At 43.3% G+C, this 1,153,433-nt stretch overlaps 21 protein-coding genes, 3 long non-coding RNA genes and 1 other non-coding gene across 69 annotated transcripts in view; 11 read left to right on the top strand and 14 right to left on the bottom strand.

Annotated features, from left to right (window-relative positions):
* Fas3 (fasciclin 3) overlaps positions 1 to 85,833 on the bottom strand; it is a 626,467-nt gene extending 540,634 nt beyond the window's left edge. Inside the window, exon 1 of one of the 2 annotated variants that reach the window (XM_076526397.1) lies at positions 85,458 to 85,833. In XM_076526397.1, the coding sequence (XP_076382512.1) occupies positions 85,458 to 85,548 (91 nt within the window). In that variant the 5' untranslated portion in view covers positions 85,549 to 85,833. The remainder of the gene's footprint in view (positions 1 to 85,457) is intronic. The other variant, XM_076526399.1, reaches the window with a different exon arrangement.
* Positions 85,834 to 227,466: 141,633 nt separating this feature from the next.
* Positions 227,467 to 233,771, bottom strand: su(f) (cleavage stimulation factor subunit su(f)). Of its 3 annotated transcripts, none has more exons than XM_076526209.1 (13): positions 233,700 to 233,771; positions 233,576 to 233,628; positions 233,044 to 233,235; positions 232,523 to 232,555; positions 230,850 to 230,947; positions 230,615 to 230,768; positions 230,307 to 230,540; positions 229,807 to 230,190; positions 229,460 to 229,706; positions 229,306 to 229,375; positions 229,136 to 229,232; positions 228,613 to 229,072; positions 227,467 to 228,509 (listed from the first exon to the last, which is right to left on the bottom strand). In XM_076526209.1, exons 2-13 carry the CDS (start codon positions 233,597 to 233,599, stop codon positions 228,295 to 228,297), a joined length of 2,208 nt encoding a protein of 735 aa, XP_076382324.1. In that variant the 5' UTR covers positions 233,600 to 233,628; positions 233,700 to 233,771; the 3' UTR covers positions 227,467 to 228,294. The 3 variants fall into 3 exon arrangements, with proteins under 3 accessions (XP_076382324.1, XP_033335444.1, XP_033335447.1); XM_033479553.2 differs by having other exon boundaries at positions 227,467 to 228,530; positions 228,613 to 228,747; positions 228,814 to 229,072; positions 233,576 to 233,716; XM_033479556.2 differs by having other exon boundaries at positions 228,613 to 228,747; positions 228,814 to 229,072; positions 233,576 to 233,716.
* Positions 230,950 to 232,210, top strand: LOC143260506 (uncharacterized). Its single transcript, XR_013034748.1, has 2 exons — positions 230,950 to 231,669; positions 231,815 to 232,210. It is a non-coding gene; the product is annotated as an uncharacterized LOC143260506 (long non-coding RNA).
* Positions 233,772 to 264,238: 30,467 nt separating the features above from the next.
* Positions 264,239 to 644,948, top strand: LOC117225726 (uncharacterized). Of its 5 annotated transcripts, none has more exons than XM_033479453.2 (13): positions 264,239 to 264,808; positions 265,534 to 265,998; positions 369,124 to 369,203; positions 553,458 to 553,571; positions 633,109 to 637,260; positions 637,361 to 637,675; positions 637,756 to 637,822; positions 637,897 to 638,309; positions 638,386 to 640,353; positions 640,415 to 640,537; positions 640,613 to 640,779; positions 640,843 to 641,057; positions 641,135 to 644,948. In XM_033479453.2, the coding sequence occupies exons 5-13, from the start codon at positions 633,127 to 633,129 to the stop codon at positions 641,554 to 641,556; spliced, it is 7,824 nt and encodes a 2,607-aa protein (XP_033335344.2). In that variant the 5' UTR covers positions 264,239 to 264,808; positions 265,534 to 265,998; positions 369,124 to 369,203; positions 553,458 to 553,571; positions 633,109 to 633,126; the 3' UTR covers positions 641,557 to 644,948. The 5 variants fall into 5 exon arrangements, with proteins under 5 accessions (XP_033335344.2, XP_033335342.2, XP_033335343.2 ...); XM_033479451.2 differs by having other exon boundaries at positions 265,503 to 265,998; XM_033479452.2 differs by having other exon boundaries at positions 264,239 to 264,812; positions 265,503 to 265,998.
* A 284-nt stretch (positions 644,949 to 645,232) lies between these two features.
* Positions 645,233 to 743,202, top strand: Fstl5 (follistatin-like 5). Of its 3 annotated transcripts, none has more exons than XM_076526222.1 (17): positions 645,233 to 645,542; positions 714,523 to 714,618; positions 724,332 to 724,467; positions 733,088 to 733,312; positions 733,842 to 734,029; positions 734,134 to 734,268; positions 734,732 to 734,864; positions 735,562 to 735,722; positions 735,829 to 735,952; positions 736,038 to 736,331; positions 736,571 to 736,692; positions 736,944 to 737,081; positions 737,154 to 737,369; positions 739,069 to 739,219; positions 739,313 to 739,513; positions 739,591 to 739,737; positions 740,573 to 743,202. In XM_076526222.1, the coding sequence occupies exons 2-17, from the start codon at positions 714,523 to 714,525 to the stop codon at positions 740,800 to 740,802; spliced, it is 2,697 nt and encodes an 898-aa protein (XP_076382337.1). In that variant the 5' UTR covers positions 645,233 to 645,542; the 3' UTR covers positions 740,803 to 743,202. The 3 variants fall into 3 exon arrangements, with proteins under 3 accessions (XP_076382337.1, XP_033335354.1, XP_076382338.1); XM_033479463.2 differs by lacking the exon at positions 645,233 to 645,542 and adding an exon at positions 646,694 to 647,148; XM_076526223.1 differs by lacking the exon at positions 645,233 to 645,542 and adding an exon at positions 670,413 to 670,520.
* Positions 654,951 to 670,421, bottom strand: LOC117225733 (acyl-CoA Delta-9 desaturase). The gene is made up of 6 exons (XM_076526226.1): positions 670,249 to 670,421; positions 659,696 to 659,938; positions 658,838 to 658,968; positions 657,785 to 657,990; positions 655,730 to 655,912; positions 654,951 to 655,619 (listed from the first exon to the last, which is right to left on the bottom strand). Exons 2-6 carry the CDS (start codon positions 659,910 to 659,912, stop codon positions 655,325 to 655,327), a joined length of 1,032 nt encoding a protein of 343 aa, XP_076382341.1. The 5' UTR covers positions 659,913 to 659,938; positions 670,249 to 670,421; the 3' UTR covers positions 654,951 to 655,324.
* On the bottom strand, positions 679,759 to 688,024 carry LOC117225731 (uncharacterized). The gene is made up of 5 exons (XM_033479462.2): positions 687,722 to 688,024; positions 685,982 to 686,382; positions 681,270 to 681,888; positions 680,724 to 680,877; positions 679,759 to 680,324 (listed from the first exon to the last, which is right to left on the bottom strand). The coding sequence occupies exons 1-3, from the start codon at positions 687,782 to 687,784 to the stop codon at positions 681,303 to 681,305; spliced, it is 1,050 nt and encodes a 349-aa protein (XP_033335353.1). The 5' UTR covers positions 687,785 to 688,024; the 3' UTR covers positions 679,759 to 680,324; positions 680,724 to 680,877; positions 681,270 to 681,302.
* LOC117225762 (uncharacterized) lies at positions 694,195 to 698,595 on the bottom strand. Its single transcript, XM_076526361.1, has 5 exons — positions 698,001 to 698,595; positions 697,174 to 697,455; positions 696,075 to 696,168; positions 694,886 to 695,193; positions 694,195 to 694,646 (listed from the first exon to the last, which is right to left on the bottom strand). Exons 1-5 carry the CDS (start codon positions 698,427 to 698,429, stop codon positions 694,350 to 694,352), a joined length of 1,410 nt encoding a protein of 469 aa, XP_076382476.1. The 5' UTR covers positions 698,430 to 698,595; the 3' UTR covers positions 694,195 to 694,349.
* Positions 743,196 to 753,393, bottom strand: LOC117225727 (uncharacterized). Of its 2 annotated transcripts, XM_033479456.2 has the most exons (14): positions 753,254 to 753,337; positions 752,919 to 753,136; positions 752,382 to 752,616; positions 752,108 to 752,313; positions 751,732 to 752,012; positions 751,386 to 751,656; positions 750,565 to 751,289; positions 750,056 to 750,328; positions 749,279 to 749,536; positions 748,297 to 748,605; positions 747,983 to 748,200; positions 747,597 to 747,713; positions 747,382 to 747,500; positions 743,196 to 744,428 (listed from the first exon to the last, which is right to left on the bottom strand). In XM_033479456.2, the coding sequence occupies exons 3-14, from the start codon at positions 752,588 to 752,590 to the stop codon at positions 744,256 to 744,258; spliced, it is 3,159 nt and encodes a 1,052-aa protein (XP_033335347.2). In that variant the 5' UTR covers positions 752,591 to 752,616; positions 752,919 to 753,136; positions 753,254 to 753,337; the 3' UTR covers positions 743,196 to 744,255. The 2 variants fall into 2 exon arrangements, with proteins under 2 accessions (XP_033335347.2, XP_033335346.2); XM_033479455.2 differs by lacking the exon at positions 752,919 to 753,136 and having other exon boundaries at positions 753,254 to 753,393.
* A 691-nt stretch (positions 753,394 to 754,084) lies between these two features.
* On the top strand, positions 754,085 to 759,620 carry Ocrl (Oculocerebrorenal syndrome of Lowe). Of its 2 annotated transcripts, none has more exons than XM_033479459.2 (19): positions 754,085 to 754,276; positions 754,571 to 754,724; positions 754,801 to 754,981; positions 755,054 to 755,188; positions 755,257 to 755,369; positions 755,442 to 755,584; positions 755,658 to 755,831; positions 755,899 to 756,061; positions 756,367 to 756,545; positions 756,627 to 756,848; positions 756,925 to 757,060; positions 757,135 to 757,314; positions 757,376 to 757,472; positions 757,569 to 757,706; positions 757,775 to 757,872; positions 757,945 to 758,122; positions 758,224 to 758,351; positions 758,425 to 758,536; positions 758,608 to 759,620. In XM_033479459.2, exons 2-19 carry the CDS (start codon positions 754,659 to 754,661, stop codon positions 758,766 to 758,768), a joined length of 2,604 nt encoding a protein of 867 aa, XP_033335350.1. In that variant the 5' UTR covers positions 754,085 to 754,276; positions 754,571 to 754,658; the 3' UTR covers positions 758,769 to 759,620. The 2 variants fall into 2 exon arrangements, with proteins under 2 accessions (XP_033335350.1, XP_033335349.1); XM_033479458.2 differs by having other exon boundaries at positions 754,085 to 754,329.
* A 323-nt stretch (positions 759,621 to 759,943) lies between these two features.
* On the bottom strand, positions 759,944 to 762,743 carry Pen (karyopherin subunit alpha). Its single transcript, XM_033479461.2, has 8 exons — positions 762,585 to 762,743; positions 762,111 to 762,205; positions 761,654 to 761,967; positions 761,312 to 761,567; positions 761,092 to 761,230; positions 760,653 to 761,011; positions 760,244 to 760,576; positions 759,944 to 760,164 (listed from the first exon to the last, which is right to left on the bottom strand). The coding sequence occupies exons 2-8, from the start codon at positions 762,174 to 762,176 to the stop codon at positions 760,066 to 760,068; spliced, it is 1,566 nt and encodes a 521-aa protein (XP_033335352.1). The 5' UTR covers positions 762,177 to 762,205; positions 762,585 to 762,743; the 3' UTR covers positions 759,944 to 760,065.
* Positions 762,744 to 763,197: 454 nt separating this feature from the next.
* On the bottom strand, positions 763,198 to 764,887 carry LOC117225662 (vesicle transport protein SFT2A). 2 transcript variants are annotated; one of them, XM_033479356.2, is made up of 5 exons: positions 764,505 to 764,887; positions 764,374 to 764,391; positions 764,091 to 764,260; positions 763,777 to 763,894; positions 763,198 to 763,700 (listed from the first exon to the last, which is right to left on the bottom strand). In XM_033479356.2, exons 1-5 carry the CDS (start codon positions 764,571 to 764,573, stop codon positions 763,572 to 763,574), a joined length of 504 nt encoding a protein of 167 aa, XP_033335247.1. In that variant the 5' UTR covers positions 764,574 to 764,887; the 3' UTR covers positions 763,198 to 763,571. The 2 variants fall into 2 exon arrangements, with proteins under 2 accessions (XP_033335247.1, XP_033335249.1); XM_033479358.2 differs by lacking the exon at positions 764,374 to 764,391 and having other exon boundaries at positions 764,505 to 764,881.
* A 193-nt stretch (positions 764,888 to 765,080) lies between these two features.
* On the bottom strand, positions 765,081 to 773,988 carry Rel (nuclear factor NF-kappa-B family member relish). Of its 3 annotated transcripts, none has more exons than XM_076526225.1 (20): positions 773,809 to 773,988; positions 773,611 to 773,721; positions 773,381 to 773,536; positions 772,776 to 772,916; positions 772,532 to 772,677; positions 772,295 to 772,458; positions 772,065 to 772,203; positions 771,833 to 771,977; positions 771,463 to 771,567; positions 771,283 to 771,394; positions 771,073 to 771,200; positions 770,806 to 771,003; positions 770,658 to 770,722; positions 770,290 to 770,535; positions 766,492 to 766,615; positions 766,190 to 766,434; positions 765,945 to 766,100; positions 765,764 to 765,871; positions 765,434 to 765,688; positions 765,081 to 765,362 (listed from the first exon to the last, which is right to left on the bottom strand). In XM_076526225.1, exons 3-20 carry the CDS (start codon positions 773,385 to 773,387, stop codon positions 765,258 to 765,260), a joined length of 2,589 nt encoding a protein of 862 aa, XP_076382340.1. In that variant the 5' UTR covers positions 773,388 to 773,536; positions 773,611 to 773,721; positions 773,809 to 773,988; the 3' UTR covers positions 765,081 to 765,257. The 3 variants fall into 3 exon arrangements, with proteins under 3 accessions (XP_076382340.1, XP_076382339.1, XP_033335241.2); XM_076526224.1 differs by having other exon boundaries at positions 773,381 to 773,524; XM_033479350.2 differs by lacking the exons at positions 773,381 to 773,536; positions 773,611 to 773,721; positions 773,809 to 773,988 and adding an exon at positions 773,144 to 773,374.
* Positions 773,989 to 774,262: 274 nt separating this feature from the next.
* Had1 (beta Hydroxy acid dehydrogenase 1) lies at positions 774,263 to 776,623 on the top strand. The gene is made up of 6 exons (XM_033479355.2): positions 774,263 to 774,473; positions 774,878 to 775,065; positions 775,163 to 775,371; positions 775,452 to 775,609; positions 775,685 to 775,827; positions 775,904 to 776,623. Exons 1-6 carry the CDS (start codon positions 774,436 to 774,438, stop codon positions 776,119 to 776,121), a joined length of 954 nt encoding a protein of 317 aa, XP_033335246.1. The 5' UTR covers positions 774,263 to 774,435; the 3' UTR covers positions 776,122 to 776,623.
* Positions 776,592 to 777,875, bottom strand: RpL24 (ribosomal protein L24). Its single transcript, XM_033479359.2, has 5 exons — positions 777,724 to 777,875; positions 777,521 to 777,596; positions 777,297 to 777,382; positions 777,057 to 777,218; positions 776,592 to 776,771 (listed from the first exon to the last, which is right to left on the bottom strand). Exons 1-5 carry the CDS (start codon positions 777,726 to 777,728, stop codon positions 776,636 to 776,638), a joined length of 465 nt encoding a protein of 154 aa, XP_033335250.1. The 5' UTR covers positions 777,729 to 777,875; the 3' UTR covers positions 776,592 to 776,635.
* On the bottom strand, positions 776,843 to 776,973 carry LOC117225860 (small nucleolar RNA SNORA79). Its single transcript, XR_004491636.1, has one exon. It is a non-coding gene; the product is annotated as a small nucleolar RNA SNORA79 (small nucleolar RNA).
* A 381-nt stretch (positions 777,876 to 778,256) lies between the features above and the next one.
* On the top strand, positions 778,257 to 781,601 carry LOC117225659 (ATP-dependent RNA helicase DDX54). Of its 3 annotated transcripts, none has more exons than XM_033479354.2 (12): positions 778,257 to 778,338; positions 778,418 to 778,616; positions 778,684 to 779,060; positions 779,139 to 779,454; positions 779,543 to 779,753; positions 779,829 to 780,055; positions 780,130 to 780,321; positions 780,396 to 780,531; positions 780,602 to 780,791; positions 780,881 to 781,019; positions 781,101 to 781,251; positions 781,341 to 781,601. In XM_033479354.2, the coding sequence occupies exons 2-12, from the start codon at positions 778,419 to 778,421 to the stop codon at positions 781,523 to 781,525; spliced, it is 2,322 nt and encodes a 773-aa protein (XP_033335245.2). In that variant the 5' UTR covers positions 778,257 to 778,338; position 778,418; the 3' UTR covers positions 781,526 to 781,601. The 3 variants fall into 3 exon arrangements, with proteins under 3 accessions (XP_033335245.2, XP_033335243.2, XP_033335244.2); XM_033479352.2 differs by having other exon boundaries at positions 778,260 to 778,315; XM_033479353.2 differs by having other exon boundaries at positions 778,269 to 778,315; positions 781,107 to 781,251.
* A 2,416-nt stretch (positions 781,602 to 784,017) lies between these two features.
* Positions 784,018 to 785,252, top strand: LOC143260523 (uncharacterized). The gene is made up of 3 exons (XR_013034780.1): positions 784,018 to 784,590; positions 784,659 to 784,865; positions 784,947 to 785,252. It is a non-coding gene; the product is annotated as an uncharacterized LOC143260523 (long non-coding RNA).
* A 29,943-nt stretch (positions 785,253 to 815,195) lies between these two features.
* On the bottom strand, positions 815,196 to 839,316 carry LOC143260533 (general odorant-binding protein 72-like). 5 transcript variants are annotated; one of them, XR_013034804.1, is made up of 7 exons: positions 823,448 to 833,529; positions 819,618 to 823,355; positions 819,469 to 819,550; positions 819,283 to 819,371; positions 818,213 to 818,391; positions 817,179 to 817,231; positions 815,196 to 815,596 (listed from the first exon to the last, which is right to left on the bottom strand). XR_013034804.1 is itself a non-coding variant. In XM_076526282.1 (6 exons), exons 2-5 carry the CDS (start codon positions 819,645 to 819,647, stop codon positions 817,217 to 817,219), a joined length of 216 nt encoding a protein of 71 aa, XP_076382397.1. In that variant the 5' UTR covers positions 819,648 to 823,355; positions 823,448 to 833,529; the 3' UTR covers positions 815,196 to 815,596; positions 817,179 to 817,216. The 5 variants fall into 5 exon arrangements, 4 of the variants coding, with proteins under 4 accessions (XP_076382397.1, XP_076382394.1, XP_076382395.1 ...); XM_076526282.1 differs by lacking the exon at positions 818,213 to 818,391; XM_076526279.1 differs by lacking the exons at positions 815,196 to 815,596; positions 817,179 to 817,231 and having other exon boundaries at positions 818,070 to 818,391; positions 823,448 to 823,712; positions 823,961 to 833,529.
* A 66-nt stretch (positions 839,317 to 839,382) lies between these two features.
* On the top strand, positions 839,383 to 848,892 carry LOC143260534 (uncharacterized). Its single transcript, XR_013034805.1, has 2 exons — positions 839,383 to 839,521; positions 846,673 to 848,892. It is a non-coding gene; the product is annotated as an uncharacterized LOC143260534 (long non-coding RNA).
* A 19,344-nt stretch (positions 848,893 to 868,236) lies between these two features.
* LOC117224051 (uncharacterized) lies at positions 868,237 to 1,151,698 on the top strand. 20 transcript variants are annotated; one of them, XR_013034796.1, is made up of 7 exons: positions 868,237 to 868,564; positions 868,636 to 868,867; positions 869,274 to 869,390; positions 869,661 to 869,747; positions 870,272 to 870,390; positions 904,079 to 904,868; positions 904,912 to 908,498. XR_013034796.1 is itself a non-coding variant. In XM_076526267.1 (7 exons), exon 7 carries the CDS (start codon positions 1,150,916 to 1,150,918, stop codon positions 1,151,549 to 1,151,551), a length of 636 nt encoding a protein of 211 aa, XP_076382382.1. In that variant the 5' UTR covers positions 868,237 to 868,564; positions 868,636 to 868,867; positions 869,274 to 869,390; positions 869,661 to 869,747; positions 870,272 to 870,390; positions 1,147,831 to 1,148,973; positions 1,150,644 to 1,150,915; the 3' UTR covers positions 1,151,552 to 1,151,698. The 20 variants fall into 20 exon arrangements, 8 of the variants coding, with proteins under 8 accessions (XP_076382382.1, XP_076382388.1, XP_076382387.1 ...); XR_013034795.1 differs by lacking the exons at positions 904,079 to 904,868; positions 904,912 to 908,498 and adding exons at positions 881,930 to 884,000; positions 884,401 to 891,781; XR_013034794.1 differs by lacking the exons at positions 904,079 to 904,868; positions 904,912 to 908,498 and adding exons at positions 870,564 to 884,000; positions 884,401 to 891,781.
* LOC143260515 (uncharacterized) lies at positions 904,521 to 913,103 on the top strand. Its single transcript, XM_076526247.1, has 8 exons — positions 904,521 to 904,526; positions 904,604 to 904,724; positions 908,579 to 908,635; positions 908,703 to 908,784; positions 908,882 to 908,970; positions 911,019 to 911,071; positions 912,703 to 912,829; positions 912,913 to 913,103. Exons 1-8 carry the CDS (start codon positions 904,521 to 904,523, stop codon positions 912,942 to 912,944), a joined length of 567 nt encoding a protein of 188 aa, XP_076382362.1. The 3' UTR covers positions 912,945 to 913,103.
* LOC143260531 (uncharacterized) lies at positions 938,110 to 941,359 on the bottom strand. Of its 2 annotated transcripts, none has more exons than XM_076526275.1 (2): positions 940,841 to 941,359; positions 938,110 to 940,755 (listed from the first exon to the last, which is right to left on the bottom strand). In XM_076526275.1, the coding sequence occupies exon 2, from the start codon at positions 938,890 to 938,892 to the stop codon at positions 938,257 to 938,259; it is 636 nt and encodes a 211-aa protein (XP_076382390.1). In that variant the 5' UTR covers positions 938,893 to 940,755; positions 940,841 to 941,359; the 3' UTR covers positions 938,110 to 938,256. The 2 variants fall into 2 exon arrangements, with proteins under 2 accessions (XP_076382390.1, XP_076382391.1); XM_076526276.1 differs by having other exon boundaries at positions 938,110 to 939,166.
* On the bottom strand, positions 1,019,330 to 1,027,682 carry LOC143260510 (general odorant-binding protein 72-like). Of its 5 annotated transcripts, XM_076526218.1 has the most exons (9): positions 1,027,566 to 1,027,682; positions 1,025,860 to 1,026,030; positions 1,025,696 to 1,025,792; positions 1,025,525 to 1,025,613; positions 1,024,532 to 1,024,643; positions 1,020,826 to 1,021,153; positions 1,020,025 to 1,020,095; positions 1,019,598 to 1,019,750; positions 1,019,330 to 1,019,514 (listed from the first exon to the last, which is right to left on the bottom strand). In XM_076526218.1, the coding sequence occupies exons 2-6, from the start codon at positions 1,025,929 to 1,025,931 to the stop codon at positions 1,021,137 to 1,021,139; spliced, it is 387 nt and encodes a 128-aa protein (XP_076382333.1). In that variant the 5' UTR covers positions 1,025,932 to 1,026,030; positions 1,027,566 to 1,027,682; the 3' UTR covers positions 1,019,330 to 1,019,514; positions 1,019,598 to 1,019,750; positions 1,020,025 to 1,020,095; positions 1,020,826 to 1,021,136. The 5 variants fall into 5 exon arrangements, with proteins under 5 accessions (XP_076382333.1, XP_076382330.1, XP_076382334.1 ...); XM_076526215.1 differs by lacking the exon at positions 1,020,826 to 1,021,153; XM_076526219.1 differs by lacking the exon at positions 1,020,826 to 1,021,153 and having other exon boundaries at positions 1,024,548 to 1,024,643.
* LOC143260532 (uncharacterized) lies at positions 1,136,854 to 1,143,595 on the top strand. Its single transcript, XM_076526277.1, has 3 exons — positions 1,136,854 to 1,138,430; positions 1,139,275 to 1,139,534; positions 1,139,687 to 1,143,595. Exons 1-3 carry the CDS (start codon positions 1,138,263 to 1,138,265, stop codon positions 1,139,784 to 1,139,786), a joined length of 528 nt encoding a protein of 175 aa, XP_076382392.1. The 5' UTR covers positions 1,136,854 to 1,138,262; the 3' UTR covers positions 1,139,787 to 1,143,595.
* Positions 1,151,699 to 1,153,433: the final 1,735 nt, after the last annotated feature.

Genomic DNA, 1,153,433 nt, shown 5'->3' with positions numbered 1-1,153,433 from the left:
AGCGGAAAATCATGGATCGCGAGAGCACGTAGCCTTGTTCACGTTATCGCGTCCCGATCGGTTTCGAAGAGATCCCGCGACTAAATCTGAAATTCGCGAGCACGGTACAAAGGAACGACATTCTCGGCGAGATCCGCTGACACGGGGGAACGGTGATCGGTCCGTGTCTGTCTCGTACGTAACGCGTTCCGCCCCGAGGCGCGACCTCGGAAGTATGTCGAACGGAACACGCTTCTTTTTCCACCGGCAGCAGAACAAAAGCTTCGTCGCGCAGTTTCTAAGGATCCGCTCGGGGCCTCGCTCCGCGTTACACGAGAACGCGAAAACGCGATAAGGCTCCGTGGGTTCCGATTCTCTTCTGCTGATCGCTCGAACAGTTTTGCTATTGCTATTATTTTATATATAAATATATTTTAAATATATTATTTTATATATTATTATATTATTAAATATATTATTATATATATTATTATATTATTAAATATATTATTATATATATTATTATATTATCAAATATATTATCGAATATATTATTATATATTATTATATATATATTTTTTTTCCTTTATTTTTTAAATTGCATTATATACGGGGCTTCTCATTGTTCCGGTTTTATAACTGATGCGTGATTTCCAGTAGAGACGTTAATAAACGAATGAATAAATGAACTACGAAACGACGACAGCGCGAAAAAAGTTTAAAGTCGCTGTTTTAATATTTTTGCCACGTTGAATAAGCAGATAGCAGCTTTGACAACAAACGCCGTGGAACATACCGGAGGGATAACGCGCTTTTACACAAAGTTTGACGCAGCCTATGCGTCGCCGGTGTCGTCTGAAATTGTGATCTTTTTAATTAATATCGCGAGGAGCCGCTTTGTTGCCGGTCGCAGCAATTAAAAAAGCCTCCCGCAGCCTGGAAATAGTTACGGGATTCTAGTGGCTTTTATGACCGTTTCTGTATGGAGCACAGTGGCGCGACTACTCGTCAGCCCGAGTTCCTTTATCCGAATGGAGTGCGTCCCCTTATTTTTTCGCGATGCCCGTTGTTTATTTAGAAAAAACGTTCCCCCGTTTGGCATAACAATTTGTTGCCGTAGAAACTCGCCGCGGACTGCAAATGTAGTTATTTTGCGCGACACAAATGTTCCAACGGGAACGCGCGAATCGAATTGATGCGAATTTTAATTGAATGTGAAATGTTCGAGTTTTAATTGTAGTTGGAAGATTCGAATTTTAATTGAATACGGATGATTCCAATTTTAAGTGAATATGTTGAGACTTCAGAATTTTTTTGTATATGGGACATTCGAATTTTAATTGAATATGAAGCATTCGAATTTGAATCGAATATGAAACATTCTAATTTGAATTGAATATGAAACATTCTAATTTGAATTGAATACGAATGATACGAATTTAAATTCAATTTTGAGATATTCGAATTTTAATTGAATATGAAGCATTCGAATTTTAATTGAATATGAATCGCCTTAATTTAAATTGAATTTTGAGACATACGAATTTAAATTGAATTTTGATACATTCGAATTTTAATTGAATATGAATGATTCGAACTTTAATTGAATATGAGACATTCGAATTATAATTGAATATGAATGATTCGAACTTTAATTGAATATGAGACATTCGAATTATAATTGAATACAAAACATTCAGAATACATTTGAATATGAATCATGCAAGTTTTAATTGAAATAAAGCATTCGAATTTGACTTGTATGTGAAAGATTCGAATTTGAATTGAATATGAATAATTCGAACTTAAATTGCACGCGCAACATTCGAATTTTAATTGAATATGAAACATTCTAATTTGTATTGAATACGAATGATTCGAATTTAAATTTAATTTTGAAACATTCGAATTTAAATTTAATTTTGAAACATTCGAATTTCAATTCAATTTGAAAGATTCGAATTTAGATTGAATTTCGTGACATTCGAATTTGAATTGAATATGAATGATTCGAATTCGAATTCAATACGAATGATTGAATTAAATTGAATCTCCATTAAATTGAACGCGCAACATTCTTATCTGAATTGAACACGAATGATTCGAAAATAAAATTGCACACAAAACATTCGAATTCGAATTGAATATGGAGAGTATTCAAATTTTAATTCAACGCAAACCATTCAAATTTTACTCGAACATACACGATTCGAACTTCGATTGAACGCGAACGCTTCGATTTACAATTCACCGCGGCCCATTCGACTCGCACGCGAAGCCGTCGAATTCCAATTAAACCCGAATCGCTCGAGTTCCGTTCGAATATAACCTACTCGAATCTCCCGTTAAAACTCGAATCGCCCGAACATTCGGTCGAACGTGAAATTCGTTTTACAAGCAACCAATCGACGCGAAATGTCCAGACGTGTCCGTACGGCGTCGCGATCGCGCGTTTTTCATCCGGAAATCGATGGGAACGCATTAAAAACGCCGGCCGGCGTTCGTAATGGTTTCGATAGCCTGGAGAAAGTAAAGCGACCGTAAAACGTTTACTACTGTTCCACGTTCACAAAACAATAAACCAAGGAAATAAGATGCTGATTGCGTGGCGGATTGCCCGTGATTATCCCGAGAAATCGTCTCTGGTAGCTTCAAGGTCCGTTGACTTCCACAAATGGGGAGAAAAAAAGGAAAAAAATGTCCGCGGACAAAGGAATAAATAGCTCGCGACGAGGTTCGTGATTTCTGAGGAAGCCGAGGTCCACGACCTCGCGTACAGTCCTCGCAATCTCTTCGCCGGTCCTGTTCCCGGCCTCAAGGCTGTTAATCCTTTAGCTCGAAGTCGTCCGGTCCGACTCGTCGAATAAACAGTCGCCCGCGTTAAGACGCGACGCGAGCGCGGCGCTCCTCCATAAAGCTGATCGCTGCGTCAATCGGCCACCTTTCACCCGGCTTCCTTCTCAACCTAATTGCACCTAATCGCCCGTAGGAAGCGAGTAGGTGTCGCCACGAAATTTCTAGCCTCGCATGGAAGCGTCTTCTGCGTCGCGACGTTCGACAGAATCGTCTCAGTAACCGAAAAAAGAATGCGAATGCGAATGTAGAAAAAGCGCAGAAACGCGTGTGCCGCCGCGATTTTTCAACGCGTCCCGCGGAAATTTATGCTCGGCGTGCGCTATTGTTTCGGGATATCGATCCGGCAACGCCGAATTCCGGAAAGAAATTAGCATTTCTACTGAGCGAGCTCGGTAAACGCGGTTTCGATGTTATCGTAACGATAATACGCGCAGAATTAGTTAGTTAATTATTTAACTAATTAATTAATTAATCGATCAGTATGGTGGATCGTGTTTCGGCTTGGTTTACATCGAATTTGGATACTTCGCGTCGCAGACGCGCGCGAATTTCTCCGGAATACAATGAAACCGAAGATCGGAACACGCTGGTGTTCGGTCGAATCGAGTTGTACGAAGTTCGCGCACGAATTCGCGCGCTTTCGTTTCGCGAGCTCGAAAAATCAGCACGTCGAAATTATCGGCCCGAACGCCGTCGATCGCAGCGACGCGGTGTTGTTGGATTATTAATGAATTATTCGAACGAAGTTTGATGGATATTTATGCGACTTGAATTGAATATGGAACATTCAAATTTAAATTGAATATGGAACATTCGAATTTGAATCGAATATGAAATATTCGTAGTTGAATTGAATATGAATGATTCGAATTTAAATTGAATGTGGAACATTCGAATTTAAATTGAGTGTAAAGCATTCTGATTTGAATTGAGCATGGAATGACTGAATTTGAATTGAATATGAAAGATTCGAATTTTAATTGAACATGAAAGATTCGAATTTAAATTGAATATGGAACATTTGAATTTCAATTAAACACGAAAGATTTGAATTTAAATTGAATATGGAACATTCGAATTTAAATTGAGTGTAAAACATTCTGATTTGAATTCAGCATGGAACGTCCTAATTTGAATTGAATATGGAACATTTGAATTTGAATTGAATATGAAAGATTCTAATTTGAATTGAATATGGATGATTCGAATTTTAATTGAACATAGAACATTCGAATTTAAATTGAATACGAAAGATTCGTGATTGAATTGAATATGAATGATTCGAATTTTAATTGAATATGAATGATTCAAACTTTAATTGAATACGAGACATTCAAATTACAATTGAATATGAGACATTCGAATTACAATTGAATTCAAAACATTCAAAGTTTATTTGAACATGAAACATTTGAGTTTCAGTTGATCATAAAGCATTCGAATTTGAATTGAATTGTGGATGATTTGAATTTGAATGGAATCTGAATTATTCGAATTTGAATTGAATATGAATGATTCGAATTTTAATTAAATATGAATAATTCAAACTTGAATTTAATATAAGACATTCGAATTACAAATGACTTCAAAATATTCAAAGTTTATTTGAACATGAAACATTTGAGTTTTAGTTGATCATAAAGCATTCGAATTTGAATTGAATTGTGAATGATTCGAATTTGAATTGAATCTGAATAATTCGAATTTTAATTGAATATGAATGATTGAAACTTTAATTGAATATGAGACATTCGAATTACAATTGAATTCAAAACATTCAAATTTTATTTGAATTTGAATTGAATCTGAATGATTCGAATTTGACTTTATCACGTAAAATTCGAGTTTGAATTGAGTACAAAAAATTCGAAATTAAATTGAATACGAAATATTCGGATATAAATTAAACGATTTCGACGACCGATTTACTGCTAATTACACCGTAACACGCGGCACACTTTGAAACATCAACGTTTGAAAATTATTCTACACAAAATTATTTAACACTGAAATTCGAGAGGAATAATGAGAACGAAAAGTCGCGCTGCGATTTTCGCTGCACCGTGCATCGTCGCCGGCAGCTGTCCGCGGTCGGATTATTGTTCTTTCCGGGCCTGTTATCATCAAGTGGCGAGGAGCGTTTCCGATCGGGCGATATTTCAACGTCGCGGTGTCCGTGCGGCGACGGCTTTCGCGATCGTAAGCTCCGGAATTACTGTGCCGTAGAACGCAGAACGCGGTCCGGTCGCTCGTGAGCCGGTCCCGGAAGAAGGGACGCCGGGAGAGACGTGTAATGACCTTAACAATCGACGTGATTCGAGCTCTCTCTTCCTCGATGACGGTCGTCGTCGGCCGCTGATAAGCTTCCGCGGCGTCGCAGAGCCGAGCAGAGCCGCTGGAGCAGCGTTGCCAGGGAATTGATGGCGCGAGGCACTGGAGGGGATACGTGGCTGCGCGGGACAGTTTTTTTACCATCGCGCATCCCCGCCGCTATCCGAGACTTGTCGGTAGGAGTGGGGGAAGAAGGAGGTCGCCATCAATTCCCTGGCAACGCTGCGGCTCGCGGCCCTTTCGCCAGAAACCGAACCGATGGGAAACTTCTGGACTGGAGGAATTTTCAATAGTTCTGTTTGTTTTCTTGTGACGAATTTGAATTGAACATGGAACATTCGAATTTGAATTGAATCGAATATGAAATATTATAATTTGAATTGAATACGAAAGATTCGAATTTAAATTGAACATGGAACATTCGAATTTGAATTGAATATGAAGCATTCGAATTTGGCTTGAATTCGTAACATTCTTATCTGAATTGAATACGAAAGATTCGAAATTAAATTGAACATGGAACATTCGAATTTGAATTGAATTCGAAACATGCTTATCTGAATTGAATACGAAAGATTCGAAATTAAATTGAACATGGAACATTCGAATTTGAATTGAATATGTTCTAGATATATAAATAGAAATAGTATTTCCAAATATCCTCGGCGCGCGTCATTACGTTTTCAAACGTCCCGTCCCCTCTTCCCCCATTAATCGATTAAACTAATTAGCTACGTTCGACGAGAATACTCATCATGGAGAAGAGGTTTGAAAATAGCGACCATTGGCTATTTAAATTGTAATTTTAGTTAATAAATAAAACGCGGCCCGCTGCTAGCGTTCGCTTTTTTCGCTCGCACCGAGTGACGCGCTCGCGCGACGAGTCATAATGAATCTCATTTGTCCGGCGGAATAAAGAACGGGCGGCCTCGAGACGGTGTGATCGATGGCCCAACCGCGGACCCAGTGCTTCGACCGACCCCTAACCGCGGTTACCCATAATTTAAATACGCTGTTCCCCGGCCTTTTTTACTCTCCGCGGCGGGCTAAAACACCCGCGGCCGGTTTTCGGAAGCCGAAGAAACGCAATTTGCCGGACGTAAATGGGGAACACGGCGATGGGAATTGCGATTAATTCCGACATCGTGTTGCCGTATTTACGATGCCTTTTTTTATTATTTTCTTTTTTTAGAATGAAAATGTACCGACATCCTCGCTTCCTTAATTTCACCGTCGCGTTACGGAAAATCTCTCGAGCAGAGTTTACGCCGATGCGCAATTCACACCAATTTCGCAGGATTAAATAATAAACAAAACTAACGTAGAGGAAAAATGATCGAGCGGCCCCGAGATACAGTAATTTCGCCCGGAAATGCGAAATTTCGGGTTGCTATGAATTTTACTGTGCTAGTCCTACGCCTTTGTAATTTATCGCCACGTTGTTTCGAGCGAGGCGATTTCGAGCAACTTTTTCCTTCGCGGAAATGTTCTACGAGGCTTCGTTCGCGAGTTATTCGCGAAAAACGACCGAGGCCCCGCCCTCGCCCTACGATTCGTCCGCCCTTTTTTCGTCGATAACTCGTTAACGGAGCCTCGCAGAAAATTTTCGTAAAGGAAAAAGTTGCTTGAAATCGTCTTGGGAATCACCTGGTCTGAGCAAATTTATCGTTTATCCATTTCCGATCACAGTAAATTAGTCACTTCGATGACTCAACGATACGACGAATGCAATAATCCTTTAATTGCAGATGACTCGTTCGCGCACGAACGCCGATGAGACACCGCGGTTATCCGCGCTCCGAACGACAAAAACGCCTCGCGTTCCACATAGAAATTCCCGTTGCATTAAAATTGCCGGAGTGATCCCAATTAGGTCCGGCTTTCAACGGGAGCAAGTAGGTTGAATATAAAAACCGTGAAAATAGTAAAAGAGCATCGGGATCGTACCCCAATGTTATTCGCAATTTACTAAAACGTTCGAGAGATGAAAGCCGACTTTCATTCAGCGCCGGTTTATTGCCAACTAGGATACAGAGCTTTTTATTTTCCGCGGCTCCTGTTCATAATTTATACAAGTCCTTCGGGGACAGCGGATCTTAATCAGAAATAACTTCCCGGGAAACCGGAACGCCGATGCAAATCGAACGACCCGTGCGCTGGGACATCGTGCCACTTTAAATCACTTGACCCCATTAGACCCGCAAAAATGTCCACGCAATATTCGCGGCGCGTGGACCCGTTACGTGACTGAAATCCGAGTAACCGTCGGGTCAAAGGTTGCCCGCAATTCGTAAGTCCGCGCGATTTTTACGAAAACGAGAAATTCGCTCTTGTGGTTTCGAGGTTGCCGTATTGGAATAATCGTGTTCCCTCCTCCCAAATTGTCCAATCTGAGCGCGAATTAGAGAGAAATTACTATGCGTCGACATTTTCGCGAGGAAGCGGCGCTTCGCGTGCCGAACGCGCGAGAAGAAGATTCTGAACGCAGCGGACGCGGCGCGCCTAACATCGGGACTCTGTCCGGCCGAATTCCGTCGGGCTTAGTCACGTGACTGCGCCGCCGATTCGGGAACACTCGGCGCGAATCGTCGTAAACCGTTGACAAAGCGCAACTTCGGGAATACCGGCCGAACTCCGGGTACGCGTCGCGCCGCAACTAATCGGCGAGTTCGATAACTACGTTAATATCGTTCGGCGTTCGACTACCGCGCGGACCATCGTCGGAAGTTCAAGTCCGCAATCGCCCGTCAAAAAATGGATCCGCGACGGAAACGCGCGGCGGTGGCGGCGCGACAACGTGTTAATACGGCCGGCGCGACTTTAACGATCCAGTTATTACTGCATTATTCCCCGGGCCGATCGACCCCGCTGCGTTTACGGAAACACTTAGTCAACGGGCTCGTAAAATCGAGCAAACACTCCCACGTAATAGAGAGATTACCAAGATGGCGATTAATCGATCAACCCCCGCCCGCCTGATAGCCTATCTCGTAATTGATCGCTCTATCATAAGCCGACGTTTATTTTCATGCGACAGATAACTTTTCCAGCCCGTATTTCACGACGAAAATTCTTGCCGAGCCACGATGAAATCGTGTTTTATAAATAAATATTCTGTTTGGTGGAGGAATTAGGTGTTTATGTGTATGTATTGTAGATGAATGTTATATTCCGTAGATGATTGTCGTATTCAATGCATGAATTTCATAGGTATATCGATAGGTGAATATCATATTCAGTGGGTGAATGTCATGTTCAATAGATTAAAATCATATTCAATGAATGAATGTCGTATTCGATAGAAGAATGTTATATTTAATAGATGCATATTATATTCAATAGATGAATGTAATATTCACTGAACCGATGTCATATTTAATAGATGAATACCATACTCAATGAATGAATGTCATATTCAATAGATGAATATTATATTCAATGAATAAATGTTATATTCAATAGATGAATGTCACACTCAATGAATGAATGACATATTCAATAGATGAATATCATACTCACTGAATGAATGTCATATTGAATAGATGGACATCATACTTAATGAATGAATATCATATTCAATAGATGAATATTATATTCAACGAATGAATGTCATATTCACTAGAAGAATGTTATATTTAATAGATGCATATTATATTTAATAGATGAATGTCTTATTCACTGAACCGATGTCATATTCAATAGGTAAATGTTATATACAATAAATGTTGTCATATTCAATAGATGAATACCATATTCAATGAATGAATGTCATATTCAATAGAAGAATATCATATTCAATAGATGAATGTTACATTCAATGAATGAATGTCATATTCAATAGATGAATATCATACTCAATGAATGAATGTCATATTCAATAGATGAATATCATATTCAATGAATTAATGTCATATTCAATAGAAGAATGCTATATTTAATAGATGCATATTATTATATTGAATAGATTGATGCCATATTGACTGAACCGACGTCATATTCAATAGGTGAATATTATATTCAATAAATGTTGTCATATTCAATAGATGAAAGCCATTTTCGCTGAGTGAATATCATATTTAATACATGAATGTTACATATATTCAATAAATGAATGTCATCTTCAATAAATGAATATCATATCCAACAAATGACTGTCATATTGAATAGATCAATGTTATATTCAGTAGATGGATGATATATTCAATAAATGAATGCAATATTCAATAGATGAATATTAAATTCAATAAATGAATGCAATATTCAATAGGTGAATATTAAATTCAATAAATAAATGCAATATTCAATAGATTAATATTAAATTCAATAAATGAATGTCACCTTCAGCAAATAAATGAATGCAATATTCACCAAATAAACGAATGCAACATTCAACAAATAATCGAACGCAATATTCAACAAACAAATGTCACATTCAACATAATCAATAAATGCCCATATTCTATAAACAATGTCTTTAACACCTAAACATTATACTGAATATTCCAACAGCCAAAATTACAACGAAAATATCGACCATTCCTCGTCGAAAGTCTCCCTCGCATGTAGAATCGTAAGAAATCCGAACGGAACAATGCAAATCCGTAACGGGATTAAGAACCGTCCTGTGTTCCGAGCAAATATCTCACGAGTCCAAGGTGCATCGGGCAAATGCACGTGCCCTGCATAAGTATGTAACGATCGTTCTGGCCACGCTGGAAACTTTACCGAGCAGAATCGGCCGAATCGAACAGGGCGTCGCGTGCGGTGACCAGCGTTAACGACAGTTCGATGCATTTTCGTTGGGTGCAACTGTCCTTGCAGGGCCATAGAGACTCAGAGAGAGACAGAGAGAGAGAGAGAGAGAGAGAGAGAGAGAGAGAGAGAGAGAGAGGTCAGGACGACGGCGTTCCAGAGAATGCACAGCCCCGAATCCAATCTAATCGACTGCTCGTCAAACAATCTCCGTGCGTTGTCAATCCACTTCGTTTGACGACGCCCGGCAATACGGCGCGAACCGATCGATTCCACCGATTCCGCGGCTAATTGAGTGTCGGCCGGCGATGTCGAGTGGCCCGGTGATCGTGTTTGGCCGGCAAGACAATGCTGCCGGAGGCCCGGACGCGCAAAGATTTCGAGCAAAAGCACAGCTCGAACCGCCGCGCCGGCGAAGCTTTCCGCGAGAATCGAAGGGGATTCGAGCGCGCCGATTGATTTTCCCAGGGAACAATGGGTCAAACGGTCCGCGCCGTCTTCTCAACTGTTGCGTTCGACGCCGGCTATTGTTACCTTTGGGTGCTTCTCGGGCGCCCAGGGACGCTCTCCGCGACGCGAGACGCGCAAACACAAGAGCGCGCGATGCACTGTAATTCGGCGAACTAAAAATTGCTTTCCGCCGCTTTTAATGGAACGTTCGTGTGCTCGACATCGGCAACCATAAGAGGAGAAATATAAAATTGTGTTGAAAGCGTTAAAAATCAACTTTTTGAAAAGAAATGCACCGTCGTGTGCAGCAAATTTTCGCGAATTTTTCTTCGCCTTGTAAACGAAAAATAGAGAATTTCGGAAGAGAGTAGGCTCATTTATTAAAATGATTAAATGATCGAATTGTCCGTTCTCGTCTGCAAAAGCTCGAGGATAATTCGGCGGAATTCGCCGCGATTATGGGTCGTTTGAATCGCAAAAATCGTCGCGGACTCATCGCGTAAAAAACAGGCGAGCGGTTGCAATTATTTCAGACGACGATACGCGAACGCCTAGAACGACCGGAGACCGTGGAATTCGATCGGAATTGCGACGTTGCAGGTTTCCCGGAGAGTTAGGAAACCGGCGAAATACGCGGCGCGCGTTTCTGTCTCGCGTAAAACGATCCGCGCGGCGCGAGCCGAGCCGTAAAATTACCGAAATTATTCCGGAAAATAAGCAGCCATTTATCGAGCCAGCGGATCGAGGACAGCGATGGCGCGTTTTCCGTGCGCGAAAGCGTACGAACCGCTGATGAAATATTATCAGCAACTAATTAACGAACTTCGAAACGCCCGGCGAAACGCCGCGGCTTTTGGCGACACGCGTTGAATTTTCATCAGCGGACACGCAATTTTCCGTGGCGTCTATTAAAGACCGCGCGGTAAACAAGGAGACGGCGGGCCGGGGCTAATTAAATTGAATGAAGTGAGGGGGGGAGAGGGTGCCTCGGAAGTCGGATCGCAGTTTTAAGAAACCCTATCAATACGAATATTCATTAATATTCAGGCTACGGCGGAAAGTTTTCGGGGACGACGCCCGCGACTCGAAGGAAATTGAGTACCCGCCCGTAATCCCCTATTAATATCAAGCTTTAAAGTTGTCCCGTCGTTAGGGAGCTCTGACGGGGACACGGCTGTTCCTTCGGCCCCCGCTCCGCAGCGCCGTGCAGCCCCGCCTTGAGATTATGAAAGCCCGGTGACGTCACCGCGATTAATGCATCTTGTCGGTTGCCGTTGCCGAGAGAATCGAAATCGAGAAGAAATTAAGCGAGTCGCAGCTGCGCCTAGTGCGCTGTGCACTACAAGATTCCCTCTCTTGTGTTGAACCGGACAGGTGAATATATTCTTCAAGGTGGTCCAAATGATTCCTGAGGTTATTTGATTCGACTTTCTCCTTTGCGAAAATTCTCTACGAAGTGCCGTTAAGGAGTTATTCGCGAAAAACACTGACCAATGAGAGGCGCGCTCGGGGCGGAGCAGCGGGACTGGGCTACGCTTACTCGTTGGCTCGGCCTCCGCGCGCCAGCCGAACCCGCCGCTTATTGGTCACCGTTTTCCGCTTATAACTCGTTAAGGAGGCCTCGGAGAGAATTTTCGTAAAGGAAAAAGTCGCTTCAAATTACCTCAGGAATCATTTGGACCAACCTGTAGAATAGGTTCACCAGTCCGGTTCAACGCGAGGAAGAGAATACTTCGCGCGCCACACAGGATTGATCGAGAACTGGATTAATTTTAATTTGCAAAAGATAACGTGATTATGATCTAAAGCAGGATTAATATTTTGATTTGGGAAAATTGTGAACATGATCTAGAACTGGATTAATTTTAATTTGCAAAAAATAATGTGATTATGATCTAAAGCGGGATTAATTTTGATTTGGGAAAACTGTGAACATGATCTAGAACTGGATTAATTTTAATTTTTCAAAGAATAGTATGATTATGATCTAGAACAGGATTAATTTTGATCTGCAAGAAAATATGATCATGATGTAAAATAGAATTAATTTCGACTTAAAAAAAAATGTGAACATGATCTAAAACAGGATTAATTTTGATTTGGAAAAAATAATATAATTATGATCTAGAACAGGATTAATTTTGATCTACAAAAAATAATATGATTATAAATATAGAACAAGATTATAATTTCGATTTGGAAAATAGCATTAGATTAATCTTAATTTTGCAAAAATGTGATTACGATCAGCAAAAATCCGGCTATAAAATCTAAACAAAATTAAATGAACCAACAAATGATGAACGTCGACTCGCAGAAAGGTTTATTTCGATCCCAAAAGCACTAATTTCAATTGCGAAACTGGCAGCAGCAAAGACAGTCCAGGATTCATCGGAACGAAACCCGTGGTTTCTGAAGTGGTCGCACATGTACCGCGCGAGGAAACTGTATCAGATTCCATTGGATAGAATTTGTACCGATTCCCCGTAGTTTTTGCAGGCCCGCGAAGGCGCACAATGGGGCGCACTGTGCCAAAAGTGCTCCCCGGGAATGCAAAAAGGGGCCATGATTAATCGCGAGGCGAATGGCGGTTGAATGAGTCGAGGGCTCGCCGGCCGGCAAAAAAGTATTGGTAATTTATCGTAATCGAGCCCGATGACTTGAAATATTCCAGCGCATTTGGCCGCAACGCGGGCCGAGTTCTTGCGGCACGGACGGCTAAGAAAGCGAAACGGCCGAGTCTCGATCCCGAGGATCGAGATCTCGAGGATCCCGGTGAGATCGAACAGAGCCCAGAAAACTCTCGCGCCACATTTCTTTCCCGTTGCGAACAATTCGTGGCTTCCGATGATTCCGGGCGCCGCGGAACAATTGAAATAAATTCCGTCGTTTCCCACCGCGATTTCGGACAACCTGGAAAACCGTTCGAAATGTTTCCGATCGTCGGATCTGGATAATAAATGGTTTCGATGGTATTACGATTCTTTTTTGTTAAATAGTTGGTAGTTATTGACGAGTATACTAGACGAGTAGTATTTAGTCGAGATTTTGTGTTGCGACGAGTATAGTCGTCGATATTTTGTGTTGTGACGAGTGTAGTCGTCGAGATTTTGTGTTGTGACGAGTATAGTCGGCGATATTTTGTATTATGACGAGTATAGTCGTCGAGATTTTGTGTTGTGACGAGTATAGTCGGCGATATTTTGTGCTGTGGCGAGTGTACTCGTCGATATTTAGTGTTGTGGCGAGTATAGTCGTCGATGTTTTGTGTTACGACGAGTACAGTCGTCGATATTTTGTGTTATGACGAGTATACTCGCCGATATTTTGTATCATGACGAGTATATTTGTCGATATTTTGTGTTATGACGAATATACTCGTCAATATTTTGTGTTGTAAGAGTGTAGTCACCGATATTTTGTGTTGTGACGAGTGTACTCGTCGAGATTTTGTGTTGTGACGAGTGTACTCGTCGTGATTTTGTGTTGTGACGAGTGTACTCGTCGTGATTTTGTGTTGTGACGAGTGTACTCGTCGTGATTTTGTGTTGTGACGAGTGTACTCGTCGTGATTTTGTGTTATGACGAGTATACTCGTCAATGCTTCGTGCTGTGACGAGTATACTCGTCAATGTTTCGTGCTATGACGAATATACTCGTCATAACAAAAAATGTCGTCGACTATACTCGTCGGCATTTTGTGCCACGACGAGTATACTCGTGGATATTTTCTATCCTGACGAATATACTCGTCACTTCCATGCAAGCACTTACACAATTTACCATTTAAATTGCAATCTCAGTAGAAAATACAATACAGTCATAAATTCTTCAAGGTGATTCTTATGTTTGAGACTAAAGAGACTAAAATCTGTGTAATTTCCGGATTTTTCCGAAAAAAATTGTTCAATTTCGCGAAAGCGTTATTGCGAAAGCGACGCAAATGCGACGCAATTAGAAGAGCGTGACACAAGCGGTGATTGGAAACGTTCGGGCGGTGTCAATTTTTATTGTTTACACGGAACGGATTTTGCCAATTGGAAAACGCTCGAAATAGAAACGAAGAGTAACCCCGTTCGACCGGTGAATTTAATTAACGCGATATTTACGATCGAACGGGGAGAACCGGAACACCCTGGCCGACGAGACACGCGTTTCTCTCGCGCGGGAAGCGACGATCGCGGCGGTCGGCCGGTCCGTCCGCTTCGCCCATAAAAGATGAGAGAGTAATTGAAAATACGGCGCGCGGAGGAGCGAACGGAATCCGGCGAGGAAAGAACGGCTAATCCTTTGATATCCTCACGGCGTTTGCGAGAGAATATTCGCGGGGCAAAAAAGAAGAAAAAAAAAAGAAAAAACGGAAAAGAAGAAAAGAAGAAATTCCGTCAGGCGGCCTGCCGTTCTCTCGCGAGTTTTGAACCCGTCACATGAATTATGAAGAGGGAGACAGCGGGGAAGAGAAAGAACTTACGAAGTGTTTAAACTTTAAACGGCCGGAAACCGTTTTAAGAGTTCCACGCTGCGCCCGCTTCCGTAAACGCATATAGACTTTTCCGCGCGTACCTCTCGCCTAAGCGCGCGCGCGCGCCCTTGCTTACCGCCGCCCCGCGGAGAGATTTCGCCGCTCGAGGACCTCGGTTAGGCAGCCAGAGATTCGCAGCTTCGGGGATCATGATTCACGTACCTGTAACAAGAGAACACGAGAGATGAGTTAGGGCAGTCGATTTTCAAGTGGAAGTGTTAAATTGGTGAACGTTGTTTATTATATTATTATTAGAATATTTTAGTATATCATATATATTTTAATTGTAATATTGTAGTATATATATATCTTACATATTATAGTTATAATATACTTTAGTATTTTGTAATGTATTATATTATAATGCTTGAGTATATAATATATTATACTATAACATATTTATTAGTATATCATATATATCGTAATTATAATATTTGAATATACTGTATATTATATTCTAATATTCTAATATATAGTATATTATATTATAATATTTTAGTATATAATATATTATGTCATAACATTTTAGTATATCGCATATATTATAATTGTAATATTTTAATATGCAGTATATTATATTATAATATTCTAATATACAGTATATTATATTATAATATTTTAGTATATAATATATTATATTATAACATTTATTAGTATATCATATACATTGTAATTATAATATTATAATATTCAGTATATCATATATATTATAATTATAATACTCTTTAATATACTGTATATTATATTATAATATTCTAATATACAGTATATTGTATTATAATATTTTAATATGCTGTATATAATATTATAATATTTTAGTATACAATATATTATAGCATTTTATTATATCCTACATATTATAATTATAATATATTATAACATTTTAATTATAATTATAAAATATTTTAGTACATAATACATTATATTATAACATTTTAATATATCACATATATTATAATTGTAATATTTTTTAGTATATATCTCTCTCAAAATGGTCCAACCGTGACCAGTGGCGGCGACGCATGCGCGGAGCGTCCCTCGCAGCGGCGCGGAACCCCAACTGGGTATTCCTCGCGATTCCGAACCACGAGCGAACACTGGCTCCGCGACCGGCGAACGCCCGGTGCCGCTGCGCGCGGCTCACAGCGCATGCGTTGCCGCGCGCGGTTCGCTTTTTCGACCGCGCCGAGGGCTGCGACTCAATAACGCGATGTTTACGCGGCGAGATTGAAGTTTGACCGGGGTGGGCGGGGGGTGTGGAAGGGTCTGTTATTTAGCCGGGCGAATTAAAAGTTCGCGGGATCGCATTAGGGGTTACATTTCCAATTTGATAGAAGTTTTATCGGATCGCCGGAAGTTCCCGGGGGGGGGGTGGACGATGGCGATGATAAATCGGAGAATTTTTATCGGGCTCGGTTGAATTCTATTCAATTATCCGGCGCGGTCCTATTACTGTCCCGGACATCGGCCGACACAAATAATCGGGGACCGGGATGTTCCGATAATTACAATCCCAGAGACTCCTCCCGAGGACAGAAAAATAGAATTAACGGTGACTCGCCGTGCTGATATCTCGACAAGTGCAGATTAGGTTCCCGTCTCTCGGCACCGGGGCTGTATAAAAGGGGACAGGCGGCTGGCCAGGGGAGGGAGGCATAAAAAGTTTTCTCTCGCGGAGAAGTCGAAGTCAGAGGGAAGCTTTCAGGATATCGAGAAACTTCGGTTACCCGGGTGGGGGGCAGCGGGTCTATCCGCGTTTCCGCAGAAAATGATTAATCGCACTCGGAATCGGGCCGAGAATGCCTTCATTCTCGAAAAAGGATCCCAGGACTCTACGCCGGTCGACCGTCTTTCGCGTTTTTCAACGCGATTTCATTTTCAATGGCCACCTTGCCGAACTCAGCCTCTTCTTTAGAGCTACGCAGATGTTCCCACAGATAATCGCCTCTCTCTCTTTCTCTTGGATAATAATAATTATATTTACAATTCTCAATTTTCAATTTTCAATTTTCAATTCTGTTTTCAATAATCAATTTTCAATTCTCTGTTTTCAATTTTCAAATTTCAATTTTCAATTCTCAATTTTCAGGTTTCAGGTTTTAATTTTCAATTTTCAATTCTCAATTATCAATTTTCAATTCTCAGTTTTCAATTTTCAAGTTATAATTTTCAATTTTCAATTCCCAATTTGCAATTTTCAATTTTCAATTCTCAATTTTTAATTCTGAATTCCCAATTTTCAATCATCAATTTTCAATTATCAATTTTCAATGTATTAAATACAGGGTACATTATCATGTATCCCAGAAAAGCCGAAAGATCAACGAACATAGAAATGTTCGAATAATAGATCATTGTTGCACAGGTAAACGCAATCTGTACTCGTCCGCGGTGTAAATTTTGTTACGTAAGGGTTGTTTCCTATCGGACCGTGAAGCCGAACGAAACTTGGCTAACAGAGAATTCCGAACATTCTGGCCGAAAAATGAACGGCTCGAAACAGCGAGCAACTCCGGATTAATATTCCGGATGGGAAAATGTTTCGAGCACGGTAACATTAGATAATGGTACATCCCCATTATATTAATGAAATCGTACAGAGCGACGCAACGCGCGTCCAACGTTTCCATCGGCTGCGAGCCGAAATCCCCATTCCTCCGCAAAGTTTACGCGACGGACCATCCGAGTAGATTTCTATTCTGCATTATTCATAGCGGGCGGCCGCTGTCTGGCCGATCGCAGCTAGAAACCTGTCAGTCGTTTCGCCGCACAATTATGATACCCCTCGGATTTAGCGATCGGAGTTTCGAGCCGGTGGCTCGTCGTTCGACGAGCCGCGACCGATATCCTTTGCCAGCTGGTCGGCTGGCAAATCGTTCGATCGGCTCGATTCTCCCGCACTTTTCCGTTCCATGCGTACGGTAGAGCCTCTCTAATTCACGCTCGGATCGCGAACGAAGAAGGGACAATTTGAGGGGTAGAAAGTAGAAAGTATAAAATTGAAAATTGAAAACTGAAAACTGAGAATTCAGATGTAAAAATTGACAATTGAAAATTGAGAATTGAAAACTGGGAATTGAGAATTGAAAATTGAAAATTGAAAATAGAAAATAGAAAATAGAAAATAGAAAATAGGAAATAGATAATAGAAAATAGAAAATAGTTACCAATTACCAGCAACTATACAAACGAGCCGCAAGGTCGTCGAACAACCGTGCCTCCTCTCCCCGAATTGTCCATTTCCGTGTACAATCCGAGCGTCAATTAGGGAGATATTATTGTAACGCGTACAGATCGAAATTCCGCAGCGTCGCGCGGCAGGCACCGTCGAATATTTAAAGCGGATCGTGGGCACGAATGAAAATCTTTTATTAACAGCCGGTAGAGCCCGACCAGGACCGAGAATAAATGACGGTAAGAAGTCGCTCGCGCGTACCGGAGGCAAAGGAAGCTGCCGCTGCCTCATTTTGGCGGACAAAGAATTAGTGCTGAAAAGACAGAGGAGCAACTGCAGCGGCTACGGCGGTGACGGCGGGAGGGGAAGACGGCGGAGGATGCGAAGGGTAGAAAAAGAAAATCTGGTCAAGTGGGTGTACTTCCTCCGGGGTCCAGCGGAGCGAGTCCAACGGCCGCGAAACGGAATACGAGGGACCTCAGTGTCGTGTAAACGAGCAGTCGGCCGTAATAGCCGTGCTGGAAGAAACGGAAGCTGGAAAGCCGAGACGAGCCGATAAAATCTACCGGCAGAGCCGGAGCCTCCGCGCGCGTATTAATATTCACCGTGTCTTTGCGGAGAAACGCGCGCGCGCGCGGCGACGTTGCCCTCTTCGTCGTCGGTGCCCTATTCAGGATAACATCGGCAAACGCATCGCTGACGGAGCCAACGGCATTCAAAGCATCGAAACTTGCTGAAGAGAGACGAAGGGAGGAAGGGAGGAACCTCTGGTCACCAGAAGAAACCCGGTGCCCTTTTTTTGCCCCGCCGTGGAACGCTTATTGGGTTGCGCAGGCTAATTAAAGCCGGTTCCATCGAGATGGTAACAGAGCCGCGGGCTATTCATTTCTTCCCGACGATTGAATCCTCGTCGACGGACACCGGGAGACACGCCGTCCGACGATATTGCCGCGTAATTATTTGCTCACCTTACGACGGCAGCGATGCGCGGATCTCGCCGATCGACCGGCGCCGCGAAACAGACGCGTTGCGCAATCTGGAAGGAAAGCGGACTCTCGGAGATGCGCTCGTGCGACGCGTTTGTTAATTCGTTGTTACGTTCGCCACGCGAGCCTTCCCGGTTCGCCGCGATCGCGGGCCTTTCGCGACGTCCGCGCAGTATTCCGAGTCTATCGGCGATAATTTTCTGTCGTAGCACATTCTAGTCCCAACTCAGACATAATTAGTTAGTTAGTTAGTCGGTTTAATAGAAACCAGAGCTATCCCAGAATTTGTCAATTAGCCAGTTAGTTTAATGAAACTCAGATCTAATCCAGAGATACTTAATTAGTTGATCAGCTTAATAAAACCCAGAGCTATCCCAGAATTAGTCAATTAGCCAGTTAGTTTAATGAAACTCAGATTTAATCCAGAGATACTTAATTAGTTAATCAGTTTAATAACATCCAGAGCTATCCCAGAATTAGTCAATTAGTCAGTTAGTTTCATGAAAGCCTGGCCTAATTCAGACATAGATAATTAGTTAGTCAGGTAGTTCAATAAAACCCAGAGCTATTCCAGAATTGGTCAATTAGTCAGTTAATTTAATGAAACCTGGATCTAATCCAGAGATACTTAATTAGTTAGTCAGTTGAATAAAACCTAGAGCTATCCCATACTTAGACAGTTAGTCAGTTAGTCAATTAATTAATTAGTTTAATGGAAGTCAGATCTAATCCAGACGTAGTTAATTAGTTGGTCAGCTAGTTCAAGAAAACCCAGAGTTACCGCAGACTTAATCAGTCAGTTAGTTTAATAAAACCCAGACCTAGTTAATTAGTTATACAGTCAGTTTAATAAAATCCAGAGCTATTGCAGACTCACTAGTTAGTCAAGTTTAAAACAAAACCCAGACCCAGTTAATCAGTTAGCCAGTCAGTCTAGTGAAACCAAGACCTAGTTAATCAGTTAGCCAGTCAGTCTAGTGAAACCCAGACCAATCTCAGACGTAGTCAATTAATCAGTCAGTCTAATAAAAACCCAGATCTAATTAATCAGTCAGACAGTTCAACAAAACTCGGGCCTAATTAATCAGTTAGTTGGTCAGTCTAATAAAATCCAGACCTATCCCAGACCTAGTCAATTAGTCAATCAGTCTAACCAAACCCAGATTTAATTACTTAGTTAATCGGCCAGTCTAATGAAACCCAGACCTAGTTAATCAGTTAGCCAGTCCGTCTAATAAAACCCAGACCTATCTCAGACCTAGTCAATGAATCAGTCAGTCTAATAAAAACCTAGATCTAATTAATCAGTGAATCAGTCAGTTTAATAAAACCCAGATCCAGTTAATCGGTTATCCAGTCCGTCTAATAAAATCTGGACTTATACCAGATCTAGTCAATTAGTCAGTCAGTCTAACCAAACCCAGACCTAATTTATAAGTTAATCGGTCAGTCTAATAAAACCCAGACCTATTTAATCAATTAACCAGTCCGTCTGATAAAAGCCAGACCTATCTCAGACCTAGTCAATGAATCAGTCAGTCTAATAAAAATCCAGATCTAATTAATCAGTGAATCAGTCAGTTTAATAAAACCCAGATCCAGTTAATCAGTTATCCAGTCGGTCTAATAAAACCCAGACATATCCCAGACCTAGTAAATTAATCAGTCGGTCTAATAAAAACCCAGACTCGACCTAGTTTCCAACGCGAGCTCCCCGTTTCAGTAAATTTTCTCCGCGACTCCTAACAACTTTTATTACAACGTTGTTGCTTTCCCGGCTGACCGAGTTTGCGACCCGGTCTAAGAATTGATGTTTACAGCAGCGAAAACAGTGTACAAACGTGAACAGGCGAAATTAATCGTTCGGGAGATCCGCGATCTCTCGCGGACAGGCCGTCGAGTCGCGGGCACGACTCGAATAGCAGGTGGCGCACCTGCCAGCCGCGCATGGATATTATCAGCTGGATGATCGTTAGAGAGGCAAACGCGTGCCTCTGCAACGACATTCACTCCTAGGCGAGCCTAGGCCCCGTTAGAAATGCACGTTCCGACCCAATTTCCACCGATGAATCATATTACGCTCTTTCGGAATTCAAATCGAACGTAAACGATTATCTCTCTATCTAAAATTCGACAAGAACGAATTAAACGACGCCGCGGATTTTCTACACAAAAATTGACAACGCCGTGATCATGACGAAAATCGGCATTTTTCAAACGCAACAACAATCGAAGTATTTTATCCAAAAAATTCGTTACGACGATTAAAATATTTTATATTTAACAGTATAATATATATTAATTATATAATATGTAAATATATTAATTATATAATATATATAAATATATTAATTATATAATATATATAAATATATTAATTATATAATATATATAAATATATTAATATATATTTAACAATATTTTATATTTAACATCTTGAACAGATAACATATTTTGTTTCAATAAAATACGATAGCTGTTTATCGTTTGCTATTTCAAACGCTATTTTCATCCGGCTATGAACCTAACACGGTTCGCATGATATTGAACGCAATAAAGCTGTTAATAAACGCGGTCGTACGACGACGTACGCAGCTTCATCGAAAACAATTTGAAATTCATAGGCATCGCGTGTTCGCCGGGACACGCGTCCGAAACGGCGCGTGACTGCGTAACGACGGATATTTATAGGGAGCGCGAAACGTTCGATTACCATAAGTAAGATAATTCGGTAAAAAACGGCACCCGAAAAGAAAAAAGGGACCGCAGCGAATGCATTACGCCGCCGTACGACGACGATGAGATCCGTTCAAATCGCGGCCTCTGTTACGTATCGCGTGCCTATAAAACGCACCGGCCCGCCGAACCGAGAGCGATAGTTTTATTCGGCTCGCGTGATTTTTCAACGTGGCATCGATTACGGCAACCGTCGGCCCGCTCGCGGAACCGTAACGAACCCGTCCGCGCCGAGCCACACAGAATTTACGACACCTCGAGTCGTTCCTTAACATCTCGGCGCCGTTTCTCGCGAAACCGCGGCGAATTGTCCGGCCGATTAGAACAGGAAGAACGGCGGGCGACGCGCGCACGGGTGTTCCCAGCGCGACCGCGAAACGGACGCGGCGCCGTTCGCCGGCCGCGCGAAATCGCGTTATCTCACTTTCCGTTTCGATAAGCCACTTCTCAGCGGACCATTGTGAGCGCGCGCCCGCGCCTAATCCGGCCTGCCAGCCGTGAAACTTGCCGCGCGGCGCGCACGCCACGGCTCCGCGAATCATGGAGGCCCCCGGTCGCGTCGCTTCCACTCGGATGATTCCCGAGTGAATCACCGTTTCCGGCGCGGCCCGCGGCCACCGACGACGTCGTCCTTTTTCGCGAACGCCGTGACCGGTGTACACCTGTGCACGCGAGAGTGCAATTCGCTGCAGTGCAATTCGTTCGATCGTTTTCCTGCGCCACGAGAACGACTCTATTTTCGTCGGCCAACTTTCGCCGATCTTCGAACGGCGGATCGGGAGAACGATTCGTTTAGGTCATTGATGGACTGCGGATTCGATGCGGTTACTATGAAAAAGGAAAATCATTTTCAACTCGCTGAAGTTGTTGAAGAAAGATTGACGTTTTTATTTGACGCGTTATTATATCCTTTTATTATATTTTTATATTGTTTTCATATTTTTATAATATGTATACTATATTATAATATAATTAGTACATATATATTATTTATAATTTTTATTATTATTTATATACTATTATTGTATTTCTTAATACTATTTGTTTGCATATTTTATATATGTCATTATTATTATTATTACTATTTACATATTATATTATATATATACTGTATTATATATTATATAATATTATCATATATTATTTTTGTACATTATTATATACATTGAATTGTATATTGTTATTTATATTTATATTATTTTGTATATTCTTATATATATATTATATATAATATTATATTATATATTATTATTATATTTTATATATCCACAGTCTGGTTACGCAAAATTATGGCAATGGAATTAACGATAAGAATAGAAGATTTGGGTCAGCATAATTGACGAAAGAATCGAAAATAAAAAAAAGAGAAACAGCGATCGGAGCAGTCGATAGCGCGCGCGTATTGAACAATTAGAAATAGAAAGGTGAATAGAGATTGGAAGAATTGGAAATCAAGCGAACCGTGCCCCCCCCCTCTCTCTCTCTCTCTCTCTCTCTCTCTCTCTCTCTCGTTCCGATACTATATTCACAGAGCGAAGCCCCGAAGCGGGGAAATTCCTTCTGCTGCTGCTTGGATCCGTGCTCCGCTCCGCTCAACATGCCCAAACATGCAACAGAGTTTTCCATCTTGACTTCTCCGCTCAGAATGCTCGACAGCAACATCCATTAAAAGCTTTAACTACCGAACGCGCTAAACGCTGACGCATGTTGCAACCACCGTAATAACAACGACGGGGTATCGCATTCGTTCGAAACGCCGAGCAGCGCCGCACCGCGCCGGGGCAATTTTAATCATCGCGTGCGCATCGAATATAAAAACAATGAATTATTCAATTCTTCGCGGTGAACGCGAGACGTTCTGTATCTTTTGGATTACTAAATGTTTGCTCTTCGTCATTTCAATTACAATATGTCTGCTCTTTATTGTTAAATCACAAAATGGCCGCCGGACAATAATAATTATAATGATAATAATAATAATAATAATAATAATAATAATAATAATAATAGGCCATTAATAATATACTATCATTATATATGATAATACATGATAATATATTATATATAATATATAACAAACATATACTATATAATATATAATAAAATATAATATATATATTAATATAATAAATATAATATATCATAATATAATAATGATAATATAAACTCTCTCTATATATATTATATTTTATTAAATATATATGTATATACTTAATAAAATATAATATAGATAGTTTATATATTTTTATACATATAAGTATATACATAATGTTCCATTATTTTGCAATTCTGCAATCTTTAGAGATTCCTTCGTGGAAAATGCTTGAACAAATTACATTATCGGAGCAAGTTTTTACGACGAAAACTTTGAGAAAATCCAAATAAATTCGATCATTCTCGCCTTCGTGAATTAATGCACGCCAGTTACTGTTACTGAACGACGCAGAGGTTTAGTGTTAATTAGACTGTTTTTATTTTCGTTAACGCTGGCAAGGTGAAAATGACACGGCGAAAGTTCAGAATCGCGCGCGCACGCGCGCGCCGCGTCACTCCATTCAGAATTAACGAACAACGGGGCGCAGATTGCGGGCCCGGCTAGAAAAGCGCGAATCCGCGTAAAGTTTCGCAGTCTAATTACCGGCGACAATGCGTAATCCGGGTGGCATTGGGAGAGTATAAAGCAAACGTGGAAAATGGGTCTTAAAAAACAGTGGCGCGGCGGTAATCGCTAGCTGCGCACGAGAGAAAGAGAGAGAGAGAGAGAGAGAGAGAGAGAGAGAGAGGAAGCTTTTCTCCGACAGTTCTCGAAACTTTCGGGAAACCGAACTTTTTTTCCCGTTACCGAGTGTCACGCGATTTCCACGGGGAGCGCGCGCGCGCTCAACGAACTGTTTCACACAGTTGCAACGCAAAATTCTGCGAGATGTAACATTTCTGTAAATATTGAGCGTAGGAAAAGAATAGCTCGATAACCGTTTCTTTTTTTTACCTTGTTCCCGCATGTATTTTATTCTATGCAAAATATTATTATTATTAATATTATTGTGACGTTACAGATAGCACATAGACGTCTTTAAGACGTCTTGAAGACATCTGGCGTAGGACATTCTTAGAACAGCCTACGAACGGCCTAGAAACGTCCTGTGTCCCAAATCAAGACGTCTTCAAGGTGTTCTGTAGACGTCTGAGTGACGCATCTTAACACGTTGAATGCCACGGGGGTCACCGGTGACCGGCACTTAACTTGACGGTGACACCATGGGGGCCACCGGTGACGGCGCGCCCAAATTGATAGAAAAATATATAATTTAAAACAAATGTCAATATCTAAAATTTTGTATTATTACCATCGTCCATTCAAACAGTGACCCCTGTCGCAATTAACATGTCAAACATGGTTATACACTGTAATTTATCTATTGCAGATAATATTTCAACATTATATGTATCACATAAAAGAAAATTCATCGTGGCGCCACGGACAATTTCTGTAAAACCGGCGTGGTATTCAACGTGTTAAAGACATCCTTTCAACGTCTGAAACAAGACGTCTCAAAGATGTCCATTTTAGGTCGTACGATGTTCAGACCTAAAACGAACATAAAACGGACGTTTATAAGACGTTTAGTACTTATTGAGCTGTGTCTTTGCGACTAGGCAAAAAGTTGTGGATAACTCGTCTAAGTGTCCGATTAAATTTAATCCTTTTTTCGATGCCATTAAAAACAGCAGTCAAATTAATCACATTAAATTGAAAAAAAATAATTATATTAACACTGAAACGTCAGGCTTTGGATTCTCTTTGAACCTATAGAATATATGAATATTATTACTTGATCATCCTAAATTCTGGCAACTAATTCAGGCTTCCTATCATCTGGCTCGTATCATCTCAAAAAAAAAAAAATAAAATAAAATACCTAGGCAAAATTAATTAAAAAACTTAGCCACCCGGTTCTCTGCATTTCAGCAAAAACGTTCGCTCGGTTGTTAAACAATACAAACGAACGTACAACGCTTGGTTGGCTTTAGGTTTTTGAAGCCTTCTCTGCGACATCGCGGCGATCCCGAAGTACAATTCTGCTCTCACAAAACAAAGGAACGAAATAATTTCGGGCGGCTTCCGAGGGTCGAAATCCCGGATAGCGCGCGCGTCGCCCGGTGAAACGTGCGCTCGCGCGTGTGGTGTGCGCTGATGTACAGTTGCCTTAATTATATATCCATCGCGCGGAACCACTTTCCTCTAACGAATCGTAATTTACCTGAAACGGTTGCGCCCAGCGAAAACAGTTAGCCGGTGCGTCGCGGCGCGGCGCGGCGCGGCGTCGGCATTTAAATGGAATCAGATATTCGAGGATGCTCGCGAGCGGTCCAACGATCGGTCTTGCCGCGCGGCAACCGGCCACGAATTTGAACCGTTCCCTTGTTTCTCGACGAATCGCCCCGCCGCACCCCGCCGCACCGCGCCGCGCCGAGCCGCGGCGGCCGAGTTACGGGCCCACGGCGATCCAAGAACGCTCGCGCTTTGAAAAACGAGACCGGGAAAAGAAATTGATGACGACGCGAGCTTCGCTCGCCGGTGCCGCAGAACCCTGCGAGATAAGCAAATTGTTGCTTGCTCTCTTCCCGGTGATTAATCGCGAGAACCATTAAAATTCGCAGCTGCCAAGGGTCTTCTTCCTGCGGAAAAATTCTTCCGAGAGAGAGCGAGAGAGAGAGAGAGAGAGAGAGAGCGAGAGAGAGAGAGAGAGAGAGAGGGAGAGAGAGACGAATGGCTCGCCGAAAGAATATCCCTCTCGTCGATTCGGAGCCCTTCGTTCCAGAGAAGAAAAAAAAGCCCGCACTCGATTATCGACAGCGTTCTTTCTTCGATCGTCGTTGCTGCACGCAAGCTTTTTTCGGCTTTTTATTTCAGTGCTTAACCGGAACGTTTTTCGATTCGAACGGTACTTTATTGTTGTTGTTGTTGTTCGCGGCCGTTAATTGTCGAGCTTTATTTTAATCGATGAATAAGAAAGTCGATTAACAACGCAGCGATTAACAGACTGCGGATCTTTGTGCAGAATAAAAATGTTGTAAGACGACTGAGAGGAACAGAAATGAAATGGAAATGAATTGTTTATTTAAATCGTTGTAATAAACCGAATGTTAATTATTAAGTCATTGTTTTTATTATTATTAAATTACTATTATTATTACTAAATTACTATTACTATTATTACTACATTATTACTATTATTATTATTATTATTACTACATTATTATTATTATTATTATTAAATTACTATTATTATTATTACTGAATTATTATTATTATTATTAAATTCTTCTCACACAATTTTCTATTTCCGTTACGCGCTTTTGTCATAAACAGTTGCACATTTAAGCGTAAAGAAAATTTTTGCTAATGTTGCAATTATTTTGGCAAATTTTTAACGGCGTCACAGACGTCGCACTCGTCTAAGCAAAGGGTTAAAAAGTGCGACAAATGCTCGCCCCGCGGTAGAAGCGTCGGCCATGATGGATCGCAAAGGCTCGTGAATCGCATCTGGATCTCTTTAGGGCCCGTCACGACGTCTAAGATACTCTCGGCGTTGTTTCACAGCGAAATCCGCGTCAGTCGGCTGTAAAACGGCGACCCGGGACAGCGAGGGATATATAAAACGCGAGCGTCCCGAGAGCCATTCTTTAACGGGCGAGAAGTCTCGCGCGGCAGAATGTCCCATTATCGTCGACGTTACGCAATCGTCACCCATGAATTCCACGGTGGCAACGGTATTCGTCGCGTCGACGATACGATGACGCGCGAAGCAGCGCAGACGCAGCCAGGGGATCGGAGAGGGCGAACGACGGCGTCGGTGGCGGAATGATGGCTCATTAAAAATGCAAAAGGGCTGTCCGACGAACGAAACGTAGTTTGGCTGCGAAAGTCACGCACGCCGGGACGTTCTGCTCGCCCGCGGAATGCGAAAGAGTCGCGCGTCGTTATAAATATTAATGCACGGGGGTGGATACATGCGCCGCGGCGACGCGCTGTGTTTCATCCCGACCGGCATCGCCATTAAACCGACTCGCTTCAATCGAATCCGAAATTCCTTGGCTCTTTGGCCGATCGAACGGCCGGCGACCGGGTCAAACTCGGGCGACTGCGAAAGGAGGTCTGGTCTTGACGATGGTTGAGTTCGTAAGTCTCAGGTCGAAGTAGGAAGTTTGAGTTCGAAGGCGTATGTTTGAGTTCGAAGATGTAAGTTTGAGTTCGAAGAAGTTTCAACTTCTAAGACGTAAGTTTGAGTTCAAAGAAATAAGTTCAAGTTCGAAGAAGTAAGTTGGAGTTCGAAGAAGTAAGTTTGAGTTCGAAGAAAATTGAAATCGAAGAAGAAAGTTTGAGTTCGAAGGCGTAAGTTTGAGTTCAAATAAGTTTAACTTCGTTGGCTTAAGTTTGAGTTCTGAGATGTAAGTTTGAGTTCTGAGATGTAAGTTTGAGTTCGAAGAAGTTTAAACTTCTACGACGTAAGTTTGAGTTCTGAGATGTAAGTTTGAGTTCGAGGAAGTTTAAACTTCTTAGACGTAAGTTTGAGTTCGAAGGTGTAAGCTTAAGTACGATCAAGTAAGTTTGAGTTCATCGAAGTCTCAGCACGAAGACGTAAGTTTGAGTACGAAGAAGTATATTTGACTTCAAAGAACATTGACTTCGAAGCAGTTTGAATTCGAAGAAGTAAGTTTATATTCGAAGAAAACAAATTTGAATTGGAAGAAGTAAGTTTGTATTCGAAGAAAACAAATTCGAATTGGAAGAAGTAAGTTTGTATTCGAAGAAAACAAGTTTGAATTGGAAGAAGTAAGATTGAGTTTGAAGAAGTTTATCAACGCAGAGATAAGTTACAGTTCGAAGTAGTTTCAATTTGAAGGAGTAAGTTTGAGACTAGAGAAGATTAGTTTCGAAAATCCAAGTTTGAGTTTAAAGTAGTAAATTTGAGTTCAAAGTAGTAAGTTTGAGTTAGAAGAAGTTTAAGTTCGAAGAAGTATATTTGACTTTGTAGAATTTTGAGTTCGAAGAACTAAGTTTGAGTACGAAGAAGTAAGATTAAGTTTGAGGAAATTTAACTTCGAAGACGTAAGTTTGCGTTAGAAGAAGTTTGAGTTCGAAGAAGTATACTTAACTTCGAAGTAGTTTGAGCTCGAAGAAGTAAGTTTCAGTTTGGGGAAATTTAATTTCGAAGACGTAAGTTTGAGTTCAAAGTTAGTTAATCATTTGAGTTAGAAGTTTGTGTTCAAGAACGTATATTTGACTTCGAAGAATTTCCAGTTCAAAGTAGGAAGTTTGAATTAGAAGAAGTTTGAGTTTAAAGAAGTACATTTTACTTCGAAGGATTTTGAGTCCAATGAAGTAAGTTTGAGTCTGGGGAAATTCAACTTCGAAGACGTAAATTTGAGTTCAAAGAAGTAAGTTTGAATCTGAGGAAATTCAACTTCGAAGACGTAAGTTTGAGTTCGAAGAAATAAGTTTAAGTCTAAGGAAATTCAACTTCGAAGACGTAAGTTTGTGTTCAAAGCATTAAGTCTAAATTAGAAGAAGTTTGAGTTCAAAGAAGTATATTCGACTCCGAAGAATTTCGAGTCCAAACAACTAAATATGAGTCCGAAGAAGTAAGTTTGAGTCTGCAAAATATCAACTTCCAAGACATAAGTTCGAGTCCCAAGGAGTACATCAAACTTTGAAGAAATTAGAGTTCAAAGAATTAAGTTCTCGTTCGAAAAACTACCTTCGAGCTTAAAGAAGCATAACATCGATGAAGTCAAAGCCCAGTCGACCAGAATCGAAGTTCCCTACCCTCCAATTTCGTCGAACGTCTGCAAAGTGTCTGCGTCCCGTCGAAGTACCGTCTGCGAAGTGCGCGCGTACAAAACGGCGATTTGCAGGGAGCCGGCGCGCGCGCGACTCCCTCGCAAGAAAAACGCGAAACGAGCGAGGCGTACGAGCAGATATTACAACCGGAGCAATCGTTTTTTAGTTGCCGGTGATGCGCCGCGTGCCGGTATATCCAGTCCGTGCAGGCAAGTGCAAGCAAGTGCAGGCAAGTGCAGGCAGAGCAGGCAAGTGCAGGCAGAGCAGGCTCTTAACACGGTCACAAGAACTCGAGGCGCAGGCAAAATGATCGCGATAACGGATCGCGATGCTCCTAGATTCTTCTTGCCGGCGAAACTCTAACGGCGTCTGTCTTACGGGGCACCGTTACAGCTGCAGCTGCAGCCGCAGTCGCAGTTGCAGTTACGGGCACGCCGCGACGGGACTGCGACACGGAGAGCCGCGCGGCTCTCTCTCTCTCTCTCTCTGTCTTGGTCGAGGATGTCGGAGGGCCAATTGAACGGCTGATTTGCTAATTTTCGCGGAACGAGCTTCCCTCGAAACGCTGACCCGTCGCCGGCGGATTTATGGATCCTTCGGCTTCCTTCTCGAGAATATATCGCGGCGATCCGAGCTTCCGGAAAATTGCAAGCTGCAGCCTGGGATACGCCTTTCGCGATTTCTCGTTGCCCACCGATCGATTCTTACTAGACCGCGGACTTTTATGCGATATAAAAGATTTTTCACGTTTCTTGCTGGATTTTGGAGGCGCTTTGACTGCGGCAGGGTCAATTTTGACTCGGAGTGTTCGCATCGTATAAATAAATTACTGCGAGAATGAATGACTGTGAAAAAAGAAATAAAGAGAAATATTGCTGAAATGTTGCTGGATGGAATAATTGTTAGAATAATTATAGAAGGTTATGTCAATGATGCAATTATGTGATCGATGCACTTCAATGCACTTCGATGCACTTCGATTCATTAATCGTTTGTTTTCTACAAAATTACAGTCGATTCTTCGGCTTTCAGGTTGCAATTAACGATAAATAATAATAACTAGATTATGCGATTATTTTATAATTATATTAGGTTATGTCAATGATGCATTTATGTGATCGATGCACTTCGATTCATTATTGATTTGTTTTCTTCAAAATTACAGTCGATTCTTCGGCTTTCAGATTATAATAAATAATAAATAATAATAAATAATAAATAATAAATAATATATAACAGATAGTTATAATAAGTAATAATTAGACTGCGGATTTTTTATTTTTAACGACCCAGTTTTCGAGGAGATTTTCGAGGGACGCGGTTTTGGAAAGGGACACGAGTGAGTCCGATGGCGGAGAAGGATCTGTCGACAGGAAGTGCGTTGAACCGCGGTGTAACCTTGGTGCCGTCACGGTTCTCGCATCCTCGTTGTCAGGTGTAACAACGAACAAAGAGAGGCTACGCCGCGAGCCGACCGACTGAAATCACTACGTTTCATTCTCGTCATTTAACGTTCCGCTTCTCCTCGCCTCGCCTCGCAGCGCCGCGCCGCCGAGAAAAACATCCTTTTTCTTCATTCATACTGTTCAAAGAACGGTACATTGAACTCCAAGAAATTGGGAAAAGTTCGACGCCCGTGCTCAACTGTGCGTTCGAACGTATTCGCATGCGTTCACAAACACATTCGTACTCATTCGCACTCATTCGCACATATTCGCACACATTCGCACATATTCTCAGACAGATTGCTCTTCGATTATGACAAATGTGCTTCGAGATAACACTCGAGAAAAAAGGCAGCAGCCACCGTGCCGGTGTAGAATAAAAAACGATGACCCGACTCTTTTATTTCCAATTTTTTGCGTGGTTCGAAGACAATTCAGAGGCAATTCGCAGGCAATTCGAAGGCAATTCTGAGACAATTCGAAGGCAATTCGGAAGCGATTCGATAACAATTCGGAGAAAAATTGGAGGCAATTAGGAGACAATTCAAGGCAATTTTGAGGCAATTCGAATACAATTCGAAAGCAATTCGAAGGCAATCCGGAGACAATTCGAAAGCAATTCGAAGGAAATTCGAAGGCAATTCGGAGACAATTGAAGGCAATTTTGAGGCAATTCGAAGACAATTCGGAGACAATTCAAAGGCAATTCGAAGGCAATTCGGAGGCAATTCGGAAGCAATTGGAAGACAATTCAGAGACAATTCGAAGACAATTCGGAGACCATTCGGACAATTCGGAGTCTATTCAGTAGCATTTCACGTCGTCCTCCGTCGAAGCTTGTCGTCGGCGTAGCAATAAATCGCATAGGCGTAGAACGAAGCACAGAAAACTCCGCAACAACCCGAAATTTGGCGTTTCCGTGAGAAATTACCGTATCTGCTGCTGCTGCTCTCGGCTTGTTAAACATTATTCCAGCCCAATTTCCCCGAGTCGTCCCGGCGCTCCGCTGGACGCCAGCGACCGCACGGGCTCCATTATTTTTTCAAAGGACTCACCGGCGAAAAAACCGGCCCGGAGAACCGCGAAACCGCGCGGGCCGTCATAAATTGCAAATGAAAAAAGCCTAATTCCGAAGGATAACACGGCGAGCAATTTCGGTGTTCCTAACGCGCCGCCGCGGCGACCGGAATAGCAATTGTCACGCCGGAGATAAATGCAACTCGAAACGCAATTAAATCCGGTATCGGCCAACGTCGTCGCCCCCCCCTCCTCCCCCCGGCGAATTTATGTCACCGCTGCTATCTTTTGTTGCGCTCGCTCTATTTAGATTCAAATTCGTTGCTGCTCGTCCACCCGGAAACATCAAAGCGGCAACAATGAAAAAGATAAAGCCGGTGGCCCGTTATAGGAGCCAATTAACGCCGGCTCGCGCGCGCGAGAGCGATTCCGCAGAAAATTCCGGAGCAACGTTGATCGCTCGTCGATGCTCGATTCTCTGGATCCTCGAGCGAAGGAACGTCCGCGGAAATCGATTGCGTTGCAGAAATTTCCTGCGAATTTTTTGCGAATTTTCTGCGAATTTTCTATGAATTTCTGTGAATTTTCTGCAAATTTTCTGCGAGATTTTTCCATCGACTGGCCGATTTAATCGAAGATTTGATGCAGATCGATGTTAATCAGCGTCGATGTTCGAACGAAATCAGGGCTGAAACATCGATCACATTTTATTCCGACGGATGAACGTTATAAATTGCATAACAAAACATTAATAATAAGATACATAGTAACATTTATGTAATAAAACGAAAATTATATAATAAAACAGTAAATTTATATCATAAAGCAAAAATTATATAATGAAATACTACATTTATATAATAAAATAAAAATTATATAATAAAACAGTGAATTTATATAATGAAACGAAAATTATATAATAAAACACTAAATTTATATAATAAAACACTACGTTTATATAATAAAACAAAAATTATATGATAAAACAGTGAATTTATATAATAAAACAAAAATTATATACCAAAACACTAAATGCAAATATCGTTAACACTCAAACGAATGTTATTAATTTCAACAATACTCGAGTAAATAAATTCACTGTAAAAATCGAAGCCTGAGATTTTGTTCGAACGTCGAAGAAAATCGAATATATTTCCAAAAACATTCGAAAAAGCTCCGAGCTGTCGAAGATCCGGTTCGCGCGAAATCCCGCGGTATCTCGCGGAACGATCTCCCGAAATAGCCGCGCGATCCGGATTCGCCGGATCTATCGAAGTTTATCCAAATTAGGTTCGGATAAGGCGTGGGAAAAGCGGCGATATCGCGCGGCGAAAGAGAATCTCGCGCGAGAACCGAGGCGAACGGTCGCGGGGATCGAATATTCGATATCCGCTCGGAGTTATTCTCGACTGCCGTCGGATTCGATGTCGATCAGCTGATACGCTTTTTAGCAGCGGCGGTAGAGGAGCCGTTATATCGGGTGTCGTATCAAATCCGAGAGCAGGCCACTTGGATGCGCGATAAAAAGGCGGCGAACGACGTAAGAAGAAAGCAATACGTTCGGTTCTTACATCGATGTCGAATCGGTCTCCCTCTTTCTCTCTTTCTCGTTCTCTCGGCGCCGCGATACCCGTTGTTCTTTCTCCGCCCCCCTACCCCCACTCGCGGCACCGCGGCAGCAGTCAGAGATGTCTGCACTCTGCACCGGCTCGCTGACCTGTTGCATGCTCTTTTGTCCGGGAACGCGGCGCGCGATTCTGGTTTTCTGAACCGTTCTATCCCGGCACTTATTCTTCCCGGCGTCCCCCCTCCCCGCGCGACACACGCGAAACAAGAAACCGTATTGTTCCGCGGCTGTGAAATACTGTAATTTCAGTAGATCGACAGCCGGGACAGTCCGCTAGACTGCAGTCGGCCAGCGAATGTGTAACCTCTGTCTCTTTCATCGGGGACTCGAGCGAGCGTTCGAACTATTTTGACCCATCGAAATTAAATTTTATGTGGCCCGCTAAATTTCTGAGGTCATTTGGAGCAACTTTTTCCTTTGCGAAAATGCTCTCCGACGTCTCGTTTGCGAGTTATTAGCGGAAAAAGACGGACCAATTGGAGAGCGAGGGCGGAGCGTAGACCGGCGTGAGCATGGCGCCGCAGGTTTTTAGTCGATAACTCGTGAACGGTGCCTTGTATAAGATTTTTGCAAAGGAAAAGGTTGCTCCAAATCACCTCAGGAATTAGGTACGCCACATCAGAATGGAAATACTGGAAAGAGTGTCTTGAAAGTTACAATATAGCTTCGAGTACGGAGGATTGAACAGCGAGACCATCGCGAGATTAAATCGGTTCGATTTACGCGTCGACAATAACATCGATCTCGCGCGCTGTCTCCGAACGAATCGAAGCGAAGGAAGATGGGAACACGTCGTCTCCGCAGATCGTTTCGCAAAAATATGAGCGAAGTTCCGCGATCCGGTCACGGATATACGCGGGGCCAGATTTTTCAGCGCGTCGTCCAACAAACTTTCACAAAGCTGCCGCACAACGTCCCCGCGTATTTGTATTCACCGTCGGCTGTTGCGAAGAAGCGGCGAAGTAAAGACATGAATACTTGTATAACAGCAGCCTATATTCCTCCGCTCGGCGAACGAAGATGAGAAAAATTTAGGGGAGCGGGGGAAAAACTGCGAGAGAACGCGATCGTTCTGGAAATAATAAAAATCTACCGGAAAAATATGGAAAAACGTGTCCCCTCGACGGGCACGACTTTTTAACGATCGAATCCCACGGAGACGTCGAAGTCGTTTTCAGCAAACAATGTGTGAAAAGCACGCGTTCCGGATGAACGAGCGGAAAACCTGCCGCGCGAACGATTCGCCTCGCGGTGCCGCGCCGATCTTCCGCCGTGATTTTCGAGATACCCGTAATCCGGGATCCGAACGCGGTGTTACGCCGCTGGAAAAATCGCCGTTGCGTCGAATTACGAGCGCCTCGTAGGCGATACACGACTGAAATGTTATCCGCGGCGGGGTCTCTAATTACGACCTTAGGTGCCGCGCCGCGTGCACATCAGCTCTAGCTTCGAGATGGACGGGAGAGGCAAGCCCGACAAACCGGCCGAAGCGTTTCAAAGACCAGATATTACGGTGGAGCAGTACGATTAATTCGCTTGTACAGGGTGTCCGAAAATTATGGTGTTTCCGGGGACTGAGGGATTCCCGAGGTGATTTCAAGTAACTTTCTCCTTTGCGAAAATTCTATTCACCGCTTCGTTTGCGAGTTATTAGCGAAAAGCGCTGACCAATGAGAGAGCGCGCCCGGCCGACGCTCCGCTCTCGCGACCACTGCCGCCGCGAGAGCGGGGCGCCGGTCGCGAAGGCGGAGCGACGGACGCGAGGGCGGAGCGCCGGCCGCTTTCGCTCTCCGATTGGTCGATGTTATATAATATAATATTAACAATAATATATTGTTATAATAATATTATATAATAATATATTATAATATTATATTAATATAATTAATAAAATTATATATTATATATAATATAATATATAATATTATTAATGTATATTATATTATATATTATTATTAATATATATATATAATATACATATAATAATATATTATATAATATAGTATATGACATATTAACGATAAAATTTCGAATATAATTTCTTAAGCAGACCACGCGTGAAATTATCGTCGATGTCTGACTCGGTCACAGTCGAAGGGGTTAAAGAAAGTGGTGACAGAGAGGCGACAGGTCGAGCTGACAGAAAGAGAGAACGATCTACCTTCGCCTCCAACTCTGGTGCTCCAGATATCTCCGGATAATCGGGGGATCGTTTCGATCGGTCCTAGAGCCGGCGGAGAACGCGCGCGACTCGCGAAAGAATCGCGAGACAATAGCCGCGCGGAAATGGGTCAAACCGTGAGTATCGATTTCTGTTCGCCGATTACGAGGAACAAGTTGCTCGTGGCCGGCATCGATCCGTCATGTGATTCTCGTCGCGGCGCGGCACGCCGAGAATATTGCACGCTACGATTATTGCAAACAATTGTCACGTAGACAGAACGATGTTCGTGTCGCAAAGGTTAACGCTTATTATTCGCTTAATGGCCCGATGAGTCACAAGCCGTAGCCGATACGGAGGTAACTCCGCGATGATTCTGGTTTCTCGAGGTGACTCGGCTGAGATCGGACACGGTTGCTTCATCGGGCCTTCTCGTGCACGCGAAAGTTCCATGATTCTTTCAGCTTTTTATTCATTCGTCGAAACTCGCGATTCGGTGCTTATATATTATACATAAATATTATATAATATATAATATATTTAATATTTGATATAATACTTAATATTTAATATAATATATTCAATACTTGATATAATATTTAATATTTAATATAATATTCAATATTTAATATAATATTCAATATTTGATATTATATTTAATATAATATTCAATACCTGATATAATATTCAATATTTGATATAATATTTAATATTTAATATAATATTCAATACTTGATATAATATTTAATATTTAATATAATATTCAATATTTGATATTATATTTAATATAATATTCAATACTTGATATAATATTCAATACCTGATATAATATTCAATATTTGATATAATATTTAATATAATATTCAATATTTGATATTATATTTAATATAATATTCAATACTTGATATAATATTCAATACCTGATATAATATTTAATATAATATTCAATACTTGATATAATATTTAATATTTAATATAATATTCAATACTTGATATAATATTTAATATTTAATATAATATTCAATATTTTATATAATATTTAATATTTAATATAATATTCAATACTTGATATAATATTTAATATTTAATATAATATTCAATACTTGATATAATATTTAATACTTGATATAATATTTAATATTTAATATAATATTCAATACTTGATATAATATTTAATATTTAATAAAATATTCAATATTTGATACAATATTTAATATAATACTTAATATTCAATATAATAATATTTATAGAAATATATTATAAATTTTTATCAATTCGGCCCTGCAATTTCGATAACGCATACACACGTCGTAGAGGGAATCGATATTCCGGATGTTCGTGTTTTCCGAAAAATTTGGGAACGTTCGGGGAGCCCGGGCTTCGAAGAAAAGCGCGATATCGTAATGGAAAATGAAGAGGTTCGACAGGAGGGGTCGCGTGCGAAAGACGACGAAGCCTCGTCCACGGTGTTTCGCTTCGAACGCGTTTTTTCCCTGAATCAATTTTTTCGAAGTCGTTCCCGGGATTGTTCGCCGACTTCTCATCTTTTTATGGCTCGGCACGGCAGCGACGCTTCCTCCATTCTCCGGGAACTTTGCAAAACAAGTTTCGGAAACTCGCCCCCCCCCTCTCCTCCTATCGTCGGCGTTTTCGCTTTTTAGCCGGGCAAGTTTGTTTGCCGGCAACGAATTGGTTTTCTTCGAAAATTCCGGTGTGTTCGAACGTAGTACTGCAGAAGTTCCAGGTTCATTGAATCCCAAATATTCGAGCCGGAGAAATACGATCTCTCCTATGCATCCGAAATTTTATATACAAATTTGTCGGAAGTTGCGAACGAGCGGGATCTCCGATCCCCCTAACTTATTCCGCTGACGCGCTCGTCCTTTAGCTCCCGCGCGATATACAGGGTGTCCCCGAAAATTGCTCCCGATCGGGAAACGGAGGGGTTCCCGAGGTCATTTGAAACAACTTTTTCCTTTATAAAAATGTTCTCCGGGGTCTCGTTTACGAGATATCGACGAAAAAGCAGCGACCAATGAGATGCGAGCACGGCTGGCGCGAGGCGGCCGAGCCAATCAGCGGACGACGAATTTTTGATGGAAATAGAGCAACTTCGATCGACGATAACTCCGCGAAAAATCATCGTGGGAAGATGAACTTTTTTTTAAATTAAAGCTTGAAACCTCTACTTTCGATTACCGTTCTTAGATTATTAATTTGATGCACCCTCGCAATTGTAACCCTTTAAATATAAATCGATGTTTATCCTATCGAGAATTGTCAACTTCAACGAAACGCACGGACTTTGCAAAATTTTTTACGAAGATGCCGTTAGCAGTGGAACGAAGTTCGATCCTCCCCCTTCAATTTGAAAAAAGAGAAACGCAGCTGCGATTTTTTCCCGCAAAGTTGCAGCACTTCAAAGTAACCCTTGTTACTCGGCCGCGAAGCGAAATCAAAGGCGACGGTCTAGAAACGGCATTAATTGAAAGATAAACCAACGAAGTCGATTTCAATTTCGGAACTCGTTATCGCAACTTTCGCGATACGAAACGCGGGCACGAAGGCCTCGCCGCCGCACGATATTCCCGTGTATCGTCGTCGGCTCGCGTTTCCCGCAGGACCTAATTCCGTCGAAATTTTAACTCGACCGAGAGCAAACGCTCCGCGGAATATGTGCTCGCGAGACGCACGGCCGTCGAGGACGTTTCGCGATCTTTCTCTGCCCGAGGTTCCTCGGTGAAACCGGCCGCGCGCGGGACGCTCTCCGCTTCGGTCCGCTTCGGTCCGCGCCGGCTGCAACGGAGCACATGTGCGCAACGACGGTTCTACGAGCCGAGGTAATATTTTCTCGTCACGTGCAGAAGAATGCGCTCCTGTGCTGCACATCGGCAGACTCCGCCTGTCAGGAGTTACGCGGGGACGGGGGAGGGAGCAGAGGAAAGGAAACAGATACAGAGAGAGAGAGAGAGAGAGAGAAAGAGAGAAAACCAGAAAGGGAGAGAGACGCAAAAACGTAAGCTGCGGCAAGACATAAGTATGTTGCAAATGTAGTTGGCGTCATGAAACTTGTCTTCTCAGTTTCAATTCGGTCGAATAAGATACAGTGAATTCTTCGTAAATGACGCAGAAGGACGATGATGACGGAATATGATGACGGAATATGATTGCAGAGGTAAAGAAACAGGAAGAAGGGGTGGGATAGAAAGGGAGAGAGGGGGGAAGACGGTAAGAAATAGAGAGAAAGAAAAAGATAAAAATAGAGATAGAGGTGAATAGAGAAGGAGAAAAATAGAGATAGTAGATATAGAGAGAAAGAGAAAAAGAGAGAAACAGAAGAAGAAAAAGATAGAGGAAGAGAAACATAGGAATAGAAAGAAATAGAGATGGAGAAAAATAGAGAAAAATGTAAAGAAAAAGAGAAAAGAAGAGAAAAATAGAAAAAAATATAAAGAAAAATATAGAGAAAGAGAAAAAGAGAGAAAAAGAAGAAAAAAAGGAAGAGAAAAATACAGATAGAGAAACAGAAATAGAAAGAAATAAAGATGGAGAAAAATAGAGAAAAATATAAAGAAAAAGTTAGAGAAAGAGAAAAATAGAGAGAGTAGAAATTAGAGAGAAATACAGATGAAGAAAAATAGAGAAAAAGAAAAAAAAGAAGATAGAGAAAAAGAAAAACAGAGAGAAATAGAGATTGAGAAAAATAGAGACAAATACAAAGAAAAAGATAAACAAAGAGAAAAATAGAGATAGTAGAAATAGAGAAAAGATACAGATGAAGAAAAATACAGAAAAATACAAAGAAAAGGATAGAAAAAGAGAAAAATATAGAGAAATAGAAATAGAGGAAAATAGAGACAAATACAAAGAAAAAGAGAAAAATAGAGATAGCAGAAATAGAGAGAAATAGAGATGAAGATTAAATAAAGAAAAATACAAGGAAAAAGATAGAGAAAGAGAAAAATAGAGCGAGGGTAGAAATAAAGAGAAATACAAATGGTGACAAGTAGAGAAAAATATAAAGAAAAAGATAGAGAAAGAGAAAAATATAGAGAAATAGAAATAGAAGAAAATAGAGACAAATACAAAGAAAAAGAGAAAAATAGAGATAGCAGAAATAGAGAGAAATAGAGATGGAGATTAAATAAAGAAAAATACAAGGAAAAAGATAGAGAAAGAGAAAAATAGAGCGAGGGTAGAAATAAAGAGAAATACAAATGGTGACAAGTAGAGAAAAATATAAAGAAAAAGATAGAGAAAGAGAAAAATAGAGAAAAGATACAGATGGAGAAAAATAGAGAAAAATACAAAGAAAAAGAGAGAAATAGAAACAGTAGAAATAGAGAAAAATAAAGATAGAGAAAAATACAAAGAAAAAGATAGAAAAAGAGAAAAATAGAGACAGTAAAAATGAAAAAAAATACAGATGGAGAAAAATATAGAAAAATACAAAGAAAAAGATAGTCAAACAGAGAAATAAAAAGAGTAGAAACAGCGGGGGACAGAGACGACGAAATATAGAGAAAAAGAGAAAGACAAAGAAAGAAGAAGAAAAACGTAGAGAAAGAGCAGAGACCCGGCGTCAGAAAAAGACAGATCGGTAGGACGCGAAATAGCAGAAGAATTCGCGGATCGGCCGCGCCGTTCCGGTTTTCCTTGTACGTCCCAGAAATATTTCTTAACCGTATCGACTCGAGAAAATGCGATCCACCTTCGGCCGTGTCTGCATTCGCGCACCAATGGAGCCCGCGCGCGCTCGCGCATTCCACGCACGTGGAATTCGAGCGGCCGAGGCATTCTCGTCGGGTCGTTTTCTCTATGCAACGAAACGCGTGCATCGCATCGTATCGCATCGATACGCATCGCATCGCGTCGCATCGCGCCGCTCAACGGCTAATGCTAATGAACGCCTAAACGGGCGTAATCGAACATGCGAGATCTAGCGTTTCGACGTCGAGCGGTCGCACCGACGACTCGTCACGCGTTTCGTAAAAGTGCATCAATAATTCGCGAAATTTCCCGCGTAACCGCGTCAATTTATTTAATGACGCGAGATCGGACGACCGATGATTTATCGGCGTCTGTTGGAACTTCTCGCGTCCGAGAAGATTTATTGATCGAGAACGGCGCTGTGCGACCGGTCGATCGTACCTCCGTCGACGCGGAATTTTCCTGAAACTGTTCCGAAAACTTTCTGCGAAGCGTGGAACTTCGCCGTTTCTTTCTGTCGGATCGTTTGAAACGTTTTATTTTTTGTACGTTGTCCCGCTCATTGATCCCGGTTTCGCGCGCTCTATTCTTCGCGATTGCTTTCTAATCGTTTTCTAATTGCTTTGTAATTGCTGGATAAGGTGCTAATACACGGGATACGTTAATATAACCGCGTCGCGAGATATCGGTATCGACGCGAAAATGCGTAAAAATCGCGGGACAAGTGCAAATGCGCCGCGCGGAGACACTCCGAGCCGCCGTGATTCAGCCGCGCGGTAATGCAGAAGGTATTTCCTTTCGCTATAAATAATGTCGCGCCGATGAATCAGAAGAATCCGTTCTATCGCGATAAGTGAACCGCGACTATTCGCACGTTTCCGATAAAACCGGACGGATCATCGAATGGAGAATCATGAGATCGTCCGATGAATTTAAATTTGTTATATTTATAAAATATTATTTATTTGTTTTTATTATATTTATTATTGCTTATTCATTTCTATTATATTTATTATTACTTATTCATTTTTATTATATTTATTATTTATATTTATTATTCATTTATTTTAACTATATTTATTATTTATATTTATTATTACTTATTCATTTTTATTATATTTATTATTTATATTTTTATTATTATTCATTTATTTTTACTACATTTATTATTTATATTTATTATTACTTATTCATTTTTATTATATTTATTATTACTTATTCATCTTTATTATATTTATTATTATTTATTTATTTTTATTATATTTATTATTTATATTTATTATTATTAATTTAATTTTACTATATTTATTATTTATATTTATTATTATTCATTTATTTTTATTATATTTATTAATACTCATTTCTTTTTATTGTATTCATTATTACTTATTTGTTTTTATTGTATTTATTATTATTTATTTCTTTTTATTTTATTTATTATTATTTATTCATTTTTATTACATTTATTATTATTTATTCATTTTTATTATATTTATTATGATTTAATTATTTTTATTATATTTATTATTACTTATTTATTCATTTTTATTATATTTAAGTGCCACATATCCGCCAATCGGTGCGTTCGTCTTCTCGGACAATCGTTACATTCCCGAGGCAGAGTCACGCGATTAGGCTAATGCCACGCTAACGAGAACTAAATTATAATAACGACTGTATTGAGGAGCCCGACGCGTTTTCCCGGTTTCTTCCTCATTGTTCCAACCGTTGGCGTTGCCCCCGGATCATTCTCGAACCGTGGAAAAGAACGTAACGAAAGGAAACACTTTCTCGCGCGGCTCCCGCTTGCCGAGTGTACTCGGAACGAACGGTACTACCGTGGCGTGCGTACACTCCGAGCAAAAACCGCGACCGCCTTCTCTGCCGGCGCGATGCACCAAGCGATCGTGAGAGTCCGTCGGGCCCTCGGAGCATGACGCACTATGGTCTAGACCGGCCGATTTATGAATGTTCTTTCCCAAGATTAGATCAGCCAATCTTCTAGACGATAAATGTATTCTCGATGGACAAAATTGAGAATCGGATTTGAATCGTCCCGTTGAACACCGTTGCTTGTTAAAAAATCACGTCGACCAGAAGTCGACCGAAGTTGGGATCTTCTTAAATTGAAGCGTTAAACGAATTCGTACCGCCGCCGTGTACACGACGAGACCTCGCAAACGTGTACAACAGATAGGAATCTGAGCACAGCCGCGGCCTGGCCGTTTCTTTTGCTTGTTGGTTAGTCAGCTTCTACTATGTCCGTGCAACCGGCCGGACTGCTGTATAATTTACTGAGAAAACTTTTCACGTACGTTTCTCAGTCTATTTCCCGACCCGTTCAAAGTCCGGCCGGGCTACCCGGCAAGGAAATAGTAACTCCTGGAACTCTCTAGATAATGGCGCTGATAAGACGCTGTGGACCAGCGACCGCTAAAACAGCGCCGCTACTTTAAGAGTAATTGGCAGAGGCGTTTAACGAGTTCGTTAATGTGTCACCCGTATTTGGTGCTCGCTAATTTCTACGCGGAAGGATCAGATGTTAGCGGCTGTGTACTTTTATGGGATTTCCGAGCGTGCCGGCAATGAAATTGTCAAATGATGAAATTCATATATAAATTAGAAGCAATAATTTAATGAGATATAATGCAATATATGATATAATATGGCATAATATTGTGTAATGTAATGCTGTGTAATGCAATATATGATATAATATGGCATAATATTGTGCAATGTAATGCAATGTAATGCAATGTAATGCAATGTAATGCAATGTAATGCAATGTAATGCAATGTAATGCAATGTAATGCAATATATGATATAATATGGCATAATATTGTGTAATGTAATGCAATGTAATGCAATGTAATGCAATGTAATGCAATGTAATGCAATGTAATGCAATGTAATGCAATGTAATGCAATGTAATGCAATGTAATGCAATGTAATGCAATGTAATGCAATGTAATGCAATGTAATGCAATGTAATGCAATGTAATGCAATGTAATGCAATGTAATGCAATGTAATGCAATGTAATGCAATGTAATGCAATGTAATGCAATGTAATGCAATGTAATGCAATGTAATGCAATGTAATGCAATGTAATGCAATGTAATGCAATGTAATGCAATGTAAGGCAATGTAAGGCAATGTAATGCAATGTAATGCAATGTAATGCAATGTAATGCAATGTAATGCAATGTAATGCAATGTAATGCAATGTAATGCAATGTAATGCAATGTAATGCAATGTAATGCAATGTAATGCAATATATGATATAATATGGCATAATATTGTGTAATGTAATGCAATGTAATGCAATGTAATGCAATGTAATGCAATGTAATGCAATGTAATGCAATGTAATGCAATGTAATGCAATGTAATGCAATGTAATGCAATGTAATGCAATGTAATGCAATGTAATGCAATGTAATGCAATGTAATGCAATGTAATGCAATGTAATGCAATGTAATGCAATGTAATGCAATGTAATGCAATGTAATGCAATGTAATGCAATGTAAGGCAATGTAAGGCAATGTAAGGCAATGTAATGCAATGTAATGCAATGTAATGCAATGTAATGCAATGTAATGCAATGTAATGCAATGTAATGCAATGTAATGCAATGTAATGCAATGTAATGCAATGTAATGCAATGTAATGTAAATGTAGTGTAATGCAACACAATGCGATGCAATGTAATGCAATGTAATGTAATGCAATGCAATATAATGTAATGCAATGCAATGTAATGTAATGTAATGTATTCTAAAGTGAAGTAATGTAATGTAATGTATTCTAAAGTGAAGTAATGTAATGTAATGTATTCTAAAGTGAAGTAATGTAATGTATAATATAACATAATATTATTTTATTTAACATATACAGTGTAGATCAATCTGCCGACGAAGCCTCAATTATAATTACTTCATGTATCATGTAATAGCAAATCGAACGAGATAACAATCTTCACTGAATCTAAAAAAGGGAGATATTACTGATGGTTACACCAAACGCGTTCCACTGCAAATGCCGCAGAACATGTATTATTGCGAGCACAAGTTTTCGCAGGGCGCAAATTGCAGAGAAGCGTGGATTTCGTGCGAAGGAACTTCTGCCCTGTATTTCTAACGGGGCCCGATAAGTTATGATAATGGAGCTTATAATCGGGACAGCCTCTAAACCTGCTATAGCGTTCGATCGGAAACTAGGACGGCGCGGCGCGCCGTCTGTAGCGTAGTTTCCGATCGTGGGAAGTTGCAGGAGCGACCGGAGCGTGACAACGAACATCCATTCTTTCGTGCACCTTCGGCAGGTGGAGAAACTGTTTCCGCAGGTGTTTCGTATCGTTCGGTCGCTATATATACACCAGATTGTATACGTTGCTGTAAAACGTCTGTTCACGCAGAACTCGCGGCGCCGAGCAATTACCACGCGTTTACCAACCCTCGACACGCTAATTTCCTTTTCAGTGCATCGTAATTGAGTAATATTTTTGACTCGATTAAACTTGACTCGATATATTTGACTCGATATATTTGACTCGATATATTTGGCTCGATATATTTGACTCGATATATTTGACTCGATATTTTTGACTCGATATATTTGACTCGATATATTTGACTCGATATATTTGACTCGATATATTTGACTCGATATATTTGACTCGATATATTTGACTCGATATATTTGGCTCGATATATTTGACTCGATATATTTGACTCGATATATTTGACTCGATATATTTGACTCGATATATTTGACTCGATATATTTGACTCGATATATTTGACTCGATATATTTGACTCGATATATTTGGCTCGATATATTTGACTCGATATATTTGACTCGATATTTTTGACTCGATATATTTGACTCGATATATTTGACTCGATATATTTGACTCGATATATTTGACTCGATATATTTGGCTCGATATATTTGACTCGATATATTTGACTCGATATATTTGGCTCGATATATTTGACTCGATATATTTGACCCGATATATTTGACTCGATATATTTGGCTCGATATATTTGACTCGATATATTTGACCCGATATTTTTGACTCGATATATTTGACTCGATATATTATTTGACTCGATATATTTGACTCGACATTTTTGACTCGATATTTTTGAGTAATCTTCAACCGAGTGAAATTATCAAGGAAATAAATTCGTTACTACGACAAATTTATTAGTATCTAGTTTTTAACGATTAATTTCAATACTATTTCAATAATAGCATCAAGGTTGATAGAACAAAATGACGCACATAGAAGGAATGTTTAAAAAAAACACATCGACTAAAAATTGGCGAAATGATAAACAATTTTCTTATTTTTTTCAAAATTGCAATTTATTGTGAAAATTGCACGTTTCGGCAGGAAATGTCCCACGAAGGGACCGTCGTTTGGGGGACGGTCCCGGAACGCGAGGAGACGATTTCCGGCGGCCGAATATTATAATTCAGCGTACGCGTGAGAAACGTTCCGGCATCCTGATCGAATCGTCGACTTGCCGTTCGACCGCGGCGCGCCGCGGCCGAACATCGTCCCGACCCGATTCATTTGCATGCAGCGAGAGGGGCCGGCAGGCAGGCACGGAGGATCGCCGAGGACCCAGCGACGCTCGGCATCGTTCAAAGTTGCACCCCTAACGACCATTTTCCTCTCGGCGCATCTTCCCGTTCGAGCCAATTCGGAAACGGACAATCTCGAGACCGGCTCGAAAATTTGTCAGCTGGAAATTGCGAGATTGTCCGGGGAATACAAATGCTGACGACGTGGGACCCGGCTATCTGGAATCTATCCGTACCCCACCCCCCGCCACCCCTTCGGACGACCGCCTCTGTTGGCCAAGAAATCGCCACAAAAATTCTGTCGCTGTCTTCAGTCAGGTGCAACATATACATATATATAAAATATATACATGATACATAATATATATAAAATATATATAATATATAATATATACAATAAATAGAAAATATATATAATATATAATATATGCAATAAGTAGAAAATATATATAATATATAATATATATAATAAATAGAAATGTATACATAATATATAATGTATATAATAAATAGAAAATAAACATAGTATATAGTGTATATAATAAATAGAAAATATACGTAGTATATAATGTATATAATAAATAGCAAATATACATAGTATATAATGTAAATAATAAATAGCAAATATACATAGTATATAATGTATATAATAAATAGAAAATATACATATTATATACAATATATATATAAAATATAGATAATATAAAATATATACAAAATATATATAATTTTAATCGTCGCCTAATCGCTCAATTTACAAAAATTCAATTAAACTCTGATATTCCCTGTAATAAATAATAACAAATAAATTAACAATAATAAATAATTTTAGAAAAGTAATAACCAATTCACTTTTGTAATAAATATCGCCAGCGGTACGCGAAAACGTTTAAACTAAAAAAAAGAAAAAGAACACATAAATGAACAAATTCTAACAGTATCATTATGTTCATTTTACGTCGTCCAATCCTTCAGCTCGCGAAAGAAACTTCCGTTCTGATTCCCGTAAAACGACGCGCGAAAATGCGAATTTGCACGGAGAGCCGCGCAAATGTTAAGTTTAGGCTTGCCGTGTCTTGTCGTCCCGGTAAAACTGGCGGCGGATCAGTGCGAGATTTTCCTCCGCGCAGCTCTTTCGATTAACTGTACCAGAGGCACAATAGTTTCTCCGTTAAGTAACGCGGCGTCCCAGTAACTTCCGCGGAGAACGAACGGCTGTTTCGCGAGAAATATTGTAACGGGGTTCGTAGTGGGGGAACACACGGCGCGAAGGCGGCGCGGCGGGACGACGGCGACCGTGCCAACTGAAATTTCATCCCTCGCGCTCGGCGCGGATCCCGGGGCCGTGCGTGAACGCGCGCGCGAGCGCGTGTGCGGCGACGCGGATACGTGAAATTGTTGCACGGATTCACAATGGCGAGCCGATTTCCGGTATACCGAGGCTCCCCCCCCCCCCCCCGTTCGTTCTCGCTGTGCTTTTGACGACGATTTTTCTCTTTAACAAACATCGGAATCTTGAATTTTCTCGGCAGACGCGCGCCGTTCAAACATTCGGGACGCGAAACGAAACGTCGAACGGATTATCGGACGACAAATAATGTATTCTGGTTGCATTGGCTATGGTTGATGGAATGAGAAATATTGCTACTTGATTTTGGTCTTGTCAAAATGGACGATATTTTGTTTCTGAAAATTAAAATCTTTGGGGTTTCGTTTTTTATTTTTATTGGAATTTTTTAATCGTGTTGTTATGGTTATTTAATTTAGGGAATTCGCGTTTATTTAATGAAGAGAAGCGGGATGAAGTCGAATAGAAATTTAACGGTGCAAGTAATTTATAGAATTTTAATATTGGAACTAGGGTAATTTATTTATGGTTGTATTTATTTATGATTCGTATATTTTATAAATTTAACGTGTAATTTTACATATTTCAGTTAGTATATAATACTAATTTTAGATATGTTATATATTTCAGTTAGTATATAACACTAAATTAGTATGCAATACCAATTTTACAGATTTCAGTTAGTAAATAATACTAATTCTACATATAATATTATATATTTCAATTAGTATATAATACTAATTTTATATATGTTATATATTTCAGTTAGTATATAACACTAAATTAGTATGCAATACCAATTTTACATATTTCAGTGAGTAAATAATACTAATTTTACATATAATATTATATATTTCAATTAGTATATAATACAAATTTTATATATTTCAGTTAGTATATAATACTAAGTTAGTACACAATACTAACTGAAATATATAAAATTATACGTAAAATTTATAAAATACATGAACATGTAAAATCTAATTCTAAATAAATTGCACCAGTTCCAACTATAAATAAATCACACTACTCCTAACTCTAAACAAATTACATTAATTTTAACCCTAAATAAATTACACTAGCTTTAATATTAACAACAAAATATAAAAAACTAAACTCTGAAAAAACAACATTATTTTATTTATATTTAGCTCTCACCATCAACAATTTATTTTCTACTAATACTGATTTAATTATAATAATTACTCATTTCACTAAAAAAACGTAATTCCAAATTTTCTAACGAATTCTTGAAGCAAATCAGCCGACAACCACGAACAGAACTAGCAGCGAGAAAAGCGAAATTTCGAGCACCGTCAAGGGTCGCAGCGCATATTTCCCGAGTTCGCGATACGAACGTTATATTTTCGAGATAAGAAACTGTAAGGAGGCTCGATAAAGAAGAATTCGATTACGCGGGTCTGTCGAAGCGCGGGGACTCCCCGAGGCGATCCCGGAGTCGCGGTTGAAAACGATTCCTAGGGAGATTTGCCGCGTAATAGACTCGTCGCGACCCTTTCTTCGAGTTCCTCGAGGAGGGCCGGCCGTGGGCCGCATAATAAACGGGAGAGATCGTACGCACGGAACCGTCGTCGCGTCGTCCCGTGACGTGACGTGGCCGCCGAGCTCGTCGCCGGCGAAAGGAGACGAAAGATTGAACCCGCGGGATAGGATAGGACCGGCGAGATATCTCCGCCGCCAAAAATCACATTCCTCGAGTTTTCGAGTGCTCCTGGAATATTGAAGAGCCTCGCGAAGTAGACGGCACGTTTCTCAACAAAATAAAACCTGTCCGAGAAACACCAGTGCTAAATTAAACTCTAGTTCTTCCCTTAATAATTTTAAATAACAGTGCCGAGACTGGATTTATTTAAACTTTATACGATTACGATTTAATTGTAATATATACTTCAATAAAGAATACCTACAAATTTCTCTTGGAAATATTTTTATAATGTCAGAAACAGTGGAAGGAAAAAATCAGGAAATCATTTTGACAGTCTCAGTAAATTCTAAAAGCGTTCTGGATCGGTAGAACGGAATGGTCGCATGCGAAATCGCCGAACGGTGTTGGACAGTGAGCAAACTGTCTCTCGGATTCGCTGTTGCCAGGGAATTGATGGCGCGTGGGGCTCCCCGGCCGTTGCACTCCCCGCAAGCTATCACTTCCCCCACTCTGGCCGCACGGTCCCGCGTAGGAGGCCCGCGAAGTGGTGGGGACACGTCGCGGCCGAGAAGCTGACGTCACGCGGCGGCTTAGTGCTGTCGCGTATCCCCTCCACTGCCGCGACTTCGATGCGCCGGGGAGTGGGGCGAAGAGATTCCCCTCGCGAGCGAGCGCCGCGTTAGGAAGTTCGGTAAAAGCCGCCGACTAATTCGCGGTGAAAGTTCTGAACTACGCTTCTCGCCGAGCAAAGAAGAATCTTCCGGCGGAAACGCGGGAGTTGCATTAACACTTAATTTATTGCAACGCCGCGCGCCGCTGAGAAAAAAGAAATAAGAAAACACCACGATCCGAAAACGAGGCACGAATGCACCGATGGACGGCGGCGCATAGAAAAGTTTCGAAAGCGGAGGGTTTCCGAGATTGAAGCCGGTAATGAGCGGCCTGCATCGATCCGGACGCTCGTTCTAGATCGGCCGAAAAAACGAACGGCGAGAAGTGTCGCGTCGCGGCACTGATGTTGCAAGCGCGTCCAAGATCACGTAGTAGAACACGGATTTCGCAAGTCGTGATCGGTCCTCGACCGACGGAGACGTGCGAAACGAGCGGCAATCGAAACCTTTCAGTGCAGAACAACGATTATGCTCGACGAGCGTATTTAAAAAAAAACGCTTATTAAAACTTTTCATGATTTTTTATTTTTCTTGATAATTTGAATTTTTTAATAATGATTACAATTCTTAACAATTTTGAGCCCCTGATAATTTTAATTTTTTTATAATTATTGCAATTTTTAATAATCTTGATTGTCCTTAATAATTTGAATTCTTCAATAATTATTACAATTCTTAATAATTTTAGTTCTTTTTTTTTAATAATTATTAAAATTCTTAATCATTTGAATTCTTTAATAATGATTACAATTCTTAATAATTTGAATTCATTAATAATGAATACAATTCTTAATGATTTGAATTCTTTAATAATGATTACAATTCTTAATGATTTGAAGTCATTAATAATGAATACAATTCTTAATGATTTGAATTCTTTAATAATGATTACAATTTTTAATGATTTGAATTCATTAATAATGAATACAATTCTTAATAATTTGAATTCATTAATAATGAATACAATTCTTAATGATTTGAGTTCATTAATAATGAATATAATTCTTAATAATGAATACAATTCTTAATGATTTGAGTTCATTAATAATGAATATATTTCTTAATCATTTGAATTCATTAATAATGAATACAATTCTTAATGATTTGAATTCTTTAATAATGATTACAATTCTTAATGATTTGAGTTCATTAATCATGAATACAATTCTTAATAATTTGAATTCATTAATAATGATTACAATTCTGAATGATTTGAATTCATTTATCATGAATACAATTCTTAATAATTTGAATTCATTAATAATGATTACAATTCTTAATGATTTGAGTTCATTAATAATGATTACAATTCTTAATGATTTGAATTCTTTAATAATGATTACAATTCTTAATCATTTCAATTATTCAATAATTACCGCAATTCTTAATAATTCGTATCATCCTCAACAATCTTAATTCTATAATAATCACATCAATTCTTAATAATTCCAACAAATAACAGACCCAGAAAACGCCCTCCTCCCCGTCCGACCTCGAATCTGACCCCGAATCACTCGAACGCGATCCAAAAATCGGATCACGGCGAGATCTTCGGGACCGCGGCGACCTCGTCGCGACGAGAAAACGTAAAACCGCAGAACAAAGGGCACGCGCGCGCTTTTACCCGCGATCATTGTACTTCCTGGAACCTCCTCGAAGGTACCGGCAAGGGAAAGCCGGTCGACGGGTTCAAGGCTGCGGGTTCAATGATCCTCGAAGTGGGGTCCACGGTCTTCGCGTCCAGAGTTCAGACACTCGGTGCAGCATTAACTATTTACGGGCGGCCGGTGCGTTGCCCTGGGAAATATTGCGTGCCGTGGAGTTATTGGGATTAGAACGCGCAGGGGGGACCCTTCTTAGATTGCACCGAATTATTCCGCTCGTCGTCTTTCGGGAAACCGTTAATTGGTGTTGACCGTCGTGGAACGTCTGGTTCGATAAACGGTTCTACCGGTCGCGCGGAACGTTCGAGGCATTTCGACGATTGAATTTCGACGACAGAGGGTCGATCGCGCGACTAACTGTCCAAGAGATGGCATTGGAAAATCTCGGAGAAAATAATTTTGGAGGATAAACGCGATACAATGGCGATCGACGTTCCGTCGGCTTAGTCGATCGTTCTATCTCTCTCTCTCTCTCTCTCTCTCTCTCTCTCTTTTCTCTCTTTTAACGGTTCGATCGCTCTTTCTCTCTTTGACCGTTTTATTCGTCTTTTCTCTCTCTCTCTCTCTCTCTCTCTCTCTCTCTCTCTCTCTCTGTCTTGCTTCTCTTCTGCTCACTCACTCTCTTTCTTTTTCTCTCCTCGACCATTTTATTATCCCCTTCGCGCTCTCTCTATTCTCTCTCTCTCCCACTCCCTCTTTTCTCTCTCTCTCTCTCTTGTCTCTCTTTCCTCGACCCACTCGCTCTCTCACTTTTTCTCTCTTCGACCAATTTATTCTCCCTTTTGCTCTCTCGTTTTACTGTCTCTTTCTCTTTCTCTTTCTCTCTCTCTCTCTCTCTCTTGTCTCTCTTTCCCCAGCTAACTCGCTCTCTCTCTTTTTCTCTCTTCAACCATTTTATTCTTCCTCTCTCTCTCTCTCCCCCCCTCTCTCTCACACACACTGTCCGTTTTACGCTCGCTGTGTTCGGCAACCAAGGTGCTCCGGAGCCTTCGGATCCGAGATACGAAAGGATTCGAGGCGAATGTAGCATCGGCCGTATCATTGTGTTCCTGCAGTCGACTCGGCTCGTCGTCTGCGCGGCTTTACGTGAATCGGACGCGGGGGCAGACGGAGACGGCCACGTAGAGGGAGAAGGAGGGAGAGCGGGAGAGCGAGAGCAAGAGCAAGAGCGAGAGCGAGAGTGCGAGAGAGAGAGAGAGAGAGAGAGAGAGAGAGAGAGAAAAGCAGATTGGCCAGGCAAGACCGGTCGAACAGGTTTCTTGGGTCGAGTAGGCGAAAGCCTCTACTCCGTTAGCCTCTTTCTTTCCTCGGACCGGACTCTCGAGAGTGCCTCGGACACCTCCGCTGCCCACGAATACCCCGAACAGAATCGCCGGGAATATACCCGGACGACGTTCAACGCGACCGCGATGTTTACAGCTGACAATAATGAATCCCGGCCGTAAAATACGCTCGGAACGGGCCGCCGGACCGTTTCCGTTCCCCGAGCTGTACATCGATCGGTTCTAAAACCGCGGTTCATCTACCCGCCGCACCGTAACCGTCTTAGCCTATTAACCCTTTCGAGCCCAACAGATTCTTAATCCGGGGGAACACCGGACGATTGCTGCGGTGCTTGCTGTATCCCTCTCTTCTTTTATTTTTGCGACAAGAGAAAATTGCCGCAACGAGTTCAGTTCAGTCACGGTTCCAGTTTTAGCGGTTTACTAATGCTGGATTTACGGAGAAGTAGGAGCAGCTGTTTTATGTTAGTTTATGAAAATATAACGATCAGATCGTTTAGTTTGATTTCTAACGAGTGTTATCAGCGTCTGGTTTCGATATGCTGTAATTGGGCTGCGGATTTTATGCGTTTATGGAAAAACTGATTCAGTTAGATATTAAATTGTTAGGTCATTGAAAGGATTTGATATTATTTTATATATTTTCATTATATTATTATTGTATAATATATTCATTATGTAATATATATTATATATATATATATATATATATATATATATATATATATATATATATATATATATGTATATTCATCATATAATATATATTGTATAATATATTCATTATATTCATTATATTCATTAAATTCTTTATATTCATTATACTCATTATACTCATTATACTCATACTCATTATATACTCATTATACTCATACTCATTATGTACTCATTACACTCATACTCATTATATACTCATTATACTCATACTCATTATATACTCATTATATTCATACACATACTCATTATATTCATTATATTCATTATATTCATTATTTTCATTATATTCATTGCATTCATTACATTCATTATATTCATTATATTCTTTATATTCTTTATATTCTTTATATTCATTATACTCATTATACTCATTATGCTCATTATACTCATACTCATTTTATACTTATTATACTCATACTCATTCTATACTCATTATACTCATACTCACACTCATTATACTCATTATATTCATTATTTTCATTATATTCATTATGTTCATTATGTTTATTATGTTCATTATATTCATTATATTCATTATATTCATTATTTTCATCATATTCATCATATTCATCATATTCATCATATCCATATTGTATTCATATATATTTTATATTTGTCTTATATTATTCATTACCAACATTATTCTCATCTCATTATAATTATTAAAGGAAGGAAAACATTTTCAACTAATTTACGTTTCTTACATAATTAATTTTCGTTAATGTTCTCGGCGTCGGAGTATAAAGCGAGTGTAAACGGCGAAGATCGCTGGACGTCGCGTGTCCTCGCCCCGAAATATTCCAGCCGGCGACAACGACGTCCAGCTGTTCCTTTGTTTTTATCATCCGGGAAACGTCACCGACGATCCTGAATCGGTACAGCGTCCACCCCGTGTACAATACCTATCTTTCTAAACTTCCCCGACGGCTCGTCCAGGCGTGGCTCCATCTTTTTCGGGAAACCTGCCAAGATCACTGTTTATAAACGTCTTTGGAGGCGACGCTCGCCCGAAACCACCGACCGGAAACGAAATCTTCCTTTTTGACGGACGTTGGCGCATGCTAGACCAAACGGCACGGCTCGATGGGAACTGTTTCGACCCTTTCGCGCACGCGTTCTTCGGCCGCGTCGCCCGCGCTCGTAAGCCAGATTTCTACGTACTCCTGCGACCTATATGGACAAGTTGGCTGTTCTCTCGACACTATTTCGATCGATTCTCTTTCTGACACATCGGGCTGCTCGAATAATATTCGGTCGACCGAACCTGAAGAAAAATTAAATTGAAATTCTCCATAATCGACGCTCAGATTCTCCGTTTTTGTTTGCAAGCTGATGAACAATCGGGGAGAGTTTACGTCCAAAACGTCCAGTTTTGGTTGTAAGACGTTTAGGTCGTCAGAACGTCCTATTAAGGTCGACGAAACGTCCAGTTTGGATCGACAGAACGTCCAATTAGGGTCGACAAAATCATCCAATTAAGGTCGATAAAAAGTTCAATTAAGGTCGACAAAAACGTCCCGTTAAGGTCGATAAAAAAGGTCCAATCAAGGTCGACGGAACGTCCAGTTTGAGTCGACAAAAAGGTTCGATTAAGGTTGGCAAAAACCGTCCAATTCAGGTCGATAAAAACGTCCAATTAAGGTTGACAAAAACATAGAATTAAGGTCGACAAACACATCCATTAAGGTCGATATAAACGTCCCATTAAGGTCGATAAAAAGGTCGAATTAAGGTCAACGGAACGTCCAATTAAGGTCGACGAAACGTCCTCTTCAAGTCGACAAAAACGTCCAATTAAGGTCGATGAAAAAACGTCCAATTAAGGTCGACAAAAAACGTCCAGTCAAGGTCGATAAAAAAAGGTCTAATTAAGGTCGACAAAAAACGTCCAATTAAGGTCGACAGAACGTCCAGCTTAAAGTGTAAGACGTCCACACCCAAAATGGACATAGGATAGACGACTTTGAGACGTCAAATACTATCTATTTAATTGCAAGATTTAACTACAGTACTTTGCAAACTTCTCCTTAAAAAACCAATCTACAAACAAACACGCAAATTCCCTGTACTCGTTCCCTCCTATAAAGTCAGAATAATCCAACAGCGTCCTCAAACTTCTCCTACATACGTCCTACCGACGTTCCACGGCGCGGCTGCAACGTTTTCCATTTTAAACAGTTAAAAAGTAGTCGGACATCGTCGTCCCCGAAGCTCTCGCGGCTATCGTTTCGTATCTCGCGTATCAAGTCCTGCGCCAACTGCGCAGAATATCCGCAGTCCACTTATCGCTCGCATTCTCCATTCGTTTCTCGTCCATCCGAGGGACGCGCAGCAACAGCCCGCGATTTCCCTGATACCGGAGCTGGTTCCCGGAATCGTACGCGAAGAGAGCAAAGCCCACGGTTTCTCGGACCTGACCAAGCAAAACTAGACCGAGAGTTTCGTTCGCGAAACAGCAATACCCGGATCGGAGAGCGGACGATCCGGATATGCCGCATGCCGCTCGGTGTTTCTGTAAAGACTGTCGCTTCTCCCCCCCCCCCCCCCCCCTCACCCCGCGTTCTGCACCATTGATCAGGAACGAAGAATATCTGGGACCGATACGATATCCGATCGAATGGCCGCCGGTGTATCGAGAAACGTGAAATTTACTGGCACGGCCAGGGTTCCGGGCAAGTCCGAGCTTTAAGCTCACCACTTGGACGGTGGTCGGACTACTCGCCTCTCTTTTTAGGGGTCTCTCCGTTCCTCTCCTTCGCCTGTCGTTTTTTCTTTTTAACGAAGATACGATGTTATTTTATATTACAAGATCTGTCGATTTATATATATAATAACTTCATATGTAATATAATTAATAAAATAATACTATAATCAATAATAATAGTAATAATATAATTTTATATAAATCGGGTGCCGGGGGGTTCCCGAGGTCATTTCAAGCAACTTTTTTCCTTTGCGCGAACGCAATCCGCCGCTCCGTTGCCCAGTTATCGGCGAAAAACGACCGAGGCCCCGCCCACGAGCCGCGTACGCGTCGCCCTCGCTCTACGATTGGCGCGCGTTTTTCGTCGATAACTCGTAAGCGAAGCCTCGGAGAAAATTTTCGTAAAGGAAAAAGTTGCTTCAAACGACCTCAGGAATCTCTGGACACCCTGCAGAATAATTCCGGAAGATCCGATATCGTCGTACGAGTCGCGGTCCCACAGTTTCTTCGGCGCCGTGAAAAGCCCGGAATAAATTTCGGACAGCGTCCGCGTATTTTCCATGGACAGCGGCCCGCAAAAAAGCGCGCCGGGACCGCGGAACGGAGGAAGTTCAAGGAGGTGGACACCGGGAACGCGGCGGAATCTCCTAACCGGGATCGCTGCCAGGATTCCTGTTTACTAACGCCAGAAATGACAAAGGAGTGGGGGAGTCCGGACGACGGAGAACTTTCCGCGGGCTTCTGCTTTTTGCCTTTCCTTGCGCTCGTTTTTCTTTCGCTCGCGAACGAAGCAGCGTTCTCTTGGCGATCGAGGATCGATCGAAATGCGAGAAAAGCGCGAAAAGAATGCGACTTCTATCCGAATTGCCCCGAGGGAGGACTAATTTCTGTCACGGTGCGTGTGTCGCGGCTCGAAATATTCGCCTTCGAAGGCGTCGCGGCGACTACGCCGCGGCCGGCCGCGTGAATTGACGGGAAAACGGCGGCGTTTACGCGTCCGCGTGGAATCGGGAATCAGTTTCACAATATCGAGCAAGTCCCTGCGCCGGGCTCTCGGCGGAGATTTCACGGATTGCCGAGAGGCGTTCGATATCCGTCAGAGTCGAGCGTCGTGAGACCAACTTCGCGGCGTCTTCGATATCCAAGGCCCCCCCTCCCCCCCAGCCGACAAGCACTTAAATCTTCCAGCCGTCGGATTCGTGGCTCGAATAGAGCAGGTAATTGACCAAGATTCCCCCCCATAGATCTCCGTTAGGGGATGGCCCGCATTATGTGTACCACAGGGAAGCGTCTGCTGCGTTCGGGCTCGTCTCCTTCCGTGTGAAAGTGTCCGATCGGCGGCGGCGGTGGTGGTGGACTAGTGGCCTCCAGAGTGCACTAGCGACGGGGTAATTACGAGCAGTGCACCCCGTCTCCGCCGCCGACGATGCAGATCTATGATCGCAATGGATGGCCCGCCGAGAGCGACCGGTGGACGGGAGAGACCCTCCGAGACGATCTTCTCGAGAGAGAGCGAGAGAGCGAGAGAGCGAAAGAGAGAGAGAAAGAGAGAGGGAAGGACGGCGTGAGATCCGCGACAGAGCGCGGGGCAGGGAGGGCTTTGCTGGAAGAAGAATGGTCCGGGGGATGGAAATTCGCCGGCTTTGGAGCGCCGGGAGGAGACAGAAGACTTTATTAACGTCCGAAGGAGGAAGCAGCGTCCCTGGAAGACGGAGGGACTCGTCGCGGATCGCCATGTAAGTCTGCTACCTTCGTAGTCCTCTCCCTCTCATTCTCTATTTCCACTCATTTCCATCCTAATTCTGCGGAATCGTTCACGGTTGGACGCCTTGCGACTCACTACCGCCGCGGAGCCCTTTCCTGCGCGGTATTAAACGCGGAGTACAGTAATTTCTCCCGGAAATGCTAAATTTCGGGGTGCCCTGAATTTCTCGGCGATAGTCCTGCGCTTATGTGATTTATTGCTGCGTCAAGGAACCGCGGAACTACGAGGCTTGTGGGTCATCTTCGTCGAGTTGAGTCACGTGGCCTCCGAATTGGCTTCGAATTGCCTCCTAATTGTCCTCGAATTGTCTTCGAATTGCCATCGAGTCGCGTCACGTGGCTCCGAATTGGCTTCGAATTGCCACCGAATTGTTTTCGAATTGCCTGCGAATTGCCTCCGAATTGTCTTCCAATTATCTTCGAATCGCATCACGCGGACTCCGAATTGTCTCCGAATTGCCTTCGAATCGCGTCACGTGACTCCGAATTGCCTTCGAATTGGCTTCAAATTGGCTTCGAATTGCCTTCGAACTGCCTTCGAATTGCCTTCAAATTGCCTTCAAATTGGCTTCGAATTGCCTTCGAATTGCCTTCAAATTGGCTTCGAATTGCCTTCGAATTGCCTCCGAATTGCCTTCGAATTGCCTTCGACTCGCATCACGTGACCTCCGTATTGCCCCCGTATCGTGGCAAAAATTAATAAATAAAAATGTTAAGCGTCAACGCACACGTGTCGCTCACGGCGAACATCGGCAATATAACATGAACGAGCAGACGTTCGACAATATAACGGTAACAATTATAAGCGCGAAACGCGCGTTATAAGCATAGGTAATTGAACCATGATTGAAGGAAACGAATGGTAGAATTGTTTGCGAGCTCTCCTCTACGATTTAAATAAGCTGTACACAGCCCGACAAAGAGAACGGACCTTTTGCAAATAATTACGAAGCCCCTTTCCGGCAATTAACTATCCTCGTTTCAATGAAACGATCGCGATGACTGCAATTTCGCGCAAAGCCCGGCGCAGTCATCGAGATACCGAAGGAACAGGACGTCGAACGGTTATTAGCAACAGTGCCCTTTCATAGTCGCTATTTAGTACTCTTTAATTAGAAGTTTGATTAAAGACATAGAGCTTCGGAACACGTTTTAATTAACAGCGACGATTAAGAACGAGTTCGTTACGAATCATGTGTTTTTAAACAGGCTTTGAGGGGAGAAGGGCAATAGAGAATACCGTATGCCGAGAAAAACGTAACGCAATGCAATGCAATGAAATGTAATATAATGTAATGCAAAGTTATGTAATGAAATTTTACGTAATACAATGTTATGTAATGTAACGTTATGTAATACAATGTTATGTAATGCAATGTTATATAATGCAATTTTATGTAATGTAATGTTATGTAATGCAATGTAATGTAATGTAATGCAATGCAGTGTAATGCAATGTAATGCAGTGTAATGCAATGTAATGCAGTGTAATGTAATGTAATGTCAAGGATTATTCTAATGAAATGTAATGTAATGTAATGCAATGCAGTGTAATGCAATGTAATGTAATGTCAAGGATTATTCTAATGCAATGTAATGTAATGTCAAGATTATGTAATGTAATTTCAAGATTATGTAATGTAATTTCAAGGTTACGTAATGTAATTTCAAGGTTATGTAATGTAATGCAATGTAATACAATGTAATGTAATGTAATATAATGTAACGTAAATGTAAATGTAATGTAATGTAATGTAATACAATACAATGTAATGTAATGTAATGTAATGCAATGTAATATAATGCAATGTAATGTAATGTAATGTAATGCAATGCAATATAATGTAATGTAATGCAATGCAGTGTAATGCAATGTAATGGAATGTCAAGGTTTATTCTAATGCAATGTAATGTAATGTCAAGATTATGTAATGTAATGTCAAGATTATGTAATGTAATTTCAAGGTTACGTAATGTAATGCAATGTAATGCAATGTAATGCAATGTAATGCAATGTAATGCAATGTAATGCAATGTAATGCAATGTAATGCAATGTAATGCAATGTAATGCAATGTAATGCAATGTAATGCAATGTAATGCAATGTAATGCAATGTAATGCAATGTAATGCAATGTAATGCAATGTAATGCAATGTAATGCAATGTAATGCAATGTAATGCAATGTAATGCAATGTAATGCAATGTAATGAAATGTAATGAAATGTAATATAATGTAACATAATGTAATGCATAATATAATTAACTGCATGCATAAGAAAGTCTGTGTAACTAAATGAGGAACTGCACACACACACACTCGTGCACATCGTTGGCCCCCAACGAAAATAATAGGACAGAACGAAGTAGTCGAGGCGAGATACAAGAAACACCGAAAGGAAATATGCAGATCCCCGATGAGAGTACACGCAATCGTGAGCATTCGTTGCCTTGAGTGTAACTGGTTCGTGATGGAACGCGGTATGTGTGTGTATATCGTTGGTAATTTCGCTCACGGAACGCGCATCCGGTGACGGTACGGTACGGTACACCCGCGAGTCGTGAATCGTGTATCGAAATACGATTTTCGACTTGCGGCTCTCATTTCTGAGATACCCGGTATCTTCGTGCCGTACGAGATAACGAAAATTACCCGATGGTACTCGGTTAGCCGTGAAAAGAATTCAACTGCGGAGAATATTCTCGTTCGCCGGATGGTTCGTCAGGGCTTGAATGTATGTTCTTTGTGGACGTTCTTTTTTTTTTCGTTTCGTCCATATTCGCCTGAGATTTTTAACGATAAAATCGTTACTTATATCACATACATTATTCGTATTATTATTTGGTTAATTAAAGTTATTTCAACCGAGAAATCATAACGAGCCTAGTGATCAATTAATTGACAAGTAAAAGCAATTTAATCTGTTTAAAGAACTTTTACTGGCAACTTTTATTTTATCATAATCATCGCCCTTATAAATAATCGTCGCACAAATAAATGAATAATCAACGTTGTAATAGCAACAGTTATTGCACTATTTTATCTCGGAGATAGCAGCTCCATCGGAAATCGCCGAGGATTATTAAGGGGGATGAGCGCGGTGGATCCACGGGCGAGAGGGGGGGGGGAAGTCGTCGATCGACTGATCCGTGGAAAAACGACGCGTCTTCGGGCGACGGAGCCGGGTAATGAATTTACGTTTCGATCCGCGGGAATTGCAGGGACTCGTTGTAAGTCCGCGGAGCTCGCCATGACACGGATTCAACAGCGTGGAAAATCTTGCCTGTGAATTACGCAATCGATAGGATACGAGGCTCGGAACTGTTTCTCGTCGACCGGTTTGCCTCGCAGGATGCTGCTCGCGGGCCGGCTCGACGCTCGATTGTCCCGGACCGTCTTCTCCTTTCCGTCAACGGCGCGTCTTTCGAATCGCGTGCACGGCACGCGGGTGAAAATTTCAATAGATTGAAACGCATTGAAATTCATTGAGATTCGTTGTTTAACAAGTGCGAAAAATATTGAATTGTCGGCAGCTGAGATTGGCTATTTTTTTCATCATTTTCCGTGAAAATTTCATCGCAATATCTCGAACGGTTCAAAAGTTGCAGCAACGTCTCGCCGAGTTCTCGAAACCGGGCCGCTGTGCGTTCGGCCGGTGACGTCATCGATGGGGGTCACGCGACAACGTAGGGAACGCACGGTCAGCGGCGCGGCCGTCGAACGGACGCTATAATAATGAGCCGCCGGTGAAACCCGACGAGCGTCGTCTCGAAAAACACAGGGAAAGGCAATTATGTCGTTGAGCCGTCGCGACGAGGACAATAAATTCTGCACCGACTTCCATCGAGGCTGGCCCGCGGTGACAAACGAGGAAGTGGCAGACTGGAAAGAAAGAGCGGAGTCACGACTTTCAGCGCGGCGCGGCTTCGCTGCGGATCCACCTTGCGCGTCACGTCGGAGTGGGGATGGGGACGGAAGGAGAAAGAGAGAAAGCAGCGAGACGCCTAGCTAGGCTGCTCGTCGTTGTTCCTCCGGTCCTCCTTTTTCTTTCGATTTCCTTCTCGCCGGCGAGGAACTTAGCTGACCGAGAGAGAGAAAGAGACAGAGAGAGAGAGAGAGAGAGAGAGAGAGAGAGACCGCTAACGACCTAACGGTGCCAATTTATCGGATGCAACTGGGCCGCGATGACTCACCCAAGCCCCCGGACTGTTAAAAGCCAAATTACTAGGCTCGACCATCGAAATTGACCTTACGCGATAATTGAGTCCTCCGTCTCGGGAAATTAAAGAGCCGATGTCGCTTCAAGAACCCACTCGGGTTCTCTCGGCTGCTCTCTCGGCTCGCGTCCGCGCCTCTTCTCGTTCGACTAACCGAATTTCGCGCCAATGCCGACGGACTTCTGGAATTAACGCTCGCGGCCCTGCACCGAGCACGCGGATTAAAGCGGATCGAAGCCGGTCGTTACGGCGCGGAATGCGAAGAACTTGGGGGGATGCATTTTTATAGGGAACGGAGAGGAAAATGGGAAAATCTTGATAGCGATGGAACACACGATTTAACGCGACGAGAACGTTGTTTCTGGTTCGTTCTTTCTCCGGTTATTGTTTTTTTTTGTTTATCTTATTTAGTGTTTGCTTTCTGCGTGTGAAGTTATTATTGTAAAAAGATACTGTAAGATTCATTCATGAAAATTGAGAAATATAACGTGGGCTAATTTTGGCGATTTTGGGTTAATTCGAGAGATTTTGAGCTAATTTCGAGCTCATTTTGACAATTTTTGGTTAATTGTAGCAATTTTGTGCTCATTTTGGAGATCTTGAATTAATTTTGGAAATTTCGAGCTAATTTTGATCTCATTTTGAGCTCATTTGTGCAATTTTGAGCGGATTTTAGCAATTTTGAGCTCATTTGGGAGATTTTAAGCTAATTTTGATCTCATTTTGGCGATTTCGAGCTCATTTGTTCGATTTTGAACGAAAAAAAGAAACACGAACCAACGTATAAAACATCAAACGGCGTGCGAGATCAAATTTCCTCGTGGTTTTCCAAGTCGACGGGCGGAAGCAGAAATGCAAGCCTAATTGCAGGGTACATAGCGACGCAGGATGATTGCAGGTTTGTGGGCGACACCACCGCGCGGTCCTTCCCCGCAGAGGACAGAATTCGGTTGCAAGTGAAAAGTAGCACGTGTTGCGTAGCCGGATCAGCAGCGTCGAGGGAGCGCTCTCGCCGATTCATCCATCGGCGGGCGATCGAAATAAATCGAAGGGTTAAAGAAGCGATAGAAACACACCGGTTCCAGGCATTGAAAGGCAATACGTACCCTTCGCGCTCGCTTCTAAATTATGCCGGGCATATTTTGCGAGCGGAGCGGCGCAGTGCGCCGGTTGATCGATTTTCCGTCGGGAAAATGATACTGATATACGAGGCCCGGTCGATTCCAATTCCCCCGGGAAAGTTGCGAAGAATATAACAGTGCACTGATCTGTAAGTCCGCGCGATGTTCTTTTTAACAGCGACTGCAACGCTGCGTGCACGGCTTTCTGCATGTGCACACCGGGTGTCCCGGAACTCCGGTTGTATTTGGAAAGGGATCCTCGCGCGATCGCGAGCAACTTCTTCCTTTACGGCAATCTTCTACGTGGCCGCGTTCACGAGTTATCGAGGGAAAACGTAGAGACTGATGCCCCGCCCACGTGACAGCAAGCTCCGCGCGTCATTGGTCGCGAGAGCGGGGCGCCGGGGGCGAAGGCGGGGCGCTAGCTGCGAGGGCGGAGTGTGAGCCGCGAAGATGGAGTGTGAGCCGTGAAGGCGGAGCGTGAGCCGCGAAGGCGGAGTGTGAGCCGTGAAGGCGGAGTGTGAGCCGTGAAGGCGGAGCGTGAGCCGTGAAGGCGTGGTATCTGCCACGTAGGCGGGGCACTGGGCGCTCTCCCATTGGTCCGTGTTTTTCATTAATAACTCGTGAACGGAGCGACAGAGAACATTTTCGCTAAGGAAAAAGTTACTTAAAATCACGTCAGCAATCGCTTCAGCTATTACTTTAACAATCGCCTCGGGAAATACCTCTCTCCTGCTGCAACAGTAGTTCCAGGACACCCTGTATATACGTCCATGCCTGTGTTCGAAGACGTCGGCTTCTTGAAACGAGGATACCGCTCGAGAGCGAATTGCTCACGCAAACTCTACGCAAGTTCTACGAGGAATTAGACGCGATTAACGGTCATTACTCGCGGCCGCACTAATTAACGGCCGGTCGCTCTCCGGGCAATTGTCCCTTCCTGCCCGGTTTTCCAACGCTTGACCTTTCCCGACCGACGACAATTGAGCCGATAGGTGACCCCGTGCACTTTCTACCGACGTCGTGTCCGGGGCTCGACGTTTCGAGGAGCACTTTCGGATCGCAATTACCGAGCCAGGTGACTCAACCCTCTCTAGCCATCCGAACCGTTGTTTAGTCAACTTTACAGAGACGCGAGGCATTCTTTAGGATTACAAATTCCAGACACTTTCGATGGGCAATATTTTCGATAAAAAATAGACGATAGGTTTTTGAAAATCAGAAAAACGTCGTTGGTACCAGCGTTTCTTCATTCACGCGATCTTTCGTCGCTTTATTTATTTAAAAAATAAATCCAGCTGCAATTCTTCGTACCTAAAAAAATTGAGAAGATTCCAGACAAACGACTTGGGTCCTCTCGAGACGTTCTTCCGTTATAATTTGTTAAACAATCGCAGCAATCGCAGCGATTTTAAAACGCAGTTTCCTGTAATAAAAAAAAGAAAACGCTTGCTGAACAGCGAGCGAGTGTCACAAACGAGGAACGGAGAATGCTTCCTTTCCCTCGGAATAATCGATTGCGAAACAAGTAAACGCCGCTCTCCGACTCGGACGCAATCTTCCCATGATGAATTGCAGCCGAGTCCCCGCTCTCCTCCCCCTCCCCCCACCCCCTCGCGGCAGAGATAGAATAATGCATTCCTAATCAACCCTCCGGTTGGCCGGCGACCTTGCCGATCAAACGTCGTCCGTCGGAATAGATTCGGGCCGCGTCTCGCCGACGCGAGTGGATTCAATTGCGGACGCGGCCGACGACGGGCACGTCGAAGGCCGCGCGTCGCGGCGACGGGACCCCGCCGTCGGCCCGTTTAAACCCGCGTGCTACGCGCGAACAATAAGCCGCGACCCGGTTTCCAGGAAGAATAAATTCCACGGTGATAAGCGGCGTATAGATTCGCCGGGGAGATTTGCCGGCGAACGCACGCTCGCCTAAACGTATTTCCCGGCATTACGGCCAGCCGGGTCGAAGAGCCGGTCGCGGCTCCTCATCCCCCCTTCCTCCTCATCCTCCTCCTCCTCCTTTCTCCGTTCCTCTTCGGGACTCGTTCGCGGTGCAACGCCACCGGCGAATTCACGGGGGAGGGGGGAAGCTGCCCATAACGGTTACACACGGCTCGCGGTGACGTGCAACACGCGCGCGCGGCGACTCTCTTGCGACAGGCTTCGCGGAATCACGTGCAGAACACGGCCGCGAGTCTTGCGTACCTGATCATGGATTGCGATACGACGGACGATTCGGGGAAACTGGGGGAGAGTTTAGACGCCGACGTTTCCTAATACGCTTCATTCTGGCGCGAAACGAGCCTGTCGAAAATTCCGAGCGCAGTGTCGGAGGCCGCATTTGATGGGCCTGATGCGGGTATTACTGCGGACCGCTCGAATACTGCGGACGAAGCAAATACTAAGGACGAAATAATACTGTGGGCGAACCAAATACTGCGAACGTCGCGAATACTGCGGGCGTCCCAAGTACTGTGAACGAACTAAATACTGTGGACGCTCCAAATACTGCGGACGTCCCAAATATGTACTACGGATGTCCGAAATACTGCGGACCTCACAAATATGTACCGCGGATGATCCAAATACTGCGGACCTCCCAAATACTGCGAACGAACCAAATACTGTGGACTCCCCAAATACTGCGGACGTCTCAAATATGTACTGCGGATGTCCCAAATACTGCGGACCTTCCAAATATGTACCGCGGATATTCCAAATACTGCGGACGTCCCAAATACTGCTGATGACTCGAATACCGCGGACCTCCCAAATACTGCGGATACCCCAAATACTGCGGACATCCCAAATACTGCGGACGTTCCAAATACCGCGGTATTTTATAAATGTGATACAATTTAACATTTTACAGTGTTTCATCTTCTAGAAATGGATCTCACAATTTTCTACACGTTTAATATTGATTTTCTTAGATCTCGATTAAGATACAAAATTTTCTGAATAATATGTCATTAATACATCGCAGATTTTATGCATTTATGACAAAAATGAATAGGTCGAATTCAACATCGAAACGAAGTTAGAAAAATTCAAGGAACATTGTTACATCGTTACCAACTAATTACGATTGTTAAAAGAAAAAAAGACAATTTTCATCCAATTTATATTACCCACAATTAGTACAAACAATTTTTATTTCGCACAAAGTCGCCACCCTCTGCCGATATTTTAGGTTATGTTTCGGGCAGCATTTGCCGATATTTTAGGTTACGTTACATTGTTCTCTAGGTTACATGAAACATAATCGTCTGAAACGGCAGAAATTTGTCAGAAATTCTCCCAAATTTCGCTGCCTAATTTTCCTCGATCTCGCAACGCGATCCGCCGTATCGAATCGGCGTTCTTCGCATTGAAATTCGCGACGTCGCCGATGAATTAATGCCCGCTGAGGGTCGATTTTCGAACCCGGCGCGCGGCGATGCTATCCGAGGGAAATATTAATATCTGGCCCGGCCTCGAACGTAGAAAAACCACCGCGGGCACGTCGTAAAAAGGAAACGGCGAGTATAAATTCTATTTGCATTGCAGATTACATAAACGATACGTATCTCGTTCCGATGCATTCCCGATACGCGGCGAGCCGCGCGGCGCGGCGGGGCGCGACGGGGCGCGACGGCCAGGGGAAAGCAAACACCATTAACCCCGCGCCGAAGCCGGCCATCACCGTAGACGCTCGGGTCTCTCCGATATACGATCAATTATATATTTAATGTCTCAATTTATATTTTTCCGCGCGCAATTCCGGCCCCGGGGATCGTTGTTGCCGCGGCGAGGGGAGGGAGGGACCCTGCTGTAACGATAATTAATTCCTTCGCGACTCGCCGCCGATAAACGTGGTGTACACTTTGCCGCGGCAAAAATCGTTCCGGCAAGGAACGCGCAGGGGCTGATCAAACTCCAATTAAAAGTCAATAACGAGCCGGCGCGATACCGCGGCCGCGGCCGCGTCGGTTATCCGATTCTGATAATGACTACTCGCGTCGCCGCGGCGCGGCGGTCGCCGATTCGTGCCGATTCGGGCCGAGTCGCGGGCTCGAAAGATTTGCGGAGCGTCCGTGAAATCGAGACGGTGGTATCGCGCCGGTCGAATCGGCGACTTGGCAAATTGCCTGCAAGCCACAGAGCGAGAGAGAGAGAGAAAGAGAGAGAGAGAACGTGTACGCGCCGTCACCGATCGCGTTCGCGGGCCAGTTCGCCGCGCGGTTGCGAAAGCCCTACATCGGCCGCTTATAATTAACTCGGAATTCTTTCGGAGAATTCACGGTTTCGCGACAGGCGTAATTGGATTATTCGACAAGAACCGCTCACGTGCCATTGTCCGGGTCTAATTAATTTCGTCGAAGAGCGCACAGTGCCGAAGACACGTGGAAGTTCTGCATACGTGATGCAATTGCTCGTAACAATTAATTTCGGCGCACCGTATTCAAGCTGTCCCGAAATTATGTCATCTCCTGGAAACGATAGGTTCCTCGGGTGATTTGAAGAAACTTTTTTCCTTTGCGAAAATGCTCTCCGAGGCCTGGTTAACGAGTTATCGGCGTGAAACGCGGCCCAATCGAAGAGCGAGGGCGGAGCGTCAACGAGATTGGGCGTGGCGGCGTAAGTTTTTCGCCGATAACTCGCGAACGAAGCCGCGGATTGCATTTTCGCAAAGGAAAAAGTTGCTCAGAATCGCCTCAGGAATCGTCCTGTACCGCATGTCGACTTAATTACAGGATATAATTAATATTAATCAACGTAATTATAGTCTGTTTACTATTTCAAAATGTAAAACTTACTTCGAGTCTACGTATAATAAACGCGGTGGTCGCGCGTGTGTGCCGGCAGCGAACGCTCTAACGTTCTACAGCTTTTCACAGTTGCGTAAACACACCGAGCGAACGATTTCTATTAGCGCGTTCTCGCGAATCGCGCAAACACTATTGCCGTTCGCAGGCCGCCGCCGAAATTAGCGGCCGACCGATCGAGTCCCGGTAAAGACATTTTCGAGATAAGGCGGGAAAATATAGTGCGAAACTCATTTTCGACAGCGAACAATCTTCTGCCCCCCCCCCCCCCTCGGACTCTATTAGCATTCGTGCGCGTGCGAGCGCGACGTTCGCACGCGAGCCGCGGTAAGTGGATAACCCCGGTGCAATTTTTCGAAACGGTCGGCCGGCCCCGTAAAAACCGAGCACGATATTTAAAAATTAACTGCCGCTGTTATGCCTGCCCTGTTATCCAACACCTATACACCACAATGTGTACACACTGTTTCCTTGCACTTTCTATAACGATCGCATGCCGCGTTTCTTGAATAGCCGGCGGCCGATATATGTATACGCGCGCATTACGTGCGAACTTGTCACGCGACGATAATTCGAGGCGCGCGGATTCTACGACCGAAACGCGTTTTTCGAACGACTCGAAATTCTTTTTTTAGCCAGATAGAGGGAGAGAGAAAGAGAGAAAGAGGTTGAGGCTAATCAATTTATCAGCGGATGCTGGATAACCTAATTTGGAATTACCTTCTTTCAATTTTTAAGTTGGATTTCTTTTTAGACCTCGGGCTAATTTATTTTCCGAACGACGTGTAGAAAATTTTTTGTAGAAGATAATATTTTAAGAAATATTATGTATACATATATAAATATAATGATATATACAATATATAGTATATAGTATATAGTATATATATAGTATATAGTATATTAGTATATACTATATAATATATAGTATATAGTATATATAATAAGAAATACTATATTATATATTACATATATTATATACATTTATTTTTATATTATTATGTTATTATATTATTATATTATTATGTTATTGTATTATTATATTATTATGTTATTATATCATTATATTATTATATTATTATTTTACCATTTTATCATTTTATTACCTTATTATTTTATCATTTTATTATTTTATTATTTTATTATATATTATATATATTAAATATATTAAGAAATATTAAGAAATATTACAAAAAAACATTTTTAGAAGAATTGCACACTATCCAGAAAACCAGTGCTTCTGTCATCAGAGAAACATTCATCTCGTCCGACCGAATTCTAAAAAAGTTACTCCGTTTCGAAAAGAGTCGACGGCTTGCCTCGATGTAACGTCAGAGGCCGTGTGCACGGGAACACAGTGGGAGCTGTTTGAGAAGCCTGGTACACCGCACGCACGCTTCCGTAAATAAACCCCGGCCCGTTCAATGGAAACCGAACGATTATATATCGGAAGTAGCGTTCGCCGTAAAAATGAATAGCAACGATACACAGGGGCGCTGTGCAGGGCGGTTCGAAGCAGGTCGAACGATATCTCAACGCCGGCGTTCGGGTGAGAGCTCTCTGCGGGGGAGAACGTTGCGCAAATTCGTCCGGAGGGCTCTCCGTTTCCGGCCGCGGAAAAAATAGATTTTCTGCGTTCCTCCCGCGCTTTCCCGGCACGCGGGACACCTCGGGGTTCCGTGGATTTTCTCGCGGGGAGATTAAGCGTGACGAGAACTAACGCGGCTGCCGCCGCTGTTACATTCTTGCGTAGATTGTTGGATAACCGGTTAGATTGTCCGATTACGCGGCAATTGTTAAACTTTTAGGTTCTATAAATTGTAAGAATGCCGACAGCGAAATATGAGTATCAGGACAGCGAGATGAAAATTGTCTGAATTGATTGCGAGAGTAATGTGAATAGGATGATAATGTTTTTAGTCTTTTAATAATTTTTGTAGGTTGGGTGAACTTTTAAACTGTGACGAGGCCGACTAGAGTCGACTAGCACCGACTTAGAGTCGACTAAAGTCGACTAGAATCGACTAGAGCCGGCTTAGAATTGACTAGCGCTGACTAAAACTGAATAGAGCCGGTTAACGCAGACTAGAGTAGACTAGAGCTGACTTAGAATCGACTAGCGCCGACAAGCGCCAACTAGAGCTGACTTAGAATCGACTATCGCCGTCTAGAGCCTACTAGAGCTGACTAGAGCTGACTTAGATCCTACTAGAACCTACTAGAGCCTACTAGAGCTGACTTAGAGCCGACTTAGTGCCGACTAGCGCCGACTAGTACCGACTAGAGTTGATTTAGTGCCGACTATCACCAACTAGGGCCTACTAGAGCCGACTTAGAGCCGACTAGCGCTGACTATCGCCGATGAGGGCCTACTAGAGCCGACTTAGAGCCGCCTAGCGCTGACTAGAATGGACTTAGAGCCGACTAGCGCCAACTTAGAGCCGACTAGAGCCGACTAGGGCCTACTAGAGCCGACTTAGAGCCGACTTAGAGCCGATTAACGCTGACTAGAGGCGACTAGGGCCTACTAGAGTCGACTTAGAGCCGACTAGCGCCAACTCAGAGCCGACTAGAGCCGACTTAGAGCAGACTAGCGCCGACTATCGCCGACTAGAGCCGACTAGGGCCTACTAGAGCCGACTTAGAGCTGCCTAGCGCTGACTAGAATTGATTTAGAGCCGACTAGCGCCAACTTAGAGCCTACTAGAGCCTACTAGAGCCGTTTTAGAGCCGATTATAGCGCCGACTATTTATTTCTTCATCCGTCAACTTCAACAAACTCCAAAGTATAAATAGTACTATTCAGACTCTCTTTCAAAGCCCAAAGTTCAGCTAAAGTTACACAGACAATTCAACCGCGTTAAAACGAAACGAACAACAAATAAAATCGCTCACGATTTCCATCGTTTTCCCAGTGATTTCCTACGCGAAGTACGATACGTACCTACGCAACGTACGCGGTTTCGCACGGGGTCCGGTCCAGCGCGCAGGTACGTTCTTTCGCGGCGTAACGCGAAATAATAGCTGTAAGGCGTATCATTTAATGGTCGTCGACACGGCCGGACCGACGACCAGCTTCGAGTGCCGTGCGCGCGATGAATTCGGTTGCGTAACCGACGGACGGACGGACGGGAGGGAAAGTTGCGAGAGAGCGTGCGAGCCCCGTTTGGTTCGCGTGCACTTTACGAGGTCCCTTTCCGTGACCATGTGCTCTTTAGGATCGGGTCAATATCCTCCCTTTCGTCTGTTTAGCGACGTGCAATTAAGCCTTACGCGAATGTCCGCCGATTAGCCGAGGGACGCGCAACATTTCACGCACCCGAAGTTTCTCTAACGGAAGGCCTCTGTGTTCTTTGGCCACCGCGCTTGCTATCCCCCCGCCCGTCCCTCCTCTCCCGATCGATTAAGCAGCCAATTTGCTTCCGTCGACAGTAATCATTTAGCTTTCGCGACGGCGAGCGCGCCGCGTCGCGGACGAATCGAGATCGGCCAAAGTGTGTCACGCACGGAACTTCCATCGGAATTGAAACACGGCTTCCCTTCGCTCGCCGAGCCGCAGCTGGAAACAGACCGTACGGAGGGGTTGGGGGAGGGGGACCAAAGCTCTCGGTCCTTTGTCGTCTGTCTCTGCCACCCACTATGCTATTTAAGGCCCGATGCTAATCGTATTTTCGCGACGATTCCATTGTGTCGTCGAACTCGCCGCAAAAATTCTTCGGAATTTGGTGCTCAGTTTTAACCCTTTCCGCGGGGACTGACAGTCGAAACGTCGAATTTCTAGCGATCTTTTTTAACGATTTTATTTCTGGCTGGGTGCGGGTACCGGTTAAATCGCGCTACTCGCGATTAGGTCGTCGATGACTAACATTCACTGAACTCGCTTAATTTGTTCAATTAAAGACACGTTAATTTTTTAATTTACGATCATTTAGATCGCGAAAGGATATATTCATGAGTCATTTATTACGTTTACTTATGCGTTGCCTACGGCAAATATTATAATAGCGCAGAATTTTGTAATTTATCGTTGCCTTTATAAGCCGACGCGAAACAGCAGCTTTTTTAGTGCTCCGTAAATTCAATGTTAAATTTATACCGTAATTTCACGCTCGACGCTTTGACACGCGCATGATAATTTCGATTTTGTAATTTTCTCGGTGGAGATAATATCTTAATAAAAATCGCACCTTTTTTTTCGTTCCTCCGTCAATTTATCAAATATAATATTAAAATACAGACATGAATAATTTCAGTCAATTTCTTTCACTTTAAAATTCACTAAATTATTCAATTACACCGTCTTAATAATAAATAACCCAGCAGGCTTCGATCCTACGTCGATTTATTTAACGCGATATTAAAATAGAAACTCCAAATTCCTGCGGCAAATTTTGTACGCCAATTCAACGCACACACACACACACATACACGCGCGCGTAAATTCGACGCAAGCGTAACATTTTCAACGTTGCAACAATTCTACGCGTTTCGAGGGAAAAACGCCGCGTCAAACGATGAAATCGTCAAGCGTATAGTACGTCGACCCTGCCGCAGGATGCAGCAGCAACCGTATCGTAATGAATCTCGATTTTCATTAACTATGTGCGACTGCACACCGTTGCCGGACGGACGTGTTTTCGTAGCTGCAGAAAACGCGGCGTCGCGTCAGAAAACGCTCCCGACCGCCGTGCGAAATCCGCGATATATCCGCGTGAAAACGCGAGAACGCGTCCGATGGAACGCCGGGACAATGCGACTCGTACAAACTACTAATGCCTTCATTATGACACTATCGCGTGCGCAGCCATCCGATCATGCGTTTATCGTAAGTGCGTGTGTATCGATGCAGCGGTGCAGCGATGCATCGGCGCGACGCGGCGCGAAGCGGCGACCGATCGATCACGGGCTTATCGCGCCGAGGCATTGTGAAAACTCAATTAACCCGGTTCGGCGCGACTCGGCCGCGGTTTTCACTCTTATTCGGCCGGGCACTTGCTTTTGAACATTCGCGAAAACCAGGTCGCTTTACTTCGAGGCGACGTTCGCGGCGAGCCGAGTCGAGCCGAGTCGAGCCGAGCCGCGTTGAGCCGAGTCGACATTCGCGGCGGGCCGCGGCGAGCCGAGTTGAGCCGAGTCGACGTTCGCGGCGGGCCGAGCCGAGCCGAGTCGACGTACGCGGCGAGCCGCAGCGAGCCGAGTCGACATTCGCGGGGGGCCGCCACGAGCCGAGCTGAGCCGAGTCGACGTTCGCGGCGAGCCGAGCCGAGCCGAGTCCTGCCGAGTCGACGTACGGGGCGAGCCGCGTCGAGCCGAGTCGACGTTCGCGGCGAGCCGCGTCAAGAATTGATTATAATTATCCAAATTGATTGTTCGACCATTCAACAATCGCATATCGCGAATGACATTCCCGACTGGAACGATTACATATTTCGGTTATTACACTGTGCTAAATTTAGTGGTCTCGATCCGTCACGATCTCATTAAATGTGAAAGACCGAGGCATGTCAGATGTTCCACGGTTAAATTGGACTGGACGTACCACACACAATATATAATTATGCACAGAACAATCTTCGTGCGAATTCGGTGCTCCCATTTTTACAAAGTGACACCTTGACATAACGTTTATATTATTTACACAAGACTGACACATTTGTGCGGACGTTCATTAAAATGGAAAGTATGCACTTCTTCCAGTCGAGAAAACGTTACGTGCATATGAGACGCCTCGAACTTCTGTCCCAGATTTTATAAATAATTGTGTCAAAGCGAATCTACGTCCGATAAAACGAGACAGGAAGATAACAATCTGTTCGATCGGTGAATTGTTATCTTTAGTGTACTCTCGTGACGTCTGACTGACCAATCGAAACTGTTGAAATATTTTAGAAGTAACCAAAATGGAATTTTATCCGGATTATTATATATTATTATAATTATTTTTATTATTTTATTAAATTATTTAATTATTTTATTTTATTATAATTATTATATAATTTAAATTCTGTGGAATTGTAGGCAATTCGGTTCAATTTTATGCAATTATGGGCAATTCTCGGCAATTCGATGTAATTTTGTGCAATTCTGTCCAATTCGGTGCAATTTTATGGAATTCTATGCAATCCTGTGCATTTCTAGGCAATTCGGTGCAATTCGATGCAATTCTAAGCAATTCTGAGCAATTCTGTGCAATTCTGGACAATTCTGAGCAATTCTAGGCAATTCGGTGCAATTCTATGCAACTTTATGCAATCTTGGGCAAATATATGCAATTCTGTATAATTCGATGCAATTTGAAGGCAATTCGGAACAATTCTGTGCATTTCTAGGCAATTCGGTGCAATTCTATGCAATTTTATGGAATTCTGGGCAATGAAATGCAATTCTGTGCAATTCCATGCAATTCCATGCAACTATTTGCAAGCTAATAACCCATTCAGTGGTACAGACAGCGTAACGAAAAGCAGAAAAAAAGGCATCGATAATTTCCTGGACAATGGACGGTCGAATCTCCATTTCCAGTGCAAGGAACAGAGGAGATCCGCAGGCATCCGGGTTGCGCAAGTAAAGTACACCGAGCCCGGTACTTTAATTGGGATCGAGGGGCGGGGCAGGGTATCCGGCGAAGGGTAGAAAAGAATGAGCCGGCCGAGGGACGACCGGCTTGATTCACCGTAATTCGAAGAGTTTAGGCAACGGTCTCCGACCGAAAATAGACACCCGAAACCAGTTCCACGGTGAACCTGTTGGTCGTCGTCATAGACATCCATCTAACACACACACACACACACACACAGAGAACGAGGCTCCCGGTCACAGAGGTGTGCGCCGGTCCACGCACGTGTGTACGCACCTGCCACGTAACTTTTCCAGGTGGAGAGAGGACGCGTCGTCTCTCGGCTTCCTTCTACCGCATCGGAACGACTGTGTCGGCCACGCACGAGACCGCTCGATCGGCTGCCTCGCCTTTACGGCCGTTCCGTGGCTCGGACGCGCGCTTCGCTCGACGCAAGGGCAGACCCTTTGGCCGCAGGGCACGGGCCCTTTGTCAGGTCGGAGCGCGTTCGCCGGCGAACCGTGTCAACGACCGAAATAGTAGGTCGCACTCTCTCGCGACGACACGTCGCGAGGGCTTACGCAAGCCTTGCTCGATACGTCTGCTGTCGATTCGTTCGACTCGTTAGGCGAATATGTACCCGGCCTCTGACGATTTAAGGGCGTCGAACCAGCCTCCCATGTCTGTCCTCCTATTTACGCGATTTTACGGGATTACATATTCGGTCGATGCTGAGAGATCTTTGCTCGCTTATAGTATACAGGGTTTCTCAAAATTGTGGTGTTTCCGGGAAATGCTTCATGAGATCATGCGAAGCAACTTTCTCCTTTACGAAAATTTTGTACGAGGCATCGTTTACGAGTTATTAAGGAAGAAAGCCTGGCCAATGAGAAGCGAGCTCGGCTGGCGCGAGGCGGCCAAACCAACGAGCGCCGACGAGCGCCGACGAGCGCCAACTGCTCTCGCCTCTTATTCAAATGACTTCACGGACCCCTCAGTTTCCGGAAATACAATAATTTTAGGACACCAGGTGTACAAGGTGAGTCAAAAATTAGTTTTTCAGCCTGTTCCGATGGTCTGGCAGAAAACTGTTTCCTATCGAAGTTGATTAGTGTTTGACCGACAAGAAATTGCAATTGTTTAGATTCTGAAAAAAATTGATTTTCGATGAAAAGTCAGGGTCGTCGTTGTATTTTTAAATAGGACTAGGTTATTTGAAGTTGATAGTATTATAGGCGACCTCGAGACGAGTTCAACGACCTGCCACACGATGACCTTCGGATGACGTTGAGGCTAAGAATTGCCTCGATTGAAATAATATTTGAAAGAATTCGACGACACGCGATGACTAATTCGTGACTAACCCTGTATAGATCAATGCGAGTGGATGTATTCCGTGTAAAATCTAACAGGAGAAATACGGAGCATTAGGATTGCGCAATTCGCGAGCATCCTTGACTCGTAGGATGAATCATTTTCCTGGAACCTGTCGAACAGCGCGCGCATCACAACTGCCTCCACGATCATTTTATAAATCATTAAATTTTATGGTGCGATGAACCTGTACCACGGGAGAGAGCATCTCGATAGAGATCTGCGACGTTATGGGAGGCTATAGTTTCCGCTAGCTGGGGCGAGCATGAGTCACCCGATCCAACACCGTATCTGGTCGGACGCAATTTAAGGACTCGGACCTCGGATTGCCTAAGACTTCCGTTAAAAACCCGCTTGCTCACCTCGTTAAAACGAATCCGACGTAATTATTGTCCGAGGCAGATTATCAAAAGCCGGTCAAACCAGTCGAAACGATTGATCATTTAATATTTTCCTTTCACGGTTCTTAACGCAATGTGAATGTCTCTGCGAGAAATTTTTAGACCAAGCTTTTTAATCCCGGATGTATTATAATTGTATAATTATTTATTAATTATATATTTTAATATATATTATGTTATTATTATATATAATATTATATAATATTATTATTATATATAATATACTATTATTAATATTATTATTATATGTATGTACATTATATCATATATATTAGAAATATAATATATTAATATATTATGATAACTATTATATATATTATTATTATTATTATTATTATTATTAATAATATTATTATATGTATATTACAAATATATAATAAATATAATATATTAATATATTATTATTATTATACACATTATTTTTATTATTAATAATTATATATTATTAATCATACAAAGTTTAAATAAATACAATCTTGTCATTGTGATAAAACAATATAAATTAGTCGTGTTTATTGCTCGACAATTATAATGTTACTAGCGTTCTGTATAAACAGGAACAACGAACGTTTTTTTCTGATCATTTTGCCGTGGGGAGGTGAGGGGAGACAGAGAGATAGGGAGAACCCCAGAGCGGTCACTGCAACACAGTTGCACACGCGAAAATACCGCGTGGAAAATACGAAAGTTTCGATTGTCATCGGCGCATGATTAATTACGAGCTTTTACATTGTTGGCCGATTGTCGATCGCAGGGAGCTTTGAAGCCGCCGAACGAGGGTCGCTCGACCTCTTTTCCCGTGGTCGATTTACCGTAAAAAAAAAAAAAAATAAACAACTGATAATCGGAAAGAAACGCGCGCGGAATGCGGATCGACCGCAAAGATCGGCGCGCGCGCGGCGATTTTGTAACAGTCTGGTGATTCGTTGCGTTGCATAATCGGCATTCTTCGAGAACAAATTTCACCGCGCGCGATCAATTCGGCCGGCCTTTTACTCTGATGGAACAAACGTGGCGCGCGCGCGAACAAATATCACACCTCGGAGCAACGCATTATCGCCGGTATCGACGCGCTCTCCGATAACGCGCGTCTTCCCGCTGCACACGCTGGACAGAGGTTATTTCGAAGCTTATCGCAGCGACGGATCGCGCAACAATTACGTGGACGCGGCGGCGCTACGTCATCATCGATAAAACGTTCGCAACCGCGAGCAAAAATCATCGCGTTTCCGACTTCGCGGCCTCCGCGATCCTCTTATCTCCACGTTTGCTGGACAAGGTTATTAAGTATAATAACGCGGAATTGTCCGAGGTGCGCGAAAATCGAAGACGAAGTATTCGATGTGTTTTCGCGGCGCGTCGTGTCTTTTTAATGCGGAATTAATTATTGTTACTGTTTATAAGGAATGAAAGTTATTCGAGTGCAATTTTGAGTAACGACTGACGAGTATACTCGTCGAACACAGAGCAAGTGTCATTTTATAAAATGTTATTTTATAAAATTTTATATTACTGATTTTTACTTGTTTGCTTGACGTTGTTACTTGTAATATTGGATAATTTATATAGCCACGACGAGTATACTCGTCGTAACACGAAATACTGCCACTTCTCCGTGACGAGTATACTCGTCGAACACAGCTAACTGGATAAATAGCCAATGCTCGCTATTTTTTACACGCGACGAGTATACTCGTCGTGGCACAAAATATTTCTACTTCTCCACGACGAGTATACTCGTCGGACACAGCTAACTGTACTTTCTCCATTACGAATATACTCGTCACGACATGAAATACTGTCATTTCTCCACGACGAGTATACTCGTCAAAAACAGCTAACTGTAATTTCTCCACGAGTATACTCGTCACGACGCGAAATACTGTCATTTCTCCATGACTAGTATATTCGTCACGACCCTAAATACTGTCATTTCTCCACGACGAGTATACTCGTCGCGTCGTGACGAATATACTCGTCGTGAAGAAATTAAAATATTTCGTGTCGTGACGAGTATACTCGTCACGAAGAAGTAGCGGTATTTTGTGTCACGACGAGTATACTCGTCATGGAGAAACGAAAGTATTTCCTGTCGAGACGAGTATACTCGTCGTGAGACAAAATACCGTCACTCCTCCATGACGAGTATACTCGTCGACCACAGCAAACTGGTTAATTAGTAAAACAAGGAACATGGACCGGTTCTCTCCGTGATCGGAACTGGGTCGAAACAGCCGAGGAAAGTCACGCGACCACCGAATCGATTATTGCAAGGTAAACACGCGGCCGCGATGTCCGGGAGAATTTTTGGAGCAGCGCGCGCGTCAATATTCTACGGAAAAGCAACTGCTTTTCGTCGTCCGAGCGGTTTTTCCGTCGAGAAGCGACTCGCCGAGAACCGATCGTCGGCCGCGTCGCCGACGATCCACGACGTCGAGCCGACGCGTCCGCTATCTTTAGACCGATTCCGATTGCGTCAGATTAAGCAGCGACCTTTCTTCGCGCGCTCAAGGTAAGCACGAGCCGCGGCGGAGCGAAAGGCGTTTCGTGTAAACGCGACCTTAAACTTTCCGTGCGCGCGGGGCGTTTCCGTCCCTTGCGTTCCGCGATGCGGCGCGCGTGCGGCAGATTAGGATTTCCCGTGATGCAATGACCACCCCTCTCCCTTTCTCTCTCTCTCTCTCTCTCTCTCTCTCTCTCTCTCACCCCGCTGTTTCGCCGGGGTGGTCAGTCCCGCGGACAACCCTTCGGAAGGTCCGCCGCGGTGTTACGAAAAAGTTGGGCGAAATCGGATTAACGAAATAGCAGCGAAAACAACGTGTTGTCCACGGTCGTGCACGCGAACGCAATGTGGACACCCTTTGGAACGGAGCCACTTCGATCGAGACGGATATCCGATCTGTTCAACACCTGGACGCCGGGGTTCGGGTCAATTTTGACCCGGGCCGGAATAAAAATCGTCCCAGTTAATTGCAAGAAGTATAAATTAAATAAAGGAAATAAATATCAAATATCTTCTCTAACTTGGCCAGAACAACAAGTAATAAAATAATTAATAATAATTAATCATTTCCACGTTCGACCTGTTTTAAATAATTCTTGAAAATTTCCAATTTGTTTGTCGCAACCGTTAACGCCAAGGTTAACGGATCCCGTCGGAACGACGCGTCGTTGATTTGTTTTAATTGCAAAGATGCATTTATGAGTTATTGTTAAAATTATTCGATTATTGCTTAGAAAGAAAAAAATAGAAGAAATCGTCGGTGGCTGAGCGACGCGGAACATTACTACTCCTAGGTTTAGATCGATAAATACTGCGCCGGTGGTTTCGTATCTACTTACTCAGGCAAGCAACAGTTTTACATTATAATCAACGGAAAAGGGGAAAATACCGCAACGGTGGGAACGGGGTTCGAATGGACGCCGGCTACTTTGCGGAAAAATGATCGGCCTTGATTGTTGTCCAAGTAGGGTAAGAACCTTTGTGGTCGAAGCGACAGGCATTGCGGCAAGAACGAAATTGCGTGAAACGAGAATAGAATTGATGTAAAGCAGGAATGAAATTGCGTGAAACGAGAATAGAATTGATGTAAAGCAGGAATGAAATTGTGGGCAATTGGAATAGAATGAGTATAATGCAAGAATAGAATCGAGTAAAACAAGAACGTAATAGTTGCGAAACAAGAATGCAATAGTTGCAAAGCAAGAATGAAAATGTGTAAAACAAGAATAGGATAGTTGTAAAGCAAGAATGAAATTGAGTAAAACAAGAATAGAATAGTTGCAAAGCAAGAATAAAAATGAGTGAAAGAATAGGATAGTTGTAAAGAGAAAATAGAATTCTGTAAAACAAGAATAGTTGTTGTGAAGCGAGGATGAAATTGAGTGAAACAAGAATACAATAGTTGCAAAGCAAGAATAAAGGTGAGTAAAACAAGAATAGGATAGTTGTAAAGAGAAAACAGAATTCTGTAAAACAAGAATAGATGTCGTGAAGCGAGGATGAAATTGAGTGAAACAAGAATACAATAGTTGCAAAGCAAGGATAAAAGTGAGTAAAACAAGAATAGGATAGTTGTAAAGAGAGAGAGAGAGAGAGAGAGAGAGAGAGAAAATAGAATTCTGTAAAACAAGAATAGTTGTGAAGCGAGGATGAAATTGAGTGAAACAAGCGAATAGAATAGTTGTAAAGTGTTGAAATTTTAGCCTCGAACAAAAATTAATCTATAGTTTACTTAGTAAGATATCTTCAGTTAAGATATCGACGGTGACGTAATCTATTAATATTAGATGCCGCGATACATCATCGCCGGTACCTTTTGATGTACTTCGTGCCCCAGCGTCACGTATACAATGTAAGACGCGACAAATAAAACGTCTCTGATTGGTGGACACGACGAACCCAAAAAGGGTATAAAAGAAGCGTTTCTTCTTACCGGACACTCAGTAGAGTTTGATCGCTCGATCGGTTTCGCTCATATACCTTCTCTCATTAAACAGAATAAATAAAGTCCTTTTAAGCAAAGTATTAGAATCATATTCATTTTCATTCCATAATCCCAACATAAAGCAAGAATAAGATTTTATAAAGAATACAATAGTTGAAAAGCAAGAATAGAATGGTTGCAAAGCAGGAATAGATTTAAGTGAAACAAAAGATAGCATCATTGCAAAGTAAGAATAGAATTCTGGAAAACAAGAATAGAGTTGTTGTAAAGCAAGAAGAACAGAATTAACTAAAACAAAAATAGAATAGTTGCAAAGCAAGAATAGAATTAAACAAAACAAGAATAAAATGATTGCAAAGCAAGAATAGAATTAAGTGAAACACGAGAGAATAGAATAGTTGTAAAACAAGAATATAATTATGTGAAACAAGAATAGAATTATTGCAAAGCAAGAATAGAATTCTGGAAAACAAGAATAGAGTTGTTGTAAAGCAAGAAGAACAGAATTAACTAAAACAAAAATAGAATAGTTGCAAAGCAAGAATAGAATTAAACAAAACAAGAATAGAATGATTGCAAAGCAAGAATAGAATTAAACAAAACAAGAATAGAATGATTGCAAAGCAAGAATAGAATTAAGTGAAACACGAATAGAATAGTTGTAAAACAAGAATATAATAATGTGAAACAAGAATAGAATTATTGCAAAGCAAGAATAGAATTCTGGAAAACAAGAATAGAGTTGTTGTAAAGCAAGAAGAACAGAATTAACTAAAACAAAAATAGAATAGTTGCAAAGCAAGAATAGAATTAAACAAAACAAGAATAAAATGATTGCAAAGCAAGAATAGAATTAAGTGAAACACGAATAGAATAGTTGTAAAACAAGAATATAATAATGTGAAACAAGAATAGAATTATTGCAAAGCAAGAATAGAATTAAGTGAAACACGAATAGAATAGTTGTAAAACAAGAATAGAATTATGTGAAACAAGAATAGAATTATTGCAAAGCAAGAATAGAATTCTGGAAAACAAGAATACAGTTGTTGTAAAGCAAGAAGAACAGAATTAACTAAAACAAAAATAGAATAGTTGCAAAGCAAGAATAGAATTAAACAAAACAAGAATAGAATGATTGCAAAGCAAGAATAGAATTAAGTGAAACACGAATAGAATAGTTGTAAAACAAGAATATAATAATGTGAAACAAGAATAGAATTATTGCAAAGCAAGAATAGAATTCTGGAAAACAAGAATAGAGTTGTTCTAAAGCAAGAAGAACAGAATTAACTAAAACAAAAATAGAATAGTTGCAAAGCAAGAATAGAATTAAACAAAACAAGAATAAAATGATTGCAAAGCAAGAATAGAATTAAGTGAAACACGAATAGAATAGTTGTAAAACAAGAATATAATTATGTGAAACAAGAATAGAATTATTGCAAAGCAAGAATAGAATTCTGGAAAACAAGAATAGAGTTGTTGTAAAGCAAGAAGAACAGAATTAACTAAAACAAAAATAGAATAGTTGCAAAGCAAGAATAGAATTAAACAAAACAAGAATAGAATGATTGCAAAGCAAGAATAGAATTAAGTGAAACACGAATAGAATAGTTGTAAAACAAGAATATAATAATGTGAAACAAGAATAGAATTATTGCAAAGCAAGAATAGAATTCTGGAAAACAAGAATAGAGTTGTTCTAAAGCAAGAAGAACAGAATTAACTAAAACAAAAATAGAATAGTTGCAAAGCAAGAATAGAATTAAACAAAACAAGAATAAAATGATTGCAAAGCAAGAGTAGAATTAAGTGAAACACGAATAGAATAGTTGTAAAACGAGAATATAATTATGTGAAACAAGAATAGAATTATTGCAAAGCAAGAATAGAATTCTGAAAAACAAGAATACAGTTGTTGTAAAGCAAGAAGAACAGTATTAACTAAAACAAAAATAGAATAGTTGCAAAGCAAGAATAGAATTAAACAAAACAAGAATAAAATGATTGCAAAGCAAGAATAGAATTAAGTGAAACACGAATAGAATAGTTGTAAAACAAGAATATAATTATGTGAAACAAGAATAGAATTATTGCAAAGCAAGAATAGAATTCTGGAAAACAAGAATACAGTTGTTGTAAAGCAAGAAGAACAGTATTAACTAAAACAAAAATAGAATAGTTGCAAAGCAAGAATAGAATTAAACAAAACAAGAATAGAATGATTGCAAAGCAAGAATAGAGTTGTTGTAAAGCAAGAAAAACAGAATTAACTAAAACAAAAATAGAATAGTTGCAAAGCAAGAATAGAATTAAAAAAACAAGAATAGAATGATTGCAAAGCAAGAATAGAATTCTGTGAAACGAAAATAGAACAGTTGTAAAACAAGAATAAAATTCTGTAGAACAAGGATATAATAGTTGCAAAGCAAGAAGAATAGAATTAAGTAAAACAAAAATAAAACAGTTGCAAAGCGAGACTATAATTTTATAAAACAAAAATAGAGTTGTTACAAAGCAAGAAGAACAGAATGAACTAAAATAAAAATAGAGTTATTGCAAAATAAGAAGAACAAAATTAACTAATACAAAATAGAATAGTTGCAAAGCAAGAATGGAATTAAATAAAACAAGAATGGAATTATTGCAAAGCAAGAATAGAATTCTGCGGAACAGAAACAGAATAATTGCAAAACAAGAATAGGATTAAGTGCAACGAAAATAGAAGAATTGCTAAGCAAGAATAGAATTCTGGAAAACAAGTATAGAATTCTCAAAAACAAGAATAGAGTTGTTACAAAGCAAGAACAGAATTAACTAAAAGAAAAATAGAATATATAACTGCAAAGCAAGACTAGAATTCTGTGAAACAAGAATAGCATTGTTGCAAAGCAAGAGGAACAGGATGAACTAAAACAAAAATAGAGCAGTTGCAAAGCAAGAATAAAGATATGTAAAACAAGAGCAGAGTTGTTGCAAAGCAAGACTAGAATTCTATAAAACAAAAATAGAGTTGTTGCAATGCAAGAAGGACAGAACAGTTGCAAAGCAAGAATAAAAATATGAAAAACAAGGATGTCACAGTTGTGAATCAAGAACAGAGTTATACGAAACAAGAATGGAAAAGAGCGTAAAATTAGCGCAATAATAAAAAATGATCGCGTGACATCGAGAAGGTAAGAAGTTCGAAGTGCAAAAACGCAGATATTGGCAGAAGGGTGAATACTGATTTCGAAGCACTCGACCGGTTATAGACGATCACTGACGACGGCTTATTAATTATGCGAATCGTGTAAACACGAGGGGTACGCGCATCACAGCGTATCGCCGCGTAAAACACGATTACGATTCTCTTTCAGACTCTCTGTCACGATTTCCTTGGCGGACATCGTTCGTTGCATTCTAACGGCGAGTCGAACAGTCCGTCGTAAATTTCAGCGAAGCAGCCCCGTTATTTTACGAAACGTGATGATGATAATAATATAACGTCTAATAAAACCGCGATAAACAGCGTAGATAAGCGGCTCTGAATCATCTTTTATCGAGCACCGCGCGATCGACGTTTCTACGCGATCTAATAAAGCGAACGGAAAATTGGAATTTTTCGCAGCCGACGCTGCGAACTTCGTGACACGCCGCGGCTCCACTAATGCGAGCCATCGACGCAACTTTTCCGCATCCTTCGGTCGATCCGACGCGATTTCGAACGCCGCGAAAATTTCGCGTCCGACGCGATTGCAAAGTTCACTCAATTTTTTCTACGAAGTGTCGAATGGCTGGAATTATTTTCGCTATTAAAAATATTTCAGGCCACCGTGGAACGCAACTAACCGGCGAAAACAAACGAAAACGTGTGCCGCACGGTTGCATCGAAAAGAAAAAGAAAAGAAAAGAAAGAAAACGCGGTTTGAAACGCCGAGAAACCGCGACGGCGACACCGTGCCATTAATTCAGACTGTACGGCTGATCGGTGCGCATTAATTTAACCGAACAAGAACGTCAACAAAAACGAAAGAGTAAATCGCGATCTACAGATCTCTTCGCAACGTCAAAGCGTGGACGAAGCACGGAGACTCCCACGGAAATGGTTTCGCCTCAAGTCACATTTCCATTCACGCATCTGCCCCACAATTAAAACGACCATGATCTCGCGTCGCTTGACCTTAGCAGTGGACCGCGCGCGAATTGCCGCGTCACCGGCGATCGTTATGGCGGGACACCGGAAGTCCCTCGATTTTTCGAGGTACCAGTGAAAGCGTCCGGTCGCGGCAACGCCGCCGCGCGTCTAGTTGACAGATCGACGGCGATTCCGTCGCGGGATTATCCGCGCGATCGGTTCGATCACGACCACCGTCTTTCCCGGATCTATCGATCGCGACACGTCCGCCGATCGTGTATACGGTTTCCGAATCATTTGAGAGTGTTGTTGAGGTTATGAAACGGTGCGAGATCGGGCGCGCGTTGCCGCGACCGCGAAGCGTCGCTCGGAGATAGAAATGTGAAACTTCGGTCGCACCTTTAACAGCCGTTGAACACAAGAGGCCGATGAGGCAGGCCCAGGCGATCGTCGTCTTGCTCGCGGTCATCGTCGATCTCGTCGTGCACATCACAAAAACAACCCACTGTCTAACTTCCTTTTCGGCGGCGAAGAAACTGCGTGTCGTCGTAGTCGTCGTCGTCGTTGTCGTCGTCGTAGTGAAACGGCTCGGATGAACGGAGCACAGAACTTGGTCGCGAACGGTGATTGTATACACGGTGAACTATTTCTCTCGTATACGCTGGACAACGGTACGTTTACGAACTCGAATTCGGATGGTACGGTGTGTCCCGACTCGACGCGAATGCCAACCAGATAGCTCGGCGCGCGAAGACCGTCTGCCGCGCGCTTTGCTCTCCGCCGGCTTCGTGCGAGATCGGCGGACCCGAGATCGCCCGAGCGCCGCGATCCCCCACCCCATAACCGATAGCGCCGTTTGATATCGTTCACGTTCACGGTGTGTACCTACTTTCGTGCCTAGCCTACCTGCACACGCACTTTACCGTATTCCTGGTATTACGCGTTGATTTTCTGCCGCGCATCCCCGGCTTTCTTCCACCGCGGAGATACACCGCCACGCCTGCATACGACCACTTTTCTTGCCCGCGATTCTTGCAGTTCGGACGTCGCCGTCAACTGGACTCTCTACGAAGTTAAGTATACCGTGTATTAGAAGCGTGTCGTTCTGCGAGACCGTTGAGACAGGATTTTATTTATTTAGACTTCTCCGCGAGAAAGCTGTAAGACTGGGCGGCGATTCGTAACGCGCGTTGTTACGAATGACGATATTATAATTATTCGTTTTAATATTAAATAGCAAGCGAAGTAATTGATTATTTAAAAGTTGCAGCAAGCGTCGAGATATCGAAATAAATTCGTAAAAGAAAATCGTTGAGTCATATTCATAAAATAAAACAAAATAAAATAAAATAAAAACATTACTGAATCGATTTCGTAAAATAAAATCGCTCGAACGGTTTCGTAAAATAAGATGATCGGTACAGTCTCGTAAAAGAAAATAACTGAAACGGTTTCGTAAGAACGAAAAAAAGTACGAGCAACAGAATTTTACAAAGCGAAGCAATTAAAATAGTTTGACTAAAATTCTTCACGCTCCAATAATAAAGCAAGATATCCCAAGGCGTATTACCGCGTTTGAGAAAAAGCCTAGTAAACGTGTCTTGCCGGCTGATAAATTGCCTCGCCTCTCGCAATTAGCCTGTCCGAGGTAAATCGCGATGGATCATTTCAGAGTAATCGGTTGATTTTTGAACGCGACGCTCCTTTCTCGCCTAACGGTTTCTTCTCTCGGTGAAAGGTTGAATCGAACAGGTTCCCCGTTTGATAATTACTTCATTGGGAATACGGGGAAAGGAATCGCCGGGTTTTATTATGCTTGCAAGTGCAGTTAACGGGCCCGCGCTTTTTTCCTTCCGCGGTTGCTCGAAGGAGAAAATCATTTGCAGCGCGGGGACTCGGGTGGAGGGGGGGGGGGGCTGGTGGAACTGGTGAAACGTATAATAGCAGGCTCCGAACGATTCCTAGAATGTCTGGAACTAGGCGAAATGTATGCGATTTCCGTCGGACGGAGACTAGAATGGCGCAGTGCTCGATGTTGAATTCGCGATTTAAATTCGCTTGAAAATTGACGAGCTCGGGGCCGAGTTCAAAAGAACTCGAGAATGCACTTTTATTGTTTTCATTGTTGACTCTTTGTACTTTAAGTTATTTTAACTATAAATTCAATTCAGATTTTCAAGTCAATTCATTTTCGAAATTTACTCCTGCGACTGATGTTTTTTTTAATATGAACAGCTGCAATATATTGCAAGAATATGCTAAATAAAATTACAAACGATACTAAAAATAATTAATTATATTTTGCACTCGATTATTTGCACTCTGAGTCGTTTTAACTATAAAATTCAATTCAGATTTTCAATTCAATTAATTTTCGAAATTTAGTCCTGCGACTGATGTTTTTTTAAATATAAACAGCTGCAATATATTGCAAGAATATGCTAAATAAAATTACAAACGATACTAAAAATAATTAATTATATTTTGCACTCGATTATTTGCACTCTGAGTCGTTTTAACTATAAAATTCAATTCAGAGATTTTCAAGTCAATTAATTTTCGAAATTTAGTCCTGCGACTGATGTTTTTTTTAAAAATATAAACAGCTGCAATATATTGCAAGAATATGCTAAATAAAATTACAAACGATACTAAAAATAATTAATTATATTTTGCACTCGATTATTTGCACTCTGAGTCGTTTTAACTATAAAATTCAATTCAGATTTTCAATTCAATTAATTTTCGAAATTTAGTCCTGCGACTGATGTTTTTTTAAATATAAACAGCTGCAATATATTGCAAGAATATGCTAAATAAAATTACAAACGATACTAAAAATAATTAATTATATTTTGCACTCGATTATTTGCACTCTGAGTCGTTTTAACTATAAAATTCAATTCAGAGATTTTCAAGTCAATTAATTTTCGAAATTTAGTCCTGCGACTGATGTTTTTTTTAAAAATATAAACAGCTGCAATATATTGCAAGAATTTGCTAAATAAAATTACAAACGATACTAAAAATAATTAATTATATTTTGCACTCGATTATTTGCACTCTGAATCGTTTTCACTATAAAATTCAATTCAGATTTTCAAGTCAATTGATTTTCGAAATTTAGTCTTGCGACTGATAAATCAGTTTTTTAAATATAAAAAGGTGAAATATATTGCAAGAATTTGCTACATAAAATTACAAACGATGCTAAGCATAATTAATTGTATTCTGCACTCGATTCTTTGCGCTCTAAGTCGTTTCAACTATAAAATCCAATTCAGTTTTTCAAGTCAATTAATTTCCAAAATTGAGTCTTGCTACTGATAAATCAGTCTTTTAAATATCAACAGCTGCAATATATTGCAAGAATTTGCTATATAAAATTACAAACTCTAATTACTAACTCTAAATCCAACACAGTTTTCCAAGCTGATAAATTTCCAAAAATTAATACGGATAAAACTACAATAAATGAATGATTACATTATAAGTTACATTGAATTACAAATAATTAGTTATATTTTTGTCAAGAAGGTCCAATACAATAAATTATCTAATAAATAAGTTAATAATCGGCGGCATCGATGGGACTATAAGCTGACAAAAGGAAAGGAGGAACGATTAGAACGGCCGTATTAATATCCGGACGATTTCTCGTCGGCCGGCGCATGTGGAATCGATTTCGCGAACCATCCTGGGCTAATGTCTGGATTCGCAAATGAAAAGTCGAGCCTGCCAGGCTGTGTACCGTTCGTATTATGTACGTGCAAACAATACCGGACACGCGAAGATACGATCGACGTACCGTGAGCCGACTTTTGCCGGAAAAAGTAAATATTTGAATATTCGGCCGGCATAGTCAGGCTACCTGTGGATATACATCAACCGTTGGGTCACGTAGCTTCCCATTGGCGTGGCGGTCCGTGTCACACTATCCTTCGACTGTCCCGCGCCGGTCCACTCGCCTTTCGCATATAGAACGTTCTTAGCTAACGACCGATTGGTCCAAGGCTACGGACGTCGATACAGGGTGTTCCTGAAGTCGGCAAACAATTCCACGGGTCATTCCAAGTAACTGTTTCCTTTGCAAAATTTTTCTCCGCGGCCTGGTTAACGAGTTATCGGCGAGAAACGCGCGCCAATCGTAGAGCGTGGGCGGAGCGTAGACGGGGCCTCGGCGTTTTTCGTTAATAACTCGCGAACGAAGCGGCGGATTGCATTCGCGCCAAGGAGAAATTTGCTCGGAATGACCTCGGGAACCTCTGGATTCCCGAATTCGGTAACATTTCGGACATCCTGTATATCGTCGGCTCGCGAGAGGACGACGTAAGAGACGCTCGGAGAACGAGACAGCGCCGCTCGAAACGTAGATCGATGGGAACTGATAGAAATGGATTGGGGGCGATAGCGATAACGACGGGCCACGAACAACCTGGAAGCCGTAGGTGACGTTGACGGATTGCGCCGCGAGATTACGGACGAAGAAACGTTAATGGGGGGACAATCGGACCGGCGACAAATTAGTAGAACCTGCTAGGAGCCGGACGGGAGAGATTAGCCGGATCGATGGACCTGTTCGGGCACCGCGGACCTGGTCCAGAGGTACGTCTGTCCGCCGTGATCTCAAGGTCACGCGAGGTCTCGCCGCAACGAGACGCGGGGGATTCGAGGCCCGTGGGATCTCGGGGGACCTTCGAGCCGCCGACACTTCCGGCACTCCGAAAACTCCCCCACGTCGGCCTTTGAACCTTTGTACCTTCGGAACCAACATCCAGGCTTCTCTGAAGCCGCGGCTGTTTGAGTTCGCCTCTCGACTAACCGCGCGCCTCTCTATTGCCCTATGACGTCGCGGCTGCCTCGAATTCGGACAACTCGTGATCCGCGGAGGCTTCGAGTTTCGTTTTTTTAGTTTATTTATTTTTAAAATATTTCGGCTTATCGAGGTTCGACGATGGAATCGCAAGAAACAGAGTTTCTCGGGGTGACCAGTTTCTGTGCCCTTGTTATGCCTCCGGGCATAGTTAATTTAATATTTAACGAATAATTTAATTATTGTAATAATTGTAGTTTCATCGAGTAGGCGATATTCAATTCTTCTCGGCTCGGGAAGTCGACAAAGCGAGAAAACAAGTATATTTAACGAAGGCACAGTAATTGGCGACCGCCCCACAGTATTTGGTGACTCCCCAATTGGTAACCGGGTCCAATAGCGCTACTTTCAACTATTATTTCGCGGATCATTTTCTCAGGACGATGTTCTGAAACAATAATTATCATTAGCATATTATTAACAATTATTCGACAAATTTTGCAAAACGTATATTTCTCAAGAATATTCCTTGCAGATCTATTTTCAGCCTTTCCGTTGCTCCCAATGCAACAGCGACTCGTCTCGTTCGAAAATATGAGCGAACGACTCGAATTTAACCCCGAGTCAAAATTGACTCGGCCACCGTCTCGCGACGCTTCCTCGCGTCGCATCGCGCGCCCAGCGAGAAGACGCCGGAGGAAAGTCCGAGATCTGGTGATATCGGTGACTGGCGCGAAGAAATTATCACTGCATCGAGCAGGTAGCACGGCGTCGCGGTCGAATAGGGCCCGAGATAGAGCGATATCGAGGAACGATACTGGTCCCCGACCCGGGCGGCGTGCAGCAAGCGCAGGGACGTGTGCGTTATGACAATGCCACGCTATCGATGTTTACCGGGCGATAGCGCGGCTGGCTCGTACGAATGCGATTCTCGTTGATGGCGTACGTGACCGATATGTCGAAGGTCCTTTCCCTCCCCCCTCTCTCTCTCTCTCTTTCTCTCTCTCTGCTCCCGGGCCGCAGGAACACCAGGAACTGCGGCGCGCGCTAAGGCCGCGCGCGCCTGGGAACCGCAATTCCGAAATTTATCAGGTTAAGATAGCGGCAAGTTCGAGGCTCTGCACGAGCTGCTGCGGCGCGACGCGCGCCGGATGAACATACGGAACAAGGCAGAATCGGGAGCGAGTGTATGTGTGTGTACGTATACATATATAGTATACGTGTGTATGTATATAGTATGTATATAGTATATATATAGTATATGTATGTATGTATATATGTATATATGTATATCGCCTTAACAGGAGCACTTAAAACTTTTATGGTCCTTCTACAATCGGCCCTAACACGAAACGTAAATTCATTTCCCTTCCGGATAAAGTTCTCCGGCCGAGATAGCACCGCCGATTTAAAGTTTCACGACACGAGCAACAAGCCGGCCCAGACATTTTTACCCGCGATACCGGCTTCACAGTTAATTCCATCGATCCTTTAAGTGGCCCGCCGCCAAATGGCGATTTAATTAATCGGACTGATCCGAGCCGATCTCGCGATCAATTATTCCACCGCGCCGGTTACCGGTTTATTACGTCGAGCCGGCCGGTCCTCCTTTATTTAACAATATTTTTACTCGATTTTAGAAATATTTTTTTACCGTGTTCAACGATATTTTTTTTACCGATGCCATTTTTATTCATGTATTTAACAATATTTTTACAGTATTTTAACGATATTTTTGTCGTGTTAAACAATATTTTTAGCGATGATATTGTTTTTAGGGTGTGTAACAATATTTTTACCGTATTTTGACAATATTTTTAGCAATGCTATTTTTCTTTGCCGTATTTGACAATATTTTTACCGTATTTTAACGATATTTTTACCGATGCTATTATTTTTACCGTATTTAACAGTTTTTTTACGGTATTTTAACAATCTTTTTACCGTATTTAATAATATGTTTACAGCATTTAACATCTTTACCATTTACAACAGTACTTTTATTGTTGCCATTATTTTTACCGTATTTTAACAATATTTTCACCGTCTTTTAACAATATTTTTACTGATCCTATTATTTTTTCCGTATTTAACATTATTTTTACCGTATTTTAACAATATTTTCACCGTCTTTTAACAATATTTTTACTGATCCTATTATTTTTTTCGTATTTAACAGTATTTTTACCGTATTTTAACAGTATTTTTACCAATACCATTATTTTTACCATATTTAATAAATTTTTAACAGTGTTCTGACAATTATTCAACCATGATCGACAATATTTTTAGCCTATTTAACGATATTTCTACCGTTTTACAATATTTCTACCGATGCCATTATTTTCACCGCGTTCAACAATATTTTTAACCGTTGCCATTATTTTCACCGTATTTAACAATATCGTTTGTCCATCGATACGACAAAAAAAGATAGCGCGAAGCAGGCTCCACAGGTGAATCTGGCGACCCGTAGGATATTTATCATAGTGCGAATCGTAGGAAGTACTTCCGGGTGTCGCGAACTTATGGTTCTCGGTCAAGCAATTTCCATCCATCCAAGCCGGACCATTGTCCCTGTATCGCTATGGACGAACACTTCTACGGATTCGGCTAATCGAGTTGCCAACTACGGACCACGCACAGACACGCGGGCGCGAGCGCGCGCGCGCGCACGTACATAATCGCGTTACCAGGAGTCACTGGAATCTACTCTGGTTCGTCTAAATCGATTACAGCAACGTCCGGTTAATACTTTAATTACACCAGGTATGTATACGCGTGGGCCGCGGGTCGCTGGTGGCGCTCAGGCACACGCGAGTTATATTATTGTAGTCGTTTAATTAGGGAAAGAGACGCTTTGATGTTCCATTTTGTGCTACGGTATCCTGCTGACCCATATTCGCGAGGGCGCGCCGCTGAGCCGAGCCGCCAGGCGAAGTGTAGATGGCAGTGAACGGCGGAACGCTCGCTCAAAGCCAGAGCCCGAATTACGTCGCTGCCTGGCGTTCTACGCCCGCGCTGGATAGAGTGGATCCAGGTGCGGGCTCACACCAATTTTTCTCTTTAATTAATAAGAAATAATGATACGGGCCGCGTCGCTGAAAGGTCTGAGTGCAACTTTCCGCCGAATCAAAGGCCCGCGCGTTCGAACGTTCTCGCACATTTTTAAAATAGGCTGTCTGGTGTCGGATACCGCGGGCTGACCAGTTACTGTGCCTCCGCTTTGTCTCCGGGCGCGATTAAGGGACTGCGGATTTTTGGGCGAAATTATTGTCCTCGTCGATTGCACGAAATATAAATTCAACTTCATTACATAAGTTAGTTTATAATATAACTTAATTTAATTTTAATACTTTATAATATATCTTATAATTTATAATATGACATATTTATATAATTTAATGACATATTTATATAATTTAATGACTTTATTATATAATTACATTATATAACTTCAATAGGTTGACAACTATAAACAAATATAAAATAAACTTAATTATATAATTTATAACTTATAATATAACTTGTAATTTATAATGTAACTTATAAGTTGCAATATGACTTAATTATATAATTTAACTTGATTACATAACATAACTTCAATAGGTTGGAAACAAATATAAACAAATATAAACTAAACTTAATTATATAATTTATAACTCATAATATAACTTGTAATTTATAATGTTAATTATAAGTTACAATATGACTTAATTATATAATTTATCTTGATTACATAATATAACTTCAATAGGTTGGAAACAAATATAAACAAATATAAACTTAACTTAATTATATAATTTATAACTTATAATATAACTTGTAAGTTACAATATGACTTAATTATATAATTTAACTTGATTACATAATATAACTTCAATAGGTTGGAAACAAATATAAACAAATATTAATTTATAATATAACTTAATTTAATTTTAAAATTTTATAATATTACTTATAATTTATTAAATATTTATTATGTACTTGTAACTTATAATATAACTTATAATTTACAATATAACTTAATAATATAATTTAACTTAATTACATAATATAACTTAAATAGTTTGAAAACAATACACCGACATTTCTCAATTCTCTCAACGCGTCAGCTACTTTAAATTGCAACAATTCAACGTTGTTATAAATAAATAAAATCCGCAGTCTAATAATTAACATCGAATGAGCCGTATCGATATTATTTATTCATTTATTTTGCTTACTTTTTGATAAAAAAATATTTAAAAAGGCACAGCAATAAATCACCCCACAGTAATCGGCTCCGCTACCCCAATCTCCGACAGCGGCAAACCGAAGAGTGTGCATCGGTCTGCTAATATTTAAATAAACAAGTAAATGTTTCGTCAATCGTCCCGCACTCTTCTATGCATTTTCATGCGTAAAAATTAAAAATCAGAAATATCTTGTTTAGAGAAGAAAACCCGCGAAACAGTAAAAGCTACCAAATCCGTCCAGCAATTCTGTTGCGTCGAACTCGATCAAATTGCATTTCGATCATCGTCATTGTGTAACGGCTGCATTTCGCCGCCGGTTTCGGGCTAAATTATGGTTTCTTTGGCGGTATCGCGAAACGATGGGTATCGACGGGAAAACGATATCGTTATCAAGGCCGCTCGTTACGCGGCTTGATTAATATTACATAGCTTTTAATTTCAGCGTGACAAGGCAATAATGTCTGGCGCAGGTCCCGTTGCCAGGGCCGTGTACGATACGGTTTCGGCGATCGTGCATTTATGCAGATACATTATCGATATATTATAATAAATCATCGGTGCACCAAATAATTTTGATTTGACGGTGATAATGTTAATACGATATCATTAGGTTTAATTATAATCGTGTACCGCGAATTGTAAATTATAACGTGAATTAGCGTTCACGGTTCGTTTCGCCGCGTTATCGACCGGTCGAATTCGATCGAAGCCCCCCCCCCCCCGCGTCGCGCTGGCCCGTTTCTTTTCTCCTGCGCACGTTAAATGTGGGTATTATTGCGGACGCCCCGAATACTGCGGGCGCTCCAAATACTGTGCACGCCCCAAATACTGCGATATTTTCTAAAAACAAATCTCATAATTTTTGACATGTTTAATAGCAGCTGGGAACGCTGATTCGAAAGGCATTAATGTTTTGATAATTAATAATAAATCGAGATATATTATGTTATGTTAATTATAATATAATAATTAATAATAAAATTATAATAAAATTATATAATATATCATTATAATGATAATTAATAATTAAATCATATTATTATAATAATTAATAATTAAATTATGTCATTATAATAATTAATAATTAAATTATGTTACTATAATCATTACTAATTAAATTATATTGTTATAATAATTAATAATTATATTATATTATATTAATTTATATATATATAATATATATTATATATATAATAATAATACATATATATAGGATCGATATTATATTAATTAATCGATCTATATATATATATATCAATTAATTATTATAATATCGATCTTAGGAATTGAAGCTGTGTGCATAAATTTAAAGGAAAATGACTCACGTCAACCTTGACCCACAGTAATCGGAACCTCCGCGGTATTTGGCTCGCGGTAATAGGTACATAACCGCGATAATACATGCACATAATTTCTACGCTTTTCAACGAAATTCGTGCTTTCACCAATCGAATATTTCGCGTGAAAGAACAACAGCTCGACTTAACAATTTATCGACGCATTGGGTCTTATTTTCTCCGTCGAAAAGTTCGCGTTCATCGAGACGTCGCGGCAACATACTTACGCTTCGCTCTAACAATTCACGGAGAGAACGAGTTTGCGGATCGAGCCCGGGCATCCGCGGATCGTAAAATGATTTCCGCGGCACGGACCGCGAAAGCTTAAGAAGTATGCGTCGGCCGCGTCCGCTGACAATTTTATAACCGCGTTTTAAAAGCAGCCGCGCCGCCCGGCCGCCTATATATCGGCTTTAAAAAGTTCCCCGGCCGAGGATTACGCGGGCAAAGAAAAAAGAACGGAGAGAAGAGAGTTGAAGGGAAATATCTTAGCCTCGCGGCGCCGGATACGGTGCGGTTCTTTTTCATACGGCTCTCTCTTTCGCGCGCGGAGAACTTCCGGAACGCCGCGAGTCTGAGGGACCAAGTTGGATTTTAACACGGCCCTCGAGCTCCGTTGAAAAACGGCCCGCATCTTAAGTCTATTAGCAAACATTAACGGGGAGAGGGGGGGGGGGGGGCTATTTGGATCTGAACGCGGTGCTCGAGAAGTTAGCCCGGCGCCTGGCCGGGAATATGCGCGCGGCGAATGTTAAGAGTGTTAACATCCATTAAGGCCGGGGACGTTGGGCAAAAATAAAGTTAACGTTTCCGCGCTGTTCCCCCCTAACTCGATCGCCTCGTTTTCCCGTAGACGCTCCCGGAACTGTTTACCGTTTATTTGGCCGCCGCACCCGGCAAACGGAGAAATTCTGTCCTCCTCTGCCCCCTCCTTCCACGTCCCGAAAAGCGGACGTTAATTCCCGCGATTAATCCGCGGTGTCTACGCGCTAGAATAAAAGAAGAACCGTCGAATAACAACATACAGGAAGTATGTTGTTGCAACCGGACACTGAGCCCGGGTCTACTGCGACCCAGAATGCGCGCAGGGTGATTCCTGAGATCGTTCCAAGCAACTTTTTCCTTTGCGGAAATCCTCTCCGTCGCTTCGTTCGCGAGTTATCGACGAAAAACTAGCGCAATGGTCGCGAGGGCGGGGCCTCGGCTGCGCTCGTTCTCCGATTGGTCCGCGTATTTTCCTTAATATCTCGTTAACGAAGCCCCGGCCGACATTTTCGCAAAGGAAAAAGTTGTTGGGAACGATCTGAGGAAATTGCCTGCGCGCATTCTGGGTCGCAGTAGACCCGGGCTCGGCGTTCGGTTGTTAATAACTCGAAAACGGCTTCGGAGCGCGCAATTTATCGGCTTCCCGGCGAGGTAGTTCGAAACGCGCACGTTCCCCGATCAAAAAATCAGCCGAAATTCCATTGGAAATGCGCGGTCCGCGTAAATACGAGCTTTAACGCGGTATCGCTTACATCGGTAACGGGTAAATAATGGCGTGCCGGGATTGATAAAAATCGGCCTGTTTCCCGGCGAGCCCGTGCGCTGCGGGCCGCACGGAAATTTCGCGGCGCGTAGAACGCTTTTATCACGATTTAATTTCAGCCAAATTAAATATCGGATACGCATGAATTACAAACTTACAAGCTTAATGCGCGCGTTCATTTAAAATGTTTGCGCGAACGTTTCAATCTCTTCCGCGTGTTCATTACATTTTCCCCGGCGCGGCGGTTCGATTTATGCGCTGCTAATGATAACTCGCCGCTGCCGGGCACAAACAGAATATTATCCGACGGTTTTATGCGCGTCGAATTTAACGAACCGTTGCTCCGGCGGGCCTCGCTTATCCGAACTGACCCTCGCCGACACACGTGTCGCGGATTGCCTCGGATTAACATGCTTTGTTTTGAAACGCGTCTTCGTTGTACAGGGTGACCAAAAATTATCGCACGAGCGCGAAACGAGGGGTTCCCGAGGTCATTCGAAGCAACTTTTTCCTCAGCGAAAATTTGATCCGCGGCTCTGTTCGCGAGTTATTAACGAAAAACGTCCGAGGCCCCGCCTACGCGCTGCGTACGCTCCGCCCTCGCTCTCCGATTGGCCCGCGTTTTATGCTAATAACTCGTTAACCGTACCGAGTAGAAGATTTTCGCAAAGGAAAAAGTTGCTTCAAATGACCTCGGAAACCCCTCGTTTCAACGTAGTTTGGATAAAAAAGGTTTTATTGTAACCAAAAAATCGTCCGCGTCAATTAAAAAATATTGCTTTCGCTCGCGCCGCGACGCTTTCGTCGCGGATTATGGCCGCGCTAAATTAGAGCACAGTTCGATTTCTGCCGTGAGGAGGGGAGGGGAGGGGGCGAGGGGGTCCACGGGGCGAGCGAATAGGTTTACTTTGCGGTCACGATATTTTACGGCGTGCGCGAGGAAGCATCTAATATTGCTACAAATATTTCCCTGGCGTCTACATAAATCGTGGATCGCTGCCCCCTCCCCCCCGCTTCCGTGAGTCGGTTGTAGCTGGATGTTGATATTAAAATATCCCGGGTGCCCACAGGTACTCGGTTTCATACGAACCGAACGATACCCACCAGCGCACGCCGGGAAAATTGAATACACACGGAGGGGAAAGAAAACAACGCGCGATGCGAGACTGTAACTCCGTTCATTTCATAAGTAATGTTCATTCCTCCGCGACGCGGTGGCTCGACCGCGCGGTTCCGGCGACTACGGAACGCAATCGCCGCGGAATCGACTACTCGTTTCTACGTAATCGATACGTTACCCGAACTCGATGAAGAATTCATTCGCGCGCCCGGCGAGATACCGCCGATATTCGTGCGCGCTGTTTGTTCGCCCGCGTTCGTCCCTCGTTTATTTAATTCGAACGAGAACGCCGATAATCCGAATCAACTGTTCTCGGGAAATTCGAAAGGAAGCTTCCGCAAATATATATATACATCTTACTGCGCCAGTGATTCAGCGGTTTACGATTATTCAACGATCAGTGGACGTCTCGAAGACTGCCATTTTAGGTCCGAAGACGTCTTTGGTCTTTAAGATGTCTTCAAAACGTCCATGAGACATCTTGATTTGTAACGCAGAACGTTTCTGGATCATTCGAGGCGTCTAAAAGATGTATAAACGTCTACATGACGTCTTAAAGACGTTCATAAGACGTCTACAGGACGTCTTAGGGACGTCCATGAAACGTCTTGATATGCAGCACAGGACGTTTTTAGGCCGTTCGTAGGCCGTTCACAGGACACTCGAATGGTTCACAGGACATTCGGAACGTGTTAAAGACGTCTTAAGACATCTTAAAGACGTCTAAAAGACGTCGTTTTATATAAGACTTTTATAAGACGTCTTGCTTTGCAACACAGGACGTTTCTAGGACATTCGTAGGACGTTCGTAGGCCGTTCACAGGACATTTGAGACGTCTTGAAGATGTCTAAAAGACTTCGTTTAGAAGTCTACAGGACGTCTTAAATACGTCCATGAGACGTCTTAATTTGCAACACAGGACGTTTTTAAGCCGTTCGTAGGACGTTCTTAGGCCGTTCACAGGACATTCAAGACGTCTTGACGACATCTAAAAAACGTCGTTTGGACTTTTACAAGATGTCTTAAAGACGTCCATAAGATACCTTGATTTATAACACAGGACGTTTCTAGGCCGTTCGTAGGCCGTTCATAGGTCATTCGGAACGTCTTAAAGACGTCTTAAGACATCTTAAAGACGTCTTTGTTTTATCTGGGTTATTAACGATTATTATCCTATTATGTATGTGTATGTCAACGTTTAGTATGCGTGTGCGTTTGTATGAAGTACGAAGATCGGGTCAGGTTAATAATTAATTTCGTATAATAATATTGATAAATTAACAAATATGTTTTGCTGTCGTTACCTCTAAAAATGACGAGAACAGGACGGAAGTTCGACGGAGGAACTTGCCGAAGTATTTGCATATTACGGTAAGGTTAGGGCGGGTCGTAAACGACCCGACACGGGTTGCCCGTGTAGCAACACGTCCGCCGGTTCGATATGTATAGTTAAAAGGGTACTCGTGCGTAGTCGAACGATCGATCCCCGGCTATATCGCGCAGGGCCATAATCGCATTTGCATGCTGTACTTTGATACAGCGCGTCCGTAAAATCCTCTTTCGAATGTCCAATGAATGGTGCTATTATGATCGCTGTTACAATCCCGGGGGTCCGTGGTGCCCGAAATTGTCACAGTTTTCCGCGGGCCGCGGGATCAATTTTTGGGAAACGCAATCGAAATACACCGGATTTCCGGGCGGCGCCGCGCGCTCTATCTTTCTCTCTCGCGGACCGGCAATGTTGAAACCGACCGCGAGATCGACGCGGAAAATTCATCGTTTCGTTGCCGAAAACGGGGAGCTTAGGCACCCGGGCAGATAAGTTCCGAACAAACACTAGGAATAATTCCGGAAGCTGTTAAAATCCGAAATCCTGTTACTGCTTATTCCTCGTAATGAACATGTTTACTCGAACTGAACAATCAGGATGTAACATAATTTAATAGGAAAGGTACAACAGAAAAGATCAGAGTTTTGCTGATTGAATTGACTCAAAGGTTTGTATTATTTAATTGAATTATATTGTACTTGAATTACGTTCAATTACTTAATTGAATTAAATTGTACTCGAATTACGTTGTAATTCAATTGAGTAATTCAAACCTTTTTGTTAATTCAATTACTAATTGTTTTGATCACGAGTGTAATTGAAATACAATGTAATTGAAATGCAATGTAATTTATGTACAATGTAAGTGACACATATGATGTAATTAAAATACAATGTAATTGTCATATAATCTAATTGAATACAATGTATCTCAAATATAATGTAATTGAAATGCAATATAATTTAAGTACAATGTAATTGACATATATTCCAATTGAAATACAATGTAATTCAAATATAATGTAATTTAAGTACAATGTAATTGACATATAATCCAATTGAAATACAATGTAATATAATCACAATGTAATGGACATACAATATAATTGAAATTCAATGTAATTTACATACAACACAACTGAAATACAATGTAATTGACATACAATATAATTGTAATACAATGTAATTCAGGTACAATATAATCGAAGCACAATGTAATTTTGTGTGTGTGTGTGTGTGTGTGTGTGTGTGTGTGTGTGTGTGACATACGATATAATTGAAATACAATGTAATTCAAGTACAATATAATTGAAATACAATGTAATTTAATTACAATGTAATTGACATACAATGTAATTGAAATACAATGTAATTGACATACAATACAATTGAAATATAATGTAATTGACATACAATATAATTGTAATACAATGTAATTCAGGTACAATATAATCGAAGCACAATGCAATTGTGTGTGTGACATACGATATAATTGAAATACAATGCAATTCAAGTACAATATAATTGAAATACAATGTAATTAATTCAAGTACAATGTAATTGACATATAATCCAATTGAAATACAATGTAATATAATCACAATGTAATGGACATACAATATAATTGAAATTCAATGTAATTTACATACAGTACAATTGAAATACAATGTAATTGACATACAATATAATTGTAATACAATGTAATTCAGGTACAATATAATCGAAGCACAATGTAATTGTGTGTGTGTGTGTGTGTGTGTGTGTGACATACGATATAATTGAAATACAATGTAATTCTCTCAAGTACAATATAATTGAAATACAATGTAATTCAAGTACAATGTAATTAACATATAATCCAATTGAAATACAATGTAATTTAATTACAATGTAATTGACATACAATGTAATTGAAATACAATGTAATTGACATACAATACAATTGAAATATAATGTAATTGACATACAATATAATTGTAATACAATGTAATTCAGGTACAATATAATCGAAACACAATGCAATTGTGTGTGTGACATACGATATAATTGAAATACAATGTAATTCAAGTACAATATAATTGAAATACAATGTAATTAATTCAAGTACAATGTAATTGACATATAATCCAATTGAAATACAATGTAATTTAATTACAATGTAATTGACATACAATATAATTGAAATACGATGTGATTGACATACAATATAATTGAAATACAAGGTGATTGACATACAATATAATTGAAACACAATGTAATTCTCTCTCAAGTACAATATAATTGAAATACAATGTAATTCTCTCTTTCAAGTACAATATAATTGAAATACAATGTAATTCAAGTACAATATAATTGAAATACAATGTAATTCTCTCAAGTACAATATAATTGAAATACAATGTAATTCAAGTACAATATAATTGAAACACACAATGTAATTCTCTCTCTCTCTCTCTCTCTCTCAAGTACAATATAATTGAAATACAATGTAATTCAAGTACAATATAATTGAAATAGAATGCAATTCAAGTTCAATATAATTGAAATACAATGTAATTGACATACAATATAATTCAGTTGAATTAAATTACAATGTATTGTATGTACATGACGGACGTAGCAATGTCAACATAAGTAACGAAATCACATCGCAATGATAATTCCCCGAGCAATTGCAATTGCCTACCTAATTGTATCCTCGACAACGGACAATCAGGGGATTGCCCCGACCAAAAAAACCCGTCAAACGGAATTTGTTAAAAATTCTCGTACGCAACGGAACCCGCGGAAGTCGCGTGAAATCAATTTTCGAGCAGCACGTCGTTTGTTCCGCGCTTGCAGAACAAACGCGCGCCATCGGTTCGCAGACGGAGGGACGTTGTTGCAGCGGCGTTTTTTCTGATTCGCGCGACGGCAAAACACGGAGCCGTCTGCTACATTTAGAGTTAAAAGCCGAGCGATAAGCTGCTTTTACACGCGTCCCCATCCGGTCGCCGTCGCCGCTGCATTTCCACCGTACAAAAATCCCGTGCCGGGAATCGCGAAACAACGAAGACGCAGCAATTAGCCGTCGATGAAAAACGGAGCTCCCGGGAAGTTTATTTCATCTTCGTGAAAGCGTCTCGCGGAGAAAGAGAACATCTGGACCGGCGGCTCGGAACGAAACGGACGGAAAAGATCGCGTTCGGAGCGAGACCGGTGATTATTTACGACGATACAAGTGCTCGTGACGTTCCGAAATACGTAGGCGGCATCGGCCGGACAGCCGTCGAAAATGATCTGCAAACCGTATCAGCGCCGACAACCATCCGTATAATTTTGATCGATTACCTTCCCGGTAATCGTCCTCGGCCCGGCGGAACGCTGGTCACGTAACTATCGGAATCGATGAACGCGCAGAACCGAGTCCGACAAACGCACGCGGCGGCGCGCCTTCTCTCTCTCTCTCTCTCTCTCTTTCTCTCTCTCTGTCTCTTATCGGCGTTCATCGGAATTAGGAAAAGAGACGCCCACGTTTCCGTGGAACGCGTCGCGCGTTATTATCGCGCGGGGAAAACGCGATCTAATATAAGGAAGCGGATAATTGGGCATAGAGGAGCCCTTTCGAACCCATAATGTGCGCGTCTGGCTTCGATTTTCAATACTTGGTTTTGACAGCCACTCGCTTCCCACGACACAATACTTCGTGTGCGCGCATAATGCGATCCAACGGAATTAAATCGAATCTCCGCGGCGGTGCTCGGCTCTCTCGATTCATGCCAGTTTCGGGAGCATAGCGATTATCGCTGCGGGGGAACCTCGATTATCCGGATCGCCGATGTCCGGATGCCTGCCAATTAACGTAATTTAGAGGGCTCGCTGATTTTTGATATTCCGCCGCAGCAGTTTCATTTCGCAGTTTGCTTTTAATTTCGAACGAAACCACTCGATTAAAAAATCATCGAATTCGCGGAGCCGCCGATAACGCGAACGCAGGCGACACATGGAAACGAAGGGGTTAGTTCGAAGTGCTGTAACTTTGCGAGAAAAAATCGCAGCTGCGTTTCTCTTTTTTTAAATTGAAGGGGAAGGATCGAGCTTTCTTCCAGTGCTAACAGCATTTCCGTAAAAAATTTTGCGAAGTCCGCAAGTTTCGTCGAAGTTAACAATTCTCAAACAAACATCGCCTTATATTTAAAGGGTTGCAGTTGCGAAGGTGCATCAAATTAATAATCTAAGAACGGTAATCGAAAGCAGAAGTTTCAAGCTTTAGTTTAAAAAAAAGTTCATCTTCCAGCGATGATTTTTCGCGGAGTTATCGTCGTTCGAAGTTGCCCTATTTCTATCAAAAATTCATCGTCCGCTGATTGGCTGATGCGAGGCAGGCACGAGGCGACCGAGCTCGCCTCTCATTGGTCACTGCTTTTTCGTCAATATCTCGTAAACGAGGCCTTGGAGAACATTTTTGCAAAGGAAAAAGTTGTTTCAAATGACCTTAGGAATTTGAATCCCGATTTTCAGTAACTCTTGGAACACTCTGCTCTCCGAGATGCAATTGATATCTTTAAAAAGAGATAACTAACGTAAAAGCAAATATTTTTATGGCATCGTGCGTGTCTCATTAAAATAGACAACTTTGTCCCAAACGTCAGACGACTCACCCAGTATATTCCCCCTCTCTCCCTCCCTCTCCCATCCTTTATCTATCTCGAATCTATCTCGAGCGAATTTTTGCGAGCAACAAGGGCCCCTCAAAGAAAACCGCAACGGTCGGATATAATTTCGCGGCCTTGTTATCCCGCGTTATCTCGGGGACGCCGGTTGCCACGATGTTTTCGCTCCGACAAAAATCCCATCGATCCGGCCGCCGCATTTTTCGTCCGCGAGATACCGTTCGCCGCAGCGCCGCGTCGCCGATAAAAAATGACAAAGATAACGAAGCACAACTGGATGCAGGCCGCCGCGGCGGTGCGCGCGGCGTATCGTTCGGCCTGTCAATTATAAGGGCGGTTTTCCCCGGCTAACCTGATTTCCGGTGACACGTGTACGCCGCGTGCTCCTGCCCTCGCCGACGATTAACACAGGGGATACCGCGGGACCTCCGCTATGCGAACCGATCCGACGGAAAATTAGCGTTCCGATAACAGGACAGCTTGCGCGTATTTCGTTGCGGCGCTTGATCGAGCGTTTATTGATTTATGCTGTCGATAATGCGTTAGGGTTGTGCTGCTATATTTAATTGCAAAATGTATATTATATATACTATATAATATATATAATGCACATTTATATTATATATATAATAAATTAGTATATATAATAATATATATTATATATATTAATTGTACATATATATATAATATTATATATATTTTATATTATAATAATTATATACTACATAATATTATATATTATAATATATATTATTATTATATTGCAATATATTAATATAATATAATTATATATTATATATATTATATTTATATATTATTATATATTTATTATACATAAGTTTTAGATATTTTAAAAAATATTTTATACATAAAGAAAGAGAGAGAGAAAGTAAGGACGCGGTTTGCAGAGCCCGAAGATGCCGGCGTTTTGTTCACAGTTTAATTACTTGAAACTGTAATTTTGAGGGTCTGGAAGGGTTGAGGTTGCACGAATAAAAGACTCCGGAATAATTCGGAAAAATTTGGTCGAACGATGGAACGACAAATTAAAAAAAAAGAAGCCAAAGAACAACGTAATACACAAAAGAGAGAGAGAGAGAGAGAGAGAGAGAGAGAGCGCATACCGTTCCAGCAAGTATTTAATTCGACCGTGGCCAGCCGTGCACTCGACCGTCGCAGTCTCCTTTCGACTGCAAATACTCCAATCAGAGAATGATCGTGCTTTCCATTGCAAATGGTCTCGTAATCGGTGTTTTTGCCGGCCGGTAAACGTTTGTCGAGCCGGCGAACGCCGTCGATTGTTTATCGAACGATTAACGGAAATATCGGCAACACTGGGCCGCGGCGCGACGCGGCCATTAGGCGCGCCGGCGCGACGCGAGCTTTCTTTCGATTCCCATCGGTCTCGGGACAACTAATAAGCAGCTTTCAAGGAATCAAGCCCGCCCTACCCATCGATAGCGCCACTCCGCCGCTGCGTTATTACTTTCCGAAGCACCGTTGAATAAATCCGTGACCCAGTTTCATTGTTCACAGTTTGTTTCGAAATTTCCCGGCCGTTACGAAATCCGACGCCGGAGAATTATTCACGCGACCACGGCCATCCATTCTCTGTCAAACGATTCCAATTGCCTCGAGTCCGATGAGTGAAGTTCTTTGCGAGGTGGATATACGGGGTGTGCCAAAAGTCGCCAAGTAGTTCGTGAGGTCATTTGGAGCAACTTTCTCCTTTGCGAAAATTGTCTACGAGGCGTCGTTTACGAGTTATTGACGAAAGAAGCAGCGACCAATGAGAGGCGAGAGCAGCTGGCGCGAGGCGGTGCTCGTCGGCGCCCGCTAGCGTTCGTCCGCGCTCGTTGGCACGGCTGGCGCGAGGCGGCCGAGCTCGCCTCTCATTGGCCAGCGTTCTCTCGTCAATAACTCGTTAACGGAGCCTCGTAGACAATTTTCGCAAAGGAGAAAGTTGCTCCAAATGACCTCAGGAACTACTTGGTTCGTCGTGTGAAATTACCCTGTGAAAAGAGTCGACTAACAACGACAGAATCGTTCGCATCATTCCAAAAAAAATCCTACAGCTGATTTTCACGAAATTATTCGTTGTTTCTTCCATTTTAGAAAATCTATCGTAAAAATCAAAGCAATTTTGTCGCGACACGCGCGTCCAACGACACGGAAACACAAGTTTCACGAGCTAATTAAAAGGCGTGTACGGAAGCAAAGAAAATTCTGCTTCTATCGCAGCAACGTTGCCGTAACTCGACGCCGGAAATACGGACGGCAGACGGTGTCCGTTTTAATATATTTTCATCTTACGAAATGAAAGTTTCGGCGTTACTGCTTCCCTCGGTTTTTGTCGCGACTGCGCCGCGCAACGGTGACTTACGATCGAAATTCTCCGCTGTAACGAACCTCCATTTTTTCCGTGGATTTTTCTTCCGTCGGAGATATCGCCGTTCGAAATACGCGAGAAACTCGCCGCGCGCTTCGATTATCGCGGTTTTCGGTCGTAAATATATCTCTGTGTGTTCGTTCCGAGTTTGAAGGACCCTGCGGTACAAGGTGAGAGCATCATAGACCGACACCTTGCGGTCGTCCTTAATCACGGATTAGGTATGGTTGTGTTTCGCAATTAACGTACCGCTGCGGTGCCGGTTGACAGAACTACGTTCCAATTGCTTGACTTAATGTCCCGTAATCTATAACGGTTGCCGACCGATTATTATTTATCAAGGGCACGGCGCTGCGAACAAAAACGAAAACTTTATTCTCTATAAATAAGCTTTAACAAGAATTAATAATTGTATTCTTTTCTCTTGTGTAATCTCACTTTTACTCTCAGTTTTGCCCTTGACACGTGCATTATTTCCCACTATTAACAGTTTCAATGAATTAAAAAACGGTGCGACAGTGTTTCAAAATTTCCTAAAATGTCTCAATTTTGTTGCATTCGCTCCGTTTTATTTATTTCCACTTAATCGCAATCTCAAAGACAGACAATTCGCCCGGATTGAGGGTTGCTTTTTTGTTTTTCTATTTTTTAATTGTTTACGTATGAATAAAGTCTCTAGATTATGTTATTAAAAAAGTATTGATTTTTCAATTTTCTTTCATTGCTCGCATCACGGTGCGACGTCCGTTGAAACGAAGATAGAAGAAAGGGTGTCCGAAACGGCCGATAAATAGAGGGCGACACGATTGAAAGAATTTCAGGAGAAAAACACCCCGTTGAAAAGAAAACGTATAACGTCTGTAAACGAAAAGGCGACGGGGGAAAAAGGTGGCAAGAAGCACCATCGATTCCCTGGCAGTACATCCGTGTAATCCGGGCTATCCGCGAGTCGACTTTTTATTGCCGGGTCGACTAATTTATCTCTCTAAGCCCTGGTGGCGTCTCATACATAAATCCTACTGACCGTCTCTACGCCATTGCCCTATTCCTGCGCTGGTCATCCGGTGCACCAGCTGAATCGTCTGGACGTCTACTTGCTTCCCTTCTCTCTCTCTCTCTCTCTCTCTCTCTCTCTCTCTCTCTAGGTCTCCCTCTCTGGGATTTCCTCTCTCTAGGATTCTCTCTCTCTCTTTCTTTCTCTCAGATTTTCTCTCTCTCTCATTCTCTTTCTCTCTCTTTCTAGGATTCTCTCTCCCTCTTCCCCTCCCTTTCTCTCTCTCCAGGATTTTCTCTCTCTCTCTCTCTCCCTCTAGGTTTCTCATTTTCTCTCTGTCTCTCTCTCACTCTCTCTCACTCTCTCTCTAGGTTTCTCTCTCTCTAGGATCCTTTCTCTCTCTCTCTCTATCTAGGATTCTCTCTCTCTCCCTCTAGGTTTCTCTCTCTCTCTCTTTCTCTCTAGGATTCTCTCTCTTTCTAGATTTCTCTCTCTCTCTCTAGGATTCTCTCTCTCTCTCTCTCTAGGTTTCTTCCTCACTCTCTCTCTAGATTTCTCTCTCTCTCTCTAGGTCTCTCTCTCTCTCTCTCTCTAGATTTCTCTCTCTCTCTCTCTCTCTCTAGGTCTCTCTCTCTCTCTTTAGGATTCTCTCTCTCTCTCTCTCTCTCTTTAGGATTCTCTCTCTCTCTGGGTTTCTCTCTCTCTCTCTCTCTCTCTCTCTAGGATTCTCTCTGTCTCTCTCTCTCCCTCCAGGTTCCTCTCTTTCTCTAGGTTTCTCATCCTCTCTCTCTCTCTCCGGGTTCTCTTTCTCTTTCTCTCTGCCTCTCTCTCCCCCCTCTCTCCCCCCAACAAATTAGAGAAACCGTTCCAAGTGTATTTGTACGTTGCAAAAAAGCCGGCCGGTTCCCGGGGACGCTTAATTTTCTTACATCGTGCCACCAGGGATATTCCGGCCGCTCGAAAAATCGAGATTACTCGGAAACTAATCTTGCTCTTCCGTACCTCCCTTCCACCCCCCCTCTGTCCTCTCCTCCATCCCTAGCACGTGCGCCGACTACGAACATTTCCATTCGCCGGAGTCCGTCACGGTTTACGATACATTATTTTTAACGACCGATCCCGCGGACGCGCGATCGGAATTTAATACGTCGCCGGCGCATAGGGTCCCGTTCCGCCGTTTCTCCGGACCTTCCGTATCCGCCGCATCCGCTGTTGCCGGCGCTTCGTAATCGGGCCGAATTAAACATCGCCGGCACCTTGTTTCCGTTTTGATTTACGAGCGACGATACACCGGCCGCGTCCACCGCCAGATACGGTACTCGCCTATTCCATTACCGCCGCGCGAAAGTCACACTCCTCCCCACTCCCCCCTCCGATTTTCGATCGACCGGCCGCGCGACGATCGATCGCGCGACCTCCTGTCAATTAGAAGTCGAAGTGCTGCCCCTCGAATCTTGCGCGCTGTTGCCGTTCGCCGCGCGCGTCGAGCTCCGTCTGTTGGCAGTCAGCTGTGCTCGAATGCGCTATTAACCTTTCCGCGGCATTCTTGTGTCCCCGCGGCACGCGATTGATGCATTTAATAGCGGGGGGAGGGGGGGCGAGAAGCAGGGCGGGGTCAAAAGTCGCCGAAATACCGCGGGCGGGTGCTTTTGTTAAATGCGTTGCGAGCGAGGGTGCGATCGTCTGTATGGCCGGATCGGGGATCGATAGGTTGCGGATCGATGGTTTTATGGATTTAGGTTGGCAGCGCTGTGTGAGATATTTGAGGTTATGTCGCAAATACCAGCCAAATTCAGACCGGTGAATTAAAGAATACCGAGGGGCCCGAAAATCGTCGTCGTTTAGCCTGCTGTAACTTCGCGAAGAAAACTCGTACGATAGTCTACTTGCGCTCATTTTAAAGCTCAAAGCCTCTGCTTTGACAACCATTAACTCAATTTTTCCTAAGGTCTCGTTTTACTGCACGCCCGACTAGGAAACGGAAGCTCCTTTTCGGCCGATTTCTGCGAATTCGAGCAACTCGGGTAACTCGAGTTTTCGCGTTGTTTCGCAACGGAACGAAATCGTTGGGAAAGTTACGTCAACGAGTACTGAACTAGAGGCTTTGCTCTTTGAAACGAGGCTGGGTTGATCGTCCTACGATTATTTTTCTCGAAGTTACAGATGTTTGAATGTCGATGACGTTTCTCGTCGTGTTTCGAAAGAAAATTTTACGGAAAGACGATTTTCAAATGAAAACTGTGCAGCAAGTCGATCGTAAAACCACGCGCTTCGATTTATATCTCATCCGCGGAGCGATGAACGACAATTCTCAAAAATTTCAGCGGCGACGGGGCACAGACATTGGCGTCGCAACAGTCCGACCGCAAAGTTCCTTCGAACCGAAGGAAATAGTTAAAGTCTCTCTGATTGACGCTCAGCTTGAAGACGAAAATGGACAATTCGGGAGAAGGAGAGACGATTGTTCCCGCCTTGCAATAAATAATGATATTTCCACCTCGTTTTCTCAGTTGTCGACAATCGGCGACTATAAAAAATAAGCCACGAGGCTCGAACAATCGCGTCTCCTGCTCCCAAATTGTCCATTTTTGGTCGGAAAACCGTGCGTCAATAAGGGAGTCTTTAGCCGTGAATTTGCTGGCGAAATTTCGCAGCACTCGTTTCCTGCTCGAAAACGTAGAACTCGCCGGCGAGGAAGGAAGTCCTCGGAAAGTTTCTACGATTCAAGGGGAGGTCTCTCGCTTATCGCCGGTATAAACCGGGACGCGGCGCTCCGGTCGTTCTACTTTAACTTCAACAGTGGAGTTAAGTCCATTAATAGCTTCATTAGCACGGTATCAATAACGGCGTCGTATTAATAGATCCGGTATTTCACGCGCTACCAAATAAAACGAAATAAAACGCTGTACACCGTAAATCGCGAGCTCGCGCGCGCAGGAATAGAGAGCGCACTCTTTTCTCCCTATTTATTAATTCATATTATCGCCGATATTTCTCCCCCACTTATCAACGGCTGTTTGTACATTTACACGGAACGCCGTCGCGCTGTCCGCCGACGGATCCCTATCCATCATCGCGCGCCAGCTACGAAATGAAAACAAAGCGTTATTTCCCACCGAAAATATCCGTCTGCGTGTAATGCGAAATCAGATTACGCGGGAAAAAAATAACTTCATCCGATCCGGCCGCGACGATGTTGAAAGCTTCCGCTACGTCGATACGTCGCTAAATTAGCATTTGTCTCGTGTCGGAAAGGTCCTCTCCGACACGGTTTTTATCCACGTTTCACTGCGAAAGTATATACAGTAATGTCTCTCTAATTGACGCTCAGATTGTCCACAGAAATGGACAATTCGAGAAGAGGAGATGCGATTATTCGAGCTTTACGGTTTGTTTTTATAGTAACGAATTGTCAACGATTATAAAAACGAGCTGCAAGACTCGAATAATCGTGTCTCCTTTTCCCAAATTGTCCATTTTTCTGCACAATCTGAGCGTCAGCAAGGGAGACATATTTGAGAAATATTCGCGGAAACAGTTTTCGAGCATTGTTTCGTTTTTGGTGGCTACAGCTCGCGACCGAAAAATCCGAAAAAATTCTGCAACGCGCGGCGCCACGTCCGGAACGTGTCACATTTTTTTCAGAATTTTCGGAGGCCGCCGAGCGGGGCTGCAACTACCCCCGCGGACAAGTTGTAAGGTTGAAATTTTGAAATTCTGCGTGGACGATCTTTTTGTTGGCCAGCCGTCGAACGGCCTAATTGTTATTGAAAAAATGGTCATTCTGTTTATCGCGGGGAAACGAATAAAAATCGCTGGAATTTCGATCGCTGGAACCGCGATCCCGGAGAATCGCTCGACCGCGCTCGCGAGCTTCGAAGCGCCGTATATTCCTTTCGGTCGCGTCGACCGAGCGCGCGCCGGTTACGTTATAAACGTAAGGGCTGATAACGCGTACCTGATTGGTGCTTAGAGAAAATGGAGTAACTGCCCCGGCTTGATAGCGCTTCCACTCTTTCTTAGTTTCATACTCGGGCTTATCGCGCCCCACTGTAACTCGCCACTCGTTTCGCCCTTTTTTCCCTCGAATTACAAAATGTGAGTCGCTCGACGGAGTCGCCTCTCAAGTGGCGCGGGAGGGGGGGGGGGGTCGAAGGGCCCATCTTCCCTTCTCTCTTTTCCTTCCTCCTTTTTTTTAAAAGCCAGTTATCTCGAACAAGCTACAGCTTTGCATAACGATTATTACCTTCTTTGATCGCCCGCGTCTCCTCCGCAGCTCTCCCCCCCTCCACCCTCCGTCCCGTCGTTCCAGTCAATCTCCGGGGAATTAGTCAACCGACTGTCCGTATTATTAAAACGTGCTTAGAAAATCTGATAGCCGGAACAACGATCGCTCCGCTACGGCTCGAACTTTTTAGTCGACGTCGTCTTTATTCGTCTCCCCCCTCCACGCCCCCCTCTCACCACCGCTACGCTCGTTCGTAGTCGCACGCGAAGACGGCGACTTATCTTTTCTCCGCTTACGACTCTACCTTGAAGTTTTAGATGGACTCGCCGAGTCGTAGAAACGAACAGTTTTTTTTTTTTAGGAACGTGGAGAATGTTTTTGGTGAGAGTATGGTGCTGGAACCAGTTAATGTGCAGTTGTCAATTTCCATGTGGTACACTGATCTATTTAAGATGGATTAATGATGTTTGGAGAGGGACGTTCGGGACGGCATACGAAAGGGCTACGAACGGCCTACGAACAGCTTAGAAACGTCCTGTGTTGGAAATCAAGATGTCTTCTGGACATCTTTAACCCTTTGGCCTATAACCACGAGTCTGACTCGTGGTGAAAAATTTGTGCCATAAGCGAAAACCACGAGTCTGACTCGTGGTAAAGAATTTGTGCCATAAACAAAAGCCACGAGTCAGACTCGTGGTTAGCATTCATTTATAAATTGCTATTGATTCATTATCTACTTTGAAATAATAAATTATTTTTGTCAACTGATCAATTGATTATGATTGCACCCTAGACGTCTTAAAATTACTATTTGTACCTAAACATTGTTTATTATTTCGCAATTCCTTTCGTTGCACTGAAAGGTGCACATCTTGCGCCAGTTCAGGTATACGGCTGAACAGTTGAATGGCACGGCGCGCGACCGATTTTCTTGTTTACTATAGCTCGCGCAATTGACAGATCTCGTGTAGGCCAAGGGGTTAAGACGTTCTGCAAACGTTTAAACAGTGATTTTAGACGTCCCTAAGATGTCTTTTACACTTCCATAAAACGTCTTTTAAACGTCCATAAGACGCCTTGTAAACGTCTATAAGACGTCCATAAGACTCTTTTATACGTTCATAAGACGTCTTTTAGACGTCTAAACAACGTCTTTTAGACGTCCAGGGAACGTCGTTTAGACGTCCAAACAACGTCTTATAGAAGTCCATAAGACGTCCATGAGACGTCGCTTTTCTATGTCCATAAGACGCCTTTTATATGTCTAAACAACGTCTTTTAGACGTCCCTAAAACGTCTTTTAGACGTCCAGAAAACGTCGTTTAGACGTCCAGGAAACGTCGTTTAGACATCCAAACAACGTCTTATAGACGTCCATAAGACGTCCATGAGACGTCGCTTTTATATGTCTAAACAACGTCTTTCAGACGTCCCTAAGACGTCTTTTAGACGTCCAGGAAATGTCGTTTAGACGTCCAAACAACGTCTTGTAGATGTCCATAAGAAGTATTTTAGATATCCACAAGATGTTTTTTAGACATCCATATGACATATTTAAAATGTCCTATATACGTCTAAACAACGTCTTTTAGACGTCCAGGAAATATCGTTTAGACGTCCAAACAACGTCTTATAGACGTCCATAAGACGTCTTCTATACATCCATAAGATGTCCATAAGACGTCTTCTATACGTCCATAAGACGTCCATGAGACGTCGCTTTTAGACGTCCCTAAGACGTCTCTTAGACGTCCAGGAAACGTCCTTTAGACGTCCAGGAAACGTCGTTTAGACATCCAAACAACGACTTGTAGATGCCCATACGAAGTATTTTAGATATCCATAAGATGTCTTTTAGGCATCCATATGACATATTTGAAACGTCCTATATTCGTCTAAACAACGTCTTTTAGACGTCCATAAGACGTCCGTAAAACGTCCTGTAGACGTCCTTAAAATGTCTTTTAGATTTCTTGTGGACATCCATAAAATGTCTCTTAAACATCCATAAGACGTCTTCTAGACGTCCATAAGACGTCTTTTAGACGTCCATAAAACGTCCTGTAGACGTCCATAAAACGTCCTGTAGACGTCCATAAAACGTCCTGTAGACGTCCATAAAACGTCCTGTAGACGTCCTTAAGATATCTTTTAGACGTCTCGTAGACATCCATAAAGTGTCTTTTAAACGTCCATAAGACGTTTTCTAGACATCCACAATACGATATCCCGGGATCTCGCGTAACAGGGATATTCAGAACGCCGCTGGAACCGTGCACGGGTCCGCGGTGTATTTTTCCGCGGGGCAATACCGCGGTCGGCTAACCGGCCGGCAAACATTCAGGTGAAACTCGCGTACGCGCGGTGTGAGCACAGGGTAAACTGGAAACTAAGTATATCGAGTAGTGGTGGGGAGGAGGGGGTGGGGGCAGTCGTTAAATATCGCGATTCGGTTGGGTAAGTGATGTAAGAGCGTTCACGCGATCCCCGGCGGCACGAGCACGGTTCGCCGACGAAATTTCGCGGATGAGATTGCAACTCCGCAAATAGAAACACTTGCCCACGTGCTAATCTACGTTTCACTCGAGGCTTTTTTTCAGCGGGCGTGCGGCCGCGCGCGCACGCGTTACGCGCTCCCCGCTGTTTGCCCGGCTGAAAAATAAATGCCGCCCGTACACGCCGGCCGTTCGGCGAACGGCGTTTATAAAAAACGCGTTGCGTGGCCGCGCGCAGATTCGAGCGTAACGCACGCTTTCGACGGCCGCGGACGGCGCGTTCGCGGACGGTGGCTTCCTAATTATGCAACGATAAACAGAGCCCGGTGATAACCCGGGAAACGGGGCGCGCGCGAAACCGCGGAAGAAATATCCGGCGGTTTTCAGTTTTATCGGAACGGCGAACGATCGCGCGTATAGAATGGTAAATAATTGTCGGGCCGCGTGGCTCGAGATAGACGGGCACGTATCTCGAATCGCGGGATATTAGTGAGCATCCGGAGAAACACATTTCAAAGTGCATGCGAACGCGATCGCGATGCGGCCGCCGGCCGGGCCACACGGCTGCTATTTATTTACAGATTTATCAGGATCCCCGGGCTGATCGTTTTATAAACATTTGTCACCAGCAATCGAAATGTATCCGGGCCGCGATCGATCGATCATTTTTTAACGATAACGCCTTGACCGATCACTCCGGAAGCTTCGAAATTAAATAGAATCGTTCGGCCGGGCCAATAACCGATCCGCTAATGTCCGCGCTGATAATTCGCGTCTACGAATTATTCGCCGCGGAACAGTGCGCCGTTTTCAAGAATGAAAATTTCAAAAAATCTTTATTTTGTTCTATTTTTTAAGCCTTCGAAGTTTAACGAGACATGTAGAAATGGATGCTCGAATTTCAAGGCACTGTTATTTCTTTAATTAGCAACCTTTTTCCTTGTGTTCTGCTATTTGTCCAGTAAGCACTGGACGTCTTATAAACGTCCATGTTACGTCCATTTAAGGTCTGAGCGTCGTGCGCCCTAAAATGGACGTCTTTAAGACGTCTGTTTCTAGACGCCTTTAAGAAACGTCTTAAAAACGTCCATTTTACGTCCACTTTAGATTCGAGCGTCGTGCGCCCTAAAATGGACGCGTTTAAGGCGTCTTTAAGAAACGTCCTAAAGACGTCCATTTTACGTCCATTTTAGGTCTGAACGTTGTACGCCCTAAAATGAACGGTGTTCAAAACGTCTGTTTCTAAAAGTCTTTAAGAAACGTCCTAAAGACGTCCATTTTAGGTCTGAGCGTCGTACGCCCTGAAATGGACGTCTCTAAGACGCCTCAAAGACGTCCTTGTGCTATCCGAGTGCTATAGCCAAATTCATGCTAATTAAAGAACACACACTTTCACATTATTTTACCTATTATTATACATTACTTATATATTTTATATATTATTTATTTATTTATTTATTTGCGGTGGCACTAATTTAAAAACGTCGTCGAAAAGCGTACGAATGAACCTCGAACGAAATTGAGAACAGGGGGCGAAAGTATGCCGCCGATGGCCGTGGAACGTAAAATCGAAAATTGATTCTAAGTAACGAAGCAGCCCCGATTAGAATTCCGTGGACGCGGCGCGAAGAATCCCGTTGCCGTTTTTTCGATTGCAGTCGCCGGGCACGGTGACGCGCGCCGCGTCGAGATTAAACTTTAAGGTATCACGTGAAACCGTACCTTTCCCGTGGGAGTCGCCCGTAACTCTCCCGTATCGGATCGGTGTCTGGCGGACGGGGCCGTGAAACCGGGGTAATATCCATTTCGAGGTGCGGCACGTCGAAGATCGATCTCTTTCTCTCTACCTGGACACGCTCGGCGATCCGCGATGGAACCCGGTATCCTAAGCGGTAACAGAATCTTCCTCTTGTAACAGTACTTTTCATTATCAATCCGTGAACCTTGCGTACCCGACCCGCTTTCTCGGCTTCTCGGCCGGCGACGAACGACGCTCTCGAAACGATCGCGGCGCGGCCCGCGGCTTTCGATCCTCGAGAGAACGAGTACGCGATCGATAAATTTGTATCGATCGATTATAATGGAAAAATGTCTAGATTTTTAGCTGTGTTGAACTCTTGCGGCGGTGCCACGCGTCGGACCTATCACTAGCATAATCTACTGAATGCAGTGGAAGCGGTAGCTCGTTAAGCCTATGACAACGTCTGAGAGACGTGGTCAGATAATTAGGCTAGAAATGATCATCACGTATGGGAAACGTGGTCGAGTAATCGGGTCAGAAATGATTATCACGTCTAAGAGACGTGTTCAAAGAATCGAGCTAGAAATGATTGTCACGTCTAAGAGACGTGTTCAAAAAATCGAGCTAGAAATGATTATCACGTCTAAGAGACGTGTTCAAAAAATCGAGCTAGAAATGATTATCACGTATGGGAGACGTGGTCAAAGAATCAGGTCAGAAGTGATTATCACGTCTGGAAGACGTGGTCAAAGAATCCGGCAAGAAATGACTATCACGTCTGAGAAACGTGATCAAAGAATCGGGCCATAAATGACTATCACGTCTAAGAGACGTGGTCAAAGAATCTCAAGCCAGAAACGATTATCACGTCTAAGAGACCTGGTCAAATAATCAAGCCAAAAATGATTATCACGTCCGAGAAACGTGGTCAAAGAATCAACCCAGAAATGACTATCACGTCCGAGAAACGTGGTCAAAGAATCTCAAGCCACAAATAATTATCACGTCTGGGATACGTGGTAAAAAATCGATGATCAAATAACCTTCGGCAATCGCCAATAGAAGGACACCTTTCCGGCAACTATCCGATGCGTGGATGGGTCCTCCAGCGGGGCCAGGACGAAACGGCCCCTTTCTCTTGCTCCTTTATCGACGCGACCGTCACAAAGTGATAAACTTTCGAGCGGAACGTCGCCGTGGGAAATGATAATTTCACGGTTCCTAAAGCCCCGTGAACGGTGCAGTTTCCCGCGGTATATTTCCGGCCGGGCAAAGGAGGGGGGGGGGAGGGGGGAGACCGTCGCAGCGATCCCGTTTCACCGTGGAACCGTAAAGCTCGGGGGTCACGGTGTGTCCGGCCGTCGCGCGGCGATCTACGAAAATAATGCGACATCGTAAGTGAACAGCCGGTAAATGGCAGCCGGTAATAATTCATCGGAGCTTAAGTGCTGGAGAAGAGCGACAGAAACGAAGGATTCCGACGGATCAAGATTGCGGTTTCTCCCTTCGCCTCGCTCCGATCTGCATCGCTTAACCGTAGTGCCGGCGCTGCGACGCTGTTCCCACGGGGCATGAAACTTTAAAGAGGGCACCAACAGCGGCGACGGTAGAGCACCTGGCGAAAAAAAAAGAAAAAAAAGGAAAAAGAGAGGCTCATCCGCAGCCGGGAATCTCATTTACAGACGTATTTTTAACGCGTTTCCGCGCCGAGGAACACGTCCGAGCCGGTTCGCGTCGCCGACCCCCGTTGAAACGCGGCCCCGCCCGCCTCGGCGAACGGTATTGTTCGCGATCCACGGAACTCGCGGATGCTGACAGAAGAGATTACCAACGAAATGCCGGCTACGCCCAAAACCGGCCGCTCTTTTCCTGTTCGTCGATCGCGTTTCTTCGATTCAAATTACGCGAATAATCCGTCGAGATCCAAGCGCTTTTTGCGACAAACGGTAATGTATTTTTTATTTATTTGTATTTAATTTTATTAATTTGTATTTATTTGTATTTATTTGTATTTATTTGTATTTATTTGTATTTATTTGTATTTATTTGTATTTATTTGTGTTTATTTGTGTTTATTTGTGTTTATTTGTGTTTATTTGTGTTTATTTGTGTTTATTTGTGTTTATTTGTGTTTATTTGTGTTTATTTGTGTTTATTTGTGTTTATTTGTGTTTATTTGTGTTTATTTGTGTTTATTTGTATTTATTTGTATTTATTTGTATTTATTTGTATTTATTTGTATTTATTTGTATTTATTTGTATTTATTTGTATTTATTTGTATTTATTTGTATTTATTTGTATTTATTTGTATTTATTTGTATTTAGTTGTATTTATTTGTATTTATTTGTATTTATTTGTATTTATTTGTATTTATTTGTATTTATTTGTATTTATTTGTATTTATTTGTATTTATTTGTATTTATTTGTATTTATTTGTATTTATTTGTATTTATTTGTATTTATTTGTATTTATTTGTATTTATTTGTATTTATTTGTATTTATTTGTATTTATTTGTATTTATTTGTATTTATTTGTATTTATTTGTATTTATTTGTATTTATTTGTATTTATTTGTATTTATTTGTATTTATTTGTATTTATTTGTATTTATTTGTATTTATTTGTATTTATTTGTATTTATTTGTATTTATTTGTATTTATTTGTATTTATTTGTATTTATTTGTATTTATTTGTATTTAATTGTATTTAGTTGTATTTAGTTGTATTTATTTGTATTTATTTGTATTTATTTGTATTTATTTGTATTTATTTGTATTTATTTGTATTTATTTGTATTTATTTTTACTTATTTGTATTTATTGTATTTATTTATACTGGTAGCATGTGTTAATTTACGCTGATCTTCGTGTAATAAATGACAACAGTTTTTTTTATCGGACGAAGTATTAAAGTCACTAAAATTCGTGCCACCCTGTATAATAAATTATCACTTTTCCCAAAAGGCGCTCGCGCCGGTGCAATTTTCCTGCTCGCAAAAAAATATTTCTCCGTTCCAGCGGTTCGGATATATTCCAGTGGAACGAGCCTCGCGATGGTCAGACGCGAATGGAAAAGGGGGGGGGGTAGGAATTTCTGCGCCGCGACCCCCGAATTCGACCGGGTCCATCGGACGAGCCCTGTTCGAAAAGAACAAATAGTGAAACAAATTCGACCGATCATTTTTCAGCGTGATCATTGCCGGTGCGGTTAACACGATTTTTCGCGGGACGGTGAATTTTTTAAACAAAAACTACAGCCCCGATACATGACAATACCATGTATCTCTCTCGAGTCGTATCTGATTTATGTAGCCAATGATAAATTCTGCAGGCCGCGGTGTCCCCTGAATTTCTGACGGGTATTGATGGATTAAGCTGCATTACGTGCCGCACCTATCGTTCCCCCGGTATCCCCGTTGAAACTTTTATTTCGCGAAATGAGCAGCTGATTCGCAATTATTCCACGACGCGGCCGGGCTGGGCTGAATACGACGAATTAGTGGCCGCCGGAAAATTAGTTAATTCTACGCTTCGTAGAACCCGGTGGAAAAAGTCGAATATCTCGGGGGCGGATATTTTCACGGAGGCAGCTTACTGAATTATTAGCGTTGAGGTTAGGAGCAGGTACACGTGACAAAAAAACGGAAATATATCGTTCATAATTATATAAAAATATATACTGCAATATATATTAATATATATTAATAATAATCGTATACTGCATGACGCTACAACAACCTCTATTTCCCTTTTACTTTATTTTATTTTAGGTTATGCGAGCACGCATATATGACGCTATTAGTCTAATTTTACTCCACAATTATCTGCGGATCAATTAATTAATTAATTTCTAAGCCTAGAATAGTTCTAAATCCGCGTCGTGCAGATCTGATTTTTTTCCACCAACGTGTCATCCAACGAGACATTTTTGCGCGAAGAAGAAAGGGATGGCACCGTCGTTGACAGCATTAATCTTATTTCCTCGGCCGGATTTCGGGCCGATTAAAATTTCCCCGGGAATCCGATTGCATATATTTCCGCGGGCGTAGGAAATTGTAATAATTCCCCGGTCCGCGGAGCACATATAATTTTAATCGACGCGTAAAAGCTGCGACCGCGTACAAGATATAACGAGATAACTATTGAAGGGGGCGCATTGCTCGATCGGTTAATGAAATTTTCTCCCCGGGAACATCGATGCTATTCATTTCGTGATAAATCAGAATTAAAACAGTGCCGCGACGCATCCGGGAAAATGGTCTGCAATCGGCACGATAACGCGGGGTTGGCCGGCGATGTAAAATCAATATTTCGCACAATCGGATAACCTTCCACAGAAGATTATTGTACGGTTCTGACAATGCGTGCCTCTTCATTGTCACCGTAATCTTTGCCGTTTCGCGTCCCGTCGCTTCGCGCCGCTCAGTTCCCTTTATGGAACGCGATTGTCGACGTGTTCCACTTGCTGGAAATTTATTACGATTATTTAGTATCATTACTATCTGTTAATTGAACGGGAAAAATACCTTGTAGATTACAGGATGTAATGTATGCAGTGATTTGGGAGTCACAGGAAAAGTTTATGTTGCTGTTGGCTAAACTGTGACGTCACTGACGCTTGAAAAGGGCAGCGAGTGGGAGGAGGCCGACTGCTAGAGTGCCGACTACTAGCGCGGAGATTGCTAGATCGCTGATCGCTAAGCGCTGAACGATAGAGCGCCGACTGCGAAGCCCCGACTGCGAAGCCCCGACTGCCTAATCGGCGAACGCTAGAGCGACGACTGCGAAGCGACGACTGCGAAGCACCGACTACCTAAGCGGCGAACGCTAGAGCGCCGACTGCTAAGCGCTGACTGCTAAGCGCCGACTGCGAAGCGACGACTGCTAAACACCGCCCGCTAGAGTGCCGACTGCTAGAGCCGCCGCCCGCTAGAGCGCCGACTGCTAGAGCGCAAACCGCTAAACGCCGCCCGCTAGAGTGCCGACTGCAAGAGCCGCCGCCCGCTAGAGCGCCGGCCGCTAGCGCACCGACTGCTAGAGCCGCCGCCCGCTAGCGCGACGACTGGTAGAGCCGCCGGCCGCTAGAGCGCCGACTACTAATGCTGCCGGACACTAGAGCGCCGACTGCTAAGCACCGACCGCTAGCGCCCACTAATAGCTCCACATCGGTCCGCGCCGCGTCAACCTCCGCGCCGTTTCCCGCGAACAATAGCACTTGATGGCCCGCGTCGCAACTTTCAATCCGGCAAAACATAAACACATTTCACCGTGGCGCGCAATAATGTTGCCCGCGACGGACTAGCAACGGCCGCCGGTGTTCCATGAAAACGTACGAGCTCTTCCCGCCGATTAGAAATAACTGCGTTTCTTCGACGGTATACCACCATTCGGCGAACTTTCCCCGCCACGAGTTAATCTTAGTTTCCCGAAACGCGGGCGACGCCGTCGAAATTATTGAGCCCGACTTTCCAGAAGTTATCGCGCAAGTCGAACCGACGACGCGCGATCCCGTTTATGGCAACTAAATGCAAATATCTTCGGCCGTGTTCTTTTCGGACGATGATCGATCTATTATTGCGTAGCGTGCACCAACACCTGTTGGTCGCCAGTCAGGCGAAAGGTTTGGAGCGCAATTGTATTTTCGCGTTAAGCAGATTTAAAATACGCTTAAATTATTAGACATTATTGGACACTTAATTATTCATGAATAGCAATAATTTAATCAGAATAATAATGTTATAAATTCTATATTTATTCAATTGCTAGAAATGTAATAATTGGACCGCGGATTTGATGCTTTTATGGCAGAATTGGATAATTGCTATTTAAAATAATTGACTTAAAGATGTCGACGTGTTATTTTCGAGCTGTTTAAGGAACTTGCTATTTGGTTCATATTTCTTCCAATCGATCACAATTTTTATTTTAAAATCCGACTTATGTAGGATCCAATTATTCATAAAATAGCAATAACAATATAATAAATTCCACGTTTACCAGATTTCTCCGACACGTTACCGCAATTTGACGATTTTAACAAAGTGCAGAGCCAGGGCGAGAATTGTGTCCGCCGATTTCATAGCTCCTCTTTCTCCCTCCGATGGCAAAGATTCCAGATTTCCGTCGGCGTTCCTTCCGAAGCGCGGCTAATGCTTTTCCTATGGGACACGGTCGGCGAAATTTCGCGGACGCTTGAGACAACCGAACAAAGTCTGGTCCCGGGGAATGTTTGGGCTTTAAGCCGAGGAAAAACCTACGGAACAATAAACTCTCCCCGCCGTTCCTGCTTCTCCCGAAAAGCTTACGGTTTGACTTTCGCGCTCGCCGGGTGCATAAAGCTCCATGGTAGACTGAGTGTTTTACTCTGTTATCCTCTTACCTCTCGCACAGCTGTTTCCGCGCCGATGGTTATTGCGAGGCGTCATTTTATCCGTTATACTTCGCCGTGTATTTTTCAAACGCGCGCCGCACCGCGCCAAATAAATTACAGCTCTCCCGCGAATGAAAATCCAGCCGCGGAAATGCAACGCACGCACCGGTTTTTTTTACACGTTCCACGGGTCCGGGACGGTTAATCGGTGCCAGGTATTTCATAAACTTCGGGCAGCAAGCGGCGGTCGTTCGGCGGAGGCCGGGAACCCGAGCAAGATTCGAAACGCGCGTAAAACTCGTCGATTGCTGCGAGCAGTTTAAGGAGGATGCTCGATAAGTTGTTCGTAGCGCAAAAGCGACCGCGATACCGGCAACGATACTTCCGCGAACGAGACGGTAAATGGCTGGTAATCCCGGGATTTAGGGCGGCGCTCCCTTTCGCTGGGTCCGTTCACGGTTTTTACCGCGAACTTCCGCGAGACGCGTTTCTAACGGAAATGTTCCCGGGGTCGGAATTGAAAACGACAGATTCGATGAGTCGCGATTCTTCCGGCCTCGCGTCTTCGTGAAAACTCGGGGCAACCTTTACTTTTTTATTTCCAGTTTTTTAATATTGTATTAATTAATAGTAATATTTATATATATTATAATATAATATGTATAATAATATATATAATAATATATATAATATATATAATAATATTATAATAATATATATATTAATAGTAATATAATACTAAAATATTAATAACATAATATATTGTAATTGCAATTGTAATTGTAACTGTAATTGTAATTGTATTACATTACAATACATTACATTACATTACATTTCATTACATTACATTACATTACATTATATTACATTACATTTCACTACATTTCATTACATTACATTACATTACATTTCACTACATTACATTACATTATATTGTATTACATTATAAATATTATATTATATCATATAATATTATATTATATTATATTATATTATATTATATTATATTATATTATATTATATTATATTATATTATATTATATTATATTATATTATATTATATTATATTATATTATATTATATTATATTATATTATATTATATTGTATTAATATATTATTAATATATTCATTAATAAATATTACTTTACAACTATTTACAGTGCTGTGGATGACCTCGTTTCGCTGAGACACCCTGTATATTTGGAAAAAGAAACATAACAAAACATATCCATATTCTTCAATAGAAAACAGAAATACACAAATATGATATTTCATTAAATTTTTATTTAGCCATCGATAACAACGTAAAAGTTATCCTATAATTATGCATACCACCGCATCTCGATAATTGCAAAAACTTTGCCCCGATACGAGTGAATTTTTATCTAGAATTATTTCAAGTGAATTCTCGAATTGCATCGAGTCCAACGAAGGATCGCCTCTAGAAGGGGGGTTAAAACTATGACTAAAAAAAATTGACACTTCGATAATCCTACGCATCCTCGCATGATCGCGCGAAAAATTCCGAGACCCGTTCGCCGAGAGTTTCTCTCGTCGACGAGATTTGATCTCCGAGGCGGGGAGTACGGGGGCATCGCGATATACGTTTTTAATTTTTAACGAAAAGTTCGTGCCCTTTTACGACGAAAGTTATGTGGACGACAATCGAGTCGTGGAGCCGTTCGTTCGTTCCGGAGCGAACGGGAAATCCGGTCGAACGGTTGCTCTTTAACAAGTCCCGCAGCGCCGGTAAACTCCGAAAATCAAAATACGAGGAAACGTTCGACGGGCTATCGGTTTATGGACCAGGGATCGTCGATTGAATGTCCGCATTGTTATCAGGACAATAAAAAAGTTTGGACGCGTTTCCCTTCGGAACTGCCGTTCTCGAAACCGTGAGCACGGTGCTTCGGAGACTAGCAGTCCGCCGCGGGTATTCTTCGTGTCGTAGTCGGGACTCGGCCGACACGACGTCGACACGACCGAAGACGCCGCCTATTGGCTGGCTCGCGCAACGTCGGCCCTGCGGTTGATCGGTGATTCGCCGATCTTGGCTTGAATAAAGCTCAGGAGGAGGCGTGGCCCTCGACATCCTCCTGTCGCGTGCCGGTTAATTCCGAGCCCTGGTCGAAGCCATCAATTCCATTATTATCAATATAAATAGCTAACATTTCTTTCATTGGAATCACAAAAAATTTGTCGTTGAATTGAACAGAATTGAATCGAATTTAACTGAATTCAACTGAACTAAATTAAATCGAATTGAATTAAACTAAACTGAATACACACAATTCAATTCAATGCAAGTCAATTCAATTCAATTCAATTCAATTCAAATCATCTAAATTGAATTGAACTGAATTTAACTAAATTGAATTAAAAATTAAATTAAATTAAACTAAATTAAATTCAACTAAATTGAACTAAATTAAATTCAACTAAATTGAACAAAATTAAATTAAGCTAGATTGAAGTAAATTAAATTCGACTAAGTTGAACTAAATTAAATTAAGCTAAATTGGACTAAACTAGATTAAATTAAACTAAACTAAATTAAATGAAACTAAATTGAACTAAATGAAATGAAATGAAATGAAGTTTGATTAAAAATGGGTTAGCCTGTTTCGGGGATCGGTATGTCGATTAAAGATCGATTAAAGAGCGAACACCTTCCGATCGAATTTCCACGGGTTCCATCGAATTTCATCGAACGGGAACGGGTTAATGGCGGGTCGGTGGGCGTGCGGGTCTCCCGAAGTGAAAGTCGACAGCTCCCGTGAGCTTCGTAATTAACGAGGACGCGGCGGGCGAGGCGGCTAATAAAAAACTAGCCGGTAGGTATGCCGGGTACGCGAGAATGACATATCCGTTAGCTGTTCTCTCTTTTGCATCCGTGCCCGTGAGAGCCACTTCCTTTCCGTCCGTGTCTTCGCACCGCGTGCACGCTTTCACGTCGGACTCTCGAGTGGGTGCTTCACCGTTTAAAGGGGAGATACCGGGAGGAGCGCCGCGGGTAGAGTACCGTCTCTCGGTCACCTGGCGAAATGGAACCGGCCACGAGAGAGACAAAGAGCGAGGGTGAAAAGAGAGATAGAGAGAGAGAGAGAACGGAAGCAGGAGAGACAGAGAGGACACGCATGGAAATAGACGGGTGCCCGGCCCGGCTGCATTTGCATCTTGAAATCCGTTGTGATCCCGCTGGCGAGGGCTCGCGTTGACACGGTGTAGACTGAGTTTACCCGAGATAAGTAGACAAATACCGGGCTGTATCCGTCTTCGCGTAGTCTACGTGCGTCCCACCGGAAGATCGGGACTACCGGCGTGTCCCTATCGATTCCGATGTTTCGGAACACGCCGCGTAATACCGTCCCGACGAATTAGTACGCCGACGCTCGCCCCGGATCCGCAAATACCTTAGACGCTGATTAGAGAGACGCAGCTGTGCTCCGCCGTTAAACACCGGGTACGTACCGCCACTTCTTGAACCGACCCGACCGAAATCCATCCCCTCCGTGCAACCGTTCCGAAAATTATTTCTACCTGTGCGCGGTCCGGATGGAATTTCGAGCCATCCGTTTCTCCAATCTTTTGACCCTCGCGGAGGCCGGGTCAACGATGACCCGCGCCAAAATCGGACGCGAACAGATTCCGGGGCGCGATCTTTTCGCAAGCGTCGACCGATGCCGTTGACGATACCGTTGACGTTAAATATGACCACGCGGCGGCCGGGTCAATGTTGACCCGTGCCAAAATCTAGCGCAAACAGATTCCGGGATGCGATTTTTTCGCAAGCGTCGACCGACCGGCGAAGCCGTTGATGTTAAATGTGACCGCGCGGCGGTCGGGTCAATGTCGACCCGTGCCGAAATCGAGCGCGAATAGATTCCGGGGCGCGATTTCTTCGCGAGGAACGAACAAAAACAACTTCGTTCGCAAGAAAAAGCCGGCGAAACCGTCAACGTTAAATGTAACCTCGCGGCGGCCGGGTCAATGTTGGCCCGTGCCGAAATCGAGCGCAAACAGATTCCGGGCCGCGATTTTTTCGCAAGCGTCGACCGACCGGCGAAACCGTTGATGTTAAATGTGACCGCGCAGCGGCCGGGTCAATGTTGACCCGCACCAAAAAAACACACAGACGCGCGCGCGCGCGAAACAAACGACGGCCGACCGACGGAACCGTTAACGAGGATGAATAGATAATGCGGCCCGAATATAGTTTCAGGCCAAAGTTGCCTATTAGCCGGCAAACGAGGGCTAAATTCAATTCGCTTCGATTATCGGTCGCGCGTATCCGTTAACTCGATAAAGAACCGACGAATTTAAACACCATTCCCGTCCGAACAAATGTTGCGCCGGCCGGGGAATCAATTAAGCGGCGCAGTACTCTCGCATACCGTTCGTTTTGATTCGATTGTGCCGAGCACTTTTAATGCTGCCCGAAACCGCGACGCGCCCGTGTCTAATTCCGAGCGTTTTGCTGCACGCCACGTTCCCGACTATTTCGAACGATTCTGCTTCACAACGGTTTTGCGACGCGAGATTTTGCATCGCTTCAAACGGTTCCGCTTCAACCACGACCAGTCTGCGACAGCAGATTTCATGTTGCTTCGAACGGTTCTGCTTCAACTTCGACTACGTCCGTTACATAAGAGTTTCGATCGCTTCGAACGGTTCTACTTTAAGTTCGACTGGTCCGCAACATGTTTCGGGCTGCTTTAAAAGCTTCTACTTCGACATCGATTACCTTGTAGCACAACATTTCGGGCTACGTCGAACTATTTTATCGGCCCAACGCCAGCTGTTCCGCGGCGCGGCGGAACGGACAACCCGAAAATCTCGTTAGGACTCCTTGGAACTCTTTGGGACTCTTTGGGACTTCTTGGGACTTCTTGGGACACGCTGAGACCTGGTGGGACGCCTCGTTGGGACTCGCTGAGACTTGGTGGGACTCCTCGTTGGGACTCGCTGAGATATGCTGATAGTGGCTGGGACTCTTTGGGACTTCTTGGGACTCCTTGGGACACTTTGGGACACCTTGGAACTTCTTGGAACTTCTTGGGACTCGCTGGAACTTCTCGTTGCGACTCGCTGAAACTCGCTTCGGACTCCTCGTTGGGACTCGCTGGGACACGCTAAGACTCGTTGGGACTCCTTTGGACTTCTTGGGACTCCTTGGGACTCATTGGAAATCCTTGAGACTCGCTGGGACTCGCTGCAACTTCTCGTTACGACTAGCTGGGACTCCTTGGGACTCTTTGGGACTCCTTGAGAGTTCTTCGGATTCCTTGGAACACCTTGAGACTTCTTGGGACTCCTTGAGACACACTGGAACTCGCTGGGTCTCGCTCGGACTCACTGGGACTCGCTGGGACTTGCTGGGACACGCTGAGACTCGTTAGGACTCCTTTGGACTTCTTGGGACTTCTTGGGACCCCTTGGGATAGCCTTGGGATTCCTTGGGACTCGCTAGGACTCCACGTTAGGACTCACTGAGACTCGCTGGGACTGGCTGGGACTTCTTGGGACTTCTTGTGACTCGCTGAGACTCTCTGGGTCCCACTGGGGCTCCTTTGGACTTCTTGGGACTCCTTGGGACTCCTTAGAACTCCTTGGGACTCGCTGGGACTTCTTCGGATTCACTGGGACTCACTGCAACTTCTCGTTGCGACTAGCTGGGACTCCTTGGGACTCTTTGGGACTCCTTGAGAGTTCTTCGGATTCCTTGGAACACCTTGAGACTTCTTGGGACTCCTTGAGACACACTGGAACTCGCTGGGTCTCGCTCGGACTCACTGGGACTCGCTGGGACTTGCTGGGACACGCTGAGACTCGTTAGGACTCCTTTGGACTTCTTGGGACTTCTTGGGACCCCTTGGGATAGCCTTGGGATTCCTTGGGACTCGCTAGGACTCCACGTTAGGACTCACTGAGACTCGCTGGGACTGGCTGGGACTTCTTGGGACTTCTTGTGACTCGCTGAGACTCTCTGGGTCCCACTGGGGCTCCTTTGGACTTCTTGGGACTCCTTGGGACTCCTTAGAACTCCTTGGGACTCGCTGGGACTTCTTCGGATTCACTGGGACTCACTGCAACTTCTCGTTGCGACTAGCTGGGACTCCTTGGGACTCTTTGGGACTCCTTGAGAGTTCTTCGGACTCCTTGGAACACCTTGAGACTTCTTGGGACTCCTTCGGACACGCTGGGCTCGCTGGGTCTCGCTGTGACTTACTGGGATTCGCTGGGACTCCTCGTTGGGACTTCTTGAGACTTCTTGGGACTACTTGGGATAACCTTGGGACTCCTTGGGACTCGCTGGGACTCCACGTTAGGACTCACTGAAACTCGCTGAGACTGGCTGGGACTCGCTGGGACTTCTTGGGACTTCTTGGGACTCGCTGGGACTCTCTGGGTCCCGCTGGGGCTCCTTGAGACTTCTTGGGACTTCTTGGGACTTCTAGCTCGAACTAAACCAGAAAATAATGATCATCGCTTCAAACACGTGCTTGATCTCGTTCCGAGAACTCGACATGTCCAGCACGACCGAGCGAATTTGTTTCCCGAACTTTTCCACCGTCGAAATGTCTCTTCATCTACTCCGCTACTAATCACAAACATCTACCAAACTTGCCTTTTTCAAGACATCCACGAAAATTTGTCGTTCTCGCCGCTCCTCTCGGACCACCACAGCGCGCCTTGTGGCGTCGCTAATGCGCGTTGTTCGCAGGCCCGCGGCTCCTCGTTTGAATATAGACACGACGCGTGTACGGCGCCGCGGCTTGACGAAATTTCCCAGCGGCCCGCGACACACGGTCCACCGTTTTAGGAGAATTTGAAATTCCGCTGACGACGTTGCGCCGTGTCCTCCTCTGTTCCACGTGCACGTATGTACACGTTTATGTGTCGGCGGCCGCACGTAGCCGTCGCGCGGCGGCTCGCTGGACGGCGAAAGAGAGAAGGAAAAAAGCGACGGGCGAGACGGGCCAGCACAGTGGCGGGACGAGGGAGAGGAGAGGGGGAAGACACGTAGACGGGGCCGTATTTTTGTGCACAGAGGAGTTCGATGTCGGCCACCGGCTCGCGTTATTTTTCTCCGGCAGCCCCGGCTCTCGTATCTGCTCCATCAATGAGGGGTTGCCAGACTGTTACGGGCTTATGAAATACTGGACGGGGACGTGGCAGTTTTATAGAATTGCCGGAAAGCGGGAGGCGGGGGCGGGGCCGCCCTGAAATCTCAGCCCTTTTTCTCCGGGACGCCGCGCCGTGATTCCGGCGCTTGTAGCCCGATCCAACGGTTCCTCGGGATCCGCGCGATTCATCCCCGCCTATTTCCACGGTGCACGCTCGCGGATCCCGGCAACGGCGATCGCTTCTGCAGAGGAATATCTCCGTCCAGGCGCGACGCGGCGTGTCGGCATGTTGACGTTTTGAATTACGAACAGAGCCACGGCCGCGTCGAACTACTTTTATTCGCAGCCAGCTCTCGACCGGCCAGTTTTATTCTTCGACTATTAGTCCGTCGGATTATTTTGTTGTTGGATTTTTTAGGTGCTTGTTCTTGTTTTCCATTCCGCGATCGTCGGACCGTTCGACTGTTTTTATCTTTTTTTATCTTTAATTGTTAGTTCAGTGGATTGCTTTATTATTTGATCGTTCGGGCTGAGGATTGTTTTATTCTTGAGAACTGTTAGGATATTATTTTATTCTTTACTTTATTCCTTAATTTTTAGGCTGCTAGATTATTTGATTCTTTAATTTCTAGACTTCCAGATTATTTGATTCTTTAATTGCTGGACTACTAGATTATTTCATTCTATAATTTTTAGACTGCTAGATTATCTGATTCTTTAATTGCCGAACTACTAGATTATTATATACTACTAGATTATTTGATTCTTTAATTGCTGGACTACTAGATTATTTTATTCTTTAACTTTTAGACTGCTAGATTATTTGATTCTTTAATTGCTGGACTACTAGATTATTTTATTCTTTAACTTTTAGACTGCTAGATTATTTGATTCTTTAATTTTTAGGCTGCTAGATTATTTGATTCTTTAATTTTTAGACTGCTAGATTATTTGATTCTTTAATTTCTGGACTACTAGATTATTTGATTCTTTATTTGCTGATCTACTAGATTATTTTATTCTTTAATTTTTAGACTGCTAGATTATTTGATTGTTTAATTGCTGAACTACTAGATTATTTGATTCTTTAGTTGCTGGACTACTAGATTATTTTATTCTTCAATTGCTATAGTACTAGCTTGTTTTATTCTTTAATTGCTAGACTACTAGATTATTTGATTCTTTAATTTCTGGACTACTAGATTATTTGATTCTTTATTTGCCGGACTACTAAATTATTATATTCTTTAATTTTTAGACTGCTATATTATGTGATTCTTTAATTGCTGAACTACTAGATTATTTGATTCTTTAATATATTGTTCGACTACTAAATTATTTGATTCTTTAATTGCTAGACTACTAGATTATTATTAACCGTGCGATTATTTAAAAAAAAAGCGCGTTCCCGCTGCGACTCGTAACGCGCGTACTCTCACTCTTGCTGTGAAACGTATTCCAACACCCCGTTTGATTTCCACCGCCGTATACGTCGAAATGACCCGAGGACACATCGGGACCGCGATAACGAGGCGGCGGAGCAGCGATCACGAAGTTCATCGCGGGCCCTGCGGCCCGTCGCGCCGCAACGCGAGATTACAATCGTTTAAAAATTAGCGAACAATTCGTTCCCGCGTCTCATCAAAGGAGTCGCGTGAAATTTTTTACACCGGCTGTCTCCCGCGGCGAGAAAAATCCGAAGCGGCCGCGGTATCGGCGCCGCGTTAAATCGGGCCCCGCTACAAAGCACTGTTACATCTAACGAAACAATATTCGCTGACGCGCCCCTCGGCGATTTTTCCGCGCGGAAGGAAACCGGGAAATCCCGCGGCCGCGTACAAACACACACACCGAGAGATATCCGTTGCCGTCGCCGCGCGTCCGAGCGGTTTCGCGGCGATGTTGATTTTTTAGCCGGCGCTCTTATCCGGCTGAAAAATCGTCCGCTACCTTTTGTGCAGGTGCGACATCGACGGACCGCGTTCCGCCGTGTAACCCGCTCCTCTGTTCCTCTCGCTTTTTTATCTTCGTCCCCGCGCGCCTCGCCTCGCTCTTCGCCGTCTTTTTACCCGAACCTCCGCTCCCCTTGCCCCTCCGTTTCTTTGTGTCCCGGTTGAATGCGAATCTTCGCGATCGATACGCGAGCTTCATGAATTAACAGCCCGGCCTCGTCGATGTCCCGGTGCTCGCGTGGGCGCCTACAATATGTGACACGGAATCGAGTCCTGCGAGAGGACCGTTGTTTCTATCTCTTTCGCACTTTTTCGCTCTCCGTTTCTCTCTTTCGCTCCGTTGCCGGCCGCGCAACGCTGTGTTCGCCGCCAAATATTTTGCCCGGTCAAACACAGATCCCCGACGTCTATGACGCCGTAAACCACCATACCTCGTTCGGGAATCGTTACAGGTATCAACTTTCCTCTCGTCACCTATAGAATCCCCCCGCCCCCCCCCCCGCTCGGACGGAGATTCACCACGCCGTCCCGTCGCCTTCTTCGTATTCAACATGTTGTTATAACAACAACAATAATAACAAAGGGAAGAAGAAGAAAAAGAAGAAGAAGCAGGAGGAGCAGAAATTAAATAATAATAATAAGGAGAAGAAGAAGAAGTAGAAGGAGAAGGAGAAGGAGAAACGAAATAATAATAATAAGAAGAAGAAGACGACGAAGAAGGATAAACGAAATAATAATAATAAGAAGAAGAAGACGACGAAGAAGGATAAACGAAATAATAATAATAATAATAATAATAATAATAAACGAAGAAGCAGGAGGAGGAGAAATTAAATAATAAGAAGAAGAAGAAGAAGAAGACGACGAAGAAGGATAAACGAAATAATAATAATAAGAAGAAGAAGACGACGACAAAGAAGGATAAACGAAATAATAATAATAATAATAATAGTAATAATAATAATAAACGAAGAAGCAGGAGAAGAAGAAATTAAATAATAATAATAAGAAGAAGAAGAAGGAGAAACGAAATAATAATAAGAAGAAGAAGAAGACGACGAAGAAGGATAAACGAAATAATAATAAGAAGAAGAAGAAGGAGAAGGAGAAACGAAATAATAATAATAAGAAGAAGAAGAAGACGAAGAAGGATAAACGAAATAATAATAATAAGAAGAAGAAGACGACGACAAAGAAGGTTAAACGAAATAATAATAATAATAATAATAATAAACGAAGAAGCAGGAGGAGGAGAAATTAAATAATAATAATAAGAAGAAGAAGAAGACGACGAAGAAGGATAAACGAAATAATAATAAGAAGAAGAAGAAGACGATGAAGAAGAATAAACGAAATAATAATAAGAAGAAGAAGAAGACGACGAAGAAGGATAAACTAAATAATAATAATAATAATAATAATAATAGTAATAATAATAATAGACGAAGAAGCAGGAGGAGTAGAAATTAAATAATAAGAAGAAGAAGAAGTAGGAGAAACGAAATAATAATAAGAAGAAGATGACGACGAAGAAGGAAAATCGAAATAATAATAATAATAATAATAATAATAATAATAATAGTAATAATAAGAAGAAAAAAAACGAAATAATAATGATAATAATAACAAGAAGAAGATGATGAAGAAGAAGAAGAAGACGAAGAAAGGGGAACGAAATAATAATAATAATAATAGTAATAAGAAGAAGAAGAAAAAGAAACGAAACAATAATAATAATAATAATAATAATATTAATAATAATAAACGGAAGGATAATAATAATTTTATTTATCTTTATAGCACGGGGGGGGGAAGTCTTTAACAAGATCCCCGGGGGTGTGGTCAGACAAATTCTTACAGAATATAACAAAATTCCATACGAATCGTTTCCAATATGTGATAACGTACAGCTAATCGAGTAATTATTAGTCATTTCTCGCGACATCGGCGGCCGCGGGAACACAGTTGAAACGTGGAACAGAATATTAAATTGGAAGCGGTGCGCTCGCGAGCGCGCGCGCTCTCGACAAGATTCGGTAGGCTTTCTTTGTCACGGTTCCCCCTCGTCTGTCCCTCTCCAACGGCTGCCAACTCTCGTTGAACAATAATTCGCAGAATTAACGGCGCATGGAATGTAAACGCACTTTACGTACACCGGAAGTTCGGAACGCGTTCGGCGGAGACGGTGTGCTCCTCTCGTTAAGTCAACATACAAATAATTTCGTCGTCCCGGGGGACGCAGGGTGTTCACCTACCAAAAATATTGCCTTTGCGAGCAGGCTTCACTGTAGAATCCAGGTTTGCGAAATTTCGCGCGGTGGAAAAACAATGATTGATACAGTGAATTCTTCCTAATTCGCGCTGAGATTGTGCACAAGATTATTTTATATATAGTATACTATAATATACTATGTTATGCTATATTATATTATATTTTACTAATTATATCATGCAGAATATATAAAATATATTATATATTATACTAATTATATTATATATAGAATATATATTATCTTATAATATACTAATTTATACTAATTATAGTATATAGAATATATAATATATTATGATATACTATATTATACTCTCTAATTATACTACATAGAATAACTGATATACTATAATATACTCTATTTTTTTATAATATACTAATTATATTATATATAGAATATATAATATCTTATTATATACTATATTATATTTTTTAATTATATTATATAAAATATACATATAATATATTATAATATACTACTGGGTTGGCAACTAAGTGATTGCGGATTTTGTCGATAGATGGACTTTGCACTTTCTTTTTTGTTTTACTAACGTAGTCAAAGCATCTAACCTATAATTTTTCCTCATTGTTTGAACTTCTACCTTTAATTTAGTAAAAAAATTATATCGATTAGTGCTTTAGTTTTGTTTTTATCCCAATTAAAAATGGAAGAACAAGACGTGCACTTCAGACATATTTTATTGTATTACTTCCGAAAAGGCAAAAACGCATCGCAAGTACAAAAGGAGTTATGTGCCGTATATGGAAATGAAGCCTTGGAATAAAGGCAGTGTCAAAATTGGTTTGCCAGATATCGTTCTGGTGATTTTTCACTGAAAAATGCTCAACGATGTGACCGTCCAGTTGAAGTCGACGAGATCCGTATCAAGGCCATTATCGATTCAAATCGTCATAGCACAACACGTGATATTGCGGATGAGCTCAATGTATCGCACACATGCATTGGAAAAAAATTAAAAATGCTTGGTTATGTCAAGAAACTCGATTTATGGATCCCTCACCAGCTTAAGGAAATTCATTTGACGCAACGCATTAGCATCTGCGATTCGCTTCTGAAACGCAACGAAACTAATCCGTTTCTGAAAAGCCTAATTACTGGCGACGAAAAGTGGATAGTTTATAACAACGTTAATCGGAAGAGATCGTGGGCGATGAAAGATGAACCAGTCCAAACGACATCAAAAGCAGAGATTCGCCAAAAAAAGATTATGCTGACAGTCTGGTGGGATTATAAAGGTATTTTGTACTTTGAACTTATGCCACGAAACTAAACGATCAATTCAAACGTGTACGTTCAACAACTCGCCAAACTGAGCGATGCAATTCAAGAAAAGTGGCCGGTATTGTCAAATCGTAAGGGTGTTGTTTTCCACCATGATAATGCAAAGGCCCACACGTCTTTGGCCACTCGCCAAAAATTATTGGAACTGGGTTGGGATGTTTGGTCACATCCACCATATAGCCCTGATCTTGCGCCTTCAGACTACCATTTGTTTCGTTCCATGCAGAACTCCTTAAATGGTAACATTTTTAATAACGCTGATAATGTCAGATCACATTTAATTCAGTTTTTTGATAGCAAAGATCAGAAATTTTACGAACGTGGAATTTTGACACTGCCAGAACGATGGCAAATCTATCTGAATAAAGTGTCTAACTGAATAAAGCTATATTTTTAAACAAAAATTTTGAATTTTCCTTCTTATTTGAAATCCGCAATCACTTAGTTGCCAACCCAATACATTTTTGGTATTAATTATATTATATTATATATATATATATATATATATATATATAATACATAATATGTACAATATACTGTATAATATACAATCGATAATTCGAGCAACCAAATTCTGAATTCCCGACGAAATAATCTCTCGCGAAATCTTTGTCCCCGCTGAGTGAAGAATCAGAAATCACTCAGTGTAGCTTTCGCGGCGAAGTGCTCGACAGCGGCGTAACGAGCTCGCCGGAAGAAGCCGCGGGTTCCCGTTGGCGATCGATTCTCTCCGGCCGGCCGTCTTTCGCGTAAGCTTTTTCGACGCGCGTTCCGCTCGCGAATTTACGGCCGGAAAGACGGCACGCGGAAAGTTCGCCGGGGCTTAGGAGTGATCGGTAATTTGGTAGCGCGAGCGACGTGAGCGCCGCGAGACTTACGTAATCCGGCCGACTTGTTCGCGGCGCGCCGCGCCGGGAACACCGGCTTCGCGGCGGCGGCTGCTTCGGCCGTCCAATATTCTGTAATATCACGGCGAAGAATCTCCAGCGTGTTCGCGGCGGCGCGGGCGAATCGTCTGCTGTCTTTTCGAGACGAATTGCGTCGGCCGCGGGACGAAGGGAACGCGACGAAACGAGGCGGAATAATTGGACGCTAGCCGGCGACATTTTTATCCACCATTTCCCCGGTAATTTTTCGTTAATCGATCGTTCGATCGTCGACTGATCCGGATACCTTTTTTTTTTTTAGAAATATTGGAACAATCGTTTCCGCCCGGTCAATTTGCTCCGCGATTTTCGGACGTTTCGTAATCCGCCGAACGCAGTTGTCCCGCGCCGGTTTTAATTAAATCGCGAAACAGATATTCGCATAATATTTGATGCGAGCGTTGATACGAGCCCTCGTCGCCGGCGATGACGCGTTGTTTTCCAGATTACTTCGCAACGCGGCTGCAGAAATAATGTTTTAAAATAAATGTTATGCAAGCGCCCTTTTCCTGGAATATATATATATATATATTGAGAATATTATACATATAATATATAATATTCTCAATATATATATGGTATATTATAATGTATTATATATAATAAAATTAGTATAATATAGTATATTATAATATAATATATATAATAAAATTCGTATAATATATTATATATAATAATATAATAAATATAAATATTAATTAAACTAATTGTAATTGTAATTATATTTAATGTATATAATATGCTACATTGTACTAATTTTATTCTATATATAATATAGAATATTAAACTAATTGTGTTATATTAAATACATATAATATAGTATATTATACTAATTTTATTATATGTAATATATTATACTAATATATATAGTATAATATGTTATACTAATATATTATACCATTATATTAATATATTAATATTATACTATTTATATGTTAATATTTATATTTATTAATATTATACTATTGTATATAATATGTTATACTCTAATTTTATTATATATAATATATTATAATATACTACATTAAATTAATTTTATTATATATAATATATGTATTATATATAATAAAATATTATACTAATTATATTATATACAATATATTACAATATTCGAACGTCCGAGCGGATTCAGTTTTCGAGCCGCGTGACGTTTAAGCTCGGCCCGGCAGCGCGGCGAAATCAAACCGAACGTGTCTCTGACAGACATTTAACGTCGCTGGAAATATAAACAGGTCGCTCGGCGTAATAATTAAAGCGATCGTTTATTATACCGTGTGACTCGCTTATAGTGCGACTCGTTATTCCGTTCGCGGCTAAATCGGGACGCTGAAATGTCCGCGTGCAGGAGATTCAGCGACGAAATCGGAGCTCGAAACAGCGAAAATTGATCGGAGCGATTGCTCCTTCGATTCTGTATTTACGGTGAGAATATAGTTTCGCGGCGGATATTTCCGGCGCTCGCCGCCAGATGGTGTAGCAGATCAGTCGCGAGGCAGGGCCCGCTTCAGCGATGACACATTCCGGCGGGACCACGATGAAACAGATGCTTTCGTTTTCTTCATTCTTACATTATGCGCAGCGGTGCCATAGTTTGACCTTGATGCTTGGCGAAAGACAAAAGCTTGACACTTGATGAAACACGAGGGAAATTGTACGAAGTTAAAGCGATAGTTCGGATGAATTTTTGGATATGTTGTCTTGGGGCTATTTTTTTGCAATTTAGCTTAAATGAAAGCTGGGAGCGTCTACTTTAAGATTGTGTAAAATAAATTGTGATAGACTACTGAGGTCATTTTGAAAAATGAAAAATAATCGACCTCTGACATCAAGGGTTTTACAAGATTTCAAAGAGAAAATTCAGGTAAATTTCGGGATACGTTCTCGTGGATCTATTTCTATGCAATTTAGCTTAAATGAAAGCTAAAAGCATCTACCTTAATACAGAGCAGCACAGATTGCAACAGAATGACGAGATCATTTTGAAAAATTAAAAGTAGTCGACCTCTGATATCAAGGATTTTACAAGATTTCAAGAGAAAACTTCAGATAAATTTCGGGATACGTTTTCGTGGATCTATTTCTATGCAATTTAGCTTAAATGAAAGCTAGAAGCGTCTACTTTAAGTCAGAGTAAAATAAATTGCAACATAATGACGAGATCATTTTGAAAAATTAAAAGTAATTGACCTCTAACATCGTAAGATTTACAAGATTTCAAATGAAAACTTCAGATTGATTTTAAAATACGTTCTCATAAAGCTATTTCGATGCAATTTAGCTTAAACGAAAGCTGGAAGCGTCTACTTTAATATCATAATAAGTCCATTTACTCCAACATCTACGCGGTGCCATATCTTTTTACAAGAACCTGCTATCGAATTTATTACGCAACCTAATGTAGTTTTGTGACAGCTACCTCCGGCACTCGCCACCAGATGGCTACGTTTCGACTGTCTAATCCGTCACAAGAGGTCAAAATAAACATAATCTTCTCGTCTAAATTACTCTTTCATGGCCCGATAGATTCGACGTGAAAACTCCCACGAAATAAATTCACGCGAAAGCGCGAACCGCGCGATTGAGCGACCACGAATCTTCACCAAAGTCGCTCCCCATCAATCCTTTTTCCAATAACATGTCGGCTGGTCCACAAGCTTGTCCCGGCACGTCGATTAAAACAATCAAGATTCCCGGCGGCGGACGGATCGCATTTTTTCGAGCGCGAGATATCGATTTCGAATTAGCGCGACGCTCGCGGACAGATCGCGGGCATCCCCCTTTGGAATTGCGGCGGAACTTCCGGCCGCGGCGCAATAATATCCGAGTTTCCAACTCAATAAGGGCTTGATTAAAATGTGCCTTACCCCCTCCCCGCCGGGCCCGCGTCGCGGCTCGGCCGAGCGGCGCCGGTAATTTGAAAATGAGACGCGCCCGCCGCGGAACTTTTCAATACGCGCCGTGTTACCGGCGTTCTTCTCCTCCCCCCTCCCCCACCGCCGGGTCGTTGTTGTTCTTCTTTCTCGTCCACCTGCCGCCTCGTTTTTTCGCGGCGGAAGAACAGGGGCTCCTCGGCCAACGCCTTCGCGCTCGCACGCCGACGAGATTACACAAGCTTGTATACGCGCGACCTTTTAATGAATATCTTTCGCGGTGTTCTTTTTGTCATCAAGACGCCGCCGGAATTATTGCTGAAAGAGAAGTCGTCCTGCGCGCCTCCCTGTTCGCAATCTCGGGGGCCGGCTCGGCCGAGGAAATTTACATCGCGACGGAGAACCCGTCTCGCCACTATGTTTTACGATCCGCGGTTCAGTTTTCGTTCTCCCTCTCTCTCTCTCTCTCTCTTGCGCGCGCGCTCTTCTTTTTGTTTATCGAGTGCACACGATCCTCTACCGGATTATTAGCGGCCCGCGTAGGCGCGGAATACACCTTCGAGCGTGCAATGAAATCGGGATTACATGGAAGAGAATATTCGGTGGAGAATCTTACGTCGACGGTGATGTTCGATGGAACATCGTGGCGGATTGCTGGAGGTGGATCGAACGATATATAGTTTGGTCGAGTCGTGAATAACTTCAGTTTCTTTGGCAGACATTTATTTTGTTTTTTCTTTGTTCTTTTGTTTTATTTATTTGTTCAGAATTGAAAAATTCTTTTCAAGAATTGAAAGATCGGCTTAGTTTTTTATTTTAACAGCTTTTTAATAGTTATATTAGTAATTTTATTATAGTATTTTTATAGTATTTTAGTAGTTTTTTATTAGTTTTATTAGTTATCTTATCATAGCATTTTTGATTACTTTTATTAGTTATTTTATTATAGTAGTTTTATAGTATTTTAGTCGTATTTTATTAGTTTTATTAGTTATTTTATCATACTATTTTTTTATATTATTTTTATAGTATTTTACAGTTATATAGTATTCTAGTAGTTTTTACTAGTTTTATTAATTATTTTATTGTAGTATTTTATTAGCTTTTTATTAGATTCATTAGTTTTATTAGTTTTATTAATTTCATTAGTTTCATTATTTTCATTAGTTTCATTAGTTTCATTAGCTTTATCAGCTTTATCAGCTTTATCAGCTTTATCAGCTTTATCAGCTTTATGAGTTTTATTAGTTTTATTAGTTTTATTAGTTTTATTAGTTTTATTAGTTTTATTAGTTTTATTAGTTTTATTAGTTTTATTAGTTTTATTAGTTTTATTAGTTTTATTAGTTTTATTAGTTTTATTAGTTTTATTAGTTTTATTAGTTACCTTATAATACTATTTCTCATAGCATTTCACTATAGTATCATTTTATTAGTTATTTTCAGTTCAGTTATTACAGCAGCATTCTATTATAATTGTAACAACGAATTCGCAACAACAAATCGTACGATCCGCCGACGGCGAAAGAAATCAATTCGTTGGAACGAATAAGCGGTTCGCGTTTTATTTACAGATCCCGGGCGCCGTGTTTCATATACAGGGTGCCCGTGAACGTCTTGTACGGGGGCCACGCCGATAAAATACGAGCGGGGACGACGTAGCGGCTCGGTATCAGCGAAAAGTCAAACTCCGCGGGATTTCGAACTTTCTGAATATTATCTATTTTTACCGCGAAAGTTCGGGTAACTCCTGAATACCGTGCACCTCGGGGGAGCCGGTTGATTGAATAGCTGAAGACAAAACGGGCCGATATGAGAAAGTTCCGCAGTCAGCGCGTATTTTAACACCGCGGCCGACGGATCCGTCAAAATGACGGATCTCGAGATACCCCGTTTCATCCGGTCGCCCGGAAAAGGCTCACCTTCCCGTCTCGCGGCACGAAGTTCCCTCTGGGAACACGGTTCAACACGGCGCCGAAAGCTCTCCGCGATTCAGCCGCGAAATATGCGCCGTCGTGTCGCGTCGCTCCGTCGCCGACTGTCTCAGAACGTTAACGAACGTTCCGGCTCGTCGTCGAACATTCATGGCGCGCCCGTCGAAATCGCTAATCAGAATGGTGCAAATAGCATTTTCATTTAATCTCCACAGAGCGTCGCCGACGTTTGAAAAGGACTGCGTGTGGGAGAAGGGCGGCTGCTAGAGCGCCGACTACTAGAGCACCGACTGGTAGAGCATAGACTGCTAAGCGCTGGCCGCTAGAGCGCCGATTGCTAGAGCCGCCGGTCGCTAAAGTGCCGACTGCTAGAGCGCCGGCCGCTAGAGCGCCGATTGCTAAGCGTTGACCGCTAGAGCCGCCGGCTGTTAAGCGCCACCCGCTAGAGCGCTGCCCGCTAGAGCGCCTCCCGCTAGAGTGTCGACTGCTAAGCGCCGCCCGCTAGAGCGCCGACTGCTAAGCGTTGACAGCTACAGCCACCGACTGCTAAGCGCCGCCCGCTAGAGCCGCCGACTGCTAAGCGCCGCCCGCTAGAGCGCCGCCTGCTAGAGCGCCGCCCGCTAGAGCGCCGACTGCTAAACGCTGACCGCTAGAACTACAGCGCACAGATTACTTCGAGCGTTAGTGACGTCACCGTCTAGCCGGCCGCCTGGCACCGCCGACTAGCAGGGCCGCAAACTTTTTCTATGACTCCGAAATCTTCCGACGCGACTTACGCTTTGTATTTCACAATAAAATCACTGCATATATAATTAATAAATAATTTAGTTCAATAAAAGATTAATAGATAAATAAAATTTCAATTAATAAATAATAATAGTAAGGCCGTGACTCGCGTTTGGAAATCGGAATCCGACATTCGGCACTCGCGGCGAAGACTCCGCGACCAAAAACGTCGCTTTGTTCGGGTTTAACGATTCGGCGGTTCACGGATGCGACGTGTGTCGGTCGTAAAAATTCGCGGATTATTTCATTTTGACGGGGCCAGCCGGATGAACGCGGAGATGCCAGGCACTCGGGTATCGAGTCATTAAAGAGTCGTACCGACGGGGAAAAAAGCGGAGTCGGAATTACGCTAATGCATTCAGAGGTGCATTCGCGTATTCTTTTCCGCGCCCCGTCGTCGTTTCTTCTCGCGGCGGGGGGCGCGGAGCTGGGCGGGGCGCGACATAGTCGACATTTATCAGGCGCATTGTTGCCGCGCCGTATGCGACACGTTCGCGTTTCGCGCGCGTTAAGCGTGGAACATGGCCGCGGTAAATAAAACCGTCCCGCAGAGCACTATTATGCAAATTTTGTTTAACAGATACTTATCTGTTTTACGGGCCTTTAATGTACCCGCCGCGACCGGCTAACGGGATGACTTCGGAGCAGGAACACCGTAATTTCTCCGGCTTGAAAACTAAACGGAGAACCGTGAATTACCATCGCTCCGTTTACGATAAAACCCGGGCAACTGTGAAATTCGATCTAGCATTGTTTACTGGAACAATGCCTTGGCGCAGTTGCGCTTCTACGCTGCGAAAGCCTCGAAATCATTCGCGGATCCATTTGAAATTCGGGTAAATTGTTCGATAGATTTGAGCAGTTGATCGCGCATATTCGACGCGATGCGGATACGACGAGTCCCAAATATGTGTTCCTGAGATGATTTCGAGCAACTTTTTCCTTTGCAAAAGTCTTCTACATGGTCTCGTTCACGAGATATTAACGAAATACGTACGGAGCCCCGCCCACGGGCGCCTTCGCTCCGCCCGTTTTTTCTCATTGGTCACCGCTTTATCGTCGATATCTCGTAAACGAGGCCTCGTAGAAGATTTCTGTAAAGGAAAAAGTTGCTCGAAATTATCTCAGAAATCATATAGCTCGTAAACGAAGCCTCGGATTGCACTTCCGTCGAGGAAAAAGTTCCTTGAAATAATCTCGCGATAATTTCAGAAGACTCAATTACAATTTTCGGACACCCTGTACATTGGTCGTTCCACCGGCGTATCCGGACGAATTAAAATCGAGCTCGTCTTCCTATCGTTCCTTTTTTTTTGTTCGAATTTAATCCCGCCGCTAATTGAAGCGAAAGAATGGGGAACGAGGAGCTTTCGACCGATTCGATTGGCGCGCCGATAATAAAGTTAGCGTCGGCCGGCAACGAATGTCCGCCGTATCCGGCGCGCAACAGGTTTGCATTTGACGGATTTCACCAATTAATCGCGTTTAATGTTCGCCTAGCGTGATCCGTTCGGGACGGTGAAAAGCGCGGCGGTCCGCGACGAAGGCGGTTTAATAAATCGAAGAAACGGCCGGGCTTTTTTCTCGGCCGTTTCTTCGTCTCTCCGGTGGCGGGCCGAGTCGGGCCGGGTCGGGTCGATACGCGAGCCTAATTAGAGCACCGAGGAACCGATTAATCATCGGACGACCGAGCCGGTATATAGCGCGCGCGCGCGCGTCTTCGACGCGGTCTGCTTTTATTTGTCTTCCAAGCGCGGCGCGGCGGCCACGGCTTCTGAATGCGGACCGATACGGACCGATGAACCGACTTTCAAAAATGTTCCACCGAGCGGAACCCGGTCGGCCATGGAAAACTCCTCGGCCGGCCAGGACGATCCATCAACCGGTCTCTTCGTCGACTCTCTCTCTCTCCCTCTCTCTCTCTCTCTCTCTCTCTCTCCCGCTCTTCGTCTCGCTGTTCATCCGAGTCGAAGCGCGAGCATAATAAAATCCGAGTCAATTAACGGTACGTCCTAGGATGCCATTAATAATTCCGCAAGCTCCATCAGGATCCTTGGAATTCTCGCTCGGCTCGGATAGAGCCGGCGCCCCGCGCCCCAACTGCGAAAACTGGGATCGCCGACGATGGAACGTTTATCCCTCCCCGATGCCGGCTCAGCGGACTTTTGAACCCCGGCAATGAAATTGCGCGAATCAGAAGCATCTCTTAATCACTCCGAGCACTCCGCGCGCTCGCTGCACTTAACGTGCCGCCGAAAAGCATCGACCGGACGTTCGCCGATTTTTCAAATACCGCGAAGACTGTATTATTCGAAGGTTTATTTTTCTAACAGCCTTGTCGAATTTCGAATTCAGCGATCAATGGAGCGAACAGTCGAGTCGAACATTTCCTCGCGTAAATGTTGCACGAGAGACCGTCGTCGATGAAAAAAAGAAACGTCGCGAGACATTTCAGCTGTACCGAGGATCGGCGAACTCGCGAGAAGGATTGTCCGTTAATTACTGTCGTCGCGAATAATAAGTCGGCAGCCGGGGCGCGCGTGCGAGCGCCGAGGCTCCGTAAATTCAAAGAGCTACTCTACCGGCAGTAGAGTAGGTGCAGCATTGATCCGACAGTGGATGGCTGGCGGACGTCGTGGAACGAAAAAGAAGGGCTCGAAATGTAAGCAAATAGTCGTCTTTCGAAAGGATTCCAGCGTACCTGTATAAGCTCTTCTCGCGGGCCCTGCAGCCTCCGCCGTGCTGCGCACGTTGCTGCTCTATTTTCGTCTCTCTCTATCTCGGTTTTATCTCTTTTGCTTTCTATTTCTGCGTCTCTCGTGCTCTATTTCTCTCTCGCGCGCGCACTATTTCACTCTCCCCCTCTTTTTCTCTTTTAATCTCTCTCTCTCTCTCTCTCTCTCTCTCTCTCTCTATCTTAATCTCTCTCTCTCTTTATCCCTCTCTTTCATGATCGCTTTCTCTCTCTTCATTAATCTCTTTCTTGATCCCTCTCTCTCTCTCTCTCTCTCTCTCTCTCTTAATCTCTCTCTCGAACCCTCTCTCTCTCTCTTGATCTCTCTTTTGATCTCTCACTCTTGCTTTCCCTCTCTCTTGATCTCTCTTTCCCTTTCTTGATCTCCCTCTCTCTTGATCTCTCACTTTCTCTCTCTCTCCCACTCTCTCACTTCTTCCCCCTCTCTTGATCTCTTTCCCTTTCTCTCTCTCTCTCTCTCTCTCTCTCTCTCTCCCTCTCCTTTGATCTCTCTTGATCCCTCTGTTTCTCTTGATTTCTCTCTTATTTTTTATCTCTTTCTCTCTCTTGATTAATCTCTGTCTTGACCCCCCCCTCTCTCTCTCTCTCTCTCTTGATCTCACTCTCTCTCTCTCTCTCTCCCTTTCTTGATCAATCTCTGTCTTGACCCCTCTCTCTCTCTCTCTCTCTTGATCTCTCTTTCTCCCCTCCCTCTCTCTCTCTCTCCCTTTCTTGATCAATCTCTCTCTTGATCTTCCACTCTTGTTTTCTCTCTCTCTCTCTCTCAATCTTTCACACTTGTTCTCTCTCTCTCTCTCTCTCTCGCTCTGCCTTGATCTCCCTCTCTTGATCTTTCTCTCTCTCTCTTGATCTCTCTTGATCTCCCTTTCTCTCTGTCCTTAATCTCTGTCTCTTGATCTCTCTCTCTCTCTCTCTCTCCCTCTCTTGATCTATATTATTATACATAACATTAATATATATATTATATTATATTGTAGTACATTATCTTATTACAATATAAATTATATATAATAATAATAATAATAATAATAATAATAATAGCAATAATAATATATAATATATAATAATAATATAAATTATAATATAATTACTACAATTATTATAATATTTATATTATATCATATTATATTACATTATATTATTACACATTAAAAAAATATATTTTTCTTCATCCGCGAAACGATCGCGGACGAACGGATTCGGCTCGAAAGCCGCGAGTCCGTTTCGGCCGCGTAGAAAAAAGCGAAAGAACCGTAACCCGCGGACAGTGGCTCGTGTTACGGGCCGTTATCACCGGACCGCTGTAAATCAAATCGGAACATCGGTACCAAAAGCTGAAACGTCGATTCCGATTGATTTCTGCAGAAGAAGCGTGATTAATTGATGCTTGAACAAGTGGTTCCCGCGCGCGATGCTTTCCGTCGTTCCGTTCGCGAAGGAGAATCGAATCGTCCCCGGCGCGTATAATTTATCATATCGGAAAATTCAAGTTCGACGTTTCCGGACGGTCTGTTAAATCGCGTTCGGCCCGACCCGGCTGTCTTTTTTACGTGGCGCGCGCGGCGACCGCCGAAATTCTGACGCGGCGACACAGCCGGACACAACCGCGCGACTCGCGCGATACAATAGCGTTAATTACGGCGACGTTATTTAATTGTAATTACACCGATGCCGGCGCGCCGTTAATATTAATTAGCCGGCCGTGCACGCCGGGGCCGCCGCTGACCGCGCAGCCGCGTCCCGTTCTATTAACGACGTGCCTTCCCCGACCGATGACAGGCTCGTGGCCTACATATCTATTTGTCGCGGTGTGCATAGTGATATTTAGGCGAATTCACGGCGGGTTACGCCGGCCGCCGCGCGCGGTCCGCGGCCGGACGTCCAAGAAATTTATGGACACCGGAGAGATGCGCGGACGCAGCGCGAGGCCGATTAAATGCCGGCGAACTGTCCGGAAAAGGGAAATTAAGTTAGACGGTATCGAAGCAGAGACTTCAAGCTTTCGAATGAGCTCGGCGCGATCGATATGCGACGTTTCCTTACGGAGTTGTAATACTTCGAAGAACACCGATTCACCGGGGATTCGGTGTCCCCCGAATGTCGCCGGCGCCTTAGCCGTATTTCACCAGCTTCCATCGATTACACCGCGATGCTCGGGCGGACGATTCTCTCTTATATCCGCGCGATTTTATAGCGGCACCGTCGCAGAACGCGACTTTATTTTCCGCCGTAAAGATTACGTCGTCGCGTCTGTCGCGTGCGCGCCGCTCGCTCTCGGCAAAGGGAGCGTTTCAAAAGGGGGCAAGAAAAGCTGCGGCGCGCCTTTCCGGTGGCGAAACCGGTCTAAACAGCGTTGCAGCTTCGTTCGCCGGGTCTGGAAAGCGAACGCGTTTCGAGGATATTCAAGAACGACGGGATCCCGAAGCAGCGCGCTTTACACGAAATTGTAATCTCTCGGACGGCGAACTGATTTTAATCTGATTCTCCGGTGCGCGATGGTACACTTGTGCCAGTGTTGCCAGATCCGGGACGCTTTTGTTGTGGAAGAGGGTTTTTTGTGGTGGAGGGGGTAAAGAAGTGGAGCAAGTTCGACCGGGAATGGCAAATTTCGGGTTGCGGGGAATTTCTTTGTGATTGTTCTACGCCTATGTGATTTATTGCATGAGACTTCTTGGAAGACGATACAAAATGGCTGTTTGCCTTCAAATCGCGGCACGTGGCCACCGAATTGCTTCCAAATTGCCTTCAAATCGTGTCACGTGGCCCCGAATTGCCTCCGAATTGCCTCTGAATTGCCATCGAATTCTCTATGAATTGCCTCCGAATTGCTTTCGAATTGCCTCCGAATTGCTTTCGAATTGCCTTCGAATTGCCTTCGAATTGTCTTCGAATTGTCTTCGAATTGCTTTCGAATTGTCTTCGAATTGCCTTCGAATTGCCTTCGAATTGCCTCCGAATTGCCTCCTAATTACCACCGAATTGCCGTTGCCTTCGAATTGTCTAAGAATTGTCTTCGAATTGCTTTCGAATTGCCTCCGAATTGCCTTCGAATTGCCTCCTAATTGCCACCGAATTGCCATTACCTTCGAATTGTCTTCGAATTGCCTCTGAATTGCCTTCGAATTGCCTTCTAATTGTCTTCGAATTGTCTCCGAATTGGCTTCGAATTGCCTTCAAATCGTGTCACGTGGCCCCGAATTGCCTCCGAATTGCCTCTGAATTGCCTTCGAATTCTCTATGAATTGCCTCCGAATTGCTTTCGAATTGCCTTCGAATTGTCTTCGAATTGTCTTCGAATTGGCTTCGAATTGCCTTCAAATCGTGTCACGTGGCCTCCGAATTGCCTTCGAATTACCTGCGAATTGTCTTCGAATTGCCTTTGAATCGTGTCACGTGGCCTTCGAATTGCCTCCGAATTGTCTTCCAATTGCCTTCGAATTGTCTTTGAATTGCCTCTCAATTGCTTTCTCACCGTGTCACGTGGCCTCCGAGTTGCCTTCGGATGGCGTCAAAAAATTACAAATAAAAAGGTTAAGTCATCGCCGCGAAGCCCGTGCCGCAAATTGGCGCAGCGCGTGGGGGCCCAACGTTACCCCTTCCACCGCGAGAAGCCTCGAAATCGCTGCGGAGCTGGCAACACCGGCAGCCCCCGGCGAAATACCGGCGGAAAATCCTTCGTCCGTGGCGGCGGATTGTCCTCCGCCGGCGGAATATTAACCGAGTCCGGCGTCGACCACGAATTTAGCGGGTCGTTATTTATACGCGGTGACCGAAAGAATCCGGAGTCAATCGTTCACCTGACAATCCGTGGATCGCGCGGTCGGGAACGCGTGATCGGCATACCGTGGACGAGCATTCTGCCCAGAAATTGGAATTCCAGAAAGTGTAGGTGCTGGCCCGATACCTTGGCCGGAACTGACACCGGCGACGGACGGCGGCGGCGCGCCGCGCGCGGCTCGACGCGACGCGGTGCGGCGCGGCGTTGCCGGTTCTCGCGGCGAGTCTAGCTCATTGCTGCGCCGGCCGTTCGGTTTGGTTTATTCGGATATTTTTAGCATTCTTTATTAGAAATTCTATCGCGTCGTAGGCCTCGATGCACAGGGGAAGGGGGGGGGGGGAGCTCACCTAAAAATGCCGACGAAAAAGGGTAGGACGATGTTAGAAAGTTTAGGTGAATAAATTTTCTGATATTGGGCTTTTGCCTCCGGAATGGATCGCGGAAATCCTCTGGAATAGATTACGTTCTCGTTGACTTGCATGACCGTGTCGTTCGGACCCGGGGTTTTTACGGACCAGCAAGACAGCTGACGTTAATTGTTAAATGGGACGTGCGTTTCGCGTAAAAATGCGAAGGCAACTTCGCGGAGATTCTACTATTTTTTAACGGATTCGTGCACAATCCCTATACTTTTTAATATATATATATATATAATACTGGATGTTATATATTTAGTATTTTAGTATTCAGTATTTATGTGGTATTTATTCTGTATTTATTTAGTATTTATTTGGTATTTATTTAGTATTTTAGTATTTAGTATTTACTTAGTATTTTAGTATTTAGTATTTATTTAGTATTCTAGTATTTAGTATTTATATATATATTTAGTATTTAAATAAAAGCCCACAATAAGATAATATGATTAACATAATAAAATCCAGTATGTGTATGTGTGTGTGTTTCTAATGCTCCACCATATCTGAGCTGTCGCGAAGTGAACCGAACGCGTCGGACGCATTATTAGAGTCGCTTCAGGACCACGCGAGACGCAGAATTATAGAAACGGCGATCGATGGGCTCGGTGTCCAGCAACAGTTGGGCCACTCGCTCCGGAATTCGTGATGTTTTTTCGTGGAAAAAGGAAGAGCGACGCGGGTGGTGTCCAGTTACTTATGAAGCACGGCGGTGCACGTGTGCGGCCGCGTGCGTTAGAGTGATCGATGATGCTCGAGGACGGGTGGGCAGTCGCGTCGGATCGGTACGGGCCGGGCCGGGCCGGCCTGGTTGGTTAGTCAAGTAGATGCATCAGCTGCAATTGCGGCCCGCTATTCGGATTTCAATGAACGTTCGGGTCCAAATTGTATAGAAATAGACGGTGGTTAGCAGCCGCGCGCTCGTTTACGTTATATTGCGACCGGGCATTGTGCGGGCTCGCCCTCGCGCATCAAGGATTAAAAAGCACAAGCCCGGCAATCGGGCCGGACTCGGGCTCTACGTGTGTGCGTGAGTGTGTTTGTGTGTTCGCGAGTACGCGAGCTTCCGCCCGTCGGGAGATAGATAGATGGAGAGAGAGAGAGAGAGAGAGAGAGAGAAAGGAAGAGAGACACAGAGAGAGAAAGAAAGAGAGAAAAAAGAGAAAGAGAGAGAAAAAGAGAAAAAAGAGAAAGAGAGAGAAAAAGAGAAAAAGTGAGAAATAAGAGAAAGAGAGCAAACGAGAAAGAAAGAAAGAGAGAGAAAAAGATAAAGTAAGAAAGAAAGAAAGAGAGAGAAAAAGAGGAAGACAAAGAGAGAGAGAGAGAGAAAAAAAGAGAAAGAAAGAAAGGCAGAGAAAAAGATAAAGAAAAATGAGAGAGGAAAAGATAAAGAAAGAAAGACAGAGAAAAAGATAAAGAGAGAAAGAAAGAGAACAAGAGAAAGAGCGAGAACAAGAAAAAGAGAAAGAAAGAAGGAGAGAGATAAAGAGAGAGAAGAAGAGAAAGAACAAGAAAAAGAGAAAGAAAGAGAGAGAGAAAGAGGCAAGAAGAGAAAGAGAGATAAAAGGGAAAGAGAGAAAGAGAGAGAAAATGGGAGAAGAAGAGAAAAAGAGATCAAAGAGAAAGAGAGAAAGAGCGAGAACAGTAATAAGAGTGAGAAAAAGGAAGAGACGGAGAAAAAGAAACAAAGAAGGAGAGAGAAAAGAGAAAGAAATAAAGAGAGAGAAAAAGATAAAGAAAGAAAGAAAGAGAACAAGAGAAAGAGTGAGAACAATAAAAAGAGTGAAAAAAGGGAAGAGACAGAAAAAGAGAAAGAAGTAAGGGGAGAGAACAAGAGAAAGAATGAGAGAAAGGGAAAGAGGGAGAATAAGAGAAAGAAAGAAAGAAATAGAAAAAGAGAGAAGAAGAGAAAGAGAGAAAAAGAGAGAAGAAGAAAAAGAGAGAAAGAGAAAGAAAGATAGAGAGAGAGAAAGATAAAGAAAGAAAGAAAGAGAGCAACAGAAAGAGCGAGAACAAGAAAGAGAGTGAGAAAAAGAGGAAGAGGCAGAAAAAGAGAATGAAAGAAGGAGAGAGATAAAGAGAAAGAAATAAAGATAGAGAAGAAGAGAAAGAACGAGTAAAAGAGAAGGAAAGAAAGAGAGATGAAAGAGAAAGAGAGAAGAAGAGAAATAGAGAAAGAGCGAGAACAAGAAAAAGATTGAGAAAAAAAGGAAGAGACAGAAAAAGAGAAAGAAAGGAGAGAGAAAAAGAGAAAGAAATAAAGAGAGAGAACAAGAGAAATAACGAGAAAAAGAGAAAGAGGGAGAAAAAGAGAAAGGAAGGAAGAGAGAGAAGAAGAGAGAAGAAGCGAAAGAGAGATAAGAGAAAGAGAGAGAAAAAGAGAGAAGAAGGGAAAGAGAGAGAAAAAGAGAGAAGAAGAGAAAGAGAGAGATCAAGAGAAAGAGGAAAAAAGAAAGAGCGAGGAAAAGAAAAAGAGAAAAAGAAAAAAAAGAAAAAGAAAAAAAGAGAAAGAGAGAGGGGGAGGGGGAGTATTCCCGATCCGCGTATGAAATTTATAACTCCGGTAATACGGTGCAGGAGGCAGCAGCGGAACACGAAGTCGTAACAGGGTGCATCTATTTTCATTGCGTTGCATTCATCTCGGTCTTGCCTTACTTTCAGCCTCGGGATTTATAATAGCCCGTGAAAATATTAGACAATCCGCGGGCCACGCAACGCCGCCGCGACGTCGGAATTTATTCCGCGTCCCTTAGAACCGAAATCCCATAGGTCCCGTGACCGCGCGCTCGGTTCGCGATTCTCCTTTCTTTTTTGTTTTTTGTTTTTAGTTTATAGCGAATTCGATCATTCGCATCGTTATATCGCGAACGGATCCGCCAAAGTCGTTACACATAATATTCGCATCGTTCGCCGAAATGATTCGAGGTATATTCGTTACACGGCACAGTAATTCGAGCACCGTGTTTTCAATCCGGCCGCGCAAAACCGTGCAATTCGCGAACAACCGTGATACCCGGTTATTTATATTTTGATATATATTTTTTTTCTACCGTTCGCGATCGGATATTCCGCGCGCTCGCGACTCGTCCGAAGTTGGAGACGCGCGAGGGGGGAGGGGCGGTTCACGCGTTCGCCGAACGTAAAATAATAGGGCGCCGATCCAGCTTGCGGTGTTCGATTGTTTTATAACCGTTACCGTACACCGCGCGTACCCGACGCTACCGGCTGTAACGAAAATATAGCTTGTTATTCCGTGTCGAAATACTTTGCTCGCCGGCGGAAGGTGTAGCGATCGAATATTATCGATATGAAACTTTTATTATTCACCGTGTACACCGCATTCGTTTCGTTCGAATCCGCCGGAATAAAAAAAAAAAGAGGACCGACAAAAGCCACTCGACGGCCCAATTTTCGCCCGAACCACGATCAAACACGGTGGAATAAAAATCGTACGTTAATTTTTCATGGGGCCGTTGCGAACGGTGGCTTCCCTCTGCAACAATACCGTCCCGAAACAATCCGCCGAAAAAATTGGTTAAACTCCGCAGAATTTCAATGTGCTAAAGTGAAAATAGTGGCTCCGGCTTTTGCACTTTGTTTCGCGACCAACGCGAGGGTCTTTCGACAAGTTGAGACAGTGAGTGTGAAAGTGGAGGGTTTTGGCTTTAAAATGAGCGCTGGTGGATCGTTGTACGAGTCGATTATCTTATTTAAACAATTTTGACCAATTTTGACCAATTTTTATTAACCCTTCGCATTCGACGCCATTTTAACACTAAATCCAAAACAGTTTCAGACAGCCTACAATATTTCCATTTTATATGACTTATTAGTACAATTTATGTATATGAGATTTAGTATATACAGGGTGTTCCTGAAGCTACAGCTGTTCAAAGCCACAGCCTTAGCTCTTGAACCATTTGGTTCGACTTCGATCCTTGGATTTATAGTTCAGTGATTTCCATTATAGCATGCTTGCCGTTCTACAAGGTGTCCCAAAATTGTCACTCCCACGAAACAAGGGTTCCCGAGGTCATTTCAAGCAATTTTTCCCTTTGCGCGAACGCAATCCGCGGCTTCGTTCGCGAGTTATCAACGAAAAACTTGCGGCGCCACGCCCTCGCCAGTGCTCGCCCCGCCCTCGCTGTCCGATTGGCCCCGCGTTTTGTGCTGATAACTCGTTAACCAAGCGTCGGAGAAAATTTTCGTAAAGGAAAAAGTTATTGCAAATGAACCGAGGAACCTCGAGAGACATTTTTAGGACAGTTCTCGATCACCGCGCGAACACGGACCATTTGTTTCGCGCGCGGGAGCGCGGCCGGTTTAAAAAATTAAGAAGGCCGCCGGCCGGTACACAGTCGTTAGAGTCGGTGAAATTGATAAGGCACGGAAACGCGCGAATGATAAATAGCCTCGCGCGGCCTCCAGGAGCAAGAGCGAGGAAGGAACGAGGCAAGGAACGGTGCGCGGGAGGGGGGACGCCAGGACAGGAAGAATGGAGTGTCTTCCTGGCAGCGGAGGGAAACGGCGGGGAAACGGGCAGGAGGCGAGGCAGGAGAGACACAGGGTGCCGGGTCTAGCCTCCGCCGCTATTAATCAACCAGTCTTTCCGTTGTTTCCCCGCGAAGAAGATGCCCCTGCCCCTCCTGTCCCACCCTGTCCTATCATCGCAGGATACCGGCGAACGTTCGACCACCCTGGAATCGGCCGAATCTTTAATTAGTTCTGACAGCCGCGTTTTAGCCGCGTTCCCCGCGATACGCGACCAGCGCGTAAATCAGCCGCGAGAACCAGCCCTTCGGCCAATGAAACCTGTAATTGCTCCTTTCCGCGTTGACTGCGTCGCAAAAATATTGCCAGCCGCGATTGCGACAACGCGAACGTTCGGACGATGCAGCATTTGCGCGGCGGAACGCAGATGCTCTTAGACGGCTGTCTGTTCGGCTGTCAATGGTTATTTCAAGGTTATTTCATAGTAATTTATTATTTTATTTTATTTATTATTTCATTATTTTATTTCTCTATTTTATTATTTTTTTATTTTATTTCTCTATATTACTATTTCTTTATTTTATTTCTGTATTTTATTATTTCTTTATTTTATTTCTCTATTTTATTATTTTTTTATTGTATTTCTGTATTTTATTATTTCTTTATTTTATTTCTCTATATTATTATTTCTTTATTTTATTTCTCTATTTTATTATTTTTTTATTTTATTTCTATATTTTATTATTTCTTTATTTTATTTCTCTTTATTATTATTTCTCTACTTTATTATTTCTTTATTTTATTTCTCTATATTATTATTTCTTTATTTTATTTCTCTATATTATTATTTCTCTACTTTATTATTTCTTTATTTTATTTCTCTATATTACTATTTCTTTATTTTATTTCTGTATTTTATTATTTCTTTATTTTATTTCTCTATTTTATTATTTTTTTATTGTATTTCTATATTTGATTATTTCTTTATTTTATTTCTCTATTTGATTATTTCTTTATTTTATTTCTCTATTTGATTATTTCTTTATTTTATTTCTCTATTTGATTATTTCTTTATTTTATTTCTCTATTTGATTATTTCTTTATTTTATTTCTCTATTTGATTATTTCTTTATTTTATTTCTCTATTTTATTATTTCTTTATTTTATTATTTTTTTATTTTATTTCTCTATTTTATTATTTCTTTATTTTATTTCTCTATTTTAGTTCCCTATTTTATAATTTATTATTTTCACAATAATTTGTTATTTTATAAGAACATAACTCATGTTCGATCGTGTTCTGGTCGTCGAGTGTTAAAAAAAAGATCGTAAAAATTCGCGTATCTGTCGCGACGGATCGATTCTGAGCGAACTCTGTTCGCTATAATTCGATGGCTCGATCGAATCGAAATACAGCCGATCGAACAGGATTTGCGACGACCCGAAACCGATTGTTATCGAGAACAGTCCGAACGACCGGTGTTTCCGTGAAAAAGAAGTAGCGTCCGAGGGAAGTTATTAGCTCTTCGCGTGCCCACGGAAATATTGGGTTTACCACGTGAAAACGAAATTTAACGATCACAGTGCGATGAAAGCCGCGGGAAAATAAAACACGGGAAATATGAAAACAGAGCGGACCTGCAATACTTTTTTTTTCTCCGCTTTCGCGGCCTTTGTGTTCCGCCGGCGAGCGCCAGCGAAAAAATAATCATTGCCGCCGAAACCGCGAGAAAAACTTTAATCGAGTCGGTTCGATTGTACGTTGCAACGCGGCAAAGTTGCGATAATCGTGACCATCGATCGCTAAACAGATATCCGTCTCGCTGGAACGCGATAATTGTCCGATTTTTGCGCGGTCGTCGGCGCGCGCGCGCGCGCGTTTTAAAGGAAGCGAGGACGGAACGAAATCGTCGGAATTTCCGTTGAAAACCGCCGAAACTATTGTAGCGTTATTTATCCCGTTCCCGGCGCGTGTCTGCAAATTGAAATGCTCTCGGAAAATATTTCGTTCGGCAGATTTTACGGAAATGGAAAACCTACGGGTTCCCCGCACAAAAAAAACGCGGCAGTTTCCGTAGAAACGCGTTTTTTTCCCTACGCTGGAAAGATTAAAGTTGCATTATTCGGACAAACAGAAATCCCGTATTCCATTGCGCGGACGATTTCACCGTTTCGAAACGCAACGCGGAATATTTTTTTCCGTTTAAGAATGGACTTTCCGCCCCCCCCCCCCCACCGGGCAACGCGGGTAATTATAAATTGTTTCTTTAAGCCCCGCTTAATTAGCACGCGCGATGCCGGTTGAAACAAAAATATCGCCGAAAAATAACCGCCGCGGTTACCCCGTAATTCGGCTTTAAACTATCCGAATCGCGGGAACGGACTTCTCTTCACCGTTTCTCTCGTCTCCCGTGTCCGTGGTCTTCTCGCAATTTCAACGGATTTGTAAAATGCAAGGAATGCCCGCCACGGGTCCGGTGCAATTTTCAAATTCAGAGTCCCCGACAGATTTGTCCTATACGATTTCTCGAAAGCTAAAGTTTCCTTTAGGGGGCTCAGAATTTCTGGACTTCGTGAGACGTCCAGATGACGAATTGTCTTCGAATTGCTTCACGTGGCCACCGAATTCACTTGGTGTCACGTGATCTCCGAATTGCCTTCGAATCGTATCACGTGGCCTCGAACTGTCTTCGAACTGTGTCACGTGGCCTGCAAATTGTCTTCGAATTGCCTCGAAATTGCATTCAAATCGTGTTACGTGGCCTGCGAATTGTCTTCGAATTGCCTTCGAATTGTCTTCGATTTGCCTCTAAATTGTCTTCGAACTGCCTTCGAATTGCCTCCAAATTGTCTTCGAATTGCCTTCGATTGTGTCACATGGCCTGCAAAATGCCTTCAAATTGCCTTCGAATTGTCTTCGAACTGCCTTAAAATTGCCTTAAAATTGCCTTCAAATCGTGTCACATGTCCTGAGAATTGTATTCGAATTGTCTTCAAATTGCCACTGAATTGTCTTCGAATTGCCTTCGAATTGTCTTCGATTTGCCTCTAAATTGTCTTCGAACTGCCTTCGAATTGCCTCCAAATTGTCTTCGAATTGCCTTCGATTGTGTCACATGGCCTGCAAAATGCCTTCGAATTGCCTTCGAATTGTCTTCGAACTGCCTTAAAATTGCCTTAAAATTGCCTTCAAATCGTGTCACATGTCCTGAGAATTGTATTCGAATTGTCTTCTAATTGCCACTGAATTGTCTTCGAATTGCCTTCGAATTGTCTTCGGATTGCCTCCGAATTGCGTTATGTGGCCTCGAATTGCCTTCAAATCGTGTCATGTGGCCCCGAATTGCCTCTAATTTGTCTTCGAATTGCCTCCAAATTGTCTTCGAATTGCCCCTGAATTGTCTTCGAATTGCTTTCGAATTGCCTCCGAATTGCGTCACATGGCCTCAAATTGCCTTCGAATTGTCTTCACGTGGCCCCGAGTTGCCTTTAAACTGTGTCATATGACCTCAGAATTGCCTTCGAGTCACGTGGCCTCGAATCGCCTTCGAATCGCCTCATGTGACCTTAGTATCGCCTTCGAATCGCGTCACGTGACCTCCAAATTGTCCTCGAATCGTAGCAAAAAATTAAAAACAAAAAGGTCAAGTCATCGTTTAACGTACACGCCTTTTATTTTTACCGACCCGCGAATCGCGACGCGGCATTCTCGTATCCGCCGGTCCCGATTCCGCGGCCCGAACATTTCCGACAGAAATCACCGCTCGCGGCGTAAAAAATTGATTTCGCTCGCGCGAATCCAGGGCGCGGTTATTAACGCTCGCGTACCCCCGAGGTCAGAGGGATTCGCGGGAGCGCGAGGTCTCCGCAATCTAATTTGAAGATTGTGTTTCGCTGAGCGAGAGCGGAGGACCCGGCGCAAAGCGGCGCGACGCGGCGCGACACGGCAAATGAAAGGAGAAATAACCGCGGCGCGCACTTTGGTCCGGCGAAGCGTCTCCTCGAAAGTTTCATCTATTAAAGACGCGGGAATCGTCTGCGACCGACGAATTCGCCCTCCCTTTTCGGCGCGCCGCGCGACGCGACGCGACGCGGCTCGACGAACGAAATTACACATCGAACTAATAGAAACATTCGCGCGCAATCGAGACACTTTAAGTGCGGCCGCCGCCGTCTCAAAGGACGCCTCCGACGTCGGAATTTCCGTCGGGATCCAATGAAATCGCTTCAGCGACCGGCCGGGACAGGCGAACAGAGAGTTTTCACCGTGAATTTCCGCGCGGACAAAGTGCAGCTCGGAGGGAAACGAAACGGCGAAGAAGGAGAACGGGAAGCGGTGAGCGGCGAGGGGAGCGGAGAGGGGCTGGGAAATTCGCGGGAGGAGGAACGAGGCCGGAACAATAGAAAGAAAACGGCCGGTGGCCGGTTACTTAACGTCGTACTGACATTTAAACAGGGAACGACCGGTAACTCTCCGGACACTTTGCCTTTATCATTTCAGAGCGGAGTTTTGTTTCTGCACAACGTGCGTGCGGATCCTTTCATGCAAGCCCGTACCCGGGCGGATAAGGATAAAACGGAGTGAAAAGGTTGCGCGCGAAGAACGGAGAGCGAGCGAACGCCCGCCGGTAGAGGAGGCGAGAGGAGGAGGAGGGAAAGGGGGATGAATTTTCTGGCGCGTTTAAAGCTCAAAGAACTCTCGCCCCTCGCAGTCCGGCCAAAATGTTTTAATTACTCATAATACAAAAGCGCCGGCCGATGTGGGAAAAGTGCGAGCGCGAGCGCGCAGCGGAAGGGTGAAAGGCGACAAAGGGGCGCTGCGCGGCCGCGGATAAAGAATTAAATTGGAAAATGAATAAAGGAAATGGAAGGAACGCTGCAAGACAATGTGACGCGCGCTACACGGATCCTCGTGTATTATGGAGATTTTATGGTCGGCCGGCCCTGGACGCGGTGCAAGCAATGGGAAAAAATAAATAATCAATGTTTCCTTTTTTTTATTATATAATCGTAATTTAGAGTCTAGATGCGCTATACCGTTCTTATTGAGCGCGTGCGATGCCTTAAAATGAAAGAATTTAATTTAAAGAAAAATTCTGAACGGAGAAGACCCGATTGAAGCCCGAAGTCCCGCGAATTACGACTGTGACGCGAGCGTTTCGCGAACGGGCATCGTCGGCCCGACGCTAACGACTCGACGTGTTTACTTTTCTGTTTTATTGTATTTTAATTAAGACCTCGCGGAATTCTATTATATCTGACTCGCCGGGACTCGCTGGCACTCCTAATGCGTTCGTTCGTTAGCATTGTGCTCGCGACAGAATCGCGGAGTTTTCGCGATGCGCTCACGAATGTTCGTATATTGCGAACGAGCATCGTTGGACTGACGTTCGAAGTTATACTCGAGATTACTCTAGCCTTGTTTTTATAGTCGCCGAGTATCAACGTGTTACGTGGTAAAGGTTCAAGTGATCAGTGATCAGTGGTCAAGTGATCTGTAGTCAGTGATCAAGTGGTCACTGACCAAACAGTCAGTGATCAAGTGGTCACTGACCAAATAGTCAGTGATCAAGTGCTCACTAATCAAGTGCTCAGTGATCAAGTACTCTGTAATCAAGTGGCCAGTGATTAAGTGCTCAGTGGTCAAGTGACCAATGATCAAGTGACCAATAATCAAATAATCAGTGATCAAGTGCTCAGTGATCAAGTGATTAGTAATCAAGTGCTCAGTGATCAAGTGCTTAATGACCAAGTACTCAGTGCTCAAGTGATCAGTAATCTATTGGTCAGTGATCAAGTGCTCAGTGATCAGTTGGTCAGTGATTAAGTGGCCAGTGACCAAGTGCTCAGTGATCAAGTGCTTAATGACCAAGTACTCAGTGCTCAAGTGATCAGTAATCAATTGGTCAGTGATCATGTGCTCAGTAATCAAGTGCTCAGTGATCAGTTGGTCAGTGATCAAATGGCCAGTGACCAAGTGCTCAGGGATCAAGTGATCAGTAATCAAGTGATCAGTGATCAAGTGGGTAGTGATCAAGGGATCACTGATCAAGTAGTGAATGATGAAGTGCTCAGTGATCAATTGGTCAATGATCAAGTGGCCAGTGACCAAGTGATCAGTGATCAAGCGATCAGCAATCAAGTGCTCGGTGATCAAGTGATTAGTGATCAAGTGGGTAGTGATCGAGGGACCATTGATCAATTAGTGAATGATCAAGTACTCAGTGATCAATTGGTCAATGATCAAGTGGCCAGTGACCAAGTGATCAGTGATCAAGCGATCAGCAATCAAGTGCTCGGTGATCAAGTGATTAGTGATCAAGTGGGTAGTGATCGAGGGACCACTGATCAATTAGTGAATGATCAAGTGCTCAGTAATCAAGTGCTCAGTGATCAATTGGTCAGTGATCAAGTGGCCAGTGACCAAGTCCTCAGTGATCAAGTAATCAGTAATCAAGTGATTAACTGGTATTTACGGTCAATACTGGCATTTTCATAGATATTGTCACGACGACTAGTCCAAATTAAGTCACTGTAATGTGATACTGTCCTAGTAATGGAATAATTGAATATAGGAGTTGCCACATAACTATTCTACTGACTCACATTCTACAATCAAGATCGAACCACCGAGCTGTTGCCCCCCTCCCCAGCTGTTGCACGATCGTATTTCATTATTACAATATATTATTATAAACAAATTACCGCGACGTGTTGCACAGAGAATTAAAAAATTTCGCAACAATATTTAACCAGTATTCGTCGTCTATACCAATAAAAATACCAAAACATACCCCAGAATAATTCCGATCTTGTGCTGCGAAGCATATAAACTTCAGACACTGAACCAGAATCACTATTAAAATTGAAAAGTAACGAAATCAAACATAACGAAAATGATGTACCTATAACGAAACGAATGACAGACGACGAAATACCTAGTGGCAACACCTGTTAATTCCATTCTCGTGCCTTTCACGCTCGCGCAACCACCCCTCCCCCCTGGGGCCCCTAATACCGTCCCTTATTTCCCGGGCAATAAACACGCGGAACGAGTCTTCTGCGCCCGTAAACAGGAAACCCGGACGAAAAGTTGCCGAACCGATGTCGAACCGGGCTACGTGATCTTACGTAAACATGACAGCGAGCGGAACGAGAAGAAATTCGGCGGACCGGGGGTTGGGACCCCGTTCCGACTCCCCTCTCCCCTCCCAAGTCGAGAATTGATTAAGGAGCGACGCTCAGAGGCGGAAAACGAAATTGGAAACGTTCAAACCATGTCGGTGTTCAATCGAGAGTGTACTTCTTTTTATCGATGCTTATCCGAGCTTTAAGAAGTTACGCAGAAACGTGCGTCTCCGATGCATGGACGAACTTTCGCGTAGAAAACGGTAGCAATTCGCTTGTTTTTTATAGTTGCGCTTGCTTTATTATTTAAACACGTTGTCGATGTTGATAAATAATAATATCAAATAAAACGCACGAACCACGTGGACGTCTATTTTGCGCACCAATAAATATTGGAACAATAGTTTAACGTATGCTATACTAAATTAAAAAACTGTTTAACAAACTGAATCGTGCAAAATTTATTAAATTCGTGTTTTATTCTTCACGCACGGACCAATGAGTTTATTTAAAATAATGCCAGCAATTTGGGTATTTCGTTTGGTAGTGCTAAGCAGAGTTGCCAGGGAATTGATGGCGCTGCCCACCGTGGTCGTCCGCGAGCTCCGCTTCCCCCACTCCTAGCGCAGAGTCCCGGATAGACGGACGCTGAAGTGGGGATGCGTCGCTGACCTCCACGCTGACCGTCACGTGACGCTCTAGTGCCGCCGTGTATCCCTTCCACTGCTCTGACGGCGTTTGCGGGGAAGGAGAAGAGACTCCGCCGCGCCATCAATTCCCTGGTAACACCGGCGCCGGTGTAAAACGAAGCTCTATCATCCGATAGCGTTTCGCAAATTCGTCGATGTTCCACCGCGCGGAAAAATAATATCCGATTAGCGGATCAATTTCCTCGAAGAAGCAACGAGGCGAGGTCGCAAATAATTGATTCGAAGAATTGCCGACAAGTGGTTTCCGAGCCGTTTACACGACGACTCCGCGGAAGAAGAACAGGGACAATGGTAATCGGGGATAATCCCGGCGCGGCAGCGAAACAATCTTGGCCAGGTATGCCGCAGGTATCCGGGCGCGGCGCGCACCGTTCCGAATCGGTGACATTAATAAATAAAGGGATAAAGGGCCGGAGGAGCTGGGCGGCCGTAATCGAGCGACGCCCGCGAACTTTTTAAGAGGTTCCGTCAATTCGCTGGAAGTTCCGCAGTCGGCGATAGTTGTCACGTCCGTGGGAGGCAACTTCCGCAGTTGCCGCCGCTTCGCCGTATTCGCCGGCTGTATCTCAGGGAGGAAGCGAAGCGCGCGAACGTTCTTTCGGCTAAGGGACGCCGTTTCTTCCCGCGCAGTCTGGCCGATGCGAAGTTTATAATTTGGCCGGGAGTCGCGCGTTACAGTGACTTAAAACCGGGCCGAGGAGACTTCGACCGAGCGTGGCGTCCCGACGCCGACGTCGACGACGCTCGTCGCTCGTCGCGGCCGAAAAATGTCGTAATAGTTTCTTTTTTAAATGTAGAATTGTATGCATCGCGTTTCATTTGTGAAATTTGCGACCGTATTCGCGTTTTCTGCGAGCATCTCATTCAGGAAAAGATCGCTCGGAACTCTTCTATTCCATTCTAATCGTTCTGTTGACGTTTGAAATATTTGTAACGATGAATTCGTGATTTCAATGCTCTCGGCAATCGTATTACGACGTCTTGTTTCGGATTTTAAAAGGACGTCCAATTTGGGATGTCTTTAAGACGTCTTAGAGACGTCCATTTTACGTCCAATTTAGATTTGAACGTCGTACGCCATAAAATAGATGTTTTTAAGACGTCTTATTTAGACATTAAAAGGACGTCTTTAAGACGTCTTATTTCAGACGTTAAAAGGACGTCCAATTTGGACGTCCACTTTAGGTCCGAACGTCGTACACTCTAAAATGAAGGTCTTTAAGACGTCTTATTTCAGACGTTAAAAGGACATTCAATTTGGGACGTATTTAAGACGTCTTATTTCAGACGGTAAAAGTACATCCAGACGTCTTGAAGACGTCCATTTCACGTTTAGATCTGAACGTCGTAAACTTTAAAATGGACGTCTTTAAGACGTCTTATTTCAGACATTAAAAGGCCGTCCACTTTGGGACGGCCTTTTAATTTAAGTCTTAAAGACGTCCAATTCGGGACGTCTCGAAGACGTCTTCAAGACGTGTCCTAAAGCCTAATATAAATACCGGATGCTGGCGAACGAGCGGATAAACAAGTGGCCCCGGGACAGACGACAGTTCGCTCTACAGGCAGTTACGGTGTTTTGCACCTCGTCGGCCCGGCCCGGCCCGGCCCGAGCCGTTCTTTCAGTTCGTAGGCAGCCGGCGGCCGGCCGGCCGCCGCGGCGTTGCTCATTAATTATTCATATTCAATTAAAACTTTTTGCTCGTGTTTCGAGAGTGCACGGTAAACGTTTCGATTACCTCCATCGTCGACCAAATAAAAGCTTCTCCCCTCCCCTCCCCCTCCCTCCTCCCTGATCGCCGGCTCCTCCTACGCGACCGACGGCGAAGGGTGCGCCGGAGCCTCGAATGTATTTAAGGCTATTGTGCCCGGTCGTATTGCAGACCGAGCAAAAAGAAGGAAAAGTGGATATTGCGTAAATACGAGGGGTGGGCGGGGAAGAAAAGGGGGCAGGGCAGCGGCACGTTTCGATCTCTTCCCGGCACCCTAGCCATGTTAATCAGGAGGCCGGGCTCCCGGCTGTTTGAACGATCAATCTTATTTGAACGGTAAAAAACAATCCGGCGCGGCCCGCGGTGCCCGTTGATGGATGATATGTTTGCCTCCCCGATGACATTAATTTCCCGGCGTGCGGCGTATTTATTAATAAAATTGTTCCGCCGGTCGGCGACAACGCCCGCGACGTCGTCGCCGCGACCCGGCGCTCCGCGTAATCGTTTCATTTAGCGAAATCAATTTCGCGCGACCGCCGAAACCGTCGCGTTTGCCAACGACTTCTCGACGGCGCACAGTGGGCCGGATCGAAGATTTTAGTGACTTTTTGACAAAAACCTAATTTTTTCGTATCGATGTCCAGTCAATTTTTATTGCTTGTTAAATGTCCATTACCCTCGAAAGTGGAAATAATAAAAATGATTATAAATTGTAATAGATACGACAATTTAAAGTTGAACATTTTGAACACTGCATTTGACGCTAAAAAATATGCTTCTTTTCCTCGCAATGTCTCGACGAACCTAATTTTTTCCTTTGCTTCCTTTTTTAACATTAGAAGGCAATATTTCTCGTTAGGAAACAGTAGCTTAAATTAAGATTATCGTATCCTATATATGAAAAATATAATGTTTAATAAAATACAAAAAGTGTAAAAATTCTTTACATTTGACAAGGAATATCTTTTGACACCCAAGGAATCACGGTTTCAGACAAACGGTATATTTTCAGGATACTTCTTTACATCATTCTGTAAAAGTTACAAACCAAGACGAACCAGATTGCAAATTATTACGTTTTAAAGATATCAACGTTACGTTACTTTGAGATTAAAGATATCGAAGATAATCTCTCTGTGTTCCAGTCGGTATTATAGAACGCTTCTTCATCTGTAAATCGACAGATATTTAAAATTTTTAATTATTCCATATAACATGAAAAATATAAGTAAACGAAACAAACTTTGTAACATTACAATACTAACGTACCTGGAATTACTAGTGGGTCCTCGTAACCAGTGTGGGTGCAATAAAGTACGCGTCCCAGAAAAAGTTTTCTGTATGCATTGTATGTAGTTGGTAAATTTCAACAGTTCGAACTTTTGATAAAATGTAGAGTACGTTAATTAATCTTACCATTTTATTATTCTTTCAACAAATCTGCAGCTTCAGGATTTAATGCATACAGAGACCTTTTTCTGGGACGCGTACTTTATTGCACCCACACTGGTTACGAGGACCCACTAGTAATTCCAGGTACATTAGTATTGTAATGTTACAAATAGTTTGTAACATTATATTTAAACAATTTTTTTTCACGAAAAATGTCAATGAAAATTAATTAAAAATTATTGTTTAACAAATGTAAAAAAATTTAATTATCTGTAGTAGAAAATTACTATTTGTTAAATATTTTTGGTGAAAATTTCATTGCAATATCTTTTATGGTTCCAAAATTATAACAGAATGTCACTACTGAATTTCTCGATCCAGCCCACTGTGCGGCGATTCGGCGGAGTTTCGCGGATTCGGTTGGAAAATTGCTTTTTGGGGAAAAAACGATGCTGTGATCGATCGAAAATTAGAGCGCGGAACCTGTGTCACGGTCAATTCTCTACGATTTGCTCTTTTAAAGGAATGGAGAGAAAGATTTGGCTTTTTAAAGAAAAATGGACAATTTTGAGAGAGGAGATATCATTGGTGGAGAGCCTTGCGGCTCGTTTTTTACAGTTATTGATAATCGGCGGCTCTAGAAATAAGTCGCAAGGCTTGAGTAATCGTATCTGCTATTCCTTAAGTGTCCGCTTTTTGTTTGCAAGACGAGGGACAATTGGAGAGAATTTGCTGCGGTTACGACGATTCGAAAAAATCGTATCGGCTCTTCCCAAATTTTCCTCCACCCCCCGCCCTCATTTTTATACTAGGAGGCGAAATTGCACCGAGGCGCCGTTCAAAATTGCTGCGATTTCAAAATTATGCTCACATTATCGAAGAGTTTATATTTTTAAAAACTGAGCCACACGAAATGCCGATCGGAGAATCGCGGGGGTTTCCCACGATATACAGTAAATTCTCCCGAATTGTTCTTCAGTTTGTGACAATAATGGAATAATCTCCTATCCCAAAATTATCCGCTTTTTTGTTTGCAAGACGAGGGACAATTGGAGAGAATTTGCTGTGGTTACGACGATTCGAAAAAATCGTATCGGCTCTTCCCAAATTTTCCTCCATCCCCCCCCCTCCCCCCCACCACCATTTTTATCTCAAAATTGAAGGACAATCCGGGAGAATTTACCGTATTTAGAGAGGCAGTATTTCAAGTTAGAACGCGAATTAGGAGGCGAAATTGCACCGAGGCGCCGTTCAAAATTCATCAAAGAGTTCATATTTTAAAAAACTGAGCCACGCGAAATGTCGCGGACAATTTGCGACAAAACACAGTAAATTCTCCCGAATTGTCCTTCAGCTTGTAACAATAATGGAATAATTTCCTATCCGAAAATTGCCCACTTTTTGATTCCAATCCTAGAAATAATTGGCCGTCCACTTAAAAATTGCCGAGCCGACTTAGGCTCGCGGAACGATTCCGAAGGGTTGGATCCGCGGATATAATTAAATAGGAGGAATAAATCTGATATACCAGAGCCGTGGAGGGAGGGAGGCAAGTTTGCGTATCTAATTTCACAGAAAATCGGATCGACTCGATCTCGCGAGAACAATTGTCCCCGGTCTCGCAGGAACTTTTTAATTAAGGGGTCGCGCGTGAGCGCGCGCGCGTCTGCCAAGGTTATTGACAACATCGCTAGACTTGTTTATTCTGCATTCAATTAACTTCGAGGCATCGAGGGGGGTGTCCCCGAGCACCAACCCTTCGTTTCGGCCGGCCCTCGCGATGCTTGTTCAGCAGGAATCTTCCTTGCTCGGGATTCGAACGATATGCCGGAAAATAAAATGGAAACGTGCCCCTCGCCCCTCTCTTTCTCTCTCACTCACAACCCTCTCGCAGTCGTTGTTTTCTCAAACAGCCGGCCCGTACGCGTTTAACTAACCGGAAGACCCGGCGAGGGTGGCTCCGCGCGGCAGCGTATTGGAAATTTCTATGATAGAGCGTCTGCCCGCCCGCTCTGATTCATCCGCGATTTTTCGTTTCCCGATCGCCGATAAATTAGGGCGCTCGAAACGGCGCTCGGAGCCCCGCCATTATATCATACACGATCGAAAAATAAGCGCCCGCGATCTGTACGCGAGCCCTAAAATACGGGGAACACTCGAAACGGCTCGCCGAACGTTGTCTCTCCGTTCGCGAATCGATTCGATGTCGCCGTCGAGCTGCTGCGAATTAACCCTTTGCGGTTCCAGAATTAGATGAATGTCGAAACGAAGACGTTCGTTTCAACGTTCGTGCACTGTTTTTATTTGGTTATTTTTATTCCGTTATTCGACGATCTACGGACAAATTTAATAAGGTGTAAATTCTTTTGAAAATAGCGCGGTAATTTTTAGCGTCAGCGGCGATTAATTATTGTTATTTTGTTGTTAATTATTTTATTATTAATTGATTGATTGTTTTTTTAGTTCGCCTGGCTTCCGAATTGCCTTCGAATCGTATCACGTAGTCTCTGAATTGTTTCAATTGCCTTCGAATTGTCTCCGAATTGTCTTCGAATTGCCTCTGAATTGCCTTCGAATTGCCTACGAGCCACGTCATGTGACATCCGAATTGTCTTCGAATTGCCTCCGAATTGTCTCCGAATTGCCTCCAAATTGGCTTTGAATTGTCTCCGAATTACCTCCGAATTGCTTCCAAATTTCCTTTGAATTGTCTCCGAACTGTCTTCAAATTGCCTCCGAATTGCCTTCGAATAGCCTTCTAATAGCATCACGTGGCCTCCGAATTGCATTCGAATTGCTTCCAAATTGCCTTCGAATTGCATCCGAATTGTCTCCGAATTGCCTTTGAATTGCCTTCGAGTCGTGTCACCTGCACTCCGAATTGCCTCTGAATTGCCTTCAATTGCCTCCAAATTGCCTTCGAATTGCTTCCAAATTTCCTTCGAATTGTCTCCGAATTGTCTTCAAACTGCCTCCCAATTGCCTTCGAATAGCCTATGAATTGCGTCACGTAGCCTAGAATTGCCTCTGAATTGTCTTCAATTGCCTCCGAATTGCCTCCAAATTGTCTTCGAATTGCCTCCAAATTGCCTCCAAATTTCCACCGAATTGCCTTCGAATTGTCTCCGAATTGTCTTCAAATTGCCTCCGAATTGCCTTCGAATAGCCTACGAATTGCCTCCAAATTGCCTTCGAATTGCCATCGAATTTCCTTCGAGTCGCGTCACGTGACCTCCAAATTGCCTCTGAATTGAATTGCCTCCGAATTGTCTTCGAATTGCCTGCGATCGAGCCGATCGGACAACCGCGCGTATTTAAAGCGCGTTACGGCGGAACACAAAATTTAACCAGCGCGCGCGAGCGGTTTCTCCGTCTCCGGCGAAGTTCGTGAGAGGGAATCGGTGGCACGGACCGGTCTCCCCGGCCAACTCAAGAAAACATTGACCCAAACTCGGCGAAGATTCCAACGGGTTGGCAACGCGAACTATCTCCGGATGGCTCCGGACGGACCGCAAGAGCTCGTCGAGCCAAAACGGAAGGAAAATTTAACGTTAGCCGGCGATTCGTATCGATCGCTCGCGTAGCACGGAGAAGTTCGCCCGAGAAACCGCACCGTCGACCTCGCTCGGTCACGGTGGCCACGCTCCGCCGAAATTCCGGCCCCCGGGAGGGCGGTATTTTTAATGGCCCGGACAGATCGTTTTGTTAAATATCGCAATGCCACCACTATGACGCGATAATAAGTTCAATTTCAACGTCGAATGGTGGGCTCGATATAATAATTGATTGAAATACTGCTTCGGAATGTGATGTGCATTATTTATGTATTTATTTATTCATTCATTCATTCAATCATTTATTTATTTATTCATTTATTTATTCATTTATTCAATCATTCATTCATTCATTCATTCATTTCTTTATTTCTTTATTTTCTTACTTACTTATTCATTTATTTATATATTTATTTATCCAGATAGCACAAAGACGTCTTTAAAATATCTTAAAGACGTCCATTTTAGGGCGTACAACACTCAGACCTAAAGTGGACGTGAAATGGACGTCTTTAAGATGTCTTAAAGGCATCCCAAATTGGACGTCCTTTTAACGTCCGAAATAAGACGTCTTAAAGACGTCCATTTAACGTCTGAAGTAAGACATCTTAAAGACATCCCTTTAACGTCTGAAATAAGACGTCTTAAAGACGTCCCTTTAACGTCTGAAATAAGACGTCTTAAAGACGTCACTTTAACGTCTGAAATAAGACGTCTTAAAGACGTCCATTTCAGGGCGTCGAAGGTCGCTCGGACCTAAAACGGACGTCTTTAAGGCGTCTTCAAGACGTCCGACGCTTACAAATCTTGAGTTTATAGATCACGTGGAACGAGCACGGGCGGGCCAAAAACCATACAAAATAAACGTCCGAAAGAAATCTCTCGCTCCGGTATCAATTTCGCTGTGGAAACCTCCTCGAGGTGCCGCTCCATTCAGCCGGCTAATCTCGAACGCACGCGATCAGCCGAAACCGCATTCGCTCGTAGTCGCCGCGTCTCGCCGCGCCGCTCGCGATAAATTCTTGGGCGAGAGAAGCATAGATGGAACGGCTCCGGGAAAATATCGTCGGATCGGCGGCTCGCGATCCAGAAGAAATATCATGGCGCGCGAAGATGAAGGAGCGTGCGATAGAACCAAAAAAAGAAGGGGAAACGAAAAGAAGAGGGGGGGGGGGAGTGAGCGAGAATGCGGTGGCGCGGTGCCGAGTGCACGAAACGCTCGTGATCCAATGTCATTTTTACGCGGGCGTCTGCTTCGCTCCGCTCGGCGCCGCTCGGCTCCGCTCGGCGTTCGAAAAATGGATCGGCCGCTCGATCGACAGACGTATTTCAATTTCATACGCGAGTGCCCCCGTCATTTTCTCGCGCGCACGATGTGTCAGGCGGTAATGAAAAATTTACCATGCGAGGCTCGCCGGGCCGGATCGGGCCCCCAGGGTTACCGGAGCGCCGGGTGTCCCGACGGCCCGCGCCGCGTCCGCGTTGCCCAACAACGTCGCCTCGGCATTCGAAAGCGGACCTCGCTGCTCTGTTTTTTACGGCGCGCGTCCCCGTGCGTGCTCTTTCGGCGGTCCACCCGCGCGCGACCCGCGCGCCCTTCCCCCGCGGACGGCTTTGAAATTCGTGTCGCGTCGCGGCCGGTCATTATTCATACGGGATCGCGTACCTGCCCCCGATCGACCCGGACTCGGCCAAAGTGGAATTAATAAGGACGTTGCCGGCTCGTAAACACACGGCCGCGGGTACTTTTATCGACGACGTTTCCGAACGGCCCGGCGCAGGCGGACTCTCGCACCTGTTCGCCGCTGATCCAATTTGAAATCTGACGGCGTTCGAATTCGTTCGATCTTGAAACGGGCGGCGCGAAATTTTATTTAAATTGCATCGGATCGAAGCGGTCCCGTCGCGGGAATGCGACTTAAAATCGACGCTGGGATGCCCTTTGAAATTGCTCGGAGCTGTTCGATTTTTGTAAATTGATTCTGTAATTCTCGTTTGAAGTAAGCTACACCGTTGTAAAGCTGACACTTTCAGCTTTAATTCGAGTCACGAAACATCGGGAAAGTGTCACGGGAATATAATTTAAAACGAATTTGAAGTGACGCTTAAAAAACGTGTCATTTTTCTTTTTCTTTTTTCTTCGATTTTACGAAATGTTCTGGGGATTATTTTTTGGTTTAATCCAGCTTATTTGAAAATAGAGATCTTTAGCTTCGATTTCAGGTAAGTTACATCGAAAACCCTCCATGAGAATATAATTTAAAATTGTCTTGAATTTTCTATTCGAGATCGTTCGGGTCAGTGGTCGGGGGATTTTTCGATTTCTCAAAACGATTTCACGAGTATTTTCTAATACGATCTAGCCTATTTTAAAATAGATACTTTTAGCTTTAATTTAAGCTACGTCACGTAAAAAACATGCTACGGAAATGCAATTTAAAATCGACACAAAGTTTTCCTTAAAAATCGAGTCGTTTTCATTCGGATTAGTGGTCGGAATTTTTCGCTTTTCCAAAACGATCTCACGAGTATTTTCTAATCCAATTTACACTATCATAAAATAGATGCTCTTAGCTTTAATTTAAGCTATGTTACATAAAGAATATCTCATGGGAATGCAATTTGAAATCAACACAAAGTTTTCCTTAAATATCGAGCCATTTTCATTCGGGTCAGTGGTCGGTAATTATTGATTTTTCAAGATGATCTCACGATTATTTTTTACTCTCACTTAACCTATCTTAAAACAGACGCCTTCAGCTTTAGTTTAAGCACCTTTGAACTGTAAATGTCCCACGGGAATGCAATTTGAAATCGATTCAAAGTTTCCCTTTAAAATCGGTCGATTTTTGTTCGAGTCAGTGGTCGAAAATATTCGATTTTTCAAAATGATTTCACGATTATTTTTTAATCTCATTTAGCATACCTTAAAACTGATGCTTTCAGCTTTAATCTAAGCTCCTTTGCACTACAAAATTCCCACAGGAATGTAATTTGAAACCGATTCAAAAACTTCCTTAGGAATCGAGCCATTATCGTTCGGATCGGTGGTCGGGAGTTTTCAATTTTTCAAAATGATCTCACGATTATTTTTTACTCTCATTTACCCTATCTTAAAATAGACACTTTCAGCTTTAATTTAAGCTATGTCACATAGAGAACCTCCCACGCAAATGCAATTTGAAATCGACTCAAATTTTCCCTTTAAAATCGAGCTATTTTTGTTCGGACCACTGATCGAAATTTTTCCATATTTCAAAATGATCTCACGATTATTTTTTACTCTCATTTACCCTATCTTAAACAGATGCCTTCACCTTTAGTTTAGGCTCCTTCGCACTACAAATGTCTCACGGGAATGCAATTTGAAATCAACACAAATTTTCCCTTTAAAATTAAGGTATTTTCGTTCGGATCAGTGGTCGGAAATTATTGATTTTTGAAAACGATCTCGTGGTTATTTTCTAATCAAATTTATTTGTTCTTAAAATAGACACTTTCAGCTTTAATTTAAGCTCCTTTGCACTACAAAACTCCCACAGGAATGCAATTTGAAACCGATTCAAAAATTTCCTTAGAGATCGAGCCATTATCGTTCGGATCGGTGGTCGGGAGTTTTCAATTTTTCAAAACGATCTCACGATTATTTTTTACTCTCATTTACCCTATCTTAAAATAGACACTTTTAGCTTTAATTCAAGCTATATCACATTTTTTTAAAACACGGCAACAGTACTTAAAATTGGCAATGATAACCTTAACCATGGCGAACGTAACGAATCTTATCCTCGGTCGCGGCATCCTTACAGAAGAGCAGCCGTTGTTAAACAAATCTTCCCGGCCATTTCTGGAAGTCCCGTCGCTGCCAGAGACAATAATAAAGTATTTCTGCATCGTGGTAAACCGTGGTGGCCCCAGGGGGGCCGTAAGAAAAGCCGCGCGGGTCGGCCGGGAGTTTTTGTAAACGCGTCCGATAGTACCGGAACAATGCCGGCAAGTAATTAGTGATGTTTCACGGACGATGATAATTAACGAATTTCCACGATTCCTGAACGAAGTTTCGGCCCTCACAATGAAATATTCAGAAGCCCGGGCTTCTTCGCTGCCTCCCAAGCTTGTTTGAGTTCAACGATCCGTTTCATTCAATTCCCGGTTGAATGGCCGTCTCAATGAAATCGAAACAATTGTTTCCGAGCAGAAAGAGAATCATTGTTACTACTTACCGTGGTATTATTGGATTTTCTGCTCGACGTTATCGCGGGCTACCGGCGGATTTTCTACGTTCGGCTTAATTGGAGCAAACATTTCTTGCGATCGGCGCCACCGATTGTTTCGTTTCGGTGAACGATCTTCGCGGTGGTGATTCCATTAAAATTCCTACATGCTCCGTTCATCCTCCGAGCAGAAACCGACGCGATATTTGTGCCCCCGCTCGCCGCGATAACGTTGTTTCGTGGTTCGTCGGTCATCTTGCTGCCACTCGTTCATTGTTTATCACCGGCGATCTGGACGATCGTTTTTTCTACTTTTAAATTATTATTCATATTCATTATTATTTAGATTATTTTTATTTATATTGATCATTATTTATATTATTTTTATTTATATTGGTTATTATCTATATTATTTTTATCTACATTAATTATTATCTACAGTATTTTTATTTTTATTAATTATTATTTATATTATTTTTATTTATATTAATTATTGTCTATATTATTTTTATCTATATTAATTATTATTTATACTATTTTTATTTTTATTAATTATTATTTATATTATCTTTATTTATGTTAATTAATATTTATAGCTTAATCTATATATATTTCAATCTATATTAATTATTATTTATAGTATTTTTATTTTTATTAATTATTATTTTTGTTATTTTTATTTATATTAATTCTCATTTGTATTATTTTTGTTTATATTAATTATTATCTATATTATTTTTATCTATATTAATTATTATTTATACTATTTTTATTTTTATTAATTACTATTTATATTACTTGTATCTATACTAATTATTATTTATACTATTTCTATTTTTAAAGACAAAGAAAAAGCTCTTAAGAGCTGCTCAAATTGTCTGTTCAGTGAGAATGGATAACCACACCGAATTAAAAATCGCATTGGCGTAAGTCACATTTTGAGAAAAATAAAGTAGAGTTTATCGAACAAATTTATCTATTTTTATTAGATTTATTTATATTTATCGTTATTTCTGCGTCAAGCAAGATCGATGCTTCCGACGAACGTTTCGACCCGCGGTTATAGCGTACTCGGGGTCGCTCATAATTCCGGGGCCGGCGAAACGAGTTTTCCCTTTAATTGTCTCGAATGTGTCTTACCGTTGGAGACAAGTTGGCAGACAATTTTACTCACAAAACAGACGTTCCGCATGTATTATTCAGAGTGACTGCCGGCGGAGCAGTCTGAGCACACGCGAGCCTCTGTTCCAGTTGGCGTTCTCAAAATCGTGACAGCCGTAATTAATACAAGCTTTGACCATCAACCCCTGCGCCGCAGCCCCGCCGGCCCGCCGCCCCGCCGCCGCGGTCCAAGTTTCGTCGTTACTCTCCAAGTTGGCTGCCGCCGCCGGCGCATTTCGGTCATATTTATATTTATTTTTATATTTATACTTATGCTTATGCTTATGCTTATGCTTATGCTTATGCTTATGCTTATGCTTATGCTTATGCTTATGCTTATGCTTATGCTTATGCTTATGCTTATGCTTATGCTTATGCTTATGCTTATGCTTATGCTTATGCTTATGCTTATGCTTATGCTTATGCTTATGCTTATGCTTATGCTTATGCTTATGCTTATGCTTATGCTTATGCTTATGCTTATGCTTATGCTTATGCTTATGCTTATGCTTAGACTGAGACTTCTAGACTCAGACTTCTAGACTCAGACTTCTAGACTCAGACTTCCAGACTCAGACTTCCAGACTCAGACTTCCAGACTCAGACTTCCAGACTCAGACTTCCAGACTCAGACTTCCAGACTCAGACTTCCAGACTCAGACTTCCAGACTCAGACTTCTAGACTCAGACTTCTAGACTCAGACTTCTAGACTTAGACTTTTAGACTTATATTTATATTCATATTCATATTCATATTCATATTCATATTCATATTCATATTCATATTCATATTCATATTCATATTCATATTCATATTCATATTCATATTCATATTCATATTCATATTCATATTCATATTCATATTCATATTCATATTCATATTCATATTCATATTCATATTCATATTCATATTCATATTCATATTCATATTTATATTTATATTTATATTTATATTTATATTTATATCATACTATAATATAAATACATAAAAATGTTATTAGTATAATAACCGCGTAATAATAATCGATTCCGTAGCCACCGATTGTCAGCAACAATAAAAACGAGCCAGACATTTAAAGGAAAGTGAAGGCGTGTTTTTTAAACCGGATCGCTTCTCCCAGAATCTCTGTGAGAACAGCGAATGGGATTACCGTGCGAGGGGTGCGAGTTAGCAGATCTGGAGGGCGCGCATCTCCGGCAGATAAAAGTCGGGGAAGCGGATGTGGATGGCCGGAAACACGGTGTTATTAAAATCCTGGAGCTCTGCAGCGGGCAAGTGTCGGGGGGGGGGGGGGAGCGGGGCGGCTGGGACGCGAGACGCGGCGCGGGGATATTGAAATCCCGATGGTGGCGTTTCTGTGACGAAACGGGAACGAATGGAACGCGAAAGATTCGCCGGCACGCTTCTCGCGTCGCGTCGCGTCGAGCCGGCTGGAGCGCGAGGAAAGGAGCGGAAGCCGAGGCAAACGAGAGAGGAGAGAACGCGGGAAAGAAACAAAGGGAGAGACCGGTGAGAGAGTCAAGACCGGCGCCGGCAATAACAGGGTACACGTCATATTAAATCCGGTTCCCGGGGTTTTCTTATTGCGGCGGTTGATATGCGGCTTTATAAGCCGGGACTGGCTACGCCGGTGTATTACCGGAAACTCGGAATAATCCGGACTACTACCCCACTGCCAGGCCTCGACCTACGCCGCGCGTCTCTTTATCGATGCGCCGCGAACTCACGCCGCTCGGACGTCCTTTAATCCCTTGCCGTGACAATTTCTTCGCGCGGTGAATTCTCTACGATTTAGCGCCGGATTTGTAAACAGAAGTGGACGATTTGGGAAGAGGAGACGCGATTATACGTAAATTGATTATTTATTTACAAGGGTTTGTTTGTAAGCTAGAGGCACAATTGGTAGGAATTTAGTGCAGTTACGACGATTAGAAGTATAGCAAATTCTCTCCAATTTTCCCTCAATTTGGCGACAGAGATGTAAAAAAAAACGAGCTGCGGGGCTTGAAAAGGCGACGACTCTTCCAAAAGTGTCCATTTTTATCTCCAAGCTGAAGGACAATTGGGGAGAATTTATTGTATTTCAGTTGTAATAAGCGCTAAAAGGAAAAATGACAATTTCTATTTATATTTTATATTTATATTATTATTATTTAAATGTTTAAACAATGGTGGCAAGAAACCAGAATTTTATTCGGAACGAAACTAGATATTTAATTAGTTATTTTTATTTTAAGGTTATGTCAAGGTTACTTTAGGTTATAGAACGTCTTAATAACGTCCAATTTACGTCCATTTTAGGCCTGAACGTCGCATGCCTTAAAATGGACGTCATTAAGACGTTTTATATCAGCCGTTGAAAAGACGTCTTTAAGACGTCTTATTTCATACGTTAAAAGAACGTCTTTAAGACATCTTATTTCAGATTTCAAAAGAACATCCAGTTTGTGACGACTTTAAGACATCTTAAAATGGACGTCTTTAAGACGACTTATTTCAGACGTTAAAAGGACGTCTTTAAGATGTCTTATTTCAGATTTTAAAAGGACGTCCAGATTGGAGGGGACATTTTTAAGACGTCTTAAAATGGACATCTTTAAGACATCATATTTCAGACGTTATAAGAACGTCTTTAAGACGTCTTATTTCAGACGTTAAAAGAACGTCTTTAAGACATCTTATTTCAGATTTCAAAAGGACGTCCAGTTTGGGACGACTTTCAGACGTCTTAAAGACATATTAAAGACGTCTTCGTGCTATCTGTGCATAAGTCACCGGGACAAACGAGTTTTTGCTTTCTTTAAACAGATAAAATAAAAATAAAGAAATAAAGAAATAAAATAAATAAAATTTATAAAAATAAACGAAATGAAAAACAAAACAAATAAACACAAAGAAAGTAAAATAAATGTCTGGTAAAAAAATCGCAAGTTATATCGAAAGTTAAAATTTATCGACGTGGCTGGTGTTTTACCTCTCTTGCATCGCGAGCATATTACGACACATAACCTCGACAAACTCGAGTCGATATTTGTACGAAACGACGGAAGATAAAGTCGATCGGATCCCGTGTTGAAAGAAGATGATCAATGGCTGTCCCCCTGATAGAGAGACTCCTCGGCGCGGCTGCACGCTTGACTAACGGCGGTGTTTTAAAATTTTCATGGCCTCTTCGAGCAACGCCCTTACCGGTCAATTAATAGCCGTAATCTGCAGGTGACGGGGCCCCGGCACCGGCAACAATGCCGTTGTCCGCAGGCTCGTCCGCGATCGTGATACTCGACTGCGGCCGCGGCGCAGGCCGGGCCTATTTTTTCCGACAAAAACTAGACGGATAGGCCGGCCATCCGCGGCGGATTGGCGCCGAAACGGTTTCTCCTTGATATACGGATCCGAATCGAACACGAGAGTGGCCGCGAGAGAGAGAGAAAAAAAAGAAAAAGAGCGCCCGACTATCGGGCGCGGCGGACAGATTGATTTTCGTTCCTTTTTTGAATTTGATCACCGCGGCGGCCGAATTGTGTCCGCGATTTCGCTAAATCGCGTGTGAAATCCGTGTGGGCGCCGTGGCCGAACCGCGTGCGGCTCCTTAAATTGAAAAATTCCCCGGAGAAACGTTTCGCACCGTGAAATCTGCACGAATCGCCGTCGATTCGGACGGTTTCGATCGCGGTTGCCGCGACCCCGGATCGATTCTTGGTTAATTATATCTCTATCGGAAGATTCTCTTTCTGAAAATGTGCCCGGTTAAATATAAATCCGGTGACTCGGTCGAAACGGACCCAACGGACCTCATTTAGCGATTATTTCTTCGAAATTTCGAGCGACGATGATACCGCGATTGTTCCCGGAATTGCCAAATTCCGGGTTGCTGGGAATTTTCCTCTGCGCCCATGTGATTTGTCGCTACGTTATTATTACTATTACTAGTATTTTTATTATTACTATTACTATTACTGCTATTTGCTATTGCTATAGCGATTTCCATAGCTATTACTATTTGCTAATACTATTTGCTATAACTATTTGCTATTGCTATTTGCCACTGCTATTTTCCAATGCTATTTGCCAATGCTATTTGCTATTGCTATTACTATTTGCTATTGCTATTGCTATTGCTGTTACTATTTGCTATTGCTACTGCTAGAGCTATTGCCATAGCTATTGCTATTGCTGTTACTATTTGCTATTGCTATAGCTATTGCTATCGCTATTGCTATCGCTATTGCTATCGCTATTGCTATTTGCTATAGGTATTGCCACAGTAATTGCTATTGCTATTGCTATTGTTATTTTCTATTGCTATTTGCTATAGCTATTGCCATAGCTATTGCTGTTCCACTTTGAAATTGCTATTGCTATTTGCTATTGCTATTTGCTATTGCTATTTGCTATTGCTATAGCTATTGCCATAGTAATTGCTATTGCTATTGCCATAGTAATTGCTATTGCTATTGCTATTTGCTATTGCTATTGTTGTAGCTATTCCCACAGCTATTGCTATTGACATTGACACTGCTATTGCTATTTACTATCGCTATAACTATTTGCTATTTACTATCGCTATAACTATTTGCTATTGCTATTTGCCATTGCTATTTTTCAATGCTATTTGCCAATGCTATTTGCTATTGCTATTACTATTTGCTATTACTATTGCTATAGATATTGCCATTGCTGTTACTATTTGCTATTGCTATAGCTATTGCTATCGCTATTGCTATTTGCTATCGCTATTTGCTATTGCTATAGGTATTTCCATAGTAATTGCTATTGCTATTGCTATTGTTATTTTCTATTGCTATTTGCTATAGCTATTGCCATAGCTATTGCTATTCCACTTTGAAATTGCTATTGCTATAGCTATTGCCATAGCTGTTGCTATTCGTCTTTGCTATTGCTATTGCTATTTGCTATTGCTATTTGCTATTGCTATAGCTATTGCCATAGTAATTGCTATTGCTATTGCTATTCGCTATTGCTATTGCTATTCGCTATTGCTATTGTTGTAGCTATTCCCATAGCTATTGCTATTGACATTGACACTGCTATTGCTATTTACTATCGCTATTGCTATTTTCTATTGCTATAGCTATTGCCATAGCTATTGCTATTCCTCTTTGCTATTGCTATTTGCTATTGCTATTGCCATTTTCTATTGCAATTTGCTACTGCTATTGCTATTGCTATTTTCTATTGCTGTAGCTATTGTCATAGCTATTGCTATTGCTATTGCAATAGCTATTGCCATAGCTATTGCTGTTACTATTGCTATTTGCTATTACTGTTACTATTGCTATTTGCTATTACTATTTGCTATTGCTATTTGCAATTGCTATAGCTATTGCCATAGTTATTGCTATTTACTATTGTTATTGCCATTGCTATAGCTATTGTCATTATTATGTTATAGCTATTGATATACTATTGCTATTGCTATTGCTATTATTATTATTATTACTATTATTATTCGGGGGTCATCGTCCGGGTCAGGACAGATGGAGGGAGAGAGAGAGAGAGAGAGAGAGAGAGAAAGAGAGAGAGCAGCGTCGCGTTCATAAAAATAGGATTCGGTATACGGCCGAATTCGCATAACTTTCGACGGCAGGGCATAGTGCCGAGGGTCCGAGAACGGGTTGGTCCGATGAACGATAGTCGGCGTAGTTCGATCGCATATTTATCGGTGCTCGTTTAACGGGAGCCGCAACAGCTGGCATTGATTTATTTATAAGATAGCCGCGTTGCAAATGGTTTATGCGCGACGCATAAATCGTCCCGGCGGCCGAACGGGCGGAGGAGGCCCCCGCGGGACGAAGAAACGGGATCGGGCGAGGAAGTCCACTGTTCGCGGTTAGAAGACGCGAACGCCGGCCGATGACGACGCGACGCGATGCTTCGCGACGCCTACGTCGACCGAGTATATTTCTTCCAAGTTGGATTGGCTCGAAGTTTTATCCGAACTGTTATTTCGACGGCGAGGACGCTCGGCATCGCCGCCGTTGCCGGATGAAATTGCGAGCGTAAGAATACTTGCCGACGGGGGACAGAGGGGGGAATGGAAATTCAGCGGCGGCACAGGGCGAATTTCAATTTTGAAATAGGCCCCGCCGGTGCATCCTTCGAGGCGAGAGACCAGCTGCCGAATAAAATATCAGCGACCCGGAGCCGCCGTTAATAATCGGGCCGGCGGGGGAAAGCGTTTCAGGAATGCGACCCCGACAACGCTGCCGCCGACAGCCAATTATAATCAGTCATCCCCGGTCAATTAGCCGATCGAGGGAGAAATTAGCACGAGCGTTCGGATCGCCGAACGACGGATCGTCTCCGACGATTACGAATTCGAAAGGATACGTAATTTTTCGAATTCGTAACGATTGATCTTGCTACTTTAAAACTAAGTAAAGGATTTGTTTCTTCTTTTTTAATAGTTTTGCTAGATTGAAAATAATAAAGTGACGTGTCTCGATCCTTTTTGTATAGTCCGCCGATCTTCACGTGATCCCAACTTTGTAATAATGATTATTTGTTTTAATATTAATTTTTAATTAGTCGTTTTAATAATAATTTAATTTGTCATTTCAATATTAATTTAATTAGTAATTTCAATATTAATTTAATTAGTAATTTCAATATTAATTTAATTAGTCATTTCGATATTAATTTAATTAGTCGTTTCAATACTAATTTAATTAGCCAATTCAAGACTAATTTAATTAGCTATTTCGATATTAATTTAATTAGTCATTTCGATACTAATTTAATTAGTTACTTCGACATTAACTTAATTAGTTATTTCAATACTAATTTAATTAGTTACTTCGACATTAACTTAATTAGTTATTTCGATATTAATTTAATTAGCTATTTCGATATTAATTTAATTAGATGTTTCAATATTAATTTAATTAATCATTTCAATATTAACTTAATTGGTCTTTTCAATTTTTATTTAATTAGTCATTTCAATACTAATTTAATTAGTTACTTCGATATTAATTTAATTAGTTATTTCGATATTAATTTAATTAGCTATTTCGATATTAATTTAATTACTCATTTCAATATTAATTTAATTAGTCATTTCAGTACCAATTTAATTAATCATCTTTAATATTAATTTAATCAATCATCTTTAATATCAATTTAATCAGTCATCTTTAATATCTATTATTGCCAAAATAAAATTGAGACGCTCTATAGATCCAGTCGATCGATCAATTATATTTTAAATCAATAATATAATTAATATTCTAAAAACCTTGAATAATCCAGAAAAAAATGACGTAACGAAGAATCTCGAATGCATTCGAACTGTCCGAATTATTTTATCGTCAGCGACTGACTCTATTTACCGAGTCGTGCGACAGCTTTTTCGCCGGCACGTGTCGAGCTCCGGTATTATTTTAATTTGCGATCTTGTCGACGCGAACGTCCACAATCGACAATCGTCAACGATCGATAGATGAATATGGCGACGCGTGCTTGATGATGACACGCATTTACCGGCCGCGGGCCCCGGACCTCTATTCCACCGGCTCTCGTACGAAATATTCCATTTACGTAGGTAATCAAAATGTGTAAAACGACCGAATGCCCGGCAACAATGCAGCCCAGTTGGCCCTCGTAGTTCCGTGAAATTATACGGAATTCGCGTTGGTCTTTTCAACGAACCGGCCCGGCGATTTAATAACGGCCGCCGCCGCCGCCGCCGCGCCGCGTCGGCCCGAACGAAATCACCCGGGGCACGGCGCGCGAATTCACTGCGATAATTTATACTCGGTTTGACAAACTGATCAACCGCGTGCCGAACTGCTTTTCGGGCTCGCTGGTCGCGTGTCCGATTCGATGTTAAGGCTGCGCAACGACTGTTCCGAATTAGGCGAGCTCGGATGACGGGGCATTCTGTTGCACACTGCTGGATTCAAATCTTTGCCGATTTTTAACACGACGAAGTCGCGCGTGAATCGCTTTTCTATTGGTTTTAATTGCGGTTTTCGTTTATTTATTGATTAACGCGGTAGCATTATTTATAGTTGTTATTTATGGTCGTGGGCAATCGGTGAAAATAACATTAGTTCTCACATATTTCCAAATATTAGTTCCCAAACGTTTCATTAATAGTAGCGCTCAAATAGCAACGCCGGTAAAAACGTGTTGAGCTTTTTAAGCTGTTAGAGTTCTCTTTGGGGGACCCAAATTTATCGACTTTGAATGATATATTCCCGTAGATATCGACGAGAGGAAACCAATAATCCAAGTTCCAAAGTGCGGAACTCATTGGTGCACGAGTTATCCATATCTAAGTCGTTAGAGTTCTCTTTAGGGGACCCAAATTTATCGACTTTGAATGATATATTCCCGTAGATATCGACGAGAGGAAACCAATAGTCCAAGTTCCAAAGTGCGGAACTCATCGGTGCACAAGTTATCCGCATCCAAAGTTGATTAATTTTCAGCATTTTTGACAGCCAAGCGCACTTGAAACTCTTTTGGGATTTTTTACAAGGTTGCAGAGAAGCTTCGAGGCTAGATTTCCTTACGGACGTGTTCAGGTTTCATCAAGGCTTGGCTAAGAATAATTTATCCAAGTATAGACGCGATTAATTAACGTCTCTCCTGCATTCGATTCTCGACAAGCCCCGAGTTATGGTCGCGACGAGAAGCCCAACGTTCGAACGGTATCCGTTTGAGAAATCGAAGCTTTCGTTTCACGGAACGCGTTCCCGGGTCCCCGGTAAACACAGCCAGCCAATTTTTACGCGCGCGATGGCGTACGGCGAAGTTTCGCTAACGAGCTCGAGTGCCGCCGCACAGTTAATGACTCGCATGCAAATGCGCGATTCGAAAGCGATCGCGGCGTCCCGTGACGTGAGCGCAATCTCGCGATTCGATCGAAGACAACACGCGACAAAACGAAGAAGAGAAAGAGCGGGGGGGGGGGAAGAAAAGAGGAGAAAAGAACAGTGACAAATTGAACGAGAGAGCGCGGACCACGTGTTCTCATTTTTCTTTTTTTCTTTTTATCGGCGTGTAGAACATGCGACTTAGGCGCGCAAGTCACGGGCCCGCCACGCGAACAGCCCAGATACGTTCGAAAGAGTTTAATTGAGTAATAAAATACACGTATTAGGCGGTAAGCGGCAATTACGGGCGACGTTTAGCGAATTTACGCAAACCGTAATGCCGTGCGATATTCGATAACGTAATTTACGGTTCAACGTGTCCGTTTTATTCCGCCATATTTCGGCTCGTAATAAACTTCTCTTCTTGCTGCGAGAACGACCGTAACCGTGCCCGGCACCGTACGGCCGCGGATCTTCGTGCTAAATGCAAATTTTCCACGCCGGGATATTTAATACTTCTTTCGGTGATTCTGTTTCGTTTCGAATGTTCCGACGACGAACAAAAATCTACTCGATGATCCGCGCGGTTCTGTGTTCTCCGACAAAATATTCCGATACCCGGGCTATTCGACGCGTTGAGTGTTTGGTTTTAAAACGTTCTAGATACAGTAATGTCTCTCTAATTGACGCTCAGATTCTGCACAAAAATGGACAATTTGGGATGAGGAGATACCATTATTCGAGCCTTGCAACTCGTTTTTATAGTTTCCCATTGTCAACAATTATAAGAACGAGCTGCAAGACTCGAATAATCGTATCTACTCTCCCCAAATTGTCCATTTTTGTGGACAATCTGAGCGTCAATTAGGGAGACATTGCTGTATCTTGAAATTTCAGAATATGGTTTTGTTTTCACTCTAAAACTAGAATTTATGTGGCCAATGGTCGCTACTTTTTACGCGTTACGAGTATACTCGTCATGACACGAAATACTGCTGATATTTCATGACGAGTCATGTACTCGAGTTATGTCAAGGTTATGTCAAGGTTATGTCTCTGGCATACTCGTCGAAACACAGCTAATTCATCAATTAGCCAATGGTCAGTATTATTTTTTCTTTTTTTTTAATGAACGACGAGTATATTCGTCATGACACAAAATACTGTCATTTCTTCACGACGAGTATACTCGTCAAACACAGCTAACAGGTTAAATCATCAGTGGTTACTACCTTTTTACGCACGACGAGTATACTCATCATGACACAAAATATTGCCACTTCTCCAGACGAGTATACTCGTCATGCCATAAAATACTGTCACTTCTCCGTGACAAGTACACTTGTCAAGCATAGCTAAGTAATTAAATAGTCAATGGTCACTCCTTTGTACTCATGACGAATATACTCGTCACGACAAAAAATAGTGCCTCTTCTTCGTGACGAGTATAATGGTCAAACACAGCTAATTGGTTAAATAGCCAATGGTTGCTACTTTTTATGCGCGACGAGTATACACGACGTGGCATAAAATACTGTCATTTTTCCACGACGAGTATATTCGTCGTGACGCAAGATACTGTCACTCCTCCATGACGACTATATTCGTCATGATACAAAATACCGTCACTTTCCCATGACGAGTATACTCGTTATGGCATAAAATACTGTCATTACTCTATGACGAGTATACTCGCCAAACACAGCTAACCGGTTAAATAGCCAATTGTTGCTACTCTTTATACACGGCGAGTATATTCGTCACGACAAAAAAAATAGTCACTTCTCCACGACGAGTATACTCGCCAACCACAGAAAAATTTGCGATCTAAAACAAAAATAAAAAAATTTGAAATAATGTCTTATCTTTGATCGATCGAAGCGATCAAAGAAAAAATGGAATATAGCTTCGTGTTCTTAGAACCGACGCTAACAATTTTTCGTTCACAAAAGATCCGCAGTCCAGTGATTACGTTCGACGATAATTCGGACGAAGCGCAGGAATGATTTTCGCGCGTAGGAACCGAGCCGTCTCGAGTATCCGAAGCCGGGGTGCTGTTCTCAGGGTAACGAAGGCCCATTTGCTTCAATCTAAGCAGCATAAAGTTTCCTCGAGGTGAATTTCCCCGGCAGGAATTCTGGGAGGAACAAAGTGCCATTTTCGTGCTGGGAACGAGCAGATTCCCGAGTTTCGGAGAGCCGCCGGAAGAAGTTAATTTCGCATAAGCGCGAGGGATAACGGCGGATAAGCGCGACGCGGTCTCCCGTCCGCGGATTCAATTATTCTTTCAGACTTTTTCCCGGCCGGCGAGATCGCGGGAAACGAGCGGACGAGGTCAGCTCAATTTTCGCCGGCGCGGCCGAAAATATTTATCGATCGCGTTCGCTCGTTTCTTCCCGATTTTTCGCGATTTTCTCGAGCGATCCGCGCATTTCGAAGGCCCTTGGAACGGGCCTTCGTTCCGCCTCGGTTTCGGACGCCGTGTTCGCCGAAAAGATTTCCGCGGCAGGAAATCGACGCGCGGACGAAACAGCCGCGCGAAATGATCGCGACCCCATGAAATTCATGGGCGGCGCAAATATCGTCAGATGCGCGTGACATTTAGCTCTAAAATATGTTTTCCGATCCGGATCCCCGAAAAGGATGCACTAAATCACCCCGTGGAAAAACGTCCGATTTTTTTTCCGCATCGCCGGTCGCTCCGCCGCGCGCAGCGCGCGGACGGACGCGGTCAACGGGTCCATTTTTTACGCGTCAAATTAAAGCGATCGCCTTCGCCGCGAGCACGAAGCCTCATTTGTTCGCGTACACCGTACGAACGCCGTTTTCGGGGAATCGTCGCATTTTCGATTATCGTCGGAACGACGCGAGATTTTCCGGCGAGAATGCTCGAAAATCGTCGATGCGTCGGCAACGAACGGGACGCCGGGAAATCGCGGGATCCCCGAAAATTCATTTTCGAGGAACGCGGTAACGAGACCGGAATTCTTCTGCCTCTTTATGCATTTATGATAATAATAATGATAATAATAGTAATAATAATAATAATAATAATAAAAATGAATGATAATAATAATAATAATAATAAAATGATAATGATAATAAAATTCAGAATAATAATAATAATAATAAGGGATAATAATAAAGAAGGAATAGTAATAATAATAATAAAAGAAAAGGAATAACAATAATAAAAAAATCATAATAATAATAATAATAATAATAAGGGATAATAATAATAATAATAATAAGGGATAATAATAAAGGAAAAAGGAATAACAATAATAATAAAATTCATAATAATAATAATGATAATAAAAGAATAATAATAATAATAATAATAAAATAAATAATAACAATAATAATAAAATAAATAATAATAATAATAATGAATGATGCAGATTCTCTTTAGCCGCGCGCGTATTTTTGCCGGCGACTGTAAATCAGTCGGACGACCGGAATGTACGTCGTCCAAGGTGGGAACCGATGAAATACGCCGGCAAATGGAAACAAAAGGAGGGGAGCATCGACGCCCGGCGTTTCTCACTCGGCCGATACATCGCGCGCGATCCACGGTTGTACTTTCGCAAAGGGTGGTGGTGTTGCATCCGTGGTGCTGCATCACCGCCCCTCATCATCTACATTAATGCACATCTATCAGCCTCTGTGCCGAGGCGAACGGAACCGACAGATATTGAACAGCTGGACCCTAAATGCGACGTTCAAAAATGAGAGAGAATACAGGAGGAGGAGGAGGAGGAGGTCGAGGACAGCGGGACGAGAACGGCGAGGGCAACGTCGGCGTCGGGGCTTCGGCATGCTTGCACTACTGCCCCGTTGTCTCCCAGAGAAAATAGAGCGCGCTATCATCGGTTGCTTTCTCGTTGTTGTAATCGCGTAGCGTGTTTGCATTGCGAACGATGAAACTGATCAGTAGCTTCCCCGGAAAATATTATTCTGATCCCGATAATTGAATTCGGCGCTGCTCATCGATTCTGCAGACACGTTTTCACTCTTGTAATAAATTTTTAGCAGCGATCATAACACTGTCCGACAAAATCAAACTTTTTTTCTGGGTTCCTACAGCCACTATGAAATTCTTGTAGAGCTTCACTCCCTGAACAAGAATCCGAAAATCGAATTGCTCCATCACCCTCAGTTTTTTAAATAAACGAACGTTTGTAAAAACCCAAAATTTTCGACAAAAATGAGGTAATGCATGAAAAGTACAAACGTTAGAAAGTTCTAATTGGTGTTAAAAGATAGAGGAGAGTTTCCCGAATATAGTGGCATGCAATTTATTAATTGTTTTTGCTCCTAAATAGCAATGAATTGATGTCAAAGTTTAAAAAAGTGTCGACGTGCGCAGTTTCTCCGCAATATTTTTGTATTTTTACGAAAAGTTCTTTGTTCAGCACGAAAACTCTACCCAGGATCGGATTCTGTAGACATTTCTGAAGAATAAACGGCCCGATAGAAGTGTCAGAACGATGTACATTTTGAGTAGGTCGAGAAAATGTTCGTCGGCAACATGTACACGACGTTTTGCCATGTGCTTCGCTGCTCGCTTCTCTCTGTCCGACAGGGCCGAGGCTATGGGTAATCAACCCCGATGGAGGGATCCAATGGGGCACCCACTTAGCGTGTGGGGCGTGCCATTTTTTTTAGTACTTCAATGTGCTGTCTTCTTTTACATATTTTTATGGATAATAATCACCAAACTGTGAAACATAAATTAAAAATGGAGAAATAATAAAAGAAAAATAATGAACAAAACATATTCATTTTATTCTGAATTTGTTCGAATTACAAGTATATCATGTATACAGTTATCATTTAAATTAAAACGATAATTCGATCATGAATAAATAATCATTTTCAAAACTTTAAACTTCTTGAAACATATTGTTAAATATATATTTAAATATTTATTTAATTATATGGCGTAGAAGTCAAAATTATACTAGTGTTAGAATACTTTCGTTACCAACTCCAAATACTCTGGTGTGATTTTTTTGTGAAATATATCACAGTTTGTTGATTATTATCCACACAGAAATATGTAAAAAAAACAGAACATTGAAATACTAAAAAAAATTCAAATATTATTTACGAAAGGTGGGTGCCCCATTGGATCCCTCCATCGGTGTTGATTACGCATAGCTTCGGTCCTGTCGGACAGAGAGAAGCGAGCAGCGAAGCACATGGCGGCAAAACGTCGTGTACATGTTGCCGTCGAATATTTTCTCGATCTACTCGAAATGTATATCGTTTCGACACTTTTACCGGGCCGTTTCTTCTTCAGAAATGTCTACAGAATCCGATCCTGGGTAGAGTTTTCATGCTGAACAAAGAACTTTTCGTAAAAATACAAAAATATTGCGGAGAAACTGCGCACGTCGACACTTTTTTAAACTTTGACATCAATTCATTGCTATTTAGGATCAAAAACAATTAATAAATTGCATGCCACTATATTTGGGAAACTCTCCTCTATCTTTTAACACCAATTAGAACTTTCTAACGTTTGTACTTTTCATGCAATACCTCATTTTTGTGGAATATTCTGAGTTTTTACAAACGTTCGTTTATTTAAAAAACTGAGGGTGATGGAGCAATTCGGTTTTCGGATTCTTGTTCAGGGAGTGAAGCTCTACAAGAATTTCATAGTGGCTATAGAAATCCAAAAATCGTGTCGGACAGTGTAATCTACCTTCAGATACAAACTAACAAATGTGTAAAATATGTAACAATCGATAGAATGTTTAATTTTATGAAACAATTTTATAATATAAGTACCTGAAGTTCGACGTAGCGAAATCGGCGCGCGAATACAAAGCGGCGCCAAGTAGTAAAGGGTTAATTGTCGCGAAGGTCCCATCAGGATCGATCACGGCGGGCTCTAGGCTTCAGGATCCGGCGATCCGTCGGAGGATTTTTGGCGAGAGCTGTACGTTTAGGCCACCGGCGGCCGTGTCCGCTTGCGAACATACACGATAATTTAGAGCGGGAAGCGAAGGTGTCTAGATAGATGCGCCGTAGAAATCGACAGGTATGATGAATGCTCAACAGGCGCCGGCATATACTGCTGGCAGAGATTATTGCGTATTCCTGTCAAATGCGCCGTCGGTGGTAACGTAGCAGAAGGCGAGGGAAGGCTCGATGGAAGCCGACGCCGCTGGAACATCTGCATTCTCAGAGACGCTGTTCTGGTGAAAGAGAAAAAGAGGAAGGGAGCGAGAGTAAAGTAGAAAGAGAGCAAGGCAGAGCAACGTAGAAAGAGAGTAAGAGAGAGAGCAAAGTAAAGAAAGAGCGAGAGAGAGAGCAAGAGAAAAAGCGATCAAGAAAGAGAGAGAGAGAGAGAGAGAAAGAGCGATCAAGAGAGGGAGACATTAAGAAAGAGAGAGAGAGAGAGAGAGAGAGAGAGGCATCAAGGGAAACGACATCAAGAGAGGGGAAGAGAGAGACAGAGAGAGAGAGATTAAGAGAGAGATCAAGACAAAGAGATCAAGAAAGAGATCAAGAGACAGTTCAAGAGAGAGATTATGAGGGAGACATCAAGAGAGAGAGAGAGAGAGAGGGAGAGAGAGAGCGGTCAAGAGAAAGAGAGAGAGAGGGAGAGAGAGAGACATTAAGAGAAAGAGAGAAATCAAGAGACAGTTCAAGAGAGATTAAGAGAGAGAGAGATCAAGATAAAGAGAGAGAGACATCAAGAGATCAAGAGAGTGTGAGAGAGAGAGAGAGTGAGAGATCAAGAAAGAGAGAGAGAGAAACATTAAGAGAAAGAGAGCGATCAAGAGAGAGAGAGAGAGAGTGAGAGATCAAGAAAGAGAGAGAGAGAAACATTAAGAGAAAGAGAGCGATCAAGAGAGAGAGAGAGATCAAAAGAGAGAGAGAGAGAAAGAGAGAGAGCGGTCAAGAAAAAGAGAGAGAGAGGGAGAGTGAGGTCATGAGAGAGAGAGAACGATCAAGAGAGAGAGAGAGAGAGAGAGAAAATCCCAGAAGAGAGCAAAGTAGAAAGGCAGCGCAAGAGAGAGAGAGAGAGAGCAAAAAAGCGAGAGAGAACGAAATAGTGGTAGAGACGCCGTGTTCGCCGTCATCCCGTTTCCCCATTCCCCGTACTGCCTTTTTTCCTTTTCTTTTGCTTGTCTGGCAGTTCGTCGCAGCGGTTCCCACCACTTTTCCTCTTTCCCAGGGCTCTGTGCGAAACGCGCGAGCGCTCGCGGCCCGCTTTTTTTCGTTTCTCCTCGCATTTTCCCCGGCGCTGGATGCCTCTATCGAAATCCTTTTAGCTTCCCCGTTCGAGTGATTCCAGGTTTTAAGCCCGGCCGTTCAATCATCCGACACTTCAGCGTCTTCGCGTCGCGGAGGAGACGGCGGCGTGCGGAACCTCCGCGATGATTCCCGCGGAGTTACGAGCCACCCGGCCAGGCCGGCTCGGCTGCTAGATTGTTGGAACGACTTTTGATGGATTATCTGCCCGACGCGCCGAGCCGCGCCGCGCCGCGCCACGGCGAAGTCAGTCGATGCGAATTTATCGCGGAAACACCGGGAACACGCCGCGCCGGTGTTGTCGGCGCTGTGCGCGGCGGTCCGGGCCGGGCCGGGCCGGGTGCCCGCGCTGAGTGCCCCTCGAGTCTTCGTCACGAAGTTGGATCGTTACCTTGATCGCGAGGCTGATAAAAGTTTTCCATTTACACGGTGCGAGAGCGAAAGAGAGAGTGAAAGAGAGAAGTGGAGAGCGAGAGAGAGAGAGAGAGAGAGAGAGTGAAAGAGAGAAGTGGAGAGCGACGGAGTGAGAGAAAGAGAGAGAGAAAGAGAGAAATGAAGAGCGACACACAGAGAGAGAGAGAGAGAGAGAGAGAGAGAGAGAGAGAGAGATCAAGAAAGAGAGAGAAATCAAGAGAGAGAGAGAGAGAGAGAGATTAAGAGTTAAATCTTTCAAGAGTGAGAGAGTGAGAGGGCGAATCAAGAGAGAGAGAGAGAGAGAGAGAGAGGGATCAAGGGAGAGAGTGAGATCAAAAGATAGATCAAGAGAGAGAGGAGGGATCAAGAGAGAGAGAGAGAGAGAGAGAGAGAGATCAAAACAAAGAGATCAAAAAGGAGAGATCAAGAGAGAGATAAAGAGAGACAGAGAGAGAGAGAGAGAGGGATCAAGAGATCAAGAGATCAAGGAAAAGAGAGAGAGAGAGAAATCAAGAAAGGAAGAGAAATCAAGAGAAAGAGAAGGATTAAGAAAGAGAGGAATCAAGAAAGAGAGCGAAATTAAGAGAGAGAGAGATGGGGTTCAAGAGAGAGAGAGAGAGAGAGGGATCAAGAGAGAGAGAGAGAGGGAGAGAGGGGAATAAAAAAAGAGACGGAATTTGAGAGAGAGAGAGAGAGAGAGAGAGACAGAAATCAAGAAAGGAAGAGAAATCAAGAGAAAGAGAGATCAAGGAAGAGAGCGAAATCAAGAGAGAGAGTGAGAGGGAAAGAGAGATTAAGAGTGAAATCTTTCAAGAGTGAGAGAGAGAGAGGGAGGGCGAATTAAGAGAGAGGGAAAGAGGGATCAAGGGAGAGAGTGAGATCAAAAGATAGATCAAGAGAGAGAGGAGGGATCAAGAGAGAGAGAGAGAGAGAGAGAGATCAAAACAAAGAGATCAAAAAGGAGAGATCAAGAGAGAGATAAAGAGAGACAGAGAGAGAGAGAGAGAGAGGGATCAAGAGATCAAGAGATCAAGGAAAAGAGAGAGAGAGAGAAATCAAGAAAGGAAGAGAAATCAAGAGAAAGAGAAGGATTAAGAAAGAGAGGAATCAAGAAAGAGAGCGAAATTAAGAGAGAGAGAGATGGGGTTCAAGAGAGAGAGAGAGAGAGAGAGAGAGAGGGATCAAGAGAGAGAGAGAGAGAGGGAGAGAGGGGAATAAAAAAAGAGACGGAATTTGAGAGAGAGAGAGAGAGAGAGAGAGAGAGAGAGAGACAGAAATCAAGAAAGGAAGAGAAATCAAGAGAAAGAGAGATCAAGGAAGAGAGCGAAATCAAGAGAGAGAGTGAGAGGGAAAGAGAGATTAAGAGTGAAATCTTTCAAGAGTGAGAGAGAGAGAGGGAGGGCGAATTAAGAGAGAGGGAAAGAGGGGTCAAGGGAGAGAGTGAGATCAAAAGAGAGATCAAGAGAGAGAGGGGGGGTCAAGAGAGATTTAGAGAGAGAGAGAGAGAGAGATCAAAGCAAAGAGATCAAAAAAGAGAGATCAAGAGAGCGAGAGAAATCAAGAGAGCGAGGGAGATCAAGAAAGAGAGAAAGTGAGAGAGAGATCAGGAAAGAAAGAGAAATCATCAAGAGAAAGAGAAATCAAGAAAAAGAGAAGGATCAAGAGAGAGAGAGAGGGAGGGATCAAGAGTTAAGTCTTTCAAGAGAGAGAGAGAGAGAGAGAGAGCGAGAGAGAGCGAGAGAGAGCGAGAGAGAGCAAGAGCGAATCATGACGGCCGATTGACAGGCTACAACCAAGTTTCGCCGAATGTCGAGAATTTATCGCGCCGATAAGTTTCCGCGAGACACCCGGGCGCGAGATACCGTCCTGGATCCTGGGAGATAAATTCGATCGATGATTTACTCGAATTAGTACGCTTCCTTGACCCTCCTTCGTCCGGGAAATACCGAGCTATTTTCTCTCGTCTCCCGAACCGTAAAAAGTAGCAAGTTTTTGCGCCTGCGAAATTTGTTTCCGCAACTTTCCGTGCTTCGCGACGAACAGCATCGATTCCATAGAACGGGAGCAAGCTGGACGGTCGAGTCTCTCTTCGAACTTTTTGCGCCACGTGTATCGAGCGTCGAGGTCTCGCGAGTTTATTGGCGGCGGCTCAGTGGCCACGGATCATCGGAGACGTCCATAATTCGCGGTTATCCGAGGGCTTCGAATTACCGTCGACCGAGCGGCCTAAGTAATTTATCCGGCGACGACGCGACGTTCCCTTCGGTAAATCATTCGGATTGTTGCATCAGCGCGGGCGCGTAGCGTCCCCATCGGCTCTAGGCGTCCTCGTACGCGAAACTCGGACACACGGGCTCAGGGCGGGCCGGGCTAGAGCTACAGGCGCCGGAAGGAAATCATCAGTACCTGACTCGCAGAGTCCGCGGGCCAACGGACAATGAGTTATTACCTTCTGGCCCTGCGGTAGTAGCACATGCTAGCCGAGCCATTATGTCCTTCCCCGCATTGAAACATCTCGGCGAGGGCCGCGTTTAGGGCACGAAATAACCAAGATCGTCGCGCTTTGTTTCCGCGACGTTGCGTGTCGCGGCGTCCCGCCGGCTTCCGGCGCCGCGACGGAATCTCATTGTTAAGGTAATACCCGGCCGACTTCGTATCGGCCGGCCGTGCCCGCCCACTTTCGACCACGGATCGCTTAATTTCTGGCTTCGTGGTCCGCCACGAGTGCTGCCCTCCGATCCTCCGCGCTAAGTGATTTACGCTGTCGCGAGTTACCGAATACGGCCACGGTACGGTTAAATTTACATCGGGACTGCGAGACGGATCGCCGATTCTCTCGCGCGGGATATTCGAAGACGCCGTCGAAAAGCAATTATAATTGCATATTCCCATCTTCTATTAATTCAATTATTCAGGGTATTGGCATAACTTTGGCAAAGTGAAACTGAAATTGAAATTGAAATTGAAACTGAAATTAAAACTGAAACTGAAATTGAAATTGAAATTAAGATTGAAACTGAAATTGAAACTGAAATTGAAATTGAAATTCAAATTGAAATTCAAATTGAAACTGAAATTAAAATTGAAATTCAAATTGAAACTGAAATTAAAATTGAAATTCAAATTGAAACTGAAATTAAAATTGAAATTCAAATTGAAACTGAAATTAAAATTGAAATTGAAATTGAAATACAAATTGAAATTGAAACTGAAATTGAAATTGAAATTAAAACTGAAACTGAAATTGAAATTGAAACTGAAATTGAAATTGAAACTGAAATTCAAATTGAAATTGAAATTAAAGTTGAAATGCAAATTGAAATTGAAATTGAAATTGAAACTGAAACTGAAACTAACATTGAAATTGAAATTGAAATTGAAACTGAAATTGAAACCGAAATTGAAATTCAAATTAAAACTGAAGTTGAAATTGAAATTGAAATTGAAGTTGAAATTGAAGTTGAAAATAATTTTGACACAACCTTGACATAACTTTGACCTGCAATTATTCGATATTCAAGTATTCCAGTAAACGGAGTCACAAAAATAAACAATAATATTTATATTTATATATCTACAACTACATCATATTTACAATTATATTTATAATAAATTTATACAAATAAATAAATAATAAAACATAATTATAATTTACAGGTTTTTTGACGCAGGCATTTTCTATTTTCCTCTAGTTGCAGGGAAATGTTGCTAAACATACGTACAACCGCATCGCCGCGAATTATCCCGCGCTCGCGAGATCGTCGTTTTCCATGAACACGTTTCAATTTCGCAGCGATAGAAGGCGGAGATTTTGCAAACCGACGGCGCATTATTGCCGGGAGGATCAGCGGATCTGATGGAATACGGGTATACGTATGCGCGGACGGGATCGAATGTTCGGAACGGCCGGGCTCCGCTGACACTTATACTTTTGCTTCCGCCTCCCGTAAAGCGATCTAAACGGACGGAACGGGCTCTAGACTTTACGATTCGGAGCCGTTTGGGCCGCTCGTGAACCTTTCTTCGGCCCCGTCGGAACCGAGCAGAAAGGGAAACGCGGGATATCGTCGACGTTTCGTTTCTTTTCCAGCGAGAGATCGATCTCCCGTGATTTTTATAGAAAAGAAGAAAAAGAAAAAGATAACACGGCCGCGGTTTTTTCGCCGCGTCGGCGAATACGAACGCGTCGCGAAACGCGAGAAAGGATTTATTTGCCGCCGTGTCTCTCTCTCTCGAAAATTCTCCCCGTTTTTGATAAAGCCCGGCTTACCGAGCGCGAGCTTGTTTCGAGTTTCGATCGCGGGATATAAACGAAGGGCAGAGGCGTCTGAAAACGATTTTCGGGATATTAATGGAGCTAGCGTTCGGTTCCGTTGTCTCGTCGTCCGGCGACGACGATGGCGGAGAAATTTACGGAAGTTTTTACGGCGGACAAGCGCCTAAACACACGGTCAGCGGTGGCCACGGAAAAAAAGCGGTCGGTTTTTCGAGCCGACCGGGCTAGAACCTAACGCGAAATGGCATAGGGCGCAGGTAATTTCCGGCGACCGAATGGAGTAGATTGGTTTCCTGTTGCCGATATTTAAACGGGCCACGCTGCGCCGGAACGGTGCCAGCAATTTATGACTCCTTGCAGCACGCGGATGGAACAGCACGCGGCCCGCTGGAACGTCGCGTTGGTCCTTGAATCCGAAACGGTGCCGGGAATGTTCACCGAACGCATCCGCTTTTGCGATCGCGTGCTTCTTTCGTTCGTAAAAGTTGCCGCACTCATTGTCTGAACTGTTTGTTAACGGTACTCTTTACTCTGTGAACGGTTCGTTGTATGAACTGTTTGTTGCCTGAACGGTTCATTGGTTGAACACTTAATTTTCTGAACTCTTTATTGTCTGAACTATTTTATTGCCTGATCTCTTTATTGTCTGAACAATTTAATTATCTGAAGCCTTTATTGCCTGAACACTTTATTGTTTGAATTCTTTATTGACTGAACTCTTTATTGTCTGAACAATTAAATTATCTGAACCTCTAATTGCCTGAAATTATTACTGCCTGAACACTTTATTTTCTGATCTATTTATTATCTGAACTCTTTCTTGCCTGAACTCTTTCTTGTCAGATCTCTTTATTTCTTGAATTCTTTCTTATCTGAACTCTTTCTTGCCTGAACTCTTTATTGCCTGAACACTTTCTTGTCTGAGCTCTTTATCGCCCGAACTCTTTGCTGTCTTATCTGTTTATTGCTTGAACTCTTTCTTGTCTGAATTCTTTATTGCATGAACTTTTTCTTGCCTGAACTCTTTCTTGTTTTATCTCTTTATTTCTTGAATTCTTTCTTGTCTGAACTCGTTATTGCGTGAACTCTATCTTGTCTGAACTCCTTATTGCTTGTACTTTTTCTTGTCTGAACACTTTCTTGTCTTATCTCTTTACTGCTTGAACTCTTTCTTGACTGGACTCTTTATTGCGTGAACTCTATCTTGTCTGAACTCCTTATTGCTTGAATTTTTTCTTGTCTTAACACTTTCTTGTCTTATCTCTTTATTTCTTGAACTCTTTCTTCCCTGGACTCTTTCTTGTCTGAACTCCTTATTGCTTGAACTTTTTCTTGTTTGAACTCTTTATTGCTTGAACGCTTTCTTATTTCTACTCTTTGTTGTCTGAACTCTTTATTGACCTATCTCTTTATTGCTTGAACTCTTTGTTGCTTGAACTCTTTGTTGCTTGAACTCTTTCTTGTCTGAACTCTTTATTGCTTGAACGCTTTCTTATTTCTACTCTTTGTTGTCTGAACTCTTTATTGACCTATCTCTTTATTGCTTGCACTCTTTATTGCTTGAACTCTTTATTGCTTGTACCTTTTCTTGTCTGAACTCCTTATTGCTTGAACTCTTTATTGCTTGAACTCTTTGTTGCTTGAACTCTTTCTTGTCTCAACTCTTTATTGCTTGTACTTTTTCTTGTCTGAACACTCTCTTGCCCGAACTCTTTCTTGTCTGAACTCTTTATTGCTTGAACTCTATCTTGCCTGAACTCCTTATTGCTTGAAATCTTTATTGCTTGAGCTCTTCCTTGTCCGAACTCTTTATTACTTAAACTCGTCATTGCCTGAGCTTTCAATGATTCGATCTCCTCATCGCCTGAACTCTTCAAGACACGGCACGACAGTCGAAGTGCTAAAATGACGCAAGTCAAGTCAACAAAGACATGTCGCTGTAACCAGCTCCACGAACATCGACACGAAATTGTTTAAATATCGATAGATCGCGATGAACGTTTCAGCCGGTGCCTGGTCCCGAATTCCGAGGCGTCCATTGGCACACTTCTCTCGCGGACAGTGGGCAGGGCGACGGCAATAGACGCCGGCAGCCTACATTTTCGGCGGTGTTGGACAGCAACCGGTGTGAATTCGCGTAAATTTGTTGGGGGCGTTGGGTGGGAAAAATGGCGATGGCGTGAGAGAACGGTCCCGGGGGGACGGGCGAAAGGGTGAATCGTGAATAATGCCGTCGGTTTAAACGGCGGCAATCCGGCGATCGGGGGGGGGGGGCTGCGCGGCGTCGCGGGGCTGGACGAGGGCTCTCCCGTTTATGCCGCATCAGAGTTCGCGAAATTTATTCCATTGCCGGTGGGCCGCGTTCGCGCGACTTCCACGATGCCGTGCGCGGGCACTCGTGATGAATGCGCGCATTAAAATTGTCATTGGTCGCGCGGCCGGCCGCCGCCGCCGCCGCTGTAAAGTGCACGTTTCGCTCGTGGCGCGCAGAACGCCGCGCGCCCTCACCCAGAGATAATCCATTCGCCGCGAAATTGTTCGCCGACCGGTCCCGGTTAAATAGATAATAACAGTTGCTATTATTTCAGTCGTCCAACGGGCAAAAGTGCCGCGTCCCCGGGACGATGACGCGCGGCGCCGATGCGCTGGTCCCGCGAAATGCCACCTGACACATCCCCGCAGCCCCGAGGATTCCCGGTCTTTTTTGCCAAACCCGAGAAATCGACCCGGCCCGACCCGAGCCCAAGGTTACGTCAAGGTTATGCCTCGGTTAAATAGACTCGGCCCTACCCGAGCCCGAGAAATAGACCCCGCCCGACCCGAGCCCGAGAAATAGACCCCGCCCGACCCGAGCCCGAGAAATAGACCCGGCCCGATCCGAGCCCGAGGAACGCTAGGATAAGTGCAGGTATTACTGCGTATGGATAAAGTTGATAAATGAAATAAAATCGCGATTGCTGTTACTCGCACGTCGTAAATTATCAATATTAATAATTATCAATATTAGTATTATTATTATTAAAAACGACGAGACTCAGAAGATCACGCATTCTAAAATGTCAGATTTTATTGCTTTCACAAAATACCACAGTATCTAGGTCGTCCGCAGTAATACCCGCTATAGAGCGGGTTGGACGGTTCACCGGAAAATGACGTAAAAATCAGTAAATTCCCAGCGATTGTTCATCGGCCCGTGAACGAAAGGCGAATCGCTGCGGCGATTTATGAAAAATCAACGGAGGAAGAGCCGAGCCGCCGGGACGCGCGCGGGGTCTCTCGAAATGTAACTATCGATTTCCGTTGCACGGTCCCGCGGCCGCTGATTGGACGTAAACCGGGAGAATCAGCCGGGACTTCCGCTAACTAGGAAAATATTTCCAATCGGGAAAGAAGTCCGGACGTAAATCTTGATCGCGGCCGCGGCAAGTAGACGCGTCGGTGTTCCCGGTAAAACCATCGGGAATAATAAATAGACTTCCGAAGTTTCGTTGCAGATTATTGGGGGGGGGGGGGGAGAGCAGTCGCGTACCTCCCTCCCCCTGCCGCCCGGTAATAATTCAGCGGTGGCACGGGAAAACGGCGGGAGAGGGGAGGAGACGGTGTCGGGGTGAAAGTTATTGGGCCGCGATCGGTTAGAAAATCAGATATGCCGGGGAGTTTCGCTTCTGAGAGGAAGTGGCCCGACCGGATGTTTACTTGAGACTCGAACCGCATCCCGGGGCCGAGCCGGGCGAAGTAAGGTGGGCCGGAAGCTTCTTAAGTAAAACCATCTCTATCGTTTCCCCCCTCGTTCCCCCTCCGAATCAAATCGGCTCGCTCCGCAGCGCCGCATAAATCCCGCGGTGCCCGTCCGCGTCCCGAAGATTTGTTTCCCCGTCGCGCTTCACGCCCGGACGCGAACAACGAAGATTAATTCTGATATTCGGCTCTCTCCTCTCTCCTCCCCCTCAAAAACCGTAGACATCATTGCGTTTTATTGCGCGCTGTCCGTTCGAACGGATCGACTCTGCGGCCGATTAATCTTTTACGACAATACGCCGCTATCATTTTGCAGATATACAGAGTTATCGCAAAATTATGCTACTTTTGTGAAACCAGAGATTCCTGAGGTCATTCGAAGCAACTTTCTCCTTTACAAAAATCTTCTCTGAGGCACCGTCTACGAGTTATCGACGAAAAAGCGCGGACGAATGAAAGCGAGCGGGCGGAGCGAAGGCGGCCGTGGGCGGGGCCCCGTACGTTTTTCGTCTATAACTCGTGAACGAAGCGTCGGATCGCGTTCGCGCTGAGAAAAAAGTTGCTCCAAACGACCAGAGGAATCCATTGATCCCGATTTCGAGCAACTATTCAGACATCCTGTATTTCGCTCGATTTCCGACCGCCCGAATTCGCGCGATCTCGTACGTTGTAGTTCGCCGGATCAACCTGTTAACCCGGAAACTCGTATTGGGAAGCAGCGATCGCGGTTGTTATTCGAGAGTCCCGTATTACGTCCCGCCGGGAATACGGATGTCTGCGCGGGTCTGCAGACGCGCAATCGCTTGTTTGTCTCTCCGGGAAGTCGCGGCCTCGTTACGCGGCCATCGATACAAGACATTCGACGAGGCACCGTCGCGAGGAGTACCGGCGTCTTCCGAGCCGGGCGTATTCAATTTTACGAGCTACTTGTTATCCGGACGAGGAAAAAGTTACGGTGCACCAGCGAATCCATTGGTTGCGTTCCAACTCGACTGTTTTTACTGTTTGCACGAAATCCGAGACTGCCGATTACCTTCCCATTGGACCACATCCAAATCCCCATTTTCACCAGTTTAAGGCCCCCACCGTGCTCATCTGCCGGTGTTTTTCTGGCCGCGCCGTCTCCTCGATCTACGAGCGGGACGGCTCGGTTCATAACCGCATTTATGCTATGTTGTTCGTTCGATCCTTTCTCTTAATCGTCTCGACGAGCTGATCTCTTCAATCGTTTGAAATAGTATACTGTTTTCTATTTGTTCTACTCGTTTTTGTCACAAATGCATAAAATTCGTTATAAATTGCTATAAATATTATTCTATCTTTCTCAATAATATATTTAGATAACGCAGAAATATTTTGGAAAATGCAAAAATTATATTTACGCAAAAATAGAATACAAAAGATTGGTAGAAGAACGTTGCTTGAACAAATTAAAATTGTTTAAAATTCTCCGGACGTTTCTTGACCTCAAGACTTATTCAATAAATAAAAGAAAAAATTCAACGAATCTGATCAATAACACTGCGGATTTTCATACAAAAATAATAGTTGTCCAACTTCGATTATTTTTGTAAATAATTTGAAAATAATTTAATTAAATCGTACACTACATAAAAATACACCGAAATTCTTCTCGCGCCTTTAGAATTTTGTTTCCAACATTCTCGTCGAATTCCTGTCAATTCTTGTCCAAAAAGAAGACCCGCAGTCCAGCAATTAATTAACAGAGCGGACAGCAGAGAGCCGACACGAGGATTTTTGCCGAGGAAGCGGGGCTCGCGAAGCGGCCGACGGAACAGAAAATGAAACTTTCCTTTGGCGGGAAGTCGAGGCAAAGAATTTGCTATTTTTTAATAAAGCTTAGCCTCGCGTCGAGTCGCGTCCTCTCGGAGCCGTTCTCCGGCGCAAGTTCGTTAGCCTCGACCGGCCAGAATTTGCTGGAAGCCTCGTCGAAGAAAAATCGAGCTGCGAGACGAACCTCGAAGGAAGATAACGCAAGCAACTCGGCCGCAAACAAGCTGCCCTGTTATCGCCGATTACGCCGGGGAATATTTACGGACGCGGGATGCGTTTTTACAATCGGCTGGCCAATTGCGCGGAAGTAATTCGCTCAACCTTTATGAATTCCCCGGGAAATTGAATAAGACGGACTCGACGAACGGAACGGACGGAACGTCTCTCGATTCCGCAGGCTCGTTAATATTCATCCGGCGAAACGGAGACGTCTCCGGAGCCTACAGTTTTCTAGCGTCGAAAACACAATTCCGATGCATCCGTCGGCGCTTGTTGTGCGCCGCACGTGACACGGCAACTGTGTCAATTTTAGCACATTTCATTTTAGCATCGCAGTTTCGGTGTTTCAATTTGAATACTTCGTTTTTGTGTTTCAATTTTATTGCTTCGGTGTTAGTATTCCGATTTTAATACTTCAATTTGAGTGCTTCTACTTTGGTATTTCAATTTAAGTACTTCAATTTTGGTATTTCAATTTTAATACTTCAATTTTGGTATTTCAATTTTAATACTTCCATTTTAGTACTACAATTTTGGTATTTCAATTTTAATACTTCCATTTTAGTACTACAATTTTGGTATTTCAATTTTAATACTTCCATTTTAGTACTACAATTTTGGTATTTCAATTTTTTAATATTTCAATTCTAGCATTCCAATTTCAATACTACAATGTTAGTATTTCAATTTTGGTACTTCCACTCTAATACTTCTGGTACTTCAACTTTAGTATTTCATTTTTTTGGTATTTCAATTTTAATACTCCAACGTTGGCATTTCAATTTTAGTATTTCAATTTTAATACTTCAATTTGAGTGCATCAATTTCGGTATTTCAATTTTAATACTCCAATTTTGGTATTTCAATTTTAATACTTGAATTTGAGTACTTCAATTTTGGTATTTCAATTCTAATGCTCCAATGTTGGCATTACAGTTTTACTATTTCAATTTTAATACTTCAATTTGAATATTCCAGTGTTACTATTTCAATTTTAGTATTTCAATTCTAGTACTTCTAGTATTTCAGTTTTCGTATTTCATTTTTTGGTATTTTAATTTAAATACTCCAATGTTGGAATTTCAATTTTAGTATTACAATTTTATTACTTCAATTTGAGTACTCCAGAGTTACTATTTCAATTTTAGTATTTCAATTCTAATACTTCTAGTATTTCAGTTTTGGTATTTCAATTTTAATACTCCAATGTTAGCAAATCAATGTCAGTATTCCAATTTTAATACTTCAATTCGAGTACTTCAATTTTAATATTCCAGTGTTAGCATTTCAATTTTAGTATTTCAATTCTAATACTTTAATTCGAGTACTTCAATTTTAATACTCCGATGTTAGTATTTCAATTTTAATATTTCAATTTCAGTATTTCAATTTCAGTATTTCAATTTTAATACTCCAATGTTAGCAAATCAATGTTAGTATTCCAATTTTAATACTTCAATTCGAGTACTTCGATTTTAATATTCCAGTGTTAGCATTTCAATTTTAGTATTTCAATTCTAATATTTTAATTCGAGTACTTCAATTTTAATACTCCGATGTTATTATTTCAATTTTAATATTTCAATTTCAGTATTTCAATTTCAGTATTTCAATTTCAGTACTTCAATTTTAGTACTTCTCACGCCAATTCCTCTCTTTTAATTAAAAGCATTACAAATCCGACTCGTGAACTTTTCCACGACCGTAACTTCTTGCGTACAATTCATCGAATCTCCAAAAAATACGAAAACCGAATTGATTAACATCTCCGCCAGAAAAATAACTTCGAACAAGTACGTCGTGCAACAACGATATAACGTAACATAGTGCTCGGAAGAAGATGAAAGTCTCGTGAAACGTTTTACTGCGTTAGTTTTCGCGAATCGACTGCTATAAAGGTCCGCTGGCGGGCATATTTCGGAGAAAATAGCCGAAGGATCGACGCTGATCCTGGCGCGGTATCGTCGCACAGTGTCCGTCGAGCTCGATGGAACAATTATTACGATCGGATCGATCGGGTCGTTATTTCGCCGCGAGGAATCGGCCAAGTATGGAATTGGATCAGTCGTGTGTCCGAAGGATGAAGGGGGGAGGGATCACAATAAAATGTCCTGGAGAACGCAAACACGTCGGAATTCCAGGCCGCCTTTATGGCCGACGGTCCCCCACGGACGTTTTCTCGATGCGCGATGAATCACACGAAATTATGCTATTGAATCGCGAACGACGTTCGCCCTGATCTCGGCAGGGGGGGGGGGGCAGTTCGCCCAAATTTGCGAAGCAGTATATAAGACGGGGAAAGGATTTGGGGTGAACGCGGCCGTAAAAAACGGCCCGGTCGTTCCCGAAACGAAGGTCGCCCCCGTAAATGCTCCCGCGAACTTTTCCATCCCCCTTTCCGAGAAGAAAGCGAAAGCCGGCGCGGCGCGACGCGACGCGCATGCACGCATCGCGCGGCTCTATATTCTTCTCGGCCGGCGATTTGTCATCGTGTTTTTGCCGGCGATGCCTGCCGGCGCCCACAAAAATCTATGTAAATATCGGCCGAAGATACAAACGGTCTGCCCGCCGCGCTAAACTAATCCTTCCGACGGCCTGCGCCTGATTTATGCTCGCGATTATCGCCCGAGATACGCCTCGGGAAATAAGACGGGGAGATCAATTTTCGAGCGGAGAAATAATTCGATCCGGCTGCAGGGAGCAGGTCCCTGTGTTACGATAATATTATTGTTGTTATATTATTTATTTAATCCTCGCTTGCTGGGCTTATTCTATTATTTACATATACAGTAACCTTGACAAAATAATCTTAAAGCAGAGATAATGTCAACGCGACTATCGCTTTGAAAATATATAGGGGTGTTCCAAAATTATGTTACTTGCGTTTCGGAGGTCATTTCGAGTAACTTTTCCCTTTGCAAAAATTTTCTCCGAGGCACCGTTAACGAGTTATCGAGGAAGAAAACCTCGCCAATGAGAGGCGAGCGCGACCGCCTCTCGCCAGCCGCGCCAACGAATGTCAGCGGGCCCAGTTCCTCCCATTGGCTCGGCCACCGCGCGTCTGCCGCGCTCGCCTCTCATTGGCCAGGCTTCCTTCCTCAATAACTCGCAAACGAAGCCTCGTATACAATTTTCGTAAAGAAGAAAGTTGCTTCAAATGACCTCAGGAACCGCTCGCTTCCTACTGCGAGCGCCGCGAGAGAAGGTGCGGAAGAAAATTATCGATTAAATTATCATATAAAATTATTACATCGAAAGAAACGGCGCAACGGACTTACCTGAATAAAACAATACCTTATTAGGCTGCTTGAGGAAGTAATTTCACTATCTTAATAATACACGACTTTCGTCGGTTTCCCCGTTACTTTGTAACGAGCGTTAATGCAGCGCCACCGCTAATGAGTCGCGTAATAATTAAACCGTTGCTTACGGGACCGACGTCGACTCGAGACGACAAACCGAGGCCGTATCGGAAACGTGTCGCCGATTATCCCGCGTGGACCGATTCAACGAGCATCGGGAACACCGTCGAGACGGTGCTAAAAGCTTTCCGCGGTCTTTTTTGCTGCAATCTCGCCGCGTGTCATTTGTACAAGTCATCGGACGTTAATTACTATGTTCCAACATTGTAAAGTCGATTGTAGGTATGATTTCGTGTCGCGAGCGGCCCGCGACCGTGACACGTAACAAGTGCGCCCGCGTTAAACAATGTCAGGGGATATAATGAACTGTGACGCAGATTGATGAATACGAAGGGCAGCCAACGTGGAACAGTTCTGCGCGTGCACACTGTCACGCCGTGCGCACAGCACCCCTTAATTCCACGGTTCAACAACTCTTCGAGAAGTTCTTATTCATATTCCACGAACGGACGATCGTTAGCACGATTGGTCACCGATCGGCGCGCGATTTCTATTCGCGTGACTCGCGAACGCGGCGACTGCGGAGCAATTGGTTTTTACTTAACCGTATAAATTGTCACTTCAATTATACAGAACGGCCCAGAAGTTGCTCGAAATAGGGAAACGAGGTTATTTCGAGTAACATTTTCCTTTAGGAAAATCTTCTCCGAGGCTTCATTTACGAGTTATCAACGAAAAAGCGCTGACCAATGAGAGAAAGCGGGCGGGGCGAAGACGTCCGTGGGCGGGGCTCCGTACGTTTTTCGTCGATAACTCGTGAACGATGCGTCGGATCGCGTTTTCGCTGAGGAAAAAGTTGCTTCCAATGACCCGAGGAACCCCTTTCTCGAGTTACTTTCTGGACACCCTGTGATCGTATTAAATGTTCTCCGAAATGGTTGCGAGCCGGCTGGCGTTAGCTCTCGCAAAACAAATACAATAAAAGTGCATAAAATTCGTATCCATTTCAAACAACGCGGAGTACACTGTATTTTCGCATTCGCGAGAGTGGGTGCCAGCCGCCATAACTGGCAGCGCAAACATATCTTTGCCGTTATTAATTGCGGAAAAATTGTTGGAGCGAACGATCGGCGCGTATCTTCCATCAGCGTGCTCGTCATCGCAAACGAATCCGTCGAACGCTTGTCTATTTGCCGAACATATTCGGAGCCACAGTTATTGCTCCCTAATTCGTGCTTGTAAAACACGCGACGCGTTCTAATGAGAAACACGATAAAATTAAGGAGATGGGTGTGTATCGATCTTTCGGTTTTTCGCGAAAGACAAACACGGTTTTTGCCGCGGCTCGCCCGGAGCCGTCAAGCCCCGGACATCTATCATGCTTCGACCGGTAGGCAAAAGAACGGGAAGATAATGAAGGGAAAAAGCGGAAGGCGAGGCAAGAAAGGCCTTCGAAGCAGGGCCGAGAGACTTCCGGGCGTGCAGCCCGGTCGAACTCGGTACGAAGCCGAGCCGGCACGGACGCTGTTAGGTCTCTAGGACTACAGTAATTTCTCCCAGAAATGTACGGAATTGAAACCGGCGGATCCGAGAATACTAAGTCGCGATTCTTCGAGTCTCGCGGCTCGTTTTTATAAAAACGATGACATAACTTTTTTATTTTTAGTTTCCTTGACACGATTCAGAGGCAATTCGGAGGCCACGTGACACGATTCGAAGGCAATTTGGAGGTCATATGACATGATTCGAAGGTAATTCGGAGGCAATTCGGAGACAATTCGGGGCCACGTGACACGACTCGAAGACAATTTGAAGACAATTCGAAAAGAATTCGGAGGCAATTCGAAGCCAATTCGAAGGCAATTCGGAGCCACATGACGCGACTCGAAGGCAATTCAAAGCCAATTCGAAGGCAATTCGGACCCTCGTGACGCGACTCGAAGTCAATTCGAAGGCAATTCGGAGGAAATTCGAAGACAATTCGGAGGAATATTCATCGCTCGACCTAACAATTAATTATCGTAATTGGTAGACCGTTTATCACGATCGAATCACAGCTTGCCTTCCGCGGTTTAGCAAATTAGGTGCGTCTGATAGACAGTTCAGAATGCAGTTGATCACCCGTTCGCTTTGAAGTCACAGTAGAATGGGCATAGCCATGGTCAGACGGGAATACTAACGGCGCGCGAGCAAAGACATCTGAACAATTTCACAGTATTATCGTATTTTATTGTCAACCGATTGACATGATCAAGAGAGAGATCAAGAGAGAGATAGAGAGAGGGAGAGATTAAGAAAGAGTGATCAAGAGAGAGATCAAGAGCGAGAGAGAGGGAGAGATTAAGAGAGAGTGATCAAGAGAGAGATCAAGACAAAGAGATCAAGACAGAGATCAAGAGACATATCAAGAGAGAGAGAGAGAGAGAGAGAGATCAAGACAGAGAGATCAAGAAAGATCAAGAGAGAGAGAGAGAGAGAGAGAGAGAGATCAAGACAGAAAGATCAAGAAAGATCAAGAGAGAGAGAGAGAGAGAGTGAGAAAGAGAGAGTGAAAGAGAGATCAAGATAAAGAGATCAAGAGAGAGATCAAGAGAGAGAGAGTGTGTGAGAGAGAGAGAGAGAGTGAGAGAGAGATCAAGACAAAGAGATCAAGAGAGAGATCAAGACAGAGAAACCAAGACAGAGAGATCAAGAGAGATCAAGAGAGAGATCGAGACAGAATGATCAAGACAAAGAGATCAAGAGAGAGATCAAGACAGAGAGAGAGAGAGAGAGAGAGAGAGATCAAGACAGAGAGATCAAGAGAGATCAAGAGAGAGATCGAGAAAGAGTGATCAAGACAAAAAGATTAAGAAAGAGATCAAGAGGGAGGGATCAAGAAAGAGAGAGAGAAAGAGAGAGAGAGAGATCGAGAAAGAGTGATCAAGACAAAAAGATTAAGAAAGAGATCAAGAGGGAGGGATCAAGAAAGAGAGAGAGAAAGAGAGAGAGAGAGATCAAGAGGGAGCGATCAAGAGAGAGAGAACAGCTGTCGCAGGGACGAAATCAATCCCGACCCCCGCACCGCGTTTTACAAACAAAGCTGCACTAATTGGACAATTTGATTTAATGGAGTCACGTTTACGCGGCCGTGTTCCCGCTATAAATTACACGATACGTTTAATTGCCGGGGTCCCCGGCTTTCTAGCGGACACACTAACGCCGCTTAAAAAGGTCAGCCTCATCGCCACGGAACGCGTTCACGTTCCCGCCCATCGACGGCTGCATACGTCGCGACACTTTATTCGCGACACTTTATTCGCGACACTTTTTTTCCGCGATCTATTCGAAGCTTCGAAGCGAGACGCCGCGAGAAACAACTTCGGAAACTTCGACAACTCTCTGCAGGTCCGCAACTTTGTTACGGATGGTTGCTGTCGCGTTCATATTCCGCTCGTTTTCGAACGCGAAGCGACTACTCCGAGGTTCCTTCGATGTCTTTTATTTCGATGCAAAGCGACTCTGCACTTGTTTTATGCACGCTTCGAAAAGTCGGCGCCACAGCTAACTAATTAATATCGAGACTAATAAAAGGATTAACTTCGGTCACGACGAAGAGCCTTTAAAATACGACTGAAACCGAATCGAAAAGATTCGAACGGCTCCGAAAACGCTCGAAAATGCCCGAAGGTCGAACCGTCCTCCGGACGCGTGACCCGTGCAACTCGAGTAATTCCTTGGATCGCGTTATTGCACCTCGCCCGAAAGCACCTTGGCGAGAAAGACGCGTCTTTAGCCGGGCGATAAATGAGAAAAGAAAAAGAACGGGGGGGGAAAGAGTTTCGGAGAAATAAAATTCTTGCTCGCAGGCGCGGTCCCATTGAATCGGAGGATTTCACGGAGTCTCGGAGACCACGCACCATCGGTCAAGGGTTAACGGCCGAGCTACGGGACGCGGGGCTTACGTCGAAAATCAGAGGTCGTTCCGGAGAGACGGAGAGACTCGCCAACTGTTAGGGAATTTAATAAGATTCGCGCGAGGCGCGTCGGCGTCGCGCGGGAAGAAGCGGGATCGCGCGCGAAGACGCCCGGGGGCTCGCAAAAATTCTCTCCCTCCCCGGCTCTCCTCTCTCGTTCTTCCTTTCCGCCGTGTCCGCTTTTTTCCCCCTCCCCTTCCTCTGCCACCGTTCTCCTTTCTGCCTCGTAAATCTGTTTAAAAGCCGAGGATTTATGTCGTCGCAAGGCCACGCGCGGCTCCGCGCTCGCCTCTGCGGCCGACTGTTTCGGACGGTTTCTCGTGGCGAACAGTCTTAAGGATCCGTCGAGCTTTCTTCCGTCGAGGTTTCTTGCGGCTTCTTCCTATTCCCCCGAAGTCGGCCCGGCCGCCGAATTTTCGGGAGGACTCGTCGACGGACCGCGCAAGATTTACGCCGACGATTAGACGTTTCGAACCAGCTTCGCGTTCGATTCAGCTCGGAGAATCGGCGTTTTATGTTGTTCGAAGCACGACGTTCGCGGCATGAATTTTTTCTCCCCCGACTCCCTTTCATTCCATTACGAGCTCGCCGAACAGTTTACGGTTTTGTCTCGGTTTTGCAAACAGACCGGCTGTAAATGGATTATACGAATATTGCCGGACCGTTCTTACGCCGCGGGAAACCCCGATGTTGCTGCTACCGTGTTTTTGTTACGGCCTTTTTTTCGACCGGCCATTCAGGCTATGTTTATACTACGTTTTCGCGGTGTCGACATTGTTTTACGGGAAAACGCGGGCCACTCGGCGCACCGGACATCGATGTTCAACGGTGTTTCGAACGTGTTCCGACGTCGAAGCGATTCGGACAGCGAAACGTACAACGATCTTAGGCGATCTTATGGGCGGTCGGCACAATGACCATAACTTCTAAACTAATTAATTTTTTTTTTAATATTTATATTGTATTTGTAATGTCTATAACAATTTATATTATAATATTTATAATATTTATATTATATTTGTAATATCTATAACAATTGCTATTATAATATTTATATTATATTTATAATATCTATAACAATTTATATTATAATATTTATAATATTTATAATAGTTATAATATTTATAATATTTGTAATATTTATATTATATTTACAATATCTATAACAATTTATATTATAATATTGATATTATATTTATAGTATCTATAACATTTATAGCAATTCGGTCCACAAAGATAAATAACATTGTCCCAACACAGTGAAATCGCACTTTCTCAATGAATAAAACACGTTTTCACAAAAATGCAGTGCGTCGAGCATCGTCGAACCGTTCGCCGTCCACACCAATCACGAAACGCGTAAAATAATTCTCGGCATTTTTTACGCGTCTCGTCTCCGGGCCTCGTTGAGATGATTGGCGAGCGGGCCGAGAAAAAGAATGCGCGGTACATCGTATTCCACGGACAGAGGCTTTTTAAGAAAGGATCGCGCGGCAGCGGAGCTTTCAGCGCCGGTGAATGGAAAGCTCCCGGGGAATTGACCTTTCCGGCATAAGCGGCGCATTGTCCGTCACGGCAGTCGCCGGCTATTGCCTCGAGATTCGCCGAAAGAGTCGGTGACGTCGCCGGCCAGTTGCGGCAAAGGCGAAAACGTCGGAAGAAAGTGCAGAGACTCGGGACTCGCGGGTTCCTTAGACGAAAACGAACGAGCTGTTCTCTAGCTTCCTCCTTTTTCTTCGCGTAGCTCGGCGCTGAAACAGTTAATTACGGCGGAGAACGTCGCTTTGTTGCTCATTAGACAAATTTGACTCATTAAAAGGCGACGCGTCATCGCGGCCGAACGGCGGCGCTCCGAGATTTCGCATCGAGACATCAGCATCCTCTCTTTCCCCTCTCTCTCTCTCTCTCTCTCACTATTTCTCTCGATCTCGGTCTTTGCACCGAAAACACTTCTCTTACACCTGGCACAACTGCTTTTGTTCCGGACAAAAGCGTTTTCACATCAGAAGACCTCACATTCCTCTCGAGCTGATACACTCGCTCCTTTTCAGTGTCGGCGTAGCAACGCGTTCTTCACAAAAGAAATGTTTTCCATTTTTTCCCCTCTTTCTCCCCTTTCGCTCCCTCCGGTATTTTTCCATTTTTTAATTTTAAACCGCGCGGGTCGGGGGGCGCCGGGCTCCACGAAATAATGGGAGGCCTGTGTTCCGATCCGTACGCCGCGATTCTTCCGGATTTTGTGGGCGCGAACTGGATGAATTGCTGCGCGGCGAGACCGTCGGGACGGTAAACCGTATCTTTTTAGCCGCAAACCTGCGGAGAAACCGAAACAACCCTGGCGATGCTCCAATGCCCGGACCCGCATACTTATATATATTTTATTTTATTTTATTTTATTTTATTTTATTTTATTTTATTTTATTTTATTTTATTTTATTTTATTTTATTTTATTTTATTTTATTTTATTTTATTTTATTTTATTTTATTTTATTTTATTTTATTTCAATTTTATTTCAATTTTATTTCAATTTTATTTCAATTTTATTTCAATTTTATTTCAATTTTATTTCAATTTTATTTCAATTTTATTTCAATTTTATTTCAATTTTATTTCAATTTTATTTCAATTTTATTTCAATTTTATTTCAATTTTATTTCAATTTTATTTCAATTTTATTTCAATTTTATTTCAATTTTATTTCAATTTTATTTCAATTTTATTTCAATTTTATTTCAATTTTATTTCAATTTTATTTCAATTTTATTTCAATTTTATTTCAATTTTATTTCAATTTTATTTCAATTTTATTTCAATTTTATTTCAATTTTATTTCAATTTTATTTCAATTTTATTTTAATTTTATTTTAATTTTATTTTTTAATTTTATTTTAATTTTATTTTAATTTTATTTAATTTAATTTTATTATTAATATTATTATATATTTTTTATATATATAATTTAACACTTTTATAAAAGTGTTTTTTTTAACACTATACTCTCCGGTCTTCGAATGTTTGTAAATCTCTAATGTACAAAGGGTTCGCTATATGTGAAAATTATTCAGCAACAGAGTCCACCTAATTGTTTAATGAACATACTAGAGTGTACGATCAATACGCTCGCCGATATTGCATTATACAAGTAAATGGGACAGTAACTGTCGACATTACCGGCGAACGAATAATAAATATTTCCGCGTCAAATACCCGCCGCTATATGTTTAATTTGAAGTACCGGGGTTACGTTCTATCTATCAAGTGTAAATTTGCCCCCCCCCTCCCACGCCCTGCCATTCCTTCTGTGTGTACACGCGTATGATGCTCGCGTTCGACTGGATTTGCAAAATCGCGGAAATGCTGTGCACGGTGATTGGTGATGGCGATATTTCCTGGATGTAGCTAGATTTAATCATGGAAGCAGGATTCAACAGCGACTGATACCAATACCAAAATTAAATCGAGACAGCTTGCCGGTGATGTTGATCGAACTATCAGCTGGCTCATTTTGGCGAGTCTTGGTCACGGTTTAGATGATTTAGGAGCTTCGGATTTTTAACCTAAATTTGACTCTTCAATTTGAATTTTAGTCTTCGACCTGAAATTGACTTTTGTATCTGAATTTGACTCTTCAACTTGAAGTTGACGGTTCAACCTGAATTGACTCCTCCATTTGAGTTTGACTCATCAACCTGAATTGACTCGTCAATTTGAATTTTAGTCTTCGACCTGAATTTGACTTTTGTACCTAAACTTGGCTCTTCAACTTGAATTTGACGCTTCAACTTGAATTTGACTGTTCAACCTGAATTGACTCTTCAACCTGAATTAACTCTTCAATTTGAATTTTAGTCTTCGATCTGAATTTGAATTTTGAACCTGAATTTGACTGTTCAACCTGAATTGACTCTTCAACCTGAATTGACTCTTCAATTTGAATTTTGGTCTTCCATCTGAATTTGATTTTTGAACCTGAATTTGACTATTCGACTTGAATTTGACTGTTCAACCTGAATTGACTCTTCAATTTGAATTTGACTGTTCAACCTGAATTGACTCTTCAATTTGAATTTTAGTCTTCGACCTGAATTTGACTATTGTACCTCAACTTGATTCTTCAACTTGAATTTGAATCTTCAACCTGAATTGACTCTTCAATTTGAATTTTAATCTTCGACCTGAATTTGACTTTTGTACCTGAACTTGACTCTTCAACTTGAATTTGACTCTTCAATTTGAATTTTCGTCTTCGACTTGAATTTGACTTTTGTACCTGAACTTGACTATTCGATTTGAATTTCACTGTTCAACCTGAATTGACTCTTCAATTGAATTTAACTCATCAACCTGAATTGACTCTTCAATTTGAATTTTAGTCTTCGATCTGAATTTGACTTTTGAACCTAAATTGACTCTTCGATCTGAATTTGACTATTCGACTTGAATTTGCCTCTTCAACCTGAATTGACTCTTCAATTTGAATTTTAGTCTTCGATCTGAATTTGACTTTTGAGCCTAAATTGACTCTTCGATCTGAATTTGACTATTCGACTTGAATTTGCCTCTTCAACCTAAATTGACTCTTCAATTTGAATTTCACTCTTCAACCTGAATTTGCCCCGACAAATGTGACCTAACTGTAATTTCCCTTTGTACCAGAGTTCGACCTTCGAACCAGATTTCATTTCTCAACCAGATTTTCGCTTCGTAACGCTTTCCGTACTCGCAAACATTCGCTCGTGTTTCCTAGAGCTGTTCTGCAATAGAATTCGTAACATTCGACCGTAGAAATGATAAATGCGTCGGGTATTTTCGCAGAGCTCGGACAGCGAAGGACCGGAACAAAGGACAAACAGCCATCAGTAGTAATAGAGGACGAGCCCCGTGGCTCTCACCTGTTCTTGAGAACATTCGGTGGCCCGCGGGCCGTGCCCAGGTGGCCATCTTCCTGCCAGCATCTTTTGCCCCGGCTCCTGTGAGTTCCACGATGCCCGGGAGCGCGCGTCCCCGTCGCTCCATGGAAATATGCATGCTCGTAGCTCACCGAGGAATCCTACGATTACCGTGTATCATGTTTCGTAAACATTGCCCGCGTCCTCCATATACGTATTTTATTACATTTCCCGCAGAAGTTTGTACGCCAGTTCGGAGATTTCCCAGTTCAGTTAACCCCTTGCGATCTTCTCGCAGACTCGTCGCGGAAATTTCTAGTGTTAACCGGCTAACGTGGCTTCATTCTTTCAGGCCGGAATGAAATTCTGTGCTCTTCTCGTCGCTATTTAGTTCGATAGATTTATGTCGTTGCAAAAGTAATTTCGGTTTTCCATGGATACAAAAAGAACCGTAATTAGTTAGGTCGCGTCCATCCGAGTTTTCTTTTAAGAAAATATGGTGCCGTGAAGTTGTTGCTGCGAACGGACTTATGTTACACGATTAAAGTAGATACTTTCAGCTTTCATTTAAGCTAAATTGCATAGACTTTTCTCTATGGGAACGTATCTCAGAAGTTATTTAAACTTTTCCCTTGAAATCTAGTCAGAGGTCGATTCTTTTTAATTTGTTAATATGAACTTGTTCATTTTATTGCAATTAATGCTAACCCAGCTTAAAGTAGACAGTTTCAGCTTTCATTTGAGCCCAGTTGCAAAGAGATAACTCTACGATAACAGATCTCAAAACTTATTAGAACTTTTTCTTTGAAATCTTGTAAACACCATGATGTCAGAGGTCGATTCTTTTCAATTTGTCAAAGTGATATCGTTATTCTATTGCAATCTATGCTACTTCGTCTTAAAGTAGATGCTACTAGCTTTCATTTAAGTCAAATTGCAAAGAAATAGATGTACGATAACAGATCGCAAAATTTATCTGAACTTTTTCTTCAAAATCTTGAAAACACCATGATGTCAGAGGTCGAGTCTTTTCAATTTTTCAAAGTTATATTGTTATTCTATTGCAACTTATTCTACCCTATCTTAAAGTATACGCTTCCAACTTTTATCTAAGCTCCACGATAACAGATCTCAAAATTTATCTGAACTTTTTCTTCAAAATCTTGTAAATCCCATGATGTCACAGGCTAATTCCTTTTAATTTTTCAAAATGATCTCGTTATTCTATTGCAATCTATGATACCGTGTCTAAAAGTAGATAGTTCCAGCTTTGATTTAAGTAAAGTTGCATAAAAATATCTCCACGAGAACGTATCCCAAAATTTGTCTGAACTTCTCCTTTGAAATCTTATAAACCCCATGATGACAGAGCTCGATTCCTTATAATTTTTCAAAATCACTTCGTCATTATATCGCAATCCAATCTACCCTGTTTTAAAGTAGACGCTTCCAGCTTTGATTTAAGTAAAGTTGCATAAAAATATCCCCACGAGAACGTATCCCGAAATTTATCTGAACTTTTCCCTTGAAATCTTGCAAAACTCTCGATGTCATAGGTACTTTTAATTTTCGAAAACGATATCGTCATCATTTTGCAATCTACGTTACTCCGTTTTAAAGTAGACGGTTTCAGCTTTCATTCAAGCTAAGTTTCATAAAAATATCCCCACGAGAACGTATCTTAAACTTTATCCGAACTTTCCCTTCGACTGCGTGTAATTTTCCTCGTCTTTTCTTAGGTATCAGAGCTCGATTCCTCTTAATTTTTCAAAACAATCTCTTGATTCTATCACAGTCTTAAAGTAGTATCCTGTCTTAAAGTAGACACTTTCATCTTTAATCTAAGCCAAGTTGCATAAAAATATCTCCCCGACAAACCTAACTAAAAATTCTTCCAAACCGTCGCTCCGAATTCGTACAATTATTCCCCTTCTTTTCCCGGGTGTCGAAGCTCCGCGAACGCGCTTATAGCACAAAACAAATACTTTCCCAACAACGCCAACAATATCGCAACAACTTCGCGATCGTTCCGCGCTTCGAAAGCGGTCGCGCAGCTCGTAAAAATGACGGCAGGCAATGGAACGAACGGAATCCGCTTGTACGCGGTTTCGCGTCGCGTCATCGGGCCCGGCAAAAAATCGCGAAAGGTGCGCTCGGCGCGAGCAATATCCCGAAAGTTTCGCTCGACTCTCGGATAGACACGGAACGCAAAGTTTGTAATACCAGTGTAACCCCGCCGATGGTTTCTTGCGCGTCGCGAGCCGAATTAATTAAAGCGTTTTTGCGCGCGCCGGGCTCCGGCGAACAGAGCGCAATCAACATCTTCCCCGCCGTTCCTCTAATTCACGTTCTTTCGCGTCCCTTATTCCGCGCTGGTTCTTCCGATGCCGTATCGATGGACGAACGCGCGAAGGGAGCTTCGAGGCCGCGTTCTCCGCGAGCGGAAAGCTCGCGTCGAAAGGCAAAAAGCGATCCCCGCGCGTCGCAAACAAACGGAACGCGGCGGAGCGCGCGGACGCGGCCGAAACAGCCGCCCAAATTTCTATGTAATTCGACCGGCGTGGCCGCGATTACGCCAACCATACGTCTGGATTTACGCCGACAGTCGCGCGAATGTATCGCCTAATAAAGGAGAATATTTCATAGACGTTGCCCGAACGTTGAACAGCCATCAACGCGACTAAATCCTGATAATTTAGCGACGTCCCGTCGCATTATAGTCCGCGCTGCCGGCCGATGCGAACGAACGACTAGAATTATCAGATTTAGCAAATCCTAGCTCGACGATGTTACATATGCGCGGCCTCCGGAGTGCCCATGAATCGTGCAATTGACCTCTTCGGGCCGACATCGCGAGCGTCTGGCGCTCGTCGACTGGGTCAAGGATTCGATGCATTTATGACGAACGGCACTGTCGCCCGAGACGGTAAAAAAATTAAAGTAAAGCGTCTGTACGACGATTGCAAAGGAGAGCCAGTGACTCGCGGACAATGACGTTAGAAAAGGGAGAATATCGCGGATTTAATTGGCTGTTGGATGCAACGTGTAACACTTGTAATTTAGATTGAGGATTTGATGCGTTTATGGCAACCATTAGTAACATTTAAAACAGTGGAAAAATTAAGGGGAAGTGTCTTTTAGATGACTGCAAACGATCAGGCTCGATTCCTAAAAATTGATGTTAGAAAAGAGAGAATATTGCGGATTTAATTGGCTGTTGGATGCAACTTTTAACACTTGTCATTTAGGTTGAGGATTTGATGCATTTATGGCAACTATTAGTACCATTCGAGACGGTAGAAAAATTAAGGGGAGGTGTCTTTTAGATGATTGCAAACGATCAGGCTCGATTCCTAGAAATTGATGTTAGAAAAAAGAGAATATTGCGGAATTAATCGGTTGTTGGATGCAACGTGTAAAACTTGTCATTTAGGTTGAGGATTTGATGCGTTTATGGCAACCATAAGTACCATTCGAGACGGTTAAAAAATTAAGAGGAGGTGTCTTTTAAATGATTGCAAACGATCAGGCTCGATTCCTAGAAATTGATGTTAGAAAAGAGAGAATATTGCAGAATTAATCGGTTGTTGGATGCAACGTGTAAAACTTGTCATTTAGGTTGAGGATTTGATGCGTTTATGGCAACCATAAGTACCATTCGAGACGATTAAAAAATTAAGGGGAGGTGTCTTTTAGATGACTGCAAACGATCAGGCTCGATTCCTAGAAATTGATGTTAGAAAAGAGAGAATATTGTGCAAATTTAATTGGCAGCTAGATGCAACGTGAAACACTTGTCATTTAGGTTGAGGATTTGATGCATTTATGGCAACCATAAGTACCATTCGAGACGGTTAAAAAATTAAGAGGGGGTGTCTTTTAAATGATTGCAAACGATCAGGCTCGATTCCTAGAAATTGATGTTAGAAAAGAGAGAATATTGTGCAAATTTAATTGGCAGCTAGATGCAACGTGAAACACTTGTCATTTAGGTTGAGGATTTGATGCATTTATGGCAACCATAAGTACCATTCGAGACGGTTAAAAAATTAAGAGGAGGTGTCTTTTAAATGATTGCAAACGATCAGGCTCGATTCCTAGAAATTGATGTTAGAAAAGAGAGAATATTGTGGAAATTTAATTGGCAGCTAGATGCAACGTGAAACACTTGCCATTTAGGTTGAGCATTTGATGCATTTATGGCAACCAGTAGTACCACGGCAGAAAAATTAAAGAGAAGTGTCTTTTAGATGGCTGCAAAGGACAGCGAATCCCAGGAGCAGATGTTAAAAAATCGAGAACACTACAAACTGAATTGGCCAGCAAATGCACCACTCGTCATCTAGACGGAGAATTTCACGAGAGACGAATCAGACCGGTATAAAAATGGAAAATGCAACGTTTATATGAAGATTGCAAGGGGCAGCCATCGATTTGCAGAAAGCGATATCAGAAAAAGGTGAACATCGCGAGCTAAATTGACTGCTGGGTACAACGTCTGGCACTTGTCATCTAGGTCGAGGACTTGATGCATTTATGGCATAACCGCTACTGTCGTTCCAATTAGTTGAAAAATTAAGGCGAAGCGTCTGCGAGAAGATTGCAAAGGAGAGCGATCGATCGCCAGAAACTGACGTTGGGAAAGGGAGAACGCTGCGAACTAATTGGCCAGGGAATAGAAATTTGAACGTAGGAGTCATGGCGAAGGGAAGTTGGCGAGTTTCAGTACGTTCTCGAGAACGATGGTAGTCCCATAAATAACGATATCGAACACTTTGGAGAAGTTCCCTCTTAAGAGTACTTACTTCTGTACAAAAGCAAACGGTTAGGCGGCGGACGACTGGCGCACGTGTGCTTGCACCGACGTGTACACGCCGACGTAAGAAAGCTCTGAGGAAGTCCACGGGGAGTAACGACTCGTGACTACCTTTTTGCATAGCGGATGCCTGAGGACGGTGCAGAGAGAGAGAGAGAGAGAGAGAGAGAGACCGAGAGGAAGAGAGAGAGAGAGAGAGAGAGAGAAAGAAATGGAGAGCGACAGAGATACAGAGAGAAACGGAGAGAGAGAGAAAAAGAGATAAAAATAGAGACCGGGAAAGAAAGAGTGAGAGAAATGGAAACCGAAAGAGAGAAATGGAGAGCGAGAGAGAGAGAGAGAAATGGAGAACGAGAGAGAGAGAGAGAGAGAGAGAAGTGGAGATCGGGAGAGAGAGAAATCAAGAGAGAGAGACAGAGAGAGAGAGAGAGAGATCCATAAAGGAAGAGAGAGATCAATGAAGGGAAAGAGAGAGAGAGAGAGAGGGGGATCAAGAGAGAGAGAGAGGGGGATGAAGAGAGAGAGAGAGCGGGGGATCAAGAGAGAACGATCAAGAGAGAAACAGAGAGAGAGAGAGAGAGAGAGAGAGATCCATAAAGGGAGAAAGAGATCAATGAAGGGAGAGAGAGAGAGAGAGAGAGAGAAAGAGAGATCAATGATGGGAGAGAGAGAGAGAGAGAGAGAGAGAGAGGGTGATCAATAGAGAGGGAAAGAGAGAGAGAGATCCAGAGAGAGGGTGATCAAGGGAGATCAAGAGAGAGATTATAATTTAATATAATATAATAATATAATAATTAAATAAATAATATATGAATGGTATATAATAATATTTTATTAAAATATTTCATATATTATGTAATATATAAATATATATACATATATAATATTTTCAATTGCATTTATATTATATTATAATATTACACAATTATATAGTAATATTATATAAATATTATACACATATAATAAAATGATATAAAAATATAATATATAAATGATATATAATAATATTTTATGAAAATATATAATATAACATATAATATATAAATATGTAAATATAATACAAAATAATATTTTCCATTCTATTTATATTATGTTATAATATTATATAATTATATAATAATATATCAATGTTATACATATAACAAAATGATATAAAAATATGTAAATTATATAATATATCGTATATATATTATAAAAATATAATAATATTTATGCGTTTCAAAATGAAATCATCGTTTTTTACGTCCCACCGAAACGAGCGACGTCTGCCAGAACCGAAACAATGTTCGATCTCAATTTAACACATCGAGCGCCGCGTCGGTCGACGACACTAATTTACGAGCACAAATTTTCAACAATTCATTTCCACTGTAATATATTCAAATTCAAACCGAATTTCACCAGGCTGTTTCGAATCCAAAAGAGATCTCCAACGTCGTGCGCTATGACGAATTTCAACTCTCTAGTTCCGGTTCGATTAATTAAATTGCTTCGACATCGCGCGAATTTTCGCGGTCGATCGTCGGCGTCGAACGCGCCAAAGACCGGCGCGGCGACGACCGTCCGTGCACACACGGTGCCCAAAAAGTCCGCATTACCGTCGATCAACTTCGAACTGGTTTTAAAGCACAGTTTGGAAGAGAACGATCAAAGACAGGTTCCCGCAGAGATGTTTTCCCGTGTAAATTCCGTGCGAACAAACGCCAGTGACGGTATAGAAAAATCGTATTAGAATAGAGAGGATTAGGCGCGAGCAAATAGGCGCGCTCGTTTCTCGTTTTATTTTCACCGATAAAGCTTCGCCTCGCCGCGACGCGACGCGACGCGTTGTGCAACGCGTCCCGCAGAAAGAGAAGAAAAAGTTGCAGACGTTCGCGACAGAGGGAACGGAATCTGTTCCTAAAAAATTGTACGAAAGTTCCGGCCAGCAGCGCCGTGAGTTTTCAACTGTTCGAGGCACTCGTGAATATACGCAATTTGAAAATGCAGAAGTTTCCAGCGGCGGCGACGGTGCTTCCAGAATGCGCCGCTCGAAAACCGTAAGCACTTCGTCCTGTAAAACCGTGAAAGCACCCGGAGCTTTTTACTCCCCCTCCCTCTCTCTCTCTTTCTCACTCGTTTGACTCGGTCATCGGTATCAAGTCCGCGTCAACAGCTGTTATAATCGTTAACGCTGTCGCACAGTCTCTCCATTCTCCTCGGCTTTTGTCTCTCCGACGAGCACGGCGAGCTTTTTTCCGTAACAGCGCGCCTCGCGAGCCGTGAAACCGTCGACCGTTAAAAGCTCGCCGCGCGTAATCGAAACGCGCCTCTGATTAAGAATTATCCTGGTAAAAATTTCGGCCGAAAATTCTCGCACAGAGAAAGAGAAAGAGAGAGAGAGAAATAAAGTCGATGCGAATATTTAACGAAATTAATTAGCGTCGCCCGACGAAACAGAGCTTTTTTTCGAGCGAAAGGCGCCGAGATAAAAACGCTCGTTCGATGAGTATAATCGAGAAATGAAACAAAAATGAACGATTGTGCGCGCAGCGTTCTCTATTAATTAATGAAACTGGCGCGAGGTGAATCGATACGCGCATTCGCGCCGAGCGAAATAATTCCTGTGAAAAAAAAAACGCCGCCGCGCAATTAGAAACCGGCTCGAACGGTTCGATTGTACGTGGATCGCGAAACGAACGAGCGCCGGACGGAAAATGTTGACAATATCGCGATCGCTGGAACAACAGTTTAAACACGGCGAAAGTGGAAGCAGCGGCACGAAAACATGCCGCGCGGTTTGCTGCGGGATTTACAGCTAAGTGCTCGAGATAACGTCATAATCCTCCATTATTACTCGTCCGAGTAAATCGGTGTGTTAGCATGTCCGACCATTTCCTGCGGGGTTTCGAGTGTTAATACACTGTTCTTCTTCTTCTTCTTCTTCGTCTTGGCCGGGCAATTTCGTACGGCGCGAACGAGCATCCCTCACGGAGGCTAACGTGGCGTGCTCGCATAAATATTCCGCTGGAAGTTTATTACGTCAATAATGCATATCAAAAGGGGGATGAAAAGCTGCGGCAACGAGGGGCGAAAAAGAAGGCATCGGGGGAAAAAAGGAGGCTCGAAGAAGAAGACGCATCGCGAGCCGAGCCGCGCGAAAATGAACCGCCGAATATCCGAATTTCGCGGATTCAATTGCCGCTTTTAACGACACCGCGCTGGTCGAATCACTGGTTTATTTTTGTTTCTCTTATCGAAACCGTTCTGATTCTAAAGACTCTTCTTTGATTTCTTATTTGGAGCATACGTTGCATCGCGGTTTAAATCTTTTTGATAAAAATATTCATTTAGTTTGTGTATAGTCGCGCGTTCAATTTAACAACGATATAATATAATATAATTATTTATCCCATAATTTTTTAAGTTAACGCCAGGATACCTGAGATCATTTGAAGCAACCTTTTCCTTAGCGAAAATGCGATCCGCGGATCCGTTCGCGAGTTATTAACGAAAAACGGCCGAGGCCACGCCCTCGTCCGTCATCGTTCCGCCCTCGCTCTCCGATTGGTTCCGCGTTTTCTGCTAATAACTCGTAAACGACGCCTCGTAGAACATTTTCGCTGAAGAAAACGTTGCTACAAATCACCTCGGGAATCATTTGACATAACCTTGATATAACTTATTGACATAACCTAGTATTCGCATAACCTATTGACATAACCTAGTATTAAAATTAAGGGGACGTCAAAGCAGAGGCTTCGACCTTAAGTCCAGGTAGTTGCACGACTTTTTTAGACGAAATCACGGCGACTTTTTGCTCGAAATCCATTGAAATTGAAAAGACGCGTCTGTCGCGTTTTTTTCGTGATCCAGTTGAACAACGAAAAGCGAGACGCGTTGACTATCCAGAACCGATCAACGGCCGCCGTTCCACCGTGTATTCCTTGTTCAAGGATTTTTCAGATCCAAAAGCGAACGGGGACATCGTTAGGAGGCGTGCCCGAGGAGAGAGAATTCCATCCACAATCCCTTCGTCTTAGAAAACATCATTATTGTGCGAGGCGCATAGCCGAGAAGATAGCTATTGTAGAGATAACGATGTCGCGCCCGGATGACGAGCGCTATTGAATCAGACCCTCGATAAAGCTTCTAATACAGCCCAGCAGCCCCCATTATTGCTTCGTGCCCGCCGCGCCGTTCAAAATATGTAGAAGATCGTGCACGGGCGAAACGTGCGATCGCGGCTTCGCAAATGGCTTAAACCCGTTATATTTTTCTCCGCGGAGCGGAGCGTTTCGCTCTCTGGATGCCGACTATTGGCGACGCCGCCCCGTTTCACGTCTCTTTCTCTTTTATATTATTTGCCGCGAATCGATCCGCGCGCGTTGACCCAATGAAATACGTAAAACAAATCCGTTTAATCGGGGACACGTTTACACTTCGTTATTTGCCCCTTCGATTCGAAGACACGGCGTAGTCTCTCTAATTGACGTTCGGATCGCGCATAAAAATCGACGAAAATATAATAAAAATATATAATAACTGTAAATATGATATACATGTAAATAATCGTACAATATAGTATAATATAATATAATCGTAATATATTACAATATATTAGTATAATATAATATAATCGTAATATATTACAATATATTAATATAATATAATCGAAATATATTACAATATATTAATATAATATAATCGTAATGTATCATAATATATTAATATAATATAATCGTAACATATTATGATATATTAATATAATATAATCGTAATATATTATAATATATTAATATAATATATTCGTAATATATTACAATATATTAATATAATATAATCGTAATATATTACAATATATAAATATAATATAATCGTAATATATTACAATATATTAATATAATATAATCGTAATATATTACAATATATTAGTATAATATAATATAATCGTAATATATTACAATATATTAATATAATATAATCGAAATATATTACAATATATTAATATAATATAATCGTAATGTATCATAATATATTAATATAATATAATCGTAATATATTACAATATATTAATATAATATAATCGTAATATATTACAATATATTAATATAATATAATCGTAATATATTACAATATATTAGTATAATATAATCGTAATATATTACAATATATTAGTATAATATAATCGTAATATATTACAATATATTATTATAATATAATCGTAATATATTACAATATATTAGTATAATATAATCGTAATATATTACAATATATTAGTATAATATAATATAATCGTAATGTATCATAATACATTAATATAATATAATCGTAATCCGATTCTCAAATTGTCCATTTTTAAGGACAATCTGTGCGTCAATTATGGAGGCTTGACTGTACAATGCCAAGAAATTTATTATTCATTTTCAAATTCTATTTGAATCGAATTATTCGTTTAAAGATAGGTGTCATTAGTTGTTGCTCAACCCTTTGCCCGCGGTGGCGGGGTCAAATCGACCCGGTGTAATTACACAATTTTTGCTAATCAACGTCAATAAAAAGCAATTGCATTTGGAACGATCGGACGACAGATACAAAGCGTCTTAAAAAAAGGTGTTCTCAAATATAAAAAAAATCGTCGCCGATGAAAAGAAAAATGCTTCAAAATAAAATCAGTGGTCTAATTATTCGGCGATAGGGTTTGTTATCGAAGTCGGGGATCCCTGGAGGGGAACTTAACGGCCCCCGGTTGCAGGCTGCATCTTCGTCCGGGCCGATGCAGATAAAAATCATTTACGTCGGAACGAGATCGGTGATTTATACGCCGGCGGAACTACTCGAAGGCATTCGGTTCTCCGCGTAGGGTAACGCCACGGTGACTTCTCTCTCCCGGCGTTCTCGTTTTTTATCGACCCGCCGAAGAAATTACTCTTGCACGGTATCTACCGCGGATAGTTCCGTTCCCGGGCGAAGTGGCAGAATTATGCGTTTGTGTTCTATGAAAGGCCAACCAGCAGTGTTCCAGGGGATCGCCTTTCGGCTCTTGTCATTTGTCTTCCTCCGCGATAGAAGCAAAGTTTCAAAGGGGCCCGCCCCCTCGCCCCGGGTCGCGTCTCGAGCGAGGTTCCAGCCGAACCGCTCTCTAAATTTTCTCGCCGCGGGAATTAACGGCCGAGGCAGATTCGAAAATCTTCGTTAAATCTGGCGCGGCCGTCTGACTACGCCTCGATAGTTCAATCGCGAACGACAGTGATTCACGGGAAAATCTTATCTCGAAGAATATCGCTCGTTATGTCTTTCCGTCAAAAATGACAATTATTTTGGTGTAAAAGAGTCCAGCTGATTAGGACGGTCAAAATTGCCCTTGGAGATTTTTGCAATCCGAGGCTTGGTTTACGAGTTATCAGCGAAAAACGCTGACCAATGAGAGGCGAGCTTGGCCGCTCAGCGCCGAAAGATTCCCGAGGTCATTTGAAGTAACTTTTTCCTTTGCGCAAATGCAATCCACGGCTCCGTTTACGAGATATTAACGAAAAACGACCGAGGCCCCGCCCTCGTTCTACGATTGGCGCTACGGTTTTTCGTCGATAACTCGTGAACGAGGCATCGGAGACAAATTTTGTAAAGGAAAATGTTGTTCCAAATGACCTCGGGGAACCCGTCATTTCCCGATTGCGAGTGACTTTTGGCACAACCTGTATTTATTTATGAATTTTAAATACGTTAACATAAATTTCGATAAGATATTGAAACGATAAATATTTGTATACAAAACCCGTCGTTTCGATGATTCCGTGTAACAGAGTGGAAACGATGAAAAATCCGAGAGGCATGCTCGTCGCGGGCTCGCTCCGGCACCGTGCAAAAGTACTTGGCCGCGCGGTATGCATACGGTTATTACCTCGTTTCAGCATTCGTGCAAACACGAGTGCCATTACCTTCCTTTTCAAACTAACCGGCTTCCGTTTCCCTATATCAACCGGCTCCCGGGAATATCTGCGGCTTCGCCGTCGGCGAGATCAAAGGTCACAAAGACTCCTCGTAATTAAATGCTAGTTTCCGTTCCCTGTAACCATAATTCGATCGTAACTAATTTTTCTGCTCCCGCCGTTTCAGCGATACTCGTCGAGCATCCCATCGACCATTTCGCGTGCAATCATCCGCCGCCCCTACGGAAACGTATCTCCGCCGTTGCTCGGCGGATTCTACGATTCCCGATGAACCCGTCGAGAACATTTTTTTCCGATTTCTCGTACGAAATCGCAGTGGAAATTGAAAGAAACAGAGCGTGGCTTTTGCGCGCGATAAAAATGCTACGGCCCTGCCGCGATTTAATTCCGGCAGAAATATGTGGATCTCCTCGAGTATCGCTTTCCCCTGCCTAACAGTACACAATTTCTCATCGAAAACCTACTAATGCCACGGTAGTTTCCACCGTGCGGGCGGCGTCGTGCTTGCGGGAATACTCGCGAGCACCTGAACCCGTGGATCCAGGTGTTTCAGGAGCGATTCGATAATACGCTGCTGCGGTTCTTAAATGCCTAACCTTTCCGGCGTTACGAAACGTTTTTATCGCGGCCCGGCGAGATTCCATTTGCTGGAAAAATTGATCTCGCGATCTGCAACTGAACAAACTTTTCCCCTTCCGGAAAGCTCAGTCCGAATGTACACGGTGTGCCGAAAGTGACTCGCAATCGAGAACCGAGGGATTCCCCGAGGTCATTTGAAGCAACTTTTTCCTTTGCAAAATGTTTCTCTGACGCCTCGTTCACGAGTTATCGACGAAAAATCGTAGCGCCAATCGTAGAGCGAGGGCGGGGCCTCGAACGTTTTTCGTTAATATCTCGTAAACGAAGCCGCGGATCGCATTTGCGCAAAGGAAAAAGTTACTTCGAATGACCTCGGGAACCCGTTAAAACACTGACCAATGAGTGACTGGCGCTGGGAGACCAAGCTCGCCTCTCATTGGTCAGCGTTTTTCGCTGATAACTCGTAAATGAAGCCGCGTATTTGCGCGAAGGTGAAATTTCCTTCAAATGACCTTCCATTTCTCGATCGCGAAGTGACTTTTGGAACACCCAGTACGTAGAACCAGTGGCCCGTGTTTTCGCTACGGGATCGTGTACAATCGTGGAACAGAAAATGTTGAAAAAGCTCAGTAGGTCGGAGCTCGATTAAAAACAGCCGTTCCGAGTAAGATATTCCGAGCGGCGTTATTACACGCTACACATGATTCTGCTAACTGCTTCTTAACGAGTCGCATGCGTGACACAAAGTACAATGGTTGATCGAGTATTCCTCGTTCCCCTTTGATTAATGCATCTGGTTCGTTAGAATTTGCACGCCCGGCGTGGCTGGAACGCTGCAGACCGTGCGCAAGGATATGTTACCGGTAGGAAACGATATTTTTCAAGATGTCTCCGACTCCGGGAATATGTATCGCGTACCCGCCAGGTGCGCGTACCGTTGAACACCAGCAGTTACCTGTCCTGGCCAGGTACTGATCGATTATTCCGTTTCGCATATCGTCGAAAAACCGCAGCACTGAATATAGCATACAGCACTGAAACATTTGATATTTTACTCAAGCTATACTGTACGTAATTATTAATTATTGTATTATTTATTATTGTATTGTCCCATAATTATGTTAGAGTGATACCTGAGGTGAATCGAAACAACTTTTTCCTTAGCGAAAATGCGACCCGCGGCTTCGTTCGCGAGTTATTAACGAAAAACTAACGCGGCCACGCCCTCGCCCGTCATCGCCGTCCGCCCTCGCTCTCCAATTGGTCCGCGTTTTATGCGAATAACTCGTTAACGGTGCCTCGGAGAGCATTTTCGTAAAGGGAAAAGTTGCTTCAAATCGTCTCAGGAATCCTTTCCGGGTGTCGATATAATTATGGGACACCCTGTATAACAATGAAACATACTTGTTACGACCCATTTCTTATGGAGGAAATTAATTCTCCGATTCTAAATTCGTTACAAACTATTTTTGTTTGCGCGTTAAGTATGTGTTAAATAAAATGTGGCGTCGCATCCCTCTACCTGAGCGCGGCCGCTAGTAATAAAACAAGTACCGTTCCTAATCCTCAAAATTCCCTAAAAATCACGCACCCCTAATAAAACAATTCTCCTCACATCTGGACACCTCGACCCACACGGGACTTTCCCAACTTTCTCCTTTCCTACGAAAGCCCATCTATTCCTTTCTTCTCTTCCACTATAAAAGAGACAAACGCGCAACTCAAAAAGCTCAGTCTGTCCTAAGTTGCTAGTCCTACGACACCACGCTAGTCGTGCCCGCGCTCATCGATAGCAATTCAATAAACTGCATTAATAGTAACCTTAAACACGCTCTCCGATTCGCTTACCTTTCCTTCAGTGCTAAAAAAATAATAATAGTAATAATAATAATAATAATAATAATAAAAAATAATAATAATAATAAAAGACCATAATTTTACGGCGGAGGGCGTCAAAAGAAACCACGTGAGACCCGTGATTTAGCAAGGTAATAAGCAAATCGTCGAGAGGTAATATGAAGAAGATCAGAGACGCCGGTCAGTCCAGTCAGTTTCAAAATATTCGGATAATTTGCTTAGGGAGGCATGCTTCGCTATGCATAATATGCCCGGCGACGTCGATATCTCTGTACAAGAGACGCAGCCCGTTCACGGGGGGAAAGGAATGTCGCTAGTTTAGCTAGTTTGAGAAGTGTACAAATGTTAGGTATCTTCGTCTAAGACGGACGAAAGCGGAACTATGCTACAATTACACACTAAATGTTCAGGGATTTATGCGTCTGTAATAGAGATTCCTTCGGATTCCGGCGCGTCGCCTCGCCTCGCCTCGCTTCGCGAACGCGTCGCGCCGTCGCGTTGCATAGAACTACGGGAATTTCTCATTTAACCGGCCAGCGAGCAATCGCACGCGATCACCGCTCTCCGCCGAGTTTGATTTTGACCGTCCGTTTTCGCTCCCGATTCGTGACATTTAACACGCTAGATTTTGACTAATTTTTTTTTAAACATATGGTGGTTTTTAGTAGAATTATGATCAACATATGTTTTAAATAACCAACATATATTTTTAAAAACTTGTATACATTAATATATACATATATATAGATAAATTTAAAAATATGTATATAGAAAAACTCGATTTTTTAAAAACATATATTGGTTTTTAATAGAATTACGGTCAACATATGTTTTAAATAACCAACATATATTTTTTAAAAATTGTATACATTAATATATACATATATATAGATAAATTTAAAAATATGTATATAGAAAAACTCGATTTTTTAAAAACATATATTGGTTTTTAATAGAATTACGGTCAACATATGTTTTAAATAACCAACATATATTTTTAAAAAGTTGTATAAATTAATATATACATATATATAGATAAATTAAATAATATATATAGAAAAACTCAAGTAATTTTTTTAAAACATATATTGCTTTTTAATAGAATTACGATCGACATATATTTTAAATAACCAACATACGTTTAAAATATATACAATATATATATATAGATAAATTAAAAAATACGTATACAGTAAAACTAAAGTAATTTTTTTAAAGCATATGTCGGTTATTACACTCGCAAGACATTTTAGAACCGGATGCGGCGCCGGTCGGCCATAATTACGCAGATTCTGCTGTGCGGGAAGCCCGCGGGCCGCGGTTGGTCGACGTATGCAGATTTCGGGAATGCCCGAAGTTTTCAAAACAATCTCGACGACACACGGCGGCGACTATTTCCGCGGGCCGCGCGGCCCAATTTGCCGCGAGCCCAGCGGGGCCATTACCAGTCACTCGAACTAGGAACGGCGATCAAAGTTTAATTGCACCCTTATCGAGCAGTTGTACCCGGCCGCTAACAAACTGCAACTTGCACAGCGGCGGCACCAATTGCCGTGACGAACTATTTACTTCGGTTGCCGCGCGAACTTTCCTCCGCGCGTAATGATCGCATCCCGCTCGCTTATGCCGCGCCGCTATTCCGCAACGTGCACCTTTCGGGTCGCCGCTCGAAGCCCGCCTTTGGCGGGCGGAAGGAAGAAATGGCTGGAAGCCTCGGTCGAAGGAAAACTCACGTCGATAGAGGATGCTGATCATTTATTGGTCCTGTACATCGAAGTAAAATCTACAGCACGTTGGGCGAACGTATCGGGACAAATGTTCCGCGTTGAAATATCCGCCGTTCTAGCCGGATCTGCGGGAATATACAAGAAATTTATCGAAAGTTTAGAACCGTTTTTGTCCAAATACGTTCGCTCGACCTGTCACACAAATCAGATGGCCGTTATGAAAAGTGTTGATCGTACAGTATGGTTGCAGGCGATAAAACAAGTCGCTGGATAGAAACGTAATGATCGTGCTAATCCCGCTGATGAGGTACTCGTAGCGAGACGGATCAACGATCCCTGAGCAATAATTTCCGCTTTTCGATCGATGCCGTAAAAAGTAAGTCTCTCGGTCGTGTGTGCTCGCGGCGAAGATAAACTACGAAACGCTATCCGATGATCCGGTTGGATCCATTTCGCGCGTTCTTCTGTAACCTCTGTGTATGTGTCTATGTGTCTGTGTGTGTTTTTCTGTCAGTGTGTTTACGTACATGTGAATGAACACATCCACTACGCAAAATGAAAATGAACAGCATAAAGAACTTCTGAGTACATAGCACTCAAAATATCGTGCACAGTGTCACATAAGGAATTTAGATAAATCGTTCGTTATACCTAACACACGCGTCTCGGTAATTAATAGGTTTGCTCCCGTGTCGGGAACGTCCGGTTCCCGGGACAAACGGAAAATGTAAAAATATATATACGACAACGTGTAAGTCGGGACAAGCCCAGAATGCATTGGAAACGTGTAAAGCTCTGGTCTCTCGGTCAACTTGGCTCCCGCGCGAACCCGTTCGCTTTCATTTCACTCGTTTTTGTTGTCTTTGGCGGTATATGTCGTTCGCGGGCGGCGGCGGCAGGTCCTCCTCCTCGCTGTCGTCGCCACCCAGACGCGTCCTCCTGCGCTTCGATCCGATGCTGACGCCGTCGTTGCTCTCGTCGACGATCCAGTGCACGGATTTCGCGAGGTCGAACAGCTTGGTGTCACAGCCGTTATCCGCGATCGGTAACGGGGCTGGAAAAAGAACGGAACCGTCTTCGTTACAATAGCCATTTCATTGTTTAACCATCGAACCGCTCAGATTCGAAGGACGGCGAAGAAAGGAGAAAGATTGTACCATGGTCCGGTAATTGGATCCTGTTGAACACGTCCATCAGCAGGTCCACCGCTACGAATGGTCCCCTGAAACAACCAGGTGGCGGGAGCATGGTACAAAGCTGTGCTGCAGCTGGCGGCAACGGGAAAGAACCACCTGGAACGGTTGAAAATGGCACGTTAATCGACTGCGTCTTCGACGAGCTGGTTAAATCGGACTCACCGGGAACCGGATGTTCGCCCGGCAGCGGATTCACTTTTGGTTTGTACGGGATCATCTGCGACAGATCCGGTCTGGGCAGGGAGGCTATGGCTTCCTCTGGGTCCGGGATTCGCGGTAACACGCCTGCGGTGTTCCTGGTCACGCTGGATACCTCCATGTAGCCTATGGACCTCAACTCCATCGGGGTGCAGGGATACAAGTCCAAGAATTTGTATCTGTCTACCAATTGAGCGGTTTCCTTGCCCTCGAATTCTTTAATCTGAATTGCAAAATAAGTTTCACAACTTTGAAGACCTTCCGCGCGCGCCATTGAAACAAGTACCTTTTCTAAGACCGCACTGCGTCTCTTCTCAACTTTAACGATACTAGCTAAGTCACCGATGTTCGACTCGAACTCTAAGAAACGGTTCCATATGTCACTGAAAGAAAGAATCATGACTGATGATAGTTGTCAAGGTTAAATTGTGATCGCACAAGGTAAGGGCTACGTACACTGATTTCTCTGGTTCTAAACTACCGGAAGATAAAACCCTCTCGAACAGAACTCTGGTGTTATTATCCTCTACAATGAGAAACGAAAAATGTTCTAGTGAAACATACATGAGCCAACATGTTCGCAGGCAGCCGCTGTATATATGTGTCTTACCATTTAAATGCGACAAATAGTCGATATAACAAAGTATGTAGTCCGGATTGTCTCCAAACTTCTTCAAACCCAGTTCGAATATCCGGAACGCTATGTTCTTATCTTTAGTGCAATAATATTCCATCAGCGCAGCGGCCACGTACACGTGATGTTTGCATCTTGGATCCTCTCTGGCTCTCTTGAATACCGTTCTAGCCGATTTTATACCCTCCGCGCGTCTCGCGAATTTCATGTACTGTACATACGCCTATAAAAAGACGATTAACAATGTTGTGCTGTCGAGGTTATAAAAGCAAAGAAACAAAGACAATACGTGAACGTGAAAGAAAGCAAGAATGAATACTGACTAATGTGGGATCGATATCGGGTATGTCGAGGAACTTTTGATATATTTGATGGACTTTCTCGTATTTAACTCTTCCCTCCTCGAAGTCTGCATGTGCGAAATACAACAACATGTTCTTCGAAAGCAACGTGCTGGTCGCCCTTTCGAACATCGTGGCGGCCTCGTCGCTTAAATTTTTCGCTGCGTTTACATCGCCTTTCTCGGTTAATATTTTCGAACTTAATTCTAAAAAGTGCGCAGCCTGATGCCAGACTGCCGGATGATGGCCCAGGCACAGCAGGCATTGTTCAATGGCGAACATCACTCTCCGGGCGACCAACGAAGTGTCCTCCGTTCTCAAAGGATTGCTGCGCTCCCACGCAATATATTTCTTCCACAGCTCGACCTGCGTAACGTGTTGCATGAATTTTATTAGTAAGTATTTAGTTTGGATATTAGTAAGTATTTTATTAGGAGTAATTTCTTCCAAGAAGAGATGTTCCTCTCCAAATAAAAATGTACCTGTTTCACTTCTTCCGGATGCCCGGTTGGAGGCACGCTAGGCGCACTTCGGTTCAGTCCTCTGGTTACAGCCTCCAATTCCTTGGCGACCCGTCGCGCGTTCATGTAATCCCTGGATCGCTCGATTGCCATTTTCTCCGCAATTATCGGGTTTATGTTTTGCTCAAACGCCATGTAGTCCTTCCACAATTGTTCCATGTTAATCATAGGGTTAACGACACCACGTTGGTACACCTACAATTTGTGAACGTTGAAACAGTTTGCAGCATCACGTTGACAAACGATTTTCTTTTTTTCAAGTAATTTACCTTACGGACTGCGCTAATCTTTTGATTCTCCGCATACGAGCCAACCGCCTCCACGCTTTTCAAGAACATCACGTAGTCGTTCCAAATACTGTAGGAATGAATGTCCATACCGATTTTGTCCAACGCGAAGTCATACGCTTGCGCCATTTTCTCCCTACGGATATATTGTTGTTTATTTAATCGTGCCGATGGTTTAACGATGGTGAAACCCCGTTAGAAACAGGGCGATACTTACTTGTACGTCGCCAGGCTGGCTTTCGTTTCTTTGACATAAGAAAGGTAAAGTTTCCACAACTCAATATTTAAGATTTTCATGAGGCACCTTTGGAAAAGCTGTTAGAGAAAAGAAGTATTTTAGAGGCATCATCAGATGAAGACAATCACCAACATGAACTACGTTCGAATGTGATCACAAGAAACATATCTACCACTTACTTACTTACCCAAAACAGGCAAGTCTTTTTTTGTTTTTTGATTACACATATATAAATATATATATTTATTTAACCATTATTACTAGTATCGATAAGAATCACATCGACAAGATCAGGAAGCAGAAATTCAATAATTTATTGATGCAGATTTACAATCACTACTACAATGGTCGTATAATAATGGAAGAAATAATAATGCACCAATGCATCAAGATAGAAATGGTTTATTACAATTAAACATTTAGTTTATCCGATAATAATTAAGAGAGAAATTTTTCATCAGACATCAGAGATTGTGTTAAAGTAACATAAAAACAGACCCCTTAAAATAAAAAAGTTTCTTTATTTTTTTCAATCGGGGTGTTAATATAATAAAACCTTCGACCTATGTGGGATCGAGAAATGAATGATCCCGAAACATCACAAAAAAATTTAGACAGTGCGAAGCAACATAAGGTGACATAGATACATATATATATATAACCTACTATAATCGCGGCGACGTCGCATAACGACTGGAGGAAAAAAAGGTATGTTTTCACAGCATATATCACCTTATGCTACCTCTGTGTATGTTTTACAATAGTTGAGAAGGCATCTCAAATATTGTTCAAGGGGAAGGTGAGTTATATAATTTCTCAAACTCATTTCGGAACCAAAACTGTACGCTATCAAGACTTTCTCTATGTATCATTTTGCGATAACACAATTTCAATTACACTACTTTGCTATTTGTATATTTCTAGTTGATTGCTTTTTTTTACAGTATTACCATTTGTACACCTTGTGTACCAGAAACTTTATGGTATAATGAATAACACGATCCAAGCATAGTGAAAAGTGTGTTGCAGGAAGGAATATAAGGCTGTTAGATTTAGGAAGTTGCCTTCATAAGTTGAAGAATGCTAACATCGTACCGTTTTCACATTTCGGTAGATGAAGATTTATTTATCGCATAGGCTACACGTATACAATAGTATGCGTACAGTAATCAACAAAGAAAACAACCTCCCAAATGTATCAACAGATCAATCAATCAATGAAATATTTGCTTATGGTGAAATATTGTTTTTATTCACCTCATATAATATGCAAAGTGCTCAGAATCACATTGTATGATAAATATTCGATCACAATGGATTAATAAATCTGTTATCTGTAATCCCATTGCACTAAGAAAATCAAAGTAAAATTCCTTTTAATATACCACTGTTAAGTAAGAAATTTTCCTATTTCATAGGATGGTTACTTGATGTCTATAAATTATTCTTCGTTATTCATGAAAACATGCATATAAATATAGGTCTCTATTAGAGGAAAAACTTCACCCAACAGTCTTGTCTCAATTTAAATACTGAAAATTGTTTGTGTGTAACGTCAAGTGAGTAATTTAAACAGTACACATAACTATAAGTTTAGCAATGTAAAATAATCTTGTTAAATTTTGAAACTCTGACAATTAATATTAACATACCTTTTCCACCTTCTCAAAGTTGCGCATTTTCATCTGAAACATTAAAAGAAAATTATAAAATATAACTTCATCCGTGAAATCCAGATGTTCGATCCCGGTGACTTTACATTATTTTATGAAACTATAGTCTTGAATTATTTGCAGACGAATATAATTAACCACTTGCGCTGGAAAGACGTGCCACGCACGTTGTAATACTTTGTCACAGAATCGCTAACGACGTGGTATATACGTTGTCATACGATTGTTACAGAAACAAAAACGACGTGCATGGCACGTCGGTTAGGATTGTTTGCCAGAGCACAGATTATCATTGCACTGCATAGCGTACAGTTGTCAATATTTAACCCATATTCTAAAATAGAAAATAAATTAGTTTAGAAAATATAAATCTTCTTCCGATTTCTCTGAGGCATCGAACACTGTGTGACGCCTCCCAGCGAGTTACACTGGACTGTCCTGGTACACGCGTCGGTGAAGTTTTTGCTAGCGCAAGTGGTTAAGAAATGTATGAAAACTACCTCTTGTTCTATATAAATTTTCCAGTAACGACCGGCAGAAGGAAATACTGTGACAAGCTTCTCGAACACTGGCCTCACTTCCGTGATAGGTCTGTTTTGTGCTTCCCGAATCAGGATGCTCCATGCTTCCAGATCGTAAGGCGATTCATCCACTGTCTTTTGAGCACGTTGTAATTTTTCGTTTCCCCAATCCTGTATAAAATAATTGAATCAAACAGTTACCATTAAACCAACCACGGTCAAACGATCGTCTCATTTCGTAATTATGAAAATTATAAGGACGCTTTTGCGAGAAATGATTTAATAAATTATGCTAATTGAGCAAGGACTATAATAAAAGCAGTTCGAAAGCTAAATAAATTCGATCGTCGCGCATTTGCGAGGCAATGTATACAAGTCGCTTTTACTGCTCGGCAGGTTTAATAATTGTGTTAATAATTGCGAAACTTCCAAACATAAAATACATTGGAGCAAGAAACTTAGGTTATGTTAGCCTACTGTGAACGATCAAGAAATCATTTGATGTACTTACAAATTCTGTTTTGTCTTCCGACATTTTCTAACACTTTCGATGTTGCTGGTGCCCTGTAATAAGAAAAAAAACTTCCACGTATAATTGAGAAAGACAAGCGAAAATTCCACAACAGCCAACTCACAATTGCCTTCTATCTCGTGAAAGCAGCACAAGCCGAAACTTCGATAGCGTTCGATAATTCGATATATCGAATCGAGTCGTTCGAGTTCTAACTATCGATACTAATCCTTATTTGAAATGTTTCATCTTTATTTTTGCCATAAGCTTTGCCATAGGCATAGTTGCTTTATTCCAAAAACTCCGTTACAATACTATTGCATTAAAAAAAGAATAATTCTTCAATAAATACTTTATTTCTTCGGTAAATAATAAAAAGAATCGAATCCATCACGGGGCTCCGCCGGTGGCAGAAGGCTGAAACTATTGATTGTGAAATGATCCGATTCGACTACAGATGGCGACACAATGCAGTCGAGCGCTCTGGCAAGTTATATTTGACCATCTACTCAATGAAACAGTCATATAACGAACCAAGACTTGCAGCACAAAAATTTCCTATTATTTATTATTTAAATGATTTATATATATATTCTATTCGAACTAATTTATGCATGGACTATTCGAGATAGTTTATGCACGAGTTATTCCAAATAAACTATACATGTTCTATTAAAAATAGATGATGTATAACGTGTTCGAAATAACTTAATTCTAATGCAGCATAACTGCATTGTGTCGCCATCTGCTTACGAATGTACAGGAATCCCTGCCCCCTTGGAGCCCTGTATCCCAGGGGTCCCATTAACTATTCTGGAACACGTTGTAACGCTCGAACGGTTTTTCTGAACAGGATTCCGCGACACAAATATTTCGTTTCCAATTGTCGCGGAGCCACGTGTTGACACGACGCGTCCGGGCTCGGTATTCTCGCTTGTGATTGTTTTGAAACGTGTACTTAGGATCGGAATGCGAGAGTTTCGAAACGGACGTTACGATTTCCGGAATGGAATCCGATTTCTTCGAGCGAAATAATCGATTCTATCAAGGAATCGAGTCGGAATCGAACTCTAGTGTGTATTAGAAAAGAGTAGAATCGAGCGACGGCACACGCGCTCTTAGTGCTCCGTGCTGAAATACGCGACCACGGGGAGCGAGACGCGCGGCGGCAGCCGGGAGACGTGGCTTTCGCGCTCCGAGCGTCGCGTGCTGGTTAATTCCGAGCCCCGCCATTTCGTACGAAATTCGTACCGGATTTCATAGAGAAAATAATCGATTTGAAATTAAATTGAAATTAAAATAATAAAATTAGGAAGATCATTGTATTATGAATTTTTATTCCGGGAATTCTGGCCAACGAGTCGCGTCGCGTGCCGCGTCACGCGCTTCGCTGACTCGGACGAGCATTAGCATAGGCGTAGGAATAGCGGTAGGAATACGCATAGGCGTGACAATAGCGCAGGAACAATGCGAGTAGAATGCATGTGGGAGAATTCACTGTACAATGAGAATAACATACGCGATTAAATTGTTTCTCACGTTTCCACGCGTGCATTTTCCGATCAAATTGGTGGACGCTGGAAGCTTAGTTTCCTTCGAATGTTAATTCTAATGTCGTTATTACGTCGCAGAAACGGGTGGATATAGTCGGCTCGCGGTAGAAACGTCGCGAACATTTCCGCGTGTCGCGGGTTACCATGGCTACGAGCTTATCCCATGTAGAACCTTGACACTCGTATCCTTGTACGGGACGACCGTTTTTCCTTCCCCCTTCGATGCTCGTCGCACTGCAACTCCCTTGCCCCAATGACCCAGTTATCAGTGGGATCGCGGATCGGTGTTTCCGTTTCACGTTTCGCCGACTCCTTTCGCGGACGGTTCGAAGCGACTGGTCCTCGCTATTTCCGCGACGCTTAATTATATATTTTTATTTTATTCGAAATTTACGAAATTTGCAGCCTTCGCTCTAAAAAGAAAACTCGGTCGACGGAAGCTTCGTAGAAGCTTGCTCCGTCGCGTCTTTCTCCGTCGACGTTTTCACGGTCGCTGATCACGAATCTGAAAATTCGCAAAACAACATGGCGGATCGGTCGTTGAAAAAAGTGATTCGATTTTCGCGAAAATCGATGCGCGCGTATTTTCGAAAGTTCCGATCGCGGATATGAACCTGAAAATTCGCAAAGCAACATGGCGGATCCAATATGGCGGACCGGTCGTTGGAAAAAGTGATTCGATTCTCGCGAAAATCGATGCGCGCGTACTTTCGAAAGTTCCGATCGCGAATCTGAATTTGAAATTTGCGAGAATAATTAATTCCTTCGAAACGCGAGTCCGCGGGCAGCCACGATTTTTAGGGTTTGCGGCCGCGATTTCGGGTTTTCCCGTCGCCGTGAAAATGTCCGCCGGTTCGCCTAAGCGCTGTTTACGTTACATGGATAGCTGTTTAGCCGGGCGTTTACGTGAAAATGGTTCGCGCGGTTACGAATATTCCGTGGAATACGTTCATTAAAAGTTTGTTACCTTGTTACACCGGGGAGAGAAGGCTGCCACTCCGTACACGTGAAACGAGTTTCTCGCTGCCTGGAGAGCAACACACGTGGACTTACGTAAATATGTTCGAGCACGTTCACACAGAGAGACACACCGATATCTCGCTATCCGTGTCTCGCCGAGCTGTTCGTCACTTGGGAGGAGGATAGAGGCGGTCGTTTCGCTCGGATCAGCGGCGACTTGCCGGAAAACGGTTTCTTTTCAAGCCTCGATTTCCCGCGCGCATCTCGCTGGCCGAGGGAGCGGATTATAATAAATAATACTCAGTGAGCAAATGATCGTGAAATTTGTATCGATTCGATGAATACCGATTCCTGAAACCTAGCGTCGATTTTAATTTCAATCTCATTTTAGCTATTGCACCCCCCCCCCCTCATACAATTTTCAATTTGAAACCAACTAATCTACCAAACTAATGAATTCTGCTAAATTTTAAATTCAACCTATATATACGACTTTATCAAATATTTCTTTATTTATTAAATATTTCTTTATTTACTAAATATTTCTTTGTTTATTAAATATTTCTTTATTTAATATTTCTTTATTTAATATTTCTTTATTAAATATTTCTTTATTTACTAAATATTTCTTTATTTAATATTTCTTTATTTATTAAATATTTCTTTATTTACTAAATATTTCTTTATTTAATATTTCTTTATTAAATATTTCCTTATTAAATATTTCTTTATTTACTAAATATTTCTTTATTTATTAAATATTTCTTTATTTACTAAATATTTCTTTATTTATTAAATATTTCTTTATTAAATATTTCTTTATTTAATATTTCTTTATTTATTAAATATTTATTTATTAGATATTTCTTTATTACCTTTAACTAATAGTCATCATTTATTTATTGAAATCAAATGAAATATTTAAATCCATACATAAATTCCACCTAATCCCTCTAATACCCCCTAAATCCATGCACAAAATTAATCCGCTAAAATCAAGCAAATTTATATCTATAAAAATCGTCTAAAAATAACTACCCCCTCGAGTAATTATCTTTAAAATACTTTATATTTTTATTTAGGTTATTCAAAAATAACCTCACTATTTACGCAAATTATCTTACCGTTTATAGCAACAAAATGTTGCTCTTTAACTGCAAGAAACAGTCTTGAGTCATTCCAACGGTTTACAAATGATATAATAAAAAATTCTGAAATTCTTCTGAAATTCCAATTATAATCGCTGATACAGCAATTAATTTTATAAAATCGAGCAATGCGATTCAAATGCTCGAAGGCCCGCGGTTCGGTCAAGCAAAGACTCGATCCGCCGTTGAAAAGCGAAACCGGCGATCACGGCGATCCACGTTGCACGGTATTTTCATTCGAAAAACGGCCCCTTTGACGGCGAGCTCCTTTCAAGCAGCGTTAAAAGCCGCATGCACTATTGCTCATCGAACGGCGAGCAGGACGCGCGCGGCGTGTTCGCATCGGACGCGGTAAATACGCGTCGTTTACAACGACTTAACGCACCGTGATCGGTTCTTTGGATTAACGGCGCGGGGCGGAGTGGAGGGGCGGGGAGGGGGCTCTATTTCTGTACTCGGTGCGCGTCAGTTTCGCAGCTTTTTCGCGCGCGCGGCGTCGCGCCGCGTCTTCGCCGTCGGTGCGCGGCCGACGGGTGTCGTCGTCGCTGCGAGGTCAGTGGAACGCCGACGATATAAATCGAGCGCTCGTTAAAACGTGACTTACGGCACTTTCACGAGCGATCGAAGTTACCGGCGCGCTGCGAGGAGCAGCGCGTTCGCCGTTACCCCCTCTCCGACGATTCGACGACCGGTCCTCGCGCGCGAGGGTTGCGAGCGGGCTCCTGGCATCGAGCGCGCTTCCTATTCACCTGTTTTGCTAGCTTGAACCTTTTTAACCCTAGATTTACGGAGCAGAAAGAACAGCTGTTTTATGCTGGTTTATAAGAGTATAACAATGAGACATTTATTCCGATTTTTTAGCTAATATTATTGTAACATTTGCCGTAAGTATAAGTATAAATTGAATAAAAAAAATTGAACTAAATTGAACTAAATTGAACTAAATTAAATATACTAAATTAGACTGAATCGAAGAGACTCGTAAATGTATCTTTACGATATGAATAATTGTAAATCAAAAAACCACGCCGTAAGTAATATATAAATTGAAAGAGAAAGCTCGTACTGAATTGAACTAAATTAAATATACTAAATTAGACTGAATTTAAGAAACTCATAAATGTATCTTTACGATATGAATAATCGTTTACCTAACGAACGGCCTTAGGGTAGGTGCCGATGAATTGGTAATTACAGCTATAATTATTGTTATTTAACTCGAATACTTATTTTCCGCGAAATATCGGATCTCAGAAAGCACGGATTAAATTAAAAAGCGTGATGAAAACAAAACCGCACGTGTGCACATATTACTGCGTGCCAAATACTGCGGCGTTCCAAGATTACTGCGTGTCAAGGTAACACGACCCATGTTCTTCTAAAAAAAATTCTTCTTGTTCTTCTCGCCTTTATAAATTGCACACTTTTTATTACTTTTTATAAAATACCGCGGTACTTGGGGCGTCCGCAGTAATACCCACACTCGCTCTACAAGGCGAGAATGATGAATCGAATAATAATATATGTAATAAAATGTAATGTAAATAAATATATGTAACAAAAAGTACACGATTCTATTTAAAAAAAAATAAATTCTACCCCCGTTCGCCTAAAAAAGCTCTTATCGATGTTACATCACCCTGCAACCCTCAAAAAACCATCGAAATTTTATTCGAGGCATTTCTCAGTATCGTCGATGGTTTCGAAGACGTCCGACTGGATCGATGTAAATGGGTCACCCTGTGCATCGACCTCCGCGCCAAGTACAGTAATGTCTCCCTTACTGACGCTCAAATTGTCCACTAAAATGGATAATTTGGGAAAGGGAGATACGATTATTCGAGCCTTGCGCCTCGTTTTTATATTGGGTTGGCAACTAAGTAATTGCCGATTTCAGTTATAGATGTCTCTCACTCCCATTTTTATGATATCCGTAAATGTTATATTATAAAATTATTATTATTATTATTATTATTATTATTATTATTATTATTATTATTATTATTATTATTATTATTATTATGTTATTTTTTATTATCCGTGAATGTTAGCAACTGGACAAATTGAATGCAGCGGTCAAGGAAAAGCGACCAGAATTGGTCAATCGTAAAGGTGTCATTTTCCAGCAGGACAATGCTAGCCACACACGTCTTTATCCACTCGGCAAAAATTGATGGATATTGGTTGGGAATTGATGTTACACCCACCATATAGTCCTGATCTCGCGCCATCGGATTACGACTTATTTCGATCCCTGGACAACTCCCTTCGTGGTAAAACTTTTAATGATGATGGCGCTGTAAAATCTCACTTAACTCAGTTTTTGGCCGAAAAGGATCAGACTTTCTACGAGCGTAGAATTTTCAAGTTGTCAGAGAGACGGCAAAAAAGGTCATCGAACAAAATGGAAAATACATTACAGATTAAACTCCATTCCAAGTAAAAAAAATTTTTTATTTCATTGAACAAATCGGCAATTACTTAGTTGCCAGCCCAATAATTGTGGACAATTTATAACTATAAAAAATTTATAATAATTTATAATAATTCATTTAATATTTATTTAATTATTATTTAATTATATATATTTATATATTATTTAATTATAATACTTATTTTATAATAATTTATAATAAATATTTATAACTATATAAACCGCAAGGCTCGAATAATCGTGTCTCCTCGTCCCAAATTGTCCATTTTTGTGATCAATCTGGGCGTCAATTAGAGAGACATTACTGTAATCCGTTCATCAGAAGCCGGGAAGTTCTTTCGGGACGCTTTATCGCAGCACAAGTCGTGCCCCGCGAGTCGTCGCGCGGTGTCGCTTTCGTCCACGGCGAACGATCATCCCCCAACCCTTTCCCCTTCCTCCCTCTCTCTCGCTAAGGGAAACGTGTTCCCATCGTCGATGCAACGCACGCTATCCTACTAACACGTCGGCCAGCGGCGCACAAGGAAGGTCAGTCTATTAATAGAGCGACACGGGATCATCGGGCTCTCGACCATCGGGAGCTCCATCGTTGTCTTACATAATGGAATATCGCGCTGGTTCGTTCGAGACGCGGCGAGAGATTCCCCGGATTACCGGGGAATCCTTGCCGGTGTCACCGGTGAAACAGCGGAACTGTCGCGACCCTTAAACGTCGGCTCCGTTGAAACGCGCCCGGAGATGCGATAATAATCGCGAGGGTACGATAGCGACCTGAAGAATTACCGGTCGCTTCTTTTCGGCCGACGGCGCGCTGTGCAGAGACATCGATGGACACGTTGTTCCGATTGGCCGACGATTCGCCTGTTTCGCCGATCGATCTCGTCGAGAGCGAGCCGTTTTACCAACAAGTTCGCGCGCGTCCCTGAACGGATCCGGATGCGAGTCTGCGAAAACAAAAGTTGTGCTTTTCTTTTTTTCTTTTTTTTTTTTAGTGGAATATGATTCCGAAGGAGAAGATATAGGACCTCGAAGCAACCTTGAAAACGATCTTGTATTTAAAAACTTGCCATTCGACTGTCCACTCGAAATACTAAAGGACACGCGTCGGTTTGTTTTTCTTTTTTTAAATCACGCGTTTGTGAAATTTTTATATATATTATTATATATATTATATATATTTTATATATTATATTATATTATTATATATATTTTATATATTCCGTTATATATTATATTATATTATTATATATATTTTATATATTCCGTTATATTATTAAATATTATTATTGTATATTTTATTATCTTATTATATATTCCATTATATTATTAAATATTGTACTATTATTGCATAGTTTATTATGTTATTATATATTTCATTATATTATTAAATATTATTATTATTATATATTTATTTCGTTATTATATATATCATTATATTATTAAATATTATTATTATATATTTCATTTCGTTATCATATATTATCATTATATATTTTATCATATCATATTATTACATATACTATATATATTTACATATATGATATATGCCGATTGTCAACAATTATAAAAACGAACCACAAGTCTCGCATAATCGTATCTCCTCTCTCCGAATTGTCCATATTTTTTTTGCCAAATCTGAACTTCAATTAGGAAGAATTTACAGTATCGTTCGTCGCACGGGCACGCAAAAAGCAACTTCGTCGACGGTGTTTGCATTTAGCGGGGAAAATTCGCGAATAGGACACGTTCGTCGTTGCCATTCGGCTCGTGTATCCTCCGAGGGGAAACCCAACGCGGCGCGGCAAGAGGAAGTTGGCGGAAGGACCGGGCGCGCGGGGGCGGAACGGTGGGAACAAGAAGGGAAATTGTGTAATTTATTCAGCCGAGCAAGGGGCCAGCGGTGGTTCGGCGTGCGCGGTGCGCGTAGGCGAATCGGATGATGTAAGAGGAGAGGCTGCGGCGCCAACGACCGTTCACAGGGTGTCCGATAATTATGTTAAAACCTGGGATGTGATTCCTGAGGTCATACGAAACAACTTTTTCCTTGGCGAAAATGCGATCCGCGGCTTCGTTCGCGAGTTATCGATGAAAAACTTGCGGCGCCACGCCCACGCCCGTCTTCGCTCCGCCCTCGCTCTCCGATTGGCCCGCGTTTTTCGTCGATAACTCGTTAACCAGGCCTCGGAGAACATTTTCGTAAAGGAAAAAGTTACTTCAAATGACCCGACGAACCACGGGAGACATTTTTAGGACAGTTCTCGATCACCGCGCGTCTTCGGTAAATAATAATAAAACTTTAGCAACGTTCCCTTCCGAACACAAAGAAGCAACGCGGACGATCATTTCACTGCCGGATAAATCTACCATACTCGATTCGGAAAAATTTCATCCTAAACGCGATGTAAAGGTTAGATGTAGGCAACACGCGTAATTTGTTTAGCTTTAGGCTCGCTTCTAGCTCGGCGAATCGCCTTGAACGGCGAGCTATGCTGTAAAGAACGCGCGCAGAAAGCGCGCCGTTCGTAAAAGAAGCGTAAAGCCGCCTGGTTCCGTGAGGAACCAAGCCTCGTTGCAATGTAAGGGAGATCGGTCGCGGCAGTTAATCTAGGATAGTTCGACCGGTTCATTGTTATCGACGCGTCGTCGTCTCGGCGCAAAACGATATCCGCTTAAGAATCGAGTTACGAGACCGCAAAGTAGCGAGACGAGTACCACTTCTGATACCGAGTACACGCCGTGTCCCTGTGTGCATGCGTCGGCGCGCGTGTTGTTCCCCCGCGAGCGCGCGCGCGCGCGTGTGCGTGTGCGTGCGCGCCTCGTTCCTTCTTTTTCCGCTTTGCTCTTTCTCCCGACATAGCGAGCAGTCGATCGGTCGGTCGGTCGGTCACTGAACCGCCCGCAACGCCTTGTAACTCCGTGCCATTCCATCCCATCCTGCCGCGCGCGATCGACCGGGTACCGTTAGAATCTTGTCCCAGTCTACCTGGGAACTAATTCGTCGACCACGCTCGACACTGGTCGTCGTCGTCGTCGTAGTCGTCGTCGGGATCGTTCCCAACGAGACCGCGGACCCGTCCAATCGAGGCGGGACGAGGCGATCGGCGTCTTCGTGCCGGTGCACAGCCGGCAACCTTGAAACCGTGGCAACGAAAGTACACCGGCGTTTCCGTAGCCGCCGCGCCGATCGCCGGACACCGCGGATTTCGCTGTTCGAGCAACAGCTACTCGGAATGAAAATGTTTCCCTCGTGGCGGTTCCGTTCGTAATTACGCGTCGAAAGTTTCTTGCGGAAACTTTCTTGCCCCGCCGCCGCCGCCGCCTCCGCCGCCGCATTTTTCTCTTTCTCTTGGCTCCGCTTTTTATTTCCCCGGCCAGCTTCTTATTAACCGGCCTGGTTAGCTCGCCGGATACAAAGTTACCGCGGTTCTAACGAGCAAATCCGTTGAAAATTCTGATCCGGTGGATTGTTAAGTTACAGGAGCCGGGGGGGGGGGGGGCACGGAATTGACCGGCACTCGGAATATGCGGAACGGAAGGGCTACGCCTCCTGTAAAAGCGTACCGTGGTTGGTCTGCGTCTGCTGCGTGGATTTTGGTGACCGCGGGGAGCGCGATGGGAGTAGGGGGCCGGGAGGCGTGGCCTCGCGAACAGAGCGTCGCGTAGCGGTTAATTCCGAGCCCTGATTTAGCAGACCGTGGGCAGAGCGACGGGAGCCGGGAGCCGGGAGGCGTGGCCTAGCGAACAGAACGTCGCGTAGTGCTAAATTCCGAGCCCTGATTTAGGAAATCATGCGGAGCGCGATGGGAGCCGTCAGCCGGGAGGTGTGGCCTTGCGAACAGGGCGTCGCGTAGTGCTTAATTCCGAACTCTACTTTAGCAGACTATAGGCAGCGCGATGTGAGCCAGGAACCGAAAGGCGTGGCCTCGCGAACAGGGCGTCGCGTAGTGCTTAATTCCGAGCTCTGATTTAGGCGACCGCGGGGAGTGCGACGCGCGATGGGTGCCGGGAAGCGTGGCCTCGCAATCAGCACGGTGGTTAATTCCGAGCCCTGATTTAGGGGACCACTGCGAGCTCAACAAGAGCCGGAAGGCGTGGCCCTCGCGAGCCGAATGTCGCGTGCTAGTTAATTCCGAGCTCTGATTTAGGCGCCGGCGGGGAGTGCGACGCGCAACGGGAGCCAGGAGGCGTGGCCTCGCGAACCTAGCGTCGCGTAGTGGTTAATTCCGAGCCCTGATTTAGCAGACTATAGGCAGCGCGATGTGAGCCAGGAGCCGAGAGGCGTGGCCTCGTGAACAGAGCATCGCGCAGTGCTTAATTCCGAGCCCTAATTCAGGAAACTATGCGGAGCACGACGGGTGCCGGGAGGCTTGGTCCTCCGATTCTCCTGTCGCGTGCAGGTTAATTTCGAGCCCTGATTTAGACGTCCGCGGGGAGCGCGACTGAATGGGAGCGGGAGGCGTGGCCTCGAGAACTCAGCGCCGCGCAGTGCTTAATTCCGAGCCCTGAAGGAAACCACGCGGAACGCAACGAGACACGGGAGCCAGAAGGCGTGTGCCTCCGAATCTCACGTCGCGTGCAGGTTAATTCCGAGCCCTGATCTAGAATCACAGTAAAATTACTGCAAGCGAATTGAAAGAATCGGTGTATCGACGGTATTCCTCGTGCCGGAACGAATTAATTCCCGCCGTGCCATAACCTTAAACCTCGAAACAACTGATTTAAATCATTTCGGTTTTGGAAAGTCCGGTGTCGAGGTCGCGCGTCGCGCAGAAAGCCGCGGCTGTGTCGGCCGCGTGGGAGTCGTCGTCGATCGGACGGCGAGGAATAATTGATCGGGGAAGCAATCGATACCGTAAATTGATACAGGCCGATCGTCGGGCGATATCGCGAGCCCGACGAGAGATGAAAAATGAAAAAGACGGCTGCCGAAGCCGGAGTGAGAGAGAGAGAGGGGGGCGCCGCGGGGGGGAGTAAAACGCGACGGTAGGGGATGGACATCGATGGTAGCAGCGGCGGCGGCGGCGTCGCCGGCGATGCTGATGGCGGTGGTGTGGGCGTCGGCAGAGCAAGGGGTGGAAAATGGGCTACGGAGGGTTGTACGAGGCAGGCAGGCAGGAAGAGGGGGATGGACGCGGTCACCATGGCAACCATGGCTGGGTTTCAGGGCCCCGGCCGATGCGATGGTTCGGGTAATGTTCCGCGCCTTGGAATGGATTTCTCTCGCTTCGCTACCAAATGGGGTTAGTCAGTGCTAAGCAGACGCCTGTTCTTCTCTCTTTTCCCGCTTTCCGTCCCCGATCCCCTTATTCCGTCCTCCTACGCGGCCTCGTCGCCGGAGCCATCCCACGCGGAACCGGCCGCGAACGGAACGCGATAAATATCGCGGCTGCTTTTGATAACGCGGACGCGGTTTCGGGACGGGCCAAGCTGTCCCGGAACGGGATCCCGTCGACGCCAGGTTCGCGCCACTACCGATTAGGAATTCCTGGTTGATTTCTGACGATTTAGACTTTCGGTCGGCTGACAACTCGAAGCAGTTCGAACCGGCGTGTTCAAGCTCTAACGCTGATTTAAATCGAATATGTTCGATGGACGAACGTTGAACTCTTTGCGATCGAAACGATTTTAATTCGAAAACCAAAACATGATTTCTGATCCATGGTATTTCTATTTTATGTGATTTATTGCAATTAATACTGACAATACGATGCAATTTTAACCACATTTTTTCTCTTTTTTTTTAATATAATATTTAATATAATATTTTGAAAAATAGCGTACCAATTTTTTGTGGCGCGTGCCTGTTAACGCGATCGTCGCTTAATTATCTCGATGGTAATTAAGAGCTGTTCCAAAGGTAATCGATGAACAGGATTCTAGCATTTTTCGACGGCGATATGCCAGTTTTTTCGAGTTTTCTTAACTTTAGTTTTTAGGAATATTTTAACTTAACTCGAGATTTTTTAATCGTCGAGTTTTCTTTCCAATGTTAAATCGTGACCTGAAATACGAGGCCTATTAACCATTTGCTTAAATAACTTATTGATATCTAATAATAATTTATTGTTATTCATTAGACTTCGTTATTCGTTATACTTCATTATTATTGAAAATTGTAAAATAAATTTATAATCTCTTGGCATCGATATCGGAGCATCGATTTTCTTCCCGTTCTACGAAATTATTGCAATCAAAAAATTTCTAATCACAGTAACTGCAAAGAAAATGCAGCAGGTCAATGGATCAATTCGCATAATTTCGCAGCCAATCGATTCTACACGAATTACGTAAAAATCGCGTGAAATCGTGAACAGAGCTGCGAAGCGTTCGACGACAGCGCGACCATAATTCATCCCGACCCCGATTATCACAGTTATCGGGAATTTCTTGGACAGATAACAGCAAGGTTTGCCGCGATAAGGTCAGAATTACCTCAGCGCGAAGACGCGTCGATTAATTCCGAACGCGAAGGGTCCTCCGAGAGGTTCGCGCCGAGTAGGCCCGATTCGGGACCGACGAAAGAGGGGGGGGGAGGGAACCATAAACGCGGAAATACGACGATCCGTTTATTTTTCCGCGATCGTCGTGTCGCCGTTTCTCTCCGATTCGTTCCGGAGCAAATACACGATTTCCTGCGATTACTTTAACGGCGCTTTGTCTCCGGCGGCGTCGGGCCACGCTGCGATCATTTTTTACGACGCGTTTCCCGGCGACAATGCCGTGTCGATCTTATCGCGGCGTCTTGTCTCGGTCGCGAGAGACCGGCGCGGAACGCGTCGCCGAGCTGGAGCGAATCGAGCAGGCTCAAATTGTTCCCAGACGCGGAATTAAAGCTCGGAGCGAATTGGATCTTTATGCGAAGGGACAATTTTAATAGCCTTATAATAAGACTAATAAAATAACCTTGGCAACTTTCAAAAATCCACGTGTTCAGGGGATGTCCGAAAAGTCACTCGCAATCGGAAAATGAGGTGATTAGGAGCAACTTTTTCCTTCACGAAAATGTTCTCTGAGGCATGGTTAACGAAATATTAACGAAAACCAGCGACCAATGAGAGGCGAGCGCGACTGGCGCCAGGCCGGCGAGCCAATCGCCGGGCTCCGTTCGCTTGCTGGCTCGTCCGCCTCGCGCTGGCCGCGCTCGCGTCTCATTGGCCGACCGCCTCGCGCCAGCCGCGCTCGTCTCTCATTGGCCCGCCGCGGTCGACTGCGAGAGCCCCGAGGAATATTTCCCGGATATATTCGCATCGCGACACAGTTTCGCCGCGTCCGCCGGCGCGGTTTATAGGACAATTACTCGCGCGTAATGACAATAAGACGGTCGCGTATGGGTCATTGAGGCGGTTCCTGGCGGGTCGTATTGTTAATTCCGCGCGGAGGATTGCGGCGGCGTGGCACGTTGCCCCGACGCGGCGCGGCGCGTAACGAAATCAGCCGGTGCGGCGCGTCGCGGCTGATATACCGGTGTAGTCATGTACTTGATGGGCTTTCCGCTAACGAGAGTTAATTGCAGCATAAATATGCCCGTTATGAACGGGTGAAGTGATTACGATAAGCTGGAGAATTGTAACGGCCGGGCAACGAAGGAAACGCTCGTAAAATCGTGCGGGCAAATAACGAAAACCGATACGCCCGGCCAGCACCGAAAATCTATAAACCGACCCCGAACGAGTTATTCGTTTCCCTATCGCCGTTCGACACGCCTGTCAACGAACGCGCGCGATCGATTTTTATTCGTTCTCGGCCGACGGAACGTTCGAATACGTTCGTACGATCGTTATTGACATTTAATGTTATATAACGTTAATTTTGTGCGTTTATTTGAGGAGAACGGATGTTCCACGTTTGATGGATTCGAGGATATTTGTATATAATTGATATAATTGATATAATTGATATAATTGATATAATTGATATAATTGATGTAATTGGTGAAATTGATGTAATTGACGTAATTGATATAATTGATATAATTCACGCAATTTATGGAATTGATGGAATTGATGCAATTGATGCAATTGGTGCAATTGATGCAATTGATGGAATTGATGTAATTGATATAATTGTTATAATTGATATAATTGATGCAATTTATGGAATTGATGCAATTGATGCAATTGATGCAATTGATGTGATTTATGTAATTTATGTAATTTATGAAATTGATATAATTGATATAATTGATGTAATTGGTGAAATTGATGTAATTGACGTAATTGATGTAATTGATGCAATTTATTTTAATTGACGTAATTGACGTAATTGATGGAATTGATGGAATTGATGTAATTTATATAATTCACGCAATTTATGGAATTGATGGAATTGATGCAATTGGTGCAATTGATGCAATTGATGGAATTGATGTAATTGATATAATTGTTATAATTGATATAATTGATGCAATTTAGGAATTGATGCAATTGATGCAATTGATGCAATTGATGCAATTGATGCAATTGATGTGATTTATGTAATTTATGTAATTTATGTAATTGATATAATTGATATAATTGATGTAATTGGTGAAATTGATGTAATTGACGTAATTGATGTAATTGATGCAATTTATTTTAATTGACGTAATTGACGTAATTGATGGAATTGATGGAATTGATGTAATTGATATAATTCACGCAATTTATGGAATTGATGCAATTGATGCAATTGATGTAATTGATGTAACTGATGTAATTTATGTAATTTACGTAATTGATGTAATTTATGTAATTTATGTAATTGATAGAATTGATACAATTGATACAATTGATACAATTGATATAATTGATATAATTGACATATTAATGTATTAATATATTAACCATATATTAATCATAATTAACGTACTAATATATTAATATATTAACCATACATTAATTTTAATTAGCGTATTAATATATTAATATATTAACCATACATTAATCTTAATTAACGTATTAACATATTACCACATTACTATTGATATAAATATCGATCGAAAACTGCGGATCAATTTCGAAAATGAATTAAAAAGGAAACCAGTGTCGCGAAACGATCGCGCAAAGTCGAGATCGCTCAGATCGATTGTATCTCGACAGTAAGGAACGATAATTTCGGTGTTGCCGCGAGATCGTAGGCACCGTTGAGGCACCGTAAGCTGCACAAGGGCCGCTCGGTTCGATCGAAACCGACGGCGGCCCGCAAATAGGATCCTTCGGCCCCGTTTACCGATGAAATTAATTGCGCCGTGTGCCGCGTACGAGAGACGCGCGGCCGTCGGAGCGTTTCGACAGTTCGCGTTCGACTTCGCGACGCTAGATCGTCGTCCGCAGTCCCCGCCGCGAGGACGTCCGATCAACCGGGGCCAATTACGGCGTTCGGGCGATGTGGCAACGCGAGCGAGCGAGCGAGCGTCGCGCGCGGAGCAAGACGGTGCGAAAAGAGGGAGAGAAAGAGAGCGAAACAGAATGGCAAATCTGGGTCACGACCCAAATCATTCTCCTCCGGCCTCCGTTCGGATCTTTCGCAATGCACGAAAGTGCCCAAAGCGTTTCGAAAGCCCCTCGCCCGGCCGAATCGTACACTGTTTTCCTTTCCGCGGGAGCTTTCCTCGGGAACGAGGAATTCGGTCTCGAGTGCCTCGAATAAAACCGTACGGCCGCCGCGGACGTACGTCGCGCCACCGATCTGCCACAGACTTTATCCGGCAACCGAGAATAAGACAGCGAAGCGAGTATTGTTTCGCGGTGATCCCGCGAAACGGGGGCTAAACGAACGTATATTTTCTCTCTCGATGATTTCGATAAATTCGGGAGAAGATAAGGGTTGTCGGAAATGTATCTATTGCCTTGGTATCTCGTTTAATCAATTTTATCGTATTTGCGTAAAATCCACACGGTCTACTGATAACTAGATCGTGGATATCTTGCGTTTTCATGGCACGTTCGTGTGGCTGCAGTTGAAAATCGTGGAAAGATTAACGTCGGAGCCGTATTTTCAGTTCGTTGGAATCGCTGTTTAGCAGAATTCTCGCTTGAAAAATTATTGTTTGCTTGGTGAACTGTTCTGTCTTTTTCGTATTTAAAAAATTGCTTATATGTGGAAGTTTATTAATGTTCAACCACGTGACTCAGCCAGTTTTATGTTATATTTTTATTATTATCTTTTTTTATTTTTATTTTATTATTTTTTTTATTTTTTATTTTTATTTCATTATTTTTATTATTATTATTTTTTATTTTTTATTTTTATTTCATTAGTTGTATTTTATTATTTTTATTATTATTATTTATTATTTACATAATTACATATAGTGTATATACATATATTATAACATATTACATATGTTAAATCAAATAAACATTTATTTTGAAAGTGGTGCAAGTCCATTCCTTTCAATTATAAATAAAATGGTTACACGAAAATTGACTTGCACCATTTTCAAAATAAACGGTCCATATATGTATATGTGTACGTATATATGTACACGAGAGCGATGTGCATATCCTCGCAACAGACGCGGTGAGCTCTTCAGACAAGCGGTTTCTTACGTCTGCCGAGTTGTTCCCGTTGCATCCGAGTGGAATCGCGCGATAGCGGTCCTAATTAGCGGAAAATCATTCTGCTCCGAGTCTACAATTCGACGGTGTTTACTCGGTTGCGCGGCATAATAGCTCGCGATCTCGCAATCGCAAACAGAAAAGGTTCCTCGGAATCTCTCCGGCTAATAGACTAGACTTTCGGGTCAACGGTTTTCTCGAAAGGGAAGAATTAGTCTTCGTTCTCCCGTGAAAAAAAAAGCTCGATAATTTATCGGTACGAGAAGACCGCGTTTTCGGTCGTCCAAGTCCCATCGTCAAGAGTGAAAATGTTTAATATCGCTTTCGGACGATTCTCGATGCACGATGCGCGCGTAAACAGGCACGAGGAATGCGAATATCGCCTTGAAAAAAATTAGAAAAATTTATCTTCCGAGAAAACTCGAAAATATCGAGCGATCGTATGTCTCCGGCGCCGATTTCGCGGCGCGCACGCTTGTCGCGCGAATTTTCCGAACGAAGAGCACATTCAAATCGCAATACAGTAAATTCTGCCTAATTAACACTAAACGTACCAAGCGGGGTCAAATGACCCCTTCCAAAATTTGCTTTTAAATTGTACATTCATTGTTATTCTTTTCGTTCATTTGACTTTTTGTAAATTCTTATGTCATCGGATTGTTCAATTTCTCGCTTTTCGTCTTTTTCGTAGCTAATTTTTTCTAACGAAAAATTTTTTACCTACCTTACGTACCATGAGGGGTCATTTGACCCCATACGAAGTTTAGTATTTTTCAGCAATTTTCTAACTGAAACCTTAGTTTTAAATTCAGATACCCTTCTCAAATGACTTTCATTTATCGGATCCTGACATGCGTGTCGTAAGTAAGTAAACAGTAAACAGAACATACTCTTATCAGGGATTCACAAAACTCCCTCCAATGAGTTTTCTGTAGCCAAACGAAATAGAAGTGCAGTCGTATATTGAGAGTCGCAGAGTAAACATCAGTTTTAGTTATATCTTGACAATTTCTGTTACATTCAATTGGACTTACGTTTCACTGCAACCCCCAATATGTCCGCACGGTCAGTGAGAGAGTTGGAAAGAATTCGACAAATAAGTGAAGTGAATTCGGGTGAAGAAGTTTCAATACCAGAAGATGATCAAACTGAAAGTCGAAGTGATTCTGCAGACAATGAGGAAACACAGGATGATGATGTGACTGCCGATGAAACTGGATATTTTATGAATCTCCATAGAGGACAGAGGCGCCGAAGATTTTTATCGGATTCTGAAAGTGATAGTGAACAGAATTTTGAAGACACTGTCACTGCTATTGATGGAACTGTTTGGCAGCGAATCCGAGAAGGACCGGCAATCGGAAGACCATCGCTTACTTTCAGAGAAGTATCAGGACCAACGGCATATGCCAAAAGAAATATTATGTCTGGTAAAGTCTCATCTGCATTTTCGGTGATAATAGATCACACAATTATTGAAAACATAAAGAAATATACAGAAGCAGAAGCTTTACGAGTTTTGGAGACTGCATGGGATCTGCCTATACAAAAATTATATGCATTCATTGGAGTATTATATGCACGTGGAGTCCGAATCAATAAATCGCGTGTCGTCTCCTCACGACTTCCGGCGCTTTAATTTTGTGCCGTGCGCAACAATAACAATAAAAATGTGTGTTTAATTTTATACGAAATGATGTTGCAAACTGTTTCCTTTAATAAATAAAGAATTTTTTACGAAAAATCAACGTTTATGCCATAAGGGGTCAAATGACCCCCTATGGTAAGATTAGGTATAAAACAATGCTGGTACGTTTAGTGTTAATATAAAATTATATGCTACTAATAATATATTAACTTATTTTATTATTTTCTTTTTATTTTATTTTGCTATAATAAAATTAATAATAACATTATTTTTATAATCCTTGACAATCGGTGACTATAGAAACAAGCCGCAAGGCTCGAACAATCATATCTTATTTTCCCAAATTGTCCACTTTTGCGTACAAGCCGAGGGTCAATTAGGGAGAATTTGCTATACTTACGAGTTATTATTTAGCGGAAAGATCGGCTAATGAGCGCGACGAAAGCCCGAGAATTAATTCGAATGACTCTCGGTTTCCCATGGACGAGCTTGAAACCTATTCCCGTACCCGCACCGATCCGAGCGGAAACGCGCGCGTGTCTCTCGAAGTTTTTCCAAAGGAGGCCAGAGGAAATATCTGCCGGCAGCCTTGAGCGTGCACTTGATTCGCGAGCGCGCGTGCCTGGTGCGCGCAAGGGAATACGCGCGAGAACGGTGTCGTCGCCGATCTGCGTTCAGAAACGTTCCGTCAGTGGTTCGGTTCGGTCGGGCCGCTCTTTCGATCTCTCGCGGTCTCCTCGCCGGCTCTCGGGACACGCACACACGTGCACGCAGCACACGCAACGATCCACGTGTGCCGGCGCGCACGCTGGCCAACGGGCCGAGCGCAAGCATCGCGCGTCGCGTCGCGTCGCGTCGCGCGTCGACCGACTGCGACGTTGCCTCCCGTGCGGTGCACCGCCGCGCCGCGAGCGGCGTTGCCGGTTCTCGCGCCGAGTCCCCCCGCAGCGCCGCGCCGGCATTCTCGTGGAACCACGGGACCACGCGTATTTATTTAGCCTTCGAACCTCGCGCACACGCGGCCCGCCGGATCGCGAGCTGCGTTTTCCTTCCTGTCAAGCTGTTCTCGTTCGGTGTTGCACCGAGATTCCGATGCTCGGTGCGGTTCGATGGGTTTTTCGTGGAAAGGCGACGCGCGCGTGAAATACCATTTTGTTTCATTTATTTATTTATTTATTTATTTTCGCGCGAACGAACGGCGATCTGGAAACAAACGACGCGTACGGATGCGATCGTAACAACGCGCGGTTTCCACGACGCGACGCGGCACGTGGGAACGGTGGCCGAATGCCAGTCCGAGTCCGCCGTCGAGGGCCACGGTTGCGGCAGTCAACCGTGCTAAATATACCTGTAACTGTAATAACTTTCGTAACGGTGTATATGTACGCCGATTTGTTTCCTTCCTCCGACTCTTCCTTACCCTTCCGCCGTGGGCCGTGCCTCGCGGCAGAAGTGGATCAAAAAATGCCGCGAACCTTTCGCGACACGATCGCGTTATTTCGTTCGCTACATTTGTCTTGAGGGGCGGAGGGGAGGGGGGAGGATTTGAAAAATCTGATAAATCGCAAGAATATTCTTGACATTAGTTCCTAATGGTTAAATTAAATTAAATATAAACAAAGACTAACTAAAAAACTAAACTAACTTTAAAACTAACACTACAATATAATACTTATATATATAGTATATAATCGACAATTATAGTGATATATATATATACTTATACTTTATATTTATTTTATACTTTTAATAGTATATATATATACTATGATATATATATATATAGTAGTATAGTATAGTATAGTAGTATACACATATAGTATGTACTACATACTATATACTATACTTAGTATATAGTATGTACTACATACTATATACTATACTTAGTATATAGTATATACTATATTAATAGTATATATACTTATAATATATATAATACTATATATATATATATATATATATATATATATATATATATATATACATATTATATATAATATATATAATACTATATTACTATAATTTTCGATTATTATTTAAAAGATCGTCGAGCGTTTAAATATCGCGAACGCGCGCGAAATTACTAATTCTGAGAATGAAAACAACGATCTCGGTTTCGCAGTCGAAATAGCTAGCCTTCGAGCTCAAAGGGTTAAACGCGAAGCAAGGGTCGCTCTTAAATACTACCCCCGAGGGGTAGGTCAGTGTGCGGTTCCGCTTTATCCGCCCTTCCGAACGCGTCACACGTTCCCGGCTTAATTATATAGCCCGGCTTAAGAACGGTACACGCGGCACGGTTCGCAAAAATTAGAACACCCGCTATGTACGTACGCGCGACTTCGCGTAAAGTCCGACGTTTCTGCGCGCCGCGTAGGTCAAGTTGCACGCGGGGGAGCGAATTATTTACAAAGACCCTGCGTTATCCCGGCACCTTGACCGTGAAAACGGCAGGAACACGTGTTCCCCGCCGCTGAATAATTGGACGCGCGGATCTGCCGGTTTTCAGACACCGCGGACGCCATTTTGAAAAGACATTGTTCCCAGAAAAAACACCTTTGAACTTTAGTGTATATCGATAATACATATCGATAACGTGCATCAATAATTCAACTGTTTAAATTGTACATAAATAATAATAAATAATAATAAATATATAATAATAAATAATAATAAATAAATAATAATAAATAAATAATAAATAAATAATAATAAATAAATAATAAATAATAATAAATAAATAAATAATAAATAAATAATAATAAATAAATAAACAAATTGAAACTGAAATAAGAATAATTATAAATTAACTTTTTCTTCGATTATACGTAGACTTGTCAATATTCACGAGATGAAAATGGAGAGCATGTACAATTCAAGCAAAAATAGCATTTTTTAAAAATTTGTTTATAAACAATTTAAACACTGCATTCTGTTTTCATTGTTTTATCCTAACAAAAACCCAAATATGCGTACATACTAGCAATATAAAATGAGAAAGTAAGGCTTAAATATATAATAATAATATATAAGATAATAATAATAATAATAATAATATATAAAAATATATTAGCTGTCATACGTTTTCTCCGCATTTTTTAATTTCGCCCCCGAAATTGCAGGGCCGGCATTCTCGCGCGTCGATACGATCGCATTTGCTTGTCGGCCGCCGCCGGATGCAGGCACGCGTTTCTTTTCGCGGAAACGGAACCGATCGAGGCTGCCGGAAAACCCGCCGTGGAAAGCTGGGGAAGTGGCACGTGGAAAAGCTGGAAAAACGCGGCGCGGCCGGATAATCCATACCCGGCGAGACGCGGTGCGGCGCGGCGCGCCGCGGCGTTTCGATAAAGTCACGGCCGTACGAAGGCTGGCTGGTTCAAGGTCGCGTGGTCGTACGGCCTCCATCGGCCGAGACGATCTCCTCCTTGGATTGCAGCCGCGGAGATCGCGACAGTGTCGGGTTTAGACGCGACTTGACCTGCCTTGACCAAGTCTTGGTTGACTCGCGTTGACGATACACCGTCGCGCTTTCCTCTCTTTCCTCTTTCCCATACCGTTTCTGCGGACACGTCCCTATGGGGATACACCTTTCCCGTTAGCGGCGCCATAAGAACGAGAACCCATGATCCCCGACAACTGTGAACACGCTTCACCCTTTCCCGGGTAAACGGGGGAGATTCTTTCGTCGCCAGTTTTTTTTCCCCTAGTGGTGCAATCCTGTGTGTATGTACAGGGTTTCAGTATGTCTCGATTAACAGGACAATTAATCGGGTCTAAACGATGCCAATGTGTACTGCTTTTTGTCTATGAGAAGATTGGATCGTACGATTGAGGATATTGAGAGAATAGTTAAAATATTGAGAATATCGAGAATATTAAAAGAAAATATTGTGAGAATATTGAGAATATTGAGAATATTGAAAATAGTGAGAATGTTGTGAATATTGAAAATATTGAGAATATTGGGAACATTGAGAATATTTAAAATATTTAAAATACTGAGAATATTGAAAATAGTGAGAATATTGAGAACATTGAGAATATTTAAAATATTTATAATATTAAGAATATCGAGAATATTGAAAATATTGTGAGAATATTGAGAATATTGAGAATATTGAGAGTATTGAGAATATTGAAAATAGTGAGAATATTGAAAATATTGGAAATAGTGAGAATATTAAGATATTTATAATATTGTGAGTATATTGAAAGTATTAAGAATATTGAGAATATTGAAAGTATTGAGAATATTAAGAATATTGAGAATATTGAGAAGATTGAGAATATTATAAATATTGAAAATATTGTGAGAATATTGCAAATAGTGAGAATATTGAGAATATTAAGAATATTGCAAATAGTGAGAATATTGAGAATATTAAGAATATTGGAAATAGTGAGAATATTGAGAATATTAAGAATATTTAAAATATTGAGAATATTGTGAATATTAAAAATATTGAGAATATTGAGACTATTGAGAATATTGTGAATATTGTGAGAATATTGAGAATATTGAAAATATTAAGAATATTGATAATACATATTGAGAATATTGAAAATATTAAGAATATTGATAATACATATTGAGAATATTGAAAATATTAAGAATATTGATAATACATATTGAGAATATTGATAATACATATTGAGAATATTGAGAATATTGAGAACGTTGTGAATATTAAAAATATTGAGAATATTGAGAATATTGCGAATATTGCGAATATTGAAAGTATTGCGAGAATATTGAGAATATTTTAAGTATTGAGAAGATTGAGAATATTGAATATTGATTCTCATTATTCTGAGAAGATTGAGAATATTGAGAATATTGAGAATATTGAATATTGATTCTCATTATTCTGAGAAGATTGAGAATATTGAGAAGATTGAGAATATTGTGAATATTGAGATATTGAGAATATTAAAAATATTGCAATAATGAAAATATTGAAATATTGAAATATTGAAATATAGAAATATTGAAATATTGAAATATTGAAATATTGAAATATTGAAATATAGAAATATTGAAATATTGAAATATTGAAATATTGAAATATTGAATCATTAAAAATATTTCAACATTGAAATATTAAAAATATTTCAACATTGAATTATTAAAAATATTTCAATATTGAAAATTGCCCCACATTGGCAAACGCTGATTCAGAATCATTAAAAAGATGCAAAACTTCGACAACTTTCTCCGTGCTCTGGTTCCAAAAACACAGTAAGCTCTGTGCAATAATTATCACGGTATCCTCGTCGATCGACAGATCGCCGCGAAAAGCCGTCGCGTAGTTTGACGCTCGCCGCGGAAACTGTTGCCGTTGAAATCCGGTAAGGAGGTTCAGCCGCAAACACTAATGGCGCGCCGTTTATGCGCTCTCGCGTCCGCCGTCTCTCGTCCTGCGTCCCGCACGCGCTGAAATGATACGATGAGCGATACAAGGCGGAGATAGGTTATTACACGGCCGTGTTATGAGATACAATACGTAACAGCGCCGAGGAGAAGAAAAGCGGCTAACGGGGCCGACAAAAGCCCGGCGAACGCTCGCGTCCCGCTTCGGACTACGCGGCGAGGACTCGGCGGTCCTCGCCGCGACCGGACCGGTACGCGCGCGGCTTGTTAAATTATTCCGCCGCGACCCAACGGCACGCGATGCGGCTCGATTTTGCCGAACGACCGAACGCCAAGCCACGGGACGGTTCTATATGCTCGCTGCAACGTGTCGAATTACCTTAATTAAAATGTAGACCCCGGGGAAGGAAGTTGCACGTTCTTCCGCAACAAATGCGCGCTAATACAGCCGCTCGAAAATATTGGCTATCGGGTTACCTGCGCCAGCCAGACAGCCAGTCAACATCCGATATGTAATTAAAACCGTGCCGAAAAGTCGGAGATGAAATGAACGCGATTTCACCGGTGACCCCGCTTTATTAATCATTCGCTTCGGAGCGCGAACGGCGAACCTCCGCGATATTTTAGCCCTCGATTGGCCGTCGTTTATTCGAGCGAGCGAATTGTTGCATATTTTTACCTGAAACGAAATACAATTGCCATCGAAATGTCTGCGATCTCGAATAAAAGAGCGTTGCCTGAAAATGGTAATAAAAATCTAGGGAAGGAATATTCGGAAAATTCGGCATTCTTTGAGACTCCTAATCGAGCATGAGCCCTTGTTAGCGTATTTAACCGACGATCTGACGCTCGAATCGATCTAATAACCCGGCGTGCGCCGAAACACAATGCAATCCGAGGGTTCTCCGGTACGTAAAATATCACGGGCTCTGCGAAATGTAAGAACCATCGAATCGAGAAACATTGGAATGCTTCCAAAAAAAGAGATCATTACTTTGCCGTGGCTCCTGGCTGGCCCTGGAACCTCTCCAGAAGATATATAGCCGCGACTCCTCGTGTAATACCGTCGAAGGTCTGTTTTTCGAAAAGCCGAAACAAAGCGGCGAGCGTGTTCGAGCGAGTCCTTTCGCGCGCAGCGCGCGCGTCGATTCGAATTCGGGAGACCTGGAATCGCGATGAAAATCGGGCGATTTTCGAAATTCGGAGGCAATTCGGAGTCCATGCGATATGATTCGAAGGCAATTCGAAGGCAATTCAAAGGCAATTCGGAGACAATTCGGAGGCAATTCGGTGGCAATTCGAAGGCAATTCGAAGGTAATTCGGTGGCAATTCAAAGGCAATACCAAGGCAATTCGAAGGCAATTCAGAGGTAATTCGAAGACAATTCGGTGAATATTCGGAGGCCACGTGATACGATTCGAAGGCAATTCTATGGCAATTCGGAGGCGATTGAAGGCAATTCAAAGGTAATTCGAAGGACACGTGACTCAATTCAACGGAGATTATTCACGCGCCTCGTAGCTCCGCGGTTTTTTGACGCAGCAATAAATCACATAAGGCAATTTAAAGGTCATTTGACACGATTTGGAGGCATTTCGGAGGCAATTCAGAGGTTACGTGACACGATTCGAAGGCAACTTAGAGGTCACATGGCATGATTCGAAGGCAATTCGAAGACAATTCTCGGGACACGTGACACGATTTGAAGGCAATTTTAAGGCAATTCGGAGACAATTCGGAGGCCACATGACACGATTCGAAGGCAATTCGATAGCAATTCAGAGGAAATTTCGAGGCAATTCGAAGGCAATTCGAAGGCAATTCGGTGGCAATTCGGAGGTCACATTTCGACGATTCGACGTTCACATACCTAGTACAGTAAATTCTCCTTAATTCGAGCTCAGATCGATCACGAAAATGGACAATTTGGGAAGAGGAGAGATACAATTATTCGAGCCTTGCGACTCGTTTCTATAATTGCTCCCAAATTGTCCATTTCTGTGTGCAATCTGAACGCGAATTAGGCAAAAACTTACAGTACCTTGTAGCTCCACGATTATTCTTACTTACTTATTCTTACATTTTGTGTCCTCTTCCGTCGAATCTCAGCATCGACGTAGCAATAAATTACAAAGGCGTAGAACTAGCGCAGGGAAAATTCGGAAAAAGTTCGGAAAACATTCGCAGCAACCCGAAATGTGGCATTTCCTGAACAAACAAAAATGACTGTAAATCGTAGTATCACTACGGCCAGGTGTCCTTGCATTATTCAAAGTTAAAGTCGCACACTGTCCCGTTTTGTTTACGCACGACGATCTCGGCAAATTGCAGGTTGCGCGCGCGTGCGAGTTTTTCGAGGCGAGGCGAAGCGAGGCACGGTCGACCGGCCGCATTAGCTGCATAATGCGGTCCCGCGAAACCTTGCCGATCTTACCGAAGGCGTTGAGTAATATTTCGTGCGTGTCTAGTCACGATTCGCGGCGGTGTCCAACAAGTTGTAGGCATCGCGCCGGTAAATACGGCGGCCGATCGAGGAGGCCTGCGCGACATTAATCGCTCGGAACGGCCGTCGTCCCGCTTCGTCTTCGATCGCGCGGAAAACGATGCTGAGACAATCTAGCTCTACCTTCGGATCCGCAGGGATTGCTGGGCACCGGCCAGCGTTCTCCAGACCGCGAATTTCGCGCGGCGTTTAGAAGAACGGGCTCCGTCACGCGCAGAGACACCGAAACGCGGCAAAAAGTGTCCTCGAAATTAAAGCGAGACCGGCGAAAAACGCGGCGCTGTTCTGACTTCGAAATGAAAGTGCCGCCTCGAACGCGTAGTAGTCTCGTTATGAATGACTCGGGCATCGTGTACGCGTGAAATCGGGCTTGTTCCGAATGTGAAATATAATACTTGCGCGATTTGACGACTCTTTACACCGCGGACCGGTTTGACTGTGCGATAATGGGAGAAATGCAAACGAATGGGATACATCTTTCGTGATAAATCTAACGAGCAATGATAATGTCTGACGCGTGTGCCGCTCAATGATAACGCTGAATTTATCTGGAATCTGTGCAAATTTTATTATAATGTCTTTTCTAGTTAAGAGCTTCGTTCAATTCATTTCGTCGGGAAAGTCTCCGTTTCTACAATTTCGAAGTGGAATATAATAAAATAAAAAGTTGCCGTTCCAATAAAAAAATAGTCAAAAGTTAGTGTCACTCAATTCTCATATAATCATGGAATAAAATCGATATATAAAAATGGTGTTTCCAATGATAATGAATTTTTTAAAATAGTCAAAAATTTGTGTCGCTCGACTCTGATATAATCATGCAATAAAATCGATATATAAAAATGGTGTTCCCAATGATACTGAATTTTGAAAAACTTAGTTAGAAAATAGAGTGATTTAACCCTGACCTAACCATGGAATAAAATCGATCCATCAAAATGTTATTGCCAATAAAAATGAATTTTAAGGAATAGTCAAAAATTAGTGTCGCTCGACTCTGATATAATCATGCAATAAAATCGATATATAAAAATGGTGTTTCTAATGATAATGAATTTTGAAAAATATAGTTAGAAAATAGAGTGATTTAACCCTGACCTAACCATGGAATAAAATCAATCCATCAAAATGTTATTGCCAATAAAAATGAATTTTAAAGAATAGTCAAAAATTAGTGTCGCTCGACTCTGATATAATCATGCAATAAAATCGATATATAAAAATGGTGTTTCCAATGATAATGAATTTTGAAAAATATAGTTAGAAAATAGAGTGATTTAACCCTGATCTAACCATGGAATAAAATCGATCCATCAAAATGTTGTTGCCAATAAAAATGAATTTTAAAGAATAGTCAAAAATTAGTGTCGCTCAACTCTGATATAATCATGCAATAAAATCGATATATAAAAATGGTGTTTCCAATGATAATGAATTTTGAAAAATATAGTTAGAAAATAGAGTGATTTAACCCTGTCCTAACCATGGAATAAAATCGAAATATAGAAACGCTTTGCTCCAAACGCGATCCAACGTGTTAATTGAATCCTAAGAGGACAATGTAACATTAAATTCTGGACGATCGAACGGACAACTCGGATTCCGGGAGCGACGCGTAACAATTTCCCAACGGTTTCGGGAAGCATCGTAAATTGTTGTTCGCTGTCCAGAAGATTTCGCTCGAGCCCGAATTCATTAGACACCGGCTATCGGCGCATTGATAAGTACACGTGAAAGAAATACTTGCTCACTTTGCCAGGCATTTGACCTGAATACCTACGGCCTGTTTTCAGCTCGCTCGCCTCTCTCTCTCTCTCTCCTTCCGACAGCTAGCTCTCTACTTTCCTCGTCCGCTCTCTCTTTCTCTCTCCATCTCCCCCTTTCTTTTCACTCTCCAGCACACCGTCCCGCTGTCTTTCCACCGTCTCTCTCGTTCTCCACCCTTCCGTATACCTTTTTCCCTTTAGCGGCTCGCGAACACGGGGTGCTCCCGGGCCACTTTACATAAATAACACGGCTCATTTGTTCACCACGTGAAATATTAACGATAAAACCGCGGCGGGGTATCGCGGCAAGAACGATTGGCTCCGATCCGTGGCCGCGCATTCGCAGTTCCGCCGGATTATTCTCGATTCTCGCCGCGAACCAATTGCGGCACAAATCTGTCATCTTCGACGCCGTATATGGCGTATGTATGTATGTATCTCTGAAATAAATTCCGCGGCTCGGAATAGGAGCAACGAATTGGTCGAACGATTTCAGTCGTCTCGGAGCCGGAATTTTTAGCAGCTACTTCGTTATTCGAATCTAATCTCTGGCCCGTCGCTTTTCGGCCGAAGACTCGATGAGAGTCGCTCGGCATCTTCTATTCATGTTTTATGCGAAGAAATTGAGAGAATCGCTGAGATTAGTGCGGTTTTTACGGCGCCGTGAATGATGGAAACGCGAAGGAAAAAAGGGAGCGCTTTTCGACCTGGTCCCAATAGAGGACCTATAAGGTATATCGGTGTCTAGCGGGCCCTTTTATAGGGTCTAATAATTGATAAAAAAATATATCGTTTCTTTTTACCGCTCGACGCGGCTCCGAGCACTCGGACTCGCCTATAGTCCTCGCGTGATAAGAAGGCACCGCTGCGTTCCCCTCCTACTAGCCGCGGTAGTGCGGCAGCTGGAGGGGGAATACGTAGACACGGAGGCGCCTTCTTGTCGCGCGAGGACTATAGAAAACATTTTCCTTTTTTAACCGGAATCGCATGGAATTTGCTATGGACTTTTCGGTAGCTTAAATCGATTGCTTATTCTTCGTAATCGTTGCTGCAATTAACTCGTTATCTTTTGTTTTGTTTTTAACGTCTTCAAGATATTTGCCTTAAACGCTGCTCACTGATAGTTGTCATTTTCACTTTATATTCAAGTTTGGATTGTGCCTTTCTTTTCTCTCTCTTTCTTTCTTTTTCTTCTCTTTTCTTCTCTTCCTTTCCATTTTCCCTCTTTCTTTCTTTCGTTTTCTTCTCTCTTCTTCTCATCCCTTCTTTTTTCTCTCTTTCTTTCTTTCTTTCTTTCTTTCTTTCTTTCTTTACTTTTCATCTCTCTTCTCCTCTTCCGTAATATTCTTCCCCTCTTTCTTTCTTTCTTTCTTTTTCTTCTCACTTTTTCTCTTCCTTTCTTTTTTCTCTCTTCCCTTCTTTCTTTCTTTTTGTTCTTGTGTTTTGTCTGTACTTGCATAACTGCTATTATATTATTACTCTTTCTATTTCTCTCATTATAATAAATGGTTCATCCGATTGATAAGTAAAGTTATTATTATTATTATTATTATTATTATTATTGTACACATTATTATTGTACGTTCGTACAGCCACGCGCGCTCATTCTTACAATACTTCCGTGGGCAATTAGCCGATAATCGCCTGGAATCGATGTAGCAATCCTAATCGCCGGCAATCTCCCTCCCCCCCCCATTCCATCCTCCATCTTCCTCCCCGCGCAGCAGACGCCGCGTTCACCGTCGCAGAATCGTCCGGTGACACAAGAATTTCCGAGCTGCATCAACGCGTTCGTATAGTACGCGTCCGATCGCTTACACAACGCACCGAGTGAAACGATATGAAAAAAAAGAAAAGGAACTCTGCCACGACGAACGGCCGGAGAAAGTAAATATCCCCGTTACAAACGATCCCCGGCTGGTAAACAGTCGTGCGCGACATAAACGGCAGAGAGGATTTCCTTCGCGTCCGCGGTCGAATCGGCTCTGGGGTCGGTCGATCGGCTCCGATCGGCCGCGGCTCAATTAATTACCGGCGCGGTCCCGATCCGACGTCCCTCGAACCGAGAGAGCAACACCCAATTACCGTATCCCCGTTCGCGATCGGTGCTCCGAGTTTCTTGGCCGGTTTCGTCGAACGCGCGGCGGCCGCAGCGGCGCCGCAGCCGCGGTTCCGTCGCGTCGCGCCGCCGCGCTCGCGTCCCGGGTATATTCTCGCGGCGAGCAGCAGCAGCAGCAGCAGCAGCAGCAGCCGCTGGCAGCATTATCGCGGCGCACGCGGTCGCTCGCGAATTCGTAGCGTAACGAGTAAATTCCGATAAGTTACCGGTGTGTCGGAAACTTCGGGTGGGAGAGGCTGCCGCCGGCCGGGACTACGGAGGGGAGGGGGGCAGAGAGGAGGCGAAGCACGACGGCTTGTTTCCGAGGGGAAAGAGCGGGAACGCGAGCGAGACTGTTCGCGGGTGGACTATCGGCGCGCAGGGAGGGGGGAGGCGGGCTGCGAGCGCTCGCGAGCAGTCGCGGAGGGGGAAGAGCGGGAGCGTGCGAGCGAGAGAGGCGAGCGGGCGCGCGGGCGGCGCGGGAGGGAGAGCGGCGAACCGGTGACGGCGGAGCAGCGAGTGGGGCGGAAGGGGGCCGCGCGCGGCGGCGGGTCGAGCGGGGCGAGGAGGGTGCAGGGGCGGGAAGGAGCGGTGAGGTTGCTATCGGCGAGCGCCTCCGTTCGAGTCGGTGGAGTGTCGAGTCGGCCCACGTCGGCCTCGATCAGCCGCTCGGCGCTCAGTTCGAGTCGGACCTCCGCCGTAGCCGGATCGTGTCATATTGCCTGTCTGCGCTGTCTCTCTCTCTTCTTCTCTCTCTCTCCTCCTCCTCCTCTCTCTCATTCCCTCCCGCGGGCAGGCGCGGGCGCGCGCGCGTTCACAGTGTCTGTGTATGTGTGTTCCCTGTTCCCCCTCTGTGCCCCCCTGTTCCCCGCAACGACAACGAGTTCCGCCCAGGGTGAAAAGAGCGGAGCCGGGGTTCCCTGCAAACAAGACGCATCCTCGACACGGCGGTTGTTGTTTGTTTTCTGGTATCGCGGTGCCGCGGTGTCGCGGTTCACGCGAACACCGGAGCCGTGCGCGCGAGGGTCCCGGCCGCGGACAACAGGAGATACGAGCTGTCCAGCCAGCGTCTACGGTGCAACGTCGCCGTCGACGTCGACGTCGACGTCGCCGCCGCCGCCGCCGCCACCGCCGCCGTCTCCACGGTCCTCGTACCGCAGTGTGGTGCTTCGTCGGCGTTGTTGCTGCCACGAAAGTGTTTCCAGAAAGGAGAGAAGTAGGTTAGCTCGCCGCCCGCCGGCTTTCATATCCCCGACGAGCCGCCGCTTCTCTCTCTCTCTCTCTCTCTTTCTCTCTCGACGCCTTTTACCGCGAGTGTACCGATCGCGCACCGAGTGCACCCAGCGCAGCGCACCGAGTTGTTCGCAACGTTTCCCCGATGTTCAACGAACGCGCACTTCTTTTACGTAACGGAAGCGCGTTAGAACGCGCGCGTGCGCTCCGCGTATCCGTCCCCGTCACTCCGTTTCGAGCGAGCATCTTCGATCATCGTTAACGCATCGTCGCGCTCTCCTGTTCCATCGAGGATCTCCCGAACCGTTTCGCTTTTTCTTATCGCTCGAATTTATCGTCTCGGCTACGGAGAGCTGCCGGACTCTCCGTTCCCGAAGTAAATCTTCGTTCAAGTTCTCAACGTAGATCCCTCGGTCGCACGCGTACGTTCTCGTCGACGGTGTCCCAACGATCCCGCTCGTTAACGAACGCCCCCCTCCCCCGCTCCCCGTTTCGATTTTCCCTCCCCGCCGGGAGCGATAGTCGAACCGCTCGATTTCTTTCGATTCGAGCGCGGCCGTCGACGGGAACGGAGCGCGCGTCGCGTCGCCTCGCGTCGACCGTCCCGCGTACGCGTCAGTTCCTGCCGAGTATCTGTCGAGTGCGGTTCGCCGGCGTGACACGTTCGCGATTTTCAGTTGCAATATTTTCCTCGTCCGGATACAATAGCCCGGCGCGGTTCTCTCCGCGGACGCGCAGAGACGTTGGAAACCACGGCGCCATTCAATCAGCGACTCGGCCGGCCGTGCCGCGCCGCATCGAGTACTCTCCATTGATGCAGCGGCAGCCTCGTATTGTTTGTGGTGCTTCTGTTCGTCGCCGACGTTCTGTTCTTCTCGTCGTCCCGTGAAAATAAAAGAAAGAAAGGTGTGCTACGGTTTAAACCTCCCTGGTGGTGCGCGACTCTGTTTTTCGTTCTCGTTCTTCTTCGTCATCTTCGTCGTCTTGTGTGGGTGATCTGAAATCAGTGAAGCGAGAGGAATAGCCGATATTGTTCGGCGAGTCTCGATAAAGAAAGTGAGAGTTTTTATTATTGTCAGTGCAGTAATACGGTTCTCGTTCACTGTGGATTATTGGATATACTTTACGCTCTCGGCCTGCCGACGGACCGCTGCTGCGCAGCCCGCCGTTTACGTGAGTACAACAGACACATATACATACACATATACGTACGTATTATCGTGTTCCGATCGGTCGATCTTATTCGAAAACTCGCGAGAGTTCGACTCGCGCGACTCTGCTTCCGGTACCAGAACTTTCTCCGAACTCTCGCGGACCCCGAGCGAAATCCGCGACCTCTCCCCCACCCCCCTTCCCTCTAACGAAATACATATACGGCCGGCCCTAAAAGTCGCGCGCGTTTTCGTCGGCGCGCGTCGCGTCACGGTCGCCGATGCCTTTTTCGTACCGAATCGCGTAGATCGCGGGACGCGCGCGCGCGGCCGCGCCGATGAAAAGAACCTTCGGACGGTTGCGTCATCGACGGACTCGCGCGTCCGCGAACCTGTTCGCGGTTCCCCGAGCGACTTTCGACGCCGTCGAGCGCTCGTTGGATTCCGCCGATCGCCGTCGCGTCCGCCGATCGCCGCCGCGTCCGGCGGTCGCCCGCGGATCGCGGCCACCCGAGATTCATCGCGCGCTTCATTCGGCCGGTCGTTGTTGTTGTGCTAACTGCAACATGGCGGCGCGATCTCGCCGGTGGAATCGTTTGCCGACGTGCAGTCTCCGTCGCGATAGATCGACGGCGACGGAAACCGCCGGCTGAATTCTCGAAGCCTAATTCGAAGGATAACGGCGACGTTATAGGCGCCGAATTGGGCCTTTTTTTTACCGCGAACGCGTCACGCGCGAAAATTTCTGCAGTGCTCCGATACACATTTCGAACGATTTCGAAGGATTTCGCGTCTGGTCGCGTACATTTCGTGTTAAAATATCGGTGTTATCTCGTCTCGAAATCGTCTCGAAACAGCGAAACGTTTGGAAATCGTTTCTAACCGGGATGCCCTGGGAATAATGATTGGATTAGAAGGGGGACGAGGGGGAGGGGGCCAGTATTCGGGCAGTAAGGAAATCGAATTGGCTTCGTTACTGCTCTTGGCAGCAATCACGACAGTCGAACGAATATAATCCGCAACCGCTGTAAACCCCGTCCCGCCGGCTATAATTTCGCGGGGCCCCGCGGGGCTCTGTTTGTAAACAGATTTTTCCGCGGCTCGGCGCGCGCGGAATATTTTTCGCGTCGCGATCATTTCATTTCATTTCTTTCTTTTGTTCTTTTTTGTTTTTCATTTGCGCGAGCCGAACGAAGTTGGCGTCGACGAAAAAAGAACAAAAATGCTGCCGCGGTCGCAGCGCTGCACGCGAAATGTCATTTATATATATATGCAGTTTCTAACGCGAAAGATCGTTAACGCGTTTACAGTTTATTTATAATGCGAAAGGTTACACGGTTCCCGGGGCGTTTCGAAAAATCATCGTTCGACGAGGCGATCATTTTCACGGTGAATCGGCGCGCGGAGGTTTCCGATCGTCGATTCTTTGTTTCCGCAGCGTTTTCTTGTTTTATTTCATTCGGAGCCCGTCGAATTTGTTTTCACGATTTTTCATAAATATATTATTATATGCATTGTATACACGATGTTTAATGTATATATATTTATTATATAATTATAATATAATATAATTATTATATACTATTATTTTCATAAATATACTATTATATATATTATATACACGATATTTTATAATATAAATAATGTACACAATATTTCATATTTATAATAATATATTTTCATTTATAATAATTATACTATATATTAATTATATATTACAATTCATCTCAATAATAATATAATAAAATATTATCTCACATAATATGCGTAATTCTACGTTTGACAGCTCGTTTTTCCACACGGTCGCACGATTAGTATGAAAATAGTACAGTATAGAAACAATAAAGATCATATAAATTTGGAAAATCAGCTTCGAAATCGATAAATAGCCTAAACGGGTTCAAGCGTCCATAGCACTCGAAGCCACGATCGTATCGCTCGTCCCGCCAGGTCGAAAAGCGATCGCCGATCTATTTGCGATTCTTGGCGCGCAAATGTTATCTTATCGGTGAGAAGACCGTGTTCACGGAGAGGGGAAGCTCGCCTCGAAAATTCGCTTCGTCGCCGTCCTGTTTCGATCTATTTTATTCTGCCCGACGTTCGCGATCTGTATCCCTGCATCGCCAGCAAATTATTACGAACGAATACAATATCGTCGGTGTGGAAGTAGGCTTCGGGGAACGTTCAACAATGGATATCGAAGGATTCGAGGTTGTATACTAAATACGCGGCACATTGAATATTGAAACGTTTGTATCAACATTTTATATTGATTGTATAACGTCGAATATTGCGAATTGAACCTTTGATGTTCAATGTTGAACTGGGAACGTTCGGTGTTCAATGTTAAACCGCGAACGTTTGATATTCAATGTTGAATATTCAGTGTTAAATATCGAACATTAAGTTTACAGTGTTAAGTATCGGCCAGGCAATATTCACTGTTAAACAGTGAGCATTCAAAATTGAATGTTGTTGAACGTTGAATACTCAATATTCAACGTTAAATATCGACGATTCAATATTCAATATTAAACAGTGAACTTGCAACTTTGAATGTGAAACATTGAACATTCAATATTCAACAGTAAACAGCGAATATTCAACATTGAATATTAAACATCGAATATTCAATATTCGTTGTTAAATATCGACCAATCAATATTGAATATTGAACAAACAATATTCAACGTTAAATATGGACCATTCAATATTCAGTGTGAAACATTGAACATTCAATATTCATTGTTAAACAGGAAACATTCAATATTCAATGTTAAACAGCGAACATTCAACATTGAATGTTGAACATTGAATACTCAATATTCAACGTTAAATATGGACCATTCAATATTCAAAGTTAAATAGCGATTATTCAACATTGAAGCCTGAATATCGAACAATCAATATTCAATCTTAAACAGCGATTATTCAACACTGAATATTGAACATCGAACATTCAATATTCAATGTGGAACCTTGAACATTCAATATTCAATGTGGAACCTTGAACATTCAATATTCAATGTGGAAGTTTGAACATTCAATATTCAATGTGGAACCTTGAACATTCAGTATTCATTGTTAAACTGCGATTATTCAACACTGAATATTGAACATCGAACATTCAATATTCATTGTTAAATATCGACCAGGCAACATTGAATATTCATTGTTAAATATCGAGCTGACAACATTCAATGTTAAACAGCGAACATTCAACATTCAATATTCAACGTTAAATATGGACCATTCAGTATTCAATGTTAAACAGCGAACTTTCAACTTTGAATGTGGAAGATTGAATATCCAATATTGTATGATAAACGGCGCATATTCGACATTGAATATTGAACATCGAACATTCAATATTCATTGTTAAATATCGACCAGTCAACATTGAATATTGAACACTCAATATTCAACGTTAAATATGGATCATTCAATATTGAATGTGGAACCTTGAACATTCAATATTCAATGTGGAACCTTGAACCTTCAATATTCAATGTGGAACCTTGAACATTCAATATTCAATGTTAAACAGCGATTATTCAACACTGAATATTGAACATCGAACATTCAATATTCGACATCAGAAATCGAACATTTGACCCTGAACATTGAAATTAAACATGGAGCACCGAACGCGAACATGAAAGATTGGCTAACAAACGATCGAGTGACTGGCAATATTGGTCGACACACGTTGTATCGCGACGACGGAAATAAGAGCGGGAACGCGGTAGAAATACAAGAGGTAGTAGTCGAATAAATGGGGCCGTGCCGGCGCGGCTCGGGGCTGCACGGATGTTTGAAGAGGCTGCATGGAAATGAGTTTAAATTGAAAGGTCGCCGCGATACGGGGACGAGACGAAATTCCAGAAAGTGTAATTAAATATGAAGGAAACTTTTAATACGTAACCGCTCGGATCCGCGCGGAGCCAATCCCGCGGATCCGTCCGCGGGATTCCGCGTTTCCGCGCGATCGTCAACGCGGCGAAATTTTAACGACGCGCGCGGTTCGAACGGCTCGTAATTACCAGGCCGTTTAATTAACATCTAATGATTCTCGAGTTTATCGAATCGGGGCGACGAGGCGCCGCGGCTCGAAAAAGCCCCGGCCAAGAAAATATTCTTTATCGTTCCGATAATCGTTCCATAAACGTCCGTCGGAAAGTCGAACATCGTTTCGAACGCGATTCGGTCACCGCGGCGGAACGTCCGCATTGTATCGCGGCCGCGCAAATTATTCGTACGAAATTTTTGACGGCGCACAATCGCCGCGCGGGCACAAAGAGCGCCGCGGAAAATGGGCGTCTCGCAGTCGAATCGAATCGGCCGCGAACAATGCGCGGAAAGTTCATTGTTCCGACGCCGATGTTCGAAAAGTTTCGCGGCGAACAGGTGAATCGTCTACCTGTTCCGATCGGGTTCCGACAGCTTTTTATTCCGTACCCCGGTTCGTCGATCCAGAAGTGGGCTAAACGGCTTGAATTCTTTTTTTAGACGACAGAGTGTACTGAACCATAAACTAGAATGCTATTTCTAGAGATTACTATTGCTCGGAATAATGAAAGAAAATTTAATCTCTCGCCTTTCAACTTTTTTATCCGAGCCTGAAAATTTGAAAAATTTGTTTCGCAGATCTCTCGGCAAGTTAAAAATGTCATCGAAATCGGTGGACCTTCGTACGAGCTGTAAACAATTAACCTAACTTATTACTAATAAAATAATTGCATGACGAGAAACAAAAAACCACAAAACACGTAACATAACTCTGACTAATTACGTTTCTGTTTGGCCCGACCGACGCACCATGGTTCCCATTTCCGGCCCGATTTTTTGACCACGTTCCTCAGACGTGGTCGCAGGGCAAAGGGTTTAATGCGATACCGTCGCTGCATCGCGTCGCAGAGAGAGAGCAACTGCACTTTGCGTGCCGACAGAAGCCAGAACTTTCAATAATTATTCGCAAAGCGTAACCGTTTGCAAGCAAATTAATTGTGGGATGTCCGGGTAACCTCGTTACTTGTTCGCCCCGCGTTCTCCGCCTTCTTCTTCCTCCTCCGCTCCGCTCGAGCTCCGAGCGGATACGCGCGCGGACGGATCCGACGGCGGCGGGCCGGCCGTAAAACGACGCCCTATTACACGGTCCCTGCAAAATTATCGAATTATTAACTACACCGTTTCTTCGTGCCGGTGTGCTGGCTGCTCTCGACGCTTATTACTTTACGGCGAATCGAATGGCCTAATTCCGCGGCCCTTCGATGCTCCGAGTTACGGCGCGTCGCGCCGCGCCGCCGCACGGCGCCGCGATGCGGAATGAAAATATTACGCCCGGTGCGATACTTTTCTTCCCGCCGGTGGCTCGGATCCCGTCGCGCGTTCCCGCCGAAACGCGACGTTCCGAGGGATTTCGCGGCTACGTTCGTCTTTGATGCACTTTGATGGAAAGATGCGAGCTTTCGGCGAACATTGAATATTGAACGCCGAATATTGAATATTGAACGTCGAACATTTAATATTGAACATTGAACATTAAATATTGAATATTGAACGTCGAACAATGAATATTGAACGTCTAATATTGAATATTGAACGTCTATATTGAATATTGAACGTCTAATATTGAATATTGAACGTCTAATATTGAATATTGAACATCGAACAAAGAATATTGAACGTCTAATATTGAATATTGAATGTCGAACATTAAATATTGTACGTCGAGTAATGAATATTGAACATCTAACATTGAATATTGAACGTCGAATATTGAATGTCGAAGATTGGATATTGAACGTAGAACATTGAATTTTGAACGTCGAACATTTAATATTGAATATTGAACGTCGAACAATGAATATTGAACGTCTAATATTGAATATTGGACGTCGAACATTAAATATTGAACGTCGAATAATGAATATTGAACGTCGAATAATGAATATTGAATATCGAACATTGAATATTGTATATTGAACGTCGAATATTGAATATTGGATGTCGAACATTGAATTTTGTACGTTGAATATTGAATATTGAACGTCGAACATTTAATATTGAATATTATACGTCTAATACTGAATATTGAACGTCTAATAATGAATATTGAACATCGAACATTGAATATTGAACTTCGAACACTCAATGTTGCACGTAACATAAGATTTTCTGCGCAGAGATTAGTAATCTATTCGCGGTAAAACTTCGGCAAACGATCGAATAACGGAACAGTGGCCTGGTCTAAAGGCGATTCAAAAATTCCGTCGTTCTATCTAATTGGCTTAGTCGTTTTAGATCGAGCTATTCGCGTCCGGAACGAGTTCGGGGGATCGATAACTCGGGCATTAAAAGTTCGGTTAATCGTGGATCGCTCTTTGCCCCCGTCGCTTTTAATCGGAGAATGACACGCGAATATTCAGCATCCGAGATTCTTATAGCTCGAGCGTACCTGCGCCAATGAATTGTTAAAGCGGCGTGAAAAGCTGTGCCGCGCATTATCAGAAATTAATATTACAACGTTTCCATTTTTATTGCGAATGCGGGTCTTACTGCGGTTTCTCGACGAAGACAAATCTTTCGACAGAGAAAAATAGGATCTTTCGCGCCGATAAATTGTCAACTTGAGCTACAGTTATTGTTCTTAGACTCGAATGTTTATTTTTCGCAAAATATTGATCCTCTGAAAGCAAATGCTGCGGCGTTCCGATTACTGTGTGTCAAGGTCGACACGATCTTCTTTTAAACGCATAAAAAATTATGAAATTCGTTTCTAGAAAATTAATGTTTGATTTTATTACATTTACGAAATATCGCGGTATTTGGGACGCCCGCGGTAATACCCACACCCGCGAAACGATTTGGTCGGAAGGACGACGGGAAAGCGTCGTCGACGATGACGCACGGTTGCGTAATTCGGAATATAATTAAAGATAGGCTCCAGCCGCGACGTTCGATTGCACGAGTTATGGCAACGATGCGTCCGGCTCTTATCTCTCTCGCGCACGAGTGACGTTAACCTTGTATTTTTATCTAGCCGCGGCGATTAACGTTCCTGCAACGAGGAAGGCCCGGCCGTGTTTACGAGGCACAGGTTTCTTTTCGATGTCCGACGATCGGGCGCAATTAGCGCCGCCTATTATCGTGCGAGAAACGGTTCGCGGCGACACCCGCTTGTTTAATCCGAGACCGTCTCCCGTCGACGCAGGCCGCGCGCGTCCGACGCTAATGCGCCGCGGTTTTGATGCTTCATTTATTCGACGATGACTCACGCGACCCGCGGTCCGCGTCGTCACCCCGTTTCCCGATGTTTCCGCCCTTCGCGCCGCGTCGGCCGCCTTCGCGAGCCGAACGCGGGTTCCGCGAAACGAACTCCGACTCGCCGGATCCGCGGTAACAGAAGCTCCAATTGAAGCTGCGTCCGCCGGTAACTGAGATGCTGGTCGGAACGGATTTCCAGCGAAACGAATTAAAATTCAACAGGTCTGACGACGTTTCTAGGAATGATAAACAGCGAATATTCAACATTGAATATTGAATGTTGAACATTGAATATTCAATATTCAACGTTAAAATATGGACCATTCAATATGGAACTTTGAATATTCAACGTGGAGCCTTGAACATTTAATATTCAATGTGGAACCTTGAAGATTCAATATTCATTGTTAAACAGGGAACATTCAATATTGAATGTTGAACATCGAACATTCAATATTAAACAGGGAACATTCGATATTCAATGTTAAACAGCGAATATTCAACATTGAATAATGAACGTCGAACATTCTATATTCAATGTTAAACAGCGATTTTTCAACAGTGAATACTGAATATCGAACATTCAATATTCAATGTTAAATATCGACCAGTCAATATTCAATGTTAAACAGCGAACATTCATCATTGAATGTTGAACATTGAATATTCAATATTCGACGTTAAATATGGACCATTCAATATTCATTGTGGAACCTTGAACGTTTAATATTCAATGTGGAACTTTGAACGTTTAATATTCAGTGTGGAACCTTGAACATTCAATATTCAATATGGTATCTTGAATATTCAATATTCAATGTGAAACCTTGAACGTTCAATATTGAATATGGTACCTTGAATATTCAATATTCAATGTGGAACCTTGAACATTCAATATTCAATATGGTACCTTGAATATTCAATATTCAATGTGGAACCTTGAACATTCAATATTCAATATGGTACCTTGAATATTCAATATTCAATATGGTACCTTGAATATTCGATATTCAATGTGAAACCTTGAACGTTCAATATTCAATATGGTACCTTGAATATTCAATATTCAATATGGAACCTTGAACGTTCAATATTCAATATGGTACCTTGAATATTCAATATTCAATATGGTACCTTGAATATTCAATATTCAATGTGAAATCTTGAACGTTCAATATTCAATATGGTACCTTGAATATTCAATATTCAATGTGGAACCTTGAACATTCAATATTCAATATGGTATCTTGAATATTCAATATTCAATGTGAAAGCTTGAACGTTCAATATTCAATATGGTACCTTGAATATTCAATATTCAATGTGAAACCTTGAACGTTCAATATTCAATATGGTACCTTGAATATTCAATATTCAATGTGAAACCTTGAATATTCAATATTCAATGTGAAACCTTGAATGTTCAATATTCAATATGGTACCTTGAATATTCAATATTCAATGTGAAACCTTGAACGTTCAATATTCAATATGGTACCTTGAATATTCAATATTCAATGTGAAACCTTGAACGTTCAATATTCAATATGGTACCTTGAATATTCAATATTCAATGTGAAACCTTGAACGTTCAATATTCAATATGGTATCTTGAATATTCAATATTCAATTTTATACAGCGAACATTCAATGTTCAATATTAAACAGTGAATATTCAACACTGAATATTGAACGTCGAACATTTAATATTCAATGTTAAACATCGACCATTTGCAGGAATTCCTTGTCGGAGTCGCGCGTCGCCGTTTACAGAATCAAAGTCGCTGGAAATTGATTTTCCGATCTAGAAACCGAATGATCTATCCTACCAGGTATTCACCAATGATTCATCGTTGATCAGCGCGCGTCAGCGTAAATCGTTTGCTGGCGATGCATCGCGCGGTTCCGCGGTGTGTGCTTCACGTGTCGCGGCGGCGGCTGGTTCGTGGAAAAGCATTTCTCGTTCGGCCGTAATTTATCGATTCGTTTTCACGTGACCGGCAATTGGCTGCAATTTACGCGGCCTGTAATTTGACACGTCGCTCGCGCTCCGAGATATTTGGCGGGAAAATACTCCGGGCCGCACGGTGGATTCCGGGAACAGGGTTTTTCGAGGAGTGGCAGGAGAACGAGCGGCGCGAGAGAGGGAGAGAGGAGGAAGAAGTTCGACTGAGATGTTGGGAACAAGGTTTCTAGGAATGCGGGCGTCGGAGCGGCTGAGTGGCTGCTCGACGAGCGCTCGGTTGTGTGCGAGTCCAGGGTTCACAGGCTGCTACGAGAGTTGCTCGGGATGGCCGGTGCGTGGCGAGGCTACGTGCAGTCGGGACCGGGACCGGGACTCGGCCTGTGAAAAGAATACGGAACGCTGTGTTAATCCGCGTCACACGATCCCCGCTCTATTATTATTCACGCGACAGACGTTCGAGCGCTTTAGGCACGTATCAATCTGAGGAAATGAGTATTACAATTGCGACCTAAATCCTCGATGCCTGAACACGCTTCGAGGCCTTTTTTAATACCTTGCCTACCGATCATTTTGATACGCAGATAGCTGGATCACTGCTTTAGCTATGAACAATGACATTTTTTCAGATTTTTATTGTAATTAGACGAAAAATTGGACGAGCATTGACTCTTTTCGGCAGCGAACACTAATATATTATAGTATCAAATATTCATAAGGAATATTGAGTATCAAATATTCGATATTGAATGTTTAATATGCGGCGTTGAATATTGGAATGTTCAATATTGGATACTAAACATCAAACATTCAATATTGAATTCTGAACATTGAACATCGAATATTTAATGTACGACGTTGAATATTGGAATGTTCAATATCGGATATTAAACGACAAACATTCAATATTGAATATTTAACATACGACGTTGAATATTGGAATGTTCAATATTGGATATTAAACATCAAATATTCAATATTGAATATTTAATATGCGGCGTTGAATATTGAAATGTTCAATATTGGATATTAAACATCAAATATTCAATATTGAATATTTAATATGCGCCGTTGACTATTGAAATGTTCAATATTGGATACTAAACATGAAACATTCAATATTGAATTCTGAACATTGAACATTGAATATTTAATGTACGACGTTGAATATTGGAACGTTCAATATCGAATATTAAACGACAAACATTCAATATTGAATATTTAACATACGACGTTGAATATTGGAATGTTCAATATTGGATATTAAACATCAAATATTCAATATTGAATATTTAATATGCGGCGTTGAATATTGGAATGTTCAATATTGGATATTAAACATCAAATATTCAATATTGAACTTTGAACATTGAACACTGAATATTTAACGGTCGACGTTGAATATTGGAATGTTCAATATCAAACATTCAATATTGAATACTGAACATTCAATATCGAATATCTAACATGCAATGTTGGATATTGGAATATTCAATATCAAATATTAAACATCAAATATTCAATATCGAATAATGAACACAGAACATTGAATATTTAACATACCGCGTTGAATATTGGAATGTTCTATATCGAATATTAAACATCAAGTATTCAATATTGAATATTCAACATCGCACACTGAACATTCAACATTACACAATGAATATTGAATATTGAAGATTCAATGTCGAATATTAACCATCAAACATTGAATATTGAATACTGAACATTGAATATTGAATACTGAACATTGAATATTGAATACCGAACATTGAATATTAAACATTCAACACACTCCATTGAACATTCAACATCGAGTATTGAACTTTCCATCACGAATATTAAAACCTCATCATCGAGCATAGAATATTCCACATAGAACATCGATCTCCGTGCCTCCAAGCATTGAACATCGCTTATCAAAAACCGCACAAAACTGACGTAACTAAATCATCGTCAGACCGTTCGCATCGAACCCGCACGAATGCAGTTAAGAACCCGAAGCGGTGCCACGAACAGTGGAACAGTATTTACGTGAATTCGAATTACATAATGACCCACTCATGGGTGTCGGTGGTCCGGCAACGCGGTCGCCTTGCGCGAAGGGTTATCGAGTCAAGGACAGGAGCGGTTCTCATGGATGATAGTTAAGTAGAGCCCGGTCGAAAGAATGCGCCGGGTGAACGCGTTTAGCCCGGTGGCTCGTTCAACGACCGGAACACAGTTCGGTTTTATAGCAATACGAAAAGTTTCTCCTCTTTCGCGTGGATTCTGCGGATCGTGCTTCGCGGCGCTGCGGCGCGCAGAGGTCGTCAACTTTCCTTTTTCACTCGGAAATTCAGCAAGAATCCCGGCGCGTCGAGAAAATAAGTATGCGAAATAAGTGCCGGTCGCGCTTATACATGTTCGAAAAAGGATCCTCCGGGTCGCGTGTTCAGCATTGGCTCGCCCATAAGCCGCCGAGATTTATGCGGCAAGCTTCTAAGCGCGACTCCGTCGTAAGGACGCGCCCCTACCCACCGCAGTCCCCGCGCGCCTCGAAATCGATCCGGGCCCTCGCCGAGGGTCCCCGGCTCCCTTTCCAGGCTCTTATCTGCGCCGTAATAAATAGGCCTAACGCACAGTTTTCTCCCTTCCGCGATCGCATCCGTCTTAACCGCCCGAACAGTCTCGACGCGCGTCACGTGTCAGCAACGCTCAGAAGTCGACGCAACGACTTCAGGATCTCGGGACTGCGTTCGCTCAGAGCCTGGCAAACACGCCGAAATTTATCTAATCGAATTTGCCGGCTTATCGTTCGGCAAACTTCGAGCGGAGCCGCGGCGTTTGTTATTATCAATTTTCTCGAGCATCGAATTTCTGGCGTTCGGAGGCCGCCGATTTTTATGCGATCGCGAGGAACGCGACAGTGCAAAATTGGTGGAAATATTGGAGGAATACCGGGGCGAAAGGGTTGAGATTATCGAGAGGAACGACGCGCTGGGATCCGTTTCAACCGGTTCCAAATCCGCGCGATCTGTGAGTTATAAATATAAAATTATTTATTGATGATTATTTGATGATTATTTGATGATTATTTTCTTGAATAATGAAAATTCTTTAACAGTTATCGATGTCGCGTCGACGTTGAAATTCATCGATCCGTCTTCCGAAATATTCGGCCACGAAAATACCGGCCAATAATCTTCCGAAGTATTCATTATTAACCCTTTGCACTCGAAATCAAGTTTCGACTCAAGCAACAATTACACTTCGCAATGTTTTTCTTCTAAATATAAACAATTTCGATAACGTTAAAATTATTTCGAAACGTGACATAACAATTTTGTATGGCGCCTCAGGGTCGCCGCTCGAGGGCAAAAGGTTAAATCCAGAAACGAACTCGATCTCGCCTTCTGCAAACGTTAAATCGTCTACGATTTAACCGAATCAGTATAAACAATCGATGCTGAAAAATTGATCCTGAAAGAATTCTACAAAATTCCATCTCAGATTTACTCTATAAAAAAGATCAATATAAATCTTTCAAAATCACTATAAACAATCGATGCTGAAAAATTGATCCTGAAAGAATTCTACAGAATTCCATCTCAGATTTACTCTATACAAAAGATCAATATAAATCTTTCAAAGTCAATATAAACAATTGATTCTGAAAAATTGATCCTGAAAGAATCCTACAAAATTCCATTTCAGATTTACTCTATAAAAAAGATCAATATAAATTTTTCAAAATCACTATAAACAATCGATGCTGAAAAATTGATCCTGAAAGAATTCTACAAAATTCCATCTCAGATTTACTCTATAAAAAAGATCAATATAAATCTTTCAAAATCACTATAAACAATCGATGCTGAAAAATTGATCCTGAAGGAATTCTACAAAATTCCATCTCAGATTTCCTCTATAAAAATGATCAATATAAATCTTTCAAAATCACTATAAACAATCGATGCTGAAAAATTGATCCTGAAGGAATTCTACAAAATTCCATCTCAGATTTCCTCTATAAAAATGATCAATATAAATCTTTCAAAATCACTATAAACAATCGATGCTGAAAAATTGATCCTGAAAGAATTCTACAAAATTCCATCTCAGATTTCCTCTATAAAAATGATCAATATAAATCTTTCAAAGTCAATATAAACAATCGATGCTGAAAAATTGATCCTGAAAGAATTCTACAAAATTCCATTTCAGATTTACTCTATAAAGAATCATTCTACCATCGTAATCGAACGAAAGGCGAAACAGAAACGAAGGGTCCGTCGAAAGAATGACGGTCAACCTTGAAATCCGCGGCGTTCGCGAGCTCGAAGAGAAATTTCCGCCGATCCGCGGCGAGCCGCGTCTCCGTTTCTCGATCGGCGGATTTCCAACGGTAAAACGGATCCCGCGGATCGCGGCGGCTAACGAGCAATTACAGCTGCCCCCGTAATCTTTTCCGGGCGGATCTGCGCGGAAGAGCGCAGCTCCTCGAGCCGGTGGCCCCTTTTCGCCGAGGATGAATTCGAATCCTCGTTTGTCGCGTTTTCTTTGAGTCGGTTCTCCTCGAGCGGTTGATAACGATCTGGAAATAATTGGAGTAATGAGACTGAAAGTAGCCGAGCCGAACGGTAACGGGTTTAAAGGTCAAACAAGCGATCTCGCCGGAAAACGGGAAACGGCGGGCGTTGGGGACGCGGGAGGGGATATACACGTAATTTTCCCGGCGCGGCGTTTTCCTGGAATAAGAGCAAAGAGAGAGAGAGAGAGAGAGAGAGAGAGAGAGAGAGAGAGAGAGAGAGAGAGAGAGAGAGAGATGGCTTTTACGATGAAAATTCAGGCCCGATGGAAAACGCCATTAACGTTCGCCGCTCTCGCCGTGTTCTTTATCCTCCTCTGGCTCTGTCCCGCGCGTCTTTGTCCGAGTTTACGGCAACCGTTCCGCCATTGTGCGACCCTGTACGTATAATAAAAGGTTACAAAGGTCAGCGAACATTCGAGGAAGCCCCCCGGATCCCCGGGAATGGAAGCGCAGCAGATTTCCCGTCCGCCGGAAAAATGCGCTCGCCGTCTGCGAGCAGGTGTCGCCGAGGAGACCTGTCTCCCTCTCCCTCCCCAGCTCTGTGACACGTGCAAAAACCCTTTCAGAAAGCGTCGGCACACCTGTTTATTTCGTGTAAATCGTCGCATTTCCGCGGAAGGTTTAAGAGTCCATTTTTGCGCGTTTTGCAGAGATTTTTGCAGACCTTGTCGCGGGAACGCTGAAAATTCAAGCCTATATTATTAATTATAATTAATTGTAATATATGCTATGTTAATAGTAATACTACTGATCGATACTGATTAATAAATATATGCTGTATAATCGGAGATCGACGATTTTTCGAAAGAGCCGCCGCGAGGCGCGAACAAACTCGCGGCGACCTTTGAACTTTGCCGCTTCCGACGGCCGTTTCTACGATCGAAGGACGCGCCGCGTGAATCACAGGCGTCTCGATTCCGCGGAGATCGAGAGAGGAATCTTACGAGAAAGGTTCGCGAGTCCTTACCGAGCCGGGATCTGCTTGCGAGCCGATAGATTCTTCTTTCTCGCGGCCGCCGGCCTTGAACGAACCGTCGCAGCTCTGTCCAAGGTTGCCCGATTGGATCCGGCGCGAATGAATCCAGCTGATTGCAGGTGCCGAAAAATGTGCGATTTCGAAAGAAATCGCGGCACGAAACGTCGACGTCTCGCGGTCGAGATCTCGCGCGAAACGTCGACGAAGCTGAGCAAGCAGCGAGGCGCTGATAAATCTCTGGTCTGGCGAGGACAAAGGGCGCGGCAGCGTCGAGATTTCCGAATACGGTCGACCGGCGATTTTTTACAGCGTTCGCTGTCCCAGCGGCCGGATTATCATAATGGTAGCCAGTTCCGCGAAACTTCTTTTGATCGCGTGCGCGCGCGCGCGGGAGACGGCGGCTCTCCATTGTCGAGCGCCGAGCAGATTTATGATGCGATCCACTTTGCCCTCGCTTCTCGCTTCCGGTTATTACGCGAAAGTCGGGCAAGAAAAGCGCCCGAGCACGATACTGTACGCCGCTCCGCGGCGGGCGGAGCAGTTGGCCAGAAGTGCGGGGCGGGCCGGGCCGTGGGCTTCTTAAAAGAAGGCACTGCACCGAACAGATCCAATCTGCGAAGATTCGTTTCGTGTACGCCGCGCAGCTCCCTCCCTCGGACGATCGAGGGAGGAGAAACCGTGACGAGGGTGAGATCGCCGCGTATCAACCGGCTTTTCCTTCTTCGACGATATTCGTCGGTTTAATCGCGCGATATCCTTTGATAAATACTGCCCTCCCGGCCATTGACTGCGAAGCCTTTCTCCGACTTTATTGTCACTCGTCGGGAATCTCTTAATCTGCTTCCGCTGAATTGGTCCAACGACTTCGCGCGAAGCGAGCAAGGTTCGGTGAGACTGGAAGAAATATTTGCGTTCGCTTGAACGCGACGGAACCGAGGCTTAATGGAGCGCGGACACACTGAATTCTTTATCGTTCGATTAATAAGCCGCGGAACAAGAATTGTCGAGCAAGACGTACGCGGCTTTTTTCTTCGATGCTTTTATTCTATCTGTTTGTATTAAGAATTGTATTTTAAAATACGGTATCTGCTTTAGAACTGGGCCAAACGAATCTTTTTTAGATGACGGAGAGGCTTTTTTTAATTTTGTTATTACTTGGAGTGACAAAGGTAAAAGATAAAAGGCGAAAATTTTAAAAATGTTTGTAGATCATTGTCCACTATCGTCTAAAGCAATTTAAGTCGTTTAGTCTAGCGTTAAAGAAGTCATTGCGCTTTAAACGACGTCCAAATACATTTATCCCGATTCCTGAAGTGATTTGAAGTAACTTTTTCCTTTGCGAAAATGTTCTACGACGCTTCGTTCACGAATTATCAACGAAAAACTTGCGGCGCCACGCCCTCGCCCATCTTTGCTCCGCCCTCGCTCTCTAATTGGTCCGCGTTTCACGCCGATAACTCGTCAACCAGGCCGAGTAGAGCATTTTCGCAAAGGAAAAAGTTGCTTCAAATCACCTCAGGAATCGCCTCTTTCTAAGTATTTGTACGACACCCTGTATAAATGCGCAAGATATCCAGCCGTCGAGAGTGAAAAATAAAACGGCAAGTCGGACTGTTTATTATCGAGGCGACCCGGGCTCGAATTAAAGAGAAGAAGAATGCGAAATCCCGGTACACCAGGGGGAGATTCTTGGTTGCCGAAGTATTCCAATTATCCCCCGGGCATAGAAAGTATTCCCAAATTAAGGATTCCGTTCCCGTTCTGGCCTTCGGAAGTTTTTATTGCGGAACTTCCGAGATCGCCGTTTCAGTCTTACGGCTCGCCTCGCCTCGTCTTGCCTCGCCTCGCGCTTGTTGCAATCGGCGTCAGGATTCTCCGAGTTCCCGGAGACGAGCGAGCCTACGAGAAAGAACGCCGGCGATTTCTGTCGTGGAAATGGCCGATCGAAGCGCTCTCTCTCTCTCTCTCTCTCTCAAGCGCGCGCTCTCTCTCTCCTCTCTCTCTCTCTCGCTCTCTAGCGCTCTCTCCTCTCTCTCTCTCTCTCTTTCTCTCTAGTGCTCTCTCTCTCGCATTCTCTCTCGCTCTCCTCTCTCTCTCTCTCTAGCGCTCTCTCTCTCGCTCTCTAGCGCTCTCTCCTCTCTCTCTCTCTCTCTCTCTCTCTAGTGCTCTCTCTCGCATTCTCTCTCGCTCTCCTCTCTCTCTCTAGCGCTCTCTCTCTCGCTCTCTAGCGCTCTCTCTCTCCTCTCTCTCTCGCTCTCTAGCGCTCTCTCCTCTCTCTCTCTCTCTAGCGCTCTCTCTCGCATTCTCTCTCGCTCTCCTCTCTCTCTCTCGCGCGCTTTCTCTCTCTAGCGCTCTCTCTTGCATTCTTTCTCGCTCTCCTCTCTCTCTCTCTAGCGCGCTCTCTCTCGCTCTCTAGCGCTCTCTCCTCTCTCTCTAGCGCGCTCTCTCTCCTCACTCTCGCTCTCTAGCGCTCTCTCCTCTCTCTCTCTCTCTCTCTCTCTCTCTCTCTAGCGCTCTGTCTCTCTCTCTCTCTCTCTCTCTAGCGCTCTGTCTCTCTCTCTCGCGTGCGCTCTCTCTGTCTCTCCCTCTCTCTCCCTCTCCCCCCCTCTCCGCGGCAAACATATCGTTCGGTGAATTTCGCCGCTCGGCCAGGACATATGTTACACGGAGTGCTTTCGAGCGTCTAGCGACACTCTGCTCCGTGGAAGAAGTGCCGTTCGTTTTTGCGATCGTACGAGAGCCAAGGACGCCGGAAAACGAGGAAAAAAGAGACCGTCGCCGTTCGACGTACGTTGTACGACCTACAAAAGGCATGCAGAATTTGCGAATAGAATGCGAGCTATACAGTAATGTCTCTCTAATTGACGCCCAAATTGGACAATTTGGGAAGAGGAGATACGATTATTCCAGCCTTAAATCTCGTTTTTATAGTTGTTGATAATTCGCAACTGAGGCGCAAGACTCAATTTAATCGTATCTCCTCTTCCCAAATTGTCCATTTTAGTGGACAATCTGAGCGTCAGTAAGGGAGACATTACTAGTAGTTATATTCATTGACCACCGACTACTTACGGATCGATTTACCTGACCGCGGATTTTTATACGAAATAAAGACTGTTGTTTTCAGTCCACTTATAACAAACACAACGACAGCTCTAGATAAATACAATATTTGCATCGTAACGAAGCAACAAACGTCGATCACGATGACCCAGCGTAGCTTCGATACCGTTTAAAAAGTTTGCTTCGACACAGTGAGACTCCTCGAACGAGAAAGTCCGGGCCTCTTCTTCCCGACAACGTGCCGTTTATTTCGGCCGGTTGGATTATTCTAGGCAACGTATTTCCATCGTTTAATCTTCATCCGAATTGTTTGCGTTGAATACCAGCACGGGCAGCGCGCCCGCCGCATCGGCTCGCATTAACAGAATTCGCATGCTGATATTTATAAACCATTCGAGCCGCCAGAAATAATCCAGAAATAGCGTTCGACCGTTAACTTAATTGCAATCCACCGTGTCAATCCATTAACCGTTTCTCTCTGCCGTTCTATTTCCGTTTCTCTTTCGACCTACCTTTCGCTCTCTCTCTCTCTCTCTCTCTTCTTCTTCTCACCTTCTCTTCCCTCCCTCTCTTTCTCTCTCGATCTTTCGGTCCCGCCGCTGCTCCCCTTTCTTTCTATCTGACCGTTACCACGCGGAACGTTCTCCATGCAAATTCGCTGGAACACCGTAACAGACGTTCCTCCTGAATCGTTTCTACCGAAACGAACGCCACCGGGACAGAAGCTCGCGGCGTCTCGCCTATCAGCCCCGAAGTATAGGGCATTATAATGGCGAAATAAAATGAACACGAGCGAATAGAACGCCGCCAGAAATGGAGACATCGAACCAACAGATTTATCGTCCGAACGGGGACACGCGTACACGCGTCTTTCCTCCTTTATATGCGACCGTACATAGAGCCTGTCGCGCGAATAGCGACAGCGACGAACGTCTCGCGAGCACCGACGCATCCCCGGATACACGGACGCTCTATGCGAGTCACTCGACTCGGCGCGGCTCGACTTGACTCGGCACGACTCAGCGCGACTCGGCGCGGTTCGACTTAACTCGGCGCGACTCAGCGCTACTCAGCGCGACTCGACTCAACTCGACTCGGCGCGGCTCGACTTAACTCGGCGCGACTCAGCGCTACTCGGCGCGACTGGACTCAGCGCGACTCAACTCAACTCGGCGCTACTCGACTAGACTCGGTGCGACTCGACGCTACTCGGCGCGACTCGACTTGCCTCGCATCGTCTCGCCTCGCCTCCGCTCGATTCGACTCGCCCCCGTTTTGTCCTCGTCCCCCCGTACCCTGGGACGCAGGACATTGCATCGCTGGATGTTTGACGTTGAACAATGCTTGCTCAGCCACGCTATCCGCGTCGCGATATATTCGTAGTCTATCGTCGTAGAGGAAACAGAAAGAGCTTGACAGCGAGAGCAGCGTGCGAGAGAGGGACGAATAATGTCCGTGAAAAATCGTTCCGTGAGCGTCGCATTTCGCCTCGCGCGACCGGCAACAGAGACGTCGACGTGGAACGGGACGGGAACCGGCGAGAAACCAGGCCGAATATACATATTTACCGGGAACCCGGCCGTTTATCGAACGAATTGAAAAGAGTTTGCGTAGTGGATCGCTTGGGAGTCCGATTAGATAGCGACACGAAATTGATAGCACGCTCTCGGCTTTTTGGACGTCGGCTTCCGTTCTTTCAGGATCGCGTTTCACGGTCCCGCGACAGAGACGGGTCTCTCATTGTTTATTCGTTTCCGCGGTCTACGCTGCTTCGGACCAATCCACGGATCGCGCTCTCGGCGGCATTGTCTCGCTCTTTCGAACTCGGGGGCGATGGTAAACCTCGCGCGCCGAATGCGGGGCCTCTTTGACCCGCGAGCGATAAGAGACGCCGGTTTACAACGCGAACTTTGTTCCCAGTCGAAACGACCCTGCGTTTCGATCATCGAGGAGCGTTCGTCTTTCGAGGGTTAGAGGAATCCTGACCATGTTTTTTAAAAATATGGTGTTTATTTTGAATTAATATATTTGTTGTAAATATTATAAATTTGTAAAGTATATATTATATTTATATATTATATTATACTATTTTATATTATATTATATTATATTATACTGTATTATAATATTATATTATACTATATTATAATATTATATTATACTATATTATAATATTATATTATACTATTTTATACTATATTATATTATACTGTATTATAATATTATATTATACTATATTATAATATTATATTATACTATTTTATACTATATTATAATATTATATTATACTATTTTATACTATATTATATTATATTATACTGTATTATAATATTATATTATACTATATTATAATATTATATTATACTATTTTATACTATATTATATTATATTATACTGTATTATAATATTATATTATACTATATTATAATATTATATTATACTATTTTATACTATATTATATTATACTGTATTATAATATTATATTATATTATACTATATTATAATATTACAAATTTATAATAAATACATTTTATTAAAATATAAAGAGAGCTTTCGTCTCGCGCGCGTCGAACACGCGATGACAAGCAACAAACAGTGGATTATCCGAGTAAATTGCTGTTTGAAAGAAGGAAAATCAGATAGGGGTCCGGTATTAATTTTTGCGGGCCGCGGTCGATGCACCGAAAGAACGCTCCACGCGGTTGTTTTTCGCCCGGGACTTTTTGGTTCGGCCGGATCGAAAGCGCGATAGGATGCTGCGCGTAGGGAACCGCGACGTTCATACGGTGACGAAGCGTTTTTCGACCCTCGCGGCTCCGAGCCGAAACGATGCGCTGTTGTGTCCCTTTCGGTGTCGTGTACGCGTCGGGTTATAAAAATCTACCGGGCTGAAGACGTCCGCCGAGATTACCGAACGGTTGACTCATTTTTCCAAATTGAATCCAGCGCGCTCCCTCGCCGAGAGAATATTCTTGCGCCGGGACAGTGAATTTATTTTCAATTCTCAGCGTTTATTTACTTCGGCGAGTTTGACACATTTTGGAGATTTTGATGATAACTTTTAATTAAATCGTCAAATCATTTTGTCATCGAAAAGGAAAGAGTCGGTCCTCACTATTATTTTTTTCATCATTTAATTAGTGTAGACGATTTTTAGTTCGCATAAAAATCCGCCGACTAATTTCGATGTTGCTCCGATTAATTCCTGTGATTAATTGTTGCTAGATTTTTGAGCTTTCGATGACAGTTCTCGATTAAATCGTTAAATTATTATATCATTTTATGCCGTGAAAAGGAAGAGTCGCTTCCTTAGCATTATTTACTTTTTTCCGCGTAGCTCATTTATATTGCAATTAACCGCGGACTATTTTTCGTCGGTGCAAAAATCCGCGGTTAAATCTCGATCCGATTAATTCCTCGTTTCAGCATTAAAATGAAATCGTTTGATAAAACACGGCACCTCCGCGAAACGGCGGGAACCGAGAAAAGTCGCCGCAGCAAATAATTACGGTATTCCGTAATTACGTAATTACGAGTACATGCTCCGATAGCTCGCCGCTGTTGGCGAAGAACCGGAGGTCAATGGGAGTTTAACGACCATAGAAGCCTCGCGTTCGGTTGATCGCGGCGAACGCGCGGCAGTTTTACCCGATCTTCGATCGTCCGGCGAACTTTCTGCGGGGAAAGTTAAACGGCCGATAAACAATCGGACGGAGTTGCCGGAGTTTTCTGGCTCGGAATCTGCCAACGATACGCGTGTACCGATCGAATTATTTCTCTTAGAAATGTTCGAAGCTTGGAATTGAAATCGGCAGATCCGGGAATATTAAGTTGCGATTCTTCGGGAATCGCGGCTCGTTTTTAGAGAAACACGAGGCGGTCGGCGAAAATATTATTTAATCTTTTTATTCCTAAGTTTTTACCACGATTCGGAGGCAATTCGGTGGCCACTTGACACTATTCGAAGGCAATTCAGAGGCAATTTGGAAGCAATTCGGAGGCAATTCGAAGGTAATTCAAAAGCAATTCGAAAGCAATTCGGAGGCAATTCGAAGGTAATTCGATGGTAATTCGAAAGCAATTCGGAGGCAATTCGAAAGCAATTCTAAGGCAATTCGAAAGCAATTCGGATGCCACATGACACGATTCGAAGGCACTTTGGAAGCCACATGACACGATTCGAAGGCAATTCGATGACAATTCGGAGGCAATTGGAAGCCATGTGCCACGATTCGAAGGCAATTCGGAGGTCACGTAACACGATTCGAAGACAATTCGAAGTCAATTCGGAGATAATTTGGAGGCAATTTGAAGATAATTCGGAGGCAATTCGAAGACAATTCGGAGGCAATTCGGAGACAATTCAGAGACAATTCGGAGGAAATTCGAAAGTAATTCGGAGACCACGCGACACGATTCGAAGGCAATTCGATGACAATTCGGAGGCAATTGGAAGCCATGTGCCACGATTCGAAGGCAATTCGGAGGTCACGTAACACGATTTGAAGACAATTCGAAGTCAATTCGGAGATAATTTGGAGGCAATTTGAAGATAATTTGGAGGCAATTCGGAGACAATTCGGAGGCAATTCAGAGACAATTCGGAGGAAATTCGAAAGTAATTCGGGGACCACGCGACACGATTCGAAGGCAATTCGGAATCAATTCGGAAGAAATTTGAAGGCAATTCGAAGACCACATGAAGAAGACAATTTAGGAGCCTCATGATACGTTTCGAAGGCCACACATGACACGACTCGAAGACAATTCAGAGCCCACACGCCACAATTAGAAGGTAACTCGAAGGCAATTCACATTCTCAACCGACTCCCTCGACCCTTAGCATCGACATAACAATACATTACATAGGCATAGGACTAGCCCAGTGAAATTCAACTCGAAACTTGTCACTTCTGGAAGAAATTACTACATTATCAACTCGTTTTCGTCGCACTTTAAGCAGCTCCGACATTTTTCATCGGCGCTTTTTCTCGTCGACATCGTTCAACCTTCTTTCTCCGCGCGCGCGCGTGCGGTATATACGAACAATAGAATAGCCGCGGATCTGGTAATGCCTGTTTACGATCAAAAAATTGCCCGCCGCGTAGACGACGACGGTGAACGACGCTCGGCGCGCGTGGCAAACCGCATTATATGATTCACGGAATTTTTAACGAGCGTAATTCCATTAAGTTGCCTCGAAAAAGGAGAGAAAAAAAACGTGTACAGGTGCTCGCCGGGATGGGATAAAAGAGAGGCCATTGATATTTCCGGCGGTATAATCCTGCTTGTCGGCCGATCCCGGGAGGCGGGGAAGGGTCGACGGCGGTCTGGGCACCGGGTAGAACCGGGCAGGGGGACAAACCGTCGCAATAAAGGATTCGTCGACCCTGGAAAACCTTCCCAACGGAGCGAGACGCGAGTCGCGAGAAGCGGGAAGCAAGCCTCGGAAAGGAAACGCGAAAGGGAAGAGAGAGAGAGAGAGAGAGAGAGAGAGAGAGAGAGAGAGAGAGAGAGAGCGGTGCAGAGGGAAATAAAAATGTCGAGCGGCTCGCGACTGACAGTCGCTCCCGGAAAAATAATTCTCGCGGAAACTAATTTTAATTTATGATTCTGTTATCAGCCGCTCGGGGTTCGTTTTACTCCTTTTCACCTAATTAGTCCTCCGCGTGCATTGTATTCCACCAGCGCTAAGAGGACCGGCGAGGAGGGGATGCGCGGGGCGGGTTCCCCCCGCAGCGGCGCGTTGAATCGCATAATTCTTTTAATAGTCTTGTTCAGCGCACCGTTCACCGAACAAACGCCGCATAATTTACTTAAACGCGAGTGACCCGCGTTCGAATAAAAATGCAGCCTGCTCGTTTTTCGAAAGCAACGCGCGTACAAACGCGTATTAGGATGCCCCCGCCGATTTTGGGATAATTGTAGTATTTTTCGTTCGGTTTGGGTTATGTTTTTTGTTCGGTATTGAACGTAATGATGGTTAGTTTTAGGCGATTAGGTTATCCAGTTATTGCATTTCGTTTGTTGAAAATGTATGTGCTGAGTTATATTGTATAATTTTTTATTATAATATTCATGTTATTTTAATTGTATTTGAATTATATTTGAATTATATTTGAATTATATTTGAATTATATTTGAATTATATTTGAATTATATTTGAATTATATTTCAATTATATTTCAATTATATTTCAATTATATTTGAATTATATTTCAATTATATTTGAATTATATTTGAATTATATTTGAATTATATTTCAATTATAGTTGAATTATATTTGAATTATAGTTGAATTATACTTGTATTATATTTTAATTATTGTATTTAATTTAATTGTATAATTTTAATTATAACTTTCCTTCTTCTTTTTCAATTGTAATTTTTCTTTTCCTCTAAAGCAACGCGCGTACAACCCCCTCCAAAAGTATTAGGACTCCTACTGATTTAGGGAAAGTTGTAATTTTATCGTTCGGTTTAGGTTATGTTTTACGTTCGGTATTGAGCGTAATAACAGTTAGTTTTATACAATTAGTTTATCAATTTTTATTATAATATTTATATAATTTCAATTATATTTTAATCATATTTTAATTATATTCTTATTATATTGAAATCATTACATTTAATTATATAGTTTCAATTATAATTTCCATTTATAAAATTTACGTTATCACTGTCACAATGTAAATATTGCATATTTAAATATATATGTATATTTGCCGCAGTTTAATGCAAATAACTCTGAGATAAATCGAAAAAATCAATAATTTTCCCATCTATCAATTCTCTCCATTTTATTTAACATTTCCACAAGTGTCCCGATACTTTCGGCGGGGATTGTACGCCAGCGTGGCAGGTTCCGCGCCGAGAGTGAATTCGCGAACGCTTTCCTACGCTCGCGGCGAGCGGAACTTACGCGAAAATTACCGAGTTTTCTACTTTCCTGTAATCAGCAATCTATTACACGCGCCGGGGTCCACGGACCGGTTCAATTTTCAATCCGAAGAATTCTCGGGCCGGATTTATCGAAAATCGCGGGGAATCGGCGGATATCGATCAAGCTTTCCGGTCGCGCGACGCTCTCTCCCCGGCTGCATTTCGTTAGAAAAACTTTCCCCACGCGGCCTGTCGCCGGGAAAATCGATCGATAATACATGACCGTGCGATTCGGAGCGATGGGCGAAAGTCGTGGAAAGACCCGGCGAGACTTAACGAGGCCGGGAGGGTGCGGCGGGGCGCGATTGATCGATTGCGTCCCGCGAGAAGTGACCGACGAATAGAATTCGGGAAAGAAAGGCGACGGTGGCCCCGGGGAAACCCGTTTGTCCTCGCCGGAGCGGAATTCTCGATGTCCCGCGTTCCAAATCAATGTCCGTGGCTCGGAAATCAGAATTAAAATTGGCCAGCCCACAGTACAGTAATGTCTCCCTTACCGACACTCAGATTGTCCACAAAAGTGAACAATTTGGGAAGAGGAGATACGATTATTCGATCCCCGCGGTTCATTTTTATAGTTACGAATTGTCAACAACTATGAAAACGAGCTGCAAGGCTCGAATAATTGTATCTCCTTTTCCCAAATTGTCCATTTTGGTGCAGAATCTGAGCGTCAGTTAGGGAGACATTACTGAATTACCATGAATCACCGTGGTTTCTTTTTCAACACCGACAACGACGGATCGCTTTAACGCTTGTACAATTCACGAGGACGCTAATAATTCTCGGCTTTATTTGTTAACTTTTACAGAACTTATTTTTTAAATTTCTAATAGAAATACTTGCATTGCGGAGAAAAATAACCTTCGAATCGCGTCACGTGGCCTCCGAATTGCCTCCAAATTGCCTCTAAATTTCCTCCGAATTGTCATCGAATTGCCTTCGAATCGTGTCACGTGGCCTCCGAATTGCTTCCGAATTGACTTCGAATTACCTTCAAATTGCCTCCGAATTGCCATCGAATTGACTTCGAATTGACTTCAAATTGCCTTCAACTTTCCTCCGAATTGTCATCAAATTGCCTTCGAATCGTGTCTTGTGGTCTTCGAATTGTGTCACGTGGCCTCCGAATTGCCACCGAATTGCCTCCGAAATAACTTCGAATTGCCTTCAACTTCCTTCCGAATTGTGTCACGTACTCTCCGAATTGCCATCGAATTGCCTTCGAATTGCCTCCTAATTGATTTCGAATTGACTTCGAATTGCCTTCAAATTGTCTTCGAATTGTCAACAACTATAAAAACGAGCCGCAAGACTCGAATAATCGTAACTCCTCTTCCCAAATTGTCCATTTTTGGACAATCTGAGTGGACAATCTGTGCGTCAGTTAGGGAGACATTACTGTAACCGGCGCTCGATCGAGAAAATTCTCCAAAAAATTCCAAAAAATTCCAGAATTGCTTTTTACAAAAATCCGACGTCGCCTCGTTTTTGTTATACGAATCGAAGACACCGTTCGTCCGAGCCCTCGAAACAACGAGCCTCTGAAATCACTTTGGCCAGAAAAACCGGGTTCCGGAGAAAGCGCCGAGATTTGTTTATGCGGCCGTGATACCACGGCAATTTATCACCGCGATTACGGGGAGCGAGAGAGGAACGGCTGAAAAGGGATAAGAGGAACGGCGGCCAGGGGAGCCGGGGGGCAGAGAGGATAATCGCGAGTCCTTTGGTAAATAAGGTTATTCCTCTGCCGAGTCGGCACCGGCACCCCGGCACCCATTCCATTCTCCTATCTCGACCCATCTTACCCTCTCCTCCTCCTCCTTCACCTCCTCCTCCTCCTTCTCCTCCTCCTCCTCCTCCTCCTCCGTTCCGCCCGTCCCCTTTTTCCGTCCCGTTTGCTCGTCCATATTCACACTCGGCAACCTATTCGTTGGAATTAAGCGGTATTTCAGCGGACCGCGACTTCCCGACAACGGGTCTTTCTTAAATTCTAATAATCGCTCGGTCCATTTGCTACGCCGATTCCGCCTAGCCACTCTTCCGCGCTCTCTTTATTAACCCGGCCGCCCGTTGCCGCGGCTCTTTCGATTAATCGACGGCCTTCGTTCCGGCAAATGCGAATCTATCGGAACGTTTACGTGTTCGAGCGCGCGGATCGACGACGGTTTAGCGTATTTTGTTTTAATTGCAGGTGCAACTGCAAATTTATCATTATATATATACTATTTTAAATATATATTTATATATCTTCTAATATTTATTTATATATAATTATTTTATCATTATATATGTATATATTTTAATATATATTAATATTAATATATATATTCGTATATACGTAATTATTTTATACATAATTTATTATTATTATATATATAAACTCCGTCGTCCGGCGTTCCGCTGGAAATCAGCTGGCTGGTTTTATTGGGCCCTTCGGCACGAACAAACGGCAACTTCGGAAAACGTCTGTTTAGAACGTCATTGTGCCTCGAAAAATTCAAGTTGTTCGTTCGGTCGCTTCGCCGCTCGGCGATCGGCGAAACGCGTCGTTCTGCCATGCCCGGGCCGGTCGGCCTGCGCCGGCACGCGAGGCTGCCAACAAAAGCGTATCGTTTCGGTTTTTCTGTTCACGGAACAGCCACTGCGAGAGCCTCGTCTCCTAGTCAGTTCTCTCGGCAGTTTGTTTTCCGGTTTAACGAGCAGTCCTTGCCACACGATCGGGTCCTTTGACTCGCTGTTTTTTGCCTGCTTTTCATTGTCTCCCCGCCCGCGCTCTCTTCTCTCTCTCTTTCTCTCCTTCTGGTCGACGCTGTCTCCCGCTCTTTCATCGATCCTTTCACCCCGAACCCTTCCGCGCCCATGCAATTGCCTTAACGAACTGTTATTCCCTCTGTCAACGTGTTTTCGGATCCTAATTTTAAATTTTATTTATAATTTTAATTTTTTCCATAATTGATCTATTATTTATTTATTCGATTTAAAATTAAGTATATATATAAATAAATAATTTTATTTAATATATATACTAATATAATAATAATATAGAGTCATAATAATAATATGATGATATAATAATAATATAATAATAATATAATAATAATAGTATAATAATAATATATAAATTAATTACAATTTACTTCACCTAAAATGAATTTCTTTAACAGAAAGGATCGTCCAAGTGGCTTCCACATCCTGCAATTAATCCAGACAATTTTCATTTAAAATCCGCGGTCTATCAGTCGCATTTCCACGATTAGATCGTCGATGAAACAGAAACAAAAGCGCGCCCTCTTAGTTGCCGAAAAATGCAGAAAATCCGGCGAACTTCGGAGCCACAGTTTCAGGCGAACTCGAAGTTACCCCGGGGAACGAGAACTCGCCTAAGTGTTCCCCCGAACGATACTAATTAGCCTGGAACTTCCTCGGCAGCTGTTTATCCTCGACGCGAGTCGGAAACGGAGTCCAATAATCGGCCGTGAATCCGCGTCGTTAGCGTTCCGCGAGTCTGTGCGCGCGGCCATTAGGCGAAGACGAGCCGATAACTCGGTTATCAGCGATTCGTATCGCCCCGCCGCGATAATTATATCGGCCGTTGTCTGCTCGGAACAGCCTCGGATCGATGGAAACGATCGCCGGTCGATTTATCGCTCGGTTCTTCGAGCGTTCTTTAGACCGAGATTACGCTGCGGAACATTCGCGAACGGTAATAGTAAATAGAATATAAATATTTTCATATTATTTAATATTAAATTTGGTAAATAAACTTTTTTTTAATAGAGTTAAACATGGAGACATTATTGTATTCTCGAGGCGATTTCAAGCAACTTTTTTCTCAACGAAAATGCGATCCGTGGCTTCGTTTACGAGTTATTAGCGAAAAACGGCGACCAATGAGAGGCGAGCGCGGCTGGCGCGAGGCGGACGAGCCAATGAGTGGAACCGGGCTCCTCCTGCTCGTTGGCTCGGCCGCTACGCGCCAGTCGAGCTCGCCTCTCATTGGTCATTGCATTTTCGTCGATAACTCGTAAACGTCGCCTCGTAGAAAATTCTTGCAAAGGAAAAAGTTGCTTGAAATGACCTCGGGAATTACATATCTATATATGCAACTGCTATTTCGAAAAAGTTGATTCGCCAAGCTCTGTACCACACACGAGAAGATGAAAATAGTTACGGTCGACTTACTACTTCAAAAAATCTATTTCACCGTGGTCCCGTCTCGGTCGCAACTCTTCGGGAACACGGATTGCCCCACAGCGTCAAGGATAAAGCGATTCGACGATTAAGGCCGCGTCGTACACGAAGGAGCACCGTTACCGTTGCCAATGAGTTTCTCCGATTTCGTAAGCGTCGTACGATCACGCTGCTCGCCAGTTTCCCCATCGGATAACCGACAGCAGTTACATCTTTGTCGAGGAGAAACGAGGAAAATAAGAATCGCGCCTCGGTGTCTAATCGACTCCGTATCAATTAATGGTGCGACTCGATGCACGATCGTTGTCGATACGAATACGCTCGAAGCTATTTTAATTCGAAATCCAAAACATGTTCTCCGGCGTAAGATATTGAACCAATTTAAACTTGCACTTTTCTTTATATTGCTCTTTTTTTATATCTCTTTAAATAGTGGTATAGTGATAAATTTTAATATAATAGAATTAATAATTAGAATACAATATAATACAATAATTACGATACAATATAATACAGTAATTATAATACAATAATTACTATACAATATAATATAGTAATAATAATACAATAATTACTATACAATATAATATAATGATTATGATACAATAATTACTGTACAATATAATACAATATAATACAATATATTATCATACAATATAATATAATAATTATAATACAATATAATGCAATAATTACAATACAATATAATATAGCAATTATAATACAATATAATATAATACCTATAATACAATATAATACAATAACTATAATACAATATAATACAATAATTACAATACACTATAATATAATAATTATAATACAATATAATACAATAATTACAATACAATATAATACAATAATTACAATGCAATATAATACAGCAATTATAATGCAATAATAATATATATGTATAATAATATATATAATTTATAATATAATAAACAATCCAGCAGCGTACAATCTCGGACTAGGTTCTAGGGTCACCTAGGACCCGAGAAGAAATGAACGGGACGAACAGCGGGGCTGTGTTTCAATTTCCTTTTAAGCTTTCGCTTTTAATTTCACTAGCCGGTTTTCCTGCGCCCTCGACGACGCTCGCGTCTTCCACCCCTCGCAGACTCAGCCATCTCCCCGCCCCCCCTCCCACCCACCCTACCTCTCTTTTTATTTGTCCCGCGTTCCGAGGGAACGGTAACCGCTTCCTTTCGCCTTCTCCGTCCCGGTTTCTCCGTTTCCCGTCTCCGTCGTCGCGACGGCTCGCCGCAATAATGGCGGCGGCGGCGTTCGTTGTTGCTTCCTTAAACGCGTACGTTCGCCCGGCCTCCTCCATCTTGTCCACCGAGACAGACTCGGCCCGCTTTCTTTCCGCCCTTCATATCCGGCCGTTGCTCTCTTTGTCGAGAGAGAGAGAGAGAGAGAGAGGCTTTCGTTTCTTCTGTTCTACCGGACCGCCGCCCCGCGCCGCGGAACTCTTTTACTTACGTTCCCGGGAATATTCCGTTCGAGAGTGATTTTAGCGAAATGTGGTTGAAATTGAAGTGGAATCCTCCCGGTTTCTATTCCCACCCCCCCCCCCCCCTCTCTCTCCACGCGTCGCAGTTTCCCGCTGTTATTCCTTTGGTGTCCGTTCGACGCGTCCGCCGTTTTATTAGCGCCCGCCGCGCGATTCTCAGCTCGCGGCGACGACTTTACACGCCGTTCGCGTTCTTCGCTCTTCGTACAGGTTCGGCTTATCAACGCCGCGACTGTTCCAGTTGCGTCACGACAGCACTCGATTTTGTCGAGCTCGCGAGACGCACCGTTGCGCCGTCGCCGATCGCCGATTTCCGGCGTTCTAAATAAAAATAAAAAGAGAGAGTATTAATAAATCGAATTACTAAATTCGGCGCTCACGACAAGAATCCCGATTCTTGCTTGCTTAGCTCAGGCGCGATTATTTGCGGAAACGTGGAGGAGCTGTATCGGTATCGTCGAATCGTCCCGGAGATTCCTCGGGAAACGGGGGGAGAGAGGAGGGGGATGGGGGGAGCGGAGAAAACGCGCAGGAACGTGGACACGGGTTACGATTCGAGGTGGAACTCGGACGGGAGCGAAACCCGTTCCATCGGATACCGGACGCGCGGAGTCTTGCGGGCCGGGTCGGGCCGGGCCGGAGAGAGGCACGAGAGGACGCGAAGAACGAGGATGAGAGAGAGAACCGCGTGCCAAGAGTGACGATGTAAACGTCATATATCCCGAGGCGAGGCGAGACGAGGCGAGGATATTTCGATCTCGATGGGTGGGCCGGGCCGGGCCGGCTTGTCCCACCGGTGTATTCCCCGTCCTCCGTGGATTCCTGCGTATCGAGCATGTGCGCCGGTGAATCGGGAAAGAGCGCGGCGGGGTCGCAGCCTTTGGCGCGACCGCGACGAGGAGAGCGAAGGGTTTCGCCGACCTCTGTGCGCCGGAGGATCGAAGGGCCACGGGCCGCCAATGGAACGCCGATATTCAAAGGTTTCGGTGCTCCCGTCGTCCTTAAGATCTGAGGGGGGGAGGGGGTGATGCCGCGGATCGAAGAGTCATTCGATGAATGATCGAGAGATGTGTATATAAACAAATATAAATATGTAAATAAATGTAGGTGTAAACAGATATAAATATATAAATGAATATAGATATAAACAAATATAAATATGTAAATAAATGTAGATGTAAACAGATATAAATATATAAATGAATATAGATAAATAAATAAATAAATATAGATATAGAATAAATAATATAATAAAATATAATAATATAATAAATAAATAATAGAATAAATATAGAATATAAATATATAAATAAATATAGATATATATAGATATATACATATAAATAAATATAGACATAAACAAACATAAATATACAAATAAATATAGACATAAACAAATAATAAAATACATAGCATATAATACAATGAAATAAAAAGAAAAACAAAGAGAAGGTAAACAGAAGAAAGAACAAACGTGCGACAAAGAAACGGAAATTGTTCGTGAGCCGACTCTACGGGTCAAAGTTCGCCTCTCTGCGAGTCGAACTTTTCTCCTCGCTGAAGGAGAACGGTCGAAGTTTCGGATGATCGAGGAAGCCGCGAATCGAAATTATTCGCCGTTAGCCGTGAATCGAGAGCGAAAGAATAAGACTCGTACGCGGGAACGCGAACCGACAGCGGACGAAACGATTGGCGCGATGAAACGCGTTTACGTTTCGTAGTCGCGTCGGCGACGCGTCCGCCGCGGTAATAATTCCCAAAGGGAGGCACGAGGCTGGAAGAAAAGGCAGACGGTCCTTCAGCACGGAGGAATTTAAAGAGTACCGAGGTAGACGATGACGTCGGGACGACGGGTCGCGAAGGAGGGGGGGGGGGTGGCTCGTATTTGCATTTACATTGGCGCGTTCAAATCGTCGGGAAGGAGAGACCCGGAATAAAGGAAGCACGACCGGGTACAACCCGGGAAAAGAACTTTATCGCGCCGTGAAATCGATTTTCCGGCCCCCTCCGCCCCGCCCCCGCGCGGTCCCCAATCGAAGACACGGATAAATATCATCTTCGCCGGCGTCTTTCTCACGAACGGTAAACGTTAGAAAAGAACCGAACAGGAGAAATTTGTACTGTTTTCTACGCATAATACGACAGTTGATCTCGATTTTCCGTACCTTCGATATCTTTCGGGAACCAATGGCGACCTTCGTTTTTTTAAATGGAATGCCACACATTTTCCCGCGTGGTATGAAAGCGCGCGTCGAGACGAATCCGACGGTGTAGCGCACCGTGTACTGGAAAGTCCGTCGACGCAATATTTGCCTCGCGAACGTTCCCGAAAGAACGGCGAAGAGAAGATCGGCGTAATTTAATCAGCCGACGCTAAAGAGACAATTCTCCGGTGCGACGAGATTCCGTTCGAGCGATCCGAGGGTATAAGAGGATTGCGATAGCGGAAGGGACGGACAAGTTTCGTGAAAGAACCAGAGGGGCGGGGGTGGCGAGCTTCGGTAGCAGCGGCCGGTTCCTCGAGAGTTCTCCTTTGAAGCCAGCGACTTTTCAGCGGCCCGGCAAAGGAACGCGTTCCCATTCGTATGCAGTTTGCGGATAGTTTGTGGACCCCGATGAATGCCCGGTCTCAAAAGCCACGTCCACGGCAATGGCCGTTCGAAGCAAGCCCCGCTGTTACGATAATCGTTCCGTGGCCCTCGCGCGCGCGCGCGTCTCGCGCCGCTCGTTCGACGATCCCCGAGGTCGTTCCGATTCATTCGATAATTCATGCGTATCGAAACTGGACGGCTATGCCCCGATCGTTCGCCGTCGACCGCGAATTCCGCCGTAATCCTCGCAGCGAAACAATTGAGAATTCTCGAATCGTTTCGATGCGAAACCGCATTTCGCTATTTGATTTTTGCTGGGCTGGGGCTAAGTGTTGGTATTACTGCGGGGTCTCCATGGGGGCGGACTTTCACAGAGAAAATAATAATAAATAATAATAATAGAGCACAATAATAAATAATAATAAACAACAATAATAAACAATAATAATAGTAAATGATAATAGTAAATAATAATAATAATAATGAATAATAATAAATAATAATAATAAATAATAATAGTGAATAATAATAGTAAATAATAATAGTAATAAATAATAAAAGTAAATAATAATAGTAATAAATAATAATAATTTGCGCCAATAAATTAGCAAATTGAACTATCTAAAAACGGCGCTGAAATGAACAGTTCATTATTAATTACCAAAATATAACTGCTTTTATTTCAGTATTTGTTATTAATAATTCCTTATTTATAAATGATTTTATATTTCAGTATTTCATTATCAATAATCGAATTAACACATAAAAAATTATGAGATCCATATTGCGAAAATATTAGAATTTTATTGCCTTTATAAAATAACCGCAGTATTTGGTGCGTCCGCACGCAGACCCTATTCCGAAGCGGGGATCGTTTCCGGAACATCGTGGAAATCGATCAAAGGTCACGGATAGTCGGCGGACGCGATAAAAAACGCGATAACGCGGCGGGAACGCTTCCGAGTCGATAATATATTACTAATCGACGAAAAAAAAAAAATAATCGGAGCGCGGTTTAACGATCCGTTGTCGCTCGTTTCCGCGCTAATGGCGGCCCGATAATGACGGAAACACGGTCGAACGTACGCGGTTTAATAAAACTTTCGGTAAAAATTCGTGGCCGCGAATTCTATCTCCCGCATCGCGCGGATTTTCCGCGCCGACTTTTTCTCTCTTTTTAATCGGTCTCCGACTCTCTCTTTTCTCTCTCTCCCTTTTTCTCTCATGGACGCCGCGAGCGAGCGCGCGCGTCGATATCTATTTATTTCTTTTCGCGCGATGTCGTGGCTCGGATTACATTTTACAGCGGAGTTTTATTTATCGATGCGACACGCGTCTGTCGGGTAAATATCGATCGGCGCAAGTGAAAAGAGTAAACGGCAGCCGCCAGGATTTGTCTCCTCCCCCTCCTCCCCCTCCCTGCCGCCATCGGCGGTGTAGAACGGAAACGCGAATCCCAATGATTACGCGGAAAAATGTTCGATCGGCGCGGAACATTCGACGGTGGAATTATTTGTTGAAAATAAAATTCTCCCCTGCGCGCACGAGCCACTCAATTCCCGACTGCGCGCGGCCGCTATAATCGCGGGGAGCTTATCCTACCCGCGGAACCTCGTTTCCCAGAAAATCCAGTTTGCAAATTCCTGCAACAGTATCCAACGCGACAGCCACGGGACGCTTCCTCGAACTCGATTTTTCGGAAAATCGTCCAACAAATTCACATGTGTTCGTTCGCGTTCTTTGCAATGAATATTACTTATTCGGCCAAAATTGCCGAATGGAAACACTATAATATAAAAAATATATATATGAATAATATATAAAACGAGTGTCTTTGTTTCGCGGAGTTAAATAATTATCGGAGATAATTAATTCGTTCCTCCCCATCTCTTCTCGTTGTGAAAAATACAGAGCTTCCCGAAATTATTGTACTTCCGGGAAATATGAGATTTCTCAGGTCATTTGAAGCAACTTTTTCCTCAGCGAAAATGCAATCCGCCGCTTCGTTCGCTAGTTATTAACGAAAAAAGTTGACCAATCGCAGAGCGAGCGCGGCTGGCGCCCCGCCCTCGCGGCCACTGCCGCTGAGTCACACGGCCGGCGTGACGCGGCATTGGCCGCAGGGGCGAAGCGCTCGCTTGGCTCGCCGGCCGCGCACGCTCTGCGATTGGTCAGCGTTTTTCGTTAATAACTAGCGAACGAAGCGGCGGATTGCATTTTCGCTGAGGAAAAAGTTGCTTCAAATGACCTGAGGAATCTCATATTTCCCGGAAGTTCCATAATTTTGGGAAGCTCTGTATTTTTCGCAACGAGACGACACGGGGAGGAACGAATTAATTATCTCCGATAATTATTTAACTTAATTATAGTCAGCGTGTTTTTCGTCGATAACTCGTAAACGAAGCCGCGGATCGCATTTTCGCAAAGGAAAAAGTTGCTTCGAATGACCCGAGGAATCTCCCGTTTCCCGGAATCACCACAATTTTGGGGCACCCTGTATATTAATTTTACGCGCGGATTATTTGACAGAGTCAACGTTAATCCACTGTGTCTCGAAAGCGAAACGAGGTCCGGAACGTGCCGCGCGACGCGTGCATATTTCGGCACGAAAAACCGTGACCCTAAAAGACGCGACGGGCTCGAGTTCCAAAGGGGACGTACGTTTACGGCGCTTTATACGAGCCATGTTTATTATTTCCGCGAGCGTTTCCGAAGATCCGCGACTTTTCTGAAATACGAGCGACAGAATTTTCCTGGCTCGCCCCGGATGATCTATATTCTTTCTTATTGCACGATGACGTATCCGTCCTGGTTTTACGCGGACGAGAGGGGGGGGGGGGATCGCCGCACAGTCTGCGAGCCGGCGCTGTGTTTACGACGAGTAACGTGACAAGCGTTAAACGAGATCCACGGGGCGGAGCGTCGCGCGAACGAGTTTCAAATTGTCCTCGATAAGAGCGCGTTCTGTAATTCGCGATTAAATTACGGCGAACCGCCCACGCGAATTTACCGGACGGATTTGCAGTTTGTTTCGACTCGTTGGATTAAGCGAATAAACAAGATAACTATATACAATAAACTAGAATGTTATTATTATTATTATTATTAGTGTTATTATATATATAATAATGTTAATTAATAATGATAATTTATAAATTGGTAATGTTAATAATAGTGGTATTATTATTAATTATTACTAGAAATCTATTACGAAAAATTGCATGATTTTCAGTCCATTTCTAACAAATAATTTCTATTGAATAAACTAATTAAAATTTATCTTCATTCATTCATAATTTTTCGAAGCTTTTTTCGAAGCTTTTTCCTAAGCTTTCCCCAAGAACTTCCGTCTTTTACGCGTTTAATTTTAAATAAATAAAAATAAATATAAATAAATAATAATAAATATAAATAAATATGTAAATTATATATAAATATTACATATAACATAATAAATATAAATAATAACAAATATAAATAAATAAATAAATAATCAATGAAATTCAACAGAAAAAATTCGTTCTCTTATTCGACAAATATAAAGTTATGTACGCTCGAGAATAAACGAAACGCATCGTAATCGGGTCCGCGACTCCGTCGCGGACGCGTTTGCGACGCTCGCGAGCGAAAATTCCGAGTTTAACCAACATCGTTTTGAATTTTTCCGTAGCATCGGCCGTATATCCGTGGAGGAGGGTATCGCGTGATCGATAGCTGCTCGTTCGCCTTACCTCGTAAAACAGGCGCGAACGGCCGTAGAACCCTCGCGCGCGTCCCCTTCCCCGTCCGTTGAACGACGTCGGTCTGTTTTCCCTCGTTTTCCGGTGTTTTCCCCCTCGAAAAACGACTCTCGAGGCTGCAACTTTAATTGAGGGACCCCGTTCGGGCACTTCGTTCCGCGTGAATTTATGCCGCAAATGGACGGAGCCCGGAACTCGAAATGTTTCGCTGTCGACGCGGCGCGGTGCGGCGCCGCGTTACCGCATCGGATCCTGTTCCTTCCGTAATTATCTGCCGAGCGGTTTGTCGGGTTTCGGTCGTTCGTTAACCAGCCGACTCGAACGGAGAAAACGCGCCGCAAGGATAAAGAAAAAGCGCGCGGAGCTTTTCCGCACGCGTCGTCGATTTTGCGATTTTGAGCGATTTCGATCAACGATCGTCGATCGTTTCGCTTCGCTCGTTTATACCGCCGCGAGTTTTCCTTCCTTTTTCGTTTTATGTCGCGAATTACTTCCGTTCCTGTGTTTCGTTCTCTTTCATTCACTTTTTCCTGTTTCGATTTTATTTACCCTTTTCTATTCGGCGAAAGCTCGTTTGTCCCGCAGCGGGCAGACGCGAACAATTGATTCTAGTTACCCGACCCAATCTACAGGGTGTCCCAAAAGTCTGATCTTTGCTTGTTTCGGTTGCTACGAAATTATTTACGAAATTGCTTGCTAAGAGCGCGAGCGACTTTTCGGACACCCGGTAGCGCGCGCGAAGATCCGAGACGCGGCGCGGTGTCCGAGGGGATGTTTGTTAAACGCCGCGCATTACGGCCGAAGATCGCGTGATTAATTCCGCGGCGCTCGGGACTCGGAAATCAGACGACGCGTCGGGATCCGATCAGCGTCAATTCTAGAATCCGTTAGATGGAGGAGCCTCGGAACGGGATCCTCGAGTCTGAAGCGTCTTAGGCTTTGACGCCTGTCTCTGTTGTCTTTGGATAATGAATTCGAGGATCCTCTCGTTCGAGCCACGAAATTTCGCTCTCGATCCGACCCTGCGAGTTTCCGAATAATCCGAGGGACGATTCGAACTGTGTATACCGTAAATTCTCCCTAATTGACTTTGAGATTGCGCTAAAAAAATGGACAATCTGGGAACAGGAGACACGATTATTCGAGTATCGCACCACGATTTTATAATTACCGATTGCCAACAGCTGTAAATCGAGCCGCAAGGTTACTGGAATAATAAATTAGGTTCTAAAGGTATCGTATGCATCTCCTGTTCCCAGATTGTCCACTTTTTAGCGCAATCTGAGCGTCAGTTAGAGAGAATTCGCTGCACTTCGAGCGCATTTCCTGGAGAACCCGGCAATCGCTTCGCCTTTAACCTTGAATAACTCCGAGGGAAAAAATCGCAGAACGACGACCGACGTCGCGTTTTACGCGGGAAAGCTTGCGCTTTCGAACAGTCTTAACGCGATTGTTTGAAAAAATTTCTCTCGGCCGCTGCGATGTCGGAAAGTTGAACCGAGATTTTCGAAGTTTTCGTTACGCGTTGAAAAGCGACGCTAAAAAGCGGCTAAAAGTTCGAGAAAAGTACGCGACAGGGAGCCTCGCGCGTCGAAATAATTCTTGAAGATCGTATAAATGGGTTTCCAGAGATGCGTGGAACGGTTTCCAGATGCGGCGGTTGAAAATGCTCGCCGAAATCCCGTTTTTCCCCTGGCATCGCGGTCCGCGAGAGTTTCTTCGGCTGCTCGTAAATCAGCGGACGTAAATAGCTCGCTCGAGGTCGCCTGCACATCGGCTCTCTCTTTCTCTCTCTCTCTCTCTCTCTCTCGTGACTCGCGGCCATCGGGAAAATCGCCTTAATTAGAAAAACGGCGCGGCGCGGTGATCGACGCGTGCGCCGGCACGTGCGAGCTCGCGCCTCGCGCCTCGGAAACCGGGAAAACGCTCTTCCGCTCTGTTTACAAGCTCGATTCGATCGCGGTCGGCCGGGCTCGTTCTTCGCGTAATTAACGCGAGCGGAATCTCCGCTCGATCGAGCCAACTTGCTTGATTAATGCACTCGAGAATCTGCGCTCTCTCGCTCTCTCTCTCTCTCGCTCTTTCTCTCTCTCTCTCTCTCTCTCTCGCTCTCTCGCTCTCTCGGTCGTCCCGGAATTCGCATCGATACGAATTTGTGGAACGATCGCGCAAAACGTGCGCCGCATCCGGGGAATTAAGCGCTCTTGTTTCGAAAACTAATTCCGAGTTTCGGCCCCGGGCATAACTCCCCTCCCCTCTCCCCCGTCCCTCACGGCCAAAATGTGACGCTTCGTTTTCCGCGAACTCCGCACGGTTAATTTTATTTAATCGATGCGCCGACGTGCACGCGAACGATGCACCGTCCGATTGGTCGTTAACGGATTTTTCGGGCGAAAACGATCCGGAACATTTAATCGCTGAAACAATGGTTACGACGACGGTGTTGGAATCGGGAGACGGTACACTTTGTTCCTGTTTCGAGCCACTGTGAACAGTTGCCACCTAACGGCCACGTAAAACAGTGTTTAAAACTGCGTTTAAAGCTGTGGTTAAAACTGTGTTTAAAGTTGGGTTTAAAGCTGTGGTTAAAACTGGGTTTAAAGCTGTGGTTAACCCTGGGTTTAAAGCTGTGATTAAAACTGGATTTAAAGCTGTGGTTAAAACTGGGTTTAAAGCTGTTTGAAACAGTGTTTAAAGCTCTGGTTGAAACTGAGTTTAAATCTATGTTTAAAACAGTGTTTAAAGCTCGGGTTAAAACTGGGTTTAAAGCTGTTTGAAACAGTGTTTAAAGCTCTGGTTGAAACTGGGTTTAAATCTATGTTTAAACGGTGTTTAAAGCTCTGGTTAAAATTGGGTTTAAAGCTGTTTGAAACAGTGTTTAAAGCTCTGGTTGAAACTGAGTTTAAATCTATGTTTAAAACAGTGTTTAAAGCTCGGGTTAAAATTGGGTTTAAAGCTGTTTGAAACAGTGTTTAAAGCTCTGGTTGAAACTGGGTTTAAATCTATGTTTGGAACCGTGTTTAAGGCTGTGGTTAAAACTGTGTCCAAAACAGTGTTTAAAGGTGTGTTTAAAACAGCATTTAAATCTGTATTTAAAACAGTATTTAAAGCTGTATTTAAATCAGTGTTTAAAGCTGCATTTAAACCACTGTTTAAAGCTGTATTTAAATCAATGTTGAAAGCTGTATTTAAATCAGTGTTTAAAACAGCGTTCAAAGCAGCATTTAAAACAGTGTTTAAAACAGCTTTCAACGCAGCATCCTAACACACCGAATATTTTCACTTCAATCTCATACAAATAAAAGCTACGACTTTCTTTCCCCTTCTTCTCGATTCAAAAAAAATCGTAACTTAGAAATACAATATACAAATACCGTCTAGCAAGTCCACCCAAACATTTCAAAACAACAATTCAGAATCGTCTCTTGAAACATTAAGAAAGCGATCGAGAACTAATTCTCGCGAGCCCGTAACTCGAACCGGACGTGTTTTTCCGGAGTCGGGCACCGCGGCGCGGCTTCGGTGCGAGCGGAGGAGCCGGGAAACCGGAGGAGGACGGGCAAGCAACATTGTTGAAATGGGAGCCAAAAGAGAAAGTCGATGGCCGTGCCGCGGTGGCTCGTCGGCCAGACGTCCGCGGGTATAAACGCATTTATAATTGTATGCGGCGCGGCGCGGCGCGGTGCGGCGGTCCGCGCGCGCGGCGCGGCTGTATGCATTAGCGCATGCCAACTGAACTCGAAGCGGCAACCCGAGGCCCGGTGACAAGTGCCCTCGTGGACGGCGCATATGCGACGCGGGGGACCAGTTATTACTGTCATAGACACGCGTGTCCCGCCCTTCCTGCTCCCCGCCGCCCCCGCTCCGCCCGCGCCCTCGCCCTCGCCCTCACCCTCCCCGGTCCGCTTTTAACCTGCTCTCGCCGGAATACCGAATCAATGGCCGAACAGGCCGACACCCCGCGCACGTGCAAACATTTTATCCGAATAATCGGTACATTCGATAAACCGTTTTCGGAGTCCGCGAACCGCGGCGTCGATAATTTTACGCTGATCCGGACTACAGTAATGTCTCCCTTACTGACGCTCAGATTGTCCACTAAAATTGATAATTCGGGAAGAGGAGATACGATTATTCCGAGCCTTGCGGCTCGTTTTTCTAGTTGTTGACAATTCGTGACTGTAAATATGAATCGCAAGGATCGAATAATCGTATCTTCCCTCCCTAAACTGTCCATTTTTGCGGTCAATCTGGGCGTCAATTAGAGAGACATTGCTGTAGGTTCTGCCGCGGAAGGGTGCCGAGCTGTTTCGCGCCCTTCTCTCGAGATTAAAACAGGGTGCTCGTCGAGAAATAAAGCCATGGTACACCGTATAGTCTTCGGATGTCTTGCGAACCTAACTTGACCCCTTGGCAGTCTCGCAAACTCGACGGGAAAAAGTGAAATATAAAATAAAATAATAATAATATATAAATAATAATATACAAATAAAAGATAAAAATAGGTTCGAAAAATGCTTACCTAATTTAAAAATCAATCTTCAGCTCAGATTTAGGTCACGAATAATCGCGTCTCCTCTTCCCGAATTGTCCTTCTTCTCTCTTTACAAGCCGAGAGCAAATCGAAGAGAATTCACAGTATCGTATTGACCCTTTGCACTCGAGCGGTGACTCTGAGGCACCATTAAAATTGTTACATCACGTTTTAAGATAATTGTTATATTAACAAAAATTTGAATTAAAAAATGGTTAAGAGTGTAACTGTTGTGCGAGTCCCAAGAGTCAATTTCATATGCATAAAATGCATTTTGTCATATAAAATAAAGATACTGTAAGTTAAAAAATTTATTTTATAAGATAATTTTTATGTCATAAAAGTTTAGATGTAAATTGTTAAAAGTCTAATTGTTGTATAAGTCACGAGACTAAATTTGCACTTTGCAATAAATGCACTTTGCCGTATAAAATGGAAATACCATAAGTCGGAAACATTATTTTATATTTACTGTTAAAATATAAATAAAAAATAAACATCCTCGAGATTCGTTCGCCGCTTCCGACGGAATCTCGTGAATCCTGAAATCACTATCGGCCGGAAAGCGTGCTCGCGCAGCGAGCGAGCGAGCGTTTTCCCATCGCGCGGTATTTCGGGCAATAAAAGTCACCCGGGCCCGGCTTCGAATTTCCATGAGCACGCTGTTACTCCGGAAGAAATATAGCGACGCGAAAGAATGTAGGAGAGCCGGTAGGGGCTGATCGGGACAAAGATGAGAGGGACGAAGGACCGAAGACGCTTCGTGGCGCGTAGCGGAGCGGCGTAGCAGGAGACGATAGACAAGCAGGGCCAAGGGTTTCCTCGACCTTTCTCGTCTTTTCTTCTCTTCTTTTTCGATCCCTTGTCTCCGGCACACGAGCGCGCGCGCGCGTGTGTTGTCGTTCGCAGAACTTCGGTCGAGAGCACAATGCTTCTCGTTTATGAGAGGGATCCTGAGGTGGGTTTACGACTTCGGATCGGGCCGCAGACCCGACGCCATTGGGACGAGGGGCCGGCGTGCGTGCCGTGGCCATGGTCGGCCGCCTAGAACCGGCCAGAAAATCGATCTCCTGAATTTCCTGCTCTCCCGTGTTCCAAAAATCTCGAAACTCGGGACGCCGGCGCGCGTTCCCGGCGCGGAATTTGCCGCGGCAGCCGATTCCTCGGCTTCTTATCGCGAGAAAATCACCTGTGGAGATCTCCAGGCTCCAGTTTTATTTCTTTACTTTTATTTTATATTATTATATTTATTAGATTATATTTATTATACTTGTATTATTATATTATATTTTTATTTTATTATTTACTTTACTTTATTCTATTTATTTTATACTTTATTTTCGTGATATCCTGATCTCGGAACAATCTGTTGTCGAAACAATTGCACTCGGGTGTTTTTACTAAGCGATAATGTGTCGAAACGATGGCACGATTTATGGCAATTTTTCCTTCAATGTCATCCGAAGGTCGGCAATTATCAACTCGTTGAATTCGTCTCGACGTCGCTTACGAAGTAAAGATCAAGTTCAAGCTCGACTTACCGTCGAGGTTGAAATAATCTAGTTTAAAAATATAACGGTGGCCTTGTTTGTTTATCGCAAGTCAATTTGTTTTTCAATTTTGAACAATTGCAATTTCTTATCGGTGAAAAGCTAATTAAAATTCGGTAGGAAACAGTTTTTCGCAGCAGCATCGGCGAGAGATGAAAAATCGTGGGTACTTATTTCTGAGTCACCCTGTATGTTGGCAAGTATCAGAAGTAGCTTCGAAGTGCGTAAAATCGAGCTACTCACGTCTAATCACGATTAGACGTGATTAATTAATTATAAATTATAATGTCATGATTTTTATAAAACAAAAATATAATAATATATTTATCGCAGTTCCTTTTTTATAATTGCACCGTTTATTTTGAGGGTTATATTAAAAATATAATTAACTAATTATAAATTACAATGTCATGATTTTTATAAAACAAAAATATAATGATATAGTTTTTTCAGTTCCTTCTTTATAATTGCACCGTTTATTTTTAGGGTGGTGCAGATCCATTTTTCTTTCAATTATAAATAAAAAAATTACGCTAAATTAATCACAAATTATGCAATACCTCATTTGATTAAAAATATACATTTACACCGCTTTCAAAATGAACGGTCCAATCGTCGACAATAATCGGAGACCATGAAACCTCGCCTTTAACGTCGAATAACTCTGAGAAAAAAAATCGCAGAACGACGACCGACGTCGCGTTTTACGCGGGAAAGTCTGCGCTTTCGAACGGTCTTAACGCGATTTGTCAAAAAAATGTCTCTCGTCCGGTACGATGCTAGAAAGCCGGCGGATATTTTCGTAAATTTCCAAAGTTTTCTTCGCGACGCTGCGTTAAAAATCAAAGCGCGCCTAAAAATATCGACAAATTACGCGAAAGTTAAATGCGAAACAATCGAACAATGTAAAAGCCGCTCGCAAAAATGACTTGGCAATTTTTCGCGGCGCCTCGGAGTCGCCGCTCGGGTGCAAAGGGTTAACAGGTTTGGGCACGTCGCTGTCGCTTCGCTACGGATGAATCATCGATGAACGCGCATTGAATTCATCGGCAGCGTGTGCAGCTCGCTTTTATTTGGTTCACTTCGAACGTTCGGAAGGAATCCGTATGGAAACAATATTTACGCTTCTCTCCGGGGACGAATCCGTTCCGCAACGCGCGCTCACGAGCGAAGTGCGAAGTTTAAATAACCCTTTAACGAACGACGAAGCGAGCCGATGCGCGAGAAGTTCAGGTGCAATTCGCTCTCGTCGCAATCAGAGCGATTTCCAATCTCGTTCCGGCGCGCGCCGTCTCCGATACTTTCGTTTCTCCGCGCGCCGTCCCCGATACTTTCGTTTCTCCGTGCGCGCGCGCGCGCGCGCGTGCCCCGGCCGAATAATAGAAGGTTGTGTCATTGTTTTCCCGCCGGCTTTTTTTTCTTCGCCGCGCGAAGTGTCTGCCAGGTGGGACAATCCATAACACCGCGCCGTTTCCGATTGTTCTCGCCTCGCCGCGCGGCGCGCCGCATCGCAACTTTACCGTTAGCTCTCGACGCGCGTTTCTGCCTCGGCTCTCCTTTCACGTCCTGCCTCTTCAAGGACATTCCGCTGCTCTCTTCCTACCGGGACTACTATCCAAAGCCACCTTTGGCATCGCTGCTGCCCCGTCGTCTTCCTACGATTCGCTCGACGCCGCGATTCTCTCACGTTTCTTCTGTTCGTTCGACGCCGAAACAAAGCGCTTTATCTCGTAAAACTGCGAAGTGTCTCTATAAATTCGTAAACTGTAACAAAGAATTTTAAAAAGCTAGCATGTAACAGCTGTAATCATAAATCCCAAAATTATGATCTTTCCGGGAAGCGAGGGATTCCTCGGGTCATTTGGAACAACCTTTTCCTTTGCGAAAATGCGATCCGCGGCTTCGTTTACGAGTTATCGACGATAAACGCTGACCAATGAGAGATCGCGTGCGGCCGGCGCTCCGTCCTCGCGGCCTCTGCCGCCGAGTCATACGGCTGGCGCGTCGCGGCATTGGCCGCAGGGGCGGAGCGCCGCCGCGCTCGCTCTCCGATTGGTCAGCGTTTTTCCTTGATATCTCGCGAACGAAGCCTAGGATCGCATTTTCGCTAAGGAAAAAGTTGCTCCGAATGACTCGAGGAATCTCTTATTTCACAGAAGTGCCATAATTTTGAGACACTTTGCAGCGTGACGAGGTTTTCTCCATAGAGAAGACCTTATCTAAGGCAAATTGCCCATCGTCGAGACGTTCAACCCTTCCAGCTCGTTCGACAACGCGCGCAAAGTTCTTTCAAGAGCAACAAGAAGAAAGAAGTCAGGTTTACCAACTCCTCCGTCCCGCTTTAAACAGGTGCGAACACAGTTTCCGCGACTGCGATCGAAGGAACGAGCCTCGTCGGATTTATTTGGTGAAATTGGTGCCAGGACAAGTTCGCCGGACAAAGTTCGCGCTCCAAGGAATAATAATCGCAGCGGCGATCGATCGATATCGGCGGGCTTCCCGTTTTCGGAGCTCGTCCTTTCTCTTCTTCGGGAAGCGTAACTCCGAGCAGTGGAAGTTCGGATTCCGAGTTCCATCGTCTCGCGCGTTGCCGGAAGGCGAGCGAACGCAGCCAGTCGAAAGTAAAACTCTCCGCCAACTAGTCCGCTCTCTCTCTCTCTCTCTCTCTCTCTCTCTCTCTCTCTCTCTTAATCTCTCTTATTCCGTCTCTCCGTCGCCGCCTATCTCCGGCCGAGCGCAAGCGGTTCGCACCGCTGCACCGAGTCCTCTCCTCTCCGTCTCCGAGAGACGGTTCCCTCGTTACGACGATTCCCTCGTCGGCCGCCGATCGAGGATCGAGGCTCGGATCCTCGCGCGCCGCGGACGATCCTCGCCGCGCGTCCCGCCGATCGCTCCGATCGTTGCGTAACCGGTGCGTAATTCTCTGTCCGCTGCGGTCTCGAGCCCTCCGCCGCATCCTACGTCGTTCGAGCCGCGTTCCCTGTCCCCGCAAACGCGCTTGGACACCGTTCGAATAGAAATTGCTTTCCTTAATGGCGCAGCCGGACGAGTCGGACGTTTTCGTGAGACGATAAAGGGGTAGATTATTTGGAAAAATCGCGGGAGAAATATGAAAATTCTCTCTACTTTAAATCACTTTTTTTTTCTTTCCGATGCTTCCGCGATTTTTAAGGGTCCCGATTTACAGTCGAAATTGATGATAGAAATTGTTCGAATTTGAATTGAACTTGGTTGAAATAAAACGCGCGCGCTATTTTGTGATTAGTAAATCGAATCGCGAGTTTTATGCACTTTTGGCGAAGTTGAGAAAATACTGTAAAGATTGAGGATTGGAAATTCATTTGGAAACGTCGATGTATTGTTTTTGATTCACGAAGATGATTGAAGGAAGGATTATAGTTGAGGCAATTTTTATTCTGCGCAGAAATCCGCAGTTTAATAATAAAAGACGTATATTTCAATGATAGATACGCTTTGTTGCGGCGCGTTCACTTTCTCAGACTTTTACATAAAGAAGAGCGATACGGCCGCGGACGACCTTATTTACGTATACGATAAGTGTATGTACGTAGTTCTTTAATTTACGGAACAATGTCTGTTTTTACAGTCCGCGGAAATTTCAATTGCAACCAACGAGTTATCGTTTTGTACAAGTTATCGTCATGTTGTCGCGTACGAAAACAACTTTACGTTTGAAAAGTTGTCTATTTGAAAAATCTTTTGTATGAAAATTCTTATTGAAAATTGTAATTGAAAGTTCTTACATTTGAAAATTGTAATTGAAAAGCCTTACAATTGAAAATTGTAATTGAAAGTTCTTACAATTGGAAAATTGTAATTGAAAATTGTAATTGTAATCTTACAATTTAAAATTGTAATTGAAAGTTCTTACATTTAAAAATTGTAATTGAAAAGCCTTACAATTGAAAATTGTAACTGAAAGTTCTTACATTGGAAAATTGTAATTGAAAATTGTAATTGTAATCTTACAATTTAAAATTGTAATTGACAGTTCTTACATTTGAAAATTGTAATTGAAAATTGTAATTGAAAAGTCTTACAATCGAAAATTGTAATTGAAAGTTCTTACATATGAAAATTCTAATTGAAAATTGCAATTGGAAAGTCTTACATTTAAAAATCCTAATTGAAAATTGTAATTGAAAAGTCTTACAATCGAAAATTGTAATTGAAAATTCTTACATTTGAAAATTCTAATTGAAAATTGTAAATGAAAATTCTAATTGAAAATTCGAATTGAAAATCCTTATATTTGAACATTCGAATTGAAAATCCTATATTTGAACATTCGAATTGAAAATCCTTATATTTGAACATTCGAATTGAAAGTTCTTGCATTCGAACATTCTAATTGAAAATTCTAATTGAAAATCCTTATATTTGAACATTCGAATTGAAAATCCTTATATTTGAACATTCGAATTGAAAATTCTTGCATTCGAACATTCTAATTGAAAATTCTAATTGAAAATCCTTATATTTGAACATTCGAATTGAAAATCCTGTATTTGAACATTCGAATTGAAAATCCTTATATTTGAACATTCGAATTAAAAGTTCTTGCATGCGAATTGAAAATTCTTGCATTCGAACATTCGAATCGGAATTTCTAATTGAAAATCCTTATATTTGAACATTCGAATTGAAAATCCTTATAGTTGAGCATTCGAATTGGAAATCCTTATGTTTGAACATTCGAATTGAAAATCCTTATATTTGAACATTCGAATTGAAAATCCTTATATTTGATCATCCGAACTGAAAATTCTTGCATTCGAATTGAAAACCCTTGCATTCGAACATTCGAATTGAAAATTCATATGCATCCTCGACTCGCAACTGTAAGATCTCGAAAGAACCACCGTCAGGTGGAATCCGCAAGAGGCCGAGACGCGGTAAACGAATTAGAAGTATGAGAAGTTAATGTGTTTCCCAGGTTCGGCTGTATATCCGCCACCTTTCCGTATTATATTCTTAGGGAAAGGAATATATCGTCGTTCGGGGACGCATCTGTTGCGGGCTCGTAAATTTCCAGCCCCGTTTTCGCAGCGGCACCTTCCGCTCCCTCTCGGCGCGAGTACTCGGCTCTCTCCCCTCGGCCGGCGACCGTTCGTCCGCGACTCGTAAATCATCCCCGATCAGAATTTTTCTAATTTCATCCCTTTTGCCCGTTTCCCTCGGATTATCGGTGCACGTCACGATCCGACGGCCGCATAAATGTTACTAGACCGCCGGCAAATTGCTTCGGACCTTCCGGTGGCCCGGACGAAACGAGAGACGAGACCGGACCGGACCGGAGAGACGGGTTTCTCGCGGCGAAAAAAGAAACGACGCGGATCAAACGAGAAATTCAATTTCGATCTTAATCGAGAATCCGGAGAATCCGATCGAGAACTCCGCGGAAAGCGACGCGCGCTCTTCCCGATAACCCTTGCGATTGCTTTCGCAGTCTGTCGACGCTTGTCTGCGATTAATTAAGGCTGCAATTAGCCTTTGTTTCGATGCCTTCGATTTAAAAACCGCGAAGCGGCCGCTTTCGGCGTCTCGCGAGATCGATCGCCGATCATCGCTTTTCTTTCCCGCGCGACGAAAAAGCGAAGAAATAGGTCGAGCGAGATGAAAACGCGCGGGCACCCGGCGATACGGCGACGATAATTTCAGTGCCGGCTCCGTCGTGTATCCGCCGGCTACGTCGGAAACGATGTCTATTCTCGGACCGTAACGAGATTCGCGTCGTTATAACCGAATGTTTTATTTATAACCGATGATCCCGCAGGCTGCATTCGTAATCCGGCGCACTTGAACAATCAACGATACTCGCGCGCCCGGTGCCGAGCGGCCGCTCGCTCCTCTCCGCTCCGATCGATATCCCGGAGAACATTCGTTGAACCTTAAAAACCGCCGCTCATTTATTCCCACGTCGATCATGCCAGCTTTGAAATATCGATCGCTTCGCTTAATTCCCGCGCGCGCGTTCCCGGCTCTTATCTACCGCGCGTCGGAACAATGCGGGGACGAGCGGAATTGTGTGCCCTCCGTGGCCCGTATCGCCGCGGAACCGACCGAGCTGCGTTTGCCGAGACCGGCGACACGCGTGATTTATCGATAACCGAACGTTCGATCGATGGAGAAGATACGGAATTCTGGTAACGTGCGCTTCCGTATGAAAGTAATTAGGACACTCGCGAGAAAATTGGATATGCAGTAATGTCTCTCTAATTGACGCTCAGATTGTCCACGAAAATGGACAATTTAGGGAGAGGAGATACGATTATTCGATCCTTGCGGTTTATTTTTATAGTTATATGAATTGTCCACAATTATAAAAACGAGCTGCAAGGCTCGAATAATCGTGTCTGCTCTACCTAAATTGTCCATTTTTGCGGACAATCTGAGCGTCAGTAAGGGAGTCATTATTGTACAGTAATGTCTCTCTAATTGACGCTCAGATTGTCCACAGAAAATTAGAGAGACATTACTGATTATATGAGACTAATTATGTGAGAAATCGACAGGAAATTATTGCGATTTCTTCAATTTATATATTATATACTTATTTTATTTGTTATATATTTATTATATATTTATATATATTATATATTTATTTTATTTACTATATATTTATTATATTTATAATAATATAATAATATAAATATATAATATATATTATATAATAATTATATATATAGTATATATATAATATATTATAATAATATAATAATATAAATAATAATATAATTATACTATTACTTATATACTATATACTACATATTTATTACTTTATTTATTATATTTATTTATTTATTTTATTATTATATATTTATTGTTACAGTTTCGAAGAATTAACTTTGAAATCAATTGAAGGATCCGTAACAATCTTCTGTCAATTTTCTCAAATTCATTTAATTTTCTCGCGAATGTCCTAATTACTTTCAAAGGGGAGTGTACGTTTAAATTAAATTTTCTTTTATAAGAGATTGACTTTATTTTTGTCATAACGTAAAAAATATATACAGAAAATATATACATATGTATAACTCAGCATATACGTTTTCACCGAACAAAATACAATAAACGCGCGCAGGCCAATTTCAAAAATCACAAACGCTTCTAAAACATAAAACCGAACGAAAAATTACAACTTACACTAAATCATCGGGTGTCCCGATACTTTTCGAGGGGCGACGGGGGGGGGTGTATTTAAATGCCACTTTCAGCGTCCAAAACGCCCATTGTTCCACGCAGCGTCTGGCCCACCGTCCGTCCGCTCGTAAAGTTAGTTAACGCGCTCGGTTTCGTTCGTGCGGCAGCCTTCCGCTGGGGCCCGCCGAGCCGCTCTAACAGAAATAATAACTGGACAAGCACGATAAAGTCGAACGGAAGCCCGGGTTCCCCGTTGAACCAGTCCACCGAGGTACATATAATCGGTGCGTACCCATTGGACGCCGTCGCCGCGCCGCGCCGCGCCGCGCTGGCGCTCGTAAAATGAGTCTTCGAGGAACCGGGTTTTGCATAAACATCAGCTGTTTAATAGCGGTGCCGGTAGCACGTTGATAACGCGCCACCAGATTTGTCCCGTTCGTCAAACGCGTCGGGGGCAGACCGTTCGCGGAAGGGGTGAAGGAATTAATGATTATCGACGCGTGAGGGGGGCAGAGAGGTGGCGAGTCGGTGTCCTTCGAAGGTCTGGTTCAGGTCTGGTTCAGGCATGGAAGGATACGACGGCGTGCGGCCGACCGAGAGCGACCCGAAATCGATCATCGCGAACCGGAACGAAATTGGCGTCGCTTGATAAATACGTTACAAATGCGGTGGAATGTTTGCCCGATCGAAAATCTGTTACGTCGCTTCCGCTTTGCGAGTCGTGGAAAAATCGTGAAAATCGACTGGGAAATACGTGCGGTTACTTTTTTCGTTTCCGACTGGTTTATCGTTGAATTTATTCATTCGAATAAATAAATAAATAATTATTCGTTGACTTAAAATGCATCGTGAATATTTTGTTTTGTAGCCGATAGGCTGCATGCGATAATTTTGTGTAATAACAAACTAGTTTCCTGATGATATAATGTTTTTCTTTATTCTTTTCTCTTAATGTACACTGATTTTTTGAAAATAATGTTTGATAAATAGAAATTGAAGAGAAAAAAGTCGCTCTCTCTGCATTCAATGGCTAAGATTATCGACGCAAATGTATGCATGTTGCAACAAGTTTCTCATAGAAAAACTCGTTTCTTTTTATCAAAGTCAATTCGAGCGGAACTTCTTATTATTTTCGATGAAATAAAACAGAATTTTATTAACAGAGTTAATTTAGAGAGTTAATTTATCTCCTGAAAAACCCATCACGGCATCCAGAGCAGAAGCGAAATCGCAGATTTGAAAAGTCGTTCGTTCGGTCGCGGCGATGTCGTTTTGGTCGCACCGCGTGCCGACGACGATGGTCGATGGTCGATGGTCGATGGTAATGTATCGATTTAGCAAAGGTTCTTCTCCGCTTCCTCTGCCTCCTTACCTCTTGTAGTATACTACGTGCTCCGTAACCGAGATAAACTTCCACCGTACTTCTCCACCTCCTGCCACTCGCCCCCCGGCCCCGCCGCGACGGTCCTGCCCCTTTTATCCGGTTATTTATTTCTCGTTGCGCTCGGTCCTTTACCCGTTACGCGTTCCCAGCTTCTTTCGCGGGCTGTTTAATGCGTCCGGCTCGCGAACTCCGGAACAATAATTGCGGCGGACCGTTTTCGGTTCATTAAACAGTCGCGAACGAGATTCGCTCTCTCGCGCTCTCTTTAGCGTCCTCTCTCTCTCGTGCTCTCTTTCTCTCTCGCTCTCACACGTGCTCTCTCTCTCCTGCGCTCACTCTCTCGCTCTCTCCCCCGCGCTATCTCTCTCTCTCTCACTCGCGCTCTCACTCTCGTTCAATCTCGGTCTCTCCTCTTTCTCTCGCGCTCTCTCTCCCGGTCTCTCCTCTCTCTCTCGCGCTCTCTTTCTCTTGCGCACTCTCTCTCTCTCTCGCGCCGTCTCTTCCGCTCTCTCTCTCGTGCCGTCTCTTGCTCTCTCTTTCGCGCTCTCTCTCACCCGCGCTCTTTTTCTATCGCTCTCACTCGGTCTCTCCTCTCTCTTCCTCTCTCGCTCTCTCTCTCGGTCTCTCCTCTCTCTTCCTCTCTCGCTCTCTCTCGGTCTCTCCTCTCTCTTTCTCTCGCGCTCTCTCTCGGTCTCTTCTCTCTCTCTCTCGCTCTCCCTCTCTCGCTTTCCTTCTCTCGCGCTCTCTCTCTCGTTCTCTCTCGGTCTCTCCTCTCTCTCTCGCGCGCTCTCTTTCTCTTGCGCTCTCTCTCGCGCCGTCTCTTGCGCTCTCTCTCGCACTCTCTTTCTCTCGCGCTCTGTCTCTCTCGCGCTCTGTCTCTCTCGCGCTCTCTTTCTCTCTCGCGCTTTCTTTCTCTCTCGCGCTCTCTCCCCGTCTCTCCTCTCTCTCGCGCGCTCTCTTTCTCTCTCTCGGTCTCTCCTCTCTGTCTCGAGCGTTCTCTCTCGTGCTCTTGCTCTCCCTTTCTCCCTCTCCGTCCTTCCTTCGCTCGACGACACGGTCGCGAAAGATGTTACACGCGATTAGCGCGCAGCTTGCGAATCGATACGCTGTTTATCGCACCGCGCGCGCGGCTCCAGACTCGCATGCTACGTGTTGCTCGACTCGAATCTGTGCTAACGTTTGCCCAGGCACACGCTCGTCGGACGACCGGTTTCTACGCGCGGCTTTAGAGCTTCTTACGCTCGGGAGAACCGATCGACCAAATAATATTAACCACGCTCGGCGGTCTTGCTGTTTTATTCGACCTATTTCTTCATCTTGTTCGTAGCATTGCGAACAAGTACGCGATCGGAAAGTACGGAAGTTTAAAAGTCACTTCAGACTATTCAATTTATTTATTTTCATTTCGTTTCAGAATCGTTGAAATTACGGAGATATTTTTCGCTGGTAATCGATCGAATAAATTCCTTAATTCGAACCCAAATTGCCACAGAAATGTCACAGAGTCTCGGTTAAATCCGTGGCGTCGTTCTTATAATAAAAACGCACGTGGGACACTTTTTTAGCACCTTTATTACGAACCCTGATTGGCTTGATCGCGTCTCCGGCACCGCAAAAGCGATCGAACGAAAAAAAAGAACTCCCAAAAGCTGTTCCACAGTTTCTCGCGACAGATCGCGGGGAAGCTTTACTCCGCGATTAACGATAAAACGCTTGGGAACATTTTCGAGAGCGTAACGGAATCGATTCGAGTAGCTGTGTGTTCACGGCCGCGCAGAAGTGTGTTTTCCCAGCGGCGGAGAATTGCAGCTGCTAATAAAAGGTCTGCCCGAGCCGGTTAATAGAATTGCCCGGGCGAAATCTTCCCGGATCGGTCCCGATTCGGTGTTTCCTCTTCATTTCATTAGCCCGGTGAAAACGGCTCGGAAATTCATCGATCGTGGCCCCCCGGATTCAGAGAGTTTAGCGGGGATCGCCGGCGCCGTCGGCTCGATCGATTTTCGTTAGCACGGTAACGAGAAGTTAGTGCGCGGAAATAAGCGCCGCGTTTCTATCCCGCAGAAAATCCGGAGAAGCTTCCGTGGCCGCGCGGCACTCCGCTCCGTTTCATAACTCTGGGGCACCGCCTTTCGGCTGGATTTCTCGCGCCGATAGTCGCTTCGACGACGATCGTCAACGTTTACCATCTGGAAAACAGTCTCGCATCTTTTTATATTCCGTTCGTTGCGAATCGCGTTATTGTTTCAGACTTTGAACCCGCGTTTTTTTACGCAGGCTGATCGATTGCTGGCTACCTTTTCATCGTTGCGATCTCTTCTATCGTGTTCTTCCGTTCGAATTCATGACGTGTAATTTCGCAACGTTGTTATAGTCCGCAGAGATTTGTGAAATTAATTCGAGAAATTTCTGTTATCTTATTTTTCTTCTTTTCCTTTGTACACATTCAGTAATTGAATAAATTAAAAGAATTAAAATAATCGAAAGAACTGAAAATAATTGAAAATAATTGAAATAATTGAAATAATTGAAGTAATTGAAATAATTGAAAAAATTGAAAATAATTGAAATAATTGAAAATAATAGAAATAATTGAAAATAATGGAAATGCTTTAAATAATTGAAATACTTGAAATAATTGAAAATAATTGAAATACTTGAAATAATTGAAAATAATTGAAATAATGGAATGAATTTAATGAATTGAATAAATTGAATAAATTCGATGAATTGAACGAATTAAACGAATGAATAAATAAATGAATAAACTGCAATATTATTCTGACATGTATTCCAGTACGCTAGTATACTGGATTTAGCATAGAAACTGGAAGAAAGTTTGCAGTCGTCGCCCGGTTTTCTACGTGTAACGAACGTACAAACGTAGGATTTCACCGCATTTGCGTTTACGGTTTTCCAAGCACCGATCTCTGCATCGTAGCAGGGGTATCGATTATTACGCGTGTCATTGGTCCCGGTGACCATATTGAAAAACGAGCGACTCTTTTTCTTTTTTTTTTTGCACGTAGAACGCGGCCAGCTCGTTTCACCGTGGCCCGTGATTTCACGAACTTTCCGAACGAGATCAAGAGTTACGCTTCTCGGTCCGCGTAGCCGCGTATACAGTAACGTCCGCTCGCAAAACAGGTTCTCGTTAAGTGATCGATGACCGGAGCCGATCTCTGAAAGTCGATTACCCGCAGATCGTATCGTTATTAATGCGAGTGTCTCTATCGCGGATCAATGTTTACCGCTTTACTCGAGCCTTCGCTTTTTTGCGGAAAGTACGCGCGCCGTTTAATCATTACGAAACCCGGCGGCATTACGATATACGTATACGTACATATATACACGCGCGCGGTTCGCGATCGAATTAAGCTCGCGTTTCGATCGGTACGTAGCCTGCGACCGAATTACATCGTTCGGATCCGTTCGTTGCGAAAGCGATATATCTCGGCGTGTTTCCGTGAGCCATCTATACGGAAAATCGAAATTACTTTCGCGACGACCCAATATATGTAGTCTGCTCTAACCCAGTAATTCTACTGGCTTTTCGATACAGTTTTACGCAAGCTTTCGCGTTGCACCGTTCGAACGTGTTTACGTTCCATTATTTTTCGTTCGAACAGTTTCGTGTTCTATTGTTCGAACAGCGATCGTCGAATTTGCCGAACGCGACGGCAGATATTCGGGACGGATTTTCGAGTGCGCCGGGGATACAATCGCGCGCGCGCGCGACGAGAGACGTTTGTCCCGTCGAACAAAGACGCCCGTCTCTCCCGGAGGAGCGCCGAATCAGCGGAGTCATCGAGCGTGGTCTTACACGAGTATAAAACATGTCGCGAACGATAAACTTGTTCCCGTCGGTGCATCGTCGGAACGCAGCGAGTCGTACAACAATTTGCTTAGGATAGCGACAGGAATAGAGACAGGGACGAGGAGATCCCGCGGGAGAGGCAGGAGTAAATGGGAAAGAGAAAATTACGTCTGGTGGCGGGCGAGCCCCGGAGAGAAACCGAGAGCTCCAAGAGAGAGAGAGAGAGAGAGAGAGAGAGAGAGAGAGAGAGAGAGAGATGGAGAAGACTGCGCCACCCTTCTCCCCTTCCCCCGCTATTGTCCCCTTCGCGACTCGCTCTTCGGCAAAATCGTACTAGTAATGAGGAAGCAAGTCCTCGTCTCGGGAATTAGAACCTCTATCGTCTCTCTCTCTCTCTCTCTCTCTCTCTCTCTCTTTTGTCATCTACATTTCCCTCTCACTTTCTCTCCCGCTCTCTCTCTCTTTTGTTCTCTCCGCCTCTCTCTCGCTCTCTATCGGACTCTCTCTCGGTCTCTCTCTCAGACTCTCTCTCGCTCTCTCTTGGTCCCTCTCTTGGTCTCCCTCTCTCTCTCTCTCTCTCTCTCTCTCTCTCTCCCTCTCTCCGTAGATTTCTCAATCTCGCTCTCTCTCTCTCTAGATTTCTCTCTCTCGCTCTCTCTCTATAGATTTCTCTCTCTCTCTCGCTCTCTCACGCTCTCTCTCGCACTCTCGCGGTCTCTCTCTCGTTCTCTCTTGCTCTCTCCCGCTCTCTCACTCGCTCCCTCTCTTGCTCTCTCTCTAGATTTCTCTCTCTCTCTCTCTCTAGATTTCTCTCTCTCTCTCGCTCTCTCTCTAGATTTATCTCTCTCTCGCTCTCTCTCAGACTCTCCCTCGCTCTCTTTCGGTCTCTCTCTCAGACTCTCTCTCGCTCTCTCTTGGACTCCCACTCTCACTCTCACTCAGTCTCTCTCTTGGTCTCCCTTTCTCTTTCTCTCTCTCTCTGAAGATTTCTCTCTCTCACTCTCCCTCTCTTTCTGTAGATTTCTCTCTCTCTCCCTCACTCGCTCTCTCTCTCGCCCTCTCTCTCGCTCTCTCTTTTTTGCTCTCTCTCTTGCTCTCTCTCTTTCTTTTTTATTCCCTCCGTCTCTCTCTCTTTCTTTTTTATTCTCTCCGTCTCTCTCTCTTGCTCTCTCCGTCTCTCTCTCTCGCTTGCTCTCTCTCTGTCTCTCTCTCCGGTTGCATTCACGCAAACGATAACGCTTCGCCAATTTTGAAGCAGCGTGCACCCAGCCGTTTTTCTCGCACAATCGATTCGGTTAATTTCATTCGCTCGGCAGCGAGCTTTCTAATTACCGGACCGCAGATTTCACGCGTTTACGTCGAGAACGAGTCGATCGTCGGCAAAAGCGATTCAGATTTCCATCGTTTCCGACTCGTTGGAACAGACGCGGCGAAGACGTGGCCGTAACCGAGCGTAAATTAACGTTTTTCGACGTTCGACGCGTGTTCGACGGGTCTTCGTGTTTTCATCACCGATTCGCTCATTGTCGCGTTTATATATATAACCTTAGACCTTTAAACCCTATCTGAGAGCGCGCGCGCGCAACGGCGCGAGCGAAGTTTCAACAGTTTAACGACGTTATAACCGTCGCGTTTTATCACGGCCACGCGTTCCTAAACTGGTCCCGTAACAAATTTAGTGACCCTGTTCACGGTTCGCCCTCCGGCGCGATGGGAACGGGGAGAGAAGAAGCCCGATCGAAGAGAATGCCACGTTTCTCGCGACCAGACAATCCGCCTCGAAATAACCGGCGAGATTCCTTTCGTTATCCCAGTTTCGATTTCGTCCGAATTTAGTGCTCCGATCGTTTCGGGGAAGCCACCTTCGGCCGTGGAAAATTATTTCAATCGTCGGACGAACCGTGCGCTACATTTTCGCGCGATCTTTCAGTATCGGTTGACCAAATAATGTTGCTATAATTAATAATAATTAATGCATGAACTGTTGACCTAAAACGCTGATACGATGATTCTGTATTAATGTTCTTTATCGTAAACATGGCTTTTTACCTGCATATATAAATATAAATAAATCATTTCTGGAAAACCTGCCGTATATCTACAGGCTGGCCCGCGCGTTTGATGCCATAACTCCGTTATCAATGCATTTACGAAAATATGCCAAAGGAGGAAGATAAATGGTTCAACTAGCACTATGTTCGTAGGTGCTCGGATAATTTTTAAGTGCACCAGTGCACGCGCAATTAACAATCGCGTCGTTTCTTTAAACGGAAATGCATAGTTTTTCTTGCACTGATCGATTCCTCTGTCGATTCTGCGTAAAAAGTTGTTAGAGTGTAAGGGCGAAAAAATCGCTGGTTTTCGAGATATTTTCGAAAACGTAACATTTTCTCGCGATCGTTCGGCATCGGCGCGGCAAGAAAGTCGTGAGAGTGCGGCCCGTCCGCGTCGCGATCCTCGGCGGGGAGCGGGGGGCAACGCCTCTCGAGTAACATTGTTATCGTCGTCGCTGACGTCACGGTAACTCGGCTAGCGTCGTCGCGATCCGTCGTTCTTCGAGGCCAGAAAGAAAGGAACGGTGTGCCACTTGCATGTTCCGCGCGATAGCCGCTTCTGTGTCGAAGTCTGCGCGATATCGGCGTGTTTCCAGCACGGAACGCGATAATCCGTTGATAAAACGGAGTCCGATTACGCGTCGAGCCGCGGCCCCGGGCCGGGCCGGGCCGAGCCGGGTCGGGCCGGGTCCCGGGTTCGATGCACAGAGAACTCCCGCGGGAGAGAGAAAGAGAGAGAGAGGAGGGAGAGGGAGCAAAAGAGAGAGCGAGAGAGAGAGAGGAGAGAGAGCGAGAGAGAAAGAGAGAGAGAGAGGAGGGAGAGTGAGGAAAAGAGAGAGAGAGAGCGAGAGAGAGCGAGAAACCGAGAGAGCGAGACAGAAAGAGAGAGATAGAGGAGGGAGAGAGAGAGGGCGAGAGTGAAATCGAAAGAGAAAGAGAGAGAAACCGAGAGAGAAAGAGAGAGAAACCGAGAGAGAGCGAGAGAGAAAGAGAGAGAGAGCGAGAGAGAGACCGAGAGAGCGCGAGAGAGAAAGAGAGAGAGAGACGAGGGAGAGAGAAAGCGACAGAGAGAGAGAGCGAGAGAGAGAAACCGAGTGAGAGCGACAGGGAGAGAGAGAAACCGAGTGAGAGCGACAGAGAGAGAGAGAGAGAGAGAGACCGAGAGAGAAAGAGAGAGAGAGAGAAACCGAGAGAGAGCGAGAGAGAAAGAGTGAGAGAGGAGGGAGAGAGAGCGAGAGAGTAGGGGGAGAGAGAGACCGAGAGAGAGAGAGACCGGGGAGAGACCGAGAGAGAAAGAGAGAGCGAGAGAGAGAGAGAGAGGCTGCCCGATTTTTTGGCAGCCGCGAAATAATAAAAATAGTTCCGCCGTGGTAATGGAATCTCCGGCTGCTGGCAACGGGATCGAACGTATTAATAGCCGGTGTATTTTCGGCCGGCGAAAAATACGGGCTGCGGTTGCTCTTGGTTTTTGTTTGAAAATTCGCCGGGGCTGGATCGGACAAATCGAATCCGCCGCGAATTTGTTGCCGCTCCTACGGCCAGAAAATTTACCGGCGTAGCAGCGCATCCTCTTCCGCTCTGCATCGACGAACGACGCGGTCGTTCCTCACCTAACGGACAGTATTGTTTCGAAATCGTTCGCGCGACAATATTGCCTTTCGTTCACGATGTTTCGATCAACCCCTTCGCGTTTCCTGCCGGCAATTAGAAAGATCTGTTACTATCGTTTTCTGTTTTGTTTTACCCTCGATGCACTTGTCTTTTATTAGCGTACTGTTATTGTTTTTTCAGAGTTATTTTTTATTTGCATCATGTTACTATTCTTTTTTGTAGACTTGTCTTTTATTAGAATACTGTTACTATTTTTTATACTTAGTTTTTATTAGCATATTTGTCTTTTATTAGTATACTGTAGACTTATCTTTTATTAGCATACTTGTCTTTTATTAGCATAGTGTTACTATTTTTTTGTAGACTTATTTTTTATTATCATACTGTTACTATCTTTTTTGTATAGATTTGTTTTTTATTAGAATACTGTTACTATTTTTTTTGTAGACTTATTTCTTATTAGCATATTGTTACTGTTTTTGTTGTTGACTTATTTTTTATTAGCATACTGTAACTAGTTTTTTCGTTGACTTATTTTTTATTAGCATAGTATTACTATTTCTTTTGTATACTTACTTTTTATTAGCATACTGTCACTATTTTCTTTTATGCTTACTTCTTATTAGCATAAAATCACTATTTTTTCCGCGCAGATAAAAAAACTCGATCGTCACAAATTAGCCTAAATTCCGTATAAAAAATTCAGAGCGACGACCGATCTTTCTCGCTCGTCGCTTCCCTCCGCGCCGAGTAGAATCCGTCCATTGTGTAATCGTGAATGAAACGGACAAATTCGATACGTAGACGATGGTCGGTGTATCCCGGAACGATTAATTCTCGAAGAGAGCGAGAAACGGCGGGGCGGTTAATAAATGAGCTCGCGGAAAGCGGGAGCCGACGGAGCAGCTCCGCCGCGGTATTAATGTAGCCGAAATATCAGATATCGGCTTTTTATTTATAACCAAGCGCGATAGATCCGATCGTCAATTATTTCGAGGTCGTTGGTGCTTCCGAATGTTGCCGCTATTTTTAAAGAAATCCGGTTTCCCGAAACGCTCCGAGCGGGATCGATCCGCTCTAGCCAGCTCGCGGAGGTTCCGCGGCGGGTAATCGGCTAGGAACGACGCTCCGGCGAGTCGGCCGCGAGACAATAGCCCGTCGGTTCTCCTAGGGAAGCAACGCGATAATAAAAAGGCGACGAAAGTCTTTGTACGCGGACGCGCATTGTCCGAAGAAACGCGTTGAACATCGCGCCGGAATGAATGGCCGGAGATACGGGCCACTCCGAGCGGACAAATATTGCGACGGCGGCGGCGGCGGCCGTTCCGCCAAGCTGACACGAGATCGGAAGAACCGTGCTGTCGCTGGATCAGAAAAACCGGCGCACAAAAGGAGCTGCTCTCGAATCTGGTTTCGCCGACTCCGTTTCTCGCGGAGCGCGTTCGACGCGATTAGCCGCTGCCGGATATTAACATTTTTATTTCGTTCAGTTCGCTTTTATATTTCAACGCTGCTTCGACCTGCAACGGAGATTGTTCTGCTAGCTAAATTACAACGTTATTTACGGTACGACAGAATGGCCACGTTCGTTTAGGATAGAATATACAGCGGGTCTCAAAATTGTGGAAATAAGGGAAACGAGGGGGTTCCAGAGATCGTCCTGAGCAACTTTTTCCTTTACAAAAATTTTCTACGAGGCATTGTTTACGAGTTATTAAGGGAGAAAGCTTGGCCAATGGGAGGCGAGCTCGGCTGGCGCGGGGCGGTCGCGCCAACGAGCGCCGGCGAGTTCGGTTCCGCTGATTGACTCGACCGCCTCGCGTCAGGCGATCGCGCCTCTCATTGGTCGCCGTTTTTGGCTAATAACTCGTAAACGGAGCCGCGGATCGCATTTTCGCTGAGGAAAAAGTTGCTTGAAATCGCCTCGCGCGTCAGATTCCAGAAACGTAATCAGGAATATACGAAAAAAGAATTGATTTTGTCAGCACTCACAGCAGAATATTAATACTACAATTAATACTATATTAATTTGTATCGCGATATCTTGCATTTTGAAAACGTCGACCATGATCGAGAAATCGGCGCCCGGAATCGACGCCGTCCGCGTGATTAACGTAAATATTATTCTTTTCTTGGAGTCGACAGAAGCCGACGCGGTTCCGCCGTCAATATTTAATCTCGGCCATCGACGCGGCTCCGCGGAAAACACGGAATTCCTCTCTGCTCTAATTAAACACGGTAAATCGATTCGCTTCGTTACCGTATCGCCCTTCCCCCCGGCCCTCGCCCCCCGGTGTTCGAACAGCTCGCAAATAAATCATGGATCCGCCGGTCGCCGCGTTTCCAGCGCGACCGACGCCTTTTATCCGCGACACTCGGACTCCGGGGCTCAGCTGATTCGAGGCGGTTCGCCGATAAGGCCGCCGAGATCTCGATCTCGAGCCCCGGCGCGCACGGCTAGCGTAACCTTGAAACTAATTACCCGACGGCTCGTAAACAGCGGAACACATTCCTGCCGGGGCTCCCGCGATATCCGACCGCCGAGAAACAATGCACGGTTAGAAGTTGTAAATTACAACTCTCGTATCGGGGAAGGTCTAAATTGTGTAACGACGCGCGCTCGTCGACGTTGTGTAATTTTCTAAGGGGGACGATTCGATGCGGTTCGGCACGAATCTGGGTTTCGTTGGTATCGTTTCTTAACGCGGCAAGCGTTCTCAAGGTTATGTCAAGGTCGTCCTGCTTTCTTCCGTCGAATAACTATATATTTCATTCCGGAATCGTATTCTATGCGAAGAATGCACGTATTTCGCTTGAAACATTTTATTGTTTCATATTTACAATTAATATAATGAATGGTAAAATATAATCTAATAATATGATAATATAATAATATAATAAAATAATAATGTAATAATATAATAATATGGTAGTATAATGATATAATAATATAATAATATAATAGTATTTTAGCGCTGAAGGGAAGGTAAGCGAATCGGAGAACGTGTTTAAGGCTACTATTAATACAGTTTATTGAATTGCTATTGATGAGCGCGGGCGCGACTAGCGTGGTGTTGTAGGGCTAGCGACTTCGGACAGACTGAGCTTTTTGGAGTTGCGCGTTTGTCTGTTTTATACTGGAAGGGAAGAAAGGAATAGATGGACTTTCGTAGGAAAAGAGAAAGTTGGGAAAGTCCCGTGCGGGTCGAGGTGTCCAGATGTGAAGAGAATTGCTTTATTAGGGGTGCGTGCTTTTTAGGGATTTTTGAGGATTAGGAACGGTACATGTTTTATTGCTAGCGGCCGCGCTCAGGTAGAGGAATGCGACGCTACAGTACTCCCCCGTTAGTGTTTTTGTGCGAGAAAAATGTTGTTTGTGTACTCTGAGTATTTTACAATGTTGGTTCCGAGGATCATGGATGAAATTAAATTATATGTCTCCTGTCGAAGGTGTAGCGGAGAGAATGTGGGCGAAGTTAATCGAAGATATGTTCGCTGCTGATTGGTAGGCCGTAATGATCTGGAAATTTAACTTTTCGGTTGGACCGTCGTTGATTTGTCGCTGGTGATTCGGGATTTTCTGTTCCGTTCCTGCTGGTGTCTGTGTGTGGCGTCTGTGTGTTGTGTGGATCTGGAGTTTGTTGAATTTGATCGCTATCTTCGTGCATGATGTAGGCTGGTTTCAATCGGTCGATCGTCACGTTGACGTTTCTTCCTTTTATGGCAATGATGAAGTTGCGTTCGTGCCTTTTTACGACACGATACGGTCCTTCGTAAGGTCGTTGTAACGGCGTTTTGACGGCATCGTTCCGGACGAACACTTGGTGGCAGGATGCTAAATCCTTGAAAACGAAGACGGATCTCCGGCCATGCCTTGTGCCGTTTGTTGGGCGAAGATACGCGAACTTGTTCTTCAGGTCGGAGGTGAATTGGTTTGTCGGTTGCTGGTTTGAATTTTGGGGTGCGAGAAATTCGCCAGGGAGCCGGATGTTTTCCCCGTATACGAGTTCTGCGGAGGTTGCGCTGAGGTCGTCTCGCCAGGCAGATCGTATGCCTAACAATACTGCTGGTAGTGCCTCTGTCCAACGCTCCTCCTCGTGACTTTTGATAGCGCCCTTGAGTTGGCGGTGCAGGCGCTCGACGAGTCCGTTGGCTGCGGGGTGGTATGCGCTCGTGCGGAGATGAGTCGTACCTAACAAAGCGTTCAACTCTTTGAATAGGTGTGACTCGAACTGTCGTCCTTGATCCGATGTAATTCTGAGCGGTGTGCCGAATCGGGAAATCCAACCGGTAAATAGGGCGCGAGCGACTGTTGTTGCTTCGATGTTCTCCAAGGGCCATGCCTCCGGCCATCGGGTGAAACGGTCGACGCAGGTGAGCAGATATTTAAATCCTTCGGACATGGGAAGTGGTCCGACGATGTCGATGTGTATGTGCTCGAACCGAGCTGAGGGCAGTGTGAACAAGCCGACTGGTGCCGATGTGTGGCGCGAGATTTTTGATCGTTGGCACGGAATACAACTTCGTGCCCATCTCGTACAGTCTGCTTTAATGGAGGGCCACACGTACCTTTGCGTCGTAAGCTTCACCGATGCCTTGATGCCTGGATGAGCTAGCTGGTGCAGGGAGTCGAAGGCGGGCCTGCGAAACGGTGCCGTGAGGAAGGGTCGAGCCTTGGAGGTTGACAGATCACAATACACTGGCGCTTGAGATCCAGGTACGACAATTTGTTTCAGCTGGAGTCCGCTGTCGGTGTCTTCGAGGAACGATCGCAGCTCGCGATCATCTTGCTGCGATTCGGCTAATCGGTCGAAATTGATCGTTGCTGTGAGTGCGTCAACTCTGGATAACGCGTCGGCTACGGTGTTATCCTTTCCGGCTATGTGTCGGATGTCGGTGGAGTACTGGCTGATCAAATCCAGATGACGTGTTTGGCGGGGTGAACACTTCTCGGGCTTTTGGTGAAAAGCATATGTGAGAGGCTTATGATCGGTAAAAATCGTGAAGATTTTTCCTTCGACCATATGCTTGAAGTGTTTCACCGCCGCGTACATTGCGAGTAACTCGCGGTCGTACGTTGCGTACTTTTGTTCGGCGGAGCTAAGCTTTCTCGAGAAGAACGCCAGGGGCTGCCATTCCTTCTCGATCAGCTGCTGCAGAACTGCGCCGATTGCGGTGTCCGAGGCGTCGGTGACAACGGCGAGTGGTGCGTCGTTCTTCGGGTGGGCGAGCAGGGTTGCCTCGATCAAGTCCTTCTTGCACTTTTCGAAGGCAGCTTCGGCTTCCGGAGTCCATGTTATCGGCATTTTGCCTTTAACGTTCCCACGCAGTAAGTCATTTAGCGGTGACTGTGTCTGCGCTGCGTGAGGGATTAGACGCCGGTAAAAGTTGATTACCCCGAGGAAGCGGCGAAGCTGCTTTACAGTACGCGGCCTTGGATACTGCCTTATGGCTTCGACCTTTTCTTCCGGAGGGCGTATACCTGCTTCGGATAGGTTGTATCCGAGGAAATCCATCCGGGAAACGCCGAATTCGCACTTCGCTGGGTTGATCACAAGGCCGAGCTGTTTTATCCTTTCGAAAAGTGCTTGCAGGTCCTGGTAGTGTTGTTCTTCATCGTCTGAAGCCAGCAGGAAGTCATCTATATACTTGATGAGGACGGATTTGAATCTTGAATCGGGATATGCCGGGTCGAGATCGCGAAATTCGGAGTCGACGAACCTCTGAAACGTTTGTCCCGCGTTGCGAAGGCCGAACGTCATGACCAACATTTCGATTAGGCCGAATGGCGTTATTATCGCTGTCTTCGGAATATGTTCTTCGGCGACCGGAATTTGGTTGAACGCACTCACGAAGTCTATTTTGGAAAAAATTTTCTTCCCGTGGAGATTCTGCGTCGAATCTTCGATGTTGGGTGGCGCGTAGTTGTCGTGTATGGTTCGGGCGTTGAGGGGTCGGTAGTCTCCGCATATTCTCCACTCGCTGTTCTTTTTCTGGACCATATGCAGAGGCGAGGCCCACGGGCTGTCCGATGGTCGTGCGATGCCGGCGCGGATCATCTCGTTGAATTGGCGTTTGGCCTCGTTGAACTTCTCCGGCGCAAGTCTTCTAGGCTTGCAGGATACCGGTGGTCCGGGCGTCGTACGGATGTGATGCCGAGTGGAGTGGTTGATGTCCCTCATCGCAAGTGAACCTTTCGGTCGCGTAATTTCGGGATAACGAGAGAGCAGTTCGTGGTATTTCGACGTACCAACGATGACTTTGATACTGCTCACCTCGTCTCCTGCGGGTTTCCCGGGCGAAATTAGCGACGTTGTACTGTCGACTAGCCTATTGTTGCGAATGTCGGCTAGCAAACCAAAGTGGTACAAGAAGTCTGTGCCAATGATCGGTTTTTCGACGTTCGCGATGATGAAGTTCCATGAGAACTGGCGACGCAATCCGAGGTTGAGGTCGATCGGGATCGTGCCGTAGGTAGAGATCACCGAATTATTCGCAGCATACAGTTCGTATTCCGACTTTACTCGCGGCCCGCGAACGCGTTTTCGTGGGTATACGGAGACGTCGGCGCCCGTGTCGATCAGGTATTGTACTTTGGTCGTGGCGTCGGTGACGTAAAGGCGGCGCGAGGTCGGGCAGGAGTCGCTCGCCGCCATTAACGAGGTCCCTGAGAGTTTCCCGAGGAGAAGGAACAAGGCTGAGCGCACTTGTGCGCGTCCTTTCCGAACCTCGAATGATAGAAGCACGGTCCGTCGGGTCTCTGCTGCCATCTTGATCGCGAACGCGAACGCGGGCGTGAGCGCGTATTTCGGCGATTCCCACGCTGATCTTGTTGTCGCGATATCGCCGCGATTTCCTGCCGCATCGTGTTCGCCATCTCGCAAAGCTGGGTGTTGAACGACATCGTTAGCCGTTCGATGAGCGAGCACGTGTCGAGGGTCTGCGGCACTTGCTGTACCTCGTTGATTTGGCCTCGCGTCGTCGGGATTTCCGTCAGTCTATCGGCGAGCTCCGCGAGTTTGTCAACCGAAAGATCGTTCTGCGGCGCGAGCACGAATTGTGACTGACTCGGCAGGCGCGAGAGCCACAGTGGCTTTAAAATCCCGTCCTGTACCGTGTTGCCGGCCAAGCTTCTTAAATGACGCAAGAACTGCGAAGGCTTGCGGTCCCCTAACTCTTCGTGCTCTAGGAGCTGCCGCAGCTTTTGCTCCTGTGTCGCGCTGAGACGCTTGATAAGTTCTTTTTTTAATTTGGCGTACTTATCTGAGGATGGCGGATTTGTGATGATGTCGCGGACATCTTGGGCGACCTTCGATTCCAGGTTCCCCACGATGTAGTGGTACTTCGTCTCATCCGCGACGATCCCGGCTGCAGCGAACTGTCCTTCCACCTGGCAAAACCACATCTCCGGGTCATTGTGCCAAAACGGAGGAATCCGAACGGCGACGCGGTCGATGTGTGTAGGGTTCACAGCGTTAGAGTTGCCTGTCGTTGAAATGCCATTGGCCGTGCCGAGGTTGCCGAGGAAGTTGTTCCCGTTCATTTTCTTTATGTTCGAAGGCAATTCGCGCACTATGGTGGACACGTTACTTTTTTCGATCGCGTTGGCGTATCGTCAGATTCGCTTCAAATCACGTCGGGGTCACCAATTTTAGCGCTAAAGGGAAGGTAAGCGAATCGGAGAACGTGTTTAAGGCTACTATTAATACAGTTTATTGAATTGCTATTGATGAGCGCGGGCGCGACTAGCGTGGTGTTGTAGGGCTAGCGACTTCGGACAGACTGAGCTTTTTGGAGTTGCGCGTTTGTCTGTTTTATACTGGAAGGGAAGAAAGGAATAGATGGACTTTCGTAGGAAAAGAGAAAGTTGGGAAAGTCCCGTGCGGGTCGAGGTGTCCAGATGTGAAGAGAATTGCTTTATTAGGGGTGCGTGCTTTTTAGGGATTTTTGAGGATTAGGAACGGTACATGTTTTATTGCTAGCGGCCGCGCTCAGGTAGAGGAATGCGACGCTACAGTATAGTAGTATAATAGTGTAATAATATAACAATATAATAGTATAATAATATGATAATATAATAATATAGCAGTATAATAGTATAATAAAATAATAATGTAATAATATAATAATATGGTAGTATAATGATATAATAATATAATAATATAATAGTATAGTAGTATAATAGTGTAATAATATAATAATATAATAGTATAATAATATGATAGCATAATAATATAGTAATATAATAATATGATAATATAATAATATAGCAGTATAATAGTATAATAAAATAATAATACAATAATATAATAATATAGTAGTATAATGATATAATAATATAATAATATAATAGTATAGTAGTATAATAGTGTAATAATATAATAATATAATAGTATAATAATATGATAGCATAATAATATAGTAATATAATAATATAGCAGTATAATAGTATAATAAAATAATAATACAATAATATAATAATATAGTAGTATAATAGTATAATAAATATAATAAATATAATATAATAGTATAATAATATGATAATATAATAATAATATAATAAAATAATAATACAATAATATAATAATATAATAAAATAATAATATAATAATATAGAGTAGTATAATAGTATAATAATAACATAATAAAATAATAATATAATATTATAGTAGTATAATGATATAATAATATAATAAAATGATAAAATAATAAAATAATAATAATAAAGAATAATAAATAAAATAATAGTAATAAATGAAAAATGAAATATCTCCGTTCGGGAGAAAGGCAGCGAAGAAGCAAGAACGAATGCCGGAGAATCGGTGCCGCAGAGCTCGCCACAAATCACGGCGACCATCGCGGAGTCTGCTGCACCGGACTGCGCGCCGAGTCGCAGATAAAGATACCGAACGATCCTCCGGACAGGCATTCGAGATCCTTCGGCGGCGCGGCCGGGCCCGCGACACTCTCCGCCGCGCGCTCTCTCCTTACCGGGCGTCGTTATTGGATTCCAGTTTCCCGACAAATTAACAAGCGTGCTCGCCCACGGTGTACGTAAAGCCCATCCCGCCGGGCCTCGTCGTAAACGCGCGGTAATTACGCGGAGAGGATCGCCGCGGTTCCTACGCGACGGTGTTGGATAACCAGCCTCCGTCGACCGTGAATCAGTCGAGATAACGGATCTCGGAGTCCGAAAACGCGTTACTCATCGCAACCCTGGTTTTCGCCGGGCTTTCGTTCTGCATCGTAGACCGGACTTAGTCATAATCCTAATACATACCTGGCCGGGAACAACGGGTGACTCATTTTTCAGCCCTTGCGCCGATAATGCGAGGAGCTTTCGTCGCTGGTCTGTGTTTCGAAGCTGCGAATGGGATTAAGATAATTGAAAGTAAAGGCTTCTTCCTTTGTAATTTCTTGACTTTGCGAGACTTTTCTTTCGGATATTCTTCAGTTTTCTTCTCAGAGATCTGAAGTATTTAATATCGGTGACGAAGCAGCCGATACTTTTGACCTATTTTGCACCGCAGCGTTTCTCAATTTTTTTTCAATATCGCGCAACGTTCTTAAAAATCTGAAAAATTCTAATTTAACGATCATAGCTGGCTGGTGAAACTATGAAAATATGAACTTGGTCGTATCGCTACTTCTATGAGAAATCGGCGTTTCAAAACGGTAACGAAGCTGTCGATACTTTTGACCTATTTTGCACCGCAGCGTTTCTCAATTTTTTTCAATATGGAGCAACGTTCCAAAAAATCTGAAAAAATTCTAAGTCAACGATCATAGCTAGTTGATAAAACTATGAAAATATGAACTTGGCCATATCGCAAGTTCTATGAGAAATCGGCGTTTCAGAACTGAATTTCTAAAAGTTCGAAGCCAAAAATTCTGCAAAAATTCACGGACACGTATCCTAGTAATTAACGTGGTCCAGATTGTTTTCAGAATTTCTTTCATTGCATTACAAGCAATATAGCTTCCGAGCTACCATAGCAATTGCAACGGATAGGTCGAAAGCAGCAATAATCGTCCAGCCGTCGAAATAAGTTCGGAACGCGGAGTTCCGCCCCGCTGAAACATCGGATTATCGAAACTCATTTTGCCGCATTGTTCGCAACAAAGTCTGCTGCCATGACGCTGTAGAAAGAAGTAACTCTCGAGATAACGGCACAAGTACATGGACGTCGATAGTCGGGGAACGAACACTTGAAACTTCACAAACCGCGATACGGTTAAAGTCGAGAGAACTCGCTGCTTATTTTCGCGGCACGCTATCAATCTCGTTCCAGCAGTTTTGTCGCGCATTCCGTGGAACAATTTCGATCGCTCGAACCGCGAGGACATCGTCCTCCGGAAAATTTCTCTTCGTTTAGTCATTTCATTTCGTTCGTTCAAGCGAAACGTTCGCTCTGGCGAGGCGAAGATCGCTCCGTCGATCCGCTCCGCGCCCTTTTGCAGCTTTTTATCCGGGCCAAGGGACTTTTAACGACTCCCCGGAGCTTTCGGGGACTGATTTTCATTCGCACGAAGCTTTTCCCGCGAGCGTTTCTCTTGTAACACGCTCGAAATTGACGCTGGAACCACCGAACCGACGTCCACGCGTTGCTTTCTGCGATGAAAAGTGGACCGCGATTTCCGCGCATGCGCAGCAGGAAAGGAAAAACTAACATTTTTATCCAATTTCTGCTTCACAGGATCGACGAGAACAATTTTGCATCGAAATTCGCAGCGTAGCGATGAGATTCGCTCGGAGTTCGTGCGACTTTCTGCGCGAATCTCGCGAATACTCTTCCATAATCGCAACAGTCCTTCAAGAAAAACGATAATTAATAGGTCATTATTACTCCTCCGGTGAATCTAAGGTCGATCATTTTAATTATTAAACGTTAGTCATGGGAGTGAAACAGTTTCCATCGGGAGAAGATCGAAATTTCCGGGAAGAGAAGATTGAAAAAGGCGGATTTTCAATTATCTCCCGCAGCGAATCTCGCGATCGCCTGATCGGCATCATTATAGCGTGGCGCGCGGGCCGACCGGGCCCAAGAGAGCGAGGGGCCTGACTCGTATAAGAGGCGTCCGAGTGACAAACGATCTCCGTTTCCAAGAACACAGAGTATAATTTCCGATTACACCAACTGGCCGTCGCGGACCGTGAAATCGCGCGTCCGTCGGCGCGCTTGGCCTGAGACAATGATGCCCGCCGATACCGAATCACCGGCGGATTTCATCCGGGCGTCCATTTCGTCCAGCGTCGGCGATCGTCGGGCCCAGCGCGGCGCGCGAGAGGCCGCGTGGGCCGCGAAGGACGACGGCGCGGCGGGAGCAACGACTCCGTTCGTTATCGGGCTCATAGAAAAGGTTCGCGGACCTCCGCGACCGCTCGTTTCTCACCGGCTCGGCGGCGTCCATTTTCGGTATTGCGAGCCCGAGCCGCTATCCGATACCTCGCGGCTCGAGTGCCGGCGGAGCCGCGGGACGCGGGGGGAACCGGTCGCCGCGCTGGAACGCGAACCTCGATTTTTCGGCACGCCGGCCGATATAGAGAGCTCGCGTTGCCACTGTTCTATCGGCGAACAATAAGAGCCCCGCCGTACAATGGCCTGATAAAGGCGCTCGCTGTTTGTTTTCAACGCTTCCAGCTGCTGTGTTTCGACCGGAAGAAAATTCGATTTTTTTTTTTTTTTGAGAAACTTCAAAGCGATCGCTCTCTCCCCCCCCCCAAACTTAACCAGTTCGCTGTGATGTTTAAATTGCGATCGAAAACAAAGATATATATTTATAAGAAGTAGAGGTTAAGAAAATAATGTTAAATTTAAGGCAAAATTATTGCATATTACATTATATGTAATCTTGCTATTAAGCAGATACGACGTTAAATAAATTAATTAAAAAGAGAAAACGTATTCTCAGATTTCAAGATGCTTAGATGAGCAATATGAAGTGAATAATATTTATATAATATTAATATTAATAATAAAATAATATAACATACATATAATAATATAATAAAATAAAAATAAAATAATATAATATACATATGATAATATAATAAAATAAAAATAAAATAATATAATATACATATAATAATATAATAAATTGAAAATAAAATAATATAATACATAATAATATAACATAATAATATATAATAATATAACAATAATATAATAAAATAAGAATAAAATAATATAATAAAATAAAAATAATTTAATTTTATAAAATAAGACCGTTCTTTTCGATCCAATATTTCGTTCGCCGATCGTAAAAGTGTCGACGACCTCGGCCGGATTTCTTCGAAGAGCTCCACGCAACGGCAACGTTCCGCGCGAAAAGCGCTTTTTTTCCGCGACGTTGCAGATTCCCGTTGTCGATAACACCGGCGAGATATCGGCGGCGATCGCTGGCGGAGCTGCAACGGCGCGGCGCGCGGCGACGACCGAAATTCCACTCTCGGTCGAGGTTTCCGAGGACGGCGGACAAGCTCGAGGACGAACGCTCGAGTCCGCTCGATTTCAGCGAGCAGAAATTCTGCCTCGCGGCGAATCTGATATCGGCGGGCCGCGCGGATTTCGCGCGAACCTCGCGAAAATCGACGCGCGAAACGGAGAACCGAATCGGAGGACGTCGTTGCGCCTTTCGCGAATCGTCGAGGTCGTACGAAAAGAAAAGCATCGTCGTTGTTTTGCCGTCAGCGGCCGACTTCGTCACGTTCTTCATTTGAAAATTGCCGAAATCGTGGCGAGAAACTCTTTCGTACGAAACGCTGAGACAAATTTCCTGATCCAATAAATTGAAATAAAAAATAGTTACAATAAAAATTCTAAATAACAAAAATAAACAAATTCTAGATAAATTGGTAAAGTAAATCTCATGCTCGCTAAATTTGCCGCATGATCTCCGGAGAAGCGTGTACCGTTCCCGCGCGATTGATCCGAAGCGTATCCCAAGGACGACCGGAAACGCGCAAGTTTCTCGTTAAAATTCGGGGAACCGCGGTACCGTTGCAAACTGGGCGGACTTCCAAGCAGATTCAACTTCCGAGAATTCTCGCGAACGTCCGAGAACAGGCCGTATAGCAGCGCGACCGGATCGGACGCGGAAACGCGGCGAGCAGAGTCTCGGACAGCGGTGCTCGGAAACGCGAACAATGCGATCGAACACGGCGAAAGGTGGTATCGCGGCGGTAGAATCGAGTCGCTGGGACTGTTCGCTCGTGAACAAGATATAGGCGCGCGAACGTAGCCGCTATTCGTACCTGTGTATACACCTGGAAGTCGGCGAGAGAGCGGCGACGAGGCGCGGAGCGGCGTCTCTCGAGGATGAAGACTGCTAGGAAGGCGCGAGGCGGGACGAGGACAGAAAGAGAAACAGAGGGCGGGAAGCGGCAACGAAGAGGGGAACGGAGAGGGGAACCACCTGTAACCGCTTATCCGGCGGTACTTATCTCCCGGTGTTTACAGATCGGGGATAAGATTACACGTTCGAGATAACGCGACGGGAACGCATCAGCGGAGTATCGTTCCTGACCGCACGCAGATTCGACGCTGACTCGGCGCTCGTCGCTTCGACTATTTTCTCTGGTTGCGATCGACTGTCTCTCTCTCTCTCTTTTTCTCTCTTTCGCTTTCGCTTTGTGTCTCTCTCACTGACGTTTCAATTTAATAGCGAATAAAGTTGCAGAGTAAAGTTGAAGATCGCGAAGTGGATCTTTACGCGATCATAGTGCAAGCATTATTAGCACAGCAATTATTGCTGCGAGGAAGAAATCTCCTTGTAGAATAATACATTGAAATGAGGGTACGAAGATCTGCGGTCTAATTACATTGAGTTGTGTAACAAGTTCTGTTCGAGGAGCTTCGATACCTAGGAAAAGATGAGGAGAATTACACGAATTTAAAGCGATAGTTTGGTTAAATTTTGAGATACGTTCGCCGGAGGTTATTTCTATGCAATTTAGCTCGAATGAAAGCTGGAAATGTCTACTTTAAGATGGAGTAGACGAGGTTTCGATTGAATGTCGAGATCGTTGGAAAATTTGAAAGGAATCGACCGCTGACATCAAAAGGTTTAGGAGATTTCGAAGGGAAAGTTCAGATAAATTTTGAGATATGTTATCGTGGCGCTATTTCTATGCAATTTAGCTTAAATTCAAGCTGAAAGCGTCTACTTTAATACGTGGCAAATTAGATTGCAATAGAATGATGAAATCATTTTGAAAAATTAAAAGGTTCCGACCTGTAACATAATGGAGTTAGCAAGATTTCAAAGGAAAAGTTCTGATAAATTTCGAGATACGTTCTCATATGGCTATTTCTATTCAATTTAGTTTAGATTAAAGCTGGAAGCATCTACTGTAATACAAGGTAGATTAGATTCCAAAAGAATGTCGAGATCGTTGTGAAAAGTTGAAAGGTATCGATCGTTGACATCGAGAGGTTTAGGAGTTCTCGAAGGGATAGTTAAGATAAATTTTGAGATATGTTCTTCGGAGATTATTTGTATGCAAGTTTATACAAATGAAAGCTGAAAGATTCTACTTTAAGACAGAGTAGATTAGATTGCAAAGGAATGACGAGATCATTTTGAAAAATTAAAAGGAACCGATCTCTGACATAATGGAGTTTGCAAGATTTCAAAGGAAAAGTTCAGATAGATTTCTAGATATGTTCTCGTTGCGCTATGTCTGTTCAATTTACTACAAATAAAAGCTGGAAGCTTCTGCTTTAATATGTGGTAAATTAGATTGCAAAAGAATGACAAGATCATTTTGAAAAATTAAAAGAAATCGACCTTTGACATAATGGAGTTTGCAAGATTTCAATGGAAAAGTTCAGATAAATTTCTAGATACGTTCTCGTAGGGATATTTCTATTCAATTTACTACAAATAAAAGCTAGAAGCTTCTACTTTAAGATAGGCTAGATTAGATTTCAAAAGAACGATGAGATCATTTGATAAAATTAAAAGGAATCGATCCTTGATATAATGGGGTTTCCATGATTTCAAAGGAAAAGTTCAGATAAATTTCTAGATACGTTCTCGTGGGGATATTTCTATTCAATTTACTCCAAATAAAAGCTGGAAGCTTCTACTTTAAGATAAGCTAGATTAGATTTCAAAAGAACAATGAGATCATTTTGAAAAAGTAAAAGGAATCGATCTCTGAGATAATGGGGTTTGCAAGATTTCAAAAGAAAACTTCAGATAAATTTCGCGATACATTCCCGTGTGAAGCTATTTCTATACAATTTAGCTTAAATGAAAGCTGGAAGCATCTACTTTAATTCAAGTTATCTCAGATTGCTTTAAAACCTCGAGATCGTTTCGAGAAACGAAAAAGAAATCAACCTCCGACGTCAAGAAATCGAAGTAAAACTTCGTACGAACATTTAACCTTCGTCGCTGTCCGAAATCGCCGGGGCCGGCACCGCCAATAAACAACGATAAAATAAGCAGAATTTAAAGCGCAGAACTCTCCGTTACACACGTCGTTTTACCCAGCGTTTAACGAAAGAGACAAAGCGGCGCGCAGATGATCGTGTAACACATAGACGTCGCCGGAGATAAAGCGACTCTAATTGACTCCGTACAAAGGCAATGAATTCGCCGGCGGAGCGTAATAAACAAATATAATTGATTTACTGCTGGAGGCAGATACGGGAGCGGTTCTCGATAAGATAATCCCCCCGGACCGTCGCTCGTATTTTACAATAAGCCTGTGCATTGGTTTCACCGGTCCGCATAAATTGATCTGCTTGATACCGCGGCGCAACTGCGCAGCTGCTTTTTTTCCTTCGATCTCGATAAGTGCGCGACGATAACGATCGGCTCGCTTCGTTCTCCGAGCTCCGCGTTTCCCGATATTTTCCTTAAACGCTGTCATCGAACTTCCGCAAAATTCGCCGAATTTCGAAAAGAACAATTTTCAGAAACTTGTTCTTTATATTACTCAATTCGTTAAATTCTTCTGTTCGTTAACGATCGCATCGAAGAGGGTCGCAGAGGGGATGTTTTCGTTGGTAGAGCCGCCGCGGCTCTAATCTTAGAAAACGGTTCTATCGTTTTCTAGCGAGGCCGCGGCGCGCGGGCATTTCAAAAAGAGCAAGCGATTCGGGCCGGCGCGGCGCGGCGCGACGCGAAGCAACGGGGGCCGAGGATCGAAGAGTGCCGCGCCGCGTCGGAACTGCATCGCCACGGCGCGGCGTGGCACCGGCGCCCCCCTCCCGGCCCCTCGCGGCCCGCCGCGGCCGCGCTCCGCACGAGTGCATGCGTCGAAACAGCCTCTAGTCGAGGCGCGCGCGCTCCACCGCCGCATCGATGCACCGAGGACAGAGCGGTGGTAGTGGTGAACACTGAACGCGCTACTTTAGGGTCAACGCATTGCCAAGGTGGCGGCCATGTGGCACGTTCTGGCGCATGGCAGAGCGAGAGAGCGCTTGCGTGCACGGTGCACGGTGCACACTCGACCCGGCTTATCCTCGATTGGCCGCCTCGGTGCATGCAACGTACACAACGCACCAGCTTGATGCAACTCTCTCTCTCTCTCTCTTTCTCTTGCGCGCGCGCGCGAGAGAGAGAGCGGCTTGCACTCACCGCTATTCTTAAAGCCCGTTCCGGGGGACCTCGAATCCCAGAAAACTGCGCTTCTTCATTCACCGGTCGCGAATCTGGTGTGTCTCTTACAGCTGTTACACTACGATCGAACCGGCGACTCTGTCGGCACCATTTCTCGGAACTCTTGCCACGATCTGACACGGTGTGCTCTTTGTGCGACGTGTCGAGTGACTGGGTTTCTCGTTTTAGAATTACCAAAATCTTGGGACAGATTCGCGCGGGACGGGCGGTTTGATTCGACGATCGGAGCAGGTGCTGGAAAATTACAATTATATTATCTGTAACGTTATATTAATTACACATAACGTTTTATTAATAACGTTATATTAATGACGTTATATTAATAACGTTATATTAATGACGTTATATTAATTAAATATAATGTTGTATTAATTATATATAATGTTATATTAATGACGTTATATTAATTATATATAACGCTATATTAATGACGTCATATTAATTATATATAACGCTATATTAATGACGTTATACTAATTATTATAATGTAATATTAAGAATATATAATGTTATATTAATAACGTTACATTAATAATACTATATTAATTCTATATAACGTTATAATAATGACATTATATTGACTATACGTAACGTTATATTAATGATGCTACATTAACTATATATAACGTTATATTAATTACAAATAACGTTATATTAATTACAGATAATGCTATATTAATGACGTGATATTTTATTTACATAGAACGATATATTAATGACGTTATATTAATGAGATTACATTCATTACATAGAACGTTACATTAATAACATTATCTTAATTATACATAACGTTATATTAATGATGTTATATTAATTACATAGAACGTTATATTAATAACGTTATATTAATCATATATAATATTATATTAATGACGATATATTAATTATATATATAACGTTATATTAATGACGATATATTAATTATATATATAACGTTATATTAATGACATTATATTAATTATTGCTATATATTAATATATTAATGACCTTATATTAATTCTATGTAATGTTATATTAATGACGTTATATTGATTGCATATAACGTTATATTAATGACATTATATTAATTGTATATAATCTTATATTAATGACGTCTTAATAATCATATATAACGATATATTAATTATATATTACGTTATATTAATGACATCACACTAATTATATATAACGTTCATACTTTTAGCTCCAAGATTCATTGATTTCGCGAAGGAAATTATTTTTGTCTCGACGATCAAGCACGTTCCAGACGTCCAACTAACCGATGACTTGAAATTTTAACGATCCCAAAATTATCCATCAATTTATCTGCTCAATTACCTGTTCACGGACACCTAAAAAAAAATGTCAACATCAAACGGCACGAACTTACACCTCGACCTATTTAGGTTCCCCAAATTTTTATGAACAAGTTCAGCTAAATTCCATTCTCCCCATATTATTATTTTACCATTATTATTATCTATTATATGCGAATAATAAAACCCAAGTCATTGTCGAGTTATTTTCATTTTCGAGTCATCGGAAAGGCGGAAAATGGCGTATAGCGTCATCGGAAGGACGATATGAAGCGATTCGAGCGGGAAATCGACGGAAACGTCGACGAGAGATCCGTCGATCGAAAACATCGAGTGCGCCTCTTGCGCTGCCGCGTAAGTAGCCGTTGAACGACGATCGGGTCACAATGCGAGGTAACAGCCAGCAGAATCTTTATCACTCTTCTCTAACGTCTCGAATGACCGTTCGCGGCCGCGGCCGCGGCAGTAACCGGGCCGTCGATCGCGCGATATCGAGTCGTAAACGCGACACCGCTTTCCGTTTCCCGCTCGATCGCGTACGTCGAACGCCGGGAAAACGTATCGACGACGGTTTCATCGCAGAAAATTCGCCTCGCGAATCCGGCGAGTTTTTCGCGCGCCGAATCTCTCGGCCGAAAGGCTGCGACGCCACGTGTCGCTCGGCCAGGCGACTTTCTAAAATAGTCGGCGAATAAATACGCGCGCCAAATCGGGTATTGTGGCCGCGCGCGCGCGCGCGCGAGCCGTTATCTAAGCCCCCGAGAATGAAAGTCGAGAGCGGCCGACTTGCTCTCGGCCGCGAGAGCAAGATTTTCTTGATCGAAAACGCTGCGAAATTACGGGAGTCCCGCGCGCAACAGCTGTTTCTCGCGACAGATGCGGGGAACGCGCGACTTCTGCGCTTATTACGGCGCTCGATCGGATCGATGGATCGGATCGGTCGCGTTCCGCAGGCCGAAATGGGAAGCCTCGAAGCCTCGCCGACTCGGCCGGCCGCGGAAAGAAACGGAGCTCGAGTCCGGATTCGCGTACCGTTACGCGGAATCCGGCCGACAATAGGGTCGTGCGAAAGCGGCCGCGAGTCGAATTGTTGCCTGCGGACCGGCGTGCGCCCCCCTCCCCACCCCTCTTCTTGTCGTAGAACGCGGCGCACGTGGTTCGCCGGCCGCATTAAACCGATTTAGAGCGGTCATTTCGGTTTATCTAGCGATCGCTGCCTCGATCTCCCCTGGCGCGGCCTTCTCGCTACTTTTCTCCAGGGAAAGACAATGGTATAATCGATTTTAAACGTTACTTTGCTTATTTCAAACCGTCGTCTATTTAGGAAAAGCAAAAACTCGTTTGTCCTGGTGACTCACAGTGGTTAGTATCTAATATTTATTAATTTTATTATAATATTAGATTATAATAATAATAAATAATAATATTGAATAATATATTAAACGTATTAAATAATATCAAATAATATATTAAATATATTAAATAATATTAAATACTACATTAAACATATTAAATAATATTAAATACCATATTAAACATATTATAAGTAATATTAAATACTATATTAATCATATTAAATAATATCAAATAATATTAAATACTACATTAAACATATTAAATAATATTAAATACCATATTAAATATATTAAGTAATATTAAATACTATATTAAACATATTAAATAATATCAAATAATATATTAAACATATCAAATAATATTAAATACCGTATTAAACATATTAAGTAATATTGAATACCATATTAAACATATTAAATAATATTAAATACCATATTAAACATATTAAATAATATCAAATAATATATTAAACATCAAATAATATTAAATACTATATTAAACATATTAAGTAATATTAAATACCATATTAAACATATCAAATAATATTAAATACCATATTAAACATATCAAATAATATTAAATACGATATTAAACATATTAAGTAATATTAAATACCATATTAAACAAATCAAATAATATTGAATACTATATTAAACATATCAAATAATATTAAATACTATATTAAACATATCAAATAATATTAAATACTATATTAAACATATCAAATAATATTAAATACTATATTAAACATATTAAATAATATTAAATACTATATTAAACATATTAAATAATATTAAATACAATTTTAAACATATTAAATAATATTAAATACTATATTAAACATATTAAATAATATTAAATACAATTTTAAACATATTAAATAATATTAAATACTATATTAAACATATATTAAATAATACAAAATAATATATTAACTGAATTAAACAATACTAAATAATAATATGAAATTTAAAGTCCGAATAACAAAGTCTGACAAATTTTGACCGACGAAACGTTCATTAGCGTAAAGCGAATTTGAATCGCGAAGGGACGACGAAAGCCCTCGAGATTCACGAAAGGTGGATGAAATTCGAAACGCGAAACCCGTGTAACGAACAACAATGGCACGGCGACGTCGCCGCGCGCATTGGAAACTCGCGATTCATTTCCCGGAGCCACGGGCTTGCAAAAATAGCACCGGCATCGGATCCGTCGAATCCGCCCGCGCCGTTATCCGTGGCCAGGGTCGTCGCGGCGGCGCGCGACGCACTTCGGCATTGTTCTGATTCCGGTTTTTCCATGTCGGGGATCGCCCGAGCGCGGCTTTTCTTCGTCTCGATTTCCGCGTCTCTAATCAACGATTTACCCGAGCGGAACGCGATCCACCGTCACTTAATCACCCGACGATTTCGCTCTCGGCACTTTCTTCTTCGTTGCTCGTCTCGACGCTGACGAGCCTCGTCGCACCAACCCTCGCCCCCCCTTTCTTCTTTCTGTCTTCATCTTGTTCCCTGCTCTTCGTTTCTCTCTGTCCGCCTCGAACAGCTTTTTCCGCGCCGCGCCGCGCACAGCCCGGCAAGTCGAAGTTTTCTCTTCGACGGCGAGGATTCGGCTAACTGGATGTTGCGCTCCTTAGACTTAGCTTCCGACGCGGAACTTCCATTTAATTAGCCGGCAGCACGGAAACTCGCGGCGCGATACAGTAATTCCTCCTGGAAATGGCAAATTTCGGGTGGCCGCGAATTTCACCTGTGACGGTACTCCTTTTAGTTTTTCGATACGAACGACATCGTTCTATCGCAATCTATGTCAGCCTGTCTTAAAGTAGACACTTTCAGCTTTAATTTAAGCTAGATTTCATCGAAATAGATCTACGAGAACGTATCTCAAAATTCATCGGAACTATCGCTTCGAATTCGAGTAATTTTCATTGTCTTTTCCTAGGTGTCGGAGGACGATTCCTTTTAATTTTTCGAAACGATCTCGTCCATTCTATCGCAATCTAAGTTAGCCTGTCTTAAAGTAGACACTTTCAGCTTTAACTTAAGCTAGATTTCATCGAAATAGATCTACGAGAACGTATCTCAAAATTCATCGGAACTATCGCTTCGAATTCGAGTAATTTTCATTGTCTTTTCCTAGGTGTCGGAGGACGATTCCTTTTAATTTTTCGAAACGATTTCGTCCATTCTATCGCAATCTAAGGTACCTTGTCTTAAAGTAGACACTTTCAGCTTTAATTTAAGCCAAGTTGCAAAGAAATAGTTCCACGAGAACGTATCTCAAAATTCATCGGAATTATCGCTTTGAATTCGACTAATTTATCCTTGTCTTTTTCTAGGCGGTCGACTCCTTTTTATTTTGTCGAAACGATCTCGTTCATTCTAATTTACTCTGTCTTAAAGTAGACGCTTTCAGCTTTAATTTAGGTTAAATTGCATAGAAATAGCCCTACAAGAACGTATCTCGAAATTTCTCTGAACTTTTCCTTTGAAATCTTGCAAACTCCATTATGTCAGAGATCGGTTCCTTTTAATTTTGCAAAATGATCTCATCATTCTATTGCAATCTAATTTGCCACGTATTAAAGTAGACGCTTTCAGCTTTAATTTAAGCCAAATTGTAAAGAAGCAGCTCAATATTCGATCGATTTTTCACGCGTTCCGCTCCGGACAACGCCGACCGACATCGCGGCTCCTAAACGATTTTAGCCGCGGCTGCACGGTAATCTCTGGTGGCCGTCTTTTTCTGGCCGAAATTGAAAGGACGGTCGTGACTTCGGTGATTAGAACGAAGATTGCGGTCGACGGTGTTTTCGGGAATCGGCCGCGGAGCTGCGACGTTCGAGATCGGTCGAGATCTCGAGGCGTTTCTCGCGACGCGACGCGACGTTTAAAGCGAAGACTGGCAAGTGTCCAAGGATCTCTCGAACGAGAAGGCGCTTTAATTTGTTAATGTACGTCTTCATTGGGTATTTCCTGCCCCGAGGTATTTCGTGATTCAATTTAATTAGGGTACCGCGGAAGGATCGCTATCTCGCCGCTCCGTCGAAAGGGAGAGACGGAGAGAGAAACGCGGAGCGACGACTCTCTCTCCTCGCCGCTTTTAGCAATTTCTGCCAGAGATTCCGCTCAACCGATTATTTCCCTTCGCTGTTGGCTGACTCGGAACATCTGTGAAAACTCTCTCGTTTCCTCCCTCCCTCTCTCTCTCCCTCTCTCTCTCTCTCTCCCTTTATACGGCACTCTGTTTGCAAGCCCCGACACGCGCTAACCAACCCTTTGTAGCGGTTCCGGAACGTCGGTATATCTAATCGTTTTCCGTGAAAATATCGCGCGACGCGAAAAACGCGACCAAGCAGCGAGATATCGGTAAATATTTGAACGCTCGGATACGCCCGGAATGTTATTCACTGAACAGTGTACACCAACCCGGCGAATTCGGGCGCGTACAAATAACTACGATAGCTGCGACCAATTGTTTAAGTATTTACCCCCGCCGCGCAGACGCTTCCCGTCTTTAGCCTCGGCGAGGTTGGAGGAAATATCGATTTTTCGAACGGTAGACAGTCTATAAACATTTTCACCTTCTCCCGTAATATAGAATTCGACGAATTAAAAGGAATCGACCTCCGACACCTAGGAAAAGACAAGGAAAATTACTTGAATCCGAAGCGGTAGTTCCGATGAATTTTGAGATTCGTTATCGTGGAGATATTTCGATGAAATTTAGCTTAAATTAAAGCTGAAAGCGTCTACTTTAAGACAAGGTACCTTAGATTGCAATAGAATGGACGAGATCGTTTCGAAAAATTAAAAGGAATCGACCTCCGACACCTAGGAAAAGACAAGGAAAATTACTTGAATCCGAAGCGGTAGTTCCGATGAATTTTGAGATTCGTTATCGTGGAGATATTTCGATGAAATTTAGCTTAAATTAAAGCTGACAGTGTCTACTTTAAGATAGGGTTGATTAGTCTGCGATAGAATGATAAGATCATTTTGATAAATTAAAAGGAATCGACCTCTAACATAATGGGATTTGCAAGATTTCAAGGGAAAAGTTCTAATAAATTTCGAGATACGTTCTCGTAGGGCTATTTCTATGTAATTCTGCTTAAATTAAAGCTGAAAGCGTCTACTTTAATACGTGGTAAATTAGATTGCAAAAGATTGACAAGATCATTTTGTAAAATTAAAAGGATTCGATCTCTAACATAATGGGATTTGCAAGATTTCAAGGGAAAAGTTCTAATAAATTTCGAGATACGTTCTCGTAGGGCTATTTCTATGTAATTCTGCTTAAATTAAAGCTGAAAGCGTCTACTTTAATACGTGGTAAATTAGATTGCAAAAGATTGACAAGATCATTTTGTAAAATTAAAAGGATTCGATCTCTGACATAATGGGGTTTGCAAGATTTCAAGGGAAAAGTTCTAATAAATTTCGAGATACGTTCTCGTAGGGCTATTTCTATGTAATTCTGCTTAAATTAAAGCTGAAAGCGTCTACTTTAATACGTGGTAAATTAGATTGCAAGTGAATAACAAGATCATTTTGTAAAATTAAACGGAGTCGATCTCTGACATAATGGGGTTTATAAGATTTCAAAAGAAACGTTCAGATAAATTTTAAGATACATTCTCGTGAAGCTTTTCCTATACTTCAATTTAGCTTAAATTAAAGTTGAAAGCGTCTATTTTAAGACAGGGTAAATTAGATTGCGATAGAATGACGAGATCGTTCTGCAAAATTAAAAGGAATCGACCACTGACTCCGCAGAGATTTCAAGATATCAAAGGAAACGTTCAAATGAATTTTGAGATATGTTCTCGTGATGATATTTCTACGAAATTTAGCTTAAATTAAAGCTAAAACTGTCTACTTCAAAACAGGGCAAATTCGTTTGCAAAAGAATGATGAGCCCGTTCGCGTCGACGACTGTAACACGACTTACAAGAAAACGCGTACGAACTTCTCGCACAACCCTTATTCTTCCCTCTTAAATAAACCCGAAAGAATCAATTTATTACACCGACGCATAAATTTGACGCACCCATTACCTATATAATAATAGCTACGACACCAAATTCGCGGTCTCTATTTTTATAAACCGAGCGCGCGCTTTATCGCAGGTAGCAGTTGTTTATCGGCACACTCTCCGCAAACTCTCGTTTCCCGGAATCTGTCGATACGAGCGAACCGTCGCCGTCTGTAAGAGGAATTTTTCAAGAGCAGGTAGAAGTCGTCGGAGCACGAAGCGAGAGAGCAGCCTTACGATGTACATAATCATCGTTCCGAATGCATTAACGACACCGGTCGTCGAAGTTCCGAGCTCGGGCCGTGGGCGAGCGCGGCAAAGGCCAGCTCGCCCTGTACTTTTGATAGCATTAGCGGTACTGTTTACCGGTTAAATGGTTCCCCACGAATTCCAGCGGGCCTCTCTCGTCGGAGGAGGCTCGACGGAGCAGCCGTTGTCCAAGAGGAGACACGACGCACGCGGCGGGACGCACCTCGTCGCGTCGCGTCGCGTCGCATCGATGCGAGCCGTGTCCTTGCTTTCTAATTGTCGCGTAATTACGCGAGCAGCCTGCCGGGGAGTCCGTTCGACGCCGTGGTCGTCGACGACGACGACGACGTCGACGTCGACGTCGTCTGCGAGGCGGCCCGCGATCGCGGTCTATATTTATCCCGTGTTTGAACGCAGCGCGCTGGCTAGGCCGAGCAGCCTAGCAGCTCGCCGAGGCTCGAGACGAGGAAACGGTCGCTGAAAAACGAGGAAGAAGAGGATTGCGTAAGAAGAGCGAACGTCGGTTCGTATTAGCGCCGTTCCCAGTCGATTCTCGGACACCGGCGCGGCGAGGCCGCGACGATTTTTATTCGCCCGTCGACGCTTGCTTTCGCAATCGCGTTCTTCTCGACGAGAAATTAGCATCGTTCGGCGAACCGGGAGGACGAGCTACGATTTGTTAGGAAACCGGGTGTGTGCGGACGAGAGAGAAGGAGCTCGATGTTCGAGCGAGCTTAGCGGAATTTTATTCTTCGACGGCGGATATTTTCGACGAGAATATTGAATCTTAATATAGGACATTCTTCCAAATTTTCCTGACGATTGTAAATAAAAATGGACGATTTTGAAAGAGGAGGACTCATTTTTATAGCTATCGATTGTCGTGGTGCAAGGCTCGAATAATTTTAGATTGATTTTATAGATTTTATAGATTTATGTATAAGATTTATATTGATTTATATAGATTTATATGAATTTATATGGATTTACATAGATTTATATAGGTTTATATAGATTTATATTGATAGATATAGATTTATATAGATTTATTTAGATTTATATTGATTTATGTTGATTTATATAGATTTACATAGTTTTATATAGGTTTATATAGATTTATATACAAGATTTATATAGGTTTATATAGATTTATATAGATTTATATACAAGATTTATATAGATTTATATGGATTTATGTACATTTATATAGATTTATTTAGATTTATATTGATTTATATTGATTTATATAGATTTACATAGATTGATATAGGTTTATATAGATTTATATAGATTTATATATACAAGATTTATATAGGTTTTTTTATAGATTTATGTACAGGATTTATATAGGTTTATCTAGATTTATATGGATTTATATAGATTTACATAGATTTATATGGATTTTTATAGATTTACATAAATTTATATAGACTTGTACAGATTTATATAAATTTACACATATTTATATAGGTTTATATAGATTTATATAGATTTATATACAAGATTTATACAGATTTATATACAAGATTTATACAAATTTGTATAGATGTATACAGATTTATACAGTTTTATATAGATTTACATAAACTTATATAGACTTATACAGACTTATATAGACTAACATAGATTTACATAGTCTCATACAGATCTCCATAATTACATTTTCACCAATTCACATTTCTCGACAACTGGCGAACATAAAAACGCGCATCAAAGCTCAACAAATCGCATCCGTTGTTTCCAAACAAGAAGCAAAGTTTTTCATACAATCCCAGCATCAATTAACAAGAATTTCCTGCACGTTCCAACGCATTTATTGCAATCGTTTCAGATCGTTCGTCGTAAGTAACGCGCGGACAATCGGGATATAGACCCTGGGATCGAAAGTAGCTCGGCCGCGCGCGCTCGCGCCCGCGATAAGGCCGATCCCAGCGAATATTTACATTGTATTCGAGCGCCGGGAGTTTCGCTGTCGCGGGGCAACTGTTTACAATGTTGCTGGCGGCGTAAGTCTGAAGCAATAGCCGATTGTTCGATCGCGTGGCGCGGTTTCTTAGGATCGTTCTCCGGCTGACAGGCACGCTAGCCCGTTCGAGAGGCGTGTTCACGGCGAAACGGTCCCGCGAGCCCGACGATAATCATCGATATACGAGCATCGTCGACGGAGATCCGAGGCAAGCGAAGATCGGAGCGAAGATGACGCGGCCCGGACGGCGCGAAGATGAATCGAGATTCCGGGCGGATCGTGAAGGAAGGGAAAGCGGGAGACGTGACATTAACAATTCAAGAGAGGGAGGGGGGAGGGGGGACAGGAGAAGGCCGGAAGGCTTAACGGTGACAGATTTCGAGCGAACGGCAGGGAGAAACGAGGCGAAGACTGGCGTCCCGTTGCGGCCGGCGCTGCTCCGTCGTCGTTTCCCCGTCGTTATTTCGTCAACCGATCGCGATGTTAAATCGCCAATCCGCGCTGGCCCGGATTTCGATATTTGTTCGAGATCGCCGCGGCGACGCGAGAATTTTAATTGTTCCGCGAACGCGCGCCGATCAAATATCGCGCGCGTTTTAATCGACGATATCTCCTCGTTTATTCCGACCGGCGAATGTTTAATAAGCGACGATTATTTTGCTGCCTCGCCCGCGATGCCGGCTAATACGGAGCGTTGTTAATTAACGAGCGCGCCGGCCACTCGATCGCCGACGATTTTCAGCGGCTTGTCGAGCTCCGATTCTGCCCTATTGTGAGCATAATCGAACGTTCGGATGATAGAGCAGTTATGTAGACACGCTGACAGATCGAATCGTTAGCGATTTGTGTCATATTAGCGCCGATTTATAATAACTTTCATCTGTTCGACGTAAATTCGTATTGATTTATTTCTATTTAATTATTATTGTGTTAATGTAATATAATAATGAATATATCATATTAATATAATATTATATTATATGATATATTATATAATAATATACTACATTAATAATAATATATATACTATATTATTATAATTATTATATCGATTATATTATATTATTATTAACATAGTATATTATATGATATATTATATTAATAATAATAATATATATACTATATTATTATAATTATTATATCGATAATATTATATTATTAATATAGTATATTATATAATATATTATATATTACTATTAATATAGTAATTGTATGATATATTATATAATATACTATAATCGACATCGGAGGTTCGAATAATGGAGGCAATCGCTCAATCATCTGTTCAACGATCTCCCTGGAAGAACTCGACCATTGAAATCCCGATCCGGCGTAGATCCGACGAATATTCGGTCGATCCCGAGACCCTGGAAAGAAGTTTTAACGGTCCCAGAGCGTAGTCCCCGTCTGAATAACTGAATATGTATTGGCTGATTTGAATCCGCTTTCTCCCGGTTGCACGACACGCAGCAAAACAGAGCGGACACCCTTCTCCCCCGGTCAATTAAAGGTTTCTTACAAATCGTCCGGCGATCTGTTCGCGCAAATCGACGCGACGGCCGGACTGCTTCCGTCGCTCGCTTCGCGTCGCTGCTCGAATAATTCGCGGAGATAGGCGAGGATATCTCGGCGAACTTTCTCTGCTTCGAAGCGTAATTACTCATAATCGCGTGCTCGGGTGTCGTTGAACCATGTTACGAACCGAGAAGAAACTGAGGGAAAGATTTCACTCGTTCGAGGACGTTCGAAGACGCGACCGCGCTATACTTACGTGCGAGCTCATTTGGAGCAACTTTTTCCTCAGCGAAAATACGATCCAAAGCTTCTTTTACGAGTTATTAGCGACAAAGCAGCGGCCAATGGGAGGCGAGCTCGAATCGGGCGTCGCCCGCCCGCCTCGCGCCAGCCGAGCTCGCCTCTCATTGGCCCGGCTTTCTTCCTTAATAACTCGTGAACGACGCATCGGAGTACATTTTCGCAAAGGAAAAAGTTGCTTCGAATTACCACAGCAAGTCCCCGTTTCATTTTTAACAAGGTCTAAACATGTTACATAAAAATTTCTGCGTGAAATTCGCTGCTCCTCGAACGGTCGATCGCGCCGCGAAAATATTGCTCGACCTAATCGCAGGACCTTCGGAGCCCGCGTGTCTGTTCGCTATCCGCGCTAGCGGATAGCTAGTTCGTTTCAATTAAACGGAGCCCATTAAATCGCGATATAATCGTACGCTATTGGCGAATCATTAAATTTACGATCGTGTTCTAATAGAAAGAAGTGGAACCGACACAATGGGGCCGCGCTCGCGCCCGCGCGCGCTAACACGTAACGCAAACGCATCCATCCAATTTTAAGGTATGCAGCGACCATTTCGCTGATCCAATCAATAAAATAAACTCATTAACATTCAATGGACGTGGAAGCGCGGCTATGGATAACACGGCGCAATAACTCTAGAATTATTCAACGCGCTCAGTCAATCGATAATTATGGAATATTTAAAAAGTGACAGGAACAAACGTACGCGAACAAACCGACCAGCCTGTGGACGCTGCCTGTTTAAAGGTTCGATTAGGATTGCTAATTGGCAAGGTATCTGCGCTAGATTCCCGTCGACGAGTGTCTTAGAAACGGAGCATCTCGGTCGCGTTGCTGCGCGGAGAAATTTCTGCGTTTTTAGCACGCTTTCTACAAATTCCGTTTTCTCTCTCTCTCTCACTCTCTCTGTCTATTTAGCTCTCTGTCTCTCTACCTGTTCCCCCGTGCCCCCCGCGCCTCCACGGTCCGCATTGGCGAGCGAAGCCGTCGTCTCCGGTTAAATTTGGTTACCTCTGTTTCTGCGTCGCGCGAACTCTGATTCTGACCCGTTTCCAACGGATGTTATCCCGCCTGTTCGGGTTATGCTCGGCACGCGTATCGATCGGTTTGCTCGCCCCACCGGCGTCTTGTCGAACGATTTCCCCGATACCGGAGAGATCCCGGCCGAAATTTGAATAAAATATGTGAGCGATCGTTCGCCGTTCGACGAGCGGGACTGCGGAGATCGCAGGTTTCCCCAATGCAGCACGGCGTCTGCGTTTTCTTTGTGCGGCGCAGATAGACCCGAAGAATTGCCCGAGCTCGGTGGGGGCCGTCTATACAGGCACGGGGGTCCACTGAAACTATTAGCGGATTTCATGCGCCTCTAATAGACCGCCGATCCGCGGCCAGTAAACGGCCGTGATATCGAAGCTACCATTTCGACCAGTACGGCGCTCGGCTTGGAACCAGGAGAGAGAGAGAGAGAGAGAGAGAGAGAGAGAGAGAGAGAGAGAGAGATTTCATCCGAGCCCCGAGAACAGGTGTCGTAAACTTCGTTTCTGCAAGCGTTCGCTGCATCTGCCTGCTGTGCAGCGATTTTCTCTGCTCGGCGATCCCAAAAATGAAGAAGACCGTGGATTCGTACATTTTCGAATACCTTGAGTTATTGTTACATTATTTGACCTTTGACTCGTGGTGCTCGAATACTCGCAGCGCTCAAATACTCGCAGTACTCAAATACTCAAAATGCTCAAATACTCGAAGCACTCAAGTACTCGCAGTACTCAAATAATACTCGCAGCGCTCAAATACTCATAGCGCTCAAATATGTACTTCCAGAGCTCAATTAATACTCGCAGCACTCAAATACTACTCGCAGTGCTCAAATATTAACTCGCAGCGCTCAGCTATGTACTCCCACAACTCAATTAATACTCGCAGCACTCAAATACTACTCGCAGTGCTCAATTAATACTCGCAGCGCTCAAATACTACTCGCAGCGCTCAAATACTATTGGCAGCGCTCAAATAATACTCGCAGCGCTCAAATAATATTCACAGTATTCAAATATGTACTTGCAGCACTCAAATATTACTCGCAGCACTCAAATACTACTCGCGGTGCTCAAATACTACTCGCAGCGTTCAATTATAAACTCACAGCGCTCAAATATGAACTCGCAGTGCTCAACTATGTACTCCCACAGCTCAATTAATACTCGCAGCATTCAAATACTACTCGCGGTGCTCAAATACTACTCGCAGCGTTCAATTATAAACTCACAGCGCTCGAATATGAACTCGCAGTGCTCAACTATGTACTCCCACAGCTCAATTAATACTCGCAGCACTCAAATACTACTTGCAGTGCTCAATTAATACTCGCAGCGCTCAAATACTACTCGCAGCGCTCAAATACTACTGGCAGTGCTCAAATAATACTCGCAGCGCTCAAATAATACTTACAGCACTCAAATACTACTCGCGGTGCTCAAATACTACTCGCAGCGTTCAATTATAAACTCACAGCGCTCAAATATGAACTCGCAGTGCTCAACTATGTACTCCCACAGCTCAATTAATACTCGCAGCACTCAAATACTACTCGCGGTGCTCAAATACTACTCGCAGCGTTCAATTATAAACTCACAGCGCTCAAATATGAACTCGCAGTGCTCAACTATATACTCCCACAGCTCAATTAATACTCGCAGCACTCAAATACTACTCGCAGTGCTCAATTAATACTCGCAGCGCTCAAATACTACTCGCAGCGCTCAAATACTACTGGCAGTGCTCAAATAATACTCGCAGCGCTCAAATAATACTTACAGCACTCAAATACCACTCGCGGTGCGCAAATACTACTCGCAGCGTTCAATTATAAACTCACAGCGCTCAAATATGAACTCGCAGTGCTCAACTATGTACTCCCACAGCTCAATTAATACTCGCAGCACTCAAATACTACTCGCAGTGCTCAATTAATACTCGTAGCGTTCAAATACTACTCGCAGCGCTCAAATACTACTCGCAGCGCTCAAATAATACCCTCAGCGCTCAAGTACTATTCCCAGCACTCAAATAATGCGCGTAGCGCTCAAAAAATGCTAAAGCAACTTTAGGTATTCTATATTCAGGTACCCCATATTTTCCATGGGTCTTGAGAGACCCAGGAAACAACTCACGCCCAAAACAACTCGCTCTCCCACGCTCGTCGGACAACGGGATCGACGGGCGAAGGGACCCGTCTTCCGGATCAAACTGGAAGGCACGATGAACTTTTCACCGAATGATTTTCGATTCATTAGAACGATCGGTACACCGTCGGACGCATCGACGCGAGAAATAGCGGGAACGGATCGTTACGAGCCATTCGGCGAACACGTCCGCATGCAACACGTCCAGGTGTGGTAATCGATTATATCACATGTAACACCACAGGCCGAGGCCGCGCGTGTGTATGTGTGTTTGTGTGTATTTGTGTGGATGTAACCGACTTTGTGTTACTCAATTGGGTACGACAAGGGACATGTAACGAGGGAGGCTTCGTTCCTATTCCCACAATCATTTCACAGTTCATCGGCGGCTCGTGTGTCACCTCGATGGATCGCCCTTCGCGCGTCGCGCACGATCCGTCGCTTTTCGCTGTCCACCTTTCTCGTAGCCTGCATCCGTCTTCGATGTCCAGTCATTTCTCCCGGAAGTGTTCGGAGGTCCGAACTGAAACCGTCTGATCCGAAAATCTTAAGTCACGCGATCGATTCGACGCGATTCGAAATGAATGACTCCCTTATCGACGCTTAGATCATGCACGAAAATGGACAATTTGGGGAGAGCAGATACGATTATTCGTGTCTTTTGTAGCTCGCTTTTTATAGTTGTTGCAAATTCGTAACTATAAAAACGAATCACGAGGTTCCAATAATGGTATCTACTCTTCCTAAATTGTCCACTTTTGTGGAAAATCTGAGCGTCAATTAGAGAGATATTACTGTACAAGGTTAAATTCTCTGCAATTGACGCTCAGTTCAGGAAGAATTTGGAAGAATTTGGTAAGGCGAAGGTACGATTATTCGAGCCTTGCTCGATTCTTGGCAATTATTAACTATAAAATCGGGCCGCAAAGTTCCAATAATCGCATCTTTTCTTCCCAAACTCTCCATTCTTGCGTACAACTCTGAGCGTCAATTAGGGAGACTTCACTGTACCTTGAAACGACAGTACAATAGAACCAAAGATTTTATGTAAGTTTTTATAGCTTATTCAACTGCGAACTGTATAAAAAAGACAGCGTCACGCTCCTTTTAAATGCCGTTTATTTAGCCGGTTCGCCTGGAAATCGGCGACCCATTGTTCCAAAGATCGTAGCCCGAACCGGAGCGGACCTAGTCAGCTGATAAAAATGCGAGCAGGAGGACGAGGTCTGCGAGGAGCAGTTTCACGAAGAACGAACGGGTCTCGTAAAAAGTGGATCGACTGAAAAGCAACGAGGAGGGTTTTAGGGCCCGAGTGTGTTTTCCCGGGAGTTCGCCGCGGAGGGAAACTAAACGATAAAGTGGCGAGACGCTGCGCCGAGGCACGGCGATCGCGATGCCGTGGTTTATTGATTCATTTCGTCCCGCCGACGATGTCCGTTTATCCCATCGTCGACGTATTCGCGGCCCCGGCGCGCCTCGCCTCGCCTCGCCTCGCCTCGCCGCGCCGCGCCGGCCGTCTCGTGATTTGCGTTTCCCAGGCGTCTGTGCGGGCTCGCCTCGTGTTCGACGGAAACATCGACGGACACCGATCGATAACTGGAAAACGATTCCAGCACCGTGCCGCCTGGATTGTCGATGCCAATCGGCGGACCGAAATTTAGTAGTGTTCCATAAAAGGAAACGAGATATGAAAGGAATCGAGGCGTCGGGCCGGAAAAGTTCGGCACGCCTCGATAGATGCTCGACGATATCCCCCCCTCCTCCAACCCCCTTCGCACTCAGTGGCTGTCAATGCGAGCTACGGCTCCGTTCGCGCCAGACTGCGCGGATCTTTATCTTAATTGCAGCTCGTTTTGCGATTCCAGGACATCGGCGGACGTTTTTGTCGGCGATTTTTTCGACCCGAGAATCGGCGTTGTCTCGCTTGTTTTTTGCACTCGATGCGCTGCGATGCGCTTGCAATTTAATGCGCTGTGATCGTTTATTGTTTAGGCTGCGATGAAACTGAAACTGTGTTGATGTGGACCGTTTATTTTGATGGACCTGCGAGTCCATTTTTTTAATATTTTTTAATTTATATTTATATTTATTTATTTTTTTATTTTTTCTATTTTTATGAATAAGAAGGTTACGCTAAATTGATCAGAAATTATGCGATATCTAATTTTCTTTTTGAAAATGGTCGCTTTCAAAATACAGTAATGTCTTCCTTACTGGCGCTCAGTTTGTGCACAGAGATGGACAATTTGGGGAGAGGAGATACGATTATTCGAACCTTGCGACTCATTTTCATAGTTGTTGACGATCGATAACCATAAAAAAGCGAGCAACAAGGCTCGAACAATTGTAACTCCTCTTCCCAAATTGTCCATTTTTTTGGACAATCTGAGTGGACAACCTGAGCGTCAGTAAGGGAGACATTACTGTAAACGGTGCATACGTTAATTACAACTTATTAAAATAATTTAATAGAGAAACAAGATCCGACTTGGCTCGGTAAATACAATTTTTATTTTGCAAAAAGATTCGCGGTGTATTTATAATACAAATATAATTGAAGAATGTAATATACAATGTGCCGTAAAAATAATACAAACAGATTTCTTTTACTGTCCGGATCTCAAATCGTTCAAACACGAAAGACATTTCCAGCGCGTCTACCACAATTGAATTAGAAGATTTGTCTTTTTACAATCGCGGTTCCACCACGGAAAGATGAACGGAGGGCGCTATCCAAGCATCCCCTGGATTTTTAGCGTCCATTATTCACAATCAAGGGGCGGCTGGAGCATCCCCGGGAGGGGATTGCCGAGGGTATTCGGCAGTCGATCTCGGCAAATATTCTCGATGCTGAATTCATATCTCCGTGAAAGACCAATTACTCGACGAAATAAATCGGCCGAAGGAATTTACAAGCAAACAAGCCGAACAAAACAACGACCGAAGCAGCTCGCAAAAATATTTCCTCGTTAGGAAATCTGTTCACCGGAAAATCGACCTCGTTCTCTTATCTGTATATTCTCCGATGTCTCAGTCATTAGCATCGCAGTTGTGTGCACAGTTGCGAGCATAGATCATTTGCAGCAGTGTTTAATCTACGATCGTTGCATCGTACGTTCGACTAATCTCGCAAGGCGCGAGAAAAAGCGACTTTTACGTCTCGTAAAAGCGCTGCTCGATCATCGTTCCGCGAGGAATCGCGATACAATTTCCGTAAAATACTCGAATCGAAATCGCGCGTTCTATTCGGCCGCGCGCGAACCGTCGTCTCGTCGCCGTTTCAAAGGCTCCTCTGTTTGGAGAATGTGTTATCACCGCGGCTACAAGGTCAGCCATTAGCGTCCCGATAGACGACGGGATTCGCTGGTTACTTAGGATCTCGCGACACGGGTTACGTCGTCTTGCGTAATCCGCTCGGCCCGAGGCCGGCCCGCTGCGAGCCGATCGAAACGAAAACGCTGGCCGTCGAAAGAGCGTCGATAGTCGCGGAACTACCTGGGCATCGTAGGCGGACTGCGAGCGCCGTGCTCGCTCTGTTCCCGTTCGCATTAAACCCGCGGAGCGGAGCGCACGTGGGAAACCGAAGTTCAGAGTTCGAGCCCGTGGCTCGTCCGGCAAATGTCAGAGGTCGACACGCCGCGGAACTTCGGCTCTGTTTGTTCAATTCCGCCGATTGTCCGTGCCGGCCTCAGAACTACTCGCCTAAACTGGTTAGTAATTTCGCCGGAAGTCTACCAAGCGGAATTTCGATGCGATGCTCTTCCGGCGCACAGGGTGTTCCGAAAGTCACTCGCAATCGCGAGACGAGCTGATTCGAAGCAACTTTTTCCTTTGCGAGAATGTTCTACGAGGCGTCGTTTACGAGTTATTAGCTGATAAACGGCGGCCAATGAGAAGCGAGCGCGCCTGCGGAGCTCGCCTCTCATTGGTCGGTGTTGTTTCGTTGATAACTCGTGAACGGTGCCTCGGAGAACCTTTTTGTAAAGGAAGAAGTTGCTTCGAATGACCCGAGGAACCTTCCTTGCCCGATTGCGAGTGATTTTTGGGGAACGCTGTATTTTGAAAGGATTTTTAGTCGAGATTAGGTCGCAAAGCAGATCGTTTCTTCGTTTCCGCGGTTGTTCTCTCAGGAGTGAGCCATTAAAGGGCGCCACGAAAGTGTCCCCGTCGTCGAAGACGACGATGCGCGGGGCTAAGGGAGGAGATTCGCGACGGAATCGCTCTCGGTCGCGTTCGTTTTACTGCTCTCGAGCTACGTCGTTGTGGATCGTAGGTTCTAGCCCCGCAAGGCGTCCTCGTGGGCGGAAAAGAAGCGAGCGGTAAACCTCCGCGATGCCGGCGACCTGTCCGCGCGCGGCGCAAAGTTTTCAGCTTTCCTGCGGATTTTATCTCCGGCCGTCGCTAATCTTCTCGACGACCCTGGAACACGGTGCTTCTTGTTTCACCAATTACCTGCCGCCCACGCTCGCTGCGACGATCATCGCGTCCCGGAGCCGAAAGATCTTCTATCGTGAACCGTCGCCTGGACGCGCTGCAAAAATATATGCAATTAGCGCCGATATTCGCTGCAAACAGACGGGAAAAAGTGGACGAGTGGACGAGCTTCGTGCAAAGCAAATATTGTCTGCGTCTGTTGCAAAATACAGAGGCGAATTAAACGTTTCATTCATTTTTTAATCATTCCAGGAGATATACTCGCAGCGCTTAAATATGTACTCGCAGCGTTCAAACATGTACTCACAGCGCTCAAATATGTACTCCCAGAGCTCAATTAATACTCGCAGCACTCAAGTACTACTCGCAGTGCTCAAATAATACTAGCAGCGCTCAAATATGTACTCTCAGAGCTCAAATAATACTCCCAGCGCTCAAATATAAACTCGCAGCGCTCAAATACTACTCGCAATGTTCAAATAATACTCGCAGCGCTCAAATAATACTCACAGCGCTCAAGTACTACTCGCAGTGCTCAAATAATACTAGCAGCGCTCAAATATGTACTCTCAGAGCTCAAATAATACTCCCAGCGCTCAAATATAAACTCGCAGCGCTCAAATACTACTCGCAATGTTCAAATAATACTCGCAGCGCTCAAATAATACTCACAGCGCTCAAATATGTACTCCCAGAGCTCAATTAATACTCGCAGCACTCAAGTACTACTCGCAGTGCTCAAATAATACTAGCAGCACTCAAATATGTACTCCCAGAGCTCAAATAATACTCCCAGCGCTCAAATATAAACTCGCAGCGCTCAAATACTACTCGCAATGTTCAAATAATACTCGCAACGCTCAAATAATACTCACAGCGTTCAAATATGTACCCGCAGCGCTCAAATAATATTCACAGCGTTCAAATATGTACTTGCAGCGCTCAAATAATACTCGCAGTACTCAAATAATACTCGCAGCGCTCAAATACTACTCGTGGCGCTCAAATACTTGCAGCGCTCAAATAATACTCGCACTACTCAAATACTCGCAGCGCTGAAGTAATACTTTCAGCGCTCAAATACTACTCGCAGCGCGCAAGTAATACTCGCGGCGCTCAAATACTACTCGCAGTGCTCAAATACTACTCGCAGCGCATAAGTAACACTCGCATCGTTCAAATAATATTCTCAGCGCTCAAATACTACTCGCAGCACTCAAATAATATTCGTAGCGTTCAAATACTTGCAGCGCTCAAATAATACTCGCACTACTCAAATACTCGCAGCGCACAAATACTCTCAGTGCTCAAATACTACTCTCAGCGCTGTAGTAATACTCACAGAGCTCAAATACTACTCGCAGCACGTAAGTAATACTTACAGCACTCAAATAATACTCGCAGCGCTCAAATATAAACTCGCAACGCTCAAATACTCGCATTACTCAAATACTTGCAGTGTTCAAATACTTGCAGCGCTCAAATACTCTCAGTGCTCAAATACTACTCGCAGCGCTCAAATACGAACCGAAGGAAAATTGGAAAGAATTGACTGTATCAGGAAGATCAAATAGTACTTTACGAAGCAATCTTTATAGAAAATGATCGCCAGTGATTTATATACATATTTATAATTTAGTCTACAGAAATTTTAGAACACTCGCACGCAATGTAATAATCAACCCGAAATGAAATCCGCGTCGCGGCAAACACGACGAGGTTTGAACGAAACGCAACGTTCGGAATAATGTTCCGCGCGCAAACTGACCGGAATATCTTTGAATCCGGTCGATTCTCGGCGTTCGCCCGAAGAGAATAACTCGTGAGGCCCGCGCACAATTCCTTTCGTATTACGTATACGCCGGAAGAGAATAATATCCCGTGGACAAGCTGGAAAGAATATCTTAGACTCGTTCTTAGAAAACCCGGTTGAAAAGAATAACTCAGAATTCGTTCGCGCGCGACACTCCGTGAAACGCGCGAGTCTACCGAGAATCGTGAGAAACGCGAAATCGTTGAAAACCACGATCTTTGCAACTCTGCGCGACTTTATCCTTTTCTCCCGAAAATCCACGATTTACGATCGAAAGATCCGAACGGCAACAAACTGACGAATCAATCAATCGCAGCAAAAAAGCTCCGTCGCGAGTAAATAATCCCCGGTGTGAAAAAAAAGCGCAGCCGGCTTCGCAATCGGATTTCCGGGCCCGGCGATCTTTTAATTCGCCGGAAAAAATGTTTCCGGAGCGTTTCATCGGAGGGTCCGGTGCCGGCAGCGTTGTTCGCCGCGCGCCGCGCCATTTCCTCGCGAACCAAAGCCAATTAACCGTGTGTAGTCCCCCGTGTGTATGCGCACACTTAGCGGAATAATCCGCGCGCGTTACATCGAGCGTTTCCGGCGAGCGGCGGCTGACGTCGATGGAAAAGTCCCGGCGAGAAGAAGGTGGGTGTAGATGGGTCGTAGTTCCGCGCCGTTTCCGTCATCGACGGGATTATCGATTCGGAGCGTCGCGACGCGGCTCTCTAGGCCTGTAATCAGACCACCGCAATACCCGGAGTAATCGACGCCTAATAATCGTGTGCCCGGTCCCCTCGATTCTGCGCTCTATTCGCGATTTATTTATACCCGGCGACACCCTCCTAACACGGTTCTAAAGACCGAGGGTCCTGATCCAACATTTACATTGCAATCGCGCGCAGATTTCGCGCGTCCGTGGCAGCGGCGAGCCACGTGAAAATAGAGGAAACGCTGCTGGACTCTCGGAGCGACGGTGTTTTCAACGTGGTCGAACGATGAGGACCAAGATTTTTCATATTTTGCGCGAATTTGTTTCAGGCGATCGTGGCAGATCATCTAAAATTGTTGGCGTAAATGTTTGCTGGCTGCGGATTTCCGCGCATTCGCGACGAAAAATAAATGCAATTTGCCACGGTAGGAGGATTAAAAAGGTTAATGATGATGGCATATTGCTCGCGATTTACTGGAATTATTGAAAAAGGAATGAAAGTTCTAATTCGCTTTTGTATTTTGCAACAGACGCAGACAATTTTTATTTTGCGCAAAGATCCAAAACCTACTGATCAGCGTTTCATGCGAACGTTGTCAACGTTCGCAACGAATTAACGTTACAGCCGCACAAACGTCTTCTAATATCGGCGCTAATTGCATTTAGTTCTGCAGCGCGTATGGGATACCTGAATATAGGATACTTAAACGTAGAATACCTAAAGATGCTTCAACATTTTTGAGCTAAGGTATATATATTCGCTACGAGTATTTGAGCGCTGCGAATACATATTTGAGCGTCGAGAGTATTATTTCAGCGCTGCAAGTATTATTTGGATACTGCGAGTATTATTTCAGCGCTGCGAATATTTGAGTAGTGCGAGTATTATTTGAGCACTGAAAGTATTTGAGTAGTGCGAGTATTATTCGAGCGCTGAAAGTATTTGAGTAGTGCGAGTATTATTTAGGTATTGCGAGTATTATTTGAGCGCTGCGAGTATTTGAGTAGTGCGAGTATTTGAGCGCTGCGAGTACATATTTGAGCGCTGCGAGTATTATTTGAGCTCTGGGAGTACATATTTGAGCGTTGTGAGTATTATTTGAGCACTGCGAGTATTTGAGCGCTGTGAGTATTATTTGAGTGCTGCGAGTAGTATTTGAGCGCTGCGAGTATTTGAGTAGAGCGAGTATTATTTGAGCGCTGCAAGTATTTGAGTGCTACGAGTAGTATTTGAGCGCTGCTAGTATTATTTGAGTACTGCGTGTATTATTTGAGTGCTGCGAGTATTTGAGTAGTGCGAGTATTTGAGCGCTGAAAGTATTTGAGGGCTGAAAATATTTGAGCGCTGCAAGTATTATTTGGGTCTTGCGAGTATTATTTGAGCGCTGCGACTACATATTTGAACGCTTCGAGTATTTAAGTACCGCGCAAATTGTCCATTTTTTGCATCGATCTGCGTCATTTTCTCTGTCCATTTAGCAGCGCCGAGGCGACGGAAATCGCGAATACAAAGGAGCCGAGAAAACACCGTGACGGACACTGGCGAGTCGCGAAAGGCGGAATAAGAAGATCGACGTTGAACGAACGGCTCTCGGCCGGTATCTCGAAAAACACGCTTTCGAGAAACGGAGATCGCCGAGCGGACAGTCGCGGATGGTCGCGGGCACGGCGATAGCGTTTGCCGAGGCATGTTCGTCGCGATACCGGGGATCGATAATAGCCGGCAGCGTGCCGCACAGTGCACACCGCACGCTGCTGCACGGTGCACACTGCACGCCGCACACGCACGCGCCGAGCCTCTCTGTGTGTGCACGGCGCGCCTCGGTGTGCGGGCTCTCGCCGCGGCGTGTTGGATCGCGTACGTGTATCTACGTAGGCAGACAACCGGGATCGCTGTATAGAGCGAGAGGGGGGGGGGGGGAGAGGAGAGAGGGAGAGAGATGCAGGGCACCAAAAGAGAGAGGGAAAGAGAGCCGGTACAAAGTGTACGAGGCTCGTCGCATCGGTTTTACACTCCTCCGTTTCCCTCCCTCGGTGTTTTTATAGTTCGTGACTCGTTCCTTCGTTTCCCGGGTGTTTCGCGACACGATCCGTCGCGTGTTCCGCCGGGATCCAGCCCGTTCAAAGTTAATCGTCGCGCCGTGACGCGCCGCGCCGTCCGTTCGAGAACGTACGCGCGCGGGATTAACGCCTCGTACCCGGGCCGTTTCGCTTTTAATATCGCGGAACGGTAATTAGCCGTACGCGAGCCACGATTTTAACGACTCTCCTGCAGCCGGAGATCCGTTTCGTCGATAGCGAGAGGCGATCGGGCTGCGTTCGCGCGCCCAATTTCCGAGGTAACGCGCTTCGGGCTTTCGCATCGATCCTTCGATCGCCGCTCTCGCGGATCATCGATCGAAAGATTTCAGTTCCAACCAGCGAATCGCAAGCATTTTGTCAAGGTTATACATAATAAGATTATTATAAAATCGACTTTTTCCCAGTCCTGCAGTCGCGTAGCAAAGAACGCGGCAGATTCGCTTCGAGCGATTTTAACCGAATTGCAGCAAATTCTCTGCAATTGTCGTCTCTTTCTCCCGAAGCTTGCAAGAAGAAATGGACAATTTGAGAAGAGTGTTGCGCTTCGATCTCGTGGGAATTCATTCGGCTCGATTTTCGGCGCTCTCGAGCAAAATATTCGCCTCTCGTTTCTTCTTTCCGATGAATTTTTCGCGGTTTCCTCGGTCGCCGCGGCGATCCCATTGGCGGCGCACGAAAGTTAAACGCATAAAGTTGCCGGCGAAGCCGCGCGGAACGCGACCTCTTCGCCGGAAATAACAGAATTCGTTGGCCCCGGGCTCGGTAATCGCGTATTTAAATTGCCAGGCCGGGACGGTCTCGCGTTAGCGGGTCGCGGGCCGGTCCGGGCCGTTCTGTACAGTTTACCGAAATGGATGTTAATTTTCGGCATAAAGCCCGGGTAACGATCTGTAATTTCAGGTGGTGCAGCCAGCGCAATTCCACGCCGCGGCGGTCCGGTCGCGGCCTGTCTCTCCTTTGGCCAGGCCTCCGCCGCGTTTCAGCCTCTTCCTCCGCTCGTCCGGGCCTGTCCTGTCTCTCCCGTCTCCCTCCCCCCCCCCCCCAACGCCGCGCGTGCTCGTCCTATTCATCCCGATTATTATACTCGGCTCGGCTCGGCTCGGAATCTCGCGGCCGACGAACCGGGATATTTCATAAAAGCACCGCCGCCGCCGCCGCCGTCGCCGCCGCAGCGCGCCAGCTGAACCGCGTTCATTATTTCCTACGCTCCGCCCTCTTTTTTAGCCCGAGCCGCGCGTTTCGTTGCTAATTGCCCGGAGCAACAGGTTCGTCTAGGAGACGCGCGGTTCTCCGAGTCGATCATCGGTCGATTCACGATCGGCCACGCGCTTAGATCCGCGATCGAGATCCTCGAACTTTCAGAGATGTTCGTGTTTGGTATTGGAAACATCGAGAGTTCGGATAGTGGAAGGATTTATTGCGAGGAAATATTGCGTCGGATTGTGTTGTGGAAGCTTTAAAAATCGCTCTCTTTCTTCCAATGTTTTGGAACGAATCGGAATCGCTAGATTTAACAAGTTATAGTAAATTACTCTCCGATTGTCCTTAAGCTTGTAAAGAAAAGTGGACAATTAGGGAAGTGGAGATGCGATTATTCGAGCTTTGAAGCTCGATACTTGCAGCTTTTATGGTTGTCGACAATTCGTAATTATAGAAATGAATTGCAAGACTCGAATAATCGTATCTTCTCTTCCTAAATTGTCTATTTTTGTGGACAATCTGAGGCGTCAATTAGAGAGACATTATTGTGCTTGGAAGGAAACATTGCTTCGGGTTGTGTTGGGAGATCTTTAAAAATCGCTCTTTTTGTTCCAATGTTTTGGAACGAATCGGAATCGCTAGATGTTAACAAGTTGTAGTAAATTACTCTCCGATTGTCCCTAAGCTTGTAAAGAAAAGTGGTCAATTAGGGAAAAGCAGATACGATTTTCCGAGTCTCGCGGCTTGTTTTCGTAATTGTCAACAATCAACGACTATAAATAGTATAATAAAATATATAAACTATATAATATAAAAATTTATAAAAATTTTCATGTCCCCTCTCCCCAAATTGTCCATTTTTGTGGACAAACTGAAGGTCAGTTGTAGAGAATTCACTGTACAATTAGCGATGAATATCCAAGCGGAACGTCTTCGATTGAAGAAAAACCAAAATGTAACCAAAGAAACGCAAGTCTCGAGATTATTTTATTGATAATTGAGAACTAGGTACAACTATTTATTTATAAATGTGTGAAAGAACGATTCGAAAGAATGCAGCTCGAAACGAGCGAACAAGAAGATAGTTTTGAGTGTGACTGAACTTTTTTATTGCATCAAGTGCAATGCGCACTAAGCGACTAAAGACGTTATTTTCTATTAGTTAAATATTTGCGGTCCATTATTACCCAAATATAAAATTCTCATAAATCCAACAAGTCGTTGGAGCGAACGATTCTCCACGCGAGAAACATTTGTGCTTAAAAATCGCGAATTCAGACCGAATACTTTACGAAATAGGAGCGGATCCGTAATGTATTTTCAGCGTTCGATGAATCGAACCTTGCTCCCCTACTCGAACAATCGAATTTCCTTCTCCCCCGTACCGCTTGTATAATTCATTACCGGCCGCAATAAACTCGCGTCGTCCTCGTAAAACGGGACGTCTTTTCGCGGTGCTTGGAACTCGGTTGCGAGAGAACATTCGTCGCGATCGAACTGTCGCATTCATAAGCGTCGAACGCGGGCTACGAAATAACGCGTCCGGGCGACAAAATAAATTCGTTTCTTGGCCGATCGATTCCCGTTCGTTTCGTTTCGTTTCGTTTCGTTTCGTTTGCCCGTTTCGTTCGTCCCGGGCTGCGCCAATTAATTCCTCGGCCTGCGTGCACGGCTCTGTGTATCTCTCCTGTTAAATTACACGCGGCTCGAGCCAAATCGCATTAAAGATTTATCTCGTTATCCGCGGCACCCTTGTTCGCGAGTTTTCGCCGTTTCGCCGTTCGTCGCCGCGTTATTCGAGCCGATCTCCGAGAGACAGAAACTCGTCGGAGCCGATAATCAGTTCGACGGAGACCGTTCCAAGTTCCGGCGATTACAAGCGCCGAGCTCGCACCTGTACTGTTTCGCCGACTCCGTCTCTCCCCGACCGAAGGCAACAACCAAAGTTTTTCCTACGACCCGGCGAACTCCTGCGGAATCAATTTATACGTTAACGAACGGCAGATTTCGTTTCGCCGCGTTTCTCGATGCGAGACCGCTTCCACGCCCGTGTTTTTCTTCGACCGTCGCGCAGCTCTTTTTTCGCCTCGAATGCAATTTTGGTGACATATTTCTTTCTCTTAGATTTCTTCCCTTCGTTCACTCGGTCAAAAGATTGCTTGTTCCAATGCAATAACGTTTGAAATTCGACAAATATAACTTTCTTCTCGGTAACAAAAACGTCGACGATTTCATTTCTTTTTTTTTTATAACGTCGCGCCCATGGCAGAAAAATCTGAGAAAAATTGAGCGTACTGCTCGCGAAACCTTGTAAAAATTAGCGTAAAAATTAACCCGGATTTTTGGACTCGATCCTTTCGAACGTCCGACTTACATTTGTTGCCGCGAGATACTTTTATTTGTACCAAAGCGCAACCGCTTCCGGAATGAACGAAGTTCGCGAATTTCTGTTGCAGGTCCCGAGCTGGCCCGTTCTGGAATATTACCGCGTTGACAGGCGTTCAGCAGCGGCTACAACGAGACAGCGTTAAATGAGGTAAGCGTGTGTCCCAGGAATCTTATCAGCGTCACACTTTCTCTGTTATCGGAAAGACCGACGGGGTTCGTTACAGTACGTCGCATCTTCCGCTTACTCGCACACGCGGCTCACGGATATCGTATACCTGTTGCTCGAATGAAAGTGGAGAAAGTGTCCGACGCGAGTCCCACTAGCATCCGTCGAATGCCAACGAAATTATATGCGGAATTTTAAGCGGCGACGCGCCGGCGAGCGTCGCTCGCGGATGCTGGCGATTTTTCGAACCCGCTTACAAATTCTTGGAGACGATCGAACGTTTCCAAAGCCGGCTGTTCTCGGATGATACGACAATGATTCGTGTTTCATAGATGGTAATTTCTCCTGGAAATGCTGGATTTTGGGTTCCTGTGAATTTCGCTGTGCTAGTTCGACGCCTATGTGATTTATTTGATGCGTCGAAAAAGTGCGGTGCTGCGGGCTACGCGATCAATCTTCGACGAATTGAGTCACGTGACCTCTGAATTGCCTTTGAATCGTGTCATGTGACCTTCGAATTGCCTCCAATTGCCTTCGAATTGTCTTCGAATTGCCTTCGAATTGTCTTCGAATTGCCTTCGAATTGTCTTCGAATTGTCTTCGAATTGCCTTCGAGTCGCGTCACGTGTCATCAAAATTACCTCCGAATTGTCTTCGAATTGTCTTCGAATTGTCTCCGAATTGTCTTCGAATTGTCTTCGAATTGTCTCCGAATTGTCTTCGAATTGCCTTTGAATTGCTTTCGAGTCGCGTCACGTGTCATGCGAATTGCTTTCAAGTTGCGTCACATGTTATCCGAATTGCCTTCGAATTGCCTCTGAATTGTCTCCAAATTGTCTTCGAATTGCCTTCGAGTCGCGTCACATGATATCCGAATTGCCTCCGAATTGCCTCTGAATTGAATTGCCTCGAAATTGTCTTCGAATTGCCTCCGAATTGCCACCGAATTGCCTTCGAGTCGCGTCACGTGCACATTCGAATTGCCTTCGAGCCGCGTCACATAACATCCGAATTGCCTTCGAATTGCCTCCGAATTGCCTTTCAATTGCCTTTGAATTGAATTGCCTCCAAATTGTGTTCAAATTGCTTCCGAATTGCTTTCGAATTGCCTCCGAATTGCCTCTGAATTGAATTGCCTCCAAATTGCCTCCGAATTGCCTTCGAATCGTGTCACGTGGCCTCCGAATTGTCTTCGAATTGCCTTCGAATCGCGTCACGTAGCCTCCGAATTGAAAAGTCAAAGCAGTCTTTTTCTGCCAACCGCCTCGAGTTTCCATAAAAACGAGCCGCGAGGCCCAAAGAATCGCGACTCGGGATTCTCGGATCTGCCGGTTTCGATTCCGACCTCCGAACATTTCTAGGAGAAATTACTGTAATCGCGTTCCGTCGATTTCCTCGTAATCGCATCGGCAGCCTCGCCGCGGCGCGCTGCCAGCCAACAGCTCGGCAGTCTTGCATCAGTCCCCGACTCGGAAACAAGCCGGTAGCCAACGAAACCATAGCAGTATCGCGTCCGCTGGTGCTCTATAATCGCGTTACCGGTCCCCAGCGATACACGATTATAGAGAACGGAACACCCGCTAAGTTCAACGCGTCAAGGATACGAGCAACGTAACTATCAGCCGTGATTCCAGCGTTCTTCGACATTTGAAGACGTTCCTCCGGGTACACCTGTTCGGAGAATACCGCGAGCAATCGAGCCGATAGGTGAGCAGGAACGAATCACAGTAATGGGGCCCGCCCCGGTCCCATTTCTTACTCCCTAAGCTGGCGCGCACGTCCCCACCGCTTCGCCGCTCCACCGATCTACGGTGGATCCTGCCTCGGCGGTGAATCGTCGGCCAATCGGAGCAGAGAAAATGTTTGCAGACGTAGGACCCATTACTGTGCACCAAATTCTCCCCAATTGTCCCGCAGCTCGGAGACGAAAATGGAGAACTCGGGAAGTGGTGATCCTATTATTCGCGGCCCGTTTTTACATTTGCTGATTATCAATAATTAAAAAATCACCTCTTCCCAAGTTCTCCGCTTTTGTTTCGACAAGCTATTGTCAACTATTCGTTCTCCGATTCAAATCGGAGCTCTCGGACTTCGATCGAGCACTTTTCGGCCAGATGAACACCGCCCCGGCAAAAGCAAGTGGCTCCGAAACTGGACAGAAAGGATCCGGATTAATGAAGGTGTTCCGCGCGGCATCGCCCGGGACGCCGGTCCACGAATGATCAATGAAATTAAATCGTTATTTAATTATCAGCGGTCGGAGGCGGTCGAAATCGGTCGGCCGGATTTCCGCGACGCGATCGGCAACGATAGGAAATCGATTGCCTCAATTTGTCCGGCTGAAACTATCCCGGAGACTATGCTCGGAATTCCTATTAGCCTTTCTCCGATCTTCGTTCCGTGCCCCTCCCTCCGTAGCGGCGCGCCGGCAGCCCATTGGCCGGCCGGCGAGTCGCGGCGCGACGCGATCCGTTTCCACGGCGGCCACGTGACCCGCGGGATCCTCGCGCATCCCCTCCCCGAGAACCAGTTCGGCGTCTAGGCAGCGCGATATTTCATCCGGAATGCCTATAGAGGGGAGATTCCTCGGGACGAGATCCTTTAGGGTCCTCCCGCGTTCCCTTCGTTACTCGCATTTGTACGCGTCGCTTTTACTTCTGTCCCCTTGCTTCGTCCTTTCGCCTACTCCCGCATCGGCGTCACCCTCCACCGGACCTGCCGGAATCCCGACGATTTTTTTCACCTACGACCCGATGTTTCCTTCCGGGTGGAATTCGGCTGATTTACGCGTCACGGCCCCGGACGATGTCGCGATTAAACGCGAACACGACGGACTGAGAAATCGGCACTTCGCGGGCGTTAACGGCCGCTTTTTTATCTCTCTTGGAAGTCACTGGAGTCACTGGAGTTTTCGCTTTCGCTATTACGAAAAGAGGAAATAAATGTCGATAAAGAAACGGAAGGTATTTGCGACTCGACCTAATAAAATTAAGATTGAAATAATTGAAAGTAATTGCAAGTAATTAAAAATAATTGAAAGTAATCGAATGTAGTTGGTCGTAATTGAAATAATTGAAAGTAACTGAAAATAATTGAAAAATAATTGAAAAATAATTGAAAATAATTGAAATTAATTCAAAATAATTCTATTCAATTAAGATTGAAAATAAGACGGAAAATAGAGTTTTTGGTCTTCCCAGCATGAATACTAAAATAATTGACGCAACCTCGAGGCACAGTGGCGGGGGAAGAACGCTGCTGGGTCGCGTGAATTGAACAGCGCGGCACAGCGGCCGCGAAATAACGAGTAGCAGCGAATGAGACGATCGCCGGAGCAGATCCGATACGAGATCGTTCAGCGAGAGCGACTAAATAACCGGAGAATTAATAATTCGGCGCGCGGGACCGGTCGGCGTGGCCGCGAACATCGAGAGAGAGAGAGCGAGAGAGAGAGAGAGAGCCCGGTTACAATGTTGCTGGCCATTTATAACGATGGACGTCAACGGCATAACGTATTAATCGTCGAACGGCGCGGGCTAGAAATCAGCGCGGATCGATCTCGGCGTGATATTTCAGCTGGAAAACAGTCTCTCTCTCGCTGGCCCCGTCGAAGGCGTTCGCATTTATTACGAGCTTTATTCCGGCGAGCTTCCAGCGATCGGCTATATAACCGGCGCAAACACGGGGCCGTAGCCGGTGCCGGCGAGCCAGCCAGAGCCCGCCTCGCTTTCATTCACGGCCCGGAAATCAATTATTCATGCAGGATTCCCTTCGCCGTATTCTCGACGGCCGCTTCTTCTTCCACGGCCGCGTTTCTCCACGGCTCGATTGGATTCGAATCGCTGGGAAGCTGCGCGATAAAAAAAGAGAAAGAAAGAAACGAACGAAACCGAAATACGACGGAAGAGAAAGATCGCCGCCGGAACGACCAGAGAGCCTGGTAATTAATATTCGATGAAAACCCGCCGACCGGCCTGTCCTCGCGCGGACTCGAAACCCCGATTTACGATTTACGACCAAGATCGTCCAGGAATCTGTAACCCTTTGCTCGCGCAATTCGCACGGAAATTAGCCTCGGACGTCGCGATGCAATCGCTGCCTGTTACCTTCGATTTTTCACGTTTATTTTCCAATCGTCCGCGGATGAGCGCCGACGCGCTTCGACGCGTCTTGCTTCATTAATTACGCAGATGTCGTCAGCTCTCTATCTGCGCAACAAAATAATCGTCCAGTAAAACATTCGCTGCTGCTTCAGAATTTTTAAGACGATTTTATCTCGTGGCTGAGTGTGAAATTAATTTGGAAACACGATGATGCAGCGGTGCGAATGATTATGCCAAGGTTATGTCAACTATTTTGTAATAATTATAGAAAGTAATTTTTACGCTTTTAGTGATATTTGAACGAAAGTATATTCCTATTTTCTATTATCTCTAATATGATAAGAAGAACAGTCTTTTTTCTTGGTTCTTGTTTAAATATATGTAAAAATGTATATTTAAAATTTTTTTCTTCAATTTATAATTATTCGCAGCTACGTGGGTGATCATTTTTACCCGAGTCACCTTGTATATATAGAAAAAAGGAAACTTAATAGAATATCGTACTTGTATATTTCCAGAAACAATATAAAATAGAGATATGCAAATATAACCCTTTGCACTCGAGTGTCGACTCCGACCACTAAAAATTGTTATACTATTTTTCCAAGTAATTGTAACAGTATCAGACTCGTTTCTATCTGAAAGACTCTTAAAATTGCAAGTTTCGTACTTGCCCAATAGGCTTTCGTACGCATAAATCGCAATAAATCATATAAAATAGAAACACTATAGATCAGAAAACATGTTTAAAATATAATTAAAATAACATCTTGAGGGATAACATCTTGTCACAAAATTACGCATTCAATTGTCGTGCATAATTACGCATAAAAACGCGTCCGAGGAATACTTTCCGCCGCATACGTAGAAGAATCTACGGAGCACAAAGGGGCCCGATCCGCGTCGGGGGCTAGAAAAGGAGAGTCCCCGGTAAGGTTTCCGAGGCTGCGTCGGCCGCCGGGGCTCTCCGGCTGCCAGAAATCCGAGCGCAACCTTGAAAAGTTTCGTGATTAATGCCCGGGGGGCAGCGAGGCTCGCCGAGAAAAAAGGAGCAACGCGGCCGCCCCGGGATCCCGAAATCTATCGTACGGCCGCCGCGCAGGGCCTGTCCGAGGAAGGAACATCCTGTACTCTGTGTCGCTGGCCGGCCGATGTATCAATAATGAAAAATTGCGGGCCGCCGGAGGACGCGATAAATCTCCGGCCGCCGTCGCGGAATCGTTGCACCAGTTGAATCCGGGTTAATTGATTCGTCGACCGGGCGCGATTGTACGCGCAACGGTGTGGGGACGCGACCTGCTGGCCTGTGTACGCTAATGTCTCTTTAATTGACGCTTAGATTGTCCACGAAAAGGGACGATTTCGGGAGAGAAGATGCGATTGTTCGCGGTTCGTTTTTATAACGAATTTGCAACAACTGCAAGAAAACGAGCTGCGAAGCTCGACGAATCGTATCTCCGCTCCCCAAATTGTCCAGTTTTCTGCAGAATTCCAGCGTCGGTTAGGGAGACATAGAGCGGACGTGAATGTTCTGTTATATTTTTGGAATGAGAAGTTCAAGGAGCCTGCGCGCCTCGCGAATACGCTGCGCGATTTCTGATCGACGAGCTGTTCGCGCTTGAGAGACGTTGCTGGATCGCAGTTTCTGGGGCAAATGGGGCTCTTGGATTGTCTGTATAGGGGCCTGAGAGCGAAAGAGAGCGAGAGAGAGAGCGAATGTGACACGAAAAGACAGCATTCGTTCGGAGCTTTCGCTATTTTTCTCGCAACGCAGACTTTGGATCAAGCAATTTATTCGATCATTTTTTACGGAACAGTCTTTATCTTTTCAGCAACTTTGAAACGAGAAACGTAAAGTCGGCTATCTCGATCGACTCGCGTATAATCGGCCATTTCGATCTTGGTAACGCGACGTTGTTGCAAGCCGCGCGTTCGCAAACGCAACTTTATCGAGCGCACGAAGCGCGAGCGATAAATATCGCAGCAACAAGACGCCGCCCGCGTGCAACCAGAGGATGGCAAATTCCCGTTGCTGCAAGTTCGCAGCGAACGGTGTTCAGCGCCGCTGTTCAGCCGAGCCGAACAGATTCGTTAGAAGGCAATTTGTTCGTGAAACGACACGTGCGCAACAATAATCCGCGCGTTAGGCCAGCTCTCGCGAAAACCAATGACCCGTGAGTGCTCGTTCTTCATCTCTCTCTCTCTCTCTCTCTCTCTCTCTCTCTCTCTCTCTCTCTCTCTCTCGCGTCTCTCTGTCCCTCGGCGGGTCTTCCTGGCATTGCCTTGTCATCGGCTGGCAGGGTCGAGCCCGAACGGATTACCGAGCAGAGTCATCCGTTATTCTGACGTAGAAACGCCGCTCTTATGTGTCCGAAACCCTCCGGGCGAACAAAGCGGACCTCGGACCCTCGGAGAAACCCTCGCTCGCGTCGTTAATGAATACTAAGAATGTTCCAGCAGCCGGCGTTGCTCACCCCGCCGCGATTCAGGGAAAACCTGCCGCGTTGTTCGGGCGACGTTTATCAAACGCCCAATTCCGCACGCTGATTACAGTAAATCCTGCTCCCCCCCCCCCACACCGATTGTCCGTTAGCTTCTAAATAGGAAATTAAGGGAGAGGAGGTGCGATTATTCGAGCCTTGCTGATATCGATGTATTCGCCAATTGTCGACGATTATAAATCTGTAGAAGTCTGATTATTTAAATCTATAACATTAGTAAAATCTATGGAATCTATGAAATTAGTAAAATCAGTGAAATCAGTAAAATCAGTAAAATCAGTAAAATCTATAAAATCTATGAAATCTATTGAGATTTATATAATCTATATAATTGGTAAATTCTATAAAATCAGTAAAATCTATAAAATCTATGAAATCTACGAAATCTATTGAAATCTATAAAATCAGTAAAATCTATGAAATCTATATAATCTCTATATAATTGTTAAACTCTATAAAATCAATAAAATCTATGAAATCCATTTAATCTATTGAAATCTGTATAATCTATATAATTGCTAAAGTCTATAAAATCATTAAAATCTATGAAATCTATTAAAATCTATATAATCTATATACAATTGTTAAACTCTTTAAAGTCAATAAAATCTATGAAATCTATTTAATCTATTGAAATCTGTATAATCTATACAATAATTGCTAAAGTCTATGAAATCAGTAAAATCTATGAAATCTATTAAAATCTATATAATCTATATAATTGCTGAAGTCTATAAAATCAGTAAAATCTATAAAATCTATAAAATCTATAAAATCTATAAAATCTATAAAATCTATAAAATCTATAAAATCTATAAAATCTATAAAATCTCTAAAGTCTATAAAACCTATAAAATCCATAAAAACTGTAATCGTAACCCCTCTTCCCAAATTGTCCATTTCCCGAACGCATTTCGCGGTCACCGAATACAGTGATCGGAAAAACTTCTCGCTTTCAATGGGATTACAAATGTAAATCGACGATCTAATTTCGAGGAACGCTTTCGTCGCGGCGATACACATATTTTTCCGGCGAGCGGATCGCGGGCGTGCGCGCGCGCGCGACGCCACCGGCTCGATAAACACAGGTCGGGGGATTACACTTGCAAATCCCGCGTCTATTATTACCGTTCACTTTCATGCGTTCGTTACTTATTCCTATCGCGCGGAGCTGCTCGCGCCGATGTTCATTATTAGATTGTATGGTAAATCATCGCGCGCTCGCGGTTGCGGGAACATTTCAACGGCGATTACGCCGCTGCCGCGCCGCGCCGGCAGCCTTGACCGCTTCGTAAATTGGCCGGAAGTGTTTCTATACGATCGCTGGTATCGCGTAATTCGATGAATAATATTGTGGATATTCTTAATGCAGGGCATCGTGCTCCATCTCTTCTCCTCCCCCCCCCCCCCCCCGCCGCTCCGCTGCCAGTTACGGTGCTTTACAGACGTTCGGAAAAGTTTCCGGGGAATCGCAACGCCGCCGCATTATTAAATGTAAAACAGTAATTGCGAAGAAAGTGCAATTATAATGGGCTCCGAAGAGAAAACTGTTCGACTGAAACTCCTTCAAATGCCCAGTCCTCATTCCCCCCCCCCCCCCTGTAAAACTGTCTGAATAATTGCTCTTCACTCGCCGACTCTCAAACTCCGGCTGCGCTCTTCGATCGCTTCTAGTTCATTCATACTGGCCCCGGCACGCCCACGCTCGGCCGCCGGACGCGCACGTAACGAGCCCCGTTGTTAAAAGCGACGCGACGCGACGCGATGCGATGCGATGCGATGCGTTGCGATGCGATGCGATGCGATGCGGCGCGACGCGAGATGAGGCGATGCGACGCGACGCGATGCGATGCGATGCGATGCGATGCGGCGCGACGCGATACGATTCGATGCGATGCGATGCGATGCGATGCGATGCGGCGCGACGCGATGCGATGCGGCGCGACACGACGCGATACGATGCGATACGGCGCGACACGACGGGACACGACGCGACGCGATGCGATACGGCGCGACACGACGCGATGCGATGCGACGCAACGCGCCGATTCTCACGACACTCCTTCGATTCACCGTCCGAATTTCCTGCGGCGCGATGCGACGCGACCCGACGCGCCGATTCTCGCGTCGCTCCTTCGACTCACCGTCCGAATTTCTTGCACGCAGTAATAATAATAATCGTTCGATCTATCTGGCAAATGTGCAAAAATTATCTTCCATGTCACTACTTTGTGTTCGGAAGGAAACGTTGCCTCGTAACGCTCTGCGATCAGCTTTGTAACGGATCCGTACTTCAACTATTTGTATCGGGACTGATAAGATTTGTAGACGCATGACGCGATCCCACTTTGGACTCGTCACTCTGGATCTTCCAGTTTTATAGTAAAGACGCGACTTGTTCGTTCTTTTGAATTAAAGTCATAATTATATCTGCAGTACTCCATCGCATTTTCATTGAATAGCTCAATTATCATTATTGGAAATTGGGCTATTAAATGAAAATGCATGGAATACTGTAGATATAATTAAATATGAATATAATTAATTATATATATGTATACTAATTAATTATGTAATATAAATAATGTAGTATATAATATATATAGCATATTTGAATTATTAATTATATATAATAATAATAATATAATTCAATATTACTTCCAATAATAATAATAACAATAATATTTATTAATATTATATATTATTAAAAGCATAACATTTGGTCGTGCAAAGTAGCATATTAAATTGACCAATGAAAAGGAAATGCGGGGCAGAAGGGGACGCTCAAAATGGCGGCAAATGTTCTGAAATAGATGCACGGTCGCCAGAAAACAAAATAATCAGGCATTTAACGACACTGGTTAGAAATTAAAGAGGCCCGATTGCGCATAGAAGAGGCGCCATCTCCGACCTAAATGCGGAAATCTGCACCGTTCGTCGCCGAACGCGTTCGTGACCTAACGCAGAAAACCGGTCGATTCGAAACAAGGGGCCATTGTGGCCGCCGACGTTTGATCGCCGTTTTCTTCGGGCACACGGCGAAACCATCGAAAGAAATGCACCGTTCACCGTTCAGCTCGAAAAACGCGTCCGCGTACGGCTCTAATTTTACATAACAATCGGCGTCGCGGCGATTAGGCTGTTGGGCAAACAATGACGCGTCTATTCTAATCGCGCTTTATCTCTCTCGTTTCCGTGGTCCGCGAGAGATTTACGAGCTGTTCGTACATGTCCAAAGGCTTATCGCGACGGGTATACAAATTTCTATAATTTAATCTCGAGATTGCTCCAATTTCTGCGGCTCGTCCTCCGCTCCGTTCGCCGCGGCCTTTCCCGTTTAAAGACCTCCTTACGGTCGCGTCCTATTCTCCTATCCCCCATCGGGAGAAGGTGGGAACCTAGGAGAATACCGGAGGCGTTCGCAATAGCGGAAGCGCGAGATAGAACAATTGTTCTCCGAGCATGAAATCGTCGATCGCGCACGCCGCCGTTTTTCACCGAATTTCCGAAATTGTCTACTCGCGGCGACCGCTCTTTTCGCGCATTTGTTTTCGAATTATTCCGCGCCGCATCGCGTCGGTAGCGCCGCTCGAATCAATGTTATTAATATTACATTGTGCTCCGGCGGACCATTAATAATCGGCGGCTTTAAATTAGTTACGCGCGCGCACGCGAAATGAATTGGTAAGTTCGCGCCGGGAAAGGGAGCCGATAATTAATTTCGACCTCGCGTAAGCGACTATAAATTACCAGGTGGTCAGGTGGTATGGAGGACGCGTATTTATCGGCCGGCGAACGTGTTGTTTTCGCATGTTTTCAATACGAACCGCGGGGGAATATCATTCTCCTCTCGGCGAGGAATACGGTTCGTCGATATTGTTGCGATTCATTGAAATTTTATGCTGTAACCGGCGGAGGGTGCGGGGCACCCCGTTCTTCGTTTCTCGTTCGGACCGAGTTGATTTTCCCGCGAACCGGCAAGAGAATCGATGGACGAATATTTTATATCTGATTCTCGGTCGTCGTCGAGTCGTACGAATTTTGTCAAGGTTATTTTACGGGAAAATTTGGCAGTTGCGATTTCAAATAGTGTAAAGGTTAAACGCAGTTTAAAACGACGATTTTTAATCTGTTTAAAGGGTTGACGGGAGAACGAATTTGCTACGGTAAGTTCTTTTCAATTGACGCTCAGATTGTGCACGAAAATGGACGATTCGGGATGAGGAGATACGATTGATCGAGGGTATTATTTTTCGAACTAATGTTATAAATAAGTTGATATAATTAAATATTGTTCTACGTTGCTTCGTAGATTTTTTTATATTATTTCTGATTTTTGTATGCAGAATAACGCACCCGATAATAGCTACTATAATAGGATAGCTAATCATTTCAGTGATAGAGTAATGTCTCCCTAATTGACGCTCGGATTGAGGGTAATGTCTCCCTAACTGACGCTGGGGAAGAGGAGATACGATTATTTGAGCTCGTTTTTATAGTTGTTGATAATTCGTAACTATATAATAATTATAATAATCGTATCTTCTCTTTCCAAATTGTCCATTTCTGTGGGCAATCTGAGGCGTCAATTAGAGAGACATATTTTGGTATTTCTTTGGTAACCAAATCCCTGTTTGTGTAAAGAAAAATCTATCCGATACTAGCTCAGTTTTTAGTAAATTTTCGTTCCTATTTTATAAATAATTGTCGCGGATTATTGAAAACGTAAATGTTTTGAAAAACATTGACAACTATAATAATGTCTCCCTAACTGACGCTCGGATTCTGCACAAAAGTGGACAATTTCGGAAGAGAACAATTATAAAAACAACAACAATAGAACAATTATAAAAACGTGCTGCAAGGCTCGATGCATCGTATTCACCTCTTCCCAAATTGTCCATTTTTGTGGACAATCTGAGCGTCAATTAGAGAGACATATTTGGGTATTTCTTTGGTAATCAAATCCCTGTTTGTGCAAACAAACAAAAATCTACCCGATACTAGCTCAGTTTTTAGAAAATTTTCGTTCCTATTTTATAAATAATTGTGGCGGATTATTGAAAACGTAGATGTTTTGAAAAACATTGACTATAATAATGTGACTATAATACGAGCGTCATTGACTATAATAATAATAATGACATCGGTAACTATAATAATGTCTCCCTAACTGACGCTCGGATTCTGCAGAAAAGTAAACAATTTCAGAAGAGAAGTCAACAACTATAAAAACGTGCTGCAAGGCTCGATGAATCGTATTCACCTCTCCCTAAATTGTCCATATTTGTGGACAATCTGAGCGTCAATTAGAGAGACATTGCTGCATCATAATAATCGTAGCTCCTCTTCCCGAATTGTCGCAATATTTTTACATTGGGCAATGTAACACTCTTCGGAATCGACGCGGCCGATTTTTATTCCGCTAAAAGCTCCGCGCAGTCCGTTTACCACCAGTTTTCTCCGGAAAGGCCTCTCGAGAAGGGCTTCTCGGAAGGCTGAGCCTCGCGCGCGCGCGCGCGCGCCCGGTTCGGCCTCGTAGCGGGCCTCTGGCCGCAGCCTTCGTCTTCGGTGTTCGGCGTGCTCTCGCTCCTGCGAGATAGCCTATCCTTCGGATAGTGGTATCCTTCCAATTACCAGATGCAAATATCGCAGCCCGAGAGAAGCCTGCTCTCTCCACGGCGCAGGCTTTTCTCCGGCTGGTATCCTCGCGGCGATTACGCGGCAATTAACCGATCCGCTCGATTTCGCGATCCATCGGCGTCTCCGTTCGCCGCTCCGCTCTGCTCCGCTCCGGCGTGCTCGATCAGGGTCATTAGTCCGCGCGCGCGCGCGCGATTTATTCTTAGCGCGGCGTCATCGCGGCTCGGATTCTTGGCACGGCCGTGCCGGGATGATAAAACTTTCGAGCCGCTTTCGGCGCCGATAAATCTGCTCTATCGGGCTCGGTCCCCGGAGCGGAGGGTGGGGGGTGGGGGGATGCATCGTCGCGCGCTCGCGACGATCGGCGTTCCGCGATCGAATTGAAAGATCAAGAGAACTTTCTGTACGACACGTAAGTTCAATATTTTTTTACGACGTTTTATTTTTCGCCTTTATTTCGCGAATTACAGCAATGTCTCCCTAACTGGCGCTTAAATTGCCCACAAAACTAGAAAATTTGGGAAGAGAAGATACGATTATTCGAGCCTTGTAGCTCGCTTTTTACAGTCGTTGACACTTCGTAACTCCAAAAACGAGCCGCGAGGCTCGAACAATCGTATCTCCTTTTCCCAAATTGTCCATTTCTGTGGACCATCTGAACGTCGATTAGAGCGACATTGCTGTACTTTGTTCCGTCTCGAAGATATTTTTTTTCACCGAAGGGCTTCGTATTACAACAAAATGTTTCGGACAAAAGTTGTGCATTCCCTTGCGCGGAATATGATTGTAAAATAAAAAATATAGGTTCGCAATAAAAAAAAGAATGATGACCTTGAAACGACATTGAAATCGCCCACGCACTAAGAAACTAGTAGCGCCGTTTGACTCGCCATTCGAAATACCAAAGAACTTGCGTCGATTTGTTTTCCTTCGATCACGCGTCTACGAGATCTTTAATCAACAATCTCGACTTAAACGGGACACCCTGTATATAACGTCCTATGTTCCATCAATAATCGCGAGTCCCATTCGATCGCAACCGGTCCTCTGTCCATTTCTCCTTAAAGGAAGGTTACTTTAGGGTTATTCTCGTCGATCGGCGTCGTCGGCGATCGATCGTCTCGTCGATCGATCCGTGATCGAGCAATTTTTCGACGTCCGCCGAGAACAACGTTTCGCGTCGTGGCAGCGTGCGCCGGCGAGGCCGTTTCGTCGCCGATCAACGGCACTTTTGTTCGCCGTTGCGCGGACAGAGGCGGCCATTGTCGCCGGCCCGGCGTTTTGTTCGCGGGCCGAGTTTTTTTTTTAATCGCGAACGCGTCGGACGATCGCGCTACGGCAGCGAGCGACCACTTTCACCGGCGGCCGAATTCATCGTCGCGTTCTCCATTCGCGCGCGCGCGCGCGCGCGACTCGCTGGAACCGCGAACGCGAGCGAAGAGTATATCCGGAATTCCCCCGTCAATATTATTTTATTACGTTCGATCTCCGCGCGCGTTTCACTCGGTTTTATCAATTGACTTACGCCGTGTTTATCGCGCTCGCGCGCGCGCGCGCGCCCGGCTTTAATGAGTCGCCGCGCCGAGTAAATACTGTCCCCAGGTTGTTTTCCCAGCTATTAATCATCGCGTCGGTGTATCGAATTGCTCGCGATCGGGACGAACAATGGCACGCAACCGGTTCGACGGCAGCGCAATATTGTTTAAACATTGTCCGTCGGGTGCTTCCCGAAGTCGTTGCGCAACCGACATCGATACCGGTTTATCGATCTAGCTCGCGACCTTGAGACGACCTTGGCAATACCAGCGGCAAAAATCACCGCGCGAACCGCAGATCGCGCGTACTCGTTTATCTGCCGATAATCGAGCGAAATCTGGCCTGATAATAGACCGCGCGATTAGGCGCGATTAGGCTTGCCGAGTGCGTGATATTATTCTTGAGAACGAAGCGTCGAAGTTGCTGGGTAAATCGTATGAAAGCGATCTCTGCTCGATAGTTTGTTTACATCGATCGTAAATTAAGAAAAGAAATTTTTTGCACTCGAAGCCATTTTAACTATGAATCTAAATTAATTTTTCTGACTTATGATATTTCCATCTTATACGACAAAGTGCATTTTACACGAATGAAATTTAGAGTCTTGCGACTCATACAGCAATTAGACTTTTAACGATTCTTTACTTTTCTACACTTTTGTAATAGAAACATTATCTTGGAAAGTGATCTGACAATTTTAACGGTGCCTCAGAGTCACCACTCGAGTGCAAAGGGTTAATACGTAATCGGTAACGTTTGTTCAAGATTTAATCGTTAATATATTATAATTAACCCTTTGCAGTCGGAGACATTTTAACTGTAAATCTAAATTAATTTTTCTGACTTATGATATTTCCATTTTATACGACAAAGTGCATTTTATGCGAATGAAATTTAGAGTCTTGCGACTCATACAGCAATTAGACTTTTAACAATTCTTTACTTTTCTAAACTTTTGTAATGGAAACATTATCTTGAAACGTGATCTGACAATTTTAACGGTGCCTCAGAGTCACCACTCGAGTGCAAAGGGTTAATACGTAATCGGTAACGTTTGTTCAAGATTTAATCGTTAATATATTATAATTAACCCTTTGCAGTTGGAGACATTTTAACTGTAAATCTAAATTAATTTTTCTGACTCATGATATTTCCATCTTATACGACAAAGTGCATTTTATGCGAATGAAATTTAGAGTCTTGCGACTCATACAGCAATTAGACTTTTAACAATTCTTTACTTTTCTACACTTTTGTAATAGAAACATTATCTTGAAACGTGATCTGACAATTTTAACGGCGCCTCAGAGTCACCACTCGAGTGCAAAGGGTTAATACGTAATCGGCAACGTTCGTTCAAGATTTAATCGTTAATATATTATAATTAATCCTTTGCAGTCGGAGACATTTTTAGCTCGGAATGCAAAATAGATTGTCCGTTTTATAAAATATTTCCATTTTACGGAAACTGAAGTTTGAGACTGAATTTTGTCACTGTCGCAACGATTGTACCTACGACAGTAAATTCTCCCTAATTGACCTTGAGCTTGTGTACGAAAATGTACAATTTGGGAAGCGGAGACCGATTGTCGACAATCGGTAACTATAAAAACGAGCCGTCCATTGCTTTCGTCGATGTTTCAAATTTTCGACAAATTTGTTGATACTTGAACAGCTATAACTTCGTGCAAAAATATTGTACAACAATGGAACTCGGCTCATTTTAAAGCCCGAAGTGTCTACTTTCGGGGGATGTCCGTTGATTCCTTCCACAATTCGCGGCACATGGATGGGAAACCTCGTTCCAGACTTCGCGCAGAATTTCTAACCTCCGAAACATCGACGATATTCAAAATACTATAACTTCGTGAACAAAAATCATGGAATAAGGATCTGTGCAATTCACCTTCGTCGGAAAAATTGTTCGGAGACACGGCACGCGGGAAGCTGTAACAATTTACATCGGACAAAGTAGAAACAAGTCATTTAGGGAATCTTGGAATTAGAAACGGCGCACAATAAATTCTCCCTAATTGACGCTCGGATTGACCACAAAAATAGACAATTTGGGAAGAGCAGATACGATTATTCGAGCCTTGCGGCTCGTTTTTATAATTGCGGACAATTTAGAACTATAAAAAAATAAATCGTGAGGCTCGAATAATCGTATCTCCTCTTCCCAAATTGTCCATTTTTGTGGTCAATCCGGGCGTCAATTAGAGAGACATTACGGTACGCGGAAGCCGCCGGTAATTCCGGCGGGGAGAACGGGAGCCACGGGTGCAGCAACCCCCATGGAGACGGAGACCATGGAAACTAGGGAGCTGGCGATCGATATAGGCCCACCGTAGCCTACTGTCCTGGACCTGCTCAACATTCCGTAACGTAGGTTCCGCGTCCGCCGCCGCCGCCGTCCCGGATTATAAATTTCGATCGGCCGAGCGCGGGATCCGGCCGGCGAGAAACTCGACCGGTCGTCTCGACGCTCGGCAACCTGTTATCGAATACCGCCGAATATCGGCGTCGCCCGGCCGCCGGGACAATGGGCGAACGTTGTCAAACAGTCGCGTTCGATTGCAGTTTTTTGATCCGCGCGACGCCGGCCGTATTCAATTTCAGATTGATGAAACGCGGGGACGCGCGGCCGTGCTCGCTTTGAATCGCTTTTCCGAAAACTTGCCCGCGCGCCCGCCGAATCGATTTTCAAGGGCCGAACGATGCCGCGAGGATACGATGCTTTTCGCGTGGAAACCGGCCGGGAACGCTGCGCTCTGCTCGCGACGAGATGTGAAGAAATCCAGCGAAATCTATCGAAATTATTGCGGCGGTACTTTTTTAATCATTTTTGCAGTCTTCTTGGTTCGTTAGAATTTCCGAAGTACAACCCTCTTCGAAAGTATTAGGATTACCTGATTATTTAGTGCAAATTGTAATATTTCATTCTGTTTAGATAATTGCAGCAAGCCTTGTGCAATTAGTTAATCCTTTTAATATGTAAGAAAAATAGTGCGAAACGCGCGAATCCGAAAACTGTCACAAATAATAAAAAACGGACGGCGAGATTAGTCGAAGAAGTAATTAAAAAACGTATCGACGAACATATTTCCCTTTCTTAAATAAAAATTGACGTAATTTTTATTGCAACGTAAAAAAAGATATAATTAACTTCGAAATCGATTTAAAAGGTCGCAAAAATTTCCTACGGGGTTTTCATGTTCGTCGAATTTTCCGTAAGCGTCCCGATAATTTTGGAGGGGAGTGTACGTGTTTTTTAAAGCGGAAATTAATCGTAATTTGTTGCTCGTAGCGAGAGAGCTCGACGGAACCGTTTCTGCAGTCGTAACCACTCGATCGCGAGCTCCCTCGCGATTCAGCCCTTGTTACATAGTATTCTCGACCCTAACACCCCGGTTCCCGGGTCCCCCGACCCAATCTACGGTACACTTTTCCCCCCTTATTTCCGTAGAACAATTTTCTTTAACGGTCCCCGGTATCGCTAACAACCACTTCGTCCGCCGCTCTTCTTGTCCCGGAGCAAACGATGCGAGACACTGGCACACCAATCGACAGCCGACTGTTTCTCTTCCGGCGTGTCGACGGTGTGCTCCTTTAACCCTTTCAACTGCGATTTATTTCGCGGCCGGCGCGATCGTCGCTCCCCTGTCGCTTATAAATTATTATTATTATTCAGTGATAATAATCATTATTATAAATAATAATAATAATGATAATAATGATGAATGTTGTTATTACTATTATATTGCTGTGATTATGTAATTATATATAATAATAATAATAGTAAGTATTATTATTAAATATAAGTATTAATATTATAGTAGCGTCAATATTATAGTAATATTAAGTAGTATTAATATTATAGTAGTGTTAATATTATAGTAATATTAATATTAAGTAGTATTAATATTATAAGTATTATTGTTATTATAATATTATAATAATATTGATATTAGAAATATCATTATTATTATTATAATATTATAGTAGTATTAATGCTATAAGTATTCTTATTATAGTAGTATTAATATTATAAATATTATTATTGTTATAATATTATAGTAGTATTAATATTATGAGTATTATTATTATTATAATATTATAGTAGTATTAATATTATAAGTATTATTATTGTTATAATATTATAAGTATTATTATTATTAATATTATAAGTATTGTTATTATTATTATTATTCTATAATAATAGTTAATAACAATAAGTGTCGCGCGCGTTTCTATTATATCCGCCGGGAAGAAATTCCGGGCAGTCGCCAGCGCGAGAAAAAGAGCGCAGGAAAAATATTATGCCGACGAAGGGGAGAGGGGCGCGCCGGTAAATAAACAAATTTCGCCGATCCGATCATTTTTCCTTGCTCGTTCCCGGAGCATCGATACAGAGGGAACGCGCAGCATGCCGCGCGATTCCACGAGGGGTTGCAGCACGTACAGATACAGAGCGAAAGAGAGAAAGGGAGAGAAAGAAAGAGAGAGTGGGAGAGAGGGAGAGAGAGAGGGCCGGGCAATATGCAGACGATGCACTCACGCATCACCTCGTAAACGCGTGTGCATGCACGTGTTAACGCGAGTGTTTCTCTCTTTGTTTCCCTTTCGTTCCGGCGACCGGTCCCCTCCGTCCCCCTCTCTCGCCCCCCCACCCCCTCTCGCCTACCCGGATGGTCTTTGTCTCTCCACGGCGCGGCGCGGCGCGGCACACGGTGGTCGGATAGCGGATCCCCTGTCGGGATCGTCGAGCGTCAGGGCTGCTGCATTGATCGGGAGGGTTCATCCACCCTCTTCCCGACCCCTGTCCGCCCCCGCAGCCCTCACAGCCCCCACGCGCACCCCCGCTCGGCTCCCTGTGTGCTCCCTTTGCTCCCTGTGCTCCCTGTGCTCGAAGCTCGAAGCTCGAATCGTGGCCGGAATGGGACGGGGAGGCGCCGCCGCTGGCGAACGCCGGCGGGGGTAGTTAGGTGCCCCGCAGGCAGACACACGCGTCACCTTTAAGCTCGGTTTACGCGATACGATATCGGCCGGGGAGAGAGACGGAGAGGACTCCCGTCGCTCGGCTGCCGATTCTGAGCCTTCCTAACGGCGGCGGATCCCGATTCTGATCCAAATCTCTCGATTCCGATTCCGATTTCGGCGCTTTCCGCACGCCCGCCGAATCATCGAGCGGCCGCCGCTTTTCTAATGCCCTTTGACCTCGACTCTGCGGTTCAAGATTCTCGCTAAACATTTTAACACCGCGATGGTATCGCTAGGAAACGCAATCTGCCGCGTGGAAGGCGCGGAAAGCCGAGTAAACCGGTTCAAACACCGCCGATCGCTGTCGGATAAGGTCGAAAACCGGGTCGAACATGACCCAAAGCGATGAACGGACGCGCGTCGCGTTCTCTCAATGTTTAGGTTAAGTTGTAATGAGTCTTTTATGCATTTACGACGGGAGTAATTACAGTGGAAACATGTAAACACTGCCCAAACGCCGAGAAGAGGCTGTGACACCGTCGACGACAGGCACCCATGGCGCGGCGCCGCTGCCGTCGTAAATTATCCCGGACCCTTCGGATCCCCGTGAATGAGAGGGACTTTTCCGGGACGAGCGAGGCATTCCAGTCTACTTCGTCTGTTAGCGATCGTTGTCGGCGGAGCGAAAGCTCCGTTTTACGTCGAGCCTTTTCAGGCGGCTTTTTAGGTCTTTGTCTTAGGTATCGATGACAGACGGACATTTGGACGAGCGATGATCGACGTTCGAGCAGGGGAACGCTTGCTGAACTATGCCGGAAGAGTTTCGCGCTCGTTAATCTGTAGGATTTTGCTTGGAGTAATTTAGAGCGAGCCGATCGCGAGCGAAAAGTGTTTAAAGCGTTCAGCGCGGCGTTCTGCGTTCTCCGTCGATCGATCTCCGCAAAATCCAAGATCGCTTTGGATAATCGTGGGGACATCGCTCCGTGACTGAACTATTTGCTAGATTATGTTCGTTATTTTCGAGCGATCGATTGCGATCCTAGATCATCTCGGACTAACCCTTTCGGATAAATTGTTCAAAGTTAGACACGTACTTAGAGACGGGAAATTCTCCCGAATCGTTTCTCGGCTTGCAAACGAAAACAATTTGGCAGATTTATCGTTGTTGTTGTTCCAACAAGGAAGCACGGACAATTACGAGAAGCAACGCGGAAAGTTCAGGCGCCCCGACGATGCTTGTACAACCTTAAACTTCGAAACGACGAGAAGATCATTGCGGCCGGGAAAAATTGGGATTCCGGGCCGGCAACCCGGTAGCTTCGCGATCATGTTCTTACTTTAACAACGCGTCTGAGCTTATGCAAGAACTCGTCCCCCGTGCAAGCAGATCTAACGGCCGCGAGCACACGCAGTAATTTATGCTCGAACGTGCACGCGCGTCGGTGTAAATTACATCACGTCCCCGCGAGAAAAGCGGCCGGATTAGCTTCGCGCTTCGCTCTTAATCAGAGCCGGAGTGCATTTTCACCGACCCGACGGAATTGAATCGAATTAAATTATATTCCGTGGCCGGATGCGAACGTGCGCACGCCGCGCCGAGCCGCGTGTCTTGCAACGTTCCGCGAATAATCGCCGATCGGTTTTTGGCCGGACGATTCGACGGTGAAACCGATTCGTTCGGGTTTAAGACGACTTGAGCTTCTTATTTCTAATTTTTTTGCCACCATTCGAAGGCAATTCGGAGACAATTCGAAGGTAATTCGAAGGAAATTCGGAGACAATTTGAAGGCAATTCGAAGGCAATTCGAAGGCAATTCGGAGACAATTCGGAGACTATTCGGAGACAATTCAAAGACAATTCGGAGGCAATTCGGAGACAATTCGAAGGCAATTCAAAGACAATTCGGAGGCAATTCGGAGACAATCCGAAGACAATTCGAAGGCAATTCGATGGAAATTCAAAGACAATTCGAAAGCAATTCGGAGGCAATTCGAAGGCAATTCGGAGGCCACATGACGCGATTTAAAGGCAATTCAGAGGCAATTTGGAGGCAATTTGGAGGCCACGTGCCACGATTCGGAGTCAGTTTGGAGGCCACGTGACACGATTCGGAGTCAGTTTGGAAGCCACGTGACACGATTCGAAGGCAATTCGGAGGCAATTCTAAAGCAATTCGGAAGCAATTCGGAGGCCACATGACACAATTCGAAGGCAATTCGAGAAAAGTTGACGGCAATTTGGAGACAATTCGGAGGCAATTGAAGGCAATTTGGAGGCAATTTGGATCAAAATTGCCGTTCGGTCTTTCGTCGTTTTCTCGTCATAAATATTGCGGCCAACTAACACACTAATTAAAGTTTTAAAATATTGTCCGGGAACATCGAACAAAGGTAGTAGCTCCTCTGGGCAAACGATCCAGTTGCTCCTTTCTCTATCTATCTCTCGCAGCAGATCTACGAAGCCGTCGAAACAACCTATAGTGTTTCAGATCGACCGAAACAAGCCGCGAACCGCGCTTCGGCTCTTTCCCGCAGAAGTTCCGCAGCACACCCAGGGTGCTTCTCGCGTCAATCGTTTTACATCCGACGAAGCACCTGCAAGCCGCGTGTACTAAAACGATCGGCAACGCGCACCTACGAATCCTCGCGGTTTCCACGGTGCGTTTTGCTCGTCTCAGAGATCATCTCCGCGGAGAACGACGGCGGCGGAAGACGCGATACGCTATCTTTTTAATTAATATTCCTCCGCGGATACTGCGATGGTTGCGCGAAAGGGCAAAGAGCGGAAAGGCGGGACCGGAGCAGCGCGGCGAAAACGACGGTTAACAAGCTCGCACTCGCGGCGCTCTGCATATTACGCGAATTTCAGCGCAAGCAAAGGAAAACGTGCGGCGCGTGTTCCGCGAAGATACCGTCTAGGATGGACGGATATTTCCGGGCGAAATATTCGCTGCGTCGCGCGGAAGATCGACGCGAAAAGAAAGAAGAAATTGGTGGATCGTGCCGCGATCGCAAATCTTTGTCGCAACGTTAACCTATTGCGCTCGAACGGCGAACTCGGAGCTCGACGAGGACTTTACGAAACAACGCGCAACCCGCTCCGAGATTAAGAGAGCGAAACGCGCGATCGGCGTGGCCGGAATTCAAATTGACCGTATCAAATTTAACGACGCCGCGTTTATAACATTCTGAAAACGCGTGCAGTAATAATGCTGCTTGCGCGGAGCGCCTTTGCGGATCCCGAGGTTTACTGCATCGCCGCTCGTTTCGGGGGATTTAGGGGATGCCAGGGGTATTGGGAGTCTTTGAGCGGCCCGAATCGCGGTTTCCGAAGGTCTCAAAGGTTCCAGGTGCGCCGACTGGTCCCTACGTCGACGGTGCTCGAGATCCCAGAGATCCGGAGGAGCTGCTAGCGCTTCCTGTTTCAAGGCTGCGCGAGCCCTCGCCACTCTTCGGGACTCCCGACAACGCGAAGCCCTTCGAAACCAGCAGCAACCACTAATTTATCCTTGGAACTGCTTAAAAGCCCCGAAAATCTCTGCAAACATCCCCGAACCCCGGCAACGTTTCCCGAAGCTTTCGCGTCGTCGTCGAGATACCTTAAATTGTTGTCCATTTCTGCAGACTGTAAGCGATTTTCTAGAGGCGATTCCATCGACATATCTTTTACGGCATTGGTTTTTCTAATAAACCATGACATAACCAGACGAGCATTAAAAGTAGCGAACGCGTGGCTATAGTCCGCGCGCGACAAGAAGCAATCTTTCGCGTTCACGTTCCCCCACTCTTCAGCCGCCCCACTATCGCAGCGATCGGCCAACAGCAACCGTTGGCCGCGGCCGTGTGGCAGCCGGGGAGAGAGGGAACGTGAGCGCAAAGGCGGCTTCTTGTCGCGTGAAGGCTATACAGATAAATCGAGACTGAATCGATCGGAACCTTCCGCCATTTTGATTGTACCGTGCGCGTTTAAATTAAGGAAGAGAAATGAACAAATTGGAGAGAGGTGATGCAATTGTTCGCGCTTTTATAGTTGTTTTTATGGCTCCTTTTATTGTTCCGAATTGTCTATTGTTGTTTCCAAGCTGAAAGACAATTAAACAGAAGTATTATAGCACGTTATTATAGCATTTCTAGCAAAGATGTAAACGAACAAAAATACTAAATTTAAAGTCATTTCATTCTAATTAATTTCATCCTATGAAACTGACCCACCGTAATCCGGGACAGCAGCGTTCACAGCCGAGATGATCGGACGCGGGATTAAGCGACGCCGCCATCGAGCGAGCGTCGCGACGCCGGGCGTCGACAATGTAGCCCGCGCCGCCTTGACGCCGCGACTCGCCTCGACGACTCGTTTACTCGGTTCAAGGCTTATAATTACTCGGCCCGCGAAGTAGGTCGCTTTCTCCTCGCCACTTTGCGCCGCGCCGTTCCTGCTTCGCTCTCCTCCGCTCTGCTCTGCGCGGCTCCGCTCGCGTACGTTGTCTCCGCGAACGCTAGATTCTGCCGAGATGACTCGGCGGAAAGAAGATCTCGAGAGAGGCGGTTATTGTTCGCCGTTCGTCGCCACGAGGCGCCTCCTCCCGCCGCGAGGCGCCGTCAAAGGGTTGCCACCGGCGACCGACGCTTCCGCGGATTTTGGATCCGACGCTGTCAGCCGCAGCCGGATTTCGGTGCCTGCTTTCCGTTTTCCGATCAATGTAACGTGAAATAAACCGACGTCTTTCGTTTAGTTAACTCGGACCTTTCGGCAAAATTGTTCGCGTCGACTGCAAAAAGACGAAACCAAATGGAAAGTTGCGATATTTTTAATCCGCTGAAATCGATAGCGTTCTTGATTCCATTCGTCGTCCTTATTACGTTAAATCGCGCATGCTCGAGTTCTCTGCGAGCGCGTGAAATCCGCAGACCGCGTCGTTCGACGCGGATTCGATCGACGAGATCGAGATCGACATGTCGCGCGCGCTGCAAGGATTCGTTAAATAGATGCTCGTTAACCGTAAGCGTGAAATTAGCATTGATCGATTTTAACGAACCGGCTCGTACCGGTCGATGGACTGCAACGAGCGCAACGAGTTCCAGAGCAGTTTTTTTCGCGCCGCGGCCGCGCGGACAACTCTGGGTATCCTTTAGAAAGGAAGAGAGAGAGAAAGAGAGAAAGGAAGAGAGAGAGAGAGAGCAAGGGAGAGAGAGAGAGAGAGAAAGTGAGAAATCAAGAGAGACATCAAGGGAAAGATCAAGAGAGAGAGAAAAAGATCAAGAAAAAGAGAGAGAGGGATCAAGAGAGAGAGAGAGAGAGAGAGATTATGAGACAGAGGGATCAAGAGAGAGAGAGAGGGAGAGAGAGAGAGAGATTATGAGACAGAGGGATCAAGAGAGAGAAAGAGATCAAGAAAGAGTGAGAAATCAAGAGAAAGAGAGGGATCAAGAGAGATGAAGAGAGAGAGAGAGAGAGAGAGGGAGAGGGATCAAGAGAGAGAGTAAGGGAAAGTGAGAGAGAGAGAGAGAGGGATCAAGAGCGAGGGAGGGATCAAGAGAGAGGGGGGGGGGGATCAAGAGCGAGAGAGGGAGATTATGAGACAGAGGAATCAAGAGAGAGAAAGAGATCAAGAAAGAGAGAGAAATCAAGAGAAAGAGAGGGATCAAGAGAGAGAGAAATTAAGAAAGAGAGAGAGATCAAGAGAGAGAGAGAGAGAGTGAGAGAGCGCGAGAGAGGAGTGAGAGAGCGAGAGAGTGCGAGAGAGAGAGAGGGAGAGAGAGAAGGAAACCGAGCCGCTAATTGACCAGTAATTTTTGCCAACCGCGATTCCCTGGCTCGCCGAGGCTGCGGCTCGAGGATCCGGTAACGGTAGCGAACGGGTAATTACCTCGCTGATAATGCTAACCCGCAGGAAAATTGCCCACCGGAAGATCTCGGCGTGCGCCGCTTTCCTGCCGCGCCGCACCGCACCGCGCCGTCGCCCTTTAACCGGCCAACGTTCGCGCACGGTCTTCCAAGATCCGTTCTATCGTTCGACGATGAAACGTTCAGCCGGCTTGACCGGATCCAGTCGATACCGAATCTCTGCGACTCTAAAAATAGCCGGGCGCCCGACGTCTTTTCCAAGAGGAGAGGACGCGGACTGGTCCGCGAACCGCGTTTCCATTTCGTACGAAACGAGCGACTTATTTCTGCGACGTTTACGCGGAATTGAAATCGTCTGCGTCGGGTTGCAAGCCGCGAGAGAGCCAAGTTATCTTCTTTCTGTAGTAATTTCAATGAGTCTGTAGTAACTTCAATAAGTTCCCGGATGCGTCGAGATCTTCGAGAAGTTCGATTTCAATGGAAAAATCGAGGCGCTGAGGCTTCTTTCCGAATTTCGTTTCTCGACTGTCGTCGCGCGACTTTTGTTAAGCAAGGCTTCGGGATTCTTGCTTTCGCTGTCGAACAGGCGAAAAAGAAGGCTTCGATTTGTCAGCCGGTGTAATTAATTGCTCTGGAAGCGTTCGATCGGCGGACGTTCTCCAGTGCACGCGCGAAGAAGTCGCCGGCGACGAAGACTATTGGTTTCAACAGCCGTCACAAATTCCCGGAACAACACGTTGCGCTGGAATAAGCGTATCGCGGCGTCCGTTATCAGCAGTCGAAGAACCGATGGATCGTCGCCGGAATGACACGCGTTCGCATTCCGGCCCGATAACGATCTAATCTATCGGGGCGCTTATCCGGCGAAGAAGCGATGCCTGGGAGCGCGCGTCCACGGATTCCAGCATACGGAGATTCCCACTGGCCGCCGCCGGTTACCATTACCAGTCACCGGATACACCTGCGGCCAGGTGTGCGTGTGCACGCGCGCGCGCCAGAGAGCAGGGCTCGCCGGCGACTCTCGGGTCCGGGAGGACGAGGCTCGCACCGGTTTGCGTTCACCGCACACCTCGGCTAACCCGTGTGCCAATACGACCGCACTCCGCAACTGTAATTACACGCTGCCGCTAACAGGTATTTCGGCCGGTATTTATGCGAGCTAAATCATTCACGATCCCGGCCTTTTCCCGGGGACACACGGAAAACGCGAGGGAGGGAGTTGGGGGAGAGGCCCTTTGATACAATAATAACACCGATATCCCGTTTCCGCGGCGTTCAATCGACGCCGTCGCGCGACGCGACGTTCCAATCGGCGAAATCCGAGCGCGGAGGATCGTTCGCGATCGCACGGAAGCATCGGCGATCGATCGCCGGGCTTTCAGCGAGGCGAGAAGAATTCTCGAAGCTTTGCGCGGGTCGATTAAATCGTCGTATACGGTGATCGATGCCCACAATCCGAGATATCGGCCTGCGAATAGCGCTTTTTACTCATCGTTTTGTAGATTAAATAGTTCATTTATCTATTTACTTATTTATTTATTTATTGAATACATTCGCAAAGGTATCCATTGGTTATAAAATTAAGAAGACAATGAATTAAAAGAACAAGGCAATCGCAATTCCTTAAATTTGCCAGCAATTTTTTGAGTTAATCCAAGGGACGTGCGTCGCTTTAAAAATCTGACCGGAAAATATGCCGCGAGGAGGAATTAGAAACCGTAAAATCGTGACACCGTTCCCGTCGTCGGCCGGGCCTTTGAAAATCGATGTCCAGACGGCGTAAAAAGACAGCGGGAGGAGTGGAGGGGCGAAGCGCGGGGGTAAAAAGTTTCGCCGGCACGGAAATTTTGCAAAGCAGCCGACAAATTTGCAGAAGCGAGGCGGCCGGGGAATAATACTACGGCGAGTATCGAAATCCAATAACCCGGCGAGCCCGGAGCCCCGTCCCCTGTCCCCCGACCCCCGTCCCCGGCGACCCAGCCCCATATATCTCAGGAAGAACATTAATACTTCATCCGCCGTGTCGCCGGTCGATTTGCGTCGCGGAACTCGGCGAACTGATTTAAGTTTCAGCATCGATTACCGACACGCCGCCCCCTCCCCCCTCCCGCCCCGAGAAAGATTCCTCGGGGTCTCGGAAGAATCGCCGGGGATCGCGGATGTTGTCTTTGGCGAGCGGCTCCGGAAGGACGGGGCGCGCGGGGGAAAAGCAACAGAGAAATCGCGGTGCTCGCCCCGCTGGGCTAATTCGCCGCGGGAAATTACCCACCGGAAACGGAGGACAAGAAGTTTCGCCGGTGCGTACGAAGAAATGCCACCGGCCCGACCCGGCCCGACTCGCGCGAAACGAGGCGATCTCGGTCTCGGTTCAATTGCAACTCTTCCGAAGTGTTCCCGGCTAAGCTGCGACTGCAGTTGCAGCTTTCTTCTCGGATAGAAGTTCGACGGAAGCGCGACGAACAAATCTCTTGCATCTTGCAGGCGCTGCACGGTGCAACGAGTGCACGGGCGACCCCTAATAAGGGGAAGGTGCATCGATTCATGGAAAGAAAACACAATTTCGCTATTAAAAAAATTAAGATGATCTCAATTTCTTTTATTAAGCATTATTAATTTATTGATTTGTTATTTTATTAATATAAATAAAATTAAGATGATCTCAATTTTTTGTATTAAATATTATTAACTCATTGATTTATTATTTTATTAAATATAAAAAGAAATTAAGACGATCTCAATTCTATTTATTGAATAATATTAACTCATTGATTTATTATTTTTTTAAATATAAAAAGAAATTAAGATGCCCTCAATTTCTTCTATTAAATATTACTAACTCATTGATTTATTATTTTATTAAACATGAAAAGAAATTAAGACGATCTCAATTCTATTTATTGAATAATATTAACTCATTGATTTATTATTTTATTAAATATAAAAGGAAATTAAGATGCCCTCAATTTCTTCTATTAAATATTATTAACTCATTGATTTATTATTTTATTAAATATAAAAAGAAATTATTATACTCCCAATTGCTTCTATTAAATATTATTAACTCATTGATTTTTATTATTGTATTAAATATAAAAAGAAATTAAGACGACCTCAATTCTTTTTATTAAATAAAAAGTTGTCCACTAATTTCTTCGATCGCAATCTATTGTCGCGTAACCACCAAGGTTTTGTCCGAAAAACCTTCTTTTTTTATCGGTTTCGTCCTGGTCCCGCTAGGATAACCAGTTTTTACAGGAGCGACGCGATGTTCCTTGCGCGTTAAATTATGGGTTTTATGAAAAATTGTTGCGCGCACCGGTTGCGCCACGCTTGAAACCGAGCGGCGCTTGTATCCGACGATAAAACGCACGATTTAAAAGTTATTCGAGGCGTGTAATTCACGAGACCCACCCGGTATAGAATTTCAGACTGCAATTACGTTGCCGCTCCGCGCCGCGCCGCGCCGCGTCGTCGCGCGTCAAAAATACGGATGCGTGTAGCGAGCGGGCCATAGCGGATATTCGAGCACCGCGATATCCGTATCAATTCACCCATAAAAATCCCGTCGATCGAAAAGAGTCGTTAACTCGGCCGCCGCGTCATAAATTGCTGTTCGAGGCGATCGTACCGATGCCAATTTAATTACCGATCGATGAACGTATTAAATTACTGGAAAATTAATGGCCGATTGTGAAATCTACCGTTCCGAGAGCCGTTGTTGTTCTCTTTCTCCGACCGTGTAACCGGACGCTTCTCGCCGCGGCGCATTATTTTCTTGCGGTAACTCCGCGCGTATCGGTGATCGATGACGAGCCCGCTGCTGCAATTTCTCCGGGATTCGCCGAACTTTGGTGTTCTCGGATTCGCGCTGTTATATCGGCCCTATAATATACCGATTTTCTTGCCACGCCGATGCTAAGATTGTTCGGGAGAGTCGGTGGACACGTGTGCTGCGGTTCATAATTAATAAAAACGAATACAATAAATAAATAATAAAACTGACCCTTTTATCGTATTCTTGACAGTTTTCTGATTCAAACGAGTCTAAACATGATATATTTCGGACAAATATTTCCGAAATAAGATCATGCTAATAAAATCATAGTTAGATCAATCGCGATGTACATTGAGTAAATATGGACCAAAGTATGTCGTGTTTGGACTCATTTTAATCGCAAGAATCTCTCCGATGCGATAAATAAATTTGCATGTACGTAAAATTGTAAATAAGAAAGTTACGTCATCGTTTTTATTCCACATCGATTGTATGCATTCCCGCGACGGTTCGGCGCGTTCCAACAGGTTCGTTCGAGGGATCCGCGAGATCGGGACGTTTTATTCTCGCCGGAGGAAAAGCCTCGCGAGTCGATAATCCGCCGGAGGTTCCGTTCGCGCGCGAGGCTGCCGATCGCGGCGGAAAAGGGAGGTTCCAGAAATGAATTTGCAGGCGTGCGACCGGCTCGCGCGGGCCGAGTCACGGGGGCTGACTCGAATCCAGCAGATTGGTTTCACTTGGTTCGCCGGGTCTGGCAACGATCCAGCGGCCGGGGGAATTCGCTTGGCGCACGTATGCGCGCGATGCCACGGCCGCCTTCGTGCCCGAGTTTCGGTCGCGGCACCGCGCGCGACCGAAACGGGCCACTGGCTTCTCCGCCAAAACACTGGACAACCCTTAGGAACTTGTCACTCGTACGACCGGCCGTTTTCGTATCGCGCGCCGGTCTCTAATTGCGCGTAAATACCGTCCCTGCTCGTGTCTCGTTGCAACGAGGACTGCGTCCATTTACGATGAAAGTAGATCGGCGAAATTACAAACGGTACGGAGACCGGGAGAATTAATTAGCTAAAGTTATTAAACGAGGAACAGGCTTTGTCTCGGCGGACGAAGGTTTCAAGAATTTTCTTTGACCAGGTCATCCTTGCGCGACAAAGATGTCCGCGATGTTACGAGCTCGGACAGTATTAAACAGAACGGAAGATGCTAAGATTGTTCAAGAGAGTCGGTGGACATGTGTGCTGCGGTTCATAATTAATAAAAACAAATACAATAAATAAATAATAAAACTGATCATTTTATCGTATTCCTGACAGTTTTCTGATTCAAACGAGTCCAAACATTATATACTTCGGACAAATATTTCCGAAATAAGATCATGATAATAAGATCATACTTAGATCACGATGTATGTACATTGAATAAAAATGGACCAAAGTACGTTGTGTTTGGACTCATTTTAATCGCAAGAATCTCGCCGATGCGTTAAACAAATTTTCATTTACGTAAACTTAGAAATAAAAAAGTTACGTTATCGTTTTTATTCCACATCGATTGTATACGTTCAGAGTATACAATCGTACCGCGAGTACTGAACGAAACGCAGCTGAGGGGTAGGCGATATTGTGTAACAAATATGCATAATAGATAAGCCGTTCTCGGGCGCAGTGTGCGAACGAGTCGAAACGAATGTTAAAAAGGTCGCGCTTCGACGCGCTTTAGGGCCCGCCTTGGACGCGAGATATCCAAGCGAAGGAAGCCGCTCCATCCAGGAACCTCTTAGGAGAGCTCCTTTACGTAGGAACACGGGATTAATTGGTCTCTCAAGGCCACCGAGCTAGCCCGCCCCACCACTTTGCTCGGGCTCCCCCTGCCACGTTTATCCGACTCGCATAAAACGAGGGGCCATTGCGCATTGAATATTCAAGATGTCTCTCGATTAGTCGTACAAGCCGGAAAAAGGGGTCGATCCGCGGGCGAAAATAATTCAATTTGTCCCGGCCTCGAGAAAATCGAATTTGCTCATTTTTGTTCTTACTATCGAGCCATAACTTCCCGAACTCGCGGCTTACGTCTATCATTTTTTCGTCCTCGACGAAAGCAATGATTTTTCTGAATTTTGTCCACTCTGCGGCGGTTGTGTCAAGGTAACAAAATTATAAAAAAATGTCGCTGCTTCGTGTCTGTTCGAAACCGTGTGCACGACGTGTTAAAATGTCTAAATACAGTAATGTCTCCCTTACTGACGCTCGGATTGCGCACAAAAATGGACAATTTGGGAAGAGGAGATACGATTATTCGAGCCTTGCGGTTCGTTTTTATAGTTGTTGGCAATTCGAAGACAATTCGAAGGCAATTCGGAGGCAATTCGAAGACAATTCGGAGGCAATTCGAAAGTAATTCGAAAATAATTCGGTGACAATTCGAAGGCAATTTGGAGGCAATTCGAAAGCAATTCGGAGGCCACTTGACACGATTTGAAGGCAATTCGGAGAAAATTGTCAATAACTATAAGAACGAGTTGCAAGGTTCGTATAATCGTATCTTCTCTTCCCAAATTGTCCATTTTTGTGCATACAGTAATGTCTCCCTAATTGACGCTCAGATTGAGCACAAGAATTGACAATTTGGGAAGAGGAGATACGATTATTTGAGCCTTGCAGCTCGTTTTTACGGTTGTTGACAATCGATAACCACAAAAAACGAGCCACAAGGCTTGAACAATCGTATCTTCTCTTCCTAAATTGTCCACTTTTGTGGACGATCTGAGCGTCAATTAGAGAGACATTACTGTAATCGTATTTGCGAACGATAAGAAAACATCGAGCAGGATTTCAAGCGAATTTCGGAGCGCGATTTCGAAGTCCTGACAAAGTCCTGGAAAGTCCTGAGCCCCAGTTTCTGTGTCGCCAATACGCTCGACGTTTGCAAGGGCGGAAAAGCGGCGCGCGGAAAATATTCCGCGGCGGTCGGCGGCCAATAACACGGCGAACAATAAACGCGGCGGAGCGCGAGCATCGCCGGCGCTTTATAGCGTCGCGGTCTCCTGCTTAATATCGTTAATGAACTCTGTTACAGCGACCCCGGTGCCGCCCACAACGCCGCTCTACATCACCCCTGACCTTTTTCGCCCCCCTGCGCCGACCCGCCCCGTCCGCCGACCGTTAATAACCCGGATAAAAGCAACCGCGGTAAAAAGATTACATCTGCGTCAACCTTTTTGCCGCCCCTCTCGCCCCCCTCTATTTCTATCTCCGTCTCCCTATACACCCTCGTCGTCCACGAACTCTCGTTACGCCCAAAAAGAGCCGATTGCTCGAACGAGTCGAGATAGAATTCCTTTTTGTTTGTTTTTTCCTTTGCTTCGCTAACGTTTCCAGTAATGTCTTCCTAATTGACGCTCAGATTGTCCACGAAAAATGGACAATTTGGGAACAGGAGATACGATTATTCGAGCCTTGCGACTTGTTTTTATAGTCACCGATTGTCAACGATTATAAAAACATGCTGCAAAGCCGGAATAATCGTATCTCCTGTTCCCGAATCGTCCATTTTTCTGCACAATCTAAGCGTCAGTAAGGGAGACATTACTGTACAGTAATGTCTCCCTAATTGACGCTCAGATTGTCCACAAAAATAGACAATTTCGGTTCGTTTTTATCGTTACGAATTGTCAACATCTATAAAAATGAGCTGCAAGGCTTGAATAATCGCATCTTCTCTTCCGAAATCGTCCATTTTTCTGCACAATCTAAGCGTCAGTAAGGGAGACATTACTGTACGCCGCGGAAGATTTATTAACGAAAAGCACGGAACGATCGTTAGACCGAGCTGCTTTCGGGAGCCAACTTTTTAGCGAAAAACAGAGCAGACTCTTTCTTTCGTGAAAGAGCAGACCTTCGTGGACGACCTTCGAGCCGCGAGGACTCGATCGGAAGCAGGGTTACGTTCGCACGCAGCCGGCGGAGTCGTCGGTTGCGAAACGAGCGCGGTTTGCGACGATGGAACAGCGGCGTGTCAGCATATGATATACCGGTCGGGCTGCTGCTGCTGCTGCTGCTGGCTGGCTGGGCTGTCGGCCGGGATGTCAAGGCCGCATACATTTACATGGAAATATGTACAGCGTGCACGAGCCGATCGCGCGACTCCGCAGCGCCTTGCTGCTCGCTCGATTCGACCGTCTCGCGCTCGTACGCGAATACCGTTCGCAGATGGACGGATGGATAAGCGAGACGGCGCTTTTGCTGTTCGTGGAAATGCTCGGGGAATTGGTGCTTCGACGGCGGAGACCGGGTCCGTTTTGACCCGGAGTAGAATGATACAGTTTGTGAGAGTTCGGTCTGATTTTTGAGGGTTTATCGAGCGCTCGCTGTTCTTTTTTTTATGGTTTTGACGCTTTATGGAGCGCTGGAAGCAACTGTTTTGCATAGTAAATTCCTCGGAAATGTGTCTTTAGTTTGAATAACTGTCAAGGTTATGTCAAGCGATCGTTTGCGCTCGTGGGGCGACTCCGAGGCGCCGATAATTGTCGCGTTTCGAAAGAAAGGCTTAGAATGCGAAGGGTTACAGAATTTGGAACCGTCGTCACGACGGTTAAAAATTGATAGGCGGAAATGTAAGCGATTCCGAGTACACGGATATATTTTTTTTTATCAAAAGTAGTAATTTTATAATAATAATGTTATTAAAATATTAATATCTTTTTAATTAAAAAAGTATATTATATTATATTATTATTTTTATATATATTATTATATATTATTATATATATTATATATATATATATAATATAGATATTATTTTTAACAAAAGTAGCAATTTTATAATAATAATATATTATTAAAATATTAATATTTTTTTTATCAAATGCAATTCCTTTTTATCGAACTTTGACCCTGTGACAGAAATAAACCGGAATTTGTTGCGTTCAAAAAATACTATTCAATTTAAATAGTTCAACAAACTGAACACTTACGTTCAAGCTGAGAAAAAGCACTTTTTATATTGAAATTTTAATTCCTGATTTGTAGATGCAATTTTGTTATTTGCACCGTCGAGAAGATGCAAGGACGCGGCATCTTGAACATCGTAAACAAACCAGAATCTGATTAATAATTAAATCTAATACAGTAATGTCTCTCTAATTGACGCTCGGATTGTCCACGAAAGTGGACGATTATGGAAGAGAAGATACGATTGTTCGAGTCTTGTTGCTCTTTTTTTATGGTTATCGATTGTCAACGGCTATAAAGACGAGTCGCAAGGCTCGAATAATCGTGTCTCCTCTTCTCAAACTGTCCATTTTTGTGGACAATCCGAGCGTCAATTAGAGAGACATTACTGTAATACACTGAACAGCGTCCGTCGAAAACAGCTCCCGGCGAGCCAGACTCCCCAAAGTCTGCTCTGGCACGTGAAACGAGCGACGAGCCCGGCTCGTCATTGTGTGTCAAGGGGTTAACGACGAGACCCGGCGCCGAGGATCGACGAATTCGATCGAATTCCCGGGCGTGGAACTCGCGACGGGCCGGAACGCGAGTCCGAAACCGCGAGCGTTGAACCCTTTCGGGTGGAATGGGACGACTGTGGAACGGTCGCAGGTGCGCGGAAGCGCATCTCGAAGTTCATACGTAGAGCAACGGCCGAAATAGTTGTCCGCCGAAATGCAGTTGCACCGGGATTATGAGTTTCGGCGCGCGGGACGATGTTCTCGCAGCCGAGGCTCCGCTTTCGGAAGTTCCGTATCGGTTCCCGTGGACTTCAAGCCGTAATTCCAAAAAAAATTCTGCGAACGCTGAATTCTGCTCGATCGCTGTCGATAAAATCAACGATTCCGCGGCGCGCAGCATCGTTATTAACCTTTTAGGCCCGACGACATCTTTCAGAACGACACGCCACTATAGTGGCTTTCGCGGATGTCATTTCTCTGGACGACGCGCCACTATAGTGGCTTGCTCTAGTAGCTCACTCGCTCATCGTTTGAACCAAATAATCGTCTTCATATGCATTGTTTCACACTTCTTTTGTCTTCACATCGATTTACAACAGTCTACAGGGTGTCCCAAAAATGTCTCGCAGTCCGGAAATGGCGGGTTCCTCGGATCATTTGAAGCAACTTCTTCCTTTACAAAAATTCTCTCCGAGGCACCGTTAACGAGTTATTAACGAAAAACAGTGACCAATAAGAATCGAGTACGGCCGACGCGAGGCAGCCCAGCCAACCAGCGCACGAAGCCCAGTTCCGCTCATTGGCTCGATCGCCTCGCGCCAGCTGAGCTCGCCTCTCATTGGTCACTGTTTTTCGTTAATAATTCGTTAACGGTGCCTCGGAGAAAATTTTTGTAAAGCAAAAAGTTGCTTCAAATGGCCCGAGGAACCCGCCACTTTCGGATTGCGAGACATTTTTGGGACAGCCTGTATATACAGACAGAATATACAGTATCAGACTCTGCGGTCCAGAGAAATAGCCTCGCGCAGAATTCAGCCGTACCTAAAAGGTTAATATTAATATTATAACATCGTTAGCTAATATTTCTGTGCGGCGTTCGCGCGCCGCTCAATGCAATTATCAATTGTTCGCGTGGAAAGCGGACAATTTCCACGAAAAATTAAACCCGAGAAAATTTGCTCGGGAATTCGCTCGATTCGGGAACCGCGGAATCTCGGAGCGTTAATTGTGGCCCAGTCACGGAACGGGAATAACTCTGTCAGAGTTTCCATTAGCTCGATCGGCTGTCGGGCATAATGCATCGACTCGCGTCGAAGTGGTTTTCAGCGTTCGCGGAGAGCCGCGTCTCGCTGGAACTTATTCCGCGGCCGTTGGCGCGGCGTGCGCGGGGAGCCGAGGGAAACGATAAAAAGAGAGCCGATGGGCGAGCCGGCGCGGCGAAACGTGGCCGGGCTTCTTCCGTGCTCTCAGCGGCGCGTCGCAGCTCGACGCGTCGGATTGCCGTTACTTTCAACGCGGCCGCCACGTTCCTTCGCGACAATTCGCCGGAGCCGTCGCACGCGGCCGAATGTAGCCCGATAAAAATCGTCCGTGAGCGGAACGGTTGATTATTCGTTCGATTAAAACGGGACAAGGGACCCCGTATCCCCTCCCTCCGCTCGCTTACGCCGAGCCCAGTGGCACCGTCGCGGAGACCGTTATTTAATGCGGCCGCTAGGAACAACCGAATTCCTACACGGACCGTCAGCGACGTTTTCGCGCGACAACGACGCCGTTTGTGCGACGATGTTCGTCGGCTTGTGACGGGAATCGTCGACGATTCCGATTTTATGCCGATGCGACAATAGTAACATTAATGATAGTAGTAAAGGCAGTAATAATAATAAGCGTAACAATAAATAATTATATAATAATAATAATGATGATGATGATGAACATGATATAATAGAATAATAAACAGCGTGATAATAATAATAATAATAATAAACATAATATAATATAATAATAAACAGCGTGATGATAATAACAATAAAAATAATAAACATAATATAATATAATAATAAACAGCGTGATAATAATAATAATAAACATAATATAATACAATAATAAACAGCGTGATAATAATAATAATAAACATAATATAATACAATAATAAACAGCGTGACAAAATAATAATAATAAACATAATATAATACAATAATAAACAGCGTGATAATAATAATAATAAACATAATATAATACAATAATAAACAGCGTGATAATACTAATAATAAAGATAATATAATATAATAATAAGCATCATGATGATAATGATAATAATAATAAACATAATATAATATAATAATAAACAGCGTGATAATATAATAACAGCGACAACAACGATAACGATAAGAATAAATCAAAATCGTATTCAAATTAGTGCAGCAGTACGTAACAATGGCAAAAACAGAGAAACATTTTCGTCCAATTTCCTAATTCCTACGATCGACTTCCGATTATTATTCCGCGCGAAGTTCCGCGACAGCCGAGTTTCTAGACCGTTTACAAATCGCGCGAGCGTGTTTCGAAAGCGAGCAACGCCGACCGGGGCGGGCACGGAGGAAGATTCGATGACGCCACTTTCAGGATCCATTGTGTCCGCGCATCCGCCGCGGGCGCATAGTCGACGAGCTCGCTGTTTAGCATCGGTCCCGCTCGAACGGATCGGATCGAATCGAATCGAATCGAATCGAATCGGAACGTACGTCGCGGCCGAAGCGTCGGCCCAAGGCCGAGCGTGATCCGCGGCAGAACGAGAGAGAGACACGCGGCCGAACGGGGGCCAGCTTCGGGAATAATAGGTCGAAACACGGGGACAATCGCGGACAATCGCGTTTCTCCGTTAACGAGGATCATTGTGAACGCGCGGCAGCGGCGGCGGCGGCCGACCTGGATCCGTCCGCGGCTCGCGGCTCGCTCTGTGTCCGCCAGTGTGTCAAGGTCTTTCGCCGCGAAGGATGCGCGAGATTGCATCGGGATGCACCACGCGCTCCTGGCGTATTTAGCGGTGAAGGTGAGCTCGAACGTTTCATTACCCGTGACGAAAGGCGCCGCGCGCTTTTCGAAGAACTTTCTAACGCAGTCCCCCTCTCAAATACTTTCTCCGGAATAAGCGAAACGTTTCGCGAAATTGCGAAAAATCGAGTCGCCAAAGTCGACGAATCTTTCGCCGGCTTATTCGCGATCTTCGTCGATTGCTTCGTCGACGGACGCGCTGGCAAATCGCTGAAAGCTCTGCTACCGAGCGATCACTATCGGCTAGCTATCAGCTTTCAAGCTATCAATAGCTGTCGGCAATAACACCGAATCGCTGATTTCTTTTTATGACCGGCAACGAGACAAATCGTCGAGAAACTTTCCAAGGAGCTCGTTCGTCTCGTTTAATTAATAGGATGAGACGCGTCGCACGCATCGTTGACCTTCGCGTCCGCTCCTCGAATCGCGATAAAGGAGCCGTCGAACGCGGTTGCGTAATTTGCATTGCGATGCTCCTTATGCAACGGTAGCGCTATTAGCCGGCGTCGCATTTGCATATAATAAGTAATCGAATCCTGGCGAGGCGATGGCTTAATCTTCTGCGAACTTCGCGAGCATTGCGGTTGGGAAAAGTCGCTGCCGAAGGCGCGAACGATTGGATTCTGAATTAAGATCGAACGGAGACTCCGTGGAGCGTTTCTGACGTAATTTAAGTGCACGTTGAGTGCGTTAAATTCTGCAGAAATGATTTATTTTCGTAGTACGACATGGATTTAAGATGAATTTAATGATGAATTTAAGATACAGTAATGTCTCCCTTATTGACGCTCAGATTGTACAGAAAAATGGACAATTTGGAAAGAGGAGATACTATTATTCGAGCCTTGCGGTTTATTTTTATAGTTACGAATTTTAAATCTTGTCATGTGGCCTTCGAATTGCTTCCGACTTGCCTTCGAATTGTCTCTGAATTGCCTTCGAATTGCTTTCCATTGCCTCCAAATTGCCATCGAATTGCCTTCAAATAGTGTCATGTGGACTGCGAATTGCTTCCGAATTGCCTTCGAATTGCCTTCGAGTTGTGTTACGTGGCCTCCGAATTTCCTCCGAATTTCCTCCGAATTGTATTCGAATTGCCTTCGAATTGCTTTCGAGTTGTGTCATATGGCCTCCGAATTGCTTCCGAATTGTATTCGAATTCATATTCGAATTGCCTTCGAGTTGTGACACGTGACCTCCGAATTGCCTCCGTATTGTCTTCGAATTGCTTCCGAATTGCCTTCGAGTTGTGCCACGTGGCCTCCGAATTTCCTCCGAATTGTATTCGAATTGCCTTCGAGTTGTGTCACGTGACCTCCGAATTGCCTCCGTATTGTCTTCGAATTGCTTCCGAATTGCTTCCAAATTGCCTTCGAATTGTCAACAGCTATAAAAACGAGCTCCAAGGCTCGAATAATCGTAACTCCTCTTCTCAAATTGTCCATTTTTGTGGTCAATCTGAGTGTCAATTAGGGAGACATTACTGTATAATAATAATAATCGTAGCTCCTCTTTTTAGAGAGACATTACCGTACTTTGAAGCCACGCAGCCGCGTCCAAAATGAACAGAAAAACAAACAAACAAGATCGTAATAAATAATAAGCGTTTAATCGACACCACTAATGATTAAATTATACGGATATTTTTAAAAAATTGATCGCGGTGGTCCTTTGAGTTGTCCGCTCCGGCTCTGAAAAGCGTTCGAAAACGATGATTCGAACGTGAAAATTGCGTCCGTTCGATTACGTTCGTGATGCCGGAGTAAATTCAACGGCGGACGAATTAAAAAAGAAGAGAAAAAAAAATGAGGAGAGATCTCGGTGGTTTGATCAAAGTCGCGGCGGGATGGCTCCTCGGGGAATATTGTTCCCGGGGAAACGCTGGTCCGTACACGGCGGCGGCCGCGGATCGAGTGCACTCGACGGTAACCTTTGTAATCGCGGGCCGGATTATTTATAGCGTCGCGTCGCTTCGATAATCGTGGGTCGAGCGAACGCGATACACACGGCCACGTAAACTCAGCGTTTTTAACGAGCGGCCCAGCCGAGTTCTCTCCGCTCAAACGTTCCGTCGCGCGGATCTTTTATTTCCCTTCTCCCCTCCTACCTCCCTGAAATCCCAACAATGTTCACCGATTTGCATTCGCGGCCCCCAACGACTCGCGATTTTTCCCGATGCAATTATTGCTTCGGCATTTGACGAGTCCGCGGTATAATCGAGCCCCGAACGACCTTTCGATAATTCAATTACAGTGAAGATTGATTTTACTCTGGTTTGTGGGCGAAATATCGTGGCGAAACCAAAAGGACCTTAATAAATAAAGAAATATACAGATATGGATAAATGATATAAATAATAAATATAGATAGATAAATATTAATAATATAAATAATAAATAAATTAATTAATATAAATAACATAAATAAAAATATATAAATATTGTAAATAATAAATAAATAAATATATACAGAGAGATAAACATAGATAATATAAATAAAAAATAAAAAATATATAAACAGTAAATAATATATAAATGAATAAATAAATATAGATAGCTAAATATAAATAATACAAATAATACTTTTTAAATAATAACATTGGGAGAAGTTTTCGGAGAAGCGCGGTCGAAGAGCGATTTTCGGTTCTCACAGGGTCGCGCTCGATCGAGCAAGTTTCGCAACGCGGCGCGCAGGGAACAAAGGAGCCCGATACGATCGTGGGACCGCGGCTCGCATAAAGATTTCGCGGAACCAAGGTCCCCGGCGTCGGTGTTCAGAAAGTTTTCGAGCGAGCGCGAATTTCGCCGGGGCCGCGCCGAGTAAATGTTAGCCCGCCGGTTGCGCCGTAACCGTTACGAACTACCGGTTTCTCGCGTAATAACGCGGAACGAAGGTTTAACTTTATCGCGAATCGATCCTAAACACCGCCGCCACCGCCGCGAACCGCGCCGGGCCTCGCTTATCGCGACGCCGCGTCCGACCGTAAGACGCGAAACCTTATTCGCGTCGTAAAACGGCCAACGATCCTCCGCGGAACCGGCAACGACGGCCGTGTCCGCGAAAAATTCGTCGAAAATCGCCTTATTTCAACGAATCTAGTTTGTTTTTCCTTTGTTAAGCTTCATTTTCTCCGGCGCAGATACGAACACCGTGTTTCCGCGCGTTTCAAAAATTGCTCGACGCGCTGTCCAGCGAATTGGACAGACTTTCCGGTATCTCGGGAAGAAAATCAGTCGATTCGATTCGATTCGAAAGAAGTTGTGTTATTCAGCATTCGTGTAAAATGCTACAGGTTGCGAGTAGTACAACGCGGCGCATAATTACAGACTCGAAGTAACTTTCTCTATTTGAACAGAAATAAAAAAAAGCTGTAAATTACCTATTTTCTATTATTTCTTCAATATACAGGCTGTCCCAAAATTGAGGCGCTTCTGGGAAACGAGAGGTTCCTCAGGTCATTTGAAGCAACTTTTTCCTTTGCGAAAATGCGATCCGAGGCTTCGTTTAAGAGTTATCGACGAAAAACGCTGACCAATGAGAGATCGTGCGCGGCTGGCGCTACGCTCTTACGGTCACTGCCGCTGAGTCATATGGCCGACGCGACGCGGCATTGGTCGCAGGGGCGGAGCGTCGACAGCGCTCGCTCTTCGATTGGTCAGCGTTTTTCGTTAATAACTCGTAAACGAAGCCGCGGATCGCATTTTTGCTAAGGAAAAAGTTGCTTCAAATGATCTCATGAACCCCTCAGTTCCCGGAAATACAATAATAATACAATAATTTTGGGACACCCTGTAGATTTATACAATTCGGATGTTTCGTTTAAATATCGCTGCGAATGTGAAAGTTCCGCCGTGGCTGAGGTTTCAATTGGAATTAGCATCGAGTGCAAGTGTAGCTATTTTTTAATTTCGAGGCCGCCGATGTTCGTTCCGCTCTCGGGTGACCCTCGACTCGCGGCGGAGCGTGCGCGGAATTTATATCGCGGCCCGTTGCGTCCGCGATGCTCGCGTTTCCCGGTAATGCCAACATTAGTTGAGACACGTATCGAAAGCGTTCCGTGTATCACGGCGCGGCGAGGCGAGGCGAGGCGAGGCGAGGCGAGGCGAGGCGATTCACCGTAGGAATCGTGCCGGGAAATCGTTGGAACGCGGCCAATCCGCCGCGTCGGCCCTTTTAGAAGCGAATCCGTCGCGTGCTACGGAAATCGATAGACACTCCGCTCTTCCCAGGCCAAACATTGATTTCGTCTCATTCGTGTAATTTGCTTCGCTACGGGTAAACGCGCCGAGCCGAGCCGCGCCGCGTCGCGACAAGAGATACGCCTCTCGCCGACCGCTTCCACGATCTCTCCCGCCCCTCCAAAATTCTCCACCGCTTTGTGTTCGATCGCTCGGCTCTAGAGCACAAACGAATGTACGTATCGCGTTCCCCGTTCGTGGCTGCGATTACGGAAAACGCCGCGCGCGCGATTTTCCGATTTTCCTCCGGCATGGCAATGCTCGATCGCAGGTTGCTATAATTGCCGAAAAGTATTTAAAAACGCCTCGATGGGGCGTGTTAACGCACCCCCGCAACGTGTTCCTCGTTTTTTTGAATAAGTAAACGGTTTTCTTCCCTTAAAAATCCGTCATTTCCAATGCACACACCTAATAATAAAGAATGTCCTATAATTATATTAACACTCGGAAAAGAATGATTCCTAAGGCGATTTGAAGCAACTTTTTCCTTTGCGAAAATGCGCTCCGTGGCCTCGTTTACGAGATATCAACGAAAAACGCTGACTAATTAGAGAGCGTGGGCGGAGCGAAGTCGTCCGTGGGCGGGACCTGCGCGTTTGTTCCCGGATAACTCGTTAACTACGCGTCGGAGAACATTTTTCCAAAGGAAAAAGTTACTCCAAATGACCTCGGGAACCCCTTGCGAGTGACTTTTGGCACAGCCTGTAGAACCGCGAACATGCTACAATAAAAGAACACTGGTCCAAAAATCGGAGCATCGAATTCGACCGCAAACTGGTCGATCTTCGAACTGCTGTAACTTCGACAAAAATAATCGCACGACGGTCTGCCCGAGTTCATTTTAAAGGCCAAAGCCTCTGCTTTTAAACCCACTGACTCCATTTTGGATACATACTTCACCCACGGTGTGACAGGTCCGCGTAACAGCCAAAGCTCGCGGGCCAAATAATCGAGTTTCTATCTCGTCGTCGATTTCTTAATTATTTATCCGGCGTGCTTTGCGCGTCGCTCGAATTTCTCGTTTGCACCTGCCGCAAGATCGAGCATTCCAGCCGTCGCATACCGGTGTCCCGATAAATCCGCTCTCTCCCTCCCCCCCGTTACAGCGTCGCGCCCGTAGAGAGGGGACAGAGTACTGTTACGACGAGATTCCATCGCGGCGGAGAGTTCGTCGACGCTAGCGAGCGTAATTTCACGGTGAAAAGTCGCGGGACAGGCGGAGGAACGGCGGAGAGAAGTTCGACCAGTCTGCTGGCCAGCCGGCCAAGCCAGCCAGCGTCGCAGAAGGGGAAACGGAACTCAGAAGTCGGTCGTAGACGTAACGACAAATCATAGAGAGCCGAGCCGGCGCTTATCCTCGAACTGGTCAGCCAGCGGGTCTGTGGCACACAGCCGCCGGCGCGACGCGACGCGGCTCGAACGCGGTTCGCCGAGCTCGTGGGTGGCACATGGAGACGGAGACGCCAATGCATGACGCCTCTCGATCCCTCGACGCCGGATCCGACGAGATCGAGCGAAGGTTTCGGGACGTCTTAACCCTTTGCACTCGAGAAGGGCACACAAAATGAAGATATTCGTTTCAATCTACACTATTTCCATTTAGTATGATGATTTTTATTTATATTTATATGAAATTAAACGTGCAGAAGACTTCTACAGGGTGTGCCGAAAATGTCTCGTAATCCAGAAATGGGAGATTCCTAAGGTCAGTTGAAGCAACTTTTTCCTTTGCGAAAATTTTCTCCGAGGCTTCGTTTACGAGTTATTAACGAAAAACACTGACCAATAAGAGGCGAGCTCGGCTGGCGCGCGGCGGCCCAGCCAACGAGTGCACGGAGCCCAGTTCCGCTCATTGGCTCGGCCGTCTCGCGCCAAATGATCTCGCCTCTGATTGGTCGCTGTTTTTCGTTAATAACTCGTAAACGAAGCCGTGGATTGTATTTTCGCTAAGGAAAAAGTTGCTTTAAATGACCTCACGAATCCCCTACTTTCGGATTGCGTGACATTTTTGGGACCCCCTGTATTATTCGACGATTTATCGAACATAGACGAATCGAATAACGCGAAAATGCGAAGATTATTCCTGAAGAGATTTTTCTCAGGTGCAAAGTTTCGATCGCGACTCGTCGACGATGCCTCGAAGGTTCTCGCGAAGGGAAAAACGTTCTCCGGTTTGTGGGAGAAATACCTGCGCCGAGATGAAAGGGAATTTGAGAATTTTTGGTGTCGGACCCCGGGAACCGCGAATGCTCCACGGAGGATCGTTATCGAGTCTGCGAAAAATTCCGAGATGTTTCTGACCCCGCGAGCGAATTGCTCGAAAATTTCGGCGCGGCTAGAAAAGTCGGAAGAATGTCGATGATTAACTGGCCGCCGCGGCCGCGAGTGTGGGAGAGCAGGCGCAGCGGGGCTCGAGCGGCTGGAGGACGGGAAGCCGAGGAGAATCAGCCGACCATTCCAGGCATACTTTACGTCCGGCTTGATTTGCGACGAGCCCGCGATATTAATAGCTGATTCGAGGCGGGAATTGGAGCGAGCGCTGCTAGCCTGCCGGTTGGATCGCGCTCGGCCGTGTGCGCTGCTGCTGGCTGCCGTCCTCCCGGTCGGCTCGCTACCCTGCCAGCCGCGCGTCATCCTTTACTTGTTTACGCCGACCATTTCCGAGCTCGTCGCTGTCCGCGAATCGCTTGCACCTGCGCCGGGAACGCTTTTTCTACCGATCGGGAAGTCTGATTTTCCGTTTCGGTACAGGAATTTCGCCTAGAAATGTTCGGTGATCGAATGTGAATGGGCGATGATATGAGTTAAGTTTGACTTAACTTTTTTATTATAATTTTTTGCCACGATTCGAAGGCAATTCGATGGCAATTCGGAGGCCACGTGACACGATTTGAAGGCAATTCGAAGACAATTCGGTGGCAATTCGAAGGCAATTCGATAGCAATTCAGAGGAAAGTTGAAGGCAATTTGGAGGCAATTGAAGGCAATTCGCAGGCCACGTGACACGATTCGAAGGCAATTCGAAGGCAATTCAAAGACAATTTAGAGACAATTCGAAGGCAATTTGGAGAAAATTCAGAGGCCACGTGACACGATTCGAAGGCAATTCGACGGCAATTCAGAGGAAATTTGGAGGTAATTCGAAGACAATTCGGAGACAATTCGAAAGCAATTCGAAGGCAATTCGGAAGCAATTCAGAAGCAATTTGGAGGTAATTCGAAAGTAATTCGGAGACAATTCAGAGGCCACGTGACACGATTCGAAGGCAATTCAGAGGCAATTCGATGGCAATTCGGAGGATGGTCCAAAACGCTAAAATTGGGTGAGAAGCATAATTCCCAGTGCCCATAAAAGGGTTAAGATAAGCTTTGAACTTCAGACTATGGTTTCTCGACCTTGGTCCATCCCGGCTCGTCCAATTGTCCGATTTTCCGATTATTCTAACAGCATAAATCGACGTCAGAAACTTCATTTCCAAGTTCCCCCGTCATCCAATTCCGACGAATACCAGCAAACGAGTCTGCGCCGAGGTCGCGGAAAGTTCATTACCAGCGAGAGGAAGGGTCTCTCTATTTTTATTGCGTAAACAGCCGAGCAGCGGGCTCTCTCTCTCTCTCTCTCTCTCTCTCTCTCTGGGCAAGAGAAAGAACAGGTAGACATCGCCGAAATACCAACGACCGCGAAACAACCCGTCGGCCTCGCGGACGCGTTCGAAACCGGCCGGCGCGGCGGCATTTTCTCTCTCTCTCTTTCTCTCTCGAGCCGATGATTAATGCCCGGCGATTACGAAACGCGGCCATTGCTGCTCGACGCGGAGCCGATTTCTGTATCTCGGAAACCGTCTGCCGAGAGCGACCAGTTCCTTTCGCCTCGGCCGATAACAGGCTCGAGCGTCGGCGAGTCCGATCGAGAGATAAAGCTCGCGTTTTACTCGCGAGCACGGCGCCGGCAAATTAATAAAACCGCGATCGCTAATGGAACGGGTATCGCCGGCCCAGCGAATCCAATTTCGTTCCGTTCGGAAAAAGTTTCGAGCGACAGCGAGCTCGGAAGACCCGCGACGTTTCCCGGCGACGTCTCGCGAGCTCGACGGGAGCAGAGGTCACGGCGTAACGAAGCCGTTCGCCGGCGAAGTCGTTAACGGGCTAAAAAGGAGGCGAGGCGCGAGCGTGGCGGAAGGCGTGCCCGATTTCACTTCGAATGCGGAAAAAGGTTCGAAGGGCGAGGAGAACGGGCCGCCGCCGCGGCGAGGGGCGACGGCACGGAGCGGCGCGGCGGTCGTTAACGGGAAGATAGGAGAGGACGGTAATGGAGGACGAAACGCGGGCATGCCGGGTAACACTGGTTAGCGGGAAGCAATGAACCGCGACGCTACGAGGGGCCGAGCGGCCTAACGAACGCCCGAGTAGCCGGCCGCTGAGTAAGCGCGAACCGATGCGACCGGCTGTGCGGTGCGCCCTGTAACTCTCCGGGCCCTGCGGGCACACCTCGAGGATCCGGGTGTCGCGTCGTTGCTTTCGGGGAAATAACGCGTTGAAAATAAAGCGCGTCTCGGCGTATTTAACCCTTCGCACTCGAGCGGCGACTCTAAGGCGCCGTTTACGCGGTCGTCGCCTAGCGCGAATCGGTCGAATCCGATGATCGTATATTCTATACCCTAAATATAAATCAATGTATAGCATAATACGGTATAATAAATTTTACGATTTTTATATTTTAATAAACTTCGGTTTGTGACGAACGAGGAGCGAACCTCGAATGTCGTTCGAGGAGCTAGAGTTTATTTCCGAGCTCTCTTTCTCTCTCTCTCTCTCTATTGTACCATCCGGGGTCGGAATTATCCGAGCGAGTTTAATCCACTGAAATAGACAGCCGACAGACGCCGCGATGTCCGAAGTCGTCGAACTAAGTCCGTTCGGTAACCGGCGGCAGTTATTCCTTGACCGGGCAACGTCGAGGCTCCGGCAGCATTAAGTAACCGAACGAGGTACTATTGCGCCATTACAGCTCGAGCTTTGACTATGGAAGCCTGTAACCAGACCTCCGTGTATCGGAGCTTCGTCTAATAGGATCCTCGTGCCCTATCTTCCGGCTAACAAAGGGGAAACAGAACGCTCGAAGAATATTTCTCCCGGAAATGCCAAATTTCGGGTTCCTGTGAATTTCCCTGTGCCGGTCCCATGCCTATGCAATTTGCTGCTACGTCGAGAAACCGCGGAGCCGTAAGACGCGTGACCGGTCTCCGTATAATCGTGACACGTGGCCTCTGAATTGCCTTTGAGTCGTGGCACTTGACTTCCAAATTGCCTCCAAATTGCCTCCAAATTGCCTTCAAATTGCCTTCAACTTTCCTCTGACTTGCCATCGAATTGCCTTCGAATCGTGTCATGTGGCATCCGAATTGCTTCCAAATTGTCTTTGAATTGCCTCCGAATTGCTTTCGAATTGCCTTCGAATTGCCTCCGAATTGCTTCTGAATGCTTTCGAATTGTCTCAGAATTGCCTTCGAATCGTGCCACGTGGTCTCCGAATTGCCTTCAATTGTCTCCAAATTGCCTTCCACTTTCCTCTAAATTGCCATCGAATTGCCTTCGAATTGCCTTTGAATTGTCTCTGAATTGCCTTCGAATTACCTCTGAATTGCTTCCGAATTGTCTTCGAATCTTTTCATGTTGAATCGAATCTTTTCATCTTTTGAATTATCTCTTGAATTGCCTTCGAATTGCCTCCGAATTGCTTTCGAATTGCCTTTTAGCATTTGAACCACCATTTTGGACCACCGTTGAAAATTCTTATCGAATTGAATTCTTGAGAATTCATATTGCGCCCGCGAAAGGGTTAAAGAGCACTTTCGAAGGAGATTCTTAACCGTGCAGGTTCATTTGCTGCTCGCAGATATTTATTTTAGGACCCGCGATCGATCGTCGGAGATTTCGCGTCGATCGCATTTCGACCGGTTCAACGGCATCGATATATCGCGACGCGCCGTTCTTCCTTGCGCTCGGGAATGATGCAAGGGGACATTAACGACGCCCGTGTTCCCTCTCCTTCAACGTCGCGCGACGAGCGTGTGTTGCCGAGGCCGGGACACCCGACGCAATCTCGCATTCCTTGTCCGCGATACGGCGAATGGAAGAACTGGCCGGCCGCGGAAACGCTGATTAAGAGATTTATAGAATGCGAATATTGAGACGTGAGAAAATCCTTTGCCACCAAAGTGAGAAAGTGAAAGTCGCGCGCGACGATTTACGAGCTAAAAGCTCGTGGAACTGTCGCCGGTTTTAGGCGACGCGATTTCTCCGCCGATGGAAAACCGTCCGGTTACCAAACGCGGGGAAATCGGGAATCCTGTTCGCCGGAGGTCGCCGATGTCTTTTTTCAAATACTCGAACTGCAAAATCGTATTCGATTCGCTTATGTCAATTGCAATAATTACAGTAAATTCTCCGTAATCGACGCTTAGCTTGGAAACAAAAATGGATTCAATTTAGGAAGCGAATTTGATAAGACTCGATAATTCTCGCGGTTATTATTTTCGTCTCGAAGCCACGGGACGATTCGGAAGAATTTACCGCATTCGACCGTCTATTGCGACACGATCTACCGCTACGCCCATCGACGGAGAAGGTCCGCGTTCCGGCAATCACGTGCGAGAGGTTCCGCCGCGTAACAATCGTCATCGAACGGTGTCTCCGGCGTCGCGGCGCGATCGGTGCGAGAACACGGAGCGTCGAAGGCAGAAAAGGCGAACACGTGCGCGTCGGATAAAAGCATTATCTCCGTCCGTTAGCACTTAGGTTTCGCGTGGGCGGAGGAGTTAGAGAGACGCTGGACAATGGACGGGCGCGCGGAGGGCGGTGGATCCGCGGGGCATCGAATCCAGGGGGCACGGAGGGCAGCTCGGGCCGTGACAAAGGGAAACGGAAGGTGGAACTGTGAATCTGTGGGACGGAGAGAGGACCTCACACTCTCTCTCTCTCTCTCTCTTTCTCTCTCTCACTCTCTCTCTCGTCTCTCGTCTCGCGGCAGCGGCCGCCGCTGGACTCGGGCCAACGACAGCATCCGCTCCACAAATGCCGCTAAATATATACCTAAGCTAAACCGCATCTAAACGGGCCACGAAACTTGGCCGATAGCGCGACAGACGCGATCGACACGGATACGTGTAGAAAAAGAAAAGTTTTGTATACAGGCTGTCCTAAAATTATGGTATTTCCGGGGAACAAGAGGTTCCTGGGGTCATTTGAAGCAATTATTTCCTTTGCGAAAATGCGACCCGCGGCTTCGTTTAGGAGTTATCGACGAAAAACGCTGACCAATGAGAGATCGCGCGCGGCTGGTGCCACGCCCTCGCGACCACTGCCGCTGAGTCGTACGGCCGGCGCTACGCGGCATTGGCCGCAGCAACGCAGCGCCGGCCGCGCTCGCTCTCCGATTGGTCAGCGTTTTTCGTTGATAACTCGTAAACGGAGCCTCGAATCGCATTTTCGCTAAGGAAAAAGTTGCTTCAAATCGCCTCAGGAATCTCCCATTTCCAGGAAGTGCAATCATTTTGTGACACGGTGTCTAAATTGACGATCTATATTCTAAGATTTTGGGAGAGACAACAATTTATTCGTGAAACTGTTCCGTTTCTATACCTTTCAAAAATCCGAGGGCACGGGAATTGGGTACAGTCTCGGAAACCGGGACACCCGGCCCAAGATTCAAAAGTTCATCTCGTCCGGGATTTTCGGTGAAATCCGGAACCGCGGGGCTCGGGTCGGTCGGTTGATCGCCGGAACGGACAAGGTGGAAACGCGGGTACACCGAGCAACAATGACCGACCCAGATACGCGAGGGCGAATAACAACCGTGGCAAAGTAACGAGAGATAATGCGCCTCCATTATCGCCGGCCGATAACTCGAGTCGACGACACCCGTGTCTGTGTGTGTTTGTGTGTGCACAGCGCACACGCGTGCGAGACACACGATATCCCTGCCGCGCAGAGGATCGTCCCGCGATTACACGAACGGAACAGGCTCACAGAATATACCCTATCGATTCGAGTCCGCGGAGACGACGGGCAACGTCGACGTTCCCGTCGTCGCGAGTCAATTTCGCGCGAGAGCCGCGCGGACGCCGCGCCGGCCGAGTTCCGGGGAGACGCGATCGAACCGGATTAATCCGACGGAAGGCTAATTGGCTGGGAACACGCCGGCCGGCTTCGCCGCGACAACTGTGAAATTACGCTTTGTTACGCAACCGGCGCGCGTGTCACGGGCCCCGGGACCGGCGCGCTTCTTTTTCCGATAATTCTCGCCGAACGTAGCCGGCGTATCGGGCTTTGCGCGCGATTATGCCGGAGAGATCGCCCTCGAACGGAATCATGCTCCCGTGTTTACGATTTTACGAATTTCACCGTTAATCCTCCATTGTCCGCGGAGACGCCTTTGTCCGCGGTTTTACGCCGCGCAGACGTCGATCCCGAGAACTTGGTATCTTTTTAAAGCCGGACTTTCGCGCATTGTTTCGTTGCCGATGACAAATCGTAGCTAGTTGCGCTCGAATGCAGAGACGCTCGGCGATTTTTCGCGGGTTCATTGTTTCCGGGACCGAGCAAGAAACGATTAGGAAACGGACATTTTGGACCGGGAACGAAGCGCGGAGGATTAATTTCTTCGTTGAAACCGTGTTTGGCACAGTCGCCGTATCATCCTGGAAAACCATTTGCGAGTTCGGATAAATAGTTTATCCGTCGGCGTTGAGAATTGATCGTGAGAAATATCGCGGTTAGATTAAATTATACAGGGTGTCTCAAAAATGTCTCGCAATCCGAAAGTGGCGAGCTCCTCAGGTCATTTGAAGCAACTTCTTCCTTTACAAAAATTTTCTCCGAGGCACGGTTAACGAGTTATTAACGAAAAACAGTGACCAATGAGAAGCGAGCTCAGCTGGCGCGAGGCGATCGAGCCAATGAGCGGAACTGGGCTTCGTGCGCTGGTTGGCTGGGCCACCTCGCTTCAGCCGTACTCGATTCTTATTGGTCACTGTTGTTTTGTTGATAACTCGTCAACGGTGCCTCGGAGAAAATTTTTGTAAAGGAAGAAGTTGCTTCAACTGATCTGAGGAACCCGCTATTTCCGGATTGCGAGATATTTTTGGGACACCCTGTATATTTATATATTATATATAATTAAAAAGTCTCTGCGCGCCGCGCAATATAAATCGACGGAATTCGCGAAACTGCGAAACTCGCGCAATCGTCGCCGCGTCGGGAGTAACGCGAGAGACGTCGATCTAACGGAGAGCGGACATCGTCGCCGAGCAATCGGAGCCCGACGACCGCGTCGTCGCCGACGTAGCAACGTCCCAACGGCGGCGGTCCGGCCGTGACGCGACGATCGATTTCCAATGTCGACCGGCAGCCCTCGGCTTAACGTCGTTTCCGGCGGAAGCTGCGATCCTGGCGTCGGGAACGCCGGGAACGCCGGCAAGTGGTACGTACGACCACTTGGCAATCCTCTCCGAAGACCTTGAACTCCTCGACGCGACGATTACGAAGTCGTCGGGCCGATAAGAGCGTTACCGACTGCATTTCGACGCGGATATAACGCGTTCGCTCGGATCCCGGCGCGCCCCGCCGAGCGGAAATCCCACTTGAACCCGGAGGACTCGTCGCTCGACTCGTCGTTCGCTTAGAAATCGGTCGCGACACGCTCGTTCCCGCCTTTCCCCCCACCGGAAACTTGGCCGATGTACAATTTTCGAAGCACGTGGGACTACGCGCGACGGAAACGATTGTGTCGAGTTTAAAACGGTAGACGAGTTAACCCTTTGCTCTCGAAGCCATGTTAACTGGAAAATTTAGATTATCTTTTTTGACTTACGATATTTCCATTTTAATGACAAAGTGCATTTTATGCATACGAAATTGAGCCTTGTGACTCGTACAATAGTTAGACTTTTAACAATTCTTTATACCTAAGCTTTGATATTATGAAAATTATCTTGAAACGTGGCGTAACAGTTTTAGCGGTGTCTCAGAGTCGCCGCTCGAGTGCAAAGGGTTAATCGAATTTAAGACCGCGCGTTGCAATTAGATTAATACTGTTTCATTCTCAATGAATAGAGTACCTTTCGAGACGAGAGCGCGCGGCGCGCGTTTTAAAACCGCTTCGAAACGCACGGTGGCCGCTCAATTTGTCGCAAATAAGCATTACGATTCTCACGGGATTACGGCTGGGACTTTTCATTGCGCGAACGATCCACGAGCAATTCCGTAAAACCGCAGATGCAGTTCACCGCGACTACCGCGTTGTTCCCCGGCAATTTCGCCGCTCCGGACAGAAACCACCGACGCGGCGCGGCGGCTGCGTCGGGGCTCCCCGGCCCCGCCTCGTCCTTCTCCGCCGGAAGATGCTCTCCCAGATATTGCGGAATCACCGCGTTAACGTTGGACCGGCACAATATCGCCCGTTCATTTTCCTAAGTGCCGCGGGAACGTATGGCGCGAGAGACCGAGATCCGGCGGGAACCGAGGCGCGTTCGCCTTGTCGCCCCGTGAATCGTGTTTATCTTATCGCCGAAATTTACTTTATCCTCGGCCGAAAGTTCCGAGACATCGGCTCGCGTTCGAGTCATTTACCTTTGAAACTTTATACGTCCGCGATGCTTTCAAATGTGAATCAGCGAATTCCAGCGTTGCGAGCTGCGGCTGTTTCTTCCAGAAATGTGCGCAGATCGGAATCGAAACCGGTAGATCCGAGAATAGTGAGACGCGATTTTTCGAGCATCGCGGCTCGTTTTTTTTACGGAAACTCGAAGCAATCGGCAGAAAAACCATTCGAAGGCAATTAGGAGGCCACGTGACATGATCCCAAGGCAATTCGAAGGCAATTTTGGGGGCTAATTCGGAGGCAATTCGAAGGCAATTTGGCAATTCAATTCAAAGGCAATTCGATGATAATTTGGAGGCAATTAAATTCAGAGGCAATTCGAAGGCAATTCAGATGTTATGTGACGCGGCTCGAAGGCAATTCGAAGGCAATTCGAATGTGCACGTGACGCGACTCGAAGGCAATTCGAATGTGCACGTGACGCGACTCGAAGGCAATTCGAAGACAATTCGAAGGCAATTCAGAGGTAATTCAGAAGCAATTCGGAGGCCACGATTCGAAGGCAATTCGATGGCAATTCAGAGGAAATTTGGAGGCAATTCGGAGGCAATTGAAGGCAATTCGGAGGCTAGGTGACAGGATTCGGGGGCCACGATTCGATTTACCTTGTAGCCCCGCTATTTCTCGTCGTAACAATAAATCACATAGGCGCGATTCGAAGGCAATTATTGACAGGAAAAAAGTCATGATTTCGAGGGGAGAGATCGAGAAAGAGGATCGAGAGCGGAGGAGGAGGGAGAGAGGCTTCGCCGACCAGCGAAGAGAGAGAGAGAGAGCTTCGTTTCTGGTTGACCATGAGTACAGTCGGCCATAATCTGCAGGTAGATCCAACGCGAGAGAACGTCTTTGCCATCGTCCTACACTCTCTCTTTCTCTTCCTCCGTCTCTCCTCCTATCCGTTCGGACCGCCTTGCCCGTAACTTCGTGCCATCTTCTCGGCGAGTCCCGTCTTCCTCCGTTCGGCTGACGAAGCAACGCAGTCGGTGTTGCCGCAGCACGCGGGCCACCACCGCTCGATATAGCGACGCGAAAAAAGGATCAGATTAGAATCCTCCGGAGAGAACATAAATCTGCGCTTGGCAATCCCAGCGACGTTCCTCCGCGGCGTCGTTTTCGTCGTGCTCGATCGCTGGACCGGGCCGGGCCGGGCCGAGAGACTTGCAAACGTATCCACCGGAGTCCCCGGCACCGAGCGAAATTACGTCACTGTCCGATTCGTTATCGATGCCGAGTCGTTTCGTTCTGAACCGCGGGAAAATCCTCTGCGAAACCCATGTTTGAATTTACTTTCAAGATAAGAAGACATTGACATTTTTATGCATTCGTCTTTGTCATCAATTATTTTATCGTTACATCATTCATATGAAATTCGATGTCTGTACTTTAATTATTGTCGTTTTTCGTAAATGAATTTTTATTGCAAGTTTTAATTATATCTACTGATTGAATTTCGCTGGCCTGTTAACTGTTCACCCTTTGCCATATCTATTGTAAACTGTACTTTACAATTTTATTATATTAATATGATTTTGCAATATTTCTACAAGTTCAAGTCGCGCATTATTTATACAAATTTTTACAATTTTATATTGAGCATGGTATCTTTATCGATACCGTGTTCTTAATTTTATTTATTCATGTGATTGTATATTATTATTTTTTTGTATATTTTTGACGTGAATTTTTTTATTTTGTTTTTCTATATTTCTTTTGTTATTTTATATATTTTTTTATGTGTGAATGAATTTTTACAATTTTATTTTATTCATACAAAAGTTTTACGATATTATGTACAATTTAATTCTTCCTTCCTCTTCTTCCTCTTCTTCCTCTCTTCTTCTCTTCCTCACTGCACTCACTCACTCACTTTCCACTACACCTCCTCTTGCTATCTTGAACGCCGTTTTATTTGCTTGCACGCATCGCTTGCACGCCGCTTTATTCGTTCTTAAACGCTAGGATATAACCGCATTACAATCATCATTCCGCATGACCCATACTTGCAAACCTACGCATACACACATACGCCTAAAACTCCACCGATGGTAGCCGCCGCGCCGTTCTTCTTATTCCAGGGGACACCTGAAATGTAATATAAAACCCTTGCGGGTTCCAAAAAAGTTCGGATCAACCTATGTGCGAACAGCGAACCGCCCGCGTCAGGGATCTTTATGATACTGACCGAGCCCACTGTAAAGGCGGACTGCGGCGAAGACGCTTGACAGTACGCCTCCTATTCAGAGTGTCCCAAAAATGTCTCGCAATCCGCAAATGGCGGGTTCCTCACATCATTTGAAGCAACTTCTTCCTTTACAAAAATGTTCTCCGAGGCACCGTTAACGAGTTATTAACGAACAAACAGTGACCAATAAGAATCGAGTACGGCTGACGCGAGGCGGCCCAGCCAACCAGTGCGCGAAGCCCAGTTCCGCTCATTGGCTCGGTCGCCTCGCGCCAGCTGAGCTCGCCTCTCATTGGTCACTGTTTTTCGTTAATAACTCGTTAACGGCGCCTCGGAGAAAATTTTTGTAAATGAAAAAGTTGCTTCAAATGACCTGAGGAACCCGTCACTTTTGGATTGCGAGACATTTTTGGGACACCCTGTATGTTAAGCGGTGAAGATTTTCACTTGCGAGAAAGAGTGGAAACGACGCTAGCCACCAAGCGACGCAACCTAACTTTTCCCGGCTAGTAATAATCAGTGCGCGAACTATACCTACCGATCGCGAAGTGCAGAGAACTGTCTATCCGATTGTATGTATTTCTATTCGCGACAGATAACATTAATTACGTTAGTTCGGTGCTTCACCGATTTGTGCAACAAATAACATCCATTGTTGCTAACAAAGAAAACGTTTGTGAACCGTAATTCACCGCAAGCTACATTTAACTTCAAATACTTCGCGGGACGGATCGACGTTGCCCCGCCGATTGAAAATTTCCTACGTAGTTCTGTGAGAGATAGAGGAAAAGAGACGAGCAAACACACACACACACACACACACAGAGAGAGAGAGAGAGAGAGAGAGAGAGAGGGGGAAAAGAGGACAGAAGCATTAAAAAAGTTTTCTCGAACGAGAAGGTTCGCCCGTTTACTCGGCCTTCGAGTTCCGTCGCCGGAAAAACAAACTCTCCCCGGCCTTCCTCGCGGGATCGCTCGTCCCGTAATTGGGTCTCCAGCCTGGCGATATTTCGAGCGAGAAAAAGTTCTCCCTTTTGAAACTGTGTCGCGATAACTACGATCCCCGTTAGCACGAGAATTATACGAATCTCCGAGATTATCGTGGAGCTTGCCAGCCGAGGGACTGTCGCGCGGGCTGTCCGTCTTTTCTCGACTTGTTGCCGTCGCTTCGCACCGACTTTCCTGCGCGCTGTCACAGCAGCAAAGAGAGAGAGAGAGAGAGAGAGAGAGAGAGAGAGAGAGAGAAACGGTCGAGGTAAGAAAGTTCTCCTTCCTCTTCGACAATTACCGGAACGATTTTCCTCGTTAACGGAAGCCGCTCCTGCGGAAAGTCGGTCGTACGATTTCTGAAACATTGCGCGACGGTGCTCGCAGCGTGCTGCTAACCTCTCCGTTCTCGAAAATTTCGAATCGGCATTGGCGCATCGTTCGAAATCCGTGCGCTCGCTGTGTCTCTTAGAATTTTCTCCCGTTTTCGTCCAATCCGGGTTCTACGTTTCGCGACGGAATATTTCGATGGAAATTAACTGCATGAGTTTTAATTCCAAATAATCGCTAAGATCGCTTTAACAAGCGATCACAGGCATGGGAACAATCACGGGATCGAGCGACATCTGTCGTTACCGAAGAAGCTCGTTCAAAAGCGAGCACAGGCGTGGTTGTAATTAACGTATCAAATAACTTTCGTGTGAAACGCGTGGCTTTGAATCTTCGTTCGCTTCCATAATTCTCGAAATCGCGTACGGATTCGGCGATTCATAGGAACATCGGTCTCAGTTGGTGAAGTAAGAATAAATTTCAATGAATCGTGGATGATCGGGCACGGCGCGGTGGGGGAGAGGGGAGGCTCGTGATATTTGCATGAGAATTCGCGCGACGGTGCCGGCTTATCGCCTCGGATTCTTCGATCGCGTGCTCTTGGCGCGCGCGCGGGCGCGCGCTCCCGAGGCCTTCGCTCTCGTTTCGCTACGACAATGGCTCTCCGGCCGGGCCGAAACCGACGTCAAACGAAAAGAATGAACGCGACGGACAAAGATCCGGAGCCCCGGCTTTCCACGCTCGCGTTTAATTGCGCGATCCTCTCGGAAAAACAGTCGGCAAACAATACCCCGGCGTCGCCGTTGTGTTATTAAGCTTTCCCGCGGCGCGTGGCGCCCGTTTAAAAATACACGTTATTTCTCCATAGATTTCGTCGTCGCGTCTCGTGAAATATTCATTCGGGCCGTCGTGGCTTCCACGTGGAACGACCGGGCTATTTCGGACGGGCCGCGCGGTGAAACAGAAACGGTCCGGCGCAAATTGTTCCCCGGGATCGTTACCATAATTTCTCTTTCGACTCGGCGAACCCCGAGTTTTCGACCTAGTCCTCCCCCCTCGGGGAAGGGGGGGGGCTGTTCGCGTTACCCGTTCTTTTCTTTACGCGTCATTTTACGCCGTCCGCTCCCGTCGGCCACGCCGATCCAAGAATTCAATGACCTCCGCGCTGCGCGGTTCGATTTACGCGAAATCGTAACGCGTTATTTTATTTCGTATTTATCTACGTGCCGTGACGTCGTCTTCGAAACAATGCTGCTTAAAAATATGATATTATATTAATATATAAAAATATAATATTGTATTAGTATATATTATATTAATATATAAAAATATAATATTGTATTAGTATATATTATATTAATATATAAAAATATAATATTGTATTAGTATATATTATATTAATATATAAAAATATAATATTGTATTAGTATATAATATATTAATATATAAAAATATAATATTGTATTAGTATATATTATATTAATATATAAAAATATAATATTGTATTAGTATATATTATATTAATATATATTATATTAATATATAAAAATATAATATTTCGAATAACGCGACGTTTCGCTTTATAATTACTTTCACGTCTGTCCCCGTTCTCCAGATAACGTTATTAAAAATATAATTTCAAACGGCGCGCTTGTTTTTAACCCTTTCGCTTTTTAACCCTAGCGCTTGCGTCAAAATGTGATCGCTGTGAACGGAGCGTATTATTGAGTAGTTGGCACTGAAATACGGAATGTATTTCTGGTTCCAAGTTTTCCGTAGTCCAAATATATTCAGATTTTTGTGATCTTAAGCACGTTACTGTTTGTCTTGCATGGCAAACGCTTTCAGTATCGGTATTTTCACTTTCAGTATTTTCACTGTCACTCGTGAAAAATATTCTCCTAAATTTTCTTTTCCCCATGATTTGATGATGGGTCTAACAAAATTAAATACTTAAAAACTCAACATATCATCGCAAAGGCAAAAATTGAGTATTTTCCCGTGAATTATTACAATTAGGCCAACAAAATTATTTTAGAATTATAAATTCGTGTAAACCTTTTAATCGCTACTATTATAAATTGCTGGTATATATCTGTCGCTGGCAATGTTCTAAAGAAGACTGAAACTGTATACCGTTAGAATAAAACACAATATCGTCTTGTCAATAGTGTTATATTTCGTGATAGTTAATTGTTTAACCCTTAAATGCATATTGTTGCCAATTGTCAATATTCCAGTTCCACTTAATTTTATTCAAAAACCTGAGTATGTGCGTTTCCGAACACACGTTGATAACAATAGACAATAGACCATGTGTGAAATAAAAGACTTGACATTAATTTTGGCGAGTAAGTTAGATGTTTTTTGACATTTGAATGTGGTGGGTGATAACTTCCAGGTTGCAAAGGATTTTCACGGACTGAGTGCATCAAATGCAAGGTTGCTTTGTGTCACAACAAAAATCGCCATTGCTTTGCTGCATTTCATTTATAAATAATGTGAAAATTCCTATACTAATAGATAATATAAATACATGACTATTCGTTTATGTCTACAACAATTTTAGTAATAAACGCATATTGTTGCCAAAAGTCTACAGACAACTTTTTTTCAAAATAAATACTCAATATTATTACCTAGATTTTTTTATTTATTTTTTACGTAACCTATATGACTACATTCCTATAAAAAACGATTTTTTAAAATTCAAAACAAAAAATCATGCATTTAAGGGTTAAGGCATGCAGCGTTGCCAGATACTCGATTAACAAAAGTATCTCGTGTAAAGTATGAAATAAAAGTACATATGGTATGAACGTATATATACGCTCTTCGTACCTGCGCGCCCACTTTTCCAGAGCATATATATACACCCTCTTCGTATATGAATGGTCATTCTTCGAGGGCGTATATATACGCCCATCGGAGCGAAAGGGTTAAGAGAGTTCGAAGGCGGATGTGAAAGCGATACGCTCGGCAAGTTGCGAATCTTTTTGTCGCATATTGTTGCGAGGATTATTCCTTTTTTCTATTGTCTAACCGTTACTCGTCGCTGGAGACGTTCGAATATTTTCGACGATTATTTTCGCATCGCAACCGTTCGCATCGATCGCTAACGGTTACAGTCTCGCGCGTATTCGCGCGGCGAAAGTGAAACGGCGTGGTTTCGGAAAACCGGCCGACCGCGCGAATCGCGTCGGCCGCAGGTCGCGCGACGAAGACGCAGCCGCGGTTGTTCCGGGCGCGTGCGAGCGCGAGGGCCGTCGGAATGAAAGGGCTCTCGAGCGGCGGCTGCGGACAAAGACCGAAACCGGCGGAGGCGACGAGAAACAAAGGGAAAGAGGGAAATGTCCGCTTTCAAATGAAAATTCCATTTCGGCGGTGTCTCGCGCTCGCGTTGCTCGCGAGTGTCGCGACAGCCGCCGAGAATGCCGCGCGGGTGCCGCCCCGGGGAATCTCGTCGCTCCGGTTCTCGGCGACCCGGCCGCGAGGAAACGTTCTGCGTTTTTCCGGGAACAAGTGTTTGCTCCGACGTTTCACAAAAATGGGGGGGGGGGGACGGGGGGAGTGTCACCGTTACCGAAAGAAATTCTGTCGCGCGCTCGGAATTAAACCGCCGTGCCCGGAATTTCATAAACCGCCGTGGCTGCACGGAAAGAGATCGCCATCGACCATGGCAATTTCTTTTATCCGAATTACGAACGCTCTGTTTACACGCGCGAGAACTTGATTGTCCCGACACGCGAACACCGTGCATTCTTTTCGTGCCGCGATCATTCGAGAAATAATCTGTATTTTTTTTATTGTTGTTGTAACTTCCTTTATTCCATAAAATAAGAATTAACGGTGATTATAATAATAGCAATTGTGACAATAATAATAATAATAATAATAATAATAATAATAATAATAATAATAACAATAATGATGATGATGATGATGATGATGATGATGATGATGATGACAATGACGATTATAACAATATTTGATGACCATAATAATAGTAATGGTGACAATAATAATAATAATAATAATAATAATAATAATAATAATAATGACGATGATAATGACAATTACAATAACAATGACAGTAACAACAATAATAGCAATAACATTAGCAATAACAATAATTAATAATAATATTGTACTCCTAACTTTCTCTATTCCATAAAATAAGAAGAATTAACGTTGATTATAATAATAATAATCGTGACAATAATAATAATAATAATAATAATACTAATAATGATAATAATGGTGATGATGATGATAACAATGACAATAACATAATGGTGACAATAATAATAATAATAATACTAATAATGATAATAATGGTGATGATGATGATAACAATGACAATAACAATAACAATAATAATGGCAATAACAATAGAAATAATAATCATAATAATAATAACAATGGTATTAATACAAAGATATAGTAAAGGAAGCCATATTTAGGTTTCCAAATCCCATGTATTCGAAATAATTTATTATTTTTATATAATCTTACTCCAACATTTGATTCCTAATTCGAGGGTTCGTCCTTCGTTTTCCCCCCGAGATCCTGCGCAAGGATCCATGGATCGTTGGATCGAAGGATCACGGTGATCCATGCGAGGGCACGCGGTTTCGTAATTAGCGAAGTCGGCGTAACAGGTAATTACCCGTTTACGTAATCCGCTGGAAAAGCTGTTTCTCCCAGCGGCGCTCGTCCCCAATTTTCATGAAATTTCCATCCCGGGCGCCCGGCGTTTCCCTCTTCTTCTTTTCCCTCCATTGTTCGCCTCCGCAGGGACCCAGAAAACCTACCAATTCTTCGGCTCCGCGAAGTTTACGCCGCGCCGCGCCGCGAGCGGAAAACAGTCGGTTCCTGCAGGAAATTTCGGCTGTTTTAGCGAGGACACCGGCGCGGCGTCCTGTCACGAACCATCGGAGGAGCAATTAGTTTCGGACTGTCGGCGCGATCGTGTGCCGATTTTCAAAGAAATATCAGAAAACTGCCGGCCCTGACGATACATTCGGCTTCGAGCCGCTCGTCTATCGCAACGTCCCGCCGCTCGAACTAAACGCGCCCGCTTAATAGCCACGAGCTATTTTTAATTAATCCGGCCGGATCGATATCGCTATTCGGGGGCGAAGTTCGGCCGGTCCGCCCGGAACGGGAATTTTCGCTGGTCCGCGAGCGCTGTTTGCGATGCCGGAACGTTGCCGATGAAAATTTAATTAACATTATGACGCCGGGATATCGCGGCGCGCACGTCAAATCGCTAATGGACAGTCGCGGCCTGTTACCATCTCCTCGAAGAGGCATTCGCGTGAGCGAGCGCCGCGAACAAACGAATCGCCCTGCATGATTCATCCGCGCCGCGCCGCGCCGCGTCGCGCCGCGTCTAATTTTCTGCCGTAGAAATCGCGGCGCGCCGCTCGCGGCGAACAATGCGCGCAGGCTGCTGCGACGAGGTTTCCTCGTCGAACGAGATTACGAGAGCCAGGAATTTCTTTTATTCGATTACGCGGCCGAGGAAACTGCGCGCGGAACGTTCCGAGCTCGCGCGACCGCCGCGAGCGGATTCGACTCGTGTTACATTAATTCACGCTACCGCGGAGATTAAGGAGGCGATAAAGGACCGACTTAAGTGAAAAGTTCCGTGTTAATATGCGCCGGCGAGGCGCGGCGAGGCGAGGCGAGGCGAGGCGCGCCGGGACCGGCCGCGAGGGATGCTTAATAGCCGGCCAACATTCAATCCCCGGCACCCGACCCGGCTTTTTTCTCTTCCTCTTTGACCCGACCTTCGTTCCGCTCGCACCGCCGCCGCCGCCATAAATCTAGGGTACCGTAAGAACCGGTAATTATCATAGACAAACAATTCGCCGGAATCCGCGACCCTTCCGTCTCCAATACCTGCCGCGGAGCCCGGCGTTCGAAACAACCCTTCAGCTTGATCTTTGCCCCGAGCTGAACCCGCTTTTTTCTTTCTTCTTTATCGATGGTCGCGCAATCTTTTTTAATCGACATTTTCACGTGGACTGTAGAAAACGAGGTGTTGGATGAAAATTTGTTTCAGGTTAAACAACGTAGACGTATTTGTTACAGTTTCTACAGCTTTTTACTTCGGTTATTTTTGTCGATAGATGGATAAAATCGACGGTTAAATTATGATACTTTTACGATTTATTCTACTTTTTTCGCGATAATTGTCGTAGTCGCGCGTTTGACGCTCGGCGAAGTGATATTTGTTAGTAGCAAAATTCTGTTTTTCTTACATAAATCGTTGTATCTCCTTTAACACTAGAACTGCCATAACCAGTGAAAATGAGTGATATCTTATAAAAATATTTTTAGGAGACATCTTTAGCTGCGCCTCTTTATCGAAGTGTGCATTACAATATAAATTATTATTATTATATATTAACATTATCAATTCGGTTTACATATAAAATTTCCTGAAAATGTAACTTGTATGACTAGCAAAATGCAATTTCATACATATAGAGTGTATTAAGTTATAAAAAATGGAAATCAAAGAAACTATTTTGAATTTCCAGTTAAAATGTCTCCGACTGCAAAGGGTTAAATAAATGGCGATAATGGCAAAATGACAAATAATGTTGGCATTATTATAAAATAATATACACTAGTCGCGTTTCAAATTAGGTGTGCTGGCTCGAGAATGAATTAGTTTCGAAGTACAGTAACGTCTCTCTAATTGACGCTCCGATTATCCACAAAAATGGACAATTTGGAAAGAGGAGACGCGATTATTCGTGCCTTGCGGTTTGTTTTTATAGTTACGAATTTACAACAAGTATAATAATCTTAGTATAGTAATCTTACAAGTATAATAATATAAGCTCGAATAATCGTATCACCTCTTCCAAAACTGTCCATTTTTGTGCAGAACCTGAGCGTCAGTTAGGGAGACATTACTGAATTACCATGAATCACCGTGGTTTCTTTTTCAACACCGACAACGACGGATCGTTTTAACGCTTGTACAATTGATGAGGATTAACTTCTTCAGAACTTATTTTTGAAATTTCTAATAGAAATAGTTGCATCGCGAAGAAAAATAACCTACGAATTGCGTCACGTGTCCTCCGAATTGCCTCCAAATTGCTTCTAAATTCCCTCCGGATTGCCTTCAAATTGCCACTAAATTTCCTCCAAATTGTCATAGAATTGTCTTCGAATCGTGTCATGTGGTCTCCGAATTGCCACCGAACTGTCTCCGAATTGCCTCCGAATTAATTTCTAATTGCCTTTAACTTTCCTCCAAATTGCCTTCGAATTGCCTCCAAATTGCCTCTAAATTTCCTTCGAATTGTCATCGAATTGCCTTCGAATTACCTTCAAATTGTCTCCAAATTGCCTTCGAATTGTGTCACGTGTCCTCCGAATTGCCTCCAAATTGCTTCTAAATTTCCTCCGAATTGCCTTCAAATTGCCACTAAATTTCCTCCAAATTGTCATAGAATTGTCTTCGAATCGTGTCATGTGGTCTCCGAATTGCCACCGAACTGTCTCCGAATTGCCTCCGAATTAATTTCTAATTGCCTTCAACTTTCCTCCAAATTGCCTTCGAATTGCCTCCAAATTGCTTCTAAATTTCCTTCGAATTGTCATCGAATTGCCTTCGAATCGTGTCATGTGGCCTCCGAGTTGCCTTCGAATTACCTTCAAATTGTCTCCAAATTGCTTTCGAATTGTGTCACGTGGCCTCCGAATTGCCACCGAATTTCCTCCGAATTGACTTCGAATTGTCTTCAACTTTTCTCCGAATTGCTACCGAATTGCCTTCGAATTGACTTCAACTTTCCTCCGAATTGTCATCGAATTGCCTTCGAATTGTGTCACGTGGCCTCCGAATTGCCTCAGAATTGCCTCTAAATTTCCTCCGAATTGTCATCGAATTGCCTTCGAATCGTGTCATGTGGCTTCCGAATTGCTTCTGAATTGCCTTCAAATTGCCTTCAAATTACCTCCGAATTGTCTCCGAATTGCCTTCAAATTGTGTCACGTGGCCTCCGAATTGCCTCCGAATTGACTTCGAATTGCCTTCAACTTTCGACAGTTATAAAAACGAGCCGCAATTTGTCCATTTTTGTGCGCGATCAATTGCGGAGAATTTCAAACAAATCTCCCGCTCAATTTTTCGATCGTCCTGTTCCGAGATACGATTATTTAAACGTTCGACTTAAATACGATTATTTAAACGTTCGACTTAGACACGACTATTTAAACGGTGACTTTTCCGAATTTTCTGCACCGTGCGGCGGTTCTGGTAGCGAAACGCTGCGCTCCCGGGCGATAATTAACCAGCGGATACGTAGATCACCGTTGTTCGCGAAACCGCGCTACATTCATTTGCGCGAAATAAACGCGCCGGGGGTCCAGATAACGGTCCGTTAAACCGAACGTCATCGTTTAAACATCCGGCGTATATTCGACCGCGAATATTCGCGTGGATCCGTCTGGATCGGCGCGGCGGGGATGGATAGGGGCGCGCGCTGTCGACAAATATTTTTCGTGCGGCGGCCGCCCTACGGAAAAGGGCGGCGGGGGAGGCGAGGGGCGAGGGAAAAAGGAAGCCCGGGTGAATTTCACGCGCCGCGTCGCTCCGTGTAACGAATATACGGGCGTTCGGGGGAAGGGGGTGAAATTCGTATACAGTAATGTCTCTCTAATTGACGCTGAGATTGTCTACAGAAATGGACAATTTGGGAAGAGGAGATACGATTCGCGATATAATAATCGACCCGAAATAAAACAATCAAGTTCGATTTATTTTCCTAAACCTCGGACAAAGTTTAAAAACAAAAAAGGCAGAAAATATCCTGGGATTGCTATTCCGATATGTGCATCGAATAGTACGTTTCGATATTGCATGAACCCTTTTTGAGAAAAATTGCGGCTTTTGGAGTTATTTAACAAAATATGCAGCCACGTATGCGCATATACGAGAATTTCCAGGCGCCGAGGCAAAATTAATGAAAAAATCTCTCGGACAACAGTTACTCGGTATTCGACAAACAATAAATGTTCATGAAAATCTGCGCAAAAGTTTTCGTTCCGTAAAAAATAGACAACAATTGTTTTTATGAAATCGTATAATATTTTATATTGTTATTAATATATATATTAATATTTTATATTGTTAATAATATATTTATATATTGTTATTAACCCTTTACACTCGCGTGTGCCATCAAACATCGTTATATCACGTTTCAAAATAATTGTAACATTATCGAAGTTGTTTATATTTAAAAGAAAGAACATTACGAAGTGTAATTGTTGCTCGAGTCGTACGCATAAAATGCAGTAAATTACACGAAATGAAAATACTATAGGACAAAGAAACTATTTCAGATTTCGAGTTAAAGTTGCTTCGAGTGCAAAGGGTTAATGGCGTTTTGGTCGGAAATTGATGAGCTTTGATAAAGCTTTGGCGAGCTTTGATGAGAAATTGTGATTTTCGTCCCGAAATCATTTTCTCCCGAAATCGATTCGACGCGATCGAACTAACCTCGCCCCTCCTCCTCTGTTTCAGGTGAGTCCACGGGCCCCGGCGCCGCGTTCCCGCCGCGAATCTCGATCGGAGAGGCGTCGCTGTCGCAGGCATTTCAGGTATGTCGTCGAGCTGTTGCACCAATTCGGTCGAAATCCGGCGACACGGGTCCGCGGCGTCGCCGATTCGCGGGAATGTATTTTTAGCGAGCGGCAACCGCTTAGTTAATTTGTGGCTGGAATATGCAATAACTTCGTATTAATCACGGGATACGTGTGCCGTCCTGAAATATTACACACGGACGCGCGCACGCGCGCGCGCATTTACCGCGGCTATTTTTTCCCCGGAATTTATCGGCTGCAGGGAATAACGTTTTTATTATCTGCCGCGCATTCGAACGGTTATCGCGTCGGCGGGTTTAATTCATACGGATCTAAAAACGAGAAAAAATGTTTAAATATTTCGTAACGACCGTGCCGAGTGACGGCAGTAATGCAACCGGACAGAAATACGTGTAAATATCAATGCCCGGGTCACCGTTGCGCTGCGATCTGTCGACCCACAAATGCTTTTTGCTTGCTCCGTGACACCGATATATAGTCATCTGTTATTACAAGATATAATTTTCAATGGAGTTCGTTCAACAGAGTACAGTAACGTCTCCCTTACTGACGCTCAGATCGCGCACAAAAATGGACAAATTGCGGCTCGTTTTTATAACTGTCGACAATTCGAAGACAATTTGAAGGCAATTCGAAGGCAATTCGATGGCAATTCGGAGGAAAGTTGAAGGCAATTCGAAGTCAATTCGGAGGCCACGTGACACAATTCGAAGGCAATTCGGAGACAATTCGGAGGCAATTTGAAGGCCACGTGACGCGATTCGAAGGTTATTTTTCTCCGCGATGCAACTATTTCTATTAGAAATTTCAAAAATAAGTTCTGAAGGAGTTAAAAAATAAAGCCGAGAATTATTAGCGTTCTCGTCAATTGTACAAGCGTCAAAACGATCCGTCGTTGTCGATGTTGAAAAAGAAATCACGGTGATTCATGGTAATTCAGTAATGTCTCCCTAACTGACGCTCAGATTTTGCACAAAAATGGACAATTTGGGAAGAGGAGATGGGATTATTCGAGCCTTGCGGTTTGTGATTTACAGTTACGAATCTGAGTCAATTCGGAGGCAATTCGGAGGCCACGTGACACAATTCGAAGGCAATTCGGAGGAAAGTTGAAGACAATTCGAAGTCAATTCAGTGGCAATTCGGAGGCCACGTGACACAATTCGAAGGCAATTCGGAGGAAAGTTGAAGACAATTCGAAGGCAATTCGGAGGAAAGTTGAAGACAATTCGAAGTCAATTCAGTGGCAATTCGGAGGCCACGTGACACAATTCGAAGGCAATTTCGGTGACAATTCGGAGGCAATTTGAAGGCAATTCGGAGGCCACATGACACGATTCGAAGGCAATTTGATGACAATTCGGAGGAAATTTAGAAGAAATTTGAAGGCAATTCGGAGGAAATTTAGAGGCAATTTAGAGGCAATTCGGAGGCCACGTGACGCGATTCGATGCAACTATTATATATGCAACTATTTCTATTAGAAATTTAAAAAATAAGTTCTGAAGGAGTTAAAAAATAAAGCCGAGAATTATTAGCGTTCTCGTCAATTGTACAAGCGTTAAAACGATTCGTCGTTGTCAGTGTTGAAAAAGAAACCATGGTGATTCATGGTAATTCAGTAATGTCTCCCTAACTGACGCTCAGATTCTGCAGAAAAATGGACAATTTGGGAAGAGGAGATGCGATTGTTCGAGCCTTGCAGCTCGTTTTCATAGTTGTTGACAATCGATAACCATAAAAAACGAGCCACAAGGCTTGAACAATCGTATCTTCTCTTCCAAAATTGTCCATTTATGTGGACAATCTAAGCGTCAATTAGGGAGACATTACTGTATTCTGCGAATGGCCGGTTTCGCGAGCCGATCGCGCTTGCAACACGCGTGTGTTGCATTTATTGTACTTTTCTTTGCTCTCTCTTTAAATACTTTAAAAATAATCCGTCGGTCCACTTGAAGGACGTTTTATGGCCACTCGAAAATATCGGCGCCCATTTTTGTTTACCGGTTGAACTTCGCGCCGATTTCGTGCGATACAAATTTCGTTATTCACAGTTAATTTAATAATTTAATTGGCAGTTAATTAGAGGCAGTTCTTCGAACCGTGACCTAAACGAATCTCGGATACGTCTGCGATGATTTAGTCTCCCAGAATCTTAGGTTGCCGCTAAGAAACGGAATGCATCCGAGAATCGAAGAAATCGAACGTCCGCGCTCGCGCGCGCGCAGCAACCGGGCAAAGTTTTAAAACCACTCGAATCTTCCTAGTCGGTTAACTACTCTGTCCACTCTAAATATTTGAGTACTTAACCGAGTTTAATTTCTTCTTCCTAAGTGTATTTAAACTTCGTAAAGCGATATACGCGTCGCCGAGGCAGTCCTCGCCGCTAGCCGCTTTACGTCTGTGTATTCTCCGCTCTTCAAATTCTATTAGGCGATCTATCGCCGCGCAAACTCGAATTTCTAAACGATCGGGGGGACAAAACGATGTTCGGAAAAACCGAGATCCACGCGACGCGTGTTTTCAAGTTTCGTCACGGCTCGGACGAAACGGTTGAGAAAACATCGTCTGTTCGATTCTTTTTGAGAAATTGCAATTTTCCGAAATATTTTTTTAACCAGTGAACTAATCCTTTTAACATCCGAAGAAAAATTTCGATCGCTTCGCCCGATTATCGAAGATGTTCCGTTTCAAAAGGCGCGCGAATATAAAATTTGTCCCAAAATTATGGTATTGCCGCGAAATTAGAGATTCCTGAGGTCATTCGAAGCAACTTTTTCCTTTACAAAAATGTTCTCCGAGGCGTCGTTAACGAGTTATCCGCGAACAAACGCACGGGTCCCGCCCACGGACGTCTTCGCCCCGCCCACGCTCTATAATTGGTCAGCGATTTTCGTTGATAACTCGTAAACGAGGCATCGGTTCGCATTTTTGCAAAGGAAAAAGTTGCTTCGAATCACCTCAGGAATTCCTCATTTCCCGGAAATACCATAATTTTGGGACACCCTGTATGTCTCCCTAATTGACTCCGAAATTGTGCAGAAACATGGACGATTTGGGAAGAGGAGATACGGTTATTCGAGTCTTGCACGATTGTTGTAAATCGGCAACTATAAAAACGAGCCGCAAAGCTCGAATAATCGCATCAATTCTCCCCAAATCGTCCATTTTTCCGCGCAATTTAAGCGTCAATTACAGAGACATTACTTTGTTCACGCACTGCGCGCATTTATCGTACAAATCCGACAGACTTCGACGTCGTTAGGATTTTTTGGGTCCGGCATTCTGCGAGCGCGCGCGTCAAACCAGCCGCAAACCGGAAACGAGACTCGGTTTTGTCCCTTCGACAGCGATCAATCTTCGAATCCGTCCGGGCCGCGACGAGGATCGATACCGTCAGCGACCTCGACCGTCGTCGGCCGACCAAAAAAAAAAAAACGCACGGCGAATCGGGATCGATAGAGTGTCGCGCTTAAAAAGACCGACGAAACCCGGAATATCGCGCCGGATACATTCCGCGCGGGGACCGTGCAAATACGCGGGTCCGAATTATGGCGCGGTGCACGGCCAATTAATCGTCGGATTTTCAGCGGGCGATGCGTCCCGCGCCGGCCCGGCCCGGCCCGGCCCGCGTGCCCGCGCTCGCATGGGAAATCGATACGCCGCGATTACTGCGAGCGTTTCGCGCGTTCCGCCGCCTCCGCCGCCGCCGCCGCCCAAACCCCATTGTCGTCGACGAGACGTCGCTCGGCGTCGTATCGATAGCGCGGCCCGTCATCGGGACGCCTGTTATCTCCGTTTTCCATCGGGAACGGAACGTTCCGCGAACCAGACCGTCTCGAGACGGTCGGCTTTTCTCTTTATTTCTCTTTCTATTTCTCTCTATTTCTCTCTCTCTCTCTCTCTCTCTTTCTCTCTTTTTCTCGTGCGCGCGCTCTCTCTCTCGCGCGCTCTCTTTCTCGCGCACTCTCTCCCGTACTCGCTCTCGCTCTCGCGCTCTCTCTCACTCTCTCTCGCGCACTCTCTCTCTCTCTTTCTCGCGCGCTCTCTCTGACTCTCTCTCTCTCTCTCGGTCTCTCTCGCTCTCTCTCTCTCGTGCACTCTCTCTCGCTCTCTCTCTCTCTCTCCCGTGCTCTCTCTCGCTCTCTCGCACTCTCTCAATCTCTCTCTCTCTCGCTCTCTCGCTCTCGCGCACTTTCTCTCACGCTCTCTTTCTCTCTCGTGCTCTCTCTCACTCTTCCTCGTTCTCGCGCATTCTCTCTCACGCTCTCTCTCTCGCTCTCTCTCTCGCGCGCTCTCGCTCTCTCTCTCACTCTCCCTCGCTCTCTCTCTCTCTCTCTTGCTCTCTCGCTCTCGCGCACTCTCTCGCGCTTTCTCTCTCGCGCGCTCTTTTTCTCTCTCTGTCTCTCTCTCTTGCGTTCGACCGAATCTCTTCCTATTCTCCTTTTTTCTGTTTTCCGTCTCTGCTTCCTCTTGTTTCTAAGAATCAGCCGCTACGAGGACCTCAGACTTCGAGACTTTTTGCAATCTTAATTTCGAATGGGACACCCTGTGTATGCCAGATCACACTGTCGAGAAAACGATCGCGGCGCTAATCGACGCGAAAGAAGTCTCGCGGCTCGCGGCGCCGTGGCTTCGCGTCGACGGTGAAAGGTGGAAGAGCGGCGGGTCACGTGTCGATACAGCAATCGGTGGGATCGATCGGTTCGCGGTGTTCGCACTGTTCGCGCCGCGTTCGTACGCAACGATCTAATACGGCGGGCAAGTCGAGGATGGAACGCATCTGGGTCAACGCGAACGGCGGCTCTCGGCCGGCCGTAGGAAATAAAGCGAGAACAATCGCTCGGCCGTATGGATATTCAGGATGAGTACGGGTTTCCTGGTAATCCCATTAGCATAGGTACCACCGGAAACCCCGACAGAGACGGATGTAAGGGAGACCGCGCGCGCGCGCGCGCAACGTCGATTAATATCCCTCGGATGCCGTCTCGCGAATTGTTCGTCAAGCTCTATTCGATTCCATTCACGCGCACGTTTCACCTGTCGCGATTGATCCGGCGCCCGTAATTGAAATCTCGCGGCCGGGCAAAAATGTCTTCCGACCCGTCCCGCGGCGCGCCTGTTGTCCGAAATCGCGCGGCCCCGTCGCGATAACGCTCGCTCGATCATCCTGTTCCGGTGACCTTGATGCAACAATCTCGATCAGACAGTTGGATTTCGTTGCGCAGATTTCGCGGAATTAACTAGGATTCGATCGATCGAGTCACCTCTGTTATCGTTTCATTTCCTGCAGAAGTAACCCTTTTTGAGGTTTTTTCGCCGATTGGCGAAACAGCTGGGCCGACCTTTGAAATACAGGCTGTAACAGTTGAATTTTACGCGAATGCGAAGCTCAATTTGCTTCCAATTAATGCACGAAAAATCAGGGGAGGCAGTTTTTGCTGCGTTTTTCGAAACTCGTGCCGAAGTCGATGAATGTTTAATAAAACAAACTTTGAACAAATCGTTAATATTACCGAAGAATTGCAGCTTGGAAGGTCTCGTAACATCGGACACAATTTATAGGAAATCATATCGATGAGATGAACGACGAAATGGCACGTGCTTCCTGAAAAACGCCCCGAAAATTCAAGCAAATTTCGAGCACCGCGTTCGACAAGAAAATTCGGCATAAATTGCGGAACGGTGTTCGAATCTGCGTTCCTTTGCCAGTATTTTAAGGCGCAATGAACTGTGAATTTCAGAGGTTTTTTTGATTTTCGTCCATTGTTCGCAACGTCGCACAGTAGTATAAAAAACTCGAAAACATGGTCAAAATAAGAAATAGTGACGGATTTATTTGAAAATTTGTATGTGAGGGTTTTCGTGGTCGCTGATCGCGAATCTGAATTTCAAAATTCCAAAAACAAGATGGCGGATCAAATATGGCGGACTGGTTGTTGAAAAAATGATCCGATTTTAACAAAAATTGATGAACATACATTTTCAAAAGTTCTGATTTCGAACCTGAATCTCAAATGTGGAAAAACAAAATGGCGGATCCAATGCGGAGGAAGAGTTGCTGAAAAAATGATTTGATTTTAACAAAAATTGGTAAACATATATCTTCGGAAATCCTGATTGCGAATGTGAATTTCAAAATTCCAAAAACAAAATGGCGGATCAAATATGGCGGCCGGGCTGTCGAAAAAATGACTTGGTTTTAACAAAAATTGGTGTTCACATATCTTCGGGAATCCTGATCGCGAATCTGAATTTCAAAATTCCAAAAACAAAATGGCGGATAAAATATGGCGGGCGAGTTGTTGAAAACATGACTTGATTTTAACAAAAATTGGTAAACATATATCTTCGGAAATCCTGATCGCGAATCTGAATTTCAAAATTCCAAAAACAAGATGGCGGATCAAATACGGCGGACGGGTTGTTGAAAAAATGATCGCGAAAATTTTAACAAAAATTGATGGACATAAATTTTCGGAAATTCTGATTTCGAATCTGAATCTCAAATTTGGAAAAACGAAATGGCGGATCCAATGCGGAGGAAGGGATGCTGAAAAAATGATTTGATTTTAACAAAAATTGATGTACACATATCTTCGGGAATCCTGATTACGAATCTGAATTCGCCGCGGCGTCTCCCGGCCGGCGCGGCGAAAACCTTCGAGTAATAAACGATCTCTTCCGCGTGTACGCGCAGTTATGGTCTCCTCCGTCTCCTTCTCCCTCGTTTCATCAGGCTCGCAGCCGCGTCAGCGAGTCAATGGGACGAGATGCGCGCGTGAATAGCGAATGAGATTATTTTCGCATTCCCGTTCTCGTTCCCGTTCCCGGAGGAGGGTAACGCGATAGCGAGAGAGAATGGACGCGCGCGCGCGCGCGTGTGCGCGTGTTGTGTTAGCCCGCGATTTCCGTCGGATACACAACCACCGAGCTTTTTCTCCCGCCGAGATTGAAACGTCGAGGAAGCTCTCGCTTATCGCCGGAGATCCGCGCTCGCGCGCGCGCGCGCTCGCTTCCTATTGAACCCCTATAATGAAAAAAGAACGGAGGCGTCGTTGTTTGCAGAGCCTCGCAATCTCTCGGCGAATTTCGCCGGCGTCCTTCAACGCGCGCTATTCTACTCTCGTAATTGTGCCTTTAGCGACCCCATAATCGTCGGTCCTTCAACAACGGAACAACGGGACCTCGTTAACGAGCGCCGCGGATGTTTTACAGCGCGTCGATTTGCGGCCGAACTTTTTATTCCGGCGGGAGACCGAAGCTTTCCGCGTGGCTCGCGACAGCGGACCGCGCGTTTTGCGCAAATCGCGAGAAAAACGATGCGTTCTCCCAGCGCAACGCTCGCGACCGTCTCGCTGCGAGCCACGCGAACGATTTGTCAAACTCCGCGGAGTCGTTTTGAATTCGCTGGAAAACCGGCTTCGGGCTTTTACTTCGTTCTGGAATGAAATGAATTGTCTTTCGGGCCGATTCGGTTCAGCAGCGTCAAAGCAGAGGCTTTGCCCTTTAAAATAAGCTCGTATGATTTTTATTTCGCGAAGCTATAGCATTTCAAGCATCAAAAATTGTTCTTGGAACGATCGGTTTTCAAGTATTTCGATGCAGCCGATTTCAGAAAGCATCGAGATTGAAAACCACGAAACGTTTTGAAACCTCGAGATCGCGCGGTTTTCGATGCGCCTGAAAAACGCGGCGACGTTTCGTTCGCCAACGAGCCGGGAAACAATCGAGCAAATCGTTTCCGCGAGCAATCGACAACCGGATCGGAGAATCGTGCGCGCGCCGATTAAATTGGGAGAGCGCGTTGCAGCGTTTCGATCGCGCATTTGTTAACCTTTTAGGTACGGCTGAATTCTGCGCGAGGCTATTTTTCTGGACGGCAGAGTCTGATATGTACTGTACAGAGTCTGATACTGTATATACAGGATGTCCCAAAAATGTCTCGCAATCCGAAAGTGGCGGGTTCCTCGGGCCATTTCAAGCAACTTTTTCCTTTACAAAAATGTTCTCCGAGGCACCGTTAACGAGTTATTAACGAAAAACAGTGACCAATGAGAGGCGAGCTCGGCTGGCGCGAGGCGATCGAGCCAAGGAGCGGAACTGGGCTTCGCGCGCTGGTTGGCTGGGCCGCCTCGCGTCAGCCGTACTCGATTCTTATTGGTCACTGTTTTTCGTTAATAACTCGTTAACGGTGCCTCGGAGAAAATTTTTGTAAAGGAAGAAGTTGCTTCAAATGATCCGAGGAACCCGCCATTTCCGGATTGCGAGACATTTTTGGGACACCCTGTAGACTGTTGTAAATCGATGTGAAGACAAAAGAAGTGTGAAACAATGCATATGAAGACGAGTATTTGGTTCAAACGATGAGCGAGTGAGCTACTAGAGCAAGCCACTATAGTGGCGCGTCGTCCAGAGAGATGATATCCGCGAAAGCCACTATAGTGGCGTGTCGTTCTGAAAGATGACACCCGCGAAAACCACTATAGTGGCGCGTCGTGCCTAAAAGGTTAACGGAAGGCACGTAGTTACAGTCGAAAGTTATCTTCTCGCAATTGTTTCGGCGGCGAGGCATCGCCGAGCGCGGATCGATCCGCGTTAATCGGCAATTATATGCGCGCGATTTCCAGGCTGGAAGTTCTCGTAATACCGGACACAATTTATAAAAATCGTATCGATAAGTTAAACGACGAAACGGCTCGTGCTTCCCGAGAAACGGCCCGAAAATTCAAGCAAATTTCGAGCACTGCGTTGGACAAGAAAATCCGATAAAAATTGCGGAATGGTGTTAAAAATCTATGTTCCTTTGCCAGTATTTTAAGGCACGATGAACTACGAATTTCAGAGCTTTTTTGGACTTTCGTCCATTGTTCGCAACGCCGCGCGAATTAACGCCGACCGTTTCCCACGGCCGACGATTCCGCAGCCGCGACAACGGAGAATAATCCTCGGATGCGCTTCTGATTCTGGTTGCAGTTCGCGCGGCCCCGCGAGAACGGGAACGCGTTCAAGTTCAATCGCGCCAATAAAACCGGCGACCCGGATCTAAGTTTAGAGACGGCAACACGGTAGACTCTGTACGTCTTATTAAGCGCGAATCGAAGCGACGATACCGTCGTTCCCCGAAGCGAGTTCGTCGTCCAGAAGTCAATTTTTCAATCAGAATTTATAGGAGAAGCTTGAGGTGGTATTCAAGCGAATTTTTCGATGCTGCTAAGGCGAGCGCGAATCAAATTTAAAAGAATTAGCGTTAATCGTTTCGCGGAATCGAAGAAACGCGAGCTCCGATTCCCGGAGGCTTTTTCTTCTCCGGGGCTTAAGTCGAAGCTGAAAGCGTCTTCTTTAAGATGGGTTACATTGGATCGAAAAAGAATCGCGACGTCGCTTCGAAAGATCGATAAATCCCAGCGATCGATTCCAAAAAAGAACGAACCGATTTTAAAGGGAAAGTTTGAATCAATTCTAGATTGTATTGTTGTGGGACTTTTTCAATGAGACCCGGCTTGTATTAAAGCAGAAACTGTTTACTTTAAAACAGAATAAATTAAGTTGGAAAGAAATTACGAGATCGTTTCGAAAAATCGAGAAAAATCCCGATAACCGACTACAAGAAAAATGAGTCGATTTTGAAGGGCAACTTCGTGGCGAATTTACGTTGCGATTCCGTGGGGCCTTTTGGGTCTACCGAGACTTAAATCAAAGCTGAAAGAGTCTTCTTTAAGATGGGTTACATTGGATCGAAGAAGAATCGCGACGTCGCTTCGAAAGATCGATAAATCCCAGCGATCGATTCCAAAAAAGAACGAACCGATTTGAAAGAGTAGGTTTGAATCGATTTTAGAACGTATTCTCGCGGACTTTTTCGACGAGACTCGTCTTGTATTAAAGCAGGAACTGCCTATTTTAAGATAGAATAAATTAAGTTGGAATGAAATGACGAGATCGTTTCGAAAAATCGAGAAGAATCCCGATAACCGACTAAAAGAAAAGAGAGCCGATTTTGAAGGGCATCTTCGTGACGAATTTACGTTGTGATTCCGTGGAGCCCTTTCGGTCTACCGAGGCTTAAATCGAAGCTGAAAGCGTCTTCTTTAAGATGGGTTACATTGGATCGAAAAAGAACCGCGACGTCGCTTCGGAAGATCGATTCAAGAAAAGAACGAACCGGTTTGAAAGGGAAAGTTTGAATCGATTCTAGATACTATTCTCACGCGGCTTTTTCGATGAAACTGGGCTTGTATTAAAGCTGGAAGCGTCTACTTTAAAATAAAGTAAATTAAGTTGGAAAGAAATTACGAGATAAAGGCGAGCGCGAATCAAATTTGAAAGAATCAGCGTTGATCGTTTCGCGAAATCGCAGAAACGCGAGCTCCGATTCGCCTCGATTTCCGTTCGCGTTCGAACGAATCCCGGAAAAAAACCAACCACGGAAGAACCGTCGACGCGTTCGTCGTAAGGGTTCGATTATAATTCGCCGGGCGAGGATGAAACAAAGGTGTCGCAGTCGCGCGAATTTACGGATCCGCGCTCGGTCGCATAGCCGAACGACGCGACGCGATCGTTCCGCCGCGGAGGAATGCAACCCGGCGAATTCCCGAGACAAAAAGCTATCGATCCAGCCGGATGAGAGAGGAAACTCACCGGTAATTAGTCGGCTCCCGGACAACAATCCATCGAGAGACGACGCAGCGGCGTGCGCGCGCGTCGACAGAGAAGTTGCGATTCGTCGGGGCCTCGTTATGCAACTCTGATCGAACGGAAGCCGCAGTTTCGCGGGAAACAATGGCCCGGCACAATGGCGAAAATGCCGGCGTTATTAAGCGCTGGATAATAAGGTGAACGCCGGATTCCCGCGGCTGCTCGAATTTCGAGGGGCCGCCGCCGCATTCGTCCTGGATCCGGACCGCGGCTTCGCAGTTGGCTTCGCAGTCGGCTTCGCAGTCGGCGATTCTACAATGTGGCTCTGGCTCGGGTAGAATCGCGCGTTTCAGAATCCTCTTGCAGTTCGAGGATCCGGGATTCGTCCGAACGAAAGCGACTTTCGCAGGGAAATCGCCGCGGAACGTCCTGGAGGAGCCGGGACGGCCGTGTAACGCGTTAACGCGCGAACAAGAATTTCTTCTTTCGCCGTAAACAAGCGGGTTTACACGGGATCGAGCAAATTTATTTAACGTTGCCGCTGCTTTATTTAACGCTTTTTATTCGGCGCGACGCGCTCGTTCCTCGTGCGTGTAATTTACGCGCTCGCCGCGCGCCGCGAGCCGATCGTAAACTGGTTTCGCAGAACCGGAACGCGGCGGGACGAAAACGCGCGAACAGAGCGACGCGATTTTTCCGCGGGCCGCGCGATTCTGCGGGCCTTCGAGCATCGATTTTCCGTTGGGTCTCGCGTGGTAGGCGGACAATTATCGGGATGCGATCGTAATTCGCGCGGACGTCTTCTCGGTGATCGCGGGAATTCTTTCGAGTGCGGAACACTGCTTATCTTGTTCGTTTCGTGGCGATGGCCGTGAGTAGGCGTGCTTTTGCTGCTCTCGACCTTGACAGAGCCGAGACCGTTGCACCGTTGGCCACCGAGATGCACAGAGGCGGTTCGGTTTGGCTGCGATTTCAGCTTGGCGCGTCTTCCAGGTTGTTGAGGTTCGAGTCGGTAAGTACGATGGCGGCGATTTTAGATTTCTTTTTTTTATTGTTGCGACGTGACACGTGTCCTAGATACGTTTCCGATGTATATGCAACTTGATTTGTCCTTTCTAAAGCCTTATGCGCGCTTAATGTCGTTTAAAATGCAACCGATATGGTAATGTCTCCCTAATTGATTCTCAGATTGTGCACGAAAAATGGACAATTTGGGGAGAGCAGATACGATTATTCGAGCCTTGGAGCTCGTTTTTATAGTTGTTGACAATTCGAAGACAATTTGGAGGCAATTCGAAGACAATTCGGAGGTCACGTGACACAAGTCGAAGGCAATTCGAATACAATTCGGAGACAATTCGAATACAATTCGGAGGCAATTCGAATACAATTCGGAGGCAATTCGGAGGCAATTGAAAGCAATTCGAAGGCAATTCGGAGACAATTCGGACACAATTCGAAGGCAATTCGGAAGCAATTCGGAGGCAATTCGGAGGCCACGATTCGAAGGTAATTCAGAGGCAATTCAGAAGCAATTCGGAGGACACGATTCGAAGGCAATTCGGAGGTCACGTGACACAAGTCGAAGGCAATTCGAATACAATTCGGAGACAATTCGAAGCCAATTCGGAAGCAATTCAGAAGCAATTCGGAAGCAATTCAGAAGCAATTCGGAGGCCATATGATACTATTTGAAGGCAATTCGATGGCAATTCGGAGGCAATTCGGACACAATTCGAAGGCAATTCGGAAGCAATTCGGAGGAAATTCGGAGGCCACGATTCGAAGGCAATTCAGAGGCAATTCAGAAGCAATTCGGAGGCCACGATTCGAAGGCAATTCGGAGATAATTCAAAGCCAATTCGAAGGCAATTCAGAAGCAATTCGGAGGCCACGATTCGAAGGCAATTCAGAGGCAATTCAGTAGCAATTCGGAGGCAATTCAGAGGCCACGATTCGAAGTTAATTTGGAGATAATCCGAAGCCAATTCGAAGGCAATTCAGAAGCAATTCGGAGGTCATATGACACTATTTGAAGACAATTCGATGGCAATTCGGAGGCAATTTGGAGGCAACTGAAAGCAATTCGAAGACAATTCGGAAGCAATTCAGAGGCCGCATAACACGATTTGAAATTCGTAACTATAAAAACAAATCGCTAGGCTCGAACAATCATATCTCCTCTTTCCAAATTGTCCCAAAACGTCCATTTCCGTCAATTAGGGAGACATAGCGCTTCGGCGAAAGAGCAAAGAAGTTATCATCGTTCAGATCCAATCTCAGCGATAAGATTTCTCCTTGGACATCGAACAATACGTCGACGATCCTCGATCTTCGCGGAATGTTCTCTATTCGAGAGCGAAATTCGATTAACACGGAGCTATTTCGAAACGAGCAGACCCGTCGCAGCCCGAACTCTGTAAACAAGGTTTCGAGCCGGGATCGTGGAAGCAGCCAGAAGAGTGGTTTAAGGGGTTAACTGGCAAGGGTAGAGGATCCGCGAACCCCTAGAAGCGCGAAAGTCGCCGCCGCCGCCGGCGCTCCTTCTCGTGTTTTCTATCGATTTTTGTCGGCTGGCCGGCGCGGCGCGTCGCGGCGCCGAGGCCCAGACCAACATTTTCGGTTCGACCGATCCGCGGCGAGCCCGGCTTATATTCCAATTAAAACTTTCCGACCGTGGCTTGCCGACCGTGGATATCTGGCCGAGCCCGGCGCGCGGCGTTCGTGATTTAAACCGATGCTTTTTCGCGATCGTTATCGCTTCATTCCGCTTTTCCGCCGCGCCGCGTCGCGTCGCGCGCGAATAAGGCCGCGTCCGGGGCCCCGGTTTGTTTTCAATCGGAACACCGGCCGCGCTCGACGCGCGTTTATTCCGGCCGGCTCGCATTGTTTGGCGCTTCGCTCGTTTCGTTAGCCGCGCGATCTTTGAAGCGGCGCTGCGCGATTATAGCCGCAGATTTTTCCGCGCGCAACGCGATCGGCTTTTCCCTGCCGCGGGTCTTTGCAAGCATAATTAAGCTTGCGATGCTCGATCGATGAACCGGGAAAGGTTCTCAGAAGTTTCGCGATCGTTAACGCCCCATTTCCCGGCGATTATTCACGCGGTGCCAGGACGCCGTTTCGCTGAAACGTCCCCGCGTCGGGCGATTGCCGCTTCTCGCAAAAAAGAGAAAGAAATGGAACCGCGAAGTAGAGACTCTGGCCTTGAAAATGAGCCTAGAATCGAGGCGATAAGAGCATCCTCGTCGAAGCTGCAAGCCTCCGAACTTACGGAACACGATCGTATTCAATTTTTCGTCGCGATTCAATGTTTCGAACTCGCCGCAGCTGTCGAAGAACCAAAAATACCGATGGCATAATTTTCGTGCAGTCTCTTCTCTGCGCTATGAATTTCTCGAGAGCACGTTCCAGGGGTAAATCTTGTCCACGAAAGCGGAAAGTCGCGAGAAGCTGTCGGGAGGCGTCGTCTTTCGAAATGCCGAAACGCGAGCGCTCGCGACGGTGTTATCGATTCGGACGATCGTTTGACGGAAAAAAGAAACGAGGCTGCGGAGCGAAGTTAATCGGCCGGCGGGTAATCCACTCGGCTCGACTCCCGGTGACCTTGAACTGGTTCAGCGTCGCTCGGCGCCGCGCCGGTCTCGAAGGACTGATCGAACGACACGAATGTACTTCTGATCGGGTGTCGACGGATATCGGGCCTATGTCGGGCCGGCGGCCTATCTTTTCAATTACATCGCGGCGAGAGAAAAAAAGAAAGAAGAAAGAAGAAGCGGCGCCGCGCCGCTCCGCTCGAAACGAACTCTCTTTTTCTCTCCATCGCGGTGCACACGCAGCCACGCTCCGCGGGGTTCGATCCATTGTGCAACACCTGTTGAATCGTTAACCCGTCTAGCTTTAACGAGGATGCAGGTAAGTCGGCGAAAGACGCGAATAACGCGCGACCTTGAACGCACCGATCGGGTAGTTTCCGTCCGAACGCCTCGCGCTTCTTCGCTTCCCGTTCGCGAATCCAAGCCGTCGACGACCGGCAGACCACCCAGAAGCTCTGATCACGCTTGTCGACTTCGGTTTATCGACTTTTCCAAGTTAATTGCATTATTAGCTGCGACGTGGCAGGCCGCGCTTTGTTTCGTCGCTTCCCGCTGCTGCGTCGGAAAGATCGCGCCTCTGCGCCTTCGATCGCCCTTAAAAACAAGCCGTTCGCCCATGGCGTAAAAAGTCGAGGCAGCACAACGTCAACGAGGCAAGAAAATATCGACGATCAGCGGCGAATGAAGTAATTAAATCGAGTCGGCGATCGGTCGTTTCACGGCGCCCATCGTTCTCCGCCGTGTTCGCCGCGGTGTCGTTTCTCCTTTATTTTTCGTTCTGGGAAAATAATCGCGAGATAAGTGGGAAACGAGCTGCAATCAGCGTGGCGCACGCTTTATCTATCGTCGGACGTTATCGGACGTCGTTAAGGTTTAACTGGCTTCGCCCACGTAACTCGACGCGCTCGCGCGCGCGCGCGCGCGTTCGCTAGCGCACCTACAGAGACGCGAGTAATTATCGGACAATAAAGCGCAAGGTGAACAGGAATCGCGGCCGCTCGTGACCGTTCCGTTCCCGCGTATGTAAACTCGTTCCTTGACGTTGTAACGACCGTCGGAGTCGCTGCGCCGCTATCGTGCGAACTTCGTTTGCTTTTTATCGCCTCGAATTATCAATTATCTTGTCAGCACATTTGTTCGAAAGTTCTTTTCTGTCGGAATTTCGTCCGTTGACTAATTCGTTTGAAACCGCGGTGCCGGTCGCATCACCGCGGGACTATTCTCGCGCAGCTTGGCCTCGATGGAAGCCGGAAGTGTCTGCTTTAAAATGAGAAAAATTAGATTGGAAGACGTTAGCGAGATCGTTTTGAAAAATTGAGAAAAAGCCCGATAACCGACTAAAAGAAAAATGAATAGATTTTTAAGGGTAACTTCGTGGCGAGTTTACGTTGCGATTCCGTAGGGCCTTTTCGGTCTACCGGGGCTTAAATCGAAGCTGAAATTGTCTTCTTTAAGATGGGTTAAATTGGATCAAAAAAGAATCGCGGCGTCGCTTCGGAAGATCGATAAATCCCAGCGAACGATTCCAAAAAAGAACGAACCGTTTTTAAAGGGAAAGTTTGAATCGATTCGAGATTGTGTTCTCTTGGGACTTTTTCGACGATACCAGGCTTGTATTAAAGCTTGAAGCATCTACTTTAAGATGGAATAAATTAAGTTCGAAAGAAAATACGAGATCGTTTCGAAAAATCGTGAAAAAACCCGATGACCGACTAAAAGAAAAATGAATCGATTTTGAAGGGTAACTTCGTGGCGGGTTTACGTTGCGATTCCGTGGGGCCTTTGCGGTCTACCGAGGCTTAAATCAAAGCTGAAAGCGTCTTCTTTAAGATGGGTTAAATTGGATCAAAAAAGAATCGCGGCGTCGCTTCGAAAGATCGATAAATCCCAGCGATCGATCCCAAAAAAGAACGAACCGATTTTAAAGGGAAAGTTTGAATCGCTTCTAGATTGTGTTCTCTTGGGACTTTTTCGAGGAAACTAGGCTTGTATTAAAGCAGAAACTGTCTACTTTAAGATGGAATAAATTAAGTTGGAAAGAAATTACGAAATCGTTTCGAAAAATCGAGAAATCCCGCGTCCTCCGAGTGAAATACCACGATTTCGAAGGAGAAGTTTGAATCGATTTTAAATTGCATTCCCGCGGGCTTTTGACGGCGCAACTTCGCGCAAATTGAAACTGAAAATGCCGGCTTTCGAACAGGGCAGATTGCATCGAGAAAGGATCACGAAATAATGTCGAATCTCGAGACACTCGCGGCCCGTCCGCGGTCATATTTTCGCTGTACCGATTCCCGGCGCCGATGAATTTTCTTCGGGCGCGTATCTAAATCGCGTTTAGCGATTTCCAGATAGAAATCGCCTGTTCCCTGTGGAAATTACTCCTCGGAAGTCGTTAGAGTGTTAACGAGCGGCGCATTGTGCTCGCCGATCGGCTCCGGCAATGGAGCCTCGCCGCGCCGAGGAAATTGATTCCGGCTCCGTTCATAATATCCGACGCTTCTCTTCTTTCAAACGCGGCCGCGCCGTTCAATCGCACTCGCGACTCGCGCTTTGCTCTATCCGCTATCCCGAGCGATCGATGCGAAGCGCGGCCTGTGCCCGACTATACATAGATTCGACGCCGTACTTTTCTTTTCCGCCGATCGATGCTCCATTACCCGCCGCGTCCGAGAAACTTTTCCCGCGCGGGCCGCTCGCGTTTCCCGAATACAGTAATGTCTCCCTTACTGACGCTCAGATTGTCCACAGAAATGGAGCAATTTTGGGAAGAGGAGCCTTGCGAATTCGAGCCTTGCGACTTGTTTTTATAGTTACCGATTGTCAACGATTATAAAAACTCGATGCAAAGCCGGAATAATCGTATCTCCTGTTCCCAAATTGTCCATTTTTCTGCACTATCTAAGCGTCAGTTAGGGAGACTTACTGTACAGTAATGTCTCTCTAATTGACACTCAGATTGTCTACAAAAATGGACAATTTAGGTAAAGAAAGATACAATAATTCGATCCATATTTCTCTAATAAACAAATCCTTTACGTTCCTTAACACGATTATTTATTATTAAATCAGCTTTGCGAATCATTCGTTGAATTCTGTTCGGACACGGAATTATTTAAATTAAAATATCACTTACGAACTTCGTTAATCTTCACTGTACACCTTTCATAAAAATTTCATATGGTACACACGAGGTGTCATGCACACCAGAAAATTAAAACAACTGTCACGGTTAAACTACATATTATTTCGGGTCGGAAAAATTAGTAAATATTCTTCAGACGTTCTAAAGTAGAGGCGAACAGCGTCTTTCTTAAAAATATCACTTTTACATAGTAAAAAAAATCCGGAAAGTTCATGCTTCGTGACTTGTTCAATACTTCGAACGCGACTCGAGTAAATAATAACTCGTAAACAAGGCCGCAGATTGCATTTTTCGCAAAGGAAAAAGTTACTTAGAATGACCTCAACTAACCCACATTTCCGTATTGCGAGACATTTTTAGGACACCCTGTATATCGGATCGGCGAACGTACCCTGAAAAGTGCAACCGAGAATTCGCGATCTTAAACGACGATTTTTTTACGATCCTGACTCTAAAATCGTCGAAATTCCGTGAATTCTTTCGCGGGAGACGATCGAACGAATTTCTTAATCCGCTGAACGTGTCGCGATCAAAATTCCGACAGATTCGTCGTTCTTTCCAGGCGACGCGCGATCGATCGCTTTCGTTCGACGCGTCGGCTTCGCGTTACAGTAATGTCTCTCCAATTGACGTCGAGATTGTCCACAGAAATGGACAATTTGGGAAGAGAAGATACGATTATTCGAGTCTCGCTATTTATTTTTATAGTTAATAAATTTCAAATCATGTCATGTGGCCTCCGAATTGCCTTCGAATTGTCTCCGAATTGCCTTCAAATTGCTTTCAATTGCCTCCAAATTGCCTCCGAAGCGCCATCGAATTGCCTTCAAATAGTGTCATGTGGCCTCCGAATTGCTCCCGAATTGCCTTCGAATTGCCTTCGAATTGTCTCCGAATTGCCTTCGAGATGTGTCACGTGGCCTCCGAATTTCCTCCGAATTGTATCCAAATTGCCTTCGAGTTGTGTCACATGGCCTCCGAATTGCTTCCGAATTGTATTCGAATTCATATTCGAATTGTCTTCGAATTGCCTTCGAGTTGTGTCACGTGACCTCCGAATTGGCTCCGAATTGTCTTCGAATTGTTTCCGAATTGCTTCCAAATTGCCTTCGAATTGTCAACAATTATAAAAACGAGCTGCAAGGCTCGAACAATCGTATCTCCTCTTCCCAAATTGTCCATTTCTGTACACAACCTGAGCGTCAGGGAGATATTAGTGTACCTTGCAACGAGCTGCGTCGCCTTCGGAAAGGGTGCTCGATAACCAGTCTGGTTAATGCAACGCGGTATTTTCTCGTTGGGTGCGCAAGATGGGTGACCAGGGTGGTCGAACCGGGGAACAGGGTTTAGGCGATTATGTCAAAAGTATCCTACGATAGAGAATGTATAGTCTAAAAGACGATAGACGTCTAGTGGACGTCTAGACGCCTACGATGGCGGTTCATTTGGATTCGCAACTACTGTAATGTCTCCCTTACTGACGTTCAGATTTTTCCACAATAATGGACAATTTGAGAAGAGGAGATACGATTATTTGAGCCTTGCAGCTCGTTTTTATAATTGCCTTCGAATTGTGTCACGTAGTCTCCGAATTGCCTCTGAATTGTATTCGAATTGCCTTCGAGTTGTGTCACGTGACCGTCGAATTGCCTCCGAATTGTCATCGAATTGTCTTCGAATCGTGTCATGTGGCCTCCGAATTGCTTCCGAATTGCCTTCGAACGCGAACGAACAAAAATCTAGAAATTTTAGGGCCGAATTCTCGTCGAAGACGCATTGTTCCGACCGCGACGACGGAGTCGCGTGTTACCGCTCGGCGTTATAGTTTATTTACGAGGTGTTATGATCAGGCCGCCGCGCAGGAAGTCGAAGATAGAAGCGAAAAGTTGGCACCGGCACAGAATATCACCGAGCTGGTCAGAGACCCGCGGGCTTTTAGCTGCGTGTGTCGGAAGCGGGCGAATTCTATATGTATAATAATAATGAACTTCGCACTTGCGCAAACGGCGACGAAAGCGTTCGAACGACGGTGTAAATCTGACTCCCGCGCCGTATATTTTAAGTAATATACATACGTCGAAAGGAAAACATCGTCTATGGTATATTAGAGTATACCGGGTGTCCCTCGGGAACCTCTCATTAAGTAGTAATTAACATAAGTTCGGGAGTAACATAATTTCGGGGCACCCTGTGCAAACGTTAAAGTACAAAGAACTTTCTATTTGCTATAAATTGCCTGCGCAATTAAAAAAATATAATTCCCGTGCAAAGCAAGTATTCGAGCTTGCGAAAATTAGGATGAAAAGTCGTAGAAATGCACGAAGGGGGGAGCCGTGCACGCGCCAAGCGGGATGCCGGAATAAAATGACGAGGCTTTTTACGCGAAAACGATCGACTCTACGCCGATGCCAGGGGCGTCCGGGCGCGGCAGAGAAATTACAAGGAGCGGGCGGATAAGTAAGACAAACGGGCCGGGAGGTTAGGCGACGCGATGGGACACGACGCGAGGGCAAGAAACCTCGAGCAATTCGCAGGAGCCGGAGCTGCGGGTGGCACGAATCAACAGTTTATTCGGGGCTCCGTGACGATCTCGCCACGTCTGATCGTAATGTTTGCTGAAAGTTCACCAGGCGCCCGAGGGTTGCTGCAGGACAGAGTGTCAAACGCGTCCCGCGACCTGCGGCGAGACGGAAAATTAAGGAACTTCCGCTCGCGAAAATGCTCCCTTCTCGCTTTCGTCCCGTTATCGGATCTTCAGCCATATACAAATAAAATAAAATATTTTTAATAGATTTGCAATCGTGGTTCTGCGATCTACAGCTCTCCGATCAGAGAATAGCCGGTAGGCGAAGCGTTAAACCGCGAAGCGAAGTGCATCGAGTGCAGCAGAAAATCGAAAGAAGGCTCGCGACGCCCCGCGAAGAAAGATCGCGCGAAGAGCGAAGCCCTACTTCGAGCGAAGGAACCGTCAGCTGGGCAAAATAGACGATCGGCCGGATGACAGAGGCCGCGAAAGCGAAGCCCGGAGATCGCGAAACCTTTGACACGGTGCAGCGGCTCGCTCGTCGTCGCTGGGCCGCGAAACCAAACCCGTATCCGAGCCGGTGCGTCCCGTAACTCGGTGCTGTTTCTCCGTGGCTGGTTATTTTTTCGCGGGCACACGAAGATTCGCGGGGACGATAGAAGGCGACGCGATGCGTCGAGAACGGAAAAGAAGCTAAAAGGAGAGGGACAAGAAGAGAGAGGAGAGGAGACGGGGTAACGAGGCTCGCCGGATAAAATCACGCGACACGCACGAGCCAGCCACGCCGCCACGTGAAATCGCGTTCGTGGAAACGAAAACGAGAAAGGCGCTTGTCACTGCCAGTCTTGTAATTTCCTCGTGGGACGGGCGTCCCCCTCGCTCGGCTTTTACTCGCTCCTGCTCGCTCCTGCTCGCTCGTGCTCGCACTTGCTCGCCGTTGCGAACTTTCTGCGTCGGATGGACGTTCTCATTTTTAACGATGATCGTGCCGTTAACAGCGACTCGTCCGTGTTGCCTTGTAAAAAGTAATAAATTGCAACGTTGAATTCATTTAGATTTCCTCTATTTTTGATAGCAATATATTTTCAGATGAATTTATCGAATTGTTTCCAGAGGGCGATTGTCTCCCTAACTGATGCTCGGATCCTGCAGAAAAATGGACAATTTGGGAAGAGGAGATACGTTTATTCGAGCCTTGCGGCTCGTTTTTGTAATTCTTGACAATTCGTAGGCAATTCCGAAGCAATTCGGAAGCAATTCGAAGACAATTCGGAGGCAATTTGGAGGTCACGTGACTCAACTCGAAGACAATTCGAAGGCAATTCGAATACGATTCGGATGCAATTCGGTGGCAACTCGGAGGCCACGTGACACGATTCGAAGTCAATTCTGAGACAATTCGGAGGCAATTCGAAGACAATTCGGAAGTAATTCGGAGGCCACATGACACTATTTGAAGGCAATTCGATGGCAAATCGAAAGCCACGTGACACAACTCGAAGGCAATTCGAATACAATTCGGAGGCAATTCGGAGGCCATGTGACACGATTCGAAGGCAATTCGGAGGCAATTCGGAAGCAATTCGGAGGCAATTCGGAAGCAATTCGGAGGCCACATGACACTATTTGAAGGCAATTCGATGGCAATTTGGAAGCCACGTGGCGCAACTCGAAGGCAATTTGAAGTCAATTCGAATACAATTCGATGGAAATTCGGAGGCAATTGGATGGTAATTCGGAGGCAATTCGAAGGCAATTCAGAAGCAATTCGGAGGCCAACAATTCGAATTGCCTTGGAATTGTCAACAACTAGAAAAACGAACTCCAAGGCTCGAACAATCGTATCGCCTCTTCCCAAATTGTCCATTTTTGTGGACAATCTGACCGTCAGTAAGGGAGACATTACTGTATTTCGAAATGCCGTTTCATCTCTTCGTTCAAAAATCGAACGAAATAGCATTTCCAAATCGTATTTGCTTGTGCGAATATTTCAGTGTCTACTATTCTACACTACAAAATTTCATATTTCCAATAAGCTCTGATAAAACGTCATTGATCTTTGTTACTCCGTGTCCCATAATTCCTATTTCGAAGGCGACGAGATCAATTTGGCCGAACAAACGGGTAGTTTATGTTTTATTTAAAAATTGTGGATACCTGTTTTTTTAATATAATAAACGCGCTGGCTCGCATCGGCTCGCAGTTACGCGCTTAGTCAGTTTTTCTGGTCGCAGCTCGGCGCTGTTCGCCGCGCGAGGCATCGCTATTTCCGAGCACGGCGCACGCTCGTTCGAGGAAACTCTATATGACCGAGCGTGTTATTTAGCGACCAGTCGAGGAAACTCGCCGGCGACCGCTGGAATCGGGAATGCGAGGTCGCTCCGTTGTCCGCGGCGTGCGGCGCGCGGCGCGCGGACTTGCGAAATACGGTTGTTCGCGGTCCAATTTATCGCGGACACCGTGCAGTAAACATCGCGCCGTTATTGTTAATAACTTTGCCCCGCGTTTGTTCCGCCGAGCAACCGAGCTGGCCGTCACCTTCGATGATGGACGCGATTTAAGCCGCTCGTTCTTCGCGTCATCGGCGCGAAATATCTGCCGAAAGTGGATGGGCCGCCGTTTAAACTCCTTTAAAAAGACGTTGAACAGAGCGAGACGAGGGAGCGGCTTTCCCTCGAAATCGACGGCTATTGCCGGTCCATTAATCGGGTATGAAATGCGATAAAACGATGCGGTCGTGACACGAGCGACCTTCGGAGCGGCGCGCGAATGAAAACCGAGGGGCCGCCGAAGATCTCTCGGTCCGAAGTCCGCAGGTTGGCCCGGATCGCCGAGCGACGCTTCAATTAATATTACGATAATTTACGATACCAATTTATCAAGGGAGCTGCGACGCATCGCGCGCGGCAAAGGTCATCGTTCATTGTGTCTCCGCGCGGATGCAACAAGTCCTCCTTCAGCAGTCGCGGCGGTACTTAACCGTCCGCTGGCTGCGTTCCCTTCGAAACGGGGCCGCGGACGATCGAAAGTTAACGAATCGTGGCAGAACATTCGGATATCATTCTGTTTCGACGCTCGATTCCGAGCGGCGACCTCGCAATTTCCGATCGATCGCCGGCGCTCGCAGTTGATCGCGCGATCGTTCCGAACACGCTGTTTCGATTCGGAAGTTTGCGAATCCGCTCGAAAAGAACGAAGCTTTCGGTGTTCTTAAATCGGTGTTCTTAAAGTTCGAGAAGCTCGCGATCCGAAATTTGAATCGAGGCTCCGATTGTAATAACTTCGCGAGTTTTCCGCGAACGACGGGCAACGCGACTGCGAAAAAAGCGAAAAATGTAAGACTTTCGTTTGTTCTACGGATAAATAAACGCTTCCCTCTATCTTTCTGCCTTCCGTCGCCGCTTCGACGAGGCTCGACAATCGATTCCGAATGTCCGTTCGCGAACGTTGGAAAAATCTACTTAGAGATCACGTCGTAGTGGTTCAATTCGTAGATCAACTTACGGTTCAACTTATAGTTCAACTTGTGGTTCAACTCATTGATCAACTTACAATTCAAGTTGTCGTTCAACTCATAAATCAACTCACGGTTTAACTTATAGTTCAACTTATAGTTCAGCTTATGCTTCAACTCATAGATTAACTTACGGTTCAACTTATAGTTCGACTTGTTGTTCAACTCATAGATCAACTTATAGTTCAACTTGTGGTTCAACTCATAAATCAACTTATGGTTCAACTTAGAGTTCAAGTTTCTTTTTTGTCGTTCAACCCATAAATCAACTTACGGTTCAACTTAGAGTTCAAGTTGTCGTTCAACTCATAAATCAACTCACGATTTAAAGTATTGTTCAACTTGTGGTTCAGCTCATAGATCAACTTATAGTTCAACTTATAGTTCGACTTGTCGTTCAACTCGTAGATCAACTTACGATTCAACTTACAGTTCAACTTATAGTTCGACTTGTTGTTCAACTCATAGATCAACTTATAGTTCAACTTGTGGTTCAACTCCATAGATCAACTCACGGTTCAACTTACAGTTCAAGTTGTCGTTCAACTCATAAATCAACTCACGGTTTAAAGTATAGTTCAACTTGTGGTTCAACTCGTAGATCAACTTACAGTTCAACTTATAGTTCAACTTGTGCTTCAACTCATAGATCAACTTACGGTTCAACTTACAGTTCAGTTTATAGTATAACTTACGGTTCAATTTATAGTATAACTTACTCAGAGATCACAGAAAACTCCGCGATCGGTTCGCATTTCTCGTGATCCGTCATAGCGGCGATTCGCGCGAACATCTGCGCAGACGTCGATATGAGTCATCGCCGGCGATCGGACGGAGCGAGAAATGATCTCACGAGACCGCAGTCATTCCGCGGAGGCAGAGCTTATCGTCTTCGAACGCAGCTCTCTCGCGCGCGGTTCGGATAACTTTCGCGGCGCGACGTCGACGAGCCGAAACGAATTATCCTCCTAATTATTCGAAAAGCAGAGGCTTTCGACAACGGCTGAGACCGTTCGAAACGCGCCCTTCCGCCGGGTCCCCGAATGAATTGCGACGACGAGCGGATAAATCCGAACGAGGGTTAAAAAGAAGGCGAACGGTGCGCCGCGCCGGTTTGAAATCCGCTGGAAAATTGAACGAAAATCACGTTCCGGGGCCGGTCGGCCGTCGGCTCGTCGATCACTTTCGGGGACAATGTGCCAGGCCGCGCTCCAGAAACGCGGTAATCCAATTAAGAGCAACACCGAGGGGCGGTTGAATTAATCGCGGCAGATAAATCGCGCGAAACGTCCGCCCGGTGAATCGGGTCTCTCCCTTCCTTTTGTGCGAGCTTTAACAGCCCCGTCGGATGTCCCGGGTGTCGCCTTTTCAGGAGCAAACTGCCGGGTGCGTCGCGTCGAGCCGAGCCGAGTCGTGAATGCGAGGAACGGCTCCGCTCCGCACCGCTCCGCTCCGCTTCGGCTCGCGTTGTGCTCGTCGCGATAGTAATTGCCGAAGCGGCTTTAGAAAGGACGCGCCGCGGATCGAACTCGAAGAAAGACGCCTCGTTAACCGAACCTGCTCGTCCCGCTCGCACACCAGCTCTTTATCTAGATCTCTCTCTCTTTCTCTCTCTCTCTCTTTCTCTCTTTCGCGCTCCTGCTCGTGCATGCTCGCTCTCGGCCGGTCGGCCGCGTCGCGAAATCCCGGCGGGATCGACGACATTAGAGCTCGGGTCACGACAATGGTCGTGCGGTTCAGGAGCAACGGCGATGATGCGATACACGTGTTCAAGGACGCCGCTTCCGCTGCGATCCGCCGCAATCCGCGCACGCCGCGCCGGTGCACGCGGTCAAGGCTGCGACCTTGTCAACCTTCCGCGCGCACTAGTTTTTCCTTGCCACGGTGCACGGCGGAATGCACGCTCCGCGTTGCGCAACCGGCGCCGGCCGAAAGCGATTCCGAAAGCGCCGTCAAAATTGAAGGGGAAACTGTACGGACTTTGTTTCACGGATCCACAGACTTTTGATAGATTTCGAGCGAGAAAGCTCCAAAATTTCGAGTCCCAAGCTGCGCGAATTGTCTCCGGATTTTCGGAGTAAAGATTAGCTACCCTCTGCACTTAAAAAGAATTTGAACTTGGAAGATTAAAGAATTTGTTCCGAAGTAGCGCGTGTCGTATGCGAAACATTTTAACCGTGACACGAAAAAGTAATTAGCTGCCATAAGCATACTAACACTCGAGTTGCCGGCATCGTCGATTCCGAGCCTGGTTTTCGCTCGAGCCGCCGGGTTTAAAGACGAATTATTTTTATCTAGCCGCTCGGCCATTATCGAATTTAACGCTCGCCGTGAAGTTTAATTGCTGTCGTCGTTATTCGCGAAATATTCGCCGGCCGCTCCGGTAACTATTTCCGACCCGACCTAATTTCTACGCCGGCGTGTTCGGCCGCGCTAGAACGGACCGCGTTGATTATCGTAGGTAACCACTGCGGATTTTCTACGCTTCTGCCGTTCGCCGGCCGAGAGCTTTAAAGAACAGTTAGCATAGCGGAGGAAAGTTCGTCGTTCACGCGAACGTGCAATCATTAGGGGCGTAATTCTCGGGATATCCGGGGTATCCCAAAATTATGGTACTTCCGGGAAACGAGGGATTCCTTAGGTTATTTGAAGCAACTTTTTCCTTAGCGAAAATGTTCTACGAGGCTTCGTTTACGAGTTATCGGCGAAAAACACCGACCAATGAGAGATCGCGCGCGGCTGGTGCCCCGCCCTCGCGACCATACGGCGCGACCATACTCGCTGAGTCATACGGCCGACGCGACACGACATTGGCCGCAGGGGCGAACCCCCGCCGCGCTGGCCGATTGGACAGCGTTTTTCGTCGATAACTCGTAAACGAAGCCGCGGATCGCATTTTCGCAAAGGAAAAAGTTGCTCCAAATGACCTCGGGAACCCATCGTTTCCTAAAGCAACATAATTTTGGGACATCCTGTATAAAGCATCACGATTATATTTCAAATACAGCGTAAATTCTACGATCGAGCGTAAGATATAACTATAATTCGTAAATTCAAGAAAGGGGGAGAACACCAATGATTTCGGAACGGGGGGAGCGGTTTAGGGCGCGCGGGCGGATCGTATTATTCGCGAGAAGACGTCCCACTTGTTTCTTTTATTCCGTCCGTTAGAGGCGGTCTCCCGTTTCGCTCGATCAAAGGAGGGATCGCTCTCGATCGTTCCTTTATGTCCCGTAAATTGCGTGGCAGCACCTGATCCGGATATCGTCTAGCAGGTTTCACGAGCCACTCGCTCGACGGGGGAAAAACGCTCGTACCACTTGCTCCATACTTATCGAACTTTCTACGGGCCGTAAACCCCGGACTCTCTTTCTCTCTCTCTCTCTCTCTCTCTCTCTCTCTCTCTTCTATGGAATTCCCGAAGCTAACCGAAGTGAGAATTGCTCCGAGTCCGCGACCCTTTTGCCACGATTTCAACAGAGTTCCTCTGCTACAATCGCGAAACAATTTTCGATCGCGATCTTTGTGTATTTCCAAAGAAGCACCGATCGTCTGCGCGAATTCGATTTTATAATAGTACCAAAAAATAGAGTGCCGGAGAATCGTTGAACGTTTGAGAATTCGAGAAAAGGGATCGAAAATTCGATCGCGCGCCGCGAGGTGTCCGATGTCTCGCGGAACGTCGCCGATCGCGAGCGGAGTTTCGGAATGAAACTAGTGCATAACGCGTTTAGGATGAATTCGGGCCCGTGCGGCGCGTTACCGCATCAAAGGTCCGAGCGACGGGGAACAGGGAACGCGAAGTTTCGGCGAAACCGTCGCGGCGAGTCGCGTCGGGACGCGGAGAGGATCGAGAAGTCGAAAGCCGAGGAGGGTGGAGAGTTGCCGAACGGCCATTTACCGTTTCGGCGCACGAGCGCGGCCGGATCGATGGCTGCACCTCACTTTCACGATCGCTGGCTCTCCCTCCGACCGCCCCTCCCTCCCCTATCCCAACGTTTCGTCCCGGTCTACTCTCTCCGTCTCTCTGCCTCTCCCTTTCTCTCGGCTTCGCATCGGTGGCTTCTCCCTGGCCGCCTCTCTCGCTCTCTCTCTCTCTCTCTCTCTCTCGCTTTCGCTCTCTCTAGCTCTCTCTATTTCTCCGTCTATTTATCTCTGTCTAGCTCTCGGCCGCTTTGGTAGTCGCGCGCGGTGCACCGAGTGCGTTCACCCTTGCGTCTCCCTTCGCCTCCCCATCGACGACACGCACACGAGGACGACGGTGCACCCCACTGACACGTGCTCTCTCTCTCTCTCTCTCTCCCTCTCTCGGTCCCGCTCTCAACGGTGCACGCACACGCGCACCCATAGACAGACACCCGGCCGTACCGTATTTCGTCGACCCTCGCGGCGCAATCTTTTCCTGCACGGATTGCGGGGAAGGCGGACGCTCTGTCCGAAGGCGGGCCCGGCTCCCGAGGGAAGGAATTTCGAAAACGATATCCTCGCCAGCAACACGATTTTCATTTTTGATGCGCGTTCTGCTAGGTTTCGACGCACCTGACCCGCGTCTGTTCTACAAACTCGGCTGTAGACGTATCGTTGACTAAATTCGATTCGGAACTTGACATTTTTTAGTTCAACTTGTATAGTTCGTCTTGGATAGTTCAAGTTGTCGTTCAACTCGTAGATCAACTTACGGTTCAAGTTGTAGTTCAATTCATAAAGCAACTTACGGTTCAACTTATAGTTCAACTTGTGATTCAATTCATAAAGCAACTTACGGTCCATTTTTTAGTTCAAGTTCTGATTCAATTCATAAATCAACTTACAATTCAGCTTATAGATCAAGTTGTGGTTCAACTCATAGATCAACTTACGGTTCAACTAACAGTTCAATTTATAGTTCAACTTGTGATTCAATTCATAAATCAACTTACGGTTCAACTAACAGTTCAATTTATAGTTCAACTTGTGATTCAATTCATAAATCAACTTATGGTTCAACTAACAGTTAATCTATAGTTCAACTTGTGGTTCAACTCATAGATCAACTTACGGTTCAACTTACAGTTCAAGTTGTCGTTCAACTCATAAATCAACTTACGATTCAACTTAGAGTTCAAGTTGTCGTTCAACACATAAATCAACTCACGGTTGAAAGTATAGTTCAACTTGTGGTTCAACTCATAGATCAACTTATAGTTAAACTTGTGATTCAACTCATAGATCAATTTAGAGTTCAACTTGTGGTTCAACTCATAGATCAACTTACGATTCAACTTATGGTTCAACTCCATAGATCAACTTACGGTTCAACTTACAGTTCAAGTTGTCGTTCAATTCATAAATCAACTCACGGTTTAAAGTATAGTTCAACTTGTGGTTCAACTCATAGATCAACTTATAATTCAACTTATAGTTCAACTTGTGGTTCAACTCATTGATCAACTTACAATTCAAGTTATCGTTCAACTTATAAATCAACTCACGGTTTAACTTATAGTTCAACTTATAGTTCAACTTGTGGTTCAACTCCATAGATCAACATACGGTTCAATTTACAGTTCAGTTTATAGTATAACTTATGGTTCAATTTATAGTATAACTTACGGCACAATTTACAGTACAACTTATGGTTCACATTACAATATAAATTACGGTTCAATCCATAATATAACACACGGTCCAATTAATAGTACAACATACTATTTAAATTGACCTCGCGTGCAGCGTTCGGCGCGATCGCGATCGCGATTTCGATCGGCGCAGGTGTGTCTATCGGCGATCAAGGTCTCCCGACTTGCGGCGGCGAAGGTTACGCCGCGATTCATGGTTTTTCCGGCGGTAATGAACGGCCCAAGCAACGGAGGGAGACATGCGAATGCGTGCGCGGGCGCGCGCGCAAGAGAGAGAGAGAGAGAGAGAGAGTGCGAGCTCACGCGACCCGCCGCGCCGGTCTTCCCGGCAACACTAACGGGGTTTAGCGGCAACTCGAAAGCTGGAAAGCTCGAATGGCTAATTAGTTACGGTAATTGGTTCGCGTTCAATAGTTCGCGGACTTTGCGAGCTCAAAGCTCGGGAGTTCCGCGCGAGGCGAGGCAGTGATGGAGCTCGGGATTTAATTACCAGCAGAAACTCGAGCACCAGGAATCAAAAGAGTTAGTAGCTAGCACGAGAGAGAGAGAGAGAGAGAGAGAGAGAGAGAGAGAGAGAGAGAGCGGCAGAGGATGACGGTCGGTTTCGAACTCGGAACTTACGTGGCCGTTTCTCCATTCCATTCCCTTTAATCACGGGCCGGCCGCGGCCGGGCAGCCGTTTACCCAGCGAGGCCGGACGCCGCAGGACCGTCTCCCCCTCTCTCCCCCCTCTCCTCTTCCTTTGTGTCCCGGACGGGGAACGTTTGCGCCGCGGCCGAACGTGAAAACCGTTTTTACTTTTTACACGAGCCGACGCTACGAGATTTATCGCTCGCGAGATACCGACGGAATAGTAACAAGCGCGGCCGCCGCGCGCGTCGTTAAAACATTCAACCGAAAACGCTTCCGTTTATTGCGAGCCGGGCAGCACCCGCGTCGGTCCCATCGACTAAAGTCGGAATCAATCGGAACGTTTCCGTGCCGTGGAACAAGTTCCACTCGGTTCTACAGTTGCGACGCGCGATCGTTTGCCAATTACAGTTATGTCTCTCTTACTGACGCTCAGATTATCCGCGAAGACGGACAACTTGTCAAGTGGAGATACGATTATTCGAGCCATGCAGCTCGTTTTTATAATTGTTGACAATTCGAGACTATAAAAACGAACCGCGGAAGGTTCGAATAATCGTATCTACTCTTCTCAAATTGTCCATTTTTCTGGATAATCTCAGCGTCAATTTTGGATCACCGCCGGCCAATTTTGGGTCATCGGATAGGTCCTGACCCCGGCCGTCGCGTCGCAATCGCGAAAAATACGTTCTCCGTTCGATAGACGAAATATCAGTGAATCCAACTCGCAAGAAGCAAGAAGGTTCCGACGAGGTTTCGAATTTTTTTGTTGGACGACGAACACGCGATACGCGCGGACATTTCGGATTACAGTAATGTCTCTCTAATTGACGCCCAGATTTTCCAGAAAAATGGACAATTTGGGAAGAGGAGATACGATTATTCGAGCCTCGCGATTTATTTTTATAGTTAATAAATTTCAAATCGTGTCATGTGGCCTCCGAATTGCTTCCGAATTGCCTTCGAATTGTCTCTGAATTGCCTTCAAAATGCTTTCAATTACCTCCAAATTGCCTCCGAATCGCCATCGAATTGCCTTCAAATAGTGTCATGTGGCCTTCGAATTGCATCCGAATTGCCTTCGAGATGTGTTACGTGGCCTCCGAATTTCCTCCGAATTGTATCCAAATTGCCTTCGAATTGTGTCACATGGCCTTCGAATTGCTTCCGAATTGTATTCGAATTCATATTCGAATTGCCTTCGAATTGCCTTCGAATTGCCTTCGAGTTGTGTCACGTGACCTCCGAATTGGCTCCGAATTGTCTTCGAATTGTTTCCGAATTGCTTCCAAATTGCCTTCGAATTGTCAGCAACTATAAAAGCGAGCTCCAAGGCTCGAACAATCGTGTCTCCTCTTCCCAAATTGTTCATTTTTGTATACAATCTGAGCGTCAGTAAGGGAGGCATTACTGTAACGGGAATTGTGCCGTGCTCGCGCGTTCATCGACCGTGTAATTCGAGTTATCCAGCGTTTAGGCGGACGACGCTATGCCCGGCGACCTATCATTTTACCGTAAATGATCAACAACGCTGCGCGAAATAATAACAACCAGCTTTGATCCGGAGCGTGCGGTACGAACTCGAGGTTTATCGCGGGCGTTCGCGAACGGAAGCTCGCTGTATCGATTCGATAACGTCGAGTGTACATATCGAAACGGTTACGGTCGGTGAGGCGAGCAATTACGCTGTTTAAATATAGCTCTTTTTCTTCCGAACGGTTTATCGAACGTCGCAGGATGATCGAAAGAAATTGTCGTATCATCGAATCTTGGAACTTTTCGTTTCGCAGTTAATGGGGCATTGTGCGATAAAAATGTTTCCGGGAGAAATTTTTAGAGGAACCTGTTTCATTGAAATATTTGCCGCGACAAGCTTAAATAAATCCAACGTTGTCGTTGTTGTAGAACGATCCGGCGGCGATAAATCGCCGAAAACCGACGTCGCCCGATAAATTTCGTTAGATCGGGGCGGCCGATTCGCGGATCGCGCGTCTAGACGATTCGAACGCGAACGATATTACGATAAGCAACGGCTGGCGCTCCGTACGACGGCCGAAAGTAAATATTTCACTTTATTCGTGGCCAGCTATTCTAGCGCGACGCGTAGCTGTGCACGATAACTGCCACTTCATCGGGCAAATATTTACCGAGGAAAGCGCATGCCGCGCGGTTTACTTTCCGTCGGCGTGCAGTTGAACGTAATATTAACTTACGGAAAACCAGCGGATAAATCGGCCCGGATCTGGGCATCGATTCGTACGCTTTATCGGATCGGCGACCAGCTTTATCGCCGTTCTATCGATGACCGGCAGTTCGCGACATTTATCTGCCTTCGCACGGTAATGTCTCCCTTACTGACGCACAGATTGCGCACGAAAATGGAGAATTTGGGAAGAGGAGATACGATTATTCGAGCCTTGCGGCTCGTTTTTATAGTTGTTGGCAATTCGAAGACAATTCGGAGGCAAACCGGAGAAAAGTTGAAGACAATTCGGAGACAATTCGAAGGTAATTATTCGGAGGCCACGTGACACGATTCGAAGGCAATTCGGAGACAATTCGAAGTCAATTCGGAGGCAATTTGGAGGCAATTTGAAGACAATTCGAAGATAATTTGGAGGCAATTCTGAGACAATTCAGAGGCAATTCGAAGACAATTCGGATGTCACGTGCCACAACTCGAAGGCAATTCGAATACAATTCGGAGGCAATTCGGTGGCCACGTGACACGATTCGAAGGCAATTCAAAGTCAATTCGGAGGCAATTTGGAGGCAATTCGGAGACAATTCGGAGGCATTTCGAAGGAAATTCAGAAGCAATTCAGGGGCCACGTGACACGATTCAAAGGCAATTCGATAGTGGTTGCTGCTTCCACCGTTGCCAGATATCGTTGCCATCGTTATTAAATCGCGAATCAAATGGAACTATTTAGAACTCGTCGAAACGATTACAGAAATAATTAAACGCGTGCCTAGCAGCAGTTCCTGCGTTAGCAAAAATCGTCCGAGTTCACGCTTTTCAAAAAATCTGCCGCAAAGGATTAAATTCATCGGGCAATTACACGCGTCGTAAAGCGCGCTGAACTCTTGTGGAACATTTGTTTTCATAAAAATTGAAATCGGGGATCCCTCAGCCCCGAATTTCAGCGGCGGCGCAATCGTTGAATTAAACACGAGCCGTTACGATTTCATTCGCGCGCGCGGGGAAAAAGGCGGCGGTGATATATGGACGTTATGCTCCCCAATTCTGAGACAGGTCGTCGATCAAGCGTATCGGTAATTTAGCTCTCCTCGGGCTTCGAACGCTCGGCTTCGAGCAGCGGCAAGCCGAGCCGAGCCGAGGCCGCGTCGCGTCGCGATCGATACGATCGATTGAATCCGGTAATCGGGCCGCTCGAATAACCAAGCTAATTTCGTTCGCTTTTTTGCTCGTTCCAGGTAAGTTTCCACGGCGTGCACATTGATTCGTTACCGATCCCGCTCGAGGAGAAGAACATGCTCGTGGGAACCGCCGGTGCGCCGCTCCGACGGGCCGTCGATCCTTCCAGGTACACCGTCTACTTGCTCGAATTAACCTGGCTAATGAAAATCTATGATCGATCGATGAACGATGCCAAACCGGCTCGCGAAATTCCGACCGTTATCCGGAGCGCAATCGCCGCGCAAACGCGAGCTCTTCGACGCTCGGCGAGTCCGAGCGGGCTCCGAGTTTTTTCATTCACGGTTATACGGATCGTAAATACGCGTTTACAGGGAATTCATTCGATGGAGTTTCCCACGGGCCGCGTTGCGCTCGAAATCGCTGGAAGTCTGCGCGAATATAGTTCCGTTCCGTCGAGTTGAACGAGTCGCTCTTTTCAGCGCACCGTAACGCTATCGTTGAATATTCTGTTGCGGCGAATTTTGGGAGAAAGTAGAATCCTTCGTTCGTAAAACAGTGGTATTAAGTTTCGATAAAAGGAAGAATCGTAATCGATGCACCGCGTCGGTACATCGCCCCACGTTTGCTCGAAAAATCGATCGACTTTTGGCGAAAGATCCCGCGCAAATGTCAGATCGAGCCCTGAAAAAATAGCTCGAAGATCCGACTCGGAATCGACTCGAAATCGTGTTCAGGAATTTCGCGTCGAAGCAACCGGGTCGTATCCGGCAGAAGAAAAGCAGTAGTTGCGCGAGGAAGCTGCCGGCTGGTTAAAGTGCAGGTAGAAACGGGGCGAGGAGGAGGCGGAGGAGGAGGAGGAGACGGAGGAGGTGGAGGAGGAGGTGGAGGCGGAGGTGAAGAGGCGAAGCCGTAGCAATAAAGTGTGTCAGAACTCGGCGGCGTTCCGCGTTTCCTTTTTCTCCTCCCGGTGCCGCTATAAAGTCGCCGTACCGCCGGATCCGCGTTTTAGCGCGCGCTGCGCCGAGCATTCGACCGAAAAAAGCTTATTATATCGCTGGATCACGGCTTATGGCCGGTGCCGACAATGTTGCGCGAAATTGCCGCGCGCGGTGAACACGCGCGAGGCGACGCGTCTCATCGCGGACATCGCGGAAATCTCCGGGATACTCTTTGATCGGTTTCCGCGCGCGGCTCGCTCGAACGGAAACCGTAAACGCTTTTCTCATTCGACGAGCTATTAACGGCGCGCAGTCTCGAGTATTCGATCTTTAGAAGTCTCTGTCGTTCGAGCGCGTTCCGCATCGAAACGGATCGAACTAATTTGTATAGTAATTCGGAGGCCACGTGACACGATTCGAAGACAATTCGAAGGCAATTCGAATACAATTCGGAGGCAATTCGGAGGCCACGTGACACGATTCGAAGGCAATTCGGAGACAATTCGAAGGCAATTCAAAGGCAATTCGGAGGTAATTCGAATACAATTCGAATACAATTCGGAGGCAATTCGGAGGCCACGTGACATGATTCGAAGGCAATTCGGAGACAATTCGGAGGTAATTCGAAGGCAATTCGGAAGTAATTCGGAGGCTACATAACGCTATTTGAAGGCAATTCGGAAGCAATTCGTAGGCCACATGACACGATTCGAAGGGAATTCGAGGAAAGTTTACGGCAATTTGGAGACAATTCGGAGGCAATTGAAGGCTTTCGTCGTTTTCTCGTCATAAATATCGCGGCCAACTAACACAGTAATTAAAGCTTTAATACAGTTACGAATCGAAGTCAATTCGAAGTCAATTCGGTGGCAATTCGGAGGCCACGTGACACAATTCGAAGGCAATTCAGAGACACTTCGGAGGTAATTTGAAGGCAATTCGAAAGCAATTCGGAGGCCACGTGACACGATTCGAAGGCAATTCGATGACAATTCGGAGGAAATTTACAGGCAATTCGGAGGCAATTCGGAGGAAATTTAGAGGCAATTTGGAAGCAATTCGGAGGCAATTGAAGGCAATTCGGAGGCCACGTGATACGATTCGAAGGTTATTTTCCTCCACGATGTAACTATTTCTATTAGAAATTTCAATAATAAGTTCTGAAAAAGTTATCAAATAAAGCCGAGAATTATTAGCGTCCTCGTCAATTGTACAAGCGTTAAAACGATCCGTCGTTGTCAGTGTTGAAAAAGAAACCACGGTAATTCATGGTTAAATTCAGTAATGTCTCCCTAACTGACGCTCAGATTCTGCACAAAAATGGACAATTTGGGAAGAGAAGATATGATTATTCGAGCCTTCCGCTTCGTTTTTATAGTTATAAATTGTCAACAACTATAAAAAACGAGCTCCAAGGCTCGGATAACCGTTCTCAAATTGTCCATTTTTATGGACAATCTGTGGGAGACATTACTGTAGGCTCGAATAATCGTGTCTACTCTTCTCAAATTGTCCAGTTTTGTGGACAACCTGAGCGTCAGTTAGGGAGACATTACACTAGACGTCTCGAACTTGGCTTATTAGACGCGGATGAGTTCGTTCTTCGCGATGACTGTTGTTGAGACAGTTTTATCTCGAGAATGAATTTTATCCGGTTCCTAAATGGCCGACCGAAGGTCACCGAGAGAATTGCGTTCCTTTCGGCGAATCTTTCGGTGACTTCGCGCGCTTCTGCCATCGAATTCCGTTGAATTCCCCTTGCCGAAGCGGGTAAAACGTTGTAGCCCGTATCGCGCGGTCTCCCGAATCGCGTCGCCGATGCACGCGTTCGGCCGCGTCGCCGCGATCAATATTATCGCGTCGATGCCACGAGCAATCATCGGAACACGGACCGGTCGCGCAGCCGAAACAACCCTCTCCAGCTCTCCCGGTATTTCGCCGCATTCATATCCTCGCACGCGTCTCGTTACTTTTAATTGTCCGCTCTCCACTCTGGATCGCAATTCACCGGGCGCGCGCGCGCGAGCGCTCGCGCCAACACCAGCACGCGAACGAAGAAAGGGATCCGTAAAACCGGCGTTCCCGGCTCGTAATTGCGCAATCATTTACGCGCTCCGGGCCGCGCAACTGACCGTAATTACGGCAACACAATAACCGGAATGCAGTTGTATGATAATGAGGAAAACGAGCGTCTTATGGGAGGCGTTTCGCGCCCCTTGCGGTCGGCCGCGTCCTTTAACTCCTCGCTGAACGAGTCGTTCAGAGGATACACCGCGCGTTAGGCCAACTTTTCGCCGGGAAATCTTCCGTGCTTACGTGTTAGATATGATTGAAAAATTCTGTCGTACTCGACGTTCTCGAATGAAGGTGCCTGGGAGAAGTATTGCGAAGAAAAAAGAAGTATTGTCGACGCTTCGATTGCCAAATGCAAAAAGAGAAATAATTGAAATTAAAAAGTCTATCGTAGTCGATGGCGTTTGTCTCTGTTCAGTGTAAACTCGTCCAATACGTCGCTATTCGATGTAAATTATACAAGATCGTGAGGGAAACGTCGCGGAATGTGAGCTCGCACGAGCTCACGAAGATTGTCTTTCGCGCGTGGAAGCGTTAATTGCGAACGTCGCCCCTTCTCCCGGACAATGTAACTCGCGCGATTAAATATTTTCCGAACAAAGGGAAGGATTCGTTGAATCGTACAATAATCCAAGGACGCACGCGGCGAAATCCGCAGGCGGATAACTCGTACGGAGTATCACAGCGTTTAAGGCGAGCTCCGCTATGTAACCTTCCTAACGAGCTCAATTAGCGGACCCGTGACGAAACACTTTCTTTTCCTGCAGCGACTGGCTTAAAAAGGAAACTGAATTTCCCGTTCGGCATAAATCCAGCGTCGCGATTGGAAATACGATTAAAAGATCGCGCGCGGCGCGATTCGAAACGTCGATGCGCGTCGATTTCTCACCTTATTCCACGTTTCGCCGCTCGTAAATCCGAAACGGGAGACTGCCTCGACTTAATTGCGCGACTCGGTGCAGCAACAAGTGCCCTGAAACAACGCTGCGAGCACCGAAGCATCGGCAACGATCGTTCGGGTCTTCTTTCTTCTCTTCGGAGTCGACGAAAGACGCGGAAACGTGGACGGCTTCTCCGTTTTTTTAAGCATCTGGCACGCTTCTTTAACCCTTTACAGCTGGAAGTAACGTTGATTCATACAGTATTTGATCTAGTTTCGTTTACGGATAAAGGACTTTGTTCCGCTGCTTCGTCTTTCTTCTTAATTAAGGAAGCTCTATATTTGCAATCTTTATATCAGGAGCAAATTCGACGTTTTACCCTTTCGACCGCAAGCGGCGATCGGCGTTCGCCGACTGAATTCGTTCATACTCTCCGCCATTTTCGATACACAATCCACATATATCGCAGGGACAATTTGTCGAAAATCGGCGAGCTAGCAGTCGGTTATCTCGTTGGCGAAAATTCTGGAAAAAGCCCGGGACTCGTTTCCCAGGGACAGACTCGGAGCATCCGTTCCGCGGTCGTTCCGCAAGACGAGGAGCCCGCAGCTGCGGATAATCGCGGCCGTTTCGATGCAAACGGGCCCAATGAAATTTTCACCGATTCGCCCCCGGGGGCAATACATCGGTGGGAGGCTGCGGGACTCGGGACTCGGCCGATCGCGAGCGGATATCTCTCGTTGCTCCCAGGACCCGGGGAACACGCGCGAACCATCCCTCGTAACGTCGATCGCTTACGGCCGCGGATAAGAGAACCGGTTCGTCGCCGAATAACGTTCGATTCCCGCGGCCGTGGCCGAGGCTCGAACCGTAAAACGACGTGGCTTCGCGTGTCCGCGGGTTCCTAACGAGAAGCGGGAAAACGGCCCGACGCGCCCGGGAAACTGGAGCAAACTCTGCAGCCTGAGGGACTTAACCGCGAAGCGTCTGGAAACTTGTCGGCAAAAACTGCCTCTCGGCGCTCAGATTTTTAAGGGGAAAGTTTCAGGCTCGAGGTGTTGTCGGATCGCTGCCAGAAATTAGGGGAAACGGCCCGCAAATTGTTCGTAGATCCGCGACTATTTCCGAGCCGAAAGTCCCGCGGCTGAACAACTTTTTACGCGACTCGCGAAGAAGATGAACCGAAGGAGTTCGATTCGAAGCGGTGCATCGATGCTCTGATATTCTTTTAATCGACCTTCGAGGATTTCAAGGACTCGCTTCTGTCGGAAATTCAGTCGTTGAAATCCTCTGAAAAGGTTCGACCATCGAGACAGTTTTTCTTTAAAAAATGTCTCGAAAGGGATATCGATCCAACAAATTATTTTACTCGATAGGACGCGACAATTTCTTCGTAAAAAGGAAGAACATAAAAGCGAGAAGAGAGAAGGATCGGAGAAGCTGGATTAAGCCTCCGTAATCGGCAGGATAATTAGCGAAACGTAGATAAATATCGCGCGGCCGGATTTCTTCGGTTCGCGAGAACTTTAGAATTCCGCGGATCGCCAATTAATCTTCGTTCCAAGCACGTTTCCAGTTGGTTACCGGGCTGTTCCGATAATTACATTTCACCCGGAAGGACCGGTTAATTGGTCATCGAAGGCAGCGCATCAATTCCTGTAGCGAACGCACGCGCGATTCAATTAAAACATAAAGACTGCGGCGTGCCGGGAGCCGAGGCATCGAGGCACGCCGGCTTTGCCGGAGAGAAAGCAGCGAGGAACAATCAATCTTCCGCTACAACATTGTTAAGGCTAATAAGATTTGTCAAATTGGCCGGCGCTCCTAATTACGGTAAACAGCCGTGCGCCCGACTAATTATCCTCGGCGCTTATCGGATACACGAGAGACGGCCGGGCTCTCGTTACGACGGAATAAAACGCGGGACGAACGATCGCGATTGGATTTTTCCCTTCGCGGCGCACAATGGCTGCCGCGGCGGCTCGATATCGCCGCGGCGAATCGCGAAAATTCCGTCCGAGACGTCCGTTCCGCTTCGATTTCGACGGCCCGTTGGATTTTTTTATCGGAGCCTCGCCGCGTTCGTTGCACAGCTTTTCTTCGGTCTTAAATGATATTCCCGATAGAGTAAATTTAATAGACGAAACTTCGAGTTCGGGAGCTCACGGAGACGTCACGGCGATTCGCCGATGTTTATTGGGTACGAATATTCGCGACTCGCGCGAGCGAGCGTCGCCAGAAAGCCGCGGATTCGCGACACTCGACGAGACGTTATTGCACAGCATCATCCTCCGGAAAACGAGCGGCGCGGAGGAGGGGGGCTGCGACGAAAGGAGAAGAGAAGCCAGAAGACAGCGAATTAATCTTCCCATTAGCGGTCGCTCGTCTCAATTGCCTCCGTCCTCTCCCGTTTTCTCCTCCCCGTTCCACCTCCCGACCTCGTTCTCCATTCGCCCCGCTCCGTCGTTCTTCTCGGCCACGTCGAACCGGAAGTCGCTTCTTCTCAAGCAGCCCGACGATGTTTCGCTTTCGGTTGTTTCGCGGCGAAGGGCTCGGCGAAGCCTTTCGAGGCGCAGACCGGGGTCTCGTCGTCGGTCGCTGACGGCTCCGGTTTAAGCAGGTGTCCTACGAGACGCGTTTTGAAAGCTAAGAAGCTTCGAGCGTGCCACGCGACTCGAGGTACCCTAATTTCTCTCAGAAATGTTCGGAAGCAATTAGGAGCCAATTCGAAAGCAATTCGGAGGCCACTTGACACGATTTGAATGCAATTCGAAGGCAATTCGAAGACAATTCGGAGGCAATTCGAAAGCAATTCGAAGACAATTCGGAGGCAATTCGAAAGCAATTCGAAGACAATTCGGAGGCAATTCGAAAGCAATTCGGAAGCAATTTGGAGACAATTAGGAGGCCACATGACACGATTTGAAGACAATTCGATGACAATTTGAAAGCAATTCGGAGGCCACTTGACATGATTCGAAGGCAATTCGTAGGCAATTCGGTGACAATTCAGAGATAATTCGGAGGCAATTCGAAGACAATTAAAGGCAATTCGGTGGCCACTTGACACGATTCGAAGGCAATTCGATGACAATTCGCAGACAGTTGAAGGCAATTCAAAGGCAATTCGGTGACAATTCAGAGACAATTCGGAGGCAATTCGAAGACAGTTCGAAGACAATTAAAGGCAATTCGGTGACCATTTGACACGATTCGAAGGCAATTCGGAAGCAATTCAGAGACAATTAGGAGGCCATATGACACGATTTGAAGACAATTCGATGACAATTTGGAAGCAATTAAAGGCAATTCGAATGCAATTCGGAGGCCACATGACACGATTTGAAGGCAATTCGATGACAATTCTGAGGCAGTTGAAGGCAATTCGAAGGCAATTCGATGACAATTCTGAGGCAGTTGAAGGCAATTCGGTGACAATTCAGAGACAATTCAGAGACAATTCGGAGGCAATTCGAAAGCAATTCGGAGCAATTTCCGGATCATTTCGCATCGGCGTAGCAATAAATTACGCAGGCCCTGCGCCTAGCACAGAGAAATTCACAGCAACCTGAAATTTTTGGCATTTCCCGGAGAAATTATTGAAACATCTAAAATACGCTTCCGAGAGATCGGCGGTTAATCAACCGAATACATATTTCCAAGGAATGTTCGGCGAAACAATGCGTAGATCTTTTCTCCTTGTTATCGAAGCGAACCGCGGCGCCGATCTTTTCCACGATGCAGAATCTCTCTATTGTTCCCGGCGGAAGGTTAACAAACAAACATTCGCTTCGCACGTAAATATTTAGCGCGGCGATCGTTTCGAATAGAGCAGTGGGTCACAGGTTTCCGTAGACCGTAGACCGAGGACTGTAGAAGCCGCGCGGCGAGCACACCGGCACGAGGCTTTCCGGATCGATAATGCTGGAAACGTACGGGGGGGGGGGACACATCGGTGACAATCTACGGACTCTCGAATTATTTATCGAATTCCGACGGATTTTGCAGCTCTTTGTTCTGTTTATCGGCTCGCCGGATAACGAACACCTGTATCTTCTTTTTCCCCCTCGTCGGCTCTTTCTCTCTCTCTCTCTCTCTCTCTCTCTTTCTCTCTCGACTCTTTCTCCCTCTCTAGCGCGCGCGCGCTCTCGTTTCCGCTCGAATTCCGCAGCCCGCCGCGACATTTTAATACGGACATCGCGGTTTATCGACGCCGCGCCGTTCGTTCCGGAAGTTTGAGTTGCAGGCCGCCGAACCCTCGTCCCGCCGGTTCCCGAGCTCACAATGGAGCACCGGCACGAGACGAAGTTCGAGTTTCTTGCCAGAGAAAGTCCACGGGCACGGAGATTCTGCGACAATACGCGGATTATTCAGCGAGTTTATACGCTTCCACGGATTATCCGTGCTATCGAGTGCATTTGAAATCAATGGAACGACTATTTCGTTGTCCGCCCCACCATCCTCCGCGTTCTCCTTCGAGTCCTACGCGGAGAACCCGTGTTTTCACCGAGAAAGTGGGTCGCCAATCTTTTCGATTTTTTAGTATCCCGTATAGTATTTTATTTTTGTTTATTTTTTATTTTTATTATTTATTCTTTTTTATTTACAGCATTTATATTTATTTTATATTTTATCAACTATCGCGCTTTCGACGGACATTTTTAGGCCGGTAGTTGCAACGAATCGGAGATACAGTAATACAGGAAGAGGTGATACGATTATTGGAGCCTTTTGCAGCTCGTTTTTATAGTTGTTGGCAATTCGAAGACAATTCGGTGAAAAGTTGAAGGCAATTCAAAGTCAATTCGAAGTCAATTTGGAGGCAATTCGAAGGCAATTCGATGGCAATTCGGAGAAAAGTTGAGGGCAATTCATAGTCAATTCGAAGTCAATTTGGAGGCAATTCGAAGGCAATTCGATGGTAATTCGAAGGCAATTTGGGGGCTAATTCGGAGGCAATTCAATTTAGAGGCAATTCGGAGGCGACGTGACACAATTCGAAGGCAATTCGGAGGCCACGTGACACAATTCGAAGGCAATTCGAAGTCAATTCGGAAGCAATTCGGAGGCCACATGACACGATTTGAAGGCAATTCGGAGGCAATTTGGAGGCAATTGAAGTCAATTCGATCATTACTGTATCGCCGACGGCTCGAAGCGCGCCGCGAGCATCCGGCCCGCGATCCGCGTCGCAGCGCGGCGCGGCGCATCGACGTTGTTTACCGGGATTTTCTTGCCCCGGTGTCGTGGCCTGACCTCAGTCGTCGCAGTCGGCCACGCTGACGTACAGTAAGTAAGTTTCTGACGGAAAATCGATGCGTAAGCGCCGTCGTGGCCGCCGGCAGCCGCTGCCGGCTGCCCCGATAGATCGCATAAGCCGGTTACAACACGGCCCGCGTTTATAACGCCAACGCTGCGCTACTCGAACCACATTTTTCCTCCCGAGTGTACCCCGAGGAATTGCTCGGGTCCATCGCTGGATATTCTTCGGCCCGGTGTCGCGCCGTTGGATCGAAGACGCGAATCCAGCCAATTAGCGCCTTTTATAACCGCGCATGCATTATTCCTGACAGGAATATCGCATCCGCATCCGCTTATTTAACGCGCCGGAACTCGTTCTTGTTTCACGAATGAAATTCAATTCTATCGTAATATATTCGAACGAACCAAACATTGGACGATCGAGGTGCAGAAGATCTGCTAAAATGACTCTTCTGCAAATTTTTAGAAGCAGAGCACACAAATCGGTGCTCTCGCTTGCGAAATTTCGGCTCATTTCGCTGTTGGATGATGCGATTATTCGTTTCGGAGAGCCAATTCGGGCGGCTAAAATATTCGAAGAATATTCGGGGGACTCTGATCCGTTATTTTTTGAAGCACAAACATTGTCACAATTTTTCTACTACTTCCAAAGGCCCGTAGTTTCGAAGCGTTTCGCGACGATTTCCGTCGAGCAACGGGAACGGCTGCGACTCGCAGGATTCGCGCGACGCGATCCGACGGCGCGGATTCGACCAATTGGCCGAGCGTTCCGTGCCGCCGGTCGATTTTTCATGCAGCCCGATCGGAGTGATATTGCAATAATCGGCGCGCTGTATTTTACAACGCAACCCCCGCCGCCTCGCGCGCCCTCGCGCGTTCTCGCGATCGGTTGTACATCGCCGCGCGAACTAATATGGAGAAGCGCATAGGCGGCACGGATTTTTTTTTGCCCGACCGGCTGCAATCGCTAATGGAATCGGCAATTAGAGGGTGCTGGGTGCCTGCTGGATCGCGATCGATAACGCGGAGGCGCGCCGCGCCGCGCGGCGAGCACCGAGCACCGAAATTTCATTGCCCCGCTTGACCCGCATATTTTCGAGGCTGCCGCAAAATCGTGACATTTACAAGGAAACGTTGTTATCAGTCGTGTGCCCCGCGGCTCGGCATCGATGTTAACCGGCTCGGCTGCGACTTAATTAAATTTTGCTAATGAAGCGCGGCGCAGCGCCGCCACGGCCTCTGCGACCCGCTGCGAAATTCGTCCCGGGAAAACTGAATTTTCCCCGGGACGTTGCGATCGCTCGCGCATATTTCCCGTCCAGTCGACCGCGATTAAAACGTTCAAAAAATCCGGCAATCTCTGTGTAGCGAGCGAACGGTTTTTTGTCGCAGGTCTGCGCGATGCTGCGAAGTCGCGCGAGCGTTTCTTTTGATTTCTGGTCTTCGCCGGTCCCGAAGGTCGAAGGGACTGTTGCGTTTTGACGATCGAGTTCGTGACCGTCGATTTTCCTTTTCACTTTCGCATGTACAGTAATGTCTCTCTAATTGACGCCCAGATTGTGACCACGGTCGAATAATCGAGCCTTGCGGGTTATTTTTATAGTTACGAATTTTAAATCGTGTCATGTGGCCTCCGAATTGCTTCCGAATTGCCTTCGAATTGCCTTCAAGTAGTGTCATGTGGCCTCCGAATTGCTTCCGAATTGCCTTTTAATTGCCTTCGAATTGTCTCCGAATTGCCTTCGAGTTGTGTCACGTGGCCTCCGAATTTCCTCCGAATTGTATTCGAATTGCCTTCGAGTTGTGTCACATGGCCTCCGAATTGCTTCCGAATTGTATTCGAATTCATATTCGAATTGCCTTCGAATTGCCTTCGAGTTGTGTCACGTGACCTCCGAATTGCCTTCGAATTGTCAACAACTATAAAAACGAGCTCCAAGGCTCGAATAATCATATCTCCTCTTCCCAAATTGTCCATTTCTGTGGTCATTCTGAGCGTCAATTAGGGTGACATTGTATTTGATTTCACAGGCTTTTATACACCGTGGTACAATCATCTTAAAACTCGCCTTCAACCGTGTTATTTTAGCTGGACAAATAGTTCCAATCGTTCGCGAGAATGAATTAAGCTGATCTCGTTGTTATGATTCGCGTTGTTTCCTTAGGTTAATTATTTTATTATTAAGAGCGAATCGCTCGAGGAATTGCATAAAACGTCACAAAACGCTGTACAAAACGCCGCAGCTGTATTAACCCTTTGCACTCGAGCGGCGAGTCCGAGGCTCCGCTAAAAATTGTTACAGCATTTATCATTGAATAATTATAACAGTATCAGATTTGTCGTATTTAAAAAACTGTTGAAATTGCAATTATTATACTTGCCAATTGGCGCAATTTCAGATGCATAAACTGCACTGAATCGTGTCAAATAAAAATACTGCAAATCAGAAAGCATCTTTTGGATTTCGAATTGAAATAGCTCCGACTGCAAAATGTTAATATATGTTATCTGGTAATTATTATTATCCCTTTGTGCTCGAGCGGTGACTCCGAGGCACCGCTAAAACGTTCATATCGCATTCCAAAATAATTCTTAAATCGACAAAATTTAGATTCGAAAAATTGCTAAAATTACAACACTGTTGTATAAATCACAAGACTCGATTTCACCCGCATAAAATGCGTCATATAAAATAGTTATAGGTCAGAGAAAATTCTTTTAGATCTCCAGTTAAAATGGCTTCGAGCGCAAAGGGTTAAACGTTAAATATTCCAACCTTTCAATTTGATGCCGCGTTTAACGTTGCCCGTCGCCGAGGGAAAACATCTCGGACGGCTGAGAAATCGCGTCGCGGCGATCGCGTTCAAGAAAAATCGTCGCGGCCGGTTTTCATTACCACGGTTTCTCTCCCTACAGTCCCCTCTTTATTCCGGGCGTTCTCGGGCAACGATTTTTCCGCCGGTATCCGTTCGTTTCCTCGTTACTCGCCGTTTTCATTCTTCCGCTAGCCCGGGACCCGGGACCCGGGTCCCGGAGCTATGTATTTCAGCCAGGAATTTTCCCTGTTTTATTTTTCGTCCCTGCCGTTCCGGCGGGCTCCCCGCCGCGCCGGCCCGCGCCGTTTCATCGTCTCGTTTCCTTCTCCTCCGCCGTTCCCCGGTGCTTCTTGTTTCTGTTACCGGAACCTCTTTCCCATTCGCGTGTAAAACGTACGTTTATACAGAGTTGGACGTAGTTTAACCAGGTGTCGGTGTGCAACGTGCACACTGCGCGCCGTGCAACGTGCAACGTGCAACGTGTACCGCGCGGTATACGAAGCGAGAGCGAACGAGCGACTGGCCCAGCCGTAAGATCCACTCGGTCGGACCATATTTTTCGTCGGAAATGCAACGCCTCCTCCCTTCTCACCCTCCGGCCACCCTCGGCGGCTACATCATCCGACGGAGCGCTGAAACTCGCCGGCAAATTATTAACGCTCCCATCGGAGCCCTCTCTTTCCTTTCTCATCTCGAGCTCCTCCCCTTTTCCCGCCGAAGCGTTTCCGCGCGGCTCCCGCCGGAAAATCGCATCGGGTTTTTCCTATCGCGGACTGCATCCCCAAGTATGCAGTCCGCGAAATTCAATGAGCCGGTCCGACGAGTTTTCAGAGTTCGTCGCCGACGCGTTTCCACGCATTTATCGCATTTATCGTTCATTTGAGTACGTCTAAATATCGGCGACGGAAGGGTTGAATTTGATCTCGATACGAAAGACGCGAATAACCTTGACAAGGTCGAGGAAGTTGAACGGTTCGCGGGGAAGCGATACAGCGCGCGAGACTGATTTGATTTCGGCGCAGTTAAAGGGTTAATTGCATCAGCTTTCGGGGCGCCGCGACGAAGTGTCGAGACCGGCCCGGTTTTTCGACGGTCTTTGTCCGGCCGCGCGCGGCGCAGCAAAGCGGAGAACGGCGGAAAAATTGAGTGCGAGACGCGCGAGATGAAATCGTTTCGCGTTGGAAAAAATTCGGTCCGAATTTGCAGGAGGCACGCGCGCTATTCGATCGCGCGCCCCCTGTTCATTATTCGCCGTTTCTACTTTGCTGTAAGCACTCGTGCGAGCGCAACGAACAACGTATGCGTTCGATTTATCGGGAAACGAGATGCTTTTCGCGCGAACGAATTCTAGCCTACGTCGATTTACCCGCGTACAACGCCGGCCGTTTTCGTATCGCTGTTCGTACGCTGACATTTTCCTCGGTTCGTTTAACCGTGTGTCCGTTCACCTTCGTTTGCCCTGTACGCCGTCCACTTCTACGCGAAAATTAATTGTGTCATCTTGTTGTTCCATCGAAAACATTTTATTTGTGGGGGAAACACTTTTTGTACGGGGTGTAATTAACGGGTTATTTGAATTTATGGATTGAAATCGAACATTCTGTGTAGATAGATTAAATTCAATTAAATTTAACTACATTGAACTAAATTGAATTAAATTAAACTAAATTGAACTAATTTGAACTAAATTAAACTAAGTTAAACTAAATTCAATTACATTGAATCGAATTGATTTGAATCGAATTGAATTGAATCGAATCGAATTAAATTTAATCAAGTTGAATTGAATTGAGTCAAATTGAATTGAATTGAATAAAATAAAACTGAATCGAATTGAATTGAATCAAATCGAATTAAATTGAATCAAGTTGAATTAAATTGAGTCAAATTGAATTGAATCAAATCAAATTGAAATGAATCAAATTGATTCGAATCAAATCGAATTTAAATGAATCAAATTGATTCGAATCAAATCGAATTTAAATGAATCAAATTGAATTGAATTGAAAATTACGACGATTCTTCTATTTCTCAAGTGCTCTAAGCAGTTCCCAAAGTCTCTTAGGCATTGCGATTGAATTATAAAATGTCGTGAACTAAATTGAACTCTCTCTAAGTTGAACTAAATTAAACTAAATTAAATTATATTGAATCAAATTGAATCGAATCCAATTGAATCGAATCTAATTAAATTGAATCTAATTAAATCGAATCGAATTGAATTGAATCGAATCGAATCCAGTTGAATTGAATCAAATTGAATTAAATTGAATTGAATCGAATTGAATCAAATTGAATCGAATTAAATTGAAACTTACGACGATTCCACTATTTCTCAAGTGCTCCAAGCAAAATCCCAAAGTCTCCTAGGCATTGCGATTGAGTTACAAAATGTCATTAGAGGTTTTTGCAATGAAACTGACGGACCGCCTCGGTCCGAAAAGGGTTAATAACCGGTATCCAGTTCGGTATCGGGCGTCGGTCGCGTCGGAACATCGACGAGCCGATGTTCGGCGGGATTGATAGCAATTATCGAAATAATGAAAGAGCTGAATATTCATAGGAAATGGTGTCGGGCGGCAGCTTCGCCAGATGGATACTCTGCCACGGGCGTGTTTGACGGCAACGCTCGATGGCCGGCCGAGTCACAATAAAGCGCGGCAGTTATCCAATTTGTACGGCAGGGAAGATCTAGGATCAGCGCGATCGTTTGCCGGTATCGGAATTACAGTCGTCCCGGACGGTCTATAAAGTCTGGATTAATATCCTATTTAATATCGAATTAATTGGTATCGGCGCCGCGTCGCGACGCGTCCCCCCCCCCCCGCACGCCCCCGTACCGCACCGTTACTCATTGTTCCGCTGTCGAATTTTCCGGGAAAAGCTTTCCCGCCGGCACGCGTATCCGACGGCCGGCTTTCCGTTCAATTTTAAAACGATATTACTGCCGGAAATTATTTCCATCGGGAGCCGGGAACATTTTCCAGGGGAACTGAAACCGAAGCCGCGCCGTGCCGCCTCCTCTCTCTGCTCGATAATTAGTTTTCCTGCAGGATTCTAGATCCCGATGGAGGAAACCCCTGATGGAAAACGTTCGGCATTCTCTCGCAATCCATCGCGGATCGTGGCAAACGATTCCACGAGTCGCGACACGCGAGGACGTCGCGCGTCCTCCTCGAATGAGTCCTCCTCCTTCGATTTTTCAACGACTCCGGATTCCGAGGAATTTTCTGCCGCAATTTCGTAACGTCGGCCGTCGTCGCCGACCGAATCGATACGAAGCGTTCCCCGATTCGTTTCGAGATCTCGTACCGGCGGGATTGCGACTCCTCGACGTCGGTTGTTTCCGATACAAGCGTTGCAACGCGTTCCATGCAACCGGGGGCATCGATGCGTGTTCGCGCGGTATAACATGTTTCAACCTGTACAACGGACGGGTTTCGAGCGCTCGACGGGAAGAAGCACGCTCTCGAGACTCCCGATCGCGGCAGAGACGATAACGACGTAAACAAAATTCATGCGACGCGATAAAAATCGCGCGTTCTTTCGCGCTCGGGAATATCCGCGCGACGCTTCGAACGCGCCCAAAAATGTATCAAGCGTTATTATTTATTAAGCGCTGTTTAAGCTATTATTTACGTGGCTTGCTTCATTTCGAAGTCAACGAACGCGCGTTTCGTTTTTAAATTTAAGCGACGCGCGGTTGTTTTCAGCTTCCGATTCTGGCAGATTCCGCGATCGGCGCCAGGAAAATGGCTGAAAACTAGTCGGGGACGGCACGTCGGAAGCAAATTAGGCGGCCAGAGGTTGGCCGAGGGGCTGAAAAGAAGCTGTCGCCGGCAGACGCGGGAAATCGAGCCGGGAAAACTTGGTTTTTCACGGATCCGCCGGCGAGTCCGTGCTCGGCGGCCGGCGTCGTGGGCGAGAAGGCCTTGGCCTTGACCCAATAACGCGGAGACCCGAACGGGCGGAAGATCGGATCCGATCCCGGGGCCGCGACGGGTCGGGCCGGGTCGGGCCGGGCCTGTTCCGGTCGCCGAAACGAGTCGTTCGACGCGCGGCCGGGCTATTAAGCGGGTCATGCGACGACAGTGAGCGACGACTTAATACCGTTAACCCTATCGCAAGATCCGCTTCCGGCAAGCTCCTCTTCCCGCCCTTGTCCCGCCCACGCCGCCGCTTTCTCCTTCGCCCCACCACCGTGTTTTCATCCCTCTCTCGTGCTCGGTTCTCTCTCTCTTTCTTGCTCTCGCTCTCGCTCTCGCTCGCTCGTGGCTCGTCGCTCGCTACGGAGTTCATTACCCAGGAGACTGGGATCAACGGGCCCGCCTTTAAATCCACAGTTAGGTACCTGTCGGGAACGCTAATTAAGGCCTCCCAGCCAAACCGCTCTTTACCGGGACGGGACGGTACGGGACGGGACGGGACGCTTCGCGTCTTCCCGTGATTCCACCTCCGTGACGTAACCGGAAACGAGCGGATGGATCGGCTGACATTATCGATGCCGGCGAGCCCGATGATAAATGGACGGAGATTTCGCTGCTCGGTGCTCGAGAGCCGGCTGTTACGTGCCGAGATTCGTTCCTTCTGTCGTGGCGCAACGCGCCGGTTCGCCGAGCCGTTTGTTTTGTCCATCCGGCGGAGGATCGAGGGATCGGGAAGAGGCGAAACGCGATTAACCCTTTGCACTCGGAACGGATTTTGCGAACGTTGCGATTTCGTTGCGCGAAGTTGAATTATTGAAAAAGAAATCATTGTGACGTGCTCGGAGATTTTATTGGAACTGACAAATAGAATATTTTATGTCTTTATTTACAGTAATGTCTCTCTAATTGACGCTTAGATTGTCCACGAAAATGGACAATTTGGGAGGAAGGAGAAATTACGATTGTTCGAGCCTTGTGGTTCGTTTTTTTTTTTAACAACTTTTTTAGTTGTTGGCAATTCGAAGACAATTCGAAGGCAATTCGGAGGCAATTCGAAGACAATTCGAAAGTAATTCGAAGATAATTCGGAGACAATTCGAAGGAAATTTGGAGGCAATTCGAAAGCAATTCGGAGGCCACTTGACACGATTTGAAGGCAATTCGGAAGCAATTCGAAGGCAATTCGGAGAAAATTATCAATAACTATAAGAACGAGTTTCAAGGTTCGAATGATCGTATCTCCTCTTCCTAAATTGTCCATTTTTGTGCATACAGTAATGTCTCCCTAATCGACGCTCAGATTGAGCACAAAAATGGACAATTTGGGAAGAGGAGATACGATTATTTGAGCCTTGCAGCTCGTTTTTACAGTTGTTGACAATCGATAATATACGTTTTCGATAATTTTATGTTTTTATTTACAGTAATGTCTCTCTAATTGACGCTCAGATTGTCCACGAAAATGAACAATTTGGGAGGAAGGAGAAATTACGATTGTTCGAGCCTTGTGGTTCGTTTTTTTTTTTAACAACTTTTTTAGTTGTTGGCAATTCGAAGACAATTCGAAGGCAATTCGGAGGCAATTCGAAGACAATTCGAAAGTAATTCGAAGATAATTCGGAGACAATTCGAAGGAAATTTGGAGGCAATTCGAAAGCAATTCGGAGGCCACTTGACACGATTTGAAGGCAATTCGGAAGCAATTCGAAGGCAATTCGGAGAAAATTATCAATAACTATAAGAACGAGTTTCAAGGTTCGAATGATCGTATCTCCTCTTCCTAAATTGTCCATTTTTGTGCATACAGTAATGTCTCCCTAATCGACGCTCAGATTGAGCACAAAAATGGACAATTTGGGAAGAGGAGATACGATTATTTGAGCCTTGCAGCTCGTTTTTACAGTTGTTGACAATCGATAATATACGTTTTCGATAATTTTATGTTTTTATTTACAGTAATGTCTCTCTAATTGACGCTCAGATTGTCCACGAAAATGGACAATTTGGGAAGAGAATATACGATTGTTCGAGCCTTGTTGCTCGCTTTTTTATGGTTATCGATTGTCAATAACTATAAAAAAACGAGTCGCAAGGTTCGAATAATCGTATCTCCTCTTCCCAAATCGTCCATTTCTGTATACAACCTGAGCGTCAGTAAGGGAGACATTACAATACATTCGATGTGAATATATCGTGTCGCTGCATCGGCGACATCCGAGTGAAAAGAGTTAATTCTTCGGGCGATGGAGTAATTATTTAACCTTGGAATTATTAATTTTATATGAAAAATTGGTTTGCTATCATTCAACATGCTGTAAAAATTAAAGAGAGTTTGTAAACGTCGGTGTATTGTTTTCAATCTATTTAGATGATTAAAGGAAACTTGACTATTATATTATATACGCGAATGATCTAATGATCATTCTATCATACGGAGAATTAATTACGTTCCGGCCAGCACGATATAGCGCCTTCTGACAATCCTTTGATCCTTCGGATGGAAGGATCCATCTGAAGGAAAAACGCCTGAGTCGCCAAAACGCCTGAGGTCAACGAAGGGCGAAGGTCGCTGCCTTCCGCAGCACGTAATTGTTCGGATAATAGAACAGCTGCTCGACGCTGGAATAAGTTAACAAACAGAGGCATGGAAGGGGGGACGGTTCGAAGAAACATCCGGACGATTAAAAAGCGCGAAGGAAAATAATCTGCGAATCAGCCGTCCAAGAAGTAAGCCCGTTTTAATCCTCGCGTGCGGTTATCGCCTCGGTTCGGCCCGATTTCTCGTTTTCTTTCGGCCCCCCGACCGTTCCGACATCGCTGATACACGAAAGCCGAAAGTTCGGTGCCGTTCGGCGGCGCAGATTGCGCGAGCGACGATCTTTAATTTAGATAAACAGCGCGGTTAGACTTTGTTTTGCCAGAAGGACGCGAGAGCCGCGGCCGAAAAAGCATCGCGGTGCTTTCTTTGCGCGGGGAGCCTGTTTCGGAAGCTAATCGCGATCGAGCTCGATGCTCCGTGCTACCCGAGATCGTTTTATTAATCGCGACCGAAGCGGAATTGTCGCGTTCGACCGGCGCGGTTAGACTTTGTTTTGCCAAAAGGACGCGAGAGCCGCGGCCGAAAAAGTCTCGCGGTGCTTTCTTTGCGCGGGGAGCTAATCGCGATCGAGCACAGTGCACCTCGATGCTCCGTGCTCCCGGAGATCGTTCTATTAATCGCGATCGAAGCGGAATTGTCGCGACCGGCGCGGTTCGGAAAAGTCGCGCGAAAACCTCGAACGATTTCACTGAAAAGCGATCTCGCAGGAAGGTAAACCGCGAAACGAAACTGCACGCGGGACAATGGCGAAGAAAGAGAATCGGGGCGATTGGAAAGTCTCGGCCGGCTCTCGCTGTAAATACGATTTATAATTGAACGGCCGTATGATTCCCAGGAGGGAGCGGAAACTGGAGCGGAGAGCGGGAGTCCCGAACGCGCGAAAAAGACTGTCTCTCGGCCGAGGAGAGAGTCTCCCGACCGGAATGTTCGGCAACTGGAAACGAACAAATGGAATGGGATCCGACGATTGTATCGAGCGCACCGTTTTCCCTTCCTCCCTCCCCCCCGCCGCCGCTCCCGTTCGCCGGGGCACAATAAATCCCGCGCGAAGTTCCGCGTGCGCTCCGGCACGAATTTATGTTCGGCCGAGCCGGCTCGTTGCGTAATTATTAATCCGGAAAGCACGGAGTTGCCGGAGCTTCTTCTCGATCCCGTGGCACGGTCTCGGTACAGTAATGTCTCTCTAATTGACGCCCAGATTGACCACAAAAATGGACAATTTGGGAAGAGGAAATACGATTGTTATTAGATATGTATGTTAAGATACGATTCTTGAGGGCTCGTTTTTATAGTTGTTGACAATTCGAAGACAATTTGAAGGCAATTCGATGGCAATTCGGAGGAAAGTTGAAGTCAATTCGAAGTCAATTCGAAGTCAATTAGGAAGCAATTCGATGGCAATTCGAAGGCAATTCGGAGGAAAGTTGAACACAATTCGAAGTCAATTCGGAGGCCACGTGACACGATTCGAAGGCAATTCGATGACAATTCGGAGGAAATTTAGAGGCAATTCGGAAGCAATTCGGAGGCCACGTGACACGATTCGAAGGCAATTCGATGACAATTCGGAAGAAATTTAGAGGCAATTCGGAGGAAATTTAGAGGCAATTTGGAGGCAATTTGGAGGCAATTCGGAGGCAATTGAAGGCAATTCGGAGGCCACGTGACGCGATTCGAAGGTTATTTTTCTCCGCGGTGCAACTATTTGTATTAGAAATTTCAAAAATAAGTTCTGAAGAAGTTAACAAATAAAGCCGAGAATTATTACCGTCCTCGTCAATTGTACAAGCGTTGAAGCGTATGTACGTTAATCGTATCTCCTCTTCCCAAATTGTCCATTTTTGTGCACAATCTGAGCGTCAGTAAGGGAGACATTACTGTATCCATTTTAGTGGACAATCTGAACGTCAGTAAGGGAGACATTACTGTATATCGGGTTAGCGCCACACGTTTCGTTCCGTTCCGTTCCATTCTGCTACATTCGGATCGCTGATATATTATTCCTCGATCCGGTTAACGCGTCCAGAGAAAATCAATCCCCAGAAATCCGCGCAATTCGCTTAAGATGCCGGACGCGTTCGAAGAGCACCGAAGAGCATCGAAGAGCGGGGCCGGCGTAAATCCGCGCGCGTTCGCGATTCGCTCGAGCGCGGAAGGGGACTGTAAACCGTTTCGCGAGATCTCTCGAGGATCTTCTGGATCGCGGGTTCCCTAAAATTGGCGACTCGGTCGGACGAGCGAATCGAGCCCGTTCCGGCGGAACGTAAATACGCGGGAAAGCTGTTCGAGAGGATCGAGATCGATGCGGCGCGTGGATCTCGCTCGACCGAGTCGCCGGGCACCCAACGTGCCAGAGCGAAGGCGAGAGCAGGAGGAAGGGGGCGAGAGAGGGGACGGGCTATCTATCCGGGGCAGTTAACCCTCCGCGGAGGATCCCGGAAAGTTTTCTACCGGAGGGCAATCTCGGTAGAGACCGAAAGTCGATCGTGTTCCCGACTTTTCGAGAGTTCCGTCGCGGCGTTCGCGTCCATTGAATTAGGGTCGGAGGGAGGGGTGGGGGGGATTCGAAGTTACTTCGCCGGCGTGCAGGCACGTAAGGTAATAACGCTCGCGTCGGCGGCAGCAGTTTCGCGAGGGTATTGTGGCGACGGGTAGGGTTGCCGGTATCGGTGTCGGTGCCGGGGCTGCTCGTCGACTATGCCGGTGCTCCGTCGACGGCGATGGCGACGGCGATAACGGCGTGACGGCGCGGAGAGCGTTCTCCGCAGAGGTCCGGCTAACCCACCCCCGCCGCCGCTCTCCTTTCTATTCTCGGTTCCACGGTGAAACGCCGCGATATCGTGGCTCGCCGCGTTCTCCCGTCATTTTCTTCCTCTTTGCACCCTTCCCGATCCTCCCTTTTCTCTCCCAACCTGTCCCGTCCCGTCCCGTTCGCCTCTCTTTCCTCTCGAAAACACCGCGCCTGGCCGGCACGCGTCCTCTCGCTCCGCGTTTCCAGCCCCCCGCGCGCCGCCGTCGGATTATTGCGGTCACGGAAACACGAGGGTAGGAAGCACCCTTCTGTCTTCGAGCGCGAGAGTCGACGGCCACCACCTCGAGCTTTGGGCCTGGCACCGCCCGTCCGTCGATACTTCGCCGGCGTCGCCGTCGGTGTCCAATTATTTTCTCTTTTTCGAGGACGTCGCTTCGACGCTTCTTCTCCGTACGTCGAGTGTTTCCGCGCTTTCTACGACGCTTGTTTCTCTCTGTTACAGGTGAGTGACCCTCCGGCCTTCGGACAGAGTGCTACGGGACCCGTAAGTTCGACCCGCGAGCTTTCTTTCGGCGAAGGTTCCTCGTTGGCAATGGACCGCATTGGCGTCTTTATAAATAAACTGAAACGGCGCAGGATCGGTGGACGCTTTGGTGAAAGAAACCTCTAATTTGAACCGTATATAATTAAGATTAATCAACCGTATATAATAACCTTTAATAATTCCTACGGTATTAAAGTAGCGAGGAAGGCATCGCCGAGTTCGCGTTTCAATCGGAACGAGATTAAAGCGGCCCGAACTCCCCGCGCCCGTCCCAGATACTTAATAGACAGGATCAACTTTCCCAAAGATCAGGTTAGGCTCGCGATTAAGATACGCTCGCGAACGCGGCGAGAAAGCGATGGGAACGCGAACGAAAGTCACCGGTTTGTCTGCCGTTACGTCAGCCGGTCGTAAGAGCGGAGCACGCGACCGGAGGGCCCGTAATGCCGTTCCGCGCGGCACACGCTATTATTTCGCAGTTTCGCATTTCGCGTTTCGCACGCGTGTCACGCCCCCGCCCCGCGAGATCAGCGTTAACGGAGACTACATATTCGTATCTTCGGTCGACGCGAGCCGGCGCTACGTTTATACGCCCCTGTCCGCTTTCGCCGCGCTTTCTCCTCGCCGCTCGCCCTCCGGCGGACCACGATGTCCCCGTCGACGGGATCGTTTGTCTTCCGGCGCCGTCTGCCGTAGCCCGAAACCATCCAGAAAAGATCCGGAGAAATTTCAACCAGAAATGTTCACGGCTTGGAATTGAAACTGGAAGATCCGAGAATAATAAGTCGCGATTCTTCCGGGATCGTAGCTCGTTTTTTTTTTATGGAAACTCGGGGCGGTTGGCGAAAAATGCGGTGGCTAGTAATACTAGAATAAAAACCGTGACTCAATTATGTTATTTCCAATTTTTCGCCACGATTCGAAGGCAATTCGGAGGCCACGTGACACGATTCGAAGGCAATCCGGAGGAAAATCGGAAGCAATTCGAAGGAAATTCGGAGGCAATTCGAAGGAAAGCAATTCGGAGGAAATTCGGAAGCAATTCGGAGACAATTCGAAGGCGATTCAGAAGCAATTCGGAGGCCACGATTCGAAGGCAATTCAGAAGCCACGACTCGAAGTTAATTCGTAGGCAATTCAGAGGCAATTCAGAAGCAATTTGGAGGCCATAATTCGAAGGCAATTCAGACGAATTTGGGAGGCAATTCCGAGGCCAGGTGACACGATTCGAAGGCCACGATTCGATTTACGTCGTAGCTCCGCTATTTCTCTACGTAACAATAAATTACATAGGCGCAGGACTAGCGCGAAAATTGGCATTTCCAGGAGAAATTACAGAATTACCGTCCCAGACGTTGTCCACGCTCTTTCGAACGTCCTTCGCGCAATCCGTTTTTTCTTCGCGTCGCGACCGAGAAGAAACGAAAACTGGCGGTACGTGACCGTATTGCGTTCGTTCCCCGCGTCGAAAATCACGTTTATCCCGAGATATCGTCCCGTTCGACCGATATATCGCGGCTGATCCCTTCGGTGCCCGCGCGTGTATTCTCATTCATTGGCCGTCTCTCCGTTCCGTGATCGTCCTTCGTGGCCGATAAGGATCGCCGAGGTCTCGACCGCGGATACACGAGAACCAGCAGAGGACTGCTAGGATGACGACCGTTAAGGACGAGGACGTTGAACCTCGCGCGCGGAGACTCCCCCTTTCGTTCCCCGGCCGAGGTTCTCATTCTTTTCTCTCTCCTAGACCGTGAAACGATTGCTCGATCTCGCCGCTTACCGGCGCGGCGAACGGCTCGCCGGGCCTGGATCGCTGTTGCTAGGGCCAGATCCTCGATCCTCGATCCTGCCGACGAACGACTGGTCGTCGGACGGTCGATGTCGCGCTCGGCTTCGCTCTTTTGCCTTCGAAGAGATCGAAAGGACAGGCGCGCCTCGGTTTCCGTGCCTGCTCCAATTTCCGTGCACCCGGATTAAAAACGTATTAAAAAAAGAAAACAAATTTCGCGCTTATATAAATTGACACATCTCCTCGAATCTTGCACGTTGTTACGCGAACATGATAAAAAATAATATAGATCATTTGCGTGTAGAACTTTTCATCGGTTCAACGGGTGGATTCGTCGACCCGTTTGGGAAATTCCTATCTCGTCCGTATCGATCGGAACGTTTCCTATACAGGACTCCGAGATTTTTCGACAATTTTCAAAAATTGCCGACGCAGCAATGTTCCGCGATTTCCGGTCGAGGTTTCCCGAAACTGTGCACGTACGCGGACTTTCGCAGCCGGTCCGCGATGCGCGGAGAGAGCGGAAACGCGCCGGGTACGCTGCTTATCAGCAGGTTGGCTGAACAGGCGTACCGAATTACACGATGCTTTTCGCGTCGCGTCGCGTCTCCCATTCTCATCTTACAGAGATCGGTGGCTGATCTTGGCCTGTTTCGCCGGTAACGCGATACGAATTACGGCGCGCGTCGAGCCGGGGTGAGAAAAAACGAAGGCGACGAAGGTGCGAAGGTGTTGCGGCGGGGCGAGACCGGTGTATTAGGGTGTGAACAGTGCGAACGAAGCGAGAGGCTCAGCCCCGGAGCCACAGGCGCTTCTATGGCGTATCGCGTATCGTGTTCGAGCGTGTACGCGCAGCGTTCAAGTCCGTGTCTCGTTCTCGGTCTCATTATTGTGTCTCACCTTGCCTCGCCTCGCGTGAACCCTTAGTCGCTGTCCGATGGGGTTTCAATCGCCCCACGAACCTTTCCCTCTCTCTCTCTCTCTCTCTCTCTCTCTCTCTCCTCTCCGCTTTCGGTCGTCGTCGTTATTTCTAATTTTTCGCCACGATTCGAAGGCAATTCGGAGACCACGTGACACGATTCGAAGGCAACTCGGAGCAAATTCGAAGGCAATTCGAAGGCCACGATTCGAAGACAAATCGAAGATAATTCTAAGCCAATTCAAAGGCAATTCAGAGGCACTTTAGAAGCAATTCGGAGGCCATGATTCGAAGGCAATTCAGATGAAATTTGAAGGCCACGATTCGAAGACAATTCAGAGGCAATTCAGAAGCAATTCGGAGGCCACAATTCGAAGGCAATTCGGAGATAATTCGAAACCAATTCGAAGGCAATTCAGAGGCAATTCGAAGGCCACGATTCGAAGACAAATCGAAGATAATTCTAAGCCAATTCAAAGGCAATTCAGAGGCAATTTAGAAGCAATTCGGAGGTCATGATTTGAAGGCAATTCAGAAGAAATTTGAAGGCCACGATTCGAAGACAATTCAGAGGCAATTCAGATGCAATTCGTAGGCCACGATTCGAAGGCAATTCGGAGATAATTCGAAACCAATTCGAAGGCAATTCAGAGGCAATTCGAAGGCCACGATTCGAAGACAAATCGAAGATAATTCTAAGCCAATTCAAAGGCAATTCAGAGGCAATTTAGAAGCAATTCGGAGGCCATGATTCGAAGGCAATTCAGAAGAAATTCGGAGGCCACGATTCGAAGACAATTCAGAGGCAATTCAGAAACAATTCGGAGGCCACGATTCGAAAACAATTCGGAGATAATTCGAAGCCAATTCGAAGGCAATTCAAAGGCAATTCAGATGCAATTCGGAAGCCTCAATTCGAAGGCAATTCGAGCGTGTATGCGCAGCGTTCAAGTCCGTGTCTCGTTCTCGTTCTCGTTATTGTGTCTCGTCTCGCCTCGCCTCGCCTCGTGTGAACCCTTCGTCGCTGTCCGATGGGGTTTCAATCGCCCCACGAACCTCTCTCTCTCTCTCTCTCTCTCTCTCTCTCTCTCTCTTCTCCGCTCTCGGTCGCCGTCGTTTCTTCGTCTTCTTCCGAACAAACGTGTCCCGGCGATCGATGCGCGACAGGTCTCCGTCACGTGCTCGAACATCCAGCGCTCGTCGAATAAATTTACGGCGTGCCCCGTTACCCTTTACTCCCGTATACGGCCGAGCATACCGCGAATCGATCGATTAAACGATCTCACGGCGAGTTTCGAAGAAGAACCGGTCTTAATTGCTGCGCCGGGATTAGAAGCTGTTGCCGCCGCCGTCGTTGCTGACGCTGCTCTGTTCCGGGATTCTGACTTATTTAGCGGGAACTGCCCCGGGCGACGACAAATTGCTTTCCTTCCCGCCGATCAACCGCTCGATTATTCTCTGCCGAAGGCACTCAAGCGAGTTTCGAAGAATCTAAGCGTCGACGTCTCGCGGAAACTCGATCGCGACGCGTGCAGCCGTCGCTCGATTCGACGCGTTTCCTCTGCTTTTTCCGTCGGCTTTGGACGCAGTCTTCGCGCCGAGATATTTCAGAGAACTAAATTTTCTTCATACATTGGAAATCGTTGAACGACGCACTTTTCGGTCCAACTTGTACTTCGTTTGCTTCGAAAACGGCCAATCGAGGGTCGCGAAGCTGCGCCGTCTTGAAGCCGAGACAAAGAATTTCAGAATTAAGGAAAAAACGTCGAAGATCGAATTATCGGATAAATCGAACGATCGCGTCGACGATCCGCGCGTGTAACGGAACTTTTTCGTCGCGCCAGAAACGATCTCGTCAGCGTCAACATGGCGGTGTCCGCGTCTCGGGAAGCCCTCGAGCACTTCGCAAAGCAGCTCGTCGTCGACGTCGTCGTCGTCGTCGTCGTCGTCTCGTCTCGTCTCGTCGGTCGGAAAGAGACCCGAGATCTGGAGGGCCCCGGCCGTGGAAGCAAGATTAATTAGATGCCGATGACAAAGCGGGAGCGTGTCTTCGCGCCGCTCCGCACCGCTCCGCTCGAGCCGATGTTCACGGGCCGATAAACTTTGAAATTTTGACGACGTTCAAACGGCCGTCGATGGAACCGCGTCTTCCCCGGTGACAATAGCTACTAGGCTATCGATTCGAGGCCGATTCTGGAAAATTGAAGCTCGCCTTGTCGAACGATCCGATCGACGCGAGCCTCGCGCGACGCCGACGTTCAATTTAACGTTCGCGACGTTCGATTCTTCCAGGCCGGCGGAGAACTTTTCAGTCGAAATTAGCGGCAACTTGACTCGCTGAAAGCGTCGATGTTATTCACGGCAGGATCGCGGAACCGAAAGATCGCTCAGGAAAATGGCGGAATCGATCCGTTCGAGATGGAACGAGCGCGATCGCCGCTTCCGAAAATTCTCGGACGACTCGAGAAACGATCGCGGTTGTCGCCTAGGCGAAACCCGAGACTCCCGCTCGCGTTTCGAACGAGGATAGACGAGGACGGCGCGAGAACCAACGAAATTACTTAGCCCGATACCGGGAGAAACCGGTTTCAGCGGTCGACTCTCGCTAGATACGCTCGGCCGCCGCGCGCGAACACATACGGATGATCGCCGATGCGCAGTTTATAGCGCGAATTAGACGGTACATCGGTTAGGTATGCACGAGGCTCGCGAAAGGTATCCCATTCGAGGCGATCCGAGCGGTTTCCGTGACGGGACACGCCGAGTCTTTCGCGTCGATCGTTATCGAGATTTAAACATTTAGCCGCGTAATCACCGTGTAGAGTAGACATTGTCCTTGGAAATATTTCCCGGCAGTCCGTCGTTCGTTCCTCCAATTTTTCGACGTTGATGTCTCCGTTTTCGAGTTACGGAGAACGTCGACGGCGACGAAGACGACCGAGTCGCCGGAAGCTCTCATTAACAGCGAGCGTCGTCGCAACTATAAATTATTTTCTACTCCGGTGGATGATTTATCCCTGCCTCCATGCCGATGTATCGTCATCGTACGGAACAGGCTTAATTAATTAGAACAGTCTATACAATATTCGCGCGAATTATCAAAAATTTCCCGCCGCTTCGTCGGGCTCCAAGTCCGCGAATAACGCGAGCCGAGCCTCCGTTCTCCTTTCAATCGGCCCTAATTCTTTCGAAAGCTTCAGCTTTTTCGGCTCAGGGTGCACAATGGAACGCGAAGAAACCGAGCGAGCAGTTCCGAAGCGAGCCGGGCTCGGCGCGACGGCAAATTCGGAACCCTTTCTGGGTTCCCCTAACCGCGGGAAACGGCGAGCCAGCGCGTAACGAGCGTTAATTCCTGGCGAATAATGAAGGGCCATAGACAGGGTAACGAGTATTTGCACGGACAAAGGAACCACTTTTAAATGGCCCCCCTAATGGATTGCCAGCGCCTCACTTTCGACGTCGCGTCGCCCGGCGAGGGTGGATTGCCCCCATAAATATTCCTCGAAGTGGCTGCCATGTTGTTCGGAGCGAACCCCCGGGCACACCCGCGGCCAGACAATTTATCGACTTTAGGGAAACAGGTGAGAGACCCGAAAGGATATCGCGATCCGATGCGCCTCCGATGTTCGACGACGCGTCGTTTTTGGCGCGGTTCGCTCGTGCTCGATGGCAAAGTATCTCGCGACTTCGATTCAGCGAACATCGCGTCGGATATTATGCGAGCGCGACAATCCTGTTCGAGAAAGCTTCGAGAAACTCCACTTTGAGAAAGCTTGTACAATTTTAGAAGGTGCGCGCGCGGAGTCCGGGCTTCCTACGAGCATCGCTCCGGCATTCTGTTAGAAAAAGCGGCTCGTTAATATTGCACCGGTCCCGGCATTTTGGTCGTTGAACGCTTCCCAGCCCGGGCACGGGAAAGCTGCCGGACCCGCCTGGTTCCCGACGGGTTCCCGACGGTTCTCGTTCGAATTTCACCGGCTCGCGGGCCGGACGTGTTTGTTTGAAAAATGTGTCTGCCCGGAACGGGATGGCCTGTAGAATTTTATTTATAATTCAGCCGGCCGCCGCCGGGCTGAATCGAGCGCCGAACTTCGGCCCGGCCCGACTCGGCCCGACAAGCAGGAAATATGGGAAAACGCCGCGAAACGTACGCTCGCCGCGGGATAAATTATACGAATTGTACAACGCAGACTGTGTATCCTGAAAATAGAAACGTATCGGGGCGCGGGAGCTTCGATTATCGGAAACGCGGGCCAACAATTTAACCTTTGAACCGATGCTTCGGGGCTCGAATATTTCGTGTTTTCACGAGAAATGTTTCTGGACCCTCGATGTAAACATTAAGCGAACCGAATAATTCTTCTGGATCGAGGTTATGTCACGATTATATCAAGATTATGTCAAGGTTATATCAAGGTTGGCCGAACCGAATAATTTTCCTGGATCGAGGTTATGTCAAGGTTATATCAAGGTTGGCCGAACCGAATAATTTTCCTGGATCGAGGTTATGTCAAGGTTATATCATGATTATGTCAAGGTTATGTCAAGGTTAGCCGAATCGAATAATTCTTCTGGATCGATGTTAATTCGGCTCGATAAAGCCTGCTCGGTTATTCGAGGCAGGGAAATTCGCACTTTTTTAAGACGACTGAGAGAGGACAGACATTTCTCGGCGATATTCGCGGACGGTAAATCGATGAAAATCGTTTCAATCTCTCTCTCTCTCTCTCTCTCTCTCTCTCTCGATATTCCCCTCAGCGTTTACCTCGGCAGCTACTACAACAATGTCGCTGGTAAACCTCGGCGCTTATAACTGCTCGTAACCGCATTGCTTGTTCAAAGGAACTCCGGTCGAGAGTCGTTAACAGGGTAAGACGTTCTAACGCGTTGATAGCGGCGGATTAAGCCCCCGGAGAATTCCACGGCGTTCGTGTCCCCTTGGAACGAGCTTGCGAAACGGTGTTTCGCAAGTTTTCTTTATCCGCGATGCCAGGTTCGCGCGTCCTTCGCGACTCGGCGAGCTGCTGCGAACGCTTCGAAGAATCTGAAGAGATGAAGCTGGGAATCGCTTCGAAGAGAATCGGCCCGAGCTCGGTGGGCTGAGATTCCGGGATTGGGAGTCGAAGGAAAAGATTCCGTGGAGATATCAAAGGGGCTGGAAACGATGGAAGTCGATCGAGGGTGGACGGCCGGGCGTTGATTGTATCCTGCCTGTAAATAAGAGTCGACGTAATTGGATTCATGGCCCCGAAGATGTCCGCCCAATGGCGAGAGAGAGGGAGAGAGAGAGAGAGGGAGAAAGACAGAGAGAGAGTGAGAGAGAGAGAGGAGATAGTTCGGCCTAATTTCACGGAACGAGTGTCCCCTCGGGAACGATGAACCGTGAAGCCTCGAACCCCCGAATCTCAGGCCGCGCGCTTTGCGCTTCCGCCCGCGAATCTTGTTTGCGCCTTCCACCGGAAACTCCCAGATTTTCGGCAGCTAACGATGTTTGCCTGGAAAGTTCGCCGGGACCTATGCTCGATCCTCTTTGTGAAACGAACGCCGCCGCGATTTCGCTGATTAACCGAGCCAGGGCCGGTGGTATTAGTTTCAATCTAAACCGATCTAAACGCAGTTTATTCGACGGAATTCGACCGGAGCCGATCTAATACCGAGTATTAGACTCGATCCAGCTGTCGCCGGAAATAATCGACGTCTCCGAGCAGAAAAGACTCGAAAATGCACACGGCGACGCGCGCTGTCGCCGCGCAGGCTCGTCCGGAATCCAGGCATAAAAAGCCGGGGAGAAGCCGAACGTTGACTACGGTATGCAGGGAACGAGCACCGGCTGCCGTAGTTTACCGTTATATTTCCGTGAGAGACTCCGGCTCCAGAGAGAGAGAGAGAGAGAGAGAGAGAGAGAGAGAGAGAGAGAGAGAGAGCGAGCGTCTTTGATACGCGAGACTCACTCCGCTCGCGTCTTCTTTCCCGATGCCGAGCCACTCGATTATTGCAATCTTCTTTCGGGATTTCGCGACCTTCCGCGAGCGGAAACGCGCGTTACAGCGACGCCGAATAACGCGTAATTCCTGTTCCGTCTGGTCTGGCTCCGTTTTTCCGAATTCCGCGGCGGACGCCGCGCTTCGCTCGGAGCCCTGAATACAAATGGATCCGATGGAATACCAATGGAATCGTGTTGAACCAAGGACATAACTCTGCTCGAGTGGGCGCTCGCGTTTCTCGTCGCACCTCGCTAAACAAATTACAGTAATGTCTCCCTAATTGACGCTCAGATTATCCACAAAAATGGACAATTTGGCAAGAGGAGATACGATTGTTCGAGCCTTGCGGTTCGTTTTTATAGTTGTTGGCAATTCGAAGACGATTCGAAGGCAATTCGGAGGCAATTCGAAGACAATTCGGAGGCAATTCGAAAGTAATTCGAAGATAATTCGGAGACAATTCGAAGGCAATTTGGAGGCAATTCGAAAACAATTCGGAGGCCACTTGACACGATTTGAAGGCAATTCGGAGAAAATTGTCAATAACTATAAGAACGAGTTGCAAGGTTCGAATAATCGTATCTCCTCTTCCCAAATTGTCCATTTTTGTGCATACAGTAATGTCTCCCTAATTGACGCTCAGATTGAGCACAAAAATTGACAATTTGGAAAGAGGAGATACGATTATTTGAGCCTTGCAGCTCGTTTTTACGGTTGTTGACAATCGATAACCACAAAAAACGAGCCACAAGGCTTGAACAATCGTATCTTCTCTTTCAAAATTGTCCACTTATGTGGACAATCTGAGCGTCAGTAAGGGAGACATTACTGTAATCTGAGCGTCAGTAAGGGAGACATTACTGTATGCCTGCCTCCTTACGCTCGGCGTCGGCTCCGCGATTTTATAGAGGAACGTGCCAAGTTAAATTCGTTTCAAAATCGTCCAAAGATAGATCGAAAAAAGAGATCGAAAATAGTTCGGTAAAAAGATCTATTCAGAATCGCCCATCGCCGGCGCGAACCGATCGGCCGACGAGTTCGAAAAACGGCGCGTGCTCGGCCGAGTTCGAGCTTTCCCGGAGCCGATACGGCCGGTGGCGAGGGGTATTTCATTTTGGAGCGTATCTCGAGCCGACATTTGTCACGGAAACTCTTATGCCCATGAATATTAATGGGCCGGTGCATTTCCGCTCGGTCAAAGGGACTCCCAGTTTCGGTATTTTTCTTCTTTTTTTTCACGAAGCCACGGTGTACACGGTTTCGCAGACCGAGGGTACGAACGATGGAACCGTTTGATACCTTTTATCGGATTTTCTTCAGCGATCCTGCCTCCTCCTCCTCCCCCCCCCCCACCGCGTCTCTGTTTTTCACCGTTTCCTCGTGGCACCGCCGCGATTCATGAATATTCTAGCGGCGATTACCGTGGAACAGCGTTGCGGCTCTCCGGCATTGTCGTTTACCAGAGTATAGCGATGTCGTTGTCGTTGCATCGTTCGCGTCGCAGTCGTTCCGTCGACGTCGCCGACGCGAGGCCCGTCTCCTCGAGAGCTTCCGCGGAGAAATGTAAAACGTGACTGGTTGCCCGATGAGACCGACAAGATTGTCCCGCGTCGAAAACCGTCCGCGGAACTCCGGCGAACGCTTCGCCGAAATTATGCTATCGCAGACTCCCGAAGCGCGTCGATCGCTCCGAGGAAATACGCTCGTCGCGCGATTCCCGATGTAATTACAGTAATGTCTCCCATACTGACGCTCAGATTGTCCACTAAAATGGCTAATTTGGGAAGAGGAGATACAATTATCCGAGCCTTGGAGCTCGTTTTTATAGTTGTTGACAATTCGAAGGCAATTCGGAAGCAATTCGGAAGCAATTCGAAGACAATTCGGAGGCAATTCGGAGGTCACGTGACACTACTTGAAGGCAATTCGAATACAATTCAGAGGCCACGTGACACGATTCGAAGGCAATTCGGAGACAATTCGGAGGCAATTCGAAGGCAATTCGGAAGCAATACAGAGACAATTCGGAAGCAATACAGAGACAATTAGGAGGCCACATGACACGATTTGAAGGCAATTCGATGACAATTTGAAAGCAATTGAAGGCAATTCGGTGACAATTCGAAGGCAATTCGAATGCAATTCGGAGACAATTCGGAGGCAATTAGAAGGCAATTCGGAAGCAATTTGGAGACAATTCGGAGGCAAATCGGAGGTCACGTGACACAACTCGAAGGCAATTCGAATACAATTCGGAGGCAATTCGGTGGCAATTCGGAGGCCATATGACACGATTTGAAATTCCTAACTAAAAAAACAAACCGCGAGACTCGAATAATCGTGTCTCCTCTTCCCAAATTGTCCCAAATTGTCCGTTTTCGTGAACATTTTGGCGAGAAGAGAGACGATCATTCGACCCTTGCGGTTCATTTTTATAGTCACGAATTGTCAACAACTATAAAAATAAACCGCAAGGCTCGAATAATCGTATCTCCTCTTCCCAAATCGTCCATTTTTGTGGTCAATCTGAGCGTCAATTAGAGAGACATTACTATAGTTCGCTCGGAAGCGTCGCGCGCCGTTTATCGTGGTTAAATCAGCGAATACAAAATCGCAGCTAATAAACTTGTAATTCTGTTATTCGAATCCGCGTGCTCGCCGCATAAGATCGTACCGAGTCATTTATCGAATCATCGCGCCGATCTTCGCCGATTCGTGGGACGATTTATGCCGCGCGCGGACGACGAAGGAAACGTGCGCGATCGACGAGGCGTGTTCGCAATTTCTGACGGCGATCTGGCGATCTCTCGGAACGAAAAGGAAGCCGGGCGTTCACGGTCGTGCCACGGTTCGGTCAACGAGACCGTTTCGTTTTTCCGCGCGGCGCGATAAAATCCCGAGCCGCGCGCGCTCCGCGCCCCGACTCGCGTTATCGCGCCGATAACGCTTAATCTGCCCGGCGAAAATCTAATTGGCCGCGGTTGCGTGTCCAGGTCTTCGAAACTTTCACCGCGCTCGCGCATGCTGCATTACTTTTGCGATAAAACATCGCGGCTCGACCTGTCGCGCAAGCAAAATAGAGAAATGTCGCCGGGTATATGCTCGATTCGCCGCACGGTTTTATCGCGGTCGCGAATTCTCGTACGCTGGATCGACGACGGAACAGATTTAACAACCTTGTCGCGCGCGAACCCTGTCTCGGCGAAGCAGAACTCGATATTCCGACGTTCCGCGCGTCGACGACAAAGATTAATTCGTCGAGCGATTATCCGACGTTCTTACGATCGCCTCTGAAAGAGAACAACACCGGTCCCGAGGCGGCTTGTCGTAGAGGAGGGTGCGAATTACGAGTGCGTTTGATGGGACACCGAGGCGCGGCCCGTTGTGTAACGTTCGCGTTATACGACCGACTCCGGTATAAACTGCGCTCGTAGACTCGGCGGTGCAGTTGTCGCGGTGCGCGTAGACTGCGCCGCGATGTAGTTAGCCGTAGTTACAACCGGGGATTATCATTGCCACGGAACGTAATTGCTTCTCGGCCGTGCGCGGTTGCACGCACGGATACGCCGCGTCTGCTACCGTCGCGTTGCATCGCGTTGCATCGCGGCCGGGCTGCATCCTCCGAGCGTTACGCAGGCGTTGTCAAAGACACCGTTATCTCCGTGATCGTCGCGACGTCTTCTCCCGAACAAATTTATTCGCGATCGAACGACGCGGCGCGAACCGAAGCGAAACGTTCGTCGTTCGAGCGTGTAATTCATAATTGAGAAATGCGCGCGCTTCGGGCGCGAAGCGCGTCGCAAAGAATCTCGTTACACCTCTTAACCCTTTGCAATATCGCGGTAACAGCGCCAATGTAAATTCTGTATTTGATCGCGCGATTCGGTTGGATCAAGCCGTTGAAATATGTGTACACCGTACGCCGCTCCGAAGGAAATGGATGTCGCGCGAAGCGTTCTTTCGCCGAGGGCCCGTGGATTTCCTCTTGCGTGTCAAATTATTACTCGTTGCGACCGGTCGTTATTCCCTTATCGGGGATCGTTCGAGCAGGAAGAGGAACGAGAGAAAGGGAGACACCGCTCGCCGTCGATTTGCGTTTCACCCCTTTCCGTCCGTCGGCATTCATTTCGCCCCTGTCGCACGGACGCTTATTTCACCGGCTCTCCGGTTACGGAGCTCGTTCCGTTTCGTTCCGTTTCGTTCCGTTTCGTTTCGTTTCGATTCGATTCGATTCGATTCGATCCGATCCGATCGTCACCTTATCGAGGCACAATTCGAGAAGCCCGTCTCCGGTTGCTCGGCCGTCGAAAGCCTCGCCTCGGCGCGTCTCGGCTCTCTGCGAGGCGAATCGCTCGACTATTCGACGCTTTTAATAACGGCTGTATTTAATAACAAAATAAGAAACGATCGCGTCGAGGCTATCTCGCAGTTCGCTCTCTTATTCGCTCTTCGCAGTTCTCTCCCTGTTCCTTTTTCTCGCGTACTCTGCCCTCGCGTCTCTCGCTCTCTTCGCGCGATCTTCCTTCAACGCGCCCCGTTCCTCCACTCTCGTTCCATTTGTACACCGTGTAACGCTATCTGAGAGCACGTCGAGATCGTACGAACTCCTCCGCGCCAAATTGCTGGACAGATTTATCTATTCTATTTATATTGTCGGCTCTTCCGAGTCTCGTTTTCTTCGACGTCTCGATCTCCGCGAGAGATCGCGGGCTCGCGATTCGATATTTATTTATCGAAAAAGTAAAACTGAGGAAAATGTTCGCTCATTAGCATTTCAAGATACGATAAGCTGTGAATCTTAGGATTCAGTTCTTCCACTTTTGTCCATTTCTCGCAATGCTGCGCCCCGCGTTTCAATTCTTATCCAGCACCCCGGCCCCCGAAAACAGCGTCGTCGACGCTTCCCGGGCCCGCGATTCGTCCGCACTTAGTGCTCTTTCGAGGAGGAATCCTCGACGATGCTAAACGACGACGACGACGACGTTTCACCGTCCGATGGCTAATCGATCTAGACGAGATTCGTCTTGGGCGCGATGAAAGATCGCGACGCGGTTCGATCGTCGAAATCGCGCTCGGAACGGCGGCACGTTAATGAGAGCCGTCGAATCGGGGAAACGTGTCGCAAGTGGCAAACTGTTGAGGGGGGCCCTGTGCGTCGGCCGAGGAGCACAGAGTCGTCCTTGGCGCGGTAACGACGAGCATTATATTCAAACGAGCTCTTCCCGCTGGTTAACTCGCCTCGCTACGGCCAGTGATCCGCTCCGACCACGGCCAGACGGAAAGGAACGGGCGACGAGGGGGGACAGGGAGCAGCGAAAGCGGATCGGCCGAAGGAGGAACGAGCAGAGCGGAGAACGAAGAAGAACGGATTCGGAGAGAAGAGAAAGAGAGAGAGAAGAGAGAGAGAGAGGAGAGAGGAGGATGTCTGTGGGAACTCGAGGATAACCGAGAACTCTGGCTCCTAGCTTTCCGGGAAACGCAGCGGCGCTTAATTGGTTTCTGCTCTCGAGCCGAGCCGAGCCGAGACTCGCCTATCGAATCCGCTTCCTACCGGGAACACACCTCGATAGGAATCTCGCTGGGCGCGGCATGAAAGCTTTCCGGTTCCCGATCTTTGTTCCCTGACCTTTGCCCGGTCGGGCCGCCTGTGGGCCAGCTTGTTTTCAAAAGCGTCTCCGGAACTTTTCAGACGATCCGGCTCTCTTTCCCGATGAATGCGAATGGTCGTCTCGCTTCCCGGTCGAACTGCGAGATATACACCCCCCTCGAAAAGTATCGGGTCACTCGCTCGTAGAAATTGCAACATTTGCATTCGGCTCGCGCGATCGATTCACCTTTTTATCAGCGTTTCGTTCGTTGAAAACGAGCTTTACGCGCGAGCTCGCCTCGTTTAACATCGCGCGACGATCTCCTGTCGGCTTCTGAAATTCATTTCATTTGCTGTAAACTGTCCGAATACTTTCGCAGAAGAGTGTACGTACTTCCGACGGAGCCGTTGCTAATACGTTCGGCGGCGAGCAAACCTGCCGGAACCGACGGGTCCGACGAAAAACAAGATTCCTCGTCGAAGCTTGCGTCGTAATAGAGATTCGGGGAAGCTTAGATACAGGGTGTCCCAAAAATGTCTCGCAATCCGGAAATGGCGGATTGCTTAGATCATTTGAAGCAGCTTCTTTCTTTACAAAAATTTTCTCCGAGTCACCGTTAACGAGTTATTAACGAAAAACAATGACCAATAAGAATCGAGTACGGCTGACGCGAGGCGGCCCAGCCAACCAGCGCACGAAGCCCAGTTCCGCTCATTGGCTCGGTCGCCTCGCGCCAGCCGAGCTCGCCTCTCATTGGTCACTGTTTTTCGTTAATAACTCGTTAACGGTGCCTCGGAGAAAGTTTTTGTAAAGGAAAAAGTTGCTTCAAATGACACGAGGAACTCGCCACTTTCGGATTGCGAGACATTTTTGGGACATCCTGTATACGTTGGTCGCGTTTAAAGTTCGGTGGCTGGTCCGGATGTCTCGAAGATGCGTCGAAAAGTGTCGATCGAAACGTCAGGCTCTCGATGCAATTTCGAAAGCGTCCTCGATAAGGTCGCGCCGTTCGATCTAAAGCGACAACAGACTAAAAAAAAGCTGAAACACTATTCCGCGAATTCTCGATTCGCATTATCTTTCGCCGGCCGTTCCGCTCGATCGCGTTCCGCCGGGAAAGGCGACGTTCTCTCTCGGTGTCCGACGGATCGAGCAGAATTCGTTCCACTTTCGCGATGAATGGAGCCAGCGAAAGGAAGCCAAGGTCCCGTCATTACCTTCAATTACGATCAAAACGAATCACGATTGTTGCGGCGCAGCTGCAACGTTGTAATCGCCGGTGCATCGGCTTTCGTGCGTTGCACCTGCGTGCTGTGCTGCACTAGACCAGCGTGCTCTGCCTCTCCTTTCCTTAGTGGGTCGCCGGTCTACGATCGATATATTCACCTTGCTCAGACGCTGAATTCGCCCCAGTGACCTAGCGTCGTTCGCCAAGTGGGAGGATGCACTTTCTCTGGAAACCGTGTGCACCGTGCACCGTGCACCGTGCATCGATCGATCCTCCTAACTTTCCGACGATCTCTCTCGCGATCCTTTTTCTCGGGATTCTCGCGAGATCTAGGATTCTAAATTGTCTGCTGAGATAACAGTTATGCTTGCGAACCGACTTGCTGCAATTAGGATCAACTTGTCACACTGTACAGTAATGTCTTTCTAATTGACGCTTAGATTGTCCAGAAAAATGAACAATTTTGGAAAAGGCGATACGATTGTTCGAGCCTTGTGGCTCGTTTTTTATGGTTATTGATTATCAACAACTATAAAAACGAGTTGGAAGGCTCGAATAATCGTATCTCCTCTTCCCGAATTGTCCATTTTTCTGCACAATCTGAGCGTCAGTAAGGGAGACATTACTGTATATACAAATTTTTCTCTCTGATCCGAGAGAACGATTTCGCTGTTATCCCTTCGCTTTTAGTTTATTGTGAAATCCCGTACGGGATTCGATTATTTAGAGAGAAGAATTGAATCTCGCGCGATCGGATCGCAATTATTTCATTCGAAGAATGCGACGATTCGACGAGGAATCGTCGGGCGCCTCCGTTTGGTCGCAACAGTCTGGTAGCTTGGTTCGTTGGCTCGTCGCGAGTACGCGCGCGGATATCTCGTTTCCAGCGTGACTGAAGAGAGTCGTAAGCTGTCATAAGTTTGGTTCGTTAGAAAATGGAATTGTCACGGAGCGGAGCGTCTCCTCGCCGGCGCGTTACCTCGAGCAAATCTGACGTAAGTTCGTCGCGTTGTTAACCGGCGGTGATGAAATTCCGGCTGCAGTTCGCCGAAAGAACCCATCCGTCTCCCGCGGCCCGAGCGGGAATTACGTCTGTCCCAATTTATCGACGCGTTTCGTCGTATCGTCTTTTACGAGCTCGATTATTTACCTGGGTGACTGCGGGCGACGAGCAACGAACCGGCGTGGAAAGCGTAAACGAAACCGTTCTGGTTCCTTTCGCTGCCACGATTGTCTACCGGGTGGCGCGTAAACGAAGGCCTCTCTTTCTGCCAGCAATTTAAAAGCGTTCGTCCACGCCGCGAACTCTCGGTTCGTACTCGGTTTTTATTATCACTCTCGAGCGTGCCGGCTCGAAAATTGCACGCGCAGCGACTGGATTTGTTGCAGAAAGCGAGGCGCAAAGTTTGCGGCGGCAGCCCCGAGTGGTTCGCGGGACATTGCGAACCGGCGAGATTTACTGGCCGGGCGCATTCGAGTATATCGATGTTTAGAAACGTTGCAACACGCCTAACTTTGTAAACGAATCGATCGGATGTCCGGAAGGGGGGGGGGGGGACACGCGATCGATCTCGGAGTCGATGCACGTTCGCAAATTTACTGGGAGCTACGCGCGGCCAAATCGGCCGCCTGTTCTCTTATTACCCGCAATTACACCGTATCCGCAAACAGACGGAGCCCCGCGTTTACAGTCGGAGTAGTTGCCCATTAAAACGACGCTTCGCTTTGCTCCGCTCCGCTCCGCACTGATCTGCTCTGCTCGGCGCGGGCCGGCTCCCTCGGAATCTACAAACGAGACGATCCTCCGCGAGCGATTAATCGTTAACTGCATAAAAACGCGAATAATGATACACGTTTATTATATTTTTAATCTGGTCACTGTATTTATCATATTTGTTATATGGCAGCATCGGACATGTATTATACAGGGTATCCCAAAATTGCGGTATTTCCGGGAAAACAAAGCGCTTTATTTCGTAAAACCGCTCGCGAAGTGTCTCTATAAATGTGTAAACTGTAACAAAGAATTTTAAAAAGCTAGCATGTAACAGCTGTAATCGTAAATCCCAAAATTATGATTCTTCCGGGAAGTGAGGGATTCCTCGGGTCATTTCAAGCAACTTTTTCCTTTATAAAAATGTTCTCCGAGGCATCGTTTACGAGCTGTTAAGGAAGAAAGCCTGGCCAATGAGAAGCGAGCTCGGCTAGCGCAAGGCGGCCCAGTCAACGAGCGCGCGAAGTCCAGTTCCGCTTATTGGCTCGGCCGTCTAGCGTCATACGAGCTCGCCTCTCATTGGTCACTGTTTTGCGTTGATAACTCGTAAACGAAGTCTCGTAGAACATTTTCGCTAAGGAAAAAGTTGCTTCAAATGACTTCATGAACCCCTCCGTTCCCATAAATACAATAATTTTAGACCGGCGTTTGAAAGCTGTGCGACTTCTCTCTATTCCCAAAATTGAAATTGAAGTTGAAACAATGTCCTTTTAATGACATTTCGACCATCGAAACAGCTTCTACGCGAGCGCCAGAGGTAATTCCACGAAGTGAGCTGGAACACGCATCTGAACCACCGTCGAATCGCTGTAAAAAGTGCATCGAAACTCGAGGAGAGTATTTTGAATAAAAGAATCGAAAAATGATGTTTTCCTCGGCCAGTCTCGAAACTTATTTCTCGTACCGTGCAGCTAAGTAGGACATTAGCGACAATGAAGGAGCCCTCGAAGACGATGCGAGCGAGCCGGTGATCGACCAGCGAACCGGTACCAAATTACATACAACGTAACCGTCCCGCGGTAGACCGCAGCTACACGCCGAGCCATCCCGGAAGCGCGCGGCCGCTCGCTCGCGAATCCTCGGACACGGACACGCTCGGTCCGTGTCTCTCCGGGCCGCCCACCGAGTCGCCGAGCCACCGAGACGAAGCAATCCCGAGAACCGAGGATGACGAGGCTCGATCGCCTCGATCGTCCCGGCGGACGAGCCTCGTCGAACCGCTTCGACAGCTCGCCGGCTGCGGTTAAGAACGCGGACGCCCCGGAAAGAGGATCGCTGTCGCGTGCAACGAGACCGCCCGTTTCCGCATTGCGCAGTGCGGATATTCCAGACGTAACTCTCTTTCTCTCTCTCTCTCTCTCTCTCTCTCTCTCTCTCTCTCTTCGTGGTTTGCCCGATTGCACCGGGTATCGGCATCCTGAAAAGAATCGATCGCCTCCCTCGGAGGCTCCTGAATCTTTGATGCTCGATCAGCGAATCTCGGGGCGCGCCGCGCGCTCGCGGCCGCCTCTGTGGAATCCAAATTCCTCAAGCCGCCGCGAGCAACGAGCGCAATTTTATTTATCGCGTCGGGAGCAAAGTCCTCCCGATTCGCCGAAACATTCCGTGTCGTTGCATCCGTCGCCGGGAACCGGCGATCCCGAAAGAAGGCTGACCGCTTCTTCGATCCTCCGGGAGCGCAGGAATTGACCGTCCAAGGTCACGGCTCCCCTCCAGCGAGGATCCGGGGCACGCCTCTCGGAGGCACGTTACGCGGTACGCTACTTTGGTCCCCGATCTCTCGGCGTAATAGCCGCGGCGAAGAGGCGAGCCAAGTGGGCGGCGCGATGGGAGTGGCTACAAATATTGACCTTGACCGGGAATATCTCCCGATGGGAATAGGCTTGGGAGCAGCTTTAAAGCTGACCCGATAGCGAACGGTTACGGGACAGAAGAGAGATACGAGAGATACAGCGATGTCTCTCTAATTGACGAACAGATTGTTCACAAAAGTGGACAATTTAGGGAGAAGAGAGACGATTATTCGATCCTTGCAGCTCGTTTTTATAGTAGTTGTTGGCAATTCGAAGACAATTCGAAGGCAATTCGAAGGCAATTCGGAGGCAATTCGGAGGCCAGTGGACACGATTCGAAGGCAATTCGAAGACGATTCGAAGACAATTCGGAGGCAATTCGGAGGCAATTCGAAGTCAATTCGGAGGCAATTCGAAGACGATTCAGAGGCAATTCGGAGACAATTCGGAGGCAATTCGAAGACGATTCGGAGGCAATTCGGAGGCAACTCGAAGACAAATCGAAGTCAATTCAAAGTCAATTCGGTGGCAATTCGGAGGCCACGTGACACAATTCGAAGGCAATTCGGAGACAATTAGGACGCAATTCGAAGACAATACCATTTTTGTGCACAATCTAAGCGTCAGTTAGGGAGACATTACTGTATGCGGGACCGAGGATAAGCGGGTCAAACGCGTTCTTCTTTTCCTTTCTTTCTCCTTTTCCCTCTTTTGTTCCCTTTGCTCCTATCGTTCCTCTTTTTCCGCGGAAGCGGCCTTCGCGACTTCACGGCCACCGTTTTTGCCGCGGCCTGTACATCACTGGGGCGTCCTTAACAGCTCGCGCGGACCCGCGAATGAACTGTAAAGGAGAGGAGTTTACGCGCGGCCCGTTTTGTCGGGGATCGGGCCGATCTGGGACGCCGGGCTTTCTGTCTTGCGACGCGTTTTCAGGGACGCCTGGTTTTTCTCGCGATCAGCTGGATCGTTCGAGATCTTTGTACTAAAGCGGGCCTTCGTTTTCCGAGAACTTTGGTGTCGCGTTTATCGTCTCGAAGTTGACGTAAAGAATCGAGGAACGATTTCTCCCGCGGAAAGGTTGACGTAGGCAGCCCGAAGGGACCCGATGGAAACGGCAATTCTTAAATCCCTCATCCCGCGCGCGCGCGTTGCCGCGGGCCCCTATAATTTCGGTCTATTCGCCTCCCTGTAATCGCGCGACTAAGCAACGCGCGCGACCGCCCGGTTTTACCGTGTAAAACCCGGTCGACGCGGCTCGATCGCATGCAAATCGCCCGACGTAAAACTGATTTACGTCACGGCGTACGATCGAGCTCGAAACGCGCGACTAATAAAATCGCGAGACCGTCGAAGGACGGCGCCGCGACGAGCGAATCCGTTCCGCAGTTCTTTCCGCGCCGTGAAATTCAATTAACGAAAGGGCTTCCTCGAACGTTCTTAGATCGAAGTTCAACGCGTCGGAACTTCGAGGAATTCTTTAACGGAGCCGCGCGGATTCGTTGCTGCCCCGCAAAAGTCGTGGATTCGACGGAGCTACCGCGATTAACCCTTTGCGATCGAAGCTATTTCAATTCGAAATCCTAAACGTGATTTCGGATCTACAGTATTTCTATTATAAAATAGAAATAATAAATATAGAATAAATTATTATATAATTTATTGCGATTTATGCGCGTGAAATTGAGCCTGCTGGCAAGTACAGTGCAATTTTAAACATTTTTTTTCTTGTTTAATATGAACGAGTCTGATGCTCTTGCAATGATTTTGAAAAATAGTACGCCTCAGAGTCGCCGCTCGGTTGCAAAGGGTTAAGTATTGAATAAGCCGAAGCTATTTCAATTCGAAATCCAAAACGTGATTTCGGAGTTACAGTATAATATTTCTATTTTATATAATTCATTGCGATTTGTCCGCGTGAAATTGAGCCTACTCTTACAATGATTTTAAAAAATAGTACACCAATTTTTAGTGGCGCCTCAGAGTCGCCGCTTGGTTGCAAAGGGTTAAATATTGAATAAGCCGAAGCTATTTCAATTCGAAATCCAAAACGTGATTTCGGATCTACAATATTTCTATTTCATATAATTCATTGCGATTTGTCCGCGTGAAATTGAGCCTACTATTACAATGATTTTAAAAAATAGTACACGAATTTTTAGTGGCACCTTAGAGTCGCCGCTCGATTGCAAAGGGTTAAATATTGAACAGGTCGAAGCTAACGCGCGACATTACAATACTTTGCGACTTTGCAAGACGCGCTTGGATGAACCGCGAAGATGATAAAAAGAGGACGATGTCGCGCATAGAGAGTCCACCGCGCGGGGAACAATGGGAAATGCATGACGGATTTGATACGATCCGCGCGGCACGTTCGCGAGAAGCTTGCCAAGGTCTCGTTAAACGCTCGTCGCGAATAACAGGGCATTCGACGACTCCGTACTTTCGCTCGCGATCGCGTCGTTCGCGGGCTTCGGTTATTACCGCGGGAGCAGAAATTCGTGCCAAATTCGCTTTTCCAATTTTCTGGCTCCCCGCGCCGGAATGCCGTCGGAATCGCGTCGCCCGAGCGACGGCAGCTCCGCGAAGGAGCCGAGAAATCTTGCCGCGGGATAAACTCGTACAAATGCGCGCGTATTTGTCCCGGGACAGCGATGCACGCCGCGCTAAGTGGAACAATAAAGTTGCGCGACGGTGTCATCGATTCCGCTTCAACGGCGCGCGCTTCCGATGGATTTTTTTTCGCTGTGAAAAATGGCCGCTGTCGCCGTCGTCGCGCAGTTTGTCATCGGCCGAACAAAAACACGCGAGTTTCCGCGAGCGTCTCGCGCTTCCGCGAGGATCGCGACCGGCGCGCGCGCCAACGAAGAATAATATCTCGCAGTGCGCGCTGCAAACCGGCGAATCTTCCGGCAAACCGTACATCTGCTTCGCGAATTTATACCACGCGAAGCGATCCCGTTTCGCGAATTTGCCGCGCGCCGCTTAACCCGTTAACGCCCAGTAATTTCTGCTCGGGGAGCTGCGAGCGAATCTTTGAGAGGAGACAGCAACGAGAACGCCGACTCTAAACTTTGACATAACCGGATCATTATGGAAAATACAATAAATTTCGTCCCGTTCCGCGCGAGAATTTCGTCCCGGGCCGCGAGCTCCGCGATTTTCCGGCTGGGTGCTCGCGAGAATCCGCTCGGATACGCCGAGCACGTTGGAAAAGCAGCGTTCTCTCGACGAGCACCGAGCCTGGCCGCGATAAGACGCGCGCACAAAGCAGGCCGCGGTCTAACGAAAGGCGAGCGCGATATCCGATCGGGGATCGTTTAATTGAATACCCTGGTCGCTCCTTTTTTCTCCGCTTCTCCCACCTGTGTCCTCTTTCTCTTCCTCCCTCTCTCTCTCTCTCTCTCTCTCTCTCTCTCTCACTCCTGTTCTTGTTCTCGTTTGCTGGCGGATCGAACTGGCGTTTATCGGACGCGAGGATTTAAAGCCCCGGAGAAAGCGAGGCGCGTGTTTTCGTCGGCAGCTACATTCGTAAGTGCAGGCGTGCGCTCTCGCCGATACTCGCGTGACGCTCCGGGTAATTAAAAGCGGTTTAATTAACAGCCGGCGCGTCGCGATCGAAGGGCAAACTGCTTTCTGGAGACGAGCCAATTCATCGGGAATACCATATTCATCGGCCGCTCCATTAAGCCGCTACTCGTGCCCGTGGCACCGGCCGCGGCCAATTCCAGCCGCAAACTTTCAAAAGCTGACGCTCCGCTCTGCTCCGCGCCGCGCCGTCCCATTTATTTCAATGCCAGCCGAGATTATCCGTGTTCGATCTCGACCCTCGTCCATCTAACTCCACCCCATTAATATTTACCCGCGCGATATTTACGAGCCGCTGCTCATTTTCCACGCCCGAGAACAGTCGTTCCTCGCGATTTCTTCTTCGTTTCTAAATATCTCTCGAGCGAAACATCTGCGAGTACACTTTTTTCCGGAGCAAATATTCGTCCTAAGTTTGCTCGATTTATCCCGGGGACACCCTGTATAACCGCGATCGCAGGTTAACGCGCGTTTCCGCGGCGAAAAGAGGAGAGAGCGCGCGCGGTCACCGTTCGCGGAGAAACGTGACGAAAAAAAAGGCAATATTCGAACCGGCACGGCAATTCGTGTTTGTCGATAAAACCAATAGGAAGATAGTTTCGTCGAGTCGGAAGCAATTTTCTGAATATTCGATGGCGCGCGTCCTCGTTCGGACGGAGATAGCGAAAAGAATTTTCATCGGTCCCAGCCTCCTCTCGACCCGACCCGACTCTGCGCGGTACGCTGAATTTTTTATTTTGCGAAATTTACGATCGCGTGCGTCTCGCCACCTGTGGAGCAACTCTGGTTTCGATCACGCCCTGCCGTTCCCTTCCCACCTTCAGATTTACGTCCTCGGCCGTTCGCAGAAAATAATTACGCACCGACCTTTTACCGGGTTCCTCGCGAATCTCGTTAGTCGCCGTGCACGCCGTTGAAACATTCTCGGGCTAGAGCGAGCATCGAACCACGCAAAAGCGCCCTTATCGAGCCGAGGTTTTCAATTTTCTCGATTCTTCGTCCGTCGTCGGGTCTTCGAACTTTCACTGCGGGACGAGGGGATCCGTTCACGATAACCTTTTAGGTACGGCTGAATTCTGCGCGAGGCTATTTCTCTGGACGGCAGAGTCTGATATGTATTGTACAGAGTCTGATACTGTATATTCTGTGTCTGTGTATACAGGGTGTCTCAAAAATGTCTCGCAATCCGAAAGTGGTGAGTTCCTCGGGCCATTTGAAGCAACTTTTTCCTTTACAAAAATGTTCTCCGAGGCACCGTTAACGAGTTATTAACGAAAAACAGTGACCAATGAGAGGCGAGCTCAGCTGGCGCAAGGAGATCGAGACAATGAGCGGAACTGGGCTTCGCGCGCTGGTTGGCTGGGCCGCCTCGCGTCAGCCGTACTCGATTCTTATTGGTCACTGTTTTTCGTTATTAACTCGTTAACGGTGACTCGGAGAAAATTTTTGTAAAGGAAGAAGTTGCTTCAATTGATCCGAGAAACCTGCCATTTCCGGATTGCGAGACATTTTTGGGACACCCTGTAGACTGTTGTAAATCGATGTGAAGACAAAAGAAGTGTGGAACAATGCATATGAAGACGATTATTTGGTTCAAACGATGAGCGAGTGAGCTACTAGAGCAAGCCACTATAGTGGCGCGTCGTCCAGAGAGATGACATCCGCGGAAGCCACTATAGTGGCGCGTCGTGCCTAAAAGGTTAATCCGGTCCCGAGACGTCTTTCTGTCGCGCACAGTTTTTCGCCAATTTCCCGGAACTCGCATAAATTTCCCGCGAACGTTCGGCGGGAACGTGGATCTTTCGCAAATAAACGAACGTGTCCGGCGACGAATCGCGCGAAGAGAAATTGACGAGAGACGGTAGAAGGGGCAGGGGGAAGCTGCCGGTCCGAGTGCCGCTAATTGTACGAAGTAATTGGCCGCGCGATATTTTGCCGGCGAGCATCGACGCCGGAAGGGAAAGTTGCCCGACAGTTTCGCAAAGTTCCCGCGAATTCCGGCCGGGAAGGTTCTACTTTTTCTTTGCCGGGGCAGAAGGAGAAGGACGGAGGATCCTCCTCCCGGTTCGTCGTTTCCACTCGGCGTAACCTGTCGGTGTCGGGGACCCGCCCCGCGCCCCTCGCCGACAGATTCGCGTACAACTTTTATTGGCCCGGCGAATTTATGGGGTGTTCGGCTCGCCTCCGGAAACTCGCGGCAAATATAAATTCGTTCGGGCCCGTGATTTCTGTCTCGAGTTTTATCCAGCGAGCCGGTCGACCGTCGAATTAGTTGCGAACACTCGCGATCGCGTTCTCGCGTCGCTACGCGACCTTCGCTCGTTTTGTGGGAACCGTCGGTCGAAACGCGATCGTTTCGAGAGAGTTTCGTTCACGAGAGAGTTCCGCGTCGATACGCTTCGGATTATTTTATTTATAGAAGAAATAAATCTCGCGAGAGAGCGCGATCGATCGCGCGAAAATCGGCGCTCCGATCGGGGCGCGCGCCGATAAATAACCGAAATTAACCGGAGTATCGTTGCCGCGGGCCCCGGGTGATGGATGGTTGGCTGCGATTTCGAGCTTAATTCGATCTGTACGGTTTTCCATCATGGTCGGTCTCCCAGAAACCGAGCAAACTGCAAACACCGGCAAGGTTGGCGGACCAATTAGCTCCGACCTTCTCTCAGCGTCTCGGTCTCGAAACGAACCAGCCGTTTACAAACGCTTCCTGTTTGCCCCGGCTGAAATTTCCCGAAACCGAGATCGAGGCAGCAACGCCGAGGGACCTCGCCTATCCACCGTTTGCTCTGGAACGCGCCGGAAACATTTGCCGTTCGTGGATCATTAACTGCTCGCCCGAAATTAATAGCGCGAGCGCCGCCGACATCGACTTCTGCCGTTTCCACGCCGATCGAGATCAAGCACTTCCATCGTTCTCTCGCGATCCGATCCGTTCGATTCGACCACTTTATTCCGCATTTTGCCACAAACTTTACTTCGAGGCTCCGGAGATTTCCGGCTCCAAAAACTCGTGCGCCAAGATCGACGCGAATCGACGGTTCGAGCGTTACGCGCCGATAAATTCTCGCGCGCGGAAGGCTACGTTTGCGGAGGAAACGATCGGGAGATCCTAAGCGTCGCTTAGGATATTATATTATCTCGGCGGATGCGATGGAACGATTCCGCGCGAACAGCTTTATCCGGCGTCGACGGCGCACGCATATTTCCAGCGGCTCGCGAACTCGATGCGAATCGGCTGGCTATCGTTATTTTACGCGCGTAGACGCCGGGCGTACCGATTAACCCTCTCGATACACCCTCTCGGAGCTCGTCGGCGCGCGGAGACGCTCGTAAAAGTTTCCCGACGGCTGAGAGTGCGCGCGCGGCTCTCCGAAGGGACGGCGAGAGGGTATTTGCAATATCCCGTGTAGAAGCGTGTCATTCGTGTCGGCGTCAAAGTGGCTTCATCGATCTTACACACAGCCTCTTACCACCTCCTCGAGAGCCGAAGCAGCGCGACCGACGCCGAACTGCTTATAGAAGCCGTCTGCCGGCTCTCTGTGTTCCTATTTGCCCGGCCGAGTCAGCGATTTCATCGGATAATCTCTTCCATCGAGCTGGACGGGGGCCTCTTCTTTTCGCAAGCTCCTCTCCTTCTTCTTCTTCTTGTTCTTCTTCTTCTTCTTCTTCTTTCTTCTTTTTCTTCTCCACGTCTCCGACACATCGAGAAGAACCGCGGATTATACACGGACGATGAAATTTCTCTAGAAATTTCCCGTCACCCTCGAACTCCGCACCCTCCCCTCGCCGCCATAAACTCCGCCTTTCCTCCCGGCGCTTCGTTTAATTGTTTATTTGCCGGCGGCGACTTATCGGCTAATCCCCCGCGACCAATCGAACGACTCTTTCGCGGCGGGCCGATCGGAACTGCGCGAAAGGATTATCGGCGGGCCGTGCGACTTTTTTTGCGCCCGCGTTCGCCGTCTTTCAGGGAGATCCCTTCGCTCTCCTCTTTTCACCGTTGCTCCCGAAAGGAGAGATCGACGCGTCGAGATCCGTATTTGCATCGTTTGGAAGCGCGACACCGTTTCCGCGACGCGAACGCGGAGCTTTTCGAGACGACGTCGCGCGATCGTTTCCGCGAACGACTCGATAATTAATCTCGGGCCTGAATTTTTGCAGAGCGAGCCGGCTCGCGTAGCAAATTCAATATTTACGCGTTATAACCGAGGCCGCCGAGCAATTTTACTCGGCTCGGCGTATCGACAGAGCGTTTCGCGCGACATTAAATTACACGCGACCCTCTGTGACCGAGTAACAAGCCGTCAACGTTATTCGTCGCGCGGCGTTCATTAAACATAGTTAACGGAGTGTTACACGGGCAGCACGTCGACGAATTAAATTCGGTCGAAAATAATTACGCGGCCTGATATCGGCGCGCAGAAGTGTTCCCGTATAAATACTGTTAAAATTGGACGCGTTGCCGAACGCCGATCGATAAATCGTCAAATAATTGCGTTACCCGACGGATCGCCGTGCTTCCGGGCCCCGCGGCCGAGAAAAGGATTAATTCGCCAGCTGTCGTTAATTAACCGTTCCGAAACTGCGCTCCGATTCGAAACTCGCTCTCGCCGTATATTTCATGTCGGGACGCCCCGCGATCGCTCGGCCCCCGTCGATCGAAATTTTTCATTTCCGTAACTCGCGCTAATTGGATTCTCGCCGGCGACGGTTAGCCGCGTCGTCGAAGTTAGATTCGTCGAATTTTCAAGCGTGTGTCGTCGAATATAAAATTGGAAAAATTGACGGAACGCCGCGACGGCAAGTATCGACGGCGTTGCTACGATCGGGAAGTGCGAAGAGCGACGAGGACGGCTCGATTCACCGTAGAGACTCGATGACATAAACTTCGCTGCCAAACGTGTCAATTAACTTGCACGCGAGCCGTCGCGTCGCTGTCTTTGGCTCGACTTAAATTCCCATGAATTCCGGTCGCATTCGACGACAGATCGGCCGACGGTCTCCCGTTGAAACTTCAATTAACGCGCGTCCCTCTCCCAGAATTTCCATGTCGCTGGAAAGTTCCGAGGATCAAAACCGCTGATCGAATTCACCGGGGCTATTTCATACCCTTTTTTTCTACCCTTTTATTCTCTCTCCTTTTTTTTTGTGCAAGCTCGACACAGGGCCGCCGGTAGCAGCGCGTACGTCTGGCGGGAGCGAAGAGTATTATAGGGCGAGAATGCGAATCACGGGGAAGTGGAATCGCGTGGAAAATCGCGCGGTGACATTGCCGCGGCAATTCCATTATCGTCGGCTCGTGAATTCGATGCGCCGCGACGCGCCGCGCCGAGTCGCCGCCTCCCGTCAATTTTATGAATAGCCAATAAATAACCTCGATAATCGGAACGTAATCAACGGGCCGACACATTTTTTCCCCGCGTCTCGGCAACTCGAAGCTGAATCGAAGCGCGAACAATTTTTTGCCGCCGCAAATTACAACTTTCCAGCTTCGGTTTTTGCGGCAATTTCGTCGACGATTCTTCTAGAACTTGACGATGAATGAAAAATGGTTCCTCGAATGTGTGAATTTAACCCAAGATTGAATTTCCTCGATTTCCCTGCTCTCCGTCCGGGCAAACAAGGTCTAATCGTTTCAACTGTGAAATTAATTAGAGGACAAGGAGAGTTTACAGTAATTTCGCAGCAAGCAGAGTTATCGGCACCGAATTCGACGTTCACGGTTGCCGTCTCTCGCCAAAAGACGCGGTATCGCGTCAATTAGTGGCTGCCGCTTTGACGGAGACGTCGTCTAATTAACGCGTAAACGTACGTCGCCGTGGATTCCGGGCATCGAACGCGAAATTCTCTGCGTGAAAGGTCGCGAATAAATACAAACGATGGACGTATAGAAACCGAGAACTAACGAGGTTCGAGCGGTGATTCGGAATTCTCGGTCGACTCGAACGCGCCCCGTGTCCACCATAATTTCTAGCTTTGTCAACGCTAGACGATACGTTACGTGTTAACGCGTTCCGCGTCAAGTGGATCGCCGACGCTTCCAAATTTATTCGACGCCCTCGCAAAGCACGCTTTGCGACATGTACAAGACCGACGAACGCGTTACCGCCGAAAGAACGGAAAAACCGCGGTTTCGGACGAGGCGAAATAAGCTGCTCCAATGACTACGCGCGATACAGTAATGTCTCCCTAACTGACGCTCAGATTGTGCAGTAATGTCTCTCTAATTGACGCTCAGATTGTCTACAAAAAAGGACAATTTGGGAAGAGGAGATACGATTATTCGAGCCGCGCGGCTCGTTTTTATAATTGTTGAAAATCGGTCTCCGAATTGACTTCGAATTGACTTCTACTTTCCTCCGAATTGCCATCAAATTGCCTCCGAATTGTCTTCGAATTACCTCTGAATTGCCTCCGAATTGTCTTCGAATTGTCTCCGAATTGTCTCAGAATTGCCTCCGAATTGCCTTCGAATCGTGTCAAGTGGCCTCCGAATTGCTTTTGAATTGCCTCCGAATTGCCTTCTAATTTTTCCCGGATTGTTTTCGAATTGTCTCCGAATTGTCTTCGAATTGCCTCCGAATTGCCTTCGAATTGTCTTCGAATAGACTTCGAATCGTGTCTAGTGACCTCCGAATTGCATTCGAATTGCCTCCGAATTGCCTCCGAATTGTCTCCGAATTGTCTCCGAATTGTTTCCGAATTGCCTTTGAATTGTCTCCGAATTGCCTTCGAATCGTGTCAAGTGGCCTCCGAATTGCTTTCGAATTGCCTCCAAATTGTCTCCGAATTGCCTTCGAATTGCCAACAACTATAAAAACAAGTTGCAAGGCTCGAACAATCGCATCTCCTCTTTCCAAATTGTCCATTTCTGTGGACAATCTGAGCGTCAGTTGGAGAGACATTACTGTATATCAGTGTTCAATGAAAACATTAGGCTCGCCGCGGAGTCTGTTAAATAATAGTTAAGTCAATACAAAGCCAGGTGGCTTGTCCGCTTTTCGGAGCGTCGTCGAGCCGAGACAGCTGCGTGGACCAAGAGAGCCGGCTAATAATATACCGAATAAGCGGTATATTACGGCGGGCACTTCGCCGGCGAACGTTTATTAATATTGGAAAATATCCATCTAGGCGATCGCGACGATCGAGGTTATCCATAAATTTCAATAACGACGGAACTGCCTGATGCAAGCGGCCGTGCCGCACGCCGCCGCCGTTCGTCGTATAAACCCCGGACGTTACGACGGCTCGTACCGAAATATCGGATTTTCCCGGCGCGGCGCGCGTTTTCGCCCTGTCCCCCGGTCGCCCGGAGAAAATTAACTGCAGACTTATCCGGAGTTCCGTCTAATTTAACGACGCGACGGACTTTAAAACCGGGCCAGCGAAAACTCGCCGAGATTGCCGGGACAGTCGCAATCTCGAACCGTTTAGCGTCGCGACGCCCGCCATTGTGCTCGCCTCCCGGCTTCGATCCGCTCTCCCGTCGAATAATTGGCCCGAGAATCGAACGAATCGCGTCGCTAAACTACCAGAAAACGGTCCTCTCCGCGCCGTTCGACTCGGCACTTCCGGTCGTTCGAGATCTTCGCTTCGGTTCGGCAGTTCTGGCACCCTCGATCGCAGCGACGGATCGGATCTCCATCGATCGGCGCGATAAACAGCGCCGGCTGGATCGAAGCGTCGCGGGAAAGTAAAGTCGACTGTCCCGTGGTCCGAACGAATGAAAAAGCGAAGATCCGGCTGATTAATGAACGCGGGACAGATTCTTCGATGGAGAACGCGCGCGGAACCGCCGCGGCATTGTTAACCTTCGCGAGAAAACGGATTGCCTCTATTGGAGCCGCGCGCCTTTCCTCGCGGATCTACAGGATGTCGCGAAAATGTCTCGTAATCCGGAAATGGGAGGTTCCTGAGGTGATTTGAAGCAACTTTTTCCTTTGCGAAAATGTTCTCCGAGGCTTCGTTTACGAGTTATTAACGAAAAACACTGACCAATAAGAGGCGTGCTCTGCTGGCGCGCGGCGGCCCAGCCAACGAGTGCACGGAGCCCAGTTCCGCTCAATGGCTCGGTCGTCTCGCGCCAAATAATCTCGCCGCTGATTGGTCACTGTTTTTCGTTAATAACTCGTAAACGAAGCCGCGGATCACATTTTCGCTAAGGAAAAGGTTGCTTCAAATGACCTCAGGAATCCCCTACTTTCGAATTGCGAGACATTTTTGGGACACCCTGTATATTTCCGAGCCCCGAGCTCGAAAAGCCGGCGGAGGGGGCGGGGCAGGGTGGAGAGGACATCCCCGGAATCCGGGCTCGGCTAATCTTTGCTTCGAGGGTTAGGGTTGCTTTGCGTCGACTTTGAACGCGCGTAACTTTTGCACCGACGATCCGCTTCGAGTTCTCTCGACAACGTTCGTGCGGGAATACGCGCTGAACAGCTAGAAATCTGTGGACAAAAGTTTAACCCCCGGACTCGATTCTCCGGGCTTCCCGCGAAGCGACGAAACGCGCGGCAACCTGCACGGTGCGCGCGCGGAAGGGAAAAACTTGGAATTTGAGCTCCGCGAACCCGATACATCGAGGGTCGAGGGCTTTTAACGTTTCACGTCACCGTAAACACGCTTTCGTCCCGTTAATTGGCTCGATTAATTACGCATGTCCTAGTCGCCGGGCCACGCTCAATTATTTCCGCGCGAATTTCACGTGCTAACTCAAACGAGACGTGCAATTTTAATGCTCGGCCTCGCTGCCGCGTCCTTTTGTGCCCGAAGTGCCCGGACCGCTCTTTCCGCTTATGCTAATCTTCGCTGCCGGGGCCGAACGAAAATTTCGCACTTTTCTTTCTCTTCTTTTCTCGACGCTGCAATTTTCTGCGAGGTTTATCGACGCGCTACGTCCGAAAAATTACGAAATACCGAACATACGTTGCAAATACACGGCGGAGCCGACACCGAAACGTTCTATTATGGAGAAAATTCGTGCAATTTCTCTGCTAGGTGTTGGTGTACTTAAATAATGCAACGTTCCGCGCCAAAAATATTGGACATACGAAACAGGAATCGTTGTTTCGTCGCAGGAAGATGGGATCGCAAAATCAATTACCGTGGCCCAAAGGAGCCTGAAATTGAATTCGCTCAAAGTACAATTTCCGTCGCAGACTACGCGCTTGTTTCCTGCCCTCCGTGTTTCCGGAAGCAGAAGAAGAAGACGCGCTCTCCGGGAAAAATGAAATAAATCCACGTCGCGCGTGGTCCGACGGTTCGCTCACCCTTCGCGCGCTCGCGCACGCGACACCCCGCGCCAATGTCCCTCGCGTTCGCGTTTCCCATGGAAACGGATCCAATCGCGAAGAATAATGTCCGGAGCGAGCCCCGTTGCGCGCCGGGACGTAATCTTGCGTACACGTAGGCGCGTATTGTTTCTTTAATCGGCGCGGTTCGCACGGAATTAGCCTCGCGGAGCCGTAAACGGCCGACTAATGAACGGGGCCCGGTTACCGCGGCACGATCGTTCGCGCTCGAATTACAATCGGAACTCGTTCCAGGAACGACCGCCTCCTCCGTGACTTAATTCGAGAGTGATTTACGTAACGCGCGCCCTGGACGCCGTTGTTAAGGGCTCCGCGGCGCGTTCGCGATCCCATGGAACCCTTCCGCCGCATTTTCCGCGATCCGAACTCTCGACGAAAATGAAAAATATCTGCTCGGCGCGAGTCGCTATAAAAAAAACTGTACTTGACCGAGTGAACGGCCAGATATTTCCGGTGCAGCAATGTTCTCCGAGATAATGTCCGTCGAACCACGTTCCAAATACAGTAATGTCTCCCTTACTGACGCTCAGATTGTCCACTCAGATTGTCCAAAAATGGACAATCTGGGAAGAGGAGATACGATCGTTTTTATAATTGTTGACGATTTATAACTATAAAAAGAAACCGCGAGGCTCGAATAATCGTATCTCCTCTTCCCAAATTGTCCATTTCTGTGAACCATCTGGGCGTCAATTAGAGAGGCATTACTGTACGGTTCTCCCGCGCGAATAACGCCGCGGCGGGCACCGGGCTTATTAAAATGCCGATCCGCGGAAACACGGCTGGCCGACGGCCAATTCTCGAAATAATGTCGATTTGTAGCACCGGCTAGCTGTACCAGCCGCGTTCCTCCATCGGCTGCCCAACGACGCTAACTGCGATCCGAGGGATCGGTCCTCCTTGTTGCTTCGCTTTATGGCCTGCGAATAGCTGCCTCCGTGTTTCTATTCGACGTCTAGAACGGATAAATCCAGGACGAAATTTCAACGCTCGAGCCACGAACGGTTTCCGTTCGATCGTCGACGGAGCTACGAAGCTGCTAAACGCCGAGTACACTAATGTCTCCCTTACTGACACTACAGTAGTGTCTCCCTTACTGACGCTCAGATTGTGCAGAAAAATAGACAATTTGGGAAGAGGAGATACGATTATTCGATCGGCAACTATAAGAACTAACTGCAAGGCTCGAATAATCGTATCTCCTCTTCCCGAATTATCCATTTTTGTGCGCAATCTGAGCGTCAGTAAGAGAGACATTACTGTAATCCCGTCGTTCCATAACCAAACCGCGGATCTCGATGCGTTCGAGACGAAAGTTGTCTCTTCTCGACTTGAAATTTCGAAAACGTTAAATAATTAAAATTAAACCGGATACTCCGGTTTCCACTCTGGCAACTTCTCGCGGCAAAAAACGCTGCGCGCTTCTTTCACGGTCCATCGGCGATTGGCGAACGGCGGAGACATCGACACAGTTTCGACGACGCGTTTCCGTCGGTTTCGCTCGTAATCTCGCGGCGCACGCGACGTCCGATCGAACCGACGGGATTTTTGCGGCGAGCGGAACGAAGGCGACCCGTCGCGCGAGCCGAAGAGAAGCGGAGCAGAGCGGAGCGGAGCGAAGCAGACGCGGCAGACAGCCGGCCACGGACCCGGTTTCTCGCATTCCCGGCATCCCGGCATCCCGGCACGGTATTTTATCGCGCTCGAGAATTCCGCGTCCCCGGCCCGATACCGTTTTCGTTTTTCCACGGTCCCGGCGCGATAAACTTAGCAGCATTACGGCCGTTCTTACGGCGAGAGAGACCCGTGCCAGACTCTCGGGCGGGCACGGAAAACCGGCGCGACTCGAACAAAAGCGCCCGGCATTACCAATTCTAATTTTACGTCCGCGGATGGGAAACTGGTTAACAGTGAATCAGTAGACTGAAACATGAATAGAACATGCAAAGAGTTAATGAGAAATTCCTGGTAGAGCGCCTGCGCGCCGGCCGAAAGTGTTTGCGCTTCGGACGCCGCGCAGTGTTGCGGTGAGATGGAGATGGGCTGAAAAAAAAGCTTGAAATTCGTGGATTATCCTGTCTTATCGTCGGCAATCGCGCGATAAATTGCAGTCGAGCAAATTGGCGAACGATCTTTCATTTGAAAATTAAGAATCGCCTTAATTTTTAAAAATCCCGCTTTTTCTATAAATCAATGCGCTTCTGCATTCTCTGTAATCAAATATTAGAGGTCTCGGGTGCAAAATCAGTTCAGAAGCTACGAATTTACGTACACGTGGCCACTGTTCTCGCGCCGCGAGCAAACTGGGTCGGATCGCATTCCGCTCGGCCGAATTCGAACCGCCTTCCCGTTGTCCAAGAATTTTAGCGACTCGTCGATGCGCCGAGCCGCGGATACGGAATTGCCGATTCGGTGTCGATCCCGACGAGCAAGTCGTGTGCCGGGCAACGGAGAGCAAATCGGCCAGAAAATGAGCCCGCGACCGCGGCGGTCGCCCGTTCTCCGCGGAATTGGAAAGTTGTTGCAACCAATTTGGTCGCTCGAGAGCCGATATCGAGTTTCAATTAACGAATTAACTTGCTCGATTCGGCAGCAGAACGGATCCCGTACGGCCGCGACGATAACCGGCGACCGACGAACTCGGACGAAAGTCGTCGCGACGACGGATCGAGCCGAAATATTATTAACGAGACCGCGGCGCTCGTTTCCGCCGGCGAGCGTCGCAAGTTTCGCCCGAAGAAAGTTGGTAACGGGATCGCGGTGGCAAGTTTAATGCCGCCGTAAACGTATTATCGTCCCGTCCTTCATGCTCCGCGCGGCTATTGCGGTAATAAAGGCAACTTGTTCACAGATAGATCGCAGCCGTGCATCTTCCCGCGGCGAAACTTGCGCGAATACTTGTTAAACTGCTTTTCATCCCCCCTCCACCCTCGGACCGCGCTTTGCTCGCTGCTCTTCGAACTTGTCAACGCGCACTTATTTTCTCGAACTGAACTCGAGAATCGGGTGCTCGAACGATCGGTTCCTCTCGAAAGCTAGGAAAGATTCCCCTAAGATTTAACGAGGAAACGAAAAATAGATCGCATTCGGTACGCTCGCGAGCCATCGCGCGGCTGTTCCCGGAGAAACGAAGCGGCGCTTACAGTAATGTCTCTCTAATTGTCCACAAAATACGATTATTCCAGCCTTGCAACTCGTTTTTATAGTTGTTGACAATTCGATAGCAATATAGAGGCAATTCGGATGCAATTCGGAAGCCACGTGACACAACTCGAAGGCAATTCGAAGTCAATTCGAATACAATTCCGAGACAATTCGGAGGCCACATGACACTATTTGAAGGCAATTCGATGGTAATTCGGAAGCAATTCGGTGACAAATCGGAAGCCACGTGACACAACTCGAAGGCAATTTGAAGTTAATTCGAATACACACAATTCGAATACGTTTCGAATATAATTTGGAGGTAATTCAGTGACAATTCGGAAGCCACGTGACACGATTCGAAGGCAATTCAGAAACAATTCGAAGGCAATTAGGAAGCAATTCGGAGACTATATGATTCTATTTGAAGGCAATTCGATGGCAATTCGGTGGCAATTCGGAAGCCACGTGACACAACTCTAAGGCAATTTGAAGTTAATTCGAATACAATTCGGAGGCAAATCGGTGGCAATTCGGAGGCCACGTGGCACGATTCGAAGGCAATTCGATGACAATTCGGCGGAAATTTAAAGGCAATTTGGAGGCAATTCGGAGGCAATTGAAGGCAATTCGAAGGCAATTCGGAGGCCACGTGACGCGATTCGAAGGTTATATTTCTCCGCGATGCAACTATTTCTATTAGAAATTTCAAAAATCGTAAATCGTAACTATAAGAATGAACCGCAATGATCGTATAATCGTATCTCCTCTTCTTAAATTGTCCATTTTTGTATAGAATCTGAGCATCAGTTAGAGAGACATTACTGTATTTCGAAGAAAGTTTCGGCCGAAACGATAAGCGATCTTCCGGCGGTCCGATCCGATGTTTGAGTTTGCAGCTCGGCGAACCGGCTAGGCGGATCGCGGCAATATCCGGACCCGATATCGACCGTCGCGAGCGTCGTAGCAACGTCCTCGTCGCCGCGGAACGGCCGCAGCGATTCCGCCGCAAGCTGCGCCCTCGGAAAGTTGCGCGGGCCGCGTGCGGCGTGCAGCGTACGTGCTTGTACTCGCGGCTGTGCCGATCTCGCGTGCAACTTCTGCGCATAAATCTTCCTGTTCGAAGCGAACGCGAAAGAAGAGACACGAAGAGAGAAAGAGAGAGAGGGGTGGGGAGACTGCAAGAGAAACAGACGGGCACGCCGCAGGAATACGAATTATACTCGGAGCGATATTTTCGCACTCGAATTTTCCCGACAATATTTACGACGCCGCGAGGCGGCATCGGGATTCCGCGGGAGTACGACCCCCCCGACAAGCTAATTCCGTTGCTCGCGGTTCGTGTTCTCGGAGCAAGCCTTTGCGAAACGATCGACGGATCGGCGGACAATTGGTAGCGGAATCGAGAGAAGGAGCCGCGCTCGACTCGCCAACTGCGGCCGATCCATAATTTTGTAATCCCGTGTTCCGTGGTTCCGTGTTCCGCGTTCCGTGTTCCGGGGCCCGGCTAATACACGGGAATGGCTGGCCGCCTACATTAGAGATTCCACGGAAGAACATTCTGCTTACACGACGTAACGCGGCGCGTCGTTAGGCGTGTTTATCGAAGCGGGAAACGCGTCGATCAAACGCGTATAGACTCCGCGCGGAGCACGATCCGCCGCCGCGTGTCGTGTTTTCCTCGTTTACACGTGCATCGTCGACGCTGGCTCGTCGTCCGTTGCAGACGCGGACGCGAGCACGCGCGTCTGTATTAGTGGAATGTGTCGGATCTGTGCACGGGACGGTGAAAACGGGGATGGCAGGCGAGCGAATTCAAACTGCGGCGCGTCACATGCCGGATAGGAGTAGGAAATGTTTGCCCGCGGATCTGCAGATTGCGTGAGTTTATTGCGTACAGCGTAGCCGCTCTCTCGCGGAGAAGCACAATCGATATCGTGTCCGACCGTGTTCTCTCTCTCTCTCTCTCTCTCTCTCTCTCCTCCCTCTTTCTCTCTCGCGTTTCACCGCTTGCGGAGGTCGAGCGCGCGCGCCTGCGATAAACGCAGCTTGGAACGTTCCGAGGCCAAAAGTCTTCGTAAAAATTGCACCGACTCGTACTTGAACGCGCGATGCCCTAATTTTTTCTCACCCTTTCTTAACCCGCTCGTCGTTTTTTGCTAGAACGAACGAAAATTTTGGCGAAGCGTTCGGAATCGTCGCCGCTCCGAATTCCGTCGAGCGAAGCATCATCGATTTAATACTTGCCGAAACAAGTCACGAGTTTCATTCGTAATAAATCTAACCACAATGGCATCCGTTTAGAAAGATTCATGGGGTGCCGGAGGACGGAATTTCCCGAGCAGGAGACAGCGTGGGAGGAACAGCGTGTTTATACGTTTCCGATATTATTGAGCGGATCGTGAATAAAAGAGTCGATCAAACTCGCTGAAAGAGCTCGCGATAGAATACGAAGCCCGGAACGTTTTTTTTCTTTTTGACTGTTTCATCGAAACTGCGAGTCCCATCGTTGTTTTCCAGGCGGATAGTTCTCGCTCTCGTTTCGGAACCGTGTCGCGTAACCAAACGGTATCGAATAAAATTAAACACGGAAGCTCGCCGCTTCGCTAAAAAAGATCCTCCGCGCGCGTAGTCGCGAGTATCGTCGCGTTACGAACGACAGAAATTGCAGTTTTCCCAAAGGACGACGTCGTTGCTCGGAATCGCTCGGAGCCGCGCGAAGCGTTTGTTCATTGATATTCGCGTTATCGGTGTCTGGCATTAGTCAGGCCCGACGGGAAATTATCCCGTCGCACGACAGACAGGTTCATTGCCTCGTCACGGAACGCGGCCTCGAAGGAACTTAGTTTCCGCTGCAAGTTCCGCGCGGCCGGCCCACTCTCGCCGACAACTTTCCGCTGAAATCTTACGCGGTCGCTTCTGTTCTCCGTGGCTTTCGGCCCGAGAATAAATGGCCTCGGCTACGGACAAATTAATCGAAAAGTCGCGCGCGGTTAGTTGTCGCCGCGCCTTCTCGAATTAATTGCACCGGCTCGCCGCGTCTCGGCGGACTCTTCGTCTTCGCTCGCCGCCGATTCGCGAACGAGACGCGTAGAAATCGGATCGATCGACGAGTAGAAACGCGGCGGATCGTAGGAGCAAGGCTCGCGGGGTAAAACGGTTCGCGATCCCGCGGCGGTGTTATTTCGCGGCAGATGAAACGGACTGTTCTCTTCTTTTTTTTTGCCGCGGGTAAAATAAACGGCGCGGGCCGGGAAAAAGGCGGCGCAAAAGTTTTCGCGGTCGGCCGCGACGATAGCGTTTTAAAGTTCGCACGGTGTTTACGAGGTCGGCGGCTTAAATATCCTCGGCTTTTTCCGGCGCGCCGCTGGAATTCTCGTGCACGGCTACGAATCCGCGGAAAAACTGCGCGCGGATGAATATTTTTGCCTCGGGCCGAGAACAGCCGGCTCGCAAAATAACCGCGTGACGTCGAGAGGGACCCGGCAGACGATCGGTTTTCTCTCTTCTCTTTTTTCCGCGAAATCTGCGCGAATTCGAAAGTGCTTCGGGACTCGCGCGATCTAAAACGGTTCGCAACCGTGTTGCCTAAATTATTTTTTAGCCAGACTTTTCGCGGCGTCCGGTCAACGTTTTTCTCGTTTCGTAAATCCGTTGCTCCGTTTTTCTCGAGTTCCGCCGAAAGCTTCGGTTTTGCGCGACCCTTCCCGCAATTTTTCAGCTTCGCCCTTCCTTCCTTCCTTCCTTCTCTCTCTCTCGGTCGCTCGCTTCCAGCAACCGTCTCGCTCTTTGCTTCCGAAGTTTAACCGAGAAACTTCGGTCCCAATATCGCGGACGCCGAGTTCCCAAGTATTTTGTACGCCGATACGGTTCGCGCGTCTACAAACTCCCCCCCGTCGCTTTGACGAACAGATTTTCTTGTTCCCTTCCTCCAACCTTCTCCGCTTTCTCCTTTTGCTTCTGCTTGTTCTCCCGTCCGCGTTCCGGTTTGATACGCACCGCCGTTCTTTTTTGCGGCGAAACGTGCTACAATATTACACGTTTGTTGCGAAGCAAGAATTCGACGGCTCGCTCGAGGCGAAACGAAAATCCACGAACAATATCCGTATCCCCGTGCTCCTGTCTCCGTTCCCCCCTCTTCGATCACAACTTTGTACATTTTATTTCGTCGCGTTGCGATCGCTTCGCCGGCTAACGGATATTTCTTTCGCAAACGTACGCGCGCGCGTAATTCCAGGACTTCGTTCTTCGCCGGCTGTCCTCCGTTGCAGCTTCGAAGTCGAGCGTTTCGGTCTATCCAGCGCGATCTAATGGAACGAAAAAGCGGAGCTGCTTCTCCAGGAGCCGGGCCGCAGTCGGATAAATCGGAAGACCGAGTCGATATCGACGAGACGAAGAACCCTCGTGAAAATGGGCTCGGAGCGGCTCCGGCCGTTCTCGATCGCCCGAACGATTAAGCTTTGAATTCACGGAGCGGGCCGCCGCTGTTAACCGCGTTAATTGCGATCCAAACGCGCTTTCCAGTCGGCGATTTCAATTTGTTCGACACGGCTAACCAGCGTACCGAACCGTCGCGCGTCGCGTCGCGTCGCGTCGCGACGGGAGGAAACGAGAGGCCCGACTGTGCCACGAGGGACAAGGATGCTATGGGAACCCGCGGCCCGATCTCTGTGTGCAAACACAGAGCGAACGCGCGCGTGAAACTGCATCCTTGCTATTTATGCAGCGCGGCGGCCGGACCGTGCGCCGTGAGCTGACCCAAGTGTTCCATCCGACGGTTTCATCATTTTACGGTGATCGCCGATTCGACGCTCGACTGCGTCACCGGATCGATCCTATCGGCTTCGACTATTCGCAACTATTCGGCTCTCCGATACGTCGGTCCCAGTTCCAGCGACTTTTATCGGGATAGATTGTCATTTGTCGACGAAATCTGGCAAACGGATCGAAAGACAATTAAGTCGAAAGATGTTTGATTTATAGATACAGCAATGTCTCTCTCTAATTGACGCACAGATTGGCCACAAAAATGGACAATTTAGGGAGAGGAGAGACGATTATTCGAGCCTTGCAGCTCGTTTTTATAGTTTGTTGGCAATTCGAAGACAATTCGGAAGCAATTCGGAGGCAATTCGGAGGAAAATTGAAGGCAATTCGAAGTCAATTCGGAGACAATTCGGTGGCAATTCGGAGGCCAGGATTCGAAGGCAATTCAGAAACAATTCAGAAGCAATTCGGAGGCCACGAGTCGAAGACAATTCAAAGGTAATTCGAAGACAATTTGAAAGCAATTTGGAGGCAATTCGGAGGTCACAATTCGAAGGCAATTCAGAAACAATTCGGAGGCCACGATTCAAAGGCAATTCGAAAACAATTTGGAAGTAATTTGGAGGTAACTCGGATGCAATTCGAAGGCAATTCTAAGGCAATTCAGAAGCAATTCGGAGGCAATTGAAGGCAATGCGGCAGCAATTTGGAGGCAATTCTAAGGCAATTCAGAAGCAATTCGGAAGCAATTCAAAGGCAATTCAGAGACAATTCAGAAACAATTCGGAGGCAATTCGAAGGCAATTCAGAGACAATTTAGAAGCAATTCGGAGGTAATTCGGAGGCCACGATTCGAAGGCAATTCAGAGGCAATTCAGAAGCAATTCGGAGGCCACGATTCGAAGACAATTCGAAGGCAATTCGATGGCAATTTGGAGCAAAATTGAAGGCAATTTGAAGTCAATTCGGAGGCTGTGTGACACAATTCGAAGGCAATTCGGAGACAATTAGCAGGCAATTCGAAGACAATTCCATTTTTGTGCACAATCTAAGCGTCAGTTAGGGAGACATTACTGTACATTGTACATGCTGTTCCTTTGTGTTCCAAAGAGAACGTTGCTTCTTAAATCTAGCCTGGGTCTACGCCTCGGCCGATTCTATCGGGCCCGTTAGAGTCGGTAGATGCGCTTCGCGGTTCCGCTTTCACTCGTCACTCCGAATCTTCCAGTCGTACAGCAAAGCTTCGTTCCTCCTTAAGAGGAAAGGCGTAACAATATCGAAAGTGTTCCGCGGCGAAAGCTCGATCGGTCCGGACAAAAATCGGCGACGCGTTCCGTCCTGTTTCGTTCGGGAAAAGCCGGTGGAAACGGGACGGGAAATAATAATACCGCGGCGTCCGGGCCCGTGTTTCGCAGGTGGAAGCGTCGCGGTCGACACGCGACGCGTCAATAATGAGAGTCGTTAACGGTTGTACGTGACGTCGCACGCGATGGAAATCGCCGCGGCAGCTAACGGTAACTGGAAACGATCCGGTCGCCTATCGGCAGTCACCGACCAACAAACTATTGTCCAGAGGAGCGCGTGCGCCGCACAATGCGCGGCCTCTCGCATTCCGCGATCGACGACCGAAAGCGCGAAATAATCGCGGGAGCTTCATTTGCCACCTGTGTACACGAATCGAATCTCGAAAACGAGGTTGCCTCGATACCGGCTTTCGCGAATATTCGATTTCGCGGTTCGCGATGCTCGACGATCGATCGCAAGCTTTCCAGTAAAATTCTGACGCTTCGAGTTCGACTATGAACTTCCATCCGAGGGATTAATTAATTACAGCGCGCGTACGCGGCGTGTCAACCGAGCGAACCTTCGATCGTCGTTCGCGTCGCAAAGTCGACGAACTAAAGCAAAAGTCCCGAGCGAAATCCTGCGAACGATAATTAATCACCGCACTCGCACTGCCGTCGATTCGATTGCTCCATCGTGCATCGATCGATATCGAGTTCCAGAGATGCTTTATCGGATTTTCCACGATGTAAATGCTCGACTCGAGTGAGTTCCTTCTCTGTCTCGCTTTTCCGGTGTTTTCACCGAGACCGCTTTGCGCCGAGGCGAAAGTTACAACCCTTCCTCTCGGCCCCGATCTGCTCGAAGCTCGCGCGAGCGGAACCGCGACTTGCGAACTTTCCCGGGGAATCGCGGTGCTTTGGTTGCAAACACTTGTTCCGGCCGGTCGAAGACGACGTCGGCGACGATCTTCGGGCTCGCTCGGGAAGCTTTGCGAGTCGTGTGAAAAGTAGGAGCCTTATCTAATCGTTGCTTGCACAAGTCTCGCTCGTGCCCGTGTCTGCCCTAATCTGGCACTCGTTGACGCAGGGTCACTGGAAATGTCACGGTTTCCGTCCCGGAAGATATTTGGGCAACAGGAGAATCGAATTTCGTTTCGATTCAGACGAAACGTATTTGGAAAAATCGCGCGAGACATAGTCTTTATCGGTATAGTAATGGACCGAAGGTGAATTTTTTGTACGCTCGAAATTCGCGCTCGTATAATTTCTAACTCATTTTCGACCCAAGGCACCTAATACAATAATGTCTCTCTTCTCGGCGTAACTTCAGTATGCCAATCCCGACGCCAAGATATTGCTACGGCCCAGTAATTTATTGATTTTCTTGCGATCCTTTAATTTATCGATTTTCTCGCTATGCTGAGAAGTTCGATGGTGTTGGTGAGCACGCGTGCTGCGACACGCGCCGCGGCTCCTTTGACTCGAATTCCCGGAAGAGAATTCATAATGCAATGACGTAACTTTTTTAATTTTAACATTTTAACACTGATTTTCGTTTTAACATATTGCTGATAGTTTTCTGATTAAAATGAGACCAAACACGATATAGTTTGGACAAATATTTCTGTTGACAAAATCAAAGACGATAGACGTTGCACGTAATTTACTGTCAAGATGCACGTGGTGTGCGGTGGAAAAGAGTTTAGGCAAAGTTGTTGACTTTACGGATGCTGTAACAAATAATGTAAAAAACAATTAATTTGTAAATAATTCATATTCAAATTGGCTAAATGTCGTGTTCTTTCTCGATGTTCGACATCTTAAAATTCCAGGTTTGATGGAAAATGTACAGAAAACAGTTCCTTTACAGCCTCCACGCGTAGGCTCGTCCTCAAAATGATGTCGCTTCTCTCGACCCAGCAAATTTCAAACATGGAACACTTCATTCTCGGTCGTCTTCGTTTCCTTCTGTCTCCCATCCGTGTAAAGCTTCCTACTCCCAGTGTCTAACGTAGGCTCGAATAGCGTAACTTTGGTGATATTTTCTTTCGAAAAACATATGTACATACCTTCTTTGACCTTGCCTTTAATATTTCATATGTTAAAAATCGGTTTTCGTAATGCTTTTCTCGCAAATAAAATAAGTTACTTATTACGTATAACGAATAAGAATGGTCTAAAGCATGTCGTGTTTGGTATCATTTTAATTGGAAAAATGTGACCGATATATTAAAAAAATTTTCATGTATAAAAAATTAGAAATAAAAAAGTTGAGTCTTCGTTTTTATTCTATCGTTACAATGTTGTACACCGGCTGTCTCCGATGCTGACCGCTGCCTTACATACATAGTATACAACATAGTTTCACTCGACTCGAGTTTCGTTCTATCTCTCTCCCTCTCACGAGGTGTCGGCAACAATAAAGGCGAGTCGCGAAGCTCGAAGAAATCAATTCCTGCGTATTACTCTCGACACTTTAGAATTAAATAGCGACAGATAGGGAGACATTACTGTATATGTTTTAAAGGGGACACAACGATGAGTCGATATATAGGAAAAAAGACACAATTTTACAATTACTAATTTTTAAAAAGATTCCTTCCGACGCACCAGTGTTCGGAGACCAACATTTCGATGCAATTCAATCTCGATTTCCCTCCAATTTCGTTGCCCGATTTATTAACTACTTCCGCCTCCTCTAACAGAGAAAGAGCTGGTTGTAAAATCAAATTTGCAGCGACTCGTAAAGATATCATCGGAAACGGATCGATTGAAAATAAAGCGAGCGCGGTCGCTTTGCGGGTTAAATCGACTCCGAGACCTTAAAAAGATAACCGTGCTCGAGCGACGACGTTCTCCTTTTAAAAACGATCGAGCGTCGAATTGTTTTTACCGTCGAACGACAACTTCGTTATGGTCGGCCAATCTACGCGCTGGATAGATTCGTGTTTGCGAAGCTCTCGGGAATCAAACGGAATCGCGGGAATTGTGTTTCTGTGCGGGCTGCGGACCGGCTGGCGGCACGAGTCGCATTAAAATCAGCGCGACGCGAAAAAATAGCGGCGCCCGGGAGAAAATAAGACCGGAGGCGATCGATCCGATCCGATCCGATCCGATCCTTTGTCCGGCGGACGTGCACCGGGCGCAACCGTTTCACAATTTATCTTCCGCCGCGCGGTTGATTTCGACTCGGCGCCGCGCCGGCCCTTTTTCGCGACCGATCCCAATTACTAGAATGCTCGGTGGAAGTCATTTTTTCCCTTTCCCGGGACAGGTTTGATAAAATCGGCGCGGCCGGGAAAAAGTGTGCGGGATAAAAAAAGAAAACAACAAACGCGGGTCTGTTCGCTGTTAAAACGCGATGGCGACGGGACGGGACGGAACGGGACCAGCTTTCCACGAGGCACGAGCCGGGCCGCGAGCTCTCCGACGGCTCCCCCCGCCCTCCCCCCCAAAGGGGAGTTTCGAACGCGGTAAAAGCGACAAAGCGAACCGTACGCTCGGTGGCTCTATTATCGGCGGCAGCGCGGAATTTTCGCGCTGCTTTGTACGCGTTCAATGTGTTTTTCTCCCCTCGGACCCGACCACCCCCTCGGCCAAGTTTCGCGGCGACGCGACGCGCCGCCGCCGGTCATCGATTGCAAACAGTTTTCCATCGGCGTCGCGTTTTTTTTTTTTTTTTTTTTTTTTTAAATACAATCTTTCCATCGTTCCAAACGCGATCGAAAGCAACGAGGTTTCGAGTTCAGCGTTGAACGCGGTCGAAGCAGACCGATATCGTTCGACGCGCGGCACTCGAAAGTAAATAGTAAACGGGTTAAGCACGGATCCCGTTAGCACGATCGCGAGCAGGAAACCGTATTCCCGGTCTTTTATACCGCGGTTCTTACGCCGTGTCCCGCGATCGTGTTAAACGATCCAGTTTTATCGACGATCGTGGATCGTCCCGTCTCGCCGTCACGATCCTCCGCTTTTCCAGAACCGGATCGTATCCGATCTACGGCCGGGGAGATCGCGCGCGATCGGCCCCGCCGTCTCTTTAACCTTTAATCCGCGCCGGCTCGGCGTTATCCGGCCGATCGTTAATTACCCGTTCTTTTTGCTCGACCGAAAGAAGGGATCGGCATCGATCGCCGGGTTTATTAAGCGCTCGATGCAACGCGACGCGATCGGAACGGAACCGAGCCGAACGCGACGATCGGCGGGACGCGCGCGGAAAACAGGGAGCGGGTTCCCGGCGCTTCCACGTAATTTACATCGCCGTTCGCCTCTCGTTTTTTGCCCGCGATATTTACATCTCCGTCGAGCGAGGAACGCGCGGCCATTCGTTCCAGACGCGATTGCGAGCGTATTTTTCGCAAACAGATTTTATCGCGTTGCGAAAGCCTCGAGACGAAGCTCCGCTGGAAAAATCCCGCGATTGCGGAAAATCTGATCGGCGCTAAATAAAAAAAAAAAAAGAACACATCGTTCTACTCGGCCGTAGTAGAATTTCTTCCTCGCCGCGGAGAGCGGTTCGCGACAGAGTGATCGATGCGGCCCGGCCGAGCTAAAAAAAACCGACCCACGATTCCGATGCTGTTTACACGAGAATTCGTGCAACGCGCGCCGCCGTTCGTGATTTCTTCCCGACCTCGACCATAATCCCCGTCCGCCGTCGGGCCCCGCGCGTGCGCGCGCGACGCAAGAACGGGCCAGGCCAGCAACACTGTTCACCGAGGAACGCATTGTCGTCCGTGGGATCGAAGGTAAAAACCATAATCCACGAGGAACAAGAGTGAACGAGTCGACGTGGGTGGCTCGGCCGGCTCCGGTCGTTTACTCGCGTCGCGACGCCGCTCGTGGATTATCCCTCGGCTGACACGTGCTAGACAGGATTCTTCTCTGTCTTTCGACCCTCGGCTCTTCTTTGTTTCCCCGGAAGACGGCGTCGCCCTATGGACGCGGAAATCGGTTAAATTCTGCTCCGTCGGCGAGTCGGATCATTAAATGCACGACTGATCTTTTTACTTCAAGGGACCAGAGATTTTTGATATATTTCTGTAGATTTTGTCGGAACAACGCGCAACTTTTTTAACGAATTTCCAAGCATTTTCGACGCTCGAGAATCGTCGAATATTCGAAGATCGTCGGTTGTTCGCGGAGGGCCCCGCGCGACAGAGTTTAATTCCCCGATAAAACCGCGGCGAGTTCGAGCGTATTTCGGAAAGGGGACATCGAATGATCGCCGAGGACCCGGGAGAGTTCACTTTTACTGGCCAATTAACGTATTTACGTGGCAGCCGGCGGGTAAAACGGCCCCCTAATCGGTCCGCGTCGTTAACCCAGAAAACTAGAACTCTGGCCGCGCCACGATCCACGAGGAAATATGGCTCCGCTGTTCTTCGCCGGCGATGTCGTTGATCCCTGAAGTTTCCCGGAAGTTTCCGAGCGAGTCGAACGAACCGGGAAAGCTGGCTCGAGCTCGCCGAGATCGGTTGATTCAGCCGCGGATTTCGCGCGCATCGTTCGCGAAGCCAGCGAAAAGATCGCCGCGTTAAAAATACAGCCAGCACGATACCCACCGACGAATTCTTTGTTCTACCGAACGTGTATAATTATTTGATCCCACTTTTAGCGCTGTTTCCGATTCGAACGCGATTTTAGTCCGAACCTACGATTCGATATCCGCTTGTGCGAATAATTAATACGCCGGAAATAATACGGAGGTCCATTCGAGCGTCGCTCAAATTTGTCGGTCGCTAAATTTAGGAACGTTGCGCTATTTCTGCGTGATAAAAATGATCAAGAGTACGCCTCGTTTCTTTCGATCAAGCAGGAACAATTTTTGTTCCTTCGCGTCGCGATTAATTTTGAAAACCGGTTAAAGATTAGCGTTACTAATTCGTGCGATCAATTTAACCGTACCAAGGCAACTTGCGCGCTTTGACCGTGAACGGCGCTCGTCGGACAGTTCGGTCGAACTTTTCCCGGCTTTCGCTCGACCGTCGCGATTCTCTTTGTTCCGCCATTAAAGCCTCGGCGTGCTCGGCCGATCGATTTCGCGGCGCGCCGGGTGCACGGTGCACGATGCACGGTGCACAGCTCTCTCGATGAAAGAACGTTTCTTCGCCTCGAGACTCGAGCTCGCGTAAAGCGAGAACGCCCGGGACGGTTTGACGCTTATTATATTCGTCTTGCCGCGAATAGGAGCGTCGGACTGCCTCTGCGAGCCGGTGTCTATCTTATCGCGCCCGTCGGAATTTATTTTCGCGCAGACCGTCCCCAGACGCGTTCTCGCAAAAGCGTTTCACGGGCTTCTCGAAACGATTTCCTAAATTCCGGGAGCCCGGGAACCGTCGCCGCGGTTTCGTCCGGCCGCGAAAACCATTGCAATCGAAAACAAGAGAACCGAAACGTCGACTCGCGCGAGCCTCGTGCTCTGTCCGTGAAAAATAACGTCGAAAAACACGTGGGGAACGGAACGTTCCGCGTCCGTTTGCAGCGCCGTCCGTCAATTTTTTTAACGCGGAAAACCGTGCTGGAAAATTTCGCGAGCGTCGCGAGGCCGACCCTGCTCGGAGATTTTTCGCGAGCCGCGTGAAAAGCCGGCCGAGAATATTCCCCGGGGAAAATTGAAGCGTCGCGAAATAGCTGGAGAAATGCCGCGCGATAAATGTCAAACGCGGAGCAGCCGCGAGCGCGGAACAGTGTCATTTAGTTGACGGCCGAATTCCGATTATTTCGGCCGGGCCGTTCGGCGAACTCTCTAATGGGCGATGATTAACGAGCTCGGGCCGCTGGGCAATAAGGCGCACGACACGTTTATATTTAGCTATGGAAAATAGATCGCGGAGATCGAATCGCGATACAGGGTGTCGGAAAAGTCGCTCATTCGAAACAATTCGTTATTTCAAACAACTTTTTCCTTTGCAAAAATGTTCTCCGAGGCAACGTTCACGAGTTATTGGCGAAAGAACAGCGACCAATGAGAGGCGAGCTCGGCTGGCGCGCAGCGGCCGAGCCGATCAGCGGAGCCGGGCCTCGCCCGCTCGGCCGCCTCGCGCCAGCCTTTCATTGGCCGCCGTTCGTTCGTTAATAACTCTTGAACGAAGCGGCGGATTGCATTCGCGCCAAGGAAAAAATTGCTCCTAATAACCTGAAGAATCCGTCGCTTCCCTTTCGGGGCAGTTTGCATATTAAATACACGTCGGTCAATGCGCATATGATAGCAATCGCGGTTCGCGAAGCGACCCGTAGAAAGATCGGGAGATAAATGGAAAGATCGAGAGGTCGCAAGCCCGGCGAAAGCTCCTCTATTTCCGGCAGGCGGCGAGCGTGGGACTTCGCAGATTGCACGGCCACGTGGGAGGAGCTCCTCGAGGACACGTTCGCGGGAAACAATTATTCGCGAGCAAATAATTCTCCGTTGAATGGAGGAGCGCGGGGTGCCGTCGCCGTGTCAGTGTCAGCGTCGCGCCGTCAGCGTTTCCGTCGCCGAGCATTTCGGCCGAAAACTGGTTGCACTGGTCCCGGGGAAAGGATGGAACGGAGCCGAGTGCCCACGAACTTGATGGAACATCGAACGCGCGTGACGTCACTCGACCTCGCACCTTCCGCTCTATTCTCGGCCGCGCGCGCCCACGCCCACGCGATTAGGTAATGTGTAACAGCGATTCGTGTACCAAGGGTGACGACGCCGATTCGCCGGGAAAAGAGAAAGTGGAACGCGCCGTTTCTCTCGATCCCCGGATGCCGGAGCGATCCGCGTCGAACGATCGATACGCGTGAAATGTTGCTCGCGAACGTCGTCGATCGTGTATTTCCGAAAACGCTCCGTCATTTCTGCCCTCGCGGACATAATAGGCAGGTGCCGTTTCCAACGGTGGACAGGTTCAAGGTGCATGCGAATTTAAGATTAACGTTTCAAATCGTTGAGGGAGATCGTCGTCGGACGGCAAACGACGGAGCAACGATCTTCGCGGTCAGCTTCGTGAAAGTCGAACGAGACCTGTTTCGATCGAGAGTAAATAAAACAGAGAGATATCGCGGACGCTTCTTCGGCCGGACGTTCGAACGCGCACAAATTGGCAAGCCCGTTAAACGGATAAAAATCCGCAGCGTGGCCCGCGTTTCGCGTTTCACAGTGGTGCGGGGGACGCGACACAGCGGACCGCTAAAACCAAAGAAATTTCGTCGACACGATGGAAACCTGTTTTCTATCGATGATTTAACGAGTCCCGCTGGCAATCGCGTTATCGCGTCGCGCAGTCGACGCGGACGGCCGGAGAGACGAATATCAATTTATTGAAATGCGCCGCGACCTCGATCCCCCTCCCGTCTCCCCCCCCCGTTTCCTCTCTCTCTCTCTCTCTCTCTCTCTCTCTCTCTCTCTCTCTCTCTCTCCCTCTTTCACCGTGTCTCTCCGGCTCTCTCGCGCGCTCGCGTCCGCCACGCTTTATTTATCGTCCAAGTCCAGACGTTATACATCGAGCGTTAATTAAGCGTTGGAAATTACCGATTAAAAGCCGATCGCCGGGCCGCGCGCGGGGCTTTGATACGCGAGCTGCCCGCCGGCGAGAAACGCGTAAGTGCTTTTGTAAAGTCGCTTTTACCATTGTAATTGAATCCCGTTTGTTTTACCGACCGCGGAAACGGTAAATCGAACGTTCCACGGTCGCCGTGCCCGATCACTCGGAACCGTTCATTTTTAATCGGCCCTTTTCACCACCGCGAGATATTAATTACGATGCCGGTAATAATTATTCGGCGCTTCTGTAATCGATAATATCCGGTGAAACGTTCCGTCGCCGTTTTATCCGGACAAGCGTAATTTCACGGGTTCCGTGCTTCTTTTTGCGACTCGCGGATTCACGCTTCGCAACGAACAAGCGCTGTTCTAAAAAGAGTTCGCGAGTAATTGGCAATGAAACGAACGGGCTCCGACCTTCGGGCGACCTTGACCGTGGTACAAAGACATCGATCGTCTCGGCGGCTCGCGACGGAAAAATTCGGTCATGAATTCCAACGAAATTGTCCGCGTTCTTCGCGCCGGCGATTCGATTAGCGACGATCGGATCGATCGAATCGGGTTTCGGGTTTCGCGCGTTCCCGACTTTACCCGGCCAAATGAGATTGTTCGTGCCGCCGGGCTCGTTTGCCAGATAAGCGGAGAACGAGTAACGCAACGGTGACGAACGAGAGCGCGTCGATTTTTCACGGCACTTTCGAGAGGGATCGAACGGCGCCTCGCGGATCGAACGCGGTTTCAGAATCCGCCGACAAATAATTGTTCGAGCACCATCGATAACCTGATTTTTAGTCCGCCAGGCTGCTCTCTCGGCGAGGCCTCCCGATAATTTCCAGTATAATATCGGAGCATCGTCGAGCACCGATCGCGATCGCGCGGTTTCTGGCGTCGATTGGCTCCGGCGCGGTTCCATCGACGGGCATTTTGATATATGACCCGGCCAAATCGTATTCAACGTTAACGGCCAACACCGTTCCGGTGGGCCGACGATGGCCCGGCCCGGCCCGACCGGAGAGACCCGCGTCACGTTAATTCCGCATTACGCGTAATTAGACCGCCGAATCACCGATAGGTCGCACCGGTGAACTCCGCACTCGATGTTTCCTCTCTCTTCTCTTTAGCCTTTCGTTTCGCGGCCAGTCCGGAAATCCGCTTTTTCGATAGAATCCCGCGCCAAGAAGTCCCAGCGATTTACGCCGAGATTGTCCACAGAAATAGACAATTTGGGAAGAGAAGATACGATTATTCGAGCCTCGCCGATTCTTTTTATAGCTATAAATTGTCAACAATTATAAAAACGAGCCGTAAGGCTCGGATAATCATATCTCCTCTTCCCAAATTTAGCGTCAGTAAGGGAGACATTACTGTATTTCGAACGCGGTCTGACGGACATTATCTTGAAGAACATTGCGGCACCGGAAATATCTGGCCGTTCACTCGGTCAAGTACAGTTTTTTTTATAGCGACTCGCCGAGCAGATATTTTTCATTTTCGTCGAGAGTTCGGATCGCGGAAAATGCGGCAGAAGGATTCCACGGGATCACGAACGCGACGCGAGCCCTTAACAACGGTTTCCAGGGCGCGCGTTACGTAAATCACTCTCGAATTAACCTTTTAGGTTCGACTCTGGACGGCAGAATCTGATGTGTACTGTACAGAGTCTGATATTGTCCCAGGACAGGATGTCCCAAAAATGTCTCGCAATCCGAAAGTGGCGGGTTCCTCAGGCCATTTGAAGCAACTTTTTCCTTTACAAAAATTTTCTCCGAGGCACCGTTAACGAGTTATTAACGAAAAACAGTGACCAATGAAAGGCGAGCTCAGCTGGCGCAAGGAGATCGAGACAATGAGCGGAACTGGGCTTCGTGCGCTGGTTGGCTGGGCCGCCTCGCGTCAGCCGTACTCGATCCTTATTGGTCACTGTTTTTCGTTAATAGCTCGTTAGCGGTGCCTCGGAGAAAATTTTTGCAAAGGAAGAAGTTGCTTCAAATGAACCGAGGAACCCGCCATTTCCGGATTGCGAGACATTTTTGGGACACACTGTAGACTGTTGTAAATCGATGTGAAGACAAAAGAAGTGTGAAACAATGCATATGAAGACGATTATTTGGTTCAAACGATGAGCGAGTGAGCTACTAGAGCAAGCCACTATAGTTGCGCGTCGTCCAGAGAGATGACATCCGCGAAAGTCACTATAGTGGCGTGTCGTTCTGAAAGATGACATTCGCGAAAACCACTATAGTGGCGTGTCGTTCTGAAAGATGACATCCGCGGAAACCACTATAGTGGCGCGTCGTGCCTAAAAGGTTAAGTCACGGAGGAGGCGGTCGTTCCTGGAGCAAATTTCAACGCTCGAGCAGTAATGTCTCCCTTACTGACGCTCAGATTGTGCAGAAAAATAGACAATTTTGAAAGAGCAGATACGGTTATTTGAGCCTCGCGGTTTCTTTTTATAGTTATAAATTGTCAACAATTATAAAAACGAGCCGGATAATCGTATCTCCTCTTCCCAAATTGTCCAGTTTTGTGGACAATTCGAGCGTCACTAAGGGAGACATTACTGTACAGTAATGTCTCTCTAATTGACGCTCGGATTGTCCACGAAAGTGGACGATTATGGAAGGGAAGATACAATTGTTCGAGCCTTTTGACTCGTTTTTTATGGTTATCGATTGTCAACGACTATAAAGACGAGTCGCAAGGCTCGAAGAATCGTGTCTCCTCTTCCCAAATTGTCCATTTTTGTGGACAATCTGAGCTGTCAGTAAGGGAGACATTACTGTATTCCGAGACACGATGGTTTTTACACGACGCGACGACTTTCGCAGCCAACGCGACGGTTAACAATGAAACATGCGTTTCGTCTCTTCTGCCTGCGCCGCGATCGACGGGCTCGTTGAATATTATGTTTCGAAAAGGTTGCCGTTCTCCTAAGAACTGTAACGCCGTTCCACCTTTGAGGACAACCCGCGCTGGAATTTCGAAGAAAGAACGGAGCGCGGTCGTTCCAGATTTCCGTAAAACTCTGTAATGGCGCGGCAAACGGTCGGACCAGCGGCTATCGGGGTTCCCGTACGGGTTAACCGGCTGCATTATAGGGCAGCAGTCGTCGTTAACCCCGGCGTTAACCCCTGTCCGTGTGATCGCGGCGCGCCCAGACGTTGATACACTCCCGAGGATTATTAAACAGTAAGTTCTGTATTCGTTTTTGGGTAATGGGACCGGCGCCGGGAGAGCTCGTCGCATTAGTTTACGACCGGTCGGTCGCTATCTCCGAGAATTATATTGCCGCGAGCAGGAAGACCGCCTCGCCGCTTTGCCGAACGTGAAATACAGTAATGTCTCCATACTTAACGCTCAGATTGTCTACAAAAATCGATAATTTAGGTAGAGAAAATACGATTGATCGAGCATCTTGGCTCGTTTTTATATTTATTGGCAATTGGTATCTATAAAAACGAGCTGCAAGGCTCGAACAATCGTATCTCCTCTTCCCAAATTATCCATTTCTGTACACAACCTGAGTGTCAGTAAGAGAGACATTACTGTACCTTGTAACGAGCTGCGTCGCCTTCGGAAGGTTGCTCGATAACCAGTCTTGTTAATGCAACGCGGTATTTTCTCGTTGGGTGCGCAAGATGGGTGACAAGGGTGGTCGAACCGGGGAACTGGGTTTAGGCGATTACGTCAAAAGTGTCCTACGATAGAGAATTTATAGTCTAAAAGACGATAGACGTCTGCGATGGCGGTTCATTCGGATTCGCAACTACAGTAATGTCTCCCTTACTGACGTTCAGATTTTTCCACAGAAATGGACAATTTGGGAAGGGAAGATACGATTATTTGAGCCCTGCAGCTCGTTTTTATAATTGCCTTCGAATCGTGTCACGTGGTCTCCGAATTGCCTCTGAATTGTATTCGAATTGCCTTCGAGTTGTGTCGCGTGACCGTCGAATTGCCTCCGAATTGTCTCCAAATTGTTTCCAAATTGCCTTCGAGTTGCCTCCAAATTGTCTCCGAATTGCCTTCGAATCGTGTCACGTGGCCTCCGAATTGCTACCGAATTGCTTCCGAATTGTATTCGAATTGTATTCGAATTGCCTTCGAGTTGTGTCACGTGACCTCCGAATTGCCTCCGAATTGTCTTCAAATTGCTTCCGAATTTCCGTCGAATTGCCTCCGAATTGCCACCGAATTGCATCCTAATTGTATTCGAATTGTATTCGAATTGCCTTCGAGTTGTGTCACGTGACCTCCGAACTGTCTCCGAATTGTCTTCGAATTGCTTCCGAATTGCCTTCGAATCGAGATACGTTTATTCGAGGCTTTCGGTTTGTTTTTATAGTTATAAATTGTCAACAATTATAAAAACGAGCCGCAAGGCTCGGATAATCGTATCTCCTTCTCCCGAATTGTCCAATTTAGTGGACAATCTGAACGTCAGTAAGGGAGACATTTCCGCCGCGTCAGTAAGGGAGACATTACGGTTCAGAGCATTTTCGCCAATTTCTTTCTTTCTTCTCGTCTCGATCTCTCGTCTATTCTCGATCCTCCTTGATCCCCAAATGCCCTCGATCAGTCCCCGGTGGCAGCCTTCGATCCTGTAGCACCGATGTCCCCGATATTCCCGGATCAGCGCGCCATGTCCGACGACTCCAGCCGACTTATTCGCAGCCGGGGATAGCGAAAAATCGGCGCGGGTGATTTATAGTTAAGCGGCGGGCAACTGTAAATCTTCATTTCCAATTCCGAGTTTGCCTCGCGCGGAAAGGAGAGCGCTCGCCGCTCAGCGAAGTTCGCGCGCGATTTATCTTCGTCCGCGGGAACTTTTGTCGCGCCGGTGAAAATATATTTCAATCCGGCGCGGCGCGAGCGACGCGAACGATTTCCGGCGAGTCGGCTCGCGGATCGAGGGAGCCTTCGATGGCGATCCAGATTTCGGCGGCGCCCGTTCGTCCCGCGAGCGCGTCGCGACGAGGCAATCGACCGGCCCGTCGACAATAATCCGCGTTGTTTTCGGAAACCCGAGGACACCGAGCAGAGCGCGTGTACCAAACCGAAAAATAGACGTGGACTCGGATTAATGCACCGCTGCCGCACCGCGATCGCTGCAATTGCGACCGTCGAACGCGTTTCGCAGATTTTTCGCGGGCGACAGCGGAACCCGGTGACAGATGCGCTTCGATTAGCTCCGACGTTTTATGCGACCTTTTATTTAATGCGAGCCGATTTATTACCGCGCTTCGATGCAACTTTGCTTCTAACTGCCACGCGGTGCAAATATTTTGCTCCGTTTCTCTTTTATAACCAACCAGGACTCGCCTTTCGATCATCCGCGTTCGTGCGGCGACTTCAAGGCGCCGTTAAAAATTGTCACATCGCGTACCAAAATAATTTTATTCGCATTCGAAGGGAACCGTTCGGAGCGCAACAGTCGCGCGGGTCGCAAAATTCAATTTCGTACGTACAAGATGCGCCGGGTTGTAAATATCTCGTGGATCGTGGTATCCGGAGCAGCCGTGCGCGTCGACGAAATTGAAACGAACGGCGGTAGAAACGGATAAAATGCGATCGATCGGCGCGATCCGTCCGGAGATCCATTAGGATTACGGGCATATTTCGCCGTAATTACTAATGACCGGTCCCCGGCGGCATTTCCGATTACCAACACACCGGTTCGCCGAGCATTCCTCGTCAAAGATTCCCACAACGTAACAGAGTTCCTCGGCGGTCGGCGGGCCGGGAGGGTCGACCGGTCGACCGAGGTCGATTATCAAGTAGTCTCGGACATTCCGAGCGGTCCGAGGCCGGACTATAAACGACCGCAACTACTTTCTCCTTTGGGGACGACGCTGATTACGGTCGAGGGGGCGGGGCCCTGCGAGCAGCCGAGGATTATTACGACGGCGTAATCCGCGCTGTCTTTGCGCGAGGAATTATCCGAGCAGGCCGCAAAACGCGATGCGCCGCGTTTCGCGGTCAGCGAAGGAAAAAATGAAAGTTCCGACGGCGGACGGGACCTTGTTTCGCAAGCAGCGCCGCACCTTAACGGTAATGCCACCGTTAAAGTCCGTTCCGCCGGCCGGAACGATCCGCTCTTAAACTAGAACTTTTCGCGAAATTCGCCGTTTACCCCGCTGGTTTAATAGTCCACGGGACCGTAAAATCTGCGTTAGCTCCGCGTTAAAAATGGCTTTGTACTCGCGCCATTGTTGCGGTATCGTCGCTCGAGATCGCGGCGAAAACGATTCGTCCGACATTCGTCCCGAAATTTTCGCGCAATCGAAGGTCTCGAAGGTCTCGAAGGTCACCGATCGGAGCAAAACGGTCTCTCGGCGAGTGCTCCATGGTAAAAATCGGACAACGGCGTCGTCAACGCGCGGCAAAAAATCGCGCAAGCGTGGGTCTCCGTCGACGATGAAAGAATCCGCGCGGCAGAGGCGCGATGCTCGTTCGAACGGATATTCAAAAGATGAAAAGTATTCTCGTGTTTTATTTTCTACGCGGCTTCGGTTGCCGTGACGTGTTCGCGTCGGCGGCCATCGAACGGTTTCGACGTAAACAGTTTCGGAGCGCGGCGGCGTTCAAAAACAAAGGAAAAAGGGCCTCGGGTAAACACTGTAAACGCACGCATTCGATGCGCCCCTGTTTCCGAATAACAGCCATTTCCGTGCTACAACTCGAACCGCATTTCGCAACAATAGCTATTACGCGTTCATATATCGGCGCAGAAGTCGGATGCAACGATACGAAAATGAAAATCCGCCGTTTCGAATTCGAGGCGAACGTTTCGCTGAAAAATACCGCTCTCTGGAAATGGTATCGAAAGAATGGTACGCGCGATGTGTTTCCTTACCGATGTTCCCGGTTTAGATTCGTTTCAATTCGATTTTCCCTCGCGCGGCGAACAGAAACGTCAGGTTTCCGCAGCGCCCGGTTATTTCGCCAATCTCGCGGTTATTTCTTCGCGCTCGAAAGCGGTCGATTCACCGACGCTGTAATTAAATTCACACGATTCGCCGGGCGACATTCAACGATCCCGAAGCGCGAATAGGCGGCAAACAAATATCGCTTTCCGTATCGCGAGCGAATCCTCCGCCGAGCTCTAAACGAATCACCGCTGCGGAGCTCTTCGCGTCGGTCTAAAACGACCGACCGGTTAAAACACCGGCCGGGATCGCTGGATCCGCTGGATCGTAACCGGCGAAACGCTGCCTCGACGGGTCCTCGTTCGGTTGGATCGCGTTTTCCGGCTGCGCGGTTGCGGTCGAATAGCGCGACGGCCGGCCGAGGAAACGAATTGATCGGCGGAAAAATAGAAGACGGACGGAACGAGAGCGGAAAAAGAAGCGCAGCGATCGAAACGAATACAATTTGTCGGAGCTTTTAACGCGACGATCGGGGAAACGCAGCCGGGAAAGGTCAACGTTTCGACGACATTTTTATTTCGAGATCGTTCAAGCTTGTATCGAGAACTCTTTTGTAGTCCGATACAAATTTCTGGGACGCGTAATAAAAACTGCGAGACGCGCAGGTAAGAGGTCGAAAGGCGAGCTGATACGTTGTCGACGGAAAAGTGGCAAAAGTCGGCAAAGCGAATCGAGAGAAGATTTCGCGATACGGAATAGTCGATACCGACCGGTTCCTCGGAATATTAAAGCGAGAGAGAGGGGGGAGGGGGGAGATAGAGGGAGAAAGGAGAAGAGGCGGGAAGATGGTGGAAATAGGTCAGGGGGCAGAGGTCAGACGCGAGGAAAGAAAACGGTCATGGCTGCCTTGGAGCCTCCTTTTCTACGGCACGCGTTGCGGTCCTCGTTGCTCGCGCGATCGATCACCGGCCCGGCCGCGAGCGGTTCTCCCTTTCCTTTCGTCTTGCCTTTCCCGCTCGATTTATCACTGGGGAGACTCTTACGGTTACGCTTACGCTTACGCTACCCGGAACGACCGTCGTCGATCAAAATACGGATTACGTTGACTAATCGATGAACATCGCATGCTGAAACGCGGAATGAACTTTGTCGACGGTGCTCTCGATACCCCGAAAATTTCCTCCTAAACTCGCAGACCTCGATTTATCATCCTCCTGTGCTTGAGTCGTCGGACGCGCCGCCGTCGAGGCAGACGAGAAAATGTATCAACAAGAAGGAGCACGCTTGTTCTGTATCGGATTCTTATATTTTTATTATCAATTCGCGCGAGTTTGAAACGTCGAACGATCCGATTCGGAATCGCGAAACACTGCGTTTAACGCTCGGACACCGGGGTCCACCGAGACGCGGAGCATAGATCTTTGTTATCCAGTTTCCGACAACAAATATAACGTAAAAATTGACGACTAAAAGCCCCGGGAACGGTGGGTTTGTTCGCATTCTCTTATTTAGAATAAAAAGATAAGCACCGAGAGGCTCCTCGCGCGCGACGGGAAATCCTTAAATCATTCCTAACAGTTTCAATCTCGCCAGACCTTGGAAGTTTTACGCCATGCCGGAGCCGTACCTACCTCGGAAGTTCCCTCGAAGTTACAAATTAACTCGGGAGTAGTTGGGGATTTCGAGGACTTCTGGAAATCATGCGCGCGAATGAGAACGACATCTGAAAGCGCTTTTTCCTCGCGCGACGGAACTTTCGATGAAATTGTTGGCCGGGGAACCGAGCCGGAGACGGCCGATCGTTCGAGATCGTCGAAGGGACCCGTTGGAAACTATCTATCGATTTCGACCGAATATTAAAACCGTCGAAAAGTCGCATCGAGGATCGAAACGCTTCTGAAAATCGCATCGCGTTTTCGATGGCTGGGCCGCGGCGTCGAACGCGTTACAGTTTACGGGAGCAAAGTGGGACGGCTCCGGTCGCTGCTGGTTAATTAGCGGACGAGACGGATGAAAGGGGGCATTCAAGATGCCTAAGCAAACTTGGCTAATTACGGGAGCACACGGCGAGAAGGCGCGGCATTGAAAGAAAAGGGAAGAAGCTCGCGGCTTTTCGCGGGACAAGAGTATCGCTCGGCGAGTCTCCGGGGAGCTCTGGAAAGTCGCTCGCCGCGTTTACCGCGGAATACAAAACCGCCTTGGCCCCGGAGTTCGCCGTGGCCGGCTCGTTTTAGATTCAAACTCGCCAACTTCCCGTTTGTCTCGAGTGGCCGAGGACTCGTCGGGAGGCGATACACTTTGCAGCTTCGGCGCCGGGCTCGCGGAAAAGTTTCCGTGAACAGCGACTTTTCGCGAATTATCGGGCCGCGTTGCGTGTACCTCGCCGCTAATTGGCGTTTTGCAGTTTCCCTCGCGGAGCTGTCCACTCTCGCCGGAGCTCGCCTCGGCTCTTTACCACGGAGGACTTTACGCGGACTTAACTCGACGATAACGAACCGCTCCGCTTCGGTTCGACGGCGCTAATTGGTTCAGCCGAAACCGGCTCGAGTTTCGTTCGCTCGGCAATTTACATTTATCGTCTCCGCGACGGACGCGCCCGCGGAATTGTAAAGCAAGCCGGATTCGGGGCTCGCGCGGAATCCAATTGCTGAACTTGGGGATCGGTTAACGAGGCTACCGAGCTGTTTTGCTGCCTGCGCGGTGCTCCGGGACCTTTGACTGGAAGCCGTCTCTGAAAAAGGGGCCGTCTCTGGGCCCGACAGGAACCTCGTCGCCGAGGCTATTCGCCGGACACCGGAGCAGAGAATCCGTCGACATTTGGCGAAACGGCGCCAAACGGCGTTAAATCTCTGGAAGCAACTATGTATACGATGTGGCGTTGACCGGCGTTAATCGATCGTCGGGCAGAAGCAACCGAGGTTCTCTGAACTCTGTCGCCGCGACCAGATTTGTCCGCGGATGGACGGCTGGGAGGTGAAAACGACTCTGCGGTTGCGCGAGCTCCATCGGACGATACCTCGAGCAACAACTTGTCCGTCGATCGGGACACTCGATAAATCTTCGCGGCAGAACTCGAGAACTCGGTCGCGTTTCCTCCTCGCGCGGAACGGAAGCAGTTTGCCTCCCTCGATTTGCATAGTCCGTTTTCCCGTAAAATCGTGCACCCGGCATGTGATCCTCCCCGGGGGAATCCTTGAAATAAGAACCGGGGACCCGCGTTCGATCCAAAATCGGGAGGCCGGCGTGAACTTGAACTTTGGCCGCGATCCGCGGACCCTGGAAACCTTCGAGAGCGATCGGAAGTTGATTATCGTTGACGCTTCCCTGCGAGAAAACGCGCATCTCGAAACGATGATAAATTAAATGATTAACGGTTTCACGATGTATAGCAACCGATAGCTTCGACGTCGACTTAACGTTTAATTTAACACTGTTACCGAATAATCGAAGACGTTAACTCCGTTAAATTGGACGAGCTGCCGCGATTCCGCTCGATCGATCCGCGATGAATAAGCGGATGCTGGGTCGTAAACAGTTCCACGCAAGAATCCGCCGTGAGAATCGTTTCCAAGGCGCGTATTGAAGGAAGAAAAGATCGTTGCAACTCGCTCGCGAAAGAATGATCGACCGGCTAACAGACTCGCGTGCTCGAGCGACGCGGCGATCGGATGTCTCGCCGGCCCGTCTCCAGGAATCCTCGGACATCGACGCGCCGATTAGCGTGTCGGGACCGTATCGAAAGTATAACCCAGATACGAGAGACGAACGGGACAGAGAGGATAATGCCAGGCATCCAACCGGTGTCTAGTCGATCCTTACCACCGTAAACCGCTAATGATACGGTGCCGCGCCGGTCTCCGGTGCTCGCACAGTATCAGCCTCCTATTACCGCGGGAAGAAGACATCGATCGGGCCCGTGCACGATGAAGTCGTAAACGCGAAGGATCCCTCTTTCATCGAGCGACATCGATATCCGAAGATGCGAGAACAATTTGGCGATATCGCCGCGACGAAGCGAATCTTATTTTCGTCTCGTTTCCGTTTCCGGGCTCTGAAACAGAGAAGTTTTCAGCGCGTCGAAATTCGACGTCCGAGAAACTCGGCGCGCTTGGCGTCATCGAGGACAGGATCGTCCATCGAACGTCAGCGGGACCGAGGGGCGGGAACGAGCATCTGCGTCAGGGGATGCGGCTTCTATTACGTCACGTGAGCCGCCTCGCGGAATGCCCGACGCGTCCCGTCTCGCCCCGGAAGAAGGCGACTCGTTAAATTACCATGAAACGTTTTTCTCCGCGGCAGGGTGAGGGGGGGAGGGACTGGGTCCATCAATTTCGCGAGCGAACCTCGCGGCGATCCTGGAAGAGATCCTGCGAGACGCTCCGGCGTTTCATCGTTCAAGGTCGATCGAACTGCTCCGCCCAGACACGAATACGAATTCCCCCCGAATGCACGAACTCGATTGTAATTTGCTGATCGAGATGGGATTGAAATGGAACTCTGCTTTTACATTCAAGGGATTCCCAATTAATAGTAATTGCTGCGAGGATCGAGCCGATAGATTGCATTCCTCCTGCGAGAGATTTACACGGATCGTTTATCTCTCCATCGTACGACCTATTGTCTGCACGTGTTTAAGAGATTCTATGTGTCTTTTAGATTGCACGTATCTGCGAGAACTGGGTGAAAGACGATACGATTTGAGCCGGGGCTCGGAATAAGCCTGCGCGCAACGTCGATGCCGCGAGGGCCACGCCTCCTGGCTCTTCTCGGAGCGCCTCACGCGTCTTCGGCTCGGTGGGGGCAACGCGGAGAGCGAAGCTACGCCTCCCGACTCCTCTCGGAGCGCCTCGCGCCTTTTCGACTCGGCGGAGGGGGCAACGCGAAGTGCGAGGCTACGCCTCCAGGCTCCTCTCGGAGCGCCTCGCGCCTCTTCGGCTCGATGGAGGGGGCAACGCGGAGAGCGAGACGCTCCGAAAGGAATCAGGAGGCGTGGCCCTCGCGGCATCGATGCTGCTCGCAGCTTTATTCCGAGCCTGGCTCGAGAAAACCGTTTCAATATTTTTGTGTAAAACTCGAAGAAGCAAAGAGTGCTGATAAGCTTCGAGTCAACTTCGAAAGATAATTTCGCCGCGGACCGAAGCAAAAGTTTCGCCGCTCGCGGCGAGTCGATGCCGCGACGAACGAGTCGATTGGTTCCAGAACCAATTAGTTCGCTCTGGCGTACACTCGGAACATATCGCACCTGTTACCTCCCAGTCTTTCTCGCCGGAACCATCGTCCGAGGTTTCCCTCCCGGAGCAGGGTTTCGCGCGAAAGCCGCCGCTGAAACAATTTTCGAGAACACGATATCGGACGCGACGGGAAAATGGACCGGGTTTGATCCGTGTCGTTTAACGTCATTCCATGGGTCCTATCGAGTCAGCAAGATTTCATCGTAAACGCCCCGAGGATCGACGCCGTTCGCTCGGTTCCGGACTTATCGCGAACTCTCGACGGCCATCTCCTCGTCCTCTTTCCTCTCTCGATATTTTTCTCTCTATTTTCCACTATTTTCCGCCGACTTTCTCTCTGCCTCTCTTCTGCTTTCTTTATTTTCCTTATGTTTCTCGCTCGTTCTCGCTCGTTCACGCTCGGCCGGCGCGTTCGCGGGACAGAGACAAAGGGACCCGGCATAAATAATTTATCCGAAGGCAGAGATCGCTGCCGCAACGGTGTATGTTGCATTAAATATGAAATCCAATATAAAGTTCCGCGCGAAGAGCGGAGCAGCTACCGCCCTACCCGAGCCCATTACGCGGATCCTACGCGGAAGTTTACGCGCGCGAAACGCAGCTCCGCGTGCGATTAAACCGTTAACCGTGATCATTAAACCGCGGATCTACGCCGGCGAAACGAAAATTTCCAGCATCGGTTCCAGGAAACGCCGACCGAAACGAACATTTATCCGGCTCCCTCGATCGCTTAAACGAGACGAATTTCGCACGAAAGATCGCGAGCGTAGTCGCCGAACGGAGAAATGAAAAGCGAGTTCATTCGATTTTCCGCGGAAATGACGGACGAACGCAAAAGCGCCATTGCAATTTCAGTATCGATAATGACAAACGGCTCGTTCGATTCGAAAATTCCGCGAGATACGTTCGCCGATACGTCTAAATATCGAATAACGCGAGCGCCGGTTTTAATCGCCGACAGATTCGCTGTTAATAATTAATCTTATCCTTCGCGTTCAACCGTGATACCGTTTTATATTATCCGCCGCTGGGAGTCCCTCGCGGCGCCAGCCAGTTTGATTTGTTCAGCGCCAGAGAGTTCGCGAAACAATTAAACGCTCGCAGTTTCGCATCGCGCACCGTTCTCGCCCCGACGTTTCAAAGTATTTCGGAACCGAAATATTTTACATAAGAGTTCAAAGAACTCCCGCGTGCCCTATCGTTCGCCGAACAAAATAAAAGAAGAAAACGCGCGATTGCGCTTTCCGTATTGTTTCGATGCTCGTTAACCGGCACGCGTACCCGCGACGCGAGCCGATTTGTAATTCATTAGCTAATTACGGCTCGAAGACTGTACGCGATCAGCTATGATAACGTTCGATTAACGAGCTTGCGAACCTTTTACGACCCCCCCCCCCCCCCCCAACTGCGGGTTTACGGACTGCGAGCTATTTTACTTTCGATCCGCTTCTGCACACACGACTTTCCACCGATATCGCTGCGCGAGAGAAAAATTGTGCAACGTCGTCGTCGTGCTGCGAAGAAAAGGGAACAGCGACGAGATCTTTCGCGGACGATCGATGGAAACCGTCCTCGTATAAAATACCTGAGAAACCAGGAAAGGATCGTCCTAACCGCGGAAAAGTATGCGGCGGCGGGCGAATGTTTTCGTCGGAAGAGGGCAACGACGCCGTTACAGAAAATAGTTTTCGGTTGCCGCTGCACCGTCGACGACCGCCGAAATTGACGACGATAGCTGCATACTAGTCGGCGGTTCTTGAACGCAGCGGATAGCAGACGGTAGTAAAGCGTGCATCGACGTTCAATCGTACACGCCGCTCGAATATCGATGCAACGCGCGCGGCGGACCCCATGGGGCAGCTGCGCCGGGCTGCATTTTCCATCAATCGTCGGCCAACTGCCGTTCATTCGATATATTTTTTAATATCAAACTTCCACCTTGTACCTGAAAGCGGTATTGTAATCGAGGGGAAGAGAGAGTTTCAAAGCGAGAGCGAAAATTGCGAACGCTGTCGACCGTTGTCGGAACGAGACGAGGCGTGTTTCGGCCTACGCGTCCGGGATAATTAGAGAAGCCGGATTATTATACAGACTGTCCCAAAAATGTCTCGCAATCCGAAAGTAGGGGGTTCCTCAGGTCATTTGAAGCAACTTTTTCCTTAGCGAAAATGCAATCCGCGGCTTCGTTTACGAGTTATTAACGAAAAACAGTGACCAATCGGAGGCGAGATCATTTGGCGCTAGACGGCCGAGCCAATGAGCGGAACTGGGCTCCGTGCACTCGTTGACTGGGCCGCCGCGCGCCAGCCGAGCTCGCCTCTTATTGGTCAGTGTTTTTCGTTAATAACTCGTAAACGAAGCCTCGCAGAACATTTTCGCAAAAGAAAAAGTTGCTTCGAATGACCTCAGGAACCTCCCATTTCCGGATTACGAGACATTGTCGGAACACCCTATACATATCAGCCAACGCGGAAACGAGCTTCGCGAGACGCGAGACGATGCTTCGGCAAAGGCAGCGAATCAACGCGAATTGAAAAAGAATCGAACGAATCGCGTGGCGTTGATCCTTTCGGGATTCGACGAAAGTCGCACCGTATTTTCGCCGCTATTAGCCGGGTATTAGCTCTCGGGTCGGCTCTCTACGTTTACTTAAACGACGCTCGACGCCGTTAAAACTCACCCCGGTTATTTCTCGGTTTTTCAGGATGCAGAGACAAAGCCGGAGTAGCTCGGAGGTGGAGGTTGCGCTTATGCGCCCCGTAAGCACCGCTGGCTAATAGCACCCCGGCCCATCCCCGACACCCTGCAGCCACACCAGGTACGGTACAACCTCTTTACGTCTGTCTTTTATGTTTCGAACGACGGCCACTTTCACGACGAATATATACGGCGAACCTTTTCGTTGACTTCTTGCTTTTTTCTTGGACAATATCTTGTCTTCTTCCGTGTTCCGATTTTTAAAGTATCCCGCGGACCGTTGCATTGCGAAACGCGTTCGGCGACCCGTCCCGTCGCTGTCGGAAATAAGGAAGCGTCGCGACGAGGAACGCGCGGAATCGATCGCTCGATCGGCGGTGTATCCTCGATACGCGAATCGATTTCTCGGTTCGTGCCGACGCGACGCGACGCGACGTGAAAACTAGCTCCCTGCAGACGCTGTTACTCTGCCGGCGACCCGCGACCGCGGACACTTTATCGCTTATTGTCGCGACACAACGGAGGTCTCTGCCACGGAATCCCTTCGGCGGTGCTACGTTATATGGAAGGGCGCCGGCATATTTCAGATTCAAATCGTCGGATATACGGCACCGAAGCGGCATTAAGCGGCCGGATCGTAAAGACTGCTCAACGGAAGCGCGTCGCGAAGCGTTTTACCGTCTCGATAATTAATGGATCGCCGTGAATCAAGGTTAACGCGGCCTCTAATGCCGACTAATTCCGCGAAGAAATTCATGACGCGCTCTTATCGCGAGCTTTGTCCAGCGTTTATTGTATTTATAATTATCTGCGCCAGGATCGTCGCGGCGTTAACGGGGAAGAGATTAACGCTGCGACCGTAACACCGTCTATTTGGCGGCACTGTTCGATGAGATTGAACGCTAAACCTGTAACGAAAACGTCAGCCTACGAATCGCTCCGTCCTTCGAGCTTTTTTTCGACCGTCGATCGAGAATCGTTCCTCGAACTCGGCCCGTTCAGAAGCAATTACGCGTCTCTCGACGGAACCGTATTCGAAATAATCCGAGTAATCCGGTCGCGATAATAGCTTCGGAGCACGAAGCCGCTTGTGTCGGCGTAAATATTACACCGTTGGCCTCGGACCTACGTTCCGCGCCGCGGCAGAATGCGCTTTTCGTGGCCGTTCCTTCATTTTTGACGGCGGTTCCCCCGTCGTTGCTTTATAAACCAGGCATTCGCGTAATCCCGGTCTGTCTCTATTATTTAATATTCCCCGACGCGGCGTTCCCGCGGCCGGCTTCCCTCGCGCGGTTCACATTTTGCTCCCGGTCGGGCCGGGCCGGGCTCTATTCTCTTATCGCGCGATATTTGCGTTTCGAATAATTCTTTGCGCGCGATGTTCGTGGATAAGACTTTCGTCTCGTCGCGTTCAGCGTGCCAGAGGACGGGAGGAATCGTTTTTTGGGACACCCTGTATGCTCTCGGACGATGCGCGCCCATAAATCGCGCAATTAAATCGCGACGCGCGTCCGAGCTTGTAAATAGAATTTCAGGAAAATTGAGCGATCGAGGAGGCAAAAGTGAATGTTAAATTTGCGAGCGGAAGAGATCCGCGGGAGTCCCGCGTATCGGTTATGGTTATGGGAGCCAGAAAATATGTGTCGGGCGCGTTATTGGCCGATCGAACCGGTCGCGGAACGGACGGACGGGCCGGCCCGATCGGAATTGCTAATTAGGCGCGTGTAAAATTACTGTAAATCGACGGCTCGGCTATTATCGTAAACAGCCTATCCCGGCCCGGGAGTAATTCACCGGGCGCGGCCCGTTCGTTTATCCGTCGCGACCAAATACGGAGCGCTCCCAGACGATTCCGCTGTTTTCGGAATTAACGCGCGATTCAGATCCCGATCCGGCCGCGAGCCTCCTTCCGCGCTGATAAATACGTTCGAGAGCTCGGCCCGGGGTTTATGACACTGTAACGTTTTTACGACGCCGAAATAAAACGGCCGATGAAAATTCCGACCGTTTAAAACGCGATCGCGGGCCAAAGTGCGGATCAGCTTTGCGCATAAACGCTCTGCTCGTCGGTTTTCTTTTTCCGATCGAGTATATAGCGTGTCATTTTATGTAACCTATAGCATTATAATACAACGTGGACCGTTCATTTTGAAAGCGGCGCAAGCTCGTCTATAAATAAACGTTTCCTATCTAAATATCATTTTATCGTCGTCGAACGGAAATAAGAAATTCGAAGCAATTCATTTCGTTGTACATTGTAATGTCTCCCTAACTGACGCTCATATTGTGCACAATGATTGACGCTCGGATTGTCCACAAAGCTGGACAGTTTGAGAAGAGGAGATACGATTGTTCGAGCCTTGTCGCTCGTTTTTTGTGGTTATCGATTGTCAACGACTATAAAGACGAGTCGCAAGGCTCGAATAATCGTGTCTCCTCTTCTCAAACTGTCCATTTTTGTGAACGATCCGAGCGTCAATTGGAGAGACATTACTGTACTTTCACTTTAAATACGACAAAAGAAATAATCCGCGGGATTCCGCGTTCTTTTCGTTCATTTTTCTCGTAGATGCGAAACGATCCGAGTACGCCGATCGATCTGCGAACGATCGGCTCGCAGATTTCCTCGCGCGCGCGCGCGAGAAGATTCCGCCGATGGCGCTCGCGCGTTGGCAGGATTCCAGACTAATTGAGAAAGAGTTTTCGAGTTTTCCGTCGAGCGTACGGCTAACAAGATCCCGAAGTTGCCTGGCGGCCGCGCTTACAAATTCCATCTCGACAGAATAATTATAATATTATTCCGGCGGGAGCGGGGTCGCGATCGATGGAAGCGGAACGACGCGACGTTTAGCGCGTGTCTACGATTTCTTTGCCCGATCCGGGGCCGCGTAATTACGGGAACGTGATTCGGCCGGGACGAGCCCCGTCTCGCGGAGCGGTCGCATGAAATATTCGAAGCGCTCGGAATGTCGGATTCATGAATATCGCGCGACGCGTATGAATTAGTCGGGAACAACGATGGAAGTTTAATCGGGACGCCTCGTGGCCTTCCTAGCCTCGCTATCGGTCTCCGGAGGAACGCGGCCGGGGCCCGGATCCGGTGAATTCGCTCCCGTCTTTTGCCAAAATGTCGACGTTCCGTCGGCACCCAACGCTCGCGCGCCCAAACGCGCATTTTGTCATAAGCGCTGCTTTCTCCTTGAGATTGCGCGACGAACCCTGGTCGATATTTATGCGACCATTTGTTTATCGGCCCTTTATTTAAATCGGGGACGAACAAAGATACGCCGCGTTTTATTTAGAAAATTGCGTTCGATTCGCAATTTTCGACTGAGAAGTCGCGAGCCGCTAAATCGCGCGTGCCGCTGAAACGATCTCGAGGTTAGCATCCTCCAGAAATCGTTCGAGGATCCGGATCTCGAGCAGTCCTTGCCCCGCTTCTGCCGCGCAGGCGTTTCAATTACCGCAGTTTCCCTCTTGCCCGAGTTTCCTCGCGGAAACGTTTTATCGCAGGAACGAAACCGGCGACAGCCGACTCGCTTTCGCTCTTCCCGATTCGACGAGAGAAAACAGAAACACAGAGCCTTTTAAAGAGTCGGTACCCACTCCGCGGGACACGATAATTCAGTTCCACCGAGGCTCTCCTCGCTTCCCTCGCGATTGCCCTCCCCCTCCCCTCGCTGTCTCCGCGATCCATAAATTCTCCGCTATCGAGGATTCTTTTAATCCGTTCGGGGTCGCAAACGAGGGACCGTCTTTGTCGGGTCTCTCGATTATTTCCGTCCGTTCGTTTCCCGCAGTTGCAACGAGACCCTTTGCTCGCGCGGCAATTTTATCGACGCAGATTAGACGCGCCCGTCGAAGTAAAAAGCGATCGAAACAGCTTTTCTCGAACTTAAAAAGATTAGGTGCGCAACACAGGATCGATCGCTTTGTTTATAAGGGAGTCGTCGCGCGCGGAAAGCTTCGGAACGAGCGAAACTGCATCAGCATTTCCATCGACGCCAGCGATCTGCATAATGCAGGCGCGAATAAATGACACGGCAGTGACAATGTTGCGTGCGACGCGGTGAGCTGTTATTAAATCCAACCCAGGTTTAACCTAAATCATAAGCATGCAACCTCGATGCTCGCTGATAAGCCCGGTTAATTGCGTTACGTCGGGCAAGGGTGCACGAGTTTCTTATTTAACGAGATGGATGGCGCGAGAACAAGATTTCGTTTTGTTCTAAAGAATAAACTAAGGTTCGAGCAGGTATCGAAATTGAAACAGCAAGACGTCGAGATAAATCGGGACTCGCGATTCTTCGAAATTCGAGATCAATTCGCGCGTCGGACATAAATTCGCGATTAAATTCATTAACCTCCCCTTAGCCATCCGCGACGGCGAAGCCCAACCCCCGTCTCCTAACAAAGTTGCCAGTTGCCGGAGCGTTTTACGGCGAAACAAGAAAGTTATTATGTTTGCGCCATCAAGAATACGACTCGGCGAGCGTACAGGGAAACGCGGTGCGTTTTTCGAGACCGAACCAGCCCGAGTTCTTTCCGTTTCACGGCGCGGCGCGACGGTTTGCCGGTTTGCCGCGACGATGTGTTGGTTCAGCGGCATTGAGGGTGCGCGGCACACGGAACGCTAACGCAATTACGCCACGTTCAAGCTTAATGAAAAGCGTCACGGCGCGGCGCGGCGCGGCGCCGTCCTGGCTTCATTATTGCGGGCGCGCGCTTTTCGCCGAAAAGAATGGACGCGGAAACAACGGGTTTCGTCGAAGCTGTTAATTGTGGTCGCCGTTTCGACCGGAACGAATCCGCGGAACCTCTTCTCTCCTATCTCGCGTGCTTCGCCCATTTTTCCACGAATTATTCCGCGCCGATGCTCCAGACTTCGACTCTCTCTTGTCCAAACCGCGTTGCAAATACACTATTTCTCGCAAAAATCCGACATGCGTTCGACGGAAAATTTAATCCAGCCTCCGATTCGAATGTTCGGTTAATTACACCGCCCGACACGATTTTTGATTTCCTATAGCCACTATGAAATTCTTGTAGAGCTTCACTTCCCGATCAAGAATCCGAAAACCGAATTACTCCATCACCCTCGGTTTTCGAAAAAAACGGGCTTTTGTAAAAACTCAAAAATTTTGACAAAAATGAGGTATTGCATGAGAAGTAAAAACGTTAGACAGTTCTAATCGGTGTTTAAAAAAACGAAAAAAAGATAGAGGAGAGTTTCCGAAACATAGTGGCATGCAATTTATTAATTGCTTTTGGTCGTAAATAGCAATAAATTAATGTCAAAGTTTAAAAAATTGTCGACGTGCGCAGTTTCTGCGCAATAATTTTGTACTTTTACGAAAAGTTGTTTCTCCTGCACAAAAACTCTACTCAGGAACGGATTCTGCAGACATTTCTGAAGAAGAAACGGCCCGGTAAAAGTGTTGGAACGATATAAATTTCGAGTAGAGCGAGAAAATGTTCGACAGTAACATGTACACGACGTTTTGCCGCCATATCCTTCGCAGCTCGCTTCTCTCTGTCCGACAGGGCCGAAGCTATGCGTAATCAACACCGATGGAGGGACCCAATGGGGCACCCACTGTTCGTAAATAATATTTGAATTTCTTTTGGTACTTCAATGTTCTGTTTTTTTTTTACATATTTCTGTGGGTAATAATCACCAAACTGTGATATATTTTACGAAAAAAATCACATCAGAGTATTTGCAGTGGGTAACGAAAATATATTCTAACACTAGTATAATTTTGCCTTCTACGCCATATAATTAAATAAATATTTAAATATATATTTAACAATATGTTTCAAGAAGTTTAACGTTTTGAAAATGATTATTTATTCATGATCGTATTATCGCTATAATTTAAATGATAACTGTATACACGATATACTTGTAATTCGACCAAATTCAGAATAAAATGAATATTTTCGTTCATTATTTTTCTTTTGTTATTTCTCCATTTGAAAATTAATAATCTTTCTTCTATATTCCTAAAACCATGTTTTTCGTACTTTTTAATTTATGATTCACAGTTTGGTGATTATTATCCACAGAAATATGTAAAAGGAGACAGCACATTGAAGTACTAAAAAAATTCAAAGTAGCACGCCCCACACGCTAAGTGAGTACCCCATTGGATCCCTCCATCGGTGTTGATTACGCATAGCTTCGGTCCTGTCGGACAGAGAGAAGCGAGCAGCGAAGCACATGGCGCCAAAACATCGTGTACATGTTGCCGACGAACATTTTCTCGATCTACTCGAAATGTACATCGTTCGGACTCTTTTACCGGGCCGTTTCTTCTTCAGAAATGTCTGCAGAATCCGATCCTGAGTAGAGTTTTCGTGCTGAACAAAGAACTTTTCTAAAAAATACAAAAATATTGCGGAAAAACTGCGCACTTCGACACTTTTTTAAACTTTGACATTAATTTATAGTTATTTAAGACCAAAAACAATTAATAAATTGTATTCCACTATATTCGAAAAACTTTCCTCTATCTTTTAAGACCGATTAGAATTTTCTAACGTTTGTACTTTTCATGCAATACCTCATTTCTGTCGAAAATTTTAGGTTTTTACAGAAGTTCGTTTTTTTCGAAAACTGTGGGTGATGGAGCAATTCGGTTTTCGGATTCTTATTCGGGGAGTGAAGCTCTACAAGAATTTCATAGTAGCTATAGGAAATCAGAAAAAAAGTTTGATTTTGTCGGACGGTGTTATTTAATCCGGCACTTAATCCAGTTAGAACGATCCAGGTTCCACCAAACACCGGCAAAAAGGGTTCGATCCGCTCGAGCACTCGCGAGATGGAACGATCGAAAAGTGGCGCGATCGAGAGGAAGAGTTCTCTTCTTCGAAGAGTCCGATCACGGATCTTTTCCGTATTTATAGGCTCCGCGTGTTGTTATTCGCGCGTTCGAAGGTTACGAGCGGAGAAGATAACGGCGATTCTCTCCCGCGAACGAGAGCCTCGTTCCCAAACGACGTCCCGCGAGCCATACGCCGGCTTTAGAGCTCCTTTTCCCAACTCTTCCGCGACGTAAACGCGTTATGCGCCGTTTGACTTTGAAACGAACGGCAAACTCTTGCTTTCACGCTAATACGCTTGCGGACACGGTTCTTCGCAAAGTATGGTTGTCGCGTCGCGTCGCGGTTTCTGCGATTCCAACGTGATCTACGATCTACAGTAATGTCTTTCTAATTGACGCTCGGATTGTCCACAAAAATGGACAATTTTGGAAGAGGAGATACGATTGTTCGAGCCTTGTGGCTCGTTTTTTATGCTCATCGATTGTCAACAATTGTAAAAACGAGCTGCAAGGCTCAAACAATCGTATCTCCTCTTTCCAAATTGTCCACTTTTCCGCACAATTTCGGCGTCAATTAGGGAGACATTACTGTACAGCCCCTACCAAAAGTATCGGGACGTTTGCAGAAAATTGGATAAACATGAAAATCCGATGCGAAATCGTTCTAATCTTTTTAATTTATTTCAAAGCTACGTTCCTCGATGCTTTCAAGCTGGTACACTTTATTAAAACGTTTCCCGAATTACGGTGCCTCGGCGCGAATCGCGTCTGCTCCTGGAACACGAACGCGAAAGATCGCGAAAATTCGAACAGACTGTTACGCCGAAACGGATTCGTTTGCTTCAAAGGGATGACATTTCCGGCGGCAGGGAATCCGAACGTGAAATTGCGAGGTCGGAAGGTATCGGCCGAAACAGTTTGGTAAAAGCCGGGTCGCGCTGGGCGAGCAAAGGGCTCGGCTTTCCGCGAGGACAGCCCGGAGAGAGAACGAGCCCGACCCGCGCCCGTTTCATCCATGCCCTTTTTCACCCTCTTGTCTCTCGCAGACTTTCGACTCGCGTTGGCTCGTTTCATGGAACCGTTGCTCCCCTTTCCCGAGACGCGCGGAGATCTCTTTCCCGCCTTGCTCCCGGCCCGACGTCTCTTTCCCGCTTTGCACTCGGCCCGACCCGGCCCGACCCGACGATCGCGGAGGATCAGACTTCGAAACTCAGATTCGCTGACTTCGTCGCGTCACAAATTAATAAAAAAAGCCATATTGCAAATGCTCCCGTCAACTTTCTTCCCGCGCCTCCCGTTTTCCTTCAACATTTAATGATAATAAGAATACTAATAATAACAATCTGTTAAGTACGAACGCTATTCCCGAATAAAATTCTGTTTTCACGACATCGTCGCCGTCGGATCTCTGACATTCGCGGCTTCGTGTAATAATAATAATAACAACAACAATAATAATAGCAATAATAATAATAATAATAATAATAGTAATAATAATAATAATAATAATAATCTGTTAAGTACGAACGCTATTCCCAAATAAAATTCTGTTTTCGCGACATCGTCGCGGTTTCGTGGGAAGACGGGTCGCGGCGGCGCCTCGCGGGACGCCCCATTAAAATATTTCTCGGCTCCTTCGAGTCCGCTTTAAATCCGGCCGTAAAACGCGCGCGGCCTCGTATTTTCGCGCGGCACCGTGCGAGAATTTCTGCCGGAGCGCGGGGGCCGACCGTCCGCCGTTTTCGTGCCACGAATTCGGAAGCGGGAGTAAGGGCTCGACCCCGGGGATTCGTCGTCTTTCTGGATACGAGCGGAGAGGACTCGTTTCGTCGTTTAAGCTCCGCCGGGGGACCGGCGGACCCGGAATTCCGGCTTGAAAGGTCGCCAAGTTTCGTCTCGTCTGGCCTCGTCTTGTTTCGTTCCGTTCTCGTTTCGTTCCACGACGAAGCCGCCGCAGCCGCTTCTCTTCTTCGCCGTCCCTCGCACCCCAAGGAACAACGGCACTCTTCCGGCTTCGGGTGCCCACGGTGCTGGACAACATCTGTGCAACAATTTTCTCCGGGAAAAATATCGAAGCTTCCGACCGGCCGGGTTCGCTCGGTTCGAATATTATCGAACATCTGCGAGCAGATTCGTTCGGGACGATTTGTACGAATCTAGGAATAGCAACGGATCGCTCTCAACGGATATGTCTCTCTAATTGACGCTCGGATTGTCCACAGAAATGGACAGTTTGAGAGGAGAAGACGCGATTATTCGAGCCTTGGGACTCGTCTTTATAGTCGTTGACAATCGATAACCGCAAAAAACGAGCGACAAGGCTCGTACAATCGTATCTTCTCTTCCATAATCGTCCACTCTCGTGGACAATCCGAGCGTCAATTAGAGAGACATTACTGTATTTCGAACTCGCCGACTGCCGACTTTTCGCGCGATAAGTCGCGGAACCCCTCGCCTCCCAGGAACATTCTCCGTCGTCCGGACGGACCGACCGATACGTTCTGTTTAAACGGTTTTCGATTATCGCCTCCGAACCGCTCTCGCATCGAACACTCCCCGGGGAGCTGACGACGCCTTCCGCCGAGTAATTCTTCCGAGGGCGGCGACGATTTCACGCTGGAAATTGTACCGCCGCGTGAGCGACCTACGAAAACGCGCGGCACCTGCGCGATGCGAATGCGAACAACACTCTGGTTCCTTTCGCCGCGATCTGCTCCAACTCGGATCCATCGATAATTTCGCGACGTTTCCATCGCAGAGATCGTCCTAAATAGATCCATTGATACGAAACAACGCCGTTATACAGGGTGGTTATTCGAGGCAACTAACAGGTTCTTGAGGTTATACGAAGCAACTTTTTCCTTAGCGAAAATGCGATCCGAGGCTCTGTTTACGAGTTATCGACGAAAAACGCTGACCAATCGGAGGGCGAGTGCAACCGGCGCTCCGCCCCTGCGGCCAATGCCGCGTCGCGCCGGCCGTATGACTCAGCGGCAGTGGTCGCGAAGACGGTGCGCCAGCCGCGCGCGATCTCTCATTGGTCAGCGTTTTTCGTCGATAACTCCTAAACGAAGCCGCGGATCGCGTTTTCGCAAAGGAAAAAATTGCTTCGAATCGCCTCAGCAATCCCTCGTTTCTCGGAAATGCCATAATTTTGGGACACCCTGTATAATACATAATACAATAGAAACAATGGAATACTTGATCTTTTGCTACGAACCAGTCTGCGCAGACTGCCATAAGCAAGAAACGTACCGAAAGCGGGGCTCGAAGGATGCGCGGTTTTACGGTGAAAGATACGGAAGTTGGGCTGAAATAAAGCTGGCGCGGCGTACCGGGTCCGGACGATCGTAGCAGATTGCCCGGCAGTTTGTAGACGCCGTAGAATTTTACAGAGCCGGAATTAAGATTTTTAAATTAACGCTGAAACGAGCGGTCGTTTAGCGCGGCGTTCACGGTCGCCGGCATTCCGCTCCGCTTAAATGCAAATACAAGGGCCGCGCCGCGCGCCGCCGTTCAATTTTACACTTTTCGGCATTGTTACGGAAACAGTAACGCTGCGGGCCGCGCGTTCGGCAAAGTATGGGCCTCCGCTTGGTACGAAGCTTACGCGCGATTAATATTAACGAATGCGATCCGGTCGATTAGCAGCGTTTGTAGTTTTTGCCGGACAGCGATTGCGCCGCTTCCCGACCAACGAAACCATCGCAGCCCTGCAAACGTTCCAACGGAGAACCGGTCAAAAATCGTAGAATAAAATAGCTCCGGTCGGCTGTCTCGTTTTCGATCGAATTGAATTTGCAACCGTGCACGCGCGCTATCCAAATAGGCCCGTTTGTTACGCGCCGCTTCTGTTTTTCTTTTATTTTTCTACATCGCGCCCGAATTGGATTCATTTCCAATATCAATTTTTGTCGAAAACAAAGCGATCGCGTCCAGGCAACTGTTACTCCTCCGAGCGAACGTTCGACGGCTTTCGTCGAACATATTCGCGAAGAAGCCGATCGATCGAGCATCGGAAATTAATCGGCCGCGAGCTTAATCGGCGGATTTCCCATCCGGTTTCCATCGACCGTTTGTTCCGTCGATATCGGAAAATCGAGTGGTTTCCCATCGGCGAAAATTATTCATGAGTCGCGCGGAAAGCCAGTTTGGCAAATTCGAATCCCATCGTGGAAGTTTTTTCGCGCATCTTCTCGGCGCGGCGCGGCTCCGCGTCAGCTGCAGCTGCGGCCGCCGTGTTTTTACCGGAAACTGCATGGTAATAAGCTGCGCGCGGCAATCGCTCGCGGCGAGGACGCGATTTATAAGCGGGGGTGGTCGATCGAGAGTTTGCTGCCGGGTTTTCGGCGCTGGGAAGGGACCGCTGGTTGCGTTATACGCGCGCGCGCTCTCGCGTGCCCGATATTGACAATAACAGTCGGCGATAACGGTGACGATAAACGGCCGTTAAACGATGCAGCGAGCGTATCGCGCTAATGAAACAGTTTTCGACGAAATAATGAAATAATGCAGCCGGTGCACGCGCGCGTGATTTAAATTACTCTTTCCGGCGCGCGCGCGCGCGCGCGCGTAACCCCCGCGTCTGGCTGCGTTACACGTTTAATTATCGGGACAACGGCCGCGCCGCGCCGAGGAAAATGGTGAACGATGTTGCCCGGGGCTGCATATTTTCCACTTTGACTTCCGGCGGCCATCGTTATCGAGGAAATTTACGCGGCGGAAAGATTAGAGAGATACCTTTTGCCGCGGATTCAATGAACCGCTGCTCTATCGCGCGCGCGCGCGTTATCTACGCTCACCGACCGACTCGGAAATACGGTCGAACATCTCGCATCGCCGATGGATCGCCGTGTCGTAAAAAAAGACGAAAACTGCGCATACTCGCGTCTTATTCGACGCTGAAAGGTGGAAGGCGGTTCTTTGAAACGCGGGTCGACGGAGTTCGATCAACTCCTCGGAAGATTAAGGCGGATTATCGCGGCCCGACGATTTCGCAAAGGTCGCCGAACTCGATTCTTAAATCTCCGTCAAAATAGTGCAACGTTTAACCGACAGCGGCGACCTCTCGCTGGATATATACGCTTCATACCGAAAAGGTCAAAGCCGTTTCGTGCAGCGGCGCGCGCCGGGTGCTCGCTTTCCAAGTTTCGTTAGCAATCGCGCGCCGATCCCGGAAACTTTGCGGATTCGTCGAGCAGAACATAAACGAAATACATCTTTCCGTGGCCAAAGGATGAACTCGCGTCGCAGATTCGAGGGGAACTTCTACGAGGGAGTCGCTTCGTCTTTCACGAGGAAGGCTAGCTTTTCGACAGGCTAGCGAGCTTTTATGATAAGCTAGCGAGCTTTTCGATACGCTTGCGAGCTTTTCGATAGGTTACCGAGCTTTTCGACAGGCTAGCTTTTCGATAGGCTAACGAGCTTTTCGACAGGCAAGCTTTTCGATAGACTAACGAGCTGATAGGCTACCGTTCTTTTCGATAGGCTAGCGAACTTTTCGATAGGCTACCGAGCTTTTCGACAGGCTAGCTTTTCGATAGGCTAACGAGCCTTTAGACAGGCAAACTTTTCGATAGGCTAGCGAGCTTTTCGATAGGCAAGTTTTTCGATAGGCTAGCTTTCCAATAGGCTAACGAGCTTTTCGACAGGCAAGCTTTTCGATAGACTAACGAGCTGATAGGCTACTGTTCTTTTCGATAGGCTAGCGAACTTTTCGATAGGCTACCGAGCTTTTCGACAGGCTAGCTTTTCGATAGGCTAACGAGCCTTTAGACAGGCAAACTTTTCGATAGGCTAGCGAGCTTTTCGATAGGCAAGTTTTTCGATAGGCTAGCTTTCCAATAGGCTAACGAGCTTTTCGACAGGCAAGCTTTTCGATAGACTAACGAGCTGATAGGCTACCGTTCTTTTCGATAGGCTAGCGAGCTTTTCGATAGGCTAGCAAGCTTTTCGATAGGCTAGCTTTTCGATAGACCAGCGAGCTTTTCGATAGGCTACCGAGCTTTTTGATAGGCTAGCGAGCTTTTCGATAGGCTAGCGAGCTTTTCGATAGGCTCGCGAGCTTTTCGTCCATTGTAACCCTGGCAACGGATTTAATCAACGATCTCTTTTCGAGTGAGATCGCTGGCCACGCCGAGTCCTCGCTCGGCCGTCGTCGATTTTTAAAAGACCGCGTGCAGCTGTCGACAGGTAATGCGTCGATCGTGCCCGGATCCTCCGACAGCCGTCGAAGCCGTAATAAAAACGACGTTAGCAGAGCTCGATAAAGCGTCCGGGCCGTGTATCGATTCCGCGGGAATAATAACTCGCCGCGGAACAATCTCGGGATTCGTGTTACCGTAGACGGGACGAAAGGGTGGAGCGGAACAAGGTACGAGGCTGCGAGGAAATACGAAGAGAAAAGCGGCATTAGCGCGACGTTAAATACCGCGCGACACTCCGTGGGCGTGGTTAAACGATCGCCGACTGGTTCTCCGTCGGGCAGACGCGTTTCCTATCGTTCGTGAAATTGCGCGACGCACACGAAGCCCGTCGTTACCAGCCGCGGCCGCGGCCAGAAAGTATTCTTTCGCAAATGGTTATCAACGATGTCGGGCTCGTTGAGAAAGTCCCTGCTACGAGCGGAGCGGTCGTCGTTGCGAAATCAAACTGGAAGGCGATTGAATATTCATAAGGAGACGAGTATTTCCCTCGCCTTTCCTCCGTCCCCCTCTCGCGTTCGCCCTCTCTTCCCGCCGGTCGCCTTCCCTCCAGCGATCCAGCCTTGCCAACGCAGTCTGCTCGACACGGAGCCGAGCTAGCTCGAATCCTGACGTTGCCACCTGATACCGGATCCGCGTTGCGCCTCGTGGAACGCTTTATCAAGGATCGCTCTCTCTCTCTCTCTCTCTCCCTCTCTCTTCGTCTCTCTTTCTCGGTCATGCCCCGGCGTTCGCCTACCTCGATCGTCCTAAACATCGATCCTCTAGTTTCGTTTACAAAGTATAACAACGTCGAGACACCCGATAGACTTCCGAAAACTCGCCGAATTATCCCATCGCCGACACTTTCTCCCGTTCGATCGGCGGCGTCCGGTTCGTCCACTCCTATTTCTTCCAAATTGTTCCGTGCGACATAATACAGTAATGTCTCCCTAATTGACGCTCAGATTGTGCAGAAAAATGGACAATTTGGGAAGAGGAGATACGATTATTTGAGCCTTGCAGCTCGTTTTTATAATTGCCTTCGAATCGTGTCACGTGGTCTCCGAATTGCCACCGAATTGCCTCCGAATTGTATTCGAATTGCCTTCGAGTTCTGTCACGTGACCGTCGAATTGCCTCCGAATTATCATTGAATTGCCTTCGAATCGTGTCATGTGGCCTCTGAATTGTTTCCGAATTACCTTCGAATTGCCTCTGAATTTTCTCCGAATTGCCATCGACTTGCCTCCGAATTGTATTCGAATTGCCTCCGAATTGCCTTCGAGTTCTGTCATGTGATCGTTGAATTGCCTCCGAATTGCCATCGAATTGCCTCCGAATTGTATTCGAATTGCCTTCGAATTGCCTTCGAGTTGTGTCACGTGTCATCGAATGCCTTCGAATCGTGTCACGTGGTCTCCGAATTTCCTCCGAATTGCCTTCGAATTGCCTCCGAATTTTATTCGAATTGCCATCGAATTGCCTTCAAATCGTGTCACGTGTCCTCCGAATTGCTTTCAAATTGCCATCGAATAGCCTTCAAATTGTGACATGGGCCTCCGAATTGCCACCGAGTTGCCTTCGAATTGTGTCACGTGTCCTCCGAATTGCCTTTGAATTGCCATCGAATTTCCTCCTAACTGACATCAAATTGACTTCGAATTGCCTTCAACTTTCCTCCGAATTGTCATCGAATTGCCATCGAATTGCCTTCAAATTGTCTTCAAATTGTCAACAACTATAAAAACGATCCGCAGGGCTCGAATAATCGTGTCTCCTCTTCCCAAATTGTCGATTTGTCTGCACAATCTCAGCGTCGATTAGGGACACTTTACTGTACATCTAAATAAACGCGTCGATCCTTGACGTGCCGATCGTCCAACCAAATACGTCGGTCTAATAATAATCAATCGCGCGGCAACGCGTCGATATCCGCCGACGCGTGCTGACCCGGTCATCGTCGACGGACATCCAGAGAGCTCGTCGTCGGGGCGGTGGTTGTCGGACGCGTCGCGAGCAATGTTCGAGTTACGATGAAAACCGTTCGGAGAAATTATGAAGTCGGGGGGGAGCCGGTCGCAGGGGCTGGAACGGCGTAAATAATTACCGCGTGTCAGCGACGCGTAGCCGTATTTGCCCGTGGCAAATGCATCATCGATAACCGTGACAGGGCCGGTTCTAACCGCGATAGACCACCTGTGCTCTCGCGCACGGAACGCGGGCCCGGAGTTATCGCGCGTCCATCGATTCGACGCTGGATTAGCAGCGAATGTCCATTAACCGTTCGCGTGCGCTCGCGGCTCGGTTCGGCTCGGCTCGGCTCGGCTCGTTAGCGGGCCGAGGCTGATCCGACCTAGAAAATTTATTATACCTCGGCCGTTCGCAATAACGCCGCCGGCCCGCGAATCTGCAATCGGCGGCTCGCCGATACGCGGAAATTGCGACGGCGTCGCGAAGCGCGCGCGTTTTCCAGGCGGAACCGGGGCTGGTCCCGGCGGCGCGTGCCCGCTCGAATTCCGTCGATCGGCCTCCCCCTCTGCATTTATACGCGCGCGCGTGGCAAACTGAATTTTGTCCCCGTGAAAAATTCATGCGCCGAGGAACACCGTCCGAGGTCGGATCGATGACAGCGGCCCGGATCAACTTCCGAGGATTCACGGGCTCGCGTTTCGCCGCGAAACCGGAAGCCGCGTACAAATCGGCGCGATTACTTTAAGCGTTGTCGGGTTCGCGCTTCCGCGGCTCCGTGAAAGATGACGCTCCCGCTCGTCGCGTTAGAACGCGATTCGTCGTTTCTACGATCGAAAAGCGACTCGATCGCCGCATCCGATTCCGTTCTCCGCGAGAATGCGATCCTCCGTTTACAATCGTAACGAGAAACGCGATTTCTCTTCCGATCCGAGCGACGCGGACGTTGCCAGACCGTTCGGGAAGCTTCGGAGAAACGACGTCGATCGTAAAAGGTCCTTCGTAATATTTGCGAGCGCCCTCGTGACCGTTGACGCAGCGGTGGCGTCATAAACGGTTCTACGGTTAAATTCCACGATTTTTCATCCGTCGACAGACATTCCCTGTTACTTTTATTCGGCGTTTCCAGCTTCCGTTTCGCACGGATTCGTTGCTTTTGCAGAGCGTCCTCGTTTCCCGACGAGAATTGCCGCGGAAAGTACGCGTTCGCCGCGCGGTCGATGGTCTCTCGGCCGATGGGTTCTCGTAACCGGATTCCGAATTTCGAAACAAACCGTTTAGGAGGAGTACGTATAATCCTCGGCGCGTATAAATTCAAAGGACTGGTCGCGGCGCGAGAGCGAGCCGTGAATATTCATTGGCCTTGGCTCGGCCTCCGCCTCCGCCCCTGCCCCTGCTCGCAGCCCTTCGGACGCCTGTCCCCCTCCTCCCACCCCTCCGGGGGAACGCCGGGCCCGCTTTGTCGCTCGTGGAGATGCGTATCGCGAACCAACTCTTTGCGGGTCGGGCCCGATCGCCGAAAAAACGAATTTAATTGGCGGACATTGAAATTAGCCGGCCGGTTACAATAAATAATTATGAGCGCCGCGGAACTCAAACGTTAATCGCCTTAATTGGGATTTAATGTTACACGGAATTAGTTTGGAAATATTTATCGCTCGAATTGAAACCCCCTCCGCGTTTAATTGCGCGGCATACGTCGTGTTCCCGGGGCCACCCACGCGCGCGCGAGCCCGTTCGCAGCCGCGTGTTTGATTTTAGTTTAAATTGGATACGTACCGGCCGCGCGCAAACTGTTTGCCTTCTATTGCCGTATTACGCGATGAATCTCCTATGACTTTCGAACGGCGCGCGTTCCCACGACGGCGACTTATTTTTAAAAATAATTCGTGCAACGAAACGCTCGAGATTCGATCGAGAATTGCACCATCGCTGCCTCGTCGTTTTATAATCGAAACCGCTCGTAACTTTTCTAATCGACGCGCATTCTTGGGCTACTAAATTGCAATTCGCCGAACTTTTCAAGTCCGCAGAACCGTTCCATCATTTGGCGTCAATGGTATCCCATGAAAAGTATCGAGCGAACGGTATCAAACAACGTTGAAACCGGCTCGGCGCGGCGCGGCGCGGCAAAACGGGGGTTTCCCCGGACATACATATGTCTGGCTGTTTTCATTCTCCGAGTAAATAGCGCAAAGTTGTCGAACGGGTCGGACCTTTTATTTCCGAAGCACCCTCTCGACCGCCGCGCGCCGGGCAAATAAAACAAGCGAGGCTGGTCGACAGTGGCGATTCGACAGAGCGATCGAAATTCGGGCCGGGTTCGAGAGAAGTCCGCGGGTCCGATCCGGCGACGCTGGAATTCCTTTGAAACGGCCGGATAATTGAGCGCGGCGTAATACGCGGGAGGAGGGGGGCGGGCGATTCTCGCAGGCGGGCCGGTTAAAAGCTCGATTTCACCGAAAATTAGCGTCGGTAGTTTGACGCTGTCGCGAGAAATATGCGGCGCCGAGTCGCGCGGCGTGTCCGATAATTAATTTTCCGGCGAGCTAATGCACACGGCCCCGACGCGACCGGCCTCGCAAATATTGTTTGCGCATCGAAAAGTCTCGAGGGCGGCGCGGTGCGGCGCGGCGCGGGGCGGGGCGCGGGGCCAGAGTGCTCCCGCACCGGATGGAATTCGCCCGAAGTAGCCCGCGGAGTTAAAATTTCATTGTTTCCACCGCGAGCAGTTTCCGCTTCCGCCGAGATACGTATTAAATTTCCTTCCACTTCGCCTTGCCGCTCCGAGGGAACAAAGAGAGAGAGAGAGAGAGAGAGAGAGAGAGGGTGGAAAAGGTCGTTGGAAAAGCGACGAACGAAAACGAGCGAGGAAAATCAACACGGGACGCGGAACGACGGAAATTTAATGACGAATACACCGATCGTACGAGATTACCGGACCCCCGTTATATCGATCAGCGGAATTAATATCGGGGGTTCGCGTTTAATTGGCCGAACCGGAGGAGAGAACCGTTCGCCGCGCTCGGAAAAATTTCTCGAACAAAAACGCGATGCGTTTCCTTCCGTTTCAGCCCGCTAATTACCCCGGAGCTTTTCGATCCGTCCGCGTACGAGATTTTATACTCGTATCGAGTCGTTTTATCGGTCCGTTCGTCTCGAAAGCGACAAATAAACGGCTCCGATGTCCGGATCTTCCTTTCTCCTTCGATCGATACTCGCCGCGGAGTCCATTTGCGACGGAAACGGGGAAAGACCGAGAAATCGATTAAAATTCATTAGACAGAAATGGGCGCTTCGAGTTTAACCCTTACATGCATATTGTTGCCAATTGTCTACATTCCAGTTCCACTTAATTTTATTCAAAAACCTGAGTACGTGCGTTTCCGAACACACGTTGATAACAATAGACAATAGACCATGTGTGAAATAAAAGACTTGACATTACTTTTGGCGAATAAGTTACATGTTTTTTGACATTTGAATGTGGTGGATGATAACTTCCAGGTTGCAAAGGATTTTCACGGACTGAGTGCATCAAATGCAAGGTTGCTTTGTGTCACAACAAAAATCGCCATTGCTTTGCTGCATTTCATTTATAAATAATGTGAAAATTCCTATACTAATAGATAATATAAATACATGACCATTCGTTTACGTCTACAATAATTTTAGCAATAAACGCATATTGTTGCCAAAAGTCTACGTACAACTTTTTTTTCAAAATAAATACTCAATATTATTACCTAGATTTTTTTATTTATTTTTTACGTAACCTATGAATACATTCCTACAAAAAACGATTTTTAAAATTTCAAAACAAAAAATCATGCATTTAAGGATTACAGCGGTGATAATATTCGAGTCGAAGGTGCGACGTAGCTAAAGAACAAATGGCATTTTTAATCGACTCGCTGCTTGCGAGAAGCGATATTCATTTTGCTCGAATATTCGCTGACATAACTCCTTCGCCTCTCCGAGAGGATCCTTTGGATCCGAAAAAGAAATTTAATTCGCCGAATAAACGCGAATCCTTCGCGCTAGGTCGAAGATGAGTCGAGAATGATCGTTCCCTTGACGCGTGGATCGCGCGTAACAGCGTCTGTTTTTCAGCATCCGAAGGTGGAACTCGGCGAAAACAATGTCCAGGACATTCTATAGAGCCGGCTGTTTCGCGAACGAAGCAACTCGCACGGTAGAATCCGAAGTAAACCGGTTTGTGCCCGGAGCGGCGCGCGGACCACTTGGCGCGTTCGCCGCGCGAACGGAAGTCTATGAAAGTTCGAGTTCTCGAGGCGGGGGTGGTGGGACCGGGGCCGCGAGGCGTGGAGGAGGGAGGAGAGAAGGGTCCGTGGCCGCCTACTTGAGAATTGGCACGAGACCGGTGCAAACACGTGCGTCCCATTTACCGGGATTCTACGCTCGGCTCGGCTCGGCTCGGCCCGCGAGCGCGGAGCTCCGCTCGCTCGTGAACTCGTGCGGTCGCCGCCACTGGCCGCCCCCGTTAATACCCTCGATTAACCTCTCCTTGCTAACGAACTGCGAGCGACGTTTAATTCGATCATCGGTTTTACGCCGGAAATTCGTTAAGCCGCGCTCGCGACTCGTAGAACGCGTCCCCGTCCGCTCGAACGAGGCCCGCGCTCGAGAAAAGCGTCCGGCGATCGAGCGGATGTTCCGGATGTCCTGCGAGAACCAACGGGAACGGCTGTTCTTTCGAATGGTCGCTCGCGAACCGTGTTCGTCGAACGATCGCGAGTCGTCGTGGTAATTCTCGTCGCACGAATGAACAGCTTCAACGCCGTCGTCGGTCAATCGACCGGTTCGACGTTCTTCGGTTATTGAAATTCCGCCGGAAAATCGTTCGATAAATTTATTCGTCGCAACGTCGATGCAAAAATTGGGAACAATCTGAACAAATTCGATACCGTAGTTTGTACAAGGCAACACGGTTTATCGTGGATTTGGTCGTCGAGTGTTTCGTCGACGATAAATTCGGACAAGTTTCCACCGTTTCAAAGATCGATATCCCGACGGCGCGGTTGCGTTAAGGACATCTTAGCAGAGATTCGGCCCCGATTTTTTCCGAGAGTTTGCCTTCCGCGTTAGCCGCCCTCGAGCGCCGCTTAATTAGTCGAGAGGGGCCGTTATCGTTAGGATCGACGAACGGTTAGGTCGGCTTTCATCCCCTCGTTATGGGATTTAACCGTAATCGATGCTCCGTATGCACACCGGAGCCGGCATCCGCGTTCCGGGCGCGGCTAACGATTAACTTATTATTGTAAATTATCATCGCGTGACGAATATTCCCGGTAATTTCATCCGCGCGGAAACAAATGCTTCGATCCGCGAGCGTTAATTACAGTCTGACAAAATCAAACTTGTTTTCTGATTTCTTATAGCCACTAAGAAATTCTTGTAGAGCTTCACTCCCCGAACAAGAATCCAAAAACCGAATTGCTCCATCACCCTCAGTTTTCCAAAAAAACGAGCTTTTGTAAAGACCCAAAAATTTCGACAAAAATGAGGTATTGCGTGAAAAGTAAAAACGTTAGGAAGTTCTAATCGGTGTTAAAAGATAGAGGAGAGTTTTCCGAATATAGTGGCATACAATTTATTAATTGTTTTTGGTCCTAAATAACTTTAAATTAATGTCAAAGTTTAAGAAAGTGTCGAAGTGCGCAGTTTCTCCGCAATATTTTTGTATTTTTTAGAAAAGTTCTTTGTTCAGTACGAAAACTCTACCCAGGATCGGGTTCTGTAGACATTTCTGAAGAAGAGACGGCCCGATAGAAGTGTCGGAACGATGTACATTTTCAGTAGGCCGAGAAAATATACGTCGGCAACATGTACACGATGTTTTGGCGCCATGTGCTTCGCTGCTCGCTTCTCTCTGTCCGACAGGGCCGAAGCTATGCGTAATCAACACCGATGGAGGGATCCAATGGGGTACCCACTTAGCGTGTGGGGCGTGCTACTTTGAATTTTTTTTAGTACTTCAATGTGCAGTCTTTTTTTACATATTTCTGTGGATAATAATCACCAAACTGTGAATCAAACATTAAAAAGTACGAAAAACATGGTTTTAGGAATATAGAAGTAAGATTATTAATTTTCAAATGGAGAAATAATAAAAGATAAATAATGAACGAAAATATTCATTTTATTCTGAATTTGTTCGAATTACAAGTATATCATGTATACAGTTATCATTTAAATTATAGCGATAATACGATCATGAATAAATAATCATTTTCAGAACGTTAAACTTCTTGAAACATATTGTTAAATATATATTTAAATATTTATTTAATTATATGGCGTAGAAGTCAAAATTATACTAGTGTTAGAATATATATTTTCGTTACCCACTGCAAATACTCTGATGTGATTTTTTTCGTGAAATATATCACAGTTTGGTGATTATTACCCACAGAAATATGTAAAAAAAACAGAGCGTTGAAGTACTAAACAAAATTCAAATATTATTTACGAAAAGTGGGTGCTCCATTGGATCCCTCCATCGGTGTTGATTACGCATAGCTTCGATCCTGTCGGATAGAGAGAAGCGAGCAGCGAAGGATATGGCGACAAAACGTCGTGTACATGTTGCCGTCGAAGATTTTCTTGATTTACTCGAAATGTACATCGTTCTGACACTTTTACCGGGCCGTTTCTTCTTCAGAAATGTCTGCAGAATCCGATCCTGAGTAGAGTTTTTGTGCAGGAGCAACAACTTTTCGTAAAAGTACAAAAATATTGCGCAGAAACTGCGCACGTCGACAATTTTTTAAACTTTGACATTAATTTATTGCTATTTAGGACCAAAAACAATTAATAAATTGCATGCCACTATATTCGGGAAACTCTCCTCTATCTTTTCACACCGATTAGAACTTTCTAACGTTTTTAGTTTTCATGCAATATCTAATTTTTGTCGAAATTTTTGCGTTTTTACAAAAACTCGTTTTTTTCGAAAACTGAGGGTGATGGAGCAATTCGATTTTCGGATCCATGATCGGGGAGTGAAGCTCTACAAGAATTTCATAGTGACTATAGGAAATCAAAAATCGTGTCGGAGGGTGTTATTAGACCGCGGATTTTACGCGTCTGCGGCGGAAGCGAACGGGTCGCGCCAATTTGCGGCCGTTTCTCAGATATTTATTCTTCTTGCGATTCGAAAAAAAGGTGTCGGTCCGCGATAATTGGAGCCGTTCTCGCCGACGTTGCGCGAGGATCGAACGATATCGATCGACCGGAGATCACCGGGATCTGCGGTGAAAAATTCGCGAAAAGTTGAATTCGAGACCAACGAAGAGAGGCGGAAGAGGGTGTAAAATTCGGCGGGGAAAACAATTCGTCTTCTTTATCGCCGGCGGGACTCGGTGAAACAGGAACGGGGGCCGGCAAACGAGGCCAGGAAAAAACCCATAGTCAATTACGCGTTTCGGTCGGTCGGCCCGGACAGATGTGGAGCGGCCATCACCGGTTTTACGTGCAGCCCGGCCCTCTCGTTATTACTTATTCGATAGATTTACGAGCACGCCGGCCGTTTCGTCACGATCGACCGACATAAATACGCGCGGCCAGTTCGTTTCCACGGCCCGCCTCCGAAACTCGATAAATTATTTCACGCGGAGGCCGCATTATATTCGCGGACGGCGGATGCCCGATGCGGAAAAATCGTAATTCGAGCGATTATTTCCACGCTTCGACTTCGGGGACTGATCTCGCGTTTCGTGGATCCTCGAAGTAAATTCGTGGATCCTGTTGATTACTCGCCGCGGTTCGAAAAGTACCTCCGAACTTCCCGCAAAGATCCTCCGAGGAACTTCGACGCCGAGGCTTCCGTAGATCCTCGGAAAACATCGCACGGTTATCGACATCGAGGCCTTGGAAGAATGCCCAAGGTCCTCGTAAAAGCCCTTTAAGTACCCGCAAAGACCTCGAAGGTGCCCTCCCGAGGACTCGCAACGGTGGAAGTTGGCCGAGGGAGCACGAATGGCCAAAGGGACGCCGGGGACACCGCCTGAAACTCCGTCGAGCATGGAATACCGATGTTAGACCACGGTTGTTATATTTATACCTTGCCCTTTAACCTTCGACTCCGGTCGACGCCTACAGGCTGCGCGGTGATTTCTCGTCCGGCGAAAAGCAGCGGCGCGAGCACTGCGAGAAGCGGTGTTTTTCTTTTTTTAAATAAAAACGTCGCGTAGGATCTACGCCAGGAAGCAGGTAGAGAAAGAGGGAGAGAGGGAGAGAGAGAGAGAAAGAGAGAGAAAAGGGAAAGACCTGTCGGCCGTCAGCGTGGTAATTGATCGTTCCGTCCCACGGTCTCGTGCGTGAGCGCAGTCTTCATGAATTCGAACGTCCACGATCGCCGATTCTATTTGCGTGTACCGTCAGAGGTCCTCGGCGCCCACTAAATTCGTGGTTAATTATGTACGCGGCCGGCGCCAGAAATTCGATACGCACGCGACCGTGAGCGCGACCAATAATTTCATCGCGAGCCCTCGGGGTGTCCCCTCTGCTCTCCGATTCCCATTCTCGTTCTTCCGCTCCTTCGCGTCCCTGTTCCCTGTCTCCTCGGAACTCGGAACTCGGGCCATTTGGAATGCTCGAAAACTCGGTCTTTCGACCGCAGCTTCCAAAACCGGGCGCTCCGGAATTTTCGTCGATCACACCTACGGTGATCTGTACCGAAAACGAACATTTTATCCCAAAAATGTCCCGCAATCCGGAAACGGCGGGTTCCTCAGATCATTTGAAGCAACTTCTTCCTTTACAAAAATTTTCTCCGAGGCACCGTTAACGAGTTATTAACGAAAAAGCAGTGACCAATAAGAATCGAATACGGCTGACACGAGGCGGCCCAGCCAACCAGCGCACGAAGCCCAGTTCCGCTCATTGGCTCGGTCGCCTCGCGCCAGCCGAGCTCGCCCCTCATTGGTCACTGTTTTTCGTTGATAACTCGTTAACGGTGCCTCGGAGAACATTTTTGTAAAGGAAGAAGTTGCTTCAAATGACCAGAGGAACCCGCCACTTTCGGATTGCGTGACATTTTTGGGACACCCTGTATAATATGCCGAGTCCAATATCGATTCCGCCGCGAAATCGCGTCGCCAAGCCGGCGATTAAAATTCCAATCTCGTCGCTGTGGCAGCTTTGACAACGGACGCTGGTGTATCGGACACCGAAAAACTTCGGCGGTTCTCGCCGGTGCTCGGTATCGTGACAAATCGATGGCCGATCGTGTTTTCCGGTCGCCGAGCGTTTCCCGATCGCAGCCGCGTCGCTCGTAAAATTACACCGTGCTCGGGAAAGCGATCCGCGGACGTCCGAACTGCAACGATATCGCCGGAATCGGCCCGTGCTTCCGTCAAATTGGCAAACTAGCTCCCGCCGCGGTATTAACGAGCTTGTACGCGCCGCGACGAACGTCGGTCCGCCTCGCGAGAGACGCGTTTTCGGTGTCCGAAACGCGTTCGTTTCGTCGCTTTCGAATTTTGAACACGGCTTAAACAATTCCGCTCGCGGTATCGGGACAGCCTCGTCGATTGCGCGCTTCGATCGGCGAAGGTATCGTTCCGACTTTTTGTTCCGCTCGGAACGTCGAGCAGCCCGCGGGGCAGGGACCCCGCGAGTTCTCGCGCGAACTCGTTGCGCGATATTCGTCGATAAGTTCTGTGAGTGACGTAAAACAAATTAATACTCGTCCGATCGAACACAAAAGCCGTGTTCGAGGCTCTCGAGCATCGAGCGGACATCGACGCGCGGCCAATACGACGCGTAATCGAATTCCGGCGGAACGTTGGTCCCCGCCGTTCCCGATCGATCGCGTCCTCGAAATATGTTTATCGAAACGGAAGATGCGATACTTTCGCCGCGAACGTTTTGTCCGATCGTTTCGCCTCGGGAGAAAAATGAGCGCCGCTCGCCGCCGGACGGCTTCGATAGGAAGCGAGCGGAATCGTCGATGACCCCGGCGCGACGCGCGAGCCGACAACTTCGGGGTAAACAGAGCATTCTCCGCGGAGACGATTCATTAAAAACCTAAGAACACGGCGAGAAAGACCGGAAGTTTGCGAGAGTTTGCCCGGCGAGTGGCTCGCGACGAATAGCGAAGTTTGGAAATTCAGCGACCGCCCTCTCTCTCTCTCTCTCTCTCTCTCTTTGGCTCTCTCTCTCTCGTTTCTCTCTCTCTCTCTCTCTCTCTCTCCGAGACCGACGATGGCGACGTCGTTTCCCCCTCGAAGTAAAATAAGACGGCGAAGGGTCTCGGATAGCTCACCCAGTTTCCCGAGCGATCCTCGATGCGAACTTCATTAAAGATTGCTACGGAAGTTGGATCTCTTAAACTTCCATTCATATAGATTTAAAGCTCGTCCGGAGGATTCGCCGTGCAAACATTTGCCTCGTTCTCAAAATGCACGGTCTCTCCTCGCCGCTCTTAGCCACCGGTACCCCGATAAAATTCCATTTCCGTGGGAAAGTTATCCTCCCCGTTCGAGATGCTAATGTACAGCTAGAAAGTAAAGGGGATTACATCGGAGTCGGCTGCCGCCGAGATATCGCGTCGCGATTTCAATTTGTTCCACGATCTTTCCCGCGACTTTGTTGACCGTCTAGCAATCAGCGATCCTCCGTGGGAAGAATCCGTGTCGCTATCTTCCGGGAATCTCGGTCAAGTTTGCCGGTTTTACCCGGTTCCATCGGTTCCCTCGGTTCGGCCCAGCCGAATAATAAACGTTGAACGCGAAACGCGTCGCCTCGTCGCGTCATTAATTTCTTGTCGCGCGCGGCTCGCGCTCGCCGTCTCTCGAATCGCAAACTCGAAGCATAACGGGGTCACCGTAATGCTCCACGGTAAATCAATCATCCTGTTTTTGCATATTATCGTCCTTCGAAGTCGCCGTAAAAGGCTCGTAAAGCAACGTTTCCCGTCCCAGAACCGTCGCCTCGTTGTTTGCGGAACGGTTCGACCCGCGACCCGCGCCAAATCGACCGGAGATGGGTAATCGAGCCGGCTCCGGTCCGCTCCAGGCCGCTTTCGATCTCGACTCTCGATCCTCGAACGGCTTAAATATTTCCGCGAGCCTCTAGCATTTAGGGGACTCGAGGCCGCTCGAGTCATCGATCAATTTGCAAAGTGATCGCGAAGGACCAAAGGTGCATTCGCGATTTAATTAGCATCGCCGGAGTCGCAGCTTTCTTTGGAAAGTTCTTCGCGAGGAGAAGCGGTCTATAGAATATCGTAGCCGTCGGTGTCGACGCTTTCGGAGCAGGGTCGACGAAACCGGGAAGTTCCGTGTCAGCCTAATTCCAGGCGATTTCGATCGCGCTTCTCTCGAAGGATCGCATTCTTCTACGACCTCGTCGCCGAGGACGCAAGCCGGCAGTTTCTTTGACTTGCGAATTATTAAAAGGACTGCGACGTCGGCCGACGTCGCGTCGCGTCGCGTCGAGGCGCTCCTTTAAAGATGCATAACGCCCCCGCGCGAGAATTCGAGGGAAGAGACCGTGGCGCGGCGAGGAAATTCGAGGGAATTTCTGAACCGCCGGATTTTATCCCCGATACGTTCTTTGTGCCCAGGATCGGCCATTGTTCCCCCGTCGCGTCGCGCGCGACGAACGCGCGGAATTGAACGGCAACTCAGGAACGGACTCTCGAGATACCCTGATCGACTAAACCATTTTCGGCCTCGTCGTCCTCGCGTCTCCGTGTTTTCGTGTTCCCTCGCAATTCTTGGTGTTCGGTAACTGTTTCTATTTCTTCGAAATCGCAACGTTTTTATCGCTAATATCATCCATTATAGTAATGTCTCCCTAACTGACGCTTAGATTGTGCACAAAAATGGAATTGTCTTCGAATTGCCTCCTAATTGTCTCCGAATTGCATCCGAATTGTGTCACATGCATTGCCTTCAACTTTCCTCCGAATTGCCATCGAATCGTGACCTCCGAATTGTCTCCGAATCGTGGTCTCAGTATTGCTTCTGAATTGCCTTTGAATTGCCTTCGAATCGTGGCCTCCGAATTGCCACCGAATTGCATCGGAATTAACTTCGAATTGCCTCCAAATTGCTTCCAAATTATCTTCGAATTGACTTCGAATTGTCTTCAACTTTCCTTCGAATTGTCATCGAATTGCCTCCGAATTGTCTTCGGATTGCCTCTGAATTGCCTTCGAATTGTCTTCGAATTGTGGCCTCCGAATTGCTTTTGAATTTCCTCTGAATTGCCTTTGAATCGTGGTCTCCTAATTGCCTCCGAATTGCTTCTGAATTGTCTCTGAATTGCCTTCAAATTGCCTCCGAATTGCTTCTGAATTGTCTCTGAATTGTCTTCAAATTGCCTCCGAATTGCTTCTGAATTGCCTTAGAATTGCCTTCGAATTGCCTCCGAATTGCCTCCAAATTGCTTCCGCATTGCCTTCAATTGCCTCCGAATTGCTTCTGAATTGCTTCTGAATTGCTTCTGAATTGCCTTCGAATTGTCTCCGAATTGCCTCCAAATTATTTCCGCATTGCCTTCAATTGCCTCCGAATTGTCCCCGAATTGCCTCCAAATTGTTTCCGCATTGCCTTCAATTGCCTTCGAATTGCTTCTGAATTGCTTCTGAATTGCTTTCGAATTGCCTCCAAACTGCCTTCGAATTGTCTCCGAATTATCTTCGAATTACTTTCGAATTGCCTCTGAATTGTCTTCGAATTGCCTCCGAATTGTCTTCGAATTGCCAACAACTATAGAAACGTGCCGCAAGGCTCGAATAATCGTATCTCCTCTTCCCAAATTGTCCATTTTTATGCGCAATCTGGGTGTCAATTAGAGAGACATTACTGTACATCGAATGGATGACGGAGATCTCAGGATCACCTTGCGAGTTACCGGAGTTCAATCGCTCTCCCTAAATTTCAGTTCAATTCCGCGCGAGGCTCCGTGTCGAACAAGCTAGAAACGATGTTGCAACATTTAATCGAAAAACCGCGTCGTTGTTTTATGCGCGAGAGGATCGAAGGAACAGTTGCGGACGACATCGGAGAACGAAAAGCAGCGGCGAAGATCTCCGCAGTTCCGGTAGAAAAAATCGCGGGGGTAAAAAGGCATCGGAGAGTCGAGGGTTTCTTTCTCGCGAGGATCCCCGCTGGATTGAAATAAAAGGTTTTATTAAAATTCCAGGTTCGTTTGAGACAGTTAAACGCGGCCACCCAGCTCGATTTTTCACGCTTCCGGCAACTCCGTTCCGTTCCGTTCCTTTCCTTTCCGTTCCGTTCCTTTCCTTTCCGTTCCGTTTCGTGGTTCTTATGCGCGATCTTGAACAAACTTTCGCCTCCGCTGCCCCCCTTTTGTCGTCGTCGACCTTCCGTCTAGCCTGTTATCGAACGGCACGAACTTCCCGACCAACTTTATAACCGGGGTCATTCTGGATAACGAATTTCCATGGTTACCACCCCCCGCCCCCTTCCTCCTTCTACTTCTCACTCGTCCACCGCGCTTTGTTCCTTGTTCCACCTTTCCGTTTCTGGATTCTTTACGATTCCATTGCCGGCGAGGCGGTAATCGAGCAACGAATTCTTCCAACTCGGTTCTGCCGCTTAAAAGGCTCGTTCTGCTGTCCCTCGCCTTCCAGAATGAACGAGAGAAAGAGCGAGAGAGAGAGAGAGAGAGAGAGAGACCGATTAATCCTCCAGTGTAATTTGTCTTTTATCGAGCAGCCGGTCCTCCATCGAGCCATTTATTATTCGATCATAATGGCTTATTATTTAAGACGCCGCTATCGCGGGTCAAGACTCGCGGAACGCGATTATAAAATCTGAATCGGCCGATTTGAATCCCGATCGGCCAATTAATTCCTCGACTCGATTCGATCCTGCCGGCGCGGCGAGACGCGGCGCGGCGAGCCGAGGGGCTCTCCGGGTCGGTCTCCTTTTCACTCTTTCTATCAATAATTATAATCGAGTTTGAAAGTTCTTAAAGGCTTCGACGATCGACGCCGGGGCGAGGGGCGGCGCAGGCTATACCGGCGATTCTTGGCCGGTGTCTGGCACCGAGCCGATTACCACGGCAATTCCTTGCAGATTTAGTTTCCGAACGGCTTAATTACGTATCGGTAAGCCGATCGCCGGCTAACGATGTTTACCGGCTTTCATTGAACTTCGAAACTGCAAGCTCACCGGCCCGGAAGTCGAGGATCGGGCGCAGCATCGCGGAAACGCTCTTTAACGGGTTACAGTTCCGATTCCCTCCCTCCCTCGCCCCTCGTCCTTCGATCCGCCGTTTCTTTTCCCACGCTCCTTTCATTTTTTCCCCGCTCCGTTCGCGAATTCTTCCGCTTTCGAGCGCGTCGACCACCGTTTAAATCGCTTTCGAGCCGCGAGCGCCGGGACGCTCTTCAAATCGAGTCGCCGGAACACGCGATTACGCGACGAGGATTTTTCTAACTGCGAATTTCCGTTGCGTGCTCGAATAAAAAGATTTGAAAGCCGCGGTCGCCTTCGTTCCTTCGCCGTTCCACCGAATCTAGCTAATTCTTGCGCGCGTTATCCAGTAAACCGGTGCCGAGATCTCGACAAAAATTCAACTCGTCGCGTGTCGCGCAACGCTTCGCAAGCCGAGGATCTAGCATCGTGAAGGGTGGCTGGGCAATGCGAGGGCGCGCCGAAAGTCTCGGCGGCCGTCGGAGAATGCCGGGAACGCGGCGTAATCTGGGTAACGCGGATACTATTCGTTACACGGGTCCGAAAAAGCGCGGCGTTCCATAAAGAGCGAGACGCGATTTCGGCGACTCGCGGCGCGTGGAAATCGCGCGGAATCGGGCCACGAGGTTTCCAAAGGGGTGCGCCGAGCGCGTTGTTACGGTCGCGCTTCCTCGGATTCTGAATGGACAAAAGAGGAAGCGGCGTGCAGGCGTAAAAGTAAACAGCCGCGACCGAGACGCGAGGTGGATGGAAAGGACGCGTAAAACCGGAGAGGAGAGACTCTCCTCCACCTGGCAATTTCATTAGGAACGGCGCGCCGCGAGCAAGCAGACGAACGAGGAGGAAGAAAAACGACGCCGAACGTAAAACGTCAGCCCCGTGTCCCCGTCGCGAACATAGCCCGGAAGTCTAAATATTTAGAACGGCGTCGCCGCTGCGTTTAAATATTAAACGAACGGCCCCCTGTTCCTCGGTTCCGTCGAATCCTCCGAGGAAACGGGACGCGGTCCTTCGGCCCTTCGCGTGTACTCCCTCGGAAGGACCTCCGAGGAAATAATATTCTCGGCAATTCGTGGAGCAAATTTGCTGTCCAAAATGTTCTTTCCGGAAACCGCGAGGACGCCGTCAAACTGCGGAAAAGTGTCGCGAGCGGGGGTCGAGGTCGGCTAATTAACCCTTTTGCTCCGATGGGCGTATATATACGCCCTCGAAGAATGACCATTCATATACGAAGAGCGTATATATACGCTCTGGAAAAGTGGGCGCGCGAGTACGAAGAGCGTATATATACGTTCATACCATATGTACTTTTATTTCATACTTTACACGAGATACTTTTGTTAATCGAGTTTCTGGCAACGCTGCATGCCTTAACCCTTAAATGCATGATTTTTTGTTTTGAATTTTAAAAAATCGTTTTTTATAGGAATGTAGTCATAGGTTACGTAAAAAATAAATAAAAAAATCTAGGTAATAATATTGAGTATTTATTTTGTAAAAAAGTTGTATGTAGACTTTTGGCAACAATATGCGTTTATTACTAAAATTATTGTAGACGTAAACGAATGGTCATGTATTTATATTATCTATTAGTATAGGAATTTTCACATTATTTATAAATGAAATGCAACAAAGCAATTGCGATTTTTGTTGTGACACAAAGCAACCTTGCATTTGATGCACTCAGTCCGTGAAAATCCTTTGCAACTTGGAAGTTATCACCCACCACATTCAAATGTCAAAAAACATGTAACTTATTCGCCAAAAGTAATGTCAAGTCTTTTATTTCACACATGGTCTATTGTCTATTGTTATCAACGTGTGTTCGGAAACGCACATACTCAGGTTTTTGAATAAAATTAAGTGGAACTGGAATGTTGACAATTGGCAACAATATGCATTTAAGGGTTAAACAATTAACTAGCATAAAATATAACACTATTGACAAGACGATATTGTGCTTTATTCTAACGATACAGACAAAGGTTTACACGAATTTATAATTCTAAAATAATTTTGTTGGCCTAATTGTAATAATTCATGGGAAAATACTCAATTTTTGCCTTTGCGATGATATGTTGAGTTTTTAAGTATTTAATTTTGTTAGACCCATCATCAAATCATGGGGAAAAGAAAATTTAGGAGAATATTTTTCACGAGTGACAGTGAAAATACTGAAAGTGAAAATACCGATACTGAAAGCGTTTGCCATGCAAGACAAACAGTAACGTGTTCAAGATCACAAAAATCTGAATATATTTGGACTACGGAAAACTTGGAACCAGAAATACATTCCGTATCTCAGTGCCAACTACTCAATGATACGCTCCGTTCACAGCCATCACATTTTGACGCAAACGCTTCGTAGCGAAAGGGTTAAAAACAAGCGCGCCGTTTGAAATTATATTTTTAATAACGTTATCTGAAAAACGGGGACAGACGTGAAAGTAATTGTAAAGCGAAACGTCGACGTTATTCCAAATATTATATTTTTATATATTAATATAATAATATTAATATAATATATATTAATACAATATTATATTTTTATATATTAATATAATATATACTAATACAATATTATATTTTTATATATTAATATAATATACATTAATATAATATCATATTTTTAAGCAGCGTTGTTTCGAAGGCATTCTTGCATCGCCGAGACGCCGTGTCGAGCCGCGACGTTTCGGGACAATGTAATCGCGCCTAATCTATGCGGCGCGGTAATCCCCGCGGAATATACGAGCTCCCGAATCTTATTTCCCCTAGTCTATCCGCGGCCCTAATCTCCGGCAGCGCGCTCTCCGCGTCGAATTCTCGAATTCCGCCGCGCCGGAATTAAGAAACAGGTGTTTTCGAAGCTCGCCAACTCGATCGAACTCGAAATTACGTTTCGGTTTCGACGCAAATAGACGCGCGAGAACGAGTCAGAGATTGTTCCGCGATTTTCGTCTCGAACGGCGCGTACGGATGAAAAGCGAGGCGGCGAAATCCAGTCTTTATCGATCACGTGAAATGGGTATCGTTGTTTGCGCTTCGGTCATACGGGAGACGAGGTCGATGCGAAGGCGGCTAACGCGGCGAGGATCGATATTCCGGTGTCGCAGACTCGACGGAAGCATCGCGGAACGCGATCGAACGAAAGTTTGCCGCGAAAAGTGCCTTCGAGCGTGTCCGCGGGTTTATTCGTCGCCGTTTTTCCAGGGGCTGCGCGCGCGCGCGGGTTGATTCTGTATTCAAGAGAGCATTTTACATCGGTCCTCGCCGAACAGAATCAAACGCGGTCCGCCCCGTGGCTACGTAATGCTCTGCTTTACATAATTACCGGCTGATTCTGAAATATGTAAATGCGACGAGTCGTTATCGCGCGCCGCGTCCCGTCGCTTCGGGTCGCCTCGTCGCGGCTCGGCTCGCCCCGCGGCGGACGCGTCCCGACGGCCGCGGCCGCGGCCGCGAACGCGGGCGGTTACGGAGCCGCTTGCACAACATTACGCGCCGCGCGCGCAGTTGAATCCGAAACGCTATTTAATATTTAGCAGCCCATTATGAATCAATCCGTCGCCGGGGATCCCGCGCGTAATCCCGTATTCTATCCGGCGGATATACACCGTGATACGCAGCCTGATTAGGCCCGATTACAAAGCTCGCCGGCGATACTTTGGATTCCTTTCGATTCCTAAATTTCGTGCAGCACTCTCCGGGAATGCCGAATCGCGACGAGACGTGCGTTAGAAAAAAAAGAATCGCTGAACGAATCGAAAACACTCGCTCGGTTGTATTTTCGATTACAAAAGCTCGATCGTTCGAGCGTCGATGTTTTCAAAGAGGAACGCGGGAAGAGGTTGCTCACCCCGTGGCCGACAATAGGGTGGAGGAAAAGCGGCGCGGGCGGGAAGGGGACCCGCGGGAGAGACGTTTCCGGGTAACGGTTAAAGGGAAATCCGATCGATGGACGAGGCGCAAAGAATTGCAGAACGATAAACGCTAATTAAGTCGACGACTCGGAACATCTGGTCGCAGTCGATCGGCGCAACGATCGATCGCAGACAAACTGGATGTCGGCGGCTCGCGGCGTCGGCGTCGGTGTTGTTGCGAGTTGCGAGCGGAGAGGCGGCCGGACGTGAGTCACGATCGATGTGGAAAGCGAGCTTTCGGCTCTCTCGAAGGTCTCGAGCGAGAGACGATAATAATTCCGCCGCGCCGTCACGTTTCCTCGTGGCACGAGCGAGTAGGCGAGCGGCAGGCCGCGAGCGAATTCTGCGTCTCGCATTCGGAATTCGCTTTCTCGGTCGACCTGGATTTTCCCACGGACAGGTTTACCAGGAATCTGGGTCTCCAGCCGATAAACTCGTTATTCGCGGTCGACGTGTCTCGTCCTCGGTGAATATCGATCGCATTACCGGGGAAGGGCCCGCCCCGGTTATCGGTAATTCGGTGACCCGCTCGAAATCCGCCCACTCCGACGCGATACCTCCCCCCTCCGCGCGTCCCGGGCGATCGCGATCGCGATTCGCCGTCCGTCGCACTCGTCAAGCTCGCCCTTTTCCTCGAAACGGTCAGCTGTCTTTTTTTAACTCTGCGCGCGAAGACCTTTCTTCTTCGAAGCAGGAGGTACGTTCCAGAGGGAAGATCCGTCCCATCGATACAGACTTTATGGAACACGTTGGAGGTCAACGAGGTCAGCGAGCGCGTGCAGCGTTTGTTTTGATTTCGCCGGTGCGGCGAAGGTTTCGCGATGCTGCGAGTTTTTTCGACCGTCGACTGCTTTTTTTTCTCACCCGAGCCGTGCAGTTCTTATTTCGCAGACTTTTGTTTACGTACGTTGTTTCCTTGGGTCAAGTACTTTATGTTACTATTTACTTTATAGTAATATTTACTATAGTACTATTTATTATAGTACTATTTACTTTATAGTACTATTTACTATAGTACTATTTACTTCATAGTACTATTTACTATAGTACTATTTATTTTATAGTACTATTTGCTATAGTACTATTTACTATAGTACTATTTGCTATAGTACTATTTACTATAGTACTATTTGCTATAGTACTATTTACTATAGTACTATTTGCTATAGTACTATTTACTATAGTACTATTTGCTATAGTACTATTTACTATAGTACTATTTGCTATAGTACTATTTACTATAGTACTATTTGCTATAGTACTATTTACTATAGTACTATTTGCTATAGTACTATTTACTATAGTACTATTTACTATATTACTATTTACTTTATAGTACTATTTACTATATTACTATTTACTTTATAGTACTATTTACTATATTACTATTTGAATGAAAATTGATACACGTGTTACGCACACACTGTGCTGCGACCTTTTAGTATGAAAAAAACATTTTATTGTAAAGATTAAGCTGCAACAAAAGAAAGATTAGTTACGATGATACCATAAATATCGCAGAGAAATTTGTCTGTAGAAATGGTCGCGAAATACAAGTCGTGTTTAAATAGCTTCTCGGTAGACTACACTGAAAATGATGTCGATTGTAACACGGGTTTACGGTAACAAGCTTGAAACGCGGTCAAAGGAAAATCGTCGACGTACCGAAAATTGTGTGGTCGGTTTAAACGTAAAACACAGGACACGATATATATAGATACATTTATTTGCGACACGGAGGTTGAACGGAGCAACAAGTGTAGCGCGGGGTGGTCGCAAAAAGTTGCTAAACAGCGACCGTGGACGGGTAGGAAGATGTTGCATATGCACGGCCGAGAATCCACCGCATCCTGCATCCTCTCCGGCGAGTTATTTCGGTGATCCTTTTACGTCCTTAACGTAACGCGGCACTTCGCGGTGTCCTCTTTATATCGCGCGTCGTCGCAGGGAGGGACGATCGCTGAACTTTATCGGCCGGCCGTGTAAAAAAGACGAATAATCGCGGGCGAGGCGCGGCTCGAAACAGCGATAATCGTTAAAAAATACTTATCCGGCGCGAAATTAAATTTGTGTATTTTTAGCATTCGCCGGAATTAATTTAATGACCGTAATTTCGAGCGGGGCGTACATTGTGGCGGGGCCGACGGATTCAACGGTACACCATAAATTTACATTTAAACGTCCATAAACCCATTAACGCGCGAGCGTTACTTTCTATACGACGCGAAATTGCGCTTAATGCCGGGGCGTCCTTGATTTCGCGCAATTTCGTGAAATTCAGACGTACCGAAAATATTTCAACCGCCGGCTCGTTTCGCACTCCGCTTCTTCTCCCGCCCGTCGCGTGCAAACTCCGCTCGTAAAAACTGCCTCTCTCTCTCTCTCTCTCTTAATTAATAGTCGCGCGGAGGTTAAACGGCCGAAAAACAGGATCGATCGGTATTATAACGCCGCGCCACTGACCGCGTTGCAATTTTTTTAAACGCGGCGACCGCCTTTCCACGCGGCTCCGTCGCTTCCCTACGAAAAGTCCTGTCCGCCGCTTTCGATTGCGTCGAATCGACGCGCTCCAAACACCGGTATCGACGTCGATTGAATCGCTGTATCGTCTCGGTAACGCGTCCGCGTCGTATCGAGCGGATCGAGTGGCCCGACATCGACCGATCGCTCGATTACCCCGCCAAATTCGATCCGCGTGCGGTGGGTTTAGCGATAAGTAGCGAACGCGATAACTTTTCCCCCCCTGTTCCTTTGTTCGAAAGGCTGGCGAGCACAGTGGCCAACGGGCGAAGACCTAATCGGTCGGGCAACGGACCAGCCTTTAGGATAATTGTAGCGCGAAAGCGGACGGCCAACGATTCCCATCCCCGGCGGGTGGAATCAAGGATCGTTCCAGTGGTTTATAAACTGCCCGAAGGCCAAGCATTAGCTTCCTAATGGAGTGGGCTAGGAAGGCTGGATCGATTGGTTCAGTTTGCGGAACCAATCGCGCAGGAACTCGGGTCTCGCCGAAGCGGATGGCCCGTTCGCGAGAGTCCGTTCCCGTATCGGTGCATCGGATTTCCCGCAATCTCGAAATACATATCCCTTACCGACGCTCAGATTGTCCACAAAAATGGACAGTTTGGGAAGAGGAGATACGATTATCCGAGCCTTGCGGCTCGTTTTTATAATTGTTGACAATTTATAACTATAAAAACAAACCGCGAGGCTCGAATGATCGTATCTTCTCTTCCCAAATTGACCATTTCTGTGGACAATCTGGGCGTCGATTAGGGAGATATTACTGTAACGCGAAGCCGACGCGTCGAACGAAAGCGATCGATCGCGCGTCGTCTGAAAAGAACGACAAATCTGTCGGAATTTTGATCGCGACGCGTACAGCGGATTAAGAAATTCGTTCGATCGTCTCCTGCGAAAGAATTCACGGAATTTCGACGATTTCAGAGTCAAGATTGTAAAGAAATCGTTGTTTACGATCGCGAATTCTCGGTTGCACTTTTCAGGGTACGTTCGCCGATCCGATATACAGTAATGTCTCTCTTCTCGGCGTAACTTGAGTATGCCAATCCCGACGCCGAGATATTGATACGGCCCAGTAATTTATTGATTTTCTTGTGATCCTTTAATTTATCGATTTTCTTGCTATGCTAAAGTTCGATGGTGTTGGTAAACACGTGTGTTGCGGCACGCGCCGCGGCTTCTTTGACTCGAATTCTCGGAAGAGAACTCGTAATGCAATGACATAACTTTTCTTAATTTTGACATTTTAACACTGATCCTTTTTTTAACATATTGCTGATAGTTTTCTGAATAAAATGAGACCAAACACGATATAGTTTGGACAAATATTTCTGTTGACAAAATCAAAGACGATAGACGTTGCACGTAATTTACTGCCAAGATGCACGTGGTGTGCGGTGGAAAAGAGTTTAGACAAAGTTGTTGACTTTACTGATGCTGTAACAAATAATGTAAAAAAAGATTAATTTGTAAATAATTCATATTCAAATTGGCTAAATGTCGTGTTCTTTCTCGATGTTTGACATCTTAAAATTCCAGGGTTGATGGAAAATGTACAGAAAACAGTTCCTTTACAGCCTCCACGCGTAGGCTCGTCCTCAAAATGATGTCGCTTCTCTCGACCCAGCAAATTTCAAACATGGAACACTTCATTCTCGGCCGTCTTCGTTTCTTTCTGTCTCCCATCCGTATAAAGCTTCCTACTCCCGGTGTCTAACGTAGGCTCGAATAGCGTAACTTTGGTGATATTTTCTTTCGAAAAACATATGTACATACCTTCTTTGACCTTGCCTTTAATATTTCATATGTTAAAAATCGGTTTTTGTAATGTTTTTTGCGCAAATAAAATAAGTTACTTATTACGTATAACGAATAAGAATGGTCTAAAGCATGTCGTGTTTGGTATCATTTTAATTGGAAAAATGTGACCGATATATTTAAAAAATTTTCATGTATAAAAGATTAGAAATAAAAAAGTTAAGTCATCGTTTTTATTCTATCGTTACAATGTTGTACACCGGCTATCTCCGATGCTGACCGCTGCCTTACATACATAGTATACAACATAGTTTCGCTCGACTCGCGAGTTTCGTCCTATCTCTCTCCCTCTCACGAGGTGTCGGCAACAATAAAGGCGAGCCGCGAGGCTCGAAGAAATCAATTCCTGCATACTACTTTCGACACTTTAGAATTCGGTCCCGGCGACAGATAGGGAGACATTACTGTATGTCTCTATATATGTCTCCCTTACTGACGTTCAGATTGTCCACGAAAATGGACAATTTAGGAAAAGGCGATACGATTGTTCGAGCCTTGCATCTCGTTTTTATAGTTGTTGACAATTGGTAACTATAAAAATGAACCGGAAGGATCGAATTATTGTATCTTTCTTTACCTAAATTGTCTATTTTTGTAGACAATCTGAGCGTCAATTAGGGAGACGTTACTGTAATCGTCCGCAGAGAAACGCAGCTCACACGTTGCCGCGCTATTATCCGAGGCTCTCGGCGGCCGATTTGCTGCCGATCGATGCTGTTTATCCGGCACTTAAACCGTTCGCATGGATCGCGTTACTAATAATCCTTTCGAAGAACCAATACACGGCCCGTGACGCGCTCGTCGCGTTCGAATTAACAAGATCATCCTCGCTCGGTCATAAATCCGTGAACAACCGTCGTCCGATCGGACGATCGGTTCGTCGCGATCGCAAACACGCGCGTGCGCCCAGCGCCGCGTCGCGCCGCGCTCTCGAGACTGTATCGCTCGCGCACGCTGCAAGCTCTAAGTAATTACGTTAGCCGGCGAATTAATTAACCGTCGGATCCACGGACGACGGTTATCGGTGGCGGCCGCTCCAAGGCGCTGGACAGTGACGCGGCTATCGATCCGGCACGATTCGGAGGACACGCCGGAAGCGTCTTCGGTAATCCCCGAGGATCATCGATCGGGGATCGTTCGCTGTCGTCGGCCAGGCGACTCCTCCCCCGCTATCTAATCGGTAATCCATACGTTGTTGCGTCTGCCGACGATCCCGGCCTCTCCGATCGACGATGTATCCTGTTCGTTTCGATCCTCGCCGATTTATCGATCAACGCGATCGTCAATTATTATTTGCCACGGCGCGGTGAACGAAAGGAAAAATTGTACTTCTTGTAAACGATGTAAGCTCTTTGCTTTGGTCGCGACGTCGAGATCGTTCGCAATCCGATTTATCGATCGTTGCCGACGTATTTTTCAAGCCACGTCGTCCGGACATTTCTTCGGAAACGACGGGGAAAGCTCCGCGAGTGCATTAGCCTCGAAGAAAGCTCGGAATTCGGAACAATCGATTCGAAATCTGTAGATTGGAACGGGGAAGCGGGAGGGTAGAATCGGCGAGGATTTCGATGGGATCGGACAACGGGCTTGCCCCGAAATGAAATTCAAAGAAGCGATTCAGGTGGAAGCGTCGCGATTTATCGGCTACGCGAAGTGGCGCGACCCGTATCTCGGATCCGCGGGACGAAGTTGGCGCATAACCGGCGCAGTCGCTGCACCGAAAGCAAAAGGTCCCGCTGTTTCCCCGAGGCAGGGAAATAAGGACGGTCTGGTTCGAGCGGCGAGGAAAGTGCCGGATGGAAGCTCGGGCATCGATCCTTGCCATCCTCGTTTTCGAGATAAGACCATCTTCCCCGTCCGCCCTAAGAATTGCGTTCGCGCGGGCCCTACCCGCTTGCATTTACGATCGCGGCCGCCGACGCGTCGCGTCGGTCCGCCAGGCTTCATCCTCCGGTGAAATATTGGCCGCGCTTCGCTCTCCATCCCCCTTTCGCTTCGCGTCTAGATTTAATCACGAGCGTGTATCAACTCGATAGATCATGCCCCGGCGCTGGCAACCGACTCGAGTTTGTTTTCTAACAGAGATTAATCGCCGTTCGATGGGCCCGATCCGTCTTCATTCGCTCGTTCGGATTTGACGAGCCGCGATCCTCTCCTCTCGCTTGCAAATTATCGCGCCGCGAGCAGCAATTAACCAACGCCGCAACTTCTCCCTTCGTTTTGACGGAACTTTCGAACGCGTACTTGGTAATTGGGCTATTCAATGAAAGCATGGTAGAACGCGTAATTATAAATTTGTTCTTTATTCGTGCGACTGGAAGATGCAGCGCGATAGCGTCGTAAATAGAGATTCCTCGAACTACTAGCCGGGGCTACCATAGAGCAATTAAACAATCCTGCCGGGACAAATTAACCTCTTAGGCACGACACGTCACTATAGTGGCTTTCGCGGATATCATCTCTCTGAACGAGACGCCACTATAATGGCTTTCGCGGATGTCACCTCTCTGAACGACGCGCCACTATGTCCCAAAAATGTCTCGCAATCCGAAAGTGGTGGGTTCCTCGGGTCATTTGAAGCAACTTTTTCCTTTACAAAAATGTTCTCCGAGGCACCGTTAACGAGTTATTAACGAAAAACAGTGACCAATGAGAGGCGAGCTCGACTGACGCGAGGCGACCGAGCCAATGAGTGGATCTGGGCTTCGTGCGCTGGTTGGCTGGGCCGCCTCGCGTCAGCCGTACTCGATTCTTATTGGTCACTGTTTTTCGTTAATAACTCGTTAACGGCGCCTCGAAGAAAATTTTTGTAAAGGAAGAAGTTGCTTCAAATGATCTAAGGAACCCACCACTTTCAGATTGCGAGACATTTTTGGGATATATTGTAGTGGCTCACTCTAGTAGCTCGCTCTCCGTTTGAATAAAATAATCATCTTCCTATGCATTGTTTCGCATTTCTTTTGTCTTCACATCGATTTACAACAGCGTCAACAATATACAGACAGAATATACAGCATCAGATTCTGTACAGTACATATCAGAATCTGCCGTCCAGGGAAATAGCCTCGCGCAGAACTCAGCCGTACCTAAAAGGTTAAGAACGGCGGCCAGTCCCGGATTCGAATTATTCGGCTCGCTCCTAAATTTCGGCCCGATTAATCGGTGAAATCGATCGAAACCGAACCCCGGGCCCGAAAGAAATTTTCCGTGGGAATAAACGCGCCTTTAACGCTTTTACCGCGTAATTGGCGCGCGAATGAAACTCCGACGAGTCCCGAAAATAATATTTAGAAAGATTCAATCACGAACGACCGCGGGAACCCTTCGTTTCCCGATTGCGACCTGCACAGAGAAGAAAGAGTCGATCGAATCGTGGGGAACAACGATTCGGAAAATCGCGCGGCACTCGAGGGGACGACTAACGAGCACATAAACACGGATCCCGTGTCGCGGACGTTGTTTTCTTCTCGGACGGGCCCGAACGGGATAAGCCTGTAATACGTTTTTCGAAACGTCGCAGCGCTCGGCTCGTTCTGCTCCGTGGACAAAGGCAGGGGTGGGAATAGCGTGGGCGGCGAGGGCGGCCGGGAGACGGGGGTTGGACGAGATATTGCCGGTGCCGAGACGCCGGATGTGTAAGCTCGCGAACCACCGAAGAAAAATACTGCGACGACGGTATACGACTTTATTTCATCCCTTTTCGCTCGTAGCGATACCGAACTCGTTCCCTCGAACTATTGATATTTTCATCTCCGATCTTCCAGAAACATTCGCTTCCGCTACCCCCGGAGGAGCTCGATTCCCGGAGGACTCGTAAATCCGGAAGATTCCGTGGGATTTCTAACTCCCGATAAGCGAACGGCTCGACTCTTGTTCGAACGTTTTGCAATTGTTAACGGTATTTGCGATTTTTTATGCAGCTGCGACGAACCGTTTTTAAACAATTTAACGGTATCGTTTTTCCCGCTCAAATTCTTCCGAAAAGAAGCAAACGCGAGCAGCTGCTGCGTCGCGCAATTAATAAAAGTCCGCTGGTACCACGCGATTTCGAAAAATTGTTCGATTAGTCGTAAACGCAGCGTCACGGAATCGGGCTAAAGTCGCGTACAGAGTCGTAGACAACCGCCGCCGCCGACGTCTGAATTTCGCTCAAAATTTCAGAAGTTTCGAGCCGAGTTCGCCGCGGCGAAAGCTACGAGGCAGACTTGTTCGAAGGGAAGTGCCACGCGTCGGTTCGATCGGCGACTGAAAACTGGCGAAAAGCGAAGTCACCGAGGACATCGGGTATCCGAATCGGTCGAACCAGTTCTCGGTGCTCCGAAGTTGATCCCGAGAAGTCGAAGTTCTAAGAACGTGTTTCGAGGCCCGAGAATCGGATTCGCGGTTCGATTATCGCTTTTAAAAAGCATGCAGTAGTCGCGACGAAGATTTAATCCGGCGTCGCGTTAGCCGTTCCGACATGTTTGCCCCCGGTAAAAGGTTTAATCTTTGGGAAGCGTGCCGCATAACTCGACGTCGCGGATTCGAACGGACGAGTCTATCGGGAATTCTGTTTATGTTCCAGTGGAAGGATCGCGCGGCGCGGCGCGGTGGAATGATTCGCAGAAAGAGACGGAGGCGCCTTCGGCACGCCGGTTACGACCTTGCCCCGATTGTAGACGCTCGTGCTTTCAAAGCTCGCTCCTTCACAGACACTCGAGCACGTTCTCATTTCACGCTTCAACAGCGCGTCGCGTCGACCGTCGCTCGCCGATCCCGATTTCTCCTTCGTTTCTATTCTAGAAAATTCCGATCGTTCTCCGCTCGAATTTTTCCGCGGGACAGCCGATCCAGAATGTTTCGTCGCCGGCGGAGCTTCCTCCTCTCGGCGAGACCGATCGAAACTCTTAATCATTGCCCCATTGTCTGCCGCCGGTCTTCCAGCTTCCCTTCTCGCTGCTCCGAACGGTCGTCGTCGCCGAGGTTTGCCTCTTTCGGCTCGTTTCCATGCCTCCTCCGCTCTTCCTTCGCGCTTACAGCGTTGAGAAACGCTGCGCGTATTATGCGATATTGTGTAAGAACGATCGTCTCGACTGCTCTAATTAGATCGGAAAGCTGCATACGCGCTTGGACAATGTTGCGCGAATTCTGAAACGAAAAGGAGAGACGCAGTCTTCTGCGTGCGTAAGGATGTTTGTAGTTTCCCTGCGATTTATGATATCCGGATGGATCTTCTCCGGCTTTCGAACTGATCTTTGCAGTAAGCGGGGGAATAATTGGGGAGAATTTAAACATCGAGTCCCGTTCGCGGAGCTACGGAACGGTCGACAGGCAGAGCCTGGAATCGATTAACGTCCACTTGTCCATTCTCTTTGGGTAATTCGTGTTCTCGGTGCCGCGTCGCGTCGCGTCGGGTCGGGTCGGGCCGAGGCGGGCCAACGGACGAATAACAGGGCAAAACGAAAGAATAAGAGCGAAGCGGGCTCGAGCGCGAGAGGGTTGGAGAAAGCGGGGGAACCGCATCGGGGGACCAGTCGAGTCGAGACCGAGACTACCGAATGCAATATGATTCCCACCTCGACGTCGCCTCGCTTCGCCTCGCCTCGCGTCGAGTCCGCTCCTCATGGAATATGCATGACATGCTAATGCGACTTGTACCTAATCTAATTATACAGTTCCACGCGAGCCGTCATCTAACCCCTTTGGCCTATCCTATCGTTTCTTCGAGCATACGCACACGCGTTCCCCGCGCTGTCGTCCATCGAAACTTCGTGTTCCTCGAACCCTCGGTCGACCCTCCGCGCCCTTCCCTTCCGAGCCCTCGCGTTAGCGCAAGTTCAAACGTAATCGCCGGGAATACGAGGCAATTTCATCGTTGATCGATCGTCGATCGTTCCGTTTGGATCCGCGGCTCTCGACCTAATGGACTTTGGATCCGATCGAGAATCTTTTACGACGCCGCTCCTGCCGCGGCTATTGTTGCTGCTGCCGCGAACGAAATCGAATCGAGGAGAATCTCGCGTCGGTTCGCCGCTGGCCAGCCGAGGTCTCCAACGGCAGACGCTGTTGCGCTTCGGAATCTCTGCTTCGTCGACGACGAAAGTCGTTATTTTTCGCGACAAAAAGACGGTCTCTTCGGACAAGAATGATCCCTCGGAACGTTCGAAAACGTTCGATAACGACGTCGCGGTGCGCGTTGCACGGCGTAGGAGGACGGAAGGTCGGCGACTCGTGCCTCTCCGGAGACAAAGGAGCGGAGACAAGACCGCGCGAAATCGCGGTTGACGGATCCGTGTCGCGTCGCGTCGCGGCGCGAGCAGCTCCGCGCGCCGATTCGACGCGCTCGCCGCCGGAAGAACTGGGTGCTGGCTGGAAGAGAAAGAAAGGAGGAGACGTAATCGCTTTATCTATCCACTCGTACCTCGGAATCGCTGTCGTCGGCCTCGAAACGGCGCGAGGCGAGGAGCGGCGGGGCTTCGCGAACCTCGCCGGAGAACCTCGCGCCATCGGAAGCACGGTAACTCCGCTTCCGTGCAACACTTGACGAGCACACCCTCATTACCCGTCCGCCTCCCAGCGAGCACGTAAAGCGGAAGAAAGACAGTGGGGACGGAAAGAACGCGAACAGCTTCCTGCCGGGGGAGATTGCTGCTCGAATTCGAAGTTCCACCGTGAACGAGCCCCATGGGAATTCTCTCTTCGTCGTACATCCGAGTTTGTCCCGGATACAACCGACCAAATTGATTCCAGCCCGACGGCGATTGCCCCCAGAAAAATTCATTTCGAATTTCGGAAACAGCTTTTCGGCTGCGCCTAAGATTCCCGGCCACCGGAAGACGAGAGGAGGCCGAGTTCTGCGCGGAAATCTGTCGCGCGGCACATTCGAGCGGCATTTCCCCGGGTAGCATAATTTCGATAAAAGGGTCGAGAGCCGCTGCTCTGCCTGGAAACCGACGATCGAACGAGCTTCGATCGTCGAGCAGTCGAGGATCGGAGGCGACGACGCGGTCGAGCGATCCAAGTTTAGAGGGTTACCCCTTTTATCCCGGGTTCGTGCGATCGCGCGATTCGGAATCCGGTCAAAGTTTCGATAACACGGCGTATCGACCGACCGGAATCGAAAGGAGGAACGGGACGCGACCGAATACGGCGTGGAACGGGGTGAACGCACTCGAGGCTCGAGAAACGTATGGCGCAATTCGGCCTGTTGCACCGTCTGCTGCACCGCGCTCGCGTTGCTTTAACGTTAACGGGCCGCGGCTGGCAATTCTCGGCCGTCGAGATTATTCCGCGAGCTCTTACCTGTCGACCCGTCGGCTCGAAACCGCCACCGATGGCCGCACTTCTTGCAAATCGGACATTTTCAATCCTTGCGACTCGTCGTCGACGAGCGCGGAAAGTCTCGCAGGCGCAGGATAATTCGACGATTCCGTAACGAACCGTCGACGCAACTTCTGTTGCAGCGTTGCGGTCTCCAAGTTCGGTTCAGGGACGGGAATCTTCGCCAGCGATCCGAAGGTCGGTCGGGGCTGAGGTCGAAGGTCGACGATCCCTGCGCTTTCCCGGTCTCCGCGCGTGGACCCTCAAGTTTCTCCGTAGGAGAGCGACCCTTCTTGCTCTCGCAAGAAGGGCGAGCCCTGCACAGGGGTCGACGAGAATTCGATTCGGGCTGCTCGAAATATTCCTCGCAGCTCGTTTCCGCCGCCTCTTCTCGCCGATCTCGGCTCCGAGATTCGGCTCCGCGCTTTTATTGGCCGCAGGGTCTTTTGCTCGGGCCCAACGCAAACTCTGCACGCGGCTCCTCGTTTTTATCTGCTCCGGCTCGCGCGATCTCGTTTCGTTTTCATTGCCAAAAAAGAAAGCCGCGCGCGCCGAAATAAACGTTGCGGAACGGTCTCGCGTCTGCCGTGTTATTAGCGCCGCGGAATTTCGTTAACAATGTAGTAAAACACGAATACCCGCGAGGAAATTAATCTGTAAACTCGAGCACGCTTCCGGAAACGATAAACGCGGACTGGTTGCGGTTAACGATCGCGCCGCGAACGCTTATTAACCAGGATCTTCGAGGGAAACTGGCCGGTAACCGGTGGAGCTCTCGAGAGTTTTATCGCGCACGATCGGCTGTTCTCCGTGGCGCCGGTTTCTGCTCGTTTCCTACACTTTTAATTCGAGATTCGCGAACGTTTGGACGTCGTGCTGTCTCGTTAGAACTACGAGAATCATCGGCATCGATCCACGGCGATAGTTTCGCGACGATAAAATCCACGAAACTAGCTCGAACGTCCGTCGTCGAGCCCGAAACAGTTTCGCAAACGGCGCGTCGGCCGGTTCGTCGACCAAAAAATTCCAATTCGGCCCCTCTATTAGGCCGGATCGGGAACCGGAAAGTTCCCCGACGATCGAATCAGCGGTGCTCGGTAGCCAATTGGTTAATCACGGAACAAATTGCACCGCGATAGCCGCGAAGCCGGCCGTAGAAAACAGCGGCGTCGCGTCCCCCGGCGTTCGAGCGATTGCCATTGAAAATCGCTTGTCGCTCGTCGCTTAGCGCTGCTGTAGGTCGCGATGACTGGGTGACGCTAAAAATAGTCGGCGGGAACGATGCCGCGGCTATTATTATGCTCGGATCGATGCCGAGGCAGTCGTGGCTAGTTATTTCAGACCGGGTGTCGCGAGCAGCAGAAGGAAAATGGCACCGCAAACGACGCAACCGGCCTCCGCGCCGTCGGAAAAATCGGTTTCCCTTCGGGGCACGAGCTCGGCCTCGCCAAGGAACCGTGTTCCACGAGATTTCCTACCTTCCCTCGCGCCGGTCTCGCTCGCCGATCGAGCGATTCCGACTCGGTACTTACGACTTCGCAACGAGGCGCACTTGCGATACGAGAATCAGCGACTTGGTCGACGATAATTGTCCTTCGACTGGGAACAGTTTCTTCCTTCGAATCCTGAGCGTTCTCTAAAATAAATCCTGCGGTATGCGCATCCTTGGAAGGTCTCCTTGGAAGCCGAAAATCGTCCGTCACGAATCAGCGGAGAAATCTTTGGAATCGTGGCGTTCGGGTGGCGCCGCGCTGCGAGAAGAACGCGCGGGCCGTTTTAATACGTCGATTGAATAAAGCGGCGGCGATTTATCGGGAAAGCGTGTTGGTCGATCCCGGGGGGTGGGCCAGCACGTCTACGATCGTTCCACACGGAATCCACGTGCGCGGAACCAGGCCGAGGTTGCCAGGTTGGTGCAGCCGGTGGACGGCCGCTCGTATATTTACGCGGCGCGGCGCGGCTCTGCGATTTCCTGGCTAAATATGGCGCCGATAAATCCCGCGGCCGGTTTATCGGGTCCCGTTCCATTGTGTCCCGTGGCCTCTCGAACGCGAACACCCACGGCCGAACCTACGACCCCGTCGCTCCGCGACCTCTCCAGCTTCGCTTCGCCTCGCCTCGCCTCGCTTCGCGTCGCGCCTGTGAATACCGTGAACGCGATACGCCACGGTAAATAAGCCCGCCGATACCCGTCGCCGTTATCTATTACGGGATACCGATACGGACCGGGGGTTTATTCCTCCTGCGCCGGAATAACTTCGAATTAGACCGCTCTACCCACCGATCCCGGATTCCTCGGATTTTTCGGATTCCGCGGGGTCCCGGGGATCTAGAATTTCGCAATTTTATTCCGTCGACGTCCGATTTCGATGTTGTCGCAGGGCTTATTCGTAAGCCGCGGATTCGGCGAATTTCCGACGAAAATGTGGGCAGATCGAACGCGAAACGGGAGAAGCGTCGAGCGAAGATTCATAAATCGCGGCGCCCGTAGCAGATGTCGCGCGGGCATAATAATGTTTTCGTCCCAGAAACACAGAGTCTCGAGATAACGAAATCAATGTCACGCACATCCCCTCTCTATAAACATCCCCCGCGGGGTCGGGGTCGGGATCGGGATCGGGGTGATATTGAATCCGGTGCCGGAAGAACTGGAAGTCGGCCAATACCGTAAACGTAAACTATGCGCAAGAGTGCGAGAGAGAGAGAGAGAGAGAGAGAGAGAGAGAGAGATGCAGAGGGGAATCTCTAGTTAGTTTTAACTACCTGCGAACTGCATTGTAGTCGGTTCAAGTGCTTCCAACTGCTTCCCCAAGAGTTATCCCCGTTCCCGTTCTCGTGCCCGTTCCCTGCCGCGCGTTACCAGCCAAAGCTCCGGATACGGCCGCGATCCCTTAATCGCAATTGCCCGCAAATCCACCGATTATTTCGACCTTTCCGCCGATCTGTTCCGTATACCCGGTGCTCGTCGACTACTCGACGAGATTCCGCTCGTCGAAGATGCCGCTCGATTGTCTCTAGACGTTCGCCGATGGCTACAAAATCGGGGAAAATGTTACGAAACGTTCGCTGCTCTCGCAAAGACGGCGCAGGGACCAATTTCTAAGACTCGATCCAGACGTAATCGAGATTGGAAAATCATGAATTTGCAAACGTCGGCGGCAGCTTATTTTTGAAGGGAAATCGACGAGCTCGTGGGACGCGCGTGTAGAAGAACTGAACTGAGAAGATTGAGAAGACCCAGCGACAGCGTTGAAGACCTTGCGGCTATCTACAGGATGCCCCAAAAATGTCTCGCAATCCGAAAGAAGGGGATTCCTGAGGTGATTTGAAACAACTTTTTCCTTAGCGAAAATGCAATCCGCGGCTTCGTTTACGAGTTATTAAGGAAAAACAGTGACCAATCAGAGGAGAGATCATTTGGCGCGAGACGGCCGTGCCAATGAGCGGAACTGGGCCGTCGCGCACCAGCCGAGCTCGCCTCTTATTGGTCAGTGTTTTTCGTTAATAACTCGTAAACGAAGCCACGGAGAAAGTTTTCGCAAAGGAAAAACTTGCTTCGAATGACCTCAGGAACCTCCCATTTTCGGATTGCGAGACATTTTCTAGACACCCTGTAGTTGGGCCTTGCGGCTATCGGGCGTCCCTGGGCCAGGCCGCTTATTCAAACAACGCGTGTTTGAAGAAGGCGAGCGGCCTTCTTGCCGAAGAATTGGAACACTGTTCCCGAAGCATCTGGCCAAAGAGTGGAGAAAAGCCGATGTCTTCTGGCGACAGAACCGTGATCGGTCCGGAATCGTCGACGAAAAAAGTTACATTTCGATCGATCCGAAATTTCTAACATACCGAGATCATTTTCAGTCGAAACGGTAATTAAACGGTTCGCTGTTTTCTGGAGCAGTTGCCCGGGATCACTGGGTGCACCAGTTACTGGCACACGCGAATATCGGCGCGATAATAAAACTCGCGGGTCGAAAGCGATGGCTTCGGAAGGCCGACGTCGACGCCGACGCGGACGCGGACGCCGGAGAGCAGCTATCCCTCGAAAATAGCCGACTCGATAAACGCATGCACGTGGGTCGTTAGGTCGAACGGACGATAATGCGGGATAACGGGTGTGGCGGATAATGCCGGAACGTATCACGAGGCTTATTTGCCACGGTGCGGCGCGGCTCGGCTCGGCTCCGCGTGCCGTGTCCGTGTCCGTGTCGGTGGACGCACGCAAACACTCGACGCCCCGATGTTCGGTGGCCCCGAACGCAGCCTTCGCCACCAGGCACAATGGAACGAGCCCGATAAACAGCCAGCCGAGATTTATCGTTCTCGGTCCTTTGCCAGGAAATGCTGGCCCGATGTAAATACGTTTACAAGCGTGCGCGCGCGCGCGCGAGCGGCTCCTCCCGCCGCTAATTACGCGCCTCGCGACGACTCGATTTTCGATCGACGACGGAAGAAGGGTCCAACCCTTCTCGCCAGCTGCTTGCAACGGCCGCTCTGTTTTCAAATGTTAACGCGTAGTCGTCGACGAGGTTCGAGCCGGCGTTCGAATCCATCGATGAAGCGATCGGGCATTTAATTCGCTGGCGGAACGAGGAAGAGGAAGAAGCTTGGAAACGGGTCGGAGCGTGGCGCAATGAGATTCATCGTCGTCGGTGGCTCCGTAATGATCGCGACGGGTGCTCTAACAGCACCTACAATCCTGCGTCGCACGGATTGCCTCCGGTTCGGAGCGCGGACGTTAACGTTCCCGTGGACGCGCGGAAGCGCCGGCGGAATCGAGGATCCGGCAGAAGAACCCTATCGCGCTTAATTATTTTCCAATGGCGGCTGCTCGTTTAATCGGATCCCGACTAATCGTACTCTCGTTCTCCTCGTCCGGGGCTGTTCTTCTTTGCGCTGTAACACCCGCCCGACCGTGACGGGCCCCCTCTAACTGCGAAAACAGGCGTTCGCCGGATCGTGAAAGCCCGTTCAGGAATTCCGGTCGATCCGCTCGAAGGAAGCGCGAGAAAATTGCCGGTCCGACGGAAAATTTAACCCCGGTCCGACGACGCCGATCGATGCTACGCGCTTCCGATTCGACGTCGCGACCCGTTAACGATCGCTCGACGCGGAAAAACTCGGCTTACCGGCACGGTGAAAACGCTGAAATGTATTCCCTCGGCTTCGAATCGAAAATTGACAACTCGGGGAAGCGGAGATACGATTATACGCGGCGCGGAACGTGTCCGTATCTTTTCGCCGCGGACCATGGAAGCGGGCCGAGACAGAGAGACGACTGCGAAATTTTCCCAGGCGTCTCTTCGATTCCGTTCCACGGCTCGAGAATCGTCGTAAAGCGGGTTACTCGTTCCGCGAGCGAACAGGAACGGCCGGAAGACGCGAGGCTGGGATGGGCTCGTCGTCCTTTTTTCATTCTTTCCGACGGAACACCGGCTTTACACGGTCGCAGCACCGAAGATCCAACGGGAGAATCGTCGACTCGACTCGACGGGAAAGAGATGGAGAAGAAGACGGAGGAGGAGGAGAAGAGGGATCGTGTTGACAGAGCTTTGATCGATGCTCGGTCGGATTGTTTCGCTGGATCTCGAGCGCCGTCGCGAATACGCCGAGTTTTAATTACTTCCCGGAAGAACATTGTTCCTCGAGTGGTTCCCGGGTTCTTCCGTGGGCGCATATAATTAATTGCAGCTCCGCGGCTTCGATGGCCAGCGATCGCGACCGGTCCTCGATGCTCGCCGACTCGTTAATTGCGATTCGAAGCTGGTTGCTCGAGGGATCGCAGTCTTCGCAGGGCTTTTCTTTCTTTCGAGACTCGAGCGTTTCGAATTTTGTCTCACTCGCCGTCGCGTTCTGAAAAGTCGATCGACGGAAAAATCGAATCGGACCGAGAGAATAATTTCAAATTGAAATTTTTCAGAAGCGCCTCCGCTTTGCGGCGAAAATAGTATAAAACGCTCGATGCTTGACCGCGTCGTCGACTATGATCCGTTCGCGAGAAATACAATTTCCGCGATGAAGTTCGATCGAAAGCGAACGTTCACCTGTTCGGTGATTCGTTCGCGAGAACAGCGGTTCTTTGTTTACCGACGCGACGCCATTCATTTTCGCGGAAATTCATGGGCCGCAGGAGCGGCGAGACGGCGATGAATATTCTGGACAGCGCGCGTCGGCGAGCCGGAAAGACGGGTTGAAGATCGCAAGGTCGGTCAGTGCACTCGAGCCGTACACGTAGAAACACGAACGAAAATTCTGCACGCGCGAGCATTTCCTACCGTCGCGTCGCGCCGCTTCGTTCCGACTCGAATACTTTTTGCAACTCGTCCGCTCCTTAATCGCCGGTGCTAACGGTACGATTCTCTTTGTCCCGCTTTCGCCGATTCCGTGGGACTTCTTCTTCGTTTGTCCGACGTTCCTGACACTGAAACTACCGAGCACTAAAAATCGACCGTAGGCGCAGCGGCTTTTTTAAGCAACGTAAAAAAAGTCGTCCGCGTTAATTGCAACCGACAGAAACTGCACGCTTCTTTATTCGATTGGAAATAATGCAACGATATTATTAACGCGGCGCATAGTAAATTTCGTTTCTTCAGAAGCGGTTGAACAAATGGCGGAACGATGTTCTTTTGTTCGTATTCGATTCGATTCGAACGCGAGATGCGACTGCGCGGCTAAATCTCGCAGCGTCGGGGTCGGAGCCGGCTAATTATCTTATGAATTTTAATGCCGTAAATTTCTAAACTCGATAATCCTGGCCCGTCGCGCAATTAATTGGAACGATACGTTACCGTCGTCGTCGCGCGCCTCGCCTCGCTGGCCAGAGTTAAAAACCGATGGCAGGAGGAAGGAGGGGGCCAGCAGGGGGGCAGGATGGAGGAGAAGTTACTAACGACGGCTTTTGTGAGCCGGTCTCGCTCGTAGCCGGAAATCGGGGGACTCGGGGATTAAACGACACCCCCGGACCGTTTATCATCCCTCTCGCACAAGCGCGTGCTCGCGCGATTTCCAGCGCGTGCACCGCGCACGCATCTCTCCGCGTCCTCGCGATCCCGATAAACGCGAGCCTGGATTTCATCGACGGCGTTCGTCTCCCCGCGAACTTTGTCCGTTGCTCGAATTTTTCGACTCGCGCCGCTTCCGGAGCCTCGAAACGAAAGGGTCTCTCTTCCGCTCGGCTGGATCGGATTTCATTTCGAAGCCGGTAATTACCGCGGGTTTTTTTTTATGCGAAACGAAAATTGTCCGCTTCGATGGCGCGAAATTAATCCTTTCGCGGGCCTTGTTCCATCTTTTTGCGAATCGAGTTCGAACCTTTCGCGGATTTATACGATCTAATTAAATTTTTAATACTCGTTTACGGAACAGTCCCGTTAGAAATAACAATAACGAGAGCCGTAACGATCGTTCGTACAGTTTCGTTCAATTTTTAAACACGAATTTTCTTCGAATCCTATTTGCGAAAGGAACAATTAATTTGCGGTAGAACGTTTGTATCGGTTTCGATCGGAACCGCGTCGAATCCGCGGTATATTTTTCCGACGGTTCTCCGTTCGAAAGCGAGAAGTTGCTGTAAAACGTGTCCATCCGTCGGCTTCCTGCGGTTCGCCCGTCGGATTTTTCCGCGCCTCGGTGACTTTAAATCGCGCGGTTTGTGTAGCTTTCGGTCCTCGAAACTTTAGACCCGTCCAACTTCAACGTAACTTTACGGAAAGTTTGATTTAAGACAAGCCATTGTTTTTCGGCCCTCCTGAAACGTGTCCGGCCGCGAATTAGCGTCGAGGAGAGCCGCGCCATTTTCTTTGTCTCGCCCGGTGGCCTGATTTTCATTTAACGGAGCGTCTCGAGACTTGCGTTCGCGCGCGAGAGACGCTGCTTTTCGTAGCAGCTCTTCTTCCGCATCTTCGGAGAATGCATAATCGAATTCACTTCGAATCTACCGACCGGTAAAAATCGTTGTGCATTATTTCATGTAAATGGGAAGATCGTCGAACGAGAAATCAGTCGTTCGATCGCGGTAAGCTTAGCGTCAACGATCGCTTATGCTTCGCGAGTACAGCAATTTTGGAGTACCGGGTATATAGATAGAGACGCAAGAAAGTAAGTCGAAGGATAATGGATCCATACGATCGATCTACGGACGAGAAACGGCAGGATCGTCGAATTTGAGAAACGCGTTCCCTCGAGCGTTCAGGAACGCCGTTCCGCCAATCTTCGAAATCAGCCTCGAAGAATCGTACGTTAAAGAAGCGGAAGCGCCCCAGTAATTGCACGCTGCCATCGAAATGCCCATCCGAATTCTCATTCCCTCGAAAATAGCCCATTCGCTGGCAGCGAGGCCAGATTCCGTCCCGAGCCCTTATCGCGTCGGAAAACAAAAGCGACGGGGGTTAAACCCCGGTGACCCACATTACACCCCGTCACGCGAGCAAGAAAAAAAGGTCCCAGGAGCCGTGGCGGAAAATCTTTGCGGGGCTGGCGAGAAAATGGAAAAACGGAGAATCGCGTCCGCGAATCAATTTCGAGGCAGCTTCGTGTTTTCACCGTTTTATTACGTTCTGCTAAATTGTTCACGCATTATCCATCGATGGAACGTTCGATTGCCGCGCTGCGAATAGTTCGTCGTGGTTGTTAATTGTTAGATTTTTGGCAATTATGAAAGCGCCGTTAACTGGGCACAAAATTATGCGACCGCGGCGGAACGTGCGAGCGATTAATACAGAAACGCGGAGACGATCGGTCAGCAATCGTCGATTCGGCGCGGCTGGAAGGAGCTCGTAACAGCGTTACACTGTTACACGGCCCAGGCTTTCTTATCCGGTATTGTCCGTGCAAACTCGAAGGGTGCAGCAGTCCGCGTCGCGACGCGACGCGACGTTTTCGCCGGCCCGAACGGAATACCAAACATCGCCGCGAACAAAATTGCTATGCAGAGTTTATCTTAGGCGTCGCCCGTAACGGGCGTATCGTTCCTTATTTCCTACGCGCGAAGCGGTTTCAAAGTCGACGACAAGCCCGGATGATTTCCTTGGGGCTCTCTCGCCTCTCTCGTCTCTCTCGCCGCTCTCGGCGTTACGCGATCGGCCGACTTTCTACTTCGAGATCGTTCTTCCGACGATCCGTGGTCTTGTTCTCGAGGAGTTTAAGCTTTATCCGGAGCGGCGCTGCGTTCAGCAGAATCTTGGAAACGCTGTTCCCGCGTCACGATCGCGGCTTGCGCGAATTTGCGAAACGCGAATTGCTCGGCGCTCTCGAATCTGCTAAATACGCGCGTCGGACGTAAGACGATTTTTCCGTCGTCGAGGTTTGGCGTTTACGTTAACCTTTTAGGCACGACGCGCCACTATAGTGGCTTCCGCGGATATCATCTTTCAGAACGACACACCACTATAGTGGCTTTCGCGGTTGTCATCTCTCTGGACGACGCGCCACTATAGTGGCTTGCTCTAGTAGCTCACTCGCTCATCATTTGAATCAAATAATCGTCTTCATATGCATTGTTTCACACTTCTTTTGTCTTCACATCGATTTACAACAGTCTACAGGGTGTCCCAAAAATGTCTCGGAATCCGGAAATGGCGGGTTCCTCGGATCATTTGAAGCAACTTCTTCCTTTACAAAAATTTTCTCCGAGGCATCGTTAACGAGTTATTAACGAAAAACAGTGACCAATAAGAATCGAGTACGGCTGACGCGAGGCGGCCCAGCCAACCAACGCGCGAAGCCCAGTTCCGCTCATTGGCTCGATCGTCTCGCGCCAGCTGAGCTCGCCTCTCATTGGTCACTGTTTTTCGTTAATAACTCGTTAACAGTGCCTCGGAGAACATTTTTGTAAAGGAAAAAGTTGCTTCAAATGGCCCGAGGAACCCGCCACTTTCGGATTGCGAGACATTTTTGGGACACCCTGTATATACAGACAGAATATACAGTATCAGACTCTGTACAGTACATATCAGACTCTGCCGTCCAGAGAAATAGCCTCGCGCAGATTTCTGCCGTACCTAAAAGGTTAATTACGATTAATGCTTGCTCGCGATTCAAATAGTCGAGAGCTCGATGCGACGCGAAAGCGATCGCGTTACGTTTCCCGACGATATAGGATGAAGTAAAGCAAAGTTCTTAAGCCCGGCGCAATAAGCGCTTCGGTAATAAATTAGCGTCGCAGGAACACGCGATGGTATTCGCGCTCCGGGGGGCTTCGCGGAGTTTGCTGGAATCAATATTGACATCGAACCGGTTTCGCGTTGTCGAAGCTGTCCGTTCTTGGCGAACGCCGTTCCGCGCGGCTGTTTGTCCGGCGATTTGAACGAGCAAACAGATGATTTATTCGCAGGCTCGAGATTTCCACGTATTCGTTCCGAAATAGAACGAACCACGGAAATTTCATTCCGGCGCGCCAAGAGAGTTCGGTTCTCCGCGAAATATCCGACGGCTTTTCGCGGTTCTTTCCGCGAGCATTCCGAGTTCCGTTAGACTTCGCGATCGAGTTTTCCGCGTAGCTCGCCTCGCGCGATAAAATCCCCGGCTCGCTCGGTTGGCGAGCGTTCTTCCACGGCGCAGGGGCCGACGTTGCATGCATATCAACGTCGTTATCTCTCCCCGGTTTTTGGACCGCGCCGACGGCACGCGAAACACCCGCGACCGTTTCTCATTACGACAACTTTCCTCGTGCCAAATTGCGTTTCACCGTTTTCATCCGCGTCTCGCCGCCGACCTTCTCCGCATCAGCCGCCATTGAACTCGTTGCGACCAATTACCGTCCATTATCGCCTTAACAGCTGTCCTCGTTGGAGATCGTCTGCCCAAAAACCGAGCCCGTCCGAATTCATTAACCGCCGTTAATGAATTCGTCGGGCCCGTTTTCCGCCGCGCCCGCGATTTCCGCTTTCGTTCGCGTCGTCGTCGCGACAAAGAACGGAGTGTCTCGTCGAACGAGGTGGTTGAAAACCGAGGAAAGAAAGCAGGAGGCGCAAGGGTGCGTCGGATGCGCTGCAAGAGGAATCAATCGCGCGTCGCAATTCTTATGCGAGCTGGAAGCGGCTTATGCATGCGGCGCGGCGCTCCGACCGCAATGTGTTAACCTTTCGTGGTCGAAGGCCGGGATATTCCTGGCGAGAAGTGCTTCCACGAGCCAGCGTCTTCGCCTGCACTTTTGCATTCGTTATTTACGAGTTCCCGACGAAAATAAATGACACGCGCAGGCTGCTCCATGGATCTCGCCGTTGCGTTGCCTCGCGTTGCGGGCTAGTTGCGGATGGAATTATCCTAGATCCTCCGCGCTCGATCTGCCGCGTTAACGCGTTCCCCTGAACCTAGACGGTGTAGTTGATCGTCGTCGAAAAATTCTGCGAAGCATCCTGCCTCCGGAAAAACGAATTTTCGTCTAGAATTCGTAGCTTATCGTATTTTGAAATAGCGATAATGGAACGTAGATATCGATGCTGTCCGGTTCGTTGTCGAAAATAATGCTCGAAATTTATGCTAATTTTTTACATTGTCGTACGTATGCATTGGAATTCTGTGGTTCTGCAGCGAGCATGTAATTTCTCAAAGCGTTTTATCCCGGGCGGACGACAATTAATTGGATCCTCTCTTTGTGTTCCGCAAGACGACGTCGTTGTTCTTCCGGTCGCATTCGCATTCGCATTACGAAGTAGCGGATCTGCTTCTGAATCCAATTACACGGAGATTTCGAAGTACAAAAGGCCGCGTGTCTATTCATACTTCCCCGGGATTCGTGGTCCACGTAATTCCGTTAATTTTCGTTCGAAAGCCGAGACCATTAATTAATCAACAAATTAATATCTTTGCGAATCCGGGCGGGCCGGCCGCGCGCAGCGACGGCACCGTATTCTATTAAACGTTTTAACGAGCAAGACTGAATCGAGTTAATTAATGGCTCTCGAAATTTCGTTGCGTTCGCTCGGCGGTCCGCACGGTCGTTCTCGCTTAGCCGGAATTACGGAGCCTCGAATCGCTTCTAATTACCCTACGGTCGCGCTCTTTTAAGCCGTCCCGACTCCCGACCGCTGTAAAACAATATCGCGATCCAACTTCTCCGCAAATCGGAGAATATATCGAGAGACGACGTAGATTAGTTTCGATCGCCTCAGTTCTTCTAGCAACGGAGAATTCGCGTTCCAAGGAAATGCGCCGACGGATCGAACTCTCTCCCCTTTGTTTTCCCGGTTAAATCGAACGCCCCGGAAAATCTTAACGGAGAAACTTCTCGATAAGACGCGACCGAACAGCAGTCGAGCGCGTTTCGAAAGTTCAGCGTTTTCTTGTTTCGAGCGAAACGTTGACGGAGTACGTGTCGCTAATGATTCCGATGCAAATTGTCTGAAATTGCTTATCCCCGCGCGGAGAGCAAGTTTCCGGCGAGGACGAGGATGCAGGCGGACCGGGAAGGCGGCGTAGAAGAAGCGAGATTAAACCGAGCGCAAATATTTAATTAAATCGGCGCGCATGCTCGCGGCGGCAGTTTCCCGGCGTCGTCGACGTCGACGCCGTCGCTCGCAATTTCTTCGCGAGGCTCGCGGTGAAAGTGGATGCGCCTCGGTGCAGCCGCTGCACCGTTGCACCGCGAACAACGCGCTGCAACCTCGCGCCTGCCTTCGAGGTAATCGAGAGCGCGCAAGAAACCGCCGCGAGCCGCGCCATTCTTACTCTCGTTGCCGATGGTTCCGCGTTCCTCGTCGACCGTCGCCCGATTCCACGAAGTCGCTCGATCCCGCGAAGACAATTTACACGAAGTCGCAATTGGCACGATTCGGCAGGGCCGCGCGATTCGACGAGACTCCGCGATATTTTCGGGCAACGCGGAAAACGAACCGCTTCGAGATCCGAGCCGCGGAGCCAAGAGGTTAAATCCGATATTTATACCGTCCGCGGATTCGCGTCTTTTTCCACGATCATTCCTGCTTCTTTTATGGCCGACCGCGTTGCGGAATAAAGAGCCGCGGAGAGGGAGGCTGTGGGAGGAGAGGAGGGACTGCAACTGGCACAGGCAGCGCGTAGAAATTTCCTCGCGGCCGGATCTTCGAAGTAGGCGGCTCTGCGAAACACGCGAGGATCCACTGTCCGTTACCATAATCGGACAATGGCCGACGAACTTTCCGGGCCAAGCGTCGGCCGCGAACAAGTTTCCGGCACCGAAGTCGCCGCTTTTAAATCAGCCCATGAAAGTTGAATTGCTCGAGGAGCGCCGTTCGACCGTTACCTGCCTTCCTGGAAACCCATCGCTCCGAATCTCTCTGCTTGTCCACGGTTCATTCGATGATCGCTTCGATGATCCGCTCGTCCGCCGATTAGCAGACCTATGAAATTTCGTCGCGCGCTGATTTGCCAAGAGAGGTCCGTCGGAACGCTCGGAGAATTTTCAGAGCCGTCGAAAGGGTTGAGGAAAAAAGGATCGCCGCGGTTCGCGAGAATTCTGGTCATCGATTCTTGCCGGACAGCGCGTCCAGATCGGCCGCGTTTCACGACGCGAACGCGTAAAATCCGCGGCCCGGTAATTACGAAAGCAAGTGCGAGTTTTTACCGTAGAAAATTGCTCGATCGACCCTGAACTTGGAAGGTGCTTGGCGTGGACTGGATTATTCGGCTGGACGATTGCGATTAATTAAGAGGGAGGAATCGTCGCGCGCGCTGACAAACCTCGATCGATTTCTTTCAATTTCGGCTAAAGTTGTTATCGAAACGATCGATCGCGGACCGAAATTGCTTCGGGACCGTTGTTTACGGAATTCTGAACCTTTGGATTTCGATTCGGATAAAAGACCGGAGAACCGGCGGCGGTAGGCGAGGTGTTAAGATTCTCGGATCGGCCGCGGTAAATCTCCGAAACGAGATGGATCGACGAGGAATCAATATCCCCGGCGAATAATATAATACTTTGGCGAGCTCATCGATCGACTTCCGACAGGCCGAGGGCAGCTACGTTTCCCCGGTAATCCCTGGTAGGATTCTAATATCCATTAGTCCACTCGACGTCTGGCTAATCTATCTCACGGTCGTTTTCTCGATTTGCATAGCTCCCTGGCTTTCTTCCGCGGCACAGGGGGCCTTTGGCCGCTTCGCTTCGCCTCGCCTCGCCTCGCCGGCTCGTTTGTTTCGCAACGAGAAAACTCGAGCTCGATCGTACATCACGTTCGCGCCGCGGATACACCTCGATATTCCTAATGCCCGGGGAACACGTAGATGCCTCGATAACCGGCGCAAATTGCCTTTTGATAGCCGCGCATCGCGCCCGGAGAAACACGTACACGTATTCCGTGTCTGGCTTGTTGCAGATCGTCGGCCCGTTTTCGCGCTTTTTTTTAAGGGAAAATCGAGCACGCTAGCAAGAGCGGGGAGCTTGGATTTAGGTTCGGGCGATGCGCGACCCGAAAGTCTCCGCGGCCATCCCCTCGAAAAGCGACGCGAGACAACGACGCGAGGCGATGCGACGGCCGCTTTTGTGTAGACGTTCGTTCAATTTCCTGCGAGCAGAGCCGACAACGGGGACTCCCACGCAAACGCGAGAACCGTTTCCACCGGAATAATTAGATTCAAGGCCGCGCGGAACAATGCCTCGCCCACTTAACACCGCCGAGCCGCTCGAAGCCGCGCCGCGCGAGTTTTGCCCCGTTGCAAACAGCGAGCGCGCTGTTTTACTTTATGCCTGACCGACCTCGCGCTCGGATGCTACGCGCTCTGTCCTCCATTCTTTTCACGGAATAATCGGCGGAACGGTGTTTCCGGTTCCGACCTCCTAACTCGACCCCGGGCGAATTAGCGCCGAGAAACTCTCCCCCGATTTCCCGTTTGCCAATTACGCGAGAACGTCTCTGTCGCGTTTCCGTGCAATTGCGCCCCGCGATCGCGGAATAAATTCGAGAAACGTTCGACCTTTTCCTCTCGAATATAATTTCTCTCGTGCGCCTCGAACGGCGGAGCTTCACGACGAAACTACGGGGGCCGAGCGTGCCGCGATCGAACGACCGCCGCACCGGGGAAAAGTTGTCCGAAGCAAATTCGTTAACATTTGGGCAGCGAAAGAAACTTTGTTTGCCGCAAACATAAATAAATGCTTATTCGCTTAAAAAGTTCCGAAGAATCTCGGCCGCTCGATCTCGCCAGCTGCCGGTTAAATCTGCGATAGTTACCTTCCCACTTTTTGTCCGGACTTTTTATAAACTCGTTTAAAAACTTTGCTCGGACCACGAATAACTTTTCTCATAACTCCCCGCCGCTTTTTCGCGAGAGCAACTTTCGATGTTCACGCCTTAAAGACGGACGAACTCGAATATCCTCGTCGCGCCTGTTTTATTCGCGCGAAGCCAAGATATCTTTTCGAAGCGGACGCAAATTATTTTGGGCGTGCTCGAACGGAGAAAAAGACTCTAGATAGACTTTTAGGCTTCGCCGCGACGCTATCGCATCGACGGCGGTAGACCAGTTTTATCGTCGACTCGATAAAATTATGCGGACGAGGAATAGCGTGTCTGCCGCGCGCGATGCAAATTAGCGCAATTTACGGGATAACTTTTTACGTCGCCCGGAGATACGCGGTCCGGTTATCGTCGTGCCAATGACAACTAGACCGCGGACGTTCGATAACGACGCGAAGAAGGGAAGATCGTCTTGGAATAAAATGATAATGCAATTAATTTGTCCGGATACTCAGTCGCGCGGAAGCATAAAAGTCGAAACAACCGTTCCAACGACTCCGATGATCGCGAATTTACCGCCGCGCCGGCAAACTTTTCGATACGTCGTCTTAACCTTTTAGGTACGGCTGAATTCTGCGCGAGGCTATTTCTCTGGACGGCAGAGTCTGATACTGTATATTCTGTCTGTATATACAGGATGTCCCAAAAATGTCTCGCAATCCAAAAGTTCAGGTTCTCAGCGGGTTCCTCAGGCCATTTGAAGCAACTTTTTCCTTTACAAAAATGTTCTCCGAGGCACCGTTAACGAGTTATTAACGAAAAACAGTGACCAATGAGAGGCGAGCTCAGCTGGCGCGAGGCGATCGAGCCAATGAGCGGAACTGGGCTTCGCGCGCTGGTTAGCTGGGCCGCCTCGCGTCAGCCGTACTCGATTCTTATTGGTCACTGTTTTTCGTTAATAACTCGTTAACGGTGCCTCGGAGAAAATTTTTGTAAAGGAAGAAGTTGCTTCAAATGATCCGAGGAACCCGCCATTTCCGGATTGCGAGACATTTTTGGGACACCCTGTAGACTGTTGTAAATCGATGTGAAGACAAAAGAAGTGTGAAACAATGCATATGAAGACGATTATTTGGTTCAAACGATGAGCGAGTAAGCTACTAGAGCAAGCCACTATACTGGCGCGTCGTCCAGAGAGACGATATCCGCGAAAGCCACTATAGTGGCGTGTCGTTCTGAGAGATGACATCCGCGGAAGCCGCTATAGTGGCACGTCGGGCCTAAAAGGTTAACGGCGCTCGCGTCGTTCGAGGCGCATCCGACGTCGACGACGTTCGTCGTTTCCCATAAGATTTACACGGTGTTTCGCGATCCGCATTTTACGACGGCTCGCGCCTCGCGCCGCCGTAAACGACCTCGAAGGCCGTGGCGCGGCGGCTACAATGAGATTCCCCCCTTTTCAGAAACGGAACATTTATCAAGGGAGCTTCGAGAATCGCTCCCGCCGGAGACCTCGTTATTTATCGCGAATTTCGTCCGCGAATGAATCGAATGAATAAAACGAGAACGAAACCGCTCTCGTACAGCATTAATCTCGCGAGCCCTCGAATGCCCGCGCCGATGTATTTGTCGCGCTATTGTTCGCGACGCTTTCGGCGCTTTCGGTGCTTCTAAGAAGACTTTCGTTCGCCCCGCGAACGTTGCGCTCTCTTCAACGTCGGCCATCGACTAGCCGCGCGAATCCGACGCGCGTCAGTTCGGTGCGAACAAACATTTTATTATAAGCTTTTAAGCTTCGTACGAATTCTATCGCAATCGTATACGCGGATGATGTTCGCCACGGGCGTCGAAGAATTTCGAAGGGGATTCGCAGGTGGTGAAACGAAAGACGTCGCGGAGAGAGTCGGGCGATCGCCGAACGGTTTTCGGAATCTCGCGAGATCGGCGAGCCGGCCCGTAATTCTTCGAGCGATTAGGTTTATTTGTCCGCGCGTAATAACCGTAAATTTCCCGTCATTCTTGGGAGAAGCCGGCCGGGATCTCCGTAAACGGGGGCCGGCTCTCCGCGGGGTTTGCGCAGTCAGCAACGAACGCCGCGCTCGCGCGAATCGAGCATGCGAAATGCAAGCTCTTAAGTAATAGTACGTCGGCCGGGGAATTTATTATCGACTTACCGGCGACGAGAAAGTCGCAATACTTTTTCCGCCCCTGGCGACTCCGCTACGCCCCGAGTTCTGCGGATTCGCGACCGCGGCCGGCATCCGACGGAACATTTTCGAATGTTCCGAATGATCCGAACGAAGCGATTCCAATTATTTACCGAAGCGATTCCAAATGTCTAGCCGTTTAACACTAAACCAATCGACCTGTAATGATGATTAGCGTGCATCGACTCGTAAGAGTGAAAAGATAGAATTCACTTGGATTTTGTAAAGTTTTAATTACGGGACTTGTTTCGATAATATAATTTGTTCGATCATTTTCCACGAAGACGTCTCCAAAGTTTGTAGTATCGTAAAATAAGAAATCGGTCATTTTGACCGTGGTAGATTTAGTGTTAACGTTGCGAAACAGCTTCGCGAAGAATTTCCCAATTTGTTCGTAGAACGAGAGGAGATGGTCGAAGCAAGATGTGATATTTAATAAAGACGAGTTTATACCTAATTCTCTGTTGACAGGATCCGTCGTTTAAATGGAACTCCGCGAAGTAAAGTAGCAAGAATCGCGGAAAAGCAACCGCGCTCGTGCGAACATCGCGCGGCATCAAGAATGAAAAACGCACTGCAGCAAAGTGTTCGGGAGAGAGAGAGAGAGAGAGAGAGAGAGAGAGAGCTTGGCGCATTTTTCCAGTTCGCTTCCGTGTTTACCGGGAACCGCGATGCGGAGAAAACGAGTTTCCGTTTAACATCCGCCGTTATGCAATAAATGCGTCTTTAGAAACCAGAATCTGCATAAAGATCCGTGGACAGATTATTATTATGCGCCTTACGATCCCCCCGAGTAGCCGGCGGCTCGTAAACGGGTCTTTTATAACAGTGGCCTACTTTCTCCGCGGTATCCTTTTTAATTTCGTACGAAAGTACCTCGCCGATCCCGGTGTTTCTAACTCGGTCGACCCGAATTACGCGGCCAGCTGTCGCGAAACAATCAAATCGTAAAGACTCTCGTGTACGGCGACTCGCGAGGGCCGAAACGTCGCGGATTTCGTCGAGACGTTTGATCGCACTCGCGCGAGGTCCACGATTGGTAAATTGAAAGAAACGTTCGCGAGAAAAGTTCGGAGGATCCGAAGCGTCGACTCGCATCGAGCCACGGTAGTTTCGCGGGGAAAGGAAGCCGGAAATCCATTTCCGAGCGGCCGATCCGCGCGGTCGCGTCGCGCTAAGTAACCCTTAGGAAAGATTTGCCCGGCGCGGCGAACAACTTTAAAACCAAGAAGTTACCGTAGTTAGGAGTTTTCGTTACGATATCGTCCGCGCGCGGTCGGAAGCGCGGCGTAATTTTCCCCCGCCGCGACCGCGACCGCGACCGTTTCTATTCAGCCCGGGTGTCCAAGTTCTCCGCGCGTTGCAATGTTCCCGCGTTCCGCTTTAATTCCATTCCGCCAACCCCCTCTCCGTCCCGTCCCGTTTCGTCCGCGGAAAATTCGTCGCTTGTACGGCCACCTGCGCGTTCGAACTTCGTTCGCGCGCGCGGACATCGGATGCACCCTTCGGTCGAGCCTGGACTTTACACGCCGCAGCCATTCGCCGCGAACGAAGATCGACGAAACGGAATTAAATATTTTGGGAAAAACGGATCAACGTTCGAAATTTCCCAAAGGACGGCGCGCGCGTCTTTCGATTCCCGATCGGCGCCGTCGCGCGCCGTCCGTGCGACGTTTATTTCGCGCCGTCGCGATTCCCCGGCGGGAAAGCGTCGGGAAAACAGGACGGAAAGAAGCTGGCCGGCGCTCCTCGGATCCTCCTCGGTCCTGTTTTTCGTCTCGATCGAATCAATTTAGAGGCGGCGCGCACGATATCCTCGGAAAAACAACTGCTCCTCGGGCTCGCGAGTCTCTCCCCGTTGGCTCTCTAAGCGGATCGAACGAACATTAACGAGCTTCTGTTTACCCTTCCTCTCTTTCCTCCGCTTACTCATTTTCCCGGCGCGCTCCGTCGCGCGACGAACCGATAGAAAAATTGTCGGAGGTCGGGGCGCTCCGCGCTGGGCGCTCGGCGAGGGGCGAGCCTCCGCCGCTAAACGCCGGTAAACGGATCTGCGACGACAGAGTGCTCCGAGGATGTTTTAGGGGAGCTCTCCGCCCCGGTCCGAGGGACACCGTGTTTGCTCGTCCGTGTCCCTTTGTATTCAAGAGCGACGCAAAGATGGCTTTGCGAGACGTCTACGCTAATGGGCTCCGATCCGATCAGGGACGCGTTAACGTTGCATACGAAAACGCGTGCTTCCTTTTCGTTTGAACTCGCTGAAATTCTAAAGACCCTTTCGTAGGAGACGATCGAATGAATTTCTACTCGCTGGTAGCGCGCGATGTTTGCCGTTGCTCGCCGTTGGGCGATCGATGCGAGAGTACAGTAATGTCTCTCCAATTGACGCTCGTATTGTGCACAACGATTGACGCTCGGATTGCCCACAACAATGGACAGTTTCAGAAGAGAAGATACGATTATTCGAACTTTGTGGCTCGTTTCTTATGGTTATCGATTGTCAACAACTATAAAAACGAGCTGCAAGGCTCGAATAATGGTATCTAATCTTCCCGAATTGTCCATTGTTGTGCACAATCCGAGCGTCAATTAGGGAGACATTACTGTATCCCGCGAAACGCGTGCCACGATCTCGCAGGTTGGCGGTGGAGAGCAAACTTCCGTGGACCTTGTCTTCCCCATGGATCCATTTCGAACCCGGAATCTCCGAGTTTGCGACTCGCGAGTGCCTCGGAGCTCGCGTTTTTCCCGCTCCAGCCGAAAATCGATTCGAGCCAAGTCCTTTTGGAACCTCTGTCGCGCCGAACTTCCAGCACACCGTGGCCACGGTACACAGCGCGAATCGGGCTATTCGTAATTGATTCATCGCGATTCGAAGCCCGTCGTCGAATAGAAATCCGACCGGTTCCGCGCAGTCGGCGATTAATTTGCCGCTCGAATTCCCCGGTATTCCCAACCGAGCCGGACATATTTCTGTACGAAGAAAACCGGCTCTAGCGAAACTTCCAGGATACTTTGGAGAAAAATATGTCCGACTGGAAGATCGTCGTCTTCTCTGCTGACTTCGAACATCGATAATAGCGCGAGACGATTCGCGCTTGCGCGCGCGCACAATTGTAAGGCCGCGGCGCGTTGCGTTCTTTTTTCGACGGAGAGGGAAATAAAAGGAAAACAATTTGGGTGCCGCGAAAAATGTTCCGGACACGAGGGGACGATTTACGGCGTGCTCGTGCCTGCAACGATTCGTCGCGACGAAATGCGACGGGACCAACTCGAGATAGTCTCCGACGAACCTGTTACGCTGCAAGTTAAATTAAAACCGGTTAAACCCAGCTTAAAGCGCGTCGAAACGCGCGAATCGGGCCGATTCCTCGAGATTAATCGCATTTCGCAGTGTTTACGCGCGAGATGAACGGTGGCCAACGACTCGCCGCGATAAGCGCTAATTTATCGCGTCGACGAGCTCAATGAAAGTCGAAACGACGGTGTCCCGATCGACGATCCCTTTAATCACGATCGCGCGAACCGTCCGACGGGCGTTCGCGATCGCTCGATCGGAATTCCAAAGACCGCCGATCGGCGTGTTTCTAATTTCCGTAATGGCCCCGCTCGATCGCTGCCGGGTTCGATGGAGGACGACGGGGAAAATACGCGAAAATGCATGAAAATGTTCTCGCGTACAGGCTCTCTCGGCCATCTTCGTTTTCGCGCGCAGACCCGGTAAATTACAATAACGAAGGAACGTCGGGGGGTGGACCGACGGAACGAGTAAATTCGCGATCGCTCGGCAAACAGGTGGTTCATAATGTAAAGGCATCTCCATTTTTCATTGCCGCGTTGTCCAATTTCGTTCGTTTATTCCGGTCCGGAAGAAACGACCGCCGAAAGTGAAAATATCGTATATTTCTGCATTTTTAACGGATCGCCGCGTGACGTTTTCGCGACAGCCGACTTTATTCGTTCGTCCGTTCGTCGTAGACTCGAATAGACGACAACTTTGAACCGTTTTATGAAGAAACATCGTCGATCGACGCGATCTCCGTTGAAATTTGCTAAACGATTGTGCGATGGAAGTTGAGAATCGCGAGCGATCGCGAGCGGGACAGGGCAGAAATTTCGAGCAACGCGGCAATCGCGATTCCAGGACTGCCCACAGCGATCTAGGAACCGCTTCTCTCGAAGCTCGCCGGTGCGGCGAGAAGAGACGAAGGTCAGCGACGCGCTCCGAAATAATCCCGCGGCTCTCATTACGAGCGTCGTTAATCTCCGCCGCGAGGAACGCGAAACGAGCCAATTAATCTTGTCGGCAAGAGCGGGCGAACGCGCTCGTAAGTAGCGGTCCGACGCGGATGAATAATTAAATCTGTCCTCGGGACCCGGGACCGGGCCCGATGACTGGGTCGCGGTGTTCTCGCCGAGGAATTCTCCTAGATCGACGATTCCTTTCGGCGAAAGGAGCGAGAACGCCGAGAAGGGCGTTATGCTTCGACTGTAACCGAATTCTCGACGGCCTTCGAAGCCTACCGAATGTCGGTGTTGCATAAAATCCCCGAGTTTTCCTTCCGTTCTTCGTTTACGTCGTCTCCGTTCGGTTCCGCGTCGCGAGAAACGCGCGTGCGCGGCAATATCGAAACGAATCGGTCCAATAATTTCGGCCGAAGAATCGCTCGGAGACACGCGACAACGAATGGGAATTCGTTTCAGCGTTTAACCGAGCGACCGAAACGGACGGATGTACCGTAAAAATGTTTTAAAAAAAGCCGGGCGAAAGTAATTCGCGACGGGAAAGAGCGCCCGAAACCGTCGCGTTCGCGACGAATAACATAGAATTTAAAAGCGACGCGAGTTTTTACGGTTTTCGGAATCCCGTCGGTCCCGAGAGATATCCGCAATTTCCCATGGCCTGCCCTGTCCGCGATCGTCGAATAAAACGACGATAAAGTCATTATCGATGGCCGCGACGGCGGCAATTACGGCGACGAATATCGAGGTCGCCGCGAAACTTCTGTTCCTACGGTTCGGCCGAGATGGATCGGGCCCGAACCCGAACCCGGGACCGTCATCCATCTGAAAGCCTCTTTCATCGGGATCGCCGAAGTCGAAGCGTAGATTTTTCATCGTTATTTAATCGGCGCGGCGTCCTGTTTTTCCCAGAGCCCCGATATCGTTCCGAGGCGCATTATGCGAAAAGCGAGAAGCGAAATACGGACGCGTTCGTAAGCCTTGAGCATACTTCAGCCTTTAACCTTTTAGGCCCGACGCGCCACTATAGTGGCTTCCGCGGATGTCATCTTTCTGGACGACGCGCCACTCGCTCATCGTTTGAACCAAATAATCGTCTTCATATGCATTGTTTCACCCTTCTTTTGTCTTCACATCGATTTACAACAGTCTACAGGGTGTCCCAAAAATGTCTCGCAATCCGGAAATGGCGGGTTCCTCGGATCATTTGAAGCAACTTCTTCCTTTACAAAAATTTTCTCCGAGGCACCGTTAACGAGTTATTAACGAAAAACAGTGACCAATAAGAATCGAGTACGGCTGATGCGAGGCGGCCCAGCCAACCAGCGCGCGAAGCCCAGTTCCGCTCATTGGCTCGATCGCCTCGCGCCAGCTGAGCTCACCTCTCATTGGTCACTGTTTTTCGTTAATAACTCGTTAGCGGTGCCTCGGAGAACATTTTTGTAAAGGAAAAAGTTGCTTCAAATGGCCCGAGGAACCCGCCACTTTCGGATTGCGAGACATTTTTGGGACACCCTGTATATACAGACAGAATATACAGTATCAGACTCTGTACAGTACACATCAGACTCTGCCGTCCAGAGAAATAGCCTCGCGCAGAACTCAGCCGTACCTAAAAGGTTAAGGAACTCGCTCTCCGTGTAAACGTTTGCCCGCGATAGCGACTTCCGTTCCGGGAACCCGACAAACAATACTGTACTTTACGGCGTGCTTTCGTTCGCCGCGATCCACCGGTGCGTCGAACTTCGCCGATGCTTGCGCGGGAGGTTCTTTCGGTCGCCACTTTTTCCCGAAGCTCGGCTAACCGAAATCGCTCGCAGAATCCACGTAAATACGCGCGGTAGACGATAAACGTTAGATATTTATTTTGTCAATAATGGAATCGTTTAGACTTTGCTTTAATTAAGGCGAGCGACGATCCACTCGCGGGAGAGCTGTATCGAAAATCCGAGCCAAGATCGGCGAACCGATGAAACGGTTTCGAAAACGTTCTGGCGCGAGGCGGCGCGGCGTTTTCTCGCGAGCTCTTGTTCCGGATCCGGGCGGGAATGGGTGTACGTACCGAAAAGGGGCGAAAAAGAAGGAGACGAAAGAAGAGGCGCGCGGCGTGCGAAACAAAAGAATCGGCGGGGAAGGGGTGGTGGCGAGAAAAAAAGAAGAGTCGCGAACGAAAACTCCGGCGAAGCCTGGCGTACGTCGTACGTAATTAAAAGTCCCCCGCGAACGCGTCGAAAAAGCTTCGAGCGTGTTGCCGTTTGATTCCCGGCGCTCGCAAAGCACTCGAAAATGCTCCTTATACGGCGCGGGCGGCGGGTCGCGGGCGGCGGCTCGGGGGAAGCGGCGGAAGAGAGGAAGAGAGAAAGGGAGAAAAAGAGCGCGAGCCTCTGCTCGGGGAACGTGACCTCCATAAAAGGGAGTTTTATGCGAGCGGTTCGCATTTGTTCGGAGTTTAAAGCCGTTTCTGCAGGTGCTTCCACGCCGGTAAATTGCATGTAAACCCTTCCAGGCCAATTGCGCGACGATGGAAACGAGAATTTCGACGCCGTCGGACGCCGTCGAACGCCGTCACGGTTCCCTGATACGTCCGTGCTCCTTTTCGGCCGGGCCCCGACCCCGACCCGACCCGACCCGCGGATGTTACGATCGCGTTATTATGCCGACCATTCCGAAATTATTATCGCCGTTCCGTACTCCGTTGAACCGTTGCACGGTGGGCCAAGAAATCGATTTAGGATTCCATCCGATAGCTTATTTTTTCCGAGAAACCAGAGGCAGACGGCCCGACGCTATTCCGCGTTCGGTCAACTTATGGCAGGGTCGTGAGTTCGCGTAGCCTCTCAAGGCTGCAGTTCTCGTCGACGAACGGGCACCTCGTACTTTTGGCGAGAGAACCGTGATCGACCAATCAGCGTTTATCGCAGAACCATCTAGCTGCGCGTTCAGAATAAATAAACGAGATTCGACAATTTTCGAACGACGAAACAAACGTTCTCCCATTCTCGGATTCGAGATTCCGCCGGTCGCGCGAACCTCGAATAAATAAGCACCGAAACGTCGTGCAGTTTATCGCGCGCACGGGCCGCCGATCGAAACGCGTTCCTGCGCGAGAGCTAGTCGACTAAAAATAATCGAATTCATTCGTAAAACGTCCAAAAATGTCCAGCGTCGGTTCCTAAAATTGTCGCCGCCACGCCGGTGTTATTCGAGTTTCCGTTCTGTTTCCGGCGAACACGTTTAATCCCCTGTGTTCATTCGCCGGCTCCGACAAATCAAATCAAAATAACCGGCGCTCGTGCGAACGAAAGAACGTTTCACACTTGGTTCTACCGCGATCCGACGTCCGTTAATTTAATCGAGCGAGATCCTCGGTCGAATTACACCGAGCCGGAAGCTTGGAACGAAGCGAAACGCTTCGAATCGGGTTTCCGTGTGCGACGGGAGAATCGAATTATCGAGATTATATCGTTCGTTCGAACGCGTTTTAAAGCCTTGTTTATAATCGAACGCTTCAAAAGTTCGGCTTGAGCAACCGTCTTTAACGCGTCGAGGAGACTCTGATCTATGACTAGTTTCCAAAATATATATTTCCTGCAACACGCTCGATCAAACTGAACGTAACCAGGACAATTAGGATGCAAAAGGATTAAAACGCCGTTGACTATGATCCATGTGAATTTCTTAGTCTTCCAAGTCTTTGACTCTAGTTCTTCGGTTTTTAAACAACTGGCAGAAGCGCCAGTATTTACCAGAAGTTTCAGAATTTCCAGAAAAGTTTCAGAAGTTTCAGAATTTCCAGAAAAGTTTCAAAAGTTCCAGAATTTCCAGAAATGTTCCAGAAAAGTTCCAGAGGTTCCAGAATTTCCACTAAAGTTCCAAATGCTCCAGAAAAGCTCCAGAAGCTCCAGAAAAGTTCAAGAAGTTCCAGAAGTTCTAGAATTTCCACTAAAGTTCCAGAAGTTCCAGAAAAGTTCCAGGAGATCCAGAATTTCCAGAAAAGTTCCAGAATTTCCACTAAAGTTCCAAAAGCTCCAGAAAAGTTCCAGAAGTTCCAGAAAAGTTCCAGAGGTTCCAGAATTTCCACTAAAGTTCCAAATGCTCCAGAAAAGCTCCAGAAGCTCCAGAAAAGTTCAAGAAGTTCCAGAAGTTCTAGAATTTCCACTAAAGTTCCAGAAGTTCCAGAAAAGTTCCAGAGGTTCCAGAATTTCCAGAAAAGTTCCAGAAGTTCCAGAAGCTCCAGAAAAGTTCCAGAATTTTCAGAATTTCCAGAAAAGTTCCAGAATTTCCACTAATGTTCCAAAAGCTCCAGAAAAGTTCCAGAAGTTTCAGAAAAGTTCCAGGAGTTCCAGAATTTCCACTAAAGTTCCAGAAGTTCCAGAAAAGTTCCAGAAGTTCCAGAAGCTCCAGAAAAGTTCCAGAATTTCCAGAAAAGTTCCAGAATTTCCACTAATGTTCCAAAAGCTCCAGAAAAGTTCCAGAAGTTCCAGAAAAGTTCCAGGAGTTCCAGAATTTCCACTAAAGTTCCAGAAGTTCCAGAAAAGTTCCAGAAAAGTTCCAGAATTTCCAAAGGGTTAACGCTCGGACGGCGGCGAGTTCGTTCGGACCACAATTATCACAATTGTTTCGCGTTTTGTCAACAATGAAATCTATAGAAAAACGTTGGAAAATACGTTGAAAAACATTGATAAATAAAATCGCGAACGATCGTTAGCGCGCTCGGATTGTACTTTCTGCGGGAAAAAGTGCCGGCGTATTCTATTGTTCGCGATAAATCAGCATTCCGTCACCGAAACGCAACCGTGAACGATCGTTTCGCTTATTCGCGTCGAATGCCGTTCGCGATCGATACGGAACGGTTCATAGTCGTCCGTAGGTTTCCTCCCCGGTCTCCCCGGGCTCTCCCCGCGCACCTTCCGCCGGTGTTCGATAATATTTTCGAGCAACGGGTATCGCCGGCCACGCAGCGCCCGAGGAAAACTGATTTTCCCGGGTGGCGTGTTTGTCCACGGGTGCGTGCCGGCGAACGTATCGTTTTTCTCACGAGCCGCGCGCAACTAAATAATCCATTTACCGGATTCCTCTTTCCAGGTTGTTGCCTACGCATCGATTCCCATGATATCGGCGAACGATGGAGCGTCCTACGCGCGTACGCGTAAATTAGTCGGGGCTCGATTAGCCACGATCGAACGGTTCTGAAACCGAGTCGACGTTTCACGCCCGTGACACACATGCGTAACTCGCGTTTCGACGAAGCGCGAGAGGAGCGGTCCCGTGATTTCGAGTCGCGGAATAAAAGGCCGTCCGTTTTATGTCTTCGCGCGGCACGTCGTTTCGAAATGAACGCGTTGCCCGCGCGGAACGCCGGAGCGACGTCGCTTCGCCGAAGTCGAGGAAACTCGTTAAGACGGATCTGTTTCTCGAGCTGGCCAAAAGGGGGTCGGTCGACGCTACAGAAAGTTCCGAAGTTACGAAGATGGGTCCCCGTAGTTCCGAGTTGATAAATTCGCCGCGGAGAGCGGCACCGCGTTCGTAAGACGTCTCTGTTTGTAAAATTCCATTCGCCACGATTCGATCGGCCCGTTCCTCGAGCACCGAGCAGCGAAGTCCCCGTTCCCAGTGCAGCGGTTCGCTTCGCTCGCTTCGATCACCGTCTTTTTTCCCCGCGTTTGGCTTCCCTGACCTTATTCCGGCTCGCCGGTTCAACGGTCCGCCGCTTCGCTCGCCGCGCTCCGCGCCGCGCCACGCCGATATTCTCCGTCTGTCCGCTCGCTCGCTCGCTCGCGCCTCGTTTTTACCGCCCCCGGGAAAACTGTTCGCAACTGGTCGGATTATGAAATATTACCGTTGTCCTGGCTGGGTAAGTCGTTACGAGAGCCCATTACGAAACACTGCCGGCCTGCGCTTAATGGACATCCAGTGATCTTGAATAATGATTGCGATACCGCCGGCCGGTCTGTCCGCTTTCCACGAGCCACGATCGAGGATGTTCTTTCCCGTGGATCACGAATCACTGCGGATCTTTCCTCGAAATTCGAAACAACGTTCTCTCCCGCGAGGATTCGTTTCTTATCGTCGATCGACTCTCCGCTAGAAAACAATTGGAATCTTTGTCGAACCTGGTCGCAAGACGCGAAACAAAATTTGCTCCTGAAACGGCCGCTGTCGCGCGACGAAGTTGGAATCATAGCGCCACCGTTGCACCTCTTTTCAAGTTTCAAGCACCGCTTTCGACGATCTCGTTGCGAACAGTTTCGTGGAACGATTAAACGAGCGGCGTGGTAAATTCGGCGAACGACCGACCGACCGACCGCGAAGGATTCGCGAGAAACGGAGGAAGGATTATGATCGAAGATCGTATCGCGGAGAAGTATAATCTCGTAGAAGCTGCGAGCGACGCGAGCGCGCAAGATCGATGGACGCGAATCTCGCGAGTTCGCCGCTTCCGGATGGAATTTTGTAGCGGCGCTTTTTCCACGGCGCTCGCTCGAGCTTCCGAGGGATCCAGATTTATCAAATTAAATGCCCGGCAGAGAATGTTCTTCATTTTTCTAGCCACTTCCGCTTCTTCTAGCCCGCTATAGCTCGGCCTCTATTACGGCCGAGCCGCGCGGCTTTCCGATCGATCCTCGCCCCTTCGTCTTTCTTACCGCCACGTATACCTTCCAAGGTTATCCGTTCGAATGCTAACCACGAATACGTTTCCGCTGTGTTCGCGACATCTTCGAGCACCGCGGCGCGGCTGCAGATTCCGCGGAAATCAACGCGGCCTAAATTAAAGAGTCGGTCCCGCGGATGAAACGGCAATTTTCTGCGCTCTAATCGAATAGCTCGTTAAACGATAACAATGAAATCGGATTAATCTTTTGGGCCCGACGCGCCACTATAGTGGCTTCCGCGGATATCATCTTTTAGAACGACACGCCACTATAGTGGCTTTCGCGGATGTCATCTCTCTGGACGACGCGCCACTATAGTGGCTTGCTCTAGTAGCTCACTCGCTCATCGTTTGAATCAAATAATCGTCTTCATATGCATTGTTTCACACTTCTTTTGTCTTCACATCGATTTACAACAGTCTACAGGGTGTCCCAAAAATGTCTCGCAATCCGGAAATGGCGGGTTCCTCGGATCATTTGAAGCAACTTCTTCCTTTACAAAAATTTTCTCCGAGGCACCGTTAACGAGTTATTAACGAAAAACAGTGGCCAATAAGAATCGAGTACGGCTGACGCGAGGCGGCCCAGCCAACCAGCGCGCGAAGCCCAGTTCCGCTCATTGGCTCGATCGCCTCGCGCCAGCTGAGCTCGCCTCTCATTGGTCACTGTTTTTCGTTAATAACTCGATAACGGTGCCTCGGAGAACATTTTTGTAAAGGAAAAAGTTGCCTCAAATGGCCTGAGGAACCCGCCACTTTCGGATTGCGAAACATTTTTGGGACACCCTGTATATACAGACAGAATATACAGCATTAGACTCTGTACAGTACATAGCAAACTCTGCCGTCCAGAGAAATAGCCTCGCGCAGAATTCAGCAGTACCTAAAAGGTTAATAAAGCCGTCGAAACTTATCGGACGCGTTCCGAGGATCGCCTCCGCCGGTCTCCATTTTCTCGAAAGAGAGGAACTCGTGCGAGTTTGCCATCGGAACCGAGCCCCGATAAAAATCGCGAATCCCCGGGAAGCGTCGACTTCGGTCTACCCGGGCACGAAGACGGTTCGGGGATTAACATTTCGGCGAGGAGGGTAGCCGGCGCGACGCGGCGGTTCCGTAAAAGCGTGGGAAGGCGACAGAGGGAGAAGAGAGGGTTGGTCGGCAGTCGACGTCGATGGGAAGGCGCGAGAGAGCGCGAAGCGGCGAAAAGGGTGTCGAGCATGGTGGTCGGTTGTTTGAGGTACGGATGCGTTTGTTGCGAGAACGGATGAGAGTGGATGCCAAGGTGGAGCGAGTCGGTCGTGCCCTCGTCTTTCGCCCTCTTCCTCTTCCTCTTCCACTGCCGCTTCCTCCTTCCTCCTCCTCTTCCTCGTCCCTGTTCCACTCACGCCAGTCCCCAGTCCCGGGTTCCCAGATAGGGTTCGGCCCTTTCTACCCGAGCTCACGCGCAGCTTGCCCCCGCCCGCATTAGTTTTATTGCTCGCGCGAGGACGGGCAGGTTTCGCCTACGAATAGTCAGGAAAAGCGTTGTTAGCACGATCAAAGATCCGAGGCTCCTGCGACCGCCACCCTTTCGCGCCTCGCTTCAAACAACCGCTTTGATTGCTCGATCGAACTAACGCCGATCTCGTGTCAGCGAATTCCAAGTTTCGCGCGCAAACCGTTCGCCGATCTAATTCGAATAAAATAGCGTTACCGAACGGATCCTCGCGCAATTATCTCCGAACGGGTCCCCTGAAAGAACGATTAAGCCTCGTAAAGTCGCTCGAACGCGTCTCGTCCGACTCCTTTTCTAAATCGATGTTAATTCGCGCGGAGTGACGCGGAATCGGCGCAAAGATCTGGAAAACAGCGATTCTCGATGAGAGATCGTCTCGCGGATCGATCGTCGAATTTGGTAATCACGGCAACAAAAACAGAAGGAGGAAAGTTCCGAATCCCGGAGTTCCGGAACTCCGGGGATAACGCGCGGGTGTCGAAACTTCGGTCGAGTTGAAAATCTTTGCGACCGGGAAGTCTGGGAAACCAAATATTATGTCCAGTAAGTTAAACAGGAAATCTTCCGGTGCTAACCGAGTCTTGGGCGCGCGCGTTCCGGAAACCACGAGTAGTTCCGAATCTGGATCTCGCGGTGACGCAAAAAAATCGTAGAACGTCCGATGGATTGCGACGACGGACCGAACAATATCCACCGACTTAATGAAAACGAGATCGAGTTCGAAGTTGCGCCAGGATGAAAGGGTCGCGCGCGTGCACGGAAAATCCACGGAATCGCGGTGTCGTGGAACCGGGTGAAACGGTTAACTGGAATTCTCACGGTTTCTGGCACGGCCCGGCATTCGATAACGCTACCGGTAATAAATATCCGGGCTAAAGCAGTGGCCGATGTGTTTCTGGATTAGAGGGGGCGGAGGAACGAGGCGCGAGGTGCGAGGAACGACGTTTTATGGCTGGATTCGGGACGGCGAAATGCGAAAGGGCAGGCCGATAAGATTCGCGATATATATATTGCTATTTTAGTGGGCGCGACGGTCGAACGGGGGGGGGGGGGGGAGGGTTGATTCGTCGGCTCGAGCTCGTGGATACCGAGCCATTCGACCGTGGAAACTATAATGCCTTTAAAGATGGCGATGCGACCTCCCGCTGGAACCGCGGCCCTGCCCTTCGCAGCCCTCGCCAGGGAAATGCGTTTAAGGGAAATACGGATCGAGCGACTGCGATGTTGCGCTGTTTTATAATTATGCCAGGGGTGCTTGCGCATTTTAAGTGCGCGCTTCGTAAACTCGCAAGTTCTAATATGACATTTTTCCCTTACTATTTGCAATGATCTGTTCCTCGATACCCGCCGAAAGAAAGGTTAGATTCGCCGGTAACACTGTTCGACACGATTTTTGGTTTTCTATAGCCACTATGAAATTCTTGTAGAGCTTCACTCTCTGAACAAGAATCCGAGATCCGAATTTCTCCATCACCCTCAGTTTTATAAATAAACGAACTTTTGTAAAAACCCAAAATTTTCGACAAAAATGAGGTATTGCATGAAAAGTAAAAACGTTAGAAAGTTCTAATTGGTGTTAAAAAATAGAGGAGAGTTTCCCGAATATAGTGGCATGCAATTTATTAATTGTTTTTGGTCCTAAATAGCAATAAATTAATGTCAAAGTTTAAAAAAGTGTCGACGTGAGCAGTTTCTGCGCAATATTTTTGTATTTTTACGAAAAGTTTTTCGTTCAGCACGAAAACTCTACCCAGGATCGGATTCTGTAGACATTTCTGAAGAAGAAACGGCCCGGTAAATGTGTCGGAACGATGTACATTTCGAGTAGATCGAGAAAATGTTCGTCGGCAACATGTACACGATGTTTTGGCGCCATGTGCTTCGCTGCTCGCTTCTCTCTGTCCGACAGGGCCGAAGCTGTGCGTAATCAACACCGATGGAGGGATCCAATGGGGTACCCACTTAGCGTGTGGGGCGTGCTACTTTGAATTTTGTTAGTACTTCAATGTGCTGTCTCCTTTTACATATTTCTGTGGATAATAATCACCAAACTGTGAATCAAACATTAAAAAGTACGAAAAACATGGTTTTAGGAATATAGAAGAAAGATTATTAATTTTCAAATGGAGAAATAGTAAAAGAAAAATAATGAACGAAAATATTCATTTTATTCTGAATTTGTTCGAATTACAAGTATATCATGTATATAGTCATCATTTAAATTATATCGATAATACGATCATGAATAAATAATCATTTTCAAAACGTTAAACTTCTTGAAACATATTGTTAAATATATATTTAAATATTTATTTAATTATATGGCGTAGAAGTCAAAATTATACTAGTGTTAGAATATTTCCGTTACACACTGCAAATACTCTGATGTGATTTTTTTCGTGAAATATATTATAGCTTGGTGATTATTACCCACAGAAATATGTAAAAAAAAACAGAACGTTGAAGTACTAAACAAAATTCAAATATTATTTACGAAAAGTGGGTGCTCCATTGGATCCCTCCATCGGTGTTGATTACGCATAGCTTCGATCCTGTCGGACAGAGAGAAGCGAGCTGCGAAGGATATGGCGGCAAACACCGTCGTGTACATGTTGCCGTCGAACATTTTCTCGATCTACTCGAAATTTATATCGTTCCGACACTTTTACCGGACCGTTTCTTCTTCAGAAATGTCTGCAGAATCCGTTCCTGAGTAGAGTTTTTGTGTAGGAGAAACAACTTTTCGTAAAAGTACAAAAATATTGCGCAGAAACTGCGCACGTCGACAATTTTTTAAACTTTGACATTAATTTATTGCTATTTAGGACCAAAAACAATTAATAAATTGCATGCCACTATATTTCGGAAACTCTCCTCTATCTTTTAACACCGATTAGAACTTTCTAACGTTTTTACTTTTCATGCAATACCTCATTTTTGTCGAAATTTTTGGGTTTTTACAAAAGTTCGTTTTTTTTCGAAAACTGAGGGTGATGGAGCAATTCGGTTTTCGGATTCTCGTTCAGGGAGTGAAGCTTTACAAGAATTTCATAGTGGCTATAGGAACCCAGACAAAAAGTTCTATTTTGTCGGGCAGTGTAATTGGACAAGTCCGAGACAATTAAAGCTATTCAAAAGTAAGGATATCGTAATCGGAGCCCCCCCAACCCTCGGACGATCCCCGATCGATCCGATTTCCTCTTTTCCCGGCTGGTCTCCGGAGAAATCGGACCTCCCTTCCTGCTCATAGAATTCGATAAAGGGTCTCTTTATTGACCCTGCGGTATACCTAATTCATTCTTCGTTCCGAAATATCGAAGGATAGAACTCTCCGTTATAATTCCATTCTACGCTGCTTCAACCGTGCCGGGACCGTTAAATTCGATGAAATCTTCGGTCACGAGTCCGCCTCTGTCGCGGCGCAAGGGGTTAACTCGCGGAAGCGTCGACTTCCGGCGTTCTTCGACGTCGATACGTGGCCCTTGTCCACTGGTGGCACCGTAACAGGGAGCGGAATAGCGCGAAACGAAACGAAACGAAACGTATAGAGCTCGCGGAAGGAAGGAGAGAGCGGGGCGGGGGCGAGAGGGGTCGGTTCGAGAAGGCAGGGCCTTTGACTCGCTCGCGAAGGGGACCGAAGCAACCCCTTGGTCGGCTCTGCAAGGGTGCGCGCTATCGATTCCCGCCTCCGCCGCGTCGGTCTACCATCTACCTGTGCTATCGTCGAGTCGACGCACGGCGCTCGATTTTCCCAAAAACTGGCGCGACGATCGATCGCGCCCGAAACCTTGCTTCGCCGGCGGATAGTCGAATCCCTGAATCGTCGATTATTCCGATGTGTAACAGTTAGATTTTCCATTTCCTAGACATTTTCTAGTTGAAATTGTCTCGCTTGTAATCGGAACTGGAATAATTGCAACGAATCAAGTTAAAATCGACGAAGCCATTTTTGTTGAATTTTGCCGATTCTCGATGGTTACGGTTCGTCGGGGCGACGGAGTTCGCGGCTCGCCGTGCGCCGTTTTCCTCGACGCGCGCGGTCGGCGGCTTGCCGCTCGTCGCCCGTCGCGCGTCTCGACGAGCCGCGACAAGATCGAGCCGTCTCTCCTTTTCCTTATCCTCCGTGATAACCGATAACGATCGCCGCTCGAGTGGCTGCTCCTCCGCGGGGATAAGGATCTCCGGCGCCCTCCGATATCCAGCACGCCCGGCATTTGATAGGGACTCGACGTCGAATCCCGTGACAACGGGGAATCGCGATAACCGACGATCCATCGGCCCGTAGAAATCGCTGCTCGAAACCTAACGATCGACGCGAGTCTCGAGTGATTTATGCGATGGCTCGGCTTCGATGGAGTCGCTGGTCCGGAGAATGGAATTTTTGGTCTTCGACGCGTTGATTTCGAGCGTCGTTCCCGAGAAATTTGGAAATTTCTCTTGGACACAGCAAAAACGGCCGGGCGTGTCTCTTGGAGCTCGCTGCAACTTGCTGTTACCGTTTCAACGCCGATCGTTCGTTTCTTCGATTTGTAATGAAAGTCTTTCGAGTCCCCGAATGCAGCCGGGAAATCGCGTTTAATCGAGCCACGAGATTCCTCCATCGATCTCGGCTGTTTAGGGTCGTAACTGGACGTCGCCGAACAATCCCGCTTCGTTCCCCGCGGCAGGTTGCTTCGCCGCTTCCCGCGAGGATGTTATCTTTCACGGTGCATCGTGGCCCCGACGAGATTAATAACGCGAGATCGCGCCGCCTCGCGGTTCGAGTCGCTCGAGAAAATAGGGCCAATAAAAGGAGCGAGAGAGGAAAACCGGAGAGCGGGAGCAGCGGGGAGAAAGAGGGACAGAGGGAGCTGCCCCGCGGCAGACAAATACAAGACAATGAAGATTAATGTTTCGGCCCGGTTCCATGGCCGTCCCGGGTACCCGACAGCACCGTGCGAACCGAGTTTTCGGTGCTATGCACCGACGCTTGTCCGTGTTCCCGTGGTTTCGTCGGGGATCCCTGCGTTTACACCGTTTCACCGACGTTGTCACCGCGTTGTCTATAAACAATTTTCCTCGCTTCACGATTCGTTCGTGTTCTCTCGACGGTGGAAATTACCGAGCGTGTAGATTAAGCAACGAACGGCGGAGGACGTCGCGACGTCGTTGACGAGGGACATTTGTTGATTGCAGATCAGCAGTCGGCGTGACATGGATGTGAGCTTCACGAACGTATTAGAGGGGGCTCGCCAGTTCTTCCAGGGACTGCCCGTACCGAGTACAGGTGGTGCGGCCGCGTCAGCGGATCGCAATCACGCGACATCAACGAGTACAGCCTCGTCGACATCGGCGTCGCGCGACCATGGCGCCGCTTCTCCGTCGCCAGCAGCCCCGCCAGCCCCGCCAGCACCACCGCCACTATCGATATCGTCGCAACCGACTTCGAGCAACAGCAGCAACAGCAACGGTAGCAGCAACGGCGGTAACAACAAGAGCAGCGGTAGCAGCAACGACTCGGAAGCGAGTCGTTACCCGAGCAACGACGCGCGATCCTCGTCCGCGGAGAACGCGTCCAGCACCAACAGTTTCTGGAGTCCCTCCGTGGAGCCGTACGCTCCGCAGCCGACGAGGGTGGAGGTGCCGGACACGAGGCCGGGCCTCGACGACGGGTCCTCGATGGAGGCAAGCTCGTCGTGCTCGAACACGATCACGTTAACCGAGATGCAGCCGTCGAGCAATCGCGTTAACCGATCCTCCTCGAGCTTCCCCGCGAAGCAAGGGTCGCCGAAGGACCAGCCGACGGCGACGTCGACGACAATGGCGGCGACGGCGGCGGCGGCGACGAGCGATCTGCACCAAATGCAACCGGTCCAACAGCCGACGTCCCCGGGCCCGGTGTACCAGCAGCTGAGCACCGTCTCCAGAGCGTCCTTCTCCACCGCCGAAATACTCGCCTCGTCGCACCAGACGAGCTACCAGACTGCCAGCGACCGGCAGCCGCAGCCGACCGCTTCCGTCGTGGCGCAGAGGACCCAGTACTATCCCCGCTACCATCATCCGGACATCACGAAGAGCGCGCCGGTCCCGTTCAGCCAGAACTCGATCTACCAGTCGGCCAGCGTGGCGCCGGCGACCTCTTCGGGGACCGTGCAGACCAGACCGACCCCGATGGAGCAGCCTCACCTGACCGTTTCCGGGCAAGGGCACGGCCTGGAGCAGAGGGTGCCGAGCTCGTACGGCAACCCGGCGGCGCCTACGAGCGCGGCCTCGATATACGGGTCGCCGTCGACCCAGAACTATCGTCCGTTGCAGCAGAGTCGATCGGGCTCGGCGGGCAACCCGGCGGCGGACAGGCCGCACTCGTCCCGCGTCTCCTCGTCTCCGTCCTGCTCGTCGTTGAACCCGTGCAGCCCGCGGCACGCCGGGACCTTGAGTCACATTCCTTCGCCGTCGTCGGCGTCATCGTCGCAAAATCTTCCGGCGCACATTCCATCGTCGCATCTGCCGTCGCCGGGCAGCAACGCGGCGGCGCACCGTTCTCAGCAGCAACAACCGCAGCAACACCAACAGCAGCATCAGCATCACCAGCATCAGCACCAGCAGCAGCAGCACCAGCATCAGCACCACCAGCACCAGCATCAGCAACAGCAGCAGCAGCAGCAGCAGCTTTCTAGTCGAATAAACGCGTCCTCGCATTCGATCGGCGCCAACGCATACCGGATGGTCGTTCACGGGACACCGGCGTCCTCCGCCCCCTCGTCCTCGTCCTCGTCCTCCTCCTCCTCCGCCTCCTCCTCGTCCTCCTCCTCTAATCAGATGCCACCGCCGCCAGCGTTGAGCGGTTATCATCCTGTTGCTTCTCCCCATGACGCTCCTCATCACGCCGCCCCGACACCGCACAGACAATCTCCTCACGTGTCCACCCTGCACAATCCTCACGCCTCTCCTCATCACGCTCCGTCTCCCCACAGCAGCTTCCAGCCCCATTCGCCGACGTATCCGCCTCCGCCGCCGCCACCGCCACCACCCCCGGCCACGTCCACTCCTCACTCGTACAGCCTTCCAATTACGTCGCAACACTACCAACCGAGCCCCGGTTACGCCGGCAACCTGTACGCGCTGCCGCCACAGTCTTCGTATCATTCCTTCCAGAAGAATCCCCAGCCGTCGCCGTCGCAGCCGCAGCCGCAACCGCAGCCGCAACCGCAGCCGCCGCACTCGCAGGCCAACTACTACCCGCAGTCCGGTCGATCCCAAGGACAAACGTACGCGGCGCAGCAGATGCCGATACCCGGCCCGGCTCAATCGATCTGCTCCGGGACCGGAAACGCGAACGGGCCCGGCTACCATTCGAGCAAACCGGTCGCGTACAACGGCGTCGATTCGAAGAGGAGCTCGATGGAGGTGTCCTACGGCTCCTATCGATCCCCGTTGACCTCCTCCGTTCAGAGGACCAACACGCACAACCTTCCGCCGATCGCCGCGCTCTCCTCCTACCATTCCAACCGAAGGGAGCAAGCGACCAGCAAGGCCCAGCCGATGCAAAGACACCGCGGATACCAGGCGAACGCGGCCAACAACAACAAGGTGTCGGTGGTCGCGCCGCCCGTGTCCTCGATGACGGCGCCGCAGAGGATCGCCGAGTATCCGACCACCGTGTCCGGTATGAATCACGCGATCCCGGTCAACGGACGGACCACCACCGTCGCCAACACCTCGTACAGCAGGTACTCGAGCCAACAGCACGGCTACCCGACCTACGCCACCACCACGGCGCCCAGTCATCAGGGCAGCAACTCCTCCAGCACCACGGTCACCTCGATCGGGATCGCCGCGAGATCTTCCGTTCCGCCGACGAGCGCGATGCACTATCAGCCGACGGACGCCAGTCGAACGGGCTCCTATCATCATCAGCCGGTCCGGGCCACCGACGACTACGGCTACAAAGAGTACTCGTCCTATCAGAACTCGGCCGCGTCCACGGCTCAGTCCACCGTAGCCTCGAACATGGTCGCTCCGCCGCAGACGAACGGCGTTCGTAAGAGGGAGTCGCCGCTGGACCTGTCCGTGAAGACCGTGAAGACATCCGCGGACTCGACCGCGCAGGACGACGTCGAGACCGTCGCGGAGAAGCACGTGAGCAGCTCGACGGTGATCTCGTCGAGGAACAACGTCGGGTCGTCCAGGAGCATGCTGCCGCCGGCCGTGCAGACCGCGCCGCAGCCAGCCTCGTATCCCCCGTTCGACAATCGACTGTCGAGCAACACCGGCAGGAGCATGCAGCAAACCGGCCAGATCCGAGTCTCCACGCCGCAAACGGTCTGCGCGCCCAAGGTAGACTTCCTGCCGGACTTCAACTCGGCGCCGCTGCGTCACCACCACCACGGGCAACCGCACGAGAATACTTTTCACCGGAGGAGCTCGGCCCAACAGCTGTACGCTCCGCCCCCGCAGTCTCTCTCCTCGCAGCATCCTAATAATACCGCTCCACTGCCCCACATGTCCTCGTTCAAAAAGTCTTCACTGCCCACCACCGCGCAGGTGTACGATGCCGTGACCGCGGCAGCGCCGCCACCGCCGGTACCGTCCTCCTCTTACCTGGCGGCCACCGAGTCCGTGTCCTCCAGGTCCTCCAGGTATCCCCCGCCGCAGATGGTCGACCCGGCCAGGATGGGACACGCCGCCGGCTTACCCGTCCACGATTACCCGGCCGAGTCCAAGTACTACAAGTTCGGGCAACTGGCTCCGCCCCAGAGGGATCGCGCGCCGACCAAGAGGCCCGGGGACGCGATCTACGGTGCCGCGGTGCCGCACAAGCAACCCAGGCTCGACGACTGGTTTCACAAGAGGCTGTCCACCGCGAAAGCGATGCACGAACAGCAGAAACGGCAGGAGATGAGCCTGCAGGTGCCTCTGCCGAACGGTGCCCTGGTCGCGACCAACACCTACGAACAGAGATCCGACAACGGTTACTCGTCGTCCGAATCCTCTCGCTACCAGCAAGCCTACTGTGATAAGAGGAGCTACGCCGAGCCTAAGGTCACCCACGGTTCGCCTCCCTACGGTCATCCGCCCGTGGCCAAGCCGGCCAACGTGCACTCTCTGCCGCAACAGCCGAACCAACCCGTCTACTCGAGCTACCGGCAGGCCCAGAAACCGGGCCCACCGCTGCCCGGAGCAACCTCCGCCGGACAGCCCGTCGAACCGCCCAGCAACACCGGAGCCGACAAGCGTGTCCTCAGCTTGCTGAGGAACAGCTTGGAGAACAAGCAGCAGAGGGAGGAGCAGATGAACAGTCAGCAGCCCATCTTGGCCAATCACAGTCAACAGATTTTCCAAAACAAGGTACGGTTCTTTCGATTCTCTGCCGACGAAGGCACGCGTTTGAGAGACCCTGTTCGAGAGACAGTCGAGCCAACGGTTTCGGTTTGGTCTATTCCCTCAGGTGGTCGCGCCGGTCGAGCCGAAAACAAACATCGGACGACACAATCTGTCACCGTTCACGGCGGCGAGCCTGCTGGAACGGAACAGCAACACGCCGCCCCATTACAAGTTCCATGTGCCGAGAGCCGTAGACTCGATCACTCAGGAGGCGCCCCGCAGCTTATACGCTTCCAGAGTAAATTCATCCGCGACGCTGCCTGGCAAGGAAGCACTCCTGGGACCTCGGGGAGCCGAGAATCAGATCCACCGTGACAAAGACGACGGGCTTGCCGCCATATTAGCCGCGAAGATCAGGACCAAAGCGGAACTTAAACAGGTGAATGACGCGTTCCCTAGCTCGAGAGACACCCCGGCTCCTTCCTTCGCCGACTGACAACCCGCTCTCGTCTGTTCCAGGTGGGAACCGGCCAATTCGCGAGCAAGTCGACCGCTTCCTCTCAGGAAGCCTCGTCGACGCCCAAAGGTAATCTTCGCTTTCTTTGTTTCATCTAGATCGAATAATCCGATCTTGAAAAATGAGAAACGTCGTTCTCGCAGAAATATTGGACAGCTCGGCTTCGACGTCCGGCCCGGTGTCGTCGGCGGGCAGTCCGCCGAAGTTGACGCGCGAGAAAGTGGCCTGTCTGCCGCCACGGAGACGACTGTTCTCGAGGACCGAGGAGGAGAACATGCCGGTGGCAGCGACGGTGCCCGTGCAAGCTCCGGTGCCCGCGATCGCGTCCACGGTTCCAGCGCGTGCCAGCGGTTTCAGAAGTTCCTCGGAGACGTCGGTGTTCGATTTTAGGGAGAGCGACTCCGAGGGCGAGATGCCGGTGCTCGAGCGGCAAACGCTGGAGGAGATGAGGCGGGACAGGAAACAGCTGTCGAAGGTGCAACCACCGGTGCCTCTGAACGACGCCATGTGCATGGGTATGACGTCCTCGTCGGACCTGGTGAAGATCGAGCTGAGGGTGAGTGAAATTTTCTAACGTCCAACGAGACGCGTCTGTAACGACTACAATGTCCCGAAAAACGTGTCGCTCGCAGGAGAACGAAAAGATCACGGAGGTGGACAGCTTCTGGTCGAGCGCCTGCGACAAGTTCATGGAGCAGCTGCGCACCGGCGACGCCATGAAGAAACGCGGCCGCAAGAAGAAGACCAGCTGCACGGTGACCTCGAACCTCGACGAGACGGGCAACGACACCGGCAACGAGAACGACGACAAGGACGAGAAAGAGGCCGCCGACGCGAACGCGTCCACGCGGATCAAGCCCGAGGACATCAAGCAGGAGCTGCAGGACGTCGAGTCGCCGCCGGACGTCAAGGAAGAGTTCCCGGAGACGAGCAAGGACGACGAGACCGCCGCGGAGCCGAAGGAGATCAAGGTGGAGGTGAAAGAGGAGCCGGAAGTTGAGAAAGAGTACGACGATAAGAACTCGAGCGACGATTCCGACGAGGTGCCGCTGATCCGGAGGGCGAACAAGAAGATGAAGAAGGAGGACAGCGACTGCGAGGAAGAGATAATATGCAGGAAGGGCCGGGTCGGCCGGGGCAGCAGGATCAAGCTGCAGTCGTCCAGCGGCAGCGAGTCTTCCAGCGAGGAGAGCGACGCCAGCACGGAGTTTGGCCACGGTTCCTCGGTGGCGGACAGGCTGCGGGCCAGGAAGCGGTCGTCCAACAACGCGGAGTCCGAGGGGATGAAGCTGAGGTCGAGGGACACGACGCCGCACAAGGCCAAAGGAGAGAAGGAGTCGAAATCGTCGAGCTCGAAGACCGGCTCCGGGTCGCAGAAGGGCAAGCCGAAGCCGCTTTTCGGGGACGGCAGCGACTTTCGGCCGGGTTGGGAGGAGGAGGTCTACGTGTACAAAAAGTCCTTGAGAATGCCGACCAGGTTGATCACGGTGTCGAAGCCGTCGAGGTTTCACAGGTTATCCACCTCGCTGCCGGATCTGGACCCGGACTCGCCGGCGCTCTCCGTCTCGATGGACAGCTCCGACGTGTGTCTCGGCCGGAAGAAGATCGTGGACAGCGACATGGAGTCGAACTGCAGCTTCGGCACGACGGGGCTCAAGATCGACGACGAGGAGGCCACCTCGTCCACGACGATCTCGTGTCCCGCCAAGGCCACGAAGTCGAGCAGATCGGAAGGCAGCTCGATCGTCGACGTGCTGGCTCAGAAGGTCGGCACCAGCCGGAAGGAGCAGAAGAAGAAGCTGAAGGAGAAGGATAAGGTGGAGAAGGAGAAAGTGGAGAAGGGTGGAGGGGGCAAGTCGAAAGGTAGCAACGAGCCGGAGCTGCTGCCTACGCCGAGCCTGACGCCGTTGCTGGAGTCGGCGAAGCTGTCGAAGGGCAAGTCCCCGATCAAAGACTGCAGCGTGTTAGGCTACTTCCGCAAGGAAACGGTGAGCACGTTCCGGGACACGTTCAAGAACAATCACGCGCTGCTGAACGAGTTCTCGACGCTGGTGTTGAAGACCAGGACGAGGACGGAGACGCGGGTGTTGAAGAAGCAGGCGACCATCAGGGAAGTGTTCGGCGAAGAGAGACCCGCGTCGGCCCCGCCGATGCAGAATCACGACGACACCTCGCAGGACGACGACTCGCAGACGGAGACGCCGGAGAACGCGCTGAGCAAGATCAGGACGCTGAAGCAGAAGGTGGTCTGGGTGCGGAAGAACGCCGGGATCCTGAGGAGTCACAAGGCGATCCTGAACTCGAAGCGGCATCTGTTGAACGCGAAGAAACGAAAGGACCTGCTCAAGTCGCTAGCGGAGAAGAAGCTGCAGAGCCTGAAGACGGAAGCGGAGGACGAGGCGGCGCAGGAGGAGACGAACGACGCGCAAGAAGCGGAGAACAACGACTTGGACGACGAGACGAACGAGTCGGAAGTTCCCAACAAGAAGAAGCTCAAGCTGCGGACCAGCCGGCGAAAGTTCCGCTCCGGGTTCGACTACATTCGGAAGAAGAAGAAGCCGTTGAAGAAGGACGAGACCCTGCCCAAGGAGAGAAAGAGGGTACGTAGATACACCGTACATGTCTCGTGCTCGCGTCCGATCGAATCGTTTGCATTTGCAGCAAGTGTTGACGAGGCCCAGCCCGGAGTGCGTCGCGGACATCCAATCGGAGATCAGAACCTGGGTGATCAAGAAAGGCGTCGGCGAAACGCTGTTGCACAGGGCTGCCAGGCTCGGTTACACGGTAAGGCATTTCGTTTTGCGATCTCTTCCGCTCGTTGACCGAAGTATGCCAATTGTATCGGCCCCGCGTTTGCAGGACGTCACAGCCTACTGCTTGGAGAAGCTGAACAACGCGCCGAGTCCCAAGGACAACGCGGGGTACACGCCTCTTCACGAAGCGTGTTCCAAGGGCCATCTCGAGATCGCGAAACTGCTGCTCGCGTACGGAGCGAACGCCAGCGAAAGCGCGAACGGAGGAATAAGGTAATTCGTCGGCGACGAGACGTTTTCAAATTGTTCGAGGTATCGATTGTCCGATGGTTGCAGGCCGCTTCACGAGGCGGCAGAGAACGGCGCTACCGAATTGGTACGTCTGTTGCTCTCGTACGGCGCCGATCCTCTGCTGGCCACGTACGCTGGTCAGACTCCGCTGATGCTGGCCGCGGACACGGACGCTTACGCGATTCTGGAGCAACATCTGGACGACATTCAGGGTCGGACGTGCACGCCGTGGTCCTTCGGCGGACCGTCGTGCATTTTCGGTAATTTCCAGCAATCCCCAGTAATTTCCAGCAAATTTCCAAGCAAGGGTTTTCTCAAAGATCGAACGATATTCCAGACCCCGACGAGACCGGGCACAACCCCCTCAACGATCCTCCGCTGGACAGCCCGGAGCCCGAGCTGGACGAGATCGAGATGGAAATGAGCGACGTGAACCTGCCGGTTCTGTTCTCCTTGAGCAACGACCCGGACAAGTGGGTGCTCCTGCAGGACCTGATGGCGGCCCTCAGGATAAAGAGCAGGGACGCGCTGCTGCGTCAGGTGAACCCGAAGGCTCACGCGGGCCCGCCGGCGGTCGCCCATCGGGACGTGATGAGGGAGCTGAAGCTCCAAGACTTTCTGGAACAGTCGAGGTGCTGCCACTTGCTCAGCGGCGGCGAGAGGATCAACGTGAGAGGCTCGAAGGTGACGCTGATCAAGTACAACGACAAAGTGAGGTCCCTGTTGAGCGTCGAGAAGGTGGTGATCAGCCTCAGGTGACAGGAGGCGATTCTGGGGCAGCCGTCTCCCCAGGCAAGACCCTCGACGTCCGCCGCGAAGGACGTCCCGAAGAAGACGAGAACCTCCGGCAGCTCCCCGAAGAGGCAAGGTAGAACGCGTCAAGGTAACAAAACGTCCGATTGAACGCGCGCGTGGACGCGCGCGGGACCGAACGGATCGGAACGGATCGAATCGGATCGATCGTGACAGCGAACGGTGACGCACTATTATTAGCAGTATTTATTGGAGAATATTCTATTCGTGTCTATTCGCAAGAACAGTGATATTTTATTAACTATAGAGCCAAGCGATCGGGTCTGTAATTGTAAACGCCGCTTCTAGAGTCGAGGATTTCGCTGTCGCCGCAGAGATTTAGAAGCACGATATATCGTTCCTGTCCGAACATTGTACGATACTATTGGATATTTCAGCGTTTAATCTCGAGTTAACAGTCCCTCGCGGAGGAGTTTATAGGGGCCGGTCGCGAATAGAAAGAACGGACGACGTCGTCTAGAGATATTTTTTATCGTCGGCACGTGCGCGCGCGTGTCATTTGCTCTGTGCACATGTCCACGTGCTTCTTTTTACCGAGAGGATGGATTCGTTGTTAGGAGGAGGAAGGCGACCGTCGGAGCGCAAACGTCGACTTGTCATCGGCTTTCACGTGTTACCAATTTTCGTTAGGTTTACTCTCGTTTCTTCCTCGTCGCGTTTTCTGTCCGTTTTTCTACCGGTCAGTCGGGAGAGCGAGTTGATCGGCGAGCAAATCCGGTTATCGATCGAATCTTTTTAGGATTAAGTAAGCGTCGATTAATCGTTCGAAAGTCGAGCATTTATTTACCTGTTTTCGCGTTCCGCTCTTTCTCCTTATAGTTCTCTTTTATTTTTTCCTTTTTTCTTTTCTTTTTTTAATCTTTCTGGGATGTGCAATCTTGTCGAGCGATCCTACGAACGACGGTCGATCCCGGGCTGGACGGGGAACCAAGTGGAAAAGGAGGGAAACCATCGTGCAATAACTCTCTCGTCCAGCTCGCGATCGACTCTCGAATCGGCGGTTTCCATCGATAATCGTTGGGCGCGGTTGCAACGCGTTCACCAGCCGTTGCACGAGTTTGCTGTAATCGGCACCGCGCCGCGTCGTTGTTCGATGGCACGTTTTCTCTCCTTCGTTCGAACGTTTCTCAACAGGTTAGCTAGTTATTTCGTTATCTAGTACAATTTTGATCGACACGCGGACCAACGAGATCGAGGCATCGTTTCGTTTTGGGAACAGCGGCGATCGCGTCGATCGAGGCGCAGCGTCGGGCAGCGAACGCGTCCATGGGACCCCGTCGGCGGGAACAGCGATTTAGGAAATTTTCGGAAACACGGTGTTCCCGCTTCGGTGGGCCTCCGGCGACGCGACGGGACGAGTTTTAACGAGATCAACGTACTTAGACGGTCGCGTCTCGACGGAACGGCGATAAGAAGCAGGCTTGCGCGTTTCATTTCACTCTTTATACAGATTTCAATTGTTACAATCAGTCTCAGGGAACGTTCTCTACGCGTATTTTCGATATTTCTGTGCGTTGTATAAATTGGACGGGGACGCGGCCAGGCGGCGTCGGATCGACGAGACGAGAAACGACGTTCGTCCTTGAATTGTTGGTCGCGCGACGGATTCGGACCTTTGGCCGACGAACCCTTCGGCCTCGGCTCGCGCGTACAATTAGCGGAGGAAATTGATCGCGATTCCAGAAGCGCGACGCCTGGCCGCTCGCCTGGACGGTTTCGACTTTTATTTAGCCGACGATTCGAAGGGATCTTTGACGTGGACGGTGTGCAGTTTGTACATGTACATAATACACCTATTTTCGAAGGAAACGATTTCCACGGCCAAATACACCGGTTCTCGTTGCGGCGGCTGCCGTGCAATTTTCTCGCGCGAGGATCGTCCGGTTCGGCGTCGTCGGTTTTATGTAAAATCGATCGACGATCGGCCGATGGAATTCGATGGGGAAAAACGAACTTGTACGTACCGTGCGTAATTGTACCTTTCTCGAATGTAAAGTAGAATGCATATACGATGTAAGTAGCGGAAAGAACGCACTGCAAACACTTGTTCATATTAGCGTATTAAGAACACGTGCACACACACACATTGTAATATGGCGTACGGAAGAGAGACCGCGTTTAGAAGGACTTGAAGGACATTGTAATTTCAGTGAACCGATTGAACAATAGATACGCGGAAACGACGAGTATGTACATACTTCTCGCAAACTAGGGGCTATCGCAATTATTACCGCTAATGATTATTATTATTATTATTATTATTATTATTGTTATTATTATGTTATTATTATATTATTATTATATATATAATTATTATTATTATTATTATTATTATATTATTACTATTACGATTATTATTATTATTATTATTATTATTATTATTATTATTATTATTACTATTTAACACTACCGTCACAATAACTACGCGTACTACAAACTACCGCTGATGACTATTACTATCGCCACCAACAACTATTGCCACTACTGTCACCGAGTATCCGCTTTTTTTATTGTACGATATATACATAATAGCGAACTATGAATGTACATTTTCTTAGCTGTAACAACGTCTCCTCCATCACCGACACTACAACCGCCACCACGATTTCCCTGCTATTCCCCTCCCTCCTCCGATATGCCCTCTTGTAATTTATATATACATATTCGAGATACTTCTAAATGTGTTAAACTGCTGCTGCTTTACGAGAAAGAAAGAAGAATTATATGTGAGAAAAAGAACAAATATATATTATAATATAATATAATATAATATATATTATAATATATTATATATATTATATATATTATATATATGTATAAATATATATGTATGTACACGTACATATATATATTTTATTTCAGAAGTTTAGTTTAATCGATATATAATGTTAAAACGCGAGGAAGATAACAAATTGAATTTTCTCTCTCTCTCTCTCTCTCTCCCTCTCTCTCTCTCTCTCTCTCTCTCTCTCTCTCTCTCTCTCTCTCTCTCTCTCTCTCTCTCTCTCTCTCTCTCTCTCTCTCTCTCTCTCTCTCTCTCTCTCTCTCTCTCTGTGATTCGTCTGAAAGAAAATGGAACTAAGGAAAGATGATAGATAAAAAAAAAAGAAGAAATCAATTGAAGAGTTACGATTATTAATTGATTAATTAAATAATTAAGTATTATTATTGTCATCGTCTCATTATCATTGCTCTATACCGTCAGGTTATACCGAACAAGCCAGAATGGGCCGACAAACACAGTTTTCGTAACGAACTCGACTCGTGATCTTTTTCTTTTCGCTAATAACAGTAACGAGTTATCCTATCGATGTAATAAAAACAAGTATTTTTACCGATATGCCCGTCTTTTATTTTACGTACCTTTACGATCCATCGCTTCGTTTTGCAACTCCAAACATCGTTTAAATCTTTACTACAATGATAGGTTAAATCTTACAAGCGCCGACGTTCGGAAATCGAACACTAACGCGGTATAGAAGCAAAAACGTCTAACCGAAATAACTCTGGAAGTTAGCTGTGTTAGCGAGAAGCGACTATAGCGCGTGTTTCCACAATTTGACGCTAGGCGGCAGCACCAATTGGACTCTGGAATTTCTACAGAAAACGAGACGCAAGAGATAATTTATTTAATTGTTGCCATTATTAACGCCTGAGAGTGCAATATTATATTGTATAATCATATTCGATCAAGGTTGTTTTATTTTATAACGATAAATGACAAGTTACCGACGAAACGAGACGTAAACGGGGTGATTTACGCTAAACCATCGTAAATCAGCATCTTGTTCGATGTTTATTGGAATCGTTCGAAAGAGGCAGGCGCTATGTAGTTCGCGAATGTCAGACTTTCGTCCAGAAGAGTCATCCGATGGAATAAAACTAAACGCAGAAATTAGAAAAAAAGGTTTATCATCGTAGGATCGTATCGGGTGAGTTACTCGTACAATAATAACCAAACGATTCGATGTAAATTGTAATTAAATGCTCTCATCCGAGAGCAAAGGTATAACGCAACTCGACAGCGTTAAATAACCTAGTCTATCGCAACTTATTTCAACTTGTTGATCACGTTATCGTCGGTCCATAAAATCGGTATCTAGATTGTCGACGAAGCTATAGCCGGTTCAATGCTTTCGTTGAAAGTTCGAATCGTCTCTTTAACCCTAGAATACCGAGATCGTTTTAAATAATAATAGACAATAATAATAATAATTAATAATTATAATTAATAATAATTATTAATAATAATAGACAATAATATAATAATAGAATCGCTGACGAGTCGAATTCTTAAAATATCTACAAAATCCAAGTGCCATGAAATTTGATGTCGCAAATTATCGATTTCAAGAACACGATTCTCTTTCGTTCGCGCTGAATTTACCAAACGGTGAACTTATTCGGCCGTTTCTAGACTGGAATCTCGATAATCTCGACAACTTTAAGATAAGAAACGCGAATCGCTTCGATCGGCTAGGTTAGGTCGGATGCGAAACAAATCGATTCGATCCGAGATCGAACCTCGTCGATTTCTCAAGCCCGGGATCGGTCCACAAACTCCCGTACCCGAAATAATTGGAATCGGTTTCGGGGCTAAACCAAGTAATCCTTTTACTTCCCTTCAATTTCCCTTTGCGAAGAGCAGGCAGCGCGGAACAGCCGATCGTTTCATTGCGGCTAATTGATTCGAACGTTAACAAGCTTCGGTGGCCGGCCGACGTAGCCGGGACACGGTGTTAAAACTCCGTGAAAGTTCCAAGCCCGTAGACCGCAGCACGTTCATTCCGTTCGGTTAAATCCCGGTAAGAAGGCGGTCCGTCCTCGGGGGATCGGGGGATCGGTGGTTCGGAGGTAGCCAGAGTAACACAACGGTCCGAACGGAATCGAACCCGTTAGTTAATCCGGTGGCCGTTTTACTTCCTAATTGGCCGAATCGGCCGGAAAAGTTTGAGCGAGATCCGTGAGAGAACCGTGAGAGAGCCGCGAGGGTCGCGCAGCCGCGAGAAGGGTTGCACGCTGCGCCACTGCCGCGCCGACCTCGGGTTAGGCTGGCTCGAGGTTCGCGTCGTTTCCCAACCCTCTCCTCATGCTCAGTGCACCCCAAGCTATCACCGCGGTCGGAAGGTTTCGCTCGACGCAGAGATCGTCCAGGATTGCACGCGCAACGACACACGCGCTCTCGGCGAACCCGAACCCGACCTCGATCGTTTCCATCGGTCGCCGAGCGAGTCGATCTCGCGCGATGATCCCCGAGATCGGCGGTCGACGCAGCAACCGAGACGCGACGCGAGACGCGAAACTCTCCGCGTAGCTGGCACACGTCCCGGTGCGTCGAACGATCCGTTCGGAAGGACTTTGAACGGAGAAGCCGAGCCGTGGATCGTCGACGGCTGGCAACACCTGGAGATCGCGATCACCGATGCGAGCATGTGCAAGGGGGTACGGTGTCATTGAACACGAGTGGACAGTGCCGATTCTGGGTCGTTCCAGCCGAGACCGTACCTGCGAACAGCCAGCCTATCCAGTCGCGCAAGGGTGAGTGGAAAACGATTCGCGTTTGCCGGACGTTTACCTTCGGGAAGCCGGCTCGGCGATCGAGTCGCGTGGAAACCTTGTTCCGGTCGGTGTTTACGTCGTCGTTCTCCTCGGAACGATACGGTAGCAATCGCGAATCAGGCTTCCCGGATCCAATTTCCGACGGAACGTCGAGAAACGCGACCGGTCGACGACTACGCGGACCGGCGACGCCGTCCGATCGGGGTTTCCATCGAAAGGTTCGCCGGTTCGCGGTCGGTGCTGTTAGCGCGAACGAGGCCACGGCGAAAGCGTGGGCGGCCAGAGAGGAGGGGGGTGGGAGCCCAGGGGGGCGAGGGGTGGCGCGATGCCGCGATCCAGGCTGAATCGAAGAATCCTGACAGCACGCGCCGGATGAATACGCGGAGACAGAGCCGCATACCCTAAGTTCGGGGTGCGAGTGACATCTACGCGAAAACCCGTGGGCGACGCGCGCAGGCGCCTCCACCTGTAGATACTCTGCGCGGGGCTAAACGCTGGATTTATCCGTCGGTGGAGCGGAGCGCGACCGGAGTATCCGGATCAATAGAATTACCGTTTCTTCGTTTGCAGCCGCGTCTTTTTTCCCGACCCGTGCCTTTCCGCGCCCGCGGCGGAGCTTCCCTTTCACGGGCTCGACGCGAAAGAGCCGCGTACGCGCGGATACGAAGCGTCGTCGACGTCGACGTGGACGGCGACGTCGACGCCGACGGGAGGAGATCGATAAAATTCCGTATCTCGCGGAAGAACCCGCCTCGTGCTCGCGGCTCTCGCTTCCGACGCCTCTTCCTTTTATTGCCCTCGTAACGGAGCGTTATCCGGCGATCGCAGACACCGGAACTCCGCTCGGTCGTTACGTTCTCACCCCTCGCGGTGGGGGGAACGCGTTCGCGACGTTGCTTTTCTTCTTCTTCTTCTTTCTCGCGTCGATGAGAAACTTCGATCGCGACCGCGAGAGATCGGGTTAGAGAGAAAGGAGAGCCGATAGGAGAGGAGCTACGCGGTTTTCCTCCCGCTCGCTTTCTCTCTCGCTTGCGACTTTACGAGCCGGAGGAGGAAAGCGACGCTCGCGGAAACGATCCTCTTCCGCCGCCGGATAGGATTTATACCCGCTGAGCGGCGGAATGATATCCGACGGAAAGGATTCTCGAGTAGCGGTCGTGATTCGGAAAACACAGAGTCCGCGTGGATTTTCCGACGCCCCGCTCGCGCGGTATCGTTGCGTCGGTTCCCCGCGGTTCCGGCGCGGCGGGGCGGGGGGAAATCGAGTTCTCCCGATGAAATGAAACGCGATAGAAAAGAACGACGGGACAACGCTGCTCCCGCGATTCCTACCGACGACCAGCGACGCGGCTGTTCGTTGAAAAAGCCGAAACTGCACGGCCGTTTTTTTCATTCGCCGTTTCCGTCCGCCGCGCGTTCTCTTCCTCGTTCGCCACACGCGATTATCGATTGCGGTGTACGAAACGGCCTAATCGACGTCGTCGCCGCCGTGGAATTCTGATTTTTCAAATTTTCCAAGAGCGACGGAACGAAAGAGCGTCGCGGAAAGAGCTCGAGTTTTGCGGGACCGCGACGGAAAAATGCTAGAGGGCGAAAATCGAATCGGGCTTTTTCCGCGATATTTTCTATTCCCCGTTGTTCCATCGCGGAGCGATACATCGGGATCGCGTGTCGAATAGCGGGAAATTGATAGGGGCGAATCGGAAAACGAGGAAGCCGGTTTTCGAGCGATCTCGTTAAACGATTTAACGCGCCTCTCGCCGACACAATACTATCCGAGTCGCCTCCCGCTTTCCTTCCTATTACCGTTCTCATTACCGTCCCCATTGTTTTCGTTACTCTTATTATCGCGTCCCGCGCCGATTGGCCGACCGCTCTCCATTAATATCGCGGCCCCCGCCGCCCTCGACAACATCGTTAACATTAGCATTTTTATGATTATCAACGGTCGCGAGCGTTGGTATTTTCGCCGGTGCGTCGCCGAGACGCCGCGTTACGAATCGCGTTACCTTTTCAAAATGGAGCGCCGCTTTTCGCGACACCATGCCATACGTAATGACACCCCCGCAGCCTGCCCTCGCGTTCGTTCGACGGTCTCCGCGAAACCCGACCGCGCGCGCAATGGAACGCGAAATAAGGGAGCAGGGACACCCCGATCGAAAGTTTTCGTCGTTTTTTTACGGCGGGGTGACGCAATCTTCTGGACTCGCGAGAGCTTTTAGAATCGCCGTTTACTCGTGACAATCGTTCAAGCGAGTGCGCATTAAGGCCGAACACGCGCCAGGGTCTGAACAACGGCGTATTTTTTAATGCTAAGCTCGGTAATAAAGCCCTGGAATATTCTAAAAAATATTACAACGTGATCTTGAGCGACTCCATGATTCGAAACGAGAAAGCCAACGGTCTCCCGCGTCGGCTCGGGGTCGAAATGAGATTCGTAACGTCGAGTACACCGAAAATGCAAAATTTATTTGCACAAGACACCGTGGCGCGGGCTAAAAACGTCGAAAGTTTCGCCCGACGCGTACAGCCGGCAATGTATCGATCTCTCGTCGTCGAGCAAAGTTCTCGCCGATTTAACGAGAGGCCCTCGACGATGAGCCGGTTTCCAAACAATACTAGCATCGTATATGCACCGTCGCAAAGTCCGAACGAGCCGCTTACGCTCGAAAGCAATCCCGCTTGTAGCGGAGCCGGAGTTGTCGGAACCTGAAACGCGCACACCCTCGCGGGAGAGAGCTCCTCCATGCATCCCCGAGCCAGGGCACTCGCCTCCGCCGCCATTATCGCGCGCCAGCTTTTTCGATCGCCTTCGCTCCTCGATCCGCAAAGCCTACGCTTTCATCCGCTCCCTCGACGACCGTCGAAACGAGCCGGAAACGTTGCTGCCGCGGCACCGCCGCGACTTGGCTTCTTTGATCGTCGCCCGTCGAATCTCGCGCCTCGCGACCCCGATTCCGGCGATTGCGTGTCGAACTGTTGCTTCCGACGACGGACGATCGATCCCGACCAACGTTTCCACCGGATGACGCCCTGTCAGCCCCGAGATTCCTTCGCGATTCTCGCCGGCCGCTCGCCGTACGAAAATCCGCTCGAAATTCAATTTTCTACCGGTGGATTCGCTTCGGCGCTTTCTCGGTAAGAAGACCCCGTCGGACTCCGCTCTCGTTCGAATCTTTCGGCGAGCTCCGTTTAGCAACGAAAATTCATGAAATATTCGACGAAGGATATTCGCGAACGTTACGCGGAAGACGCGTAAAGGATTTCCCGTTCCGATTTCAGAGGAGACTGTTTACCGGTTAAGAGAGCATTTTACTCATCCCCGGCGATAAGCCAGGAGTACACGGAGCGTGCTGTAACGCAAAGGGTAGGTGCAACGAACGAGGCAAAGCTAGGAGAGCACACACAATTAACGCGTGCGCGCGTACACAGCGTCTTGAGCGCCGATAAAATTTCCTCGCGAGAGGAAATTTAACCAGGGCGTCGAATTAATTTTGAAAAATTAATTAGAAGTCGCGACAACCGATACGAACATTCGCTCGAAACGCTCGGTGATTCGAGTTCGACGACGATCAGGGGGAGTCGGATGGCAGTTTAAAAGCGTTTAAAAGAGGCTCGCTGGTGAAAGTGTTCTCCGCGCGATAGATGCGCGCACGGAACCGACGTAACTTTCCGGGCTGATGCATTTATGCATACCGAGCGCACGTGGCATCGTCTAATAACCGGGGCAATGCGTCGCTAAACCGTGCGGAACCATGGCCGGGGGGCTCGCAGGCTTCGCGAGCCCCTAATGTTGCGGCACCGTAATTCTTTTTTAATTAAAACCCCGAGCCTCCGGTTCTTACCGGCTTAGATCGTCCAATCTGCTTCTACCGGGCCGCTATTACGATTATTTGTGGGCCCATTCGCGAGAGTTCGCTTCCACTTTATCGACTCCGACCGAAAGAAAGGCAGAGCGAGGCTTGAAAAATTGTGCAAAACGCGCAGCGAATCGTGCATTTCGAAAGACGCGTCTCGACCGCGCGAAAGGATCGACGTTCGACGCGTTTTTTCAAAAGCACTCGTCATCGTCTAAGCGCGTGTTTCGCCGCTAATGTGTATCGTTTCGTAACGAGATTGGAAGCAGTCGCGAGATTTCTATCGCGACTTGTGATTTCGGTGAAAGGGAGAATCGGAAATCGGCGCGTAACGGCGACGGCAGCGGAAAATGATTTCGGACACCCAGTACGTCGAACGAAATCGCGCCTCTGCGAAACTACCCCTAGCTCCCGTTTATTTTTAGACGGCCGGGGGAAAGAAAGGGGAGCCACCCACGAGCGGCCAACTATCGCAAAGTCGCATAAAAATATATTGGTAGTTTCCATAAGTGCGGCGTCGCGTCTAGCGGTTATAGGAGGCATAGCCGGCTTTGGTATTTATAGCCGACACGACGGCATGCTTTGTTTCGCCGCTGGTCGGACGATCGCGGATACCGATAGGGCCGACTCGGCCAACGTATTTCTTACCCATCGGTGGTTCACTCCTCGGCGACAGATATTTCTAGGTAATGCGAATGTAAAGTTCAATTGCCGTGGTCCGGATCTCGAACGGCGTCGAGATGACGAAGGGGCGCCCCGTCGAAGGCGAAGGTGCGTAATTGGATTTGCCCTTGCTCGTCGAATCGTATCCGTTTTCTGCCGATTCTTTCGTATTAATAGAATCATCGATCGGATGCCCGCCCCGTCGGTCTCTTCGACGTTGGGGCCGGGCCGGATCGGCAGGGTGAAAAGCGGAAACGCGTAAAGGTCGATCGCGTCGGGAAGTTCTTTCCACTCGGGATCGTCGTTATCCACTCTCGATATTTTTAGACCGGTTCGCTAAACTCGTCGTCGGTTTTTAGCGTCTCGCGTCGTATCGTCCCGGGGACACCCGGTACAGTTACCATGGATCGGAACAGCCATCGGTTCGGTATCGATTTTATTCTCCTATTCAAAAATGCGGCCGCGCTTCCCGGGGAAAAAATGAAGATACGTATAGTATTCGCGAGCATTCATAATATCGGAGGATTTTTCCATCGGGAAGCCAATTTTTCGGTCGCGAGCGTTTTTCATCGTTTACCAATTTTCAACGATGTTCGCGTTCGGCTATATTAAAACGCTGCTCCGGCCGAACGCGAGCTCTCCCCGGCCGCTGCACCGATGCCGCATTATACAATATCGTTCGACAGTCGATAACCCGATCGATAATTACGTCTCGTTCGAACAGATTGCCATAGTCGGATCGCCGCGGGAGGCAATCCGGGGCTCGATGTCGCTCGGGAAACTTTCGAGGCGCTCGGACGATTATCGTCGCCGCCGCCGCGAAGAAGAACGCGGCGCGGCGATCTCGATTAAACGAAACCGATCCGAATTCGACGAGCACGGAACTTTCCCGTTTGCGGGCGACGTCGCGCGGCAAGGCTCCCGGTAGTTGCCGACGATTCCAGTAGTCGCGCGTATCGATTAACGATACGAGACGGGGAAATCGGCGCGATGCGCCGCGGCGTCTCCGGTTTCACGCGGTGTATTCTTGCCTCCTGGACGACCATGTCGGGCATTTTCCTCCATGAATTCGTTATGACCACCGCAATAGAACGGATCGATAAGACACATTCCTGTCAGTGCGCGGCTCCGATGTGTCTTTCGCCGTCACCGTCGCCGCCCGCGGCGGCTCCCGATGGCGGCGGAATAAATTTGATTCGCCTGCATGCGAGAGGGTCGTTCGCCGATCCGATACGAGCCGAGTAATCGGATACCCCGCGGTTCTTTTCATCTCGCTATCGATCACCGGCCGATAATGATCGCGGCGCCACCGGCCACTTTCCCCGAAAACGCGAACGAAACGCGACGCCGACGAAATATAATATGTATCGCCTCGAACGTTTTACCGTTTTATACAGAGTGTTCGCGAATACCCCGTATATGTGTTTTGATCGTTGCAACGGCAGCCGAATCCAGGACGTTGCCAGAGATCTGCGATCTTGTCAAAGATGGTCGTATCGCTTTGATTTTCGGCTCATTCTCGAGGGCGAAGCCTCCAGTGCTTTTGGTAGCGCTTTTAATAACGATCTAACGATTTTAATAACGATTTTAACACTTTATCGTCCGGTCGTGGTTGAGGCTGCCACTCAGTAAGGACTGGCTTAGTCGCGCGCGCATTTGCTCCCAGTACCGGCTAAATTTTCGCTATTCATTGTGTTGTGCTTATTCCTTTAAAGATAATAATAAATAATAATAATTATTATAATTATAATTCATAAGGATATGGGGAGGTCAACATACAGGAGGTCAGCTACTAACAAAACAGTAAAGAAGCGAAAACCGTCGATAGCTAAAAGTCGATTAATAGGCTATCGGTCGATAAGCATTGGCAATCGAAAAGCCGATTAATAGGCTAGCGATCGATAAACATTGGCAATCGAAAAGCCGATAAATAGGCTAGCGGTCGATAAAGTGTTAATAACGATCGAACAGCGTTCCTCGTACGCGAATCCGTGAAACACGAATCAACAGCGAACAGACCGGATCACGCGTTTTTTCCCGAGCTGACACTCCTCCGCCGTTCGTAATTACCGCATCGTCGAAGCTTCGGTTACCGTTGTTTCCCGCGCCGATAATTAATTTCGCGCCGTGCCGCGCCGTTTCGACGAATAACGAGCCCCGATACCTTCGATTCGCACCTCTCGTTCCGCCGTGGGACCGACACAAAGGCAGGCCCTAGCGGGCGCGCGAAACGCGATCGCGATCGCGGACAATTAGGGCCGATTCGTCGATGAAAATTCGCACGAAAGATCCGCGCGGTTCCGCTGCTTCTTCGGGCACGATCGCGGCGCGAGATCGGACGGTTCGCGAAAAAATCGTCTCGTTAATTTTTTAAATTTTCCGGTAAATGGACACGACGTTCAACGGATGTACGCGCGAAATATACGTAATGCACGCGTGTGTGCGCGCGCGTACATGTATCCGCGGGACGTGCCGGTGAAATACGAGTTATTAAATTAGCTCCGTTTTTACGGGTCGGCTGCGCGAAATGCATTTAACTTCCGCAGCTACCCGCGATAAGTTAATTACCTTTTTATCGGTTTTCCCGCGATGAAGCATTGCCAATCGTTACCGGCCGACGACCCGCTCTCGGTATTGGCAGCCCAGCCTCCCTCTTTCTCATAATTGCTCGGCCGCGGATTTCACGGATACAATTAGACTCCTCGACGGATGAACCGAGAGAAAGAGATAGAAAGCCCGGCCGGCGGTTCCTTTCCTCGGAACGGCCGATCCAAAGATCGACGCCGGTGGAAAACATCGTCTTGACTCGTCCGATAATTCTCTACCGTTGACAACGCGCGATAATTAGCCTGCTCGTTCGCGCGAACGCTTTCCGAAACTTTTGCTTCGAATCCGGGAGATGCTGGAACCGGGGAACGCCGGTCGCTATTGTTGCCTCGAGACACTTTTCGAACGCAGCAGCGCTTTGTTGTTCGCGGGTCTGTCGGCTACCTTTCGGCGAGGAACAACCTATCCGCCAGCAGGTCCGAACTTATTCGAAGCGGTCGAGTTATTCATTAGCAGCAGCGTTGCAACGGCACACGCCCCAAAGTAGCGTTAAGGGGATTACGTGTAGTATAGCATACAGTGGCAGGGAGCGAAAGCTTTCCAAACGATAAGGATGGATAAATGTTGGGCTGCGCGTTTAATCCTCGCGCCGGGGAACCGGCCTCTAATTAGAAAAACATCGATGACGCGCGGAACGGATCTCGGACACTCGGATCGTAGAAATAATTTATTTACAAACGGAGCAAAGCGAACAAATTCCCAAATATCTTCGGTTCTCTGTATAATACGGTGTCGACTATCGTTCGAATTCGTTCCTGGCCCGCGGCAAGATCGCGGAAACAAAAGTAAATAAAGCTGCGCGGCAGAAACGACTACAACGAGCGTAAAATTAAACTAGCGCTTGGGACGCGTGGTACGGGAAAGGAGGAAGAATCGTTTCGGAAGTGGTGCTCTTCTGGCCACTTTCCTCGCTCGGCTACAATATTTCCGAGCCTGTGCTCTCTCTCTCTCTCTCTCTCTCTCTCTCTCTCTCTCTCTCTCTCTCTTTACGGCGCCGTCGCCGTCGACGTCGCGCCTCGCGCGTCGGGTTAGTTTCCGAGTGGACGGCTCGGTGCCTCCGGTTGCCTCCGATGGCCCCAAAGACTGTCCGTCCCGTCCCCTTTTCTCAGTCTGGTCCGATCGACCAGGTCGTCCTTGCAGGTTTTCAGATCGTAGGCGAGACCCAAGTACGCCAACAGCTCTATGAACGCCGTGGTGGTGTTCAGGCCGTAGGAGCCCAACTCGGAGGCCTTGTAGTCCCAGGGGAACGAGTGATGGTAATTGTGCCATCCCTCGCCCAGCGCGAAGAAAGACACGGCCGCGTTCTCCGTCGGCTTCACCTTGCTGCGGAGGCGACGTTTTTGTTTCCGTTAGCCAAGCGCGTATCTTTCTCTAATTGGGTTCGCTCGGTCACGGTCGACCGACGACCGGGCGCGACCGGTGAGGATACTCGCCTGTTGTACGGTCGGTTGCCCCACATGTGAGCGAAACTGTTCACCGAGAAGGTCGCGTGCAGCGACCAGACGTACCGGATCAGCACCGCGTGCGAGGCGATGTACCACGTCTCGTCCCAGAACAGCACGGGCACCAGCGTCGGGAACACGAATGTCATCCACAGCATGATGATCTCGAAGTGGCTGGGAAACGTGCGAGACGTTTAGCGTGCTCGAAACGTCGTCTTTTCGATCGCGGGGCGTCGGAATCCGCTATCGAATCTGTCCGATAGAGCCTTGGCTACCGGATCGAATAGCGTTCCACCGAGATAATCGAGGCTCTTCTCTGCTTCGTCTACTTTGTCGTTCGAGCGTCTATCTCGGAGAACCAGATTCAGAAACCGTGCGAAAGCGAACCGATAGGTAAACGAACGAAGTCTGCCCAATGGTTCGAGAACCAAAAGTTAACTAACCGCTACGAGTCGATTCACCGCTCCGACTAAATCCGATGGAAACGACTGAACCGACTGTTTCGGGATCTATGCGGACGATTCGTCGTTGAGTATACCGTAGGGCTCTTCCGGGTATTAAGGGCGGAATGATCGAGAGCGAGTTAAAATACTGAACGAACGGGGTTCGGTAATGTCTCTCTAATTGATGCTCGGATTGTCCACAAAAATGGTCAATTTTGAAAGAGAAGATACGATTATTCGAGAATTTTGGCTCGTTTTTATAGTTATCGCCAATTGGTAACTATAAAAACGAGCTCCGAGGCTCGAACAATCGTATCTCTTCTTCCCAGATTGTCCATTTTTGTGGACAATCTGAGCGTCAATTAGGGAGACATTACTGTAGACATTCGCGGAGTGTTTGGGCAGCTTCGATTAACCGTAAGCTTACCGTTCGCGTTAGGTTCCTCGAAGTCCTGCGTAGCCGAAAGATAGAGAAGAAGGGAAAGATAGAGAGAAAAAAGAATTAACGAAGGGAAGATTGGCAAGGGTGGAAGAGCCGAAGGAAAAAAGATCGAGGCATTCGAAGCAGAGTCGTGAGCGAGCAAAGTCGTACGTTTTCGAAGTCGTGTTGCTATTGCTGTCGTTGTCGAAATCGAGTCGTTACTGTCGTTGTTGCCTTATATAATTTGCTCGTTATTTTTGTTAATCAACCGTCGTTATTGTTATTTAAGCCGCGCGCGTTCGTTCCCTTTGGCCACGGAGCTTCGTAGGATTTCGGAGCACGCGAGACCATTTTATTTCGCGTTGGACTCGGCTTCGAGCACTCGACTCTCGGGACGAATTGAAAAGAGAGGGCGAACTCCAGAATGTCTGTAAACGGTAGGAGGAATGGACGATAGTTGGGATACGTAGTCGAGCAGAGACGGCGATTCGGTCCGCCCGGTTAACGGTTACAGGAGAGCACAGTGCCATTCTGCCAGTTTCAAAATGGCTTCCGTGTTAATTATACTTGCAGTAGTTGTTGTTCGTAACTAATACCGCCGCGTGCCGCGCTGTTAGGCCATCCGCAGTCTTCGGACATGGGGAACGCTTTCGATAAGGAAAGCGACTCCGCCGGAAAGCGTTCCACGGGAAGCTGTTCGAAAAAATGATCGTGGAATTGAAAAGCGACGATGCTTTTTCCACGTTGCGAACGGTGGCACGATGTTTCGTTGAAACCGGAAGAGCGTTTGGTTCCGATCGTTGACCCTTCCAACGCGTTCGCTTTCCGCTTTCTAATAAAACGATCGCGGAATATTTTCAGCAGGCGTTGTTACAATTTTCCTGAAACGATGCCTGTCTGAAATTCGCGAGAATATCTTCGCCGCGCGAGAAGCATAATATCGGCCCCTTCTATCTCTTCGAATTAACGACGGAATAATCTGAAATCGCATCAGCAATTAGCAAGACCCGGCGTATCCGAAGCAGAAACGCTCTTCCTTACTTCTGCGTCGTAAAAGCATCGGTGCGGGCACAAGTGCATTTGGATGGAGCCATGCAGTTGCAGGAAACGGATGAAAGTGTCGGGTGTCTGTGTCGGTGTCGGGATTCTGTAGTTGGCAGTTGGCAGAGGCGTGTCTCTCACCGGTCAAAGAATTTGATTACAGGATCGGCTGCGATGTCGCTCATATCGATTTTGCTGCCGTACTCCTTGACGGCCGGATGTCGTTTCATCATTAACCAGCCCATGTGCGAGAAAAAGAAGCCCCGGGTCGCGTCGTGTGGGTCCGCCGGCGTTTCCGAGAACTTGTGATGCGTCCTGTGGTCTCGTAGCCACTTGTAGAAGTGCGTCTGGTTCAGCGAAAGTCGTCGATCGTTATAATCCGATTCGTTCGTGGAAAACTAACAGTACCCGCGCAGACTGCAAAAAGTATCGCCGCGTTTCCCGTCGCGACAAATCGGCGACGTTCGATTCGTTAGAATTTTCTAAAAAAAGAGAGACGTCGAACGACGAACTTGGACTCGTTTCGAAGCTCGAAGCTTCTGATTTTGCTACGCGTTGTTCGTTTCTTCGCAACGTTTTCCCGAACGATGTAATCGATGGGAAACTGGAGTCGTGCTTCTCCTCGTGGATGTCAAGGTTCGAAGGGTCTGTACGTACGGTGGACAATTTTTTTCACGGCCGATCCTAACGTAGATTCGAAGATTGAAATCTCCCCTTCGCAGCGACCCCTTAAACTTTGACGCGCGATTTTTTCCGGTCACTTTATCGAGCCTCGGACGAAAAGTCTACTTTACGGCGATACAAGATATATGGGAACTCGACGCGACCGGATTTGCCTCCAGTTTCTGTTCCATAAAACGCCTAAAACGTATCGTCCGCCGAGTTTCGAGAGGTCGTTGCGAAGGGGAGGCTTCGACCTTCGAACCCACGGTCGATTCGTTCGGGGAAAAAAATGTTGCAAGGTTTTTAGAGACGTTCCGATTTTAACGTGAAATCGGAAGCTCCGAGCTTCGAAACGAGCCCGGTGTCGTCGTCGTACGATTCGCGTCTGCGAAATTGTAACAACTTTTGCATCGGCTAATTACCCGCGGAAATCTAAAATTTACCGTTCGGATACTTTGCGAAACCGTTGCGTATCCCGAAAAATTTGGATCGATCGGTGCTGAAAAAGCGGCTCGGAACCGACATACCAACCTGTCCCATCATGCAATACAGAAGGGCCAAAAAAACTCGCACAGGTGTCTTGGCCGAGTAACATCTGTGCGCCCACAGTCGATGCATGCCCGCCGTTACCCCGTAGCCAGCGGTGATCCCATAGGCGATGGCTTCGTGAAAAGAAATTCGTTGAAAAATTCGGTCATTAGAAAACATTGCCGACGATCTGACCGTCGACGCGTCCGGGCGGCTCCCTGTTCAACGTTTGCGTCGCTAAAAAGATATCTCAGAAATTACGAGCGAGCATCGTAAGATCGGTTTGTTTTAGCCACGGGGCACCGACATTTTTATTACGGCCTTGCGCGATTCGCAATATCTATGCCACGGGTTATTCGAATGCTGGGCGGCACGCTCGTCGTTCAAAGTTCGACGAAGCGGCGAGAAAAAATCGTGCGTCGAGTTTTCGGTGATCGTTGAAAAGTAGAGACTCCGATCTTTATCGCCGTCACCGTTTTATCTCGCGACAGAATTTTTTAACGACGGAAAAATCCTTCCGGAAAATTCGCAAAATTTTCGCGAGAGATAAAAGCGACTCTGCTTTTTCCCCGTTGCGCGCGACGCAGGAAATTTTTTCAGAAAAAGCAATTAAACGTTTCGAAAGCGGACGCTTCGAACTTCGAAATAAGCTCGGAGCGATCGACGTACGATTTTTTGTCGCGAAGTTCCAGCGGTTCGAACGCCGGCAATTTTTCACGCCGTAGAATTTTTCTCTTTCCGCCGGTACAGTTCTTTTCCCTCGCGTCGGTCCGTCGTCGATGTTCAGGGCTGCACGCTGGCGTAACAAGATTTTCGAGAGCCGGGCAAACAAGTTAGGATACCGAGGGACGTTTTACTTACTCCAGATCCAGGTCCAGAACTTGGCGTCCCGATAGTGGGTCACGAAGCCGTAAACGGGCAGGATATGAAGCACTGCGATACCAATCACATTCAACCATATTATCGGCTGACTAACTCGGGTTTGTTCTCTCGCCACCGGAAATGGTTCCACGTCCTCGTCCACGCTCCGGTCGACCTTTTTCTTCTCCTCGTACTGAGTCACCGTCGAGCAGTACATTTTCGCCGGGTCGCTCCGCTCCTTTCCTAATCAGAAAACCATCGATGTCGGTCCGTTTCGCTGCACTTCGAATCTACAATAATCATCTAGAGTCGTTCCGTCCGAGGAAAATCTCATTTCTTCTGGACACGGTCGATCCGGGTCGGTCGATAAGCAATGTTAGAATTTTCTTTTGCGAGCCCGCGTTTCCGCTCGAACGCGCGCAACTTCGTGACTCGTGAAACGCGCCGCGATACGTTTCGACGCTTGTATCGATCGGCGAACGCGCTTCATTTTGCGCATCGTCGCGATCTTTAACTTTCATTTGGACGAATTTGTTTGAGAGATTACGAGCCCGTCCGCGCATACTGCCGTTACTTTCGGCAGCCAGCAGTGCGTCAACGATTGGACAAAATGCGAAATCGCTTCAATAACCGCGGGCGAAACAATGATTCGCGCGTGCCCCTGTGGTTTCAAAGGGACGCGGTGATTCTGGAAAAAGGTTCGCTCAGCGGTTAATTGGAAACCCGAAGGCGGCGGGTTAAAACCGCGCGAAGAAGTCACGGGAACGTTTCATTATCGAAGCGATCCCCGGCGTCTTGTAATTAGAATTCAACTGTTTGATCAGCTCGCGAGGAGCGTAAGCGGAAACTCCGAGTATCAAACAGCAGGGAGAGAGGTAGAGCGATGGGGTGAGAGAGAAAGGGAGGAGAGACTGTGTTAACAATCGCACCCTTAACTCGATCCGGCAACGCAAGTTTCCGCTCTCCGCCTCGAATTTCGAATCTCTAATCTCTAATCTCCCGCATCGCCAGATTTATCACGACCGTTCTCCTCCGCGCAGTCGACAAACAGGTTAAATCGTAGATCGTAGTCGGAACAAATTCGCAGGGCCCGAAGAACGGAGACTGCTCGCTATGGGGCGGAACCCGCGGGAAGGGGAAACGGGGATCTCCGATATTCTTGCGCGCATCTTCGGCCGTGCCGCAAATTCGATCAAAAGTTTAATGCATTCCCGGGGCTGCACCGTGAATCTCGGTTTCACGAGATTAGACAGAGATTCCCGAAATTCTTTCCCGTTGCACGGCCACGATCGTTTCTTACGGAATCGATCGACCAACTCCGCGGAAACCGCGAGCTTTGAGAATCGAGGCTCAAACTTGGACGAAGAACATTCGACTTCACGTCGAATCGACGTCCGAATATTTGCAGGATGCGAATAACTATTCGTTGGAACTCGCTTCGAACAACTGGCCCCGCCTTCCGGAATCCGCATCTGGGAAAACTTGGTTCGATCGCGGGCATAAAAATCGATTTTTTTGGAGTCGGTTCCGCGGCGCGCCGGCCGAGGAAATTTTATTAGTCGCTCTCGGCCGGCGAAACGCGGCCCGAAATATGGCCCGTCCAGATGTCCGACTTTATATTAATAATTCAATAACGGGAACGACGCGCATGCAAACTCCAGGACCGGTGGGTCCGCGTCCGATCCGACCCGAGACATAAAACTGCATGCTCGACATCCGCGCGTACCCGATCTACGCCGAGACCATTCTCTGATATATATGGAAAACTTCCTCCTTAACCGATGCTCGTTCTCGTTCACGATGCCTCGGAACCGGACGAATCGTGATTCGAGGAGCTGCGCGTAATATACGGGAAACCGTGCGTTATTATTCGTAACGCCGCGCCGGTTCAATGGATCGCCATCGCGGTCTACGGCCTCGTTCCTTTATCCGGAAATCCCTGGACTTTGCGTTTTCATACGTCTCTGTCCAAAAACAGTGCTCGGATTCTCTCCCGCTTTGTGCTCGAATCTTTTTACGGGGGAATTTTATCGACTGAAATCGAGGGAGAGCGGTTATAAAGCGTCCGCCGACTCGTTGTCTCGAATCGACGCTTTGAAAATTCCTTTTATCGCGAAGATCTCCGTGAAATTTTGGAATACGCCGTTTCCGGCTCGGGCAACGATTTCCAAAAAGAGCCTCGCAGTTTCCCGAGGAAGAAAAGCTCGCCGAAAATCGCTTTCTCTTTACCGGAACGAAATCGGCGCAAAGAGAGCGTGTCGGCGGAACGACGCTATCTTATTTATCCGTCCAATCGACGGAAGCGTCTCGTGCCAGCGAGCAACAAAAATGTTCGGCTGCCTTCGCTAATCGCTTTCCTCGTTAATCGGTCGCGTTCCCGCGAGCCGGCAGTTTTTTCCTCGGTGCGCGGGAATCTTTCGAAATCCGGCGAACTGTGATTTACGGTGCAGTGCTCGGCGCTCGCCGAAGTCGAGGCCGAAGGCGCGGCGCGGGGTCCGTTCCCCGGCTCGGCGAGCTCTCGATCGTGAAATCTCGCCTTTTGACGCGACGGCAATTTCTTCATCGTTTCTCCCGTCGGATCGTAAAAATCTGCGCGCCGGTCCGTATAGCTCGCGTCCCGTAACGATGTGTCCCGCACACGGATCATGGTCCAACAAACGACCTCTCTCGACGCGCAGGTTTCACGACCCCGCATCGCTCATTTCCGCGATGATTCGCGCGTCACGACTACCGAGACGTCGGGTCGACAAATTGACCAACCCGTCGACGGATTCGATACGCGGCAACACGGAATTTATGAAGATACCCCGTGCACCGGATGCGATGCCCGGCGTGCAATGACGGCGAGTTTCATTACGCCGCTCGAACAGTTCGATTCGCTCGGATACGTTGATACGAAATCCTGGATCGCGGCCAGTCGTTCTCCGCCGCCTTCCGCGGTTTCCGTCGGATTTTCGACACACGAAATCGTTCTCGCGTCGATCGCGAGAAATTTACTAATTAGTCTCGCGCGGAACCGCCCCGTCGAACGTTGAACGTTAAACAATCTCGCCGAACATTTTCCTGAGCTGTTTCGACAGTCGAGCGAATCTCCGCGTCCGGGAAGAGCTCGTTTTTCAGGAGAACCGTCAGGAACGGGACGGAAATTTCGTTTTCGATTAACGAAGGGAAATCGGGATTACCTCGATGTGCACGGGATACAGGTACCATTTCGAAACTCCGAGGGGATTGGATTTTGACGAGCGACGCGAGAGGAATAAGAAAATACGCGACGAAGATAACTGACGCTAATCCGGGGGCAGAACGGCGACGCTAATTCGAACTGCGCCGCGTTATTCGTCGTCACGAATCCAGCAGCTCGAATAAAATCCGCGGAAAACTCAACTTTCTCGCTGTCTAAAATAAAAAGTCTTGTTCCTCTCGATCGATACGAATTTGGACCGCGGTTTGTCCGTGCGAGTGACGAGTACTTTTTAACCCTTAGCACTCCGAACCATTCTGGACGTTGACTACCAGCTACTTAGCGCCACTTTTTGGCAGAAACGGGCATTTACAGACCCTGGTATTATTTAGTATGGTTTTGGAACTAACTATCATATTATAATGATATTGGACTTATATGAATTGGCTGAAATCGAGAAATTTGCAAAAAAATCAATATTTTATTTTTTATAATTTTGTTATTGTTTGTTTTATAATTTTGTATTGTTGTTGTAATCGCTATCTATGCGAACTTTTTCTCTTGTCGCCTTGTTGCTTAGACGATATCACTATCACTGCTATCAAAACGATAGACTGACTGTAGAAGAAAACCTTCTACAGTTAGTCTTTCTAACATATCTGTGGCTCATCTTCACTACTACTTGTGTCATGAGACTCATTCGTGTTTGAACGTTTTGCCATTGTTCTAATAAAAAATATGAATAAATACATAGGTTGAAAATTTCTAATTGTTATTACTAACTCACAAGATGATATTTACCAAAAAAACTTTTACCAAACAATTTATTTACCAAGAGAAGAATCACTTTTCTGATTTTCTCACTCGTTAGATCTATACCGCTCGACGCTTCAAACCAGACTGAGTTCAGCTTTGAAAATCTTTTCCTCCAGATTTAGACTTGCTTATTTATGATTATAATTATGATTATAATCTCTCAAATTTGCCTTATCGGACAAATTTGCTCGGACCGTCGTGAGCACGCCTCTCACACGTTCTCGTCTGACACAAAACCCGCTTAGTAATTTTACTATATTTTGATTTGATTTCTTGTGCCATTTCAAGAGAAAACTTCAGGGAAACATGCATGTCTCAAAAAGTTGCGCTGAAATAACTCAATTCCCCGTAATCACTGATAAACTTTAATGTCTCACGAAAGGGGACATCCGAGTGATATGTTAGAATTACGATGTCCCACGAGAGGGGACAGCGGAGTGCAAAGGGTTAAGTACTTGTCGGGTTAAAGACACGCGCGCTGGGATCATCTCGGGCGAAAGAAACGTCGAAATAGCCTGCAAGCTGTGGCTCGCGTGCGAGTTGCAAGCTGCGAAAAACCGCGTTATCCGCGACGGACGTTAAATTCGAGCAGGATGGCCCGGGGCCCTGGATAATACGATACAACGCCGCTGATGACGTTCTTTAATTAGGTTCATCGGTTAACGAGGCGTTCGCGATCGGACGACCGTAATTTGCCGGGTCCCGCGGCAAAAGCGAATCGAACGCCTGTTCCATCGTCGAATAAAAATCAAACGCGGCCCCGCCGCTTGTAAAACTCGCGCGGAAACATCCTCGGGAAGTTCGAGCCCGCGGCGACGACCGCGCCCGTGAAAACCAATCGAAACGCCGGCTTTCGCAATATTTAGCGGGCCAGCCAGGTAACGATCCCGTTGAATTTTTCATCTTTCCATTATCTCCGACCACGGTCTCGCGGGCGTTGAAACGATGAACGACCGGTCAAACGAATCGGAGCTTGTACGGAGTACAGCGGGCGAGCGTTTCGCAACTCTGGGTCAAGGTTTCGCCGGACGGTCGTGTCCGCTTCGTTGGGAAACGAATCTGCGACCGTGGCGTGTTTTAAAATCGAGATTTTCCGTTTAACTCCTGTTTGCTGGAATGCAGATAGAAAATGTTTACTTTGCTAGGCGGCAGGAGTTGCGCGAATTCGAACGGGTAGCGCCAACTTCGGTATTGGCTCGTTCCGAAGGGACAACTTTCTACTTTGTAAGCGCGCGTTTGGTTACTTCGGTGCACGGCGGGGCGAAAGAATACAAATTTCAAGCTGTCTCGTTCGTTTGAAAAATGTCTGCGAGCATCGAGCAAAATACGGTTCGTTTCATGGAACATCGGCGAGACCCTCGAACAATCGTGAATTATTCCGCGCGACGAACAAGTTCGTTTCATAGCTAATTAAAATTGGAAGCTCGATATACGATGAGTCGCGGTATAATTATGATCTCGAAAACAGTAATTTGCGAAGTAAAAAATTGCGCCACGAGATATCGGTGGATCGTGCGCGTTTCGCGGTCCGCGCGTTGCTCATTAGCGATGTACCAACACTCTGCGGCGCGGCGATGAAAATAATTCGAGTTCCCGTATTTTCCACGTTAATTCCGAAAATCTGCTCCCGCAGAGAGCTCCGCGATTTTTAGATCGTTACCGCGTTAATCTCTGCTCCGGTGTTTCGGTACCGTCGCGATTTAATATCGTCGACGAAAAGTATCTCGCGAACATCCTAAAGACGGTTGTTCCGGGACGAAAGACGTTGTTGCCCGTACGCAAACGGATGCGACAAAGATATTGGCGGTATCTCGAAGAAGAAGCCCCGAAGAATTCGCGAGTTTTATCGCGAAATTGTCGTCGATCGGTGGAACGGTGGAATCATCGACGAACGTTCTTTTTTTTGCCACGGTTGCACGTACGCGGTTCTTGCCCCGATACCGTTTTTATCAGGACGGTAAAACTCATTTACGTCGAATTCAATTATGGAGAAAGTACATTTTCCTGCCAGAAAAAAAAACGTGGCCGCCGCGCCGCAAATTTCTCACAGTCTTAGGAAAACGAAAGTGCGCGAATTCCAATGAAATCAAAGGGAATCAAGATCAGGGGAACTTTCATCGCAATCTTCCTGATTCCTGATTCGCGTTACACGACCTCATCCTTAATTACTATAATCGAGCGGTCGTCGAACTTGGAAACGCTTTCTTCGAACGAGCGGCCAGGATTTCAGCAGTTTTTCACTCGCGGTCCTGGAAAAGTTAGACAGCGGCCGATGATCGATTCGTCTCGGTTCGCGTCGAACCGGCGAAAAATCGCGCGTCGGGAGAAAGTCGCGAATTAACCGGGCGAGATACGATCGCTCTCGAGTGCCGCGATTCCTTTTTTTCTCTCTCTCTGTCTCTGTCTCTCTGTGTGTGTATGTGTTTCACGGTATCGGTGACGCGAAGTGCCATCGCGAAATAGACTTTCGCGGTCGAACGTCCTCGTCCGCGACCGAACACGGAGCCGCGAGCAAATAGAAAATTTCTCCGGCAGAATTTTATCGGGAAGCCGTTACCGCAGGGCAACGCAGTGCAGCGTAGCGACGCTAGAATAAACGTCTTTGGAAGAGCGCTTTGAGCGGCGCTGCGGCGCGCGCGCGATACAGATCATTTGATCGGACGGTTCATTAATCTTCGATGAGCAGGAAACACTTTCGTCCTTATTGCGCCCGATCGGCCCGGATAGACCTCGCTTCCCCACCGAAGTTTAATGGAATTTAAAGAGAATTTTAAACTTTGGTTCCCGAGCGTTCCGGAGCGGATCTCGAGCCCGATGGACCGATGGTACACTCTGCGACACCGTGCAACACCGCGCAAATCTTCTCAAACTGAAATCCAAAGACTCTGTTCGCCACTTATCTCGGCTTATCGATCCCAATTCCTGTCTTCGAGATGGCTTCGCAAATTTTCTATCTCTCTATATCTATCTATTTCGCTGTCCATCCAGTCGAGGGGAAACGGACGGGTATTGTTCCCCGCGCGGACGATCTAATGAATTTTTTCAGTTAAATTCGCGAAACAGAGGCGGCAAACATTTAGCCGGGGCCGTTGTCCGATGGCCGGTGATCGAATTTTGTTTCGAGTGTGTGCGAACGCGCGCGCGCGCGGAAAATGGAAGCCGGCGAACAAAACCAACAGGAATTAATGCCCGTCGAAGATTTCATTTCCTCCGTCCACGGTCGCCCTCGCGCCCGCCGGATAGCAAGATCGCAATCGCGCCGACCAACGGACCATTAATAAAATTGATCGAACTTCATCGATTCCATCTAAACATTTCGTTTAACCATTTTATCGCGCTCGGCATCGCGTTTGCAATCTCTCGTTCGAACTGTTCGGATCGGACGCTGCTCGCCGCGACCTAAGCTCGACCATTGCATTTGAACAGCTCGCGTCGCGCGTTCGTCAAGGTTCGGCGAAAAGGTTCGCGATGAACCCCTAGGCACTTCGCGGGCTGAGCGGCCTCGAAAAGGAACAATCCCCAACGCGAGAATAACTCGGCACGCACCGGAAGCAAAGTTACGGATTTTTGACGATGCTGGCCGTGACGTCGTTACCAGGCTACGAAGCCAGACGGTTAATTTTCGATCCAATTAGCGAGCTCGCAACCAGAATGGACAAATATGCATTTAATATTAGTGCACGTATCGGCTTCGGCAAGTAAATTCGGGCGTAACTAGTTCATCGGAGGCGGAGGCAGCGGCAGAGGCAACGAGGCGCGAGCGAAGAGAGAGAGAGAGAGAGAGAGAGAGAGGCGGCACGAGCCGAACCGCTAGGGGAATAACCGGTGGCTGTAAAACAAGATCGTTACCGGTACTGTCGCTTTCAATTATCCGAGTTTCTAATACTTTTAAGTGCGATGAATTGTAGCCCGTTCCCAGGGCGAGACGCCGTACTTCATTAACTCGAGTTTCGGCGTAATGGTTCTTGTTTCGGACTGTTTTGCCCGGCGGAGTTTTCTTCGGTCCTCCGGTTTATCAGATATTCCATCGGGGGCCTAACTTCGTTTAAAACTATCCGTATCGCGAACAATCGGAACGCGATTCGAGCGCGAAACGTGCGCGCTGCGCGGCGCGATGATTTGCCCGCGCCCATTATCGCAGCGCGCGAGATGATTAACCGACGGCGGGGCGGGACGACCCCCTAATATCGGATCATTTATTCAACGTTAATAGCTATACATTACCTTATCAAATACTCGTACGAAGATCGGCGTATTAACCGTCTCGAATTAACAAGCTATACATACGTGTAATTCGGTAGGTACACCGTAATGGAGCGCATCATCTATCGATTATCGATAATTGCCAAAGACGTTAGTGTATTTTCGACGCGCGCCGTACGGCGTACGCCGCAGTTTGCCGAGCCGCTTTCGGACAATTATGTAACGACGATACATAATTAAATGCCCGTTTCGAGCTATTAATTCGTCCCGTCCCTTCGGCCGACGGGGCGACGCGACGGCCGATCGTTCGGATTCCGATTCTCCGCGAAAATGATCGCTCGCGCTAATTCCGTGATGCGCGGAATATGGAAAAAGAAATTATAAACCGAGTCTTTGCGGGGGAAAATGAACATTTTAGAGAGCGCCTGGCGCGAGCAGCTCTCGCGTCACGATAAAACTCGATGGTTTTGCCTTGACAGCCGTTTATCGAGGCCGCGGATCTCTATCCAATTCCCGATGTTGCAAATTAGGTCAGGAGACTCGGAATTTGCATACCGACTCGCGATTAAACCGCCGCGCCGCGCCTCGTCAACCGAATATTTTTCCCGTTTCACCTAATAATTTAGGCGACACCTTTCGGGATTCGCTTCATTATCTACGAATGGCAGCGCTCGCGATTTAATAGGTTACTTCCTGTCGGATCGATGCGCTCGATTCGCGCGCATTCAAAATATACGCTATTTCGGAAGCGTTGCTCCGCTATCGTTTCCCGGCCCGAATTTGCAAGATCGACGAACTCGTTGAACTTTCGAAATCCCGCGAATCAACAATCAAATATAACCTCGGCGAATCTTTTATCGTAAACGGCGTCCGGCGAGAAAGTTCCGAAAAATTCCCGTCGCTGTTGTTTCGCGAGAACAACTCCAAACGAGCAATCGATCGCGAAAGCAAAATATCTCCCGACGCCGAACAGTCGAAACGTTCGGAACACGTTGTGGGTCACGTTCGTCCCAAACGGACAACGACTGCGTATCGTCCCTTAACAAGAAAAATCATCGATACGCTCCGTACTCCGAACCGGGTGCATCATGGTGCACCCTGCGCCGAAAACGGTGGCGCTCGCGCCGCGAGGAACGCGTTAATCGAATAACAAGAGCGAAGCTCGGGCCTGGAAACGAGAAGCACCCGAGCTAACGCGATCCGGCTATCGAGCAAAGAGCACCGGTCGCTGAAACGCGAAAGAGTAAAAAAGAAAAGCTGTGAAAATACGGAGGAAGCATCGAGCGAGCAGAACGCGGGCGAAAGGGGAAAAAAGGAAGCCGATGGCGCAAAGTTAACTTATCGTTGGATCCAATAAGCTAGAGTGCCGCGAGCTTCGAATCGCCGTGCCGCGCCGAGCCGAGCCCGCGCCACGCCGGCAGATTTCAGTCCTGAATATTCTCATCTCGATCGGTGCCCTAATTACGCGTCGATCAGCTAAATTGCTCTTGTCGCGACAAGGCCGGTGTACCAGCCACGCCAACGTTCCCGTGTAACGATCGGATCTGCGCGGGGATTAGGTCGCGTCCATGCTCCCGTCGATTTTCCAATTTTCTCTCGCAGACTATTTCGATTTTTCACGCTGCTCGCCGCTGCGCCGAATTTGGTTGCGCTCGACTGCAACCGGTGGGATACCGCCGGTTCGTTGATCTTCGCGCGTGGTTTCATCGACAGAACCGACTACTTTGCGTTAGTTTTTAGAAGGAACGGGAATTCTGAATTCTACGTGTAGAACTTGTTCTAGAAAGCGAACGAACGTTAAACGACGGCGGTTTTACCGTGCTGGTACTGGATGCGCGAAGGACGCCATAATCAGAGCGAACTCGAGACGAGAACGTGTTCGCGTATCCAGACGACGCGCGCACGACGAACATTTTGGACAACAAACGCTCGATCTTCCGCGACACTTTCAACTATAAACCGGAGAAATATGATGGATTCGTAAACGAAACCGAGTCACGAAGATGTCGGTGTATTTCACTGATATCGTTGGAAAGGGAACGATGCGCCGACGTGGATCCTGCATCTCGCGAGTCACGAAGTCGGTTGGACCACCAATAATGGCCTGTCGCGTCGATTAGCCGAGGATCCCGAGTATTCGGGAGAAGATGCGGTGCGGTGCGGTGCGGTGCGGTACGGCCGCAGCCGCAGCGTCGTGCCGTTCGTCCGATCGGGGTGCTTAAGTATCAGTAATCGATACATCTTGTCTGCGCCGATGTCACCGCGAGCACACCGCCGAGCTAATATCGAGGACCGTCAAGTCTGCGTCGTCGTTGTCGTCGTCGTCGTCGTCGTCGGTGGGTTCTCTACTCACCCGTACAGTGTCAGACCGTCTGCCGCTTCGGGGAACCCAGTGGAACACGGTGACGTCGCGAGAACGGTCGCAAAAGTAGACTGCGAGAAACGAGCAGGGAAAACCAGCCCGTGAGAGGACGAAAGACGCGCGCTCGGTCGGACCCGTCGAAAACGTATCGTGGCAGACCGCGGCACGACGCCACGTTTATAAAGTGCCCCCTAATCTCGTGGCGTCTACGGGAGCCATTGTTAGCCATCGGGGCGCACCGGCCGAAACGGTGGGGAGTAAAGGTGACTACGGTAATCCCATGGATTTCGAGGTGGTGTGGGTTAGGCGAGCCAACAGGGAGGAAAAGAGAGTCGACTCCGCTCGCTCTCCGCCGCGTTTCAGGCTCTCCTACCCGCCACCTTTCTTATTCTTCCCCCTTGATCTCCGGTAATCTCGTTCCCCGGAGCCTCTCGCGTCCTCCTCCGGGGTTATGTATCGTCGCGCACGGTACACAGCCAACCGAGTCGGAATCGCGGCTATAAATTCGACCGGCGCCGCGCGGCAAACGGACACGCCGAGCTCCGGATAAACAGCTTGAATTCGTTGGCTATTACCTTTTTTCTTACGCCGCGGCTTACACCCGACTCCCCGGCTTCCGCGATCCTCCGTTAACGCGTCTCGCCGATTCCGCGATACGTCGCTCGAGCCGGAAGCTTCATTTTTATCGAGACTCGCTCGGTAGCCTGCCGATTTTACGCATCTGTCGAGTCAATCGATACAGATTTTTAAAGCGGTCAATCAGGTCTAAGAGCGAAGGTAATTAAGCGCGACAGAGTCTAGTCGAAGCGCGGCGGGTTCTCGAATATCGGCGTCGATTTCCGCGTCAACGTACGATAACGCGAGTAAAAATAAACTGAATTTCGATCGTCCGTTGCGGATAACGACCGTGAAATACATTCATGTATTTTTTCGCTTCGATAAAATACGAGCGCGATCTCCGCCTCTAATCGGGTCAACGCGTTTCGAACGTAGGATTTCTGTCGGACGCATTTTTTCCAATTGATCGGCGAATTTAAGCTTCTTTGTTTTGCATCGCGAAATCTGCGAAATGAAATGTACACCGTCGCGCGTGACCGCCCGTTTTTCGCATCGCATTTTCACGGATTGTTTGCGCTACAACGACCGGCGCGAGCGCGCGGCCGCGGCTCGGATCGCGGAGCATAGTGTCGACAGGTGCGACGATCGGATCCTTCGTGGCGGCAGCTCTAAGACTTCTTATAGCAATTCGGACTCTGTCGCGAATCTGCTCGAGCCAAACTCTCGTCGAAATCTTCTATGGCTGCCGCTGGCCGCGCCGCGTCTAATGCAATTAATGCAATTCCCGCTGCTCCGTTTCACAAGGATCGCTTAGAAAGTCGCGGCGCAGCTGCTAAAAATTTATCACGCGCGATCTGCCGTGAGCAGATGCAATTTCTGGCGCAATTTCAGATGCAATTAGTTCCGTCAAAACCGTTGCGTCCGACGCAGTTTCGTCGTTGCGCGAGCCGCGCTCCCGAGGTGTCTCGCGGTCCTGGGTTGTCCGCAATTAAATTCCAAAGCTGACGCGCGATAGGACCGTTCCGATCCTTCTCGAACGTTCCAAAGGACCCGCGTAAATGTTGCGAAGAACTGCTCGATCGCAGTCTTCCTCCCGGAAAACGAGCCAACGGTCTCCTCTTCGTCTTTCGAAAAAAGACTCGAATCGGCTGGTGGCGTCCGTTGCACCGGGAAACGCGATTCCATCTCCGCTTTCCCCGCACAAATATTTACGATGAAACGTTATTCTCTCGGCAAACTGATACGATCAAGGGCCATAGTTTCACCGTAGAGTATAACTCGTTCGAAACGCGACGCGACCGAGTCCGCCGAATTAATCTGTTTTTAGCGGGCAACGAGTTTTTATACGATTACGTCGGAATATACGAAGCGATCTTGCGCCGCCCGATAATGAGAAAAGCAATACCTTTCCCGGGATTTCCATCCGTTGTGCCGTAATTCTGAAATATCCCGCGCGCTTACACGCGGACACCGTGTTAGCTGGTGGCGCATACGCGCGCAACGTGCTTCTGCCGCGTACACGCGCGAGTAACACGCGCGCACACTCGCACACGTATCAGCCGGGCACGAATTTTTCCTGTTATAGCGAAGCCATTTCGCATCCCGCTTATCCTAGCCGAACTATTGCCCCCGCGTGCTCCCCCCTCCTTCCGGATTCCCTCTATTTATCTAAACGTCGACGGGACCCGGGAACGCGGCAGCCTCGCCGCTATTTCCGGGCCACGATGGAACGGGATTTTGTTAAAAACGTTCACAATGGGGCAGACGAACCGCGGAAACTGTATTAGTCTCGCGCCAGCGTTATCCGGCACCGCGCCGTCAACGATTTCGCTTGCCGAGTCCCGATTCCTCTTCTCCACCCATCTTTTCAATCGAACGACCAGTTATCGGTCGTCCGAATTCGCGAGCGTCTAATTTCCTGAACACCGGTCGACGTCGTTTCGAAAGAGGTATAGTCCTCGCGCGACAAGAGGGCACCTTCGCGTTTACGTTTCCCCCACTTCCCAGCCGCCCCACTGCGCCGCGTCATCTTTCTTCGGCCAATAGCGACGCGCGAGCAGAACGGTCAGCATTTTTGCGGAAACGAATTTCTCGATCCGCTGGACAATATCAACGGAACGAATCTTTTATTCCGGATGATCCGACTGCGAGCGATAAAGCTTCGTCGAACGGATAATAAATTCCCGCCGTGTAAATTTCGCGAGTTACGGTAGCGCTGGAAATTCCGGAAACGCGTGCCAGGCATTTACGTTTCGCGCGCGCGCGCCAACCGGAAAGTTAAAATCTTCCGCAGCAGGACCCTGCCGGCGCGCGACGGTTCCCACAGTTCCGTCGCGTTCCCCACAAGTTTCGCCGTAGTTTGTGTGCACGCCGACTCGAAATGGCGGAACCAAGTTCCGGTTACCGCTTAATCTTCCGGTGCGCGAGTGAAAGGAGCTCGCGCCGGCAAACTTGGCCCGGGGATCTTTCGTTTACATTTTTATTAGCAAATAGGTAAACGCTTGCTCGTTTATTCGCCACGGGATGTTCGCTTTGTTCTTCGTTTTGCCACGGAGCAAAGCGTTTTAAAGGATTTCACAGTTTAGCGAACTGTGACCGACTGGATAATTATGCACCGGTTTTGCGCGCGCGCGCGCACACACACGCGTCGACGGGAACAAGATCAATGTCACTGCGCGAATAAGTAAAGAAAGAATTTGTTCGGTCGATTAAGAAAGTCCGAGAGAAGCGAGCGAAATCGAAAGGGTAACCAGTTTTCTTAACAGCGTCGGGCTCGCGCGCCGGAGAGTAAAAAGTCTACGAAATTCATGCTCGTACGCGCAGCCGGTGGCCAGCCGGCGTAAAACCGACGACGAGCGGCTGGCAGCGTTCTTCGATGCTACCAAAAACAAATATCGAACTTTATTCGGCGCGAACGCGTAACGAACGACGAATAAAGCGACCGCGGCACGCGAACGGTCTGTTACGGATCCCGTCTTTCTTGCGTTTCCGTTCGCCAAACGCGCCGCCTGCATCGTTCTGTGCAATTACGCGCGCGCGCCCCAACGAGCAATTCGATAAGAGAATGGAAGAAAAACGAAAGAGAAAGGGAAGAGGCGCGTTTAAATTATAAATATTATATCGCGCGACCGGCTCGTTAAAGCGTCGTCCGAAACACCGGTGCAAATAAACGACCGGCGGTGCGCCGAGCACGTGCTAATTCAAAGTTATGCAAATTTACGCGAGTTTAACGCATTTTTTGATATCCTTGCGGCCGGGAGCCGGGAGCAACCAGTTTACAGCGCCGGTGTTCAACGACGGTGGCTCGGTTTTATCTTATTAGAGACCGGTGTAACGGAAAATTGCGGCAAACGGAAGGGGGGAAAAAAGCAGCGGCTCCGCTAACGAAGAAATGCGGCGAAAGCAACGAGCTTATAGCGAAAATCCGGCTCTATCTCTGTTTGAAAAACTAATCCAAAATACTCATCGCGCGGGAACGCGATCTGCGACGACGCGTCTCCGGCGAGAAAATCGCAAGGAAATTTGCCAAGAACGATTAACGGGTTGGATTGCGTGGCGCAATTTCCAAACGTTTGCAGGACCAAAAGAGAAAACGCGACTCGAACAAGAACGTTGCTTCTATTCGATCCGCGGGACAGAGAATATTTCGGTCGACGAAATAAAGTGCCGATTCTTGTTTCCATCGAATACCCGAGAAACGAATCAAAATCCACGGCCATACGCTTCCTCGATCCTCTTCCATCCTACGTCGTTCAACGTTCGGATAGCGAGATCCGGGTTCATTTTCATCCGGAGTTTAAATAGCGTAATTTTACTCTCCGGTTTCTGTCAATTCGTTTAAATTTTCCCGTGTCTCGACAAGTTCTACAGAAACGCTAACGTGTAAAAAGAAATGTAACCGATCGTCGTCGGTTTGCGCGAATTCGCGCGTTTCTTCGCCGCGGATGCCGGAAAGTTTGCTAATGAAATTTCGTCGAAGACAATCCGTTCGGGGGAACCGAATTTTTGATGGTGGATCAAGGATCGCGGCGTTCCGCTCGGCGGAAGGTATCGCGCGTTTCCGATACCAGGGCACCTCGTGATTCGATTCGCGACGCGCCGTTCTCGGAAAACCCGGCCCCGGTTCCGTCGAATATTCGAACGATCGTTCGGCCGCGGTGTACCCGCTCTTAAACCGCGATAAATTGAAAGCGGACGAATAAGCCGCGCCCGGCGGATTCGAAAATCCTGTAAAATCTACTTTTCCAGAGGATTCAAAAGCAACATATTACGCCGGGGAGTGGCGAAACGCCGCGGCGCCGCAGGTGAATCGGAAAGGCTTCCTTTCGAACTTTCGCAACGCGTAGCACGAATAATACGTTCGACCCCGAATTTCGTCGGATTTTCCAAATTTTTCGTTCCGGCGTTCGTCGTTAATAGCGTCCGACCGATGTTACGATCGTGCAAACCCAGCAGCCGCCGTCGTTACCGTTATTCATTGGGAAACGTTTTCATCGGTGGTACAAACAAATTTATTCATTCGCCCGGACACGGGAAATATTAATACGGAAATACGTTCGCTGCTTTACGAGGTACAAAATCATCCGTAGGCATCGAAGAAACGTTTACGACGTTGTTACAAGGATTTTAAGGCCCGTTCGTTAAACAAAGTAATGCTTCGGAGAAGGTTCTTGGGAGAAGTAATCTCTTCCCGCGTATTACGCGACGCCGATGCCTTCGCCGACGTCGATCGTTCTCTATCCGAAGCAAAAGACGCGGCTAGAAACTGAAAGCCGGACAAATTATTCGATTAATATCGCGGGTGTCTGCTACATCCTCAACCTTGCTGCAGCAATCGCTGCAGAACGTCCGGCAAGAACTCTGACGGCTTCGAAGCATCGCCCTAAATCACGGGACGCGTATGCACCACCGCTCCGCGCCGGCAGTTTCATTAACGCAATGAAACAACCATTCAACGGTGTAACGACTGTACGCTTTCGTGGCGATGATTTATTACGGCTGCATTACCAAAGTCATGCGAATACGAAAGTGCGTCGGCCGTGCGGGTACTTTCACTTCGTCCAAGCTTTTTCCCGCGGGAAATCGCTGCGGTTCTTTAAGGGTCGCTGGTTCGAGACTCTGGACCGATCGACGAAGGGATCCACGCTGGAATCTCGAAATCGTACGATCTTGGCGCCGATATTTTCTTCAAATCATTCGACGCTGCGTCAACGACCGTCCAAAGGTAGCATAAAGGTCGAAACCCTCGCGTGCCAGATTTGGGCTGATTTTTTCATTCGTGCCGTACCGAGCCTGGCACGTAAGCGCGTGTTTCGACCGTAAGACTCGTAAAAACAATCATTAACGCGACGAATTTACGAGGCGGAGAAAATCTAGCGTATAATTATCATATCCGTGCGTCCGTCGCTTTCCGACGACCATTAACGCGGCAGAGAATTCCGCGTCGAAGGGCCAACGATTCGCTAATTGAACGAGTCGCTCGTTAATCTTCGACCGATATCGCGTTTACGACGACGTGTGACTGGCTGGAAAAATGAATAAGAAACTTTTAGGAAACACGAATATCAGAGAAACTTGGCGCAATTATCGCGCAACGTGCCAGAAAAACTCGAGCTACGGAACGTTCGCGGAGTGAAATGTAAGCGATTTCTTCTGCTTCCTCTCGGGCCACGCTTCCTATCGATCAGTCGACTTTGCATCGGCGCGACGTACTCGAGGCATCTTGCGCTAATACGCGACAACGAACGTCGCCTCCGCTCGTATACGGCTTCGCCGTGAAACACGCAACCGTCCCCGTCTCTTTGTTCGCAAATTTGCGGGAATCCGTGGAATTTTTCAAACGCGGCTCGTTGCGCGCACGCTTGCGACACGCGCGTCGAAGGAAAAACGTGCGCTCGCGAAACCCCGTCGCGGCAAGATCATTTCCACGAACGGGAATCGATCGTTTGCCGTCACGATGGACGTTTCGCGATCTTCACGGCATCCGCGATGCTTGCGAAACCCAAGCTGGCTCTCGATTAGACCGTCGACGGACAATTTTGAGGTAATATTTCGTCGAGAAGATTCGTTATATTCGACGCTCCCGTTCGATGTTCCAATGTTCCTAAGTTTAGAAAGCGGTATTCGTGGAATCGCAAAATAGAAAATCGATCGAGACGATCTAAACGCGTATCGAGGTAATGTCTCCCTAATTGACGCCCAAATTGTGCACAAAAATTGGCAATTTGGGAAGAGGAGATACGATTATTCGAGCCTTGCGCCCCGTTTTTATAATCGTTGACAACACTGTCCGACAAAATCAAACTTGTTTTCTGATTTCCTATAGCCACTATGAAATTCTCGTAGTGCTTCACTCCCCGAACAAGAATCCGGAAACCGAATTGCTCCATCACCCTCAGTTTTTGAGAAAAACGAACTTTTGTAAAAACCTAAAATTTTCGACAAAAATTAGATATTGCATGAAAAGTACAAACGCTAGAAAGTTCTAATCGGTCTGAAAAGATAGAGGAAAGTTTTCCGAATATAGTGGCATACAATTTATTAATTGTTTTTGGTCCTAAATAACTATAAATTAATGTCAAAGTTTAAAAAAGTGTCGACGTGCGCAGTTTCTCCGCAATATGTTTGTATTTTTACGAAAAGTTCTTTGTTCAGCACGAAAACTCTACCCAGGATCGGGTTCTGTAGACATTTCTGAAGAAGAAACGGCCCGATAGAAGCGTCGGAACAATGTACATTTTGAGTAGGCCGAGAAAATGTTCGTCGGCAACATGTACACGATGTTTTGGCGCCATGTGCTTCGCTGCTCGCTTCTCTCTGCCCGACAGGGCCGAAGCTATGCGTAATCAACACCGATGGAGGGATCCAATGGGGTACCCACTTAGCGTATGAGGCATGCTACTTTGAATTTTTTTAGTACTTCAATGTGCTGTCTTCTTTCACATATTTCTGTGGATAATAATCACCAAACTATGAATCAAAAATTAAAAAATTCGAAAAACATGGTTTTAGGAATATAGAAGTAAGATTATTAATTTTCAAATGGAGAAGTAATAAAAGAAAAATAATGAACGAAAATATTCATTTTATTCTGAATTTGTTCGAATTACAAGTATATCATGTATACAGTTATCGTTTAAATTATAACGATAATTCGATCATGACTAAATAGTCATTTTCAAAACGTTAAACTTCTTGAAACATACTGTTAAATATATATTTAAATATTTATTTAATTATATGGCGTAGAAGTCAAAATTATACTAGTGTTAGAATATTTTCGTTACACACTGCAAATACTCTGATGTGATTTTTTTCGTGAAATATATCACAGTTTGGTGATTATTACCCACAGAAATATGTAAAAAAAAACAGAACGTTGAAGTACTAAACAAAATTCAAATATTATTTACGAAAAGTGGGTGCCCCATTGGATCCCTCCATCGGTGTTGATTACGCATAGCTTCGGTCCTGTCGGACGGAGAGAAGCGAGCTGCGAAGGATATGGCGGCAAAACGTCGGTACATGTTGCCGTCGAACATTTTCTCGATCTACTCGAAATGTACATTGTTGCGACGCTTCTATCGGGCCGTTTCTTCTTCAGAAATGTCTACAGAACCCGATCCTGGGTAGAGTTTTCGTGCAGGAGAAACAACTTTTCGTAAAAATACAAAAATATTGCGCAGAAACTGTGCACGTCGACAATTTTTTAAACTTTGACATTAATTTATTGCTATTTAGGACCAAAAACAATTAATAAATTGCATGCCACTATATTTCGGAAACTTTCCTCTATCTTTTAACACCGATTAGAACTTTCTAACGATTTTTTACTTTTCATGCAATACCTCATTTTTGTCGAAAATTTTGGGTTTTTACAAAAGCTCGTTTTTTTCGAAAACTGAGGGTGATGGAGCAATTCAGTTTTCGGATCCTTGATCGGAAAGTTAAGCTCTACGAGAATTTCATAGTGGCTATAGAAAATCAAAAATCGTGTCGGACAGTGCAATCGGTAACTATAAAAACGGGCTGCAAAGCTCGAATAATCGTATCTCCTCTTCCCAAATTGTCCATTTTTGTGCAAAGTCTGAACGTCAATTAGGGAGACTTTACTGTATCGACGTTCGGACGTCGGCCAACCGCGATGCGCGCGACTGGAAGAATAAGTTACGCCTCGTGCCGTGAAATCTTGGCGCGTGTTGCCGTTCGGTATCGCGAGCCGTAAACTGCTAGGCCATTTGCACCGTTCCGCGACAAATGCCGTTTGCATAGGTAAGTTCGAGGCAATTTCGCAGCAGGTGGGTCGGCGCTTTCGCGATTCGTAGAAACACCGTTCCCCTGGAAGATCGAGCATCGGAGCGTCGACGATGTCCCCTTCCGTCGAAAAAACGTGCGGCCGCGACCGCACAGGGTTCGGATTCCGAGGTAACTTTAGAATACGCGATCTAAAAAGAGAACAACGTATTTTACCTGTCGCGGGAGTCTCGAACGAGATCAGCGGATCTCGAGTGCTTTCACAAAATCTTCTCGGCGCTTATTTTGTTGCAACGAGAGAACCAGCCGACTACGAGCGACTTTGGCGCATTCGAGAAATTGTTTTTCGACAGGGAATCCTTCTTAAAGTCGAGAGGTCGAAACGCATTTTTGCGAAAGGAACGGCCGCGTATCCGACGCGATGTTGCAGGCGAAAGAATTCGAGAATCGCTGAGCCGAAAACGTCGATGTTCGTCCTGCTGCAACTTCCGGCTAAACGCGTCCGAAAATTCTCTCCTCCCGCGAAACGAGAGTGGGAAACTTACCTTTTTCCATCTTGAAATCGAACAAATTTCAACGACTTTAAAATTAATACTCTGCGCACCGTTTTCAAGGCGCTACTTTCGTCCACGCCTATTGTTAGTAAATTAAGAATTTAAGAAATTAAGAAGAACGAAGAGGCGTTCGCAATGAAGTTGAACGTTCACGTATTTATTTCCGACTGATTCACGTTATTCAAATTTATCGAATGTTTGGACAATCGACGCCGGAAGCGGGCGAGGCGTCGACTCGATTCGCGGATAAGTCGGTCCACGGAGATCCTCGCGAGATCCGAATCTCGCCTAATGCCGCCTGCGATGAAATAGCCGGTCCACCGCGCGCCGTGGCCGCCGATGGAAAACGAAGCGCGCGGAGGACTTTGCGTGCTCGCCGAGCGATTCGATTCGGTTCGGGACGAGAGGCCCGTAATCAAAATGCAAAACTCCGCCGGCTTTCAATTGCATGGAATATCGGAATACTCGACGCGAAGTGAATATCGAGCTGCCACGGCGAGCGGAACGCGTCGGGATGCCTTGAAAAAACCTGAGACGAAGCTTCTGGAAAGACGACGGCGCAGACGGCCGACGTCCCGTCGTGCGAACGAGATTATCGCGCGGGTCCGCGAGGCGCGGATGGAAATTCGAGGAAATTCTCGCGTACGGGACGCCTCTTCTTCGCGCTCTCAGCAGCCGGGAAACGGACGTCGTCGCGGTTATCTGGAAAATCGAATTTACGAGAATCGGTCGGTAAGGCGAGCATCGTTTTTTCTTCCTACAGAAAGTTTCGCGAACTATTAATTTATTTATTTATCTACTTGGGAAGTGTACGAGCTCGATGTTCGTTCCATAAATATCGTCGGAATCGGCGAAGATTCGCGAGGATGCAGAAAATGCGTCTTCCTCGCCGACTAAATACATTCTGGAAATCTGCTACGGTCGAATAAACGAACCAGCGGCAACAAGCGGAACCGGTTATTCAATTTTTTCGCAGTCTCGAGCAGAACCGTGCCGGCTCTCGAGGAGGGAATAAAATTTGATCCGGCAATTTGGGAAGTCGAGCGGTCGCGACGGGCGAACGGATCGTAAAACAAGCCGGGACACGGCTCCCCTGATTACCTCCGAATGATCCGACTGGAACAATGATAGAGCTCTCTCTCGACTTCGCCGGGAAACGCCTCCGTCGAGGATTCTCCGGTACGTCTTCGCGATTTCCCTTTGCATGCAAATTCGGTCTTATACGGTTGACTCTCGACGGAGATTGGCTCGATCGCTGGAACGGGAACGCCGGAGTGTAAATGGCGGGCTGACCGCTTCGCGGTGGAAAACCGAAGAGAGCCGTTTACGATTTCTAGGGAGGATCGTTTCCGAGGAGTCTGACATTTTTGCCGAACGCGACATTCGCGCTCCGTTTGCCGACAGATTTCCAACGATCCGTCGAACGCTTGTTAGGCGAGTCGCGTAACGAGGAGCACGCTTCCTCGTTCATCGATGTCCCTGTTTACATACTCGACGAAGCAACGACTCTCGATGAGAAGACGACGAGAATGAAATCGAACAAGAGAGTTCGAATCGCGAAAAATCCGCCGAACGCGAAGCAAATCTGGACTTTACGGTGGCCGGCTGCTCGCGCTTTCTACAAACCGCTTTCTAACTTGGAAGTACCGTGCGAAACATCTTTGGATCTTCGCGAACTTTCTACGTCCAGCAGGATGGCGAAGACGGCGGCGGCAGGCAGCAAACGGTCGTCGGTTCGCAAGAGGTCGGCCAGGAGGAGAAGCCGAGGACGCAGGGCGCGGGTGGGCGACAGCAGGGCGCCGCGTCCGACGTCGGGCAGACCTTCTTGGGACCCTCCGCTCGTCCCGCGATTTCCGGCCGGTTCTCCCGCATCTTCTTCATCAGCGCCAGCAGCCTGTTCACCTGCGCCAGTCTAGCCGCGTAATCGTCGCGCTTCCGTTTCCTCCTCTTCTCCGCCGTTTGCGTGGTTTCTTCCTTCTCCTCGAGCCGACAGTTGCACATCAGTCTGTCGGGATGCACAGGAGGCAGGATCGTCGCGCTACCCCAGTGGTAGGACTCGACGTCCTCGGACGACAACTCGCGGAACTGGTACTCGTAATAGTCGTCGGACTCTTCCCGAGCGTAGAACGCTTTCCGGATGCTCCTCGGCGCGTACGTCTCCGTCAAGATGCATCTGCCGAGACAACTCACGCGGACGTAGACCTCCAAGGTGGCCTCGGTCTCCCGTTGGTTTTCGTCCAGCAACGGGAACGTCCCGCGAGTCGATCTGCAACGTTCGGAACGATCTTTAGAATCGAAACCGTTGAACTCGACGAAAGCGCGACGGAAACTCGCGGGTTTTCGCCGTGAAACGGTGGCCCGTTCGTTCGGACTGCGAAGCGTCGCGCTCCCGGAACCGACTAATTCTCAACGAAGCGAGATTTCTGACTCGTCCGATCGCTCCACGACGAAACAAAGCACGACTGGTCGCTTAAGAGCTAATTAACTCGGTTAGGTTAGTTCGCCAGAAATCGCGACCGCCGTAACCGCAGCTCGAGGCGTTCGCTTTAATTCGTTCCCGCGGAAAAGCGGATTTACGAGCGCTCCTCCTGCCGGACCCGTATCAACGCGCGTCTCCGCCATTCTTTGGCCGGGAAAGATAAAACGTTATCCTCTAAATTATGTTCCCCGGCGTCGGTAACGAACTTGTTGGCCGAAGTTTCACATGCTGGAAGCAATTAACAAGGTGGCAGTTGGTAATCGCATAAAGGAACGGTTTCCTCGACGGCCGTCAAAGCCGAGATTCGAGGGGCTGCTCGAGAGATTTTTCTTCTGGAAATTGGAAGACGCTTTCGCGTTGGTTTCTCGCGTACGAGTTTCCCGCTGCTTCGAGAATACCGTGTATTTTTATACAGCTATAATACTCGAAACTGCGATGGCTGGATTTCCTCGAAGAATCGCGCTTTCGTACTTCGACGTAAAGGAAGTATTTCATTCGCCGACAGCGTTCCGGATGTTCCGATGATTTCGGATTTAAAAGGGGGTACAGCTTTTTCGGACGAGCGTGGTGGTTGCGGCTTCGATCGGTTTCGGTTTCGGCTTCTGTTCGTTTCGAGAAAGTGGCGAGAAAGATTTCCTATAGCCACTATGAAATTCTTGTAGAGCTTCACTCCCCGATCAAGGATCCGAAAACCGAATTGCTCCATCACCCTCAGTTTTCGAAAAAAACGAGCTATTGTAAAAACCAAAAATTTTCGACAAAAATGAGGTATTGCATGAAAAGTAAAAACGTTAGAAAGTTCTAATCGGTGATAAAAGATAGAGGACAGTTTCCGGAATATAGTGATATGCAATTTATTAATTGGTTTTGGTCCTAAATAGCAATAAATTAATGTCAAAGTTTAAAAAATTGTCGACATGCGCAGTTTCTGCGCAATATTTTTGTACTTTTACGAAAAGTTGTTTCTCCTGCACAAAAACTCTACTCAGGATCGAATTTTGCAGACATTTCTGAAGAAGAAACGGCCCGGTAAAAGTGTCGGAACGATATACATTTCGAATAGATCGAGAAAATGATCGACGGCAACATGTACACGACGTTTTGCCGCCATATCTTTCGCAGCTCGCTTCTCTCTGTCCGACAGGGCCGAAGCTATGCGTAATCAACACCGATGGAGGGATCCAATGGGGCACCCACTTTTCGTAAATAATATTTGTATTTTTTTTAGTACTTCAATGTTCTGTTTTTTGTTTACATATTTCTGTGGCTAATAATCACCAAGCTATAATATATTTCACGAAAAAAATCACATCAGAGTATTTGCAGTGTGTAACGAAAATATTCTAACACTAGTATAATTTTGACTTCTACGCCATATAATTAAATAAATATTTAAATATATATTTAACAATATGTTTCAAGAAGTTTAACGTTTTGAAAATGATTATTTATTCATGATCGTATTATCGCTATAATTTAAATGATAACTGTATACATGATATACTTGTAATTCGAACAAATTCAGAATAAAATGAACATTTTCGTTCATTATATTTCTTTTATTACTTCTCCATTTGAAAATTAATAATCTTACTTCTATATTCCTAAAACCATGTTTTTCGTACTTTTTAATTTATGATTCACAGTTTGGTGATTATTATCCACAGAAATATGTAAAAGAAGACAGCACATTGAAGTACTAAAAAAATTCAAAGTAGCACGTCCCACACGCTAAGTGGGTACCCCATTGGATCCCTCCATCGGTGTTGATTACGTATAGCTTCGGCCCTGTCGGGCAGAGAGAAGTGAGCAGCGAAGCACATGGCGCCAAAACATCGTGTACATGTTGCCGACGAACATTTTCTCGGCCTACTCAAAATGTACATTGTTCCGACGCTTCTATCGGGCCGTTTCTTCTTCAGAAATGTCTACAGAACCCGATCCTGGGTAGAGTTTTCGTGCTGAACAAAGAACTTTTCGTAAAAATACAAACATATTGCGGAGAAGCTGCGCACGTCGACACTTTTTTGAACTTTGACATTAATTTATAGTTATTTAGGTCCAAAAACAATTAATAAATTGTATGCCACTATATTCGGAAAACTTTCCTCTATCTTTTCAGACCGATGAGAACTTTCTAGCGTTTGTACTTTTCATGCCATATCAAATTTTTTTCGAAAATTTTAGGTTTTTACAAAAGTTCGTTTTTCTCAAAAACTGAGAGTGATGGAGCAATTCGGTTTTCGGATCCTTGATCGGGAAGTGAAGCTCTCCGAGAATTTCATAGTGGCTATAGGAAATCAGAAAAAAAGTTTGATTTTGTCGGACAGTGTTGTCAACGATTATAAAAACGGGGCGCAAGGCTCGAATAATCGTATCTCCTCTTCCCAAATTGTCAATTTTTGTGCTCAATTTGGGCATCAATTAGGGAGATATTATCTCGATACGCGTTTAAATCGTCTCGATCGATTTTCTATTTTACGATTCAACGAATACCGCTTTCTAAACTTAGGAATATTGGAACATCGAACGGGAGCGTCGAATATAACGAATCTTCTCGATGAAATATTACCTCAAAATTGTCCGTCGACAGTCTAATCCCGAGCCAGCTTGGGTTTCGCAAGTATCGCGGATGCCGTGAAGACCCGCGAAACGTCCATCGCGACGGCAAACGATCGATTCGAAATCAGAAAAAAGTTTGATTTTTGTCGGACAGTGTAACCTTCGGCGGGCACGTTCCTGCAAGAAAATACATACCTCGAACGTGCGGAACGAAGGAAAATGGATCTCTCGAAAATTCTAGAGCAGAACTCGAGCCGTCGGCGACGAGAGAACCGCATGTTGGATTCTTTCGAAATCGTTCCGCGCCTCTTCCACCCCTCGTATGGAAATCCGATCCCTTTTAGACTTTAGAAACGGTGAAACGGTCGGAACGCTATACACGCTGGAAGACTGGAACGCGGATATCTCCGTTCCGATTACGATTAGAAAAGTAAGTTGGAAAGAGATCCGAGGAAACTGCTTTGTCAAGGCGCGTCTTGGCCTCGCGTGAATTAAATCCTCGTTCCGCGTGAAACTCCGTCAAAGTTTTCGCGCGTAACGGCCGAGGACGAGCGAACCTCGAAGCGAACCTACGTGTCGGAATTCAACTTGGCCGAGCAAAATTTCGAAAAGCTTGAAATTCGTCTTTCGAGAGCCCCGGGAACGCGAACGCGAGTCCGCTAATTAGTCGACGGACATTGTAAATCACCGAGTGTATATTTGCCAGCGTCCGCGAAGAACGGGCCAACGCTGTGTATTCGAATCGGCTCGTGTAATTAATCACGCGGGTGTATCAAACAGAACAGCGCGGATGCGTCGAAGTGGGATTTGCTGGTATAATATGTATCTCGGTATTTCGAAAGTGCAGCGGGATTTAACTTGCAAAAAGGTTACCGCCGGGGACGGGTGTTTGCGTGAATCTAACAGAAAGTGGGACGTGCAAACACTTTGTTTTTTAAATCTATCCGTTAGCTTACCAATTCGAGCGGGCCGAAACAGGGTGAAACAGAGTGAAACAGGGTGAAACGGAACAACGCGCCGGTTCATTTTTTTCCCTCTGTTTTCCGCTGCAGGGGGCAGAAAATTTCGTGGATACGGGTCGGACAACGGACGGATCTCCGATACGAACGAACGGAGAACGGAGAACGGGCCGAATCGGGTCCCGACGTCCCGAGTTCCGAGTTCCGAGTTCCGAGTCTCGGACTAATGCGGCCGGGGCACGGTACAGCGGTTTTTTAAATTACATTAACCGTGGCCGGGGTAACATTCGCCGTCGGGGTAATCCGTTTCGCCGGCGCATTTGCATAAACGCCAGGCTCGCGTATTTAAATACGTTCACCTTGATACAGGCTCCCGGTTCAGGTCACTGGAAAAGTACCCTTCCAGCTCTTTTCTCTCGCTCAGATCCTTGATAATGCCGTTAAGCAGCCCGTCCACGCTGACAACTGCGTAACCGAAATTCTGCCGGCGTTCCAGCTCGAAAAACTTGGACACCTGTTTGTACACGTAAATCTGAAGCTCCACCGCCTTCACCGGTTTCTCCAGGCACTTCTCCGGGACCGCGAACACCACCGATTTCCCGCCGTAGAACCGCTCGGTCTCGTAGTTCGAGCCCCGGTAGGATCTGTAGTCGCTGCGATTAGGCGCCATCGTTACCCACTCGTCGTCCAGCATACGGAACATTACGATCGTCTTCTTCAGCAGAGCCTTGTCGAACAGGCTCGTCCACGGCATATAAAGCTGCCGAAATATGTACACGACCCGTCAATATCGTACGCGAAACGTTCCAAGTATGGTCCTCGCGCGACGATAGCGACGGCAGTGGGGCAGCTGGGAAGAGGGGGAACGCGAACGCAAAGGTGCCTTCTTGTCGCGCGAAGACTATATATCTGTTATTAGCGACGGTGTCTGCACCGATTAAAACATTTCAGACTTCGTTGGGTCGCGAGATTAAAGAACGCCGAGTTAAGACCGAGAAGTTTTCGATCTTCGAACTCTGGTAACTCGGTGTAAGAAAATCTAACAACGTTTCTGCCCGTGCTCGTATTAAAGGGCAAAGTATCGGCTCTCGCTCCCTTTGGCTCGGTTTCTCCGGCGATCCTTTTCCTATTTCAAAGTGAAGGGAGAAACCGAAGCTCTGCTTCTCTCCGGTTGAAATTCTACAAATGCAAACGACCACCGCAGAGTTTAAAACAGTTATTCCACGTTCGTTCTTGCGGTTATATTAAATCCCTGCGCCGATTTGTCCGAGATTCTACGTTGAATTCGCCGCGCGTCCACGATAATTGTGATTGCGAAATCGCGGCCGCGGGAAAGCGGAATCTTCGGTTCTAATGAAGCAGCACGCGCCGCTCGCGAACAACATTTTTATGTTCGGCAAGATCGCGTTGAAGATCTTCGTCTTCGTCGCGCCGTTCCGGTGCAATTACCCCGATGAAAATAAGTTGAAATAATTTGTTAACGCATCGTCCACGCGGACGCGCTTTTCTCGTCGAGCTCGAAGAAAATACGGCAGGAAATTCTTGTTCGCAACGTGAATACAACGTCGAATGCATGCTCGCACGCACGGAAAGTTCGTTTGCTATCGGTGCGAAATCCGATAAAGCTACGTATATGCGCCCCGGCAGTTTGATAGACAGGGTATCGTAAAAGTTTCGAGCCCGTAAAACGACGCGTCGCCTTCTAATATAAAAGGTCGCCGGGCCGAGCGGGTTTTCTTCGAAATGAACATCTCTTTTTGCGACGCCGGAGACAATGGTCGAAAAAAGAGTGGCAAGTTTTAACGCCGGACTCTCGTCTAAAGTGCACTTTGCAACGAGCAACGCGTCGCGTTTCTCCTTTTATCGCCGCGTTCCGCGCCCGTCGCAGTTTTCACGACCGAAAATGTTTCGATACAAATGTTGCGTCGAAGTCCCTCGTTAACCGTGCAACCCGGTCCGATCGATCGCGAACGAACGCGCGAACGACGCCGGATTATTCTCTTTGATAAGCGAGTCCTATTTTCTACGAAGCTCGCGCGCGTCTCGATCGAGAGGCGAGACGATGCTCCGAGCGGCAAAGGGGTTAACAATGTACTCACATTTTCCACGGCTAGCTCCAGCATCATCAGCTGCGAGTCTTGCGCAACGATCAGCGACGACATCTCGAAGGTGCGCCGGGCTAAATTACAATCTTCGCGACTTCGCGTAATTCTTCGGCAAGTTTGATTTATCGCCGATAAAAGCAACGGATGAAGCGGCGACGTAGACGGGGAGGGGGAAAGAGAGAATTTTGAAATTTTTTAGCAGTTGCCAACTATTGCCGGATAAATCACGGGAGGTCGGAGCGCGTCGCGTTCACCGATTTTGCGACATCGCTAACCTCGCCGCCGCGATATCGGCGGCGCATCTTTCGAGAAATAAATTTTATTTCGCTCGAACTATCGGCCAACTTCGTTTCCCTGGGCCGGCCCTCTGAAATAATAGACCGGCCTGGAGTGCCGTCAACTCCGTCTATATAGAATTCCATCGCATCGCCGGGAATGTTTAGAAAGCTTTCCCGGAAAGTTTAATTAGAAAATAAATTGACCGAGCAATAAATGGACGCCCTCGAGGAACGAAGATGCTCGAATTATCATCGTTGCGCCTTCAATTTTCGCTTCGCTTTTTATTTCTTTGGAAAACGTGCCGTCGCGCCGCTCCGCGTCGAGAGAAACTCGACTCGATACCAATTCTTTTTCTAAATTAAAGCCCGGCCAATTATCTTCCGCGGATCCGTACGGCTTCGAAAGCTATTATTTTTCCTTGGGGCCGGACTTCTTTCTGATTTATTCCCGAGCTATCGTATTTTCTAGACGGTACACCAAACTGATTCATGTAAAATAAGTAGCGTCGTATTTGCAAGCCAGACAATTCGATTCGAGAAAATCGTGCCGCAGAGTTATTTTAATGCAACAGGAAAAATTTAATCATCGGCATTTCGAATTTGATTTCGCCGATTTTCAGGCGTTCCGCGATTTTCGCGTTTCTCGCGTTTTTCACGACCGTGCAGCGTCGTCCGTTCTCTGTCTCGAGTCCCGAGATGTTTCCAGTCGCGCAGAATGGCTCTCGAGGCATTTTTCCTCCAGGCTCGCGAGCGGAAACACAATTAAAAATACTTCGAATGGAATAACGAGCGACAAGATGCAGGGAATAAGAAGAGACCGGACAGAAGGAGCATCGAGGTTGTCGTTTCGAAGCGGGAAACGTCGTATCGGCAAAGGAAACGGACGTCGGCCCGCCTCCGAAATAAACGGGACACGGCTCGAACGATTTATTTATTCGATTCGTCGGTGAAAGAAAAAAGTACGGAAGTTCGGGAAACACGGTAAACTTCTGTAGACCTTCCCTAACAGCTACTCGTAAATTAGCCACTTATGAGCGAGCAGACTTTGCGATGGCATGCTGATTTTTAAAGTGCAACACACGGAAATTGAATCAGAGTTGAAGCACTTCCTGCTCCCCTAACTGAGTTCCGAGAGCTGCCCCTTTTGAAAGGACCATGTTAGTTAACAGTATGTTGGATCGACGAGTGTCGACTGCGATTTCTATACGCCCCGAGCCCGAGCCCGAGCCCGAACGCGAAAGCGAACGCGAACGCGAGCTCCGAGTGCGCGTCGAGTTCTCGATATAACGCGAACGCGTCGAATTGATACCGCTTTTAATCGCATAACCAGATGAAGTCATCGTCCCCATTGAAGTTCGTAACTCGGAAAGAGCCGGCGCGGTGTGACGAGGGAACCTCGGACGAGGATATTGCGACGCACCTGAAGCACACTCGAACGAGAATACACTTTTCGCGAACGAGAATCGTTTCTGACACTCGTGGACTAGCGGGCTTCCAGATGTCGGGGCCGAACCGTGCCCTCGCGTTTTCCGTAATTGCTTCGCGAAGTTTCGACACGGAATTCTTCACCTAATTTCTTCGGCGACCAACCTTCACGCCCGTTCCTCGACGGGATTTCGTTCAGAATCTATTTAGAATCTATTCAGAAATAAAACGAGATAACTCTATCCGATCTTTACAACCGTTATCGGAAATCATTTGAAACGATCTTAGAACACGACTCTTCGAATGCGTGCCCGTAATCGCGAGGCTGCGGACTTCTAGGTAAGATACAAATTGTTTTATCCACGTTCTCGTTTCCGCGCGCCTTTCGCTGCATCGATATCAGAAATGACTATTCGAATTCGGTTTGCAACACGCTCCGGTTAACGTTCTTCCGTTATACAATATTTACTCTCAGCGACCGAATATCGAGGATTCTCTAAAAATCGAAAATTTCGTATTCGAATAGCTGCTCGGATGCAAGAACTGCAGCGCGCGGTCCAATATGTCCTGGAGCAGTTAACGTGGTCCCATCTGTGCGTAAGCTGTACCTGGGGCTGGGACTGGGACGCGATACAATCCTCTGAGTGCACCGAAAAGAATTTCACGAGCTAGCTCTCTCTCTCTCTCTCTTTCTCTCTTTTTCTCTCGACTAGCATGCTCCCGCCGTTGATACCGAATAATTTCTTGCGACCTGTAGTCGCGCGGAATGGGGCTCCGTCGCGTCACCGTGTTCCACGAGAACGGTGTCTCGCGGACAGAGGCATGCTCTGCATCGCAATGACCGTCGCCCACCCTCGGAAAAATGTCCTCCACCCTCGTTATCCGAAACCACGCGCGGTTGTTGCAGTTGCAGTCGTCGTGCCCGGTGCTTCAGCCGTTTCGACCTCGTTAAAGTAATCGCGCGTGCCGATAAAAATCCACGCTCGATCGAGCATCTCCGTGTCGTCGATGCTGGGTCACCGGTGACCCGTTTCACCCTTTGGCTGCCGCGTTTCAAACGTGCCGCATTCGGTCGAATAATTTCGTAAATTCGTTATCCCGTGGAATTTGTTCGCGAGCATGTTCCAAATAATGGTATCGTTTCATTCCCAAGTACCTTTGTTCTCCGAAAACCGCGTCGACCGCGGCTCTCGAGGCGAAATGCTCCGCCGTGCGACGATCGGTTACGGGGAAGCCGATCCAACGGCACGGCATCCTCGTGTTTCGCCGCGCAAACATCTCTCGAACACCTCCGGTAAGAATCGGCACGAGTCCGGTTTCGGGGCACGTATCATTTCGCGCGATACAGTTCGAATCCGGGCGCGCGCGGAACTTGTTTCGCGAAATAAAAGAATATTTGTAGCCCGTTCCCCTCGAGCGCGTGACTCGCCAGCAAATAGCCGCGATTCGCCGCGCCACGCGATTCGCCGAACGGCCGCATTGTTGCGGGCTCTTATCTAAACTCTCCGGTAAAACGGTAAAAGGGTTAATAGAATCACGAAAGTCCCTCCTTTCCCGGCCGCTGGGTGTTAGCGGCGAAATAGAATTCGGCGACGCTTTTAATTCGACGATTCGCACGGTCGAAAGTTCCTTGGGACGGATCGAACGGAAACGATTTCCGGTTTCGAGGGTCTCGTTTCGGGACTCGGGTCGAGATTGCGTTTCGATCTCGCGCCGAAATTTCACGGCCTAACCCGGGAACGAGCCACGTCGAACGAGGAGAAAGTTCAAACGTCTGTTACTTAAAAACTCGTAATTATCCTTTTGCGCTCGAGGCTGCTTCTTCTAGAAAATCGAGACGCTCGTTCGAACTCACGGTAATCCCTGTCTGCTTGTATCGGAAGCAGGCTTCTATCTTGCAACAATTATTATCGAATCCGGACAAATTTAATAAGGAATTGTAGGTAAATAGGGGACAAACGATTCGGAATGAAATCGTCGAACGCCGATGCGCAAACGAGATTCGATCGAGTTCGAAACGCGAGCGAAGCTAATAAAGAATTATGTTCCCTCGGGGTTTTTCTTGGCAGTGCCTCGAACGTTCTCCTTTCGACCGGCGCATACCGTGACCGTACTGCAGATCTTTGTGGAAATATCAATTTTAGTGCATCGGCTCGCGGAGATTAACCTTTTAGGTACGGCTGAATTCTGCGCGAGGCTATTTCTTTGGACGGCAGTCTGATACTGTATATTCTGTCTGTATACACAGGATGTCCCAAAAATGTCTCGCAATCCGAAAGTGGCGGGTTCCTCGGGTCATTTGAAGCAACTTTTTCCTTTACAAAAATGTTCTCCGAGGCACCGTTAACGAGTTATTAACGAAAAACTGTGACCAATGAGAGGCGAGCTCGGCTGACGCGAGGCGATCGAGCCAATGAGCGGAACTGGGCTTCGTGCGCTGATTGGCTGGGCCGCCTCGCGTCAGCCGTACTCGATTCTTATTGGTCACTGTTTTTCGTTAATAACTCGTTAACGGTGCCTCGGAGAAAATTTTTGTAAAGGAAGAAGTTGCTTCAAATGATCCGAGGAACCGCCATTTCCGGATTGCGAGACATTTTTGGAACACCCTGTAGACTGTTGTAAATCGATGTGAAGACAAAAGTGAAAAAAAAAAGTGTGAAACAATGCATATGAAGACGATTATTTGGTACAAACGATGAGCAAGTGAGTTACTACAGCAAGTCACTATAGTGGCGCGTCGTCCAGAAAGATGACATCCGCGGAAGCCACTATAGTGGCGCGTCGGGCCTAAAAGGTTAAGCCGAGAAAAGCTGGTCTCGTTGCTCGGGGAAACTGGAAAACGCAAGAATGTTTGCATTTTGAATGGAAAATGTGCACCATTCGCGTGCGCCGCGAGTCTCAAAGGGAATGCGAACACGAATGCGCGAAATCTGCGGCGATCGAGCGATATTTTCAAGAAACGAGAAGCGGGAAGAATGGAACAGCGAGAGATCCTTGATAAAATATCTCGGTGAAACATAGAAATCCATGACGAGTCGAGTGGCTGTGGAAAAGGTAATGACTCGGGAGCTCTCCGAGGCAGTCCGTCGCAGACAAAGCGGAAGAAAACGAGTTATTCGAACTCGCGACGCGGCGACTCCGCTCTCGGAATTTATGATAACCGGATGACCGAGCTCTCGTCCTGGCGACCCTCTCGCAGCGTTCCATCTCTCCCACGCAAATCTTGTGCAAACTACCGCGGGCCGCGAGCACGTCCTGCGCGTTTCTCGAGACTGGAGGCACCGCGTTCGCGAAAAAATTCACTCGGCTCGGATCCCGCCCGTTTTAATAGCGCGAATTACCGTCCGGATCCGTCCGCGGAAAGCTTCGGTCTCGCCTGAAGGTCCCCGTTACCCTTTGCCGGGACACCGTTTAAAACGGATCGCGTGCCAAGATCGAACCAACAACGACGAGATACCTTCCCTTCCTCTCGAGAATCGAGCGTCCGGAGAGACGGAGACTATTCAAACTCTCGAACCCTGTTGTCCCGATCTGTGTCGGCGGCATTCACGGTCGCGTATTGTGCACAATCTGCACGGTCCACAGTCTACAGTCGCGATCGGACAGTTTTAGAATTTGTCACGGCTCGACCTCGATAGATACTCTATCGTACTTTTTCGATGGAACGCTCCAACGACCTTAATAACGCCTCTTCGGTTTGCGTTCTACTCGATCGAAAAATTGGATCGCCTCGATAGATACGCGTCTTTTCGCGGAGAGGCCCGACTAGCTCGAAGCGCGACTTAATGCTGCAGGCACGGATAAGACTTTTTTGTCGACGAGAAATTACAGAACTCGAGAGCCGAGCTGATTTCACGGTGGACATTTCATCGGTCGAATCCCAGGCTCCCGCGGAATACAAATTGAGAATCCCTGGTCTGGCGGCGAGAAGTTCTCTTAGGTCTTAGGCGGTTGCAAAGTTCCGAAGAACGAAACGTCGTAACTCGTTACTCGTTGGCCGATTTTATGGCAGTTTTATATTATCTCGTCGATAGGCGATATCGTTTGAGTTTCAAATCCGGGCGAAACTCGTCGGGGTTTCTCCGATGAACGAATTCGTAGAGGCCCGACGATAAGTACGCGAACGATTCGTTCTGCGTTTAATTAAATGCAACTGCGTGCAGCAGCTATCGGAATGCGCGCCGCGCGGCGATAGCCAATTTCGATGAAATCCATTGCGACGGCTTGAAAATTCTCGCCTCCCGGTTTAGCGGCCGGGTTTACTCGATTCCGTCCACGTACGGTGGACACGGTTCATCTGTTCCTGATACGCGCGTCATCGAATAGAATCTCCCAACGTCGCGTTCGAACGGCGTGTCAACGTAGCTGAAAAGAAAGGAACTCGCGATCCTCGCTGTAACGGCGCTCGTAAACTGCGGCTCCGAAAATACGAGGGTACGACGAGAGCAAGCTGAAAATTGCAACGGCAACGAGAGCCAAGGACGATCGTCCGTATCGCTGGAGCGTTCGAGATTAACCGTGTCGATCGTTCGTCGCTCGAAGGTCGCGCGATATTATCCGGAGTCGTATCTCGGAGCAGATAGCAACAAAGTCAACAAGCAGCGGCGAGAGATCGTGAGGTCGCGCGATTATCGGTGTACAACTAGATTTCCAGAAATTAATTCTACTTCGCTGCGACCGTCGGCCGATCCCGCCGTCTCCTCGGTCGTCCGACGCGTCGAACTCGACCGAAGCGACTAAAACAAACTCTTGTCCTAGGAACTGTCTCGTTTATTTCATTTTATTCGACGGAAGATCGAGGTACAGCAATTCTATAATCAACGATCGTTCGAAACGCAGCGCCGTCCGGGTCTAACAACGAATATGGCACCGAATGTGCCAAGCGTTTACGATTTATATGCAAAGAAGGTCCAGGAAGATCAAGAACAGATGTCATCGGTCGATTCCTTTTCGCAGAAGAAGGGAAGTTTCATGGTGCAAGGCACGTCGTTCAGCTTGCCGTCCCGATACAAAGTGCCGCAGTTTTGATGGCCGCCAAAATTGTCGGGCTGTACGCCCCACTTGTCGGACCACTCGTTGAACACGGTGGCGATGGGTTCGTCGAAGATGGTGACCCAATCGCGTTCGTCGAACTGGTCGTGTATACCCACGAAGACGGCGTCCTGGCAACTCGCCCCCACGGCTTCGTCTTTCTCGTGAAACTTTCCCTTCAACATCTGGAAACGAGACGCGATACCGTCATAGGAGCTTTCGGCGATTTCCGCGGAAAATGGCGAACAACCGCGACCTTGGAACGACTAGAAAAATGATGTTCTCGTCTTCGAGATCGTTCCAAGGTGCTTCCGGCGCGACGTCGATCGTAACCTCGCATCGCAGAAAAGAGACGTCGGCATTATTTAAAAAGAAATTGCCGAGCGTTTCAACGAAAAGGCCTGTGAGCAGAATCGGATCTTACGTCGGCTTCCTCCTTATTGTTGATGACGACCAAATGAGCGCCTTCCAGGATGCAGGCTCTCCGCGCCCGGGCCCAGTTCTCGATCTTCGTGTGCAGCTTGTAGCAACGACTGTTCCACAGGGAGTACGGGTTCGGTGCCGGAGCCGATCGGGAGGACAACGGGTCGAAGATGACCATCATCCCGATCACCAGGATAACGCGATCGACGAAGGAATTGGACATCTTCGTAACACCTTCCGCGCGCTGTCTCGGACTTGGGTGATGGAATCGGTTTGAATCCGCGAATGCAGCGGCGCGTTTTGTCAGCACTATTTATGTACCAAATCGTTAGACCGTTACGCAAGATGCCCCTGTGCTCGTTCTCCGCGGTGCCGTGCACTTTTTCCAAGCCTTCCTCAATTAGCCGACCAGTCGTTCCTTGCCCGATCGAAAAATCAGGACGCGTTATCGCCCGCTTGTTTATAGAAGCCTTATCTGGTTTTACGCGTTCGCGCTCCCCGAGGCGCCGTCGAACGGACAAATTTGCGAATCTTTCGAAGAATTTCGGGCGAAACCATGATGCTGGATCGATCGGAGCGGCCGTCGCGGAACCACCGTAGAAAGACGAAGAGCTTCTTAGAAATCTGGAATCGTAATTAGCAGCGAACAGAGGCGTGTCTCTTCCGCGGTTTCTTAGGATACGAGAAAAATACTGCAACGATAAGAGCCGTCGACCGATAACGTTCTCGCGCCGAACAATTCGGTTTTTCAATCGTTCCGACGTTATCGGTTCGCGAAACGTCGGGCCGCGTGTCCACGTTTTCGTATCGCACCTTGTTCCATGACCGCGACACGTTCCCGATAGAGCCAACGCGGAGACACGGTGCTCGTCGAGATCAACGTTTCTCCGATGCACGGTGCAATATTTAACGACGAACCGAGCGAAGGCGCGAGTATTCTCGATGACGAGAAACATTCCCGGCGCGGCGCATCTCCGGCGAACTTTAATTAGAAAATAAATTGACCGCGAAATAAATGGACTCCGAACGAGAGGAACAAGCATGCTCGAACAGCCGGCTATCGATCTTTCTCCCTTTATTTCGTTGCAACGTACAATCGAGAAAGAGTAAAAAAAAAAGAGGGGGTGTTGGGGGAAGGAAGGAAGACAGAAATATGGCATTGATAGGAGTCGTGGGAATAAAATCGATACGGCCGCCCCGTTCGTTGGTCTCGTTCCTCCGCTCTTGTTCCCGGAGTTGTTTGCACTGCATTAGAAACGTTCGAGAGCCAGCTTCCGTCTTCTCCTGTAAGTAGAAACACCATTAAAGATACTTCGAAGGCGAACGGCGCGCACCGACACGCGGCGAGACGAAAAATAACGGAGCAAAGAGCAAAGTCGATTCCGGGAACGGACAAATTCTATCGATCGCGAAGACGGACCGCTGCGGGAAAATCACCGAATCGCTGTAATTTCTGTTATCGGGGAGAGGGGGCGGGGAGAGGAGGAGGTCGAATAAATTCCAACATTAATTTTCCCTCCACGGTGGAAAACCGATCGTCGAAGACTCGACTGCGGAAGCGAACCGATCCCCGGACTGCTCGACCGAGCGAGTCCGGGTCGAGCTACGGCATTTTTTATCGCGTTGGACGCGCCGAGAGTCGAGTCTCCCGGTCGGGGACTCGAGAAGAGACGGACACGCCACGCCCTAACTGCCAACATGAATCAGTTCTTGCGCGGCATTGTGCGTGCCCGTGCCCAAAACGGGTCGTAATAATCGGTCGTCGGAGGGAAAATTCGCCGGCGAAACGAGTCCTTCTCTCTTCCGCGGAACGTAATGGCCCCAAACGCGGCGATCACGTACACACGATACGACGCGGGGCGGCGCGAAGTACGCGAAGCCGAGGGAAACAGCGTTATTTGTGGACCGTTCTAACAATCGACGCGCCGTTAATGCTTTCGGGTCACGATTACACCCGCTCGTAAATGGAGAAATCGTGATATCCCGTGTAGTCGACGCGTGTAATAAACCGCGAACGAGTAAATTGGTGAACGGGATCGATGCAACAAGGTGGTGGAAACGTCTTCGAAGGACCGCGCGTTTCGGTTCGCCATCATCTTGCAGCTGGTAAGCCGCGAATCTGACCGCGAGATGAAAACTGGCCGCATCGACTGCGAGTCGACTGCGGAAGCTTCTCCTGTCCGAGCATTTTCTTCGCATTAGGAACGCTACGGAGTGCGTCGCCGTTGATCTTACGTCGGTGGTTCTGACCTAGTCGGAGGATCCTGAGAGCCGTTAGGCGAGGCTGACTAGGGGTATCTCGCAGAAGAAGGGATAGCGCGCCTCGCAGTGTACGTCGTCGAGCGTGCCCTCCCTGAGGTAAGCTCCGCAGTTCTGATTTCCACCCCCGTTATCCGGCTGTCCGCCCCATCTCTCGCTCCAAGTGCTGAAGCCGGTCTTTGCCAACGTATCGCCGAGGATGGTCACCCAATTGCCCTCCGCGTAGAGGTCGTGTATGCCGAGGAAAGCTTCGTCCGGGTACGCTGCACCCTTCACCGATGAACTCGCTCGATTAAATATCGCCGTTAACACCTGCGGCAGAGAGACAGAGACGCGCCGTGGCTGTGCAAAAAAAAAAGAAGAGAAGGCGCGGCGGGGGCGACGGGGAGAGGAGTGAAGAGAAGAGAAGGGGGCGTCGACCGAGTGACACTATCTGACGCTTTTAATCGAGCTACCATTAATCGCTCTTTCAACGGGCCAACGCCGCCGCCGCCGCCGTCGCCGCGCAGCGCCGTTTCGCGAGCGCTAATGGCGTCTGCGATGGCTCAAAGAGCGAAATATAAATCGCTGACACGGTTAATTCGGGCCGGAACGACCCCGTAAAATGAAACGCACCGGCCCTCCACGCTCGGTCCGCGAATTAATCGGGGGCGATTTTCGGGAGCGAGAGGCACGGCCGGTTCCTAGTCGATTCTTATCGCGGCAAATAGCCAAAGAAAACTCGCCGACGACTCCCCGATGTTTTCGAGGAACAACACTTTTCCCGAAGAAATACGTTGTCGTAACTCGTATCCCACGGAATACTGTTGCGCGTCGGTAAAAACGTGGCGCGAGAAAAAGGAAAGATCGGAACTTACGCCAGCCTCGGCGTTGGAATTTATGATGGCCAGATGACCGCCCTCGTCGTAGCACGTCCTTCGCGCGTCGTTCCACGTGACCGATCTGCTGTGGAATTTGTGCATGCCGATGCCAGGCGTGATCAGGTAGTCGTCGCGCAACGGCGGCCGGTGCGCGTCGAGGTCGCACGAGCAAATCATCCCTTGCACCAGCAGGTTGCGACAATGGCGATGACAACGAAGCTCGTCGTGGCACGGATAAGAAGCGTGGCAGGGCGCGGAGCAATTGTAGGCACTGACATTCTTCGAGAAGGGAGCACGCTGCTCGACGCCCGTGGAATCTTGGGTGTTCGAGACCGTTGTCTCCTGCTCGTCCCCCAACAGCACGGCGAAGATCACCGGCAAACAGACCAGAATGATGCAATTAACCACGGATTCGAACGACGACATTCTCCGCGGCTCGGGCTTTCTTTCCTCAGCGGCGATAGAAACTCGGTTCACCGGTCCGGCCGTCTCGCTTTTGTCCCGCTGTTTCGCTCGGCGGTCCCTTTGTCTTCGTTAAAGCCTCGTTAAACACAGCGCGTAAGTATACTTAGCCACGATGGAGATCGAGAGGGAACTGAGACGAGGACACGCCCAAAACGGTCCCTCTTCGAGCCGAAACGCTCCGACGACGCGACGACCGACGGCCGAAGGCCGAAGGTCGGGGCTCATGATTGGCCGTTGCACAGGCCCTAGGAAATCGTCCGTTTCGGTAGTGCTTTTTGCTTCTTGCTTTTGCCACCGAACACACCCTCGTGGGTTTCTTCCGACTAGATTCGTGCCTTGGTGTCGCGTACACACGGAAATGCGCGCTCGCGATACGCGTGTACAAATCGACGCTGTTTTTATCGAGACTCGCTATCCCTAACCCTTTCTCAAGATCACGCTCCCCACCATCGACCGGGTCCGTTCCTCCACCGCCAAATTCCGGGGCCTATCGAGTCTGGTGGGACAAGGCCGACTCGTCCCCTCGCTTCCCGATGCTGCCAACAATCGCATCGGCAGCGTCGTTGTCGCGAAAAACGTTCGAGCACGCCGCTATGCGATCGCGATGGTAACCTTATGTTCGATAGTTTCGAGGATGCGATTAAACATTTTCCACGGCCCCGCGTATAAAATACAATGGAACGACGTTAATCGTTTTAGGATTCGCTCGAGTTCGATGATCATTGGTATCCGATCGTACAATATTTTTCAACGCTTAAAAGCAACGCAGCTCGGCCGAGTTTATTGGAAAGTGCGCGGCAGTGGGTGAAATCCGAGTCGCGCATAAAATATCCGTTCCGCGGACACTCCCGAGTTATTTCCTTAATTAATAGGAAAAATGTAATCTGTTCGCTTGCTCGATTGATGTCCGGTTAAAAAAGAAGAAAAAAAACGGTCGTTCGCGTTCGCCTTCACGGTACATTATCCGAGCAACGAAGCGTCGCGTTCTGCTCAAAAAGCGAATCGTCGATAGCCGATATTTCTCATCCGACGCGCCGACAATGAACCGAAACACCGAGGCTTCCTGTTTCCGACCGAACGGCCAATCTATCGTCTCGCGATACGATTTATCGAAGATAATTTAAAAAAATACCGCGCGGCGGATTTTCGACTAAATGGCGCGCGAATCTTCTGCCGCGTTACAGAAACCGCTAATTGAACGCCGAAAAATCGACGGTGAAATATTATTGGTCGACGTTAACGACATTTTACCTCGCCGACGCGAAGTGCCGTCAACTCTGAAGCTATCGATAGGAACCGACCGGTTGCGGGTGGCAATTTCGAATCAACGAAAATAAAATTCACTGTGCCGACGCGGCGCGGCGAAGCGGCGGCGATGTTCGCGGTTTGGCACCGCAAAAATGAACGTCACGGCCGCCGTGTATTCGAGTAACGTGTAAACTGCGCGTTCTATCTTGGCCGAGGGAAAAAATTGAATCGTTTTGCCAAGTGGAAAGTTAATGAAACGGCCGCCGCGTTATTCGCGCACCCTGCGACCAAGATACAAGCTGCGGTTCCGACCAGATGCGGTCTGCCGTTAACAATGGCTTTCGATGCGGTAGATTAAATCGAACATCGCGATATCTCGACCGCCTACTCGTCTAATTAATTGTATTTCCTCCGGGCAACGGGTTCGCCGTCGTCGACGATCTCGTATTTGGCCGGCCCAAGTACCACCAAGTCGATTCAAAACCGTATTTTCCGTATACTCTACTCGTTGCCGTTTAGTTTCGCGTGAGCTTGGCTCCGCGATCTTCGAATTGCCACGATCCGGATGGAGATTTCGAGATAAGGAAATACGCGGCGCGCGGTTTGAAAAAGTCAGGAAAGACGATTCTGCGTTCAGAAATTGCATTGCGACGAGAGATTGTGAGAAACTGACTCGAAAATGTCTACAGTTTAGGCCTTAACCTTTTAGGTACGGCTGAATTCTGCGCGAGGCTATTTCTCTGGACGGCAGAGTCTGATACTGTATATTCTGTCTGTATATACAGGATGTCCCAAAAATGTCTCGCAATCCGAAAGTGGTAGGTTCATCAGGCCATTTGAAGTAACTTTTTCCTTCACAAAAATTTTTTCCGAGGCACCGTTAACGAGTTATTAACGAAAAACGGTGACCAATGAGAGACGAGCTCAGCTGGCGCGAGGCGATCGAGCCAATGAGCGGAACTGGGCTTCGCGCGCTGGTTGGCTGGGCCGCCTCGGGTCAGCCGTACTCGATTCTTATTGGTCACTGTTTTTCGTTAATAACTCGTTAACGGTGCCTCGGAGAAAATTTTTGTAAAGGAAGAAGTTGCTTCAAATGATCCGAGGAACCCGCCATTTCCGGATTGCGAGACATTTTTGGAACACCCTGTAGACTGTTGTAAATCGATGTGAAGACAAAAGAAGTGTGAAACAATGCATATGAAGACGATTATTTGGTTCAAACGAAAGAGTGAGCTACTAAAGCAAGCCACTATAGTGGCGCGTCGTCCAGAGAGGTGACATCCGCGAAAGCCACTATAGTGGCGTGCCGTTCTGAAAGATGACATTCGCGAAAGCCACTATAGTGGCGTGTCGTTCTAAAAGATGATATCCGCGGAAACCATTATAGTGACGCGTCGGGCCTAAAAGGTTAATACTGCGAGCAGATATTTGGTTACGATCCAGGAGCATCGGTGTACGCGTCGCATCATTTCGGATGGACTCCGGAAACCGGCCTCGCTCGTGAAAAATTCGATACGGCATTGGGCCGATTCGGTATTGGCCGACCGTGTCGGCATTCGGGTTTAAACGGTGGGTCATTGGACAGTGTGACCAAGGGTCGAAGGGCTCGGGAACAACATTATACCCGGGTGAATCGTCCTCGCTCGTCATCCGGTCGCGGGTGCGCTGCTCTGCTCTGCTCGGCTCGGCTCGGCTCGGCGCGACGAGGCGAGGCGTAACGAGGCAGAGGTGGCAAAGTAAATTACGATACGTCCCGTGTAATTATCGTCTTCGCGGGGGGACGCACGCCGGCCATTAAGGGCGCCGTTTAAATTGTGTTACTTTCTAACGAGCCATTGGGTGACGGCAGAACTTGCAATTACCGTAATTGAAGTTCGCGCGCGCGCGCGCGCCGAGCCGACGACCGACGACCGACGATCGGCGTGTACAACAAAACGGAAGAACGGACCTCGCGGAAGCGTTGTATCGCTGTACATACACGTATATACATATATGTGTGCACGGCTATGCGCGCGTATATCGATAGTCTGTCGCGGACGGTTCCGGAGAATGCAAATATTTTCGGACGGCAGCTGTTGCTCTCGAGCGTCGCTCATTACCCCAGCCATCGTTCCAGAATTTCCCTGGTTCATGCAAGGAACACCGGAAATTTCTCGGTTCTCGGCCGCGATCGTCGTTCTTCGGCGACCCCCGGCGGTGTTTCGACCTTCGACCGCGTTCGTTGCCGAAGATAGGTCAAGCGTTGGCCGAACTTGCAATTACACTAATTGCGCCGGTCGATGCCGTGCGACGGGACTCGCGACGGCCATTCTTTCACGGATACGAATGGGCCCCATCCACCCGACCCGGCGGCATCGCGATCCTACCTTTTCAACGGGCGCCGCGCCGGTGCCGCGCGCCGTTTCGTCGGTCGACGGCACGGTGGAAACTCGATTATCGAAACTAATCGAGCGTACGGATAATAGAAATTTCTAGACTACACGGCCGACGCGAGTCGACCAAGTTCGCAGCGAAACAACGAGAATATCGATTTTGAATTTCGGAGAAGGCGCAGGAGCGAGCGCGCGTCGCTGTATTATTAAACGAGCGGTCGCGCAGGAATTTTCTAGGACGCCAGCGGAGGAAAACGTTTCGTAGTCTCTCCCCGTTCACCTTTTTCTCGTCTCGGGCTCGTTCTCGCCACGGAAAAATATCGGGCGCGCGGTTGATGCTCGATAAGTGTACGAGGCGACAGGGTGTCCCCGGGCGGAGGGAGGCCGTTTTCTAATCGCCTTATCGCAAAGGCGATGCGTCAAGTGCCCCGTCCTCCCCACCCCCCCCCCCCCCGCGTGACCCGTTTACCACGCGCAAACATCACGCACGGAAAATGAAAGCGTCGGCGTCGGCGTCGGTGTCGGTACACGAGGGATGCATTAATTAAAAAGTGCCGGCCGTCTGTCTTTGCCTTTGAGCCAGACGGGTTCATTCGCGGGCCTCGCGTCTGCCTCGGCTGAATTTCGTCGGGAATTTTCCTTTGGCCGACGCTACGCCACCGAAACCTGCAATTTTTACAAAAATATACAACGTCGGGCCGATCTGACGGACCTTTTCTTCGCGCGTAATCATCGCCGGTGTGTCGCCGAAAATTCGAATCTGTTCCTCGCGCGTCTGGCAAACGCCGCTATCTATGTCCATACAAATATCGATATCGATATCGGAAGCGCGGTTGAAATTGGGCCGGGCTGCGTTAACTGCTCGGCGCGTTTTACCATATTCACCTTTTTCGATCGTTGTGTTACGAGCCGAGGGCCAGGCAGTTGGGTGGCCGGAGGTTGCATGCAATTGGGATTTTTGATAGGGGTGCGTAGACCAGCCGATGCTTATTTTGGTACGGGTGGCTACCTTCAAGGTAACGATAGTATCTGGAGAAATTGGTATTAGGCTGCCTCGTAACTTTGTAAGAAAGAGAAATAAAGATATACCTCGAGCGGTAAAGATATATCTTTGTGTGTTATACCAGCTACTGCTTCGAAATAGGAAATGGAAATAATCGAACTTGTAACCAAACAAAACTGGTAAAAGCTAATTTATTACGCGTTTTGGGTTTTTACAAATGTATGTAGGTGTTCGCAGACTCTATCGCGCTCTCAGCTTTTCGCACTGAGTCGGTGGGGGCCTCTGATTTGATATCTAATTACCTACTAGATTGTTCGAAGGAGAATTAAGACTCGATCTCACTAGAGTTTCCACGTCGACGAATGACTCGAAACTAGCCCGATTTCTGGTCGCGTTTGGGCCCTTTATATAGCCAGATTTTCTCTGGAAAAATGGTAGTGGGGGTGTTCCTATGTGGTCCGATTCCAGAAACGTTCGTCGTACCTTGGAGGTACTTGACTCGCGATATACAAATGAACCTCCGGCTGGCTGGCGCCAGCCTGGCGTATGCCTTGAGAAAGGAATATAAAAAATTCGTAGGAAAATTCTCCGTACGTTACAGTTGTAACGCCGCGCGGCTGCTTCGAGTAATTCGCTGTTCCAAAAGACGTCTATATCTCACGAATTACAATTACAATCGATCGAACGGAATGCCTCGACTTTATAAAGCTTTCGAGACGGTTAGCGCGGCAGTCGCAGCGTCGAACGTCGACGATTTCATTTAATTCCGCAAATCGGTAACTCGTTGCGGGAATACAGAGGAGCACGGGAAACCGTGTGCAAACCGTGCGCGGGTCGGGCAAGGGTAAATCGATCGGCGGTTCTTATTCTTTAAAATGGCTTCTGCTCTTCCGCGGAGCGGAGGTAATAAGAAGCAGCCGCGAGGATCGGGGACAAGATTTAAAGCGAGCGAATCGTTGCCGTATAAAATGGTTTCCAAATATACTGCCGGGAGCGTGGCCGACGCGACGCGACGAGCCGGGCTCCAATAACAATATACTTCCGGCTTTATCAACGCTATTTGTCTTCCAATTGAAAAGCCCGAATGAATTCAGAAAGGGCGGGCACCCTTAAGTCGAGAGGAGACCCGAACGACCGAGCGAACGATTTCTGCCGCGAGCCCCTACGGGGCGAAACGTTCTTTCCCGTTTCCCCCCCTTCTTTTCTCTCTCTCTCTCTCTCTCTCTCTCTCTCTCTATCTCTCTATCTCTCTATCTCCCGGTTCCTCTTCCGCCTCGATTTACGAGCACGAACAGAGACGCTCCGCGCCGCGTCGTTCCTCGGATTTATCTTCCGGAGAGTTCTCGCCAGCGCCGCGGATTAAACAGGCCAAAGAAAGCAACCGATATCGGCGAGAACACGGCCACGGGAAAATTCATTTTTCACCGCGCGCCGCGAACCGCGAGCGAAACGAACGCGCGCGATCCGTCTTTGGGGACGCCCGAGCGCGCGAAACATACGAATAAATGCTCCGGTCCGCTGGATAAATTGCGTATGAATGCAATTCCGGGGTCATTTTTCCCCGGGCGGAGGCCGAGGCCGCTTCGAGCCGCGCGCCGTATAAACACGCTCCGGCAAATGGCTCGGAACGGTTCGAAAGCCGGTCCAAGATCGATGCCGCGGCTCGATCTTTCCCGGGAACTGCTCAAATCTGTGTCACCGATCCGTTTTTCATCCGCGCGCGTTATTCCCAGCGAAAATTCACCCACGCTTCCGTACCGGCTCTCCTTTTCCATTCGCGATTACCTTTCCCTCGAACGCGATTACCGCAACCCCCGCCGAAACTCCAACTTCTCCGGGCGATGAATTCGAAACTTGACGCGTTTCCGCGTCGGGATGTCGTTAGCCGATTTTCGATAAACCGGATTGTTTTCGATTTTGCTGGGCAAGCGAAACGCCGCTTCGAAATGCCACGTTAAAATCCGACGCGTGCGCCTTGCGAGCTGCGAAGCGAGCCGTTCAAGGGCAGCGGAAACGATCTCTCGGGAAGAAATCCGACGTTGCTCCTTGTTAGAGACGAACACGACGCGACGCTGCTCGATGCGAGTACAGAATGGAGCTGTTCCCGATGATTTCCAGAGCGTCCCATAATTTGCTCGACGGCACCGGGGCAGAACCGAATCCTTCTCGCCCTGCCGGGATCTTAGCTCGAACTCGAAACCCCTCGGATCCCCGTTCTCGGACGCTTAAGCGAGTCTCTCTCGGTCCATTTAGCATTCTGATTTCCGGCAAGTTTTACGAGGCCACCCCATCCGCGGGGAAATTGAAACGCGATTGAAAAAGTTCGCCGACGCGACGCGGCGCGACGCGACGCCCAACCAATTTCTTCGCCAGTGATTCCGCTCGTCGTTTCGGCTTTTCTAATTGAACCGTCCGCGCGGGCCGACGCGTCGCCTCGCGTCGCCTCGCGTCGCGACGCCGCTGTTTCCGACGCGAACAAAACCAGAAGCACCGGCGAGACAGCTACGCGAACTGCGACGCGGCCGTTCGTTGTCAGTTGCCAGTCGTCGGCCGTCGGTTGTCAGCCGCCATCGTCGCGTGTCGTTTCCTCGCGGACGCGGTTCTCTAATTAGACAGCCCTCGGCTTTGACGTCGTTCGTAAAACAACGGCTGTCGGAACTTCTTTTTATGCATCCGAACTGTTGGCCCGGCTCGTTGGCCCAAATAACCCGGCGGATAACAATGGAGCACCCTCGCCGCGCTCTCGCGAGACCGAAACGAGTCGCCGAATCGCTTCGACGACGAGAGGCTTTTTCCCGTTTGCATTTTTCTTCAAGGAACGCAGCTACGAACCTAGGCTTTTTTCGTCGAACTGAAATCGTCCGCGTTACTCGCGGAAGACGGTTGCTTTCTAGTAAGACGCTAAAACTAGAACATTTCTATCGTTTTGTAACGTACGGAGAATCTTCCCACGAATTTTTTATATTCCTTTCTCAAGGCATACGCGCCAGGCTGGCGCCAGCCAGTCAGGGGTACATTTGAATATCGCGAGTCAAGTATCTCCAAGGGGTACGACGACGAACGTTTCTGGAATCGGACCACATAGGAACACCCCCACTACCATTTTTCCAGAGAAAATCTGGCTATATAAAGGGCCCAAACGCGACCAGAAATCGGGCTAGTTTCGAGTAATTCGTCGACATGGAAACTCTAGTGAGATCGAGTCTTAATTCTTCTTCGAACAATCTAGTAGGTGATTAGATATCAAATCAGAGGCCCCCACCGACTCAGTGCGAAAAGCTGAGAGCGCGATAGAGACCGCGAACACTTAGATACATTTGTAAAAAATCAAAACGCGCAATAAACTAGCTTTTACCAGTTTTCTTTGGTTACAAGTTCAATTATTTCCATTAACTATTTCGAAACAGTAGTTACAAAGATATATCTTTACCAATACCAATTTCTCCAAATACTATCCTTACCTTAAAGGTAGCCACCCGTGCCGAAATAAGCATCGGCTGGTCTACGCACCCCTATCAAAAATCCCAATTGCATGTAACCTCCGGCCACCCAACTGCCTGGCCCTCGGCTCGTAACAATTTGGTGCTCGTTTCTCCGATAAGTACAATTTTGATAAAGCTACTCGAGCCGAAATCTATTATTCTAATGTACTGAATTAATAATCGTTTCTGCACTGTATTACGTTCTCCGTGGAGAAGCAGAGCCGTGGTATCGACTGAAACGAGAGAGACAGACAGACAGACAGACAGACAGAGAGAGTGAGAGAGAGAGAGAGAGAGAGCGAGAGATCCGGGTTCATGGAACAGTGACTCGATTCCCCGATCTTCATCCCCTAATATTAGGGAGATAATTGAAGCGGAGTAACGGAGCAGTCGGACTTTTTGTCGAGCTCGACGTCGCAATTAGTGTTAGCCTTCCAACGTTTCGGTCGTCCGTCAAATTACAGGGCGAAGGAATCCGACGGGCCGACAGAGATGGAAACTGGGTTAGGTCCGATTCGCGCAACCCTGTTTCAGTCCGGCGATCGGCGACGATCATTTATTCAACGGCCGGCAAAACATTCCGGACCCGTGAACAATTCGATCGAATCCGCGGACACGTTTTCGGTTCCGTTTCCATGAACTATTTCGGGCCGGCTTCGAAGAACTCCCGGCATGTCGCGCGTCCGAACCGAATTTCCAACGCGGCCGAATCATTGTTAATTAAACGCGCACGCAAACACCCCGTGACTCGCGTTCGCGCGTCCCGAAAATTTGCCCGAAGGCTTCGGGATCTCGTAACCGTAGCAAGGCGGATCGAAACGATTTTTATTCGGCGACGAGAACGGGACGCGACGCGGTTCGTCGCGCATCGTGACGAAGCGATCGATCGAAGCTACTCGTCCGTATCGATCCGTCTTATTAACGGGTGTCGTCGCGCGTCGCGTCGAACAATCGTCTCGATAAGCTGCGGACAATGAGCGACCAGCGACGAGCGGCCTGCTCCGTCGAGGCGGTTGCGTTGGCCGGAAACTCGGGACTCGGACGGAACCCGCATCGTCCCATTATCTTCGCAGGCGGTGCCGCGCGCGATAAACCATTCCCGCTCCTCTCGCACCCCGGGCTGTTCTCCCCATCCCCTGGACGTTTCCTTTTCCAAATATGTACATCCGTCTCTTGGAAAAAATCAGCCGTTCTCACGCTCTGCTCCTATTTCCGGAGAAGGGACGCGCTGTCAACGATTTCCGTCGCCGAGGTCTCGGGATCGAATATCGCTCGGCCAGCTCCCAGGTTTGCTTGGCCTACTGCTCCATTTTCGGACAAAATAACAAACGATCGGAGAAACGTTCCTATTTCACGGTAAAGAAAGCTTCGACCGAATCTTTCTAAATCTGTGCCGGTCGAACGGTATCGAGACGACGGGAATAAACGACGACGGCGCGAGGAAGGGCAAGGGTCCGACGAAGAACCGTTCGGCTTCTGTTCCATTTCTGAACGGACCGTCCTCTTTCACCGAGTGCCAGAACATTAATGAGAATCACTGCGCGTTTCCCGCTGAAAAGGTAGAATAAAAGTGAACGGGCAACGCTTCCGGGCACGACGCTGACTCGTTTGGGCCAGCTACCTGTCGTATTTATGCCAGAGAGACGAGACCGGACTTGCGCGGACAAAGCGGTCCACCGGAAAACGAATCTACCTTGTCGGGTGTCCACGGACAGAAATTATGTGGAAATCCGACGGTAATAATTAGACCGCGGATCTCGTACGGTTACGACAGAAGCTGATAAACCGCGCGCAAATCCGCGAGGACGTCGAAAGAATGCCCCTAGTGGCTGTCTTTATTTCGACGCGAAGGTCCACAGTTTATAACAGCGTATAACTTTTGAGTTAATGGTTTCGACAAAGTCTACGGGAATATCCGCGAAACAACCGAACATCTCCGGACCGCTGAAGCAAAAATTAGGCAAACTACACTGTCCGACACTATTTTTGATTTCCTATAGCCACTATGAAATTCTTGTAGAGCTTCACTTCTCGATCAAGGATCCGAAAACCGAAATGCTCCATCACCCTCAGTTTTCGAGAAAAAACGAGTGTTTGTAAAACCCCAAAATTTTCGACAAAAATGAGGTATTGCATGAAAAGTAAAAACGTTAGAAAGTTCTAATCGGTGTTAAAAGATAGAGGAGAGTTTCCGCAATGTAGTGGCATGCAATTTATTAATTGTTTTCGGTCCTAAATAGCAATAAATTAATGTCAAAGTTTAGAAAATTGTCGACGTGCGCAGTTTCTGCGCAATATTTTAGTACTTTTACGAAAAGTTGTTTCTCCTGCACAAAAACTCTACTCAGAATCGGATTCTGCAGACATTTCTGAAGAAGAAACGGCCCGGTAAAAGTGTCGGAACGATATACACATTTCAAGTAGATCGAGAAAATGTTCGACGGCAACATGTACACGACGTTTTGCCGTCATATCCTTCGCAGCTCGCTTCTCTCTGTCCGACAGGGCCGCAGCTATGCGTAATCAACACCGATGGAGGGATCCAATGGGGCATCCACTTTTCGTAAATAATATTTGAATATTGTTTAGTACTCCAATGTTCTGTTTTTTTTTATATATTTCTATGGATAATAATCATCAAACTGTGATATATTTCACACAAAAAATCACACCAGAGTATTTGCAGTGGGTAACGAAAATATATTCTAACACTAGCATAATTTTGACTTCTACGCCATATAATTAAATAAATATTTAAATATATATTTAACAATATGTTTCAAGAAGTTTAACGTTTTTAAAATGATTATTTATTCATGATCGTATTATCGTTATAATTGAAATGATAACTGTATACATGATATACTTGTAATTCGAACAAATTCAGAATAAAATGAATATTTTCGTTCATTATTTTTCTTTTATTACTTCTCCATTTGAAAATTAATAATCTTACTTCTATATTCCTAAAACCATGTTTTTCGAATTTTTTAATTTTTGATTCATAGTTTGGTGATTATTATCCACAGAAATATGTGAAAGAAGACAGCACATTGAAGTACTAAAAAAATTCAAAGTAGCATGCCCCACACGCTAAGTGGGTACCCCATTGGATCCCTCCATCGGTGTTGATTACGCATAGCTTCGGCCCTGTCGGGCAGAGAGAAGTGAGCAGCGAAGCACATGGCGCCAAAACATCGTGTACATGTTGCCGACGAACATTTTCTCGGCCTACTCAAAATGTACATCGTTCCGACACTTCTATCGGGCCGTTTCTTCTTCAGAAATGTCTACAGAATCCGATCCTGGGTAGAGTTTTCGGGCTGAACAAAGAACTTTTCGTAAAAGTACAAAAATATTGCGGAGAACCTGCGCACATCGACACTTTTTTAAACTTTGACATTGATTTATAGTTATTTAGGACCCAAAACAATTAATAAATTGTATGCCACTATATTCGGAAAACTTTCCTCTATCTTTTAACACCGATTAGAACTTTCTAGCGTTTGTACTTTTCATGCAATATCTCATTTTTGTCAAAAAATATTTTAGATTTTTACAAAAGTTCGTTTTTCTCAAAAACTGAGGGTGATGGAGCAATTCGGTTTTCGGATTCTTGTTCGGGGAGTGAAACTCTACAAGAATTTCATAGTGGCTATAGGAAATCAGAGAAAAAGTTTGATTTTGTCGGACAGTGCAATTGATCGACGAAATTAAACGATTCGCTCCTGCTGTTCGATTCGTCCGATCGAGTTCCGATTAATCGAGGCAACGGATTGCCAGGAAGCAGCCGCGGTTCGTAAAAATGGATTCATGAAAGTTTCACTCCGCGTAAACGTCCGCGGCGCATTTCAGATTCAGCAGGTCCGGTTGTTACCGCGCGAGACACGCGCTTTAAAAATGTATCCATACGTCGCTTGTCAGCCGGATAGAATATAGAACGTTCTCGTTTTATATTTTAAGTTGGCCGCGCGCGGAGTTGGCCAGTTGTTGTAAAAATAAAATGAGCGCAGAAATGAGTTTTTAATGTTCGGAACGGCTCGTGCTGCGCTAACTTCGTAAGCACTCGCGCGAGCTTTTTGCTAGCCTATCTACGTAGAGAAGGGTCGCCGCGTCGCGTCCGCGCTCGCGCCCGCTAGACGATGTATTCATGGCGCTCCCTGAAATCTGGCTATGACTTCGAGTACGAGTAATTCACCGAATAGTTTCCCTCGCTCCGCTACCTTTATGGATCATGCGTCTGCGGGTCCTGGACCGAGGCGGGAGGCGCGAAGAAGAGGGTTGCGAACTTCGAATACCGTTCTTACCGAACCAAAGTTCTCGGGAACAGAGAAACGTTAATGAATCCACGCTCAAAGGACTCCGACAAAGTCTTCCCGTCGATGATTCTCCTTTAGAATGTATATAGTTATGTTATGCGTTACGCTGTAGACCGTAGGCTAGAAATGGAACGCGTTTCTCGAACGGTCTTGCGGAAACGCGAAAAGAAGTCGTCGAACCGCAGCCTCCGATCGAATAGAAAATTTATAAAATATAATATCGAAACGCGTCGTAAGTCGATGAAAAAAGGCGAGCGATCGCGAATGCCGTTGGGCAAACAGTTTTGTTTCCCCGATGTACAGCGACAACAGGATATTAGCAGCGAGAGCGAGCAAAGCTCCTGGAGCCGAGCTATATTTTCTAGGACGCCCCAATATGTCATCGATCGATACCCTACGCTTCAGGCGGATACGGCCTGAAATTCGAGATTTTGCCGATCACGATACCGGTTAATCCACGGAAAGCGATATCGTTAATTTCGAACGACGAGGGAATTCCCGTCGATCGCAAAACGAGCCCCGAATCGAATTTTCCAAAGGAAATTTCTTCTTCGGGAATGAAGCGCGCCGTCGGCGTGCATCTCGTCGTTCGTTGCGTATAAAGTAGGAGCACGCGGCTCGATATTCGCGAGACATTTAACTTCGATCTTAATATCCCGCAAGATTCGTTGCATTCGACGAAGCAACGCGAAGAGTCGCGTCGCGCGCGAAACAAACGCTGTCAGCGAACGTGCTAAAAACTCGGGGCGGAATCGACGCTCGCGAGGCGTTTACAGTTTTTGAATAAAACATAAGTGTCCCGGCAGATATACAAACTGCGGTAAAATGCACGATGCGATCGCGAGAGGCGCGGCGCCGTGCGAATCTATATTTCGAAATAAAGTGGAGCGGCGCTCTTTCCTCGCGAATCAGGAAATTTCCTCGAAACCGGCGCGGCGTCCCGTTTTCGCGATAATCACCGAGCGATTCCGTTAAAAATAGGTCGAGCGAAAGGCGGAACGGAGGAATTAAAGATACGCGACGCGCGCCGTTCCGAGCGCATTTTAACGCATGTAACGCATCCTCGGTCTCGGCTGCCGCCTCGGGGCGACTCGTCGCGAGTTCGCCAAATTTCCTATGCATTTATGCACCGCCTCGATAATTCTTGGTTACTCCTGAAGGTATTTGCGGGCTAAAGTAATCAACGGTAAATTAACTCGAACGCGCGTCGTCGTCGCGCCAGCGGCTGCATAAAGCGAACGGATTGTGCTAACGGCCCCGATATCGTATGCATCGCGTAAGCACGTTGCGTAGCAGGGCAACGAGAAACAGAGGGGAGAACGGCGGAGGAAGAATCCTCCAAAAAACGGGGACCGAACGTCTCCGAGAAAAATCAATTTCGAAAATTCGTTCGGCAGCCGCGCGCTGCATCGACAATGCGCCCTGATTCCACGGATTTTGGCATACGTTCGTTGCCCCTCGTGTTTGTAGTTCTAATTTACGCCCGGCCCGACCCGTTCGTGGACGGGGAAATATGCATCGGAAAAATGAGGATTTCCGAGCGAACAACACCATCGAACGTTTCGAAGTCGAAGGGACCGTGCGATTCTTATTTCAGCCGTTTATTTTGAAAGTGGCATAAGTCACTTTTTCAAAAAAATCGAGTTAATGGTAACACTAATTACAATTGAACGGTATCTTTTCATTTTTAAAAAATTTGCAATCAACAAATTGAGAACTATTGAGATTTGTTCGAGAGAAGTTTTACTAATTAACGGTATGACAAACATGTTTATTTTGAAAGTGGCGTAAGTCGCTGTACTCGGGAAATTAATTGCAGGGCTTAGTGTAAAAGAAATAGAAACGTGTGATAAGTGTGTGTGAAGTATTGTTTTGAATTATTTTCAGTATTTTTAAAAAAGTTGTGATCACTGGACTTATTTTTATAAGTGCGAAGGAATAGTGCAGTTTTGTAAATTATATTATAGTGATGTGGTGACTACCTCCAGACCCGCCGCAGATGGCTATAAAATGTTTTATAAACTAACTTTAGATGAAAAAGATGAATTTCTAACTTCGGATTTGTTACCAAAAAGAGGAAGACCTAGGCGTTATTCACAAATAGAAATGGATCCGTTATACGCTGGATCTCTTCCTGTTTCTTCAACAAAATACAAAGACATGATGGACTTGCTTAATTATATACCCCCAATATACCACAGTTATTTTAAAAATTTGAAAAAAAAACACGATCTCCGAGGACTTAATCACTCCTATCGATGACGAAAATTAAATTGAACTGATGTATTTTCATATAAATTACTTATACTTATGTTTCAAAATGTACTAATAATTTTTGTATTTTATGAATATTAAAATAAAAAATACTTAAATCAAACCTTTATATTAAATATGTTCATGGTATAAATTATTATTATATATGTAATTTATTCAACAATTTTAGTAAATCAATGTCCTTTCAAAACATCACTTCCGTAAAATACGTCGGACAAAATTAATATATGTCAGTCATTTTTCGAAACTATTTATTTTGAAAGTGGCTTGAGTCACTTTACCGTAATGAAAAGTGGTGATTTTTTAATGTTTATACGAAATTATTTATACTGAGAAAAATATCAGTATTCTGAGATAACAAATACAAGTAAATCTTCTCGAAAGTTAGCATCCATATTTTTAAACGTGTTAAAACGCAAACCTTTATATATATCGACTTCAAAACAAAGTGACTTATGCCACTTTCAAAATAAACGGCTCATTTCGGTTCGAACAAACATTTTTCGTCGTAAGGAATAAACGGCAACGACGTTCGACTAGATCAGCGAAGATCGACGAATTCGCCGTCGGTGCCGTCTTTATCTCGCGGAACATGGGAGCGGAAGAAACTCGTGCCGCGGAAAGCATCGGCTTCCGGCTGGCACGGGAACGTTTAATCCGGGAATGCGCTCCGCCTCGGGAATCCTAAGAGATCCTAATCGAACCGGGGCGCGGGGGTCCCGTTCGCCGGATAATCGAAAGGCCGGCCAGCCTGGAGTGGATAAACATTTGTTTGCCGGGCGTTCGATAAATTGGCCGAAACTTTGCTCTCCGTCGCGTTTTATTAACGCGACCGAGGATTTATCGTCGGGCGCGACCGGCGAATGAAATCGCCTAGTCGCCTAGTCGCGTACAGCGGACAACGAAGCTGCCGCCCATTTCCCGACACTCTTTTTTCCCGTCCCCCCCTCTCTCTCTCTCTCTCTCTTTTCTCTCTCTCTCTCTCTCTCTCTCTTCTCTCTTTCTCTTCATCGCGTCCCATCGAATCGGCTCGCGAAACGACGAAACTATGAAATTGTAAAATATTAACGCGGCTCCGAGTGCCGCGAAACACCCTGCGGATCGACCGTTTCAATGTTCCCGCGACATATAAATATCGCAATTTTCCTGGTCCCGCTTCGTCCCCCCGTTCGTCCCGCTCCCGTTCCCGGATCTGGCCGGCGATAAATCAGCCGCAGATCACTTAAACGCGCTTTTATTCGCCGTCGGAAGGAGACGAAAAATACGGCCGATCCGCGACCGTAATTGAAACGTCGATCGATCGGGTATCGCGCGACGCGACGTTTCTATTAACTCCTCGATGACTGTTTGTTTCAGATGAGACGCGGAGTCCAGCTCGGGCCTCTTCGCCTCTTGCTGCCGGTGCTGGTGTCGATCGCCTCGACCTGCGTCCTACCTGCCGCCGGCCATAAGGTGAGCCGGCCATAATTCTCGCGGAACAAAGTCCGAACGCCTCGCGCGATTTCATCGCGTTTCCGAGATATCAGTCCGCGAGATCGCGGAACTCGCGAACGCGACCGCGCCGGCCGAGACACGGAAGCGTTCCTAAAACAGCGCGCGAGACGCAACGAGCCGAGCGAAAGCCCTGAAAACGGTGGAAATCCAGGAAAATAAATCCGTTCCACGGCTGCCTGTCTACCCGCGCCCCTCGCCTATCTGCTCGTCTACCTGCAACGCCCGCCTGCTCGTCCGCCGAGGAAACGCACAATATTTCTGTAGACAGATTTATGGATCAACCAGGTGCACCGCGTGAAATCCTTTTTCCTCGCGCGTTCTCGGGCTTTTTTGCTCTTCGTAAAGAGCGCCGAGCCATCGACGCCCGAGCCGCGGATGGACGGGGACGGAAAGACGCGAGACGATGGCAAGAAACTGCGAGCGAGAAGTAGTTGGTTCGGAAGAGAGAGAGTGGCTGGGTTTGCTTCGAGAAACTCGGGAATCCCGAAAAACTGACGATAAACAAAGACTTCCCGTCCCGGGGAGGAACCGTGGACCGGGGATCGCGGCGAGAACCGTGATACATCTCGCGGGGAAGCTGAATCTTTTTATTTAAGTAATACACCGGGGACCGAAGACGATCCTCGACGTTCGACGGTTCGTAACTTTTCGCTTTTATTGCTCGGCAAAATCTTTTTCTTCGACGTTAAGGCACGCGCTACGATCTTAACGCTGAATCTGCCGCGTCGCTCGCAATCGCCCGTTTCACGTTTTTTCCAAATCGTTGAGATCTCTTTCGTAGGAAGAGATCGAACGAATACCTCGGCTGGAGCATGCACGTAGCTGGAAAAAAAGTATTTTGTCGGACAAATAAAAGCAACAAACTATCCGTTTGCGCACACGTTCTTCCGAGCGATGCGAGCCATATGCACGGTTTAGAATGCGCGAATTAGAATCTTTCGAGCTTTACCGAAACCGAAACGAGTAGGACGAGCGTCGCGAAACGTTCGCGAAATAGAAAATGTTACGATCGCGTGGCATCGCATCGGCTATTTAACCCTTTGACTACTGTTGGCGCCTATTGGCGTCCGAAACATGTTGGTTTCCCGGTCCTATTTTTTCATTTATTCGATTTAGCGATATAGAACACATTTATATTATATAACTATGTATCTGGAAGAAATTTAACATTTCGTAAATTTCATTTAAATTTAATAAAACAAATATTAAGAAAATACAGCTTAAATGAAACTAATGGATATAAATTAAAAGGTAAAGATACTAACAATGAACCTTTTCGTTTGACACAAAAGCATTTTCCGTCTCCATATGAAAGCAATACAGCAATTCGGAAAAGTGCAAGACGTAAATGTGTAGTGTGTGTAAAAAATGATAAGAGAAAGGATACACATTACGAATGCAAAAAATGTAATGTAGGATTATGTATTCATCCATGTTTTGAAATGTATCACACGTTATTATATTACTAAATTTGATTATTAAATATTGTAAGAAAAGCTTAAAATTAATGTTCACTTCAAGTAATATTAATTTAATGTAATAAAATTCAGTATTTTGAATATTTTAATACACTTCCTCAGAAATGCATGTCTAACGAAAAACTTCGCCGTAGCCAGTGGACGTCCCGAGTGAATTCGTACCGTACCGTACGGCCGGTGCGTGCCAAAGTCTGCCGTAGCCAAAGGGTTAAGCACGTACAGCCGGATACAGTAAAAATGTTTGCGGGTTATCGATGGTCTACGAGCACCGCTCGACGCTCGACGGTTAACGCTCGACGCGCTTAACGCCACGAAATTAAACGCGTTCGATCATTTTTCAATTATTCATGCGACCGACATAATCTGGACGCGATCGCAATGTTTGCGGAGGAAGGATGATCAAGAGGGATGCTTGACCGCGCCACGGACCACTTAACCGGGTGAAAACGATACGATCGATCCGCTTCGGCGAGCCAGCGACGTTTTTCTCGGCGCGGTTTTCGTTTCGGGGACGGATCCGTGAATAAAATCCGGCTCGACGTTCCATTAGCCCCCTCGGAACGATAAGCAACGAGGCGCGGCGCATCCGAAATGCGCGTTACACGGCCGCGGCCGCGATCGCATGGCCGACACAATGGAAATATCACAAAGGACGTCGGAAGAATTGTTGCGGACGTTGTCGAGAGCATCCCTGTAACCCGTCGCATCGGCGCAGCCCGACGATGTTCGCTCGGCAACCGCCCCGTCGCGAGCAAGAAACGGCATAACCGGTTCCTTCGAATGGATTATGCCCGCACGGCGACCCACTTGCCGCTTCGCTAATAATCGATCAAACTCAAATACGATTTGCTAAAATGCCGCGTATTTTCTATTAGCCGGCGTTATTCGGAACGTGACCCAGAAGCCGGAATAAATGCCGCGTGCACGATACGCCGCACCTAAGAATTATGCCGCGAGTTGAAAGGTTTTCAACCCTTCCGACCCGAAGCGACGAAGAGCTAACGCGATTCTAACGCTTCGAGTCCGAGTCGCCGAGACGAAACTACGATTTCCCGACCAGCAATAATTTATCCCACGACTCGGCACGTTGCCTTCGCGATTTATAGAAACGATACTTTTGCGCATCTCCTTTTTTCGTAACGTTGCAGGAATTCGTTCGGCGAATTTTTGTCGAAATTGTAACGTACGGAGAATCTTTTTATATTCCTTTCTGAAGGCATACGCCAGGCTGGCGCCAGCCATTTGTCCAGGGAAAATCTGGCTACATAAAGGGCCCAAACGCGACCAGAAATCGGGCTAGTTTCGAGTCATTCGTCGATGTGGAAACTCTAGTGAGATCGAGTCTTAATTCTCCTTCGAATAATCTAGTAGGTACTTACATATCAAATCAGAGGCCCCCACCGACTCAGTGCGAAAAGCTGAGAGTGCGATAGAGTCCGCGAACACTTAGATACATTTGTAAAAAATCAAAACGCGCAATAAACTAGCTTTTACCAGTTTTCTTTGGTTACAAGTTCAATTATTTCCATTTCCTATTTCGAAGCAGTAGTTGGTATAACCCACAAAGATATATCTTTACCGCTCGAGGTATATCTACTACTGTGATCAAAAAGTAAGGTGAAATTGTCATTTAAAACTCCCGGACATTAGGAAGGCAGGCAATTGTTTTTTTCCTAGGTTGGTAGGACTGTCTATAACAATTGCCAAGCGTCTGTTTGTTAAAAGGTTTAATTATCTCCGAGTTACATGTGTTTTAGTAAACGACCAAAAGTGAATTTTTTGATTTTTACAATGGGTGATTTTGTTGAGCAAAGAACTTGCATCAAATTTTGTTTGCGGAACGAATATTCTTGTGCGGACACGTTGAAAATGTTGCGGAAGGCCTTTGGTGATCAAACTATGGCACAAAAAAGCGTTTATAAGTGGTACAACGAGTTCAAAGCGGGCCGAGAACGCGTTGAAGACGAACCGCGCTCTGGACGACCATCAACGTCTACCGACGAGGGCCACGTCCAAAAAATCGAAGATTTGGTGCTTGAAAATCGTCGATTGACAATAAGAGACCTCGCTGATAGTGTTGGAATATCATTTGGTTCAGCCCAAACCATTTTGAAGGATGTTTTGTGTCTCAAACGCGTCAAGTCTCGATTGGTGCCAAAATCGCTCAATTTGTTGGAAAAAAAGCGTCGCGTTGATGTGTGTGAAACTTTGCTGTCTGACTATCAGCACCACTTGAAATGCATCATTACTGGAGACGAGACTTGGATTTACGCATACGACCCTGAAACAACCGACCAATCCAGCGAATATCGTGCAAAAGGTGAAGCAAGACCGAAAAGACCACGGCAAAGTCGATCGAAAATCAAGGTTATGTTGACAGTTTTCTTTGATTATCGTGGTATGGTGCACTATGAATTCCTTCCGCCGGGACAAACTGTCAACAAAGAATATTATTTGAGCGGTATGCGTCGTTTGCGTGAAGTTATTCGCCTGAAACGGCCGGAATTATGGGCGAACAACTCCTGGTTCCTTCATCCCGATAATGCACCATGTCATACTGCATTGGTTCTTCGCGAATTTTTTGCCAAGAACTCGACTCATATCGTTCCGCAACCACCGTATTCGCCTGATTTGGCACCATGCGATTTCTGGCTATTCAACAAACTCAAAAGGCCAATGCGGGGGCGCCGTTTTGACACGATTGAGGAGATAAAAACCGAATCGAAAAAGGTCTTGAAGGCTATACCGGAAAAGGACTATTCCTACTGTTTCGAGGACTGGAAAAAGCGTTGGAAACAGTGCGTTTTATCGGGCGGGGATTACTTTGAAGGAGATGAAATTGATTTGGAAGAATAAATAAAGAATTTACATTTTCTAAACAAATTCACCTTACTTTTTGATCACAGTAGTATATTTCTCTTTCTTACAAAGTTACGAGGCCACCCGTGCCGAAATAAGCATCGGCTGGTCTACGCACCCTATCCTAACCTTAACCTTTTAGGTACGGCTGAATTCTGTGCGAGGCTATTTCTCTGGACGACAGAGTCTGATGTGTACTGTACAGAGTCTGATACTGTATATACAGGGTGTCCCAAAAATGTCTCACAATCCGAAAGTGGCGGGTTCCTCGGGTCATTTGAAGCAACTTTCTCCTTTACAAAAATTTTCTCCGAGGTACCGTTAACGAGATATTAACGAAAAACAGTGACCAATGAGAGGCGACCTCAGCTGGCGCGAGGCGATCGAGCCAATGAGCGGAACTGGGCTTCGCTCACTGGTTGGCTGGGCCGCCTCGCGTCAGCCGTACTCGATTCTTATTGGTCACCGTTTTTCGTTAATAACTCGTTAACAGTGCCTCGGAGAAAATTTTTGTAAAGGAAGAGGTTGCTTCAAATGATCCGAGGAACCCTCCACTTCCGGATTCCGAGACATTTTTAGGACACCCTGTAGACTGTTGTAAATAGATGTGAAGACAAAAGAAATGTGAAACAATGCATATGAAGACGATTATTTGGTTCAAACGATGAGCGAGCTACTAGAGCAAGCCACTATAGTGGCGCGTCGTGTCTAAAAGGTTAAAGGTAGCCACCCGTGCCGAAATAAGCATCGGCTGGTCCACGCACCCCTATCAAAAATCCCAATTGCATGCAACCTCCGGTCACCCAACCTGCCTGGCCCTCGGCTCGTAACAAAATTATAACTTACAAGCACAGAAACATCGGCGAACCGTCTTCGAACATCGGGTGATAATCGTGCCAACTTTCGAAACGTAACATCCGAAGCGGTTGTTTCAACGAAATTCCGAAAAGTTGCCTCGCGAAGCTCTGAACGCGCGAACTATGCAAAACTTTCGACAACGTTGCCTACATGGGTGGATACGTTCGATTATGCGGCGCGAACATTAATCCGAGCAAAAAGAGTCGAGGTGATAACACAGAGGCACCGAACGCAGAGCCGCGTTAAATGAAGTGAATCGAACGGTGACCGGAGATAGGGCAGAACGGCGACGAAGCGTTTGCCGAGCGCACTTTTATATTTTACATCTGGCTCGTTCGATCGTGCATTTTCCAATAAGCACCAATTTAGATTCAACCCTTGGCAACGACGCGAACGAGGCCTCCGGTCAGCCACCGTGCAGCAGCGTAACCGGAGATCGAGGATCAGCGGTTCGAACTCGAATTTCTGCAGCATCGCGACGACAAAACATTCCGAAAAATCGGTCTTAGAATCGGCAGAAACTCGCGGTGGAAACCGCGATCCCGGAATCAGCGTGGAAAATCAGCGACGATCCGATGCTCCGTGATCGTTGCTCGAGCGCGTATGCTAGTCGTTCCGCTAATGTTGACCGAAAGTGTTTGTTCTGATGCATGTGGCAGCGCTACGCCACGCCGCACCGCGCCGCACCGCGCGCCACTTGTCCCGTGGATCGCGTAACGCTGTGTGGTCCAACATAATTGTTGGCGTGCCAGAATTTGCCGAGCACATAGGTAGCTGGATCGTTGCCGGTGTAGCGCGGGTACCGGTACCGATGCCGGTGTTTGTCCTCCGTTGCAGCTCCCCGTCTCCGTCCCCGTCCGCATCTCCCTGGATCGTCGGATGCGAGGATAATTCGCCGCGGCCCGATGCGGATTCGATTGCTCGACGTCCATGATAAACGTAAATGCAAACAACCCTCGACGACGGAATTCGAGCCCGTGGTGGCCGAACTAATCTCCATACGAGCTTGCTCTTCCGATTTCGATGCGAGGATCTTCCAGGAACTTTCCAAGGGAGACCGGAATCGTCTATAATCCTCGCGCGGCAAGAAGACACCTTTGCGTTTCCATTCCCCCTCTTTCCAGCTGCCCCACCGCCGCAGCCAACGGTCGCTGTTGGCCGAAAAATTATGACGATAGCTGCGGCGGTGGGGCAGCTGGGAAGAGGGGGAACGCGAACGCAAAGGTGTCTCCTTGCCGCGCGAGGACTATAAATTCGGCGCGGTCGCTCGACTAAACGGGACGTTCCAGAATAATTAATTGGCCCTGTTAGTTTCGAGTCGCGGTCTTTAACGAACGTAAGGCGCTCTCCTCTCCGCCGCGTACGTTTTGCCAGCTCGCAGAAGTTAACGGGCCGACTGCATTAAGAAGCAAAGTCGCGGGGAGCCATTAAATGTCGCGACGAACGCGTCCGCGCGGCTCCTTCGCTAATTAATCGGCGACCTTATCGTCTAACCTAACGAACGATCCACGAACGTGTCTCGAGCCCTCGATGTTTACCCGTCTTCCGCTCGCTCCGATCGCGTCGATCTTCGTCGACAGCAATTGTTTCTTCGCTCGTCCAATCTCTGCGAGAATTTTTGAAACCGCGGCTCTTTAGGGAAGCGCGCTGCTCTTTAACCAGGCGAAAAGCGAAATCTATTAGGTTGGGAAAGAAATTGCGGTTCGGCGAGTGCGCTGCAGCCAAACAGGTTGCAATTTACGCAACCGTTGCTTCGACTTGCGCAACGAACAAATTCGAAATTTTCTGCGATCGGCCGCGCGAATTCGTTCGTTTGCGGACCATCAAATTACAAGCTCCTGTCTCCCCCGGTGATGCGCAAACATTTTCTATCGGTTGAAGCAAGTGAAAGGCTCTGTACTCTGTGCCTATATTGCAGAAACGTGTTAACAACATCGATAAAGTTTCCGCGACCGAACTTTCTACGAATCCGCCGCGCATTATACGTACCTTGTACGTTTCAATTACAATTGCTCCGCTCGCGTCAAAGCGTATTTGATTTTCGAACCACATATTTCGGTCCACGGCTTTGTCCGAACAGCCGGCTGGCTGCGGCGCGGCGCGGCCGCGACGATACGAGCGGCGAATTTGCGGCCGAGAAAAATAAACTCGCGATTTCGTTCGAGGCAAGAACGCACGTTTACACCGCCGCACGGCCACGGGGCGTACTCGAAACCCGCGCGCGGGTCCGATACAATTACGGTCGGCGATTTCGTTGGTTCCTCGACTCGACTTGCCGTATTAACGCGCGTTATTTTGCATTATCGATCGATGGCGGTTACCCCGTTGCCCCTTGCCCGTTGCAGCTTTGCCAGAAGCTTGCGGGAAGATTTTTAACGATCGCCGAGCAACATCGAAGCTTGTTCGCAACGCGTACATCGTCGCGACGGAACAATTGCTTCATTTTTCTTGCCAATTAATCGTCGATCGGGTGTACTTTTCTTTTCTCATTGTTCGAAAATAAAAAGTGACCGTTCTTTTTTTTTTGAAATTTTGCAGCAGAGACGTTGCTTGGGATATTCGTGCTTTCAAATGATACGAGAAATTCCCAAGATCGATCGGTCCGACATTTCTGTACTCGCGAGCGTGGTTTATCGACAGTTTTAGAATCGCATTGCCATTCGCGGCGCGACGCGACGCGACGCGGCGCCATGCCGCGCCGCATCGGCTTGTAAAAACCGGACATTGTTTCCGTTTCGCCTATGCGCCGCGGCGGGACAGAGGAACGGTGATGAGCGAATGAAAGGGGAACAAGAGAGAATCGAGCCACTAGCCGCTGCAACAATGGTAGAATCGAGGTCTACTGCTCCCTGTAATCGCATCGGCGCGCCCCCGCCCCGCCGGTTCCAAGCGGTGCAATTATAGGAAGGGAATTGTGAATTTGCTTTCGTGCATACGTAATCTTAAACCCATACTTTCGCCCGTGCCAACGGTATTTGCAATTCCGTTAATAATATCGCCGCTGTAAACCCCATTATACGTTAATGCGTCTCGCGCATACGCGTTACGAGCATCGGCGTCCAATTGGCCGCGTTTGTCGCGCGCGGCTCGATCTTGGACTCTAATCGCGTTCGCGTTTCATCCCGCGTGTTCGCCTAAGAGCTTCGATCGTCGGAAAAAACATTTTCGACGTAGATTTTCGTTCGTAAATTTCTGCGAACCAGAAGTTGTCGGAATAGGGTGACAGAAATTCGGAATTCTAGCGCTCGCTTCGCGAAACGGTGACTTGCTCGACGCCGGCGAATCCCTCGGCGATCTTTGTTCGTCTTCGATGGCATCGACCGAGGTCCAAACCGCGTTCGGACGATTCCTGATTCCTTCTGAGAGCGGCGCGGCGCGGCGCGGCACGACGACCGGATGAATAATTCGGCGAACTTCCAAACAGCTGTACTCGTTCCGAAAGTAATTGAAACCACTCGTTCCGCGAATGAACTATTCCGGGGGACGCTAATGGAGATACGGGGCTCCCGGCGTGTCGTCGTAAATCTGCCGGTGAAATAACACGGCTCGCGAGAACGAATGGCTCCTGGAACTCCTCGCATTTCCCGATGTCTCTCCGATATTTCAGCTTCGTATATTAACCCCTAAACTTCCGAGCATCGGCGACCGATTCCCGTGTTTTCTTTTACTCCCCGATGACACCGCGCGCCGTCCATCCTATCGCATTCCACGCCATGAAAAATCGAACGGACGGAAACCCGACGGCAGGAGCCCGTTTCTTACCCCCTTAATATCGATAGTTTGTCATCGCACGCGGCAGCGGGCAATCTCGCGTCGACGTTTCACGGAAACGTCGGGAAACAATGGCTGCCGAGCCGGAGCAACGGCGAAATCTCGGCCAACGTTCTTTTTTTCTCCATCTTCTGTCTTAATCTTCGAGACGCCGGTGCGTTCGAAATTAATCCTGCGGAAGTAAAGTAATTTCGTTTCCCTTTGACTTCGAAAAAGCCGCCGCGCGCCGTTGCAAATTCCGAAGCTTTCCGCCGGGAGGGAGAAGAGCGACTACTCGAACGCGCGAACTATTCGTTCCCGCAAAAAATGCTGGTAATTAAATTTTCTTGCGCGCGCCTTTTCGAACAACTTTTAATAAAACCCGAACGCGAAACCAATTTTATTCGCGCCGGCTTTCCGCCTCCGTGCTCGGATAAACCCTCGAGACTCTGCACCGTGCACGGCGAGGAGGCCGTCCCGATTTTCGTGAACGATGCACTTTTTTTCAAGCGCGATCGTGCCTAATCGTTGCCTCCATCGATTCTCTCGACGCCTCCCAAACCAACAGCTTCTCTTCCCACTCGGTTTTTTAAACCGCGACCGAAACCGCGACCGCACCCCGCTCCGCCCCGCCACCCCCCTTCGACTCTTGTCTCAATCTTGACCCCCTCGGTTTAACCCAGTTTCCTCCGCAGTTCTTACGTATGCATTTTTCATTCCTTTCAGCACTCGAGACGGCATCGAGACTTCACCGTGGCCGAAAGCTACGATGCGTCATCGTCCAAGAGCGACAAACCCCCGATGACGATATCGCCGGCGATCGATCGATCCCCGCTTCCAGAGGAGTCGTTCTCGCCTGAAAGTAAGTCACGATTAAATCTGCCGGCGTGGAATTCGCGGATAAAGGCGCGCCCCTTTGTGGTTCCAGCGTCGACGAAAGATTAATCGAAACAGCACGCGAGAGAGGACTCGCCGACGCGACGTCTCCGGAGATCTCGTTCTCCGATAATTCTCCGATAAAACCGAATTAATCTACGGGGCGGTCGGTCGGTCGGTCGCGGAACGGGTCGGGTCAAAGTTTAGACAACGTTCCCCCGAATCCGTGCGGGCAATTTCTGGCGTGCGATTCAATCTTTTTACGTCCGGCCGACGCGATCCCGCAGATTCGATTGGAGACTTGCGCAACGGAAGGTCGCGCCGGTGAAACAATCGATAGAAAACTCGACTATCCAGGTTTTTTTGAAACGCGCGTACGCGGTTCGCGGAACGGTTACTTTATTTGTTCGAGCATTAATTGGTAGAACGCGCGCGGCGAAAGCTTGCGAAAGACCCGCTGCTGTTTACAAAAACCTGGTCAAACAGAAATGTGCAAACCCGCGGCATTAGAATGTTTGCGGATTCATTTGGCCGTACATACTCCTGCGGAAGGCGGGACATTTTCGATCGCGTTCGATGGGTTTCGACAGCCGGCGGAACCGCGAAACCATTTTGCAAAATAACGAAAAATGCACAATCCCTGATCGGCTACGGAAATTAAATTCGACCTTCCTTCGCGAGCTTCGCGTCGGATTTCACGATCGCTGGAAACCTTTTTTAAATCGTCGATATATTCCGTTCTCTTACTTTGACCTTTCCAATGTATGTTTGGGGAATAAGTTCGTAGCGTTTTTATATTTTCTTTTATTTTACAACGATCTTTTGCTGTTCGACAAAGTGTATAATATTCATTCGATAAAGCTCTTTCTGCTGTACAAAACTGTGCTAATCGTCTTTTTGAGTGATTTAATTTTTTATTACTTTTGAGGCATAGAAATGCAATATCTAGGAGGTAAAAAGCAACATTTTCGACACCTTCTCTTCTTCGCTATTCGTCGAGGCCAAAAAGCTGCTGTGAAGCAGCCCGGGACATTTGCAACGTATACGGAGAAGGTGTCATAGGCGAGTCTACAGCACGGAAATGGTTTACGAAGTTAAAAAATGGAAATTTTGACGTCGACGACACGCCTCGCAGCGGAAGACCTTCCGAATTCGACGAAGAGCGTCTCGAAGCACTTTTGAAGGAGGACGGTCACCAAACAAGTCGTGAATTGGCCGAAAAAATGAGCTGCGATCATAAAACGATTCTCAATCATTTTCGTTCAATGGGATTTGCCGACAAAATTGAGAGCCTGGGTGCCTCGCGAGCTTAACGAAAACAACAAAGAAAATCGCCTTCAAATAAAAACGCTACGAACTTATTCCCCAACCCAATAGTTCGTAGACACTATTCGTATCGCAAGAAAGCGGAAACGGATTACTTCTTCTCCGAGCTAAGAAAGAAAATAGATTTACGGCGTCAATCGCGGAAATGCGAGACCGACGGACTCTAAACAATTAGTTGTCCGCGGCAAGAAGCTCGCACCGCGCGCGCCGTGCGCCGAGCAGAATTTTGTCTTGCAAGAGAATGCGTTGGTTCGCGAACTCGCGTTTCGTACATCCGTGCGAAGGTTTCATTAAAAGCAGGAATGCCGTGCTTCCTACGGGTCGTGCGGCAAACATAAAAAAAGAAGACCGGCTCGGATATTACGAGGAGGATAGCACCTGCGAGACTCGGCCGTTGCGCGAGCGGACTAAAAATTGAAAGGGACCAACAAACGCGTCAGCACGCCGGAAAAAATTAATGAACGCGTTTACACGCGTTTGACCCGGCCTTACGGGAATTCAAAATTCGGTCATTAACGCCGCCTCGCCGACGCGAACCCTTTCTCGCGCGGCCCCTTTGCAGCCGCCTTCCTTCCCGAGCCTGCTTCAATATTTCCTAATTGAGTCATTGTTCGGCGAACACGCGATTTACCGCGCGCGCTATCGTTCTCGGCTCGAATGCGCCGTTTTCGCGCGAGAGAACGCGAGAGAACGGTATCCGGCGATAAGGTCGCGCGACGCTTACGGTGGCTCGCGAAAGCGTTCGAAAGCGTTAAGCGACTTTGATCTTTTCAAGATGTCGGAGGGACTACTGGCTCGTCGGACGATGTTCACAATATTTTATTCGAAAATTACAACTGCAATTCGAGGAAAGGAACGTTTTAGCCACCGTCTGGTAAACTAGTCCCGGCCTAACGTGTCCGAAAGGTTCGAGTCGTTTGGCCGAATTTGATAGCAGTTGTTCCGTTCGAAAAGCTGTTCGAACAATTTCGGGAGCCACCGTATACATATTATACCTACATCAACGGTGCCGCGTATACAGGGTGTCCCACAATTATTTTAACAGCCGAAAATGAGGGGTAGCTGAGGTCATTTGAAGTAACTTTTTCCTTTGCGAAAATGCAATCCGCGGCTTTGTTTACGAGTTATTAACGAAAAACACTGGCCAATGAGAGGTGACGGTGCGAGAGAGAGGGTCCGCGAGAGAGTCCGCAGCACGAGGCTTTGACAGAAGGTCGGGACGGACTCGAGCCGCGTTCGAAGTATTGAACAAGTCACGAAGCGAGAACTTTCCGGATTTTTTTAACTACATAACAGTGATATTTTTAAGAAAAACGCTGTTCACCTTTACTTTAGAACGTCTGAAGAATATTCACTAATTTTTCGGACTCGAAATAATATGTAGTTTAACCGTGACAGTCGTTTTAATTTTCTGGTGTGCATGACACCTTATGTGTACCATATGAAATTTTTATGCAAGGTGTACAGTGAAGATTAACAAAGTTCGTAAATGATATTTTAATTTAAATAATTCCGTGTACGAACAGAATTCAACGAATGATTCGCAAAGCTGATTTAATAATAAATAATCGCGTTAAGGTACGTAAAGGATTTGTTTTTTAGAGAAATATGAAAAATATTATCGATAAGAAACTCACCCATTTAGTTGAGGATGCATTTGCTGACTCGTACGTACTGACCTCGTACAACGAACAGCTGATCCCAGGTCGATGACCGCAACATTCGAGGGATACTGTCGGTGGAACCTCTGGTATGGTTATTTGCGAAGTTCACTTACACTGCACTGTCACCAAACACTGATCAGTTATTTAATCACTGATAATCCGAATCACTTGTGGATATTAAGAAAGATCACAGACTCGTTCGCGGATAATCGTTTATTCGACACGTTCATTCGGAAGTCGACGTTTCACTGCCGAAAAATTCAGGCCTTGACTGTGGGTCCTTGTTGTTCTTCGTTCGGCCGTCCGAGGAAATGACACTCGATACCATTTTCTTCGCACGGCCATTAATTACGTTCTAAGAGCGCAGGGTGACAGCGGGTCGGACACAGTTTACGTCTCGGCATATCTTGTTTATTTCATTTGGCGGTACCCTGCGCTTCGAAGAAAATAGTATCGGCTGTTATTTCCTCGGACGGCCGAAAGGCGAACGACAAGGGCCCACGGTCGAGGCCTCGATTTTTTGGCAGTGAAACGTCGACTTCCGAACGAACGCGTCGAATAAACGATTATCCGCGAACGAGTCTCAGTGATCTTTCTTAAATATCCACAAGTGATTCGGATTATCAGTGATTAATTAAGTGATCAGTGTTTAGTGACAGTGCAGTGAAAGATCAGCTGTACGTTGTACAAGGTCAGTGCCCTTCGACATCATGAATTTCAGCCAGCAAATGCATCCTAAACTAAATGGGTGAGTTTCTTACTGATAATATTTTTCATATCTCTCTAATAAACAAATCCTTTACGTCCCTTATTTATTATTAAATCAGCTTTGCAAATCATTCGTTAATCTTCACTGTACACCTTGCATAAAAATTTCATATGGTACACACGAGGTGTCATGCACACCAGAAAATTAAAACAGCTGTCACGGTTAAACTTCATATTATTTCGGATCCGGAAAATTAGTAAATATTCTTCAGACGTTCTAAAGTAAAGGTGAACAGCGTTTTTCTTAAAAATATCACTGTTATGTAGTTAAAAAAATCCGGAAAGTTCTCGCTTCGTGACTTGTTCAATACTTCGAACGCAGCTCGAGTCCGTCCCGACCTTCTGTCAAAGCCTCGTGCTGCGGACTCTCTCGCGGACCCTCTCTCTCGCACCGTCACCTCTCATTGGCCAGTGTTTTTCGTTAATAACTCGTAAACAAAGCCGCGGATTGCATTTTCGCAAAGGAAAAAGTTACTTCAAATGACCTCAGCTACCCCTCATTTTCGGCTGTTAAAATAATTGTGGGACACCCTGTATATCCTCCGACTAGAATTCGTACAATCGCACCGACGGCAAACCGTTTCTCCGTCGCGTCGCGGAACTATTCGGAACTATTGTAGCTCGAGGACAAGGCACACCGCCGCGGTGATGATCGATGCGACGACGTTACGAATGCCCACGGAGACCCTCGTAGACGTTTCCGGTTCCTCTTCAGACCAAATGATACGCGGCGAGGATGCCGTACAGTATCAGCCCGAAGATTAGTATTATCGCGACTATGTAAAACGTCGCGCACATCGTGGCTGAACTTCGCCAGATTTAATCGGTTCCACTGTCTCTGCAACTTCCGGTTCAGAGAGCGAATGCTGCCAATATCGCGTCGCTATAGAATAGAATTACAGTAATGTCTCTCTTCTCGGCGTAACTTGAGTATGCCAATCCCGACGCCGAGATATTGCACGGCCCTGTAATTTATTGATTTTCTTGCGGCCCTTTAATTTATCGATTTTCTCGCTATGCTAAAGTTCGATGGTGTTGGCAAACACGTGTGCTGCGGCACGCGCCGCGACTCCTTTGACTCGAATTCCCGGAAGAGAACTCATAATGCAATGACATAACTTTTCTTAATTTTGACATTTTAACACTGATCTTTTTTTAACACATTGCTGATAGTTTTCTGATTAAAATGAGACCAAACACGATATAGTTTGGACAGATATTTCTGTTGACAAAATCAAAGACAGACGTTGCACGTAATTTACTGCCAAGATGCACGTGGTGTGCGGTGGAAAAGAGTTTAGGCAAAGTTGTTGACTTTTCTGATGCTGTAACAAATAATGTAAAAAAAAATTAATTTGTAAATAATTCATATTCAAATTGGTTCGACATCTTAAAATTCCAGAGTTGATGGAAAATGTATAGAGAACAGTTCCTTTACACCCTCCACGCGTAGGCTCGTCCTCAAAATGGTGTCGCTTCTCCCGTCCCAGCAAATTTCAAACATGGAACTCTTCATTCTCGGCCGTCTTCGTTTCTTTCTGTCTCCCATCCGTGTAAAGCTTCCTACTCCCGGTGTCTAACGTAGGCTCGAATAACGTAACTTTGGTGATATTTTCTTTCGAAAAACATATGTACACACCTTCTTTGACCTTGCCTTTAATATTTCATGTGTTAAAAATCGGTTTTTGTAATGCTTTTTTCGCAAATAAAATAAGTTACTTATTACGTATAACGAATACGAATGGTCTAAAGCATGTCGTGTTTGGTATCATTTTAATTGGAAAAATGTGACCGATATATTAAAAAAATTTTCATGTATCAAAAATTAGAAATAAAAAAGTTAAGTCATCGTTTTTATTCTATCGTTACAATGTTATACACCGGCTGTCTCCGATGTTGACCGCTGCCTTACATACATAGTATACAACATAGTTTCGCTCGACTCGCGAGTTTCGTTCTATCTCTCTCCCTCTCACGAGGTGTCCGCAACAATAAAGGCGAGCCGCGAGGCTCGAAGAAATCAATTCCTGCGTACTACTCTCGACACTTTAGAATTCGGTCCCGGCGACAGATAGGGAGATTTTACTGTATTTACTTATTCGAAGCTGTTCGGAACCGAACGATCGTCGATCGACATTTATAAACGCGTCCCGTCCGCGTCCGGGGACAGATGCTTCGTTATCGAACGAACACGTGGAAATCTCGGACTTTTGTTCGCCGGCGTTTAAAAAAATAAACGAGAGCGACTAATTATTAAATAATTGGTAAAATGAAATACGATCGCCGACAATAAGCCGTTTTCCGCCGCGTACGCGGGCACACGGCTACGTATTTATCGTTGGACTGCGCCGGCCGAACACGGTCGAGGGGATCGAATCGAACGTAATCGATGCAACGTCGCGTCGCTTGTAATCGTAGGTTGCAATCGGCACGGCGACGCGGAATTATCAGAATATAATTGAGCCCCTACGGTCGACGGATCTGCAACGTTTCATTCTCGTCACCGGTATAATTAGCCGCTGCTTTGTTACGGATTTTAACGGAGGATAATGGACGGCGACTAACGTCGATCGCAGCTGCTCGTATCAATTTACGGCGATCGGCGATCGACGATCGCGCGTTTTAAACGTGTGTGCTCCCTCCGCCTCTCTCCCTTTGTTTTTCTCTCTTGCGTAACGCATCGGACGCGACAAATCCGTCGCGCCGATCCGATTTATCCGCCATCGGTTATTTGGAAATTCAACGGCTCCGATACGACGAATCAATCGAATCCGTCAATTTTTTAGCGAACCGTAAAACGCGCTGTTCGATCATTTTTACGATGCGACAAAATGTCACGGCTTCTCCGAAACGCGCGTGTCCGAATCTCGAAGCGCGCGAAACGATTGGAAAACGTTTGTCGAACGTTTGTCCGTCCACGTTGCGGCTCGTTCCTTTCAAAGCGCGCCTCTCTTTACCGAATCGGTATGTAACGTACGAAGAATCTTCCCACGAATTTTTTATATTCCTTTCTGAAGGCACACGCCAGGCTGGCGCCAGCCAGCCGGGGGTTCATTTGTGTATCGCGACTCAAGTACCTCCAAAGGGTACGACGACGAACGTTTCTGGAATCGGACCACATAGGAACACCCCCACTACCATTTTTCCAGAGAAAATCTGGCTATATAAAGGGCCCAAACGCGACCAGAAATTGGGCTAGTTTCGAGTCATTCATCGACGTGGAAACTCTAGTGAGATCGAGTCTTAATTCTCCTTCGAACAATCTAGTAGGTAATTAGATATCAAATCAGAGGCCCCCGCCGACTTAGTGCGAAAAGCTGAGAGCGCGATAGAGTCCGCGAACACCTACATACATTTGTAAAAACCCGAAACGCGTAATAAATTAGCTTTTACCAGTTTTCTTTGGTTACAAGTTCGATTATTTCCATTTCCTATTTCGAAGCAGTAGTTGGTATAACCCACAAAGATATATCTTTACCGCTCGAGGTATATCTTTATTTGTCTTTCTTACAAAGTTACGAGGCAGCCTAATACCAATTTCTCCAAATGCTATCCTTACTTTAAAGGTAGCCACCCGTGCCGAAATAAGCAACGGCTGGTCTACGCACCCAATCTAATCTTAACCTTTTAGGTACGGCTGAATAGGTACTGTACAGAGTCCCAAAAATGTCTCGCAATCCCAAAGTGGCGGGTTCCTCAGGCCATTTCAAGCAACTTTTTCCTTTACAAAAATTTTCTCCGAGGCACCGCTAACGAGTTATTAACGAAAAACAGTGACCAATGAGAGGCGACCTCAGCTGGCGCGAGGCGATCGAGCCAATGAGCGAAACTGGGCTTCGCGCGCTGGTTGGCTGGGCCGCCTCGCGTCAGCCGTACTCGATTCTTATTGGTCATTGTTTTTCGTTAATAACTCGTTAACAGTGCCTCGGAGAAAATTTTTGTAAAGGAAGAAGTTGCTTCAAATGATCCGAGGAACCCGCCATTTCCGGATTGCGAGACATTTTTGGGACACCCTGTAGACTGTTGTAAATCGATGTGAAGACAAAAGAAGTGTGAAACAATGCATATGAAGACGATTATTTGGTTTAAACGATGAGCAAGTGAGCTGCTAGAGTAAGCCACTATAGTGGCGCGTCGTCCAGAGAGATGACATCCGCGAAAGCCACTATAGTGGCGTATCGTTCTGAAAGATGATATCCGCGGAAGCCACTATAGTGGCTCGTCGTGCCTAAAAGGTTAAAGGTAGCCACCCGTGCCGAAATAAGCATCGGCTGATCTACGCAGCCCTATCAAAAATTCCAATTGCATGCAACCTCCGGCCACCCAACCTGCCTGGCTCTCGGCTCGTAACAGGTACTTCGTTCGGCAAAGATTACGATTCGTCTCGCAGAGAAATCTTCCGACCACGATTTCGCCGAGTATCGACGACGCGTACGTACCTACGCGATTCTTGCTACGTTGCGGATCGTCCGTAGAGTCCAGATAATCCCAACACATTCCTGGAGAGTTCTCGTTTCACAGGAGATTAATTAAAATTCCCTCCTCCGCAAATTTGCATTCGCGTTATCCAATTATTATCTTCCACGATTAAAGCTATGTTGGCTTCCGACGAATTATTATTATTGTTGCCATTATTTTATCATTATTATCATTATTATCATTATTATCATTAGTACGAGCAAACCGCGCGAGAATTCCTGATTTCGAAGGGCCGTGCAACCTTGAATTTGTTGAAATCCGAATCGCGTGGAAAGTACGATCCGGTAAACGGATTCCAGAAACGGCGGAGAGCTCGCGGTAGAATTACAACGACGGCAAACGATGATTCCGCGATTCCTCTGTCCACAGTTGATCCCTGCGCGAAGAAATACTGCGGTCCTGGAAGGGAATGCGAAGTTTCGCCGAACGGCACCGTGGCCCTGTGCGTCTGCACGCGAAAATGTCCGCGGAGGCATCGACCGGTCTGCGCGAGCAACGGCAAAATCTATGCCAATCACTGCGAGCTGCACAAAGCCGCCTGCAACGCCGGCTCGTCCTTGACCAGAAGCAGGCTCATGAGGTGTCTGCATCACGGTAAGCCAAACGCCAGCCAACTATGGTACACCGGACGATAAAGAATCGCCGTCGCCTCGGCGTCGAGAAACCAGCGAGATCGTAAACAACGCGCGCTTTTCAGGATCATCTTCGTATTTTAACAATTCTTGTTGCAAACTTTACACGGTAACTTTACACCGCCGCGCGGTGGAAAGTTCAACGCCGCGGAAACGCGAGGCGGAAAGCTGAAACGCGGAATTTACGTCGCTGAACTATCCGAGCGTTTTACGCGGAAAGCTATGTGTACGAACGTTGCTCGAGCGTTCGAGGCCGGAGAATCGTTCGCGAATTGAGAATTAATCGCGAAACGATTTTGCCGCGCAATTTGGACGGTCGAACGGTTCCTCGCGATAAAAGATCCGCGAGTTCGATCGTAAGAAATCTCGGCGACGCGGTCGACGCGCGATTGGATCGCGGAAGTTCGGCTATCGGCGTGGCAAAGAGACGCGATAGGAGACTGTAGACCGTAAAGGGAAGAGTGGCATAGAGAGACGATCGAATTTGTCAGATATCGAGAACGCGCACGTCCGGAGGACGCTGCACGCGAACCGGACGTCCTCGAAGTCGCAGGTGGTCGGTTATCCGAGGTCGAAGAACCGGAAGAAGGCCGTCCCGAAGAAGGAGGATAACTCGATCCCGGAGAAGGAGGACGCCGACTCGAGCGAGTGCTCGAACCAGGAATACGAAATAATGAAGGTACGCGATATCCGGTTCCCCGGACTCGGAATATCCGTGCATACGTAGTTTTGTGTAAACGTTGCCGCGCGCGCCCGCTTGTAACGACTCGTTCCCGGGCGCAGGATAATTTGCTGCTGTACAACCACGCGAGATTAATGGCTCAGGACAACCATAGCAAGGAGTATCTCGTCAGTATAATGTTTTCTCACTACGATCGAAACAACAACGGGAACCTGGAGCGCGAGGAACTGGAGCAGGTACGTTTCCCACGATTTCGTCCCGCAGCCGATAATACAGAGTGTCCCGAAAATGTCTCGGAATCCGCAAATGGTAGGTTCCTGAGATCATTCGAAGCAACTTTTTCCTTTGCGAAAATGTTCTCCGAGGCTTCGTTTACGAGTTATTAACGAAAAACACTGACCAATAAGAGGCGAGCTCGGCTGGCGCGCCGCGGCCCAGCCAACGAGTGCACGAAGCCCAGTTCCGCTCATTGGCTCGGCCGTCTCGCGCCAAATGATCTCGCCTCTGATTGGTCACTGTTTCTCGTTAATAACTCGTAAACGAAGCCGCGGATCGCATTTTCGCTAAGGAAAAAGTTGCTTCAAATGATCTCAGGAATCTCCTACTTTTGGATTGCGAGACATTTTTGGGACTGTCCTGTATAATCTTCTTACGGCCGCTCGGAACTCTCTGTACGGTAATTGTCGAATCGAATCCCAGGTCGCGGAGAACGAGGATCTCGAGGAGCTGTGCCGCGGCTGCAGCCTGGGCCACATGATCAGCTACGACGACGCCGACGGGGACGGCAAGCTGGACGTCAACGAGTTCTACATGGCGTTTAGCAAGCTTTATAGTGAGTAGACCGCCCTTTCAAAATAAGTCACGAGCTTCGCTTTACCGTAGTTCCGCCGCGCCATTGCAGGACCGTTTCGAACGGTTCGCGAACGTCGTCGTATCGTTCGCGCGTTGCAAATATCTCAATCGAGAGCAAGGAACGTCCGACGTCTCGTCCTTCTCGTTCCCCGGATCTCCGTGATTTTCTTCCATTCCGCCGTGGCGAAGCGAGGCCGAAAGGGCGAGGATCCGCCGACGTTGACACAATTAAATCGAAAGTTGGAGCGCCGCTCGGCGAGCGCTCAGGGAAGAAGCTCCCGGCGAGCGACGTTTTCAAAGCCGGTAGGAATATTCGATCCGACGCGTGTTATCGGCGCGCAGCCGCGACGAACACCGTGTTACCGATCAACTTTCCGCGACCCGATCGTCGCGAACGATTACGATCTATCGCGAGCTTCGCGAAAGCGACTCGCCGCCGGACTTCCGATGGTTCCGGAGCAAAATCCGAGGGCAGCTCTCGTTCGGTGCTCGGCTCTCGGATGAAATTTGCTCGGCTTCTCCAGCTTTTTCCAGGTCCGGTAGACGCGGCGGTGTGTTTCGACGATTTTCGCGTTCGGACAACGGCGGGCAATGAAGGCGGAGAACGGCGGAGGAGGTCGGGAGCCGCGGGAAACGTTGTCCGAGGACGTATTAATCCCCGACGGGATTATTCGCAGGTGTCTCGGTGGTGTCCCTGGACAAGTCTCTCGAGGTGAATCACATCTCGGCGAGGGTGGGCGATAACATCGATATCAAGTGCGACGTCACCGGCACGCCACCGCCTCCGTTGGTATGGCGGCGAAACCAGGCCGATCTGGAAACTTTGAACGAACCGGAGGTACGATTCCCAGCCGGCCCCTAATTACTTTCGAAATAAAACGATCGTTCCCCGATTACCGCTGTAAAACGAAACTTTCCCGCCTAACGACTTTCGTCCCGGCCAGATACGGGTGTTCAACGACGGCAGCCTCTATCTGACGAAAGTGCAGCTGATGCACGCCGGCAACTATACCTGTCACGCGATTAGAAATCAGGACGTGGTGCAGACTCACGTGCTGACCATCCACAGTAAGTTTTGCCGGGCCACGCGCGTCGCGATCGTCGTCGAACGCGTCATCGACCGTGCTTTTTGTTCCATGCCCGTCGCCCACAGCCGTCCCCGTGGTGGAGGTGAAGCCGAGCTTTCAGTCGAAGCGCCTGAAGGAGGAGGCTGTCGTGAAGTGCCACGTGGCCGGCGAGCCGCTGCCGCAAGTTCAATGGCTGAAGAACGACGAGCCTTTGAGCGCGGATCAATCGGACAAATACGACATCGTCGGGAACGGCACCAAGCTCGTGATCAAGAACGTCGACTACGCCGACACCGGGGCGTACATGTGCCAGGCGAGCAGCATCGGCGGAGTCACCAGGGACATCAGCAGCCTGGTCGTTCAGGAGCAACCGACGCCGAGTAAGTCGTCCCAACGCGGATCGGTGTCTCGAAAGTTCGCGGGTTCGCGCAAACATCGGCCGAGAGATTTTCATGCAGGATCTTGGGGAAACAGTCGTCGTTCTTGGAAAGTTCCGCGTTTCCCTCGTTACGATCGAAACAACTCCGGAAACGATGATCGCGGCGATAACTTTCGCGGCGACCTAATGGTAGCAACGACGACACCGTTTTAATACCGATCTCGATTGTCTCCCATCCAGCGACCGCCAGCGAGGAGCGCAGGTTCTTCTCCTTCCACGAGTGGGGCATTCTGGTCTACGAGCCGTCTGCTTGTCGACCTCGCCACGAAATTCGGTCCACCGACATTATTCCAGGCACTCAGGTGAGTACGCTAACCTTGGCACCGTGTAATCGCGATCGATCGGCCGGGCGCTGTTCGCTGGCATATTTCGGGAAGACGAGCGCGCGGTGGTTCGACGCAGAAACGTTTCGAGATATCTACCGTCGCGAGTCTCGCGTTCGAAGGGTAGCCCGGCGCAAAAAGAAAAGATCGAAATCGAATTCCAAAAGCGAAAGAGATTTTCGAATCGTTCGGATCGGAGGAGACGGGATCGACTCGAGCCTTCGTTCCAGGAGCACGTTTGCGGAGGCAAGGGCGTCCCCTGCTCCTGGGGGCGGGCGATAAACATCGCAAACCGGTACGTCTACGTCAGCCAGCCGGACAAAGACCGAGTGCTCGTTATCAGCGAGATACAAATGGTCGTGGTCGACGTAAGTAACGCGATAATCGTTCTTCCTCGGTCCGGCCTAATTGGAGAAACTATCGCGGACCTTGCTGCGCAGGTGATACCGACGGATAAGAATCCTGTCCAGCTCTGGTACGTGCCGTCCCTCGACCAGGTCTGGGTCCTCGACTGGAGAAGCGAGCGGGACGTAGGCGCCAAGACGGTGCAGGTGATCGAGGGCGCCAGCCAGAAGAGGAAACACCTGGCCATTCGGCCGGAACCCATCGACGCGCAGTTCGACATCGTCCAAAGCATTTACATACCCGAGCCGCAGGTACGGTCGAAGGCGAATCTTCTACGATCGAAGATAAATCGATCTTAAGATATCTTAACCCTTAGCACTCCGAACCATTCTGGACGTTGGCTACCAGCTACTCAGCGCCAGTTTTTTGGCAGAAACGGGCATTTACAGGCCCTCGTATTATTTATTGGGTTGGCAACTAAGTAATTGCCGATTTGTTCGATGAAATAAAAAATTTCTTTTTACTTGGAATGAAGTTTAATCTGTAATGTATTTTCCATTTTGTTCGATGACCTTTTGCCATCTTTCCGACAACTTGAAAATTCCACGCTCGTAGAAAGTCTGATCCTTTTCGGCCGAAAACTGAGTTAAGTGAGATTTTACAGCGTCATCATCGTTAAAAGTTTTACCACGAAGGGAGTTGTCCAAGGATCGAAATAAGTGGCAATCCGATGGCGCGAGATCAGGGCTATATGGTGGGTGTAACATCAATTCCCAACCAATATCCATCAATTTTTGCCGAGTGGACAAAGACGTGTGCGGCCTAGCATTGTCCTGCTGGAAAACGACACCTTTACGATTGACCAATTCTGGTCGCTTTTCCTTGACCGCTGCATTCAATTTGTCCAGTTGCTAACATTCACGGATAATAAAAAATAACATAATAATAATAATAATAACAATTTTATAATATAACATTTACGGATATCATAAAAATGGGAGTGAGAGACATCTATAACTGAAATCGGCAATTACTTAGTTGCCAACCCAATAGTATGGTTTTGGAACTAACTAACATATTATAATGATATTGGACTTATGTGAATTGGCTGAAATCGAGAAATTTGCAAAAAAGATCAATATTTTATTTTTTATAATTTTGTTATTGCTTGTTTTATAATTTTGTTTTGTTGTTGTAATCGCTATCTATGCGAACTCTTTCTCTAGTCGCCTTGTTGCTTGGACGATATCACTATCACTGCTATCAAATCGATAGACTAACTGTAGAAGAAAACCTTCTACAGTTAGTCTTTCTAACATATCTGTATAAACGTCTATCTGTAGCTCATCTTCACTACTACTTGTGTCATGAGACTCATTCGTGTTTGAACGTTTTGCCATTGTTCTAATAAAAAATATGAATAAATACATAGGTTGAAAATTTCTAACTGTTATTACTAACTCACAAGATGATATTTACCAAAAAAAACTTTTACCAAACAATTTATTTACCAAGAGAAGAATCACTTTTCTGATTTTCTCGCTCGTTAGATCTATACCGCTCGACGCTTCAAACCAGACTGAGTTCAGCTTTGAAAATCTTTTCCTCCAGATTTAGACTTGCTTATTTATGATTATAAATCTCACTATACAGTGCGTGCTATGTTCGCATACCGACCTTTCTTCTACAAACTTGCCTTATCGCTCTTTTCAAGTGGCGCCTTCGAAGTGCTCGGGCCGTCGTGACATTACAAACCCGCTGACATTTCTTGTATATATCTTGGTAATTTTACTATATTTTGATTTGATTTCTTATGCCGTTTCAAGAGAAAACTTCAGGGGAACATGCGTGTCTCAAAAAGTTGCGCTGAAATAACTCAATTCCCCGTAATCGCTAATAAACTTTAATGTCCCACAAGAGGGGACATCCGAGTGATATGCTAGAATTACGATGTCCCACGAGAGGGGACAGCGGAGTGCAAAGGGTTAATAAATAGTTCCGTTCTTTCAGGACATCGAGGACACGTTCAAGTACGGTTACGTGAGCCACGCGAACCAGCGGAGCATGTACAAGCTCGATCTGAAGAACATGAAGTACACGCGCAGCGCGGACCTCAGCTCGTACAATTGCGTCCCGGTGAACGTCCAATTCTCGATTCTCTGTGAGTACACGCTCGAATCCGTGTGACGCGCGAGCCGCCGATTGTCGCAAACCCGTGCCGAGTTCTCCTGACGAGATTTCTGCCGTTCTCCAGATGGTTTCGTCGTGATCGAATGCCAGGAGCCGATCACCGATCGACCGACCGGTCAGCTCCTGCTGGACTACCTCACCGACACGGTTCTAGCCTACAAGTCGAATCTCGTGGGAAGACCGACGATCTCCCCCGATTCCAGACATCTCGTCACCTTGGACAAACAGAGCTCGGGCGTGACGCTCGTCGTGCAAGAGATATCGCGTAATTTCTCGGCGATACCTATTCCCCCGCGACACGAACTCGCGTCAACCTTCTAATATCGCCGTATTCTTCCGCAGCTGCCGGATTGAAGTTCGCGTTCGACGTGAAAACGACGTTGAACATCAGCGACATCGCCCTCTATCCTTCGCAGACCACCCACGGCTACGACATCTACGCGTCCTCCATCGACAAAGAGGACATTCTTTTCCTCGATCTCTCTACCGGTGAGAATCGTCGACGGCGCTCGCAATTAGCCCCCCTCGGTGTTACACGGATTTATGTTCGCGCGCGGTAGCTTTTGTTAAATCCCAGGAGCGCGAGCGCCTCTCTCTCTCTTTCTCTTTAGGTTCGCCGCGTACATCGTCATCATCCGCTCTGTCATTGTCGCCGCAATATTATTGGGTTGTCCGGAAAGTTCGTGCCGATTTTGTAGGAAAATTAAAACGCAGCTCATTTAAATATTGGAGCCAAGCTTCACAGTATGACCGTGGATGGTTGATTTTGATTTATTTAGCATTCCTGCTAATTGACGTAATGTTGAGCGTGGGTTATTCTCGATTTCTGTGGTGGACGGCCTACCTGGGCGTTCTTGATCTTCAAGGTCGAAATTTCCAGCTTTAAACCGAGCAAACCACTTCCGCACAGTTCTTTCGGCTACAGCATCCTCGCCATAAACAGCGCATATCTTATTTGCCGCTTGTGTGGCATTTTTGCCCTTTCGGAAAAAGAAAAGCATTAAATGCCTATAATGCGCTTTATTTGCCACCATATTCTAAGGCGTACAAAACTGATAAAAATTAACGAATCGTAACCAAGCTTTTTTCCAAATATGGCTGAAGAAGTTATCTCTTTTAGAATATATGTACACATGTCATTTGTTTTCAATAATTGTGATATTATTCAGTCAGGTCTCTCACGCTACCTACCGAAAATCGGCACGAACTTTCCGGACAACCCAATATTACCCGGATTGTCCGCGCTAAAGCGGACGAGAGGCTCCTAAATCGCGAGAGCAGCCGCGCATTATTCGGGTCTGACCGGATCGGTATTCTCTTGCAGGCAAAGTGGAGATGATAACCGGCGTGGGAAAAGCGACTCCGCCGAATCTGACGAAATGGGGCAACCCGAACAGGCCGATCGTGCAAAGCGGCATATTCGGCAAATACATGGTCAGCCCATCGAACGACGCGCTCTTCGTTCTGAACGGGGAAACGAGAACGATAAACTGCGAGATCGGCGGCCTGGTGCATCCCGGTGCAGTGGTATGGTTCACGGTGTCGTCGCATTGAGATCGCGACGACGTGTATCGGTAATCATTTAACCGACGCGACGGTGATAGCGCCGGGTACGATCGGCGGGAACGATACAGTGTGATCGTAGAACCGAACGGGTTCGCGTTCGTTCGTTCGTTGATGTCGCGCGACGATCGGAGTTCCTTTCGAAACGCATTCGAGACGAGACGCCGTAGTCCCAACGATTGGAACGCGAAATTTTTTAAATCGATAACGCAATACAATTCTGGTACATCGCGCGGTTGAAGTACTCGATGCGGCAAAGGTATCGAACAAAATTGAACAAGATATTTATTTCGAGATTCAACGAGGTAAATAAATATTCGTTTGATTCTGTACATTAGTCGTTGGTCGTCGTTCGCATAAAAGTCCGCGAGTCTCCGGGCAAGAGATCGAAGAATTGCGTTCACGATATGCTTGCCAGTCGATTTTGCCACCACGCTATATCCATTCCGCCCGAGGTGGTATCACGGTATCGCGGTATCGAAGCGTTGTTCGATCGACGTGATAGAGTAAACGTAGCATTCTTTCGTTTAGATTAGACTCGAATTAGAGGAGGAAACGGTCGGGAGAAATTTCGGGAAATATATTATATTCCAACAGCGACACCGTTACCCGCGGTCGATCGTTGGCCCGTCGAAGAAACGTTTCCGCGAGATCCTCGCGAGCGATCGCCGCGTATTTTTCGACACCCGTCGAGCGTGTTCGGACGAGAAATTTTGATCGTGACGGGGTAAGTCGCGGGACAGCCGTAGCTAAGACTTTTTAATGTACATACCAAAGATCGTCTTTTACATGCATATTTAACGTATCTAATATCGTTACCCTACCGGTGGCCTTAGTTTCTCTCGATTCCGCATATCGTCTCCGTCTTTGTATCTATATACATATTACCTCCGACATCCCTCGGATAAATTTTCAATGGCTATAAATGGTACGATTAGTTTCCCATTTAGTGGTCTAGTTCTAGACTGTCTAGAGTAACCAGCATCATATCCCGAAACACGGCCAACGGAAAACGAGAAATTCCAAACCGTGACGAGTCGATGGATCGCTCGAGCACCCGACGAATACCGATTACCGAGAATTCGGCATTTCGGGGGGACACGGTGCTTCGACGAACTTATTTTCTTTACAATTTGGGAACGATCTGTCCGAAGGCCTTCGCGAAAATAGGACAGCGGCAACCGAAGAACGTGCCTCCCAAGAATAGCTTGTGCCGTATCGTGAACATCGAAGGATCCATTCGTCGCGTATCGTCATCGTTTCGTCCGGTCGAATTCGACCAGACTGAGTCGCGTCGAAACAAAATCTCGGGCATCCGACAATTCTTTTATTTCTCTTCAAATTTGTAATTTGTGATTTGAAAATTCTTGTAAAACGATCCGCGTGATCGAAAATACTTTATAGCCGATCCTCTTCGTTCGCATGTTGTACAGGCGGTCTAATGAAGTAGAAAAGAAATAGTCGCAAAATTGTACGATCAAAAAAAAAGAAAAAGAAAATAAACATCAACAATTCGATTCGCGATTTTTACAATGAAACATCTCCGCAGGCGTTCGATATATCAGCTCGTGAACAGTACGCTGACGACGGATATGATGATTTATGATAACGCATGCGTGTGTACTCTGTGTGTGAGTGTGTGAACGCGTGTGTCCGTGTGTGTATATGCGAGTGGATGTGCATCCGCGCGAGTGCGTACGAATACGAACATTACGTATTATGATGATGATGATGATAAAGATGATAATTATTATTATTATTATTGTTATTATTATTATTATTGTTAATACTATTATTATTACTATTATTATAATGACAATGAAAACAAGTCAAATGAATATCTTGTAATAAAATTACAACAAAACTAATTTAATAAATAATCTGCAAATACAACGTTTGTTTTTGCTACACAATGTACATGCAGATTATAAATATGTACAGAGCGAGCAAATAACAGTTGTCGTCTGAAGCAACTTGTTCATTGATGTTGCCAAAAACTGTTTTACACGAGGATACGTTGCATTCGACGGAGCTCGTTTGCGATTCGATCGCGTCTTACGAGCCTCGGTTCGTCCGAGCGTCGAGTGGATCGAAGATCGCTCTGCGACAGAATTATCAAGGACGCGGAAAAATCTGTTCGTATTTCGTGTAACACAGTTTATCGATCGGATCGATAAACAACGACAGTTATACTTCGGACGACAATTCTTATCGGCTCGTTCGGTACATGTTTATGTATGTTAGCAGTCTTGTATCCGTTCGGGTAAAAGAGGAAAAAACGATGATACAGCGAATGGTTATACAATCTGTCGTTAAACGGGCATAAGTTTAAGTGTCTTCTAGTCGTAATGTTCACCTTTTATTCGCTAATAAATTAACGTCTGTTCAAAATCCTGGAGTCTATGTTTAATCACCTACTGTACAAACTCGACGCATACGTTTACACGTTTATCGGCTGGTATAAGTATTATAATTCTCAGTCCTTCTCCCAAGTATATACATATACATACTATACACATATATTAATGTAGGGATCGATAATCGAAGCAAGACGATCGTACGGGCGAGGCTGCTGCTTGCCTCCGAAAAACTGAATGGGAAAATAATTTGGCGGGTTCGGCGAAAGACGAGACACGAAGACAAGGTGCGTACGATGGATACGAATACGAAAGGGACAAAGGGAATACGTGAAAGAGAGCGATAGAGAAAGGAATAGAGAAAGTCGTTTCTTGTGTGATACGACGGCAACGGGGACAGCGTTGGCGACAGTGATTCATAGCAACCATTTCATTTTGTCGTCTTTTCTTTTCGTCACATTCAAATATATGTTACTTTCTTCGCATCGATGCGTCGATAATCTCTCTGCTCCCTACATTAATACATACATACATTAATATATACATACGTATACATATGCACACGCGTACCCATATACGTATACATACGTATACACATATATGTTAATATATAAGCACATATCAACAGTTCCACTCACAGACTCTGTTTTCGCGATCGACGTCGACGATTCGATGACCGTGAAAACGGCGTTGCAACAAACGTTCAACGGAAGAGACGCGCACGATCTTGCTGCTAAACGACAATCGGCAGTCAACAAATAAGACGCGTTGATCGGGTTGTACAAGCTACGCTGTGTCCGCGGGATGCTCGCGAGAAGAATCCCGAGACAACGAGAAACAGTGGCACGCAAGAGAGGAACAGGGGACACGAAAAGGAGACTGGCCACGAGCAGATCACCGGGAAAAATAAACAATGAAATTTCTGAACAGTTTTCCATTCGATACGACGACGTAGTTCGGTAAACGTGTCGACGGAACACCTGAGAAACCGCTCCATCGACTCTCCGCAACCCTCCCATTTCCCCACTTTTACTCTCTCACTAGCATCACTTCCCCAGATTCTCCAGGTTCTTGGATTCAGCACCGGTTATATATTGCACGGTTTTATATTGGTCCCTTGCCGACTGTAAAAAAGTATATAAGCGTTGCTAAAGTCTTCGTCCTGAGGCTTCTGCCTGCTCGTAATCTCGTCATTGTAGTAGTACCACACGTCCGTCCGTGGATTCTTCGCGTATGCTGTATAATGTCCGGCCGATACTCCTACAAATTATAAACCGTTGTCACGCATGCGTGAAAAATATCATAAAACTTGTGAACTTCAAACTAGACGAATGTTCCGAGAGTACAGAAATATTCCCGCACCCTGCCATATCCTCCTAGAAAAATCTAAATAACTCGCTGACCAATTGTCCGAATTTAATATTCTTCGACTCAAATTATGCGAAATGATACCGTGCATCGATTCCAACCAATTAAATCTCGATAATTACGTTTATTTGTGGTTTCTTAATAAATGGCCCATTTCTAAACCATGAAAAATTGTCGACACATATATACAGGGTGTTCCACAATTATTTTAACAGCCGAAAATGAGGGGTAGCTGAGGTCATTTGAAGTAACTTTTTTCCTTTGCGAAAATGCAATCTGCGACTTTGTTTACGAGTTATTAACGAAAAACACTGACCAATGAGAGATGACGGCGCGAAGTTCGGGAGGCAGCAGCACGAGGCTTTGACAGAAGGTCGTGACTGACTCGAGCCGCGTTCGAAGTATTGAACAAGTCACGAAGCGAGAACTTCCCGGATCTTTTTTACCACGTAACAGTGATATTTTTAAGAAAAACGCTGTTCACCTTTACTTTAGAACGTCTGAAGAATATTTACTAATTCTTCGGACCCGAAATAATATGTAGTTTAACCGTGACAGCCGTTTTAATTTTCTGGTGTGCATGACACCTCGTGCGTACCATATGAAATTTTTATGCAAGATGTACAGTGAAGATTAACGAATGATTTGCAAAACTGATTTAATAATAAATAATCGCGTTAAAGGACGTAAAGGATTTGTTTATTAGAGAAATATGAAAAATATTATCAGTAAGAAACTCACCCATTTAGTTGAGGATGCATTTGCTGGCTGAAATTGTGGCTCACGATGTCGAATGGCACTGACCTCGTACAACGTACAACTGATCTTTCACTGCACTGTCACCAAACACTGATCACTTAATTAATCACTGATAATCCGAAACACTTGTGGATATTACGAAAAATGACTGAGACGCGTTCGCGTATAATCGTTTATTCGACGCGTTCGATCGGCAATCGACATTCGACTGCCTAAAAATCCAGGCCTCGACCGTAGGCCCTTGTCGTTCGTCGTTCGGCTGTCCGAGGAAATGACACCCGATACCATTTTCTTCGAAGCGCAGGGTACCGCCATATGAAATAATCAAGATATGCCGAGACGTAAACTGTGTCCGACCCGCTGTCACCGATGGTACCCTGCGCTCTTAGAACGTAATTAATGGCCGTTCGAAGAAAATGGTATCGGGTGTCATTTCCTCGGACGGCCTAACGACGAACAACAAGGGCCCGCAGTCAAAGCCTGAATTTTTCGGCAGTGAAACGTCGACTTCCGAACGAACGCGTCGAATAAACGATTATCCGCGAACGAGTCTCAGTGATCTTTCTTAATATCCACAAGTGATTCGGATTATCAGTGATTAATTAAGTGATCAGTGTTTGGTGACAGTGCAGTGTAAGTGAACTTCGCAAATAACCATACCGGAGGTTCCTCCGACCGTATCCTTCGAATGTTGCGGTCATCGACCTGGGATCAGCTGTTCGTTGTACGAGGTCAGTACGTACGAGTCAGCACAAATGCATCCTCAACTAATAGGTGAGTTTCTTATTGATAATATTCTTCATATTTCTCTAACAAACATATCCCTTACGTCCTTTAACACGATTATTATTTATTAAATTAGCATTGCGAATCATTCGTTGAATTCTGTTCGGACACGGAATTATTTAAATTAAAATAACATTTACGTACTTTGTTAATCTTCACTGTACACCTTGCTTAAAAATTTCGTGTGTTACACACGAGGTGTCATGCACACCAGAAAATTAAAACGGCTGTCATCAACGGTTACACTACATATTATTTCGGGTCCGAAAAATTAGTAAATATTCTTCAGACGTTCTAAAATAAGAGTGAACAGCGTTTTTCATAAAAATATCACTGTTACGTAGTAAAAAAAATCCGGAAAGTACTCGCTTCGTGACTTATTCAATACTTCGAACGCGGTTTGAGTCCGTCCCGACCTTCTGTCAAAGCCTCATACTGCGGACTCTCTCTCTTGCACCGTCGCCTCTCATTGGCCAGTGTTTTTCGTTAATAACTCGTAAACAAAGCCGCAGATTGCATTTTCGCAAAGGAAAGAGTTACTTCAAATGACCTCAGCTACCCCTCATTTTCGGCTGTTAAAATAATTGTGGAACATCCTGTATATGTGTCAACAATTTTTTGATTGTGGCGCCTCTTTTGAAGAACATGCGGAGCTCTGTTCGACGTCCGTACAGCGCCAATTGGGGTAGTGGCAAAACGCTGAAACTGTTGGCCAAAATCGTCTGTTGGTAAATTTGGCCAACAGTTTCAGCGTTTTGCCACTACCCCAATTGACGCTGTATGGACATTGAAACAAAACGCTCAAACTGTTGGCCAAAATCGTCTGTTGGTAAATTTGGCTAACAATTTGAACGTTTTGCCGCTAGGTGTAGCAACGCTATTCAAACATTTTCGGTACTGGATTTTGCATTAAATCTTATAAAAAGGAGCGTCGAGAATCATCCGTACTATATGTTTGCGATAATAAATTAATTATTTTTACATGATGCAAATATATATTGGAGGATATATTGGAGAGTCTCCTGAATATTTGTATGACTTCGTAATATCCTCTAGCCGTTAAATTCTCACGAGAAAAAGCGAGTCAACTACGGCAGAATTTTGATTATCGGAAGCGGTACAGTATCGTATAATCGAATATGCTAGAAAACTACTCGGACGAAAGTAAATTTTAACTTCTTCTAAAGAACAATTGTTGTTTCTGTAGTAGATTTACTTGCAAATCGCTTCCGGTCATTCCAGATAATCAAAAATCTACGATATTTTGTTTACTGTTTCGCTCAAACAATTGGATATATACCTCCATAATGGCAGACGCAGGCGTAAAGATCGTACAAGTGTCGACCCACACTTAAACCAACCAAAGGGAATGTGACTTTATCGTCTAACTTCATACTGGCGCACTCGTAAAAGACAAATCTGCAATGCACACAAAGAGTGAAAAACTTGTTATATAGATGTTACAAAACGCCATAAGAATAGAATCTTTATGCCATCGAGAACATACATACATACCGTTTCAAATAAACTATAAGGAACTTGGGATATCTGTGAACCGTGAGTGTTTTCGTAGCGCATTGATTTCGTTCACACTTTGGACAAAACCAAGGATTATGTTCATCTAATGTTTCGCTAGAAGTGGACAGATATATAAATCAATGTTAAACGATATAAATTTGAAGTCTCGACGAAATTAACACAACGTGTTGCCGCATGCGACCGAATCCTTTGATAATTTGCCATAAAAATCCAGTCTCCGAAGGGAAATGTGTCCCCTTAATTTCATATCGCATGTCCCGAACCATTCTTCGCATCAATAATTATTTTTGTTATTTCTTAATGTAGACCATCGGCGACGCATGCGGTATCAAACCATAGCTACGGCTAAATCTAACGTATACCTCTGACTAAATGCTTGAAGACAGTCGTACAAAGACAAAGGATGATGGGGCCTCTGTTTGCTAATGCTGACATGCTCGATCGAAGGCGCGATCTTAGGAACGTGATCTGTATACCGGACGGCTAAAGTGTCGCCATTTTGCAACACAACCATGTCGGTTTCCGGCACACTGCAACCCGTGCAATGTTCAGTATACATACAACGAGAACAGTGATGGCCCTGCAGAGAAATGTTTTTTTTTATTCTTCAATGTTACTTTTTTACCATTACACTTCATATATATATATATCCATAATGATAACCGATCATTCTAACCTGGCCTGTAACAAAATGGAGCGTGTAACTTCCTTCTTGCGGCACGTTTCGCCTAACAATATCATACAAATCTTTCGCATTTACCCTTGAAGGTAATCTGACTAAATGCGGGTATCCGAACAGTTTAGTTCTCTTGCGGTTATTTGTCGTTTCATTCGTCGTGTCATGCCTCAAAACCAACGGTACATTTAAAATTCGAACTGCAGGCCTCGGCCGACCCGTTTGATCTATTTTAATGAAGGACGACGCGGTGATGTATGTTGTACACATCGGACACAATTGGGGTTCTGTTTGATTCTTGAAGTAGTTCTGCAAAATCAAACGTGTACACCATTAATTACAATTCGTTAGGATGAAGAAGCGTAGGTGGCGCGCGTAACTGTTTCCTAATTTTCTATTCGCGTTCAGAGACATCTATTTATTAAAGCTATTTCGAAATATTTTAGACGAACGTGTGTGGTCGTTGAATCGAACGAATAATCTAAACTGTAGCGTAGTGTACCCTCAGTGTACAGCAGCCTCAGATTAGTCTGAATTGAGTTCCAGAACACGGATGTTCAGGCTTGCGGATTGTACTCAAATAGCGAATCATACGGGTTTCCATCTTTCCGTTTCCAAGCACCTCAACTTGTTACAAAGCTTCCTAGGCTAATTGGTAACGTAAAGCTGTTTCTGGTTCCCGTACGTACCCTTATGGTACCGTCCGGCTAGAACGTTCGAGGATTTAATCTCAGACCTTCCCGGGGTTAAACAGTGGTAACCGTGTACCTCGCTTGTGTACCCCTACCGCTAGATTGAAGCTGCCGTTTTCATCATTGGGTTTTCCAAATAATAAATAATTAGTTGTTAGGTTTACCTCGATAAACGATAGACATAACGACGGTAAATCAAACTGCGTATTTGCCGAAATAATCGATCAACGGAAAAGATCTGTAACGTGGATGATGCATAGTTTAAAACGGTGGAAAGAATTATCGCTCACCTCGATACAGACGTCGCACATGACGAAATTACAAGTGTTCCCGCTATGCCTTTTCAAATCGCCGTCCAATTCTTCGAGGCAAATCGTACATGGAACTTCGTCTCCCGTAATCGTTGATTTCTGACAGACGTCAGCGTCCACCACGCGATCGCCACCACCATCTGGCACTGAAGTGTACGCGTCAGGGGGTTCCGTGAGTTCAAAGGCGTATATAGACCGATTCGTATCATTGATGTGTCTCAAGAGAATATTGTCATCCTTAAATTGAAAACCTTGATGTACAATCCGACAGTGACATTTCCGTGTAGTGCGATAAACTACAGCAAGCAAGGTACGTAAGTCTCGATACCTACGGTGCAAGGGTAAAATAATATAGAAGAGGAAGAATCGTGGCCGCTTTTCGTGAGCCAAAAACAAAGAGCATGCACGTCGAAGCACAGAATCGAGAGAACGTAAATAGAAAAATGTAAATAAAGAAAATGTCTGTATGATGGACTGTAGCCTCGTAACTAGTTCTTTACGATACGAGAATGTTCTTCCATAATCATTTCTCTTGGAGGGCAGTATCGACGATTATCGACACTAGATGATAAGTCGCCTTCTTCACCCTCCGTAAACATACTCTTACAGAACTTAAGACCTACGCACCATTTGCTCGTAAAGTCAAACAAGCCTGAACTGGATTTTGAAGATAGAGATTCAATTGGAAACATGATGTAGATCATTGATAGGCGCAGTTTTACCTCAGAGACAGGACGAACTCTTCTCGATGCTTACCAGAATCTTTGATATATGGTTTTCCAAGACTTCTGCCAGCGCAATGTTCGCCACTGTGATGTTTTCTTTGCTCAACGTTTTGAGCAACTCGTCCTTCAATTTTCCAATTCGTGACTGCTTGTTCAACGAGACGACGCACTTAATAGTTTGATCGCCATTCGCAGGCACGTACGTGACGTTCAATTGCCTTTCTATCGCATGGGGTAGCGGTACTGACAAATACATGAACGGCTCATACGTAACCGACACGTGTTTACACACTGCACAAACAACCTGTAATGGAAAACGAAGGTATGATAACACACTTTCGAACTTATGTCGCACGTATGACGAAAAAGACATATGTGCCGGTAGAATGAGCCCTGTCTCTCACGCTTCGCAAAGCAAGGAGGTATGACCATCAAATTTTATTGTAGGAGGCAGTTTACGGTAAAAACCAATTGTATGAGACATCCCAATTGTATAAGTCTCCATGGGAAACATGTGATATTAGGATGTCTAGACATTACCTTGCTCTTAAACTGTCCCTGGAAAGTGTCAACAATTATACTCCTATTAGACCCTAAGTGATTTGCCCAATGTTTATCCGCCTCAATCTCATCTTGCGCGGCGATAGCTCCATTGCCGTAACTTTGAGAGACCCGTGTACACTGCGAGCTAATACTTCCAAGGCCATCGCGTTTGTGATTCTTCTCTTGATCATCTAGCCTCATACGTTTCACGTTGCACTTCTCTAAACCATTGTCGTACTCTATATCGGAACCGCTCGATGCGTAATCCACACCAGAATTGACTTTTTGAACGTTAACTTCTTTTATTCGTTTAAAACTGACGCTTTTATTGTCGAAAACATGATTTTCCATCAGATTCGAGTTGTCTAAAGGCATTCTACGAACGCTCTCCTTTGGATATTTCTGTGAATCATAACGAATCTCGTTATTACATTCTTGTTGTGTCACTAAGAAATTCGCATTACTAGTTTTCGCTTCTTTATGAATATCATAAAGACCGTGATATTTGGGAACGTTTTTCGAAAGTTCTATCAGCGTATCCAGTCTGAACGTAGAAACGGTCTCATCCTCCTTCTCGTCAACTTTATTATGAATGAAGGTATTTGATTTTGCCTCAACGGTTTCGTCGGAATCGAGTGTCTCTTCGTCGTCACCGTCGTTCAAAGGTGATCCCCGTGGTGAATTTGCAGTACTATCTAACTCGCCTATCGGTGAATCTAAGTCTAAACAACGTAACGTTAAACTTACATTGTTCATATATGTTCTATTATAATCTGTCCTATATTTTTTTAAAAATTCTCATATATATATATATTTACCCCTTGGTGAGCCAGCCATTGTTACATTAGGACTATTAGGACATTCTGGCGACGGCAAACAATCATACATCTCTAACAAATCTGAATTACAGTTCGAATTGCTAGTGGCAGTAACTGGAGATATAGCTTTCCCGTTCGAATTCTCAAGAGAGTTAATCGAGTTGGCAGTAGTTGTAGACGAAGGAGTTTGACAATTCTTTGTACCCTTTGCTGTATTCATTTGTTCATGCAAAGAATCCAACAGAAGGGCAAGAAATTCTTGACAATCATGCTGTGAAATGTTATTCTACAATTATCTTACTTATACACTTTCAATTGTTTCGCAGACGATTGTGTAAATATATACCTGTCTGTAATCTTTAAATTGCGAATGATACGCTCCTAAAGTTTGTTTAAATTCGATAGGCCTGAGAACACTGTATCTACCAGACCACATTTTACTAAGCAGTACACTGAAATGTGCCATCAGCGATCCGGGAGGAAGAAGTTTCTCCCCCCTCTGCTGCAAATCCAAAAAATGTTGCAGAACAGGTGGAGTTGCAGTTAAACATTGCAAACCGGCAGCCATAAAACAAGTATTACCAAGATTACGAAGACCACATACACCCGCGCGTAACACTATATCCTCTGGAAATACAAACACAAATAACACAACGGTCAATTAAATGGCTAATTAAAATCGCAAACATTAAGATTGTATAGAAATATCTAAAGACACATGCCCATTGGAGAATCATCTTGAGAATCTCCACCTTCTGAAAACAAATTGTTTAAAGCAGGTGTACCGGGTGGTAAAAATGGACCGTGCTCAATGCCAGCCCCGCTATTATCGATTAGTTCGTCTGTGCCGATATCTGTAAAATCGCTTAAACCAGGTGGTGGCGGAAGTGGAATGGCATAATCCGAGGTCGAACTATTTGCTTCGGTCCTATAAGAAAAGAAAATTAATGTAATAAAACTATATGCATATACTGGTTGTGTATCGTCTGTGTGTACCATGTGTCTTCTATGCCCATATTAACTCCGGTAGAAAGTAATTTATCCTCTTGAAGGGTAAGAGTATGATCTAAGGAAGACGTTAACGGACTGAGACCAGTCGATTCTAACACGTCTGATATCTCTGGGACTCCAGGTAGGTGAAAAATTTCAGATGATCCAATCATTGAAATATTTTCTACTTCTGAGACATTCACCTTATTGTCCATTCAGATAATAAAATACCAAGTATTACCTAAAAATATAATTATGGTAGAGAAAAGGATTAAAAATGTAATTACATATATACAGTTTGTAATCGTATAATATATAGTAAAGATAATTGACACAATATTGAATTTTAAATGAAATGTTTCATACAAACAGAAACCACGTAACGTGACATTATTAATAATTGTCTAATTAATCTTCAAGTAGTGCCAGAATTACCAGTACATAGAACCAATAAATATGTATCATGAGTACACCTGAGACAGCTTCTGTTGAAGATTCTATGAAATCGAGTTAGTATCAAACAATAGTTAAAATCATCCTAACCTAAGATGTCGCGAAAGATTACCGCGAATTCTTCGGCGTCCTATTCTCGTGAAGCGGTAACCACTTCATTGAACATTTATTATAAACAATTCGCGTTTTTTATTTTTTATCAGCGAAATTAAGTTGTGCGGGCTAGTACAATGATCAATATGGACGAAACTGAATTCTGTAGTCTATAAAAGTACGACTAGACCTTGCCCATTCAAATTGTGATCATCCTGGAAATGTTTCACAATAAAAGTTCGATATAAGTGCTCGCACGAAAGCGTAAATGATACGTAACTAACATAAATGAAAGACATAAGAAAGAAAACGACAAAATAATATTCACTTACTTTACAGAAAATCCACTTTCTTCTTTGTGAAATATCTATACCGCCATTGCAGTAAACGGCATGGTCAATGGATGCGCCTAGAAAAGGAAGATTCGCTCGCGGCGCCTCAGGAAGTCGGCATATTTTTCAGTCTGTAATGCGGGCACACCACTTCCTGCTTTCTAGGGGAAATTTATTTACCCGCCCAAAATTATCAAAAATTAAGGTAGCATTTTCATTTGGTAGATCAATAAATTTTTAAATTGTGTTCCGAAAATCTTTGGGAGAAGAAAGGTGGGGTGGAGGGAGAAGGTAATAAAGGAACACACGCAATCAAATAATACATGTACGCGCGCGCGCGCGCGTGTGTATGTGTGTAAATACAGAATTATTTGAAATGCGATTTTTCTTAAATCATACCTTCGAAATGACAGAAGTTTCGAAAACGATTAACGAGGAATTGTGACAATTTCTCAAACAAATGCTCAAATTCTGATGCGGTAATCATCAACGTTTACAGAGTGTAATATATGTATGCATATGTACATAATAAGAAAAGTAAAAGATCGATTTGATATCATAATGCTATGTTGTACTATGTATGAACTTAATATGTTACTACCTATTGAAAGAACTACTCATATTTACATAACAATAAACGATAGAAACCACATTTTTATGTAAAGTTTGTTATGCTCTTCTGTTTGTGTAAGAAAAGTCTTCAAACACATGTTTATATACATATGTATATATGCCAAATTTCACTAGTGTAACGCAACCTATACGTGCCCATCTGCACATAGTACGTATCATACAGATTACATACACATTTCAAATACGTATACTATTAAAGATTATCTATGTGTACTATGTTGTATTGACTTCTTTAACGCACACTAATAAAACAAATTTAATCATGTCTAACGTCAGTTTCAGTAATCTGTCACTTGTATTTATTCAGTGATAAATTAAACGATTTAGTACAAATGTTGCGATAATAGTATTACGACATTTCTTAGTGGCAGCAAGCAGTTTGTATGACTGGTATGACAAAAGTACAACGATAGCTAATTTTTAAGTAAAAATGCAGTAAGGTGGTACGTTCTGTACACGTGAAAAACGTGATTTATGACGGGAACCTATCAATTCAATTAGTAATAACGTTGTTCAATTTTATTAAAGCGTCATTATTTCTGATTTTAGTTAGTTTACAGTGTTATTGTTGTTACAAACAACAGAGTTAAATTACTATTACATGTTATTTTGTCATAATATCCAGTTAATAAACAGGCGCTAGTGGCTAACATTAAATTATAACATAATATGACTTAATTACAGTCTCTAATTCGCATAAATAAATCTCATATGCCATATAAAAACATTATACAAAATATTGGGAAAAATAGAGAGAATTACATGTACAAATATGTCATCGCAAGAACAAACATTAATAGTACAATCAAAATTCGTTTCGGGAGAGATTGTAATAATTGTATCCTTTTATTTCTTCTTCCGTAATCTACAAAATTGTAAGATATTTATATGCGTAACCTTAATCGCACGTATAGACAACCGAAGCTTCGTTAATTCAGGGTTGGCACAAAGCTCCTAGGATTGTAGCACTGCTCAACAAAGGAACAACTCATGCCCTGGTGATTCTAATCAGTTCTAAAACACCTCCTCAAGTTTATAGTGACCTGACCATAGAAAGAATATTACCTATCGATCAAGATTTTAAATGCAACATAAGTATATAATCTTAATGTCATTATTAATTGTAAATATAATAATATAATAACTAATGAATGATATTTTTTGAAGACACAGATGAAAAACAACAGGATAGTCTAGATGTGTACCTTAATGTAACATCAAGAAAGTTACAGTTAATATTCGAAATGAGACCTGGAGTAGAAACCAGTTCCTTAGTATCAGAGATATTTAGAGCTATAGAAGGTAAAATCGCATTGCATCGTATAACCAAATGTCGCATTTAATTCCAATTAATATTTTGATGATTTCAGTGTGTCAAAAATCAAATAATCCAGCATCAGAATTTTCATGGATTCAAAAATTAACAGGAAGTACGCGTAACTTGAGTGTTACCAATAAGGAAGTAGAAGATGTTACCGATCCTGTTAGTCCATTATTTTATAGAAGAACGGCGATGCTTGTTTCTAAAATATTAATCGAAAAACTTCTTTCGCAGCTGGTGGACATAGAAAATCCACTTTTAGTTGTAACAAGACAAAGCATTGCTTCTGGTAAATCACCGGTAGCTGCCAGAGAATCAGCCGTACGATACCAGATGGCATGCAAAGAAGATGATTATACATACAGTAAAACATTCCGGTTTGTTACCTTGCATTCGTGCATTTATTTTGCTGTAATGTTATTCATACTTCTATGTTTTCGTCTGTTTTAGTATATTTATTGGAACGTGGAATGTAAATGGACAAGCACCGAACGGTATTACTTTACACGAGTGGTTAAGTTGCGATAAAACACCACCAGATGTATACGCGATTGGATTCCAAGAACTAGATTTAACTAAAGAAGCATTTCTTTTTAATGATACTCCAAGGGAAGAGGAGTGGAGGTAGTAAAAAATTATAAACGAAGATTTCATTAAATGAAATATTTTAACAGTATTATTATTTTTGTAGACAAGTTGTAGCAAAATCTCTTCATCCAAATGGAGTATATGAACAAGTGGCCATTGTCAGACTAGTTGGTATGATGTTACTCATATATGCTTTAAATAGTCATATACCATTTATTAAAGATGTATCAGTTGATACTGTAGGCACTGGTATTATGGGTAAAATGGTAATATCCTTTTTACTATGTGTATTGCGTCCAATAAGTTCGTGTTGCTTACTATTCTCATTTTTTTCAACCCTCGCGTTTGTCGTATGACCAAACCGTCCACTGCACAAGACGACATTACGACGTGCGTGGGTCAAACTCTTTTCCTTCGATCGCTTATTCTACTGTTTTTATAAAACACTTACTGCGAAAGGTATAAACGTATTCACGGCACGAACTTATGGGATGTCCTAATAAAATCAGAGATTTTTAATACTGGTAGACGTGTAGTCGACCTTGTTCTATTATTTACTGCTTTTGTACAGGGTAACAAAGGAGGTGTAGCAGTAAGTTGTTCTATTCATAATACGTCTATCTGCTTCGTTAATGCCCATTTAGCGGCACATTGTGAAGAATACCAGAGACGTAATCAAGATTATGCAGACATATGTGCACGATTATCGTTCTCAAAATATGTTCCTCCAAAAACTTTTAAGGATCATGAGTAAGAATTCAAGTGAAATATTATTTTTGGAATATGTTCCAATTTTACCATACTAAAAGACCGCCGATATTCTTAATGTAGCCAAATTTACTGGTTGGGAGATTTAAATTATCGAATAACAGAAATGGACGTTGCAGTTGCCAAACAACATATAGAAGCTGAAAATTATGCTCCCCTTTTGACATTAGATCAACTTTGTCAGCAAAGACAACTTGGCCGAGTGTTACAAGGATTCCATGAAACAGAAATTACATTTAAGCCAACGTATAAATACGATTTAGGCACTGATAATTGGGATTCTAGGTAAAACTGTTACATATTTTATGCACATACATATCTATTTTTATACTTTTTTGTATATGAGAATTATGAATTTCAGTGAAAAAAGTAGATCCCCTGCATGGTGTGATCGAGTATTATGGAAAGGAGATGCGATTACATCGATTGAATATCGAAGTCACCCCGAATTAAGAATTTCCGATCATAAGCCAGTCAGTGCTGTGTTTGATTCTCAGGTAAATAGAACTTCTTCGATTCACAAATTATTAATCATATATTAACAAGTGTTATAATTTGTAATTAATTGCAGATTAGAATTATAGATATGGCAAAATATCGTAAGATTCATGAAGAAGTTATGAAAAAACTTGATAAATTAGAAAACGAATTTTTACCTCAAGTAATGGTTGATACTACCGAAATAATATTTGACACTTTGAAATTTCTGGAACCTAGTAGCAAAGAACTCATCATTGCAAATACTGGCCAGGTAAAACAATTTTTATATAAATTAGTATATCCTGCATACCGAAAATAATTATACGTTATAGGTACCAGTTCAATTTGAATTTATAAAGAAATTAGGTGATACTAATTATAGTAAAGACTGGTTGGATATCGAACCATTTAAAGGTTTTATAAAACCAGGTATACTACATTTGTTCCTTTTTTTCATTCTTGGATCGTATTTTTATTCTTAAAATGGATAATCTATTTAGTAACTTAATTTCAATTGTATTTCAGGGGAAAAATGTGATGCTAGATTCGAAATATACGTCGACAAAAGATCAGCGTGCAAATTAAACTCGGGGGAAGATAAATTATACGATATCTTAATTTTACATCTTGAAGGTGGAAAGGATATATTTATTACTGTGACAGGTAGTACGATGTCGTAATAAATACGGCGGATAAGCGGAGAAGTCATTTATATTTGTAATTTTTTTCAGGTACTTACGAAAGAAGTTGTTTCGGAGCATCGATAGAAGCTTTGGTTCACATACGAGTACCTATTAGAGAAGTACCTATTGGTAGATTAATGGAACTTGTAAGGAAGCTACATAAAACATGAAACAGAGAAAGAAGTAAAGATCTAATACGAGTTGTCTTGATGTTACAGGAAAATAATAAGAATCTTCCTCCAGATCCATATGAAATACCTAAGGAGATATGGTTTTTGGTTGACAGATTATATCGGCACGGTATAAAAACGGCAGGACTCTTTGAAACTCCTGGTCTTCACAGTGAAATTATAGCTATAAGAGATTGGTTAGATAATGGGAGCCAAGATCCAATGCGTATCCTTTTCAGAACATAAAAATCACATATGTGAAAAATGCTACAATCTCTTCTAACGATTCAGAAATTATTTTGGTTCCTTAACCATATTTTTACAAAGCTGGTAGTGTACATTCTGTCGCAGAAGCATTACTTTTACTATTAGAATCAACTGCTGAACCATTAATTCCGTATAACTTGCATAGCGTGTGCTTGTCCGCAGCAGTAAATTATTTACAGTGCAAACAGGTACATACACGCTACATATAGATATATAATATTTATATAATTTAAAATGGAAAATCTTTTAATCGTTTTACAGATTGTAATGCAACTTCCAGAAATAAGGAGAAAAGTTTATCTTTATATATGTTACTTTTTAAAAGAATTATTAAATCACACGCAAGATAATAAATTTGATGCTAAAACTCTTGGTAAGATTATATAAAAATTATTTTATTATTCATTATAACAAATGCTATCTAATCTATTATTTACTTTGTAGCAACACTGTTTGGATCAATATTTTTAAGAGATCCACCGAGAAGTAGAGACGACCGAAATCAGAGAAATCGTACTATTCAAGGAACAATCGACAGGAAAAAAGCTGCATTTGTTTATCATTTTTTAGTGAATGATCAAAGTGATTTTATTCATGATCGATAGTCGTATTCGAAATTGAAAATAGAAAGTATTTGTCTAAATGTTTTGTCTATAGTTGGGAATATAATATTCCTTCTCTATGATCATGCATTGTTGACTTTCTTCTAATTGCATTGTTATCTCTCTCATATCATGCTGTGAGCTGACAGCAAGTAAATCTTACTTCAGCTTCGCCAATGGTAAATTACAAGTGACGAAAAAGTATGAAACAAATTGAACTGCCAGTACATGAAATGAGCGTAGAAGTCATATGCATTGCTTCCTACATACATATAATTGCGTTGTCAATCACGAATGTTGAAGCTATAGAGAATCGAAATGTAATAGTTTAATTTGCAACGTATTAGTAAATAATTCATATTTAATACTGTTATAGCAGTACTTAACAATGATGCGAACAAAATTTTTATAGTAATAAACAGCTAATTTGCCAATTCCAAATCTTACCCTAAAATTTTCATGGTGCGCTACATGTGAAATACTCATAACTAGTTAATAAGTAAGAAATATAATCACAGTTACAATTTCATCTAGTCTTCATGGCCTAATGCGGCTATAAATACATTTATATGTAAATTTATTCACAATAAGAAGAAAAGTTTTATCAACTACTTTAATTAAATTAACTCTTTAATTTTCTTCTTTCACTCGCTTAGATATTAAGTTCTTAGAATTACTGTAATAATTTTGAAGTCTGCGTAGGTGTGATATTAAGTTCAAGACTTGGTATACTTATAATTGCAATCTTCTCTATACATGAATAAGATTATTTAAGAGGAAATTAAGTATTATGAATACATGTCAAATTTTGTATCAAAGTTTTATTAAAAAATACATACAAAATGTGATAAGTAATGCAGCCTACAATATTTTATTTGTAAATAAAGAGAACATGATAACAATTAATAAATGACATTCAACGATATTTAAATTCGAAAATAATCGTTTCTGTGTTACTGATTCGAAGAAAAATGCAAAACAGTAAAATTACTTGGAAAATGACTGTTACAAAGATCACAAAGCTTATGATTTATATTAAAACAATGCTGTTAGACTAATACTCTAAGAATGAAAAAAAAAGAATAATAATCGATTGGCAATTTTAAAGCTTTCTATAAAAAGGAACATTAAATGAAACTTACTATTGTCATGGAGCACACAAAATATCAGTAAAGAAATATGAAGACAAAATGTTTTGTCTTTAATGTTTATCTTTCGGGATGAACATCTGTATATCTATTTACAAAACAAACTGGAAGAACACACTCTAACATGTTAAATGTCAAATGACTAAAAAGTTCTAAAATTCGAAACCTTTTTGTGTTGCTTCAGTTGGTTTGAATTCCAACTTTCCATCATCTGTTGTGGGTGGTGCTATTGATGTTTCGTTTTCAGCGTCCTAGGGATACAAGTTTAATTTGTTATATAAATATGTTGGTTTAATTAATTGAATTGTAGAAAGTTGTAAATCTGCTTGCCTCTTCTGAGAAGAAAGTATCGATCATCGCTGCAGCTTTCTGATACACCTGCTCTGTATCGTGACTTTGAAGAGCCTCAAGTTTGTCCAAACCACCTATTTGTTCTATCATAATAGCTACACGTTCAGCTTCTCCCATTTTCAATGCTGCATTCAATATGTTGTTCAGACCATCAAGAACAACAATTACAGTCTTCCAATCTTTGGCTTCCAACAAATTGCAAAATGGTACCAGAACTCCCAACTGCACCAGATGAGCTAACTGTTGCACAGTACCACCCGAAGTTAAATTAGTTACAGCCCATGCTGCTTCTTTTTGAGATTTAAAATCTCCCTGCAATAAACCAGAACATCAATAATCAGCATCATCATAAGAAAAGGGAAATAAAGAAAAAGCACAGTTTACTTACATTTTGCAGAACATGTATCAAGGGTGGTAGTAATCCAGCATTTATAACATGTTGGATTTGATCTATGTTACCAGCAGTAATATTGCTGATCGCCCATGCTGCTTCTTTCACTATATTAGTACGATGATGTTGTAATAATACTCCCAAATGTTGTAAACCACCTGCTGATATTATCGCATCTGTCTGTATGTCAGTGCCTGTAACTATATTTCCAACTGCACGAAGTGCTGGCGTCAGAACTGTTACTTCAGTTGAAGCAAGTAAATCCACTAGTTTTGGTATAACTCCGCTCTCCACAACAACTTGTATCTTATTATTGGGTCCATCGGTGAGATATGAAAGAGCCCAGCAAGCATCGGCTATGACATTGAATTATAACGTTAAAAACTTTTATAATTAGTATACAAAGTTAAATGTTTTGATAAGAAAATTCACTCACCAAGTATATCTTTATCAAGGCTACTAAGTAAGCGATTCAAGACTGGCAATGAAGATTGTACCGTTTCAAATGGAGGTGGAGGAGTTTTATTGCGACACAAATTTGATAGTGTCCAAACAATATTACGAGTAAATGTCAGCTATATCAATAAGCAATTTATATTACTACTGTTAAAATATGTAATTCTATTTTTTCAATGGTATTTGTAAATTTTACATACAGAAGTGTCAGGTTTGATCAATTCTAATAAACGAGGCAGAACATCATGACCAAGAACAAGATCACGAGCTATTGGACCATCTCCAGCAATATTTCCAAGTGCCCATACTGCTTGTTCGGCAACGTTAGGCGATGTAGATTTTAGCAACGCAGACAATTTTGGTATAGCACCATGTTTTACAACTATATGAGTTTGATCTGATGTTCCAGAAGCTACATTGGTTAGTGCCCATGCTGCTTCAAACTGTAACGGAGCGCTATAAACATTTAAAGAATGTAATAAATGAATTTTCAATTAAAGTAATAATAATAATAACATAAATTTCTTATGGCATGTACGTACTTATGATGACAGTCCAAGAACTGTATGCAGCGTGGCACAATTCCACGTTGTATCATACTATCTATAGGTGGGTTCTTTTCCCTGCTCAACATTTTCCTGCATGCTTGTGTTGCTTGAAGTTGAATTGTTTCATCCGTAGATTGCATACCAAGAACAATCTCATCTATTGATATAGAAATAGGTGACTGATTACTTTCACCGGTCGGGCTTTGCGGTTCTTGCCCTATATTGACATTGCGACGTTTCAATAATTGATCATCTTTCCTAGCTTTTCGCAATTCTATCGACATTTCGTTCCTTCTTCTGCGTGCATCCTACAATAACAAGTTATATAACAAATAATAACATAATGAAATTCATTTATTTGCGTTGAAATCCATGTTAAATTAATAATATATATCTTTCTGATTTTCCTCATTGTAATTAATTTTTTAGATTATAATTTTAATGAACTTACTTCATGCTTAGAATGAAATTTGAAGCTAGCCTTTCGGTCACGGCCTTCAAGTTCTGGTGCAGGCATTTTCTCAAGAAATTGCGCGTACGTATTTCCTAAGCAAAAAGAAAACAAATAATAAACGATGACGAGAACAAACTTTTGTTCCGGCTAAGAGAGTCTATTCTACAAACACCTAAGGATATCCATTACACATTTTCTCCCTTGAAATTTATTACTGATATGGATATACGAAATTTATTTGAAATTGGTTACTACATAATTATTGGTTACACGTGTATGCATGATTGTATTCACAACCGTATTAACAAGCACACGTATCATGCGATAAATTACGTTTAAATATCACGCTATTTTGAACGAACGCCTCCTAACGGTTACTTGCAATCTTTTTCACAATGTTTCTCTTTGTAATATAAACTAAATGTCAGATATTCTTTAAAGTTACTGTCAAATTAAAAGAGGCTTGCTTACCGTGAATATATCAATAAATATTAGAGGAATAGATGGAACAGATCACGAATTGCTGAGCACTTTATGAAGTGGTCGCGACCCGCGCGTCAAATGCACAATGGCTGCTGCTGCCAGTGAAGTTTCTTTGTTACTTAGAACCTGTTGCCTGTTGCTGGCTGTTGCTACTGATCGTAAAATGGGAAAGAAATTATTGTTAATCTTCATCCAATTAGAACGTCCATTTTTGTGTGACGTAATATCGTATTGGTGTATGATTGGTGGTTGAAGACACAACGATTCACGATTGGTCCATCAATATTCAACGTTCAGTTTTTGAATCGAATTGTAGTTCTTAATTACCTTGACTCTTTTAAAAATATTACAGTATGTACTTACATCGTATAATATTAAAATTAGCTTAAATTTGTTTTAATTATTATGGAAATATTTATGAAATCACGAATACTTTATTTAAAAATGCATATATTTATTAGGGAACTGGTGTGCAAAAAGAAATTGAGCTGCAATGAAGTGAAAATACCATTAATTATTTCAGAATATTTTATTATAGTTTAATGTGAAGAATGCAAATGCAAATGCAAATGGTACAAGGAAAGTTATATCGCAGAGAGAATAAACAAGTTAACTTCATTTTAATGTACAAAACTATTGATATTGTACAATGATAATATAACAAGCATTATAAAAGAAATGGTATTATCGGAACATTATAAATCTTATATAAACCGTATAACTTCATAGAGTTACAGAATTATTACAAAATATTACAATATAAAACCTACATTCAACATTTTCATTGTATTGTCGTTCAAGTACAAATAAATGTTAAGCGCATTTACAAAATAAATGCATACTTGTGTTACATGTATAGAGTTTGTTAATATTATGATTTGTATTCTTAAGTTACTTTTGTAGCTCAGTTCATAACTTGTGCTACATAAACTGTTTTAAGTAAAGAATTTTACTGCACGATTTCCAGATTTTTCTTCATGTTATACAAGATTCCACAGTTTTTCTGACAGCATCACGCGCATAAGGTATATAAGATAGAGAATACCATGTCATTGCCAACGATTGGATAATTATGAATAGAAGAGCCAATCCAGCATTTTTCAGCTAAAAATTCAAACAATAATTGTAATTTGTAAATTATAGTAAACAGTTTACCAAATTGTTTTTTTGTTATACTTACATGTAAAGCCGCAAAGAGTGTCATTCCAAGAGCAACAAATACTAAAACTGTTGCAACCACTCTTGTTGCAGCAAACATCTTCTTTAATTGATTACATGGTCCCATTAAAAAACATGTACTGTAAATGGAATTAACGATTAGTTTGTACTGTTTACAAAATATTTGAATGAATTTTTAGAATCCCTTCTTTAATAAATCCAATGAAATGCTACGCTACCTATATAGATACTTCTAAAGGGAAAGTGTATATGTATATATTTAAATATGTAAATATTTACAAGATAAACATTTTTGTCAATTTTATGAAATTTCACCTTGTTAATGAGATAATGTTTCCTAGTGTATAAAATACAGCAAATACTGTCAATCCCCTATGTAAAAATAAAGCAAACGATCCAAGGATGGAGCACAATATACCAATAATAAAACAAATAGCAAAACCTTTAATTCGGGTAGACCAACTCAACGTAGTATGGTCCATAACCTAAAAATAAAATGTCAATTAGTTAACAATAAGTTACTATTGATGGAGAATATTATTATTAAGGAATATAAAAAATTGATATTTATTATTTTTTGTTAAACACACATTCTTACCGTAAAGTCCGCATCAACCTTCCATTAACAATTGCAAGCATTGAACACAATATTTTATACAATAGCAAAAAATAAAAATATTCACATACAAGTATATAACGCGTGTATCATTAAAAAATAATATTAATTACCTGACCAATAATACCACTTTCTTCATCGCACTGCTCATTGCCACTTAATGCTCTCCTTAGCTTATCCATTTTCTACGTAAAATTAAACGAACTTCTTCAAAAACAATACTGTATCTGTAATACTATTACGTATATGTATATACATATATTGATACAATACGTTAATCTTCATGAAATTACGAACAACAACGGTCCGCCTCCCGTGAATATGTGATTCATTTCAATATTCACTTTTGATACGATATTCAACTTAGATTAATACAAAAGGTTGAAAAACACGTAATATGTAATAATCATGATATTACTGCTAAAGAGTTTTTTCGCAGAAAGGTGAGGTATGTTACCAATAATGTACAACTTGGTGCAACTGCACTATAAGAAGCAGCTGTTTCCCTACGTGTACGTGCTATAAAATTCTTTCTACGGTCTTCTATATGTACATATGTACATATAAATTCATTCAGTTTATTTATTTATTCGTTTTTGTTTATGTACATAAATCATACATTGCAGTGAAAATGAACTAAAAATTGGTTTAATTTGAGTAAAAAAATGCCGCATTTTTAAAAAGAAAAATTACCATAAATTTCTTCTATTAGAAAATTAATTGTTTATACAGAGTATATACATTTACAACAAGTTTTGTAAAAACTTAAGAGCTACAGGTCATATTTATATCTATATAAAATTGTCATATGTGTAACGAATAGTATAGATTAATTTGACTACAATATAATTGTTGAATGATGTATTTCACGAACGTACAATTAATATTTTATTTACGTAATTTGCTGCTTGGGTTTCCCCAATATCTTTCAACGCAGTTTGCAGATCATTTAGGGATATAGATGATTGAATCTAAAAGAGACATATCACTATGAAAACCTTATAAACAGTATAATACTGTAATAAATAAATTTATAACATACGTCTATGTAATTTAATAAAAGTTGAGTTGGGCTCAACGAACTTTGTTGCAGTGTTCTTAACATGTATTCAAATTTCAAATGTTTCGCAAGTTGTCTCCATCCTTGTGTTTTATCAAGAATATTGGACAATTCTTGTTTTTGTTCATTATTTAACCATTCTTTCTGCAAATCCTCGTCTTCCACTTCCAGTTTTGTGGAAACTGAAGACATTTTATTCGATGATTCTTCAGCCTGACCATTAAGAAGCTGCAAAATCTATAAAAAAAAAACATTAATTAATTTAAAATAGTTTAAAATAGCATATGTGATGTAGAAAAATTAGTAATTTACATCTGGTTTATTCATCGCTAAATCAAAAGACGATTGTCCATTCATTTCTTCAGTGTTTTCATTATCAGAATTTATTTCTTCTTTTACATGTGTACTCCTCTTTTCAACCTGATAAATATATTGAATAAAATATTACATAATTACAATCATTGAATATATTGTAATTGAAAGAGGTACGTACATCGCTTGATTCTTTATTATGATTTTCAATGTATGGATCTGCTCCATATTTGATTAACAACGCGCATAGTTCCTTTGCTCGTGTACCAGAATATACAACTGCTGAGTGTAAGGCAGTATTTCCGCTAAAGTTTCTTTTGTTTATGGCAATATTTGTCTGTAGTAATGCAATATATTTAATATTAATTACAAAGTTTAATAGAATTATATGATTCATTTTAGTCAAAATGTGAGAGACAGTTATACCTCACTCAATAAATATTCCACAATTTCTTTGTGTCCACCATCTACAGCAATATGTAATGCAGTTCGACCATATGACATATCGGTACTATTTACGTTTGTCCCAGCTTCAACAAGTAAACGTACCGCATTAAATGAGCCAGCTTCAGCTGCGAGGTGTAATGGTGCCCATCCGGCATCGTCATGAATTTCCATTTTAGTTTTTTTATCCGATAACAAAGTTCTAACACAGGCAGCAGCTTGAGGATCTATAATATGTACACTTTCATAAATATATTACATTTTTAATTTACCTTGTACCTTACTTCTCACAGCCATGTGTAATGGACAACATCCGTGTTCATCCGATCGGTTTGGATCAGCACCGAGCTTGAGTAATGCTCTCATGATATCTGGTTGATTTTGTAGGACTGCATAGTGCAGTGGTGTCTAGTGAATAATATATAATAATTATAACGTATTATAAGTAATTACAGTACAATAATAAATATTCGAATTAGTATTTAACTAAATGTATTTAATACTCTACAGGGTGTTCCACAATTATTTTAACAGCCGAAAATGAGGGGTGGCTGAGGTCATTTTCATAACTTTTTCCTTGGCGAAAATGCAATCCGCGGCTTTGTTTACGAGTTATTAACGAAAAAGAGATGAAGGCGTGAATGACAACATGGTCGATCGATCGAGTGAAACGTGCTTCGACCGTGGAGCGCGATAGAAGATGGGAGGCTCCGTGCTGCGTTCGAATCAATGAACAAGTTATGGTGCGTGAACTTCCGAATTTTAAGAAAAACGCTATTTATCCTTATTTCAAAATGTCCGAAGAATATTTACTAATTTTTCGAATCCGTAATAATAAGAAATTTAACCGTAAAGGCCGTTTTAATTTTCTGGTGTGCATAACACCTCGTGTATAAAATATGACATTTTTACGCAAGGTGTACAGTGAAGGTTAACAAAGTACGTGAATGATATTTTAATTTAAATAATTAATTCGTGTCCGAACAGAATTCAACGAATGATTTACAAAGCTGATTTAATAATAAATAATCGCATTACGGGGCGTAAAGGATTTGTTTATTAGAGAAATATGAAAAATATTATCAATAAGAAACTCACCCATTTAGTTGAGGATGCATTTGCTGGCTGAAATTGTGGCTCACGATGTCGAAGGGCACTGACCTTGTACAGCGTACAGCTGGTCTTTCACTGCACTGTCACCAAACACTGATCACTTAATTAATCACTGATAATCCGAAACACTTGTGGATATTACGAAAAATGACTGAGACGCGTTCGCGTATAAACGTTTATTCGACGCGTTCGATCGGCAATCGACGTTCGACTGCCTAAAAATCCAGGCCTCGACCGTGGGCCCTTGTCGTTCGTCGCTCGGCCGTCCGAGGAAATGACACCCGATAACCTTGACATAACCATTTTCTTCGAACGGCCATTAATTACGTTCTAAGAGCGCAGGGTACCGTCGGTGACAGCGGGTCGGACACAGTTTACGTCTCGGCATATCTTGTTTATTTCATATGGCGGTACCGTGCGCTTCGAAGAAAATGGTATCGGGTGTCATTTCCTCGGACGGCCGAGCGACGAACGACAAGGGCCCACGGTCGAGGCCTGGATTTTTAGGCAGTCGAACGTCGATTGCCGATCGAACGCGTCGAATAAACGATTATACGCGAACGCGTCTCAGTCATTTTTCGTAATATCCACAAGTGTTTCGGATTATCAGTGATTAATTAAGTGATCAGTGTTTGATGACAGTGCAGTGAAAGATCAGCTGTACGTTGTATGAGATCTGTGGCCTTCGACATCGTGAGCCACAATTCCAGCCAGCAAATGCATCCTCAACTTGGGTGAGTTTCTTATTGATAATATTTTTCATATTTCTCTAATAAACAAATCCTTTACGTCCCTTAATGCAATTATATATTATTAAATCAGCTTTGCAAATCATTCGTTGAATTCAGTTCGGACACGGAATTATTTAAATTAAAATATTATTTACGTACTTTGTTAATCTTCACTGTACACCTTGCTTAAAAATTTCATATGTTACACACGATGTGTCATGCACACCAGAAAATTAAAACGGCTGTCATCAACGGTTACATTATATATTATTTCGGGTCCGAAAAATTAGTAAATATTCTTCAGACGTTCTAAAATAAGGGTGAACAGCGTTTTTCTTAAAAATATCACTGTTACGGTGTCCCAAAAATGTCTCGCAATACGGAAATTTGGGGTAGCTGAGGTCATTTGAAGTAACATTTTCCTTTGCGAAAATGCAATCCGCGGCTTTGTTTACGAGTTATTAACGAAAAACACTGACTAATGAGAGGTGATGGCGCGAAGTTCGAGAGCCCGCAGCACGAAGCTCTGACAGAAGGTCGGGACGGACTCGAGCCGCGTTCGAAGTATTGAACAAGTCACGAAGCGAGATCTTTCCGGATTTTTTCTTACTACGAAAAGTGATATTTTTAAGAAAAACGCAGTTCACCTCTACTTTAGAACGTCTGAAGAATATTTACTAATTTTTCGGACCCGAAATAATAAGTAATTTAACCGTGACGGCCGTTTTAATTTTCTAGTGTGCATGACACCTTGTGTGTAACATATGAAATTTTTTAAGCAAAGTGTACAGTGAAGATTAACAAAGTACGTAAATAATATTTTAATTTAAATAATTCTATAGTTCAACGAATGATTCGCAAAGCTAATTTAATAAATAATAATCGTGTTAAAGGGCGTAAGGGATATGTTTGTTAGAGAAATATGAAGAATATTATCAATAAGATACTCACCCATTTAGTTGTAAAATCCACTTCATGTATCCGACAGCGACGAACAGAAGGATGTCTCCGGGCAGGCAATTTCAACGTTTACTTTCACTGCATTATCACTAAACACTGATCACTTATCAATAATATTTATGGACCAACTTTCCTGGGTTAATATGTATGGCCCTGAACGGGATGAACTGCGAAAGACTAGCACGATGGCTGACAATGTTCGCGTTCGATGGAAAACAGTTGAAATTCGCTCGTAGGAAAACGTAACACTGTCGGCCATCGTGCCAGTCTTCTGCAGTTCGTCTCGACAACGCGGCACATACTTGTCGTTAACAGTGAGAACTTCGAACGCATTGCATAAAAAAATCGGCTCTTTTCAGAGACATACATATTAATCCAGGAAAGTTGGTCCATAAATATTATTGATACGTGATCAGTGTTTAGTGATAATGCAGTGAAAGTAAACGTTGAAATTGCCTGCCCGGAGATGTCCTTCTGTTCGTCGCCGTCGGATACAGATCAACTGTGCAGTTCATCATACATTATAAGAGGTCAATGCACTATCCTCCTGCACACATTTCCGTGCATGAAGTGGATTTGCAACTAAATGGGTGAGTTTCTTATTGATAATATTCTTCATATTTCTCTAACAAACATATCCCTTACGTCCTTTAACACGATTATTATTTATTAAATTAGCTTTGCGAATCATTTGTTGAATTCTGTTCGGACACGGAATTATTTAAATTAAAATAACATTTACGAACTTTGTTAATCTTCACTGTACACCTTGCTTAACAATTTCGTGTGTTACACACGAGGTGTCATGCACACCAGAAAATTAAAACGGCTGTTATCAACGGTTACACTACATATTATTTCGGGTCCGAAAAATTAGTAAATATTCTTCAGACGTTCTAAAATAAGGGTGAACAGCGTTTTTCTTAAAAATATTACTGTTACGTAGTAAAAAAAATCCGGAAAGTTCTCGCTTCGTGACTTGTTCAATACTTCGAACGCGGCTCGAGTCCGTCCCGACCTTCTGTCAAAGCCTCGTGCTGCGGGCTCTCGAACTTCGCGCCGTCACCTCTCATTGGTCAGTGTTTTTCGTTAATAACTCGTAAACAAAGTCGCGGATTGCATTTTCGCAAAGGAAAAAGTTATTTCAAATGACCTCAGCTACCCCACATTTTCGGCTGTTAAAATAATTGTGGAACAACCTGTACATATACATAATAATTGGTTGAATATTTGTAAGAATTTTGGCAGAAAAAGTATGGTATGGAAAAGATATTTTACCTTTCCAGAACTATTCTGTTCATTGACAAGTATCTTGCAATCGTTGTCGAAGCTTATCAACATTAATATATACTTGACAATGTCACGTTGACCGTTTCGGAGTGCTGCGTGCAATGGAGAATCTCCAAACGTGGAACGGTCTTTAAGCAGCTGACGTATATGCGCTCTATTATTACTTGGATCTGACTTCATGTGTTTCATAGCGACCATAAGTATATTTTTCGGGAACATTAAATCATTCTCATGCTAGAAAATAAAATATTGTCCATTTGTTTAGTATACTTAATAATAAAGCTAAAGTTAAAATTAATAATAAAGACTGAAGCATCAATATATGAAATACAAAATAATAATGAACATATATATACTTGTTTAGATGATGGGCCATCGGTTACCAAAGCGTCCTCATTGGAGAGAAATTCTGCTAAATATTCTGTGCAAAGAAACACATAAAACTTATAAAAATAATTACAAATATTTTTACTTTATCGAGATATGTTTGTAGTTTATGTTTACCTTCCAAGTTTAAGTTATTAATAAACGTTGAATTCTCGGCTGAACCGCTTGATAAGAGCTTTTTTATTTCTGTCGAAATTTCTCGACTATCTCCGCTTGAAAGTCCTGATATATTTTCTATTTCAGTATTAAAATTAGGTAATACAAAGTTCGATAAATCACTGCTTCCAGAGTGGGACATTCTTTGGCGTTTTCTTCCTGAATATTACATACTTTGATTACTTTTTTTTTTAAGATTATTTGAATGATTTGGAATATTCAATTTACCTATAATTCTATCGCTTGGTTTATAAGTAAATTTTAATGGTTCAGAACAATCACCATCAGTCGGTCTCTCTAATTGTATGAAGACTTGCTTTGAAGATGTAATATTGACGTCTCTATATCGTGGTGTTCTATAAAAGTATACATGAACGTAATTAAAAGTAAATAATGATTATTTGTTAAAAATTGATTAGTGTTAAGTTGCTGAAATACCGAAATACAATTGCATATTGGTGATGTACATCCAATTCTGAAAAGCGACCATAATCACTCCAAATTTCATTGTTGTCGTCATTTAACTCAAACAATTTTACTTTTATGTTCTCTGTAATAAAAAAAATAGACGTTCGAAAACACTTTCTTATACGTTTTATGAAAAAAGAGTATACTTACTTTTTCCTACTTTTTCTACAAGTAAGAAAATTTCTTCGCCTCCTTCAACACTACTACTGAGTTTATCAATTCTACATATTTTCAATTCTCCAGTTAATGCACTTTCTAATAAATTACAAAAATTATTATATTATAAACAATTTTTTCATAGGAAATGTTTTAATTTTTACTGTACACTTGGGATGTATGACATCTCAACGAAATTCTGTTGTAAAAGAAATCACTTGTCGTGACACATCTCTTGTACACTCTATAGAATTTTCATGCAGTGTTTATAGCAAAGGTTATATATATATATATATATATATATATATATATATATATATATATATATATATATATAATATATCTATTATAACTTTTTACTTACTGAGATTATTAATAGGATTTGAATAGACAATACAATTTGGTATTGGTGTCATAACGTTGTATTCATTCAACATGAACGCTTGAAAACACAATGCAACGCTATTTAGGTTTACACATTTCTGATACGTATCAGCATCATGTTTGATCTATAAAATCACTCGGTAAAATGAGTCTATATAAGAACAAGTAGAACTACATTAAAATAATTGAAGAATAATGTTAAAATACCGTACCTGAGCTTCTTCTCGTGTTGTGAGAGTATTGGTTCCGTTTTCCCTTTTCTTTTTTTCAATTGCTTCTAATCGCATTTTTTTAACAAGTTCTTCTTTTACATATTTCTTTGCTGTGTGTATAATTCCCATTCCATGAAATCTACATATTATACAATTAATAAGAAATCGAAAGTAATGAAATTTAGATAGGGACGGCAAAATTAGTGACTAATAAATAAAATATAGCATACGTTGCAATGAAGCCATTTTCTGGAGTGACGTCAATTATATGAGGATCATCGCAGTCTTCGCCATTAACTCTACGTACCAATCTGTGGGCATGAGGTATCCTTGCGTTCTCATCGGATGTAACTAACGTACATCGTATTTTTGCTCTTACGGGGAAATTATGTAACTGGAGGAATTAAATTATTGATCGTCTAGCGAAAGTACTACATTACTCAATTAAATAAAGAAAATATATATACCTGAACAGTTGGCGCATGTTTATTGCGACCACTACCAACATTTGAACCCACTAAACTTCCATGTGTTCCTATCATTTCCGATTTATATCGAAATCGAAATTTCTCAATTGGTTGTTCCAAAATTGTAAGATACGGTTCGCCAAGGGCTGAGAAGATATATATTAAAATAAAAACATTTCACATTTTAGAAATTCATCGTTACACACTGGGTATAACAGTGGATTTTCGAAATATGAATATATACCTGTAACATCTCTGAAAGAACTCATTGATACATCCATATTATACAATGGTGATAAAGATGTTGAAATAGGCGATGCAGCACTTGTTCCTTGAGATCCAGTGTATGGACTAAGTACATCCTGATTACTCATCATTTCTAAGTCTTGAAAATAAATAAGTATATATCTTGATTAAAACTACATAATATAAACATTTAATTATAATTTTATATTTTCATATTTCGAATGTAAACTATAATACTGCATTGTATGCAGCACTTTCTAAAGGATAAGTAAATTACTACATTGTTACCAGTAAACTGAAATGATAAGTAAATTAATCAATAAAGTCAACATTTTTAACATATAGGAAAATATTAACAAAAATTACCATGTCCGTAAGAAGGATAATTCTGGCTTTCGGTTACATTCTCGCAAATCGCGTAATTTTCAAAAAGTTCACGCATTATGTATATTTTTAAGGTCACACAAACAACTATTGTTCGGTGTATAAGTTATAAAAAAAAACTAGCAAACAAAAATGATATAAATAAAGTTATCGTAGAAAAACTCCAAAATAAACAAATTGCTATGTTGCAGTAACAGTCGTGATCAATCGCATACTAACCAAACATGAATACTGTAACTTATCTTGACAAGGCGTAGTTGCATTTAACCTTGAGTTCGGTTGCAGGGTTTTCCCCGTGGAAATCCAGCGCCATTAACAGTATCAGTCACTCTTTAGCATGCATGTATATATGTAACAAGTTTCCTACAAAATGTACTGATCGTACAAACGCATCGGTTGCAGTCGCAAGTCATAACACTATGTATATATGTACATATTTGCATACATACATTAAATATTTCGACGCTATGCATATATATTTCGACGCTGTTTATAATTTTCATTTCTTTTGATCTATTTTATTCTGTTTATCTTTTCTTCTCCTTCTCTTTCCTTTATTACTAGAATTACGGTACATGATTTTAATAATTGATTTCAGTTGACTGGAAATTGCCAAGAAAATACGTTCAATAAAGATTCGTACAAACCTTGTTCGATAATCGATACATATCTGTTTTAAGTAGTTTTAAGTATATACGTATGTATGAGTATGTACAGCTAGTGCAAGCACGTACGAGTACGTATGTATAATCGTGGTCGAGCCTCAAGTTTATCTATCCATCTATCTCGATGAAAGTTTCTTTATGCATAATTGTAATAGTGAATGTACAATGTATCGGATTAATTAATAGATGATGTTCTTCGATAATTAGTACTGCCGTTATGATATTATAATATATCGTTCTTAATAAAGCTGAAACAAGATACTTTATAAATAAATTACAGCAAAATGGTAGTTAGAAGTATAACAACTTGAGATATAATATCGTATAATAACAATTTATTTCCACTAAGGTACTTAAAAGCGTTTCGATAACTGCTTGCAATATTATTGGGCTTAAAGATAACGACCGTGTTACAGTGATATACTCATATTTGTCGATTAGAGATGGTTGAACAAAGACAACAACGTGAAATGAAATAGTGGGGTAAAATCTGTTGCTTATATATACATATATATGCATTAGAAGGGAGAGTTATATAGTGTCCAATAGCGTCAGACACCGCATTATACATCAATCGCGTTTGGTTGTTAGTGATTTAATTGCTTCAGAATGTCGGTTAAGAACGAGAAAGTTGGCATTATTGGAAGGTAAAGAAGCTTTACTAAATGAAATATAATCAACAGTCGATTTCTTCATATTTCAATTATTTGATTCTAAATAAACAATATTATTATTTTATATAGCAACCTACCTTATTCATCTTATTTATCATTTGTTGACCACTACTGTGGTCGGTTTCTATTAGATATTATTCACTGAAAAGTATGTTTGTGAAATTACATTTACATGCAAGCCAAAATTTTTATTTGATTGTTCATTTTATTAGCGATAACTTAAGAGTAGTTCATCTAAGATAAGATAGATAGCTATGGAAAAGTTTAATGATAAACACTGGAGAATTACATCACTCGATCTATTTTAAAATACATTTTTGAGCGTTTTAACAAATTTTATTATATGATGAAAATAATTGTTTTAATTTCTATTTTAGCGGTCTAATTGGTCGCAGCTGGGCTATGCTTTTTGCCAGTGTAGGATACGAAGTAATAATTTACGATATTGTAAAAGAACAAATTACGAAGGCTCTTGAAGACGTCCAACAGCAATTGAAACGTCTTGAAAGTGGCAGTCTTTTGAGAGGCACGCTTACCGCGGACCAACAATTTAAGTTAATTAAAGGTTCGCTTGTCATTTATGATCCATAAGACTTCGATAAGTATATGTATATATCGTATCCATCTGATATTTAATTAAACGTTGAAATATGAATAAACAGGATCATCCGATTTGGCCGAAACTGTAAAGGGAGCTAAGCTAATTCAAGAATGCGTACCTGAAAACCTACCATTGAAATTGAAGGTTTACGCCGAACTGGATAAAGTAGTCGACGATAAAGTAATTCTGTCCTCTTCCACGTCCACATTCCGTCCATCGTTAATTAGCGAAAAGCTAAAACATCGTGGACAAGTAATTGTATCACACCCGGTATGTGTTCGAATCAAATAGGTCAAATTTGTAGTAAGAAATTCACGAATGCTTGAATGTTTTTGTTGTTATGGACACAGGTGAACCCCCCGTACTATGTACCGCTTGTAGAAATTGTTCCGGCACCATGGACGCTTCCAGACATCCCAGAAAAGACTAAAGCCATCATGACTGAAATTGGTCAGAAGCCTGTTGTATTTAATAAAGAAATCGACGGATTCGCACTTAATCGTATACAGTATGGATATTTTAATATTAATCTATTTTATGAAGAAAATTTTACATATTTATCAGCGAAATTTCGTGCATTCAGATACGCGATTTTGAACGAAGCATGGAGATTGGTAGCTGATGGTGTTCTGAACGCGAAAGATGTAGACATAGTTATGAGCGAGGGTCTCGGGATGAGATACGCCTTCCTTGGCGCTTTCGAAGCCGCTCATTTGAACGCTGAAGGTAAATTTGATCTCGCACAAGAAAAAAAAAAACAGCAGAATTCACGAGATATTTTACAATTATTATATTTTTTTAGGTATGAAGAAATATTGCGAAACGTACAAGAACTCGATATACGATACCAGTATGACTTTTGGCCCGACTCCCAAATTCGAAGGTGAGATGGCGGACAAAATCAGCGAACAGTTGAATGAAATGTGTCCATTGGATAAACTTCAAGAGAGAAGAGCCTGGCGTGATGAAGCACTGACTAAACTATCATTATTGAAAAAAGAACTGAATAAGAAGAACTAAATTATTTTAAAGTTATATACTATCTCATTATAAAAATAAAAATATTTTGGTGAAACAAATGAAAAGAATGAAATAAGTTCCGTTAGCGCCTAGACACTTTAAGAATTTGTTCAGGATTCTGAGGGAATGTAGGTGAGGAAATCTACGACTTCCCGCACCCCCGTCTTTTACTCAGCTTCCCCGCAAACATTACGGGTGGAGAGTACAAACTATCGTTTGAGATTAAGTAAAGTATTTTCGTTATAGACTATCAGGAATTCATTCAATTTGTTTGATGTTTCGGATAAATTTAATTTATTTAACTTATTAATTCATTTCCCCATTATACACAAAGTATTCCATTCTGAATGTAAGTACAAAATTCCAAATTGAATGAAAAGAATTTGCGACTGGGAAAATTTATTATTTTGTTTCAGTGTAATTTTTAGCATTGTCCAATTAATCATAGTTTGGTAAAAATGAAAAATGAATTTTTTAAATATAAAGTTTATTTTATTTGCAATGTGTTCAGAATTCAACGTTTTCCTCCAACACGTGGCGCTGACTTTTGAGTTACTTTTGCAGCTTTATGTTTGGGCACTGTCTTCGTTTTCAATGGTACAACTGCCTTCTTCGTTGCCTTGGCAGCTTTTTTCTGTTCCTTAGCAGCTCTGAAATCACAGAACGAATGAAATAATGGATTTGAAAGCTATAAAGATTATAAAATGTATAATGTTATAAAATTTGTTTGAACCCGCAAAAACCAGACAGTGCGAATATGATCTAACAATTCTGGGTGAAGCAGTCCTCTTGATCTAAGACATTCTGAAATCTGACATATCATGAGATATCATGTCAGAGGAACAGATGTCTACATATAATAATAATAATCTTTTCACACGATAAAAAAACCCAATGAACGAGTGTATACAAATATAAAAACAAGCTGTACATACTTAATAGCCTGATCTCTTTGGGCTTTACGAATTTCTGGTTTCATGTTACGTTTAGCTAAGATATCTGTAAGGGATGCACCAACAATGGCACGCTGGAATTTTTGAGTGCGCCTTGTCCTCTTCTTTGCTTGTTCTTCTTCCTGGCCTTTCTTATGCTTCCGTCTATAAAATTACATCATTTGATGTAAATAACATTACGTTATACTCTTGAAGTATATATAAATACAAAAATAATGATACCTGTAGAGTACAGTCCATGTAACTTTTCTAGGATTACGTCTCATTAAATGTGCAGACTCGCATTTTGAATTCAAGAAAGTGAATGTCTGAAAGCATCGTGCGGGTTAGCTTTCGACACATGAGTAAAAACTAAACAAAAGTTTATCATCGTGAATTGCGAATGGTTTGGCTGGCAAGAATTTGATTTTATAGCAATAGACATGTGAAAATTATATTGTACTTACTTTTCCATCCACTTTGACCATGGTTTTACCATGGCCAGGGTATATTTTGTACCCACTGTACGCACATAAACCGATCCTAAAAAGATTCGCAACATGTTTATTAACAGAACCTTAGCGATGCAACTATTTCTACGCAATGCAAACATTTCAAACGATTACACTACACTTGATGGATATGTATTTCATTAAAAACCTTCACTTACTTCATGTTGAATTATGATGAAAAGATGGATGCGACAAAAATGGCCGATCCCCTCCACATTCGTCCCGCTCAAAACCTAAGCTGCACCAATATCACTACTGCACATTTTTCGTCCCCCCCAAAACAAGCGCTTCAATCCCCACCATTTTACCGCGCATCCAATCCGCGGTGAATCTGGTCTTGGTTTTTAATCGTTAGCCAATCAGGGCAAAGCAATTTCTTGTTCTTCACTATGTTCAACAGCCTGGTTACCCCCGATCGGAGTTCTTGAATTTACATAGTACTGTACACGTAGATGGTAGCTCCTCTTTGGGAGAAAAAGTGAAGCTTAGTTCGGATACGTACAGCGCCAATTGGGGTAGTGGCAAACCGCTGAAACCGTTGGCTAAAATCGACTGTCGTTGAATTTGGCCAACAGTTTGAGCGTTTTGCCACTATACCAATTGGCGCTGTACGGATCCCGAACTAAGCTTTATCATTTCTACAAAAGAGGCGACACACTGGCCTTTAGTAGAAATTTCAAGAACGGTCAGGCATCTGAGAGCTCTGCTTATGTGTTCGATGCTTTTCATTCATACAGAATATAGCCACAAGTAGGTACAAAAGGTGTAACTCAGTATGTACAACTTACTCATTTGTAAAAATATATGTCAGTTTATTGATGTACATATTTTGTAATTATTATAAATTTGTAGAATGGAAGGCACAGATATTGTGGGGTTTGCTAACTTTAAGGAAGTAAATGAAAGCGATGAAGAAGAAGAAGAAATCACGACAATTAAGAAAAAGGCATGCAAGAAATCAGGAGGATTTCAGTCCATAGGTCTTAGCTATCCTGTATATAAGGGAATATTAAAACGTGGTTACAAAATACCGACACCTATCCAACGAAAGGTAAATGATTTGATTATGAAAAGTTTATCGATACCCGAGGATAAAATTTAATGGACACATTTTCCAGACAATTCCTTTAGCTTTGGAAGGCCGTGATGTAGTTGCTATGGCAAGAACTGGTAGTGGAAAGACTGCTTGCTTTCTACTGCCCCTATTCGAAAAATTAAAAGTAAGACAAGCAAAAGCTGGAGCAAGAGCGCTAATTTTATCACCGACTCGAGAGCTGGCGTTACAAACATTAAAATTCATAAAGGAAATAGGAAAATTTACAGGCTTGAAAGCTTCCATTATTTTAGGAGGCGATAGCATGGAAAATCAGTTCGGTGCTATTCATGGGAATCCTGATATATTAGTTGCTACTCCAGGAAGATTTTTGCACGTATGTATCGAGATGGATTTACAATTGAAAAGCATCGAATATGTTGTTTTCGACGAAGCTGATAGGTGAGAACATCTTCTTTAGCGAGTGATTTTTAATTGTTAAGAAGTTGCAAAATCTGTATGTTGTACTTTGTATTATAGATTGTTCGAGATGGGTTTTGGAGAACAAATTCATGAAATTACAAACAGACTACCGGAGTCTCGCCAGACATTACTATTTTCCGCAACACTCCCTAAGATTCTGGTAGATTTTGCCAAAGCTGGATTGTCAGATCCTGTCTTGGTGCGTTTAGACGTAGAAAGCAAAATACCAGAACAGTTGTCGCTTTCGTTTATAGTATGCAGGCCGGAAGAAAAATTAGCAGTAATGTTATGTTTATTAAAAAACATTATTAAAAGTGATTCTCAGACAGTAATATTTGCTGCCACGCAACATCATGTAGAATATATTCACCAGGTATAAATATACTTTGTTTCGGTATACTCGATATTACATACATATATGTATTCGATCTTATACTACAATGCCCATATTTTAACACCAGATTTTAGATAAAGCTGGAATTTCTAATACATTCATTTACTCGAACCTGGATCCATCGGCTAGAAAAATAAATACAGCCAAATTTGAAACAAATAAAATCAAAGTTCTCGTGGTAACAGATGTTGCTGCTCGTGGTTTGGATATTCCACATTTAGATAATGTGATTAATTACAATTTTCCTGCTAAATCAAAACTGTTTGTGCATAGAGTAGGTAAGCGAGCAAATTATATGTAATATTATCTTATGCCGCGGAATTCTCGTAAATTTTAAATTATTTTGTTAACAGGACGTTGCGCGCGTGCTGGCCGAACAGGAACCGCTTATAATATTATAAGCTCGGACGAATATGCGTATCTTGTAGACTTACATCTTTTCCTTGGTCGTTCTCTATGCATCGTTTCAACATCCGGATCCGTAGAGAACGCGGAGGGCGCTATAGGTAAAATGCCGCAAGATATGATAGAAGGAGAACTTGCTGAATTAATAAATTGGCATAATAGTTCCACGGATTTGGTACATAGTTTTGAAATAATATTAAAGTAAAAATGGATAAACAGAATTAATAAACTAAGCATTTTTATTTACAGCAAAATATGGAGAAAGTATGCGACAACGCGTACAAACAATATATCAGATCTCGGCCAGCTGCTTCTTCCGACAGTATTAAAAGGGTAAAGGAGTTACACATTGGCGAAGCAGGTGTTATACCAGAATATTCTAATGTTTCTGCCAACACTAGGAATTTCTTGTCGAAGATTCTAAGTTACAGACCGCAAGGAGTACGTATGTGCATACGATTTCTATAAATCGTTCAGTTATTAATTTACTAAATGCAAGAACTCGTTTGTGACAGACAATATTTGAAATTGGGGCAAAAGCATCCTCGACCGACTATCAAGTAATGAAAACGAAACGATCGCTTCATAAGGAAAGCATTATGAATTTTCACAGAAAAGCGGAGGAACTGAAACTTAAGAAGGATCTGGAAGGTAAGTATGTACCTTAAAAAATGTGAGAATCTATGAAGTTTTGAATTTCGTAAGCAATTCGTTCGAACAGATCGGTCGAAAAAAGTAAATCTCCCATCGAGTACAAACGAAGACATAAATTCGGCATTCAACACTGTCGTGTTACCGAAGAAACGAAATATCGACGACTTGTACAAACCTTCTAAGAAAAAACGATCTACAGTCAAGGATGAAGAATTCTTTATTCCGTATTCTGCTCCGGATAAGCACACTGAAGAGGGGTAAGAAAAACCTTATTCTTTCTCAAGTGCATCAATAAATAACTCTCCCTCGTTTACTCTTCCTCAAATTATATTCTTATGTTTTATAGATTGGCGGTTAACAGTTTCAATACGGAAGCGGATAAAGTTCAGATGGACTTAACCGGAGACAACGAGGAATCGCAACGTCTCCAGGCGCAAATCAAAAAATGGGATAGAAAGAAGAAGAAAATGGTTACCGTTAACAGCGTAAGCACTTTAAATGCGATGGAATTCAATTGCGATCGAAAGATATCGATATAACTGTTCTTATGTTTTTTTCTTTTCAAGGATCAGAAGACGAAGAAAATTCGTACCGAATCGGGAGTTTGGATTCCTGCTAGTTACAAGTCTAATCGTTATTCGGCTTGGAAAGAGAAAAGCAAAATAGACGTCGCGAACGACGACGATAGCGAAGAAGAGTCTCCACAAATGCAAAAATGTAAGCGATAACGATGCTCGAAGAAATTTCATTTGCTGCTCGATCGTATAACGTTGGACACAAAATAAAACTTAATTCGTTAATTTCAGTACTGACAACCGCCAACACGCATTGGGCACGTCACAATCAGAAACTTAAAGAGAAAATTAAGATGAACAAAGAACTTAAAAGACCGGAGCAAGTCCTGAAGGCACGGAAGTTGTTGGAACGGAGGCGAAACCGAAATGGTAGAAAAGGTGGAAAAGGTCGGAAGAACAAGGGAAGGAAACGATAAAATACGATTCTTAGATACTTTGTATGAACTGTCTAGAATACATTTTAAGACAATAAACGATCGTTACTTCGAATAATAGATATTTCTGTCATCCCTTGGTCTTACCTGCGTTTAATCGGTCGTTCCAAGGATTATAGTTCGAAAACGTAACGCGTACGAATTGGAAATATGAAAATGATATTCTATAATAGATATAGATATTCTATAATTTTGAAAGAATCAATTTAGTTGTATCGTCGCGGATTCGTTGCGCGATTGCTCCACGTCAGAAAGTTATTACGAGAAGTTGTTAAGAACGAATTCAGCGAACGACGAAGCCCCGAAAGGTTTTGTAAACCGAGAGAAACGCCAAGCTTCTAGACGCCGCGTTATCATTCCAATGAAAACAGTACCATTACACTGTCCGACACGATTTTTTATTTCCTATAGCCACTATGAAATTCTTGTAGAGCTTCACTCCCCGATCAAGGATCCGAAAATCGAATTGCTCCATCACCCTCAGTTTTCGAAAAAAACGAGCTTTTGTAAAAACCCCAAATTTTCGACAAAAATGAAGTATTGCATGAAAAGTAAAGATGTTAGAAAGTTCTAATCGGTGTTAAAAGATAGAGAAGAGTTTCCGAAATATAGTGGCATGCAATTTATTAAGTGTTTTTGGTCCTAAATAGCAATAAATTAATGTTAAAGTTGAAAAAATTGTCGATGTGCGCAGTTTCTGCGCAATATTTTTGTACTTTTACGAAAAGTTGTTTGTCCTGCACAAAAACTCTATTCTGGATCGGATTCTGCAGACATTTTTGAAGAAGAAACGGCCCGGTAAAAGTGTCGGAACGATATACATTTCGAGTAGATCGAGAAAATATTCGACGGCAACATGTACACGACGTTTTGCCGCCATGTTCTTCGCTGCTCGCTTCTCTCTGTCCGACAGGACCGAAGCTATGCGTAATCAACACCGATGGAGGGATCCAATGGGGCACCCACTTTTCGTAAATAATATTTGAATTTTTTTTAGTACTTCAATGTTCTGTTCTTTTTTTACATATTTCTGTGTGTGTGTGTGTGTGGGTAATAATCACCAAGTTGTGATATATATATATATTTCACGAAAAAAGTGACATCAGAGTATTTGCAGTGGGTAACGAAAATATTCTAACACTAGTATAATTTTGACTTCTACGCCATATAATTAAATAAATATTTAAATATATATTTAACAATATGTTTCAAGAAGTTTAATGTTTTGAAAATGATTATTTATTTATTTATTATTTAAACGATAACTGTATACATGATGTACTTGTAATTCGAACAAATTCGAACAAAAACCATGTTTTTCGTACTTCTTGATTTTTGATTCACAGTTTGGTGATTATTATCCACAGAAATATGTAAAAGAAGGCAACACATTAAAGTACTAAAAAAAATTCCTCCATCGGTATTGATTACGCATAGCTTCGGCCCTGTCGGACAGAGAGAAGCGAGTGTACATGTGTACATGTGCCGACGAACATTTTCTCAGCCTACTCAAAATGTACATCGTTCCGACACTTCTATCGGGCCGTTTCTTCTTCAGAAATGTTTACAGAATCCGATCCTGGGTAGAGTTTTCGTGCTGAACAAAGAACTTTTCGTAAAAATACAAAAATATTGCGGAGAAACTGCAATATTTTTGTATTTTTACGACTGCACGTCGACACTTTTTTAAACTTTGACATTAATTTATAGTTATTTAGGACCAAAAATACTTTATTTGCAATTTATTAATTGCATGCCACTATATTTCGGAAACTCTTCTTTATCTTTTAACACCGATTAGAACTTTCTAGCGTTTGTACTTTTCATGCAATACCTCATTTTTGACTAAAATTTTAGAATTTTACAAAAGTTCGTTTTTTTTTCAAATCTGGGAGTGATGGAGCAATTCGGTTTTCGGATTCTTGTTCGGGGAATGAAGCTCTACAAGAATTTCATAGTGGCTATAGGAAATCAGTAAAAAAGTTTGATTTTGTCAGACAGTGTAATCAGTTCATGGCAATTGAATTTGAAATTGAAACTAAAATTGATACTGAAACAGAAATTCAAATAGAAACTGAATTTTAAATTGAGATTGAAATTCAAACTAAAATTGATACTGAAACTGAAATTGAAATAGAAACAATTTTAAATTAAAATTGAAATTGAAATTGAAATTGAAATCGACAGAGAGTGAAACGGTATTACGAATACCGGCAACAATGATGGTAAACAGTGACGCACACAAAATGCAATAAAAAAGACAGTACAACCATATACAATAATTGCCGTAATCGCACGCCGATGTCGCAAACCGTAATCGTAAGCCGTGTTCGCACTCTTATAATTCAGTATCGTAAATCGTAATCGTGGATCGTGTTTGTAGCCGGGTTAGTAGTCGCAGTCGTAATTGTAGGTGTAAACGTAATCGTGTAGATGCTCGTTGCGATCTACTTGCGCCATTTGAGCGTGTCATTTTATACATGTGCTAGCCGAACGTACCAGTCTTCTTCCGAATTTGGCCACTTCGCTCGACTAGCATCTACCGCCGGCTGGTCGTCATAGTATAACAGGGCCAATTCCCGTAACAAAATCTAGGAGCTCTCATTTCCGTTTATAAACTATACATCCGTTGTGATAAGATAATATACATATATATGTATAAGCCATTGTATTTCGCCCGGAAGACAGTCTTGACTTTAACCTCAGAACCCGCGGGATCTTTTACCAGTGCTATTGTAATTTGTGTATTGTAATCTGTGTAAAACGAAATAAAAGGAGTAGTAAGTTGGGCTACGGCTCAACTACCTTTTTTTTTATTATTTTTAACTGCAGTTTTACGTGACAATAGCAACGTCGCCATGTTTAATTCGCGGCGCACACGAACGCACGCATACTTACGTCGCGTGTGCGTGTCACCCGGGAGTCGGCGAGAACCGATCGGCGTGCGACTTCGGAGGAGTCTCTGAAATTGTTAACTTTTCGAAATAATCATAAATTAGGAGCAATTAAATTAGCAACAGCGGGAGGCGGATGGTATTATGAAAGGTGTAAGGAAATATACAAAGGTTCGATTTCTGTTTACGTTCAGTGTAATGTTTACGTGACATTTTTGCAGTCGCCCAATGGAGATGCAACGAGGTGTAAATAATAGACTGACGATGTGCATAAAAAAGAGACGAATTTTTCTGCGCGTTTTGTATTTCCAATAATCAGTCTAAATTGTATCTTTAGTAAATCAAGACGAAAGTGAAAAATTCTAAAGCATCGAGTGTGTGAAAATGTTTACTCTACAGGAAAAAATCGTAATACGTTTGACTAAAAGGTAACGATTTTAATTCATACCGACAAGTGAGGGACGAATTTCATAGGCGATATCCGAACAAACTAAAACCTGCAATTTCAGTAATACATAAAATCGTGGATGTATTTCACCAAACCTGAACCCTTCTACGGTTACCAAGAAAGTGACTGAAACAAAGCCTGAGAACAACGATTTGGCTGGAGAAGATATCAGAATATGTAACACGTGAATCAATATCTAGGCAACCGACGGGACGCGATTTGTAATACCGCCCGCCTCCCGCTGTTGCAAATTTAATTGCTTCTAATTTGTGATTATTTGAAACAAAAAATACAATATTGGATTCGTATTGAAACCAGCTATCGTAATATGACTAAAAAAATAAATGGTCTCATTTAAAAAAGTCAACCTGACCTTGAAATGTCATTCACCATTATGTCGATAAAAAAATGATTGATACTGTCTAAAATGTCTCCTTATACTGAACACTTTTTGTATAAAGATTGTTTACGTAGCTTCGATCTATTTCAAGATACTTCACTGTTCTCAGTTAGGCGTAACGCCCTGTATGTGTCTAATTTAATTAATAAATATATAATAAAACAGTAGCTGTTATAGAAATGTTAAATCAAACTTTGTTTAATATTGTTTTATATATTATTAGCCTTCTGTTATTACACGGTAATTTTTTTAAACATTTTTATATTTTCATGAAATTAGCATTAACCAATACTTATTTGATGTATTTTATTTATTTTATTCAACGCGGAAGGTATGTAATATGTAAAAAATTGTATAATATGGGAGACTTACAGTAATTCAATCTAACACTTTCATCTCAATACTGGATAACACATTATTGGTTGCCGTGACAATCGAAGGCAACTGGTCGAAGTAAAACGTCGATTTATAGGTTATCGGTCGGTAAGTGCTGGGAACAAAAAGCTGATTAGTAGGCTATCGGTCGGTAAGCGTTAGACACAAGAACCCGATTAACAGGCTATTGGTCGGTAAAGTGTTAAGTTTCCGTAGTGCGTGCAAGCGAGCGTCTTTATAAAATTGTCTGCCTTGTTAGTTTATTAGTATTAAGATCGCTCAGGAGCTTCCCCTTTCATGAAGTATGACATTCGCGGACTTCGAATAATACCGATAAATATCGAATAGAGTGCTGATTTAAAGAATTTAAGTGTCAAACCCTAAACTCATGATTTCGTATCGCTATGTCGGTAAGTATGACCTCTACCGTTATCTCCTCGCAAGGGTGTCTTGCCACACAAGCTTCTTTCCGCTGAATTGATTGGCCCTTTCTAGAACTGTTTTTACAACTTTTTAAAACTGTTTTCAGAAAATTTTAGAACTGTTTCTAGAACTTTATGGAACCGTTTTCATAACTTTTTGGAAGTGTTTTCATAACTTTTTGGAAGTGTTTACAGAAATTTTTAAAACTGTCTTCATATCCTTTTAGATCTTTTTAGCACTTTTTTCAGAATCTTTTACCACTGTTTTCAGAACATTTTAGAACTGTTCTCAGAGCTTTTTAAAACTGTTTTTATATTTTTTTAGAATTTTCTAGAAGTGTTTCTAGAACTTGATAGAACTGTTTTCAAAACTTTTTAGAACTGTTTTTAGGACTTTTTAGCAGTCTTTTCTGACCTCTCTAGACCCATTTCAGAACATTTTAGCTCCATTTTCAGAACTTCCTAGAACTGTTTTCAGAACATTTTAGCTCTATTTTCAGAACTTCCAAGAACTGTTTTCAGAACTTTTTAGACCTGTTTTCAGAACATTTTAGAACTGTTTGTAGAACTTTATAGAACTGTTTTCCGAAACAAATCCGAACCAAAACCGAACCAAAACCGAACCGAAACCAAACCAAAATCGAACCATAACCGAACCAAAAACGAAGCACAACCAAATCAAAACCGAACCAAAGCCGAACCAAAACGGAACGGAACAAAACGAAACAAAGCGCAACAAAACGAAACAAAACAAACACAAAACCGAACAAAACCGTACCAAAACCGAATCAAAACCTAACCAAATCCGAACCATATCCGAACCAAATCCGAACCAAAACGAAACGAAACAAAACGAAACGTTTCGTTTTGATCCGTTCCGTGTGTTCCGTTCCTTCCCGCGTTCCGTTTCGTTCCGCGTTCCGTTCCTTGTTCCTTCCCGCGTTTCGTTCCGTTCCGCGTTAAAACCGTCCCGTCCCGTCCCGGGCCTGTTGCAATATTGTTCTAAATATTTATTCAAAATATTCCTCGAATCGAATTTTATTCCAAGACTTCAGATTGCGCCGAAACAAGTTTGAAGTGAAAGTTTTTGACACTCTAGATTCATTCTTAGGCATAATTATAAAGGAAAATAATACATTTCAGGTACTTTATAATCAAACTATACAGAACAGAGCCTTAAAGAGATTTGGCGTAGAAAAAGCAAATATTGCACCAACCACTATCGAAATATCAATCAAACTGAAAACGAAGACTGTACTGATTCCACAGATTTTAAATCATCGTTTATAATTATTTTGTTCTTTGAAAATAAACAATTTTTACTGAATTTGATGTACTTAGTATGTATATATATATACTTATATTATATCACACCACACTTTTTTATCACTCACATTTTTTGAGTCATATTTAATTGAATATGTTTAATTTTCATTTCAATTTTTAATTATGAGATCGGTGGAGTTTAGTATTCGCTTTGAATAGTAATGCCTTATATTAATAACAAAATAAAAATTGGCTGTCATTAACTGCTATTAGAGAAATCATCTAATAATAATGTCAAAATGGCACGGGCTATCGAGATACATGAGATAAAATATCAATATTTCAACTGCTCGCACTGTATTGAAACTAATGAGAATAATTATAAATTATTTTTTTTATTCTATGCTGACTTTTGCTCACACACGACCTGTTCATGTAGAGTATGATGAAAAGAACGATCAAGAAATCGAAACTATTTCTCAAAGAAACAATCGAACTACTGGTTTCGGAACAATTTAATAGAACTGAACTGAAAATAAAAATCGTATTTCTAAAAAATTTTGTTTATTGACAATTAAAACACTGCATTTTGTTTTCATTATTCTGTCCCATCAAAAACCCACATATATGTACTATTGTAATAATATAAAATGACAAAGTAAGGCTTAACAAAATCATTTTATTTGTTATGTGTTTTCCCGCTTTTTGTATGGAAACCGATCACTATGCGACGCTTCAAACCACGTATAATATCGTAGCGTACCGAGAAGGTATCGTGCGTGCCAAATGTGATTAACACGAGGCAGTTCAGTTGCGGTTTGGATGGTAAGTAGCATTTGGTTATCTTTCGCGAATTGTATTTACTGAGGTGACTCAGATCATTTGGCATGAGGACAAATCGCTTTTCTGTCGTATCTCTACATATGTATATTTGGCGTGGAGACGCTTTGCTCGCACCATCGAAGCCGCGCTTTACAGAGTGATGGACATTTCGTATTGGATTAGATAATAATTGCGTTCGGAAGTTTTCCTCGGGAAATTGCGCATTGACGAAGATCAACGCATCTTTGACTCCAAACATGAGAACGAAATATGAAATTATTGTCTGTCACTTTTATGAAAATCTACATGGAGGAACATGGGAACTCCGGAAAAATGACCTTTGAAAGAAAGTACTTTTTGTATCGTATTACCAGATTACTTCTTAAGGAATCATGCTCAGTCAGAGATCTGAAAAAAAATCAATTTTTAGGTTTTGATTGTTTGTGAAAGTATTACATTTCGAGAATAGAGAACGGAGAAATAAAATTTCAAACCGACAATACATATGGACTTGAATTTAAAATTGTTGTGTTTTGTAAAACCTTGCCAACCACCGCACGCAAGAAGCGACGCACGCGGATGGAGTACTTTGTAGTTAAATGTTTTCGAAGCTAGTACTTCAATAGAAGATGACCAATATAGGCCTGGAATTGATAATTCCATGCGAGTAAAATATAAACATTTAAGAGTAAACAAGAATAAACAAGTTTAAGTTGAAACTTTAAACGCGTTTTTCTCATAACTGCATTTTCAATATCGGTGGGTAGGATATCACGAAAAGTACTGTATCGATTTGGACGAAATTTTTGTGCTCTTGAGTATTTTGGTTTCTACAGCCTAAAAACTAGCTTTTTTCATCAAATATCAAAACTTTCACTTTGAACGCCTACTATCTTGTCAAAAATCAATATTTCGAAAAATCGTTCGTTCAAGGACAAATGAATTATCAACTGACGAAATATGTTTCGTACATGATCTCAGATAACCTTGGATGTAATAAAAGCGACCACCGCAAAGTATGTTTTTTGGGAAATCTTTTTCGTTTTTCACATTTTTCATTCAGGAGTTTTTTTTAATTTTTAGAGTCAAGGTATAAGCTTCATTAATTGTCTGAATCCCTTATCTTCAACCATCGAGAACAGCTGAAAATCTGTTACAATTAAATTTAAAATTAATTTGATGCTTCCTGCTGTTAGTGTATTGATACTTATTTAATATTTCACGAAAGTAACGATATTCGTTACATTACATGTACTTTCAACTATTAGAATTTTTAAATGTTCAATTATATTAATTGTGCACTTATCAGATATCAATCTCTTTTGGCATTCCATTACAACATTTGTATAATAGTTTCAATCCCATATTTTTTCGATATTTTGACCCTGTTGAAAAAAGAAACTTTAGCCTCGGACAAAAATTAATCTATAGTTTACTTAGGACTGAGATTCGAAAATATCAGATTACATTTTCGCCGGTTCCGTCAGCGCGCACCGATGGTGATGTATAATATACCGCGATACATCATCGCCGGTGTCGTTAGAGCACATCTTGGTCTGACTGTTAGTGATCTCAGTATCGCGTATACAATGTAAAACACGATGAATGACCGTCTTTGATTGGTGGAGAAGATCACACCAAAAAGGGTATATAAGCAGGCGATTTTCAGTCGCCGGTCTCTCAGTTGAATTTGGTCGCTCAGTCATTTCGTACATATACCTTCTCTCAAATAAAAGTAAAAATAAAACTTTTAAGAAAAAGAATTAATATCATATTCATTTGAGAAATAATCCAAGCCATAATCCCAATAGACCCAATTTAGAAATCGATGATGTTCGATGATTTTGTCCAAGAATCGGATTCTTCAGAGGAAGTGAAAATTTGAAGCGGCTCAAATTACGAGTCAAATTACAAGTGTCGAGCGTTGAGGTTTGAATCGTACATAAATTTCTCACATGATTTTGGATACATTGTGTCACCCAATTGCAGCTCATCACAATCACCGTGGCAACTGTAAACAAATGAACGAGACAAACCAAAAGACTTATAACGTTACAACGAGACGAGACAAAACTGTATTCAGTTACGTATTTCATCAGTATTCTACAGAAAAGCCTAGTAATAGTCAGCAGTTAATCGCAACAAACGTTAAATAAATTTTTCTAAAATATACATGTATAATTACACAAATGTTGCTGATAATGACATACAGTGCAATATATGTCAAAAAAAATTGAAATCTAACAAATGTACGACTAATATGATAAAATATTTAAAAGTACATAGTATTTTTAACAACGATTGGGAAAATAAAACAATTAGTAGTGATCTCGTTTGTACGCTTTATGCCGACGATAACTGCAGAAAGTATGGAATTGATGAATTAATTTTAAATTTAATCATGACAGATTTTCAGCCGTTTTCGACAGTTGAAGATAAAGTTTCAGACAATTACTGAAGTATATACTTCGACCCCAAATATGCTTTAAATATTGGAAACAAATGGAGGAAGTAGAGAAAGAATTACAAAAAGTTAAATATGTGTGCATAACCACGGACACTTGGACGAGCATAAACACTAATACCTTTCTCACAATTGTTTGACATTTCATTAATCCAAATTTTGAAATGAAATCATGTACATTCGAAACATCTAAAATAGTAGACAATCGAAAGGCTGTAACAATTTCTAACTATTTACATAAAGCATTTGTAAAATGAGGTACAGAAGACAATGTTATTGCAGTCATCACCGACTATGCTGCACACATGATTTCCGGTGTGCAACATCTTCAAAACTCATTGTCAACATACCGTGTTTTGGCCATACGTTGAATCTAGTTGTTAAGAAATCTTTAGAAAATATTCCTGACATACGTATTCTACGTGAAAAATGCCAACATGTAGTAACACATTTTAAACAAAATTTATTAAATTAAACTAATCTAATCAATTTTATTAAATTAAGTTAAATTAAATTAATAAATATTTTGAGTTTACCGTGCAACAAATTAAAAATGGAAGTAGAAATTCGATGGAACTCTACGTATGTAATGCTGGATAGATTACACGAACAAAAGCAAATCATTATCATTCCTAAAAATTAATTTCGACACCTTACTCGACGCTGAGGGGAAGCTAATAACAAACATTCTACCTATTTCAAGACCATTCTTCTTCGCAACTGAGGAAATTAGTGCGGATAAAAAATAACCATTTCTAAAGTAAATACGATTAAAAAGCAATTGACCACTTTTTTGTGTAGTTTTGCGGACGAAGATAGTATAAAAAATTGCCTCCGAGAAGAATTAATAACCCAATTGAATAAATATCTTAAACATGTAGAAGAGAGAGAGAGAGAGAGAGAGAGAGAGAGAGAGAGAGAGAGAGAGAGAAAATGATACGTATGCTATTGCTACCTTAACAGATCCACGGTTTCGTGAATTATTATTTTCAAGCGACGCAAATTTCATTGCAGCACAAGACAATTTAATCAGATTAGCAACTTCAACTGATTAAGTTATTTATTTTCATTTCCTACGTCACCGATGTCAATACCTGAACAATCAATCTCCACACTTGAAAAAGAGGAGTCGAATTTTTGGACTATTTTTGATAATTATGTTTTAATGCAAAATAAAAAAAGTGTCCCAATTGAATTATTTAAAAGAACCGCTTTTAGACCAAAAACTAGAGATCCATTGATCTATTGGAAAGGTAATGTACAAAAATACAGCAAAATGTCTGCGTTTGACAGGAAATATTTTTGTATAATGGTATCTTCAGGACCGGCAGACGCGTGTTCTCTAAAACTGGAGAATTGTTTTGTAAAAAGTGAAATAGACTAAAAGGCCATACAATTCATAAAATGTTATTTCATAGTAGTTGTAGTAATATCTAGTTTACATATCTTCGTTTTTAATACCGTTTGGGACTGGACAAGGTTAATAACCGCGAGTCACGATTGTCTTGAATACACGTTCCTATTTCTGAAGCTCTTCTTATCCTATTGCAACTCGAGATACATATTCTTCGTGTTGCGATAAAAATACTTCAAAAACTTCGAATCGGATCCGAACAAATATATTTATATGATATTTATATATATATATATATATATATATATATATATATATATATATATTGTATATCTTCAATTATATGTAAAATAAAAAAAAAAGATATATATTAATTAGATATATATATAATTGTATGTAATGTTATACCTAATAATAAATAAATTAAAATTAATAAATAAGTCATGTATTATTGAATACTATTATCTCATCGATTTATATACTTATCATACAGAAATACGGTTTTATGGTAAATATGAAGCAAAAGTTTAGTACAGTAGGACATCCTTTTTTGGAATGTGCGTTATCGCAATATCTATTATCTGAAAATTCGTCCCTGTAAACTTCCGATCATCTGAATAACATATTCTCTGTAATAAAATATAAATAAATATATGAACTGTAATAAAATATATGTATACTTAGTTAAGCAGTTGTAATTAGATACAAATTGTAATCTGCATTATTTGTATAGTGTAAAGATGAAAATGAGAACTTTAGTTTAATATTATTGCTATTATTATTTTAATAATATTTAATATGAGAGAAATATAAATGTTTCAGTGAATTTTCAAATGAATATTGAACGTTTCGAAAGATATAAAACGGGTATTGAAATTCTCATAGATTGTCTCAAACGAATATCGATAGCTTTGTTATCACATCTTTGATACTATTCGATTTGGTATCAGAATTTGCAGGCTGGTATCGATAATAATCGATGGATATCGATTCGATTACTAACTGTAAGTACTACGTTTGTACGGTTTGAAGAAGGCAATAAGAATAAATATGACAAGACTCGCTTGTCAACAAATCGTACGAAATTCATCTAGAAAATGGTAACAGTTCGAAAGAATATATTCTTCCACGTAAAAACTCGAGAATTGTACGCAAGTAACGCGATACATCGCGGAAGAACGCGAATGAAGCAGAATTCTTTCGATTTTACGAGAATATGTTCGAATACGTACCGTATATTAAGACTAATCCCGTTTTCCGTATACGCTCGAATATACCGAAAAGTTAATGCATATGTGTGTGCATAAGAACGCTTTATTATGTGTGCAATTTTGCTTCAACCTTGTTTTGGCAGGAATAGATTTGTACAGTTCCAACAACAATGAAATTATACTCTTTTGCTTATAAAGTTCAGTGAGATGGGAGACGTCTCAACGCACACAATCGATAGAACTCACCGTTTCACAGTTCGCTGCCCTATATGTTGGGGCAACGAAATTACGCGAATGATCGTCCCGAAGATGATTTCTGACCTCAGATCGTTTATAATATATCGCTCGAACGCAAAATTGTCTCCAGGGTGTGTCCACATCACCTATCTTCTTGTACGGGGCGAGACAACAGCAGGACGTCGGAAGTGGAATCCGTGATAATTCTTGTCTCCGGAAGCCCGACGTCGACAGGCGTTTTTGGTGTCGTGGTTGTCTTTGCGTGTAACATCAGTCCCTTCTCGTGACCCGTGCACGGATTTCGTGGGGTAGCCAGTATTACGTAAAATGGACATCCTTCCTCAATGAGCAACCAATGGGGCCTATACGAGGAGCTGATTCCGTATTTGGCTAATAACTAGGTGCTTGCTTCATCTAATAAGATCCACATGCATATAAGCATAAATCATCACTACATAATATTAGAAAAAATTCTAATTCTGTCACTTCTATACGTCGAAATAGTGATTGCCTTTTATATTCAGATTTCCCGCTTGTATGAGTTGTGTTGAATATTTTAAAATGCTGTTTATAATTACGTAACCAATGTCAGATGTATCGCGATGAGATCACAAGAGCAGCCCTAGCAGGAATGCGTTGACATATGTTAAAAATGCTGGTCGGACTGCTCAGAGACGGAGCGCACTTCCTAGTCTGATAACCATTTTTGACTAGAGCGCACTATTGGTCGAAACAGTCATACACACTGATCAAATCGCGTGATGAAAAGAGATGAAGTACGAGAATGAGACGTATGGAGAAGGAATGAGTAGGATAGAACGATTGCACTAATGGTGTCTATTACGCGTAGCTACGCAACTACCGTGTCGGTATAGGTGAGCAATGCCTGCTTGACGGCAAAGAGTCATGCACATGTCGCCAACGTAAATTTTCTCGACCTATACGTAAACGTAAAATTGCCCCGACACTTTTTCTCCATTGTTCATTCTTCAGAAATGCTACAGAATCAACTGCCGCAATCAGTTTTCGTGTTAGGTAAAGAACTTTTCGTAAATATGAAAACATATGGCGTAGAAATTCGGCATTTTTGAATGCTTTGAGGTTCATTTAACATTGCTTAGAAACATAGAGTACTATAAGCATTGATACTGACTTATTCAGGAATCTTCCACCTATCTTTCAGGACCAATGTGACCTTCCTTACGTTTTTAGTTTGCGCATAATATCTTGTTTATGTTAAAAATTATGCGTTTGTATAAAAATTAAAATTAAAATTTTTGTAAAACTGAGGATGATACAGCAATTTCGTTTTCAGATTCGTGTTTGCGAGGTGACGCTCTGCAAGGAGAACCTATTGTATATTACAAAATAAAATCATGCTCAACAGTGATATTGATGTTGCGAATTTTGGAGAGCGGAAGGTAGATTAACATGAATTTCCGTTCATGGAAACTGTACGAATATCCGCTATCGTAGACGACTACGAAATACGCGTGGGCAACAAAAATAGCTCCGTAAATGGAGAAATCACGATACGTGTTATTTGCTTGGCAGACTGGTTGCAAAAACAATTTGAAGGGGAGAGCTACACGATTCATTTATTTTTCGTTATCGAATATTCAGCTTTACTTGAATTCCGATATGTGCCGGTACAATGATACTCGAATATCGATTGCGAGAAAGGTAAATACGCGTTGTTCTAAATACGATATATGTTTCAAAAATCCTATTACGAAAACGATGAAGCACTACTCGATACTTTGTATAGTACAAGCCATTCATCGTCATCGATTGCTGTCGGCAAAACGGAGTGCTAAAAAATGCCGCGACCGACGTGCGAATTGAATGCGAATTCCCATCAGACGTCCCGCGGAATATAACCTATTAACAGACATTGCTAACAAGATTACTTGATTATGAAAACATTATAAAGAAAGAATATTTTTATTCTGGAAATTAATTATTAGCATTCATAGGACTAACAGGATATTACCGTAAATTCATTAAGAACTTTGCAAAAATCTCTAAACCGCTTACTACACTCGCTAAGAAAGACAAACCGTACATATCGACTGAAACACAACAGACAGCTTTCGACACACTCAAAGACAAGCTATGTTACGCACCCATTCTAAAATACCCTGACTTCAACAAAACCTTCACTTTAACTATATAAACGAAACCAGTCCAGACTCTACAGACAATACACCCTCTAATGAATCAGAACACCCTTTGATTTATAAATTATACGAAACTTGGAAAACAAATCTAACACGATTCCTTATAAAACAAACCTGTAACAAACCTTCATATATACAAATTAGCCCCACATAACTAGGTAACTACAACGAGGTTAATCGATTAATTGAATTACACAACATAGCCTCATCTAAGAACACTTTACAGTTTGGACTCGCAAACGGATTTACAAACTACGAAATTGTTTCCATGCAGCTTATGCTCAGATTCCTCTGAAATCATTTAAACAAAGAAGTTACTTTAGCCACGACACCTTTACGCAAATGTACAGAACAAGAAAAAGTTTTGTGTGTGTGCGTGCGTGCGTGCGTGCGTGCGTGCGTGCGTGTGTGTGTGTGTGTGTGTGACATAATTAAAGAAAATCTAAAACATTTGGGAGAAAACAAAACTATAGAAGCCATCCGAAAACGACACTTATGGCCCAACATGACCAACAACGTACAGAACTTTATAAAAACATGCGACACATGTCAACGCAACAAACTCACTAGGATACGCCTTCCAATCCCAACGTCAAGATTGTCATGGATAGTTATAGGCCTTTTACCTCTCACCAATAACGGAAACCAGTTTATCCTATCTATTCAAGCCTATCTTACCAAATATTTAATCCTCATACCTCTCCCCAAAACCAAAGAACCGAAACTATAATTGATGAACTTATAAATCATTACATATACATATTCTCTTCTCCAAAACATATTGTTACGGCGACTTGTCCAAATCAAGTCGCTGTAATGTGAAACTGCCCTGTTGTGAGCAACTCCTTAAAGAAAAATAGAAGAGAGGGGTTGCCACGGAGGTGTGTTATCAACAGACAATCGAAGAGTCGGGATCGGACCGTCGAGCGATCAACACCATCTAATTCAAAGATCTCTAACATAATTGAATTTAGTTGTATTATAGTTTATGTACTCTATTGTAAATAAAATGCCGCGACGCGAGAGAAGTGCAGTAATTCGTAACAATATTCTTACCGACCAAGGACAAAATTTCGTTTGCAAATTAATAGTACGATTTGAAAAAATATTCAAAATACAACACATAAAAACTACAAGTTTTCACCCCCAAAGCAACGGTAGCCTCGAAAGAACTCCTAACACAAGACATTACTGGTTCACGGAAATCGACTAAAACCTTATCATTTACCTTCCAGGAATCTGAAGGGTACGACATAATCCCACATAACCACTCTCAAATAATTAAAGAAAACTTAGAAACTACGCTAATTTAAGAGAACACAGCCCACTCAGCAATCCAACTTTATGAATTGTAAAACAACAGAATGTCCACTCTCTCTCTCTCTCTCTCTCTCTTTCAGTATTTAGAATCCAAGATTTAACTTTTATACCCATGTCAACCCCTATACACTTATATACTTATTCCAGAACAATCAATCGATATCAATATATTATGTAAAGAAAACATGCACATAAAATTAGACAAACCAGCAAAAATTAGTAGCAATAACGATTGCACATTACTTTATGCAAATAATGTAATGAAAATTGGAGGTACAACAAAGGAAATCAATATTACTTCTGAGAATTTCACTATCTCGCATACTGCATGCTTAGACTTTGACAAATTAAATAACATACCCATAGCTCCAAAGGTAACTCCAAATTTCAACCAAAACCTCGCGAACTTAGATAGTATGGAAGCATCTCTCATAGAAATTCAAGCCAATAGAAGAATTAAGACAACACAAGAAATCATTGTATCAATTCTAACTTATGTAGGATACGGTTCCATATGTCTAGTATTGCTGTACATACTCCATAAAATAGGACTACTTACCCTTCTTTCAAAACTAACACCAACAAACATTTGTATCAAAATATTTTGCCAAGAAAATAATGTACAAACCAACGAATCAAACACATATGATACCGTAAGATATACCCCTAAACTAAGAAGGACCGAAAGTACACCACCCTTCCAACCACCAAAAGAAAGTTCTACAGAATTAGCCCTTGACTTCCAGGAGCAAGTCATCTCTAACAATGGGGGTGTGAAGCCAGACTCCCTTATCTTGCTTGGTGTGTCACCATGGTGTTAGATTACACTAGTATAAGGACCTATAATGTAATATTACATAATTTTTTTAAATATATATAACATTCCTTTCGCGATGAAAAATAAATAAAATGAATAAAATGGATAAAATAATTATACTGTTTACTGCTAATGTTATAAAAATATAAAAGTTGTTTGATTTTATTATCCTATAATAACAAAAAACGAATAATATAGAAGGCACTTTCACATAGTATAATTTAACATTTTTATAAGCAAAGGAAAAGGCGTATATAAGGATTCGTGCGTGAAAATCTAAACCGAAATATAACAAAACCGGTGTCGGGTAAATCTTTACGCCTGAATGACCGGTGAGACACGTATAGGCCGTTAAACAGCTACCAGTCGGTAAAGTGTTAAGTACTATTCGGAGCTGAAAAGAATGGCCTTTATCAATAAACTAAACACCGCGAGAAGGAAGGAGAATCGATCGTCCGCTCCACACAATCACGTCTTCTGTCTAGTGCGAAAATTAGCTAATAACCACTCAGAATCTGAAAAGTGAAAGGGATTCGGTGGAGCAAGCGCTCATAATGCAGCCGCAAAGATTTTGTTTTAACACGTTCGTCGCCCAGCGCAGCTCGGTTGAGTTTCTCGCGAGCCCAAATCCGACTAATGGAGCACTGAAACATAAACAGAGCGATACATTTTTTAAATAAATAATTTTAAATAAATTTAACCTTGACATAACCTGAACGTCAAGAAGCGAAAGAAAATGTAGAAAAAACTACGATCTATTGTTCGAATTGTCCAAAATCACCTCAAATGTGTTTAGAATGTTTCAACGCACACCATACGACATAGTATAATGTAATGTGTTATACTAAATATAAAGTAGTAAAAAGTATAGTATAATATGTATATGGTATAATATTTTTAGTATTTTTAAGTTGTATATCCTATATTTATATTTCAGTGCTTATTCCATTTTATTCCTTTTAAAATCCAACTGAAAGTCCTATAAATTGAATAAGAAGAGCGTCACCCATATTTGGATGACGGGGCCGCCGGCCAGGAGATTCGCTTTGTATATACGTTTCAACAAATGTTTACGTTAGAAATTCTCTCTAGTAGTCTATGTTACGAACTTGCTGGGAATAGCCTTGTGCTATTCCTAGGCCTATGTGCGTTACTGCTACTTCGATGTTTAGGTTCGACGGAATTGGTCAAGCGTATGATGTGGCACGCGACGCGATTCCTTTGACTCGAATTCTCGAAATGACAATTTTTAATGCAATGACATAACTTTTTAATTTTACTTATTGTGTAATTTATTATATTTCATTATTGCTGTGACTATATAAGAAAAATACATTGTTACATAAATGATAACTATTTGGTATTTCTAATTGTTGGGATTATGGAATGGAAATGAATATGATTCTAATTCTTTTCTTAAAAAGACTTTATTTTATTCCTTTATTGAGAGAAGGTATATGGGCGAAAACGATCGAGCGACCAAACTCTACTGAGAGTCCGGTAAGAAAAAAACGCTTCTTTTATACCCTTTTTGGGTTCGTCTTATCCACCAATCAGAGACGTTTATTTGCCGCGTTTCACATTGTATACGTGACGCTGGGACTCCCAAACAGTCAGGGCACGATGTGTATCTAATGGTACCGGTGATGATGTATCGCGGTATCTACTATATATAGTTTACATCACCGTCGTTGCCCGCTGACGGAACCGGCGAAAATGTAAACCGATATCTTAGTATCTTAGTACTAAGTAAACTATAGATTAATTTTTGTTCGTGGCTCAAATTTCAACACTAATATACTAAAGTAATCTATTCATCACAAGTGTTATAATGATTATGTATACATTAAAAAGCTGCATTGATATTATACATAATCATGCATATACTAATTACATAAGTGAAATATTGTAATCTATAATAAATTGTTTTGTTACGTATCATTTTTGGAATTATGTAGTATCGTGACCCGCGGTGATTGTTTTCCTATACGTACTAATAGCAACATTACTTGCTAGAATACATATACAGGGTGTTCTGCAATTATTTTAACAGCCACAAATAGGAGCGTTCGCTCCCATGTGGATGGCGATCTCCCATCTGATCTTTTTCGGAGGAGTACCATCAGACCCTTGAGAGTCTGTTGGCCGCCAATTTTCCATCACTGGCATAAGCCCAGACAGTATCGCCCAGTCATATACATTAACTGTTAACATAATTATGGAACATCCTATACAGGATCGCATATTCATGTGACGCTCGCGACAGTAGTAAGTTTCAATTTTTGCGTATCCATGAGTGTGATACTAGGATTCTGCGAACACTAGTAACACGTTGTAATTGTTATGAGCCGAAGGCTAGGCAGCTTTACGTGGTCGAAGGTTTGATGCGATTTTGGAGTTTTGGTAAAGAATAGCGTGAACTAGCCGATGTCTCTTTCAATAAAGAGCGTCAATAAGCAATAAGGAGGTAGGTAAGAGTAGGGATTTAGAGTTTGGTTACCTCGTAACTTTTACAAAGAAGAAATGAAGATACACCTCGAGTGGTAAAGGTGTATCTCTGTTGTGTTTATACCAACTACTACGGCATGTATACGAAATTTCAAGAATCCTATTACAGAAACGACGATACACTCCTCGATACCGTTGACTTTTTGTCGTACGGTCCATTAGTCGTCATCGTTTTTTAGCGGTAAAACGAAGCGCTGTAAAATGCCACGATCGACGTGCGAATCGAATTTGAATAGCGGAAGAATGTCCCGTCTTCGACCACCGCCTACTATCTGATGATACCCGACTGCATCTTGAAATATAATCTGTTGACGAACATTGTCAGAAAAACTGCTTAATTATAAAAATATTATATTGCGAAAACTAATATGAATCGAAACATACTTTCAACCGATGTGTTGCGAATACAACTGAATTGATAATACAGCCGCGCCACTAAGATCTCTAATGAAGTAAACATTATCCCGACCGCTAAGATTCTGCTTCGCGAGCAAAACTGTATTGATAACTGCTACCATACTTTGCAGTTAATTGCCAAAAAACCCGCTAAAATAACAATTTCCGATCTTTAGCGGCGGCCAGCGATTCTAGGCAGACGACGAACCGCCTTTTCGTAACAGATCGCGATACAAAAACCAATTTCATGGGGGACACCGGATCCGATTTGTGCGTATACCCGCGCTCGCGCATGGGTGGCCCGCCTAACGGTTCGAGAATATTAATGTACGGATACGTTTCCCTGCACTGGAATTTCGGCCTGCGATGGAAATTTGATGATTCGTTATCGCGGACGTCACGACGCCTCCGGCCATGAAGAAAGGTAATGAGTGGCGTCCGTGCGGCGATTATCGTGCGTTAAACGCGAGGACAATCCCGGATAGGTACCCTATGCCACGTATCGAGGACATCGCATAGTGTCTATCCGGTAAGACTATTTCCTCACCATAGACTTGGTGCGCGCGTACAATCAGATAACAGTGAATCCGAACGATATACCTTATTGAATTATATTTAGTTATGGAAATAAATTTAATAATTTTCACTCGTTGAACTTTCAATTAGAACTTTTATTTAATTAAATAAATACCTTCCTTAATTAAGGAAGGTATAAAATATATTCTCATTTATGAGATGTCTGCGTTAACTGACACGATTCAACTTGGTAAAAACAATAACGATTAGAAAAGACAAAATACAAAACCATATGCCTTCTTGATTAAATCATATCAGGTGGTAAATAAAAAACTATTCGTTTCATTGATTTTTGCATTCAACCTATTTGTTGAAATTTAACAAAGCTCTTTCGGACTTCGCAACGCGGCGCAAACGTTCCAGCGGTTCATGGACGAAGCACTGCGCTGAATCGAGTGGTGCTATGTATACATAGATATGGCCAATTTTTAAAGCTGTAGAGCCTATTTTCCTCGCAGCAATAGTTAACATTCCAAGTCTCGGGATTTCGAAGCTTACGTCATTCTCTCTCTCTCTCTCTCTCTCTCTCCTCTCTCTCTCTCTCTCTCTCTCTCTCTCTCTCTCTCTCTCTCTCTCTCTGTAGGAAAATAGTAGGAATAAAAAATCATTTGAACTAATAAAGAAGAAATATTCCATTATCTGTCAATTTATTCACCTATATTCAAAATGCGCAAACTTCACTCAAGCAACAATGATATTTTATTTTATTTTTTCGCGACGATGATGATATCCAGCAATTAAGTCTGCAAGGTACGTTACATATTTCATAGATTCGGTCGGCGATACTTGGGATAGCCAAAATCTAAATCAACGCTGCGTATTCCCATTCCGTCTAAAATGTCCTTTTCGATGTGATCTCCTTTGTATGCAACGACCGGGGCTGTGTAGTCGCGAACAATACTCCGAATAATTTCACTGATATCTTCTTGCTGATAATTTTCGCCTCCGAAATTTTTGAATGATATCCCATGCCCGAAATTCATGACGTACTATACAGTCTTCCTGTAATTCGTCGATAAATGATCGAATCACATGTCCAATTTAAATTCTACTAGCTCGTAAACTTCATTACAAACATGTGTAATGATCACGTCTTTACAACAGAATTTGTTATTAACAAAGAAACCATTCATATCCAATATACTGTAACGTACGGAGAATCTTCCCACGAATTTTTAATATTTCTTTCTGAAGGCATATATATACGCCAGGTGGCGCCAGCCAGCCGGGGGTACATTTGTATATCGCGAGTCAAGTACCTCCAAGGGGTACGACGACGAACGTTTCTGGAATCGGATCACATAGGAACACCCCCACTACCATTTTTCCAGAGAAAATCTGGCTATATAAAGGGCCCAAACGCGACCAGAAATCGGGCTAGTTTCGAGTCATTCGTCGACGTGGAAACTCTAGTGAGATCGAGTCTTAATTCTCTTTCGAACAATCTAGTAGGTAATTAGATATGAAATCAGAAGCCCCTGCCGTCTCAGTGCGAAAAGCTGAGAGCGCGATAGCGTCCGCGAACACATACATACATTTGTAAAAACCCAAAACGCGTAATAAATTAGCTTTTACCAGTTTTCTTTGGTTACAAGTTCGATTATTATCATTTCCTATTTTGAAGCAGTAGTTGGTATAACCCACAAAGAAATATCTTTACTGTTCGAGGTATATCTTTATTTCTCTTTCGTACAAAGTTACGAGGCAGTCTAATACCAATTTCCCCAACCTGCCTGGCCCTCGGATCGTAACAATACAATCAATTTGAACCATCTTAATAATAATAAAATACTTATTTAGGTGTTTAAAAACTTCTTTTAGTACTGTCACCAATAATTAATGATACACCATTTTCGCTGCACTGTAACGATTTAATTTATTCCAAGTTTTGAAAGATCTATTTATTAACGCGCACACACATAAATCTTTGATACATCGCTATGGAGTAAAAACTGTTAAAAAAAATATCCTGCGTACTCGTTCAACCTTCTGAAGAAAGATGTCTCGCTTTCTCCCATTAAAAGCAATATCATCACGCGCAATGATAAGAACGTTGGCAACGGCTTCGCAGCAGAACGCTGATAAGACATTGATTTTGCCAGCCAGCGAAATCCGTTGCAACAGATGAATCCGCTAGAGAAAGACGCGATACGTTTCCTTCTCCCTCTTTCTCCCTCCCTCTCCCTCTCGCTCTCTAAAAATCATGGTGCATGAACTTCCATAATATAATATTATATTTTAATACATGTCGAAAGTACACCGATAAGGTTATGTCAAGGTTATTATTTCTTCCGGTAATCTTTCGAATGCAAAGCCGCAAATATCGAGCGCAACGACTTCCCCCGCCCTCTTGTTCAGAAACACTACCGAATGAACGAAACTTCCCCCCTTGCCCCGCATGTAAATTTCCCCTCGCGAATGAGTTAGAACCTGTTCACATACTCCACGTTGATCTTACGAGCGGGTTCCACCATCCAGATAGTGCAAAAACCGCTTTTTCGACACCATACGATCACTAAAAATTTAATGAAAATTAATGAATTCGATATTATCCGGGCTACGGGATACGGAACTCTTTGTCTATCTAGATGATATTGTCATCTATTTCCGCAGCCTTTCCGATCATGCTGTAAAATTCTGTAAACTTGCCGAAAATCTAAGAGTCACAAATTTAAAATTACAACCAACGAAATGTGAGTTCCTTCACCGCAAGTTTGCGTACCGAGTTCATATAATAGGTGAGGTCGGAGTAAAGCTCTGTCCCAGCAAGATATGCGCCGCAAATGTTCGCGAATATTTAGGATTCTCTTGAAAAAAAATAATAAATTCAATTAGGGCTCACAACACAAGAGAGAGATCTAGCATTTAACACACTTAGAGGAATTTTAACTACACAACCGCTTCTACAATATCCGTATTTCAATAAAGAATTTAATGTTACTATACACGCGTCGAGTTTCGCAATGGGCGGAGTTTTGAGTCAGGGCGAGCCGGGAGAAGATAAATCAATCGCGTACGCATTCAGACTCTTGCAAGGGGCCGAATTGAATTACTCAACCATAGGAAAAGTGTGTCTAGCCATCATATAGTATAGCCATCAAGTTCAAGCCCATTAGACATCACCAACATCTTGTTTGGGTAAATTCAATTAATTCCATTAATTAATAATTTAAAAAACAGAGAAAAATAATTCGAATGCTGACACGCTTAGCAAGAATCTTGTACCTCTGCATCCTCTCTCCGCTGATTTCCACGACTCAGCCATGTTTGAGGCGATACGTAAATATCCCAACAGCCATCTTGACGCGCAATCAAACCACATCCCTCGACCAATGAAAGAGGCGCAATCCTTTTCATCGCACGACCCGCCATCTTCTACCTCCTCGTCAGTACTATCTCTGGCTCCACCTATCTAGTAGCATTCCTTACCGAATGTAGGACCACCCATAAAAATGGAGGCCACCCTCCCTCCAGAGTCTACCTCTTCCGACGAACAATTAATATTTGGCTCCTAGAACAAGTCACCCGGCGGAGCTATACAGGGTGTTCCACAATTATTTTAACAGCCGAAAATGAGGGGTAGCTGAGGCCATTTGAAGTAAGTTTAATGAGAGGCGAGGGCGCGAATTACAACGTGGTCGATCGATCGAGTGAAACGTGCTTCGGCCGTGGAGCGCGATAGAAGATGGGGGCGTTCGAATCAATGAACAAGTCACGGTGCGTGAACTTCTAAATTTTATTTTACTACGTTACAGTGATAATTTTAAGAAAAACGCTATTCATCCTTATTTCAGAATGTCTGAAGAATATTTACTAATTTTTCGGACCCGGAAATAATATGTAGTTTAAACATGACAGCCGTTTTAATTTTCTGGTGTGCATGACACCTCATTTGTACCATATGAAATTTTTATGCAAGGTGTACAGTGAAGATTAACAAAGTTTGTAAATGATATTCTAATTTAAATAATTCCGTGCCCGAACAGAATTCAACGTATGATTTGCAAAGTTAATTTAATAATAAATAATCGCGTTAAGGGACGTAAAGGATTTGTTTTTTAGAGAAATATGAAATATATTATCAATAAGGAACTCACCCATTTAGTTGAGGATGCATTTGCTAGCTGGAATTGTGGCTCACGAAGTTGAAGTACACTGACCACGTACAACGTACAGCTGATCGGTATAAATCACTGGTATGGTTATTTGCGAAGTTCAATTACACTGCACTGTCACCAAACACTGATCACTTAATTAATCATTGATAATCCAAAACACTTGTACATATTACGAAAGATCACTGAGACTCGTTCGCGGATAATCGTTTATTCGATGTGTTTGTTCGGGAGTTGACGTTTCACTGCCGAAAAATTCAGGCTTCGGCCGTAGGCTTTTGTCATTCGTCGTTCGGTCGTCCGAGGAAATGATACCCGATACCATTTCGGAACCCTGCGCTGTTAGAACGTAATTAACGGCCGTTTGAGGAAAATGATAGCGGATGATTGCGTCCAAATATTGCGTCTGTGGCGTCGCATCCCTCTACCTGAGCGCGGCCGCTAGCAATAAAACAAGTACCGTTCCTAATCCTCAAAATTCCCTAAAAATCACGCACCCCTAATAAAACAATTCTCCTCACATCTGGACACCTCGACCCGCACGGGACTTTCCCAACTTTCTCTTTTCCTACGAAAGTCCATCTATTCCTTTCTTCCCTTCCAGTATAAAAGAGACAAACGCGCAACTCCAAAAGCTCAGTCTGTCCTAAGTCGCTAGTCCTACGACACCACGCTAGTCGCGCCCGCGCTCATCGATAGCAATTCAATAAACTGCATTAATAGTAAACTTAAACACGCTCTCCGATTCGCTTACCTTCCCTTCAGTGCTAAACGTCCTTCATTTTATCAATTACTTTCCAGTTATTCCAGTATTATTTTATACCATGAGGAATCAGACAGTCAAGTTGCTATGCAAAAATTAATTTGTCGAAGGCTACGACGACGACAATGGCAACGACACCCGTTGTGACGATGACTACGGGAGCAAATGAAAAAACCATAGGTAAGTAAAAATCAAATTGGAGATGTTCTTTTGGCGAAAAATTTGAAAACTTTGAAAATAATTTTTTTTGTTCTTTTTTACAGGAAGCTCGCTTTAAGGAAACGGTTGTTCTAGCACAACATGCGAATCTTCGGTAGAAAATATTCCATAGCCGGCAACTATTTCAAATTTTTCGAAATTGGCGTTCGCATGGGTATGAGGGCTCAGAGAAACTAAACTGAAAAATATCGACTGTCCTGTTGACTGACTCGGGTCTCTTATTTATATTACGTCCCCCAAAAAGGCCACGCCTGTTTTGGGCAGCGGTACGCGGCCGGCGGCTTTCTCCGCAACCAGGCATGCAGTACATCTGGCAGTGATAAAAAATAAAGAAACAAAGGAATTTCCGGTTCTTGCAAACGTCAAGGACGTTTTCTCTCCGTCGACCCCTTGACATCTGCAAGCGGACAGTTTTATGGTTATTACGGTCGCCGGCCGTGTGCCGCTACAGGTATATATATCACATTTTGTTCGAAACGTCTACGAACGAGAATGGAAGACGAATCGACGATAATTTATCGTTAAAAATCTGTGGAATTCAGTGAGATGAATCTTGACAAGTTGTTCGATACTTTTACATCGATTTATGTTACTGAACAAGCAATGTATAATTTGTATAATTTGGAGTTTCGTATCGATCATATGTATTCATGGTTATTTGATAATATCCCTAAAATTACAGATAGATTTGTATAACTCGTCGTTATCGTAAGAAACGCCAATACTAAAAATTACGCCCTGCGATTGTCACAAACGAATCATTCGTACAAAATTGTTTCAGCGATTGTGAACTGGCAGCTCTATATTTATTTACACTTAATGGTATCAAAAGGGATTCGTTGAGATTGTTTTGTCCGTACGTTCGGTTAGTCGCCTAACGTACATGCGCGACCGAACTATTGTACGCTCGATTCGCGCTTCCTACGGCAAATTAATGACGTGGAAGGGTCTCTAGTAGTCTTAGAGAACTTTATTTTTTGTGTTGTACTCTCTGCGAGCGCTGGTGGAAGAATGCTCTTCCAACGCTGGAAAGTCGTGGAAGAGCACCCGTGGATGGAGGTAGATTGTTTATTATTGGTCAAGGCACGAATCACCCCTTGGAGGGGGGTGTCTGCCTTGACCCTTGTTGGGGCCTGATAGGGTTTCCCCAATGGTGGGACCTTTTTATGGCCCTTGTCTCTGGACGCAACAGAGATTGTGAAATTTTGATTGTATGTGCCTCTCCCTCTCTCTCTCTCTCTCTCTCTCTCTCTCTCTCTCTGCGTGCGTGCGTGCGTGCGTGCGTGCGTGCGTGCGTGCGTAAATACAGAATTAAACATTTCAAATTTAAGACCAACAGTGAAACACGGTGGTAGGACTGTAATAGTGTGGGGTTGTATCTCGTCTGTTGGGGTACGTGATATAGTTTTCATCGATGGTATTATGGACAAAATATTTAGACATATAAAAAAAAATTTAATTACAAGTACTGTAAATATGGGTATATACGTAATGTTTTATCAGAACAATGATCCTAAACACAAGGCCAGAATTCTATAGGAATATTTATTACACAATTTGACCGCTAAATTCGTACAATACATACAATGATAACAACAGTGTTAAAAGAATGTTTGTTAGAGGAATGGAAATGGATTTCACCGGATTATTTAAATAAAATCATCTGTAACAAGCCCAAGCGATTACATGAAGTAATAAAACAAAACAAAACCCAACCGACAAAATATTAATATTATGATAACATGATTAAAAAGATCTTCATTTTATATAAAATTAATGCAATTCATTCACCGTCTGAATATTTTTGCGACGCTAAATTTTGTCTCAATCTTGTTTATCGCTTATTATACAAAAGAACATGTGCAATAAATAAACAAAATTTATGTTTCTACTTACTTTAAGAAGTGCTTTGTTATATGAGAAAACAATTGATTCAATAATACTATCGTAAACAGTTAGAAGGAGCAATAATTTTCCTGATAATATCGTATCCGAATATTAATGCGAGTAGTTTTTAACTTGCTGATGCTCAAGTAGTCGCCAAGCTTGAATATACCAGGACCAACGATCTCAACGAGAAGAATGTTATTCTTCAACGTACGATTGTGTGTGTGTGAATCGTTCAGCTTTGAATCGGAAGCTTTCATAATGCCGAACGTGGAATAAATCTTTATTGTAGAATTCGTTCTACCATCCTTTTTAAACGTCTATGCGAAAACTTTGCACACATTATTGGCACTTTTACTTTTGAGAGGAACCACTCAGGCATATTTACTAAATGTATCGATTATCGTAAGAATATATCGGCGTCCTCAATTATCTCCCGTGTATGACTGAACTTAGACGATATCGGCTTGCCAGAGATCGTCGAGTCCTTGCACGATCCCTCATCTATGAGGGAGAAACTATCTCCCTGGGGCATGCAGTTCGTTCACGAAGTTCACTTTCTCGCCGCACATTATTATCACCTTGTCAGTTTGTAGCCATATGAAAGTGCTGTCATTAGTATGTCAGACTTTCACTTAGCACTAGTCTGTTCCACACCTTTCATCAACTATCCGATAGGAGTTATTTTTCTACGAAGCTCATCGCAACCTTTGTTTGAAACACCGTCACTGAACAATTAGATGGCTGCGACATCGTTTGCTGTAGGATTCGCAACATAACCGATCTTAGCGGACAATGCTTTCGAATCAGACTTGCTCGATTGATAACGCTTTATTAATGGACACTTTTTCGTTCCTTAATCCAGTTTTTCTTCATTTCTATCATTGACTCGAATCGTTCTTGTTGTTGTCCAATCTGCTGTATTTTCTGGTATATGTCGTCGAGTCTCAACTCTATATTTTGAAATTTCACATCACAATTTTCGTCTGTGGATATGGTTTGATTGGTTTCACAGCAATTCCAACGAATACTCATTTCATCGAACTATTTTGTAAAACCAATTGACATTGGATTAGGTATTAACCTAACTAATATTCGCGTAATTTAATTTATAGTCAATCCAGCTTCGCGAACTTCTTCGATTATGGATATTACATATTTCGCTGTCGTGGCCGGTGTATCCGGCATTTTTCGATGACGTCGCAATTTCAGACATTCCATCAACTCGTTCGGATCGTCCCAATGCACGTAATCGTTCGGGTTGTTAGTCACATGCATCGTTGTTGAAAGCTTAATTTGCTTTCCTGGTAATGCCGCGTACATTTGCCCTCTAATGTTTTTGTACTTGCAGCCCTTTCTTCCAATTATCTGATTCCCACGTCGATGCGCATGCATAGCAATGAGAATATTTTTGTAAATTTTCTTATCGATCTCAGTATACAACTCCTCGTCGCGTATACTTCTAAATATCATTTCGAAGAGACCTAGAGTCCAAGATTTCCGAATACATGTTGATACTTGTCGCGGCGCGTTTCAGGAGTTTCAAAAATATTTTGCATCGACAATTCGAAAGCCTCCCCCTGTTATGCCGGAAGTATTGTGGCCACCGGTTCGTTCGCCTTATCGCTGTCATTGTTATGATTACGTCATCATTACCTTCCTTTTTTTTTTCAAATGTAGCCCTGGCGATAAAGCTACTTCGTCGTGCTTCCTCTTCTTCTTGTTCCATTTTCTCTGCACTTTCTTTATAGAGAACGCCGTTTGCATATCCAGCGGTGGATCTGGGATCGACGTATTATCGTTCGCTTCTGAAGCGGTATTTTGAACCAATTGTTTCAATAAATTCAGGATCGTCTGTACGTTCGTCACGGTATCCATTTTCTTAAATTTCAGTGCTAAATATTTTTTATGTATAGTTTCGCTGGCTATTTCTTTGACGATCGTAGTTGCTGTCTTTCATCCGACGACAGCAGCAGTGACATATTGATTGAACTCCAACAATTCTTACCGAACAAGCGTGTCAGTTATAGTACGACAATCTTGATGAATGTGTCACAGATTCGTAACGTCATGATTGAATAGAATTAACAGATTGGCATTGTCACGAATTAAGTGCTTAGGTAATCTAGAATCAATTGAAGTGCGAATGTCTGTCCATCGCAAAATTTTCTCTCATGATATCGTGATCGTCGCCAGCATCGTCGTCGAAGATTAATACCGAATCTGGTCGAGCATCTGTCGAAAAGATTGTTCACATTTTCTCTCACAGATAAGAACAGTTTGCTCAAGTATTGGTTTTTCGGCTGACGTATCGTAATCGCACTCCATTCGGACTCTTCAGCAAATTAATTATTACGTTCGTTTTACCACATCCTGATGGACTGCTTATCACGCATCATACAGTACCTGGCAGCAATGACCCCTATTACTAAATCATCTAGTCATGGTCATTGAACGTACGACACGTTGAAACCTGGATATTCATGGATTGTAGTACACAACGCATGCTCTCTCTCCCTCTCTCTCCGCCTTCCAACCCCCACCCCCACCATCCCGCCATCCCGCCCGCGCTCGCATACTCTTCCAACGCAAGAGTGTCACACACGTTCACGTTATCTGGAAGAAGTAGCGTGTTATCGTCAAAGTACTGCCCACTTATAGATCTGAATAATGTCGAATACGAATTGGATCCGCTCAATTTGCAAACTTATCACACGATACCGAATATCAGTTCGAATAATAAGAACAATAAATTCTATTCCCGCGAGAAAGACGAGGAGATACGCATTCCTGACGGTTCGTACAAACAGGAGGCGATCAATGCCTACTTGCTGCGCGAGATATGCGCGTTGTATTCTCCTTCCAAAAGTAGGGATAAATTACGCGATGTGGAATATCCGGTGGTTTTACGAGCGAACAACAATACTATGAAAAACAAAATTATAAACGCGTATAAAATAAACTTTACAAAGCCTGGCAACGTGAGTTCCATCCTAGGATTTTCTACGGATCACGTTTCATCACCGAACACGTGGCATACATCGGATATGTCTGTGAATATCATTAATGCGAATATTATGCGAATAGAGTGTAACGTAATCAATGGTTCGTGTGGTAACAGCAAACTGGTTCACACGATGCACGAATTCTCGTGTAAGACGCTGTCAGGATATAAATTTTCAAGAGGAAGGAATGACGGCACAGATACACGTGCGATAAATCATCTCATAACTTGCCAACGTATCGACCGTTTATCGTCATCGATGGCTTTCAACAAAACGAAGCGCTAAAAAATGCCATGGTCAACGTGCAGATCGAACATGCGTACTACCTGATGATGCATAATTGCATCGTGGAATGCAATCCTTTAACGAACATTGTAAGAAAAATTATTTAATTATAAAAACATGTTTTTTTTATTGTGAAAACTAATATGTATCAAAATATACTTTCCTAAATAACAAAATATTTCTCTCTCTTTTCCTCGACCCGATCATTGTTAACCGAGTACCTAATTAAGAAAAATGAGCTCCACCGCTATAATCTTGCCTGCTGGTAAAACCGAACTGATAATACAAGCAGCTTGCCACCGAGTTGGTGATTATTATCCACAGCAATATGTAAGAAAAACAGAACATTGAAGTAGTAAAAAAATTCAGATACTATTTACCATTGGATCCCTCCATTGTTGTTGATTACGCATAGCTTCGGCCCTGTCGGACAGAGAGAAGCGAGCAGCGAAGGACATGGCGGCAAAATATCGTGTACATGTTTTGCCGACGAACATTTTCTCGATCAACACGAAATGTACATCGTTCCGACACTTTTACCGGGCCCTTTCTTCTTCAGAAATGGGTAGAAAGAAAAATATTGCGCAGAAACTGCGCACGTCTACAATTTTTTAACATTTGACATTAATTTATTGCTATTCAGGACCAAAAACAATGAATAAATTGCATGTCACTATATTCGAAAAACTTTCCTCTATCTTTTAACACCGATTAGAACTTTATAACAAATTTGAGGTTCTTACAAAAGCTCGTTTTTTTTCAAAAACTGTGGGTGATGGAGCAATTCGGTTTTCGGAGCCTTGATCGGGGACTGAAGCTCTACAAAAATTTCATAGTGGCTATAGGAAATCAAAAATCGTGACTGACAGTGTAATGAAGAGGTGGAGTCTGCGCTAAATGGCTATTTTGAGGAGCTCGATGGTTCTCACTATAAACAGGGTATCGAAGCTATTCAACACCGCTGGGAAAAGTGTAACCAGCTAAAAGGAGATTATGTTGAAAAATAAAGATATTTGTTCCCCCAATATCTTGTGTTTTCTTTGTTAGGTCGGGTACTTCTAGGACCACGCTCGTATTTATTTCGAGGACGGAGGATCCGACAGAAAAATGAAGTGGAAGGTTCCTTCCTTTGAGGAGGTTTTGACGTTGTCAGGTATAAATGAATCTTCTGGCCCGGTTTCATAGGGTAAAGAGGGGGCACATCCTCGAGTTGGAAGGTGATTCGGGACTAGGTTGTAACATTTTGTTCGCTTCCCATATTTGATTAATAACATGGATATTCCTACAACAAAACCACTGTAACTGAATAATCTTAGATAGTTTATGTGTAATCGTGTTCTAAAGTCAAAGTGTTACAACCGTCATGGGTTTCCCCTACTGTCCTCATATCGTTACTACTGTATACTTACTGTATATTGACATTCATCCTCAAGGGTTAAAAAAAGTTATCCTGTTTTACAGTGCGCTTAAATTCTTTCTTGAGTTAGTGTATATCTGAAATAATTTGGTTTATATTTTATACATACCTGCTAGTCCGATTTTACCAGCGCAGGGTGATAACTTCGAATATTTTCTTTTTATCCTTATTAAGATCACCGTGCACCATTGTCTAGAAGAACCAATTAAATCAAAATAATCTTTATAGCGTATGTTTTCGGGAAGAATACTCAATACAAACGTTACTCGATTTTAAGGGGAATTTGTTTTCTTTTCGTTGATCGCTTTGAAGGATTTTTGGCAGATTACTTTGTTTCTTTAAATGGAAACTTATATTTTTATTTACAGATTTTTATTCTACCTGAATAAAGAATAATTTTTTGTATGAAACATTGGATATCAGATTTTATCTTAAGCGATAGATTAACAAAGATTTCTATTAATTAATAATTAACATGTCGGCATAACAATGAATTAACACTAAATTTTGTGAAGCATGCCATGTGTTAATATCTTTGTTTTCGTTGAAGTTGATTAGAAAAAGACGTTTCGTAAATAATCCACTTGTCACTCATAGTTATTCTCATATTTGTAACGTTACAAAAAAATTATTCGTGAAAAAGTTATGGTATTTTAGGTGGGAAAGTAGGCTATAATCTATAGTTATAGTACAGGAAGTAGTTGAAGCAGTCCAGTTAAGTCATAACTGCGAAGTGTACTTGTTATAGGCTAGATCAGGACTTGGAATTAACTAGCACGCAAGTCAGATCGCGAAAGCTAAGCCTCCGGACTCCCGTCGCTCGTTTCGTTCCCCGTGGTCACCACTTTCGGCACGAAACATCTTAGGCGCGTGTGCCTGTTGCTTTATATGGCTGTGTGTGGCATTCAGGTGTAGGAAGAGGCCTAGCCCTTGTGATTCTCTTGTATGGCCTGGGCCCGATCCTCATTCCGAGTCCTGGACTAGATGCACCAATTATTGTACCTTATTCGTGGAGTTCACGTGTTTTCGCTACTGAGACAACTTCAGCAATTTAATTGACATTTCTTAAGAACCTAAAGGTAAATTTCAAAGATTCTTTTATCGATATAAATTTTTCCATAAAACAAATATCAAATTTTCTTTGAATATTAGGAAAAAGAGAAACAAACGTTCTGGAGCCAGAGCGTTACTGTTACTGTGTGCCCACCATCTACAAAGTACAGTTGCTATGCCACAGTTATTGTGGTCTTCCTTGAATATTGAATTTCAATTACTGTACTCCCTTCCAGAATACTGAGCTTCAACAATAATAATTTAACATTTTAAACAATAATAATTTAACATTCTCATTAGAGATGACTGTTATTATAAAACTTCATACGCACATTTCTTCTCTTTAAAAATATAACAGATGATTAGAGTTTCGAGCGAAAAATAGATTCGATTACGGTACACAGTAAATGAATTACGAAAAACAGACGTTAAAAACGAAAATTCAAACAAACAGTCACTGTTTTTCTTTTTCGTAATCTTCTTACGTTTCACCAATACAATTAACATTGTGATATCTTGTCTAGAACGATTTATTTCACTGAATATTGATCTTCTTCGTTCCTTCAGTAGTTTCTTAAGCATTTTCGTAAACTTGGCAGAAAATTTCGCGAATTCAGTATTAAAAAATGGAAATAATTTTTGTGATATTTTAAGAATTGTATTTCACATGTTTAATTTTTTAACAAATAATTGTTTAACTGAATTTAAATAAAAAGTTTGCTACGTTTTATTCCATAAATATAACGTTAATTATGCTTGAAAATAAATAAAAGGTACGGTAATTGGCTATCCCACGATCTTATTTTACAATACAGTGACTCGCATTAATATTCGGACATCTTTTAAAACATAATAATTTTATGCAAAATTAGATGAAATGCGTAGGCCAAATTGATATAAACGACACAGTTTAATAATCGTTCACGAACTAATTACAGTACCGTGAACTCCATATTTAAAACAAATTTTCAAATGTCGCAGAGAAGAGCTCATAAGTTATCATTTAATTCGTAGTAAGGGACTCTAACATCAGCTGCCATTGTCTTTATAAAAGACAATGAATAGGTATTTTTATATTTTTCGTTAATATATTATATATTATATATTTAAGAAGAACTACACAAAGAATAGTTATTGGGAATAATTACACTACCAATTACATATTGAATTTGTAATGCATTTTTTTGTGAAGAACAATGAAATAATATTACATGATACTACGATATAATGGCACCATTTTTATTAGAATCGAATAATCTATAATTGAGAATATACATTCTTACAATCGATCAGACGTTATTACAAATAAAAATGAATTTTTTTAAATCTTTGTTTAGTCAGCTTCAAATTATTTTAATTGTCTTTTATATGAATTTTTTAACGACTGTTTATTTTGCCTGTACAAGTGTCTGTAACAAAAAAGTAAAATCATTTCTTTTCTCAAATAATTCGTTTTTGAGAAGATTATTGTATTCCAAAGAGGAACAATTACGATTCCGATCTTGTATTGGTTGATCCGGGATTGAATTGGTTGATCTTGTATTGGTAGATAGGGAAACATTTAATGGGAATTTACAATTAAATGCAAGTAAAATCGTCAGGCTGCTTCTCAATGGTGTCTGTAACAATAATGTTATTAACAATAACCGACTGACGTACCCTCCACCTTGCTTTCTAGGTAGTACTGCAAATTCGTAATAATCAGAAATCGTTAGGAATCGAGGAACAGTTGCGACAAAGTAAAGTTCGTAAAGTAAGTAAAAATAAAATACTGAATTAATGCTAGAACTACTGAGCCTAGATAGGACTAACATATATTGTTTCATAAGAATGATTAGAATTAATTTATTCGAAATTCGTACGAGCTTTATTATACTATATGCTTGAATGAATAAAAGTTTATAAAAAAATGTCACACTTGTTTTATATGATTAATAAATATAATTAGATTATGATTTTATATAGAATGTTTTAATTTATAATTTCGGTCACTGTAACAGTCAAAATCAGATACAAGTCATTTTGACCCGTTGCAAAAGTTCGATTATTGAATTGCAGTAACGAATTACACAAAATAATGTATTTTAACATAAACGGAAGAAACATCGTGTAAACGACTAAATTATTGATGGTCACGGTTGACTGTCGTGGTGATGGAAGTGCAGTGAATTCTCTCTAATTTACTTTCAGCTTGTAAACAAAAGTGGACAATTTAGAAAGAGGAAACATGGTTATTCGAGCCTCGTGACTCATTTTCACAATTGCCGATTGTCAACAATTATAAATACGAGATGCAATGTCGAATAAATGTACCTCCTCTTTCCAAATTATACATTTTTATTTATAAGCTGAAGAACAATTAGAGAGAATTTGCTGTAAAGTTGAAAATAAACAAACGATTCCTTCAAAACGTCTCTGCCGAAGATAAAACAAACTATATCTCAGATACGTTGCATATTTAGTACCAAATCCGCTAAGCAACAGAATTGGGTATTATGCGAATTGTTTCGATTAAATATGTATCTAAAATAATTATTCGAACGAATTCTTTTCAGTCAAATATCTTATTCGAATAACAGTTATTAATAACTAATAACAATTTTTAATAACAATTATTCGAATAACATTACTCTAAACAAATTATTCTATCTATTCGGATATTTCTTTATTTTATATTCGAATAAATGACTCGAGTAGAGATTGTAAAATTATTCGAATAGTAATGGATATAATTTGCATCCGAAGAAAAATTATTTAATGCATCAATAATCACTCTACCTGAAAGTAACAAATTTTCCGATGCAGCAGTTGAAAAAAAGTTAATTGTAAAAATTAACAAGAAAGAACTTAATCAACACACAATAATTTTTGTACAACTTGATCATTTTTCGAATTAATTCCTGTACAAATAAATTATTATTCGAATAACAACTTATCCAAATGAATTTTGAATCAAATTCGGATAAATTGTTATCTAGATAAATTTTTATTTGTTAAATGAAGTTGTATTCGCTGGTCTCTATCTCTCATTCATCATCCGAATAAAATATTGTCCAACTCTGAGTAGTAATGTAATGATTATTTCATCCATTTCTCGGTTTGTTAACAATACGTGGAAAACTTTATCTAGTTAAAAATGCACCCCTATATTGTCAATTTTTCGTCAACACGATTCTATAGCTTATTTTAATTCGAATGTACCTCGGAATCCAGGTCCCAAACTTTGATCTTGCAACTATTCAACGTAGCAGGCACTGCAACAAAAATCGGAACATCTTGTTGCTGGGAATTGAGTCAACTTCGATATACAGCGGCTAAAAGAAGTATTTGCACATCATTCTTAAAACGGAATAACTTTTTTGTAATTGGGCTAAGCGACCTAAATTTTTTTATGGATATTAGAGGGATTAGTTTACTAGACAATAACTAAAAAAATATTTTCAAAAATAGCAATTTGTTGGCCTGATAAAATAAATAGAATATGCTGTTTGTCTTACTTTTTCATGTGTGCCCATAACGAAAATTTAAAAAGCACATTTTGTAGATTTCGGTAACCTATTTGCATATTGAAAATTTCATTGAAATTAAAAATCGTAATAGTTTTGTCCCGATTTTTGACATTTTCGACCAATAACTGTCAGAATTCTGTAGTTTTTAAAATCTTTCAATGCTTGTAACTCGACTCTGCTTTAATCAATTTCGATTCAGCATGCAAATAAGTTACCGAGATCTACACAATCAATTTCTTAAATTTTGGTCATGGGCTTAGATAAAATAGTTTAAGGACCAGCAGTTTCTTTTATCATGCCAACAAATTGCAATTTTTTGAAATAATTTTTTAATTGCTTGACCCAATTATAACGTTATTCCTTTTTAAAAGGTGTGCGAATACTTGTTTTACGCACTGTACATACAGGGTCTTCCATTTAAACGTTTCCACCTAAATTGACTAGAATCAAGAGACGAATACGATGCAAAACAAAGATTTTTTGCAGGTAATTTTTTTCGGAGTATTCAAGGTTGTCGATTTTTAAAATCATTAAGAATATTATAATTACCATTGGCGATGTTTGGCACACTTATCTTTCGGAATTCGTTACTAAGTGGTTCATTTTATTAATGCTTTTACAAAATCTGTAGAATATATTGACTAAAGTACAGACATTAAGGTATACTTAATGATTTCTCGATTAGAAATGAATTTTTACCGAAATAATTGTTAAAATCCGTCCTACCTCTCTGCAACCGAAGCGCATGATACCTCTTAACCCGTAAACCAACAAATCGCAGACTATTTCATACTTCCTTCTCGACAAACCTCGACTACGTGTTCGATTCGCGGAAGATATTTCTCTTCTAACATTAGATGAGCATTTCTAAGGATCCAATCGTACAACACATCGTTGTGTCTCATCTAAAAGAAAATAAGTAATTTTGTATCAATTATGATACGCATAGAATTTTGCAACTTGTCCTGCAATTTATACAAAAGTGCAATTTATACAACTATTAAATTGTATTAATTACTTAAAGATAAAAACTGAACGCTATCACTAAAAAATTTTGAGCACCCTCTTATATTAAAGCTACAATTTTTATATTTAATGACATGTTGACTTGATCACTATAACCGACTATTATTGATAAGGCAGCGCCTGATCCAGTGTAAATCGTTAATAAAAGATATTTTTTATTTTCTAGATTAGTATTTCAACCTGTTTTTGAAACTTCTTCTATAAGTAAAAAATAAATGTAATGTGTGTGCTATTAGAATTAAGCTCGACTACATAGTTTACCTGGCGAAGAATCAGAAATTAATTTCACGCATGCTGTTATTTAAGGCAGAAACTAGATTATGGATTCATGAAATTATGACTAAAGTAAGTAGATCAATAGCAAAACAGCAAAATCACTGTATGAAGTTCAAAATACTGTTGCATTATTTGCGGCTAATTAACGCAGGTTTCTGTATGTTGCGATTCGTGCACGTTATTTATACTTTGCATAATAGTTCACAGTCGAGTCATAATTAAACAAGTAAATATTTACATAAATTAATACTTTGTCATGGAGCAAACTATTAAGCATAAATGTAGAATTCTTTTCCTCGATCTACATCATTTTAATCTAAAATTAAAATTGTCTCGTTCTAAAAGATACTATTAGGAACGAAGAAATGCTAATAATTGTAGCTGTGAAAGAAATCGTAGTGCAAGGAGTTAATAAATTAATCATGAATCTTAAATCTTGACAGTTGAAAAAGAAACTTCGTGTCATCAATATACATACAGAAAATATTACTCACGGTCTTCGTCGAGGTTAGTATGCACTTCATGAAACACATCAATCTCTCGTTCCTCGGGAACTCGCCTTTCTGTAGTCCGTCCAATAGTTCTGCACGATAAAATCGATGAAAATAATGTCGCGGTGTTTCAACGGAGTAAGAATGAGTTATACAGACGAATATCCGATTTACTTCAGTTAATTATACCTTCGGTTACATTTGTCTTCTTCTGACAGGGCTTCTTGAGATGCATAGCAGTATTCTTGGCCTCTTCTAAGGTAATTTTTTTCTACGAATAGAAACGGAGTCACTTCCTCGCGCAATTCGCGAATACGGAATGATCGATATCAACTCACCCTTTTGGCTACCCAAATGATCGCAAGCATGAATAGAAATCCTATCGCGAAACGATGCTTAGGTTCCTCATTTTGAACTGTTGCAGCTCCGCCTGATTATAAATCTAGGCTACTTCTGCAGCCGCCTCCCTCTGCAAACAGATACCTACAACCCTGCTTGCGTCGACTTCTTCACCAAAACAATATATTAAACACTATCTCCAAAAGTATGGAACAACAGTCTTAAGTTTAAGCTAACTCCTGCAGACACATAGCCAAATGCTTATCGCATTTTATCCGCTATAGATCGTATTAAATTGTAAAGTAAATCTGTTAGCTATACATTCTTCCTACTATTATTCACTTTGTGAAACAAAACTTTTGGAAAGTTTTATCATTTTTCCAAATTGATATGTCACTTAATTTTTGCGGTGCACAAAAGAGGATCGCAAAGACAGTATACGAAGTGTTCAACTACATGCACGAATTTTCTTAAGAGACAATTCTATCAGCTGATCTAACATGAAAATCATGTTCAACACTATTTTAAACGATATTTTGTACTATATAATTTATCGAATTAATTTCGTGATGTCTAAACTGCGGATTTTATGCATTTTTGACGAAAATAACTAGGTTAAATAGAAAACAGTGAAGACATTAGATGAATTGAAGAATGTTTTTCTAATGTGTGCAACTTATTAAAATGGTGAAAAGAGGGAAACATTTTTGTTAGGCTTAAAGTTCTTGTAATTAGCTTAGACAATATTTATTTTGCACAAAAATCGGCAATCTAGTGATGACTGTTGCGAAAGTCAAGAAGTGATCACATAGAAAACCTCGAAAAATAATTATTATAAGATGTCCTTTAACTCCTTTGGTAAAAATACTGTTAAATAGAGATTATTTTGAAAGGTGTTATTTATACCTTCGATAGAAATAGGGTTAATGCTAAGACACTATTCATGGTTCAGAGAACTTCTTATTAATTCAAGAATAAAGCTGTCATTGTTACTCACCTTTAAGGTGTTACTCGCCGCGGGTTGTATATTGATAGCTTTTCAGACAGAATAACTTTTTTAAAATTAATCTAAATGACTCGAATTTTTTTAAATGATAGAGGGACTAATCTACGACACAATGGCCGTAATACCTTTCTTTAACTTTGTTATTACTTGGAATGTCAAGGTTTTCTCTCTCAGCTTTTAACGAAAATTTATAAAATACGTTTTGATTTTGATATATGAGCTATAAACAATTAAATATCACGGAAATTATAGTTTTGTCTCCATTTTTGACACTTTTAACCAATACCCGTTAGAAATCTGCAGTTTTTTAAAATCTTTCAACACTCGCGGCTTGACTCTGCGTTAACTGATTTCGATGAAGCTTTCAGTTTGCAAACAAGTTACCGAGATCTATAAAATACATTATTTAAATTTTCGTTATAGGCTCAGATAAAAAAGTTAAAGACGCCAGTTTTTTCATTTTTTGTTATTATTCCAAGTAATAGCAAAATTAAAAAAAGGTATTACACAGCCATTGTCTAGTAGACTAGTCCCTCTGACATCTAAAAAAATTCAAGTCATTTGGACCAATTTTGGAAAAGTTATTTCATTTGAAATGCTCTCCACATACTTTACGCGGTGAGTGTATTTCACACACATAGTCGACGTATATGATAGCCAAGATTTCAACGATGGATGAACTAATTTCGATAAAAACTTTTATAGTTTTAGAATGCATTCACAATTGATCAACGATCTATTATCTGGAGGTATGAGGTGCGTTCTAGTCAATGAAACAATGAAGTCTAATGCATATCAGGCTGAACACTATCCGGGGTAGTTTTTTTTTGCCTGACGAATACAAAAACGAATACAAAAACTACTTATAGTAAAGGAGCATAACTGAACCAACAACCACAAGCTTTACATGAATCATTATTTATTGCTAGGAATATACAAGAATAACGAAAAATAAACATTACAGTTATTTTCATCACTGTTAGGAGTAACATAAGAAATTTTTGCAATAATTAATGTCTTGTTATTTAGGAATGACAACAACAATAAATTGAATCGGTTTTGCACCACGTTCAATACTTGACAATATGTAATATATCCTTTATTTTTGATATTTCGTCCACAATCCTTTTGCTTGCAAAACTGCACTAATTCGTTTTGGCATACATTCTACTAATTTTTGCAATAATCCGGATATATTTATTCGCACTGTTCTTGAATTCTATTATACAAATCTGTGATTGAAGTTAGTTGAGACTCATATGAATCCCGAAGTCGTCTTTTTAGTAAACCTGTTAGATTTTCTATGGGATCGAAGTCCGGGCTCCGCGCAGGCCAATCCAGAACAGAGAATTTTTTTAGTACTGAGCCAATTTTTTACACTTTCAACAGCGTGCTTAGGGTCTTGAAAAATTAGTAAATATTTTTCAGACATTCTGTGAAATAAGGATGAACAGCTTTTTTCTTAAGATTACCACTGCCACGTGGTAAAAAAATATCGTAAGTTGGTATTTTTCTTGACTTGTTCATTGATTTTACGCGGCACAGAGTCCCCCTTCAGCTGTCAAAATCAGTGGTAGCACATGGCACTCGATCGATTGACCACGTTGTGTTTCGCGCCATTGTGTCTCATTGGTCGGTGTTTTTCATTAATAACTCGTAAACAAAGCCGCAGATTGCATTTTCGCAAAGGAAAAAGTTACTTAGAATGATCTCAGCTACCCCATATTTTAGATATAAATACACTGCTGGAACATACCACGGAAACATTCCTTTTATGGACCGGTGCAAAACCGAGTCAACCTATTTTTATTGTCATTGCTGAACGAGGAGAGATTAATTATTGAAAATTTTTTTTGTGTTACCTCTGGCTGTTATAAAAATTACTATAATGTTTATTTTTTCATATTCTCCAATCTTCTTAACAATAAATAGTGATTTATATAAAACTTGTAGTTATTGGTTCAGTTATGCTCCTTATCTCGAGCCAAGAATCTGTACTCTTTCGTATTCAGTAGTACCGGGCCATTCGGACAGTAGGAGAACGAACAATTTTTGTGTCTTTAAAATACGAATGCAATCTCCGCTTCCGTGGATGATCCGAGATGTTAATAGCTGTGCCCGAAAAGGAGGAGTAATGCGGCCCACGTAATACGTTGCGCCAGGATGTGCAGGAATTATGCAATGCTCGTATCGTCGCTATCACCTCCGAACAGTTTTCTGTTGACGTGCTTCTAGTCTCGATTACAATTAATCGAAAGGAGTCAGGCCTTTGACACTAGACGCTGCAGATTATTCTCGTTCCAGTATTCTCTCCTAACTGGTGCAATTTCGGGTTCGGTAGAGGCAGGTGAGAATAGGGTAATGGCCGTCACTTAAGCAAGAATTGCAATGCCTTTCAAATATGACGCAACATATTTATTTAAAGTAATTTTGTATCGATTTTAAGCAATAAATTATAAGTGAAAAATACAAATAATAACATTGATTATAATATATTTTTCACTTTGTATACATATTTTTCGAGAAAATCAAGATGCATGAAGTGCATCTGTAGCATATTTCATTGTCTCATCTCGTCGATATTATCAGAAGATCTTTTGGTCGTTTCACCTAGTTTTATCTTTTTTATTCTTCTTCCATATTTTTTTCTGTTCTTCTCTTTGTTCAACATTCTTCAAGGTGACTATCATTATCCGCATATCCATTATTTATTAAAAGTGAATATAAAAAACTGAAATCAATAAAAATCAAATATAAGCTGTACGACAGAATTATAGTTTAATACATTCACGCTGTAGGAAAAGTCTAACAATTAGTACTTACACCTTGTGTTGCGTGAACAAAATATTACATCAGCGACACGTCAATACAAAATGTTAGGATTCGGTACAAAAAATAGTGGCAATTTTTGGAACTACTATTTCGTAATAACAATGCTGACTGTTATTGCCTGTTGACCGCAATCACCCCATTCTACCCTACTATGTTTTTTGTAGTCTTCCAAACGTAGAGAAGAAGGGTATCGATTGAATGTCATATTTTTTAATTCAACGTTCTCGTCTTTCCTCAATTTGCTGCACGACTTTTTCTATAATATAGAGAGTGTTTTGCACTGGACATAATAGAGTTTTGCCGGCGATTAAAGAGGAACGGAAATAATATCACAGTCATGTCTAATGTGTAACAATAACGTATGTATTTACAAATTACACGTCTACAAACACTCGAATTATTTTTACAACATAACTGATAACACGAACTACATTTGTACAATGTGCGAAGCACGGCTTCTTTGTACGGTGCAAGGGTGCAAAGAAAAGTGTAATGCAACAAAACCTGTATTTAGCGACAGTATCGCAGAAGATCGTTAACGAACGATGCTCAAAGGCAAGCATCATCAGGCGCTGATTACCGAACGGTTGACTAGAAGAAGGGACAATTTGAAAATGGCGTTCGACGGGTATTTGGCGGTATGGTGAACGTATGGCGGTGATGCGAACTGTTTATTTCGCCGCGGCATTCATCGTTGCCAATTGAAAAATACCACAACATAGCACAACGTCCAAATCTCGTAAATGATCTCCCCAAGTATTTTTCAACGTCCTTGATTCAGCTGCAATAAATGCCTAGGTTTTATACAGGGTGTCCAGAAGTCACTCCCAATCGAGAAATAAGGACTTCTTAGATAACCAGAAATAATGGACAGTAAATTCAACAGAGGTAAGTCGCTTAGAGCGAACTACATTTGCAATTGCATCGGCCAGTGTAATACAGCGCATATGGAGGATACAAACATTGTTAAAAATTCGTCCACGGAATCCAAGAAAAGTGGAATTAAAAAATTGGCAAGTATCATTGTTTGCATTTAAATTGAAATAGATTTTATCCAATTATTTAAATTTATTTATTTTTGCAGATCCAATTAAGATTTACAATATAGTTCGAGAACTATAATAGTACAGGCATGAAGAACTGCCGGAGATAATAATTGTGAACGGAGCCTTAAATAAAAAAATGGTATTCCTCTTCCTCAACTTATTTTTGCATGTAGAATCACCCCCTTGCCGGTTGTACCACGATTTTCCGAACAAGCGGTATACAGAATATTTAGTAAAAGAACAATAAGAAGTGATGTACGATTAGTTTTTATTTGTATGGGAATGCGAAAGCCGGGCCAAAACATGTAAGACAAAAAAAAGTTGTATCTCGAAGTGCCGCCTGACGAACAAAAGCTTATTAGAATTTATTAGTCAGTTAAAGAAACTAATAAAATTGAGGAAGGATCCGGAAAGCGCGTATAGAAACACGATGAATTAGAAGGAAACGGAAAAAGAAAAACTGCGACGAAAGGAAAAAGTTGTCGAAACATCCATCGTCGGACACCTGGATAATGCAAGAAATATCTGATGGTAAAAGATTAATGACCATTACGAACGACAATGCCAAGTTTGACAACACTTGTTTTGACTAAAGAAGTAATAAATACTTTGAAGGTAATAAGTCAAGAAATGGGCAATATCCTGCAGCGAATGCCTTCTGGGTGCGAGAGAGTTACGGAAAGAAACGTGCGTCTATGAGCCTCGTAATAACACTCAAAATGATTTGTGCTTAAATATGACAATAATCTGATAGTAGAGCGCGGTTGTGACCAGTTGTATATAGAAAATGGAAAGGGCGCCGTTACCTAACAGTGCCTTTATTAACGGGCTCAAATTAATTTGTACAGGCTATGAAAAGGAGGTAATCCTTACCCTAAAGAAATTGTCTCGAGCAATAAACAAGCCAATACCGAAAGATATGATAACGGAATAATTAAAGGCCGAGTTGAAAATAAGGAACCATAAAGCCGTAGCATACATAAGACTACATCTATCAGATGAACAGACCTTGCAGTTTGCTACAGAAAACAATGCTTACGAATTCTGGACGAAAATTAAAAAACATATGCGTAAGCAGCACAGGATCAAAGGATCGATGCATGCAATGGTTTAAAGTTTTTCAAAATGGAAGGAAAAGAATCCGTGAATGATTATGTAACACGAGTGGTCTTGCGACGAAGTGTGCGTCATTGGGATTGTAAGCGTCACAAGGAGAACTGGTATATTACACGCGCGCGCGCGCGGTTCGCCGAATCAATGATCAGTATAGAGATATGAAAGAAATTTTGAAAACGCAACGCGATAAATCCCTTAAAGATATATGAGGAAATTGTAAAAGATCGAGAAGAGATGGCCGCTGAGGAGAAGCAGGAGCTGCCGCCCAGTGTATATATGGAATTTAACCACACTCGACTACGCAAGTGCAGGACGTCTACCGGATAAACATTGAAATTCTCAAAAAATTGCGATGTAATCGATTTGAATGAAATTCACAGCATGCATATAAGTAATCACGATCTACAATATGTATAAAAAGTTAAAAAACATGAGTTTTGGATTTATATTGTCACTTGAGGTAATATCAATATTAGAAAAAAGCATTTTAGTCATTGTCTGGTAGATTAGTCCCTCTCTCAGCTATACAAAATGGCAGTGAATTAGTTCAGATAAAAAAAAAATATTATTGTGGCTTAAGGTTGCGTTTTAATCTAACCTGGGTGGGTCCAAAAACCACGATTAACTAACAGCTGAGTACTTATCCGTGTTCATACCCTCGCTACCTATCCATTACTGGGTGATACTTTGCAGAAGTTGGCTGGTTCAGAATGATCCAGTCTACTTACTCCACTTTCTTACTACGGCGTTAGTGCCCCTTGGGACCTTCATCGACTTTGACTAAAGTAGGAGTGAACGGGATAAGTAGTAGTAGTGGAAGTAGCGCAGGTGGGGGCGGGGCGGAGTTTAATCCTCCACGAATGGCCCTCAGCAATTTTGACTGAGGATTTCTTGATTATGGAGCATACCCTCTCGCAGGTCGAAAAGGTATGGAGGCGTGGGGTTATCTGCTCGATGGGGGACATCCAGTGTATTCCCGGTTTAGGGCTAGCAGCGTGTTCGATTGAGAATGTTCACTAGGATGGACCTTATTTTTCGACCATCGCAATTTTTTTCATGCGACTCCTTAGATTTGTTCGATTTGATATAAAAATAATTTCTGAAAAAGCGAAAGTCTAAGAGTAGGAGAGACGTGTCATAATCTACTTGAAGTTTTAAAATTTCTTTAATTTTACTCCAATTCTATCTGTAACTCCATTTCAACGTTATCGCTAAAAAAATTATTATTATTTAATAAAAGTATCATTTCTTGGCTATTTGATAACAATATCTACTTACAAGTTTAAATAGTTTATTCGAAAGTCTAAGCATATATGAGTACGAGAGTACTAGAATATGAAATGTAAGTAACTGTCAGCACGGTTTTGCTTACTGCGATTACTTGCGAATCTTTCGCTTAATAAATTGACCTCCGGAGTGTTTATGTTAGATCCTTTAAACACTTTCCACTATTTTACGTTTATATTTACGTTTATACTTACGTTTATATCTTTCGTATGCTCTTCAACAAAAAAACTCGCTTCAGTCCAGGCCGAAACTCCGAACAGTTCGCATCGGAAATAATACAGTGAGTATTTTAAATTATTCTTATTGGATCATTATGAATCACAAATTGTTGGTGTTAAGTTGTCAAGAAACGGACAGTTCGATGTTAGTAATTAAAGAAGTAGAAATTTTCTGGGAAAAGTCGAGAGAGAATTCCAGTAAAACAAAAATCGGATTATGTAACTAAAGTGGAAAAACTTTATGATAAATGGCGAACGTTCTACAAAATCGCGAATCACGGAAATGATCTACAAAAAAGGCGAGAACAGGAATTTGTAAATTCATTAGATGATTGGAAGATAAGATATTTCTCCGGCAACAAAGGCAAAAAGAACGAGCCGGTTCGATGGGATCTAGTGATCACAATTTAACAAAGAAAGAAAAAAACAATCAGAGCGGAAGAAACAAGAGGAGGTGCGATTGCAACGAGTTCAGGCATTATCGACTAATTTTGAAATTATTTCTAATGTTTTTATATATATCTCTCCTAGTTATAGCAAATATATTTTTACGTTATAGATTTAGTACAGTTAGAATGATGCCATCGTCGATGAAGCGACGGAAGTCCCGTTAAGACTGACGGAGTCTCAGGTATCTGACGATGAGGACACCGAGGCATTAGACTGCGACATACCTGGGTCGAGTAACCTTAAGAAAAGATGAGGAAAGCAGATGGTTATTACCCCAAAATTAGTAGGTGCTTTAGATTATTTTAGAGTAAGCGACGTTATGCAGTTCGAATCGTTATGGCTTCGGCAGAAGGTTTAGGCCACGACATAACTGATTTAATAATAAATAGTTACAAGAAATATTCGGAAAACTTAATCCTACAAGATTAATTATTCATTGGGACGCTACACTTGTATCAGATATAAGCCAGAAAAATGTAGAACGATTACCAATAGTTATAAGTTGCGGGGAAATTAAAATATTATTGAGTATTCCAGTCATACCATCGGGTACTGGTTCCGACCAAGCGTTAGCAATCTTTTCTATGAAGAATGGAATTTTTCAACTGAAATAGAAGCCCATTGTTTTGGTAGGATCGTAACCAACACCGGAAGAATACACGGAGCTTGCGTTCTATTGGGACAAAAGTTGGAGAAGGAATTACCGTATTTGCCATATCGCCACCACATTTATGAATTAATTTTACGTGCTACATTTGAAATTAAAATGAAGAAGTCTACGGGTCCAGATATATCACTTTTTAAAAAATTAAAAAATTCATGGAGTTCCATAGATAAAAATAATTATAAGCCTAGTACAGAAGATGAATTTATATGACAAAATGTAATAGATATCGACCAAAAGATTAAAACGACACTACAGAATTTACAACAAACACAACCAAGGAATGATTACAAGGAGCTCATAGAATTAATGATTCTAAAGGCAAAGTGGATGGCTAAGGCCATATAATGTATAAAAATCTATATATTCAGGGATGAATTTCATTTAAGTAGTGAGGAAAATTTAGAAAATATTTAAGATAAACAAATCTTGTACGTGCCTTAACGCGATTATTTATTATTAAATCAGCTTTGCAAATCATTCGTTGAATTCTGTTCGAACATGGAATTATTTAAATTAAAATATCATTTACGAACTTTGTTAATCTTCACTGTACACCTTGCATAAAAATTTCGTATGGTACACATGAGGTGTCATGCACACCAGAAAATTAAAACGGCTGTCTCGATTAAACTACATATTATTTCGGATCCGAAAAATTAGTAAATATTCTTCAGACGTTCTAAAATAAGGGTGAACAGCGTTTTTCTTAAAAATATCACTGTTACGGAATAAAAAAATCCGGAAAGTTCTCGCTTCGTGATTCGTTCAATACTTCGAACGTGGCTCGAGTCCGTCCCGACCTTCTGTCAAAGCCTCGTGCTGCGGACTCTCGAACTTCACGCCGTCACCTCTCATTGGTCAGTGTTTTTCGTTAATAACTCGTAAACAAAGTCGCAGGTTGCATTTTCGCAAAGGAAAAAGTTACTTCAAATGACCTCAGCTACCCCTCATTTTCGGCTGTAAAAATATTTGTGAAACACCCTGTATATATATTTGCTTAGATACGCACAACTGTGTCTGCGATAGCTCCTCGGTTAAAATTAGAACTAATAAGTTATCTATATAAATATAAACAGATTGACCAAGCCATCAGTAATGCTACGCTTCAAAAACTGATCAACCACTTATGGTATTTATCACCAGAAAGTGTGGGATTATCATTTTTCGATCCACACATTTTTCTTTAGAAATTAAGAAAAAGATGGTTGAAGCACTCAGCACAGAAAAGGAACAGAATTATAAAAAATTGGTTATCCATATTAAAGACATCGAACAATACATAAATATTAGCATAGATGATTTTGTTTGTACACAAACATTGAAATTTTTTTCAAGTTTCCATGTAAATATAGATTGTATGTTTGAGGACCCAGCATTGTGAGAAACAGATGAAAATTGTATTGCGGCAACAAGAATTGAAGGGAATTTACAAATCGTTAATGACACAGCTAAGCGAGTAATAATGTTAATGAAAGAGTATTTAACTTGTATCAGTAAGGACGAAAAAGGAAAACAACTTGTAACTGTGAATATAAACAGTATTACCCTACAGTAGATAAGAAAACATTCAGTTAAAACTTATAATAAATAACATCAATATTTACAAAGTTGCATACAATTAAACTGTACAAAAAATAAAGATAGCATTAATAAACCATATTATTTTTCAAATTATTGTATAAAAAAATATTGCAATATTTGATTAAATAAATTATTGGAATTGTTAATAAATTAATTTTTCTGTTACAATTATAGATATTAGTCTAAAGTGACATTTAGTAGTCAAATAACGTGCTAAAATCTATATATTTCCCATTTTTAGTGAAATTTAATTTTTTTGCATGAACAAAGCCGATATAACACATTTTCCCGTGGTCTGATCAACTTTATCTTTTATAGAATTTATATTTTTACGGAATGACTGGTTCAGGCTATGGTATCGGGCTGCGCGCTCCCGTTCGGCCAGTACCCTTCTATTTGCGGGACATCAGGGGCAGAGGTAACGGCTGGTGCTCTTCCAACCATACCGGTCACTGCCATAGGTAATCCAGTCACATTGTGCACTGGCTGGACCAGTAGTTCCGCCACTATTGCCAGTACCCGTTATAGTAGTCCAAGTTTTTGAATTGCACCGAACGGTTCTTCAAAGCCAGCTAAAAAATGATCTTGAGAGATTGTCCCGCCTTATAAACCACAGTCCGAACCATACCGGTCGGTGTGGGAGCGTCGACGACCTCGATGCTTCAATGGATAGGAGGGCATGACTCCATTGGCCGAGGCAGTTCGATTTTAGTTCCTGGGCCCGAAAGCCCCTCTTCACGAATGCGGCGCAGGTTTTTCTTTTCTTTTCTTTTCTATTCTTTTCTTTTCTTTTCTTTTCTTTTCTTTTCTTTTCTTTTCTTTTCTTTTCTTTTCTTTTCTTTTCTTTTCTTTTCTTTTCTTTTCTTTTCTTTTCTTTTCTTTTCTTTTCTTTTCTTTTCTTTTCTTTTCTTTTCTTTTCTTTTCTTTTCTTTTCTTTTCTTTTCTTTTCTTTTCTTTTCTTTTCTTTTCTTTTCTTTTCTTTTCTTTTCTTTTCTTTTCTTTTCTTTTCTTTTCTTTTCTTTTTATTTTATTTTCTCTCTGGTTTCATGAAAGATCGACTCGCGAACGCGGTTACCCTTTTTACACCCTCGACCTCTTGAATTAGTATGGGCCCAAGCTCCACGGTTTGCAAGACAAAAGGGATCTCGAAATCTGGGCACGAAAGGCTTGAGGCGGATGAAACTCGTTCCCGTAGTGCCTCGTACGAGCTCTGTTGCTCGATTCCCCACTCCTAGGCGCGCCCTAGGATACTTCCCTGAACAGTGGAAAATCTCACATATCATTGTATTGAATAAACCCGGTAAGTCCCCACACGAAATAACATCATACCGGTGTATCAGCCTTTTACCAATTCTCTAAATGTTATTCAAAAAATTGTTGTTGAGACGTTTAGGACCAATATTAATCGAAACAAAAATACTACCAAAACATCACTTCGGCTTTAGAAGACAACATTCGACAATTCAACAAGTTATATAGACTAGTCGACTATATAAGACAAGATCTGGAATGTATGTATGATCTTAGACATTAAGGAGGCATTTGATAAAGTTTGGCACATCGGTATCCTATTCAAACTAAAAAAAAACTACTCCCACACTATCTCTATACCATATTTCAATTATACTTCACCAGTAGAAAATTCAAAGGCAGATTTTAAGATAAAATTTCAGCAGACGGCTTAATTAATTCCGGAGTTCCATAGGAAAGAGTCCTTGGACCTATCCTATATCTGATCTATACTGCAGATATACCAAATTCCACAGAAACAATCACAGCAACATTCGCAACCTGCAAGAACACCTTGATTACATAGTTAACTGGCTTAGAAACTGGGACGAACGAATGAAACTAAATCGGTTCACATAACTTTTACCCTATGTTCGCCAGTAAAGTTAAATAACACAATAATTCGACAAAAGGGATCAGTAAAATATCTCGGCATGATTCTAGACAGAAGAATAACATGGAACAAACACACCCAAACAAAACGTGCTCAGCTCAATATAAAGATGAAGCAGCTGTACTGGCTAATAGGAAAAGCCAGTAACTCGAACATAGAAATTTAACGAAGATTCCAACAAAAAACTCTTCACAACATATCCAGCGCTCCATGGTATATCTCCAACGACATAATACATATCGATTTGGTAATAACTATCGTCAAACAGGAAATATTAAACTACAGTAAACGCTACACACAACAGTTATATCGCAACATAAAAACCCATTAGCTATAGATTTAGATCACACCGATACTAGCAATTGTAGATTAAAAAGATATAACTCTTTAAACTTAAATAACAGATTCACTATTCTAAACATAACCACGATCGCACACAAATTACTATACCGCAATGTACTATTTAATGATCCTATGAAGAAATTGATTGTAAATACTACTCTAAATAAAAAAGAAAACTTTTAACCCCTCGTAGCTGACCACGGAGCCCAGGCATCGAACCTCCTGTCTACAAAACTCGCATTTGCCCGGGTTTAGTACGAGGCCTGCCGATTTGATCTTCTCTATCACACGACCTAATCATTCCAGATGTTCATCAAATATTTTGATGATTATAATGATGTCGTCCAAGCAGGCAAATGCTTGAGACTCCATTTCGGGCCCGATTGGTCGATCTAAGAGTCTTTAGAACGTTGCGGGGGCCCCTGATAACCCGTACGGCATGCGAAAATTGGAAAAGTCCCTTACCTGGGAACGTGAACGCGGTAATTTGCCTACTGTCCAATTTTAACGGGATTTGAAAGAACGCTTGGTTAAGGTCGATGGTAGAGACATACAGTAGTGGCCCACAAAAGTGTTCGTACACCATTTAAAACGCAATAACTTTTTTAAAAGTGACTTGAATTTTGTTTAGATGATAACGGAACTAGTCTACCAAACGATAACCAAAATGCTTTTTTAAAATTTTGCTATTACTTGGAATAACAAAGAAAATAAGAAACTCCCGTTTTTCACTTTTTTATCCGAGCCTATAACAGAAATTTAAAAAATGCTCCTCGTAGATCTCGGTAACTTATATGCGTAGTGAAAATTTTATCGAAATCAATTGACGTTTTTATGAGTTATAGCATATTAAAGATGGCAAAAATCGCAATTTTATCACAATTTAGTCGAAAAACTGGAAGAAATCTGCACTTTTTTAAATCTTTCAGCCCTTGTAGTTTGACTCTAGGTTAACCGATTTACGTGAGGCATTATTGAAATTTTTGTTATAGGCTCAGATAAAAAAGTTGAACACTTGTTTCTATAGTAACCTAATCGTGTCAACTACCAAAGCTGAAGGCAACAAAATTATAACCTTAACAAAAGAATGACAATGCAAACATAACGCTGTCTATGGTGCAAACCGAAATTACTTTTTTGCCAAAGCAATATATTTAAAATATTTAAAAAAATACTTTTGAAGACATATGAGGAAATCACATAGCAAGGAAATCAGAAAGAGCAAGATTGGAAAAGAAAACATAGCCTCATCGGGTCCGGAATCGCGTACAAAAGATTCGTACCTCGCTCGCTCCTCCAACCGTCGACGTTGTAATTGTACAAAGATTTTGGTATAACATGCATACCATAGTTTCATATCTTGAATTTCGTGTTTTTAGTCAAATATTCGCTTCTTTGAATGAAAATTGTTTAATATTGCATAATATACTTATTACGTAGACAAAATCACGTACGGAGAAAATGTTAAAAGATCAGTTTCTGTGCAATATTGTTCCATCTCGGCAAAAAATCTGACAAAAATTGACATCACTGTTTTTGGCAATATTCTTCGATATTCTACGATATTCAACTGAAAAATCTGTAATAATTAGGTTCAAAATAGGCCATTTTCTCAAAATTTTATGAAACCACCGAGGAGGAAGGAGAAGAGAACTCTTCTGGAACTCTGCTAGTGGGTTGAAATTGGCGGACTTTGTCTCGGTCACCTATCGATCGGTGTAATTTATGTTGGAAAACCGTCAAGGACAGCTTTGATCATTTTATCATTCTCGGTCCTTTCACAGAAAATTTTACATAAAAGAGGCAAACACGTTCTTTTTCAATTTTCTCCAATTAAAAAGATTAGCACAAATAACTTAAATGGCTTAGTAAATTAGCATTATTTAATATAAATATTATCTTTATTTAACATTAACCCATTTAAATCGATCCACCCAAATATCTTCGAAACCATCGTTGATATTAAAAAATGTTTTATAATAAAATTTTGAATGGTTTCGGGGGACGCGTAATTTGACATTAATAAGATTTTTCTAAGTGAACGCGTCGAGGACATATGAAGGTCAACTTTATTTTTTTAAATGGAATCATATATTTTTTTATTACAGGAATGATAGGAGGGTTCGGGAGCCACGTGAGGGATAAGGAACTAGAGATAAATAAGGGTAAAACAATGGTACTGAATGTTGGGCGGTGAAGTAAAGAAAAGAGAGTGTATAAACGGGGAGAAGGAAATAGGGGGTAATGAGAGAAATCTGGGAAGTAGGGAAGAGATATTTCAGAAATAATTTCAATGGAAGGATGTGGCTATGTGACAGATTAATATGGCCGGTGGCAGTGTATGGAAGCCTTACGGCAAAGATACATAAGGTAGGTACTAGAACTGGACTGGGTAACTCCAGGTTACGCAGTAAAGGAGGAAACAAAAACGGTAAAGTGGAAAGTATGGGCTGCTAAAAGGCATGAGGTTTCGACAAAAGCTGTGAGGAGACAAGGGGAGCGATTGGGCGTGGCTATGTCTGGCATAAATAGAAAGAAGGGTAGTAGACAGGACGAAATTATCGAAATAAGAGAGGTAGAGAAAGAAGTATTTGAGCGAGCGAATGGGCAGAACGGTTTTAGAGAAGGAGAAGCGGGGCGAGGAGTGAAAGAAGATAGAATGAAGCGGAAGAAAGATGTAAAGAGGGGAAAACTATAGTAAGATGGTGAAGTCTCAATATAATAAGTGGTATAGGGAGGTAAGAATGGATAGGATATCAGAGTATTTGAATAGAAGAGGGAAGAAAACGAGATGGTTCAGGATAGCAATGTGCAGATTAGGTAACGAAACAAGGGAAGGATGATGTTGGCATAATGAGGGAGAAAGGATATATTGGAGATATGGAGGGGCGGCAGAGACAAGGGAGCACGTCTTAGAGAGGTGTATGGAGGAGGATGGGATACAAGGAAAGACAAAGAATATATTAAATGAAGATGGAAGAGGAGTGGTATGGATGGAGAAGTTAAATGAAGATAGGAAAGGGAATAAGATGGCGGACAGAAAAGATAGAGTAGAATGAGTGAGGAAAAACAACGGAAACGGAGATCAAACAAGGGAGGATGACAGAGAGAAGGAAGGAAAATGCGAGAGACAAGACGGTGAGTATAATGAAAATAACATGTGAAGTACAGTAGGGGTCTGAAGAAAAAGAGGCAGTAAAGACAGTTCTAAGAGAGGATATGAAGAGAGAGAGAGAGGAGAGGCAAAGAAGAATAATAGGTGGGCTTTGTATCTTTTTTATTTATTTTTATTTGTATTTTTATTATCAGGGTTCTTTTTACACTCGCATCTATAGCATGAGTGAGAGTGGTAGAGAAGTATTGGTATTAAGGTTAGTACGTAGGATAATCGATAAGGATCATTGATTGCAAAAGGAATTGGATCCTTTGTAACCCGGGAGAAAAAATATAAGTATAAATAATAAATATAAGTCGATTAATTTTGTCATTCTCTTTATAAAAATACTAAGGCATATCTATGAAGAGAATGACTAGCTGGACCAACTAGTATACTAAAAAAATATATGATTCCATTTAAACAAATAAAATTGTTCTTCATATGTCTCCCTAAAACCATTCAAATTTCGTTTGAAACATTTTTTAGTATCGTCGTCGGTTTCAAAGGATTATGTCTTTATAATACAACCCAAATATCTTGAGTCTAAGTACTCGGTACGGATATTACCAGTGTGCAATCTATTTTACAAAATAACGAAGATTTTCATGAATCGCATATTTTTTTTTTTTAAGTAATGGTACATGCAGGTAAACATAAAATTACATATCTTAAAGTAGGGAATTCGTATTCATTTGTTTGTGTTCTTCTTTGAACAAATATGTTTCCACATTTTATTATAATATAAATGTTTATATTCTGCTTTGTCGTTGTCACGAATCTAATACTATAGTTAAATTCAAATTAATTTTTTTGAAATTAAAAAATAATTCAAAGAACGGAAATCCAAATTTTCTACTTATCTCGTATAAAACTTGTTTGGTGCTTAGTGCAATAAATAAATCAGAAGAAACTGTATTGCGATGTAATGTACAAGACATTTTGAATTAAATTTTCATTATGTTTGTAAAATGATTGGGGTATTTTGCGGGCAACTGTTTTCTTTGATTCTGTTCATGTGATGATCAATGCTACAAATGTTTCGTTATATACATTAATTACGTACGAAATGGTATTGATATTTGTGACAAAACCGACGATTACGCTTCGAACGCTATATTATATATTAATATCAAATAATTCGCATGTATTACCACATGAAGAGAGATAAGCAGAACAGTTGCGCGCTACATAGTCTAATCTTTTTACGAACATAATGAAAATTTATTTCAAAAAGACGTGCGACATAAATCTATTAGATTAAACGTAAACAGTATTTTAGTATATTTGTAATTAAATTATAATAGATAATATTATTATAGTTCGTTTTCTCCTTCAAGCGAATTCCAATTGACCCCCTTGAACGCGAAACATTGCCTCTCATCATGCAGTATTTCATTGCTACGAGTCGCAGAGGTATGGTAGTCGTGCATGACTGAGGATTTGTTTTCTTGAGAAGATATAAGAGCTTTGTTAATTGTGGACGAGCCGACGACGTTGGTTTCACCATCACGACCTACAAGAGATTGCAAGGTATAAGGATTGTTAGTTAGCCTCGTAACTTATTAAGTTGGTACACCTCAAGCGGCAAAAGTGCACCGTGGTAGTCTTGATACTAGCGACTGGAATCGATAAGAGGATGTGAATTGGAAGCATTGAATTAACTCGATAATCGAAGACGTATGGTAGCAGCCGTATACTGACATACAGTTAACATAATGGAATATCAACTATACTACTACAAATATCAACTATATTGTTCAGAAGATTACAACCCATTGTAATAAACAATAAAACAGTTTTTCTTAATTTGCAATAATTATGAAGTATATAATTATCTTATATAATTAGTTTTATCTTTAAGTTACAAATTTTCCGCAGAAACATATATAAGTACACATCGGAAAACAATACCAAAAAGGTCTTCCTGAGAGTTTCCTACTTCTCAACCTAAACTTCCTCAAACACATCCCCGTCCAATTAGAAAACACTACATTCCTACAGCAAAATCCATTCTTAACCAATCACGGAACAACCGAACTGACGACGGAATACAAGGAAAACAAACCAACCTCGAGCATAGAACGTATCATCAGAGCATGGAAATCGAGAATCATTGTAATATAGTGTTATAAACTGCACATAGACCAGAATCATCTTGTTACATCATCGTGTTACATCACCCAGGTGTTCAGTATCACCTAGTGCAGGCCTGAGTGAGTCACTTTGACCGCGAACCACAAGCTATAATACTACTATTCTATGCATATTGCTACACATAACATGGACAACTGTGAGTTCGAAGTTACACGTAAAATTGCTCGCTTATCGATATATTTTAGGAAATTATGTATTACTTTAACCTTTTGCGATCGGAAAATTTCTCTGATGGGGGTGCCAGCTAGTACCAGCTAGTCGGAGCAAATTTAGCTTTTCAGCGTTATTTCTCCATTAGCGATATAAAGCAAATATATGGATATTACAAAACACAGAATTTGTTGAAACTGATTTGTTATCTTTATAGTACTGTTGCGAATTACACCATTTCTCTCGCGTCGCGGCATTTTATTTACAATAAAGAATGTTAACTATAACACAATTAGATACAGTAACAATTCAGATCTTTTAGAAGTGGGATGACACCTCCGTGGCAACCCCTCTCTTCTATTATTCTTTAAGGAGTTGTTCACAACAGGGCAGTTTCACATTGCAGCGACTTGATTTGGACAAGTCGCCGTAACAGTACTTATAATACATAAAAACATAAATTTTTAATTTCTGTAATTTTCCAAAGTATGGTATTTTGCAAAACAATCACCGATATGAAGTTCTGGCTTCCGAGTACAGATATCACAGTACATATGTGTTTCTCGTCTTTTTCCTCGAGTTTTCCTGTCGGAACATACTGCACAGACTTTTTTGATTCCTGAACTGAACTGAAATTACATGAAGCTGATTATTTAATCTAATGTCTACGAACGATGTTGAAGGTTGCGCTGTAGATGATGTTTGGTGCCGGAAATTTCCTACTAACTCATCGACTAAACACTTCACAAAATTTAAGTGTGTTAGTGGCCTCACGTTCTTCTGTTGGCTTGTTATTTTATGCATTATATATGCATTGATGAAAATAAATTTAAATTTTGAACACAAATTTTATGATATATAGAGTCCTTTTTAATTACATACATCTTGCCGCCAGACTGGCGGCAGCGACTTTTGCGACGACTTGCGAATGCCGTTACTGTAGTGGCATCGGCCGCAAAGGGTTAATAGAAAATTGTTCGATACAAATTGTTTCCGATGTATACAAAAAGGGGACGCAATAGCAAAACGTATATGGATTAAAAAATGCTATTGTACATGAATGCCAAATCGCATATGGAAGGTAATAAAATCAAAGGGGTTCGACGTGTATTCCATCAATTCATTCATTTTTAAATTATTTCAATATTAACAATTGTTTATTATGTCAGAAACTTAAAATTGTTCTAAACTGATGCGAAAATATGTGAGTGACAATGTATGTCGATAAAAATCTTTTAACTGTTGCAATTGGAAGACACAGTTATATTTAATTTAGAGAAAGGAGAAGATTCTTATTACGAAACGCTTAACGCTACATATTGTAATGAATAACTGTATAGGAAGGAGAGAGAACAGCGACTATTTTATGTTTTGGAGAATGAGAAAAGAAATGCATTGTTTAAATATCATGATTCTATGGACTACACGATTAGAAGAAAACTGACTGAACGTACAAAACTTCTTCGGAATGTGTGGTTTATTCGCTACAGTAGGAAAATCGAAAGGTACGTTAGATGTTACATCTGATGGTCAAAGATAACGTGTCATTCGAAACCCAACACGCGATTTTGGTACAGTAGAGCAGACTCTCCTTGCTGCGTGAAAAATATACGCGTATGTTTCAACGGAATGTATATAAAATAACGAAATTTACTACCTGGTACGGAGAATGACGACAGCTGCCGAGGGACGAGCCAATCACAACGCTTGCACCCTTAATGCCGAGGAGTGGGGTGCGTTGCCGTTCGCCGCTTTATCGTTGGCTGTCTCCGACGGTGTTCAGTCGAATACGTGATGCGATGAGAGAAGGGCGTTTATAAGTCCGTTACTGGTTTCCAAGTGTACAGTCCAATCACTTTTTTCGTTGTCGCTGATCGCCGATCGGCGATCACCGGAAATATTTAGTTGAATTTGTGACGCGATGTTCTACGGATGTGCAAATATCCGTTACTCTGCTTCCAAGTGTCCAGACCAGTGACGCTTATATTCTACAGGTAAATTTATAACATTATTATATATTGATTACACGTAGCCAGTGGAGATTTAACTGTGTATGTAACTTGTAATATGAACTGTGTAAGAAATATCTAATATAACAAGATCACTTGCCAAATCAAATAACTCCATAAAACAGAAAGTGCAGACATGTGATGAAGTTCCTTTTAAAATAAAAATTGCATAAATATAGATGTAGCTTTCATTTAAAAACATGTAAAATTAATAAAATAGAATGACTTTGAAATAAATAATAGCTTTTGAAATAAATTATTTATTATTCGGCTAGTAAAAAAATATTGTTTTTTAATGGTGTTAGCCTGTATTATTTGGGAAATTTATTATAATTAGAAAAAGTTGTGACTGAACCTAGTGCTTTGACACTTAAATTTAATATATTTAAAAAAGTGGAGTTAATGGATTTGACCTACGTACGACTGATATCTCACGTTGTGTTTGAACTTAAACGTTACAGTTGGTCCCAGTCGAAGTATTAATTGTTCGCGATGATTTTGGCAGTCTTTCAAAGCACTGTTTTATATGGGTCGTTGAATTCGTCTTCATGTCAGCTATAACATTATTAAGTATAAAATAGACAACAATTAAAAAATCCAGATGTGATTGTAATTTTTATTTAAAAATTGAAAAAAAATTTTTTTTGTTTATACAAGGATGAGTACTAACCTCTTGACGCTCCACGCTGTTCTGGCCACAGTGCCGGCCGTAAAAGTATGAAAACATTCCATTCTGGAAGAAAGCGCGATGAGTTGTGACTCAAAAGATATTCATTGCTAATTATATAAAACGTTGACAATTTTCCTTAGTAAATTGAGTATTAATGTTTAAATAAATGATAAGCTATAGACGTTTATTATTTAGATGTTATCGAAATTTTTCAGTTGTTCCCGGTGTTTTGTCAAAAAAATGTTTCAAACGAAAACTAATTAGTACATAGCCTTCTATAAACATCAATATCAAAACTGAAACAAAAATTCTTTATTAAATAAAAATTTAAGATCACCTTGATTTTTTAATTCTTTATATTGTTTACTTAATAAAAGTTATAGTTGACGTCAAGATGCAATCAACGACCTATATGAGACGGTCTTATACGTCTCGAAATATTGCTAAAATCGTCGTGAACAGCTAATTTCTCGATTGGAACCTCTGTGCGACCTGCGCGGTTTTTGGGTCATAGTGTATAGCTAGCATAGTGTATAAGATGAAAGGCATTTTACCTGCATTTTCACAAAAGGTTAATATACTATCAATACCTACACCTAATTGTGCCCATAATTATGAAAGTGGTCTAAGTCAAAATTTGAAAAAAAAATGAATTTATCTCTTATTTCACACACGACATCATTTTAAACTAAATTTATTCAATGTAATTTTTACGATATCGTCAAAAATGAACCTTTAGATAGTAGTTGTAATTACAACGTTATACGGAATTCATTTAGTGTTAATTATGAAAGTGGTCTAAGTCAACAATTCAAAGAAATTATATAAACATAACTTGAAAATACCACGTGGAGGATATCTTAGCTTCTCAAAAACACGTCATAGCCTACAGTGATGCTTGTTCAGGCCAAAATCACAACATTAAAGTAGCATTGACATGGCTGATAACTGCCCAGTAATCGAATAATAATATTGAAACGATAGACCACAAATTTTTGGTATCGGGTCATTCTTTTCTACCGAATGACCGTGATTTTGGTTTGATAAAGATGAAAATAAAAAAAGCAAATTACTTACACAATCCTGAACATTACTATGAATTGATCGAAAATTGTAGAAAAAGAAATACATTTTCGCTCAAACGAATGTCGCAGCCGGATTTTATTTCAACGAAATCACTTGAAAAATCAATAACAAGGAGAGTAAAAAATACCGCGGGCGAATCTGTCTCTTGGTTAAAAATTCAATGTGGATGAGATTCTTGAAAAATGAACCTTATAAAATGTTTTATAAGACTTCTTTAGATGATTCTGAATTCCAAGTTTTGGATCTTTCACCTAAAAGAGGAAGACCAAAAATATACGAAAATATTCAATTACTTCCATTACACAACACCACTAGACCAGTAACGGAAGAAAAACATAAAGATCTTATGTGTTTACTACCATACATCCCTCCAGTTTTTCAGGAACATTTTAAAAATCTTAAAAACTCGAAATTATGATAAAAATGGATTACTTTTTAAAAATGATTAATAAATGTTTATGAATTATTTCGTTGAAGTTGTTGTTTCAAATGGACCGTTTATTTTGAAAGTAGTATAAGTTCTTTTTTTAAAAGAAATTCAAAATGCCGAATCTGAGCTTGTATTGTCTAAATACCCCACGCAACGCCACTTACAATTTCTTTCGATGACATTGGACTTACACCACTTTCAAAATAAACGGCTCAAATAAAAAACACAATTTTTTATTACTTTAAGTCAATTATAGGACATTTTTGAAAAATAATATATATATATATGTAGAAATTTGTTCAATATTTAAACAATATTGAATCTGTAGAGACTAGGAAAGGACTGAGCGTGATGAAGACAGAGAATATCGCGTACCGTATCTACAATTGAGATTATAACTACTCGCTTAACTCTACGACTCGTAACGCTCCTCACTCAACGACTCTCGAACACACTCTGCCTGACCCGGCCTTCGCCAACGTTTCTCTTTTATTGCTTACCCTAAACACAAAGTCTTAGAACTACGGTCTTAAGCCTAACACTCCTCCTCGTCCTAAACATACCTAATAAATTACGATCCTACACTCGGCCGTCCTGACCGGACATCTGCCCTCAGATGTTCTCATCGCCACTGCACGGACTTTCACTTTCACTGGAAAAATCGTCCTTTTGTCACACAGTATGGTCCAAGAAACTTCAGGTAGAATTTTAACCCAGGACCAGCCTGTGTCCTTTTCACTCCCTCTCTATATCGTGCTGCTTCCTTTTTCCGTATCCCCTTAAACCAGTAATCTTTCTTTACGGGCGGCTCTGCTTTGGAAATACCGAAATGGCCGTGCTCGTGCGCCTGCCGAACTACCTGGGTGTGCATTGTCCTCGGCACAACCACCAACGGTGTATCATCAACCTCTCTATACAGAATATCATTTCGCAACGAGTACCTGTACCTGCGCTCTTTTCAAATTTGTGATAATCCCCTGTTCGTTTTCTTCCACTAGCATAATTGTAGGTAGTGGGTTTCGGCTTAGCGCGTCAACATGCGCCATATTTCTTCCAGGCCTATGCTCCACGCTGTAGTCGAACTCTTCTAAGAGAAGCGCCCACCTGGCCACACGCACACATAAGTCCTTTTTTCTCATTGTTAACGCAAACGCTTGACAGTCCGTCACAATTTTAAATGAAATGCCGAGTAGATAAACACGAAATTTCTTCAACGCCTTTACAATTGCCAAAACTTCAAGCTCGTAGCTTGTATACTTTTCTTCGGCTAGAGTAGTCTTACCGCTCGCGTAATATACCGGATGGAAAGCGCCGTCCTCGCTATCGCGCTGCAACAATATCATACCATATCCCATACTACATGCGTCTGTATGTACTTCAGTCTCTGCACCCACACAATACAACTTTAGTACAGGTTTTCCGCTTAGAGCTAATTTTAGCCTATCGAAAGCTTCTTGTTCACTTGCTTCAAACTTGAACTTCATATCTTTTCTTAATAAATTCGACAATGGTCTCGCAATAACGGAGTATTGGTACACAAACTTTCTGAAATATCCCGTTAAACCAAGAAAACTCTAAACATCTCTAGCACATTTAGGTTTCGGAAAATTCGTAACAGCACTACTCTTACGTTCTGACGGTCGAATGCTACCGTTTTCAACAATGTGACCAAAATATTCTACTCTTGTCTGCAAAAAACAACACTTGCTCCAATTAATCAATAATCCATATTCACTAGCAACATTTAATACTAATTTGACATTCTCGATACCGCGCGAGAAATCAGATGAAGGTACTATTAAATCGTCCATGTATGTCAAAACGACCCCGGTTGCAATTAACTCTTTGAACGCTGCATTTATAAACTTTTGAAAGACGGCTGGCGAATTTCATAACCCAAACGGAACCTTTAGAAATTCATAATGACCGGTGGGAGTCACGAAGGCGGTGTATTTTCTGCTATTCTCATCAATAGGAACATGAAAAAATCCATTTCTGAGATCCAACGTACTAAATACTTTCGCGCCTTCTAATAAATCTAATTGATCCTCTATCAAAGGTAGGGGATATCTATCTTTTACAATCTTTTTATTAAGCTGTCTGTAGTCAACACAAATTCTAGTTGAGCCATCCTTCTTCTTTACTAGTACAATTGGACTTGCGTAATCTGAACAAAACTCGCGAATTATTTCATCTTTCAACCATGACGTTATTTATTTATCAACTTCAGATTTATCCTCGGGAGACAATCTTCGCGGTCTCTCGTACACTGGGATCTCGTCTTGCAGTATCAAGCTCATTTTAATCCCTACTTCTTTCGTTTTAGATGGTTTATAATTTGCAACACAATCTTCTATAACATTTCTGTGTTCAGGAACCGCAATGTGTGATAAATCTACATTGTCAACTATAGCCTCGACATTGACATTAAAAATTTCCGGCAAATCTATTTTTTTAATAGAAATTTCTCCTCCTTTCATACTTAGTTCTACGGAATCTAAAAATTCTGTACCGATTATTAAACTGTGGGGCGACAAGGTATTGGGTAGAACGTGTATATTTATTGGATATAAATAAATCTGATCTATTGCAATAGTTGTTGAAAATTCCCCTAATGTGTGGTTGCTCTCTGCTCCGACACCACGAAATTGCAAAATTTTATTATTCAATCTAGGAGCACCAATTTTAACATAACAATCCGCTCGCATCAAATTCAGATCGCTTCCAGAATCTATTAACGCTGTCAACTTACAATTTCCGACTTGCACCTCTTTAGCTCGCTTCTTTCTCTACGCTCCAGACACACTACTCACATCCCTTGCTGGTCCATTCGCACCGTTGCAGCTTGACGCAACATGCCCATAGCTTTGACGCTTAAAACACTTGGGTCCTCTTTCTTTCGTCGGGCAGTTTGCAGCCGTATGGTATCGGTTTCCACACAAAAAACATCGCCGTATTTCTTGCCGTGCCTCTTGCTGTGATTCACCTTGTGATGAGGTTCCATGGACGGTCGTCTTCTTCTTCTCCTCAGGTCGCCTGTTTTTCGTTCTTGATTTTTCCTTCATGTCTTCGTAAATTTCGAATTTTTCTTTCAACTCACGTATATTTCTAGCACCGTACAATATCGTTTTGTTTATCTCGAAATCCTGAACTCCGTCAATAATATACTTAATAACTGTTGATACTTCCATGTCCGCTTGCTTCGCAATCTCCAACATTTGATAAATGTATTCTTGATACGACTCGTTCGATTTTTTAATTTTACGTGACAACTCTTTATGTATCTTGTACGTATCTGCAGTTTTAGCAAATTCAGATTCCAATGCTCGCTTCATCTCGACCCATTTGCGAAAACATTTTTCATAGTCGACGAACAATCTCGCCGATCCACGCAATAACCGCTTCGCATAAATAACTCTTCGAGCCAACAACGAATGTTTGCTTTATCGTCTCCGCTAAATGCACGCATGGACTCCTCAACATCCCTGAATGTTAACGCCTGCATCCGTCGCACGCATCGTCTCACATTGCTTCCTTCTTCTTCATCTTCACTGCCACCAATATCGTCTTCCTCTTCGCCATGTTCAATTTGCAACATTATGGCTGCTTTAAGCCGATCTTGTATCTGCTTCTTATTTCCCGACGTCCTCAGATTGCGACTCTTCAATTCTTCCTTCAAATCGGTTAACTTCATTGTTAGAATTTCCTCTAATTTGTCAGCAGATAGGCTTGCTTGTGATACTTCGACAACGGTATCGTTTCCTTCAGACATCTTAAAAGGTTTTTCAATGCACAACACAACAACTAAAGTTCAACTCTCAACTCCTACAGTCACGATATCACTGTTATCATTCAGCGCTACGTTTTCCTCAAATCCCCCAAGACGAGCCCCCAAAAATTATGTAGAAATTTGTTCAAATATTTAAACAATATTGAATCTATAGGGACTAGGAAAGGACTGAGCGTGATGAAGACAGAGAATATCGCGTACCGTACCTACAACTAAGATTATAACTACTCGCTTAACTCTACGACTCGTAACGCTCCTCACTCAACGACTCTCGAACACACTCTGCCTGACCCGGCCTTCGCCAACGTTTCTCTTTTATTGCTTCCCCTAAACACAAAGTCTTAGAACTACGGTCTTAAGCCTAGCACTCCTCCTCGTCCTAAACATACCTAATAAATTACGATACTACATATAGGACATTCAGTTAATTTTGAAAATGGTCTAAGTCAATTCAAGCTTTAAAAACAACATTTTCCTATGAAATTCACACAAAATTTCATATCTATAATAAATTTCCATTAATCAAGACTAATAAAATTATAAATTAAAATGTCGCATAATGTAAAAATATTTTTTAATTTATTCAAATGCGATTCATTAAATATCTCGAAACAAGAAATATATGACTTAGACTAGACCACTTTCATAATTATGGGCACAATTTTCGATTCCCAACTCAGTGTTTTGAAAACATGGTTTCCTTTGACGTATATTCAGTATCATATTGATATATAACTGCTGTCAACATTATCCGGTTATAATGCAAGTGCAGAATGACGGACTAAATTAATTTAACAAGATAGCTGATTTAGATAAGCTTGATATACGCATAAGCAAGTTAAATAAAAAGAATTAACTAACTACGTTAGTTATTGTAAGTATCCCTAGAATTCTCTATACTGATACTCTTGTGATCTCACCGCGATACATCTGACATTGGTTACGTAATTATAAACAGCATTTTAAAATATTCAACACAACTCATACAAGCGGGAAATCTGAATATAAAAGGCAATCACTATTTCGACGTATAGAAGTGACAGAATTAGAATTTTTTCTAATATTATGTAGTGATGATTTATGCTTATATGCATGTGGATCTTATTAGATGACGCAAGCACCTAGTTATTAGCCAAATACAGAATCAGCTCCTCGTATAGGCCCAACTGGTTGCTCATTGAGGAAGGATGTCCATTTTAAGTAATACTGGCAACCTCACGAAATCCGTGCACGGGTCACGAGAAGGAACTGATGTTACACGCAAAGACAACCACGACACCAAAAACACCTGTCGACGTCGGGCTTCCGGAGACAAGAATCTTCACGGACTCCACTTCCGACGTCCTGCTGTCGTCTCGCCCCGTACAATAAGATAGATGGTGTGGACGCACCCTGGAGACAATTTTGCGTTCGGTCGACAAGGCGATATATTATAAACGGTCTGGGGTCAGAAATCATCAGTAATTTCGTTGCCCCAACATCTAGGGCAGCGAATTGTGAAACGGTGAGTCGCTTAAATCCTTTCTTATTTCTCGTTAGGTGGCTCAGATAATTGTTACGCTTCTCATTTCGTTTTATCGATTGTGTGCGTTGAGACGTCTCCCATCTCACTGAACTTTATAAGCAAAAGAGTATAATTTCATTGTTGTTGGAACTGTACAAATCTATTGCTGCAAAAACAAGGATGAAGCAAAACTGCGCACATAATAAAGCGTTCTTATGCAGACACATATATATTAACTTTTCGGTATATTCGAGCGCATGCGGAAAACGGGATTAGTCTTAATACGCGGTACGTATTCGAACATATTCTCGTAAAATCGAAAGAATTTTGCTTCATCCGCGTTCTTCCGCGATGTATCGCGTTACTTGCGTACAATTCTCGAGTTTTTACGTGGAAGAATATATTCTTTCGGACTGTTACCATTTTCTAGATGAATTTCGTACGATTTTCTGACAAGCGAAACTTGTCATATTTATTCTTATTGCCTTCGTCAAATCGTACAAACGTAGTACTTACAGTTAGTAATCGAATCGATATCCATCGATTATTATCGATAGCAGTCTGCAAATTCTGATACCGAATCGAATAGTATCAAAGATGTGATAACAAAGCTATCGATACTCGTTTGAGACAATCTATGAGAATTTCAATACCCGTTTAATATCTTTCGAAACGTTCAATATTCATTTGAAAATTCACTGAAACATTTATATTTCTCTCATATTAAAAATTATTAAAATAATAATAACAATAATATTAAACTAAAGTTCTCATTTTCATCTTTACACTATACAAATAATGCATCTAAGTATATGTACATTACAGTATATACACATTTTAATTGGGAATCTGTTATTCAGATGATCGGAAGATTACAAGAAAGAATATTCGGATAATAGATAGTGCAATAACGCACATTCCAAAAAAGGATATCCTACTGTACTAAACTTTTGCTTTATATTTACTGTTTTTTGCCGCGAAAACTAGTGTTAACGCGCGGAACTCTCGTGCCCTTTCTGGGGTTGTAAGGCCCGGATTAAGCCGTTCGAGGACGCGTTGACTCCGGTGCCGCTGATATATTGCCCGCCAAATTAATATTGGGCAATCGGATTTCACTGGTAGAGCAGTGGTTGCGCGTACAATGTATTGGCTCGACTGTTGGAGCTGGAGGTGGTCTCGACTTGCGATGTTCGTCGAAAACAAGAAAATGTGTGGTTCGACCGTTGTAACTGGAGTACTATGTGGACTTGCGATGGTCGTCCAATAATACGGGATGATCGTGGGTGCGATGTGGAAGCGAGAGTGAAAACGTATAAGACCTCAACCGGTGGTGAGAAAAAACAGGCCTGACTCGCGATGTGCAGGCTCTTTTATCGAGGAGGTTTCCTTGTTGATGACGGAGAAGTGCACTGATTGGTTTTGCTGGTCGTTACATTTGCCCAATCAGTGACTTCTTAATCCTTCGCCAACACCCTCTCGTTACGCCCTGAGCGTGTCTTGTCTCAGAGAGGGTATGAGAATTTATTGCCGTCATCGACGAAGCGACGGAAAGTCCTCCAGGTCAACTCACGGTGGCCTTGGGTGCAGCGGTAGGCACTCGAGATGACCCTTCGGAAATCCCGGATTTATGACACTTATGGTTATTGAGGAAGACGGCGATGAGGTTCGAACGCCACATGGCTGGCAGATGTAAAAAGTCTTGTTCTCAAAAATAACCTTTGTCACGTCCGTGTCATAAATCCCGTCGACGGAAACTCCGCGAGGTTTGTTCCATCGGGACGGAACATTTACCATAAAACCGTATTTCTGTTTGATAAGTATATAAATCGATGAGATAATAGTATTCAATAATACATGACTTATTTATTAATTTTAATTTGTTTATTATTAGGTATATAACATTACATACGATTAGATAATATATATCTTATATTATTTTTTTTATTTTATATATAATTGAAGATATATATATATAAATATCATATAAATATATTTGTTCGGATCCGATTCGAAGTATTCGGACCCTTTTTATCGCAACACGATGAGTATGTATCTCGAGTTGCAATGGGATAAGAAGAGCTTCAGGAATAGGAACGTGTATTCAAGACAATCGCGTCTCGCGGTTATTAACCTTGTCCAATCCCAAACGGTATTAAAAACAAAGATATGTAAACTAGATATTACTACGACTACTAAGAAATGAAATTTTATGAATGGTTTTGTCTTTTAGTCTATTTCACTTTTTACAAAACAATTCTCCAGTTTTAGAGAATGCGCGTTCTGCCGGTCCTGAAGATGCCATTATACAAAAATATTTCCTGGCAAACGCAGACATTTTGCTGTATTTTTGTACATTATCTTTCCAATAGATCAATCGATCTCTAGTTTTTGGTGTAAAAGCGGTTCTTTTAAATAATTCAGTTGGGACACTTTTTTATTTTGCATTAAAACATAATTATCAAAAATAGTCCAAAAATTCGACTCCTCTTTTTCAAGTGTGGAGGTTGATTGTTCAGGTATTGACATCGGTGACGTAGAGGAAATGAAAATAAATCACTTAATCAGTTGAAGTTGCTAATCTGATTAAATTGTTTTGTGCTGCAATGAAATTTGCGTCGCTTGAAAACAATAATTCACGAACCGTGGATCTGTTAAGGTAGCAGTAGCATACGTATCATTTTCTCTCTCTCTCTCTCTCTCTCTCTCTCTCTCTCTCTCTCTTCTATATGTTTAAGATATTTATTCAATTGAGTTATTAATTCTTCTCGGAGGCAATTTTTTATACTATCTTCGTCCGAAAAACTACACAGAAAAGTGGTCAATTGCTTTTTAATCGCATTTACTTTAGAACTGGTCTTACTTTAGAACTCAAGTTTTGCTTGAATTATAGCTTCTAATCACTGCTGCATTGATTGCACAAAGTTGGAAGTAATTTCATTGCTTGTATCCTCCCATTCAGATTTTAAGATGTTTTTTAATTCTTCCCGGTTCGAAATCGGTGTACATATAATTTTTCGATCCAAGTCTTCCCACAGATGTTCAATTGGATTAAGACCTGGAGACTGAGTTGCTATCGCACGGGGAATATTACGGATAAGCCATTGTTGTACTAAATACAAAATTTTTAAGACCTTTTTCGACCAATATCTTTGATTTAAAAATATGCAGAATTGTGTAAGTTATGGCAGTTCTCCTAAAAGTTTTCCAAAAAAACATACTTCATGGTGCTCAGCTTTACTAGGTCCACGGTTACCTGAGATCATATACGAATAATATTATGTTTTTTCAGTTGAAAGTCCAAATTTGTCCTTGAACGAAGTATTTTTCGAGAAATTGATTTTTGACAAGATGGCAGGCATTCAAAGTGAAAGTTTTGATTTTTTATGAAAAATAGCTAGCTTTTAGGCTATAAAAACCAACACACTCAAGAGAAAAAATCCTTCGTTCAAGGACAAGTTTTTTGTGTGCAAAAAAGGCTGAAAAAACTTCGTCGAAATCGATACAATACTTTTTAAGATATTCTGACCAACACAGTTACGAGTGTTACGAGCCGAGGGCCAAGCAGCTTTGCGTGGCCGGAGGTTGGATGCGATTGGGATTTTTTATAAGGGAAATTGGGTGGACCAGCCGATGTTTGTTTAGGCACAGCTGGCCACCTAGTAGTCAGGATAGGATTCGTGGACCAGCCGATGATTCTTTCACCACGGGTGGCAACCTAGTAATCATGATAGGATTCGTGGACGAGCCGATGCTTCTTTCAGCACGGGTGACCACATAGTAGTCAGGATAGGATTTGCGGAAATTGAAGTTTGGAGGCCTCGTAACTTTCATAAGAAAAAATGAAGATATATCTCGAGCGATAAAGGTATATCTTCATGGGTTTGTACCAACTACAGCTTCGAATTAGGAAATGGAATAATTGAATTTTGCAATCAAAGTAAACTGGTAAAAGATAGTATATTACAAGTTTTTGGTTTAAGTAAAATTGTATATGATCAAGTGTGTCGCGAATTCAAGATCATGGTCCCAGTTCGTAGCATTGGGTAGGCTGGGGCTTGTAACTCGGTAACGAGTACCTACTCGGTTATTCGGCTCGAAAGAGAATTAAACTCGATCTTGCTAACGTTTCTTCGTCGGTGGTAGACTCGAAACTAGCCCGCTTTCTGGTCGCGTTTGGGCCCTTTATATACGATTCTAGAACGTTCGTCGTCGTACCCCTTTGAAGGTACTTTACTCGCAATAGAGAGAGAGAGAGAGAGAGAGAGAGAGAGAGGGGGGGAGAGAAAGAAAACGTAACTCGAGTCGAATGAAACTAGCTGGAAAGGCAATGGCCAACATACCGATGTACATAACAATGAATACATTATAATGCTAGAGTAAAGGCGACTTTTTTATTTTTAATTATTTATACATGAAATTTTTTTAGTATATTGTTAAGATTCCAATTAAAATGGGACCACACACGACATGCTTTAGATTATATTTATTCACGATACGTAGCAAATAACTTACTTTATTCCATTACACAAATTGTAATTATAACAAAACAGCATTTGAAAAATATTAAAGGCAACGTTAAAGAAGGTGTGAATGTCATTCAAAACAAAATATCAGTGGAGTTACGCCATTCGCGGACTTCGATTCCACTGTAATTCCGAGGAGCCAGCGACGATTCGATTGTAATTTCGAGGAGCCCATTCCATGTCATGATTCGACGGAGATTCGATGAACGAGCCTACGCGTTTTATGCGAAGTGTGAAGGAACTTTTTCCATCAACCCTGAAATTTTAAATCAAACGATTTTTCATGGGATTGTGACAATGAATCATGCAGGACTTCCGAGACTATGACATTCCACAGTGAAAAGCACCACCTTGCTTACAATACAAGAAAAATTACAGAAGTTCGTATTTATATACGATGGTAAAAATTTGCAGTCAATTTATACGCTATACAGTTATTATTTATATGTATAAAAATGTGTTTTTCTTTATTGTATAACAATTATACATATACATTTTTATATATAAATACATTGTTTTATACGTATAACAATATATTCTTCTTTTATTGTATTATCATCACAGCGATAATAAATGATAGGAATAAAATGATAGGAGTAAAAAATAATAATATCATCACTTACAGTTATAAAAAAAATGGAATGTAACGATTCCGTGCATCAATTGTCATTAGTACCAACCGGGGGTTGGTACCAAAATCCCTGTCGTGAGTATCAACTAATCCGAAACGAAAACTGTACTAATTCTATGGATAAATTTCCATATTGAAAACTAATGCGTGGCTTACAGTACCTTTTATTACCAATTAGAACTTGTCCGGACATTGCATTCGCAGTGCACTATTCTAGGAGATTTAAGAAAAAGCCGGAAAACAAGATATATCAAATGTAAAGAGACTTTTAAGACACTCGGACATTACCAAGAACATAACACTTCTATATGCGAAAAATATAGATTTATGTAATCGTGAACTAGTAAGAGATACACTGATTCTGATTTAGGGGAAGATGCGAGGACTAGAAGAAGTACTCCTGGGTATGTTACCACAGATTCAGTGACATTTGCATAGTTCCTGCAATTTTACTTGCCATCTGTAATTACTTTCTAAATTTCTATTTATCGTTACCGTCTGTTAGACTTAGAATTTACAAATAGTCTTTTGTTTCAATCATTACAACATTGTACTACAAATAATACCAAAATTTTCATAGATCCATCATTCTTTCTCCTCATATTGTACTGCATAAGTACTGTGTAAAGTATAAGATATGAAAAAGTACTAAATTTATTATAGTTTTCTAAAGTAAAAGGTATTTTTATGTTAGTTACATTCATTGCACCATAGGATGCAGTAAATTATCAAATAAAAAAAAGGCAATGACAATTTCATATAAAGGTGCAGATCTTCCTAACTGAAAAATTCGCTTAGAATAATGAGATCACATGATTTTCTATATTATGTTATTAATTCATGCTATACTTTGCTGTAGATCATCCGAAAAGTAGAAATAAAATGCTGACGCAAAAACAAAAGTCATTAATATTGTATGTTGCAAACGAAAATGTGAATGTAATTCACATGCGCTCTAAATTAAATCTTCCGGTAAATAAATGGTGTCCGTAACAAATTTTGCAAAATAGCAAACACTGCAAATGGTGTAAAAAAGTGTTTAAATCGACATTAACACTTTAGCATAAACAAGCGAGATTTGCGTTCGTTAATAAATACATGTTATGGAATCAAGAATGGAAAAACGTCACATTCTTAAACGTTAAAAGTTTAAATTTAGACAGCCCAGATGGTTTCTAATTTTATTTGCATAATTTACTGAAAGCAAGAGATGTACCTATGAACCACAGTTTTGGTGGCGGAATAGTTAGAATTTGGTCTGCATTTTGCTATACCGCAAAAGCTAAATATCAAGCAGGATGAATTCTGAAACCTGTATAGAGCTTCTGGACGATGTTTTGATTCCGTTTATAGAGAAACGAGACTCAAAAACTTTGATTTGACTTCGCTTTCAATCCTTGCAGTCACGGAGACGCTGACGTAATGAAACTAAATTCTAACCAATAAGATTGATACAAATGAGGTTACTGTACAATAAGATGATCAAATATGATGATGTGTTGTGAAGCTCACGAATGATACGATCAAGCGATCTATTTATGGTTACAAATCTGTAGTGAAGTTTGCAAGCGCAACAGATTAAAGCGAAAGTAGACAGCAAGCGAAACAAATTACAAGTGTAATCAATAATAAGCTGCAAGCGTAACAAGAATTGCAATCGCAAAGTTTGTTAACTCAATGTCACGAGCAGAACAGAGATTGCAAGTGCAAAGATTGTTAACTAAGTGTTACAAGCGAAACTAGACTGCAAGCACAGAAGAATTACAAGCGAAAAGAGTTCGATCGCGATGTGCGTGCTTATTTATATCGTCATCGGCCATCGGTTAGAAAGGATAGAGTGGGGTTTTTGAATATTGGAAGGACTAAACAGCGCTGAAAGTTCGTTACAATGCACGAGAGCAATGCAATAATGAACAGTGCTGCATAGGAAATAACAGAAAATAGGAATGGATTTGATATTGGGATTATTGGAAAGATGGCCTAGGCGACAAATCATCGCGACGATCCAAACAACAGACCGTTTAATGCGCATAGTACAGGTCCTTTGTCTAGGCCGGCGTCGAGCTCGAACAGCTGAGATTTTGTTTATAGAAACTAACGTCGTGCTAGAGTTCTTATACACTGACTCAGGTGACATCAGTGACATCAGTAAAACAAGGTGATCGACTGGCGATCTAAATTTATCGATTTGATTTTAGACATTAATCAAGACAAATATTATTAAAATCGCATAAAAATATTTTAGATACAAGAAATTATAAAATAATTAAAATAATCATAAAATAACACAAATAAACCTGAAAGACTACAGCAATAACTAACTTTTTCCTTCGAGGTGATATGTATTAGCACTGACGAGCACCGCCAAAAAAGTATCGTAAAAGTATTCGTATGTTATACGAACATTCATTTTGCACCTGAATAGAAAATTCTAATTTACAATTAAGATTGACATTTCTTGAATTGAAATAATTACAACAAAATGTTCAACCTAGAAGGAATAAAAATCTTTGCAAATTCAATGAATATAAAACATGACATTAAAGTTTACTAGAATATCTGAAACTTATACACAAATTAATTTTGAACTGCATAACATTAATGTGTCCACAGGATTTGTTGGGCATTGCAAAATAGCGGTTCCAAAGTGGACGTTCCATGGTACCGGTAGAACGCTTATGGTGGTTTTCGGAAATATTAGCTGCCACGCCACTGAAACGTCCAGAAACTTTATTTTAGTTTGAATATTTGTCGTCCACTTCATTCATAAAAAATATATAACGTGGCAAATTGTTAAAATAAATTTAATTGCAAAATACAGGATGTCTCTGGAAGGTATGTACAAGCTGGCACCAGGTGATTTCTTATAAAAAACATGAAAAGAATATAGAGTGTTTGGGATTTAGTTTTTAAAAAAATCGATTTTGAGAATTTGCTTTGTACATACGCTCTTGCGACTGTAGGCGACATACAGTGGCGGTCATATAATTACGAACACTTGAGAAATGAAATAACTTTTTAAATACTGAACTAAATAACCTGAATTTTTGTTAGATGATAGAGGGATCAGGCTATACTAGTTAACGACTATAATACTTTGTTCAATTTTGATATTACAGTAATTTCTCCCGAACTTGCGCCACAAACTTCAGTAAACTCAACTTCGCGCTGTGATGTTGCTACGGCCCTGTAATTTATCGGTTTTGTTGCTACGCCAATGCTAAGATACGACGGAGTCGTCAAACGTGTGATGCGTCACGCGACGCGGCCTCTTTGATTAGAAATCATGGAAGACAACTCATAATACAATAACGTAACTTTTTAAAATTTGTATAGTTTTCTGATTAAATTGGGACCAAACATGATATAGTTTGAACAAATATTTCTGATTAAAATGAAATCAAACACGATGTAATTTTGATTACATTTATTTATTAATACTTAATGTGTAATTCATTTGATTCTATTTGATTATATAAGTAAAATACATTGATATACATATTAGTAATAACTGTACATTAAAAAACTGCATTGACATTGTGCATAATTAGATAAGTGCAAAATTATATTCTGCATTAATTTGTTTTGTTGCGTATCATCCTTAGAATTGTCTAGTATCATGGCCTACGGGCAAGCGTCGCGTCGGCGGATGGCCATGTACGACGCTTTACCTGATTCTTTGCCTGTTTTCTTTTACTCTTCATTGCTTTATGAATATTGCCGTTGATATACCGTAAAAACGATTCGAATAAGAGTAACGAGTTGACTCTTGTCCTCGCAGGAAAACGTGGTCTTGTTCTTCGTTGCCACATCTGCAACTCATCATGAGTTTTTAAATTGGAAATGAAAAAGTTAAATCAGCGTTTTAAATCAGTATTCATGTACATCGGCATGCTGGTCGCCGCCTTTTCAGGTATGTCCGGGACAACTCTCTCTCTCTCTCTCTCTCTCTCTCTCTCTCTCTCTCTCTCTCTCTCTCTCTCTCTCTCTCTCTCCCCCCCCCCTCTATCTCCCTCTCTCTGAAATCCACATGTTTTGAGTTGCTATCCAACACATTAGTGTGTTTGAGTAGCTATCGTAATAAAAGTAGCTTGAAGGTGATCTTTAGAATAATCTGATAGCTGATAATGATCAATCGATTCTTTAATTAATATTGCTGTCCCTGCGTGTGCGGTATTATCTGGGTGAATTATGTGATAAAATTAGTATTTATTAGGTATTTTAAAATATGTCCTCTCGGTAAAATGGGTTTCACTGACCAACATAATGTGTATTAGATTTGAGTTGAGGAAAATTTTTAGCTCTTCTTTATGTTAGACTAAGCCGTTAGCGTTCCATAGAGCGATGCGAAGAAATTTAGCAATTGAGCTTACTGTTAGGGCCGTACGAATGTATCGCACGGTGCACAGATTGAAGGTTGCTCCTCCAAATGCTGCGCCTCCAACGTCAACTTAATGGCGGTGAAGTTGATTTGTAAAAAAGGTTTAAACTATGTTGTAACTCAAAGCAACACAGTTTATTTAAAGAAGATCCAGGGTTTACAGTTGTGTGTGAGAATGCTTGACCATCTCTAAAGAGAGTTACCGAAAAGACTGACTGTCTCAACAAGTTTGGGTTTGCAGGTTGACTTGCTCGGGGTGGAGTCAATTTTGTGCGGCCCATTTTTGGAGCCTGATTAGCTTCACCCCCAACCTGCCCCCACTTCCGAAGACGTTGCTCTAGGGCCTTGAAAAAAGGGCAAGTCGACGAAAGGCAGTTGGAGACCACCTTGGGTCTCCGGCTAAAGTGCAGTAATAAAACCATTTCCTTAATTTTTACTTTACGGGTACTAACCGGTAAAGTAAACGGTATGAAAGTGTCGTTACAGCGGGTTGTCGTTGTAAATCCGAAATATTGAACCTTGTCCCGTAGGGTTCGGTGTTGATCCGTCCAGGACGGAACACTTACCATTAAGTGTTTAGAATATGTTTAAAATCATGCTATTTTGTTCATCTTGTTGATTAATCATTGTTTTGAAATCTTTCAGGAATTTACTTAGGATACTGTTAAAGTTTTCTTCGCTCTTGAGGTGTGATGATGTGTGATCGTGGGTGAAAAAAATGAGTGTTGATACTACCTCGGGTGATGTCAGCGTTGTTAAGTTCTTGTCTGTACTTTTTATTCATGATTCTTGTGGGATAGTGGTGGGATTTGCCATTGGTCTTAGTCGGACAGTTGATGGAAGTATTGTTATCACGATTATATGAGTATGGAGAGGCGCTGGTAATATTCGCAGCCTTTGTAATTGGCCGAATGAGGACCTCCACATAACGCACATATAGCTGACGTGTTACTACCTTTTTTACAACTTGCTGAGTTATGTGATCCGCTGCAGTTGACACAAGTAAAGGACCTATTGGTTTTTCTGTGAGGTTCTATGGCAATAATGCAGTTCTGCAGCTTCTGAATTTTAAATACTTCCAGGTTGTTGATTGCATGTTCCAAGTCAATAAAGAATAAATTTAATGGTTCCTTGGTTTGTCTCTGACTAGCGTTAATGATATTTTTAACATTGTGACCTCAAGCAGAGAGATATAGCTGAGCCACAACATATTAGGGGCTTATGGAATGATGAAGATATTTGATAACTATTTTGTGTGAACGTTCATCTTTTAATTTTACTAGGAAGATTATTTCTTTTTTTTTTACATATATTTTACAAGTTATCTGTAAGTGTCAGGGAGCGAAGTGTCAGAAGGGCTAATTTTAATGTTATTGTCTGCCATACTTTTAGAAACAAATTTTTCCTTCACCACTACTTTGCTTAAATTATTGATTATCTCAGAAAATCTTTCAACCCCATATATGAATATACGTGGAAGTTTAGAGATTTTTGTTACTTGGTCTTGGTTCGTCATTTTCCACAGACGTTAGCTGGTCAGACCTGTTATTTATGACAATGGCTGTTGCTTCACGATTATTTCCTTCTCAGTAACCTACATACAGTAAATACTCCCTAATTGACACTCAGATTTTACACAAAAATGGACAATTTGGGAGACGATGTACAATTAAGTATAGAAACGAGCCCCAAGTGTACACTATGAGCCTCAATTAGGGAGAATTTAATGCATATCCATGCTGAGAATTTCATCGAAATCGGTTGACGCATAGATAAGCTACAACTACTGAAAGATGTAAAAATTACCTGTTTTGCTTGCAATTCGTGAAAAATTGCGATTTTCGCTATCTTGAATTGCTTACAGCTCATATCAAGATCAACCGATTTTCGTAATGTAAATTCAGAGAAGAAAGTAGGAAAAACGTCACTTTTTAATTGTTTTTATTATTCCAATCAATTGCAATCTAAAAAATTTTTGTGTACTCTTTTCTAACATCTCAAAAATATAAAAGTCCTTTGAAACAATTTTAAAAAACTTGTTTCGTTTGGAAAGTACTTCCGTACTTTCCGAGACGACTCTATGTTGCAATTAAAGAAAATTTACCCTTTGAACATGATTTCCAAGTTAACAATTTTTCGGTCCATCTTTTTAACAGATCTCCACCGAACCGATTATGTAGAATCACGATGTGACAGTCGTGACGTATAATTGCCTTACAACCTGCACAATCAAACGTTGCAATTCTCGTAACGCAGTGTCGTCGACGAAAACTTCCGGACGTTATAATCCGCGGCGCAAATACTCGTCAAATGTTCTTTACATGGACACGAAACGGCTTCGCGAGACGAGAAGCGCCTATGTGCTTGCGAGACAAAATTTTATTCGTGATTTAATTCGCTTAAAATTTGAGCTACTGACTATTTCGCAACAGGTGGATATCGTCATAGTAGAATTTCGGCTTAAATCAGATGATAAGTTCAATTTCTCTGTTATGCACAATCTACATATAGGGTGTCTCAAAAATGTCTCGCGTTACGGAAATGTGGGGTAGCTGAGGTCGTCCTAAGTAACTTTTTCCTTTGCGAAAATGCAATCTGTGGCTTTTTTACGAGTTATTAACGAGAAACACTGACCAATGAGAGGCAATGGCGCGAACCACAACATGGTCAATCGATCGAGCGCCACGTGCTCCTACCATCAAGTTTGGCCGCTGAAGGGCGACTCTGTGCCGCGTTCGAATTAATGAACAAGTCACGGAGTATGAACGTTCGATATTTCGTTTTACCACGTGACAGTGATAATTTTAAGAAAAACGCTGTTCATCCTTATTTCGGAATGTCTGAAGAATATTTACTGCTTTTTCGGTCCCGAAATAAGAAGTAGTTTAACCGTGACAACCGTTTTAATTTTCTGAAGTGCATCACGTGTACCATACGAAATTTTTACGCGATATGTACAGTGAAGATTAACAATAAGTAACCCCGTCGAAACACGTAAATGATATTTGAATTTAAATAATTCTGTGTCCGAGCAGAATTCAACGAAGGATTCACAAAGCTAATTTAATAATAAATAATCGCGTTAAGGGAAGTAAAGGATTTGTTTATTAGAGAAATATGAAAAATATTATCAATAAAATTTGTGCAATCATGATGTCGAAGAGCACTGACCTCGTAAAACGTACAGATGATCTTTCACTGCACTGTTACTAAACACTGATCACTTAAATAATCACTGATAATGCAAAACACTTGTGGATATTACGAAAGATCACTGAGACTTGTTCGCAGTTAATCGTTTATTCGATGTGTTCGTTCGTTCCCGCGCCTACTTCCGAGCCAATGCGACGACGAGCCGTTACCCGAGGTGCGCGGATAACCACTCGCTGTTCCGGTGCCCTGCGTTCAGGGGCATGGCGATCAAACTGCGCCGGGAATTTGTTAGGGCGCGCGGCTGTTGCTTCAACTGCTTCCGATCGGGACACCTCGCGACTTCGTGTCATTCTGCATCGCGCTGCTCTCTTTGCAATGATTCGCACCACACCCTGATTCACCAGGCTGCCGGTGTTGGTGCCAAACCAGAAACAACCGCGGTCGAACCCGTGCGGGATACCGTGACGAACATCTCCGCGTCATCCGCGGTCTACAACTGCGTCGCGAAGCTGACCGGGAGCGTACGTGCTCCGGTGACTAACCGCGTACGCGATCTGACCTTACATCTCCCCGTAGATCTTTTGATCGGAGACGATCGTTACGAAAATGTGATCGGTCCCGGCTCGCGCCACGAAACAGCCGCCCAGCCCATAGCGCAATAGTAAGTAGTCGGTTGGATCGTCTCGGGCGCCACGTTGACATCTGCGTCCCTGTACTGTCGCCCGGAGCAAAGGTTGAAGCAACAGTTGCATTTGTTCTGAAAGCTTGAGGAGGCGAGTCCAAAGTCCGTTTTCTCCCTCGACGAGTCGAGGTGCGTGAAGCGCTTTGTGAACACTGTCTCACGGCAGGTGGACGGGCGTTACGTGGTTCGGCTACCCCTACATACCGAACCACCCCTCGCTCTCGGCTCGTCGAAGGGCAGTGCCCTATCCATGCTCTGCGGAGTCGAGCGACAACTTGGTTTGGGATACTCCGCTCCCGGGGGAGTTCAGCTAGACGTGGCACGAACTCGCCTCCGAGTTGCCACTCTTAAGCGCCGCGCGTGTGCCACGTTGGTTTGGCACCCTTCTGTCGCGGATGCGTCTTCACGCGCGTATGGTGCGGTGGTGTAGCTGCTGTCGCGACCGTTTCCGGGCGAACCCACAGGAACCCAAGTAACCCTCGTCGCCTCGCTTACCAAGGTCGCTCCCGTCAAGACGGTTTGCATTCTGCGGTTGGAGCTTTGTGCGGCGGCTCTCCTGTCCGAGCTGTTGAAACGCGTCGCTGGCGAGATCCTCGAGGATCGTCTCGAGATCCACGCGTGGACGGACTCACGCGTGGTGCTCGCGTGGTTGGCCCGGACGCACTCCACGTGGGCCGTTTTTGTGACAAATCGTGTGGGCCGCATCCTCGAATTGCTGCCAGGCAGGCTGTGGCGTCACGTGCCCACTCGCAACAATCCCGCGGAATGTGCGTGTCAAGGACTGTTCGCCGGCGAACTGTTCAACCACCCCCTGTGCTGGACGGGTCCCCGTTGGCTTTCGGGACCGCGGTCTGGCTAGCCGCAGCCGTTATGCCAAGTTCCCGCGATCCTGGATCAGGAGTTGCGCGTCCAAACGGCTCACGTAAGTGGCGAGGAGGAGACCCCTCTGGCTACCCTCCCGTCCAGCGTTTCGTCCTGGCCTCGATTAGTCGATATAATAGTCGTTGAAACGATGCCGACGTTCCCGTGATTCCGTATGGCATTCCTTTAAAATGAAAGAGAAGATGGAGAGTCGACATGTGATATCTTGTTGACCATGCGGAAATTCAGGCAAAAATTATATTTTCCGATGACCTTTTGGACCATGACGATTTGACTTGAACACTCGCTCACGGATGGTTCGATCACGCCGTTCTCCAGTAGGGTGTCGACCTCTTGGAAAATTATCTCTCGCACTTTCGGCGAGTCGGCGTAGCTACGGTGTTTGATCGTTGCGTGATTGTCGATCATATGCTTGGTCAAATCCATCACGCTCTTCAGTTCCGCAAAGTGCTGAAGTGATCGGTCTAGAAGTTCGCGTAGGCGCCCCCACTTCGATTCTGATAATATCAGCAGATCACAGCAGCGCGGTTCCCGCGAGATCGGTTCGAACCGAAATTCCTCGTGCGGCTGGGACGCGAAGTACCATATCGCGCGATGGTAGTCAACAACGATACCGAATTTCGCGATCGCGTCGATTCCTAATAGGACGGGGTTGACTAGACTGTCGAGCTTTCGCGCGGAAATTCTACACGTCCGAACCCGAATTCACAATGCAAAGGAAGCACACTCGGTGGTTCGATCGACGGCATCCGTGGCCAGCAGAAAGTACTAGGGCCGCCTCGCAGCGGAGACTTCGACGGCTCCCCTCAATTACGAGATCAAAGCGCGACTTACGCATGATACGGTGGATTCAGAATCCACCAAAGCATGGACACCCCGATATTCGACATAGGCATGCAGTATTAAGAACGAGGGCCGCGGCGCGGAAGTTGACGGAACAAGCGTTTCCGAAACGCGAGCAGAGATTATTTCGTATGGAACTATTCGCTCCAAATTATTGTACAATTGGGAAATGAGGGGTTCCTGTGATAATTCAAACTAACTTTTTTCTTATCGAAAATGCAATTACTTAATAAGTGACTAGTGTGCAGTTATTGTAAACCGTACTCATGTGTAATAACATGTTCGCTAAATATTCAAAGTCGATTTTCTCGACAACGAAGCCCCAAATGAAAAATCTTATTCTTTATTTTCGATTTGTTCTTTCATATAGTATCACCTCCATCTCTGTTGTCCCATCACCACTGATGAGACAAATTGTATAATTTTCGTCTTAATTGGTTAATTTAGTTAGTTAATTTAATCTGTTAATATTTTTATTAATATATATTGAATGTTTTTCGATAGAATCTATATCTGTAGGACATTAACGCACAATCGTTACCTGAAAACGAGATCATTTATTTGGATGATTGTACTCAAATTAGGAAAATTAATTCCTAAAAAGAAATCATTCTTATTAAGACCTAAATTCTGCTTGTATGATAAACACATTTGAACATTAACAATCACATATCTGTTTGAACCGCTCAAATGAACATGGTAATATATATATGCATATACATATCTACTTATTACAATACATACAATACAACTATTATATATATAATAGTTATGTTGTATGTATTGTAATAAGTAGACTGCCAATTTTACGAATTTGTAATGAAGATGAATACTAATTTGAGGAATTTAAGAATAATGTCACATTATGCTCAACTTGTTGCAATTATAAGAAGAAGAAAGATACTTCTTTCAATTAGCGTAAAAAACCGCTATATAATAAGTTTGCTCGTAAACAATGTGGATGAGAAATACATTAGGTTTAATATACTAGTTCATATCTCCTGTATTCTGGAATGTCCAGGTTCTAGAGCTGACAAGAAGGCATTCGGGGCAAATGTATACGCATTGTTTATAGTCGCCTTCTCGTCAGCTCTGAGTACATGCTATCAATAGTGGATTGAGTACGATCTATGTATAATTAAGGGCATGCTATAATGAAAGCAACCTGCACAATTGCCAATTCTTCTTACTAACAAAAATCAGGTTTAAACGTGAATGTAGAGTGTGATCAGAATCTGAATCAGAATCATATTTTATGTGAAATATCATGTAATGATATAATGAAATGTGTAAATTTGCAAATACGTAGTATTCAGGAAAACTCATAAAGTGCAGAAAAAAGTTGAATTTGTTACCAAAGGAACTGGTTTGTAATTCTTCTCAGAAATTTCAAATATGTTGCAACTATATCTTTTGAATCAGTTAACACAGTTGAGATTTACGAAACGATTGAAGATGTATTGTCGAGAGACAAGCTCATTGTATTGACAAGGTGTTGCAAATCTCATAGTTGGGTCGGGTTGTTGCTTGATAAATTCCTAACATTCGGAATAGGCAACGGAATCGCCAACATAAAATTTTATAACATATGTGGAGTTGCATTCTTAAATGGAACATTTAAAATGAAAACACTCCATTTTCGATTACTGTGCAACACAAGTCGAAAGAATATTCGGATAACACTCCATTTTCGATTACTGTGCAACACAAGCCAACTAAAAGTCATTCGAAGTGCCTTAACAATACTATGGCACCCTGGTTTTAATGCAACTGCATCTTCGCAGTAACTTTCAAGTATTGTGATGGACATGACACTCTTACATTGATCTCAATCGATTGGATCAAGATGAACATTGAGTGACCCAGTTTCCACGTGAACATTCACTTCAGTGTACAGCAGATACTTACAACTCTCCATTTCATCTGTTTGAAACTTTGTACGGCGTTACTGCAAAAGTAACTAACAATAAAATTGAAGACTATATTGATCTGAAGTCCGACGATCAAATTTTCCAGCAAAGGTTAGGGTGATTGTCACTGGATTATTCGACATGAGCTTTGCTGAATTCGGTCAACCGTCTAGAACGCTTAATTTTTGGAGTGATGTGGGCAGGAAGTGCTTACACGTATGAAGATTGTGCATTGGAGACATCAAAAGTTACAGAGAAGCACACAGTCTTTTTATATGCGAAGATATGGCATCGATATCTGTGATCTTCATTTACTTGCCATCGTTTCCTACTGCCTCCAATTTATTACAAACTTGCAACCATATTTGGATAACAAACACTACAGCTTTCGTAGATCAGTTGTCTTGCTATCTATTTCTGCATTCAAATTCCGTTGTTACTAGTGTCATTGCTTTACTGAATATGTTTTTGAGTAAGTTTACTGACTGATTCTGATTCTTACACAATAAAATCAAATGCTCTAGATTTATAGAAACCCCTGTTTAAATGATCGATTTGAAACATTCATTTCATATAATCTAGAATACAGTGGAGAAATTGCAGTGTTATTTGCAGATTATCGAGCTGTTACAGTATTCTTCTTAAATAAGCTATAAAGTGAGAAAGAAAATTCGTCGAATGATTACGACCAAACTCGGAACATTTATTATATAGCAAAGTTAATGTAATTAATTCATTTAATTTTGTTCATACTAGCGCTATTGATTTAAGCAGATGTGTGTTTTATACTGGATAGGATGATTCATCGTAGTTATTCTTCTGAAATGGAATTACGTTTGTGCGTTACATACTTGAGAACGGAATCCATGTATTTTAAACCTGCCACTTGGTACTACCACTGATTGTGAGAGTTATATATATATATATATATATATATATATATATATATATATATATATATATATATATATATTGCATTCGTTTTGGATAGAGTAAAAAAAATATTTGGTCTGGAAATAAATTTTTCATGCATTACTTACTGGCGGTTTTTGTGAACGTTCTCATAAATGTTTTAGTGACAGAAAATGTAAGTGTTTATTGTTTATAATTTTCTAGAGGCAATGATAACGTTTGCTCATTGGAAAAGATTTTTTGCAAAATTTTCGATCTCAACATTCGAATTGCAAAAAATCCTTCTCGCAAACATTGTTTTTACAATGAAATGAAGTCATTTGCATTATATGTTATATTATTAGATTTCAAGCAAACATTTCGAATAATTGAAAATATAGATTCAGTGTCACAACGGAGGGGAGCCTGGAGTAAATCGATACATTTTTCACTTTTTGATTTATACAATCTTTACAATCTCCATTACAATCTCCATTTACAATCTCCAATTTATGCAATCAATACAATCTCCACAGACGATTTCAGGATGCGATTTGCTTAGGTTCACCCGATGGTGATGCTCTTGCAAACGATGAAACACAACCCGAATGTGGTTCGCGTGCTCCTCTTCAGAATTTGACGCAATTAAAATATCGTCAATATACGTGAATACAAAGTCCAGATCTCCCAGGATCCTGTTTAGGAAGCGCTGAAACGTTTGGCTGACATTCTTAAGACATAAACAAAAACTCGAAAAGCCCAAATAGCGTTATCACAGCCGTCTTTTCAACGTCTTCCATAGCTATAGGAATCTGGTTGTATGCTTTATGCAAGTCTAGCGACGAAAAATACATCTTCCCGTGAAGATTTGTCGAAAAGTCGTGGAGATGCGAAGTAGGATACCTATCAGGAATCGTTTGTTTATTTAAGCTCTTATAATCACCGCAGATACACCAGGTGCCGTTCTTTTTTAAGACTATGTGTATGAGACCAGCCCAAGGACTCGAGGATTGACGGCATATATCTGTTTCGAATAACGGTTTAAACTCGCTTTTCGCTTCGCAGAGCCTCTCCGGATTGAAGCGACGAGCCCTTTCGGAAATCGGTGGAACAGAGGTCAATATGTAATAAAACACATCGGCGGAATTCGTCGGTGGTACCTTGGACGTTGCAAAAACCGCGGGAAAATCCGAAAGAATATTCGGATAACGGGCATTTGGTCTCACAGTGTTGATAGACTGTTACAAGACCGATCTAGAGCATCCGCGAAAACGTTACGATTTCAGAGCGATCTCCGAAATTATAATATCCATCGGTGCTCGCGGATTTTCATGCGTTAACTACGCGCGACATACGTGTGCATGCATACGTCTAAAATTCGATCCGATCCATCTAAAATACGATCTGCTGATCGGATCAAACGGTCAAATGCGACGGTTGACCAGCGCATCCATAAAGGTATGCGCTCGCATGATACGTAGAACACGATTACGATTACAATTTACGAACACGATTACGTGGGCCTATTGTGAAAATACATCGGGGTTTACCAGAAGTCTTGAAAAAAGTTAAATTGAAAGTGATGGAAAGCATATTTGCTCGTCAGGGTAATATATTGCTGCAGTTATATAAAACTAATAAAAAACGGGACATTAGAATGATATCAACTATTCATAATGCAGATATTTGTGATACCGGGAAAAAGGATAAAAATGGTGATGCAACCTTGAAGCCAAAATGCATTATTGACTACAACCAGTATATGAAAGGGGTCGACCGCGCGGACCAATACCTGAGTTATTATCCCATTTATAGAAAAACAAAAAAGTGGACCAAGAAAGTTTCGTTGTATTTCATAAATTGTGCAATATTTAACTCGTTTTGTATATATCGACATTTGTGAACAGGGAGTACATTCGGAAATTAAATTTCCACGATTTTTTAATTAAATTAGAAACTGCGTGGATTAAAACTACTAATGATAGTGATCCTACTACATCTCGCGTCGTTCGTTCCAATCCAGTGGAAAGATTAACTGGAGGAATAAAACATCAATTAGTTAAAATATCGGAAATAAGAAAGGGTGTACGAAGGGATTGCCATGTTTGCTATGCAAATAAAATTAGAGAACCTACTTATTTTATGTGTAAGACATGTAAAATACCATCACATGTAGGTGATTGCTTTAATAATTATCATACAAAGGAAAAATATTAAATTTGTTTATAATTTATATTGAAAAATATTAAATTTTTGTTGTTTTTTGTTTTATGTTAACTTTTTCGTGAATTTAATAAAGTTCATTAAAATTAATTCTTCAAAAATACTGCCGGCCCCTGGCGACGTTTGACTGCGTAGACGTGCAGTCGTTAAAGTGCTAATATTAAATCTGTAATACCTGACATCATGTTTATACAAACTTTCCGAGTCTCTAATTAAAGATAGATTACAGAGGTGGATTCAATACTTGCCCTTCACATGCTATTACGTAAATATGAAAGTGTTGATAACTTTAAATTGGACAAATAAGTACACAAAACATAATTCATATTTTAGTTTATTTTATCGAAAAATATAGTGAACAAAGAAGACGATGCTGTGAAAAAGTATTTTGTTAGTCAAGTATGCGCAGAGGCTAACAATAAATTGCTTTATATCCAATCCAAGTATGTATCCAATGTTTTCGGACGTCTTTACGTGAATATATGACTGTTTTAATGGGCATTAATGCCGATTTTATGAAATCTTTCATTTTATTCATGAAGTTTTCCCCCCACGGCAATTGTGTATATTATATTGCATGTCGTTGTTCAGTCGATGGGTTTTTGATGTCGGAGCTCGAGGCTTGGCGTCATATATACATTCGAGCTAGCAAAAGTCATTCGAAGATGTAAATAAACACTATAAATGAATTCCCGTGGAGTAAAATTATTCTTTCGATACTCTTCAAACGCCAATGCAAATTGAATATGGTTTTGGATGTCTAACTATTCGAAAGATGGTATTACAAGGTGCAATATGCATAAAAATGAGTATCGAATGTAAAAAAACGTGAATTGTTATTCGCCAAGTTATAAAAGGAATAATATCATTGTAAAACCTATAAATTGATGAACGTTATAAATACCCGTCTGTAAGAAAAAATATATAAAGGCATTCCTATAAATCATCGCTAATTATATAATTATTAGAAATAGCAGCTCAACTTTCCATAAAAATAATTGTACTTTATGCTTTATTTCTGTACACGTTTTATAAATACTGTTTCCACAATTCAAACGTTCGCGATTAATACTCTTATTGCCTCCATATAATATTCAACATTGGTAGTAGAAATAAAATATACAAGATACTCGTTGTGTCTAAATTCATGAAAATGATGTGTCTCAATTCCCTTTCGTATTTTTTATATAAATTATACAATTTTTATCTGATGTTGGATATTTCCACTTTTATATAAATTATACAATTTCTATCTGATGTTGGTTATTTTCTTTCTTCTGATCTTCGCATTTTCTAGAAGTGTATAAATGTGTATGTCAGATCAATATCACTGTCGAAACAAGGACGAGCAAAACGGCGATCATAATAAAGCGTTCTTATACACACATACCTATTAACTTACGCATACATTCAACCGTACACAGATGAGGTAATTAGTTTTAATATATGGCGCATATTCCAACATATTCTCATAAAATCAAAGGGACTGTGCTTTTTTAGCGTTTTCATGCGACGTTTCCCATCATTTTCGTGATTTTCTCGAAATTTTATGCCGAGAAATGTATTTTTCCGCATTTGCAAATGATTTTCGTACGATTGGCTGACGAAACGGCGAGGCTAGCCATATTTGTCATTGTTGCCTTCTTCAAACCGAACAACGTAGCATCTAGTGCCTACAATCCTACAGAGAGTTGCTGTCTTCTACCGACCGGCAAGCCGTACGCAGCTACAGGTGAGTGCTTCTTTCAATAATTAATATTTTGTACAATAAAGTCAGTGTGTTGCCGTGAGTGATAAGAAATTAATAACCGAAGCATTATCTTTCATTTTCTATTATTCGCAGCGCGGATATGTAAATTGAATTTTTCTAAATTTCTCGATTTTTACTACGCGTCTGGGTGGTGAAGTGGTTCAAATTCGATATTTTTCTCGCATTTTCCCCTCAACTCTTTGTTTTTTTAAAAAGAATTTAAAATATTATCTAAAATTTTATACACCAGTTACATAATTCCTTGATCATAACTTTTCATAAATTTAGCGACGTTAGATTATTTACCGTTGTAACCTTTGATTATGAACCACGAGGTTGATCAATATTGAACTTAAAAAAAGAAAAATGAACTTTATGAACATTTCAGTGGCGTAGCAGCAGAGGAAGCACGTAATTTTTTTAGAAAACCGCCATATCGACTTCACCAGTGGAATGTTCATTTTGGATTGGTTAATTTGCATACCCGACAAATCCTGCGAACTAGGTAATGTAATAATAGAATTTTCAAATAATCTATGTAAATTTTTCAAATATCCTAGTCAACTTTAATGCCACGCTTTATACTTATTGAACTTGTTGATTATACTTTTCTATTATTTCCTACTTGTAATGATTTTTATTACTTTTGGGTTGAAAATTTTGTTGTTATTTTTAAAATTTAAGAAATGGCAATCATAATAATTGTAAATTAGAGTTTTCTATCAGGGTGTAAAATGAATTTTCGTGAAACATTAATTTTTTTAATGTATTTTAGATACTTGGCAGAGTTTTACAAATCACAAGACAGATATAATTTCTAGGCGCTCATCAATACTGATAATTATCACTTCGATGGAGAAAGGTAATCTTTCACTATCATTTATGTCATTTTAATTATTTTATAATTTCCTGCATATTTGCCTTGATTAAATTAACGTACATAATTGGTTAAGAATTACCACCTCCGCGATTTCAAGGTTTGAATGGGGCAGTTATTTCTCTAGAAAATCCTATATTTGTTATATCTACATATAAATAATCAGTCATTATTTTCAGTAGATTTGCTTTTCAATTGTGTATGGATGTTAAACACATAATTTTATGATTGCACAAATATATTATATGTAGACAAAATAGTATCGCAGAAGCCAAATTTAGGACAAGATAATATAAACCATAGTTTTTTAATTACTTAAGAGCATTTCCAAGTCAAATATAGTATATACTTTATAAGCCTAATGAGACACGATACTAGCTATCAAATTTTGAACTTATATTGCACTCTAAATGTGCTTCTTTGTTCTTTTAATCATCTTATATCCTTTTGCTCTTTATTTTTTGGAGATTCCATGTAAACCTTGTAATAATTTCTATTACGATTCGTAGGTCGTGATGTGACTATAATTGATAATGGAATTGATGAATGCGCATACGGTGACAGGTTGTTGAATGACTGAGTTGCTAGTAGTAGGTGGCATCTACATATATCAATGACTTCAGCTCTGGTAAGTCCATTTCATTATACTTCTCTAGGAGTTCATTAAGAATTATTGGGCAGAGCTGAGCACATGCATATATACGTAAATATATACGTAAATTTATATATTGTATTTTCTATGTATGTTCTATTCGAGTGTCTTAAAAGTCTCCTTACATTTGATATATCTTGTTTTACCAGTTTTTCTATAGATCAACTAGAATAATTTATTGCGAATGCAGTGTCGGGACAAGTTTTAGTTGCTGACAATAAGTACTGTAAGCCTCCCATTAGTTCTCCATAAGGAAGTTTATCCGTAGAATTAGTACAGTACAGAATCCTACCGTACGCTGTTATATCAAATAAATCGAGAACAAACTTTATAGCACTGCTACATCTGACACATAAGTGCTACCGACCTGTCCTCTTCAAACAAAATGTTTCGCTATAAGATTGCGCCAAGTTCGCCATTAATTTGGCAGCGCAATGCATCTGCTTCCAAATACCGAGCCATCTGTGTCCGTATTACGCCAGGGATTTTATGTTAGCGAAATACATATTAAATGCGAACCAAAAGCAGTGGTTTTGCACCAAATTGATATAAATTTTCAAGCAAAGTACACTAGCAAGCGTTTTACATGCATTTAGTCGAACCAGACTTGTCTGACAGGGTATAACAGACATTTAATTTTTTGTTACGCATGAAAGTAATATTTTTCCTTTTTTCCTCGTAACGTTGTATGAAGTACTGTTACTTTTGATAGAGCTTTTATTTATTGCATTTAGTCAGGTAATTTTTCAAGAATTATTATAGTAAGTAAACAAGTTAAAGTTTTAATGTTGTTAACAAGTTCTTGAATGGAACACAGAGACTCTTTATTGAAGGGGTAATCACTAACATCACATATGTACATAGGTGTCGTATAATGAGATAATCTCGTCAAAGCATCTGCTAAGTTTTGATTTTTGAGCTTTATTTAAAGTTAGTGCAGTTTCTGTTATGCTTAGATTTTTGAGGTATATTTACGAGTTATATATAATTTACAAGTTATTAAAAATGTTTTCGCAAAAAAATCGCGTTAACATAGAATGAAGAAAAAAAGCTGTAAGTAAGGTTATAACTGTTGGAGTTTCGATAAAGTTAACAGCTAAAGCTTTTAGTATGACTTAATCGCATAGAGCCCAGTTAGTGAAAATCGTTGAAAATCGTGATAAATCGATTGTATATGAATTAAACATTGATAACAAAAAAGTACCTAGCGTTCATCAAAAATATTGTTTTTCTAATCAGTTGGAATTTACTACAAGAATGTGTTATTGCAAAGATGGAAATATGATTTATGCTATTTAAGAGTACTTTTCAATATTATTTGTACTAGAAATGAATGCAAAGGAATTACATTATTTTGATACACTGTCCCATTCATGGATACGTCCTGTGTTTCTGATTTCTCAAAATTCATCATTTTTCGAGAAATGAGAAATAAGACTATCTTTATCGACATTTATCGACATTTATGGGATTCTGGAGCATTCTCGAGAATTCCTGTCCAATATACATATAAATAAGTTTAAAAGCAAGAAAAAGATAACCACTAAAATTAAACATCACGCTCTGAATTGACCTCTCAAAAAGTATAATGCGTCTAATGTGTGTGTGTGTAGAATCAGAAAATCTGCCTCTTTTTTTGTAACAAAACCTGTTGCCATAGAAAAATTTCTTTCATTTTGTGTGATTGTTGGATGTCCTTTTTTTCAGTGGACTTATAAATTTGCAATTCCTTGGTTAGACTCCGTAATTTATTTTCTTCTCACGCTAAGCTCTTGACACTAAATTTTTGAAGACTATCTATCTGCAATTTCTAATGACATAAGACTTCTATCGAGATTCATCCACCTAAGTTATTGCAAACCAAACTCATGTGTAACAACGTGCTCGATGAGTATTCAAAGTCAATTTTCTCGCCAACGAAGCCCTAAATGAAAAATTTTATTCCTAATTTTCGATTTATTTTTTCATGTACAATCACCTCCATCTCTGCTGTACCACCAGTGGTGGGACAAATTGTATAATTTTTCTTTTAATTATTTGAATTTAATAATTACATTAACGCACAAACGTCACCTGAAAACGAGATCATATGTTTATATGGTTGTACTCGAATTAGAACAATTAATTCCTAAAAAGAAATCATTCTTATTAAGACCTAAATTCTGTTTGTATGATAAACACTTTTGATCATTAACAATCACATATCTGTGAATAAATACAGTAATATATATATAATACTTGTATTGAATGTATTGTAATTATTCGACTGTGGATTATATGCATTTATGGCAAAGATGAATAAGAATATGAGAAATTTAAGGATAATGTCACATTATGCTCAACTTATTACAATTATAAGAAGAAGAAGTACATTTTTTTTAGATTGCATATGCAACCGCTATATAATAATAAGTTTGCTCGTAAACGATTTGGATAAAAATACATTAGGTTGAATTTATTAGTTCATATCTCTCTCCTGTATTCTGGAATGTCCAGGTTCTAGAGCTGACAAGAAGGCATTCGGGGAAAATGTATACGCATTGTTTATAGTCGCCTTCTCGTCAGCTCTGAGTACATGCTATCAATAGTGGCTTGAGTACGATCTATGTATAATTAAGGGCATGCTATAACGAAAGCAACCTGCACAATTGCCAATTCTTCTTACTAGCAAAAATCAGGATTAAACGTGAATGTAGAGTGTGATCAGAATCTGAATCAGAATCGTATTTTATGTGAAATATCATGTAATGATATAATGAAATGTGTAAATTTGCAAATACGTAGTATTCAGGAAAACTCATAAAGTGCAGAAAAAAGTTGAATTTGTTACCAAAGGAACTGGTTTGTAATTCTTCTCAGAAATTTCAAATATGTTGCAATTATATCTTTTGAATCAGTTAACACAGTTGAGATTTACGAAACGATTGAAGATGTATTGTCGAGAGACAAGCTCATTGTATTGACAAGGTGTTGCAAATCTCATAGTTGGGTCGGGTTGTTGCTTGATAAATTCCTAACATTCGGAATAGGCAACGGAATCGCCAACATATAATTTTATAACAAATGTGGAGTTGCATTCTTAAATGGAACATTTAAAATGAAAACACTCCATTTTCGATTACTGTGCAACACAAGTCAACTAAAAGTCATTCGAAGTGCCTTAACAATACTATGGCACCCTGGTTTTAATGGAACTGCACCTTCGCAGTTACTTTCAAGTATTGTGATGGACATGACACTCTTACATTGATCTGAATCGATTGGATCAAGATGAACATTGAGTGACCCAGTTTCCACGTGAACATTCACTTCATTGTACAGCAGATATTTACAACTCTCCATTTCATCTGTTTGAAACTTTGTACGGCGTTACTGTGGAAGTAACTAACAACAAAATTGGAGACTATATTGATCTGGCATCTGCAGATCAAATATTCCAGCAAGGGTTTGTGTGTTTGTCACTGGATCTTTCGACGTGAAGTTTGCTGAATTCGATCAACAGTCCAGCACACTTACTTCTCGGAGTGCTTACACGGAGACGTATGAAGATTGTGCATTGGAGATATCAAAAGTCACTGAGAAGCATACTATATAACTTTGACATGCGAAGATATGGCATAGATATCTGCGATTTTTATTTACTTGTCATTATTTTCTACTGCCTCTAATTTATTAAAAATTTGCAACCATATTTGGATAACAAACACTGCAGCTTTCGAGAATCGGTTGTTATTGATACTTATTTCTGCACTCAGATTATGTTTATGCTAGAAACATTGCTGTAATGAGTATGTTGTTGAGTAAGTTTACTGACTGATTCTGATTCTGATACGATAAAATCAAATACTCTAGATTTACAGAAATCCCTGTTTAAATGATCGATTTGAAGCATTCACCCCATGAAATCTAGAATACAGGGGAAAAATTGCAGTGTTAGTGAAGAAGAATGTACGTCGGATGATTTCGACCAAACTCGGAACATTCATAATATCGTAAAGTTAATGTAATTAATTAATTTCATTTTGATCATAGTAGCGCTATTGCTTTAAGCAGATCTGTGTTTTATACTGGATAGGATGATTCATCGTAGTTATTCTTCTGAAATGGAATTACGTTTGTGCGTTACAGACTTGAGAATGGAATCCATGGTATTTTAAACCTGCCACTTGGTACTACCACTGATTGTGAGAGTTATTGCATTCGTTTTGGATAGAGTAAAAAAAATATTTGGTCTGGAAATAAATTTTTCATGCATTACTTACTGGCGGTTTTTGTGAACGTTTTCATAAATGTTTTAGTAACAGAAAATGTAAGTGTTTATTGTTTATAATTTTCTAGAGGCAATGATAACGTTTGCTCATTGGAAATGATTTTTTGCAAAATTTTCGATCTTAACATTCGAATTGCAAAAAATCCTTCTCGCAAGCATTATTTTTACAATGAAGTGAAGTCATTTGCATTATATATTATATTATTAGATTTCAAGCAAACATTTCGAATAATTGAAAATATAGATTCAGTTTTACAACGGAGGGGAGCCTGGAGTAAATCGATACATTTTTCACTTTTTGATTTATACAATCTTTATCTGAGCTGATTACGTAATACAAGAAATGTTAAAATATACCTTATAATCCTTCCGTTTTATATTTTGTAAAGGACGATTTCAGACACTAGAAACAACATAAATCATAAAATGTTTTCTACGTGATTGAGAAATGTATCAATGTACCCAACTGCGCGACAAGTTGAAATCGCTTTGGTGGCAGGTTAATACTCATTTAATATGCCGTGGTCTAATTTATGATAATAGTTTTTATTACTCAAAATACATCATTCAAATATGTTTTTTATAAAGTAATAATGATTTAATTATACATCTGCGTAAATGAAATTATTTTATTTGAAATTAACTGACGTAGTGAACAATACAGAATTTTATCGCTTTCTAAAATGATTCAAGACAATGATGCCCCATTTTCTGATTTTGGTTCATTTTTGATTTGTAAAAAATTATTATTTCTTTGCTTAATTAACTTGTTATTTATGTTTCTTTTTCGATTATACAATTATTACCTATAAAGAAAATTTAAGAAATATCTTTCGGAGAACTCAGAAACTTATGTGCATGCTGAATATTTTTCTAACAATAACGTTTATTAGTACTGTTGAATGTCAACAAATAGGTTGAATACAAAAATCATTCGAGCAAATAGATTGTTATTTACTACTTGATACGGTTTAATCCTGGAGGCGTGTGATAATGTATTTTGTGTTTTTTATTCGTTATTGTTTTTATCGAGTTGAATCATGTCAGTTATGGCAAACATCTCATAAAGAGAGAACATATTTTACACCTTCATTAATTAAATAAAACTTCTATTTCAAAGCTTAGATAGTGAAAAATAGTAAAAGTTATTCCTATAACTAAATATAATTCAGGATGTTAGTGGCCTAGTTGACGCTTTTAATTTTTTGAAAATATATAATATTGAGAATAATTTAAAACAATATAATGAACGTTAAATATAAAATTAAAAATAATGGAGAACGCGGGCAACATATTTAATAAATAAAATCTTAACTTACGGGTGAAAATATGATAAAACAACGTTTGAATTGTGGCATTGTAAAAAGCCGCAAATAAAGTAATTGTGAGTTTTTGGTTCTACGGTATATGTATATAACAGAACTAGTAAGACAAAGTTTAACGATAAGTCATGGAAGGGAATAATGGTAGGTTATGAAACAAACGGATATAAAGTGTGGGATGTGGAAAGAAAAGTATGTTATTGTTAGAGATAGGATAATTGATGAAATAAATTTCTTAAGTCAAGGCCTGTAGTGAAAGCTGAGGAGATTGGAGGCTATAAATCTTGAAACAAAGTTGAAATTTCTGATGTAATGTCAAATTCATTAATAGAATTTGAAAAATCTGCTAATGGTAAATCAGATAGCTTGAATTTGGAATATCTTGATAAAGTAAAAATCAGTAGGTGAATTTAGTAGTCTGATGATAATTAAACAAGCAAATTAGAATGCACAAATAGTGAAAACTATCTAATTAGTGAAATAGAAAAAACTTCGGAAGCTAGTCTTTGTCTCAAAACAGTATAGATATGGAACATAAAGATAATAATAAAAGAATCTTATCAGAATCTAAAAGGAGTGTCGGATTAAAAAGAAACCCCAAATTTCGTGTACTAAAGAGAATATACCAATAGATTGTTTAATGTGTACAAAATTATTAGTGTGTGATATTGCTATATCATATCGGGAAATTAGTAATAGAAATGATAGTGATAAATGCGAACAAACAATTTGATATGAAATTGATTCTGTCTTGATTAATACGACATGGACATTAGTGTCAAATCCTAAAGATAAAAATATTGTAGATTGTAAATTAGTATTTACAAAGTGATGAATTTGAAAATTCATGCAAATATAAAGCTCGTCTGGTTACAAAAGGCTTTACTCAAAAATATTTAATAGATTACTAGTTTTAGAAACTTTCACCCCGATTGCAAGAATCTTGAGTTTTAGATTTATAATTCTCCACTTAATTCATTTGGTAACAAGCGCGGGTTGAATTGTGGCTGGTGCACAATCACGCTCGTATATTGAAGATGACCATCAAGAGATAGCCGGCAAGAGCCGTTGTTTCTATACTTAGTTTACTGTATGTGTGATGACCATACTGGTCTATACACGAAGAGCACGTTTGCCTTCGGTGTGAGAATTGATTCTGATTCTAAATTTCTTGGCCCACCTCCCACATTGACTCCAACCCCTACCCCTTTGGAGGTTTTCCGCAAGATGGGGATGTCCACTAGCCAATCCTAAATTTGTTAATAGTACCGCCCATTTGTTCGTTAAGACAGACCGGGCCTTGTAATTTTCCCACCCCGGTGGTCCGGCGTGGAGTGCCACCTGGGGTCCGTCCCGGGTTTCCGCAAGCGCTCTTCACATTTCGAGGGATTTATGGTGCGTCGTTCGGTTCTTGGAGTTTTAAGGAAAAGTTCGAGTGTCCAATTTAGACGCTCTATCTGTTTATGATGCCAGATGTGAACGTTCCCATGAATGCTGAGAAAGGCCCCCTTGTCATGGTACGAGAAGTCACGTACGCACCATAAATCGCCTTGAAATCCTAAACAAGGAACTTCATCACATGTCTGCACTTTCTGTTTTATGGAGTTATTTGATTTGGCAAGTGATCTTGTTATATTAGATATTTCTTACACAGTTATTCTTAAAAAAATAAAGAGCAAAAGGATATAAGATGATTAAAAGAACAAAGAAGCACATTTAGAGTGCAATATAAGTTCAAAATTTGATAACTAGTATCGTGTCTCATTAGGCTTATAAAGTATACACTATATTTGACTTGGAAATGCTCTTAAGTAATTAAAAAACTGTGGTTTATATTATCTTGTCCTAAATTTGGCTTCTGCGATACTATTTTGTCTACATACATTTGTGCAATCATAAAATGATGTGTTTAACATCCATACACAATTGAAAAGCAAATCTACTGAAAATAATGACTGATTATTTATATGTAGATATAACAAATACAGGATTTTCTAGAGAAATATAACTGCCCCATTCAAACCTTGAAATCGCGGAGGTGGTAATTCTTAACCAATTATGTACGTTAATTTAATCAAGGCAAATATGCAGGAAGAGCACGTTTGCCTTCGGTGTGAGAATTGATTCTGATTCTAAATTTCTTGGCCCACCTCCCACATTGACTCCAACCCCTACCCCTTTGGAGGTTTTCCGCAAGATGGGGATGTCCACTAGCCAATCCTAAATTTGTTAATAGTACCGCCCATTTGTTCGTTAAGACAGACCGGGCCTTGTAATTTTCCCACCCCGGTGGTCCGGCGTGGAGTGCCACCTGGGGTCCGTCCCGGGTTTCCGCAAGCGCTCTTCACATTTCGAGGGATTTATGGTGCGTCGTTCGGTTCTTGGAGTTTTAAGGAAAAGTTCGAGTGTCCAATTTAGACGCTCTATCTGTTTATGATGCCAGATGTGAACGTTCCCATGAATGCTGAGAAAGGCCCCCTTGTCATGGTACGAGAAGTCACGTACGCACCATAAATCGCCTTGAAATCCTAAACAAGGAACTTCATCACATGTCTGCACTTTCTGTTTTATGGAGTTATTTGATTTGGCAAGTGATCTTGTTATATTAGATATTTCTTACACAGTTATTCTTAAAAAAATAAAGAGCAAAAGGATATAAGATGATTAAAAGAACAAAGAAGCACATTTAGAGTGCAATATAAGTTCAAAATTTGATAACTAGTATCGTGTCTCATTAGGCTTATAAAGTATACACTATATTTGACTTGGAAATGCTCTTAAGTAATTAAAAAACTGTGGTTTATATTATCTTGTCCTAAATTTGGCTTCTGCGATACTATTTTGTCTACATACATTTGTGCAATCATAAAATGATGTGTTTAACATCCATACACAATTGAAAAGCAAATCTACTGAAAATAATGACTGATTATTTATATGTAGATATAACAAATACAGGATTTTCTAGAGAAATATAACTGCCCCATTCAAACCTTGAAATCGCGGAGGTGGTAATTCTTAACCAATTATGTACGTTAATTTAATCAAGGCAAATATGCAGGAAGAGCACGTTTGCCTTCGGTGTGAGAATTGATTCTGATTCTAAATTTCTTGGCCCACCTCCCACATTGACTCCAACCCCTACCCCTTTGGAGGTTTTCCGCAAGATGGGGATGTCCACTAGCCAATCCTAAATTTGTTAATAGTACCGCCCATTTGTTCGTTAAGACAGACCGGGCCTTGTAATTTTCCCACCCCGGTGGTCCGGCGTGAAGTGCCACCTGGGGTCCGTCCCGGGGTTCCGCAAGCGCTCTTCACATTTCGAGGGATTTATGGTGCGTCGTTCGGTTCTTGGAGTTTTAAGGAAAAGTTCGAGTGTCGAATTTAGACGCTCTATCTGTTTATGATGCCAGATGTGAACGTTCCCATGAATGCTGAGAAAGGCCCCCTTGTCATGGTACGAGAAGTCACGTACGCACCATAAATCGCCTTGAAATCCTAAACAAGGAACTTCATCACATGTCTGCACTTTCTGTTTTATGGAGTTATTTGATTTGGCAAGTGATCTTGTTATATTAGATATTTCTTACACAGTTATTCTTAAAAAAATAAAGAGCAAAAGGATATAAGATGATTAAAAGAACAAAGAAGCACATTTAGAGTGCAATATAAGTTCAAAATTTGATAACTAGTATCGTGTCTCATTAGGCTTATAAAGTATACACTATACTTGACTTGGAAATGCTCTTAAGTAATTAAAAAACTGTGGTTTATATTATCTTGTCCTAAATTTGGCTTCTGCGATACTATTTTGTCTACATACATTTGTGCAATCATAAAATGATGTGTTTAACATCCATACACAATTGAAAAGCAAATCTACTGAAAATAATGACTGATTATTTATATGTAGATATAACAAATACAGGATTTTCTAGAGAAATATAACTGCCCCATTCAAACCTTGAAATCGCGGAGGTGGTAATTCTTAACCAATTATGTACGTTAATTTAATCAAGGCAAATATGCAGGAAATTATAAAATAATTAAAATGACATAAATGATAGTGAAAGATTACCTTTCTCCATCGAAGTGATAATTATCAGTATTGATGAGCGCCTAGAAATTATATCTGTCTTGTGATTTGTAAAACTCTGCCAAGTATCTAAAATACATTAAAAAAATTAATGTTTCACGAAAATTCATTTTACACCCTGATAGAAAACTCTAATTTACAATTATTATGATTGCCATTTCTTAAATTTTAAAAATAACAACAAAATTTTCAACCCAAAAGTAATAAAAATCATTACAAGTAGGAAATAATAGAAAAGTATAATCAACAAGTTCAATAAGTATAAAGCGTGGCATTAAAGTTGACTAGGATATTTGAAAAATTTACACAGATTATTTGAAAATTCTATTATTACATTACCTAGTTCGCAGGATTTGTCGGGTATGCAAATTAACCATTCCAAAATGAACATTCCACTGGTGCAGTCGATATGGCGGTTTTCTAAAAAATTACGTGCTTCCTCCGCTGCTACGCCACTGAAATGTTCATAAAGTTCATTTTTCTTTTTTTAAGTTCAATATTGATCAACCTCGTGATTCATAATCAAAGGTTACAACGGTAAATAATCTAACGTCGTTAAATTTATGAAAAGTTATGATCAAGGAATTATGTAACTGGTATATAAAATTTTAGATAATATTTTAAATTCTTTTTAAAAAAACAAAGAGTTGAGGGGAAAATGCGAGAAAAATATCGAATATTTGAACCACTTCACCACCCAGACGCGTAGTAAAAAGCGAGAAATTTAGAAAAATGCAATTTAAATATCCGCGCTGCGAATAATAGAAAATGAAAGATAATGCTTCGGTTATTAATTTCTGTATCACTCACGGCAACACACTGACTTTTTATTGTACAAAATATTAATTATTGAAGGAAGCACTCACCTGTAGCTGCGTACGGCTTGCCGGTCGGTAGAAGACAGCAACTCTCTGTAGGATTGTAGGCACTAGATGTTACGTTGTTCGGTTTGAAGAAGGCAACAATGACAAATATGGCTAGCCTCGCCGTTTCGTCAGCCAATCGTACGAAAATCATTTGCAAATGCGGAAAAATACATTTCTCGGCATAAAATTTCGAGAAAATCACGAAAATGATGGGAAACGTCGCATGAAAACGCTAAAAAAGCACAGTCCCTTTGATTTTATGAGAATATGTTGGAATATGCGCCATATATTAAAACTAATTACCTCATCTGTGTACTGTTGAATGTATGCGTAAGTTAATAGGAATGTGTGTATAAGAACGCTTTATTATGATCGCCGTTTTGCTCGCCCTTGTTTCGACAGTGATATCGATCTAACATACACATTTATTCACTTCTAGAAAATGCGAAGTTATGCTCCTCTTCTGTATATAAAATTTAGTGCCTTTCCTGCAAACAATATCCATCAGAAGAAAGAAAATAGCCAACATCAGATAGAAATTGTATAATTTATATAAAAAAGGGAATTGAGACACATCATTTTCATGAATTTAGACACAGCGAGTATCTTGTATATTTTATTTCCACTACCAATGTTGAATATTATATGGAGGCAATAAGAGTATTAATCGCGAACGTTTGAATTGTGGAAACAGTATTTATAAAACGTGTACAGAAATAAAGCATAAAGTACAATTATTTTTATGGAAAGTTGAGCTGCTATTTCTAATAATTATGCAGGGTGTTCCACAATTATTTTAACAGCCGAAAATGAGGGGTAGCTGCGGTCATTTGAAGTAACTTTTTCCTTTGCGAAAATGCAATCCGCGGCTTTGTTTGCGAGTTATTAACGAAAAACACTGGAGTTATTTGATATTATAATATTATTTTAATATATAATGATGTTATAAATTTACCTGTAGAATATAAACGTCACTGGTCTGGGCACTTGGAAGCAGAGTAACGGATATTTGCACATCCTTAGAACATCGCGTCAAAAGAAATATATAAATCACAACGAAATATAAGATATATAAGTCACAACGAAAAAAGCGATTGAACTGTAACGGACCTATACACGACCTTCTGTCATCGCATCACGTATTCGACTGAACACCGTCGGAGACCGCCAACGATAAAGCGGCGAACGGCAACGCCGGCAACGCACCCCATTCCTCGGCATTAAGGCTGCAAGCGTTGTGATTGGCTCGTCCCTCGGCAGCTGTCGTCATTCTCCGTAACAGGTGGTAAATTTCGTTATTTTATGTACATTCCGTTGAAACATACGCGTATATTTTTCACGCAGCAAGGAGAGTCTGCCCTACTGTACCAAAATCGCGTGTTGGGTTTCGAATGACACGTTATCTTTGACCATCAGATGTAACATCTAACGTACCTTTCGATTTTCCTACTGTAGCGAATAAACCACACATTCCGAAGAAGTTTTGTACGTTCAGTCAGTTTTCTTCTAATCGTGTAGTCCATAGAATCATGATATTTAAACAATGCATTTCTTTTCTCATTCTCCAAAACATAAAATAGTCGCTGTTCTCTCTCCTTCCTATACAGTTATTCATTACAATATGTAGCGTTAAGCGTTTCGTAATAAGAATCTTCTCCTTTCTCTAAATTAAATATAACTGTGTCTTCCAATTGCAACAGTTAAAAGATTTTTATCGACATACATTGTCACTCACATATTTTTGCATCAGTTTAGAACAATTTTAAGTTTCTGACATAATAAACAATTGTTAATATTGAAATAATTCAAAAATGAATGAATTGATGGAATATACGTCGAACCCTTTTGATTTTATTACCTTCCATATGCGATTTGGCATGGATTTATACAGATCTTGGATATACGTTTGTTATCCATCCAGTCATTCCATTCATGTACAATAGCATCTACAGCGCAACCTTCAACATCGTTCGTAGACATTAGATTAAATAATCAGCTTCATGTAATTTCAGTTCAGTTCAGGAATCAAAAAAGTCTGTGCAGTATGTTCCGACAGGAAAACTCGAGGAAAAAGACGAGAAACACATATGTACTGTGATATCTGTACTCGGAAGCCAGAACTTCATATCGGTGATTGTTTTGCAAAATACCATACTTTGGAAAATTACAGAAATTAAAAATTTATGTTTTTATGTATTATAAGTACTGTTACGGCGACTTGTCCAAATCAAGTCGCTGCAATGTGAAACTGCCCTGTTGTGAACAACTCCTTAAAGAATAATAGAAGAGAGGGGTTGCCACGGAGGTGTCATCCCACTTCAAAAAGATCTGAATTGTTACTGTATCGAATTGTGTTATAGTTAACATTCTTTATTGTAAATAAAATGCCGCGACGCGAGAGAAATGGTGTAATTCGCAACAGTACTATAAAGATAACAAATCAGTTTCAACAAATTCTGTGTTTTGTAATATCCATATATTTGCTTTAAATCGCTAATATAGAAATTACGCCGAAAAGCTAAATTTGCTCCGACTAGCTGGTACTAGCTGGCACCCCCATCAGAGAAATTTTCCGATCGCAAAAGGTTAAAGTAATACATAATTTCCTAAAATATCGATAAGCGAGCAATTTTACGTGTAACTTCGAACTCACAGTTATCCATGTTATGTGTAGCAATATGCATAGAATAGTAGTATTATAGCTTGTGGTTCGCGGTCAAAGTGACTCACTCAGGCCTGCACTAGGTGATACTGAACACCTGGGTGATGTAACACGATGATGTAACAAGATGATTCTGGTTTATATGCAGTTTATAACACTATGTTACAATGATTCTCGATTTCCATGTTCTGATGATACGTTCTATGCTCGAAGTTGGTTTGTTTTCCTTGTATTCCGTCGTCAGTTCGGTTGTTTCGTGATTGGTTAAGAATGGATTTTGCTGTAGGAATGTAGTGTTTTCTAATTGGACGGGGATGTGTTTGAGGAAGTTTAGGTTGAGAAGTAGGAAACTCTCAGGAAGACCTTTTTGGTATTGTTTTCCGATGTGTACTTATATATGTGTCTGCGGAAAATTTGAAACTTAAAGATAAAACTAATTATATAAGATAATTATGTGCTTCATAATTATTGCAAATTAAGAAAAACTGTTTTATTGTTTATTACAATGCGTTGTAATCTTCTGAACAATATAGTTGATATTTGTAGTAGTATGGTTGATATTCCATTATGTTAACTGTATATGTCAGTATACGGCTGCTACCATACGTCTTAGATTATCGAGTTAATTCAATGCTTCCAATTCACATCCTCTTATCGATTCCAGTCGCTAGTATCAAGATTACCACGGTGCACTTTTGCCGCTTGAGGTGTACCAACTTAATAAGTTATGAGGCTAACTAACAATCCTTATACCTTGCAATCTCTTGTAGGTCGTGATGGTGAAACCAACGTCGTCGGCTCGTCCAAAATTAACAAAGCTCTTATATCTTCTCAAGAAAACAAATCCTCAGTCATGCACGACTGCCATACCCCTGCGACTCGTAGCAATGAAATACTGCATGATGAGAGGCAATGTTTCGCGTTCAAGGGGGTCAATTGGAATTCGCTTGAAGGGGAAAACGAACTATAATAATATTATCTATTATAATTTAATTATAAATATACTGATTAAATTACAATTACTTATACTTAAAATACTGTTTACGTTCAATCTAATAGATTTATGTCGCACGTCTTTTTGAAATAAATTTTCATTATGTTTGTAAAAAGATTAGACTATGTAGCGCGCAACTGTTCTGCTTATCTCTCTTCATGTGGTAATACATGCGAATTATTTGATATTAATATATAATATAGCGTTCGAAGCGTAATCGTCGGTTTTGTCACAAATATCAATACCATTTCGTACGTAATTAATGTATATAACGAAACATTTGTAGCATTGATCATCACATGAACAGAATCAAAGAAAACAGTTGCCCGCAAAATACCCCAATCATTTTACAAACATAATGAAAATTTAATTCAAAATGTCTTGTACATTACATTGCAATACAGTTTCTTCTGATTTATTTATTGCACTAAGCACCAAACAAGTTTTATACGAGATAAGTAGAAAATTTGGATTTCCGTTGTTTGAATTATTTTTTAATTTCAAAAAAATTAATTTGAATTTAACTATAGTATTAGATTCGTGACAACGACAAAGCAGAATATAAACATTTATATTATAATAAAATGTGGAAACATATTTGTTCAAAGAAGAACACAAACAAATGAATACGAATTCCCTACTTTAAGATATGTAATTTTATGTTTACCTGCATGTACCATTACTTAAAAAAAAAAAATATGCGATTCATGAAAATCTTCGTTATTTTGTAAAATAGATTACACGCTGGTAATATCTGTACCGAGTACTTAGACTCAAGATATTTGGGTTGTATTATAAAGACATAATCCTTTGAAACCGACGACGATACTAAAAAATGTTTCAAACGAAATTTGAATGGTTTTAGGGAGACATATGAAGAACAATTTTATTTGTTTAAATGGAATCATATATTTTTTTAGTATACTAGTTGGTCCAGCTAGTCATTCTCTTCATAGATATGCCTTAGTATTTTTATAAAGAGAATGACAAAATTAATCGACTTATATTTATTATTTATACTTATATTTTTTCTCCCGGGTTACAAAGGATCCAATTCCTTTTGCAATCAATGATCCTTATCGATTATCCTACGTACTAACCTTAATACCAATATTTCTCTACCACTCTCACTCATGCTATAGATGCGAGTGTAAAAAGAACCCTGATAATAAAAATACAAATAAAAATAAATAAAAAAGATACAAAGCCCACCTATTATTCTTCTTTGCCTCTCCTCTCTCTCTCTCTCTCCATATCCTCTCTTAGAACTGTCTTTACTGCCTCTTTTTCTTCAGACCCCTACTGTATTTCACATGTTATTTTCATTATACTCACCGTCTTGTCTCTCGCATTTTCCTTCCTTCTCTCTGTCATCCTCCCTTGTTTGATCTCCGTTTCCGTTGTTTTTCCTCACTCATTCTACTCTATCTTTTCTGTCCGCCATCTTATTCCCTTTCCTATCTTCATTTAACTTCTCCATCTATACCACTCCTCTTCCATCTTCATTTAATATATTCTTTGTCTTTCCTTGTATCCCATCCTCCTCCATACACCTCTCTAAGACGTGCCCTCTTGTCTCTGCCGCCCCTCCATATCTCCAATATATCCTTTCTCCCTCATTATGCCAACATCATCCTTCCCTTGTTTCGTTACCTAATCTGCACATTGCTATCCTGAACCATCTCGTTTTCTTCCCTCTTCTATTCAAATACTCTGATACCCTATCCATTCTTACCTCCCTATACCACTTATTATATTGAGACTTCACCATCTTACTATAGTTTTCCCCTCTTTACATCTTTCTTCCGCTTCATTCTATCTTCTTTCACTCCTCGCCCCGCTTCTCCTTCTCTAAAACCGTTCTGCCCATTCGCTCGCTCAAATACTTCTTTCTCTACCTCTCTTATTTCGATAATTTCGTCCTGTCTACTACCCTTCTTTCTATTTATGCCACACATAGCCACGCCCAATCGCTCCCCTTGTCTCCTCACAGCTTTTGTCGAAACCTCATGCCTTTTAGCAGCCCATACTTTCCACTTTACCGTTTTTGTTTCCTCCTTTACTGCGTAACCTGGAGTTACCCAGTCCAGTTCTAGTACCTACCTTATGTATCTTTGCCGTAAGGCTTCCATACACTGCCACCGGCCATATTAATCTGTCACATAGCCACATCCTTCCATTGAAATTATTTCTGAAATATCTCTTCCCTACTTCCCAGATTTCTCTCATTACCCCCTATTTCCTTCTCCCCGTTTATACACTCTCTTTTCTTTACTTCACCGCCCAACATTCAGTACCATTGTTTTACCCTTATTTATCTCTAGTTCCTTATCCCTCACGTGGCTCCCGAACCCTCCTATCATTCCTATAATAAAAAAATATATGATTTCATTTAAAAAAATAAAGTTGACCTTCATATGTCCTCGACGCGTTCACTTAGAAAAATCTTATTAATGTCAAATTACGCGTCCCCCGAAACCATTCAAAATTCTTTTATAAAACATTTTTTAATAACAACGATGGTTTCGAAGATATTTGGGTGGATCGATTTAAATGGGTTAATGTTAAATAAAGATAATGTTTATATTAAATAATGCTAATTTACTAAGCCATTTAAGTTATTTGTGCTAATCTTTTTAATTGGAGAAAATTGAAAAAGAACGTGTTTGCCTCTTTTATGTAAAATTTTCTGTGAAAGGACCGAGAATGATAAAATGATCAAAGCTGTCCTTGACGGTTTTCCAACATAAATTACACCGATCGATAGGTGACCGAGACAAAGTCCGCCAATTTCAACCCACTAGCAGAGTTCCAGAAGAGTTCTCTTCTCCTTCCTCCTCGGTGGTTTCATAAAATTTTGAGAAAATGGCCTATTTTGAACCTAATTATTACAGATTTTTCAGTTGAATATCGTAGAATATCGAAGAATATTGCCAAAAACAGTGATGTCAATTTTTGTCAGATTTTTTGCAGAGATGGAACAATATTGCACAGAAACTGATCTTTTAACATTTTCTCCGTACGTGATTTTGTCTACGTAATAAGTATATTATGCAATATTAAACAATTTTCATTCAAAGAAGCGAATATTTGACTAAAAACACGAAATTCAAGATATGAAACTATGGTATGCATGTTATACCAAAATCTTTGTACAATTACAACGTCGACGGTTGGAGGAGCGAGCGAGGTACGAATCTTTTGTACGCGATTCCGGACCCGATGAGGCTATGTTTTCTTTTCCAATCTTGCTCTTTCTGATTTCCTTGCTATGTGATTTCCTCATATGTCTTCAAAAGTATTTTTTTAAATATTTTAAATATATTGCTTTGGCAAAAAAGTAATTTCGGTTTGCACCATAGATAGCGTTATGTTTGCATTGTCATTCTTTTGTTAAGGTTATAATTTTGTTGCCTTCAGCTTTGGTAGTTGACACGATTAGGTTACTATAGAAACAAGTGCAGTATAGTTTTGTTTACAATTGATAGCTTGCTGTCAATTTTAACATGGAGTCCATAAATGAACATTTCAGACACATTTCACATTTTCATTTTCATTAAGGCAAGAAAGTAGCTGAGGCTCACAAAGAGATATGTGAAATTTATGGCGTCGATTGCTTAACAGAACGCGCGTGTCAGAATTGGTTCAAAAAATTTCGTTCTGAAGAAATCGCGAAAATCGACGAAGAGTCACTAAATGCGACCCGCATACCACGTTTCCTCAAGCCCTAGGTCACGTCGCAACATCCGTGATCCTCCCGGAGCCTGTGGCCATGTTCCCTTGGCTCCATACTATCACACTTGTTAAACGAAATCTAACGCAACGGTAGCTCGTTCGACGGTGATTTTTTGAGTTTTCGGCAGCTACGGGAACTGATCCTTCGTACACCCTACGCTATTTACTAGCGGGTCTTAACCCAATTGGTCTGCCTAATAACAAGATATGGAATTCCTAGAGGACCGTCTCACAATGGTCCTGTAGTCGGAGGTCGAATCTGACTTTTCCCAATTGCAGTCGCTCTCGGCGACCAGGAGAGTCCTCAACATCCTGTCAGGGCGTCTCCACATCATCCACTCTTCATGGAGCCCTTCCTCTTGGAGTGAGACGACTGTAAGATCTTAAATATGGATGTTTCTCGGAATTCCGGCGTTTTGTGGACTGTGGTCCTGGTCGTTCCTGGGTTGATTGACCCGTGTGTGAGTTATCGCTGTTCATCCCTTACACGAGCGTAGCACGTTTTGGTATCACCAGCAACCGAGTACAGTTTCGTCTCTGAAATCTCCGCCGAACTCGGCCCGCAGGATACGAATTAGTAAGGCGGAATTACATTGAATTTTTGCTCGGAGAATTCTGTCGTTCATGTGGTGTGTTCGTGCGGATCCGGAGAATGCGGTCCGGTTTCATGCGAAATACAGATTATATAAAGAGAAGGGGAGTCAATACACTTCTCCGTGAGGAACACCTTTGTAAACGATTCTGACTTGGTCCTTTGTAAAGTCTGCAAACATTTCTTTTTGATAAATGAGAAACCTAATAAATGTAATTAGTATTGTCGAACATCTTGCATAAGCTAATTTATTAATCAGGATATAATTATTTACATTATCAAACGCCCCCTGATTATCTAGATTGGTGGCGACAGTACTTTTCTTATTAATAAAGCCATCTTCTATGTACAAAGAAAGCTTCACCAAAATATCAGTTCATGATAAGCCTTTACAAAACCAGATTGATTAGTCGGTGGTATGTCATTGTATTTCAACTACCATTCTAGTCTGTATTTAACTAAAGTTTCAAATAGTTTGCAAAAACATGATGAAAGGGCGAGTACATCCAAAATCTGTACAAATCACTGCCAAATCTCATACTGGAGGTAATAAGAAACAAAGGGGGATGTGCTCAATATTAAATAAGTATATCATATTCAGTACATAATATTGCAGGTTACAATATGTGTTTATTATTTCTTCGTTATTATATGTTCTCATTTTGTTCTCGGAATAAAAGTTTTTTGTTAACTTGAATCCCCATAATGTTACGAATCTCATATTCCGAACTCCTAGTGTTTGGATATGACTCGTCATTGAAGGAAAATTTACACATGTGTTATTGAAAAATTAAAAATAGTACACCTAGGTGTACACCTGGATAGCACACATTTTTGACGAGGAGTGTAGACTGCAATCGATTGTGCGCTCGCACCCGGCACCCGTTCTCTCCCTCGGAAAGGATAAGCTACTCGGTTCAACCGTAACCTCACGGCCTCATTCTCTTCTACACCGTCATCCTCGTCCTATCGATGCAGTATCGCAATTACAATTTCACAAAGCCTGATGAAATGTCCAGACCGTCTATGTATCTCGAATTCACCATTAGTTCCGTAAATTCGTCAAGGACTTTCCAGGTGTTGTATAACGTTTCTATGACCTGCTCGGCTCCAGACACGCGACCCGAAAGATGATACTAAGTTGTATTGTGATAGCAACTCAAAGGGATTCTGTCTGTGCGTATTGTATCAATATACAAAAGAATTTCGAGCATTGTATTTTTTGAAAAGAACGGCAAATATCAACATTTCGAAATAAAAACCCTGTCTGTAGTATAGTAAAGAAAAATCTAGAAATATGGAACAATCCCTAAATATGGAATGATTCTGAAATATAACATTTTGTTATTGTTAAAGATGTAACAAATTAATATTAATTGGTACTCATGTTTCTGTTTCCCGCTATTTGGAAACTTTTTAAATAACCTAGTAAGTTTGATGTATATTTCGTATATATTTCTTAATTTGTCACACCTATTAGTTTCATCTTTTATTGTTAATTATGCACCTTTCAGCAATATCTGTTAGTGCAACCGCGCCGAGGGCTCCCGGGTAGCTGAAGGTAGCGAGCGGCGGGGAGACCTACGCTTGGTCGAATTTCCCACCGCCCGCCAGCACAGGATTCTTTGTCCCCTGTAATGAGAAGGGAGGTGAGGTATTCACAACCCCCCCAGTGTGCGGAATGCGACCCTCCGCATCGCTGGGTCGCATTGGATTATAGGGGGGAGGAATAATACCCCACCCCCGGGACGAGGCCGGCCATCATCAACATCCAGATACCTGGCTAGGCAAGATGGAGCCGCGGTACTATTCTATTTCCCCCTTTTTAAATCTCCGTGGGACTCCCCACCACAGTAATGATCTGTTATATAGGGTGTTCTCGAAAGGTATGTAAAGGCGGGTACCAGGTGATTTCTCATAAAAAAACATGAAGAAGATATAGAGTAACATTTTTTTTATTAGGATCCAGTTTTAAAGAAAAACAAGTTTGAAAATTCGTAAATACTCTCTCTCATACTCTTTGTACATACTCTCTGGCGGTAATAGCCATAGTGTACAAAGCAAATTTTCAAACTCGATTATCTCGAAAATATATCGGTAAATTCAGAGTAATGGATTCTCAAAAAAATATGGTACGGATGAAGCCTTTAGTAGCTTAATGAGACATACAGCCTATCACGTATTTCTGAAACCTGAAGAGATACCTAATGCGTTTAATAATTTAAAAACTATTCTACTGCCTGATGTCGAACCCATTATTGAATAGTTCATCATTACCTCATAGACGGAAATAAATTGTTAGCGATAATATATGTCGATAAATATTATATTAAGTATATACACATTGCAAATAAATTATCGAAGAAATGAGTGACAATGTTAACATACGTCGGTGATTTCAACGTACCAATCCATAAACAATGTCGAATGAAATCCGGTGTCGGTGAAATGATAGTCTCACCTGTCACCCTGTATGTATATCATACAAAAGTAACAAATATTGTTCATTTATTTATGTTAAATAATGGTAATATTTGCCCTAAATAAAGATAATTTATTAACCTATTTAAGTTATTTACATTTATCTCTTTTATTAGACAAAATAGAAAAAGAATGTATTTACCTTTCATATGCAATTTCAACCGTCGTTAGATCGCATACTGGAGGTAATAAAAAGCAAAAGGAGAATGTACTCACTATTAAATAAGCATGTCATATTCAGTACATAATATTGCAGATTACAATATGTGTTTATTATTACTTCGTTACTATAATCTGCGCTATCATTTCGTTTTCGGAATAAAACAGTTTGTTGTTGTTGTACTTGGAACCCTACAATGTTGTGGTTTATTTACAATGAATCGCATATCCCGAGCTCTTGGTGCTTGGATATTACTCGTCATTGCACACCTGGATAGCACACCCTTTTAACGAAAGTGTAGACTGCAATCGATCGTGCACACACATCTGTCGCTACCTGGACCAACAATAATCTCGCGGCGCGAGCGGGGCATGTAATGACTCAAAGCGTATAAAGCGTACAGTTTTGAGTTGCTACACGAAAAAAAATCTGCGGACAAGTCGCGCCTAGAACGAACAATCTCTGATCCGCAATTACGATCCACGCGAACACAAAGGGATCGCGTACTATAAAATTAGCTTAAGTGAACTGAGCGACACATACGAAGACTCAAGTCAAGAGATAAGTCATTAAGCAAGAGTAATGTCGTTGGTAAAGAGACTAATTGATGGTCGTAATATCAGGGGTTATTCCAGAGATTTGTCGCTAGTTGGAAAGCAAGGCGCATTATACGTAATACGTCTGTCTTCCTCGTTCACTATCTCGCCATTGCCATATCGATGCGGTGATACGGTTTACGATTTCACAAAGCGTGAGGAATATCCAGAGCTACTATGTACCTCGAATGTACTCTTATTTCCGTAAATTCGTCAAGAACTTTTTAGGTGTCGAATAATGTTTCTGTAACCTGCACGACTGCAAACAAGTGACCCAAAAGATGATACTAAATTGTACTGTGATAACTCAAAGGATTTCGGTGCGTATTGTATCAATATACGCAAGAGTTTTGCGCATTTTATTTTTCGAAGAGAACAGCGGTGACAAATATTAACATTTCGAAAGAACTCTCTCTGTAATATAATAAAGATCAGTCCGAAATATGTATATGGAGCAGTCTCTAAATATGGAATGAATCTGAAATATAAAATTTTGTTATTGTTAAAAATCTAAAATACAGTTTCTGTTTCGTACTATTTGAAAACTTTTTAAATAAGCTGATGTATTTTTCATATTTTCGTACCTTTATTTGTCATGCTTATTTATTTCGTCTTTTAATGTTAATTTTATACCTTTCTGTAATATCCATACGTTTTTATAAAGATATGTACTTTTTAAACGAAAATACTATATGTAATACTATACATATAGTATATGCAGTATACGTAGGCGAAAATGAAAAATTGTATACCTGCACGTCAAGTTGATATATTGATATCTCAACTGTTTCTGTCCCTATTGACATGTTTCAGGACATACGGTGATATTTAACAATTGGGCAATCGTTAAAATTGAATACAATATGGCTTAAAACAATAAACCGCTAATAAATGTTTTTGCCGTTTTGGTCAAGGAAAAGATCTATTCGTGAGTACATTGAGTGACGTCGCGCGTCACTCAAGTATTTGGCACGAGACGCTACCCCGTCGCATAATTCATATCGCTACCGAATTCCATGTCTTCTAGGCTGTATATAATTGCATTATCCGCAATACATCGACGAGTAGATATTATGTTGTTACGTTCTCGTGCATTCACGCTACGAAACCCGCACGCGCGAAGCGCGCCGCCATTGATACCTATTTTTTTTTCATGATACATTATCATGTGTACATTAATATGAATATACAGTAATGCCAGAACTAGTAATGCTAACTTTTTGGAAGGCCACGATTGCACGCACACATACCTAATATGTGCCTATCACGTAACTTGTAGCTCCGCGGTTTTTCTTACCTGACTCACACCCAAGCAGATCAATTTGTTTTGTTTTCACTTGACAAACTCCGAGGACCTTCGCGTCAGCCTAGTGAGAAAATTGATAAATCACATAGGCGTAACAATACCACCGCGACTCTCATGGCACAGCCAAATTGTTACACTCGTGGACAAATTACTGTATATTATGGAAAGACACACCAAACAACTAACTATCGAATGCCTTCGCCACGAGCTTCAGTTGTGTGTTAACTCATTATTATCAACGGCAATATGTATAGGGAAAAGTTGTTCGGAATGATGATTTTGACAATATATTTCAACGTGAAAGTCATCCGAACGTAATATTTATCCAATATATTCAATGTACTAAGATACAATTAATACATCTCTATTACATAACTTCTACTATCGTATGGTCTAGAATTAACAAGTAGGATATCTAACCCAAATAACCTAATATTAACATAATTCTCGAATACTCTATACTTTACTTATGAACGCCAAACATTCTATGGAATGCTTGTATATCATATATTTGCCGGTAACATACATAGATAACATACATACATAACAACATATTTCAAAGTCGAAGTATAATCCGAACTGCCGTCTCTTAAACTTATTATTTACCAAAATTCGGATCGAAATTACATTAGGATTAATATACTAAGATTTAATTGCTACTACATGAATTATAATAAGAAAATAATTTTGACGCACATTTCATTCGGTTTAATGTACTAACTGTATATATAGTCTACAGCTGCGAAAAAGGCTTTCGGAGCAAACATACCATCATTGTTTACGGTCGCCTTCTTGTCAGCATAAAATAGTACCTATATACTGGCTTGAATACAAATCATGTGTAATTAAAGAGTGGGCAGTGCAATTATTACTATTCTACTTTTAAGCTTGCTATAGCGAAAGCAAACTGCAAAATTGTCAACAGTATTCACGTTTACAAATCATGGGTTTATGGGTTTAAATGTGAATGTAGAATGTGGAGTTTTATCAGAATCTGAATCACATCATCTCATAGAAGTGTCATATATTATATTCAGTTGTAGGTACTTGCGATATAGAAATATGTAGTACTCAGAAAGTTAAATGTATAACAGTTTCCAGAAAAACCAGTTTGTTATTTTTCTCAGAATTTGCAGAGTCATGGGTCTGCATTGTAAAATTCACAGTTGTGTCGGGTTGTAGCTTGGTTGTGTAAGCTTGGTCGTTCTCAGTACACAAGCGCAAAATAACAGAGTTACTTGATTTAGTACCGAACCGATATGGGAGACCACCCTTCTATTAAACAGTGTTAGTAAACAAGCTCGTGGCGGAAGGGGTGATCGAATCATCGTCGAGTGCATGGTCAAGTCCCATCATAATAGTGATAAACCCGATGGGAAAATATCGGTTTTGTCTAGACATCTGATAAATCAACGAGGTTTCCATGAAGAACACGTATTCATTATCGTTTATGAGCCAGATATTCGATTTGTTACGATCGACCAAGTACAGTATGCCACAAAAGTGTCGGTATACCTTCTGAAACATAATAACTTTTTAAAACTCAACGAAGTGACTTGAATTTTTTAGGTGATAAAGGGACTAGTCTATTAAACGATTACTAAAATACTTCTTTTAAATTTTGTTATTACTTGGAATGGCAAGAAAAAGATAAGAAACTGTCGTTGTTCAACTTTTTTATCTGAGCCTATAACAAAAATTTCAATAATGCCTCACGTAAATCGGTTAACCTAGAGTCAAACTACATACAAGGGTTGAAAGATTTAAAAAAGTGCAGATTTCTTCCAGTTTTTCGACTAAATTGTGATAAAATTGCGATTTTTGCCATCTTTAATATGCTATAACTCATAAAAACGTCAATTGATTTCGATAAAATTTTCACTACGCATATAAGTTACCGAGATCTACGAGGAGCATTTTTTAAATTTCTGTTATAGGCTCGGATAAAAAAGTGAAAAACGGGAGTTTCTTATTTTCTTTGTTATTCCAAGTAATATCAAAATTTGAAAAAAGCATTTTGGTTATCGTTTGGTAGACTAGTTCCGTTATCATCTAAACAAAATTCAAGTCACTTTTAAAAAAGTTATTGCGTTTTAAATGGTGTACGAACACTTTTGTGGGCCACTACTGTATGTCTCTACCATCGACCTTAACCAAGCGTTCTTTCAAATCCCGTTAAAATTGGACAGTAGGCAAATTACCGCGTTCACGTTCCCAGGTAAGGGACTTTTCCAATTTTCGCATGCCGTACGGGTTATCAGGGGCCCCCGCAACGTTCTAAAGACTCTTAGATCGACCAATCGGGCCCGAAATGGAGTCTCAAGCATTTGCCTGCTTGGACGACATCATTATAATCATCAAAATATTTGATGAACATCTGGAATGATTAGGTCGTGTGATAGAGAAGATCAAATCGGCAGGCCTCGTACTAAACCCGGGCAAATGCGAGTTTTGTAGACAGGAGGTTCGATGCCTGGGCTCCGTGGTCAGCTACGAGGGGTTAAAAGTTTTCTTTTTTATTTAGAGTAGTATTTACAATCAATTTCTTCATAGGATCATTAAATAGTACATTGCGGTATAGTAATTTGTGTGCGATCGTGGTTATGTTTAGAATAGTGAATCTGTTATTTAAGTTTAAAGAGTTATATCTTTTTAATCTACAATTGCTAGTATCGGTGTGATCTAAATCTATAGCTAATGGGTTTTTATGTTGCGATATAACTGTTGTGTGTAGCGTTTACTGTAGTTTAATATTTCCTGTTTGACGATAGTTATTACCAAATCGATATGTATTATGTCGTTGGAGATATACCATGGAGCGCTGGATATGTTGTGAAGAGTTTTTTGTTGGAATCTTCGTTAAATTTCTATGTTCGAGTTACTGGCTTTTCCTATTAGCCAGTACAGCTGCTTCATCTTTATATTGAGCTGAGCACGTTTTGTTTGGGTGTGTTTTTTCCATGTTATTCTTCTGTCTAGAATCATGCCGAAATATTTTACTGATCCCTTTTGTCGAATTATTGTGTTATTTAACTTTACTGGCGGACATAGGTTAAAGTTATAGAGTAAAAGTTATGTGAACCGATTTAGTTTCATTCGTTCGTCCCAGTTTCTAAGCCAGTTAACTATGTAATCAAGGTGTTCTTGCAGGTTGCGAATGTTGCTGTGATTGTTTCTGTGGAATTTGGTATACCTGCAGTATAGATCAGATATAGGATAGGTCCAAGGACTCTTTCCTATGGAACTCCGGAATTAATTAAGCCGTCTGCTGAAATTTTATCTTAAAATCTGCCTTTGAATTTTCTACTGGTGAAGTATAATTGAAATATGGTATAGAGATAGTGTGGGAGTAGTTTTTTTTTAGTTTGAATAGGATACCGATGTGCCAAACTTTATCAAATGCCTCTTTAATGTCTAAGATCATACATACATTCCAGATCTTGTCTTATATAGTCGACTAGTCTATATAACTTGTTGAATTGTCGAATGTTGTCTTCTAAAGCCGAAGTGATGTTTTGGTAGTATTTTTGTTTCGATTAATATTGGTCCTAAACGTCTCAACAACAATTTTTTGAATAACATTTAGAGAATTGGTAAAAGGCTGATACACCGGTATGATGTTATTTCGTGTGGGGACTTACCGGGTTTATTCAATACAATGATATGTGAGATTTTCCACTGTTCAGGGAAGTATCCTAGGGCGCGCCTAGGAGTGGGGAATCGAGCAACAGAGCTCGTACGAGGCACTACGGGAACGAGTTTCATCCGCCTCAAGCCTTTCGTGCCCAGATTTCGAGATCCCTTTTGTCTTGCAAACCGCGGAGCTTGGGCCCACACTAATTCAAGAGGTCGAGGGTGTAAAAAGGGTAACCGCGTTCGCGAGTCGATCTTTCATGAAACCAGAGAGAAAATAAAAAGAAAAGAAAAGAAAAGAAAAGAAAAGAAAAGAAAAGAAAAGAAAAGAAAAGAAAAGAAAAGAAAAGAAAAGAAAAGAAAAGAAAAGAAAAGAAAAGAAAAGAAAAGAAAAGAAAAGAAAAGAAAAGAAAAGAAAAGAAAAGAAAAGAAAAGAAAAGAAAAGAAAAGAAAAGAAAAGAAAAGAAAAGAAAAGAAAAGAAAAGAAAAGAAAAGAAAAGAAAAGAAAAGAAAAGAAAAGAAAAGAAAAGAAAAGAAAAGAAAAGAAAAGAAAAGAAAAGAAAAGAAAAGAAAAGAATAGAAAAGAATAGAAAAGAATAGAAAAGAAAAGAAAAGAAAAGAAAAACCTGCGCCGCATTCGTGAAGAGGGGCTTTCGGGCCCAGGGACTAAAATCGAACTGCCTCGGCCAATGGAGTCATGCCCTCCTATCCATCGAAGCATCGAGGTCGTCGACGCTCCCACACCGACCGGTATGGTTCGGACTGTGGTTTATAAGGCGGGACAATCTCTCAAGATCATTTTTTAGCTGGCTTTGAAGAACCGTTCGGTGCAATTCAAAAACTTGGACTACTATAACGGGTACTGGCAATAGTGGCGGAACTACTGGTCCAGCCAGTGCACAATGTGACTGGATTACCTATGGCAGTGACCGGTATGGCTGGAAGAGCACCAGCCGTTACCTCTGCCCCTGATGTCCCGAAAATAGAAGGGTACTGGCCGAACGGGAGCGCGCAGCCCGATACCATAGCCTGAACCAGTCATTCCGTAAAAATATAAATTCTATAAAAGATAAAGTTGATCAGACCACGGGAAAATGTGTTAGATCGGCTTTGTTTATGCAAAAAAATTAAATTTCACTAAAAATGGGAAATATATAGATTTTAGCACGTTATTTGACTACTAAATGTCACTTTAGACTAATATCTATAATTGTAACAGAAAAATTAATTTATTAACAATTCCAATAATTTATTTAATCAAATATTGCAATATTTTTTTATACAATAATTTGAAAAATAATATGGTTTATTAATGCTATCTTTATTTTTTGTACAGTTTAATTGTATGCAACTTTGTAAATATTGATGTTATTTATTATAAGTTTTAACTGAATGTTTTCTTATCTACTGTAGGGTAATACTGTTTATATTCACAGTTACAAGTTGTTTTCCTTTTTCGTCCTTACTGATACAAGTTAAATACTCTTTCATTAACATTATTACTCGCTTAGCTGTGTCATTAACGATTTGTAAATTCCCTTCAATTCTTGTTGCCGCAATACAATTTTCATCTGTTTCTCACAATGCTGGGTCCTCAAACATACAATCTATATTTACATGGAAGCTTGAAAAAAATTTCAATGTTTGTGTACAAACAAAATCATCTATGCTAATATTTATGTATTGTTCGATGTCTTTAATATGGATAATCAATTTTTTATAATTCTGTTCCTTTTCTGTGCTGAGTGCTTCAACCATCTTTTTCTTAATTTCTAAAGAAAAATGTGTGGATCGAAAAATGATAATCCCACACTTTCTGGTGATAAATACCATAAGTGGTTGATCAGTTTTTGAAGCGTAGCATTACTGATGGCTTGGTCAATCTGTTTATATTTATATAGATAACTTATTAATTCTAATTTTAACCGAGGAGCTATCGCAGACACAGTTGTGCGTATCTAAGCAAATATATATACAGGGTGTTTCACAAATATTTTAACAGCCGAAAATGAGGGGTAGCTGAGGTCATTTGAAGTAACTTTTTCCTTTGCGAAAATGCAACCTGCGACTTTGTTTACGAGTTATTAACGAAAAACACTGACCAATGAGAGGTGACGGCGTGAAGTTCGAGAGTCCGCAGCACGAGGCTTTGACAGAAGGTCGGGACGGACTCGAGCCACGTTCGAAGTATTGAACGAATCACGAAGCGAGAACTTTCCGGATTTTTTTATTACGTAACAGTGATATTTTTAAGAAAAACGCTGTTCACCCTTATTTTAGAACGTCTGAAGAATATTTACTAATTTTTCGGATCCGAAATAATATGTAGTTTAATCGAGACAGCCGTTCTAATTTTCTGGTGTGCATGACACCTCATGTGTACCATACGAAATTTTTATGCAAGGTGTACAGTGAAGATTAACAAAGTTCGTAAATGATATTTTAATTTAAATAATTCCATGTTCGAACAGAATTCAACGAATGATTTGCAAAGCTGATTTAATAATAAATAATCGCGTTAAGGCACGTACAAGATTTGTTTATCTTAAATATTTTCTAAATTTTCCTCACTACTTAAATGAAATTCATCCCTGAATATATAGATTTTTATACATTATATGGCCTTAGCCATCCACTTTGCCTTTAGAATCATTAATTCTATGAGCTCCTTGTAATCATTCCTTGGTTGTGTTTGTTGTAAATTCTGTAGTGTCGTTTTAATCTTTTGGTCGATATCTATTACATTTTGTCATATAAATTCATCTTCTGTACTAGGCTTATAATTATTTTTATCTATGGAACTCCATGAATTTTTTAATTTTTTAAAAAGTGATATATCTGGACCCGTAGACTTCTTCATTTTAATTTCAAATGTAGCACGTAAAATTAATTCATAAATGTGGTGGCGATATGGCAAATACGGTAATTCCTTCTCCAACTTTTGTCCCAATAGAACGCAAGCTCCGTGTATTCTTCCGGTGTTGGTTGCGATCCTACCAAAACAAAGGGCTTCTATTTCAGTTGAAAAATTCCATTCTTCATAGAAAAGATTGCTAACGCTTGGTCGGAACCAGTACCCGATGGTATGACTGGAATACTCAATAATATTTTAATTTCCCCGCAACTTATAACTATTGGTAATCGTTCTACATTTTTCTGGCTTATATCTGATACAAGTGTAGCGTCCCAATGAATAATTAATCTTGTAGGATTAAGTTTTCCGAATATTTCTTGTAACTATTTATTATTAAATCAGTTATGTCGTGGCCTAAACCTTCTGCCGAAGCCATAACGATTCGAACTGCATAACGTCGCTTACTCTAAAATAATCTAAAGCACCTACTAATTTTGGGGTAATAACCATCTGCTTTCCTCATCTTTTCTTAAGGTTACTCGACCCAGGTATGTCGCAGTCTAATGCCTCGGTGTCCTCATCGTCAGATACCTGAGACTCCGTCAGTCTTAACGGGACTTCCGTCGCTTCATCGACGATGGCATCATTCTAACTGTACTAAATCTATAACGTAAAAATATATTTGCTATAACTAGGAGAGATATATATAAAAACATTAGAAATAATTTCAAAATTAGTCGATGATGCCTGAACTCGTTGCAATCGCACCTCCTCTTGTTTCTTACGCTCTGATTGTTTTTTTCTTTCTTTGTTAAATTGTGATCACTAGATCCCATCGAACCGGCTCGTTCTTTTTGCCTTTGTTGCCGGAGAAATATCTTATCTTCCAATCATCTAATGAATTTACAAATTCCTGTTCTCGCCTTTTTTGTAGATCATTTCCGTGATTCGCGATTTTGTAGAACGTTCGCCATTTATCATAAAGTTTTTCCACTTTAGTTACATAATCCGATTTTTGTTTTACTGGAATTCTCTCTCGACTTTTCCCAGAAAATTTCTACTTCTTTAATTACTAACATCGAACTGTCCGTTTCTTGACAACTTAACACCAACAATTTGTGATTCATAATGATCCAATAAGAATAATTTAAAATACTCACTGTATTATTTCCGATGCGAACTGTTCGGAGTTTCGGCCTGGACTGAAGCGAGTTTTTTTGTTGAAGAGCATACGAAAGATATAAACGTAAGTATAAACGTAAATATAAACGTAAAATAGTGGAAAGTGTTTAAAGGATCTAACATAAACACTCCGGAGGTCAATTTATTAAGCGAAAGATTCGCAAGTAATCGCAGTAAGCAAAACCGTGCTGACAGTTACTTACATTTCATATTCTAGTACTCTCGTACTCATATATGCTTAGACTTTCGAATAAACTATTTAAACTTGTAAGTAGATATTGTTATCAAATAGCCAAGAAATGATACTTTTATTAAATAATAATAATTTTTTTAGCGATAACGTTGAAATGGAGTTACAGATAGAATTGGAGTAAAATTAAAGAAATTTTAAAACTTCAAGTAGATTATGACACGTCTCTCCTACTCTTAGACTTTCGCTTTTTCAGAAATTATTTTTATATCAAATCGAACAAATCTAAGGAGTCGCATGAAAAAAATTGCGATGGTCGAAAAATAAGGTCCATCCTAGTGAACATTCTCAATCGAACACGCTGCTAGCCCTAAACCGGGAATACACTGGATGTCCCCCATCGAGCAGATAACCCCACGCCTCCATACCTTTTCGACCTGCGAGAGGGTATGCTCCATAATCAAGAAATCCTCAGTCAAAATTGCTGAGGGCCATTCGTGGAGGATTAAAATCCGCCCCGCCCCCACCTGCGCTACTTCCACTACTACTACTTATCCCGTTCACTCCTACTTTAGTCAAAGTCGACGAAGGTCCCAAGGGGCACAAACGCCGAAGTAAGAAAGTGGAGTAAGTAGACTGGATCATTCTGAACCAGCCAACTTCTGCAAAGTATCACCCAGTAATGGATAGGTAGCGAGGGTATGAACACGGATAAGTACTCAGCTGTTAGTTAATCGTGGTTTTTGGACCCACCCAGGTTAGATTAAAACGCAACCTTAAGCCACAATAATATTTTTTTTTATCTGAACTAATTCACTGCCATTTTGTATAGCTGAGAGTGGGACTAATCTACCAGACAATGACTAAAATGCTTTTTTCTAATATTGATATTACCTCAAGTGACAATATAAATCCAAAACTCATGTTTTTTAACTTTTTATACATATTGTAGATCGTGATTACTTATATGCATGCTGTGAATTTCATTCAAATCGATTACATCGCAATTTTTTGAGAATTTCAATGTTTATCCGGTAGACGTCCTGCACTTGCGTAGTCGAGTGTGGTTAAATTCCATATATACACTGGGCGGCAGCTACTGCTTCTCCTCAGCGGCCATCTCTTCTCGATCTTTTACAATTTCCTCATATATCTTTAAGGGATTTATCGCGTTGCGTTTTCAAAATTTCTTTCATATCTCTATACTGATCATTGATTCCGCGAACCGCGCGCGCGTGTAATATACCAGTTCTCCTTGTGACGCTTACAATCCCAATGACGCACACTTCGTCGCAAGACCACTCGTGTTACATAATCATTCACGGATTCTTTTCCTTCCATTTTGAAAAACTTTAAACCATTGCATGCATCGATCCTTTGATCCTGTGCTGCTTACGCATATGTTTTTTAATTTTCGTCCAGAATTCGTAAGCATTGTTTTCTGTAGCAAACTGCAAGGTCTGTTCATCTGATAGGTGTAGTCTTATGTATGCTACGGCTTTATGGTTCCTTATTTTCAACTCGGCCTTTAATTATTCCGTTATCATATCTTTCGGTATTGGCTTGTTTATTGCTCGAGACAATTTCTTTAGGGTAAGGATTACCTCCTTTTCATAGCCTGTACAAATTAATTTGAGCCCGTTAATAAAGGCACTGTTAGGTAACGGCGCCCTTTCCATTTTCTATATACAACTGGTCACAACCGCGCTCTACTATCAGATTATTGTTATATTTAAGCACAAATCATTTTGAGTGTTATTACGAGGCTCATAGACGCACGTTTCTTTCCGTAACTCTCTCGCACCCAGAAGGCATTCGCTGCAGGATATTGCCCATTTCTATTACCTTCAAAGTATTTATTACTTCTTTAGTCAAAACAAGTGTTCTCAAACTTGGCATTGTCGTTCGTAATGGTCATTAATCTTTTACCATCAGATATTTCTTGCATTATCCAGGTGTCCGACGATGGATGTTTCGACAACTTTTTCCTTTCGTCGCAGTTTTTCTTTTTCCGTTTCCTTCTAATTCATCGTGTTTCTATACGCGCTTTCCGGATCCTTTCTCAATTTTATTAGTTTCTTTAACTGACTAATAAATTCTAACAAGCTTTTGTTCGTCAGGCGGCACTTCGAGATACAACTTTTTTTTGTCTTACATGTTTTGGGCCGGCTCTCGCATTCCCATACAAATAAAAACTAATCGTACATCACTTCTTATTGTTCTTTTACTAAATATTCTGTATACCGCGTGTTCGGAAAATCGTGGTACAACCGGTAAGGGGGTGATTCTACATGCGAAAATAAGTTGAGAAAGAGGAATACCATTTTTTTATTTAAGGCTCCGTTCACAATTATTATCTCCGGCAGTTCTTCATGCCTGTACTATTATAGTTCTCGAACTATATTGTAAATCTTGATTGGATCTGCAAAAATAAATAAATTTAAATAATTGGATAAAATCTATTTCAATTTAAATGCAAACAATGATACTTGCCAATTTTTTAATTCCACTTTTCTTGGATTCCGTGGACGAATTTTTAAGAATGTTTGTATCCTCCATATGCGCTGTATTACACTGGCCGATGCAATTGCAAATGTAGTTCGCTCTAAGCGCCTTACCTCTGTTGAATTTACTGTCCATTATTTCTGGTTATCTAAGAAGACCTTATTTCTCGATTGGGAATGACTTCTGGACACCCTGTATAAAACCTAGGCATTTATTGCAGCTGAATCAAGGACGTTGAAAAATACTTGGGGAGATCATTTACGAGATTTGGACGTTGTGCTATGTTGTGGTATTTTTCAATTGGCAACGATGAATGCCGCGGCGAAATAAACAGTTCGCATCACCGCCATACGTTCACCAGACCGCCAAATACTCGTCGAACGCCACTTTCAAATTGTCCCTTCTTCTAGTCAACCGTTCGGTAATCAGCGCCTGATGATGCTTGCCTTTGAGCATCGTTCGTTAACGATCTCCTGCGATACTGTCGCTAAATACAGGTTTTGTTGCATTACACTTTTCTTTGCACTCTTGCACCGTACAAAGAAGCCGTGCTTCGCACATTGTACAAATGTAGTTCGTGTTATCAGTTATGTTGTAAAAATAATTCGAGTGTTTGTACACGTGTAATTTGTAAATACATACGTTATTGTTACACATTAGACATGACTGTGATATTATTTCCGTTCCTCTTTAATCGCCGGCAAAACTCTATTATGTCCAGTGCAAAACACTCTCTATATTATAGAAAAAGTCGTGCAGCAAATTGAGGAAAGATGAGAACGTTGAATTAAAAAATATGACATTCAATCGATACCCTTCTTCTCTACGTTTGGAAGACTACAAAAAACATAGTAGGGTAGAATGGGGTGATTGCGGTCAACAGGCAATAACAGTCAGCATTGTTATTACGAAATAGTAGTTCCAAAAATTGCCACTATTTTTTGTACCGAATCCTAACATTTTGTATTGACGTGTCGCTGATGTAATATTTTGTTCACGCAACACAAGGTGTAAGCTGTCGTACAGCTTATATTTGATTTTTATTGATTTCAGTTTTTTATATTCACTTTTAATAAATAATGGATATGCGGATAATGATAGTCACCTTGAAGAATGTTGAACAAAGAGAAGAACAGAAAAAAATATAGAAGAAGAATAAAAAAGATAAAACTAGGTGAAACGACCAAAAGATCTTCTGATAATATCGACGAGATGAGACAATGAAATATGCTACAGATGCACTTCATGCATCTTGATTTTCTCGAAAAATATGTATACAAAGTGAAAAATATATTATAATCAATGTTATTATTTGTATTTTTCACTTATAATTTATTGCTTAAAATCGATACAAAATTACTTTAAATAAATATGTTGCGTCATATTTGAAAGGTATTGCAATTCTTGCTTAAGTGACGGCCATTACCCTATTCTCACCTGCCTCTACCGAACCCGAAATTGCACCAGTTAGGAGAGAATACTGGAACGAGAATAATCTGCAGCGTCTAGTGTCAAAGGCCTGACTCCTTTCGATTAGTTGTAATCAAGACTAGAAGCACCTCAACAGAAAACTGTTCGGAGGTGATAGCGACGATACGAGCATTGCATAATTCCTGCACATCCTGGCGCAACGTATTACGTGGGCCGCATTACTCCTCCTTTTCGGGCACAGCTATTAACATCTCGGATCATCCGCGGAAGCGGAGATTGCATTCGTATTTTAAAGACACAAAAATTGTTCGTTCTCCTACTGTCCGAATGGCTCGGTACTACTGAATACGAAAGAGTACAGATTCTTGGCTCGAGATAAGGAGCATAACTGAACCAATAACTACAAGTTTTATATAAATCGCTATTTATTGTTAAGAAGATTGGAGAATATGAAAAAATAAACATTATAGTAATTTTTATAACAGCCAGAGGTAACACAAAAAAAATTTTCAATAATTAATCTCTCCTCGTTCAGCAATGACAATAGAAATAGGTTGACTCGGTTTTGCACCGGCCCATAAAAGGAATGTTTCCGTGATATGTTCCAGCAGTCTATTTATATCTAAAATATGGGGTAGCTGAGATCATTCTAAGTAACTTTTTCCTTTGCGAAAATGCAATCTGCGACTTTGTTTACGAGTTATTAATGAAAAACACCGACCAATGAGACACAATGGCGCGAAACACAACATGGTTAATCGATCGAGTGCCATGTGCTACCACTGATTTTGACAGCTGAAGGGGGACTCTGTGCCGCGTAAAATCAATGAACAAGTCAAGAAAAATACCAACTTTCGATATTTTTTTACCACGTGGCAGTGGTAATCTTAAGAAAAAAGCTGTTCATCCTTATTTCACAGAATGTCTGAAAAATATTTACTAATTTTTCAAGACCCTAAGCACGCTGTTGAAAGTGTAAAAAATTGGCTCAGTACTAAAAAAATTCTCTGTTCTGGATTGGCCTGCGCGGAGCCCGGACTTCGATCCCATAGAAAATCTAACAGGTTTACTAAAAAGACGACTTCGGGATTCATATGAGTCTCAACTAACTTCAATCACAGATTTGTATAATAGAATTCAAGAACAGTGCGAATAAATATCTCCGGATTATTGCAAAAACTTAGTAGAATGTATGCCAAAACGAATTAGTGCAGTTTTGCAAGCAAAAGGATTGTGGACGAAATATTAAAAATAAAGGATATATTACATATTGTCAAGTATTGAACGTGGTGCAAAACCGATTCAATTTATTGTTGTTGTCATTCCTAAATAACAAGACATTAATTATTGCAAAAATTTCTTATGTTACTCCTAACAGTGATGAAAATAACTGTAATGTTTATTTTTCGTTATTCTTGTATATTCCTAGCAATAAATAATGATTCATGTAAAGCTTGTGGTTGTTGGTTCAGTTATGCTCCTTACTATAAGTAGTTTTTGTATTCGTTTTTTTATTCGTCGGGCAAAAAAAAACTACCCCGGATAGTGTTCAGCCTGATATGCATTAGACTTCATTGTTTCATTGACTAGAACGCACCTCATACCTCCAGATAATAGATCGTTGATCAATTGTGAATGCATTCTAAAACTATAAAAGTTTTTATCGAAAAAAGTTCATCCATCGTTGAAATCTTGGCTATCATATACGTCGACTATGTGTGTGAAATACACTCACCGCGTAAAGTATGTGGAGAGCATTTCAAATGAAATAACTTTTCCAAAATTGGTCCAAATGACTTGAATTTTTTTAGATGTCAGAGGGACTAGTCTACTAGACAATGGCTGTGTAATACCTTTTTTTAATTTTGCTATTACTTGGAATAATAACAAAAAATGAAAAAACTGGCGTCTTTAACTTTTTTATCTGAGCCTATAACGAAAATTTAAATAATGTATTTTATAGATCTCGGTAACTTGTTTGCAAACTGAAAGCTTCATCGAAATCAGTTAACGCAGAGTCAAGCCGCGAGTGTTGAAAGATTTAAAAAAACTGCAGATTTCTAACGGGTATTGGTTAAAAGTGTCAAATATGGAGACAAAACTATAATTTCCGTGGTATTTAATTGTTTATAGCTCATATATCAAAATCAAAACGTATTTTATAAATTTTCGTTAAAAGCTGAGAGAGAAAACCTTGACATTCCAAGTAATAACAAAGTTAAAGAAAGGTATTACGGCCATTGTGTCGTAGATTAGGCCCTCTATCATTTAAAAAAATTCGAGTCATTTAGATTAATTTTAAAAAAGTTATTCTGTCTGAAAAGCTATCAATATACGGCGAGTAACACCTTAAAGGTGAGTAACAATAACAGCTTTATTCTTGAATTAATAAGAAGTTCTCTGATCCATGAATAGTGTCTTAGCATTAACCCTATTTCTATCGAAGGTATAAATAACACCTTTCAAAATAATCTCTATTTAACAGTATTTTTACCAAAGGAGTTAAAGGACATCTTATAATAATTATTTTTCGAGGTTTTCTATGTGCTCACTTCTTGACTTTCGCAACAGTCATCACTAGATTGCCGATTTTTGTGCAAAATAAATATTGTCTAAGCTAATTACAAGAACTTTAAGCCTAACAAAAATGTTTCCCACTTTTCACCATTTTAATAAGTTGCACACATTAGAAAGACATTCTTCAATTCATATAATGTCTTCACCGTTTTCTATTTAACCCAGTTATTTTCGTCAAAAATGCATAAAATCCGCAGTTTAGACATCACGAAATTAATTCGGTAAATTATATAGTACAAAATATCGTTTAAAATAGTGTTGAACATGATTTTCATGTTAGATCGGCTGATAGAATTGTCTCTTAAGAAAATTCGTGCATGTAGTTGAACACTTCGTACACTGTCTTTGCGATCCTCTTTTGTGCACCGCAAAAATTAAGTGACATATCAATTTGGAAAAATGATAAAACTTTCCAAAAGTTTTGTTTCACAAAGTGAATAATAGTAGGAAGAATGTATAGCTAACAGATTTCCTTTACAATTTAATACGATCTGTAGCGGATAAAATGCGATAAGCATTTGGCTATGTGTCTGCAGGAGTTAGCTTAAACTTAAGACTGTTGTTCCATACTTTTGGAGATAGTGTTTAATATATTGTTTTGGTGAAGAGGTCGACGCAAGCTAGGTATCTGTTTGCAGAGGGAGGCGGCTGCAGAAGTAGCCTAGATTTATAATCAGGCGGAGCTGCAACAGTTCAAAATGAGGAACCTAAGCATCGTTTCGCGATAGGATTTCTATTCATGCTTGCGATCATTTGGGTAGCCGAAAGGGTGAGTTGATATCGATCATTCCGTATTCGCGAATTGCGCGAGGAAGTGACTCCGTTTCTATTCGTAGAAAAAAATTACCTTAGAAGAGGCCAAGAATACTGCTATGCATCTCAAGAAGCCCTGTCAGAAGAAGACAAATGTAACCGAAGGTATAATTAACTGAAGTAAATCGGATATTCGTCTGTATAACTCATTCTTACTCCATTGAAACACCGCGACATTATTTTCATCGATTTTATCGTGCAGAACTATTGGACGGACTACAGAAAGGCGAGTTCCCGAGGAACGAGAGATTGATGTGTTTCATGAAGTGCATACTAACCTCGACGAAGACCGTGAGTAATATTTTCTGTATGTATATTGATGACACGAAGTTTCTTTTTCAACTGTCAAAATTTAAGATTCATGATTAATTTATTAACTCCTTGCACTACGATTTCTTTCACAGCTACAATTATTAGCATTTCTTCGTTCCTAATAGTATCTTTTAGAACGAGACAATTTTAATTTTAGATTAAAATGACGTAGATCGAGGAAAAGAATTCTACATTTATGCTTAATAGTTTGCTCCATGACAAAGTATTAATTTATGTAAATATTTAATTGTTTAATTATGACTCGACTGTGAACTATTATGCAAAGTATAAATAACGTGCACGAATCGCAACATACAGAAACCTGCGTTAATTAGCTGCAAATAATGCAACAGTATTTTGAACTTCATACAGTGATTTTGCTGTTTTGCTATTGATCTACTTACTTTAGTCATAATTTCATGAATCTATAATCTAGTTTCTACCTTAAATAACAGCATGCGTGAAATTAATTTCTGATTCTTCGCCAGGTAAACTATGTAGTCGAGCTTAATTCTAATAGCACACACATTACATTTATTTTTTACTTATAGAAGAAGTTTCAAAAACAAGTTGAAATACTAATCTAGAAAATAAAAAATAACTTTTATTAACGATTTACACTGGATCAGGCGCTGCCTTATCAATAATAGTCGGTTATAGTGATCAAGTCAACATGTAATTAAATATAAAAATTGTAGCTGTAATATAAGAGGGTGCTCAAAATTTTTTAGTGATAGCGTTCAGTTTTTATCTTTAAGTAATTAATATAATTTAATAGTTGTATAAATTGCACTTTTGTATAAATTGCAGGACAAGTTGCAAAATTCTATGCGTATCATAATTGATACAAAATTACTTATTTTCTTTTAGATGAGACACAACGAGGTGCTGTACGATTGGATCCTTAGAAATGCTCATCTAATGTTAGAAGAGAAATATCTTCCGCGAATCGAACACGTAGTCGAGGTTTGTCGAGAAGGAAGTATGAAATAGTCTGCGATTTGTTGGTTTACGGGTTAAGAGGTATCATGCGCTTCGGTTGCAGAGAGGTAGGACGGATTTTAACAATTATTTCGGTAAAAATTCATTTCTAATCGAGAAATCATTAAGTATACCTTAATGTCTGTACTTTAGTCAATATATTCTACAGATTTTGTAAAAGCATTAATAAAATGAACCACTTAGTAACGAATTCCGAAAGATAAGTGTGCCAAACATCGCCAATGGTAATTATATTATTCTTAATGATTTTAAAAATCGACAACCTTGAATACTCCGAAGAAAATTACCTGCAAAAAATCTTTGTTTTGCATCGTATTCGTCTCTTGATACTAGTCAATTTAGGTGGAAACATTTAAATGGAAGACCCTGTATGTACAGTGCGTAAAACAAGTATTCGCACACCTTTTAAAAAGGAATAACGTTGTAATTGGGTCAAGCAATTAAAAAATTATTTCAAAAAATTGCAATTTGTTGGCATGATAAAAGAAACTGCTGGTCCTTAAACTATTTTATCTAAGCCCATGACCAAAATTTAAGAAATTCATTGTGTAGATCTCGGTAACTTATTTGCATGCTGAATCGAAATTGATTAAAGCAGAGTCGAGTTACAAGCATTGAAAGATTTTAAAAACTACAGAATTCTGACAGTTATTGGTCGAAAATGTCAAAAATCGGGACAAAACTATTACGATTTTTAATTTCAATGAAATTTTCAATATGCAAATAGGTTACCGAAATCTACAAAATGCGCTTTTTAAATTTTCGTTATGGGCACACATGAAAAAGTAAGACAAACAGCATATTCTCTTTATTTTATCAGGCCAACAAATTGCTATTTTTGAAAATATTTTTTTAGTTATTGTCTAGTAAGCTAATCCCTCTAATATCCATAAAAAAATTTAGGTCGCTTAGCCCAATTACAAAAAAGTTATTCCGTTTTAAGAATGATGTGCAAATTCTTTTAGCCGCTGTATATCGAAGTTGAGCCAATTCCCAGCAACAAGATGTTCCGATTTTTGTTGCAGTGCCTGCTACGTTGAATAGTTGCAAGATCAAAGTTTGGGACCTGGATTCCGAGGTACATTCGAATTAAAATAAGCTAAAGAATCGTGTTGACGAAAAATTGACAATTTAGGGGTGCACTTTTAACTAGACAAAGTTTTCCACGTATTGTTAACAAACCGAGAAATGGATGAAATAATCATTACATTACTAATCAGAGTTGGACAATATTTTATTCGGATGATGAATGAGAGATAGAGACCAGCGAATACAACTTCATTCCATAAATAAAAATTTATCTGGATAACAATTTATCCGAATTTGATTCAAAATTTATTTGGATAAGTTGTTACTCGAATAATAATTTATTTGTACAGGAATTAATTCGAAAAATGATCAAGTTGTACAAAAATTATTGTGTGTTGATTAAGTTCTTTCTTGTTAATTTTTACAATTAACTTTTTTTCAACTGCTGCATCGGAAAATTTGTTACTTTCAGGTAGAGTGATTATTGATGCATTAAATAATTTTTCTTCGGATGCAAATTATATCCATTACTATTCGAATAATTTTACAATCTCTACTCGAGTCATTTATTCGAATATAAAATAAAGAAATATCCGAATAGATAGAATAATTTGTTTAGAGTAATGTTATTCGAATAATTGTTATTAAAAATTGTTATTAGTTATTAATAATTGTTATTCGAATAAGATATTTGACTGAAAAGAATTCGTTCGAATAATTATTTTAGATACATATTTAATCGAAACAATTCGCATAATACCCAATTCTGTTGCTTAGCGGATTTGGTACTAAATATGCAACGTATCTGAGATATAGTTTGTTTTATCTTCGGCAGAGACGTTTTGAAGGAATCGTTTGTTTATTTTCAACTTTACAGCAAATTCTCTCTAATTGTTCTTCAGCTTATAAATAAAAATGTATAATTTGGAAAGAGGAGGTACATTTATTCGACATTGCATCTCGTATTTATAATTGTTGACAATCGGCAATTGTGAAAATGAGTCACGAGGCTCGAATAACCGTGTTTCCTCTTTCTAAATTGTCCATTTTTGTTTACAAGCTGAAAGTAAATTAGAGAGAATTCACTGCACTTCCATCACCACGACAGTCAACCGTGACCATCAATAATTTAGTCGTTTACACGATGTTTCTTCCGTTTATGTTGATTGATCCGGCAGTAAATAAACAAATAAAATACATTATTTTGTGTAATTCGTTACTGCAATTCAATAATCGAACTTTTGCAACGGGTCAAAATGACTTGTATCGGATTTTGACTGTTACAGTGACCGAAATTATAAAATAAAACATTCTATATAAAATCATAATCTAATTTTATATATATATAATTTATATTAATCATATAAAACAAGTGTGACATTGTTTTATAAACTTTTATTCATTCAAGCATATAGTATAATAAAGCTCGTACGAATTTCGAATAAATTAATTCTTATCATTGTTATGAAACAATATATGTTAGTCCTATCTAGACTCAGTAGTTCTAGCATTAATTCAGTATTCTACTAATTAATTTTTCGCAATCTAATCGAACTTTTCTTTGTCGCAACTGTTCCTCGGTTCCTAACGATTTCTGATTATTACGAATTTGCAGTACTACCTAGACAGCAAGGTGGAGGGTACGTCAGTCGGTTATTGTTATCAACATTATCGTTACAGACACCATTGAGAAGCAGCCTGACGATTTTACTTGCATTTAATTGTAAATTCCCATTAAATGTTTCCCTATCTACCAATACAAGATCAACCAATTCAATCCCGGATCAACCAATACAAGATCGGAATCGTAATTGTTCCTCTTTGGAATACAATAATCTTCTCAAAAACGAATTATTTGAGAAAAGAAATGATTTTACTTTTTTGTTACAGACACTTGTACAGGCAAAATAAACAGACGTTAAGAAATTCATATAAAAGACAATTAAAATAATTTGAAGCTGATTAAACAAAGATTTTAAAAAATTCATTTTTATTTGTAATAACGTCTGATCGATTGTAAGAATGTATATTCTCAATTATAGATTATTCGATTCTAATAAAAATGGTGCCATTATATCGTAGTATCATGTAATATTATTTCATTGTTCTTCACAAAAAAATGCATTACAAATTCAATATGTAATTGGTAGTGTAATTATTCCCAATAACTATTCTTTGTGTAGTTCTTCTTAAATATATAATATATAATATATTAACGAAAAATATAAAAATACCTATTCATTGTCTTTTATAAAGACAATGGCAGCTGATGTTAGAGTCCCTTACTACGAATTAAATGATAACTTGTTTGTTTAAATGATAATTTGTTTTAAATATGGAGTTCACGGTACTGTAATTAGTTCGTGAACGATTATTAAACTGTGTCGTTTATATCAATTTGGCATACGCATTTCATCTACTTTCGCATAAAATTATTATGCTTTAAAAGATGTCCGAATATTAATGCGAGTCACTGTACTGTAAAATAAGATCGTGGGATAGCCAATTACCGTACCTTTTATTTATTTTCAAGCATAATTAACTTTATATTTATGGAATAAAACGTAGCAAACTTTTTATTTAAATTCAGTTAAACAATTATTTGTTAGAAAATTAAACATGTGAAATACAATTCTTAAAATATCACAAAAATTATTTCCATTTTTTAATACTGAATTCGCGAAATTTTCTGCCAAGTTTACGAAAATGCTTAAGAAACTACTGAAGGAACGAAGAAGATCAATATTCAGTGAAATAAATCGTTCTAGACAAGATATCACAATGTTAATTGTATTGGTGAAACGTAAGAAGATTACGAAAAAGAAAAACAGTGACTGTTTGTTTGAATTTTCGTTTTTAACGTCTGTTTTTCGTAATTCATTTACTGTGTACCGTAATCGAATCTATTTTTCGCTCGAAACTCTAATCATCTGTTATATTTTTAAAGAGAAGAAATGTGCGTATGAAGTTTTATAATAACAGTCATCTCTAATGAGAATGTTAAATTATTATTGTTTAAAATGTTAAATTATTATTGTTGAAGCTCAGTATTCTGGAAGGGAGTACAGTAATTGAAATTCAATATTCAAGGAAGACCACAATAACTGTGGCATAGCAACTGTACTTTGTAGATGGTGGGCACACAGTAACAGTAACGCTTTGGCTCCAGAACGTTTGTTTCTCTTTTTCCTAATATTCAAAGAAAATTTGATATTTGTTTTATGGAAAAATTTATATCGATAAAAGAATCTTTGAAATTTACCTTTAGGTTCTTAAGAAATGTCAATTAAATTGCTGAAGTTGTCTCAGTAGCGAAAACATGTGAACTCCACGAACAAGGTACAATAATTGGTGCATCTAGTCCAGGACTCGGAATGAGGATCGGGCCCAGGCCATACAAGAGAATCACAAGGGCTAGGCCTCTTCCTATACCTGAATGCCACACACAGCCATATAAAGCAACAGGCACACGCGCCTAAGATGTTTCGTGCCGAAAGTGGTGACCACGGGGAACGAAACGAGCGACGGGAGTCCGGAGGCTTAGCTTTCGCGATCTGACTTGCGTGCTAGTTAATTCCAAGTCCTGATCTAGCCTATAACAAGTACACTTCGCAGTTATGACTTAACTGGACTGCTTCGACTACTATTTTCTGTACTACGACTATAGATTGTAGCCTACTTTCCCACCTAAAATACCATAACTTTTTCACGAATAATTTTTTTGTACCGTTACAAATATGAGAATAACTATGAGTGACAAGTGGATTATTTACGAAACGTCTTTTTCTAATCAACTTCAACGAAAACAAAGATATTAACACATGGCATGCTTCACAAAATTTAGTGTTAATTCATTGTTATGCCGACATGTTAATTATTAATTAATAGAAATCTTTGTTAATCTATTGCTTAAGATAAAATCTGATATCCAATGTTTCATACAAAAAATTATTCTTTATTCAGGTAGAATAAAAATCTGTAAATAAAAATATAAGTTTCCATTTAAAGAAACAAAGTAATCTGCCAAAAATCCTTCAAAGCGATCAACGAAAAGAAAACAAATTCCCCTTAAAATCGAGTAACGTTTGTATTGAGTATTCTTCCCGAAAACATACGCTATAAAGATTATTTTGATTTAATTGGTTCTTCTAGACAATGGTGCACGGTGATCTTAATAAGGATAAAAAGAAAATATTCGAAGTTATCACCCTGCGCTGGTAAAATCGGACTAGCAGATATGTATAAAATATAAACCAAATTATTTCAGATATACACTAACTCAAGAAAGAATTTAAGCGCACTGTAAAACAGGATAACTTTTTTTAACCCTTGAGGATGAATGTCAATATACAGTAAGTATACAGTAGTAACGATATGAGGACAGTAGGGGAAACCCATGACGGTTGTAACACTTTGACTTTAGAACACGATTACACATAAACTATCTAAGATTATTCAGTTACAGTGGTTTTGTTGTAGGAATATCCATGTTATTAATCAAATATGGGAAGCGAACAAAATGTTACAACCTAGTCCCGAATCACCTTCCAACTCGAGGATGTGCCCCCTCTTTACCCTATGAAACCGGGCCAGAAGATTCATTTATACCTGACAACGTCAAAACCTCCTCAAAGGAAGGAACCTTCCACTTCATTTTTCTGTCGGATCCTCCGTCCTCGAAATAAATACGAGCGTGGTCCTAGAAGTACCCGACCTAACAAAGAAAACACAAGATATTGGGGGAACAAATATCTTTATTTTTCAACATAATCTCCTTTTAGCTGGTTACACTTTTCCCAGCGGTGTTGAATAGCTTCGATACCCTGTTTATAGTGAGAACCATCGAGCTCCTCAAAATAGCCATTAAGCGCAGACTCCACCTCTTCATTACACTGTCAGTCACGATTTTTGATTTCCTATAGCCACTATGAAATTTTTGTAGAGCTTCAGTCCCCGATCAAGGCTCCGAAAACCGAATTGCTCCACCACCCACAGTTTTTGAAAAAAAAACGAGCTTGTGTAAGAACCTCAAATTTTCGACAAAAATGGAGTATTGTATGAAAAGTAAAAACGTTATAAAGTTCTAATCGGTGTTAAAAGATAGAGGAAAGTTTTTCGAATATAGTGGCATGCAATTTATTCATTGTTTTTGGTCCTAAATAGCAATAAATTAATGTCAAATGTTAAAAAATTGTAGACGTGCGCAGTTTCTGCGCAATATTTTTCTTTCTACCCATTTCTGAAGAAGAAAGGGCCCGGTAAAAGTGTCGGAACGATGTACATTTCGTGTTGATCGAGAAAATGTTCGTCGGCAAAACATGTACACGACATTTTGCCGCCATGTCCTTCGCTGCTCGCTTCTCTCTGTCCGACAGGGCCGAAGCTATGCGTAATCAACAACAATGGAGGGATCCAATGGTAAATAATATCTGAATTTTTTTACTACTTCAATGTTCTGTTTTTCTTACATATTTCTGTGGATAATAATCACCAAACTGTGATATATTTCGCGAAAAAGATTATACCAGAGTATTCGTAGTAGGTAACGAAAGTATTCGAACACTAGTATAATTTTGACTTTTACACCACATAATTAAATAAATATTTAAATATATATAATAAATTTAACAATATGAATCAGGAAGTTTAACGTTATGAAAATAATTATTTAATCATGATCGTATTATCGCTACAATTTAAATGATAACAGTATACATGATATACTTGTATATACTCTCTCACTCCAAACGAAATGTGAAACCGCGAGACTCCTCCCCACCACGGAGCTCGCTACGGTCCTTCCTCCTCCATACCCGCCGGCGCTCAAGGCCACACTTCCACCCCCCCTCCCCATGCCCACCGGCGCTCGCCGCGGCTGGACTCCACCCCGCGGTTCGACTTACCCCTCGAGCACCATGGCTTAGAACGTTACTATACATATAATCTACTGTCATGTTTTTAGAAATTTGAAAAATATATATTCGTCTCATGTGAACTCTTAATTTCTTAATTCGCGGACGCTCTGAGTAATTAAGGCTGAGCAGGGAAGGTTACGGAACAAGTTACTATAATACTTCATATTGTTACGGCGACTGGTCCAAATCAAATCGCTGTAATGTGAAAGTGCCCTGTTGTGAACAACTCCTTAAAAAATAATGGAAAACAGGGGTTGCCACGGAAGATTGTAACCAACAGACAGTCGAAGAGTCAAGATCGGACCGTCGAATGATCAACGTTTTAAATTCAAAGATTTGTAACATAATTGAATTGAGTTGTATTATAGTTTATATTCTTAATTTTATATATATATATAAAATGCCGCGACGCGAGAGAAACGGACTGATTCGCAACAATATTATTTGGGTGAACTTATAAAATAAAATGGACAGATCTCCAAGAGTTATTTGTGTTATTTATGTGTTATTTATACTCGCAGGATTTATACTCACAGAAGAATTTTAGCAATCCACTCTTGGCCAATGCCTTATTTTTATAATAATCACACATGTACAATATATTACTATGTTGATACATGATTATATTGTTGATATGCAAAGTACAATTTTACATACTACTAACCAGTCTATAAATGTCATTGAATTCGTAGTTTCGACAGATTTTTTAGAAACTATAACTGTATTGTTCAAGATTACGTACAGTCGATATATAAAATATTCGTACACCTTTTAAAACGTTTTAGAGGAATTAGTTTATTAGACAATGGCTAAAAAATAGCTTTCAAAAATTGCAGTTGTTTGTGATGATAAAAGAATTAAAAAATGATGTTTTTTAGACTTTTTTATCTGAGCTTATGACAAAAATTTAGAAATTGCATTTTGTAGATCTCCGTAACTTATACACATGCTGAAACTTTCATTGTAAGCGGTTGACGCATAATCAAGCGACAACAACTGAAAAATGTAAAAATTACTTGTTTTTGTTTGAAATTCGTGAAAATTTGCGATTTTCGTGATCTTTAATTGTTTACAGATCTTGTCAAAGTCAACTGATTTCGATGACATTTTCAGCATTTCATATAATTTACCGAGATTTACAAAATAAATCTCTTAAATTTTCGTTATAGGCTCAGATAAAGAACATGAAAACACATTATTTATTAATTCTTTTATCATGCAAACCAATTGCAATTTTTGAAAACAATTTGTTAGCCAATGTCTAGTAAACTAATTTCTCTAACATCCCCACAACATTTAAATCGTTTTATATCAATTTTCGATCAATCATAACAATTATTGCGTTTCAAAAGATATACGAATACATTCTCTGTACACCGATACAGTTATTATTGAATCGCTGATAAAGTTATTGAAAGTATGAATTACTAAAACTTTTTTAAGAGTATGAATGACACTAGAGAGAGAGAGAGCCAACTATTTTGGATACCTGTCGATTTTTTATTAAAACTTCATTCAAATAATATAAGGTAATAACGTTATGGTTAGCTGGCCGTCACAATGGAGTAGTGAGAGGTCCGTTTATCTGAAGTGAAGAGAAGAGCTCACAGAAGACGAATATCTTTCTTCAATGTTTTAAAAACATAACCGCGAAATACTACATTAAGATTACACAGGATTATATACTGTAAGACGATATTATTATACATATATTTCACACGTTCCCGCTCTCATGCAATCCGATATCAGTGCGCTCTAGGTACCGTCGCTCAACTATAGTTCTCACACGCCAAGAAGGCACCTTTGTATTTACATTCCCTCTCTTACTAGCTGCTTAGTAACTTACTTGCTGCAGTGGAAAGAGGGGGGTGTAAACACATAGGTGCCTTCTTCACGCGGGCGGACTATACATAGCGCTCTTATACACTGTTACGCACACTTTAGGGGCGTTCTCATACATACTCTATTAAAGGTTCCGGAGATATAAATTCAAGCGTGAAGGCGGTTTTTGTAAATATCAGCCAAAACTGGAAGCTTTGAGGGCTTGTAGCTCTTAAACTATTCCGAAATTAGAAAAATGATGACTTAAACCTTCATTTGTATAAAGAATACAACAGATTTCGATATAATCTAAACTCCTGACATCGAGGTACAAAAGTGATCCGCTTGGCATAGATTGGCCCGGTTAAGTTCCATATTACTCATGACATTTCGATTAATTTCGAAAAATTTCCCACAGTATTTAGCGCGATCGAACATAGTGGCATCATCGACATTAATGTAGCTACACGAAAGGGCCGGATTTCCGCGGCCTCAACGCTACTGACAGTCTCCGACTGTGGCCTGCATTTTAAAAAGAGGCAAACAAGTAGTCTGATGTGTTGAGAATCAATTCCAAGAACACCGCGGTGTGTAAAATCCACCTCAATTTCCGGCACTTCTCGATCCTGGAAAATATCTGAACTTCCAGACATAGTTAGTTCGTCCTGTCAGGAAGACGCTCGGCCGCAGCAAACTCTACACAGGCCGATGCCTTTCGCAATGAAACCTCTTCTATAAAAATAACTGCGACGCCTTGAATCCTTGGATATCGTTGAACGTGTTCAATCGGCGAAATTCGGGAAACTGACGGCACGATCCGTTTTTGCTCGAAGTACATGCTCGCTGTTTTAGCACCTTTGACCTTCGGAACGCCTTTCTTCAAATTGAGGTGGCCAAAGATCATCAGGAATTGGCAATGATTTGCACCAAGATGGGTCTTGTTCGCTTCAAGCGTCCGTCCATCGGAATTAAACTTCTACCGATGTCGTTCCAGCATACTGGCCAGCTTTTGTTGGAAACATTTCTTTGTCAGATTTTTCGTGGTTTATCTTGGAATTAGATACGAATATTCAGTTACAAACGTGCTTACCGCTTGACTGCTTACTCATGCGTCGAAATATACCTCGAACTTTATTTTTCAAATATCATAGAGCCGAGGAATGCACTTGAAATTTATATGCTCTTAATAACAATTGATTCAGCCTTCCTATATAAAACAAGTGTCGTTTAGGTAACCTTTAACAGTTTTCCTGTAAGTCTTCCCCCCTAAAGTTTAAATTGTCATATATATTGCAATGTTCATACATATAATAAAAAATGATAGAAAAATAACTAAAATATACCAATTTAGCAACAATAATACAAACCTATGTATCGATACCCTATAATAATTCATTTAAAAAATTAGTTCCTCTAAATTTTCAATACCTATTGAACGAACTAGTATTGTAGATTTTAAAGTTTTGGGTGATTGTAAACCCAGTAGAAAAAATCAGTACTCCAGAAGGTATCCGATTTCACGTGGAATGGAAATAAATTATTTTTATTCGCGAAAACAAATAACATTATACTCGCGAATGAATCGTTCGTAAACAAACTACTCGCAAATAATTTATTCGTAAAGAAATTTATCGCGAATTAGGTAATAGTAGATTATTCGAATAATTGACTAGATAAAAAGTTATTCGAATAAAGCACAACTCTGCTACAGATGGCCAATTTCCAACTTAATATTATGTAAAGAAAATTTTCAAGAAATAAAGTGAAATTACTTGGTAGCTATTAGGATTCGATTATTCTTCCATATTTTGACGTAAAAAATATAGTAATGTATTTAAAAAAACAAACTTGACCTTCAAATTTCCTAAACGCCTCCACCTATACAAAAAAATAAATGTATTACATAGTGTACCCCTTCAAACCATGCATCTTCTGTATACAACATTTTTTCGTGCGACGCATATTGTGGGAATTATAAAAGGTGTATAAGTTGCGTGAACCACCATATAGAGAGCTGGAAGCAACCCTCAATTCCAGGGAACAAAGGTGTCCGGTGTCGTATACTGGAATTTCCGACGGAGTGTATCAAACAAACACCATGCTAATCTTGTTAAGGTCAAATAATGGACACTATACATTAAGAATGCTGTATGCAGTAGTTCCTTGTCTCCAATTTAAAAATCTATCGTCGTTTCATCATATTGTACGTAAGCAATAGAAATTATTAGCTTCCTTTACCATATTCCTCATTACAACCTTCCTATACCTATTGGATATGCAAAAGAATAGTAGACACTCAGTAAAGTGGAAGTAAGTGGAAGGTGAATCTATACTGACCTTATTAACTTTAGCCACGTTTAAAAGTACTTTACGTTTAGTATATTCACACTTTGTTCATTTTAATAATCCTCATTTCTTATAATAATAGGACTGTATCTAATGAAAGCAATTTTGAAAATTCAGAATTAAAGGAAGGTGTGGACGAACATTGGAACTTCCTCATATTATTTTGACAACGAATTTTTTCAAATTCGTGTAGTTATAAATAATTCTTCAAATTCAATAGCTTTGGTATTCCAAAGTTACTAGTAATGCGAAAAATTATTTCCCATTCTAAGAATTCTGCTGGCGAACAGAAAGGTTCCAAAAGGCATCCTGAAGGATGGAGATGACCCAATAAGCACTAAACATGTTAAAGACACTATTTTACGTCCATTTTAAGTTTGAACGTCTTACGTCTTAAAAACGTCCCAAATTGGACGTCGTTTTAACGTCTGGGGCAAGACGTCTGTAAGGCACTTGAGATATATCTTCAAGGCTTTTTTTATGTTTTCAATGGTTTTTTTTAATAATTCAGACAAGTGATTTTAAATGCAACTTTAATACGGACGATGGAATCAGATAATGAAAATGACGATGTGAATTTCTTCTACGGTTTTTGTACAAAAGTCTACCTTAGATATAATTTTTCTGGTTTTTCCAAGTATACGTTATATGTGAATCCGTTAAAAATATTAATGTTTTATCGTGATTTTCTAATTAGCTAGTATGGTGCACCCTGAGTAAACGGAGCACCTACTTTTGATTTCAGTACTTTCTTCAAATTCAAGTCAAATATAAAGTGGACAACTATTTCTGTTATGAATACTTTCTCTTTAAATGAAATTAAATGGTAATAAATACTTTTTGGAGTGTTTTTGTATCCTTCTGGAGTTTAACATTTCACTGAGTTTTTTTGTGGTTTAATATTTTACTTTTTGTATTTGGAAGTATTTTCTGGGGAGCAGAGGGTTAACATATCTTGGAGGTTTTTTGAATAGTTAATTAATAACTTTTGAATGCTTCTTTGGGAGGTTAGTTGCTTTCAATAATCTTCTCGATACATACTTGTTTGAATAAATTCATTAATATGGACTTTTTTGTGAGTTAATTTGTTGGAAATTTTTTCGAGAATCAGACTCCAAAACGAACTCAACTATTGGATTGTCCAGTAAGTTCATGCCGATTTTTGGTAGGTGGTGTAAGGACAGGTTTGAATATGTATATCAGAACGATTAAAATCAAATGACATGCGTACATATTACGATATGTCAAGGTTATGTCAAGGCCAATTATTTTTTATTTCTCATTCTCACAATGTATACACATAATAATGTTCACCTCTATGTTGAATACTCATAGGAACTACGTTTAGAGAGCGTAACATTTTTCACATACTTTAGAGTGACACAAGGTTGGCATGCCGGAGGTTAAAAATCTTCTGCTTGTATCGAGCGTGGCCTTATTTCGCTGGTTAAAAAGCACGCTTGTGTATTGAAAGTGGCCGTCAACGATGGCCTGCAGGAGCCGTGAAAGATGGCCGTCAACAGTGGTCGACAAGAGCCGTGATAGATGGCCATCAAGCGTGACCGGCAAGAGCTATGAAAGGAAGATTCGTCCTGAAGCATGCGAGCTTCGTTTCTGCGGTGCTTCTTGTTTGCACCTGTTGGTTCTATGTCTGCTGAAGTTTTTGTGGCTCGTATTCCACGTCGACTACCCTTGGAGCTTTCAGCACAATAGAAACTCCCACCACCAATACGGATTTTGATGGAAATACTGTCCATCAGGTTGTTAAAAAATAGACAGTTCGAGGCCTCGGGCTTTTGCTAATTCCGCTAGTCTCTCCTGGGATCGGTATGTGCACTTCACGTTCCAAGGGATCTACGATGACCAGGAGAATGTCCAAGGGTCCGATTTGGAGTTTCTTCCTTTTTATCATGCCAATGCGAAAGGACCGTAATTATCGAGACGGACTTTTTGAGCTCAAAAAATAGCTACGAAGTCACGTCCAGTTATAAATGACGCCTTAGAATTCTAACCACTGTCTTTTGTATATTTGAAGAAAAATAAACTTGATATACAAAAAAATTTTAATATTATCATTGTGAAATTTCAAGGAATCAAATTTGCTTTTAAAGTTGACTTTGTGTGCCATTACATTTTGCAGGGACGTTCGTAATACCGCAAATTAAAAAAGAAAGAAGACAAAATTTGAAAAATTTCAATATTTTCTTCTTCGTGAACTATCGCAAGAACATGAAATGTTATTTAAAAAAAGTTACATCAAAATTCAAAGACTGTTTTGTACCGTAGCCAGCAATCTTTACCCGCTTTCCCAAGTTTCGTGCTCATAAGTCGATTTTGTGATTTGCGATCTTTATCATTTATATTATTTCTCCGTTTCCATTGGCTTGGTTTTTGTCAATCGAGCATGCCGCGCGATAGGCTCGGTCGATGCCGAACGGTTCAAAAAACCAAACATCGGAATTTTTCAGTCGGAGATCCCGTACAAACAACCTTTGGCTGCTGTCCTTGTTCCTCCTGTAATCGCGGGTATGTCATTTTTCGTATATTGTTATTTTTCCCTCTCACTCGGTTTCGATACTACCTGTCGTTAACCTTTGTCACCGTCTTTAACCAATATCGATCACTGCCTACGATTAGAAGCGAGACAGCGGACTGGAGCAGAAATGGGCCATGCTTTTGTGACAGGTTCAGACGTCACGTTGGAAAGGAAGGAAACAAGTAGGAGGCTACCCAACCGTTGTTCTTCTAAATGATTTTCGAGTTGAACCGTATTCGGGCAGAGTAACTGTACTGGGCCATGCTGGAGAGCCCTAGAAAATGGGCGGCAGCAATCTCCTTCTGCGAACAGGTAATGTTGCAGAAGGAGGCTGCCGGGCGAGGTCGTGAGCGGGACCGACTAGCTCGGGGGCGGCGTGTGCGCCCACGCCTCGAGCCCCGTGCAGCTGAGGGTTGGCGGGCGGCGGGTGAACCAGCTCTTGCTGGAATAAGTGTCCGCCGCCCGCCAACAGAAGAGGTCCTCCCCTGTGGGGAGTGGGGGGTGACTCGTCGCCTCTTCTTTGAGGTGACTGGTCGCCCCCCCCCCGGCGGCCGCCGTGGCCAAGGCGGCGGCCCTGGGAACATCTTTGTGCGGCCGCCGTGACGCGGCGGTGCAGGATGCGCCCCCTCGCACCGCCGAATCAAGAAGATTCAAGGGGGGAGGATTGATCTCCCACCGAGACGCGGCCGGCCACCGCTTTTCCATCCTGGTGGCCGGCCAGGCGAGGGGGAGCCGCGGTAGTGTTCTACAAGAGTTCCCGTGGCTCCCCCGTAATCCGCCAGCGACAGGCACAGCGTCCCTAGGTCGCCGTGAGGGTTTTAGCGGGTCAATTCTCGCACTACCCCCGCTCCGCTCACCCGGGCGGGGCGGGGGTGTCTGGCCAGCAGATTTCCCCCACGTTAAAAAAAAAAAGAGTAACTGTACTGAGCTTCTTTATTTAATTTCTATGGGTTTATATACGTGTTAGAGAAGGGGCAGGTGAATAACAGGATGTTACGGTGACATCTTAGCACTCTGATTATATTGGTCGTCCTCACACCTTCTTCTTGTGGAAGAATGTTACATCAGTACTACTTCTGGACACCTGCAACTTCACTTTGAAAATATTATAAAATATTAACCAATATTATCATGAAGATACACAGTGTACTTAACCTTTTTTAAATGAAAATGTATTAGTTTTATCAATTGATCATCATATGAGCGAGCAGTATTTTTGGAGAGAATTTTAGGACCTATTAATCTTGTCTCAGATTCTTGCTTTAGGACTAAAACTGTTCCTCGTGCCGATGACTTGACATCGCTTGGCACGATTTCCTTTGATCTTTTACCGACATCGGATGGAAAACAAATCAGTATAGCGTTCGGCTTTTCAAGTGGAACTGTACCCTTCTCAAATGACACTGAAGAGATACGAAACGCTTCAAACTATTTTATATTTGCTTACTCCCCTGTCCAATCGGTCTGTATCGACGCAGTGGAGACGCGTACTTTACAAAGATCGGCTCGTTCGATCGGCAGAGCTAGCGGCAACGAGCCTTTATACTCGGATTCAGATTCATTACTGTTGAAAATTGGTCGAATCTCCAATTTTATTGCTTACGTCCCAATATCAATTACCAGTCAAAACGAAGTCGATATTACCGTAATCTTTCGTGCGATGTCATATATTTTTTCATAAAAATGAGAGAGACATCATTCTTCAGAGACTTGTACAGGGGTGCATAGCATCCATTTTTAACGGTTTCCATAATAGCGGTCTGCGGGGCAAGAGAAGAAGTGATCAGTCGCACATTATCGTGAAAGAAATGTAATCGCTATATTTATCCAAAGAATAGGAAGAGACGGATCGGACGACTGGGCTAGATCAGTAGAAGAATCGAACGAGGGTTGAAAAATAAATACAAACTTATGAAAAAAATACCGAAGTAGCAGGGAGAAATATTTTTTTATTTACATCGATTTATCTGATTTATATATTTATATTCGAAAAATGAATTCGAAGATATTATGTAGATATTTACTAATATAAGTGTTAAAATTTTTTCTTATCATTGGGCGTGAGGGAAATGTTCTTTTCATGAGAAAGAGAGAGAGAGAGAGAGAGAGAGAGAGAGAGAGAGAGAGAGGAGAGAGAGAGAGAGAGAGAGAGAGAGAGAGAGAGAGAGAGACTTATTACAGACCTTTTTCTAGAATGATACACAGCATTCATTCCAATTATTTTTTACGGATTACCCGTGCGAAGCCGTGGCAACGTTTTTATCATTAGGCTTGAAGTAAAACTCGATATCCTAGCGGCTGAAATAATTTTTACGGTCTCGGTGGCAAGCTGCTTGTATTATCAGTTCGGTTTTACCAACAGGCAAGATTATAGCGGTTGAGCTAATTTTTCTTAATTAGATACTCGGTTAACAATGATTGGGTCGAGGAAAAGAGAGAGAAATATTTTTTTATTTAAGAAAGTATATTTTGATACATATTAGTTTTCACAATAAAAAGAACATGTTTTTATAATTAAATAATTTTTCTTACAATGTTCGTTAAAGGATTGAATTCCACGATGCAATTATGCATCATCGTAGTACGCGGTCGTCGAAAGCAAGACGTCCGGGAATTCGATCTGCACGTTGACCATGGCATTTTTTAGCGCTTCGTTTTGTTGAAAGCAATCGATGACAATAAACGGTCAGTACGTTGGCAAGTTGTAAGATGATTTATCGCACGTGTATCTGTGCCGTCATTCCTTCCTCTTGAAAATCAATTAAACGCCCAAATTGATTCACGATGCGAATCGTTAAATCATCTATCGACCGTGTAACGCTCGGAAGGCAAATGACACGTGCTAGCGTTTCCGATATTTTATATCCTGACAGCGCCTTAGACGAGAATTCGTGTATCGTGTTAACCAGTTTGCTGTTACCACACGAACCATTGATTACGTTACACTCTATTCGAATAATATTCGCATTAATGATATTCACAGACGTATCCGATGTATGCCACGTGTTCGGTGATAAAACGCGATCCGTAGAAAATCCTAGGATGGAACTCACATTATACGCGTCTATAATATTGTTTTTCATAGTATTGTTGTTTGCTCGTAAAACCATCGGATATTCCACATCGCGTAATTTATCCCTACTTTTGGAAGGAGAATACAACGCGCATGTCTCGCGCAGCAAGTAGGCATTGATCGCCTTCTGTTTGTACGAACCGTCAGGAATGCGTATCTCCTCGTCTTTCTCGCGGAGATAGAATTTATTGTTCTCGATATTCGAACTGATATTCGGGATCGTGTGATAAGTTTGCAAATTGAGCGGTTCCAATTCGTATTCGACATTATTCAGATCTATAAGTGGGCAGTACTTTGACGATAACACGCTACTTCTTCCAGATAACGTGAACGTGTGTGACACTCTTGCGTTGGAAGAGTATGCGAGCGTGGGCGTGATGGCGGGATGGCGTGGGAGGATAGGAAGGGGAAGAGAGAGGGAGAGAGAGAGAGCATGCGTTGTGTACAGCAATCCATGAATATCCAGGTTTCGACGTGTCGCACGTTCAATCACCATGACGAGATGATTTAGAAATAGAGGTCATTGCTACCAGGTACTGTATGATGCGTGATAAGCAGTCCACCAGGATGTGGTAAAACGAACGTAATAATTAATTTGCTGAAGAGTCCGAATGGAGTGCGATTGGCAAATGTGTATCAGTACTCGAAATCGTTACGTCAGCCGAAAAACCAATACTTGAGCAAACTGTTCTCATCTGTGAGAGAAAATGTGGACAATTTCTGCGACAGATGCTCGACCAGATTCGGTATTCATCTTCGACGACGATGTTTGCGACGATCACGATATCATGAGAGAAAATTTTGCGATGGGCAGACATACGCACTTCAATTGATTCTAGATTACCTAAGCACTTAATTCGTGACAATGCCAATCTGTTAATTCTATTCAATCAAGACGTTACGAATCTGTGACACATTCATCAAGATTGTCGTACTATAACCGACACGCTTGTTTGGTAAGAATTGTTGGAGTTCAATCAATATGTCACTGCTGCCGTCGTCGGATGAAAGACAGCAACTACGATCGTCAAAGAAATAGCCAGCGAAACTATACATAAAAAATATTTAGCACTGAAATGTAAGAAAATGGATACCGTGACGAACGTACAGACGATCCTGGATTTATTGAAACAATTGGTTCAAAATACCGCTTCAGAAGCGAACGACAATACGCCGATCCCAGATCCACCGCTGGATATGCAAACACCCTTCTCTATAAAGAAAGTACAGAGAAAATGAACAAGAAAAAGAGAAAGCACGACGAAGTAGCTTTATCGCCAGGGCTACGTTTGAAAAAGAAAAGGAAGGTAATGATGACGTAATCATAATGATGATAGCGGTAAGGCGAACGAACCGTTGGCCACAATACTTCCGGCACAACAAATATCAACATGTATTCGGAAATCTTGGACCTTTAGCGAGCGAATACTTACGCAGTTTACGGAGTGCATTTTCATAATAATATGCTGATACTTGGAAACGCTACGTTCAACGTGGAAAGCGACGATGATATTATCGTTAATAAAATTATGTATAATGGAACTATAGGTCTCTACGAAATGATATTTAGAAGTATACCCGACGAGGAGTTGTATACTGAGATTGATAAGAAAATTTACAAAAATATTCTCATTACTATGCATGCGCATCGACGTGGGAATCAGATAATGGGAAAAAGGGGCTGCAAGTACAAAAACATTAGAGGACACACCGGCCGCGACAGCGAAATATGTAATGTCCGTAATCGAAGAAGTTCGCGAAGCTGGATTGACTATAAATTAAATTACACGAATATTAGTTAAGTTAATACCGAATGCAATGTCAATTGGTTTTACAAAATAGTTCGATGAAATGAGTATTCGTTGGAATTGCTGTGAAACCAATCAAATCATATCCACAGACGAAAATTGTGATGTGAAATTTCAAAATATAGAGTTGAGACTCGGCGACATATATCAGAAAATACAGCAGATTGAACAACAACAAGAACGATTCGAGTCAATTATAGAAATGAAGAAAAACTGGATTAATCAATCGAGCAAGTCTGAGTCGAAAGCATTGTCCGCTAAGATCGGTTATGTTGCGATTCCTACAGCAAACGATGTCGCAGCCATTTAATTGTTCAGTGACGGTGTTTCAAACAAAGGCTGCGATGAGCTTCGTAGAAAAATAGCTCCTAACGGAAAGTTGATAAAAGATGTGGAACAGACTAGTGCAAAGTGAAAGTCTGAAATTTTAATTAAAATAACGGCTATCGAAAAGCTGGCGAAAAATGCAGAACAAGCTCATGCATAGTGGAAATCTGAAATCATGATTAAAATAGATAATATTATAGCGCTAAGAGAGGACATAGTAATGACAGCACTTTCATATGGCTACAAACTGACAAGGTGAAAATAATGTGCGGCGAGAAAGTGAACTTCGTGAACGAACTGCATGCCCCAGGGAGATAGTTTTTCCCGCATAGATGAGAGATCGTGCAAGGACTCGACGATCTCTGGCAAGCCGATATCGTCTAAGTTCAGTCATACACGGGAGATAATTGAGGACGCCGATATATTCTTACGATAATCGATACATTTAGTAAACATGCTTGAGTGGTTCCTCTCAAAAGTAAAAGTGCCAATGATATGTGCAAAGCTTTGGCATAGACGTTTAAAAAGGATGGTAGAACGAATTCTACAATAAAGATTTATTCCACGTTCGGCATTATGAAAGCTTCCGATTCAAAGCTGAACGATTCAATCGTACGTTGAAGAACAACATTCTTCTCGTTGAGATCGTTGGTCATGGTATATTCAAGCTTGGCGAATACGTGAGCATCAGCAAGTTAAAAACTACTTGCATTAATATTCGGATACGATATTATCAGGAAAATTATTGCTCCTTTTTACTGTTTACGATAGTATTATTGAATCAATTGTTTTCTCATGTAACAAAGCACTTCTTAAAGTAAGTAGAAACATAAATGTTGTTTATTTATTGCACATGTTCTTTTGTATAATAAGCGATAAACAAGATTGAGACAAAATTTAGCGTCGCAAAAATGAAATGCATTAAAATGAATTGCATTAATTTTATATAAAATGAAGAACGGCGAAATCCGTTTCTATTCGCGTCTAACAAACGTTGTTTTATCTCTGTTGTTGTCCTTATAGGTGTTGTACGAATTTTGCGGTCTAATTGATCTCATAAATTTTCAATCGGATTTAAATAAAAATATAATTCACACACACACACAATTATATATTGAGGAGGAGAATGTAGTACTTTTGGACAATTGTATAATAAATATTCCTGTATAATTCTGGCCTTGTGTTTGGGATCATTGTCCTGATAAAACTTAAAATTGTACGTATACCCATACTTAGAGCATTTGCAATTAAATTTTTTTTTTAAATGTCGAAATACTTCATTTTGTCCATAATACCATCGATAAAAACTAGTTCATCTACACCTACAGACGAGATATAACCCCACACTATATTACACACTTCTATCACCGTGTTTCACTGTCGGTCTTGTATTTGAAATGTTTAATTCTGTATTTATTTTACGCTACACCATTTTTTGACTGTCGGATCCGTAAAGATTAAATTTGCTTTCTTCCGTAAATATTACATCATTCCACCGCCAGTTGTCTTTGTAAACATATTCTTTTGCAAAGCTCAATTTTTTCTTGCGATTTGCTTCATTTACGTGTAGCTTTCTACGAGGAACTTTTTCGTTGTAATCATAAGTTTTTAATACCCGTCGCACTGTGTCCGGGTGTACCTTCTTCCCAGATTCTACAAACAACTCCTTTGTTAATTTTGTAGCACTTTGTCCAGAATTTTTCTTTATTTCTCTTATTATCTTGCGTTGGTTGCGAGAGTTTAATAATTTTGGACGACCTTTTTGAGGGATTAAATCGATTCAATCTTTACAAATGTACCGACCTGTAATATCTGCCATACTATTCTTGCTTATATTTAATAGTTTGGCTATATCTCTGTATGATTTTCCCTTTTCTTTGTAATTTCGGATTTCAAAAGACGTATTTCTTCCTTCTCGTCCCATTTTCACAAGTAAGGCGTCTGATATCACCAATAATTTCTGTGGTACCGAGTTCTCGCAACGAATTTTTATTTGTTTATAAAATTTGTTTATAAACAATGTGTGTTAGCGGCGTCGTCAACGTAGTACAGTATTTTACTCTGGCATCTAAGACGTTGTGTCCGAATATTTTTGCGACGTTAAATTTTGTCACAATCTTGTTTATCGCTTATTATACAAAAGAACATGCGCAATAAATAAACAAAATTTATGTTTCTACTTACTTTAAGAAGTGCTTTATTATATGAGAACACAATTGATTCAATAATACTATCATAAACACTAAAAAGGAGCAATAATTTTTCTAATAATATGGTGTCCGAATATTAATGCAAGTCACTGTAGTTTGAATAAATGTCTTTATGTGTGCCGCGGGTGACCTGTTCTAGGGGCCGAATTTAATTGTTCGTCCGAAGAGATAGACTCTGAAGGGAGGGTAGCCTCCATTATTATGGGTGGTCCTACATCCGGTAAGGAATGGTACTGGATAGGTGGAGTCGGAAATAGTACTGGCGAAGAGGTAGAAGATGGCGGGTCTAACGATGAAAAGGATTACGCCTCTTTCATTGGTCGATGGATGTGGTTTGATTGCGCGTCAAGATGGCTGTTGGGATCTTTACGTATCGGCTCAAACATGGCTGAGTCGTGGAAATCAGCGGAGAGAGGATGCAGAGATACGAGATTCCTGCTAAGCGTGTCAGCATTCGAATTATTTTTCTCTGTTTTATAAATCATTGAATACTCATATTCCGCGAGTTTGAACCATCAATGTAATAGATCCTTAATGGAATTTACCCAAACAAGATGTTGGTGATCTCTAATGGGCTTGAACTTGATGGCTATACTATATGATTGCTAGACACACTTTTCCTATGGTTGAGTAATTCAATTCGGCCCCTTGCAAGAGTCTGGATGGATAGATAGATTTATCTTTTCCCGTCTCGTCCTGACTCAAAACTTCGCCCATTGCGAAACACGACGCGTCTATAGTAACATTGAATTCTTTATTGAAATCCGGATATTGTAGAAGCGGTTGTGTAGTTAAAATTTCTCTAAGTGTGTTAAATGCTAGATCTCTCTTGTTGTGGGCCCCAATTGAATTTATTTTTTTCTTCAAGAGAATTGTAAGTGGTTTCGAAATTTGTGAGAAATTATTAACGAAGCTACGACAATAGCCTGCGAATCCTAAAAATTCCCGAACATTTACGGCCCATATCTTGTAGGAACAGAGCTTTACTCCGTCCTCACCTATTATATGACCTCGGTACGCAACCTTGCGGTGAAGGAACTCACATTTCGTTGGTTGTAATTTTAAATTTGTGACTCTTAGATCCTCGGCAAGTTTACGGAATTTTACCGCATGATCGGGAAGGCTGCGGAAATAGATGACAATATCATCTAGATAGACAAAGAGTTCCGTTCCCCGTAGCTCGGATAATATCGAATTCATTAATTTTCATTAATTTTTTAGTGATCGTATGGTGTCGAAAAAGCGGTTTTTGCACTATCTGGATGGTGGAACCAGCTCGTAAGATCAACGTAGAGTATGTGAACAGGTTCTAACTCATTGGCGAGGGGAAATTTACATGCGGGGCAAGGGGGGAAGTTTCGTTCATTCGGTAGTGTTTCTGAACAAGAGGTGGGGGAAGTCGTTGCGCTCGATATTTGCGGCTTTGCAGCCGAAAGATTACTGGAAGAAATAATAACCTTGACATAACCTTATCGGCGTGCTTTCGACATTTATTAAAATATAATATTTTGGAAGTTCATGCAACATGATTTTTAGAGAGCGAGAGAGAGAGAGAGGGAGAGAGAGAGAGAGAGAGAGAGGAAGAGGGAGAAGGAAACGTATCGCATCTTTCTTTAGCGGATTCATCTGTTGCAACGGGTTTCGTTGGCTGGCAAAATCAATGTCTTATGAGCGTTATACTGCGAAGCCGTTGGCAACGTTCTTATCATTGCGCGTGATGATATTGTTTTTAATGAGAGAAAGCGAGACATCTTTCTTCAGAGGATTGGACGGATACGCAGGATCTTTTTTAACAGTTTTTACTCCATAGCGATGTGTCGAAGACTTATGTGTGTGCGCGTTAATAAATAGGACTTGTAAAACTTGGAATAAATTAAATCGCTACAGTGCAGCGAAAAGGGTGTATCATTAATTATTGGTGACAGTACTAAAAGATGTTTTTAAACACCTAAATAAGTATTTTATTATTATTAAGATGGTTCAAATTGATTGTATTGTTACGAACCGAGGGCCAGGCAGGTTGGGGAAATTGGTATTAGACTGCCTCGTAACTTTGTACGGAAGAGAAATAAAGATATACCTCGAACAGTAAAGATATTTCTTTGTGGGTTATACCAACTACTGCTTCGAAATAGGAAATGAAAATAATCGAACTTGTAACCAAAGAAAACTGGTAAAAGCTAATTTATTACGCGTTTTGGGTTTTTACAAATGTATGTATGTGTTCGCGGACGCTATCGCGCTCTCAGCTTTTCGCACTGAGACGGCAGGGGCTTCTGATTTCATATCTAATTATCTACTAGATTGTTCGAAAGAGAATTAAGACTCGATCTCACTAGAGTTTCCACGTCGACGAATGACTCGAAACTAGCCCGATTTCTGGTCGCGTTTGGGCCCTTTATATAGCCAGATTTTCTCTGGAAAAATGGTAGTGGGGGTGTTCCTATGTGATCCGATTCCAGAAACGTTCGTCGTCGTACCCCTTGGAGGTACTTGACTCGCGATATACAAATGTACCCCCGGCTGGCTGGCGCCACCTGGCGTATGCCTTCAGAAAGAAATATAAAAAATTCGTGGGAAGATTCTCCGTACGTTACAGTATATTGGATATGAATGGTTTCTTTGTTAATAACAAATTCTGTTGTAAAGACGTGATCATTACACATGTTTGTAATGAAGTTTACGAGCTAGTAGAATTTAAATTGGACATGTGATTCGATCATTTATCGACGAATTACAAGAAGACTGTATAGTACGTCATGAATTTCGGGCATGGGATATCATTCAAAAATTTCGGAGGCGAAAATTATCAGCAAGAAGATATCAGTGAAATTATTCGGAGTATTGTTCGCGACTACACAGCCCCGGTCGTTGCATACAAAGGAGATCACATCGAAAAGGACATTTTAGACGGAATGGGAATACGCAGCGTTGATTTAGATTTTGGCTATCCCAAGTATCGCCGAACGAATCTATGAAATATGTAACGTACCTTGCAGACTTAATTGCTGGATATCATCATCGTCGCGAAAAAATAAAATAAAATATCATTGTTGCTTGAGTGAAGTTCGCGCATTTTGAATATAGGTGAATAAATTGACAGATAATGGAATATTTCTTCTTTATTAGTTCAAATGATTTTTTATTCCTACTATTTTCCTACTGAGAGAGAGAGAGAGAGAGAGAGAGAGAGAGAGAGAGAAAGAAAGAGAGAGAGAGAATGACGTAAGCTTCGAAATCCCGAGACTTGGAATGTTGACTATCGCTGCGAGGAAAATAGGCTCTACAGCTTTAAAAATTGGCCATATCTATGTATACATAGCACCACTCGATTCCGCGCAGTGCTTCGTCCATGAACCGCTGGAACGTTTGCGCTGCGTTGCGAAGTCCGAAAGAGCTTTGTTAAATTTCAACAAATAGGTTGAATGCAAAAATCAATGAAACGAATAGTTTTTTATTTACCACCTGATATGATTTAATCAAGAAGGCATATGGTTTTGTATTTTGTCTTTTCTAATCGTTATTGTTTTTACCAAGTTGAATCGTGTCAGTTAACGCAGACATCTCATAAATGAGAATATATTTTATACCTTCCTTAATTAAGGAAGGTATTTATTTAATTAAATAAAAGTTCTAATTGAAAGTTCAACGAGTGAAAATTATTAAATTTATTTCCATAACTAAATATAATTCAATAAGGTATATCGTTCGGATTCACTGTTATCTGATTGTACGCGCGCACCAAGTCTATGGTGAGGAAATAGTCTTACCGGATAGACACTATGCGATGTCCTCGATACGTGGCATAGGGTACCTATCCGGGATTGTCCTCGCGTTTAACGCACGATAATCGCCGCACGGACGCCACTCATTACCTTTCTTCATGGCCGGAGGCGTCGTGACGTCCGCGATAACGAATCATCAAATTTCCATCGCAGGCCGAAATTCCAGTGCAGGGAAACGTATCCGTACATTAATATTCTCGAACCGTTAGGCGGGCCACCCATGCGCGAGCGCGGGTATACTCACAAATCGGATCCGGTGTCCCCCATGAAATTGGTTTTTGTATCGCGATCTGTTACGAAAAGGCGGTTCGTCGTCTGCCTAGAATCGCTGGCCGCCGCTAAAGATCGGAAATTGTTATTTTAGCGGGTTTTTTGGCAATTAACTGCAAAGTATGGTAGCAGTTATCAATACAGTTTTTCTCGCGAAGCAGAATCTTAGCGGTCGGGATAATGATTACTTCATTAGAGATCTTAGTGGCGCGGCTGTATTATCAATTCAGTTGTATTCGCAACACATCGGTTGAAAGTATGTTTCGATTCATATTAGTTTTCGCAATATAATATTTTTATAATTAAGTAGTTTTTCTGACAATGTTCGTCAACGGATTATATTTCAAGATGCAGTCGGGTATCATCAGATAGTAGGCGGTGGTCGAAGACGGGACATTCTTCCGGTATTCAAATTCGATTCGCACGTCGATCGTGGCATTTTACAGCGCTTCGTTTTACCGCTAAAAAACGATGACGACTAATGGACCGTACGACAAAAAGTCAACGGTATCGAGGAGTGTATCGTCGTTTCTGTAATAGGATTCTTGAAATTTCGTATACATGCCGTAGTAGTTGGTATAAACACAACAGAGATACACCTTTACCACTCGAGGTGTATCTTCATTTCTTCTTTGTAAAAGTTACGAGGTAACCAAACTCTAAATCCCTACTCTTACCTACCTCCTTATTGCTTATTGACGCTCTTTATTGAAAGAGACATCGGCTAGTTCACACTATTCTTTACCAAAACTCCAAAATCGCATCAAACCTTCGACCACGTAAAGCTGCCTAGCCTTCGGCTCATAACAATTACAACGTATTACTAGTGTTCGCAGAATCCTAGTATCACACTCATGGGTACGCAAAAATTGAAACTTACTACTGTCGCGAGCGTCACATTAATATGCGATCCTGTATAGGATGTCCCATAATTATGTTAACAGTTAATGTATATGACTGGGCGATACTGTCTGAGCTTATGCCAGTGATGGAAAATTAGCGGTCAACAGACTCTCAAGGGTCTGATGGTACTCCTCCGAAAATGATCAGATGGGAGATCGCCATCCACATGGGAGCGAACGCTCCTATTTTTAGCTGTTAAAATAATAGCAGAACACCCTGTATATGTATTCTAGCAAGTAATGTTGCTATTAGTACGTATAGGAAAACAATCACCGCGGGTCACGATACTACATAATTCCAAAAATGATACGTAACAAAACAATTTATTATAGATTACAATATTTCACTTATGTAATTAGTATATGCATGATTATGTATAATATCAATGGAGCTTTTTAATGTATACATAATCATTATAACACTTGTGATGAATAGATTACTTTAGTATATTAGTGTTGAAATTTTAGCCACGAACAAAAATTAATCTATAGTTTACTTAGTACTAAGATACTAAGATATCGGTTTACATTTTCGCCGGTTCCGTCAGCGGGCAACGACGGTGATGTAAACTGTATATAGTAGATACCGCGATACATCATCACCGGTACCATTAGATACACATCGTGCCCTGACTGTTTGGGGGTCCCAGCGTCACGTATACAATGTGAAACGCGGCAAATAAACGTCTCTGATTGGTGGATAAGACGAACCCAAAAAGGGTATAAAAGAAGCGTTTTTTTCTTACCGGACTCTCAGTAGAGTTTGGTCGCTCGATCGTTTTCGCCCATATACCTTCTCTCAATAAAGGAATAAAAAAAGTCTTTTTAAGGAAAGAATTAGAATCATATTCATTTCCATTCCATAATCCCAACAATTAGAAATACCAAATAGTTATCATTTATGTAACAATGTATTTTTCTTATATAGTCACAGCAATAATGAAATATAATAAATTACACAATAAGTAAAATTAAAAAGTTATGTCATTGCATTAAAAATTGTCATTTCGAGAATTCGAGTCAAAGGAATCGCGTCGCGTGCCACATCATACGCTTGACCAATTCCGTCGAACCTAAACATCGAAGTAGCAGTAACGCACATAGGCCTAGGAATAGCACAAGGCTATTCCCAGCAAGTTCGTAACATAGACTACTAGGGAGAATTTCTAACGTAAACATTTGTTGAAACGTATATACAAAGCGAATCTCCTGGCCGGCGGCCCCGTTTTCCAAATATGGGTGACGCTCTTCTTATTCAATTTATAGGACTTTCAGTTGGATTTTAAAAGGAATAAAATGGAATAAGCACTGAAATATAAATATAGGATATACAACTTAAAAATACTAAAAATATTATACCATATACATATTATACTATACTTTTTACTACTTTATATTTAGTATAACACATTACATTATACTATGTCGTATGGTGTGCGTTGAAACATTCTAAACACATTTGAGGTGATTTTGGACAATTCGAACAATAGATCGTAGTTTTTTCTACATTTTCTTTCGCTTCTTGACGTTCAGGTTATGTCAAGGTTAAATTTATTTAAAATTATTTATTTAAAAAATGTATCGCTCTGTTTATGTTTCAGTGCTGCATTAGTCGGATTTTGGCTCGCGAGAAACTCAACCGAGCTGCGCTGGGCGACGAACGTGTTAAAACAAAATCTTTGCGGCTGCATTATGAGCGCTTGCTCCACCGAATCCCTTTCACTTTTCAGATTCTGAGTGGTTATTAGCTAATTTTCGCACTAGACAGAAGACGTGATTGTGTGGAGCGGACGATCGATTCTCCTTCCTTCTCGCGGTGTTTAGTTTATTGATAAAGGCCATTCTTTTCAACTCCGAATAGTACTTAACACTTTACCGACTGGTAGCTGTTTAACGGCCTATACGTGTCTCACCGGTCATTCAGGCGTAAAGATTTACCCGACACTGGTTTTGTTATATTTCGGTTTAGATTTTCACGCACGAATACTTATATACGCCTTTTCCTTTGCTTATAAAAATGTTAAATTATACTATGTGAAAGTGCCTTCTATATTATTCGTTTTTTGTTATTATAGGATAATAAAATCAAACAACTTTTATATTTTTATAACATTAGCAGTAAACAGTATAATTATTTTATCCATTTTATTCATTTTATTTATTTTTCATCGCGAAAGGAATGTTATATATATTTAAAAAAATTATGTAATATTACATTATAGGTCCTTATACTAGTGTAATCTAACACCATGGTGACACACCAAGCAAGATAAGAGAGTCTGGCTTCACACCCCCATTGTTAGAGATGACTTGCTCCTGGAAGTCAAGGGCTAATTCTGTAGAACTTTCTTTTGGTGGTTGGAAGGGTGGTGTACTTTCGGTCCTTCTTAGTTTAGGGGTATATCTTACGTTATCATATGTGTTTGATTCGTTGGTTTGTACACTATTTTCTTGGCAAAATATTTTGATACAAATGTTTGTTGGTGTTAGTTTTGAAAGAAGGGTAAATAGTCCTATTTTATGGAGTATGTACAGCAATACTAGACATATGGAACCATACCCTACATAAGTTAGAATTGATACAATGATTTCTTGTGTTGTCTTAATTCTTCTATTGGCTTGAATTTCTATGAGAGATGCTTCCATACTATCTAAGTTCGCGAGGTTTTGGTTGAAATTTGGAGTTACCTTTGGAGCTATGGGTATGTTATTTAATTTGTCAAAGTCTAAGCATGCAGTATGCGAGATAGTGAAATTCTCAGAAGTAATATTGATTTCCTTTGTTGTACCTCCAATTTTCATTACATTATTTGCATAAAGTAATGTGCAATCGTTATTGCTACTAATTTTTGCTGGTTTGTCTAATTTTATGTGCATGTTTTCTTTACATAATATATTGATATCGATTGATTGTTCTGGAATAAGTATATAAGTGTATAGGGGTTGACATGGGTATAAAAGTTAAATCTTGGATTCTAAATACTGAAAGAGAGAGAGAGAGAGAGAGAGAGAGAGTGGACATTCTGTTGTTTTACAATTCATAAAGTTGGATTGCTGAGTGGGCTGTGTTCTCTTAAATTAGCGTAGTTTCTAAGTTTTCTTTAATTATTTGAGAGTGGTTATGTGGGATTATGTCGTACCCTTCAGATTCCTGGAAGGTAAATGATAAGGTTTTAGTCGATTTCCGTGAACCAGTAATGTCTTGTGTTAGGAGTTCTTTCGAGGCTACCGTTGCTTTGGGGGTGAAAACTTGTAGTTTTTATGTGTTGTATTTTGAATATTTTTTCAAATCGTACCATTAATTTGCGAACGAAATTTTGTCCTTCGTCGGTAAGAATATTGTTACGAATTACTGCACTTCTCCCGCGTCGCGGCATTTTATTTACAATAGAGTAGATAAACTATAATACAACTAAATTCAATTATGTTAGAGATCTTTGAATTAGATGGTGTTGATCGCTCGACGGTCCGATCCCGACTCTTCGATTGTCTGTTGATAACACACCTCCGTGGCAACCCCTCTCTTCTATTTTTCTTTAAGGAGTTGCTCACAACAGGGCACTTTCACATTACAGCGACTTGATTTGGACAAGTCGCCGTAACAATATGTTTTGGAGAAGAGAATATGTATATGTAATGATTTATAAGTTCATCAATTATAGTTTCGGTTCTTTGGTTTTGGGGGGAGAGGTATGAGGATTAAATATTTGGTAAGATAGGCTTGAATAGATAGGATAAACTGGTTTCCGTTATTGGTGAGAGGTAAAAGGCCTATAACTATCCATGACAATCTTGACGTTGGGATTGGAAGGCGTATCCTAGTGAGTTTGTTGCGTTGTCATGTGTCGCATGTTTTTATAAAGTTCTGTACGTTGTTGGTCATGTTGGGCCATAAGTGTCGTTTTCGGATGGCTTCTATAGTTTTGTTTTCTCCCAAATGTTTTAGATTTTCTTTAATTATGTCAACTTTTTCTTGTTCTGTACATTTGCGTAAAGGTGTCGTGGCTAAAGTAACTTCTTTGTTTAAATGATTTCAGAGGAATCTGAGCATAAGCTGCATGGAAACAATTTCGTAGTTTGTAAATCCGTTTGCGAGTCCAAACTGTAAAGTGTTCTTAGATGAGGCTATGTTGTGTAATTCAATTAATCGATTAACCTCGTTGTAGTTACCTAGTTATGTGGGGCTAATTTGTATATATGAAGGTTTGTTACAGGTTTGTTTTATAAGGAATCGTGTTAGATTTGTATACCAAGTTTCGTATAATTTATAAATCAAAGGGTGTTCTGATTCATTAGAGGGTGTATTGTCTGTAGAGTCTGGACTGGTTTCGTTTATATAGTTAAAGTGAAGGTTTTGTTGAAGTCAGGGTATTTTAGAATGGGTGCGTAACATAGCTTGTCTTTGAGTGTGTCGAAAGCTGTCTGTTGTGTTTCAGTCGATACGTACGGTTTGTCTTTCCTAGCGAGTGTAGTAAGCGGTTTAGAGATTTTTGCAAAGTTCTTAATGAATTTACGGTAATATCCTGTTAGTCCTATGAATGCTAATAATTAATTTCCAGAATAAAAATATTCTTTCTTTATAATGTTTTCATAATCAAGTAATCTTGTTAGCAATGTCTGTTAATAGGTTATATTCCGCGGGACGTCTGATGGGAATACGCATTCAATTCGCACGTCGGTCGCGGCATTTTTTAGCACTCCGTTTTGCCGACAGCAATCGATGACGATGAATGGCTTGTACTATACAAAGTATCGAGTAGTGCTTCATCGTTTTCGTAATAGGATTTTTGAAACATATATCGTATTTAGAACAACGCGTATTTACCTTTCTCGCAATCGATATTCGAGTATCATTGTACCGGCACATATCGGAATTCAAGTAAAGCTGAATATTCGATAACGAAAAATAAATGAATCGTGTAGCTCTCCCCTTCAAATTGTTTTTGCAACCAGTCTGCCAAGCAAATAACACGTATCGTGATTTCTCCATTTACGGAGCTATTTTTGTTGCCCACGCGTATTTCGCAGTCGTCTACGATAGCGGATATTCGTACAGTTTCCATAAACGGAAATTCATGTTAATCTACCTTCCGCTCTCCAAAATTCGCAACATCAATATCACTCTTGAGCATGATTTTATTTTGTAATATACAATAGGTTCTCCTTGCAGAGCGTCACCTCGCAAACACGAATCTGAAAACGAAATTGCTGTATCATCCTCAGTTTTACAAAAATTTTAATTTTAATTTTTATACAAACGCATAATTTTTAACATAAACAAGATATTATGCGCAAACTAAAAACGTTAGGAAGGTCACATTGGTCCTGAAAGATAGGTGGAAGATTCCTGAATAAGTCAGTATCAACGCTTACAGTACTCTATGTTTCTAAGCAATGTTAAATGAACCTCAAAGCATTCAAAAATGCCGAATTTCTACGCCATATGTTTTCATATTTACGAAAAGTTCTTTACCTAACACGAAAACTGATTGCGGCAGTTGATTCTGTAGCATTTCTGAAGAATGAACAATGGAGAAAAAGTGTCGGGGCAATTTTACGTTTACGTATAGGTCGAGAAAATTTACGTTGGCGACATGTGCATGACTCTTTGCCGTCAAGCAGGCATTGCTCACCTATACCGACACGGTAGTTGCGTAGCTACGCGTAATAGACACCATTAGTGCAATCGTTCTATCCTACTCATTCCTTCTCCATACGTCTCATTCTCGTACTTCATCTCTTTTCATCACGCGATTTGATCAGTGTGTATGACTGTTTCGACCAATAGTGCGCTCTAGTCAAAAATGGTTATCAGACTAGGAGGTGCGCTCCGTCTCTGAGCAGTCCGACCAGCATTTTTAACATATGTCAACGCATTCCTGCTAGGGCTGCTCTTGTGATCTCATCGCGATACATCTGACATTGGTTACGTAATTATAAACAGCATTTTAAAATATTCAACACAACTCATACAAGCGGGAAATCTGAATATAAAAGGCAATCACTATTTCGACGTATAGAAGTGACAGAATTAGAATTTTTTCTAATATTATGTAGTGATGATTTATGCTTATATGCATGTGGATCTTATTAGATGAAGCAAGCACCTAGTTATTAGCCAAATACGGAATCAGCTCCTCGTATAGGCCCCATTGGTTGCTCATTGAGGAAGGATGTCCATTTTACGTAATACTGGCTACCCCACGAAATCCGTGCACGGGTCACGAGAAGGGACTGATGTTACACGCAAAGACAACCACGACACCAAAAACGCCTGTCGACGTCGGGCTTCCGGAGACAAGAATTATCACGGATTCCACTTCCGACGTCCTGCTGTTGTCTCGCCCCGTACAAGAAGATAGATGATGTGGACACACCCTGGAGACAATTTTGCGTTCGAGCGATATATTATAAACGATCTGAGGTCAGAAATCATCTTTGGGACGATCATTCGCGTAATTTCGTTGCCCCAACATCTAGGGCAGCGAACTGTGAAACGGTGAGTTCTATCGATTGTGTGCGTTGAGACGTCTCCCATCTCACTGAACTTTATAAGCAAAAGAGTATAATTTCATTGTTGTTGGAACTGTACAAATCTATTCCTGCCAAAACAAGGTTGAAGCAAAATTGCACACATAATAAAGCGTTCTTATGCACACACATATGCATTAACTTTTCGGTATATTCGAGCGTATACGGAAAACGGGATTAGTCTTAATATACGGTACGTATTCGAACATATTCTCGTAAAATCGAAAGAATTCTGCTTCATTCGCATTCTTCCGCGATGTATCGCGTTACTTGCGTACAATTCTCGAGTTTTTACGTGGAAGAATATATTCTTTCGAACTGTTACCATTTTCTAGATGAATTTCGTACGATTTGTTGACAAGCGAGTCTTGTCATATTTATTCTTATTGCCTTCTTCAAACCGTACAAACGTAGTACTTACAGTTAGTAATCGAATCGATATCCATCGATTATTATCGATACCAGCCTGCAAATTCTGATACCAAATCGAATAGTATCAAAGATGTGATAACAAAGCTATCGATATTCGTTTGAGACAATCTATGAGAATTTCAATACCCGTTTTATATCTTTCGAAACGTTCAATATTCATTTGAAAATTCACTGAAACATTTATATTTCTCTCATATTAAAAATTATTAAAATAATAATAGCAATAATATTAAACTAAAGTTCTCATTTTCATCTTTACACTATACAAATAATACAGATTACAATTTGTATCTAATTACAACTGCTTAACTAAGTATACATATATTTTATTACAGTTCATATATTTATTTATATTTTATTACAGAGAATATGTTATTCAGATGATCGGAAGTTTACAGGGACGAATTTTCAGATAATAGATATTGCGATAACGCACATTCCAAAAAAGGATGTCCTACTGTACTAAACTTTTGCTTCATATTTACCATAAAAAACCGTATTTCTGTATGATAAGTATATAAATCGATGAGATAATAGTTATTCAATAATACATGACTTATTTATTAATTTTAATTTATTTATTATTAGGTATAACATTACATACAATTAGATAATATATATCTTTTTTTTTTATTTTACATATAATTGAAGATATATATATATATATATATATATATATATATATATATATATATATATATAAATATCATATAAATATATTTGTTCGGATCCGATTCGAAGTTTTTGAAGTATTTTTATCGCAACACGAAGAATATGTATCTCGAGTTGCAATAGGATAAGAAGAGCTTCAGAAATAGGAACGTGTATTCAAGACAATCGTGACTCGCGGTTATTAACCTTGTCCAGTCCCAAACGGTATTAAAAACGAAGATATGTAAACTAGATATTACTACAACTACTATGAAATAACATTTTATGAATTGTATGGCCTTTTAGTCTATTTCACTTTTTACAAAACAATTCTCCAGTTTTAGAGAACACGCGTCTGCCGGTCCTGAAGATACCATTATACAAAAATATTTCCTGTCAAACGCAGACATTTTGCTGTATTTTTGTACATTATCTTTCCAATAGATCAATGGATCTCTAGTTTTTGGTCTAAAAGCGGTTCTTTTAAATAATTCAATTGGGACACTTTTTTTATTTTGCATTAAAACATAATTATCAAAAATAGTCCAAAAATTCGACTCCTCTTTTTCAAGTGTGGAGATTGATTGTTCAGGTATTGACATCGGTGACGTAGGAAATGAAAATAAATAACTTAATCAGTTGAAGTTGCTAATCTGATTAAATTGTCTTGTGCTGCAATGAAATTTGCGTCGCTTGAAAATAATAATTCACGAAACCGTGGATCTGTTAAGGTAGCAATAGCATACGTATCATTTTCTCTCTCTCTCTCTCTCTCTCTCTCTCTCTCTCTCTCTCTCTTCTACATGTTTAAGATATTTATTCAATTGGGTTATTAATTCTTCTCGGAGGCAATTTTTTATACTATCTTCGTCCGCAAAACTACACAAAAAAGTGGTCAATTGCTTTTTAATCGTATTTACTTTAGAAATGGTTATTTTTTATCCGCACTAATTTCCTCAGTTGCGAAGAAGAATGGTCTTGAAATAGGTAGAATGTTTGTTATTAGCTTCCCCTCAGCGTCGAGTAAGGTGTCGAAATTAATTTTTAGGAATGATAATGATTTGCTTTTGTTCGTGTAATCTATCCAGCATTACATACGTAGAGTTCCACCGAATTTCTACTTCCATTTTTAATTTGTTGCACGGTAAACTCAAAATATTTATTAATTTAATTTAACTTAATTTAATAAAATTGATTAGATTAGTTTAATTTAATAAATTTTGTTTAAAATGTGTTACTACATGTTGGCATTTTTCACGTAGAATACGTATGTCAGGAATATTTTCTAAAGATTTCTTAACAACTAGATTCAACGTATGGCCAAAACACGGTATGTTGACAATGAGTTTTGAAGATGTTGCACACCGGAAATCATGTGTGCAGCATAGTCGGTGATGACTGCAATAACATTGTCTTCTGTACCTCATTTTACAAATGCTTTATGTAAATAGTTAGAAATTGTTACAGCCTTTCGATTGTCTACTATTTTAGATGTTTCGAATGTACATGATTTCATTTCAAAATTTGGATTAATGAAATGTCAAACAATTGTGAGAAAGGTATTAGTGTTTATGCTCGTCCAAGTGTCCGTGGTTATGCACACATATTTAACTTTTTGTAATTCTTTCTCTACTTCCTCCATTTGTTTCCAATATTTAAAGCATATTTGGGGTCGAAGTATATACTTCAGTAATTGTCTGAAACTTTATCTTCAACTGTCGAAAACGGCTGAAAATCTGTCATGATTAAATTTAAAATTAATTCATCAATTCCATACTTTCTGCAGTTATCGTCGGCATAAAGCGTACAAACGAGATCACTACTAATTGTTTTATTTTCCCAATCGTTGTTAAAAATACTATGTACTTTTAAATATTTTATCATATTAGTCGTACATTTGTTAGATTTCAATTTTTTTTGACATATATTGCACTGTATGTCATTATCAGCAACATTTGTGTAATTATACATGTATATTTTAGAAAAATTTATTTAACGTTTGTTGCGATTAACTGCTGACTATTACTAGGCTTTTCTGTAGAATACTGATGAAATACGTAACTGAATACAGTTTTGTCTCGTCTCGTTGTAACGTTATAAGTCTTTTGGTTTGTCTCGTTCATTTGTTTACAGTTGCCACGGTGATTGTGATGAGCTGCAATTGGGTGACACAATGTATCCAAAATCATGTGAGAAATTTATGTACGATTCAAACCTCAACGCTCTACACTTGTAATTTGACTCGTAATTTGAGCCGCTTCAAATTTTCACTTCCTCTGAAGAATCCGATTCTTGGACAAAATCATCGAACATCATCGATTTCTAAATTGGGTCTATTGTGATTATGGCTTGGATTATTTCTCAAATGAATATGATATTAATTCTTTTTCTTAAAAGTTTTATTTTTACTTTTATTTGAGAGAAGGTATATGTACGAAATGACTGAGCGACCAAATTCAACTGAGAGACCGGCGACTGAAAATCGTCTGCTTATATACCCTTTTTGGTGTGATCTTCTCCACCAATCAAAGACGGTCATTCATCGTGTTTTACATTGTATACGCGATACTGAGATCACTAACAGTCAGACCAAGATGTGCTCTAACGACACCGGCGATGATGTATCGCGGTATACTATACATCACCATCGGTGCGCGCTGACGGAACCGGCGAAAATGTAATCTGATATTTTCGAATCTCAGTCCTAAGTAAACTATAGATTAATTTTTGTCCGAGGCTAAAGTTTCTTTTTTCAACAGGGTCAAAATATCGAAAAAATATGGGATTGAAACTATTATACAAATGTTGTAATGGAATGCCAAAAGAGATTGATATCTGATAAGTGCACAATTAATATAATTGAACATTTAAAAATTCTAATAGTTGAAAGTACATGTAATGTAACGAATATCGTTACTTTCGTGAAATATTAAATAAGTATCAATACACTAACAGCAGGAAGCATCAAATTAATTTTAAATTTAATTGTAACAGATTTTCAGCTGTTCTCGATGGTTGAAGATAAGGGATTCAGACAATTAATGCAGCTTATACCTCGTCTCTAAAAATGAAAAAAAAACTCCTGAATGAAAAATGTGAAAAACAAAAGGATGTGAAGAAGGAATTACTAAAAGTTAAGGATATGTGCATAACCACGAACACTTGGACAAGCATAAACAATTTCATAAGCATGCATAAACAAAAATAACATAAACAAATCTTTTTCATAATTAACTGTCATTTTATTCATTGAAATTTTGAAATGAATTCGTGTAGGATTGAAACATTCAAAGGAACAGAAAATCGAATGGCTATGTCAATACATAATTATTTGCATGGTGCATTTGTTAAATAGAGGATAGGATGCGAAATCGTTATAGTTTCCAAAATCTATCCACTGTTTTCGGATGTCTTTACGTGTATATATGTCTGTTTTAATGGTTATTGATGCTGATTTTATGAAATCTTTCATTTTATTTATGAAGTTTTTCCTCCAAGGCAATTGTGTATATATTATATTGCATGTCGTTGTTCAGTCGATGGGGTTTTGATGTCGGAGCTCGAGGCTTGGCTTCATATACATTCGAGCTAGCAAAAGTCATTCGAAGACGTAAATAAACGCTGTAAATAAATTCCCGTGGAATATAATTATTCTTTTGATACTCTTCAAACGAAGATAGACGATGCGAGTCGTTTAATTAATGTTTTATCAAATTAATGTTGACATGTAGAAGAAACGTTAATAAGTTATATACACATGTAGCAGCCATTATGCTGCAACTGCGCGCCCGCCTAAAGAAACTTTCATTTTTATGGCGGTACACGGCCGGCGACGGAATAACAGTTAGCGGATTCGCTTGCAGAGGCCAAGGACGAAGTAATAAACTTTCCCTGGCCGTTGCAAGTCGAGAAGGATTTTAGTAACCTTTTTTGACAACCCCACGTGTACAGCAGATGTTGCTGAAAAATAATTACCGGCCGCCTACCGCTACAGGGCTACCTGGCCGCGCGTTTAGCGCGGCCCGGGAAAACCCTGAGGAGAAACCGTCTCCTTGGACAAAGGAAGACGAGGTTCCGCCGAACGTATATAAGCGGCGAAAATCGGCCACCCAAGGATCGAACAGGGTAGTCAGTTCGGAGAGTCCGGCCAGGACAGTCCGGTCAGAACAGCACGGTTCCGAGTAACGCATAAGTCCGCGAACGAGTCAGTGAAATATTATAATTGAGGGTACGGAGCATTTCCCGTACGCAGCTCCCTCACACATATAAATAGAATGGAAATAAAAACTAATAAAACGCCAATGCAAATTGAATATGGTTTTCGCGATGTCTATCTATTCGAAAGACGGTATTACAAGGTGAAATATGCATAAAAATGAATATCGAATGTAAAAAAACGTGAATTATTATTCGTTAAGTTATAAAAGGAATAATATCATTGTAAAGCCTATAAATTGATGAACGTTATAAATACCCGTCCGTAAGAAAAAATATATAAAGTCATTCCTATAAAACATCGCTAATTATATAATTATTAGAAATAGTAGCTCAACTGTCCATAAAAATAATTGTACTTTATGCTATATTTTTGTACACGTTTTATAAATACTGTTTCCACAATTCAAACGTTCGCGATTAATACTCTTATTGCCTCCATATAATATTCAACATTGGTAGTAGAAATAAAATATACAAGATACTCGCTGTGTCTAAATTCATGAAAATGATGTGTCTCAATTCCCTTTCGTATTTTTTATATAAATTATACAATTTTTATCTGATGTTGGATATTTCCACTTTTATATAAATTATACAATTTCTATCTGATGTTGGTTATTTTCTTTCTTCTGATCTTCGCATTTTCTAGAAGTGTATAAATGTGTATGTCAGATTAATATCACTGTCGAAACAAGGGCGAGCAAAACGGCGATCATAATAAAGCATTCTTATACACACATACCTATTAACTTACGCATACATTCAACCGTACACAGATGATGTAATTAGTTTTAATATATGGCGCATATTCCAACATATTCTCATAATTTTCTCGCAATTTTATGCCGAGAAATGTATTTTTCCGCATTTGCAAATGATTTTCGTACGATTGGCTGACGAAACGGTGAGGCTAGCCATATTTGTTATTGTTGCCTTCTTCAAACCGAACAACGTAGCACCTAGTGCCTACAATCCTACAGAGAGTTGCTGTCTTCTACCGACCGGCAAGCCGTACGCAGCTACAGGTGAGTGCTTCCTTGAACAATTAATATTTTGTACAATAAAGTCAGTGTGTTGCCGTGAGTGATACAGAAATTAATAACCGAAGCATTATCTTTCATTTTCTATTATTCGCAGCGCGGATATGTAAATTGCATTTTTCTAAATTTCTCGATTTTTACTACGCGTCTGGGTGGTGAAGTGGTTCAAATTCGATATTTTTCTCGCATTTTCCCCTCAACTCTTTGTTTTTTTAAAAAGAATTTAAAATATTATCTAAAATTTTATATACCAGTTACATAATTCCTTGATCATAACTTTTCATAAATTTAGCGACGTTAGATTATTTCTGCACTCATTCGCGGTATTTCGGTAATGAAACTGATAAAATTTTTTATGTCTTGCAATAACCGTTGTAACCTTTGATTATGAATCATCAGGTTGATCAATATTGAACTTAAAAAAAGAAAAATGCACTTTATGAACATTTCAGTGGCGTAGCAGCGGAGGAAGCACGTAATTTTTTAGAAAACCGCCATATTGACTTCACCAGTGGAATGTCCATTTTGGAATGGTTAATTTGCATACCCGACAAATTCTGCGAACTAGATAATGTAATAGAATTTTCAAATAATCTGTGTAAGTTTCAAATGTGTCCTAGTCAACTTTAATGCCACGCTTTATACTTATTGAACTTGTTGATTTTTCTTTTCTATTATTTCCTACTTCGAATGATTTTTATTACTCTTGGGTTGGAAATTTTGTTGTTATTTTTAAAATTTAAGAAATGGCAATCATAATAATTGCAAATTAGAGTTTTCTATCAGGGTGTAAAATGTATTTTCGTAAAACATTAATTTCTTTAACGTATTTTAGAAACTTGGCAGAGTTTTACAAATCACAAGACAGATATAATTTCTAGGCGTTCATCAATACTGATAATTATCACTTCGATGGAAAAAGGTAATCTTTCACTATCATTTATGTCAGTTTCTGATCATTTTAATTACTTTATAATTTCCTGCATTTAAAATACTTTTGTGTGATCATAGTAATATTTTCCTTGATTAAATAAACGTACATAATTGGTTAAGAATTATCACCTCCGCGATTGCAAGGTTTGAATGGGGCAGTTATTTCTCTGGGAAATCCTGTACTTGTTATATCTACATGTAAATAATCAGTCATTATTTTCAGTAGATTTGTGTATGGATGTTAAACACATAATTTTATGACTGCACAAATGTATGTAGACAAAATAATATCTCAGAAGCCAAATTTAGGACAAGATAATATAAACGACACCTTTTTAATTACTTAAGAGTATTTCCAAGTCAAATACGATGTATACTTTATAAGCCTAATGAGACACTAGTTATTGTTTTGTCCGTACGTTCGATTAGTCGCTTAACGTACATGCGCGACCGAACTATTGTACGCTCGATTCGCGCTTCCTACGGCAAATTAATGACGTGGAAGGGTCTCTAGTAGTCTTAGAGAACTTTATTTTTTGTGTTGTACTCTCTGCGAGCGCTGGTGGAAGAATGCTCTTCCAACGCTGGAAAGTCGTGGAAGAGCACCCGTGGATGGAGGTAGATTGTTTATTATTGGTCAAGGCACGAATCACCCCTTGGAGGGGGGTGTCTGCCTTGACCCTTGTTGGGGCCTGAGAGGGTTTCCCCAATGGTGGGACCTTTTTATGGCCCTTGTCTCTGGACGCAACAGTTATCAAATTTTGAACTTATGTTGCACTCTAAATGTGCTTCTTTGTTCTTTTAATAATCTTATATCCTTTTGTTCTTTATTTTTTGTAGGTTCCATGTAAACATTGTATTAATTTCTATTACGATTCGTAGGTCGTGATGTGGCTGAGTTGCTAGTAGTAGGTGGCATCTACATATATCAATGAGTTCATCACTGGTATGCCCATTTCATTATACTTCTCTAGGAGTTCATTAAGAATTATTGGGCAGAGCTGAGCACATACGTATATATACCACGCATAAGAATTTAATATGGTACACATGAAATGTCATGCCTGGCACCTGCAGGATTTTGGTCGATAGTGGAATCTCTGCTTGAAATTGAAATGAGCAGTTAAGGAAAATTGGGTTGCCTAATAACAAACAATTTACACCTAAGCGGTCTGCAAAGTACTAAACTTTACGTTATTGTAGAAAAGCTTGTAATACTCAACAACCTACTGCCGAATATACTGCATATTACATTTTATAAACATTACATTTTACAACATACGTTTTTGTTAAAGTAGTGTGGGTCCAGTTATTCCCATCGGTCTTTAGTTCTTAGAGAGGGGGAATCCGCGATTCATCCGCAGCAGCATTGGGATACCACACAAAGGTGGCGACGTAGTTTTCATTCCCTTTACGTCATTGGTAACACCTTGTCATAACTAGGCACTGTCTTTATCATCCGCGGAATAGCGTGGGTTATTATAAAAATTAGTAAGAAGATACAACGCAACAGTGGGCTACGAAAGTGTTCGTACACGTTTTAAAACGCACTAACTTTTTGAGAACTGAACTAAATGACTTGCATTTTTGTTAAGATAACAGAGTGTTCCATCGCGAAGGAACAAACACGTGGAGTCTTTGCGACCGGGTTTACGACACGGACGTGACCATAGTTAGGCTGCAGTCAAGGACACTTTCACAACCATTTGGCGGCCAGATTGTCCGGATGCCATCCGGACATGGCACAAATCACAAGGCAGACGTTTTTTCTTTCCTTTTACTCATCGTAAATAAGCCGTTTCCTTGACTGCCATAAGGTCTCATAAACCCGGAATTTCCGAAGGGTCAGCCGACGTCGAGCGCGCGACGGGGCCCGCTACCTGGGTTGACCTGACGGAATCTCCAGGGGATGAACCAGGGTCGCAGAGATTCCACGACCCAGCGACTAGCATTCCTACCCCCTCCAGGACAAGTTCCGACGAGGAACCACCCATAAATAGCCGAGCAAACCCGAAAAACGGTCTATTGCAATTTTACCGGTACACGCGAGCAGTCATCCCGCGAGCAACCATTCTCAAGTCACAAGCACTCAGTCTTCAAACCACGCAACAGTACGCGCAACTACTATTCGAACTTGAATCCGATAGCCCAAAATTAATTTGGCGGGCAATCAATCGGCGACTTAGGAACATACGCGTCCACCGTGCAATCCGGGCCTTACAACCCCGGAAGGGTTCATTTCACCGCCCGCGCGTCTCTTACGTCTCCGAGTCAATACATGGTCCTTCGAGCCGGATTCTAGTGATCTGTGTGGTGACAACAGTGCGCGTACTCGATAACAACCCAAGAAAGACCGCACACTACATCAACGGGCAGTCCAGCCAAGCAACAGCCACCCTGAGCCGCAGTCCAGTCAGACCACGCTCAGCCGAAGACAACACGCAGCAACCGGAACGCAGTCAAGGTAGGCCTGTTACTGAACTGTCAGTCAAATCCTTTCTTATTATCTACTCCCACTGAGTCCCGTCCGCGACGCGCATTAAAATGGCAACCGACGACAATATTCAACAAATTATCCGAGACCTCAAAATGAAGCGCCGCGTCTTCAAATCGCAAATGACCAACCTGTCGAAATTTGTGACCGACTTTCGCGACTCCGACGTTGAACGCGCCAAACTCCGGAATCGGGTTGAACGGTTGCGGATCCAATTCGACAGCTTCAACGATATACAAAACAAACTCCACGAATACGAGGACTCCGACGAAATCGAAGCCGAACGCGAGTCGACGACAGAAACATACGACACGGTCATCGCGAATGCGGAAGTGTTGTTAGATAAATTAGGTAAGGCCGACTTACAATCGGTCTCCACCACTCGAGGCAACATCAGTTCTCCCACACCTACCATGTCCGGGACAACATTCGGAATCCATCTGCCTAAGATAGATCTGCCCAAATTCGACGGTAGTCTTGAAAGGTGGACTACATTTAAGGATGCGTTCAAGAACATCATTCATGCACATCCAGGTCTCACGGACATCCAGAAACTAAGTTATTTGCGACTATCACTAACCGGAAAGGCAGCATCCGCGATCGAGTCACTTACGATCAGTGAAGACAACTACAAGGCCGCGTGGCACCAATTGGTCGAAGATTACGACAACACGCGCGCTCTCGTACTTAGGCACACGTCGCTACTGATAGATACGCCCGCGATGCCAGACGATTCGGCCGATTCAATCCGCGATCTTGTCAATCATATGCAGTCACATATCCGATCGTTACAAGCTCTCGGACGGTCGTGGGAAAACATTGCGAACGATCTCATCACCAACGTCGCAATTTCAAAAATGAATCCCGAGATTCGTAAAACGTGGGAGACCACACTCACCGACACTCGCATGCCGGATGTCGACGCGGTATTCAAACATCTCCGAAACGCGTCTCATAGCTGCAAAACGGCCGAATCAATCGGGACTGCAAGGGCTAGGACCAATCAAGAGCGAGAGCCCATTGCCGCGAACACATATCGGCGGCCCAACAAGACGCGATGGAGTCCTCCGACCTCTCCACAGACACCTCGACGACGTCCTCCGACCTCCCCACAGACACCTCGACGACAGACATTTGTCGCAACCTCGACACGAGCGTGCAAAATCTGCAATCTCGATAACCACGCGGCGTTCGCGTGTCCGAAATTTCGCTCCATGACGGCACAAGAACGAATCGCGACCGCACAAACGCACAAATTGTGCCAAAATTGCTTGTGGCCAGGCCACGCACCCGAAGAGTGCAAGGCGGGACGGTGTCGCGTGTGCAATGGCAAGCACAACACCAAATTGCACCTCGACGCGGCATCCGGGAACGCGTCTCACAAGGACGAATGACAAAACAATACGACCATGGACATGCGAACAGAACGACTCAAAACCCTCATTTCGGACGGACAGACGAACGGTTTATTGACAACCGCCACAGTTTACGTGTTAGATCGCGATCGACAACCGGTTCCATGCCGAACATTGATCGATACATGTTCCAACGCGAATCTTATGACAGACGAACTAGCGCAAAATTTACGATTACCGACGAAACAACAAACCGCGACAATAGAGGCATTAAACCAATTGAACACCATCACCAACCAATTGGTCACAACAACCATTAGATCGAGACTTACGAACTACGAACGGACACTGACTTTCCTGACGATACCGAGAATCGCAGGCCCGCTACCCGACGTGCAAATCGACCGAGCGAAACTAGGCATTCCTCCGAACATCAAATTAGCCGATCCGAATTTCCATCGACCAGAACGAATCGACATGTTGCTAGGGACCGGACCGGCGCTGTCTTGTCTCAGCATCGGGCAATACAATATCTCCAAACGACCCAGCGACGAGTTAATCCTCCAAAAAACTCAATTCGGATGGGTCATTGGAGGTAGCGTCCCGATCCCTACGCCGCGAACAACACGCAACACGTTTTCCACCACCATACAGTTCGATTTACAAAATTTCTGGGAGGTCGAAGAAGGACCCCATAGGCACCATCCAACACTCGATGAGCAGGAGTGCGAAACACATTTCAGCAACAACGTCAAGCGTGACGCGTCCGGACGATACATGGTCGCGTTACCCTTCAACGAAAAAAGGGAGCAGCTCGGAGGTTCTCGGTCGATGGCCCTCAAACGTTTCTTGGCACTCGAGCGGAGATTAACGCGGAACGACGAATTACGAGAACAATACCACCAAGTAATCAACGAATACCTCGCGCTCGGGCACATGACACAGGTAGACACCGTCGATACACCCGGATTCTACCTACCACACCACGCAGTTGAAAAACCCTCAAGCACGACCACGAAGGTTCGCGTGGTCTTCGACGGGGCAGCCAAATCTACCAGCGGGCTGTCACTGAACGACACTCTACTGACCGGTCCGACCATACAGGACAACCTATTCACCTTATTGATTCGGTTTCGAATGCACGCAGTCGTCCTAACCGCGGACATCGAAAAGATGTACCGGCAATTCATTGTCCGACCGGACGACCGTGCATACCAACGCATCTTATGGCGAGACAGGCACGGCGAAATAGCTACATTCGAGCTAAATACTGTCACTTTCGGACTCTCCTCAGCACCATATCTTGCCATAAGATGCTTACACCAGCTGGCAGACGACGAGCAGGACGCAACACCAACAGCATCAGTAATCCTCAAACGTGATTTGTACGTCGACGACCTGTTGACCGGTGCCGACACGATCGAAGAGGCTCAGGTCATCCAACGGCAAATCACTAGGTTACTGCGAAAGGGAGGTCTTACCATTCGACAATGGGCCTCCAACGAACCCAAACTTCTCGCGGGACTGCACACGGATCTTATCCATCCAAAGATCCTGGGCAATGCAACCGCGATGAAGACGTTGGGCATCTCATGGGACGCGGAGCACGACACCATTCGCTACTCCGTACAGACAGCCACAACCAACAAGGTGACCAAACGTCACATCCTAGCAACCATCGCCAAAATATTCGATCCATTGGGATTACTCGGACCCGTGACAATACGCGCCAAAATTATCATGCAGCAACTCTGGCAATTGAAGATTGACTGGGACGAATCCCTGCCGGCCAACATCCATACCGAATGGACCGAATATGAGAGGTCGTTACAAGAATTGAATCAAATCGAATTCGGTCGACACGTAAGTCTCAGGAGCGCGGAAAGGCTCGAGATACACGGGTTTTGTGACGCAAGCGAACGGGCCTACGGCGCCTGTCTATACGCACGGGCTATCAATGCACGCGGCCAAATCCAGACCAGCCTAATCTGCGCAAAATCCCGCGTCGCACCCCTAAAGACCGTCACGCTCGCGCGTTTGGAACTCTGCGGCGCCGTCCTCCTAACGTCACTTTACGAAACAGTTCGCGACGCCATCACACAAGACATCCACGCTACCGTTTTCTGGACCGATTCGACGATCGTTCTCAACTGGTTAAACAAACCACCGTCCACCTTAAAAACCTTCGTCGCGAATCGCGTAGCCGACATTCAAGGAAAGGTCGACATCTCGTCATGGCGCCACATCAGATCGAGGGATAATCCGGCCGATCTACTTTCTCGAGGCATCACGCCTGGGAAATTTCTCAACAACGCACTTTGGCGATGCGGACCAGAATGGCTCTCTCAAACAGAGGCCACATGGCCCAACTCGAGATACATCCATTCAAACGACGTACCAGAAACAAAAAAGATCACGTGCCTCGCCACCGCAATCAACCAATCCAACGACATGCTTACCCGGTATTCCTGCATCCAAAAACTACGGCGAATTGTAGCATATTGTCTACGTCTGGTGCCTGCCCGTCGCAACACAGGCCCCTTGACCATCAAAGAGCTACAAGAAGCCAACATCCGCATCATCAGGTCCGTTCAGTCAGTCACATTTACACAAGACATAAAAAACCTAAAATCCGGAGAATTACACCCCAGAAGCAAACTTCGACCTCTGCACCCGTTCCTCGACAACGAGGGTGTCTTGCGCGTGGGGGGTCGCCTCCAAAATTCCACATTAGCATTCGCTCAGAAGCACCCAATTCTATTGCCAAGGAGTCACCACGTGACTGATTTAATCATCCGCGACGCTCACACGAAGGGTCTTCACTCAGGCATCACCGCAACCTTGCACGACGTGCGCCAAACATATTGGCCCATCGATGGAAGGAATGCCACCAGGAAAATTGTACGGCAATGCGTAAGGTGCTTTCGGGTTAATCCCCCCACGGTCGACTACCTGATGGGAAATTTACCTGCGGCACGCGTCACCGAGAGTCGACCATTCCAGAACTCCGGTGTCGATTATTGCGGCCCCTTTTACATAAAGGAACGACGGCATCGAAATCGCACCCGCATAAAGGTATACGTTGCCGTATTTACCTGTTTCGCGACAAAGGCCGTACACCTCGAAGTAGCAGGCGACTTGACAACGGATGCCTTCATGGCGGCACTCAAACGGTTCGTCGCACGCAGGGGGGCCTGCCAAAACATGTATTCAGACAACGGGACTAACTTCGTCGGGGCCGACAACGAACTGAGGGAAATTTACAGGACCCTCCCAACGGACGAAAGATTGCAAACCTTCCTCACCACGAAGGGAATCGCGTGGCATTTCACGCCGGCTCTGTCACCGCATTTCGGGGGACTGTGGGAGGCCGCTGTAAAGGCCTTCAAACATCACCTCAAACGAGTCGTAGGTGAAGAGTTGTTCACATTTGAACAATTCAACACTTTTGTAGTCGAAATCGAAGCCATTTTAAACTCGCGTCCGCTCACTCCCCTCTCTCCCGATCCAAACGATATATCGCCTTTGACTCCTGGTCACTTCCTGATTGGCAGCTCTTTAACGGCCATTGCCGAGACCGATTTCAGGGCAACTCCGGACAATAGATTGTCGACCTGGCAACACATCCAGAAGGTAAAACAAGACTTCTGGACCAGGTGGCACAAGGAGTATATTCACCAACTTAACGTTCGCCACAAATGGACAAGTGGTTCACACCATATTCGAGAAGGGACCATCGTTGTGCTGAAGGAGGACAACACTCCTCCCTTATGCTGGCACCTGGGACGAGTCCAGCAGGTCCATCCAGGAGCTGATGGAATCATCAGAGCAGTCACCGTTCGAACCGCAAACGGCGTCTTCAAACGAAACGTGAAGAAGCTGGCACCACTTCCCGATCCAGGACCTTCACCGCAGTACGACGGGAATCAAGGAAAAACAGACAGTTCATAGTTAATCGTGTTAGTCGATCGTACCGATCAACGGGGGGGAGCATGTTCCATCGCGAAGGAACAAACACGTGGAGTCTTTGCGACCGGGTTTACGACACGGACGTGACCATAGTTAGGCTGCAGTCAAGGACACTTTCACAACCATTTGGCGGCCAGATTGTCCGGATGCCATCCGGACATGGCACAAATCACAAGGCAGACGTTTTTTCTTTCCTTTTACTCATCGTAAATAAGCCGTTTCCTTGACTGCCATAAGGTCTCATAAACCCGGAATTTCCGAAGGGTCAGCCGACGTCGAGCGCGCGACGGGGCCCGCTACCTGGGTTGACCTGACGGAATCTCCAGGGGATGAACCAGGGTCGCAGAGATTCCACGACCCAGCGACTAGCATTCCTACCCCCTCCAGGACAAGTTCCGACGAGGAACCACCCATAAATAGCCGAGCAAACCCGAAAAACGGTCTATTGCAATTTTACCGGTACACGCGAGCAGTCATCCCGCGAGCAACCATTCTCAAGTCACAAGCACTCAGTCTTCAAACCACGCAACAGTACGCGCAACTACTATTCGAACTTGAATCCGATAGCCCAAAATTAATTTGGCGGGCAATCAATCGGCGACTTAGGAACATACGCGTCCACCGTGCAATCCGGGCCTTACAACCCCGGAAGGGTTCATTTCACCGCCCGCGCGTCTCTTACGTCTCCGAGTCAATACACAGAGGGACTGGTCTATTAGACGATGGGTAAAAAGCTTTTTTTGCCATTACTTGGAATGGAATGAAAAAACTTTTAAAAAAATAATTTAACATTTTTATCTGAGCATATAACGAAAATTTAAAAAATGCCTTTTATAGATCTCAATAGGTTATATGCATGCTGAAAATTTCATCGAAATTGGTTAAACGAGGACCGAGATACAGGCGTCGAAGGATTTTAAAAATTGAAAATTTTTTAAGATTACTTTTTTAAAATTATTTACACTTTTTAAATTTTCGTTATAGGCTAAAAGGTTAAAAGAGTTAAAAAAACGAGAGATTTTTATTTTTATTTTTTGCCATTCAAATAATAGCAAAATATAAAAAAGCATTTCAGACATTGTCTAGTAGACTAGTCCAGCTATCATCTAAAAAAAATTAAAGTTATTTAGTTCAATTTTCAACAAGTTATTGCGTTTTAAAAGATGTACGAACACTTTTGTATGCCACTGTATATAGAAATTATGTCTTCATTAGCATCTATAATGAAAACTCGCTAGAATTATTTTATAAACGTCACAGCAATTTTATAGTAGGTGTATATACATAACTGAGTATATTATACCGTGGTAGGAACTACTGTAAATCAAATTTGAATATTCAGCACAAAGTACATTAGTAACTAAATTTCGTGGCATCTTTTTATTCAAATCCACTCCAAATCAATAGAAAGAAATGACTAACGCAGCACATCATATTGATACTAATGATATTAGTACTATTTATAAGTGACATGACTTCTATCGAGATTCATCCACCTAAGTTATTGCAAACCAAACTCACGTGTAACAACGTGCTCGGTGAGTACTCAAAGTCAATTTTCTCGCCAACGAAGCCCTAAATGAAAAATTTTATTCCTTATTTTCGTTTCGTTTTTTCGTGAACAATCACCTTCATCTCTGCTGTACCACCCGTGGTGGGACCAGTTGTATAATTTTTGTTTTAATCATTTGAATTTAATAATTACATTAACGCACAAACGTCACCTGAAAACGAGATCATATATTTGTATGGTTGTTCTCGAATTAGAAAAATTAGTTCCTAAAAAGAAATCATTCTTATTAAGACCTAAATTCTGTTTGTATGATAAACGCTTTTGAACATTAACAATCACATATCTGTGAAGTGTTCAAATGAACACAGTAATATATATAATATAATACGTGTATTGTATGTATTGTAATTACTAGACTGCGGATTATATGCATTTATGGCAAAGATGAATAAAAATATGAGAAATTTAAGGATAATGTCACATTATGTTGAACTCATTACAATTATAAGAAGAAGAAATACATTTCTTTTAGATTTCATAATCAACCGCTATATAATAATAAGAAGTTTGCTCGTAAACGATTTGGATAAAAATACATTAGGTTGAATTTACTAGTTCATATCTCCTGTATTCTGGAATGTCCATGTTCCAGAGCTTACAAGAATTATAATTACGAGAAGAAATTATATGCATTAGAAGAATTATATGCATTATTTATATGCCTTGCCATCTGCTCTGAATAGTATGTATAGTGATTTAAGTACGAACCATGTGTAATTAAGAAGTGAATACTACATTCATTACTAGACTACTTTTAGACATGCTATAACGAAAGCAACCTGCTCAATTGGCGACATTTTTTACTATCATAAATCAGGTTTAAACGTGGATGTAGAGTGTGATCAGAATCTGAATCAGAATCATATTTTATGTGAAATATCATGTAATGATATAATGAAATGTGTAAATTTGCAAATACGTAGTATTGAGGAAAACTCATAAAGTGCAGAAAAATGTTGAATATGTTACCAAAGGAACTGATTTGTAATTCTTCTCAGAATTTTCAAATTTGTTGCAACTATATCTCCGGATTCTGTTAACACAGTTGAGATTTACGAAACGATTGAAGATGTGTTGTCGAGAGACAAGCTCATTGTATTGACAAGGTGTTGCAAATCTCATAGTTGGGTCGGGTTGTTGCTTGATAAGTTCCTAACATTCGGAATAGGCAACGGAATCGCCAACATATTATAACTTTATTACAAATGTGGAGTTGCATTCTTAAATGGAACATTTAAAATGAAGACACTCCATTTTCGATTACTGTGCAACACAAGTCAACTAAAAGTCATTCGAAGTGCCTCAACAATACTATGGCACTCTGATTTTAAATGAAACTGCACCTTCGCAGTTACTTTCAAATATTGTGAAGGACATGACAACGGCGGCTCTTACCATGATCTCAATCGATTGAAGCACATTGAGTGATCCAGTTCTCACGTGAACATTCACTTCAGTGTACAACGGATATTTACAATTCTTCATTACATCTGTTTGAAACTTTGTACGGCGTTACTGTGGAGGAAGTAACTAACAACAAAATTGGAGACTATATTGATCTGACGTCCGCAGATCAAATATTCCAGCAAGGGTTTGTGTGTTTGTCACTGGATCTTTCGACGTGAAGTTTGCTGAATTCGATCAACAGTCCAGCACACTTACTTCTCGGAGTGCTTACACGGAGACGTATGAAGATTGTGCATTGGAGATATCAAAAGTCACTGAGAAGCATACTATATAACTTTGACATGCGAAGATGTGGCATCGATATCTGCGATTTTTACTTACTTGTCATTATTTTCTACTAGTTCTAATTTACTAAAAATTTGCAACCATATTTGGATAACAAACACTACAGCTTTCGAGAATCGGTTGTACTGATACTTATTTCTGCACTCAGATTATGTTTATGCTAGAAACATTGCTGTAATGAGTATGTTGTTGAGTAAGTTTACTGACTGATTCTGATTCTGATACGATAAAATCAAATACTCTAGATTTACAGAAATCCCTGTTTAAATGATCGATTTGAAACATTCACCTCATGAAATGTAGAATACGGGGGAAAAATTGCAGTGTTAGTGAAAAAGAATGTACGTCGGATGATTTCGACCAAACTCGGAACATTTATAATATCGTAAAGTTAATGTAATTAATTAATTTCATTTTGTTCATAGTAGCGCTATTGATTTAAGCAGATCTGTGTTTTATACTGGATAGGATGATTCATCGTAGTTATTCTTCTGAAATGGAATTACGTTTGTACGTTACATACTTGAGAACGGAATAGATGTATTTTAAACCTGCCACTTGGTACTACCACTGATGGTGAGAATTATTGCATTCGTTTTGGATAGAGTACAAAACATATTTGGTCTGGAAATAAATTGTTCATGCATTACTTATTGGCGGTTTTTGTGAACGTTCTCATAAAAGTTTTAGTAACAGAAAATGTAAGTGTTTATTGTTTATAATTTTCTAGAGGCAGTGATAACGTTTGCTCATTGGAAAAGATTTTTTGCAAAATTTTCGATCTTAACATTCGAATTGCAAAAAATCCTTCTCGCAAACATTGTTTTTACAATGAAATGAAGTCATTTGCCTTATATATTATATTATTAGATTTCAAGCAAACATTTCGAATAATTGAAAATATAGATTCGTTTTTAATACGGAGGGGAGTCTGGAGTAAATCGATACATTTTTCACTTTTTGATTTATACAATCTTTATTTGAGCTAATTCCGTAATATAAAAAAATGCTAAAATATACTTCATAATCCTTCCTTTTTATATTTTGTAAAGGACGATTTCAGACACTACATACAACATAAATCATGAAATGTTTTTTAACTGATTGAAAAATGTATTAATGTACCCAACTGCGTGACAAGTTAAAATCGCTTTGGGGGCAGGTTAACACTCATTTAAAACACCGTGGTCTAATTTATAATAATTGTTTTTATTACTCAAAATACGTCATTCAAGTATGTATTTATAAAGTAATAGTGATTTAATTATACATCCGAGTAAATGAAATGATTTTATTTGAAATTAACTGCCGTAGTGAACAATATAGAATTTTACCGCTTTCTCAAATGATTCCAGACAAGTGATACACACACTGATTTTCTGATTCTGATACATTTTTTATTTGTAAACAATTATTATTTCTTTGCTTAATTAACTTGTTAATTATGTTCCTTTTCCGCTTTCACAATTATTACCTATAAAGAAAATTTAGGAAATATCTTTCGGAGAACTCGGAAACTTATGTGCATGCTGAATATTTTACTACTTGATATGATTTAATCCTGGAGGCGTGTGATAATATATTTTGTGTTTTTTATTCGTTATTGTTTTTATCGAGTTGAATCATGTCAGTTATGGCAAACATCTCATAAAGAGAGAACATATTTTATGTCTTCATTAATTAAATAAAACTTCTATTTCAAAGCTTAAATAGTGAAAAATAGTAAAAGTTATTCCTATAACTAAATATAATTCAAGATGTTACTGGCCTAGTTGACGCTTTTAATTTTTTGAGAACATATAATATTGAGAATAATTTAAAACAATATGGTAAACGTTAAATATAAAATTAAAAATAATGGAAAACGCGGGAAACATATTTAATAAATAAAATCTTAACGTAGGGGTTAAAATATGATAAAACAACGTTTGAATTGTGGCATTGTAAAAAGCCGCGAATAAAGTAATTGAGAGTATTTGGTTCTACGGTATATGTGTATAACAGAACTAGTAAGACAAAGTTTAACGATAAGTCATGGAAGGGAATAATGGTAGGTTATGAAACAAACAGATATAAAGTGTGGGATGTGGAAAGAAAAGTATGTTGTTGTTAGAGATAGGATAATTGATGAAATAAATTTCTTAAGTCAAGACCTGTAGTGAAAGCTGAGGAGATTGGAGGCTATAAATCTTGAAACAAAGTTGAAGTTTCTGATGTAATGTCAAATTCATTAATAGAATTTGAAAAATCTGCTAATGGTAAATCAGATAGCTTGAATTTGGAATATCTTGGTAAAGTCAAAATCAGTAGGTGAATTTAGTAGTCTGATGATAATTAAACAAGCAAATTAGAATGCACAAATAGTGAAAACTCTCTAATTAACGAAATACAAAAAACTTCGGAAGCTAGTCCTTGTCTCAAAACAGTAATATGGAACATAAAGATAATAATAAAAGAATGTTATCAGAATCTAAAAGGAGTGTCGGATTAAAAAGAAACCCCAAATTTCGTGTACTAAAGTGAATATACCAATAGATTGTTTAATGTGTACAAAATTATTAGTGTGTGATATTGCTATATCATATCGGGAAATTAGTAATAGAAATGATAGTGATAAATGCGAACAAACAATTTGATATGAAATCGATTCTGTGTTGATTTATACGACATTAATGTCAATCCTAAAGATAAAAATATTGTAGATTGTAAATTAGTATTTACAAAGTGATGAATTTGGAAATTCATGCAAATATAAAGCTCGTCTGGTTACAAAAGGCTTTACTCAAAAATATTTAATAGATTACTAGAGTTATTAGACACTTTCACCCCGATTGCAAGAATCTTGAGTTTTAGATTTATAATTCTCCACTTAATTCATTCTTAAGAGGAAAATTAAAAGAGGAGATTTATATGAAGGTATCCTAGGGAATAAAAGGACATAAAGATCAAGTCTGTAAATTAAATAAATTTTTGTATGGTTTAAAACAAGCAGCAAGATGCTGGTTTGAAGAATTTGAAAAGACTGTTAAAGAGAAAGATTTTGAAAATTCTCCGGTCGATCGTTGTATCCATATATGTTACACAGAGAAGATGTTTCTAAAAATATTTATGCAGTTCTACATGTTGATCATCTTGTAATTGCAACAACTAATATTCAAACCATGAATAGTTTAAGAAACCATTTAATGAACAAATTCGCAATGGTAGATTATTAAATTGTTTCCTGGACTGAGGATTGTAAGAACTAGTGAAAAAATAATTCTAGATCATAGCAGTTACATTAGACAAGTTTTGAAGAAATTTAATCATTTAGAATTCAGATGAAGGATATGATGCACCCTGTCGAAATGTTGATTGTTTGATGTATATAATGGTGTGTATACGACCTGATTTATGTGTAGCTATTAGTACTTTGAGTCGACATATAAGTAGGAGGAATAAAGACCTGTGGAATTCTCTCTCTCTCTCTCTCTCTCTCTCTCTCTCTCTTGCACCAGTTGTAAGATATTTGAAAGCTTTTGAGCCGTGTTCGAAGAAATCATCGAGTCACGGAGCATGTAATTTCTGAATTTTTTGACCACATGACAGTGATGTTTTTAATAAAAAGGCTGTTTTACCTTATTTTAGAATATGTGATGAATGTTTACTAATTTTTCGAAGCCGAAATAGTACGTAACTGAACCGTGAGAGCCGTTTTAATAATTAATTGAGCCAATTACAATGAAGGATATCATTAAGAAATACCGTGAATCTTACGCAAAAGATATTTTTCTTTCAATTTTCTGTATTCAAACAAAATTCAACGAACGATTCGCAAAGCGAATTTATTAATAAAATGTGTTAAGAGGGGGGAACTATAAATTTGACCTTGATGGAGTTGATCGTCGCGCTGCAGTTGTACTGACATTAGACAAACCAAATAGAAATATTTCCGACCGCCAGGAAGCACACGCATATGTTTCTGTGACCACAGGTATCGAACACGATGTGTCGGTGAAAATGTAGCGGAAGAGAGAAAGAAAGCTGAAACAGAAGGATAGCGACTAAACATGATTGCCGCACAATACAGATAGTAAAAGTAGCAGTAAAAGAATGTTATCAGAACCAAGAAGGAGTGATAGGGTTAAAAGGAAACCGCACATTTCATATGATGGAGAGGACATGCCGATTGATTATATGATGTGTGCACAATCGGTAGTTTGTGCAATTCCTTTGTAACGCGGTTGTGTTCGGGGTACAACGGAAGGGAGACTCGCTGTCTTCTTTTCCCCCGCTTAGTTTGGCGGGGGAGGCAGCCATCGTCGAACCATCGCTGTAGGGGCGCGCTGGCCGTTCGGCCGGGTAGCGGTACGCGGCCGGCGACTTTCTCCGCGACTAGGCCTGCAGTACATGTGACAGTGATAAAAAATAAAGAGACAAAGGAATTTCCGGTTCTTGCAAACGTCAAGGACGTTTTCTCTCTGTCGAACCCTTGACATCTGCAAGCGGACAGTTTTATGGTTATTACGGTCGCCGACCGTGTGCCGCTACACCTTCATCATATCAGGAAATAAATAACAGAAATGATAAAAATGATGTATTTATTCAATAAAAATTCAGAACATATTTCGTATTTCCTCCTCTCCCTCCTCTCTCTCTCTCCTCGTCCTCCTCGTCCTCCTCCATCTTTTTTTCGAAGCCCCCTTTTTCGGGGGCCATATATGGTCTCTTTCATCAACGTTTTTATCTCTCTCTGTAACGTAAAAGTATATATTATTATTACAATTTATTATTATACATATTATTATATTATATTATATATATAAATATTTTTCATTTATTATTTTACATTTACTAACATTGGCAGCCACTATATTGACTATCGTTGGCTTTGCGGTCCCCCGAGCTAACTTCCCTAAAATACTCTTCCACTGCGACTGTAACATAAAAGCAGAATTAGAAGTATATATATTATAAATATACATTTTATTGTACACATATATTGCATATACTTACAGCTTTGCCGCAATTGTAAGCCACAGCGATTTCTCTGTGTCTGGCCAGAACATCGTCAAGCGTCTCGTCCGCATTGCCGCTGCTGCTTCCGCCAGCAACGGCGTTTGTAGCGACGCCGTTGCTGTTCACCGCTGCTGCGGCGGAGGTGTTCGCTTCTTCTCTTATCTGAATTTCCTCCACTTCGTTCGTATATCTTTTTCCATATTTCTAAAAAAAAATAATATTATTAAAATAAATTGCTACAATTACTAGAACAAATTTCTACAATACTAAATTTTATCGCGTTATAAATTCGAAATAAAATCAATTTAACCGTTTGCATACCAGATAGTTCTAAAAAACAGGATCGAAAAGCGCTAAAGAGCGCGATCGCGCTCCTTCGATTACGTAACTAATATTTTAACTTGTATTTTACGAAAAATATACTATATGTATATGCCCTGGCTTTTCTCGACACAAAATCTGAAGAGCGCGAAAGTGGCTCGTGGTACGCAAACGTTTCAAAACTTTGAAATTCTAATGCCACATACATAGTTAATATATTAGTATGTACTTACTTGCAATTTCATCCACCTACTCTTTCAAGAGTTGAACATTGAATGTGTGTGTGTGTGTGTGTGTGTGTGTGTGTGTGTGTGTGTGTGTGTGTGTGTGTGTGTGTGTGTGTGTGTGTGTGTGTGTGTGTGAAACTGCGGCCCTTCGCAGCTCGAAGTTCTGGCCCAGTGTCGGTCTCGGAGCCGTGTTTGTGGATTTCCCAAATGGGACTGCATGATGCCAATGGTTCGAATAGTATCATTGGTTGTCTGCCAATGGCAATGTCCAATGGTAGCATCGCAAGCACACCCTGGTCCAAATCATGATTCCACGCAACGGTTGCTTTCCCAATTTCGAATTTCCCGCTACCGCTGGTTGCAGTTCGAAAATGATTTGTTTACACTTTCGTAGACAATGAAGCAAAATGTATTAGTAGTATCGTAACGTGACTCGCATTCAGCTGTGATCTGCGTTTTCACGTCGCGTTCAGTCGTGAATTGTTCTCTAAGTAATACGGTCTAAGAGAGCAAAGTGCGATTTTTATTTCTTACAATTTTAGATTATTTCTATTTCATTCTATTTTATTCTAGTTAATTCTATTCTTTTTAATTCTACTTTTATATTCTACTCTATTTGGCATTATTCTACTACATTCTATTGTAAACAATAGAAATAGATAAATTTAACAATTTCAAAAGTATAGCGAAACGACGCCAAAGGTTGTGGTTTCTTCGCAATCGTTCAGACGTATGAAGGAGGGTGCATCGAAAAATCTGACCTTGAACAGAGCAAGATACAGCAAAAGAAAGATTATGAAGGAGAGGTAAGTGAACATTTTGTTTCATTAGTATTAACTGTTTCTTTTTAATTGTTAAAAGGTTGACACCACTGATTTCGGTAATATGTTTCGATGTAATTTAAATGGTAAGAGCAAAAGTTCTGATTACCGCTGGAAATACATTTTTTCGTTTTCTCGCTATTGTACTTCCATTTCTTGGATTTTCATGATATTGACATATGCTGTAGTCCATATACAATCATTAGAATGAAGTTGTAAAACAAAATCGACGGGTCGAAGTAGCTGAATAGTGTCATTTATACATTATTTATATTTCATCTTCATTTCTGTATCATCGAAGCCACTGACATCGAGGTACAAAAGTGATGCGTTTGACATGAAATGACCTGTAAATAAATGGGGACGTTCAGACGAGAATAAGGTATCGCAAATACCTATTTTCGGCATCCTCGGTTGGTTGTCTGCCGACGTTACGGACAATTACGACCGTTTGTATACAAATGAATTACACTAATTATTGGCTGGATTTTGAAATTCATTTTCATTGTGATATACTCGAACGAAGTGAATGTTGCTAGGATTTTTAGACATTTTTAAAGAATGTTGTTCCAGTACATTCTAACTTTCTACTTTCGATTTGATTACTGTAATTACTAAGAATTTTTGGGTTTGCTATCCGACACAGGATGCTGACATATTCGAAGTATATTGCGTTGTATTTAGTTTACTATGTTCACTTATAATATTGTTGAATGTGTAAATATTTATGTTTTCCTGTTTCGATGTGTAGCAACCATTGTGCTGCAACTATGCGCCCGCCTAGAGAAACTCTCAATTTTATAGCGGTACACGGTCGGCGACGGTAATCACAGTTAGAGGATTCGCTTGCAGAGGCCAAGGACGAAGTAATAAACTTTCCCTGGCCGTTGCAAGTCGAAAATGGTTTTAGTGACTTTTTTTGACAACCCCGCGTGTGCAGCAAATGTTGCTGAAAAATAATTACCGGCCACCTGCCGCTACAGGGCTACCTGGCCGCACGTTCAGCGCGGCCCGGGAAAACCCTCAGGAGTAACCGTCACCTTGAACAAAGGAAGACGATGTTCCGCGGGACGAATATAAGCGGCAAAAGTCGGCTGCCGCGGGTCAGTTCGAGCAGTTCGGTTAGGACAGTTCGGTCAGGACAGTTCGGTCAGGACAGCACGGTTACGTCGAGTATCGGTTAAAGTATAAGTTCGTATATAAGTCCATATTGTTATAATTGAGGGTACGGAACATTTCGAATACATAACCCCCTCACTATGATAAGTATCATCCTCATAATTGCTAATTTTTATAACTTGACCTGATTTCGATTAGATTTCCAGCAAGTATATAACTTATGCTCTGCATAGCAAAAATCTATTCCCTCAAAAAGTTCTCCAGAAGCTTTTTTTTAATCTTCGTTACAGGCTCAGATAAAGAAGTGAAAAAACGTGAGTTATTTATTTTATTTTGCCATTCTGAGCAATAGTAAAGCAATAGTAATATAACCATTTCAGTAACGGTCTCGTAGACTGGTCCCCCTCTATCAGTAGTTGTTTATTATGCTTTCCAAAAAGTTATTGCGTTTTGAAAAGTGTCCGACTATACAATGGGAGTCCAATAACGCAAGGTCACCAGAAGTCGAGCCACTATCCCGCCTTCATACATTCCTTCCTTTTTTTGGGATCTTCGTCAAGTACAAATGCTTTCCCGGTTGTATGGACGGATGTTCGGAGTAAGTGATTGGTATTGTTTGACGAACAGATGGGGTCGAAAGGAAATTTTAGGATTATTTTCGTAAAGAAAGCAGATTGCCTACGTGTGTCCCTAAAGAAAGAAATTAGAAGGCCGAAGATCTGGACTTCGTTGCTTTTACGACCGGTCCTTATGACCCGGCCGCGTACGGCACGCACATGGGAAGGTTACAATTTCCGCGTCCGATAATTCCTTCCCTCCCACGGTGAGGGCCCACTGCAGATATTATTTCAATATTTATTCTGCATTTGTTTACAACAAACGTTTTTTCTTCAATATTCTACAAAGGGCGTAGCCGATTCAAGATGGTCAAAATTGTCCTTACAGGTTTTTCAATGAGTCCTATACCGTTCGGTATAAATAAATTAATATTATTAATTAAATAATGTGAGCCAGTTACTGTGCCGTTACAACCATTTCGAATCATAACCTGGAATAAGACGGTCATTCTTTTCATTTAAATTAAACGCTTGCAAATAATAACGATCACAATAAAAGTAGCAACGATTTATTGCATCGCAATACGGCCCACCGTCCATCAAAAACCCATTTGTGTAAAATTTCAATCCGGTTGCAAGTTGTGGTTATCTCTGACTATCACAAAGTAAAAAAATATTAATGAGCCATTGGAGTTCAGTAATGATATAGCACAAATCTAAGTTCAATCAAAATTTCTTTTAAGTACTTATTATTTAAAAAATATTGGTTTTCTTTAAATTACGGATAAATAATTAGCTATAAATCTTTTTTGTAAATAAAATCTTTTTCATATAGAAATGTAAATAATATTTATTTCATAAGAAAATAGAAATTAATTTTTAATATTAAATGAAAATTTGAATAAAAAATTTAAATTAAATAATGGTAAATTTAGTGCCAACATGATTTATTTATCCTTTTTATATTAATTGGTTTTCAATAAATTTAGGAATATTATTATTATTAAGGTTCTTAGGGGTTAATGTCTATCCTGTAATATTAATGGGATGATCATCAAGATCTAATTATTCAATAGTAAGTTCAATTCGTTCAATTGCTCAATAAATTTCTTATGAAGTTAGATTATTTTCAATTTTTTTCAATATAATTGTTGTAATTGACAGATTTAATGTAGTTAATTTTATTAAATATCAATTATATTTTTTTAATTTAAGTTAATTTTATATATATTTAAGTAAAGGTTATCAGTTGATCTTGTAAAATGTAGAAATATAATTATACCACTAACAGTAGAAATAAAAAATATTATTGTTAATATAATAATTGTGAAAGTAGTTAGTAATATTATATAGTTTAAGGGCATAAAGGTTTTTTTAAATATAATAAAAATTAGTATATTTATTAAAATTAATATGGAGATTTTTATAAATATTTCATTGATTGAGATTATCATTTTTTTTTTTTAATTTTAAATTGTGGTGTAATTATATTAATAATTATTAATATAAGTAGTAAAATTTTAAGTTTTCATTTATACTAATAAATTTTTTAAAAATTTTACAAAAAATAATTTAGATACAATATTAATTTTAGGAATTGACATATATAGACATTCCTTCCACAACCTTTAAACTGTCATAGCAGTATTTCCACTACACTCTATGAACATCCAAAAAATTTGATACTATTTTTGTGCTGACGGTAAACGAATCAGCAGACAATTCGCAGTCACGATCTGAAGCCGGAGAAATTCGAAAAGCAACTAAAAATTGTTTCTGCAGCTGACTTGCAACCATACGCCGTGAAACCCTGCTGCTCATTGTCATGAAAGAATCTTTAAACTTTCATCTGCGCCCGGTGACATAGGGGCAACGCACCTGTTACAATATTGTTCCAAATATTTATTCAAAATATTTCTCAAATCAAATTTTATTTCAAGACTTCAGATTTCGCTCGCAAACAAGTTTGAAGCGATAATTTATGATACTTTACATTCATTCTTAGGCATAATTATAGAGGAAAATAATACTTTCAGGTACTTTAATCAAACTATACAGAACGCAGAGCCTTAAAGAGATTTGGCGTAGAAAAAGTAAATGTTGTACCAACCACTATCGAAATACCAATCAAACTGAAAACGAAGACTGTACTGATTCTGCAGATTTTAAATTTTGTCGCAGGAGTTACTGCGACGGTTTATATAAAATAATCCGAGAGAGTTTTTGGTTTTATGTAACGAGAACTTTAATACAACGTGTAACAAAAAAGGCGATGGGGTGCAGTGTGTTTTAAAATACGTAAAAGGTAAAAGGTAAGAGCGAGTGACGGACGAGACAGAGATACGAACACGTCGAGAGTCGGAGGAAAACTGACTAACTAACTAACGTCTCCCGGTCGATAGGTCCTCGTATTTATTGGGGAGAGCGTATTAAAATCGGTAAGGGAAGATCCTTGGGAAGGGCGGAGGCCTTTCCCGAAGATTTTCCGACCGGGATGATCCGGAACCTAAGGTCCGAAGCTGTGTCTCGTCGTTTTTACTGTTTTATGGCGGTGTGTACGCCTCGCGTCGGGAAAACCCGAAAAAGGCATCTGCACACCCCGCTTTTGGAGGACGTGGCTTTTATTATGTCTGGTCCGCCACAAAATCGTCGTTTATAATTATTTTGTTCTTTGAAAATAAATAATTTTTACTGAATTTAATGTACTTAATATGTATACTTAAATTATATCACACCACACTTTTTTATCACTCACATTTTTTGAGTTATGTTCAATTGAATATGTTTAATTTTCATTTCATATTTTAATTATGAGATCGGTGGAGTTCAGTATTCGCTCTGATCACATTTTGAACAGTAATGTCTTATATTAATAACAAAATAAAAATTGGCTGCCATTACCTGCTATTAGAGAAATCATCTAATAATAATGTCAAAATGGCATGAGCTATCGAGTTACGCGAGATGTTTTAAATAGATTGAGTAAAATATCAATATTTCAACTGTTCGCACTGTATTGAAACTAATGAGAATAATTATAAATTATTATGTATGATGAAAACGATCAAGAAATCGAAACTATTTCGCAAAGAAACAATCGAACTACCGGTTTCGGAACAATTTAATAGAACTGAACAGAAAACAAAAATCGTATTTCTAAAAAATTTTGTTTATTAACAATTAAGACGCTGCATTCTATTTTCATTATACTGTCCCATCAAAAACCCACATATATGTACTATTGTAATAATATAAAATAACACACACACACACAAAGTAAGGCTTAAAAAAATAATTTTATTTGTTATGTTTTCTTCCGCTTTTTGTATGGAAACCGATCACTATGCGACGCTTGAAACCACGCATAACATTGTAGCGTACCGAGAAGGTATCGTGCGTGCCAAATGTGATTAACACGAGGCAGTCTAGTTGCGGTTTGGATGGTAAGTAGCACTTGGTTTCTTTCGCGAATTGTATTTACTGAGATGACTCCAGATCATTTGGCATGAGGACAAACCGCTTTTCTGTCGTATCTCTACATATATTTGGCGTCGAGACGCTTTGCTCGCACCACCGAAGCCGCGCTTTACGGAGTGATGGACATTTCGTGTTGGATTAAATAATAATTGCGTTCGGAAGTTTTCCTCGGGAAATTGCGCATTGACGAAGATCAACCCATCTTTGACTCCAAACATGAAAACGAAATATGAAATTATTGTCTGTCACTTTTATGAAAATCTACATGGAGAAACATGGGAACTCCAGAAAAAATGACCGTTGAAAAAAAGTACTTTTTGTATCGTATTACCAGATTACCTCTTAAGGAATCATGCTGAGTCGGAGCTGAAAAAAAATCAATTTTTTGGTTTTGATTGTTTGTGAAAGTATCACATTTCGAGAATAGAGGACGGAGAAATAAAATTTCCATCCGACAATACATATGAACTTGAATTTAAAATTGTTGTGCTTTGTAAAACCTTGCCAACCACCGCACGAAAGAAGCGACGCACGCGGATAGAGTACTTTGTAGTTAACAACAAATAAATGTTTTCGAGGCTAGTACTTCAACAGAAGATGACCAATATAGGCCTGGAATTGATAATTCCATGCGAGTACAAAATAAACATTTAAGAGTAAACACGTTAAAGTAGAAACTTTAAATACGTTCTTCTCATAACTGCATTTTCAATATCGGTGGATAGGATATCACGAAAAGTACTGTATCGATTTGGGCGAAATTTTTGTGCTCTTGAGTATTTTGGATTTTACAGCCTAAAAACTAGCCTTTTTTCATCAAATATCAAAACTTTCACTTTGAACGCCTACTATCTTGTCAAAAATCAATATTTCGAAAAATCGTTCGTTCAAGGATAAATGGACTATCAACTGACGAAATATTTTTCGTACAATACTGCATATTTTTAAATCAAAGAATACCATTAGTAATAAAAAGCCTGATCTTCCAAATACAGAAACATTTGGTGAGGAAGGTCTTAAAAGTTTTGAGAAAACAATTCCTGAAGAATACCATTCTTTTTAACTCCTAACTGAACATGACCCCTTAATACCAGTGATCCCTAGGGTGTAATGCAGGGTCTCGGTAGAAAGAGTGGGAGAATCAAGCTGGCACATGTAGGCGAGACACGGAAATGTATCGAGAGGTTTTAAGTGGTATGGAAACGGTAGGTCTCGTTTATTTACCCAAGATATGGTTGATGGAACAGTGTCTGCCTGGTGTTGATCTGTATAAATGGACGTTTATGAGTGAAAATCGAGAAATTTTAAAAAATACAATATACATATGCCGCGCTACGAATAATAAAAAATGAAGGACAATGCTTCAATCATTGATTTCTGTAACACTCGCGACATGACGTGAAAATGACTAATATGATAAATTTAAAAATTCAAGACAGCACCCATTTATTGATACGTAGAGCTTCACGGCCAGTAGAAGACGAAAACTAGATGGCACTGTGATCGCAGCCACATGTGACGTCAGCTAATTTGTTGAAAGTATAGAAAATATACGAAAAATTAGAAATATCGGAAAAAATACGTTTTTAACAGTAAAAACGAGAAAAAAGTACGAATATGACGAAAATCATTGCGAGGAAATATGGAAAGAGCATGATCTCTACGATTTTATGAGAGGCATATTAAAAGATAGCGAGGAGCGAAATTGAAAACCAATGCTGTTTTTTGTAGAAAATAATAATTTATTTAGATATACTAATAACAAGCGAAAGAAATTTGTTACATATATTAATTAACGCTTACTTTCTATGGTTCTACGTGTTCGTTATAACGAACATATCATAGCTTTCAACGTTTTGTTTAATTTAACAGTAACATAAGTTTTGTTGTGACTCAATTATGCACCACTCAAGAAGAAATAGAAAATTAGAGTTTTATATATGTATAATACTTTGTCCACAAGCCTTTTGCACTTAAAACGACTGCGATTTGTCTGAGCATATTCTCCACTAAATTTTAACATATTTCTAGAGGAATATGTAAATTCTCTTCTTCAATTCTTTTCCATAATTCGTCGAGATTTTTTGGAGGGGAATCATATTCGTCCCGTAATTATTTTTTGAGTATTGCTCATAGATTTTCCATGAGATTTAGGTCTGGAGTTTGAGCTGGTCAGTCCAAAACCTCAAATGGTTGCAGTTTCAACCATTTTTGCGTGCTTTTCGTCGTGAGCTTGGGCTCTCTATCGTGCTGAAACACCATATTTCTTTCATCGGTTGGCATATTTTCTATTGTTTCATTAAACTTTCTTTGCACACATACAGGTTCATTTTGTCTTTAATACATTTCAATGATCCAACAGCATATATTATAATGTTGGAATTTGTAATTGTTTATTTGCTAATAATGCAATACAAATATAATACAGTGATTTAAAAAAGCACCTAGTGGATATAAAATGTACTTTATGTGAAGAAGAGTAACTGTATGTGAAATCGCGGAGATACTGTCTGACTGATACTGTTCTAGGCCGCTGAACGCCTCTGTAGTCCTCTAGGAAGTGCCTCGCACTGGAACTTGCAGTCCTTTTATATTATTCCTTTAGGTAAATTCCAGGTAAATGAGAGTCCTAATGTATACGCGTTTCCCCGAGAAGCTCGAGCTTGTACCTGCATTTATGAAGCTCGGGCTTGTACCTGTATTTATTGCCCCTATGTAGACATGCGTGCGTGCGTGCGTGCGTGCGCGCGCGCGTGTGTGTGTGTGAGTATCGTTGTATATACCAACATATAAAACATCTCCACAGCATAACAGATCTACCTCCAAATTTTACAGTTTCTTTTGCGTATCGCTTTTGTAGCGATTCACCCTTTCGAATTCTGCCTATTCTCCCGTCTATCATACAAAAATCTATTAAGTTTAAACTCATTAACCATACGACTCGACGCCAGTCATCTACCGACCAATGTATATATTTCTTCGTAAAAATTATACGAGTTTCAATGTTTTTTTGCTTAATATCGCTTTGTCCTTCTTCTCAATTACTTTAAAATTCATCTCCTTCAGAACTCGTTGTACAGTCTAGCGATTGCAACGTACTCCTACCTCATTTTCTAATAATTTCCTTTCCATTGCGGCTGATTTTGCTATTGCCAAAGACACTAATATTTCTTTTATCTTGTGCTGATAGTATCTTCGGACGTCCTGCAGAAGATCTACAAATATTATCACAATATTTTTTTCTTATTCTTTGTACACTAGATTGAGATACTGAATAATTTTTACACACTTTACGGGTCGATTTACCTGTAAAATTATTGTATTTTGAATGTTTTTCGTTATACGTTTTATGACGACGAAATCATTCAGTTCAGATAAGTTGAGAGAGACCTACGTTTATCGAATGTAAACGATCTTGATCTTCGTGCAAAATCAAATGTAAGACATATGTAAACACAAACATTCGCTGCAAAATTGAGTTAAAAATATAAATGAACAACTGGCAATAACTGCTTATAATATATGCAACATATTCTTTTTATTCTCTATCACATTGCAAAAATAATTTATTATTATCCACATCAGTACTTCCATTGTTTCAATTTCGTTCCTCACTGTATGTTATTTAAAAAATTGAAAAAAATAAAAGGGTATTTGCCACATCGCACTAATAATAAAGAAGTAAGCATATTCTCAAAAGCAGACTGACAAATTCGTCGAAAAACACGAGAAGAGAGGCCAAATTCGATGTACAGTAAATTCTGCCAAAGATTAGGCAGAGATAGATAGATCTGCCAGTAAATCCCCCCCCCCCCCCCGGCTTCGAATAAAAAATGGACAACTTCGGAGGACTAGATACGATTCATCGAGCCTCGCGTCTAGCCCTTTTAGTTGTCGCATGTCGCGCGTGTGTGTGTGTGTGTGACAACGAAAATCGGGGCAGTTGGCAAACTTAAAAGTCAGCGGTCAGTTTATCGGTGTACATTACTTTAAATACACAATAATGCTAGAATAAAAACTATGATCTTTTTATTTCTAATTTCTAACGTATTAGTGAGAATCTTCCAATTAAAATAAGACCAAACGTGACATCGTGATTGATTTTATTTTATGTAATCAGAAATGTCTGTCCAAACTATGTCATCTTATTGCATCATGAGTTGACATTCCAGGAGTTCTAGTCTGGGGAGACGCGTCGCACGCCGCATCATACATTTCACTGAATCTGACGAAACTTAGCATGTACGTAGGAATCACGCATATAGGCGTGGGTGTAGCACAGGGATAATGTGAGAAAACATCTATCAGGGGCAATGTAGGAGAATTTACTGCAATTTGCAATCACCGTCGAGACGACGTTATAAAAATTGAAAAATCTCGAAAAATAAAATCTATTCTCCGTTGGTAATAATAAAAATCGAAAAAAGTGCTTCAGTGATCACTCTCTATAACATTGGCAACAGAAGAATTGTTGTTATGCAAAATATTAATTATTCATGGAAACACCCATCTACTGCTGCACACTGCCTGCCGACCGGTAGAAGACAGCAATTATGGCGTCCATTTGTAGGATTGGATTGTAAGTAGTGATAGGATCGATTCCGATATCATCGATGATATTCAATCAATTTTAAATTAAAGTACTCGAATAGGAATTATTAATACCTGCTTGATACCTTACAAAAGTATTGATACCCGTTTGAGACTTCTATGAGAATTTCAACACTCGTTTCACATCTTTCGTGATGTTCAATACCTATTTGACATTTCATTAAAAGATCTATTTGTATTTGATACCATAAATTATTAAGGTAATAACAGAAATAATATTAAATTAATGTAATTATTTTCATTGTTCATGATTGTCAGTCATGCTTGTAGTACTGTCAGTGATAACTATAACGATTTCGCATCCTATCCTCTATTTAACAAATGCACCATGCAAATAATTATGTATTGACATAGCCATTCGATTTTCTGTTCCTTTGAATGTTTCAATCGTACACGAATTCATTTCAAAATTTCAATGAATAAAATGACAGTTAATTATGAAAAAGATTTGTTTATGTTATTTATGTTTATGCATGCTTATGAAATTGTTTATGCTTGTCCAAGTGTTCGTGGTTATGCACATATCCTTAACTTTTAGTAATTCCTTCTTCACATCCTTTTGTTTTTCACATTTTTCATTCAGGAGTTTTTTTTTCATTTTCAGAGACGAGGTATAAGCTGCATTAATTGTCTGAATCCCTTATCTTCAACCATCGAGAACAGCTGAAAATCTGTTACAATTAAATTTAAAATTAATTTGATGCTTCCTGCTGTTAGTGTATTGATACTTATTTAATATTTCACGAAAATAACGATATTCGTTTCAAATCTCAATTGCACTATGTATCTTCTGAATCATTACATGTACTTTCAACTATTAGAATTTTTAAATGTTCAATTATATTAATTGTACACTTATCAGATATCAATCTCTTTTGGCATTCCATCACAACATTTGTATAATGGTTTCAATCCCTTATTTTTTTAATATTTTGACCCTGTTGAAAATAGAAACTTTAGCCTCGGACAAAAATTAATCTATAGTTTATGTTGAGATTATTTATTTGTATATAGGATTTACAATAGACTTGAATATAAAAGGTATACATATGTGTATATATATATATATATATATATATATATATATATATATATATATATAATATAAAAGTTATAACCACACTCGCTCTGACGGTTCTACTTGATGCGAAGCTCACACGGAAGTGAAAAATAGTCGCAACACAAACCACGCTCGATCACACAACCTGCAGGCATTGCTCACATGTATATTAGCTATCCAATCCGCTATCATTCTATTGGTTGACGAATAATCCAATTTAAATTCTTTATTTTTAATACTATCTCTTATAAAATGGTATCTTAGATCTATGTGTTTCGATCTAGCGTGAAACATATTATTGTGTGCCATTAGATTTGCGCTTTGATTATCATTCAACAATTTAATATTTATATCTATTCCTATTTCGTCGAAAAATTTCTTAAGATAAATCGCTTCTTTTGCTGATTCAGCTATCGCCATATATTCTGCCTCTGCAGATGATAATGCAACTGTTTTCTGTTTTTGAGATTTCCACGCAATAGATGCATTATATTCAATGTAAATACATATCCTGTATAGGATTTCCTATCTGTCGCATCTGAACCCCAGTCCGCATCCGCATATCCAACCAAAAGAAAATTTCCTTTTCTAAAAGTCAATCCCCAATTTATTGTGTCCTTCAAATATCTCAATACTCTCTTAGCTGCAATCCAATGAGATCTATTAAATGCAGACGAAAACTGAGCCAAATATACAACAGATTTCATGATGTCCGGCCTTGAAACCACCGATAAATACATTAAACTACCAATTAATTTCCTATAGGGTACATTAACCTTTTCATCAGTTTCACCAAAGAGAAATTTATCTCCAACAATTGCCGGAATATCCGCTCCTTTCGCATTTTCTAGTCCAAACCTCTTTAACATGTCTTTTATGTATTTTCTTTGTACGATTGTTATTTCCTTTTTACTTCGACGAATTTCGATTCCTAAGCAATATTTTGCCTTGCCTAAATCTTTAATATCAAACTCTTGTTTTAGACCATCTTTAATTTCATTAATCTTATCAACCTCATTTCCGCGAATACAAGAATATCATCCACATAAACTAAGGCTAATACAAAAATAAATACATGGGTCTGATTTGCTCTGTTTTAGACCTAAACCTTTAAGTTTTGAATCCAACAGTACATTCCACTGTCGGCTAGCTTGTTTTAAACCATATAACGCTTTATTTAGCTTACAAACATTATCGTTATTTTGTGTTTCTTTTAACATCTTAATCGCTCGCTTTTTAATATCACCTGTATCATTTTCTATTATAAATTTCAGAGATTGTTAGGGATTCCCCATCTGGGCTTCACGGCGGGGGCCAGGCACATAGGTCCTTAATGGCTAGGGGGGTGGGCCTGTCACCCCGTGGCGGAAACGTTAGTTTTCGAGCCTGGTAAAACTCATGGGCCCCGTCGACAGTTTTATGGTGATCCTCCGTAAAGGACTTATCCCTGATTTACGACCAGGCCGTTAGCGGAGTTGGGACTTGGACCACTCGGCGTGATTGCTTCCAGATGGGGTAGATTTCCAAATTTTCCCTTGAGGAGGAAACTCATCTGGAGGCGTTCGCGGTACCCTTTCCAAAGGTCCCAACCATCTTCATTCCAACCAATTAGCGTTCGGTTTTTGAGCCTGCCGTGATTGGGCAGTTTTTCCTCGCCGCCCACCCTTAAGTAAAGGTAGGGATAACCGAGGTGACCTCGTGGATGCCACACGATTATTCGACAGTCCTGATCTGTCCATCCACCCTGATCCATCTTGAGTCGTCAGTGGATACAGAGGTCTCCCGGGAAGCTAATTGTTGGAGCACCCGGTTAGCAAAATAGAGTTTTAGTCGGCACACTAACGTGCAAATTACAACAAAGCTCGAACGATCGCAAGATCAACCACGAGCAATAACAGAGATTGTTCAAGCTTCTCTGATATTTCCATGAAAATTTCCTCACCTAACTTCCCATTTAAAAACGCCGATGTGACATCTAATTGTGATTAGTTATCAAATTAAATTCGACAGTAAGAGCTATTAATATTCTTAATGATTCTAATCTGGCAACTGGAGCAAAAGTTTCATTATACTCGTAACCTTTAATCTGATTGAAGCCTCTTGCTACTAATCTCGCCTTTCTTTTATAAACTTCTCCATTACTATCAAACTTATTTACTAAAACTATCTTACTATCAATTGTATTTTTATTTTCGGGTCGTTTGACTACCTGCCACGTGTCATTCCTTAGCAAACCTTTAACCTCATCAGCAATTGCTTGTATCCATTCTGTTCTATTTTCCCCTTCAATTGCCTGATCAACATCTATTTCTGCATAGTTTGCCATGGCGTCCACAAAACTTTCCTCTTCAGAGCTGTTGTTTCCCAATATTAAACCTGACCCTCTTTCATTTATTCGTTGCATTCTTTTCGGTCTCCCTGGTTTTCCCGTACGAATTATTTTCGGTCTCCCTGGAAAATATTTCATTCTATTTCCATTATTCTCGGTCGTTGGCACTTCTGTAGAACTTTCTGGCATTAATCTATCCATCTCTTGAGTGTCCGAATTTCGATTTATTGGCATCAATATATCTATTTCTCCAGTATCTAGATCTTCATTCCTTTCTATACTAGAAATCTCTATTTGTTCTTCTTTCATCTCGTCTGCGAACTTAACATCCCTTGATATGACCACTCTTCTCATCGACGGAACATATATTCTATATCCCTTTGTGTTTCCTCATAAGCTTTTGTACCAAAGATCCTTAGATATTTAATGTTTAAGTTTCTCTTGAACCATAGCTCATATGGTATACCTCCATTCAACGAATTAGTAGGACACCTACTTCTAATATGATTTGAAGTCATTATTTCTTCAGCCCAGAAAGAACTGGACAATTTTGACTCTATCATGATACAACGCACCATATCTAGTAGTGTCCTATTCTTTCTTTCAGCAACACCATTCTGCTGAGGAGTGTACGGGGCTGACAATCGTCTTTGAATTCCTGATCTACTTAAGAACTTATCGAAACTATCATTGCAATATTCTTTACCATTATCTGTTTGTAGGTATTTTATTCTCTTACCATGAAGATTTTCTCCCATGTTTTTGTAAGTTACAAAAGTTTCGAATACCTCACTTTTATGTTTCAACATATATATTGTACAGTATCTACTATGATCGTCTATGAACGTACAAAAATATATTTAGCCCCTCCCAATGACGAGACTCTAAAAGGCCCACACACGTCACTATGAACTATTTCCAAAAATTCTTTAGCACGTTCATGAATAGATTTAAATGGCGAAGAAACTTGTTTACCTCTAATGCAAGTTTGACAGTCAGAAAGATTATTACTCGAACTTATGTTCCCTACCTTTGTAGACTTTAATAGTCCTACCAAATCTTTCTCATTCAAATGGCCCAACCTTTGATGCCATAATTTCAAATTAATTTTATTTTCCTCAATCTTTTGTACAATATTCTGTTCTGGTTGTCTTACATAATACAAGTTTCCTATTCTATCTCCTATCATTTTTATGTTACCACCCAAATCTTTTACTATCGCTACATTTTTCTTAAATAAAACTGTATTATTTCTGTCGGCAATTTTTGATACCGACAATAAATTTGTTCTTAAATCAGGAACATGTAATGTATTCTCCTAAATAATGGATTTCTTCAAACCTTGTGCTTCAATATTTATATTTACCGTGCCTTTTCCCTCGACTTCCGTATGACACATATTGGCAAGCCGCAAACTTTCAGTTACTGGAGTCAGAACCTGAAATAAATTACAGTCCTTACAGAGATGTGTTGTACATCCACTATCCAAGCACCAGCTTTTCTCCAGTGCCCCTTGTGATGTGTTCCCAACATCCTTTTGTATTGCAGCAGCGTAGTATGCATCCTCGACCATGTTCAATTCTTCTTCTCTCGAAGCACTATTGTTTCTTCTTTTTACTACAATTTTTGAGTAACATTTTGCAGCTATATGCCCCTTCCTGTTGCATCTATGACACACGATATTATTATATTTGTTGTATGCCCGTTCTTTACCATTAAGATTCATTTTATTTTTGTTTTCATATTTTGAGCTTTTTGGCCCAGATCTTATTTTCCCTTTTGAAGCAGCTAACATAGCGTTCTGATTTGAATTATAACTGTAATTTTGCTTCCTCACATCGCTTTCTTCTAACATTTTTACTTTTAAAGACTCCGCATCTGGCAAGTTGTCTCTTGATTCTATGGCACACCTGAAATTCTCATAACTTGAAGGCAAGCTATAAAGCAACATTATAGATAAGAGATCCTCGTTGATGTCAATATTCATTTCTCCCAGTTTATCCACTGTATCAAAGAATTTATTTATATGCTCTCTGACATCTTCCCCTTCCTGCATTTTCTGCATCCGAACAAATATATTTATGATATTTATGTATCTTCAATTATATATCTAACTGTATGTAATGTTATACCTAATAATAAACAAATTAAAATTAATAAATAAGTCATGTATTATTGAATACTATTATCTCATCGATTTATATACTTATTATACAGAAATACGGTTTTATGGTAAATATAAAGCAAAAGTTTAGTACAGTAGGACATCCTTTTTTCGAATGTGCGTTATCGCAATATCTATCATCTGAAAATTCTTTCCTGTAAACTTCCGATCATCTGAATAACATATTCCCAATTATAATGCATATAAACTGTAATGTATACATGTATGTATCCTTAGTTAAGCAGTTCTAATTCGATAAAAATTGTAATCTGCATTATTTGTATAGTATTGTTACGAGCCGAGTGCCAGGCAGTTTGGGTGGCCGGAGGTTGCATGCAATTGGAATTTTTGGTAGGGGTGCGTAGACCAGCCAATGTTTATTTCGACACGGGTGGCTACTTTCAAGGGAGTTAGGATGAGGTGCGTAGACCAGCCGATGTTTATTTCGACACGGGTGGCTACTTTTAAGGGAGTTAGGATGAGGTGCGTAGACCAGCCGATGTTTATTTCGACACGGTTGGCTACCATTAAGGTTAGGATAAGGTGTTTGAAGAAATTGGTATTAGGGTGTCTCGTAACTTTGTTAGAAAAGAAATAAAGATATACCTCGAGCGGTTAAGATATACCTTGGTGGGTTATACCAACTACTGCTTCGAAGTAGGAGATGGAACTAATTAAACTTAAAACCAAAGAAAACTGGTAAAAGCTAATTTATTACGCGTTTTGGGTTTTACAAATGTATGTTAGTGTTCGCGGACTCTAACGCGCTCTCAGCTTTTCGCACTGAGTCGGCGGAGGCTTCTCTGATTTGATATCTAATTACCTATTAGATTGTTCGAAGGAGAATTACGACTCGATCTCACTAGCGCGTCCACGTCGACGAATGATTCGAAACTGGCCCGATTCCCGGTCGCGTTTGGGCCCTTTATACAGTCGGATTTTCTCTGGAAACGTTCGTCGTCGTACCCCCTTGGAGGTACTCGACTCGCGATATATAAATGAACCCCCGGCTGGCTGGCGCCAGTCTGGCGTATGCCTTCAGGAAGGAATATAAAAAATTCGTGGGAAGATTCTCCATACCTTACACATTCGGTAAATATTCTCTCACATTATTATAAAATACAAATTAACTAATCTGAAATTAGAATAAGCTTCGCTTTTTGCAATATAGTCCTTAAAAATAATAAATAGATCCGATTTGTGTTCCATTAGATATGTGATTCATTAATGAGCGTATTCATCTATAAATGTTGCAAAATAAGTTTTACTAGTTACTGCATAAGCAGTGACTGGATCGCATACATCTGAATGTACTATTAATGAAGGTCTTTGTACGTAACCTTTTCTCTTTTGAAATGGCAATCGTGCTTGCTTTCCTTTTATCCAAGCTTCACTATTTCATTAACCAGTTCTATGACACTACAATTTAACCATTTCTTCATTTTTTAGTTTCAGAAATTTACTTTTTCTAATGTGTCCCAAGCGTTCATGTCATAATTCAAAATTATCTTTTACAGTAGTATACAGTGGCTCACAAAAGTGTTCGTACATCCTTTAAATCATAATAACATTTTTAAAACTGGACTAAGTGACTTGAATTTTTTGTTATAATAGAGGGACTAGTATACTAGACAATGACCAATTCTTTTTTAATTTTGCTATTATTTGGAATGACAAAAAGAAAATGGAAAACTTAACTCTCTCTCTCTCTCTCTCTCTCTCTCTCTCTCTCTCTCTCTTTGTAGGAAAATAATGGGAATAAAAAATCATTAGAATTAGTAAAGTAGAAATATTCCATGACCTGTCAATTTATTCACCTATATTCAAGATGCGCGAACTTCACTCAAGCAACAATGATATTTTATGTTATATTTTCGCGACGATGATGATATTCAGCAATGAAGTCTGCATGGTATGTCACATTTTTCATAGATTCGTTTGGCGATACTTGGGACAGCCAAGATCTAAATCAACGCTGTGTATTCCCATTCCGTTTAAAATGTCCTTTTCGATGTAACCTCCTTTGTATGCGACAACCGGGGCTGTGTAGTCGCGAACAAGACTTCGAATAATTTCGCTGAAATCTTCTTGCTGATAATTTTCATCTCCGAAATTTTTGAATGGAATTCCATGCCCAAAATTCGTGACGCACTATGCAGTCTTCCTATCATTCGTTAATAAATGATCGAATCGCATGTCCAATTTAAATTCTACTAGCTCGTAAACTTCATTACAAACACCTATAATGAACATTTCCTTACAATAGAATTTTTTATTAACGAAGAAACCATCCATATCCAATATACAATCAATTTAAACCATCTTAACACTATGCCGTCCGCAGATCTTAGATATGATTCTTTTGTTTGACGCCGGCATAATAGCTTGGAAATTTTAGATTTAAAAAAAAATTTCGAAGATGGCGGTAACACAAATTCCTAAAATTAAGATAAGTCATCCAAGACTTTTCGTACTTAATTCTTAGTTAAATAAGCACAATGCTATAGTTAGTTTGCTGCCTTTTAACACCCAAGAAATATAGTTCAAATGTTATTTCAGTTTTTTAAAATGGCACCAAAGTGGTACTACCGGCATACAACAGACAGTTTTTGCATGGCACCAGCGTGGTGCCACCGGACGGCATAGTGTTAATAATAATAAAATGCTTACTTGTGCAAAACTTCTTTTAGTACTGCTACCAATAATTAATGATACACTCTGTTGGCTGCACTGTAACGATTTAATTTGTTCCAAGTTTTGCAAGTTCTATTTACTAACGCGCACACACATAAATCTTCTACATATCGCTATGGAGAAAAAACTATTAAAAAAGATTCTACCCACCCGTGCAAACCTCTGAAGAAAGATGTCTCGCTTTCTCTCATTAAAAACAATATCATTACGCGCAATGATAAGAACGTTACCAACCGCATCGCAACAAAACGCTGATAAGACATTGATTTTGGCAGCCAGCGAAACCCGTTGCAGCGGATGAATCTGTTAGAAAAAGATGCATTACGTCTTTCTCTCCCTTTCTCTCCCACCCCTTCTCTCTATCGCTCTCTGAAAATCACGTTTCTTCGGCTCTTTTCCCGAGACGGGAAACGATAAATCTATCGCATACGCATCCAGACTCTTGCAAGGGGCCGAATTGAATTACTCAACCATAAGAAAAGAGTGTCTAGCAATATCGTATATTATCGTATACTATCATATAGTATAGCCATCACGTTTAAGTCCATTAGAGATCACCAACCTTTCGTTTGACTAAATTCCATTAAGGATCTATTACATTGATGGTTCAAATTCGCGGAATACGAGTATTCAATAATTTATAAAACAGAGAAAAATAATTCGAATGCTGACACGCTTAGCATTCGTACCTCTGCATCCTCTCTCTGCTGATTTCCACGACTCAGCCATGTTTGAGGCGATACGTAAAGATCCCAACAGCCATCTTGACGCGCAATCAAACCACATCCCTCGACCAATGAAAGAGGCGTAATCCTTTTCATCGCAAGACCCACCATCTTCTACCTCTTCGCCAGTACTATCTCCGGCTCCACCTATCTAGTAGCATTCCTTACCGAATGTAGGACCACCCATAAAAATGGAGATCACCCTCCCTCCAGAGTCTACCTCTTCCGACGAACAATTAATATTTGGCTCCTAGAACAAGTCACTCGGCGGAGCTATACAGGGTGTTCCACAATTATTTTAACAGCCGAAAATGAGGGGTAGCTGAGGCCATTTGAAGTAACTTTAATGAGAAGCAAGGGCGCGAATTACAACGTGGTCGATCGATCGAGTGAACGTGCTTCGGCCGTGCAGCGCGATAGAAGATGGGGGGCTCCGTGCTGCGTTCGAATCAATGAACAAGTCACGGTGCGTGAACTTCCGAATTTTATTTTACTACGTTACAGTTTTAATTTTAAGAAAAACGCTATTCATCCTTATTTCAGAATGTCTGAAGAATATTTACTAATTTTTCGGACCCGAAATAATATGTAGTTTAACCATGACAGCCGTTTTAATTTTCTGGTGTGCATGACACCTCATTTGTACCATATGAAATTTTTATCTAAGGTGTACGTGTAATTTAAATAATTTCGTGTCCGAATTTGATATCTAATTACCTATTAGATTGTTCGAAGGAGAATTACGACTCGATCTCACTAGCGTTTCCACGTCGACGAATGATTCGAAACTGGCCCGATTCCCGGTCGCGTTTGGGCCCTTTATATAGTCGGATTTTCTCTGGAAAAATGGTAGTGGGAGTGTTCCTATGTGGTCCGATTCCAGAAACGTTCGTCGTCGTACCCCCTTGGAGGTACTCGACTCGCGATATATAAATGAACCCCCGACTGGCTGGCGCCAGCCTGGCGTATGCCTCCAGGAAGGAATATAAAGAATTCGTGGGATGATTCTCTGTACGTTACAAGGTATACCCGGACACAGTGCGACGGGTATTAAAAACTTATGATTACAACGAAAGAGTTCCTCGTAGAAAGCTATACGTAAATGAAACAAATCGCAAAAAAATTGAGCTTTACAAAAGAATATTTTTACAAAGACAACTGGTGGTGGAATGATGTAATATTTTTGGATGAAAGCAAATTTAATCTTTACTGATCCGACAGTCAAAAAATGGTGTGGCGTAAAGTAAATACAGAATTAAACATTTCAAATTCAAGACCGACAGTGAAACACGTTGATAGGAGTATGTAATAGTGTAGGGTTATATCTCGTCTGTAGGTGTAGATGAAGTAGTTTTTATCGATGGTATTATGGACAAAATGAAGTATTTGGACATTTATAAAATAATTTAATTACTAGTGCTATAAATATGGCTATATGTACAATTTTAAATTTTATCAGGACAATGATCCTAAAAACAAGGCCAGAATTATACAGGAATATTGATTATACAATTTCCAAAAGTACTGTATTCTCCTCCTCAATCGCCTGATTTAAATCCGATTGAAAATTTATGAGATCAATTAGACCGCAAAATTCGTACAACACCTACAAGGACAACAACAGAGATAAGACAACGTTTGTTGGGCAAATAGAAACGGATTTCGCCGGATTATTTAAAGAAAATCATCTGTAACAAGCCCAAGCGAATACATGAAGTAATAAAACAAAAGGGTCAACTGACAAAATATTAATATTATGAAAATATGATTAAAAAATTTTTCATTTTATATAAAATTAATGTAATCCATTCACTGTCCGAATATTTTTGTGACGTTAAATTTTGCCACGATCTTGTTTGTCGTTTATTATACAAAAGAACATGCGCAATAAATAAACAAACTTTATGTTTCTACTTACTATATGAGAAAACAATTGATTCAATAATACTATCATAAACAATGAAAAGGAGCAATAATTTTTCTGATAATATCGTGTCCGAATATTAATGCGAGTCACTGTAGGTAGAGACTCACAATGCATATTGATAATTTAGCAAGATTTACAACAATAGATAGACAACCGCACGATGAAGGAATAAAGGACCTTGCTAGGATGAACAAACTCCTAACAGTCACGGATGCGAGTATCAATTTATTCTATTACGACTTAAACAATTGCCATTCCGTGCAACAGTACAAGAAGATTTCATAGAGTGTTTCGAAAACTATTTTGACTCGATTCCATGGCACTCCGTTTAGAAACTACCTTGACATAACCTTTCCATCGGACTCCTGATCCAGAATCTATTCTTTTAAGTAATTATCTATATCAAGGCGGTGAAAACAATCCTCAAAGTCGAGGATGGAAACCATATTATTTTGGATATCTCGCAAATCAGCGGGTGTAAAACAATGAACGTATTATAAGTCGTATGAACGTTTATTTTTTCTGTCATTAAAAAAATTGTTTAAAAACGTTCAGAAACCAGCAGGAAGCAATATGTTAGGAACATGAAGGCGAAATGAGAGCTACCATGAGAGCAGCCATTTTGCGAAGCAGTCGAGTTTGAGAGGGCAAGATGAATAGACGTAGATTCTAACACTCCAGCGCTTCAGGCTGGACATTCTTTGTTCATTGATTATCGTTCCCCTTTATTAGGGGCTTCATTTTCGAAAGGAAACTGCTAGTTCATCCGCGGATTAGCAGCTTCACTCTTTCCAGTAGGATCGGAGGGGAGATCCGCAGCTTTCGCGGCCCCAAGATCGAGATTTCTGAACGATCGGATACAAGAGACCATGTCAATCGCGCAACCCGCTTCAAAATACGGGAACAAGGATATTTCTAAATTCGTTTCTTAAAGTTCGTCGCATTAGCGCGTTGCCATACGTGCCCTCTCACTCGCACTTGTGTTCACTTGCGACCACCTTGCACGAGATTTCTACTCGGCCGACAGTCTCGGTAAAATTCTAAGCTCTTTGTACCACGCGACTTTGTTCTGTTTCGTTTTATTTTGTGCGTCCCGTGTCGGGTTCGTACGCATTTCTGTCTCTCTTGCATCAGCAGGGAGATCGTTCGGTCGACGCTTTCCGACGTATATTCGTATTTTGTGTACCGCGTGGTAATTTGTGTTGTCCTTGACGCGTGCGATGTAGAATTGGTTACTCGCGTACGTTCCTTCTCGTTCCCTCTAACCGGTGAGAAATTGAGTTAGCGGGAAAGTAATTTCGGTATTTCAATGTGAAATAAAATTCAATTTTTTCTATACAAGAAATAAAATTTAATCAATAAAAAAATTAAAATAAATTTTCCATTCTGTTCGATGACCTTTTGCCATCTTTCTGGTAACTTCATGATTTCGCGCTTACAAGACTTCCGGCCCTTATCAGTGAAAAGCTCAATGAAGTACGATTTGAGGTTATCGTTATTATTGAAATTTTTACCATTTAAAAAGTTTTGTAAATTTCGAAATAAACGATAATCCGATAGTGCAAGGTCGGGGCTATATGGAGGATGCGACATCACTTCCCAACCAAGCTCCAATAATTTTCTACGTGTTGCTAAAGATGTGTGAGGCCTCGCATTGTTACAGAGGAACATGATACCTTTATGATTTGCCAATTCTGGTCTTTTCCCTTTGACTGCTTCCTCCAATTTCATAAGTTTCTCGCAGTAAACTTCTGAATTGATCGTTTGGTTGTTTGGAAGCAGCTCAAAATACACACCTTTATAGTCCCACCAAATTGACAGCATGACCTTTTTCTGATGTAATTCAGCTTTCGATATGGTTTATGCTGTTTCATCACGCTTGGATCATGATCTTTTTCGATTAATGTTATTGTATGTTGGTATCGCAAATACTAATTCGTTGTATTAAGTGAATTTCTTACAATCCATGCAAACAACGAGCTTCTTATCAAGTCCAAAACATCTTATGTGATGTTCAATTATTATGTGTGATACATTTAACCTTTTAGCAATCTCTCATACAGTTATATAACGATTCGATTCAATTATGGCTTTAAAATTGTCATCATTAACTTCGGAAGGCTTACCGGGACGTTATAATCTTTAAGTGAAAAATCTTCAGGACGAAATTTTTTGAACCAATTCTGATACGTACGATCTGTTAAACAATTGACGCCATGAACTTCACATTCACCATAAACTTCGTATTTCTTTGTGAGCCTCGGCCGCTTTCTTGCCTTTATGAAAATAAAAAAGTATAATGTGTTGAAAAATTTTGACCTTAAAAAAAATGAGAATGCAAACATAACGCTATCTATTGGTGTAAACCGAAATTACTTTCTTGCCAAAACAATATTTGTTCGCTTGTTGTGAGCACTTTTCGGTCAGTGTATTCTGATAATCGATTCAACTTATTTTCTTTCGGTACGTTCGTTTAACGGTATATTTGTGTTCGCACAGCATACGTTTGGCTTTGTTCCGCGTGCTCACTCTCGCGGCGAGACTTCGTCGAGCATCGTAATACGATCTTCGTACATTCGCTACAGCATGTCAATATAGGTTATTGTCATACATCTATTGTAACTGATCTTGTTTCGCTCTATCTGAATTTTGAATAAGGAAATGTGTAAGACTCAGCTCAGCGGTTCCCGCGGTTGTTACTATTATCAATAAACGTACGGGCAACCTACCCTAATTTGTTACACAGTTTAAACGCGTAGCAATCTGTAACCTACGATCCACCCTTTCGTTTTCGGTTAGGCTTTAAACCCTCCCGTTCCGTTATTCTACTAGTTTGCAAATCGAATGGGTCGATCCTAACAATAATGAAGTATTAAAATATTACATATGTATGTGGCGCGTTTGTGCGTTAGTTGACTGCATACTTAAATCATGATCAAAAATTTTCAGTTGCTTTCAAAATACACATTGAAGATTTATTCTGTGTACAACACTGTTTATCGTAATATTGTGTAGTTGTATTTTGAAAATCAGCGTTCGATAATATTTAGTCAACCAGGTTATCTTAGTCAAATCAGGTTTCGCTTAAGTTCTGAAAAAAATTACAATTTCTTTTTCTTTCTTCCTCATTATCAATCGGGAACGGAGTCGACAATGCATAGCGTTTTAGTAAATCGTTAAACGTTCGCAGAAGCGACTTTTTAGGCAGCCAGGATATACTCTCTATGTTAATCTTGAGAGTAATTTATAAATTCAATACGTTCACTCCTTGAAATAAAAGTGTCGTGCGAATGGAAACGAATACGCGAATTAATATGGTAAACACCCTCGTGTTCATTAACCACCGTTTCTTTGAGGTATTTCAGGCAATATCTATATCTATTCAGGTATATCAGTCAATCAGTCGTTGCTATGGAGCAAAGGGATTGACCACATTCGCCCAGTCATATCATCTTACATGTGGAAACTGTCGTCGACGGCGTATCCATTGCAAACGATTTTGCAACGTATTATCATCGTGTACGCCGTGATTTTTTAATATAATATTTTGAGAGAGAGAGAGAGAGAGAGAGATATTGCATCTTTTTCTAGTTATCATCTTGTTTGCTGATTTTAATTCGATTGCAGATTGTAGGGCAAAAGGAGAAATCATACATATAAAGCATAGGTAGAGCTGGCTCATCTCCATCTACGAACGCCATCGCTGATGGCGTTTGCCGCATCGAAGATATTTGAACACCGCGTTTATAATTATTCGGCTTGAGGAGTTCAAATTGAAATTAAAAACTTTGATTCATAGTTAGTGCAAAAACATTTCGCAAAGATGACGCAAGTTTATAAAAACATGTCAAGGTGCTTGACGCGCATGTCGGCGTTCATTATAAATATCGACGAGTACCGCGAGTGGGCCAAATCGTACATCGATTTTCTATAGTGGGGCACCAAAGATATGAGTACTGCAAAGAACGCGAACTGTCAATAAGTGCAAAATCTAGTTTAGTGTTAACCATATATCGTATGAAAACTTTGTATGTCTCGTTGAGTCATCGTTTTTCATCACTATTCGTTGGGATAACATTGTGTCGGCGTTTAAAAATCGAATATCGATCGGTGTTTTGATCAACGTTGAACATATCGATCCACGCCATTTCTTGCAACAAGCGAAACGAATACATATATATGTACTCCCTAACTCTTGAAATCACCGGTTCGGGTGCTTCGCGTTCCTCAGTAGGAACACAGTAAAAGACAATATTATCTAGAATTATTTTAAAGTCCGCGGAATCAAATGAATCTTAGAGAAGATTATAATTTGTTGGATATTTCCGTACAGAATATCGATGTGGTACTTTAGAATATGTGACTGGTAGAAAAGAAATAGAGAGACGTTGCTAGATTTGAATCTGCTCAATGACTGACTGCTTTATTTAGAAGATGTCGGGCTTATATTCATCTTGTTACCGATGTGTATCCGGTTTAGGTTTTGTTTTGGTTATCGGAGTATCGCCTTGCTTCAAACTTTTGACGTCGATCGAAGAGATTCAAAAACGGGACAGCGCGGATTGGCGCTATCAAAGATCCTGCATCTGAGAGTGAATTCCATCATGTATCAGCCATTACAAGCAGGTTGTTCTGTACCGTGCCTCGACCAGTGCAATTGAAAAGAGCAATCGTCAACGTGAACAATAACGACGATGCGTGTTTCTTTTGGACAGTCGTGGCTGGCCTGCACTCAGCTAAACGAAATTCGGAGCGAGTATTTTCCTATCCGCGCTACAAAGATGTGCTTCGAACCAATGGTTTCCAATTGCCAATGTCGTTCAAGAATATACGGAAATTTGAAGAAGCGAATGATGTTTCCCTGAACGTGTTTTAATGATAGAGGAAACGAAGAAGCTGTCAGACGCTTCATCTGATTGCAAGGAAAAGGGAGAAACACGTAAATTTGCTGCTTATACAGGACATAGCAAATGTGCACAATCATTTTGTCTGTATAAGGAATTTATCCCGTTTGATTTCATCCCAACACAAGAAGCATAATCACATATCGAGTGATTATCAAGGCCCGGCGCACAACAATTGCAATTTGAGCTATCGATCTTTGTATGTGATACCGGTTGTTTTTCACAATTTGTCCGGGTAAAATAGAATCGTTGCCTCTGACGAAACATACTGAGAACGTGGACAACAAATCATGGAAAAATACATAAAGTTCCGATTCGTCGATTCGTACAAGTTCTTGAATTCGACTTAGACGATACTTGTTTACCGTCGCGTGAAGCGTTTTACAATCAGTTATGCGATAGCGAGGTATCCGACGCCGATTGTAGTCATGCAAGCGAAGTTTGGTCACGTTTCGGTATATAAACACTAGAACAGTTGGTGGATGTTTTTGAAAATTTTCGCAAAGATTCGCTCGAGAACTATAAACTCGATCTGGCGCATTATTACACGCTGCACGGTTTCGCGTGGGACGCGATGCTGATAATGACGAAAATTGAATTGGAATTGTTCACCGACGTGAACATGCTTTTGTTTGTGGAGCGAGGAATACGAGGCGGTTGGAGTCAATGTTCATATCGTTACGCGCACGCGAATAACAAGTATTTCCGACGTACGATTCGATCAAACCACACACGTATCTAATTTGTATGGTTGATCCGTGTTGCTACTTTTGCCACACTAAGGTTTCCGATGGTTTAACAATACGAGTAATTTCAACGTCGATTCTGTGCCGATCGACAGCCCCGTCGGATACACTTTAGAGGCCAACTTGCAGTAGTCGCACGAAATTCACGACGCTCACGCGGATCAAAAAAATTGATGGTGACGCTTCGTAATAAGGAACGATACGTTCTCCATTATTGATATCTTCAGAAATGTCTGAAGAATAATCTAAAATTGAAGAAAATCTACGATTTTCTAGAATTTGTACGTGTGTGTCTTCCTTAGTTTTATCTGTAAGAGGGACAAAAAAATGATAGGGAATCGTATACATAAATTCCAACATTGCGTCGAGCAAGTATTACTTATAACTTTCCAGTTATTAAGTGAATTCGTCGACGACTACGACGGCTACGACGATGATAACGTTAACGACATCGGTTGTGACGATAACTACGGGAGCAAACGAAAAACCATGGGTAAGTAAAAAACAAATTTGAGACGTTCTTTTGGTGAAAAATTAGAAAATTTTAAAAATAATTTTTTTTGTTCTTTTTTATAGAAAGCTCGCTTTGACGAATCAGTCGATCAAGCACAATATGCGAATCTTGGGTAGAAGATATTCCATAGGCGGCAACTCTTTCAAATTTCTCGAAATTGGCGTTCGCATGGGTGAAAATTTGCATGTTGAATTTGCTCTTGGAAGACAATCGTGGAAGGAGATTTCATTTCCGCTGACCACGTGCAAACTGTTGGTAAAATCTAAAGATTTTATTCACAGTTTGTTCGAAACGTCTACGAACGAGAATGGAAGACGAATCGACGATAATTTATCGTTAAAAATCTGTGAAATTCAGTGAGATGAATCTTGACAAGTTGTTTGATCCTTTTACATCGATTTATGTTACCGAACAAGCAATGTATAATTTGTATAATTTGGAGTTTCGTATCGATCATATGTATTCATGGTTATTTGAAAATATGCCTGAAATTGCAGATAGATTTGTATAGCTCGTCGTTATCGTAAGAAACGCCAATACTAAAATTTATGCGGTTGCGATTGTTACAAACGAATCATTCGAACAAAATTGTTTAATCAATTGTGAATTGGCAGCTCTATGTTTACATTTAATGGTATCGAAATCGAATCGTTGAGATTGTGAAATTTTGATTGTATATGCCTGTGTGTGTGTGTGTGTGTGATTAATGGGAATAAATGTCAAAAAAACCATTACGTTTATATACATGTATTTTTGTATTAGGAAAATGAATTACATTTTTGTAACATTAAATAAACATATGGATATACATATGTATATTTGACGAAAAAATTACAGTACAGATGATTTCTTTATCCAAGAATTATGCGATGTATCCAGTCCTAATCATTTTACATATATTTTATTTCCTTTTCTACGCAATATCTTCTCAACTAAATACACGTTAGCATATCTTGCAGCATGTATCTCACGTTTGTAAAATCCACCAGCGACAGGTTTATCTTTCGAATCGGTTAAGAGATATGTGACGGGATTCGTTCGTTCTATCGTGGGAATCTTAAATATTTTCGTTGACAAGATCGGCTTGTATTCTTCGTACAACACCTACAAGGACAACAACAGTGTTAAAAGAACGTTTGTTAGACGAATGGAAACGGATTTCACCAGAGTATTTAAATAAAATCATCTCTGTAACAGGCCCAAGTGATTACGTGAAGTAATAAAACAAAAGCATCAACCGACAAAATATTAATATTATGATAACATGATTAGAAAGATCTTCATTTTATATAAAATTAATGTAATTTTGTCTCAATCTTGTTTATCGCTTATTATACAAAAAAACATGTGCAATAAATAAACAAAATTTATGTTTATACTTACTTTAAGAAGTGCTTTATTATATGAGAAAACAATTGATTCAATAATACTATCGTAAATAGTAAAAAGGAGCTGTGGCGGCGACAAGCCGGCGCCACGTCTCCGCCTTGTGTTTAGTTTTAAGGCGAAAGAATGTTTGGACGAATGGACCGGGCTGCATGCTGTGCGTTAGCGTCGAGCGAATGTCTAGACGATTGGTTTGAGTGTCGCGTAGAATGAATGCGTCTGGTCAGGATAGAGTGAAAGCGTACCGTGAGAATGAGAAAGAATGATCTGGATGGGATGCATCGGTGAGCGAATGGGATAGTTCGGTAAGAACCCTCGTCGGGAACGGTACGCGAGCATCGCGAGTTTTGTACCGGCGTCATTGTAAATAAAAGTAGTCCGATTGTAACCGGGTTCGATTTTTTCTTCCCGTCGCCGATCCCACCTCCTCAGAGCAATAATTTTCCTAATAATATCGTGTCCGAATATTAATGCGAGTCACTGTAGTTTTGAATTTGCTGATGAGCAGGTAGTTGCCAAGCTTGAATTTACCAGGACCAACGATCTCAACGTACGATTGAATCGTTCAGCTATGCCGAATATGCTTTCATAATGCCGAACGTGGAATAATTCTTTATTGTAGAATTCCTTCTACGGTTTTTAACGTCAATGCGAAAACTTTGCACGCATCACTGGCACTTTTACTTTTCAGAGGAACCACCCAACCATATTTACTAAATGTATCGATTATCGTAAGAATATATCGACGTCCTCAATTATCTCTCATGTATGACTAAACTTATAGGATATCGGCTTGCCAGAGATCGTCAAGTCCTCGCACGATCCCTAATCTATGCGGGAAAGACTATCTCGCCGGGGCATGCAGATCGTTCACGAAGTTCACTTTCTCGCCGCACATTATTATCACCTTATCAGTTTGTAGCCATATGAAAGAGCTGTTATTACTGTGCCCTCTCTTAGCGCTATAATATTATCTATTTTAGTCATGATTTCAGATTTCCACTATGCATGAGCCTGTTCTGCATTTTTCGCCAGCTTTTCGATAGCCGTTACTTTTAATAGAATTTCAGACTTCCACTTAGCACTAGTCTGTTCCACATCTTTCATCAACTTTCCGTTAGGAGTTATTTTACTACGAAGATCATCGCAGCCTTTCTTTGAGACACCGTCAATGAACAATTTGATGGCTGCGACATCGTTTGTTGTAGAATTCGCAACATAACCGATCTTAGCGGACGATGATGTCGACTCAGACTTGCTCGATTGATAACGCTTTATTAATATAGACATTTTTGTTTTTTAATCTAGTTTTGCTTTATTTCTATCAATGACTCATGTTGTTCTTGTTGTTGTTCAATCTACTGTATTTTCTGATATATGTCGCCGAGTCTCAACTCGATATTTTGAAATCTCAAATCATAATTTTCGTCTGTGGATATGGTTTGATTGGTTTCACAGCAATTCCAACGAATACTCATTTCATCGAACAATTTTGCAAAATCAATTGACATTGCATTCGATATTAACCTAACTAATATTCGTGTAATTTAATTTATAATCAATCAGTTTATAACCAATCTAACTTCGCGAACTTTCTCGATTATGGATATTATATATTTCGCTGCCCCTGCCGGTGTATCCGGCATTTTTCGATGACGTCGCAATTTCAGACGTTCTACCAACTCGTTTGGATCGTCCCAATGCACGTAATTGTTCGGGTTGTTAGTCACATGCATCGATGTTGAAAGCTTAATTTCCTTTCCTGGTAATGTTTTTGTACTTGCAGCCCCTTTTTTTCCCATTACCTGTGTTCCGTCCTTCAACGAAATTTTCGTGCTGCATCCATTTAACTTTCTCCGGGACGAATGACCTTTTCCTTTTATCCCTAAAAAACCGTTATTAACGAGAAATCTTCGGCTCAGCAAGACAAATTGACAGTCCTTCAATGAATGACGTGCAATCAACAGAGGGGTCACGTTCGTTGGGCTTTCAATTTCGTAGAGCCATCGTCTTCTTCCGTGCCATTTCTAAATTTATGATATTCGCCAGCATTTTTTATGACAGGGTCGCTAACACGCACCGCTTCGGTCGCCCGTCCAGGGTTTCTTGCTACCTGCGGCACTGCGTGCTACGTCACTCTACATCCCCTTCCATCGCGTCACTGACCAACGAATTTCGAGTTTTCTATCCACGAAACTGTATAAAAACTCGAAACCGATTCCTCTCATGATCAGTTGTCACTTGTCAGTTCATCGTCAATTAGTCTTTAGTCATTCGTCCGTCATCGATCAGTCAGTGTCAGTTCAACTCAATTCATTCTAAACCAAATACAATTAGTCAACTAAGTGTTAAACCATTCTACTACAACCTGTCATCCGTATCACTCGAAAGAGTCATACGGAATCACGCAGACTCGGTGTCACATAAATTTGAGAATATTTTTGTAAATTTTCTTATCGATCTCAGTATACAACTCCTCGTCGGGTATACTGCTAAATATCATTTCGTAGAGACCTAGAGTTCCATTATACATAATTTTATTAACGATAATATCATCATCACTTTCCACGTTGAACGTAGCGTTTCCAAGCATCAGCACTCCGAATACGGTATTCATATTTATCGATGGCCTGATAAAGAAACTGCGCAAGTATTCGCTCTAAATGTCCAAGATTGCCTAATATTTTGTATCGACGATTCGAAAATCTCCCCCTGTTGCGGTGGAAGTATGGTGGCCAACGGTTCGTTCGCCTTATCGCTGTTATCATTATCATTACATCATCATTACCTTCCTTTTGTTTTTCAAATGCAGCCCTGGCGTTAAAGCTACTTTGTTCATTTCTTCATAGAGAACGGCGTTTGCATATCCAGCGGTGGATCCAGGATCAGCGTATTATCGTTCGCTTCTGAGCGGTATTTTGAACCAATTGTTTCAATAAATCCAGGATCGTCTGTATGTTCGTCACAGCATCCATTTTCCCAAATTTCAGCGCTAAATATTTTGTATGTATAGTATCACTGACTATTTATTTGACGATCGCAGACATATCGTGACATATTGATTGAACTCCAACAATTCTTAGCGAACAAGTATGTCGGTTGTAGGACGACAATCGTAGCCTCTTGATCGAATACAATCAACGGATTGCTATTGTCACCAATTAAGTGCCTAGGTATTCTAAAATCAATTGAGGTGCGATGCCTGCCCATCGCAAAATTTTCTCTCATGACATCGTGATCGTCGCAAACATCGTCGTCGAAGATGAATATCGAATCTTGCTGAGCATCTATCGGAGAGATCGTCCACATTTTCTCTCACAATGAGAACAGTTTGCTCAAGTATTGGTTTTTCAGCTGACGTAACGATTTCTAGTACACATACACATTTGCCAATCGCACCCTATTTGGACTCTTCACCAAATTACTTTTATTATGTTCGTTTTACCACATCCTGATGGACCGCTTATCACGCATCTTACAGTACTTGGTAGCAATGACCCATGTTTTCAAATCATCTTGTCATGGTCATTGAACATGCGACACGTCGAAACCTGGATATTCATGGATTGCCGTATACAACGCATGCTTTCTCTCTCTCTCACCCTCTCTCTCGCCCCTCCAATCCATCCCACCATCATGCCATCCCGCCATCGCTCACACACTCTTCCAACGCAAGAATTCTGCCCACTTATAGATCTGAATAATGTCGAATACGAACTGGATCTGCTCAATTTGCAAACTTATTACACAATACCGAACATCAGTTCGAATTATCGGGAACAATAAATTCTATTTCCGCGAGAAAGGCGAGGAGATATGCATTCCTGACGGTTCGTATAAACGAGATACGCGCGCTGTATTCTCCTTCCAAAAATATGGACAAATTGAACGATATGGAATATCCGATGGTTTTACGAGCGAATAACATTACAATGAAAAACAAAATTATAAGCCCGTATAAAATAAACTCTACGAAGTTTGATAACGTGTGTTCCATCCTAGGATTTTCTACGGATCGCATTTTGTCACCGAACACGGGGCATACATCGGTCACGTCTGTGAATATCACTAATGCGAATATTATTGGAATAGAGTGTAACGTAACCAACGGTTCGTGCGATAACGGCAAACTGGTTCACACGATACACGAATTCTCGTGTAAGGCGCTGTCAGGATATAAAATATCGGAAGCGCCAGCACATGTCATTTGCCTTCCGATCGTTACACGGTCGATTGACGATTTAACGATTCACATCGTGAATCAGTTGACGGCCATCTATCATGGCTCTTGCCGGCCACTGTTGACGGCCATCTTTCACGGCTCCTGCAGGCCATCGTTGACGGCCATTTTCAATACACGGGCATGTTTTGTAACCAGCGAAATAAGGCCACGCTCGATGCAGACAAAAGAACTTTAACCTCCGGCATGCCATCGTTGTGTCACTCTAAAGTATTTAAAAATTGTTACGCTCTCTAAATGCAGTTCCTATCAGTATCCAGCATAGAAGTGAACATTATTATGTGTATACGTTGTAAGAATGACAAATAAAAAATAATTTTCCTGTATTTTGATTTTTTATTTATTTTGCTTAATTTTACATCTTGCCTATCTTTTAGATGTATAATAATACATAACTTTAATAGAAAAACTATTTTTAAAGTATACAGTAAGGAGCATAACTGAACCAATAACTACAAGTTTTGTATAAATCATTATTTATTGCTAAGAAGATAGGAGAACATTAAGAAATAAACATTATAATCATTTTTGTAATAGCCAGAAGTAACACAAGAAATTTTTTCAGTAATTAATGTCTCCTTGTTCAGCAATGACAATAAAAATGGGTTGTCTCGGTTTTGCACCGGTCCATAAAAGGAATGTTTACGTAGAATGTTCTAGCAGTGTGTTTATACCTAGCAGTTTTGTATGTTTACAAAATGTTATTGCACGTCTTAGCACTCAGTTTCTCTCAATCAGTCGAACGGAAAAGCACGTAAGTGAAGTAAGAATAAATATGAAGTCAATTGCACCACATTGTTTAAAAAAAGTAATTTCTCTTTTGAATTACGGCGGCTTGGCTCGCTTCGTCTTTTTGGTGACGGTTTGCCAACCGTCACCTGTAGGGTCTTCGACACGCTCGGGTGCCGACTGCACCTTCACGAGTGATGTGTCTCCGACTCGTTCGATTATCATGGGTTTCCCCTTTCCGGCCTTGCGGCCGGGGGGGTCCCCCGACTTGGGTGAGACTACCACGTTACCGGTGTCCGGCGTACCTTCTACCGTGGGCTCGATTTTCACCGAGACCGCTCGCGTGGGAGTCACACATCTTTGCAAGGTCACACGAGTACTGGCGATATTAATCACCTTCCCGGACCTTGTCTTTCTCACGGACGCGGGGGGACTGACAGCTGCGGTTGCAGTTCCCGCGTCTGTGGCGACGGCTTCACTCCGAGTAGGAGCTGGACCCGTCGTCTTTGAACGCTTAGTTTGTTTTTCATTTTTATTTAGACCCATAATATGTCTTGGTCTTTCATCCAGTGCGCTCCCCGGCCACCACCGACCCGCACAATTTGGAACCCGCCAAAGGCTGAGTTAGGGCTACGCACCGGATATAGTCTGCTGGCTGGGTCAGTTCCCTAACCCAGCCCGCGTCCTCGCCCAGCAGAACCCACTTGCCGAAGCGTGTGGTCGTTCCAAGCCGATTGACTGGACCAGGGCTACTTTTCTTGTCCAGCCGCCCATCTAGCCGAAGCAGAGGCCAAAGGTACGTGTTGGGGACGTCTCACCCGCAGGAGAGGGCCCCCTCAGATCCCAGGATCCTCTTTTCCGACGACAAGGGTCGCCACGCACGGCAAACACGCGGGAGACAGCAGTCGGAGAGGCTGCCTCTTCCTCTCCACCACACTTCGTTCAGTTCGCTGCGTTTTTAAGAACACGAGCTATCCAGCGGTACCTTTTTCGTGGAGGCTCAAGTGTGGCTAGGGCACGTTTGCCCCATGCGGCCTGGGCTGCCACCTTATGGTCCCGACTGCCGCATCTATAACAGCAGTCGGACCTATCCTCGGCAGCAGTGCACCGCTGACTGGTGTGGCCAACACCAAGGCAACGGTAACACTACAAAGGCCGGGCACTTAGGGCCTCCACGGCTGCCTGGGTCCAGCCGACAGTTATCCGGCCCGCGACAGCAACCTTGCGAGCGGCCGCGGCAGGACATCGTACCCAGAGGGTGCCCAATCACGAGGGGGAAGACCGGATTTCGCCGGTATGAATGTCCCCCTCGTTACACCCGCCCACGCGGGCAACAGCCGCAGCGACCTCCGCCGGCGTTGTCGAATCGACCAGGCCGCGCACCCTAAGGTCGACTTTTTTGACCGGGCGCGCGACCTTTACGCCGGTTCCCGCCAGCGCTTCCGCCACTTTTGTGACGAGGACGGTGGCCTTGGCGGCCCCATCGGTGCCAGGGACCTCCAGAATTAACCCCCCAGTCACCGCCCTTCGCGGCCTCAGCGAGGCGATGCCAATTTCTGCTAGGTCCACCTTGGACCTGGCGGTAGCCATCGCCTGCGCGTAAGTCATGTCCACGCCAGACGGAACCGTTATGGTAACCGCTGCTGTGCGTGGCGGACGTGGAGGCAGGGGTGTCTTCCTGGGGGCCGCCGGGACCACCCGTCCTTTTTTATTCGCGGCCGCAGTGGCCTTGGCAGCCGCCTTTTTGGCCTTCCGGCCAACCACCTGAGATCACGCCTCCTGGGGTGGAGGCGCGGCGGAGGGTGGCGCCAGTTCTGCTCGCGTGCGTGCGGGCTCCGTCTGGGCCGCTTTAGCCGCCCCAGCTTTCCCACCTTTCTTTTCCTTCTTCGCCCTTCGCCCCACCCTGTCCGAAGACTGTGAGGGGACGGACGGCCCAGGTGCCACCGATCGCAGGGCTGTGTCCGCTCGCGGCGCGAGCTCCCTCCTGAATGACGCCAATTTGGCGTCTATCAGGGCGCCTATTTGCGCCAGAAAATCTGCGGGCGCAGCCGCAGGTGGGGGCGAGGACTTTTCTTGCCCGGAGCGATGGCAATCCTGGGCGCCGACGATCGACGGCGATACTGAGCCCTCTCCCGGGCGCGGCGGCGGAGGCATTGCGGCAGCAGCCGTTCTCGCCTCCACCACCTGCCGGAGCCGGGCCACCTCCGCCCGCAGCTCCGTTATTTGCCCCGTGAGGACGGCATTTTCGGCCTCCAGGACACGCGTGGCGTCGGTAGCTGACCTCACTGCCAGCTCGGACACCCCCACCCTGCCGTTTAAGGCGGCCACCCTCAGGGCGCGGGCCAAGTTGCCCTTCAGCCCCTTTGACACGCCGGAGATCCTGGCCACCTCATCCAGGCTCTCCAATATAGCGGCCGCTACTTGCCCCGTCGGACGGTTGCGGAAATCTTGCGCAATATCCGTCTCGTCCGGTAGCGGGATGCTTGACCGCGACGGTCTCGGCACGGGGGCACCCGGGTCAAAGATTGCCGCCACCTCCCTTGCCTCGGCCTCCAACTGCGAGGCCTCGGCCAGCCTAAATTTGGCCTCTGCGAGGCCAACATAGTCGCCGGTCGTCGGCGGCCGGCCTCTCTTTCTCCCTGACGACGTGCCCGGGACGCTCTGCGATGAGTGGTGGGAGGAGACAGAGAAATCTGATTCCTTCCCCTCATCGCACTCACCAAGGCCCGCTGCGGTCCTCTTTGTGCCGCGTGTTGCCGAATGCCTCCGCGACGCCGGCACTATACATCTTTTGAGGCGCACGATAGGCCCGCGCACCTCCCCCTCACGCTCGCCCCCCCCCACCCTGGTTATTTGTAAAGAAGAATCCATAATTGGTCCCACGAGTGTGGTCGGAAAGAAGGTCACCCCGGGCAGAGCCGCCATACCCGGGGAAGGCTAATACACCCGGGGGTCGCCAGGTACCCCGGGGTTGTCCGCTAAAGATTGGTGCACCCACCAACCATAACTGGCGCTTGCTCCAGCTACACCCTCATCACCGCGCTACACTGCTTGGGGCTAGGGATTTTTTACAGAGGTTGTCATCCTCGCGGTCCGGCCGGTTAAGGCAAGACCCCCGTTTCTGTAAAACATGACCACAGGTTTATGGTATGTGTCCGACTTTAGTTGGCCCATCACCTCGAGCCACTTCGGCATAGTAGAACCTGCCAGGGAATAAATTCCCCGCCGGCACAGCCTTGAGGATCATTAGGGCACGAAGCCCCTCCCACCACGACAAGGTAGCGGACACGGGGGGGGGGCACGAGGGACCTTGACATAACCTTGACATAACCTCAATGGAGCTAAGTTTAGAATTCCTAAAAAAAAAAAAAAAAAAAAAATGTTATCGAAGAAGAATATTAAACTTCGTTTGGAATTTGCCAAAAAATACCAACACAGGACAACTATTGAATGGGAACGGGTTATTTGGTCAGACGAGGCCAAATCTATGGGATTTCCTAAAAAGACGACTTTGGGATTCATATGACTCAAAACCAACTTCAATCACAAATTTTTATAATAGAATTCAAGAACAGTGGGAACAAATATCTCTAGAGTATTGCAGAAAATTAGTAGAAAGTGTATGCCAAAACGAATTAGTACAGTTTTACAAGCAAAAGGTTGTGGACGAAATATTAAAAATAAAGAATATATTAAGTATTGTCAAGTATTGGACGTGGTGCCAAACCGATTCAATTTATTGTTGTTGTCATTCCTAAACAACAAGACATTAATTATTGCAAAAATTTCTTATGTTACTCGTAACTGTGATGAAAATAACTATAATGTTTATTTTTCATTATTCTTGTATATTCCTAGCAATAAACAATGATTTATATAAAACTTGTGGTTGTTGGATTAGTTACGCTCCTTACTATATATATGTATACATCAGTGTGGATCAAGAAATATCCAGGACTGGTTTCCTGTGCCTTTGTGAAGCAAAACTCCCTTATCTTGCTTGGTATGTCACCATTGTAACATGAGCCCAGATATACTCCTACCCCTATACTCTAAGATAAAAATCGCGTACATGAAAAGTCACAGAAACCCAATAAAGCAGTTCTAGATTCAGTGTCAACCCAGTTGTATCTACTTTATAGCGTACCTCTAGAGCTCCGTCAGTATCGCCATCATTCTAAGTATTATTTCATTATCATATACTTGTATTCTCTGCGGAAAATACCCTGTGTATTACGACAAATTGGGATAGATGTCGTATTACTTAAGACAACGAAACGTCACTCCCTGTTTCACATACTTTATGTCTATTTGGGAATCTGTCCCGTGACAACATCTTCGTGGATGGTCTGCCTTCCAAAAGTTAAACAAAGTATACAGATTTTCTGTTTAATATCATGAAACTCGTAAATATATTATTAAGTTTATAGAATTTTTCATACCATTCTATATACAATAAACTTTACTTCCGGTGTAATAAAAAGAAATATCTACTCTTGGGAACCTAATCAAAAATATTTAACTAAATACGAATGCGATACTTAACATCTATAGCAAATGTTAAATTGCATGAAACTGATAAGCAACAATTCTATACAATTCATCATTAAAGATAAATGCCATAGATAGTTTTTAAAATCAAACGACAAAATATATACATATCGCATACCTCAAAATTGTGAAAACAAGATATCTACAGTTGTGAACAAATATACAGTGACTCCCATTAATATTCGGACACTTTTTAAGGGAGCTCACATTGAAATTTTGAAAAAATCGAATTTTGTTGTTTGAAATAATAGCTTGAAGTTTTCAAAATAAGTTGCAAAAGGTTACAGCCTTTAAAACAAATTATTTTTAGGAATATGAAGCCTGTAGCCGATTCGTGTACCTGCGTGCAGTAGCGTAAAACATATGAAAAATTATGTTGGGAAACTTTAAACGCGTTTCTTTGAAAATTGTGTTTTTAAAATCAGTGTGTAAGATATCTCGAAATATCTATTCATATTTCCATTTTCACAAAAATGGAAATATTCGATTGTCAATGCCTAGAGAATATATCATACTTTTAAACATTTTTACCAGCTTTGTTCCAAGTAATCCCGTTTAGCAGGAAACTTGTACACCGTCAAGTGATCTTAGAAAAGGGAATTCAGAACGATGCCGTTTAAAACCTAAACAAACGGCATTTAAAACAAAATTAACACTGTTTTTTTTATAGATATATAAATAACTTTATTAGTATCAGTTGACCGTAGCATGAGCAGTAAGTGTCCTGACTTTTGACACTTTCGATGAATAAGTGTGAGAAATCCGCAATTTTTTAAATCTTTTAATGCTTGTAACTTGATTTTGCGTTAACCCATTTCGATGAATTCTTCAGCATGCATATAGGTTACCAAGATCTACAAAATTTTTTTTACATTTTTTACATTTTTGTTACTGGTTCAGATAAAAAAGTTAAAAAGCGACTGTTTTTTATTTTGTATTGTAACTCCAAGTAATAGTCATTGTCTAGTATACCAGTCCCTCTATCTAAAAAATTTCAAATTGTTTAGTTCATTTTTAAAAAAGTTATTGCGTTTTATAAAGTGTGCGAATATTAACGGGAGTCACTGTATGTGAACACCCTTTAAAACGGAAGAGCTTTCCTGAAATTCAATAAAATGATTTTAACTTGTTTGATGTGACAGAAAAGCTAGTTTCCTAGACAATGCCTAATACAATTTCTACACGTATTACAATTGGGCGGAATTAACAACCAAAAAATCATGTTCGTAACCTTTTTATTTGAGCATGTAACGCAAAAACCAGTACATTTTGCGATTTTGTATGCATACTGAAAATCTCGTCGAAATTGGTAAACGTTGCTATGTTTTATAAACAAAGCTTGCGAAAATAGACATTTTGTCATGTTTCAACGTCTGTTATTTGTTTCCGCGTCACTATCTTCTGATTAAATTTTTGGTATGCACATAAGTTACCGAAACCTAGAATGTAAATTGCCCGAAAAAAATGCTTGGATGAAAGGTTGAAAAACGTGATTTTTAGAATTTTTGTGTCATTCTACCCAATTACGATTTTTGCAAACATTTTCTACATATTGTATAGCAATCTAGACCTTTCAACATCCCACACAAATATAACACATTTGGTCAGATTTGAAAAAAGTTATTTCGTTTTGAAAGAGATTCAGATATATTTATCTACGGCTGTATATAATTACTCAACAAAATAAATAAGAAATAAGAAATACAAGATCTTACCTTAATGATGTGCTGTGAAAGTTTGTGCGTTATTGTCTTCAATTGCGCTGCAAATAATAAAATAATAAAACTGAAGAAGGTACGTCACTACTTGATCAATATAAGATTTATGTATCAATAATCTGTAAAATATAAGTAGATCTTGTAAGATGGAAAATAGTGACATTCAAAACTTACAACACCATTCAAGAACTTACATCACCAATAGCGTGAAGACGACTGAACCTGCGACCGTCTCGTGCGTTACGTTATATACGATATGCATTCGTCGTCCCACTCATCTTACCATAATCCTCAACTTTAAGTGTATCTAATTTATGATTGGCTGGTATTTCGTTATGTAGAATTCATTACAAGTGCAACTGTCACTATCATTACCATTTCTGTGTCGCACTTGTCGTTACTGATATATTTGAAATTGAAGATTCTTAGTGAGATTTCAGTATTCTGTATACCTCGTTCGTTTTATGATTTGGAAACCATGAATTCGTACGGCAAATATGTTATGTTTAAAGTGGGCTCTATAAAATATAATAACCCCCCAAAAAGCATTTGCAATGCAATGTGAAAATACCAAGGTATTTATTATTTATAATACCAGGCCAATGATTGAAATTTTCGTATACATTTAATATATTAAATACATTATATAGGCGCTATTCTTTCTTCATCTTTCAGGCAACTTGAAAATTCCGTTCTTCCAGAATTTCTTAGGTTTTCAGCGAAAAATTTTTCTACGTGATTTTTTATCGTGACTAAGGAATTGAAGTTATTTCCATTAAGGGAATTTTGTAATGATCGAAATAAGTGGAAATCAGAGGGCGCGAGGTCTGGTGAATATGGTGGATGGGGTACAACATCCAAACCGAGTTCCAACAACTTTTGTCGAGTTATCAAAGACACATGAGGCCGCACATTTTGTTTTCTTCCAAATTTAAAGGCGTATAAAATTGACAAAAATTATCGTATTGTAACCAAATTTTTTTCCAAACATGCCTGAAAATACCGTTTTTTACGATACGTACGCATGTCATTTGATTTCAATCGTTCTGATATATTCAGACCTCTCTTTACGCCACCTACCAAAAATCGGCACGCACTTTCCGGACAACCCAATAGTTGAGTTCGTTTTGTATTCATTTCCAGCAAATTAACTCACAAAATAGTCCATATTAATGAATATAATCAAACATGTATCCAGAAAATAATTGAAAGCAACTAATCCCCCAAAGAAGCATTCAAAAGTTATTAATAAACTATTCAAACAACCTCCAAGATATGTTAACCCTTTGCTCCCCAGAAAATGCTTCCAAATGCATCAAGTGAAATATTAAACCACAGAAAACTCAGTAAAATGTTAAACTCCAAAAGGATACAAAAAACACTCCAAAAAGTATTTATTACCATTTAATTTCATTCGAAAAAAGTATTCAAATCAGAAGTAGTTGTCCACTTTATATTTGACTTGAATTTGAAGAAAGTATTGAAATCAAAAGTAGGTGCTCCGTTTGCTCAGTGTGCACCATACCAGCTAATTAAAAAATTACGATAAAACATTAATATTTTAAACGGATTTACATATAACGGATACTTGGAAAAACCAGAAAAGTTATATGTAAGGTAAACTTTTGTACACAAAAAGTGTAGAAAGAAAATTTACATCGTCATTTTTATCATCTGGTTACATCGTCCATATTAAAGTTGCATTTAAACGCCCTTGTCTGATTTATTTGAAAAAACATTGAAAATATAAAAAACGAAGATATAGTTCAAGTGTCTTAAAGATGTCTTGTACCAGACGTTAAAACGAGGTCCAACTGGAGACGTTTTTAAGACGTAAGACGTTCAGACCTAAAATGGACGTATAATGGACGTCCTTAACGGGTCATCACCATCCTTCAGAATTTCACCGTTCCGTTCATCAGCAGAATTCTTAGAACGGGAAATATTTTTTCGCATTACTCGTAACTTTGGAATACCAAAGCTATTGAATTTGTGGAATTATTAATAATTACTCGAATTTGAACAAATTCGTGTAAAAATGATATGAGAAAGTTCCAATGTTCTTCCACCTTCCACTAATTCTGAATTTTCAAAATTACTTCCATTAGATACAGTCCTGTTATTATAGGAATTGAGGATTATTAAAATGAACAAAGTGTGAATATAGTAAACGTAAAGTACTTTTAAAAGTGGCTAATGTTAATAAGATCAGTGTTGATACACCTTCCACTTACTTCTCCTGTACTGAGTGTCTACTATTCTTTTGCATATCCAATAGGTATAAGAAGGTTGTGACGAGGAATATCGTAAAAAAAGCTAATAGTTTCTATTGCTTATGTACAATATGATGAAACGACGATAGATTTTCAAATTGGAAATAAAAAAACTACTAGCATTCTTAATGTATTGTGTCCATTATTTGTCCTTAATGGTGGAACACACAACTTGTGCACCTTTTATAACTTCCAAAATATGCGCCGCATGAAAAAATTTTGTATATAGAAGATGCACGGTTTGAAGAGGCACATTATGTAGTACATTTATTTTTTGTATAATTAACGTCAAAATATGGAAGAATATCGAATTCTAATAGCTATCGAATAATTTCACTTTATTTCTTGAAAATTTTCTTTACATAATAGTAAGTTGGAAACTTAACCTTATTACATATTTCCGTACGACAGCGATGTTTACGTGGCATCAACTAAAAGAACAAGATGCGAAGCTCGAATAATTGTATCTCCTCTTCCCAAATTGTTCATTTTAGTGCCCAATCTGAGCACGAATTAGGGAGAAATTACTGTACGACGAAACTCGAAAGTGCTAAGAAAACCAATACGGAAAAAAATGTCGCGACACTAGTAAATATTGATGCTAAGGTTATATATACGAACCTTACAAAGCTTAGATTTCATGTTTGAAGACACTGCATTGTTTAGTATTTGTTTGATAGCCATTAATAGTGAACGCTCTTAGTGGAGTTGTAAACATGGAAAACATTGTTCATCGTTATGTAATACAATATTTTCATTTGGAAGGTCCAACCAATATCAAAATTGAGCTAGTTTCTATTCTGGGGAAGTCTGCTCCTTCGTTTACAGCAATAAAACATTGGGTGCCAGAATTTACACGAGAAAATCCATAAAATACAGACATCGTAGGCATTTCAAAAAGTGCTCTGCATCGCATATTGACTGAAAATATGAGAAAACTGTACGCTAAATGGGTGCCGCGCTTGCTGTCAATGGAACAAAAACAGCGTCGTGAATTTTGAATCGAGTGTTTGGGGATATTTCACAGGAATAAAGCCGAGTTTTTACGTTGATTGAATGAAACCTGAGTTCATCACTTCACACCTGAGTCGAAGGAACAGTCGAAACAATAGATTGTAAGGGGAGAACCAGCTCCAAGAAGGCGAAGACAGTTCCATCTGCTAGCAAGATCGTGGCGTCAGTTTCTTGGGATGCGCGTGGAATAATTTTCATCGATTATCTTGAAAAAGGAAAAACAATCAACGACGAGTATTATGCGAATTTACTGCAGCGTTTGAGTGACAAAATCAAGGAAAAACGACCACATTTGGCGAAAAAGAAGGTGTTGTTTCACCAAGGCAATGCACCAGTTCACACATCCAGAAGTTTGAAATAAAGTTTGAATTGCTTCCTCACGCACCCTATTCGCCAGGTTTAGTCTCCTCGGATTATTTTTTCTTCACAATAATGAAGAGGTGAAGTCTGCGGTTAATGGCTATTTTGAGGAGCTCGATGGTTCTCACTATAAACAGGGTATCGAAGCTATTCAACACCGCTGGGAAAAATGTACCCAGATAAAGGAGATTATGTTGAAAAATAAAGATGTTTGTTCCCAAATATCTTGTGTTTCCTTTGTTAGGTCAGGTACTTCTGGGACCACCCTCGTATTTATTTCGAGAATGCAAGATCCGACAGAAAAATGAAGTGGAAGGTTCTTTCCTTTGACGAGGTTTTGAGTTTGTCAGATACAAATGTATCTGCTGGCCCGGATTTATAGCTTCGAATATTTTCTTTTTATCCTTATTAAGATCACCGTGAACCATTGCCTAGAAAAACCAATTAAATCAAAATAATCTTTATAGCGTGTGTTCATTTGAAAACTTGAAATCTAAATATCGAAAATATTTTCGGGAAAAATATTCAATACAAATTTACTCAATTTCAAGGGGAATTTGTATTCTTTTTTTGTTTCTTTAAATGGAAGCTTATATTTTTATTTACAGATTTTTACTGTACCCGAATAAAGAATAATTTTTTGTATGAAATATTGTATATTAGATTTTTTCTTACAAAGATATTTAATAAAATTAGATTTTTTACTTCTGAAACTTCTTTATTTAATTTATAAAGAAAGTATCATTTTAACTTGGGATAGCGATGATTTATCTTGTGAATTTTTGTTTGTGCTTTAGACATATAAAGCCTGCTCTACAGGATGAGCACAATTACCCTCCAAATAATCTTCAAAGCGGTGAACAAAAAAATAAATAAAATACATGTATTTATTTCCCCTTTGAAATAAAGTAACTTTTGTATTCAACATTTTTCCCAGAAATGTGTTGTTTACGAGATATTTAAATTCAAATGTCATCAAATTATAACGTTATAATTCGTTACAATTAACGAACTCCCATAATAACATTATAATTCGTGAAGTCAGATACTACCACAGAACAGAATGGTTTTATGATTTCAATAACTTCTCTAAATTTTGTGTAAAATTTCTACATATGTGATTCTTCAAGTCGTAGATTATTTATACTTCCACTTATGTATATACTGTATTTTCAGGCTTCAATATTTGTCTGTTTGCGCCATACTGTTTTTAGTGTATTTCTATTTCTTGCAATTATTATTATTAATATCTTGATTTCAGGACTTCATTATACAATTCCCTTATAGCAAAGTTTTCCTAACCCAATTCCAGGCAACGATTGGAACATTTTTGTCGTTTCTCTCATAGAGTAGCTCCTGTTAATAATGATAATTTAAAAATTGGTGGGGTATGTCGTGACTCACCACACCGACGCACTGGGTTAACAAAGATCTCTAATAAATTAATAATTAACATGTCGACATAAAAATCAATTAACACAAAATTTTATGAAGCATGCCATGTATTAATATATTTGACTTCATTGAATTTGATTAGAGAAAAACGTTTTGTAAATTATCCACTAGCAAAGGAAATAGAAAAAAGTAAAAGTTTACAAAGTGTTGCCAGTAACGAAAATAAGTTGCAATGTTTACCAACTAATCAAATCTTTTCAACGCCAATTTTAGCCATAAATACATTTAACCTAACTTTGTCACTCATAATTATTCTCATATTTGTAATGTTACAAAAAAATTGTTAGAGAAAAAGTTATGGTATTTTAGATGGGAAAGTAGGCTATAATCTATAGTCGTAGTACAGGAAATAATAGTCGAAAGAGAAGAAAAAATATCCAATGTCTTTTGAAATTATTCAACAGAACTTCAATGATTTCTTTAGTTGTTAATCTAACTGTATAGGTAGCTTGTTATTGTCAAAGAACATTATATTTATCAGTGCAATCAAAGAATAATAGCTTAGAAATCAATTATTTAGAATAACATTTTCTTCGCGATTGAGCTTTTCGTGAATTTATTATTTGTAAATAAATTATTCGTGAATAAACAGTTCGCGAATAAATTGCTCGCAAATAAGGTAACAGTGACTTATTCGTGAATAAAATTATTCAATTATTCATTCGAATAATTGTTTATATAAGAAATCATTCGAATAATGGCCAACTGCGGATAATGGCCAATATCCCACTACGCTCATCAAGTCGCATATCACATTGATGCCGGGTTAATATTTAGAACTGTATATTGTATTCACTATTATACTATTATTTACTTACTGGGACAAAGAAGAGGCTGCAGATAAGAAAAATGGACTTCATCGTGTAGTGCTTGAAAGTCACGCTGTTTCGACAGGAGTATCCGCAAACTGATGTTTGCCGATGCTTAAACACGGTATTTATACGTCGCGGATATTTATCGTTCCATATGTTAGATCTGTGTAACAACAGGAAGGGAAAATAATAGGAAGGAAAATAATTGCCCTGCTTATTTGATTTTTTACGTAATGTGTTTTAATTACAATCTGACAGGAGTAATCAATTCGCGTCGTCCGTGCCCGCCCATAAATTACATGATTCCTTCGCGAAAATCGTTCTTCATTAGCAAATATCTGGAAATGACACATTGTCCGACTTATTGAGTCATTCCGCGAACAATGGGTATCATTGTTACAATAAAGTGGGCTTGTTAAAATTTATGTCTCGACAATTTGTACAATTGGGTTATTAGTTGTTTATGCAAACAATTTTATAAAATTCGAATTATATTTTAGAATTAGAAATAAATAACTCGTAGATAAACGGTGACTAAAAAGAAGGTTCTTTAAAAGAACTCTTTTTAATAACCATCTAAAATATTTCATCATTCTAAAAATAATAGATCTTCTAACTCTCGAAGAGTCCAATTAAGTCACAACTGCTAAGTGTACTTGTTATAGGCTAGATTAGAATTTAGAATTAACCAACACGCAACATTCAAATCGCGTTTCGTTCCCCGTGGTCACCATTTTCGGCTCGGAACATTGCAGGCGCTTGGGCCTCTTACTTCATATACAGGGTGTTCCACAATTATTTTAACAGCCGAAAATGAGGGGTAGCTGAGGTCATTTGAAGTAACTTTTTCCTTTGCGAAAATGCAATCTGCGGCTTTGTTTTCGAGTTATTAACGAAAAAAAACTGGCCAATGAGAGGTGACGGTGCGAGAGAGAGAGAGAGAGAGAGAGAGTCCGCGAGAGAGTCCGCAGCACGAGGTTTTGACAGAAGGTCGCGACGGACTCGAGCCGCGTTCGAAGTACTGAACAAGTCACGAAGCGTGAAATTTCCGGATTTTTTTTTATTACGTAAAAGTGATATTTTTAAGAAAAATGCTGTTCACCTCTACTTTAGAACGTCTGAAGAATATTTACTAATTTTTCGGACTCGAAATAATATGTAGTTTAACCGTAACAGCCGTTTTAATTTTCTGGCGTGCATAACACTTCATATGTACCATATGAAATTTTTATGCAAGGTGTACAGTGAAGATTAACAAAGTTCGTCAATGATATTTTAATTTAAATAATTCCGTGTTCGAACAGAATTCAACGAATGATTCGCAAAGCTGATTTAATAATAAATAATCGCATTAAGGGACGTAAAGCATTTGTTTATTAGAGAATTATGAAAAATATCGATAAGAAACTCACCCATTTAGTTGAGGATGCATTTGCTGACTCGTACGTACTGACCTCGTACAACGAACAACTGATCCCAGATCGATGACCGCAACATTCGAAGGATACTGTCGAGGAAACCTCTGGTATGATTATTTGCGAAGTTCACTTATATACACTGCACTGTCACCAAACACTGATCAGTTAATTAATCACTGATAATCCGAATCACTTGTGGATATTAAGAAAGATCACTGAGACTCGTTCGCGGATAATCGTTTATTCGACGCGTTCGTTCGGAAGTCGACGTTTTACTGCCAAAAAATCGAGGCCTCGACCGTGGGCCCTTGTCGTTCGTCGTTCGATATTTTTCATATTTCTCTAATAAACAAATCCTTTATGTACCTTGACACGATTATTTATTATTAAACCAACTTTGCGAATCATTCGTTGAATTCTGTTCGGTCACGGAATTATTTAAATTAAAATATCATTTACGAACTTTGTTAATCTTCATTGTACACCTTGCATAAAAATTTCATATGGTACACATGAGGTGTCATGCACGCCAGAAAATTAAAACGGCTGTTACGGTTAAACTACATATTATTTCGAGTCCGAAAAATTAGTAAATATTCTTCAGACGTTCTAAAGTAGAGATGAGCAGCGTTTTTCTTAAAAATATCACTTTTACGTAATAAAAAAAAATCCGGAAATTTTACACTTCGTGACTTGTTCAGTACTTCGAACGCGGCTCGAGTCCGTCGCGACCTTCTGTCAAAACCTCATGCTGCGGACTCTCTCGCGGACTCTCTCTCTCTCTCTCTCTCTCTCTCTCTCTCTCTCTCGCACCGTCACCTCTCATTGGCCAGTGTTTTTCGTTAATAACTCGAAAACAAAGCCGCAGATTGCATTTTCGCAAAGGAAAAAGTTACTTCAAATGACCTCAGCTACCCCTCATTTTCGGCTGTTAAAATAATTGTGGAACACCCTGTATATAGCTGTGTGTAGCATTTAGGTGAAGGAAGAGGTCTAGTCCTTGCGATTCTTATGTTGTGTGCCCTGGGCCCGATCCTCATTCCGAGTCCTGGATAAGATTACTGTACTCTGTTTGTGGAGTTCAGGTGTTTTCGCTACTGAAACAATTTCAGCAATTTAATTGACTTTTCTTAAGAATCTAAAGGTAAATTTCAAAGATTCTTTTATCGATTTTTTTTTAAATTTTCCCATGAAACAAATATCAAATTTTCTTTGAATATTAGGAAAAAGAGAAACAAACGTTTTGGAGCCAGAGCGTTACTGTTACTGTGTGTCCACCATCTATAAAGTACAGTTGCTGTTCCTCAGTTACTGTGGTCTTCCATGAATACTGTATTTCAATTACTGTACTCCCTCCCAGAATGCTGAGCTTGAACAACTGTGCACAATAGTAATTTAACATTTGACATACTTCAACAAATTGTATTTTCTATTTAAAAAATGTAATATTTCAATGTTATTTAAAAGTCCACATTAGAGATGAAAATTTGAACGAAAATTTTATATTCACATTTCTTCTCTTTAAAAATATAACAGATGATTAGAATTTCGCGCGAAACATAAATTCAATTACCATACACAGTAAATGAACTACGAAAAACAGACGTTAAAAACAAAAATTCAAATAAACCGTCACTGTTTCTCTTTTCCGTAATCTTCATACGTTTTACCAATACAATTAACATTGTGATATCTTGTTTAGAAATATTTATTTCACTGAATATTGATCTTCGTTCCTTCAGTAGTTTCTTAAGCATTTTCGTAAGCTTCGCAGAAAATTTTGTATCAAAATACGGAAATAATTTTTGTGATATTTTAAGAACTGTGTTTCACATGATTAATTTTAACAAATAATTGGTTAACTGACTTTAGATAAAAAGTTTGCTATGTTTTATTCTATAAATATAAAGTTAATTATGCTTGAAAATAAATAAAAGGCAAGGTAATTGGCTACCCCACTCTCAATTAGTTATCCCACTATCTTATTGTATAGTACAGTGACTCGCATTAATACTCGGACACCTTTTAAATGATAATAATTTTTTTGCAAAAGTAGACGAAACAATTGTATTTTTTCACATTTCAGAAAAACTAGTTTGTTAGGCAATGTCTACAAATGTTCTTTTTAAGAATTTTAACTAATTGAATGGTAGGAAAACATAAAGAATTCGCGTTTTTGAACTTTCTTATCTGAGCTTATAACGAAAATGTAAACAATGCGTCTAGTAGATCTCTCGACCACCTATATGCATACTGCAAATTTTATCGAATTCGGTTAAACCAGAGGCGAGATACAGACGTTGAAAGGTTTTAATAACGGCAGTTTTCTTACAGTTTTGGATCAAAATCGTGATGAAACTGCGATTTTTGCGATCTTTAATTTGTTGTAAGTTACCGAGATCTACGGAAGACATTTTTCAAATTTTCGTTATAGGGTCAGATAAAAAATTTAAAAAACGAGAGATTTTTATTTTTTTGCCATTCTAAGTAATAGCAAAATTAGAAAAAAGCCCTTCAGTTATCGTCTAGTAGACTAGTCCCTCTATAATCTAAAAAAAATTAAAATCATTTCATTCAGTTCTCAAAAAATTATTGCGGTTTAAAAGGAGTACGAACACTTTTGTGGGTCACTGTACGTACAGTAAATTCTCTCCAATTGTCCCTCAGCTTGTAAATAAGAATGGACAATTTGGGAACAGAAAAAACGACTATTCGAGGCTTGATTAATGGTATCACCTCATCCCAAATTGTCTATTTTTGTTTACAAGCTGATAGACAATTGGAGAAAATTGACCGTACAATGTTCATATAATTTTTAATATTTTTGTTACACCTATTGTTATCATCTGAGAAATGAATTATGTGTTTGATGAAATCCTCTCATCTGAACGCGATCTTCGATTATTTGAATGAGAAGTTACGAATAGTGGAGATAATCGGCGGATTCCTTATATGAACCTATCCGATTATATGAAGTGATTGTCACCCTACTATAATAGCAACTGTAATAGCAAAAAAGAAAAGCATTTTGGTCATTGTGTAGTAAAATAGTCCTCCTAACATCTCCAAAAAATTCAAGTCGTTTCGTTCAATTTGAAAAATAGTTATTCTGATTTAAAGGGTATTCAAATATTAATACGAGTCACTATATGTAAAATAATATAGAGTGTGGCATTTTAAACAGGTCATCTGAATAACTCGCTTGTTTTTGAAGATAGTAGAAACTGCATTAGACTAAACTTACTTGGTATCGGGGGGCTCATAATCTGGTATTATCAATTTTTCTGTAGGTGGAGGCATCAAGGAGATATGAAGGTCAATTCTTGTTTTTTTTTAATGGAACAGTAAGTTTTTTTACTTACATTCTGATAGAGTGTTTCGAGGCGAATACAATGAACTATTATGAAGGTCATTCAAGGTCACCCAAAGTGACACAGAAAAGCAAAGCAAAAATACAGTAAAATGGCAAATAATCATACAAATTTGTTTAGAAATCTAATAAAAAATAATGTCATCTATTTACTTGTGTGAAATTTTTATCGTCATAATGTAAAAGCTACGATCAAATCCAATGCAATGACCACAACTCTATGACCATATGACATTTAGTACGAAATGCCCAGAAATATTTACGACATTTTTAATCCTTCGGTGAAATGTATAAATCTCTGAATTTTTCTTCAAATTATTTTCTAAAACAGATAATTTAAAATTACCAATAATATTTGAGGATACAGATAAGCGTACAATGTGACTGAATGTTTGTTTATCTTTTGTGACCCGTTCCACGTAATACACACACGTGATACACAAGTATTCGAAAAATACTCTGAGACAATTTATTTTCTCTTGCAATTGACTTTGGGTGACCTTGAATGACCTTCATAATAGCTCGCCTCGAAACACTATCATTCTTTACATGTTTCTAAAAACATTGTATAATAGCAACAATTGTAAATAAATTACTCCCTTTTCTTCATCATACTCGATGTGAGTAACACCGAACGGAAATGTTGCGGGTTTTTGAAGAATATTTTAATGTTGATCTATTGTTTCGAGGGATTATGTTGCTTCGTAATTAGCATCTTTTTCACCGAGCATAAGCAAATGCTCGACGATTCCTTGTCGTTCTCGAACTGATGCATTAGCGTAAATAAATACCCCCGTCCATGAGTCGAAGTTGCATTTAAAAGAGCCGTGTATCTTCCGTGTGGTATCGCGTGTTCTCGCGGCCTTGTTATTTACATTGCCAAGTTCACGCCACTGGCTGCTTGATCTTGAGAGAGTTGCGTGATCATGGAGTCGCGATGTCTCGACGCGACGGAGACACAAAATTATCTATATTTTTATTTAAACTTCTGAAACATTATGTTGTAATTGATTTGTAAAAATAGCATTTGGATTTTTGTATGCTTTTAGCATAAAATAGATATCTTAAAAATAAAACCTTTCAAATTGACAAATTTTATATTATTAAATGTTTTAAAAACTATCAAGCATGCACTACAAATGAGAAATCGAATAACAACTTTTACGTTTTCTTCATAATTCGAATTTGTCTTCTTGCGCGACCGCTACTTTACTTTTTGCAAGTCCATCCGAACATCATTACGTTAATGTTAAATAATTGTTAAATAAAATAAATAAAATTGTGTTTCAAAAAATTCAAAAGTTTTAATGTTTTTAATTTAAATTCTGTGCTGAAACATGCGTATAAATTTTTGTCCTAATTCTGTAGAAGTGTATAAACAAATTATCATTTTACAGAAAAGTGTTTTCATTCGTTTCGCACAGTTAGTTGTTTCCACGTGTTTCCAGCGGTTTTCTGTTATTCTACTAATAGCTATTTAGATGTTTTAAACCATTATCTCACTTCGCATATACCAGATTGAACTAAACTACACAGTTTGATAATCGTTCACGAACTAATTACAGTACCGTGAACTCAATATTTAAAACAAATTTTCGGATGTCGCAGAGAAGAGCATTGAATTGCATTCAATGTTCCTAATTTGAGACGGGCATTTCAAATGGGCATTCGAAAATAGAGAATTGAATATGGAACTGGGGGACATGGTGCGAAAACGGTGTTAGACGACAGACAGGTATACACTTATAAGTTATCATTTAATTCATAGTAAGGGAATCTAACATCAGCTGCCGTGTTTTCATAATAAACAATGAATAGGTATTTTTATATTTTTCGTTAATATATATATAATGACACCATTTTTATTACAAAGGAATAATCTATAATTCATAATATAGATTCTTACAATTGATCAGACGTTATCACAAATAAAAATTAATTTTTTAAATCTTTGTTTAATCAGTTTCAAATTATTTTAATTCTCTTTTACATGTATTTCTTAGCGTCTGTTTATTTTGCTTATACAAGTGCCTGTAACAAAAAAGTAAAATCATTACTTTTCTCAAATAATTCGTTTTTGAGAAGATTAATGTATTCCAAAGAGGAATAATTACGATTACGATCTTGAATTAGTTGATCTTGTAATGGTTGCTTCTCAATGGTGTCTGTAACAATAATGTTGATAACGATGACGTACCCTCCACCTTGCTTTCTAGCCAGTACTACAAATTCGTAATAACCAGAGATCGTTAGGAATCGAGGAACAGCTGCGACAAAGAAAAGTTCGATTAGGTTGCGAAAAATTAATTAGTAGAATACTGAATTAATGTTAGAACTACTGAGCTTAGTTAGTTAGTCCTAACTTAGTTAGGACTAATGTATATTGTTTCATAACAATGATAAGAATTAATTTATTTGAACTTTGTACGATTTTTATTATACTATATGCTTGAATAAAAAAAATTTTATCAAAAAATGTCATACTTATTTCATATGATTAACGAATATTAGAATACGATTTTATATTGAATTCGAATATACCTCAGAATCCACGTCCCAAACACATTTCCCTAGTTCCCATGCGATCTCGCAACCATTCAACGTAGCAGGTACTGCAACAAAAATTGGATCATTTTGTTGCTGGTTATGGGCTCAACTTCGATATACAGTGGCTAAAAGAAGTATTTGCATATCATTTTTAAAACGGATTAATTTTTTTGTAATTGGGCTAAGCGACCAAAATTTTTTCATGGATATTAGAGGGATTAGTTTACTAGACAATGGCTACAAAATTATTTTGAAAAATTGCAATTTGTTAGCCTCATTAGAGATGTAAAATATGCTGTTTTCTTAATTTTTTAATCTGTGCCCATAACGAAAATTTAGAAAGTACATTTTGTAGATTTCGGTGACATATTTGCGTACTGAAAATTTCATTGAAATCAGTTGATCTTGGTATGAGCTATAAACAATTAAAGACCGTAAAAATTGCAGTTTTGCCTCAATTTTTGACATTTTCGACCAATAACTATCAGAATTCTGTAGTTTGTAAAATTTTTCAATGATTATAACTTGACTCTGCCTTAACCAATTTCGATTTAGCATGCATATAAGCTACCGAGATCTACACAATGCATTTTTTAAATTTTCGTTATGGGCTTAGATAAGAAAGTTGAAAAAACAGCATTTTCTAACATTCTTTTATCATGCCAACAATTTGCAATTTATGAAAATAATTTTTTAATTGCTTGATCCAATTATAACGTCATTTCTTTTTAAAAGGTGTGCGAATACTTGTTTTACCCATTGTACATACAGGGTCTTCCATTTAAAAATTTCCACCTAAATATCTCCTCCAATAGTACTGTCGCAATAAATTTTCTTATATGGAAATTGACTGGTATCAAGAAACGAATACGATGCAAAACAAAGATTTTTTGCAGGTAATTTCTTTCGGAGTATTCAAGGTTGTGGATGTTTAAAATCATTGAAAATATTATAACCCCTTGCAGTACGCCGAAATTCTGAAAAAGCCATGCCTAACTTGTCCGCCGGAATGGTCGCTGGAGGAGCCGAGCGGCGGAGCTCGAGTGGCGCAATTTGAAACACACGACACCTTACGACTGAGTTACATAGTCCCGCTCGTATTTACTTCACGCGATGGAGCTCTTTGGAAATTCAAATAAATTTGAATAAAAAACTTGCAAAAAATACTTTAATTTAATTTTTTTAAATTTAATTACATATCATAAGAAATAAATTTTTTATAAGCTATAATAATATGATTAAATACAAGATCTTTCGGCATATTTTTCCTGGTATTACGCACAGTACCAATAACATTTGTTTTTTGATTGTGCAATTTTAGGAAGAGAGCGGGTGAGGAATACCAGATGTCCATATACAATGTGTATCCTTTATTTAGTACCGGTTTTACAAATTCTATCACAACATTTTCCGATGTCATTTGAATGAATTTTGCCTTGGCCAATATATATTTTAAATTTGCTGCAGAATCCAGTTTTTGCTTCACATAATTTATATATTTTTAATCCAAACCTGGCATGTTTGTTTGAGTTAAATTGTTTGTATGCCAAGCGGCATACATTATATCGCATTAATGACTCATCAATACTTATATGTTGATCTGGTGTGTAAGTCTTACTAAATTTGTCGTTCCAATAATTAATAATTAGTCTTATCTTGTGAAGGGGGTCTTTGCTTTGGTCCGTTACATTATTTGCGAAATGCAAGCATCGTGATATTTGAGTGAATCTTTTCAACGGCATTACTTTACCAAATATAGGAGTTTCTATCACCGCGACTTCCCCTTCCTAGACCAATGCATTTAAATATTAGGTTTTTTGACTTGCGTTATCAAAATATACAACGCATAATAAGCCAACGTCTCATTCTGGGTGACTGGAAACCAACCATCATCCATTTTCCTTCTTCTCCCATTGCTCATTATTTGTTGGACATAAAGATTTGTTTGCGTAACTACAATGTCCCAGAAATTTCCGTCGAACACAATACAAAATAAATCTAATAATCCGTCATGTGTATCTAACTGATCTAAAACATAGTCTTTTACACCATGGGACTCGGAATATTCCGAAATTTTTATTATGTTCTCAGTTTCCTTCCAATTCCAGTCAACACTCGCATCAGGTCTAGGATTTTCCTCTTCATCACTGTCATATACAGAGCGTCCCAAAAATGTCTCGCAATACGGAAATGTGGGGTAGCTAAGGTCATTCTGAGTAACTTTTTCCTTTGCGAAAATGCAATCTGCGGCTGTTTACGAGTTACTAACGAAAACCACTGGCCAATGAGAGGTGACGGCGCGAAGTTCGAGACCCCGCAGCACGAGGCTTTGACAAAAGATCGGGATGGACTCGAGCCGCGTTCGAAGTATTGAACAAGTCACGAAGCGTGAACTTTCAGGATTTTTTTACTACGTAACAGTGATATTTTTAAGAAAAACGCTGTTCACCTCTACCTTAGGACGTCTGAAGAATATTTACTAATTTTTCGGACTCGAAATAATATGTAGTTTAACCGTAACAGCTGTTTTAATTTTCTGGCGTACATGACACCTCATGTGTACCATATGAAATTTTTATGCAAGGTGTACAGTGAAGATTAACAAAGTTCGTCAATGATATTTTAATTTAAATAATTCCGTGTTCGAACAGAATTCAACGAATGATTCGCAAAGCTGATTTAATAATAAATAATCGTGTTAAGGTACATAAAGGATTTGTTTATTAGAGAAATATGAAAAATATCGAACGACGAACGACAAGGGCCCACGGTCGAGGCCTCGATTTTTTGGCAGTGAAACGTCGACTTCCGAACGAACGCGTCGAATAAACGATTATCCGCGAACGAGTCTCAGTGTTCTTTCTTAATATCCACAAGTGATTCGGATTATCAGTGATTAATTAACTGATCAGTGTTTGGTGACAGTGCAGTGTAAGTGAACTTCGCAAATAATCATACCAGAGGTTTCCTCGACAGTATCCTTCGAATGTTGCGGTCATCGATCTGGGATCAGTTGTTCGTTGTACGAGGTCAGTACGTACGAGTCAGCAAATGCATCCTCAACTAAATGGGTGAGTTTCTTATCGATATTTTTCATAATTCTCTAATAAACAAATGCTTTATACGTCCCTTAATGCGATTATTTATTATTAAATCAGCTTTGCGAATCATTCGTTGAATTCTGTTCGAACACGGAATTATTTAAATTAAAATATCATTGACGAACTTTGTTAATCTTCACTGTACACCTTGCATAAAAATTTCATATGGTACACATGAGGTGTCATGTACGCCAGAAAATTAAAACGGCTGTTACGGTTAAACTACATATTATTTCGAGTCCGAAAGATTAGTAAATATTCTTCAGACGTCCTAAAGTAGAGGTGAACAGCGTTTTTCTTAAAAATATCACTGTTACGTAGTAAAAAAATCCTGAAAGTTCACGCTTCGTGACTTGTTCAATACTTCGAACGCGGCTCGAGTCCATCCCGATCTTTTGTCAAAGCCTCGTGCTGCGGGGTCTCGAACTTCGCGCCGTCACCTCTCATTGGCCAGTGGTTTTCGTTAGTAACTCGTAAACACAGCCGCAGATTGCATTTTCGCAAAGAAAAAAGTTATATAGAATGACCTCAGCTACCCCACATTTCCGTATTGCGAGACATTTATAGGACACCCTGTATAATTAATCTTCGTGCAGGATTCACCACTGGCACAATGACGCTGCTGTCATCACAATTTTCATCACTGTTTATGACTCTTTCTTCTATTCTTTCACTACTCTCACTTCCCCACGAACTCCGTGTTTTTTTTACCAATTTTGCTTCTTTTCTTATACATGATCGTGGGCTTGGCAAAATTATAAATAATGAAGAATAATACTGTCTGCAAAGGAGGCTATTCGAAACGTATGCGCCTTACGAGGCGCGGAATGGTACAAACTGAGGAACGACTGAAACTTTCTTGGTCTCGCCGAGTGCCCATGTTTATTTACCTTAGAGAGCTTATTTATACCGCGGAAAGTAACACTATCCCCAAGGTAACACTTGGCCTATATGGGGACACAGAATGCCGAGATTAGGACCACGAGTCAAACTCGTGATATTCATGTTTGGCATGGAATTGTAGCAACGAGTCAAACTCGTGATATTCATGTTTGGCATGAAATTGTAGCAACGAGTCAAACTCGTGATATTCAATTTTGGCACAAAATTTTCATCACGAGTCAGACTCGTGAAAGTAGTGCAAGGGGATAATTAGCATTGGCGATGTTTGACACACTTATCTTTCGGGATTCGTTACTAAATAGTTCATTTTATTAATGCTTTAATAAAATCTATAGAATATATCGTCAAAAGTCTAGGCATTAATGTAAACGTAACGATTTCTCGAAAAGAAATGAATTTTCACCGAAAAAATGGTTAAAATCCACCCTACTTCTCTGCAACCGAAGCGCATGAAACCTCTTAACCCGTAAACTAATAAATCGTAGACTATTTTATACCTCGTTCTCGACAAACCTCGACTACGTGTTCGACTCGTGGAAGATATTTCTCTTCTAGCATTAGACGAGCATTCCTAAGGATCCAATCGTACTGCACCTCGTCGTGTCTCATCTAACAGGAAATAAGTAATTTTGTATCAATTATGGTATGCATAGAATTTTGCAACTTGTCCTGCAATTTATACAAAAGTGCATTGGTTCAACTATTAAACTGTATTAATTATTTGAAGATAAATGCTATCGCTAAACAATTTCAAGCACCCTCTTACATTACAGCTACAATTTTTATATTTAATTACATCTTAAATTGATCACTATAACCGAATATTATTTATGAGATAGCGCCTGATCCAGTGTAAATTGTTAATAAAAAATATTTTTTATTTTCTAGATTAGTATTTCAACCTGTTTTTGAAACTTCTTCTATAAGCAAAAAATAAATGTAATGTGTGTGTTACTAGAATTAAGCTCGACTACATACTTTACCTGGTGAAGAATGAGAAATTAATTTCACGCATGCTCTTATTTAAGGCAGAAACTAGATTATGGATTCATGAAATTATGACAAAAGTAAGTAGATCAGAAGCAAAATAGCAAAATCACTATGTGAAGTTCAAAGTACTGTTGCATTATTTGCGGCTAATTAACGCAGGTTTCTGTATGTTAAGATTCGTGCACGTTATTTATACCTTGCATAATAGTTCACAGTCTAATCATAATTAAACAAGTAAATATTTACATAAATTAATACTTTGGTATGAAGCAAACTATTAAGCATAAATGTAGATTTCTTTTCCTCGATCTACGTCATTTTAATCTAGAATTAAAATTGTCTCGTTCTACAAGATACTATTAGGAACGAAGAAATGCTGGTAATTGTAGCTGTGAAAGAAATCGTAGTGCAAAGGGTTAATAAATTAATCATGAATCTTAAATCTTGAGAGTTAAAAAAGAAATTTCGTGTAATCAATATACATAGAAAATATTACTCACGGACTTCGTCGCGGTTAGTATGCACTTCATGAAACACATCAATCTCTCGTCCCTCGGGAACTCGCCTTTCTGTAGTCCATCCAATAGTTCTGCACAATGAAATCGATGAAAATAATGTCGCGGTGTTTCAACGGAGTAAGAATGAGTTATACAGATGAATATCCGATTTACTTCGGTTGATTATACCTTCGGTTACATTTGTCTTCTTCTGACAGGGCTTCTTGAGATGTATAACACTATTCTTGGCCTCTTCTAAGGTCATTTTTTTCTACGAATGCAAAGGGAGTCACTTCCTTGCGCAATTCGCGAATACGGAATGATCGATTTCAACTCACGCTTTCGGCTACCCAAATGATCGTAAGCATGAACAGAAATCCTATTGCGAAAGCAATGCTTAGGTTCCTCATTTTGAAGTGTTATAGCTCCCGCCTGATTATAATTCTAGGGTACCCTTCTGTAGCTGCCTCCTATTGCAAACAGATACCTACAACCCTGCTTGCGTCGACCTTTTCAGCAGAACAATATCGATCTGATTAAACATTATCTCCAAAAGTATAGAACAACGGTTTTAAGTTTAAGCTAACTCCTGCAAGCACTTAGCCAAATGCTTATCGCATTTTATCCGCTACAAATCATTTTAAATTGTAAAGGAAATCTGTTAGCTATACATTCTCTCTACTATTTTTCACATTATGAAACAAAAATTTTGGAAAGTTTTATCATTTTTCGAAATTTATATGTCATTTAATTTTTGCAGTGCACAAAAGAGAATCACAAAGATAGTATACGAAGAGTTCATCTACATGCATGAATTTTCTTAAAAGACGATTCTTACAGCCGATCTAACGCGAACATCATGTTCAACACTATTTTTAACGATATTTTGTATTACATTATTTACCGAATTAAATTTGTGATATCTAGACTGCGGATTTTATGCATTTTTGACGAAAATAACTAGGTTAAATACAAAACTGTGATGATAATAGATGAAGTGAAGAATCTCTTTAAATGTGTGCAACTTATTAAAATGGCGGAAAGGGGGAAAACATTTTTGTTAGGCTTAAGGTTCTTGTAAGTAGTTTAGTCAAAATTTATTTTGCACAAAAATCCGCAGTCTATTGATGACTGTAGCGAAAGTCAAGAAGTGTTCGTATAGAAAACATTGAAAAAATTTTTGATAATATGTCCTTTAACTCCTTTGGTAAAAATACTGTTAAATAGAAATTATTGAAAGGTGTTCTTTATATCTTTGGTAGAAATAGCGTTAATGCTAATACACTATTCATGGATCGTAAAACTTTTTATTAATTCAAGAACAAAGCTGTTATATTTACTCGCCGTTAAATTGTTACTCGCTGCGAGATTTATATTGACAGTTTTACAGGCAGAATGACTTTTTTAAAATTCGTCTAAATGACTCGAATTTTTTTCAGTGATAGAGGGACTAATCTACGAGACAATGGCCGTAATACCTTTCTTTAACTTTGCTATTACTTGGAATATCAAGGTTTTCTCTCTCAGCTTTTAACGAAAATTTATAAAATACGTTTTGACCTTGATATGTGCTATAAACAATTAAAGATCGCGAAAATTATAGTTTTGTCCCGATTTTTGACACTTTTAACCAATACCTGTTAGTAATCTGCAGTTGTTTTAAATCTTTCAAATTTAAATCTTTCTTTTCTTAACTCTGCATTAACTGCTTTCGATAAAGCTTTCGGTATGCAAACAAGAGAGAGTTACTGAGATCTATAAAACGCATTATTTAAATTTTTATTATAGGCATAGATAAAAAAATTAAAAACATCAGTTTTTCATTTAAATAAATTCAAGCCATTAACACCAATTTTGGAAAAGTTATTCCGTTTGAAATGCTACCAACATATTCCACGCGGATAGCCAAGATTTCAACGATGGATGAATTAATTTCGATAAAAATTTTCACAGCTTTACAAAACATTCACAATTAGTCGACGATCTATTATCCGTAGGGAAGAGCTGCGTTTTATTCAATGAAGTAATGAAGTCTAATGTATACCAGGCTGAGCACTATCCGGAGTAGTTTGTCCGATGAATACAAAAACGAGGAAGAGTAAACTATTTATCTCGAGCGCGAGCCAAGAATCTGTACCCTTTTATATTCAGTAGTGTCGGGCCATTCGGGCAGTAGGAGAACGAACAATTTTTGTGTCTTTGGTGATTCGTGACTGACCCGTGATTAGTCCGTTGATCGTGTGATTAAAATACGAATGCAATCTCCGCTTGCATGATCCGAGATGTTAATAGCTGTGCCCGAAAAGGAAGAGTAATGCGGCCCACGTAATACGTTGCGCCAGGATGTGCAGGGATTATGTAATGCTTGTATCGTCGCCATCACCTCCGAACTGTTTTTTGTTGGGGTGTTTGTAGTTTCGATTACAACTAATCGAAAGGAGTCAGGCCTTTGACACTAGACGCTGCGGATTATTCTTGTTCCAGTATTCTCTCCTAACTGGTGCAATTTCGGGTTCGATAGAGGCAGGGAAGAATGGGGTAATGGTTGTCACTTCAGCAAAAATTGCAATACGTTTAAAATATGAGGCAACATGTTTATTTAAAGTAACTTTTTCTCGATTTTAAGCAATAAATTATAAGTGAAAAAAACAAATAATAATATTTATTATAATATTAGAATAATATAATAAAAATATAATATTGATCTATAATAATCTATTTAGTGAAATTAATGTAATAAGAAAAATTTCTTTTGTTAGTATATAATGCCCGCGCCTATGGGCACTCATATTTTTTGGGAAAATCTCGTTCGATACATGTTGCACAATTCCACAGAACGTTTGAAGTGCATCTGTAGCACATTTCATTGTCTCATCTCGTCGATATTATCAGAAGATCATTTGGTCGTTTCATCTAGTTTTATCTTTTTTATTCTCCCTCCATATTTTTTCTGTTCTTCTTTTTGTTTAACATTCCTCAAGGTGTCTTCCATTATCCGCATATCCATTATTTATTAAAAGTCAATATAAAAAAACAGAAATCAATAAAAATCAAATAACCAGTACGATAGAATTATAGTTTAAAACATTCACGCTGTAGGAAAAATGTTACATCAGCGACGCGACGAAACAAAATGTTAGGATTCGGTTAAAAAATAGTGACGATTTTCAGAACTACTATTTGGTAATAACAATGCTAACTGTTACTACCTGCTAACCGTCATTACCCCATTCTACCCTACTATGTTTTTTTAGTCTTCCGAACGCAGAGAAGAAGGGTATCGATTGGATGTCAAATTTTTTAATTAAACGTTTTCGTCTTTCTTCAATTTGCTGCACGACTTTTTCGATAATATAGAGAGTGTTTCGCACTAGTCGTAGATGAGTTTTGCCGCCGATTATAGAGAAACGGAAATAATAGAACAGTCACATCCAATGTGTAACAATAACTTATGTATTTACAAATTACACGCAGAGTTGAGAGATGTGTCAAATTCGTGTGGCTTGTAATATGACGAGAAGTAGAATTGGAATATCATGAACAGACGCGCCAGTTGATTCCTATTCAATAGCATTACTTTTTCAACCTAATTTTTCTCGAAAACGGAGCATTAAATAAAAAACTGTTATTCCTCTTACTCGACTTATATTTGCATGTAGAATCACTCCCTTGCCGGTTGTACCACAATTTTCCGAACACCCGGTATACAGAATATTTAATAAAAGAACAATAAGAAGTGATGAACGATTAATTTTCATTTGTAACTTGAAGTTCATTATATGAATCGATATGCGTGTGACATGTATGTGTATGCATGCGTGTGCGAGTATTTGTATGTGTTTTCTTTAAGTCAAGAAAGAAGACAAAGGCATGGGAGATGAGGGTTTCTCTGTAACTTCCTGTCATACGTCATACAGCATAGAGATATGTAAGACAGAAAAAAGTTGTGTCCTGCAGTGCCATCTGACGGCCGAAAGCCAATTAGAATTTATTAATCAGTTAAAGAAACTAATAAAATTGAGAAAGGAGCTGGAAAGTGCATATGGAAACATGATGAATTAGAAGGAAAGAGGAAAATAAAAACTACGAGGAAAGGAAAAAGTTGTCAAGACATCCATCGTCGGACACTTGGATAGCGAAAAAGACTCAAGCGACGAAAGTGTTGTAGAGTTTGAGAATAATAAAGATAATGCAAGAATTATCTGATGGTAAAAGAATAATAACCATTACGAACGACAATGCCAAGTTTGATAACACTTGTTTTGACTAAGGTGATAAGTCGAGAAATGGGGAATATCCCGCAGCGAATGCTTTCTGGTTGCTAGAGAGTCTCAGAAAGAAACGAATCGTGCGACTATAAGTCTCGTAATAACACTCAAAATAATTTATGCTTAAATATAACAATAATCTGATAGCAGAGCGTAGTTATAATCAGTCGTATATAGAAAATGGAAAGGACGCTATTACCTAACAGTGCCTTTATTAACGGGCTCAAATTAATTAGTATCCTTACCCTAGATAATTTGTCTCGAGCAATAAACAAGCCGATACCGAAAGATACGATAAAGGAATAATTAAAGGTCGAGTTGTAAATGAGGAATCATAAAGCCGTAGCATACATACGACTACATCTATCAGATGAACAGACCTTGCACTTTGCTACAGAAAACAATGCTTACAAATTCTGGACGAAAATTAAAAAACATATGCGTAAGCAGCACAGGATCAAAGGATCGATGCACGCAATGGTTTAAAATTTTTCAAAATGGAAGAAAAAGAATTCGTGAATGATTATATAGCATGAGTGGACTTGCGACAAAGTGTGCGTCATTAGGATTGCAAGCGTCACAAGGCGAGCTAGTCTATTACACGCGGTTCGCGGAATCAATAATCAGTATGGAGATATCAAAGAAATTCTGAAGACGCAACGCGATAAATCCCTTAAAGTTATATGAGAAAATTTTAAAAGATCGAGGAGAGACGCCCAGTGTAGATATGGAATTTAACCACACTCGACTATGCAAGTGCAGGACGTCTACCGGATAAACATTGAAATTCTCAAAAAATTGCGATGTAACCGATTTTAATGAAATTCACAGCATGCATATAAGTAATCAAGATCTACAATATGTATAAAAAGTTAAAAAACATTAGTTTTGGATTTATATTGTTACTTCAAGTAATATCACTATTAGAAAAAAGCATTTTAGTCATTGTCTGGTAGATTAGTCCCTCTCTCAACTATACAAAATGGTACTGAGTTAGTCCAGTTTAAAAAAGATTATTGCGGCTTAAGGTTGCGTTTTAATCTAACCTGGGTGGGCCCAGAAACCACGATTAACTAACAGCTAAGTACTTATCCGTGTTCATACCCTCGCTACCTATATATTGCTGGGTGATACTTTGCAGAAGTCGTCTGGTTCAGGATGATCCAATCTACATACTCCATCCTCTCACTTCGGCGTTTGTGCCTCTTGGGTCCTGCTTCGACCTTGACTAAAGTAGGGGTGAACGGGATAAGTGATAAGGGCGAAGGGGGGAGAACAGAGTTTAGTCCTCCACGAACGGAGCAATTCTGGCTAAGGGCCCCTTGTTTATGGAGTATATCCTCTCACGGGTAGAAAAGAGGGGGGTGGAGGTTATCCGCTCGCTGGGGGATACCAGTCACTGTGGCTGTGTACTCCCGGTTTAGGGCCGATTCACATCGACCTGTTAGGCTCGGGTCGTACTAGCAGCGTGCTCGATTGAAAGTTTTCGCTAAGGTGGACCTTATTTTTCGACCATCGAAATTTTTTCATGCGGAAGCGGAAGTCTATAGGCAGTAGGAATGACGTGTCACAATCGACTTGAAGTTTTAAAATTTCTTTAATTTTATTCCAATTTTATCTGTAACTCCATTTCAACATTGTCGCTGAAAAAACTATTATTATCTAATAAAAGTATCATTTCTTGACTGTTTGATAACAATATCTACTTATAAGTTTGAATAGTTTATTGGAAAGTCTAAGCGTATATGGGTATGAGAATACTGGAATATGAAATGAAGGTAACTGTCAGCACGGTTGTGCTTACTGCGATCACCTGCTAATCTTTCGCCTAATAAACTAACCCCCGGAGTTTTTATGTTAGATCTTTTAAACATTTTCCTCTATTTTACATTTATACCTACGTTTATATCTTTCGTATGCTCTTCAACAAGAAAACTCGCTTCAGTCCAAGCCGAAACTTTGTACAATTCGCATTGGTAATAATACAATGAGTCGAATAAGATTGAGACAAAAGCACTGATAAGTTATTCTTATTGGATCATTATGAATCACAAATTGTTGGTGTTAAGCAACGGACAAGTTTTGCATGTGCTGTTCTACAATATGCGAAAAGTCAATTTAAATTTATATATGACAGTTCGATGTTAGTAATTAATGAAGTGGACATTTTCTGGGAAAGGGTGAGAATTCTAGTAAAACAAAAATCGGATCGTGTAACTATAGTGGAGAAACTTTATAAGGCGAACGCTCTACAAAACCGCGAATCGCCGAAGTGATCTACAACAGATGCAAGAATAGGAATTTGTAAATTCATTAGATGACTTATTTGATATGGCACATGCGAATGCCATAGAAATAATTTCCGAAGAGGAAGATAAGATAGTCCACCGGCAAAACAAAAGCAAAAGAGGACGAGCCGGTTCGATGAGATCTAGTGAAGAAACAAGAGGTGATGCGATTACTACGGGCTTAGACATCATCGACTAATGGTAATTCATATATATGTATATTTACGTTATAGATTTAGTACAAATAGAATCATCGTCTAGTAATGAAGCGACGGAAGCCGCGTTAGGACTGACAGAATCTCAGGTGTCTAACGGTGACGACACCGAGGCATTAGACTGCAAAATACCTGGGCCGAGTAACCCCAAGAAAAGACGAGGAAAACAGATGGTCATTACCCCAAAATTAGTAGTTGCTTTAGATTCATGTAGAATAAGCGACCGCGATGCAGTTCGAATAGTTATGGCCTATTCCTTTGAATCGAATTTCCGGAAGACAAAACAAATTGGTCTGCTTGGGTGTAAGTCAGGTAAGAAAAACCGTGCGCTGTAGGTACATGTTAGGCTTGTAACCGTACAATCATGGCATGTGCATTTATATTAATGTACACCGGTTAGAAGAGGTTACAGAGGTACATTGGTACAGAGGTTAGAAGAATCGTGTCTGATGGTCTCTTGAAATACACTTTAAATTTCGATTCCGCGACACTCGTGAAGAAATTACTGTATTCGGTAGAGGAGCACTTTCAAATTTTTTGAGTTTATGCCCATAGTGACGGAAATACCTTAGTAACAATTGGCAGATTGCAGTAGGAGTAAGGGTACATTGCAATTTCGTAGTGCAGAACATAACTAACCGTTTTTATACGATCCGCATCCCGCGATTTAAGGGAAGAGAAATCGGCAGGCCGCGTTCCGCAACGAACATGGTGACGAGTGATATCGCAAGAAGGCTGAGTAACCCAGGTACGTATCTCATCCAGTCAAGCGAAAGTTGTCATCGAAAACAACTGACTCAATGTGGACAATGAAGCAGCGTTTTATAATATGGTTGGTCATCCAACAACTTTTTGTACAGATCTCAACGCGACAATTAGTCGTAAATGTATGTGATTCAGTATCTCGGATTATGTTTCGGATACTATCAGGATTCGGACGAAAGATGGGGTGTAATGAATGGTGCAATAACTTTATGACACAGAAGTGTGCCTTGCCAAAAATGAACCTGACTTATACAGTCTACACCTGTCTTCTTGGAAACAGGAGGTCTGAATAACAGAACGGGCCCTGAAGTGTTAATTTAATATATTTAAAAAAAGTAATTATGTAATTATAAGTTGTAGTATTTATTTAAGAATAAATTTAATAAGTTTAAAATGTATTGTAAAAGAAATAAATAATATTATTTTAAGTAAAAGTAACTTTTGTACCTTTTGTATCAGGGTTAATTAAATAAGGATTATTATTTTTAATTTTTTCGAAAATAAAAGAGTTAATTTAATATAATTTTTTATGTGTCATAATGGTTTTTCTCCGAAATATTGAAAAAGCTTAAATCCGTGTAGGAATGATGATCGTAGTCAGTCGCCACCTTTGTGGAGAAAAGAATGGAGAATGTGGAGAAGAATACCTTGCGGGAACACCTTGGCAGGGTGAGCTGTGACGCGGGGTTCGAGGAGGGGTTTAGTGGGTATATCCAGAATGGCACCATATCGGAGGAGTCCTACAATCCCGACTGACCACCATCTGCGTTCAGCGTGCGCAATGCATTTTCATCTTCATGAAAAAAATGTGTATCAACGGCGGCGCGCTTGTATTGGTTTTGTGCGGGTTTCGTATCGTGAATGCACGAGAACGTAACAACATAATATCTACTCGTCGATGTATTGCGGATAATGCAATTATATACAGCCTAGAAGACATGGAATTCGGTAGCGATATGAATTATGCGACGGGGTATTGTCTCGTGCCAAATACTTGAGTGACGCGCGACGTCACTCAATGTACTCACGAATAGATCTTTTCCTTGACCAAAACGGCAAAAACATTTATTAGCGGTTTATTGTTTTAAGCCATATTGTATTCAATTTTAACGATTGCCCAATTGTTAAATATCACCGTAAGTCCTGAAACATGTCAATAGGGACAGAAATAGCAAAGATATCGAAATATCAATTTGATGTGCATGTTTATACTGCATATACTATACACTTTTGTGACTCTCACATTTTTTCTGGTAGATGGCAGGTGGCGTCAATTTAATGCTCAGCTTCAGCCTAGATTTGTAGAATAGGAAGCTTGTCTAGTAACTAATAGTAACCAAAGTGTCGTAGTGAAAGTGAATGAATGGCGGACATATTGCTATACACCAAACATACTTTAACATAAATGTTAAAATCCGTCAAATTTTGAACAAATAGGTTAAAAAGTACAAATGACGCTAATAATGCGAAGGTCCCAATTAATGACACATTAAGAATAATTTTTCTATATTATATATCTCTATATTAGTTGCAACTTAGATTCAAATGAATTTCTACTTGCATTTCACATTGTTTATTTATCTAGTTATCCAATTAAAAATTGTCAGAGCGTTAAAGAGTTTGTTTGAAATACACGGAAACTGATTTGAATATATTTATACCAAATTAACTTTCTGATAACCTATCCAACTTAAATGAAATCATTGAAATATATACTTCGTATTAAATATAGGATATGAAGAGGTACTTCTATAAATTTATGCGTTATGCACATCCACTACGGAATGTCGATAATACGACAAAAGGTCGAAAACGCGTACAGTTATATACTGCTATTTATCCTATTTATCCTACATGCAATTAAGAAATATTAATGTTTATACTATCTATATAAAATATAATGATTTTTTAAATTACAAAAACATTGTTTTTATTAAATAGTAATTATGACATCCATATGGGTTGTTGGCGCCACGTGTATGCGCGGATGAACGAGGTTCGGTTAGATCGGTGCAGAGCGAAGTTTGGTATGAATCGGTATGATGAGAAAAGCGAAAAGACAAAGTAATCTGAACTATTACATGTTAGATAAAAGCTTATTACGTTACTAATAGTATAACATATGTATATCACATTATAAATAAAAATATATTGAATTATAGTTATTGAAAATATAATAGTTTATGTAGACGAAAATTTAACTACTTAAAGTTATGACGATTTATAAATTTCGAGTACTCTACGCGATAGAATAAACCTAGGTGTATACAAATATTCCGGGTAAAAATATTGTAATTGCAGTAGAAAAATGTCGGCAGTCTAATGGATAAAAAGGTAGAAAAATCCTTTACATCAATGAATTTACGCAAATAACCATCCAGAAGCATTTCCATAATAATGGAACGTAATTAATCCTTCAAAGTCATTAATGAGCTATTCAAAAAACTTACAAAAAATATTAGCCCTCTTCACCCCAAAAAATGTTTCCAAATACACAAAATGAAATATTAATCCCCAAAAATCTTAGCAAAACTTTAAAATCCGGAAGGATATAAAAAATAACACTCCAAAAAGTATTTATTACCATATGATTTTATTCGAAGAAAGTATTAAAATCAGAAGTAGTTGTCCATTTTATGTTTGATCTGAATTTGAAGAAAGCACTAAAATCAAAAGTAGTTAATCTGTACAGTGTGCTCCATAACACTCCATAGTCACATATAACGGATACTTGGAAAACCAGAAAAATTATACCTAAGCTGGACTTGGCGGGCAGTCTTTTTTATCAAAATAGCCTCGAATTTGATGTAACAAATAAAAGTGAAGCTGATGCGATATTTAAATTCAAGAAACCCCTAACAATATTAAAGTTTCCAAAGAATCTAAACCATTGAAAAGAATATAACAAAACACTCGAACTCTAAACAGTACTAAACGTTTGTCAAGTATCAAGAAAATATTAAACTCCAAATCATTAAATTTTTAAAATAAGATTCAATGTCATAAAATATGTATTAAGATATAGATCTACATTCCATGATCGAGGATACGTGACACTACAAGTCAACTGTCCGATTTCGATGAAAACGGTACGCCAAGTCCATCTTAGGTATAATTGTCCTGGTTTTGCCAGGTATCTGTTATATGTGAATCCGTTTAAAATATTAATGTTTTGTCGTGATTTTCTAATTAGCTGGTTATGGACCACACTGTATATATGAAACAACTACGTTTGATTTCAGTATCTTTTCAAATTCATATCCAATATAAAGTGGACAACTATTTCTGATTATAATACTTTCTTCGAATGAAATTAAATGGTAATAAATACCTTTTAGACTGTTTTTTATATCCTTCCGATGATTAACATTTTACTGAGGTTTTAGTTGTGGATTAATATTTCATTTTTTGTATCTGGAAGCATTTTTTAGGAAAGAGGGCGTTAACATTTCGTGGACATTTTTTGAATATTTTATTAATAACATGGAAGTTTCTTTGGGGGATTATTTGCTTTCCATGTTGAGTGAATTCATTGATATGGATGTTTCTTGTGGGTTAATTTGTTCGAAATTTGTTCCTCGAACCAGAATCCAAAACGAATTCAACTACTTGGTGTTTTTTTTATTACATTGCAAATGTTTTTTTTAGGGGGGGGGGTACTGCTGAGTACTGTTGTTCAACTGTTGTTCACTTTGTCACGTTCCAATCCTAGCGCTCGAACTTTAAACTTGTCTTCTCATGGGGAGGGACAGGGCAAAACTTGCAACGTCACAATATCTATAGCACACGACGCATATTTAAAGTTAAGAGTAATCGAACTTTTCAAGCAAGTCAAATAAAAGTTGCAGAAATTATAGAATGTAGTCAGAGTACGAAAAATGATATTAAAAAAACGGAACAGAAGACGAAAGACTTAAAATGGTGTAAGGAACACGCAAAATTTGACTGTGGAGCGATGTAATACATATAATATTTCGTGATGAGTCTCATGTTTGCCTTGGAGCAGGGGATGACGAAGGAAAATTTGTTTGGCGAAGATCTAAGGACAAATTTAATGTAGATTACATAAATTATAAACCAAAATCTTATATGATATGGAGTTATATAATGGAAAAGAAAGTGTGTGGGAACCAGAACGAGTGGGATCAGACCAGAGAGTAGGATCCCAGAACGTGAACGCAAAAACATATATTAATATTTTAGAAGAGTTCTTAATTCCAATTATAAAGGAATGGTCCGGATTTCATTTTTCGAGGTGACACCGCTAGCTGTAACAGGAAATTACAGGAAACTAGCAAAAGACCATTTAGAGCAAAATCATATTATAACATTGAAGTGGCCTGCAAACAGTTCTGATTTCAACCAAATCGAGAACATGTGGGCAAAATGAAAAAAATTAATTCACAAGAAAAAACGAAAAACTGAAGAGGAACTTCGACATGCAATCATATTGTCGTGGAAAGAAATTTCGCCTAAAGATTGTGAAAACTGAGTATGATCAATGCTCCAACGTATTAAAAGTGTCGCACGATCATGTGATAATGTAATAAAATATTAATAACTCAATAATCGGATACCTTTTTCCAAGATTTGAATTGACCGGAATCTTTTTTCTACATAACATTTTTTTTGTTTTCTCTGTGGTTTCTACTTGATTATAAATGAAAGATTGTGTTATGTTTTGTATTTATTTACTTTATTTAGATCCTATTTAGATTCCTATTCGACTTACCTGCATGCAAGAACATTCCATAACTCGCAAATGCGAATACTATTTGTAAATTTTATATTAGTGTATATGAACGGAAACTTTTTGCTAGAGGTTCTATTTGAGAAATGAGATGTTACACTTGTGTTATTTAAGGAGAATGAAGTATTCTTTAAATTATTTCTATTATTTGTTTGATTAAAAATACGGTTTTATATGAATTTGTGGAAAAATTTATGCAATTCAAGGACAAAAAGTTATACTAATGCATTTCTTTAACAGTTCAATTAGTTTTAATACAACAAAGGTCTGCAAAACAAAAGGAGAATATGATACGAGTTATAGACAAACAGAGCACATACATTGTACCTATACAGCTAAATCTGACAAGAAGCACATGTAACTAATTTAGTACATACAAAAAACACACAAACAATACATGAACATGTATTAGTTTGATCACACGATGATGCCTACATTCCTTCAGCTTAAAATACTTTACTTTCATCCGAAGTAATAGAACTAACAGACTAACTCAAAAGACCACCTTCGTAAAGAAGGACAAATAAAAGAAGACAGCGCTTTATAATTCAATAATAACAAAATGCAACTATAACGTTAATTGTAGAGCTTATAGAGTTCCAATCTATCCATTCCCAATATCCCTGTTAGCATGTTAACAACAGCTTAATTTTTAAAGAAATCTGAGGACATAGCTTGACACTACTTTGCTTTCAGTCAATTTATGGTAGGGTTATAGGTTCGCGTAGTTTCTTAAGGCGTAGTTTCTGTCAACGGATAAATCTCAGATGATGCGGGACATCTCAAAGTTATGTGGGTATTTGATACACTTTTTGGAAAGATAGAAATTTTCAAGTATGACAATCGTCCAAACATCGTACGGCTAACTTAAAAAACAAGAATAGTCTCTTTGAAGGATCTGACCATGGAGTGGGGAAAGCAGGGGTGCCTTCTGGTAGGAGAACTGTGATTGACCGCTTAGCACTTACCCCTGAACCATCGAGTAGTAGTAGTATGTAGTTGTCAAGAAATTTTTAAGAAGCAAATACTTTCAACTAAACAATCTAGCAACTGGAATACTGTCCTAAATCCCTTCCACCTTACTGATAGCTCTGGAACTAGTATCTCCTCTTCCCAAATTGTCTATTTCTGTGCGCAGTGTGAGCGCGAATTAAAGAGAAATTACTGCATCTAATTCCGGAAACTGTCGTAGCAGCAATATTCAAATATGGATGAACATAGATAAAAATAATCCAGGTTTTGAAATTATTATGTCAGCATAAATGAAGATACGATGGGATGTATTTCGAGTCCAACACACAGTGAAGCTGAAAATGCGTTACGCATTGCATTGGAGTGGACATAATATCATAATGAAATAGAATTTTATCACACAATCACAATTTATCATACAATTAAAAATTTGATTTCTCCAGGCCGATTATCCGAAAAATCGATTATCGAAACTTTGTCTCCTAATCAAGTCAGATAATCGGTGCTCTACTGTAATTATATTGAGGGCCTGTGACATATGATTAATAGCTCATTGATGTATGAGATAAATGAGAGCTTATAATCGGACATAATGCCCAAGAATCGAACATACACACGATCATATGCACCAAATTTGATAAAGCATTGGTCTATTTTGATTTGGAAAATACTAACTGTAATTTTAACATAATTAATATTAAGAATTAAGGATTGTACGATTTTTACTTCATTACTACTTTCAAAGCAATGTTATTAAGTTTTGTTTGCATACATTATTGTACATGTTCATGAAAAACATATAATATTACTGGTTTTATTTCGATGGACCTTTTCTTTTAGCCTACTATCGCATCATGAACAATCATTCAGTCAGTCTTACCAATAGTCATTCCTCTGCTCGAATTTCCCTGCCAGAGCTCTTGATAACCTATCTCTTTATCTTTCGTCTTGTACAATTTCTCTCATAACTGTTTATAAACTGACGAAAATCTTCGACTTGGGAGACTTAGAACATTTGTTCTATCACGATACTAAAATTTCTATAGTTGAAGATGATTCACCTGCATCTGCGAAAGATAAACAAATATGTTCCTCAGACGGAAGACAAACTCCGGACGACCTACATATATTCTCTGACGAGTTCTCTGAAAAAGAAAACCTAAATCCTCCTCTTCAAAATCTGATTCTTCCTTCAGATACTGCTGATGTCAAACCACGGGTAATCGAAGAATTTTCTGAGTTTTATCCTTATCAGAAAGAAAATTCTCCGAGAGAAGAATTGACATGGAAATATCTGCGGCATACAGAAAATGAAGATGCAATTTTTAATGACTTGAATGCCGCTTTTTCCTTTGTGACGAAGCTGGAGTGCGAGCGCTCTCATAATCTATGGGATCATGTTATTCCAAAATTGCATAAATTAGTCCGATTAGGTCTTAAAGATTTTGCACGAGGAATTGCACCCATAATCATATAGGAATCGCACTGGATTTTCTGGATATTGGCCATTCTGTCATCTATATTCCGGAAATTCACCTGACTAAGACTGAGATTAGAATGGCCGAATTGGTAACGAACGTTAAAATTCTCACAGATAACGTAAAATCACATTTAGATGAGACGGTCATGCAGGGAGCCATGATTAATTCATACATAATACTTTGCAAGATCTAATAACGTCTGATGGTGTCTAAGATGGATCTCCTTCCTGCAAAACCTGTTCACTCTAATTCTGAACTCTCTCAACTTTCCCAGTGATTGATCCTCAGTCAGAAAATCTACAGTTGATTATAAAAGTCCTCACTCATCAGGTCACTTCACAGGGATGTATTACTTCTCTATAACTAATGGACGGTAACAACCATTTCTCCCTCAACAGGATATGGATTCTTGTCGAACTTGATTAATCTTCCTGCGTTGTTTCAAATTCAATTTTTGAATAGAGAACAAGCTGCGATTTTAGATCTGGTCGGCAAGACCAAAGATTTCTTGAAAGACTTTGGAGAATCTAAATATCCAGAGCACAAAGATCATCTCATAAGAATACTTCCATCTATTCCATTGAAATCAAATCAGTGGAAAAAGATAATTGATTGACGAGTAATAACAATTACAAATTTCGGATGTTTGATTTTATCTCAAATTCGTATATTTTTAGTTTTTTTTAATTGACTTAAGAGAGCTACATTTGTTTGAAATATTTTATTGCGTGTGCATTCTTTGTTCATTTTTGTTTATGGCAGCCGATACACTTCGTTGTAACGAATGTAGGCACGTTAGTAAGAAGCAAAGATCTTATATATTTCATATCTACTACGAGGGCTGAATATTATATGGAGGCAGTAAGTGTATTCGGTGCGAATATTTAAATGGTGGAAATAGTATTTATGAAACATGTGCAGAAATATAGTATAAAGTATAATTATTTTTATGGACAGTTGTGTTATTCTTTTCTGTATCTACCACTTTATAATACCATTTTTCGAATAGCGAAACATTGTTTTATTATACAATGTAGTATTTGTTTTCATTTATTTAAAGTCGTATCCACCTCTTTGGGTTATTAACGACTATATTGAATACACATATAATCCATATGATATATATAAATATGTTTTCATTGTGTTTGTTGTTTTAGTCTAGATTGATTGAACAAGATTGATGCCGCTTAGGAATTTCATAAGAGGTTTTATGACTTCAGTTTTGTTGAATAACTTCTTGAGGTTGTTGGATAGTTTGTTTTGCCTTCTTTTGTTTTGATATTTTGGGCAGTCGACTAAAATGTGTTTGACAGTGATTTTCATGATACAGATGTCGCATTCGTTGAGTTCTTCTTCTTTTATTAGACTAATGTGGGTGTAATTGGTATGATCGATTCTTAGTTTCGTTAGTATTACTTGATTCTTCCTGTTTGTTGTATTTGCTGGACTCTTATCAAATATACTATCTTGGGCAAGGTGTACCTCTGTTGAAGGTTTGATACTTTTCCATGTTGAATTCCACTCTATTTTCATTTTGTTTGTAATTACTGCTTTGAGATCTTTATGGTAAGCCCGTTGTAGGGTTGAATTGTATATTTCTGTGGATACTGGAATGTTTTTGGGAGTCAGAGGTGTTCTGTCGAATAGTATTTCTAAGGATCGCCCTCTATTATCCATTTCTTATAGAATTTCCAAGATTTCTTGGGCTATGGGGTTCGCGTTATCAGGAGGGATGATAGTTGGTATTTCGATTTCTGTTGTATGGACAATGTATTTAGATTCAAGAACCTTTAGAATGGTATATAATTTGTAGAAGCTGCTTGAAAAATAGTTGGGCAGTATGTGGGATATCCGCTTTTTAGGTGTTTCGATTATGTATTTTGATTCACTTCACGATTGGGATACATCTGTCATTATGCGGAGCTGTTGTGTATTTGTGTGTTTGGTTACATTTGTTTTGGGTTGCTCTTTTTCTTCGTTCATATTATTGGTTTGGGTTGTTTTGAATGATTGGATCTTCCAGGATGGAATCTTAAGTTGTCTTCTCGTTTTGATATCAGGGAGCGGTAATCCGATATCTTCAAGGTATTCTTGAATCCATATATTGAAGGGTTGTGGTAATTTGTGTTTTTGGTTTGGCTGTTTATGTTCATTATTGGTACCTAGAAGTTGATATGTTGGATTGGTAAGAGTTGCAGCTAATGCGACGGCATAGTTAAGACTTAGTTGTTTTCTTCCGAAGGACAATGGCATCACATTAGCTTTATTCAATGTTCCGACGATGGGGCTGGTTCTAAACGCTAGAATACATGTTCTGGCTCCTGCGTTGTGGTACAATGTAGTATTATTTTTTATAGTAAACATATTCAGTTCGCATTGGTGTTTTAATAATTCTTATTTATATTATATTATTATGTGACACAATTTATTAACATTTCTTCTATAGTTTTTACACTTTTGCCAGCTCGATCGTATATGGCGTTGCCGAGCCTCCAGCCAAAAATGTCAAAGATCCATCGACTGATAAACAACATACAATATAAGTAAATGGAGGATCACACACGAATGAAAAATTAAACTTGTACATTTTTCAACAAATTTTCATAAAAGTATTAACCGTATTTTTCAAGAAAATAAACTAAACTATGAATTATGTATCGTTTATTTATTCGATATATGTCCAATTTAAAGTTGTCGAGTCTTTCATGTGTATGTCATAGCATTTTTAAATTAATTCGTTACTATTCTTCTTGATTCAAATTGTCAATACAACATCTATCCTTCCTGAATTCACTTTCGTCATCAGGAAGTATTCAATCCATCAATGTAATCTATTTCTAATTAAAAGCTCGATGGTTTGAATAACAAGAAATCAGTGATATTGGTCTTACACACTTTTTATCTGCCTTTTTTACCCAATGAACTAACGAGTGCCTCCAACTAAGAGGAGAATCACTAATTTCGAATATTTGATTATATATATGCAACAGTGATAACTGAAGCTAATGCTATCCATGTCCGGCGAGGAGTTACTGTTTGTTGCATTTAATGTCAAGTTAAATTAAAAAAAATCAAAACAGATATCAGAAAATTGTTTTTATTACAAATAGGGATCCGTTGGAATCCAATGTGAGGCTAAATTAGCAATAGAGTAAATAATCTCATTGTCTAACTGATTGTGTCCAGTTACGTGAAAAAAATCAGTAGTTGAATTGAGCATTTAACTAATGACAAAAATATGTATACTCAGAACATAAAAAATAACACAGAATTAAACACAATAAGATTTATTTATCGTGGGCCATTGGTTAGGGCAGGAAAATAAGTGGAATATTTGAATATTAACAGGACTAGGTTATTATATTAATAACTCGACCGTGGTTAATGTCCTAACCAACGGTGCTGCATGGGAGACAATAGAAAATAGGTGACAGATTTAATATTAGGATTATTGTAAGGATGACCCTAGCGACAAATACAGTGCGACACACAGTGATGCGAGCAATGAAAAAATATCAGAAATCAATATTTTTTTGTATAATATAATCGTAATCTAGAGTCTTTATTGATATCTAAACAATTAATAAAGAAAACATCAAGTTATCTGAAGTACACGGCGAAGTACAATATAAATATGAATAGATTATTCAATTGAAGGTACTAAACACTTGCCATTTTGATTTTAAAATAGTTTAATTACTTATTGTTTTATTGTCTCGAAGTGACACATCTATTGAGAACTTATTATTATATATACGTTTGATTATCTTTAACTTAACTTTTCTCAAAAAAGGTAAAACATGTCTTGGGATCTTAACGGAAAACTATTCGTCATTATTATACAAAATTTTCTTACAGTTGCCTGCATTTGTAATTATAATCATGGTTTTTAGTAGCGCGTCCGAAAACAAATCGGGATATTCTTGAGAAATGGGTTTGTTCTTCAATAAGAAAAAAATGGATCTGTTTCGTTTAATTCAGAATATATTCCATTTAAACGATTGCATAGAAGAAGTTTACAGAGGTTTAGAAAAATTTTTCAGCCTTCTATGTGTGAATATTAACCATAGGTTAAAGCACATTCACACAAAAAGCTTCCAGAATAAATACTTCTAAAGATCTTATAAAGAATATCCTATTGATGTCTGATTTTTGTACATATTTTCATACACAATCTCATATTATTTATTAGCCTGTTACATTGAAATATTTGTTGCTTGTTTATGTATTATTATATATTAGAATGTGTCTTATTAATTCTTAATAGAAAATGTTTCGAAAAAAAATTAGTCGTACACAGTTTCGAAAAAATTACAATACTAAATGTTCATAAAAGATTTTTTTATTCAACAAAAAAACAAAATCATTGCAATTTTTTAGCGTAATTGTATATTATTTATGAACAAATCGATTCATTTTTGTATTCCCCTTAGAAAATTATTAACTTACTTAGGTCGAAAATTAATTAGTTTAGGAGTTATGATTATTGTCCCGAATGTTCATAAGATCGCATCAATGTGCGACGGTGTAAATATGCACAGATTGCGTGCGGTTCGTCGCGCAGTGGTTCAACCGAATCAGCATCGAACTCGAACAGCTAAGTTCATTGTCGTCGATACAAAAATGAACGACACGTACGCGGTAGAAGATGAGCGTTGAAGACGGTATGGTTAATTCGAAATTATTTAATATTAAATAGGTTGTTCAAAATTATATCAATTGTGCCAATTTCATTGTGCTGGCACTTATTGCACACATATGTAGGATTTAAATGAAAATTGGTACTTTTGGCAAATTTTCTAAAGCGCAATCGTTTTTTTTTAATTCTTCGTTGTCTGAGGTGCATTCTATTAAGTCTACTATGCTTTTAGTTTGATTTCATTTTGTATACGATGCTCCCTTCAATCTTATTGCATTTATTGTATAATCTTATAGAATTATTATTATTATTTCGAAACTATAACGAATTCTTTTACAAGAAGTAATAGAGATTATGGATTGTTAAACAACGTTTACGAAGAAATCATATTTAGTGCTTGGAGGAGACGCTTATATTCTGAGCAGAGGAACTGAGGATACTTTATCGATTCAAAATTAAATCAATCTGTACGTTTGGTAACAATTATGAACCCCACGTTTTCATTCTAAACTTTAGTGTCAACTTTATTTTCAAGATTCATGCTGGAAAAGACAAGATACATGTTCGATTTTGAACTTACGTAAAAATCTACACGAATGAGGATATTTTCGTTTTGTAAAAATAAATCATGTTTAGCACAGTGCATTAAAATTTCCTAAAATTAAAGAGCAGTTATTTATATTAATGTTGTAAAAAAATTTATCAGGAAATTAAATATTGCACAATTCTGCAAACGATAGGCTTTTCCAGAAAAAAATAATAATTCCTTCGCTTCTAGCATAAGTTCTGTCCTTTATAAATGTAACAAAACCAGTGAAATTGATGTCATTGTCAGATTTAAGCCAAGATTTCACTACGAATATGTTCAATTCTTGCAAAATATTCAGCAGCTCAAATTTTAAGCGAATTAGATTACAAGTAAAGTTTAAATATGGGGTTCGGAGGAGAGAAGGCGAGTAGAAGCCTTACGGCAAAAGTACATAAGGTAGGTAATACTGGAACTGGACTGGGTAACTCCAGATTACGCAGTAAAGGAGGAAACAAAAAAAGGAAAAGTGGAAAGCATGGGCTGTTAAAAGGCATGAGGTTTCGCCAAAGGCTGTGAGGGGACAAGGGAAGCGATTGGGCGTGGCTGTGTATGGCATAAATAGAAAGAAGGGTAGTGGACAGGACGAAATTATGGAAATGAGAGAGGTAGAGAAAGAAGTATTTGAGCGAGCGAATGGACAGAACGGTTTTAGAGAAGGAGGGGTGGGGCGAGGTGTGAAACATGATAGAATGAAGCGGAAGAAAGATGTAAAGAGGGGAAAACTATAGATAGATGGTGAAGTCTCAATATAACAAGTGGTATAGGGAGGTAAGAATGGATAGGGTTCCATAGTATTTGAATAGTACAGGGAAGGAAACGAGATGGTTCAGGATAGCGATGAACAGATTGGGCAACGAAACGGGGAAAGAAACGTGGAAGAAAAGATATATTGAAGATGTGGAGAAGTGGCAGCGACAAGGGAACACGTCTTAGAGAGGTGTATGGAGGAGGGAGGGATACAAGGAAAGATAAAGAATATGTTAAATGAGGTCGGAAGAGGCGTGGTATGGATGGAAAAGTTAGATGAAGATAGAAAAGTAATGAGGGGGTGGAAAGAAAAGAGAGAGTAGAATGAGTGAAGAAAAACAGCGGAAACGGAGATCAAACAAGGGAGGGTGAGAAATGCAAGGAAGGAAACTGCGAGACCGACAGATGTGCGTGACCGAGGATTCGTTTTGTTGAGAGGATGTAACTGTTTGTTAGTTGTGGATGAGCCGATGTTTGTTTAACCACCGGGACCTACAAATGGGTCACTAGTGGACGAGCCAACGTTTGTTTCACCATCGACACCCAATGGAAGATAACTTGGAGACGAGCCGACGTTTGTTTCACCGTCGTAACCTACAAGGGGTTGCAAGGTATAGGGATTATTAGTGAGGCTCGTAACTTATATATTAAGTTGATACACCTCGAACGGCAAAAATGCACCGTGGTAGTCTTCATAATAACGACTGGAATCGATAAGAGGATGTGAAGTGGATGGATTGAATTAACTTGACTACCTACGGTAGCAGCCATATATTGACATACAGTCAACATAATGGAATATCATAACCATATAAATAAAATGGACAGGTAAACAAATATCAATTATATTGTTCAGAAGATTATAACGCATATTAATAAACAATAAAACAGTTTTTCTTAATTTGCAATAATTATGAAGAAATTTTCTGCAGACTCATATTTAGGTACACATCGGAAAATAATACCATAAAGATCTTCCTGAGAGTTTCCTACTCCTTAACCTAAACTCCCTCAGACACATCCCCGTCCAATTAGAAAACGCTACAGTCCTACAGCAAAATCCATTCTTAACCAATCACAAAACAACCGAGCAGACGGCAGAAAAAACATGACGAGAGATAAACAGAATTCAAACTGTCGACAACGCAAATAAACCAACCTCGAGCATAGAACGTATCATCAGAGCATGGAAAACGCGAATCATCGTAACATAGTGTCATCAAGTGCACATAGACCAGAATGAGCATTTTTTGTTACATTACCTAGGTGTTTAGTATCACCTAGTGCAGGCCTGGGCGAGTCATTTCGACCGCGAGCCACAAGCTATATTCCTACTACTCTATGTACATTGCTACACATGGCATGGACAACCCTGCATGCAGCACAGATGAAACAATATCATATCGTTTCTCGTGCCGCATGAGTGTGTGAAGGGTATCTGAAGAGTCACATTTGGCTCACGAGCCGTCCAAGTCTGACCTAGTTCACACTAAATGTGTATACACATACTGAATACACATGTGTGTACACTTATGAAAAATATAGTTGATATCTATTTACTTGTCCATTTTATTAAGTACACGGGTCTCCGACGGAATAAAGGAGTGTAAATCGGTACACGGTTTAAACATCATCAGTCGGAGCGTTCCAAAAATGTCTCGCATAACGGAATTGGGGGGTAACTGAGGTCATTCTAAGTAACTATTAGGGACTGCGAAAAGGTAGGTGGTTCGATTCGGCCTGCCTCAACATTCGAGTTGTAATCCAGCGTGTCTCTCTGGCCTTTTACTAGAAACTTCAACAGTATTTATCTCAAACATTTTAAGCCATTTGACCACAAAACCGAACATCATTGGATTTAGCTTTACGAGATCTATTACTGTACCAAATCTCGTCAAAAAGTGAGCGTCAATTCTGAGGACCTCACCTTGTCAGTCACCGCAGCAGTAAGACATCCTCGCGTGTTTTCTAATTGCCAGTGATTAATTAAGTGTTCAGTGTTTGATGACAAGCTGTGAGATTGAATTCCGTGTTAACTATATCGTTCATTCAGGGAGAGAGGGAGAGAGGGAGAGAGGGTGGGAGGGAGCGAGGGAGGGAGGGCGTACGTTTAGGCCGAATTTGTAGCTGAATCATAAGTTTCGCCTGAATTTGAGGCTGTATCATAAGTATCGGCCGAATCTGAAGCTATATCTAGTGTATATGCTAAACCGGAAGTTAAATAGTATGTTCCCGCAGAAGTTGAAGCCAAATCCTATGTTTAGGCCGAATTTGTAGCTAAATCATATGTTTCGGCGGAATTTGTAGCTATATCATAAGTATCGGCAGAATCTAAAGCTATATCTCATGTATATGCTAAATTTGAAGCTAAATGGTATGTTTCGGCAGAATTTCAAGCATAATCGTAAGTTTAGGCCGAATTTGGAGCTGAATCATATGGTTCGGATGAATTTGAAGTTATATTATAAGAACCGGCATAATCTGAAGCAATATCGAGTGTATCTGCTAAAATTTGAGGCTAAATTGTACGTTCCGGCAGAATTTGAATTCAAATCGTACGTTTAGGCTGAATTCGAAGTTAAATCATATGTTTTGGCTGAATTTGAATATAAATCGTACGTTTAGGCAGAATTTGAAGCTAAATAGTTCGTTTTGGTTGAATTTAAAGCTACATCATATATTTTGGCTGAATTCCAAGCTAAATCTCATGTTTGAGCTGAATTTGAAGGGAAATCGTACGTTTCGGGTGAATTTGATTGCCAATCGTGTATTTCGACTGAATTTGAAGCTAAATCATGTGATTCGTCTAAATTTGAAGCTAAATAGTATGTTGCGGCTGTATTTGAAGCTCATTCGTCTGTTTCGGCTGTATTTCAATCGCGTGCTTCGAGCAGCATTGAGCAGTCTTAAGTATTCATGAACAGTGTTGAGCGATCTCAAGCAATCTCGTGCGGTCTTGAGCAGTATCGAGCTGTCTCGAGTTGTCTCGTGTAATCTCGTATATCCACATGCATTCACAAGCACCGTCGAGCAGCGTCGTGCAGCCCTGCGCAGTCTTAAGCATTCACGTGCAGTCTCGAGTAGTTTGGAGCCGTCTCTTGTGGTCTCGTGCAGACTCAAGCAATCTGGAGCAGTCTCGAGCAGTCACAAGCAGTCTCGCTCAGTCTCAAGCTGTCTCAAGCTGTCTCAAGCAGTCTAGTGCAGTCCTGTGCATGCACTAGCATTCACGAGCATCCTCGAGTAGTCTCGAACAGTCTCGATCAGACACGAGCAGTCTCAAGTATTCTGGAGTAGAATCGAGCAGTCTCGAGTAGTGTAGAGCTGTCACGAGCAGTTACGAATATCCACGAGAATTTATGAGCATCCTCGAGCAGTGTCGAGCAGTCTCGAGTTTCCACGAGTGTTATTGCTCGCGGTCGATCTTGCGATCGTTCGAGCTTTGAGAAATTTGCACGTTAGTGTGCCGACTAAAACTCTATTTTTGCTAACCGGGTGCTCCAACAATTAGCTTCCCGGGATACCTCTGTATCCACTGACGGCTCAGGACAGATCAGGACGGATCAGGACTGTCGAATAACCGTGTGACATCCACTAGGTCACCTCGGTTATCCCTACCTTTACTTAAGGGTGGGCGGCGAGGAAAAACTGCCCAATCACGGCAGGCTCAAAACCGAGCGCTAATTTGTTAAAATGAGGATGGTTGGGACCTTTGGAAAGGGTACTGCGAACGCCTCCAGATGAGTTTCCTCCTCAAGGGAAAATTTGGAAATCTACCCCATCTGGAAGCAATTACGCCGAGTGGTCCAAGTCCCAACCCCGCTAACGGCCTGGTCGTAAATCAAGGATAAGTCCTTTACGGAGGACCACCATAAAACGGTCGACGGGGCCCATGAGTTTTACCATGGTCGAAAACTAACGTTTCCGCCACTGGGGTGACAGGCCCACACCCTAGCCATTAAGGAGCTATGTGCCTGGCCCCCGCCGTGAAGCCCAGATGGGGAATCCCTAACAACGAGCATTCACGAGTATCCTCGCGCAGTTTTGAGCAGTCTAGAACAGTCTCGAACTGTCTCGAACAGTTTCGAGCTGTCTCAAGCAGCCGCGAACCGACTCGAACCGTCTCAAGCAGTCTGGAGCCGACTCTTGCGGTCTCTAGTAGTCTCGTGCGTTCTCGAGCAATCTCGACCTGCCACGAGCAGTCTCGAGTATGCACGAGCAGTCTTGAGCTGTTTCGAGCAGAGTGAAGCTGTCTCGAGCAGTCTCGAGTTGTCTCGAGCAGTGTGAAGCTGTCTCCAGCTGTCTCGAGCTGTCTCGAGCTGTCTCGAGCTGTCTCGAGCTGTCTCGAGCTGTCTCGAGCTGTCTCGAGATGTCTCAAGCAGTCTCGAGCAATCGCGAGCAGTGTCGAGCAGTCTCTAGCAGTCTGGAGCCGTCTCTTGCGGTCACTAGCAGTTTGTTGCTGCCTCGAGCAGTCTCAAGCAGTCTGGTGCCGTCTAGAGCATTTTCGTGCAGACTCGAGCAGTCTCGGGTATACTTGAGCAGTCTCGGGTATACTCGAGCAGCCTTGATCAGCTTAGAGCAGCCTCGAGCAGACTTGAGCAATCTCGAACAGTCACGTGCAATCTCGAGCCGTTAGGTGCTTTCTCGAGCAGTCTCGAGCTTCCCTTGCACCGCAGGTGCGACACCACCCTCCGTCGAAATAGAATCGACAAGAATATGTTTGCAAATACGCTAACCATAAGATGATAAAAGTATGGGGTGCATTTGTCGCATGTTATTTAAAGTCGACCATCTGCCTGACATATTTGGTAGCTAGAATCAGATTTACATTTGCACCGCTATCAATTAGAAAACGATAATTTGTATTTCGGTCCTTTGCGAAAAGATGGTGCTTGTGGCAAGCGTTGATATTATTAGCAGCAGTATCTACCGCTAATTTAGTAGCTGGTTTGTCTGAATGTTTCTTGTAATGTTTTGGGTCCACACGCAGGGAGTGGTACACTTTTCTGGTATACCTTTAATGTCTAATCGAAAGTAATAACAGCAGTATCTTCCATTAGGATTTTATTGCTTCATGCTCCAGTTTCTATCTCCGCTTCCGTTCCTGTTGAAGCCTCCACTTCAGCCAGAATCGCGACTTGGTGATCGTGGTCTCCTACTTACACGTAAATGGGCTATTTTCTGCTACATCTCGATTAATTCGTGTATCAATTCGTCCATGGTGTTCGTGCTTCCGCTGGTCGCTTACAACTCTTCTTTAACAATCCATCTTGTCAACAGTTGGAATAAATTCGTGACAGATGATTCTTGTGGAATATACTGTAGTCGTATAGACGAATCTTGGAAACGCTATAAAATGATCTTCTTGTTTAATGTACATCGTATATTATCCAAAAACATAGAAATGAAAATAACCGAGAAGAATATCGATTACGTAACATATACACGTCTGTATCGGAGTTTGACCCTACAGTATAACAACGTGTAAAACAGGTCTATGAAAGCAAAAGTATGGTCGACTTTCATGATATACCGTGTACTGTCCACATACATACATGATGATTGCATGTATTATTTGAACGGTTCAAAGTTGACAATGAATAAAGTTTTATTATACAGTAAGTTCTTCCTTATCGACGTTCAGCTTGTACACAGGAATAGACAATTTGGATAGAGGACATACGATTATTCAAGCCTTGCGACTCGTTTTTATATTTTCCGATTGTCAACAAGTATAAAAACGAGCCGCAATGTTATTTATTATAATATCTCCTCTTGCTAAATTGTCCATTTTTGTTTGGAAGCAGAGCGTCAATTAGGGAGAATTTACTGGTACTTATTGATACTAAAAACTTCTAGTGGAAATAGTGTGAGACTAAGCAACGCAACGCAGACTTGTCCTAGTTTGTTTGTAACGAGGAAAATCCTCGCAATCGGGGTTATGTATTCTATCAATACACGTAACGATGTACGTGACTCCGCACCGGGCCAAAAATTCGCGTTTGCAAGACTCGGGTCCCTGAGCGCGCAGCGTCGAGTACGCCGCAGCACCGATATTCCGCTATTTCTCTCCATAGTCCGCGCTTTGGAATGAAGGCAGTGAGCGCGAGCAAGAATCATCAGCGTTTTGCTGGTAGTCTGACAACAAGGGACTTCTTGCGTAACCGGCTTCCGAAGGACACTGCGCTGCAGCTCTCTTCCGTGTTCCAGGAGCTTCTAGTTCCGCAGGGACTCTAGATCTTGTGACATGAGCGAGTTGCCCAGATGAAGGTGAGCACTGCCTTCACCGTTCACCCAATCTATCACAGGAATTGCTAGAAGTAAGCGGTGTGGTGAACACAGTCCGCGTAGCCGATCCGAGGTTTCTGTCTCTGATCCAGGATCGGCGCGCATTAGTGTTCACCCAACCAAGGTGCTTCTGGTGGCGGCGAGCTGGCCGGGTTATGCTCAAGGTGCTTCTTGGGTAAGAAGCCGAAACTATCAGTATGTTGGGCTGAGCGGAGAGATCGTGCCGGGAATCTCCCAAGGCCAAACGCAGTATAACGCAGTATAACGCAGTATTCTCCACCTCTGTCTCCTAACCTCGCAACAATTTTGACACTCGTCTGCTACCATTGCAGATAACAACAGATTGCGATACAACGTCGACCGGCGAGTAGGGACTTTGTGACGATTCAACAACAAAACACGAGCCATAATTAGTAAATAAAGTTCAGTTTTTCGTTACTCTCGTAACTACCATCGAGATTTATTTAAAATCTCTCCATCGATCCGAAACCCGGTGTTGCATAATATTTTGGAATTAAATTTATTTTAATGCTTTGTCCATTTTCCATTTTATTTATGAATTAAATGGATGATAAATATTGAAACTAGAATGAATTTCAGTGGCGTTGCAGCGGAAGAAGCCACCCTTTAAGCTGCTTATCCGTCGCTCTTCATCATCATATTTGGACTGATTTTGAAATTATGAAAAGGTCACGACTTCGTTCTTCATCGGGCAGTATCCTATAGTCTATTCTCGCGTGTGTATTTGGTAGAACTACGCTTTGGCTATAAATTCTGATATCCCCGCATTTCTCTCTCTCTCTCTCTCTCTCTCTCTCTCTCTCTCTCAGTGCGTTACAACCGAGAGCACGGAACATAGGTTTCGCTAGAACACTTCACATTTAACGCTTGTAACATCCTAATTCTTTTGGGTGATATAAAACCTATATTTAGGTTTTAGTATATCGAAGTAATTTAATTACTCCAAATCATATCCACTTATCGATTCCAGTCGCTAGTATCAAGTCCACCTCAGTGCACTCTTGCTGCTCGAAGTGCACCATGTTTGTTACATTAGATACGAGTCCAAACTAACAATTCCCTACACCTTCCTCCACTTGTGGTCCGAATCGTGAAACTGAATCGTTTTGAATCGTGAAAAATCGTTTGTTTCTCCGTAAGTACCTATGCTGTGTGTCCCAGCGGTGAAGCAAACATCTGCTCGTCCACAACTAACAAAACTCTTACATTCTCTCAACAAAAAAGAAACTTCGGCCAGGCATGGCTCTTAACTTCGGCTTGTAACAAGACACTATTCATAAGAGAAGAGTGTTTCAATGTCCACAATATGAATATGTGAAGTGTCGAGAACCCTCGTGCGCTTCGGGCATGCAAGCGCAGGGCCGATTTTCGGTAAACATATGGGCCAGCATTTGCGGCGATTTTATTGTTTCATTGTGGCTGTCCAACAGAGAGAGACTAGACGGTCCAGTGTATCAATCCTTTTATGGATTGAAAAGTCCATTTCCACGACTTTTTTTCGTGGAAACGTTGCCATGGAAACATAGGGATATATATACAAAGGCAGAGGAGCGTATTTTTAGTGGACTACTTGCTTATTTCACTTTTATTTCACCACTAGCGCTACTGTCCTTTCCCAACCAAAAAGATGTACCACAGATGAACTCGTCGGTGACTGTAGTTAGCTACAGTTGGTAATACAATATATTATATTTCCGATAATATGTGCAAAAACCCAGGAAACTCTTCAACTCGGTCTTACTCCTCGGCACCGGCCAATCCTTTACTGCATCCAATTTATCAGGATCAGTTTGTACACCCATCTCGGATACTACATGTCCAAAATATTTCACTTCTTTGCAGAAGAAATTACACTTCTTCGGGCTCATTAGCAAGCAAGCTTTCCTTAGGCGAGCAAGTACCTTCCGCAGACGTTGTACTTCCTCTTAAAAACGTCTACCGAAAATTATGATGTCGTCGAGGTGTACCAAACAAATTTTCCAGTTTAGCCCTCTTAAGACGTTGTCCATTAGACGTTCAAATGTAGCTGGTGCGTTACAAAGACCAAATGGCATGCCTTTGAACTGCCATAATCCAGTACGCACACAAAAGTCAGTCTTTTCCTTATGTACAGGATCCATGGATATCTGCCAATATCCACATTGTAAGTTGATCGTCGAAAACCAACAGGAGTCATCCAAAGCGTCCAGCGTATCTTCTATCCTTGGAAGGGGGTACGAATCTTTCTTGGTGATATTGTTCAGACGCTGTAATCCACGCAAAATCTGGTGGCCCCTTCCCTCTTCTTGGCCAATATCACGGGTGAAGACCAGGGGCTTTGAGACTTTTCTATGTATTTTCCCGTAGAAGGTTAACCGATGAGCCCGTATCGAAGATGATTTTCTCTTCTTCACTCCAACGATGCCTTCGACGAAGAAAATCCCTCGCCGAATAGATTCCAAACGCAGCACGACAGAGGGAAAAACGGAAGATGAAGTCGGAGTATCCCCCATTATTCCGACTTCTTGAAGTTTCCCTGCGAAATCTCCTTCCTTGTTTTCTTTAAACAATCCCGTTGGAGGTGGCCCTTCTTTCCACAGCTCCAGCAATGCGGCAACTCCCGTTGATGTCCAACCACTCGTTCAGAATGCCGTTCAGCCGCACGTTCCAGCATTCCCTCGGAAGTGAAGGGACGTTTTAAATTCCGTTCACACGTTTGTGTTTTTTGAGAGCTTAATTTATTGAGAGCTTCCATCTCTAGAGCTCTGGTCACCGTAGCTCTGAGAGATGTAAAACTTTCATATCTCAACATTCTCCTCATCTCTTCATTGGCCAACGCCGTCACAAACTGAGAGCCGGCCAAACCATCCCGAACATTAATTGGACATTCTGAGAAAGCGCATTGCGCCAGCCTCTCAATCTCCGTGGCCAATGCAGAAATTGACTCCCCTTGCCGCTCTTTATAATTTTTAAATAGAACGTAATTTAGCTTTGAAAAGTTTTTTCGACCAAACTGAAACTCGATTGCCGAAACTATTTCTTGGAAGTCGAAATACTTATCGGCGAGAAGAGAAGTCAGTACTCTTCGAGCCAGACCATCCAACGAAGCAATTAAAGCCACTGCTTTCTTTGCTTCGTCCAAGCCATTTATATTCGCGACCATTTCAAATTGAATTCGGTACTCGTCGCATGACGTGGAACCGTCATAACGTGTCGGCTTCACAGAATATCCTAATCCAGTTACGAAGCGTGTAGATTCTCGACACGCAGGCAACGATGGCACCGACTGTGAAGCAAATACAGGAGCACTCGGAGCAATAGGCATACTCGCGTTATATACACTATTAACATTATTTACAACAATGTCCGAACTATTTACACGCGTCTCCGAGTGTTCCACCGACGAGAATGCCGCAGAATTTAAAACAGAATTTCGCAATGAATCCGATAGCACCTGGCATTGGTTCTCGATCCTTGCTATCCTCTCTTCCATGCGAGACTCTCGTTCGGACGCAGCAGTTTGTTCCCGTTCTTCGCATTGAAGCCTGTCCGCTTCCAGTCGCGCCTCGAACTGCCTCTGCTGCTTCTCCAGTTGCTCGCATAATTCTTGTCGGAGGTTTACAAACAGGATCTCCAGTGCCGGCGTGACATTTCCGATCGATTCTTCGATCCCGGACGAGCCCCCAATGTTGCGAATTACTGCATTTCTCTCGCGTCGCGGCATTTTATTTACAATAAAGAACATAAACTATAATACAACTCAATTCAATTATGTTAGAGATCTTTGAATTAGAAACGTTGATCGCTCGACGGTCCGATCCCGACTCTCCGATTGTCCGTTGATAACACACCTCCGTGGCAACCCCACTCTTCTATTATTCTTTAAGAAGTTGTTCACAACAGGGCAGTTTCACATTATAGCGACTTGATTTGGACAAGTCGCCGTAACAATATATTAGTAAGTCTGTTCCAATTAAAATGATACCAAATACGACATGCTTTAGACCATACTTATTCATTATACGTAGCAAGTAACTTATTTTATTTGCAAAAGAAGGATTAGAAAAACCGATTTTTCTCGTATGAATTATTAAAGGCAACGTCAAAGAAGGTATGTATATCATTCGAAAGAAAATATAACTGAAGTTATGATATTCGTACCTACGTTCGACGTCGGTAAGAAGAATATCATGAATAAGTCAGATGACGGTAGTAAGAATGTATGGTTGAGTTAGATGACGGCAGGAAGAGGCCATAGCCGAGTTTTGATGACGGCAGGAAGAGGCCCTAGCTGAGATAGATGACGGCAGGAACAGGTCATGGCTCGGTTCGATTATAGTATGAGGATGAGTCTATGCGCGGAGGATGTGAAGGAAGAGTTTTCTCTATTTTTTCCATCAACCCTGAATCCAGCGCAACGGATGAGTTGCAGATGTGGCAACGAAGGACAAGGGCTGAAACCGAAGCCACGTTTTCCTGTGAGGGCAAGAGTCAATTCGTCACTCTTATTCGAATCGCTTTTACGGCGTATCAACGGCAATATTCATAAAGCAATGAAACAATCATCAAAGTAAAAGTCAATTTGCCTCGATGTTTCTAGTCATCAAAATTCCATGAAAACTTGAAATAATAGAATATAGAAAACAGGTAAAGAATCAGATAAAGCGTCGTACATGGCCATCCGCCGACCTGACGCTTACCCATAGGCCATAATACTAGACAATTCCAAGAATAATACGTAACGAAACTATTTAATGTAGAATATAATTTTGCACTTATCTAATTATGCATAATGTCAATGCAGTTTTTTATTGTACAGTTATTATTAATATGTATATCAATGTATTTTCCTTCTGTAATCACAGCGATAATACAATCAAATGAATTACACATTAAGTATTAATAAATAAATGTAATCAAAATTATACCATGTTTGATTTTATTTTAATCACAAATATTTGTCCAAACTATGTCATGTTTGGTCTCAATTTAATCAGAAAACTATAAAAATTAAAAAAGTATTGTATTATGCGTATATATATGAGTATGTAGCGCGAGTTCGAGAGAAATTACTGTAATATCAAAATTGAAAAAAGGTATTATAGTCATTGACTAGTAGCCTGAGTAGTTTTTATAATCGAAAAAAATTCAGGTCATTTAGTTCAGTAATTAAAAAGTTATTTCGTTTTTCAAGTGTTCGTAATTATGTGATCGCCACTATATGTGGCAAGCTACAGTCGCAAGAGCGTATGTACAAAGCAAATTCTCAAATTCAGTTTCTTTGATAACTAAATCCCAAACACAAACAAGTTATTCTATATTCTTTTCATGTTTTTTATCAGAAATCACTTGATACCAGATTATACATACCTATCAGGGACATCCTGTATTTTGCAATTTTAAAAAAATAAATTTTGTATGAATGAAGTGGATGATAAATATTCAAACTAAAATAAAGTTTGTGGACGTTTCAGTGACGTAGCAGCTAATATTTTCGAGAACTACCATAAGGGTTCTACCGGTACCATGCAACGTCCATTTTGGAACCGCTATTTTGTAATGCCCAACAAATCCTGTGAACACATTAATATTATACAGTTCACAATTAATTTGTGTAAGTTTCAGATATTCCAGTAAACTTGAATGTCATGTTTTATGTTCGTTGAATTTGTAATTATTTTTATTACTTTTGGATTGAACATTTTATTGTAATTATTTTAATTTAAGAGATGTCAATCTTAATTATACATTAGAATTTTCTATTCAAGTGTAAAATAAATGTTCGTATAACATACACTTCTTTAATGTATTTTAAATACCTTTTTGGCAAAATTTCACCAATCACAAAATTGATAGATAAAATATCTACATGCTCGTCAGTGGTAGTTATTGCTGTAACCTTTCAGTTTTATTTCTGTTATTTTATGATTATTTTAATTATTTTGTAATTTCTGGTATCTAAAATATTATCGTGCGATTTTAGTAATATTTGTCTTGATTAATGTCTAAAATCAAATCGATAAATTTACTGATATCATTGATCTCACCTGGGTCAGTGTATAAGTACTCTAGCCCGACATTAGTTTTTATACACAAAATCGAGCACGGCTGTTCGACGCTGACCCAGCGAAGGATCTGTGCTGTACACATTAAACGGTCTTCTGTTAATATCGTCGCGATGATTTCTCGTCTAGGACATCTTTCCAATAATCCCAATATCAAATCCGTTACCAATTTTCTCTTGTTTCCCATGCAGTGCTGTTCGTTATTGGATTGCCCTCATGCATTGTAACGAACGTTCAGAGCTGTTTAGTTCTTCCAATATTAAAAAATCCCACTCTTTAACCTTTCCTAACGAATGGCCCATGACGATAGATAGGCACGCACATCACGATCGAACTCTTATCGCTTGTAATTCTTCTGCGCTTGCAGTGTAGTTCCACCTGTGACATTTAGTTAACAATCTTTGCGTTTGCAATAATTTGTTTTGCGTGCTGTCTGGTTTCGCTTGCAAACTTGACTACAGCTTTGCAGCCATAGATCGATCGCTTGATCGTATCATTCGAAAGCTTCACAACACATCATCATATTTCATCATCTTATCGTAGAATGTCAACATTTGTACCAATCTTATTGGTTAGATTTAAATTTCATTATGCCAGCGTATTTACTATACAGTCCACTATCCAACCTTCTCATCAACTACAGTCCCCAACAATTAAAGAAATGTACATAATTCGTAATGCATCACCAGCTCCGTGACTGCAAGGATTGAAAGAGAAATCAAATCAAAGCTTTTGAGTCTCGTTTCTCTATAAACGGAATCAAAACATCGTCCAAGAGCTCTGTACAGGTTTTAGAATTCACCCTGTATGATATTCAGCTTTTGCGATATAGAAAAATGCAGACCAAATTGTAACTATTCCGCCACCAAAACTGCGGTTCATAATTACATCTCTTGCTTTCAATAAATTATGCAAATAAAATTAGAAACCGTCTGGGCTGTCTAAATTGAAACTTTTAACATTTAAGAATATGACGTTTTTCCATTCTTGATTCCATAACATGTATTTATTAACGAACGCAAATCTCGCTTGTTTATGCTAAAGTGTTAATGTCGATTTAAACAATTTTTTACACCATTTGCAGTGTTTGCTATTTTGCAAAATTTGTTATGGACACCATTTACTTACCGGAAGATTTAATTTAGAGCGCATGGGAATCACTTTCACATTTTCGTTTGCAACATACAATATTAATGACTTTTATTTTTGCGTCAGCATTTTATTTCTACTTTTCGGATGATCTACAGCAAAGTATAGCATGAATTAATAACATAATATAGAAAATCATGTGATCTCATTATTTTAAGCGAATTTTTCGGTTAGGAAGATCTGCACCTTTATATGAAATTGTCATTGCCTTTTTTTTATTTGATAATTTACTGCGTCCTATGGTGCAATAAATGTAACTAACATAAAAATTCCTTTTACTTTAGAAAACTATAATAAATTTAGTATTTTTTCATATCTTATACTTTACGCAGCACTTATGCAGTCAAAAATGAGGAGAAAGAATGATGGATCTATGGAAATTTTGGTATTATTTGCAGTACAATGTCGTAATAATTGAAACAAATGACAATATTGTTAATCCTAAGTCTACAATATATGTAGATATATCCCAGTCGGTAAGGATAGATCGAAATTTAGAAAGTAATTACAGATGGCAAGTAAAATTGCTGGAACTATGCAAATGTCGCTGAATCTGTGGTAACATACCCAGAGGTACTCTTTCCAGTCCTTGCACCTTCCCCAAAATCAGAATCAGTGTAACTTACCAGTTCACGATTACACAAATCTACATATTTCGCGCATTGAAGTCCTATGTTTTGATAGCGTTCGAGTATCGTAAAAGTCTCTTTACATTCGATATATCTTGTTTTCCGGTTTTTCCATAGATCTGCTAGAATAGCGCACTGCAAATGCAATGTCCGGACAAGTTTTAATTGCTAATAAAAAGTACTGTAAGCCATGCATTAGTTAATACTTAATCAGGGTTGCGGTACCAACCCCTGGTTGGTACCAATGGCAATTGATGCACGAAATCGTTTCGATCCATTTTTTATAAATATATGTGATGATATTGTTACGGCGACTTGTCCAAATCAAGTCGCTGTAATGTGAAACTGCCCTGTTGTGAACAACTCCTTAAAGAATAATAGAAGATAAGGGTTGCCACGGAGGTGTGTTATCAACGGACAATCGAAGAGTCGAGATCGGACCATCGAACGATCAACATCCCACTTCTGAAAGATCTAAATTGTTATTGTATCTAATTGTGTTATAGTTAATATTCTTTATTGTAGATAAAATGCCGCGACGCGAGAGAAATGGTGTAATTCGTAACAATTTTATTATATTTTGTCATAGTATTATGAGGTCACGCATCAGGTGCGTCAGGTAACGCACTCTACCTGGCGCGAGACACTGCCTTGTCCCATGATGCTAGCGGAAAAACCGGCCCATCCGAAAGAAAATATATATTCCACTTATGAATTAGAAGTGCTAGCGGTGGCAAAAGCGGTAACGAAATTTACAGTTTACTTGATAAGAATCCCTTTTTAACTGATCACTATGATCAAGTGTTCGCTATGACCATGAAAGAAAAAGATATTCGTCTATATACATATAGCTTGGTGAGTGCTACTGTTGCAAGGTTTTGATTACATTGTAACTATCAGGTCAAGGAGCGGTATGAAGCATGCTGACGCGTTGGATTGGAACGTACGCTATGCTAGTCGACAAACAAAGTAGCATATGATATAAGGTTAAAAAGTCGCAGAAAAAGACGCGGAATTGTTGCGCGGAAAAACAAATCAATCGAAAAAAGAACTCCGCGCGAATATTTTATAGATAGCGGCATTCTTTACAAAAGACAAGGTGGCGAACGAGTGATTGCAGTACTGCAATTAAGGCAGAATAGCACTATACAACGCGTACATGGTCAAGGACATTTTGGAACTGCGGAAATCGAAACTTTAATTAAGCGCGATTACAGGTTCGAGAAACTGCATCAAAATATTCAGAGAATTTCTATACTGGAATAAAAAATAATCATTCTTAGAATAAAAAATTATTATTCGAAAAGGTGGTGGAGTTAATAGATATTTAGAGCCTACTAGTTTCCGAAAATTAGAAAAAACATCATAGTGTATATTCAGAAGTGTCTAAAGTACTGTATGGACTTAATAAGGTTTCCGAGGATATTTACCTCTACACTTTTATCCTGGTGTTATTTGTTTACTTGAAGAAGACGCCAGTATCTTAAAAACCACCGCCATACGTCTCACCCTGCTGAAATGGTACCTTGCCTGTTGTTTTATATCATGATTCATTTTTAACACTAGAAAGACTGAAAGTTAGTATATACCAATATTGCCCAAAAGAAGTCAAAATGACTGCATTTTGAAAGAATAACTAATGTGTAAAGAAATTTGTTTAAAATTAATTTTTAATATTTTTAATATTTATTTATAGTTATATAACAGGTTATTAGTAAATATTAACAATAAAAAAATTTACTTCACTTGAAAAAAAAATAACTTATGCATTATTATTTGTACATTTTATGCAAATAAAAGTGGAAATCTTTTTATGTGTACATCTTTCGCAAACATACTTTTGACATTTTTCAAATGTATTACTTGTTTTGTTGTGGCAAAATCGTACTTGACAAATTTTGCGTTTGTTAAAATGGGTTGCATTTGATGATGTTGCAGCTAATCTTTGTGGGTATTCATGTTCTGGTGAATTTTTCTGTCTTGCAGCTCTGTATTCGGTGCAAAGCTGTTCTGCTAATTGAAACAAGAACTCTTTTCGTTGTATTTGTATTCCTGTCGTTTCTTTGTAAAGGATCCAAGCATTTATAGCAGCCAAAACTAAAATATTAAAAATATTTGGAGGGGCCATCTACGAGATCTAATCTGCCACATCAACTCCAAATTTTTTGCTGTCATAAAATTGAATAGATTCTGGTAACATTTTTTTATTACTTTTATCAATTTTCACAAATTTATGCTTAGAACTTAGAACAGCTACTCTTTTATTTGGTTTGTTTTTATATATTGTAAGAACACAATTCTCTGATTTATATAGCAGAGTGGAAAAACGAGGCATGTTATTCTTCGTTTGTTTGACTGCTTTTGGTAGTTCTCTTTTGTTTCCTCTAATAGTTCCAACTACAGTTGTTTTTTGGCCAATAATTTTGTCGCGAGTGACATGCTAGTGAAAAAGTTATCGGTCGTAATATTTCTTCCACAGCTTGTATATGGCTCGACAAGTTTCAGAACAACGTGTTCACTCAGAAGCATTGACAATGGTCATTGTTCATCTTTCCTCAAATAAGGAAAACCATTCAAAACATATTTGCTACTGACATCTGATGCAAGCCAGAATTTGATGCCAAATTTGTTGGGCTTATTAGGCGTATACTATGTAAACCTGCACCAGGCTTTTGAAGGAAATAATTGCTCGTCAACTGTTATATTTTGCCCTGGTTGATAGCAAGCTTGACAGTTTTCAATGAACTTATCCCATATTTCCGAAACCAAGTCAAATTTATTTGTTTGTAGGCGTCTACTTCTTTCAGTTCTTTTGTCAAAACAAATAAATCGTAGGATTTGCTTGAACTTTTCTCTGGTCATAGTTTTTCTAAAAAATTCGGGACCCAGTTTGCTGACTATAAATAAATCAATTTTAAATTTTTTGCCTCGTAAGCTCCACGACCATATAAAATCCCAATAAATGCACGTATTTCCGGTAATGATGTTGTCCAATCGTTCCTCAAAATTCGGCTATCTTCTTCTTCTGTCCACTTTCTCATATGTTTGATAATATGGTTATCTATTTTCAATGAGAATGCACTGATAAGATTATCTGCCATAATGTTCCTTTTTGCGTAGCCTGTTGGCCCTTTCACACCCTTGAAAATACAAGTAGATGGTAACCTTCCTGGAATACCATCTTCGTCAAATTTTGACCACACAGTACCATCGACAGCTGTTTCGGTCTCCTGAAAGATGTTTTTAGTTTCTTCATCAGAGTCTGAACTACTTAGCACCCTACACCTTTCCCTGGGCATATTGATGTTTCACTTTGTATATGAACCGTTTGATCTTCAGATGATAGTTCAGAATTTATTGCATCTGATTCTATACCGGAGCACTCTTCACTTATGTTCGTTAGCTTTTCCAATAACTCACTTCTATTCGACATTTCTTTCATGAATTTAGGGCGCAAATGATATAAAATAAACAACTTGTCAGAACAAGTACCACTGCATAAAGATACGAATAACAAGTACTACTTTAGCTTATTGAGCAACTGCAACTTATTTAGTATACGCCCAAATCGACAATTTATCATGTACTTGTATGTTATCATGTAACGGTAATCGAAAAAAATGAAAAATGTTATTTCAATACAGAGCCGAACTGGTCATATGAGAAATTTACTCAATTCATTTGATTATTTTAAATTTCCCAAACAGTCAAAACGACTGCTTTTGGGCAATATAGGTATAACACATATATATACCGGAAATGAAGAAGGGGGGGGAAGTAACTGCAATTATTAATAAACGCATTTATATGTTGTACAAAAAGTCACAAAATTCTAAGAAATTGTATCATTATATACATAATTTTTTTCTAATTGAAATTGTAAAGCAGTCACAATGATTTCCTTGGGCAATCTAGTGTTAACAAAGTTGAACATTTGAATTTAGTTCTCACTTTGATTGTGTCAGACCACTGTTCTCAATGCAAGCATAAAAATTACGAGAGTTTGAATTTCTGGAGGACAGGAGAGGATTTATATTCATTAGAAAATCGATGTGCTAGTCAGATTTCCCAAGACGCTCAATCACCCAATAGACGCGAAAGGAAAATTGTGAACTTTCCGTCGGATGTTAATTCAGGAGTTCGGGAAACAATTCTGAGTGAGTCGGAGAGAACAGAGGAAAGCGTGTGCGAGAAGGAATAAGTGATCTATCGGCGGAAACTAGACCCTGATCCTTTAGAAGAAGAATTTGGTGAGATTAATATTAATTGTCGATAGAGTGGAGGAGCTGTGTATGTGTGTCACGTTGCCAATAATTAATGGGAAACGCTGAAACAAAATATGAACAACAATAAATGAGGTTAAGTAACAAGGAAACCATTCGCGTACGTGTCTCTTGTATGTACGGATCCTGAGTAAAGTAAAATTTGAAAATATGATTGTGCATGCAATATTTCTCTATATAGAGAAAAAAGACTTTTAAAAATTATTTAAATCTAGATTCTTATTCTTCATAGAAATGTAAGGTCTTTGTTAAGCTGAAGAGCTCTTTCAATCTAAGAGCTGCACAAAATTCGAAAATGTGGGGATTACTGAAAAAAATTTAGAATTCCGATATTATTTTCGAATACATTTTCGAAAATCAGTCACGCCCAATTTGGCTGAAATTTTGCAAATAGCTTCATTTCACATGAAAACAATGTTTGCGAGAATTATATTTTGCAATTCGAACATTAAATCCGAAAATTTTGCGAAAAATGTTTTGATATGACTTTAGACCAAATATATTTTGTGCTGCATTAAAAACGAATACAGTTTGTCTCACTATCAGTGGTAGAGTACTTGATAGTAGATACGAACAAAACAACTTCCGCACTCAATGACAGAACGTACTAACGTAATTCCACCTCAGATAAACACGATGAATTCTGTCCAGTATAAAACACGAACCTGTTTAAACCAATAACGTTACTATGCAAAACCTCAGAATTAATTTAATTAATTGCGTTAACTCTGCAATATTAATAAATGCTCGTGTTTGCTTGAAAACATCCGCGACGCACTTTCTTTTTCATTTTACAACTTACATAGTTGACAACTAAGCTTTGACAACAGTTGGAAACTTTTCGACTGAATTTCATCGAATGAATGTTCCAAATGAATAATTTAAACATGGGTTTTTATAAATCAAGAGTAATTTAATGCTATTGTGTCAGAATTTTATTGCAACAGAATTTTATCCAGAAATATGTAGCAAACATCCGGATCCTCGGAAGCCTTGTTTTTTTATCCAAATATGGTTTTAAGTTTTTAATCAATCGGAGGTAGCAGAAAATGATGACGAGTAAATAAAAATCGCAGATAACGATGCCATATCATCAGATTTCAAAAGATTGTTTGCTTCTCCATGACTTTTGTTGTCATCAATGCATGATCTGATATGAATCAGATAATATACACAGCTTTGTACAAACACTTCCAGTCTAGTTCACCCCGTGAAAGAAATGTTCTAAACTATTGGTCAAATTCAGCAAAGATTCAATGGCAATCCTCAAATCCTTGCTAAAAAATTTGTTCTTGCGACTTCGCATCAATTTAGTCTTCCGTAATAATGCCATACAATGCTTCAGGCAGAAGAAACGGGGTCTTTTAGATATCTGCTGAACACTGCTTCACATAAAAACTGCATCATTCAACGTCTATCCTGATCCAATCAATTGCCTGAGTTGAATGTAAATGCCGTAGATCATCAAGCAGTCATCTTGCCTTCTATTGCATTGCATGCATTGCTGATAGTTTTCTCATTAAAATGAGACCAAACATGATTAGCTTGGACAAATATTTCTGATTAAGGCAAAATCAAATATGATATAATTTCGATTAAATTTATTTATTTAATATTTATTGCATAATTCATTTTATTGCATTATCGCTGTGACTACACATATACATGTAGGATCGGGTTTTTAAGTAATTGACTCCCGCAATATCGCAATACTTTAATAACGAAAAAAACAACTTTATTAATAGAATAAAATGTGAGAAAAGATATAGGTACAAAAAGACGAAATACAATGATTCGCTCTTTACCGCAGTTACGACCGATCACAACTGAGGATCGCTTCGGCGATCCTCTCTGCGTTACCGCGCGACGCTGAGCCATCCACCGACTCACCGCGATCGCGGCATCCTACACTCGGCCATTCCTGCATACTCTTCGTCCTCCGAAGAGTTCACATCATACGCAGTTCTGGTGATACGAGACCCTTCGCTGCCTCCTACACGGATGACCTCGTAACTATCATTACGTCTGACTCCGGACACTCGATATGGCCCGAGAAATTTCGCTTTCAATTTAGAGCCAGGATCGTACTGAGTCTTTTTAATTACGACTAAATCGCCTACCACATACTTCGTTGGCGCTTTACGTTTCTTATTGTACACCCGTCGATTCTCTTCTTGTATTTTTAACAAGTTCTCCGTCGCATTGATCCTTAACTCGTTACGTTCGTTATCAAAATTATCCACTACTTCTTGCTGTATTATATCCAAAATTCGTATATCCTCCGCTTGTCGCATTTTTGTTCCGAACATTAATTCAAACGGGGACATGCCGATACTTCGCTGATAAGTACTATTTATGCTACGCTGTACACGGTCTACCATGCGATACCACTTATCCGAATTACTTAAACATAATTTCGTCAATACTGGTATAATTATTCTGTTTACTCTTTCGACCTGTCCATTTCCACGTGGAACACCCGTTGTAACGAGAATATGTTCAATGTCTTCCTTGTCACAATACTGCTTAAAGTCGGCTGATGTAAAAGCCGCACCGCGGTCCGAAATTATACGCGCCGAATTACCAAATATTTTCTGTTGATTTTCTAACTTATCTAATACTTCTTTTGTATTGGCTGTTTTTGTTGGATAAAGCCACGCACATTTGGAGAAGCCATCGAGCGTTACAAAAATATACTTATACGCTTTACTTGTGCTTGTCATTGGTCCTAAATGGTCGATATGATAAGTCGATAACGGTCGATCTCCCTTTGGAATCGGTGTCAGTTCACCCTCGGATTTCCCTTTCTTTCTCTCGGCTAAAATACACGGAACGCAACAACTAATAAACTTCTCGAGCTTAGCTTCTAAATTAGGTATGTAATACTCGTCTTTTATTCGCTCCGTCATCTTTTTTATTCCAAAATGTCCATTTTCATGTACTTTTCTAATCATTTCTGTAACCATACTGGCTGGTAGAACGATAACTTTTTTGTTATTTCTTTCTTTCATTAACACGCTGTTTTCTATAAAATAATTTTCGTAAGGTTCCGTTCGTAAACTTGCTTTATCACACGAATACGTTCATTTTCATCATGTTTCTTACGCACTAACGCTAATACAGTATCTTCTACTATTAAAACTGGGTAACGACTTAACGCATCTACATGAGGCAACTGTGAGCCTGGGCGGTGCTCGACTTCGTAATCAAATTCTTCTAGAATTAATGCCCATCTCGCTATCTTTGGCGATAGATCGAACTTGTTCAGAGTCTTACGCAATGCATCGCAGTCGGTAACTAACTTGAACTTTATTCCTAATAAATATACCCTAAACTTTTGTACGGCTTTAATAACAGCTAAAATTTCGAGTTCATAGGAGTGATAATTTCTCTCTGCATCCGAAGTCTTCCTACTCATGAAATAAACTGGATGAAAATGTTTCTCGTCAACGTCTCTTTGCAACAATATTGCACCGTATCCGTCTTTACTTGCTTTTAACATTTCAAACGATCTTAGCTGTTCTATGCTGAAACTAAATTTAACGTTGTCCTTTAATAAATCTGATAAAGGGCGGGCTATTTTGGCATAATCGCGAATAAACTTTCGGAAGTGTCCTGTGAGTCCTAGAAAACTCTGAATTTGTTTCCTAGATGAAGGAGTTGGAAAATATTGTACTGCTTTAATTTTCGCTGGCGATGGATATACGAATCCATCTTCTATTTCGTAGCCGAGATATTCTACGCGTTTCTGCAGAAATGTGGACTTTTTCCAATTAATTTCTAAACCATTTTCTTCCGCGACTTTTAACGTTAGAACCAGCTTCTGAGATGCATCTTCATTATCAACGCCAGGTACGATCAGATCGTCCATGTATGTGAGAACAACTTTACACGCAATTAGATGTTTAAAAACTTCTTGTATAAATCTGAGAAAAACTGCAGGACTATTACAAAGACCAAAAGGGGTTTTCGCGAACTCGTATTGTCCGCTCGGAGTCACGAATGACGTATATTTCTGACTTTAAAAAACCGTTCCTCAAATCAATCACCGAGAATACCCGAGCACCCGCTAACGCATCCAAACTATCTTCTATAAGCGGCATCGGAAATCTATCCCTAACTATCTGTTTATTTATCTTGCGATAATCGACGCAGACGCGATACTCGCCGTTTTTCTTCGGTACGATTACTACCGGACTTGTGTATTCGCTGATGCTGAGATGAATCACACCGCTCTGCAACCATTCCTTGATTTGTTCGGACAGGACGTCCTTCTCTTTCGGCGATAATCGTCTCGGACGAGAGTAGATGGGATCCTGGTTTCGTAATACGATCTTGGTCTCGACTGCTGTCTTCACACTCTCAGCGAGCTTATAGTTTGAAATTACGGTCTTTATCTTATCGTCGTAGAAGTGTACGCACTTAACTCGTTTTTTTCGATAAAATTTATTGATAATAAGTCAATAATGTCTTTATCTAAGTTAGAGTCTCTCTTATTCGTTTCACTGTGTTCGGTATAGCTTTCACTTTTATTGTCGCCTGCTGTTTTCACCGTTATCAGTCCCTTATTAATGCATAATTCCACTCGATTTAAAAAACCACGTCCTAGTATCACTTCCGATGTCATGGATTCTCGCGGAACCACCAACATGCTGGTCACGTGTTCGTCCTCGTCAATAACCAGTTTCGCGTCAAATCGCCCGATCGGGATAATTCGCGCGTTACCGAATCCCGTGAGCGTGCGCGAGGTTTCGTTTAGCCGCACTTTACCTATTTTGTCAAAAAGATCTTTTCGAATAAGGCTTACTTCACTACCTGTGACCACTAATGCGCAACACGTTACATTGTCAATGCTCACTCTGAGTTCGCCGCCGTTACATTGTATAGAGTTCACCTTCGCCCCACAATTTGGTGCAATGTGACCAAAATTGTTACAATTAAAACATTTTAGTCCTTTTGCTTTGTCTGGGCAGTTTGAATACTCATGATCTATCGAACCACATCCGTAACAGTGAGTCTTGCCGTATTTGCCACGAGGTATTTTCTTTTTCTCTATTTCTGCTTTTTTGATAAACGGCTTCTTGTTTTCCATCATCTTTTCTTTCCTTCTGTCGAAGAGTTCCAAACGTTTCCTCATTTCGTGTAACGAACATGCACCATACAACATTGTTTTGTTCATTTCTTCGTCCTGTATTCCGTTGACGATGTGTTCTATTAGTGCTTCGTCCTCCACGTTTCCTTGGCTTGCTATTTCTTGCAGGGCATCGATGTATTGCCGTGCGCTTTCGTTTTGTCTTCTTCTTCGCTTTGCAAGCTGCGCGTGAACTATGGCACTATTCACTTCGGTCTCAAACTCATGTTTTAATCTTTTCTTTAATATCTTCCATATGAAGTTAAACCCGTTTCGTACGTTATGAACTGTTTGGCCGAACCTTTCAGCATACGTTTACCATACAGTAGCATCTGCACATCGTTCCATTCCAATAATGTGCTCAATTCCTCAAAGTCTGCGATCCATTTTTCAATTGGCAGTCTATCGTCTACCGTAAAGTACGCTAGACTTTCGACAACGTCTTTTATCGTAAATTTAACGCCACGTGTAGCACGTTGCTTGCGTGTCCACTCTTTACTTGCTTTATGTTCAACTTCATTAATTCACGTTTCAACTGATCCACTTTCATTTTCTTTATTCTGTCTTCTGTGAGTGCATCGGTCGTTTCTCCGCTTGCATCTTTCCACTTTTCTTTTGCGAAGTTTACCACCGTTTGGTCGAGAATATCGTCTATCTCTTCTGACGTTGTACTACGCGTTTCAACCATATCGCTTCTTTTCTCCATCGCCTCACACAAATATTCCACACGCTTATCGCTATTCTTCTTACCGAAATTCGTCACTTTCGACTTTTGCAACACAACTTATATTGCATTTAACGATTTCGACACTGTAGAACTTTTACGATATTATCTGTCGTCAATTCACTTCGATCCCGGACGAGCCCCCACTTGTAGGATCGGGTTTTTAAGTAATTGACTCTCTCTCTCCCGCAATATCGCAATACCTTAATAACGAAAAAAAAGCAACTTTATTGATAGAATAAAATGTGAGAAAAGATATAGGTACAAAAAAAACGAAATACAATGATTCGCACTTTACCGCAGTTACGACCGATCACAACTGAAGATCGCTTCGGCGATCCTCTCTGCATTACCGCCGATCGCTTTCTTTCGTTTTTCTCTCATCGCGCGCGATGCTGAGCCATCCTCCGACTCACCGCGCTCGCGGCATCCTACATACATAATATATGTATTGTTATACATATAAGTAATAACTGTATAGTGTATATCTAATGTAGTAAAATAATCTATGCACCATAAGTATCATAATGATTATATATACATTAAAAAGCTGCATTGATATTAAACATAATTATGCATATATTAATTAGATACGTGAAGAATGACATTCTATATTGAATTGTTTTGTGGCGTATCATCCTTGGAATCGTGTAGTATCGTGGCCTACAATAATGGTTTCTCTCTATTTCTCAATAACAAATAAAGTAAAAAAAATTAATTTATGGATAATTCATATCCAAATTGGCTACAAATTTTGACATCCCTGCATCATGCATTGTATGCAAGCTGATGCCCTTGCTTTGTAAGATGTCATTATCTCGAAGGCCCTACGTAATTCATTGTTCACAATCCCATGAAAAATCATTTGATTTAAAATTTTAGGGTTCAAGGAAAAAGTACAGTAAACTGTTCCATCACACTTTCCATCAAACCCGTAGACTCGTTCCACCGAATCTTTGTTGAATCATGGCATGGAATTGTAGTCGAATCGTCGCATGACTCCTCGGATTGCCGTGAAATCGAGGCGTATCCCCTCGGAAATGACGTCGAATCGAGGCCCGAATATCGTAACTCCACTGATATCTCCTTTTGAACAATATACATACCTTTAATATTTTTTTTGTTAAAATTTCAATTTGTGTAATGAAATAAAGTAAGTTACTTGCTACGTATAATGAATAAATATGGTCTAAAGCATGTCGTGTTTGATCTCATTTTAATTGGAAGAATTTAACCAATATAATAAAAACAATTTCATGTATAAAAAATTAGAAATAAAAAAGTTATGTCGTTGTTTCCATTCTAGCATTATAATGTAAATTCATAGTAATATACACCAGCATGCTGGTCGCTGACTTTCCAGGTAGTTTTGTCCGACCTGAGTTTCGTTCTCTCTCAATTCCAAGCTCAGAACATCAGAGGGAGACAAACCTTTCACAGTCTGACAAACTTTTCCAAGCGTTTGCCTGCTCTTGTCAGTAAGGATACTCTGTGTTTTGCAAAAGCATAATAAGTAGACCTCCGAATACATCGTTGGGAGCATTCGGTTCACTGTCTCGTTAGAGCAAAGTGCTTCCCCAACGCGACGGTCGTCACATCTGTGTTGTGATTAATCGAGAATAGGTATCGAGAGATTGTAACTCCTATCTACGATCAATCTCCTCAGTAGACATTCCTCCCACAACCTTTAAACTGTCATAGCAGTATTTCCACTACACTCTATGAACACCCAAAAAATTTGATACTATTTTTGTGCCACACGTAAACGAATCAGCAGACAATTCGTAGTCACGATCTGATGCCGGAGAAATTCGAAAAGCAACTAAAAATTGTTTCTGCGGCTGACTCGCAACCATACGCCGTTAAACCCTGCCGCTCATTGTTATGAAAAAATTTTTTAAACTTTCATCTGCGCCCGGTGATATTGGGGCAACGCACCTGTTACAATATTGTTCCAAATATTTATTCAAAATATTTCTCGAATCAAATTTTATTTCAAGACTTCAGATTTCGCTCGCAAACAAGTTTGAAGTGAAAGTTTATGATACTTTACATTCATTCTTAGGCATAATTATAAAGGAAAATGATACATTTCAGGTACTTTAATCAAACTAAACAGAACAGAGCCTTAAAGAGATTTGACGTAGAAAAAGCAAATGTTGTACCACAACCACTATCGAAATATCAATCAAACTGAAAACGAAGACTGTACTGATTCCGCAGATTTTAAACCATCGTTTATAATTATTTTGCTCTTTGAAAATAAATAATTTTTACTGAATTTAATGTACATAGCATGTACTTAAATTATACCACACCACACTTTTTTATCACTCACATTTCTTGAGTTATGTTCAATTGAATATGTTTAATTTTCATTTCATATTTTAATTATGAGATCGGTGGAGTTCAGTATTCGCTCTGATTACATTTTGAAGAGTAATGTCTTATATTAATAACAAAATAAAAATTGGCTGTCATTAGCTGCTATCAGAGAAATCATCTAATAATAATGTCAAAATGGCATGGGCTGTCGAGTTACGCGAGATGTTTTGAATAGGTTGAGTAAAATGTTAATATTTCAACTGTTCGCACTGTATTGAAATTAATGAGAATAATTATATATTATTATGTATGATGAGAAGAACGATCAATAGAACTGAACTGAAAACAAAAATCGTATTTCTAAAAAATTTTGTTTATTAACAATTAAAACGCTGCATTTTGTTTTCATTATTCTGTCCCATCAAAAGCCCACATATATGTACTATTGTAATAATATAAAATAACACACACACAACTTAAGGCTTAAAAAAATAATTTTATTTGTTATGTTTTTTTCCGCTTTTTGTATGGAAACCGATCACTATGCGACGCTTGAAACCACGCATAATATCGTAGTGTACCGAGAAGGTATCGTGCGTGCCAAATGTGTTTAACACGAGGCAGTCTAGTTGCGGTTTGGATAGTAAGTAGCACTTGGTTTCTTTCGCGAATTGTATTTACTGAGGTGACTCAGATTATTTGGCATGAGGACAAACCGCTTTTCTGTCGTATCTCTACATATATTTGGCGTCGAGACGCTTTGCTCGCACCACTAAAGCCGCGTTTTACGGAGTGATGGACATTTCGTGTTGGATTAGATAATAATTGCGTTCGGAAGTTTTCCTTGACCATGGCAATGAAAGTTTTGTACGGGATATGTTCGGAATATTCCGAAATGCTTAATTATGTACAAAAAATAGAAAGAGATACTTTTGCCTTTTGCGACAGAGCCAGAAATAAGCATGTGTGTAAATAGTGGCGATAGAAGGACCATGTGAAATTTTATAGAAAGTGATTAATAGAAGAATATTAATAGAAGAATAGAAGTGATTAACTGTAGAAGAAAACCTTCTACAGTTAGTCTTTCTAACATATGTGTATAAACGTCTATCTGTAGCTCATCTTCACTACTACTTGTGTCATGAAACTCATTCGTGTTTGAACGTTTTACCATTGTTCTAATAAAAAATATGAATAAATACATAGGTTGAAAATTTCGAATTGTTATTACTAACTCACAAGATAATATTTACCAAAAAAACTTTTACCAAACAATTTATTTACTAAGAAAAGAATCACTTTCCGATTTTCTCACTCGTTAGATCTATCTATACCGCTCGACGCTTCAAACCAGACTGAGTTCAGCTTTGAAAATCTTTTCCTCCATATTTTATGATTATAAATCTCACTACACAGTGCATGCTCTGTTCGCATACCGATCTTTCTTCTACAAACTTGCCTTATCGCTCTTTACAAGTGGCGCCTTTGAAGTGCTCGGACCGTCGTGACATTACAAACCCGCTGACATTTCTTGTATATACCTTAGTAATTTTACTATAGTTTGATTTGATTTCTTGTGCCATTTCAAGAGAAACTTTAATGTCCCACGAGAGGGGACAGCGGAGTGCAAAGGGTTAAAACATCTGAAGAATATTTACTAATTTTTCGGAGCTGAAATAATCAGTAGTTTAACCGTGACAGTCGCTTTAATTATTAATTGTGTCGATCACAGTAAAGATTAACAATAAAAAATCCCGTCAAACTCACGCAAAAGATATTTTTGTTTCAACAATTTCGTATCCAAACAGAATTCAACAAACGATTCACGTAATACGATTTAATAATAAATCGTGTCAAAGAACATGAGGGATATGTTTATTTAAGAATTGTGACGAATATCATTAATAGAAACTTACCCATTTCGATGAGGATGCGTTTACTGCTTGGAATTGTCGATCACAATTCACGATGTCGATGCACTGATCTTGTACAATGATCCCAGGTCAATGAGATGGGATGGGATGGGATGGGATGGGATCCCTTCCTTACCGCGGAATGGATGCGGTAGGAGCGGTCTCATGTAGAAACGGCATGGTAAACACGGTGTTCACTTTTACAACATTGTCGTCAAACACTAACCACTTAATTAATCCTTGACAAGGAGTTTACTTTCACATCACTGATTCCTCTCGTTGATAGCCTCACGGTGCCGTCTGCTTCCACCTCCTCGAGGATTGTTTCCTCTTCGTCTTCAACTTCGTGCGAACACGTCCGCCCGCCTCCACTGTCGCTAAAATATCGATAAAAATTATATTGCAGTTTCTTTACATATTGAATTGTTTGGATTTTCGGAGACTCTTCCCGTAACCTCCGCACTGTTTCGTTCGCATCTCCACGGTATTCCATGAAAACAGAAATAATACGATACTGTTCGTGCGAAGAATACTTTGCGACGTTGCCTCGAAGAAAACTGAAGAACGACTAAAATAAAAATCCCAATCACATTCCTGGAAATCTGTCAACAAATTTTATGATTTTTTTTCTGGTATTTGTCGGGAATTCTAGAGTCTATATGCGGGAACCGGTAATCGAACGGTGAATTTCGCTGCACGTCATTGTCACAAAACACTGGCCACTTAATTAATCTTCGCTAATCGGGAAAGATGTGCGGATGTCCTTTGGATTTCTCTCTTTGTTTTTTGCTTTAAAATTAGGAGCCTTGAAAAGGGCCAATTAAGTCCAGGGATTACAGTTGAATTGTTTTAACCTGCGTTAAGATTCTGTGGCCCTGAAAAGGACCATTTAATGTTATCTATTTGCTTCGAAATGCAATCCACTTGCTTTAAGACATAACATTGCACGTGCAACTATTTCCTTGCAGCGTATCTGCACGGATGTTTGCGACGGCACCGTGTATCCTTGCTATCACCTCTTCGGCGCTATCGACTGGCATCCGCTACATCGCATCCTGAAATGACTGTTGGAAAAAGTACATGAAATTAGTTTAAAGGAATATTAAAATATATAATAATAAATTATAAATGTCATTATTGAAATTACCTTGAGGTAATTTAAAAAAGAAGTATTTTAGTTAATTCATTTAATATTTAGTCTAACTAATAATAATAACTAATTCGTCTAATATTTAGAAAAAAAATTGAAGTCATTTAGAACAGTTTTAAAACAGTTATATCGTTTTAAAAGGTGTGCGGGCCTTAGCTATATAGATCAAAAAAGGTTTTTCAGTTGTTTTTGGCTCATCCCCCTATGTGCTACATAGTGAAGAAATGTGTTCCAAATTTCAGAGCAACTGGACAACGGGAACTTGGGCCGCATTGGAGTCAAAGTTTTTAAAATTCTATTGTTAACGTTAATTCCAATATAAATGTTCTACTGTTTTAGAGTAGTAAATATATTTTATTGAAAATATGATGTCTTACATGTATATAATATTATTTAAATTTAATTTCTAATTATACGTTAGAATAAAACTAATTGATTATAAATATCGGTCGTTTTGAGTGATTGGTTAAAAAATTGTGAGCAAGAGAAAAGGTGAGCGCCCCGAACTAACAGTCACTTGCAGGTTTGAATCGTACCTGCGAGTGAATCTCGCGAAGAATCCGCGTGTCTCGAAGGTTGACCGTCGCAAGTAATAAGACTGGGGATAAAGATATTGCCTTGGGTAATTGGTGTTGTGCAAAAGGTAAAGGCAATACGTAACGGTGAGAGAATTTTGGCGACCAGATATAGGCAGCGTTGAAGGAAATATTACAGGCGGGAAACGGCTTTTCGGATAATTAGATACTATTGCTACGGTCGCTTATTTGTTTGTGGAAAGACGCTTGCAGTACAGATGGGGTCGTTTGGTAATTTTCGGAATCTATTTTATGGTAGGGACGGTGTTGGTTCGAGCGGTCGAGCCGCGTATGCTTTATTAATATAGATAGCTTTTATATACTTTTAACGCGGAACAGTTTATTCTTGGATTCATTTTTATAAATATGCAAATCAATTCAATCAACATCTTAAACATCGTGATAGAATCACGATAGAAACAAACATAGAATCACGGAGTGTTTCATTCCGAACTACTCATGAAAGCACATTCTGTTTGCTATCGATTTTTCAATATTTTAACAAAATTTTACATCTTGTTGTTTATGGAAGCTTATAAGACAGATCTAAACTACACCCTCATGCAGGTGTTGCATCTTCAACATCTATATTTCCGTAGTTATTCAACTTCAAAAACAGAATGATTTACTCATGTCTTGTTCAATTTTCAAACTTCATTAACGATTTTGTTATATTTCCGAGTTCGTCCGATTATTTTTATTGGTATCGAAGTATTCGGAAAAGATTCGTGATTACAACGGCTTTAAAATTTTGCCGGAATCGTCCATATAATAGGGTTACAGCTAATTGAAATTGAAATGCTGCAGTATTTTGCGTGACAGTTCGAAGACTACAGTTTTTAATATTATTTATTTTAAGTTGATTTGTTGTTATTTATTATGTTATGTTATTTATTTTGAAGTTTATTGTTTATTGTCCATTATTTGTATATCTATCTATCCATTTATTGATTTATTTACATTCGTTATTCCGTTTAATTGTTAGATATTAAAGACATATTTTTAGTTACTAAATAAATATTCATTATATTAATGTTATATCTATTTTTTTATATATCTATATGTTAAAAACATTTCCTTTCAATGAAGTTTAGTCTATTTAACCTATTCATACGTAAAAAAATATTTGTAGCTTGTAATGATTAATTAATATCAAGAAATTCTTTCAAATTAACGTACTTCCTTATGCTCTGGTTTTTTGCTTTAGTCATCGATTATGATAAAGATAATATAAAGAATGAAAAAGTAAGGAGTATAAACTTTGATATGGTTTTTAATTCATTCGATATGGACGTTATTAACAAAGTTATGAGAGTTTAAATATTAAGCTGCTTTTAAGATAGTCGTGTCCGCCTTTTCGGGTTAAATGGACTACTGTGCGGGGGTTATTATTACGGCATCGCGTTAATTCTGATAAAGTTTTTGCAGATGAGGAACTTTTGATTTTACACTGATTTTATATACATAGAACATATACATGTATACCGCTCGCACACTTATACCTCGCATACACTCGGGCATATACGTACATGCGTTCATACAATACCTATTTACAGGTGTTGTCGATAAGGACAATTTCGAATTTATCGAGTTACAATTGTAAATTTATCGAGTCACAAATTCGTATAGTAACTTCTTTGATTATTTTAAAAACAACTAACTCAATTATAGTTCCAAAAGTTGTTCGAAATTTATGTTAACGGTTACAAAATAGCCTCGAGTTCTCGAGATATCTAACAATATATAGTTTTTAATTTTAACATTTTAAAACTGAATTTTTTTTACAAATTGCTCGTAGTTTTCTTATTAAAATGAGACCAAACATGACGTAGTTTGAGCACATATCTCTAATTACATACAGTGACTCGCATTAATATTCGGTCACGATATTATTAGAAAAATTATTGCTCCTTTTGATTGTTTACGATAGTATTAATGAATCAGTTGTTTTCTCACATAATAAAGCACTTATTAAAGTAAGTAGAAACATGAATTTTGTTTATTTATTGCACATGTTCTTTTGCATAATAAGCGATAAACAAGATTATGACAAAATTTAACGTCGCAAAAATATTCGGACAGATGTTGTTATCTTAGATGCCAGAGTAAAATACTGTACTACATTGGCAACGCCGCTAACACACATTGTTTATAAACAAATTTTATAAACAAATAAAAATTCGTTGTGGGAACTCGGTACCACAGAAATTATTGGTAATCTCATACCCTTTACTTGTGAAAATGGGACGAAAAGGAAGAAATACGTCTTTTGAAATTCGACAATTGATTAATTATCACAAGGAGAAGGGAAAATCATACAGAGATGTAGCCAAATTATTAAATATAAGCAAGAGTAGTGTGGCAGATATTATACGTCAATACATTCGTGAAGCTTGAATCGATTTAATTCCTCAGAAAGGTGGTCCAAAATTATTAGACTCTCGCGACCAACGCAAGATAATAAGAAAAATAACGAAAGGTTCTGGACAAAACGCTACAAAATTAAGAAAGAAGTTGTTCGTAGAATCTGCGAATAAGGTACACCCGGGCACAGTGCGACGGATATTAAAAACTTAAGAAGTGCTTTATTATACGAGAAAACAATTGATTCACTAATATTATCATAAACAATAAAAAGAAGCAATAATTTTTCTAATAATATCGTGTCCGAATATTAATGCAAGTCACTGTAAAATAAAATCAATCACGGTGTAATTGAATATATATGGTCGACGTTTCGATACACCGATCCACCTTGGATCCATCGAATCTTGGAGAGTAAAAAATATGTTCTATCGGACCTCCAATGGAACATCAGTTAAAAGTTTCACTCTGCTGGGCAGGATGTACGGCAAAAGTATGAAATCATCGCAAATGTTGATGCATACGTTCACCGGAACTCGGACCTGCGTTTTACATGGCCTAAGCGCACGCGGATTCTCGATGTTCAACATGAGCACACTGCAGCCAGGGAAATTTCCTTCTCTTGTAAAGAGTCCGTGTCGTTGGCTTGTAACATGTAGCCACCTTCAATATTCCACCCGTTTTGAGACGTCAATGTCGGATAATACCTGTATTCGCCTGAACTTGTACGGCCGCATCGATTCGTTCTTCAAAATACCATGCACCGACGACGAGTGATACTAAAAACAAATACATAAAAATGCATAAACATTTACAATGAAAAACATCACTTTCTACGCAATAAAAATCACAGCGGTGATTTTAATCACGACTTACCCCATGTATTTGTTGCTCGTGGTAGACCCTAAGATCTGCCGAGCTTTTGTTGTACTTTGCACGTTTGTGTGCCGACTAATTTACACTAACAGCGTTCCCGTGAACGTTCGAATAAGTCAATGGCGACTCAATGACCGGAAGCTCCAACAAATAACTGTCCGGGAGATCTGAATCGCAGTCTCTAGATTGATCAATTGTATTTGGTGCTACTAAGATCCTTGTATCACTTTGACTTCGAATTAGCTCGGGGCAGCTCAGGTCGGATCAGAATTTACGTTCCTCTAAGCAGCTCAGATCTATGTTTCGAACCAACTCCGTATCGGGCCAGAATCAGATCTATGATTTACTTGATTTAGACTCAATCCAGGGCAAAGCAGTATCAGATCTATGTTTAAAATCAACTCCGTATCGGTTCAGAATCTACGTTTCAAATCAACTCCGTTGTTTTCTCATGTTTTCCCGGTGAGATCGATCAGTGAACTATTAGATCTACGGAGGTCGTAAGTCTCCGATTCAATCGCAGACATCGAGTCTGCGCGATTCCCTATGACTCTTTCGAGTGATACGGATGGTAGGTTGATAAAGAATGGTTGTAACATTGGCTGATATCAATAACACTATATTTTAACATAGCATAACAATTTTTAATGCTAGGGTGACCAACTGTACTTGGCTTAGAATGAATTGAGTTGATGGTGAGACTATCGACTGAGTCGATATATAGATATAGATCGATATAGAGTCTGTTCGTTGTCTGTTTTGCCTTTTAAGAAGATTCGTTAGGGGTGTGAAGTTTTTAATTAGACACTCGGATTCAATTTTCAAGTTTTCCGGATCTAGAAAGGGAAGCGGTCGTTTTGATTGATTCATAAAAAAAATTGTGAGCAAGAGAAAGGGTGACCGCCCCGAACTAACAGTCACTTGCAGGTATGAAGAATCCGCGTGTCTCGAAGGTTGACCGTCGCAGGTAATAAGACTGGGGAAAAAGATATTGCCTTGGGTAATTGGTGTTGTGCAGAAGGTAGAGGGAATACGTAACGGTGAAAGAATTTTGGCGACCAGATGTAGGCAGCGTTGAAGGAAATATTACAGGCAGGAAATAACGGCTTTTCGGATAATTAGATACTATTGCTACGGTCGCTTATTTGTTTGTGGAAAGATGCTTGCAGTACAGATGGGGTCGTTTGGTAATTTTCGGAATCTACTGTATGGTAGGGACGGTGTTGGGTCGAGCGGTCGAGCCGCGTATACTTTATTAATATAGATAGCTTCTATATACGTTTAACGCGGAACACAAGGCAGTTTAGATCTGTGTTTCAAATCAACTTCGGTCAGGTCAGATCTAATGACAGGACCGAATGCCATCCGTCAGGTCACCTCGGTCCTCCCTGCTCTTCTTAATTTAGGGGTGGGCAGCGAGGAAAGCTACCCAATCACGGTAGACTCGAAACAGCGCGACGACTGCTCAAACAATAATAATTGGGACCTAGGTGGGGACCACCAGAGGGGTCCGAAAGTCGAGGGAAAGTTTGGAAATCCTCCCCATTGGGAATCATTTCGCGCTAAATAAGCCGAGTCCCAACCACGCATACAACCGGGCCGCGTTTATGGCCAGGCGTTTATGGCGGAATAATGAAGGCCTAAAAGAAATAACTGCCGACCACGTGCCTAGGATACGGCTAAAAAATGTCATTTGGAAAATCAGGGTGACAGGTCTACACCCTAATCATTAAGGAGCTCGCTCCGCCCGCCATGTACGCTCGCCTTCCCTCGCTACTGCTCCGGTCCTGAGGAGGGTCCAGCGGGCATGTCCACCGGCAAGCGTACGAGCTGTGTGATCGGCCGAGTGTAACATCCGCCGGCGGTGCGGATGGTTACGACTCGAACTCGGCCGTCCTCACCGGGGTGCAGCGTCTGCACGCGTGCGAGATGCCAACACGCCGGTGGGCAATTCGCGTCGCGAAGAACCACGAGATCTCCCACCTGCAGGTTCCTCTCGGCACGCCACCATTTACTGCGCTCCTGCAGCGTGTGGAGATACTCGCGGTTCCACTGGTTCCAAAAACTGGCACGCATGGTTTCGACCCCTTGCCATCGGGACAAGGGGGAAGCGGCGGTGTCCGGCGAACGTTCTCCCGGAAGCGTAAGCAAGGGTGCTCCCGTCAAGAAATGCCCTGGTGTAAGGGCCGCGTAGTCCGTCGGATCGCTTGACATCGGTGTTAGGGGGCGGGAATTAAGGCATGCCTCGACGGTGCACGACAGGGTGCACATCTCCTCAAAGGTGAGGGTGTGCTGGCCAACCACCCGTGCTAAGTGGCGTTTTACTGTCTTAACCCCCGCTTCCCATAAACCGCCGAAATGCGGGGCTCCGGGTGGGGAGAAATGCCACACGATGTCGGCCTCTCCGAGAAAGGCCGATACCTCGGCTGAGTCGCGGACCGCCCGAACCATCGCTGCGAGCTCCCGTGCGGCACCGCGGAAGTTCGTTCCGTTGTCGGAATAAATAGCAGCGGGCCTACCCCGACGGGAGACGAACCTCCGCAGTGCAGCCAAGAAGCCCGCCGTAGTGCAGTCGCTCACCAGCTCGAGGTGGATCGCGCGGGTCGCGAAGCACACGAACACCCCGATGTATGACTTCTGGGCCCGATAACCCCGGCCCTTCCCCATGCGGGTCCAGAGGGGGCCCGCATAGTCGACGCCCACGTGCGAGAAGGGCCGCGAAGGGTTTACCCGCGATAAGGGCAACGTGCCCATGAGTTGGGACGCTGGAGATGCGCGATGCCTTGCGCAAGCTACGCACCTCCAGGTCACTCTTCTAACCGTGTCTCGGGCACCCAGAAGCCAATACGTCCTCCTCAGCACGCTCAAGGTGAGCTGGGGTCCACTGTGGAGGGCCGTGAGGTGCACAGCCTCCACCAGCAAATCCACCACTGGGTGCTTCGGGAGGAGGATGGGGTGTTTCTCGTCGTACGCGCGGGACGAGTTGTCTAGACGTCTCCCCACGCGGAGCAATCCTGCCTCGTCAAGAAATGGGCTCAACCGCCGCAAGGGCGACGATCGCCCGACGAATTGGGACTTTCGGACGGCGCGTATCTCCGATGCGAAGGCGCCACCCTGCAGCCAACGGAGCCACAAGATCCTCGCCCGCCGCATCGGCGGGTCGCAATCCGAGGGACTATTCCTCCTTCGACGAAGGGCCGCGACAAACCGGTAGCAGTTTGCGGTGACACGCAGGAGCCTCGCCCAGGACGAAACGCTGGACGGGAGGGCAGCCAGGGGGGTCTCCTCCTCGTCACTTACGCGAGCCGTCTGGACGCGTAGCTCCTGATCGATGCTCGGGGGAGCTTCGCACGACGGCTGCGGCCAGCCGGACCGCGGCCCCGATAGCCACCGGGGTCCCGTCCACCACAGGGGGTGGTTGACCAATTCGCCGGCGAGCAGTCCTCGGGACGCACAATCCGCGGGATTGTCGCGTGTGGGCACGTGACGCCACGGCGTGCCCGGTAATAGTTCATGAACGCGGCCCACGCGATTGGCCACAAAGACGGTCCACGTGGAGGGAGTCCGGGCCAACCACGCGAGCACCACGCGTGAATCGGTCCACGCGTGGGTCTCTAGGCGATCCTCGAGGATCTCGCCGGCGACGCGTCGCAATAGTTCGGCCAAGAGAGCCGCCGCGCAAAGCTCCAAACGCGGAATGCTGACGGTCCTGACGGGAGCAACCTTGGTTCGCGAGGCAACGAGGGTCACCTGGGTTCCCGAGGGTTCGCTCGGGAACGGTCGCGCTAGCAGGTACACCACCGCACCATACGCGCGCGAAGACGCGTCCGCGAAACCATGCAACTCGTATCGCTCCCCCCCGCGCGGGGATTGAAAGATGCCAAACCAGCGTGGCACTCGTGCGGCGCTTAAGAGCGGTAACTCGGCGACGAGTTCGCACCACGTCTGGTTGAGCTCGTCCGGGAGCGGAGCGTCCCAATCCGCACCCCCCAACCATAACTCCTGCAGCAATATTTTTGCTCTGATTTCTGTCGCCCCTGAGTCGCCGCTCGACTCCGTGGAGCATGGCTAGGGCACGGCCCTTTGACGAGCCGAGAGCGAGGGGTGGTCCGGTACGCAAGGGGTAACCGAACCACGCACTGCCCGTCCGCCCGCCGTGAGACGGTGTTGACGGAATGTTCGCCGCACCTCGACTCGTCAGGGGGGGGGGACAGATTTGGGACTCGCCTCCTCGGGCTCCCAGAACAACGCAATTGCTGCTGCAACCTTTCCTCCGCGCGACAGTGCAGGGACGCCGCGGAGGGATCGGGATCGTTCGCGGGTGTCGACGCGGCGCCCGAGACGACCCAACCGAATATGGTATTCTGCGCGATTGGCTGGCCGGGTGTTCCGCGGCGCAGGCCGGGACCGATCACATCACCGTAACGATCGGCCCCGATTAAGAGATCTACAGGGAGATCTCTAGTCGGATCAGGGTCCGCTAAAACGAGGTCCTGCAGATGCGGGTATACGCGAATGTCGACGGTCGTCTTGGGCGCGTACCCGGTAAGTCTCCGGAGGACGAACGCGGAAAGCGGCATAGGAGCGTTCCCGCGCCCGGTCAACCGTAAGACCAGATCGACCCGCGAAGTCACGCGACCCACCGGCGCGTCCCCCGCACCCGTCACGGTGATAGCCGCGGGCCGCTTAGGAAGGCGGAGGGCCTGGACGAGGGATTCGGAGACGAAGGTCGCCTCCGATCCCTGGTCCAACAGGGCTCTCACCGGCCTTACCCCCCCGTCGCGTGTCTCTACCCATACTAGAGCGGTCGCGAGCAGTACGGCCCTGCTCCCGCTCCAGCGTGCGACGCAGTTGTGGACCACGGACGATGCGGAGATATTCGTCGCTGTTTCCCGCCTGGGTTCTACCGCGGTTGACTCTGGTCCGCCACCAACCCCGGAATCCTGGTGAATCAGGGTGTGGTGCGAGCCGTTGCAAACGGAGCAGCGCGACGCGGAGGGACACGATGTCGCGGGGTGTCCCGAACGGAGGCAGTTAAAGCAGCAACCGCGCGCCCTAACAAAATCCCGGCGCAGGTTAATCGCCATGCCCCTGAACGCAGGGCACCGGAACAGCGGGTGGTTGTCGCCGCACTTCCGGCAACGGCTCGCCGTCGTCGTCGTCGCCATCGCGTGGGAGCGTACCGGTGGTGGAGGTCGGGCCGGCCTATGCTCCGCGGAGGTAGCCGAGGGCTCCGGAGCCATCCTAAGCTCCGCGAAGGACCCGGCCCGATACTCCAGGAACTCGTCGAGACAGGCATACGTGGGTGGATCCACTGCGGCGCGGATTTCGTGGACCCACGCCTCTCTCGACTTCGGGTCGAGTTTTTCCACCGTTAGGTGGACCAGCAGTTAGTGTTGCCGTCTAAACTGTGGTCTCTGAGAGACGGGCCGTACCTAAGTCCTTGGTGGACCATACCGGCCGCTCTTGCGACTTGTGCCTGATGTTCGGGCTCTACCTTCGTTCACTATCGTATCAGGGGAAGACAGCGTGCTACTCCCACTGCCACCTCGAGTCCAACCCAATCCAGGCACTCTTACGGAGTAGTGTTAAAGTCTTTTATCTCCGCAAGAGGGGCTTCAGCCTGGCCCGAGGGGACGAACCCCGAGGGGTTCGCCCAGCATGCCGTACATCGAGGTGGACCAGCAGGTCGTCCCAATGGTCCACCGGCCGCCCCAAGTTTCGCAGCTGGGCCAACGCCTCGTTAGTGCGACGACGCAGCAAGGCGAGACCGCTGCCGTCGCGATCGCGGGTGAGCGGCGCAAGGGTCAGGAAGCTCGACAGGAGCGCACTGACGACCAGTCGCTTCCGGTCATACCTCCTGACCAAGGCCGCCCACGCGATGCCGAAGTTCGCCGCTGTCACGGAGTAGTGAGCAATCTCGGACGCTGCTTCTCCCTCTAAAGCACCCTTGAGGTACTGTAGTAGCTCGGCCACTCCGTGTAGCAGCCGGCGAACCTCGGCAATGGGAGTCGCGGTAGCTGCGCCACGGGCGCGCTACAGGAGTCGGGCTCCCTGGTCTGGCTCGCGTCAGCCAGCGCAGACGCTCCGCTCCTAAATGAAGCGATCAGTTCCACGAAGAAGTCACTCACCTGTTCGAACTCTGCTTCGGCCCGCTCGAAGTACCCCTGTTTGAAGTAGTCGCGGGTTTCCCGTTCTTCGGCAGTGGCCTTCAGCTCCAACTGGAGGTGGAGGCGTCGGCACGCGTCCCACTCGGTCCGCAGGCGGCGAAGGCGTTCTTCGGCGGCGGCTTCTGTGAATTTCGCCTTTCCCAGGCGCTTGAAATTGGGCAGGATCCGGCAAAGCCCCCCCGATGGTGAGCTCTTGCTCCTTAATGAGTTGCTCCATGTTGACCAGCAGTGTTATAGCGGACTCGTATGCGTCGATCGACTGCGTGATCGACGCTGCTGATGGAGATGGTTTATCTCTCCTGTGTCGTCTCCAAATCCGGCTCGAAGGACCAGAAATGTTGCGCACGGCACAAAATTAAAGCTCCGGAATTCGGGAGGAGACGACACGCGATTTATTTGATTCGGACTCCACAGTCCTTTGGTTTACAAACTTTGGAGCACGGCTCCGTTTGACGTATGAAGTGTAGCACGGCTACGAAAGAAGTATAAAAACTGAAGCACGGCTTCGTATAGGCGCAAGGGGCGCTAAATTAAACTTGACTGTTCGCTATATCGATATCTTGGAGAATTTTCGTTATCACATTTGCGGCAGTATATATAGACACCTGGCCGATGCTCAAGGTGACGCATCGTCAGGTGTCGAAGGCCGGTCATTGCCTCCTAAGGCAAAAACGCTGCATGTATACATTAGGCCGAGGCGAGCGTTTGACGGTCGGGCCAACGCACGTCGATCGTGTTATTGTCTTGCCGCCTCGCCGTTTATTTGACAAAAACGGCGAGACGGCGTACATCGAAAGTCGAGCGTGCGTTGACCCGCGGTCCGCGATTCGGCCGGAACAACTATTGTACTTTTAAAAATGGAAATATCATTCTGGTGAACAATTTAATATTATCAAGCGAACCACACGAAATAGTTGGTAGAAAATGTTTGTTCCGTTCTTCAACGGAATTTTCGTGCTGCATCTCCGGGACGAATTACCTTTTGATCGAATTACGGTTTTTCGAGCCGTCTTCTTTCCGGTAATAAAGTCATTTTTATACTTTCGAATAATGCACACCTTCATCGGCAGCATTCTTTATAACGGTTGCTAGCACGCACCGCTTCGGTCGCCCGTCCAGGGTTTCTTGCTACCTGCGGCGCTGCGTGCTACGCCCCTTTTACATCCCCTTCCATTGCGTTACTGGCCAATCAGCTTCTAGTTTTCTGTCCACGAAACAGTATAAAAACTCGAAACCGATGCTTCTCTTGATCAGTTGTCACTTGTCACTTCACTCGTCAGTTGTCATTTGTTGGTTCATCGTCATTTAGTCTCTAGTCATGCGTCGGTCATTGGTCAGTCAGTGTCAGTTAATCTCTAGACTAGAGATTCATCTCAGGCACGCGCTGTCCACCATCTTTAATTAGACGAACGGCGATACTAATCAATTCCGTCGCTTAGCGTAATCGGCGTTACAACCCGAGAGATTTTGTAATCGCGGAGTTTTAGTATCGGGTTCATTCGCTGTGCACCCTACATATTTTTGGTACTTAGAGCCGGATTCACTTAACTGTGGACGACTTGTGAACGTGAATTCCACTTCAACAGCGGCAATAGTGTTCGTGACAGTGATATACAGTGTTAGTGATTCATCATCTCAAGTTATTCTAGTCACACGACATACTGGTCTCTTGATTCAAACGGCTCCTGTTACCAAGGAAACTGCCGCCAATCTACGAGTGTTCGTAAACCATGTGCAACAGCACAGCCGAAAACAACAGCAATCCGCTGTCCATATCAACTAAGTTCTGAATCGCAGTCAATCTGCTCCAGTCAACTTCGGCAGACTCCAGCTCACGCTAGTCTACGACATTCAACTCTTCAACTTACCCATATTAAAAAAAAATAGTAAAGTGCCAGGGTAATACCTCATTGGGTGGTATGGAAATTTACCCATCTAATTTAAATCAAAGCAGATAAATATAGTACGTTTTGATAACTATTCTATTTATTACTAAACAGTGACGCTTACAAAATACAATACAAAAAGTCAGTAAAGCAGTATACAGTAATCCTCGTAATCGTACGTCGAAACCGTAAAACGTGTTCATAAGCCGTATTTATTATAATATAATACCGTACCGTTATCTGTATCGTAAACCGCAATCGTGATCGTAGCCGTGTTCGCAAATCTTAATAGTAATCGTAATCATGAGCGTGGTCATAAATTGCGTGTCGACGTTCATCGCGATCTCGTTCTGCCGTTGCCTGTGACCTGTGAGCGCATCCTTTTATTGGTGCGCTTATCAACCGTTACGAGTCTTCCTTCGAATTTGTCTGTTCCGTTCGACCAGTGCCTAACGCCTGTCGATCGTCCTAGCAGCGACGCGATGTTTAGGTCGCGACGCTCACGTATGTCGCGTGAGGTTAACGCACAGGAATCCGCGAGCACCGATCGGTGAGGGTGATTTTGGAGATCGCTCCGAAATCGTAACGTATTTGCGATTGCTCTGGTGGTCAATCTTCGGCTACAACAGTAGTTTATTAGTATTCACAGCATGCATATACATATACAGGGTGTCCCATAATCATGTTAATACCCAGAAAGGGTTGATTCCTGCGATCATTTGAAGTAACTTTTTTCTTAGCGAAAATGCTATCCGCGGCTTTGCTTATGAGTTATCAACGAAGAAGAGTGACCAATCGAGACGAGATCAGTTGGCGCGAGGCGGTCCAGCCAACGAGTGCTCGAAGCCCAGTTCCGCCCATTGGCTCGGTCTTTCATTAGTCACTGTTTTTTTGTTAATAACTCGTAAACAAAGCCAAGGATTGCATTTTCGCTAAGGAAAAAGTAACTTCAACTGACCCCAAGAACCCCACATTTCCCGATTTTGAGCAATTTTTGGGACACCCTGCATGATAACATCTGTCACAGTCGACTAGGGTGCTATTCAATCATGCCACATCAGTTTCACTATGCTCTCTCTTTTGCTCTATGCTCTCAATTTTAAACAATTACAATATAATGTAGAGTCGCCAACATGGACATTGGTGCCTGGACAATGCCAACAACGTGGATCGCAGAAGATCTCTGCTATTGGCCGCCAATGACACAAAATCGTTTAATAAATGCTATTTAAAAATTGAAGCCTTTCCGTAGGACGGGATTCCAACATAGCATGAGAATTTTTAGAAATGCAGAAAGAAGTTACAATTATTTTACACCATAAATGTAGAATTACAGTATGCCATTAAATGCTTCTAGACGATTATATGACGGCTCGAAGGAAGGTCAAAGCAGCGGAAAACATCAGCGACTTACAGTTGGAAGTTGAGGAAATATTACAGGCAGGAAACAACGGCTTTTCGGATAATTAGATACTATTGCTACGGTCGCTTATTTGTTTATGGAAAGACGCTTGCAGTACAGATGGGGTCGTTTGGTAATTTTCGGAATCTATTGTATGGTAGGGACGGTGTGTTGGTTCGAGCGGTCGAGTCGCGTATGCTTTATTAATATAGATAACTTTTATATGCTTTTAACGCGGAACACTTTGTAACATTACAATACGAACGTACCTGGAATTACTAGTGGGTCCTCGTAACCAGCTTGGGTGCAATAAAGTACGCGTCCCAGAAAAAGTTCTCTGTATGTAAATGTAATTCCAGGTACGTTACTATTTTAATGTTACAAATAGTTTGTAACATTATATTTAAACAATTCTTTTTTCACAAAAATGTCAATGAAAATTAATTAAAAATTATTGTTTAACAAATGAAAAAAATTTAATTATCTATAGTTAAAAATAACTATTTTTTAAATGTTTTTGGTGAAAATTTCATTACAATATCTTTGCAATGGTTCAATAGTTATAACAGAATGTCACTGAATTTCTCGATCCACGTTAAAATGACTTTTACAGGAATTTAATTCATCATCAATAATAAAGGGAGAAAAATATAACCGCCGAAAAAATCTAACCCACATTCTCTGGATTTGTGGCCCAATGCGATACCCATATAGCCATTGCAATATGTGGATTTCGTTTCTTGTTTTCGATATCTATACACATAACATTAAATATCTTTATAAATAATGCCCATTCACGCAAATGCTTGAACATAACACAAGTGATTTTCAGTTTGGATTCACTACAAAAAATTTCATTGAGATCGGTTACCAGAGCGATCGTTGCCGAAAACCGCGAGAAACCACTGCCGAGCGAACGCATGTCGCGTTCCGACGTTTTGTAAATCGCTTGCGAACTAACCCAGTGCCTAGTCAAAGTGTCGCGTGCCTTCGGGGTTACTACCAGGCCGACGATCTGTCAGGAACATGGCGAGTCGGTCTTTGTAATCTTTCGTGATTTTCCTTTCGCGTGATGAGTCGGAAAATTTAGTGTGAGGAAAGTCGTCTCTCTGAATCCTGCGTTGCGGCGGTTCACGCCTCGCCGAAGCCGCACTTCACCGGAGGTGACGGAACGTTTCGTGTTGAATTAGGTTGTAATCGCGTTCGAAAGTTTTGCACGGGGAATTGCGTCTCGAAAGGAGAAATGTAACATTCGCGTTCTCATTTGTCGTGTCAAGAAGGTTAAGGAATTCGCGAGTACGCGTCTTCGCACCGGCGCGTAGAGATTTCCTTCCGTGGGCGGAGGCGATTTCCATCACGTTCGCGCGTTCGTTTCTTGAAGAAGTACAGTAAATTCTCCCCAATTGATGCTCAAATTGTACACAAAAATAGACAATTTGGGACGAGGGATACGAGATAAGGTTTATAATTACCGATTGACAACAACTATAAAAAACGAGCCCATATTGTCCATTTTTATGCACGATCTGACCGTCAATTAAGGAGAATTTACTGTAGTTTCTCAAGCAGTCAATTGTATTCGCGCGTAACATCGGCGTTTTGCAATTTTGCGTCTCTTTGAAACCGGTTGTACCGTACCGTGTTGTATTGGGTTGGCAACTAAGTAATTGCCGATTTGTCCAATGAAACAAAAATTTTTTTTTTACTTGTATTATATGTATTATATTTTTGTATATATGTATTTTCCATTTTGTTCGATGAACTTTTGCCATCTCTCTGACAACTTGACAATTCCACGCTCGTAGAAAGTCTGATCCTTCCTGAGTTAAGTGAGATTTTACAGCGTCATCATCATAAGTTTTACCACGAAGGGAGTTGTCCAGGGATCGAAATAAGTGGTAATCCGATGGCGCGAGATCAGGGCTATATGGTTGGTGTAACATCAATTCCCAACCAATATCCATCAATTTTTGCCGAGTGGAGAAAGACGTGTGCGGCCTAGCATTGTCCTGGTTTCATTCACGGATAATAAAAAATAACACAATAATAATAATAATAATAATTTTATAATATAACATTTACGGATATCATAAAAATGGGAGTGAGAGACATCTATAACTGAAATCGGCAATTACTTAGTTGCCAACCCAATATATCCCTCAAAGTCAAACAACTTTTCTCTGATTCTTTTTTCTATCATTACTAGCAAGCGAATTATTTAGGTGGCCCGTTTTAGATGTCTCGCCGTCTGTGTATGGATCGAAATTTTTTAATTCAAAATACAGCAAATTCTCCCTAATAATCCATGTGATGGGCTGGCTTGGATTGTCACTGTGCTATTCTTACACCTATATGCGTTATTCCTACGCTTATGCTATGAAGATTCGACGGAGTCGGTCAAGCGTGTGATGCGGTCGTGACAGGGCTCCTTTGACTAGGATTCCCGGAATGTCAATTCATAATACAGTAACATAACTTTTTTATTGTTAACATTTTTAAACTGAATTTTTTTAAACATATTACTGATAGTTATCTGATTAAAATGAGACCAAATATGTTACAGTTTTCTAATGTACATAAAACAAAATCAATCAGGATATAATTGAATAAATATGGTCTATAAAAAGCATGTTGCGTTTGGTGTCATTTTAACTGAAAGAATCTCACCAATATGTTAAACAAATTTTCATGTATAAGAAGCTAGAAATAAAAAAAGTTAAGCCATCGTTTCTATTCTAGCATTATTGTGTATTTGCATTAATGTACACCGATATGCTGGTTGCTGGCTTTTTAGTTTGCCGACTGTCTCGATTTTCGTTCTCTCTCTCTCTCTCTCTCTCTCTCGCCCGTCCACTCTCTTTCTTTTTTCTCTCCCTCTCTTTCTCTGTCTCACGATGTGTCAACAACCATAAAGGTGAGCCGTGAGGCTCGAGGTATCGTGACTGAATTGCCTGAGTTGTTTATTTTCGATTCTGAGCTGCGAGACTACTAGAAAAAATTTACTGTACATCTTAACGAATCTTAATAATTTTCTTACATAAGATATTGTTTCAAACTACGATATAATCACGTCTTAAAAGCAACGTAACTGAGAGCAGTAAGGTGATTTGAAGTGTAACCCCTTGCTCTACAACCACGTCTGAGATACGTGGTCAGATAATCGGGTCAGAAATGATTACCACGTATGAGAGACGTGATCAGATAATCGGGCCAGAAATGATTACCACACATGAGATACGTGGTCAGATAATTAGGCCTGAAATGGGAGTCGTGGTGCGTCTCAATCGGGCTAAATATAAACTAAGTTAGTTAGGATCGTGTTAGAATAGAGAATATGGGTTTTGGGTTTTCTGTTTTACATCATTTAACAATAATTATGTGCGAGGAAAGTACTCTCGCTTGTTTTGTAGAACTGGGTCATATGTCCTTAATTGTTTTATTAAGTGGTTAACCTCTTCACGACGAAGGGAAACATTTTTGCCCATTTTTAAATTGGTGATTGTCATATTTAATTATTGGTTATTTTTGGTATAAAACGCAATTTGCCAGCAACATGCAAAAGGCGGGAAAAATGAAAAGATGTGCAAATTGTACTGTGGCGTCGCATTCCTCTACCTGAGCGCGGCCGCTAGCAATAAAACAAGTACCGTTCCTAATCCTCAAAATTCCCTAAAAAGCACGCACCCCTAATAAAACAATTCTCCTCACATCTGGACACCTCGACCCGCACGGGACTTTCCCAACTTTCTCTTTTCCTACGAAAGTCCATCTATTCCTTTCTTCCCTTCCAGTATAAAACAGACAAACGCGCAACTCCAAAAGCTCAGTCTGTCCGAAGTCGCTAGTCCTACGACACCACGCTAGTCGCGCCCGCGCTCATCGATAGCAATTCAATAAACTGTATTAATAGTAGCCTTAAACACGTTCTCCGATTCGCTTACCTTCCCTTCAGTGCTAAAGTACTAAACGCTACATAGAAGAAGGACGCATAATATATGCAATGTTCATCTTTGCTTCACAAAAGAAATTGCTCCGTAGAATATCATAATTAGCACATCATTTTGTATAGTAATTTTATTTCATAATTTTGTATTATTTTCGTTAACATTTTGTTATAATAAACCAATAAATAAAAGACAAGGCATAGTAGGCCTAACCAGAATTTGTGTTACCTTTATCGTCCATTGGAAAAAATATTTTCCATAAAATTCCAAAAAAACTACACATTGTTATGTATTTTCCTTATGATTTTTATTTATTATACGTCCGAACGAACTAAAATAAACAGTCACATACTAATATTTACTCTCAGCAATCTTATGGTCCTGTAAAGGTTAAAGGAGGTGTTGCAAGTATGCCGCGGTCTAAAGGTACCGACTTTTATAGCCAATATGCCTGCAAATTCTAGCGGTCTCGGTAGACCTTCGATTAAAATATACAATAACTGAAATCTTTTTAAACTATGGAACCCGACACCATTGAAATCAAAGTAACTCTGAGGAATTTGTACCAGACATGAACAACGTAGCGAAACAGCGTAGAAGTGTAGAAGATGTAAAGTCCCATTACATGTACCAAAATACTTTGAAGGATACCATATGGTCGGAGACTACTAATTTACTGTAAATTATTATAAATTGGAATTAAAATTTATTATAACCTATAAAATTATAAGACTATTGAAACTTATATTAAACCTTTCCTGTTCACTAATAATTCGTTCGAAATCATTTATCAAACTCCTCACAAAATTAAACCAGCTATACTTTAGCATGAATTTACATTCCGTAAGACGTGTGCCCTGTTGTTTTTTGTGGCACACGTTATTGAAACTTAAATCGTAGGGCAAGAGGTTAACACGATTTGTTTTTGCAGACGAACGCAAACTTGCCATCGCACCTGTAGTCGTCCATCCCATCTGTTATATTAGTCCCCCAGATGATCGCACAGTGTTGTAAGTTTCCGGAATTGTTGGGCTCGCCTTTAGCCCACGGATAATAGTCCAATTCATCGACCAACTCGTCGGTCACAGTCGTCCACGATCCTTCCTCAAACAGATCGTGGAAGCCTACCCAGAGAGCTCTCAATGACTCTCTAGCCAGCCGGCTTCTCAAAATGGCTTGCTTCTGCGCGGAATCGATCACGGCCAACTGACCTATAAGATGAATGTCCTTTACTCTCTTCCTTTGCAAACATGCCGTGGCTTTGTCATACCCAGTGCAGTCAGGAAAAGTGACCACGCGAGGCGATGCATGCGCAGGGAGTCCCGCACAGCGGCGTAAGGCGTCGTTTAGAATTACAATTTACACCCGGTAAACGATCCACGCCGCTCTATGGGACTCCTTGCGCATGCGTTACCTCGCGAAGACACTTTTCCTGATTGCACTAGCCATACCTCCTTTCATGAGGCAAAACTTTCGAGCAGCGTTCCATGTTTCCCGGCGTTTATACAGCTTCAAAGTTCCTGTGTTCTCCGTTGCAAAATAACCGCTCTTTTTCAGAAACGAATTTTCTAGAACCTCGACTATTAAAAATTGTTGTTACAACGATGTAATAATCATAATCTTACTAATTCTCGAGGCAAGCATAATATTCACCTTTGGACTCTGTGCTTTCGTTCTTGGTAGATCCTGAAATGTCCGTGAGGACCTCATCAGTAGCCTCACTGCATGGAAACACTGCAATAAAAAGTGCGGCTACGGCAAATGTCAAAAACGACAGCGAAAGCTTCTGCATTTCGTCAGCGTTATGCAACGAGCCACGATCTTTCTATCGCCTCGATTATTCTAATCGGTTTAATTATTGTTCTAATAAATACGGTTCAGCGAAAGTACATCGATCACGATACGAGACGTTGCACTGAGCTGGTGATGTTAATCGCTTGGAAGAGATACCCTTATATTTCTATCGTCAAACTGATAATGCATCAGAAGTGATTAATTTATTACTTCGCGTAATCCCGAATGCAATTAGACAATTTTTTTTACGGTATATATAGTTCGTTCTCCGAGAATGCCTGTGATTCAATGCTTATTTGCATTCAGTGATGCGCTTGAACGATTACAAAAGCGATATCCGCAAGACACCAACATGTAGAAAAGACATGTGACTTCAGCATAGAAGTGAATTGAAAATTTTCTATTATAGTTGATCTTTTGTAACCTTGAACGATCTTCATTTATACATCATTATATTCGTCTCGAAAGGCTCTATCAAAAAATATATACATAGAAAACAATATTATCCCACAAAGAAAGAAAACCACAAGTTTAACCTTCATATCTCCTCTACACCTCCACTTATAAAGAAAAAACTATCGATACGACATTATGTACCCGTGAAATCGAACAACTATTGTCCGACACTATTTTTCTATTAATAAAAATAAGAAAGTGATTCAGGTGGCTTGTTTCAAGTTTCAGGTGGCCTATAAATGTACGAAGTCTCAACAAAATCGGCGACCTCAATACCTTGTGCTCTGCTTGTTAGTTTATTTTAGTTATTAAATTAGCTTTGTTTTTCTACATTCACGAATAAGTTTTGATTACAAATCTTTATGTTTCAGGCGATCCAACGATATTTGGCAACTTGAAACCACCAAAGGAAGCGATTGATAAAATTATGATACATTTATTGAATTTATTAATAAGCAATCCATAATAATAAGCTTCTTGATGAAAGTTGTCTTATAAAATATTTTAGGTGTAATATTAAGAAATAGCTAATGCTATTAACATTTGAAATATCATGGATCATTTTGATGGATGTTTATAAGTAAACATTACTTTTGTGCAGACTACTAATAGTCTATATACTTTTTATATACTTTCTACAGACTAATAATAGTCTAAATATAGTAATCTTAAAATATCTTCTAAACCAATGATCCTTCGCAATAAAAAGTTTAGTACTTTTATGTAGAAAATAACGAGCTCTTTGATTGGTGCAACAAAAAATATATGATTTCATTTAGAAAAACAAAATTGACTTCCATATCTCCTTTAAGCATCAGACTATGTGTTCCCTGAAATCATTCAACTTTTATTTGAAAAATTGTTCAACATAATCAAAAGTTTGTATAATACGTTTGACTGGATCGACTTGAATTGGTTTTACTCTGTATATACAGGGTGTCCCAAAAATGTCTCGCAATCTGAAAGTGGCGAGTTCCTCAGGTCATTCAAAGCAACTTTTTCCTTGAAAAAATGTTCTCCGAGGCACCGTTAACGAGTTATTAACGAAAAACAATTATCAATAAGTGGCGAGCTCGGCTGGCGCGAGGTGACCGAGCCCATGAGCGGAACTGGCCTTCGTGCGCTGGTTGGCTGGGCCGCCTCGCGTCAGCCGTACTCGATTCTTATTGGTCACTGTTTTTCGTTAATAACTTGTTAACGGTGCCGCGGAGAAAATTTTTGTAAAGGAAGAAGCTGCTTCAAACGATCTGAGGAACCCGCCATTTCCGGATTACGAGACATTTTTGGGACACCCTGTATATTAAATTTTCGTTATGCGAGACTGGGGGACTAGTCATACCATCTAAAGAAAGTTACTTGGTAAAATTTTAAAAAAGCTATTCCAATTTAAATGGTGCCCAAATATTTATGTGTCCGATTATTTATTCGCCTCTTTCCTTTTCTCTGCAATCATTTGTTATCCTTGTCTACTGAGATGAGGTCTCTTGAAATTCTAGACTCGAGGTGAATGATGAGGTGATGAAGATTGTAATTCTGAACTACGATGGCGACGTGACGTAGCGCCTCTGTCCGATCGTAGTTCAGAATTGTAATTAAGCTTGGTAGACGCACCACGCCGCTGTGCGGGACTACCGTGCATGTGTCGTCTTGCGTAGTTATTTTTTCTGATTACACTGAGAGTGAGTCTGGACAGTGTTGCTAGATATAGTGAGATTTCAGTGCTTTTCAGGGTTGGGGGCAGGAGAGGGCTGCTATAATAGCAGCACGTCATTATCCCCTCCGCCATGAGAAACACTGAAATCACACTGCTGTACTACAATTACATTTGTATCTCTGCAATTGTAATATTAATATACTTATATAATATAATACAGTAATTAATGTAATATTACATTATTATATTCATTTATTTTGTATAGTACTAATATTTTTAGTATTATTTATAGAGTATTTATAAATTTTTTTATTATATATAGTATTAATTAACTGATAGCGTTACTATCCCGTTTAAAATTATAGGTTATCAGAGGAGTAAGGAAGCCGTTGCAGAATACAGTTCTAACGAATTTGTGAAAGTGAGACCTGAGGTCTCACGTGAAAACCCATGGAATTTATGATGAACCTATTATGTTACCTATTTATGTATTTAGTATTGTATTTACATTATGACATGGATTGTGTTTTTATGGAATAGCTTGTGCGCATAAAAATAAATTCGTCTAAATGTATGCAAATCTTCATTGAATCTATATACATGTATGTACTTATTATACTGTGGTGAAATGTAATTTTAACAAGAAGTCAAATTTCCGAATTGAATTATTTTTTGTATTTTAACTGTGAAAAGGTAAAGCAGTGGAAATTGTAAAATTCCATTATTCTAATTATAAAAATTGAATTCACACACAATGCAAATTCAATGAATACGAGAAGATCATATATTATATGTTACGAGCCGAGGGCCAGGCAGTTTGGGTGGCCGGAGGTTGCATGCAATTGGAATTTTTGGATGAGGTGCGTAGACCAGCTGATGTTTACTTCGACACGGGTGGCTACCTTTAAGGTTAGGATAAGGTGTTTGGAGAAATTGGTATTAGGGTGCCTCGTAACTTTCTTAGAAAAGAAATAAAGATATTACCTCGAGCGGTTAAGATATATCTTGGTGGGTTATACCAACTACTGGTTTGAAACAGGAGATGGAAATGATTCAACTAGAAACCAAAGAGAACGGGTAGAAACTAATTTATTACGCGTTGAGTTTTTTAACAATTGTAAGTGAGCGTTCGCGGACTCTAACGCGCTCTCAGTTTCTCGCACTGAACCGGCAGGGGCTTCTGACTTTAGGTTGTTACCTCGGAGATTGCTCGAAGGAGAATTGAACTCGATCTTACTAATGTTTACGCCTCGACTAATGTCTCGAAACTAGCCCAAATCCCGGTCGCGTTTGAGCCCTTTATATAGTGAGATTTTTGTGGAAAAATGGTGGTGAGGGCGTTCCTATGTGGTCCGATTCCAGAACGTTCGTCGTCGTACCCCCTCGGAGGTACTCGACTCACGATATACAAATGCACCCCCGGCTGGCTGGCGCCAGCCTGACGCATGCCTTCAGAAAGGAATATAGAAAATTCGTGAGAAGATTCTCCGTACGTTACATATACGTACATTGATGGTCAAAAGAGTATATATCATACTATACGTATATCTTGGAAACACAAAATTTTTAAACAAAGTGCAAAATTGAAAACTATATATCAAATAAAGTGAAGAGATTAAAGATGCAAATTAATGTAAAAATACGAATGAAAAGTGAGAATATGTGAGTAACTAAAACAGATTTTTCTTTATTAATTAATAGAGTTCTGCATATAATATTCTATTTGTCCGCTTTAAACTTCAATTGCAATAGATAATTGCCTTGATGCAACTAAACTGTTAGAAATTGTTTATAATCGAATATCATTCAATAAATTTATTTACCATTGTATATGTTTCAAAAGGTTTTCCTTGTAAATATTAATTTTTCGTAACTTTGAATCTAATGGTTCCCAAGAATTTTTAATTACCTTGGCACATAACCGGTGTCGTAGTGTCTGGGGATGTACACACAAGAAGTATTTTCTCAAATAAATGAAGAAAATATGCTCGATGCCAGTTTGTATTAGAAACTAAAAGTTTAATAATATCGAATCACTTTGTTGAGGAGTCTCTCGGACTCTGCAACACCGCTTATGTAACAAAAGTGGGACAATACCGGTTACGGGTTGAAGTTGGGAGACTGTGCAGGAGAATTTAATTGGTTTGGAATGTGTTCTGTAGCGACCAATCTTTAACAATCTCCGCGGTAAGTTTTGTGTCTCGATCTTGTTACCTAATTGGAGTTACTATATTGCAATACTTGTTCGGTAATTGGAGTCTTCTAACACTTTCAGTAAATCCTCATTTTAAAATACCTAATTACCCGAATCTATCTGTAACACTGTTAATGAAAGGCACACACAATTATTCGAAATCATAATTAATATTATCCGTCGTATTTGACGATATTTACATTTTTGGGTTTTACTTTTGTGTTCATCAATTTGTTGATACATACATTTTTTAATACTATTAATCCGTAAATAGTATGATACCATAATCATATTCCGATACTCAAAAGAGTTGTTTATATTGTAATCTCTTACGTAAGCGAAACTTACAGTATTAAACAAGTTGCTGTGATATTGTATGCTTTTTAACTTTTAACATATTATTATGATTTGTGATAATGTGGTAATCCATCGATTACTAACAGTAATCGCGTAGTTATCTTTATTTATATCGTATGTTTCAAGATAAGTGACAATGTAAGTAAAACAAGAGAAAATTGTGTGAAATTCCTATGATAAATTGATAGAGCTTTCAAGGATTGATCATCTGATTAATATAATATACATATAATTGTTATGCTATAATAGTGTATCTAACCAAAGTACAGATAACATCTGGACATTTTTAAATCGAAACTAACCGAAAGTGAAGAACCATTTTTATGTTGAAAACGCATTAGCAATATTTATTGTAGATCATTTATAGATTGTAATAAATGATAAAGTCGGCGACCGACCGTCACTCCGCGTTGCTCACCACGCACCTCATGAGATTCACGGTGGGTGGACTGATCAGCTTGTGTCTCGTAAGGAAGTTGCCGTGGACGAGGGTCTATTTGATCCCAAGTTTGTTGCGTCGGCGTTCTACAGTGCGTGTTGAATTTCTTAACAGAAACTAACTGAACTCCACTGAATGTTCAGAGGATTCCGAAGTTTCTAAAACAAATATCGTTTAACTTGGCTGCATGAATGCCACAACAGTTTGAATAGCTTGAAACGGTATACACTCATACACGAAAGTATTCGAACGCTTACGTTTCTAACATTCACTTAATAAAATATATGTGTTAAACTGATGCATTTGATATAATATGACACATATAACCATAACATTTATTGTAAACACGTACCAGAAATGGCTCACAAAAGTATTCGAACGAAACAATTAATAGTTATTTAAATTCAACGATTAAAGGTTTTAACAGGAAGTTGATCCACCTTTTACTTTTGTAACAGCCCTAAGTCTGTTATCCATTGAGTGGACCAACTTAGAAGTGACATTTGCATCTATTGATTGCCATATTTCAATAATATTTCGTTTTAACACTTCTTTCGAAGTAATAACCGTATTTCTTAATCGTTTTTCTACTTCATCTCATCAATGTTCAATGGGATTTAAATCAGAACATTCTATAATACCCATTCTTTGACTATTTTAGCGGTATGCTTCGGATCATTGTCAGTCTGAAACCAATAATCGCTAGGTGAATTCAATTTTGATACACTGCTTTTTAAATTTTTTTGCAAAATTTTTAAGTATTTCGAATGTCCATTATCCCATCGATGAACACAAGGTTTCCCACCCCACTAGATGCCATGCAGTCCTAAACTAATACAGATCCATCATTATGTTTTATAGTCGGTCGTAGATTTCGCGGTCCTAATCCTGTGTCCTTTTTCCTCCAAACACTTTTACGTCCATCGCTACCAAAAATGTTAAATTTACTCTCATCAGAGAATAATACTTTGTCCCAGACTGAATTATTTTCATAAATAAATTTTTCGGCGAATTTTAAACGTACAATTTTACTTTTCTTGCTAATAAATGGCTTTCTTCTTGGAACACACAGAATTAGAACCGCGAAATTTACGGCCGACTATAAAACATAATGGTGAATCTGTATTAGTTTGGGGCTGCATGGCATCTAGTGGAGTGGGAAACCTTGTGTTCATCGATGGGATAATGGACATTCGAAATACTTAAAAATTTTGCAGGGAAATTTAAAAAGCAGTGTATCAAAATTGAATTCACCTAGCGATTATTGGTTTCAGAATGACAATGATCCGAAGCATACCGCTAAAATAGTCAAAGAATGGGTATTATAGAATGTTCTGATTTAAATCCCATTGAACATTGATGAGATGAAGTAGAAAAATGATTAAGAAATACGGTTATTACTTCGAAAGAAGTGTTAAAACGAAATATTATTGAAATATGGCAATCAATAGATGCAAATGTCACTTCTAAGTTGGTCCACTCAATGGATAACAGACTTAGGGCTGTTACAAAAGTAAAAGGTGGATCAACTTCCTGTTAAAACCTTTAATCGTTGAATTTAAATAACTATTAATTGTTTCGTTCGAATACTTTTGTGAGCCATTTCTGGTACGTGTTTACAATAAATGTACTGTAAAAACGCTATATGTTGTTGAATTATTTTCTAATTTTGCTTACGCAGTCTTAAGATCCATCCGTTATGGTTATATGTGACATATTATATCAAATGCTTCAGTTTAACACATATATTTTATTAAGTGAGTGTTAGAAACGTAAGCGTTCGAATACTTTCGTGTATGAGTGTATATATACGAAACAGTGCGTTCTGTAGGTCTCGGTAAGTTACATGCATGTTAAAAATGTCATCTAAACCGGTTAATGCAGAGTCAAGCTATAAATATTCAAAGATTAAAAAAGCTGCAAAATTCTAACAGTTATTGGTCGAAAGTATCAAAAATCGTGACGAAACTGCGATCTCCGTAATCTTTTGAATTGTTTGCAGTTCATATCAAGTTCATCCGATTTCGATGCAATTCTTACCATGCATACATATGTATATGTTACCGAGATCTACGAACAGAGGCGGATTTAGGTATAGGCTAAATAGGCTATAGCCTAGGGCGTTGGTAGCTGAGTATTTGAGGAAAATCCCGCTTTAAGTTTTTCTGTATACAGTAAAAAATTATGTGACTTTAAGCTGTTTTACATTTGATTATTACGAATTAAACGAAAACTATTAATTATTTCCTATATATTATATTATGAATCATTTGATGGAAATTGACATCTTGTGAGGACGGGGAACAAGATTTATATAATAAATGATATGTATCTATGATTACGATTATCCTTCCTCTTATCTTTCCTTGTCATTGCGAGACGGCAAAAATGTATTAGCCTAGGGCGGCAAAAATCTAAATACCTCAAAAAAAGACTCAGATAAGAAAGTTATTAAAGAACGAGAGTTTTTTCTATTTTCTTTTGGCGTTCCAAGTAATATCAAAATTTAAAACAGCATTTTAGTCATTGTTTAGTAGACTCTCGATCATCTAAAATATATCATTTAATCCAGTTTCGAAAAAGCTATACCTTTTTTCAAGTGGTCTTAAATATATGACCGCCATCATATATAAGTTAACGAAATATACAAAATGCATTTTTTAAATTTTCATTATAGGCCTGGATAAAACAGTTGAAGAAACATAATTTCTTAATTCTTTTATCATGACCACCAATTGCAATTATAAAAAGGTGCACTAATACTTTGTATACCGACTGTATCTAACATTAATGCCCGAAATATTTTACAACACCTTTAAGTTCAATCCATTACGTTACCCAATATGATTGACTTTTATGTACCATTGTCCAAAAACCAGAAATATTTCAAAATTGATCTGATATTAAAATTATGCACCACAGTGTATAAGATATACAATAAGCTATAAATAACAGTTTCATTGAAATTTATTGTTTATCACGTTTATCACGTTCCGAGAATTTATCAAAAATTGTAACTTTCATTATCTAAAATATCCAATCGTATATTACTGCTTTGTTTGACAAGATAACGATTGTAACCAGGTGCAAATGCATACGCATGATTATTATATTCGGGATATTTATAATATCCTTATCAATACATGTTACATTCACTATTTAAAAAATGGCAATAAAACAGTAAATTGCAACATAATACCAGACATGATGCCCAGATAATTTTAGACAATTTCTCCCCTTTTCTCCACATAAACTATTGGTTCTTCTTTGCCACTCGTGATTCTCTTCCTAGTTCTCGTTATACCGCTAGGTGTATAGCTGTCTAGTTTCTTATCTTCTCCTACCTCTCGACCTATTCAATCCCTTCCATTACTCAGCTCCTTCATTTCACATTCCTCTTGTCTCGTCCGATTTTTTCTTAATCCTTAGCCTGCAACTCGACATTTTTATTCTCTATTCGTTTCTAACTGGAAATCCTGTTAAATTTGTTATACTTAAAAAGATTCTGCTACACGTTTGGTTTTATTTGGTTTTATTGTCTACGTATAAAAAAACCTTGATAACTTCGGAAAGAAAGAAAACCATGTTATTTTAGCACAAAAAGTTTCTCGTCGAAACATTAGCATCAGAATAAATTGAGCTGATCACTTTACGTGGTCCACCCTGTATATTACTGATTTTGTTTCTTTTTTATATTCTGTTTTGGTTTTTTCTCTTATACTTCTGGGTAAAGTGAAACAAACACTACATATATGTCTATATAAATTTATGTTAGTACTACATTATTACAGTGAGTATTGCGTAAACGAAAAAGATTGTACCTTATTTGATTTCTACAGAATTAATTTCAAGAAATATTCTGTTTTACACATCACGCTGTATGGTTAAGTATTCTTAATCCTTCACTGGCATGCTGGGGACGTGAGTGACCCTAACTTCGTATTTCTATTTTATTTTGTAGTGAAAGCTTAATTTTCTACGTTTTTATTATTTAGCTAAGAATCAAATACAACAGATAGTTTATCGAGAATTAGAATTATTTAGTGTAGAATTATTAAGTGTTAAGAATTATAGTGACTTCAAAAAATATTCACGCAATAAATTTTGAACCTTTTAAAAATTCACATTACTTACTTAGATGATATAATGGATGGGAAACGAAACATATGCTTTTCATAAACAATGCTACAGTTTGAAACGTTTGGAACATTTTAAAACATTGGAAAATTTGTATTGCGACATATTGCTACACACGTTACTATGCCTTTGGTTTGTTTACTGACATAATTAACTTTGTGTTTATCGAGTAAGGCATATGAAAGTTTTTTATTCTTTTGTTTTGTCTATTTTTGCATGAAAAAATTTAATTCGTCGTATTCGATAAATATAAAGTTAATGACGCCCGAAAACAAACCAAAGAGACAGTAATTGTTCACACCACAGTAACTGACTCCACTATCCCAGGTTTGCACATTGGAGCTTTCTCTTTAAAAACCATATTTTAAATATGATCCCGAACATCAATTGGATATTCCGAAAACGCGGATTGCGTCAATCTCTCAATTCCTGTGGCTAGAGCAGAAATTGACTCCCCTTGCCGCTGTTTGCACGTTTGAAACAGGACATAATTCAATTTGATAAAATTTTTATGTCCAAAACGGAACTTAAATGCCGAAACTATCTCGCGGGAGACAAAATAGTTATCAGCGGGAAGAGAAGTTAATACTTCCCGAGCTGAATCATCTAGCGAAGCGACTGAGACGGCAGCTGTCCTCGCCCCGTCCCAACCGTTTATATTCGCGACTATCTCGAATTGGTTTTAGTACTCCTCCCATGACGTGGAACCGTCATAACGCCGTCAGCTTTAACGTGTATCCTAAGGTAAATGTCCCAGTGATTGGACACACCCAGTGACTAGACATCAATTTACATTTTCGTTAATATCGAGCTTTGTATTAACAATCAGACTACTGATAAAACTAAATATATATATATATACCGTAAATTCTCCCTAATTGACTCTTAGCTTGGAAACAACGATGGACAATTTGGTAAGAGGAAGTATGATTATTTGAACCTTGCGGATCGTTTTCTTCCTCTCTTCGGATCTAGTTATCGATTGCCAGCAACTATAAAAACGAGCCGCAAGGCTCGAATAATCGTACGTTCTCTTCCCAAGTTGTCCATTTTTGATTCCAAGCTGAGGGTCAATTAGGGAGAATTTACTGTAATGTTTTCAAAACATTTCTTTTTACAAGAGAACGGCCGTTAGTTTTGAGCTTAAAATAACGTTTGTGTAATATATACCTTTAATAATTCTGCTAAGAAAATCTAATCACACTTCTTAAGCATATAATTAATTTGTATTTTACATTTTTACAACAAGTATGATATTTATTAACTCGTTAAAGGATATAAAATCCTTACACCAGTCAAGCCCCCACTTCGCTGCACGATACGAGGCAGCGACGGTCGACTTATTTTTTTTTTTGTCTACGCTGGTCGCAACTGACAAGAGCAAGTGTTTTTTGTTTTCACGTATGTTCTAGCACTCAGAAAACTAAGCGACACGTGTATTTTATATATCAGCGATAATTCGATTTCAAGGGGTGAAACCCATCTTCAGTAGTTGAACTTGTGACGAGAATAATTAGAATTTCTCGTGGAAATACTAAACTCTTAAATTTTACTGTGTCTTTTGGAGAGTGGGTTTCATCCCAACAAACCGAATTACCGCCGATATAAAAAAAGACGTATATCTTAACTTTTGAGTACTACAACATATTGTTGCGAATATTACAATATTAATTACAATACTAAATTATACACAATAGCAATTATATAACAGATATTTGATAACGATAAGTTGATCGCTCGATAGCCCGATCACGACTCACGACTGTCCGTCGATACAATAGTTACGTTCCATTATTTCCTTAGGGGTAGTCCACCACAAGGCAATATTACATTGCAGCGACTTAATTTTGACAAGTCGACGTATCAATATGTTGCAATGAAAATGATCAGAGAGGATCATTTGCAATGAGATACGATAATATTCGAATGCCTCTAAAATGATATAACTTATATGCATGGTGAAAAGTTCAACAAAATCGGCTGACCTCCATATGAGCTGTAAACGATTAAAAATCACAAAGATCGCATTTTTGTCATGATTTTTTACAGATCTGGAAATCTACAGATTTTGACATCTTTCATTGCCTGTAGCTTGGATTTGAGTTGTCCGATTTCGATTAAATTTTCAGCATACGTATGTCTTACCGAGATGTACGAAACGCATTTTTTTAAATTTTCGTTACTGGTTCAAACAAAAAAGTTAAAAAATGAAAGTTCTCGAAAATTTTGGAAATAATTTTTTAGCTATTGTCTAGTAAACTAATCCTCCTAATATCTCAAAAAATGTTGATCGTTATTTCGTTTTAGAAAGCATTCGAATACTTTCTTGTCTCACTATACCGAGTGTTCCTTGTGAGTACAGCGGTACTTACTTACATAGAAAAAATGATTTCAGTACATGCGCCACAAGACTTTACAGTGAGAAATTCCGGGAACATTTTTACATAATGTATAATAACAATAAAAAGAAAACAAGAATTTTCAAGAGTCCTTAGAAAGGTTTAATCCATTAACTTATGGTAAATTTAGTCACAGAAGAAGATACCTAATGTTTCTAGAAACATTGTTTTCTAGTATTTTCGACAAAAAGCGTATTTCTAGTTTCCCACTTGCTATATGATATAAAAAGTTCTTAGATAACAATAAATAATGAATTGTGAAACTGGATGTTTTAAATTTTAACCAGTTTCGTTGATATACAACGTATCCCAAAAATTATATTACTTTCGGGAAATTCGGGGGATTCCTGAGGTCATTTGAAGTAATTTTTTCCTTAGTGCAAATACAATTCGCGGTTTTGTTTACACAAGTTATTAACGAAAAAGATTGACCAATGAGAGGCGAGCTCGACTAGCGCATGACCGCCGAGTCAACGAGCGGACAAAGCCCATTTCCGCTCATTCATATCGGAAACGCTTTTACAATTTCTATTTCTTTATGTTTGAAGGGGGGACGTGATCCTTTGCAGCGGATGTTCTTGCGCGTTGGATCTCTGCATAACAGCTTTAGCACGAGAAGGCCAGAATATCTTGATACCACAACCTGGATTTTCGATCTATCGAACCCTGGCAGAAGGTCTCGGGATCACCGTAAAATCATACGATTTACACTGAGAGCTCCGAAACCTAGTTCTCACAGGGTTTCGATATAACCTTTCCGTGTGAAATATACTTGAATTAAGCGATCTTCCTTCGCATTTAGTGCCACTCTATGTATAATTCGAATGTAATTTAATATTTTAGAAGCACTGTTCATCTATGAAGTTATAATATAGTATAGTAGTTTGAAGAAACATTGATCTTTAGCTGATACGCATTTTCAGTTTTAATGTTGTTGATATCTTACTCGTTATTAGAATTGAAAATATACATACATACATTCTCCTCCAAAAGTATTAGGGCACTCACAGATAATTAAATAAATTTGAGAAATTGTTATAATTTTCCAACTTATTTTAAAGTTAATTGTATGAAACTGTAATAGCATATAAAATATATATATATGTAATATATAAATTAATATATATATTATTATATATTTTATATATTTAATTTTGATTAAATTATTTAATAATTTTTCTAATTTTTCCTTGATATATCCACCGCATTTTTTAATTACTTCTTGGACTAACTTCTGCATCCGTTTCATTAGTTTGTCTATAGATTGTAGTAAAACATATTTTTCCTTCTTGTTTTAAAGTATGAACTATGTTGATATTTACTTTGCATTAATAAGCATGTTATAAATCACAATAAATAATTAAAGTCTGAAAGTAATGTCGACAGTCGGGGTCGGTTGTAAGAAATTTCCACGCCTGATTTTCTTCATCTGATAATTTAAATAAGTACCTATATTTATTAGGTTAACTAATCAATTTAAAATTGCTACAATTTAGAATCATGGATACAAAAAAACTTTATATATATAAAACATATATATAAAACTTTATAGCGTATATATATAAAAATATTAAAAAAATATAAATATATATATAAAAAATTTATATATATAAAACTTTATAGCGTAAGCAAAAATAAAAAATGGGTCCAATGTTGTGGCTGTTATGACTGGGCACATAAAGAGTGTCATGCTGTGTTACAATAATTAATTGAATATTCCTTAATGCACAATAAAACCACCGTAACTGAATAATCTCAGATAAGTGGGTAAGAGATTGTACAATATATAATTTTCATTGCAAATACAATAGTTTATGTGTAATCGTGTTCTAAAATCAAAGTGTTACAACTGTCATCAGTCTCCCCTACTTTCAACGGTATGATGTCATAAAACTTAATACTAATGAGAATACTAAATGAGAAATTATAATTTACACTACATCAGCAGAGGTGCCCTGATACTTTTGGAGGGGGATGAATATGTATTGCATAGTGGCTAATTTCGTGACTAAGGTGCGGAGGCTATTTTAAATAGGATTCTCGAGCGAGCTATGCTATTTTAACTCTCGAACAGTGAAAACATGATTGAAAACCAATATTGGATCGATTGTGACAGAAAATCGCATTATTCTTACATTGAAGCTAGGTTTCTGAGTCTCTTAATAGTAGCACTGAATAATTTGCTACCACAGAATCGAAAGCAGAAATTTATTGACCACCAAGTATTACGTAATTTTACGAATAAAATATGCTGGTAATTTTGAAACTGATGCAACTTCAATACAAGGGGTTAGAAAAAGTATTCAATATTTATACGATATATAGGACACACTGTACTGAGCGGAAAAGCCTTAGTAAATATAGGTCAAAAGATCAACCGTTTCTGAGATATAAACTCTTTTGTTTGCTAGTATAATGATTGACGTACTATTAACTTTTCGTAACCGAATTCAACATACTTGTCAAATATTTCGTCAGAGATGTGGAATTTTCGAGAGTAAGCACTTCTATAAGAAGATGATACCAGATATATATGTATAGAAATGGAAGGAGGACACATGGAAAATCTTCTGTAAATTGATCGACCTTTTCACCTATGGTTACTAAGGCTTATTTACTCAGTACTGAGTGCTCTATATACTATTTAAATATTGAATGCTTTTCTTTAGCACCCTGTATATTTCGTTTCGAGATATTTGCACTTTTCCATCCAAGCGTATTAAAAGTATTTTTCTATTATAGGACAAAATATTTGGTGAATTGTATGATTTTCCAACGTCACGTTTGTAGCATGTGAGAACATATCTCTTTTAAATACTTCAATCACTTACACCGCTTTCAAAGTTAATAGTGAATTCTAGTCATTGACTTACAGTGAACAAAAGTAGTGAATTTTACTTTTATTTTTATTTTTATTTTATTATTGAACTATATAAAAGTAGTCAATTTTATTTAAAAATACGATAAACCAATAGATTTATTTATTTATTTATGCTTCTGCTAGTAACGTTTATTACATTTATGTTTTTTATAATAATTCGTGAGACTTTTATTTCCTGTTGCAAAACTTTGCACATTTAACTGATCACTTATTGCATATCAGTTAATATATTATCTACAGGCGATCATTTTATAATTTCCGAAAGTCCATAATTTACAGTTAAAAATTGCTTAATAAATAGTTAGGTACTTAGCCACTTGTGAGTTTCATTTTTAATAAGTTACATTTTCGATGTATGAAAATGTAAATGTACACTTCTCGACGAAAAAAAATTATCCTATTTACAAACATTCAACTCAGGTTTGAAATATTTTCGATTTCGAGAATGTCGAACCCTGGTATAGTGGATTTCAAATGCTGGAAAACTTGAAATGTGTGCTTTCAGAGCTTCAATTCTATGATTTATACCTTACATCACTGTCGAAATGGACGTGATGTCGCTGCGGATAGAACTGAAAAAATGATACAATCGTGTCATTGCTTACTCCACGGCTGTGACACAATTTTGTTTATAATATTGAAATATAGATGGTCGTAACATGAGACAAATGAAAATCTCGCTTGTTTTGGTTTCGTGACTTTCATCACACTTTTAAGATCATAGGCACAAATTAAGATGTGGCTAAAGCTGATTGAAGTCGTATATATTAGAGGGTTACTGTTACTTCGCCGACAATTACAGTAAATTACTTGTTATTTTTATTTCATTAAAAAAAACAGCAATGCAAATGATATAGTAAACCATTTGTTGTATTGATAATTTTATTTTATTCATATTATATTAATAACAATTAAATACGTAATATAATATAGATTTTATTAACTTTACTAACAGATACACATATTTTTAATGCGTAACATAACATGAGTCTGATTATTGTATGATATAAACATTGTTAGCTGTAATCGGTGTCGGTGAAATAATTGTCGGAAATCAAAACATGTCGGTGATATGATTGTCAATGAATAGAATATTGTCGGCGAAATGCGGTGTCGATGAAATCGTATCGGTGAAATGATTGTCGATAGAATAATTGTTGATGAAATAATTGTCGATAAAAGAATTGTCGGTGATTTCAACGGGTCCCGTATTTCAGTTTATTTTACCTGTGCATTACAAATCAAATTTAAAGGGCGAAGTCTTTACTTTGATACCCTTGACCTCGGTTTCATCAAAGACCTCTTTTCATTGTAAAGCGGAGTGAGAAACTGAAATTCCTTTCCTGCATTTAAAATTTGTTAAATTTAAATGACTTCACCGAGTTTAAAAACTGTTTTTCCATATTTATTTTGATGTTACCCTATAAAGCGAAGTCTTCTCTTTACAGTGATTTTTCAAAAATTGAACAATCATTTTGAAGTTATCGAATTAAAAAAATTTTGCAAATTCCGAACGATCCTTTGAATTTGTATTTCAAAAGAACGAAAACAACCATAAGATTTTCACTCTGTTTTATAACAAGATAGGGTCTCTGAGAAAACTAATTGCAATAAGCCCAGGTAGAATATTTTAAGACACTTTTACGCGCTACATAAAACACAGGAAACCAAAGATCGACAATTTTTCGGTGATAATTTAGGTGGGGGAATTGTATTATATTTATGATATGGAAAATATTGCTTATAGTTAGACCAGCAGATCTTTATGAAAATGCATATTTGTTTAGAATATAGGTTAATTGATGGGACTTGGAGTGATATTTGTTTTGTCATTACAAGATTCTAAGAATATAGTTTTTATATTGCATATTGCATACATTTTACATATTACATATTTTTGAAATATTTTACATACAATATTACATAAACAAAGTGATCCACTTAATTTGATTCAGGCAAATATCTTGTTGAAAATAAAATCTTCATGGTTTCAGGGGGTACACATAATCTGATATTAGCATGACTTTTCTAGGCGTATGCGTAAAGAAGACACGAAGGTCAATTCCATATAACTTGCTTTTAGAGAGAGAGAGAGAGTATCGTACTTCTGCACTGCGAGAGTTATTATTCCACACTGGAATCTAAAGTATGTTGTCGAACAGTCATACATGTTTTGAAGAAACAAATATTCTGATAAAAAGCTTTTCTTTCGGATTATACAGGGTGACCCATTTATATTGATCCAGTCAAACATTTTAGAAACCGTCGACGATACTAAAAACAAAATTTCAAACGAAATTTGAATGGTTTTAGAGTTTAGTACTTCATTTTTTTACGTGGAATCATATATTTTTTATTAGACTAGTCGATTCAGCTCGTCACTCTCTGTATGAAAATGCTAAGGCATTTATTGCGAATAATCATTGGTTTAGAAGATATTTGAGTTTTAATATCTTTTAGAGACCGAGTAAATCTTTGCAGTCAGGCTGAAGATTGTATTTTTGAACAGCAACTTTAGATATGCGACTGCTAAAACTATGTATTACTAAAATTAAGATATCTTCTAAAACAATGATTGTTCAGAATTCTAATGCAACAGGATTTATGATGCGAACGTGACTTCGTAGCTGTTTTTTGAGCTCAAAGAGTCCTTCTCGACAATAATGGTTACTTTCGCATTTGGCACCATAAACAGGAAGAAACGCCAAAGCGGAATTAGGAAAAACACGAGGCCCCGAACTTTCGGTTTTTTAACAATGATTCTCCGCGTATTTGATATTCGCGGTTCCCTACGACTTTTCAAGATGCTAGGGATAATAAGCTGAGTTTCTTTTCTTTAACTTGGAATATATTTGAACATTCAACTTCACATCGATACAGAGTATAACTTTTAGAGAGTAGACTATTCCGTGTTCGGGTTGATTGTAGAATGCTGTTGTGTGTTGTGTGTTCTCGGAGGTAAATTCGGTGTGGGTGTGTTCTAAATTTGAGACAGTCGGATTCGTGGATTGTTCAATTCTTGCGAGGAGTGAGGGAAACGGTCGCCCTGACTGATTCGCCCCAAACTAAGGGTCACCCGCAGGTAGTGCTCGTGCCCTCGGGTGACACCCGCGAAGGAATCCGAGTGTCCCAAGGATAAGCCGTAGCAAACAATAATCCGGAAAATGCCTCTTCTCGGTGGAACATGCATATCGTAAAAAACGACTAGGAATGACATTTGGTGACCAACTGTGGATCATAAAAGAAATACTTGAATAGAAGACGGAAATGGCTTTCAACGAAATTGCTTACTACGGGTGTTCTGGCATTTCGATTGCTTCGTCCAAAATACGCTATTTCCTAGGGCCTTCGGTCCCTGGGTTATCCACATCTGGCAATTTTCCTCTTCCCAGGGACGGATGTGGATGGTCAATAACGTTTGACTCGAGGACAACATTTTTCCTCACTTGATTTATAGGGGTTCCGCCATACAAGGGAACATACAACCTAATGGGCGGTTTTTCCAACAAAATCCGTATTGGCTGGTGGGAGTTTCTATAAAACTTAGGGAGTTTCTTAAAACGAAACTAAACGAATCTCCCTCGCAGAGATCGGGTGTAGAACACGGCCACTGTCGACGGCCATCTTTCAAAGCTCTTGCAGGCCATCGTTGACGGCCACTTTCAATACACAATCGTGTTTTTGAACCAGCAAAATAACGCCACGCTCGAAACAATGATATTTCGCAATAAATGTTGTAGTTTCTCGTGCCGAGGATATATAACAACTCGTTCGGTTCAACAATAACGAAATTTATTGAACAATGTTTTATCCCGCACTTGTCGCCGGAAGATTCAACATTGGGCGACTATTTCAACGGATCCGTGGTTGGGAGTTGGTCGGTTTAATAATATTTGGTCGATAGCCGTTTATCGATAGCTCGCTCGAATGGTTGTGAAGTCGCGTCTTAATTCGTGTCCCTTTCTTGTCTCTATCGTGTCTCTATCTTGTCTCTGGTCTGTCTTTCGTTTGTCTCTCATTCCTGCCTCGGATTATCGTCTTTTTGTCGCCTCGCGGAATGCCTCGCTAAGGCCCCGTTTGGGGGAAACGTCATCCCCATTCGCTGATTGACTTGAGGGAGGAGAACCTTCTCGTTAGATCCCCTCTTCGGCGGAGGACGCAAGCCCACCTTCAAGTCAATATTGGGAAACTCCCAAAAAATGCCGAAAACGGCATGAGACTCCCGGAGCGAGACGTTACCCCGAGGCAGCATGACGACGTGGGCCCGAACGGCCCGCCGTGGATTTATGACCCTTGGCCTGGTGATGGTCCCGATGGCTCAAGGGGGCGACCGATTTCTCGAAATCCGAGTCCGAGAGTCGCTGGTGGTCTATGGGGAGGGCGGCATGTGTCCTTTCGGGACCGTACAAATGTCGTAGTATTTTTATAAAGAGACCGGAAAGCTGAATCGACTAGTATAATAAAAAATATATAATTCCATTAGAAAAAATAAAGTTACATACTTCATACGTCCTCGACGCGTTCACCTAGAAAAAATGTTATTAATATCAGATTACGTGTCTTACAAAACTATTCAAATTTCGTTTGAATTATTTTTTAGAGTTATCGACGGTTTCAAAGATATTTGACTAGATCGATTTAAATGGGTCACTCTGTATATTTTCTAAATACTTTTACTAGTACAGTGGAATCTCGATATTTCGAACAAACGAAAATTCGACTAATTGTACGACTTGTGAAACTGTAAAGTAGGGTTCAGCAGAATTTCATTCGAATGATGGATAAGAGATAAATATTTAAGTGTTTTCTTCAAATGCTGCATCGGTGTGTCACGCATATATGCTTCCCTAGCCATTGTGCATGTTGCTCGATGTCGGACATTGATATCGGATATCGGAACTATTGTGACCACGGTATTAGTAGCTGAAATTGAACTGATTCTGAATATATTCGCATAAATATCTTCTTATAAAATTACGTAAAAATAAAAGCCGTCATCAATTATTCGCATTATTATTCGAATAATTTTAGAATCTCTATTCTAGGAATTCTAAAAAGTAAAGAACTATCGGAATAAATTTATAAGAATAGAGAATATAATTTCTGACAAATAATGAGTACTTGTTATTCGAATGAAATATTCGACCGAAGAAAATTCATTTGGAATCTGTTGTAGAAAAAGCTAACTGTAGTTCATAAAGCTAAAACTCAGAGAAATAAAGAAGTGATGATCACAGATCCGTTGATCCTCTTGAACTGATTCACTGATGTGGTAGAGGTGAATTTCGATTTGTAAATACTAGAGTTCCTCTGAATTCAAGTTATGCTGGTAAGATACATAATAGAACACACGATAAATCGCTTGAGTTGAAGAATTTTTATATCGGGTTGTAGAGAGAGGTTTTTAATTTTTACAACTAGGGGAGATGGGGAGTAGAAATAAAAAAAATTTTCGACTTATAAAAATGTTCGTGTCGTCGAAGTACAATTATGTAATTTTATTTCTTTAAACATTACCACTGATCTCACATTTAATGGGTTGATAATTTAACAAATTGTCCAACATATTACTTTCACGTAAAAATATTAAAATTATATATGCAGAAATACTATAAAATAGGAAATATAATATTGAACAGCATGAATTAATTAAATGAGGATAAAATTATTAATCTGATATGATATATGGAAGAGTAATTTAATAATAAATAAAAAAGATGAAGCGTTAAGTGCTAATAAAATAGGAATAAACATTCTTAATAACAATGTTGGATATATAAATTGATTTGTAACTATAAATGACATAAATGCATATACTTTCATATACCTTCATATACCTTCATATACCTTCATATACCTTCATACACATTCATATACACTCATATGCATTCATACACACTCATATACTTCATATACATTCATGTACATAAGACACCAGTTTCTGACATGAATTTTATTATGAATCAAAATGACCCTGCGTTCGTCTCCTGCGACCGTCAAAAACCATTCGTATTCCGAAAGTTAATATTTATTTTTAACCAATTTTTGCAGTATGGATTAGTAACTATCGATTACCTCTTAATGACTAATGACTAATTTGATCAAGTTTTCACGAATCACAAACTACAATTAATATTCTTTAATTACTAGTAGAGACTGCGGATTTTATGCATTTTTGGCAAGGGTAACTGCTTCAAAAGGGTCGAATTGTAAAAACAAACGAATTTGAAAATATTTTTATATATTATATACAACTTATTCAAATTATTAAAAGAGGAAAGATATTTTCACTTAGACATTAGTTAGATTTCCGATTACATTTTGTCCAACTTTGCTTCGTAAGTATTGTTTTTCCTTCTTCCCCTCACTCTACTTTTTCCCACCTTGTCTCTGTCTACCCCCTTCCACAACCTTCCTTTCTCGAATAGAATTATTTGGAGGACTAAAGTCAGAGATCCCGAATTAGGGTAGTGCTATGGCTGGTTCGAAGGAAGTCAGACTTGGTTTCCGGAATCTGAGAATGTCCAAGCTCGGGCTTCCAAACTACTAAGCCTATACTGAAGAACTACAGAGGTCCATAAGCTTGCGTCCATGGCTATAGAGTTCATCAAGGTCCTGATCTCTTAATCCTGGTATCTGGAAACTTCGTATTTAAATATTGATAGAGATCGTCTGACGTAACTAAATCTACGTGATTCAAAAGCAATTGAAGAATCACGTTGTTTTTACTAGATCAGGAGTTGATTTAAGGGGTCATGCTTAATTAAGAGTTTAAAAAATGGTGTTTCAACGTAAATTTTCGAGTACGAAACTTTCGAATTCGAAACTTTCGATGACTATGGAAACTTTAAAAAAATTACTGTAGAAGAAAAATATACTTGCTGGATATAAATAATTCAATACTTTTGATTAATTACTAACTAATTTCAGCCTAGCCTCACTTGTCTTCCTTAAGCTATTTTGTTTATTTTGCTCCTTATCTCCAAGTCTAGTTTTTAATATTTTCTTCATTATGTCAAGGTTATACGTGGCTATGTCTATATTATGTCAAAATTATAGAATTGTTTGCATTACAATGATTCAAAAAGACACATAGGTGGCTAGCATTAGCTAAGAATGATAGCTAAACGAAATATTATTTTTGAACTATTCCAATTAGTTGATGTTCTTTTTGCTTCTATTAGGTTTTTCCTGGGCGGAGTTTTTTTATCCATTGGCGTCGTTATCAGGCGAAGTTCCTATATTGTCCTGCAGCGGCCTGACAAAAAGGTAAGTCTCAATTGATCAAGTTGCATCAGTATAATTTAAACATAATTACCACAATACATTTGTCAAGCCTTTGTATGTCTTATTTTATCGACTGAGTGTATTGGTATGGTCTGTACATATAGTTATCCAAGATTAGTGGAATCAATAGTTCTATTTGTAATGGCGATATAACTTAATGAATCTCTGCAAGGCTTACCTATATTTGCACAAAATTCAAAAAGCTAGAAATACGCGTTCAACATTTTTCTTAACTCTAGGGTATTAAAGGTATTGCATGGTTTAAGGTCTGCTTAAGTGTGGGTCATTTTGTATCCATGCAAGAAAAAATGCTATAAATATTATTTTTTCTGTTCGAGGTATATTTATTTATACTATATTGTTAAATAATACGTTCAGATATCTATTAATGCAAAAATAACGTAGGAAATTTGTAAAACAACATTGTTAGAATAAAAATACATGTCACATGTGAGTGTAGTAAATTCTCCCAAATTATCCCTCAGCTTGGAAACAAAAATGGACTACTTGGGAAGAGCAGATACGTTTATTCGAGCCTCGTCGCTCATTTTTATAGGCGTTGATAATCGGCAACTATAAAAACTGATAATGGTATCTCCTCTTCCCAAATTGTCCATTTTTGTTTCTAAACTGAAGGGCTATTTGAGAGAATTTACTGCGCTCACAAGTGATATGTATTTTTATTCTAACAATGTTCTTTTATAAATTTCTTGTATACGTATTTCAACGACGTTTTAAATTTTTTTGGGACAAAAAACAGTTAAAATTGGTGGTACTGCATACTCTCAAACATAGTCGCTTTTAAAAAAGGCCATCTCACGGCGTCCACGATTCCGGCCATTCTGCTTTCCTGATATAAAAAAAACGCGAAAGTTCCTTAATTAGCATGTATTTGGCTATAGCAACCACTAAAACAAAAGAAAAAAGTCAGTAATTAAAAAAGTGGCTGATTCTAGTAGGAGCCGTAGTTAAACATGTATTAAATATGTTCTTAAAATTTTTAATCAATTGGTCAAGTAGGTTTTGAGATATCATGGACACCATTCTGAAAAACATAATTTCGAGAAAAATGTCGTTAGTATATCGATTATGATATAAAGTCGTCACATTCTTCAGACAACCACAATTTCGTTAATTTTTGAAACTATATCCTTTAGGAATATGCAAAAAAAATTGATTTTTTTAAAAGTTCAGGCTAGAAAATCCCCTCAAACACCATTGTTCTAACATAAACATTAGCAGCTTAATTCTGTTATGTAAAGCGTTAAGGAACCATTTATGATGTGCAAAGAATCCGGCGGTGGAACGTTTCTACATTTTTTGTTGAATATTTTTCGCATCTAATGGTTTTTACATTATAACATTAGAAGAAATTTTCAAAATTGAATCCTCATTTCTTTTTTATTCTTATCAAAGAGAAGTTAATGATAACGAAAGTTGGAGAAAAAGAAAAATGGAGAGAATTATAGGCTGTACACATTGTATAAAGGAGAAATAGTCTTTTTTAGAGAGTGCAAAAAATCTTTACCACTATTGTCTTAAAAATTAACGTGACTCTAACCACAAGTAACAAAAATTAATGCGCAGAATGCATGCACGATCGCGGTTTATGAAATTAGCCTGATGAAATTGTAGCGGCACACGGTCGGCGACCGTAATAACCATAAAACTGTCCGCTTGCAGATGTCAAGGGTTCGGCAGAGAGAAAACGTCCTTGACGTCTCTTTATTTTTTATCACTGTCACATGTACTGCAGGCCTAGTCGCGGAGAAAGTCGCCGGGCGCGTACCGCTACCCGGCCGAACGGCCAACGCGCCCCTACAGCGAGGGTTCGACGATGGCTGTCTCCCCCGCCAAACTAAACGGGGGTAAAAGAAGACAGCGAGTCTCCCAAAAAGGCGTGGCCTTTCTGGGGGACACAATATAAGTAACAGAGGCAAGAAACTGCGAACTTCTTCTCGTCTGAATATTCGGCCGAGCTTCACCATGTAACTATCTGCACCGTGCGTCATTTATATACATCTCCGAATAAAGTCCAGTGGAGTTTCACCTTGTGTTCTTCCGTTGTACCCCGAACACAACGCGTTACAAAATAATTCTTGCCAATCACTGTTATTGCCGATATTTATACAAATATTGCATATTCTTCGTAATGCATATATATATATATATATATATATATATATATATATATATATATATATATATATATCATTTTGTGACTGTTACGAGCCGAGGGCAAGGCAGTTTCGGTGGCCGGAGGTTGCATGCAATTGGAATCTTTTTGGATGGGGTGCGTAGAACAGCCGATGTTTCTTTCGACACGGGTGGCCACCTTTTAGGTTAGGATGAGGTGCGTAGACCAGCCGATGTATATTTCGACACGGGTGGCTACCTTCAAGGAAAGTTAGGACGAGGTGCGTAGACCAGCCGATGTTTATTTCGACACGGGTGGCTACCTTCAAGGAATGTTAGGATGAGGTGGTTGGAGAAATTGGTGTTAGGGTGCCTCGTAACTTTGTTAAAAAGAAATAAGGATATACCTCGAGCGGCTGAGGTATACCTTGGTGGGTTCTTACCCACTACTGGTTCGAAGCAGGAGATGGTAATAATTGAAGTAGAAACCCAAAATCTGGTAGAAATTAATTTATTGCGCGCTGAGTTTAACAAGTGTGAGTGTGTGTTTGTGGACTCTAAACGCGCTCTCAGTTTTTCGCACTGAGCCGGTGGGGGCTTTCGATTCTAGGTTGTTACCTCGAAGATTTGGTTGAAAGAGAATTTAACTCGATCTTGCTAATGTTTCCGTCTCAACGAATGTCACGAAACTAGCCCGCTTCCCGGTCGCGTTTGAGCCCTTTATATACTAAAGTTTTGTGTAAAAATGGTAGTGGGGGTGTTGCTACGTGGTCCGGTTCCAGAACGTTCGTCGTCGTACCCCCTCGAAGGTACTCGACTCACGATATACAAACCACCCCCGGCTGGCTGGCGCCAGCCTGGCGTATGCCTTCAGGAAGGAATATAAAAAATACGTGGGAAGATTCCTCGTATGTTACACAACAATAGGTAAATCACGAATATACTTCACGAATCATGAAATTTTCATATTATCTATCGTATCATCCATTTTGAGATCAAGTCAATATAAGTTGTCTTTGTTCAGTAATATGGATGCGATCAATAATATTTTAATAAATGTAGACAGTGAAATAGAGCAATACCAAATATCAGATATAAATTAAATTCCATCGTTCTGAACATATTGATTCCAGAATTCGGCAGCTACGGCCAGATGAAAAAGATGACTATTTTGTGGACAAGAACAGCTTTATACAGGGTGATTCTCGGAACTGTGACAAGCTATATTTTTGTTCTGTTTCAAGTTAGAAAAAAATGTTAGAGGGAAAAGATGAATAGTCTTTAAGTGGTCATAATGCGAAATAATTAGTTTTCCCACAAGTGGACGCATAGGAATCATGTAAACATCATCGACGTTTTTCTAAATAGATACTTACATTTTTTCGTATATATCGGAACCTTTCGTTGTACTGAGTAAGAAAGTGTTAGAGTAATATTATTGAGAAATGAATAGTTTAAACATTTTTTTAAAAACATGTCTACATCGAAGTAAATAGTTACTGCTCTGAAATGAACTGCAATTTGTTGTTTTAGATCTTCTACTGAATTAATTGGATGTGCGAGTACCTTATTTTTTATGTCCCAATAGAACGAAATCCAGGGGTTTTAGATCAGGCGAACGAGGTAGCCACTATTGGAGAACGTGTAACACTTATCGGCATATGCAAGTGTAAGGAATTGTGGAACTATCCTTGTATTGTGCGCTGATGCACCATCCTGTGGAAGATATTTTAAATTTGATCGAGTTTGTAACACAACATCATGAAAAAATTTTTTTAAAAAGTCTTTGAAATTGTTCATTTCTCGATAATATTACCCTAACACTTTATTATGTAGAATAAAGAAAAGGTTCGATATATGCAAAAAAATGTAAGTATCTATTTAGAAAAACGTCCATAATCTTTACATTAACAAAAAATATGGTATAATCATCTTAAAGCTCTCCTTAAATCATGTTATTTTAGCTCAAAACATGTTCAATCGAACCATGAAATGGTTGATCACGTTCCGTGGTTCACCCTGTGTATTAATTATTAAGGTTAAGATTCTTAAACTTATACTACATAGAGATGCAAAATATGTACATAATTTATGTATACATCCTGCACAGTTTCAGAATATCGTTTGTGCGTTTTCGACATATTTCTTACATCTTCGTACACATAGTGTTCCAAAAATATTTTAAGCTTTTGATATAAGATATAAGCTTTTGAAAGAAGTGATTCCTTATTCCTTGGCGAAAATGTCCTCGCGCCCATGCGATCAATGTTGCATCGCGCTTGTTATCGTGCCAGAACCCGCCAACCATACTTGATCTATGATAAGCCTCTATTTTTCGCCCATAACTTGTTAGCAAAGCCTCGGAGAACATTTTTGCTTACGAAAAAGTTACTTCAAGTAACCCTACGTATCATCCCATTCGAGGACTCACAGCAATTTTCGGATACCCTGTATATCTCACCTGCATAAAAATCCCCAGTCTAGTCATCACCTTGTAAAAGTATAATAAATGAGGTTCGATTAATTTATGGAATTCTTGATTTATTTTTAAATGCACATTAATATACGGAGCGAGTCTCGCAATATGACGACATAAAATTGTTGTACGAAGAAATGTTTCAGATCGAAGTTGCATGGTTTGCAGGGGGACATATAATTCTGTAATCAGTTTTACGTTATTTTGCTTCTTCATCAAGATATGAAGGTCACCTTCAATTTTTTAATGGAATGGTTTATATTTCTTCCCGAATTCGGTTAAAACGTCGAATTCTACATAAAAAAAGTATTACACCAAATAGGAACAGACATAAATTTTTAATTTTTTTTGTTTACATACTGAAAATGCTATATGCTATGATGCTTGCCGAATTCGTCTCAGCATCCCCTAAACGATGTGTACACAACAATTATAGGTCAACTTATAAAAAATTGAAGGTGTCCTTGACAATTCCAGGGAAGTGGGTTAACAAAAAATTTGGTACAATCATGTTAAAGTTCACCTTAAACTATGTTATTTCAACTGAAAAAGTTTCCAATTAAACCACTAGCAACAGAATAAATTAGCTAATCACGTTGCCTGGTCCACCCTGTTTAATTTGAATATATAAATAAATAAAATCACTTTTATTTTTCTTATAAATTATATGTTACTTTCTCATATAGATTCACCCTTCTTCACCCTTCTTTATGATGTGCATATGAAAAATCAATAGTATTCTATAATTCCAGTAAGCTATTTCGTAGCTCGAAACTTAACCACTTAGCTGAGTCGATCTATTTTTAAGATCAATTTCGTATGCGTTTTATCGATCACGCTGAGTGCAGTCTTTTTTGGCAAATTGTTCCAGAAATATTTTAAAATGTTCGAAATTTATGAATATGTTTCGCAAGGATTTTAACCTAAATAGTAGGAGAAGTATGTTTGTTGTAAAATGTAAAATTGCCATTTCCTTATCACGCGTCGTTCGTAGTTAAAAGGTTACTACGGACACTGAGGAAGAGCATTTTATATTTTCAATTGTATTTCTGTTTCAATTTTACCAATTCAATGAATTACTAAAATGTTCGGCGATGTTTTGTTTCTAAATACGAATGAAAGAATCAATGTCTTATTTAACATTCCCAATCATTAGTGTAAGTAACATGTAGCTGTGTTAAATAAAGTGGCAATCGAAATAAAATACGATTTCATTCAATATAATTTCATTACTTCAATAACTACATTATGAATATCGTAATCTACTATTATAAATATTGATTATGTATAAAATGTATAATCTTACATCTTTTTTTTCAGATATATAGTACAAGATTATCATCAATTTTATTACAATTTTGAAGTGTTATTGTTGAATAATTATAGTACTGTTCTAATCTATAGATTAATGTTCCAGATAATCTAATGAACATTAAAATATTTATTTAATATGAATAAGAAATAATGCGAATAAAGCTTGTCGGGTGCGGAAAGGTTGGGGGCGTTCGTTGTCGGGGTCACCAGTTTGGCGGCGGTTCGAAGTGTCGTTGTCGTGGGAAAGGAAGGGGGGACGTTTCGTCCGGGGCCCGCTAGAGGACTCATCAGTAAGGCTATCCTAGCGGGCCCTTGCCTTAGACGTAAGGGTAGGACGAAGTCTCGGTGTATATATAGGGATCGGAACGGATCGGCTACTAGCGGGAAGAGGAGCCCTCTGCTGGCGGGTCTGGAGGTAGCCGTCACATACCCCCCCCCCCCCCGCCAGTGGATAACGATATCTGAGATGGTGGTCCTCTCCATGCTAGATTTTTACTATACCTCGTGCCCCCCCCCCCCCCGTGGTTCGTACCTTGTCGTGGGTGGGGGGGGGGGGGGCTTGCGAGCCTCGATGATCCTCAAGGCTGTGCCGGCGGGGAACTTGATTCCCTGACAGGTCTAACCTAGCCGGAGCGGCTTGAGGTGAGAGGCCAGACTAAAATTGAACCTCATACCGTAAGCCCGTGGTCATGTTTCACGGGCCCGGGGGTCTTGCCTTAACCGGCCGGACCGCGAGGATGACAACCTCTCTAAAAAATCCCTAACCCTAAGCTATGGTTCGCGGCGATGGGGTACACCCCGGTCGCTGGCATTGGGGTGTGTCTGGTGGGTGCACCAGTCCCTAGCGGCCAACCTCTAGATATCTGGCGTCCTCTAGTTGTATTTAGCCTTGCCCAGGTAATGGTGGCTCTGCCTGGGTTGTACTTACTTCCACCATACTCGTGAGACTTATTATGGAACCTAATACAAAAAAACAAACAACTGAGGAGGCATTAGGAGAGGCATTTGTTGATATGACCAAGTGTTGTATCACACCTGTAGGTCGTTTAAGCAGGACTAGCTCCGTCTCGTCCATTGTTGAAGAGGGATTGGCGACGGATCCGCCTGGGCCGCGATCTAAAAAGAAAAGGCCACATGAAGAGCTCTTGGGCGAAACGGCGTATAAATCGCCATTTAAAGAAATAAGAAATGCAAGAAAGGAGCTAGAGATTTTCTTATTTAATGACAACAACAAAGTAACCAGACCAGCGATGAAATTTATTCTTGCTAAGTGGACAGCTATGGAAAATAAGTTACAAGATGAGGTTTTCGAGAAAGAAAAACTACAAATTAAATTAGATAGCTTGCAAAGTCAGCGCGTGGCTGCACCTAAGACTACTTACGCTGAGGCTGCTTCTGGGCTCACCAAGCTTGTGAGTGAGCGGACATCGGTGTCGGAAATCAGGAAACCTGTAAAAGAGAAAGAAAAATATGAAGTGGTGGTTATTAAGCCTGAAAATGAGAATGATAAGAGGGCAAACGATGAAATCAAAAAGGTCGTCACTGATGTGTTGAAAGAAAAGAGAAATAAATTAAAGATCAGAAAAATGAGACAATTGCGCAACAAAGGTGTTGTAATTGAAGTTGACAGTAAGGTCGATGTCAATCTCATTCAAGAGGCAGGATTTTCCATGGTTGGACTTAAACGTTACAGTTGGTCCCAGTCGAAGTATTAACTGTTCGCGATGATTTTGACAGTCTTTCAAAGCACTGTTTTATATGGATCCTTGAATTCATCTTTCCATTAATCAAGAAATTTCCATTAATCAAGACTAATAAAATTATAAATTGAGTATTAATGTTTAAATAAATGATAATGTTTTGTCAAAAAAATGTTTCAAACGAAAACTAATTAGTACATAGCCTTCTATAAACATCAATATCAAAAATGAAACAAAAATTCTTTATTAAATAAAAATTTAAGATCACCTTGATTTTTTAATTCTTTATATTGTTTACTTAATAAAAGTTATAGTTGACGTCAAGATGCAATCAACGACCTATATGAGACGGTCTTATACGTCTCGAAATATTGCTAAAATCGTCGTGAACAGCTAATTTCTCGATTGGAACCTCTGTGCGACCTGCGCGGTTTTTGGGTCATAGTGTATAGCTAGCATAGTGTATAAGATGAAAGGCATTTTACCTGCATTTTCACAAAAGGTTAATATACTATCAATACCTACACCTAATTGTGCCCATAATTATGGAAGTGGTCTAAGTCAAAATTTGAAAAAAAAATGAATTTATCTCTTATTTCACACGACATGATTTTAAACTAAATTTATTCAATGTAATTTTTACGATATCGTCAAAAATGAACCTTTAGATAGTAGTTGTAATTACAACGTTATACGGAATTCATTTAGTGTTAATTATGAAAGTGGTCTAAGTCAACAATTAGCTTCTCAAAAACACGTCATAGCCTACAGTGATGCTTGTTCAGGCCAAAATCACAACATTAAAGTAGCATTGACATGGCTGAAAATTGCCCAGTCATCGAATAATAATATTGAAACGATAGACCACAAATTTTTGGTATCGGGTCATTCCTTTCTACCGAATGACCGTGATTTTGGTTTGATAAAGATGAAAATAAAAAAAGCAAATTACTTATACAATCCTGAACATTACTATGAATTGATCGAAAATTGTAGAAAAAGAAATACATTTTCGCTCAAACGAATGTCGCAGCCGGATTTTATTTCAACGAAATCACTTGAAAAATCAATAACAAGGAGAGTAAAAAATACCGCGTGCGAATCTGTCTCTTGGCTAAAAATTCAATGGATGAGATTCTTGAAAAATGAACCTTATAAAATGTTTTATAAGACTTCTTTAGATGATTCTGAATTCCAAGTTTTGGATCTTTCACCTAAAAGAGGAAGACCAAAAATATACGAAAATATTCAATTACTTCCATTATACAACACCACTAGACCAGTAACGGAAGAAAAACATAAAGATCTTATGTGTTTACTACCATACATCCATACATACTACCATGACATTTCAGGAACATTTTAAAAATCTTAAAAACTAGAAATTATGATAAAAATGGATTACTTTTTAAAAATGATTAATAAATATTTATGAATTATTTCGTTAAAGTTGTTGTTTCAAATGGACCGTTTATTTTGAAAGTAGTATAAGTTCTTTTTTTTAAAGAAATTCAAAATGCCGAATCTGAGCTTGTATTGTCTAAATACCCCACGCAACGCCACTTACAATTTCTTTCGATGACATTGGACTTACACCACTTTCAAAATAAACGGCTCAAATAAAAATCACAATTTTTTATTACTTTAAGTCAATTATAGGACATTCTTGAAAAACAATATATATATATATATATATATATATATATATATATATATATAGAAATTTGTTCAATATTTAAACAATATTGAATCTGTAGAGACTAGGAAAGGACTGAGCGTGATGAAGACAGAGAATATCGCGTACCGTAGCTACAACTAAGATTATAACTACTCGCTTAACTCTACGACTCGTAACGCTCCTCACTCAACGACTCTCGAACACACTCTGCCTGACCCGGCCTTCGCCAACGTTTCTCTTTTATTGCTTACCCTAAACACAAAGCCTTAGAACTACGGTCTTAAGCCTAACACTCCTCCTCGTCCTAAACATACCTAATAAATTACGATACTACATATAGGACATTCAGTTAATTTTGAAAATGGTCTAAGTCAATTCAAGCTTTAAAAACAACATTTTCCTATGAAATTCACACAAAATTTCATATCTATAATAAATTTCCATTAATCAAGACTAATAAAATTATAAATTAAAATGTCGCATAATGTAAAAATATTTTTTAATTTATTCAAATGCGATTCATTAAATATCTCGAAACAAGAAATATATGACTTAGACCACTTTCATAATTATGGGCACAATTTTCGATTCCCAACTCAGTGTTTTGAAAACATGGTTTCCTTTGACGTATATTCAGTATCATATTGATATATAACTGCTGTCAACATTATCCGGTTATAATGCAAGTGCAGAATGACGGGCTAAATTAATTTAACAAGATAGCTGATTTAGATAAGCTTGATATACGCATAAGCAAGTTAAATAAAAAGAATTAACTAACTACGTTAGTTATTGTAAGTATCCCTAGAATTCTCTATACTGATACCATTGAAAAATTTAAAAGAAGAAACGGAAAAGGAAAAGGATTTTTTCAGAAATTTTTCAATAATAGTTTTGTGTTCTGGTATACGCATAGAAAACTAAGTAAACACGATGTGTGCTGATCACTTTAACCAATTGTAAGCTGCTTCGCTAGCGTAGATAGCCGTTACCAATCTAAATATAATCACGATAGCGAAACCCTAAATTACGTAATCTGATAAGACACATGTTACTCAATTCTTTACTTGTTGTTAGTTTCAGTTTTCAACTATCTCTTAACATCGACATGCTCATAATGAAAGCAAATGTTGAAGCACAAATCATTTTCAGGAATATTTGTAAAATTTATGTTATCAAGTATATCGACAGAACACTTTTTTTTTTTTTTTTTTTTTTTTTTTTTGTTTAACGTGGGGGAAATCTGCTGGTCAGACACCCCCGTCCCGCCCTTCGGGCGGGGCGGGGGTAGTGCGGGTTTCGACCCGCTAAAACCCCCACGGCGGCCTAGGGCGCTGGCGAGTAGCGGGGGGGGCCACGGGAACTCTCAAAGAACACAACCGCGGCTCCCCCTCGCCTGGCCGGCCACCAGGATGGAATGGCGGTGGCCGGCCGCGTCCCGGGGGGGAGATTTATACTCCCCCCATGAATCATCTTGCTTCGGCGGTGCGGGGACCGCACCCCACACCGCCTCGTCACTCCCACTATGGGGAGGACAGCTTCAGTTGGGGGGGGGGTGGCGGGCGGCGGGCAATTAAACCAGTAATCTGGTACACCCGCCGCCCGCCTATTCTCATCTGCTCGGGGAGGGGGGCTCTAGGCGTGGGCGCACACGCCGCACCCCCCGCTCACGGCGACCCCGCTCGGCAGCCTCCTTCTGCAGCATCACCTCTTCGCAGAAGGCGATGGCTGCCGCCCATTTTCTCGGGCTCTCTAGCATGGCCCCAACTAAGCTGGAGAGAGCGAGGTCGCGACCAACTTCCCTACTTAGGACTCGGCGCAGCACTGAAAAGGCGGGGCACACCTCCAGTGTATGCTGCGCCGAGTCCTCCTCCGCGCCACAGTGGTGGCACACCGTCGTCGCTTCCCGACCGATGCGACACAGGTAGACACCGAAGCAGCCATGCCCGGTGAATACCTGCGTCGCACGGTAGGAGAGCCTGCCAAACCGCCTCTCCCGCCACGAGGTGAAGTGCGGCAGGAGAGCCCCGGGGACGCGCTCGGCGGCATGGGAGCAAAGCTCCGCATGCCATCTGACGAGCGCTAGTCCCCGGGCCTGGAGCCCGAAGCCCCCGACCGCCTCCTGCTCCGGCGGGTCCCCCCGAGCCCGGCCAGCGATGCATATGCGCCTATAGACATAGGCGCGCATCGCCGCCTGCAGCTCGAAGGGAATTTCTCCCGCCAGAGCAAGCGCCGCCACGGTAGACGTGGTGCGGTAACCCCTTACGAGGCGAAGGGCCATTTGCCTCTGAATCCGGCGCAACAACAATGTGTTGCGCCGGTTTGCCCTCACGGACGGCGCCCAAATCGGGGCGCCGTATAATGCCATGGACCGCACCACGCCTAGGTATAGGCGACGCACCATATCGCCCGGTCCCCCGATATTGGGCAACAGGCGGCCTAACGCGGCCGCCGCCCTCTCAACTCGGGGGACGAGACGGCCGAAATGTGCTCCGAACCCCCAGTGGCTGTCGAGGATCAGTCCGAGATACTTGATCTCGGACTTCACCTCGACGCAGGCTTCTCCAACCCAGATCCACGATCTGGCCCGTGGTCGAGACCAAGGCCGTCCAAACCAGACGGCCTCGGCCTTCTCCGGGGCCACCTTCAGCCCCAGATCGTAGATCCTCGCGACGACGGCTGCCACCGCAACCTCCGCTCGTCGGATGGTCCTCTCGAAGGTGTCCCCGACGGCGACCACTAATGTGTCGTCTGCATTGCAGACGAGAGTGGCACCGTCGGGCAGGGGGGCCCTCAGGACTGCGTTATATCCCAGGTCCCACAGGAGTGGTCCTAACACGGACCCCTGTGGGACCCCGCAGTCCACTTCCCTCCGTATCGTCCCATACCGACCCGGGTATTCCACCCACCTGCCCCGCAGGTAGGCCCCGATCACCCGCCTCAGATAGGGAGGCACCTGGTGTTCAACCAGGGCCTCCCTAATGGCGGACCAGGGCAGGGTGTTAAATGCATTGACGATGTCGATCGACACCGCCACGCACACCCCGCCCCGTGCCACGGCATTGTCCGAGAGGGACTTTAGACGGTCAATTGCATCGACCGTCGATCGCCCCTCCCGGAAGCCGAACTGGCAGTCCGCCAGATCCTGGCCAACGCGGGACAGGTGCCTGGCGAGGCGGGCAGCAATGATCTTTTCAAAAATCTTGCCCACCTCGTCCAGGAGGCAAATGGGCCGGTACGCGGAGGGAGAATCCGCAGGCCTCCCATCCTTCCTTAAGAGGACCATCCGACTTCCCCTTCAGAGGTCCGGGAACACCCCGGACCTCAGGAGCCCGGAGTAGAGGCCTCTCAGCCTCTCGCCCAAGACGCTCATGGCAAGCAGCCAGACCCGGCCGGGGATACCGTCCGGCCCCGGGACAGTATTCTTGCCCCGAAGCCATTTGACTACCCCGGCCATTTCCTCCGGCGCGACCTCCAGATCCGGGGACCACTCATGACCCTCTAGCTGAGGGACGGGCCGGGACGCCTCCCCGCTGACGGGGAATAGCGCGTCCACGACCCGTCCGAGCATCCCCGGATCCAGGCTCTCCGTCACAGGGGGCGCCCAGGGACGCAATCGTCCCATCGCCATTTTGTATGGGCGCCCCCATGGGTCTCGGTTAATAGTGCCGAGAAGGTCGCGCCAGGCCTGGCTCTTTGCCTGCCTGATGGCCAGCTGCAGGGCGACCACCCTCTCTCTGTATCGCCCATACAGCTGGATAGCCAGCTCCACGTCGGAACGTCGTCGTCGACGGGCGCGGGCGCACTGGCGCCGCGCGCGAACGCACTCTGTGCGCAAATCCGCTATCGCGCGCGACCACCAGTACACCGCCTTCCTCGGGAAAACCCTGGCCCGGGGCATGGCGACGTCGCAAATGGACGTCATTGCGCCCCGGAACCAATGGGCCTCCCTTGTCCCGTCGACTGGCCCGGCCGGTGTTGCCGGCCAGGCCACGACGTGGGCTGCCGCCATCAGAGCGTCCTGGTCGAGGCGCTTTAGCGCCCACCGCGGCTGAGGCGATCCCTCATCAGCGGGGCGACGTCGGGGTGTCGATGGGGCGGCGGAAAGGCCGAGAACAATGTACCTGTGGTCTGATAGTGTCTCGACTTCCTCCGCCACCCTCCACCCCGTAATACGGCGCGCGGCGGGGGGCGTTGCCCATGAAAGGTCAACGATGGACCCCCCATTGTGCCGCACGCACGTATGGACCCAGCCCGTGTTTAAAAGACGGAGCTCGAGTCCCGCCGCCCAATCAAGCACCTCCCGGCCCCTCGGGTTTGTCCCGGGGGAACCCCAAGCCGGCGACTTGGCGTTGAAGTCCCCCAGGACCAGCACCGGACGGGGCTGGCAGCGGGAGACGCATCTCCCCACCCCGTCCAGATACTGCTCGAACTCCTCGAGGGACCACCTTGGAGGTGCGTAGATCGCCACAACCGCGGTGCCGCCCCAGTCAACGGCCAGGTATCCCCGGCCGCACTCGATAACGGAGCACGCCGGGGACCCCGGCCGGCCTGCCCATATTATAACGGCGGAGCCGCTCAGGTCCCCCATCCAATGTGGATGGTCGGGAATCCTGTACGGCTCCGCCGCTACGGCCAACCCGGCACCCAGCTCGGCCAGGAATTGCACCAGAAGGTCCTGTGCCCTGGCCGAGCGGTTCAGGTTGGCCTGTATTATAGGGCCCTTGGGCCCCATTGTGGGCAGGCCTCTACATCCATCGCCGCCGCGGGAGCGGTGGCCTCTGGGGCCTCTTTGGCCCCATCCGCCCCCGCGGGCGCGCTGGTGACACCTTTTGGTGCCACCTTCGGCTTAGTTGCCACGGTGGCCGCCGCCTTGGCCACCGCGGTTTTCCTCCCCTTGCTTCCCCTGCCGCGTTTCGAGCTGGCAGGGCACGCCCGGCTACCGAGGCGGTGGCCGGCCGGCTTGCCTGCTCCCGCACAGAGCGGGCAGTTAGGCTTCGCCGTGCAGCCAGCCACCTTGTGGTCCAGACTGCCGCATCCGAAGCAGCATTCGGACCGGTCCTCGGCCGCAGTGCATCGCTGCCTAGTGTGGCCTAGGCCAAGGCAGCGATAGCACTGCAGGGGCCGGGCGCTGAGTGCCTCGACCGTCGCCTGGGTCCAGCCCACAGTAAGCCTTCCCGCAACCGCAACTTTGCGTGCAGCCGCAGTAGGGCACTGGACCCAAAGGGTGCCAAGTCCCGAGGGGGAAGACCGGATTTCGCCGGTCCTCACCTCCTCCTCGTCGCACCCTCCCACCCGGGCAACTGCCGCGGCAACCTCAGCCGGCGTGGTCGAATCGACCAGGCCGCGCACCCTAAGGTCGGTCTTCTTTACCGGGCGCGCGACCTTCACGCCGGTGCCTGCCAGCGCTTCGGCCACTTTCGTGGCAAGGGCGGTGGCTTTGGCAGCCCCGTCGGCGCCGGGGATCTCCAAAATTAGAGCCCCCGTCACCGCCCTCCTCGGCTTCATCGAGACAATGCCAATCTCTGCCAGGTCAACTTTTGACCTGGCAGTGGCCATTGCCTCGGCATACGTCATAGCCCCGCCGGCCGGTACCGTTATCGTGACGGCAGCCGTGCGGGTTTATCGTGACGGCAGCCGAGGTTTAACTGCGGCAGCCGCCTTTTTGGCCTTTCGGCCAACAACCTTCGACCACACATCAGTTGGAGGTGCGGTGGAGGGCGGCGCAACAGCAGAGGCAGCCCTCTGCTGTGGGGGCTGCATCTGTGCCGCCTTAGCGGCCGCAGCCCCTCCTCTATTGCCACCCTTTTTCCCCCCTTTCCTGTCTATCGACAGGCTGGGGGTGGATGGCACGGGTGGCACCGACCGCGGATCCTGCACCCGCGGGATCAGCTCCCTCCTGAACGATGCCAGCTTGGCATCGATTAGGGAGCCGATCTGTGCCAACAAATTTGCTGGCACCGCTGCGGACGCCGGCAAGGGCTTCCCTCGCCCAGCGCGTTGGGGCCCTCGGGCGCCGGCGCTCAGCAGCGGCCCTGTGCCCCCCTCAGGGGCCGGCGGCGGAGGCATCTCGACTGCTGCCGGCCTCGTTTCCACCGCCTGACGGAGTCGGGCCACCTCGGTCCGCAACTCCGCCATCTGCTCCCTAAGGAGAGCGTTTTCCGCTTTTAACAGCCGGGTGGCGTCGGAAGCTGACCTCATTGTCAGCTCCGCGACGCCCGCCCGGCTGTTCAGGGCCGCCGCTTGCAGGATCCGCACCGTGACTGGCCGCAACTCCCTTGTCGCATTAGAGATCTTGGCCACTTCGGCCAGGCTCTCCATTATCGACGCCGCTATCTCCCGCGTCGGACGGCTGCGAAGATTCGCAGCGATTTCCACCTCGTCCGGAAGCGGGTCGACCGATCTCCCGGGCTGCGGCCCCGGGGCCACCGGGTCAAAAATTGCCGCGATGAGGCCCCTGTTGGCCTCCGTCAGCTTACGTTTCGCCTCATAGAGGCCAACGTACTGACCAGTAGTCGGCGGTCTTCCCCTCTTCCTCCCTGTTGAGGAGCCAGGGGCGCTCTGCGAAGAGCGGTGAGAGGAGACCGAGTGGTCGGACTCCTCTCCCCCATCGCACTCGCCAAGGTCCACAGCGGACCTCTCTCTGCCGCGTGTTGCGGGAAGTTCCCGCAACACCGACCCATCCATGCGCTCGAGGCGCACGCTAGCCACGCGCGCCTCCTTCTCCCTCTCGTTTCCCCCCTCCCCGGTTTTTTTTATTTGTGAACAATCCATAGTTGATCCCACGAGAATGGTCGGAAAAGAGGTCACCCCGGGTAGAGCCGCCATACCCGGGGAAGGCTAATACGCCCGGGGGGTCGCCAGGTACCCCGGGGTTGTCCGCTAACGATTGGTGCACCCACCAACCATAGCTGGCGCTTACTCCAGCTACGCCCTCATCACCGCGCAACACTGCTTGGGGCGAGGGATTTTTTAGAGAGGTTGTCATCCTCGCGGCCCGGCCGGCTAAGGCAAGACCCCCGTTCCTGTAAAACATGACCACAGGTTTACGGTATGTGTCCGACTTTAGTTGGCCCCTCACCTCAAGCCACTCCGGCTAGGTAGAACCTGCCAGGGAATAAAATCCCCGCCGGCACAGCCTTGAGGATCATTAGGGCACGAAGCCCCCCCACCACGACAAGGTAGCGGACACGGGGGGGATATCGACAGAACACTGGCTATAAAAAAAAAAAAAAAAAAAAAAAAAAAAAAAAAAAAAAAACATACTACTATTCAATTTGTGGTTGAGAAATCTATCGATAAAATCAGTTAAATCGGTTAATTCTAAAAGAAATAATTAAAATTTACAAAATACACTTTTTGCAAACAATTTTTTAAACATTGTCTAGTGACCTAATCGGTCTAGCATCTCAAAAAAATGTACATCACATGGTCCAATTATAAAAAGTCATTTCGTAATACAAAGTGTATGAAAACTTATTGGTCTGATTATATTGTTACATCTAAACTATATGAGTAGGTTATTTCGGTTTCGGATACTCCCGGGAGTCGGATAGAGATCGGGTGTATTAAACGGGTGAGACAGAATTCGATATAACAAATTTATTTCGAAAATATTTATACAAAATGTGAAGTGTACTTAATAACTGAGATGTATGCGTACCAGTGTACTTAGTATTTAGCTTAATCTTAGTTAATTAATAATAATATTAATGATAATAATAACAATGATAATAATAAAAATGATAACACTGATAACACAATGCTTGATTCTAAATTATAAATGCGATACTATTTTATATACAGACTGTTCCACAATTATTTTAACTGCCGAAAATGAGGGTAAGTGAGTAACTTTATCCTTTGCGAAAATGCAACCTGCGGCTTTGTTTACGAATTATTAACGAAAAACACTGACCAATGAGAGGTGACGGCGCGAAGTTCGAGAGCCCGCAGCACGAGGCTTTGACAGAAGGTTGGGATGGACTCGAGCCGCGTTCGAAGTATTGAACAAGTCACGAAGCGTGAACTTTCCGGGTTTTTTTAGTACGTAACAGTGATATTTTTAAGAAAAACACTGTTCGCCTTTACTATATACAGGGTGTCCCAAAAATGTCTCGCAATCCGAAAGTAGGGAATTCCTGAGATCATTTGAAGCAACTTTCTCCTTAGCGAAAATGTAATCCGCGGCTTCGTTTACGAGTTATTAACGAAAAACAGTGACCAATCAGAGACGAGATCATTTGGCGCAAGACGGCCGAGCCAATGAGCGGAACTGGGCTCCGTGCACTCGTTGGCTGGGCCGCAGCCTGCCAGCCGAGTTCGCCTCTTATTGGTCAGTGTTTTTCGTTAATAATTCGTAAACGAAGCTTCAGAGAAAATTTTCGCAAAGGAAAAAGTTGCTTCGAAAGACCTCAGGAACCTCCCATTTCCGGATTACGAGATATTTTCGGGACATCCACAACGCGATACAATTATATTTCAGATCTTTCAATTTGAGATGCTGCTCGTTCGATGGTCCGATTTCGACTCTCCGATTGTCCGTTGGTAACACTCTTCCGTGGCAACTCCTATCTTGATTTGGACAAGTTGCCGTAACAATGTATATCTCGCCTCCTGTCTACGGCTGCAGCGCCAAGCTCCCAATGATCGCCTAAATGCTGCACACACACCGTACCGAAAGCAGTGCCCATGGGGAGCGGGAAACGTTCCAAGCACTGCATTAGAACGTACACACTATATGCGCCGCTCTCGTGCCGTGCCATGCCGTTTTGCCAATACTGTCGCACGCCTACACGCTCCAGTACGACACGAGCCTGGCATATGTGTTCCGATCCTTATAGACTAGCGGTCGGTAAGCATCAGAGACACGAATAATAGGAAAAGTGTTAATTACTCTGTCAGCGATCGATAAGGAAGAAAGAGAGAGAGAGAGAGATAAAGAGACGGAGAATCGTTTTATTACATGTTTTATTTAAGAAGTATTTTTGATGCATATTAATTTCCAGAATAAAAATATTTTTTCCTTATAATGTTTTTATAATTCAGTAATTTTTTTTAGCAGTGTTCGTTAATGGATTCTATTCCGCGGAACGTCTGTTGGAAATTTGAGTTCAATTCGCACGTCGATCGTGGCATTTTTTAGCGCTCCGTTTTGTCGACAGCAATCAATGACAATGATCGGCTCGTACTGTACAAAGTATCGAGTAGTGCCCCATCGTTTTCGTAATAGAATTTTTGAAATTTCGTACACATCGTATTTAGAACAACGCGTATTTATCTTTTTCGCAATCGATATTCGAGAACTATTGTACCGGCTCATATAGGAATTCAAGTAAAGCTGAATATTTGATAACAAGCAATAAACGAATCGTACAGTTCTCCCCTTCAAATTGTTTTTGCACCCAGTCTGTCAAGCAAATAATACGTATCATGATTTCTCTATTTACGGAACTATTTCTGTTGCCAAGCGTATTTTATAGTCGTCTGCGATAGCGGATATTCGTACAGTTTCCATGAACGGAAACTCATATTAATCTATCTTCCGCTCTCCAAAATAAGCGACATCAATATCACTGTTGAACATGATTTTGTTTTGTAATATACAATGGTTTCTCCGTGTAGAGCGTCACCTCGCAAACACGAATCCGAAAACGAAATTGCTGTATCATCCTCAGTTTTAGATAAATTTTAATTTTAATTTCTGTACAAACGCATAATTTTTAACATAAACAAGATATTAGGGGCAAACTAAAAACGTTGGAAGATTCCTGAATAAATCAGTATCGACGCTTATAGTATTCTATGTTTCTAAGCAGTGTTAAATGAACCTCAAAGCATTTAAAAATGCCGAATTTCTACGCCATATGTTTTCATATTTACGAAAAGTTCTTTACCTAACACGAAAACTGATTGCGGCAGTTGATTCTGTAGACATTTCTGAACAATGTACAATAGAGAAAAAGTGTCGGGGCAATGTTACGTTTACGTATAGGTCGAGAAAATTTACGTTGGCGAAATGTGCATGACTCTTTGCCGTCAAGCAGGCATTGATCACCTATACCGACACGGCAGTGGTAACAGTCCGCGAAGGAATATATTCTTCCACGTAAAATCTCGAGAATTGTACGCAAGTAACGCGATACATCGCGGAAGAACGCGGATGAAGCAAAATTCTTTCGATTTTACGAGAATATGTTCGAATACGTACCGTTTATTAAGACTAATCCCATTTTCCGTATGAGCCCGAATATACCGAAAATTTAATATACAGGGTGTTCCACAATTATTTTAACAGCCGAAAATGAGGGGTAGCTGAGGTCATTTGAAGTAACTTTTTCCTTTGCGAAAATGCAATCCGCGGCTTTGTTTACGAGTTATTAACAAAAAACACTGGCCAATGAGAGGTGACGGTGCGAGAGAGAGAGAGAGAGAGAGAGTCCGCGAGAGAGTCCGCAGCACGAGGCTTTGACAGATGGTCGGGACGGACTCGAGCCGCGTTCGAAGTATTGAACAAATCACGAAGCGAGATCTTTCGGGATTTTTTTTTTACTACGTAACAGTGATATTTTTAAGAAAAACGCTGTTCACCTTTACTTTAGAACGTCTGAAGAATATTTACAAATTTTTCGAACTCGAAATAATAAATAATTTAACCGTGACTGCCGTTTTAATTTTCTAGTGTGCATGACACCTCGTGTGTAACATGTGAAATTTTTAAGCAAGGTGTACAGTGAAGATTAACAAAGTACGTAAATGATATTTTATTTAAATAATTCCGTGTCCAAACACAGTTCAACGAATGATTCGCAAAGCTAATTTAATAAATAATAATCGTGTTAAAGGATATGTTTGTTAGAGAAATATGAAGAATATTATCAATAAGAAACTCACCCATTTAGTTGTAAAATCCACTTCATGTATCCGACGGCGACGAACAGAAGGATGTCTCCGGGCAGGCAATTTCAACGTTTACTTTCACTGCATTATTACTAAACACTAATCACTTATCAATAATATTTATGGACCAACTTTCCTGGGTTAATATGTATAGCTCTGAAAAGAGCCGATTTTTTAATGCAACGCGTTCGCGGTTCTCAGTGTTAACGACACGTATGTATGTACCTCGTTGTCGAGATGAACTGCAGAAGACTGGCACGATGGCCGACAGTGTTTCGTTCTCCTACGAGCGAATTTCAACTGTTTCCCATCGTACGCGAACATTGTCAGCCATCGTGCTAGTCTTCCGCAGTTTATCCCGTCAACGCGGTATGGGTTCTTAACGATATGAACTTCGAACGCGTCGCATAAAACAATCTGCTCTTTTCAGGGCCATACATATTAACCCAGGAAAGTTGGTCCATGAATATTATTGATAAGTGATCAGTGTTTAGTTATAATGCAGTGAAAGTAAACGTTGAAATTGCCTGCCCGGAGATATCCTTCTGTTCGTCGCCGTCGGATACAGATCAGCTGTGCAGTTCATCATACATTGTACGAGGTCAATGCACTATCCTGCACACATTTCCGTGCATGAAGTGGATTTACAACTAAATGGGTGAGTTTCTTATTGATAATATTCTTCATATTTCTCTAACAAACATATCCTTTACGTCCTTTAACACGATTATTATTTATTAAATTAGCTTTCCGAATCATTCGTCGAACTGTGTTTGGACACGGAATTATTTAAATTAAAATATCATTTACGTACTTTGTTAATCTTCACTGTACACCTTGCTTAAAAATTTCACATGTTACACACGAGGTGTCATGCACACTAGAAAATTAAAACGGCCATCACGGTGAAATTATTTATTATTTCGAGTCCGAAAAATTTGTAAATATTCTTCAGACGTTCTAAAGAAAAGGTGAACAGCGTTTTTCTTAAAAATATCACTGTTACGTAGTAAAAAAAAGATCCCGAAAGTTCTCGCTTCGTGATTTGTTCAATACTTCGAACGCGGCTCGAGTGCGTCCCGACCATCTGTCAAAGCCTCGTGCTGCGGACTCTCTCTCTCGCACCATCACCTCTCATTGGCCAGTGTTTTTCGTTAATAACTCGTAAACAAAGCCGCGGATTGCATTTTCGCAAAGGAAAAAGTTACTTCAAATGATCTCAGCTACCCCTCATTTTCGGCTGTTAAAGTAATTGTGGAACACCCTGTATATATATATAAATAAAAAAACTATGTATATATATATAATATATATAGTAAAAGAACTAAGTAAAAATTTGTCGACGATTTTCTAGCATGATCACGGCGTTGCCAGTGCCCTCGGTGAAAGTCTTCCACAAAACTTACTACCAGGAAAAGGGGTCCAGAGTGACAAGCAGTCAACCTGGCAGTCCGCTGACGGAGAGCGAGGCGGTGCTGGCGTTGCTGGACAATGAACCGCCGGAATACTACTTCTGTGGCAAGGTGAGCCACGATGCCTTCGCTATCAACGTTGTTCAGCTTGTCGCACAGGTAGGACAAAAATCGCTCGTTCGTCGCGACCTTCGCTCCTGCAAAATGGATAATGGATAATAATAAGAGGAACTCGCCACGCTTAACCCCTTAATGCACAGTTTTTTACAAAAGTACAAAAATAATCAAAATTTTTATTGCAATTTTGGATTTTGATAACATTGCAGAAAATAGTCGAATATCGTAATATTACACGCGCATCGACTTTTTTTATCTTTCTTTTCGAATTCCCGTTTCAGAGTAAACATTATTGTCAGTAAAAATATTTATGTAAACAGTGAGTTATTTTGTGATTACAGAAAGTAAACTTGAGTATATTGGATATTTATACAATTAGTATGATCTCTAATTTTCAGAATATTACTATTATTATTATTATTATTATTATTATTATTATTATATTTTATTTTACATTATATTTTAGTAAAGTATATATTGAAAAATGAGCGAATCAGAATCTGAATATGAATACGCTGTCGGAAAGCGGCTCTCACAAGGAAGAGATAAGTCGTAAGTGATAAGTAGAAAAAGGATATATTTTATACTTGAATAAGTAAGTGTTATAGCTTACAATCCCATGTAAATGATAAATATCAATAAAACGATTGTTCTTTTTTTTGCTTTCACATTGTTATTTTCAATTCTCGATTGCATTCGAGCGTGAAAAATTCTAGCAACATAAAGTACAACGCCGCTCGAATTATCTCGAGTGTTTACACAGTTTGGCCAGTATAGAGTTAACTCGAGCGTGCACGTTAAGGGGTTAATATCAAATTAACACTGACTATTCTTACAGGTAAACGCGTTGCACGTGGTGGTCGGCTCCCTCCTCCTAGGCGCCGTGGTCCTAGTAGTGGGCCTGGTGCAGCTGGCGCCAGGCGCGGAAGCGGCGCAGAACTCCACGTCCCTAATCGTAGCAGGTTGCATTCTATTGTCGGTAGGCGTGTTCCTAGCGACAGTTAGAGCCTTGTGCATCAAGAGGCAGAAATCCGGTCACAAGGACGAGACCCACCAGCGAAGCGTCACCAGTATAGACATGCTGTTGGCGCAGCACAGGTGAGAGAGTCAGGCCGAAGGTCTTTCGCTTCGCAGCCGATTATCGCGAGAACTAAGAACAATAGGAAGAAACGATTTTAGGGCATCGTGATCGTCTCTTCGAAAGCTAGATGACTGCTCTAACGAAATACGTATTATATTTGTTCTCGCAGAGACTTCACCCTGTTGACGCCGGACGAGTTGGAGGACCTGGTCGGCCGGTCGACCTCCGCTCTGGAGAGCAAAATCCGCAAGCAGGGCCACAACACCTAGGTGTTGTCGGCCTCGAGGAAGGCCCATCCGTCATCGCCGCCGTGCTCGAACACACCGTCATCGTCGACGTCGCCAGGGACTAGCTCATCCATCCTCTACACGCATCGTTACGACTCTCGTGAACACAGTCTGGGTTAAAACAAAAACAAACAAAACGAAAAATGGGGGCCGGCCGCGTGTCAGCCTCGTTTGTTAGGGACTAGTTCAGTCGTCGTCGTCGCCGTCGCCGTCGTCGTCGCCGCCGCCATGCACGAGCAGCAGTTTTCATACTTAAACGATTGCACCGCTGCCTTTGGCTTGGCTCCAAGACGTATATTTCGCGAGGGGGCGAGCATCGTTGGGAAACGATCGCTCTAACACGTCGGACACACGTGGAAAGAAGACAGCGTCCGATCGTTTCGGCAGTTTTCTAGTGGAAAATCAATCCGGTAGAAGGGGGGGGGGGAGGGTAACACCGCCAGTGAACGCGTGCATACAGCAGAGATAAAGGGACCTAATTATCGATTAAATCCGCTGCCTTTCTTTCATTATCGTGACCCCGGACCCTTCGTACGGGACGCCGCAACCTCTTGTCGCTCTTGGGCTCGTGGAGTCCAGAGAGAGTCCCTAGATATTACACACACAGAGACTGTCTCAGATCATTGGAATCGCCTGGATAGCACAGCCTTTATTTATCGTAGCGCGCGCCAACTTCTCGGGCAATGTTGATCGTCCTCCCTTCATCAGGAGACGAAATTAGCGCGAGAGCAGTAATCTGGTCCCGAGAAGGTGCCGCGTGCGACGATAAAAGGGGGCCCCGGACGTTCAGCTGAGACGCCCCGCTGTTAACACGTTGAATGCCACGCCGGTTTTACAGAAATTGTCCGTGGCGCCACGATGAATTTTCTTTTATGCGATACATATAATGTTGAAATATTATCTGCAATAGATAAGTTGTAGTGTACAACCATGCTTGACATGTTAATTGGGACAGGGGTCACCGTTTGAATTGACGATGGTAATAATACCAAATTTTAGATATTGACATTTGTTTGAAATTATATATATATTCCTATCAATTTGGGGGCGTCGGTCACCGGTGGCCCCCATGGCGTCACCCCCAAGTTAATTGCCGGTCACCGGTGGCCCCATGGCGTCACCGCCAAGTTAAGCGCCGGTCATCGGTGGCCCCCATGGCGTCACCGCCAAGTTAAGCGCCGGTCACCGGTGACCCCCGTGGCATTCAACGTGTTTAACGAGCGAATCGTAGTGCACGGGTATCGCACGGGAAACAGTGGAATTACATAGTCGCAGACGCGGGGGAGGTATCATTTTCGTCGGCATGGCCTCTGCACCGTCTACATGGCGAACGATAACGAAACAAAGATCATTTTCGGTAATGCGAACAGAGCGAATCTCTTTGTTTGAGATAATCATCGTCGGAGGCTTTGATGATCATCGAATGTTTTCGACCGTTTACGACATCCGTCATCTACCAAAGAGAGACCAAAAAGCTCAATTTCGTTCCGAGAACTTTATTGTGTTCAGAATCGTCGAGATATTAAGGGGGACAAAAACACAAATAAATGTATCATATGAAAAAGATGAAAAAAAAAGAAAAAAACAGAGACGTTTTTTGTACGAGACAGATGGCGAGGAGAGGGGTTTTAGAGGATGAACCGCTATGAATTACTTCGTCGCGCTTGATATTTCCGGGCGGGTCAGCGTAACACTTCCGGTGTCGATAATTCTCGCGAGCGGCCTTATCACAAGTCGGGATCGCGTTCGTTACCCGGGGAATATAGTTAATGAATGATACGTCTTAAGTGAACGCTCCGACACACCGCATCATGTACATGCACATATCCTCGAGCAGTTTAAGTAGCCGTAAAGCGATCAACATTTTCGAAACCGAACTCGCGACGTCTTTCACCGAATTCACGACCGAGATAACACACCGATCGTATAATAATACAAAGGTGTGCCGTTATATCTGGCGAGGTGATCGAAATTTCGTCTATCCGAACCGAGGTGATCTAAAGCCGATTAACCTGTTAAGAGCGGCGAATTTAGTTTTAAAAACCCCTCACAGTGCGCGGAATTAAAATCAAGCGATGACGTGTATACACGACGAACGCAGGGCGAAATGGTCCTATTACAAATTTTATGAAAAACGAGAAAGAACTAAATATTTATTTAAGAAAAACTTAACAATTTATTTCTGAAAAGTTATTGTTATTATAAATTTAAAAATTCTCAAATAATATTAAAATACATGAACAAGAAAGACACGTGTAGAGAAAAAATTTTAAGAATTTCAATTGAGTTCGGTACCGCAGAAAGTGGGTACCTTTTTTTCAGGTACATTTAGGCAATTTCTTCGCAAATCAACACTCGTTGTTGAAGTCGCGGCCTGTGCATGGAATTGGTATCGGGTCCCATCCCACCACCCCCTCCGTATAATATACTTAGCAGTTCTATTGGTAATATAAAGGAAACATCCCACCAAGTAATATTCTTATTGTATTTGATTAAAATTTCAAGTTTTCATAGTCGATGGGGTAATTTTATGTTTTTAACGACGAGTAAACACGTCGAACGCACCGTAATACAGATTTGGTTTGACGTGTATACGCGAGAAACGCGCTTAACTGGTTAACGGCATGAAAAAAAGAAACAGCAGACAAAGTCGTTTGGCAATCGAAGAGGCGTGGCTCCGCGCGATGAAAACCATGCGAAACATCTTTGATGATTTTCTGATCGTATTTCGAGAGTCTTTGCCACCCCCGCCCGACAGGGGTGGAGGGAAAGACTGTAAATAGATTGCGACAGCGAGTTCCTGCAGATTACGAGAACGTCTTGCTAGTCTCTCTATTTCGATGAAAGGATATATCCGCGCGGAGAAAGATTGAAAGGACGAAAACAAGAGGATTAGCATCATCCCCCCATACGACAACGACGAAGGACATAAAATACCGAGTCAATTATGACTCGTACCGAACGTTCTTTTGTTATAGATAACAATAGACGTAGTTTCTACATGTTATTACAATGATATTTCTATATACAGGGTGTCCCACAATTATTTTAACAGCCGAAAATGAGGGGTAGCTGAGGTCATTTGAAGTAACTTTTTCCTTTGCGAAAATGCAATCCGCGGCTTCGTTTGCGAGTTATTAACGAAAAACACTGGCCAATGAGACGAATTGGCGCGAACCATATGGTTATCGATCGGCCGAGCGGCACGTGCGTTTACCGCTGAGTTTGACAGTTGAAGGAGGGTCTGTGTGCGGCGTCCGAATCAATGAACAAGTCACGGAGCATGAACTTTTGATATTTTTTTTTACCACGTGACAGTGATAATTTCAAGAAAAACGTTATTCATCCTTATTTCAGAATGTCTGAAGAATGTTTACTAAATTTTCGGTCCCGAAATAATATGTAGTTTAACCGTGACAACCGTTTTAATTTTCTCACGTCTACCGTATGAAATTTGTATGCGATATGTACAGTGAAGATTAACAATAAGCAACCCAGTCGAAGTACATAAATGATATTTGAATTTAAATAATTCCGTGTCCGAACAGAATTCAACGAACGATGCGCAAAGTTAATTTAATAAATAATAATCGCGTTAAAGGACATAAGGGATATGTTTGTTAGAGAAATATGAAGAATATTATCAATAAGAAACTCACCCATTTAGTTGTAAAATCCACTTCATGTATCCGACGGCGACGAACAGAAGGATGTCTCCGGGCAGGCAATTTCAACGGTTATAAACCTCGTCCAATTCCAAACAATATTAAAAACTAAAATATATAAACTTACTATTACTACAACTACTAAGAAATAATATTTTATTAATTGTATTGTCTTTTAGTATATTTCACACACACACTTTTTACAAGTCAATTCTCTAGTTTTAGAGAACACGCGTTCTGCAGGTCCGATGATGCCATTACACAAAAATATTTCCTGGTAAACGCAGACATTTTGTTGTATCTTTTTACATTTTCTCTTCAATAGGTCAATGGATCTAGTTTTCAGTTTAAAAGCAGTTCTTTTAAATAATTCGATTGGGACACTTTTTTATTTTTCATTAAAACATAATTATCAAAACCTATTTAAAAATTTGATTCCTTTTTCCAGTGTGGAGGTTGATTGTTCAGGTGTTGACATAACCTTGACATCCGAAGTGAAGATAAATCAATTGAATCGGTTAAAGTTGCTAATCTCTGATTAAATTGTCTTATGCTGAAGTAAAATTTGTGTCGCTTAAAATTGATAATTCACGACACCGTGGATCTGTTATTCAATTGAGTTATTAATTCTTCACGGAGGCAATTTTGTATACTACTTTCGTCCGGAAAGTTATACAGAAAAGTGGTCAATTGTTTTTTCATCACAATTACTTTAGAACACTGTTACTTGTTTTTATTCGTGTAATCTGTTCAACATTACATACGTAGAGTTTCACCGAATTTCTACTTCCATTTTTAATTTTTTACGGTAAACTCAAAATATTTTGTATGGGCAAAACACGGAATGTTGAGAGTGAGTTTTTGAAGACGTTTCGCACCGAAAATCATGTTTGCCGCATTACCGGTGATGACTGCAATAACATTGTATTCTGTATCCCATTGCACAAATGCACCGTATAAATAGTTAGAAATTGTTACAGCCGTTCGATTTTCTACTATTTTAGAAGCTGCCCACAGAAGTGTTCGTACACCAGAACGAAATTTGTTCAATTCAATTTTGTTAGTATTTACATAACATTGTTTTGTAATGTTTTTACACATAATTGAACAACGTTTCTCAGTCTTCAAAACTGAATAGGAGTAGATACAGACGAATTTTTTTCTTTAAGTAAATAGAGCATGTCTATTATATGGTACAAATATCGGGCCACAAATGCCATCGTACACTTAATAATAATACGAATTAAAAGACTATTAATACTTCATAGGGTTAACTTTTGCTTGAATCACAGCTTGTAATCACTGTTGCATTGATTGCACAAAGTTGGAACTAATTTCATTGCTTATATCCTCCCATTCAGATTTTAAGATGTTTTTTAATGCTTCCCGGTTCGAAATCGGTGTACTTATAATTTTTCGATCCAAGTTCGATCCACATATGTTCAATTGGATTAAGATCTGGAGACTGAGTTGCTATCGCATAGGGAATATTATGGATAAGCCATTGTTGCACTAAATACGATTTCTGTTTAGAATCATTATCTTGGTAGAAGTTGTAGTCATTCAAAGTTCCAAATTTCTTGGCACTAACTTTTAAGTTATTTTTAAATATATTTAGATGAACTTAACATAACCTTGACATAGTCATTTTCACATCATGTCAAGAGTGTTACAGAAATCAATGATCGAAGCACTGTCCTCCATTTTTTACTTTTCATAGCGCGGCATATGTAGATTGCATTTTTCGAAATTTCTCGATGTCCTCTCATAAAGGTCCATTTATACAGACCGACACCAGACAGACTCTGTTCCATCAACCATATCTTAGATAAATAAACGGGGCCTACCGTTTTCAAACTTCTTGAGACCCTGCCTTACACTTCCGCGTCTCGCCGACATGTGTGCTGGCTCAATTATCCCACTCTCCCTGCCGAGACCCTGCATTAGACCCTAGAAATCACTGGTACTAACAGGTCACGCTCAGTTAGGAGTTCAAAAAAAACGGTGTACTTTCAGAATTTTCTTCCCAAAATTTTTAAGACCTTTTTCAACCAATATTCCTTTATTTGAAGAATCAGTCTTTTTATTATTAATGGTATTCTTTGATTTAAAAATATGCAGAATTGTGTAAGTTATGGCAGTTCTCCTAAAAGTTTTCTAAAAAAACATACTTCGCGGTGCTCAGCTTTACTAGTTCCACGGTTATCTGAGATCATATACGAATAATATTATATTTTTTCAGTTGAAAGTCCACATTTGTCCTTGAACAAAGTATTTTTCGAAAAATTGATTTTTGACAAGATAGCAGGCATTCAAAGTGAAAGTTTTGATTTTTTATGAAAAATAGCTAGCTTTTAGGCTATAAAAACCAACATACTCAAGAGAAAAAATCCTCCGTTCAAGGACAAGTTTTTTGTGTGCCAAAAAGGCTGAAACAATTTCGTCGAAATCGATTCAATACTTTTCGAAATATCCTGACCAACACAGTTACGAGTGTTACGAGCCGAGGGCCAAGCAGCTTTGCGTGGCCAGAGGTTGGATGCGATTGGGAATTTTTATAAGGGAAATTGCGTGGACCAGCCGATGCTTGTTTAGGCACAGTTGACCACCTAGTAGTCAGGATAGGATTCGTGGACCAGCTGATGCTTCTTTCACCACGGGTGGCCACCTAGTAATCACGATAGGATTCGTGGACCAGTCGATGCTTTTTTCCGGCACGGATGGCCACCTAGTAGTCAGGATAGGATTTGTGGAAATTGAAGTTTGGAGCGATAAAGGTATATCTTCATGGGTTTGTACCAACTACTGCTTCGAATTAGGAAATGGAATAATTGAATTTTGCAATCAAAGTAAACTGGTAAAAGATAGTATATTACAAGTTTTCTGGTGTGTCGCGGATTCAAGATCATGGTCCCAGTTTGTCGCACTGGGTGGGCTGGGGCTTGTAACTCGGTAACGAGTACCTACTCGGTTATTCGGCTCGAAAGAGAATTAAACTCGAAACTAACCCGCTTTCTGGTCGCGTTTGGGCCCTTTATATACGATTCCAGAACGGTCGTCGTCGTACCTCTTTGAAGGTACTTGTCTCGCAATAGAGAGAGGGAGAGAGAGAGAGAGAGAACGGAACTCGAGTCGAATGAAACTAGCTGGAAAGGCAGTGGCCAGCATACCGGTGTACATTACTATGAATACATTGTAATGCTAGATTAAAGGCGACTTTTTTATTTCTAATTATTTATACATGAAATTTTTTTGGTATGATATATTAGTAAGATTCCAATTAAAATGGGACCACACACGACATGCTTTAGATTATATTTATTCACGATACGTAGCAAATAACTTACTTTATTCCATTACACAAATTGTAATTATAACAAAAAAGCATTTGAAAAATATTAAAGGCAACGTTAAAGAAGGTGTGAATGTCATTCAAAACAAAATATCAGTGGAGTTACGCCATTCGGACTTCGATTCCACTGTAATTCCGAGGAGCCAGCGACGATTCGACTGTAATTTCGAGGAGCCAATTCCATGTCATGATTCGACGGAGATTCGATGAACGAGCCTACGCGTTTTATGCGAAGTGTGAAGGAACTTTTTCCATCAACCCTGAAATTTTAAATCAAACGATTTTTCATGGGATTGTGACAATGAATCATGCAGGACTTCCGAGACAATGACATTCCACAGTGCAAAGCACCACCTTGCTTACAATACAAGAAAAATTACAGAAGTTCGTATTTATATACGATGGTAAAAATTTGCAGTCAATTTATACACTATACAGTTATTATTTATATGTATAACAATGTGTTTTTCTTTATTGTATAACAATTATACATATACATTTTTATATATAAATACATTGTTTTATACGTATAACAATATATTCTTCTTTTATTGTATTATCATCACAGCGATAATAAATGATAGGAATAAAATGATAGGAGTAAAAAATAATAATATCATCACTTACAGTTATAAAAAAAATGGAATGTAACGATTCCGTGCACATCAATTGTCATTAGTACCAACCAGGGGTTGGTACCAAAATCCCTGTCGTAAGTATCAACTAATCCGAAACGAAAACTGTACTAATTCTATGGATAAATTTCCATATTGAAAACTAATGTGCGTGGCTTACAGTACCTTTTATTACCAATTAGAACTTGTCCGGACATTGCATTCGCAGTGCACTATTCTAGGAGATTTAAGAAAAAGCCGGAAAACAAGATATATCAAATGTAAAGAGACTTTTAAGACACTCGGACATTACCAAGAACATAACACTTCTATATGCGAAAAATATAGATTTATGTAATCGTGAACTAGTAAGAGATACACTGATTCTGATTTAGGGGAAGATGCGAGGACTAGAAGAAGTACTCCTGGGTATGTTACCACAGTGATGAGGACTCATCAGATGGATGACGGAGATCCTCTGAATATTGCACTTGGTGCCGACTACCTCGAAGCACCACCCACTGTAGTGGGACTCTATTTGTAACGCGCAACCTAACCGTTACGCGTATCTCTCTATGTGTTCTATTCTGTTCTGTCTGAAAGTCTGTTCTGTCTGTACTTTCTGTCTGTCTCTAGGGGACCGGAGTCATGCCTAATATGACCTCGGTCCTCCCTACTTCTCTTGACCTAGGGTGGGCGGCAAGGAATTACGGTCCAATCACTGCAATCCCAAATCCAGTGAAACTGCCCCAAAACGATGGGCCGGGAGTTAGGAGGGAGAGTGGCAAAATAACTTCTGCTAGACATCCCGCGCTGATGGGCCTACGTGCCCGAACAATGCCAGACCCAACCGTCATTGACTGGACCGTAGTCAAGGACCAGGAGACGTTATGACGGTGCCACATGTGCCCGGGAACGGCCCGAGACAGACCCATACCGTCCGGGTACCCAAGCACATGGCCCCTGCCATAAATCCTGGCCACTTGGCCGTAACACGTTGATACTGACTTATTCAGGAATCTTCCACCTATCTTTCAGGACCAATGTGACCTTCCTAACGTTTTTAGTTTGCGCATAATATCTTGTTTATGTTAAAAATTATGCGTTTGTATAAAAATTAAAATTAAAATTTTTGTAAAACTGAGGATGATACAGCAATTTCGTTTTCAGATTCGTGTTTGCGAGGTGACGCTCTGCAAGGAGAACCTATTGTATATTACAAAATAAAATCATGCTCAAGAGTGATATTGATGTTGCGAATTTTGGAGAGCGGAAGGTAGATTAACATGAATTTCCGTTTATAGAAACTGTACGAATATCCGCTATCGTAGACGACTACGAAATACGCGTGGGCAACAAAAATAGCTCCGTAAATGGAGAAATCACGATACGTGTTATTTGCTTGGCAGACTGGTTGCAAAAACAATTTGAAGGGGAGAGCTACACGATTCATTTATTTTTCGTTATCGAATATTCAGCTTTACTTGAATTTCGATATGTGCCGGTACAATGATACTCGAATATCGATTGCGAGAAAGGTAAATACGCGTTGTTCTAAATACGATATATGTTTCAAAAATCCTATTACGAAAACGATGAAGCACTACTCGATACTTTGTATAGTACAAGCCATTCATCGTCATCGATTGCTGTCGGCAAAACGGAGTGCTAAAAAATGCCGCGACCGACGTGCGAATTGAATGCGTATTCCCATCAGACGTCCCGCGGAATATAACCTATTAACAGACATTGCTAACAAGATTACTTGATTATGAAAACATTATAAAGAAAGAATATTTTTATTCTGGAAATTAATTATTAGCATTCATAGGACTAACAGGATATTACCGTAAATTCATTAAGAACTTTGCAAAAATCTCTAAACCGCTTACTACACTCGCTAGGAAAGACAAACCGTACGTATCGACTGAAACACAACAGACAGCTTTCGACACACTCAAAGACAAGCTATGTTACGCACCCATTCTAAAATACCCTGACTTCAACAAAACCTTCACTTTAACTATATAAACGAAACCAGTCCAGACTCTACAGACAATACACCCTCTAATGAATCAGAACACCCTTTGATTTATAAATTATACGAAACTTGGAAAACAAATCTAACACGATTCCTTATAAAACAAACCTGTAACAAACCTTCATATATACAAATTAGCCCCACATAACTAGGTAACTACAACGAGGTTAATCGATTAATTGAATTACACAACATAGCCTCATCTAAGAACACTTTACAGTTTGGACTCGCAAACGGATTTACAAACTACGAAATTGTTTCCATGCAGCTTATGCTCAGATTCCTCTGAAATCATTTAAACAAAGAAGTTACTTTAGCCACGACACCTTTACGCAAATGTACAGAACAAGAAAAAGTTGACATAATTAAAGAAAATCTAAAACATTTGGGAGAAAACAAAACTATAGAAGCCATCCGAAAAAGACACTTATGGCCCAACATGACCAACAACGTACAGAACTTTATAAAAACATGCGACACATGTCAACGCAACAAACTCAATAGGATACGCCTTCCAATCCCAACGTCAAGATTGTCATGGATAGTTATAGGCCTTTTACCTCTCACCAATAACGGAAACCAGTTTATCCTATCTATTCAAGCCTATCTTACCAAATATTTAATCATCATACCTCTCCAAAACCAAAAAGCCGAAACTATAATTGATGAACTTATAAATCATTACATATACATATTCTCTTCTCCAAAACATATTGTTACGGCGACTTGTCCAAATCAAGTCGCTGTAATGTGAAAGTGCCCTGTTGTGAGCAACTCCTTAAAGAAAAATAGAAGAGAGGGGTTGCCACGGAGGTGTGTTATCAACAGACAATCGAAGAGTCGGGATCGGACCGTCGAGCGATCAACACCATCTAATTCAAAGATCTCTAACATAATTGAATTTAGTTGTATTATAGTTTATCTACTCTATTGTAAATAAAATGCCGCGACGCGGGAGAAGTGCAGTAATTCGTAACAATATTCTTACCGACGAAGGACAAAATTTCGTTCGCAAATTAATGGTACGATTTGAAAAAATATTCAAAATACAACACATAAAAACTACAAGTTTTCACCCCCAAAGCAACGGTAGCCTCGAAAGAACTCCTAACACAAGACATTACTGGTTCACGGAAATCGACTAAAACCTTATCATTTACCTTCCAGGAATCTGAAGGGTACGACATAATCCCACATAACCACTCTCAAATAATTAAAGAAAACTTAGAAACTACGCTAATTTAAGAGAACACAGCCCACTCAGCAATCCAACTTTATGAATTGTAAAACAACAGAATGCCCACTCTCTCTCTCTCTCTCTCTCTCTCTTTCAGTATTTAGAATCCAAGATTTAACTTTTATACCCATGTCAACCCCTATACACTTATATACTTATTCCAGAACAATCAATCGATATCAATATATTATATAAAGAAAACATGCACATAAAATTAGACAAACTAGCAAAAATTAGTAGCAATAACGATTGCACATTACTTTATGCAAATAATGTAATGAAAATTGGAGGTACAACAAAGGAAATCAATATTACTTCTGAGAATTTCACTATCTCGCATACTGCATGCTTAGACTTTGACAAATTAAATAACATACCCATAGCTCCAAAGGTAACTCCAAATTTCAACCAAAACCTCGCGAACTTAGATAGTATGGAAGCATCTCTCATAGAAATTCAAGCCAATAGAAGAATTAAGACAACACAAGAAATCATTGTATCAATTCTAACTTATGTAGGGTATGGTTCCATATGTCTAGTATTGCTGTACATACTCTATAAAATAGGACTATTTACCCTTCTTTCAAAACTAACACCAACAAACATTTGTATCAAAATATTTTGCCAAGAAAATAGTGTACAAACCAACGAATCAAACACATATGATAACGTAAGATATACCCCTAAACTAAGAAGGACCGAAAGTACACCACCCTTCCAACCACCAAAAGAAAGTTCTACAGAATTAGCCCTTGACTTCCAGGAGCAAGTCATCTCTAACAATGGGGGTGTGAAGCCAGACTCTCTTATCTTGCTTGGTGTGTCACCATGGTGTTAGATTACACTAGTATAAGGACCTATAATGTAATATTACATAATTTTTTTAAATATATATAACATTCCTTTCGCGATGAAAAATAAATAAAATGAATAAAATGGATAAAATAATTATACTGTTTACTGCTAATGTTATAAAAATATAAAAGTTGTTTGATTTTATTATCCTATAATAACAAAAAACGAATAATATAGAAGGCACTTTCACATAGAATAATTTAACATTTTTATAAGCAAAGGAAAAGGCGTATATAAGTATTCGTGCGTGAAAATCTAAACCGAAATATAACAAAACCGGTGTCGGGTAAATCTTTACGCCTAAATGACCGGTGAGACACGTATAGGCCGTTAAACAGCTACCAGTCGGTAAAGTGTTATGTACTATTCGGAGTTGAAAAGAATGGCCTTTATCAATAAACTAAACACCGCGAGAAGGAAGGAGAATCGATCGTCCGCTCCACACAATCACGTCTTCTGTCTAGTGCGAAAATTAGCTAATAACCACTCAGAATCTGAAAAGTGAAAGGGATTCGGTGGAGCAAGCGCTCATAATGCAGCCGCAAAGATTTTGTTTTAACACGTTCGTCGCCCAGCGCAGCTCGGTTGAGTTTCTCGCGAGCCAAAATCCGACTAATGGAGCACTGAAACATAAACAGAGCGATACATTTTTTAAATAAATAATTTTTAATAAATTTAACCTTGACATAACCTGAACGTCAAGAAGCGAAAGAAAATGTAGAAAAAACTACGATCTATTGTTCGAATTGTCCAAAATCACCTCAAATGTGTTTAGAATGTTTCAACGCACACCATACGACATAGTATAATGTAATGTGTTATACTAAATATAAAGTAGTAAAAAGTATAGTATAATATGTATATGGTATAATATTTTTAGTATTTTTAAGTTGTATATCCTATATTTATATTTCAGTGCTTATTCCATTTTATTCCTTTTAAAATCCAACTGAAAGTCCTATAAATTGAATAAGAAGAGCGTCACCCATATTTGGATGACGGGGCCGCCGGCCAGGAGATTCGCTTTGTATATACGTTTCAACAAATGTTTACGTTAGAAATTCTCCCTAGTAGTCTATGTTACGAACTTGCTGGGAATAGCCTTGTGCTATTCCTAGGCCTATGTGCGTTACTGCTACTTCGATGTTTAGGTTCGACGGAATTGGTCAAGCGTATGATGTGGCACGCGACGCGATTCCTTTGACTCGAATTCTCGAAATGACAATTTTTAATGCAATGACATAACTTTTTAATTTTACTTATTGTGTAATTTATTATATTTCATTATTGCTGTGACTATATAAGAAAAATACATTGTTACATAAATGATAACTATTTGGTATTTCTAATTGTTGGGATTATGGAATGGAAATGAATATGATTCTAATTCTTTTCTTAAAAAGACTTTATTTTATTCCTTTATTGAGAGAAGGTATATGGGCGAAAACGATCGAGCGACCAAACTCTACTGAGATTCCGGTAAGAAAAAAACGCTTCTTTTATACCCTTTTTGGGTTCGTCTTATCCACCAATCAGAGACGTTTATTTGCCGCGTTTCACATTGTATACGTGACGCTGGGACCCCCAAACAGTCAGGGCACGATGTGTATCTAATGGTACCGGTGATGATGTATCGCGGTATCTACTATATACAGTTTACATCACCGTCGTTGCCCGCTGACGGAACCGGCGAAAATGTAAACTGATATCTTAGTATCTTAGTACTAAGTAAACTATAGATTAATTTTTGTTCGTGGCTAAAATTTCAACACTAATATACTAAAGTAATCTATTCATCACAAGTGTTATAATGATTATGTATACATTAAAAAGCTGCATTGATATTATACATAATCATGCATATA

This window comes from Megalopta genalis, chromosome 14 (assembly GCF_051020955.1).
Source record: "Megalopta genalis isolate 19385.01 chromosome 14, iyMegGena1_principal, whole genome shotgun sequence".
Taxonomy (NCBI): Eukaryota; Metazoa; Arthropoda; class Insecta; order Hymenoptera; family Halictidae; genus Megalopta; species Megalopta genalis.
The sequence above is the reverse complement of the archived record's forward strand: the minus strand, read 5'-3'. Positions and strand labels throughout refer to the sequence as shown.

Excerpts from the sequence above, each read along its gene's own strand:
- LOC117225762 (XM_076526361.1), bottom strand. The coding sequence starts at position 698,429 with ATGTCGTCGTTCGAATCCGTGGTTAATTGCATCATTCTGGTCTGTTTG. Across the intron at positions 697,456-698,000 it reads ATTCCAACGCCGAGGCTGGC|GTGTTAACGGCGATATTTAA; the intron begins GTAAGTTCCGAT and ends TCTCTGCCGCAG. Across the intron at positions 694,647-694,885 it reads ACAATAAGGAGGAAGCCGAC|ATGTTGAAGGGAAAGTTTCA; the intron begins GTAAGATCCGAT and ends TCTCGTTTCCAG.
- LOC143260531 (XM_076526275.1), bottom strand. The coding sequence starts at position 938,892 with ATGCACATAAAATTAGACAAACCAGCAAAAATTAGTAGCAATAACGAT.
- LOC117224051 (XM_076526267.1), top strand. The coding sequence starts at position 1,150,916 with ATGCACATAAAATTAGACAAACTAGCAAAAATTAGTAGCAATAACGAT.
- LOC117225726 (XM_033479453.2), top strand. The coding sequence starts at position 633,127 with ATGGATGTGAGCTTCACGAACGTATTAGAGGGGGCTCGCCAGTTCTTC. Across the intron at positions 637,676-637,755 it reads CCAAAGCGGAACTTAAACAG|GTGGGAACCGGCCAATTCGC; the intron begins GTGAATGACGCG and ends CGTCTGTTCCAG. Across the intron at positions 640,354-640,414 it reads TGCCCAAGGAGAGAAAGAGG|CAAGTGTTGACGAGGCCCAG; the intron begins GTACGTAGATAC and ends TTGCATTTGCAG.
- RpL24 (XM_033479359.2), bottom strand. Across the intron at positions 777,219-777,296 it reads ACATGGACTGTACTCTACAG|ACGGAAGCATAAGAAAGGCC; the intron begins GTATCATTATTT and ends GTAATTTTATAG. Across the intron at positions 776,772-777,056 it reads CAAAGAGATCAGGCTATTAA|AGCTGCTAAGGAACAGAAAA; the intron begins GTATGTACAGCT and ends CTGTGATTTCAG.
- LOC117225659 (XM_033479352.2), top strand. The coding sequence starts at position 778,275 with ATGTGTTCGATGCTTTTCATTCATACAGAATATAGCCACAA. Across the intron at positions 779,455-779,542 it reads ATGTAGAATATATTCACCAG|ATTTTAGATAAAGCTGGAAT; the intron begins GTATAAATATAC and ends TTTTAACACCAG. Across the intron at positions 781,020-781,100 it reads AAATGGTTACCGTTAACAGC|GATCAGAAGACGAAGAAAAT; the intron begins GTAAGCACTTTA and ends TTTCTTTTCAAG.
- LOC117225731 (XM_033479462.2), bottom strand. The coding sequence starts at position 687,784 with ATGTCGTCGCTGATCGTTGCGCAAGACTCGCAGCTGATGATGCTGGAG. Across the intron at positions 686,383-687,721 it reads TGGAGCTAGCCGTGGAAAAT|CTTTATATGCCGTGGACGAG; the intron begins GTGAGTACATTG and ends ATATTTCGGCAG. Across the intron at positions 681,889-685,981 it reads AACCGGGAGCCTGTATCAAG|ATCGACTCGCGGGACGTTCC; the intron begins GTGAACGTATTT and ends CGAACGTTGCAG.
- LOC143260515 (XM_076526247.1), top strand. Across the intron at positions 904,725-908,578 it reads ACATAGTAGGGTAGAATGGG|CATCGTTTCGCGATAGGATT; the intron begins GTGATTGCGGTC and ends GAGGAACCTAAG. Across the intron at positions 908,971-911,018 it reads TACTAACCTCGACGAAGACC|TGCCTGCTACGTTGAATAGT; the intron begins GTGAGTAATATT and ends TTTTTGTTGCAG.
- LOC117225733 (XM_076526226.1), bottom strand. The coding sequence starts at position 659,912 with ATGTACTGCTCGACGGTGACTCAGTACGAGGAGAAGAAAAAGGTCGAC. Across the intron at positions 658,969-659,695 it reads GTTCTGGACCTGGATCTGGA|CCATCGCCTATGGGATCACC; the intron begins GTAAGTAAAACG and ends CTTTTCACGAAG. Across the intron at positions 655,620-655,729 it reads GGCAACCGACCGTACAACAG|CAAGGTGAAGCCGACGGAGA; the intron begins GCGAGTATCCTC and ends TCGCCTCCGCAG.
- Ocrl (XM_033479459.2), top strand. The coding sequence starts at position 754,659 with ATGTCATCGCAAGAACAAACATTAATAGTACAATCAAAATTCGTTTCG. Across the intron at positions 755,585-755,657 it reads ACATACAGTAAAACATTCCG|TATATTTATTGGAACGTGGA; the intron begins GTTTGTTACCTT and ends CGTCTGTTTTAG. Across the intron at positions 758,352-758,424 it reads ATTATTTACAGTGCAAACAG|ATTGTAATGCAACTTCCAGA; the intron begins GTACATACACGC and ends ATCGTTTTACAG.
- LOC117225727 (XM_033479455.2), bottom strand. The coding sequence starts at position 752,590 with ATGGACAATAAGGTGAATGTCTCAGAAGTAGAAAATATTTCAATGATT. Across the intron at positions 749,537-750,055 it reads ACCATATATCAAAGATTCTG|GATGACAATATTCTCTTGAG; the intron begins GTAAGCATCGAG and ends TTTCAATTTAAG. Across the intron at positions 747,501-747,596 it reads CTTATAGTTTATTTGAAACG|ATTTGTCTTTTACGAGTGCG; the intron begins GTATGTATGTAT and ends TGTGCATTGCAG.
- LOC143260532 (XM_076526277.1), top strand. The coding sequence starts at position 1,138,263 with ATGATCACGGCGTTGCCAGTGCCCTCGGTGAAAGTCTTCCACAAAACT. Across the intron at positions 1,138,431-1,139,274 it reads AATACTACTTCTGTGGCAAG|GTAAACGCGTTGCACGTGGT; the intron begins GTGAGCCACGAT and ends CTATTCTTACAG. Across the intron at positions 1,139,535-1,139,686 it reads ATGCTGTTGGCGCAGCACAG|AGACTTCACCCTGTTGACGC; the intron begins GTGAGAGAGTCA and ends TTGTTCTCGCAG.
- Had1 (XM_033479355.2), top strand. The coding sequence starts at position 774,436 with ATGTCGGTTAAGAACGAGAAAGTTGGCATTATTGGAAG. Across the intron at positions 775,066-775,162 it reads ACAATTTAAGTTAATTAAAG|GATCATCCGATTTGGCCGAA; the intron begins GTTCGCTTGTCA and ends ATGAATAAACAG. Across the intron at positions 775,372-775,451 it reads AAGTAATTGTATCACACCCG|GTGAACCCCCCGTACTATGT; the intron begins GTATGTGTTCGA and ends TTATGGACACAG.
- LOC143260533 (XM_076526280.1), bottom strand. The coding sequence starts at position 819,647 with ATGCTTGCGATCATTTGGGTAGCCAAAAGG. Across the intron at positions 819,551-819,617 it reads TCATTTGGGTAGCCAAAAGG|AAAAAAATTACCTTAGAAGA; the intron begins GTGAGTTGATAT and ends TTCTATTCGTAG. Across the intron at positions 818,392-819,282 it reads TACTAACCTCGACGAAGACC|ATGAGACACAACGATGTGTT; the intron begins GTGAGTAATATT and ends ATTTTCTTTTAG.
- Fstl5 (XM_076526222.1), top strand. The coding sequence starts at position 714,523 with ATGAGACGCGGAGTCCAGCTCGGGCCTCTTCGCCTCTTGCTGCCGGTG. Across the intron at positions 734,865-735,561 it reads GGCGTTTAGCAAGCTTTATA|GTGTCTCGGTGGTGTCCCTG; the intron begins GTGAGTAGACCG and ends GATTATTCGCAG. Across the intron at positions 735,723-735,828 it reads AAACTTTGAACGAACCGGAG|ATACGGGTGTTCAACGACGG; the intron begins GTACGATTCCCA and ends CGTCCCGGCCAG.
- LOC143260510 (XM_076526215.1), bottom strand. The coding sequence starts at position 1,025,931 with ATGAGGAACCTAAGCATTGCTTTCGCAATAGGATTTCTGTTCATGCTT. Across the intron at positions 1,025,614-1,025,695 it reads CGAAGGTATAATCAACCGAA|AACTATTGGATGGACTACAG; the intron begins GTAAATCGGATA and ends TTCATTGTGCAG. Across the intron at positions 1,024,644-1,025,524 it reads TACTAACCGCGACGAAGTCC|ATGAGACACGACGAGGTGCA; the intron begins GTGAGTAATATT and ends ATTTCCTGTTAG.
- Rel (XM_033479350.2), bottom strand. The coding sequence starts at position 773,219 with ATGCGTGAACTTTTTGAAAATTACGCGATTTGCGAGAATGTAACCGAA. Across the intron at positions 772,678-772,775 it reads TTCTTTCAGAGATGTTACAG|CCCTTGGCGAACCGTATCTT; the intron begins GTATATATTCAT and ends ATATCTTCTCAG. Across the intron at positions 771,395-771,462 it reads TGTAGAAAAAGTAGGAAAAA|AGAACATAAAAGTAAAATTG; the intron begins GTAAGTATACTC and ends TTTTTATTACAG.
- Pen (XM_033479461.2), bottom strand. The coding sequence starts at position 762,176 with ATGCCTGCACCAGAACTTGAAGGCCGTGACCGAAAGGCTAGCTTCAAA. Across the intron at positions 761,568-761,653 it reads TTCTTGGACTGTCATCATAA|CGCTCCGTTACAGTTTGAAG; the intron begins GTACGTACATGC and ends AAATGTTTATAG. Across the intron at positions 761,012-761,091 it reads CCTTGATAAAGATATACTTG|CCGATGCTTGCTGGGCTCTT; the intron begins GTGAGTGAATTT and ends TCAATGTCATAG.
- LOC117225662 (XM_033479356.2), bottom strand. The coding sequence starts at position 764,573 with ATGGATAAGCTAAGGAGAGCATTAAGTGGCAATGAGCAGTGCGATGAA. Across the intron at positions 763,895-764,090 it reads AACATTATCTCATTAACAAG|TACATGTTTTTTAATGGGAC; the intron begins GTGAAATTTCAT and ends TTCCATTTACAG. Across the intron at positions 763,701-763,776 it reads CACTCTTTGCGGCTTTACAT|CTGAAAAATGCTGGATTGGC; the intron begins GTAAGTATAACA and ends TTGAATTTTTAG.